The sequence below is a fragment of the Gouania willdenowi genome, chromosome 6 (assembly GCF_900634775.1).
Source record: "Gouania willdenowi chromosome 6, fGouWil2.1, whole genome shotgun sequence".
NCBI lineage: Eukaryota > Metazoa > Chordata > Actinopteri > Blenniiformes > Gobiesocidae > Gouania > Gouania willdenowi.
The window spans coordinates 48,072,714-48,992,713 of record NC_041049.1 but is presented as its reverse complement, the minus strand read 5'-3'; the positions used below and the strand labels follow the sequence as shown (position 1 = coordinate 48,992,713).

Sequence of the window (920,000 nt, the reverse complement as noted above, 5' to 3'; positions counted from 1 at the left end):
GGGGTGTTGGCAGCTGAGAGGCTGAAGATCACTAACATCAATTCTTAATTGCAATGATAATGGAATAGCTGTAAAGTATTACGGGACAGCGTTTAATCCTCATCCTCACCAGGATAAGCTTTTGTTTACACAGTCGGCGTGTTTGTGACATACTTCACTTCAGCTTTCCTGACACTTCGTGAGATTTTGTGCACCAGCCTCTCTCCCCCCCCCCCTTCTGTGCCGTTAAAGCCCCGCTTTTCAATCACAAGGATCATTATCCAATTTTCAGCCGACATAGATGTGCTGCCTCCTCCTTCTCCTCCCCCTGTATCGCTGTCATTCTCATGTTCCCCTTTCCTGAAATCAAACCTACTCTCCTCTTGAGATTTATCCAGCTTAGTGTGAGTCACAGGACTTCAAACAAGGCCTTTATTGATGCTGGATAATGTTCCCCCTTACCTTTTTCTTCTTCTTCACCTTTCCTCCTGTTTTTTCCACTTTCTTCTTTTGCATTAATGCATTCATTCCTCTGTTTTGATCCTTGTGTTTCCTTTGGGCATGTATTCCCTCTCTGTTTTTCCTCTCTGTCCCTCCTTTGCTGACTTAACAAAAGGGCAAGGTCATGGAAGAGTCTCCATTTTATGTATTTGTTCACCCCAATGCCTGTCTGAGAGCTTAACCGTCTCAGTGTCTCTCCTGCTTTTGGACTCCTCAGTAAAGGGTGTTTACTCGTGTCTTTACTCATTTAAGGACTTCCAGAAAGGCCTAATCAGATTACCCTCTACAAACAAAAAGATTTGTTGCAGTTGGTCATTAATTTCCTTTTATCCTCTTTGTTCATTCGGCTGCTATGATTGTCAAATTAATCCAGGAAAAAACAACCTAGATTTATTAAAGATGCCCCTTGTTTTGTTTCTAGGCCTTTAGCCTCCACCCTTTCCTCATTTTGTTACTGTGTTTCTCCCCAGGTAGGCCAACCAGCAGGGGTAGCAACCGGCGCAGCCAGAACCGTGGCATCGTAGAGGAGTGCTGTTTCCGTAGCTGTGACCTCAACCTGCTGGAGCAGTACTGTGCGAAACCCGCCAAGTCCGAACGGGACGTGTCGGCCACGTCCTTACAGGTCATACCAGTAATACCCGCACTAAACAAGGTATGTATGAGCAACAACACACTAGTATGGGAACAAAAAAATGTTCTTCTCTATCTGTTGTCCCATCGCCTGTGCCTCCGTTCACCCTTAGCCTCACCCCTATGTTACTGACGCCACTCGCACACCCAATGCCTCGCGATAGCAGGTTTATCTTGTTAAATGATCAATTGTAAGCAGTAACCTTCCCGACAAAGTGCTGACCATTATGGAAAACAAGTGGCATGCACAGCACAACGTGTCAAGGGAAAAGCACTGTCACAGATATAGAGAGTGTGTGTGTGTGTGTGATTGTTCGTCTGTGACACGAAGGCCATGTAGTGTGCAACACACTCGGAACATGATGTTTAAATGCAGAGTTTCAGTCGAGGAACAACAAATTCAAATATGGTTAAAAATAGCGTACCTATAGAACATTTCAATGCAATCAATCAGAACCCTTTTATTGTCATCGTGCAAACGCTTCCATAATAGTGTTCATTTTGGCGTCAAATTTTGATTTAGTTTTACTCGTAGCCTAATGACTAACAACTTTGTTTTAGTCAAAATATGATCATCAGAATTATTTCAGTCTAGTTTTAGGACAACTTAATGAGATTGAGATTTTAGTCGACTAAATCTGTAACAGATTGGTCGACTAAAATACACAGGAGGAGAGTTTATGCATTTAAAAAAAGATTCAATTATCATTTCTCTATCAACCTGATATGGGACGTTATTAATGTTTGTAAATACACAGAATTTAAGTGATAAACACAAGTTCTGATTGGATTTCTACTCATGTGACAAAATTATAGTTTAGTTTTCATTAGTTCATGAAAATATCGACACGTAGTCAACAAAAGCTGTGATAAAAATAATAAATAACAATGTTCCATTCTCACAACAAAATTGTGGTTGGATCAACGATAAATTAAGAAAAACTGCAAAAATAAAAACAGCACAAATTAGAAAAAATAAACATAATAGTATTCAAACATAAATCCGATGAAGCCATCCAGGACACTCAGTTTTTCAATGCAACATATATTTCTGCTTTAATCTGTCAGGAAAAGGGAAATGTATTTGTGTCATACAGTTTTTAGAAAAAATCATTATGCTTCATGTATCCAGAGGACAACATGGGAGTCCCTGCCTCTGATACAAAAACAGGGTACGAGGGAATGAGTTAGGACATGTTCCCTGTTTGTCTGGGTTGAGAGACTTGTTGGGTACAGGCTGCTCTGAGGACCAGCTGTGTCGGCTATTGAGCTACCTTTAAGTGAATGAAGGGGTATAAACACTCTTCAAGTGGCACGACCAAAACAAGCCATTCAAATGGAGCACTGGCCACTCATGCATAAATTCTAGATCCTCCGCCACCTTTCCCACTGCGGCACTCAGGGCTATACTTCATACTGTTTTTAAAAGACTGCTGCATAAGAATGGAGGTTTTGACATGATAGTGTGTTTATGCACTTTATTCAGTTGGTGGAGTTGCTTTAGCGGGGGATGACGACATGCTCCTCATATGTATATGAGTCGAGTGGCCTCCCTTTTCATTAGGCAGTGTGTTAAAGAGGCTAAACTAAGCACTTGTTGACAGTTTCTCTCAGCTGAAGAAACCAAAACAATAGCAACTCTGAGGCAAGGCGAAGTCTGTTTTGACGATCTGCAACATGAGAATGATATTTAATTTCCCTTTCGCCTGCCCAACAAAGAATGAATGTCTTTGCAAAGCAAACAATGCTTTCCTTCATTGTAACAAGCACTTGCACACTATCTTATCAGGCCTAATGAACTGACTCCCTTTTTTCCCTCTTTCCTTTATTTATTTTTTTTTGCCTGGGCGCCACTTTAGGAAGTCCCAAGGAAGCAGCACAGTACTGTGAATTATTCCAAATTCGAGGTGTGGCAGAGGAAGGCGGCCCAGCGGCTCCGGAGGGGAGTCCCTGCCATCCTGAGGGCCAAAAAGTTCCGAAGGCAGGCGGAGAAGATTAAAGCTCAGGAGCAGTCCATTTTCCACAGGCCCCTAATCAGCCTGCCCAGCAAACTGCCTCCTGTGTTGCTCACCACGGACAACTTTGTCAACCACAAATGAGCCCGCTGCCAGCCTTTTGCACAGACAAGTTTTGAGGGTGGAAAAAAAAAGACTAGGGGAATATAGCTTTGTCTCTGACGTCATTACTGTGGCAGTCCTCTTTGACCTCCCCTGCCCTGTCCGAGCCCACCAGTCACCCCCCCCCCCCCCCCCCCCCCTCTCAGCTACCACGTCTTGAACCCCTGGGCCTTTTCTAACACCCCCCACACCGCCTCCACCCAGCCACCCACCCTCCTCCGGCACACAAACATGCCTTCACATTCTTCCTGTTTGAACTCCTTGGCTCCCTTTCTCTTTCAGTCAGTGATAGAAAAGGCTCAAACCCAAATGTTGAACAAAAAGCTACTAATTTGGCTGAATGCAGTTCAGGTGGATCGCTAAGCAAAAGAGGAAAGGGAAGGGAGAATCGAAGATGAAAAGGATCTGTGCTTTGCAAATGTCAAGAGGACACCTTGAGGAGTGAGTTTTTTTGTCCTTGTGGAAGACAACTGAAAAATGAAAAGCAGCTTTGCATGAAAGAATCCATTCCACTTCATTTTTCCTGAGACAAAAAAAAAAAAAAAAAAAGAAAAGAAAGAAAATCTCTGTTAGTTCTTTGTCTTTATTAGTTTGCACCTCTACCTATAAAGGGACTTCCACACTGTCAGGAATTACTTTGTAAAATTAGATTCCTGTTCCAGCACCTTTTGATCACAAACAAAAAGCAGAAGAGTTTGCAAAATTGCACATCGCCACGGATTACGTCAAAATAAAGAAAAAATGGCACTATTTTTTTATGAACAATGAACGTGTAGCTGAAAAAAAAATGTCATGGTGCTAGCTTTGGGAATGGACTCAAAGAAGAAGTGAAAAAGCACGTATTTTTCTTTGAATGAATATTAAAACTTTCCGTTTTAAGGAAAGAGTGACTTAAAAAAAGGAAAATCAAGGACATGGTGGAGCTCCTGGCAGTGGCAACGTCAAGGGGGAAAGAGTCACTGAGGGAAAGAAACGGGCTGTGCTGGCGTCTAGGCTCAATGCAAGTACGTACTAGCAGCTGCTCAATACAAGATGGCCAGCATACGCGTCAATGAGGGACCTGGTTGTTGTCCCTTCTGTCGCTTTGAGGCTGCCGGACACATGGAATAGTGTGAGGACATATGGGACACCGTGGACTGCCTGGATTGGGACATTATCACAGTTCTGGGACAGTGCTTTCAGTTTGCCATGTTCTTGCTGATTGGACAGGATGTAACATGGCATGGACAAAGACAGAGTGGGATCATGATAATTATATTTTATGTTGTCTTTTTTTCATATCAATGTTTCAATGGAACAAAAAAAAAGAGGAAAACCCTGTCAGTTTCTGGTACCGTGACATTCCTGTTTTTTCAAGTTAGGCTTTTCTTTTTCTTTTTTCTTTATTTTTATTTTTTTTCATGGTTATTGTATGATGTTATTTTACGGTTTTATAGTAAGGCACAACATTCAATTCAAAGGGAAAAAAAACAGCAATAATGTCAACTAACATTTTATTTTTATTTTATATCTGTAGTATTCACATACTTTTGCCTGAAAACAAATACTTGAAAAAATATACATACACATCTCTCTATATATATCTGCATATATATCAACATATATATATGTATAGATATGTGTATATAAATATATAGATATAAATATATAGATTATATATATACATATATACTGTATGTATATGCTGTATATATGTGTATGTATATATATATGTATGTATGTATTGATATATAATTAGTTTCCAGGGAGGTTTGTGTTATTTCCTTTAGTCTGAGCTGTATCTTGCATAATGAGCCGCCAAGCTTTTTGTTTGTTTGTTGAAATACAAATAAGGGCACTGTATAAAGGCATTATTTATTTTGTTATAAAATTATATTTGAAAAATTGGTCCAAATAATATACGTAGCACTGATGCTCAACTGATGGATTTGTTTTGTATGATCTCTGTTTTTTTTTTCTTTCCGTTTTTCAATTGGAGTTGTAAGGCTTTTTTTTTTTTTTTTAAATGCTTTGTACCAAAAAATAATGTCTGTCTTTCCTTTTTTTTCCTCTCATTTTGCCATAGATACTTTAAATTAATATTTTAACTGCAGCAAAGCCTCGGGTGTACTTGGGCATGTATGTCACAGAAATAGGCACATATTTTGAATATGTCGATCTGCATGGATTTCCAGAAGCCTGTCAGGGTAGTCTGAGAGGAGAGAAGCATCAGCGAGTGACTTTTTTTTTTTTTTTTTTTTTTACAACTAGAAAAAAATGTTTGTTCAAAAATGATTGTACTCAATCCCACTATGATTTTTAAGAGCCACTTTAGTATTGATGGCAGGAAGGGGAGTGATTAGTCCTTCATTAAATCATGTCTTTGTAATCCAACATGGTGTCCTATGATCTTTTGAGGAGCACCTCATTCTGCCAGAGCCGCTAATGCTGTCGTGTGTTGTTGGTTGGATTACGAGGATGGAATTGTTCGCACGGATGTAGATTTAGGGTTTAGGTCACGAGGGGCTCAAACAAGTAGTGACACTCTAATTGGAGGCAATAGTGTCACGGCCATCAAATATCTATCTATCTATCTATCTATCTATCTATCTATCTATCTATCTATCTATCTATCTATCTATCTATCTATCTATCTATCTATCTATCTATCTTCGTCTCTGCTTCTCTGTAATTGGAGGAGACATTCCTCATCCCAAACTCTCACTATGCATTTGATGAAGGGCTAACACTCTAACTCCCATTTTGGAAGTACTCAGGAATAAAACACACAACCAGAATCAGTCTGTGTTTCTTTGAAGGAGAAGTAGGACATAGTGTAGGAGCTGAGGTTGTTACTACTTGGCCACAATGACACATTCATCTGTGACGAACCACTGAAACCCATGTCAGAAAAGCAAGAAGGTCATTCTGTGCCACATGAACGTTTCCACTTCTGATTTGTCTTACTTACTTGTGTAAATGGAGACCTTATTGATGCTCACAAATGCTGTGGAGAGGAGTCAAAGAAAACCATTTTTTTTGTCCAGAGACATCTCAGTTCTTGTCTCTAACTATAATCTACTTAAGTTGTGCAACAAAGCAGGCAGTGCAATTATTATTATTATTATTATTATTATTATTATTATTATTATTATTATTATTATTATTATTATTTTATAATAATAAGATAATTATTCTATTTTCTATTTTCATTTTATGTTTTCCTGCTAGGACTGCATTCATTCACTATTGTAATGTTCAAACCAGGCTACTTTAGTGTTATTATGGATGGCGTGAGAGACAACAACTTCTTTTCGCTCAATATAAAAAGATATTCTGCCGAGCAATGGAAACTTTTGTCTGTGTCAGTAGCTCACTCAGCCTGTGTGTATTTTTTATTTGATTTAACCCTGCACGCTAGAACGTCCGATATGCACAATTCATGTACTTTCATTTTTAATATCAATAAAAAAACATTTTATCAAACATACGATATCGAAAACGAGTGACTGCCTTCCAGTGTTTTTTGTGTGCGCGTTTTGTCTACCCTCGTTTCTGTGTTTGTGTGCGTGTGTCTGTGTGTGTGTGTGTGCGTTTGTGTGTACTTAAAAAAAAAAAACTACTTGTAATTACATTACATTGTAATTCAACCTTTAAAAATTCAACTTTATCTCTCTCTCTGCCATGCTAAGATGAGCCGAAGTGTAAATCAGCACTCACAGAGTGACCAGGAGGTCAGACTCGCCTCAGTCTGAACTCAGTGTTAGTCCTCACTGGCATGCACGGTCTGTTTCTAATATCCTTGTCTGCACATCCGTGATCCATCCCTGCATCGCTTGGTAGCTTGCAAACATCTGGAGTTAGCTCTGCATCCGTTTCTTATAAACAAATGTCTCTGAATTTGTCACATCTACTACCTCTCTATTCAAAGTGTGGGACAGTGGAAGCATTTAGGTTATTTTGCTTAAGCGGAGTTATATATTGGCGTATTTTTATGACTGTTTTTGCCATTTTTTGTCTCATGTTTATGAGATACACAAAGACCATTGAGATGGGGAGGCTGCTCCTCACTGCAAGAGATCATGGCCTATATTTTCTCATATATCGCTCCATTAGGTCTTGTTTGTATCCGGCAAGAACTCCTGTGCATGTAGTCATTAAGAGCTGGACGGGCTGTCGGTGGCTCCATTTGTTCACACATGCAAGTAAAGGAAACGCACACCTCATCTCACAAATATGTGCATTTGTTTTCTTTCAAAAAATCTATTTCAACATCTCCTTTAAGTTTGTTGATGAATGCATTGTAAACATCTCTTTGGTTTTGCATCATTTTACTGTAAGTGTCATTACTGAGATTATGTGTATGTGTCTGCCTGCTCAGGGACTGAACCTGTTCCCTGCAGGTGTTTATACACAGTATGACCTAACCCCCGCCATGAGATCTGGGACTCTTTGGTCCTCAGGGTTCATTGAGTCACTGTTGTACCTTAAAGGTAAGCCAACAAAAAGCAGCCAATCCCGGCCAAACTGTCGAGATCATTAAAGGTGATGCTATAGAGGTGAGTCAGAGGTGTTTGCTTGTGAGGGATTTACTTTAATCCTTTTATTGACATACTTGACTCTGTTTTTGTTTGAACTTTCTTTCAATATGAGACTGTATTTTAAGTGTGGAGGAAATTTTTATTCATTGTCAAGTGTATTGTAAGGATATAGATCACAGGTGTCAAACTCAAGGCCCGTAGGCCGAATCTGGCCCTTTAGAGCATCCAATTTGGCCCGCAGGAGAAAGTAAAAATGATGGAATTGAACTAATGTTAAAATTATTATATTTTCCCACACCTAAAATCTGCAGCCCACCTGAGATCAAACTGGTCCATATTTGGCCCCTGAACTAAAATGAGTTTGACAGTCCTGATCTAGATCAACGTATGTACTCTAAATATGTCTACAATGCAATGAGATGAGATAAGATGCAAACCTCAAAGGAGGCCAGTGGAGTCGAATAAACCCACATAGCCATTCCCATCTGCAAGGCCTCCGGAACTGCGGAGTGGATTGTGGATGTGGGTGGCACAACTCTTCCAAGCCTGACATTGGAAACTGTCAGAGAGCACACTAGAGTTAGTTGTGGTTGGCCGGATGCACGGGATGCATGTATGTCCAGGCCAACTATTGATGCAGCAGCATTGGCAAGCCTGCTCCATCAGAGCCCGGTGTGGTCACACAGGCCAATTAAAAAGCGCCTGCTCGGATCCTTTCTTCTCTTCTCTTCTCCTCTGACGATATCTCATCTGCCCCACTCACTTTATCTCTCACTTTCGCTCCTGCATGTACTCCCTCTCTCTCTCTCTTTCTCTTTCTCCCAACCCCTTACAAAGCATGCTCACAAATTCCTCATTTCCCACTTTGCCTCTCTAATTGCTGTGGACTCAAAAGGGGATAGAGAGAAGGCGATGAGAAGGAGACAGTGAGTGGGAGAGTTAGAGGAAAAAGGGGTCATACCACAAAACCTCTACAGCCAGGACACACTGTACCGGCCAACTACTGCAATCCAAAAATCCTCTGAAAAGAGTTGATCAGCTTTAGAATCACACAGTCATGTATTATTGACACAAAAACAAATTATCGTCCATCTAACGTTGACCTTTTGAGAGGTCGTTCATGATGTGGAATTCAAATTATTCCAGAGACTCGCATGCGCTCAGAGGTGCGCACTGTGGAGCCACAATATAAAGGGGGGATTGTATTTCTTCGCTGTTCCAAAAAACTACCTAATTGTTGATTCCTAATCAACCAGGGACTGTGACCAGCCTTTCCTAATTATGTAACTGTAGAAACCGACATATTGACAATGACGCGGAAGTTTTTGGCGTTTCGACGAAATTGAACCGTGAGAGGGGTGAAAAAGATGGTTAATCACATTCCTGTTGTTTATGTCTTTTTTGGCAAAATGTGTGTATCAAAATGAGAAATGCAAGAAAAAGCTGTAAGCATGATGCGAAAATAACCAAACAACAACGTGTAGGTAATAGTCTTTGTCTTTTTGAATCAAGGTCAAACAAAAATGGACAAAAATGATTAAGGGTACAACTAAAAAAAGTAGCTATTTTTGATGCTTTAAGTGTCTTTGTCAGCCCACAGTGAAGGGTCAGGGATGTCAGGAACCAGCATGGGGAAGTGGATGTGACAAATGTGTTGGGTGGATTGTCTTCCTGGGGACCCGAACATGGGAAATGAGGTGGTTAAGCGGCGCAAAATCATAACAATGGGGTAAGTGGTTTCCAGCGTGGTCACTGGGTCATTGCATGACAATTTCCTCCTCGTGAAAAACAAGAGGGTCACAGTGTCACTTTGAAATATACTCTGTGTGTGGTGCCCAGACTCTGCCTCCATTACATATGCTCACAGGGTCAAATGTCCTACACACAGGCATGTGTTGTGGAATATAAATCCACTATTTATTGATACAAACACATTAAAAAAACACAATCTTGCATTATTCCACACCGGGTCCTTTATCACTCCTGCCATTTGTGAAATTTCCGTGGCCTTGTTCAGGGCTAATTTCAATCGAAGGTGTGGCAGGAAGAGTGAAGTGGGTGGCAGTAAATGTTTCAAAGTAAAACGCTGCACTTAATTAAACAGGGAGGTCAGCATCTTGTAACGTTTAAAGTTTTGGAGTTTTTAACCTTAACATTAACCAGGTGGGTCCCTATTTCACTCTCTCAGGGCATTCATCATGGTTGCACGTCAGTGTCACTGTGTGGAGGTCACCAGGGCAATACCTGGGAAGACACACACACACACACACACACACACACACACACACACACACACACACACACACACACACACACACACACACACACACACACACACAGAGGTGAAAGTAACGGATTACAAGTACTCACTTTACTGTAATTAAGTTGCTTTTATGGTTTTTTTTTTAGTATAATTCTAAATCAGTAATTTCACTTGTGCATTTTAAAAGAAGTAAAGAAATCTGTTACACCCCTACACCCAACCATTACTGAGTAAATTATATATTTTTTGTTTTAAAATTATCAACAGACATTTTGAAACTACAAAAATTGAAATGACCAGACAACAATCAAATACATCACGTCATAGCCGACTAATCAGATTAAACGTAATGCACCGCGTCAAAACAGCGTTGAATGCCAGTTATTTTCTCACTTTTAGAGTTTGTAAATTATACTCAGAGCCTAAAATTTGACTGGGTGTAAAACTGTGGCACATAAACGAAAAGAAGTTTTTATTCTGAGTGATAAACTAAAACACAAGAGAAAACTTTAAGACCACATGCAGACAATCAGGGATGATGGTACTTGTTGTGGCGGTGGAAGCACAATGAAGCCGGCTGCACAATAATCAGGGACACTCCCCTCCATGTGTGAACAACTTATAATTACAGATCAAGAAAGCAGAGCCTATTGTGTGGGGAAAATAGCAATCTCTCTTAATTACAAGGCAAGTCCTGATCCATACCTATCCCTCACTTCAAATACCATCAAATACCTCGGCTGGTATTTCTGTTTGAGTAGAGATCAACCAACTAAGCACAAGAAACCCAAAGTTGAATAAACTGTGTGCACAGAAAAAAAAAGAAAAAAGAATGTTACTGGAGAGAGAAATACAGGTATTTTAGGAGCAATGGTAGTTATGAAGGAATATTTTAAGTTAGCTTTACAGTAATATTTATTATTTTAGTCTTTGATTCTAATTAATTTCACAGAGAATTTATTTGATTTAAGTTTTTAAATTACAAACTGCCAGATATCAGCAGTTATCTGGATGTATTTTACATATCATGGTACCATGACCATTTGTAAGAAATTTTCATCCCCATTAATAACAATACAGTTGGTCAAATTATTTATTATATTATATGTATTTCTCTGAAAAATCGTGATGAAATGGGCAACCCGGATCCGATCCATATGAAACCAACATAACTGATTGAAATCCGGATCCCCTCCAAAATGTTATGGAATCTTCTATGGTGTGAGGTCTATCTTCAGTTACGATTTTGTCAAAATCAAACAAACAAATAAATAAAAGCTGGTGAACACATTACCTCCTTGATGGAGGTAATGATCCTAAATTCATTCCTAACAGTTTTTTTTATTATTATGTATTTGCATTCAGTCTTAGTCTGGTTTTCAACGGACAAAAAAGTGTCGTTACCAAGAATTATGACAAAAACTGTTTATATCAGCTCAGCCAACTGACATCTAACATGATAGAAGTCAACGTTAATGGTTTCTTCTCATGGATGGATGGATCCAATGCCTATACAAAGCCTGTGTAAAAATGTTTTTGTCCTCTTCTGTTCTACATGTCTTCTTACATTTTACAATGCATATTCATATCCCTTTGGATGTTATTACATTCTAGTAATTGATAAGTGTTGTCGCCACCATAAACTGCCTCTGGTTGGGTTCTCTGGGGAACAGCGTCAACACACCACAGTTCCTCTCCCTGGTCAGACAACAGTGAAATTATCTCCTCCCTATAAACAAGATAAGCTCCATTTCTCCACCAGGACCCAGAGGTTGACGAGTTCAAACCAAAGTTTGCACTCTCTCACTTCCTTCTCTTGACCTTTTGCCTCTCTATCTTTTGTGCAACTTCTGTTTCGTTTGTTGTACTTTTTCCTGATGAAACTCTCACCATTTGTTTTATACCATAAATCACAGAAATAATGATCTATTAATTCAGGCAACACACTTGATAATCCCAAACATGGCCCCAACGGGTCAGCAAGTGTTTAAAAAAAGCAACATTCTAGTCAAACAGTGATGACACAGACACTTGATACAACAGGAGCACATAGTAGAGAATGTATTTGTGTGGAAATTGCACATGAAGGACATTTCAACTGTGCCATTTGGCTGCCCCAAACTATTCTCTGCTGAGAATTGCCGCGGAAGCTGGCAGCACTTTTTTGTGTCTGCTGTGCCATGGTTGAGCCCAAGACTGTCAATTACATTCTCATGCTTTGGTGACATGGATGGGAAGATGTCCAAAAATGCCACAACTGATAGAATACATATGCATATACATGAGCGTGTGTGTGTGTGTGTGTGTGTGTGTGTGTGTGTGTGTGTGTGTGTGCGTGCGTGTGTGTGTGTGTGTGTGAAACATTAATTGAGGGGAGATGTTTTCTCAGTCTGCAGACGACAAATAATTCAGTGTAAACAAACATAAACGCATCCATGCATATTTACATTACTTACACAGTCAAGCATTTCCACGCGCCTCCATATGAACACACACACACACACACACACACACGCACGCACACACACACACACACACACACACACACACACACACACACACACACACACACACACACACACAGATTCACTGGTGTTCACAGTGTGTGTTCACAGCGCCTGCTAATGATGGGTGGTGGTTTGATGTTTGTGTGTGTTCCAGGAGAATTGGCATTACTTCTTGGGCCAAATCAGCAGCCAACAGCAGCAGCATATTAACAATACTGTTTCTTTGTTTGCTTTTTCTTCCTGATTTTTCCTTTTTTCTTGAGAGGCGCCAAGCAATTAATGATGTGCCTATCAGAGACCAGTCAGCTGCCGCCGTAGAAAACATACGCTCTGTAATGTATGAAAAAATATATTAGGATTATTCTGCTTCTAAAAATTAACCCTCCACTCTGACCCACAAATTTGTTTTATTTGTATTTATTTTATAATTCATAACATTGTTTTCAGTTGAGACATATCATTTGCAGCATTCATACATAATAACATGCCCAAGATCCAGCAAATGGAATTGTTGACATCTGCAGAGCTAATGAGAGTTATGACTTTCCAAAGAGTCACCAAGGTGTAGTAAAACAAAAGTTCTCTTCTCAGTCATACATCACAAGCTCTTTTGTTTTTATACTCCTACAATACCAACAAATGAAGGTCAGGTTTATTTATTTCTCTCTAAATGAGCCAAATGACTTTGGAAATTGTATTTTAATCAATCAATCAATCAACGTTTTATTGTCATTGTTATTCAAAAAAAGAACAGCAATAAAATTTAGTTTGGAGCATACAACTGTACATGGTATTCTGTAAAGTGCATAATACCGGTGCAGATCCCCTTAATAAATACCCCCTGTGTAAGCATGACGCATCCAAAGTATGCAGCACCACAAAATAGTCAGAATCAGATATAGATGTGGGCTGGATGATGCCGGTCCCGCAGGACGCTGTGCACTCTCTTCAGACAGCGGGTGTTGTAGGTGGTACCAATCTCTGAAGAGTGGTCCCAATGATTTTATCTGCTGTTTTTACCACCCGTTAGAGTGCCTGCTGGTGGGCCTTAGTGCAGCTGGAGTACCACACTAAAAAAACATGTGTGTCAAAACACTGCTGATGACACAGTTGTAAAAGTTTACCATCAGCTGTTTTGGGGTCCTGGTGCTCCTCAGTTGCCTCAGGTAGTAGAGGTGTTGCAGGGCTTTTCCTACCACTGAGGCAGTGTTAGTTCATCAGGACAGATCCTCGGTCACGGATTCTCCTACAGAATTTGAAATGTGGCACCCTCTCTACCACCTCGTTGCCAATAGATAGGGGACAGTGATTAAGTCGGCTTTTGCAGATGTCCACAATGATCTCCTTGGTCTTTTTGATGTTAAAAGAAGGTTATTATTGACACGGCCATGGCGCTAGATATTGCACTTTAGTCCGGTTTGATGAGTTTGAGCACTGTGGTGTCGTCTGTAAATTTAACAATGAGATTAGAAGAGCAGAGCAGCCATGTGTGAATAGAGTGTAGAGCAAGGGGCTAAGGACACACCCTTGGGGAGCCCCGGTTTTGATTAAATGGGTGGAGGACAGGTGCTTGCCTACCCTTGGTGTTCGATTTGTCAAGAAATACACAATCCAATTGCACAGCGAGTTGTTGAAGCCAAGATGGTGCAGTTTGAATTGTGTTAAAAGCCGAGCTAAAATCGACAAAGATAAGAGTGTTCTTGTGCTAGTGATGTGTGTTAGCATAGCCTGCCTGGGATGTCAGCTCTGATGGACTTATGCAGAGATAAAGAAAAGAAGGATGTAACAAGAGATGCGTAAGTGTCCGTGAGCCCATAAAAATTAGATTGGGAGGATATATAACATATAACCCCTCATAAACCCCTTTAGTTTTACCCCTGGAAATATTAAAAAGCTGTCCCAAGTAAAAGTGAATCAATCATTATTTTTTAATTTGTAGGTGTTTTCCTGCATGTATTGGTTACATCTACTAAAGACTTGTTACATATCAATTGAATAATAGTAAATACATTTTTCTCACATTTGGGATGATTTGGCATCATTTTATCAACCTGCCACCATGTGGGGCAAATGTATTATTTTGGGGTTGTAACTTTCAATTTCAGTTACTTACGCTATCTTTGCTTATTTCATAGTATCTATAATACAATATATAATAGGTAAAAATGTGTACAACATAGGTAAGTTGGTATATACAAATGTTTTGGTTTGTGAAACCAGCCTGTAGCCATCTGTTTGTTGTTTGTTTTGGTTCAGTATCTTGTAAGCTCATAGCTATCATCGATAGATATTATGTTATACACACAACAGCAACTTGTGCAAAAAGTACTGAAACATTGAAAACTTAGACATGTACATTTAAAACTTTACAGAAGGTCACATTAAGTTTGCATGTAAAGGTTATAATGCATTTAAGGTTCACCCTGAAATTTCACATTAATGCTGAATATCCCTAACTTTTTGTGAGTAGTGTATATACCCGACTTTTGCTGGAAATATTGGTTTCCTTCAAGAATCCAGGACTAAATTATTTTTGTAATTTTTGCACTTAAAAATATTGAACATTTGAAGAAGACAAAAATGTGTGGAAAAACAAGTTATGGATAAGGAGTCTGTTTACTTATGACACGTCATTTTCCAGGCCAAGAATAAAGCAGCAATTTAATCATTGATAGATAAATAGAACACTTTCAACTTTCCTCTAAGATGCTTATTTTGAAAAATAAAATTAGTTTGGAAGAATAGAATAGAATAGAATAGAAGGCTTTTTTGTCATCATACACAATGTACAACAAAATTAAAGGACAACTCTGGTGGTGCAAGAGTACAGGTATAAAGAGAAAAAAATAAAAGAAAAACACAATAAGAATATGAATAAAATATACAATAGGAGAGCATGATAGCAGCAATGGGAATAAATGTATTGCACAGTGAAGAGTGACTGAAACATTTGAACAGGATGTGATTACGATGTGTGCAGTACAATGATTGCACTCAGATTAAAACGTGTTAATGAATCTGGAAGTGTGGGCCTTGATGGACCTGTACCTCTTCCTTGAGGGCAGCAGTGAAAACGGGGTGTGAACTGTCACAGGTGATGCTTGTGGCCCTGCACAGACATCTGGTGTTGTAGATGTCTGACAAAGAGGACAGCTGCACTCCTATGATGCTCTGTGCTGACTTCCTGACTCTCTCCTGAGCCTTCTTGTCTGCCTGAGAGCTACTCCTGAACCACACCAGGATGTTGTGGGTGAAGATGCTCTCTACAGAGCACCTGTAGAAGGACAGCAGCAGGTCCCGGGACACGTTGACCCTCCTCAGTGACCTTAAAAAGTGTAGGCGCTGCTGTGCCTTTTTCATCAGGGGCATTGGTGTTGGTTCCCCACGTATGGTCCTGTGAAATGTACGTTCCCAGAAACCTGAAGTCACTGACCCGCTCCACCAGGCGCCCTCGGATGGGGGGTCCTCCCTCTTCCTTCTGAAGTCCAGCACCAACTCCTTAGTTTTTGAGGAGTTGAATGCCAGGTTATTGAGGGAGCACCAGACAGTGAGGTTCAGGACCTCTTCTCTGTAGGCCTCCACATCGTTGTTGTGAATCAGCCCAACCACAGTAGTGTCATCCGCAAATTTTATGAGGACGTTGCTGCTGTGAATTGGTGCACAGTCATGGGTGTACAGGGTGTACAGCATTGGACTGAGCACACAGCCCTGGGGAGCCCCAGTGCTCACAGCCAGGATTGAGGACTGGAGGTCCCCCATCCTGACTGACTGCAGAAGGTCGGTGAGAAAGTCTCTGATCCATCTGCAGGTGTGCTCGCCAATACCCAGACTGCGCAGTTTGGACAACATTCTGCTCGGAACAAGCGTGTTAAATGCAGAACTGAAGTCCACAAACAACATCCTCGCATAACTGCCAGAGTGTTCAAGGTGTTCACACACTGTGTGGAGGGCTGTGTTGATGGCATCACCTGTGGAACTATTGGCTCTGTATGTGAATTGGTGCTGATGGAGAACCAGCCTCAGAACCAGTCTCTCAAAGCACTTCATCATAATAGAGGTGAGAGCCACAGGTTGGGGATGGGTACAATGGCTGCAGATTTCAGGCAGCTGGGCACTGTGCAGACAGCCAACAAAAGGTTAAAAATGTTAGTAAAAACCCCCACTAGCTGGTCTGCACAGCCCCTCAGTACCCTCCCCTGGACACCATCAGGACACACAGCTTTCGATGGGTTCACACCCCGGAGCACCCTCCTGACCTCCTCCGTGTTTACAGTGCGGGCCAGGGTGTCAGCGGGCAGCAATATCTGGGCATCCTCCTCCTCTCTGACGTCAAACCTAAGAACTGATTAAGCTCCTCTGCCAGGTCTGTGCTGGTGCATGGATGCCCTGCCAAAGTTAGATCATTAGTCTGTTTGTCTAGTGCTTTCACTCAATGCAATGGCCTTTTTTCCAGCAGCATTTTTATGGTTTCTGTTTTTTTGTCATTAAAAATTAGGGTTTGGGATGGCCTTGTCGTTGCAGAGGCTGGGTTGGAAGCAGTTGCAGGTAGATATCTCTTAAAGACTAATAATTGTCACTTGCTGATGCACAGGATGTAGGAATCTAAGCTCCTGATCAATTTTAAAATTGCAAAAATTTACACTTTGGACTGTTGGATCGTAAAAGGATTCTCCACTGATTTTTTTTTTTTTTTTTTTTTTACAAATATGGCCTAAAACCTTTGAAATGTCCTAATCAGAAGATCTATGCGTAATTATTTTGCACCATATTCATTTTATTAACTTTTAAAAATGGGACTACTTTTCCGGTTAAGAGGCTGTGTGCCGCCATGTTGAAATGACATCATTGATGATGTGAATCGCCCCTTTCAGCCCATTGAGTTCTATAGCAGTGAAGCATTCAGGATCATTTAGCAGCTTTTTGCTGACCCATGTAGATTCTGTCTGCTGCAAAGAACCGTCAGCAATAATGAGCAGCAGTCGATCCTGGTTGCCTGTATTTACATGCTCCAAGGAGCTCTTCTCTTCTTCTTCATGCGGTCTATGAAACAGCAGAGATGGAACTGTCGCCCCCTGTGGTCACAGATTTTTTCGGGTCACGGATTTTGTTTGTCAAATTTCGATAAATAAAAGAAGTTTACATCGACTTTTTTACTTTTGCTGATTTTTAGATCAACTCAAAGCAGCACAAGTTGTCATTTTGACTAAAAAAGCTGCTAAATGATCCTGAATACTTTAGTACACAATGGACTGAAAAGGGGCGATTTGCCTAATCAATGACGTCATTTCAACATGGCGATGCACAGGCTCTAAAACTGCAAAGTAGTCCCATTTTTAAAAGTTAATGAAAGATATGGTGCAAAATAATACATTTTTTTTAGGCATAGATTTTTCTAATAATTCAATTTCAAAGGTTTTTGGCCACATTTGTAAAAACAGTGGAGGATCCCTTTAAGATAAATTTAAGTAGAGCTTCAAGATGCACAAAGAAGGCTTGTAATCAGAGGGTTAACGGTTCGAATCCAACCTGGGCCGTCAATGTGGGATGTAAAGCAAGTCCCTTAAGCCTAGCTGCTCGTGTTGTACGTTGCTTTGAATAAAATTGAATTGTAAACCAAAAATTTTGAGCAGACAATATATTAAAAACAACAACATCAGTTAATCGAAAGTTTAAGACCACAGTTAAAAAAAAAAACAAAAAAAAAAAAACAGTGGAAACCCCCTCAAATCAAAAAATGAGCTTATTGTTGCTGATCTCTTCAAAGATAAATTTCAGTGTGCTTGATGCGAGTGTTTCCAAAAGGCTGTAAGAATGTTCCTCCAAGTAGCCAAATGGTCACCATTCAGTGTATCAAAATGTCCTGTTTTTTCCCCCCTGTTATGAATTGAGACAACGCACCAGCAGTGGTTTCACCTGGACACCAAAAATTTGGTCTAAATCCTTGCGTCACTTCTTGTGCATGTTACCTAATTTGTATTGTGGTATTTGTACCCCCCCAAAAAGCAACGCAGCCCAGATTTTGAGTGCATGTTGATCCCCGTAATTTTTTTTTTCTTGAACATTGAGTGTGTTTGTGAACGGTGGCTGCGGCAGGCAACCGAGAATTATCTGGTGGCTTGCTCCCCAGACAGACCGTGCGTACACAGTGTGTCAGGCTAGTAATTGTGGGCTCAGAGGGAGAGAGGCTATACCAAGCATGCCTTATTATTATCATTAAAGCGAGAGTTAGCTTGGTGTCTAAGGCCAGGTGGAACAGGGATATGGAGGTGCAGGAAAAACTGCTGCTTGTTTGTCTCGCATGTACTTACCCAAGCTGCCTGGCAGCATTTGCTGTCATCATGTAAACACCAATTTGTCTTTATATGACCATCATGCTGGAGCTAATTTTTAAAACTCTGGAAAATAAACAGCTGCGCAGATAGCTGTCACCACCTCTGTGGAGCGGCAGTGCGGCTGCGTGCTAATATATCACTTCTTATTAGCTCTGGAAGTTTGACCACCTGGATCCCTCGGTGGGAAAAACAGTAAAGGCTGCTCAGCCAACACTGAGCCAACACTGACTGAGTTCCAGTGAGTAACAATTTGTACCTGTACTTCAGCTCAGGACTCTTTTAACACATGTGAGGGCTCAGACAGCTGCACAGCCACACCATGACTTTATTGAGACACACAGAGGGAGATGTCATGTGAACAGGGTTGACCTTCTGACAGATAGAACCCCAGCTACAGGAATAAAACAGAGAAGGACACATAATTCATCTACCACACAATTTATAGCAGGATTGAACTGTCAGAGGTATTGGATTCATCATTTTGAAATTCTTTTGCAGAGGATTTGGCATGGCATGAGAAAAAGCTAAATCATGGAAGAGACTGAGTTATTTCAGGCTTACATTTTTAGTTATAGCGAGCTTTACTGTGAAGAGATATGGCAAATTCCTACGATGTGGCAGCTCCTATAAGTACAGAGGGAGAGAGTGTTCTGCAGACTGGCAAAACAAACAAGAAGTGAGCAAAACAGTACTGGAAAACAACTCCCATTTCCTAAAAAAGATGTTCCGTCTGTGAAAATAAATCTGAATCACCAAGCGAAACATGATGCACGACTCAGATCTGTTGTCCAAAGTTTTGGCAGCCAACATTCTCAGAGTAAGCTGTGGATACACTCAGATCTTTACCCCCTTAAAAGTCCCCCTCCACCTGTGCTCGGTTCACATTCCAGTGGCATCACCTGCTCACGATGAGCGTACTCCACCACGGGGAGAGCGCAGAGGACACAGAAAAATGATGTTTCTGTCCTCAGCTCAGCTCAGTTGTGTCATCAGAGAGTGTTTTTGTTGTGATGGGGGAGGGGTGCAGGGGACAACCTCAGAAAAACAGAGAGATTAAAAACACTTTGAATTTTGTCTATTTTTTTTCCTCGCTACGCTTAAAAAAGGGCCTCAGCTTTACCCAAAAGCCATGAAAACAAAAGGAAAATAACACCACAGGGGTGTCTTTTTCCTCCTCTCTGAATGTTTCTTTGAGTCCTCTTACCCCAACTCTCTTTACAAGCAGTATAATTGCTTTGCTTTGTTTATTACACATTTCTACATCTCACTCTTTTATTTTTATACATACATACAGTTTACGGTAAGTGTGGGATAGTTTGACAAAAACACAGACGCGACAAATTATTTGTCCTGAGGACGGAAATAGAAAGAATTTGATTTGTTGGATTTATTAATAGCACATGGCAAACCAAACTATGCATGGGATTGTGTGCATGTGTGCTTGTATTTTTGTCCGTTTGCTCATTTGCTCACAACACGTGCCAAACATAACAGTGAAGATGAAGAAAACATGGGCTCAGCTCACAGCCGGGCTTCCCGCTATTGCAGTGCCATAAACAAGTGTGTAACTGGGATTATGTGACTGCGTGCTGTTTTGGTTGATAGTGTGACTGAGAGGATGCACATGTGTGTGTGCAAGGCCAGAGAGGGTAGATGTGCATGTCTATGGAGCACAAACAGCAAATGGGGAAAAAATAGAAAGTTCTACAGAGGTGGACAGTGACAAATAAGATGTACTTAAATCTGCTGGAGACAATCTTTCTTAGATACATTAATACATTAATTGTAGATCGATTTTGCTTGAAAAAAAGATATAAAAGGTTAAAATTACAGCAGAAAACTCTCTGTTTATTGACATTTTTGGAAAAGTTCTGTGCAATGCATTGTGGTATCTGGAGTCCTGTAGACAGTGCGCAGAAGTACTTTTCACTTAATTCTTACTGTGATTTCTTGTGTTTGTCCCCAAAAACTTTGCCAGTGCGCGTGTGAAACTCAAGGCCCGGGGGCCAAATCCAGCCCTTTAGCGCATCCCATTCGGCCCGCGGCAGCAAGCATCAAAGTCAGAAAAACCATGAAACTAATTCAGTTTGCAATTGAATTGATGCTGCTGTTATGATGTATACGCACCCATGTTTTATTATTCTATTATGATGTTGCACTTGTATTTTCATCACACTTCTGTACAGCACTTTGTGATTTTATCTGCAAAAAGCGCTTTATAAATAAATTATTTATACTTATACTTATACTTATACATATACTTATACTTAGATATTTCCAAATGAATACACAAATTCAATGAAACTCCACAATAGTATGGGCTAATGTTTTCCCAATGCTTATATCACAGGATGGCAGTCATTTTGATCTCAAATTATTAAAAGAACTCTCAATTATTCTACAAAATGTCTTCAAAATACATGAAAATTGGACACAAAATCAAATAACATGAAAGTGAAGATCCTGTAGGGACTGATATCTGTCACCTATTGCTTTGATATCATCAGTGCCGTACATATTTTATAATTATACGTTAAACTGCAAACTAGAACACAATAAGGATAAAATTACTAATTCTCCTGCCTAAAATCTGCGACCCACTTAAGATCAAACTACTTTGTATTTGGCCACTGAACTAAAATGATTTTAACACCCCTGCCAAAGTGACTTCCCAACACAGACTTCCTTGTCTGGCAAAGAAACATAATAAATCACACTAAGAATGAAGGGAAAACGCATCCTTGTACAGAACTGCACATCCCACAATGCAATGCGTGAAAGTTTTCCGAAAACATAACTAAGAGAGTCTTTACTCTCATGTCAGCTCACTCTGCTTCAGTTTTGATACAAAAAAGCTTCAGGTGATTCTCATGTGTGTTCATCCAGTGTTACTGCCAAACCTTTAATATGTCATGCTTGTTGATGACAGAGTAAATCACGTCTAATAGCGGTGATGACCATCACATCACAGGAATAGCCCAAGCATCTGTGGTCATACCTTAGGCCCATGCTTAAGGTTTTTGAAACAAACATAAAAAATTAACATATTGCAAAAGCAGTAATTTAATGCCAGCAAGATTAAGTCTTGTTCGTTAAACCAAAGATATGGAGAACATTTGATTATTAGTTGATTATTAAATATTCCTTGTGCTGCTTAAATGTACAGTATAAGTAATGAAAATGTGGGTTTTTTTATGCTGAAAATACAGTCTTTTTAAAAAAGGATTTGTTTTCCTATATAAAACAGTTAAATTGCTTGATGAATGCAGCTGTGTTAGTTAACTGAGACGTTCGTTGAGCCAAGCCATTTGTTCATGAGTCAATAACAGTGATTTGATTGGTTAGATGTGTTTTCTTAAGGCTCAAACATTCTCAGGTGGACCCCGCACACAACAGACGCTGCGCGGATTGTCCACTCTCCTCAGAGATTACATATTCGGGCGCACCACTGTGTAGTAGTTTCCAATGAAATCCTACGTCCCATGATTCTTAGCACTTCTCTGTAGTCCTGGGATGTGTTTTAAAGGTGTTGCTACTGACGTAGCTTGTCTGCTAGTCTCTCCTCTAAGCTTGTGTTCATCTCTCCTGCTCTGTTTCACCAGGCGGGTGAAATGCTGGTCTGTGTTACATTTAATGCGGGTCGATACAATGCCGAGCAGTGTTTTGTGTGACACCAAATACGCGGAGAAGTCAGCGTGGTAGTAAAATCTGAGCTTTGCGTTTAATTTTCCTGGTGGACTCCTCGCGGACTGCACGGACTCCATTTTTGCGGGTGTCCGCCCGAGTATGTTTTAACCTTTAAAAAAAGCTAAACGTTATGTTAATTGATGTAACATCAGGTATATAAGGACTTTTAGGTACCTGTTGCATTGTTGTATAAACAAACGTGAAAAAGATTCTGGATCGTAGTTCTCAAAGTTTCACTTATAATGATGAAAATTTGTGATTTTTAAAATTGCATTCAATACAGTCATTTATGTGCAAAGTTATGAAGCTTCTTTTACTTGTATTGGAGTAGTTTTTGACAAGTACTTAAACTCAAGTAAGTCACGTGTACTTTATCCACCTCTGGGTATCTGTAATGTCTGTCTGTCTGTCTGTCTGTCAGCCTGTAACAGAGTGTTTGCTTTGCTTGAACACAAATTCCTGGGAAACAGTAGGAGGTATGGAAAGTGTTCTCGGCCCAGCTTTTTGAAGTGGAGTTGTCAACAAAGTCACTACGACTTCACTGACTCCACACACGAGGCAGATATAACTGACAGTGTAACACACCACTCTACATTTGTTCGGCTCCATCAAACCCATACATTAGATTCTTCTCCACTTCTTTTTTTCATCACTGCTGCTGCTATTGTGAGAAGTCACATTAATTTAAAGCCTTGCATGCCTTGAAAGAGTTTTTTCAGAAACGCAACAGATGCCAATAAGTCTTTTAAAAGTCTCCTTTCTCAGTGTCAGTGACAGTTGCTTTATACAACATACTGTGTGTGGGCCATTATCGCTGCAATACTCACGTCGTGTCCTCCACAGCTTCTCTATCCTCAAGTAACTTTAGGCGCTACCTCCCAGATGTTTTTACACAGACAGCTCCCTCTGATGCAGTATCTAACTCCTTATATATCACTTCACTCTCAACATATGACCAAAGTCTTTCACACATCATCATTATATCATTGTTTTTCTGTTGGTTTCTGAGGTGAATGAGCCACAGCACTTAGTTTGGAGCAAACGGCAAAGCTGGCAGATCAACATATAGAATATAATTTATAAGTCAGTGGGAATTTTCCCACAAGGTAAAGTGATTATGAATAAGTTTGTAATGTGCTGTGACACATTTGGCAAGCGATGTAATATATGAAGCACATATATTTCTAAAAACTATGCTAAGGGAACACTCTTTGAAGGCTTTCTCAAAAATACACATCTTGGTTTCCAGACCGTGCAATAAACACCTTTTTTATGGCCTCAAACGCAGGTCGCCATTAAATGTATGTTCCTCATTGTAGAAGCGATTATGTTGACGTTATTGAATTGTTTCCCCCACCCCATAAGATTATACGCATATCGAACGCCGGCTGTCCTCACATGGCATGGCTGAGCTGGACGACCCCCCATCATAGTTTACTGTGTTCCACTTCTACCGTGGTTCCCAAAAGCTTTGTGAAAGCAAGAGCCGTCCAGCTGGCTGCCTTGTCCTAGCTGACATTTACAAGAATCTCTCATCGTACGGGGTGATTCACAACATGCATGCTAAAGATGGATAGCTAACGCAACGCAGCGGTGGGACCGTCTGATAACAACCGACACATGACACATGAATTATGTCTCACTAAGCAGGAGGATTGGTCAAGCAGCCCCAGAGACGCTTTGGGAAAAAAAGGTTTCAAAGTTAGTGCATTTGTGCTACATTCATGCTGACAGTTTACTCAAAACAAAGTTGAATTTGGCGTCTACTCAAACCAATGTTTAATATAGAGAGCAAAAATGCATGGAGGTTTTACTCTCGTTAGACTGTTGATGTTTGCTGGGGGAACTTTCAGGTCACAGACAGATCATATAGTACTAGCTTTTTGTTTTCTCCAAAAATAAGTCCAATCTCATAAAAAAAAATCCATTTTAGTTCCCCTGATGTATAGAGGGGAAAATCAAAGAAAAATGAGCAGACTAATGGATTCCAAGTACTCACGTTACTGTAATTGAGTTGAATTTTATGGGAACATGTACTTTTTTTTAGTATATTTCTAAATTAGTACTTAAAGGAACAATATGTAACTTTTTTTTGGCATCATTTGGTCAAAAATCCCTAATCATCTTTGAGCACAGGTAATCAAAGTGTTTTGATTGGACAGTGAATCTTATCTCCTTCTCCTGGCTCTGAAAAATGACATTTATAAATCCAGGAGCGTGACGCTCCTAGAATCTGGATGTCAGCCAATCAGAGATCTTTCTACAAACATGTGTGCTCCATGAACTGTTTTTGAGCTTTACTAATGGCTGCTCGACTGAAGTCAAACGCGTTCAGGTACCCTCGGTAGTAAAAGTGAAATGACGGACGTCCATGCAGAAAACTTCATAACAGCGTTAGACACAACAGTTACACAGCAAATCAAGTGGAAAAAGGCAGAACGAGGTGGAGAAGCAACAGTTTAAAGCCACAAACACTGAGGAGGAACAGACCACTTTCGCTTTGCGTTCTCGCGGAACACCGTGACTGCGGAGGTCCGCACCACACACGCACTGGTGTCAGAGAGAGAGTGAGAACAGACGGGATGAATTGCGTGTAAACCAAGATAATCTTATTCAAGGTGAATTCATTTTAAAGTCTGGATGTGGAGTGATGGTTGTCAGTCCTCTCAGAGCGACAGTCTGCTGGGAACACAGCCACCTCTGTGCGATCTCTGGCGAGGACGAGCCGTCATTTATAAACGGTGCCTAGGTAAGTACATTTCAGGAAGTGCATACGCAAATAACCTCTAAGACTTATAAACGAGGGTGCACGCTCGTCCCACGCCTGTTTCCGTTTTAAATCACAATGAACTCGAAAGTTGCTGCACGTGAGGAAACCCCTTATTCCGCCCATGTGGTGCACATAAAAGGTCAGGTGAAAGTCTGTAATGAATATTCACAGAGACTAATTTCAACATGGCACAAGAGGGAAAACGCAAAAACAAACGAAAAATGAAAAAAAGGAATTTCAGTCAATGTGAGGTGGAGGTGTTGACCGGCAAGGTGGACTCCAGGAAAAGGGTGTTATTTGGTGGGCAGTGTGGCTGATGCTGTGAACTGCGTTGCCTCTGAGTGCTTGAACCGTGGCTGAGGTGAGGAAGAAGTGGTCGGATGTGAAAGTGGAGGCAAAAAGGTGCATCACACTGCAACAGAAAAGCATCTGTGCAACAGGTGGTGGGCAGGGCAAAGCGGAGCTCAGCCCACTCAGAACAAAGGTTGGCGGGGATAATCGGGGAATCCCTCCTGAGCGGTGTGGTGACGATGACAGAGGGTGACACAGATGCGTCTGCTGCCCGAAACACCAAATGCGCCCGCAGCCCCAAATGCGCCCGAAGCACTGGATGAAGGTAATGATATTGAAATAAAAGCAACCTACATTTGGAATGTCATTCACAATAGTTTAGACTTGCAAAAAAAAATGTCTTCAGTCCCAGTGTGTTCCAGTTGGGTTGGTGGTACTCTGGCTGGAGTTAGTGAGGCTGGGGTCTTCACAAGACATCAGGTTCAATGTTCAAATCAGGTGGTGGCACATTCTGTTTTTGCACCATGTTGTGCAGCACAGCACGTGCCCTCACTGTCTTACACACCTGCAAAAGTGTGTAAGACAGTCTCCTTCCTGTGGCATTGAGGCACCTCCATCTGCCCTTCAGCATCCCAATGTCCCGCTCAACTACAGCACGCATCTGGCTGTGGCGCACATTATAGATGCGCTCCTCCTCGCTCTGTGGGCTGGCAAAAAGGGGCGGGGAGCAGCCACCATTTAAGGGGTTATCCACTGTCACCTGCAAGTTAGAGACAGAGTTAGATTCTGCAGTAGAGTGTATTTATTTTTATTTTTATACAGTGGTACCAAATTATTACCCAGAAGCCAGCCATCCTGCGCAGCTCCAGCGTTAAGTCTACACTGTGTGTCTTAGAATAAACAAATCATTGGTTAGACCTGAGCCGGTTTATGAAAGCAGTTTCATTCCCACTTGGGGCCATTTTTGCAACATGAGTGCAGTCAATAGCTCCGATTACATTGGGATAACCAGACACTGCTGCAAATTTACTGTCTGCCTGTTCACCCACCATGTAAGGAAAGTTAATGTACCATTCTGACAAACCAGTGATTCCTCCTAACACGTCTTGCATAAGATGACTGAAGGTAGGCAGCGACATCCCTGACCTGTCAGTCATTTCCCTCTGGAAGGTGCCGGTTGCTAGGAAACCGAGTGTTGTCAGTACTTGTAGAGGGACAGGCACGGCCTGGTTCCTTCTGGTGTGTCTCTGTAAAGGCGAGCCCAACGCATCTCAGAAGGTCCAGGAGAACACTGCATGGCAGATAGAACCGGCTCATAAGCCTGGCGTCGTCATGAGCAAATAGGTCCTGTTGGTCTGGAAAGATCCTCTCCCTGCGGAGCCTACCTGTGAGCGCGTGCCTTTTTATATTCAACCATCACTTAATTGCATAAAACAGCTACAAGTTTTGCAGCTAAATTCATCAGCTGTGTTGTGCAACAATCACATACATTTTTTTTTAATTTTATTTTTAATATAAACCTGCATGACCCTGAAAAAGAAAGGAGCAAGCAGGTCAGAAAAAGAAATTTAACACTGTATTTGGGGCACATTTTGAGAACACGGTTATTGGCTGCGTTATTGTTTGGATTTCATAATAACATTATTTCATAATGTGAAAGGTTTATCTTACAATGACAGCACACCATTGATTCAATAAGCTTTGTGTGTGGATGCGCGCACGTTCAAGCACTGGGACATCTGTATACACGTGTCCTCCTTTTTGCATTTATATCCTTGATACATGATATGTGTTGTGAAGTGAATAGTCGATAAATTCAAACATTTGTATCCATTTCACAGAGCTATCTTAAATTCCATCCGTCACAAAAGACACCGGTAAGGGGGCTTGAGTTTTGGTTTCGGTTTCAAAACGAAGCGGAGAAAGGATTCTGCAAACTGCAGCTAAGAAGTAAAGTAATTTGTTACATTTCTACACCAAACCGCTACTGAGTAATTTATGATATTTTGTGTAAAAATTATCAGCTGACATTGTGAAACTACAGAAAATGAAATGAACACACAACAATCAAATGCATCCTATCATAGCCGTAGCCATGCACGTGTAATGCACCGCACCAAAACAGCAATGCCTGTTATCTTATCCTGAGAATTTTTTTTCTTTTGAATTGAATTCATTGGTGTTATTTTATTTAAAAATAAATTGTACATGCATGTTGATGCATGTTGAACATGCAAAGTAACTACCGGTAGTAACTATTATTTTGACTTTATTTAATGGCAGTGGCTATCTGTACGGTTGCCGTGTCAATATACCGACATGGTCAGTTTAGGTCGTGAGACTCAGACTAAACCTGACCCTAACCCTATCTCTAACCTTAACCCTAACCCGAAAAATTGTTGCGATATAGGGTTATAACCTAACCCTAATCCTAAACCTAACCCTAACCCTAAGACGCTACGTACGTGCACTTCGGTAACCGTATCAATAGCACCGGGGGTTGTCCTTATGGCAACACTTTCTAATTTAATTGAGCTACTTTTTACTTGTACTTGAGTATTTTATGTATGACCTACTTGTACTTGTACTTGAGCACAATTCCAATCATGTAACAATACTTCTACTTGAGTAGAATACATCAGTACTCTTTACACCTTTGAAAATGAGCCAAAATCCTTGGTGAAAACCAGCAGTTGTTACTTATTTACTTTGTGATTTCCTCCTACAGTGCATTGCTGAGGTAATGTCTGCATGACAATAAAGAACTATGGTATCTATCTTCAATTTCTTCTTATGCAAACAGCTTGATTTACAGCTGATAGGGTCATCAACATGTCTATGTCTGTCACGCGCTATCAATGGATTAAAAGAAAAAAAAATCCACATTTTTCACATGTTTTTGAAAGAAATTGACCCCTGGCACCACATATCACATGAAAGAACTTGCAGGGCTTTATCTGATTGAGCAAGATATATCAGTGATTGGTGGAAAAGTTGTTGCTCGCAGCAAATTCTTGGTATCCTCCTTTGCATATAAGGGAATAACTCGCATCCCCCCTGCTCCAACCCGGGGTTAGCATAAACCAACAAATGTGTTTGTGTGTACAGATATGTGTGTGTGTCTGTGTTTGGAGGAACATTTAAGGTGGGATTGCAAATAAAAGTCCTGACCTCTGTGTTTGGAATTTCAGGGTCGGCATTCGAGGAAAATGGCCAGCCCCTAAGGGCAGGCAAAACCAAGCCCCCCACCTCCCTCTGGGGATACTTTAGCCTTACACAACACATCTCCAACACACACATACACAACTTGCACTAGCAAACAATGCACACACAATAAGCAGACAGTCCCCTACCCCCTTCCTTTTGTTGTTGTTGTTTTCTCCTCTCCCCCCTCTCACAATGGAAAGGCATCTCCACTTTCTCAGAGGCCATGGAGAGCATTTTTTCTCAGCTGCATAACAATAAACACCATCATGTTTGCCCACCTTGGATTTAGTGCAACATCTAATTCACAGATACAGGGGTGAGATAAGAGAAAGGCTTGCATGTTTTGGCAGGAGCCACACACACACACACACACAGGAACACAAAACCCTTCTTTTCCACCTTCAAACAGAGTTGATAAAGCCACTTTCGGCTGCTTCAAACAGCGTCAACCCCGCTGAACGAGGACCTTCCATCGCTGAGGCCCCCGACAGCATCGAAGCGCTTAAAGAGTCGCTGTCAGTACAAAGCTCCTTTGAGCTTGAGCATTGTCTCCTCCCCGGCTTGTTCTCTATGATTAGTCAGCAATCTGCTATCGTACAGAGCTCTGGCCTACTTCTGCGCAAGAATTCGACCTATGACATCAGTCAAAGAGGAGGTCGAAGTATTTCCAGGCATAGGCCTTGTAAAGCCCAGGTAGAACAGTGGGATGCCTTTACTTATACTGGAACATTTACTGATGGAGTGATTTGACAAAAATGCCATGAGGCAAATATTACTCAATTAGAGAAAATATGTATCCTGTATCCTTTATATACAGCACTTTTTTTTAATTTTTATATTATATATATATTATATAAAGAATGGGAGGACTTTCTATTAACAAACGATTCTCTGGAAGTGTCACCGTCCTTACTCTGGGAAACCGGCAAGGCTGTCATCAGAGGGAAGATTATATCATACTGTTCTTATAAGAAAAAACAGGAATAGATAGCAGAAAAAATGATTGAAGAAAAAATTAAGAAACTTACGGAAGAATACGCAGCTAATCCATCTGAACTTTTATGGAAAAAACTCCAAAATACAAACTTAATCTGGACATAATTTTATCTAAAAAACGGATTTTATTTTACAGCAATTACGGTACAAAAACTTTGACTACAACAATAAATCAGGCAAATATTTAGCAAATCAGCTTAAACACAACAAAGAAAACTATTTCATAGCGGCAATTTCTGATAATTCAGGTCAAACTTTAAACTTACCTCAGGACATTAATAAGGTTTTTCATGATTACTATCAAAACCTATACTCATCAAACTTAAACCCTGACCCTGAAGATATGAAAACCTTCCTCAATAACTTAAACCTACCACAGCTCACCATAGAGCAGAAAACCACCTTAGACTCACCATTAACCTTACAAGAACTACAAAACGCTTTGAATAGCATGTCAACAGGCAAAGCACCAGGTCCAGATGGGTTCCCTGCTGAATTCCTAAAACATTTCTGGTCAATGCTGGCTCCGCTCTTTTTCAGAGTAGTAACAGAGATTAAAAATAAAGGTTATGTAGGAGGTCACATGAATACAGCAAACATTAAATTACTGCTTAAACCAGACAAAAACCCCATGTTACCCTCAAGCTATCGTCCCATCTCACTTATTAACACAGACATAAAAATTATTTCCAAAGCACTCACTTCCAGGTTAGAGAAAGTAGTACAGTCAATTATACACCAAGATCAGACAGGATTTATTAAAAATAGACACTCCACAGACAATGTTAGAAGGCTGTTTAATTTGATCAACATGGCACAGAACTCTAAAAAGAAAACAATAATCTTGTCACTCGACGCAGAAAAAGCATTCGATAGAGTCAACTGGTCGTTCCTCCTTGCTGTCCTTGGCAAATTTGGCTTTGGAGAATCATTCATACAATGGATCTCCACCCTATACTCTAAACCTAAGGCCTCAGTAACCACAAACAAAATAACATCTCAAAGCTTCACACTGCAGAGGGGAACCAGACAAGGTTGGCCACTCTCACCTTTGCTTTTTGCAATATTTGTTGAACCTCTCGCAGCAGCTGTTCGTCAGAACTCTGTTATTAAAGGAATCCACTCATCCATCTCAGAACACAAAATTAATCGTTATGCGGATGATATTTTACTCTATTTGGAAGAACCCCAATCCTCATTAGAAGAATTATTTAAACTAATAAACAGCTTCTCTAAACTATCAGACTATTCCATTAACTGGTCAAAATCATCAATCCTTCCTTTCTCGGGGTGCGCCTTCCCACCGTCTGCCCGGGGACGGGCTGCGGTTCGGTGAGGTGCCGCGCCGCCTTTGGCGGGGTGGGGCTGGTGGCTGGGGCCCGCTGTCCTCCGGGCTGTGCTGGCGTCGGGGGTGTCTCATGTCGGCGCGGGGGTGATTGGGGTGGTCTCCGTGGGTGGGGGGGCTCTGCTGGCGACATTGATGTGGGGTTGCGGTGCCTGGCTGGGGGAGCATGGGTTCGCCTACCTATCGGTCCGTGGCTGGCGGGGTGGCCCTGCTTGGGTGGTTGGTGGCGTCCTCTCTCGTCGGGGGGGGCCGGGGCCGCCCACCTGTGGAGGGTGCTATGTCGTGGTGTCGTGCAGGCCTGCGCTGGCCCTGGTGTGGGAGCTGGCCTCTCTCCTGCGCGGTCGCCGCCTGCTTTAGCGGGGCGGGCCGCTCTGGGCCAGCTGGCGGCGGGGGTCGCCTCCTGGACTGCTGGGGGATGTGGCTGGTGCCTGGCTCCGCCTGGAGGCGGGGGGTCCCGCCGTGCTCCGTATGGCCGCCGCGGTTCGGGGGGTGCCGCGGGGGGTCTCCGGTTGTGATGCTCGGCGCGTCTCTGGGCACCGCTCCCCTCCATCCACCCTTTTTTAATAGCACTTCATATATTCACTAAACACATACATTCACTCAGGGGATAGGGAAGTGCCTCTCCATTGGGGAATGGAGAGGCACCATAACAGGGTGGTGGGTAAATTCACGAATCTGGGCCTGTCGGGTGGGGGCCCGGCCCCTCTGTTGATGGCTGGGCTACCGTGTGGGGATCAGGGGTGCGGTCGGGCGTGGCGGGGCGGTGGGTCTCTGGGGGGTGTGGAGGAGTGTTGCTGGGGGCTCCCTGTGCGGGGTCTCTCTGGGCGTGCCGGCCTGGTGGGGCGTGGGGGTGCCCCGTCCCTGTGGGTGGGGCTTGGCGCTTGTCTCGTCTCCTGGTTGCCTTGGGGCAACCACGCCTCGCGGCGTGTGGGTCCGGGGCCGCTTGCCGCGCCGGTGTGGGGGGTGGGCGCGCTGGGGGGTGCCGGCGTCTGACCGGGGTTGGGGCGGGGTTGCTTGGCGCTCCGGGGTGGTGCTCTTTGCTGGGGGGAGGCTCTAGCTGTTCCGGGGGTTGAGGTCGGTATCGGCCGCTTGGTAGGTCTGTCCTGCTATCTGCGGGCTGGCGGGTGGGTGGGTTCTGCACCTTTGGCTGGGGGCTGCTGCTCTGCATTGGTTGTGTGCCATTGGGGTCCCTCTCTCCTGTGGTGGCGGCCGCCGGTCGCTCTTGCGCCGGGGGGGCATTGCCCCGTGGCTTGCGCTGTCCGGTGGGGGGCGGGACCTGGGCAGCTGTCTTTGTGCCGTCTGGGGCTGCGTGGTTTTGCTGGGTTGTGGCCTGTTTGTGGGCTGGGGGGTGGGGGGGTGGAGGTCTGGCCCGGGGGCTGGCCCTTGGGGGTTCCCTGTCCTGCGGTGGTGCCCTTTGGGTCCGGCGGGTCTGGCCGGCTGGCTGGGCCGGTCCTGGCGGGGGTCTTCCGGGGCGGGTGGTACGGGCCGCGCCCTGCCATACCTGCGGGTGCCCTGTGAGCCGGGCTCTGCGGTGTGGCTGGGCCCTTTGCGCGGGCGGCATCAAGGAAAGGCGATCTGGCGCGCTCTGGGGTGCCTGGTCGGTGCGCCTGGAGGCCGGTGGGGCAGCTTGCAGCATCCCCTTGGTGCCCTCGGCGACTATGGGCGTGGTTGTCATCCCTGGGGGCGCTGCTCTCGGTGCTGCTTCCGTTCCGGGTCCTTCTGGCCTGGGGTCCGGACCCTGCTGGCTCTGGGCCCACCGGCGGGCGCCCGCCGGCTGCCCATTCCGCGCGACTCTGGCCATCTGCTGGGCGGGGGCCTTGGCTCCTCTGCTGGGGTCTCGGGCGGGGGGCTCTCTGGGCCCTTCCCTTGGGCGGTTGGGTGCTTGGGTGTGGGTGGGTGGGGGGGCTGAATGCTGGCGGGGGGCCTTGGGGTTGGGGGTTGGGGTCGGTGAGGGGATGCGCTGGGTGCTCGGCTGCTTGGGGCTTTCTCGGATGTGTGTGTGGGGGGCGGTGGCTGCCTCTCGGCCTGGGATCTTCGGGGCATCTGGGGGGTTGCTCGGCCGCGGGGGGGTTGCCTGGGGCTCCCTGGCCCCCGCTCTTTCTGCTGGCCTGGCTGCATCTGCGGGCCCAGGGAAGTTCCTGGGTTTGCAGTTGCGTTTTTTTTTTTTTTTGCACATATACTGGTAGACGATGCACTGGCACGCCTTGGGATGTGGGATAAAACTCATACTGGGCTTAACCTTAGACACGTTAATCCCAAATACCTGCTTTAGGTACTACCATTCATTCATTCCCCCTGTTCACAGCCACCACCATTATAGCTAAGCTTCACACTTGTCACCATACTGGCTGGATTACACAACATAATAAGCACAATATATTCTACAACCTCACATCTCACCCTCACTGCAAAACAGTCTATTCTTCCCCACCTTTTCTATTTCATACCTTGAGTCTCTCCTCCCTGCTCCCTTCCCCTCCCCTTCCCCCTCCCCCTCCACTTAGGTGTAACACTGATCTCCCTTTTTATATCCTCCCTATAATAAAAGATTTCTTACCCTTCCTTAAGGAGGGCTGGTGATGGTCACAATTAAGCAATAAAATAAATCAATGTATTTTTTACAATAACAAAATATGCATTGCTGTCTCATAATGATTGCACTTCCTGTGGTGTTGACCTTTGACAGCATGTGCAGACAAGTAAAAAAAAAAAAATATATACAGCACTTTTTATATCTTTATCATAATGTAATTTAACTGATGATTATGAATGGAAAGAGGTAGAAGAGATGACCATGTGTGTCAGTTCCTTGATCAGCCTGAAACACCTGAGCTGTAGAACTTGAACCTGTTGACGTTCTGAACATGTTCTTGTGCAGAAGTCTCACTTTCCTACAAAATCACACTGATGCAGTGACTGATGTGCTCAGTGATGATAGAGCACACACATACTGTATGCTATGGGTCACATGATTGAAAAAAAACCCCCAAATATTTATGAAATTTCCAAATATGCTATTGAGCTGATGTAAGTTTCCCTATATTCATTTTAATGACAAAAGAATAAACAAAAGTCTCATACACAATAAGTCTTAAACGTCTGAAAAATAACAATTGTGAACATTTTTCTGTTGTAAAAAGTTCAAATCTGTTTGATTGGTTGTACATTAGTACCATGTTTTGATCAGTATTCAAAATAAACTTTAGCTTTCTTTTCAATTTTTGATTTCTGAAAGAAAAGCAACATATGGATATATGAGTTAGTATAAGTGCCTCTAAATAAATACACTATATCTTTGTTTAGTACATTTTTTTTCTTTAAACAAACAAACAAACAAAAAACTTTTAGTAACAATGTCATGTTTCCAGCTAATATTAATTCTTAAAAAAAAAACAGTTAATCCAGTTATTGTTTGTACTGATTAGGCTAGTGGGTTGTTTTCAAGATTAGTGTATATTTAATTTAAACAGAAATCATGTTTATTCTGTTCATTTCACTGTTTCACTGAAGTTGACCTTCTTTCTGAACAAAACACAGCTGTTATCTTTGATAAACAAATCCAGAAGACACTCAATCACTGACACAGTAATTCCTATTAATTTTCAAGAAAAAAATACAAGTCTTAACCCTCTCTACCAATAGTATATTACATATAGGCAATAACGTAAATAAATTAAAAAAAGCACACCTTAGAGGAACCAATAGTGTAATGTCCAAATTACTTTCATATAACAATAATTTAAATCCACTGATTAATCAATAAAAAGTTGCACATTGTGAAGACATACATTAAAAGGTCATGTTAAGGTTCATAACACAAGGTAACAGTGGGGTTGGTGATTTATATTGATTTGAAAAGAGTTTAAATACAAAAGCAACTCCATTTTATTTAAGTTTTCAGAAAGGTTATTTTTTTCTTGATTTCGTTCAAATTAAAGTCTGACTCATGTTTCCAGAACTAAATTGTGAAAAAACTGCATGCATGCACTGAAAATTTAATAAAAACGGAATTATTTTTTTATTTTTTTGCCAAATTCTTTTCTATGGTTTGTTATCACAACACTGTGGTTCGGGTAAACTGTGGAGGCACTTATAGAAACAGGAGCCGGCTGAAGAAAGAGGATCCATGTCCCATACCAAAGAGGACGAGGAGGGACAAGATAACGACTGCTGAATAAAATGCAAAGGAGAACTGGATTGAGGGAGGAAGTGGCTGGTCCTGGCCTGGGTGATTCTGGTCTTTAGCGTCTTTAGATTAGGTGTTGCTTAAGCTCTGAATGTTCTGATTTTCCTATTCCTGCCGTACGCCACGGAATAGTCCATAAAATGTTGGAGGGGATCCGGATCATTATACTGATTCATGATTAGTTTCAACTTTTGAAAAATCCCTATCTCTAACATTCAAAATTCCTATTGTGGTTTGTAATTAACTGATCTTTATGTGTTGGGTTGATTTCTTTATTAATCCACTGAGTTTCATGCAGATCAGATCCGGATTGCGCATTTTATGGTGATTCTTTTAAAAATTGGGGGTGTCCCTATACATTTGGACCTACTGCATCGTTATTAATGAGGACAGTCATTTCTAACAAGCCTTTAAATGATCATGGAACCTTGATCAGGATCACTGATCCAGATAAATACTAATATCTGGCAAAGGGTATTTGGTGTTTGGCAGGGGTCTGCTCTGGTTTAGTATCTGTTTGCTAATGGTCTGTTATTAAATGATTGATTAATTCAAAAGAAACATTTCCTCTGACTCTGTCTCTGACTAATCTCAGGTTTGAAAAACTCCAACTTTGCTTACATTTCCTAATGAGCCACACACACACACACACACACACACACACACACACACACACACACACACACACACGCAAAAAGGATGAAAAAGACACTGATGGAGGAGGGCTCGGTTCGAAGAATAACAGAAAACGTGAGAACAGAGATGGAGAAGAAAGACTGATTAATCCTTCCTTTGGTGGCGTTCTCGTTTGATTCCGCCGCTTGGCCCTCCTCCTGACCTGTCTACTTCTCTGTGAGGTGGTTTGATGTTTCATTCTTTCTTATCAATAGCACCTTTGCATCAATTACCCAACAAAAACATCCTTCAGAGGGAAGGGGAAGAGGGGTTCAGAGGGGAGGGGCGGGTCGGGCTCTCCAGGGGAGTGTGGGAGACAACCTCCTTGTAGCACATTCCAGGCTTTTGTCATCCCTGGGAATTTGTTTCCTGTCAACGTCTTAAGCCAATAGATGATATGTTATCAGGGATGAGAGGAACCTCATCACCTTCCCCCCACGATGAGAGAAGAAAATATATATGAGGAAATAGCTTTTAGATAAGATGTCTGTTTTTGTGATAAATGTTTTCTGGCTTGTGCAGGCGGCAGAATCATGAAAGCAGAATCAAATGATGATGGTGTCATGATCTAATATATGGGAGGGCTTAGACGAGGGAAAGAAAGACAGAATAATCTTTTTGGGACACCCCCCAAATATAATCACACGAACGGCTGATGAAAGCCAACAGGCTAAATTCCTCGTGACGAAACAGATGTTCACAGATTTCTCTTCATCATGGATGATTTGGGGCCATTATTTCATAGTCCTTTGGTCAATTTTTACGAGGTGCTCCACACATGGGCTCTTTTTATTTTACGGCGCTGCGTTTCCCGCTGTCTGAAAAGAGACGTGTGTGTTGCCCTCAGACAGGCGGCCTCGGGTCAGTAAACGTTTCTTGGTGCAGGAAAACCACACTCATTCCCTCTAAATTACATCACCTTTCCAGATCTTAACAGTGAAAGTGACTCTTAGCAGAAGCAGCTGCGGGTTTTGCATCTGGTTCAGCCTCACATTTGGTTCTCGCTTTACTTCCCTCTTCTGTTTTTCTCTTTCTCTCACAGTTAGCACATTAAAAACTCAACTTCTCTGACCAGTGATCCCAGAGCAGTTTTTATTGAAACTTGATAGTTTTATTGCTTTGATTCGTCTCAGAATCCCAATTTTTTTCCCTTCAGAACCTGTGTTTTTCTGCCCCCTCTCACTTTCATCCCTCTCCATCTCAGAGAACAGCTTGGAAGGAAGTGACTGTGGGTCAGTGGTATGTCTGCAGAGTAAACAGTGGCTAGTGAAGGCCTGGCCTGGGCTTATCAGGTCTGTCTGATTGACCCTCCACTCCCTCTTTGTTTAGACGTCCTGACAGGCGGGTCACCACTCCACATCCTTCTCCGCCTCTGTACCATTATTCCCACAATTTCATGTTGTAAAAGTGAAAGGCCATGTTTTACTTCTTTACTCGAAGGGCAAACATGCAGCCGGAGGTGCTTACGGGGGGAAACCAAACACTTCAATAAAGGCACTCGGGGCTGCCACCTGAGACACCAGCAGGTCAAGATGCTCAGACAGGCATCTCTGATATGTGGCTCATTTAACAAAAAACAGAATGGAAAGGTAAAGGCATGTTGTGGGCCGCAGACAAATATTTACAACTCACTTGGACAACAGGAGGAATGCAGGGGGGTGGGGGTGGGGGAATGCATCTCTCTGAGGTCACTTACCCCCCACCTCCTTCTTTCCCCTCTGTGTGTGTTCTTCAGCTGTTCCCCCCAAGTCTGTCTGAGGCCGATGTGGCCTGTCAGCCTGTCAGATTAAAGCGTCGCTCTCACAGTCTTCCTTAAATGCCACACGCTTTGTTTTCATTGAGGAGGGCTGCAGAATGCGTGTGATCTCTTGTCGGCCTCCCTCTCATCCATCTCTGCCAGAAGCTGAGGGGGCAAAAGAGGTAAAAGGGGGTTCAGGCAGGGGCAAGGGGCCGGGTCATACAGGGGAAAAGCAGGGTCAGGGGTTAAGCTAGGTTAGCCTCAGCCTTTGCGCTAAAGAAGCAAGAACCTGAAAAGGGGGCCTACACACACACACACACACACACACACACACACACACACACACACACACACACACACACAGTAATAAAGACTTCCACTGACGTTTTCGCTCATGTCTGCAACACTGCTGTTATTCATGCAGAGTGTGGCCTGTTATTGAGTGCAGATGTTGGAGCGTAATGAGCAGCGACTCAAGGAGATGAACAGAGGGCCGTGCTGTGCTGTACTGTGCATGGACGGGAGAAGGAGAGGAGAAGAAGAAGAAGACAGATGGAGAGCGTGAGTTGAACGAGCAGGATGACACCAGGCTGTTGTCTGTTAGTGACAGGAAGGTTCAGGTTCATCTGCAGGTGCAGACTGTGGTGGACTCTTGCTTCATTGGACTTTGGCAGCTAAAAACACTCTCAAATTCCCTTTTAAATTTAGAGAAAAATCATCTTTAGACATATAGACCAGGGGTCACCAATATGGTGCCCACGGGCACGAGGTAGCCCGTATGGACCCCAAGAGGGGCCCTCAGGCCTATTGTAACAGGAGCACTAATTACCCATGAGCTTTGTCCATAATCTGATTTACTTGCCAGGCAATACAGGTGACAGATGTAGTCAGTTTTGTATTAAGTTAACCATCTTTAAATGTTTATTTTCATTGAAACATTGGGACAAATTTAAGTGTTGCAGATATAGGATTTGATGTGTTTTTTAAAAAAGATGCAGGGGATTTTTGTAAAATATTACAAAATTAGTAAATTGCACAAATATTGACTTTTTAACTAATTGTAAAACTTGTGTTAGTGGCTAGTGCAATAGGAACCATGATTGCCTATGAAATATAGTAAAAAAAGTAATCAATTGCATGAATAAAGAAAAAAAAGAGTTGCATGTTGGAACATTTCTTACCATTTTAAGTTACTGTTAAATTTCCTTATTATCTTAACCTTTAAATAAGGTTAAACCGTGAAATTTTTAGTATTTAAAAAAGAAATATTAAACCAGTAGCCCTTTGGATTATTCACTGCTTTGAATAGCTTGCAGGTTCAGAAAGGTTGGTGACCTCTGATATAGACCAATATACTTTTCCCTTATTCATACAAGCATCCATACATATAGCAGTACACAAACACACAACCAAATATACAAGAGGAGAAGGTGATCACTAGGGCTGGGCGCTACACTGTACATATATATATATATATATATATATATATATATATATATATATATATATATATATATATATATATATATATGTATATACATCTTTGACATCTTTGACAATTTGGAAGTTTTATAAACAAAATCATATTAAGATGAGACAAAATGTATTTAATAACAGCAGCAATGGTTGAAAAACAGGATGAAAATTTGATTGTTACTGTAATGTAGGAAAATAAGTTAATACTTACCCACCCACTGTACACAGTAATATATGTAATTATTGTGTTTTTTTTTTTTTGTTTTTTTTTTCTGGAGGGAAGACATCTGCATCAAATCTTGTGTTTATTGTTTCTCGTATAATTGCATTTGTTTGAAATAAAACAGTATAATCATAGGTGTTTCGGGATGTTCTGTGTATCTGCAGATATCTCTGTCTGGAGCCAAGTCTGTGTCATATACTCCAGAATAAAAATAAAAGAGATTTGACAAAAATTGTTTTACAGTGGGTCAATCCCAGAAAGACTAATTTACATTTTTCACCAATTGGAGACACATCCCTTTTAAATATTTGACTGTGACATGTTTTGCTTTCAAATGCAGGAAATTAAGTAGAAAAAGAAGGTTTTACATATTGATTTGATTTTAAGTCATCCGGGTACTACTGTAAGGTTATGACATTACATTGCTGCATTTACTACATTGGATGGCTGTGTTAAGAAAAACAACATTTTCCACAATTATTTTTATGGGACACATCTTTGAAATGTTGCACAGTTAGAGATGTTAAGGACATAATGTACCCAACAAACCAGCTGTGAGATCAACTTGAAGAACGGTTGTAAACATAATTTGTTGGACTACATGCTTTAACACCGTTTGAGCTGTGATCAGTGATGGTTAAGGCAGTGAACTGGTGTCCAGCTGTAGCCTCAAATAATTTAAAAGAAATCGAGTATTCATGTTGTGCCTTTACAAACGTGTATAACTACATATGGGGAACAGTGCACCAATAAAACAACATACCTTTAATGCACAGTATATTGATATTGGACATGATACACTGCAGCATCGCTGTGAAGTGCAATTTGTTTTCCAAATAAACGTGCACATATTCTGTTTATCGGTGATACATTAAACACGTTATATACAATACTAGTACCGTTCTTTATACTCCAAAGATCGTCAATATTTATGGGTCATTTACGTTACACCAACATTTTCTCTCCATCTACATCTATTTTTAGTTAAAAAAAAAGTTTTAAATGCATAACATAAGATGTACTGTACCACATACAGTGGTATGAAAAAGTGTTCTCTGCCTCCCTGATCTATTTCTTTTTCTTTTAAACATTACAGATAACACCAAATGCAGTTTTGAAATGAAGGGTTTTATTAATGAGGAAGAAAAAAAATCCAAAGCTACATGGCCCCATGTGAAAAAGTGTTTGCCCCCTAAACCTAATAACTGGTTGGGCCACGTTTAGCAGCAACTACTGCAATCAAGTGTTTGCAATAACTTGTAATGAGTTTTTTACAACTTTGTGGAGGAATTTTGGCCCTCTCATCTTTGCAGAATTGTTGTAATTCAGCCACATTGGAGGGTTTTCGAACATGAACCGCCTTTTTAAGGTCGTGCCACAGCATCTGATTAGGATTGAGGTCAGAACTTTGACTAGGCCACTTCAAAGTCTTCATTTTGTTATTCTTCAGCCATTCAGAGGTGGAGTTGCTGGTGTGTTTTGGATCATTGTCCTGCTGTAGAACCCAAGTTTGCTTCAGCTTGAGGTCACGAACAGATGGACGTACATTCTCCTTCAGGATTTTCTGGTAGACAGCAGAATTCATGCTTCCATTTATCACAGCAAGTCTTCCAGGTCCTGAAGCAGCAAAACAGCTCCAGACCATCACACCATCATTTTACTGTTGGTATGATGTTGTTTTTCTGAAATGGGGTGCTTACGCCAGGTGTAATGGAACACAGACCTTCCAAAAAGTTCAACTTGTGTCGTCAGTCCACAGAATATTTTCTTAAAAGTCTTGGAGATCATCAAGATGTTTTCTGGCAAAAATGAAACGAGACTTAAAGTTTTTTGGTTTTTTTTGCTTAGCAGTGGTTTTTGTCTTAGAACTCTGTCATGCAGGCCATTTTTTGTCCAGTCTTTCTTATGGTGGAGTCATGAACACTGACCTTAACCGAGGCAAGTGATGCCTGTAGTTCTTCTAACCCAACCCTTTTGTCACCTGTTGGATGAGTCCTCGCTGCGCTCTTGGGGTAATTTTGGTCGGCCGGCCACTCCTGGTAAAGTTCATCACTGTTCCATGTTTTCACCATTTGTGGATAATGGCTCTCACTGTGGTTCGCTGGAGTCTTAAAGCTTTAGAAATGGCTCTATAACCTTTTCCAGACCGATCGATTTCAATTACTTTTTTTCTGGTTTGTTCCTGAATGTCTTCGGATCTCGGCATGATGTCTATAGCTTTTGAGGATCTTTTGGTCTCCTTCACTTTGTCAGGTAGGTCCTATTTAAGTGATTTCTAGATTGAGAACATTGTTTTAACAGGAGCTGGGGTTTTAACAGTTTTTCACACAGGATTTTTTTCTTCCTCATTAATAAAACCCTTAATTTTGTGTTTACTTGTGTTATCTCTGACAAATGTTTAAATTTGTTTGATGATCTGAAACATTTAGTGTTGAAAACATGCAAATAAGTAAGAAATCAGGAAGGGGGCAAACACTTTCTCACACCACTGTATATCGTACCTCTCCTATATATGCATTCACTTTGAATTAATAAAAACATTACTTAGTGTCAAAAACGTCTGTCCTATTTGGCATGATTTCATATGGTTATTTATTCGTGTATAAAATTCTCATTGTTATTTCCATCATAATATTCATGCAAACTTTTTATGACGACGCCCATTTTATGAAATATAATGCGGTGAAAATCCTTATACGTTATTGACTCTTAATTAAAAACATTCAAGGAACAGATTATTCCTATATTGCATTTAGAATTACAAATGGCAGAAAAATTGTGTTTAGTTGAAAAATGTTCTGACCTGTAAAGGGAACCCTGGATCCAAACAGTTTGAGAATCCCTGGTTTAAGGGGATAAAGACAATTTAACACACTACAATACATAAAATGATAAATAAAAGATGGACATAGGATTTAAAGATAATAAGAAAGAAAGAAAAGACTAGAAATAATAAGAAAATTTAAAGGACAATGTATTTAAGTGAAAGTTTTCAAAATGACTGTTTTGAGTAAACTTTGACCTCATTGGATGCTCTTGTCCAACCAGCTAAAGTCAAACATTAAAGATCAAAGATCACTCATCAGACAAACGTACTTTCTAGCTATAAGTGAATATTTCTAAAATGGTTACATAAATGTCTTTCAGAGGTTAAATTATAAAGTCAGTGTAATTGTATGATAACATTTTGGACTCACGGGACAACCCTGGTGTTCAGAGATGTGCTTTTTTGATGTTTTCTGTGTAACTGCACTTTTAAATGTGGGATCAGCAAAATTTTGGTTCTTGCAAAAATCTGTTGAGTAACTACTGAGAGACCATTTCACTTGGGTTTACTTCCTTCCTTATTTGCTGAAAAGTTTGTGCAGTCCACTTAAATTCAGTGTGGATCATCCAGTGATTCATCAAGTGATAGGGCAAAAGAAAAGCTGTTGCAGCTCGACTTTTTCACTCATTTTTCTATTTTGTGAACGTCTTTGTTGTCATTAAATTATCTACATTTATTTCAATCCAATTTTTAAAATCAGAGAAAAATATGTGGCCCAATGTCAGTAGATGAAGGCAAAATAAAACAGTGGCATAAACCTTGGCCCTGTGCAGCGTTCATCAAACAGAACACATGTGCAGACTGACTTATCTCAGTTTGCTCCACTTTCAAACTGTCTGACTGGCTGTCTGGGAAAACGTGACCATTACTCACAGTGGCGCCATGAAACACACTGAAGCCATTCACAATGCTCAATCCAGTCAATATTATTAATAAATAAATGTCCTGATAAATACAATATAAACTAAAAGAAAGGGAGAAATTAGGTTAGCTTGATAATGCAGAATTTCATCATGTCACTGCTCTTTTGCAGCATCAGTCTGTGGGAATAGGAGGCTTGCATTTCATTGACAGCAGTAATGTTTTGGCATTAGTGCTGATGATTAGAGGAAAAGGGAGGCTCCAGCCGCAGGGCATCCAATAACAGACGTAGTGATTGTCTGAGCCTCTGTCCATGGTCCTGAACTTCTCATCTACATGCATAGATCCTAGACCTAAAGCAAGTAGAAAAGAGTGGCATTTTTTTTTAAACACTGTCCATTACAAAACGTGAGATCACACATAAAGAAACCATAAGATTTTTTTATTCAGTTATTTATTTATTTTTCACTTTTTTTGTTGAAAAGTCTTTGATAGATGAAAAACCTAACGTGGGAAGGAAAAGCTTGCAGATGCATTGATGAGTATTGCTCACAAAAAACGATATGCTGATTTACTGCAAAGTTTGGGAAAATAAAATGCAAAAAAAAGGTTTGAAGCTTGAAAATTATTATGAATGAATCTGCTCATCTAATATCCTTTAGCTGAGCCTTTGCCTTGTCTTTTCTCTGATGCTCTCCTGAGATGAAATAAGTGTGCCGGGAAGACCAGAGCACTCACCCCAAATGGCATGCACTCCCATAATGCACAAAGAGACATCCTCAGTAAACACCACAACAGGAAATGTTTGAATCCATGAAACATCCTGCTGTCTGAAAGTTAAATGACATGCTGTAAATAAGGAGCTCTTTTTAATGTATCTCTGTGACTAATACAAACGGGAGCTGAATGGATACAGTGCTGCTGAAAAACAACGACCGTCCATGGAATCCATTAGTGACACAAGCTTTTCACAGGTTTTTCTGGGTGCTGGTAGTGACTGGCTGCGGATGTGCGTATGTGTCTCGCTCACCCAAAGCCGTGGGCCATAAAACCACTGTGAGCGCTTGACCTTCAACCCCAAGAATGTCCACCTGACTCAAACTTACCCCTGACGCACACACTCATAAACACACTTTATACTTTCCACAAGCTAAACAACTACTGCTGGTCAGCCCAATAAACAAGTTTGGTTTTATATGGTGCATAAAAATAAATGTTTGCTTGCCTGCCAAGAAGACTTCATACTGGTTCTTTATACAAGAAGTTGCTAATAATTTTGTTACAGCAAACAGCAGTAACAAAGTGGATGACGTGGAGCAACATCTTTTCTACCTGCTTATCCAGAAATAGGGTAAAAGGATTTTTCTCATTTATAAAAGAACACACATGTAGTGATTAGGGTGTCCCAAACCAATATTGATATCGGTCCGATATCAGCCAAATAAAAACAAGTATATGATTATCTGTGGTCAGGCCACGGGGGCAGCATCCTAAGCAGGGAGACCCAGACTTCACTCCATACCAGAAACTTCGTCCAGCTCTTCCCGGGATATCCCAGGCCAGCTGACAGACTTAGACTGTGTTTGAAATCGCATACTAACGTACTACTCATACTAAGTCTGATGTCAAAATTAGTAGGTATGGTGCATTCACATCAACTAGTATGAAAAGATTATACTAGAAAGGTTCACTGGAGCCTTTTTTCCATCTCTGCTGCATGTTTTGTGTCAACATTTACTGCAGTGGATCTCTGCGTGTGTGTTTGCACCTGCTTGTCAGTCGTACTGTTTTCCTGTGCTAAAACAATCACAGCAAACAGTTCTAGATTTGATGAATTGCACTGTGCCCAATGCATTCATTTCTTTGCATGTCCTCCTCCCATATTTTTGCTCTCCTTGTGAGCTCCGCCTACTATACATGTTCATTAGAAGGAAACGCGCCAAATGGATTGAGTTTGCATTGCAAAATGCAGCCGCACTCCTGATTCCCTGGGTTTAGTACAACTTATTGGTGCATGGAGTGACATTTGCGCACGTTTTAATACCCCTAAACCTTAAGTGAATCCGACCCTGCTTACATGAGAAATACCCAGATGTATAATATATCATGATGCATTGTGAGCGGAATCCAAAATCATCCTGGGATGGGCTTGAAGCCAAAAGTCAAACACAACCTTTTCAAAATAAAAGCATTTCTTTTTGTCTTCCATTTGTTTTTTAACCCTTTTGTAAATAGGGCTCTTGTTACGAAGTTAACCGGAAGTTTTGTCAGTAACACAATTGTGGGTCTCCAAAAATCTCTGAAATGTCAGCATGAAATGGGTTTCAGCAAGTTTTATGGACCAAATGACCACGTGTTGATATTCTACTTGGTCACTTTTGTGCTTAAAATTATTTTAGAACTTTCAAAGGTGTCAAAATAACAGAGATATTTACATGTAGTCTCAGTGTGCTTCAGGTTTTTGTTGTTGTAGATTCAAATTGCATCTTGGGAAACTTGGAAGTATACTTCAGTGGAAACGGTCATCATCCAAACCATACTATATAGTAAACAGTATATCCTCTTTGAGTTTGTAATGTACAGTACGGTGTACGCCATTTCGAACACTGCCCTGGTCTCTTCCTCTGGGTCTCCTTCCAGTAGCACATGCCCTGAACCCCTCACCAAAGAGGCGTCGGACCGGGAGGCATCCTAATCAGTTTCCTGATTAGTATGTATTACGTTTAAAAAAATGTGAAGCAAATGGTAAGACACAACAACAACAACAACAACAACAACAACAACAACAACAACAACAACAACAACAACAACAACAACCTGAAATTAGTCCTGCATTTCAAGAGAGGAACTTTTGTCAATGTATTTTTCTTAATTATCGTAGGTGTAGGTTTAGGTTTATTTATTTAACCCAAACTAAAACAAATCTGTGCAGGGTGGGAGCAAAGCCCATTTGGGTGTGTACAAAGCTCCACACCTAGGCAGATTGAATACAAGAGATGATGAACATCACACTCTATACCAGGAAGCAGGACGCAGCATGGTAGTTTGAAATATTAACAAGGGGCAAGAAAAGACAAAAAGTTTTGAAGAATAGAAGAACTCCATAGTTAAATATCGAGATAATGGCGGCGCTCTTCGGTATGGTGTTTATTTGTGTGTATGCTTGTTTTTGTCAAGCAATTTGTCTCTTTTTTAATATTTTAAACCCATGCACTTTTACACTGATGAACTTTTGTACTGATTAACTGTTATAACTGATGGACTTTTTATTCCTACAGACTTTTTACTGTACATTGTATTGTTTTTTTATGATGATTGTGTCTGTTTGGCTTGAATCTTTGAAGTGTAGTTGAATGTTTTTGGGAGGGGTATGTGTAATTGCATTGTACTTGTACAATGACAATAATAGGATTCTATTCTATTCTATTCTATTCTATTCTATTCTATTCTAACTATAGGAAAATGACAATTGGAATTACAAACCACTGTTATTGATTGGAAGCTGTAAAGTGAGTATAACAACAATGTTTAACAACTGTGTATTCTAAGATGCCTGAACTGATTTTAAAATAACTGATGTTTGATTTCAGAACAATTCAAATCACTATTTTAAACAACATTGCTTAATTGAACTATTCGAACACATACTGTAAAATACAAGACTGTTTTTTTTTTTTTGTGTGAATACACCAGTAAGTGATAAATCATTGCCTCTATCAAAGGGACAAACGTTGGTGATGTTTGAATGTTCTGATCAAAGTTGACCTGACAGGTGTAGGAATGTGATTGAGGAACATATCACTAAAGCTGGCGCTCTTCTGGCGTGTTGCTATCGTGCACTGTTTAGTATCTGTGAAAAGAGGTCCAAAGATTGAAAAATGGTGAACTGGTGACAGGGTCATGGGCAGCCGAGGCTCGCTGATACCGACGTGAAGCCAAGGTTGGCTTATGGTCCAGTCAGCCTGATGTTCTACAGTGGCTTAGATGGATGAAGTGGTTGTGTTTAATGGTTTTCATCTAAAGGTGTTAAATTACACCACTGCGTTGTAGTTTGCATGGGCTGACGATTTACGGAAATGTTGTGTGGGATTCCTCGTTTGTCAAAAACGGTTTTAATATTAAGTTACATACATTTTTATTTATTTTTAAAGCATTTTTAGAAAGTTTTAGTGGAGTGCAAGGCACAAACTCATGCACAACCCTCCACAACCAGCTTGTTTTCACACAGGGTCCTTTTCATTATAAATAATCTCAAAATATTTAAAATACATTTTCATACATACAGTATATATAAAACAGACTTCTAAGGGCTCCCCCTGCCTTGGGCCCTGGGTAATCAGTACCCCTTACCCCCCCCCCAGTCCGACGCCCCTGTATGATACAGATGTTTGATTAGCATTCACCCCTCTGGAAACAGAGGACCGAGCATACCGCTGCCATGTCACTGATTAACCCGAGTCTCGATAAGATCTGTTGGCTGAGCTAATATGTCCGCTCGTGTCAAACACAGGAGATCATTGACACTCACACAACATTATGAAATGACCATTGATCATGCAGCAACCTGTCTTTTCGCAGAAGTGGAAGGTTGAGTGATTCTTTTTGTTCCGTCCCTTTATGGCAGATATGTGCTCTCCCCTTATAACCCATTAACCTTTTGTCAGAACACGAGTAGTTCTTTGGACCATGTGGAAGTCTTAAATCCCTGTTAGAGTAAGAGAAAGTCCCTGATTGGGATGAATTTGATGCGATTCCTTTAAACAAGCCCTGCAATATTTGAGCCAGCTACATTGGTATAGTTAGTACATTCAAAATTTTTTATTGAATTGTTTAAACTCGATGATGGGGATGAAATGGTCGTGCGATAATTTGGGTTGTTGCCTCACTGCTCTGGTAACGACGTTTCAAGCCCAAATATAAAAACATATCTTTTAAATATGGGAGACACGATAAAATGTTTTTTTACTTCTGATACCGGAAATGCAGCCTTACATATTGAACATAATTGCGTAATGTTAGAAAAGACTTTATTAAGAGACAGCAACAGTAGGTATGAGGAAAAACTCATCCATATATTATTAACCAATAGGTTACGTACATTTTAACATTAAACAAAACAATATTTAACAATAGAATAAAATACATTAGAAAAACTTAAAAAAATAACCTCATTAAATCCAATTCAAAATGTTAGACACAGTCTGATATAATCCGATTCTCATTGTGTTCCGATCCGATATCTGATATCAATATCGGATCGGAACACCATTAATTGTAAGCTTCATTTGTGTTTTTAGCTGGTCGTAAGAATGACTGTGACTGTAACTGTCCATGTTGCTTAATGAAAAGAATGTTTTAATTGTGTGAGTAATAAAGTCAAAGTTAGTCCAATGCATGAAAAGACTTCTTTGCAGGTCCAATGTTTTATTTTGCATTCCTGTATTTTTTTTTTTTAAATATTCAATCATTTATTTTGGGCAACAAAAAAAACAAAAACAAAAAAAAGGAAAAGAAAACATTTTCCTGTTGACCAGATTTGAGTGGCTATAGTTTTGAAGGTTGTTGTGAAGAAAGAGAAACTCTTTAGATTTGCTAACTTTAGCCCAAAGGTTAAGTGATGCTATTTTCAAGCCTTATTGTTTTGGTTGAATAAATTCAATGCCGATACACACATGATGACACCATCCCTCAAGAACGACTGTGCAAATATTTCCTCAACTTCTACAAACACACAAATCACACTTAGACATACAGTATTGGCTGTGTTTTCGTTTGCTTTATTTTGAAAGCACTTAGATGGTATTCAAAGCACCAAAAATTATGTGTTTTTCAGACTATGATTGTTTTTTTTTTTTCGAGGAGTGAGTCAAAGCCGTCTGGACATTGTCTCAAAAATAGGCGAGTTGATGATGCAGTGGTAAGCAGCAGCAAACTGGATTGTTTAAGCTTAGCATTTATTCTGACCTCGCTTCCCATTATGAAAGAGAAATGCGTTGCCCACACACTGAAGAGAAGAGGAAGCTCCCTGAAACCAGTGAAGCACTGTTGCAATATGATATTTGTTCTGTCACATATGAACCCTTAACCCAAAATGTAGCTGTCTGCAGGTTGTGGGTTCAAACACTGGTAGTGATGTAGTTTGCTGTTTATTATGTGTTAAGCTTTCATGATATTTGAGTGACTGCATGTGCAATAACTTCCCTCCACAGGCTTAAAACTGAAATGTCATATTATTTGGTATCTCTACAAGGAACATAAGAGTGGATGTGTGTGAACTGTCACCACACACCCAAAGTTGGAAGATCCAGTTCAACAGCCTGGATTTGAAGTTGCTAATCTATCAGTATTGTATGTGAATATTCTGTCTTTGCTTTTAAAACCTGTGATTGTCTGATCTGATCATTTTCCGACATTATGAGAATGTGTGTCAGCATTTCAAATAACGATCAAACTGAGCATTAAAACAGGAAAGAACAAAGGATTTTTTGTGTGTGTTTTTAGTATCAGTTTGTCTATTATCCTCCCATTTTGGGTATTTTCATTATTTATTTTTTTTTATTTTTTTTTTGTTGATTTGTCACATATGCATATGTTTTGTTTTTGGAGTCATTTTGCATTTTTCTGTTGTTGTTTTCTGTGTTTTTGGAGTCAGTTTGTGTATCTTTGTTGTCTGTTTGTGTCTATTTCTATAATTTAGTATATTTTGGTGTCATTTTGTGTATTTTTTCACTTTTTGTAAAATTTTTTACATTTTTCTCTAATTCTGTGTTTTTATGTTTGCAACCACATAAAATTAAACCAAAGGCCACATGTGGCCCCGGGGCCGCCAGTTACCAATGTCTGTCTTAAGATCATTGCGTGACAATTTGCAGCGACTGTTCAGTACTCGCTCCCATGATAAGCATGACGCACAAAATGTCATTCTGAATCATTTGGATGGCCTTCAGTCTTCATTCATTGACGCTTTACTGACTCCAACATTCATGTTAGTTTTGGCAGCGCTCTCAAATACACTGAGGAATGAACCTCAATTAGCACAAGTGAAAGCGAAGCAATGCTACTAAAGCATAATAACCACAGATAATAATGATAACATTTAGTAGCTGTTCAGGCATTTCTTAGAGTTAATAAATGCACACAGTGAGGCCAACCAGTCCAGACCTGATTAAAGTGAAACCATTTTACTGCCGTACCCATCCTTTTACAGGCTTCTTGGCTATGAACAGAACACAAAGCAGATCAGCTCACATTTATAGTTCTGCTTCCAGCACAAAACCATCTCCCACTCAGAGCGGACGTGTACCAGGACATTTCGACATAGATACTGAGTTGCTGTCTTTGGGGCCCAATGATTATCAGATAATCCGCCTTAAAAGGTAATGAGCAAACATTACTCTGAATGATTTTAGACTCCAGGACTCCATTCTGCCAAAGAACCAACAGTTCACTCCTCTGCAGTCCCTCCCTGTGCTTCATGACCTTGAGTTGGATTTTCAAAATAACCCATTCATGAATTAAGTTCATTGATAAAGACAATGAATAAACATCTCATAATGGTGTAAACAAATGATTTGGTAACACTTTATTTGAAGTTTTATACATAAAGCTGACTTTAAGCTGTCATAAGGTGTCATAAAGGAGGTCAAGTGCCGTTCGCTAAATTATGACACCTTTGGAGCGATGTTGGCATATTTTTGGGTTAGGTGGAGGAATCTAGTGGGGTTAGGTAGGGTTAGGGTTAGGGTAACAAAAGTTTAGGGTTAAGGTGAGGGTTAGGTGCGGATAGACAAGTAAAAAGCTACAGGAGCACCTTCCTACTCCACAGTAGAGTGAAAGTAGTATAATCAAAATAAAAGAGAAACTTAAAACCAAGAAATAAAAGAACAAAATTAATAAAAAAAAAAAAAAAAACTCAAATAAAAGCACCAGGACTCAATAAAAGACGAGAGGGTCTGTAGCTTCCTGTAAGATTAAAAAAAAAAACAGATTACTGCCCCACCCAATTAAAACATTTCATAAAAATATATAATATAAATATGGACATAAACGATAAAGTGCTCATACCGGGATATGCAGGAGGGGGATGGGGAAGAGTAGGGTTCGGGGTATCTGGGGTTAGGGTTACGCGGGGGGAAGGGAAGGTTAGGATTAGGGTAAGGAAGAACATTTTTTGGGTTAGGTGGAGGGATCTTATGGAAGCATATCTGTACCACATTTCAATTTAAAATGGATTGACAGAAATTTTCATTCTCTTCTTCAAGGTTGCTCAAGAATGACAAAGAAAATTACATTTAAGTTTTAATTTCCAAAAGATGACCCAGCAAATAGGTAACAAAATTCAGTTTGAAATGGAAAATTTGAAAATTAAAATGCATTAGCAGAAAGGCTAACGCATTGAAGGTTGTAGCATTTTCTTCTTCAACAACCTCCTGACGCATATACCAGTTATATTAACTTATACATAGAGAATTCTACCAAGGAATGCACAATAGCGTCAAGGAGTGCCATGTTTGGTGCAGGTAAACTCAACAAACTCCAAAGAAAAGCTGCCACTGACGTCACTCCGTCCACTTTAAATCATGTTACACATTGCGCGGGGGGTGGGGCATAAAAACGAAAATGTAATGACCCCTGGGCCATCTTTTGAAAATTAAAGCTTAAATGTAATTTCCTTTATCATTTTAAGTAAGTTAAATCAGCAACCTTGAAGGAGAAAATGAAAATGCAGTTTGGATTATTTATTAGTTCCATAGGATCTAAACTTGCCTGCAAGATGGATTCTCCTTGTGTTCACAAACACCAGAATCCATCTTGTGCTGTTCCCATATTTGCCTTTCGAATCCGAACCGAACCGATTAGAGCCAATCATTAGACAGTGTTGTGGTTTAGGGCGGGATATCCGGGTGTGACAAAGGCAGAAGCGCCAAAGCAAAATTGGAGCCGAAAAATAGAAAGATGTCAACGCAGGAGGATGGTTAACGTGCCCTTAACTCACATACTCGTGTTGCAAAAATGGCAAAAGTCACTCAACGACATAATGACCGCAGCATTACTATCCCAAAAGAAGGTTTTCACCAGCATAGCCTTGTTGTTTTTGTAGCAGCGTCTGTGCGGCGCATGCCGATGACAACATTATCATTTGTTACCGTGTGATTGGCTAAAACAAATCAGCTTCAAGCATTCTGTTCATGTCCCTCACTGGTTCCAAAAGGATTCTCCAGACACAGACCCAGATCGATGTGGAGAACTCGAGTTAGAGGGAGGGCTGCACATCAATCTGGCTCTTTCCAGGTTTGGGGGATCTAGTGGAGTTAGGTAGGGTTTGGGGTTAGGGTAAAGAAGGGTTAGGGTTAAGGTTAGGGACAAAAAGTAAAACCAATAATCTTTTCATCTGACAACTAACAAGATGCACACTTGCACTTCTATTTGGATCAAATAATTTAAAAGAAAAAGAAAGAAACCCACTATGGTTAAAAAACAACCTTCATGTGACCTGATGAGGGTTTGTGGAAAACAGCAAAGACACACATTTTGATTATACTTTGGGGGAAACACTTACTTCCACTTCCCCTTTTCACTGAAAGAAGAAAACATGTTTTTTTACACTGAAGGCTGAACTCCTTTAAAGTAAATTGGCCATCTCAAAGCAAAGTGACCTGTTGGGTCCAACGTGGCAGAAAGGAAAAATGGTGTTCACATGTTCTCATATTGGAACATGGGATCATCCTACTGTCCAATATATTAACATCAAGGCAAGTGGAATCTTGTGCGGGGTGTGCCTTTCCTTTTGTCCTGAGTAGCTATGATAGGCCTGTTCCCTATTAATTCAAGCAAGTTCTTTATGTCTTCTTTTTGAATAATATGTTAAGGTTTCATTCATTCAGGAAATTTCCTTTGATTTCCTGACATGTTTCAACAGTCAACTGCCAGTCTTCTTCAGAAGTGTCCGCTGATCACTTTGATGTGTTCTTGACTTCCATGTAATGCTTCCAGTAAGTTATTTTTGTCTTCTTTTTGAATAATATAATGACATGTTTCGTCTGTCAACTGCCAGTCTCCAGAAGAAAGACACCTGAACATACCTTTCCCTATTAACAAAGATAAGTGTGTTTAAAAGGTGAATAGATTGTCTCTTTCCGTACCTTGTCACAAATACTTTGGGGCGCTTTCTTGCTTTTTATAGCTGCATCATTGTATGTGTTGCAAATTACTGCCCATTGTTGTTAATGCATTTATTCAAATCAATCAATGAATCGATAGGCTATATCAGGGGTGTCAAACTCATTTTAGTTCAGGGACCAAATACGGAGCAGTTTGATCTTATGTACAGTATTTTAAATATGATTGTGCCCTAGTTTGCTCTTGTATGTATACATTAAATACATAAGTGACAGTTATCAGTCTCAACAGGGTCTTAACTTTAAATTTCTTAGATTTGTGACCAATTTCTATTTAATTAAGGAAAATGTTGTGTAGTAATTTCTAGGAAAATGAAAACGTAAGAATTTTTTGGGTTTTTTTCAACAGAGAGCTCCTGCAAATATTGTTACATTTCTTTTACACAATGATTCATGCTTTCTCTGTGATTTTTACTTTCTCTTGTGGACCAAATTGAATGCTACAAAAGGTTTGGCATGTGGGCTAGCTGATTGATAGCCTGAAGAACCAACAGCTCTTCTTAACATCACTCTTTCACTATCTTCACTATTTTGGGCTCAAACTTGTATCATGTCCATGAATCCATGGAACTAAAGAATCACGAAGAATACATGACACAGCCAAAGCTCACGGACATTTTCCAAAAGCATTTGCTTTCATGGGAATCAAACTTCCAGGCAGGGAGCATGAAACTTTACTTAGCGCAGGTTGTCCTTGAACTGATAACTCTATTTGGTTTGCAAGATTTTGGACTTTAGGTCCATGGATGGGATGGGAAATATGAGCTTAAAAATCACGTGGACCTACAGACTAGTTTTAACATGATGTCATTATAGCAATGTTGTGACTTCAACTAAAGTTTTTTTTTTTTTAATATAGATATATATTAAAGGAAGAAGCTGTGCATAGCTGATTGAATGCATCCATTCACTTAGCAGCAACTATAATGTGACTATTGTTAACTCCCCCAAAAAAATCATGAGTCTATGAACTTTGAACATCTATTTCATGTGCCATCCCTGAAACAGGGTTTCTCAGTATTAGGGATGCACATGACATAACTGTACACATCATATCCAACAGGCTAACAGTCAAACGTCACGTTTCATGCTGAGAACTCATTTATAATTAAATTGTAAAGCGAGAGACAAATAGAAGCTCAGAATTGTGCGTATCGGTTTGTTAAAAACAGCCCATTCTCTGCAGATATTCCTTCTACCTTTGAAGTGTCTTCAGATGAGGTCATCTTTCTCCCCTTTAATGCTTTGACTTATTTGTTCAGTGAAAGCATTGTGATATCCTGATGTCACAGAATCTTACCACGAATGGCTCAGATTGCATAATTGCTCCAACCTGAAGAGTGCCAAGATATTCCTGAGGCCAGCACACACAAGGATGCTGCTGCTGCTGATGAGGATAATGATGGTGGTGGTGGTGATGATGATGATGATGTCGACGTTACTGTATCATGAATGTGGTTCGATGTGAGGGTGTATTTGATTCTGGTAAAAAAAAACAACAAACGTGTCAGCCATTATCAGCAGCCAAGCTTCAGCCTCAGCTCTGCTGCCAAAGGGCTTCCAGTGTGGATTGTGTCTTCTTTGGCTCGCTATGGGAATGTTGTCTGGGTCACTGTGACCTGATGCCTGAGGGGAGTCGAACAAGTAGCAGCACTAAAAGGAGTAACTGGTTTAATAGTAGCTCCGGCCAACCTCAAGACCTCACCGTTTGACTCATAAATGAGTTCTTGTTCTGTCAACGTGGAATTCCAGAAACTTAGTAATGAATGTGTGTAGATGAGGATGTCAAGGCTTCCATTGGCTTCAATGGCTGTAGTCATATGCTGCCATCTGCAGTTGTCACAATGGGACAAAGCCCTCAGCTCTTCTCTTCTCCAACTTCAAGGATAACTGCATATTGAAACATGGTCATATACACTAGCTTATGTGCATTTTTACTTATATTATACAAGCTCAAACCGGTACAGAGTGTCTCATACAGCCATGTTTCTCAAATGGGGGTATACAATGGCACTATTGGGGTACTTGAGAGGGATAGAGAGGGGAAATGTAACTAATGAAAGCATTAAAAATATGTGGTTTTATGATGTTTATTTTTAGTTTAAATCATACTAAATATTATACAGAAACTCACAAAACAATAACAAAAACACACAAAATATGAGAAAAATATACTGAAAAATAAAAACAACAGAGAAGCAACAACAAAATACGCTAAAATAATTAGGACATGAACTGAAATTACAAGGATCATTCTTTGTCCCACATCAGGAGGGAGATGACCTTAAATGAAAGAAACTTTAGAAATAAATCTATTCAGGAGCCACTAAATACTGTTTTATTCCACTCATTTACAAAATGAGATTCTTGAAATCTGTGTTATCACTTTTTCAGTACATCCTTATGCGCTATAGATGTTGTTTCATAGTGTTCTGAGCAAAATGTTGTAGTCGGGGAAAGGGGGTACTTGGATTCAAAAGTAAGAGAAAGGGGGTACTTGAGCCAAAAAGGTTTGAGAACCACTATCATACAGGGTGTGCCATGCAAAAGAACATGTACAATAGAGGTTGTGCATCACCAATAATAATGTTCTTTATTGCATAATTTACCTCTAACAGTAAATCCTAATGTGAATAACTCTTTGTACAGTCAGAGAGCATGACTGAGAGTTCATGCAATAAATGCCTCTGCATGTTTGTACAAATCCCAGAACAACTAACCAGTATAAAAGTGCCCTGTCACTGGTGAATGGTGCAGGGCAGCAGTTGTCCAGCCTGATAATTGCCCTCAAGCTCCATCATGCGTCTACAAATTGGAATGCCTCTTTAATAGGCCGACGTAATGATTCACAGTGGGCTACGGCTTTGTGATGAAGGAATAAAATGAATCAAGAATCTCAAGATGTTTTCAGATATACTCAGATTTGTCCCACTCTCAGTAGCAAACATGGGGTTGCATTTAGTTTGTAAAATAATATACATTAAGATTGAAAAAGGGGAAAAAAGGAAAGTAAATGCTGTGAAAAAAACAATAGGTGTAAACACAACCAGGGATTGTCACACATGCCTTATCCTGGATATCGCAGTTGTAATGCAGTAAAATGACCTGATTGGTAAAAAAAAAAAAAACAAAAAGAACCACATTATTAGGTTGGTTTTGAAATTACATTTTTTACAAATGTATTAGAGATTAAAAACCAAATTACAGTAAGATGACTTAATAATTTAGTTAGTATTTATTATTATTATTATTATTATTATTATTATTATTATTATTATTATTATTATTATTATTATTATTATACATTTGATCAATTACACTAGGCACTTATCCTGTCATACTGGACATGTTGCTTAGCTATCGCAGGGTTAATATGGAGATAGCTGTGGAAAGGAAACCTGGCCTAAGAATTCCAACAAATGCTCAAAAAGTAAACTTTTTAAAATGTTATTTATTTATTTATTTATTTACAAATGTATTTCCAATAAAGTGAAAACACACACTTTAAAAAAAAAAAAAGCTTGTTTATTGATAACAGCTGTACTAGATCTGCATTTCATTATTATTGAAAGTGACCTAACTGTAAAAGTGATTATAAATAGCTTAGGGGGGTGGGAAGCATTGGATTTACATTGCTTTAGCAAAAATCCTGCACTCAAACATCAGGAGTAGAAAGGGTTAAGCGTTAGCCATTTGATATCGTCACCATCTGACCCCTGGGACCCTTTGCAAGATAAAGCTAGTGGGTTACAAAAGCTGAGAATGACTTGCTATTTGATCCCTACAATAGGATGACTTCATGTTTTCATGAAGGTTACATCATTAGCATTCTAAAACCCATTTGCAGATAGAAAACTATTAGCAGCTGTGCAAAAGTATTTCCTGAATGTCTCAATGAATCGTGTTATGCTTCATTTTCTCGTTAAAAGTAGAAACATGAGTAACAAAATAATAAATAAAAAATAAAAAAATAAAAAATCTACCATTAAGGAATTTAAGGATTTCTCATCCTTGTTTGATGAAGAAAAATGGAATCAATTCTGGCAACAATGGCACAGCGAACAAACCAACTGTAGACCGTGAATGTCAGTCTTCATTTAACAGTAGCACCCTGACAACACTTTTAATCTCTTGGGCTGGCAGGGTTCATTAAAGCCACAGCCGTAAAATGAATGATGCAAAAAAAAATCTTCACAGTTTTTTTTTTAATTTGTGCTAAAAACATTTAAGACAGCTTGATTTAAAAAAATTAAAAAAAATTAAAAAATTAAAAAAATCCACTCTGTATTAGTTGTTTGGGTCAAATGTGTGATGATGGCAGTAGTGATCTCAAGAATGACATCTTATTTTGACAGTCACTCCATTTAATGTGGAAACAATTCAAGTGGAAGACAAAGAGGGATTTCTCCCTTTACCCATTAAAGTTAACCACCCAATTACATGGGATTTTATAGGTCATAAATAAGAAAATGCTGCTGGATTTTGCCATCGTCCAGCCACTGCTGCCCCTTCATCAGAGTGCTGATCTTTCCTATTCAAGTAGAAGTTTTGTTACTTGATTGAAATTACAAGTACAAGTACAAGTCAGTCATACATAAAATGCATAAGTACAAGGAAAAAGTTGCTCAATTGAATAGTACTCAAAGTAAAAGTTACTAGTTACTTTCACCCCCTCATTTATTTATGGTAATACATCTTGCCATACAGTAAACATCTCGTGTATAAACTTAAAAAGAAGAGACCAAATCATGTACAATTTCACTTCATTTATTTTCCACAAAGGCATCTGTATAAAATAAAGGGTTTGTCAAAAAGTAAAACTATTTTTTTTAAAAAATGACACAAATCAGTCCAATTAAGCAACTAAGTATAGCTAAATATATGAATTCTAAAACTGAGAAATTAACTGGCATTCAATGCTGTTTTAGTGCCTTGCATTATGTTTAATAATGCCGGGTAAGATGTGATGCATTTGATTGTTGTCTAGTCATTTTATTTTTTTGTAGTTTCATAATGTCCATTAAACATTTTAAAACAAAAAATCACAATTTACTTCTTTTAAAACATACTCAAGTACAAGTGAAATTACTGATTCAGAAATATTATTCAAGAAACAACAGTACCTATAAAAGCAACTCTTACAGTAACGTGAGTACTGTACTATTTCGTTACTTTCACCTCTGGCCCTTCACCCCGCTGCAGCGCCTGTTTAAGGCTTCACCACACGCTCGCAGCTCGTGACTGTACCAGGCAGACTTTCACTCACACAGACACATGTAGTCACTCTCTTTCAACATACTGCACTTAAATTCCAGACAATCAGATTACAAACCTTCACTTAGGCAGCCGCCCCTGGCAGCGCTTATGTTAACACTGCTGATTGTTGAATGCTAGGATTCCTGAAAAGTGATGGGCAAGCTTCTAACAGTTTATTATCTCACACAATTCCCCTCTCATCCATCCATGCAGCCATCACAGCACACAACCTCTCAGGCACTTTCACCATCGGACCATTGCTCGTTGTCTTGGGTAATTTGGTTGAGATTTACTGCCACAAATGAACACAAGCAAATTTTTCCTTCCTTTCTTTTTTTTTTTTTTTTTATGTCCTCCTCCTGTGTTCCCCTCCCATTCTGATCTGTATTATTGTATTTCAGTGGGATCTGTTTGTTTCACCGTGACTCCTTTCATCTCACAGTCTGTCTGGCCTCATATCATTTTTAAAGTGGACCCAAATGCTTTCCTTGGCAGTTGTAAGCATGCGTTTCCAGTAAATCTGAGACATAAATCGAATATTTGAAAAAAGGACAAATAAATACAAAAAGTGTAAATATCCCCTTGGAAATGGCTTTGGCAACCTTTGTTTAATTAACCTGTCGTGTGTGTGTGTGCATGCGTGTGTGTGTGCCTGCTGTTCCAGAGCAGTGGGGGTAAAACACAAGATGTTAACAATTGTGTGTGTGTGTGTGTGTGTGTGTCTGACTAAATGCTTTTTTTTTTATATAACGAATGTGTGAAATGTTCTCAGAGGTGCTGGAAATGACTCGGAGCCCCTGAGGTGAAGGTAAAGGGTCTTTTCCGTATTGGCAGACGCACACAGCCACCCTCTGACCCACGCTAAAGCCCACACAGCTCATGTACACACAGCATTAGCCAACAGAAAGCTACGGGTTGCCGTTTATCTTAGGGCCTGGTGTCCAACTGATTCACTGCTGTCTGGGTCCGTTCCCAAATTAGCTTCCAGGAACACAAAAAGCAAAAAAATTAGAAAACAAGAGAAAGAATGACACAGTTGGCACTGGGAGGATGACTAAGATAAACCCATCTGGCATCAGTGAATGTCACAATCATCATGAGATGTGGCAGCCATTGTGTTTTCCTCTACGTTCTTTGAGCACATGTAGATGTGAGCAATCACACACCACTGGGTGTTTTTGCCATTTTGTCATGTTTATGTGGGTATTGTGTCTCGACTGAGTTGACTGTATATCCCAGACATGTGGTGTGTTTTGTGCAGAATGATTCACTCCTACCAGCATCTGTTGTCTACCTCCAGTCTGTCTGATTAACGCTGCACAAATGGACCCGACCGGAACTGACCAGACCTGACCGGCTCCGACCACAGATCCTCCAGAAATACTTCAAAGATCAGCAAAACAATCATTTTCGCTCCAAAAATGTTTTCCTCGAGACCTCAAAAACATTTTCTGTGTAATTATATTTATATAAATTTACAACTGATCTTTGAGGTTTGTTTTTCTAATCAGATCTCTTCCTTTGGTTTTCTTCTGACCAGGACTATGGATAATGCTAACCTTTGACTAAAAACCCTGGCTTTTTATAGCTTTGTAGTAACATTCATTTTTAGACAGAGGTTTTCCTCAGCAAACAAGACCTTACACATGAACTACTTGAACAAACGGCTCTTCTGGCTATCACATTTTGTGAAAATGTATTTTCTGGGACAAATGGAATTGAATACCTCACCAAATGTCATTTTTCTAAAGTAGTAAACATTCCCGTCTCGTTTGGGCGACGTGAACGCAAACAAAGTCAGGCAGGCAAATTATTTTTTGGCCAGACTTGAAACGTTTCCAAAAGTCTAGATCGATTCTGGTTCGCTCTGAGCACAAACGCTCTCGGCTCGGAGCAAACATAGGAAGTGTCAAAGATGGCATTGTGGGTTGGTAGGAGAACCGACTACGGTGTAAAACAAAACATCATCGCCACCAAACGCATGGCGACTTGTTGCTGCTCCATTGTTGAATGTTGGCAGAGTTTTCTGTTTGTCTGCTCAGAGAGAAGTCTCTACTCCAGAAACAGAAGCTGTATGTAGTGGATCAAAAAGTGCGCTGTGAACACGAATCAAAGATGACAAAATTATCAGCTATTTTTCTCCAATTACTGGTGTGAAAACAACCACAAAGAACGAGGGTTTTAGTTAAGAAAAGCCTCTTGAATTTTGATTACAAAAGGTAGGAGAGAAAAATATTGAAAATAAATTGTGTACAGAATTACCCTCATCTTAGATAAATACTGAAACATTTTTGTGATAAAATAAATCTAAGTTGCCTTATTATCACCATTGATTGTTGTTTTGTAGTTTATTTTTTATTTTTTGTGAAATAGTCAATAATACATCATTTTTTTCATTCTGGAAGAATTACATTATCTTGGTAACACCATTCAGTTTAACAACCACGTTTTTTATTTGTGTGACATCAAACATGTCATAAAATACTTCTACCTGCTATGTATCATACATCTCTTTATTAAGCCCCAAAACAACAGCTCAAAGAATGATTTAGGTTCAAAACCAGTCACTCTTGTAAGGAAACCAAAATCCCTTTCTTCACTTCATTTACAAAGCAACTAGAAAATCAACCTTTAACAAAACAATGAGGTGATGAGATACTGAATTTATATTAAAGGTTATTTTCCATCACAAATAATGGCTCATGACTGGGTTGTCTCTGAAGGAAAGCTCTTGAATTTTGCATTTTACTAAACTAACCTCTTATGCCACTGAATGAGCCCCCCACTGTTTCTTCATTTGCTTTCACTGGACTTGTTTTTCATTTGTCAAAACCACTGTTGTAGCAGAGAAAATATGTCTCTGCAACAGTTCTCACACAGTTACTTAAATGTTTTTCATTGCTATGTTCATTTGGTCGGACAGGGCAACCAGCGGTGAGACTTTGACGACTCATTACCTCAAGATGTTAGAGGAAATGAGAAGTTGAGTGCAAAACAACAAAATCGTGAATTAAAAACAACACTTTTGTCCCTTTCACTACTTACATGTTATAGGGGGGGAATTTTCATAGCAAGACTTGTGGCCTACTGTGCAAATAAAATTGCTCAATCAGGTTGCTTTTGCTTTAATCAGAAGAACAATTGTTTTTGTGTCAGACTTTCATGTTGGATTTGTGGGATTACATGAAATAAATGAAAATTCTTATTTGGACCTCAGATATTGTCTTTTTTCCTCTTCAGTGAAATAGAACAGAGGTTAAAAAGACTCTCATGGATCTGGGCTCCTCTGTGGAGAGGAGGTTGGAAATGCTACCACTCGGCTAGAATATGATGAGTTTCTCTCTCTTGGGTCAAGGTTTTTGCACAATCCAAAAATGCACGTTAAAGCCACTGAAGACACATTTTTTCATTTTTTTTTTATCAGATAAAGATGTAATGTAACCTTAAGGATCAATAAATCGAAGATCATTTGCTCAAAAAATTATGTAAGAGATTGAATTTGTCGCTTGAAAGTTTATTTTGATCTCCACTGTAAACTCTCTTATTGACATTAAGTTTCTTGCATTGTATTGTGGGATGTGGAGTCCATAGATTCTTACTGTGATTTATTTAGTTCCTTCGCCACACAAGGAGGAGGATGACTTACCTGACACCATTTTTGACTAGCTTGTTCCCGGTAGGGAGTGACGTGATATCACGTCACTCCGTGAGATATTCCAATTTCAACTGGATTCAGAACTGTAAGCCCCCAAAAGAAACCTATGCCATTGTTTTGCCCCAATTCTCACTCCATGAAAACATCAGAAATGTGTAGGGAAATCACTTTGGCTGAGTTTTTGGTGCAAAAACAAGAAATCGCAGAAAGAATGAAGTAATAACACATCTATGCATCTGTATGCGAGACTCCACATCCCACAATTCAATGCACAAAAGTTTTCTGACAATGTCAAATAAGACAGTGTTTACAGTGGAGATTAAAAAAAATGTTCAAGCAGCATCTTTTTCACACAAATTATCTTCATTTTATTGATCTATGAGGCCTTCACTATGTCTTTATCGGATAAAAAAAAATGTTGTCTCCAGCAGCTTTCTTGATATCTATATTGACTTCTAGCAGGAATTTGTGTTTACTTGTATGTCTCTGTGTGTTAGGGCTTTAATGAACAGGCGATCTATGGCCTGAATTTCCTTCACGACCCTTAACAGAATAAGCAGGTATTAAAGTTGAAAGGGTGGACATTCCTGGTGTTTAAGCTTTCCCGAAACGTTTGATTGGTTTAATTACTGCTGCCTACTGTTCACACTTGCAGGAGAGGATTATTGATAGCAGCTTACATTTCCCTGTCTTTGACGTGATAATGCCGATTGAATCAGTCCTTTATTTGACGTCGTTGGTAACAAATCTATTGGAAAACCATCTCAGAGAGACAAGCTTTGTCAGCTGCTTCTATGGGATTTGGGTAAGATCAACCCCAAACATACGCAAATGCAAGTCCTCAGAGACGCCGTATTTCCCACTTGTTGCAGTTTTCAGCACTAGAAACAGGCTGCCTTTATTGTGTGGTTTTAACTTTCTCCAGCCACAGTCGTGAATGCTTGTGATGACAGCATAGATCTGTCTTGGTGCTCTTGCATGGAAATAACTCGAGAGTTGGATAAGAAGAAGACACAGAAGACTGTTGGAGGCTGCAGAGATAGACAGATTGAAGAACAGATAGAAAGAAGAAGATTAAGCAAAGTCTAATAACGGGGCATCAGAATACACAAGAAGATCTGGCAATTAAGCACTCAGAACAGTGTGTGCTTTTAGGAACAACACATCCCTGCAACCAGCCCCACTCCTCTGGATGAACTTACAATAAAAAGAGGTTTCCTGACAACTTTTCCATCAAGAAGGGGTCTCATTCTGTCTCATTCTGCCTCTCTGTGAATGAGGGCAAATGAGGTGTTCCTTCTGCTTACAACTCCTCAATTTGGTCTTTGAGTATCAGTACAACAGAGTAGAATGAAGTCAGGAGCCAAGCTGGGTGCTCCACAGTTAAGAACTCACAGGAACTAACGGTGTGCCAGAAGAAAACAACATGTTTGGTAGCCCATTACTTTCCAGCACCTTCACGCTGCAAGATATACAAACATCTCAAAATGTGAACAGAGATATTCAAAGCTGTTGGAAATAAAAAGGTGTTTTATCAGATAAAGACATAGTGTAAGCCTCATATATCGAAAAATCAAAGATTGTTTGCTCAAAAACAAGTTAATAAAAGTATGAAATTCTACACAATGCTTTGGAGGAGCTGGAGTCTCGTAAATGGATGCATAGAAGTGTTTTTCTTTCCTTCTTACAGTAATGTATTGTGTTTTTTCACAAAACAAGGAGGACAGTAATTGACTTGACACCATTTTTGTTCTAGTTTATTCCTGATATCACCTCACTCCGCCAGGCATTCCATTCCGGCCGGATTCGGAGCCCCATAATAAACATCCGTCATTGTTTTACCAAAACTTGAGTTTGTGAAAACACCAGCAATGTGTTGTGAAGTCACTTTGGCAGATTTTTTGGGGACAAACATAAGAAATAACAGTAAAAATAAAGTAAAAAAACGCTTCAATGCATTTGTTTACAGGACTACACATCCCATAATGCAATGCACAAAGCTTTTCAGACAATTTAAATAAACAGTGTTCACACTGGAGATCAAAACCAAGTTTTGAGTGACAATTTCAACCTTTACATCTTTTTTTCCAGCAAAATCTCTTTGACTCATTGCTCTACAAAGCCTACACTATGTCTTAATCTGTTAAAAACTTTGTCTCTAGAAGCTTAAACTTGGCTAAGGATTACTAAAGTGGCTCAGACAGCATTAATTAATTAAATTGATTAAGTAAGCACATTTATCCGATTCATTCACAGAAATTCGGATCATAACTCACAAGCTTGCTTGTCTGAACGTGCGTAATCACTCAAACATACATCAAACATACACAGAACGGGTCGATGTGGTTTTTGGTGTGGTTTCAGTGTGTGTGTGTGTGTGTGTGTGCATGGAGGTTTCCTTGATCCTTGATTTATCAGTAAACCTTCATTAAGGTTAGAAAACAAAAGCAAAGCAGCGAGAAAGGCAGTGCTTAGTTCGACTGCCGAGGCGTGTGCTCAGTGATCAGGCTTTGCCATCATCAGTGATGATGAGATTTTCTATAAAGTCGGAATGTCACAACTATATCATCATTGCAAAGACTTCTCCAGATTAAAGGATATCTGGTGCTCCCAAGATCTTTGAAGTCTTGGAAAAGGCATTGAGACATTATCCTGACAGCAAAACACTGATTCAGGTGCAACAGAGGGAAGAGAAATAAAGCCAGTAATACATGAATGGTTGATGAGGCAGAAGGCATCGTTCACAATGACGGTAATCTACAGGCTGAACTCCTTATCTCTGCACTGATGGAACTCTATGTTCAGGAATACGTCAGAATTTTGGGGAGGCACACACAGCTGTGCTGGCAGCAGCCATATCACAACCTGCTTTATTTCGCTAAAAGGAAACAACAGCCTCTTTGTGAACATGTGTGTTTGTAGTGAGAAGACAGGGAGAGTGCTTTTTGGCAGAGCTTATTACCATACAGCCCCCTCTTTAATCCCGCTCTTCCTCCCTCCACCTATAATATGGCAGAATATCTGTTAGCCAGGCTACACAGAGAGAGGAACAGCAACGGATGAGAGAGTGATCAGAGGGCGAGTAATTGAAAACACACAATAAGTACTGAAGTTGGAGTGTGTGTTCGTGTGTGTGTGTGTGTGTGTGTGTGTGTGTGTGTGTGAGCCCATGTGTTTGTGAAGGTATGCATGTCTGTGCAAAGCGTTGAGGGAGAAAGCTGGGATGAACACAGATTTGAATTGCAAAAGAGACAAACTCACTCTGCTGGACATTTGACTAAATACGTTGATTGTTTCTACAGCTGAAAACAAGTATTAAGTATTACTGAACGAAGAGACACTGGTGCGTGACGTGCCTTGTGATCCACTTCACATGGAACACTTCGATTCTTGTGATTATTACAATGCAAAACAAACTATTCTTCATATGAGTGGACGTCTTGTCTTATCCACGGTGCCATTGCTTGCCAAGTTTGCAGATCTACAAGGAGAGATTCCTAATTAATCCAAATTAAATGATCCACAAACTGATGAATGATGGATACCTGTCAATCATTTCCTTAATAGCTCTCTCTGATGTCATTGGCTGAAAGACTTTGAAGTCCAACGATTTTGACTTAGTTATGCCTCAAAAACACAAGTCACAGTTTATGATGAATTCCATTGTTCTTAGATGAGGCAGATGACTCATTTTTGTACAAATTCTGCCTATAGCGAGAAACACCACTGCTAATTACACAAAATTCACTCAGTGGTGTCTCGGTTTAAACTGTAACCTCCCAATGTAGTGATCTTCTTTGTCTGTTTCTGAATTTGTGATAGAATAGCATCCTGTCTCTTCTTTAACATATCTTTGAACCCCGAGGTAAAATCTGAAGTGATTTCTTGCCTTATTGGTACAATTTCTTGTGTTCATAAATAACTAAATGATTAAATGACTTATTTCATTAATTACTTATTACAACAACACAGTAATTAGGTTTCAGTTTGTTTGTTTGTTTCAGTCTAACAAAAATGCAAACATAAATCACAATTTTAAAATATATATAACAAGCAAAAATGCTTGTATGCCCAACATAAAAAACATTCAAGTAAGTTACCTTTTCCAATAATATGTACAAAAAAAATCCAAGCATTCAACAATTACATTTGAGCTGCCTTTTGCAAATGCAAAATATATAAATACATACTATCTTCTTTTATACATTTAACAAAAAACACAAATATAAATCAACTGCTTCACATAACTTTGTAAAATATATTGTGACATTTGAAATTAAATAGGTTACATTTATTACTTGCACTGCATCAATTTTCACTATTTGACCAGCCAAACAATTCTGTCTGATTTCTTTTCTGATCCAATTTTCTCCAACACCTCCAGGACAATGGATTATATTATAATGTTATATGATGATAATTATATACTGTATTAGTAATTTAAACTATGAGGTTCTGGTTGTTTTTTGTTTTTGTTTTTTTTGCATCCAGGCTGAAAAGGTAAAAAAAAGAAAAGAAAAGCCTTGATTATGGGCAGCTTAAACAGTCCCAGTCACTCACTACTCGTTACTCACGATACTTCTCTATTCGCTATTCTCTCAATCGAACCTACACACCACAGATTGCAGTCAACATTTCAACAGTGGTTGCATGTGACGAAAGCTACCTCCAAAAAGTCATTGGCCGCCATCTCAGTCAATAGCAAAATTAGATTGTAATAGTCAGCTTTCAACCCATAGAGGGCAGTCACTTTTACATTTTTACAACAAAATACGCCAAATTAAAATACTTAGACTAAAAAGTCAAAAGTTGGACAAGAATCAATCCACAACACTACTGCAGACACAAATATATTTGTTTTTCAGCAGAAAAAAATTGCAGAAGTGCACTGCTATTTGAATGCAACATATAGTTAAAAAAGAAAATAACAACAGCATTCAGGTCAGTAGGATAGCTGTAGTGTAGAAGTTGATTTCCATCAGAAATATGTGGCTGGACAGTGAAAATCCATAGTGCTGGTACCATATCATCTAGTATCATATTCCTATTGCCTCCAGTGCTTCGATGTAGTTCAGGACTTGAATTGTTTGATTGTTTGGGGCTGTTTGAGCTTGCAGTCATATGGTAGTGCTCGTCAGGACACGGGCCAAACTCAGAGCATATGTTGGAAGGGTATGACAGGAGCTCAGTAAGTATGTGTTTTTGAAGTGTACACATGAAGACACCCACACACTGAGACGTAGCCTTTGTTTGAACAGTGCGTTTTTGGCAAACATTCCAACACATTCATGAATAATGAATGTGTGTGTGTGTGTGTGTGTGTGTGTGTGTGTGTGTGTGTGTGTGTGTGTGTGTGAGTGTTGGCGTCTATACGATGACACACACAGTTGTATTTTATACAATTCCGATATCACACTCTAGAGCCAATAAACAAAAAGGGATGATGGGAAATATTTGTATAGATTTGGTGATCTATGTGTGTGTGTGTGTGTGTGTGTGAGTGTTGGCGTCTATACAATGACACACACAGTTGTATTTTATACAATTCCGATATCACACTCTAGAGCCAATAAACAAACAGGGATGATGGGAAATATTTGTATAGATTTGGTGATCTATATGTGTGTGTGTGTGTGTGTGTGTGTGTGTGTGTGTGTGTGTGTGTGTGTAGTTTCTATCCCATTTTCTTTTATTTTTTTCCCCCAGCCGTGCACTTCCCTCACCCATCCATTTTAGGGTAATATCTCAGACATCTGTAGGTGTCGGTGATTGTGACTTGGCAGTCTCTCCGCTGCTTGCCGTGGACCCTGCAACGCGATCAAAAACACATTTGTACCAGCCTTATCTTAAGAGTAACTTTAATCCGCCATGCTGACTGCTGCCGTGGTATTTTTTGCTTCTCTTTCACTCTTTACCTCCTTTCGTCCACCACTTCTCCCTCTATCACCAGTCTCAATGATTTCCTCTATTATTGACTTGTTTTTCTACCCTTTTCCCTGCTTTCCCTCTCACTCACTCTCCCTCCTTTTCTTCTTCTTGTAGCCCATTTTGATTCAGGGTGTGCCAGTTTGGGTGGTGAGGATGGAGCTCCCTAAACCCTGGAGGGGTATTGGGAGTCCTAGGAACACTGGTTTCTGCCTCTCCATGCGTCTGCATTGTGAGCATGGGCTAATCGTTAGAGCGAGGCCTCAAAGAGAGAGGACAAAAGGTCATGGGGGGTCACTGTGGCGTCCTAACATAAAAGGAGTTCCCACTTTCAATGAGGATTAAGCAAAAATTCCATTGACTACAACACTATGGCAGCTCCCAGTATCTTATATAGGTGAATTCACCACACTTAAGAAAGTGCGGTCTCCTCTCTTTTCTTTCTTCTTCCTCCTCTCCACTCCTCCTTACACAGCCCCATTTGGGAGCCTAAATACATGCATACATTCACACAGACATACACACAATGCACACATCATTCAGAAGGCGGTTAAATGAGTTCAGTGTCGGCAGCACTAATGGTCAAATTCTGCCCCCTTGACCCCTTCGGGTGCCTATCTGTCAGACTGCATGCGTGTGTGTGAGCACGTGTGAGAGGAATTAAAGCGTCTGTGTGGCCAAAGACAGATTAGAAGGGCTCCCACAGCAGAGCCTATTTAGAGGTTAATGTGTCAGGTAATGAACTTAATTTGCATAGTTGCATGCTGTGTGGAGGTGAAATCCTGCACACCTCCTTTAGCGAGCTTTAAATTAATTTGCATCCAGTAGATTATCAGATCGTTGACCTGACTGTTACACATAGCCACAAAGGACAATAAAACAGGTTTGAAATGCAAGTTTTCAGCTTCACACTCTGATCCAGAATGAAGAAAGCTTGGTTTAGAGAATGAAATAATGACAGGATTACTAAACAATCAGTTCCTTTGTGACCGTAAGGCCACGGCACACAATGTAGGCTCACTTCCAGTAGACCTCTGTTTTTCAACTCTTGACTAACTTGGCACCGACTTTAATGCTACCAACAGAGCTGTCTGAAAGCTACATTCCTGCCTTAAATATAAAGCTTCATGTGCCCGCATTCATGTAGGTCATTAGGGTCGAGGAATGATTCTTATTATCTTTGATGTCATATTGTCCCGACGTGAACTTCAAACACGTTCCTCCGACATGCTGGGTCGATCATGCAGAACGTCCTATTCAGGTCCATTCCTAGAGCTGCATAGTTTATGACATGCGCTTTCAAACTCGATGTATGTGAATAGGTTAGAGAGCCTGAAAAAGTGCTGACTAATGACAAATGCTGATTAAAGATTTAGAGAGTTGCTCAGCTGTCTCTTATTAGAAGGAGCGGTCACATTTTGACTGTTGTTGTTTTTAGATAGCACATCACATCACCACAGTCTTTCAAATAATGTGATTTATTTCCACAAGAATGTGCAATGGCTGAAACTTTAGCTTTTAAAAGGAAAATGTCTTTCATTGTTAAAATCCACTTTTCAATCCCACATGATGCTTTCACAATTTTCCACCATTTCTTGAATATTTGGCCATATTGTGTAATAGACATAACCCTCAAGGACAACTCTGAATTCCTGTGGTCATAACAATGACCACACAAGGAGTTCAAATATGTAACGTATTATTTTGTCTTTACTTTTAATGCATATCAGGAGGAAATCTGTGACTTCATCGCTGAGCCTGTTGATATAAAGACTCCCGGGAGCCCTGCACACATGTGTGTCCCTGATTAATACTGCAGGCTTTCCCCAAAAAATGTGCACCCGAAGAAGAAAAAAGTGTGACTATCAAAAGAAAAACAGAGGTTTCCCATCAGCATCCTCACTTTCACAGACTGATAGTTAAAGTTCTGGGAAGAAAAGTATCTCATTGAAGCTGATTGTTAAAAATCATTGGATTTGGTACAGAATGAATTGTCCTTTACCGTGAGTGACTGGTAAACTGTTACGATAACAGAGACATTATCAGACTGCTTCTCTGAGACTTGGCCCCGATGTGCACACAGAGCTGAGATAGGACATTCTGGTGTGTACAGTCACAGAAATGTGTTGTTTTTGATACAACAACGTACACGGCAGATACTGTGCCCTCTTTGTGCACTCCAGGCTGTGTCGAGTGCAGAGATAGGAAATGAGGCCCTGAGAATCTACGGCAGTTGGGAGAGCTGACTCAACTCATGGTGTGATAGAAAATAAGCAGCCTTACAAATGAGCATGTTGGAATGCCATTTTCCTTTTGTCTGTTTACTTATTGCATATTTGCACATGTACTGTTGAGTTTGCTTTAAATTGGTGTTAACATTTAACACATGTTACACATTTGGTTGAGTTTGAGTTATTGTCACATTTCACTTATATAAAGGAACAAAATTTCCAGGACGCTGTCAAGCATTTACAAACACTGCTTTTTTGGCTGATTTCTGACATGAAAATTACAGCGCCATTTGCAAATCTATGAAATTTACAATTAAATAAAAACTACTGTAGATGCCTCTTTTGTTTTTTAAACAGGTGAACCATTGAGAACCAATTCACATCAATTTGCATTGATGACGTGGCCAAGTGGCAGATGATATTTAACAAAAATACAACCACACGATGAGAATACATTAACAAAGGCTAAATACAGAGCAAACTACTGATAGACATCACTCACAAAGCATAATGCATTGTCACCTAAATGTTACAAAGACATTTCGGCACTTCCTTGCGGCACTTGCCATAGCAAAAAAAAAAAAAAAAAACAATATTTGTGAATTGGAAAGATAAAAAATCCTTAAACATAAACCAATGGCGAAATCTCCTCATAGAATTTATTTCCATGGAAAAGATGTCTGCTCTCAGAAAAAATAAAATCACCTGCTTTGAGGAGCGTTGGACTCCTTTTCTAATTGCATTGAATCTTGATTTTTCTTTCTTAGCCTGATGATCTAGCCTGCAAGCAACTGCCAGCACCACTAAAAAAAAAACAAAGACATTTCGGGAAATCTGTTTATTAACGTTGTTTTACTTCCAGATCAGGAGGAACCAACCCTACACATGTCTGAGTCAAATTTCATAAACATCAATTATGGACCAAAATATGAATTTCTGAAAATTGGCCAATGATAAGACATTGATATTTTCCAACTAATTTCCAGATTTATCAGGATCATCCCTCAAATCTAATCACTTAATTGTTCCTTATTCTATCTCAGATATTTCCTGAAAATGTCATCATTAATCTGTCCATTGTTTTTTGATTGAGACTGTTCAATGACAAACAAACAAACAAACAAACAAACAAGCAAACAAAAAAATACATAAATCAATAAACCCAGGCAAAAAGGGTGGAGGTAATAAATCAAATAGAAGTACAAAAACAAGTATTTTCATTAAAGACAACAAATAATATATGGGATAGAGCACAAATATATCATGGTAAATGTATTTAATTCTTGTTCATTAGTTTATTTAGGCTGGACAGGAGAGAAAACACTGTCACATTTAAAAAAGCAAACAATGAAGTCAAGAATAAGTATACTGGCTAGAAAAATATATAGTTAAGGGTGAAGTGAAATGTTTCAGTGTTTTTTTTAACTCGTTTCAGTCATGAGGGGCAGCGAACTGGAAGGAGAGACGGCCTAATAGGCTTTAGGGTTTTCCTGTGTTAATAATTTAGCAGAGCGTGGATTACATTTACTGGTGAAGATGATCAGCAGTGATCGTAGATTCATAGATTAATTGATACCAGTGAATTTGACATCTGATGTGGAGTGATAGCCAGTTAACAAGAGTGTACAGATCACAATATTATGTGTTAAAAGGGGTACTGGTGACAGAACAGATGGCATTATGAATAAGTACATCCAAATTGGGATTGGGTCATTTTAACCAGGGTATATTTCAGTGGCGCCGCCAGGATAAAATGTCATAGTACGCACAGATTACCCACCCCCACCCTCCACCACATGTACGGCCAGCCAGTACCTGAGCAGCGCAGCGCAAACAAGCCACAAGAACACTCTGCTCCATGTGCTACTGTTACCTGGCTGTCAACAAAAAATTAAATATCAGTTGGCTTCAAAATCAGTTAGTGACAGATGACATAAATGACAATCATTAGCCTTTATGTTAGGCTTCAATTAATTGGCTTAAAAAAATAAGTGGACTCAGCATTTTTAACCTACTACAAACCAGCATCTTTATTATCCCCTCCCCAAAAACAATAATAATAATAAAAAAAAAACCTTTAAATTATTATTCTTTTTCACACCTTCAAAAAAAATTGTTCGCGCAGTGTGTAGAGGATTCCGGCTGGAGGCGCCACTGGTATTTTTAATCGTGCGTGTAGATGCTGATTTATAGTGTTCCAGAAAACAAATTCTGGATCAAAGTTTTTTGGAGCAGATTATTGATAAGAGTTTAAAAGGGGAGTGGCCAATCAAGCTAGATACAGTATTTGTACGAATCAACAAATCTGAGTATGGTGTTGCAGCTCGTGGTGTGGATGATGATGACAAAAAGGTGATGTGAAAAAAGTCTTTGGGATATCTGATTTGTAAATAATAGGCAGTTTATTAATACAATCAGAGTCCAAGACAGGTTAAGAAAAGTGAGACCTGTGAGAGCTGCGGCCGGATCATTGCAAACTCTGCCTGGTCAGGGAAAGTGAACCGTATCTATCCTCCAAAGAGGTAACTCCAAAAATAGCTCATTACCCTAAACAGTCTCAAATACTTATGGAAAACATCATGGTATTATTACTGAAATCAGGGCCTCTATTCATACATCTAATGTCACTCATATGCATTTTTTGCTAGAGTTAATTTCTTTATTCAGAAAGAGTATAAACCTTTAATAAGTGCAATAAAGGGGAACATAATACACCTCAATGGAGTTAACAGCTTTGTTAAACGCTTGACGCTGGGCCTTGCACACGTATCACTGGAGCATCACAGAAGTAAAGTTCTGCACAAAAAATATCTATAATTACTTAGAGTACCAAACACTATTTAAAGTAACATAGATTTAGATGCTTTTTTTTTTTTTTTTGTGATTGTTTTTCTTTGATATTGCAGTACCTCACATACTGTGACCACCGCATGCTGTAACAATCAACCACAACTAGTAGCCAAAAGTCCCAAAACAGGAAGGAAGAGTTCTGTCAACTTAGCAGTGAAGAAGAAAACAATAACAAAAATACGAAAGAAAAAAAACAAAAAACAGCGCATTATAGAAGAAACTGAACAAAAAACTGAAGGACAAACACGTGCACACACACAAACACACATTCACACATGCACGCACACAGACAAACCAATCCCCAAAAGGACAAACAGCTTTTGTTTCTGTCATGCGAGGCTCCAAGAGGCAGTGAGGCTTTATTGGAAAAAAAAAGACTGGTGTTTTCCTCTCCAAAATCACCGGGGCTCATTAGAGAAGACATTTCAGAGCTGGAAAGGAGTACATGACACATCACACTTCAGACAGCTGACCTATTTAAAGGGTGACTTGTAGCATATCTATAAAACACATTACAGCTTCATCACCAGGGACGAGTTTATACGATTGAGGGAAAATATGAACTAATCTTCTTCTGAGGTTACACAGAGGGAAGGGAGGAGGGGATGATTTAGCTGTCAAAGAGAGAATAGCAGGAGCTCAAACACATACACACGCACGCACAAAAATTGAAAACAGGTAAAAATAAATTTGACACCCACTGTTAAAAGAAGAACACTATGTTTTCCTTGAGTGTCTGATGTATTTTAAGTTCCTATGAATGTGTGTATGAATCTGTAGGCGCCTGCTTACAGTCAACGTACCACAAGCTTCCAGTCTTTGCTGATGAATCCCATGTGTTGTGCATCAGAACTGAAATTTACCTTTTTCCTGGAGGAGGGAAGGCAACCCGGCACAGTGGCATCATACAAAATGTCTAATTCACTGAAAACACATTTGTAGAAGAGGAGATCATGAGCCAATTGGATGAGCTCATCTTTTTTTTTTTTTTTTGGCACGTGTGATCCCAGTGGTAAACACGGTATTGTTTTGAATCATACAACAGTCTAAATTTCTGCAATCATCGTGACCGTTTTCAGGCATGGGCCACCTAGATGTTTGCCTGGAGCGCCACCAGCTGAAAGTTTTCCAGGGAGGAGAAAAAGGACATGCTTTTTTTGTTTTTTAGAGAGCCTGTCAGAGCTGTTTAATGTTTGTTTGATTTGCTTTAAGGCCAGTTATCATCCAATACAAGAGACATACATTATCTGTAACTATGCAAAAAGATAGGAGCAGTCCTTGTGTTTTGATAATAATATTCAAAACTGCTGGAGACGAACATTTTTATCAGATAAAGACAGAGTGTAGGCATCATAGATCAATTCATTGAAGATCTTTTGCTCAAAAGATGTTCAAACTGTAGGAAAAGTTTAAAACCAATTTAATCCAATACACTTTTATTTATGATCATTTTATGGCCTTTACTACAATTGTAATTCTTAAGAAACAATATTTCCACATGAGCAACATCAGCATTGACGAAGAAGGAAAAACTCAATTTTAACAGGAAGAAACCTCCAGCAGAACCAGACTCAGAGGTGGCTGCCATCTCTTGGATATGTTGGAGTTAGAGGACAGGAAGAGGAGAACGGAACAAGATAAAGAGAAAGAACATCCGAGTTACAAACTGGTTCAACTGCAAACCACAGATCAGAACGCCAGAATGCCAAAAGACAAATGGACAGGGAGAGGAAGAGAAAAGAAAGGAGAAAGCATAGACTGCAGAGAGAGAAAAACTTGTTCATGCATCAAGGTAGATGAAACTGCTCCCCAGCAGCCCAAAATGTACACCGGCAAAACCAGGAAAGACCCAGGACTAGCCACATTCCAGGAGGGCAAGTTCTAATTATTGGTTTGAAGGCCTATTTAATCTAGTATGGTCTGCCAAATAATGAAAATATGGATGGATTATCTGAAATAGAAGGAGAGAAGGGGAGGACCTGGACAGTGAGAATGGCTCATTGTAGAGAGTTCACAACCCTGAGGCTACACCCCACACCAAGTCCCCAATGAAGGAAAAACAAAGCAGAAGGTACACGGACGGACTCTGTGGGCAATGTGACTAACACCCGCCAGTCCCAGATTCTGAGCTTTACCTCAGAGTCATCTAAGAATGATCAGAACACTAGAATTCTTCTTTCTGTATGCTTCACTGTGTTGCATGTTGGTATGTTTCAGAGTCAAGTAATGAATAAGAACACTGAAGTTAAAGCACCTTGTTGCCCGCTTCTTTCCCGACCCTGGAAGAATCGGAGCTTTGAACTAGATTAGCCAAGGCATTTGACGTGCTTACGCCAGTGAAAATACTTGGACACGGGCTGCAATCCAGAGTGCACTGTGCGAGTTGCAAAAGTTTTTGGACCTTTAACCAAGTTGAAGGCAGTTGCAAAGGAAAATAGCAGGCCAGGGGTTTTTTTTCCATCGGCATTGCAAAAGTTGTTGTTTTCAGCATTTTGTTGCGATCATTAGTGGAGGAAGTTTTGGATAACAAACCGCTAAATGACGATGAAAGTGCGAGCCCCCCTTTAGCCTTATAAAGCACACTGAAATTGTCTCCTTTTCATTGGTACCTACAATGTTTTTTGTCGAATGCAGACATTTTTGAATTTTAGATAATCTGTTACTGCTTCATTTGTATCCTAGCTGCAGAGATAAAAGTCTTGCTCACCTTACAGAATACAATACAATAATCATGACAACTATTGGTAAACTTTAAAAGAACTTGTGTATTTCACACAGAACTCCTTGACTATCCTAAAGAGTTTTATAATCTTTATGATATATTTTCTTGCCTTTAAATATAAAGACATTCTTATTGAGGGAATATGGAACACTGTAAAGGGAAGGTTGGTTACTAAGCTGGGTTGTGATCAATCAGAGATTTCTATGACATGCATTTTAAATGGTGCTGGTGTATTCTTGCATTTTCTACATAATGTTCCCACAGCACAGAAGCATGAACCGTACTATATGTTCTTATCTTTACTTGTATCAGCAGTCTCGTTCCCACCTATCCAGTTCAGTCCAGTCATGTTTTGAAAGGGTGGTTATATTCACTGTTATTGTATGATTTCACAGAGCTTCTCCTCCCAGCCTTTGAAGCAATGGGAAGAGCTGACCGAAGCCAAGTGATCCCTGCTGTAAGCCCTCGTCTGGGCAAAACCTGAGTCAGTCCCACCACCAGGACACTTTCCTCCCTCTCAGACCCATCCACATTGCTCCCGCTCCTTCATGTAACTGAAACAAATTTGTGTCAACTCATCAGACTTTAAGGGCACTTTTGAGGCACACACAGGGTGGCTATGCTGTTGAAGTTGACCTGAGAATGTTTGTCCTGGTTGAGGATTTCAAAAATAAACAAAGGGACAGAGGCGCTTGTGAAGTGGTGAGGTTTTAGGGGCAGAGGAAAACAACAATTACCCAAGGCATTATGGACATTAAGTGCTGAATAAGAGTTGTTCAGAGGTAGGACCTGGAGAGTAAATAAGCAAAGCCTGGATACTATCTGTGTGCTGCCGACATCGATGAAAGGGAGTCATAGAAAACATAAATAAACTTGATCTGACTCTGCACTGACCTCCTTAGTCAAAGAACTACCACAGGTTTGAAGGAGTTGGGTTTTCAGCACGATTATTCTGTCTCTAGTTTTCACTCAAAAAAAAACCTTCATAAGGTGAGCTAATAGCACAAAGAGGCTTATTTTCCAGCCAATGACTTCTTTTGTTAGACATAAACAATTGTGCGTATGTTTATGAGGTTGTGCAGCTGCAAGATGATGATGTGTTGGTTCTGAAATGTACAACAGGATTGCAAAGCCCTGTGTTTACTCTCATTCCACCTACTCGTCTTGGGTGTTTGATTATTCTGCTCTTTCGAGGATTTGGCAGTGCTTTTGATGGACCTCCCATTCCAATTTTAAATGCTTCAATGACCTCGAAAAGATGTCCACATATCCAGTATCAGGGCTCGCTGGACAATTCCCCTTCTGCGTGTCAAAGTAAACAAAATGAATTCCTGGTGACTCATTTGAGTTCAGAAACAAGGCATAATATAAAAAGCCAGATCATTGGTGAGCAAAAACTCTTATGTTGCTCACAAAATTAGCTTAAGTTAGTACCTTGACTAAGGACTTTACATTGTTTCTTTTTTTATGTAACATACAATAATGCTTTAAGTCACTAATTTGCACCCTTATGTAAAACTACAAATTTTGTTTATTTCCATTTGTTGTAAGATAAATAACTGTTGATTACAGGGTTTGTGAAATTGGCTCTCACAAGACCAATGCATGTTTGTTTTTAAAAATGTAAGTTAGAATTATTTGTTCATTATTTTCATTTTTGGAACTGCTTCAACCAGTGATCGCGCACTGTAGCTGTTCCCACTCAACGTTCTTGAGGCCAAAATACAGCGCTTAGGGGCGCTTCCATCTTGCAAATTTGACGTTATTTGGAGCCAGAATCTGTGCAGTAGATCCAGCGGGAGGAGCCCTGGTAACACGCCCCACCCATTTAGCGTACTGCTCTGATGACTTACGCAGCCCAACTAGAACTTAAGTTTCTTTCTCGCTGTAAATTCCACCAAAGGCTTGTTCAGATCATAGAGGTTAGTACAAAACCACAATATATTTCAACTCAAATATCTAGTTAAATGGCATCTTGGCTTTCCTTCACAAGACGAACGGCTGATCGCTTCTTCTGAGGCTCCTTTTCATGTCCATGTACTGTATGTGCGTAATGCACTGACTGGACACAACAAATGAGGCCGCTGCTCATCCTGTGAGGCAGGAAGGCCAACAGGTCAATGGGAGATGAAGAGTCCACCACCGTTGGCACTTAGGCTGGGTTGGGCTCCAAAATCATCCTCACATTGCCCGGGAAGAGCTGAGCGCATGACAGGTGAACCGAGAGCGCATGGGTGTTGCTAACCCGCTTAGCTGAAGCCAGCTCCAGTAACAACACAGCTCACAGGGAAGCAACCCTAAGGCTCGCTTCCCCCACTGGTTCAAAGGGAGGACCCTTAATTCCCTTTAATTATAAATGATTATTATGAATGAAAAATAAATAATTATTATGAAGTATTAATAAGAACCACCGCCAGATCCCATGGTGGAATCAGTGGTCTGGACACGGGAAGGAGCCTGCATGCTCCCTTCATAAAATGGCCGATCAGCAGGTGCTGACTCACCGCTTTATCTCCAAAGCCCATATGACAGGGTGCGATCGCCGCAAAATACACTTTCACAGTGGAAAAGGCTTTGCGTTTGTCAATAGGGCCCTGCAGGAATGATAAGATCACTCCCACCGGGCACTGAAAAGGGATGTGACTCTTCTGGGGGCACCAACCCTTGAAAAACTTTTGGTTATCTAAATAACCCCGGTTCTATGAGTAATATGAGTAAGATGTCTCACTCATATTATTAAATAGAACCAGCAGTGAGCGTGGCCAGACGTCCGCTGGTACGTCTATGACAAGGGGAGCGTTCGTGCCGCGTAGGGAGAAAAACATCATGCACTGCGTGCCCGCGTCAATCAGATTCACCTATGCCCGTCCATAATGGGCCCACAACTGTTGCACCACCAGTGGGTGTAACCTCCATTCCCCGTACACCGGTGCGCCCCTGGACAGCAGGTCCGCGCCTATGTTCAGTACCCTGGGAACGTGCCTCGCTCTCAGAGAGAAAGCAGATGACCGCAACTCGTATACCTGGCGGTTGATATACGCTACCATTGTGTTACTGACCGTCCTCACCAGGACATGATGTCCCCTGAGAGACAGGAAGAAGTGGATCAGCGAGAGGAACACCACTGACATCTCCCAATAATTTATGTGACAGCGTCGCAACAGCCCCTCACCGATCTGCCCTGGCACACTACACCCCAGCCCGTAAGGCTGGTGTCCGTGGAGATATTTTCCTGGATGTCACGGCACCCATGGAGACATTGCGTGTCAGGAAATCCGAGGTCCATTTAGGCTGGTAAAAATGAGATGTGCATGAGAGAGAGAAAAGGTGTTTGAATGAGGAACTGCACATCCGCCCTCCCTCTTATTGAGGGTGGGAGTGTCCCTGGCAGATGGACAGGTCTTCCAGCCAAATCAAGTTTTAGCGGATTGAAAAAAGTGCTTCTGAGGGCTGCAGGGAGTGTGCATCCCATTGTGAAACATCTTACAAAATATTATGAAATAGAACTCCATGTTCCGTGATTTGTAGACATCCCCAAAAAAATGACATTGTGGCCCAGTCCGCCTCCTTTGCTTCAGACCGCCTTCATTCATACTCTACTCATTTTGGTCTATTTACACGCGATGGGCATGTCAGAAGCCTGGACCGGAGAATATAAGAAGGAAACCCTCAAAGAGAGCTACGCAAGATCTGCGGCTGTCAATCATTGTCATATATGATGTAAAATCCCATTTTTCAACCTCAAATAACTTATTTTAAACAAACTTTACAGAAAAATGTGCACTTGAACACAATGTAGGTTGATAATAACTAATCATCACAGCAGAGTTTAGGTTTGGAAAAAAAATATGTGACGAGTATTTTAACTTTAATATTTGACCCGCATCCCATCTGTTATCATTGAGGAGGCGGGGTTTATGGTCTATACTGCAGCCGGTCAGCAGGGGGAGATCTAAAACTATAAGCTTCACTTGACCGGGGAGCTTGTCCCGTCCATTCTTTTTACAGTCTAAGGCTTCAACGTTCGCAAGTTTTTGGAGGTCTGCTCGGATACATTAATGCAGACATCACTCATTCACCTCTACATTTATTATCATAGTATACACACGCAAACTCAATTTAAAAATTGTTTTGGGTCTCCAACTCGGGATCAGCACTGTATACACAGTTTCAAGAAGAACAGAGTCAACACATTCTGCCCAAGAGAACCCCCAGAACCAAACCCATAAACCAACGAACAATACATCCCAATAAAAAATCATGGTGAAGAAAACAATATAATCAGATTTAATACAAAAACACCAAACCAACCCCCACAAAACCCAGGTCGTAAAGAGTAAGTATAGAATACTCTGCAAAAACATGACAGAACAATCCACACTCTCTTCTCTGTGAGATCCAATAATATAACCAAAGCCCTTTTTTCTTTTCTTTTTTGTGTTCTAACACAAAAGTGCTACAAGCACACAATGCACTTAAGTCGCCATGACTGAGTTCTTCTAATTGTTCCGCCCCTTTTCTTCTTCAGGGATATCCTTTTTCTTTAGTTCATTAGGCTTTCCTTACCTCCCTGATGAACATTAAGAGGTTTATTATATAGTGTACTTGAGCATTTTAGGGATCATATAACCATGAACTAACAATAAACATTTCTATCATTTGGTAAGTTCTTTTGTTTCTCATATCAGTAGTTAATAAATATAGTGATGTTAAGAGAGTGGCCAAATTACGCATGGGCCATGCCGTCAACGTGACGTAGAGGTTGGTCCATGTACTTCTGTATAGAGGGAACGCCTCGCTATGCGATTGGCCGCCCTGCCGCTAGGGGGTTGTGACTGTGTGTTGTTGTTACAAATGAGTATTAAAAAGCCCCTGTTTATCTTCCGGTCACAGAAAAATATGTTTTGATTTTTAAGCATCTTAAAATGTAATTTATTTCTGGATTATCACTTATCTACTGTACCAAACTATGTGTTTTGTTGGACACAAGCATTAAAACAACGGTTTCAAAACGTGCACTTCATTATTCAATATAAACATAGGAAACTAAGTATAAACAAAGTACAAAAGTGTATCGAGCGGATTGTCGACTGCTCCGGTAAACAGTCACGCCAGGGCTCAGGGGGCTCCGACCCTGCCTTAGAGCGGAGAGAGAGCAGCGAGGTAACCTGGTCCATGGCTCCGGGAAGTGGGGAGTTGGAGTGGGACAACGTTGTAGAGATTGCTTTAAACATAACATCGTGTCTGCTCCTCTATCAGCCTCCACAGCGTGTCAGTTATTGTTTACTGTTAATGAAATACACAGACACACTGTAGGTACAGAGATGAGGCAGTAGTAGTGATAATAACAGTAAACACACACCTTCCACTGTAGAAATAACTCTCGTATCGCTACGCTAAAAGTTGAAACATGGCAGTGTGACGGGCAGTGACCGGGGCTGAGGGTTGGACCAATCACAGCCCTAGCGATGCCTAGTCAGGATTTTTGGGAGGAGCACATAAGGTTACGGGGAAGGGGATCTACGCCTTCTACGATGGGGGATTTTATGCAGAACCTTAAATCAGGCTTTAGCGCCAGTGAAATGTTTTTGTTCCATAACCCTGAAGATCTTTGACTGTTTTACTGCGTCCAACCTCAGCAGAAATGCTGCGTTGCGAGAGGTCTTGCTTACGCAGCTCAACAATCTAACCACGTTCAAAGTGAGAATGTTTTTTTTTTTCCATTAGGAGGCCAACAGTGTGAATACCTGAAAGAAAACAACATTGAATCCACATTTTGCACTGATTTTGGCTTTTAAAGGCTTATTAAACTTTGATCGTCTTTTTGCATTTTGAAGCTCTACTTAGATCCTTCTGAAGATCCAACAGTACAATTTTTCGCCTTTTGATCGGGGGTGTATTCTTTTTATTGGTTACACATTAAACACATTTATTTGTTCTATACATTTACACTACAGGTACCCTTTAAGCACTCACAAAGGAAAAAGCGAAAGTAAACCAACAGGACATCTGTCTGTGGCAGAGTGCATCATATATTTAGGAGAAGATGGACACCAAAGGAGCTCCAGCCAACAGGCCTCATGTCTTATTCTCAGCATTGACGCGTCCCACACATCCATCCTCCCCCTGCTTGTATTTACCTCCAAGCCTCCGTCACAATCCTACTAAACAAAGCTTGTTCTCCTTCCACATGGTGCACCATCAATAGGCCACCAATCAGAACAGCAGACATCTTGGGTCTTTAGTTTGAAGAATGTGAGAATTCCTACTAAAAGAGAGCTTGTAGAGTCAACAATGCCTTAAAACAAAAACTGGATTTTTTTAACTCATGATGAACCAAGTAAATAAAGGTAAACTATCATTTCAACTTTGATATAGAATAAATATTCAAAAAGTAAAAGGTAGATTGATTTCGCCATTGTTGGATGTTGAGCAAGTCCCTTAACCCAAAATACTTGTGTTGTACTTTGGATAAAAGCATCTGCTAAATGAAATTGTGCAATTGTATCTCCTTCTTTGTAAACTGTATAGATCGATATAGATCGATATAGGTTGATTGTGAATAGTCGCAAGTGAGTGTGCTACCACATCTTGGCCAAGCTTGAGAATTAATCTCAATCATGATTTATCATTTCACCAATCATGGGTAACCATCATGGTAACCTTGGCACAGTGGAAGTTTGATAATCTTAAGGCTATATAACTGTTCATGTGGTAAATTATATCTCAGGCTATCTTAAGTTGCTCCCAATGGTAGATTAGTGCCTTGCATAGTAGCTCCATCCCATTAGTATGTGAATGTGACTGACATTGCAAAGCTCTTCAGTTATAATTAAAGCCCTAATATAGCCAATATAAGATCCTCTATCCCACAGATTGTGGATGTTAAAGGATGTGTTGATGGTTTTGGCAGAAATTCTAGATAAACAAAATAATAAATAATAATACAATGAACCCTTGGTGATAGTACAAAACACTTATCGGTTTTTCAATATTGATGGAAAAACTGATACCAATCACGTTGGACTGACTTTAGACTTTGAATATACAGTTGAATCATGTTGCATTGATTGTACCTTCACTTGAGGTTCTGAAATTACCGTAAGAGTTAGTGTGTGTGTGACTGTCCTTTTCGTTCAATGTGGTTATCGTGTCACGACAAATGTGGCAGTTGCTCTGTAAAAAAAAAATTAACGGGTTGATTTCACCTTCGACAAATGAAGCAGTATCTCACTTAAATGCCATATCATGTTCGATATCAGGCAGTTTAAGTTGCACTGCCGACCACATGTTACAATTTGACTGGCATTTAAATTTAGAACTCTCACAGTCTGTGCAACTGCTGGCAGGTCATGAAACTGTAATGTTAAAATACTGTTGCTTGCTGATTTTCTATGTGGCCTGATTCTTTCCCCTCCACTTTCATTCTCTACATGGTTTTATGTTCACCTGCTGCCAAACTCTACTTTGGTTTTAGAGGAGTAATTCCAGATGCACACACTCTCTGAAGGACTCCTGAATAAATGGTTTCATATAAATTGACCCAATCCCAATGTGTATATCCTCACCTCAGCTGGTAGGAGTGCCAGTTTGCCTCCATAGCTTGCTCATTGTTACACGGGAGGAGTTGAGGAGGAGGGCAGACATACTCTGGCCCCATCTCAAGTCTCTGTTAATATTTCATAAGGAACCTTTCTCCTGTCCCCTAGTGCCCACAGACCTTCTCCTGCATGCAGCATCAATTCTTTATTTCCTCACCAGCAGCTGTCACTCGTTTCCTGACAAGAGAAGGCAGGTTCCAAAAACCTCTTTGCCTAGTTTCATTCAACTTTTTTTTTTTTTGCTCTAATTATTTATTTTCTCTAATTTTCCTGAAATGCAACGGAGCATTTACAGTTTTTCTCATATGCCATGTAATCAGTTTATGCTATTGTTTCAGGGTAATAGTTAAATCACTGCAGAGAACCAAAGGCAGGAGGGATTTTTTTTTTTACAATTGTTTCATATATTAACGGGGTTGTTCTATTTTGCTCACTTTTAACTCTTTCTTACATTATAATAATATAATATATAATGGTGGGACAATATAACACGCAAAAAGGTATCATGATGTTAGGATGTATTGCTTCACAAGATGCATCGTCGAGGGTATGAGTGGTGTCCTAAAATTCACACGATCTACTACACAGCATATTGTTATGGTTTGGTTTTTTACATATATTTATTTATTGAGTTGAAAAGGTCATACCAAAAGTAAGTATGTCCAGAGTTAAAGTCAAATAAAAATATGTATATTGATGTTTAGTTAATTTTACAAATGCAATTATGCATTACTTTCATAAAATGTCATACCGTTATTCCGAGCAAATTATTGTATCTTGAACTTAGTGTATCATTCCATGCCTAATGATATATTAATAAAGACAGAAACCAGGATAGCCCAATTGTATAAACAAAGTTAATCAAGTCTTGCAGACACCTATGCACTTTTGTTGTGAGCATGTATATACTGGTGCATGCATTGGAGAAACTGAAGAAGATGAAAAAAATACATTTGCAGATACATATAATGAAAAAAGAAGCACATCAGAAGCTTAACTGGTTTTTGTATTGCCTGTTTGAGTTTTTGACAATCATAATATAAGGGGCTGGATTTGATGCTTAAAACATCAAGAGGAAGTGAAGTAATACTAATAAAAAATGAAGGAAAACCGCTGTTTCAAGCCAAATCTAAATGTACGTCATAATTGTATTTCTTCAAAGAAAAATCAATGAGCTAATGGCTCAGGTTGGGATTATTATATGCCAAAATGTCAGAAGGACATAGGCCATCAACATATTTACTCATCACCAAAATATCCCAGTAAAAATCTGATTATCAATTAAAAAAGGAGGGGGGAAATAAAGATTGTTGTAGCTCCAGTAGGAATCTGAACTGGTCTGTTGGTCAGACTCCACAGTATAGCAGCTCAGATACTGACCTCTCTCCTAATGTATGGTGGGATGGGTTGCAGACTGGCTATGATTTAAAACAGCAATAACCAGTCATAAGTAACATGTCTCAGCGTCCTGACAAGAAAGGGAAGCCACTTTTCACACATTCTGCACAAAATAGAACTTTTTCATTCACTGACAGAGTTATAGAACATATTTATGAGGCACTTATGACTAACTTCTAACGCTTAGAAATAGCCGCACAGTTTCAGCAGCAGCCAGAAAGCTTTATTACACCCAGGTTGCAGTAAAATGTCAGCTGACGCATTTCAGTTGTTGCAAAAACGAGCTCCACTGTAAGATAAAGTTGAACTTTGTTTTTGCATTTCTGACAGCATGTTGATTTATTTTGAAACTGAGGTCAAGTTTTTTTTTCAAATAAAAAGTGTCATAGGCACATTTACATATATATTCAGTTGAGTTTTTCAAAATTAGCCAATTATATTAGAGATATAATAATAGTACAGCTACTCATAATTTTAACTAGAATCCAAATTGGGAAAGATTTAGAGCAGGGGTGTCAAACTCACTTTAGATCACGGGCCGAATATGGACCAGGCCAATCTCAAGTGGGCCATAATTTACAGGCAGGAAAAGGAGTAGTAGGAGTAGTTCCATTATCAAAGTGGCCTTTATGCCCTTCCATGTGTAAATTATATTTAAAGTATGAAAGGCACCTACAATATCCAAGTAATAAGTGACTTTAAACTTAAACTCACTTAAATCTCCTTAATTCTTTGACCAATTTTTTTTTATATTAAAATGAGGGGGAAAATGCTCCCGGGACCCTTAGGTCAAATCCAACCCTCTAAAGCAGTGTTTCCCAAATGGGGGTACGCAATGGCACTACAGGGGGTACTGGATAGAGAGAGAGAGCAGAAAATTAACAAATTTTCAGTGTCAGTCTTGGCCCCACCCCCAAACTATAGAAATAAATCTATTCAGGAGCCACGAGAACAGTGTTTTTCAACCTTGGGGTCCGGACCGCCTGGAGTTTAAATGGGTCACCTGAAATTCCAGAAAAATGTAAATAGATTTTTTAAATGTTTCAATTATTATTCTTTAAAACATACACACACACACACACATACACAATCTTAAACAACTGTATTTCTATACTTTCATTTTGTGAATTATAAATGTGTAATTCAACTAAATTGCAATAAAAAAATAAATATATCTGAGCTCAAACATGATCAAAAACGTCGCCAGAAATTCTTCATATCAAAATAAGGTTGGGAATCATTTCCACTAAATACTGATTCTTTCCAATTATTTACAAAACTAGGAAGTATGTATTGTTATAGAAAAGTGGGAGGTTAAGTAGCTTTTTCATGGATGGCCAAATGAGGTTGTGTTTGAAGGTGTGAAATGTGTAGAGTGATAACTACTGCGTTTTCATATATTTTGGCTTTTAGCAAGGACTTTGTATAGAGTTGAACCTCATCTATTCCGATTCCAGTTTGTTGTCCTCATGGATCCGGATCTCCTCAGACCTGAACAGACTCGGTCCGGACTGGTTTAGTGTCATTAATCCACAACAGTCAGATTAGATGTACACAGAATTTGTAAAGCATTTATGAAATATTTTATTAATGGTATCATTGCAGTCCAAACAAATCTGACGTCGCTCACCCTTGAACCAAGCAGCAGCCATGTTGAAATTCTCAGTCATTCTGATCTTTTCTTTTCTTGACTGCAAAAGAAAAAGAAAAAAAAAACTACAGGATTCATTTTAACTATTATCATCAGTAACTATAAAAACTGGTATTTAAAGAAGCTCATCTGCAGATTCTTCTTTTTCTTCTGTGTAGTTTTACTGCGGTTGGAAACCAAGGCAAGGAGTATTACCACCCATCCGCAGATTCTTCTTCTTTTTCTTGCTTTTAAGAGGTAAGGATTAATGATTGCTCTCTATAATACATTGGAACATTGGAATATTCGAACATTAGAAGATTGGAACATAGGGATGACATCATCACTGTGGATGTAGGACTGATGACATCATCATTGTAGAGTGTAGGACAGATATTCCAATGTTCTAATGTTTATAACTGATGACATCATCACTTTAGAGCTCACTGTAGAGCTAGGACTGATGACATCATCACTGAGTTTGTTGACTCAGATGGTGGGGCACAGGGGTGGGGCGTCCAAACAAATTCGACGTCGCACACCCTTGAACCAAGCAGCAGCCATGTTGAAACTCTCAGGTCAGTCTGATCCTGATCAGCAGAGATATTTGAGGAACACACACACACAGAGCGATTCCTTTGTTTTTATAGATAGATGAGATTCTTTAAAATGTGTGTTAACACTTGTTATATTCCGTCATTATAGTTTTCTAAGCCAAATGTTGTAGTCGGACAAAGGGGGTACTTGGAATCGGAAATAAGAGCGGTGGGGTACTTGAGCCAAAAAGGTTTGGGAAACACTGCTCTAAAGGACTGGATTTGGCCCCTGAGTCTTGAGTTTTGAGTTCTGAGTCTTTGTCTATTACCCAATGCCCAGTATGTAATTAACCGTCACCTCCTCCCCGCCTGTGGAATAAACTTATAATGACCCAAAAATAAAGGTTGTGACGTATAAAAAATTTGCATTATTTATCTGTATTTTTATTCATGTTCCACCTAAATTTTAATTGAAATGTTTAACAAATAAGATATTGCATAGACACTATTAGAAATATTATTTACTGCAATGGAAGACCTCAATGATACTGCCTTTAGAACAGTGGATCTCGATATTGGATGTAGATCTTTCTTCTAATGTTTGTTAACGTGGCCCAAATACAGACTGCAACTACGACACATAAACTGTTAACTTATACAACATCATTCACATTTTATGTTTCCAAGACTTTGACATTTCTGTAAAAAAACAAAAAAGACCTTTTTTCACATGAATCACATGGCATAATTTTGCTAGTTCGTCTTCTTTAGGCATCCTTCCCTTTGAAGCTCTAGGAAGTTGAGATGCAAACATGCTGGCCCTTATATGACCTGATGGCAGTGATGAGGGAATGAGAGACAATGAAGATAAGGGAACAAAAAAGATGATGCGATGAAAGGAGTAATTTGCTCTGCGCATTAGATCAGAGCACATACTGAGAAACGCCCTGTGTCATAAGGGAAAAGCATCTTTTCCTTTTCATTTTTTTTTGGTAGCACTTTATAATACAGCCCCTGTCTTCCGGGGTAACTCTAGCTGTCTTACGGGGTAACTCTTGCTGTCTTACAAGGTAACTCCCACTGTCTTCCTGGGTAAATCTTGCTGTCTTACGGGGTAAATCCTGCTGTCTTACAAGGTAACTCCCACTCTCTTCCGGGGTAACTCCCACTGTCTTACGGGGCAACTCCCTCTGTCTTACAAGGTAACTCCCACTGTCTTATGGGGTAACTCCCACTGTCTTCCGGGGTAACTCTTGCTGTCTTACGGGGTAAATCCTGCTGTCTTACAAGGTAACTCCCGCTGTCTTACGAGGCAACTCCCGCTGTCTTACAAGGTAACTCCCACTGTCTTATGGGGCAACTCCCACTGTCTTCCGGGGTAACTCACGCTGTCTTACGGGGCAACTCCCGCTGTCTTACGGGGCATCTCCCGCTGTCTTACAAGGTAACTCCCACTGTCTTCCGGGGTAACTCCCACTGTCTTATGGGGTGACTCCCACTGTCTTCCGGGGTAACTCCAACTGTCTTATGGGGTAACTCCCACTGTCTTCCGGGGTAACTCACGCTGTCTTACGGGGTAACTCCTGCTGTCTTGCGGGATAAATCCTGCTGTCTTACAAGGTAACTCCCACTCTCTTCCGGGGTTACTCCCGCTGTCTTACGGGGCAACTCCCGCCGTCTTACGGGGCATCTCCCCCTGTCTTACAAGGTTACTCCCACTGTCTTACGGGGTAACTCCCACTGTCTTATGGGGTTACTCCCACTGTCTTCCGGGGTAACTCACGCTGTCTTATGGGGTAACTCCTGCTGTCTTGCGGGTAAATCCTGCTGTCTTCCGGGGTAACTCCCGCTGTCTTACGGGGCAACTCCCTCTGTCTTACAAGGTAACTCCCACTGTCTTATGGGGTAACTCCCACTGTCTTCCGGGGTAACTCTTGCTGTCTTACGGGGTAAATCCTGCTGTCTTACAAGGTAACTCCCACTGTCATCCGGGGTAACTCCCGCTGTCTTACGAGGCAACTCCCGCTGTCTTACAAGGTAACTCCCACTGTCTTATGGGGTAACTCCCACTGTCTTCCGGGGTAACTCACGCTGTCTTACAGGGCAACTCCCACTCTCTTCCGGGGTTACTCCCGCTGTCTTACGGGGCAACTCCCGCCGTCTTACGGGGCATCTCCCCCTGTCTTACAAGGTTACTCCCACTGTCTTACGGGGTAACTCCCACTGTCTTATGGGGTAACTCCCACTGTCTTCCGGGGTAACTCTTGCTGTGTTACGGGGTAAATCCTGCTGTCTTACAAGGTAACTCCCACTGTCTTCCAGGATAACTCCCGTTGTCTTACGGGGCAACTCCCGCTGTCTTACAAGGTAACTCCTACTGTCTTACGGGGTAACTCTCGCTGTCTGACGGGGTAACTCCCGCTGTCTTACGGGGCAAATCACGCTGTCTTACGGTGTAACTCCCGCTGTCTCATGGGGTAACTCCCACTGTCTTCCGGGTTAACTCCCGCTGTCTTACGGGGTAACTCCCACTGTCTTCCGGGGTAACTCCCGCTGTCTCACGGGGTAACTCCCAGTGTTTTAAGGGGCCACTCTCGCTGTCTTATAAGATAACTCCCGCTGTCTTATGGGGTTAATCTCGCTGTCTTACCAGGGAACTTCAGGTGTATTACCAGGGAACCTTGGGTGTTTTACCAGGGAACTCCCCATGTATTACACGTTAATCTTAATGTGGTAATATGGTCTGCAGGTACTTTATGGGTCAGAGCAATCATTGGAAGCTCAGTAAAAGTGACCTCCTCTTTGCTGCACTCCCTTTGGTGTCATGCCACTCTGGAACCCACGCTGCTCCTGTGACGATTGACAGTAAGGGCTCCCTCATTTGTTTTGCTTCGACAGTCGCTATAGCTAAGCTCATTGGCTTGTGTATTATTCTTATAGCCTCCGCTATCTGTAGTGCATGAGCTGTAACCCTGATCAATATATTAATACAAAATACCCCCAGCCTGTGAACCAGATAGCAAAATAATAGGTGACATGTAGGAGGTAGCAGCGCACCTTTGGATGAGAGATCATCCATGCTCAGCAGAGCTCAGAGGGAGAAAAGAAAGGCGTTCACGAGACAGAAAAAGGGGCTACGTACAGGGTTGACGTTCCCAGCAGCGCACACTCAACCACAGCATGTGTGGAACTCATAGATAATGTGGCGATGGTGAGATAAAACAATAAAAAAAAAAATGGGGAACGCAGTGACACTCTCCATGTCCGGGAGGGAGAGGAAGTTGCGAGTGTGCAGGTAAGAAATCTATTCAACTCTGACATAGATAGCAAAATAATAATAATTTTGCCATCAAAAGCCCTGTCTCAGTGTTTTGTTTTGTTTTGTTTTTTAATATATAAGGAAACAATGTTCACATGTTAGAGTTGTCACTAAAGCCAAAAAATAGCTTTAAAGTCACTGACAGGGTTTTTTTTTTTTTTTTTACAAAAAGGCTTTTTTTTCAGCTTTTTGCTCTGAAACTGAAGATTTGGGTAAAACTTGCTCTATTCAACAGCTGATTACAAAAGAACGAAAGGAGCCAGAAACTATTTTTCATGAAAGTAGTGGCTTCAATCTTTCAGAACCTGGCGTCAGATTTCAGATAGTCATAGTAGAAAATATTCTGTGGGTCTTTAAAATCAGTAAAAATGCTCAAAAACGGCTGGCACTGAGGGGGGTAGAAAATGGCTGGCACTGAATGAGTTAATAAACCCTATCTTGTAAGACAGCGGGAGTTACAACGAAGACAGCGGTAGTTACCCTGTAAGACACGGGCTGTATTATAAGGTGCCACCTTTTCTTCTTCTTTTTGTAATTTGGCTTCCTCACTTTGAGCATCTGTCCATACGGTGTAGGCATGACTTCACTTTTACCGTGATTTTTTACCAGAATACCAGGAACAAACTAGGACGAAAATGTGTCAAGCGGATTACTGACTGTCTTGGTGAATAGAAATTATGGTAACACTTTATAATAACCATCATCTATAAAGGGTAAATAATGCTAAATAGATAGTTAATTAACCTTTAGTTAATAGTTATCTATTGTGAACAAACAATGAACTAGACTGCATTTCCTGAAGAAAATGCAAGTGAGGATGCAGGTGCTGGCCGCTGCATTAGGTTAGCATTAGCATTACCAATAGTATTAACATTAGCCTAATGTTAGTATTAGCCTAATGTTAGCATTAGCCTAGTGTTAGCATTAGCCTAGCATTATCATTAACATTAGCATCATCAATTAGAACATAATTGGAATACTGATGATGCAGATCATCCTCACTATTGTAATCGCTGTACTTTATTGTTATAGTTCTTCTTCTTCTTCTTCTTCTTCTTCTTCTTCTTCTTCTTCTTCTTCTTCTTCTTCTTCTTCTTCCGTCCTAATTCTTTTATTTGTCTTCCGTCCTACTCCTCACTTTTCAACTTTTTAAACTATTAGACTTTTTTGGAACACTGATGACATCACTGTTGATGACGATTGGAACACTGATGATATCACTGTTGATGACGATTGGAACACTGATGATATCACTGTTGATGGCATCATCATTGTTCTAAAACAATGTTCTAACAAAGGTTCCACAGTATGGATGGGAAAATGAATGGGAAAATACTTTAAAAAGTGGAAAAGTTAGAACAAAGCTAATATACAGCAGTGTCCAGAAAATATTTGGACAATTTGAGACCAAACTTGCTGGCTTCGGTTGCAATTCTTCCGTCTAACTCTGATGACAGAGCAGCCTCACTATTGTAAACGCTGTACTTTATTATAGTTATCCTTATTCTTCTTCTTCTTCCGTCTAGCTCTAACTACTCTCAGTAGGTTAGCATTAGCATTAGCCTAGCGTTAGCAATAGTGTTAGCATTAGAATTGGCTTAATGTTGGTATTAGCATAACATTAGCATTAGCCTAGCGTTAGTATTAGCTTAGCATTAGCATTAGCCTAACGTTAACATAGCATAGAATTCTGACATCATCACTGTTGATGACATCATCAGTTATAACACAATTAGAACACTGATGACATCACTGTTGATGACATTATCAGTGTTCTAACAGAAGTTCCACAGTGTGTGGATGGGAAAATGAAATGTTAAAAGGTAAATAATTTAAAAAGTTCAAAAGTTAGAACGCAGCTAATACGTAGCAGTGTCCAGAAATCATTTGGACAGTTTGAGACCAAACTTGTTGGTCGCAAAAAGTCCCACAGTGTGCATGTGCACAAGAAGACCGGTGAGTTTCATTCAGGAGGGGAGGGGGGAATGTGGAGCGCCTCACGATTCTACATACTGCAGCTTTAAGCAACAATGTCAATAAACGGAGTGTTCACAGTGAAGATCAAAACAAAATTTCATCTTTTTTTCATGCAAATGATCTTCAATATATTGATTTATGAGGCCTACACCATTTATCTTACCTGATAAAAAATTCCCCAGTAGGTTTAAGCCTCCACACTGAGTTACATTTCATGTATGCAACACAGTAATTGCTTCAAGTTAATATCCATGGTCAAGGCCTAAAATCCATCATTTGAAATCATGGAGTAAAAGTACTTTTGTCTAAAAAAAACAAACAAACGCCTCGTCCCTGGTAGTAGAACGGGATTGTTGTTTTTTTAATTCAACCTTTATTTAACCAGGAGATTAACAATCTCTTTTTCAAGGGAAACTTGGCCAGCAAGCTTACAACCACACAAACAGTTCCAATGGAAAAAATACCTTTGAACAACACAACAATCAATTATTCAAAATATAAACTCTTTTAATAAAAGCAAGTGCAAGATAAACCTTCCTTAAGTCATTTTATTTTGGAATTAAAAGAGTTCAATGAAATTAGTTCAGTCAATTTCCAGTCATTTAGGAGCAAATTTCAAGAGACAATAGGCCTTTTTTCCCAGTTTAGTGCAAGGAAACGGAACTGTGAGCAAGAGATAGAAGAAGAAACAGATGCATGTTAGCAGTAGTCCTTGTGTATAAAAGTTATCCAGTGGGTGTTCCTTCTGGACAAAGCTGACCAACCCACCCAAGAGTACAAATCACAGTGGTGGGTCAGCATTTTACAGTTTGTGATGAACCTCAAAGAGGCGTGGTAAACAGAATCGATCGTTTTTTTTAAAAAAATGAGCAGAAGCGTTCATTTACAAAAGATCACATGTAAAAAAGTAGCAGCAACAACACACTTTTTTGGCAAGAAAAGAGAGACAAATCTTGTTTTGAAAGTAAAAACCCACTTTTAGTCTGAGCTTCTTTGCAAGGTTCTCAACATGTGGTTTTAAAGTAAGAGAGTCATCAATCAAAATACCAAGGTATTTATAGATCCTCTATCTCCTTACCCTCCCGACTAAGGGGATTGATTGTGACTTCTTTCTAGACTTTAAAAAAGCAATCGTTTTGTCTTGTCTGCGCTAGGAACAAGTTTCAGGTGGAGTAGAGAGTGCTGGACAGCATCAAAGGCTTTCTGCAGATATTCACTGGCCAGAACAAAAGTTGACCCATAGCGGTAAATAACGGTCATCAGCATAAATGTGCAGATTTGCATCATTAAGTATGTAAGTAAGTAAGTATGAGGAGGGGAAACAATGGTTCATGGTTGAATGTCAGCAAACATAATTGGGATCGAGGGTAAAGAAATCCTAAGTCAGATGAAATATGAGTCTGATTCTGTTGAGTCACAGTGGTTCACCAGAAATCCTTGCAAAAGCAGGGAGATGGGAAAGTGTTAAGTAAAAAATACATCAAGAAAGAGAACAAGTATGCCGGAATAGAACGGCTAAAGAAGCATTACGAGGAAAGGAATTGATTTCATAAACTCTTTACCCCCATAACCCTAAGCAGCCCCTCAATGTTAGTCCATCTGGCATTAAAAGTATACAGGCCAGAAGGAAGGAAACGGCAGGGGAAGGAGGATGAGAGTGAGATACCTTCAACGCTCAACTATTATTCTTTGTTAACCAGTTTTTAGCACTGCTCAACTTCTCTGGTGTTTTTTTATTAAGAAAGGAATCACCTTGGTTGTGCCAGGACTCTTAATCAAAACCAGACGCGTTGCAGTTTTTAATTGAAGCAAGATGGACCTCCACGTTGTACACAACTGGCGAAATGTGACAACTTATCCCATCACTACAACAGTGTTTCCCAACAGACTGGGGAGAAAAACATCCCTTCAGAGAAGGAAATCTAGGGGTTTGTTAATATGTCTCTGATTTCAGAGGGCTGTTATTGTTGAAACAGCTCCAGGCTGCTATTTACTACCACATCAACCTCTTTCCTTCTGCGTTACATTACTTGCTTGTGTTTGAGCTTTCCCTTCTCGTAGAACAGTGAGGCGGCATGTGTCGGATTCTGACTTGGCAGTGGGGAAATTGAGGAACACATTGTGTGATTGTGTGTCCAGTATTAGCCAGCTGTCCGGGCAGAGGTGCTTGCTTTTAGCTGAATCAAAACAAGAGTCTGAATGAAAACGACAGCCTCAGAGCTGAGGATGTTTTTTTAGCTACAGCCAAAGCACCGGTTCCAGCTCTTGTTGTAACACTGCCATAAAGATAGTGTTTCATTCAGTTTTCAGTCTTTATATAACCAAGACCACTACATTTTTCCCTCTGTTTCACTTAAATGTTGACTATTCACTTGAAGCAAAAGACTGCGGACAAATAATCTACCTGCTTCCTTCTCTACCCTTAACCCCCTTCTCCCTAATCCCCTGAGAGTGTTTGGGTTTCTTTGAAAAACAATATTAATAATTTGGAAATATGGCCCCTCCGGCTCCTGCTGTGTGCTTTTCTTTCTTTGTTCATTTCCTTCCCAAAGCTCCCTTGATGTGGGGCTTGTTGTGCTGTTTTGAGAGGAGTGTGAGACCACGGTAAGTTATTACCCAAGCCCTGGACCATACACACTCGCTAACCTCCAGACCAACACAAAAAAGTCACTTTGCACACCTGGCTAGCAATGAATTTTCTTTCTGCATTGGTGAGAAAAAAGCAAGGACTTTTTGCTCTCCATATGTATTGAATAGAGCTCACCAGTGGTCGTCAACCCCTTGTTTAGCTCACCATAGACAGTTAGTATTGCCAGGTTTGGCAGATTTTCTTTTTTATGACCGTTGGGAGTTCTATTTCAGGAGTAATTGGAGTGACATCACATCAAGGGGAAAACAATAAACAAAAAAGGACAAAAACGATGACAAGCAAATTACTGTCTGTCAAAGAAACACAAGAAATCCCAGTAGGAATGAAATAAAACTACTTCTTAAAAAACCTTTTCGCTTCGGGGCCATCTTTGCATTCTTCTACGAGACCATAAATGCTGCAATACTATACATAAAACTTTTCCGAAGTCTAAGTCACATGACCATATGTCAACAAATTGATTGTTTATGATGGATTCACTATCAAACTTGCAAGCAACAAATTATGATCAAGAGAATTTATGAGAACGACTTTAGGGTGACATACAGGTACATTTTTAAGAATGTTAGTTATACGGTTAAGTAGCTTTAAATATAAAAACTAAAGCTAAATGAATAATACATTTTAAGATATATTTGAATGGTGTTAACCTGAAAAGTAAAAACTGAAACGAGTGACATTTCCGAAACTTAAAAACTTCTCCTTTACATCTTTCATGGCCTTTTTAAAAACAGTCATCTTGGCAAAGCATCACAGCTAACCTTCAGTGCTGCAGTTTGAAAAAATCTGAAGACAAGATGGCAGCCCCTGTCCAAACCTGTCTGATTACATGTAGATCTAATGCAGACAATAAATGTGTTGTACTTTCTCCAAGACAGGGGAAAAACTCTCTACAAGCAAGAGTGCGACAAGTTTTGGGTATCTTAGCTCTTGGCTACGCTAAACTAACAAATGACTACATCAGGTCAACTTGTCAAAATAGGCTTATAAAAAGTCAGACTAATAATTATTGCATCTTTAGTTTGTAGTCCAGTAGATTATTGATGTTTTACTCTCTTTATTTATTTGATGTTTTTCACTTAATGGAAAATAATTTCTATTATGAAATTTTGGGACTGTGAGAGGAAACTTGCACAAACATGCAGAAGTTATTACGTCCAGTCTTTCATTTTAAGAGAAGTGTTAGATCTCTGGCAGTCATGACGCAAACCCCTGACGATGCACATTTTCTGAATTAATTCCATACAAGTAAAACAAGGACACTTGAATAGCAATAAACTATACTTCGACATAAGACCAGTCGTTCTGTTTGTGTTTTGTTAGTGTGTATTTAGTTGGAAGTTCCATGGATCATTAATCATAATCGTATATGACAAGACAATCATAGATAATTGCATTATGAGACTCACAAACATACCACAGTTATGACTCTTTTAAATGCTTCGGTGAAATATTTTCCGCTGTTTATGAATGACAATTTGTATTTACTGTAATTAGTTGGATAACTGATTACTATGCTTGCTTCATTAAATGTTATCCGGAAGAATACATTTAAAGCATTATTTGAAAGAGCGTGGGCTGAATCTGCGCACATTGAGACAAGAGAAATGACCCACTTAGGCATGTTCGTCAGAGAACAAAACATCAACAGCCATGACCACATGCATAAACTTTTTCCTCTGAGATAAGTGTGAGAGACTCCACATAATAACATCAAACTCTGCACTTGATTTCAAAGTCAAGGCAATTGCTGATGGTAAAACAAACAGCCAACTCTAAATCATTAAAGAGCCATGTTTGAAACCAAAGAATTTTCATTGAATCAAACACATCACCTTCCTTCCTGATATGAGGCACTGATGCTATCCACAGGGTGGCCCAGCAAAACAAATTAGGATTACCAAATGCCCTCCTGTATTTCCAGTGCGACAGGGCGGAAAGAAAAACCATAATGGCCCACCGGGATAGTTTGACCATTTGACATTTACACCTTCTTATTTCTCCACATAATCAAGAGCTTCATTTCTGAGGAAACTTTGAATATAGTCTTAGAAATATGTTTCTATTTCTAAACAACACAGCCTAAACAAGTGAATTTGTGAAGTTCTATTTTATTGTTTAAGCTGCTTAACCACATAACACATACTGTACTTTTTTTCTCATAAATCCTCTTGATAAGGATTTACTCACAAACAAATGTCGAAGTTAGAAATTGTCGCTTGCAAGTTTGGTTATGACTTTGCCAATAACAATTGATTTGTTTAACTTGGAAAAGGTTTAGTACTTTACTTTGTGAGATTGGGAATCCTGTAGAATATCCATGGGCAACTGGCGGCCCGGGAGCCACATGTGGCTCTCTGTATTAGTTTTTATCTGTTTGTATGTGTCCCAAAAGCAAACGCCCAACATGAGTCAAAAAAACTAAAAAATTACAAAATGACATCAAAAACACACAAACAAAAAAACTAAATTATACAAACTATTAACAAAAATTGAGAGAAAATATACTAAATGACACCAAAAACACAAAATAAACCACTCAAAATGACAACAAATATGTACAAAAATAATAATAGTAATAGTCTGAATGGTTAGATTCTAAATGCTCTCATAATGTTGCCCTTGGATCAGACATTTAGGGCCTAAGTTACGAAGCAAGATTACCTCTTATCGCGCTAACTTCCAGGATTTAATCAGCGTGTGCTGGACTACGAAGCTTGCTAATGTCTTACTGAGCTAAATCACCATGGTATCTTAGGCTGAACAACTAGCCTGGTCGGGAGCAGGTTTTGACTTGTCATCACATTTGTCCTGCTTTCAGTAATATGACGTCACTCCAACTCCATCCTTACTTGGGTGTTTCAACCAAAGCCACAATATCAACATCCGCCAGTGTTTTTATCAACAACTTTCAATCCGTGAAAACAGCAGAAAGGTCAATTTGGCAGAGTTTTTGGGCTCGCATTGGCATCAGTAGTGGATGATGAGGACAACTTTTAGATGACACAGTTTAAAAAATCTGATTTATGTGGTAAAACAGCTTTAACTTATTCAGTAAGATACCCCAAATATCCAAAGACTCAAAACATTTGTATTACATCCACTTTCTTTAGAGATGGAAAGGTGTCATCCTTCATCTAAATGCTTTCTGCAAAGGTGTAGCACTCCGAGGCACAACTGGAGCTACATATAAATATCTAACAAACATAGTAGTCAGATTTATCTACTGTTGTTTGACACTTTTATCCAACAAGGGAGCGGCAGAGAGAAGAAATGTTGATGTTCTGGCCTCATGTGAAGTGGAAAGGCCTAAGATAAATAAATCCTGATAAAATCCTCATTGTATTCACACACAGCATGGAGAAACTTTTGATCTGCCCATGAAATGAAATATTACTACACATCTCATCAAAAAAAAAAACCTTAAGGTTACTATAAAGTTAAAAAAAAAAAATATCACTGCAATCATAGTTATCATTGAATCTTATTTTAACCATCACAAAACAAACAGACTTCGTGGATGAACAGCCTCTTTATAACACCCGCGTAGATGTAGTGAATATTGTTAGCCTGGATTCCTCCTCCAGCTAAAGAGACGCTCACTAACACGAACCTGTTAAAACCAACAGGGAGGTCTCCAAGCGCAGCACTTTGGACAAAGGTTAAAGCAATATCCCCCAGCACTATACATTTCGGAGAATCCATCCCACTCACTGGCTTTGATCCTTTCTCTCCGCCCCTCTTTTTTCCTTGCTTACTCTGATTTGGAAAGAAGCTGGTTGCTTGAGTTCATCGTGAATCCTCGAAAACATCAGCCCACCGACGCCTGTATTGCACCAGAAGATCTGGCATCGCCAAGCTCAGCCTGGGGCAAACTCAGGATTGGTTAGTGGAGAACAGAAGGGACATCTGCATCCTAATTCAAAAGTCTACTTTCATGCGTGTGTGTGAGTGAGGTACAGCTGAGCCGAAGGCCCCAAAGGGAAGCCAGTCCCTCTGGCTGTTTACCTCCACCAGAGCAGTTTACTTGACCCCTGATGATTTAGATGCAGAACCAAATAAAAGCTTTCAGAGCAGTTCAAACAGCTTGTGACGCATAAAGGGTGTGCGAGAAGGGGCAGCACAGTGCGCTGTGATGGCTCACAGCTGGACCTCCCTATGTTCTCCAGTCTAGAGCATCAAAAATAAACAGAGTAAACCACATACTCATAATCCTATATCAAGACCTGTTTTTCCAAACACTCATTAAGAAGTTCTTGAGCTCTTTGTAAATTTTCATAACACATAATTCTTAACATTTTCATGGAGGTCTGCGGATGTAAGCCAAGACGTTCATTTTAATGATATTTGCTGTTTATGGGAGTGTGATTCATAAATTTGAGGAAGAGTCTTTGTAAATTAGTGCAAACCTCCCCAATTTGTGTACGTACACTGTGGAGGGTTTTACGTCGTATTTCAACACTCCGAACATGTCATCCTTTGCACAAAGCTGTTTATGTTTTGACAGGAGGCGTATTGTTGTGTAGCAACAGATCTATTTACATAATTTCTCAATGTTGTAAGAACTTACATAATGGCTCCATTCATTTGGGTTGAATTGCATCTCCATTCAAGGCCTCTGGACCTGCCTATTACAGGACACACACCCATAAACTTGGGTTTAACACAGATTCTGACATATTCACATGTGTTTTTAGTATTAGATTGTATCTTTAGAAACTGTATTAAACAATGACGAGGTTTTAGATGTACATACAGTACAGTGTAGTGTCAGTGTGGATTACGTGACGTTCTTTAGACTGAAGTCTTCAACAATACTCTGTACCAAAGCACAATTTCACCAACACAACACATGACAGGCGTGGATCACAAAAAGGCCTGTGTCAAACTTAAGGTCCATGGGCCAAATCCGGCCCTTTGAAGCTTCCAATTCGGCCCACGTGAGAAAGTAAAAACATGAATCACTGTTTAAATGACCAACTAATTCACTTGTACAGTAGATATCACAGCCTTTCCAAGTACACAAATTCAATGTAACTCCATAATATTTTCAGGTTCACATGTTTTCCCTATGCTTATATGACATGATGGCCCTGGGATGATAAAATAATTGACGAATGCCAGAAATTTGTATTACTTTTTATATTAAGCTTGTTCTCCCACAGGCTGTTTGGATTTCATCCACATACTGCACTTGGGATACATTCATATGTTTTCGACTAAATCAATCATTTCTACCTCTGAAGGAAAATTCCTGCTGAAATCAGATAATCTCTAAATCCTGTTGCTCAATCTCCAATATGTGCAAAATACATTGCTATGATGAATTCTCAAGAAACTTTTTCATTTTCGTAATTACACCAACCTTTTCCGATTGGCTAACTGTAAAAATGCATATTTAGTTACTGATGATAATAATATACTATGATTAAGATGATACCTATAACAAAATGGTAGTTACGCAACTCCTCGCAACAATGTCATTCAAAGCAACATCGACCAACCCCGGGAAACCGTTGATCAATCTTAAAAGACATTACAAATATTTATTAATTAATTTTTTGTTTCATTTTGAATTTAAACTTTCAATCTGTAATTTGTATAATTTAATAATGAAACAGGTGTGTTTCGCACAATGATAGAAAAAATGAAGTAATTTCAAGTTGCTTCAACATTGTTAGTTCTCATTTTGAATATTGATATGAGTAAGGATTTAAATTAAAGTCTCACTGTAACATTTTCAAAGTAGGACTTTACCTTGGCAGTAAGTGCTATACCTTTAATTGCTTGTCGTGCAAAAGGGATGCACCAGGGGTTTATTTTGAGCAGAGTTATTACCACTTGAAAAATAATGTATCAGAAACTATACAACTGCCATTATAGATTTGTGATTTTGTTTTGATTTTGAACCCTTTTTTCACATTCAGAATGAGTGTAAACACATGTGCATAACACACTGCCCCCGAGAGGGAGGCAGAGATATTGCCTGCCTCGATTCATGATATTTAACAATACTGTAATAGTACACAAAACTTGTTCACTCAAAAACATTATTCCCAAAGTCCAGTTAATTTATCAGAAACATTGTGAAAAGTTGCTACAAAATCCAGTGCTTGATTTCATAATACTTGGGCCAAGGCAGTGGCAGTGGCGCTTGAAATAGAAGAAAAAGGAAGACGAGGAAAGAGAGGGAGAATAAAACACAGTTGACGAAGCATCTGCCAACGTAGCTTTGCTGTGCTCCAATCACAGCGCACCATTGGGGACAAAGCGCCATCAAAAATGATCAGCCAACCGTAGCAGGTGGCTAAATTTGGACATGCGTGCAGTGGCCTCCACCACAGCGAGAATCACCTCGATTAAGAAAGCAGGTAGAAGAGAAAGCAGCATGAGAAAGCGTCATAACGTAATTTTGGTAACCTGCAATGAAACAACAAATACATCGCTTCATATGGTGATACACATATAAGGAGGGAAAGAGTCAATAGAATGTTTTTGTTCTTGACGCGAGTCAAACTCTGTTCCATGACGGAATCTGTGACCTCACAACAGCATCTTGATTAAAACACAGTCTGACATCACTCACAGAGGCTTTTCCATCTCACAATCTGAACTCTGTTTTATTCTGAGAACGTGATAGCCTCGCACTCCACTTTTCACTCCAATGCAAGTGAACTAGCACGCGCACACACACACACACACACTCAGTGTCCTCAGACGAAGGCAATGAGTGATATTCCTGGTGTGGTTAAAGGGTGGAGTGGGAAACAGAGAACCGAACCTGGTTTAAAGTTAGAATGGTGTTGCCATATGAACATGATCTCATTTCTAAATGAAGGAAAGCCCTGATGGATATTTTTGAAAACAAAAAGGTTGTAGAGTAACATCATCTATTTCTCATGCATAGCATTAACTTTTTTAATTTGAATTGAAAGTTATGGATCAAAGCTAAATGACTTCCTCCCATACAAACATACTGTATGTGTCTCCCTGTATAACTCTGACAAACTACATGTTTACAAAGTGGCCTTTTTGTGATAGCTGTCATGGAATAAACGTAAAGCGTAATCAAGCAGATTACTTGGCTCTTTCTCATATTGGCCTTGCCAGTAATTTTGGGCTGGTAAATATTTGCCAGTAGCATGACATCAGCAAATCACAGGGGTCACTTTGTGTTTCCCAAACATTAAGATGGTGACATCAGTCTGAACTAATGATGTTTAACAAACCAATCCATCCAGAATTCATCAAGTAAACAACCATGATACTCCCTCAATACAAAAGAGCCCAACATAAAACCAACCTATAGCATGTGCTGCATGTGATTCTCCCATAACAAACGCAGATTCAGCTCCATGGAATTCCTCACACACTCATTCTAACATCCTCGACTTCGATTGTTTAAGTCAGGGGTCACCAACACAGTGCCCGCGGGCACCAGGTAACCCGCATGGATCATGTGAGGTGCCCTCAGGAGCTCTAGTCACCAACAAGCCCCATCTAAAATCTGATTCACTTTCCAGGATTCAAATTCACAAAGATGTAGTTAGTACTTTTAGTAAAGTTTTAGAATTAAATTACCCATCTTTCATTGTTTATTTCCACATGATAAATGTGTTGCAGATTTGGTTTATGGTCAGTGGTATATATCGGAGGTTCTCATCTGGTCTCACCCTGAGACCAACATTTTTCCACGGTCATTAAATCACGACCCATTTTTTATTATTTTTTTTTCTTCTTAGAATTCAACCAATTAAATTTAGTTTGTCAAAAATAGCTGTTCAAAACATACACACACACACACACATATATATATAATATTTTTTAAAACATAAATCCATATATTTTTACTTATATTTTGAAAACGCAAGGTGGATTTTCATCATAATTTAATGAAAATGAAACAATTGCATAAATTATGAGAAATAGTGTTTCATGTTGAAACCTTAATATTTCCTACCTTTTTACATTATTTTGTGTAGTACTTTTCTAACTGGGAGCCCTTCAGACTATACAGTACCTATGAAGTAGCTCACAGTTTCAGAACTGTTGGGGAAGATGTAAAAAGAGAGGGCAGTGTTACACCTTGATGAGGGGGAAAGGAACAGGGAAGAGGGACTTAGGGTGGGGAAATGGAGGTGGTGGTTAAGAGTCCATTATTTTGGTTGTGCTAAAAGTGTAATGTGAAGCTACAGTTGTGCATATTGTGTTGTGGGGTGTAATCTATTGAATCAGTCTGGTGACAGATGTGAAGAGATTGAAGAGGGTGACGCAACACCCAGCTTAAGTACAATGGTGGTGGCCGTGAACAGAGGGAAAGGGTGAGTGCTTACACCTAGAACTGATAGTTGGGGTCAACGTATCCAAGCTTAAGCCCAATATGAGCTTATCCCAAAGCCTAAGGCATGCCAGTGCATCCACAACTGATGTGCGTGCAAGCGCCGATCTGGACTCGAAAGACCGGCCAGGCCGGCAGCATCAATGGGAGCCAAGGAGGCCCAGGCCACACCCCCTCCCCCCACAACCGAGCCTACAGATTTTAGACATAAAAATCCGAGCAAATTTCAACATTATTGTGGCGTAGTTTGCACTTCAATGTATAAATGATGTGTAAAACATGTAAGGAATCAACAATTCTCAATCAGTCTTTGCAAAATCTTCATACAAATTTCAGATTAGAAATAATTGCCATCATGTGATATAGGTATCTGAAAACTGTGATCCCTGCAAATAATGTAGTTTCATTGACTTTGTGTATTTGAAGGGGCTGAGATATATACAACTGAATTTGTTGGTACTTTACACAATTATTCATGTTTTTGCTGTTTTCCTTGGAACGACGCCAAAGGGCTGGATTTGGCCCCCGGGCCTCAAGTTTCACAAGTGTGAAACCAAAATGAATTCATGTTGGGTGTGGGATACATATGTATGTGTATATATATATATATATATATATATATATATATATATATATATATGCATATGTGTGTATCCATAAAATGAAGAGTCTGTCCTTAAGACTGCTCTACTGTAAAGTGTCTTGAGATACCATTGGTTATGATTTGGCGCTATACAAATAAAAGATTGATTGATTGATTGGTGTGGTTTAGTGTAACTTTTTAAGCGATTCTGATGGAAAATGACCCACTGGAAAACCAATAATATTCACACTTCAAAAGCAAAAGAAAGAGGGCGGAAATTCAAAAACAGAACCAAAAACATGAGGGAAAAAAAAGAAAAAAGGAAGATAGGCAGGATGAAAATAGAAAAGTAAGAGTAAAAAGTCATAATTTGTGACTGATTAGCAACCGTTTCCAATTAAAAACAGCGGAGGACAGGAAAACCAAAGGGAGGGAGGAATGAGGTCGGTGGGGTTCATTTTCATCCGGCAAGCCTCAAACTCACATGCACCCACACACACACACACACACACACACACGCACACACACACACACACACACACACACACATACACACACACACACACACACACTTGCTACTCGAATGGAGCAGAGTTTTCCAGCAGGAGCCCAATTTGTGTTTGGGCTCACTTACACTATTATACTGGTTGAGTATGATCTCAGCTCAGACTGAGGCAAAATGTCTGCGTCTGACTGTTTGTAGGTGGGATTTGTGTGTGTGTGTGTGTGGGTACTAGTTCGCTTGCATTCAAGTGCTTACGTGCATGCATGCAAAATGTGCATGGTGTTATTTTGCAGCATGTGGCTCTGCATTTATCCAACTGTGTACGTGTGTGTGTGGTTGGATGGGGGGGGGGGGAGGTTGCCAGTATGTCTGACATGAGAGCAGAGGTCATGCAAAGGTTGGGATGAAGTCAGAATGTAATTATGCTTCAATGAACCAAAAGGGAAGTAATAAAGACCAGCTGCATGTTGTGTGACTCTTAAAGTTCCACTTAAAGCGAGCTGCACATTCTCTTTCCTCTCCACACTGCTCTGAGAGCGGCAACTCATGGTATGTATGGGATACATACGGAGTTTAGAAAAACATAGACTCGCAGAGAGACCAACGTAAATGCTTAAATGCAGACTTGAATTTTTTTTAAAAAAAACAACAACAAAATAACAGTCAGCAGCAAATAAAGAGATAAGAATGGGAAAAATATTTCCTCTTACATAGGGATGGGGCGGAGTTGTTATGGTGACCTGGCGTGCAGCCAGGGGTGAAAATGGTCAGTGAGTGCATGTATGGGGGGGAATAGGGTAGAGAGGGAGGGCAACACACCAGGTGGTTTCACTCGGCTTATCCAGTCTCGACTGCCTCTGTCAAAAAAAAAAAAAGAAAGAAAGGAAAGAAAAAACATCAACTAGCCCATCAAAACAAGTGGGTAAAAAAAAGGAGAATTTCATCTTCCCCTGAATGAGCCCCCTTCTTTGCGTGCTCTCTCTCTCCCTCCCTCTCTTCCTCTGACATTTCCCATTCTACTCTCTCCCAGTTTGTTCATTTGAAGCTCCGAAGGACTGTTTTTATTGTTTTTACCCCCCTTTTCGCCCTGTTATCTACTCTACTCATTCCACATTAATGTTTTCCGAGAACTGCTATCCATTGATACTGTATGCACAGACAGTAGCCCAGTGGCCGAGCACTGGGAAGGTGGGAAGCTTGCTGGGTACGGGGTGATACGGGTGATATAAAGACGAGTGCTGTTAACAGCAAAGTATTCTGGATGGAAGGAGTGAAACTCTAATCTATTACATACACAATACAAATGGGTTATAATAAAAATTAGTCCTTTACTCCTGTAGCTACAGACAGATACAGTAGATGGTGAGTTAAAACAGCCACTGACTTCTCCTGTCTTGTGGTAGATTCATAACAATCATCATTTTTCCACTTCTAATATAATAGTTTTGCATTTTACAAAGTAGCTAAATTAAAAGTTATTTTATGAGCTTTATCTGGTATGTATTAAATTAGCAAGAGTTTGTTAATGAAGGTAGTTTGCTTTGTTCGGAGATTCACCATCAGACAGAGTGAAATCAAATCTCATCATGTACAAAAAAAAACAAACAAAAAATGATTTAAAAATCACTAAATGTCCACATTTTTCCACTTTCTATTTATTTTTGCAGTGAGTCAGTGAGCTGAGTGTCTCACCTTAGATTGTGCAATCTCCTCATTATTCACTCTGACTTTCCATCGTCCTTGATTATGTATACAATGTATGTGAGAAACATGTTTAGTCTTACTGTTCAATCACAAAAACCACAGTAAAAAGGCACGAAGTGAGGCAGGCAGGAGGTGCTTGTGAGCCCTAAGATTCTTCTTCTACAGTATAGCTTCAGTGACATCAAGCTAGCTAAGATCTTAGGGCTCACTCACACTGGCAGTCCATGCCATGCCCTTAAAGCTGCAGTATGTAGAATTGTGAGAAACAACAACGCTTCCACCTCCCCTCCCTTATTGAAACTTAACCGGTATCGACAGGAACACACACAGCTGGAGTTCTGAGAGACTTTTTTCTCAATAGAGACTCCTGACAAATTTAGGGACTTTATCTTATGTTATTGGACAGTATTCTGGTGTTTTAGAGCCTCTAACATGAATGCATGTATAACTCTCTAGTTACTGCTCTGAGCAGCCGCTGCTGCCATCAGCTCGTCCCCCACCACACAGCTCACACAGGCGGCTGTGATCGGAGCCACCGGTGGCTCTGAGCTGCTGGCAACCATCACTCGCACATCCAGACTGTAAAATTAATTTTGTCTGTTCTCTCCACCTTAGATGAGCTTCTCTAAGGATTTGCATGCGATGTATTTTCTGTTATCACTCTCCCTCTGACACCAGTACGTGGGGCGGACCCTGCACTGTCACAGGGATCTGCGAGAACGCAAAGCTGACCGTTCCTACCAAGAATGTTTGTGCCTTTAGACCATTGTGCCTTGTCCGATCTTGTTAGATCTCTGAAGCTAAGCAGGTCTGGGCCTGGTTAATAATTGGATGGGAGACCACTGAGAATTCCACGTGCCACAGTGGGGGGCAGTCGCTCCAGTGGTATCTGTCATTGTGTCCTTGGGAAAGACATTTCACCCACAATGCCTAGTATGAATGTAGTGTGTGAGTGAGTGTTTGTGGTAGTTGGACGGGCCGATGGCGCACTATGGCAGCCTCACTTCCCTCAGTCTGCTCCAGGGCAGCGGTGGCTACAATAGTTGCTTACCACCACTAAGAGTGGAGTGAAAGAATAATTCCTTAATTCTATAAAGTGCTTTGAGTGTCTATGATAAAGCACTATATAAAATCTAATGCATTATAGGGGTGTGACGAGATCTCGTGCCACTCAATGAGATTTCTCGTCGTGTTAAAAATCTCTTGCGAGATCTATTTTTTTTTTTTTGTGAGCTATCCAAACTTCTATTTGTGACCTGTGGGGACAGTAATGCGCCTTTGCTACATCTAGCCTGCCAGAACCAAAAGCAGGAGAAGGAAAAGAAGAAGAGGTGGAGGAGTACATTTTAGTTCTATATTTTCAATGTGTGGAAAAAGAAGTTTATTAACAGTTAAAAGAACATGGCTGTGTAGTTGCAGCATGTTGTTAATGACAGACTTAGTCAGGCTCTGTTTGCACTATTTGCACTCTATTGACAGAGTACAACTTTGAGTCACATAATATTGTTGGCACTTGAAAAAAAAAAGAAATATATATATATATATACATATAGTTTTATTTATTTCATTTTAACTTTTATACATTTTAGTTTTAATTTGTGGAAGAAGAAGTTTATTAAAAGCTCATGCTTACATCATGCATGTAAAGAGTTATAATAAAACATTTCAAAATGCATATGCAACTCGGTTAAATAAAAATCTGTTGGTCCAGTCATATATTTCGTCATTGTAGTTTTCTTAAAATCTCGTCTCGTCTCGTTCTCGTGAACCCAATATCGTGTCTTGAATCGTCTTGTGAGCTGAGTGTATCATCCCGCCCCTAATGCATTATTATTATTTTTATTATTAATATTTTCAAAAAAGTATACAAAAGCATACACAAATCTTGACATGACAAAATGGCAAAACCAACAAATTATGAAATAATAAATAAATTAAATAAATGACTATTATGACCTCCACCTATGAGGTTAGCAATGTGCCAACAAACATGCAGTCTGCCAGAAAATCAAATCAAGAAGTGCTGCTTACTTAGCGTAAGTTTCATTAACTCAGTTAATTCTAGCTCAAAAACATTCATCATGTCTTCTTACTACTGTAGACATTAGTTAATTCTAATTCACGAGTTTCACTGTTACCAGAATCAAACTATTTTGCGGCTAATGCTAGCAGTTAGACCTTGTCCCATTGGAGATAGCTAGCTGGCCGTTCCGACAGCTACTGTAACTGGTTAGTGCATTAATGCAATAAAGTTTGTTTTTAAGCACTGTCAACTTTAATGATATCATAGCTTTTAAGGACAATTTTCAAACAGTTAAGGTTAGCGGACATTGGCATAGTATTTAAGTTGTTTGTTTTGTTTGTCAATGTGTGTACCGACATAATAATAACATGACCAGCCATGAACCTTACTGCACATCACCAATATAACCGTATTTCAGGATAAAACTTAGCAAATTTGATGTATGTGTAAACATGTTTCTTCCTAATTTGCCTTTTTTGGAGATTGCAGCTATTTTAAATGAATTATATTTGGGTAGCATTTAAAAATGCAGCGTGAAACCAAACACAAGCCAAATGAAAATATGTGGCATTTATTGCCCAGTTAAACCAGACTGTTAGTGTGAAAGCACTCCTACTGGCGCAATGAATAGCATGGACACTTCCTGTATTCTATAACATTTCAGAAATACCATCAAGTTTGAAGAACTCTGTATGTGTAATCCTAACTTGGAATTTGTAGTTTATAAATCTCCATGAAAGTATTTATGAGTTATTGGGAAATAATATGAAAGAGAAAGAAAGGTACTGTGTGGCTCGACTTAGCTTGTTGGAGAGAAAAAAACATAAAGCAAGCATTCTTAGCGTTTCCTGGGAAAATAACAAGCATCAGAAGCACAGTGGGTTCTGATGTGGAACTGGAACTGACGGTTGCTGTCAGAAGGGAGCTGTATTACCAGATACTCAGCAGTCACCGGCAGCCATCCCCCGAAACATATGGTTCCTGTAAAAACAAGCCCCTGAACACTATGAACCCACGTCACACTGTCCAGTCAACACACACAAAGTTGTTTTTTCCTCAAACTGTCCCCCTCGGGTATGACGTATGCTTGAGTGTAAGAGCAAGTTTCTGTGTGCGCATGTGCAAGACATGCTTTACTCAAGAGTCGAGGTCGACCCTAGAACACCACAATTGGCATCAAATTAGATGAGGTTGTACTGCTAATGAGGCCAGGTTTGTTGACAGTTGCGCCAAACGTATCGATTAAAGGTCCAGTATTATGCTATTTTTTTCTCATCTCCATTTGTTCTAAGAACCCAAAAACTTATACTTAGTATTAGAGGTTTATTTTCCCAAACTCGCCTGTTTTTCAGAGTTTCTGCTCTCTGAAAAGTCTGTTTAATGATGCTTCTCAAAACGGGCTGTTTTGGGGCCTTCATGGATATGCATGAGTGTCTATAGACACTGACTCCACACAACAGCTGATCACTAGCAATTGTCTTTTGCTATTCACACACTCTTCATATTGTTTTAAGCGGCTATTGTGATTGTGAGTCAGACAAACACAGTTCCAGGGTGTGTGTTCGTCGTGCGGCAGCAGCAGCAAAGTCAATCAGCTGTTTCAGCTGCTTCAAACACTCACCGAAGCTGCTATGTCGCTTTCTTGTCATCCTCTCCACTACTGATTACAGGATTAGTCCATTCAAGGTGATAGTCCACTGTTTTATCCAACTGCTGTTTCGCATTGGGTCACAAACACGGCGGTTTAACGGTTACTAAAATGGAACTGATTGTAACTGCTCCCTGGGCGCTACACCCTGACTGCCCACTGCTCCTCAGGGAGGGGTTAAATGCAGAAAATGCATTTCGTGTATGTAGCTTTACATATATAACAATAAAGTATAACGTATATTCTATACTAAACCACAGTGTTTGTTTTTGCTGTGAGGAAGTTTGAGAGGGAGGAGCTTACATTCCTATATAGGGTAGGAGGAGCCAGGATTGTCAGAAGGAGGAGTTTCTGCTAGGTGACGTCACCTGGCGAGCAAAATCCAACACTGCCCTCTCTTTTTATATCTTCCCTTTAATAAAATATTTCTTACCCTTCCTTAGGGAGGGCTGGTGATGGTCACAATTATGAAATAAAAGAAGTTCATTTATTTAACTGCAACAACAAAACATGCATTGCTGTCTTAAAAAGATTACACTTCTTGTAGTGTTGACCTTTGACAGCATGTGCAGACAAAGGAAGAAAAAAAAGTAATTGACCCACTCAGTTATGGCAGTTTAGTTCCTCAACTATCCCACCAAGATTGATCCAGATCAGATCCAGATTGTGCATTTTATCTCAATATTTTGGAAAAATGGGGGGCGTAATATTTAAACCTACTGTATTGTTATCAATGGGGATAGAAATATCTTACAATTCCTTAAAGTGTGAATGATCAATGTACGATGATCAGGATCACTGATCCAGATAAATACAGTTGTATTTCACTTGATGGGTGCTCTTGTTCTTTTTTGCTTATTTTGAAAAAAACATACACATTTCACTTGGATCTGACAGTTTTTTCAACAAATACAGTATAACTAAAATATTGCTTTGTCATTGTTTTTGTGACGCATGTTTATTTCCTTTATTCTCGACTAAAATAGACTTTAAATGAGTTTAGTATAACCTAGCAATAAATCTTCTACAGTGTAACATTTCCATTCAAAATGTAGAACTTCTACCTATGAGATAGAGTGGCATGCGTGATAATAGCAGGATATATCTTTATAATTTATATTTTATGGTTTCATTTGACAGTTTCCATACAGTATGTAGAGCCTTGAATAATTAGCAGCATTGTTGTTTTTCTAACAGTAAAATAATAATGCTCCTCCATTAACATCGCCAAGTAAGTCTGCATGAATTTCACACAAGTTTGTCTTGGGAATTACATGTGCAGAGAGAAGGAAAAGCACATCTTTGTGGTGGTTTACAATGTGGGCCTCTGACCCCTGGACTAGACTACTGCAAAGAGTTTACTCTAAAACGGAAATCCTCTCTCTTGTTTTCTGACTGTCAGACTGTCAACTCCCTCTCTGGTGAAGATGTGGCGCTAAAATAGACACAAAGAGGCAAGGAAGCACATCCTCTTTTCCTTTTTTAACCTTGCCAAAACCTGAATTGTTGAACTGTACTGTATATTCACATTCGCCCCTACCCCCGACCCACAAAAAAAAAAAAACTACATTCAAGCATATATAAAAAACTTCTAATCCCTTTGCTTACCAAAAGTGCAGCAGTCATTAAGAGTAACCCTGTGAGAAACGCAGGCCATAACTGAAACCACAGAACCAGGGCCAAAAACATATTCAACCAAGAAAAAATGCATCAAATGTTTTCATCATCTTCTGAAAACCTCTCAGCTTAAATGTGCCGGCATTAATTTAAGCTGTTCCTTGTATAACTTTGCTTGATACATGAAAACAACTGGGGGGTGGTCCGCACTGCAGCCGAGGTAACGTGAGGAAACAGACAGACAGAGGACTGAAAAACCAAACACCCAAAGCCCTCATCGTCCCCCGACTCCACTATAAAACCTGTCAAAAATCTGAATTGTGTGCATGTGTTTTTTTGTGCATGCATATGTGCATGTCCCATCCCACATTTGAGAAAGTTCTGCCAAACACAGATCCATGTAAGGTCATTAGCCCACCTCGGACGTCTCTGCTTTGTGTCTTAATGGCAACTTCCCAAACACTCAGCTTCTCTCTGCCAGGGCCTCCCACAAGTTACACAGACTTTGTCTCTCACACACACACACACACACACGCACACACGCACGCACACAAACACACGCAGGCACGAACACACACACAAAATGCAAAAACAATACAATCTTCATGCCACAGCATAGAAAGGTTTGAGGAGTCCAGACTTTAGTCTAAAAATAATTATTACCGGTAGTCCTTTTTTCTTGTGGTGCTTGGAGAAGAACTGAGTTACAACTTGTTTTTCTTAATTCTATCTCATTTTAAGCAATACCCTACTTTTAATAATATTTATAGTCCAGTGCTCTTTTACAGTGGCATTGTTTACTATTACTTAGTAGAGTTGGATATAGCGGAACAAATGTGTGTGTTAATGGTTCCTATACGGAGATGTAAGAGAATGCACGTGAATAGGTTATTCAATAAAGAACCAGTTATGCAACGTGACCCGGTGTCGTCTGTGTCTCCCACTACACGTTAAGTGATAGGACTAACGTAACATGGTGTCAGAAGTTAAAAAAGACCAAAAATGAGTGAGCAGGATGCAGCGCAAGCACGAAACGGAGACGGCGGAGCTGCTGTGCCCCAGTTAGCGGCGCCAGGGAGGTTTGACTTCTCCAAAGTTACCGAGGGGTCAAGATGGCTGAAGCGGTTTGAGCGCTACAGGATAGTGTCGAGACTGGATAAACAGTCACAGGTGTTTCAAGTGAACAGCTTCATGTATGCTGCCGGTGACGACGCGGAGGATATTTTGAACGTTCTGCCACTGACGGATGCCCAGAAAGGCTTGTATGATGCAGTTACAGCGGCTTTCACGGCAAATTGTGTGAGCAAGAGGAACATTATCTTTGAAAAGGCGCACTTCAACAGGAGATGTCAGGAGCCCGGTGAGAGTGTGGAGTCCTTTATAGCAGCTGTGCATACATTAGCAGGACACTGTGAGTTTGGTGAGTTAAGGGAGGAGCTCATACGGGATCGTATAGTTTTCGGCATACGAGACGCTAAACTGTCAGAGAGTTTACAGCTGGATGCAGACTTAACGTTGGGGAAAGCAATGACTAAAGTAAGACAAAGTGAAACTATAAAAAGACAACAGCCAGTTCTGAGAGAGGCTGAACTGCAACAGGGACAAATAGAGGCACTACAGAAAAAGTCCACAAAACCATTTAATGCAGCAAAAGTCAAAACAGACATGAATACAAGTGAGTGCAGCAGATGTGGACAATCAAAGAAACACTCGAGAGAGGAGTGCCCAGCACGTGATGCAGAGTGCAGGAGGTGTCACAAGAGAGGACACTTTGCAAAGAAATACAGATCTGCTGGCGGGGTCCACAACATCACTAAGCTCCACAGCGGAAGTGGAGATGAAGAGGATTATGCATTTTATGGGTGAAATGAGCTGCAGGGGCGAGGAAAAGTGGAATGATTTGGTGCAATTAAATCATGAGAAGATGCTCTTTAAGCTGGACACCGGAGTGAGTGTTACAGCAATACGGCCCGGGCAGACAGAATCTGGACGTCAAAGGACGCTTTAAAGGTAAACTGACCATGCATCAGAAGACAACTATACAGGATGTGTATGTTGTGAATGAACTGTACAAACCATTGCTGGGTCTTCCTGCAATGAATGCACTTCAGCTCATTAAACGTGTCAATACAGTCCAAGCTCAGCCAGTGGACTTTAAAGCTCAACATCCATCAGTGTTTTCAGGACTGGGGAAGCTAAAAGAGCCCTACAAAATAGAGCTGGAACAAGGAGCCGTCCCATTTGCACTGTCAACTTGACGCAGAGTACCCCTGCCCCTGCGGGACAAAGTTAAAGCGGAGCTCGAGCGTATGGAGCAAATGGGAGTGATCTCCAGAGTGACACGTCCCACACCATAATGCCCTGGTTTGGTAGTGACACCAAAGTGTGTGGACATGACCCACCTGATCAAGTGGGTGAAAAGAGAGAGGCACATCCTCCTGGCTGTAGACCACACCCTTGCCATGCTGACCGGAGCAAAGGTATTTACAAAACTGGATGCCATGTGAGTTTTCTAAAGATAAAATCGTGTTTGTGGGTCATTGCGTAACAGCAAAGGGAGTGTCTCCAGAACCAAACAAGGTTAAGGCTACAATGGAGATGCCTGAGCCAACAAATGCTGAGGGCGTGAGGAGAATTATGGGCATGGCTAACTACTTAGCAAAGTTTCTTCCTCATCTCGCATCGTACACAAAATCATTAAAAGATCTACTCAGTGGAAAGAACAAGTGGTGCTGGGGAGTCCAGCAGAAGGAAGCTTTCCAGAAACTGAAAATCGAACTGAGCTCACTACGTGGACTGGCACCTTACTCGCTAACAGCTGAGACGTGTGTGGCAGCCGACGCCTCTTCTTACGGGCTCGGTGCTGTCCTCACCCAGGAACAACCAACAGGGACGTGGAGGCCAATAGTGTTCATTTCGAGATGCTTAACTGAAGCCGAAAAACACTATGCTCAAACAGAGAAGGAAGCTTTGGCAGTTGCATGGGCATGTGAGCGCCTAGCGCCCTACATTCATGGACTCAGATTCAAGTTGGAGACGGATCACAAGCCGCTGGTGCCTTAGCTAAGCATAAAGCATTGGATGAGCTTCCACCCAGGGTGCTGAGGTTTCACTTGAGACTAATGAAGTTTACGTTCAACATTGTGCATGTACCGGGTAAGCGTTTAATAACAGCAGACACCCTGTCAAGAGCACCAGTGAATTATACGCTGACGCAGGATGAACTGAACAATGAGACAGAGGTCAAAGTGTTTGTGGACTCAGTGATCCAATGTCTACCAGCTACAGAGCCATGACTAAAAGTGATCCAGCAGAGATAACACGCAGACCCCATCTGTGCAAAACTCAGCCAATACTATAAGTCAGGGTGGCCTGAGAAACATGCTTTAACTCCAGGTTTGAGACTGTACTGGCCTGAGAAAGAAAACATCACTCTGGCAGGTGAGCTGCTGCTCAGAGAACAAAGACTGGTTATTCCCCTGAGCATGAGACAGGAAATCCTAGAGGTACTCCACAGTGCATTGTTAAATGCAGAGCGAGAGCCCGACAACCCGTCTGGTGGCCAGGACTGTCGGTGGAGATCAGCCATGTTCACAACACAGGGCAGAGCACAAAGAACCTCTGATTACAACACCAGTACCACAGCGCCCCTGGCAGAGGGTAGGGAGTGACTTATTTTTCTATGATAGAGACCTATATTGTTCTTGTGGATTACTTCTCAAGGTTCATCAAGGTGGCCAAGTTGAAAGCGACATCTGCAGCTGCAGTAATAGCAGGTATCAAAGACACATTCAGTCGCCACGGGATACCAGAGACAGTCGTGTCGGACAATGGACCGCAGTACAGCAGTGAACTCTTCAAGGATTTTGCAGCAAAGTTTGGGTTCACTCACGTCACGAGTAGCCCACGGTACCCACAGGCGAATGGAGAAGCTGAATGGACTGTGGCCACTGTGAAAGGACTGTGGAAAGGTGGAGGGAAGAAAACAACAGCGCTACTGACGTACTGTGCTACACCTCTCGAGTGTGGATTCTCTCCCGCACAACTCCTGATGGGCCAACAGCTGCAAACTACTCTGCCACAGCACCCTGTAAACTTACGCCCGCGATGACCAAACATAAACGGCTTCAGAACCAAACAGGGGCAGTCAAAAGAAAACCAGCAACAATACTACAACCGCCGCCATAAGGTCCGCCCATTGACAACACTGCAACCAGGTCAAAATATTTGGCTGCCTCGAGAGAACAGAGAAGGGAAAGTGATACAACAGGCGACTACACCTAGGTCATATGTCATTCACACTGATGAGGGACATATCAGACGAAATCGCACACATGTAAGGCCGTTAGGTCCAGCACCTGTAGAGACTAAAGTTACTACAGCAGAATGAAGTACTACACAATTAAGCAGTACTCCAGTAACACTCAGTGGTAGTGTCGTGTTCAAGACCACACTATCCGAGATCAAGACTTGCCCAAGACCAGAATGCACCAAGACCAAGAGAAGACTTCCGGGAGCCGAGACAGAGTCAAGACCAAGACCAAGACCGAGACAAGCCGAGACCGAGACCAAGACCATAAACATTTTTTTTTATTTAAAAAAATATATAAATAAATAAAATTATGACAATGTTCGACAGTTTAATAACATTCTCTCTTTAGTTTTAGTTTCTTTTAAATACATTTGATGGACGAAAAATTTGCCTGCAAAAAATTAACTAAAATATCAAAACTACTACTGCTAGTGATCAATTCACAATTATTCTACATATTTGAAAATAAGATTTTTATGTCAGCTGAATGTACATCAAGTGTTTAAAAGTATTTCTGCCAAGAAATAACATGGCTGGTCACCTACACACCTCAGAGTGTTTCGACTTTGCTGTGCTTTTACAAATGTATTATTTATGGTTCGTGAAACCAAATTTCACAACCAACAAGTTAGCGGACATGTTTAGCTCCCGCCTCTCTCTCCTGCTTGTGTGTGTGAATGTGTCACACACGTCACTCAGTCACATTAAGGAAGGTTGCGGTCATTATACGGGGTGGATTAAAGAATGAATAAAGGATTGTTGTATCCCATTCTCCTTGTTATTACCACATTATAAAAAAGTTTAAAAATAGCAGGAATTAGTGCTGGTCTCGAACGGTCATGAGGGAAAATCCCGAGTCCGGGCAGCCCGAGTCCGAGACAAGACCGAGTCAAAATGCTTCCGAGTCCGAGACCTTTAAAATTTGGTCTCGAGACCAGTCTGGAGACCAAGACCAGTCTCGACTACTACAACACTACTCAGTGGTAACACACAAACAGACACAGGGGGTCCACTTTATGTGACAGCCTTTGGTCGAGTGTCCCGTCCACCTGTACGGTTGGATCTGTAAAGTTACTGTAAAGTGGAAAGAGTAAAAGAGGGAGTTAAAGTGTTTATTACTCTGTTAAGTGTGAAATAGTGGTAAGTGAAAAAAAAGGAAAGAAAGAAAAGTAACATTCCTGGTTTATTACAGAGTTGTGAGTTGTGTGAAAATGTTACATTCCTGGTGTATTACTGATGCTGTGTGATGTGAAAAAATACTGTTTTTAGAGAAAATGTTCACAGCTATGGTTGTGGGAGATTCTGACTAAAGAGGGAAGGTGTTGGATAAAGCGGAACTAATGTGTGTGTGTTTTTGGTTCCTACACGGACATATAAGAGAATGCACGTGAATAGGTTATTCATTACAGTGTGTTAATTTAATTTAATATATCCTACTAGGATATTATTATTTTTATTATTATCATTTTTTTTTAACAGTTGTACAATTTCTGCACGTCAACAAACTTTTCATTCATGGCTCCAGTGTGGGTTTGATTCCTCAGGATTTGGGTTTCTATCCAAGAACCTGATGTGAGCTATACAAAAACAACAACATCTGTTATTGCAAATCCTGTGTGGGAAGTTTTCTATTGGTGGCATTTAATTGGGTTGATCAAAGAAAATAAAGAGCACAAGAAACAAAATACACAACGAAGTAAAATGTTTGTTTTTAAAAAAATGCGTTATTTTTTTCCATTTTTCAAACTTTTTTTTTTGCAAAAAAAGAGACATGGACAAGGGTTCTTTTCTTATGATAGAGATGCATAAGCTAGGGCAGGGGTCTGCAACCTTTATTCTCAAAGGAGCCATTTTGCCTCATCTGAACTGGATTAAAGTCCTTCCTGAGCCAGAAAAAAGGATTTCTCAATGTTTTATTAGTTGATGTTTTTGTAGGGCTACATAAAATATATTTAATTTGATAACATATGATCACGTCAATCAACACATCCTAATTGCTAATTTCTTGCAACATATCGAGCATGCATGGTAAGCCGGCACATTGGCAGTTAATTGAATATTTCCCCACACAAAAAAAAAATCTCTATTTTCTTCCAGACTAGTCTTTTTGTTGGTTTAGTTATCTTACCAGAGATTCAAAACTTAAGGTTAGCCACTGGTGCAAAGAAAGTTGATGGCTTATAGAGGTTTTAGAAGGTAAAGTAGGGATGTGGAGTTATAGCATATTGTGATTTATTTTTAGATTGATAAATTGTTATATTGTGATTTTATTTTGTGTCAATGTCATTTATCATTAATAACCTCTGTTAGAAATAACAATTCATCCATATTTCCATTTTCAGACACACTTATTCCTGTTTGTCAGGGTCGCGGGTCTGCCGGTGCCAATCTCCGGCTCTCATTGGGCGCTGGGCGGGGGTACACCCTGGACAGGGTGCCAGATAACAATTCATTATTTTAATATTTTTTTATTAGCTATAGGGAGCTATTGTAAGAGAATCAAAGAGCCACATGAGGCTCCAGAACCACAGGTTGCAGATCCCTGAGCTAGGGGGACAGGAAGTCAGCAGCCTGGACATGATGATCCTACTAATAGACATGAATCAATTTATTCTGTTAAAAATTAAAATTAACATATAGTGATTTGAAAAATTATTGTATGCTTTAAGATTGAACGTGATTAAAACATAATAAAACCTTCATAATTTCAAAAATTCAAATCTAGGTTTGTAATTAACCGATCTTTATGAAAATTGTCTCAGTTATGTCAGGTTGGTTACAAAATTACCTCACTGAGTTTTGACCGGATTGGATTCACATTGCACATTTAATTGTGATTTTTTTTTTTTTTTTTTTTTTTTTTTAAATGGGAGTGTCCATACATTTGGAACTACCTACTGTATGGTTTCTAATGGGGATTCAAATGTCAATGATCATGGTACCATGATCAGGATCAATGATCCAGATAAGGATAGTTGGCACTTGGTGGAGGTTTGCACTTTGCACTTTCCATTGCTTTGGAGGGTTTACAACAACTTTTAAAATAATCCCTTACATTGACCAGCTCTACACATTCTCTCTCTCATTCTGACATCTCTATTCTGTCGTGCTTTTGCTTACTTTCATTTCTTCACTCCTAATTGCACACTCCCACCTTTCCAGGTTTGTTCCTCCATCCTTCACCATTGCAGGCATGTACAAGCATGCATGGACGCCATGGCTATAGAAAATTACCCATTTCGTTTATCGGTATTAACAACATGCTTGAAAAATAAAACCAAATGGCAAGGTTGTTTTCAAGTGTTGCTAAATAGAGTGCAGTTCTGCACTCATCACCTGCAGTGAATTTATTAGCCCCCTCCTCGGATGAGGTCAGCATGTCTAAGGCAACAAATTTTTTTCAAAATTTAGCAACTGAAACACACACAGAGAGAAAAGCAGAGACTTTGTTAAAGCCCACAGCCGCTCATTATCTCACCTACAGTACACATCTTATTTCCAAATCAAGTCAAAGACGTCATCCACTTTGCAGGTTCCAGGTCCTTCTTGTCTACATACCTTCATGACCCAAAAAGTTAGACATGCTAACACAGACTGGACTGACGCACTGCATGACTCAGGCTGGACACATGTGTTTGTTCTTTTTTCAACTCTCATCAGTCAACTCCATAAATGAGATAACGTGGATCTAATGACTGTCTGTCTGACCAAAGGGAAACGTGCACCACGGGCCAAGGTTTATTAGCCACTCCACAGCATGAGTGACACAAAAACAGATGTACACAACCAGCCCAGGACCAGCTCCACGGCACTGTCCACCTAATACCAAAACAATTACACCACACGCCATGTGGGTGATCTGTTGCATATGGGGGACAGGAAATTTACACACACCATCCTTTCATTTGCTTAACTGTTTATGTATGATTAATCAGGAAACAACTTCCTGTTAACCGCCTGCAAAACAACTCCTATATCTGCAGGCTAACGGTACAGTATGCATTGTGTAGTGTTTACCAATGGACCAGTAGAAGGAGCTTTATGAGCGGTGAAGTGCCTATGAATGAAGATGTTTTGGTGCTCTTTTGCTGTTTAGTGATGTGCAGGTGAGCTGAGAAATATATATATATATATATATATATATATATACACATATATACATAGACCTATGTATATATATATAACATATACCTACACACACCCTATGTGTTCCCAAACCACTCATTGTATAAAAGGTTTGTATTCCAGTAACTCATTATAGCTAACTTTTTCCTACTCCACCAACAGAGTTTGGAAATTCAACATGAATCAGTTCCCATTATTGCCATATTTGCCATTTTCGTAGCATTAGAATTTTCCAGAGTGGAGAACTTCTATTTGTTTTTACAGCTACTGTCTCACTGAGCCGCTCTGAAACCTTGTTCATGCAGCAGAACCTGACAGAGCCTCTTTGTGTCACATCAAACTGGGTCATAAGCTGTGTCATACATATAATGTACACATTATAGAATATACACTTACCTTCAATGTTCACTGTCATGTTATTATAGGCCAGGAGCCAGGTCCACTCCTCAGGATGTTTTTTGCTACCTTTTTTCACTATTTCATCCTGTTATCATATAGCTTGGGCCCATCACGAGTTGACAATGACCACCCCCCCCAACTCAGCTCCATTTGGTCTCAGGGGCCAAAAAACACCCTTTTTGGGAAAGGTTCTGGCGAAATAATTCAACTGTGAATATTAAGGTACTGCAGCTACATAAATACTCATATAACCCTAACATTTTTGCATGGTGTATCCTGACATATGGAAAACTAGCAGAAAAATATTCTGGGGAATGCTGCCTTTTTGATGTCAAATATCACCCTCAACATACCCCAAAAGACAAAAAAATACCTGTCCGCCTGACAAATTACCAACAAAAGTGATCATTTTCAAGCACTTTATTATGCACATCACTGCCTTTAATGTACACAAAAAACTTCCCAAGTTTATAAGCTTCAGTTTAAGTGCAAGATGACTTTCCTATCTAGATAATGACAGCTGCTTTGAGCAAAGAGATCTCCTTTGTGTCTCAAATCAGAGAAAACTGAACTTCTCAAGCAATGCGGTTCCATATGGGATTAAGCATTTTTTTTGCATTTATATATATAAAATGCATATATATATATATATATATATGAGCATTTATGTAGCTGCAGTACCTTAATATTCACAATGAAATTATTTTGCCAGAAGCTTTTTCCCAAAAAGGGTGTTTTTTGGCCCCTGAAACCAAATGGGGCAGAGTTGGGGGTAGTCATTAACAACTTGTGATGGCCCAAAGTACATAATAACAGGATACAATAGTGAAGAAAAGGTAGCAAATAAAAAATAAACCATAATGTTTACATGGGACAAAATCCAATTGGAACTAAGTTTCTTTTTAGGAAGGTATCCAATCAAAACTACCTTGCGTGGAAGGCGGGACAAGTCGGTCAGTGATCCAATAGGAAGTAAGCTGATTGTGATTGCGGACATAAGACGGCTCATGTGGTTTCACGTATTGATCACATCAAAACGGTTTTGTTTTTGTTATATATAAACTCCTATGCTTTATATTTTAGTTGACTATATCTGTAACCAATTTTGTTAAAACTAGAATATATAACTGAAATAGCAGCCTAGTCCCACAAAGTTTGTGACATGGATTAGTTTTGCGTGCCTCGCAACACAATTTCACGTGCCGGGCAGTATTTATTGTTATCATGCATGAGTTTAGTTCATGCTGCGCGTCACGTAATTCCGTAGCGTTTCCTGGTAGTGACGGTTAAGGAAGTGGGCTTGTAATGTAAGGGTCACTGCTTCAAATCCAACCTGGGTCATCACTGTGAGATGTTGAGCAAGTCCCTTAACCCTAACTGCTTGTGTCGTGTGTTGCTTTGGATAAAAGCGTCAAATAAATGATATTGTAATCTTGTAATTGAAGCAACTTCAAATCAAAACACATTGTAACGTGAATGTCATGGCCGTGGTGGCTCGCATAAAAAGTTGAACCATTCCCTGTGAGATAATGGAAATAATCCTCAAACTAGGCTGTGTTTTAGTCAAAACACTATGACTAAAATTAAATCACAATTTGCAGTCAAAATTAACGCCATAATTCACAAAATCAAGACTGTTGTTGAAGCTTTTGCATGTTCCCCAGAAGATTCAAGAACAGCATCCAAAAGAAAATGGGTTTTACAGTGCATCTGAGGTGTTTTTGGGGAGTGGATGTTACACGACTCAAGCGTGCATGCGCTGCACACTCCTGACAGCGAGTCGGTATAAGCGGGTTCCTTCACATCAGAGTTTCCTCCAGCCTGCCTTGTTGGGAAATAATGAGTAGCATTTAACAGGCACAAAAGGAAACAGGGAGAAAAGAGGGAGTGAGAGAGAGCAGCTGCCGTGTCCACTCGCACAAAGAGTGTGTTTGATTGCCAGCATTGCAGATGGAGCAAATGAGTGCGCAATAACAACGCTGATGACTGATATTTCTTTACCATTGGAGTTTACTCCTCGACATGGAAAAGAGCTGGAGCTGAGGAGGAGGAGGAGGAGGAGGGGGAGGGTGGGTAGCTAAGGGGAAAGATGTTGTATTCACCTGATGCCAGACCATAACATTATGACCCAAGCCTTGTTATATTTACTGGTGGGGAACACACGGTGGTGCAGGAAGCAGCTATAACATTGTTTTTCCCTCTTGTTAAAAAGCCTGTGTTCTAGTAAAACTTTGGGGGGTTCAAACCCACAGATCCCCCTCATTTGTGCTTCCAGGGGGAAAGCTGAGTCACCGGAGCCCTCCTATGCCCTTTAAATTTCTCCATCTATCTCTTCATCTTTCATTTTTCCTTCTTTCCCTCCATCTCTTTACTCCGCCTTCGAGGTAACCACAGCATACTGAAAGGCCAAGTTAAAAAAAACAAAAAAAGAAAGAAAAAGCACTCATTTCAAACGAACTGACTGTAACAAAGCCAAACTGTAACTCAATGGAGAATATGCTTTTACAATCTGCATAAGTTGGACGGGCCCGACATGTATGTAAACATTGAAATTCAAGCCAATCTCTGTTTTTACGTCTGTTCAGCGTTGTTATGTGATATATTTGAAAGACTTAGACACTAAAATGAAGTTAGGCCAAAAAATGTAAATAAACTCACAAATTTGTGAGTATTTTTGCAGGTCATGACCCACCTTTACAAAAAGCAATCATCCCAAGAGTGGAATGTTTCACGCTAAGCGCACACATATTATATTACAGGTAACACAACTGAGAACAGAAGTAAGAAATTATCAAACAGGTCACGACTTGGATGCATGTGTTGTTGTCTGCGTGCAGCAACATATTTAATTAGAAATAGCTCTGACCACTGGGATGTTGTTGTGTGGTCTCAGTGTAAACTCTTCACTGTTTTGTTTTGAGATTTGTGTGGTTTGCTTCTTTGTTTGTCTTCGGGATGTCCAAGAAAATCTCATTGGGCTGATTTGCGTGCAGTAAAGTGAGAGGAAAGGGGTCAGTGGCTGCTGTGGTCTGAGGGAATTTAGTCCAAACTCCAGCACTTTTCAATGCCAAGACCTGGCGTGATTCATTTCAAATTTAAAATGCACACAATACAACTCAGTGCTCTTCATCCACTGAAACAGAGCTTACATCAGGCCAGAGTGAAAGTAAAAAATCAGGCATGCTTTTCTTTAATTTCTGTATTTAGAGCTGTAGGAAGTAATTGATTGTTACAATGAATGTAATGTATGTCTGTAAAAAACATTTTTAAAAAGCCTGAACTAAAAAGAAAGACTACTGCAACATAATTCAGAAACCTTTTCATTTAATATAGATATTATCGTACATTATATGGTAACATGTCAGGATTTGGAACCCGGAATCAAGAATCCTTAGCTTTAAAGCTGGAGATATGTGCAGCAAAAGGAAACTTTTTCAATATGATAATAAACGTAGAGCAATATAATAGGAATAGGGAGTGGGATGCATCTATAAAGGACTTTGTGTGACAAAAAACTAAATTCAAATCCTAGTCTGTATTTAATGAGAAAGTGATGAAAGAACACCATTACATACAGCATGCGGTAAGTAGCCAGCTGTGGATTGTACACCAGAGCATGTAGAAACTAACACAGCACTTCTTCCACTTACAGAATTATTTATCTTCTTTCTCTCACAATTGAAGCGTATTACAACTCGTCAGAGAAGCACAAATAGAAAAATCTGGTGAATCTCACAGAATAAATACAAATAAAAAACAACAACATACCAAATCAATGTTAACGCTGCTGATAAAATGAAATGAATATTGGCCAGAAAAAAAAAAAAAAAAAAACAGTAGGAGAAGAAGCACAGGTGAATCGTTGGATGAGAACATGCACAAGATGACTACACTCTCATTCAGGCTTCTAGTCTATTCTGGTCCAGTGTGGCATTGACAACAATATTTGTGAACCATCAACAAGTAATCTACCAAAGGTAGAGCTGGATGATCAGTCAGAAGGTTACAAATATTATCTCACTTATTTCCCTTTTTGCCTCTCATTAAATACTGCAAAACACCATATGTAGTTTGTACAAACTGAATTATATTTGTATCGAAATTCATACAAAAAGACAATACCAGTGTTGGGAAGGTTACTTTCAAAATGTAATCAGTTACAGATTACATGCCCAAAAATATAATTTGTAACATAATCCCTCACATTACTCAATCTGAGTATTATAATCAGATTACTTGGATTATATCTAAATTTTATTTCATTTTTTAAGTGTAGGAATGCAACTGTCAATGCAAAAAAATAAAGAGGACTATTGTAAATACAACATCCTTCACAGTAATAACTCCTGATAATTCCATCTTCTACTCCTCCAGACATACACTGTAAAAAAAAACGGCGCTCCAGCCCGGGAAAGGGGCGGGGCCTGTGAGCAACAGATGTCAGACAGCCTATCAAACACAATCCTGGCTCTGATTGGTTCTTTTTGCTCGGTCGCGATGCATTCTGGCAATCTGCCAAAGGCAGCAGGGGGGACTCAATGAGTATGTTTTTTTCACACAAACTACTAGTGTGATGTAAAGCTGTCCTTACATCGTGGCAGCTTTAGCAAATATGACAAAAAGTCACTTTTATAAGAGTTGCAGACTGCACCTTTAAGCACAAAAATAACCTACAAGGTCAAAACATTGTCTTTGAAAATATTGTGTGCCTTTAATATCTATCAGAAAACCTCCTCTGTATAACTAGTTATTAGTTTAAATACTAGTGAGATGTTCACACTGTGAGAGACGAGCAGCTGAACTCTGCCTAACATCAAAGTATCTCCTCAGGGTGAATCAAAGGAAGCAAATCACACTGAAAACAAACCAATGAGTTCTGGAATAAATGTGTGGCATTTTCAAGCATTTCTTTAGTTTAAAGCTTTCAAATATTTGGACAATAAACATTCCAACAGGCAGAAGCAATAATATTGATCAATAATCACATTAAACTATGGCAACACTACAAAAAAACAAACAACTAATAAGTCAATCTGTGCCTCCCGTTCCATGTCTATCTCCCGCTCCTCGTTTTACGACATCATTAGATTGAGTGACCGATGCAAATAGGTTTTTTTCATATTTACATTTGGGCTTCTGGGAAATGCATTGCGTTGCCATCTTGATAGTGAATAAACCCGTGAAACTGAGAAGTAACGTTGTGTAATCCATTGATTTTTAACAATGTGCCTGTAATCTGAAAACCAACCATTTAAACTGTAACTGTAACAGATTATAATTACTCATAATTTGTAATCTGACTATGTAACGACGTTACATGTAATCCGTTGCTCCCCAACACTGGACACTACACACATGGAAATGCATACAGTATTTACACATGTATCGCACATCAAAAGAGGACGACCAGGAGGCCACATTCACATCATTGGTTTTTATGTTGTAGGTCCTTGTTGTAAATGCTCATATTTATGTTTCATGTGGATGACAAAAAATCTAAAAATAATGGTGAACAAAGTGTTTTTTAACCTCTTTGCTCACCAGAGGGTCATTAGAATAGAGGATAATGACACTGGCCCTTAGCCAGTCATTCATGAATAAAGTCTGGAGCAAGTCCAATTCTCTTTGCAAAGTTGACATTTTTGGATATGTTTTTTATTTTTTACCACTTACTCAAATGGTCCAAAAATAACTGTTAAGAGAAATGGTCAGGCTGAATTTGTGTGCTGATGATTGACTGTGTGTGTCAGCCAGAGGATGGTGTGCAATCGTTTAAGTTGAATTAATGTCAGGGCTTGTTAGAATGGGTTGTTGAATCAGATTCAGGTGAAACCTTATAATATTTCTTACTAATGATGTTTTTCTTAATAAATGAACTTCTTTGAGCCTGTCATTATTAAAGGTCTCAGAAGTGCAGCCATGGATTTGGTGTTGCTTCATTATTGATATCTTATTTAAAGGCATTACACTTAACTCATTCACTGCCAGCCATTTTCAGAGCAGCCAACCCCCTATTGCCAGGCCATGATGTTCACTGATCTTTCAAGACGCACAAAATATTTTGTACTATGTGTGACAAAGTGGATGAAGGGATTCACACCATTGTCAGTTATTGTCATACAGTATATTATTTTGTATTTTTATTAATTTAGCTGTAACTTACTTTTGCTTTTATAACATTTGCAATACAATCTGAAATCTGAAACCAGATTCTGAAAGATAAGACTCTCTACTTTGATCAGAAAAAAAAATAGTTTTTAGCTTGTTTCGTTCTTCCGTAATCAGCAGTTGAATAGAGGCAAGTTTAACACAAATCGCCAGTTTGTGACAAAAAGCTGAAAAAAATGTCTTTTTCTGAAAAAACCTGTCAGTGACTTTGAAGCATTTTTTTTTTTACTTTAGTGACACCTCTAAGTGACTCACTAGTTTCCTTCTATAAAACTACAAAAACAACACTGAGACCCGGCATTTGATGGCAAAATTATTATTATTTTGCTATCTGGGTCAGAATTGAATTGATTTCTTACTGTATTTTGGCCGTCCTCCAAGTCTCTCCTTCTGTCATTTGCCCCACATGCAACTTCCTCCTTCTCCCGGACATGGCGAGTCTCAGCGTTTGCCCCAATTTTTTTTTTGTATCGTTTTCTCTCACCACCGTGACACACTCAATAGTCCACTGAATTCCACACATGCTCTGCAGGAGTGTGCACGGCTGGGAACTTCAGCATCAACTCTCGTAGCGCCATTTTCTGTCCTCTTCCTCTGAGCCCTGCCCATCACGAGTGATCTCTCATCCAAAGATGTACTGCTGTCACCTACATGTCACCAGTTGGTCACTACATCATTGTACAAGCTCGATATTCAAGGGAGACCTTTGTCACACTGTCTCCTAACAACCCCAGCCGAAAAACACAATTGACGTCTTTAGATGTCGTTGGCAGTCAATGAATTAATAGGTGCCCTTACCCATGGGTCAGACCTTCTTTTGTCAACTTCTTTGCTGTCTTTCCTATTTGAATGGAATGTGTCATCTCTGAAATTAGTGGTTCAACTAAATGCTTTGACTCAATGCATTTTCTTCTGAGAGACTTTTAAGGTTTTCTACATAAAAAGAATAATATGCTGATTGAGGAACTTTTAAGATAATCTCAGTCGAAATGAAGATCACGGTAAAGGTAGTGGAAGCCTTTAAAGGTATTGTGGAGGATGTTATTTTGGCTTCAAATTCTGGGCGGATCATCAAGACTATTGGTCCTCCTAATTGTCAATCATTCTGGTCATATGTTTATATAAGGCCGTTGTACATGCTTGTCCCTATATATATATATATATATATATATATATATATATATGTATATATATTTTTTTTTTTTAATTAATACCATACAATACTCCTGCTTTATCTTAACTTTCACCTTAATTATTATTATTATTATATGCTGGTTAAAGTAATTGCACCACTTTACCTTTTAGCAACAGGAATATCAATAATTTACTTCATATCAATCAATGAATTGCGGTCTATTACCCCTGTCAGGCCCAATAAGTAAATAAATATCACTCATTGAAAACTAAATAAAATGTGTTAAATACTTCTGGCAGGAGTACACCAAACACAGATATTTATTTGGCAAACTTTAGCAGTGAAAAGCTAACATGAATGAAAAAAAAGGGGGTTTTCTGTGGCAAAGCATTGGCACCAAGATGGCAGTGGAACCCCCTCACACCTCGCTGTCCCCCCACAAACTGGAGAAAGCCTGTTCATTCCATCAAAACTATTTACATAACTCAGTGGAGAAAATTGGCTCTTAGCAGTTGGCTTTTCCATGTGCGCTACACAGTAGAAACCCTGTTAGGATAATTGTTCTCTTACACGAGCAGAGTGCATTTATGGCGCAGTATTTACTGTACAAAAATAAAGACAGAGGACGAGGGCAGAGAGAGGAAAGGTAAAAGAGGCAGAAGCAGAAAAGAGAAGTGCTGATGGGGGAAATATCCATGGATATTCCCCCAACACAAACACATCCAGTGTTGATTTTTGTCATTTTCTTGGCTCTGTAAAATACAGTAGTTGGCAGAACAGTAAGCCCTCTGACGGTTTGTATGACGGGCTGTTATGGTTCAGAGGGGGCTTCCTGCTGTCACAGTGTGTACCCCTTTCCTTCCTCTGCGGTGGCCCTTGCGCCTCCTCTAACGACTCTTTCTTCAGAACTTTACCTCAGATATTCATTGTCCTTTTCTTCTTAATCTCGACTTTATATTCAATTGAAGAAAAAATATCTCTCTCTGCCCAGCTGGCATCCATTGTTTGCAATGAGTTCCAAATCATTTGTCCCTATATACCCTCCCATCATATGTTGGCTGCAGATATGCATGTAAATATTTTTTCATGATCAGCAGAAAATCAGGCTGCCTGGGAAAACCTTGGACAACCACAGGTCTGACCAAGGCTCAGCAGAAAAAAATGCAACAAAAAAAGTGAAAGCTGAAAAAAAAAGAAGAGAGTTGTGGTTCAAACGAGCAGGGAGAGAAAAGACTGTCTTTACAATCCCTCTGTTTTGGCTTGCCAACTTTCTGCTGGCTGTTGGTAGTGCGGAAATGAGAGCGTGCTAGATTCTCCCCTCCCGAGAATAACACAAACCCCTCAAAGCTCAAATCAAACACACAATCCACGTCACAGGAAACCATTTTGAAGCGTAAAACCTCCCAATGGGAGCTCCATTTGAATGCTGCGGGTATGCGCTGCCTTGCTCGCCCCCTACGCCTCCCACTCTCTTGCCTCCCACTCTCTCAAGGCTTCAACCACAACCTAACCCGAACCACACCACCCCTCAGACGACAAAACTCCCTTTCCCTCCCTCCATATCTGTTTGCCCCTGTATTCCATCCAAATCTTTCCATGGATGCACTATTTACTCCCTCACTGCACCATCAATTCTAATGCCATCATGATTTATGATTAAAGGATTATCGGTATTGAGAAGTACATTTGAACACAGGAACATCGTTTTGTTATATCAGAGTCTTTGGTTTTCTGTTTGTGGACTCAAGTGACCTCTTCAGCCATCCAAATGCACACAAGTGAACACACACACACACACACACACACACACACACACACACACACACACACACACACACACACACACACCACATATTTGACCGGCAATTGAATCCACGGGTCAGGAGGGCATAAGAGAAGCAATCACAGCAGTTTGTTTTGGCTTCATTGCCCTCACACCAAGTCCTCGGCTGTGCAGACGCGATGCCACCACCTTAACTGCTAGCTCCCTGGGAAACAACCATTCTCAATCACCAGGAGGCCCTGTTTCTGCCAGGGCCACACTGGTCCAGTCTCACAAGCTCGGGTCAGAAATGTTGGACTCCATTTGATGGACTCGGGCCATACAAGTCAAGCTCTGTCTACTGAACCCAGGCCACATTAGAGGAAGCCAGACAGTCAAATTCAGGTCGCACTAGTTGAGTACCCTTTGTTGAAACGAAGCCAGTGAGGACATACTCCTCTAGCTCCTGTCTACTCAACCACAATCATTCTCTGATGGTCAAACCCCGACCAGGGAAGTCAAAACCTGTCGAGTGAATCCATGCCACAAAAATCTACTCTCTGCTGGCTGAAGTCATGCCAGAAGGAGCTGATCTATCTGTGGCCGGTTGAGTAATTCTGCCATTATATTGGCCGTGTTATTCAACGCTGGTATTTAGTGACGCAAATGCTGTGCAGCAATGGGGTGGAAGTAAAATGAGATGAAAAAACAACACCTTTCAGAAAACAAAGTATTTGGATGAAAGACAGTTTGCTCTAAACCCTTTTTTATACTCTCTTTTAATCCTTACAAAACACATTACCAATTCACAAATCACACTTCTTGTTTCCTTTTGCCCAAATTACACTCACAACTTTAGCTTTTTTGTCCTAATCTACCTTAAAACTTCTTACTTCTTTTGGGTAACTGATCATCTTGAACTTGTCATGACTGGCCAAACTCTCGAAGCTATCCTCTATTCATTTCTGCTTTTGGACAATGTGAGCATAGGTAAGGCATTAAATCTGAGGGATAAAATAAATCAAAATCTCCTACCCTGGAAAACCCGCCTTGTATAAGGATGAACTGTGTTGCCTCCACACATATCCATTACCACACTCTTTACATAGTGCTTTGTCTCAATCAGGATGTTGGGCAATTAACCTCGTGGCTCCACCTCCAGGGTGATATAAAGAGATTAGTGACCCCATTCTGATTGTGCGTGATGGGAAGAAACCATTTCAAAGAACATAGGATCTGACCGTTCCAAAAATGAAGATTTAATTCAAGACTTATTGTTCCCATGGTCTCTCATCTCCTCTCGACCATATTTCAAGTCATAGTGACCTGCGGGCAGGGGAAGAGAAACGATACACTCATTGATCTCTCCTCAGCCTGCTGAGCAGCCAAGCGGCTGCTGGAGCAAGAGCAGGTACATCAAGAGCTTAAACCAACTGGGACTTCCAGGAAGTTCAGCATCGGGGATCAGGCAGCAATATTGACTTGACAAAGTTTCCAGCCAGTATGATTCCTCCAGCAAAAGGTTCACGGACAAGTGCACATATGTGAATGTGGGTAGAGCTCAGGGTTTGCTGCTCTGTGGTCCAGATGGGTGGCCACTGGCTCAGTTGTTTTCAGTTGAGCTGAACCCATCTGAACCATTCTCTCTCTCTCATTCTCTGTCTCTGATTCTCTCTGAAAAACTTGCATAAAACAAACTGCACTCTTACTCGTGCTTGGTTTTACAACAACTCTATAAACACCACTGATCAAGTTAATTCGTGTTTAATAAAGACCATTGACTTTATTTGGTTGTGTATGTTTTTTCACTGCATTATTTGTAGTTTAACATGAGTGCTTGAACATGGTAATTGCTGTAGTTAGCACACATGCATATAGGCAAGAAGGAAAGCGTGCAACTGGTTTATGTGAGCATTGTAAGAGGGGGCTTGTGTGCACGTACTCATAATCTCCGTTGGGAATTATAAAGGGAGACAAGGCATGAAGCTCAAATTTGTGATTTTAAAATCTCAGTGGTGAATCAGTAATAATACCACACAATCGTGAAAATGGGGAACAATTTCACGAGATTGGCTCAGAAGGAGACCACATTATTTCAGTGTGAAGTTATTCAGCGTCACGTTTAAATCTAAACAACTAGCCTTTAAAGAAAACCAGGTACCTTTTTTAGCAGTTATCTGGTAACTAGAGGAAATTTAGACAGTATTTTTCAATGCGACTATGAACAAAGACCACCCAGCCAGCAGAGAATCTTACGAGAGACAAGATGAAATTGAGATTCAGGAGAAGTTCTTCCCCTTCAGACACACAGCTGGAAACCAGGATACCAAAAACGTAATCACGCATAAAAAAATATGTTTGATAGCTCCACCCTGTCATTGACTGCAAACAAATCGAACACATACCAAATCCTGTCGCAGTCTCTTCAATGAACAAAGCCAGCATGAGCCACCCTCCATTATTTGGAGCTCCATTTAATCCTAATGCTGTGAAAGAAGAAAAAGGAAAATGTTTTAAGTAATCTGGACCCAATCGACTACCTGTTATATAAACCCAATTAGCCAAACACAGGGCAGAAACTGACGATATATTGCAATATTAAAACATCATAACACAAGTTATATCATTGATGCTAGCCTTTTTATCCGCTACATTCTTTCTAAGTGAGCGTGTCTTCCAACTACATGAGACATAGTCAACGTCCAAAGGTGTAAATTGCTGCCAGAAAATGTAGACATGCAAATATTGTTGAAAAAGAACATGTGCATATCTTAAATCTGGCTGTGTAGAGTGTTTTACTTTGATGACATAACGATGATGGTATTTTGTTTTAATTTTAGACTGGCACTATTTGCACTATAAATAGGAAATATTGGTCTTCTTCAGGTTTTTTTCTATATTTCTATTGGGTTAAAGAAAATGTCATACTCAGTAAGTATTGCCCAGAGTTAGTCAAATAAATGCACGGTTATTTTTCAAACTGCATTTTTTGGGTGTGTTTTCTACTTTCCAAAAATATTGTCAGCCTACATCATTATTGTGTATCATTTATCGTTGTGTCTCATGAACTTTAGACATCATTCTATCCCTGGCTTTAGCCACACAATCAAGATAACCTGCTTAATTTTTTAACAAAGATTCAGATAACTATTATTATATATCCGATATAGATAACAATATTGGATGGGTAGTTGAAGGATACAAAAGAGTTTGACATGTTCTAAAGGTATTTGTATTTGTGTTATTTTCCTTTGAACAAAGAGTACAACCAACATGTGTCAAGTGGTCCCTTTTTTTTTTGCAGAGAAAGATGAAAACAGAGCACACACTAATGCATTCAAGTGTATCAAATGTTAAGACCTAATGCTATGGTGCTGTATCTTCTTGCTAATGTTTACACATGAGTCTGGACACCTTTAAAAGTTAGGTGTGAAAGTAAACCACACAAAGTGAAGTGAATGAAAATCATTGTTAATCCCAGATTCTTCTCATCTGATTCAAATTTTCTCATTAACACAAAAATATTGTTTTTCTTTCTACTTGACAGTACTCCAATGGTCCACCCAGTTACAAAAATCTGAATCGCCATTAATTCAGTTCAACTCAGCTTTACTTGTTGTGCAAATTACAACAAAAGTCATCTCAAAGCAATATCAAAATATACATTTCTTAATAAGAGGAGAAAAAAAAACAACTAAATTCACATGAAAAAGCATTAGTGACAGTGTGAAGAAACAACTCCCTTTTAACAGGTAGAAATCTCCAGCAGAACCAGGTTCAAAGGTGGCAGCCATCTGCCTCGACTGGTTGGGGTTAGTGGACAGAAAGAGGAACAGAACAAGATAGAAAGATAGACCACAGTGTCCCAGACTAGTTGAGCCGTGACCACAGATCAGGAACTGCCAGCCCCAGCTTCAAGACACTTGAAACAGATGCCTGCATGTTGTTGGGCTTTGTTTGTAGTGGTTAGGGCAGGGGTCTGCAACCTGTGGCTCTGGAGCCTCATGTGGCTCTTTGACTCTTTTTTAATGGCTCCTTATAGCTTTAAAAAATATTGAAAAAAAGAGTTATTTTTTTTTTTACAGAGGCTATTAATGATTCCTGACAAATAAAATCATGATATAACAGTGTGTTAACCTAAAAATAAATCACGTGGTGCAATGACTCGGCCACCTTCCTACTTCACCTCCTGCACCATCTACAGACCATTTGCACTTTCCTTGCACCTTAAGTTTTAAATCCCTGGTAAAATAACTAAACCAATAAAAACTCTATTCTGAAAGAAAATAGAAATTTTATTTGTGTGGGGACAGATTCATTTAATTGCCAATGTGTGTATTTTATTTTAACTGTTTTTCAGTTGCCATTTACATGATCAATACAAATCAAATCAAATTAAATTAAATTAAATTAAATCAACCCCTGGGTTAGGTTAATGCTTGTTAGAAAGGTGACAAATCTCTTCCCGTAGATAAGTAAGCTAGCAGCGACTCCATAGTCTGTAAATACGACCGTTACAGACGTGCCCATGTCTGCTCTAGTGGTTAGGTGAACATTATTATACGGTATAAACTTTAGCAATCCTTCCTGTAGATTGGTAGTTTCCTTATTGGTCTTTAGTAATAAAATGTCTATCTCTGATGGTGGCTGAGGAGTGGCATCACCATGGTTGGTAGAAGCTGCCATTACAGAAGAGTCCTTGTCCGCTCGAGTGGTTAGGTTAATACTATTATACAATATACGCTTTAGCATATACAGTAAGTAAGTTTTGAATTTAGCCTTAAAGGTGCAGAGAGTAGCAGCCTCCCGTACTAAGACTGGGAGCTGGTTCCAAAAGCGAGGAGACTGGTAGCTGAATGCTCTGCCTCCTGTTTTTCTTCAAGACACTTTAGAAACTTCCAGTAGACCAGCAGACTGAGAGCACAGCGTCCTGCACGGACGATAGGGCACTAACAGGTCTCTAAGATACACAGGAGCTTGATCATGTAGAGCTTTGTATGCTAACAGGAGGATTTTAAACTCTATTCTAGATTTTACAGGAAACCAATGAAGGGAAGCCAATACTGGAGAAATATGCTCTCTCCTGTTAGTACCTGTTGGTATTCTAGCTGCAGCATTTTGAATGTACTGGAGACTTTTTAGTGAGTTACCAGAACATCCTGACAGTAAAGATTTACAATAATCTAATCTAGATGTAACAAATGCATGGATATGTTTTTTAACATCACGCTGGGCCAAGATATTCCTGATTTTAGATATTACGGAGGTGGAAGAAGGCTGTCCTTGAGATTTGATTAATATGAGAGTTAAAAGGATAAGTCAGTATCAAAGATAACGCCTAAGTTTTACAATGTCAGTACAATGTCATTTAGACACTGAGCATATACATAATCTGTATTTTGTAAATAATTGTAAATTTTGTTAGTTTGTTCACAAACAGGTACAGTCCTCTGCAAAGATCAGCATGTGCACTGACACTATGAGGATATTTCTACCACTTATTCCTAAACACTCTTGTTTGATAGTTGTTCCCGCAGATTTCTTGTAATCCAAGTAGAATTTAACAGGCAGGCCACGTTTTTTTCTACACCGGACTCGTTCAGTTGTTGTTCCTGGCTCCTGGCCAACAAGCATATAGATGTACAGTACAGCATGACTGTATATACACCGAGGGGCCATATCGGGGTACACTTTTTTCCTGTACTAGAGATTCACATGAAGCAATGAGCAAATACATCACGTGTGCACGGAGGTGTGTCTGTAAGAGTTGAAGTTTCTGGGAAACATGAAAGATGTTTTTTTTTTTTTTTTTTTTTTTTCATTGCAAGTACGTATGTGGCACCAAGACTCGATCACAAGCTAACACACACGCGCATATATGCACACACACTTATGGGGTGACAGAGTGCACTGGCTGAGCTCAGATGAACCAATGGCAACCTGGGGAAAGAGGAATGTTTTATGGCGCAAGTCCAAGAGAGGCCATCAGAATCCTCAGCAGGCAACCCCCGTTGTCTTAGTGAACACAAGTGAGTGTGTGGGAGTCTGTGCGTCTGCACAAGAGGCTGATAGGGGTTGTAATTGTATAACCATGTGAGGGTGTGTAATTTTGCAGACAGTTGGCGATGCATTGTGCTAATGTATGTCACAAAGTATTCAAGTTAAACCTTCTTTTGTTGTAAGTCAAGCAAGATTACAATCTTTAGGGGTTGCTTTCTTCCTTTCTTTGCAAAAGCTTTTGCACAACTGTAACCCTACTGCGTTTGTAATTGCAAAATAAGAAAGTACCCTATAAGCTCTGTTACAGTGAGGTGCTCGATATACATTCCTGTAGGGCTTTGGAAACCTGGGAGCATTTGCAAGAAAATATGTTTTCTTGCTGTGGTATAGTTACTTCTGGCGGCAAGGAAGAGCCCTGCACCCTGGGGAAGCAATAGAGAGTCACAGAGGACACTCACTATACCGCAAATCATCCCAAAAATACAGCATGATGTCATGCAGATTCCAAATGTGGATTGCAGGAGCAGAAACGGGGTCATGTGTGCACTTGACTAATGCACAACTGAACGAGAAAAAAACAGATAGTCAGAAGAGTAAGGAGGAGAGTGAAGGGCTGCTTAAAATATTCAACCCACCTTCCATTAACCAACCATGTAGGGCTGGGAACACGACCTGCAATGTACATCTCAGGAGAGAGAAAGAGGAAAGAGGGAGCGATAAGATGCACAGTGGGATCAGTCCTTTCATCCAGTAGCCCTTAAATCCAGCTCAGCATTTTCTTGGTGATGTCATCTTTTGCACACACTTCACTTTCTCTCTCTCTCTCTCTCACCCCATTCCTCCTAAGTTTTCTGCATCTTGCACGCACAAATCTTGCTTTATCCTCCTTTGCAACTTGCACAGTGTGAAGCACATTGCAATGCTTGACGCATCTTGTTCGGCACATTACTTTCAACTTTGCCTGCAGTCACTTTAGGTGGAGGTGGTATGTGGTTTCTGTCCAGTGATATGTGCATCACTTAATTTCGAACAAGAGGTCAACAGGGTAATAATGGAAAGAGAAATTCAAGCACTTCATTTAGTAAATGACTTCAATGAGGGTTTAAAAACAATGTTACACATCATTTTCCACTTTTGCTAAAGCTCTCCACAGGAGCCAATGCTCCTGACCGAAATAAATAATTACTTTAAAGCTGATGTCCAGAGCTTTAAAACTCTAGTTACCCGTTCCACGATTGTCAATGGATAAAGCTTCCAGCTACAAAGCTTGTGGATAAACGTCTTTGTGACCACAACAGAGTTTATTTCAGAGCTGCTTTTCAAAGGTGGAGAGACTTGCTGCTTTTAAAAGCATCAGGATTTGGTGACATTTCTAATGGACAGGTAATAAACATGTTTTAATCAAAAGTTATGGCACTCTAACAACAAATGTGTAGTTTTTGTAGTTATGCGACTTTGTTATGTTTTGAAATGCACATGCAGAAATGTAGAGGCGGAGCTTCTGGTAAATTGGCAAAGACAGGGGAGGAAGTAGAGCTGTTGAGGGAGGGACATCAAGACGTTCTCTCAGAAACTCTGGATAGCAGCTTTAAATAAAATCAACCAAATTAAAGGTCCTGAAAAAGCTGATCAAAGGCCATTAAATTAAATTCAAATTTAACCTTGGCAGACTTTATCGGCAAGTATTGCATCATTGTGCGAATAATAGATGAACTTACAACTCTACAAATTACAGGAAATGCACAGCAAATTGTAGTTTTTATTGCACACCAATAGAGTATTTAATAACTTTTCTTCTTCTTGTTTGAGGGACTGATAGAAAAACTATTGATAATATAAAATAATTAATAACGGCAAAGACACATCTTGGCGTTGTCTGAACATTAAACGCATACACAGATGAAGTTGAATTTAAACCTTTTACAACAACAGCCCCAGATATATTTGTTAATTGCATACTGGTACTATTGATACCGTGAGCACTAGGGTTGGGTAGGCAAGGCATTGCAAATTGAGACCACCAATGTCAACACCAATGACAATTTCATACGTTTCTGCTGGCAAGTGTTAATTCAATTCAATTCAACTTTATTTGTATAGTGCAATACAAAGTCATCTCAATGCGCTTATCAAAATATAAAATTCATAAAAAAAAAGAAAAAAATCCAACAAGAGCCACAAGAACAAGCATTTAGCCATCTAACAAAATCAACATAGTAAAACACCATTAAAGAAACATAAACAATTATTTAATATAGCCTCCATACTCTCCTAACAAAATATATCTTATGACACGGCAGCACATCTGTTGTTTGTGTTGGAAACACAGAAACACAGAGAAAATGACAACAACAACTCGGAACAGCCTCAATGAGGCGCATTCACAAAGCCAATCCTTCCTTTCACTGTAGAAAACACAAACAATTTTCTGACATTTACTTTGATGAAGGTCTGGTAGCTCAGGTGTTGGTCTCCATCTTTTAAAAGATGTTGTTTTTCCTCAAAAGAAAGTTTCTTTATCATCTCTAGCGATGTCATCCTGCCTGTAGTGTTATCCCGCTTCCAGCAAAAGAACGTAGTAGTAGCTGTCATGTGATACCAATTCACTAATGCACTGTGAAATTACGTATAGCATTTAGCATAGCGCGGTTATGCCCAAAGACAGCGTAGAGAGCTGCCTTTTTACGGAAATGGTTGTCATCTTGGGGAACTAACTGGGGCCAGAGGCAGAGCAGAAATGTGCTTTTGGGAGTGGGTGTGGCCTCCTCCTGCCTTAGCGGCGCGAGACTGTGCAGCCTCTGTCGTACCAGGAAATAGCGATGTTTAGTCATTTGGGCTATGAAAAGCACAAAATGCTGACACTTTCAAACTTATAGGTACTGTAGGAAAATCAAAAAATTATTTATAATTATATTATAATTAAAAGAAATAATCAAAATATCAGTTCTCCCTTGGGTAGGCACTGCCTATCCTGACTGCACATCACTGCCTACTTATCTGTGCTACCTTTGCTCAATGTACAAACCTTGCTGATACAGTAATGTCGCAATGTGACATTTTAATTGGTGCATCATTTATGAAAGGAGGATTATTTGGGGGTAAAGCTCAGTATAAAATGTAGAAATATGTTGAAATGGAAAGATGTTGAAAGCGATTTCTGTATTTTTCTGACTGATACAATTTGATATTGCTTTTAGTGCTGCAACACACGAACCCACCTGAATATTCTGGAGTTTGTGTCAGAATGATGCAGCATCATCTGTCTCCCATGTGTGCGTGCGGATGAAGGGAAAACAATTCAGAACTACTGTATGTAAGTTTTTTTCTACCTCCAAAGTTGCAGCATAAATGTTGCATTTTGAACCAGTGTTCTTTGCATAAAAGAAACACTTGTTTGACTGTTGATAAAAATAAAATATAATCACAATATCTGCAGTTTTCTAAAGAATTGTTTAAACTGATTTAGAAATATTGTTATAGTTACATCAAAAATCTTTTTTGACAAAACAGGAGACTTGTCTGCTCGGTAAAACTTTACTTTACCCATTGTTTCCTGTGTCAGTTAACATTTCTCTATGTGTGCTAGACGTTCGTATCAACTTATCACGAGCACTAAAAAAGTAACCTACGACCACTTTCCACTACTTTTAATAAAACGTGCACTGACATTTTTTTTTTTTTAAAAGCAAATATAAGCAGGTTTATTGTTCAAAAATACTACTGGTATATATTTCTGTTTGTATGGGAAGAATGGGGAATTCCCCTAGCAAAGAACAAGAAGAGAACAGGGATACATTATTGTTTGGAAAATAACTACATTTGATTTCCCAACTTTCATGTGGGGTCTGTTCCGTGAAGTAGGAAAAACACTGTCAAGATCGTTTTTTTTAAAAAAAAAAAATTAGGTCCTGTGGGAAAATTGTGAGAGAAGAGCTGAGAAAGACGATCGGGGTGGGGGGGGCTATAAAGTGAGAACGAAGGAAAAGGGGAAAGAAATAGAATGGCTTTGCAACCGAGAGCTTGTTTTGCTCCAAATCAGATTGCTTTATAACGACGCAGGGGGCAAAATGTTCCAGGCAGCAGACAATGGGCCAGCACGATCAATATTGACATTCTCCTTAGTGATAGATAAGTTGGCTGGGAAAGGTTAGGGACCAAACCGCTGAATTAGCCAGCTAACATTAGTGGTCATGGCTGGGGGACACTTACTGTAACCTTGGCCTCTCAGCATAATGGAGGATCTGATGGAGCAGAGGACATCACCCTCCCCTTTATGGGCTTTATTACCGTAAGTGCGCTCACTCTTCCACTGGCTCGATTCAAACACAGATCATTACTTTGTCAAAACAGTTACCAGACCACGCTGGCACAAACGCAGCCCAGCTTGTGTGGCAAGTAGCAGCTCGAAGTGCAAGTCTTTCAGCACTGTTTGACTGGACGGATTGTTTGAGACAATGAATGGATACCACAATGACAAGAAAGCAGAGAACTTCAGGACAACTTTAATACATGTTATACTAAAGGACATAGAATGAAAAACAATCCACTTGCAAGTTCAGAAAATGAGACAAAAACACAAACCACAAACATTAAGAGCAACCTTTTATTCAGGTATCAACAAGTCGCGCTACCGGGAAGAAATCTGTAATTTGACACTCTTGATAATTTCATTTACCCTTTTTGCTAAAACCAAATTTTATTACCATAGTGTCAAACTAAAAAGAGAAGGAATTGGATGGCTTTTCAGGTGCTAAGATCTAATTGGCTGAGTCTCAGAGCAACTAGGTGCACCACACTTCACTACTCTGGTTTGGCAGAAGAGAAACACAGTGAGAGAAGGATGAAGACAGGATAGACTGGAGAGGAGACAGACCAAAAGAAAGCTCTGGAGGGGAGAGGAGGTGCAGAGGAACTGGTGCCTAAGAGGAGGAGTAAATTGAAAGTGGGAGGAGAAAGTGGAAGCGGTCACCTGAGGTGATGGAGATTCTGCATTGTGGGATGGTTTCATGGAGCCAGGCCATTCTCCTCCTTCCCCCTCCTCTGATTCTGTACTGGCTTAAGATATTGGACCAAAGCCTCACAAACACATTTCTCTTTCACACCAAATGCATGGCTGCAGTCTTTCACACACAATGTTTTAGTCTTTACTACACGCTTGTGAGCAATTCTTACAGAAATAGACGTGATGTCACAACAGTTGCATTGCAAACCAATGAGCGTCACTCGTGCGTGTACATGCACAGTTCTGGGTCAACCAGCTGTCTCAGAGTCCAAACCACTCAGTGACCCCTCCTCTTCTTGGGTCAAGTTTCTGCTTCTGCTTCTCGTCCTCCATGAACTTCTCCTGTATTTCCTCCACTGAACCCTCTGCCGGCTTCTGGTCCTTTTCTGGGAAAATATCCGGAAAGGAGAATGTCTGGTCCTGTGCCTGATGAAAGACAAGAAGACAGAATTTCTTATTACAGTTTTCAGGGAGATAACAGATGATTACTTAAAAGAAATAAAGATTTACTTTAGTATTTTCCTAAAATACAAAGTGAAAGACCGATTTAAAATTCAGGACACCATTTCTCACTCTATAATTCTCACTCAGTTACACAAAGCACTCTTTCTCTCTGACATTCAACTTCTCCAACTCTTCCCCACATTTAATCTCTCTTCTCTCTCCATTTCTCTGGTCCTGATTTATTCAAAAGGAAAGGATGGTATCCATTATTTATTCCACACCAACCCATCTTAGCCATGGCTAATGCATCACTGACTCAACTGTAGTCTGTGTCAAGCCACCAAGAGTACAGTACACACACATGCATGCATGCGCAGCACAGGCACGTACGCACCAACCCACAACAGGTCAGTGGGTACAGGCATGCACCAATATCTATAGCCTATCCCTCCTCATTTCTCTCACGGATAGCGATAAGAGTCCACCGCTCACAGTCAGGTCATGGTCGTTGCTGGAGCTTTTAAATGTTTTAAAGCCAAACCATGGCCTCCAATGATGACATCACATATCGGCAGGTTTTACTTAGACATTACAAACTCAATGTACTTCTACCTCTTCACATTCTTATATCTATCCAATAAATCAAAGATGGGTGTGTGTGTGTGTGTGTGTGTGTCCCAAATATCTCCCTGAGTGGGTGTCTGTTCGTCCTGAAACTTTGTGTCAACGGCTACCACATAGCAGCCTGAGTGTATGCATGTGTCATTTTGGACTTACTTGATGATTTCAATATGTTTATTTTAATTTTATTGTGCCGGACGGCACATTCAAGTTTGCTTAAGAAGTGAAACCTATTCAGCTTTTGACCTCAGTGTGAGGGGGCGCTAGCGCACCATCTATATCTACTTCACTGCACAGCTCCGCTCCGGTGCGTGCCAGAGCCAATCACAGTGGCGAGCTAGAGTCACGTGTTTCAAATATAAATGTATGAAAGGAACATAAGAAGTTGGATGAGATTATTACATCAACAATGATATTGTTGCTAAACTGAGCGAGGTGAAATCTTACTGTGGTTTATATTTGTCCACTTGAGGGTGCTGTAGAGCTACGGTAACAGCGAGAAGTTGCATCTGGAGTTCTTTAGCCAGACGCACACACACACTCCCACACTCATGCACACACAAACACAAACTGCAGTCACTACAGTCGCGTTCTGAACGCACCCTATACAAACCCCACGGAAACAAACAGAGCAAGCCGCGGAAACAAAACTAGTGCGAGTATTTAGGAATTTAAAAAAATTATCAAAATTCAAACATCTTTGTAATGGTTCCGGAACCTTACGTTAGTAACCGGTTCTGGGTCAAATGCAGAGAACAAATTTCGTATATGTATAAACTTTTATGACAATTTCAAAAAAATATCCCACCCTCTTTCTGGGCGTTAAGGGTCTACTTACAACCAGCTACACATTTTGTTCAGGATTGTTTTTCAGGAGTTTTTCTAGCAAACCCACAGATACTGATGGAGTTTAGAGCACAAAGCCATTCTACAGAAGTTAGTCAAGGTGGAGAGCTGCCAAACAAGAGTAGCCGTTGGAGGCCCGTGGCAAAGCCAAGCTCCTTGGTTTATCAAAGCTCTGACGAATAACGTCTCAGAGGAATGCAGAATAAAAAAGATAAATACTTAGGCCACAGGGGCTTTGGTGCAAGTAACCTAAGGCAATGGCATTTAAGTAGTGAAGCAGTAGTAGTGAGCAAGAAACTAACCAGCTTTAACCTAAGGTTGTTGCATGAACATTTCTATCTACTGAATGCTGTCAATGGACAAGAGACGAATACATATGGTCAAAACTTGACCTCTAAGCTAATTTAAAACAACAAAGGCCTTAAACTGAATTCAACAAAGCAACCATGCAGGACCTGATAAACAATGCTATCAGAATCAGATTTATTTTATTTTTCATTGCTAAAGAAAAAGCACATTTATTTTTATTTTTTTAAATAGCAGCTTTCATAAACAGTGCAAGACAGTCTAGAAAAAAATAGTGCAAAAGATGTAGGCAATATGAAATATAGAATACAATATATTGTTTTTGTATACTATGTATAGTATACAGTGGGGCCAAAAAGTATTTAGTCAGCCACCAATTGTGCAAGTTCTCCCACTTAAAAAGATGAGAGAGGCCTGTAATTTTCATCATAGGTATACCGCTATACTAAATACTTTTTTGCCCCCACTGTATATCTAAGGTGTGCATTAGGTTAATTTTAACTAAGCATGAAATATTAACTTAAATAACTTTTAGCAGTACACAAACATTTTTAATATTGACCTTCTTTTTTAAACCCAAACAAACTATGACACAGTGACGTCATGAACCGGTGAACCGGAAGTAGCGCGCTCAATACCACGCTCAATACTGAGAGGAAGCCATAATCTTAGAATTAAAATGAACGTTTTGCAACACCAAATTACTCCAAAATAATGGATGCACACACTAGGGGTATGTGGAAGCCGTTGACAAAGTTTCAGGTCAAACAGACACCGCGTCGGGGAGATAATTGCTGCACGCACGCACACAGGTGCGCATTTGGTTATATAGCATGTGATGAAAATAACAGTCAGTTCCCCAATATGAAAACCATTTACGTAAAAAGGCAGATTGCTACACTGCCTTTGGACGTTTCCGTGATATGCTAAATGCCAAAACATATGAAATTGTCAATGGTGCCAAGTCAACATTGGTGGTCTCGATTTGCAACGCCCTGCCTACCCAACCCTAGTGCATTACACCCATAGTTTCCTTCTTAACAGGAACAGAGGGATAAAGGTTTTGGGGGTGGGCAGAGGTCAGGAGTGTGTACTCATTGTATTGGCTTGCTTTGTGTCATAATTTGGAAGCACTGTCAGAGTTCCATTCACTTGATTGAGGACAACTGTTGAAATGTGGAAAACAACTTCATTGTTTTGAACGGGAATTGGATTCCCTGTGTAATGTTAGTGTAACCCTCATGGGCAAAACTGTGATTCAAATGTCAATCCAATCCAAGACTTAGTCTATCCCCCAACAAGTATGTGTGAGAATGTGGATACAACAGTGTAGCATCTGAACAGAGAATTCCTGTTTGTGGGCCCTGAGGGAAAGAGAAAAGTGAAAAGAGAACAAGTAAAACATGGAAATGAAGCACACAAACAACAAATGTGTTTAATCAATGGTCCTTTCCACTGCAGAATGACAACCTGAGTGAGCAAGCATGACTCAAAAATAGCTGCAGGGAAAGTAAAAGGTTCTCAGTTCATGTGTTGAAATGTCTTAAATAAAAACAGGAAGGTGTTGGTGCTCTGTCCCTTTCCGACCTGGGGCTGAATAGAAACTCATGGCCCAGCTGAAGACACAAACACTGCTGCTTTGCAAGTGAAAACACAACAAAACATGGATGGACTGACGCAGACCAGTACCAGACAACATTATTCTTAGATGTCTGCGGAAAAGCTCCCATACGACAGTTTATACATTGAGTAAAAGAATACAATTACATAGAGCTTAACATTAATTACAAAACCACACCATATTAGGCTCGAGTTCTGTTTCACCTTCTGAAATATTACAAGCTAGTTTATCCTTATCTTAAAGCTCTCGATAGCTAATATGTTTATGTATTAAGTGTATATTATAAACTTTACAATACATTTTAATCTGATAATACCTAAATAAATTACATAAGGCTGTTGATAACACTTGAACAATCCATTTGACTTGTTTGTAGATCCATACTTGATTAGACACGGTTCACTTAAAGTATCTTCACAGTGGGCTAATGGTAAAATAATACAGATTTAAAGTTTAGTAATTCCACCCAAGTCTATAAACTGAATTTTGGCTTTTTGACATTACTTAAAGTAAGGCCAATGCTCTTGAAATAGAATCCAATTAGAGATCTTTGGTCTCATATTGCATAATTCTAAATATCACTCTTCACATCTGTAAACACACAGTAGAAACAGTGGGGGGGAAAAAGAGGTTTCAGGAAAAGCAATGGAAAGGCGCAGGAAATGTGAAGAGATGGAGCCTGATGATTGTAAATAGCTTCTGGGTGGGCCACACATTTACTCAGACACACACACTTACACAGGCGCAAAATAAATATGTCAGAGAGAGAAAAAAATTAAAATCATTCATTCATTGATTCAATAATCTTATTTTCCAGGTAAAAATTATAACTTTAGATAAGACCTGATCTTTAGTGCAGTTGTGCAGTGTCAGATAGATACAACAACATCTCCAAAACATTCCACCTACTCTGCGATAACTTGGTAAACTTGGTAAGTCATTCATGTTAAAATAATTGATATTAAAGTATTTCCACCAAAGCAACTTTTGTCCAACTAAAAACTGTCCCTAGAATCGATCGTTTGTGGTCCTGGGAAAGTCTTTAGAAATGGCTGTGAACCTTTGGGTATCGTAGTTTGAAGAGCCAATATCTGATTGAGTAAAGTATTGAGTATTCAATCTTTACCATGTTTAAAGCTGACAGCTTAGGGACAAATATTGGTTATTTATCTGCACAATTGAGACTTCTTTAAGCAAAATGACTAAATGATGTGCTCACTACATGGTTCATGAGCTCCAGGACATTTTTAGTAAGGACAAAAGTACAGCACATTTCTCCCATTACTGTTTCATGGGTCATGTGGCCATTAAAGGTGGGAGAAATAAAATCGATTCTTAGATGCAACGAGATTCTGAGATGGGCAATTCTGAATCGATTCTTTAATTTCAAAATCGAAAATCTAAATTTTAGAGGCCGTTTAAAGGTCTGAACAAAAAGGCAGCGGAACTGTGGCGTGCAGCGCATTTCCAAAGGGACACTTTGAAGAGAGCACCACAACAAGGAAGCATGGACGTGCAGGAGTTAAGACCAGCCCTGTGCAGCTTTAAATCTGATGTTTGGAAGCACATTGGCTTCTTTAATGTCCACGGTGGAAGTGAACTGGACAAGAGCCACACTGTATGTAAGCTCTGCTACACTAAAATTAAGTTAATTTGGGAACACAACAAACATAAGCCATACTGCATGCTTGCACCTGGAGGAGGCGGCGAAGTCGGCTGCTGCTGTGGCTAAAAGTTCCTCCGCTAACTAGAGAACAATCGAACAAGTCACAACAAAGCTTCCACCCTCTTCGGAAAAGGTAAAGTGGATTAACAAGTTGACATTTATTGCTAAGGATTTACGTCCTTACTCGGTCGTGGAAAACCAGGGCTTTCGTGCGCTGCTGCATACTTTGGAGCAAAGATATACCATCCCTTCTCGACAGTACTTCACTGATACGGCCATCCCGAAGCTTTACAACCAAACCAAAACAGAAGTCATAGCATCGCTGCAGAAAGCGGGTCGGATAGCAGTGACATGTGATGCGTGGACATCTTATAACCGCGCACTTTATCTCTAATGAATGGAAGCTAATGTAATATGTAATTTTTTTTATTTTTTTTCCAATTGTAGTTATGTTACAAGGAAGGCAGCTACTATTTTTGTTTAAAAAAACTTGTACATTTTCAGTTCACATACTTCTTCCATTTGTTTAATAAAGGATAATGAATGGTAATGTATCTCTTTTTTTAACGACAAATAATGTATATTTTTATACAGTGAGTGGACACAGTGAATACAACAGATATTTTGTGAATAAAACATGCATCAAAACACATTAATAATCGATTCAGAATCCAATCGTAGCCCCTTGAATTGTTATCGAATCAAATGGTGAGGTGCCTAAAGATTCCCACCCCTAGTGGCCACAGTAGTTTTAAGAGATCAAAACATGCCTTACACATTCTAAAGAAATCAACATGCTAAAGACTAACTAAAAAAAAAAATTTGCTGGGAAAGTGGTTAGTTTTTGTCGCGATTTGATTTTAATCCCGATTCTTGGGTACCGACAGATTTGATTTTAAGTATTGTGATTCTACAGTGAAGATTATCACAATTTTTCCTTATCCAAACACATAAGTTGAATCCTAAACTTCTAGAAATATATCACAGTTCCAAAAAACAATGCACATCACATCACATTCAGTCATTTACTGATTTATCATTATTTATTCAGTGCTTATTTGTTATTTATACTGAAATAAAAATAAAACCTCCATCAGAAAGGAGGTAAACAACATGTACAAAAAAACAAACTAGTATAGAACTTTTTTAAGTTAGTCAACTGAAACTTTTAATGTTCATAAAGTGTTTTGGAGTGTCTAGTTTTTAGTGTAGGAACAGGATCTGGTCAACATGCTGGTAGTTAGGCTGCTCCAATAGAGAAGTCAATGTACTGCAGTGTGAAGATCAGCCTCATTTTTCTGTCTAAGCCACAGTAAAAATATTTATTATTATTATTTTTCCCCTCATACTAATGACAGAATAATGTATGTTTGTGTGGAAAGCCTGATTTTATTAACTTCTTACATTCAGAATTGATGAGCGCACATTAGTCGTCATCATCTGTCATCAATGTTATACTTGTTATTTACTCTGTAGTGGATCAAACTATGGCTTTATGTTGGACACAGTGTTAAAATAGTTGACCATCATTCTGAGGTCTGTCAGAGTTTCATTTCACAAGCTGCAACTGATGTGCACACCGCGGCACACAGCTGATTTTCTCCTTGATGCAGCAGCCACCATCTTTCCAAGAAAAGCAGTGAATAGCAAGGATAAAATATAACTAAATGTAACACATTTTGTCCCATCTAAAACTGATAAATTTGCACTTATTAGAAATGCTGATGGTCAATCTTTTGGCCTGCATGTGTAGCTTGAAGAAGGTATGCGTGTAGCGGGGCTATGATGGACAGGGTTGGGTATGTCCATACTTTTTATTTAAATATTACAGGTGCAGGTTTAATCATGTTTGTTAGTTTGTTTGCTGAAGGGAAATCCAAGCTGCTGCAACTCTTCTTCGTGCTGCAAGTCTTCCTCGTGTTTTCACTCACTTGTTGGTGAATTACTGCCACCCAGTGGTCGGCCACAAAAATGTGAAAAACACAATGACAAAAAATTATACTGGCAAGCAGAATCGTTTACTAAAAGAGGCACCCAAAAAAAATCACAATAAATCAAAAAACATATATATATATTTTCCCACCCTTAATGGTTAGTGTATGAAAGTCTTACACAACCATTACGACTAAGCATGTATTTTTATTTTAGAAGTGAATTTGGAAGACAAAATGTTGCAGCCAGACTCAAAACCGTGCTGCTGTTGCTCATGCTCTTTTGTCAGATTTCACACACAAGATACCTAACAAAAAATGAAGCAGTATTTGTGCTATCAAATAGTTTTTGGGAATGTAATTTAAACTACAAAAAGTAAAGATATGAAGGAACCACAATTGCATTTTGTTTCGCAAATAATATTTCTTTATTGAGGAAAATTCACACTATTGAAATCCAACGAAAAATAATAAATTAGAGACCGACAGTATGAAATCCAATGACTTGATCATTTCTGATTTCATCTATCTACCACAGCACAGTATGTGTTTGAAATAGAAGACATTTATTTTCTTACATTGTGTTGTTCTCAAACCGATAGGACACAACTTAGCTACAGATATGGTATTAGCTTAACTTTTGGCTGTGTCTTCATTTCAAATAGCTACAAACAAAGTAAAGTTTATAGTCCCATATTATTTTGCAATATTACATATACTAGATATATTACATGTACTGGATACTGTATTAAAAATGAAAACAAACAAAACAATTAAAAAATCTTACTAGGGATGAAGAATCTTCCAAATTGCTGTATTAGATCAATATATTTGATCATGGTCAGTGATCATTGCAAATCAAAATGAATACCACTATATTACAAAAAATAGAGAAGCAAAGACAGGCAAACGTGACTCGACTCTTTATGTGACACTGTGTGCACACCGCCTCTGGTGATTACCTAAATCACTTGCATTGCAGGCCATCTGACAGAGGCCGTCCAGTGATACATGGCCACAATGTTCTGCCTAGAGACATACGGTAAGCTTGAGTGAGAATGTGTGTGTGAGCGTGAAAACTTGCGCACGTGTTTGGAAGTCATGTCCGGGCATGTCTGCTTCCAGCCTGCTACTGGATCTTGGTAACGGAGCTCTCAGGAGAGATGATCACCACATAAATATACACCCAGCCACCCACAAAGACGTTGACTTCCATGTGGGCTTGACCTAAACACTTGCTCGACAACAACATCAGCTGCCAAGAATTACACCAGCAGTTCTCCTCATATTAGCAACAACGAATGAAAAACAATTCGCCGTTCGCCGTATCACTGCCGGAGTTCGCCTGTCAACCTTCATACCTTAAAGCCAAATCACACCTAAATCTCCAACATCAATCCCCCAGCGTACACACACGCAAACACACATACATAAACAGCTGTTCAGCATCATTATCCCCCTCCATGTATGTCATTCAACCCAACAACCCCCACAATGAACCCCATTTCTCTTTTGCCAACACATGTAAACAACCCACTCATACCCTCCCCCCAATTTCAAGTATCCCCCTCCACCAACATAACCCTCTCCCAGGCCTGTGCCCAACTATCTAGGCTACTAAACACACATACTGACAGAGCCTTGCGCAAAACCACTCACCCCTACATGCACATGAACATAAACATCCAGGCAATACCCCTGCCCTCTCTCTGACTCCGAGGAATGTGAGGACCAGCTGGTGGAGAAAATACAAAACGGACAATCATACCAAAACAGGAAATGCATCAGTGGCAACCTATCAGAGGACTTTATCGGGTCCTTCTGTAAACCTGGGTGTTACCAGGTGCTGATTGGCTGGTCAAAGCCACAGCTGTGTCATTACAGGTCAAGAAGTCACTGGTAACTAAGAAGGGTACGAGTTTGACTGCGTGTATAGGCTTGTGTGTTGGTGATCCAATGACTATCTAAATAAGAAACTAAAGAGGAGGAAATACAGAATGAGACGAGAAAGGAGACGCTGCAAATGGAGATTATTTTTATTTCAAATCATGACTTACCACTCAAGAAAACATATACCTTCATCTATTTTACCTGCTTCCAAAATAGTTACGACATGTGGGAAGATGTAATAGATGACCCGTTGTGTCAAAATATAAGATACCTTTTAATATATATATATATATATATACACACACACACATATGTACCAGTATATCTTTTAGTATATACATTTTATATATTTAAAAAAAAATAAGGCCTGTTAACATGTCATAATATAGGTAGTATGTTGCACCACCCTGCTTAAAGTGAATTTAAGAAAGTTAGCCACACAGCAAAGTATAAACACTGAAACTCCCACATATTTAAATGTTGACAATGTTAATTTGTGTTTATTCATAAAATGTGTGTATAATGCATGTTTGATAAATAAATTGCAGAATATTCCAATTTATTTACGTATTTTTTATGTATTTTGTACAGTCGTTGGGTTTAAATGCAGCTTGAGAAAACTGACTAAAGATCCTTGTCTGATAGTATCTGACTTTTAAATGCATATAAACAGGTTAGCTTGGCTGGAATTGGACAATCTGTAGCTTAATTAATACCTCCCAGATAATACACAGCTAATAGCACATGTGCATGTTGACACACACAGCAACCACCTGTTGTTTAGGATTTGATTATATGTTAATGAATTTAGAGTGAAAATAATTTTGCATCTGATAAACCACTTTTAATGCAAAGGATTTGTATTATAATGAATGACGTTACATTAAAGTCGTTCTGTAATTTTTGACTTTTGATGCATTTTTTGTATTTGTTTCTATTCCAAAGATTTACTGTACTCCCATTTTCGATGCAGGACAGTTTTGCTAATTAAGACTGTAACATCTGTCACTTGCAAGTCCAATGTTTAAAACCAGCAGCTGTGAAGCATAAATGGAGTTATTCAACAACAAAGAAAAACTAAAGAAAAGAAAAAAAAGGTTTGCGTGTGAGATCGCAAACCGGATGGTTAGGGCCCTGCTCTGCTCTCTATAATTCATGCTCTCTTTCCACTTAGCTCTTATGAAACCTACACATACGCACATGCACTCACACTCATGCTAGTGCCCAATCTCACACACACACTAACTTTTACTCAAGAGTAAATCTTCCAAATGAAAACAAGTAGAGGGATGTGGCCCTTTCAGAGAAGCATGATTACTGGGAAAAGCCTCTCATTTTATTAGGCTAACCACCAGCATACAAGCGTGCACGTGTACCCACAGGCTAGTTAATGTATCAGTTCGTCCTTCCCACCAACATTACTGAGAAACACACTTAAATGAAAGCAAAAATACATAAATTGGCCAAAAATAAATAAATAGACTTCCCAAAAAAGCCAAGGCAAACTTAATTGCATAGTGCATTTCATACACAAGGCAATTCAATGTGCTTTACATGATTAAAAAAGGGCAACAGAAAACAGTTTAAAAATAAATAAAAAACATTGAACATGATTTCAAATCAACAATAAGAAAAACATTAAATCAACAGTAAAATGATTAAAAAATCTCATTTTCAGTCATAGGCAGTCGAGAAAAAGTCAAGTGTGTTTGGCAGATTGATTCTTTTTTGTAACAATGTTTCTTGCCAGTAAACCTTAATCTGTTGATAAGCATATTAATTTCCTTTTAAAATGGTACCACATTTATAAGTAATTGTGGCATGAGCAGCAGAGCCGACGATGTGGATTGCACCCATGAAAAATGTGCCAAATCTTCTCTGCCGTTGCCAAGTCGAAGAACGTTATGTTCAACAATGACTCCAGATCTTGCCGACAGCAGCTGGATCGTCGGGTTAAATTGTGGAGCTAATGCTAATCGCTGCACCAAGAGAGTGACATCTTTTGGTGTAGTTATGGGATGGTGTGGGGCGGCTTCTCCCTTAATGGAAAAATGAGACTTGCCATCACAAACGGTTATGAGAATAACATTGAGTTTTGACTGTTTTATATTGTTTTTCAGTTTTTGTTTGCTTGAAGTGTGATTTTTTTTTTTTTGGTATGTAAAATGTTTTTCGGTGGACCCCAAGTTTGCTGCAGCTAGTGGGGATCCTTATAAATAAATAAACAAACTTGAGGCAATCGAAATGCAGAGAGGTCTCAAGATGAGATTCTGCGACCAGTGGCATATTTCCACATTCTGGGGCCGAACTCTATTCTCTAATATGACAACACTCACCCTTACAGACAAGGTTTATCAGAGTCTATGTCCAGAATTTAGGAGTGAAGAAGATGGAATGGTCTGCTTCAACCTCACTGAATGTTTGTGGTATCAGCTTGGGCATGATGTTCGTGCCAGAGTGAACAACACAACCACCTTGGCTAACATGCAAAAAATGCTGGTTGAAGCTTTCGCTCATCTAATAATCCACCAAACACCAAACAAGAGTCATTGGCACAACAAGCCATTTGGCACTGGGAGAGAAAGTTTAGCAATTCTTTCATGGCCAAAATCACATACTCATCCCACAAACGCATGTTCAATAAAAATGTGGCACCATTTAAAAGGAAAATGAACAGGCTTTGCAATGGTATGAGATTTATTGCCAAAAAGCATTCTTACAACAAGAAATATTCTAAAAAACAGAGATTTCCTTAGCATTTGAGGTACATTTATATACATTTCCCCTTTTTATTCATTAAAGAAACATTCAAAAACAGATGTTTGCACCATACTTTACAGTCAGATGACACATTTTACTTAAATTGTGAAAAAAGGTATGAACAGGATACAGAAGATAGGGTTAGATGGAGGCAGAGGATTTGCTGTCGTGAAAAGGAAAAGAAGAAGATTCTTGGGTTATCAAAATGTACTTTTTTAATTTTATTGTTGTTTGACAAACTTATTGAGCATTGAAGAGTGTTTTAAAATGTGACGAAGAGCAACACACAAAGGAAATCAAAAATTGGCCGAACTCTGGCCCAAGGAACCAAAACATAATTTCAGTTAGCTCCGGCTAAAATTAGAGTCCACAATGGAAAGCTAATATAAAGCAAAACTACATGATAACACTACATTTTTAACACCTCAAATGTGAAGTAGGTTTTAATGTCTAAAATAGACTTTCTGTGGTTTCCCAGATGAGCAGGGATAATTTTAGCATTTGGTTAAGACTTGTATGTGACTATTTAGTTTCAATGATGAATCATAAACTATTCATGACTCATTTCCATTATTTTATGCTACATCAATATAAATGTACAAAGTTTCCTAGTAACAAGGCACTCACTGTTATAAAAATCTAATTTCTTCAAAAATAATTTATCCCTTTTTATATCTAACAGGAATGTCAGAGAAAAAGACAGAAGTGGAGGGAAAGTAGCAGAAGTTAAAAATGTTAATTGTTGTGATAAGCAAGGGTGAGGCAGCCAAAGGAAGGGAAGGAAGCAAAGCAGCAGACGGGGAACATTGAGTGAGGAGAGCCTCACTCAATGTTGCGTGACAAGGTGAAAAGGAGGAAATAGGGGAGGGAAAGAGAGGAGCAGCCATCATGATCCAAATAGTTGAAAATAATAAAATTCCACAATGATAAGCAAGATTTCGGCTGAGGCTGACAGCCTGATTCAGCACCTCCAGCTTTATAGAGCTGGCCTTCGCTCAGAGCTGTAGACAGGACATGAACTGGGGTATGCAAGTCCCCCTATCCTGTACCCCTCTTCATCACCATTCATTGGTCATCCACATGAACACAGGAAAAAAAGACAACCCTAGAGAGACTATTGTTAAGCAAGAAGAAGTCAATAACACATTGAGATGGGAAAAGAGTGGGGGCAAAACAGCAAAACGTTGCCATCTAGTGTCAGTCAAACAGAAAGGAGAGCCAGACTTAGCCACTACTTTTTTTTCCTTCATTATCACTTTTAACACAGCTGTTTCTCTCTCACCGCTGCTATCCTCTTTCAGCTGTATTACAAACCTTTCATGTTTTACAACTTGGTCCTTAACTCTGTTTCTCTCTCATGTTCTTAAATACGTGATCACTGTTTGAATGAGCCTATGAATGAAGAGGTATAGGCAACACATTACATAAATGTACTTTAGATGATAGGTTTAAAGGTGTTTCTAGAAATATTTAGGTAAAGTTTTAGTCTTCAACTACTTGTAATATATCTTCATATGCTGCCATATCCAGTATTAAGATTACAGCCAATCAGTGTGTGCATATCAAGTTGACGTCATGTCAGGCATACTCCGGCCTACTCCGCTCCCATAGAAAGTGTACGGTGAATCAGCATTTCAATCTGACATTTTAGCGCTTAGATACAAGTCAACTAATTTCTTTGAAATTAAGATAACCAGTAACATTGTGGTTGGAAGGATTTTGATTTTGCACTTACCAAGAAAGGTGAAATCGGACTTCGAAAACTAATGGCCATTTTACACACGTCTTATTTTAACTGGAATAGAAAAACACCTTAAAAAAATCGGTTCTAAGCTCAGACCCAAACGATCGAAAGCCTTTGACCTCATAAACAGTTAAGAGTTACATTAATGACGTACTTCCTTGGGTAAATACTCCTTCATGTCGACCTCCACAAGCATGCATTTAAAGTACTTTTTCTCGCATATGCAGCTTCTAAATCGCATCTGATTCTTTCTAGTAAAGTTTACATACAAGTTATTCAGTTGAGCGGGCTTTGTAATTTGGATTGAGTCTCTATTTAGGCAATTGAGTACTTTTGACACTTCTTCTTATTCCACATGCTTTGTGCTTATACAAGCACACACACACATATACATTGTATAAATGCACATTTTTTTGGTAAAAATAAAGTAGTAAATAATTTAATACATGTTTTCATTTACTATGTTTGTCGGGACCATGTCTTTTGCAAAGTGAAATAATGTACAACCACATCTGTAAAGCCTTTCCACTGAGATGCTATCTTATTTTATGAAACGTGATAATGAAACTCCTGGTGGCTAAAACACCAGCAGTGCTGAAGCAGCTACGTTTTCTCTCTCTTGTCCCACAATGCAACACACAGCTTCCACTCCGGCGTCATATGGTGCATTAAGTGGTGACTATTTTTACTGGTGATCGACTTCCGCTTACATCACTAGTTTATATAGCAAGGGCAGATGTAAAAAAGGACTATGATGGCAGATCGGCAAGGAGGTAAAATGAGCAAGTAGTAGGTGAAGCGCTTTATGTGACACATTGAAAACACTTAACTATTCTCTGCAACATAACGTTATGGCATCAGTTGTTAAACAGAAAGTTATGTATCGCCAATGCTAATGACCTCTAAATGACTTATTTTAATCAAAACAAACACTTTCCACATCCACAAAAATATGATTCACTGTGAACAGGACTGTTGCGTGGATTTCATCTGGGTACTCCGAGTCTCTATAGCCATGAGAATGAATTGTGGTGTGAATCAGATGTCCGTCTCAATGTGTGATAATTGTTTCACAATTGCCCGATAATAAAATCTTGCTACTTTTTCACTATTTATATTTGTATTAGCTCGAAATTTGCCTTAAAAAAATCTTTGGCCCAGTTTAGTTGGTTTTTAAATCTGGCCCAACTGACATCATAAATGAATAGCACTACTATTCACAATAAAACAGATATGGAAAATACATGTATTTGCTCTTTATTTTTTTGTGTGGTAAGCAATAAATAATTATGTTGAGCATATTGTTCCTTGACATGTGAAGCTTGATTTCAGTTTACTTCTACAATCTGAAAACTATGTATGTTGTGTTGATTGGTTTTTCCTAAAATTGACCACTTGAATCCAAATGCTTAGGACAAACTGATGCTTCAACATGGATATGGACCGCAAGAAATTCATGATGATGGACAACAAGTTTTCAAGTTTTCTCAATGTGCTTAATTTAAGAAAACTTTGGCAAAACAATTAACAGGAATAAGGATTCAATTAAAATGAAGATCACTAGAGATTTGCAAGAAAAAACTTCCACTAGAACAGAAAACTAGACCACAAACATAAAAACTTAAACTGTACTTAAGGAAACAGTAAACAGACTTAAAAAAAAGCAGTATTTCAAATAAAAAGATTTCATATTTAGTTTTTACAGCTTAAACATATTATGAAATGATACCAAAAGTTAGGTTTGTTGACAGAAAAAGGATGGAGAGTCACTGGTCAGATGCCCACAGAATGGGGTTTATTACCAGAGTTATGATAGACCAACAGGCCGGGGGATCCGAAGCTCTTCTTACTCTTTTAGTCTCCATATATTTAAAGCTGCTGGATGATGATAAACCGCACCTGTTTGGTGTTTTCACAGATTGAAAGTTATGCTAAAACAATGACAAATGTTAATATTATGGCTTCTCCGGAAAAACACCAAATTATGGCTGAAATTTAATGTCTCTCGGAGTGACATCATATCATAGGGAACACCATAAACAATTCAAAACAAAATTGGTGAATCACTGTCCTTCTCTGGCAAAGGAACACAAGAAACTACACTATTTAAATGCGCTTTTCATTTCACCCTTCGACTTTTGCTTACGAATAAATTACCTAAAAATACTTTTGATTTATTGATCCATACGACCTACATTATGTCTTTATCAATCTGTGTTAAAAGAAATGTTTGTTATTGTCCCCAGCATATTAAACTTAAGGGGGTCAGGATGCTTGATTAGCAGGTCTTATCATCCGTGGAGCCGACCACAAGCTAGCAACTGTGTGAACAGGAACGAGGGTGCAGGTCACAGGTGAAAAGAGGGAATTCTGATAATCCTGTACATTAGGAACTAGTGTCAGTAGTAGAACTTCAATTTAATACTTAAACAATCTTGGCTAAGCATAAAAACCAATGCATGTTCAAAGTAAATTTACTAAAAGACAGCCAAGTTAAAAGGCACCTAGAGAAGGTAAAACATTTCATTTTGTCCTGCTGTTTTCGTCATCCCACCACCCAGTCAGCCTGTTCCCCCTCCACCTGATTGCTTTGCCCCATCTCTGGACCTCCCTGCTCTGGCATGACTCCATCATGGTCTTAGTAACCTCCCCTGCTCACCACTCTTAGCCCCTCACACACACAGGGTACATTTCACACATGTAGACTCTATCTCCTTGCCATGAGACTGGAGACCCTCCTAAGCCTTGGAAAAATGGCCGTCACAGAACCCCCACAAAACAGTGGCCTCTCCTTTACCACAAACAGAGTAAGGAATGAAAGACAGAGAACGAGAACGCAAATCTATTACTGTTGCAATATTAGCTGATGGAGGCAGCAGAGGAGAAGAGAGAGAGGAAGGGGGAGGATAAGGGTAGTATAATGGGGGGGGGGGGGGGGGAATCGCAGTGTGAGCATCTACCCACAGAACACTCTCCCACATGTGGAGTCAATTAGGAACAATCTTGTTTTCTACCGACCACTGCAAGAGAAAAGGAGGGTTTTCTGTGCGTTTGTGTTTAAGAGAGAGAGAGGGAGACAAGATGAAGAGGAAGAAAGAGATAGAGAGGTAAGGGGAAGGAGAAGAAGGAAATGTTTTTCAGAAACTTGCCAGAAAAATAGGCCGGATTTTGGCAATTATATGAAGTCATTTTAGGGTAATGGTCTAAACAATTCTGTCTGCAGTTTACCATTCATACAACCCAACTACTGGTCAGCATGCAATGAAGAAGTGACATACCCGCGCCATGCATGAGTCGTGTGTGTTGTTCTGCCTTCTCACACCTAGTTTTGTCATGTGCAGTTGGTGCGACCAACTCATCATTGCCGACTCAACAGATATTTGGAAATGTGTAAAATGCTCTTCGTGTCTTGCAAGAGGAAGTCTTCCCTTTAGAGGATTTGTCACCACTTCAATTACAAATAGTTCATAGTTGTTAGATTTGAGCTTTTGGCTGTTTAGCTTTTGATGATTTGTTTTAATTATTAATATTATTATTTATGTTTTCTATTGGGTTGGCATTAAATAACTAACTGCATGAGTTGCAGTTTTATGCAGTTTTATTCAGTTAAGTTGAAAAAGCAAAACCATTTTCTTTTCACATCTGCATTAAAACTAATTTAATTTTTTTACTATGGGATTTGTGAACTCTGACAGCATTCAGTTTTGGGAACGTTCGTTGAGACAAACGCATAAACAGTCAAATGCTATTGCACCCAAATGTGCTCCAAGAAAACTATACCAGATGGCAGTTTTATCTAACTTTGCTGTAATAAGTTTGGCATTTAAAGAAGGGGAACCTTTCACCCTTAGGGCTGCGAGAACCCAGACTGTGACTCTCCGCAGAGAGCAGATGGTGTGTGAACCACACAAAAGCAGGACGTGAGGTACAGCTATGTGACTGGAGTGTGTACTTCATTCTTACGATCAAGGAAAAACTGGCGACAAGTAAAGCAAACATGCCTGCTCGACCTTTGTGTGTGCTGGGATGATAGTTTGAGACCTTGCCTTTAAAGACCAACTGCCGCTTTAGGCTCCCTGAAAAAGAGGCAACTAACACGTCTTAGGTCCCCAACTCCCTTCTCTTAAAAAAGGTCAATGAAAAAAGTACAAATGTCATAAAACATTGGATTGTAGTTCAAAAACAAAATGTAACTTACTGTAAATCTCCACCTACATATAATGTAGAGGAGATGATGTAGTTAAGATAAGATATCTTTCATTGATCCCAAGGTCGTAAATTCAGGTAATCAATGTATATGCACACTAGGGGTGGGCGATATAGACTAAAAAATGTATCCCGATAATTTTTGGTATTTATCACGGTAACAATAAAAATTACAATAAATAAACATCAATTCAGCCTAATATTTTTGGCTATAAATCTACCACCAAAATAATAACAAAGGCTACAAAACTACATCAATTAAGGTCAAGTAGTACACCTATACTGATAAAATGTAGTAAGTGGCAGTCGGTAACTTACTGGAGGTTTTGGATAAGTTGAAGCTGCTTCTGCATCTTTGTCCATTTTCAATTATCTTCATATTCTGGTTTGTGCTTGTGTTTGAGGTGGTGGAGCAAAATAGTGGTGTTACTGTCCTTTGTAGGCACTATTTGCTTGCAAACCTTGCACGTTGTACATTGCTGCTCCACATCAGACTTTTTAAAACCAAACCAGTTCCAGATAATGGAGCTGGAGCTTTGTTTAGGGACGAGCTCCTCGCTGCCTGGCGTATCTGTTCCAACTCCCGCCACTGTTAATATTCCACACGTGCAACTCGGGTGTGCCAATGTGATGATGATACAGCATATCGTAAACGATAACATGTCGCACATTATTTAAGGCGGTGATATTGTAATGGACGATGGTAAGCATCAAGTTTCCTCAGTTTCTTCTTCAACTCCTGAACAGCCCTGAGGTCATTGTGATCTTTAGTCATGAATGCGCCGTACTTCCTGTAGAAGGCCTTTGATGTCCTTGCTGATCCATGACTTGTTATTCGGGAAGCCACAAACCTTTTAGGAAGAGACGATGCTGTCCTCACACACTTTAATGAGGTCTGTGATGCAGCAAGAGAGACCCTCAAGGTCCTCCCTGAAGTCTTCTTTGAAAATTGACCAGTCAGTGACATTCCACAACTCCTGTAGTGTCCCCTCTGTGTACTGGACCAAACCCTTATTCTCCTTGTGGTGGCTCTGCCTGCAGTTCCACTATTGACCTGTAGGTGGTCGTGAGGTGAACAGGTTTGTTGTCAGAATCACCCAGTGGAGAAAGAGATGACGACTGGTAACACTCCTTCACATTTGCATACAGTAGGTCCAAGATGTGGTTCCTTCTGGTTGCACATTCCACATCATATGTAAGGTCAGTCAGGACAGATGAGAAAGACACATGATTTTGAAGTCTCCATTGACCAGGATCTAAGCAGTGAAGTCCTGACGTTACTCACGCTGGCTGCAGCAGCAGATGGGGGTATGTAAACAGTCACCATAATGGAGCGTGTAAACTCCTGTTGTAGGTAAGCTGCAATCCTACAGCCGGTAATTTAACATCACATGTTCACACACTGTCCTTCACAGTTACATACCCGGGATGACACCACGTTAACAGCTACGCTCTGGATTTGAGACAGAGTAGTTCCTCACGAGAGTACTTAATTATTATTTTTAAAAAAAGCTTTATAACACAACTATGATGCTACAGGTATTAATGAGAGTAATAACTACAATTTAAAAAAAAGTTAAAAAAAATTACCCAGCACCTTTATCTATTTTATCTTCTTTTTAATCTCATTTAAAACATAAAGCACGAGGAGGAATAGGGATGTAAGTAAATGCATGTGTTTATTCTCTTACCAGTTGAACGTAGGCTACTTTATAGTCGGGTTGCTTAACCTTCTGGTTTAGGTGATTCCTCTTCTTATTTGAGCCTGAAAAAATTGAAAACAAGGCACCAGATTAAACACATATTGGCAAAAAAAAAAAAAAGGAGATGGCATTCAAAGCAGTAAAAACAGAAATAAATTACATAAGTCAGTAACACCTGATTAGTTAGTACATGCTTCTCCCTCTGCGCTAGGAGAAGGGCGGGGCTAGAGACAAAGCAGCACCAGAGTACACGAGCAGGAGGAAGGAAAAAAAAACAGAACGATTTCTTTAGACTACATGGTGAAAAGTGAGGGAAATCAGTGAAAAAACTCGGTAGAGTTTGGACACATTTGAATGTGATGGACAGTTCCAGAGTGTAGACAGCCATTCACACATTTTATACAACCGAGACTCACTTGTGAGATCACTCCATCCTTTTGAATTTTATATTTTGTGTAGGACAACAGAACCAACCAGCACGTTAAAAGAGCAAATGCTGTAAGTGGTTAAAAAGCAGTGGTTTTTCATTTAGTTTTTAGATATTTATATATTTTGTTTCAAGCCATTTTATTAGATAGCTTCATATTCTGTGAGGCTTTAGAGAACAATATAATATATGACACTTTTTATCATATTTTCATGGCGACCACAAATACAAAGTCAATTATCTAAACTCAATGATAATGTAATTACGATTACGACAGCAACAGAATTTAAACATTTAAATTACAATTATAACTGACCCCAACCCAGCCTACCAGTATTGACAGATTATATGACATCAGCATCAGATGGTTCTTCTACATTTGAAGGCTCTAATCTGAGAGATATCCTGGTTGTCAGGTCAACCACCCCATGACTAACCACCATTGCCATGGTAACAGTTTATTACCTAAAAAAAAACAAGAGAAACATTCCCCCAATAATGAGTCTGTGTTTGTTATGTGAGCCTTGGTAGAATGGTTGTAGATATGTGCATGTATATATGTGTGGGTTACATTGTAGATAGTAATTAGTAAACTGCAGTGTAGATACGTGTTGGTGTGTATGAAAATGATTAAGTTGCTGAGTAAATCCACAGGGAAATATTACAACCTATGAAAGTGCTTGGTAAGACCCTGACCTATTCCCTCATAAACAACATGGGACACACACACACACTGAAAAGATACAGCGTGTGTTCCTCAGACTTCACACAGATCTTTATTCGCGCGCAGCCACACAGACGCGGCTTTCATATAACACTCGCAAATGCAAGCACAATTTCTCCCACATTGAGATTGCGGTCTGGCAGCTAGCTATCACGTTACAAATCCCAGACTAGAGGAGTAACCATGGCAACTTCTACCAAAATACCCCAGCCACACTTTGCGGGAAGAAAGTCTTTACATTGCCAATGGAGTGGAACCCGTGACGCAGACAGGGATACCATTCCTGACGCACCTCGGGACAACCGGGGGCCCAATGCTACCCTTTCTCCACTATCAAACTATATCCCCCCACTATTCACAACTTTCCTTCCACTAACCCTACCCAAGGGCTTTCCTTTTCCCTCGCTTGTAATTCACAACCCCAATAAACACTGTTAATTGGTTCTCCACAAAAGTGGGCTTCGCCGAGCTAGGCACCTCTCTCCTATTTTTACATCTCTCGTCTGGGATCTCCTCCAGAGGTAGAGGAGACTCCTTTGGGCCCTTTAGGAGCTGCAGCCCAGAAGACAAGAGTCTCTTTATCTTTGAATTATTAAACACTTGACCTGCTTCAATTCTGTCACATAAATGCAATTCATCCATCATAACATAAAACCTATTGCTTTCTGATTTAACAATGATATAGCTTAGGTTACGGTTCTATATTACCTATGAAGTGACAAATCTATGACTACATAGTGTTTGTGTAGTGGGAACAGGGACTGTCCTGGGACAGCTGGAAAGAAAGGTCGTCAGATGAACAGCTGTGAATGTCACAAAGAAAGCAAAACGAGGCAGGCGTGGCAACCATCACTGCCAGGAGGAGCTGAAAAGAAAAAGTATGTTGACTACAAAATCTTAAAGAGATAATCAAAGTAAACAAGTGGGTTCAAATGTAAACACTGCACCGGAATCAACGGCTTGACGTCACATCCGGCCACCTCCCGGCTCTTAAATGGATTATATTTAAAGGTATAAAATCATATTTAAAATATACATTTAAAATAATTGTGCACATACAATAGATTAAACACATTGTATGTTATATGCATATCCATTACAGGTATTGTTTAATGATCTTAAAGATACACAAAACCATCATGAGTACGTTTCTAAAACCTACCAAGCAACGTGATGTTGACACATTGATTTCTAATTGTGTGTAAAAATCTGAATCAGAAAAGTTGTCACCCCTGCTTATGAACTACTTGAATGGACCTATAATTCTGCTATTTGTCAGGCTATTTCACCATTGGTTTTATTGTTTAAAGGCCAGTGACTTAGACTGTTTAGGTATACTTATACTTAAACAGTCATACACTTCACTTAGTATGATGTCACCAGAGTCCACACCTCAGTTGTAATGGTGATGTCAGTTATTCCAGGGAAAATAAGGGAGGAGCTTCTACTGAGGGATCAGTCCATGTCATACAAATGTGGATTTTTATTTTAAATTCTAACAATTTAAACTCATGGATAAAGTTTCAGCAAGGGACTTTATTCAACACATTTTAATGAAATTTCAAACGGTAAAATTGTGCAAACTGCAGCCACTTGGGTGAACTTAAACAACTTTTTAAAAGCAAAGTCACTAAAGACGCTTACCAAACTGTATCCTGGTGCGGATTGCTCCAACTGGGACATTGTAGATCTTCTCCAAGTAGTTTTTTAGGTCACATTTGGTCATTCTGTCCAGGCACGGTAAGAACATAACACAGAGAGAGGGAAGAAAAAGAGAGGAGCAGATGTTATAGAAGACATAATGTAGTGAGCATGTTCAGGGTCAACAAAGATAAGAAAATGTCTCAAAACAAATACAGCAATATTAGCTTTACAAGAAGAGCCACTGTTCATGTTTACAACCACATCAGTTTAATTGCCTAGGAGGGATTCATTCCATTTCCAATGCATTCCCACAAGTCAGATAGTATAATTTTACCAGTAACAGACATCCGACTCCTGTACAAATCCATATTGAATTTCTATTTTTTGAACCCATAGTAAAGAGTGAATGAAAGCAAGTGTCGGTTTTCATTCGATTAACAGTCTGCAAGTATTGATTGCATACACTTAAACCCTACACAGGAAGTGAGTCTGGCAACAAGTTATCCAGCTGGCCAGCTGAGCTAAATCCAGCCATTGGGAAGCATTTGAAGTGGACTTCTCTCACCAGAGGAAGAAAGGCTTTCAACTGCTAATCAATCTAGCCAATTGGATTACCCTGGTAGAAAAACCATCTCAAGCACGGACAATGGAGTGCTTAATAGCAATGCTGAGGTCTGAAAAAAGTGCTTCAGTTATAATATCTGTCACATCATATTTTACTTTGATAGAACAAGATTTTTTTCTCCAGAGGAAATGTTAGGCAAGTTTGTTTTTATGAGTAAATCTCATCTCTGTTGTTTTTGTACTTGTAAAGTAGTCAAACAGTTGCTCTTGTTTTTATAGCCATAGATCGCTGAGACTGACGTAACCCTCAAGCACTTCTGTTTCACCATGTGATAAGCTTAAATTTGTGATACTTAGGAATCCACTTTGATATTTTAGTCGAGCCACTGTTCAGCAAGTTTTGTTGTCATGTCTTTTGATTTTGAGTGTTTTGTAAACAACTAACAGCTTTCTACAAATACTATGTTGAGAGGCAGAAAACTGTTTTTACTGCAAGGTTTGTCATAGTCAATTTATAATGAAATCTTCTTTTTCCCTGGCTACAAATAAGGGTTTCAAAGTGCCCAAATTACTCTTTAGACTGCAGTGTATGCCTTTTAACAAACTATAGAGGAAAAAAATGTGTTCCCAGAGATGAGGCATAGAAATGCTTTTCTGCCCCATTTGCAACTACCTCCTCCCTTTAACCCCAGTCTGACTCCGTGTATGTGTATGTGTGTGTGCCACAGGAAAATGAAGCAGAGCGGAGTGACCAAGGGTACTCTAGATCAAGAGCAAAAGACAGAGTGATTACGCAGAGGGAATGGTTTTCCTAGAAAGCAGGGGAGGGAAACTGGATGGAGAGGAAAGTGGCTTGGAGGCTGTGAGGTCCCTGCATCACTAGATAAGTGAACACTGATCCTGATTAATGAGAAGGAGAATGTTCTGTAAAATCCCTACTGCTTTTACCACTTCAGACACCTACACAGCACAAAGAGACAGTATAAGATGCCCAGGCAAAGCACAGTAATGTCTTCTAAACCCCAAAACTACCATGGCAAGTAAAAGTGCATTTATCATGTGTTTCATAGCTGGAAAACCTATTAAAACTATTAGAAATCAAAAGGTTAATTCATGTTTTTTCTATTAAAAGACAGAAATAAATTCAGCAATTTCTGCCTTTTTGCAATGTCTTTCTATTAATGATTTTTACAGTATCTTCAGTAACCAATGATGATATCATGGCTTACAAAACAAAACCCCATGACCACAAAGTATAACATTTTCCTCGCTAAATCATTTTAGAGATTCAAGCTTCTAGAAGTTCAAAATGACCAAATAAATTCAACAAAGCTTAAAGCTCATGGTGGGGTATTCACATACACAGGTCAGTCTTTCACAAGGTGATGACAGGCAATCACATGTATACAAAAAAATATACATTAAAGTAAGTGTAAAATCTAAAAAAAAACCTGACTGGAGAGCAGATTACCAACCAGCAAAATAAATATAAAAAGGTTGCCAAGTCCAAAAAATGTTTGAACTCAAAGTCTCCCCTGCACCACAGTGTAAAAAGTTGGAAGTCTTCATCTCTTCATTTTTCATTTCCTTCTAAAAAAGTAAGAAATCTAAAGTGTCAGTTCTATTTCATAATATTTTGTGAGATGTCTCACTATGGGATGCACACTCCATCTGTAGCCCTCAGAAACATTTTTCTCAATCTGCCAATCCTGATTGGCTGATGAAATGTGCCTGTCCGCCAGGGACACTCCCACCTGTCCCCTGGGACATGCTCGAATGGCTGTCAATGTCCCCGGCTCATGTCGGCACTGTGCGGCATTCACTACGAGGAGCCTCCGCAGGAGGCTAGCGCGTTAAGCCAGCCTGTCTGAGCAGGACCCCTTCCTCCTCCTCACAGCGCTCCCGTCAAGAGAAGAGGCGGGCATCTTGATGGACACCACGGCGGAACTTGGTTCCAGCTGGGGCTCCCAGCTTGACCTGGCTGCTATCTCCCCATATGAGGAGGATGTCCTCGTGCTGGACCTCAAGGATGCGCATTTCCACATTCCGATATATCCTCCCCACATAAAATACCTGAGGTTTGCTTTCCGGGGTATGTTAGGAATACCGTGTGCTTCCTTTCGGCCTCTCTCTGAGTCCGAGGGTGTTTGTGTGATGCACGGAGGCGGCGATAGCCCCGCTGAGACAGTGCTCGAGCCCCTTCTATTAGATCTCTTTATGATTGCAAGTGGAGGGTATTTAAGGGTTTGTGTCTCCAGAGGGACACACCTCCTTTAAGTGCCCGGTGGGAGTGATTTTGTCATTCCTACAAGACTTGACTGACAAGTGCAAAGCTTTTTCCACTGTGCGCCTGTCATGTAGGCTTTGGGGAGAAACCGGCGAGTCAGCACCCACTGATCTGTCAGTTTATGAAGGACATCAGCTAAGTGGGTCAGTGACATCCATCTCGGTGCACCCGTGACATGCTCAACTCTTCTCGAGCATTGTGGGGATGATTCTGAAGCCCAACCTGGCCTTTGTGCAGAAGGTGCAGAATTCACAGGAATGAACCCCATTGTTTTTTCAAATGCGTTGGTAGTGACTGCAAGCAGACATTTTGTTCCTATGCAGCTTTTAAAGCTCATTTTTATCGGGTTCACAATGTGCTGCGCCCCTCTGTTACCAGTAGAGCAGCTGTTACAGATCTTAAATGCGCCATTTCTATGTGCGAGCGCAAATTTCACATGGTGAATGAACTTGTCACCCACTTAAAGGAGCATATAGTGTAGGGGCGACCTGTGATATGTCCAGTAACTGGTTGTAAAAATACATTTACTGTAAAATCATAATTTACCGCTCATATGCCCAGGAATATTCAGAGAAACTATTTCTCAGTCTTCTGTTGTTGGTGCATGCGAAGATGCTCCCCAGAGCCCAAATGATACACCAACAAATGAAAGCACTGATCTGTCTCAGAACTTCAGTGAGACTTTTCTTAAGAATGTGTGTTTATTTTACTTGAAACTGCAAGGGCACCTCCTTCTTCTAGCTTCAACTGTACAGACAATTGTCGAAGAGATACAAAATGTCCATGAAATGGGACAGGATTACACACTAAAAACACAAAATGACATGTGCCTAGCTGATGATGTTGCTAAAATCTGTGATTGTGTGAAGGATTCAGATCTTTTCTCTGTTAGTCATCAGGGACCAATGAGAACTACATATTCAAGAGTCCAGACATTCAAAAAGATGTTTAAATACATAGCCTAAAAAATTACTGTTGGGAACTGATTAAAATATGACACCACGGTTTGCCTACTATGTGCCAGTTTAAGATACACTACATAACCTACTGGAATCAGAACTGTGGAAGAATTCTGTGTCACAACAGTCTTGTGAAAATGACTCAGATGTTTTTGGAGACATAATCGATGGACACATTTTTAAGTCCAACCCTTAAGTCCCTTAAGCTAATCCTGTACCAGGATGCTTTTGAGGTGGTCAACCCCCTTGGCTCCTCTAAGAAAAAACACAAAGTTGTTGCTGTCTATCTTTAGTGACCTAAAACATTTTGGATGTTTAAATCTTTTAAATGCACCAACATCTCTGAAAAAACCTTTAAAGGAAAACGGAATTATGGTTGGGGGTGGAACTGTCAAAGGGGTTCTGTACTGCATTGCCGGTGATAATTTGGGTTCACATGCTATTGGGGGGTTCACTGAAAACTTCAGTCGTTCTGAGTACTTTTGTAGGTATTGTGAAATCACAAGACATGAGTTTGAGAGTGATGACTCCAATGTCTGTGGTCCACAGCGCACCCCTGAAAGCTACGATTCAGCTGTTGGTGACCTAGGAGAAGACAACCAAGTTGTCAGAGGCATCAAGGTAAATTCTGTTTTCAATACTCTTAAATCTTTTCATGTTTGCCAGCCTGGACTTTCACCTTGTTTAGGCCATGATATATTTGCAGGGATCTTATCCTATGATGTGGCCCTGTAATTAAAGTATTTTTTTAAGAAAAAGAAATGGTTTACATATTCACTTTTGAACCGACGGATTAGGCAGTTCAAGTACAAAGGAAATGATGCTCTCACAAAGCCACGTGCTGTCAATTCTGATGCATGCAAGCTTTCAGGTCAGGCCATCCAGAATTGGAATTTCTTAAGCTTGCTGCCCGTATTAATTGGTGACAAAATTGAAAATGCGGAAGATGCTGTGTGGCAGTTAACTCCCCAGCTTAAAGATATTGTTGAAATGATTTGTGCTCAAAAGATTTAATTGTCACAAGTAGCCTATCTTGACATTTTAATCCAAGAATATATGGAATCAAGAAAAAATTTATTTCCTGAAAGTCCAATAAAACCAAAACATAATTTCTTGCAGCACTCTCCCGGACAAATATTGAAATTTGGCCCTTTGGTGTGGACGATGCGTTTTGAAAGTAAACATTCCTACTTTAAGAGATGTGCCAGGCACTTGAAAAACTTTAAAAACATCTGCCTAACTTTGTCTGAAAGACATCAGATGTTTCAGGCATACCTTTCAGCTGGGTCTGGTCTCAGTCAAATTTTACAAGTCAAAGACAGTTGTACTTTCTATCCCAGTCTTTACAGTGATGCTATCAAACTTGCTGTGAGAGAATATGGCTATTCAGAACACAATACTAGTGTTTCTACAGAAATACAGTACAAAGGTACATCATATAAAAAAGGGAATTTCCTTGTATCAAAAAACGACGACTTCATGGAGTTTGGAGAACTTCTGATCGTTTTGATTCAAAATGATGCAGCTGTGTATTTTGTTGTGGATATACACAAAGCGGACTATCATTCTGAATATCATCTGTACTCAGTGACAAAACACAGTACAAGGTTGCAGTGTATTAACATACAGGACTTAGTAGATTTTTATCCGTTACCATTGTACATTCTTAACGGGCACCAAGTCATTCCACTAAAACATAGTGTGTTGTCAAAATGAGCATAGTCTTGACTTGTTTGGTGGGAAAACCACAATAAAAATGCACATGTCTGCTGAGACAAAATAATTGTTGGAAAAAAAAGTGATATCAGTTTGTCCCTTATTGGAGGTTCCTTTTTTGTATAGAGTATATGTGACTTGACCAAATGATTAATTACTTGTCTTCTTTTACTTGTGTTCTTGAGATATTACATAATTCTTTCTTGCATGCAGAAATTATGGACTTGGAGCAAACATTTATACGCAGCGCTATTACTGAGGTCTTACCTGACCTTCCAGAGATGACAAAAGACATTCTGGAGGAGGCCTTACAATCCTTTGGTGTGGAGACATATGACGATTTGAAGTTCTTCGAGGAAGCAGATTTGCTGTCGGCATTGAGGCCAACACAAGCCAGAAAAGTCCTTGCAGCTTGGAAACTGAGATGTAAGTTAAGTATTGCAGTACAGAAAGCAAGCACTTACTAATGTAGCCTGCTTGAAACATAGAAACATTTGCATTGTGTAACAAATAACACTTTGTGTGCGTGGTTTTACAGGTCAAACTCCTGAAACAAGCAGCTCATCGGTTTGTGCTGCTCCGGGACCTCCCACATTTTTCCATCGGGTTCACCCCTAAGTTCACCCTCAACCTCTTCAAACAGCTGTCCAAGCCCTGACATAAACTGGGTGAATAACTTCACCATACCGTGGGATAAGTTGTCAGAAGAACTGATGCAGTCACTGGAAAGAGGAAAACGACCAAGTCCACGACTAAGGAGGGAGATGGTCCGAATTGTGGTCCGTGAGATGATGCAAAAAAAATCTTGTATAAGTAATAAGCACACTACTGCAGTTGCCCAAAAGATGGTGGCAAAATATCCGAGATCTCTTCAAGATCTCATAGAAGGGGATGTTATTGGGCCAGGGTATCATTCTCTAGCCAAGCAAATGCAAAACAGGATCGAGAATGTGAGGCGATATACAACTCCGAAAATTAGAAAACTAAAGCATTGCACTGAAGATTCAGACACAGAAGAAGTCCCTCCAGAAAAGAGAGCAGCAATCCAGAATGCGTATGGGTGTATAAACTGGGATATCAAATTCTTGCCTCTTGGAGAGACCCTAGAGACTCAGCAGGAGAAGAAAGAAAAATTGAAGAGGATGTCTAAGCAAACTGATGCAAATCCCGAGAATGCCAAATGTCTGATGAAGATAACTTTCTTCACACAACGTAAACAAGTCAACGAAGGAAAAAAATCTGAAATACCTCCTTGAAGAGTGGCCATTTTGGTTCAATGAACTTGGCATGAAGGTCCATTTTAAGGAACTTACCGGAATCAGTCTCAAAGAAACCTTCACACGTAATGTCGATCTGAAGGGGAAACAGCTCCTGAGTTACATGAATACTGTCTGTGTCACCAAGAGCAAAAGGTTCCTTCAGTCTTTAACAAAGTTAAAAATGATGAGAGGAGAGCTGAACGGATGCTCTGCATATGTGAAGGAGATGGTGCTACTTCTCCTGTCCTACTTTGATGAGAAGGAAGATGCAATGTTCTGTTATGTGGAGGACACATGCCTGGCAGTGGAGGTACCGATGGATCAAATTCCCTTGACCCCCACCATTGTTGTGTGGTAAGTTCACATTTCTTTCTTTCTGGTCTTCCTTTCATTATTATTTGTCTATTATTATTTTTGGTGTTGTTGTATTTAGGACGATCCTGCTTTTCTTCAAGACGGTTCATGCCGAGTGTGGATCAAAACATTGTATGTGACAACATCCCCTTCTTCGTTTCTGCCCTGTGCATGCTGTTTGGGAGCTTGTTAACTTGCTTTAACATCCACTACCCGTCAGCGCTGGCATCAACCTAGGAGTTTCTGCAGAGGTATGTCCTTTTTGTTGGACTTATTTTACTAATGTGAACTGACATTTTAAGTTACTGCAGTAGTGACTCAGGTTCAAAGGATTTGTTAATTACTGTTTTGAGAGTAGCTGATCTTTAAAGGGGATGTATTATGAAAAAATCACTTTATAATGGTTTTGCTACAGTGATATACTGTACATCCCTTTGGCGTCATTCAGAGGGACAAAATTGAAATGGTTCTGTTTCCTCCCTCCCTTGTTATTCCACATTTTGTAAAAAGTTAGCTTTAAACGTCCCAGTTGGATTTTTCCTCGTACTGACGTCACCTACAGGAAACTTAACTCCTGACAATCCTCTCTCCTCCTAACATGGACATAATACACGCCTCCTACCCTACCCTGTAAGGATGTGAGCTCCTCCCTCCCAACCTATCTTACAGCTAAAACAAACATTGCGGTTTAAGATAGAACATATATTATACTATTATATTATCCAGGAGGCGAGTCTGCTAATGTTGTGGCTCACAGCGCTAACGTCTGACTTGGTTGTGGAATTGGACTGCTTCCAGCTTTTACGCAGTGAAAAGAGACAGAGAGTGGTGCACAGCATACACACAACGGCACGCACGCACTCACACACAGAAGTTCTCTGCTTCTGATGCTGCTGCTATGGTTCTGCAGCAACGGCGCACACTTTTCTGATTCAAAATCACAATAGCCACTTAAATAGCTATGTGTTTTACTGTAATGTGCAGTTTTTTTTGGCTAAAAACAATAACAGTGTAGATAGCGCTCCCTCGCAAAAGCGAGTGTCTACAGACACGCCCACTCATGAATATGCATAAGTAGGCCCCGCAACAGCCTGTTTTTAGAACTGCTCATAAGGCTACTTTTCAGAGGCTAAAATTCTAGAAAACAGGCGAGTTTGGGAAAATAAACCTCAAATACTATGTTGTTGGGGTTCTTAAAACAAATGGAGATTAGTGGAAAAAATAGAGGGTATTCTCAGAATCAGAAATGTTTTAATGGCCATGTACAGTTTTAAGGACAATACAACAAATAATAGCTTGCAAACATTTTCATTTATGAATGAAGCTATTTTACTAATACATTTGTTTTTCTCATATTTCCATAGCTGTTTTTTCTCCATCAACCCAGAGAAGGGGACTAAAGTGGAGAAGACGAACACATCCCGTCTTTATGTGAACCCTCGAGTCATCACCTTGATTCAGGAACTTTCGGATCACGAGTGGCGTGATGTCTGAACATGGACTTAAGAGTAAGATTTGTGGCACGTCATGTGCCCCACGGACATTTTGAAAGTTTGTTTTGATTATTTGTTGTTATTGAGTTTGTAGACTTGTTGCTGACCAGTTTTTTTTTTTTGTTAGTGTCATTTACAAGCCTTTTTTACTCAATGTGAAGGAACTTGTTTAAAGATACTAGAACATGCGTGCTAATGACAAAATGATTAACCTTTGAGGTTTAAAATAATTAGTTGGCAATAAAAATAAAACCCAAATTAAAAAATGTAACAAGACTTGAGACATTTAATAAGAATAGTTGTTTCCCTCTTTGTTGCATTCACTATGTTTCAGTTCCACTAGAATGATCCCAAATCTGTCACATGTTCTCTATCTTAATATTTGTAAGGTGCTTGTTACGAAAAAAAATGTATGTCTTATGAATATGGACATATTAATTTGTTCACTGCTTTGAAAATATTTCCCTTAAAAGAAGCAAGGTTTCTAGATGTTCTGTTTTAAATACAACTGTTAAGGTATACGGTATCTTATGTTGCCTTTACAAGTTCAAATGCTAAACCTGGTTAGATTAAAAACTTGGTTAGATTTTTTTTACATTTTTGGTAAACTCTGTTGAAAGGTGTTAGAGTTCACATTAACCCAATAAACACATTAATGTAAAGAAAGTTTTGCAATAATAGTAGCATGCAAATAATTATTGTGGCATTTCTACTGTTTCTATGTTTCAGTCCTAAAACAAGACTTGATGCTTTATATTTGCAACAATTACATTTACAAATACATTAGTAAACGTATTTCTTCATTTTCCTTAATATAATTAGGAGGAAGGTTCACTTACCTGTCATACCCTGTTCAAATATTTGTAAGATTACATGAATGTGTCTTGAGTAAGGACATATTCTCTTCACTGATTTGTGGTTAATAAACTTCTGTAGAGACATGTCAGTTTGGTTTTTGTTTTTTTATCAGCACGGTGACTCGTAGGTTATAACGTGTTGCTTTTTTACTGGGTTACATTTTACAAACATCTTTTGATGTTACTTTACAGTTTATATTTTAGATTGCTGTTAGATAAACTTATCAGAACAGGATTTTATGCCTATTAAAATGTAACTGAGGAAATTCAGTGAGTATAAAGCTGTTGCTTTGACTGTAAAATATGGTTGTTTAATACTAAAAAATGCACTATATTTGAATCAAAATTTGAGTTGAATAAGCAGGAAAATTCAGTTAAATAGCATTTTTTTTTTTAATTCTGAGGTTTTTACAGCTAAATATTGTTGTTTACTTGGTGTTTTTCAGTAAAGTTGAATGAGATTTGATGTATAATTGACGTCAATTCATTACAAATTTTACTAAAATAATTTGTTTATTAGCTGCATATTTATGCTAATTCAACAGAACATGACTGTTGAATTTACCAGTTTAAACTGTAGTTTTTTTGTAATATATAACAGTAAATGATTTACAGATTGCCCTGTAAAATCATTTACATTTTGACTGTAATTTTTACAAAATTATTCTGGCAACCCCAGCTGCCAGTTTTTTTTCCATAAAAACTACAGATTTTTTTTACAGTGTAGTCACTGTCCCGAGCATCGGCTGCTGTCGTCAGCTTGTCCCCGCCCAAGCACACACAGCTGTGATCTCAGCTGTCCTGAGCGGCAGCCGCATCCAAACAGTAAAATTAATTCACCTTGAAAGGGCTTCTCGGTTTACACGCAATTTATCCTGTCTGTTCTCGCTCTTCCTCAGAAGCCAGTGTGTGCAGCGGACCCTGCACAGTCATGGAGGTCCGTGAGGACGCAAAGCCAAAGCGATCCGTTCCTCTTCAGTGTTTGTGACTATATTCTGTTGCTTCTCCACCTCGGTCTGCCTTTTTCCACTTGATTTGTCGTGTAACTGTTGTGCCTAATGCTCCGTTCACACCAAACACGTTTCAGGTGTCAAAATCGTGCCTCAAACCCCTAGTTGGAGGCTTGTGCTCATTTAATCAGTACTTTCATCAACAGCGTTGAAGACGCTCTGAATGTGCGTCTAAACAAGGTAGGAGGAGAGCATGTTTAGGGGAGGGGCTTCTCTGTTGCCAATGGATGAAATTGTGGCAATCAACGTTCATAATTCATGCAGTGACTGTGAAGTGGTTGGGAACATTTGCGTTGAGAAGGTGGTGTTTCTGGTTGGATGTAAGTTGGTGTGACTCAGTGTGTGCACTGATGTTAAAGGGCTATAGAGAAGTGTGGTTGAATGGAGAATAAAGTTTGGAATTCCTTGCTGCACAAGCCACCTCCGACTCTTGTTCATCGGCTCTACATTATCGAGAGAGTGGCTTGGCTTTATTTGATGAATACAGTGGGTACGGAAAGTATCAGACCCCTTTCAATTTTTTCATTCTTTGTTTTCATTGCAGCCATTTTCTGAAATAAAAAAAGTTCATTTTATTTCTCATTAATGATTATGGATTTTTGACCAAATGATGCCAAAAAAAGTTACAAACTGCAGCTTTAAGAAGTAACATGATTAACATGAGTTATTTAATTGATTTGTATGGGGGGTTTTCCCCCCTTTTTTTAAGCCTAGAAAAAATGTGATAGATAAATGTGTTATCTTTTAAATAGAGGATATAAAGTAACCTTTTCTCTGTTTTGTGTAATGTGTAAAACTATACATATGCATTAAAAAAAAAACCTTAAAACTCCAAAACAAAATTTTTATTTGAAGTGTATTGCAAAAATGAATGGTAAGAAACATTACAATAACATGTAAAAGATTATTTGATTCTAACAGCAGTTGGCCAGATTTTGGAACTAAAACTTCAAATTGGCCCATGATGTTTTTCCTTGAAACCAAGCCAATAAAAAGCTAATCAAATTTAAATAATAGGGTGCGGTGTGGGGTGGCCCCTGTTTGGGCGATGCCTTGCGTGGGGCTGCGCATGCCGGAGTGGCGGTCTGGCTAGGGCCCTGACTTAGCAATATCTAAGGCTCATCGCACGGGCTGTGTCGATAAGGCTGCCCATTTCGGCGTGACTGTGGCCGTCTGCTGGGCGTGGGTCTTGGCTCCTCCGCTAGGGTCTCGGGCGGGGGTCTTTCTGAGCCCTCCCCTCGGGGGTTGTGTGAGGGGGGTGTGGATGTTGATGGGGGGCCTTGGGGTTGGGGTAGGTTGGCGGGTGCGCTGGGTCCTCGGCACGTTGGGCTTTCTCGGATGTGCATATTGGGGGACGGTGACTGCCTCTCGGCTTGGGAACTTGGGGGCGTCGGGGGGTCGTTCGGTCGTGGGGTGGTGACTGGGGTTCCCTGGCCCCTGTTCTTTCTGCTGGCCTGGTTGCAATCTTCGGTTCCGGGGTAGCCACTTGGGTTTGCAGTAGCGGCTTTTTGCACATACATTGGTCTACAATGCACTGACATGCCTTGGGCTGTGGGATAAAACCCGTACTGGGCTTAACTTCGACACATTGATCCCAATACCTGTTTTAGGTATTACCACTCACTTCTTCCCTCTGTCCACAGCCACCCACCATTATACCTAAGCTTCAAACTGAGTTCATATACACAATATACACAACTACAACTTCAGATCTCACTCTCACTTTAAAATACTACCTTCCTTACGGAGTGCTGGTGAGTAGTCACAATAATGCAATAAAATAAATTCATTATTTAAATGCAATAACAAAACATGTATTGCTGTGTCAAAAAGATTGCACTTCTTATAGTGTTGACCTCGATAGCATGTGCAGACAATGTAAAAAAAAAAACAATCAAAAAAAGAATAAATAAATAACAGGGATATCCAGAAGCATAGGCGGCGGGCGGAATCACCGACTACTCTCTTTCTGACGCTTTCTACTCTTAAACATGTTCATAAATGATTCTTTACCCCTTTAGCACCAAAAGAATATCTGTAATATTACGTGAATAATCTGTAAAAGTCAGGTTTTCTATTAGCTCTGTCTGCTAGCGCATAGCATCTCTTCTTCAGTGCTGCATCCCCAACCAAACACTGGGATACCAGCTCCCTCTGCTGGTCGAAACAACTATCTGGTGGCTGCAACTGAAGGAAAACAATCATTCTCTCTCTAAACATTTCCTCAATAATATAATAAATCTGAACATTCACAACATAACTAAATTCAACTAAATTAAATAAAACATTATCTAGGGTATATGTAAGATATATTATGAATATTAATGTGCATTGATACAACTAAATATATTAACAAACCAACTACAAGCCAAAACACAAAAATTATGGTATCATGCAGATATGTTTACAGTGCCAGAGAGCATTTTACAGAGGGACTACTAAGAAACCAAGCACCCATACTACTGGTTATACTATAAGTTGGTACATTTTCAACTGGAAAGACTGGAAAAATATATCATGCTAAGAAAGTGCTACAAATAAACAGAAGAAAAGCCAAAATTACACTAATATAATGCACCAAAAGCCACCATATAGCATAATTTTTGCAAAATTTTCAGGGTGGGGCATCCACCCCGACTCCCCTAGGTGTCGCGCAGCACCAACTCGCCGCAAACTTTAGCCTCCTAATATTTTTTAAGACTACTACTTTTTTTTTTTTTTATGGACATCTCTGAAATAAGCAATAATAATTAGGGAAGGTTTGACATATTTATTTTCTGTATTTCCTCATGGGCTGCCATTTCAAAGGTTAACTGTGGCTGATAACCACTACCTTGCCACTACCCACTGTAGCTATTTACAGTATATTTTTAAGTTTACAACACATTTAACATAACAAATGTCCAAATCCTTTCCACAGAACTCTATAATCATAGAAGAGCTTAAAATACACACCAACAATGATCACCACAGTCACAGAAACTGACACTTGATAGCTGTTTTCTTTCTGACCCAAGTAGATGTATGACTTTCACTCGGCTACTAAACCAAATCAAGTCTGAAAGAGAGCTTGAGGCAGAAAGCTGAGGAGAAAATGTTGAGTTAAACAAGTACATAAACAGGGCTAAACTTAGACTATGGGTGTGGTGTATCAACAGTGATGCATACAGCATCTGATCATCTTAGTATAAACACCCATCTGACTCCACAAGCTAACCTTTCACACTTCTGCCTCTGGAAGAAAGAAAACCTTCAACAACTGGTAGGGCTAAGGGCATCGTTCCTCAGCAACTGGCGTATATATTTATACACTAACACACATGATACAAAGATTCCTGGGCCAAGATGATGAAAGAACTCCAAACACAAGAAGTAGAAGGGCATGGAATGACGCAGACGATGGATTAGGTTCAATTATGCTCTGTTGTTGCCAAGCAGGTTTGAGGCAGGCACAGTGGTTTCTTTGTCTCAAAAATCATCTAAAACGATATATTGTTCTGCATTGTGAAAGAGGATGTGTTACAGAGCAACAGTTAACCTGAATACTTGATCAAAAAGCTGTTTCAACAAAGAAAGGTAGCTGACTCATAAAATAAACAGAGCATTGATATTTTTATTTCTTATTCTTCTTTTAATAAGTCATATCCATGAGTATTTGGCCAGTGATTGAGTTCAACCAGTGTTTTTCTTGTCACATATTATTTTCTCTTCTCTGATTTTTACCTGATCTGTATAAAGGATGTAGCTAAAGAACTGAAACTGCTTCTTGAGATGTTTCATCAAACTCTTGTCAGGCTGTTCAGTTTTTAAATTTCACTCATGGTTCATGAGTAAACAATTGATCACATCCCCAGACTTAACTTCAACTAAGTATCGTCATGATTGTAAACTTTGAATATAGATACACCTTTTTCATTGAGAGCAGTCTTGATCTTACTAACTGGTAAGAAGTAGCTTTTGTTTTTACCAGTGGGAAGAATCTTCCTTCATCCAACACACTTGTTGTTTGGCTACTACTTTCTTCCTGGTGGGTTTGTTTTCTTTTTTAACTAGACAAAACAAAAACAAGAAGGCACATCTATCATTCTCTATGTCTGGTGAGGGAGATGTAGGTAAAAGTGCATGACAAAACAGAAAGCTTTGAAAGTGTCTGACAATAATGTTTTGTTAAGACTAAAAATGTTAAGAAGTACACCTGCTGGTTAAAGAGACAAGTAAACAAATCCAAAATGGACTGATTTTAAAGTTATTTATTCACAATGATCTTTAAAAGAAATATAGACAGGTTACTAGTACAGGAGTGTGAGTGAACGATTGATGGAATACCAACATAATAATCCAATGCCATTACTTTGATCAACCATTGACATACAGTATATTACTTGTACATATTTTGCACAAAGTGCTTAAGCGAGTTTATAGTAGTTCATAATGTTTATAAGCTTTTTAAACTAAATGCTACGGTAAAAAATATGTTTTAAAAACCCTACTATTGAGAAATGTGTTAGATATATAGAATCTCTGGCCCTGTTACACTGCAAACCAGACAGATGTACTCCAGTACATAACCAACATTCGTTCTCCTTTTCTTACCGAATAGCCAAAACCCATGAAATGTAAATTAAATCAAAACACTCAGGGATGCTAAGCTACTACTGTAGCCATAGACTGACGGAAGTGAGGATGCCATCGGCCCCTCTGACTACCACCAACAGTCACGTACACAGCACATTCCTACTAGGCAATGTGGGTAAAGTGTCTTGCGTAAAAACTCAATGACAGATACCACTAGGAGGACTGCCCCCCTCCCCACTGTGGCACCTGTGATTTCCCATCCAGGTACTAACCAGGCCCAGCCTTGCTTAGCTTACGAGATCTTTCGAGATCAGGCAATGACAGGCAGATATGGACACCTGATTGACCTGAACTGCTGTGACATAGGATGAAGCAACTGAGTCTCCATTAACCAGTTCCTATGAGTATTCTGGCTCGTTGTTGCCAATTACATCATGAACTTGGATCATTTGTTTGCATTGGTATACTAACAATCTTGCCCACTGGTATGAAGAGGCTTTTCTTTACCAGTGGGAAGAATCTTCCCTCACTCAACACACTTGTTGTTTGGCTACTACTATCTCCCTGGTGGGTTTGTTTTCATTTTTAACTAGACAAAACAAAACAAAACACATTCATCATTCTCTATGTCATCCAGCAAACATCTGTAAGCTACTTTTAAATGTAAAACGTTTGCTGCACATGTCCTTTTCTTAAACACAAGCTAACTCAAACTGAAGTTGATGATCACTATGTAGAGGGAACCATCTTTGTTAATTTGATATTTTTTGGTCATCAAACAACTAACTGAACAATTCACTTATAGATTAGAGCAGTGTTTTTCAAATGGGGGTACGCGATGGCACTACAGGGGGTACATGAGAGAGAAAAAAGAGAGAAACATTTACAAATTAAAGCATTAAAAATATGAGGTTTTATGATGTTTATTATTAGTTAAAAATGATAATACTAAATATTACCAGCAACTCACAAAACGACAACACAAACACACAAAATCACAGAAAAATCTACTGAATGATAAAAAGAACAACAAAATACACAAAATGGCACCAACAAAACACTTATTACCAGCAACGCACAAAACGACAACAAAGATATAGTAAATGAGAGAAAAACACACAAGATCACTCCAAAAATAACAGAGAAACAACCAAACGACACTAAAAACACACACAGAGATATTTTTAAATAATACCAACAAAACACAAAAACTACAACAAAAACACACAAAATAAGATAAAAAAATATATATACTGTATATAATGAAAAATAAAAAGGACAACAACAAAAATACAAAATACACTAAATCACACCAAAAACTATGATTGAAATTATTTTAATTAGAACATGTTTCCACAATGAGATTCTTTCAAATGTGTTATCACTCATCCATACCATCATTATGCTCTATAGTTGTTGTTTTCATAGTATTCTCAGCACTTGGATTCAGAAATAAGAGAAAGGGTTACTAGAGCCATAAAGGTTTGAGAATCACTGGATTAGAGTAAAAGATTGACCTGAACTGCTGTGGCGCAGAATGAAGCTACTGAGTCTCCATTAACCAGTTTCTCTGAGTTTTCTGGCTTGCTGCTGCCAATTACATCACGGACTCGGATAATTTGTTTGCACTGGAAAACTAACGCAGGTTAGCCCAATTTACAGATCAAGGTTTGCAGGCTCTGCAATTTTGTTCACAGTCATCACTTCAGTCAGTAAATACAAATTCAATACTGCAGTAAACAAGTAGTTTAACACATTAGCTTTTGTTACGTGGCAATTCCAGATGAGTTCAGGGTGCTGGGCCGGGTAAACCCCTGAACAGGAAGCCAGACACAGGGCTAAGACACAGAAATGTAAAAGGTGGGGGCCCACAAGCAGGACCAGGGATCTCTTTACGAAACAATGTTATTCTGGCCAACAAAACACTCATAAATCCTTACCTTGGTTGAATCCAAAGGAAGGATTTTGTTGTGCTCTGTTTCTCTGACACCAACTCAACAGATTCAAGTGAACAGGATTAGTCTCGTGAGTGACTTAAGAGTAAGCAAGCAAAGTGCTGCTGTTAACTAAAATGTAAATGTTTGAGCAACATGATGCCCAAAAATGAAAGGCTGCACTTGACATGCATTTCGCGCTTTGAACCGAACTTTACTTGCAAGAGATGATTCAGTGACCATCATGCTCTTTTTGGTGACTTTGAATCCCTCTTAGAGAGGGTGCTTGTTTTAGCGACTTAAAATGGCAAACCACAGTAAGTCTTTTAATGTGGCTCCTGGGGTTGATAGAAAGTTGGCCACATCTACTTTGGGCCTTTTTATAGCCTCTGTTTTGGGCTACCGATTAGTTGTAAGAATTACCAACGACTGGAACATTGTATTTGCAGCCACACGTTTAAGTGTAAGAGAGTTCAGGCTAAGAATGCTTACAGCCTAAGATTCTTAGGAAACCTATTTCTTCATATCAGTATAGCTAAGCTAAATGTCTGAGTTTACTGTAGGTCAGGCTTAAATTGACAACAAGGCAGGCCAGTTTTGGTAAAGGCTAAATCTACAGAAAAAACAATAATTATTAAATAAAAGCTTGTTCTTCAATAGCCCTCACCTTAGTTTGAAGGGTTCAGGATTTCCACACACATTTAAAAAATATTGCAAATGGGAGACAATCTAGAGATCATAAAATATTGATTAGATCAGACATTAAAATGCTACATTGTTCAGTTGCACATACTTGTGATTAAATGTTTTGTGCACTTGTAGAAGCACTAATCTGTGAGTAAAGAAGAATTAGAATTTAGAATGAACTTTTACGGTACTTATTTGTAGGAAAAAGTGTAAATTGTCTTAACTTATTGCTAATTATGCCATTATTGTTACTAGTCCGGCCCACTAGAGATCAAATCGGCCCAGAACTAAAATGTGTTTGACACTTTTTTCACAATCACACTAGTTCAGTGTGATTTCCTAAAAGGACAACTAACAACTTTTTATTGGCATATGTGTCTAATGCACTGAATCCCAGAGACTGGGTCAAGATTTATTTGGTTTTGCCAATAAATTTGCAGTAGTATCGTTCCACCCAAGTCCCACAAACAAAGACGTCATCACGTTCATTTACGACATACGCATTGCATTACGTCCTCATCAAGCGACTCTGGGTTTGTTAACAGTACATGCTGTTAATTTCATATCTTCTGTTGTGTAGGGTAACTACACGTCCAGATTTACCCAGACACGTCCTCTTTTCACAGCTGGATTATACAAACGGACTGGGTTTCCCAGGGCCGCTGAACGCAACATGTTAATTTATATGACTGTAACTCTGCTCATATTTGCTCTATTGGAGAAATTCCACCAGTTTATGAAAGCTAAGAAGTTGCTCTTTACAGCCAGTAAATTTTACTCACAAGTGACAGAAACATTGAAGATGCCGCTTTGTTTTGACGAAATCAACACAAGGAGAAGAGAGTGTGAGAGAGAGAGAGAGAGAGAGAGAGAGTGTGTGAGAGAGAGAGAAAGAGAGAAAGAGAGAGAGAGAGAGAGAGAGAGAGAGAGAGAGAGAGAGAGAGAGAGAGAGAGAGAGAGAGAGAGAGAGAGAGAGCAGGGGAGAGAGAGAGCAGGGGAGAGAGAGAGAGAGTAGGGGAGGGGAGAGGAGAGAGGGAGAGAGAGAGAGAGAGAGCGATAAAAAAAGACCAAATAACAGAGGATTTAATTAAAAATGAAGACTCTTGGATGATAAAAACCACATGGATGGAGGATCAAAGGGACTCTGAAAACAAAGGAAGGAAACTGAGGCCTATAAGTTAAGGTAAGATTCCGTTCAATTTCTGGCTCAATAAAATATCATTCTGCTTTGTGTAGGTAGTTTTTGTGTACATTAATGTAAGTGTAAATAGATGCTTTTAATGTGAATTAATGTGTTTTTGAGTCAGGTAGAATCTGTTAATTTAAAGTGTGCGTGTGTGTGTGTGTGTGTGCGCGCGTTGTGTCCATCTGAGTATATTATCTCCATCACTTTTATTTCTTCTTCTTTAAGTCCATGCAGAGTGGACACGCCCCTACCTGGACCTTAAAACCATGAGGCGGACCCTCCAGTTTCCATCATCTGGTTCTCGACCCATCATTCCACAGACAACAGACAGAATAAAGTTCAGAGTCAACATGGGGACAATAAGATGCACTTATTTATTAAAGTATCATTTAATGTTCATTAAGCCTTTAAGTTTTTTTTTCTCCATACTTTTAATTTCTAGGAGAAGTTTTTCATTGTCTCAATTATATGATATGTTTCAAGGACAAATTGTTATAATGCATAATAAAAAGTGACTGACTTGAGTCACCACTAATTTCTAATTGTTTTTAAGTCTTGGTATAAATAGAATTAACAGGACAACAATAATGTGCATGGCTGCACTAATGTTGTACCCATATAATAATAATAATAATAATAATTATAATAATAATAATTATAATAATTAAATTATAATAATTATAATAATAATAAATAACCCACTGCACAAATCTGTGATTATGACAAAAAAGTTAACTGATGCTGACATTGAAATTTTGTGTGACAATAAAGATATACAAGTTATTTTGGGAAGAGTCATATTTATAATTAAAAGTTATGATTGTATTATATCATAAACTTTATAATTCTCAGATTTGTAAAAAAAAAAAAAAAAAAAGTCTTAAGACGAGTCATATTTAATACAAATCCACAACTATTTAGATATAAATTCAGATTGACACACCAGTCAGTCATTAGTAAAGGTCATAATTAATAAAGTGTACGAGAGGAAAAATTTACTGAGATATGACTGCGACAACCTATTAAAATCTATGTCAGTCTTCCTGTTCAGCTGTGAAGGTCAGCAGCTTTCTGATGAGAATCATGATTCCTCCTCTGACTTCACCCTGTTGTCTTTAGCAGTTGCAACTTTATTCTTCTTTTTTTTCAAGTTGAAAGTGGAGAAAGATCACATCTGACTTTTCCTAACACACACACACACACACACACACACATATATATATATATATACAGTATGTATATCAGCCTAAGCTCTGTCATCTTGGATGGTGAGAATGAGAGTAACTAACATGGTTATTTATCAATTAACTACTTTCTAAAGAAAATACATTCAACATACATTTAAGCCACAAAAACACAAATGTTTGGGGGCAGAATTTTGAAGATAAAATAAAAAGCTAGTAAGCTACTTATGATTAGCCAACTCAATTAAATCGTACTAATGTCAATTACAGCTTAATATACTTAAAATACTTTTATTTGAACACCAAAAATGTTTAATCTTCCTGATAATACTGCCTCAAAGGAAAGCACTTTTTTAACATGAAAAAAGTTTCATTGTCATTCTCACATAACATAGAAATGGAATTTAAAAGCATGGTATGTTTCCTTTAAAGAACTATCACCTAATACAGGTAATAGTGTTTTCATTTATTAATCACTTTACAGTGAAATTCGTCTCCTTTCCCTTAGGGGTAGCATTGGGCTTGGATTCGAACATGGATGCGCCATTTCTCCTCCTCTTCTAATTTGAGGAAAATTGAAGGATTTCGGAAAAAGTAGAGTTCTTTCAAAAGGTTCAGATGAAATTAGGGATGCACCGAATATCCGGCCACCAATATATTAGGCCAAATATTGCAAAAAAGCAACATTCGCATGTGACGCTATGATGCAATAAAACAACGTGCAGTGATTTTGAGTAGGAAAAGTGTGCGCGTTGCTGCAGCAGCTCCTCCTTTCCACACACACACACAACCAGACTCTCTCCTTTCCGCTTACCACTCTCCATTACCGCGTAAAAGTTGGAAGACGTCCAATTCACAACCAAGTCCGTGTTAGCGCACTAATCCGTAAACATTCCCCATCGTTTTCCTCCTTACACTACACCAGGTGTCGCTGCATAGACTGGTGTAGCATTAGCATGGAGCCTTAACAGCTGATGTGTGTAAACAATGGGTTCGTGGCTCCAAGCAGTGACTCCCAACACAAACGGCAGCAGTTTGCATTTACATATATGGCAATAAAGTACAATATATATTGTATATTAAACAGCAGTGTTGTTTTAGCTGTTTGAGTGTTGGAGAGGGAGGAACTCACATGTAGGAGGAGTGTTAGGTGACGTCACTGCCAACGTGGGCAAAATCAACTTGCCCATTTTTAAAGCTGAATTTTTACAAAATGTGGAATAACAAGGAGGAGGAGGGAAACGGAACTTTTTCAACTTTGTCCCTCTGAATGAGGCTTAAAGGGATTGTATATCACTGTAGCAAAACCATTATAAAGTGATTTTTTCATCATACCTCCCCTTTAATGCTTTTTTTTTTTTGGAATGCATGCTTTGTTTTATTTGAAGGCCTAATATATATGAAAAACTTTGTTTTTTTTTTTTTTTTTAAAAAAAACAAAGGCTACTTGAATATTTAAAAAATGTCAGAATATTCAATAAACATTTACTTTCTTTAAAAAACATGTCTAAAAATGTTATTCTAGGCTATTTATGCACTGTTTAAAAAAATAGTGAAAAACTTAAGAACCCCATTCGATATTCGGCCAAGCATTTATATTTTATTCGGCTTCGGCCTCAAATTTTCATTTCGGTGCATCCCTAGATGAAATATGACTGCCATCATGTGATAAGCATGGGAAAGGTGTGAGATATCTACAACTAAATCAGTTGGTATTTTACACAGTGATTGGTGCTTTCTCAGTCATTTTTACTTTCTCCTGCAGGCCAAGTTAGATGCTCTAAGGGGCCGGACTTGGTCCCGAGCCAAGAATTTGATACATGTGCCCTTAGATGAACGTGCCAACTAAAAATAAGCCAAATACAGTAAAGATGTGTAATAAAAATAACTTTGATATGAAGTGTTGAAGCTCTTTTGTACATTCAATCAGCCTAACAGCACGTATGAGAACTGTTCTCATACATCTTGCTGACTCCAAGTGTCGTCATTTTTCATTCACTAGAAAGTAAACACCAAGGTACAACAAACAATTCATTACAGCGATACACACACTCACAACAAAGTACCCAAATACACACACCACACACCAAACATCAAAGTACAGTCCGTCAGAGCGGCTCTTAGCGGTGAGATTGAAACAGGAGAGCTTTTTCTAACAAAGATGAAGGGAAAAAGAAAGGCGCCCCCTCATTGTTGACCCATCATTGTTAGGTTCCAGTTGAGATACACACACACAACCCACACCACGTCTTTCCCTCCCAACTACACAGACAATATATATAAAGAAGAGGCTCAAGACTATGTATCAAGATCATAATAGCAGACTGTTTATAAGAGAAGCTATTGAGGAACCTGAAACTTGGCGAGGCGAGAGACAGCTGAGAAGTTGTGAATACAGCAGCAGCGTGTGAAGGATTTCATTTAGTGTTGGTTAAACAAAAGGAAAAGAAATTGATTGAATAAAGTAAAAATAAGTTACTGAATATTGTACAGTGAGACAAGTCAGGGGGGGGGGGGAATAGTGGACACTCATATCCTGACTAGCCTAATGACTTCACAGCACACCAACTGAAGTTAATTGGCGTAAAAAAATGACCCAGTTTTCGACCTGTGTGGACCACATCAAACAGGTGAACACAAACAGTGCGTGATTGTTTTGGCCAATATAGGTTCATTTGAATAAATAGGTCCAGAGTTGTTGGCAGAGTAAAAAGACATTGTGAGTCACTGTGAAACAGGGTCAGCTTTCTAAAGTGATTACAGTGAGAAACCACAGCTTAGTCTGGTTTCATAGTTATTAGTCTGCATAACATGTAATGTGGCAAGGCCGTAAACTGAACACAAAACTCAATGGTGTGTTCTTTTCTTTGTCTTTTTGTCAGCGGGAACACACCAGGTGAGGCACAAGAGCTCGACCAAGGTATAAGCTGAGAAATTTGATGATGTTCCAGAGCTGCGAGTAAATGCCTGCCCTACACAAAAGACGACAAGAACAATCAAAGACAAATACTTCCCTCTAGCAGGCCAAATGGAAATTTTGAGTGGCAAAGTCCTGATGTCTCAGATAACATTGCCCGTGAGGGACAGGGTTTTGATGTGAAGCATAATATTGAAGAACAAGACACTAAATCGCAGCTCAAGGAAAAAGTAGCAGGTATTGCTGAGTGAGTGAAATCAAAGAGCAGTTCCAGGTATCAATGAGAAACTAATAACAGTACGTAGAGTGCCAGGTGTTGCTGAGATAAAGGCTACTTTGTGTTACTGCCCTGAGAACATCAACATTAGTACTTCTCTGGACGGGTGCCCATATATGCAGTTCAGCCAATCTCATTGGGCTCAACGTTGAAATTCCAAACTACAACAAGAGGGGCCGTATTAATAGGCTTATGTTAGAATGTGTGTTTCTGTCTCTATTTACATTGTATACTAAATCTCCTCTTTGCCAGATATTGGCAGTTATCAGAATCGATAATTCTAATCATGGTACATTCATCATTTACACTTTAGAAGCTTGTAAGAAATGTATATTCACATTAATAATCATACAGTAGGTCCAAATGTAGGATCACCTCTATTTGTTTTTGAAAAAATGCAATTAAATGTGCAATCTTTACCTGATCTGGATAAAACTCAATGGAGTAAATGAAGAACCAACTCAACATAACAGCTATGAATTGTTATAAATCTGAGAGCTTTCAGATTCTTGTATATATCTGTATTATTATCATTTTATTTAATTTTTCTACTGTAATGTGTGAACTTGTATTTAAACCTTGTTTAATTAACAGTCTTTTACTTACAGTAATTATGTACGTTTTCTTTTTTCTTTGTTTAGTGTTTCTTCTTTTCCTTTGTAATATTTCTCGAGCGTCAGAAAAGATATGAATTTTTAAATGTTTTAACTTTCGCCAATCATGACAGATTGGGATTTTTATGATTTTTTCCAAATAATCCAGAATCAGTATATTGATCCGGATCCTCTCTATAATTTATTGGAATCTTCCATGTTTGTAAGGTCTATCTTTGGTTAAAATGTTGTCAAAATCTGCTTAGTACTTTTGAAACAAAAACAAACAAACAAACAAACAAATGAAAGCCGGTGAAAACATGACCTCCTTGGAGGAGGTAATGATGTTGAGGGAACAGTGATTGGCCACTTCAGTCTTTCAATAATCCATGCACGTCTCCAATGTATCAAATATTTCCAAGAAAAAAAAAAACTTGCACACCCTTAAAAGCAAACATGCATCCTGCATTCACCCCATGTTAAGTATATATACACACACCCTATTCTCACAAAGATACACACACACACACACACACACACAACACACACACACACACAACACACACACACCACACACACACACACACACACACACACACAACACACCACACACACACACACACACACACACACACACACAGTTATGTAAGCACCCTAGGAGTTTGGCAGGGTACCTGGATGAAAAAAATACAGCTTAAACTCAAACTTCACATTCACTCCCCTGTGTACCTCTCATTGCCAGAGAAGCTACGCTAACCTCAACGACCTTACACTCACAGAGTAAACCCAAATAAGCCTAAATCTGCAAAGTGCAGACTGCTTAAGACCTGTTTTTGTGTGCTGGGAACACTTGGGTTCTGTTTATTCAAACCCTAGGGACAAATACGTTGTGTAGACTGACTTAGTTTGATGTTTTTAGGTTGATTTCATGTGGGGTCCTGAAAGATTCCTGGAATAAAGTACGGTTTCTAAAAGGTGAGTGTAATATAACATATTATAAAACATGGCTCACAGACGTATGATAGAGAATATTTTACAACAGTAATACAATCAGCATTGGCTTGTATTGGTTTAGTTAACTGAACTTTTAAAATGATTAACTATTTATACCTAACCTTTTCATATCACTTTCAATGGAAAATTTTAAAGTCATTACTTTTACTTGATCATAGGAACCACACTGAGCGGTTTGGAAGGTCTATTCACGAGGCTTGTTACGCCACCTGGTGGCCATAATAGCAAAGTCCAATAACACAAAGTTTGGTCAAGAGAGGTGAAACCCTTGTTTCATAATCTAGAAATTCTTTCATGAGAAGCAGCATACTGGACTGCATCAATTTAACCAAGTTAAAATTAATTGAGAAGAAAACAAAAATGACAAAGCTGCCATTATCAGTTTGTTTATGCATAAAATCATCCAGAATTAGGGTCAATTATGAATGTAATCACGTAATTTGTAATTCATTACAATTGAAAAAACATGTTGCTGTTATAATATATTTGAGTTGTAATTTAGTTCTGATAATTGCCTTTGTAATTGTAATTGGCATGGAAATTATATATAATCTGGCATTTTACAATGCAATTAAAACAACAAACTGGGGAACCATGTTATAGTTCTATGGTTTACACATAGGCCTATGTAGTAAACCATTATTTAAAATGTGGTACATATCAAGTTTACCTGTTAGTTCTCTTGAGGATCATGTACCCTTTTTTTAAGTTGAAATCTAGGGGTAAACTCACAGAAAAAGGCTCAAGACAAAATATGAATACCTATATTTCCATGGATAAGGAAGGTAACCAACAGATGAAAAACAAATTGAATGATAGATAATATTATTTTATGTATTCTACAGCTGAGTTAAGGACAACAGGTTAAAACCGATCCGTTATCAATAGACATGCTAACAGAAAACTAACACAAGAGGAAGGTTACGTTTTATTACCTTTTTTTTTTTTAAAGGCTCAGTAATTGTGATTTATGTAATTGAAACTTTAGTAACTGAGAATGTAATTGTAATTGATTCCAGTGGGAATAATAAACTATCACAATTTGATCCGAGGGCCACATGATCACTATCTATGTCTTTAGCATAATTGACGATCTGAGCATTTTTGGTCTTGTGGTTTTGCTTTTACTCATAATGGTTGTTTTTTGTGTTCTTGTTTGTACTTGTGTGTGTTTTTTCTGTCATTTTCTGCATTTGTGTTGTTCATTGTGTGTTTTTTGGGGTCATTTTTTTGTTAATTTGTTGTGGTTTTTCTGTATTTTCCTATCACTTTTTGTAATTTTCTTGACAGTTTGTGTGTCTTTGGAGCTATTCTGTAATATGTTGATGTTTTGTAGTAATTTTGTTTGTAAAAGTGGTTTACTGTGTCTTTCATTGTTATCATTTTATGTTTTATGAGTTTTGTGCATCTTTTGGGGAAAAAATTGTTCACTTTGTTGGCTTTGGCCCCTGGGCCGCCAGTTGCCCATTGTCTGAGTTAGGCAATGTTACTGCTGAGACCTTTATTTAAGCAATACCATTTTAAAAAAGGTCATATGAAAATATTTTTGCTAGATTCTTGTATGTTTTTTGTTTGTTTTTTTTTGTGAAATAAAACAGCCTCAAAAGGAATTTGAAAAAAAATAAAAGACTGCAAAATGTGCGATTTCTCAGATATTGATTAATCAAATAATTGATTTAAAATTACCATTTGATAGTAATATTAGACCAGCATAGACAGATTTTGAAATATATTCCTGCAATTTGGCTGTTTTATTTGGACTGCTGTGTTCTAAATATATATGAGCTTAAGAATGATGCAAAGTAATTTCAACTTACTCCATTGGAATGCGAAAACTGGACAGTGTCTGGAGGCTGCTCCATTCCTGGTCTCACAAGAGTCAGGAACCAGTTGGGTCTGAAGATCCTCAGCTGGGGGTTACCCAGCTGGTAGAAAGGGTATCTGAGAGGAAACAAAGAGTCTGACTATTACATCCATTAAACCAGTCTCATTAGCTAGAAAAGGTGAACTCTAAAACACAAAATATCAACATTTTAAGGTTGTGTTGATTAGAAAAAAAATATACAGTCTCAATATTTCCTGAAATTCGTAGTACTACTAAAGACACATGTCTGTAGTTTATAATTAGAATTTTGTGACTCCCACTGATGTAACGTGTGCGCACCTGCTATGAATGATCTGTACAGCAGCACTAATGTAAATATTAAGAGTCTATCTCTTTAACTGATCAGACAAAATGCCAAAAAGCCACCAAAATGTATAAAGAAATCTAAATGTGCTTTCTTTTTTAAGCTGTCACTGCCTTGTAACGCTCCTTTTTCAGTTCGGTCTGTAATTCGTATATATATAATATATATTATATATATATACACATACACTCTTTTTTTTTCTCTTTATGGAAAATGTTCACTTCTTCAGCAAATGCCAGCTATTGTGCATATGTACCCTGATTTAAAATATATATATATATATATATATATTAAGAGTCTAAGTAGCTTCTATATGAATGACAGAACCCAGGGTTTCACAACATTGGCTAAAGTATAATTTCCCTCAAACTTCAAAAGCACATTATCATCCTTTTTTTAAAAAAAAAATAATACAAAACTACCATGCATTCTAATGCATGATAGTTTTGTATTTTTAAAAGGATAATTCAATTTGTGATTTCTAAATAATAAGAAATGATCATTGCATAATATTCACAAATCCTAAATTATTAATTACACTTCAGGAATTCGCATCGATTATTACAATTACCAAATAAAATCACAAAATTCCAGATAGCAGAGATTTGTTAATTATTACACAACATTAGCTATAAGTTATTCACCCTGGGTAATGAATTAATGCTTCATTTCAGCGCTGACGTCAGTTTGTTTTTAGCATAACTTGCTTTTGGAAGCTAATTTCTTGTCACACAATTTAATTTCTTTGAATGACTTATAATGTATACCACACCCAAAGCATTGCTTTAGGTAAACCTATTCACAACAAACAAAAAAATCTCCAAGTCTAAACCCAACAAGCTACATATTAGGTATTACATTATTTGAAGAAAAAAAAAAAGCTGGCTAAATACTATCAGTATCAGAAATTACGTAGCAAATATTTCAACCACAGACCAATGCGTCTTCTTAATGCACATGATTTATGTAAGAAAACACCTTAAACTTACATTATCCTATTTACTGGCATCCCCGCAGTTGTTTAACAAGTTAAACGATGTCTTTTTTTAATTTTTCAAGGTTGACAAACACCACACGTGTGGAAACACTTCCGGGGACAACGATATACTGCGCAGGCGCACTGACCCCACTTTGTGATTCCTTCTTCTTCTTTTAGTTTAATGGCGAGTTACAAACATAACTAAAATACCGCCACCTACTGTACCGGAGTATGTAGCTTGATCTTATGTGTCACTAAAATATTGTATATATGTATAGATAGATAGATAGATAGATAGATAGATAGATAGATAGATAGATGGATAGATAGATAGATAGATAGATAGATAGATAGATAGATAGATAGATAGATAGATAGATAGATAGATAGATAGATAGATAGATAGATAGATAGATAGATAGATAGATAGATAGATAGATAGATAGATAGATGGATAGATAGATAGATAGATAGATAGATAGATAGATAGATAGATAGATAGATAGATAGATAGATAGATAGATAGATAGATAGATAAAATAAATAAATAAACAAACAAAACACACATAAAAATAATAATAATAATAAGCTAACTCCTAACTCGCCTTACTAAAAGGTAAATCTATAAAATATCTGATTTTGGTAGAATTATTTGCTATTATATCTGATTTTTCATTTCCTTTTACTCCAACATGTGCAGGTAAAGGATAAGAAGTCTACTCATTCTAAACAAACTTCCAACATAGAATCTTCTCTGTCAGATTTTATATTTTGGATACTAAAGAGAGCTGGTAAAGAATTAACACAACATACTATTCTGTCTGGTTTTACTTCCTCCACCCATTGTATAATAATAGCCATCATTTTTGCCTATAAACTCATTTGTGATTTCGTTGCCAGGTTGGAATTTTTAAATCTGTGTTTGCAAACCAACCGTAAATTGATTTATTAACAAAATAAACTGTCCTTGGACAATACGTCGCTTTTGCCTCATATCCATATGAATGTGAAGGAAATCATGTTTATTTAAGTAACAAGCACCAAGTTTGTAAAATAGCCGAAATAAAAAAAAATGAATGAGCAACACGCTTTCATTTCTTAAAAAATAGCAGGAAAATGTAGATATTTTTCAGTGTTAGAGTTAGAAGAGGAGGAGCTGCCTTTTGAATACATCTAAAATAAAACGAATGCAATTAATTAGCCAGTCCAAAAACAAATTGGCATGTGACAAAATTATCATTTATTTATTCTTGTACTTTGTTTTGCAATTTTTGTGGTTTTCTGCTGGTTAAAGTTGCAGCTGAGTTTTCATTTGATGAATACAAAAATACTTCATTGCAATGCTTCAGTGCACATGTCACAAATACTTCAAAATAGTATTTTGGAAGACGAAAAGCTTCATTTTTTAAAGAAATATTATTCTAATTCATAATGTGCATTTATTGCATTTAAGAGGAAAAATTAATTATTGAAGTAAGCTAAAATTATATAAACATATGCCTTTTTAAGAAATAAATTGTATTAACATTCATTTAGATATGCTGAAAAATAGGTTTATTTGTATAGCGCATTTCATACACAAGGCAACTCAATGTGGTTTATATGATCAAAAAGTGCAACAGCTTAAAATCAATAAGAACATTTAAAATCATCAGTAAAATCAATTAAAATCATCAACAAACACATTAGATCAACAACATTACCAAAAATCTCTCTCTCAATCATACGCAGTAGAGAAAAAAAGTGCCTTTAACTTTGATTTAAAAATGTTCACATTAGATGCTGACTTCAGCTCTGCTGGCAGTTTGTTCCACTTCTTTGCAGCATAACAACTAAAAGCAGCATCACCATGTTTACTGTGAGCTCTGGGCTCCACTATCTGAACTGTGTCCATAGATCTGAGAGACCTGCTGGGTTCATACCTGACTAACATCTCACTGATGTATTCTGGACCAAACCCATTCACAGATTTATACACCAGCAGCAGAACTTTAAAGTCTATTCTGAGGCTGACTGGGAGCCAGTGTAAAGACTTTAAAACTGGAGTAATGTGTTCTAACCTCTTTGTTCTGGTTAAGACCCGAGCTGCAGCGTTCTGAACCAGCTGTAGCTGTTTGATGCACTTTTGGGAGATTTCTGTCAGAAAACCATTACAATAGTCCAGTCTGCTGGAGATAAAAGCATGGACCAGTTTCTCCTGATCTTTCTGAGCCATTAAACCTTTCACTCTGGAGATGTTCTTTAGGTGGTAGAAGGCTGTTTTTGTGATAGATTTGATCTGACTGCTGAATGTAAGATCTGAGTCAATCAGAACACCAAGGTTTTTGACTTGGTCTTTAGCTTTTAAAGATCGAGACTCAAGATAATTGCTGACAGCAGTCCTCTTTTCCTTGTTACCAAAGACAATCACCTCCATCTTGTCATGGTTTAGTTGAAGGAAGTTTTCACTCATCCAGCAGTTTACTTTTTCTAAACAGTCACACAACACCTCAATGGGACCATAGTCATCTGGGTTCAGTGATAGATATAGTTGTGTGTCATCTGCGTAGCTCTGATAATCAACTTTACAATTCTGTAAAATTTGTCCTAAAGGAAGCATATATAGGCTAAACAGAAGGGGTCCAAGAACAGAGCCCTGAGGAACCCCACAGGACATTGGTAATCTGTCAGATTCAAAGTTTCCAATGCTTACAAAATAGCTTCGCTCCTCCAAGTATGACTTAAACCATTGCATTACTTTTCTATTTAGTCCAACCCATGTTTGCAATCTGTGCAACAAAATTGTATGATCTACAGTGTCAAATGCAGCACTTAGATCCAACAGAATGAGAACAGATACTTTTCCTGAATCAGTGTTCAACCTTATGTCATTGATCACTTTGATAAGAGCAGTTTCTATGTTGTGATGAGAACAAAAGCCTGACTGAAATGTATCAAATATTTTGTTGAATGTTAAGAATTGACTCAGTTGGTTGAGGGCCACCTTCTCAATGGTCTTGGCCATGAATGGAAGGTTGCTGATTAGTCTATAGTTAGCCAGTACAGAGACATCCAGTATTCTCTTTTTGAACAGAGGTTTGACAGCAGATACTCTCACGAATTTTGGTACGGTGCCTGACTGGAATGAGCAGTTAATTATTTGACACAAATCAGTGACAATTGACTTTAAAACAGTCAGGGCAGGGTTTTTCAACCGGATTCTTAATTTTATTATAATTATGTATTTGCTTATTTTTAAGTGTCTATTTTGCACAATTAAAAAAGCAATATATAATATCACAGAAATAGACATACAGTGCAGGAAGAGGCAGAAAAACTCAAAGAGCTTAAATAATAATTATTATTATTTTTCAAAATAAAACACCACACAATCTTAAACAACTGTATTCTATACTTTCATTTTCTCAAATATAATTCTAGTTCAAACAAAATGCAGAATAATAGCTAAGCTGGCACATCTTGTTACTTTGTGGGGTTCTCAAATGGTCTCACCTTTTTGCCACGGTCATTAAATCGAAAATAGCTGTTGAAACCACATACTGTATATACTATAATATTTTTTAACCATACATCTATATATGTTCCTGTGCGACGTGCATTTCACAGCATGCCTGTCAAAATAAAAGACAAGTCCAACATGAGAGACATTAAGTATTTATTCATTTTTGACCAGCTGTCTGCGACATACTTTTGAGCCCCGACCCACCAGTTGAGAATTGCTGCACAAATCCTTGCTACGATGCATTGTAACACTATAAAAAATATGATAAAAAAAAATAAATAAATAATAATAATAATAATAATAATTTTAGAGGGGAAAAAAGTCTCTAGGGGTCGCCAGAAATTTGTGATATAAAGATGGGGTCATGACCAAAAAAATGTTGGGAACCTCTGTTATAGGGTGAAGATTTGCATGTATGAAGAAGTTGCAGCAGAGGGAGACCTTGTCCTAATTCCTGCTTTATACATGGTGAGTGGTCCAATATCACTTATGATGTGTTTGCAGTTAGAGTTTAAATTCATTCCTCCTTCAGTGGAACATGAGTGCCCAGTTTAGCTGATTCAGATCTGGCAGGAAATGGACTACTCCAAGTGCTCGGATGCTTTGGGAGAGAAGTTTCCATCACTTAAGATGCCATTGGGTGGATTGTATATACTCTTATGTGTGTGATGATCAATGTGCCTGGGAGCAGTTGTGCTATTTGATATTCAGTTATTGTAAAGATAACATCTAAATAGACCGCCAAAAAAAAGTATTGCATACCAATGAACTCATCACTTCTTTACATGTTTGTGTATTTGAAACGTGTCCATCTGATATGTGAGTGTACTAGAGAGTCACAAAGGTTTATATGGGTCTCCTTTAGGAAGAGCAGTGCCTATTACCTCAGTCAGGGTGCCAATATTTAGCAAAGTTCCAGCCAGGGCAGACCAGGCAAGGTCTAGGGGGAGTATAACTCGCAACATGAACCTCTGCAATCTTCAGCCAAAGGTCTGCTCTCACACTGTTGTCCAACTCTCCCATTTATAGATGCAATTTAAGCCTGTTTGTTAATGCACATTGTCAAGCATGTGTATATGGAAAAAAAGTTTTACCATGTAACCTGATTTTATTAACCTCATAACCAGAGGTGAAGTACTCACGTTACTGTAATTGAGTCGCCTTTATAGGTACTTGCACTTTTTTGAGTATATTTCTAAATCAGAAATTGTACTTGTACTTAAGTACATTTTAAAAGAAATAAAGTCATTATTTACATTTCTACAACCAACCAATACTGAGTAAATAATTATTTTTTGTGATTTTTTTTTTTTCCATTTCATTGAACTAAAAAATCCATATGTTCTTAGTCGTGCCATTTCTGATCAACGCACAGACACTTTCTATGGTTCAGGTTGTAGGGTTCTACCTATTATGTTGTTGCGCATTTGTCATGGCACTGTTTTAGAGTTTATAAATGTATCTATACTTAGAGTCTGATATTTTTTTAATTTTGAACTGAATTCATTGGTGTTATTTTGTTTAAAAAATAATTGTACAATTTGACAAACCTCTTATTTTTTACAGATGCCTTTGTAAAAAACAAATTAAGTTCCAATTGTGCAACAATTGGTCTCTTCCTTTTTAAGTTTATACACAAGATGTTTACTGTATGCAAGGGTTCTGTGGCAAGATTTATTGCCAAAAATAAACATGGGGGGTGAAAGTAACTAGCAACTATTACTTTGAGTACCATTTAATTGAGCTACTTTTTACTTGTACTTGAGTATTTTATTAATGGCATACTACAATTTAAATTAAGTAACAGTACATCTACTTGAGTAGGATATATTAGTACTCTTTACACCTCTGCTCTTAACACAAAGGTTTGGTACTGCTGCTGTAATTACCTTTTTATTTTATCATTGCAAGTAATTATCCCAGTTAAAGTGGTGGCTTTTATTAACAGTTGATTGCAGAAAATATACTCCCTTATGAATATGCATGCCTGTACATAACCACCTGTTCAGCTGAGTATTTGTGGGATTTTTTTTCACTCATCAGCTCTTGTTTACAGGTAATCATCATAGATACTGTAACACAATGTGAGAATATTTTGGTTCAGGGAAGTGGAAAGTGTCAGCGTCTCAGTTGAAAAAAGGGGGGGAAAATGACGGGTGGAGGAGAGGAGGTGATCAGACGGAAACAGTTCAGGCTACAGCGGGATTATCCCGCCAAGTGCAGGCATGGAAACTTTCCCCCTCTGAAGATGTTGTATGTATTAAATATCTTGCTGTAGAAGAAGAAAAAAATTCAATTGAAGATCCAGACATGAAGATGGAAAAGCTTGTCAGCTGAAGTTTCTGCCTTGCTTGAAAAAATGTCCTCACGTTTAAGAAAAAATAATGGTACAACATCTCTACTATCAACTAAAAAATGCCTTTTTCTCTATCATAAATAGACGGGAACATGAAATCAATTTAAAAACAATTGGTACAAAGAGTGAAGAAAAAAATGTTTTGACGAGGGGGGGCAACACGGAGCAGTTTGATCTCAACTGTGCTGCAGATTAGTAGGGCTAGGCGAAATGAACCAAAACTCATATCTCAATATTTTTAGGCCGGACTCAAAATGCCACTCACTTTGTTGTTGTTGTTCTTCTTCTTCTTCTTCTTGTGAACACTAGTTAAAATACCTACTCCTCTGTTAGACTTGAATGGATCGGGCTGAATTTGGTAGGTATAATCTATGGATGTGTACGCATCGACGCTCATAGCCTGATTTTCGATTTGAGGGAACCCTTACCGTCAATCGTCACAGGAGCAGCGTGGGTCCCGGAGTGGCATGACAACAAAGGGAGTGCAGCAAAGAGGAGGTCACTTTTATGGAGCGGCCAATGACTGCTCTGACCGATAAAGTGACAGCACCTGTATACCATATTACCACATTAAGGTTAATGTGTAATACATGGGGAGTTCCCTGGTAAAACACCTGAAGTTCACTTGTAAGACAGCAGGAGTTACCCCGTAAGACAGCAAGAGTTACCTTGTAAGGCAGCAAGAGTTACCTCATAAGACAGCGGGAGTTACCCCGTAAGACACGGGCTGTATTATAAAGTGCTCGGGAGTAATCCCGTAAGACAGAGATAGTTACTCGTAAGACAGCGAGAGTTACCCCGTAAAACAACAAGAGTTTCCCCGTAAGACAGCGGGAGTTACCCCGTAAGACAGCAAGAGTTACCCCGTAAGACAGTGGGAGTTACCCCGTAAGACAGGGAGAGTTACCCAGTAAGACAGCAAGAGATACCTTGTAAGGCAGCAAGAGTTACCTCATAAGACAGCGGGAGTTACCCTGTAAGACACGGGCTGTATTATAAAGTGCTCGGGAATTATCCCGCAAGACAGCAAGAGTTACTCATAAGACAGCGAGAGTTACCCCGTAAGACAGCGAGAGTTACCTCGTAAAAAAACAACAAGAGTTTCATTGTTACGCTGTCTTAAGAGTTACCTCATAAGACAGCGGGAGTTACCCCGTAAGACAGCGGGAGTTAACCTGTAAGACACGGGCTATATTATAAAGTGCCCGGGAGTTACCCCGTAAGACAGTAAGAGTTACCTCGTAAAACAGCGGGAGTTACCCCGTAAGACAGCGGGAGTTACCTCGTAAAACAGCGGGAGTTACCGCATAAGACAGCGGGAGTTACCCTGTAAGACACGGGCTGTATTATAATGTGCTAGAGAGTTACCAGAAGGCACTTTTTTGGCCATTTCCATTAAAGTCGTTTTTTTATTTGTGAGTCAAATATTTCAACAGTGGAACCAAATCATTGACACATACCAATATATGAATGGGGCCCATCACTTCGTATGTGCCACGGGGGCGGGAAAGGACCCTGGGGGCCCCATTTTTGTACTTGATGGAATCGAGTCATTTGACTGAATTCTCCAGAACGTACTACGTGCTATTCGGCGCAGAGATGTTTCGCGGGGCTCGGCCAAAGGTTATCCAAACTTGTTTCTCAAAAAAGCGACTAACAATATAAATCTCGGGGTGGAAGGGGGTTACTCATTAAAGTTTTACCAGAAAGACAAAATGGCACACAGGCACATTGATTAACAAACAGCTGCAAGATATGTGCCACTTCTGGCTTTTTCTCCTATAAAGGACAGCATGTGTGAGTGAGTTTTGTAGTGTGGCTTGTTTAAGGGCAAGTCTGGGTTAAGACGCACTCAGTAATCCATCGAACCGTGCTTTACATTCTGTTCTAAGAAGTAGCAAAAGCAGCGACTCCTAAAATGCGTTCCGTATTATACTATAAAATAAGCTATAAAATAAAAATATATAAATATGAAAGGCACAGACAATATCCAAGCAATGAGTGACCTTAAACTGAAATTCACATACATTTCCTTGAGTTTGTAACCATTTTTTTAAATTTGGGGAGGCAATTTTGTGGAGTAATTTGAGGAAAATTGCAATATTTTGAAAAGGTTGGGGGTTCTTTCAAGAATTTGAGATTAAACATGTCAGACGGTTGGTTCCACAAACATACAATGTTAAATCCTTCATTTATTACTTTGAGTTGTCACACATTGGAGGGGAAATCCAAATATTTAAGCTCGAATCATCTGGAAATAAAAACAGACATTCTCTTTACTTTTTCAATTAATCAGTTTTAGTCTTTAACAAAAGTTCAACGATTGTGTGTGTATATAAAGATTATTTTACTTAAATTGTGTAAAACTGTGTATGTAAAGTCTAAATAACTAAGTAATTGAGTCCAGCCCATGAGCATTTCTGTGCTTTTCCAGTCCTTCTGTCACTGGACCAACAAACAAAGGAAACGTCTAACGTACTTTTAATGGAAACTTGATATCCCGCCTCTTATTTATTCATTCATTCATTTATTCAATTAGGTCCAGCATACTCTTCATCCTGCAGCGCACAGGGTCAGAGGGGTCAGCTGGTGATCTGCCAGATCACATCAGGACCAACGGAGCATGAACCAGAGGCAGGAGGTCATTCTGTTGTTGGACGACAACACACACCTAATCTGCTTATGCAGGTCAAAGCAAGAGAATGGAGAACAGGTGAGGCACGTTGGGGGGTGGGATCAAGGGCAAGAGGATACATGGGTATGTACATATGTGTCCACACGTGTGTCCACACGTGTGTACATGTGCGAGAAAAGAAAATAATCTAAAAAATAAATAACAAAATATTCACAGCAGGGGGGGGGTGTTGATGACATTAACAACAAGTGAACCAGAGGGGCAATAATTAGACATGACGGGTTACACTTTTTTTCTTTTTCTACTGTCTTCCATTTTGCACAGGTAATCCAACTCCTCAGATTGACGCATCAATACATGCAGCTTTGCTCTTTCTCTTACGGTGTTAATTTTGTCGACTAAAGATTTTTCATCAACCACATTGTTTGTCAAAATATGTTTACATTTTCGTCAACAAATGAAAAAATGTAACTATATTTTTGTCACATGGGATGAAATCCAATCAAATCTGTCTGTGCATGAAAAAAATGCATAAACTCTTATCATGTAGGCTACATTTTATATGACTATATATATAATACATTTCAGAATCTTAATGTCATTGAATAGACTAGACTGAAACTAAAACTCTCGATTGCTAAATTTTGAAAAAAACTATATTAAATTTTAGTTGAAAAAATATGACTAATACTGAATCAAAATTTACTGTCTAAATTAACATTGTTATCTCAGCAGGAGAGAAAGAAGGAAATTAAAGGAGACAGGCAGTTACACTAGGACAGTAGTTCTCAAACTGGGGTCCAAGGACCCCCAGGAGTCCTCAAGCCATAGCTTAGGGCAGTGGTTCTCAAACGTTTTGGGCTCAAGTACCCCCTTTCTCTTTTTTCTGAATCTAAGCACCCCCTTTGTCCAACTACAACATTTTGCTAACAAAACTATTTAAAAACAGCTATAGTGAATAATGATGGAATGAACGAATGACAACACAAATTTTAAAGAATATAATTTTGTAAATAAGTGGAAAGAAACAGTATTTAGGTGCAGTGGTCCCCAAACTTTTTTCTTTTTTATAATGACCCCATTTATTTATTAAGACTTTCTGGCAACCCCAAAGACAAAATTAGATTTTGATAATTTTTTAGCACATATACTGTATATAAATATATATGCACACAGGAGGTCCCTGGTTTGAATCCCCGCTGGGGAAAATGAGAAATATACTATCTGCCAGTGTGGGTCCTTGGGCAAGACCCTTCACGATCCTGCCTACCTCATACAATGATGAGAGACAATGAAATGAATGACATGCCGGCTCAGATGTCGCCCGGCCAAACAAGGTCTGGGTCAGGTGTTGGGGAACCAGAGCACCTTGATGAAAAATGGGCTACTGGAACAAGACTGAAATGGGTGAGGTGCGATAACAGGGCTCTGTTGGAATGCTACTACTCCAGTAACCCAAGTCAGAGGGGCTACATGCAAAGGATGTGGGAGAAATGGTTACTACAATACCCGCAGTCCAAACTCACGGCGAAACACCTAGTAGTTCAGTGTTCCAACATCCATAAAAGGCAACTGCTATCACAACTTGAGAATGACCAGGTACAACACCAATGCTAAGGCAAGGTGGAGCCATGCGGCCAGGTCAGAGCGGCGTTAACACCAACCCCCCTCCAGAGATTGGGTAAGAAACCCTAATAACTGCAATCACGCTGAACAAGGCAGCAACTGACCTGAAAAATAAGATCATGGCAAAAATGTCCACCAGGCAACCATGAAGCCAACTACAGAGGATAAGTGACGTATCATCAGAAAGTCTCATAGAAGATGTGAATGCAGCTCTGAGAGCGATACCTACATCAACCATCACTGAAACCAATGAGTTGATATACTCCACAGTAGCAGTGATCCTAGAGACACTTGGCTATTGTAAGAGCAACCATGAGATGAAATACCCATCATGGAAAAGAAGGCTGGAGGCTAACATCAAGGCACCGTGGAGAGAAGTGAGCCAATTGACAGAGGCCCTGAAAGGTGCAATGAAAAAACAAGTCCCCAAGAGGTACAGCCAGATGTCCATACCTGAAGCATTGGAAACTGCCAAACAAAGGCTCCAAGCCTTGGCCAGTCGCCTAAAGAGATACACGAGAGACAATGAAGCCAGACGAATAAACCGGCTGTTCACAACTCAACCAGCAAAAGTGTAGGCTCAATGGCAGGGGAGCAATAGCAGAGCAGACCCACCAAGGCTGGAAACTGAACAGTACTGGAAAGGCAGCACACAACAGTGATGGACAGTGGCTGGTGACTCTGAGAGAAGACCACAGCAACCTCCCTGAACAGAATCCAGTCACCATCACAGTGGCAGACATCCAAGAAAAAGTCTCAGGTATTATGAAAAACTGGACAGCACCAGGCCCTGACATGATACACGCCTACTGGCTTAAGAAACTCACCGCACTCCATGAGCGCTTGTCAGCACAAATGAACCAGCTGCTGAGAGATGGGAATCACCCTGAATGGCTAATCAAAGGGCGCACAATCCTGATCTTGAAGGATCCCTGAAAGGGCACAGCTCCATCCAACTAGCGGTCAATAACCTGCCTCTCCACAACGTGGAAGCTCATGTCTGGCATCATAGCGGCTAAGATAAACGGGTTGACAGAACAGTCGCTAGAGACTGCAGAACCCGAAACACTAACCTGAGCGCTGCCTGTATTGATTACAAGAAAGCCTACGACTCAATGCCACATACTTGGTTCATTGAATGCTTGGAGCTATACAACATAAACAGGACACTAAGAGCCTTCATTGCAAACTCGATGAGGTTGTGGAAAACCACCCTTGAGGCCAATGGCAAGCCACTTACACAATTTTCCATCAAATTTGGCATATACCAAGGAGACACCCTGTCCCCACTGCTGTTCTGCATAGGCCTGAACCCCCTCAGACAAATAATCAACAAGACTGGCTATGGATACCGACTCAGGAACGGGGCCAGACTCAGTCACCTCCTCTACATGGATGACATCAAGCTGTACGCTAAGAATGAGCGAGACATAGACTCACTGATCCATACCACCCGGATCTACAGCGCAGACACTGGGATGTCATTCAGACTAGAGACGTGTGGTCGGATGGTGACTAAGAGAGGGAAGGTAGTCCACACAGAAGGGGTCTCACTCCCAGAAGGAACAATAGCAGACATTGAGGACAGTTACAAGTACCTCGGAATCCCACAAGCAAATGGTAATCTTGAAGAGGTGACAAGGAAAGCAGCCACGGCCAAATACCTCCAACGAGTACGGCATGTCCTAAGAAGCCAGCTCAATGGCACAGCTATGCCCTGTTTATTGCAGTGACTGCAACATCAGGAAAAAGGAACATGAGAAACTAGAAAAATCCAGGGGCTCAGAGAAGAGCTGGAGAAGGCCTGGAGGGTGAAGGCATCAGTGGTGCCCGTGGTCGTCAGGGCACTCGGGGCAGTGACCCCCAAACTGAAAGAGTGGCTACAGCAGGTCCCAGGAAATACAACAGACATCTCGGCCCAGAAAAGTGCAGTGCTAGGAACAGCAAAGATACTGCGCAGAACCCTCAAGCTCCCAGGCCTCTGGTAGAGGACCCGAGCTTGAAGGAAAAAGAGACCGCCCACGGTGGGTGAAGAGTTTTTTTTGGTTTTTTTTTATCTTTTTTTTTTTTCCATTTTCTTTCTCTCAAGTACCCCCTGTAGTGCCATCACGTACCCCCATTTGAGAAACACTGGCTTAGGGTTTGGTGAAATATATATATTACTATTATTCATGTTGTATGATTACAACAGTGTATAACTACATATGGGGACCAATGCACCAATAAAACAAACATATTTTACATGTACAGTCAATCAATCAATAAATCAATCCATCTTTATTTTTAAAAGCACTTTTCATACAAAGAGAACACAGCTCAAAGTGCTTTACAAGGTTTAAAAACACAGTATACTGTATATAGATACTGGACATGACTCATCGCTTTATCACTATGAAGTGCGATTGCTCTGTCAATGGTTTTAAAATTGTACAAAAAAGTATTTCAAAGGTGTTGTTTTTTTAAAAAATTAATATGCACATATTTTTGGTCTATCAGTAATACATTAGACACCGTTTATACAAGGCTACAACTCTTTAAGTTGGTTTCTGCTCCCAAGATCTTACGTATTTAAGATGAAATGTTCAAACAATAGATCCTTCCTATGACATTTAGGGCTACAAATGGCAGTAAATTGTGTTTTATTGACGTGAGGATTATGAGGGGGTCCTTGTTAAATTTTATCACCTGTGAGGGATCCTTGGTTTAAAATATGTTGACAACCTCTGCTCTAGGAGAGCTGGGCAGGGCTGTAGAAGATCCATAACATATCAGTAGGATTGGCTAAAGTACCCCCTTTTGTCTGACTACAACATTTTGCTTGGAAAACTATTTATAAACAACTATAGAGAGCATAATGATGGAATGAATGACTGAAAACACATTTTTAAAAAATCTTATTTCGTAAATACATGGAATTAAACAGTATTTAGTGCCTCCTGAATAGATTTATTTCATCTCCCACCTGGTGTGACGAAGACTGACCTTTGTAATTTCATGTTCTAATCAAGATCATTTCCATCACATGTCCTACTTATGGCCCGGGGGCCAAATCTTGCCCTTTGGAGCTTTCAATTCGGCCCACAGGATAAAGTCAAAATGACAGAAAAAAAAGTGAATCATTGTGTTAATGAAACAATATTTGCTCACAGATTTCCCAGTGCTTATATGACATGATTGCAGTCATTTTTAATGTAAAACTGTTGAAAAAACTCAAAATTCTTACAAAATGCTTTAATTTTTCTCAAATTATTACATAACGTTTCCCTTAATTCTATACAAATTAGTCACAAAATCAAGGAACTTTAAAGCTGTAGTGTGATTGAAGCACTGAATGCATACAAAGAATGGTCCTTCTGCTTTTTACTCAATTAAACTGGTGTCATTATGGCATCAACACCAAATGAGCAGTAAGAGGTGTTAGCCAGTTCAGGTCAGATTCCTCTGTTTTTTCATGACCCGTGTTCACACAATCATCGAGAGTGGGTGGAAGCCCCGCAGCAGCGCTCCAACTATTAATAGCTGTGAGGGTCATTGGCAATCTGGATGGTGTGTAACCTTAGACCCTCTCCTCTGGATGTTCCGTTGAAGTCATCTGTGTGACCTCTGACCCAGGAGCATGCCTGCTGGAAAGCCTATGTTGAACTTGAATTAAGTTTGGAGAAACACAGATATACAACAAAATAACTCTGATTCTGATTAGTGCGTGCAATCAAAAATCCACAGAAATAGAATATTTTTACTGCAACTAAACCTTTTACCTCATCAATCTCATTGCACAATATTCAACACCATGTTTTAGTCGGAATGCAAAACTCCTTCTAGCATTCTGAGTGCCTTTCATACTGACTTTGCACATGTTCTACTCTTAAGTAGGCAAAAAAGCTTGACACTGCAAAATTATATCAGTTCTAAATCTTGATTCTGGTACAAACAGATTTCAGAAGATTTTTATCTTGAATGCAGTGACAGCAGAGTAAGTGGTAGAGGGCTCGCACAGGTTCCCACAGCCTTATCCAGTGTCTGCGCCCCTGCCAAAGTTATGTGATGGATCGGGTTGGGGAGGGCCAACATACATAAGCCAGGACAGAGACAACTGATCTTCAAGGTATGTCAGCCAACACTCTCGGCATATCTGATGCACTACACCAGGGAGGACCTTATAACCAACAAACAACATTGTTAAATCATTGACTCCTGCTGTAGATTTAAGTATCTGACCAAGTCTTTTGATAGTGGTGGAGCTCCAATAACCTGAAAAAAGGGTCGACAAAAGCACTAAAATACACACCTATATCCCTTAAAAACATCTTAGATTTGACCAGCATTAACAGAAGAGATGCTCAATTAAGCAGGAGTTATGTTGTATTTTTTAATTAAGTTTTTTACGCTTGCATTAAATAACCAAAGCTTGTTCATTTAATGTTAAACAGAACAAGACAAATGGCAGCACGGTGACACTTTGTTGACAACAGTGCACACGACACAATAGATGTTGACAGTTCAAATGCTAACGAATGCCACTTTTGACCAGTCACACCATCTGCCACTTCCTTTGAAGCACTCCAACGGCATTCCTGCTTTTCAGATGTCGTCTTCTCTCCAGGAGTCTCACTGCGCAAGTAAACAAAACACAGACTCTGACGCAGCTCAGTCATTATTCGATTTGGCTTTTGTAGTTTTGAACAAACATTTGGAATTAACTTCATGTACAGTAAAGTGGGTACAGAAGATGAATGGAGGAAGAAACAAAACAAACTATTCTAGCATACACACAAAGTACAACTAAAGTAAAACAGTAAAGTATTACTTAGCTTGATAACATTCTATTCTTATGGTACTATTACTTGTAGAATCTGACATTACACAGCTATGCCTATCATTGCATTACAATCATGCAATGTTCAAAAAGTGTTGTTATTTTCCCCCACTGTTCACTAACAACTTTAAATATAGATCATTTGCACCTATTTGATAGATTTTCGGTTCAAACAGCAATGTCCACTTGAACAGAGTTGCTCTGAAGACAGATAATGGTTGACTCCAAACTCAGTTACACTCACTGAGGTTCATAGAAGTGAAGCAGGTAAAGGACAAGGTAAAATGGCAGTAGACGGACACATTGAAAGCTAGTCTGTAAAGGCTTTCTGATAAACTACAGTGCTATGGAGCTTGTGGATCAGCCTTGTCAACCAAGTGTTTGCCTTTGATTACTCCATTTGGAATAACAACTAACCGAGTACTAAAGCAAATCAGCTCTTTTTTGTAGGGCACTCAGATCTTGTATTAAATTCCAAATCATCGAGATATTTCTCAGAAACTCAGGATATCAGCTTTAAGTACATTTTAAAAGAAGTTAAGTGATTTGTAAGATTTCCACACCCAACCGTTACTGAGCAAATTATTCTCTTTTGTTTTAAAATGATGAACGGACAGTGTGAAACAACGAAATATGAAATGACCAGACAACAATCAAATGCATCACATCATAGCCGACCAATCAGATTAAACGTAATGAAACGTGCCAAAAACAGCATTGAATGCCAGTTATTTTCTCAGTTTTAGAGTTCATAAATGTAGCTATATTTAGAGCCTGATATTTTTTTTTTTATTTTGAATTGAATTCATTGGTGTTATTCTATTTAAAAGATAACTATACATTTTAACAAACCATTCATTTTAAACAGATGCGTTTGTGGAATATAAATTAATAATTGTGCAAGATTTGGTCTTTATATATGAGATGTTTACTGTATGCAAGGGAACTGTGGCAAGATTTATTACCAGAAATAAATGCGGGGAGTAAAAGTAACTAGTAACTTTTACTTTGAGTACTTTTTAAATGAGCTACTTTTTACTTGTACTTGAGTATTTTATGTATGACTTACTTGTACTTGTAATTTGAGTACATTTTCAATCAGCAGTACTACTTGAGGATATATTAGTACTCTGTACTCCTCTGTATATAAGCAGTAGCAGGGAGGGGTGTAGGCAGATTTACATAGAAATGTATGTATCAATGAATTAATATTTCATATTTTCAAAATGTTTTGAGTCTATTACATTTCAAGTAAAGAGCACTTGATAATCGGCTCCATTTGTTTCTGGCCCGGATAGCAAAATTTTAATTCTGGTCCATATGTGGCCCAGTGGGCCCACACCTAGCATGTTCATCCGGCCCACATACCGCATGGCACTTAGACTCTCCGCTCCTGTTTGCCAAAACCTGGCCAGAACCAAGCCATCACAATGCCAGATGTCAGCCAAGGACAGACCAAATAGTGACGGTCCATTTATGGCTACTTTTGGCTCACATCCAGATTAGTCAATGCTAACTTGACATATTTCAGCCAAAACTAGCCCAAATATGTTTCAAGATAACTAGCCTACATTTGTATCAAATGTCAGCCACCTATTTTGTTTGGGCCAGAAGAATGCCAAAATGTAAATATTATTGCAAGATGCTATATATTTAACTAAATGTGAACATGAATGCCTTTTACTGTTCCTCTTGACCCAAGAGTGAGTTGTGGTGACCCCGATGACACAAGATGGTGCTATTGACATGAGAAGGCAGCAATCATGAGGCTGAGGGGGATAAAAACGTAACGTAATGTATTACCAAAACAAATCCAAAAAACGTATGAGCACATTTATTTGAAAAACAAAAATGTAAGTACTTTTTTTGCATGATTTTCCATTAATTGAAAGAAAGCCATTACACTTAATAGTGATATAACAGTGTGTCATGTCCAGTATCCACGTACATGAACAGTATGTTGATTTTATTGGTGCATTGGTCCCCATATTTAGTTATACACTTTTGTAATTGTACAACATAATAATAGTTATTATTATGAATATTATCCATTCATTTTCTGACCCGCTTGTTCCTTTTTTCAGGGTTGTGGGGGTCTGCTGGTGCCTATCTCCAGCTCTCATTGGACAGGGCACCAGTCCATCGCAGGGCGACACACAACCACTCACACTCACAGTCACTCCTACGGACAATTTAGAGACTCCAATCAACCTAACACTCATGTTTTTGGACTGTGGGAAGAAGCTGGAGGACCTGGAAAAAAACCCATGCAGCACAGGGAGAACATGCAAACTCCACACAAAAAGTTCCCAAGTGTCCACCCCAAGGCTTGAACCCAGGATCTTCTTGCTTTGAGGTGGACGTGCTAACCATGATTATCATTATTAATGATTTCTTTATTATTATTATTATTATCATTTTTTGGACCGCCAAGATATAGCTCGAGAACCCCTGGGGGTCCGCGGACCCAAGTTTGAACACCACTATCATAAGATGATGTTAGGATCTTGGGGACCCAATTAATTTCTGTTTTGTACGCTGAGTTTAGGAGTTTGATCAAATGAAAACTGATTTTTAATTAAATCAGTTGAATTAATTCTAACGTAGTGTGTGGTTTAATTGTCATGTCCACTGATAATTAGGGCTGGGTGATATGGACCAAAACTCATATCGCAATATTTTTTCTCAAAATAGCGACATACGATAATAATCTTGATATTTTCAACCCAATAAAGTCTTACCAGAACGACAATTCTGGGTTAAATTTGCTGATAAAAAATGCCACACAAGTATACTTACTGACAAACCGCTGCACAATATGTGCCACTCAAGTCTTTTTCTACTCTAAGGGACAGCACATGTGAGTGAGTTCTCTGGTGGGGCTTGTTTTGGGGAAGGTCTGTGTTAGGATGCACTCAGTGATCCATCAAACTGTGCTTTTCATGCTGTTCTGAGAAGTAACGAAAGCAGTGACTCCTAAAATGAGTATTTTAATACAAAATAAGCTATAAAAAATATATATATATATATATATATCTCAGAAATATGTTAAAATTGTAAAGGATACTGTTTGACTGTACTCTATAAATAATATTAAATACTTGTATGGTGTGGTTTGTACTGTGTGGCTGTATAAATAAAAAAATAGTAAATATCTTGATGTAAGCGATATTGTCATTTTTTTTATCATTTGCTTTTATTGAATTCATTGGTGTTTTGTTTTGACAAAGCTTTTATTTTATAGACGAAAAATATGTGGAAAATAAATTAAGTTCTCTTCCTTTTTTGTGATCAAAACTTTTATTGAATTATTGGGGAGGGGGGTAGTGCTCTTCCTTTTTAAGTTTATACATGAGATGTTTACTGTATGTAAAGGAACCGTGGCAAGATTTATTACCAAAAATAAATGTTGGAGGTGAAAGTAACTAGTAACTTTTACCTTTAGTACTATTTAATTGAGCTACTTTCTGCTTGTACTTGAGTATTTTATGTATGACTTACTTTTACTTGTACTTGAGTACAATTTCAATCAAGAAACCATAGTACTTGAGTAGGAAATATCAGTACTCTTTACTAGGGCTATTTTGGCGATATACAGTATAGCCACACTACCAGAGGTGGACTGGGATAAAAATTCAGCCCTGGCATTTTCTGCCCAGACAAGCCCACTACATTATCAGTGACACCATACAGTATAAGGTCAGTGATCCTCAACATGTGGCTCTTTATGTCTTCATCTTCATTATTATTCCCTCCTTATTATTATTCCCTCCTTAAAAGGAGGAACATTTTAGCCCCTTTTTACCTATTTCCTTTGTCCCATTTTTGCACCTGACACTTTTTTCAGACTTTAGCAACCTTTTACCTATAAATATACCTTTTTCATATTTTCTGTCCATTTTTTTAAGTTTTTTTTTTTTTTTTTTACACTTTTGTCCATTTTTTTGGCCACTTTTCATCCAAATAAGCTAACTTTTGCCCAATAAATCACTTGTTTCCCTTCCCCCCCCCAACATTTTGCCTTTTTTTGTTTCACAATCTTGCTCTTTTTCACTATTGTTTGCATCACTTTTGTCCTTTTACATTCATGTTTGCCACATTTTGCACATTAAAGCTATCTTTTGCCATTACCTACCACCTGGTTCCTCTTTATGTGCCTATTGTTTGGCCACTCTTGACTGCTTTTGGCCCATTTTAGTCACTCTTCACTTTTTTCTTGCCAGGTTTTTGCCACTTTTGGACCATTTTTGGCCACCCAAAAAAAAAAAAAAAAAAAAAAGTAGAGAACCGGGACGATTCCTCGGTTTGCCAGTCCAGCATGTTTTTATAAGAGAACATGTCAAAAGTGGCACAATTTGTACAACTGTTTAATAAATGTGCATGTGTGGCATTTTGCATCAGCAAATTTAACCGTGAACTGTCTTTGTGGTAATACTTTATGTTAATTATAATGAATGAGATTTATATTGTATATCAAATAATATCAAGATATGAATTTTGGGACATACCGCCCAACGCTGCTCTTTACACCTCTGGTCCGACCTTACCATGATGATTAAATGACGCCCCTCGCCTCCACCAGACCACCGGTTCCTCAGCCAGCACTTTACGCACGGAGAGCGCACGCATGGGGGGTCTTTCCCTGCCTCGTTGCCCACGGCCTCCTCAACCCGGCGGGCGACTCCCTGACTCTGTCCGACCCTCCTGATCCCCCCGTTCCCCCTCTCTACCTTTCCTCTGAAGAAACAAACCCGGCGTTACGTCAGAAAGTGCAGGGCAAGCAAGACAGCGTCTTAGGAGCTATTCGTAGGCATTGCTGCCAAAGCCATTGGGGCTGTTCACCAGCTCACTGCGGCCAATGCATTTACTATATCCACCGCTTTAAAAACAACTGCACTATGTGGTAAGTTCTTTATTCATTCATACTTATTTCATCGCTGGGATCTATTTTTTTTATTTATTTTTATACCTCTCAGCTTTCTTCACATGACAGGTCTCTGGTGTTGCTGCTGCCACAGTTACACACTAACGCAGTGTAAAGTGTGTAAAGATACAGAGTAAGGACTGCTTTATGCTGCCAAACATGACACCATGATGGAGCAACAGAGACGCTTTTTCCCCACTTTGATTTTTTGTTGATCTTAAAAACAACATGCCTCACGCTCGAAATAGGAACCCCAGCCCCATCCCGGAGGTAACATGGGACACGGGTTTGAAGGAGATGAACGAGACCTGGAAAGGAGCGATAGCCTGCCTGGGGGTGGCCGTCTTCTTTGTCATGACCATCGGCATTATTTACTGGCAAGTGGTGGACCAGCCCAACAAAAACTGGATCCTCAGGGGGACTTTTAGCGGACTGATATGGGAGAGGAGAACCCAATCGCTGGTCATCCAGACCCTGACGGAGGACAAGACCTACGTGGAGATAGACGTGGGGAACGTGGGGAACCCTGACATCGAGGTTCCCTTTGTGAGGAACCTGTGCTGGCTCAACAAGACTGAGTTCTGCTATACGTGGGACTCTGTGGCCGAGGTGAAGATCTCACTGGAGATGGATGAGGATGCGGAGACGGAGTGTTACAGCATGACCTGGGTGCCGGTGCACTGCCATGTGGAGCTCAAGGTAGGACCATAGGTTCATTCACCATATCAATACATACAAACACTGCTCTCCATCTCTGTGGCTGTATGGAAACCCGTTTCCTCTAATTAGAAATAAATCACTGTGGCAAGTCATAATTATGAGTTAGTAAAGTCATAATTTAAGTCAAAATTATGAGATGAATAGGTCATAATTATGAGATAGAAAGAGATCAGCAAGTCATAACAATGTGAGAGAAAGTCATAATTCTGAGATTAATAAATCATAATTATGAGATGGAAAGGCCTACTTATGAGAAAAAGTCATAATTATGAGACAGAAAGTCATAATTATGAGATTAATAAATCATAATTATTAGACAAAAAGTAATAAATATGAGATTAATGCATCATAATTATGAGATAGAAAGTCATAATTATGAGATTAATAAATCATAATTATTAGACAAAAAGTAATAAATATGAGAATAATAAATCACAATTATTAGATAAGAAGTCATAAATATGAGATTAATACATCATAATTATGAGATATAAAGTCCTAAATTAGTAGTCATAATAGTGGTTGCCATTCTACAGTGTGCCACAGAATGGAATCCCATTTCCACCTCAAAACAAGTCATAATAATTAGTTAGTAAAGTCATATTTATGAGGTAGAAAGTCGTAATTATGAGATACAAACTGAGCTTTTGCAGTAGACTTCCGACACTGTTACCGTTTTTAATTACACTTTGAATAATAAATCATTCAAAACATATTTTGGCTGTTTATTCAGTTCTTAGAATTCAACACATATTGTATAAAATGGTAGAAGTTCATAAAAACATCTTTATTGTAAAAATGAATCTGTCACATATGTGCATATGTTTCTTTGCAACTTTACATTGAAAATGTTTTCTTTCTATGATTCTCCTTTAGGGCAGGGCACCCTCCAGCTGTTATCACAGTATCTATGAAGTGTTAAAGTATCTCATAATTATGACTTTCTTTCTTTTAATTATGACTTTATATTTCATAATCATGACTTTCTTTCTCATACTTATGTCCTATCTCATAATAAGGAGGACTCTCTTTCTCATAATTATGACTTTACTAACTCATAATTATGACTTGCCATTTTTTAGTGGCGGAAACAGGATTACATTTCTTCCACTAAAAAAGAAATAATTACGGCAAGTCATAATTATGAGACAGAAAGTTATAATTATGACACTGGCCACTAGGTAACACTGATTGTAAAATGATAATAAAATGTTTCTGTCAACAAATTTTGATTTAGTTTCCGTCATGATTTTTGTCTTATTTAGTCATTGTATTGAGTCATTTTAGTCAATATTTCAGTTATAGTCTCATTTTAGTCAACTAATTGATAATGCAAATTTAGGCGATTAAATCGGACAGATATAGTCGACTAAAATATAAAACATAGAAGTTCATGCAATTTTTGTTGTTGAAAGATTCAATTATTAATATTTGTAAATACACAGATTTATTGTCTACAAACACTTCCTATTCAATCACTTACCTTAAAAAAAAAAAAAAAAGTAACTCAGTTCCGATTAGAACAATATCTTTCTTAATTGATGGAAATATCACTATATTTTGATATATTTTTCATTCACTTGTATTCTTATTTATTTCTTTAGTTTTTTCAATTCGTCATGGTCACTTTAAAAATATGCAGTCGACAAAATCCGTAGATTTCCAGGTCACATTTAGCAACCCAACATAAACCTTTTTTCTCTAAATTAGACAGAAAAAGCTAAATTTCACTTACAGAAACCTTCATCTGTGTATGTTTTTCTACACAAATGCACGAGGCAAACGGCTCATAACTCTGAGGCAGTAATGCAACAAAAAAAATCAATATTTCCATTTATATTAAAAGTGCATTTCACAGTAAAATATTTAATGGACAGATTGATGATATTCTAATGATAAGTTTTCCTTTAAATAATACATGGGCAATCTGTTTTATTGGTGTGTAACTGTGATTAATAAGGTAATTGAAAGATGTTCACGTTGTCATTGACTACCATTATATTGCATTAAAAAAAGGAATGGCATTGAAGCCACCCCCCACCCCCCCACACAGCTCTGGGACAACCTGCGTGTTATGCATAACCACACGCAGTATGGTACTTACTGTACTTTCTGTGGGCTTAATTATCAAAGGCATTTACCCATGGGGATGTTTGGGGACGTTAATCTGTTCCCACTGGAACATTCCTCGCCATAACTCCTTGTCATGTGGCATGGCTTCTCCCACGAAATCTTTTCAAACCCAAGTCCACTTTTTACGACCCAAAATCCTGCCCCAGACCTTCTCAGGTGACCATTTGGCACCTGTTACTGTAACTGCTGAGCAGAGTTTAGGTTTGGAAAGGTAAAAAATGTAAGTAGAGAGTCTGCACTTTGGATTCCAAAATTTGAAAACAAAAGAATGGAAGTTACTAGGGCTGCTTGTTTACAGAAAAAATAATAATTGCGATTATTTTAGTCATAATTGAAATCACGAGTATTCAAATATCTGGCGCCCTGTCCAGTCATTTTATTCAAATGATTATTTTTGGACAAAACAATGTAAAATATATTCTTTAAGCATAAATAAAATCCTAAGAACACTAAAATCAAGTATGTTCACTTTTGCACAAAACAACAAATATAAAAAATATATATAATTTGAATGCTAATAAATAAAAAGGTGCAATGTATTAATTAAAATATGATTAAAGTGTGTTTCCGTTTGTAAACAAATGCAGTGCACTGCAACTGAACGGCTATGGACACTTAAAATTGCCACATAACTGTAGCATTTAAATAACAAAAATATAATTTCAAGGGAACTGCAAATTGTGAATTGAAGTATGTTCACTGTAGTATGAAACTCTGTGGAATAATCTTTGAACACCTAAAGGTGCAGTTCGCAACCTCCCTCCCCTCTTGCCCTGCCTCCAAACTTTCCAAAGTCTCTCGCACATGAACAGCACATGCACTACAGAGTTCTAGTGTAATAATTGCAAATCAAACATAATGTAAGTCAAGCAGCAGTAATACTTTCAAGCAGAAAAGTCATCAATTTCATCTTCTACTCCTGCAGACCATACATTGTAAAAAAGACTGCGCTCTAGCTCCGGGAAAGGGGCGGGGCCTGTGAGCAACAGCTGTCAGACAGTCCATCAAACACACTCATGGCTCTGATTGGTTCTTTTTGCTCGGTCGCTGTGCATTCTGGCAGTCTTCCAAAGGCTGCAGGAGCAGCAGGAGGGACTCAATGAGTCAAACTACTAGTTGGATGTAAAGCTGTCCTTACATAGCGACAGCTTTAACAGATATGACAAGTCACTTTTATAAGAGTTGCAGACTGCACCTTTAATAATAATAAAAGTGCAACTTGAAAAAAAGTATGTTCACTTTAGTAAACAAATGCAATACTGCATTAGAAGTGTATTAGTTAGGAACAGAAGGGACATTTGAACTCCAATGCTTTATATATTATTTTTTAATAATCGTTCTTTCTCTCGATTATGTTATTTTTGTGATCTTTAAGTGTAATAATCAAAATTTTAATTGAATTTTGATTAACTGCACAGCCTTAGGAGGTACTATCTTAGAAAGCAGAGTGACATTCAATGCGTCATCATTAACCACAATGCTGATTGGTATTTTATAATGTAACTGTAATTCGAGCAAAATATCAAGAACTGTACATCATTGGATGTCTTGAAAAATCAAAATTTTAAATTAAATGTACTGTTTTGTGTTAAAACCCTGGTTTATTCTTATATTATTCTTCTCTTTGGTTCACTGGGGAAGCTCCTTTTACACTTACTTTACTACCGGTAATTGCATTTATTCTTATTCTCATATTAATATGTACAGCAAATCGTTTTGTGAAAGTCACCAAATGTGTTTGCATGTGTGTGTGTTGATTTCTTTCAGGATTGTTTCTCTATGACCAATGTGTCCTGGTATGGCGGTGCCAGTGTCCGTGGTCAGACGTGGCCAATCAATGATCAAAACGCCACCATGCAGCCTTTCACTGTCAGCGATCTCAAGGACAACCCTTCCCGGTTCGGCTCAGCCCTGGAACGCTACTTTCTTGGATCGTCAGGTAGAAAATGAGCGGTCGATATCTGCTGATTTACACTGTGGAGCGTTGAAATAGATGTTCAGATTTAGATTTTTAAAACAGTGAGCAGCATTACCAACACCTGCTTCTGCTGTCGTGTGAAATCAAACACTGGAAATCTGAGTTTGCATCGATGCACTAGAATCTGGTGCCTGGGGGAAGCCCTGTGTGTGTGGATGTTGTTGTTTGTTTATTTTGTTTATTTGTTCATTGGATCCCCATGGATGCTAATCTTTATGGGGTCAAAAAAAAAAAAAGATTCTATAGTACATGTAAGAACTAGGGGTGTCCCAATCTGATATTGATATCGGATATCGGTCGGTTGCTGACTATTGTTCTCTGTTTGAGTGACATCACTTGATCAAACCTTTTCTAACATTCCACACTACAAAATAAGTAATAAAAGTATGTATGATTTGTGCTGATATCTCAGTTGTTGGCCAGTTCAAATAATCTTCTTCATAAATATTAGTAAATTACAATGCATTTTAAATCAGATTCAGTGGTTGTCGATCAGATAGGGCTGGGCCATTTTGACTTAAAAAAAAAAAAAAATCTCAGATTTTTTTAAAGAAAAATTCGAGTTTCGATTCGATTTTTGATTTTTTTTTTTTGTTTTTAAATGCACTTAAAAATGACTGCAGACATCAGATATATTGTCAAAAGTGCAACTTTATTGCTGTGATTGTCCTCAAGAGTTAAAATGCATAGAACAATCCCAAAATAAAAAGTAAATGAGACTCTGTCCTTCAACAATTTCAAGCTTTAACCCAAGTTTAAGCAAAAGTGCAACAGCTACTTCACAGTAGCTACAATTATCTGATTAAGAAATCAGATAACTACATGTTTTATAACATGACTCAGCTTTTCACCTACCCAAAGGGTAAACACTAGTAAACAAAGAGGGGGCTGGCTCACATCGAAACGCGAAAAAAATCAGAAAAATCTGTGGTGGGAAAAAATAAAAAATAAAAAATTAAAACTTGAATTTGCAAAATAAAAATCGTTTTTATCTACAAATTTGATTAATCGATTAAATAAATGTTTTTGCCCAGCCCTACAACCAGATTATTGAACAGTACTTAAGGTGGGACAGCACAAGAGATTGTAACGCTTGCTTCAAAGTAGGTGGGAGAATAAAAGAGGCGTATCTCTGAACAACAGCAATGTTCGCTGCCATTTTCTCTATAACACTTTCTATATGGGGGTGGGCATGATAGATGCTGATCCACTGTGGTAGGGCTGGGCGGTATACCGGTTCATACCAAATACCGGTATATATTTTCGTTATGATATGAATTTTTATTATACCGCCATACCGGTGTATTTGATTACACAACTTACGGAACACTGCATTTCAGACCAGACCCTTTTCAACTTTGCGCTTCTAAATAGAACAACACTCACGGGCACTGAGGCACGGTTAGCTTAGCATGTCGGCAGCAATGCACAAAAAAAGAGAGCAAAGGATCGCAATTTGTAATTCCTATAACACAGAAATAAGTCCTGGTGGAGCTGCAAACAAAACGCTACCTTATTCACCATAAGAAACCACCGCTGAGTATGCAGCATTTAAAGCTAGAAATCAAGCTAATGCTAAAGCTAAGCTAGCGCGGCAAAGAGACATTGGGCTGCTGTGGCAAACTTGTATTACTACTACTGTGTAATTATTCTAGAATATTCACTCATCATGACAGTAAAATAGACCTTCCTAAGTCAATCTACTGCAGTAATTCCTTTGAACCAGTAGAAAATGCTGTGAACACCTGATTATGCATGAAAAAAAAAATACCGTCATATATCATGAAACCGTTAGTGTGATATACATTTTTGGTCATACCGCCCAGCCCTACATTGTGATGTCTAATAGCTTCATTTTGTTAAACTGTTGTTGTTTTCCTTCACTCCTTTACCTCTGACATGTTTGTATATTAGCTTGAAAAACGCCGTTAAAAACATCCTCTTAGAAAAACATTCTCACACACGTCACTGACTGCAAAGCGTGACAAGAATGTAACCCAATCGCGTGTGGAATCTCAGAGATTACAGTACAAAGAGAAAGCAACCACCTTTTAGCATCCAAATTTAACTCTTAGGGATACAAAGCTAATTGCCTTTTGTTTCTATTGAAAGCCCAGGTTGGATGAGGGCCGTGATGCTGACTATTATAACTCACCAGGTTATTTTGAGGGTGTTAGATTTTATCCAAGGGGGTGCCAGGGGAGGATGGCAGGGGCCACTCGCGGATGTGAATGGTTAATGTGACTGGTGAGATTTGTGTGTGTCCGTGTGCAGACTCTCAATTGGTTTTTATGATGTTTACGTGTTCTCAGCGGCTGCTAAATCCATCTAAAGTTCTCGTGGAAATTCGGTGAAATAATCAAAATTGCTTAAAAAAAAGTTATAATTATTGTTTTTTATCAAAGATTTGTTTTCTTCATACAATGCGGCATGTTGTTTTTCACACATTAAACCAGACATGGGGAAATGGCAGCCCTCAGTAGTGAAAAAATACACAAAAGGATGATAAAACTACAAAAGAATAACAGAAAGATTTACAAAATGATAACACAAATACACAAAATGACAGCAAAAATACACAAAATTATACCAAAATTTGACAAAATGATAGTAAAAATCCACAAATTGATACTAAATATGTACGAAATGAAAACCAAAATACACAAAATGATACCAAAAATGCACAAAATTAAAAGAAATACTCAAATTGATACCAAAAATACACAAAATGACAAAAAAAACTCAAAATGATACCAAAAATGCACAAAATTATAATAAAAATACACAAAATGATACCAAAAATGCACAAAATGATAATAAATATACACAAAAAGATACCAAAAATGCACAAAATGACAGCAAAAATACACAAAATGATACCAAAAAGCAGAAAATGACAGCAGTAGTATTTACAAAATGATAATAAAAATGCACGAAATGATACCAAAATGCACAAAAATGGCCAAAATGAGAGAAACATATACAAAATGACAACAAACAGGTGTTAAAAACAGTAACCTCACAAACTCTCTGTTCTTTCCCATATTAACGCTCAGATTGGTCATTATTCTAAACACTGATATGAATGCATTGGACAATCTTGAGTGAATGCATTTCATCTGTTGTGTGTGTGAGGAAATATTTGATGTATTTCTAATGGTGACATCACAATGACCGGACGTAAATAATCCCTTATTAGGACTCCATTGATTGCTCGCACAGGCATCAAACATAGAAACACAACCACATTCTAGGACATTACATTACATAACAGTGGCAGACCTAACCAGTGATTCACATGACTTAAATCCCCTTTCCACCTTGTGAGAGGACACATTGTTACAGAGTCATTATCAAAGTTTTTCTAACCTTTTTTTTTCTCAGCTTAGCTGAGAATAAAGACTTTTCGTAGACTCACAAATCCATGCACACACAGGCTTGATCGAGATTAGATCAGATTTAGAAGAACTGTTTGCATGTTACCAAGTAACCATTGAGTGATTGTTAAATAGTCCTCATAGCTGCTGACATAGCAAAGTGATCCTCAACAAGCATGACGGCGTCTGTAGAAAGTTATACTCAACATGATATCATGCTGTAAAGTTCAAGGATGTCTGCTGGGCTCTTAAGATTTGCAAAATGTCATGACAAATATTTCCCACCTTAGAAAACATGCATATATATGCTCTGTTATTGAAAGTTATGATGATGTTGTTTTAATTACAAAGAACCAAACGTGTACTGGTGTCATTTCTCAAAATTAGATGCAAAGACCAAATAAAATACAAAATAATCAGCAGGTCATTGATCACAGGACTCTGTTTGTGTTATAATACACACATAATGAAAATGTATTAAAAGTTTTTTTTTATGTTATGTCTTCTATATAAAATATATCTACGTTTATCCCTTTCCATGTTTACAGGGATCGTAATATATCCCAATGAAAGGAAATTACCAAATCAATGCGCTGCTGCTTTATTATTACGATGAATATATATCCCAAAATTTTAATAATGAAAAAGAAAAATGTTATATCGAATCAAACATGTATTTATTTGGAATAATATGAGATGTATTTTAAAGATATTGGTACATTTTACCTTTAGATATTGGTTTTTTTTTCCATTGCAATGCCAATTATATTAGTTTAACACTAACAGTGGAAAATTCAAATGAATTGCAAACTGCTTAAGGATTAAATATAGAATTTTGTGCATATTCACTTATTCATGCACTTTTGAAGGAAATTTAGAGATTTAAATGGGCCTGACATACGTATGTTTTGACTGTGGGATGAAATGTGAGTACTTTGAAAGAGGCTGTGCACACACACACACACACACACACACACACACACACACAGGAAACACGCAGTCACTACACATAGAAACATCCCAGAATGAAAGGAGCATTTAAATCTATGATAGCTTTTTAGGACTACTTACTATAGTCAATACAAAACATGTTATGTGATTTCCACAGGAGGACCATGTTTTATTTATTATTTTCTTTAATCCTATCGATCCTTTGATTGTTTGTAAACATTGTGACGTATATTTTCTTGGGCGGGGCTTAGCCTGGAGGCAAACCACCATAGATATATATAAATATTAGATGACTTACCAATGGGGAGCGACGTAGCAACGTGGCGGCCATCTTACATCAGACAGCTGGCCCTGTTCATTACATCGATGTACATGTACTATTTAAATAAACCTAACTTGCTCAATTTTCAACCATTTTTCAGCACAAATCACACATACTTTTATGACTTATTTTGTAGTGTGGAATGTTAGAAAAGGCTTGATCAAGTGATGTCACTCAAACAGAGAACAATAGTCAGCAACAGGAGGTTACTTTGTGAACCACAGTCACCTATGGATAGAAGTGCTGGAGCGGAACATTTTACTGGAGGGCTTATATCGGTGATTTTAGATGTAGTCCGATATTTGTTTTTTGGCTGATATCGGACCAGTGTCGGGACACCTCTATGTACAAGCTCCTATGTCATACCTGCGTATAATAAGGTTTGTAAATCCGTCAGTATTTCATCGAGTTAAGGGTATTTTTGTTTAACCTTCCAACAGCTACTGTACCATAGAGCGCGTCAGAACGTCAGTTGTCTGAGGTAAGATGGCCGCCGTTGCGCTACGCTGGCAAATCTCGCTTGTGTCATCTAATGTGTATTAGGGCTTTTTTTTTTTCCAGTTCGATTCGATTCGACTCAATTCGATTATCGATTATCTCCCCATTAATTGACTAAAAGTAATTTATACATTTACATATCTAAAATGAAAAAAAAAACATGAATTCCCTAACATTGCAATATACAGTATGGTTGCTCTTCAACTCAGAATTCTGAGTTAAAGTTCATTAAGAATATAAAAGTACAAAATAATGCATTCAGACTCAGAGGTAGTATTTAGCCAGCGGCGTTTCCTGTTTTTGCCTCCAGCCACGTCATTCATGACATTCATGGCCATTAACGCTGTCATTGTCAAATAATGCTTAAAGTTCACACAGATATTTGTTCATAATTTAATTCTATATTGTTCTAGTTTTTTCTATTTGATAGACACCATCCCATAAAGACTTTTTGGGACATTTTCATGTTCTGTTTTCAATCAGAATTTGGATTGCGTACAGTTTAGTCAGTCGTACGCAAAGCACATAACAGGCATTTTATATGCATAGTTATAATTCCCTCTAAGTCTGTCTGTGGCACTTAACACTGTAGTCCAAAACTATTGGTACATTTGCAGTTTGCTTGGTGTCATGCGGGGGCGGAGCCGCGCACACTTCAGCTCACTGATGTTACAGTAGCTGAAATACGCATAATTTCACAACCTTTCAGGGACATTAAAAGCAAGGTTTTTTTTTCTCCCCACTGTAGCTGATGCATGTTCATGTGGAATTGTTTTTTTCTTTTTTTTTCTTAAGAAATGTATATTTTAATAAGCCCTGTGAGATGGATATTATTGTAACTGGTGCTACTGTATATAAATAAAGTTGAATTAAATTTTATTTAGTTGAATTAAATTGGTTGGATATTGGCCTATAGTTGGACAAGTCACTTAGATCATGGGTAGGTTTTTTAAGGAGAGGTTTGATTACAGCGGTTTTAAAAGCCTGTGGTACATAACCTGTTACTAGAGATGTAATAATCCAGTTAATCACATTAGTGCTGACTAGTGGAAAAACATATTTAAACAATAGAGTTGGGATTTGATCTTGGTTGTTGGTTTAGAAGCACTAACTATTGAGGTGAGTTCAGATAGACCAATAGGAGTGAAACTATGTAAATAAAAGCTGCATGTGGGAGGTATTTCAGGAGCTGCTTTGTTTAGGAAATTATTGAGCATTCCTGCAGGGGGTACATTAGCTTTGTTTCTAATTTTATCAGTAATAAAGAAGTTCATGAAGTCATCGCGAATAACTTATGGATACGGAAAAGTGTCACTTTATTTCCCATTGTTTTATTAAATGCATAAAAAAGTAAGGACTAACTGCTTCAAACAGTATTTTGGCGATAGCCTTTTTTTCCCACATTATTTAGTTTTTTAAGTTGAATTTATTTCAAGCGGGCCTTTTGTTTTTTATACTGAAGTGTGTCTGCTTCTTCGATAGATATATTAGTTTATTCTATTTTTGTTTACTTTGATTTTTGGCCATTAAAAACAATGTGAAAGTTGCAGAAAAAGCCTCCAGATGACTGTGGTTAGAAAAGGTTGAGCGATGGGAGACACAGGCAACGATCAGATCAGCCTTGATCAATAAGATAAGATAATAATTCCAGCAAGTTCATTTTGTCTTCTTTTTGAATAATATGTTATGGTTTCATTTATTCAGAGAACTTTTCTGGCCACATTCTGAAAGAACTGATAAGGACACATCAAAGCGATCAGCACACGCCTCTGAGGAAGACTGACAGTTGGCAGTCGATACACGTCAGGAGATCAAAGTAAATTTCTGAATAAATGAAACCTGAACATATTAAAATGAGATAAATGAAGATAAACTCATACTGTAATTGTCCCACAGTGGAGAAAAAAAGGAACAAATCAATAATGATAAACAAACAATGGTAGAACAATAGTCGTTAAATAGTTTGTATGTTATTTATGATCTTGTTTTGCTATTTTATATTTCATAGTTAGCTTTACAGCAGCTTCAAACACCTGACCAGTCCAAATCTTTCCGTCATACTTTCAGACCTGTCTTCACTGACCCTAGTTAGTCACCAGAGCAGATGACATACATGGTTGTCTCTTTTCAGCCTGCAAACCTAAGAGGACTCCTGGGAATGGTTGTACAGAGACAGAAAAAAACATATATCATAGGACAAGGTGACAAATTAAAGACAATTAACAGCTCTGGAGTAGTAAATAGTATATGTCATGGACAGAGGGAGAGCTAAAAGGTAAGACTAGGTGAAAAACCAGAGACAGATATATGCAACTGTGCAGGAGAGTGACATTTGAGAGTGTGGCCAGCTGGAGGAGCTCGTCATAGCCCCACCTGTCTTTATCCATACAGAAACAACTGGGATACCACCAGCAGATTGCATGTCACCAATAGGACGGAACGCACACACACACAGATTAGAGTTCATGAAGCCATTTCTTCACCTGTTGAAACAGTTCAAGAGCTGAGTATAAACACTACAGAGACGAGTCAGGTTTACTTAACTGATAATGTGTTGTTGTTAGGGCTGGGTGATTTTGCCTAGAAAAAAAAACTCTGATTTTTTAAAGAAAAACTCGATTTTCGATTCTATTTTTTTTTTTTTTTTCAATGCACTTAAAAATGACTGCAGACATCAGATTTATTGTCAAAAGTGCAACTTTATTGCTGTGATTGTACTCAACAGTTAAAATGCATAGAACAATCCCAATAAACAGTAAATGACATGTCATTCAACCATTTAAAGTTTTAACCCAGGTTTAGGCAAAAGTGCAACAGCAACTTCACAGTAGCTTAAATTTTCTGATTAAGAAATCACATAACTACATATTCTATAACATTACAATTAAAAAAAATAATAAACTCTTCCCTTAGCATCTCAGTGTAGTGTGAATAAAAAATTAAACATGCCTGTGTCACACATATAGCTACTCAATGGGTAAACACATGTAAACAAAGAGGGAGCGGGCACACATCACGCTACGGTAACCCACAAGAACGGAACGCGAAAAAGTCCAAAAAATCTGTTGTGAAAAAAAAAAATCAATAATTAATTTATTATTATTATTATTATTATTATTATTATTATTATTATTATTATTATTATTTAAACTCGAATTTGCAAAATAAAAAATAGTTTTTATCTACAAATTTGATGAATCAATAAATTAAATTATTATTTTTTGCCCAGCCCTAGCTGTTGTAGTAACAAAGTGTGCTGTGTGTGTAATTGTATGGGTGAAAGCAGTGTTTCTCAAATTGGGGTACATGTACCCCTGGGGCTACGCAATGATATTACAGGTGGTACTTGAGAGAGAAAGTGGAAAATTAACAAATATGAGTATGAAAATGTTAAAAATGATGATTATATTTAGGGATGTCCCGTTACAACTCTTTCACTTCTGACACGATACCGATATTGCAACTTTGAGTATTGGTCAATACCGATATCGAGCCGATACAATATCAGCACGACTCACACATACTTTTATTACTTATTTTGTAGTGTGGAATGTTAGAAAAGGGTTGTTTATTAAAAAAAAAAAACAGAGCCATTTATTATAAACCTATGGATTACATTTAATTAACATTTTAGAATAAGAATATTCTATGATTGAATGAAATAAATAAAATAAATAAAACAGAAGATGTTGAAAAAATAAATCCAAGAAAACAATATTTATTATATCGGAGGTTTTAGATGCAGTCCGAAAAAATTAGAACATGAAATGAAAATACAAGGGTCAGTCTAGGTCCCACACCAGGGGGCAGATGACCAGAAATGATAAAAAAATTTAGAAATAAATCTATTCTGGAGGCACTCAATTAGTGTTTTTCAACCTTAGGGTCGTGACCCCATGTGGGATTGCCTGGAATTTAAAATGGGATCAATCAATGGAAATGTCTAGTAATTGATAAATAATAAAAATTACTGATTAAAAAAATTATTATTTAAATTCAAAACAACACACAGTCTTAACTGTACTTGATACTTTCTCAATTATAAGTGTATTTTAAACAAAATGCGCTACAAATATATCTGAGCTGGCGCCACTTATGATTAATCCCTTTCTCTTATTTCCGAATCCAAGTACCCTCCCCCCCTTTGTCCGACTGCATCGTTTTGCTCAGAATACTATGAAAAAACAATTATAGAACGTAATGATTGAATGAATGAGTTATGACATTTTGAAATAATTCGATTTTGTAAATAAATGGAATGAAACAGTATTTAGCAGTGGTTCATAAACGTTTTTGGATTGTGACACCATTTTTGAAAATTTCGGGCGGCCCCAAAGACGCTTTTTTCTTCTAGAATTAGTTATTGATCATGTTTGTTTTACTGTGTTATAAATACAGAGGGACCACCATCATTATGTTCTGTAGTTGGTTTTTCATAGTATTCTGAGCAAAATGTTGTAGTCAGACAAAAGGGGTATACAGATTCAGAAATAAGAATAGTTTGAGAACCACTGGTTTAAAGCTGTGTTTCTCAAATGGGGTACGTGGTACACAATGACACTACAGGGGGGAAAACAGGGGTCCGTCTTGGTCCCGAACCAGGTGGGAGATGACAGTAAGTGATAAAAACTATAGAAATAAATCTATTCATGAGACACTTATATTGTTTAATTCCACTTATTTGCAAACAGATTCTTTAAAATGTGTGTTATCACTCATTCATTCCATCATCATGCTCTATAGTTGTTTTTTCAAGGTATTCTGAGCAAAATGCAGTAATCAGACAAAAGGGGTACCTGGAGTAAGAAAGAAGAGAAAAGTGGTATTTGATCCAAAAAACAGTTTGAGAACCCCTGGGTTACATCAGGGGTCACCAACAATCAGAATGATCACATGCACAACGTGAGGTTCTCTCAAGCTTGTTCTAACAAGAACGCTATAGTCACCATTAGTGCCGTCTGAAATCTGATTTACAAGCTCACAAAGATAAATACAGGTGACAGACGGAGTCGGTGCTTTTTCAGAGTTTTTGTATTAAATTAACCATGTTTAGATGTTTATTTTCACTGAAATATTGTGATAAATGTGTCACAGATTGGATTTTGTGGTTAAATGCTGCAGACTTGGCGTGTTGTTCATGATAGAATATATATATATTTTTTTTTAAACGCAAAGTTAAATACTTACAAACATGTTACATACTTTACAATAAGTTTTATAGTTAGTGAGCTAGTAAAATAGGAATGTGATGATTTCAAATTGAATGTTTCGGAATCGGTCGTTGAAAAATGAAACAATTGCATAATTTTAGAGAAATTATTTGTCGCATGTTGAAACTGAAGGATTTCCCACGTCGCACAGCTTAGAACCAAGCTGCAGCTATGTAGCAAGTATGAGCTCTGTCTGTCCCTGAAAAGCAGAGATACAGTATGTGAGGCACAGACAGACACACAGACACACAGAGATCCCTTGCTTTAATAGAGAGAGGTGACGTCCTCACTCTTTATTAGTGTTTTTAAATCCATCCTTAAAATTAGGCAGTAAAACAGAGGCTTAAATAAATATGTGGAATAAATAAATAAATAAATACTATAAAGCTAAAACATAAAAGATAAAAAAGCTTTTGAAAGCTTTTGAAAGCAGTGAAACAATATAAATAAATACAAATAAAGTTAAATATATATGCACAGCTATACACATTTATAGTATATTAATGCCTAAAGACAAATATATGCATTCCATAGATATCAATATATCTAAATCACTTGTAAGCATAACATTTTTATGTTATTTTGTTCTAGATTTACAGATCTTTTTGCTATTTCTAATCTACTGAATCCATTACAGATGCAGATTTATTTTATTTATTAATTTTGGAAATATAAAATCTATGAAATACACATTACATTGCATACAGAGTACATTACAATGTATTTTAACTGCATAAATCTTAATCAAATATTTATTCAGTTGACATTACAGATTTTAAATTTGAAGATAACATCACATTACAGATTAGTTTTTTTTTGGTTTTTTTGTTGGTTTTTTGTAGTTTATATTTAATTCCACCCTGTCTGGCTTCCAAACATGTCATTTCTCAACACAATGATTTATTAGCTCCAGTACTTGTATTAGATCACACTTGTATTACACTTTTTTTGAGATGCAAGCCCAACCTTCGCCAAAAAAAAAAAAGATATTTGCTTGATTTTATTTCTGCAAATATGTTTTTCCATTTTTTCATTTCTTTTTAACACAAGTGTTGATTTTATTGCAAAGGATTCATTTGTTCACACTTTGTTATCAGACAATCAAAGACTTAAAGACTAGACTAACGACAAATAAGGACTCCTAGTGATTGCGTTGGGACTGATTCTGTGATAGCTGTGACTTTTAGCAGTGACATTATCTGTCTCACGGTATTTTATATTGTAATAATTACATTATGATTTTTTTTCTCACTTGAAGCAAACATCACAAGTTAGAGTGAGCTGTGGACTGGGAGAGATTGAACAAAACCTGTAGATCTGAGACCACCTACTGCACAGGCTTTTTGTCTGGTCGCTCATTATTTTTCATTTTAAATATTTCTCCTCTCACCCTCCCCACACCTTTCTTTCCCCCTCCTCTTTATTATTCCTACCTCTGACTCAGTTTTTCCATACAGAGAGATACTTTGGCGTTCCTGCTTATGGAAGCAGTGGAACATACCAGAACGCGCCCCCCCCACCTATCATCCTACACCTAATTCGTTTTATCCTGTTCAATATTACTGTGAAAATGGTTATTGTTGGTTATTGTTTTATTTTATTAGTGATGACAGCATTTGTTTATAATAGCCCTGCTGCACGAGCTGTTTGATCATTATTCGTTTTTTCACTTATCTTTTGTACATGCATTAGTGAATGAAGCATTTGCATCAGACATGGGTAGCTGGCAACCCGGGGGCCCTTGGTCAAATGTTTTGCTGCCCCCAAAGCAAATGTACAAAAGGAATCCAAAAACATACAAAACCATGACAAATGTACACAAATTGACTCCAAAAATATAAAACGACAACACAGACCCTTTGTTCTTGTCTGCATTAATGCTCAGATTTCCAAATGCTGACATGAATGTTGATAATGTGGCCCTCAGATCAAACAATCACATTTTTGTGGCCACTGCTGTGATTAAAATTGCCCATCTCTCATTTACAGAATAATTTCCTGAATCTTCAAATACAGCAACTTAATTGCATCTTTCTTGAATACGTTTTTAACATTAGGTTATCATTGTCTTATGGGCCGGCCTTCTAGCTAGGCAACCCAGGCGGCCCCCTGCTCGGGGGGCACCAATTTGCACCTCCCCCCAAAAATAAAACAAATAATAATAAAATAAATAATAATAATAAAGATTTATAATACATTTGAAACAAACCCTTTACAATCACTGTACATTTTTTCTCTTAATTAAATATTTATATTAGAAATCTTTAACCATACCTGCTGATCTTCTGCCCATATGCTATTTTATTGAATTTTTTTTAACCTCCCTCATTTCATTGCCTTTTTTGCATATGTAGCTATTCTTGTTCTATTCTATATAATTCTATTGCGTTGTTTGCACATTGTGTTCTTAGGTTTGTAGATTGTTGTCAGTTACTGACTAGTAAAACCAAACAGGAAAGTCGAAATTTCCTTTCCTTGCACTGAAGCTTTTACATTTTATTTTAACTTTTGATTGCACCGTTTTGCATTGCTTTTGGATTTTGCACCATTGTTGTTGTTGTTCCCTCAGGACATTTACACTATACCTGTAGAAGTTATATTGTATTTTAGTGTATTGTTCTAATTTTTAATATAGGTTGTATTTTTTTTCAATGGGCCGTTGTGTATTTTTTTTTTGTCCACTCTAGACAAAAAGCATCGAATGACCTAAAGCCGGCCCTAATTGTCTTATTATTATACAAGATGCAGAAAAACATGCCAGAAGACTTACTGTTCACTTAAAGGGGAGGTATAATTAAAAAAAAAATCACTTAAAAATGGGTTTGCTACAGTGATATACATTCCAAAGTTGAAAAAGTTATGTTTTCTCCCTCCCTTGTCATTCTACATTTTGTAAAAAGTCAGCTCCAAACAGGCGAGTTGGATATTTCTCGCGTTATGATGTCATAACATGGAAACTCCTCCTCCTGTCAATCCTGGCTCCTCCTCCCCATAAGAATGTGAGCTCCTCCCTCTCAGACTAGCTCACAGCTAAAACTAACATGGCTGATATTATACAGTTAATATCTTTACGTTCAGTATTTCACAAATCCAGTTTATAGATAAACTGAATTGCAGCAATCAGTTTCACTTTTAGCAGCCGTTATACCACCTTGTATTGTTTTTATGGGACGATCTGACTTGTTTGTGACCCAGTGCGACACAGCAGTTGGACAAAACAATAGACTATTGTCTTAAATGGACTATTTCTGTGGTCAGAAGAGGTGAGGAGGAGAACGCTGCTTCGGCTGTGACAAACACACACGCTGAAGCAGCCCTCTCATGCATATGCATGAAGGCTAAAAAAAACAGCCTGTTTTTAGGAGTGATCAGAAAGTGACTTTTCAGAGGGCTAAAACTCTGGAAAACGGGCAAGTTTGGGAAAATAAACCGCAAACACAATGTCTTTGGAGATGGGTGAAAAATAGCAAAATACTGGACCTTTAAAGATGCATTTAGTGTTTGAAAGCACATTTTTATAACCTCAGTAAGGTCTGCAGCCATGCACAAAGGAATAGATATGACAGTTTAAGCCCATCTGGTCCATCTTTTTTTTCTTCCTCTGTCCAGTCACTCTGCTGAGAGTTATAATACCAAAGTAAAACCTGCCTGACCCCAGAGGAGATGTTTGGGGGTACAATGGAGCTCGTAGACTTTACGGTCCTATAAGTCTTTCTCTGCTTTTCTTGGAAGTCCAAACTTTCCCATTAAAGAAAGTGTGTGAGAAACGCGCGTCTACCTGTGTGTTCACATGTGTGCTTTATCTGTGTGTCTGCCTGACAGCTGTAAAACGTTTGTGTGCGCACATGTGTGTGTGTGTGTGCGTGTGTGCGTGTGCGTGTGTGTGAAACCATTCAAACCTTTCCCATAGGGTTCATTCATCACTTTGCTTGCTGTATTGAAGGTGAGGGGAGACTTGGAGTCAGGCGTGTAATTTCCCTTCTGAGAGTTTGTGGAAAATATTTTATTAGAAGTGAGGAATTTTAAAGATATTGTTCTAAAAATAGGGTCCACCATTCATTTCCTTTTTAACTGCTGTGCACCAAAGCTTGGGCCATAAATCAAAAGTCCAAACTATGCTTCATTTTTTTCAGCAATGCTGGGACTCCTCCCTCTATCTGTTACATCAGTCAAGTAATGCGTTGTAATAGACATTCAAATATACTAAAAATGTTATTTGTAATTTAATGGCTTATATTTTTTTGTGGAGTCGTGTAATTTGCTTTTAGCAGACTCAAACATAGTTTAGAACACTAAGTTTCTAAACTTGTATCATTGATGGGAGATGGAATAATAGATAAAGTGTCCTTTGACTGGGTTCCGCTCAGCTGCGGCATTTTCTCGAGGTTCCATTGTGTGTAGTTTTCCATTGGAAGTCAGTAAGACTCAAAAAGTCATGCTTGCAACCCTTAACTCCACTTTCCACCCCATGCGCACTGCACATCATCCTGCGAACGAGGCTAGTCGGTGTCTGGTGTACGCTCGCTGCCTCTATTTCCACTGCCTACATTCCCCCTCCATCTCACTGAGAAGCTTCAGCATTTTCCTCACGACTGCACCCCCCCCCTTTATACTCCCCTGTACAGTATGCCAACAAGCAGCTTCATTGGTCATGGTTACATTATTTTTTTTATTCACAATCAATTATTCTTAATTAAATTATTCCGAATTAAAGTTTCTGCTTTGTGTTTACATGGAAATTGTAATTCCGAATTGAGGTTTACATGGAAAACAGGTTTATTTGGTTTTGGTTTTCCGCTTTAGGAGGCTTTGGAAGGGATCTTTCTATCGGAAAAAACACAAAACAAACCTTAACATTGAAAACCACAAAATATTGTAGATTTGCAGCTTGACAATAACATAGTGTTTCACTATCTTCCGCTGACGATGAGAAGGGAGAAGGGAGGCAGCAGCCAATCAAAGGCAACGGTTAATGCAACGGATGCTCTGCCTCCATTTTACAGGATTTTGAGTGGAAAGAATAACTTTATGATGATCCCTACGTCATTAGTGAAGTTCTTTGGTCTGGAGCAAGGCGTCATGTCCCCTGATGAAGCCTGTTTCATTTACCGATGTCCGTGTGTGCATGTGACTGTCCACATGTTGATGCTTCCGTCCATCCACTCTTTTCATTATATCCATTTCTTCTAAGGCTCTTATTAAATAAATAGTCTCGGCTCGACTCCCGCTTCCTTCATGCGGCCATCTTGGATTATGTTGTCACGCGACACGACAAGCATGTGCAGAAGGATCGGAATTCATTTAAAGCGTAATCAAATGTTTGAGGAACTAAGTGTTTACAAGGTCAGATTAAAGAGGATTTTACTTTTATTCTGAATTAAAGGAGAATTAAAGCTCCCCTGTAAATGTGGTCATTGTGGGCTTGTTGTATTAGAAACTCATGTTGTCATTCACTCCTTGCACCATTAAGTATTTATTACCATCACACGGTTAGCTGCTAAACTAAATGGATACAGAGTATTGTTTCCAAGGGAAAAATTAAGGTGTGCCATCCTGTAAGAAGCAATCGGCTGGTGATTTAATACCTTATGAGGCAGCTGAGTTGTTACCACTATCTCTTTGACATTATCCGTTGCAAACACGTGAGAATCACCCTGACGTTAAAGCTTCTTCCGTGCTTCTCTGAAACTATTAATCGCATTACGAACTTCTGCACGTCACCAGTCTGTCGGAGAACAGTAGGTCTTTACAAATCAGGAAAACTAAATCTAATCTAAAGCGGATTGTGCAGCAACTCAAAACAACGGTCTCAGGTCGGAGTCTGTGTGGAAAGCTTTGAAGGATACTGGCACAAAATTTGCTGACCTTAGATGGGATACACCCTTAGCCAAAGCAGGAAGAGAAGGTAGTTAAAGGGGAGAGGGAGATGGTGAGAGGCAGGTTGGGGGAGGTCAGCGCAGAGGGTGGAGGTAATGTGAGAGGGACAAGGCATTCCTCGCAGGGCACCTACATCTGCAGAGACAATTTTCTGCCATGTATAATCTTATTATCATTTCACTCCAACAGGCGTGCAGAGGTGTAAAGAGTACTGATATATTCTACTCAAGTAGAAGTACTGTTACTTTTTAAAAATTGTACTCACGTACAAGTAAGTCATACATAAAATACTCAAGTACAAGTAAAAAGTAGTTTAATTAAAAAGTACTCAAAGTAAATGTAGTTCCTTTCACCCCCCCATGTTTATTTTTTGTAATAAAACGTACCACGGTTGCCTTGCATACAGTAAACACATCATGTATAAACTTAAAAAGGAAGAGACCAAATCTTTCACAATTGGAACTTCATTTATTTTCCACAAACCATCTGTACAGAATAAAACGTTTGTCAAAATGTAGATTTCTTTTAAAAATGCAATAACACCAATAACAGAAGCTTTGTCGTCATGGGTTACATAGTGCTTGTAGAATCTTCTGGCCTTGTTGATTGTTTTCTGGTCATTTCATTTTTTGTAGTTTGACAATTTCCATTGATCATTTTTTAAACCAAAAATAATTTACTCAGTGACGGTGGAGTGTAGAAATGTAACTTATTACTTAATTTAAAATGTACAAATACTGATTAATAAATATAATCAAAAAAGTACAAGTACCCTTAAAGGCAACTCAATTACAGTAATGTGAGTACTTCTAATCTGTCCTCTGCACACAGTAGATTAGAAAACACAAGGAACCCTCCGATCACATTACTATACTCATTTTGTGTCTTATTTTGATTCAGGATGCAGGAGAGTTTTCCATTTTCTGAAACTAATGCAAACCTATATAAGCAAACCTCGACTGGACTTTCCCTGTCACCTGACTCTTTTATTACACGCAACATTCCTTCATTGAAGTTGTCAGTATTCCCAGGGTAAAGCCATCCGGCCACAAACTGCTGAAGCTCATTCTCAGGAGTGTTTTTCTTACATGAGTGCAGCAATATCAGCTGACAAAGCCTTCCTCCTCCTCCACTCTTCCTCCATCAGTCATACTCATCCTGGTCTCAGTAACACTTGCGCACTATGTCATATCAGTGGAATCTCTGATGAACGATCTCACACTCTCTCACTCTTCATATTGAGGCCCTCTGCGAGCGTTTGAAGTGCTTGCAAACCACGTGACACACCTTCAAACTTTATCTCAACAAGACACAACCCTTTTTTTCCCCCTTTTATTCATGAAATGTTGTGCATCCTCCCGTGTCTGTTTCCATTCATGCAGGTGTCGCAGTGCTCATATCTCCGGATATCCCTCTGCAGCTTGGAGTGGACAGCAGACAACAGTTCTGCCTGCAGTCACTACCTAGTATGGAGCGTCTTCCTCTGCAGTACACGGTGTGTGTGGCCCACAATGTCAAAGCTGCTCACGAGGAAGCGGTGCGACAACTCTCCGAGCACAGCAGGCAGCTGCCAAACATGAAAGCTCTGTGGTTAGTCTGTCCCCAACTTTTATTATCGTCATAATACCAGTCAATAATGTCCGTCAGAGAGATATGAGTGAACCCTGTGTGTGTGTGTGTGTGTGTGTGTGTGTGTGTGTGTGTGTGTGTGTGTGTGTGTGTGTGTGTGTGTGCGTGTGTGTGTGTGTGTGTGTGTGTGTGTCTTCATAGGCTTCCATTCTGGAAGCTGCTTTCCAATGTGGATTCAGGGCCGAAGGTGGAGAGGGAGCTGAGGACCTTCTCTAATCGTCTGAGGAGACACCAGCTCGGAGAGGGAGTGATCAGCCTCAATGAACATTCCACCACCCTCCTCTCTGATATGGTACACTATTTCCCTGCGAACCTGCACTCTCTTTATTTAAGTATAACATTACCAAGATCAAGCTTTTATTTTGGTAAATGCCAAGAGTGCCACGCTTCTGAGTTGTGGATGAGGAGGACCCAAGCGCAGAGAGAGAATCAGGCAGCAGGCAGGTGTATCGTCAGGGCCGGCCCTAGCCTTTCTGGTGCCCTGGGCGAAATTACTTAATGCCCAACCTATTTTAAAATGTAGAATAATACACTATAATACAATACAACATCTACTGGTATATGCAAATGTCTCAAGGCAACAATAACAAAATGGTTCAAAATCCAAAAGCAATGAAAAACAATGCAATCAAAAGTTAAAATAAGATATAAATGTTCCAGTAAAAGGAAATTGTCTACTTTTCTGTTTGGTTTTACTAGTCAGTAACAAAAATCTTAAAATTAAAGAACACAATGTGCAAACAATACAATAATTATATAGAATAGAACAATAATTAAAATAAAATAAATATAAATATGGGCAGGAGATTAGCAGGTATAGTTACAGATTTGTAATATAGATACTCAAGAGAAAACATGTACAGTGATTTTAAAGGGTGTGTTTAGCGTTTATTATACCTTTTCAAATTAATATTGAAAAAATATATGAATAAAAATAAATAATGGCGCCCTCGGCAGCCACCTGTGTTGCCTGTCGGGAAGGCCGGCCCTGCGTGTCGTTAGTAGAACCAGTCTGTTTTAATGATCAAAAAACAAACAAAACCCATATCCAGAAAGGCACCAGAGGGGTATGAGGGAAACTCTGAGTATCCCATTCCTAAACGCGAGGTATGTTCTTCTCTGAGTATGTTACCATGGCAACATTGTCCGTTAACTAAACCTGGTCGTTGGCAGGTTTTATCAAAGAAACCCTGTGTTTCTACCTGGCTCCGCCCACCTGAACACCGTTTCTGAACACTTTAATGAACCTTAACACTTTTCTCTGAAACATATTAGTAACATCACACACCACAGACGTGCTCACATCATTACTAATGTTGTGTTGCTTTACGTTTTTTTTTTGTGTGCAAACGGTAGTTTTCTTTCTAACATTGTGGATACAGAGCATTAAGTGAAACACACTGAGAGGTTGATCTGCATTAAAACATCTACTGATGTCTGTAGTAAAGTTCACTGAATACAAACCTGTGGATAATATAAAGGAGGAGATGATAATTTAAATAAATCCACTTTTAAAGCTCGATTGTTGTTTTATATTGTTATACAGTTAAATCTGTACATCACGCATTTTTGAAGGTATGATGGCATAGTGAATTGTGACGCTGGTATTGGATTCTCGACCCGCTTCAGTGTTTTTTTATGCCATTTTTTAGGAAGTTGAGATGACTCTGGGGACAATATTACATTAAAAATCAATATAATTGATTTGATATCAAGCAGCATTTACTGTCTTTATATCCAGTGTAACAGGAGGGCTCTCTATGCAGCTGACACGTCTCCTCAGACACATTTTGTTCATATTATTCCTCGCTCGTCACATCACTGAAGAGATAAAGTGATGAAGCGACCAAAAAGTGTGACTAATTACGGGTGATTTAAACCACTATAGTCACTGAAGACTGAACGCACCTTTAGAACAGGCTCATATTCATCAAACACCGGCTTATTTCACCCATCAGGGTGAATAAATCACTCTCTTCCGTATGGTTGCCATGGCAGTTTGAGTATTCTCTTGGCTTTTTATCGCACACGTAAGTAACTCAAGGTTTACACACTCAGGGTTGATTGACCCACTTCATACCAGCTGTAATGGAATCCGATACCCAGAGTTTCCCATCCCGGGGTATGTTGACCCAGAGTTTATGGATAGACTCAGAGTTTGTTAACCCTCCTTTATGGAACACCCCTCAGGGGGCATGAGAAAACCAAGGAACAGGAGACAAAAATACAGACGCACACAAGGGTAACATTGACGATGAACCAGCGATCTTTCTGTGTCCAAACACTCAGCTAAATAGTGAGGGAGGCTTGATTGGGAACGTGCCACACCTGAGTGTAAAACATGAGGGAGCTAATTACTCACAACGCAAACACACTGACATCACTGGGAGGTGGAGACACAAACAGGATTACCTGGGAACACAAAGACTAGAGTTAACACATGAAACTAGAACTATAGTTAAAATTAAACCAAAAGAGTACGACAAGGGCTACAGACAACAAAACTAACAACCTGACAAAGCGTGGTTTTGTTCGATCGGTCCATTATCAGCAAAAAAAACTAAAAAGACATGATATCCATTTGATATCCTTTGGATTTATTGAGGTTACTTTTCGAGGTCTTCTAATTTATATACTGTATTTATTCATTTTTTTCTTAATTTTTCAATTGTAGAATATTCTTTTACTTAAAGATAGGGTAGGCAATTTTCTCCAGATACATTTTTTAAGTTTTTGGTTGAAATGTTCTTGATGTCCTGACAGAGAATAAGATCTTATGTGGTCTGAAAAAGGAACTAAGTAAATCTATCATCTGTAGCAGCTGTAAACCTGTAATAACTTTGACCAATGAAAAAAAAGACGGTTCGTATTTTTTTAACCTATCACATCTTCCTGTCTCCCTGCTCGTTCTCGGCCCCTCACGTGCACGAGCCCACACTGAAAGCGCGTCACCAGTGACAGACTTAAAACTGAGTTTTTAGTCCCGTATTTTAACATATACAATGAGAAAGTTTAGTGTTTACTTACAGCTGAATGAGACGACAAAGTTCCTACACAATACAAGCGATGAGCACTGGCGCTCGTACATGTGAGTGAGACGGAGCACAGAGGGGAGGGGCGAGGGGGGTTGAGGAGGAGCCGTCGGGGAAGCTACATTCAAAATCATGCAACCCTACCTTTAAATTTAAAATGTTTGTAAATTGGTTAATAATAACGGTTCAGTTTTTCCTCATATCTGCTGTCACTAACTATTGTGCCCTGTGTGAGTAATATCACTCGATAAAGCCTTTTCTAACATTTCACACTACATGATAAGTAATAAAAGTAGCCTACGCATGAGTCCAGCTGATATCGTATCGTATCGATAGTGGTAGTGTCCAACACTCGACTGTAATTTGCCAGGTTCGGGCCCACTGGGCCAGATATGCACCAGAATATTTTTTCTATCTGATGTGTGGGCTTTGTTTTTGCTAAATTGTATGAAGAAAGTTCTTGCTAACATCAAGTCCGCCGCTTTGTTTGGTGACTGGAACTGAGGAGGGCTTATCTTCTTAGAAAATATACAAAATGTAGTAATCTATTTTTCAATCCCACAAATATGTCACCTCGAGACGTCATCCAAGGGGTTTGTTCCAGGGTTATGTAACCTGATCTGTGCATGTTAATCCCATAGGATAATTGTATATGTCAAACCATTCTGACTGAGGTTGCGATGTCAGACTTAAAAGTTGCCAATCCATTGTGTGCGTTCTGTAAATCTCCCTTTATCTCATTGTCAGGACCATGACTACCTCAACAGCAGGAAAAAGGGAGTGTCCAAGAGACTGACCAGGGACCTCCCACTTGTCAAGCTTCTTAACATTTCCATTACCCTGTCCCCTTTCCTGGGGGTGGACACCACCCAGTTCCACACCTCACTCCTAGACGGCACTGAGGCTTACTGGCTCAGTCTCCCCTCGGCCTCCCGGGGACAACTGGTGAGTCCTGACGAGTACATTATTTATGTATAGCCTTTTCTTTAAACTAACGTACTGTATATAGGACAGGGACTCCTTACAAAGGTCGACATGTGCAGATGATTCTGAAAACAATTACAACATAGTAACTCCACTTTTCATTCTAGATATTATATGTATATAATACAAGACACAAAATGTTATCAGGCGACTTCACACCAGTATGAACAGAAGACATGGAGTCTTTTATCTATTTTGCAGGAAGTTCATCAACAGGAGTTTCTAGCAAAATATCCCACAGTTATGTTTCATTTATTTCTTTGATCTCCATCCTATGGCTTACAGACCATCAGCGGTCCCGAGACCCCACTTTAAGAACCACTGCTTTTAAAAAAAAGAGTGCCACAGTTGAAGATTTAACATCTGTTTATGCTGTTTTAGCATACACAAATGCTTATTATAATACTGTTTAAAAAAGCAGTTTTGCTTTTCTTTACAGGATGTGGTCGGATTTGTTCATTCATGGAAAACCTATTTTAGAACATGTGCAAGTCTATAAAAACTGATTTCCTGTACTTTCAAGAATGTTTTAGTCCATTAAAAAGTAAACCAGACACAGACATATTTTTTACACAGATCCTTTCCATTTTTACTGAGTGTCTCCATTTCTAAGTCTCGCTTTGATAAAGAACAGAACTGATTACTTGATCACTCCAAATTCAATCTAGTGATTAAAGCAACTAGAGGCGATACTGTAATTGTAAACCATGATTTCTTGTGTTTCTTCATTTGGCAAAAAAGACAGTGATTTGCTTGACACCATTTGTGTTATAGTTTATTCCCTGGATTCCCCGTGGTATCACCTCACTCTGCGAGACAATCAATTTTGACCAGATTTGGATCTCTCCATGTAAACTCTAAAATAAACATCTGCCATTGTTTTGCTGCAACTGTCCGGCTGTGTTCGAAATGTGACACTCTGTACTATACACTACAAACTCAATGAGTATATGAATATATATATATACTGTCTACTATGTACTATAAGTATGATTAGGATGATGAGCATTCCCACTCAAGTATGCTTACAAATTTCCCAAGATGCATTTGGAACCTACAACAACAAAAACCCGAAGTACACTGAGGCTAAATATCTCCGTTGATTCTCCACCTTTGAAAGTTCTGAAAGCATTTTAAGTGAGAAAGTGACCAATTAGAAAATCAACATACGGTCATTTGATCCAAAAAATTTGCGTAAACACAGAGATTTTTGGAGACCCGTCATTATGCTACTGACAAAACTTCTGTTCATCTAGAAAACAAGAGCCCTGTTTACAAAAGCGCTTAAACTGATGTAAGAAGAGAAAATATGCTTTTTTTTTTTTTTTTTTTTTTTTTTGCTCGCAATGCATCTTGGGGCAGTTGAGTATGACTAGTGTGCCCACCATGCATACTTCAAAAAGGTCCCGATTTAGTGTACATCAGGGTATTTCTCTTGTACTCAAACTTTCCATACTATCTAATATGAACGTACTAATTAATTACTCATTTTGACATCAGACTTAGGATGGGTAGTACGTTAGTATGACATTTTGAACAGAGCCTAAGTCTAGGCAGAGTTTTTCGGGCAAACACAAGAAACCACAGTAAGAATGAAGTAAAAACACTTTTATGGATCCATCTATAGAACTTCATATCCCACAATGCAATGCACAAATCTTTAACAACAATGTAAATAGTGTTTACAGTGGAGATCAAAACAAACTTTCAACCTTTTTTTGAGCAAATGATATTTATTGATTTCTGAGGCCTACACTATGTCTCTATTTGATTTTAACTGTAATTCATTCTCTTCCTACAGATCCCAGTGATGAGTCAATGGCGAGGAAAGTTTTGTGTTAAGCTGAACATTACAAACCCTGGGGCTGTGAGCTGGTTCCTGGATAGAGTCGGGTTCTTACAGGCTCACATAGGAATGGAGTACATCATGCTGGAGGGGGGTGAAGGCAATGTGTTTGAGGAGCAGGCCCTGCGGCCCCCACAGGCTCTGGATGGGGACAAATACATCAGCTTGTTGGCGCACCTGGCCACTAGGATGGGAGACTCCACTATTATGACATCAGGGACACGGTAGCACCACTAAAACTTTGTTACATTTCTTTCTGTTTCTTTCTTTAAGCTTGTGTTTATATTTTCATCACATTATGTTTGCCTCTCTTTGACCACAGGTCAAACCACATGCCACTGTTTGTCAGAATGACCCCCATGCAGTCAGACTGGAGCACGATGGGCTTGAAGGGCATCATTCCGTTGCTGCTCCATCACACTCTGCTCGGATACAACTTCCTCATTCCTGATGCAGTAGGTAATACCAGCTCTAATATTTGCTGTAGGAATAATATGAGTTTATGTTCCTAAAAGGTGACAGGTTCATATTTAGCTTCAAGATTCCTCTGATTTTCCAATTGTTGATTACTATCACTTTATGGTTCAAGGAATTTATTCATAGTTGTACACCTTTGTACAGGCGATGAGGCTATTTTTCTATATCTACTGCAAAATGTTCACACAAATATTTCTAATGTTCCTAAACACATTTATAGAATAGAATAAACCTTTATAAATCCCCAGAGGGGAAATTAACATTTACAGCAACACAGTATAAGAGCAGAGAGTAAGAACAAAAATAAATTCTAACATAGGATAATAGAGAAAAATGTAGAACATACATAAATTAGAAAAACAACAATTGTCCTGACAATTGAGGAAAAAATAATATACTGTGGGTATGGAAAGTATTGAGACCCCTTTACATTTTTCACTCTTTGTTTCATTGTAGCCATTTGCTAAAATCAAAAAAGTTCATTTTATTTCTCATTAATGTACACTCAGCACCTCATCTTGGCAGAAAAACCAGAAATTTGGGGATCCTTGCAGATCATGTCCAGTTCTGTCAGGTTGGATGGTGAACATTGGTGGACAGCTATTTTCAGGTCTCTCCAGAGATGCTCAAAGTTTAGGTCAGTGCTCTGGCTGGGCCAGTCAAGAATGATCACAGAGTTGTTGAAAAGCCACTTCTTTGTTATTTTAGCTGTCTGCTTATGGCCACTGTCTTGTTGGAAGGTGAACCTTCGGCCCAGTCTGAGGTCCCGGGCACTCTGGAAGAGGTTTTCTTCCAGGATATCTCTGTACTTGGCCGCATTCATCTTTCCTTTAATTGCAACCAGTCGTCCTGTCCCTGCAGCTGAAAAACACCCCCATAGCATGATGCTGCCACCACCATGTTTTACTGTTGGGATTGTATTGGGCAGGTGATGAGCAGTGCCTGGTTTTCTCCACACATACCACTTAGAATTAATGCCAAAAAGTTCAATCTTGGTCTCATCAGACCAAAGAATCTTATTTCTCATAGTCTGGGAGTCCTTCATGTGTTTTTTGGCAAACTCTATGCAGGCTTTCATATGTCTTGCACTGAGGAGAGGCTTCCGTCAGGCCACTCTGCCACAAAGCCCCAACTGGTGGACGGCTGCAGTGATAGTTGACTTTGTGGAACTTTCTCCCATCTCCCTACTGCATCTCTGGAGCTCAGCCACAGTGATCTTTGGGTTCTTCTTAACCTCTCTCACCAAGGCTCTTCTCCCACGAGTGCTCAGTTTGGCAGGACGGCCAAGTCTAGGATGAGTACTGGTCGTCCCAAACTTCTTCCATTTAAGGATCATGGAGGCCACTGTGCTCTTAAGAACCTTGAGAGCTGCGGAATTTCTTTTGTGACCATGGCCAGATCAGTGCCTTGCCACAATTCTGCCTCTTGGCTCCTTGGGCAGTTCATTCACCCTCATGATTCTCATTTGCGCTGACATGCACTGTGAGGTGTAGGTCTTCTATAGACAGGTGTGCGCCTTTCCTAATCAAGTCCAATTAGTTCAATTAAACACAGCTGGACTCCAATGTAGGAGCAGAACCATCTCAAGGAGGATCAGAAGAAATGGACAGCATGTAAGTTAAATATGAGTGTCACAGCAAAGGGTCTGAATACTTATGACCATGTGATATTTCATTTTTTTTTTTTAATTTGCAAAAAATTCTACATTTCTGTTTTTTTCTGTCAAGATGGGATGCTGAGTGTACATTAATGAGAAATAATATGAACTTTTTTGATTTTAGCAAATGGCTGCAATGAAACAAAGAATGAAAAATTTAAAGGGGTCTGAATACTTTCCGTACCCACTGTATATATATATATATATATACATATGTATGTATATATACGTATGTATGGATGTATATATACATACATACATACATACATAATACATTTACTACATCTAATACATCTACTAACTTGTCTTCTTTTTTTGGCTTTTATTATCTTAAATCAATGGTTCCCAACCAGGTTAAGCATTTTTCAATTGAATTTTCAACATTATAGGACAAATCTTTAAAAATAGTTAAAGTTTAAAATCTAAAATGGCTAATACATCAGAAATAGATGATTAAATGGCTTAACTAAGAGGTTAATGAAGGACCAGAAACAGGAAAGGGTTTAGACGAACTGGCTGACACAAATAAACACTGCATATCATGAATGAAGTTGGACAAAAAGGATACGGTTAGGAATCACTCTCCTAGATTTGCATTTGATTTGTAGATTTGTAATTTGCATAGATTTGTAACTTGCATTTACAAAACAGCACTGATAAACATCAATCAGATCAAAAATGCAACATCCAAAAATCATGTGACAAATGCTTTTTAATAAATACAATTAACATTTAGTCATTTAAGCATTTAATTACTGTAATACTTAAAGAGTTTGCATATTTCAAAGTGTGCAAACAATGCTCATTATGAGCTAATAGACATCTCCTGTTTGAATGGCCTCACACTGTTTGTTTTTGTATGAATTGTAATGGATGGCCAAGCAATTACACTTTGGGCGTATGTTACAAAGCTAGATTACCTCTTATCGCGCTAACTTCCAGGATTTAATCAGCGTGTGCTGGACTACGAAGCTGGCTAATGTCTCACGGAGCTAAAGCACCATGGTAACTTAGGCTGAACGACTAGCCTGGTCGGGAGCAGGTTTTACTCTGGCTAGGATCCTAGCGAGGGCTAAAGTCCCGCCTCCTGACCAATCAGTTCTCTTACAAAGCGAGCTGTCCAATAAAAGGTGATGTGTGAACATGTTACTGTGTAGATCTGATCTGACGCTGACAGGAGAGATAATATTTAGACATCGACGCAATCTTTTCATTTACCGATGACATCATTTAGGAAAGATATAGATTTATATCTGATGGACTGATCTATAGTCAGCTGATGAAGCCTGTGTCTTTGTATGCGTGGATGGGTGAAGTCATTAATTCATTCATTCATTTATTAATAAGCTATAGTGAGACTGACAGACTGTGAAACAATGTGCTCTCATCCCAGTGTGTGTGTGATAAATAGGTTTACTTGAATAGATAAACATGTGTGCTGTAATAAATTGAAACTGAGCGCTGTCCGTTTATCATCTAATGTATTAATATCATAAATAATCTCATGCTTTTACACATTATCAGTGTCAACAGCTTCTTTCATTCCTGCCTTTTCTGTAACAACAGTGTTGTTTTTGGTCTGAATTATGGATTTTAATTATTCATCATTTTAAACTTAAGCCACACCTGGTCTGGACCAAGTTATGAAGTGGATCAGATCTGAGCGAGTATAAAAGCTCCGCCTCCTGGTGTGCTGCACTAACACTGCTGCTCTTCGCTGTCATCATGGATTTAAATGAATTATATTTGTTTAAGATCATAAGCTGTTCCTCCATTGTAAAGACGCTCGCTCTGCCAGGTTCTCCATTGATTGGTCAGACGCTGCAGTCTCCACCCCTTTTATGTGAACATACCGAGGCTGAAAACACTTGGCTTAAATTAGCGTGTTGTGATCAACCGTCATAAGACAGCTTCTCTCTGACAGGGAATGTTTGGTTAGTTGAAGCCCGCTAACGGAGATTAATCCAGGATATAATTATCTAGATTAGTAGCACAGGCCCTTAGAGTTGCTTCACATCTTAAGTTGCCAAATCTGAACAACAAAAAGTTGTATCTCATTGTATTTAGATGTAGTTTTCTAAATGATTAAAAACACTTTCATAAAGGTGAAAAAGCTGGGATTCTTTTTGTTTTAAGGTCTCAAAATGTAATTGTTAAACAAATAGTAGGCTAAACATGGAACCGTTATTTTTTTTCCCAGATTTGTAACCAACACGTTTCACATGTTCTATATTTAAAAAGCCAATCCACTTCCAATGATATTTTTCACACTATACTTAAATTCATTATTAATCATTACAATCCTGATTACCTGTTTTTAAATGGAAATTAGTGTTGCCTGCCTCAGTTTTGTGTTGAATTTTGCTCTCACTGTTTCTTTATTTGTTGTGTTATTGGTCATTTCTTCATACCTGCTTATCCATTCCAGGGTCATGGAGGATTCTTTAGCTTTATGTGGCTCTTCATAATCCCTTACAGTTGAACACAATGATAATGCAACACAATGTGATGTTGATATGACAGTATTTAGGGAATGTTTCGCTCGGGACGATGGTTGTTCCTGTCTTGTCTACTCACAGGTGTAAGTGTTTAGATAAATTAGATTCATTTTCCACAGGTGTTTCTTTGCCCGTTGCCCTCATGGCTGTTCAGTGACTGTGTTTATCCTCCCATTCAGAATTCAGTTTATGTCTTTAATGTAGTTTCCAACAAGTTTATACTTTTGTTTGCTGTGTTTCCAGAGTGGGTTTTTGTTTTCTGATGACTTTTGGTTTTCTGTATTTTGACTGTGACCTTTTGTCTAATAAAACCTTCCGGACTGTCTGCAAACTTTTCCTAAACGTTTTCCCTCAGCTCTCCAAATTACATTATGTAGATATTTAGTGGTAACTTTGCAAGCCATTGACCTGCTTACACAAAGGCATACTCACACTTAACTATGCATATATATAAAAATATACTGTGTCTCTATCTACGGTAACTTGTGCAATATTTCAGATTTGTTCGAGACATTTTTACATTACTTTGTTTAGATCATGTGCGTCAAACTTAAGGCCTGGGATCCAGTTACAGGCCTTTATAGTAATGCATTGGATTTTTTTTTATAGCGCTTTTCATAAACACTCAAAGCACTTTACATTAATGTGCATTATTCTTTCACTCCACACTTAGTGGTGGTAAGCTACTATTGTAGCCAAAGCTGCCCTGGGGCAGACTGACAGAAGCGAGGCTGCCATAGTGCACCATCAGTCCCTCCGACCACCACCAACACTCACTATCACACCACATTCACACGAGGCAATGTACATTTTTTTGTTTTATTTTGAATGAAATGGCAAAAACTCCTAAAAAACTTTTTTCACTTTGTCATTATGACGTATTGCGAGTAGATTGATGAGAAATATTAAGAACTTGATTCATCTTGGAATGATGATAATGCTTTAACATTACAAAATGTAGAAAAACTGAAGGGGGTTGAAGACTTTCCAAATGCACTGTAAGACATTTTGGTTACGCTTTACTTGTACTTTACTTAAGTTTTATACATAAGGCTGACATTAAGTGTCGTTCACTAAATTATGACACCTTTGGCACTATGTTGGCATTTTTTGGTTAGGTGGAAGGATCAAATGGGGTTAGTTAAGGTTATGATTAGGGTTAGGGTTACGAAGGGTTAGGGTTAGGGTAACGAACGACACTTAATGACAGCCTTCATGACACCTTGTTTATGTTAATGACAGATGTCAACGTAATGTCAGCCTTATGTATAAAACTTCAAGTACAGTGTTACCTACAGTTTCATTGTCCATTGTAAAATAACGTCTGCCTTCCCTTTGTCCTTTACTTGCAGGTGGCTCTCTCTCTGGAGAACTGGTAACAGATGAGGAATTGTTCATCCGTTGGCTAGAGATCATCACCTTCCTCCCTGTTATTAGCTTCCATACACCACCCTGGGTCTGCGGAGAGGACCAGGTATGCTAACCATGACCATCCACATACATAACAGCTAACTGATGGGCAAGATTTAAAGTAGTTTCCTCTATATTATATAAAGGTGAAACAAAGCTGGATAGGAATTCCCCATTACTTCGCCTATTCAGTTGTTGGATTATTGTTTAGGTATTACAGAGGTGAGTTCAACTGAAGTGGGGGTGATGTTCTAAAAGGAACATTATGTCTAAAAAACACACAGATTAAGTTAATTGACCCACCCTCGTCTCAGCTTAGAGGGTCTGTGTCAAGATGATTCCCATCATTGCTTTTGCATAGGAGCTCCAGCAGACTCGTGACCTGATCTAAGAAAACTGACCCAGCAGCAGGAGAGGCAGGACTGAGTCCTTTCTCTCTCCATTGGATATCAGGAATGTTGCATTCACCCAGCACGGCAGGAAAACAAGGCCCGTAGTCTCTAGAGAGAGGTATTGATACCTTTGACAATATAGTACCAGAGCTCAGGTTTCTGAACAAAAAAAAACAACTCTTGATGTTTCTCTTAAGAAGTCAAGCCTCTTTTCATTCACCTGTGGTTGAGAGTCCATCTGTTCTGAATTACTATCCCCAGTCTAGATTTATGGCACACTCTCATTCTAGAAAGGCTACATCAGCAGGAATGATAATGAATTTGAGTCTTGGAAAAATACTTCATTATGGCCATTACGATTTCCATGAGTAATTGACAAGTGTGACAGATTAGGATTAGGAGTGATCAACTGCTTTTTCTTTCTCACCAGGAAACGACATGGCTGCATAAAAAATGTATCAGTTATGATTTGCGTTGCGTGACAAAAGATGAAAATAGGCCTTTTGGATAAGTAGACGTTGACAGCACCAAGGTTTTCCATTTGGTCTCCTGCATGACCTTCCTTTTTTAGAGCCTGGTGAAGGGAGACTAAGGAGTTAGCCGAGCACTACACACAACAATCTGCTCTTTTACAAGCCCGTGACTGTAGTCTGAATGTGGTACACCTTTGTTTCCAGGATGTGTGAGACTTCAGTCAGTCACAGACAGGTCACAGCAGTGTCTGCGATGGAAATTGAATAGCAATGAAACCTCAAACCCGCACACATGCCTGGTTTCTCAATTAGTGAACGATCCCCTCCGCGTCAGGCATCGATTCAAGTCCTTTCCAGTGAACGTTCCCGATCCCGGCTCATAAAAATTATTCTTTATGGAAGTGGAAGAGTTATTTTTTGTTGTGGACTCACAGGAGGATGTGAGCCCTTTAGGAATGCTGCAGGCCACAGGCGGACAGAAGAAAAACTTTGAGTGTAGATAACAGAACATAGATGTCAACATTGACAAAAGTCCCAATTTGATAATAATTAAAAAAGTGTCAGGCAGTGTTTTAGTCATAGTTCTCTTCAACAACACTTTGTCCTAACAAAAACTAGCACCAAATTGGAAAATAAAAAAGCGGTGTTTTTGAAAAGCTGTGCGTGCTGCTCACAAGTGTGCGTCTGTGTGTGTATGTGTGTGTGCACACGCCGGAAATAAAGGTTTGCTTTCTGTTTGACTTTTGAAGTCGATAAAACATATGAACAACATAAAAGTTTTCAGCTAATTTTTCATTGTAACAATGGCTACATTCACACTGCAGGTCTTAATGCTCAATTTTGATATTTTTGAAAAATCGTTCATATTCACACATTAAATGCGTCTATCAGTTTGGAGTATGATGGTACGATGTGCGTACGCAAGCACACACTGTGTTAACAAAAATGTGTTCCTTCCACGGTCTGCTTTTCGCCATGTCCTTCACCGCGGTTTGACTTGTCAGCAGATCAAAGTCAGCTTCCTGAAAAAAAGAGTTGTCTGAATAAATGAAACCTTAACATATTATTCAAAAAGGTCTTGCTGTATTTCTTACTGTTCACATAAACATGAAAAAATCAGATACATGTGACACGTGTGCAAAACAAAATCTGAATTGACCTGCAGTGTGAACATAGCCTAAGTCAGTCGCTCTCAAACTTTTTAAGGCTTGAATACCCCCCTTCCTTTTATTTCTGAATCCAAGTACCCCCTTTGTCTGAGTACAACATTTTACTCAGAATACTGTGAAAAAACAACTATAATATAAGCACAATGATGGAATGAATGAGTGATTATGCACATTTTAAAGAATCTCATTTTGTAAATAAGTGAAATGAAACTGTACTTAGTGCCTCCTGAATAGATTTATTTCTATAGTTTTTAACACTTCTGGTCATCTCCCACCTGGTGTGGGACCAAGACTGTTCATGTTCTAATCAAGATCATTTTATCGTTTGTGTGTTTTTGGTGTCATTTTGTGGAACTTGTTGTTCATCTGTTCTTTTTATTATTCAGTATATTTTATGTAGTGCCATCTGGGCCGATACAACTTTTTCACTTCCGATATGATACCGATATGGCAGCCTCGCATATCTGCTGATGCCAATATTGATCCGATACAATATCAGCATGAATCATACATACTTTTATTACTTATTTTGTAGTGTGGAATGTTAGAATAGGCTTGATCAAGTGATGTTACTCAAACAGAGAACAATAGTCAGCAACAGTTGTTTACTTTGTTGGAGTGTGAACCACAGTCACTTATGGATCGAAGTGCTGGAGCGGAACAATTTTATCGTTAACCTTATATTGATGATTTTAGATGCAGTCCGATAAAATCCAATATTTTTTTTCGGACCGATATCCGGTGTCAATATCGGATCGGGACACCTTCATCACGTACCCCCATTTGTGAAACACTCGCCTAAGTAATATGGGCTTGAACACACTACTGCCTGAAGTTAAAGCTAAAACCATTGTTTGTTTAGCTAACACACAGTGAGTTAAAGCTTTCACACAAAGAGAGCTAAACTTGTTTAGGAACCTTAATAAGCTTTCTTCCATCGTCAATACTCTAATGGTCAATCTGCACTGGTGGCTCACAGGTGCTGAATCTGACTCGGACCTACATATCAAAGCATCAGCAGGAAGTGGTGCCTCTGATAGAACAGTTTGCAGAGGAATGGCAGGTGACAGGAAACCCCATCTACCGACCAATGTGGTGGCTCAGTCCCAACGACCCCATGACCTTCACCATCGATGACCAGTTTCTCATTGGAGATGAGGTGACTCCATGAAATTCTGACCTAATGGGGATTGGGTTTCTTAAGTCATCACTGATACACTTGGCATCGGATAGCGTATAAATCCAACACTGAGTGTAACCTGATGTCCAGCTAATTAGACATCTGAATGTGTTTTACCAAACTAATCCATACGTGTACTTCCAGGTTCTGGTGGCACCAGTGGTGGAGAAGGGGGCAGTGCACAGAGATATTTATTTACCAGATGGAGGTTTTCAGTGGCAGGACAGCCAGAATGGGCAGGTGTTCGACGGCGGGACGTTTCTTCAGGATTACCCTGTGCCGCTGGAGCGCGTGGCAGTTTTCTTACGAAGGAGCTGAGTCACATGACTTTCCCTGTTACTGTGTTCAATTTAATTCTTAAAAACAACAAAAATTGTGCTGTTGTCAACTTGCACTTTTCCACTAAAGACCATTGATCCTGTTTCAAGCCTTGGACTTGAAAACATAAGTAGATTAATTTTTATTTTTTTGTTTGTTTTTTCTACTTGCACTTTAAAGTTCAAACCTATTTGTAAGGTTTTTCCTTTGTGAAACACGATTTTTCTTCTGTTTTTTTGTTTTTATTGTAATCAATGGTACCTCTTGGCTGATTTATTAACTGACTTTTTTTGCGCAGTTTTGACTTTTTTTTTTCTTTTTTTTTTTACTGGCTCTGGAAAAAAAAATGTGTGTTTACATACTGCATTTCTACAGTCTTTAAAATGTTTAGTTGCTGCTGGTTCTCTTGACAAGGAGCAACAAGGCAAGTTCCTTGTTTGCTTAGAACAATCTCTCAAGAAGACCAAATGAAGATAATAGGAAAGGAAAAGGTTGATAAAGGCTTTCGAAGGCAATGCTTAGCACGAACAAAGTAGATCACAGACACCACGGTAGTGTCATGTTCACTCATTAGGAAGGATTTTACTTGAACTTCAAATCAAACACCAATTACACTCTCCGGTTTGATAAAATCTTTCTGTCGACATATCTAAATGTCCTTTAGTACTGTAAGTATGATTATTAGAGCAGCCTCTAGGGTTACCGCACTGATAGCAGTTAGCAAGTGGCTAATCAATACAGTTAATTTGGCATATTTTGTGGATAAAATATCAGAGAAACTGCCCTCAATGGGTTGAAACCTGGCTGTTACAATCAAATTTTGCTATTGGCTGAGAATGGTGGTTTGTGATGCTTTGGTGGCTTCTTATGTCACGAACCACCACTGTTGGCCCCGCCCCCACCTTTAAAAATTATCACCTGTGGACTTTGCAATTTGTGGCGAGTTGGTTGGAGGGAGATAATTGTGAATAGTGAGTAGGTAGTTAGCATAGCATAGAACCATCTATGCACAGTATAGACTGGGCGTGTCTTAGCTGCTCCAGGAGCCCCGCCCATAATTAAGGCAAAACCTCAGGGTTTAGTTACTTTTTAATAAACTATTCACTAATAGGAATCCAATGGTGATCATTTTATATCATTTGAGGTATAACAGTTAATGTTTCACATAGTCAAATTGTGGGTTATTTTGTTTACCCTTACACACAATGATTCAGTAACATGATGGTATAGACTAGTCAGTGGTAAACAGGCTTAACTTATATTGCACTTTGTACCACAAGTAGTCTCAAAGCGCTCTACACTGATGGTTGCATTAGCAGTGTGCTAGGCCAGGACAGAGAAAGCTGCCTCCACAATAAAACTAACTGTGAAAGTTGCTCCCGTGATTCACACAATGGTTGAGAATCAGGTTGATAAATTGTGTTGAGTGTGGCAACATTTGGTTTGTTTTTTTGGGCTGCTAGGACGTTTACCCACTGGACAGTTACTCACCCCAAAAGTCAAAAAAAGGGACATTTGCCCACAAATTGTTCAAACTAAAGCATTATATTGTACAAACTAAACCAATATATTATCCAAACTAAACCAATATATTATCCAAACTAAACCAATATATTATACAAACTAAACCATTATATTATACAAACTAAACCATTATATTGTACAAACTAAACAAATATATTATACAAACTAAACCAATATATTGTACAAACTAAACCATTATATTGTACAAACTAAACAAATATATTATACAAACTAAACCAATATATTGTACAAACTAAACCAATATATTGTACAAACTAAACCAATATGTTGTACAAACTAAACCAATATATTATCCAAACTAAACCAATATATTATCCAAACTAAACCAATATATTATACAAACTAAACCATTATATTATACAAACTAAACCATTATATTGTACAAACTAAACAAATATATTATACAAACTAAACAAATATATTATACAAACTAAACCAATATATTGTACAAACTAAACAAATATATTATACAAACTAAACCAATATATTGTACAAACTAAACAAATATATTATACAAACTAAACCAATATATTATCCAAACTAAACCAATATATTATACAAACTAAACCAATATATTGTATAAACTAAACAAATATATTATAAAAAATAAACCAATATATTAAAAAAACTAAACCAATATATTGTATAAACTATACCAATATATTATACATAGGTTAGGGTTAGTAAATATTTGTATTATATTTTAACATTGGACAATTGGCTCTCTTTAGCATTTTGCTTTGGTAAATGCCAGCTGGACATTTGTCCAGTGAGCAACTGTCCTACAGTCGTTCTTTTGTTTCACCATTTCAACTGTCTAGCTTGTTTGCTAACCTTACTAGCCTACAGCTACCTTAGCCCAAAGTGGGCCCAGGCCAAATTTGAGCAGTGAGCTAAGAGTGTAGCATCAGTTCATTATTAAAGTAAAAAACATCCGTTCATTAATTTTTAATGAAAAAACATGAAGAAATGTTACAAGTTCTTAATACGTCATGTGGTTTCTGACCTGAACGTGTGCCAAACTCTCTCTTTTTAGCTGCACTGTCCTTTCTGTCCAGTTTAAATTCACACTAATGAGATCTAAATGAGTCCACTGAGTATCTTTTTTATATATATATCACTTTAAAAGCCCTAAAACACCCTAAAAACTGGAACATTGCTACATTAATGGTTAGTCGGGCCCCTTTGCCAGTGCTTGTTTTTGCTTATTTGTGTTTTTACATGCTAACGCTAACCTTAGCTGATCAGCGGTGATTATAGAGACTCGTGAATGTGTCACTTAGACGATAAAACACATGATGTACCCACTGAAACACTCAGGTCTAATGAAGCTTATCAGATCACCTAATGTCTTAGTGCAACCCACGCGTTGTGAACACATCGGAGTCTTAATCTCTCCTAAAGTAGAACGTACTTTTGGATAAACTGTGATTCCCCACAGCCCTTCATGTGAGAACCTGTCATAGTTCTCCTCGTGATGCTGTGGTATCTTCACATTAAAATAATGAATATATGCAGGAATAGCTTTGCTGTATTATTCCTTCCTCTTTAAATGGAGCTAATAATGTGCCTTAAAATGCCTTTTCTTAAATCTGGATAACTCGAGTGTCTGGATTATTGCAGTATCAGCAATGTACATATTACGATGACTGTGCCATTACAAGTGTTTTTCTCTTCTGTATAAATCAGAGAACGTAGAATGACTAAAGTTGCAATAAAGTTTACATTTTCTTACTTCACTCTCTTAAATTATTATTCAGTTATTATACATATACATTTAGTGTTTCTTCTTTTCATCTGTAATATTTCTCAATCCTGCGTAAGTTAGTAAAGTATATCTGATTATCATATGGTGGGGATTTTGGGACTTGATCTCTAATCTTTTAGGGCTTTTTGCCCTGAAAGATTGAGTTAGTTTAAAACTGAATCAGGTGTGTGTTGAGAGGCATTTTGTAGCTTTTGTACATCAAGATTTGAATGTTGAAGTGACTTAACTGTATTGTCATTAAACAAAAACGCACAATGAAACAGTTGAAGTTACTTTTTTTTTTTTTTACCCAAACCAGGATCAAACTCCCACTGGACTAACTGGAGCTAATAAGATCATAAGAAGGGGTTGGTTAATGAGCCTGAATTGGAAAAGAAGAATATGGACAGTAAATGATCTGTTTAACACATGATAATTGTTTTTTGACTGTACACTGTATACAGTATATCAGAGAATGGCAACGTTTATCAGAGCGAGGGCAACAATGCGTTTGATCGATGTCAGAATTATAATGATAAAGGGTTTGTGCTTTTTCCTTTTATGTATCTGTATGTTGTCATATTGTATATTTTTCTCCGATTTTGTGTGTTCTTGTTCTCATTTTGTTTATTTTCTCTATGTTTTTGTTGTCACTTTGTTGGTTTTTGGAATCATTTGGTATCTTTTTACTCAATATGTGTCAGTGCATTGCCATTTTGTGAGTTTATGGGGTCACTGTGTGTTTTTGGAGTTGTTTATATATGGGTTTTTTTTTCCTATTTTATGTATATTTTCATTGTCATTATGTGTGTTTTTGAGGTCATTTTATGTATTTTTGTTGTCATTGTATATTTTTCTCTCATTTTGTGTTTCTTTTTTTAAATTGTTTTTACATTTTCTTCATTTTTGTGTATTATTGTCATTTTGTGTGTTTTGAGGTCTTTTTGTGTATTTTTGTTTGTCATTTCGTATATTTTTGTGTATCTTTATCTTTTTATTTCAAGTCATTCTGTGTATTTTTGTTTGTCATTTTGTAATCTTTTTTCTGGTATGTTTGTGTATCCATGTCATCCTTTTGTGCATTTCTTGTAATTGTATGTGTATTTCAAGTCATTTTGTGTATTTATGTTTGTAATTTTGTTTGTATTTATGGTATTTCTGTGTATCTATCACCCTTTTATGCATTTCTTGTCATTTTGATGTGTATTTCAAGTCATTCTGTGTATTTTTGTTTGTCATTTTGTATATTTTTGTGTATCTTTATCACCCTTTTATGCATTTCTTGTAATTGTATGTGTATTTCCAGTCATCTTGTGTATTTTTTGGTCATTTTGTGCGTTTACTTTGGGATTAACACAAAAGTGGACCGGAGGCCGATGATGATATCGTGAATAAACTGATGACTTACTGCTCTAATCCCTTTAATCTTTTAAAAGCTATTTTCCACACTGGTGTAGAACTGTGGGAGATATTTGTTGGTCACTGAGCAAACCATGGGTGAGCTCCTCTTCCTCCTCTATAGTACCTTCCTGTGCTGGGGCTGCTATCTGTTGGCTGGGCTCCACTTTGGGCCCCTCGACCTCAGCTCCTTTAGTGCAGTTAGACAGGTGCAGCTGGCCGCAGACATGCACAGACCCTCCATGCCAACCATGGAGCTCACCCTCTCCGTTTACACACTCGCCTTAATCACTTAGATTCATATGGCACTTTTTAAAATGTGGATGCAGTTCTCAGCAAAATGAAATTCACAGGACATACTCGAGTGGCTCCGCGGTTTGTGAGGTGATGAAGTTACAGTGTTAGAGACTTGAGAGGACCCTTCATCAGGAGGTAGCAGTAACTTTCAGACCCAGCCGTGGGTAGTTTTGCACGCAAAACCTTAAATGACCTTCCTCGTGGCTAGACCTGGGCAATATATCGAGATTCAATATACAGTATATCGAGTTTTCTATTTTGACAAGAAAGAAAATTACAACATCGGCAATAACAATATATCTTATTGTGTATTAAAATACTTTTATTAGGAGTAGCTGCATTTGCTACTTCTCAGAACAGCATGAAACACACAGTCTGATGGCTTATAGAGTGTGTCCTAACCCAGACCTTCCCCTAAATGAGCCACATTACAGAACTCACTCACACGTGCTGTCCTTTTTTAGGAAAGGAAAAAAAAGTGAAAAGTGTCTCATACTGTGCAGCTGTTTGTTAATAAATGTGACCATGTGACCTTTTTCATCAGCAAATTAATGTTATTTAATGAGTTAAAAAATATAGTGATTTATATCATATATTGCTATTTTGAGAACAAATATTGAGATATTAACTTTGGTCCATATTGCTCAGCCCTACTCGTGGAACGGTGTCCCCTTTTAAAAACCGGTAACTTTACATAATCGTGTATGCGTTGTTTTAGTTTTGTTCTTGTTAGCTTCACTTCACCTGAGAGTTTAACTTCTAAGAACCATAGGCCAATGACCTCTATCTAACCAGTTTATTTTCTTTATTGAAAATAAATGTATCATTTAATTCATTTAGTTTTGATGTCTGTGCAAGAAATCCAACAAAAATAGTTTTCTTCCAAAATTATAAATGACCCCAAAATGACCCACATACAAGTGGTGAACTGTTGACAGTCATTAGTGCAGCGAGGCCAGCACACAAATGTGGATCATGTCCACTGTACAGTATGAATGAGTATAGCTTCTCTACCACTACCAGTCCAGTACAACACACTGGCTACGCTGGACTCTGAGGCTGCTGTGGAGCAAGTGACACATGAATTAAACTGGTGACAAGTAGAGGCTGCAAATCTCTTCCAAAGTCTACTTTTAGAAAGTGCAAGTCAAGGTTTTAGGTTTCAATGTCTGCTCTTAAGTGAATGGGTTTTCCAGCTTACCAAGCTGCTGTGCATTTTAAATGGAGCCAGCAGATTAAGTTTGGTGGATTTCTCATCAATTGCCTCAATGTGGCGGAAAAAATATTAATCTCCTGCTTTGGCTCATATTTTTTAATTGGATAATGCTTGAAATGTATAAGCAGGAAGAAAAACATTGTATTTAAATAATATATGAAGATCTGGCATTGAATCTTTCATATTTTACCCATGTGGAGCACAAAGACCTTAGAAATGTCAGCTTGAAACATTAGACAGTTATCGGAAGCCCAGTGCAGGGTGACATTGGTGGGGATGTACCATTGTGGAGGTGTGTGTGTGTGTGTGTAAGCAGGAGAGAGCGAGCCTGATGAATGACAGTTGTTAATAAAACAAGACCCATGTAATCATTTCCTGCCCTCCCTTTTTAGAAATCTGTCACCTTGTGCTTTCTCTGAGTGTCTTCTCTCTTTAATTGTGCTTAATCATGGAATTAGCACTAAACAAGTTGACAGGCGGAACTTATTAATACCCTAAGGAGGCTGAACTTGCTCCTTGGTGATGTCTACTTGAGCCCAGCCACCTGTCCACCAGGCAGGCCCATGTCAGCAAGCAGCAGCTTCCATAGGATTAAATAAACAGGGAGCCAAGGAGGGAAAGATCTGACTGTCACACACAGGAGCAGAAGCTGCTCACATGTCACCATGTGGAAATAATGCAAGGCAAAGCATGTCCATTTGATTTGAACTATTAGTAACCTAACTTTGGTTCAACGTCATTTAAAGGTGCAGTCCGCAACTCTTATAAAAGTGACTATTTGTCATATTTGCTAAAGCTGTCACTGTGTAAGGACAGCTTTACATCAACTAGCAGTTTGTGTGAAAAAAAAAAACAGACTCATTGAGTCTCCCCTGCTGCCTTTGGCAGATTGCCAGAATGCACCACGACCGAGCAAAAAGAACCAATCAGAGTCAGAATTGCGTTTGATGGACTGTGACAGCTGTTGCTCACAGGCCGCGCCCCTTTCCCGGTGCTGGAGTGCCGTCTTTTTTAGTGTATGGTCTGGAGGAGTAGAAGATGGAATTGGTGACTTTTCTGCTTGAAAGGTAATTACTGCTGCTTGATTTACATTGTTTGATTACACTAGAACTCTGACTCTGTAGTGCATGTGTTGTTCATGTGCAGCCTCTGTGTGGGCTGCTGTAAATGACAGTGTTGTTGCTGCTGCTGCTGTGTCCACATTGAGAGAGTGCTGCAGTAATATGCTTTTAACAGAGCATGTTGTATTACTGTGATGTTGCTGTCGGACTAACGTTAGCTTGTTAGCTCCTCTGATGGAGGACTTTGGAAAGTTTGGACGCAGGGCAAGAGAGCAGCAGGGAAGGAGGGCGAGAGGGATCTGAAAGTCACGGACTGCACCTTTAATGAAAGACACTCAATCCTGTTTAGTTAATTCTCTATGCTTGACTGCGATGCACTGGCATTCATCATCCATGGCATCAACAAGAGTGTTAGACGACATTTATGCACCGTTTATTAGCAATACGCATCCTTTATTTGATGAAGTGGCTCTACTCCTGAAAAGAACATTCATATTCAATTCAACTTGTAGTTTAAAGTCTCTCTTATTTATTTTAAACTATAGATAACATTCTCTTCACCTGCAATAAAACCTAAGAGAAAAAGATCTTATTGGATGAGCTGTTCTTTCCTCCTCATAATTCTGTAGTCGATATATCTGAATGAGGGATTAGACATAAACAACTTTTATCATTAGAATTTGGGAGATAATCACAGCTTTTCATCCCAATCATTGATTATTACAGGAGCACAAACTTTCACCGAGCTCCAAATCTCTTATTTTCCAGATATTGGCAGTTGTCTGGATCAATTATTCTGATATTCACATTTTAAAGGCTTGGAAGACATTTTGATTACCATTACTAACGATACAGTAATATGGACACCCCAATTTTTCAAAGAAAATGCTATTAAATGCACAGTTTAGATCAGATCCAGATGAAAGTCAGTGGGGTAATTGAGGAACCAACCCAACAACAAATTTCATAAAAATTGGTAAATTTCGTCAATGTTGAGAAATATGAATTTTTTATATTACATGTTTTTTAACTGATTAAGAATCAATATATTAATCTGAATCCCATTCAAAATTCAATACAATTTTCCATAAAACAAGGTTTATCTTTGGTTAAAATAACCCGTGAACAAAAAACAACCAAAATGCTGGTAAAATATTAAAAATAAATTATTGTACAACACCCTCGTACATCCAGCTATTGGAGGTCTTACCTTCCTTTGCGTTTGTCACTTCAAATTCATTTTAATAACAATGTACCGGTAAACAACAACAACAACGTTTATTCTGAATGAGTTCATCTGTCTGTAAAAATAAATAAACACCAAGTTGCAGCTGTCACATTCACTTTTATTGTTAAAACTTTGTTTGGTGTTGGTCAGCTGCTTGTTTTTCCCCCACACGTGTCATTAAAAGGCAAACATATACAGCTGTATCTTCCAAAAACAAACCATGCAGCAGTGTAAACTTGAGGTCTACTGAGATAAAAACGCACACAACGTATCAGCACAATCTGCAATTTGTGTCCAAAAAACGGAGGGTGGGAGCCGTTTGTCTGTTTCACCTTTTAAATATGCAAAGCGGAGTATTTTCCACATTAAGCAAATACATGAATGAATTTGAAACTGAAAAAAAAATAAATATGAAGTGACAACATATACATAAATATGCAAGGTAATGCATGGAACCCCCGTTGAGAGGAAGCCGAATAAAAGGTTGGTTTAACTGCACTGAAGATACAAACCAGTGATGAAATGTGCACCTAATCATGACTCAGCAGCAACATGAAGCAATCATTCCGTCACTGGCAACCCACGACGTTTACAGTCCAAACGTAGCTCACATAAACTACAGGACCGACATGATGGAATATTTATTTTGTCTGTATATATTTATCAATATATATATATAAATAGAAAAAGATGCAATTAAGCTCCACACACCGTTAACTTCACTGGAAACTGCAAACTTCATGCTACGCAACACAGGAAGCTCATTGGTGGCATCTCACGTTCCTCTGCTGTCGCAAATGTACATGCTAGCTAAAGCACTACGTTTTTTAAACATATCAGCAATCCTGAGAACTAAACAAACAGGGGGGAAAAATATGATCGTTCCCTGCCACTTTATCATTAAATCAGCAGCTAGAACAAACTGCAGGTTCTCTCACAGTCACTTCAAGTGTTTAATCCATCCTTTAGTTACAGTTTGACTTTCACATGTTTCCTTAGGTGAAGGAAATTACTCCAAACAACCGTTTAGATGAAAGCCGGCCATTTCCTTACACTGGAGATCACAAAGTTTTTTGATCATAACTTTGGTCAGTTAAATGTGGAATTTCAGAAACTTCAACAAAAACCACATTTTTAGAAGATAAGGGACATAAACTCATTCAAAACATAACTTTCCTATGACTAGAAATGGGATCCAATCAGACCATCGTACTGAAATGTTTGCAGGGTTCGACCTAAACCCTATTCCACACTCCTCTTCCCTTTCTATCCAAAGATTAGCGCATCACTAAGGCACCGGTGCTAACAGTCCAGAAGATTAAACCTTTCATCCACACACGTGAACAGCTTCCACACGGTTTGATGGGAATATTTTGAACCCTTAAATCTGTAGCATCAATTAATTTCTAATAATCACCCATCCAACAATTGATTCTGTACAAAGCTTGATGATGAAAGAAAGAATAAATGTTTCAGTAAAATAATCTTTCATTAAACCAGCAAAGGAAACCATCACTTGATGGCTTTCTTTTCAAGTTGAAACAGATCCAGAATGTCCAGCATGGACTGTCGAATGTTGGCGCCAAAGCGGTGCGAGTCCTGCAGGAAAAAAACAGAATCAGAACATTTACATTTAAGGTTCAACAAGAATAACAGCAGGAATAGAAATTAAATGGGACGACTTACAGTCTCTGGGCTTGAGTGTTTACTGGAGATGTGAAAGTTAATGAGGTTTTCACCAACAATGATGTAGGACACGCCATAACCGTCATCTGCCACCTTCAGGACAAAGAGGGACAAATAGTGTTTTTATGCTCCACAGGTAAACTATTATCTAATAATCTACAACACTTTAACTGGAAACTATCAGATTTTTCAGAGTATAGGTCGCTTTGTTTCCATTTAAAATTAAGAAAGCCACTTGTATGGCAGAGCGATCCATCTGTGGATTTATCAGCCAGTCAGCAGCACCATCTAGTGAGTAGAAGTGGGAACTGCGAGTCACTTTGAAAAAAATGCTTTCACTTTAGCACAAGTTAGAGTGCTTAAGTTAAAGTATCAACTTCTCACTGTTAAAAGTTTGTTTACATTAGATTTCTGAAAACTTCTGCCTCCTTTTTCATCCCATAGCCCACCTTTTAAAATAAGAAGCACTCTATTGGCTAAACTATGTGTCAATCAGCAATGCACAGAGTCTAACGTCCAGCCATGTGACATATTGGCCAGACAGACTTATATGAGGATTTTCAATGTAAATAGTACATTTCTTGGAAAGCAACCTATGTTCCAGTACAGAAAATAGTTGTCTTATTTAAGATGTATGGTTTTGTTAGAGCAGTTTAAGAAATGTGATTAAAAGGAAATATATATATATATATATATATATATATATATATATATATATATATATATATATATATATATATATATATAAATAAATAAATAAATAGATTAACAATTTTTGGCATATCTAATTGTATATAAACATTTCAACTTGAAACCCAACTGTAACAATTGTATTTCTGACTGAAACACATCTTTCTTTATATGCAAACTTTCTGTGTGAACAGAAATCAGATCTACGTTTGGGAGAACTAAGCAGTTATTGTCCAAATGCTTTGAATATTAAGATAATGGATAACTTACCGGACCAAATCCCCCTCCTGTGGACACGTACTCTGGATGTCTGACCAGATCAAACAATTCCACCTGCTGCAGAGGGGTTTGGCTGGTTGACAGCCTCCACGGGTCAGACAGAACCTAAACAATTAAAGACACTGAAATAACAAGCACTCTACATTTAAACGGGACACTTAAAAAAATAAAAAAGTGATCTTGTCTGCAAAGTGCAACAGAAAATTTCATTTTTCTGTGTGTTCTGGTATCCTGAAGGATCGTGTGTCCAAGTTTTTTGCATGCTTTCATAGAATATAAATTTACCATTTGGACCATTGGTGGTGCATTATTTTAGTATTGCTCTCATTTGTTTCTCATTTTGTTTGTCTAAAAATAAATGATGAACCTAAAGAAATAAAATAAAATAAATTAATAGTTTATTTTTTGTATTTATGAATTTTTTTCTAACAATATAATAAAAATAAATAAAACAACTAATGCAACTGCTGAATAGGTTAAAAATGGTGTGATGCCTTCTTTTATGTGCTATTCATATCCATATCAGGTTTGTAATCAATGCGAAGATAATATTTATTATTTTTTAAAGAAACTGTCATTTAAAATGTACTACAAAGCAGTTTGAACCTCTAAATAAAGCTGCATCTTCTGTTTAGACACATCCAAACTGCTCATCATGTGAAAGCCACACCTCTTTAAGGAAAGCCGACTCCTCTCCCAGGTACTTGGAGACCACGTACAGGCAGAAAAGGTGGCGATCGATGCCGCCGCCCGTCATTGCTAAGCGGTACATGTTTTGGTGCTTCTCTGCAGCCTCCTTGAGTAACCTGAGACGCTCCTCCCTCTGTGTCGGGAAAGCCACAACAATAAGTGAAACATCATCAACAAGAAGAGTCATCAACATCCTCCGCCAGATGGGTTGTAATTATAACTCAACCTTTTCCTAAATGTCCTACATCTAAGAACTTAGATGTATAAGAAAATATTATCACATTAGAATATAAAATTAATAACCATCTTAAATGGTTTCAAAGAAAAGCTGTCCTCTTTGAAGATACCTCAGAGTAAAGAAATTGAACAAGGGCAATAACTCCGGAAAAAATAATTGCGCGCTTCTCATTTTTGAACTCCATGAAGGTATTGATACCCTGAAGCCACACACTGAATTTGGTTATCCTATCTTCAACAGTTTCTGAGAAAAGCTGTCCCTTTTAATTTAGACGGATGGAGCTAAAACCTATATCCTCCCTCCACTTTGTGTGGCGAGGGATAATAATATCTGCTAAGCCTAATCTTTAGTGCTTTCTATTTACCGTCTCATCTCTGATCATGGCACGAACAAAGGCACAAGTCTCCATGGTGCAGGAGCGCACGGTTTCAGTGCGGCCCTCACGAAACAGGCGAGTCATTGAGGCCTCGTATGTCAGACAGAACTTCCCTTTGTCCTGCAGTAGGAAAAAAACAAAAACACAGGTAGGTCAACATTTCCCACACAAACTACACACCGTTTTACAAACTGGGAACACTTGAGCCACATTCTTGAGATGATTTTGATTTATTATTGAAACATGAGCCTCCGGTAAAGCTGAAGGACAAGGTTTCAACACATCTGATGCAAAGAGTTCTGCTTTAACCTTTGCTGTGTAGGTTTGGCTTCAATCCTAAAATTAATCACACTGCTACAGGTGGAAGTGTTTGAGTTGTGACAGTTTGTGGGTCTTCACTGCCCTCTAGTGGAATATAAGTGCAACAGCTATTCTTTAACATCCAAAAAAAACCCACAACTTTGTGCTTCTTTCATGCCTACATTTTAAAATACATGAATCATTATAATGAATGCAGTTGTATTACCGTTAAAATGAGATAGAGACAGATGGAGGTACATACTCTGTAGTGAGCCAACTGCAGAGCAATCTGGATGAAGGCGTCTGGACTAGTGCGACATTTCTTTATCAGCCCTTTACCGAAGTCATTGAAGGGAACGATGTGACTGTCCACATCATCTGCAAGATTCTGGGCTAAGGTCAAGGAATTCTCAATGACCTCCTGACACTAAAGGAAGAAATGCAAAGCAAAAGCCACATTAATAATACATGAATACTTTAAGATCATGCAAGTTCTGTTTAGGCTAAACATCGTTCTGGTATATTGTGTTATTTATGGAAAAAAAAAAACACAAAAAGAAAGAATAATATGCAAAAAACAGAACTAAAATTGCTTGGACGTTAGTTTGTCTCCACACTAAGACACCAATGACCAGCAACATACAGTCTAATACATTTTACAGTTACATATACACATGTGGAACCATGTTTTAAAGCACAAACAATTTATGCATTTCATTGGTAAATGCTTTTCCTGCAAAATATTTTTGTCGAAGTTCTCAATGATCTTTGATTGTCAATCATTGATGCTACCAGAAGAGGGAGGCAAGGACCAACTTTTAAACCAGTACAATACAGACTATTATGAGGTACACACCACTTCCCAACAGAGTATGGAAAACAACAGATTATTTTATGTTAAAATAATCCTGTGGTCTCAGGTGTGATAGGAGTGAATTTGTACTGTTTATCAGCTCTAAAGCTGGTCAGGGCTGACAATCGGAATAATTAAACTTGTTCCAATATTTACAACCAATAGAGAAAGAGTGTGAGTGTGTGTAGAGAGCCTACGACTCCCAACTCATTTTGACCCTGTGATTTAATGACATGGAACTGAATGTAGCCAATCAAGAAGTGAGCTGACTGAGAAACACGTAATGTTGTGTAGCAGGCAACTCAGAATTTACCAGTTAAAAATATCTTAAACATGACTAACAGAGATTTTTTTCCCCCCAACTTTATCAAGTCGGAGCTTTGACTTCAGGTGTGGTTCCAAGTAACTTGTTAAAGTAGTAGGTCAGAAAATCACGCGTTCCAAGGAACTCGGAACGGATTCAATCACGTGAGATTCCTGGCTTGGAGAAATAGATTCTAGATCAGTGGTGAAACAGACTGGTTTGCGCCAATAATTCCAACACACACAGAACCAAACAGTACAATCGAAACTGTAAATCTATGCGTCGACCCAGCTTAATAAATAGGGCCCTATAAAATACGCAGAATCGCGGAAGGAATGCGGAAATGGACAGAATCGACATGAAACTCCATCACCGTGGGGCAAGGAACGTTTTTTTTTTTTTTTTCCTAAATGGGGAAATGTTTCCGGGGACCGCTTATTAGGTGCACCGGCCTCCACCCGAAAGCGTGATCAGCTTTAATCATCTTCCCCTGCTCTGTGTTCGAACTGTTGTGCCTGGCTAACTAAAAACAACAGTCCATGTTGTCCTATTCCAGCTTTTTGTCCGTGCTCCTAGGTACACATTCACAATCAGCAAGCTACCTCACGTATAACAATTTCAGTGGGAACTTCCGGTTTACAAAATAAAAGTCAAACTGATTTTATAGGGCCCTAAATAAACCACATGGGTCCTCAATACTTAATCTAAACCAGTCCATGCTAGTCCCAGTGGAGCATTCTTACCCGGGGTTTCCACTGGATACGTCTCCGCTGTGCGACGGCACAGAGCCGGTATTTCACCGCTGTCCGCCAATTCACACCGGTTGCGTTTTGAGTGCGTTGCCGTGCGCTCCGGTTGAATGACTGTGACGTCACGAGACAGAGCAGTTCTCACGATATTTATATAATCGTGCGAGAACGCGGTTAAAGGTATGTGTTATAAACGCAACAATAAACAGATAAACAGGTCAGTGTTCCTAACGCAGGAGAACAAGAAGGTTGGATTCTCTGGATTTGTCATAGCCACATTTTTTAGCAACAGCCAACAGAGAAGAAATAAAACTGCACCAGTAAAACATGAGCTAAATCAAAGTTGCTGCAGTTTACAGTGTAGTTACAGTATGAGAGGAATCAATATAGTGGATGCGAATTTGTTTTTACACATTATGGCATTTTGGTGATGTATTTACTTGAAATATAATCTAAAGTGTTTTATTTTGAAAAGTAACCCGATATTTTATTGCAGAGTACGTGCTTAATTTCCTGTTTAGCTTCATTTGCTCTGTTCTGATTAATGCGTCGTGCTCCGGTGTCCACCAGAAATAGAAGCCCTGCGTATATCTGGCCGAGGGCACCGGGCTACCGCATCTGGGAAGGAGCAGACACGCACCGCAGCGGACCCGGTGGAAATTAACACAGACTAAAGTGGAATCAGCTCCGGTGACGCGGCGGTGACGTAACGCAGCGGAGCCGCATCCAGTGGAAACTGGGGGTTACCTCAGTGGAGATTTCCCACTGCAGCCTCTGAGGACCAGGTAGGGTGGGATGCAGCTGCCCGCAGCAGTGTCCGTCCTCTGTGTATCCCAGCCGCACTGGGTCCATGCAAAGCACTTGCTGAAAAAACAGCAACATTTAGCAGCACTTCTATCACTGTTGTCTACATGGCATTGATTGAGTCTGCTCTGACATACTGTACCTCCCACAAGTGTCCAATGATGGGAGCATCAGCCCAGGAATGCTCTGCATTCAGTCCCATGGTACCGTTCTTAAAAATGATCAGATTAAAAGACTTATCAAACCACCTGAAAGAAAGCAGGAACCAGCTTCAGTTAATTCTCCTCAGAGCATGAAAGCATCAAGTCATTTATCAGAGCTGGATCTCCACTTCTCACCTGTCGTAGCACTTTCCATGGAGCAAGGACTTAGCGTAGCTGTCCAGAGACTTGACAGGGTTAGCTTCATCAAACCGCTGCTCTGTGTCGTCAAGAGTTACAAAGAACGCAGCCTTCTCGATGGCGTCCAGGGCCTGCTTGTTCTTTCCCCGGCTGAAGTGGAGCTCACGAGCCTTGGCCCACGGCGTCCTACAGCAGAGAAAAGACATGACGGAAAGACTTTGTGTGACTTTTTAATCTTCTTTTAACAATAACATGATGTGAAAACCAGAGGTGTAAAGAGTACTGATGTATCCTACTCAAGTAGAAGTACCGTTACTTGAATAAAATTGTACTGAAGTACAAGTACAAGTAAAAAGTAGCTCAATTGAATAGTACTCAATGTATGAGTTACTAGTTACTTTCACCCCAACGTTTATTTTTGGTAATAAATCTTGCCACGGTTCCCTTGCATACAGTAAACGTCTCATGTATAAACTTTAAAAGGACGAGACCAAATCTACCACAATTGGAAGTGAATTTATTTTCCACAAAGGCATCTGTATAAATTAAAAGGTTTGCCAAAATGTACAATTCTTTTTCAAATAAAATAACACCTATGAATTCAATTCAAAATAAAAAAAATTCTCAGACTCCAAGCATAGCTACATTTATGAACTCTAAAACAGTGCCTTTCGGGTAAATAGGTAGAAACTCAATTCTGAACTGAACAAAGTCGGGCGTTGATGAAAAACAGCCAGACTAAGAACATTTGAATTATTTGATTGTTGTCTGGTCATTTAATTTTTTGTAATTTCACAATCTCGTTTGATTATTTTAAAACAATAATAATTTACGATTGGGTCTAGAAATGTAATGAATTACTTTACTTATTTTAAAACGTACTTAAAGGGGCAGTATTATGAAAAAAAGCACTTTATAATGGTTTTGCTTCAGTGATATACATCTCTTTAGCCTCATTCAAAGGGTCAAAGTTGTAAAAGTTATGTTATTCCACATTTTGTAAAAAGTCAGCTCCAAACGGGCGAGTTGGATTTTTCCACATTGATAATCCTGGCTCCTCCTACCCTATAAGAATGTGAGCTCCTCCCTCACAAACTACCTCACAGCTAAAACAAACACTGCAGTTTAATACAGAATATATATTGTACTTTGTCATATATGTAAAGCTACTTACACAAAATGTGTTTCTGCTTATAACCCCTCCCTCTGGTGCAGTGGGCAGCAATGTTGTAGCACCCGGAGCAATTTCATTTTTAGTACCCATTACATCGCCTTTGACTTGGTCTGATGCGTTTGTGACACAATGTGACGCAGCGGTTGCCAAAACAAATGATTATTACCTTAAATGCACTGTTCCTATAGTTAATAGAGATGAGGAGGAGAAGAAAGTGACTTAGCAGCTTAACACTCCAGTGAGTGTTTGAAGCAGCTGAATGATTCTGTTGCTGCTCCTGTGATAAACACACAGCCTGAATCACTGACACGGACTCACAATCACAACAGCCGCTTAAATATCCATGTGTTTTACTGTAATGTGCAGTTCTTTGGCTGAAAAGCAACAACAGTGTGTGAATAGCAAAAGAAAATCACTTAGGTGATCACTGATCTCCCTCGCAAGACTGAGGCATGAAGTCTGCGTCTACAGACACGCCCACACATGAATACGCATGAAAGCCCCAAAACAGCCTGTTTATAAAAGCGTCATGAAATTGACTTTTCAGAGGACTAAAACTCCAAAAAACAGGCGAGTTTGAGAAATAAAAGCTTAAATACTATGTTGTTGGGGCTCTTAGAACAAATGGAAATCAAGTAAAATTACTGATTTAGAAATATACTCAAAAAATTACAAGCGCCCATAAAAGCAACTCAATTACAGTAAAGTGAGTACTTGTAATCCATTACTTTTCCCTCTGGTAAAAACAGTTTTTCCAGAATGAGAAGTGTAGTTCCTAACACACACACCTGTCACCTGCAGTGAGTGCAGCCAGCTTCTCCTCCCCAGGCTGTGGCTCAGACTCATCGGCCAGAATTCTCTCCATCTGCTGCTCGATCTCCCGCGGCAGCAGCAGGCGGCCGTCATAAAACATCCACACCTTGTAGAAACGGCCTTTGTGGTACACGACGATGTGTTTACTCTCGTTCATGTGCTGGAGGGTGTCTGCGAGGAACGAGTGATGGTGAGGAGAGAGAGAAAAAAGAAAGAGGGAAAACAGAAAGATAGTCGGAGAAGGTTTCTGTTTGCCACTTCTGGAAAAAAAGAAGTTAACGTGGTTTGACAAATTCTAGCGTTGTTTTTTGAGACCCAAAATTTTTCCACTTGAATGTTTGTGAAGGCTTGGATGATATTAGATAATTTCACTACTAAGAACAAGTGAAATTACGTGATAAACAGTTATTTAGAAGCCACACATTGTGGAAGTTAAGCCCATAATTGCACATTTTTTCATGATGGAAAGATTTCAGTTTAGAAGCGTGGAATGGGAGATGATGGTGGTGAAATGAAAAGAGGAACAGGGAAGTGGTCGGTGTTTGTTTGAACAGTAACGATGAGCACAAATGGAAGTTAAAAGTCAATTTAAAACCTTTTTTTTTGTAGCTCGTCTTCCACAAAAGAAGGAAAGTTCAAACAAACACTTTCACAGAGAATGAAAAAGGAGGAGGAAATGGGAATGATTGAAAACTACACGAGATGGAAAACCAGGCTCACACATCCACTGATTACACACTGCACTGAGAGCTACGCTTCAAAAAACTATCTACATTAGTCAAAATAAATGGGGCCTAAATTGAATGATTTTCCAGGATTTTAAATCTTACACAAAGCATCTCAACTCATCAAACTAATACACCTTAAACAGTAATAAGTAAAAGAATACAGCCTTTAAGAAAACAGAAGAAACTAAATGCAAGCATTTAGATATGCAACTTTTCCCCCCAAAAAAAAAACATTTTTCTAACAAGACTGTTGCAATACAATCAATTATCCCTCAACTTATAATATAACTGCTGAACAGTCCCTCACCATCACAGCATGATACTTGGAAACTACTGGTAATCTTTGTAAGCTTTTGTATCCACTTTTATTCTACATTAGCCAATCACAGTGATCAATGTGCTTCACCTGCATCTGTGAAACATCATCTTCTTAAAGAAAATCCTGAAAGATAATTACACAATGCTGACGCTGTCGTCATTCACAGGAAGTCGTCACTGTGCACGTTTACAGGCTTTACTCACACCTCACACTGTCAGGCCTTCCAAACTCTCACAATCAACATTTCCATGGCATGCAAATTAGTCCTCAGATGTGCACGGACCAGCACGCATGCATTAGGCTCATGGAATTTCATTGTTGTCTTCTTCTGACAGGTGGACAAACATCCCAAGGAGAAGTAGAGAGGGAGTAGTGTGGAGGAGGCGGCACCGCTACAGACTCTACCTGTTTCTACACCTGGAACACGAGTGGTGTTGAACATACGCTCGTATTGGGCTGAGCACATGGGGATAGTGTGTAGGAGCATGAGCTGAAAAGCAAAAGGGGAGAGTCAAACACACAGATGATACTAAATTCACTAAAAATCCCAAGAGAGCGACAATGGCAGCAGTGGCAGCAGCAGCAGCAAGCAGACACATCTACAGGGACAGGAGCGTGGATGAAGATGAGGAAGAGGGATGACGATTGGGTTTGAGAAGCAATCTAAAAAAGGAGCAGGAGGGACCTTAAAAGACCGCTGGAAAGGGAAGGGTGAGATGAAAACCAGTGGCCTCCCATCTCAGTAGCACCAGCAGAGCCCCGACACGTCACTGTTAACAACTACCACTGCTACTTTCTTTTAACGTGTTTATCTCCAGAAACGCTACACAAAACTAGTCTGCTTCAGGGCTGTGCTGTGCAGACTGATCACAGGGGTCAGGGGTTTCCAATAGCAGCTGTTGCTGTGGCAACAATCAGAGGGCACGGCGGAGATGATGTGCCCTCCACTTACCTGTCTCCAAACCAGGGAGGCGGGAGGTGTTAAACATTCGCTCCCACTGAGCCGAGCACAGAGGGACCTTGTTCGCCAGCAAGTAAACCTAACGCAGCGTCCGACACGGCGCAGGGACAAAAACGTAAGAACAGACACAACTGGAGGTGAGAGTGAAACAGGGCGAGCACATGCATGCATTGGAGTCTATACAAAGGCATTCAACATGGCTGCTGTAGAAATCAACTGTGCCTCGGGGTTGTGCAAACAGAACAGTTTGCACGAGAGCGTCATGCAGCTTAAGAAACAAAATAAAAAAGAGAAATGCAGAAGATGTGAAATCTAAACTATTTGGGATCGTAAGATGTCTTCTAGAATCTAAGATTTTTTTTAACAATTTAGCCCATTTTTGCTTATTTCTACCCTTTTTTCCTGCAACTACACCAAACTTGTCATATTTGAACTTTTTTCACACTATGTTTTTGCTCCTTTTAATGCATTTTTGCTACATTATTCCCCTTCCTGCTACTTCTCCATCAAATTTCAATGCCTTTTCTACAAAATTATTCCACTTTCAAGACATTTTCAGCACTTATAAACCCTTTCTACAAGTTTTCTCACCTAATGTTTGCAAATGTCAATTTAACCACATTCACGATTTGTCATGCCCAATATTTGCCAGGTTAAACTAATTGCTTCAATATTGACCCTTTTTACCACTTTTTCCTGTCTGTTTTTGACAACTCTACTTTGCAACTTTTACCCAATTTCTGTGATTTTTAAAATCCCATTTCATAACCTTTTCCACCTTTTTTGGTCACTTTTAAACCATTTTATTTCTGATTAAAACATCTTTAAGATGACTATATAATATGGATCAAATAATAATAAACTTCCTGGATAACAGTGGATAATATTCAGATAAATAAATAAATGTGGTTATCACAGATTCATAGAACAATGGACCATCATTTTGCTGACTTTATGGATGGGCCGCAAAAATCTCTCCCCTTTATCCTCCCTTATAGATGGTCCTGTCTCCACATGACTGTTCTTCAATGTTCATGTCTGTGTTCAACCACCTTCAGGTACAGTGGGGGTCCCTGGTCTCTGGCACTTTTATTTTGGGGGTCGCGTGCTGAGAAGTTTGAGAACCACTGGGTTAAATCACCAGCGTTCAGTCGACTTAATGTTCTTTTTTTAAATAATAAACCCTGCTAATTTACAGTTAGTGGAGCAAAGCCAAAAAGACCTTGTAGGACGGTCAAAGCCAGCAACAGATATCCATGAGAAACATTGAGTACATCAGCAATTATTGGTGAGAATGCAAACAAGAACACGATGTGAACGATAAGGCGGTATCAACAAAAACAAAACAAGCCAAGATAACATCTTCTAATCAGTAATGATGAGAAAGTTAAACATTTACTTTGGACGGATGATCAAACAAAAATGAAACTGTTATCATGGTCAGCAATACAAAAGCAGTAAAAGCTTGATATGCAGAGACACAGTACTCACTGGTTTGATCTGAGCTCTGTCCAGTTTTCTTCTGTACAGCATGATGGCGTGGATAGCATTACCTGCCCTGGCAGCTTGGACGGAAGTGGGAAAAACATACAGGAAGTCCTAGCAGAAGTGAAAACAGATAAGTGTCTTTATTAAAATTTTGCACTGAAAAAGTTTTAAAACCGAGCTAATTTCTTAATATAACTTAATGTATGCAGAAGTTTCAGATTTAACAGAAAGTTGTACAAACATCAACCTAATTTCCCCCATTTGATTCCGAATAATGAAGTCTTGACTCAATTACAAACTGATTTTTGATTAATGATTATTGCTATTGATCTTCCATCTAACATCAGTCAGAGGACTCGCCTGGTTTGTATTACAGCTTGAAAAATGTAATAAATCAATCTTTGGAAATTTAAGAAATGTTTAATATTTATCTATTATAAAACAGGGTCTATTCGATTTTACTCCCCACAATCCTCACCAGCCATAGATAGGCCAACATACGACACACCACTAGATAAGAGGACACTGAAGCCTTATTGTGCCACCTACTGTGTCCTAACATTAAGAATAATCATTTACATGGTTTAAGAAGTTGAAGGACACCATCGGTATGTTGGCATGCTTTTATAGTAGAACAATAACAGCAATAACACATCTTTGGCACAAAAGACTAAAATCGACCTCTGATGGCCCGCTACTGTACGCCACAGCACAGAACATTACTGAGATATAGGGATGTATCGATTCACTCAACTCCCGATACGATTCTCCCATGATTTATTTTACAAAATGGGACTGACAACAAATGACTGAAAAATATTCCTTTATTTTTTTGGGGGAAAAAAATACTGTACTATTTTCCTTTTATTTTTCATTGTTAAAAGAATCCCTTGATAAACAATTCAAAACAATGCAATTTAACTAAAAATAAATCGTGAATGAAATAAATAAAGGAATAATACAAATGAAGAAGAAACCTATTAATTTAAATTCTGGTTCTATAGTAAACAACACAAAACTGCATGATAGTTCTTTTTCTTTCTAAAAGTGCAACTGAAAATGTATTATGTGCCTTAGCAATTGGACTGGGTTACCAGAGGGCGCTGGTAACCCAGTGTTCGGTTGGGATGCAGCTATTCTGTGCAGTGAAGAAGAGATGCTATGCCAGCAGACAGAGCTAATAGAAAAATGTGACTTTTACAGATATTCACACAATATTACAGATATTCTTTCGGTGCTAAAGGGGTAAAGAATCATTTATGAACATGTTTAAGAGTAGAAAGTGGCCAGAAAGAAAGTAATAGCAGATTCCGCCCGCCACCTCAGCATTTGGACGAGAGAAGGATAAATAAAAAAAAAGTACTGTGATTCAATTTTCAGAAAATCAATGTGAACCGTGATACCTATGAATCGATTTTTAACTGCCTTACAATTAATCGGTACATCCCTACTGAGATATAAAACATTAAAAACCTAACAATAAAAATGTTTTAAGGTTAGAGTAAAAATTTGGAGCTTTGGAGAAAGTTGAATATTGCTTTGTTTGGTAGATCTCAGAGCATCAAACACCATCATCGCTGCCTTACCATGGCATAATAGTTGCTGTTGACCATGATGGGTCCACGGCCTCTGAGGTAAATATATTCTTCCCACCAGTCACTGACCTTCATCAAAGAGAGCAGATGGAGATCATTCACAAGCTGAAGCTACTTCACAGACAAAAACAAAAGTCATTCAATCGACTCACATAGTTCGAAGCCCACCAGGACTTGAGTTTGAGGTACCACTGCAGCCTGGGTCCCAGATTCTTCTCAAAGTCTTCGGCCAAGCCTTTCATGCGTTCGTACTGCTCGTCCTCCATCAGTGGGCGCACCGACTCCAGATACTGGAATGACAGAATGAGAAAAAGGAAATGGTCAAACACACACTGAGCATAGTGTGGAGGTTAGTGAAGCATCACTGCTCAAGGTTACACAAAACAATTTCAGTCCATCCAGCTTTTGATTACCATTCCTACACAGGAATTGACATTCTCCTTTTTAATTTGGTATATTAAATGTTAAAAGTTTTGATAATGGGATACAAAAAAAAAAAAAAAACTGAGACTTTACCCTACTGCAGGTGTCCCTGACAGAAGGCACAGGTAGCCGAGGCAGGGAATTCTGGAAACTGTAGAGCATTGGCTTCCGACCAGAGAACACCTTCACTAGTAACTGGACAAGCAAACAGAATTTTTAAAAACCTTGATAGGAAACCAACTTTTAGACAATGAATCAGATTAAAAGAAAGATGCAAATTAAATTAGAGATTAAAGCAGATGTATGACCTATTGTTTATACTAAACATATCTCACAACACCTTCAGAGCGTATGTTATAGGTAGGAATGGGATGCAACTAACTAGAGTTCCAAAGGGGAGGAACATTTCCGGTAAACTCCCATGGAAACTGAAGGTCAGGAATATTCAAAAATATAAACATTGCATGGGATTTATTTATTAAAAAAAAAACAAAAAAACAACAAAAAAAAAAAAACAAGATGGGAGTAAGTTAAATAACTGACATTTTAGATGTTTAAATATATTTCCGAAACAAAGGCCAACATTCTATTTTGAAAATGTCCCAATAATTCCTGTGGAAAGTTTCCAACTTTGAAAATTCCTGGAATTTTGCAACCTTAGTTGAGATGTTTTGTACTATTTTAAATGGATGGTAATATTTATGTTTGAATGTGATAGTTAAAATTACTCCCAATTTCCAGTTAATTCCAATCAACAATTGATGTAACATTGAAATTTTTGAGTATTCTCAAAATTCCTGAGCTTAAGTTCCTGTGGAAGTGTATAAATCATCATAAGCGAAATGCATGTGATGTGAAGCTTACCTGTATATATGCTAATATAAAAATGTTTATGTTCTCAGGTTAGTGCTGTAATAACTTTATAACTGTACTGTAGGGCAAAAAGTATTTAGTCAGCCACCAATTGTGCAAGTTCTCCCTCTTAAAAAGATGAGACAGGCCTGTAATTTTCATCATAGGTATACCTCAACTACAAGAGACAAAATGAGAAGAAAAAAATCCAGAAAATCACATTGTAGGATTTTTAATGAATTAATTGGTAAATTCCTCTGTAAAATAAGTATTTGGTCACCTACAAACAAGCAAGATTTCTGGCTCACACAGACCTGTAACTTCTCCTTTAAGAGGCTCCTCTGTCCTCCACTCATTACCTGCATTAATGGCACCTGTTTGAACTCATTATTAGTATAAGATACACCTGTCCACAACCTCAACAATCACACTCAAAACTCCACTATGGCCAAGACCAAAGAGCTGTCAAAGGACACCAGAAACAAAATTGTAGACTTGCACCAGGCTGGGAAGACTGAATCTGCAATAGGTAAGCAGCTTGGTGTGAAGAAATCAACAATGGGAGCAATTACTAGAAAATGGAAGACATACAAGACCACTGATAATCTCCCTCGATCTGGGGCTCCACTCAAGATCTCACCTCGTGGGGTCAAAATGATCACAAGAACGGTGAGCAAAAACCCCAGAACCACACGGGGGACCTAGTGAATGACCTGCAGAGAGCTGGGTCCAAAGTAACAAAGGTTACCATCAGTAACACACTACGCCGCCAGGGACTCAAATCCTGCAGTGCCAGACATGTCCCCCTGCTTAAGCCAGTACATGTCCAGGCCCGTCTGAAGTTTGCTAGAGAGCATTTGGATGATCCAGAAGAGGATTGGGCAAATGACATATGGTCAGATGAAACCAAAATAGAACTTTTTGGTAAAAACTCGTCGTGTTTGGAGGAGAAAGAATGCCGAGTTGCATCCAAAGAACAATACCTACTGCAAAGCATGGGGGTGGCAACATCATGCTTTGGGGCCGTTTCTCTGCAAAGGGACCAGGGCAACTGATCTGTGTAAAGGAAAGAATGAATGGGGCCATGTATTGTGAGATTTTGAGTGAAAACCTCCTTCCATCAGCAAGGGCATTGAAGATGAAACGTGGCTAGCTTTCAGCACGACAATGATCCCAAACACACCACCCGGGCAACAAAGGAGTGGCTTCGTAAGAAGCATTTCAAGGTCCCTGGAGTGGCCTAGCCAGTCTCCAGATCTCAACACATAGAAAATCTTTGGAGGGAGTTGAAAGTCCGTGTTGCCCAGCGGCAGCCCCAAACATTACAGCTCTAGAGGAGATCTGCATGGAGGAATGGGCCAAAATACCAGCAACAGTGTCTGAAAACCTTGTGAAGACTTACAGAAAACGTTTGACCTCTGTCAAAAAAGGGTACTTTACGAAGTAGGGATGTAACGATTCACTCAACTCCCGATACGATTCAATTCACGATACTGGGCTCACGATATGATTCTCTCACGATTTATTTTACAAAATGGGACTGTAGTCAAATGATGACTGAAAAATATTCCTTTATTTTTTTTGGGAAAAAAACTAGAAAATACTGTACTATTTTCCTTTTGTTTTTCATTGTCAAAAGAATCCCTTGATAAACTATTCAAAACAATGCAATTTAACTCAAAATAAATCTTGAATGAAATAAATAAAGGAATAATACAAATGAAGAAGAAGCCTATTAATTTCAATTCTGTTTCTATAGTAAACAATGCAAAACTGCATCATAGTTCTTTTTCTTTTTAAAAGTGCAACTGAAAATGTATTTTGTGCCTAACAATTGGACATAAAAAAAAAAAACCATCATTGCACTGATTTACGGCAGATATTTGTTGGTACCAGCAGAGGGTGCTGGTAACCCAGTGTTCGGTTGGCATGCAGAAATTCTTGCAGTGAAGAAGAAATGCTATGCTAGCAGACAGACCTAATAGAAAAACAGGACTTTTACAGATATTCACGTAATATTACAGATATTCTTTCGGTGCTAAAGGGGTAAGGAATCATTTATTAACATGTATAAGTAGAAGGCGGCTAGAAAGAAAGTAGTAGCAGATTTCGCCCACCGTGTTCACTTCTGGACAAGAGAAGGGCTAAATATATAGCCCTCTGCTGTTTGAAAATTGAATCGCAGTACTTTTTTGAAAGTATCGATGTCAATCGTGATACCTATGAATCGATTTTTAACTGCCTCACAATTAATCGTTACATCCCTATTACAAAGTATTGAGATTAACTTTTGTTATTGACCAAATACTTATTTTCCATCATAATTTGCAAATAAATTCATTAAAAATCCTACAATTTGATTTTCTGGATTTTTTCTTCTCATTTTGTCTCTCATAGTTGAGGTATACCTATGATGAAAATTACAGGCCTCTCATCTTTTAAGTGGGAGAACTTGCACAATTGGTGGCTGACTAAATACTTTTTTGCCCCACTGTATATTTAGAAATAAATATTTTTGTATGAATGTCCTAAACATTTCAAGTCCCAGTAAAGCAAAAATAAATTTGTGTTATGAATTTGTCACACCACAGAAACATGCGTCATTGACCACTGAGCCAAATTTGAAAGATGAAAAAATCAGGTCTCAAAATCATAAAAACACAAGCACTTTTCTCTGCTCTGAGACGCTGGGGGCGTGTCAGTTAGAGGTGCTGGAACCACACCCATGGGCAGAAAGGGTGCCGCCTCCGTCTATTAACCCTACTAGTACAGTGCCCGTTGGAGGTATGTTTTCATGTGGGAGCATAAGGGGTATATTTGCGGGTGCAATTTTCCTGGTTTAATTCTATGGGACATGTGCATGATAAATGCGTCTGTTGTTTTGTTTACTCACTTTTATATTTTTGGTTTGGTGTATTTTTCTGTAATGTATGTTTTTTGGAGTCATTATGTGTATTTTTGTATAAATATTTAGTTTTGTGTGTTTTGAGTCATTTTCATATGTTTGTTGTTGTTTGGTGTATTTTTCTCGGTAATGTACGTTTTTTTGGAGTAATTTTGTGTGTTTTTGGAGCCTTTTTGTATATTTTTGTGCATTTCTGTTGTCATTTTGTGTACTTTTTGCATAAATATTCTTTAGTTTTTTGTTTTATTTTATTCATTTAGTATATTTTCACTATAAAATACTGTGTGTGTACATCCATCTACTCCGTGGACGCACATCAGCCATGTATGCGTCTACATCCATCTACTCCGTGCACGCGCATCAGCCGTGTGTGCTTACATTGTAGCTGCTAGCATCTTTCTGAGCACATAGAATAATATAAAAACAAACTCACCGTTGCGCAGAACAAACAATAATCATAGTGGACCCATCCGCTCACAAAAACGTTACATTCCTCTGTCTGAAGAAGCAAATGTTTGTGATATAATCGGCTAACGACCGTCAGCACAGCCACTGCCCAGTCATGGAGACGAAGGAAAAGTGACGTCTCTGACCCGAGATTTAAAGGAATTTTGGAAGCACGGGAATAATATTGAATAACCATGAAATATTAACTTAAATGACTTTTAGCGGTACAAAAACTGTTTTTAATATTGACCTTTTTTTATTTATTTATTTTTAACCCAAACTGCAACACGGTGATGTCGTGAACCCGGAACCGGAAGGAGCGCGCTCAATACCGTGCTCTTACCGAGAGAGCCGTTATTATAAAATTAACGCTTTGAACATTTTGCTACACCAAATTACTCCGATCGAAACCATCTTCCTCTCTCTCACTCGTGTGTTTGCAGTCTGTGTCTGCTTGGCTGTGTGCGCAGCGATTGGCTCTGGCTGCACACGTGACTCTTGCTCGGGTGAGGAGCTGTGCAGTGAAATAGATATAGATGGTGCGCGAGCCCCCTTCACATTCTGAGGTCAAAAGCTACCGTCCAGAAGTGAAATAAAATTAAAATAAACATTTTGAAATGACCAAATTACTTCAAAATAACAGATACACACACCCGGGGTATTTGGAACCCATTGACCAAGTTTCAGGTTGAACTCGCACCGTGTCGGGGAGATATCTGACACACACATACACACACACACACACACGCACGCACGCACGCACGCTTTTTAGTTTGATGGGAGTGTACTGTTTATATGGAGAAAATGTGAAAGCGGCTCCATTGTCGATAGTGCTTCCAAAAGTGTTCAGATTGGGCCAAACGACATATCATGCGGAAAGGTCTGCTGTGCCCGAGTCCGAATATGTGCATCCGTCTCGGGTAGATTCAAAACTGCGCCCACTAGAGGCGAAAAACAAAATCACGGTGTATAAAATCGCTCATTTAATGGAAAATGTGGCACCAGCAGACGCCTTTTATTCCTGAGTCTGAATATGTTTATGACCTATTTAATGTGTTTAGAAGACACTCTAAAAGTGAAATTCTTCTCATTTCCAGTGTGAATTTTTGTTTTTAAAATAAAAGCAGTATATTCCATGTTATGTGAATCAAAGCATTATTTTTGTGTATGTTTGTAGTCGTGTGTTTACGGAGAACATTTTTGTATTTTTGTTTTCCTTGGCGCATTAGTCTGGAGCACTCGGAGGACTGATCATTGGTTCATGGCTCAACTTGTCTGGGACACTTGGATGGACTATCCTGCTATCATATTCTGTTTGCCCTACTATTCACTAACCCCAACCAGTCAAAGCAGATGGCTGACACCTCTGAACCTGGTTCTGCTGGAGATTTCTTCCTATCAAAAAACGGGAGTTTTTTTCTTCCCACTGTCACTAAATGCTTGTTAATGTGGATCTTGTTGGGTTCTTTATTACTATAGACTTCATATTTTGTTCAGCGACTTGAGATGACTTTGTTGTATTTTGCACTATATAAATAAAGTAATTTAGTGTGTAAGTCATGTTGTGTATTTTTGTGTGTTTTTGGAGTCACTTTATGCTTTAGGGGCTGCATGTGTGACGTGGTAAACTCATCTGCACAGTTCTTTGTCAATTTGAAAGTGAAGAGAGGCAGTTGGAAATGACACAGGAAACACAATATCAAAATGATTTGAATCTGAAAAATGAAAAAAAAAAAAAAAAAAAGCTGTTTTTCTCACCATCCACCCACGGGTGGTCCAGGGCACGGAGCCGTGGCGTGCGTGCATCCAGCCATGCCACGACAGCAAACTCTTCAGGACGTTCCTCATGATCATGATTATGGTGACCCACAGGCCCGTCCCCACCAACACTCCCCCAACAATCCTCTGGCTGTCTGTGGACATGTATCGGCTACAGACACAAAGCAATTCACATTAACACCATTTAAATTAGTATGACACCATTGTATTCTGGTTCATCTCTTTGCAACATTATTGGCTTCACCTGACTGGTACATGTTGGCTCAACTTTGTAATTAAACCAAGAGACGGATCCAGTTGTCTGAATTTATTGTAGGACATGTAGGACACAACCACGACCATGAAGCCACCTGGACTGCCCGGGTACACTCCAGTCATCACCCCATTCTGCAGAAATGGAGGAGGAAAACCATCACATACATAACTTTGGTCATTACAAAGTGCAGGCAGTTCTGAAGGAAACCCAACATGAGTGTTGGCAGCATCCACACACAGGTGTGTGTGTGTGTGTGTGTGTGTGTGTGTGTGTGTGTGTGTGTGTGTGTGTGTACAGACCGTAAGGCCAAAGGCTAGGACACCAAGAACTGACAGAGAGTTACGGTCACAGTTTATAAGAGGGGGCTACGCTGCACTATGAGCGAGATAAGGAAAGAACACATTTAATTTAGGTCATTATACATGAAATATATATATATTTATATTTATTCTAATTAAGTGACCAACGGTGTTCAATGGATACAAGAAGACAAGGTAACTGTACAGTAGTCCATTCTTATATTATAAACTATGTTTTACTTTAACTGTTTTGTTGCATGTGGGAGAGTCTGTTTAAAAGTTTGAAGATAAAACTTGGTGGATAAAATAAATAATCATCTTTTTACATCCATTTACTTCTTACTTGCTACAGCAACTCATTGCAAAATGCCTCAAAGTGTTTGAGGTCCTATAGGCTTTAAGCAGGATTTCAATGTGGATTTAAAGATTTAAACTGACAGCAGGGTTGGGGTCAATTATAACTGTAATCTCGTAATTGATAATTAGTTACAATTATGATTTAAAAAATCTGTTGCTGTCGTAATCTTAATTCAGTTGTAAATTAGTTCAGATAATTGACTTTGTAATTGCCATGAAAATTCTATAAAAAAATGTCAATTATAATTTAATGCAAAACTGGGGAACCTTGTTACAGTTCTATGTACAGTTCTACACATATGTAGTTAATTATTAAAATACGTTTCATATCAAGCTTTCCCACATTTTACGATTTTTCATATTTTTTTTTTTTTAAATCTAGGGGTATACTGACACAAAAAAGGTTCTGACGCCCACACCAAAAATATCAAAACCTATATTTTTGTTGATTAGAAAGCCCAACAATGTAACCAATAGAAAAAAATAAATTAGATGATAGATATTTGTTTTTAGTGTATTTTACAGCTGATTTAGTTATCATAAGAGATGCTAACAGAAAGCTAACAAAGGAAGAATAACTTTTATTTGGTTATTTATTTCAGGCTCAGTAATTGTGATTGAACTTTAGTAATTGAGAACTTTCTGTGGATAAAAATATTGTAATTTAATTGCAATTAGAAAAAATGCTGGTCACTACTGTCATGATTGAACTGTAATTGAACATAGATAATTGAAAACGTAATTGCAACTGAGAAATGTAATTGAGCCCAACCCTGACTGACAGCACAGTGATGTAGCTTTTAGCATTTAGGCCTCACAGTCAGAAGGTCCTGGGTTTGATTCCTGGCACAGACCTGTGCATGCACTATTTTATGCATTTGTTTATTTGACAGGGGCCATGCAAAACAAAACTGTATAGCTATAAAGCTAATTTTCATCTGTGCTCCCTGGGCATTAGCTATTAGCATTTTTTTTTTTTTTTTTTTACAAGACTTTCCACAACATTAGAGGCACAAGCTCAGGTGACCCAGGCTAAACTTTCACACTGTGGGGGGGAAAAAGACGGAATAGCTTGACAAAACCTAAGCAAGCCTGGGGAGAACATGTAAAGTCCACACAGAATGACTGTGTCACAAGTAGGAGTATGACGATATCTCGATATGGCGATATATTGCGGTATTTTTTCCGCACGATCGATTATCGATATGCTCCCGCTAAGTATCAAATTTTTTTTTTTTCCAAAACCTTTTCTGCTTTTTCACTAAAATGTGCAGGTAGGTGTTCACAGAAATGTTATCACTGTTTGTTGAAGGAACCAATATGTTGTTTACTGAAATATTGCACTATACTGGTGTCACTGGTAAGAAAGACCCTATTATTTTTTAACAGAAAGCACTATTGAAGATACTTATTTGTTTATATTGGTACGTTGACACTTATTTACAGAAATGTTGCACTAAAATAGTGTTACTGTTTGTATTTTTTCACTTAATTTATCTTCTTCTTGTTATGTCATAGATTATTGCAGATTGATTTCTGACCAATATATCGATAATAGCAGTATAATCATATCTTGAAATAATCGTTATCGTGAGCTTTGTATTGCGTATCATATCGTATCGTGAGGTACTCAGAGATTCCCACCCCAGTCACAAGCCTGGATTCAAACCCAGGACTACATCATTGTATTGACTTGGAGTACTTCTAGTTTAAACAAATGATCACTAATTAAATAATTACAGTTCTGCATGCTTTCACATGTGTTGGTTTGCCATTGGTTAAAGTGAATATATGTGCGAGCCAGCCCAAATTCAACCTTTCGCTGCTGTACATCAAGTCTCTGACTGTGCTGATCTCTACAACAAACACTTTGTACCTTGAAACGAATGAACCTTTTCTTCCAGGAGTGAAGGCCAGAGAGGTAGACCTGACGTAACGCCTCATGGCACAGATGCAGGTCGATGCCATCTGGGGTGACGGTGAACTGAAAGGCCACCGCCTGGTGAGCTTCTGCCATGGTAGCTACGGCTAAGCAGCCTCACTGACCGAGAGAGAAAAAGAAAAGGAATAGGATTTAGAAACATTACTCATGCACTTTGTTTCCCACAGACTGAAATAAGATCTCACTAGTCTGGTTAAAACATCAATCACAAACAATAACATGCAACATAACAAACTAACCCGATTTAACCCACGATCAGAGGGTTAATCACACATAATCCAGCTCTGGAGGTAAAATTGTTAACCAGTGTAAATGAGGACAAGTTGAACACATACGTTTAACAACTAACCCAGCATGAAAAGCAGTGCTGGTACGAATATTTACAGGAAACACATGATGATGTGTCCAAGTGGAACATAAAATGGGATAAAAACAGAAAACAGACAAAATGGACAATAATTAAAGTTCATTTTGCAACAACAAAAGGAGATCAAATGTTTGCAGTTTGATATGAGATCATATCTAAAGACATCAGTTGCAGAAATGAGACGCCTGTGACCCATTTCACTGAAACAAGTTGAGCAAGTGAGTGTAGCATCTGATTCTTTGTTCTCCATGGCAACAGATGCTAAACCAGGTCACAATGAAGGCCATTAAACATATTGTATGTTGGAATGCTGTGCATTAAACGTGATTAAGTTAACTTTTATTACAGCATTTTTTCTGATCAGAAGGTCACATTACCAACACACATGTCAGCATTTGGAATAATGACAGGAAACATAGAGAAGAACAAAGGGTATTGTCTGTCACCACTGTCAGAGACAGACAAAAAAACAGAGAGGAGGAGCCTGTCTAAGGTGAAGGCCATCTTGGTCAATGTGTCCCACCCACTCCATGGTGTGCTGGTCAGTCACAGAAGCACCTTCAACACCAGGCTGATCCAACCACGGTGCTCCACAGAAAGCCACAGGAAATCATTCCTGCCTGTGGCGATCAACATCACTGTAACCTCATAGCTTGATTGTCGTAAATATATCTGCATCATATTTCTACATTTTGTATTATTTTTGTAAATATCTATCATATTTGTATATAATTTGTAGTATTATTATTAATCTTACTTTATTTTTTACTACTTATCTGATCCTTATTTTCAACAGTCTTTTACTTAATTATACACTTAATTTAATGTTTATTATATCTTTTGTCTTTGTTAAACGTTTTATTCTTTTATTTGTGATTTTTCTTAAGTGGCTGTAACGTAAGCAATTTCCCCCTGGGATTAATAAAGGAATTCTGATTTTGGAGTTATTTTTGGGTATTTTTCATGTGGTTTTGTGTATTTAAAATTTTCTATGATTTTGTGTGTTTTTTAAGTAATTTTGTACATTTAGTTTGGGAGCCACACAATGCTAGACCGAGGGTCGCAAATTACAAAGGTATGAGAGGTCGGATATTACAAACAACCCATCTGCTCTTCTCACAGTTCTTTGTAAATTTCAAAGTAAAAAAAAAGGCAGTTGGAAATGACAGAAAATATTGATCCTTGACGAAATGGCTTAAAAAAAAAATAGACATACCAAACATGGATTGAGAGAGCACTAATTTTTTAGGTAATCCATAGATGAATTTTGAAGAAATCTATTTAATTTTTTTCCTTCATTTATCATTTCTTTATTTTAATAAATATTTGCAGTTTTTATATTTAGTTGACCATATATTTTATTTACATTTTACTGAAATAACTTCAAGAGAGCCAAATACTGTACATTTTCTAGCAATGAAAGAACCCAAACAACCCAGTTTAAGAACCATGGGGGTTTGACTGAGCAACAGTTTAGTGGTGATTTATTTTCAGCTACTGAAAACAATTTGTTTGACTCTCGCAAGTTCCCTTAAATAATGTCCCAAAAAAAAACATCCTTTTTTATTTGTATGCATAGCTGGGAGAAATGCAGCAAAGTGAAAAGCTATTTAGGAAGGACATGTGATGTTCTACTTTGAATTGATCTATAATTATGAGAGCCATGTCACACAGTCCAATATTGAAGAGACTTGCACAGTTTGAAGGAGGTGTTAGTTTAGAAGGAGTCTCCAAATCAATGTAACTGCTAATGTGTGTCTTGGATAGTTTGTGGGACTATTGTTCTGTTTGAGTAATATTTGAGCAAGCCTTCTCTAACATTCCACACTACAAAATAAGTAATTAAAGTGCGTATGATTCCTGTGGGGATGGGTGATATAAACTAAGAAAATTATCCCGATAATTTCTGGTATTTATCGCAATAATAATAAATAAAAACAATTCCCAACTTAAACTTGTAAACAGGTTCCTTACAAACACAAACAAATCTGAATATATCAACACGAGAAACATTAAAAAAGGCTACAATATCTGCTGACTCAGAGAGTTCATGAGCTGATATTTTATGGAATATATTGGTGCATGTGGATCACTCTGTTAGTGTTATTATATGTAATTCATTTATTTCCTCACTTAAAATAGAATTATTTTCTTAAAAAAAAAGCACAATAAAAGCAAAATTAACTCCAGTGTTTTCACTGTTGCTGAATCTTGTTTTATTCATCTTATGAGTTACATAAAGTTATGATTAATAAATATATCTCTGATTTCCTATAATTAAACCAGATCAAGCTGATGATTTAATCATTCAGCATATTTAGGTGTAATAATCTCAATAGTTACATTAGTCTAATGGGACCAGCTTTGTCTTGTGAACACGTGAAATATAATTAAAAAATATTGCATTTCACAAATTGGGACGGATGAACAGTTATTATTTATGCTAATATTTATTTCACACAACGTGTTACATGTTAGTTTTTATCCTTCCATACAAGTGTTAAATCTGACCATAAACAGATCGATGGCTCTCTGTGGTTTTATGATAGTAAGACATGTTCTTCAATCTTTTTACTTGGTCTATTCCATATATGCTGTGGTTAGCATTAGCTCTTAGCCCAGTCTGTGTGTTGGTGGGTTAGCTTAGCATAGTTAGCTTTAGTTGAGTTTCCAGTTCATAATCTTTGCTACGGGTTCATCTGTCCCCGTGTTTGTGGAACTTTGTTGGATGGTTGTCTGGTTTTAACCAAGTAGCGGTCATTGATGTGTCACAGCACGGCTGCTTCAGGTAGCCTGACTAGCACCGCTGTCTGTGTGTGGTGTGAGGGCTGAGGGGCGGGAGCAGTGGTGGTGTACACCGCGGCCGCGGAGGCTTCGCTGCAGAGCTTCCGTGAACAACGTTCTGCTGCAGAGAATAAGTTGACAACAAACAGGGGCAGTTTTGGCCTGTGGAACAAGGATTTTATAGGCATTCTTGGCTAAATTGAGGGACAAATGGCCCGTGACCCTCGCTAATTTCCGACATGGGAATTTATCGTTTATATTGTGGGATGACATTCTTACCGGTGAGAATATTTTTGACGATAAATCATAAACGATAAAATATCGCACATTCCTAGTTTTAGTTACTCTTTAAGTAGAAGTAAAATTACTAATTTAGAAATATACTCAAAAATGTAGAAGTACCCATAAAAGCTACTCAAATACAGTAATGTGAGTAATTGTAATTAGTTACTTTTACGTAACTCTAAGAGTAAATATGAATGTCCCTTCAATGAAACCACTCATCAGATAAGATAAAGTTTATTTATCCCCCGTAGTGAAAAATATGCACGTTACATCAGCGGTACAGTAAACAAACAGAAAAGGGCAAGACTTTAATAGTACAGTAATAAAGTTATATAAAAAGTAATTGCACTATTAACACAATAAAATATAATTGCACCAAGTAGATAAAATCACAAAAATAAATTACACAGCATAAATATAAACAGAGTACATACTGTATCTATAATTATCTATTAAGGGCAAGTTATTACCATAAAGTAAAAAATCAAACATGGTGATGTAACAAGGTGTTTTTAATTGACGTTGGGATTAAGGAGCTGTGGTAGCGATCCATCCTGTAGGGTGGATGTCTCAGTTTGCTGCTGAAGGAGCTGCTCACAGCTTCATGATTGATTATTAGGTATCTCAATCTGATATTGATATCGGATATCAGTTCAATATCAGCCAGAAAACGAACATCGGATTTTATCGGACTGCATCTAAAATCACTGATATAAGCTCTCCCGATAAAATGTTTCCCCTCCAGCACTTCCATCCATAGGTGACTGTGGTTCACACTCCAAACAAACCTACTGTTGCTGACTATTCTCTGTTTGAGTAACATCACTTGATCAAGCCTTTTCATTCTACACTACAAATTAAGTAATAAAAGTATGTATAAATCATGCTGATATCGTATCGGATCAATACAGGTATCAACCGATACGCAAGGCTATAATATCGGCATCATATTGGAAGTGAAAAAGTTGTATCGGGACATCCCTACTGATTATGTTATCATATGCTGTATTGATAATGTGAGCTTCATCAATGCTTGAGGTAACCCTTGAATACAGTAAAGTGTTGTTAGGATTTCCTTCTTGGAGCACACCACTGTTCATTTTGCCGACTAAACATTTTGATCATGGATTTCGTTGGCAACATGTTTTATGTTACAATAACTAGACTTGGGTTGGTCAAAAGCATCGATATTCAAAAAAAGTATTGATATCAAAATGTATCTGGATACAATAACATTTATTATTTTGGGGTCATTTTTTTTATATCTCTGTTAAAAATGTTGGCATTTGTGACAACCCTAAACTAGACTATGACTAATTTAAAAATACATGTTCTGAAAACTATATCAAAATACATTGATATTTCTTTTGACTAATTAATTCCGTCACAGGTGAGGACATCCAATCAGAACTCATGTGATCAAATCTGTCTGTGTGTATTTACAAACTATATCAGGTTAATCAATGTTAATTTATTTCTTTTTAAAAATGCATAAACTCTATAACGCTTAACATTTGAATCGATTATATCTTTTCAGATTTAGTCGACTGAAATTTTAAAGTCATTTTTTTTTGACTAAAACTACAAAACATTAACCTGAAAGCTTCTTGTATATATGTGTATTATATTTGTACATTTGTATTATTATTTTCTACTGCAATGTGTCCACTTGTATTTAACTAACAGTGTTTTACTTGTGTTTTATTTTTTCATTTCTTTTGTTCTGTCATTTTTTTTTTTTTTTTTTTAGAGTTTCTTCTTTTCATTTGTAATATTTCTAGAGCCTGTGTGACAAAGCAATTTCCCCCAGGGATAAAAAAAAAAAAAAAAAAAAATAATTCTGATTCTGAATAATGAAAAATAACTGAAATAGTCCTGATGACTAAAAACAACATTGTATTTTAGTCACAAGACTAAAACTAAATCTGTTGTCAAAATTAACACCGGATAACTGGAAAAGTTGGGCTGGGTGATATGGATCACATTTTTTCTCAAATTGGCAATATATGATATAAATTTTGACATTTTTAACTCAATAAAGTCTTACCAAGTAGACAATTCAGGGTTAAATTAAATGTGCTGATGCAAAATGCCACTCAGGTACATTTATAAACAAACAGCTACACATTATGTGCCACGTTAGTCTTTTTCCTCTTCTAAGGGACAGCACGTGTGAGTGAGTTCTGTAATGTGGCTTGTTTAGTGGAAGGTCTGGGTTAGGACTAGGGCTGCACGATTATGGCCAAAATGATAATCACAATTATTTTGATCAATATTTTATTCACAATTATTTATCATATTTGGGAAAAATCTGTGTTTTAATTGCACTACTTTTAAACATATGTGTACAGTTTACAGTGCAAAATTAAGCTTTAAATAAATCATTTAAAAAGTTAGGACTAGGGGTGTGAAAAAAAAAATATATATCAATTTTTTGGGCGTCGATTTTTTTTTAAATCTCTATCTTTGACTGAATTTGTCCTCTGAATGATCAATATCTTCTGGTGAACATATACAGCAACTTGATTTTTCATCTCTACATTTCATTTTGATATTAACTGGGTAGAATATCGCAATAATATTGCATCGTGACCCAAGCATCGTGATACGTATCGTAATGCAACATCCTTGCCAATACTCACCCCTAGTTAGGTCGCACTTGAAAATCCCTCCATCTGTGTTTTTCATGCTGTTCTGAGGAGCAGTGAAAGCAGCGGCTCCTACAATCAGTATTTTAATACAAAATAAGATATAAAATAAAAAATATATCTTCATAGATGATAGTTATTTTCTATATCGCCAAAAAAGAAATCTCGATATATCTTGAATCTCGTATTATATATTGCTCAGGCCTAGTGAAAAGCCCTCTGTGTGAAACAAAAATGTGTTGTGCTTTTCTTGTGCAATGAAAATAGAAAGATTCTGAATGAATCAGCATCCACGCACAGGTCTGTCTGTGTGTGTGTATATAAATGTGTGTGTGTGTGTGTCCCCTCCCCCCGCTCTTCTCCAGCATCACATGATCCACCCTCTGCTGCAGAAACTGGGGGAAAGGTCGCTGTTTCTCCACAGCGAACACACCGGCAAAACGCACGAATAAAACCACCTGCTATCGCACATTTTAGTATTTACACATGAATTTAACACCCACTAAGTTATTTATAGTGTGGATAAGTGTTTCCATCTGTGTAGTATGTACATAAACCCAATGCATTCGTTAATTAACAGACATTTTCCAGCTGCGTATAAACAGAAATCGTCTGCTTTTTATTTCCCGTGTCCCACCCACGTGGTCATTATTAAATGAGGTCACAAGTGTGCGTCCATGAATGCAGTGTTCAGACTGTTATTTAATAATAATAATAATAATAATAATAATAATAATAATAATAATAATAATAAAACATTTATAATAATAATAATAATAAAACATTTATTATTATTATTATTATTATTATCAATTAAAAATCGCTATTACCTGACCGTCACATACAGGTGACACATCTGATTGAATGTGACAAATAACCCAAATAATATAATAATTAAGGATTAATGGAGAGTTTGCAATGGAGGTGTCCAATGAATGACCTCTACTTGGACTTTCGCCTACATTGGAGGTGTAACGAATGATAAACCTTGACTAGGTCACAGGTTTACCCACAGAGTGAGAACTACTTCTGCTCCACATCAGACTGGGGACTATCAGACACCGGGGGTGACGTGGTAAACTTTGCTTTGCAAGCACCACAAGCTTCTCCCGGTCCCTGAAAAATCGAAGGTGAGCCATGTTTCCATGTCTCCGACGGCGACACCGCGTAAACATCGCACAGCTTTACGCACTGCGCGAACAATTACGGAAGACAATGAAACACAACGACTATAATATTAACAACCGGGCTTTGCTAACGGACTATCTGTTCCTAGTAAGTCACTGGTGTATTTGCCATAATTATAGCTGCTTGTACGCGTCTTTTCCAGCGTTGAAACACCAAACACAGATTAAAATGAGCTACTCACCGACGCTTTGTGTCAGATACAGTGTTTAGAGGACACGTCTCTGTGGTCGGCGGGGACTGCTAACGTTCAACGCCGCATGAATGACAGACAGAGCAGACTTGACTTGGACACCAACAGCCAACCCCTCGAGCGACGTCACGCGCAACGCTCCAAAGAGGAAGTGGGACAAACAGCGCCCCCGCGTGGATCCCAGCGCCACGTGCTGGGATCCACGCACGTGGATCAGGTGGAGGCAGATAAAGCAAAGCAGTGGAAAATATAATGACGTCATGAAAATGTGCCTACACCAGACATGGGCCATTTTCGACACAGAGAGGGCCACAAAAATGTGACATTATCAGCATTAATGTCAGCATTTAAATCATGACCAATCTGAGCATTAATACAGGGTTCTATGTATTTTTATGTGTTTTTTTTTTTTAGTCATTTTTGTCCATTTTCATTGTGGTGATATGTGTTTTTGGACTCAATTTGTGTATTTTTCTTGTTGATTTGACAGTTTTTGGAGGCATTTTGTCCATTTTTAATGTGGTTTTCTATGTTTTTATTGTTGTGCTGACGTCTGTTTTTGGTGTAATTTTTTTTTTTTTTTTTACTTGTCTGCACATGCTGTCAAAGGTCAACACTACAAGAAGTGCAATTTTTTTTAGACAGCAATGCATTTTATTTATTTATTTTTTTTTGTTATTGCAATTAAATAAATTGCATTAACATTAATTCATTGCACAATTGTGACCATCACCAGCCTTCCCTAAGGAAGGGTAAGAAACACTTTATTAAAGGGAGAATATAAAAAGAGAGGGCAGTGTCACACCTAGGTGAGGGGGAGGGGGGAGGTGGAGGGGGAAGAGAGCAGGGAGGAGCGATTCAAGGAAGAGAAATGGAAGGGTGGGGAAGAGTTGATTACTGTAAAGTGAGATGTGAAGTTGTAGGCGTGAGGCTTAGCTATAATGGTGGTGGCTGTGGGCAGAGGGAAGGAGTGAGTGGTAATACCTGAAACAGGTATTTGGGATCAACGTGTCTAAAGTTAAGCCCACTACAAGTTTTATCCCACAGTCCAAGGCATGCTTGTGCATTGTGTAATTTTTGTTAAGGTGATGTGTGTTTTTGTTTGTGTTTTGTGTATTTTTATTGTAATTTTGTATGTCTGGAGTAATTTTGTACCTTTTTGTTGTGGTGACGGGTGTTTTTGGAGTCATTCTGTGTATTTTACTGTGGTTTTGTATGTTTTTATTGTCATTTTGTATGTCTGGTTTAATTTTGTGCCAATGATGTGTGTTTTTGGAATAATTTGTTGTTTTGTTATAGTGATGTGAGTTTTGTTTTTTTGTTTTGTGTGATTTTTATTCTCATTTTGTATGTCCTGAGTCATTTTGTGCTTTTTGTTGCTGTGGTGACATGTGTTTTTGGAGTCATCGTGTGCAGTTTTGTGTTTTTCTTTTTTGAGACTTTTTGTCTATTTGACTTGTGGTTTTGTGTAATTTTATTGTCATTTTGTGTATTTTTGTTGTCATCTTATGCGTTTTTTTACATTTATTTTGTACATTTATTTTGGGATGCATGTGGCCCATGCTTGACCTAAAATGAAGTAATACAGCGATGGACCAAAACTGACAGGTCATTGAAAGGCATTAAAAGGCATTTATTTTTTTATTGTGTGCAACACATTTCCTCCATAGCAGTCAAATGTTATTTAATCTACAATTATTTTGCATGCAACCCTCATGTAATACACAATACTTCACACAGACTAAGTGTAGGTGGCAACAGAGAATCTTTCTCTTCCTGACTAAATATTCGCTAATATTAATTATTCCAGTTAATAAAGATCTTAATCATTCAAATGAGTTCCAATGTGATCTTTGTTTTTTTCTTTTTGCCTGTCAGCTCCATCTCATCTCTGCACCTATTAAACACCTTGGATCTTTTTTCCCCAAATGACTTTTCTTTGAAAGCAGTTAAGGAATTTTTATTTATTTATTTATTTATTTATTTATTTATTTATTTATTTATTTATTTATTTATTTTCATCGTAACGGGTTGTGGCAACAATTATAAATCAGTTGGAATTTGTAAAGATGTGCTGCTAATTTATTTTACCCAATGGGTCAATGTTCAATAGTATATTTTTTGACAAATATTTTTTTTTTTTTAAATGAGATTTATAAAGGTTGTTTCCTCTACTAGGATCAATGAAACAGGCAGTGACTGAAATTGGGTTTGCGTGCTTGTCACTTTGTAATTTCAAATATAATAATACAACGTTTTTGTCTTTGTATGTGACATTTTATAATCAAAAAGCAAATATTTACAATTTAAAAGTAGGCTTGTCGCTTTTCTTTATTATTTTTTTCTAAGTCCAATATTCAAGGGTTGCAGCACCAACACTAGACCTCACTGGTTTCAAAGGAAACATTTATTTCTCCTTCTCTGAAGAAAAAACGTGACTGGGACAATACGCTTTTGTTCTGATTCGATATATATATATATATTGCATTTCTGATTTATTACAATTCAGTGGTAACAATTGTTGTGATTTTAATTTCCTTATTTTCCTTAACAGAAAACAAAAGGTGAATCACACACTTGAAACAAGATTAGTCATCGTTCCTCAAAACAATGTTCATCACAAGTCAGTCAGCCTGACATTTACTACGACTACTTTAACTCTCTACTGCGTATTCCTGAAAGAGAGATTTTCAAACATATTATTGTTGATCTAATGTCTTTACTGTTGATTTTAAATGTTTTTACTGCTGATTTTAATGTTTGCATTTTTTTTTTTTTCTTTTTTAATTAAACTATTAAATGTTTTCTGTTGCAGTTTTAATCATGTAAAGCACGTTGAATTGCCTTGTGTATGAAATGCACTTTACAAATAAATTTGCCTTGCCTTACAGGAAAGTGTTAGTCTATGACAACATTTGCAGACGTGGTAAAAAAAATAAAAATAAAATAAGATAAAAAATCAATTCATGAAATCAATTCCAGAGGGGGAAAAAATTGAGTTTTATATCGACACCAAAAATGATGATAAATTAATCTATCTCATGAATAAAGATGGTCAATATTATTGTATTGAAAAACCGATATGTGCTGTTAAATAAATATAGCACTTTTTACATTACTGAAGTTCAATTAGTTTTCCTATTTTGCACAAATTGATTTATGTGAAATACATGCAGTGAGGCAATACATTAGAAGTAGGCTTCACCTGTTAATTCCATTGAGATATATGTAATGTCACCTAAAATTAGGTTAAAAGGAGGGTGTCTGTTTATTTATCGGTATCGGTTAATATCGGAAATTGAAGGCTTACACCTTAGTTTGACAAATTGAATCAGTGTTTTTTTTTTTTTTTAACTTCTTCTTAATGTTTTGAGATTTCTCCAACAGGGGGCGTATGTTATTCATAAATGTCATTTTAATGTTGTCTTGTACTTTTTGTTACATATCTCATCATAGATCACGAGAACACATAAGTCTGCCTTATTTAAGTCAAAACTTGCTTAATTGAAGTGTAAACCTGCATCATACATACATGATATTTAGTAATAGCTGTTCTTTGCTTTCAGAAATGAGACAAACAGTGACCAACTAAATATTTCTGTGATGATTAATAATATGTAACGATGAGTTCTGATGAAGGGTAATATAGTGTGTGTTTAGGAACCCATGATGAAACTCCGGGTCTGAGAGGACACGCCCCCTCCCTTTGCGCAGAGCTGCAGCTGCCGCTTCCGCACGCGCTCACTCCTTGTCAACATGTGGATGAAAGCGGGTGATCTGCAGCTCAACCTACGGTAGGGTTAGTGAGCCGTTCTCCAGAGCTCAGGGGACAGATTGGACCATGAGAATAGAGGATTTAGTTTCCACTTACAGGTACAGCGCAGCAGAAGTTTCCCCCAAAGGTAAGAACGCGTTCCGTCAGTATGTGAGATGGTTAAACACTACACTTGTCTTTTAAAACTATTTCTCATGTTTACTGCCCTGATCCACCTAAATCTAACAAAGGAAGTCACTTCCTTTGCTAGTAATTACACGAATAAAGGATTAGGATGATTGATTAAAAAAGGGAAAGGATTGTATTTTTATTCATTATAAGAGCTGATGATTTGCTTGCCTTTTTTTTTTTTATTATTATCTGTAGTTAGTTCAGATATTAAAAGCTTAATTTGGCAAATGTATTGAGTCTGCTTTACTTCCGTGCCTTACAGGTTCAATGTTAAAATTGTAATCAGTATGTTTTTATTACTCTCTCTATGCACCCTGTTAACTGATCCTCTCCTATAGTGTGGGACGATACACTGAGTTTTTTAGGGCCGATGTCGATTTTTTTCTCCGTCAGCCTTAGCCGATGATCGATACAGACTGTTGATTTTCTTGAGCCGATACTACTTTTGCTCCCTCAATTTACATCATAAAAATTACACAACGATGATGACAAATGGTACGAGTCTCAATTTTCTAAAAAAGGAACATTTATTGAAATGAACAAAGGTGAGGTAGAACGACAACAAGTAAAAAATATTTAACAAATATTAAAAACAGGGGATGTAGAACAAGAGCAAGTAAAAAAATATCTCTGCTCTCTGTAAATAATGCGAATCGGCGAACGCAGCAGCCCGCATCGGCCGATGCCGATACACGTAAAAAAACGCAAAAATTGATTGATAATATCAGCGTCAGACCAATCACAAACACATAGAAACTGTGTAGAGTAATTCAGATCACGATTGAGGAATAATTTTTTAGAAATATGAGGAATTAAAATCCATTATTCAGATCAAAAACAACACTGTTGCTTCAGAAAAAACAGGAAGGAATGAACACAGGCAGGAAGCTGCTGACACTGTTAATGTGTAAAAGTGTGAGATTATACAATATGTGCGAACAGTGCTCGGATCAGTTTTACTTTATTACAGCACACGTTTCTATTCAGGTAGTCCTCCTCAATTTATCACGCACACACTGGGATGAGAGCGTATTGTTTCCCTGTGGTATATTCCTGCTGAGACTGACAGCGTCACTATAGTGTATGTATGAATAAATGAAAGAATGAATGAGTTAATCCGTCTGCAATACGGAGAGTGTCCGACACAGACTTCAAAGGATGTCATCTGCAGAAGAAAGGATTGCATTTATCCACATGCTGTATATTCTTTCTTTCCTAAGCACAGCTGCCAGATCTGCATCAATGATCTTCTAACGATGGGAAGGTCATTTTCCAAGAGAATTGATTAGTCAGGAGGCGGGATCAGATCTTATCCACATCTTAACCTGGTATCGACCATATTTGGTGTTCAGCCTAAGTTACCATGGTGATTTAGCTCAGAAAGAAGTTAGCCAGCGTCATAGTACAGCATACACCAAATAAATCCTGGAATTTAGTGCAATAAGAGGAAATCCAGCTTTGTAGTACAGGGCCCAATATGAATAAAAAAATAATAACAAACAAACCATAACAATCTGATGTATAGTAAATCATGTGAATATTGTCATATGACCCCCCCCAATATCACCTGTACCCATGACGATATATATTGTAGTGTGTTAATATTGCAGAATATCTGACAGTGGGATGGCAGTCACCCCAGTGGTATCTGTCATTGTGTCCTTGGGCAAGGCACTTTACCCGCATTGCCTCGTATGAATGAAGTGTGTGAGTGAGTGTTGGTGGTGGTCGGAGGGGTCGATGGCGCACTTTGGCAGCCTTGCTTCCGTCAGTCTGCACCAGGGCAGCTGTGGCTACAACAGTAGCTTACCACCACTAAATGTGGAGTGAACGAATAATCCCTTAATTCTGTAAAGCGACATTTTGAGTGTCCAAAAAAGCGCTATATAAAATTGACGCATTATTATATTATTATTATTATTATTATTACATATTAATCTAGCGAAATCTTCTCCTATGATATATTGTCTACAGTTTGTTTACCTGTCAACAAACTGTTTATGTTTGAGCGTCACTTGTTCCATCTTCATGATGTGAATCCTATAATTAATATTATGACCCTGAGCAGCCTCACTTTCGATAAAACAAATACGTTTGAACTGTAAGTGATGTCAGTTACTGAAGGAAGACTTTGTTTCTGTATCAGAGGAGTGGAAGCTTTGCTCCTCCACACAGTTCAGTGCACAGAGATCACATCCAGCAAGCAGAAGTAGGCCAGAAACTGTCTGGCATGTCATGCCATGCCATGCGTGGTCCCCTCTGGAAGGGTGTCTGGTGGTCTGCATGAGGAGTGGGGGTTGTTACAGACAGTCAGAGTGGAGTTTTGTTTTTTTTTTACTTTGTTTATTTTTTTACAGGGTTTTACTCTGTGTTGGTACTCAGTCATTTTTCCTTCATTTTAGTTAAGACGCATTACATTAAAAAGGAAAATATAACACTTTTCTTGTCCGCATCTGATGTATCTTGTGTGTAAATAATACATTTTCATCGTGGATAGTATAAGAATCCCCTTTTCACTGCATACTGTATGTGCTTATTCACATATTGCTGGTAATTTTAGAAGCTTTTGTATTATTAATAGCTTTTCCATTATGTCTTTGTTGTTTGCTGTGGCTTGGAGTTTGTTTGATGAAGAGTTTTAGTGATAAGTGCAGCTTTTCATACCAACTTTACTCTTTCACCTTCAATACAAGCTTTACCCAATCCTTAGTTTGTCACAAGTGAGGATCTTCTTCAATTTAGAATGAGGGGAAGTTAAAATTAAAAAACGAAAAGCTCTTAATAGATAAAGACAGTGTAGCCCTCTTCGATCAATAGATCAAAGATCATTTACTCAAAACAAAGTAGTAAAAGGTTGAAATTGCTGCTCGAAAGTCTGTTTTCTTCTCCACCTTAAACATTCTTATTTGGGAAAGTTTTGTGCATTGCATTGTGGGATGTGGATTCCCGTAAACGGATGCAATGAAGTGTGTTTACTCATTCTCACTGTGATTTCTTGTGTTTTTCGTCAGATAAGGAGGACATTTTTCTTTTAGTTTATTTCCGGTATTCCCTGTGATATCACCTCACTCCGCTAGACTTTGAATTTTTGTCTAAAACCCAAAATAAACATTCAACTTGGTTTTGCCACAACTTTCAGTTTGTTAACATCAGAAATGTGTTTGGAAGTCACTTTGGCAGAGTTTTTGGTGTCAAACACAAGAAATTACAGTAAGAATGAAGTAAAAACACTTCTCTGCATCAGCCTACAGAACTCGACATCCCACAATGCAATGAGGAAAACGTTTCCAACAATGTCAATAAACAAAGTGTTTACATGATAAAAACACATTTTTAAGTGACAGTTTTAATGTTTTACATCTTTTTTTTAGCACATGTTCTTTGTTGTATTGATCTGTGAGTATTACACTATGTCTTCATCTGATTTAAAAGAAGAAGAAGAAGAAGAAAAAAAAAAAAGACATCGTCCCCATCAGCTTCTTTCATTCCTTCATGAGGATAAAAGTTTGGTGCATGCCGATCTTAATGATACACATAAGGCTGTTGTGCGTCATTATTAATAACAGTCCAAACATGCTAAATAAAAGAAAAAAGAGATATAATTTGAATGAAAGTGCTTATTTTTTGCCAAAACTACACAGTTTCAGATAAAGTGAGTCGACTTAAGTAAACTTTAAAATTTATAAACTTTAGTTTACTTAAAAATAATCCATGGGCTTTAGTATCCGAGAAATGTTGAAAACACTCTGCAGAAGTCAACAGTTTATCAGCGGCTGCGTTGTGTAGTGTATATTAACTGTGAGAAGCGACCTGGGAAGAACTCTGGCAAGCATAGGGAGAACATGTAAACCCTAAAAAGCCCACATCCACTCAATCCAATCATTTTTGCTCTGAGGCCACAAAGAGAATCCATTACACGCAACAGAATCCTACTTCTATACACTCAGGGGCAGATTCACTAAAGGTTTAGGGGTATTAAAACTTGTGCAAATGTCCCTCCATGCGCTAATAAGCCATACACACCCCAGGGAATCAAAAGTCTGCGGCTGCTGCATGTCACAATGCACCCTCAATCCATTGAGCGTGTTTCCCTCTGATGAATATTATAGTAGGCGGAGCTCACAAAGGGAGCAAAATTTTGGGGGGAGGAAATGTAAATAAATTAATGCAGGGGAAGCAATGCAGTTCATGAAATCTGGACTTCATTTCCACCTCTGTGTTTCCGTATACATTTAGCATGGCCCACAACCAGGTGCTGACTGTCAAATTTTTTTGCGCACTGATGACAGCAGTGATATTTGTGAGGAGACGAGGCAGGGGAGAGGAAAGACGACCGAGGGATGGCATTTTCAGACCTCGAGTTAACATATTTGGGATGAATGAATTCACAATTTGAATGCGTCTTCTGCGGCACCGGACGCATCTGCCGCACGAAACATTTTCCGCTGCTTTCGCAGGATCAAAAAATGTCCCCGCCCACCAGCGACACATCCAACTCAGTGAGTTTCACTGCCTGCTGAAGCTAGGAGCTCTGCTCCCTTTTCTCCTCTCATAAACATAAACATAAACCACCAGTGAAAAAAGCCGGTGTGATTAGCGGCTAATGCTATTTTAGCAGATCGGACCGCACCACTGCACAGGAAAGATTTCGCATCTGGGACGCATCTATCCATTGACTTTGTATGTGATCTGGTCGCACAAACATTTCGTGACACATTCAGTGTGAACGCAGCATTAGTGAATTCCTCGCAGCAGGTAAGATAACTGTGTCACCAAAGGATTTAGGTAAGGAACTGGTTTACCACCCTTTATTTCAGATATTAGTGACTCTGCCCCTCAGTTTTCCTGATAACTTGACATTTCACATCAAGAATAATCAAGCACACAGTGATTGATGCCATGAATCATTTGGCCTTGCACTTGTGTTTAATCATTGACTGTGCACGTCTGGAATCCAGTTCCACCACCTTGTCTGATAGTATCCTCTAAGCTAACTCCATTCCGTGAATGTTTCACATTCAGTCAGGTTAGTGTCTTGTGGAGTTCATACAGTAATAATTAGAGTTATTTGTAAGCCAACTGATTTTAATGCATTATGAATAGTTTTGTTTCTTTTGCACCATTTTGTAATACAGCTGTGGCAGTTTGCTTCTTTCCCGATACGATTTTTATCATAATACTTGGGTGCTGATTCGATTCATATTGCGATTCGATCGTAACGATTATTGCGATTCTACATTCCTCATTGCCTGATTCAAAAAGCAAAGTTGGATCGTACACTTTTAGAAGCAATGTATGAATCATAGTTCCAAGAAACAATGCACATCACGCCACAGTCAGTCACTCTGACATTTATTTCAACTGCACATAAAAGTGCTCTACAGTCACTACATGATGTGTTAACTAATGACCACAAATGGAGACAGAAATATAGGTTTTAATGTCATCAAAAAAAAAAAATGATATATTGTGAATAAAAAAATGTTTTCCCTGCCCTTAAATTTCACAAGATTTTCAAAAATAAAAGCAAAACACAAATGGATATAGTTTGTTTTTACCTTGATAAAACATAAACTATACATAATTATATATATCGTAATGTTTATAATTAGTATTCATGCTACTCCTGTTTTTAATGGTGGCAATGTTGAAAGTTTACATAAAATATTAAATATGTGACATCCTACATGAATACTACTCAATTATAGTTTTTCAAAGTTATTATTTAATATTTATTTACCTATTAGCTATAAATGTATTATTCTTTATTCATGCGATTTAAATAAAAACAGTATATATTTTAGGCTTCTGTCAAATCAAACAAAAGTTTTGTAGTGTGGAATGTTGGAGAAGGCTTGGTCAAGTGATTTTACACAGAAAACAGTGGTTGGTATGAGGAAAAACTGATCCATTTATTATTATCCAATTGGTTGCATTTTAACCTTCAACAGTAGAATATTCTACAACTGAATTAAAGGAAAACAAAAAACCCTAAAAAAGTACCCTCAATAAATCTGATAATTTTTTTTACTGATATCGAACTGATATCCGATGTCATTATCAGATCGGGACACCCTTATTAAATGTATTTTGGTGTTTGATTAGGTCATTTCAACTTAAAATCTTTTTAGATTTCGGATCAAGAGTGCAAATAACAAATTTTATCAAATTACTTAAATAATTGATTGTTATCTTACAGTAGAATGAATTGCTAGTTTCATTTTTTCCCAGTTTAAAACATTTATGTACCGCTATATTTTACAATGTAATGTATTTTTGAAGCTATGAGCCTTTTCCTCAGCTAGTTTGGCCTGTATACCCAAATGTCATTCCCACACCCTTTGAATGGAAAAATTGGGGTCAAACTACTGTTGAGGTTTAAAATTGTCACAAAGTGATCGCTCCATGGGATGCGATCTGATTTGCTGTTGTTGGGTTCTTATTTTTAAGGACGTGCATAAAAGGCTAAATTGGACTATGTTGGAATTTCCCTGCAGTGATTCTCTGTCATGTCTTTTTCTGACGCCACATTCAATTTGTTTTTGCCTCAAATACTTAACCTTGTTCTGTTGTTAAAGCACGACGAAGCTCTAGTTTGCCTCCAGTGTTATCCTGCTCCCTCTTCCTAGTTCCTACATCATAATAAATGATTCTTTTTTGTTGAGCTCTAGAGTTTATCTGTGTCTGTTTTGACCTCTGGAATTATTGTGTTTATGCTATTTTTCAAAATAAATGAAAAGTGTGTGCAGTGCATGTTATTTTCAGGATTGCCTTAATAGTGAATGTGTATCAATTTACAAAAGTTTTGTTTTTTAAATGTTTTAGAAAACCATGATTGTGTAATTTAACCATATATTATAAAGAAAAGATGTAAACACAACACATTTCTAGGCGTGTATCCAGTGACTGACTTTTGGGGAGGGTTTTATTTCAAAAATAGTTTTTAAATATGTTTGAGACCCATAAACCAAAGCTTCTTCTGCTGTTTATTGATACATTTGAAGATCATTTGCTCCAAAAAAAAAAAAAGGATGTAAAAGGTTGAAATTGTTGCTTGAAAGTTTGTTTTTAGTTCCACCATAAATACCATGTTGACATTGTCAGAAAAATCTGGCACATTGCATTGTGGGATGTGGAGTCCCTTAGACTGATGCATAGAAGTGGTTTTACTTCATTCTTACAGTGATTTATTGTGTTTGTCCCCAAAAAAAAACTTTGTCAAAGTGACTTCCCAACACATTTGAAAATATGGAGAGTGTTTTTGGGTCTGCATGGAAAGATCCGAATCTGACCAAAATTCGATATCTAGGAGTAAGGAAATACTGGGAATAAATCATCTTGGGTTCAATGATGTATATGAGGCCTATACGATGGAATTAACAGCTTTAATTCTATTTAAATTCAAGTTTATTTATATAGCGCTAAATACAACAAAGTCATCTCATGGCACTTATCACAGATATTAAAGTTGGAGGAAAAACAGGAAGAAATCTTGAGCAGAACCGGACTCAGAGAGGGCAGCCATCTGCTGGACTGTTTGGGTTTAGAGGACAGGAAGAGGAAAAAAGGAGAATATTGAGAGAATGAATATCAGAGTATCACAAACTGGTTCATCTCAAGTTCTAAGGGAAATTATAATAGATGGAAATTGATGTTTTGAAGTTAAAATATTGTGTACAGGAATAGTTTGGAAATGAATGAGGAGCCAGTTTTGGTTGATAGTCCTGCCATGGTTGCTGTTCTTCTTGAGATGAGAGCAATTTGGTTGGATTCAGATGGATTTGTAATTGTTTGATAGACGGATTCTGTTTGTATTTAAGTTTAGTCCTCCAGTTCAAATCAAAGGTGTGTAACTCATTTTAGTTCAGGGGCCAAATACGGACACAGTTTGATCTCAAGTGGGCCACAGATAACAGGCAAGAAAACACTCAGATTGAACATTAGTGTGCCCTAGTTTGCACTTCCATATATAAATGTGTTGTTTGTATGTAAAACACCGGCAATATCCAAGCGATAAGTGACAGATATCAGTCCCTGCAAGGTCTTCATTTTAAACTTCTCGATTTTGTGACCAAATTTGATTACATTTAGGGAAATTTTGCGATTAGAAATGACTGTATTCATGTGATGAAGACATTAGAAAACTATGATCCTCTGCAAATATTGTGCAGATCTGTTATATTTTTGTATCTGGAGGGGGTGAGATATCTTCAGCTGAATTAGTTGATAATTTATAGAAAATATTAACATTTTCTCTGACTTTTTTACTTCCCCTGTGTGGGCCCAGTTGGAAGCTCTAAATGGCCAGATTTTGTCCACAAGCCTTAAGTTTGGACATATAGTTTAGACTATTTTACGCCTCTGGCATTAATTCTAATGTAACCTTTTTAAAGGAAGGTTCAAAATATTTCAGCCTTAAAATAACATTTTCTTCCACATATTTATCCAGCCAAACTCACAAAAGCTAAACAGTCTGTTGAACAAATAACATGTCTGAACACCTGTGAGTCCCATTTGTAGTTTATTATATAATCTGTTAGCTCACTGTAGCTACAGAGAAATACTCTCCTCCCTTAACAGACATTAGCATGATGTTTTTTGCTAACAGACATTAGCATGACGTTTTTTTCTAACAGACATTAGCATCACGATTTTGCTAACAGACATTAGCATGATTTTTTTCCAACAAACATTAACATCACTTTTTTTGCTACAAGACATTAACATGATTTGTTTTTTGCTAACAGACGTCAGCATATTTTTTGCTAACAGACATTAGCAATATTTTTTTGCCAACAAACATTAGCATGATTATTTTTGCTAACAGACATTAGCATGACTTTTTTGCTAACAGACATTAGCATTACATTTTTTTGCTAACAGACATTAGCATGACTTTTTTTGCTAACAGACATTGGCTTGACTATTTTGCAAACAGACAGCATTACTTTTTTTTGATTACAGACATTAGCATGACGTTTTTTCTAACAGAAATTAGCATGACTATTTTTGCTAACAGACATTAGCATGACTTTTTTTTTGCTAACAGACATTAGCATAACATTTTTTTGCTAACAGACATTAGCATGACTTTTTTTTGCTAACAGACATTAGCATGATTTTTTTTGCTAACAGATATTAGCATGATTTTTTTCTAACAAACATTAGCATTACTTTTTTTTGCTAACAGACATTAACATGACATTTTTTCTAACAGACATTAGCATTCATATTTTTGCTAACAGACATTAGCATGACTTTTTTTTGCCAACAGACATTAGCATTACTTTTTTTGCTAATAGACATTAGCATGATTTTTTTTGCTAACAGACATTACCATGACAATTTTGCTAACAGACATTAGCATGACCATGTTTTTGCTACTAGACATTAACATGACTTTTTTTTGCTAAAATACATTAGCATGATTTTTTCTTTTCTTGCAGTACTTCACAGTTAATTATCACCCAATTTCGATTAAAGACATTGGTCTCAGCAAAATGTGTAATAAGAAATATCTACATCGGTGGTTAGTAATACATTTAGCATTACTTAGCTAGCGCTCGTATAACAACTGGTCATACATTTGCCCACAAAAGGCAGCAAAACCCTCTGGAAACGTAAAGAAATGTTATAAAAGTGAGAATTAAATTTAGATTATGATAACAAAAAACATTTTTTGCTGTGGAAGTGTTTTTGTAAATCATGTGAGCCTCTGAGAGCTTTCTAAGCTTGAAGCATAAAACTGGGTTAATTAGGAGCTAAATGAAAAGGTTGTCCAGCAGTTTTGGTTGTATGCAGAATTAGACGATATTATCACAAAAAGACAGCAAAACCACACCCATGAATTAGTCAGGTGGGGGACTTTCGGGGACTTTCATAAGAGGACGGCTGGATATGGCCACACCTTGAATAATTAAAACCACTCTGCATTGTAGACTCTGTACCCAGATATGAACTCCAGTCTAGCAATCCTCTTGTAAAGAGACAGGATCATCTAATGCTGGTCTAAAATATGATTAGCCATAGATTTTATGTGTATTCCATCAAAATGGGTTATTCATGAAGTCACGTCCCCGGTTTCTATTCTATAATTGGCTCCCTTTAAATCTAACGTAACGCACTCCAACATTAGATTCAAATGAGGACAAAGTGCATTTAGTTTATCCAAATTATTACTGCTGTTTTCTTTAAAACTATCATGTCTCATTGGCTTTAAGTCAATACAATGATTATGGTCATTTTTTAGATAATTAAACGCCTTTTGTATTTCATCCCACTATTTGTATTGCCATGAACAGAATCTCTGTATGAGAAGAATGTGGTTTTGTCTTTTTAAAAACAGATCCCTTGACATTTTTGGTCTCCCACCGCGCTTCATAAAAATGACTACCACTCTGGGAAACAAGGCCTCTCGTCTCCACCAGAGTCTGGTTCTCCATCACTGCCAAGTGTTTTGGTCATTGTTCTAGTAACACACTCCTCGTCCTCCTCCTTGACTTTTCTCAGAAGGGGTCAGATGCAATGATGAGGTGAGCACTGGACTTAACCCCGTCCTGTATTAGTCCAACGGTTTGGTGGTTTGTTTTTGTTTTTGTGGAATCTTTACTTTTTCCACTGGACTTTGGATGAATGGTAACGCAGAGGGTGAGCACTGACACAGAGTGAGAACATGGGGGACGAGTCCTTAGGGACAATAGGCTATTCTGAGTATTATGTTCTTCCCAAGTCGTGATGATGTTTTGGTTTCTTTAACCTTAAGCCACACAGACTCCATGAGCCCTGTGTACACAGCAAAAACCATCGAGTGATCACTCACTCAGTGCACAAGGGATATAAACGTGAGGTGTTTCTTGATCTAGTGCTAGTTTGATGTTGGCACAAGTAGCAAAAAAGGGAAAAATTTGTTTCAAAATGCTTGAATTTTTATTTTTATTTAACATAGGATTAAAACGCATTTTCTAAAATGTGCTACAGAGCTGTGGTTCTCTAACTTTTTTGGCTCAAGTACCCCCTTTTCTCTTATTTATGAATCAAAGTACCCCCTGTGTCCAACTACAACATTTTGCTCAGAATTCTGTCAATAAACAACTATAGAACATAATGATGGAATGAATGAGTGATAAAGATAGAAGGAAACAGTATGTAGTGCTCCTGAATAGGTTTATTTCTATAGTTTTTATCATTTCCGGTCAACTACCACCTGGTGAGGCACCAAGACTTGATTAAAACATGATCATTTTTAATTTCAAAATAAACATTATAAACCCCCATGTTTTTATCCCCCGCCACCAAGTGTGAAGGGTGATATAGGTTTGAGTTCCGTCTGTCCGTGCGTCTGTCCGTCCGAGTTAAAGGGGACAGATTTTTTCAGGAACTGTTTAAGATAGGATAACCAAATTTGGTGTGTGGCTACAGGATATCAATATCTCGATGGAGTTCGAAAATGAGAAGCGCGCAATAATTTTCCCGAGTTATTGTCCTTTTTCCAGTTTTTTTACTTTGTTCAAGGCATCTTCAAAGGGGACAGCTTTTTTTAGATAGTAATTTTATATTCTGATTCGATAATATTTTCTTATGTATACATCTAAGTTCTTAGATTTAGGACATTTAGGAAAAGATTGTGAGTTGAAATGAGAACCAATCTGGCGGGGGATGTTGATGACTGTCTTCTTGTTATTGCTTGCATTTGTTAATTGTCCCCTCTCTCTTTAAAGTACCCCCTGGAGTGCCATTGCGTACCCCTAGGGCTACACGTACCCCCTTTTGAGAAACACTGCTATAGAGAACAACTGATCACATTTAGGGCTGCAGTAAACATTTTTTTTAGTAATGGAATAATCTATAAATGTTGACTTTGATGCATGGCGATACTTGTGCCACATTCACCGTGTTGTTCTGTTTGTGTCACAAACTGTCGATATAAACACCATTCATGTTGACGGTTTGAGAGGCGCCACATCAGGTTCAGGAGTGATGAGCGTTAAAGCAGAAGTGCAAAATTTTTTCAAAATGAAACATCTTGAAAATAAAATAAATGTAATTTCAAAAACTTGATTCTTCCTCTGTGGCTCGGCACCAAATGAACCATGGTCCGTTACTGACCCGTGGCCCGGTGGTTGGAAACAACAGGAAACCCCTTGGGGATGAATAAAGTATTCTGAATCTGAATCTGAATGAATAAGCAGGTATAGATGATCAGAGAGAGGTGAAGTTATTAATTTCTCAGTAAATCTGGTCAATTTTTAACATTTCAAATGAGAACCTATATAACTTTATATTATATTATTATTAGTTATATTACTTTTGTACTAATCACATAAATCAAATAAGGCGATAATTGTACTTATAAGTGGCATTTTATTTATTTGATGTTATATTATGGTCGTCTAGGGGTCAATGACTTATAAGGATCTAATAAAATGAGCATCAATGGGCAAGGTTTTCATGAATATTATGATAGAAATAAAAAAATAGTAATAATTTAAAATCTCATACAGGTCTCTAAAATAACTAAAATAGGGCAGAAAATAAATTATAAATAGATTTAAAGCAATTTTAAAGATTTTTTTTTTCAAAACAGTCAGACAGTCACACCACATGATATTTTAAAACTTTGAATAACACAAGAGAATAAAATACAGAAGTAATTTAGTAAGTAACTTTTTTTTTTTGTTGTTGCTACATATTTGGTCTCCTTTTATGTATTTAACCCTAGAAGTGCAGTTGGAGGGAATATTCAGGTGTCACGTCATTGACCCATACTCAGATTTTTCAGAATCAATAAAGTCACAGGTTTTAAAGGAATACTCAATCACATTACATTCCCAAAAATCAATTTACCCCGATGCAGCACTGATCTTTAATAAAGTTAAACTTAAATAGGAAGCGGTGTAAGCATGTGACGGATATTATCAGTGGTCAGTTTGAATCATGACATGGTTTTCTCTGAGCCTGTTTGATCCTAGAGCCACAGTGACTTTGGCCAAACGCACGAGACACACTAATTATTCCGCGGTCAGAGGCGGTGAAAAAAACATCTGGTGCAGGAGAGGACAACTCACTAAAAATAAAAAAAAAACGTGTTTTAGATCTCAGTGATACACAAATGATCCCTCAGTGCTGCCATCGTCTAATGCTTTTAAATTTGTGTTTGGAAACAAACGTCAGCACATTTTAGGAGTTCGTAAAAAATATTTCCGAGTACTTGTCAGTCTGAAGTGGTAAGGTTACACACACACACACACACACACACACACACACGCACACACACACACACACACACACACACACACATACACAGACACACCCAGTATCTGGCACTTGGGCGTTTGTGATCAGATTCCTTCTAAACCCTGGCTGTCATTCTTGCTTTGCTCTTGTATAATCCTCGGATGCCGTTCAGATTAGGAGGGATTAGAAACCAAAAGGAGAGATGATCACGGATGAATGGAGAAACAAAATGTATAAACCAAAGCGCTTGTTCTTTAAATTGTCAATGGATCGCAATATTTAGTTTCAACATCTGTTGATCAGGTTTGTAATTTTACACGGATTCATTTACTGCTTAACAGAAGGTTTTCCTTGCCGCCATGATGAATTCATGTTGGGTGTGGGATACATATGTATGTGTATATACGTATATATGCATATGTGTGTATCCATAAAATGAAGAGTCCGTCCTTAAGACTGCTCTACTGTAAAGTGCCTTGAGATACCATTGGTTATGATTTGGCGCTATACAAATAAAGATTGATTGATTGATTGATTGATTTATTTAGAGAAATAGTTCATCTATGCATGCCATGCCACCCTAGAACCAAGTCTAGAATAAATGGCATCTGGTGCCCATGCTGAGAATGGCTTAAAGCAATACTATGAATCTCTGTGATAACATTACTTGCACTAAAAATGTCTCCACATGCGAGTGGGATTTGGTGTGTCATGTTTTGGCAAATTTTCTGAACAAGGCGCAGGAATAAAAAATGATTTTGGCTTCAGTTGTTGTGCTGGAATCGACTCACTAGGCTTTGCATGCTTCTGGTGGTTACAGCAGTGCACGCTGAGCTTTTGTACGCAAGCTGAATTTAGCGCTCGCTGTCATAACAGGAAATAATGTCATCTAACCTCAGGCACAAAGTCTCCTCCTGTCCTTCCCACCAACAGGTTGAGAAAAGTCACTTCAGCGTTGGAGATTCGTTTCCACTTAGAAAAACTCCTCTACTAGTTTTGCTTTAGAAGTATAATAAATGTTTTTTTTTTGTTGTTTCTATATGAGTGGGAAGTGCTATGCTAACCACAGTCTTACCTCAGAGCTGTGTTTCCTACTCTGTGACCTTCATGGTCGTCCTACTTGTTCCTCTATCTTTCCCTTTCACTGCCATCTGTTCCACACCTTTCCTCAGCACCACGTAAACACAACTGTTTCTAGTAAATTCCTTTTGAGCAGACGAGCCTACTGGTGATCTCTTCTTTGTGTTGACTACTAATTTGGCCAATGTCAGGCATAGTCAGTATCAGGTTAAGAGGAAAACCCTGTTTCTGTAGTTTTTCTTCAACGTATTGTTAAAGGAGGGGCAGTACGCTGGTTTCCTTTTCTTTCCGACGCTAACACAATAGTATCAGCAGTCTGAAGACTCAACACAGGAAGTAAGAGAGGGGAACCTAACCTAGTGGTGAAGCACACCACACAGTGAGCACACTTTACATTACATTATACCTACATTGCACTTAATATTTATCACATAAATATTTACTATAGCAATGTAGAGCATATGCAATGATAGAGAAATGCAGAAAATATTGATTGAGAATATCTTTTGGAAATTTTTAAAAGAACAAATGATATACTTATGTCAATCGACACAAAACAGCAGGGATAGAGGAAAAAAACATACGTGAGAGAAAAAAAAAAAAAAACAGAATCGTTTTATTATTGAGTTATCTTCTAATTATACATTTGAAAATATTGGTAAATATCTACAGTATGATCCAGCAGTGCAATAACACAGTTACCAGGAATCCACAAGATTCGTCTACTTCCATTTTAGAATGTCTTATGACGTTTTATTGACAATAATGCTTTATTTGATTGTTTTCTACATAAATGTCTGAAAAGCCTGAGTGCTTTTAGACTGTGCAGTATGTGTAATGGTGTTTTTAGTGAGATTGTGTAATTCCCAGTACAAAAATGCATTCAACCCAGTCCTTTGTTTTCAAAAAAGAAAAATGTACAATAAAGTCTTTATTTTCTATATACCTAATTACGGTAATGGAAAATACTTTGTAGAATTACAGTACACGTGGATGTTTGTATTACTTCTGCTGTATCTTATTGAATTCTTAAGATTGAACTATTAAAACATGGGTAACGGAACATTTTTTTGTGTGAATCTATCATTAAAGAACATTTACAGTTTGTCTTTTTTCTCTATTGTTTATCAATATAAAACAAAATAAACAAAGCCAATGCGTTATTTATACTAAAATAAGCACGTTATTTCAATACATATATATATATATATATATATATATATATATATATATATATATATATATATATATATATATTAGTATGTATTATATTTGTTGCCATCATGAAACCAAACTAAAAGTTAGCAGATTGTTATTGTCCCCTCTTTTTTTGCCGTCTCACCCTTGGCTTTAAATAACGCAGCTTGTTTCTGATCTCCTGGGCAGGGTATAGTCTCCTCTGGGACCACCACCTCAGTGACAGTTTACCCGACATTTCAAAAATGTGCTGTTGCTTGGAAAAAAAAAAACCTTACACAGCTGACCTGGGATGAAAAGGGAAAGAAAACGTCTCTAAAAAAAAGCGAGAGAAAGGAACAGCAGAGGCCGTTTGTACAAAGGTCTGGTTTCACTGACCACCTGTTGGCATGGGAGCCACACAGAATGTACGAGAAGATTAAAAAAAAAAAAAAAGTGTCTCCTCTAGGTGAATAAGAATTGTTTATAGGTTTTATCAGAGAGGAAACATGGGAAAGGTTGAATTGCACAGAAAAGTTCTTCAGTTTGTGGTTTAAAGGTGGAAAATGAAGGGGTTAGTTCTTCCTGAAAACGTCCGTCGGTCCCTCATGAGACGGTAAATAGTTTGGAGAATTGAAGAGGTCTTTGTGTTCAGAGGCAGATGCTTTCACACCTGTTTTAGTGAAGCATGTCACATATGTGCACTGCCTGAAGCTTCAGTTGGCTGCACGTGTTAGCAAGTGTCAAAAAAATGTCGCCCATTACGACATATGTATATCGACACAGGTTCAAAGATCTTTTCCTCGACCAAGAAAGTAATTATTAGGGGTGTCCTGATCCGATATTGATATCAGATATTGGTCCGATATCAGCCAGAAAACAATAACAATAACTGAAGTGTTTGCACTTTAAAAGTATAATTTGTTTTTATTGGATTTATTTAGGTTATTTTTCAGGGTCATATTATTAATTTTTAATTTATTTTATTCTATTGTAGAATACTGTAGATATGTTGAAGGTTAAAATGTATGTAACCAATTGGTTAATAATAAATAGGTCAGTTTTTTTCTCATATCTACTGTTGCTGACTATTGTTCTCTGTTTGAGTGACATCACTTGATCAAACCTTTTCTAACATTCCACGCTACAAAATAAGTGATAAAAGTATGTATGATTCGTGCTGATACCCTATCGGATCGATATCGGTATTGGCCAATACTACGGTATCGTATCGGAAGGGAAAAAGTTGTATCGGGACATCCCTAGTAATTTTCACCAGTTTCTTTGTTTGTTAGCAGGATTACATCAAACGTACTTGATGGATTCAGACAACATTTTAACCAAAGACAGACCTTACGGCACCATGGATGGATCCATTACATTTTGGAGGGGATCCGGATCAATATACTAATTATAAATCAGTTAAAAAAATCTAAAAATGATCTCTGTTCCTAATAGACCGATCTTTATGAAATTTCACTCAGTTATGTTGGGTTGGTTCCTCAGCTATCCCACCAAGTTTCATCTGGATCGGATCCGGATTGCTATTTAACCGCGATTTTGTAGAAAAAAGTTAGGGTTGCACATACATTTCTACCAACTGTATGGTTTTTAATGGGGTTAGAAATGTCTTCCAAGCCTTTAAAGTGTAAATGATCTTAGTACCATGATATCTGGCAAAGAGGAGATTTGGTGCTTAGCGGAGGTTTGCGTTCTTGTTAAATCTTATTCTCAGACTCACAGTTATACTTCTTGAAAAAAGCTGGTTTTTAAAACGTTTTCTAAAGCATTTGGTTGCATTGCGTTCAAAATGATATCATAATTATTATGTCTTGTTTATTCATGCTTTCGTCCCTGGTATGTACAGCTGCTCTGCTTGTGTCATTCTGTGACGTGCCACAAAATTGCAAGACGTGCAGGAAAACAAAGCAGAGGTCAGCTTTGTTCTAATGTTGTGGTTCTAACAAATGCAGAAAGTCAGCAACCCATGAAGGTTAGGCTCATACTGTGAGAAAAGGGGAGGCTTGTCTTCCTGAGCTCACAACTCTGGCCTGATTTAAAGGAATGTCAGCGACTGTGACTGACAAGCAGCCGCTGAAGAGTCATGTGGGTTTTTTTTGGAGGGTTTGTTTGGTTTCTTGTTCATTTCCTCATAATATTCCGTGGCAATCCATACAAAATACACTTTTATTGTCCGTACTGATGAGACAAATGATTAGCTCTGACGCACAAAATATCAGAGCACTTCATACAGAGAGCTGTGATGCTAAAGGCAGTTATAGTTTGTCAGCTGTGTGAAGTCAAACAGGAAGCTACAAAGAACCTTTGTTGTGTTTACGTTGTGGCACCTTTAGGTCTCCGAGCTGAAGTGTTTGTTTTCAGAGAGCAGAGGATTACCACACTATGTACCACACATATAGCTGATGTTAGGTTTAGGTGTTAAGTGTCACATGATTATTATTACATGCGTTTTCTTTTTTTAATCGGCTTCATATTCTTTGACTTTGTTCATTTATTTATTTTTCTCATCCTGGTCAGGATTTCATTCTAACTGCCTTTGATTCTATCTTGAAGCACTTTTTTTCTCAACACATCGCTTTTCTATTGAGTTTTTATTGCAATATTAGGTTTATTTATATTTAAAGTTGACTGTGAAGTTGCTTATGAAGGAGACTGTGGTTCTTGTCCCTGTCCCATGCCACCATTTTAAAATGTTAAATTTGACCTGATTATAAGTGCAACAATACCTGATTTAAGGTGGAATTCCTTGATATTTGACATAATTTTTTATTTTTTTTGACATTGGTGAGTATTTTTGGAGGTTTAAAAAAAAAAAAAGAAGAAAAATAAGTGATTCCTAACTATAGGAACTAGTTTCTTTCTTTTGTCCTGGGGGTTGCTGTTGTTTACTGGTTTGCAGGTTTTCCAATAACTTTGGGAACCTTTTTGCTGTTCTTGGCAACATTTTGTGGGAAAACAAAACCGTTTTAACATTGTTGTCAAATCTGAATCAACACCGCGCCTTATGACTTGTTTTTCCTCTTCAGTCAGTTCTAGTTTGTCACCTCTTATTTGGTTTAGCCTTTATAGGTTCATTTGTTGTTTAAACTGGTGTGAAAGCAGACCTGAATTCTTCAGTGGACCAAAGAACCAAGTTGGCTTTTAAAGTGTACCATTGTGTAGCAACTAGAAGCACGTAACGTTGTAAAGCAGACCAACTTTATTAGCATTCTTGCTAAATCTAAGTATCTTGGTGACAATGAGCCTCTGGAAGAGGACATCCAAGCATAGACTGCATAAATAAATACCTACCTTAGGTATAGGCTTGTTCTTAGTTATTACGTTTTACTTTAGGGGCTGTCCCTAAAATAGATTAATTAGATTAAACACAAAAAATAATGCTTAAAGCTGCTGGAGACAAGCTCAGATAAAGACGTAGTGTAGACTTCATAGATCAATAATTATTCTGATAAACTGGAGAATTTACTTATGTTGAAGTTTGAAATTGCCTCCGTCATACAAACATTGGGTTTGTGTACAAACGGTCATGTGACGTGGACTTAGAAAAAAGTGTCGTGCATTGCATTGTGGGATTGGGAATCCTGTAGAAGTTCCATTTCTGATAAGTGTTTTTGCTTCATTCTTACGATGATTTCTTGTGTTTCTTTGCTAGAAAAGGAAGACAGTGATTCACTTGACACCATTTTTGTTCTGCTTTGTTTATATGTAGCTCTACATACATTATATGACAATAAAGTATATTTTATTCAATTCTATTCTTACGTCACTATGTAAGACTTTAAATTAGTGATAGACCGATACATCGGCCGATTTTAGCGGGTTTTATGTGTATCGGGATCGGCCGATGCGGGCTGTCGCGTTCGCCGATTTCCATTTTTTTATATTTCTTAAATATGTTTTACTTGTTGTCGTTCTACCTCACCTTTGTTAATTTCAATAAATGTTTCTTTTTTAAAAAATTGAGATTCTTACCATTTGTTGATCATTGTGTAATTTTTATGACGTAAATTGAGGGAGCAAAAGCAGTATCGGCCCAAGTAATTCTGCAGCCCGTATCGGTCATCGTCTAAGGCTGATGGAAAAAAGATCGGTATTGGCATCGGCCCTGGCAAAAATCCATATCGATCGATCCCTTCTTTAAATGTTGTCATTTCTGAAGGAAAGCCATAATATCAATATCTGTGAAAACACCAGAAATGTCATGGAAAGTCACTTTGGGTTTTGAGGCTCACACTGGCATCATTAGTTGATGAGAAAAACTTTTGGATAAAATACAGTTACTGCAGCAGCTTTGATTTCCCACCATGCATTATCTTTGCAACGTTATCTGTTATCTATTCATTCCCAGATCACTCATTAAAATGCTCTTTTCATCTGATTGCTTATAGATTTGGACATGAAGAAAGATATCGATGCTCTGATAGCTGAAGAACGGGCTGACATTATCTCTAAATATGACAAGGTAAGCCTGAATTAGTGATGGTTTGTCCAGATGTCTTTCTCAGCGCTCAGGCTCACAAAACTGAAAAGCATGCAATAAAACTCTGAATAAAAACACATCCACATTTTTAAAATTGACTTCCATCTGATTGAGGATCAGAATAAAAGCAAAGACTGAAAAACCTCCCTTTTGGTTTTAAGCAAATGTTGTCCTTTTTCCTCCCACTGACAATAAGAGCATGTGTTGTATTAGTCAAAACTAACTTTGGAACCACAAAACTACTTTCAAACCCAAACTGGTGAAGCTATTATTGTAATAATTAAAAGCGTTGTGGGTATTCCAGGGCAGGCAGGAGGGCGTCACTATCGACCCATGGGAGGATGCCGACTACAACATATATAAAGTCACTGATCGCTTTGGATTCCTGCAGTAAGTGAAGCAAAACCCTTTGAGTGCTTCGTCACAGTGATGTAAGCTCATGGAAAAATCTTCTTCTTTATTCTTGCTCCAGTGAGGATGCGCTGCCAACTCCCACTGTGCAGGAGGAGAAGGTAATTGGACCATTTGATGTGGTATATTTCAGTATCCTCTCACGTGATTGGTTAACAACGTGTAACGTTGTCTTTTCCTCTCTTCAGCAAAAGCAGCAGGAGGTCGAGCGAGTGGAGAAATGGTTGAAAATGGTGAAGAAATGGGACAAGTACAGGAACAGTGAAAAGGTATACCTGCACACAGCGCTAGAGGTTGTATTTTATTAGGTCTACACAGTTTCAAGGTGGCTTTGAAAACACTTAATAAATGTCTGACCCTGTCATATGGATACATTTAAGGCTCAAATTCTTCACATTTCCGTGTCTTCAACTCTTGCTCTTGTGTTGGCCTTAAAAACTCTTCTAAAGTGACTTCCCAACACTGAAATTTGTGGCAAAACAATGGCAGATGTTTATTTTTGGGTTAACACGGAAAGATCCAAATCCGTCCCCGTGAGGTGACATCACTGGGAATACCGGGAGCAAACTAGAATGAAAATGTAGTCAAGCCAACCACATCCTTGTCTGTGAAGAAACTAAAGAAACACCTCGCTGTACATGGTGTATATTGCTCACGCTTTATAATACATGTCAAACTCAAGGCCCAGGGGCCAAATCCGGCCCTTTAGAGCATCAAATTCGGCCCGCTCGAGAAAGTAAAAATCCTAGAAAAAACTTGAAACATTTTGTAAATGACCAACTAATTCAGTTGTAAATATCTCAGCTCCTCAAAATACAAACATTCAAACAAAATCCACAATATTTGCTGAGCTCAGTTTTCCAGTATTTTATATCACATGACGGCAGTCATTTTTAATCTGAAATTGTTGAAAGAATAATTTTCCACAAATTGTTCCTCGATATTTCCCCAAATTCCCAAAATCAGGGAAATTTATGTGAAGTTCTTGCAGGGACTGATATACTCATATTTTATCATTTACATATCATTTATACCACATGGACTTGCAAACCAGGGCAGATTAATTCTGAATTTGCTCTTTTTCCCACCTAAAATCTATGGCTCACTATAGCTAAAACTGGTCCGTATTTGGCCCCTAAACTTAAATGAGTTTGAGACCCCTGCTGTAAAGTTTATAGCATTTACAATGATGCTCCGTTGTGTGGACGGCTTTGGAAAATAAGTCGTCAGCGTGAAAATGACTGATCAGCTATTTTTCTTGGCTGAGTCATTGTAAAATTGATGAGTTTGCTTTGTAACTGACACAACACTGTAATGCTTGTCGTGCTAACATGTCTCTGTCCTTGTCTTTCAGTTGGTGAAGCGTGTGTACAAAGGCATTCCTCTGCAGCTCAGAGGACAGGCCTGGGCCTTGCTTTTAGATATTGAGAAGGTTAAACAGGACAACAAAGGCAAATATGAGGTACATGTGCTAAAAACAAAGGGAATATGGGAACTAAAGTTTGGATAACTTGGACACTAATTGTTTTTTAAATTTTTTTCCACTCTCCAGAAAATGAAATGGCAGGCTCGGAGCTTTTCTGGAGAGATCAAACAGATAGACATGGACGTCAACAGAACCTTCAGGAACCACATCATGTTCATGGACCGGTTTGGAGTCAAGTCAGTCTTTATTTGCTATGATAAACTAACCACTCAGGCTCATATATCCAAGTATCAAGTTAAATAAATGTGTTAATTAGTAATCGCTCTGTAAAAGCAAGGAAGTTCTGCGGGCATGCGTGTGTGTTAGTGGAGCAAATTTCTCCCTGACGCGGTGTCTGTTCAACCTGAAACTTTTCTTTAACAGCTTCCACATAGCCCGAGCGTATGCATCCGTTATTTTGGAATTTGCTGATTATGTTTCAAAACATTTATTTTCATTTTATTTTGAAATCACCGCAGAATCAATGTGGGTTACACCGGACGGAGGGTTAGACCGGAGAGGGGGGCGGGCCATCTGAGCAGCCGCACTCACACTGATATACTAGCAAAGTACACTCGCATTTCAACTTGATGTGAATCACTGAGTGCGTGCATGCGCGCGGCTGATACGCGTGCGTGTGTGTGAGAGGACCACAAAGAGGGAAGGTTTTAACAGCAGCTTAACACCAACAGTAAACCACACACACACACGCACGCACGCACGCACACACACCATGTTTCCTCTGGAAGTGTGAGTCACACACATGATTTATAGATGAAGTTATTCTCAGTCTGCTCGCTAAGTTACATCTTTTTGTATATTAATTACTAACCTTGGATGATAAGCACCCCTGCACTAAGAAATGTTAAATACTAAATAAATAAATTTTATTTGGATGGATTTGCACCCGCAAATACTGTAAACCCCTTTATAACACTACAGAGTGTGTACACCTCTTTGTACATCCAAACTTCAAACACATATTCATTTGGCCATAATTGACATCTCTACTTAAGCTCCTCCCGCTATATGAATACATGCTTTCGACAGGCACTGTACGAGTCAGGATAAACATCTGAAAATTCTTTATTACGTCTACCAAGGAGGTAATACTTTCACCGGTATTTATTTGTTTTTTTGTCTGTTAGCAGGATTACGTCCAAGCACTTAACGGATTTCGACAACATTTTATCCAGATAGACCTTACACCATGGAAGATTCCATAAAACTTTGGAGGCGATCTGGATCAATACACTGATTCTGGATCAGTTTAAAAAATCTAAAAATTATTATTTCTCATCATTGGCAAAATTTCAAAAATTCATGTCTCTGTTTGTAATTGACAGATCTTAATGAAATTTAAATTTGTTATGTTAGGTTGGTACCTCAATTATCCCAAGTAAAGTGTTACTTTCAAGCCTTTTCAAGTGTGAATGATCATGGTAACATTATCATTGATCCAGAAAACTGCCAATATCTGACCAAGAAGATATTTTGGGCTTGGTGGAGGTTTGCTCTCTTGTTTTTGTTGTGTTTTTCATGTCACATGGTCAACTTAACCAAAGAGGTGGTTTCCTCCTCTCAGAGTTCTAATGCCCTTCCTGGCAAAGCACGAAAGCCCACAGGAAACAGCGTTCATACAGAAACACACTTTGACACTTCACATGTACAAAACAACAGCAAAAGACAAACCCACTGTTTACAGTCTCTTTGTATAAATTATTGCAACAAATCTTCCAGCAACTTGTCAGATAAAATCACTCAGGTTTGTTTTGGTTTTTTTCAGTTAGCTTGGTAAGATGTGGAACCTTCCATTCTGGAGTCACTTTTAGTTCTTTGTAACAGATTTCCTTTTCGGATCCTGAGAGTACAAACGGACCCAAACACAGCTTCATCCTGCTTGGCTGCCCACTCCTCCCCTATGAGTGAACAGCTGTGTCACACACACACGCACGCACACGCACGCACGCACACGCGCACCAAGAAGCTGACGGCTATTCAAAGCTCCTTTCCTGTTTCTGTCACTGTCTATGAGACACGTATATACTACAGAGCTCTTTAGGGGAGACATCCTCTTTACATCTGCATTGTGTTAATGCCTCTCCCCCATTATATGTGCACACAATGGTTGACTTGTTGTTTTCACAGTATCCAACGCGCAAAGTCTGGATATGATCAACAACTTTGTGTTTATAAAGACAAACATGAAAACACACAAAATGACACCAAAAGTAGAGAAAATGATTGGAAAAATATGCAATATTTAATCCAAAAACAAAAATACATGGAAATAACAGGAAAGTATACAAACTGACGCGGGAAAGTGAATACTAAAACATAAATTCACACAAAACCCGAGACAAATTGACTCCAAAAGACACAAAATGAGAGGGATGTTGAAAACCACAAGAACAATACACATAATGTTAGAAAAATATATACAAAATGTCAACAAACAATCAGAAAATAACTCAAAAGAGACAATATCGCAACAAAAATACACAAATTAACTCTGAAAACACGCAAAACGCAAATAACCAGAAAGAAATACAAAGGCACAACAAAAGTACACTAAACTCCAAAGACACACAAGATGACTACAGAAGTACACAAAAAATAACAGAAAATATGCACAAAATGACAACAAAAGCAAAAAATGAGAGAATATACAAAACAAGAAAAATACACAACATGAATCCAAAAACACACAAGATGACAACAAAGATACACAAAAATAACAGAGGAAAACACAAACATGAATCCAAAAAACACAAAATGACTACAGAAATTCACAGAAAAAAATAACAGAAAATATACACAAAATGACAACAAAAACACCAACTCTTTGGTCTTTCCTGTGTTGATGCTCGATTACTTATTTTTCTAAACACTGAAATAATGCTGATGATGTTGCCCTCAGATCAGACGGTCACAATTTTTGTGGCTTCTGCTTTTATTAGACATAAAAAAAAAACACAATCCTTCTTTAAAAACAGGATTTTTTTATTTGCGTTCATGTGCAGGTGTCTGATTCTATCCCTGATGACATTGGAAGGAGATTAAAGACTTCTTCTTCTTTATCTCATCGTATAAAAGTTGTTGTGAGGTCACATCCCTGTTTGTAATATGTGTGTTTTTGTTCTGTTTCTCCTCAGGCAGCAGGCACTGTTCCATGTGCTAGCAGCCTATTCTGTCTACAACACAGTAAGTGTACGGAGCCCTGGAAGTGCGACTTCATTATCTCAGAGTTCATCACAATGGCATCGTTCACAGTGCAGGATATTCATTGATTCTTACTTTGAAATCAAGTTAAAATATAAAGATATTAAGAATTTGTTTGCTAGTCGGCACAACGTTAACATTAGTGACGGACGGGTAAAGAGGATACTTTAGTTAAAGGGGACACAGTCGTCGTAAAGCATACACTGAGCTTGGAGTCCTGGTTGAATTCAATAGCAACCAACTACAATAATACTGGCAACTTCACGGATACTGGTGGATAATACTAATGCGGCTTAATTATCTTGCAGTGCCAGACACTAGTAAGTCACAGTGCAAGTTAAAAAAAACCAAAACATCCAAGTCACCTCCAGGGCTCCGTATAAGTGTGAATGTATTTTCAAAGCTTTTCTGTAGCCTCTTTGATTTTTAGCCTCAGAGCAGTCATTCACTGGAAAAAGTCTGATTAATGTTGTTAAACATTTACAAGATCGCAAAATGTTCAATATTTTAAAGTAACAGTATTTGAGGAACCAGCAGTCCTTACTTACCATAACACCTCCCTCTATAAATGTGGTGCATGTTTAATAAAAATGTGTCTTAAGGTAAAGTAAAGCATTTACAATTGAGCAGAAAATACAAATCTAGTGTAAATTTGACATAGTTATAAACATTGATCTAACATGTAAAGTGCTCAACACCAACACCAATAGACATTTTTGTCATAGTGTTGTCATCCACTAGTAAAAACCTTCAAAAAAAACAAGCTCGAGCAAGATTTCTGTACAGCTGTGACCTCACCACTCATCAAATCACAACCATGGATGCACAGCAAAGTAAAGAAAGGGATGTGCTTTCTTATATGAGTTCAGATAGACATTCCACTTAAAGGATTCATTCCGCCTTATTGATATGAACCCAATTTCAGTAAAAAGTAAATAGTCTGCTGTAAAAAAAACAAAAGGCAAATGAAGCTGTAGGAGAAGGCGGAATGAAAAATACTAAAACTGTATAATTAGAGTTTATTTTAAAGCTTTATATTTATATTAAACTTCGCTAACTCTAAATGTGGGCTAATCGTTTTGTTGGGCCACGGACCACCTGACTCTGACTACCATAGTGTATAGGTGTTGTGATGAATTTGTCACCGATGGCTCCGTGTAAATAAGTCAGAAGTGTTCTTACAGTCAGTTAGCTGCCTGCTACACAGAATCAATGCATCTTTGACAGAAATCTCAAACAGCGCAAAAAGCAAGATGCAAAATTGAATGGTACATCATTATTGGTTCTTCCACAGATATTGAAAAACCAATATATGTTGTTGTTTGTGACAACATTTAAACAACAAATATTGCACTTTGCAAGTTTAATATACAGTGTTCTTATTTTGCACAAATTGTTTATTTGTGGAATACACATGAAAAAAATAGGCTTAAACTGTATTTACTAGTGTTGTAGTAGTTGAGACCGGTCTTGGTCTCGAGACCAAGCGCAGAATAACTCAAATAACTGTAAAGAGGTCTTATATTAGTCTATTTTCTTTTTAAAGTGGTGGTTTTTTGGCTTTAGACTCAAATTACATTTATGTATATAATATGTTCCCTACAATATAAACAGGTTCACAATATAATTATTTTTTATAGTTTCTGTTTCCACTGTATCCAGAATAATAATAATCTTTCTCAACAAGAACTATTGATTTGTCACGTGACTGTTCCAGGGTTTGAGTTTGTTTTATTTAGTTTCACCATGTTATTTCTTGGCAGAAATACTTTTAAACACTTGCTGTACATTCAGCTGACATAATAATCTTGTTTTCAAATATGTACAATAATTGTGAATTCATCAGTAGCAGTAGTAGTTTTAATATTTTAGTTAATTTTTTGCAGGCACCTTTTTCTCCATCAAATGTATTTAAAAGAAACTAAAATTAAAGAGAGAATGTTATTTAACTGTCAAACCTTGTCATAAGTTTATTTATTTATATATTTTTTTTAATTTAAAAAAAAATGTTTTTCATCTCGGCTTGTCTTGGCCTTGGTCTTGACTCGGTCTCGGCTCCCGGGAGTCTTGGTCTCGGATAGTGTGGTCTTGAACACAACACTAGTATTTACCATCTGTGTATTTAATTCCAGCAAGTTCATTTTTGTCTTCCCTTTTTAAATAATATATTAAGGTTTCATTTATTCAGGAACTTTACTTTGAAATTTAGTTTGATCTCCTGACATGTTTCGACTGCCAACTGTCAGTCTTCCTCATATCTGAATAAATGAAACCTTAACATAAGACGGACATAATATTGTAAAACACACATTTTTTAGGGTGTGTTCGTGCATTTAGAATCAACCTGAAAATTGAAGCCACAAGCACTTTAAAGTTTAAATTAATCATTTTTTTCACAGCCCAGTTTTCATGTGTGGCACTGATCACTCCTCACGTTACCATGGTTCCTGCCTCTTTTCCTGATAGAGTTCAGAACACAGATTCCTGTGTGGCACAGATGCCTGATCCAGAGGAAATGGACATGCTTTTTCCTTTTCCTCTCTTCTCACACACTGCTCAGCATATCTGGGTCAGCGTGAGAGCAGAAAGGGAACGACGGAGAGGGTCAACTGTCCTTTACGTTCATGCGTTAGCAGAGAGGAATGCAAGGCACGCCGTCCGACCTGACTGCAACCTTGTTTGTGTTGACTGCGTTTCCATGAAAGGACAGTTTGTAGCGTTCGCTCATAAATCTGCCTTAATATGGACATGTAACGACTCGTGTGTGTCTGTATTTGTTTGCCTGTGTCTGGCCAGAAGTGCGTAAAGTGTATTTCAGTGAATCATTAGTAAGAAGTCAAGCACAAGAACACATGACATCACTCAGATTTTTGTCTTCTGCTTTTGATAAATATTTAAAAATCCTCGGCTTCACGTGTTCATGAGCTGCTCGACCAATCACGAAGCCACCCTGGACACTATCAGACGACTCTTCATGAATGCTTCATGGTCTTTTCTTCCCCCAGGAGGTGAGCTACTGCCAAGGGATGAGTCAGATCGCTGCCATCCTGCTCATGTACCTGAATGAAGAAGACGCTTTCTGGGCTCTTTCCCAGCTCCTGACTAACAGCAAGCACTGCATGCACGGTGAGACGCAAGATGAACAAAGATTTGGATATTTAACGTGTGAATCAGAAAAACTACGACGATGATGCAGTCTTCATTTTGTAGACTCCAATACTACGTCAACTACAGTTAGGTTCATGCATGTTTGGTCACTGACACACGTTTTGTTTTACCTGCATAATGAGTCATATTCCAATTATAGTGATATAATGGACATAAAGTGCTGACTCTCAGCTTTCATTTAAGGGGATCCGCATTCAGATTGAATGAAGGGTTTAGGGGTCTCAGGTCCTTAACATGGGCCATCTTAGTTCAAAAGGAACCAAAGGTAATTGGACAATTGACTCGAAAGAATTTTATGGGCAGGTGTGGGCAATTCCTTTGTTATGTTATTAGCATTTAAACGTATAAAAGTCCTGGAGTTGATATGAGGTGCGGTGCTTGTATTTGTAAAATGTTGCTATACAAACAACATGTGGTTCAATGAGCTCTCCATGCAGATTAAAAAAGCCATCCTTAATTGCTACAATATTAGGAGTGGCTAAATCTAGAGTTTGGTACATCCTGAGAAAGAAAGAAAGAAAGAAAGAAAGCACTGGTGAACTTGGCAATGTAAAAAGACCTGCACTTCCACGGAAGACAACAGTGGTGGATGATCGCAGAATCATTTCCATGGTTCCAAGTTAAAAACCCTCTCCAGGAGGAAGTCGTGTCATTGTCCAGGTCGACCATAAAGAGAAGACTGCATGAGAGTAAATACAGAGGGTTCACTGCACGGTGTAAGCCACTCATAATCCTCAAGAACAGAAAGGCTATGATTAGACTTTGCTAAAAAAAAACATCTAAAAATAAGCCAGCACAGTTCTGTAGGAACATTATTTGGACAGATGAAACCAAGATCAACCTCTACCAGAATGATGGCAAGACAAACGTATGGAGAAAGCGTGGTACAGCTCATGATCCAAAGCCTACCACATCGTCTGTAAAACATGGTGGAGGCAGTGTGATGGATGGGCAAGCATGGCTGATAGTAGCACTGGGTCACTGGTGTTTATTGATGATGTGACACAGGACGGAACCAGTGGGATGAATTCTGAGGTGTTCAGGGTCATACTGTCTGCTCAAATCCAGCCAAATGAGGCCAAATTTATCAATTCAATTCAACTTTATTCATACTTTATTTATACTTACAAATTACAGAAATATTTACCTCGTGGCGGTCATCACAAAATGTAAATTAGTTCAGAAAAATCCCAACAATTCCACATGAGTTAAATGCTAATTGAATGGCTAAAAAATGCATGAACTCTTACACTTTATATTTTAGTCGACTATATCTGTAACAGATTTAATTAACTAAAACCATAATGTCATTTAATTGACAAAACTGGTTGACTAAAATTCGAAATAGTCCTGATGGCTAAATATTGACTAAAACTAGATCTAAATGACCACTGTGCCGCTGAAGTGAAAGCTTTTTCCTGTGAGCGCTGATAGCGGTGGGCCTGACCACAGACCATGTATGGACTGACATGATTGTTTCCTTTCTGACTGTCAGGGTTTTTCATCCCGGGATTTCCCAAGCTGCAGCGTTTCCAGGCTCATCATGAGCTGATCCTCTCTAAAATGCTGCCTAAGCTGAAGAAACACATGGTGAGTCACTACATCTGCACTGCTGACGCTGTCCATTCATACACGAAGCGACTTGTCCCGTTCTCTAATGAAGGGGTTCTCAACCTTGGGGTCAGGTCCCTATTTGAGATCACGAGACACTGGGGGGGGGGGTCGCCAGATGCCTTTAAGAAACTAACAATATTTTGATCCCATTTTTGAGCCCATCTTTTTAAATTATTTTTACCTTTTTCCTGCAACTACATCAAACTTGCCATATTTTAACTGAGTTTCATCACTTTTTGTAACCATATTTTTTCTCCTTTTAATGTTTTTTTTTGCTACATTTCTCCCATTTCTGCCACTTCTCCATCAAATATCAATTTTCATTTTTTCCACTCTCAACACATTTTCAGCACTTATACATTTTTCCACCACTTTTCCCTCCTAATGTCGCATGTCTTGACCATTATTGTCACTTTAAACCTTTTTTCACCATATTTCATGCTTATTTTTTTTTTTTTTGATTTGCAAATGTAACCGCATTCATGATTTGTCATGCTAATTATTTGCCAGTTTAAACTAATTGTTCCAATATTGACACATTGAACCCTTTTTACCACTTTTTCTGTCCGTTTTTTTGGCCACTAACTTACAACGTTAAACCAATTTCTTTTTAATTTATTTTATTTTTGATTAAAACAAGGATTCACATCCGATGACTATATACTATGGCACAAATATTAAACTTCCTGGATAACAGTGGCTATTATTCAGATAAATAAATACATCTGGTTATCACAGATTCATAGAACAATGGACCATCATTTTGCTGACTTCATGGATGGGCCCCCATTCAGGTACAGTGGGGGTCCCTGGTCTCTGGCACCTTTAGTTTGGGGGTCACGGGTTGAACAGGTTGACAACCATTGCTCTAATGAACTGAACTTGAGGCGTGCGTCTCTCATCAATGATTTCTGTCTCACAGGACAAGGAGCAGATGACAACTGGCATTTACACGACCAAATGGTTCCTCCAGTGTTTCATCGACAGAGTTGAGTGTTTATAAATGATACATATGGTCATGTTTGCTGTTATTTTTAAATCTATTCCCAGTGTTCACAGTTTTCTCACACCTTCAGACCCCGTTTACCCTCACTCTTCGTCTGTGGGACATCTACATACTGGAGGGGGAGAAGGTCCTCACTGCCATGGCCTACACAACCCTGAAGCTACACAAAAGTAGGTGGATGATGTGCCTGGGCTTTGAGGGATGAGCACAGCTTTCTGCTTTATGCCCAGATACAGTGAGTTACCACCGTGTGGATTACATCGCACGCTTCCTGGCGGTTGGCTGCTTTTTTGCTGGAAGTCTTACATAACTTAAGAGGCCGGTTGCTGTGGAGAAGAAACAGATGCTGACGTTTCATTGGCCACATTCACTGGCATTGTGTCTGCATATGGGCTGAAAATGTTTTAGATTAAAACAAAGTCTTCACTTTGCATTGTTTTCTATTAGTAAGACATCTATTAGTCAGTCTTTATCTTTATCTGTAAGTGAGACCAACATGTTTTACACCTCATACAGAATCTTTCCACTAACTTCTACTTTCTGTGAAGAGGAAGAAGATCTGATGAAGTGGAAGCAGACGAACCTCATATATTATACCCTTAAAAGCTGCAGTTCTGCATGTTTTAGTGGTTTCTCTACTTCCACAGACCCGTTTCCAAATGCTTTTGCCATTAATTATTTTAACAGAACGCCCTAAGAGCAGAGAAAACTAAAACCTGCAGGACAGCGGCCCTTTAGGATCCTGATGTGACCTATACTGACTATTACCACAGGCAGCAACGCTTTGAATAACCAATCATTAACAAACAAACAAAAAATACACCTTGAAATCATACGTGATGCACATTTGTATTTTTTTTATTTTATTGTTTTCAACATAAAAAAGAGAGAAGAGACAATACGCAAAGTACAATACAATATATCTTTTTTTTGTGATAATAATACCTCACTCTAAAAACAATATCTGCAAGTATCTGCAAACCTTTTTATTCCGTAGTTTTTATTGATTTTATTGCTGTTTTAAAGGGTACCTGTAGTGGAAATGTTTATAACAGAAAATGTGTTGAATGTATTACCAATGAACATAATATGTGCACCTTTTTATAAAATAAATAAGTTAAAAAAGGACTTTTTTAGAACGCTTTCATACCTTGGGGCATAAACTGTGGAGAGCCACCATTTCGGTTCTAAAAAGTCCTTTTAATGTGTGTGGGTTTTTTTTTTTTAAGTGCGCATATTTTGTTTATTGGCAATACATTAAACACATTTTCGTTGTATACGTTTCCACTACAGGTATCCTTTAAGTGTTTTCTATTGTTATTTTTAAATTTGTACAGTTTTTAGCACTTTGGGATTCATGAATGTAAAGTGCATTACAAATAAAATTCATATGCATATGCATATTATTGTTATTATTATCAATAATAATAATATTTATATTTATAAATAGAATACAGCTTTTTAAGATTGTGTTGTTTTATTTTGAAAAATAATAATCAAAAATGTATTTTTATTTTATGTTCACAAGTTTTCATCCCATGGTTGCATGTTTTACTCTGGCTTTTCTGACTTTTCCTTCCACAGCTTCATTCATAAAGATGAGTTAGCATCAGATTCTCACTGTGTGTACATTTTCTTTAATCAGAGCGTCTGCAGAAGCTTCCATTAGAAGACCTGAGGGAGTTCCTCCAGGAGCAGCTCGCCGAGTCCTTCCTCTTTCCTGACGACATCGTGGTGGAACAGTTACAGGTTTCTATGGCTGAGCTTCGCGCTAAAAAGCTGAACCAACCTCCAGCAGGTGCACAAAGAAAAAAACATGCTTTACGTTGCTACATTTTGCCATTTTTAATCTTTTTGTTCCTGTGTTTTCCACTTTAGCTAAATCTGAGGAGTTACCTAAAAAGCCTCTTGGTCAGGAGATGCCAGTTGTTCTCCTCTTGCCGCCTCAGCCTGACTCTCCGTTAGAGGTGAAAGTAAATGTGCAGCAGACAGATATGGAAATCACTTCGTCTCCTACAGACACCAAAGAGTCTGAGATGAATATGGATACACACAGTTTGCCTTCAGCAGAGTCAGATGTAAAGCCTTTAAAGGAGGCGAGAGCACCTGTGCTACCTGCTAAACCAAAGACACCCTGTGCTGATGCTAAGATGGTTAAAGATGTGAAGGAGGATAGACAAAGACAAACTGAGGACCTGCAGGACCAGGAAGAGGCTCTGGACTGGCCTCCACCTTACGAGCCTCCAGCTTCTTACGCTATAAAGACTGTGGAGGACATCATGGACCTTCCAGATCTGCCCCCTCCACCACTTTTTTACACAAATCAATGTGAACGTAGGAGCCAGGACTGTGAGGCAGAAGCTGTCCATCCTCCTCCTCCCTCATCACTGGTCACTCAAATCAAACCAACTCCAAAACCTTCGCCCTTCCTCGATCTCACACAGAGGAAAGCGTTTCCTCCTCATCGATCCACCTCCAAACTTCCCTCCTCCAAACCAACCCAGTTCCCCGTCTCACTCTACGTCCCAGTGCCCCCAGGAGACAGGAGGCCTTCCAACACCTCCCAGTACGACAACCTCTCCGAGGCCGACGACGACGACCGCTGCCTGGAGCGAATCCTCGTCTCCACCCCTGAGGAAATACAACCCAGCATGCACCACAGCCCAGCGTTTATCCCGGTGAGGAAAGCCCCGCCTCCTCCTCGATTCATCCCTCCATCTCCATCTCCCTCTCCGTGGACTCTCCCTTGTTTGCCTCAGGAGCCAGAATACAGAGGCGAGCACAGCTGGGTGGAGAACTCCATCACCCCCCCTCCTCCACCTAGTTTCGCAGACAGACTCTCTCCATTCCAGTCCAACCCCGGCTGGTGTGTGGAGACGCACAAAACCACGTCATCCAGCATCTCCAAGACTTTCTCTCGTGGTCCAAGAGGCCATTCTGCGTTTCCAGCACCGCTCCTATACACCGGGTCCCCTTCCAGGTCCTCAGGACAGACACCAGTAGAGGAGATGCTAGTCCGGGCTACTCAGGACTTTTGTCGGGGTTCCTCCTCCTGATGGACAGAAACTTCCCAAATCTGTGACTTTTTGATATGTGTGATTTTATGTTTGAATCAGGTTTTTTTCCCTTCACAGCTCATGTCGTTTACTTGGCCAGTAAAAAGCTAAAGAATCTGCAGCTGTTCAGCTTGTTTATTTCATGTATCATGTAAAAGGGCATTTTCTTCAAGTAATATTTACTGTTTTGTGTGAATACAGTCGCATCAAATGATCCAAAACCCTGTTCTTTTTTTTTTTACTCTTGGCTGCACAAGACACACATTGGTGTCTTTTTTTAACAGACAAGAAATGTATAACTTTGCTTCATCTTTTCCTATGAAAATGTCTTGAAACCTCTCAAAGTTTCTATAGATGGAAAGTAGGACCATTCATTAATACGTGTGCTGTCACACACTTTTTTAAACAGTATTTTTTTATTAAAACAACAAAAAAAAGCTAATATAAAGAATTGTTTAAAGTTAAAACAAGAACCCTGGAGAAGTGTTCACTGTTTATTTCCAATATTAAGCCTGCAGATAAAGTGTTAATACTTCGTTTTTGGTTTCTCGAGGTTCACTTTCCAATAAATAAATGTAAGTAATGTTTATTTATGTAGCACCTTTCACAGACAGAGGTCACAAAGTGCTTTACATATCAGCTCATTCACACACGTGTTGTTTGATACCTTATTTTGGAACAACGCTAGATCCTAATATGTACTTAATAATTATGTATACGTGGTATTACCTTTACCTGGTATTCATCTAGAGCTAGGAGTGCAATAAACTGATATGCAGCTTTAGATAGTAGCATCATCTAGTGGCCATAATTGTTAGATTTAAATTCTGAGCCGTTTTTCCACAACTTAAAAAAATAATAAATGTGCTAATCAGGCTTTTCTTCAGTTGTGTAACAAAGCAATCATTTCCCCTCTCAATAGACGTTTACTTAAATAATCTCACATTTAAGTTGCATGAAACCAGTTTGCAGAAAAAGTTTTGTAACTGCATTTTCCCAAAGGTTAACAGATTATGATTTTAACCAGCAGGAACAGTTATTGTTACACCATTAACTTATTATGTCATCTTCCTCTTCCACTGTTTTCTAGTCTGTATTTCTCTAATGCTGCAGCCTCTGCTGTGTGACTCACATTTTAAGAAGTTTGACGCACGCCAACGTTTCATTAATTTATTCATTTGAATTAGGACATTACATATTAATCAGTATGTCAGCAAACAGCGTCAACATAAATATGAGTGAGCACAAAGTAGCTAACAATTCATCAGGGCTAAAAAGTTGACTCTTTATTGCCTTTAATGACAGAAATTATAATGCAGAGGTTTTTTTTTTTAAGGAGTGTCATAATTCATTGAGCATCATTGAGCGGCACATGATGGGAAAACTCATTTATTTGTAAAGAAACTGTGAAAATAGAGCATGGTTCAAAACAGTTTTTTCAACCCTGCGGTGTATTATGGTAAAAAATGTATAAGTCATTAAAAACAAGGACCTAGTGTATAGTCATGCTGGTGTTGTTTTGGTCAGTGATCCCCTTTTTTTGGTTTATTTTGCATACGGATTATGAACACCAAATATTTCCAACTTAAACATTTACATTTGAGATATTTTACAGATCCTATTTGTGTTTCCCACAACAAAGATTGACATCTACATTAAAACGTCAGCATTTTAAGATATACAGGAGTAGAATATCACTAAGATTGGATTTTACACTAACTAGGCAACGTGCAATAATGAAGAGAGTTTAAAAAAAAAAAAAAAAAAAAACTTTTTTTTTGCTCTGCAGTAAGAAATTCCAATAGTTTCTAAATAGTTTGCTTTTCATAGAAATTACAAGGTAGAGCCAAAAACCCTTAGAGAGGGATCATTAATTAGTATCTTTGACTGACTTTGAAATGAATTCCTTTTATAAAACTGATTCCCATCACTGAGATTGAGTCTACGTTTTATAAAACGCCAAACATGAATGATCCTTTATCTTTATTGCACATCCCAACACCACCACGTTGACTTCCTAACTGTACATACTTTCAAACCAAGCTGTGTAAAAGTTATTTTACAAAAACTAAACCATGTCCCAAACAACAAGGCATACAATAAGATCCTTAACGGATTTTCATGTATTTATTAAATAGGAAAACAAAGTCAACAAGAGCTGAATGCAAATGTCTTTAAAATAATGATTTAACACAAGTGGAGTCCTTTACATAAATAGATATACTTCATAATCTGTAAAATCTTTATATATTCCCATAGCAGTCATGGGAAACTAATAACGAGATAACTTTGGTGATCAGAGCAAACTCAGCTCGCCCCAATCAAACCTATTATTTAAAGTGTCAGTATAAATTGATTTAATTCACCTGGTCCACTGATAGGCAACCCATCCTGTGATTAGCGTCTGTAACAATATAAAAACGTGGGTACGACTTTGTAACTAGAGCTGTGCAGTGAAGTCGTGCCTTAGCTGTAGCTACTTCCTTTACATCTTGAGCTGAGTCATGAGGTTGGACAGTGAGGAGATGCTTTCTCTGAGCTTGGCGTCGTCCTCGGGTACCAGCGGTACCCCGGCCAGGCGCGTAGAACCGTTTGCTCCCATCACACATGGAAGACTGAGGAACACCTCCGTACCAATACCCCCCCATCCCTAAAGAACACACACACACAAAACAAAGAGAGATACTTAGAGCTGATCTAATATAATCAGATGTAAGCAGCTTCAAAATACGCACAATTGCAACATGTGTTATATCGATGACTGTTGTATTGAGCACTAAATAAATTGAAATTGATATAAAACCATATTTTTCTCCTGATATCCTGTAATAAGTGAGTTTAGAACAAAAAGACTTCATGTTTTTCTGATGATCCATCCCAAAATAACGGTTGATTTTTTTCTGTAGCAGTTGGAATCCTGGAATAACTTTGACCAATCCCTGCCATTCAGTCTGAATGCAAAGAACCAATCAGCTGCCTTCATGTCTTGTCATGCCCACGCCCCCCGTCTCCAGCATGCACACACACGTGACACTATAAGGAGGGGGATTTGTTATTTTTATATCAGATGTGCGTTCAAGCTTGTGGGGGTGTGGCTTTGTTTGGGCGGAGCCGACAGAAAGGGAGGAGGTGGTGGAGCTTAGAGGAAGTCTTGCTACCTTTTGGAATGTACCTTTAACACTGGGGGGTCCATGGGCGCCCCCTGGTGACACTTAAGATGACTTATTAGCATTTTAAATATTAGCAAGGTGTTGTAACAAATTATTATGTAATAAGATCCACAATCATCTAAAATGTAAAACTTGTTTTAACAAGCCTTGGGGAACTAAAGAACAAACTGATAATTAGGGAGAAAATGCAAAGTCACCACAGTAAGGTCAGTTTGGCACTTTGACAACATATATTAACGTCATACAATAATCAATGACTAAAATATTCTGCCTGGATCCAATTTACCAATAAAGCTAAATGAGTATGAGGAAAGAATGCACATTCAGGAGATCATGTCACACTACGCAATAACCTTTAAATGCAAGCATGAATGGAAAAGGTCTGAACTATGAATTAGATCAGTGGCTCTCAACCTTTCAAAGGGTCAATATTGGCTTAAAGAAAAAAATAGGAACAATTAGTTTAAACAAAACACAAAACGCGGCATGAAATATGGTGAAAAGAGGTTAAAAGTGCTAATGGGTCAACATCTGCAACATTAGGTGGGAAAAGTGGTGCAAAAAGTTTATAAGTGGTGATAATGTCTTGAATATGAAAAAAATGTGCAGAAAACGCATTGAAATTTGATGGAGAAGTGGCAGAAATGGGAGTAATGTAGCAAAAATGCATTAAAAAGAGCAAATCAATGGCAAGAAAAGGTGATGAAAATAAGTTAAAATATGGCAAGTTCAGTGTGGTTGCAAAAGGGTAAGAATTTGCAAAAATGGGCTCAAATTGTTAAAAAACACTATACTATAGTTTCTTGAAGGCATCTGGCGACCCCAAATGGAGACTTGACTGCCAAGTTGAGAACCCCTGAATTAGACTGTGTATTACAGTAGTGCAGAGGAGGTACCTGAGCCAGAGTGGTGACAGAATGTGTTTTCATCTTATTGGTCAGGATGCTGTTTACAATGTCAGCCACTGAGAGCCCGACGGACCACGACCTCTGGCCACGATTCCTCACAATATTCAGCCCTCTGTAACGCACAAGAAAACAGGTTTTACCAACAGAGTTTAAAATATATAGTTACAATGAAACAAACAAACAAGTAAGTAAAGCAAAAAAATTAAATAAAACTAGAAGACAAGCTCTTGTTCTAAATATGTACCTGTCTAGCAGTGGTTTGGTGGAACTGGATCCTGGGACGATCTCAAGTGGACTTTTGGAGTTCGGTGCAGTGTTACTTATCACAGCAACTGCAAGAATCCATCAATAACAAAGATAAATAAAGCCACAAGCGGTGTCGGTACCCCATGTGTATCAAATATGAGAACCCAAACCCTATTTTGAAGTCAACATGACATGTCGTCTTTCCGGTAGAGCTGTTAGCGTCAAACGCCACTAAAAGCAGCGCTCTCTGAGAACGCAAGGCATGATGGGTAATCATCACATTGAACATTGTTTAGGGATGAACAATCATCATGTGTATCAAATATGAGGTGGTTTGAATTTTGTATATGAGAGTTAGCATCTTTCTTATATGGCGTGCCATAGTTGCTAACAGTGAACATGACCATAAATAGCGCCAGTCAATAACGCGAGGCATGATGGGAAATGTTTCAAAGCAGTCATGAATAAGCTTGGGCAAATGTCATTTGTGTGAAATTTGAGGCTGATTGAACTTTGTGTGTCAGAATTATGTTTTGTTGAAATTGTGGCGTGCTTACAAAAATTTGCATTGCAACTTTGCGGCGGCGCCATGACCAAACCGTTAGATATGCAAATTCCTTCAAGGATTTTTAATCTTCAGTGGGTCCTAAGTGTTCTTGCCCAGTTTGAAGCAAATCGGATGAAGCCCCTCAGACTAGTTCGCGCAAATGCATTTCTAGGGCGAAACACCATTTTTGACATTTGACCCAAGATGGCTGACTTCCTGTTTGGTTTTGGGCAGGGTCATAATGTCACTTTTTGCTGATCTTGGGGTCAATAATACATGTGGCGAATTTCGTGTGAATCGGACAAACCTGCTGGTCGTGCGGTTCCATCGCATTTTTGGCGTCTATAATGCACGCCGTGCGCGCATTTTTTAACTGATTTTTTTCATTGCACCAAATTATCACAGTTTTCAGCAGGTCTGAGGTGCGTGCACATTTTGGTGAGACGTGGGGCATTCTCAGGCGGTCAAATTAGTGATCACATGGCTTTTTAGAATAATAATAATTACAACAGTGTCCTTCTGGCCTTCGGACCCTAATGATCTGCATCAATTACTTAAGAATGAAAAGTAGGTAATGGAGCACAGTTTATCATGATTCTGCCATTCAAATTAAAACCACTGATAAACGGTGCAGTAGTGGATGAAGGGATGAATCTTTTACTGTTGTTGAGTGAAACTGAAATTCTTCAGCTAAATATTTCATCAGTGCAGTAAAGCTCACCTTTGTTATCCGACAGCTCTCCTATGACCCAGGCCACTTTGTGGGTGTTCAGGTTGATATTCAGAGCGTGACTGAGTCGCTCCGAGTCCAGGTTACAGCCTGCACCCACCACCCGGGTCGGGGGCAGGCCGCTCTGCCTCCAGGCCACGTGGGTCATGATGTCCACTGGAGTTTAAACCACACGGAGATTAAAGAACAAGATGACTTAATAACATGTTAGAATAGAACCAAAGAGGGTGTGCTAGCTACTGCTGACCTGGTTGAGAGGCGACGACGATGACTGCATCAGGGCTGAGACGAGCTAAGTTAGGGACGATCCCTCTGAACAAGTCCACGTTAGTTTGAACCACGCTCACGTACGACTGCTCACTGCTCCAAGCGTTCGCAGTCACCACGATAACTTTAGAACCTGCTGACGCTGACAAATCTAACATGTGAGGAAACAAAAAAAGTGAAGTGAGTGAAGGCAGATTCCTGATAATAAGGACGGGGTGGGGCAGAGGGTTCAGTAATTACGGTGACATCATCCCTGATGGTAAACCTGCAAAGCCTAAAACACTTTAAACACATTTTGTCCCTTTACACATTAGATTCGATTACATAGAACTTTATTGATGCCTTCTGAAGGCTCCCCCAGGGAAATGACATTTTCAGTAGCATTAAAAGAGAAAAGAAAAGCAGTTAATAGGTTTGAAATTATAAATAAATACAGAATATACAGAAATGACAAATTGTGTTATTTCTTCTTAAAATGAACATAAAATAACCTTAAATACTCATAAGATAGACATAACAAATTTTAATATTGAGAAACAATGAACCAGAAAGACAAATGTCATTAGGTGGTCGTAGTCAGAGGAAGAATTACATTTACATATACAAAGTGTGGCCGAACGAAGGGCAAATGTTAATCAGGGGTCCAATTAAATACAGGCATTTATTAGGATTATTTTTTTAAATGTATTAATATTTGTGAAGAAGCCTTTCCCTTCACTGTTTTTTTTTTTTTTTCAGGACCTCCTCATTGCAACAAAATGCTTAAAAAATGTAACATATATTAAAAAAGGTAAAAAATTGAGACAATTCTTCAAAACTCATAAAAATAACTAAATGGGCAACCACATTTTAGAACTGTAATAAGAAGTTTTATTGAGTGAAAAGAAATAAATGTTCTACTTTTACGTGAGATTTTCAAGTCCCTTGAATGCAGCATTAAACTGCTGTGTCAACTGTTCAATGGTGCGTTCTGGGACTTTATACAGGAGTTGGACATTCCTAACAGATGAACTGGTTTCTCAATTGTTTTTGCTCTGAGTCACTGAGCACAGCCTGTTTAACCATAACGTCACTACACCAAGTCTAAAGCAACGTGATGACGTGAACCCACACAAGACAATCCTCTGTTACACAGCATGACACAGCAGAAAGTAAACATACCTCTGGATACTTCAACCTTTGGAAGACTGAAAATCTCCAAATCTGTGCTGCCACCTTTAGTTGAACTGTCAGCCACGTCGATGAACGCAAGTTTATCTACGTTACACTGACGGAATAGAGAGAGAAATCAATCAAAGTGATGGAGTGGAGAAGTTAGCAACCTGTTTCATTCATTCATTAGGCAAGGAAAACGTATTTGCTATAGCACATTTCATACACAAAGCAATTCACTGTGCTTTACATGATAAAAAAAAGTGCAACAGAAAACATTTAACAGTTTAAAAATTAATAAGAATATTAAAATCAGCCGTAAAAACAATAAATCAACAATAATTAGATTTAAAAATACACACTTGTGCCCAGACTGGCTTAACTGTTTACACAACACAATATGCACAACTGTAACATCACATTACACTCACCTTTAAATAATCAACTCTTCCCCACCCCTTTCATTGTACTACCCTGACTTCCTCTTCCCTGTTCCCTCCCTCACCTAGGTGTAACACTGCCCTCTCTTTTATACTCTACCTTTAATAAAGTATTTCTTACCCTTCCTTAAGGAAGGCTGGTGATGGTCATAATTATGCAATAAAATAAATGTATTTATTTAATTGCAATAATAAACATGTATAGCTGTCACAAAAAGATTGCACTACATGTAGAGTTGACAGCATGTGCAGGCAAAGTAGAAAATAAATATATTTAAAAATCATATTACTGCACATTGTATTAATATTATAATGAAGAAGTTATTAGTAAGAAGATAAATATGGTTATCAGACATAATCTGATCACTTGGAGCAGAAAAGCTTTGCTAAAGTGCTTAAAGCACTGCATTAATGTACCAAAGATTACTTAAATCACTTTAACATCACTTTATCTTTGAATGCTTATGTTTGTAGAATGTTATGTGGCTTTTTGTATTTTCAATTATATGCATTTTTAAATAAAACATTTTAAATTAATGGACTTATTATGTGCATTCTTTGCATGTCATGTACAAAGCTGTTTACCTTGGATAAAATGCTCATCACTGATGCCATTCCCAAATCTCCTCCTCCAATGACAGTCACCTTCTTAACTCGTTGGTCACGACGTCCAATACTACCTGTAAAGGAAAAACTAATCAGCCAATGAAATGTAACTATTGCCTCAGTAATGTAAGTAAACATGAGTTGAGCAGCAGCACCGTCATTTAGTTTGAGGTTTGAGACCAAATCCAGCAGCTCATGAGGGTCTTTGTCACCTCCTGCAGGCTTCGAGGACAGTGGGGGTTCCTCCTCAAATTTAGCAGACATCTCATTCAGGAGAGCCACCACGGATGATTTTGGCTGGAACAAAAGATATTTTAATAAAAGAAGCAGCGTCATGGCTGAAATCATGAGAGCGTCACAAAATTCCCTCTTTTTATGTTTGAACACATCTAATACGTACATAGTCCCAGCTGTGCAGCCCTGGTAAGTGGATACGTCCATGGGCGTCGACGTGCTTGCCCTCTCTGATGACCATGGTGGCCGTGGGTCTGAGGTGGCAGATGGGGGGAGTGAAGGGGAACGAGTCCAACAGCCAGAGCTGAATGGGGAAATTATAGGATCGACCTTTGGAGAGACGCACAAATAATGATTAGATCAGAGTGTTCTTTATTCAACGGGAAAATGAGGAAATTCCCTTTTTAAAGCAGCAAAGAGATAAAACAAATAAAAAAATACACAATTCACCCCATGCAGAAAGGAACACACAAAGCCATTTTAACAATACATATCTACAGTATTAGGGATGCACTGAGATCACTTTTCCCCAACCGATACAATACCGATACTTGGGTATGTGTACTTGCCGATCCCGAGTAGCGATACTTATACCACAAAAATTTTTACGCAAAATGCAATGAATTGGAGGTCAGATTTTATTATATATAACAAATGTTTATATGTTGGACCAAAAACAATTTATAAAATGATTAAAACTGACATTTATAAACATTTTCTGTAAAAACAGGTCCCCCTGAGGGCCAATCACAAAAAAAAAATAACAGGCCACCATTGGATGCAATAGGAACTGCTCCCTGGTATTGATGAACTTTAACAATTACAAGTATATTGATGCAGTATCAGACCTATACAAATATGTTTCTAATATACAATATATATATATATATATATACATATATATATATATATATATATATATATACATATATATATATATATATATATATATATATATATATATATATATATATATATATACACAGTGGTATAAAAAAGTGTTTGATTTCTTCTTGCATGCATTATTAGGTTTAGGTGGCAAACAGGTTTTCACACAGGGCCTCATTAATAAAACCTTCCATTTAAAAACTATATTTTGTGTTTACTTGTGTTATCTCTGACTAATGTTAAAATTTGTTTGATGATCTGAAACATTTAGTGTGGAAAACATGCAAAAAAGTAAGAAATCAGGAAGGGGGCAAACACTTTTTCACACCACTGTATAGAAAACTTTATTAAAATATTTTTTACAATATACAATCAACCTGTGGATGCTTTGCTTGAAATCCAGGGGAAAAAACTCTTAATACTCTCAGTAAAGAGTCCCAGTGGTTTAGGTGTTCCTTACCTTCATATTTAACTGGAAGGTTTCCCAACAACTTCAGGAGATCTTTCTGCGTGCTGTCGCTGAACGCTGAAATACATAATGAGTGCTATCAATGTTAATGTTGAATAGAGAACATTTTATGTCTAAGTTAATCAGCTTTTTTTAATTACTGTATGTGTCTGTGGTTGGTTTCATTCCAGGAAAGATTCGCTCGATCTTCTGCAGCTCCTCAATGGCTACATCGTGAAATTTGTACTGTGAAAAAACAAAAAGAAACAGCACATGCATTAACTAGTGAATATAAAACAATTCATTAATGGCTGCTTTAGTTTTCCTCACCCTTACAAAACCCTGCATGTTAAATAGGAGTGTGATGATATCTCAATACACAGCGATATATCGCGATATTATTTTTGCACAATCGATTATCGATATACTCACGCTAAGTATTGATTTTTTTTTTTTTTTCAAAACCTTTTCTGCTTTTTCACTAAAATGTGCAGGTCGGTCCTCACAGAAATGTTATCACTGTTTGTTGAAGGAACCAATATATTGTTTACTGGAGTATTCCACTATAATGGTGTCACTGGTTAGAAAGAACCTATTTTTTGTTTACAGAAAGCACTATCGGAGATACTTATTCATTTACATTGGTATGTTGACACTCATTTACAGAAATGTTCCACTAAAATAGTGTCACTGTTCATAGGAAATTATTTAAATTCATTGTTTTTCAGAGGTATAAAATTTTTTTTTATTTTTTCACTTAATCTTTTATTTTCTTCTTATGTCATAGATCATCATAGATTGTATTGTATCGTGAGGTACCCAGAGGTTCCCACCCCTATTGTTAAATAAAGAGATAGACTTGATTAAAATGTGTGAATTATTAAGTTATTAAAACCATTTATCATAAGAAGATATCAACATATCCCAAATCATGGGCAACCTCATCCCTCAGTGATCACATGATAAAGCTGCTGCCGTCTCTGTGTGCAGAGATTACATGTTCTCCCTCAGCAGCAATATCAAACGCATTTTTGCTCAGGAAAAAAAAAGAGCAATTTCAAAATGAATATGCCCTCGTTTGCACCATGTTTAACTGATATACAAAGTATGTAAAGCACAGCCAATATCCAATGAATAAATTACAGATGCCAGTCCCCATACCAGGGCTTTTCAACCTTGTGTGTGGGGTCACCTGCATTTTAAATGGGGGTCACCTGAAATGTCTAAAAAAAAAAGAATTACTGATTAACAATCAATTTTTGATTATTGATTAAGATTGGGTTGTTTTATTATTAAAACAAATAATAATTAAACAGCTGTATTCAATTGATGAATATAAACCTAATTATTATTATTAACAATAATAATAAATCTATAAAGCAAGGTCTGTCCATTTGTGTGCCTGTGTTTCTCAAATATCTCTGCAGATCAGGATCAGACTGACCTGAGAGTTTCAACATGGCTGCTGCTTGGTTCAAGGGTGTGCGACGTCGGATTTGTTTGGACTGCAATGATATCGTTAATAAATTATTTCATAAATGCTTTACAAATTCTGTGAGCATCTAAACTGACTGTTGTGAATTAACGAGTCCGGACCGAGACTGTTCAGGTCTGAGGAGATCCGGATCCGCGAGGACAACAAACTGGAATCAGAATAGATGGGGTTCAACTCCCTACAGTGTCCTGGCTAAAAGCCAAAATATATGAAAAAAACTGTATTTGAAATACAGTATAACAAACTAGTGATAGAACGATACATCGGCCAGCCGATTTTTGCGTTTTTTACGTGTATCGGTATCGGCCGATGCGGGCTGCTGCGTTCGCCGATTTGCATCATTTACAGAGAAGATAAATATTTTTTACTTGTTCTTGTTACAATACTTGTTGAATATTTTTTACTTGTCGTTCTACCTCACCTTTGTTAATTTCAATAAATGTTCCTTTCCCAGTCCGTATGGGTCATCGGCTAAGGCTGATGAAAAAAAAAAAAAAACGGTATCTGCATCGGCCCTAAAAAAAATCCATATTGGTCTATTCCTATAACAAATATGATCAAAAAGAAATTGTAGTTTAGGGTCTCCAGAAATTCTTGATCCAAAAAAGGTTGGGAACCACTCCCCTACAAATAATGTGCAGTTATATTAAATTTAATTAATGTTTTCTCAATCATTTTTATTTTCTCCTCAGGGCCAAATTGGATGCTCCAAAGGGCTGGATTTGGCCCTCAGGCCTCAAGTTTGACACAGTGGTACAGATACTCTGGTCTCCCTTCCTCCCAGTGTAATTTATGGTTATTCATCAGTTTCTAAATGGTCTGTATGAGTAATCGGGTGTGACTGTAGTTCTTATTCTCTGTGCAATAATCCTGGTATAGACTGTCCCCCATTTTCAATAACCCAGAATAAATGGGTTCATAAAAATGAATTAAATTATCATAATATAATTCAGGATTGTATATGTTCATGGATGATATTGGCTTTGCTTCTATGACACTACTGACAGACTCTATAAGAGTGAATATGAAGGTGGAAGAGCTTGTAGACTACTTCATAATTAACCCTACATACTATACCATAGTATAATTCCAACTTTAATAGTTAGATTTGGTTTTAATATCAAAGTATTTTCAGGTCAAATGCACAGTCGTGCTAAAATGTAAAATAGAAAACCACGTGTTGAGGTAAACATGATCCAGGAAATGTATTGGATTAAAAATGAAGAAAGCAGCCCCGATGTCGAGGTTAATTCCTTCATATATAGAAGTGTTTGACAGACAATAATAATAATAAACAATAGATATATGGCCCTGTAAAGCAGTTATAAATAAATGTACTCTGACTTCCCTGAGTTAGTAACAGAGCAGGTTGGGCCAGTTGTTGGAGGCAGGTAGGTTCACCACACAGACAATGATTCATTTCAAACACCAATAATAATAATCAATAAAAAAAACGGTTCATTAATAAAACATCCCACCTTGGACAGGATCCGCTGTACATTATCTGAACTGAGATCCATGTAGATGAAAACTAAGAAAGCTCGGACAGAGTTGTCGGTTTCCTCCTCAATTAAAAGTCGCTCCGACCATCAGCTGGAAAAACAAACTTCCGCAAACTTTCATAGGTGACCACGTGAGGCACGAAGACACACCCACTGGACGGAAGTACTTCGGGTTGACTTGTAGTTTTCAAAGTATAATTTTCTGATTGGCTTTTGATTATCAATGTTTTATATTGTGTGTTGATTAGTTTTTGTAATATAATATAATATAATATAATATAATATAATATAATATAATATAATATAATGTAAAATGAAATGACGTATGATATAAAATTATATAATATAGAATATCTATTTCTGCATTGTTTTAATCCTGCCGGGGACTGCAGTATTAAACAGCATACTTACATATTTTGCTGTTTAAATAGATGTTCATTAAAGTGCAATGTCGCTATCAAATGAACAAATAAACAGATAAATACTATAAATTACAATAAAATATAGTATACACAACAATTCGAAAATTCAAATACATTTTCTTTGGCCTATTAAGAAATAAAGGAATTAGTTTTAAACAAAACATTTAGCTGCAATTTTGCTTTTGAAATAAAAAAACAATCATACAAATTGGAATACCCATATACTGTTAAAAAAAACTAAAAACATGAAATACTGACTTTAAATCACCGAAAGTTTTGCGTAATATTTGGAGTAACTGCTGTCAATGTTTAAAATCTATGTTTGTAATGTTTCATTACAATCATGTAATAGTTTTTCTACATTTATTTCCATGATATGCAAAAACAATCATCAAAATAGTCTGATGAAATGAATTGAGCTCCAGCAGCCTTTAATTGTGGGACTTCTGAGTTGTTTAAATTCATTTAATGCAGTACATCCTGAAAAAATAAATCTATTGCCAAAATGGTGAACGCTTTAACAAACTTTCAAAATAAAAAAAATCAGTAAAATTTAAGTATAAGGGTTTGTTAAAAAAAATAAATAAATAAATAAATAAAAAAAAAAGCCTGAGCATGACAGAAAGGCAGTAGTATCAATTTGTTTTAATGCTATAACAAACAGGGCACACATTTATCAAAGAGAACATCAGAAATAGGGAACAATAAAGATAATGATGTAGACATTTGGATATTTAACACAAGAAAATTAAATATAATTACATATAAGACAGGAAAATAAAATCAATTTTTTTTTAGATAATAAATCTTTACCGTCACTTTCTTTATAAATTATTTTAATTCATGCTGAAATTGTACTTTTGTGGAAAAGCAACTTTGCAAGTAACGTGGATAAATTAACAGATTTCTAATTTTTCTTTTGCTACACTAAGCCACATACTGCATCATTTTCTGAAATATGCTTTGACCTAATATTTCCAATTTCAAATCACCAGTTTGTCAGGTATTTCCATTACTGCAACAGGAATATATTGAAAATAAGGTGGACAATAAATTCCCCGCAAGAGCAAAAAAAAAAAAACCTGCTGGTTTTTAGTGTCTGTATTGCAAACAAAAACTTTTTTTTGCCTTTGTGGCAAATAAAATAATTTCACTGCTTCTAACCTAAATATGTATAGATCCCAACTCTATATATTATTACATTTAATGCATAGCACCTAAAGAAAAATAATGCAACAATTTCAGTCAAGTCAATTCAGTGATTAATTACACATCATGCCAAACTGCAATGCATTCTGCATATTTGTCTTCACAATCAACATTTTCTTGAGGAAAAAGAGCAACTGCACAAAATATATCAGGTGTTTAGAATGTGAGTAAATAAAGAAAAACATAGAAACATGTTAACTGTCATTACAAAATTGAAATAAATAAAGAAAGATCTAGGAATTTTTAATAAAGTTTAAGTGATTTGTGCATCGTGTCATTTTTCATTTTAATTCCACATCTCAAGTTATTTCCGTTCTGCTCAGATCCAAACTGAGATTAGACACAAAGGGAACATGAAGAGTTGGAACGCGGTGGGCGTGCTTTGCGTTGTGTTTCTGGACCCACTGTTCAATCTTTAAAGGAGGACATAAACAGCTTTTGATTTATTCACGTCAGTGTCACAAAAGCTTTAGATTTTTCTCCTCTTGGCGCTCTTCTTCTTCAGCTCTTCTAGCTCCCTTTTCTCCTCCTCCTGGTCCTCCTGCACAGCTACTCTCAGGCTACAAAAAACACAGAATATATTTTTATTAAAAAAGAAGTGCACACACACACACACAACACTTTAAATAACAAAGATGGTTTCCAGAGTCACTTTTTATCCAATTACCTTCTGGCCTCTTCCTTCTGCACGTCTCTCCAGCTCGACTCCATGAATTTTAGTGCATAGTCGCTCTCATCTTTGTATCTGATAAGAATAATAATAAAAAAAAAAAAACAGTTTCTTCAACATTCAAATCAAACTTAAATGAAATGACTTAAAGAGTAAGTACACCCCAAACCAACTTTTTTCTGCTGAATACAAACAGGTGCTGGTCATAAAAATAGAATATCATGAAAAATTGATTTATTTCAGTAATTCCATTCATAAAGTGAAACTTGTATAATGCATACATTGTACAAGTTGGGATTTTAATTAGTTGTCAGCTATAATCTTCAAAATTAAAAGAAATAAACATTTGAAATATATCAGTCTGTGTGTAATGAATGCATATAATATACAAGTTTCACTTTTTGAATGGAATTACTGAAATAAATCAACTTTTTCATGATATTCTAGTTGTATGACCAGCACCTGTATGTATTTGGGTATTAAGTAGTGCTATTGATTGATCCTAGTCCAACTCTCACATTTTAGTAAAAGTATTTCAATTTTGCGTATTTAGCTGTAAAATGACCAATATAGTGAATTCTGGTATTGGTTGAAACAGATTCTTTAAAGGGGAGGTATGATGAAAAAATGACTTTCTAATAATGGTTTTGCTACAGTGATATACCCCCCTTTAGCCTCATTCAGAGGGACAAAGTTGAAAAAGTTCTGTTTCCTCCCTCCCTTGTTATTCCACATTTTGTAAAAAGTCAGCTCCAAACGGGCGAGTTGGATTTTTCCCCGTGCCTGACATCACCTACAGAAAACAATCCTCTCTCATCCTACCATGAACCTAATACACCCCTCCTAGAATGTGAGCGCCTCCCTCTCAAACTATCTTACAGCTAAAACAAACACTGCGGTTTAATATTGAATATATATTATACCTTATTGTCATATATGTAAATGCAAACTGCACTACTTTTTCTGCTGCTTACTCTGCCATCTTTGCGAACATGCTGGGAGTCACTGCTCGGAGCCACGGCCATTGTTTACACCCATCAGCTGTTAGCACTCCGTGCTAATGCTATGCCAGCCTGAGCCTATGCAGCGACACCCGACATCCATCATAAACAGAGGGATGTCGGGAACTTCAAAAAGCGCTGCACAGGAGGCGCGGGATGCGCAGCGGGAGCTCTCGACACTTCTAGAAGCGCGTCCATCATGTATTGTGTATGTGCACCTGAGACTTGACGCATTTTGTGTGAATGTGCCATTATGCTGCGTGCGTTCCTGCGGTGATGTTTTTGAATCTGTGCTTCTATAAAGAGCGCTAATCAGAGGGTTCATCAAGCTATGTGTGTATTTACAAACACATATTGTGCGTATTCCTGTCTTTCAAAGTGTGTGAAAGGGCGTGTGTGTACGTCTTATCTCTATGTGCGCGGGGTGGTGGGAGAGTAGGGCCTGTGGTTGTAGTGACAAATGTCAGCCTATAAACTCGCCGTGTGTGTGTACAGACACATCATTGTGTGTATTGCAGTCTGGTGACTGGCTATCAGAGTGGGCATGTCTTACTGTAACAGCAGTGCCGCCCATAATCAAGGCATTTTTTTTAATTTCCCTCCCAGTAGAAAGTCAGCAGAAGACAGGGGTGTACTTACTCTTTAAGTATACAATAACATTAGGTTTGTTCCTACCGTTTCCGATCGTAGCCAAAGATTTCCCTGATGTGTTTGGATACTTCCTCTTGCTCTTCATCCTCGTCCTCAATAAAATCATCCATTTCTGAGTCGTATTCATCATCTTCTTCATATTTTCTCTTGTATGCAGATGTGATGGGTGGCAACATAGTTCCTGAAGAGCAGAAAATACATTTTTGTTTCTCTTTTTAAAAAAAGTTTATTTAGCTATGGATAACATGCATCTATTAAGTAGGCAAAATGACATTATGTGCCAATTAAGACTCATAAATTACATAAGAAATATAGGAAAAAAACAAGTCAAATACTGCTTTGAAATTATAAACATCACTAAACTGTCTTTATTTATAGATTAGAAAGATATTGCTAGTCATTTTATGTCACAAGTGCATTAAAACGTGTCATTATTTGTGGCTCCGGAATTTTTGAGAACATTCAAAAATATTTTCCTAGAAATTGGGATTAGATAACTTAAATTTACATAACTGATGCTGATATTTTAGATGACGCTAAAATATATTTTCCCATCTTCAATTTTGAAAATTTAAGATTAATTATATGCTATAAAAATAATTCAAATCAAATCATTAATAAGTAGATCATTTTGTTGAAAAGGATGTGTTGTAAAGAGATGTGCACTCGTGTTGAAATAAAATTATGTTGTGAAGCAAAGTACTGAATAACACTGAATAGAAGATAAACTCTAGAGCTAAGAAAGATTCCTACTCTGGCTCTGGGCAGAGGTCAAGAGACAAAAGTAAAATTGTAATATAAAAAATAGATTTCCATTTCTTTATTAAACGATGAATTACAATTTTAAATATTAATTCATAAAAATGTACATTAAAATGAAGAGCATTTTGAACAAAGTAAAAAAAACAGCCAAGGTTTTCATGTCAGAATATATACCTGTTTTGAAGAAATCATAATTTCTTTTTCCAATTAGCAATTTCATTTTATCATTTTTGAATGGATGCTAGTATTTGTGTTTGTATATGATAGTTATTTAAAATTACTCTCAATTATTTTAGAAAAAAACGATTATATTCCCAAAATTCCTGAGCTTAAATTCACATGGAATTTTACTGGAAGTGTTCCACCCCTTTGCAACCCGAGTAGTATCACACATCAACACTTCTCTCATTCTTACCAGGTGGTCTATTCATCATCGGCCTGGGTGGCATTCCCCCTCTAGATACCATCCCAGGTCTTGGTGGCATTCCCGCTCCAGGTACCATCCCAGGTCTTGAAGGCATTCCCCCTCTGGATACTGTCCCAGGCCTTTGTGGCATTCCCCCTCTAGCTTCCATCCCAGGTCTGTTTGGCACTCCCGGTCGAGGAGGTCCTCCTGGTCTTGCCCTGCCTACATTCTTGGATGAGATGGTTTCAGACACCACGGTGCACTTTGGTCTTCCAGGCCCAGAGGCGCTGTTCTCAGCTGGTCTTCGTGATATTTCTCCACCTGCAGGCCGACCTGGTCCCAGTGTTTGTCGCTGGAGTCCACTTCCTCCAGGGTGACTCTGTGGTTGACTTCCACCCCCCCGCATCAGTGGCGTACCAACGGGTTTTTTCTGAGGGGGCAATCCAGGCCTTGCTTGAGAATTGCTTGTTGCTTTTAGAGAACTGTTCGGCTGAGTTCTGATCTCTGATTTACTACTTGACTTTACAAAAGGATTGGCTCCAGGCCGTAGCGATTCTCCTTTTCCAGCCTTATGTGCACCTGTTGAAAGTCCTTGCTTTGGTAAACTTCCCTGACTGGGTCTTCCATGTGGATTTTTTTGGCCTGTACCATCTGCAGCTGTAGGCTTGGTCCCTGAAATGCCTGACGTTTTTCTGTGTGGAAATGATAAGCTTTCTTTTTTAGAGCTAAGGTCACTTAAGGCACTGGATTTGTTACTAGATGTGTCCCTGCCACCTAAATTTTTGTTTGAAACCTGAGATGATGTTACTTTTTGTGGTATTTTGAAGTTCGTAGACCTTGAAGAACTAACCTCAGGCATCTTTGTTCTGTCTCTTTCGTTGTAAGTTTTCTTGGTTTTGTCTCGATCAGGATGGGAACTCTTGGAAAAAGAGGGTTCCCTATTATTAACTGATGTTGAATGAGATTTCTTACCTGGCCCACCGGGCAAATTATGTTTTTCCGAATAATTCTTGTCTGATCTGCCGTTTGTCGGTTCTTTTTTTGTAACTAAATTGGAGCTTGCCTTCAGCCTGTCAGGGAGTGCGTTCCTGTCTCTATCCTGTCTCTTAGCCCTACGCTCCATTTCGAGTTCCTTTATCTCTTCAGCTGTGCGAAGCCTTTCCTCATTTTTTGAAACCTTGGGTTTTAGCTCCACTGGCTCAAACTGTTTAGTCTCTGCCAATTTGAGCAAGTCTGCAAAATTCATAGTTGGGGCAGGCCTGGATGTCCCGCTAACCTTCTTCAAGGGTGTCTTCTTATTGCTGTTGCTCCCACCAGAACTCATACCTTGTCTCAGCGGTTCTGGCTCCTCTTCTTGCTCTGAATCTGTTTGCTCATACTCATAATTATCCTCATCATCCTCTGGGTCAATTGAGTGATTCTTAAATCTTTCCCCCTCACTATTTTGCTGCATCTCATGTTTTGATCGCCTCTTCTTGGGAACTTCAACTACTGGGATGCCATTGTAGCCTCTAAAATTGTCTTTGGTTCTGGAGGCCATGGCACGGGCTTTACGGTCCGATTTGAGCTCAACCCTCTTCGCTATGAGTTCTTCTTTTTGTTTCTTTTTTTCAATTTCTGGAAGAAAAACAACACTAATATGAAGATAAGCTAATATATATATATATATACCTCTGATATGAAGAAAGGTTTCTCCGTGTTATGTTAACATTCTAAAATGACATGACAACAGTGCTACTAATTTGGTCATTAAAAAGTGGGCTTGCTGCATCCAAAAACAAATGACTACTTATATGGCAACTGTCACAATTAATCATATTTAAATAAATGAAACGCAGGCGTCCTGATACCACTTTTTCAATTCCGATACAATACGAATTTTGCTGCCTTAAGAATGAGTAGATATCGATACTAATCAAATATGATATTAGCATGGATCATACACACTTCTATTACTTATTTCCAGTGATGTGCCGTCAGGGTAGGCAAGGTAGGCAGTGCCTACCCAAGGGTGAATTGATATTTTGATTATTTGTTTTAATTGTAATTTTCTTTTCTTTTTTTTGCACGTAACCGCGCTATGCTAAATGCTATACGTAAGTTCACAGTACATTAGTGAATTGATATCATGTGACCGCTGCTGCTACATTGTCTAGCGAGTGGGCGGGATAACACTACAGTCATGATGACAGCGCTAGAGACAACAGAGAAACTTCGTTTTGAGGAAAAACGACAGCTTTTAAAAGATGGGATACCAACACCTGAGCTACCAGACCTTCAGCAAAAGTAAGGTCAGAACATGTTTCATACTTTTCACAGTGAACGGAACAAAAGGAAGGATTGACTTTGTGGATGCTCCTCACTGAGGCTGTTCTAAGTTGTTGTCATTTTCTCCGTGTTTCTGTGTTTCCAACACAAACAATGGATGTGCTGTTGTGTCATGAGATGAGAGGAGAGTATGGAGGCTATATAAAATAATTGTATATGTTTCTTTAATGGTGTTTATGATGTTGATTTTGTTAGATGGCTAAATACTTGTTCATGTGGATCTTGTTGGGTTTTTTCTTTCTTATTAGGAATTTTATATTTTGAATTGTTGGAAATTGCTTTATACAAATAAAATCCATTTGAATTGAATTAACACTTGACAGCAGAAACATATGAAATTGATAGTTGGTGGTCTCAATTTGCAACGTGCCAACCCAACCCTAGTGGTCACGGCACGTCACTGCTGATTTCTTAGTGTGGAATATTGATCGATCGATTCATTGGCCGGACGATTTAATCTGCAGTTGTTTGCGTGTTTTATGTGTATCGGCATCGGCCGATACGCACTGCTGCGTTCGCCAATCCACTTTATAAACAGAGCAGCTGCTACAGGGCTCCGTGTTGCTGCAGACAGAGTGCAGAGAGCAGAGTCCCTCCCCCTTCTAGCAGAGCGGTAAGCAAGCTCTTCAATTTCAATGGCAGGTTTTAAACTTTCAAAGCATCTTTTAACTGTTTTGGTTTGTTCTACATCACCGTTTTTATTATTTGTTAAATATTTTTTTAATTGGTGTCGTTCTACCTCACCTTTGTTAATTTCAATAAATGTTCCTTTTTCAAAAATTGAGACTTGTAAGATTTATCATCATTGTGTCATTTTTATGAAACAAATTGAAGGAGCAAAAGTAGCACCGGCTCCAAATATCGGCTAAAGAAAATCGGCAGTCCGTATCGGTCATCGGCTCAGGCTGATGGAAAAAAAAAAACGGTATTAGCATCGGCCCTAAAAACCCATATCTGTCGATCCCTAGTGTGGAATGTAAAAAAAAAAAAAAAGACTTGATCAAGTGATAATACTGAAACAGAGAACAATAGTCAGTGACCATAAGTGTTTGACCCATTTATTATTAAAAAAAATCACCTTAATATATTTATTGAAAACTAAAAAATTATCAGAGATTTTAGATGCATATAATCCGTAGGGCTGGGCAATATGGACCAAAACTCATATCTCAACATTTTTTCTCAAAATAGCAATATACGACAAATCTTGATATTTTTAATTCAAATAAAGTTAGTAGAAAGACAATTTCTACATTAAATTTGCTGATGCAAAATGCCACAAAAGCACATTTATTAACAACCAGCTGCACAATATGTGCCACTTCTGGCTTTTTTTTTCTATAGGGGACAGCACGTGGGAGTGAGTTCTGTAGTGTGTCTTGTTTAGGGGAAGGTCTGGGTTAGGACACACTCAGTGATCCATCTAACTGCGCTTTTCATGCTGTTCTGAGATGTAGCAAAAGCAGCAATGAGTATTTTAATAAAAATAAGCTATAAAATACAAATATTTTGATAAAGGTGATATTCGCCAAAATAGAAAACTTGATATATTGCCCAGCCCTAATAATCCGATACTTGCTTCTTTTTTTTTGCTGATACTGGACCAATATCAATATCGGTTCACCCTCAATGAAAATTGCAATGACCATTTTTACCAGTTTAAATCTATATTCTTAGTCAATCAATTCAAATATTTCAGTATATAAAAAAATCTTTAAAGGTTTTAAACAAAAGTAATCACAATAAAAAAATAAGCGGTGGCTCTCAGTATGTAATACGTGACAGTAGATAGGCAGTTTATCCGTACGCATTGGCCAGTTTAGGTCACATGATAGGTGCACCACCTAAATATGTTAAAATGAAATAATATATAGGTCAAAAGTGGGATTCAAACCCACAACAGCGGAAGGAAGAATCATTGAGTCACGTGCCTTTGACCATTTGGCCATCCTGACACGGTGAAAACTCAGACACCTTACGCTTATGTAGAATAGGTCCGGAAACGTCATCTTTCGTACGAATAGACTGCTGGTATATGGATACGTATTACGTACTAGGAGACACTTCCTAAAAAATGAAAACAAACAGACATAATAAGAAGTGTCTATTGTTACGGAAACGTACCGGGTATGTTTTCCGGACCTTTTCTACATAATATAATGTGCCTGTGTCACCGTGTCCGGATGGCAAAGTGGTCTAAAGCGCCTGACTCAAGAATTCTTCCTTCCGCTGTCGTGGATTCGAATCCCGCTTTTGTCATATATATATTTTTTCTTTTCAACAAATTTAACACAGCAAATTCCATCTTTAAAAATACATATACAAAAAAAATAAACATTTTAGGGTATTTCCTGGTTTAGGGCTAAAATAAAAAGGTTAGCGGGGTAGCTAAAAAAAAAAAAACTGACGGAACTTTAAGTCAGGTGGTGCACCTATCATGTCACCTAAATTGGCCAATGAGGAGGTCTGTGTAATAATAGACTGGAAGTCTATTGATACGTTTCCGTATCAATTTACGTCATGATACGTTCCCGTATCAATAGCCGTGACCAAATAAATAGAAAGTGTCTATTAGTACGGTTGCCGTACGGACAACCCTCGGTGCTATTGGTACGGTTACCGAAGTACCCGTATGTAGCGTTATAGGGCTAGGATTAGGTTATAACTAGGGATGTAACGATTCACTCAACTCCCGATACCATTTGATTCACGATACGATTCTCTCACGATTTATTTTACAAAATGGTACTGTAAACAAATGATGACTGAAAAATATTCCTTCTTTTATTGGGAAAAAAAAACTAGAAAATACTGTACTATTTTCCTTATATTTTTCATTGTCAAAATAATCCTTTGATAAACTATTCAAAACAATGCAATTTAACTAAAAAATAAATCTTGAATAAAATAAATAAAGGAATAATATAAATGAAGAAGAAGCCTATTAATTTAAATGCTGGTTCTATAGTAAATAATGCAAAACTGCATAATAGTTATTTTTTCTTTTTAAAAGTGCAACTAAAAATGTTTTTTGTGCCTTAACAACTGGACTTAAAAAAAAAAATAAAAAAAAAAGTCATTACATTGTATTTACGTCAGATATTAGTTTGGACCAGCAGAGGGCACTGGTAACCCAGTGGTCGGTTGGCATACAGATATTCATGCAGTGAAGAAGAGACGGTATGCGCTAGCAGACAGAGCTAATAGAAAAACGTGACTTTTACAGATATTCTTTCTGTGCTAAAGGGGTAAGGAATCATTTATGAACATGTTTAAGAGTAGAAGGCGGCCAGAAAGAAAGTAGTAGCAGATTCCGCCTGCCACCAACACTTTTAAACAAGAGAATGATAAATATATTTGCTGTTTAAAAAAAGTACTGTGATTCAATTTTCAGAATATAGATGTGAACCATGATACCTATGAATCGATTTTTAACTGCTTTACAATTAATCGTTACATCCCTAGTTATAACCCAATATCGCAACAATTTTTAGTTAGGGTTAGGTTTAGTCGCGCGATCTAAACTGACCAATGACTGACCTATCACGCGACCAAAACTGGCCAAATTGGGGGCGCTGCGTACGGATAGAATGTCAGTATATTGATACGGCAACCATACGGATAGCCACTGCTAACATAATAACCACAAAAGAAATGAGTCATTTATTTGGGTATAAACCAAACTTACAATTACCTTTCTTAAAGGCATCCTTGTGTTGCTTTTTCAACAGGGCTTGAATAGCAGCAGGATCCACGCCTTTGGATTTGGGATCCTTTTTGGGGGGTCCAGTTTGTAAACTGTATCTTTTCTGTTAAAGGAGACACCACATTCTACTTATTTCACAGCTCACATTCAAAGTAATCCGTTTGACAACGTATGTCTAGGTATACAGTATTACCATGAAGGAAAAGAGAAGTAAAGTTCAACATTTGCTGTAAACAGACATTTAAAGCCACGTTCAATGTTAGCAGCTAGCTTAGTTTTATGCACTTATACGCACAAATAACCTCAAAACCAACAAGGAATTAATCATTTGGCTAAAAGAAGTCATTACTCACCCGTGGTGTGTTGCTTTGGTCCTGGTTTTGTGTGGCTAAATCCAATACATTATCAAAATCCATCATTTTGGTAGAGGCTAAAGCAGCAGATTGTCTGAGACGAGTCCCAACAAAAAGAGCAGCAAGACTAACCTCTAGTCTTTAAATACTTCAGTTTGACAGAGGGGTTTAAAATAATAATAAAAAAAAAAACAACCTTTGAATTAAACCAACCAAACTAAAGGAAATCCTTAGGACGAAACAGCTGATGAGACTTTACTTCATCAGAGTACGATAGCGCGAATGAGCTAAGTTAGCTAGTTACTTTATCAGATGGTAGCGTCAGTTAGCCACCGAAAACGCTAGAGATTACCTTCATTCCTCAAAGATAATACACATTACTAACGTTACGTCCATTCAAATGTGCATATTTTAATCAAACTCTTACGAATGACGGATTGAAAATGGCATGTAACGCAATATACCGAGAGTAGAACCACACGATGACAGAGTGAATAAAATGAGCAGAGTTGTTGAAGTGAGAGCGAGCGCTGCTACGTACTTCCGCTTTGTCAAACAATCCACAACAATAAAATAATAATAATCCGTTTTAACGTGGTGATTATAAACGTGTATCATCCTCAACGTTAATTTTCCGAGAATTTATGCGCTGTCTAAATGATGATTGTGAGTGTTTAAATACAGTGAAACGACCACTGACTGTTATTTACAAAAAATAATATGGTTTTTCTTTGTTTTTTGTTTTTTTTAATGCATATCTAATAACGAGCAGGGACCGGTGTAAACTATTCACTCACAAACACCAACTTTAAAGAAGACATTGGATGAGGGGGATGGAAAAAAAAAGTTATTAGCTAAATTAAATTGAGTACGATGGAGCATTGTAATAATCCCCACAGGGAAAACGGATTTAGAAAAAAAAAATTAATTCAGAAAATGGATATTAAAAAAAATTACTTCGGAAAACGGATTTTAAAAAAAAATTAATTCGGAAAACAGATTAAAAAAAATATTAATTCGGAAAACGGATTTAAAAAAAAATATTAATTCGGAAAATGGATTTAAAAAAAAAATTAATTAGAAAAACAAATGTTTTTTTTTTTTTACTGTCGTAATTGAGCGTATTGGTTCAAAGAATCAGGAAATTACGAAGCCTCTAAAGGGACACAGATTTTTTTTCATTTTATTTTATTGAGCACGTGGAACTTTTACGTGAGCGAGCGCAAAAAAATTAAATAATAATACCTGTGTCCCTTTAGGTGCTCAGTCGGAAATTTATCAACTTTTTTTTTTTTTTTTAACCAAAAAATAAAAACAACAACATATACATATAAACACAATTTAAATTTACAATTTCTAAACCACAACTCGTGGTTACAATACAAACCAAACTTTCTCAAATATACATAATACAAAACAAAATTCAAACGTATAAATTGAAATTTGACAATTTCGGTGACACACTTCCGTTAGCTTTACTCAAACGTCATATCCGTCGCGAAACTACCTCTGGCATCAACAAACCACACGGTGTCAGACATGTCTAGAAATGTTCGTTTAATTTCCATGTATTGTACACACAGTCGCATAATGCTGATTTGGGACACTATATTTAGTGTTAACGGAACCGCATATTGACAAAACGGTGATTTAGTCAAACTACACTTCTGTAATTACCAAAATTAAAACGAACCCTCCATTTTCATTTAAAATGCATGATCCTTGCGGACTTGTTCTATAATTGTTGTGTTGGGCAACAAATTGATAGAAATTTGGAAAAAGGCTAAGGAGAAAATGACACGCTGCAGTTAAAAATGCCAAGTCTGTCTAAGGTAAGAACCTACATACGTTTAGCTAAAAATAAATAAATCAAATAATTAAATCAAATTCACTGTCTGAATTAGTCATGCATAATGCATGCCTCTATGTAGGCTAGTAACATATATTCAATAAGCTTGAATCACTTTCCAAATCTGAATCAATTTTTCATCTTTTGTTTAACTTGTGCACGTAACAATTTGTCTGTTATAAATGGCAAAGATAAATACGGATTAACCTTAAGAAAACACGTTTTGTAATGAGAACCTTACCGGTTCTGTATAATATATTATTCTTGTTATTATAATTCTTTATACCCTCTACCAGTGAAGTCATATTTTGCTTGTCTGTTAGCAAGATTACTTTAAAAGTACTTAAAAGATTTTGAAAACATTTAAACAAAAAATAGTCCTTACTAGGGCTGAACGATTTTTCCTCAATATTGCGATTGTGATTTAATATGCAATAATTTTTTCAAAGGCCTCTTTTCATGTATTTTTCAATGAACACGAGCAATAAATCAATCAGTTTCATAATAAACAATTTCAGATTTATTTAAACTTTAAATAAATATAAAATTATAAATTTTAAAGCACAGATTACAACAATAAAGCAAACAAATCTGTGACTTTACCTCTTCAACATATCTAACTTAACATTTCATGAAACATGTGGACTGCGCTTCTTAAACACTCTCTGAACTTAACAGGACAGGACAAAAATTGCAGCCTTTGCGATTAGAAAATTATGTTTTGTGATATTGCGATAATATCGCAAATGCAATTAATTGTTCAGACTTAGTTCTTACACCATGGAAGATTCCATTTCAATTTTGCAAATTTTGGATCAGTTTCAAAAATCAAAACATCTGTATCCCTCTCATTTGTAAATTAATATCTCAGTTTGTAATTGATCTATTATCTATTAAATTTGACTCAATTATGTTGAATTGGTTCCTCAATTATTCCACCAAGTTAATCTGAATTGGATCCATTTTTCAGAAGTGCCTATACATTTAGACCTACTGTATAATTATTAATGTGGATTAGGATTAAGTTTGACATTTGGCACTTGTTCTCACATGAGGCAGAGCTGACAGGTTTCCTCAGTAAAGCTGTTTTCTCTCTGTCCAACAATGCTCTCATCAAACCAAGCAGTCGCTTTAATGGACCAGCAATAATAAATTATCTGATATTTGCCATAAATTGTAATATTGCTTGACATCAGTAGTATCAGTTTTTCTACCGATATTAAGAAAGTGATATATATGAAGCCTGTTTCCGCCAGTAATAAGAAAAAAAGTAAAATAATAATAATGATTAAAAAATCCTAAATCATAATTATGAGACACTAAGTTGTAATTATAAGATAGTATCTCATAATCATTTCATTTTAGTACCTCATACTTATGACTTAATATTTTTTAATTACTGTATTTTATTTTTATTTTACTATTTACTTATTTTATATATTACTATATTTACTGTTACACTATTTTATTATATTATATTGGTGATATCAGTAGTATCAGTTTTTCCACTGATATTGAAAAAATGATATCATAATTGTGAGATACTAAGTTCTAATTATGAGATACTAAGTCATAATTTTAAGATAGCATCTCATTATCATTTCATTTATGAGATAGTATCTCATACTTATGACAAGATTTTTTTTTTTTAAATTATTTTACTATGTACTTATTCTACATATTACTATTTAGTATTATACTATTTATATTATATTATCTATCTATAAAGCAAGGTCTGTTTGTCTGTCTGTCTGTGTTCCTCAAATATCTCTGCAGATCAGGATCAGACTGACCTGAGACTTTCAACATGGCTGCTGCTTGGTTCAAGGATGTGCAACGTTGGATTTGTTTGGACTGCAATGATACCCTTAATAAATCATTTCATAAAATTGTCCACTGGGGCGGAGCTACCACAGTCACGTCATCGGTCCTATCTCTACAATGTGTGTGTGGAGGGGCTGGTTGGTTGCAATATTTGACTTGTGACAAACTTAGAATAAAAGATAATTAGAAATACCCTTTTTCGTCTTTCCTTGAAGCTGATCATCAAAGAACTCAGAAGGTAGAAGTAATAAAAACTTTACAGAGGCAAAACTAACAGCAAAGAGGATACTACACTTTACAATCATTAAAAAATATATTTGTGATATTTCTTTTCTCCTAAAAAAAAAACCATGTGAATGTTAAATCTAAATGTTAAATATTAAATTTAAATGTTAAATATTAAATTTAAATGTTAAATATTAAATTTAAATGTTAAATATTAAATATTAAATGTTAAATATTAAATTTAAATGTTAAATATACATTTTAAATGTAAAATCGAAATGTTAAATCTATTATTAAAAAATACAACATATTAGAGGCAAAACTAACAGCAAAGAGGATACTGCACTTTACAATATTAAAAAAAAAAAAAAAAGTCAAAACCCTTTTGAAATGCGTTATTATAGTCACAATTCAATGTTGAATAAAATGTCCCTTTGCCAAATACAATGTTGAGTTGCGTTTTTCCTCGGTAATTATTATTATTTTCCTAATAATTGTATTTACTCTGGCTCATTGACGTCGTGCACAATTACATGCGTGGCTCGATTTACCAAAGTCTCTTTCTTTCTGCACAATGTAAATAAAAACCATCTGCTTCCATGTAAACAGACCTGGAGCTCCTCCTATCAGGGCTTGCGCTGACCACTAGAACCGCCCACGTCGATGCCTTTCTCCATTCCTATTGGCAGAGAGACGAACGTATGCGTACGTTGTCTCCGCTCGCTCCCGCCCAGCGAGCGGAGGCCCCGCCCATAAAGGATCGAGGACAAAAACAATCGGCATCTCTCTGACAGGACAACATCAACAAGAGGACCGGGACGGACTCTCCGCTTCTCCTCAAGGACACACACGGAACTCACCGAGGGAGACATGGTTTCTCCGGTCACAGTGGTGAGTGCGTGGGCCTGCTTCAAACTAAAAACAGAGGAAATGATAGCGGATGGAATGGCTGTAGTTGGAGGAGCTTGCACACACCAGAAAAAATATCCAAAATGTAGTATTCAAAAGTGGATATAGGATTTGTGGCTTATTGAATGCTGTGCGATAAAAAAATAAATAAACATCCGGTTTATCATTCTCTGTCGGCTTGTCAGACTTTTGTCATGGGAAGCACAGCGCATGCTCCCTTGGTGTCATATTTGATTGTGAGTGAATGAAAATGTCGGGCTGTTAAATGAAATGTGCGCACCCCTGGGAGAGCTGCATTGTTCTGCTGTCTTCTCCCTGTGAATAAGCCTCGCTGGGAGTTAATAAATAAACTTTCATGTCATTGACATTTTATTTATTTTTTTTGCCACGGTTGTTCACGGCGTTATTCCTGACGTTTTTACTCTAAACCACAGGGGGAAGGACGCTTCCACAAACGTCTACAGACAGCCACTGACAAACAAAAAAAGCTGTCATGTGACAGGGTTTTTTTTTTTTTTTTTGTGCGTCTTTTTTCTTGTAGCCTCAGGCTACGCATGCGTACTGTGGCTGCTACTGCTGCTGTTCCTCTCTTCATCTCCTTTCTTTACATTGACTTTAGACACACCATCAGCAACCTTTTTATCCACCACAGTGAGAAAACTGCACCTCAACAGACACGTGATATGTTCCATGGATAATTGACCTGACTGTGACAGAGATCCTATGAAATTGTACCCCATTCTGCAGAGGGGTGGTGTAGTGTGACTTGGCCTGTGGTGAACCTAATGTGTGAAGGAATGCTTGACATACAAACTAGTTGCCTCAGAGATGAGGAGGCTGTGTAGAGTAAACCCACATTTAAAAGCAGGGTATGGGGCACTGATTGTAAAGTTGTGCATGCTAAAATAAACAAACCACTTTAAAAAAAAAAAATGTTTTTTAATGTTACTTTTGAACAGATTTACAGCAATATTTGTGATTTTTTTTTTCTCCTAACAAATATGTGAATGTTAAATTTAAATGTTAAATATTAATTCTAAATGTTAAATATACATTTTAAATGTAAAATGTAAATGTTATAAATCTATTATAAAAACAACAAATTAGAGGCAAAACTAACAGCAAAGAGGATACTACACTTTACAATATTTAAAAAAAAAAAAACCCCGTTAAAACCCTTTTGAAATGCGTTATTAGTCACAATTCAATGTTGAATAAAATGTCCCTTTGCCAAATACAATGTTGAGTTGCGTTTTGGTAAATTTAAATCGAAGTGTAAATGTTAAATATAATTTGAATTGTTAATTCTAAATCTAAATGTTAAGTTTAAATTTTAAATTCAGATTTAGGAACTTTATTTATCCCAGAGGGGCCATTCAGTTTCACTTACATCCCATCAAAGACAATATGAAAAGACACATATAACAGGGTTAGACGTATGGGCAGAGAAAAGGAAAGGATTGCCAGCCGCTGGGGGGGCGTGTGCGTGCAGCCTCTTGTGGGCGGTTCACCCGCCTGTCCTGTAGCTTGCGGGGAGGGAGGCAGGACAGAGGGCCATCCCTTTGCTTCATTTCTGGTACAGTCAGATGACATCGACTTTGAGTCGATCTTGTCCGGGAACAAAGTTCCATGAGGCGGTGGGGGGGAGGAGAAGAGGAGGTGCGAGGGGGGAAGGCGCGTCTTTCTGCACAACATCCTGGTGTTAGATTAGACAGCTTTGGGAGCCAAAGATGAAAAATAAGCGATTTGTTTTTGATTTAGGCTACCACTATTTCGATAGCCTTGAGTCCTGGTTTTTCAGCAGTGATCCAACAAGGTGGTCTTTAACTTATGAGCCGAGCATTCAACTTCTACAAGGTCGATTACATTTTGTGCAAAAATGTTAAATATAAATGTTGAATCTAAATCAAAAGTTAAATATAAATGCTAAATATAAATGTTAAATATAAATGTCACAGGTAAAACTAAATATTTTGCTAATATGCAAATACACCGCAAGTACCAACGTAAAAGCTCATTCCGGTGAATAACAAATAAAAAGCCCATCAGTCTACTCATCCGTCTCTTAGTGTTTGCACTTACATTGGTTTGGGAAGGACATTAGAGGGAATATGGTGGGACTGCAAATTTTAGCTTTCATTGAACTAGAGTCAATTAATCTAGATAAACATGAAACCTTATATGAATACTGCAAACAAACAAAAAAGTCTGCTATAAATTGCATTTTTTTTAATCAACCTGAAATTAAGAACTCAGGCTTTACTGGATATATTTCAGTTGAAATTGTACATAGATATAATATTCATACAATAAACACAAATTCATATTATGTGGTAATTAGTATTATCTTGCAAATACAGCAATTTGTTGCATCTTTGAATGAACAATGATGTGATAAATACGCTCAAATGTTTTTTGTTTTGTTTTGCTAAACCCTAAATTATACTTGTCGGTCTGCAAATGACCTCAAGTCACCCTTGGAATTAAAGCAGCTGTAAAACAGAAGGAAGCAAGGTTGTGTAACGTTACATTGTCACATGACTCATAGCAGCTGTGTGTGCCAGCTCTATACTTAAGTTTCATTTTCCATGTGATGTGTAGGGCTTTACGCACCAGAGTTTATAGGTGTTTAAATGTTATCGTGTTTCTGACACTGTGAGTGTATGACCCGCAATGGTCGGAGCTGATGTTGACCAAGCTTTGTGCTATTTAGTTTAAGTGCAATACAATCTGCATTTATCATAATCAGCTGCTTTTTTCTGTCTGCTTCATCTGGTCAGGTACTGACAAAGATGCTCACAGCAGTGACGGTGATAGTTTTCCTCAACTACATTCTTTAAAAAAGTGACAGTAACGAGTAAGGGTGTAAGAAAAAATTGACACCGGGCCTGTTATATAATATATCACGATATTTCATTGCACAAGTATCGTATTGATCAAAGAAAATGTCCAAATAATTTTTTTTGATTATGTCTTTTAACAAAAAAAAAAAAAACAATTTAATTGTGCTACCAAATGCATAGCACGTAAACGCCGGTCACTAGGTGTCAGTGAAGCACAATAGACCTTGTTAAACTACCTCACTCCTCAATGCATTACAGTTTGGAAGTTGATGGCACTTTATTTTCATTAAACATACTGGGCACTTTTATAGATGTATGTGGTTACTTTTTTTTTTTTTTAGAATTTAAGAATTGAACCGCATCAGAATCTGTTGTTGTAGCAAAAGTTCAACTTTTTTGAAAACTGTAATTTGACAGTTTGATAAACACACCACTTGTTTTTGATATTGGTAGTTGAATTACAGTTTGTTACTTGTTCTCGCAAGTTAAAAAAAAAGATATAAATTTTTTTTCATACCGTTTTGTACTTGTAAAGGTGAAATTTGTAATTATTGATACCGTGATATATCAAGACGTATATCGTATTGCTTAGTATTGGGATATATTGTGATATATCGTATTATAAAATGCAAATCGTAAATTGCATCTTATCTCTGGATTCATGGCAATGCCCACCCGAAGTAACAAGATTATGACTAATTTAAAAAATACATACAATAAATATGTTAATATTTGCTTTAACTAATAAAAAACAAATTATAATGTTAACATAGGATGAATTCCAGAATTACATTACTTTTCAGAATGTATCCAATCAAAACTACACTTGTTGAAAAAAATGCATAAACTCCCATGCTTTATATTTCAGTCAACTATATTTGTAGTATTAGTCGACGACTGAAATCCAAATGTCATTTAGTTGACTAAAACTAGACTGTAACTGAAATAATCCTGATGACTAAATTGAATTATGATTAAAACTAAGCTGCATTATAGTCAAAGGACTATGACTAAAATAAAATCAAAATTTGCTTTGAAAATTCACTCTGGCTCACAGTTCAAATAGGGACGTAAGTAAATAGTGTCGTGGAGCAGATGAATTCTTATCACATCAAACTAAATGACTTCTCTTTTAAAGAGCGTCAACCCAAGCTGTTCACTTCCAACAAAATGGTATATTGCTTGTTTGTAGCGATGTAAAACAGTCAACCATTAACTGTGTTGTTGTTAAACAAGGCACTGCAGTTTGGAACCGTGAACTTCTGTAAACACAATGGGCGATTCAATCACTCAGCCAGTCAAAGGATAACAAGGCGAGGCATTGTTTGCTGAGTGTAGCAGTAGGTATCATTTCATACTTTGTAAACTAGTCAACTATGTCACAGCTAGCAGAATACCATTTCCAACCAAATGATACTCTTATTTTTGTATTCATATTTTCTGAGATGTGAAGATGAAAACAGAAAGCATTTACTTATTGAACATTTATCAATATTATTAGCACATAAATGCATCAATTAAGGCTCATAGTTTAAAATTCTATACACACAGTTTTGATATTTTGATTTAGAAACATGTAAATGGTTGAAATTGCCACTAGAATGTTTGTTTTCATCTCCACTGTGAAAACTGTCTTATTGACCTTTTCGAAAAAGTTTCATCATTGCATTGTGGGACTTAGAGTCCCGTGGACGGATGCATGGAAGCGTTTTTTCTTCTTTAGTTTTCTGTGTTTCTTTGCCAGACAATGAGGACAGTGGTTCCATTGACACCATTTTGTTCTAGTTTGTTCCACTGGGCGTGCACTGTAGCTGTTCCCACTCAACGTTCTTGAAGCCAAAATACAGCGCTTAGGGGCGCTGCCATTTTGCAAATTTGACGTCATTTGGAGCCAGAGTCTGCGCAGTAGGGTCCGGCAGGGGTTGCCCTATTAACACGTCCCCCCATTTAGCGTACTGCCCTGATGAGTTATGCAAGCCCAGCTATGCCATAAACTTAAGTATCTTCCCCCCTGGAAATTCTACCAACGTCTTGTTCAGATGATCAGATCATAGAGGTTAGTACTAGTACTAGTAGCTCAAAAAAGACAAAAAAACTCAACGGGAAAGTTTAATGGTGTCTCGGCTTTCCTTCGCGACATAACTGCTTAAGCTATTCATAAAGAGAGCTTCACAAGATCCGAGGCTGTCAATCATCGTCATATATGACGTAAAATCCCATTTTTCAACCTCAAATAACACAGTTCACAGAAGAATTTGCACTTGAACACAATGTAGGGTGATAATAACTAACGATCACAACAGAGTTTAGGTTTGGAAAAAAATTATGTGACGAGTATTTTAACTTTACAGTTTGACCAACACCCCATCCATTATCATTGAGTAGGCGGGGTTTATGACCTGTACTGCAGCTAGTCAACAGGGGGAGCTCTAAAAATAAAAGCTTCACTTCCACGTGAGCGTGTGTCGTCCATTCTTTTTACAGCTTATGGCTTGTTCTAGTTTGTTGCCGGTATTACCGTGTTATCACTTTACTCCTGAGATATTCAATTTTGGTCAGATTCAGATTGTTTTGAGTAAACCCCAAAATAAATGTCAACCACTGTTTTGCCACTACTTTCAGTGAAAGCACAAGAAATTTTTGGAAAGTCACTTTGGCAGAGTTTTTGGGGGCAAACACAACAAACAACTGTAAGAATGAAGTAAAAATAAAAATTTGTGTTTTAAAACAATGTTTATTTAACAGAAGTTCCACAGTGTGGATGGGAAAAGGAATGGGATATACTGTATATATATATATATATATATATATGTATGTATTTTCTTTTGGTAAGCAGAAGATCACCAAAATTTCATCACTTGTTCCTTATCCCATTTATCAATTTTCCCAAAAATTTCATCCAAATCTGTTCATAACTTTTCAAGATATCTTGCTAACTGACAGACAGACAGACAGCGTCACACTGCATTAGCTTAGCATTAGAATTAGCATAAAAATTGAAATTGATGACACCACTATCGATGACATCATCACTGTAGCCAGTGCACGCCAAAGCCAATCACTTCAGAGCCCACCCCCACGCCCCACCCATTTTGGAACATTGGAATATTAGAACTTTGGAAAATTGGTCAACCTCTACAGTGATGTCATGAGCCCTACCTCTACTGGGTGATGATGTCGTCAGTCCTCCAGTGTGATGATGTCATCCCTATGTTCTTATCCAATCAATGGGGAGCCCACCTCCACGCCCCACCCATTTTGGAACTTTGGAACATTGGAATATTAGAACACCAGAACATTGGTCCAAAACAAATCCAACGTTGCACACCCTTGAACCAAGCAGCAGGCATGTTGAAAATCTCAGCTCTGTCCAAAAAACTTGAAAATTATGGATGCACACACTCGGGCTATACGCAAGACATTGACAAAGTTTCAGGTTGAACAGATACCGCATCGGGGAGATATTCGCTCCACAAACACACACACACACACACACACACACACACACACACACAGTAGCCTACTATCAATCCCCACTAATGGTCTTTCTTGCACTTTATAACAACATTTGTTTCTCCCAAGTTAAAAAAAAACCCGCGGTCATGCTTTTCAGACTGATAATATCTGAGCTGAGTGTGTAAGACTAATGTTAAGAGGTTAAAGCATGCATGTTGTTCATTTGATTAACATCACCTGCCAGAAGAGAACGTGCAAACCGGTTCGACTTCTTTTGTTTTGGCTTGATGGTTAAACTCAACAAAGAAGACCGAAAACAATATTTTGAGTGTGTGTGAGTCTGAGACAAGCCAGATAATTAGAAACTAACAGTTGGTCGAGAAAGACATAACCCTGGCAGCACCTTCTGCACTTCACTGTTGGGCTTACTGGAAAGTGCTTTATAATAGAACCTATAGTTAAAGCTCAACATTCAAGGAGAAAATGTCAACAGACAATAAGAAGTAAGAGAAATATGTCAAATAAGAATTAAGGAAGTTACAATGTACTGTGTGTAAAAAATAATAGAAAATAGGCTTTGGTCGGCTAAACAGAAGACTTAATGGTTTTTGCCTTTAAAGTAGAGCAACAAAAGCACTGACACAAGGGTACAAAATTGTAAATACCTGATAATTTTAACTAATAAATACTGTAATGATACTCTAAGGTAGTCTAACTTTATTAAGTAACATAATCACTAACTAAAGAACTACCTTTGTTATTGAATAACCACTTGTTCTCACACAGGAAGTTGCATCTATAATTATACATATTTAAGTTTCTGCAGGAATAAACTAGATATTCATTTTCAATCCACCAAAAATATTTCTTTAAAAGAAGGGAAGCAGTTGAGAGATATTTTTTTGTAGTTTTAGAGCAGGTTTCATGAATATAATCAAAAGAGATCGAGATATTCCAACTCTACAAGGAAATATTTTGTCCGGAAAAGTTTTTCATATTCCAATACACTACATTTGAGTGCTAAGCAATACTTTGTCCAAAACACAAATTATTTTAAACAAAAATCAAGTCAGCATCAGTCTGTTTCCTAGTTACCTCCACCAGGGAGGCCAGATTTTCACTGGCGTTTGTTTGTTTGTTTGTTTGTTTGTTTGTTTGTTTGTTAGCTGGAAGAAGTCAAACGGATTTTGACAACATTTTCACCAAAGATAAACCTTATTATGGCATGGAAGATTAAGTTTCGGAGGTGATCCGGACCAATAGACTGATTCTGGATCGGTTTCAAAAATCGTTAAATCTCTCTCTCTCTCTCTCTTAAAATAAAAAAATTATATTTCGTTTCACAATCGAGCGATCGTTATTGGTTGCCAAAAATGAAGAAAAGAAGAAATGGTACTCCAAACACTCCAATACTCCAGAAGAAAACCTCTCCCAACACTCTCAATCTTCTCTCACTTCTCACCTGTTCTGTCTACTTAATAAATACATTATTTAAAATAGAAAAAGCTCAGGTGGTTCATTCATTTAAAAAACATTTTAATAAAGCTCATTCTTCCTTTCTCACCTTTTCACCCTTTTTTTAAGGTTTTCAACCTGCAACAAAACTGAATAAACGTTTAAAAGCTGAGTTGACCTCACGTCTTGCTTGTGCTCCATCTATGTCCTGTCAAGCTGGACAAGCACTGTAGTAAATAAGCTTGACAGTTATGAAAAATGTTGTTATCTCAGGTTAGTTCCTCAACTGTCTGATGAAGGGCGGTCAGCCCGAAACATCATGTCTTTTGGTGTTTTATTAAAAACTGAATTTGGGAGCAAACTATGCAGTGGTGCGGACCTTCGTTTCTTCATAGTTCCTCAATTACCCCGTCAGGTTTCATCCGAATCAGATTCGAATTGTGCTTTTCATCGCAATTTTTCAAATTGCCCATACATTTAGACCTATGGTGTTGTTATTAATAATGTGCTTATCAAACAGCAGCTAAAGACAACTCTAAAGGAAGAGAGCAATGTGCAGCTAAATAGAACCTGGAAAGAAGAGATCATAGGGCACAGACTGAGAGTGAAGTGGCCCAAATCTGCACATAGGAGAGAGTGGGAAGCAGTTATGGGATGCAAGCTCAGGCTTGATCACCCTGTAGCTGGCCACCTTTGATGAGGATGTCTGCTGTTAAAAAAGCTGAAACACCCCCTGACTCAAAGGAACACTACTGATGATGCATCCCCACACAGCTCCCACGCCTCTCTCAAATGATAAACCGTCCTTTGTACCATCTTTTGGCACGAAGGACAGTTTAACATCACATCCTGTGTTTAAAGATTCTGAATATAAATATCTTCCAATTCCTTTAAAGTCTTCATGATCAAGGTATCCTGATCAGGATCACTGATCCAGATAACTGTGACTATCTGGAAAAAAGGATAATTGGCACTTGGTGGAGGTTTGTGCTCTCTAGACTCTAGACTGTGAGTGCCCAAAAAGCTTTTTTTCATTGTAACTGGGTCAAATTAGTCTTGTATTCATGTTGGAAACATCAGTTCTGTAATGAGAATGCAGCTTCCTCTCCCTCTGTTGTGTGTCAGATCCCTATTGTTTCCCAGTGAATAGTCTGATAATGTACTCCCGTACAGCCTAGAGTCGCATGGGATTCTGCTTGTAGTTTGATCTACTTCTGATGGGGGGGCTTTGCACAATCAAACCTTTTACTATTTTCTAATCTTTAGGAGAAAAAAATGCACAGACTAATTGACCTATAGTTACCCCACTCATGCCCTTTAACACTCTTTCAACAACCTCTCTTCCATATTCCATGTGGGTGGTATTGCATAGGGGTGGTGAAATCCCATTATTTTTGTGATCCTCTTGAGCTTCTTTGCTTTGGACACAAGATATATTTGTAGTGTAGTTCACCCTGCTGGAAAGAGTAACTTTACCCCCGTTTGTTTGTGTTCTAAACTTTGAAGGAGAAAACAAAAGAGCAAGTTTGACAAAAAGCAGAGTGATCAAGGTTACCAGAAGTCAAGTTTGCTTTTTCCCTTTGTAATTTTCCACAGTGTGATTTTTACCTCAAAGACACACTGGTCTGAGAGTAATGGACAACAAACCATTGAAAGAGCCTGAGGCTTGTTGCAGTCCTACACTTTAAAGCCTTACCTTTTTTTTTTTTTTTCTTAACCATAAGTAACATTTAAAAAGTGTTCCTAAATGTACATGCAAAGAGCTCACAAGTTCAGCAGAATTTAACCCTTTTTTAGCACAAGCTTTTCAATAAAATCCCTTTATTTTTTACTTCTACCAAGGAGGTTACATTTTGGCCTGCGTTCATTTTATTTATTTGTTTGTTTGTCTGTCAAAAGTGTAACTTAAAAAGCTAATGGACAGATTTAAATGACATTTTCAGGAAATATCCAAAATGAGATAAAAAAAAAAAACAAGTTTGGTGAGGATACATGTCAATATCTTGAATCTGGATTAGTTTTAAGAATTTGAAAATCCCTATCTCTCATTGGTGAAATTTCAAAAATTAATATCTTTATTCGTAATTGACCGATGTTCATGAATTTTGACTCAGACATGTTGGGTTGGTTCCTCTTATCACCCCACTAAGTTTAATTTGGATTTGAAAGAAAACCACTGTTGTGGATTAACAGATTTTCCTGAATGAATTTGTGATATTCAGGTGACTATGCAGTATGGGGAGTGCTATGGAGTTGCAGAGGTCTAACCTCTCTGAGAGCTTTCTCGTTCATTCATGTTTCTAGATCAAAATCAAGAGAAAACATTGTCTCGATACACTGACGCTAAGCAAATCATCCAGTAGAGATACAAATGGTTTTTATTTTTCCATTAATTCCTGATTTTTCATTTTCATTTCAGTTATTTATTATGTAAAAGGGATAATTTACAGTAATAGACAGACATGCTGTAAACAAGCCATAGTTAGTCAAAAGAGGCTAGTTTTCATCTGGTGTCCACTGACCAAATTTTAAAAGTCAGCCTAAAATGTGAAAGGTTTTAAAATACAGAAGGATAATGCAACATGACAAAAGAGAACAGGTATGACAAATAACAGAATAATTACTGATAAAACAAAGCACCAAGCCTGGACTAAAATTGTCATGATTGCCACACAGTAAATAACAACTGGAACATAGTTCAAAGAAATAGTTCATCCATACTTAACACAAGAGAAACAAACTGTGTACAAAAATCATAAACCGATTTATCGTTAATATGATTACAAGGATCTATATTTTATCCAAGTTGTTCTAATTTACAAGTAAACAAAACCATCAACTTTCTTTAGTCAAACAGAATCACTTTGGAAAACCTCTCTGCTGTGTGTCCGTACCACTAATGGGAATTTTCAAAATCCCTTTTCAGGTTAAGAGTGAGGGCCCTAAGCTGGTGCCGTTCTTCAAAGCAACCTGTGTCTACTTCGTCCTGTGGCTGCCCACTTCCAGCCCCTCGTGGTTCAGCGCCCTCATCAAATGTCTGCCCATCTTCTGCTTGTGGGTGTTTCTTCTAGCCCATGGCTTCAGCTTCTTAGGAGTCAACTCCAGTGCCCGCAAAATCTTGGCTGGCCTCATTTTTTCTGCACTGGGTGACGCCTTTCTTATCTGGCAGGAGCAGGGCTACTTTGTTCACGGTAAGGGTAACACTTTACTAAAAAAAAAAACAAAACAACAAAACTGAGAAATATTACAAGTAACAACATGGAGAACTTAAAGCTGATATCTGGAGTTTCTGAGAAATCTATGTTTATGTATCATTCTTTTGAAATGTGAAAAAATACCTAACTAATCTTTTACGATGGTCTGCTGCCGGTGGTCATTCATATACATTAATGTATATAAGTCCCTCCTTCATCCTATAGACCCCTATACAAATAGAAACGACCAATCGGCTTCAACTTCCTGTTTTTGAGACTGTCATTCAAAGTGAATGCTGAACTGTGCACGGAAACAAGGCCGTGCGTCACAACAGCAAACATGTAAATATGATTTTGGCTCTTAGCTAACCCATAGACCTATAACAATACGACCCAATGTGACCTTGTTATGTTTGGCAATGCACGTGCAGAAAAGTAGAGGCGTGGCTTCTGGTAGATTGGCAGAGGCAGTGGGAGGAGGTGAAGCTGTTTAGGGCGGGACATCGAGACATTTCACAGAAACTCCGGATATCAGCTTTCAGATGGATTATTGTGTTGTGTTAAATTTCAGGGAGAGAATGAAGTTTCAAGTGGAAAACTAATTGATTATAGATAAATCATTTATGGATGAAATCGTAATAAATTGGAAAATTGCAGCACAGTTTTGATAAAGTTTGCACAATGATTCTTTGTGCTGAATAACGATAAAATCTTTACATTCAAATGTTCCTTCTTACAAAAGCAGCTAGTCTAAAATATCATTGCCTGATGAGAGATCTTCGAACATGATCTAAAGCTGCTGGAGATTATGATTTTTAATCAGATAAAGACGTAGTGTAGGACTTACAGATAAAAAAGGTTCAAATTGAAGCTCTAAAGTTAGTTTTAATCTCCACTGTAAACACTCTCATATTGACATTAGCTGTGTTTCCATTACAGCTTTTCGGAAAAATAAAAGCAATATTTCTAAATGTGTTTCCATTAAAGATTGTTTTGGGGAGGAGCCTCATAACTCCTGGGAAATTTCATTCTGCGAGACTTTGCTGTAGGAAGGACGCTGCAAATGTCCATATAACACTCACATTTCTTTGTTGTTTGCTGTCTATTGTGGCAGTAATCAGTTTTAAGCATAATGCTAACAAATGTCTTGATCTCCTCTTCTGTCCACACACACTGAAGCATGTTTTCTGGGAGAGAAGTGGTCATGGTACCTGGTACGTCACGTCATGTGACCTATAATTATGGAAAAAATGTTTCCATTGCGGTTTTTGTGATACATTTCAATATTGAAATGTCTGAAAAACCTCCTCATGAAAGCTTAAAACCTTTTAGCGATATTTGAGTGTTTTTGTTTATTCATCACCAGTTTTTATTGAGCTATTTAGATTTTGCCCATTTCCAAGGGTAATGGGAATGCAGCTAATGTTAAGAAGTTTTACGTGGATGTGGAGTTCCCTAGACCGATGCATAGAAGCAGTTTTACTTTATTCTGACTGTGATTTCTTGCGTTTGCCCCCAAAAGCTGGAAAAGATCAGAATCAGATTCCTTTTATTTGTCAAAGCACAACACATTTTAATATATATATATATATACTGTATATATATATATATATATATATATTTATATTGATATTATATGGAAAGAGTCGAAATTGAGTCAGGTGAAATCACAGGGAATACCAGAAACAAACACTGTCCTCCATCCCTGCGACCCTGAAAACAGGAACAACCGGGTCAGAAAATGGAGAACATGTCTCCATGTCTGGAGAAGAAACACAAGAAATCCCCTTTTATTGAGCAAATTATCTTAGATTTATGAATCTATCTTCCACTGGTGGTATCGGCACTACTCGGCTCGGCTCTACTTTCTTTTTGTGCGTTTTCAATGGGAAAAAGTACCTCCTCTGTGGTACCTGGTGCTGCTTTACTTAGTACCTCCTTTGTTGAAGTTCTAAAAAAAGCATCCTTTGTCTGAAAATGTGACGTAGGCACAAAGCAATCACAGATTGGGTCTGAGAATCATCACAGCGTAGAATCATCAACTCACGCATAGGGAGGAAGCATTTGTTGGCGATCTTGTGAGGATGGCAGCAACAAAGAGCAATCCATGAAGTCTGGCAGTTTTGCATGTCAGGTTGGTGCTCAATGGAAACGCTCCGGAAAAACAGTGTCAGTTCCCGAAAGCGAGGAGTGCGGAGGAGTGTAGAGCCGATACCGCCAATGGAAACGCGCCATATGTGGTCTACACTCAGCAGCTTAAAACACACTTTTTTACCTCTTCTTCTTACCCATTGTTTCATATTTTTCATCTATGAAACGGAGTGCTGCTCTTGTGGCTGCTCTCCAGTACTCCCGTACCTGTCCCCCATGAGATATGTTATTGTTTCTTGGTCGGGATGTAACTGAAACTGAAGTTCCTAATGGAAAAATAAAGTTCTTTGAAAGTTGAAAATGAAAAGTGCTATCTTTTAATAAATTTGATAAAAAAGTCTAGCCTTACTTTGCCCCTGAATATACTAAACATAATGAAGGATATTTCATGTTCCTTAGGCCTACTGATGTTCGCCATCACCCACATCCTCTACTCTTCTGCCTTTGGGATGAAACCAATAAACATGCGAGCGGGCCTGGTGATTTCTGCTGTGTCGTGTGTGAGCTACAGCCTACTCTACCCCTACCTGTCCGGCCCCTTCACCTACCTGGTGGCCGTCTACATTGCTCTGATAGGATTCATGGGCTGGAGGGCCATGGCGGGGCTGCAGCTGGCCAACGACCTTTGGACCTGGACCAAGCTGTCGGCTTGTCTGGGCGCCGTGCTCTTCATGGTTTCTGACCTCACCATCGCTGTCAATAAGTTTTGCTTCCCTGTGCCCCACTCGCGAGCTATCATCATGGCGACCTACTACGCCGCACAGATGCTGATCGCCCTGTCAGCTGTCGAGTGTCAGGATGTGGAAGTGGCCAGGAAGAAGAGAACATAAATAACAAAACAAAAGAAGGGTTTTCAAAGCCCAGAGGCGTATTAGACACAGGCCCCTAAAACTCCACCTTCATCATCTCACATCGTCTTTATGGAGGTGACGAGTCCTCATCACAATCCCACATGAATAGTAGTGACACACGTCTATTCACCAACAAGTTACTGTAGTGTTATCTTCAGTCTCCTGGTCCCACTGGCCTGCTTACAAACTAAACCCACGTCTTAACCCAGTTACCATGGAGACAGGTCTAGTAATAATAACCTGCTATAAATAGAAAGTATTACTTCACTGGTAAATATATTATCTTGAGATAATGGGAATATTTCACTGGGCACCTTTATGGAGTGTTTGGATTGAAAATTTTGTGTGTGCCTGTGTGCGTGTGTGTGTGCGTGTGTGTGCGTGTGTGTGTGTGTGTGTGTGTGCGCGCGTGCGTGTGTGTGTTTAAACAACACTCCTGCCTCATTTCCCTCTAAGCCTTTTTCAAACATTGTCATCACACAATAACGGTCCATACACACATCTTCATTGTGGTCCAATTATACACTATTACAAGCTATCTTTTATTTACCTGTCCACAGCCTTGTTCAAAAAGAGTTGTTACTAATGTTTGATGTATCATCTCCATCACCTTGTTTTCCCTATAAATATATAAGGGTGCTATTCAGAGATTTAGAGGAGCTAATTCACAACCAAAATATTATCCGTCGTCCTTTCCATTTCAGTCACAATGACTCCACTGCCTTTTTAAAGTGTTTAGTAGCATAAGCTCGTTTCCTTCCCTCTAGGTCAGACATGGGTAATTTACGGCCATCGGTCTAATTTTGTGCGGCCCCCCAAAGATAATCCCCCAAAAATTGTAATTCAAGAAGTTTGAAGGAATATGAAGCCCAACATATCACACAAAGTAACTCCAAAAACAAACAAAAAAGACGTGCAGAATGTAAACAAAAGTAACAGAAAAACATCAGTAATATAAATAGAATATATACAAATATTTGAACACATATCAACAACAAACATTTAGAAAATTTAATTTGTTTGACAGAAATGACAAGAAAAATGACAAAAATGGCAACTAAACCGCACCAAACACATTTCTTTCCTTTATTAAAGCTCAGATTGGTCATTATTCTAAATGCTGACTCTAATGTCAATAATGTGGTCATCGGATCAGATAATCACATTTTCGTGGCCCACCCCTGCTCTTGATGATATAAATTAATATTTAGCTAATTCGACTTCCCTTTGTCACCAGTATCCTTCACAGGTAATTTCATAATCGCGTAAGATACTCACGATATGATGAGGATTGCATAACTTGTGTTTGGGAGTCTTTGAAACCTAACATTTTCATTGTTAGGAAAGGTTCACAGGAATCTTATTGCTGGAATGAACTTTGTTTTTTATCATGTGACCCACGGTGTCAGTGTGGGCCTCAGTTAAGGCATACGTTGCCATGGAGCTGCTTAAAGTCGAAAAAAAATAATGTCAAGGAAAGGTGTTTATCATGTGAGGGGACAGCCTCTTATTAATGCCCATTCTTATCTGGTTTAATCTAACCACGCTCAGCTGATATTTAATCTTTCGTTCCTCATACTTTTATGCTCACTCCACCTTCTTTTTTTGACCATGTGTGGGAAAATGAGCGGTCTTACAGTTACGTAGTGAAGTTATTTTCCAACTTTCTCCTCAGTTGTCTACATTCAGGCCTGATCCTGAGTGCATGTGTGACTGTGTGTGGACTTCAATGGGCCTCAGTGTTAGTTCTTGTGACCAGCCAGAATCAATTTAAGGCCAGAAATGCTGTGAACCAACTTATAAGTATATTCAATCACACGACTGTTTATGTCATTTTTTGAAACATCTCTTGTTCAGTACTATATAATGTTTTTTTCTGTAAAATGAGTGTATTGTGAGTGATGATACAGATTGTATTCTCTTAAATAGGTTAATGTAGAAATGCCCAAATCTTATGCTGTGCAGTCCATGCTGTTTATCAAACAACAAGGGATGGAAAACAATGCGGGGGGGAGGGGGGTCCCGATCCGACTTTTTAACTTTTGATGCAATACCAACATTGCAGTTTATCCATATCAATCGGATCCAACATCAGCATGAATCGTCCTTACTTTTATTACTTATTTTGTAGTGTGGAATATTAGAAAAGGCTTGATCACGTAATATTATTCAGATAATAATAGACCCTTATTATTATTATTATTATTATTATTATTATTATTAATAATAACCATTGGATTACATACATTTTAACATTAAATAAAAGAATATTGTACAATTGATTAAGATAAAAATAATCAATAAATTAGAAGACCCTGATAACATCAATAAATCTATTAATAACAAAAAATACATATTTTTAAAGTGTAAAATAATCACTAGTTTAACTTTACCTTTACTTTAACTTAATTTTCTATGTTCAAGTTTCAGTTATTCAGACAACTGTTTTTCAGGAAATTTATTTTGATCCCCTGACATGTTTTGACTGTCAAATGCCAGTCTTCTTCAGAGGCATCTGCTAATCGCTTTGATGTTTCCTTGACTTCTGCATAATAATTTGGCGGAAGTCAAGAAAAAGTTTTGTAAATACACGCAATGTTTCCAAAAACAAGGCAAAAAGAACTTGCTGGAGATAAGAATATTTTACAATTAAATAGAATACATTAAAAATACATTTGAAAAATAACGTCAAAACCAATAAAAACAAATTATGCTTTGAAAGTGCATAATAACAATTCAAGATCAGTTATTTCTTTACAGTCAGTTTTAGTTCAGATGCTAGATAAAAGTCTGGAATTGACTGCTGTATCAGAGACTTTAGATGCAGACTGATATATTTCAATCCAATTTTTTTTCCCGCTGATATCGAACCAATTTCCAATATCGATATCGGATCGGGACACCCCAGAAAACAAACGAACCAATGTTGTGGGATCTTTTAAAGGGATCCTTGACCTTAACAGCTGTTGTTGACGCACCTTAGTACGCACAAAAAAACATGTTTTCATGTTTCCATGTTGTTGACACTCGCTTTTTGAAAGCATTGTGAGAATCTGTGATCAACTCATGTGACTATAGCCTTTTTCTGCTGCTTAGTCAAATACTTCAATCCACTTCCGGTCCTTTAGTATGCATGTCAGCAGGTTATTTCTGCTTTGTCAGTCTGAAGACTTTCTATAGCCTCGCTTTGTGACCACTCTGTCTGTGTCGCATGGTTTTTGTTCCCTTAGCTTCTTTCTTCTTCCCTATTTTTATTTTTTTTTTTCTAAACTGAACTTGCAGTTATTCTAAAGTTATAACTCAGCAAGAAAAAGGCACACATTTGTATGATAGTACTACACAGAATTAGAATAAAGGGAATGACAAGTGAGAGGCGTGCAACTTTAACTAGAATCTACACACCCCAATAATTTGATCTCAAATGTACTTAGATAATTTACTTTGATTTAAAATTTACTTTGATCATTTACTTTGATTTTAAATATACTTTGCAAATCTCAAATTAACTTTGGAAATGTACTTTGATCTCAAATTTACTTTGGAAATTTACTTTGATCTGCATTTTACTTTGGAAATGGGCTTTGAGCTCAAATTTACTTTGGAAATTCACTTTGATTTCAAATTTACTTTGAGATCAAAGTAAATTTCCTGAAAAAAAATGCAACCTTAACATATTATTCAAAATGAACTTGCTGGTTTAGTCTACTATATCTGTAACTGACTAAAACTGTAATGTCATTTATTGAACTAAAACTAGACTATAACTGAAATAGCTGACTAAAACTAGAGATAAGTTGCATTTTAGTCAAAAGTCTATGACTAAAACTAAATCAAAATTTGCTGTCAACAGTCATACCCTTCTCAAAGTCCGTATGCATTTGTTTTCCACATAGCAGCTTCCATCCTATGCTGGTGCAGAGTTGTTTTGTGCAATCTTTTAAGTGAGGAGGTGATGGTGAGAGATTCTGTAGCTGGGTTCATGTTAGCAGGTGAAATGTGACACACAATCAAACCGGTCAGCTCCCATCCTGCTACCCCGCAGACAGATGGCAGCAGGTGAGCAGGCGCATCGTTTTACATCAGCCTGTCAACAGCCTGCCCCGTTGTTCTGAGGCTTTGTGTGCAAAAACAATAAGGAGCTCAGAACGTTCGCTCTCCACAGCAAGCAAGCAGATGATGTATAAAACAAAGAGGGCCAGTTGCTGTTAAACTTGATGTTTTTCACAATGATGATTTTAGCTCTTTTTTTTCTTCTTCTGTAAACCAGGGGTGTCAGACTCTTTTTAGTTCAGGGGCTAAATACGGACCAGTTTGATCTCAAGTGGAAAGCAGATTTTAGGTGGGCAAAAAAAAAGACATTTTATTATCATTGTGCCCCAGTTTTCAATATCAGTGCAATTCACTTAAAATTGATTTTGTTACCAATTTTTGTGTAATTTAAAGTAAATTTGTGGAATTGTTTGTGAGAAATTGCAAGATTTGTGGAGTTGTGGAGCAAATATGAACACAAAAAATGCAGTTTGGGGTTTCAAAAAACTGGTGAATTTGAAATATCACTGGATTATTTGGTAACTTTTTACTTTCTCCTGCGGGCTGTATTGGATGCTCTAAAGGGCTGGAATTGGCCCCCGGGCCTTGAGTTTGACACATTTTATAAACCTTTATATTTGTTGCTCTATGGTTTTGTTTATATAGCTGTTGATTTAAGACTTTGAGCTTTAAAGTGTGGCTTGCATGACGCTTAGGTTGTAATGAGTTCTCTCTGTGTTATCCAGTCAGTATAAGACAACTACGCATTTAGTCAAGTGTCTTCAGCACCTTCCTTTAGTCTAAATAAATTCTGCCAAAGCCTGATTATAAATTTGCAGCTCAAGTGTTGAAAAGATTGTCTAAAGTGTGTGATCATTGAAAAGGAAAGAATGTTATTCTTACTAAATGGACAAATCAGTATGTGAAAACCCGGGAACTGAAGTGTTATCTTTCTTTTAGTATAATACCTTCTCAAAAGTGTTACCTTTCTTTTCATTTGCCGACAATAAAAAAAAGCCCAATTTGTCCTGTTGGTTTGTCACTGTGGAAATTATCTTTTTGGAAAAGCCCCAAAAAGATAATCATCTGACTTTCATTTTTTTTTTTTTTCTTGTTTTTTACTGACTTTACCTTGTCCTTAACTTTCACTTTATGGTTGATATCTTTCATGATTAGAGTTTCTTTGCTGTAGTTAAACTGCTATGAATGTGAATATCTATTGGAGAAATAAATGCAATTACAATGCAACTTCACACCACTTGTCTTGTCATACTTTGCAGATTCTCAAAAACCAAACACTGAGTGTAAATGTCACTGCTTTGGGGTAGAAAACATCAGTGGACAACAGGACGACTGTTCTGGTGGCTGCAGATGCAGCTTTTTTTTTTTTTATCTGAACAAGGTGGAAATTGGCTTTTATCAGCCTTAAGCCCCACGAGAACCCACTCAGACAACCACTCTTTCTCTCATTCTTTCCATGTGTTCTATAGTTGTCTTCCCTTCATCTATTCTCCTGTATTACCACAAAACTTACCTGGTCTGTCCTTCTTTGACTTTAAATCACGTTTACTCTCAGCTGATCTCTCCCAACATTTCCTACATTGCTTATTCAGCTTTTTAAATTTTGTATCTGTACCCACATTATCTTGCACAGGGACAGGGTCACAGACCACAGGTGGTTCCAGCTCCCATAGAGTGCATTGATTAGTTATTGGGGGCAATGCGAAATGCAAAAGTTTTCCTTATCAAGTGGTACCCTATAAATAATCTTGCACAATAAGAAATAAAAAAGACAGCGCTAAAATGTACATAATTTAATAATTAGAATCAAAGGAAAACCCACATGTCCTTATAAAGATATTTAAAAGCCCCCACTTGCACCTTTGGCAAGGATGCCTCTTGTTAGACAGAGCTGTAATAAATGAGCTTGTTGTGAGGAGGGATTTTGTTGGATTACTTTCAACTCAGCACCGGGAGCAAGGATTTATTATGCTACCCATACGTCTACATTTGGCAGATGATGTTGTTTAGCATAGCTTTGAAGAGCCTCAAATCTCAAGAGGAGAAGACGAGGGTAGCAGCTCATCTCTCCACTCTCCGGATGTGTTTCCCTGGAACTATTAGCTCCCCTGAAACAGCTCCTTTGGGAAAACGCTGCATAAAATAAAGGGAAGGAGGAATAAAAAGGTGATTTCAAAACAAAAATAAAACCCATAAAGTACTTATTTAGTGCTCGTGATGAAAACTGGAACGCGGGGTGAGGTCTCTCATGGTGATAGTTTAGTTTATTTTCAAACTTGAGGACACCTGACTTTCAGTGTTTTATCTTCCTTCGCCTGCATCAGCAGATTCCCCTGTGACAAAAACTGTGGGGTTTATTTGATCCTTGATAAAGTTGGTGCTCATGCATTAAATGCTGCCATTGTGGGATGACATTGTTCAACCTGCATTTACTTGTCCAAATACATCAAGTTATTTTTTTCTCGTTACTTAAGAATGAATATCAAGCTTAGGATGATTACAAAATCATAAAGATAAAGGCTTTTTCACATCTTTCACTTTCACGTGTAAGAATGATTGTAAGTAACCTTGAGTATTTATAGGGAATTGGTCAAAACTCCTTGAATTTGCAGCTCATTTTCTCAAAGATTGCAATGTAATTTGCAAGAATGTGTGGAATATTTTACAAGAATTTTTAAGGTTTTTAGAAAAAAAAAGAATTGCCAATCAATAGTATTGCAAATAATGTTGTAAGATTTTGGAGGGAGTGAGATGGTGATACACGAAAAGTCATGCTTTTGTTGTAAGTTTTACTTCTGCGGGCCGAATGCCATGCTTTAGTAGGCCGACTTTGGCCTGCGGGCCATGAGTTTGACACAAGCTTTAGGTCATTTCTCCAAATTCTAAAGTTTGCCTTCACAGAGCCTGGTTTGATCTTAATTCCCAGTATCCTGACCTCAAATCCAATGAGTTTGACCAGACGCAGGGGTCTGCAACCTTTATTCTGAAAGGGGCCATTTTGCCTTCTCAATGAAGACAATACAGTGTATGAAATGCTATACAGGTAAAATATTATTGAATAATTTCATGAATTAATGGATTTGAAGGGCTACAAAAAATAACTTGAATTTGATAACACATGATCATGTGATGTTGTGGATTTCCCTTTATCTAAATGTTGATGTGAAGAGGTTGAAGAATTCTCCTCTGACGTCTTCATAATATAAATACAACATTTATTATCACATGATGAAAAAGTCAGATACAGACAGCATGGCTTGTCCGGAGAGTGCGAGGTTGAAAGAAGCTCTGAAGCTCCTCCCAGCAGCAGGTGCCTTTATACTTTAGTGATACGTCACATGACATCTGCTTTTCTTCTTTAACATTAGCGCATACATCGGGGAATAATGGTTCTGCTGTGTTTGCAATAGATTGGAGAAAAACAATGATTCACTACCGGGGCCCCTCTGTGCCTGGTGCCCCTCAGGCTTAAATGCAGCTTAAATGTAAAACAGATGGTACAGAAGACATGTGTTCTAGAAACGTAAGGATATTTCTACAGCCATTATTGATATAACACACTGGGCCTCATTCTCTGAAAATATCATGATACACTTACTCAATAATGAAGGCCTCTCAGGTCTGTGTTGGAACTGTTAACCTTAGTTCAAAAGAGAATAAACCTTTTAATATCAAACTGTTAAGTACATCAATACACTACAATGTCACATGCTAATCGCTAATTTCTTGCAACATGTCAAGCCTACACATTAAGCTGTCATGTTAGCAATTAAATAAATCTGTCCCCACACAAATAAAGTCTCTATTTTCTTCCAGAAAAGTCATTTTGTTAGTTTAGTTATCTTATACCAGGGATTTAAAACGTAAGGTTAGCCACATGTGCACGGAAAGTAGGAAGGTGGTAGAGTTATTGCACAATGGGATTTATTTTTAGGTTAACAAATTGTTTTATCAGAATTTTATTTGAGGTTCATGTCAGTAATCATCAATAACCTGTGTAAGAAAGAACAATTCATTATTTTAATATTTTTTAAAGCGACAGAGAGCCATTGCAAAAGAGTCAAAGAGTCACATGAGGCTCCAGAGCCACAGGTTGGAGACCCCTGGACCAGAGGAACTATAGCTCAGAATGTATCATGTTTAAATGTGCTAATATTAGGGGACCTTTATCAATATCATCATAATCATCATTCTTAACTTTCTTAACTATAATCTAAGTATACATACTGATACTATTGTATTTGTTCCATCTGTATGATTCTGTTCAATCTCACTGCAGTATTCATTTTGAGCACAAGGAGGCAGTACTACGCTAAGAAAGTACAATAAGAATATTATATTAGTATGAACCTCAATATTCATAATTAACCCCTGTACCAGAGTCTTTAGAGAGAAAGTTGCGACAATAGAAGTCCGAAATGCTTGACCGTCACGTGGTTCATGAAGGTGAAACTGAATCATTTCCCATGGCACACCTGACCATCTCTGACAGCACATACAGTAAGTGTGCAGTGGTTGAAAAACCCTGGTCTATAGAATGATAGACACGTCATAACCGCTATGTTGCTCACATCATTAAAGAACATGTTCTGTCCATTAAACAGATATACTCTTGTTTGTTGATTTGACTTCTTTTTGTCTGTTCGTGGAAACTATTATATTGCATGCTGCTTTATAACATTATAACATTAAATATAATAAATAAGCCTTCCATCGACCACTGACTGTAAATATATATATAAAAATATATACTTCCTTTAGACTTCATACAGGTTTATTCTGAGATAAATACATAATAAGTAGCATGTATTGATTATTTACACATCAGATGTGATTTGTGTTTCATTCCAAATTAGAATATTAATGTGATTTTATTTATTCATTATCACCATCCTTTATTTCAGACTCAGGATTGAAAATTAATGAATGCAAAAATACCTGTAAAATTGCAATTATTTCTCTAAAAATACTCAAACCAAGATCAAAATAAATTGTTTATATATATATAAAATGAAAAAGCCATGATTATTTCAGTTTTGTTCCAAATGAATCATCCTGTATCTCGTAGGACTTGCTGTATTCTGCATTTGGTTATTGGTGACTGTACAAAACCTAAAATCAACATTTTCCCCCCAAATGCTGCATAGGTGAGTGGTTGGTTATAATTTTGTTTACATGTTATGTGGATACTTTTTGCATATATAATTCACATAATATAGACAAATTAATAACAGTACAAAAACTCTACTTGTAAATGTTTTTGTAGTTACTGTAGGTTGGTAGTTTTTTTTTTTTTTTTTGTTTTTTTTTTTTTCTACCTTGTTTGCACATGCTGTTGAAGGTTAACACTACAAGAAGTGCAATCTTTTAACAGCAATGCATATTTTATTATTGCAATTAAATAAATGAATTTATTTCATTGCATAATTGTGACCATCACCAGCCCTCCCTAGGGAAGGGTAAATACTTTATTAAAGGGAGGATGTAAAAGAGAGAGGGCAGTGTTACACCAGGGTGAGGGGGGTGGGGGGGGGGGAGTTAACAGGGAGGAGGGATGCAAGATAGGAAAACGAATGGGTGGGGAATAATCAATAAGTTTCAAGTGATGTGATGTGAAATTGTGGTTGTGTATATTGTGCTTATTGTTGTGTTATCAAGCCAGTCTGGTGACCAGTGTGCGGCTTAGGAATAATGATGGTGGCTGTGAGCAGAGGAGGAAGTGAGTGGAAGTTACATAAAACAGGTATTTGGGAACAACGTGTCTATGGTTGAGCCCAGTATGAGTGTTATCCCACAGCCCGAGGCCAGTGCGTCCATGACAAATGTGATTCCAAGAGCCGCTACTGCAAAACCCATAAGCCGCCCCCGGGCCCGAAGAAGCAGTCGGGCCAGCAGAAAGAGCGAGAGATCTAGGGGCCCCCGGCGACCACCCCACGGCCAAGCAGCCCCCCGAACGCCCCCAAGGTCCCAAGCCGAGAGGCTGCCATTGCCCCCCCCATACACACCCGAAAAGCCCCCAAGGAGCCAAGGATCCAGCGCACCACGCCACCGACTCCAACCCCCAACCCCCAGGCCCCCCACCCCCCCACCACCACCCACACCCCCGCGCCCAGCCCCCCGAGGGGAGGGCCCAGAGAGCCCCCCGCCCGAGACCCCAGCGGAGGAGCCAAAGCCCACGCCCAGCAGACGACCAGAGCCACGCCGAACGGGCAGCCGGCGGGCCCCCGCCGGTGAGCCCAGAGCCAGCAAGGACCCGACCCCAGGCCAGGAGGACCCGGAATGGATGCAGCACCAGGAGCAGCCCGCCCAGGGCGAACGACCACACCCCAAGCCGCATAAGGTACCAGGGGGCCGCTGGGAGTCCCCCCGCCGGTCCCCAGGCACCCCAACCTAGCCCCCCCGGGCGCCCCAGATGCTGATGCCGCCCGCGCCACGAGCTTCAGTTCTTTAAAGCCAGGGCCCCCTCCAGAGGCCAAGCCAGACCGCCCCGCCGGGATGTGGCCCCCTAATTTAACCCCGACACTCTGCCTCACGGGGGACTGCCCAAGCAGGGGCCGCACCAGAAGGTATGCAAGGGCGCGGCACGCGCCACCCGCCCCAGAAGACCCCCGCCAGGACCGGCCCGGCCAGCCGGCCAAGCACCCCGGGCCCCAGGAGCACCCCCAGGGACCAGGACCCCCCAAGGGCAAGCCCCCGGGCCAAGCCCCCCGGGACGCGCCCCCCACCCCAGCCCAGGTCCCGGCCACAGCCCAGCAGGACCGCACAGCCCCAGACGGCACAAGGCCAGCAGCCCAGGGCCCGCCGCCCCCCGGACAGCGCAAGCCACAGGGCAGCGCCCCCCGCCGGCCCGCGAGCAACCGGCGACCCCCACCGCGGGGACGGAGGCACCCCAACGGCACACATCCAGCGCGGATGTAGGTTGGTAGTTTTAATGCTGATGTTACTAATAGATGGAACATAGTTTTCAGTGGGACAGAATCCACACAGTTTCTGTCTATAGAGAAGCTTCAGTCCAAGGAGATCAGAATCTCAAAGCTGCTGCTATGACCTTAACTAGGGATGGATGATTTTGACAATCTCAGATTTTTTTAAAGAAAAAATAAAGTTTCAATTCCATTTTCAATTATTTTTTTTCAATGCACTTAAAAATGACTGCAGAGATCAGATATATTGTCAAAAGTGTAACTTTATTGCTATGATAAAATAAAAAGTAAATGAGACTCTGTCATTCAACAATTTCAAGCTTTAACCCAGGTTTAAGATTCAAGTGCAACAGCGCCTTCACAGTAGCTTAATTTTTCTGATTAAGAAATCAGATTACATGTTGTATAACATATAACATTACAATTTCAAACATAATAAACTGTTCCCTCAGCATCTCAGCGTAGTGTGAATTAAACATGAAACATGCCTGGGTCACACATATAGCCTACTCAAAGGTTAAACACATGTAAACAAAAAGGGGGCTGGCTCACATTGCCGGTCCAAAAAAACTGGTAATAAATAAATAAATAAATAAATAATAATAATAATAATAATAATAATAAAAACAAACTAGAATTTGCAAAACAAAAATCGTTTTTATCTACAAATTCGATAAATCGATTAAATTGATTTTTTTTTTTTTTTGCCCAGCGCTGTTTAGTCTGAACATTAAGCTCAATACATGTGGACAAAGAAGTTGAGTTAAAAAAATTATATATTTTTTTGTTAAACATTCATAAATACGGTTTTAAACATTGACTGCTTTATTCCAGAGTTTTTCAAGCATGGGGTCACCTAGAAACCAAATGGGGTCGCCTGAAATGCCTAGTAATTGATAAAAACAAAAGATTAAAAAACATCTTGTTGCGCGTTCAGCCTCGTTGCTCATTCTCTTAATGAACCACACGTTTCTTGTTTGAGTGCTTTTTATTCTGAGCTTAGTTCTGGCATCCTCATCAGAACATAACTGCAACACAGTACCGGAAGTCTTCTCTCCCTCTCCCGCTCAAACGCAACCGGAAACACTCACAAACAAAAGGAAGTAAAAACACACTCAGCAGGATCTAGAACCACGTTCCGTGCCTATCAAAATAAAGTGCAAAAAGAAACATGTAACATCACACAGACAAGACTGATTGAACACGTGTTCCAACACATCTAAATCTTGTTTAAATGAAATGCAGTATGAAAATAGGTGAGCTGGCACATGTTGTCACTTTGACCACTAATTCTGGTCTATTCTGTATTTGTAACGCAGTATAACAACCATTATCAAAAACTAATAGGGGGAAAATGTCTTTGGAGTCACCAGAAATGTGTGATAAATCAAAATGGTGTTACAACCCAATAAATGTTGGGAGCCACTCCTATAGCCACACGAGACAAAAACAAATACGTGGCTTTAAAAAATTAACAAAAGCATTATTTAAATACATATTACACACACATAAATGTTTAAAAAAATAAATTAAAAAAAAACGTTTTTCAGCAGTTGTGTCTGCAGTTTACAAAGACTGTGACAAGGAAATTCTCTCAATAATCACCAGCAAACTTTTCTGAACATTATCAGCCAGAAATTCACGGATTAAAAACCTCCTCAAAACAAAGTCTGTAGAAGTTTTATTGGGTTTCATTTACCAGCAAGTAGTTCCTACTGCATTCCACCAGGCGGCAGCACTGCTCCGACTCTTAGTACATGTGGAGGTCATTCATCACAAAGGCAACATAATTACATACATAACTACTGATTCACATGATACATACAGCTGATAGGAGTGTGGGTCACAAGTATTCAGACAAAACTGACTTCTTTTTAATGATGTTGATGTTTGTAACATTGTTGTATTTTTTATTAATATTTTAAACCAGGAATAAATATTTGCTCCCTGTTTTTCCAATATGCCTTTTATTTGGCTAACAATTTTCAAGTGTTTTGTGCAACCTCTAAATATTAGATCATTTGCATTAAATTCGAAACCAAATAATAATTAGCAAGATGTGCGTCTGTGTGTGTGTGTGTGTGTGTGTGTGTAAGGTGTTGGTTCCCATGCATGAGCCTCAGTATCTTATTTATTCTCTTTGTCTCCTTTGCTCCAGGAGGAGGAGTAGAAGCATCTCCTTCCTGAGGTTCTTGTGGTGCTCTATCCAGAGGTTGCAGATGTTGTGGTGCTCTATTCAGAGGTTGCAGATGTTGTGGTGCTCTATCCAGAGGTTGCAGATGTTGTGGTGCTCTATTCAGAGGTTGCAGATGTTGTGGTGCTCTATTCAGAGGTTGCAGATGTTGTGGTGCTCTATCCAGAGGTTGCAGATGTTGTGGTGCTCTATTCAGAGGTTGCAGATGTTGTGGTGCTCTATCCAGAGGTTGCAGATGTTGTGGTGCTCTATTTAGAGGTTGCAGATGTTGTGGTGCTCTATTCAGAGGTTGCAGATGTTGTGGTGCTCTATCCAGATGTTACAGATGTTGTGGTGCTCTATTCAGAGGTTGCAGACGTTGTGGTGCTCTATCCAGAGGTTGCAGATGTTGTGGTGCTCTATCCAGAGGTTGCAGATGTTGTGGTGCTCTATTCAGAGGTTGCAGACGTTGTGGTGCTCTATCCAGAGGTTGCAGATGTTGTGGTGCTCTATCCAGAGGTTGTAGACGTTGTGGTGCTCTATCCAGAGGTTGCAGATGTTGTGGTGCTCTATCCAGATGTTACAGATGTTGTGGTGCTCTATTCAGAGGTTGCAGACGTTGTGGTGCTCTATCCAGAAGTTGCAGATGTTGTGGAGCTCTATCCAGTGGTTGCAGATGTTGTGGAGCTCTATTCAGAGGTTGCAGATGTTGTGGTGCTCTATTCAGAGGTTGCAGATGTTGTGGTGCTCTATTCAGATGTTGCAGATGTTGCAGATCTTTTTATCCAGTCCTTATGTGGCATTGGAATATCACCCACTTTGGTTTCTTTGACAGTCCCTATCAGTGGTGTTTAGTTTTTTGGTGGATGGTTAAAACCATGGTTGGGGTCAATTATAATTGTAATCACATAAGTACGGTGGCTGGTAGTCATTCAATTATGAAATAATTATAATTGTAATTGTATTTGGAAAAAAACTGTTGCTGTTGTAATCATAATTAAGTTGTAATTGAGTTCAGATAATTGACTTTGTAATAGTAATTGGCATGTAAATTCTCGAAAAACTCAGTGCCAAGACACAAAAATAGATAAAGCTATCATAAGACCCTAAAAACTATTTTAAATATGAACGCACTTAAACTGGAGTTAAAATTCAGTGAGACATAAAAAAATTTAAAAAATGAATATGTGGAAGAACACCCACAATTCAGAGATAAGGCTGAATAAAGTAAGGCATAAAAATGGAAAAATATTTGGCATTTTTTTTTCAAAAAATTTTAATCATTGAAGGAAAAACTAAAAAACAACTAAGTTGTATACTGACAGATAAGAGGCTCAGACGCCCACATCAAGAACAGTAATACCAATATTTTCATTGATTAGGAAGTTTAACAAGGTAACCAAGAGATGAAAAACAAATTGGATGATAGATAATATTTTTTACTGTATTTTATAGCTGATTTAAGACATGGGAGACAACTGACTCGTTATCATGGTACTAAGAAAAAGCTCACATAAAATAAAAGTCACATTTTATGGGGTTATTCATTTCAGGCTCAGTAATTGTGATTAACTTTAGTAATTGAGAACGTAAATGTAATTGGCTTTCAGGGGGAAAATAATATTTCTAATTTTAATTGGAATTGGGAAAAATGCAGGTCATCATAATCATAACACAGTTGTAATTGCACATGGATAATTGAGGATGTAATTGTAATTGAAAAATGCCATTGACCCCAGCCCTGGTGTCTAATATTCATGCTTTTGTGTCTCCAGTCATACAGCGCTCCATTCTTCACTCCTGTAGAATTGTTTTCCCTATTTTGGAGAACAGTAAACAAATCAAACAAACACACCTGATCCATCACAGACGTTGGTCTTCATATTTGTGACATGATTTCTCATCCAGCATGTTTATGTTTTTATCTTTGCAGCGATTTGGATGATTTAGTGGCTGCCATGCCATCCATCAAAGGCCCTGGAACCCATCCCAGTTCCAAAGTGAGTGACCTTGAGTTGTTTCAATTGTTTTTTTTTTTTGGTGACTCTAGATTAGAGTGTCTCCCTGCTCTCTCTCTCTACTACTCTCAGCTACTGTTTCCCTGCCCTGCTCACTGTTTGCGTTTTGTTCCTTCAGATAAAGGAAAAAGGGGACGTATGTCAGGAAACCGCCCAACGTGTTCATGCTTTTCCTCAAAAGCCAGAGGAAGACAATGCAGGAAGAGCTCGCCATTAGAGTTCTTTTTGAACGCGTACGTTTTTTTGTTCCTTAATGAATGACCTGTGATCTTCACATTTTTGTCTGCAGTGTGTTTGTGAGAAACTTTGTTATTGTTCATCCACAGTGGAAGTCTTTGGCAAAAGACAAAAGAGACGTCTTTCAAGCAGAAGCTCAAGTGGAAGCTCATACTGTATCCATGTGTGACCAAGGAGGTACTGAACTTAAAGGGATAGTTTGCCTATTTAAGACATGACGTTGTATGCAATCCTCACCAGCACTATAGTGCATCCGTTTCCATCAATCCGCGCTGCCGTCAACGTCATCGGTGCGCCTAATCCCATCAGCTGTTGATAGCGCGACTCGCGGACAACATGTCTGACTCCGCCGATGGCAACCAGCCAAAGCTGTCTCATAGTTATATCAGAAACTGGAAAACGATGGAAGCTGAACGGTGATCCCGGCACATTTTTGTGGTCACAACCTCGGAATTTACAAGTTCGTACCATTGTTAATGTACGTACGTTTTACTTTCTCTTGCTTCGGTCTTTCGTCGTTGCTATTAGAGTGTGTAAACCCTATTATCGGAACATGCGTGCTGACGTTGACGGCAGCGCGGATTGATGGAAACGGAAGAGAAAATAGTGCCGATTAAAACTGGAGGTATGAATTTTTTTTATGGGCGGTTTTGTGATGTAAATGAATCAAGCTTTCAAACGCATATCTTTTTTTCTATTAAAAACGCACAGTTTTGTGGCCCCGGAAACTAACCGGGACTACTTTCTTGACCAACTTCATACGGCCAGAACTCGGACTAGGGAGGTGACCACTGAGTGAGACAATGTGTATGCACTATAGTGCTGGTGAGGATTGCATACGTCATGTCTTAAATAGGCGAACTATCCCTTTAATATAACTAATGCTAAAATAACTCAATAATAATATCCAAGGACACACAGATAAGTTTGTAAAAAATAGGCAGAGACAGTGTTTTCAAACGATGGAGTTCAAGTTTATTAAGACCAGACGTAAGCATAAAAGATTAAAAAAAGAATATTTATTTCTATGACTAAAATTTAGGTTTTACTCAATGGTCTATATTAAAAGTACACATTCAATTAAAACATTACAGCCCCTGAGCCAGGACCAAACAGAATCTGAAAAAATAATACAAGATTAAAACAACTAAGCAAGGATGGCTGGAGAGGAAGTAGCCCCACCCCAAACGAACCAAAAAGTGCTACCCACAAACACACATTAAATAACAAAAGCCTTTAGTGCAACACAAAAATAAGGGCCAACCCCTGCTTCTTCAGCACCTGATTGTGCCGCCACCTAAGATGGCCTTGGTTCAGCGCAACACTGCATCCTGCCAGTATGTGCTGAAGCCCTGCGCTGACTTTTCTGCACAGAGAGCATTTCTCCTCATGTCCAAATCATTGGGAGAGGTTTTGTTGACATAGAAGCATGTTACATGCTGCCCTGACAAGAAAGTTGAGGCGTGACTGTGGGGTCCACCAGATGTCTGCCTAGGTCAGGACCCTGTCGATTGTGTTTTCCCGGCAAGTCCATGTTCCTTGTTCCCTCTGGGATACCGCCTTGATGAGGTACTGGTCTTGCTCCACTCACAAGACCTCTTCTACCACCATTGTCTTCTTCTGCTCTCTTGTGACTTTGGACCAAAACTCCACTGGCTCCCCATAGCCCAGTCCTGCTCGGTTATGCTGTACTTTCCCCAGGACTTCCCTATGTTCAAGTCTGCTGATGGATTTGTCCACCTCTTCCTGCGCCTTCCATTTTCGCCCAGTGCGGACCTGCACCCCTGCACCACTCACCACCTTGTCCATGGACTCCCTCAGCACAAATACAAGTTGGATCTTTTCCTGTTTGTATCCAAGGCTTATAGACTTCAGAGGCAACTGCAGGACGTTTTTGCCATAAAGACCTGTGTCTGAGAAGCATCGGGGAAGGCCCAACCACTTCCTGATGTAGGAGTTGGCAATGCTATCCATTTTGCTGGCTGAGGAAGAAGATATCTCATTCACTTTCAGTGGCCACATCACATGCTAAAAGAGAGTGAACTGATAGCACTACACTTTCAGTTTCCCAGGTAGCTGGCTGCTGTCAATCTTTGTAAGCCTGTATCTTAGTTGCCTCTGGGCCAACTTTCCCATTGGGTTATCAGAGAGGTCGGCTGTATACTCCCTGCCAAGGCTTCGGATAGGTTGTTGTGTTAACAGCAGTATCTTCTCCCATCCAACCGTGAAAACAGTCCTGTCGTTCCTCACCCCTTTTATAATTGACAAGCTTCTGGACTTTGTAGGCTTGATCTTCATTCTTGCCCACATTATCAGCTCTTCGAGGCACTTGAAGAGACGTGTCATACATGAGGCAGTCTGTAGGATGGTAGTCACGTCATCCATGCACCCTCTCAGGGCGGAGAGTATTCCTCCTGATGGTGACCTAATCCCTCTGGTGACTTGTCTTGCCCCGTTCAGGATGACCTCGAACGCTGCCACGAAGAGAACTGGGGAGATTGCGCAGTCCATAGCAATGCCAACTTCCAAACACTGCCAACCTGTCATAATTCTATCACAAGAGAAGCACACGTTGAAATTGCAGAAATACTCTGCTATGATGCAGGTGACGGCAGCTGGAATGTGGGAGAATTCTAGTCAGAACCCGACCAGCTTGTGCGGTACTGAACCGTACACATTTGCCAGATCTAGCCACACCACATGCAGATCACTCTTCTTCCTTTTGGCACATTGTATCTGCTCCCAGATCATGGCTGAATGCTCAATGCATCCTGGGGACCCTGGGAGCCCCACCTTTTGACAGCTTGTGTTGATGTAATTGTTGCTGTTCAAGAAGCTGGCCATTCTTTTTGCAAGGACTGAGAAAAAACCTTCCCCTCCACGTTCAACAAGGCAATGCTTCTGCTCCTTGAGAAGAATTTGATGAAATGGGAAAAGCCAGCGTGGACATGGACAGCTTGGGTAAACCTGTTGGATTAACCCGTAAGCCTGGTTCTTTTAAGCACACTTTAATTAAATACCCTTCTGTTCCTCTCCATTCCCTTCTCACCTCAAACATCAGCAATCAGGAGGAGAGGGAGGAGGAATCGTATCAAAGGGCTGAGAGCACCAGAGGTGGCACATCGGCCAGCAGCAGACGTGGGCAGATGTTTTTCTGCTCCCTGCTTGACATTTTGTAAGCATGTTATTATAGTTTGGTATGGAGATTTCTGGTAGTCCTGTTTACGTGTTTATTTTGATATAGGTTTATTGTTTTGTCATTTATTTTGTTTAGGGGATGGATTTACTTTTATCGCGCTTAAAGACGCGGGTGGGAGGTGGGTGAGAGCGGCTGTGTGGGTCTCTGCTTGTGTATTGTTTGAGGTTACAAGGGGCGGGGTCAATTATTATATGTGCGAAACATTTAAGTTCAACATTTAGATTTAGATTTAGATTTAACATTTAACATTTGGATATAAGATTAAGCATTTAGATATGATAGATAACATTTAGATTTCGATTTAAACATTTAGATTTAACAAAAATATTTACATTTAGATTTAAACATTTAGATTTAACATAAAATATTTACATTTCGATTTAAACATTTCAATTTCGATTTAATATTTAGATTTAGATTTAACATTTAGATATAAGATTTAGCATTTTGATATGATATATAACATTTAGATTTAGATTAAATATTTAGACTTAGATTTAACATTTTGATGTAACATATAACATTTAGATTTAGATTTAAAATTTAGATTTAGATTTAAAATTTAGATTCAATGCTTTTTCTACCTCTATATATGTGGTTAAATGTTGTGTTAAATGTAGGAAAATGTGCTAAATATGAGAAAAGTGAGATAAATAATGAAAATGTGTTAACTACAACTTTTATACAAAATTTTTACACTTGGCACCCCATAGAATACAAACCTGTGGAGAATATAAAGGAGGAGATGACAATTTAAAAATCAATTTTTAAGGCTCGATTAGCATTTAATGTCGTATGATGGCGCAGTGAATTGCGACGCTGCTCTTGGAATCGAAGGGTTGCAGGTTTGCGTCCCTTTTCAGTGTTTGTTTTATGACATTTTTTAGGACGTCGAGATGACTCTGGCGACAATATTACATTAAAAATCAATATAAACGATGCAATATCAAGCGGCAGTCACTGTCTTTATATCCAGTATAACGGGAGGGCTATCTGTGCAGCCATCCTATGCTGCTGCCACGTCTCCTCAGACACATTTTATTCTATTATTCCCTGCTCGTCACATCACTGAAGTAATAAAGTGATGAAGCGACCAAAAGGTGTGACTAATTAGGGGGTGATTTAAGCCTCTATTGTCACTGAAGACTGAACGCACCTTTAGAACAGGCTCATATTCCTCAAACACTGACTTATTTCACCCATTAGGGTGAATAAGTCACTCTCTTCCGGGTGGTTGCCATGGCAGATCGAGTCATCTCTGATCCATTGATAATGGCTTTTTATCGCGCGCGTGCACGTAAGTAACCCAAGGTTTGCATACTCAGGGTTCATTGACCCACTTCATACAAGCTGTAATGGAATCAGATACCCAGAGTTTCCCATCGCGGGGTATGTTGACCCAGAGTTTATGGATTGACTCAGAGTTTGTTAACCCTCCTTTATGGAACACCCCTCAGAATGGGACTGTGGAACGCAATTGAGAACCCTGTTTGAAATGGCACTTTGTATGCTAATAGAGAGTGGGCTACCAAAGCCGCTGTGGAACTACACTGTCCAGACAGCTGCAATACTGAGAAATACAGTAGGTGTTAATAATCGCACTAAACAGACACCTTACTATATGCTAACTGGTTGAAAGCGCAACATTGCTTGCATGCATACGTTTGGACAAGTCTGTTATGCCTACAGACACCCGAACAGTAAATTAGATCCAAAATGTGAGAAGGGCGTTTTTGTAGGATATGACAAAAATAGTCCTGCCAATATGGTGTACTATCCCAGCACCAGAAAAGTACAAAAACACAGACTTGTAGAATTTACAGATAAGATGGATAAAGTATATGTTGGATGCTGAGGATGATGATCTTGTAATCCAAAATAAAAGACAGTGAAAACCCCACCTTTTTGCCCCCAATCAACAGAGAACCAAGAAGTAGTCACAGACAAAAACACGATAGTGTGATACTGAAGTGGTAAAAATAGAAAAAGAAGAAAAAGTAGAACCTGCAGAGAGGCGCAATCCTGACAGAGAAAAGAAAAAAACAGATTATTATCATGACTGTGTTTGTGGTTTTGAAGAAGACGTGACCAATATAGATTACTGTTTCAGAATTATGTGTAATGTAACCCAGATGTACAAAGAAGCTGTCACTTCAGCAAATGCTGAACAATGGGTTAATGCTATGAATGAGGAAATGCAGTCACAAGAGGAGAATGTAACCTTTACCCTAACCTCTTTACCTGAGGGAAAGGATTTAGTGGGGATAAATGGGTTTAAGTAATGAAGAAGAATAGTGATGGAACAGATAAATACAAGGCAAGATATGTGGCAAAGGGTTTTAGTCAAAAGAAAGCATTATGATGAAACCTTCTCTTCCACGGCCAACACGACCAGTATTAGAGTGCTTGCACAAAAAGCAGCACAGGACAATTTGATTGTCCAAGAGATGGATGTAAAGACTGTATATTTGCATGCACCAATTGAGAGGGAGATCTATGTTGCACAGCCTGAGGGTTATGAAGTAAGATATAAAGGAAATGTTAAGCTAGTGTGTAAATTAAACAAATCCCTGTATGGACTAAAACAATCTGGGCGCAACTGGAATAAAATGTTGCATGACTATTTGTGTGAAATAAAGTTCCTGCAAAATCCAGCTGATCATTGTGTTCATAGTAAAGTCATTGACAAGAAAACGTTTACATAATAATATGGGTAGATGATTTGATTGTTACTGACAGTGATGAAAAAGTCTGGAAGTGTGTGAAAGAAATGCTGGAGTCCAAGTTCAGAATTAAAGATCTAGGCAAACTAAAATATTTTCTGGGAATTAACTATGAACAAAGTGATGGTTGTTTTAAGATGTCACAATCAGAGTATGTGCAGAAAAAACTGAAGAGATTTCTTATGCTGAACTGTAAACCAAGAGCTACTCCCTGTGAACAGAAACGACTACGGTGATGAGTGATGTCACAAAATACAGAGAAGCAGTCTGCAGCCTAATCTACCTGGCAACCTGTACAAGGTCAGACTTAAGATTTGTAGTGAACAAACTCTCTCAATATTTCACCAATCCTTCCATTGAGCAATGGACAACTGTCAAACAAGTACTAAGATATTTAAAAGGGACCCAGAACAAGTTTATATGCTTTAAAAGAGACACAGATGAAAACCTGATACACGCTTACAGTGATGCTAATTCGGCTGCTGATCTTAGCGATCAATAAAGTACTACAGGTTTTTGCATTAGTTTGAACCAAAATGGTCCATTTGGTCGCATAGAAGACTAAACGACAGTCTATGGTCACGTTGTCCACCTGTGAGGCTGAATACATGGCTTTAGCTGCAACCATGCAGGAGTATTTACAAAAGCTCTTAAAAGGGTTTGATGATCGCAACTACAGATGTAATGTCTATGACGACAATCAAGGGGCTATAGCTTTAGCTAAACATCCTGTACAAAGACAACGTTGTAAGCATGTGTATATGAAATATCATTTTGTGAGATCACTATTAGATGGTGACAAGGTCAAGTTGAAGTACTGTCCTACCAGTGACATGGTTGCAGATATACTAACCATTCACACGTGATGATAACTCTGGAGTGACTGGTCCTGCAGATCATGCGACCCCAGGTGGAGACGCCGAGGGACCCCCTCCAATTCGCCTTACAGGAGAAGGTGGGGGGTTGAGGACGCAAGGCGCCACCTTCTCTGCAGCCCATCAACATCGAGGGACTGGAGGTAGAAGTGGTTTCCACCTATAGGTACCTGGGGCTGCAGTTGGATAACAAGCTGAGCTAAGCAGCGAATATGGACGCTGTTTACATAAAGCGGCAGAGTAGGATGTACTTTCTTAGACGACTGGGCTTGTTTAGGGTCTGTTCTAAGTTACTGTATATGTTTTATCAGTCCATTGTATCCAGTGTCCTTTTTTATGCTGTTGTTTGTTTGGGGGGGCAGTACAAGGCAAAGGGACACTCAGAGGCTGAACCGGCTTATTAAAAAGGCGGGTTCGGTGGTTGGACTGGGCCTGGATTCAGTGGAGAAGGTGGTGGAGCAGAGGACTCTCTCCTTGATCAGGGCAATCCTGTCCAATCAGAGCCACCCCCTTAACTCGGTCTTCTCTCGCCAGAGAAGCGGCGTGAGCTGCAGACTCCTCTCTTTGGCATGCTCCAAGGACAGACTGAAAAACTCATTTGTCCCTCGTGCCATCAGGCACAGAGCCACTTGAGGGAGGAGCAGAGGAGGAGAGAGGGAAATGTCTTGAACATTGTCTTGGAGTGTCTTAACTTCTCTTGGACTGTTACGTATGAATTACTTTTGTATGTGTTTTTAACTTCTTAATTCTGTTTGTGTGAATGCGAGCAACAGACTGCTGCACAATTTCCTTCGGGATCAATAAAGTATTTTTTTCTATCTATCTATCTAACCAAGCCTGCTACTAAACTGAAGCTGATGAAGTTTGAGATGTTTATGTTTGACACATGAAATGTTTTTGTGTATGAATGAGATTCTTTGAGAATGGTGAGCAAGTGGGGGTGTTGAGCAGTGCGCTCTCATTTCATTTATTTGTTGTTGTTTCACTCCTGAGGATAAGGAAAATATTTTCTGTAATGTAGGCAGTTGTATCTGATGATGTAATGTGATCATGTGACTACCTGATTTGCTAATAACCTACACCCGCTGTAAACAAATAAAAGAGTGAGTGCCTGTGGAAAGAGTGATTGTCTTGCACACAGAAGTGCTGTCTGATGTGTTATGTCCCGCTGCAAAATTCAACTTTGCCAACAGTAATATATAACTTGAAGCTGAAGTTACTATACCTTAAACAAAGTCTAACTATACCATAAACAAAAGTGTTGCTTTGCACGTTTGTTGCACTTCTCTAACCCACTTGCTCCTTTCTGAAACACACTTGCTCCTGTACACTACACACTATTTCGTACATAAGACACTTAGTTCAAAAAGTAAATCTCAGAGGACCATTGGGAAAACACAACACACATTGGGTAATTGAAAATACTAAGACACACAACTGAAAATATTTACTGACAAAATTGAATAAGCAGCGACAAAAAGGCCTCAGTTAAGCCATTTTGAAAACTTTGCAAGCATGGAGGCAGGGAAAGAAAGAGGAAGACAGGGAGAGAGAGGAGGACGTGGTCAAAGAGGCCATGCAAGGACTATTATTTCAGATGACATAAGAGCAACTTTGGTGGACCATGTCACAAACCATGGTCTGACTATGAGGGAAAATAATCAATATTCTGGATGTACTTTATGATGCCGTCCTACAGAATAGACCAGAGCAGCTCTGGTTTGTTGTTGTCTGGGATAATGTTAGTTTCCATTGGGTTGCTCTTGATCAATTGGAAGTTGTGTACTTTGGCTGTGTGTCTGAAATGCTTCTCTACAGCACTGGGGCACCACAGGGAACTGTTCTAGCTCCTTTCCTGTTCACATTATACATAGTGGACTTCGGATACAGCACCCCTACCTGTCATCTACAGAAGTTCTCTGATGACTCTGCGATCATTGGCCTCATCACTGATGGAGATGATCAGAGGGGTATTCCATAAAGCGGGTTATGTTCAAACTCTGAGTATGTTTGGGCTCAAATGAGGGAAACTCTGAGTATCCCATTCCTAAACGCGAGGTATGTTCTTCTCTGAGTATGTTACCATGGCAACATTGTCCGTGAACTAAACCTGGTCGCTGGCAGGTTTTATCAAAAAAACCCTGGGTTTCTACCTGGCTCCGCCCACATGAACACCGTTTCTGAACACTTTAATGAACCTTAACACTCTTCTCTGAAACACATTTGTAACATCACACACCACAGACGTGCTCACATCATTACTAATGTGTTGCCTTATGTCTTTTTTTTTTTTTTTTTGTGCAAACGGTAGTTTTCTTAATAACATTGTGGATACAGAGCATTAAGTGAAAGTCACTGAGAGGTTGATCTGCATTAAAACATCTACTGACGTCTGTAGTAAAGTTCACTGAATACAAACCTGTGGAGAATGTAAAGGAGGAGATGATCATTTAAATGAATCCACTTTTAAGGCTCGATTGTTGTTTCATATTATTATACGGTTAAATATGTAGGTCACACATTTTTGAAAGTATGATGGCATAGTGAATTGTGACGCTGGAATTTGAAGCGACAGATCGCGGGTTTGCGTCCCTCTTCAGTGTTTTCTTAGGACGTTGAGATAACTGGCGACAATATTACATTAAAAATCTATATAATTGATTCGATATCAAGCGGCAGTCACTGTTTTTGTATCCAGTGTAACGGGAGGGCTCTCTATGTAGCCATCTTATGCTGCTGACACATTTTATTCATATTATTCCTCGCTCTTCACATCACTGAAGCAATAAAGTGATGAAGCGACCAAAAAGTGTGACTAATTACGGGTGATTTAAGCCACTATAGTCACTGAAGACTAAACGCACCTTTAGAACAGGCTCATATTCCTCAAACACCGGCTAATTTCACCCATCAGGGTGATTGCCATGGCAGCTCGAGTCATCTCTGATCCACTGATGATGGCTTTTTATCGCGCGCATGCACGTAAATAACCCAAGGTTTACACACTCAGGGTTGATTGACCCACTTCATACCAGCTGTAATGGAATCCGATACCCAGAGTTTCCCATCGCGGGGTATGTTGACCCAGAGTTTATGGATAGACTCAGAGTTTGTTAACCCTCCTTTATGGAACACCCCTCAGGAGTACAGAGAACTTATGCAGAACTTTGTGATTTGGTGCCAGCAAAACCTCCTCCCGATCAACATTGGGTAAACCAAGGAGCTGGTGGTGGATTTAAGCAGGCGCCGTCACTCTCCACCGCCACTGCTTAACATCCAGGTAAAGGAAGTTGAGAGGGTCTTGACCAACAAATACCTGGGTGTCCACATAAACAATAAACTGGACTGGAGCATCAACACAGACGCTCTTTGCAAGAAAGGCCAGAGTAGACTCTTTCTGCTCCGGAGGCTGAGGTCCTTCGGAGTAAAGGGGACACTCCTGAATACGACTCTGTAATTTTTTATGAAGTGGTCTGCTGGGTTGGAGGAGTCTTTGCCTGGGACAAAAAGAGGCTGGACAAACTGGTGAGGAGGGCCATCTCTGTTCTGAGCTGCTCCCTGGACTCCATAGACACTGTGGGGGACAGGCAGATGGTAGATATGCTGTCATCCATGCTGGACAACCCTGACCACCCCCTCCAGAACACTCTGACAGCACTGCACAGCTCCTTCAGTTGCAGACTGTTACACCCGCTCTGTGTGATGGAGAGATTCTGCCGCTCCTTACTGCCTGCAGCTGTCAGAGTGTACAACCATTGGCAGCCAATCCACTGACAACAGTCAGCTAGTTTAGTGTTTATATATATACATTCTGTTTTGTTTTTGTGTATTTGTATACGTATATATTCTGTTTTATTGTTTTTTATTCTGCAATTTACTTTTTTGCAAAATGTTTTCCCTTTTTTATCTGTACTGTGTACAGGCCCATGTATATACGTATATATATATAGTCCTATTTGTCTGTTGCTGAAACTCTGCAAATTTCCCCTTTTTGAGTAAAATAATACCAACTGCCTGTCATGAAATCTCAAAATGATGAGTTAAAAAAAAGAGAAAAAAATAATAAGTAGCAGATTCTGCTCCTGCTGTTCGTTGCTGATGGTTCAAACTTTCTTCTCAAAAACTGGGACTGACTCGCCCTCTGGGATCGTAGCAGTTTTCTGCATGTTCTATCAGTTGCAGACTTTCCGTGAACCCCACAATGTTCTCATAATGTGTGCAGCAAATCTCCAACTGCAGCATTAGGCTGGTGTAAAAACATCTAAACTGGGCTACGGCAGCTAAGCATGCAAATGAGTTGTCTGAATTTGTGTCAATGAACTCTCATGCTGAGTGAGTTTAGTTAATTAACTTTATTATCTTCCAGTATGTGTCCAGGAGCTTAAAATGGAAATATGTCATTAATTAGTTCCTGGTATGCATTGAGGATAAAATGGAAAATACAAAGTTTAGTATAATATGATAAAAAGAAACAGGTGGAGCTAACATCCTCTACTGGTGAGACAGAGAAAGTTGTACTAAGTCGAGAAGCACCCCAAGCCACCAATGCTTCTGTCACATAGAGCAGGGGTTCTCAACCTTGGGGTCACAAGACGCTGGGAGGGGGTCACCAGATGCAGAGAATAAGAAACTAAGAATATTTTCTAAAGAATTTGAGATCATTTTGCTCATTTTTCCCTTTTTCTGCAACTACACCAAACTTGCCATATTTTAACCTATTTTTTATCACTTTTTCTTGCCATATTTTTCCTCCTTTTAATGCATTTTTGCTACATTACTCCCATCTCTGCCACTTCTCCATCAAATGTCAATGCCTTTTCTGCACATTTTTTTTTCACTTTCAAGACATTTTCGGCATCTATAACCCCTTTACCCTGCTTTTCCTACATAATGTCACATTTGTTGACCCATTTTTGACCTTTTTTCGCCATGTTTTGTGCGTGTTTTTGTCAATTTAACCACATTCACAATTTGTCATGCCACATGTGGCCCCAAAGTAAAGACAAACAAAATGACCAAAAAACATATAACAGAAATAACATAACAGAAATATACACAAAAGGTCAACCAAAATGCCAGAAGCAACTACAAAAATACACTACAACTAAAACTACACAAAAAAGAGGTTTACAAATTATAAAAAATACACAAAATGACTCAACAACATGCAAAATTAAAGAAAAATACACAATAGAACAACAAATATCACACAAAAATAATAAATATATATAAAATCCATCCATCTATCCATCTTCTGCCACTTATCCATGGTTGGCTCATGGGGGCAATGTCCTTAGCAGCAAGGCCCAGACTAATAAATACATTAAAAAAATTATGAGCAGAAATAGAAAAAACTAACCAAAAGTTGATAGATAAAGAGATAGATGTATAGGCTAGTGATGGCTAAATCTCGTTCTTCTTGGAAATAAACTTACATCATCAAACAATGGCGCTCCTGGTTGATTCTAATCAAGACTGTAGATTAGAAAAGATTAAGTGACAAACAAAGCTTTATTGTCTTTAATCCATGTTTTTGAAACATCTATTAGTTCTCATGTGGTTCCTTCATTAGTGGGACCGAGGACAATCCTACTGCTAAATCCCAGGATGATACTATGAGAAGGCTCTTGTTTGTTTTCCTCCATTCCTTTGTGTACGTTCTGAGGGTTGTATGTCGTATAGACACCCCCACGTTTTCACAAATTGGATGTTTCCGAAAGGACACATGAATTAAACACCCAATTAAAATCGTAATCCTCACACCTGCTGTGCGAGATAAAGCAGTGTTTTGGTAGCGCTAATGAACTGTGCTCCACTGACAGTGGATTTCTCCCTCACGGGCCTTTTTTTTTAATTCCTCATGTGAATGAACTGAGGGGGAGTGTATAAGAGAGTATTTACGTATACGGCCTTCAGTTGAAGAGGAGGCACCGCATTGGTCCCTTTTGAGGTACATTGCACTGCAATAATTAGCATTTAAGATTTGGTTTTATGGTTTTCTATATCACAGGGAATAATAATAATAATAATAATAATAATAATCATTATCATTGCTGCTTCCTGGGTTAATTTTCCTAGACGTCTGATTGATTTGATTTGAAGTGTATATTTACATATAAAAATTATAAATATGCCTATTACCCTTAAAAATAGATCAACATTGGGGATGACAAATAGTTGCTTGTGAGATGTTTTTATACCACTATATTAGTTTACATCTTTAAAAAATTCTGTTTGATACTGTTTGAATATGAATTGCTTTTTATCTTTTAATCTAGCGTTGTGGCACATTTTTACAGCTTTTTTTAATTTTTTTTTTTTACTGTTGCTGCTTATTTCACTTATCTATGTACAAAATTTGCCTAACAATAATAATAATAATAATAATAATAATAATAATAATAATAATAATAATATTTAATGATAATTTGCTCCCTGCTCTTACAATAGCAGGTGAAATTAATTCACATTCACTGTTGCTTTTAGAAGTCTGATTGATTTGCAGTTAGATTTTGTTGTTTAAGTGTTCCCTTCATTTTACAGCAGTGTATATTTATATATAAAAATTATAAATATGTACTCTAGTTCCCTTAAAAATAGATCAATGTTGGAGATGAAAAAAAGAGTGGCTTATCATGAGATATTTTATTGCTACTATATTTGACTTATATTTACATCTTTAATTAATTCTGTTTGATACTGTTTTAATACTGATTGCTTTTTTAATATTTTAATTTAGTGTTGTGGCACTTTCTTTGTACAATAAATCAAAGTAAGAATGGATGAGGAAGGCTAAAATATAAGGAATGTAAATGTAATTAGAACATTAACTACTTAAATGTAGTTTTAGTTTCACATTTTAGATCAAACATTTCAAATAGAAGCAAATGAGCTATTTTGGTAGGTCGTTACTGCCAGAGGTGTAAAGAGTACTGACATATATATCCTACTCAAGTACAAGTAGTTACTTGATTGAAATTGTACTCAAGTACAAGTACAAGTACAAGTAAGTCATACTGCAAGTAAAAAGTAGCTCAATTAAATAGTACACAAAGTAAAAGTTACTAGTTACTTTCACCCCCCACATTGATTTTGGCAATAAATCTTGCCACGGTTTCCTTGCATACAGTAAACATCTCATGTATAAACTTCAATAGGAAGAGACCAAATCTTGCACAATTCAATTAAAAATAAAAATTACACTCTCAGGCTCTAAGAATAGATACATTTATGAACTCTAAAACTGAGAAAATGTTTAGTTCATGACGTTTAATCTGATTGGTCGACTATGATGTGATGCATTTGATTGTTGTCTGGTTATTTCATTTTTTAGTAGTTTCGCAATGTCCGAAAATAATAAATTACTCAGTAACAGTTGGGTGTAGAAATGTAACAAATTACTTTACTTATTTTAAAACATACTTGAGTACAAACAGTGTTTGCACAGTGTTTAAAATAACAGCGTTAGGTGACAGCCTTTTTTTTTTCAGTAACGGGGTAATCTAACAAATTATTTTATACGCCGTTACAACGCCGTTATCGTTACTGAACGTTAAATGCTGTGCGTTACATGCATTGATTGAATAAACTGTGATCTGAAAACACCCACATACGCAGCTGTAGTGAGGAGGTGGGTTAAAAACAAGGTGAGCGATTATGATTGGCTAAGGTGGCGTCATGTTTCATGGTAGCCAATCAGAGCCAGTGTTTTTATACATGTGCCAGCACACACGCCACACACACACACACAACCACTACAGATTTGATGAAGCAGCAGAGATGGTGAGCGTGGAGCAGTCTGATGAAAAGTTGTCATTTTTAAGGTGGCGATACAAACACTACTTTAAATTAATTGTGGTCAAAGTCAAGAACGTACATGTGAAGTGTTCATTATATCCAGGAGTGAAGACTTTGTCCACATCTGTTGTAAGCAACTCAAATTTAACGATGCACCTCACAACGACACGCATCTAAAAAAATCTGAATTATTTGACATATAGCAACTTTTCTTTAACAGTAACGCAAATAGTTACTTTCCTTGGTAATGAGTTACTTTTATTATAGAGTAATTCAATTACGAACTCAGTTACTTTTTGGATCAAGTAGTGAGTAACTATTACTAATTACTTACTATTACTAAGTACCCATAAAAGCAACTCAATTACAGTAACGTGAGTACTTGTAATCAGTTATTTCACCTTTAGTTACTGCACTTTAAAAGTAACACACAAAGATGCATCAAACAAAGTATCAACATGAGCTTCACCATATGCTACACGTGTGTATTTTCCCCTGAAAGTCTCTGAGTCTTTCTTCTTTATTCCCTGTCCTCTTGCCAGTAGTAGCATTCAGCATAGACTATCCCATTATTTCCAGGAAAACCATGAGAAAACCTTGCCAACAGGTTTGTTCCACAATGGTTTTTGTAAAGCTCAGATCTTTTTCTTTATGTATTTCCAGCAGATCCACAGGCTGCTCAGTGCTCACCTCCCAGTGGGTTCCCGTTGGTTTGTCTTCCATTTGTTATCTTGATTTCATTCGTGTGAATGAACCATGATGTGATGCTCAGCTCTAACACCTGCTGTGTCCTGCTATGGCTTTGCTTTAGTGGAGCTGACCCAGGTTAATACCTCATCTCAGTGCTTCCCTCAGGCGTCTTTCTCTCACTATTGCATTGAAACTATTTTAGCACTATTTCATGGCATGCGCTCAAGGACGTTTTCCAGCAGCTTCTCCATTAAAAACCCCTTTCCTGTCTTTGGGTGAGAGTTCTTATGATATACTATTGAACGTTAACAGCAGAGATGGGCAGCTTTTATCACAGCGGGGGCAACAAAATACTGATTGTATGATTCCAAGGCCACATTATCAACGCTTATGTCAGCTTTTTGAATTATAACCAATATACAGCAAAGAAAAAAGTGTTTCTGTGTGTTTCTGTTGTCATTGTGTAGATTTTCTCTCTCGATTTGTGTGTTGGATTAATTTAGCTTATTAGGGTCCGGAGTCCCAGAATGAGACATGGGAACCTATTGTAATTGCTTTTTCTTCATTATTATTCCAAGCCTCCCTTTCGTCTTTCATTGCTAACTTGACCCCCTGAGCATGCCCAAAGTCTCACCAAAATTGGCAAGTACTTCAGGCCTGGTGAAAATTTTGAGAATTTGGCGCAATGAAAAAGAATCAGTAAAAAAAATGCACACACAGCATTGCAGACGTAAAAAATGCGATGGATGGAACCGCACGACCAACAGGTTTGACCAATACGTACGAAATTTGCCACATATATTATTGACCTCAGGATGAGCAAAAAGTAACATTATGACCCTGCCCAAAATGAAAAAGGAAGTCAGCCATCTTGGGTCAAAGGTCAAAAATGACATTTTGCCCTGGAAACGCATTTATGCAAACTAGTCTGAGGAGCTTCATCCGATTTGCTTCAAACTCGGCCAGAACACTTTGGACCCACTGAAGATTAAAAAATTTCAAAGGAATTTGCATATCTTTAACGGTTTGGTCATGGCGCTGCCGCAAAGTTGCAATGCAATTTTTTGTTAGCATGCCACAATTTCAAAATCCCCATAACTCTGACACACAAATTTCAATCAGCTTCAAATTTGATGCAAATGACATTTGCCCAAACCTATTCATGACTGCCTTGAAACACTTCCCATCATGTCTTGCATTTTTGAGTTGCGCCATTTGTGGTCATGTTCACTGTTAGCAACTATAGCACGCCATAATAGAAAAAAATGCATATAACTCTAATATACAAAGTTCAAACTGCCTCATATTTCAGACACATGATGACCACTCAGCCCTAAACAAGACTCAATGTGGAAATTACCCATCATGCCTTGCATTCTCAGATGGCGCTACTTTTAGTGCCATCTGATGCTAACACCTCTAGCGGAAAGACGATTTTAATTAATTAATAATTTTTTTTAATTAATTAATTAACTGGGGCTTTAACTGGGGATGTTGTGTTGACCATAAAATACTGTTGGATGAACCTAGACCGATGGAAGCGGGTTGCTGATGAAGAAAACCAGGCTGTGATCAGTGGGAGGGGCCTATAATGTCACAGAAAAATCCTTCGCCATTTCCTCGCCATCACATTCTAAATGCTGTATCTTGGCTATTTTTCAATAGATTCACATTAAATGCACTGAGAGTGATTTTTAAAGGGGGGTATTATGTAAAATCAACTTTTTCATGATTTATATCATGTTACTATGTCATTCCCTCATTAAAAACATACCTGGAGTGTTGCCTTGGTTCATTCATGTATGTTTGAATAATCTTTAAAAACTCTGACGGCATCCATTTTAGGTGTAAATACTCCTGAGTCCTCCTAGGAACGCCCCCGCCTCCTAGAGACACCTTGGATTTTTCGTCACCAGCCGAGTTACCGCCCACTGCTCCACAGCAGAGCCTCCTATGTTCTCTTCCTTAGTTCAGCCCACAGCACCCGCCTCCGCAGATTTAGCTTTTAATTTACTTATTTTAAAAACTTTTGTAAGAAACCCATGTCTTATGTTGTCTGTACTCATTAATGTACGCATTAAAATAAAAATGCAACTAAAACTTGTACCCCTCCTCCGCTTCCAGCTCCGTCAAAACAGCTGCAGTCACAATAAACAGCTGAGAGATAACTGTCGATCGGTTTACTCTTCTCATCGTAGTAGCTGCACCTTTTCAGATGACTGCTTTAAAACAAAAGCTTATTTTCTAAGTACACAGACACAATGTGATCCCTTTTCTGGACTATAGCACCAGCAGCAACAGCACAGGTAAGAGCCAGAACTCATGTGTTTTTTGCTTTTTTTTTTTTTAACTAAATAAAATGTATTCTGGACTTTTATTTTGATATTCTGTCTCTGTTAAAATAATGGTACCATAAAATTAGGTAACTTATATCTTATATATATAGGACAAAAGCCTATTAGTTATTTCCCTGCCGCTCCAGCAGGGACACTATTGGACCCATCAACCCAATCATGATGTGGTGTGATCATCCACCTTCTGAAGGCTGTGAAGCATGACGGTTTTTACTCCAGCCAGGGATGATGCTGTAGATCCTCCAGGCCTGGTCGCTGCTTTGGGTTAATGGACAGGCACTGGTCCATGAAGTTGTTGCAATCGAGAGAGCAAAAGAAGAAGAGGAGGAGTTTAGAACATTGAAGAACAGTGATTTTCCATGAAACTTTACATGCAATTAATCAATAAAAGGCATTGCTATTTCAAATGTGTGTGCGTGGCTTACCATGAGACAGGTGTTCAAAGGGGAGGTTTGGTCCTCTCATGTAGTCCCTGATGTGGAACATTTCTTTACTGTACAGGTCCCGCAGCGTGGCCCCTATTTGCCACACTGTGGTAGGCTAAGTGTTGTACTGTCACTGCAGAAACAGTTCTGGTGGTGCGTAGGATAAAGTACCTAGAATTACAAAGAAAGGCAGTCAGAATCAATGAATCAAGAGTCAATGAGCAGAATAGTGGATTTAAGCAAATAGTCCCAACACAAACCAGCATAACGACTGTAGGGCTTCTCTTGGACCACATCGCTACAGCCAAAGTCATTTATTCGGATTGAGAGGGTTCCTTTGTAGAGGGAAACCAGGATGTTCTCTTCCTTTATGTCTCGGTGAAGGATCCCGTTCCTATGCATGAGCACAGCAGCATGGACGAGCTGTTTAAAGATTATCTGAAACACAAGAAGACAGAAGAAAACAGTGAAAACATAAAAGTTTTGTAACACTTTGTTTGTCCATTTACAAGGCAACTGCGTTTTGGTGCTTGAAAACGGAATTTTTTAAAAATGTGCTCCAGAATGGAAGTTTTTGGAAAGGCTTTCCTCTTCGTCTGCATGTAAACAGGGAACAGACACTTCCTGTGTTGGACATGTTCACTGAGGCTGCAGAACCTCAGAGTGAGGAACACTGTTGTTTATAATGATCTCGAGGATCACTTTAAGATAATGAGTTCACTGTCTATATTCAATTATGATTTATTTATTTTTAAACAAAATATTTTGCACCTATTGAAACATAAGTTGATAAGCTGATGAATACCGCTGTACTTGAGTTGTTTCTATTGTGTTTTTTTATAATGCGGGGATGGGTTCCGATAAGCAACTCCGATAAGTTACTGCTTCAGCCCATTCCATTTTTGGTTGTTAAAATAAATGTTTATTCTTTGTATTGCATTGCATATGTTTGAAGACAGCCAAGAACATACAAATATCTGTTTCGTTCTGGTTCATACCGGTTGGGGCTGTCACAGGCCGAGTCAGGTCTAACTTTGTAGGACCGATTTTAGCTCTACTCTTACTTGTTTTCTGGGGATGTGTCTCTGCAAAAAAATACCTCCATCTATAGGCCTGGCATCAGTAGTGGAACAAATTAGAGCCAGGCCGGGGGCAGGGCTAATGACCGGGCCCTTTAAACCAAAATAATAAAGTTCAGGATTACATCATTTTACAACACACACATGCCTGTAACAGCAGGACTTACAAGCTTTGACACCACGGAGAGCGACTATGTCATTTTGAAGTCCATCAAACGGACATGAAATATAACAAAACAAGAGAACAGCAAAACATTAGGATGGTCACTAACACAAATTCAAAGCAGTTCAGCACCACGGATAGCGACCACTTTTTTTTGACAGCCATTTTAACCATTTCAACTCAGAGCCTGTATCAGTAGCTATAAAGTTTAATAACTGGCACAGCGGCCCACATGTTTACAAACACTATTCAAATATGAAGTACTATAGGCCTATTCACCACCATTTGAAGGGCATACGACGAACCTTGAGCTCCGAGAACTCGCCACGATGCTCTGTATGTCTATTTTCTTTGCTCTCTCATTCTGTATGGACATCATGGCAAGTCCGCTCAGTCCCACTGTGCTCCTCAAGTGGTTTTTAATTCATTTTAACTTGGAGAATGAGTGGGACACGTGACTCACGTGCACGGGCATACGCTGTGCACAAACCAAGTGACGCTTGAAAAATGGCAATGAATGAACTGCTGTTAAGGCTCAAAAATAGTTTGTAGTATGTAGAAAGCTTGTCACTTGAGGATGCAGCCGCTTATTTAAGGAAACTCACTTTAAGTACAGGGGAATGATTGCAGGACTCATGCAGCATTCCTAAAAACAAGTGGTCATCCCATGTCCTGGCCTGATGTTCAATGGCCAGTTATTTATACATAGCTGATAGAAAAACCCAGTGTATAAACAAAAAAAAACGTCATGTCATGGTTTTAAATTCTTTCTTTTTAGATATAAATCCTACAGTTGTGGTCTATATAAAGCGGAACTGCAATGCTTGGGTCTGAATTCCTCATTATTATAGCACAACAGGCCCTTTTCTCCCCCTTTTCTGATGTGCTTCTGAGAGCAACTCTTTTGGTGCGGTCTCTTTAAATGCAAATGAGACACTTCATACCCCGCCCCCTCTTCAGGTTACAGAGGTGACACTCGGTTCAACTCGAACCTGTTCGACCATTTTTGTAGTTTGATAGAAGAGATACGATTATGTAATGGTGCAAAAAATGTTTATTCAGAGGTTATTTACAAAATGTCAACAACAGAAGACTTGTCCATTCAGCTTTACATGTTCGAGCCAGAGTCGGACCCGGCAGAGCGAGATGAAAATGAAGATGATGAACCTGCAGAACCCTAACAAGAGAGCTAACACAAGCACCGAGCTAACGCTAGCACCGAGCTAACGCTAGCGCCGAGCTAACGCTAGCACCAAGCTAACGTCACGAAATGCATTTTAATACAGTCTTTTCAAAGACAAAAATGGCAAAATGAAATGACTAATGAAAACTTTAGACTTAAATTAAATCACGTAGGCCATATCATCAAGGATCTAAAACGAGCACACAGCGTTAACATATGAAGTCTGAAGACGGTGCAACTGCTAATGCTAACAAAACAATGACAGGGACGTCTTATCATCACACTTTTTAGCGTTATTTACAGCTTACCGAAGTGCTCTGTTCGTCGTCTCCAAAGGTAGAAGGAATTGAACCCTCAATCAGACAAAGTCTTTCGGCAAATCCTTCTTTATACTGGTGGAGGTTGAAGCAGTCATCCTTGAAGTACTTTGCGCACACAAAAATGACCTTACCCACAGATGTGGGTACATTTCCATAAAAAATAAAACTCAACCAGGCACTTCGAAAAGGTTCTGATGCTGGGAGACGGTGTAATGAAGCGTGTGGGTTACTACATCCAACAACCAAACATTTTGACTTATCCTCTCGTAACTTCGGCATCCTTGAGCTTGGACTACAAAATAAAAGCGAGAAATAAAAATGGCGGATTGCTCAAAGTGTTGGGCCTGGAGTCAATGTCCAAATTTGGCAGTTCCGCTGCAAATACTGTGACGTCATTGTTCAAAAAACGTATTAGAGAATCGAAAAATCGAAATATGACCAAAACAGAATATATAAAGATATCTGCGGAGCACCTGAAGAGATTAATTTTAACTTTTCTGTACTTCTAAACAATCTAAATATACATCAAAATGCATTTAAGGGCTAAAAAAGTGGATTTAGCATATGTCCCCTTTAAGTCTCAAGATGCTTTTAACTGCTTATGAACGGGCAGGGAGGCAATCTGCTGTACTCCTGTTAATGAAGGTTTCCATGTATTTCCGTGAAAGTCTGATCAGTTTCAACGGATGAGTTTCCATCTCTACATTAAGTCTCCTCCTCACTGTCCCACGTCTGCATATCAGTCCATTTACAGCTTTTTATAGTCGCTTTTTACTGGATCCAGACTGAGATAACGCTCCGTCCGCTCCCCGTACACCATCGCCTCAGCAGTCCTCCGGTTGTTTTGCACCGAGCCTGCATGCGCATGCACCTAATTTAGTATACATACGTCACACGAAATGGGTCTATATAAGCCCTGTATAAATCTGCATGATGGGTGATGTTAAACAGACTGCTCATACTCTGGGTGCCTCTGGGCACAAGTCATAGAGGGCCCGCCTTCTCCACTTCCCCTGAGCCGTGGTAGGGGCCCGGCTCCCTTATGTCCTACCTCCTATCCGTGTTTGCCGCCCCCCCAGCCCCCCCATAGCTCCGCCCCTAGTTCCATACCATCTCAGACTGAGTCTGTCCTCTAGAAACTTTCTTTCTGAAAGCATGTGGACGACTTGGCGTGTGTTGTGTGAGAAAAATACTAGTTAGAGACGGCTCGTCAACACATGCCTTACGTTGCTTCTGCTTGGTTAATTATTGTGCAATGCCTGCCCTGGTTGGTTAGATTTAGGCACAAAGGAGACATGGATTGGTCTGGGATTGGTAATCTTGGTCAGTCAATCAGAGTTACTCGAACTACGGTAGGCTATGAGGACCAAAGTTCATTATGAAAAAAATAAATAAAGTGTTGAATGGGGAAATACAAGCGTGGTAAATGTTAAGTGTGGCGTGTGGTGGGAGAATGCGTCAAATTGCGCGACTGTCACACTCAAAGGGTGACACTTGGCAGCTCTGATACTGGGTTTTTAACTAATACGACTGTGTAAACAGCCCTTCTAATTGGTTTTTACTGGTTATACCGGTTTTTCCCATTCCACTGCAATTAAATTGCTATTGCTAGGCTCATGGTAAGTTATTGCTATTGCTATGTTAATGCTATTGCTATGTTAATGATAATGTTTGCTTAATGGTAATGTTTGCTTAATCCTAATGTTAGCCCTATGCCGTTGCTAGGTTAAAGCTACTGCTAGGTTAATGCTAATGTTTGCCTAATGCTAATGTTTGCTTAATGCTAATGTTTGTCTAATGCTAGTGCTAGGTTAAAGCTAATACTAGGTTAATGCTAGTGTTTGCCTAATGCTAATGCTAGGTAAATGCTATTGCTAGGTTAAAGCTAATACTAGGTTAATGCTAATGTTTGCCTAATGCTAATGCTAGATAAATGCTATTGCTAGGTTAATGCTAATACTAGGTTAATGCTATTGCTAGGCTAATGCTGATACCAGGTTATTGCTAATGCTAGGCTAATGTTAATGTTAGTCCAATACTAATGCTAGGTTAATGCTAATGTTAGGCTAATGTTAATGCTAGGTTTATGCTAATGCTAAGCTATTGGTAGCTAATGCTAATGTTAGGCTTATGCTATTGGTAGCTAATGCTAATGTTAGGCTTATGCTATTGGTAGGTTCATGCTATTGCTGGGATAATGCTAATGCTAAAACATCTTAAGTGCAAAATCTCAGCTATTTTTCCACCAATTTGCACCAAATTTGATCAGACCGAGACCCGATCTCCAACATTGGGATACGCGACCTTGGGTTATCGACCCCAGCCACTTTTTTGGATCCTACAACGACGCTTGCGGCTTTAATTTAATTTGTCAATTTGTATATTTTTCTGTATTTTTGGTGTATTTATGTAGCTTTTTTGTGGGTTTTAAGCGTATGTTATTTGTGTTTGTTGTTTTTTGGGGTTTTGGATTGATTTTGTGATCCTCCCTTGTTATCTTGTTTGTTTTTGAAGTCATAATGCATATTTTTTTATGTAATTTTAATACATTTTTGTTCTAGCTTAGCTTTGTTTATATTTTGTGTTTTTTTAGTCATTTTGTGTATTTCTGTTGTTGTTTTCTACACTAATCTGTCATTTGGTGTATTTTTTCACTCATTTTGTGTATTTTTTCAGTCATCTTGTGTGTTTTGTGAGTAATTTGTGCATTGTTATTGTCATATTGTGTGCCTTTGCTTTTGTTTTGAGTATTTTTGTTGTCATATAACTTTCATGTTTTCAGTGTGTAAAATGAACAGAAATGTTTCCAGTTTTTTAAAAAATAATTCCAAACCTTGCACATTAAAACAAATATTACCAGTAATGAATGAAATCTTGTTGTGTTCATACCAAGTGAGACCACATAACAGATCCTGAAGCACCGATGCAGAAATGAGCAGAAAAGGCTACATGATGTATATGCGTTTATTTAAAGCAGTTCGCAGACAACTATTGATTGATGTATGTATGTGGGGGCTCTCAAAGGAAACCTGATACTGCACTGCTGCAGGCAGGTGAGGAGAGTGCCGAGGCAGAGCTGTCAGGCTGAAAAATGCAGGCTACAAAACAGAAAACTCTTGTGATTCACATCAGGAACGTCGTGGAGGCCTTGCTGCACAGGGTGAGGCAGAAAATGCACAGTTGTCTGTTAAGGCTTTATAACCATGTGTGAAAAATATATGTAGGATCGATATTTGCTTTCTAGATACATGTAACGTGATGAGACATTAGACATACTAAGGTGTGTTGTGGTTTTTGGTAACAAAGATATAGCATATAAATCTTTATTTGCTGTATATAGCACTTTTTTAAACAGATGGGTGGAGCGTGAAATGCTTTTAAGACACAGAATAATTAAAATATGTCAATGAAGACACATCAATTTTGACAACCATCAATAACGTATTTCTTAGAAGACAAGGACGATATCAGTGGCAAACCCTCTAAGTTGCTTTTTTTTATTTCAAAACATCCACATCCTGCAAGAGAATCTTGTTTTAATGATGTATGGTCTGATAACACTTTAGTTTAAAAAAAATAATTATTGAGAGGTATTTTTACGATACAGAATTATTTTAAAACCAAGGAGTTATTCAAACCTGACAACACATCAAATGTGATCAATAAAAATATGTAGTACACCAACTGCCCAAACCACAAATCTGTCTGACAGGATTAATCTTTTAAAATTAATTTAAAAATTAGAGGGAAAACAAAAACACGATATTACAAATATCAACCAGTGTTTTTCAACACCCCATGTGGGTTCACCTGAAATTTATTTGGGGTCACCTGAAATGTATGTTCATTGATAAAAATAAAAATAAGTATTCTACGAAAACCCTAAAAGGCCATGCTTTCATACATTTTTTTTCCTCAATTAAGCCGTGATCACGGCTTAATTTTCTTGAGAACTCGAGATAACGAGACTTCGTTTTCCCGTGATATTGGGATAATTATCTTGAGATAATGAAACAACAGTGTAGTATAATAAATAATTGCAGGAAACATCATTCAATGTAACAATGTCAGAGGAGCAGGAGCTTATAGTCACCGCATCAGGACTTCAGTAAAGTTAGAAAGAGTATATCCCATTGTTTCCTATGAGCAGCTAATGCTGAGACGTTGCGCAGGGACCCTCAACAAAGTGCAACCACCGCTTTATATATATATATATATATATATATATATATATATATATACTGTATATATATTGTTGGAATTTAATCTATTCTTATTCCAGCGTGTTCGTTAAATAGGAAGGGTCACAGTTCAAATTCTTACTTGACCTTTTATTTTACCTGTTGTGCAGCAAACAGTGCAATACGAGATCTCGGGCTCAACCACACCCTTCTAAGAAAAATACCTAGAACAGAGTCTAAGCCAGGGGTCTGCAACCTTTATTATCAAAAGAGCCATTTTGCCCCCTCGTCTGCCAAAAAAAAATTGTAGGGAGCCGCACAAAATAACAGAGCTTGTAAACTTTTAAAAGTTCTCATCTTTTTTTATTTTAGCTGTTATAACCACTGAATACAACAAAAAGTAGCCCACTTTAAAATAAAACATTTAGCTGAGCTTTAAAAATAAACATAAAATTAGGACTGTCCTTGACAAGTCCATGTCAGTGTTCTCTCGTCCTCTTCGGGTTTTTTGCTCAGCCAGCAATAAACTGAAGCACCTGAACATACAAAAAAATCTACATCAGCTCGGAGTCTGATTTTTTTTTTTCCAGGAAAAACAATAGTTTATTAAATTATATTATTCTTACCTGTTTAATGTGACTTCTGTGTCTGAACTTCGCTGCAGATCTTCTCTATTTCAGGGCTGTAGGATGTGACTTTGATCTTCATACAGGCCTGTGGGCTCTCATCTACGAGGCGGGTACGGTGTTTGTTCTTTATGAAGTTCATGTTTGAGAACAATTGCTCGCATAAGTATGTTGAGCCAAAGATGGACAAGACTCCAAATGCATACTTTATCATGTTAATATACGTGTCAGGAATGGCACTCCATGTTTCAAAAACAAGTTTGTCGGGGTGGGGGAGTTTCTCCATAACACTCCATTTGTGCTCTTTAACGAGTGTAGCCTTCTGACGGGCGACTTCTTCAATATCCGCCGTCAGTGATTTGAACTTATTTACCCATAAATCTTTATCCGCTATGTCGGCCAGTTCAATTTCTAGATCAGGCTTACTTACTCCGGTGAATGCAACTGTGTTCAGCAGGGATGGGTCGATGTCCAGCGGTGTGACAGGGAAAGAGAGGGTGGGCTTCTCCTTTCTGAAATCACTGAATCTTTCTCCAAATGCAGCTTGCATTGTAATGATGGCACGGTGGAAATAATCATAATTTATTTGATTGTTCGCTTCTTTGAACTCTCTTAGGGAGGGAAAGTGAGAGAGCGTACCTTTTTGTGCCTCTTTTGCGAACACTGTCATCTTGCGCTCAAATGCCAAAACATCTTCCAGCATCTGCAGGGCTGTGCTTCCCTTTCCTTGGAGATTTTTATTCAGCGTGTTCAAGTGACTTGTCATATCCACCATGAAGTACAACTTACTCAGCCAATCGAGGTCTTCCAGTTCAGGATAGCTGAGGCATTTGCTTTCCAAGAAGGTTTTCACATGCTCCAGACAGGTAGCGAAGCGTTTCAGCACCTCTCCCCTGGACAGCCACCGGACTTTGTTGTGCAGCAGGAGATCCGAATATGCATTGTCGACTTCTTCTAACAATGAACAAAACTGTCGGTGACTTAACCCGTTCGCAATTATTTTGTTCACTATCTTGATAACGAGGTTCATCACTTCCACACAGTCAGGGGGGAAAGTTTGTGCGCACAGCGCTTCTTGGTGGAGGATGCAGTGAAACGTCATGAGCTCTCGATCCAGTGACTTTTGAAGCAAATTCACAAAGCCCTTTTGTGCTCCTCTCATGCTGGGTGCCCCATCAGTAGACACTGACACCAGGTGAATGGTGTTTATTCCTTTCGCTTCTAGACAACTCAAAACAGCATCACAAATGTCCTGCCCTCGTGTTTGGCCCTTTAGCGGTATGAGTTCAATCAGTTCTTCCTGCGGCCCATCAGAGTTTACATATCTGCATAACAGTGCTGTCTGCTCAACATCGTTTACATCACTTGACTCATCACAGGCAATTGAAAATGCATGAGCTGAATTAATGTCAACAATTTGCTTACTGCTGATATTTTCTGCCATATTAATGGTCCTGTCTCTGACGGTTTTTGCGGAGAGAGGCATTTCTCTAATTTTCTGAATAATTTCCCGTTTGTTTTTAAAGTCGGAGAATAGATGCTCCGATATTTTCATGAACGACTCCTTCATATACTCTCCATCTGTGAACGGCTTTCCTCTCTTTACGATCTCCAGAGCCGCCACAAAGCTAGCAGTGCTAGTTGACTGTGGAGAACTGATCCACTTCTTGAAAGATAGTTTGCGCTCTTCAGCTTTTCGTAGCAGTTCCGAAATTGCTCTCTTTCGCTCATCCTCGGTTGAGTATTTTTCAGCGAATGCTAAGTGTTTGTTTTGAAAATGTCTTTCAATGTTACATTTTTTGTTGTTCGATATTTTCTCACCACATATCAAGCATACAGGTAAGCCAGCGTCGTTGGTGGTGAATGCAAATAAATAAGTCCACGCTGAATTAAACTCTCTATTTTCTTCCGAAACTTTCCTTTTTTGGGTTTTCTTCATGGCTATTCAGGGTTCACACGGGTTCACACATTCTAAAAGCTGCCAGCAGGTAAAGGTGCAGGATATTGACGTTGATGTGACGTAGCCTATTCTTTGTTGACAAATTATGAATTAGAAATAGGTCTCTAGCTTTTTAAAAATTGGATCGCATCAACTCAAATTCCAAGATAACTGCGCAATAAAATAAACTAATAATAATATGTGAATACAAATGAATTAAAAAATACTTTTTTTTTATATTCGTTTTTTTTTTTTTTTTGTCAAGGAGGCCAAAGGGAGCCGCTATAAGGAGGCTCCGGAGCCGCATGCGGCTCCGGAGCCGCAGGTTGCCGACCCCTGGTCTAAGCAAAATCAAAGAGGAAGAGCCCCGAACTTCATGTGCATGGCTGATTTATGCTTTTCACTCACGTCATCCGTTTCTCAGTCACTGTGATCATGTGTAACCTGACTCTAATAACTAATACAGACATAAAGTGTGATTGAGCCATTATAATCTTTTCAACATGTTATTCAACAACATCACAATGTTACAAATGACATCTCAAGTAATTCAGAAAGTGAATTTTTAACTGTTTACACAAAGATTTCAATAATGCCATATATGGCATTGACCTTGACCATTCCAAGGAAAGGGGTGAGTGGCTGCGCTAGCTGCAAGTGGAAAATGACAATAAAATGTTGAAACAGGACATGTATACCTGCTGCACTTGTCTTTGCCTTAAGCAATGGTTTTAGCAATGATTATATGATTATATGATTATTTACCTTCAATATATAAAGCCAAAAACACAAGTTTAACATCCTTATTGTGTCAACAATCAGTTATGTACGATTCCTTAATATGCAAGTCAGTGAAGGTGCAAGGTGAATATTTTCTCTAGGTCTGTAGATTGATGTGAGATTTTTCTTTTTAAAAAGATCAAACCAACGTCTTTTTACCACAGTTTTTTAACAGCACTGAAGATCAGCAATTAATGTTTCTTAGAAAATGTTGAATGTAAGTCCCTAAGTTGGATTTACGAGATCAAGGCTTGTAGCTTTTCAACTTTAGAACTGAAACTGTTTGCTATAGCCAAAGAAATGTGGCGGCACAAGTAAAACCCAAGTCTCTGATTCTCCAATTTCATCACAATGAAAATGTAGAGACGTCAATGTACCATCAAAGAACTCTGGCTGACATCAAGTGCTGCCACTAAAAGGAGCTTGGTCAAACGAACAAAACATTCTAGATCCCAAGTGGACACTTCATTTTCTGTCTGCAGCTGACTTCAGAGTAGAGCTTTCGGCAAAATCATTTGGAAAACTAAATATTCTTTGGATTGTGTTCAGTGGAGTCTTCATTCTTTTGAGTAACATGTCCTGAAGCAAGAGAAGTTTGAAGGGAAGAAAGGAAGAAAACCACCTCTGACAAAGACATATTCTAAAAGGAAAGTCTCTCAGTGTTTTAATACTGATGACAAAGGAAAAAGAAGGGAAAAAAATTTGGTAATAGTTATGGTTCTTTCTCGATGTGAAGCTCAAACAAGGAGCTTTTTACTAAGGACACTCAACAAGCCATGCTGTGCAATTTATTCCAGTTTTTGTTTAAAACACAATAATCCAACATTTGAAGCAAGACAAATTCAATTCAATTCAATTCAACATTATTTGTATAGCGCAAATTACAACAAAGTCATCTCAATTTGCTTATCAAAATACAAAATTCATATTAAGAAATAAAAAATCTAACATGATCCACATCAACAAGCATTTAGCGACAGTGGGAAGAAACAACTCCCTTTTAACAGGAATAAATCTCCAGCAGAACCAGATTTAGAGGTGGCAGACATCTGCTGTGACTGGTTGGGGTTAGTGAACAGAAGGACCAACAGAACAGGATAGAGCTATAACATCAGAGTGTCCCAGACTAGTTGAGCTGTGAACCACAGATCAGGAACTGCCATCATCAGCTTCACGACACCTGAAATAGAGCAGACAGAGAAGGGTGAGGAGAAGGCACTGACTGCAGAACTAACATGATACAGTATTATCAGGTCAGCCTGCCTTGGCCTTGGGCCTCACTCCCAGTGGTCTAGTCAATACTTATTATAAAGGTGACGAATCTCTTCCCATTTATTGGTAATCTAACAGCAACTCCAAGGTCTGTAAATGCGTAGGTTTATTGACGAGCCCATGTCCGCTCTAGCGGTTAGGTTATGTTGTTTCACCCATTTATGGCCTATCCATGTTCTTAACCTGATCTGGTCATCTAGTTTCACAGGGCATTGTGAAACTGTCACGTAAATCAATAGATTTTTCACGCGTGCCAACACTATTTCTTCCTTTTTTTTTTGTGCTGCTTGGAACAAATTTCAAACTGATGTATTTATATTGAAAGTTTTTCATTTAACCATAACCCATAATACAACATTCTCTTTCGTTGTAATTCCGTTTTGGGTAATACTGGTGGTAATTACACAATAAAATGCTATGAATTACCAGACCTTGTAAATAACTGGTAATTAGGGGACTGTAAAAGGAAGGGTTACCAAAAAGGGTAAGCATCTGTTAGAAATTCATTCTAGGTAGCACAAAATAATTTTCAATTGAAATACAGGAGTTTGAAATACATTCCAAGCAGCACAAGAAAAAAAAAAAAAAAAAAAAAATACTTGACTAAATCATTATGGCAGGCACAAAACAATAGATTTATTATCTTGACAGTTTCATGATCAACCGTGAGATTATGTTGGAGCCGATATCCCCGTATCAGCCATAAAAGGCAACACACACGCATGCACACTCAAAACAGACTTCAACTACTTCACTGCATGATAGCAACGCATGGAGACAGTTCATTATATTCACACCTGTGCTAAACCACAAGATGACAACCAACCTAAATCTGGGAGAACATCTGGAATCTCAGTGAGACCAGCAAACTGCCTCTGTCGCATTCATTTTAGCTAACAGGCAGGGTTGCTAATGCTAACTTTTGTTAAACAGCACTATGCCCATGTAGCTAACCAAACACACTGATAATCCAACTTCACTTATTGGTTGTAGTATCAGTTAATACAGGCATTTACTTTCATGATCTGACACAATGTCTGCATCAAAGCGTGAGAATATTTATTGTCGAGTAACTAAACTAAAAAAAACAAAAACAAAACACTTTTTCTGCTGAAAACAAATGTATTTTGTATTGTTGACTGATTATTGTCCAACTCTTTTAGTCATTTTAGTCAAAGTATTCTAATTTTGTTGTTAAAATGTAAGCGTGACAAAACCTGGCTGTTACAGAGAATTGTGAATAGAGAGGTGTAGTGAGTATTGAGTAGCTAGTTAGCATAGCATAGATAGTTTTGGTAACACTTTATAATAACCATCATCTACAAAGGGTAAATATTTGTAAATAGATAGTTAATTAACCTTTAGTTAATAGTTATTTACTCTAAACAAACAATGAAATGATAGTTAATCATGTTTTTTAATGATTTGTAATGCAATAATTGATGTTATATTAACAGTTTATTGATGCACACATTATAACATATTATATATACTTTATAAAGTGTTTGTTAATGATTAACAAAGGATGAGTAAACCTTACGAATGCTTTATAAAGCATCTATAAACATGTTTTACTGCCTTTCGTACTGAGATTGTATGTGCATGCGCGCACATGCGTACTACTGGAAAATTAATTTTTGCTAAAATAATAATTAATTTTTGTTTATTTTTGTTTTCAAAGTGAAAGGACACATGTTTTACTTGTTTATTTGGATTAGGTTAGGGTTAGGGTTAGAGTTATAATCTCAGTATGGAGGTAAACTCAGACCGTGACACTGGCCCTAACATGAGTAAAGTATTAATTCTTTATCTAAAACATGTTTATAGATGCTTTATAAAGCATTAGTAAGGGATTATAATCTCCAGTTCCAACTTTATAATAACCACCCAAATAATGATAATAGTTGCTTCATAAAACATTTATAAACCATGAACAAATATCTGGTCCATGTGTCTGTAATGTTTATAGATGTTTTATAAACCATAAACAAGGTTTACTAATCCTTTGTTAATCAAAAACAAACACTTTATAAAGTGTATAATATGTTGTAATGTGTGCATCAATAACTGTTAATATAACATCAATTATAGCATTACAAATCATTAAAATACATGATTAACTATCATTTCATTGTTTGTTAACAGTAAATAACTATTAACTAAAGGTTAATTAACTATCTATTTACCATTAATTACCCTTAATATTTGATGGTTATTATAAAGTGTAACCAATGTTTTTGGAGATTATATAGTATATATAACTGCTACAGGAGCCCCGCCCATAATTAAGGCTTTTAAGAAAACTAAAATCCAGCCTTGATGCACATCAACCAAAATCTCTGGGTTTAGTTACACTTCAATCAACAGGCTAATCATGTTATTTTATAGTGGTGTAAAAACCAGTTGTTTGTGGTGCAGCACTTTGTGGTGACAGCAGAGAACACAAAAAAAGCGTGTTTGTTTGTCTCGAATGAGAAAGAGCTTTGGAAATGAGAGATGAGAACATCATTAGCATGATTCACCTTGAATCCTCTTTGCACCACACCTGGCTGGCATAATAATGTCAGGGAGCTGACCTAGATTCCTCAATTTAACACATTCAGATTCACAGAGGAATATATAATAAATGAGTTGAATTTAGTAGGTTTTTTTTTGTACTAAAATGATTCTACTGAATGTGAAAATGACAGTGAGGAAAGCAGGTTTAATGAGTAACATTCTGTGCTTTCAACAAAATTCTCATACTGATAATAGAATTGTCCATACACTATAATTCAACCACGTATTGTGCTTTTGATGTCACCTCTAGTCTAGATGGAAGCAAACGCTTGTGGAAAATTGAGAATTCTCCATTTTCCTTATTTGTAAGTAGAGGATTTGCAGCAAGCTTGAACAAATCTCCTAATGGTCATGTATTGGTATCACACTGCGGCAAAAGCAAGCAAAATTTAATGATGAAAACTTCTATCCACAGAGAGGCAATATGGGTAAAGTGCCTTGCCTGAGGACACATCAGCAATTATTGAAATCAGTAGGATTAGTTCTCCAATCGTGCTCCAGCTCCTGAGCTATGTTCCTCTTGATGGCTGCTGGTGGCAGAAACATGCAGCTGCTGATATGTCGAGTCGGCAAATGTTTGCTTGGGGACAAATTTACAAATATTTAAAGTCAGGGGCTCAAGGGAATGGAAGAAGAACTTTCTGAACGAGTTTCTGTGAGATAAACAGAGAGGAGGCTATTTCAGGCTGATAAGACAAAGGAAAAGCTTCAATAAACTCCATTTTAGAGAAGTAGTTTTCAATTTCTTCCTTCTCTATCCAATTTCATCTCATGATCCTCATTTCCCCTACGATCACTCCACCTTGCTCTGTTCCCCCTTAATCTTTTGTGAACAGAAGAAGAAGGTTATTTCCCCCCAAAGAAACATTCAAAAGGACACAACGGAGCAGAAAGAAATGCAACTCCACACCTGTTTGAGGTGGAAGGAAGGAAGGAAGGAAGGCAGCATCCAAATGGATCTTGTTTGAAACGCTAAAGGCACAAACCTCCTAATCCCTGTGACATTTGAACACAGATCATCTCATCAAAGCCTGGTGCTGCTGTGTAGCCTACAGGAGGGGGGATGCTGAGGGAGGAAGAGGAGAAGCATTTGTGTGACACTGATGGAGATGAAGGTTGAAGGACAGACAAACACTGAAGGAGTCAGATGACCAGCCTTACCTTGGTTCATATTACCGATCGATAAAAACCGTAGCAGCTTCAATAAAGAGGCCAGTGTGTCGTCTATCTTTTACGCATCACGTCTTCTCCATTTATAAAACAAATATCATCACCAAACAACTCAGTCTATAACAACGTAACACAAAACAAAAGCCTCTGCACCACAGCTCCTCCTGGATTCACTTAGACTTGAAATACGAGGGTCATTGAATAGCAGCTTGTGCGAAAATGCAGGTAAAAATAATTTACATCACTGAGATATTTGCTAAATACATAAGTTTTAATGTCCCTGACTGATATGCACCGCACCTTATCGTGGCCCCTCAATGAAACTAAAATGCATTATAATTTACTAACATTTATGAAGATTATTTTAACTCCCCAATTGAGATTACTTCACGAAAAGATTGAATACGAATATTCAAATATGCTTTAAACTCATATTTTTCTCAATCTTAATGTATATATAATGTGTTTATTATTTTATTTGTTGGTGTAATGAAAATGTGTGTGTTATTTTGTATTAATTCATCTTTGAATTTATTTCAGGTGATAGAGCACCACAGTGCCCTCTACTGGCCAGACATTAATGCAATGATTTAGGAGTAGAGGGAAAGAGTAAGAGTTACAGTAAGAGTTACATGAAAAATTCAACTTTTAATGTAGTTCAGTTTAGTTTCAAATGTCACATTTTCAGTCCATTAAAATGCTTTCCCCGTTCTTCTTATGAATTAATAGAGCTGTATGTGAAATGTTCTCTTCACACCTTTAAGGTGACTTAAAAGAGTGCAGCTCCCTTGCCATTTATGGGATGTGTGATTCTCCTTGGATGAAGCAGAAGTGATAATATCAGAATAATAATAAGCAGAAATGGCTTCAAGCCTATAAAAAACCTCCCAAAGGATCCATTATAAAATCAAAGGAATACATCATGGACCTTTTCACGTCCTGAACATGAAAGTGTCTGATTGCACTTTGAATGACTTTGAAACCAACCATGTGTGTGTGTGTGTGATGAAATACCTCCCGTTATCCATGCAATACTCAAAGAGGTGAAGCTAACTTTTTCCCCCCGTTTTACTCTAAATGATGTTTGACTCATTTTAATCTAATCTTAATGCATACAAAGACATTTCATTTACAATGGATTACATTACACCAAGGATTACAATAGTAATCCACAGAGATGGAGGATTATGCTTTAGGGTTCAGATGATTCAGATAGTACAGCTGGGCCAAAACAAATTGAGGTCATAATCTAATATAGGCATGGGCACCTGGCCTCCAAACTAAACACATAATCACTCTATGAAAGCATGCAAAAATACAGAATAATACACCAAATGTCCACAGAAATACACAAAAGGACAACAAAAATACACAGGACAACAAAAATACAAAGAATGACAAGGAAAACACAAAACATACCAAAATGATCCCCAAAACACACAAGATTACACAATTAAAATGCATAAATTACACAAAAATACAGCTGCTGTGCAGCAAAATTGGGACAGGCAAAATATAGGCAAAAAAGGACAATTGCATGAGCTGATTTTCCAATCATGTACCATGACTGCAGAATTTTCTTTTTTTTATGAGCACTGAAAATGTGTTTAGCAGGAAGATGTTTACAATACATTACCATTTACAGTCAAACATGTTGATGCACTAGAAGAAGAAGAAGAAGAAGAAGAAGAAGAAGAAGAAGAAGAAGAAGAAGAAGAAGAAGAAGAAGAAGAAGAATGAATGAATGAAAACGTGATTCTAAAAAACAACGTATTAAGTCATAAAAGGATGGTTTGAAACTAAATAGGATCACAGCATGTTGGTAAACGTGTCATAATAAGCACATCCTGTAAATCCATTGGAAATCTATTGGATTTAGAGTATGTGGTCAATGCTTCTTTTTACGTTTGACCAGAGGGAGGCAGTGAAGCATCCTGAGCATTCAGAAGAGCCCTGAAGAGTTTTTATTTCTGTTATCCAAAGAACAATTACTCTTCATACTGTCATTACAATGCCTTATCTGGATTTTTTTAAAATTTATTATAAATAAAGGTGTAAAAATAAAACTTATAGTCTTGGAGTGAACTTCATTACCATGTGACCCTCAATGTGAACGCATAAATACACTCAAAAATACACAAAATGACTCCCAAAGCATGCAAAATAAAAAAATAAATAAAAAAATACAGGAAAAAAAAGAAAAATGACACCAAACACACAGTGACTCCAAAAACACAAAATGCTAAACAAAATTACTTAAAACACACAAAACAATGCCAAAAAATATACAGAATGACTACAAAACCACACAAAACGACAAAAAAAAAACAACAACAAAAAAAACAAAAAAACACAGCTATAAAGAGTAAAATATACTAAATAATGACAGAAACACGCTCAACAACACACAAGATGACTACAAAATTAACAACAACAAACACACAATAGGACAGCTATGATAAAGATAACAGAAAAACACATACCGTGATGACAAAAATAAACAAAAGGACTCGTAACACACACAAAAACAGCAAAAACACACCAAATGACTAAAAAAAAAAAAAAAACATCCAAAACGACAATAATAAACCCTTTGTTATTTCCTGTATTAAAGCTCAGATTGGTCTTTATTCTAAACGCAGAACATGAATGTCATTAGACAATCACATTGCTTGTGGCGCCCGCTGTGATAAAAGTTCCCCATCTTTCCCATTGATGAAGGATCCGAACCCCGGTGAGCGCTCTTGCTCTTGTCCCGCCTCCTATGATGTCTTCTATGTTTTCATTGGATAACAGCCCCGTCACTCCTCGTGCACTCAGGTTAGGTTGCTCTGCACCGTTAAGATGCTCATTTGATGGGCGTACTGAGCCGTACGGTGCGGCCAGGACTCTTTAACGCCTTCCGTCTGAGCTAAAAAAAAACATAAAACCCAATAACCAACGACTGCCGCTGCTGCTGCTTCCTCAGCGGGTTGTTGGGGGCTTGTCTGCCTCTTCCTGGACGATGCCAGTGAGGCGCTTTGATGGGGAAACATCTACACTACAGAATAACAACACACGCGTATCTATCAGGTTTCTTAGTTCAAACGCGGTTGATTGATTGTGGATTTTTTTCACGTGTGTCGGCGGCGGACAAAGCTGCCACTTCTTCTTCCTCTTCTTCTTCTTGGGACTGAGAGAGAAACAATGCACCTGCTGCCGTGAAGGGGACAGTATAGTCGGGACACATGGATGGAGGAGATATTCCCCCCGGACACTCGTCATATTATAAATATGTCGCTCCGCCGCCATGGAGCAGTGAGGCTTTCTAATCCGCTGCATCGCTGCTTGTGGAGGATGACAGCTGATCGCTCCTCCTCTCCCGCTATAAAAAGGCGCTCCATCTGAATCTGAACCTCCGACTCCAACAATGGATGGAGCGCAGCGCACAGGGCTGTGACATTTGGATCGTCTCCTCCCTCCTCACATCATCACATCTGTCCCGTGTTCACTCATCCCTCCCTTCTCCTTCTGATCTTTGACACTTTGCACTAAAACCTCCACAGCAGGAGATCATCCTTGAGTAGCCGATGAAATCATCAGCGAGAGCATGAGCTTCTCCAGAGGATTTGTGTGAGATTATCACTGGACTGCTCTTTTCTTCACTATTAAGACAAACTTATCGGATTTTGTGGCTCTTTTCGCTGCAAACTTCCAACTCTGGGTTTGAAAAGGCAATGGCTCACACAGAAGATGACGTGGATTTAAGGACACGAGACGCGCTTTAGGGATGTGAATAACTCCATGTGATGGAAAGGCTGTGAAAAGAATTGAGGTGGAAAAACCAGACAGCAACCGAGCACAGCGGACTACTGTCGTTCCGAGCATCCTAGCGGCTCTTCCACCGGAGGATGTGTGAGCCAGAGCCAGGATGCTGCGCTTCCCCGTGAAGAAGATCCGGAAGCAGTTCAAGCTCCTGCTGCTGCTGGTGCTGCTCACCTCCGCTGCATGGTTCACCTACCTGCACATCAACCAGGGCAAGAGCATCAAACTGCACTTCAACTATGGCAAAGGTATAGAACCAACCCTGCACACTTTATCACATGTTGTACTGTTGACACTTGTCCTGGAGACCAATAGCACGAAGTATAGTAGACACCAGAACTAATAAAGCCACATCATCTAGATTCACAGCTGTTTTTACAAACTTTTGGACCCTCTGGCTGTTCAGCCGTATAGGTATTGTTTCAGCTATAGCACTATGGGGGTACGTATGGGGGTACGCGATGGCACTGCAGGGGCTACTTGAGAGAGAGAGAGAGATGGCAAAAAAATTAACAAATGAAAGCATTCAAAATATAGGGTTTTATGATGTTTATTTTAGTTAAAACCGCTAATCATAATATTGATGATGAAATGATCTTGAATAAACCATGAACTCAAGATACAAGAGTCAGTCTTGGTCCCTCACTGGGTGGGAGACATACGGAAATGATAAAAATTATAGAAATAAATCTATTCAGGATGTATCTACTGTTTGATTGCACTTATTTACAAAATGAGATTCTTTAAAATGTGTGTTGTCGCTCATCCATTCCATTATTATGCTCTATAGTTGTTTTTTCCCCCCATACAATTCGGAGCAAAATGTTGTCCGACGAAGGGGGTGCTAAGATTCAGAAATATGACAAACAGGGATGCTTGAGCCAAAAAAGTTTGAGAACCACTGAGCTATAACAAAATGATCCAATGTATCCACTTCATCATGTTTGATTTATTTTTCTTTCTGTCATGGTACAGATCACAAGGAATATTCAACCTTGTTATATTCTATGTCCAGAAATGAGCAGGGAGAAGAAACGTTTTTATATTGCCATGCTCCCATACTCAATCAAAACATCAAACAATTGGTCTGCCAAGTTTACACTAACTGAGATAATGATATTACAGCATTATTAGAAAAAAAGAATAAATAATACGTGAACAAATTCAAGGATGTACACGCCTACTCTCGATACCAAAATAGGAAAACACTAATCACCATGTTCATTAGGGATTAGGGCTGAACGATTTTGGAAAATCTAAGTACGTTTTTTTTTCCTCAATATTGTGATTGCGATTTAATATGTGATAATTTTTCCAAGGACCTCTTGTCATGTATTTCTCAATGAACTCAAGCAATAAATCAATCAGTTTCATAATAAACAATTTCAGAATTACTTAAACTTCAAATAAATAAAAAATGTAAATTTTAAAGCACAGATTACAACAATAAAGCAAACAAAACTGTGACTTTACCTCTCATATCTAACTTCATGTTTCATTAAACATGTAAACATGTGGACTGCACTTCTTAAACACTCTCTGAACTTAACAGGACAGGACAAGAAAAAAAAAATGTAAAAAGTGAATAGATAAAAATTGCAGCCTTTGTGACTAGAAAATCACGTTTTATATCGTTATATTTTCGCAAATGCAATTAATCATTCAGCCCTATTAGGGATACCACTTTTTCTCTTCCGATATGATGCTGATATTGCAGCCTTGCGTATCAGCCGATACCGATATTGATTCGATATATCAGCATGAATCATACATACTTGTATTACGTATTTTGTATTGTAGAATGTTCGAAAAGGCTTGATCAAGTGATGTTCCTCAAACAGAGAACAAGAGTCAGCAACAGTAGGTTACTTTGTTGGAGTGTGAACCACGGTCACTTATGGATAGAAGTGCAGGAGCGGAACATTTTATCGGAGAGCTTATATCGGTGATTTTAGATGCAGTCCGATAACATCCGATATTCGTTTTCTGGCTGATATCGGATCGATATCAGATATCAGTATCGGATCAGGACACCTCTAATGTTCATATTGTATGAGGAGTTTATTTTTGTACTTTCTCTTAAACTGAAATATTTTCTAACAGCTCTTTATCTCGCTATGTAAATAATTCCACATTTTCTCCTCCAACAACAGAAATGCACTTCCACTTTAATGTTGTTTGTGCAAATTGATGTTTGAAATTAAATTTCATTCTGTGGTTCCCATCTTCTGAACTAAAAACAAACAACTTTTGTAAATGTTCTGGTCTATTTTTAGCTTATGTGATGCAAAGGTTGAATGATTTAAAAAATCACAAATTTCTTTAAAATTAAAATTTTGAAAAACAAAAAAACAGCAGTTCAAGATATTTTAAATAAACATTCAGTTATTTAAAGTATTTTTTTTATACATACAGAATTTTTGATATGGTTTCCTCCAGGTACTCAGGCTTCCTTCCACAATCCAAATCCATGACTGTTGATTGTAGTCAATAAAGTAGATAGACTATGCCATAGAAGTGAATGTGAGTGTGAGTGGTTGTCTCTGTGTGTTGCCCTGTGATGGACTGGTGCCCTGTCCAGGGTGTACCCCTACCTAACGCCCATTGAGAGCTGGAGATAGACACCAGCAGACCCCTGTGTCCCTGAAAGAAGGAGCAAGCGGGTCAGAAAATGGGTGGATGGATGTTTGACTTATAAATAATATCAAATTGAATTTGGGAGTATCGACTAAATGTATAAGTGTGTGTGCTGCTTTCACATGTGAAAGAAAAAGGATAATCAATTAATTGTGATTTTATTATTGATTCCTAAATTTAAAAAATCCATCATGAACATTTTTCAAATTGTAAAACAAACCAGGCCAGTCCTCCTAATTTGTTAGGTGTTACTCAGAAGAGAAGTAAAATAGTTCAGCAGCTTACTGACGTTAAATTGAAGATCAATAATCAACATAAACAAAAAATCCAATCGAAAAATGATTTGTAATCAAATTGAGACATCAATAATCGGAATCAATTTGAATGAGGTAATTGGGCTTATTAACCATCCCTATTTCACATTATTGTTTGTGCTTATCCACAAAGATGTCACTTATCTATGTCTTGGTAATTGTGATAAAGTTGGTAAACGTCTTCTGGATTCACTGTGAGATGTTTCACCTTTAATCGACTCCTTGCAAAGCTGCCAGCGATTCCACTCAACTTTTCTGTGCCAATCTGAATTTTAAGCTTTCTAATGCGTTGGAGAGGTTCTGATAAAGAAAAAGAGACGCCAAGAAAGAACGTGCCTCATTAATTAACTATAGTTCCTCCTCTTGGCTGAGGGAAGAGCGCCGCTGACGGGTCAGGTTGGAAGCCGGGCCCTCGTCTTTAACATTAATAATCAAAGGGCTGTTCATGAAGGCGGCCTCAGACTCGGAGGTCACGAGCATGACAGCCAGTCTAGGAAAAATATTAACTCCGGTTGGGCGGTGCAAGGAAAACCTATTTCCACATGCTGCTCGTTTTGGCAGCAACGTATAGCCTGGTGTTAAAGAAGAAATGTAAATTAAGAAGGAAATGGTTCTAAATGTTAGATATGATTCTGATATGCTACTGACTACTACTCTACTTAACACGAAGTGATTGTGTGTAGTTCTGCAGCTGTCTGTGTAAGGCGATATCCAATGACTAGAATGTCCTTGGAGACACACACACACACACAAACAAGGAGGGATTATTTCATTGTGTCTCATCCATGCAATGGGAGGCATGGGATAAGGACTAGATTTAGTTCTGTACTGAAGATGAGGGGCTGTGACTTGGGAATGAGATATAGAGTGAAGATTCAAAGGGGTTTAGTAAAAGCAATGCTAACACTAACACTCTGTTAAGATAGGATAATAAAAGTCGCTGCAACAAGGTTTTTCTGAGACATTTACGCATAAAAGTTGTTAGTGAACATATTGTCATATGTGAAGGGTTAGTTTTACCCTACTGATGATGTGTTGTTGCAATAGTAAACCTGCTTGGATTACTATTGCAGTCAATTGGTATTGAAGAGTGTATTATTACAGTCAATTGGTGAAGAGTTGTACATTGCTTTTTTAAACAAAGAAGGCACAGATTTGATTTCAATGGTGTTTAAAGATTTGCAGGTGACTTTATTAGTCCAAATCATTTGTTTGAAGCTGTTGGGCACGATGGATCACTAATATTTCTTAAATTGTAGGCATATGTGTATTTCATCCAAAAGTTGTTCTCATTCACTATTGATGCGAGCGGGTCCCCAAAAACCCTGCCAGAGTGATATTTCTGTTATTATCCCGGATTGAAAGTGGTTAACCAAAAAATGACAAATGTTCAGAAACACCCAAATACTGTACTGCCGAAATGTATTGTCTCACAGAGTGATCATATCACATCTGAACTTCTTGCAGCTCGAGAGATGAGATTTCATGTGAGTTGCGAGACTTCTGCCCAAAACAGCCTTGAATGGAAACACGTTCAAAGCGCAATTATATTTTGTCGACATTTAGAAATATTGCTGTTTTTTTTGCAAAAAATTGTAATTGAAACCCAGCTACCCAGTAACAATGAAATATAAACACTTTAAGAGTAACTAAACCCCTAAACTGCTTTTTGTTTTGGGGTCCGATGTAGTGTTGTTAGATTTTTGTCCAACTCTTCACATTTTAGTCAAAGTGTTTCAATTTGGCACATTTTGTTGTAAAAATGTAAGAGCAGCTGCCCTCTCTGGGTTGAAACTTGGCTATTTCAGTCAAATTTTGCTATTGGCTGAAAATGGTGGTTTGTGACATTTTGGTGGCTTTTCACATCACGAGCCATCACTGTTGGCCCTGCCCCTCCTACGAAAACTAACACTTGTTGGATGGAGAATTGAGAGAAAGATAGTTCGCAGAGCATAGAATGCTTTTGGTGATTTTATAGTATAGACTGGAGACTGGGCATCATGTCCTAACTGCTGCAGGAATCCAAACCCATAATGAAGGTTGTTTTTATATTTTCAACCTAGCCAAAACCTTAGGGTTCAATTACTCTTGAAACATCAGAATCGTACCTTCAAACATTCTAAGGGATTACCAATCCCACAACGCAATGCACAAACCATTTCCAAAGTTCAAGTCACATGACCGTTTGTATGCACTTACCGCGCCATGTTTTCTGGGAGAGAAGTGGTCATGTGACCACCAGGTACATCAGGTCTTGTGACGTGTAATTGCGGAAAAAGTGTTTCCATTGCGGTTTTGTGATACATTTAAATATTGAAACATTTGAAAAACTGCCTCATGAAAGGGTAAAAACCTTTGTGATATTTGAGGGTTAAAAAAAAAATGCAGGTGTTTCCATTACCAGTTTTTATTGTGCTTTTTAGATTTAAGAGGAATGGAAATGCAGCTTCTGTCAGCCCCTTTACAGCTAGTATCAGAAGACAATTAAATATGGTTGACCGTGCTTTTCCTCACTGCAATTTCTACATGCTTCCATGTCCTCATGTTTTCAATATTCCCATGTTTCTCTTTTGTTCAAATTCCTGTATTATTCTGTCTGCCTAGTGAGGAAGGATGCTGTAATTATGCATTGCTTTGTGTTGTCTAATTGACTGTACTTAATTTTGCTGGCATCCGAGCAGGTCAACTCAGTTAACCTGCAATGAATAAGTTGTCCCTTCTCGCACCAAGGATTTCCAGTGAGATGCAGCCCATTAATGAACATGGGACTCCTTTAAGTCTTTAAATATTCCTGTCAGGATTTATTTTACCACACAGGAACTCTAATTGTTTCCTTAAGCTGAAATTTGGAAAGGTAGGAAGGATATTTTGAGTTTCCCTCAATCTTCCTCCTTATGAATATGTATAACAAGCTGCCAAATAGCCATTGAGCTTGTCTTAATCATGCAGTAAAATATTTTTCTGTTTGATTACATGGCTCGTCATTTCCACTTGTTCCTCAGCCTTTATGTAATGAGAAAGAAGTAAAACACCTTGGCAGTCAGTCCCAGCTCGATAAGTGTCTGAGCTTATTTTAAAAAGAGACATAATAATGAAGAGCAATTCAACGTGGAATTGAGATACAAGTAAAAGCATGCTGTGTTAGCGCTGCTTCTTCCTGCGTGCAGTAAATACTCCCTTTAATCTACATCAAGTAGACTGAATGCTGAATTAATATGACCAACGCCAAGACCTTGAGTTTAGATCATGGGTTCTTGGCGCTTCATTGATCAGTTTACAAACATGACGACTTTATAGATGTGAAGATGTGAGTTGTAGGAAAAATGAGGCTGCGACGGCGCTGGGTCTGCTCAGCCTGAGATGGTGTCAAAGGACCACACGTTTGAGTACATTAGATTAATGTGTCTGAGGAGACTCAGACTTATTTCAGTAACTGCTCTGGGCCCATTTTAATGGGTTGCTGCAACCTACCATGAGTCACAGCATTAACGCGTTCAGGCATAAAAATAACATACAGACACCACATTGAAAGACTTAAGAGTTACTAAACCCCCTGGTTTTGGCTGACCTGCCACAAGAGGGGAAAATAAAAAAATGCCTTGATTATGGGCGGGGCTCCTGCAGCAGTTAAAAGTACAGTCCATAATTTTCAGATGCCTCCTTCCCTCCCTGCTGCTCTCTTGCCCTGCCTCCAAAGTCCCTCCCTCAGTGGAGCTAACAAGCTAATGTTAGCCCGATGTAATATAACACGCACTGTGAAAAGCATAATAATGTAGCGCTTTTCTCTCTCAATGTGCACACACCAATCCATCAGCAGCTGCAGAAACAACACAGTGTCACTCACAGCGGCCCACACGGAAGCTGCAGTGAGAGCAGCACGCACACGAACAAACAACATGCACCACAGAGTTCTAGTGTAACAATTACAAATCAAACATAATGTAAATCAAGCAGCAGTAATTACCTTTCAAGCAGAAAAGTCGCCAATTCCATCTTCTACTCCTCCAGACCATACACTGTAAAAAAGATGTCGCTCCACGCACTACCTTGCTATGAGCATTGCCGTGTTTTGGCCATGTTCGAAAGGGGCAGGGGGCTGTGAGCAACAGCTGTCATAGAGTCCATCAAACACGATGCTGTCTCTGATTGGTTCTTTTTGCTCGGTTGTGGTGCATTCTGGCAATCTGCCAAAGGCAGCAGGGGCGACTCAATGAGCCTGTTTTTTTCACATAAACTACTAGTTTCATGTAAGGCTGTCCTTACATAGTGACAGTTTTAGCAAATATGACAAAAAGTCACTTTTATTAAGAGTTACGGACTGCACTTTTAAGACACACAATACTATAAAATCTCCAAAGGAAAATCTGTGCTATGTTAACTAGCTACTTAATACTTAATATACCTCTCTATTCACAATTCTCTCAGTCTAACCTATTCACCACAGATTGCATAACCCACAGTAGCGCTGGGCGACATGGCCTTTATTTATTTATTTTTTTTAATATCTTGATATTTTCGAGCTGTATCACAATATACTATATATATCTCCATATTTCGCCCTTGCCTTGAAATGATGCTTTCAAACCAGAATGGCAATACTCAATATATATTAATGTTTTCTCTGTGATGTAATTGTGGTTTCCCCTAACTATTATAGCAGAGCTTACCTGTCAGTTTTATGTGTGCATTTGTGCACATTTTAAAAACAACGTCACCTGACCAGTGCTGTACAGTTTTTTTTTTTTTTAAATTATTACAATTACCTATTGATTATTTATTTATTATTACTGACAATTGTGATTTAATCAGATACTATTACCCAAAGTATTATAACAGTTACCACTACTAACACACGCGCTGTAATCATGGCCTTCTGAGGACTGTCCCTTTAAGGTGCATGGTCAGAGTTGAGTCAGACCTGCCTTCTTCCCGATTTGTACTGAGCGCATGGACGGAGTTTAATGTTACTTTTCTGTTACCGTCCCGTCTGAAATGACATATAAGCAGTGTTTGACTTTCACCTGCATACAGTAAACGTGCAGTGTGACGGTAACAAGTTGTTTTGAGTCCTGTTTATAACGTTATCGACCCGTGGAGACCTCTGGATCTCTACAACGCGCACACGCACTCACTCCCGCACGCACTCACTCACTCGCACGCAGTGACATCCTGAAGTCAGACCATTTCCAATTTATTTAACCATATTCTTTTTTTTTTTACTAACCAACTCTTTGATGGTGGACTCTGTCTTAATGTTGTCGCTGCAGAAGTGAGTTTCGTCAGTGTGTGTGGGTTGAGTTTCACTCAGAGGGACAGAGCGTCAAGAGGCGGGGTGGGGTTAAGATAGACAGTAAGGGGAGAAACTTTTAATGTTACATTAATTATATCATTATTAAGAGATAGTCCTATGCTATATCTCTTAAATAAATATATTGATATTTATTAAAAATGAAACAGAGCTTTAAAGGGGACATATCATGCTAAATCCACTTTTTTAGCCCTTAAATGCATTTTGTTGTATATTTAGAGTGCATAGAAGTACAGAAAAAATCAAATTAGTCTCTTCAGGTGCTCCGTAGATATCTTTAGATTCTGTTTTGCTCATATTTTTCAATCTGTTTCGATTTTTCTATTCTCTATTACGTTTTTTGAACTATTACATCACAGTACTTGCAGCAGAACTGCCATTTATTACATCAACTCCAGGTCCAACACTTCGAGCAATCCGCCATTTTTATTTCTCACTTTTATTTTGTAGTCCAAGCTCAAGGATGCCGAAGTTACGAGAGGATAAGTCAAAATGTTCGGTTGTTGGATGTAGTAACCCACACGCTTCATTACACCGTCTCCCAGCATCAGAACCTTTTCAAAGTGCCTGGTTGAGTTTTATTTTTTATGGAAATGTACCCACATCTGTGGGTAAGGTCATTTTTGTGTGCGCGAAGCACTTCAAGGATGACTGCTTCTGCAACCTCCGCCAGTATAAAGAAGGATTTGCCAAAAGACTTTGTCTGATTGAGGGTTCAATTCCTTCTATCTTCGGAGACGACGATCAGAGCACTTCGGTAAGCTGTAAATAACGCTAAAAAGTGTGATGATAAGACGTCCCTGTCATTGTTTTGTTAGCATTAGCAGTTGCACCGTCTTCAGACTTCATATGTTAACGCTGTGTGCTCGTTTTAGATCCTTGATGATTTGGCCTACGTGATTTAATTTAAGTCTAAAGTTTTCATTAGTCATTTCATTTTGCCGTTTTTGTCTTTGAAAAGACTGTATTAAAATGCATTTCGTGACGTTAGCTTGGCGCTAGCGTTAGCGTTGGCTCGGTGCTTGTGTTAGCTCACTTGTTAGGGTTCTACAGGTTCATCATCTTCATTTTCATCTCGCTCCGCCGGGTCTGACTCTGGCTCGAACATGTAAAGCTGGATGGACAAGTCTTCTGTTGTTGACATTTTGTAAATAACCTCTGAATAAAAAGTTTATGCGCCGCTACATAGCCGTATCTCTTCTATCAAACTACAAAAATGACCGAGCAGGGTGGAGTTGAACCGAGTGTCACCTGAAGAGGGGGCGGGGTATGGAGTGTCTCATTTGCGTTTAAGGAGACCGCACCAAAACGAGTTGCTCTCAGAAGCACATCAGAAAAGGGGTAGAAAAGGGGCCTGTGGAGCTATAATAATGAGGAATTCAGACCCAAGCATTGCAGTTCCGCTTTATATAGACCATAACTGTATGATTTATATGTAAAAAGGAAGGATTTAAAATCATGATATGTCCCCTTTAAAACTACCAAAAGCACATCAACTTGTTGCTGCTCCATTGTTCTTGTTGAATGTTTTGAAAGAACAGGAGAAGGCAGAAGTTGCTGTGCACTCTTCAGCGCTCGCTTTGACCTGTTGTTGAGAGCCTCTTCTTCAGGTTTCTGTTTCTCTGCCTAGAGAAGTCTCTACTCCAAGTAATGGCCCCCCTTAAGCAGTTAGCTCATGTAACTGCACCAGAGGCGGTTTGGAGCGGATCAGCAGTTGCGCTCTGAATGCAAACCGAGCCAAACCAAGGTGATAAAATGATCAATTCGGACCGAATCTACGACTAAACCGGTGTGAATGCACCCTAAGTTTAACTTGAGATTTAATCTTCAAAAGCATCTTGCAGTTGTGTAAACATCCATGACATTTAAAATCTGGGTAGTTACCCCTTTGTCGTAGTGATCGATTAGAAAAACTGACATGTGTTTATATACTTTGTGGAAAAAGGTTGATGGATACATCATTAGCTGGAGGGAGCATGTGGTCATCCGTCACACTGAGGCTGGATCGGCAGTGAAATCAATCACAGATGTGTCATCAGGCCAGTTTGAGTGGGAATCGTCATTATTCAGTGCACCAAGTGAGCCACAGCTGTGTTGAGATGGACCATCATTTTCTACCTTTAAATTATTCAGAACAGATTGAAAGTGTCGGTTAGACTCACTGCTGATTGAATGGTGATGTTTTTATTCATCTTATCTAACTTACTTCAAAACAGAGGGTTGTATTATACATACACTATAGTTGCTGAATCATGTAACACAACGTCGTCAAGGAGGATCATATCATTCATCTTTATACTCAAGAAGAATTACTCACTACAACACTGTGCAAAATTAACTTGATTTAATTTGTCTTTCTACTGTGCTGTCATTTTAATAACCTGGGTTGCTTTTTTGTTTATGAATAGGCCAGCCAACATTTTAATGTACACATTTTATCACATTAAACAAAACAAATGGGCCTTTTCGTATTCTATCACTGCTATCTTGGGCACTAATTTATTTCCTTTGAAAAGCTGAGGTAGTTTTAGCACCAATGATGATTGGCAAAAACCGTTTAAAACAGTTTACGGATCACACGCCGGCCAGACGGCATTATTGAATCAGAATCTCAATGAGTGAGTTTGTTGGCGAGTGGAGCTGCGGTGCATATTAGATGAGTGCCACATCTATGCGCCCACCCAGTTGTACAGCAGCCTCCCTGTTCACCAGCATCAACAGGTCCTCTGAGGAGGGACTGGGAGCTGCATACAGGCTTCTATTGATTTACAAAGATTACACGCGTAGAGGCACACACGCCCATGCACCATGTATACACTCAGCTGCCCCCACCACACAAACACACAATGTGTTGCTTGTGTTTGTAAAACACGATGAAACAAATGCACACAGATCGCTCCTATCAGCATTGGTGTAAAGAGTACTGATATACACTACCGGTACTCAAGTAGAAGCACTGTTACTTGATTAAAATTGTACAAGTACAAGCCATTCATACATAAAATACTCAAGTACAACTAAAAAGTAGCTCAATTAAATAGTACTCAAAGTAAAAGTAACTTGTCGCTTTCACACCCCATGTTTATTTTTAGTAATTAATTTTGCCATGGTTCCCTTGCATACAGTAAACATATATGTATACATGTGTAAACTTAAAAAGGAAGAAACCAAACCAATCAACTGTTGCACAATTGGAACTTAATTTATTTTCCACAAATGCATCTTTATAAGATAAAAGGTTTGTCAAAATGTACAATTAATTTTGGAATAAAATAACACCATTGAATTCAATTCAAAATAGAAAATGATCAGGCTCCAAGTATAGCTAAATTTATAAACCCTGAAACTGAGAAAATAACAGGCATTCAATGCTGTTTTGGCGCTGTGTATTACGTTGAATGTTTTTATTTTATTTTATTTATTCAGTTCATTTCCGACATGGTTGCATTCACAGAAATTCATTTGACATTCAGAGCAAAAGCACATCATTGTTTTTTTTTTTTGTCCTTTTTTCATGCCGGAAAGGGCGACGGAAAAAAGCATTATGCTTATCTAGATCCGTCCCCTAATTTGAACACAGATAATTTTACATCCAACCTCGTTTCTTCCCTTTTTTTTTTTTTTTTTTTTTTTTTTTTTTTTTTGTGATGTGTTCTCGTCTGCAGTCATTGTTCCTGCTGTTACTCCTCTTCAGTCTTTTTCCTCCGTATTTCCACGAGCTTTCTTTTCCAGTCGTTGTTTACGTTCCTCCAACTCTCCAAACGTGAAGTTCTTCTTCTCTCGGAGAACCTTCATATCCTCTGAGAGTCGCCTCAGCTTACGATCCATCCGGAAGGCACATGCACAGACACATACCCCCATCATTAGCAGGCCAAAGGTCATGACTCCTAGCAGATAGATGTCCTCCACATCTTCCACTGTCAGCTGGGAGAGACAGAGCATCTGGCTTCTCCCTCGTGCGTCCACGACATATCTACTTGGGTATGTGTCCTTTGGACACGGTATTTCGTGCTGAAGCAATTGCCTCGTTGAGAAGATTTTGTCAATGTTGCTCAATGACCAGTTAATGAGTTCCATGTCGTCGCTGTAGAGTTCAATGGAGAGTTGACTTGAGATCTGTATGCATGTGATGCATTGGTATGATGTGATGCATTTGATTGTTGTCTTTTTATTTCATTGTTTGTAGTTTCATAATGTCCGTTGATCATTTTAAAATCAAAAAATAATAATTCAGTAATGGTTAAGTGTAGAAATGTAACAAATGACTTTACTTTTTAAAACGTACTATAGTACAGGTACCCATAAAAGCAACTCAATTACAGTTACGTGACTTGTACTTGTATTCAATTACTTTCACCTCTGCCTATCAGCTACTATAGAAAGGATGAGGAAGAAGTCAGAGGAGGGGGAGTGGTGAGTGTGGGGGAATCTTGTTGGTCTCCAACCACTCATGGATGAAACATATGGGATTTTAGTGTGGACCAGTGAGTGCGCTTAAAGATCTTTAAAAAACATCAGGGTCTTAAATTTTGCCTGAAAGTCTAAAAATAAAACAGACAAGGCTTGTAAAAGCACAGTCAGTGAAAAAAATGAAAATAAATCGTGCAAAAATGAATAAAACACATTAATATTTAAACACTGGGATTCAGTGTAAGCCAGTTAAAAATTTGGATCATCTTTGTTTTGTTGGGTGTTCTTTTGGACAGTAACACCCTTAGGCTGACTTGCTGTCATGGTAACCATGCACTGCGATGTCATTTTACTCTAATTTTAGCTCCTGTGGTTCTTACGGTTGGTCAACTTTACCTCAAACAGAACGACTCATCTGAAAAAATGGTGACAGACTTCCACTTTGGCTGTTTAAGTGCTTAAACATGCCCAGCAACACTTAGGATTGGACATTCTAAATCTATTTCCAGTAGTTGTTGATGTCCTGGTGTTCTTTTTGAAGTTCTTTGTTGCAAATATAAAAGGTGAATGAAAAAAAAATTAAATAAATAAATAAATATATATTGAGTAAAATTTATCAAAAATCATGAATCATTCACCTTACTCTGAACACCAAAATTGTGTTGGCTCACTGTGATCCAGTGTGTGTACTGTTCCTGCCAATGAATGCTTTTTTTTTTTTAGTATAATTAGTCTTTACGTCCCTGTGGAAAAAACACTTTAGGATACGGGGGAAAAAAAAAAAGCTTTTAATTTTGACACTTTTTACATTTTAATGCAAATAACTAAATCCATCCAAAGATAAATCACTATGTGAAGCCTATTTAAGTGAAAGACATCCAGACAAATATAAAACCAAACACAGCTGATTTATATTCTTTAGAGACACACTGTTTGGGAGGCTTTGGAGAAACAGTTTCCGTAGTAATTTATTCCTGTGGGGATGTGGACACTCACTGTGATCATAAAAGTAAAACAAAAGGTTTTATTACCTGTCTTCCTTTTCCTTGAACAAATAATTAAGTTTAATAATGTCCATGTTGTAATAAATCAATTAAAAAAACCTGTAGATGCGAGTGAATAAGTGAGTTCATGTGTATAGTGTCAGCTTTGATCACAGGCTCAGCCATGAATCTGACCTACAGCTTATCTGACCAGGCCATTATATCACTCACTGGGTCAGTCCTCACTTACAATGAACTACTCCTGCACATCTTCGGCTGTTGAATGTGTGTGATTATGGATTAAGAGCAGAAAAATAATACTGAATGCTCTTTTCATGTACAGTATATTTAGTTATTTTCTGATATGTTCATATAGTATCACACATTGGGCGGCAGTAGCTCAGTCCGTAGAGACATGGGTTGGAAACTGGAGGGTTGCCGGCTCAAATCCCGGTGCGGACCAAAATACGGAAGTTGCTCTGGCACCTCCCGAGCACTGCCGAGGTGCCCTTGAGCAAGTCACCCAAAAAAAGCAGCCCCACTCTGACATCTCTCCATCAATGCATGTCCACAGGTCCTGTTTGTGCATGTAAGCATGTGCAATGTAATTTCCCTTCCGGGATTAAAAAAGTAATTAAAAAAAAAATTAAATAATTCAATTGTTTGTCTCTTTTTGTGCTTATGAGAATACTTATTTTATTCTTTGTTTTGGCTCAGTTTTGGGGTCTAAGAATCATTTTGTCGTAGTAGAGTCAACATTGAATCTTAGGAGAAAAAACAATGAAATACAGATTTTTCTTTGGTGATAAACACGGCTGACGGTAATGTTTGTTGCGGGTGATTTTTCTTTGTTATTCCGTTACAGCCAAAGAGCTCTTTTAACCTTTAACCTTTGCAGATGTTACTGGAGAAATGGATAAAGCTTGAAAATCCCACTTACATCTACATATAGAACGTAAAGTTGCAAAGAGCTGGGACCTTTTCACTGGAACTTAAGCTCAAGAGTTTTGTGAATAATCAGAAATAAATTTTTTTTATAGGAACTAGTTATTGGAATTGAAGAGTAATTTTGAATAGCTGATGCTGAAATATATTTTCCAAACTACTGTATATTTAAAATCCCTGTTAAGGGGCAACATTACATTTTGTAAATTATCCATTAATTCCCAAAGTTTCACACTTTGAAAATGTCCAGATTTTGCAACCCTTGTTAAAATGCTATTTTTTTTAGTTGTATTATTTTGCATGAATGCTAATCACATTTAGATATGATAGTTATCTGAAATCAATTCCACTTTCTGGTTAATTTTCCACCCCTTTGCAACCCTAGTTGAATATCAGCTGAAAAAGCAACGAAAAGAATAAAATCACCCACAGTATTGTAAATTGATGAATAAGCTCTTTACAGTGCATTAAAAATGACAATGTTAGAAAAACGTGCCTTTGTTAAAAGTGATTGGTGAGTCTTGAAGATACATAGTAAATGTAATGAACGAATGACATCATTGACATTAAAATACTTGCATATAATTCATTCCTGTTTAGAGTCCCTGTTTGTGAAGGAGCTATTTAACAATAAATGAAAAAATGACAATAGAAAATAACGTGTATATTTATAACCAACCTAAATGGAAAAATGCATTTCAAGCTGAAAGCAGAAAATAACTTTGCTTAAGGTGGTTTGTGTGTGTGGGTGTGTCTGTTTGTGCATGCTTGCGTGCATGTGTGTTTTTGCTGAATCAAGCACACAGGGCTTCCAGATTTAGAAAAGCTCTAAAGCTGTGAAAAATCTTCCCTCAGCAATGCATGTCCTCCATTCACAAGCCAACAACGTACAATGCTGGAGGTTTTCCAACACGTATGGATGTATGAGATTAAAGAAGGCTTTTTGCAAACAAATACAGAGAATACATGTCAGTGTTTGAAAAATGTCTGCTTTTGGGCCTGAGAAACATCACGATGCCATCCTGGTCCCATAGTTTGTAAATGAGTGAAGCGAACGCGTGTGTGTTAAAAATCGCACTGCCCTGCTCATGCTGCCTTCGCACTTTGGGTCCAGTGTTTATCCAAGCAGAAAAGGAAGCAGCTGAATGATGGCACTGTCTGCACTTTGGCACACATTCCCACAAACAGGGGGGACGGGCGAACATTGGAGCGGTGGGGGGGTAGGGGGGGACTGGAGCCGGAAGAAGAACGCCCTTCTCACGCAACAGGTGGGATATGCAGCAGGATGTATCAGCAGCGCAGACGTGACTCGTGATAACCCTCATTTGTTTGTTTATACCAACTCACATTGTAACAATGCCATCTAGATGGAAGTAAAAATGCTTTTTCTTATTTAGAAAATTATTTTAAGCTGCTGGAGATTGTTTTTTGAAATTTATTTTTTTCAGTTAAGGACAAAGTGGAGGCCTCACATAAATAAATTGAAGATCATTTATTTATTTTTTTATTTATTCAGTTTATTTCCGACATGGTTACATTCACTTTTTTTAAATTTTTTTTTTACATTTTTTTGTACATGCCGAAAAAGGAGACGAGAGAAGCAGTTTGCTTATCTGGGTCCCGTCCCCTGTTTTACCATCGCAAATTTACATGGGTTTACATGTCTCTCTGGTCAAACATTCTTGAGTTGTTCTGAACAGTCCTTTCTTGTGTATTCTCATCTGTAGTCAGTGTTGTCTTGTTTTTATTCCTCTTCGTTAATTTGTTTAAAAAAAGATGTTAAAGATTAAAATTGCCTTTCTAGAAGTGTTTTTACTTCAATCTTACTGTGAATTCTTCTGTTTCCCCCACAAAAAACTCTGCCAAAGTGACTTCCCAACTCATTTCTGGTGTTTTCAAGGATTGAAAGTTGTAGCAAAACAATGATGGATGTTTATTTTGGGGCTTACACCTGGATGAAATTGAAAGTCTCAAGGAGTGAGGTGATATCACATGGAATACTGGGAACAAACTAGAACAGAAATGGAGTCAAACCAACCACTGCCCACAAAGGTTAAAGTTTCATTTATTGAATTACAACTTTTTTCTGGAAATTTACTTTGAAATTTACTTTAATCTCCTGACATGTTTCGACTGCCAACTGTCAGTCTTCCTCAGAGGCATGTACTGCTTTGATGCATCCTTATGAGTTCTTTCTGGGCGTGGTCAACAATAACTACACATCGATGCGATCAGTTGATGCCTCTGAGGAAGACTGACAGTTAGCAATCGAAAAATGTCAGGAGATTAAAGAAAATTTCCTGAAAAAGTTATCTTAATAAATCAAACCTAAAATATTATTTAAAAAAAGAAGACAAAATGAACTTGTTGGAATTACAACCATTGTCGTCGTCCTCTGGTGAAAAATCACAACAAATCACAGTAGGAATGGAGAACACGTCTATGCTTCCGTCTATGGCACATATACTCTTCATTACAAATCAAAGCATCAAATTTGGCCTGCTTGAGAAAGTAAAAATAATAGGAAAAACTTGAAACATTTTGTATTTCAGTTTTAGATATCTCAGCCCCTCCAAATGCAAAAATTCAGTAAAATCCACAATATTTGCAGAGCTCAGTTTTCCAGTTCTTATGACATGATGGCAGTCATTTTTAATGTGAAACGGATGAAAGAACACAATTCTTTTTTTTTTTTCAAAATCTGGCAACTTTTCCCTCAAATGATTTTATGAAATTTCTCCAAATTCCCAAAATCAGGGAAATTTAAGTGACGATCCTGCAGGAACTGATATATCCACATACTTTATCAAGTATATACTGTATATCATTTATATGTGGAAGTGCAAACCAGGGCACATTATTGTTGAATTAGCTCTTTTTTCCACTTAAAATCTGTGGCCCACTTTAGGTCAAACTGGTCCATATTTGGTCTCTGAACTAAAATTAGTTAGACACCCCTGGTCTACGGGACTCCACGTCCCATAATGCAATGCACCAAACTTTTCTCACACTGTCAAACTGTTTACAGTGGAGATCAAAACAAACTTTCAAGCAGCAAATGTAACCTTTTTGAGCAAATGATCTTCCATTTATTGATCTCTGAGGCCTACACTGTCTTTATTCTTTATCGAATAAAAAACATAATATTCTCTAGTAACTTTAAGCCCACACATTTTGGAGACCCAGAGTTTGACAGTGAGAATCAGAAATAAAAGGGCCACAGAGACATATGTCAGGTGGAAGGATGGACTGTAGACGATGGTGAGCCTTGCTTTGATGGGATTTGTCAGTTCCTCTGTGCTGCGGTTGGGTTCCGCTCCTTTTCTCTGGCCCTCTGTCCAAGGATTTGCTTTCTCTTCAGTCTTTATTCAGCGTGGCGCTGTATCAGCTCCGGTATTGCCTTACTGTAAGTGATCCAGACGTAGCAGGATTTCAATCAATCATCAAAGAGTATGTGTCTGTGTGCTCCGTGTGACTCAGAGTAAGCTTTGTGTTGTGGTGGTTAATGGAAAAGGTCACCTCTCCCTTAGGCTGTGGCTCACAACAAAGACCAAGAACAGGATCACAGGAGAGGGATGAAGGAGGCTGACTTCAGAACGAGCCGTTGATTTCATTGTAATCAGGTTTTTGGATTCTTTTAGATCCTCTGGCTGTTGTTGAAAAGGAAAACGTCACATGTACCGCATTATTGGATTAATTGTTTAAAAATAGTCTGTTGCTGTATGCGTTTTAGTCATGCTCTCTGTCACAACCGTATGCTTGTCACGATATACAATGTATCTCGATACTAAACAATACATTATATATTGTGATATATTACGTGGTATGCATGTTAGTGGAATTATTATTATTTTTTTCATTAAAAAACATGAATAAAAAATCAATTTGGCCATTTTTTAGATTGATACAGTAATAGCTTGGGGAAATATCACGATGTATTGCTGAATATTTTTTTTTCCTACACCCTTAGCTCATACATATATATATGTGATACTTAGACATCTGGAACCTTATAGGTTAGATGGAAATTCTTTCTTTACTTGATATTTAAGCTCTTTTATGACCATATCTGGCTGCCATTTAGATAAAACTCCGCTTCTTATCTGGAAATACATTTCTGAAGAGATAAACAAGGGGGAAAAAACAAATAATCTGATTTTACTCCCTACTTTTCTCTTAGTCTGAGGCTCAGACTCTGAGCGACACCATCCAAAAGTAAACGTTTCTTTTTTTTTTCTCCTGTATTTTACCACACTAGCTCTTCAAAGAAGGCCTGCACTTTGGCATTCTTCCATTACAAGCTACATTAAGAAGGATGTAAGCGTCAAACACAGGTTTCTTTTATCTATTTGGGCTGGCTATGAGTGAAAAGTATTGAAGAGAAGAGGAAAGTTCTCCAGTTTACTCTGCAGCTCTGTTTGTATTTGCCTAACTGTGCACATAGAGATTGAATGTGGTCCCAGCTTTGTGCGCTGAATCTCAATTTGCTAATTTCAGTCTGTGAGCCTCTGTAATGGAATAGTTTTGCTTATAATTATCTGTATATTAATCATGTATTACCCATGTCAGTGTCTTACTAACTAAAAGTGGTCTTTTGGAACAGCTAATGAAATAATATGTTGTAAAAATCGTCATCTGCTACTATTTCAATAACTAACTTTCCTTTGAGGGTTGGTTGTGGAATGCCAGGGCCAATTTAACAGAGGGCGCTCAGTGTGGTACACGGTATAAAGAGTGCCTGTTTCTCCGTGTTTGGATTAGTCTGTGGCTGTGATACATTTTTTATAGACACATGTCCTTTGTGACATCCCAAACTTGGTCCACTTCTAGAGTTCATCACAATTCACATTAATTATTTAGTAAAAGTCTTTCTGGTCCACGGTTTATTTAATGGTCAAACCTTGCTTTGTTTCCTTCTTTTTTACCATCCATGTACAGGCTCAGACTTTGGGAATTTCACATAAATTTAAAGTAGGGTTGTTCGATTAAAAATTTCCTGCCAATATCAAATATGTCAATATTATCCAAAACTAAATTTCGGTTTTCTGATATCAACTAATACCGATAAATACACAGATGGATAATACAGATTAAGCCTTTTTTTTTTTTTTATTTGTATTGCATTAATAAACATCTGTGCAAAAATAAGAACAGATATTCAACTTTGGTTATGAAAAAGTGCAGTATTTGTTATTTAAATGTTTTGTCAAACAGTAACACACTCTTTGTATCAACATTTCATATACAAGGCAATTCATTGTGTTTGAATGATTTAAGAACATTAAAATCAGCAGTAAAAACATATTCATTATAGAAAACAATGTGTGAGAGTAGTTGACGTTTTTAGCAATAATTTCAGAAAAGTGTTGCTACTTGGCTTTGAACAAGCCATCAATGAATTTCCAAAGACTCGTTTTGTACAGGTCTAGATAAATTTGGAGTTTTGTTGTTCTCCATTTACGCTCAGCTCTTCTACAATCAGATATCAAATTCTGCATTATCTCAGTCTTCCTCCAAGGTGTGTTTGGTTTTCTCTTAGTTTTGATTGGAGCCAACATATCTATGACATTACCGATCTTTTTATTAAACTCATTAAAGAGTTTATCAACTGTCCCAGCAATCAAGAACCAATAGCGACGTTGACCAATGTTACATTTTATGGCAGATATTGGCCGATAATATCAATGGGCCGACAATGTCGTCCATCTGTAATTTTGAAATAGACAATCCCCTTCTACCCGCCATAATATTAACCATAAAGTGTTACAATACTGCGTTTGGTTATTAGATATCGAGCTTCAATATTCCACACTCTAATGCCAGATCTTTGTGCTGCTGTGAGTCAACACAGCTGAACTCTCTGTAACCTCACGCCTCTTCTGTAACCATTGCTTGTTAAATATTTAAAGTTTGAAAAGGAACTAGTTTCCAAAACAGAAAAGCAGAAGCTACGATATAATGTGTTCTGTTTGTCATTTACTCGATATGGATGAAAATATTTTCAAAAAGAAAAGAAAGTATGGACATCCCCACAAAAGTAGCTTTGAAATAATTTTTATATTTTGTGCAACCAAAATAAAGATTGTTTGTTTTGTTTGTATGAACATGCAAATTTCTCCAACAGTTAAACTTAATTTTACAGTTCTTTCACTCTAAATAAGAATTTCAAATGAGCCTTTGGTTTTAAATTTACTTGATTGATATTAAAAATAGTTGTGGGACTCGATTACATTTTTTTTTTTAATTAATTAATTTTGATTCATCTAAATTAATCACATAATTTTTGGCTCGAGAAGCAATGTTTTTACAATTTCAATGGATTTTGGTTTATGACAAAATTGTGTTTATTATTTTCACCACTGCGTGCGAACATAATGTGCAATATGAATATTATGATTGCACTGTTCACAAAGCACAATTCGTTTGGAGTGCAACAAAAAAAAGCGATTAACTGCATTACTTTTTTTTAGTGAGTTATTTTTCTGTAGTTAATGCGTTAATTGCAATTACTTAAAAACCCATTCCCAAATAAAAGCGTAAGTTTGAACAAAGTATATGTTTACTTCTCTGCTAAATCTTGTCGTGTTTTTTTGTTATAAACACAGAAATGATCAGTGGTAAATTAAAGTTAACAAATATTAAATAGATAAAAGGTTTGTATAGCTGGAGTATTAGGAGCTCATCTGTCTGTCAAAAGAAAGCAGGTTTCTTTAACTCTTACTAAGGAATGACAGATTTCCATCTGACACAGACTTCCTGGCTTGTTTTACAGAAAGAGTATTGTAGCCACTCTTAATTCCACCTCCTCCTTCACATTCTTATCTCCTATTTCCTGTCTCACTTTTCCTTTCTTTCGTGAGTCTGCTCTCTCCACCCCTAACATGGCAAATCTGTCACACTCGCTGTTATTCCATTCACCTTTTACAATGACGAATGAGGTTCAGAACAAATGCTAGCTTTTCATCTGTCTGCATTTGACATAGAGATTCACCTTCTTCAGCAGAACTGAGCAGTTTATGCTGTAATGTGCTGCTCATGCCTGCCCTGATGATGGAAATACATTTTTTTCCGCACATTTGTTATGAATTGAATTACTTTTAATGCAGTAGGAAGGATTCAGTCAGAATTGTTTCTTCGCGCTCGTTCTCTGATTTCCATTTGGCGTTGCATGTATGAAATAGGTACAACAATGTAAATATATATTAGAAATGGTAAACTAATGAGATATTTTATTTCTAGTGAAGACAAGGAAACCAATTGCAACATACTTATAAAACGCTGTTATAATGTTCTTATAATTACTGATAATACTACTTTTTAGTTTGTTTTATAATTGCTTTATACCCCATTCAATATTTTTTGATGAATATTTTGTTATTTTTTGTAATGCCTATTAAAAAGCAAACTTTCATTTTTGCCAATAAAATGAAAAGAAGAAAAAACAATAACAGGATAATTTAGGGTAGTATTCAGGGTTTATATTGCATGACTGATTGCTTTTGATCTTTACAGTGTTAGCCTTCACTAATAGGGTTATAGTGTAAATCACCCTATGATACTTCTGCTGAAATACATGCTCCATTGCTGCCTTCTCAAACTCTCTCACATTTATATATCACAGTTGAATCAACTGTAACATTTTATATTTCCCTTAAAAATCAAGAATTATTCGTCACGTTAACTTAAAAAGGTTACATTAGCAATGCAGACGGTGATTTTGGAAAAATAGGGACAACGCAGCTTTTTGAACACAAACAACTCTTTTCTTTGTGTTGCTCGGAATGAAAATGATTCATGTTTCCAAGCTTCCTGGTACTAATTTGCTTCCGTCCCCCACATACACAAAATATAAGCCCACTTTCATGCGCACATGCATACATATAAAATGCATTTACACAAAGGTACAGCTTGTTTTTTTTCCCTTGAGTTCTTCGAAAACTCAGTGCTTTGAATAAAAGAAAGAAAAATCCTTCAATCTACAATCTGCAGGTTTTAGCCATAACTACAAGCTCGAGTGCATTCCTGCATATACAATGTATATATATCTTTGATAGAGTTAAAAACAGGCCTGTTCACTGAGCAGGTAAAAGGTTGCTTGTATCAGGGTTAAATCCATTCAGGAGCTGTTATACGTAGATAAATATCCGAGTCAGTAACCAGTATGAACCCATCAGCTAGACAAATAGCCTTTGGTGTAAAAGCCGATTTATTTAGTTGTCTGTATTATAAAAGTGTTGATGTGAGATCAGAGTGAATGAAAATAAAGCAGAATATCAGAACATAATCCATCAATTTCTTTCTTTTATTGTTGTTTGGCTGCGTTGTCAGATTAAATAACAATCTTGCTATTATATTTTCATCACATTAAAAAAAGGCGGGACCTTTAAAGGCTTTGATTTCTCTAAAAAATGCTTCTTTCTCTGAAAGTCTGCGAACGTATCCTTCAAATTCCTGTAAAACAAACAGACAAAAATATTCTTAGATCTGTAGGTGTTCAGGCGAAACCAAAACTCACCCTATTACTTACACAATGCATTAGGAATATTTACCTTCTATTCCACCCACTGTTGGAATACAATATACAGTAGGTTGTGCTCATATCTGGGCCCATGCGTGAAGATAATGATTATTAAGAAAGATATGATTAAACACCTCACAATACACAAGAATTATGATCTGCAGTCATATTTATTTGTCTTCTACATTTAGTTGGTTAATACCTGCAGCATTATGGGAAATGTGTTAGGATGAAGGTGGTAAGATTGTTTTTAATAATGTGTTAATAAGATTGATTAAAGTTGACCTGAAATGTACAATTTCTTTGTTTTCTGCCTTACTTTTGAATGTAGAGTAAGTCGAACAGTCACATTTAAATACTGAACTAGACCACATCTACTGTCATACACACCTTTAACTACACAATAATACCTAGCTTTGTAGGGGTGTTGTTTGGGGGACTTTACAATTGTTCAAGTTTTGTAAGCATGTTGGTTTTTTAGGACTTACAGAAAATAATATGATCTCAAACATGTGATTTCAACTCACAACCGTTTAACCAAAACTCTCAGTGGCAAAAACAGTGGCACTGATACCAATAACTGCTTTTCAAGCATAAACAATTCAGTGTTTGTTTTAACTAAAATTATTTGCATCATTGTTGAATAAAATATTACTCATCAGCCTGAGCCCCTATTTTGAAAATAGGGTTAGGGTTTGGTAGGGAGCGTGGCCTCAATACCCCTCCAGTAAGAAGTGATTGAAGAATAGCAGAGGTGTAGCAGCGATGTTCTTTAAGTATACTTACATTTCCTGGTTCCACTGGAGATTTCTTCCTATAAAAAAGAGGGAGTTTTTTCTTCCCACTGTCGCTAAATGCTTGTTCCTGTGGATCTTGTAGGGTTCTTTCTTTCTTGCTATAGACTCTATTTTTGTTGAGCGCTTTGAGATGACTTTGTTGTAATTTGCGCTATATAAATAAAGTTGAATTTAATTGCATTAAAACCTACTGTAAATCCCCAAAAGTTCCCATTAATTCCAGTGGAATTTTTCCATGTTTTGAAAATTCCTGGAATTTTGAAACCCTATTCATTCTCCTTGTCTGTTAACTCAGCCTCCTATTGGCTAATTGGGCCCTACGCAAGGGCATAGTCGGCCTATAGCCAGAAACGGCTCATGCTATAAGGTGTATATATAATTATTACTATCTGTATGAATGGGAAAGGCACCATCAGTACTCACACAAAGTAACTGCTGCATCTGAACTATTTACACCAACAAGGTTTTGGACATTTGTATGATAGCGTGTCCTGCTGCCCCCTGGGTTGAATCCACCTTGAATATTATGCTTTCTAATACTCATACACTCCCAACACACGCACACACCTACCCTACACATTCTCCATACTCTCAATTCTTCAAACACACTCTGTTCATTTACATGCAACGGAGGACATTTGTGTTTTCCATGCCTTGATATGTTTTTTACCCCCATCTTGGGTATGTGGAAGTTTGCATCTATGGGGATCTGCACACAAACATAACATACCAACACACACATTCAGGAGATGAATTTACTCTGCAATCTAGACTGCAGGGAACCTGCATGGAGAAGCCTTCACATTTGGACTCTTGTTTCCAGCTGTGAGGAAAATAAGTGCAGGAGCTGTGGAAATGATATGATAAATAGAGGAGAGAGAACATTACTCTACACCAGTCGAAATGCAGTTTTAAAGGGCGCCTAATGTAGTTTGCGTTTGTTGCACAAGGACTTCTGGTCCGGTTCAGCTACATGACACACATAGTTCATTCAGTTATTTCTGAGTGTATAGAAAGCCTGAAACTTGCTGAATACATAGAAAAGATGTCATGACCACAGGCTGAGGATATCAAGTGTTACATTGGTTACTGTAAAAGGGTTCTGCATGCACGGTTTGAACAAGTGTGTCTATGTGTGTGCAAGAGCCATGATATATAAAACAGGGAAACCACCTGAAGCCATATTTACCATCTCTCTACTGCTACCTTACTCTGTCAGCACGTTGACTCACACAACTACAGGACCTGAGTCAGCTGATGCTTCACCTCCATGGAAATGCTAGCATACAATGCATACACACACTTACACACTCAACAGCAGCATTTCAACTGTCCTCAAAAGATGAATCAGATGAAGGTTAATTAAAAAGTGTAGCTGTTAAATCAATGACTGTTGCACTGAGGTCAGTGTTTTCAAGACCACACTATCCGAGACCAAGACTTGCCCGAGATCAGAATGCACCGAGACCAAGACAAGACCAAGACTTCCGGGAGCCGAGACAGAGTCAAGACCAAGACTAAGACCATAAAAAAATGTTTTTTCAATTTAAAAAATTATATAAATAAATAAAATTATGACAAGGTTCAACAGTTAAATAACATTCTCTCTTTATTTTGAGTTTATTTTAAATACATTTGACGGACAAAAAAGGTGCCTGCAAAAAATGAATTAAAAGATTAAAACTACTACTGCTACTGATGAATTCACAATTATTCTACATATTTGAAAACAAGATTTTATGTCAGCTGAATGTACAGCAAGTGTTTAAAAGCATTTCTGCCAAGAAATAACGATTCTCGATTCTAATTCTTTGAGTTGTGCAGGTCAACAGGTCACAGATTTCAGAAGATATTTTTTTAGTTTGAAAAAGCCTTTACACAGGCCATTTTTATGAATTCACTTAGTTGATTTAGTTTAATTTGGTTGCTGTAATGTAACTAGGATATTCAATTACAAAGGTCTCCAGCTGTAACTGTAAAAGTGAAAGTTGCTGAAATAAAACTACAAACAAGTTGTCAGTCTAAAAAACATAGAGCTACAAGTAGATGTGAAACTAAATAAAACAAACTCAACCCCTGGAACAATCATGTGACAAATCAATCAACAGTTCTTGTTGAGAAAGATTATTATCATTATGCTAGATACAGTGGAAACAGAAACAATAAAAATAGTTATATTGTGAACCTGTTTATATTGTAGGGAACATATTATATACATAAATGTAATTGGAGTCTAAAGCCACAAAAACACCACTTTAAAAAGAAAATAGACTAATAAGACCTCTTTACAGTTATTTGACTCATTCTGTGCTAGTGCAACTCTGCTGCGATGACGTGCTGGTGACGACATAATCCAAGATGGCGGCGGCCCGGACTACAGCCTACACTATTTAATAAAAGCTTTAAAAGACATGGATATAATGAAAAGAGTGGATGGACGGAGGCATAAACATGCAGACTTTCACACGGACACACACAGACTTATTAAATACACACGGACCTCAGTAAACAGAACAGGATTCACTGGCCGGCAGGCACTAGGACCCAGAGGTGGAGTAAATGAGTCTTCATACTGCTGCACAGGCTGTAATATCACCAGTTTATCATTTTACCAGTTGTTAGAGCTACTGTCTTTACCAGGGAGAAACTATTTATTCATGGTGATTGTTTTCTGGAGTTTTACTGGGCTTTTTACCGGTGATTAGGTCATATCTCCCTTGCGCTCCGCAGTCCAAACTGAAACCGTAGCTAGACACACACACACACACACACACACGCACACACACACACACACACACACACACACACACACACACACACACGAGTGTGTCATACACGTCACTCAGTCACATTAAGAAAGGTTGCGGTCATTATACGGGGTGGATTAAAGAATGAATAAAGAATTGTTTTATCCCGTTCTTCTCCGTGTTATTATCACATTATAAAAAAGTTTAAAAATAGCAGGAATTAGTGCTGGTCTCGAACGGTCTTGAGGGAAAATCCCGAGTCTGAGACAAGACCGAGTCAAAATGCTTCCGAAACGAGACCGAGACCTTTAAAATTTGGTCTCGAGACCAAGACCGGTCTCAACTACTACAACACTAGTGTAGACAATGTCCCTCAAACTAAAGTATCACTATGTAATATGCTAATCAAAATAGCATATTATATAGTGATACTATGTATGTTCAGGAGGGAAAGCTACACATTCCCTCCTGAACAAATTGTAACATATCAAAGAAGCACATGGAATTGTTAAAATAGTTCTGAATAAATATTTTCCCCTTTTTAAACTCTTGTGAACTATTTTAGAGCAATCCCATCCAATCTTCCATACATGTTTAACAAGTTAAGGTTTGTGGAATACTATTGTGTATCTTATTAATATTATCTGATTAATAAATCCATAAAAACAAAAAATGACAGAAGAATACACAGACTCCAATACAACACAAATCTACAAAAAAATACACAAAACTGCAATGAAAGTGACTCCAAAACAAATGCAGAACTGAAAGATACTCAAAATGACAGCAGAAATACACACAAAAGAACAATAATGTACAAAGACAAGTGTACTCAGAGTGCACACCTTCACCATGCATCAAATCTCCTCTTTGCCAGATATTGGCAGTTATCTGGATCAATGATCCTGATCATGGTACCGTTATCATTCACACTTTAAAGGCTTGGAAGAAATTTCTATTATTAACAATATAGCAGGTCCAAATGTATGCGTTGTTTCAAAAAATTTAATTGTGATGAAATGCCCAATCCTGATCTGATCTGGATGAAACTTGTTGGGGCAATTGAGGAACCAACCGAACATAACGGAGTCAAATTTCATAAAGATCAGTAAGTAATGATCTAAAATCATTATATTTATCTAGTTCACCTCCAAATTTTAATGAAATCTTTCGTATTGTAAAGGTCTACCATTAGATACAATTTTTACAAAATCTAACGAGTACTTTTGATGTAATCCTGCGAACAGGGGGGTCAGGATCACTGATCCAGATACAGTAACTGCCAATATCTGGCAAAGAGGATATTTGGAGCTTGGCGGAGGTTTGCGCTTTCTGAGTGCTCTTGTTTCTATTGCATATGTAATGTATGCGTGCAAATATAGACACCTGAGAAGCCCACCTGGTGCAAGATTAACCGTCAGTCGCTGGTATTTTACATTTATTTTACAATTACTAACACCAAACCAATCTGTTTCTTTTCTTTGGGCTATTTCCTTTGTGATTTCTCACCCTGTTAATTTGTCTCTCTCATCAATCTAAAGGGTTTCTGGTTTGCTAATTGAGAGTGTGACTTATCTACATGTGATAAGACTGGAGGGTCAAACAGACACACGCAGTCAGCATTGCAGACGCTGTAAAGGATTATGTCAACTAACCAACTTTTTTGGTCACTTAGGTGATAAGACATTGAGATGACATTGAAGCCTGCATAAGAAGTCATTGTGTGGTGTTTTTGGAGCTAAAATAGCACTTCTGTACTTTTCCTTACAGCAATGATAGCATAGGTTGCGTTGCGTATCCACATTGCCAGTCGTCCCCCGCAGACAAATTTAATATAGTGAATAAATGGGTTCAATAAATCTTTTCTAAAAAAAAAAAACTTTTTATCAACAGTGCTGTGGTGCTGCCACTAAGGACCAACTATTTGAGCTACATCTACATTTTCTCTTTTAGAGTGACCGCCTTTAATCATTTCACCAGAGGTTCAAAGCACAAGCTGTTGTTTTTGTTTGTCTTTTTCCTCATTCCCTCAAACATCTGACAGACGATGTGGGGCTCAGTAATTTCCTCAACTAATAATCCAATTCCATAACTCACAACTCTCCTTTGGTACCCGCTTGCCAAGCGTAGAGCAGCTGAAGCACAGAGGGATGTGTGCAATGATGTGTGGACTGTCAGTGTGTTCCAGCAGCAGGGTTAGAGGTTTTCTAACAGCAGGCTGTTCTTCTGAATTCTGAATAGACTGGAGTGTTTTATTTCTCCAGGTGACATTTTGGCATTTGGCATTTTTTTCATCATCAAAACTTTTTTATATTTCTCGCTCGTGACTCTTTCAAGGTGTTTTTCAAATCTGGAGTAGAAAAAAAGATGTTCAGCCACTGTGAGTGTGGAGAAAACTTTTAGTTCTGAGTGTGTCTGCCTCATTAAACTGCCATTGAGGTTATCATGCTTGATGCATGTGCATGTAGAAGCTGTAAGGGCTTGTGGCCTGTACTTTGGCTCTGAGCTCAAATGTCTTGGCATACATTCACGAGTACACAAGCACAATGTTGAGTCACGCAAAGAGAAAGAGAAAGCTGGCTCTACCCTCATGGCCTCATGCCCTCACCCCCGCCCCCCCCCTCTTTTATGTTGAAAGACACAGCAGGATCAGGGGAAGTGAAGACACGATGTTACCAAGGACCATGCCATGCCTATTGTCAATAACCAAAATTGTCTAAAGACGAGTATTTTTATTTTACATTTGTATTCTTGGCAAATGATGACAGACTAGTCAATACTTGGGCTGTGAATGCTAACAGTATGCATTTATTAGCATGCTGGTTTATTGACTGAAACACAGCTGAGGACATTCTTGGAGATAAATCGAGCTGTTCATGTATATTATGATGTTTTATGTTAGATAATAACTGAACAAGAAAAAAAAGCATTAGCTTTTAAAGAAATGCCAAATACCAGATATTTAAGGGGCTCATAATTCAATTCAACTTTATTTATATAGTGCAAAATACAACAAAGTCATCTCAAAGCACTTAACAATATAAAATTCATAGTAACAAAGAAAGAACCCAACAAGATCCACATGAACACAGGGCGCCCGTGGCTCAGGTGGTAGTGGGTCGTCTTCTGATCGAGAGGTTGGGGGTTCGATCCCAGTACCTGACTATGTGTCGAAGTGTCCTTGGGCAAGACACTGAACCCTAAGTTGCTCCAAGTGGTAAACTAGCGCCTTGCATGGCAGTCCTGTCCCACTGGTGTGTGAATGTGAGAGTGATTGGGTGAATGAGCTGATATGTAAAGCGCTTTGAGACTGCTTCAGTGTGGTGATAAAGCGCTATATAAAAACAAGTCCATTTACCATGAACAAGCATTTAGCTACAGTGGGAAGAAAAAACTCCCTTTTTATTTTTTTATTTATTTTTTTCTAATAGAAATGCTACGGTGTGCAAATGGGTGGGTTCAAGGTTTAGCTCAGTGGTTCTCAGTGGTTCTCAAACTGCCAGAGACCGGGGACCCTCACCGTACCTGACGGTGCTTGAACACAGACATGAACATTGAAGAACAGTCATGTGGAGACAGGGTCATCTATAAGGGGGAATATAGGGGAGAACTTTTTGGGGCACATTCATAAAGTCAGCAAAATGATTCATGTTCTATGAATCTGTGACAACCACATTTATTTATTTATCTGATAATATCCACTGTTATCCATGAAGTTTATTATTATTTGTAGCATAGTGTACAGTCATCTTAAAGATGTAAATTCTTGTTTTAATCAGGAATAAAAGTGGTTAGAACTGACTAAAAATGGTGGAAAAGGTGGTGAAATGGATTTTAAAAACCACAGAAATTGGTTAAAAGTTCCAAATTGTGGTTAATGCAGTTTAAAAATGAAGGAAATATATGGCAAATAATGAGCATTATAAATAGTGATTGTGGTTAAATTGGCGAAAAAAACATAATATTTGGTGAAAAGGGGTCAAAAGTGACAGTAATAAGTCAACATATGCAACATTAGGTTGGAAAAGTGGTGGAAAGGCTTTATAGGTGCCGAAAATGTCTTGAAAGTGGAAACATTGTGCCAAAGAAGCATTGAAATTTGATAGAGAAGTGGCAGAAATTTGAGAATTGTAGTAAAAACACATTAAAAGCAGCAAAAATATGTCAAAAAAAGGTTATAAAAACAGGTTAAAATATGGCAAGTTTGGTGTAGTTGTAGAAAAAGAGGAAAAAATGGTCTTGAATTGTTTTTACTTTCTTGAAGGCATCTCGCAACCCCCTCCCAGTGTCTTGCAACCCCAAATGGGGTCCTAGCCCCAAGGTTGAGAACCCCTGCTTTAGCTTTATTTCTTTCTCACAGAAAAATTATAACTGAGTGAGTGAGGACCAGAAGTACATAATACTTACAATTTAACAAAATTACTCAATTACTAACTAATTCTATCATTAAATTAAAAAATATTTTTGATATTCTGTATCTAATTTACGATATCTTTTAAATCTCCATACAGAACTTAAATAAGGAACATTTTCAGAATCTGGTTACCTACTGTACATTACAATTAGTTTTTTATTTTTTTGTTAGTAAACTCAGTTGTGGGTTTATTCCACAGTTTATGAAAACGTCTGCATTTGATTACCTCTAAAACTGGGAAAGCTGGGGAAATGTTTTCAGAAGTTTGAATAGAAAATCAAGTGTACTGCTAAGAGAATGTACTGACAATGAGGAAACTTTCTTGTCAGATTAAACCATTTGAATGATGCTATTCGCTAAAAGTGCATTGGTATCTTTTGTCTGAACCTACATGAATGGATTGCAATGAAGATAAAGGAGTTTTTCGCCAAGAGCAGGAATATTTGAACAAAAAGTTTGTAGAAAAATGATGTCAAGGGGGAAACAATTTCTTTTGAGTGAGAACAAAAAACGACTTTACTCGCCCGATGCTCTGCCATCTTCTATTTGTTACCTTCTCAAGCATTTAGTGGAAGAAGCAATTGTACATATTTCATATTTTCTCCTCAAAAATAGTTACATGTTTAATACAAGCTCTTAAAAGTATTTATAATAAGAAACTTTGCTTCAAGTTTAACAATAGAAAAATAAGTTTCTGTCTGTCCATCCAGCCCAGTCTCACAGAGTTTGTGAATTTGGCACGAAAATGACTTCCGGTATTTTTTCGTACGTTCTCGTGCCCCCTCTTTGTCATAATGTCAACACCCCCAAAGGGCCGCACCCCTCCATTTTGGGAACCAAACCCTAACCCTTAACTAAACCCTGAATGAAATGTTCTAATAAGATGTTTTAGGCCTGGATAATATATCCAGTGTCAAGATATATTGCAATTTCTGTTTTAGCGATATAGAGAATTACAGTATTTAATTGCTCTTTTTTAATCAAAATGCTCATTTTAGGATTCACTGCTTTTGCTACTTCTCAGTACAGCATGAAAAGCACAGTTAGATAGATTAGGGTTAGATCCTAACCCAGAACCCTAAATAAAGCACACTCCAAAACTCACTCACACATGCTGTCCTTTATAGGAGAAAAAGCCAGAAGTGGCACATTTTGTGCGGCTGTTTGTTAATGAATGTGCCTTCGTGACATTTTGCGTCAGCAAATTTAACTTTGAGACTTTATTGAGTTAAAAATATAGAGATTTATATCATATATTGCCTTTTTGAGAGAAAAAAATTGAGATATGAATTTTGGTCGATATCGCCAAGCACAAAAGAACTTCCAATTGAAACTAATGACTTTGAAAGTCATCTAGAATATGTAAGTCCTGTTCAATTCAATTTAATTCAACATTATTTGTATAGCGCAAATTACAACAGTCATCTCAATGCACTTATCAAAATATAAAATTCAAAATAAGAAAGAAAAAATCCAACAAGAGCCGTGAACCACAGATCAGGAATTGCCATCATCAGCTTCACGACACCTGAAACAGAGCTGACATAGAAGGGCGAGGAGAAGGCACTGACTGCAGAAAAACATGATACAGTATTATCAAGTCAGCCTGCCTTGGCCTTGGCCCTGGGCCTCACTCCCAGTGACTGTAAATGGGACCGTTTACGGACGAGCCCATGTCCGCTCTAGCAGTTAAGTTAATGCTCTTATACTGTGTACGCTTTAGCATATAAGTAAGTTTTAAGTTTAGCCTTAAAGGTGGAGAGGGTAGCAGCCTCCCGTACTGAGACTGGAAGCTGTTTCCAAAGGCGAGGGGCGGTAGCTGAAAGCTCTTCCTCCTGTTCTACTTCTAGACACATTAGAAACTTCCAGAAGGTCAGCAAACTGAGAGCGGAGTGATCTGCCCGGACGATAGGGCACTAATAGGTCTCATATACAGGAGCTTGATCATGCAGAGCTTTGTAGGTTGAGGATGATTTTAAACTCTTTTCTAGATTTTACAGGAAGCCAATGAAGAGAAGCCAGTATTGGCTATACTGTTTGTTCCAGTTAGTATTCTAACTGTTAGCACGTACTAAAATAGAAAAATTTCTTCTTTTCGTGACAGTGTCACGTTTCCCCATGAGATCATGTTGGTCCATCCATTAAGCTGAATTATTTCTTCATCATTGTTTCATAGCCTAAAATCTACTGGCAGTGTAGCCTTGAATCATTCTCTTGTTGCTTGGTTGATTTGTCAAACTGGATCATTTTAGAGGGATCACAAGCAGAAGGGAAGGGACTGTCCTGATACCAAAGCACACACGTCAAAGTGTCTTTCCTCCCATTTGGTGATCATCAATTTCTTGTTTCTGAATGTGGCACTTTTTTCACTCCAAACATTTTCTGAGGAGGCGGTGTGGGAATGGCATCTAACTCAAACGAAAGGCACTTCAGATGGTAGCCAAGTATTTAATGAAATTCGGCCCACCAGAGACACACATTAGCCAATTTGTCTGATGCACAAAAATATCACATGTTTAAGGACTAGATCACTCAGATTAATAGTCTTAAGTTTAATAGTTCGAAGCATAACCACTATTTATTCCACAAGAGCGCTTTTCAAAAATGTGCTGATATGCTGCGTTCACTGTGTTTTGAACTGGTGCCCAGTAGAGCTGTCTTATCACTGTGTACAGTCGAGCACATTGTGCCAAGCCAATTACTTAACCCTCAGCCAATACGGTAAAGAGACAGAGAATTAGAACGGCTTGTTGAGAACATACTGGTGCTCTGTACTCCTGTGAGTAAAGCAGATGTCTATCTATAGTGTAAAATCTAGACTTGAATTTCCTGCAGCTGTTATGGCCCAAAGTTGTCAACATTTATATGTCCTTCACTTAACGACCAAAATGAGCATGTGCAGAGAGACAATGATGGTACAATTAGAAAACTGTCTCGACTTAGTCTCCCAGGGTTTGGAATTTTTCTCTACATTTGTTCCATTCCCCCTAAAAATGTATCTCATGTGTAGTTTAACACCTTCTGGTCGTAATGACCCACAGCAGGTCTCTGTACTGCCGCAGTAGAAAAGAAGCATCATCAATCTATTTGAATAACTTTTTAAAAAATGAAGTTGTCTGAGGTGATACCAGAATAACAGGAATAACACTAACACATGCATTCTGCAAAGATAAGCTTGTGCGAGACAGGAAGTAGTGCACAGACACAGAACAAAACATCCAATTTATTTTCAAAATAAAATACTCCTTGTTCAAGGCGGATTGTATTTCCATCTATTTTCCGACCTGCTAGCTCCTTTTCACACTGGATTTTACTGGATATGTATCTGCTCCGTAACTGCAGTGCATTCTGCAGTCTGGCAGTCCCCGCTGCTTCCGTCTGTGTAGCAAGGACTCAGGAGATCCCACTAATTCACGTGTCGTGGCGCAATATAGGGAGTTGTAATCAATACAAAGTAAACCACAAAGCCATACAAACAGTTCTTTGCATCCTTCGAGAGGAACAGAAGAAATCGACTCGGTCCTGCCCAATAGATCTTTTGCTTTTGTGGAGATTATTGTGATTGAACCATGGATACAGTTTATATTTGAAATACAATCCAATCCCACCTAGCGCCTGAAGAAAGCTGGAGACAAGCACCAGCAGACCCCCGCAATCCTAAAGGAGCAAGTAGGTCAGTAAATGAATGGGTTTACGATCTGCCTTTCGGAGCAGTTACGATAGAGCCCTATAAAATCAGTTTTATTTTTTTCCAAATTACGTTAAATTTTTTTCTGAATCACGTGTTTTCCACTTAAATTTTTTTAAATTCTGTTTTTTTTAGAAATATTAATCATTTTTTTCAGAAAATATCCATTTTTAACTCCTGTGAGGAAACAAAATAAATATGAATAAATAAAAATCATAAACAAAAACTTATGTAAAAAATAAAGTAAGATACAATTAAATGGTAGATATAAGTTGTAGTGACATGGATTATTCTGACTGCTGCTCCTTTTTAATTATTTATATGTCATATAAAGATGTATGAGAACAGCATTAATGTCACCCAATTTCCCTCAGGAATCAATGGTTTACTGAATCTGAGCAGGTTTATTGTTTTGATCAACTTAATTTAAATTAACCTAATTTAAATTATCCTGATGACATCATTCCAGAACATAATGATTACACAAAAATAAATGGAAGCAAGGATATTATTTCACCACTAGGGGTCAGAATATTTTACAGTATCAGAAGTTATCATGTTATCAGACTCTACAATCCCTGGCATTCATGGTCTCGTCCACAACAACATAAGAACTTTTCCCACAGATCTTCCATAGCTCTGATGAGATGTTTAAAGACAGAGCAGGTGAAGCTGATTAAAGCTGATCATGTTTTCACGGAGCGCCGCTGCATTACACGAGAAACGGAGCTTCACAGGCACAGCAAAGTTAAGCGGGCACTGGTGGCTCTGTATTTAGGAGTCAGTGATGATTTGCATAGTTTTTTGGCAATTTAGACAGTGTTTGGGGTGGTTTAGGCGGTGTTTAATGCAGACAGGACAGGAGGGAGGCGGGCTGTGCACCTAATGTGCAGTTCCCGGAAACATTTCCCCAGGGATGGGTTTAATTGCAGAGGACAAATTTCAATATATATGTGTAACAACATATATATATATATATATATATATATATATATATATATATATATATATATATATATACATGACGAATAAAGGCTTTAAGCCCAGTTTAATTTAATTAATTAATTTAATTTAATTTAATTAAAAAAAAAGCATTCCTTGCCAATTCTTTCCATTTCCACATTTAACCGTTTTCATTGGTCGATTCCGTGATTCCGTTAACGTGGATTATAGAATCTAATACCCTACAGTTACGGGTCCAGTAAAATTGGGGGTCAGGGTCGTGGGGGTCTACTGGTTCCTATCTCCAGCTTTCTTCAGGTGCTAGGCGAGGGTACATCCTGGACAGGGATGCAGTGGATTGTATTTTACATATAAACATTGACCGTATTTATGGTTGAATCACAATAATCTCCACAAAAGCGTAAGATCTACATGGTCGGACAGAGTCGATTTCTTCTGCTCCTCTTGAAGGACACAGTGAACTGTTTGTATGGCTTTGTGGTTCTCTTAGTATTGACAACTCACGATATCGCGCAATTATGCTTGACTTGGCAAGATCTCCTGAGTCCTCACCGCAACAGATACGCAGCGGAGCATGTAGCAGTTATGCATTCAGTGGAAATCCAGGGTACCAGTTCATAATGTGTATTTTCTTTTCAGTACATCTTAGAATTTCTGGTTTTCTGCTGCTTTGGTGTCATTGTATGGGGCTGTGATGGGATTTTTATGCCTCTGTCGTTTATATTTATATTGTTTCTGATGATTCTTGGGGCGACCTTTACTTTAGTCAGTGCTCCCTCAGAGCTAAATACCCTGCAGGCAACATTTGTCTGTGAGAACAATGTGATTAAACATGCATTGCACTAAATATCCCATGCTAAAAATACTTTACAAAGGTTTATTGAATTGAATGCATGCTGGTTCACAGTTGTGTCCGCACAAATGCAAACACACAAAGCTGAGCCATGTGTTTTTACTTTATCAGCTCATTGAGCTTGGCCCTGCTTTTCATGTGTGAACAATAGGTTTGAGTGGCATCATGAGAGTTGGACCAGGATTAGAGCTAACCTCCGAGGGCTCTCTGTTTTGTTTCCTTTGTGCACACAGCGAATAGAAACATGGCTGTTGTTGGCCTGCTGGTCATTTTTCTACTGTACTCGAAGCTATTGAAGTAAAAGAGAACATGCACTAAATGTCAATCAGTGTGTGTTTTCAACAGCATATTTATAAAAATGGGTGACATTTAGTTTTTTTCCTTTTTTTCCTGGTCGTATCGAGGGCTACTTGGTGCTTTCTGTAAAGTGTTTTTTTTTCTCTGGCATTCTTTTTTCCTTCGTAAGTCCAACAACAGTCTATTAGTTACACTAGAGTCTAAAAATAGACTTTAGGACAGTGCACAAGGGGGATTATTGCTCACAGACACAATTAGTCACAAGTGTACCCCCCACCATTGCAATAGAAGGTTGCCTTATCATTCTGAAGGTAGTATTATTTTATATACATTTTAAATACACTTTAAATTATGACAGATTTAGTGCATGCTTACTTTTTTGCACTCTTTCCTAGGGTTGCAAAGGGGTCATATATTTTTTGCCAGAAAAGGATCACAATGTTTTCCTTGACTCCATTTTTGGTCTAGTTTGTTCCTGGTATTCTCTGTGACTTCACCTCACTCTGTGAGATGTTCTATTTCTGCCGGATCCGGGTTTTTCTGCGGAAACCCCAAAATGATCGTCCGTTATAGTTTTGATGCAACTTCCAGTCTGTGAACATGCCATAAATGTGTCGGGAAGTCAGTTTGGCAAACATTTTGGGGCAAACTTGTTGGTTTTTAATTGCATTATTTTGAATGGATGCTAATATTTATGTTTGAATATGATACATTTATTTAAGATCCTCCCAATTTCTGGTTACTTTTGAATATTCCCCAAAGTTCCCATGGAAAATTATTAGAAATGTCCTGCCCCTTTGCAACCCTACAAGCTAAACCAAAGAGAAATCCCATCCACCTTGATATCTTACCATTTGGCAAATTCAATAGATGTAATTTTCTAAATATAGCTATGTGTGTGTGTGTGTGTATATATATATATATATATATATATATATATGCTACTTGAGTGCCACACAGTCTTTAAAAGCCTCTAACTGCCCCTCTAAATAAATACCTAGACCGAGCTAGGCTCTTCTTAGTTACAATGGAAACAATGCGTCCTCCATCACTGAAAAAACAGATAATTTGTGGAGACTTTCACTCTAAACTTCCTGTTTCTTTTTCTTCTCTAATCAGACAATTCTATTGTTCAATGTATTTGGAGAGGTTGTTGGCTTTTCAGCTGGCTGCAAAAACACAGAAGGAATCAACGAGTCATGGCGATAATAGCTTCAATGCAATCGGCTTTCTCAGACAATAATCACGCCTCTGGGCTTTTTGATAAAAACTAATCCATCCACGTTTTGCTGTTTGTCTAAAACATTTTAGTGGGACGTTATCTGCTTTTCCTCTCTCAGTATTACAGTGAAGGTTGGTCCTTCACCAGAGAGCCCGATGTGAATAAGCATCAATTTGCTGGGAGAAGTCTCCCTTTATCTTCTGCTCCCAAAAAAAATGTCCAAATCATCTTTGACACGCACCATGTTATGAATGAATGTAGGATAGCTTTACCCTTGCATTGCTTGATTTTTGGCCTTTGTATCAATATTCATGCAAGATTAGCTAAAGATTGTATCCTAATTGTAAGCTGACCTGGTTTTAGGTGTCATGTATTGCTATGGTCATCCTGTATGCTACGAATTTGATGAAATAATTGCGTCATTATGCTGTTTAATGGCTACTTCCCTGCAGGGGCGTTTCTCGACCCCCTGGGGGCCCTAGGCAAGAGGGACTATGGGGCCTCCCGGCCCCAGAATGATGATGAATGAAGTCCAGGACGACGGATCAGTAAAGAAATACTTTATTAAATAATTAACATATAAAATAAATAACATAGCTATTTAAACTAAATGCAAACTTTACACACAATATATACAGTAAATACCAGAAAAAACAAACACAACTGAAATGTTCAAAATTTTAAGTATGATAAAATTGCAACCAAGCAAAAAAAACAACAAAAAAACAAGGAATTGAAGTGGAAAGTAAGAATACACTAACCATTTCTCATTGGATTTTCTAACCATTTTTCATTGTCATTTTGTAATTTTCTTTGTTGAATCTCCCGAGGTGGGTTTTCTGAACTTTGGGGAAGTCCATGTCTGTTATTTGGAGTGTTTTTTTCTCACAATTCGACACAGAGCATTGTCAGCTTCTGGCCACAGCGCAGGATCATCTGATATTATTTGATTTGCTATTATTTGAGTACCTTTTGTTCTGGTGATGTGGTGTCATGGGGGTGGTGAAGATGTGGTGATGGAATGCTGTGCTGCCATGCTGCTGCTGCATGAAGTTGCTATTCTTCTTCAAGACCCCACTGATAATCAGAGCTTGATGTTGCGAGAAAGAAAATAATATAAGAAGCAGATGTTTAAGACTAATATTTGTGTTGTCATATTAAATCAGTTAGCTCCCATGATATATTTTAAACTTTAAAATATATTTTAAAAAGTTAAACTAAATATGTTCCTACTTTCATGTAGAGAGGTCTGCTGTTGCTGCTGCTGCTGATGTTGTTGTTGTTGTTGGTGGTGGTGTTGTGGTGGTGATGGTCCAAAAAACTTCAACAAAGCACTTCGAGGAAGGAAAAAGAAAAGAGCACAATATATTTGGTTGGCTTACATAAAGTAAAGTAAAGAACTGTGCATGCTACACAAACACTAAACATTTGAGATATGTATGGAATAATTAATGAACATTAATTTGCAGTAACAACTTTAATGCTTCATGTTAACATTTTATTTAATGTAACATTTATGGATGTATCAGTTTTACCATTTGACAACAAACACTTTATTCTGGGAGAAAATATCATTGGCAGCAAAGGACTAACTTATTGTGTGGTTATGAATGTACAGTATGTACACAGTCGTTGGCAACACGACTTATGATTTGTAAGCAAAGCTGGACTACTTCTTAACATAAAACTGTTAAAATTGGTGTTTAAATTTAGAATAAATATGTGCTCTAAGTTTGTCACAACACAGAAGTTTGCTGTTAACCACACTGTCAAATTTGAATGATTAATATATACATATAAACACACTTTATGAATGTGTTTAGAAGTAAATTGCTGAATTCACTGACTTCAATGTGCAGTTAACTTTTCTGGTGCTGGGAGGATGACAGTGAGTTTGGGACAAAGTACCTGGGACTAACTGGGACAAACTTTTTTATAATGTAGCACACACTCTTTTCTTCGGTGTGTGTTTGATAACATCAGCACGTTGATGCAGGGACCGGTAGTAGTGGGGTCCCATTAGGGAGGTTCCCAAGTACAGTATCACTGTAATGTGTCCGGGGGGTTTCAAGTTGTGTCACTGATATCTGCCGTCCGTCGGGGCCCCTACTAGCAACTAGCCAGTGACTACTCAGAAAGGGCCCCATGCAGGGGATTTTCAATGTGCTGTCGCTGCAGCGTCTCAAAGCAGTTTCATTATTTTGTCATTGAAATTGACAGTAAGCCACCCCTCGGGGGCCCCCTTCAGCTCGGGGCCCTAGGCAATTGCCTGTGTTGCCTACCCTGTTGTAACGCCTCTGCTTCCCTGGCTATAGGACCTGGGCTGTTAGCAATGGAAATAAAGTTTGATAGTAGGAGATTTCGTTCAAATGGACATTTTCTTTTTATAGCTTCATGCATTGAGCTAAAAAATCACATAAAACACTTTGTCAGCGTGCCACTAAAAAAGTACAAATTGAAGCATAAAAACATTGCAGCCGTAACATATCTATTGAATTTTGAGCTGGACACAGTCACGTTGCAACAATATTCTTTAGTTGTGCACATACTGCTGTTTGCAGGGCAATTCTTCTATCTTTCTGTATCACTGACAAGGGTTTGCAAATCCTGCAATATGTGTTGTCCTTCTTGGTTAACTCCTGTTTGCACAAAGATGTACAAACCGGGTAGTTTTTCCTTAAAGCTTCGTTTAGCAACATTTTATTTGTTTTTGTTTAAACTGTGTGGGATCTGACATCACTCTTGTTGTCTGACAGCATCCAGGGTGTTTGGACTCTAGTTGCAGAGCATGGTGTCAGCTCTGCCAGGCCTTTGTCCTCAGCAGTGACCATTATGTGCATTTTTGTCATGTGTCATTCTTGCTTTTTTTGTTGTTGCATGTTACCAACACTTCAGACTTCTTAACCATGCCTACAAAACAGCTGACCTGAATCGTGTAAAACTATCTTATTTGTAGCTAATACTCATGGCAGTGCCGAAACAATGAAACAAAGAAATAAAAAAACCTGAAACGAGTTATTATTAAAACTACACAGAAAAAAAGTACAAACCTCTCTGTTCTCTTCTTCTCTCTTTAAATTACACTAGTGCAGTGCCCGTAGGAAGTATGTGTTGTTATAGAAAAGTGGAGGTTAAGTAGCTTTTTCATGGATGGTCAAATTATGTTGTTTTTGAAGGTGGGACGTCAGGGACATTTAGGTTTGTTGTGAAATATGTAGAGCGATAGCTATTGTGTTTACATATATTTTGGCTTTATCAAGGACACTGTAGGGAGTTGAACCCCATTCCACTATAAGTACCACTACCGGTGCCTTTTGCTTTTTTTGCCATTGGGAAAAAGCAAAACCAGTAATGCAACAGCATGGTATTTGAAAGTGTTTTGAAGGCTAAATCTGGTTAGATTTCTGTTTTGAGGATAATTAAAGGATATGTATGGTCAAATATTGTAATAAGTATTAATTTCTTATCCATCATGGTTATGCTGTTGCATTGAGAAATTTTATTAGAATGAGAAATTGTTCAATAATGGTGAGGGTTAGTGTTAGTGAGGGTCATTTAAATAATAAACAGTAAATGATTAAATATATGCAATATTCATGCATGTAACAAAATGGCAGTAATTCAATCATCATGAATGTCACATCATGTTGACGCATGTGTACTTATCCACACACACACACACACACACACACACAGCTTTACGTTGAGTAGTACCTAATTCTAGTGATGTGTCAGTCGCAAACAAACCGGCTCCGATAGCAGGCTTTTTCACGTGAACGACAGGAGCTGGCTCCTGATTGGGAACCGCTTTGCTTCTCTTTCTCTTTTTTTTCTTCAAGCCACATTTCTTTGTTGGCTATGGTGTCACATTAGTTTAAAAAAGCCACACGCGTGAAAACTTGCACACATTTACATGGAGTTGGGCTCTCCAGTTATTGGCTCTGGTGCTCACGTGGCTACGGTGTGCATTGATTGGCTCTGGTGCGCACATGACTGTGGTGGCTCTGGTGGATAGAATTTATTAAATAATTTATTAACGGTATCATTGCAGTACAACCAAATCCGACGTTGCACACCTTTGAACCCAGCAGCAGCCATGTTGAAACTCTCAGGGCAGTCTGATCCTAATCCGCAGAGATATTTGAGGGACACACACACACACACACACACACACACACACACACACACACACACACACACACACACACACACACACACACACACACACACACACACACACACACACACACACACACACACACACACACACAGAGAGAGAGATTGCTTGCTTTTATAGACAGATGAGTACAAAAAGTTTCTTGCACAAAGCAAGCAAACCCACCAAAGGACACACACAAAATATTCTTTCAGCTCTTTGACGCCTTACTGTCTGACAATCTTTTCAAGTCAGAAGACTTCACGACTTCAACTCTTCAATGAAAAGTTTTGATGCACAAAATGTTTCAAGATTTCGCCTTGAAGTTTTGGGTTGGTAATAAAAATGTACATTAAACAGCATAAAACCTTCTACCTGCGTCATCTTCACAATATATTAGTGAACAATTTGTCCTTTTTACTATGGCATAAGAAGACTGATGTGGTTCACAGGAAGGAATGTAATCATTGCCAAGACAACAGAGTAAGGTTAGTGAAGAGTGAAAGCAGTATAATTTATCTCCTAATACCCTTTCTGAAAATAAACACAACAAACAACTATACTTAAACAAGAGGAAGAGAACGCATACCTCTGTCAAGCGTCAAACTTCCTTTTTGCCAGATATTGCCAGTTATCTGGATCAGTGATCCTGATCATGGTACCATGATCGTTCAGACTTCAAAAATTTCAATTCCCATGCATATTAATACAGTTATGTTGAAATGTTTTTTTGTTTTAAGAAAACTTGCAATCTGGTTCTAATCTCAATGAAACTCAGTGGAGCATTTAAGGATCAAACCTGACATACATAAGCAAACTTTTGTAAAGATTGGTCAATTACAAACAATTTTTTAATTTTCACCAATGATGAGAGAGAGGTCATTTTTGGAACTGACCAGGGTTCACTTTATTAATTCAGAATCTACCATGGCATAAGGTCTATCTGTGGTTAGAATATGATCAGTTTAGTTGTACGTCCGGCAGTTGAGCTGAGCAGCAACAAATGAGCAGAGCTGAGCACACAGAGGAAATTATTTACTAAACAAGAAATCTTTCTTCTGAGAAAGAACACATTACTTCATTTCACAGCAAACTCTGTCATTTAACTTCTGATACTGGCTCTGAGGTAATCATCCACTCCTTTTTTCTTCGCTGGCTCAACTGGAAAGCTAAGTAGCAAGCTAACTAGCTACAAGTAGCAAGCTAACTAGCTACAAGTAGCAAGCTATCTAGCAGAAGAATAGCTCTTTACACAACAGAATACAGCAGCCTTCTCCAAAAGATTACTGAACTGGAGAATACAGTGCGTGGAATACAAGTCAACATAGAGGTTAATGGACACTGTGGATATGGGAATAAAATGACTGTGCCGCGGTTTCAAAACATATTGTGGCCAATTTCCCACATTTGAAGAATGTTGTGATTCATTTTGGATTACATTATTTAGCCAAGGAGGAGTCAAAGCAGGAGTTCGCCCATCTGCTTAAACTGTGAGCTGTGTGCAGACTAAAGTGTTCATCAGTGGCCCGATACCTCCAGTCTGCAAAGGAGATCTGAAATTCTCAAGGATTTACTCTCTAAACAAATGTTTGTCTTCGGCTTGTGCAGCCCTTTCACTAAAGTTTATAGAACATTTTTAGATTTTCTTGGAATGTCGTCATCTTTTTAGAGCAGATGAACTGTGTCTAACAAGGATGGAAGGAAACTTTTCACATCCAACTTATTTTACTTCACCAGTCACATTGCTATCAGTCCTGAGACAAAGGACAACATGTACCATCGGAGAACAAAACGACATGGAAAGAACGGATGTTATAGTAATAAAATTATCTCTATTAAGCTTTTTGTTTCTCTTTAATTTAAGAATTTTACCTGTGTTACCTGTCACCACAGGAAATAAATTATGGTATCAGTAATACTATTCTCAATGAAAGTGCACCACAAGACTTTATTTATTTCAATAAGTGTTGTACTTGCAGGAAAGGTGGTGGAGTTGCTGCCATCTTTAAATCAATATTTCAGTGCAAAGAAATAATGTTTGGTGATTTTATCTCCTTTCTTACTGAAGGGTGATTCAAGAGTTCTGTTTTTAGTTGTTTATAGACCCCCAAAATATTCTGGAGAATTAATGGATGAGTTTGCTGAACTGCTGTCAGTTGTATGCACTGAATACAACTTTTTAGTAATAATAGGTGACTTTAATGTTCATGTAGACAATAACATGGACATTACTGCCAAATAACTATATGCTTTAATAGACACTTTTGGTCTTATACAACATATTTAGAGACTGTAACATCTGTTCCACCGACTTCTGTGTATTTTAAGAAAAGGTACATAAATAACAACACGTGCACAGTTTATGGAATAAACTGTGCACGTGTTGCACAACGCCATAGCGATGACACCAACCTTGAGTGCTGAGACAGTTGATAATCTCTTGAATGTGTTTAATACAAAAGTCTGTAATGTCATAGATGTGGTGGCTCTAATCAAAACTAAAGAAAAAAAACAAACACACAGAAAACTCCTTGGAGGAGGACTGAGAAATTGCAGAATTTGAAATCGGATTGGAGAAGAGCTGAGCATAAATGGAGAAAAACAATAACAAAAAGCTTGAACAGCTTCAATCACTGAGGGATGAGTCAAGTACAATGTTAAAATGTATTACAGTGAACCCAAAAACAATCAGTGTGTTGGCTTGACACAATACCCTAAAATGCCTTTAAAACTGTTGTAAAGTCAATTGTAACTGATTTGTGTCAGATAATTAACTCATTCACTGCCAGCCATTTTCAGAGCAGCCAACCCCATATTGCCATGCATTTTAGATTATTTTCACTGATATTTCAAGACCCACCGAATATTTTGTACTATGACTAGCTGAAATCTGAAACGAGATTCTGAAAGATAAGACTCTCTATTTTCAGCAGATTTTTTTTGTTTTGTTTATAGCTTGTTTCATTCTTCCGTAATCAGCAGCTGAATAGTGGCAAGTTTCACACAAATCCCCAGTATGTGACAAAAAGCTTGTCAGTGACTTTAAAGCTATTTTTTTGCTTTAATGACACCGCAACATTGGTTTCCTTCTAGAAAACTACAAAAACAACACTGAGACCGGGCTCTTGATTACCAAATTGTTATTATTTTGCTATCTAGGTCAGAGTTGAATGGTTTGCTTAGTGTATTTTGGCCTTCCTCCAAGTCTCCCTGTCATTCTCCACACATGCCACTTCCTTCTTCTCCCGGACATGCTGAGTCTCCCTGCTTGCTCTGTTTTTTTTTGATCGTTTTCTCTCACCATCGCGATATTCAATGGTCCGCTTAGTTCTACACATGCTCTGGTTGAGTGTGCGCTGCTGGGAACTTCAGCATCAACTCTCATAGCGCCATTTTCTGTCTTGTAAACTCTTTTCTTCTGAGCTCTGCCCATCACGGGTGATCTCTCATCCAAAGGTGTGCTGCTGCCACCAACATGTCACCAGTCACTACATCATGGTACGAGCTTGATATTCATGGTAGAGCTTTGTCACACTGTCTCCTAGCAACCCCAGCCGAAAAACACAATTGACGTAGGGCTGGGCGATATGGGAAAAAAATTATTTTTTCATATCCTCCGATCTCGATTATTATCACGATTTTTTTAATTTGTTTTCGAACTGCCAGTTTTAAAGCATCTGTACTGAAAACTAAAGACACTAGAGATTACTTCAACATTAAGATGAACATAGAAAAATATTTTAAAAACATTTTACTCAATAGTATAACAATGGTTGAAAAATATAAATTAACAGGAACTAGTTTGCAGTCCGAACTGTTTTTGCAGGTATGCAAGATCCAAAACAAATTGCCCCCTTGGGGATAATAAAAAAATGTAGTGATTAGATAATCTAACCCAATAAAAATTAACAGCATTGAATACGCCAATCAAATGCCTTTAAAAAAAAAAACATTTCTCATGGTCAATATTTGAAACAGTAAACCAACATTATATTGACATACAAAGCAAATAAAATAAAATATATTTAAAGGCATCATGTCTTTTGCCAAACAAAAAGCAATCGCATGAGAAATCGCTTTTCTCTTCTTGGAATGTTGCTCATATGGCGCAATGGCCACAAAAGATGACACTATTGTTTGCTGCTTTGGTTTGGTGGCTGCATCACTAGTAGTGGCTGAACTGTTAATGCTACATGTGCTAGTAGCAGTGGCAGGCTGTGCAGACTCCGCTCGCATTTTCATGCTTTCTGTATAATCACTTGGGTGATACTTCTTCAAATGATCAAACAAATTTGTTGCGTTGCCGGTTTTTGAGGGCACTGACCGCCGACATACCTTGCCCATTGGGTTAATTTGCGCCACGTCACTTCAGAGAGAGTCAATTCTTAACCTTCAACAAAATATTTGATACATTTCAGTCAGGCTTTTGTTCTCATCACAGCACAGAAACTGCTCTTATCAAAGGGATCAATGACATAAGGTTGAACACTGATTCAGGAAAAGTATCGATTCTCATTTTATTGGATCTAAGTGCTGCATTTGACACTATAGATCAAACAATTTTGTTGCACAGATTGCAAACGTGAGTTGGACTAAATAGAAAAGTAATGCAATGGTTTAAGTCCTACTTGGAGGAGGAAAGTTATTTTGTAAGCATTGGAAACTTTGAATCTGACAGATTACCAATGTCCTGTGGGGTTCTTCAGGGCTCTGTTCTTGGACCCCTTCTGTTTAGCCTTTATATGCTTCCTTTGGGACAAATTTTACAGAATTGTAAGGTTGATTATCAGAGCTACGCAGATGACACAAAACTATATCACTGAATCCAGATGAATATGGTCCCATTGAGATGTTGTATGATTGCTTAGAAAAAATAAACTGCTGGATGAGTGAAAACTTCCTTCCAATAAATCATGACAAGATGGAGGTGATTGTCTTTGGTAACGACAAGGAAGAGAAGACTGCTGTCAGCGAGTATCTTAAAAACCAAGTAAAAAACCTTGATGTTGTCATTATTACATTTTTTTCTTTGTCTGCACATGCTGTCAAAGGTTAACACTGCAAAAAGTGCAATCTTTTATAGCAATGCATGTTTTGTTATTGCAATTAAATTAATTTATTTTATTGCATAATTGTGACCATCGCCAGCCCTCCCTAAGGAATGGTGAGAAGAACTTTATTATAAGGAGGACATAAAAAGAGAGGGCCTAGGTGAGGGGGAAGGGAACAGGGAAGAGGGAGTCAGGGTAGGAAATGGAAAGAGTGGGGAAGAAGTGACTGCTTTAAAGTGAGAGTGAGATGTGATGTTATAGTTGTGTATATTGTGTTGAGAAATCCATTCAGCCAGTCTGGTAACAAGTGTGGAGCTCAAGTATAATGGTGGTGGTGCAGCAGAGACGGGACCCCAGGCCAATAGGGGCCAGGAACAGAAGCAGCACCAGCAGCAGCCCACTTAAGGACCACGGCCGCACCCCCAGTCACCAGAGTGCCAAGGGGACGCTGCAAGTTGCCCCACCGGCCCCCAGGCGCACCGGCCGAGCCCCCCAAAGTCAGGAGCCCCCCAAGGGCTCTCTTGGTGTTCTGATTGACTCAGATCTGACATTCAGCAGTCAGATCAAATCTATCACAAAAACAGCCTTCTACCACCTAAAGAACATCTCCAGAGTGAAAGGTTTAATGACTCAGAAAGATCAGGAGAAACTGGTCGATGCTTTTATCTCCATTAGACTGGACTATTGTAATGGTTTTCTGACAGAAATCTCCCAAAAGTGCATCAAACAGCTACAACTGGTTCAGAACGCTGCAGCTCGGGTCTTAACCAGAACAAAGAGGTCAGAGCACATTACTTCAGTTTTAAAGTATTTACACTGGCTCCCAGTCAGCCTCAGAATAGACTTTAAAGTTCTGCTGCTGGTGTATAAATCTGTGAATGGGTTTGGTCCAGAATACATCAGTGTGATGTTAGTCAGGTATGAACCCAGCAGGTCTCTCAGATCTATGGACACAGGTCAGATAGTGGAGCCCAGAGTTCACAGTAAACATGGTGATGCTGCGTTTAGTTGTTATGCTACAAAGACGTGGAACAAACTGCCAGCAGAGCTGAAGTCAGTATCTAATGTGAACATTTTTAAATCAAAGTTAAAGGCACTCTTTTTCTCTCCTGCGTATGATTGAGAGATTTGTGGTCATGTTGTTGTTGATGTGACGTGTTGATGATTTTAAATGCTTTTACTGATGATTTGAAATGATTTTGCTGCTAATTTTAATGTTTATATTCATTTGTAAGCTGTTCAATGTTTTCTGTTGCACTTTTTGTTCATGTAAAGCACCAATAGTTGCCTTGTGTATGAAATGCGCTATACAAATACATTTGCCCTGCCTTGCCTTGAGTAATTTTGACATAATCCTCATAACAGACAAACAAAGAAATAAAAATATTACCTCCTTAGCAGAGGTAATAAATAATGGCAAATGGTCAATGAAAGGTTATAAAAACCAACCTGACTGATAAAAATGTGTAATCATTCTTATAACTCATGAGATTGTTATTTCAGTTTTGCACTGGGATTGTTGTCTTTTTTTTGGCCAACTGGACATGCTTTTCATTAGAATGTATCATTAATCCATATTAGGGATGAGTGCACACTTAATAAGTTCAAATGAGCCCTGCAGTGTAATTATGATACTGATGGTGACAAACAAGTGGAGCGAATAAGTTAGATAACAGCAGGCGCCAATATGACCACATTACATTCCTTCATCCAGCCTTAATCTCAACAAGACAACCCTGACGTCCGGCTGCTTGGCTTTGTCATCAGGGTACACGTTTGGTTTTTTAAAGGACGTCTTTGCACTCTTACAGGAAACTCGAGTACCTGAATGTAAAAGAAAACCCAATTAATGGTGCTTAACCCTTTAAAGCTGATATCTTGAGTTTCTGAGAAATCTATGTAGGACCCTATAAAATCCGCGTTAAAGGAATCTTGGACGGAATCACGGAATTGACCAATGAAAACACCATGGGGCAAAGAACATTTTTTTATGGGGAAATGTTTCTGGCGATCGCTTATTAGGTCCACCGCCCTCCGTCCTGGTTGCATTAAACTCATCTTAAACCACCACAAACACCCTCTAAATGCAAATCATCACTGACCCCTGAACACAGAGCCTCCATTGCCCGTTTAACTTTGCTGTGCCTGTGAAGCTCCCCTACTTAATGTTCGAACTGTTATGCCTGGCTAACTAAGAATAACTCAGTCCGTGTTGTCTTTAGTTTTTTTTATTCCAGCCTTTTGTCCGTCTCTAGGTACACATTCACAGTCAGCAAGCTACCTCAAATACAACAAAATAAAAGTCAGTTGGAGCAATGTTATTAGAATGTTACAATCTAACAACATCTCTTCAGAGCTACAGAAGATAGGATAATTTAAATTAGGTTAATTTAAACTACCAGTAAGTTGATCAAAACTTAATCAATAAACCTGCTCAGATTCAGTAAACCATTGATCCCTGAGAGGAAATTGGGTGACGTCAATGCAGTTTTCATACATCTTTATGACATATAAATAATTAAAAAGGAGCAGTCAGAATAATCCATGTCACTACAACTTATATCTACCTTTAATTGTGTTACTTTATTTTTGACATACATTTTTGTTTTCAAACACAGGCAAACCATGCATTTCTGGCACTTCCATCTCAACACACCCTTTGGACAGAGGTTGCACTGTCTCCACTTGTGACAGTGAAATGGCAAATGCCCACAGTTGTCATACCGCACATCTGGTTGTGGTTGTGAGGGTCTTGGGGCAATTCTTCTGAGACTGCTTGTATGACAAGGAGGAGGTTGATGGTCGGCCAACATTGGATGCAGGCTTGTTGTCTTGCTTCAAACTGTGCACAACTGCCAGTCAAAACCTTTTGAGAGGGATCGGTTTCTCATTCAGTAGGCCACAGTCCCTCTTGTAGACAAGCCAGGAATTTGAGATGCACAGGTCAAGGATGTAACCAAACAGAGGAATGTACCATCGCCTTGACTTGGCTGGAGTCTTGTACAAGTGCTCGCATGTCAGAAAGATCAATGCCTCCCATATGCTCATTGTAGGCAGGAATTAGTGATGGGCATGGGATGGAGATCTTTGCATTGGCCTCTTTGCTACACCGTTTGACAATTGAAAGAGGCTCGATTCCACATGCATTGCTGAGAATGTGTTTTTATTTTACAAAAAATGTAAATGTAGCCACTCATAAGACAAAATTACAATTGAACCATTTGGTTAAACATGTTTTTAGACAACTTTCTAAAGTTATTTCATCATATATAATGACATTGTATCAAAATATATCATGAACATCAAATAATGGTGAGAAGTTTTATTATTTTTTAGCAAATAGTCAATTTTAATTGCATTTGCTTAGCTTCACTACCTTTACCATAAAGCGCCAAATGAATCGTTTGGTCAAGCATGTTTTGCGAAGTTTATTTGACCCTTTTTCGTCTTTTTTTTTATCATTCAATTACACAGTTATGTTCAGTAACTCCTCAGGCATGATGATATGTCAGAAAACATGAGCTTGCCTTTGAAAATTACGGCAAACAGAGGCCTCTTGTCAGGAGTGGTTTTGCTCTGGCTAACTTCCAGTGAGGACGCTAACTTCCTCTGCATGCTATTTCAAAACGCAGTGACATCTTTTGGACCTTTTTAGTATAACATACTTCAACAAGTGGTAGAGATGGCTGAAACGGGTAGAATTAAGTAAAACATGTTTTTCAGTAAGATATTGAATCAAAATATATATCGACCATATGGTCAAGCAGAAGGTTAAAGGAGTGTAAGTACACCCTGAAATCACTTTTTCCCGCTGAATACCCATATGATAAGGTATGAAGTAATGTAGTTTATTGATCCTAGTTCCCCTCTTCACATTTTAGACTAAGTATTTAATTTTTGCATTTATAGTTGTAAAATGTCAGTGTGAATGCCCTCTATGGGTTGAACGTTGACTATTGCAATTCAATTTTGCTGTTGGTTGAGATCAGATCAGTGACATCACTTACTGTTGGCCCCGCCCCTCTTATAAAAGCTGTGAGGAGGGACTGGTTTCCTCCTCACAGCCCTCAGTGAGCATTGACTGACAGCTCTATGCACTGTGGGGGCGGGGCTACTGTGACTGGGCGTGTCTTAACCACTCTAGGAGCAACGCCCATAATCAAGGCATTTTTGGAATTTCCCCCTAGTGGCAGGTCAGCAAAAACCTGGGGGTTTTAATTACTTTTTAAAGTATCATTGCAAGTGACCCAGCGGCAGGGTTTGGGTCAATTATAATTGTAATTGCATAGTTGATAACAAATTACAATTATGATGTTACTATAATTGTAATATAAATTTTAAAAACATGTGTTGCTGTTGTAATCGTAATTAAATTGTAGTTGAGTTCAGATAACTGACATGTAATTACAATCGGCATAGAAATTCCGTAAACACATTTGCACTCATTTACAATATAATTAAATGTAAAACTGAGGAACTATATTAGTTAACAATTATTAAAATAATGTTCTATACTAAGTTTACCTGTCAGTTCTCTTGAGGATCCTTTTACCATTTAAAAAAATTAAATCTAGGTGTATACGACAGAAAAAAGGGTCAGACACGCATTCCAAAAATATTAATACAAATATTTTCATTACTTAGGATGCCTAACAAGGAAACCACGAGATGAGAAACAAATTAGATGATAGATAATATGTTTAAATGTTTTTTTTACAACTGATTCAAGACATGGGTTAAACTGACCAGTTAACATTAGAGATGCTAACACAAGAGGAAGCTTATTTTCTAATGGCTCAGTAATTGTGGTTGATTGTAATTGAACTTTAGTAATTGAGAACAAAATTGTAATTGACTTTCAGCGGAAAAATAGTTGAGTTATAATTGAACATGAATAATTGAAGATGTAATTGTAATTTTAAAATGTAATTGACTCCAATCCTGCTCAGCAGTTTTATTTGATATGTTGTCAATTGGATTTCAATATATTGAATCTATGCAATACATTTTAACTATATACAGTAGATATAAAAAGTCTACACACCCCTGTTCAAATGCCAGGTTTTTGTGGTGTAAAAAAAATGACACCAAGATAAATGATTTCACAACTTTTTCCACCTTCAATGAGACCCATAACCTGTACAATGCAATTGAAAAGCAAACTGAAACCAACACATTTCCCATAATGCTGCAGGTATTAACCAACTAAATGTAGAAGACAAATAAATATGACTGCAGATCATAATTCTTGTGTATTGTGAGGTGTTTAATCATATCTTTCTTAATAATCATTATCTTCACGCGTAGGCCCAGATATGAGCACAACCTACTGTATATTGTATTCCAACAGTGGGTGGAATAGAAGGTAAATATTCCTAATGCATTGTGTAAGTAATAGGGTGAGTTTTGGTTTAGCCTGAACACCTACAGATCTAAGACTAGTTTTGCTGTTGTTGTTGTTGTTGTTTTAAAGGAATATTGCAGACTTTCAGAGAAAGAAGCATTTTTTAGAGAAATCAAAGCCTTTAAAGGTCCCGCCTTTTTTTATAATGATGAAAATATAATAGCAAGATTGTTATTTAATCTGACAACGCAGCCAAACAACAATAAAAGAAATAAATTGATGGATTATGTTCTGATATTCTGCTTTATTTTCATTCACTCTGATCTCACATCAACACTTTTATTACACAAAAAAACTAAATAAAACGGCTTTTACACCAAAGGCTATTTGTCTAGCTGATGGGTTCATACTGGTTACTGACTCGGATATTTATCTACGTATAACAGCTCCTGAATGGATTTAACCCTGATACAAGCAACCTTTTACCTGCTCAGTGAACAGGCCTGTTTTTAACTCTATCAAAGCTACAGTGGATATAAAAAGTCTTGTGATGTTAAAAATGACACCAAGATAAAACATTTCACAACTTTTTCCACCTTTAATGTGACCTATAACCTATAATCCACTGTATATACAAATCCAATATATTGGAGCAATTTATTTAGAGGTCAGAGATGAGGTTTCATGTCAAGCAACTGCTAACAAGGACAGCACTGACCAGTATTCCTAGCTTATATCACTGATGAGCACATCTAAATAAGAAAACTAAACCAGCTGAGATTGAAAGATTACAGAAAAACAGTAAGAACATAAAAATGGAATACAGTGAACAGTAACAGGTCCAACCGATGCGGGTTGTGATCTGCTGAAGGTTATAAACCATTGTCTGGACTGTGACGAGACTTTCTTGATCCTCCACGCTGCCCTAATGAGGTAATGAAGAACTGACTGGCAGGTTAATTCAAGCCAATTGACTACCAGCTTTGCCACCAGCAGAGGATCCAAGCAGAATACTAATAAGAATGGAGTGTGTCTTTGTTTATATTCTGCCCAATCAGCACTATTCACGCTGTAGATAAAGTAGAGGTGACAAAGTTTTGCTAGCGATAAAGTGTGGGCTACATTATAGAGCTTTGGCAGTGTGTTATAGATTCTATCAGAGGGTTAGTGTATCACGAGTCTTATCCTTCACCTGGTGTGGCTCTAATCTGGAAAAACAGACACAGTTTGGGGGTAAAAGTTTCCTCCATTTGTGACTCAGTAATAAGTTCACCTTGCCTGGCTGCCCTTTCACTGATTCTCCAGAGTCTTTAGCTTTCTGCAAAACTGCAGCTGTCAGTGCTCTCATCAGCACTTTGCTAGTTTGTACACGTGTGTGTGTGTGTGTGTGCGCGTGTGTGTGTGTGCATCGAGATTTGTGCAGATTATATTATATTTATATGTGTGTAAGTACCAGGATTGTAAGCGCATCTTGTTTTATCTTTGAACATGACTGACAACACTGTGGGGTGGTGCTCCTTCTGTATGTTAAGCAATAACAGAATGGTGCTGCAGCAGAATACAAATCAGAGTATTAGAAAAGTGAGGCGAAAACAACAAGCGAGGGCCATTTAGTGAGGAATATGGGGCAAAAAATTCGCAGCCAAGACTTGGAGGAGAAAGTTTAATTAGAATATGTGTGACAAAGGCTAAGTCATAACATATTAACTAATTATAATCTACTTGAAGCCCTCAGGTTGTGTAAGATGTCAACGGCCTTGCTTGTAAACAGGACAAATGAATAGCAGAGTAAAGACAGATGCTCACAGCAACACCAACGGTCATTATCACAACTCGCTTTTTTAATGTTGCCCATGAAGTGGTTCTTAAGGGGTCGCCCTTTGAAAAAATGGCAGTCAAGCACACCTAATACCAGATGAAAGACTGGCAAGCAGAGAATTGCGGTGCACTAAAATTAAAGATACACTGAGGAGTTTTACAAAGTTTATATGAGGAAGATTGTTGTAAACTTACAGTGTACTGCAGTGGTTCTCAACCAGGGACCCCCACTGTACCTGGGGAAAATGTACATAAGAGGCATTGAAGTGGCAGGAATGGGAGTAATGTAGCAAAAATGCATTAAAAGGAGCAAAAATAAGGCAAGAAAAGTGATTAAAAAGGTTAAAATATGGCAAGTTTGGTGAAGTTGCAAAAAGAGGGTTAAATACATAAAAATGGGGTTCAATTGTTATAGAAATATTCTTGTTTTTTTTAAGGCATCTGGCGACCCCAAGGTTGAGAAACCCTGTATAGCATTCAATTTTAATGTGGGGAAATATGATTAAATTGGTTAATTTTCAATAAACACTAGTAGGCTATAAATTATTGGTTAATATTTTAATTCCTCCCACATCTTATCCCAATATTGGCACAAATATTTAAAAATAAATATTAAATCTTGATTCAAGACAAAGACAAAGCCAAACATGAGCTATTTGTAGGTGTGAATAAAACATTTCAATATTTTTAAATAAAGGCTGACAAAAAATAATAATAATAATAATATAAATGTATTTGCTTACCATAAATTAATTTGATTAAATGCGATTTTGTTGCAAACCTGCTGCAAAATAGCCAAAAAAGGCACTTTGAGTTAAATCAAAATGAGTCGAATTCCTTGAGGTTGGCACATAAAAAAAGAGATTACTGGTAAACAGTAATGCTTTAGTAGATGCAGGCATTTAAATCTAGCATCTGGTATCAAGGGGCCTAATTTGAGCAATACAATCCTCCCACACAGCAACCACTTGCCCATGATTTTCAACACAAGGCTGGGCCGATTGATGACTTCACTGTTGGCTGTTAACTTACTGCTGTAAAGTTTCAGTCAGAGGATCACAACAAAATAAAGGTTATAAATGCAAAGAGGACAGTTACATTACAACTTTTGATCCTAATGTAAGATAGCAGACAAAATTATCATTAAACATTGTCCCAGCCTGCATTTTTCTGCTGGGGCAGAGATTGTAGCTTTGGACATGTTAGCTGTCGGCATGGTTAGCCAATGATGAGTTAGCAATGTCTATGTCATCTGTTTCCTGCTCATCCATAGGTCCTGCAATTGTGGCAGGAATTGTGAATAGTGTGACATTTCTACTGCAAGAAGGTAAACCGAGATCCTTCTACTGCTTTTTCATACAATCGTTTGCTTTAGTTCAATCAATTGTACACTGACAAAGCAGTCAAGTTGAGTATTCCCACTTTTGTGGTTCAAGTTTGTTGACCATCATTGCAAAGGAAGCAAAAGTCGTCTGATGTATGAAGACACCTGAGATTAAAAATAAACTACCCCAGCTAATATTTATGCTAATACTATTTTATTTCACTTAAAAAAGCAATTAGATTATAAATGACTGAAAAAATATGACAATGAACAATTTTAACAATTATACTTAATGAGTCAGTTTCCACTGCTCTAGTTGCTTTAATCGCTAATACTATTTTTGCACATTGCCCTATGTGTAAAAGTAACTTTGTACTGACCTGCTAACTGGGGAACATTTCTGCCTATTAGCCTAAACAGCATATAATCTGCCGTTAACCTACCTTATTGCCAAGGTGGATTTTCCTCTAACCGTATCTGACTGCATGTTTCTTTTTCCCCGAGAGGCAGAATGCCTCAGAGGTGCTGAGACAACAAGGTTTTTTAGCCATGCTGCAACAAACTCAATGTCACCCATTTTGCTTTGTTTGTCTTACCAGTTTTAAGAGATAAAAAATAGAGATAGGGTGTTTTTGAAATTATTAAAGCAAATGTATAAGATTTGAAGTGTATCTTTACTACTCAGTAAGTACACTGTTGATGATGGAGGCTTGTGCCGGCGCAGTGAGGAAAGATGATTCATATTTTATAAATAGACAATACAGGAGGCTTTCAAGAACACAGGAATGGATGAAAGAAGTAGGTACAGGATGGACATCAATCACATCCAGAGAGTGACACACATTTGATCACCAATCAAGCATTTGCTGAGTGAATTCCCATCTCAGTCCTTCTCCATCACTTTCCTACTCTGGAGTTTGTTTCCACTGTATACCCCACTGCATTTTACAAGGAGAGAGCTTTCAAGAATTACAAGCTTCATGGCCTTTACGCGGCAATTAGGCACGTAATAAGTGATGGTTGACATAAGGCAATGGATGATGTCAAACTGTTGTACTGGCATAGCTTCTTAATGACTTCTTGAGGTCTTTCTGCCAAGCACTGGTGCGTGCATGAATGCAGGGTGGCGTAGCGGTGGGGGCAACATAAGCGTAGCAGCCTTCGCTTGTGCTGCAATGGCCAAACAGAGAAACCTAATTATAGCAAATAAACGGCGCTGATCTGTGCCATTAGCGAGTCAGTAATGATGCAAAGTGGAGAACTGCTGTGACACTGATGATTAGGCTTGGCTGTGAGATCTGCACCACTTTGGCTTTTGTACAACTTTAACAACATATACAGTAGCCTTATTGAGAGAAGCAAGTGAGCGTGGAGATGAGAATGAATGGAAACTAAGGATTTGTAACAGAAATATGTTAGGAATGCAATCTAGAGATAGAGAGCTGTGTTTCCATTACAGATTTTCTCAAAATAAAAGTGCTATTTCTACAAAGTACAATTGCGCTTTGAACGCAGTTCTATTGAAGGTTGCATTCCTTTGTTGTTTGCTGTCTAGTTTTAAAGTATAATGCTAAGAAATGTATCAGTGTCCTCTTCTGTCTACACCTATCATGTCATGTTTTCTTGGAGAGAAGTGGTTTGCGCTTTTATACTTTTCAATAGCGAAATTTCTCCTCATGAAAGCGTAAAAACTTTTTTGTAGTATTTGAGTGTTTTCTCAAAATTCAGGTGTTTCCATGACCAGTTTTTATTGCGCTCTTTAGATTCTGCGCGTTTCCAAAGGTAATGGAAAAAGAGAGATGGAAGAAAAGTTTCAAGCAAAGGAGGAAAGTGTGTGTGTGTGTGTTTGGTCCAACTGTCTATATTCTAGTCTACTGTTTTATTCACACTTGTTATACACCAAAAACATTCTGATTATTACAGAATCAACAGTTTAAGCTATGCTTTACACAATAAGAATTTTTGGACCGATCAGTGAGTTTAAAAAAACTAATCACCGATCACCGGACCGATCATATGGTTTTTTTAGGTACCGACCAAATTCCTACAGTACTACCTAATACAGATTCACTGAAAATGAAACAGCACCATGTTTCGGGACCTAAACGCAGCCTTGTAACTGTGAGGTATTGGAAGAATTGGCTATTTATATGCAAGACCTGAACATATAATTTGTTGTCAGATTGTGTGTGTGTGTGGGTGCGTGGCCCTTTATTTGCAAATTAATGCACTGGTTGTTCAACCAGTGTGCAGAGGGAGGCAGCGTGTTTGACTGGAGCAGATCAATTATAAGCTGTATGCCGTTTTTGAGTGATTGGCAAAATAAACGTTGCAGCTGTTGAATTAAACCGGAATCACATGTCATACTTGAGGACGGCTGTGAAGCAACTGCAAGAGAGTTAGAGATGAAGCTGTGGAGGCAGACCACACTGGAACTACGAGAAGCCTTCATCAGCATTAGCAGAGCAAACACATAGTTCTTGACTGTGGCATTGCAAAACTCGCTGTTGCTTATAGTCCATATACACACGTGCACAGCCACGCCCACACGCACAGATGCGCACTTCTGTGTTCACCATCACCCTGAAAAGTCTCCGGTATGAAAGCGAAAGTAAACAGGAGCGCATCATACCGCTTTTAACATTCTCAGGCTGAATAAACAAAACAAACGAGCACACACACACACTCACTCACACACACACATGCATACATATATACATTGTCCACAAATGTAAGTGAAATAAATCCGTGTCACGTAGAGCAAACAACTCTTTGGTGTAAATGAGATGATAAATCAATGCAATGGGAGCATCTACAGAAAGGTTCATCATGACAATGATGTCATTGATCGGATTGGCGAATTAAGACATTACAGACAATCACATTAATTGCATGAAATGCAAAATATCGGCTGAGTTTAAACAAAGGAAACGCACATGACATAAAAGTAATCATGGTCTTGGGTGAATATTTCAGGGTTCCGCTGAGTTGTGTAGCTCTGTAGAGTTCTTTCAATACACCACTCTATTGTGTACCTTCTGTTTTCTCTTTATAACACAGCATTTCAGGTCTCGTGTGTGAATGTCAGGCCGCATTAAAAAGAAATTAATGAGAAATATCTCGATCTTGCAAAATTCCATCTAGAAGACAGTGTTTTATTTTAAAGGAAGTTGAATTCCTCCACAGCCATCTTACATCTTCTGATCATCATCTTTATCTGCCTGTCTGCCTCTGCCCACCTCGATCTGATGATCAGTGCCGAGGGCCTCTGTGAACATCAGCTGTCAGTCTTTAAGTCTTTGGGATTTGTTTCCATGTGCTTGTTGCTGTGGAGACGAGATAGTCTACCTACAGAATTTCATTTTCATTAGTGGCCACAAGGTACAAAAAAAGGAGACAAAAATGAGATTGACTGATGAGGAACTAGTGTCAGCAAGATAAAGGACAGGCTGTATTGTGGAGTTTACTTTGTGTCACTGCAGAACTAAAAAAAAATTGCCATCGCTAATGTGTCACTGGGGAGGAGTTCGAGTGAGCACACACTGTTTGGATGCCTTTTTGACCGCTCTCGCTCATCTGCATGCAGTTCATAAAAAAAAAAACTGCAGCTCGGGGCCATCGCGGTGCTTGGCTATTCCGGTGACATGGTGTGAGTAAGAGTCAGAAACTTAAAGAGCATCTAAATGAGCTAAAAGTGGCGGAATACACTTTCCTGAGATAATTCATCGCTTTCCTGCATGCTTGACACCTGAGCTGCAACACTGGGACTAAATGAGCAAGGAGCCTGGCCCGTCTGCGCCAGAAATACAAAAATACTATCCATCAGATGGATCTCTCATGGCACTGATCTATGTGAGCCAGAAATAATATAAAGGAAAACACATAACCCTCTGCAACTCAAATTTCTGCAGTTTTTGGAAAAGATAAGTAAAACCCCTTTGTCCTGGGCGTGGTAACAAAAAGAACCCAAATAATGCATAGTAAAGGCCATTAGAGGAAGGAGAACCATTGATGCCTCACTAAAAGTCAGACCCAAACACAGTTTCAGAGACTTCTAACACTCAGGACAACACTGACCTTTAAATAACCTAAGCCCATTTACTCGAGCTGCATGATAAAATGTTTTGAAACGGTAATGGCAATTTTAAAGGACATATTTAATGAATTGCAACAAGTTGCACATTTTTAAGGTCACATTCACCAAAGGTTTATTAGATAATGCCCTACCCCTGCTTACTTGTTGGATTGTAAGCTGATGTTGGTGTGTGTGTTGCTAGGGAGAAGGTTTCTGGGTATCTGTGAATACATGTTCACACTTGAATCTTGAAGGTAATTCTGATCTGATTTAGGCTAACAAAGTCTTCAATATACAGTACATGTCTTAATGATCATTCTCTTCCTATGTGAAATGTTTTTTTTTTAAAAAAAGATGTTTTGTCTGAAAATAAAATGAGAAAATTCTAACTTAAAGCTAATGTAACAGTGTTTATCATTTATTTGCCATCTCAGGCAATTTAAACAAACATTTGTAGAGCTATCCATTCCCTACTACATTAGCCAACGTCTGCTGCAATCAATACTACCAAGGCCGTTCCCCACTGGGCACACACGTTTCTCTTTAACACACAATATTCTTTGTTGCTATCCTTGTTCTCGCTCTCTCTATGCTACTTGCCCTCTTTTTTGCTGCTCAGTCATCAGATGTGTTGGCAGCTATTAATACTTGAATACAGCTTCCATGTTCAAGCTCAGCATGGCCATTATCCTCTACCCAGTTAGTGATTATTATCATGGCAGGAAGTCATTACTCTGCTGATCATATCACCTTTGTACTGAGAGAAAAAGGAGGTATAAAAAGCAAGGATAAAGTAAAACAGAATAGCCGATGGAAAATGGAATTGTTGAGACTCTCGGAAGAACAATCAGAGGACAGAAAAGGGATGAACAAAGGAGCATAGTGGAGAAAAAGAGCGAGAGGAGAGGGAGATGAGGAAAAAAAGTAGGCGGAGGAGAAAAGAAACAATAATAGCCTTGTCTTATTACTGTCTAGTGATAAATTCCCTTCTTGTTGGAGAGTCATTGCCCGGCTGGGGCTAGGCTTTATGATAACCCACCTTCACCCCGTACTGTGGCTCCGGCTCTTTATGATCAGCCAACTTCTACAAGACAGCTGATGCTCGATTCATCTCAAGGTGGTTTTGTTGCTGTTGGTATTCGGAGACAAGCTGAAATTGGACAACTCTGTCAAAAATGAAGTCTTCTCGTCCTATCCAGCGCTCTGACTGACACCCCCACAAGTAACAAGTCACCTGTGGCCCATTAGTGATGTGCTGGAATTCACTTCACAACTCATGTCCGGTGAGAGTAAATTCCTTCGAAGTGGATCCTTTGCGGTTTTGCAGCGATGCACTAAAAATGTTCATGAAAGGCAAAGTTCTCCATTTACTGGTTAATCTTTGTCCCTCCTCTCACATGTGCTTTGGCTCATGATCGAAAGAATAAGAATGCACGTACAAGCGGCTGAAATGTGCTATTAGCAGGTTGAGGCACAGGGTAAAGTTTCATAAATGCGCTTTTAGTAGTCCATTTACGGAAATTTGTAGTTTGTTCACCATGGCAGACGTCACTAAACTTTGCAATTATTACGTCACCTAGTGGAAGTGTGATCTGATTTTGATCAAGGTGATTGCCTTTCTTTAACTCCTTTAGGAACTCTCCTAACACATTTCCTTAACCCTGGGGTTAATGAAAAGGGGAATGGAAAGGAGATAAGAGGGACTCTTTGAACACACCCCATGTCTCTTAGCTGGTCGAGGACATTGCCCGGGAAGAGCTGGACGAAGTGGCAGAGGAGAGGGAGGTCTGAGTCTTGCTGCTAAGCAGCAGAAGATGGATGGATGAATAAAAATGTATCCAACCACTTTATGCAAAACCTTCAGATTGCTAATATGTCCAAACTTGTTCCATTAGTACTATTGTTGTTTTTTCTACCATCAAATTGTGGTTGCATACTTAAGCTCATCCCTTCACTTTGATTGTTTTTCGAACACTTTGAACCCTCATTGCAGCAGCTTAAAACCTGCACAGTTCAATGGCTCCAAAATACAAAACAACACAGTCCTGCTCGTATATCAATCAGCTTGGTGCTTGTTAACTCTTTTGTCCTGCAACAAATATTCCCTTAGCCTGTTGACCCCAGAATGTTCAACAAGCACGGAGCTCCAATAGGCAGAGCATAGCCGCACTGGTGAACAATTAATTCATGCAAGCTTCACCAATTGTTTGCATTTTGTTTGTTTCTTGTGTCTGTTTACCCCCTTACATATTCCTGCCTGTGTGAGTTATTCATGGGTGTTCCTGTTTCTTTCCCCGGGCAACAGCAGAGGCTGGTTGTGCCGCAAATGTGAAGGAAAAAGCACAATCCGCAGATCAACATCTATGATGATGCTGTTTGAAAATGAAAGAGAGGGCGAGAGAACCATATTAAGGGATGACGCACATTAATCCGCCATGGAGTGAAAGCTGAGGGAGCGCTGCTTTGCCTTGGCATAAATCCTACTGAGGCTGAAGGAGGTCAAACTTAACCGTCCTCTCATGTCAGTCTAATTTGAAACACTTGGCTGGTGAGTCTTTGTGTACATGTGTTTGCCAACTAGTGAAACAGTACCTCAGACCTACTAATCACTAAATTGGCTTTGCAGTGATTAACCAATTGAATTATGTGAAATTCTAATTAGATTCTGAGTCTGTTCAGTTTTATGAACTTCATCTCAGTAGCGTGTACATAATGGAAATTTGATTTGATTTTATATTTTAGGTCTTAATTGTAGTTTTGACAAAGTGCTTAAACTAAGATATATGGTCTAGAAATATTTGCTTGAAACATTATTAGCTATTTAATGAAGCAAGGGATAATATTGACTTAAAATCCAAACTCAAGGAAAAGACAAACAACAAAATGCATTAACAAAGCCATGAGTAAACTGTGTACTTCAAACTTATTTAGATAAAACAAATTAAACATAGTCAACATGAATTCTCTGCAGTGGTGAAAAGAGAGTTTTGTATTTTTTTTAATTATTATTCCTTTTCTACAAATATGCATTAAGGCAGCGGATTGGGTTAGTTGAGGAAAAGCAATCAGACCAAGAAAATAAGTGACAAAGAGCTTGATGGACATAAGCAGCTTGCCAAAGGGCCCGATTGGGTTCATTGAATACGTCATTGTTTTTGTAAAGCTATACAGTCGTCAGCTATAGCCTCTAGATCAGAGATGAGCAACTTCTATCACAGTAAGGGCCACAAAAAGGTATTTCTTTGATCCGAGGGCCACATTATCAACATTAATCTGAGCATTAATTCATGAAAGAACAAAGGATTTGTCTGTGTTATTTTAGTCTTTTTTTATTTTTATTTTTCACATTTTGTGTAATTTTCTGTTGATTTGTGTATTGTTGTTGTTGTCTTGTGTGTTTAACAAGCTATTTTGTGCATATTTGTTGTCATTGTGTTTTTGGAGGGGTTTTTTTGTATATTTTTCTATCATTATATGTATTTTTGTTATTTTGTATATTATCACTTTGTTTATTTTTTTTGTAGTAAAATAAGTTTATGGAGTCATTTTGTGAACTTTTGTTGTGTGTTTTGCAGAATTAAACTGTGGACCGCCATTTGCCATGTTTGTTCTAGATAATGTTATGCATCTTAATAACCAAGTCTTGTTAAAATATTTTTTTAAGAAAATAAATTAGTTATCTGTGAAGTAATTGAAAATGTAATTATCTTCATTTTCAGGTAATATGTTTTTTAATTCTACCAATCTCACACTTTCATATTTTCACTAAAATGACATCAAGGGACTGTTATTTAACCAATAATAGCGTGTTTCTTGTCCTTTTAGTGGAAAATTGAGGGTAGAACCTTGCATTTGTCTCCCCAGGCAACCCATTCATTGATTAATAAGATTTAATAATAAAAACCATCTTCTTATGCAACCGCACTGACCCAAACATACGCTGGAGGCAGACAATCTTGGTTCAGCCTATTTCCCATGGCAACAATCATCAAACTGTTCTCGGGTTAAAGGATAAAGATAAATCAATCATTTTCCCAAGTGATGGGCTTGGATAGTTTATGATTAAATTAAAAGTTTAGGAAAAGTCTACATGAAAGAGTAGTAACACAACTAGCAATGCAAAAGTAGAAGATGCAAAAAAAAAAAAAAAAAAAAGGAAGACGATTTCAAGTAAAGTGTATGTGTTTATGAATTGCTGCAGAAAAATGGTATAAAGGCAGACAAATGCCCTTTCTCCTCTGCGTGGGCCTTGAAATAGGCTTTGCACAGACACAGGACTTTCAACTGTCATGCCAAAACACTGCAACAGCGTAGCAGATGAGAAGGTGTACTGGATCGTGCTCTGGTACTGTTGTTAAACATCCAATATGCATGAGGCGCTGTGGAGAAAAGAGAGAGAGCAGATCGTGTCGGAGAAACAACTGACATTGACTGAATCACAGGCATTATATGCTGGATTTGATTCCCAGAGGTGAAAGTAATGGAATTATTTTAAATTTTTAATTGAGTTGCTTTTATGGGTACTTGTACTTCTTTGAGTATATTTCAGTAATATGACTTATGTAATTTGTTACATTTCACCACCCAACCGTTACTGAGTAAATTATGTTTTTTTGTTTTAAAATGATCAACAGACATTGTGAAACTACGAAAAAATAAAATACCAGACAACAATCGAATGCATCGCATCATTGCCAACCAATCAGATTAAACGTAATGCACCACGCCAAAACAGCATTGAATGCCAGTTATTTTCTCAGTTTTAGGGTTCATAAATGTAGCTATACTTAGGATGAGAATGTTTTTTGTTTTTGTTTTGAATTGAATTCATTGGTGTTATTTTATGTATTTATATATATTTTTTTACTTTGTCTGCACATGCTGTCAAAGGTCAACACTACATGAAGTGGAATCTTTTACAACAACATGTTTTGTTATTGCAATTAAATAAATGAATTTATTTTATTGCATAACTGTGACCATCACCAGCCCTCCCTAAGGAAGGGTTCCCCTCAACCTAGTTGAGGGGGAAGGGAACAGGGAATGGGGAGTCAGGGTAGAAAAATGGAAAGGGTGGGGAGGAGTCAACTGTTTTAAGGTGAGAGTGCAATGTGATGTTTTGATTGTGCATATTGTGAATAAATTAAGTTCCAATTGTGCAAGATTTGGTCTCGTCCTTTTTCCGTTTATACATGAGATGTTTACTGTATGCAAGGAAACTATGGAAAGATTTATCACTAGAAATAAACATCAGGGGTGAAAGTAACTAGTAACTTTTACTTTGAGTAATATTTAATTGAACTACTTTTTACTTGTACTTGAGTATTATTTGTGTGACATACGTGAGTACAATTTCAATCAAGTAACAGTGCTTCGAGGATATACCAGTACCCTTATTGATCCTTAAAAAAAGAAAACACACAGAGACCAATGCTTGAACACCCGTTTAATTTCAAACAACGAGAAAGGTTGAGAAAGTGAGCCGAATAGTACTGAGCACATTGGACAGATGGAGGCAGCCAGCGTGAGGGAAAACTGTAAAAACAGAAGGAAGAGAACAAAACAGGAGGGAAAATGGCCAATAGAAAATGAGGGTGACCTTAATCAACAACCTATCACAGTGTATAAGGTTGATGATACAAATCCATACAGATATCTTGATACGTTCTCCAAATTACCTACATCCTGGCCAATGTGTGTATGTTTGCACAGCAGTACTCTCCGTTTCATTACAGACCTATTTCCTCCAACTAATACTGGGACAGGAGCTGTTGATAAGGAATGTACTCACTCTTCTCTGCACACAACATCTCATTTGAGCAGAGGAAATTGGAAAGGAGAAGAGAAAGGAGTAGAGCGTGGAGAGGTTAGAAGGACGGGCACATGTGGAGTAAAAGGAGTGGACGAGGAGCGAGAGGACAGCCATGGCAAATGAATGTTTGCCAGAGCAGAGATAAGCCTGGTCCACCTTGTGTAAAAAAGTAGGGGGAGGAGGAGGAAAGGTGCGAGAGAGAGATTGGAGGTTGGGGAAGAAAAAGAAGAAGGTGCGATGTTGGAGACGAGACTGGTGTAGAAACATGCTGAGTTATGCAGAAGTACAGAGAAAATTTGTTTCACTCTTCTTGCTTTTGATATTCCTCAGCAGTCGGATGAAAAACGTAAAGAACTGCAGCCAAATGGAAAGTTTGATGGTTTGCAGCAGAGAGCAACTACTTCAGAGCGAGAGTGAAAGAAAGTAAGAAAAGCTGCTAAAAGCAGATGGATTTACTGAAATGTTTTTAGTTCCAACCTTTCATACGGAGGAAAGTAACCAGATAGAAAGCTGAGATGAGTTTTTCTTCTTATAGATTATTCGGGGAAAAAAATTACATGTCACAATTCTTGTTTTTCGGTCCTACACATAAAAAGTCAGAAGATTATATGAATGAAATCAATATACTAAGAAATACCATTTTGGATTGGACAGAGTGTGGTGTTTGTCTCTAATCAACTATTCTCTGGGCAGTTAAACCAATATTGCAGAGCAGGTGTGAGTCACTGCAACATAACTTAACTAAAAATAAATGCAGTGTTCAGGAAATCCAATATATGCGATTAGATCACTAGATGACAGTGGCTGCTTTTTCACCCAAAATTTTGCCCATTTAATGAGTGGTAGCCAGTGTCAAATATCGCGCAAATTCTTGTTCCTTTGAATCTCGCGATTGCACCAATCTCACAAGATTTGAAAGATACAGTTTCGTCCAGCACTTCTAAAGCAAAGAAATACATGATTTTTTTAAAGATTTAACCTCTCACAGTGATGGCCCACAATGGATTCAAACCAGTGACCCTCCGGTTACAAGCCTGCTTCCTTGACCACTAGGCCCCCATTGCCCCATATACCAGTATAGTAATATTGCTAAAACTGGCCAAAGAAATTAGGTTTTTACCATGGCCTTTGGTAGAATTTGTAACAGAAAATCTGAGTTTTAGGGTAAAGATGTGCCATCAATGCCTCAATGTCTCCTATTGAGCTTCCTTGGCTTGAATTTTCGGAAATGCAAAGTTATCAATTTACTGTTTTTCAAGGAATGCTTCTACCAATGAAAATGAAAATCCAAGTTCTGTTCCTTTGTTTTGGGTCTGAGTTTAAGAACCTTTTTATAATTTTCTGTCTGCAACTTATAAAGTATATTTTATACATATTCTAATGCTACCACGTCATAATAATGGTGTAGGGTAAAGATGGATTCATCTTCATATCGTGGTTGCATTTGCTTCTACTGATAACACAGATACATAATTATGGAAAGAAGTGCCACCAGTTCAGAGTGACTCATGCAGTGTTTACTGAGAGGGACGAAAATGAATAAATACCAAAATGAAAATGAAAGGCTCGGAAAATAAATTGGCTCTTTAGTTTGTATTTCAATTGGTATCATTGTGACTGCAGGGGATTTGTTCTATTTGATTGAAAATAGTTATTTGGTTTAATATCTTGCAGCACAGCAGTTGTTTAATTTTACTAACGGAAGCATCTTAAATAAAAGCTTTTTTCGAGTATGTTCCACTTCTTTTATAAGTGAAAAACTTGCATTTTTTGACTCTGCAATGGAAGAATAGTTAAGTTTGACATTGGGTAAAGTTTAGCACAGCCACGTCTTGGTCGAAAACACAGCTTCAGTTTATTCCGTCCCTGATATTAGAGATAATTTCTTTTAACAAAGCCTCTTTTATATACAGAAAAATATATAATTGGCACATTTCTCTTCTACTCGGGACAAGAAATTGAGAAGAAATCGAAGCTGTATATTTTGTTTGTCACGGCAGTTCATCTTAATTCATGTAAGTGGATGAGGAGCGAGCGAGTAAAGTGCGCCTCTCTGTCTCTCTCTCTCACTCTTTCTCTCTCTCTCTCCCCCTCGCCTGCATCAGTTTCAACTCCACCCTCCCTAAAACCACTTGCATCCAATTCAGTCCACTCAGACTCATTGTTAAGGGGACATATTGGAAACCTATTAGCTCTCATTATGCTTTATAGCGACCCGCTCTACCAGTGCTGACTTTTAATCAAATTTCACTACCTTGTGTGTGTGTGTGTGTGCACGTCTCGCTGTGCACGGCCAACTCTGTGCAGACAATGATGAACCAGTTTTCCTTATAATCCATTCGGATTCAACAGACCTCAAACCAAACCGCCCTCCGGTTATGAGGGAGTCAATGGCACCTTTTATGGCAACTCATCCAGGCTGCAGTAATGCTGTGCATTCATGAGCCATGTCAGTCAAACAGGATCGAACACAGTGAGATAGAAATAGCGAGACAATGGAGTGAAGTGAGTTTAGAGTCTATATTTTTATATGAACCATCACTGAAGTGAGAACTCATACAAGATTCCTAATAGTATCTATTTGGTCCTTGAAACTGAAAGTAATATGGTTCTCATAAAGTGCTGAGTAACCCGTCTCTGCATGGTATTACATTAACATTGTGTGTGAGTCGATATCAGTGGTGGACAGTAACAAAGTACTGCACTTAAGTGGTATTTTGCTTTACTTGAGTACTATTTACGTATAATAAAAAACAGAGGTGTGAACTCGAGTTACATGACTTTAGACGACTTGACAAAATGACAAAGGACTTACAACTCAATTTAGACTTGAAAACAAATGACTCGTGACTTAACTCGGACTTGATCTTATTGACTCAGGAAGACTTGACTTCCTACCCTTCCATGATAAAAACATTAAGTGTAATTATTATTAATGAGCAACAATTCTGCTCAAACCCCTGCTGGACAGCACGTTCTCCTTCTTCTTTCTTGGTTATTGAAGTGTTTCAACCAACTTGAATAGGTGCATATTGCCACCTACTGTACATGTGTTATTTCATTGACAGCACTTTGATTGACAGGTCCACTTTTAAACAAACTGACAGCCAATCAAGAAGCAGCTGCAAACATCAACGTGTGCTGAGACATGCACGCATTAGCAGAGAAAACCATTCCAAGAGTGATATTGTGGATTTAAAGATTATAACATTATTAATAATTGATTTGGAAAATGCATATCTCGTTCTACTTCCCAGTATGATTGTTTGTTTGGTTAACAGAGGAACTGTGTTTTTTTTTAATCTAAAAGATGTTGGATTGATTTGTTTATAAAGCATTATGTCAGATTACATCACTATTACTTGACAAATATGTACTCTATTCAAGTAATTAATTGTTTATATTAGATGAATAAACTTACTCTGTAAAATGGCGCTAGCTGTGGTACGACTTGTTAAGACTTGTAAATTAAAGATGAGGGCTTTTGACTTGACTTGGATTTGACTGTCATGACTTTGGTCTCGACTCAGGACTTTAGTGACTTGTTTCAACCTCTGATAACAACTTTAATTAAATGCTGGCAAGTTTGGTTTGCTAAACAAAAGATGCACTGAACGTTGCATTTAATTACTTCTGTCACTGTTTGTTAACTCTACCTCAAGTATATTTACCACAAGCACAGAAATATGTTTTTTTAGCTAATAATACAAGTGTTGGTTGGATTTGTTTTTTTTTCTTTTGTCAAATAAAACAGCAAATGCAGTTGATGAATGGAACTGAGTAATTAAACTCAGGCTTCTTATGTTTATTTGGGTAGTGTTGAGCCTTTTCAACAGTTCTTTGTTCTTTATGTGGATGATGGTGATTTGGATTGATGTGGTGTTAATAAACACAAACCTAAATATTTTGGTCATTCATGAAACACTGCAGTGTTGTTCAGTTTTACTACAGTTTGGCCGAATACAGAATATCGAATGCGGTTAAATTTTTCACTATTTTTTTAAATAGTGCATAAATAGTCTAGAATACATTTTTAAAGAAAGTAAATGTTTATTGAATGTTCTGACATTTTTAAAAATATTCCAGTAGCCTTTGAATTATATTAGCCCTTCAAATAAAACAAAACATGCATTACAAAAAAAGCTAGTGCATTAAAGGGGAGGTATGATGAAAAAAAAATCACATTATAATGGTTTTGCTACGGTGATATACATCCCTTTAGCCTCATTCAGAGGGACAAAGTGTAAAAAGTTCTGTTTCCTCCTCCCTTGTTATTCCACATTTTGTAAAAAGTCAGCTTTAAATGGGCGAGTTGGCTTTTGCCCATGTTGGCAGGTGACGTCACCTAACACGCCTCCTAGAATGTGAGCTCCTCTCTCTCCAACTATCTAACAGCTAAAACAACGCTGCTTTTTAATATAGAATATATATTATACTTTATATATAAATACTGTATATGTAAATGCAAACTGCACTACTGGACGCCCAAACTGCGCTACTTTTTCTGCTGCGATCGTGTTGGGAGTCACTGCTTGGAGCCACAGACCCATTGTTTACACACATCAGCTGTTAGCACTCCATGCTAATGCTACACCAGTCTATGCAACGAGACCAGTGTAGTGTAAGGAGGAAACAATGGACTCTGTTGTGGAAAGAAGGAGCTGCTGCTTTGGTTCTGCAGCAACGCGCACACACTTTTCCGACTCAAAATCACTGCACCTTGTTTGATTGCATCATTGCATCACACGCTACTATTTGCTTTTAAGTCACTAAACCGAATATATTCGTTGGCCGAATATTCGGTGCATCCCTAACTACAGTACTATAAACATGTAACAGATTGTGAATCAGTGTTTAAGTACTTTGAATAATTCAGGATTTTTTTTAATGTAAATACTTAAGTATGGAGTAGTTTTTGTACTTTTACTGCTGTAATGAAGGTGAGCACTTTGTCCACCTCTGGCCAGTGCACACTTACGCATTTACAAAAGAATGACACATTTTAAACAGGCACTCTTCGAACACATACACTGGCACACAATAGTGTGCATACACACAAACACGTGTATTAGGTGTGTATTAAAGTCCACTATTATCATCATTACCATAATCCATCTGCAGCAGGACACAACTCAAACTTTGTGGCAAGAAAAAGCTCATCCATCTGTCTGCACATTTGTTTTTACTCGTTTATACATCCCAGTCGTTTCCCCCCTGACTGCTATTTATTCTACTCGCATGTCTGCTTTTTTTTTTTGTTCATCACATTGTTCCCCCTTTTAATCTCTTTTTTTCTGAAACTTTGATCAGTTTGATTTGAGAGGCTCGCTTGCAGTAAAATTAGAAATATCTCAAGAGTTATTGGCGACCACGGTGGTCACAGAAATGAAAATATTCATAATTATGATTAGGCCATCGGTGGTGATGATAATCTGAGAGATTGGAATGACAATGACACTATTACTGTCGATGATTAAAATGGAGATGAGGATCATGGCAACAAGGAGTGCGTGGGATGACGAAGAAAACAGTGAGGATGTTGGTACTTCTTTCTGGCTCTCTGATCCGTGTCCGTGTTTTCACCTTTGTCCAGATGGAGAGAGACAGACGGAGGGGACGGACGCCAGCCGAAGGAGGGAAGCTCGCTCCTCAGCCGGACACCACAAAAGTGAGGACACCAGTGACAGCAGGGAGGACGACGCAGTCGTGAGTTTACATCTCATTATTATGGTTTCACCTTCATGTTCAAACATCAATGACCAAATACTAAACTAGAACTAAATCCCAAAACCCCCATGTTTTTCTGCTGAAAAGAAATACAAGTATTTTAATTTGACGTATTTTGTTATAAAATGTGAATGACTGCCCTCTATGGGTTGAAACCAGGCTATTACACTTTAATTTTGTTATTGGTTGAGAACAAGATTCTACAATTTTATTGGACCATCCTGCGTCACTTTTGGCCCCGCCCCTCCTTTAAAAACTAGCACTTACGGACTCTGCAATCTGTGGTGGGTAGGTAAGATTGACAGAATTTTGAATAGAGAGGTATATTGAGTATTAAATAACTAGTTAGCATAGCATAGAATGTTCATAGATTCAAATACTCCAAACATGCCCCTTTGGAATGTCTAATTTGGCCCTCAGGAGAAAATAAAAATGACAGAGTTTTCTTAATTATATAGAAATTTAAATTGAAGATCCTGTTGGGACTAATAAATATCAGTCATTGCTTGGATATGGTCGGTTTCCTACATATTTTGTTTTTTATGTCTACGTAGAAGTGCAAACTGGGGCACAATAATGTTGAAATTACTTGTTTCCTGCATAAAAATTTGTGGCCCACTTGAGATCAAACTGCTCCGTATTTGGCCCCTGAGCTAAAATGAGTTTGACACCCCTGCTTTAATTGAAATAGTCCTGATGACTCCATTTTGACAAAACTAAGTTGCATTGTAGTCAAAAGACTATGACTAACATTAAATCAAAATGTGTTGTCAAATTTAACACTGCTGTTGATACATACAGTGTGTGTGAGCTCCAATAATCCAGATCCAGATCTTAATTACCATCCAACACCAAAGCCTCAGTTTCCTGCTCACCCGTTGATTACTGCTCCCTTTTGCGAGTTAAAAAAACCCTGTTGTCCTTTCATAATTAACGAGATTAAACCAAATGTAGAGCAATCCTCATACAGGTAAACGGATTGTGAAGTCTGTTATCATAGAAGTGAAAACATTAAAGAGACAACATTTGTGACCTCGTTTCACGGCTTTGGACACTTTTCCTTCTATTGAATTCTTTCTACAGCTTAGCCCGTTGACCCTCACTCACTGCAGCGAATGTTAATAATGTTCCCAGCCGAGTACCAGCGTGTGAATACATTACACGATCTACTCTTTTTTTTTTTTTTTCACACGTTTATTGCGCTGATAGTTTTCACGCTGAGCAATGTGAAATTGAAGTCACATTCAGGGGCAGATGATGATGAGATGGGGTTTGAACCTCAGCCAAAGATCATTAGCACCTGTATTTGAATAAATGCACCGCTGTGAATTTGGCAACTGATTACTTATTATTAACTTTAGAAATAAGTTGATCTACTTTTAGCAGCATTGGTTTAAACACAAATTCAGATTTGGGCAAATTACCAAAGGTGAAAGTGATGGATTACAAGTACTCATGTTACTGTAATTTTATTATGGGTACTTTTTTCAGTATGTTTTCAAAATCAGTAATTTTACTTGCACTTAAGTGAGTTTTAAAAGAAGTAAAGTCATTCATTACATTTCTACATCTAATCATTACTGAGTAAATTATTATTTTTTGTTTGAAAATGATCAACGGACATTATGAAACTACAAAAAATGAAATGACCACACAACAATCAAATGTATCACATCATAGCCGACCAACCAGATTAAGCCTAATGCATGGTACTAAAACAACATTAAATGCTGGTTATTTTTTCAGCTTTATAGTTAATAAATGTATCTATACTTAGAGCCTGAGATTGTTTTTATTTTTGAATTGAATTCATAGGTGTTATTTTATTTAAAAAAAACATTTTGACATTTTGCCAAACCTTTTATTTTATACAGATGCCTTTGTGGAAAATAAATTAAGTTACAATTGTACATGATTTGGTCTCTTCTTTTTAAGTTTATACATGAGATGTTTACTGTATGCAAGGGAACCGCGGCAAGATTTATTACCATAAAATAAATATGGGGGGGAAAGTATCGAGTAACTTTTACTCTGAGTACTATTTAATTGAGCTACTTTTGACTTGTACTTGAGTATTTTATGTACGACTTACTTGTTCTTGAGTACAATAGACCCTTTGATTGTTTGTAAACATTGCAACATATTTTGTTGGGCGGAGCTTAGCCTGGAGGCAAAACCACAATTGTCTTTGTTTTTCTGAGCCCGAGTGTCCGCTGAAATCCTATACATTTTTTATTTATGTTATTCCTCCTATTGTGGCACCCAAACACAAAACAAGACGACATTCTAAAGCTGTAACATTACTAGCCTCCACCTGTGACATGGGCCATTACGGGGTCTATTACAATCAAGTAACAGTACTTCTACTTGAGTAGGATATATTAGTACTCTTTACACATCTGAAAATGACGTTTTACTGTGCAGCTTGAAAGAAAAAGACTATTTAATGTCCTCCACATTCAGGAAATACTAGAAATCTACACTGTCAAAAATAATCATCTGGACCTGATTACAACAGATTTTGGTGCTTCCGTATTCAGGGAAACATTATAAAGGAATTACACAGGATTCCTTTTAGAGATCCAGTCTTTTTTCTCATTAGTTGCTGCAAATGAAGTCAGAAGACTTTGTTATCCTTCTCAATAGTTTCTATTCTCTATCATAGCCCACGCATGAATCATTTTTTTTTTTTGCAACTTGCTTTACTAAAACCTCACTTGGCTGGGTTTGCACTGCGCCACAAACCAGTCTGTGCTGTCAAACTGTCTTATCTTGAAGTGTTCTGCTGCCTGAGGCTCAGGTGTCTGTAGGACTACCTGAGCTACTGCACATTTAGGAGATGAAGGCAGACAAGCTGCTATAATTAAATGTTAACTGTGCATTCGGCTGTTGAAAATGTTTGGTACCAGGTTTATTATTTATCTAAAAAGGTTGGAGATGTGGGTATTTTAATCTGAAGGAAAAAAATAAAGTTGTTAGTTAGATGGTGAGGGTGATTTCTTTGGTTAACAGGGTAATATAATACAAAGTCATTGAATGTACAAAAAGCTAAAGATTTAAATGACAAAGGATTTTTCAATGATTATTCATATATATAACATAACATCGATTGACATGTTAGGAATTAATGTTTCTACATCTTAAAATGCAGTTAGGCCATCCCTTTCACAAAATAATGCACATTTCTTCTTCTTAGCACGCGTAATAACGAAGTAGCACCCCCGGGAATGGGATTATCATTACTTTTATGGCAAGGAAAAATCATTTCATACACAATGTGACTCAGTGTGCTTTACATCAGGGCTTCTCAAATGGGGGTATCTGTAAAATTTACAAATAAAAGCATAAAAATATGGGGTTTTATAATGTTAATTTTAGTTAAAATGACAATCATCATAATAAATAATCTTGATTAGAACATGAGCTGAAAATACAAGGGTCAGACCTGGTCCCACACCAGGTGGGAGATGAGCGGAAATGATAAAAACTATAGAAATAAGTCTATTCAGGAGGCACTGGATAATGTTTAATTTCATTTGTTTACAAAATATGATTCTTTAAAATGTGTGTTGTCACTCATTCATTACATTATTATGCTTAACAGTTATTTTTTTCATAGAATTCTGAGCAAAATGTAGTTAGACAAAGGGATACAAACTGTACTTGGATTCAGGAATAAGAGAAAGGGAGTACTTTAGCCAAAAAAGTTTAAGAAGCACTGCTTTACGTAATTAAAAGTGAAATATTCAGGCATATGTAAAAATCCTTCTATTAAACAGTGCAAAATTTAAAATCATCATAAGCAGACATTTAAAGGGATCCTGCACTGTTTTTACAAATGTGGCTTAAAACCTTTGAAATGTCCTTATTAGAATATCTATGCCTAACAAAATGCATTATTTTGCACCATATTTGTTTCATTAAGAGAAGAAGAGCAAAAAAAAACCCTGGTTCTTTACAACAGACAAATTCAACTTGGGTCGACATTAATGAGCAGCAGTAGATCCTGGTGTCCTGTATTTACATGCATGGAGCTCTTTTTCTCATCTTCATGCCATCTACGAAACAGCAGAGTTGGAACTGTCGCCCCCTGGGGTCACAGATTTTTTCACGGCATGAATTTTTTTTATCAAATTTTGCGAAAACAAAAGAGGTTTAATCAACTTTTTTAATTTGTACTGATTTTTAGAGCAACCCAAGTTGTCATTTTGACTAAAAAAGCTGCTAAATGATCCTGAATGCTTCACTGCTATAGAAGTCCATGGGCTGAAAGGGGCAGTTGCGATTGGCGTCATCAATTAAGTCATTTCAACATGGTGGCACACAGGCTCTCAAACGGTGAAGAAGACACGGTTTTAAAAGTGAATACAACGAATATGTTACAAAATAATGCGTTTTGTTAGGTATAGATCTTCTAATAAGGACATTTCAAAGGTTTTAGGCCACATTTGTAAAAACAGTGGAGGATCCCTTTAAGAGAGAAAAATAGATTACAAATTTGGACAATTCTGCCTTAAAACAGTTTTTTTCAAGTCTAATATAAGGGGGCCGACAGTCAGCGCAGACATAAAAAGTTTGTTCCACAGGTGTGGCGCTTAATACCTGAATGCTTCACTATGTAAAGTGAACAAAGGTTTAAGAATCCAGTCTCTGTTACACCCACTCGTTTATGTGCAGCTGTTGGCTAACAGAGATTTGATTTCAGTAAATGTAAATGACAACTTAAAAACAGTTAAAAAAAAACATCAAGAATTGAAAACTAAACAGTAACTGGCATCTTCAAATTCTTCAGCATTTTTCTGAATATATAAACAAAAAGGAGTAGGAAGAAGTATAGGAAGAGAGAATTAACTGAGAGAAAACAGTTACATCTTAAAAAGGTTTTTAACCTCTGTGATTGTGTTCTGCTCCTCCAATAACAGTTCAATGTTTCTCAGTAGAGAGTTGAATTAGTTCTATAGTGCTGCTTTGTCACAGATTTGCTGCAATCCGTTTCATTGGCTTTGAACAATTATTACTTCTATGAGTTGCACACAATAAATCATCACAATTACACTATAAGAGACACATCTGTTTTTATGCAGCATGTCTCGTCTTGACTTTACATTTTACAGACTCATGGACTCACTTACATATTAGGGAAATCGCTATCTTTGTTTGACTTTTTGTCTAAAGTGTGTGGCTTTCTACATCTCTTTATTTACAATTTCAAATCTCATTTATCCTCCTCTCTGTTTCAGTAATTCCACTTTGTCCCTCAGTGTGTGTATAAGTGTTTTATTCACTGTATATCCTCATTCAACTCAACATATTTCACCCCCACTAACTGTATAATTCATGTCATGTCATCAGATTATGTTATTGGTTCTCCACTGTGGACCTCACTTAGAAAATGTCAGTGCCAAAGGTGAAAGCTGCAGACCAGGGTGATCTTTACACGGACAAGGCTCTTATTTCCATTCTGGATGCTCCTGAGGGTGGAGTGTCGGCCATGAGTGTTTGTCATGTTTGACTTTTAAATAAGCAAGTAGGTTCCAGTGGTGACAGCTGTTTTTTTCCTCATCTCTTTCGACAAGTAGTCTCCGTCCGACTGTAATAAAGATGGGGGAGACTAAGTAAAAGCACAGAGGAGAATAAAGAACAGCAGTGGATCAAAGGAAACAAAATAATCCTAAGTAAAGTGAGGAGTGAAGAGATAAGAAGCAACTGTGATTGAGCAGCAAATGCTCACTTCTGCACATGTCCTTCCTTGTCTGAAATGAACGAAAACTAAACTAAACTAAAAGTCACAGTTGTGTTCATTTTGTCTGTTTTGAAACTTACCATAGTGGTGTTTTGCCCCAAGGTGTTATATGGAAACAGCTTCTTTTTTTCCCTCTTTCTCCCCAAATGTACAAATGTACTTTGTAAAAAAAATAGGTCAATTTTTGTATTTACGACCACCTGTTCCCCAAATGTCATTGCGATTTTCCCCTGAAGTTGTGCTCGGCATCTTGGAGTAAAATGGGCGATCAATTCTGCAGCATAATAATAGTTATTTGGGACAAAATCATGCTTCCAACTTTGTGGAAACAGTTTGGGGATGACCTCATGTGGACATGATTGTGCACGGAGCAAAGCCTATTTAAACTGATTTTAGTTTGGGGGCCAAATATCCACTAGTGTGATCTCAAGTTTGCTGCATATTTTAGGCTAGAAAAAGAGCGTTTTCAATATTATTCTGCCATAGTTTGCACCTCCACTTATATTATAACATATTACAATATAACATATTTAAGGCACCAACATCCAATAAGTAACAGATATCACTCCCTGCAGGATATTAATCTAAATTTCCTTGATTTTCTTTGGCCAAAAATTATTTAATTTGTGGAAATTACTGTACGTGGAATAATTGCAGGATTTTGGAAAAATTATTGTTCTTTTTGCATTTTTAAATAGAAACTTGGGAAAACTGCAAAATCCTGCAAATATTGTTGGGTTTCATTCCATTTGTGTATTTGAAAGGGGCTGAGAAATTAGTTTGTATTTTATACAATAATTAATGTTTACCCTCTTCTGTGGGCCGAATAGGAGGCTTGAAAGGGCCAGATTTGGCCCCGGGGCCCTGAGTTTGACTCAAGCAAGGCCTTCTCATCCAACATCGGTGTCAAACTTCATTAATGTGCTTATGAAAGGATGACTTGAAAAAAAATCTAAAAAAGAAAACAACTGTAATCTATAACAAAATCTTAAACCTTTACACTGGAGTTTTGGCCTTTAGAGCTACTGAAGTGTGAAAAACATCACAATTAACCATATGGTTTAATAATGGATTGTTAATCTTAGGTTAAAATATATGAAATGGCAGAAAAAAGAAGTGTATGTATGCACAGGCTGCACAAGTCTGTAAAAGTTTGCAAAGGCAAAGATTTTTCATTCTGGTCATTGATGTGAAAGTACAAAGATAATCAATGTGTTTAAGGGCATCTTTCTCAGTAGTGTTGTAAGAAATGTCGTGCCATTGTTTCTGACTTGACAGAGATTTTAATCACTGTGGCAATTTTACAGCAGCCTATAAAACACGGCAGCACAGGCCTAATTGTTAACCTCCCGTCACTTTCAGGGCTGTAAATACGGTTTTCTTACATTTGCACTGGCCTTGCCGACAGTTTATGGGCAGCAAAACAGAGGTGTCGATGGCAGTAGGGGATTTTACAGTGAATGACGAGCAGCAGGAGGAGGAATCAGGCGACTTTACAAATACACTACCATTTAATAACCAGTAATGCTGGACTGCAACGCACAAGCTCCAAGTCTAAGAAACAATGTTTGCTTAGCCAGAGGTTGGGGTTCATCACTTCACGTGAGAATAACCTCAATAGTGTTGTCATTGCAGTCAATGGAGATTTCAACTGTGGCACATAAAACATATCTACAGGTACTCACTCATTCCAAATACCTTGTCAAACTGAAAATATTTGATAAACGATACGATGAAAGATGACTTCTTTCATCGCATTTGCTATAAAAATCCTTCTGTGCGAAGACGAGAGAAGAATTGCGCTAGTATCTGACTAAAACAGTCAGGAAAACTAAAATTTGTGTTAATTTTCCTATTGAAGAAACTGTCCCTTGATGGTACAATGCTTCATGGGGGTTGTAGTTCTGATAATATACGGATCAATTCAACAACTAAAAAACTGCATTTCCTAGTAAACGATTCGGTCTTCACTGAACTTTAACAGGAAACCGCAGCATTTCAAAGGTTTTCTCTACAGTCTGTCACAAACTACGCTAGAAAACAACAATATTAAGTTAACAAAGATTCATCACGACCAACACCGGCAGAGATTCTCACCTCGCCTCAGGAGAGTCAGGCCGCAGACCAAGAACCTTATGATTTTAGGGTTTTAAATAACTTCACAGTCGAGGAAGTGCAGTTGTTTAAAGGGTTAGCACTTTGGCTTCACGGGAGGAAGGCTTTGAGTTCCAGTTCTGGGTTTGAATATTTACTTTAGCATGTTTTCCCTGAGTTTGATGGAGTTTTCCAATACCCACAGAGTTATGTCTATAGGAGCAAAAGGTTGTGTGGATGTGTTTATCTTTTTAAGGCTTTATCCCTGAGAGTAACTGGTGTTCTGTTGTTTTCTGTTTTGTATAACAAATTGTTACTTGAACTAGTATTCGTTCTCTTTTTTTCAAATACTTAATCTCATCCTCTTTCGTATTCCTATTATCCTTCCTATTTTAATTATTATTCTTATTTCTATGCTAATGCCTGTTCTCATCCTTATTCTCATTCTGAACACAAATTATGTATTTTGTTACACAGTGTTCTTGCTATAATGTGAGTTTTTTAATCAATATTTTTTCAATGGCAAGGGTTAAACTTTTATTTTGATACTTTAAACAGCCAGTAAATTGAGCTGCAGTTAAAGGTTAAAATAGAAGTTGAAAAGTTTGTTTTAAACTCCACCGTGATTATTAACATTTTCTGAAAAGTTTTACACATTGCATTGTGGGATGTGGAGTCAACATTTAGTGATTCAGATCTTTCCATGTAAACCCCAAAATCAACATTCACCACTGTTCTGCCACAACTGTCAGTCAGTGAAAACACTAGAAATGTGTTGAGAAGTCCCTTTGGAAGAGTTTTTTAAGGGGGAACACAAGAAATCACATACAGAATTAGGTAAAAACACACAGCACACAGACTACGGTACTCCACATCCCACAATGCAAACTCAACATTGTTTATAGTGGCGGTCAAAACAAAATTTTGAGTTTCAACCACTTACACATTTTTGCGACCTTGCTACCTTGTTTTATTTTTTTTCCCCACTCATTCTCTAGTATTGGTTGTTATCTGGCTATTTTTGGTTACTGTTGAGTTTCATGCATCACCAGTGAAGGTTAACAAGTCATGATACTGATGTGTGCTTCTCTTGCCATCTCCAACTGTTTCCTGTCCGTTGGGTTGAATCATGTCACGGGTCAGGTGGTTTTTATCATCACATTTTCAGAGGAAAGTTTACCCATGAAGTGAACCTCATGAAGGGTAGCCCAACCTTGAAAGAAACCTCCTAATAATTCTTGAAGAACCTTTACGGGATGGAAATCCTGCTCAAAGTGAACAAAGAGACACTCTCCTCTTTGTGATGTTGTCAACACGGATGGATGATGGATGGATGTTTTGTTATTAATGGGAACCAAATTCTAGTGCAAATCATTTTCTCTTGTCTATTAAGATTCTCCCTAGAAATGAAGCAAGGATAAGAGCCATATAAAAAAGAAAAAAAAATCTCTGTTCTTGCCAAATCTCTCACTCATGCTGCTTGACAAAGGGAAGATAACAAAGGCTTCATAGTGTGATCCTGAAGAATGGCAGGATGGAATATTGTGAATAAAAGATATAAGCACTCCTGTTTAAGGGCATAAATACACCTACAGTAAGTCATTAATATTCACATAAGAACATTCCTTGCTTTCATCAGTATTCCCTGTGTGTGGGAGTGTCCTTGGAGGGGATTTTGTGTTTTTGCTGCAGTATTTTTTCATATTTATGCATGGATCCAAGCTTTAAGTGACTCTGTTTTCTAACATTCCCATCCAAAGAGTATTTAAGAATTAAAATGACAACCATTTAAACTAAACCTTCAAGATTTTGTTCAATGTTAATGCTTTATTCAGACTGAATCTGTAAATCTGTGCTGTCTTGAAACTCTGGTTTGTGTCATTCTTCAACTTTTCTTTGTCTGCTTCTGACCCTTCATGCCACACTCGTCTGAAGTGTATGTTTCACATGTATTATGTATCATCTCCTGTGGAGTTCCAGCCTGTGGAGTCATTGATCACTGCAGTCCCCGTGCTGTTCAGGCAGGAGACCAGACACTTGGAGCCCCTTTGATTGATCTTCCAGGATCTTTCCCTGCTGCCTTATTCGCTGTCACACTCACAAACCTTGGTTTTTAGCATCTCTAGAACTGCTTGGTTTATATCTCTTAGTCACAGAAGATCACTTTCAGGGTCGTTATATCTAAGACAAATCAATACCTGTCACTCCTCCAACTATCATTTAGTCATCATCCTCATTTAAAATAGAAGTGAACTGGTTATTAGAGTGTAAATCTTGTGTTGTAAAATGTTATACATATGATGGCAAAGGGTTCTCTCTTGATTCAGATTCAAACTCCAAGCAAAGTCACTTCTGAAGGTTTAGGTCATGTGAGCCATCTGTGGACCAAGGCCAAGTGTTGTGTACAGGTTTATGAATAAAGATATACGGTAATAAGTTATGTATTAAATTAAGTTGATTTATGCTTTAATTCATGAACTAGTCACACTGGTGTTGATTGTCAGTTATGATGCAGTTAGTCATACAACAATGATTGAGAATGTAAAGAAAAACCATGATAAACACTTTATTTAATGCAACTGCTGCATGCTTTTCTTAGGTTAGTGATCTTAGGCCAACCAACCAAATTTACTTTTTCAAAAATACCTGTTGAAAACACACATATGTAATATCTTTTTAAAACATAAATCTATATATTTTCCTGTGCAACATGCATTTCACAGCATGCTTGTCAAAAGAAAAGTGTCTTTCAAAATAAAAGATAAGTCCAACATGACAGATATTAGGTATTTATTTATTTTGGACCAACTGTGCGCGACCCACCCAGTACAGGTCCACAACCTCCTTTATGGTCCAGACCCACTGGTTGAGAATCCCTGTCTTAGGTCATGTTTATAATTGTTTTTGCTTGTATGGTTTAGTCCTAGCTTCACTATTTCACAACTAGACTGCATACATTGTGGAGTGCAAAGTTTGGTTGAGAGGAAATTGTGATGTGGTTGTTTTTTTTTAAGTGGTAAGTTGCAGGTGGGGGGCGGGGGGGGGGGGGGGGGGGGGGGAGAGTTATGATTTTGATTTCATGCCGCCAACTTTTATGTTGGGTCTTGTAAATGGAAAACTTGTATATGCTCAAATTTTCCATTTGAAAATGTACCCAATCCGCTTCAGAGTTCACTCATTTCAGTTTCAGTTTAACCCTTTGCATTTAGTTTCTGTTTCATCAGCTTTCTCCAATCAGGTGTTATTACTGGCTTTTAAATTTTCCAAAATGCATGTGTTTTAATCATGTGGGAATGGACTTCTGTCCATTTGACATTGATCCTGATTTTAATACAATGATCATTCACACGTTAAAGACTTGGAAAAAAATTCTATCCACATTAATAACGATACAGTAGGTCCAAATATATGGACACCTCAATTTTTCCTTGTTCCGTCATGTTCAAATGCACAATTCAGATCTAATCCAGATAAAATTGAGTGTGGTAATTGAGGAACCAACTTGACATAACTGATTCAAATTTCATAAAGATCCATCATTACGAACCAGGATATGATTATTTGTAATTTAGCGAGTGATAAGAGATGGGGATGTTCTGATTATTGAAAAGGATCCAGAATTAGTGTATTTATCCAGATCCTCCTCCGAAATCTAATGGAATCTTCTTTTTGGTAAAAATGTTGTCAAAGTACTTTTGATGTAATCCTGCTAACAGACAAACATATAAATCCCTACAGTTGGTCCTTCCCGTTGTGCATAAGTGGTTCATGACGATATTAATGGGCTTTTACACACACCCACACACACACACAACATCTAGTTTACTTCAGTGTAAAAAAAAAATGACCCATTGCAGTTTGATTGTTAGCTAATAGTATAGATGCAAAAGTGCATTCTGTGTTTTGTGTGTAATCAGATTTCACCCCAACCTGTTACCATTATTTTTTCTTTAGACCTCCTTTATCTAACGGTGACCTATCACAAACCCAATATTTAAACAGTATACATAGTGATTTTCTACATTTTCTACTGAAGCTCCACTGCCTTTTATTTGCAATGGATTCCCACAGCTTGCTTTTAATAGCGCTGACATTATAAAGACGGAAAAATGTAATACATTTAGCAGTTGATGTTATTTAGTCAATATAACCCACTTGTGAACTCTGGTGCTGTGAATTTAGAAGACACTTTTGGCAGCTGACATTTAAAAAATGATGAAGAATCCTTTTGAAACCTGTTCCATCGAGCCACACACTCAAGATAATACGGTGCACTTTGTCTACTGCTCCCATATTTTGCATTAAGTTTTAAAATTGACCGTATAAAAAATAGCAGAAAGACAGGAAATAGAGTGATTATTGTTTTTCGCCTGTGATAATGACCATAATGGCAGAATGAGTCTATTATTGTTAGCAGACAGAGCAAGTGGCTGAAGTGCACCGTCGTTAATGTCAGGATATCAATTCCTTTAATGTCCTCCTGGATTTATTCTGTCATTAAACAACCTGCTGTCTTGATTTTTCATTCTCCAGCCAGTAGAAGTTTACATGTGTATCGACACTTTATTCGATACAGCTGGCTCGGATGGCCCCCGAGTGGCAATTTCACATTCTTGTGAGATGGCAACTGGCATGAGAAAACCAATTTTTATTGGCTTTTTTCAATTTGCACCTGGCTGAACGGAAGATACACAATGTTCTTTGGAAACAGCGAATCAATGCTGCGTTTCAGTAATGAGTCCTTTTTGTCCACGCTTGTTCACAGCTGAAAAACTGAGAACTTCTTTCACCAACTCGTCAACATAAATTTACCAGATGTTTGACAATCAACTACAATTCTTCCAACTTGATGGATATTCATCATCTGACATCTTTTTCTCTTCAGTTCAGATATTTTCCTAAAGGGTCCATGTTAAGCTAAATCGACTTTTCTGTGCTTTAAACATGATAAAAGTGCTATTTGGGCTTCATACACATGCCCAAAGTGTTTATTTCATTGATTCCCTCAATGGTTAGTTCTTTCTTACTGCAGGGTGAGCCCAAACACCTCGCTCCAATTTGATGACACGTTCCCACTTTGATGAATTTGACGCAGCACTGAGCTGGAGAAGCCACGCCTCCAGGAAGCTCTCTGCCATGATTGACATGTAAACAAACACGTGCACTAAGGTGCACATTTCAGCGTCTTTCGCGCCCCGCCCCACGCTCTGTCTCGTGTTTATAAAACAGCATGAGCTCAGCTACGGAGTGGGTGGGAGGAGGGCGGGCCATCCTCTGGCCTTACGTCATCATGCGGGGAGGAGGAAGTCAGTGTCCTGTCTATAGACACGCCCACTTATGTATTTGCAAAAGTAGGCCACAAATCAGCCTGTTTGTGTAGAGTTGCTCAGAAAGTGACTTTTCAGAGGCTAAAACTCTGGAAAACAGGCAAGTTTGGAAAAATAAACCTCAAATACTATGTTTTTGAGGTTCTTAGAACAAATGGAGATGGGTGAAAAATAGCATGACATGGGACCTTTAATAGACTCCCTTTTCGCAAGCTTTCATCAATAATCATATCTCTATTTTTATTAGGAGCTTATTGTTCTTTGACTGATACAATCTGTCCTAAACATTTAAAAAAAAAAGAACCCGCAGATGGCAGAGTTTGTTAAATGTATTAGTTTAATGACTTTGCATAAAAAGATAGTTACAAACATTAAAATGTTTAACACCACATCAATAATCTAGTCATACCTCCTCCACCCATAAAGAAACACTGTATTCCCCTTTATGATTTACTTTTTCTTTTTCGTTATCCCTTCAGAGCAGTTTTTCTCGATTACTCTTTTGATGACTTTTCCACTTTTAGTGGATTTCTAAGAGTTTGTATTCAGCAACTAGACTTTTCAAGCACCACTTTTTAAGGTTAAAGGCTCCTTTACACAAATGTTGACTCTGATTCATTGGTTTTATTAACAAAATGATTAAATAATGCATGTAAATTTAAGAAAGCTAACTTGCACTTTTCATGGTTATTGGTAATAAACTGAGATGTTGTGGTGCATAAAGTGAAGGAATGCAACTGCATTGCAACCATGGTATCATTTTGTTCTTTATCGTCCTCAATATTTTATCCATGGCTGGCTGGGTTTGTTTAATACGAAGCTAGCTACACAGTTGACGTAGATGTGATTGGTAGAGACAAATGAAAAAAATTGACATGAATGTGATAGACACTGTGGTGGAAGAGGAGGTGATGACACAGATGCAGGGAGTGAGATTGAAAAAGTTGACCCTGAGATACCAGTGTGTCACAGCAAATCATCATCATCCTCCTCCAGCGCAGCCATAATTCAATAACGGCTCAAGTTGCAACCGTTTTGTTGCCGTAGCAGCCAAGCTATGCCAGGTGTGATGGCGAAAAAACAAAACAAAAAAAAAACAACACAAGTTTAACAGGAACAAAATATCCTTCATCACACATTATTTAAAAGGCTGCATGGTCGCTTAGTCAAAAGTGAGGATGAAATCATCTCTTATTGTTCATAGCTTATATTTCTCATAGGACTCCTTATGTTCTTTTTCTTTAGTATTATAGTGGTGTACTGTATATGTTCTCTCAGCTCTGAACAGACCTTTTTTTTATTACAGAGTTGAATGACAACCTACGCACTGGCTTCATATTGATGGCAGCTTTATAACAACGTAGGAGTGCAGTAGGAGGAGACGGTTGTAAATTACTTTTCCACCTCCCTGCAGGTGGCCAGAGTTTAAAGAAATGTACAAGTGGATATATAGATGATATTTACACTGTCATGCACAAGTTTGGACAAACTTTCCCATTGAAATTAAATGAGAATGTGTGGTTTGATAGAAGAGGACAAAAAATCAGTGAGAATGACAAAAGTGACAAAGACATGTGAGAAAAAAATGCAGCATTAAAAAAAAAAGACAATAAAGAGCCTTTCCACTGACTTTGTGGATACCATTCAGTGCTTATGCCTCATAATCAAAAGAATAACAATGACAATAATAATAATTAAGGGTGTCACGATCCGATAGTGGTTTATATTGACCTGTATCTACAATTTCCAATATACAGTAATATATATTATAATATTATTATATTTAGGGATAACAGGTTTGTAACCATTTGATTTATAAATGGGTCAGTTACTGTTGCTGACTATTGTTCTCTGTTTCAATAATATAACTACGCTACAAAATAATACAATTATGTATGACTCCGGCAGATATAAAATAGGCATGGACCAATACTCAAGGCTGCAATATTGGTATCGCTTCGAAAGTGAAAAAGTTGTTTCGGGACACCCCTAGTAATAATAATGTTTAGTAAACCTATAGAATGGTTTTGTAATACAAGCCAAAACCAAAGAGAATACTACAAGAACTGCATTTACTGAGAAAATTCAAGTGAGAATGCTGTATTTTCAAGACAAATTGTTACACTCCAAGTGCTGAAAAGACACCTGGATAGCAACAAACAGTCAAAAGAAGACAAGTCAGTTTACTTTAAATGATTTATTCATCATAAAACAAAGACGAACACTTCCCGAGTGGGGAAGGTGAGAGCTGGGAGGTTGTGCCAAATAAATGAAACCATCAAAACAAACCAGGGCCTCTCAAACTCTACCACTAAGCATGAAAAATAACATACAAAAGTCCTGACTGACTAACTAAAAGAGAGGCCAAAACTTACATGGGGTGGCACCAACCATAACCTAATGCTTCTACACATTCAGATTACTAGGTGTGCAAAATTTAGGAGATACCTCGTCTCACCTGGCCCTACACCTTACCGACACACAGAGATCAGAACAAATGTGAGTTTCCACTCTCACCAACGGAGGTCACTGAGTTGTTGTTGCAGCAGCACAGGTTGAACGGCTCTCTCCAGACTTCTCCTCCAAGTGTGCTGATCACGCCCTTATATACTGCGGACCACCTAATGAGGCCAGGTGGGAGCTGCAGCAGCCAGTTGATTAGACTGCTAGGAACAAAAGAGGAGGGTCACAAATTGTCACAACGGTGCAATGTCACATAACACAAATAATAAAATGTTTTGTTGTTCTTTGGTGTCACAGGGGTATTCCCCTCAGTGTTACCCCTCGGAGTCAGTATAACGATCAATAATCAATTCGTAAATATTTGTTAAACTTCTAGCATGCAGGCTGGGGCACCGTGAGTGATAAATGTGACATGTTATTCTGTGTAATAATAGTGATAATAATAGGGAGAAAAGATCTCACAGTTATGATTTTTAATAAAAAAAATTTGACATCTGCTTGACATTCTGAGTCTCTTTGAGTCGTGGATAATAGTGGACAACAAACAAAAGGTTGTTCATATTATACTTCCTCAAAGAAGAGTGAAACAGATCACTTCCACTTAAAAGCTTAGATTTGTAAATATGACCTCAAATTAAGCATCAAGGTGGTTGTGTTGGCAATTAAAAAGAGCCGTTGGTTCCAAATGAAGGAAATCATTTGCTGTGAAGTGGCCTTAAGGTCACTGTGGGCTGTCAGGGACTTTAAACACAAAAGCAGCAGGGGCATTTTTAATTACTCTTTTTCTATTTCATTTTGTCAGGGTGACAAAAGATAATTGGGCATTTTTGGAAAAGACTAAACGTCATGGGGTAATAGAGGGAATCAAATCGCTGAGAATTGAGCAGTTTTTGCGTGGAACCGTTGGGTAATTTAGGAACAGAAAATCAGATGTAAAGAAGAAGAAGAAAAGCTGAAGAAGTATTAGTTTTGATGGAGTCAATGTGAGACTTCTTCCTGAAATCTGTTTGTCTCTTGGTGATTGACAGAGGACACAGACACCTCGCAGTTATCGAGCAATTTAGGACTTGTGTCATAAGTATGACTGGGAAGGCTTTCAGCTGATATAAGAGGGTTGTTCAAACAGAAACACACTGCAGAGTACTTCAATTCCTAAGAGAAGAATTCTTAAAGACTTCTAATGAAATGATTAAATGTATTTTATTTCCATTTGTATTTTAATGTGTTAGCATTAATTTATTTGTGCATGTCGATTAGGCTTGTTGCTTTGGCAACAGTTGTTCGGGTGCATGACTCATAATTCTGTAATGCAGGGACTCATCATGCTGCATTTTTGTATAATGAGCATTTTTATATCCTTGGCAACACATTGATGGATGTGTTTAGAGAGTTTCTCCAAAAAGTACTATATATAAAATACATTACTCAACACTAAATCTTGCTAAAGTCCAGGTTGGTTGTTAACAAGACTTTACATGGACTTATCGGATCATTTTTGTTGCTCTTAAGTCAATGTAGCGTGTTCCTCTCCAAAGATATTCCTTTTTTCTGTATCCATTCTTAACTGGACCGTGAACGTTGCAGCTTTGTTGAGAAAGAGCCTCCATTTGTGAACCAAGCAAAGCACTAAGGATATCTGCATGCAAATTACCATATGATGTTGTTTCAAGAATTAACTGAGACACATCAGAACAATCAATGTATTACATATATAATTATAGTTATATAGTTTTCAAAGCCATTACTACAAGTGTCTATTTACATTTTAGCATTATACGGTAATCACTTTGTGTTCTTTTTTTAATATATACTATGTAAAATATGAAAGATAATTATTTTAAAAAAAGCAGTATATGCACTATTGCAGAGATGAGCAACTGTTATTACAGTGTCTGAACCAATGGCCGCATCATTAGACTTCACGTCAGAATTTAGACTAATTTTAAGTAGAATCTACAATCTCTGAACATTATCTTTTCTTATTTTTTAATATTTTTTTGTTCTTTTTTGTGTTTTTGACATTATGTTGTGTGTTTTAACTTTCATTTTGTGTGTTTTTTTTTGTCATTTTTGTTTTTTGTCATCGGTTTGTGTATTTTTCTGTCATTTTAAGTGCTTTTGGAGTCATTTTGTGCATTTACTTTAGGGGGCCACACAAAAATAGACACGGAGGGCCACCTGTTGCACATGCCCGTTCTATTGGTTTGTGAACCTCGTCTTTCAAAGAAATCACCAGGGGCCTAGGTCACATTGAAATTTGCTGTTACCTCATTATATTTTCTCATCTCACAAATTAGCCCAAATTAAACACATTTCTTCTTTCCAACAACTACAAATACATTTATTCTACATTGAAGCTTTATTTATGTCTGCCATGTTTTTTTTTATTATTATTTATTTCAGGTTTATTAGAAAAGCCAACATTTTAGGCTACCAGTAGGCTTTGTGATGACTAATATTTACTCACTATAACCCACACTATAAGCTTGTATAACTGTGTGTTATTCATTCCTATATGTGGTCAGAGGTGGGCTTATATGGTATAATGGTTTTATTTTGCTTTTGCTAAAATTAGGAAAGAAAACTCCTAAAAGAGTGCGAGTTAGAGGGTGTTGGTCAGCAGAAATGTCAGCCGCAGAAATCGAGGAGGCAGCAATAAACCTATAAGCATGTAAAATGTGCTGCCACATGCATTATTCACTCAGTGTGTCTTGCTAGCTCTAAACCGTGGATGTTCAGTAATGTTTCGCTTGTCAAGTGGGATTTTCCTAAATACTCAGATGTGTATAATTAGCCTGTTGATTTGATTAGTTTTAGTAGTAACCAGTGGGTCTAATAATGAACTGACACGTGCTGAAAATGCAGACTGGGACATGCTAAAACCACTGAACTGGCACAATTACAGTTAGCCAATAGCTACAATTATTAGCTTCCTCTCACGAACTTATTTGCTCAATAACAGGATAACCATATTTTGATGTACAGAAAAGAGGACATTTGGTCCAACCTTGGCATTCTCAAAAAGTACTCAGTGTTTTCTACCTTGTAACGGTAAAATACAATATGATACATGAATAAGCTGTTATTGTCCATAAGGGTTAAAAATGAATTTCTCTCTTTATAACAAACCTTTATTATGCATTATAGCAATCTGTCCTTGAAAAATCTCATTTACATGCATTCTTCAAATCTCTCAATCAGTGAAACAATGTGAGAAACATTGCCTCCAAAAATTAAAACTATAACAAAAACTCTAGGCTTACAAAACAGTAAATAATATCAAAATATACACTTCAGTATAATTACCTTTTCAATTAAATCCACTGCTATTTGGTCTCTTTTCTCTCTCTCTCTCTCTCTCTCTCGCTCAGACTTTGGTCCTCTTTCTCTTTTCCTTGTGTTTGATGATTTAGTCAAAACAAATATATTGGCTTTAAGACCAACTCCTTAGCTTTCAAAAACTGATAGAGTAAATGTTAGCAGAGTTACGGTCTTTTAAATGAACGTGTTCATGAGATACGTTCAAGATCCCTGGGAAACCTGGACAATTTCATGAATGTGTAAAATGTCCCCGGACAGCCTGGACAAGATGTGAAAAGAGGACATATCTGGGTAAAAATTGGAATCTCAGTTTAATGGCGGCAGATGTTAAAGCATTTGAGGTTGGTTAAAGGGTCCATGTTAAGCTAAATCAAATTTTCTGTGCTTTAAATATGATAAAAGTGTTATTTGGGCTTCATACACATGCCCAAAGTGTTTTTTTCATTGATTCCCTCAATCATTAGTGAGAGGATGATTTGCTCCTTTCTTACTGCAGGGTGAGCCCAAACACCTCCCTCCAATTTGATGATGCGTTCCCAATTTGATGACAAATTTGACGCGGCACTGAGCTGGAGAAGCCGTGCCTCCAGGAAGCTCTCTGCCGTGATTGACATGTAAACAGACACACCCACAAAGGTGAGCATTTCAGCGTCCTTTGCGCAGTGCTGTGTATGTATTTTCTACAGTCTATGTATGTACCGGAGAACGCCCCGCCCCCGCGCTCTGTCTCGTGTTTATAAAGCAGCATGAGCTCGGCTGCAGAGTGGGTGGGAGGAGGGCGGGCCGTCCTCTGACCCTACGTCAGCGTGCTGGGAGGAGGAAGTCAGTGTCCTGTCTACGCCCTCTCACTCCAATCGGTCCGTTTGTGTAGAGTTGCTCAGAAAGTGACTTTTCAGAGGCTAAAACTCTGGAAAACAGGCAAGTTTGGGAAAATAAACCTCAAATACTATGTTTTTGAGATTCTTAGAACAAATGGAGATGGGTGAAAAATAGCATGACATGGGAGCTTTAAAGCTAACTTTAGCGTAGACTTTAAAAAGTAGCATTTATTTGGCATAAGGAACTAAGGTTCTCATGTTTATTTTTTCGGGGCTGGTTCTGTTGAAAGCAGCAGAAACACATCTTTTGATAGAGAAGTTGGCCAATTAGCACTCAGAGTTTTAGTGGTTAGCCCAATCAATAGATAGTTATTGTTTCTGAAAGCAGTTTTGTCAACAGATCAATGCCTGAATGAAAGGCAAGAAGATGTGTCGGAATGAGCCTCGTGACACTGCATCATCCCTTTTTGGGAGACTATAAATCTTCCCTGGATGCAGCTGGTAAACAGGTTTAATGCGACACCCGGGGAAGTGATGTCCTGATAATAAAACTTCCCAATAATGCTAATAAAGAATTGACTATATTGTAAGCTAGTGACAAACTTGCTATGTTTATTGTGTTAATAAAGCTCCTAACAAAAGCTCTTTTGTTGTACCTGATACAATGTGTTTTTTTCTTAAATCCAAAAAGGATTGAAAAAAGTAAATTTGCTATAAGCCTTTTCTCTTTATTTTTATGTATGTACATGTGCTGTTATAACTTTTAATTAGGAATGATGTTTTCCATCTTGTTATTCTGGATAATACTCAAACTTAAGCTTTCTTGTTAAAGCGGGAGCGTTTTTCTTTGCAATTATGCAAACACAATTTTTGTGCCTTTGCAGTACTACAAAGCGTGACATGAATACCTGACAAAGTGCTTTTCTCATTCACCTGATACGCACAGTTTTGTACATCTTGTGTGTGCTATTAATATCTCAAAAACTTCATTAAAACCAGGACCTCCTCATAATCAATAATAATAATTAAACTCAATTTACTGCCATTTGTAACCTTAAATGCTATAGGAATGATCCATTCTTTGAAAGTTTTAACTTAAATATTTATGATCTTTGTAGTATACATTTAAATAGTAACTGTGCTAGTCTTATATGTAAAATACTTCGTTTAATGTATTACCAATAGGGGTGTAACAAAATAGCCAACTCACAACACATTACAGTATGAAATACGATATAGGGCTCACGATACGATATAAAAAAAATGAAAGAAATTCCCAATGAAGAGCAACAAATGTCTAATAATTATTTGTTGAAAAACAAGTTGAGTATGCAGAAATTGGAGACAGTGTGTGGGAGTGTTTTGTTTCACATATAAAGAATGAAAACAAATGTACCAATCTAACTGTTTTATTGTATTCCTCAAACATAAAAGTTTTGAAAGCTTTGGCCTCTCCACTTTCCATTCTTTAGCTCCTCTATCAAAAATGCAGTAATACCTTGGCCTGTGTGAGATTCAAATATTGCTTGTTTTTGAGCACGTAGCTTTGCATTTCCCAATTATTGTCTCAGTGGCGTGGGCTGTAACTGTTATGTAGCTTTGAGTAGCACCTGAGTAAACTTTTCATTGTTTTCACTCCATGCTCTGTCTCAATCTCTGCTTAGAAGAGGCTTTATTGCTCAGATGTGTTGAAATACAACCGCTTAACGGACATTCTGACCACGGTGTTTGCTCGCTCACTTTTCAGGTTGTTTTTTTCGGTACGTACATGACTACATATAACCGACCTTTAAGTTGATGGCGCATCCATGTTGTCCGCCATCTTGTAAACACTGCAGCGTCTGAGCTGCTACGAGAAGCAGGAGGGTTAAATGTCATCGTGTCCCTTGCTCTTTTTTACTTTATTTTATTGTGTGCACCTTTGAATTTTACATCGCCACTTTTTCACATCCCTAGTTACCAATAACAAAATATGTGTACATTTACTCAAAACCCAAAAAAAATGTTGCTATTTTATAGCCATTAGGACAGCCATCACACTTCACAGTGATTCAGCAGTGCATCATGTGAGTAAAGTACATCTGTTTTATTGATGCATTGGTCCCACTATGTAGTTATACATATTTGTCATTATACTACATGAATAATATTTTTTTTTAAAATGATTTCACGGTTTTGAATTATTTCAGTTTTTACATGTTCAGGCCAGAGAATAGTGTCATCATTGCATGTCACAATTCTTTTTTTTCTATCAAAGGGTTTAGGAATGAAAAAAATAATTATAAATAAATAACGATAATCATTTTCAATGTTTCAATGATAAAAATAAATAAATGAGGATTGAGTGCTACCTGAAAGTCTCAGTACTGTAATCATCAATGTCCATCTCTGTTGAGATTTGACTCATTGTCTCCGAGTCTTATTCAGGTGGATTGAGCAACAACAGGTCAGCAATGATTGGCAGTTGACTGTTTGTCTATTCTGTTCGCTAGCCGGCTAATGTCACAACCTGCCAAAGTGAGAAAGTCAGGCCAAAGATTATTTCTCATGATTTTTCAAGAAAAACAAATATATTAAAATGGAATAAGCAACACATTCTGTCCATCAAACAGCAAAAAGCTGACATTCTTTAACCAAACTGACATTGTGTCATTAAATACTGATTGTGGTTAAGATGTTTGTTTTGTTTCTATACAGTCTTTATCTGCTCTCTCTGCTTTTCTCCAAAAACCTCTTTTTCACTTAATGGACCTGTATTTTAAATATAGTCGACTCACATGGATTTAAATTATCAAAGGCTTTGCAAGGTTTATATTTATTTTACTTTTCCTTAGGCTGTCTTGAACTAAAGCTCTGATCTCATTCCAGTTAAAACACTCAATGTTTTGCACACTATTGGAGGGCTTAAACACAAACTCTGAATTCTGAGAGGCAGATTCACTAAGATCTGAAATAAAGGGTGGTAAACCAGGTGCGTCCCTAATTCTGTTGGTGGCACTGTTTCCTCACCTGCTGTGGGGAATTCCCTAACATTGCGCCACTAGTAGGTGCGCGTATAGACGTGGTTGAGACCGCGCTATTTAAATGAACATTTTGCTCGTTCAACATGGAGAGGTGAGTACACAGAAGCACAAACTTCTCCTGTAACTTCGCTCTTAAAACAGGTGGATTTGGACAGAAACCGTCCTATTGATCTGTTGATGCCATTGATCTTAGTTAAAGCAGCAACAGAGTCTGTCAATCAGTCGATCAGCACCATTTGAAGATAATCTACTGAGTATCATCCAGCAGGCCTGACCTCCTGCACACTCTTATTTGTGAATACATTGTGCCATCGCTGCGTAAATTAGGCATGCTGCTCAGCTGATTCTGGCCTGATGCTCCTGCCATCAACGTGACACGAGAGTTTTACAGTCAAAACATGGAGAGGAAGACACAGGAGCGGTGCGTCCGGAGCAACATCCACAATCTTTGCGCAAAGTTTCTTCTCTGCACCGCTGCCACTGGACTTCACACGCGCCTACTTTACATATTCATCAGAGGGAAACGCGCTAAATGGACTGTGGGCGCATTGTGATGCGCTGAAGACGCGCAGTCCTGATTTCCTGGGGTTTGTACCCCTTATTAGCGCATGGAGTGATGTTTGTAAACATTTTAATACCCCTAAACCTTCAGTGAATCTGCCCCTGAATGTTTTTGAATCTCGTGTAGAATCAAACAAACTGCTGTATACTGAAGTGCGGTGGTTATGGCTAAAACATAAAAAGTGTGCAAATTACTTCAACAGTATTGCAGAAGGTTTGATAATGAAACAACTAAAATTTTGAACAAGAAATCATCCAAATCTTGCATAACTCATGGCTTCGAGGACTGGAAGTTAAGACAGTTTATCAGTTTTTCAATTTGACATTTTTAGTCTCTGCTAAAACCAAAAGTGGTGCATTTTGAGCATTGCCATTATTGCTATGTGAACCATGATACTGAATAATAAATATAATGATTCATATATTAATATAACAATGAAAAGATGTTACATTGGATAACTATAAACATTCCCTTGCAAAGTGGATGCCAGATGCTGGTTGTGTTGATTTCAAATATTTAATAGATTATATTCTTGTTGTATTCATTATGAATCTCTCTGTATAGCTGCTGCCTGCTGTTATATAATGTTGGAAACACATGTGGTAAGGATGTAGTTCCATTTAGTCCAATCTGCTCATGGATAGAAAAATACAAATCACATTATAATCAGTGCTGGAAAGGTACATGTTGGATAGAAACAGCTCATCCTCTTTTTTATTATCTCAATCCCCCCCCCCCCCCCCCTTCTTTCTTCTCCTTTTGCTTATTGTCTCCCTCATGTTCTCATCTTTGCACCATTAATCTTCCATCCAATGAATTGGAGCTCCTGACTCTATCACTCCTATTATCGACTGCAGCCATCTCCTATTTACGTTCCATTTTTCTCCCTCAGTCTTTCCACTGTTGTTCGATTGACCAGCATGACTTTTTTGTTTTTCTTCCATGAATTATGCAAGCTGAAGGACAAAAATAGTTGCCTTCCTTCATCATTTTTTTCTTCTTCAATAGTTTAACTGACTGCGTTTGAACTCATTTCCATTCCCAGGTGAAACTTGCTGCGTAAAACAAGAGTAAGAAATCGGTTGTGAAGGTATTAGCTGTCACAAAGCTGCTTTCTTACTCGAATGGACTTCAGCAACTGATTGAAAGATCAGGGTGCAGATTTATTCGACATCTAGGCACGCATAAGCACTGATCTAGGATCATGAGTTGGTTCCATGAATAATCTCTTTCATTAACTAATACCCAGAGCAGCCATGTATTAGCCAACATATGGGAACTGCTTGAAACTATAGATTGTTTCAAGCATTGTTGCCTCTTGCTGTGCATTCAAGATTTCATACGTGTCACACAAACTTAAAGATCTTACTGAAAATTAGCAGCTACAGCAAATTTAAGCAAAGGCATCCATGTATCTGTCAGTATTAATTTACAGTTTAAAGCGCATAGCGGTAGTAGTCCTCAGTTCTGGTGTCGTTCTGTGATACTTTTGCATCAAACTCACCTTTGTGTAAATCAAAGGACGATCATAAAATCCTTCTTTACATCTTCCTCTTCCTTAAATTACAAAATAAAAATAGACAGTGGAACACATGAGGTACTAGGCATATCTGTTTTCAGTCAGCTGTATTTAACCAAAGTTCTGTGTATTGGCTGATAATAAAGCAAGATATAATTGACACGTACGGTTATTTCAAGCAATGTCATTAAATCCCCACTAGTCTCTAAAAAGCAGCACTGCAATACTTTTTTTTAGCCTCTACCTCGAGGGATGACATTGAGCCCCATCATTAGATGAGACTCACTCACTTCAGTTGACAGCCTTTAATTGTCCTTTCTAATGATAGCTTTTTGTAAAAAAAGAAAAACTCAAAAAACACTTTTAAATGTTGGAAAACAACTTCCCATGGAATCAAGGAGGTAGTAGTCAAGGATTGGAGACTCAGTAATGAGCCGTTTTTTCTGAAATCATACGGTTAATGGTTATACTTCCTTTCTTTTTGTAAACAAAGGCATTTGTTCATTAATATAAAAGCTGCTTAACTGCATAGTTAACATTTTTTAAACTGTTTAAGTGACATCCAAAAGTTGTTCTCATCCACCACTGATGCCAGTGTGGCAATTTCTTCCGTTGACATTATCCCTATATTTATGAGAACCAATGAAATTAGACAGCTCTGTGAAATTGAAATTGATTGTGTGAAATAATCAAACATTGCACATTTCACAATACACATCATATATGAAGGACTTATTTGCAAAAACGAAAGCGGAAAAACATATACTGACGCCCCAGAGAGTGAGTGACGTGCGTGCGCCTAAAAATACAGTTTTATATTAATAATAATAATTGTAATTAAAATCACATGATCATTGTGCAAAACTGCTGATCAATTGGCTGCAACACCTGTAGCTGTTGTAAAATCCTTAAAGACGCACAGTGGCTTATATGGCACTGCTGGAGGACGAGGTGCACGGGAGACTCCGGAGGGAGAGGATTTACAGACACCTATAGAAAGGACCTTAGGTGAGGATGAGGTGCTGCGGTGGGAGGGAGGACGAGGTGCTGTGGAGCCACCGGCCTCACTCACCCCAGCCACGCACCACCGACCAGTAAACACCCTGGGACTGATGAAAAATATGGTTTTACTTGAAACTAAATATTGTGAATAACGTATAATACCAAAGGTGTTTCACTACCTGTTCATTTCATTATTCCAAACAAGGAAATACAATTTAATCCCATGCTTCTGGCTCAATTTGTTTCACTGCTTTGCAGCATAACAACTAAACGCAGCGCCATCATGTTTGCTGTGAACTCTGGGCTCCACTATGTGTCCTGTGTCCATAGATCTGAGAAATCTGCTGGGTTCATACCTGACTAACATCTCACTGATGTATTCTGGACCAAACCTATTTACACATTTATACACCATCAGAAGAACGTCTATTCTGAGGCTGACTGGGAGCCAGTGTAAGGACCTTAAAACTAGAGTAATGTGCTCTGACCTCTTTGTTCTGGTTTACTCACCTTGTCCCACGAGATGTAGCCACTGTGGCTGTGGTGTGAATACAAAAAAATGGCTTTTGGAAAGTGTTTTAAGTTTCTAAAGAGTAGAGATGTCCACAGAAGTCTGAGCCTTTGACAAATTGTGAACTGAGAAAACATGTCCTCTGGTGAAGTCCCATCTCATTCAGCTCCACTGATGTGGCGAGCGCACAGAGCTGTGACTCGCTGAGCTTTTGTGCTTCAGTTCTGACCAAGCAGACAGTGGTCTGTTTGGTCTGTTGGATAAAAAGACGAGAGAGGAGACGCTGCTGGCAGTCTGCAGTTTGCCAGTGTTCTACTATGCCACAGGGAATTCATCAAGTCCAGGATTGACACTACTATTGTTTTCTAGTTTTTCTTGCAACTTATTTCTTGTCTGTTTTGTACGTGTCACTGTTTATATTATTCGTCTTTATTTCTTCTGGCCTTTCCTCCTCTTTTAGTTTTGTTTTTATCAGTTGTAGAATTATTAAAATATTTGAAAAATAGTGTTATGTCATAAAAAGGCTTATTTGACCTTTTCTGTTTGTTTTTTCTTTATAAAACATTTTTGAAAGGTGACATCTCAAGCATGATAGGAAATGTATTTTTACTTTAAACAAATAATTTGCATTGGAAAGTAGTGATAGTGAAAAGAGTAAAATCCTGAACGATATACTATAATAATGTTTCTTAAAATGTAATAAAAGTATTGTTGATTCAAATGTTAATACTATTTACAATCAAACCAGGAATCAGAGTCTATTATGGTCAAATAAAGCTCCTCCCACCTAGTAAATATTTACACTCTGTGTGCAATTCAGGTGGGACAGTAGGCAGAGCTCATACAATACGATAGCTGATAATGGGCTATCGATAACGATGTGATCATTTAGCACAACATTTTGGGGAAATAAATAAATAAACAATGACGTATCACATTTTTTCTCTTCAAAGGGTAAAAAGTGTCACTCTGCTAACAGAACGCAAAAAAAGAGACTGATAATTCATGCCAGTCTAAAATAAAAACCAAATCATGTCATCATCATGACATTCTTCAAGAAAATATTCCTATCCATGGATGAACATTGTTAAAAAAAAATGTGGAAAACAGTAAACGAGAACAGTCTACAGTACACAGCCCAGATTTTCTTAAATTTTCTTTCAAAAATATTAGCATTTTTATATTTTCTGGCAGCAATTGAGACATTGGGGGACATTGACTATAGCTGGGTTTCCATTACAGTTTTTTTCAAAATAAAAGCATAATTGCACTTTGAACCATTAAAAGTTGTTTTGGGCAGGAGCCTCGTTACTCCTGTGAAATCTCATCCCGCGAGACTTTGCTGTAGGAAGATGGACGCTCCAAACCACCTTATAACACTCCACATTCCTTTGTTGTTTTCTCTCTAATGTGGCAGGAATAATATTTTAATACAATGCAAAGAAATGTCTCGGCCTTCTCTTCTGTCCCCACGTACAGTACAACGCCAAATTATTGTAATTATTATCAAACTATTTCATTTTATAAACGTCTAAAAAATCTCCTCATGGAAGAGTAAAAACTTCTTAGCAATATTTGAGTGTTTTTCTGAAATTCAGGTCTTTCCATTACCAGTTTTTATTACGCTATTAAGATTTTGCACCTTTCTAAGGTTAATGGAAATCCAGATTATGACTCCCACAGTTGGAAAGACACGCTTGCTTGGGACATGTAGCAGAGATGAAAAAGTGACAAGGAGTGCTCCCCCCCAAATAAATACTAATCATACCATCTACGAAAGATCTTGATACATTTTGATATCGCAATTTAATGATATGATGGGAGATACCGTCCCACTTTTAGTGTACAACTCCTCAAAAACGTTGAAGGAAATTACTAATCATACTATCAAAAAAGTAATTACTATCACTCTATCCACGCACTGTGAATATTACCTTTCAGTTGGTAACACAGTCACTCCAACTATAGCCAGGTTGGATTTTCTTTTGCAATGTGACTCTACAACCCAACTTCTCTTTTAATTTCATTCTCAGGCTTTTTTTAAATTCTTTTTCTTCTTCCTCATCTCTTTAAAGAGTCTGAATGAAGTCATTTGATTGGTAAGGCTTAGGCCAACATCTGTGATTGTAATTAACATCTCACTCATGCATTTATACATGAAAAAACTTATCTGTAGCTGCAATTAACTGCTGATCTTACTATGATGAATGTGCTCTGTTTAAAAGATCATGTATCATTTAATTTGAGTAAAAGTCAAAAAGGTAGACAGCAGAGTAAACAAGTTATAAATAGACATTGTTATGATTCATTCTCCTTGATGCGATGTTTAATACATTATGCCATCTGACAGGCCCCAGTTAGCATCAACCTTAATTAACAGTAAAACATGATAACGCAGCTCTGGGCCATGTGCCAGGAAAACAGCGACCTGCTTATGAGTTACAGATAGTTACTTTGAAAAAATAAGTCTTGCAAAATGGTTGCTAGTAATTGCAAGGAGCAGTATAAGTAATGGCTCTCAGGCTCAGGTGACATGGATGATCCCAATAGAAGAAACTTAGTGTCAGAGAGTGAGAGAGATTTATTATGGACACGGAGGGAAGAGAGGATGAATGAGATGAGAAAGTGATATGATGGTGATGGCCAGCAGGCAGATTCCACGAGAATGGAGAAGGAGTGAGCATCAGTCAGCTCACAAACACCCACAGTGGCAGAATCACTGGCATGGGGATAAACAAGGCTCAGAAGAAGAAAGTATATTTCCCCAGAGAAAATCTTTAGGAAAAAAAAGGAAATAATTGAAGGTGAACTCCCAGTAGCCATTGTGGCAATTAATCCGATTCAGAAACTCTTTTATTGCCAGGTAAAGTTTACGCAATATGAGGAATTTGTTTTGATGAATTGGTCAACAGACTTTTGACTAAAATGCAACTTTGTTTTAGTCAACATTTAGTCATCAGGACTATTTCAGTTATACTCTAGATTTAGTCAACTTAATAAGTCGTCATGAGTTTATGCATTTTTTGCAATTAGCACTGATCAACCTGATATGCAGTGACGTGCTGTGAGCACTAGGGTTGGGTAGGCAGGGCGTTGCAAATTGAGACCACCAATGTCAACACCAATGGCAATTTCATGTGTTTCTTCTGGCAAGTGTTAATTCAATTGAACTTTATTTGTATAGTGTAATTTCCAACAAAGTCATCTCAATACGCTTATCAAAATATAAAATTCATAATAAGAAAGAAAAAACCCAATAAGATCCACATGAACATGCATTTAGCCATCTAACAAAATCAACATCATAAACACCATTAAATAAACATAAACAATTATTTAATATAGCCTCCATACTCTCCCAACAAGACATATCTCATGACACGACAGCACATTCGTTGTTTGTGTTGGAAACACAGAAACACGAAGAAAATGACAACTCGGAACAGCATCAGTGAGGAGCATCCACAAAGTCAATCCTTCCTTTTGTACCATTCACTGTAGAAAATACAAACAATTTTCTAACATTTCCTTTGCTGAAGGTCTGGTAGCTTTTAAAAACTGTTGTTTTTCTCAACAGAAAGTTTCTTTATCGTCTCTAGCGCTGTCATCCTGCCTGTAGTGATATCCCGCCCACTAGCTAGAGAACGTATCAGCAGCGGTCACTTGATATCAATTCACTAATGCACTGTGAACTTACGTAGAGCATTTAGCATAGCCTGGTTACGTCCAAAGGCAGCGTAGAGAGCTGCCTTTTTACGTAAATGGCGATGGTTAGTCATTTGGGCTATGAAAAGCACAAAATGCTAACACTTTCAAACTTATAGGTGCTTTAGGCTATCGGAAATTGAAAAATAAATAATTTATAATTATAATATAATTAAAACAAATAATCAAAATATCAATTCACCCTTAGGTAGGCACTGCCTACCTTGCCTACCCTGACTGCACATCACTGCTGATATGTGATGTTATTAATGGTTGTAAATACACACAGACAGATTTAAAGTGATCAAAGCGTACGACCACATAAGCCGTCTTACGTCTGCAAACACAATCAGCTTACTTCCTATTGGATCACTTACCAGATTGTCCCGCCTTTCACGCAAAATGAAAAAATGATTGGATACCATCCAAAAAAGACACTTAGCTCTGACTGGATTTCAACCCATGTGAACATTATTGTTTGTATTTCATTCCATACTGTACATATTAAAACATTGTAATATAGTTGTTCTTGCGTAGTCATAGTCTTGTTATTGTCCCTTAAAAAATGTATTAATCAAAAAAAATGAACATTTTTTTGTCAACAAAATTAACACTGGTACAATGTATAGAGGAAAAAGGAATAACTATGCAACTAGTAGAAAAATGAAATAGAAGTCAGGTAAGAATTAAAGTGTGTCAAAGAAAGAAGAGCAAAAGAACAATGCAATGTTAGGGGAGAGGATAATATGTAAATCTCATCCTTTATTATACAGGCAAGTTTCGATATGTAATAACATTTTTGATAAAATGTAAAAAAAAAAAAAAAAAAAAGATAGAAAATACATTAAAAAAGATAAATAATAATAAACACTCCTATCAGAAAAAAATACACAATGGTAGATGTTGTATCCATAAGCAGGTAGAGTCATTCAGAGCAACTGCAGCACTGAGATAAGACTGGAGGAAAGTAGAGGCAATGGAAAACGGGAAATGCAATATTGCAGTCATCTAGCGGGTCAACAAAGGCCAACTACCGATGACAGGACAATCTGTTAGAGTGTAAAGTCAATACACATTTTAATAGAAAAAAAATACCCTTTGATGGATGAAGTCCAACACGGGGGCCTAACCTCATCACTTTGTATTGCATCAATAAGTTTACTTGAGTTAATTTGTAAGTAAGTAAGTAATTTATTTGTAAAGCGCTTTTTGCAGATAAAATCACAAAATGCTGTACAGAGCTGTGGAGAAATTTATACAAGTGCAACATCATAATAGCATAATAAAACATGGGTGCATATACATCATATGAGCAGCATCATAAAAGGATAATACAAATTTAAAATCAAGTTAACTAAAAGCTTTTCTGAAAAGCAAAGTCTTCAACAGTTTTTTAAAAGTGTCCACACAGTTGAGCTCCCTGAGAGACTGGTGCAGGTTATTCCAGAGTCTGGGGGCCACAGCCTGGAACGCCAGGTCTCCTCTGGTTTTAAATTTAGTTTATGGGATCTTCAGGAGACCCTGACCTGAAGACCAAAGACTGCGCCCCGAAGTGTAGGGGCACAACAAGTCTGAGATATATTGAGTTAAAAGTCTGGCAGCAGCATTCTGTACAATCTGGAGTCTGTTTAGGGTCGATTTATGACAACAAGTGAAAACAGAATTACAGTAGTCAATACGTGATGATATAAATGCGTGTATGACCAGTTTGAGATCTGATTTTGATAATAGATGCCTCACTTTAGAGATATTTCTGAGGTGGTAAAAACAGTTTTTGGTCAGTTGACAACAGTGTCCCTCCAAAGACATGGACTGATCAAAAACAACCCCAAGGTTTCAGAGGCTGGTTTTAACAGATGAGCCCAGATCACCAAGAGAGCTTTTAATCAGAGGGATCTTTATCAGGAGCGATGATCAGAGTTTCTGTTTTGTTTCAATTTATCTGGAGATAATTTGATGACAACCAGTATTTGATACTGGATATACAATCTAAGAACTCAGATAAAAAGTGAAACTCTGAGTCATTAAAGCAGCAGTATAACTGGATATCGTCAGCATAAAAATGATAAGACACATTTTTAAAACCACAGATCAACCGACCAAGATGATCAGATACAATAAAAACAAAACAGGCCCCAGAACAGAGCCCTGCTCTACTCCACATATTTGAGCTAAAGCGTTGTTGTCTAGCAGCCATGCTTCGGCTCAAGCATCCACACACCTTTTAATGCAGTAACGAGGTCTAATGTTTAATAATTGTTGAACAAATGTGTGATTTTATGTTTGTTTATTTAAGCCTATTTGTGGAACAAGCACACCTATTAAATATAGTTTCTCTTATTTGATCATATTCTTATTTATCAAAGCTTTGTCTCAATAAATTACATTCTAAACTCAAACAGTCAAATCAAGTTTACTATGCCTGTCACTTTAAATCACATCCACAGATTACAAAGGTTTTCTTTAATCTTAGTTCAGACACTCATGAAACTCATTCTGCAGTGATTAAAATGCTCATTTTCTTCTCTTGGTTCGTTGACAACAAGCACAGAGTCCTAGCTTTACCATAAAAATCCAATTGTATACCTCTGACATCCTCGACATTAACAGACCCCCCTGTACAGTAAGAGCAGGTAAAGATGAGTGATTTAATTACAGCAGGGGTCACAAACCTTTCTGAACCTATGAGCTATACTTCAAAGCTACAGAATCATCCGAAGATTACACAGATTACACTACTTAAAATCATTTTCACGGCTTCACTTTAATTTGAGGGTAAGATAATGAATGAAGACGAGCAGTAACTTAAAAATGTATGTTTATGTCTCTATCTTAATTTTTATTTATTTACGCAATTGTTTGACTTTAATTGCATTTAATAGGAAACAATCATGTTCCTATTTTAAGAGCCACGAACAACTTTTGACAAAAACATGTACAATTTACCAGTTTTGTATTATTTTACCAAAATAAACTTTCTAAACGTATTCTATCACAATCCAAACCCCAAATCTGAATCTTCAGCAAAATCCTTTCTGCGATACCTGAACATATTTGACAAATTGTTGTATTAATAACCATCTTTAAATGTTTGGACAGCAGTATTTCACTGTATTTATCTTTGAACTTTGAAGTACCATAAATCAGATTTTAGACGGAGCTCATTGGTGTTGACGCTCCTGTTAGAACAGGCCTGAGGGCCCCTCACATGGTCCATGTGGGCTACCTGGTGCCCGCAGGCACTATGTTGATGACCCCTGAATTGCAGCATGATGTGGCCACAGTAAATGATATAACATTCAATTGATCTAATGCTTTGACTGGTAATTTGTAACGAAACCCAAAAGCTACTTGTTTTTAGTGTTGATAATTGATTCTCGCCCAACTCTTGACATTTTAGTCACAGTATAGATTGTTCTTGGGAGACGTTTATAGTATAGAGTGGGCGTGTCTTAGCTACACCAGATGCCACGCCCATAATCAAGGCATTTTTTAAAATTTCCAGCCTATGGCGCATATTGGCCAATACCTCAGGGTTTAGCTACTCTTTAATGTAGATTTGATACAGTGCTGTGATCTGATAATAGTGTAGATTAATAAGCAGTAATACTGAAAAATAAGCAACTCTCTAATCATTTAAATTTTAAAGCTTAAAAGGCATCTTAAATCTCTTTTCTTTTCTTCTTCCATTGCACTGGCTGCATGATAGTACGTATCCAGCTTGTAGAGACTGCAGAAATATAATATTTACCAGCGTGCCAAGAAATGGGTCAGAAGAGAGTATTTTGCTGCGGGCATGGAGGTCCAGTTTTCCAGAACTCCAAGAACTTCACAGTTTAAATGGGTTTCCTTTTTTGTAACTGTATACTATACTTTCTACTTCTCTGCTGTGTCTGTTGTGTGTTAGACAACAGCTGATGAAATATGAATGCCGTGTCTTTTTCAGTGGATCTATGTTTAGCATTCACCTGTGTGTGTTTGTGGGTGTGTCTAAGATACCCTTTTCTGTGAGTTGGTACTCCCACCTCAGGTGCGCTGTGCTCCACCGGTGATAGAAAGAAGAGACTGTTTTCACTTTTCTTCATCATTACCTTCCTGCTATCCTTCACTTTTCTCCCTTGGAAGTTCAAAACGTAATCAAAGTGCTGCCACCTGTCAGACTCAGCTTTGCTTTCTCCACTCGTACCATATTCTTCTAAATCTTTACCCAACGCTGACAACTTCACTTTGAAAACCCTTAATTACAGTGGTGCTGCTTTTTCTTCCTCTGCAGCTCGTCTTATTGGAGACATGCCTCCACCGCTAAACAGAGGATGCTTTCCTACTCATTTACCAGCCCAGTGTCTTTGTTTTCCTCTGGGATACCCGTAGCTTTTTTATCTCATTCTGACTGACCAAGAACTCTCTCCGTTCTCGGCTCCGTCATGCCCATTACAGCCCACTGTTATCATGACCACGCCATTTTTAGCAGGCAGCAGACGGATCCTTGCAGTCTGCCTTTTGGAGCACGGAGCTTAATCCCTCATCAGGAGGGGAGTAGAAAATCAAATACAGGATTAGGAATAACTGATGCTGACAAAGTTACACAACAGAAAACGAAGCCGTATCGGCTTGCTCTTTTATGGCAAGCATGTTTTTTTTAAATGCAAGTTAATCCGTGTTTCTGTAATGGCTGCTGTGTTCATAGTTATATTAGAGACAGGGGTGGACTGGCCATCTGGCATACCGGGCAGCATCCCGGTGGGCCTTTGACCCGAAGTGGGCCGGTCTGGTCTGTTATGTTTTTTTTTTTTTTGACGAGCAAGTGGGCGCAGACATGTTAACAGGTGGTCAAAAATGGTCCAAAAATGGCAAAAACATGGCAAGAAAAGAATGAAAAGTGACAAAAATTGGCCAAAAGCAGTCAATAGTGGCCAGAATATGGGCAAATAAAGAGGAACCAGGTGGTATGTAATGGCAAAGGGTAGCGTAAATGTGCAAAATGTGGCAAACAATAGTGAAAAGGACAAAAATGTGGAACAAAAAGAGGTCAAATGAAAAAAGGAAACAAGTTATATTTATTAGGCAAAAGTTGGCTTATTTGGATGAAAAGTGGCCAAAAAACATTTTAAGAAAGGATTCAAATTTGATAAACGTGTCAAAAAAGAACCTGCAAAAATGGACAAAAATTGGAAAAAAGGGATACTGTATTTATTGGCAAAAGGTAGCTAAAGTCCGAAAAAGTGTCCGAACTTTTTGAAAAGGGGCAACAATAGGACAAAGGAAGTTGCATAATGGTCAAAGGAAATAGTTTCTTCCTTTTAAGGTTTTCTGGGGGAATAATGATTAAAATTGAGGCATAAAGAGCCACATGTTGACCTTATAACGGCTTCTACTGTACGTGGTGGTGTCGTTGATAATGTAGTGGGCTGGTCTGGACAGAAAATGCCAGGGCAGAATTTTTGGATTAGGTTGTACATAATGTCATAATGATGTCATATAGTCTATCATTAATGTATCACATAGAGGTCAAATTATGTCAAGAAGTCATGCATGATTATGTCCGCCTTAGTTGGACAGTTGGATGGATGGATGGATGGATGTCTTTAACCATTATAATAAAGTCATTATTGCATAGTACTATACATTAGTCTTTTCTGTTCAACATTCCTGTTAGCTTTCATTAACTTTTCCTTTTTAATAAACCAAGTAATACAGTTTGCTTTTAACAACTTGTGTATCTGAAACAACTTTTCGGAAATCACTAATAATGGAAAAGTCATCCATTATTAGAAAAGCCATCTTATTCAAATTTAGTAATCCTAATAAATACAACAAGTTTAATTCAAAAAGAAAAAGAAAAAAAAATACAATAAAAACAGTATTTTTTACCGACACGCACAAACAAAACAAAACATTTTAGAATAGTATTAAATGATATGTTTGGTTTTCCAGTATTCCTCAGAGGTGTCTGCTGATCGCTTTGAGTTATTTCTCATAAACAAACGTTATCTGAATAAATGAAACCTTAACATATGATTCAATATAAAGAGAAAATGAACTTACTGGAATTATATAGTATTAAATGATTTTGAATATGAAATCACTCAATGAGTGTCAAGAACATGTTTACATTATTTTCTATTCAAAACAGAGTTTTTCCAAAAGTAAAGCATATTTCTAATATTATCTCTGCCTTAATCAATCATGTCAACCATTCAAAGCATTCAGTGACGTATATTTAGAGGTGAACAATGTAAAGTTTAGGGATCAATGTTTTGCTGAATAATCCCACTGTTCTTGAATTTAACATAAAGGATACTTGAATATTGTTTGTTTGTTTTCCTTCAAGGATGATGAGCCGGTCCCAGGAAAAGTGGACAGGAGAGAACACATTCACCTCCAGAGGTTTCTTAACCAGCAACACAAGAAATTACCGTGGAACCCGGAGGTAACGCAACACATGGCATGACATCTTCCTTCTTAGTATCTGTTCTAACCTTCACAACCATAATCCCTTTATAACACCATTTTTTAATTAAGTTCCTTTGATGGCATCGCAATCAGTTTTTAATTTTGTAATTTTAAACAGAAAAGCCCCTCACACACTGCTGTGAATCCTGATAGGAGCTGTTGAAAGGATATGACTGTGAATACTCCTTTTTTTTCTTTGAAGAGATGTGTTGATATTCAAGGTCAAACAGAGATCCAGCCATTTTCTGGCACTGTTAAATAAAGAGTTGTCTAGCTTAGATTGTAATAAGTTATTGTGTTAGGATAATAATAGTTTATCCTTAACCCACAGCAGGTCATGTTCATTCTGTGATTCATTCTGATTGTTCAGTTGTCAAGGTGATCTTACCCACAGCTACTGATAATAATAATCATATGACGAGTATACTGTGAGTTTGCCCCGGTATCTGGAGATACGATTCCTATCCCGATACATATGTCACGATACGATACAATACGATATATCACGATATTAAAGTATAAGGCGATTATTGCAATTTCTTTTTATATATATGACTTAAGAAACAACTAATCTGTAAATGTGTTCACCTTCATGAGAACATTATGTATGAAATATATTTTATTGGTATATTTTACACTCAAAACATTGGCTTTAACAAGCCATGTGCCAACAACTTAGAATAAAAAAATAACAAAAATCTGCCTGTGGCTTTTAAACCATCTTTGACTTTAGTGCAATTTAACTGAGGTATATGCCTAGAACAAGAAATAAATACAGAAAGTTAATACTTTCTTTTTAGATTTAATTGAAAAAACACAAGCTGGTCAACATTCCCAGGTTTCAGTACACTTCATTGTGCAGTTACAATGTCTCCTGCAGAGGAAAAGACTTTCCTGGTTAGATAAATGAAAAATACAAAAGATAAATTATATTATATTATATTATAAGGTCTTTGTTAACTGGGGTAATGTTTGGTAGCTGTGCTGATCACTGCAGGCTGAGAGCAGGAGTTAGAAATAAAACACAGTTCATAGACTTTTAAGAAGATGCTAATGATACATAGCGTCATTTGTTTTGTTAGTGCCTTTGATCTCCATAACTGTGCACAATGATTTCTCTCTGCTTACACAAATATAACACGTGTGATCTTTTGCACATGGTAGCTTTTGTAGAGTATTACAGAACCTTTTGGTTTTTAAAAATTTCATTTTATTTAAGTAAGGCGGTAAGGCACCTCCCTTTATATTACTCTAACTAGCAACGGAGACCAAATGCAAAAAAATAATGCTATAAAAAGCACATGACAATTATTATCTTCATGTATTCATTAGATACCTCTGCTATTAAAGGAGGTTGTGTTTACTTATGTATTTGTTTGTTTGTTTGTCTGTTTGCAGGACTACATCAAAAGTACTTAATGGATTTAGACAAATATTTAACCACAGATAGGCCAAGCGACACGGAAGATTCCATTAAACTTTGGAGGGGATCCGGATCACTATACTGATTCTGGATCAGTCTTTAAAAGTTAAAATTGATTGATCAATTTTCAAAAATTCATATCTCGGTTTGTAATTAATTGTTCTATTGTAACAGTTCTATCTGGATCGGATGCGGATTGCATCTTAATTTTGCAATGTTTTGCCCATGCATTTAGACCCACTGTTTGGTTATTAATGGGGATAGAAATTTCTTCCAAGCCTTTAAAGTGTGAATGATCATGAAGGCATGATCAGGATCACTGATCCAGATAACTGTTAATATCTGGCAAAGAGGAGATTTGGCATACGGTGGAGGTTGGCGCTGTCTGCGTGTTTTTGTTAAGGTTGTAATTACCACTGGGGTTATTTGAATGAATAAACCTCTGAAAATAAGGTGGGGATGATAAGCTGTTGTTCCTCTTCGATATTATAACAATACAAATTGCGATTCTGATTTATTGCAATTGTAAAAGTACATTGAGATTCGATAATATACAGTAGATTTTTATGATTTTATTTCCTTATTTTCCTACCCCAAACCCAAAGTTGAATCATTCACTACTAGAAACAATATATGTCATAGGTAAAAAAAAACAAAAGAAAAAACAATGCACATCTCATGTCAGTCAGTCTGTCTGATGTTTATTTCTTCAGCAAATGAAAGTGCACTACTGTACAAAATTGTGATATATCTAGAATCAATCTTTTCCCCACCTTTATTTGTAAATTACACACATATCATGTGTGCCTTGTTATACTGGCCCATAGTGTGCTACTGCAATGATTACAGCAATGTGCTGTTATTGATTGCTTTCAATGTATTTACAATTTGTATGCAAGGTCACTAAACAATGAATAGACTTGGTAGCTGGCACATGAAGACCTCTGAATTATTCAAAATAACATTAACAATAAAGAGCTTTTTTTTCCATGCACAAGGTGTGCTGGAATTTAGATTAAAAAACCCTGACATACAATCATCTTTAATCTGTATTCTGCCTGAGTATATAGATGTTTTATGAGGTAAAACTCACATCCTATATTTGGACCATGTGTATTGACTAATTGAGTCAATGCAGATTAAATTGAAGGTTTGACCGCAGTAAGGTGCTTCAATACAACTTTTTTTTTTTTCTGTTTTTCATATTGCATTGTTCCATTTTTAATCAACATTATAAAGATGGATTTATAAATTTGAAAATGAATTTATCCACACAATTTTAGCTTCTAACCTTTGTCATGTATAAGAGTAAATGACTAAAACACATGAGATTTAACAATAAAAAAAAAAAGCTTTTAAAGAATATATTTTTTATATCTATATATTGAAAGTAATGTGATTAATTAGTGCAGGTGTAATTGGAAGTAATTTTTGTTGACTAAATCCTTTCCAGTTTCTTTCACAATTTTTTTTTCAATTAAAACAAGCAACAATTGTCATTTTTTTTTTTAAATAAGACGAGCTAAATAAAAAACAAAAGCCAGACTAAAAACTAAAACTGACGAAAAAGTGAGACTATCATAAGTGCTATATTTTCCCATTAAGCATACAGTTTTAAACAACTGTTAAGGACTTCACTAATCAACAAATTCAATGACAACCTGCTCCTGTTTTGAATATTTCTACCTGCTCTTCTTAGAACTTGACCTTTAATGAAATTTTGCTGCGCTTAATATGTCTGTACCTGTTAAATGTTACATGTTTTAATTTATTAATGTATTATCCCAAAACAGGTCTCTCTTGAAAATAAAACCACTTTGTCACAATGGGACTATTCATACAAATAAATAAGAATAAATAAATAAAAAGCATCATAAAAGCACAAACAGAAATATTGACATGCAATATATTTTCTTTTTACATTTTTGAAGCAAGCTGTTAAAGTAACATAACAAAAATACTCTGAGCAGTTAGGACAAAGCCTGTAGGACATTTTTACACATTTCCTGAAACATTTTCTTAAACATGTGCTGTGTCATAACAAAATGTGCCATAAGCTATCATACCATCTGCTTTTTTCCTTGTTTTTCATGCTTTCTATCTTTACCCGCTATCTGTCCCAATCACCAGTCGTAACCCTTTTTGCTTTTAGCGCTCAGCCAAAACTGTAGAAGTCTTAGGGGCCACCGAGCTGGCACCGTCACAGGCAAAGACGGTGGACTGGTGTCTTATGCCAGCTGTCACAGAAGGGTAAAGGTCACACAGACATTTAGAGGTCTTCGTAGATGAGAATCACATTCATAATTCTATGAAAAAGCAACACAGGCTTCTTCTAGAACACTTTTTGATTTTATTTCTTTTGCACAGCTCTGCGGCTTTTAGTTGTCAGCTTTTGACTTGACGAGCAGCTCCGTCAGTGTCTCATCCTGAGGTGGCAGTGGATTAGTAAAGAGCTGCTGTCACAGGACGGAGATTATGTAGCAAAGTTGGCCCACTTTTAAAAGAAAGCTGATGTTGGATGCAATGCATTAGGATGAACAGTAATTTGGCACAAAGCTGACACAAATCTGGAGAAAATGTGTGTATTTTACCATTTTTATTTGGATAATGTCAGAGAGAAAGTGGTGATGATGTCAGGGATTTGTGGCATTTAAACATTGTAGGTTACAAAATCAAGTCACAAGACTTTAGGTTATTACATAACCCCGGTTCTATGAGTAATATGAGTGAGATGTCTCACTATGGGATGCATCCTCCATCTGCAGCCCTCAGAAGCAATTTTTCAATCTGCCACTCCTGATTGGCTAGTGAAACGTGTCCATCCGTCAGGGACACTCCCACCTCCTATAAAAGGAGTAGGCGGACAGACACTCTCTATTCAAAATAACCACCTCTTCTCACTCGTTCGAGCAAGAGGGATTGTCTGGTGGGACATCTCACTCATATTACTCTATATAACCTATTTCATAATATTTTGTGAGATGTCTCACTATGGAATATGGTTGCTCCCGTATTGCAGACATGCTTATCGAGCGGAGACCAGCCCACGAGCAGAAGTCTGTACATATCAGGACCAGGACGCACGGGCGGAAACGTCCAGCATGTAAAAGCGGACAAACATAAGGGGCGAGGTCAAACTTGCCGCCATACAAATGTCCTGGACAGACCCTCCCCTGAACAAAGCCCAAACAAACAGCTGATCGCTCCTCCTGAGGCTCCTTGTCATGTCCATATAAGTGCTCATCACACGAACTGGACACAACAGGCCGCTGCTGCTCATCTTGTGAAGCAGAAAAGGCCAACAGGTCAATGGGAGAACATGAGCCCACCACCTTTGGCACAAAGGCCGGTTTGGGCTTCAAAATGATTCCCACATTGCTCAGGTAGAGCTGAGCGCATGACGGGTGCACCGAGAGCGTATGGATGTCACTGACTCACTTAGCTAACGCCAGAGCCAGTAACAAAACAGCTTTATCTCCTCTAACATCACTGGGTCCTGGGACTGAGCGAAATCCTCACACAGCTTCCCTTGTAGGCTGTGAAGAGGGAAAGGACTCACTGAGAGCGCAGCAGCAGGTTCTGCCAGACAGGTTCAACTGGAGACAGTCCACTCTGGCCTGCAACGTGGGTCTCCAGGGAGACATTGCAGTCTGCCGCAGCAGCAGGTGTGCCACGACAAGGGGCTCTACCGGAGGCATTCAGAGCAGTCCAAGGCTCTCCATCGCTTCACAGTTGAGGGATGAGGCATCTGCCACCAGGGACTTGCCGCTGAAAGGGCGATCCTGCCAGGAACGTGCTACATCCACCAGCACCTCAGGGAAGACGGGGAGGATTTGTCTCCCAGACTTGGGAGAGATGAGACAGGTGTGGAATCTTCATCCTTCTCCCGAGAGGCCACAGAGGTGGCGGGTAGCACGCCCCGACCTGGGGTCTCATCTTCCTCATCCTCACTTGACACGAGGAGGTCAGAGGAGGCTCCGTCAACCTCCCCGCAGTCTATCACGAAGATGTCCTCTTTGTGTGGGGAGATGCCAACCAGATTGAGCTGGGAGCCCCAGCTGCAACAATGATCAGCCGCAGTGTTCATGTCTATTTCCTCTTTTCCCACTGCGGTGGGGACGCTGTGAGAAGGAAGAAATTGTTTCTGAGGGCTGCAGATGGAAGATGCATCCCATAGTGAGACATCTCACGAAATATTGTGAAACAGAACCAAATTTGTCAAGGTATTGTTACGCATTTAGAGCTTTGGAGAGCAAAGATTTAGTTTGAATGAAATCTTTGTCCATGTTATATTCATACACTGGAGAATATAAGGTAGGACATCTTTTTTATTAAGAGGACAGATGGAGGGTTTTATTGACTGACTATCTCAAATGTCGGGTCACCTGACTCTTGAGGGTAGACTAATAATCTCGGTGTGCTTCTGGTGAAGCAGAACTGGAGAGCCCATTATTAACTACCTGAAAAAAGGAGTGAAGTGGCACACAGAGAAGAATGGCTCGTGGAAGAAAAGTGGTGACGGAAGAGTGGATGAGTGTGTGAATGGCAGGGTTCTCTACATGTTCAATCAGCATCCTCTTGAGGGTGTAGCAGCACATTTAAATGTGAGCTGGAATAATTCAAGCTGTTTAAACCTGAATTTTTGCACCATCAGTCAGTTGTTTTATAATTATATCCACTTTTTTAAATGATTAACTTCCAAACAGCCAAATAGAAAGGATGAATGTCATTTCTCTGATCAGACTTATTTCACTTTGATAGGTGATGGAGACCCCTTTGAAAGAGATACTCCTTTCCTCCTGCTATCTGTCAAAAGCTTCTGTCTCACATATCCATATTTATCCCCCCTCGCTTTGGCTTTGGAGGAGATATGTAATTGTTGAACAGATGGCAGATTACACAAACCCATATTACAGCAGATGATGATTCTGGAATCTGGATCACGTGAAGGCCTTGCCCTCCATTTTTGCATCTATCTCAGAGCAAAATGAGTTCTCATTATCTTTGTCCATTTATTGTTTCCTGTTTGCTGTCAACCCTCTTGCAATTTTACTCTAAGCAACAGAAGAAAAAAACAATGAAGTAGATATAAATGATGGATAGACTCTCCCTCATCCACTTTTTTCATTTCTTACTTACTCATTATATATAACTCAGCGTAAAGGGGTGCAAAGTAATGATAATAATAGATTATTTTTGAAGGCGCCTTTCTGGCAGTCAAGGTCACTGTTTATCAAAAATCCAGTGGTAAGCAATTCTGTTTAATACTCTCCAGAGAAGCATAAAGACAGGTGTTTGTTCCAGTATGCCTTAACCAGGGAATCCATGGTTGACTTTTCCTATCCAGTTAGGGATTACAACAGTGTGCATGAGTAGGTACTATAGCTGGTTATAGCAGATAGCAGCAACACAGAGCTCTGCACCAGATTTTTTTTTAAATTAGAATGAGTCTTTCAGTTGAGAGATGGTGATGACAGAAGAATACTGAATGATGCTCTGGTAGATGGTTTTGTTTTTCTGGTGTTATTCTAATAATGACTGAAAATTGTCTTCAACTTCACTCACACAACACAACACAAGACAGAAACACACAATCCCTAAAATTCTAGTGGGCTAAAAGAATATTAAAACATAAATATTTTACACAGAGTTAAAGAAAAACTCCAAAAATGTGCAGCGTGGTACAGTGCAAATGCTGGAGATTGTTTGTGAGCTATAGTTTGATTAAATATTTATGGCAGTGGGATAAAAGAGTTGAGGTAAGAGTTCTTCTTGGATAGCAGCGGTGGCGACCTGATGCTAGAAGCTGGAAGGACTTGTTCAGCGGGCGTGATGAGGTTGGCCTTTCCTGTGACTGCTCGGCTATGGAGTGCTGATAATGGAGTCTGGGTTTTGGCCAGTTTTCTTACTTGCTTGGTTGATGATCCGTGAAAGTTTTGATTTCATTTTGTTCTTGACAGAAATGGAGCTGTATTGGGATGGGATGTTTAAAGTGAGAACTGTTTCAATGAGGGACTTAATACAGTTTGTCTCTTTTAAAAACCAAAGCCGCTGAGCTTCCTCAGCAGGAACAGACATGGTTATACCTTAGAGTTAATGAGCATCTCAACAGGAGGCCAGGGTTTAGCAAGGTTGTGGCTTAATTTGAAGTTTAGCACTTCAAACTTAAGCTGTTAATATACCTAAATGTCCTTTAATATTGAGCAACACTTGGTACCAGCAAGCAAAAATCCAATGTTCATTGGAAGTTATTTCCTCTGGTACTTCTCTTGTTCTTATGTGGACATTTGAGACCTTTATTTGTCTTGACTGTGTCTGTATTGCCAATCCCCCAAAATCAGGGAGATAGGCACTGATCGATCGGCCGGTCCTTAATTAAAACTGTGAAAACTATCTCATAATTGTATATTTGTCAAGAGTTTTGTTTAGTAATAGTTGTTACAGTTGGGATTTAAAGCCATTCTCTAGCCAAACTTGTTGTTTCTGCTGTTATCTTAGCTTGCTAACCAGAGCATCATCAGTATGGTAGTTCTGAATGCTAATGACTTAAAATCAAGACAGCGAGCAACATTACAGAGAAGTGACACCCGACTGCTTTGTCAAGATAAAAGTGGAACTTGGAAGTAAAACAAGCTAAAGCTGGCAGACGCAGGAATATGAAGGTCACAGCGAGGATAAAGCAGTAGCAAGAATTGAGAGGCTACAGTCTTCAAGGCTTGAAAGAAAAAATGAAGTAATGACACTGAGCTAGGGACAGCCAAGTTTGGAAACCCTAGAGTTTACAGACGAACAAGTCTGTGTAAGAGACGATGAAGAGGGAGAAAAGCCACCCTGAAGCCTGACTTCTGGTTTCCTTTTAAGGACAGCACTTTGACAGAGCTTGCTCTTTTCTGTCACCCGCAAAATAGAAGCAATTAGACAAACAACCCCCCTCTAGCTAAATGCTGACTTTACAGCATGTGGCCTCTCCAGAGTTTCACTAGGATTTGTGTGTGAATAATTAGAGACTGGCTTTTAAAACCCACAGGAAATCAATAAAAAGCTTTACATAAAGCATATTTACAAAGGGCTTTGTCCATTCTGCTAAGTCCCTTCAACCTCTCGATGGCTTTCTGTTGTGCACAGCTGCTTTTTTTGAGAAAACAAAATGTTTTGTTCATCTCCGTTTCATTTATTTTGTTCTATAACAATATTGATCAAAATCCAACCATCTCCTTTTCTGCCCTCCTTCAGCAAGAACGATAAACAAATAGAGAAATATAATTCATTCAATACAATTCCTGATACTTTGGAATGACATTTTTTCTTAAACGCCTTTATTTATTTATGGACTGTAATTGCTTTGCCGCTGTCACTGTGCAGGCAACGTTAGTTGACTGTATGAAAGTGAGGGGAAAACAAGCACAGTTTCAGGTTCAGACGTCTGTTTAAAAAGCCTAGTGATCTAAAGGCATGACACAATTCATGAATTACTCATTAATCCTTTTTCTTCTAGACATGGAAACGTTGGCATTAGTATCAAATAAATGATCCAACCTTTATCTCTGAGTGATTCTGGACTGTGGAAAACAGGATAAGAATAAGATATTTTCTTGCAACGTGACGCAGCGGAAAAGTGAGGCTGAAGTGGGAAAGGAACTTTAATCTGAGAAGCTCACTGTATATATGTTTACCATGATGAAATATGTATTTTTTCAGAGGGTCGTTAACCCTCCTATTATCCTCAAATATTACTAACATGTTTTATCCTTGGGGTCAATCTGATATTTGCCTCCAGGAAATTATTTTCAGTTGTTGACCAAGTTTTTGGGTCAGGCACTTTGTTTATTTGTTGAATTTATAAATAAGCCTTTGATAATGAAACATTGACCTGTTCTCTAGTTCCACCATCAGACCGAACCTTTAAATTAGAATGAAATTATCTTGAATAGTTTTCATCAACATTAATGACCACAAGAGTATGAACCCTATTGGTTGTAGTGATGATATGAACTGTCCTGCCGCACCAGCATCAGGTCAAACTTTCCATTTTAGTATTAGTGTATAATGATCTTTCATCCAAATCTTTTCTAATTCAGGGTGCACATTCATGACTCTCACCAAATGAGCTATATGAATTGATGTTGGTGACCACCCCCACACACAGACAAACAAGTTTTACACAGCTAAAGCAGCTTGGGGTCAGATTGACCCCAGAGGAACACCAATGTGTGCAATACTGTATGTGTTCATCTCATTAAAAAAATATATCATGATAATTTTATTTACTCAATTGTACTCATCAAGTTAGGAAAAGTCATGAAATGCGAAACAAAAACAAAAAAATATTTTGAATGATAAACATAGAATGGGGTCAAATTGACCCCAAGGATAATATGAGGGTTAAATGAGGCTTTGTATTAGGAAAGCTCTGTTTACTTGTGAGTCTATGGGGAAGTGTGTAGTCATGCAAACGTTGTACCTGCTTTACTGTTTAGTTTTCACTGTGTGTAACCCAAAATAAATGGCTTCACCAATGGATTGTAAGTTTGACACACGAGTCGCCAGAGATTCATCTTTTCTCGCATTGAGCTGACCTGAGTGTGATTGTGTGTGTGTATTTGTGTGTGTGTGAGTGGAAACTGTACCCCAAGGCAGACTGGTTCCACCATCTGTCCTTTTCCTGTTTTGCCATTTCCCTGTGTAATTCAGACAAATGTCAGACTGTGGACAGAGGATGAAAATTCTCCAGACATTCTGACTTCATGCTCACCCTGAGACTCCCAATGAGACTCTCATTTCCATTCCTCAGAATAGCAATTATTTCTTTTACATTCCTCCTGCCCTCCAATGTTTCATTACAAGTCTTTTTTATGTTAAATTTAAAAAAATGCCCTAAAATGGCTTCTTTTTTTTTTACCAGGCAATTCAAATCCTGTATACGGCGCTGCATGCGCTGTAGCTGAAATACCAAAGCAAATCTACATGTTTATTTGAAACTTTGTTATGATTAGTACAAACTTGTGTTTTATTTGTGTGTTGGCAGTATAAAGGGCAAGCTAATCTTCATGTGTTTGAGGACTGGTGTGGCTCCTCTACTGCCCAACTCAGAAAGAACCTGCACTACCCTCTCTACCCACATGTAAGTATTACAGTTGGCTGGGGAAGTAGCAGTGAAGCTACTTCACAGGCACGTGACAATTACAACGTTGGCTTTTTTTCACCTTAAAGCTGCTCACGACAATACGTTTTGGTCTGATAAAGATATAGATTTGAATCTTGCCCTGTAAACCCTAGAAAAAAAACATCCGTCATTGTTTTGCCACAACATTCAGTCCATTAAAAGACTAATAATGTGTTGGAAGGTATTTTGGCATAGTTTTTGGGGGCCAACAAAATAAATCACTGCAAGAATGAAGTAAAAGCACTTCAATCATCCGTCTATGACAGTGGTTCCCAACCAGGGGTACGTGTACCCCTAGGGGTACTTCAACACACCCTCAGGGGGTACACAGAAACATTTGTCAATTTATTTTTCTAAAATGATGAGACAAATTTTCGCTTACTCACAGACATTTTCTTTATCTGCCGATTATACATTGTGGCACAACTCTTTAAAATACAGAATAAAAGGTGAAGATCAACACCTAAAATGGTGAAGTGAAGCTTTCAGACGAGCCATCTGACACAAATTAACAAAATAAAGGGGTACTCGCCTTAAGACAGAAAAGATAAGGGGTACGTTGGACAAAAAAGGTTTATTGATCTATGAGACCTACACAATGGCTGTGTTGAAAATGTCATACTAACGTACTACTCATACTAAGTCTGACATCAAAATTAGTGTGTAGTGTGTTTACATTAGATAGTATGATAAGAGTGAAAATGAGAGAGTATGCACGGTGGGCACACTTGTCATACTCAACTGCCCCATGGTGCATTACGTGTGGAATGTAAAATGGTCCTTGGACCAGCTCCAAGTTAAAAGTCAAACATTGCCTTTTCAAAATAAACAGTCATTATCCTAATCCTCCAAACCATACTTACAGTATATCGTAGACAGTATATACTTATTGAGTTTGTAGTGTGTAGTATGCAGTGCGCCATTTCGAACACAGCCCAAGTCTTTATCTGTAAGATATTATTGTCTGGAGCAGCTTTAAACTTTTGCTACCTTTGAAACAAGTGTTGTGTAGTGAAATATTTTACACTGTAGGCCTATCCTACACAATCACCTTTAGTTCGTCATTGTTGCATAGCTGTTGAAGATGTGCACATTGGTTTGTACTGATTGTCAGTCACTAATAGCTCCAAGGTGCCTTTTATTCTTTACTAGCAGCTGTGTCGGTATAACACAGAATGCTACTTTTCTTGTTAAACACTTATGAACAGACTCCTGAGGCCGCCACAAAGAAAATCTTGTCATTTGATGTAAAATAAAAACTAAACAAAAACAGGCAGCAGAGCTATTAACCTTCTGTGCACTGCTGGCCCAAGGAAGAGTTGTACTGAACAGATGATAGTCTAGACTTATAATGGATTTAATGCTGTAAAACTGCAAATAGACATCAACGCAATTATAGCATGCAATGATGAGAAATTTGAAAGCAAAATGAATATAGTGTGAAACAAAATGCGAGATCCATCACAGGGTATATTGTGTGCGGTGCAAAGTGTTGAAGTTCTTGAAAACTTTTGGCTCTTTCGTCATGAAAGCACTAGTAGCTTTTTTAAGTGCTTTGGTGCCAATTTGATCTATCAAATGTTAACGGCTCATTTCTTTTTCCTTTTCCAGAGCAGAACCACTGTGAAGAAACTGGCTGTGGCTCCAAAGTGGAAGAACTACGGTCTGAGAATATTTGGCTTCCTTCACCCATACAGAGACGGTAATTAGTTCATTTTATTAGTCTGCTCCACATTGGAGGCCAAGGCACTTAAAGCATGTGTCGTTTATAAGCACCGAGATCTTCTAATGTGTTCATATTCACATTTTTTTTTTTTTTTACCGAAGCTGACTAAATCTCTTTGTGGTCCTCTTGGGGCCTTGCCCACTAGTCCAGTTACTATGGAAACTGAGAAGCTTTCATGTCTAGGTGGCCTTACACAAATTGCAGAATATGAAGTTATTATTATTAATTAGATTAGGCCTGCTGCTCATTTTGATTCCCCCGTGTAGCTTCCTGGTAGCGGCCAAAGCGAATCTCAAAGGTCAAACACTCCTCAGTGCCACAGTTTGACCTCAAACAAGTATATTTAGACTCTCATTGATTAACATTTTGATTCCACGAAAAACAAATACATTTAAAGTTTAGACTAAATTTGGATTTACATGATGTATTTTGTCATTTTGTAAATTATGCTTTTTACAGTCTGTAATAAGCTTTAATTTCCATCTATATGTTCCTGAATCCAACCTCCCACTCTTTAAATTTAACAGCACATCTTCCAAAAATATTCCAAGCTAATCCTGACATATATAACCCACGAATAAAAAACTCTTTTTCAGGCTTTTTTTTTTTTTTTTATCAACATCACTCGACACAGTGGCTGCTCCAGCTGAGCAATGTGCTTGCATGGCTAACAGTCAAATAAAAACAGGAGAGGAGCTTTTACACAATTCACCAAGGCAATGACTAGCAAAAAGAGAAGCATAACTTAAATTTACATTTTCCGTGTAAATAATAATGTTTGACAGTGCACATTTATTTTAAGAACACAATCACAATAGTGTAAGAGCCTGAGGAGACAAGGCTGTAATTTATGATTACATGATTATAATTATGCCATCTTATTCTGTGTTGAAGTGTTTATCATGTACTCTCTCTTAGTTTATTCTAAAAATTTGTTTTCCCTAATCAAATAATAAAAGCTCCAGTCCGAACTAGACTGAAAACCCATTTATTGATGGCAACTTGTGCTGTAAAGCCTAATTAAATAGTATGTGCTCACCTTTGGTAAACAATTGAAGATAAAATTGCAAAAAAATGATTTTTTTTTTTTTTGCATTTGATATCATTTTGATAACATTATTTTTACTTCTATTGGGTAAAGGAAATGCTTTTTTTTTTTTTTAAGCCTCACCTTTTTGTTGTTGTTTAGTGTAACCAAACATTAAGCCACTTTAATATTTTGCAGTGTATTTTGAATAAATAAGGTAAGATTACCTTTATTAATCCCCAAGGAGGAAATTTATGTAGAGTATTACAGATGGTAACCCAAACTCCAAGGAGAAGATAAAAAAATACACTGTTTATTAAATAAATTTTGCGACTGCAAAGTCAGTCAAGAGTTAATCACAGATAATGATGTGATTAACCAATTTTCATTTTTATATTTGCCCATCATTATTATTATTTTAGGGCAGTGCTATGTATTTTGTGCATTTATTTGCTCTTGCTTTTTGTAAATCCTTATAACCCAGTAAGTCATCCTTCAGTGAGTCATGCTTGGCTGATCACTGCCAGAGGCAATTTAGGGCTCACACTTTTGGTAAATTTCACACCAAATATAGTTTCATGAGACCGTCCCATCTTTTTCCACTCACTTGAGATCACACATATCTACTTGAACGAATGCAGACTTTGATCTCACTTTTCCGCTCCAGGTGATTTTCAGTTCTCCGTATCGTCTGATGATAACTCTGAGTTCTGGCTGAGTCCTGATGAGAGTCCTCTGAACGCCCGTCTGCTGGTCTACGTGGGACAGGTAAGCACTAAGCTGAGCAGAGGTTTACTTATTAGGCAGCTGCAGAATTTGAATTTCTAAAACTATAAATTATTTCCATGGGTTTAAAAAGCATTGCTTAGCAACAAGCCTTTTACAGCTAAAGAAACCTGAATTATATAACTTGCCTATTTTTACACTTATTCATATCTTATCCTGTGACCATGGATATGTGTTTTGACAATAAGGCAGAAATCAAAAACATTTTTATAGTCTAGGAAAGTTAGACAATATAAGCAAGGAAGTCTACTTTCCTAACTTCATTATATGAGATGAAGTGCCTCCATATCTACTTTTGTAAACACAGTATGTGCCTGCCTGGTCACGCATTTCCTCAGGATAGGTCACTTCAGGGTCACATTTAATTCCAACATCTGATAGAATTGCATTTTAATAATTTATTTATAGCCAATAATCAGTTTCATAAATATTGTATCTGAACTTTGCCCCCCAATTCACTTCGCAATTCATCACAATTTAAAATAACATTTACAGCGAGGGTCTTAAACTCGCTGCCCGCAGGATGATATTTTGTAGCCCCCACCCTGATATGAAAGTTTAATGTTAGTGAATGGCAAAATCATATTAAAATACTGTGTGCCGGTGAGCTCAGCATACATTTAGTAAGGATTCTAAGCAAAACATTTTACGGTTTTTAAGTACGGGTTTATTTACCTTTTAAAGAATACCAAGTAGTAATCGGAAGACTCTGCCTCCAGCAGCCCCCAGGTAAAATAAGTTTGAGACCCCTGATCTAGAGGTCCCACATGGAATTCACTTCATCTTCTTCATCCTCTTTACCTGGTCCAACTTTCCCCAAGGTCATTTAACATTTCTATCAAAAACTTACTACAGCTGTTATTTTTGTCTGTATTTGTTTATCTGCCCTGTTTCATATATTTTTGTGCCTTGGATACCTTTTTCTGTTTTTATTGTTTTTTCTTTTCTTTAGTTAAAGTGTTATATTGGGAGCGCTCCTTATCAAGACCCATGAGGTTTTTTTGGGTTTTCCTGGCATGTTTTATAAAATGTAATCGCTTATTGTTGTGTCTGTCCATTGTTGTTATTGTTTATTTATTTCAAACTGTGCCAAATAAAAAATAAGAATTAAGAAAATTTGTAATGTGAACGAACGCACAAAAGAAAATGTGCTAATGTGACTGTAACTGGCTAAAGTCAACATGACAGATATAGGGCATACCTTGAGACTTACCTTTTAAGAGCTAAGGAAGCGTGCTTGTAACCAGAGGATCACCAGTTCGAATCCAACCTTGTCCCCACTGTGAGATATTGAGCAGATCCCTTAACCCTAACTGCTCAGGTTGTGTGTCGCTTTAGATGAAAACTGTAATCTTGTAAAAGATTTTCAGGCATACTGGCTTTGGCTTCAATGCTGGAATGTTTACAGCTAATAAGTTCACCAAGTCCTAATCAGTCAACTGCTTAAGCCTTTTGAGCTCAACCTTGCAGCCACCGGTGGGACAGTGAGCAGTTTGACCCCAAGTGTCTTTAGTAATGACCCACTCACCTTAAGTCACCGACCCAACAGTCACCCTATCACTTACTCAGAACGCCTACCTCAGAATACAGAAGTCATAAAACCTTCTGTTGAACACGCTGTGAAAAATTGCTTCCCTTTTCCATCTATCCTTGAAGCACCCTCTGCCCTGCAATCGAATAAAAGTCATGCAGAGCTGTCACGGCCCTCACTGATAAAAATGTCCTTGTTGAAAAATTTAAAAAGAGGAAGGGAAACCTGGGGTTACGCTGTGTTTGAGCTGCTCTATGGGTAGACTGACTCCTTACAAATACCTGTCCAGAGAAAATGTTCAACCTTGTATTGTAACAGAATGTGAAGCACATCCGCAGTTATCATCATTCTGCTACTAGCTCCTAGTTTTAATGGGTTTTATTTTTGAAAAGTTGACAAGGCGTTTATCCAAAAAGTCTTGCTTTTATTGTCATTGAATCGAGTGAATATGCTTGTGTCCTTTACACATCACCAGTTCAGCGTTCTGTTAAGCTGAAAATCAGGCTTAATGCTGAGTCGTCTTTAAAACTGATCTTCAAAGAAACAAATATATGAAGACAAATATCTATCCCACGCATTCTTCATGCAAGATTACAAATTTAATTTACAATCCATCTTCTATATATACCTGTTATTTCTGCACTCAGTCACGATGTATACATTATAAAGATGCGCAGTGGGTATAATATGAAGAAGTATTACACGCATTAAGCTCCTGTTCAGCGTCTTCCATTCACAGTGTGATTCAGAATAGACTCATTATTGGAGAGAACTGTTAGCGAGTTGTTGCAGGGATGTCGTCCTGGATACTAAAGTGGCTAAAAATAGAAGGTGCTGCTGCCATGAGATGTATAAGCGTGTTGGGACAAAAGTTGGTGAGCGGAACGATTCCAGTGGCATTTCCATGGAGACTCCTGTCAGCGTTTTTGTGGTTAGCCTTTGAAACAATGTGACTGCCGGTGCAAGTCGTTAGCCAAGGGATGACGTCGGTCAGGGAAGCTGCATCACTACAAACATGAGGTGAAAATATCATTTTTGATATTGCACAGATTGTTCTACTGTCACCCTACCATTATTTATTTTTTTAAAATTCTCTTTTCTCTATTGCCAACACAAAATTCTCCCCAGTTTAAATGTTGATGCCATTTTGAGATCAGTAATCCATCACAGTGAGCAGCCTGTCTGTGTCTGCTTTAATACTTGTTGTGGTTACATTAGATTGTAAAGAACATTTCATTCAAACTGTTCTAACACTGATGTAACCACTCTGTGATAACATTAACTTTGATAACAATGAAAACAGACAAGAAAGCAACTGTGATGGATTACTTGACTTAGGTACATTTGAAGTGCCTGCAGGTTGAGTTTCTGCCAGAATCAAATGAAATCCAGTAACTGACATGAAGGAGGGGGAAAAACCAAACCATCCAAACCCTGCACTCGTTGCTAAGAGAATTACCTGAACGTAGCAACGTATTTTTGCCTAATTAGTATGCTGCGTTCAGAGGTTGAAAAAGATTCTGCCAGGCTCAGAAAGTTTCTCAGGAAACTATTAATTCTACTGCTGCCCTTTGCAGTACTCACTTCATGTACTGTATATTAGGTCATTACCAAATCAAAAATCTTCTGGAAAACTTTTCCAGTGATAAAAATCTAAGGTTTGTCCTTGAGCCATTGGTACATATTCATTACATTGGTGGAAATGGATGTTTTTACAGGGAAAAACATTTCAACTAGAATTAATTTATCTTGAGTGGTTTTCATTCAAAGCTTCTCAAATTTACTTACAACATTAATGGCCACAAAAGTATGCACTCTATTAATTGTGGTATTGATATGACTTTTCATCCAAACCTTTTCTAATTTGGGGTGCACATTAATGACTGTAGCAGAATTAACCATGCACCAACACAATCCTAATTGACAGTAAACCTTTTCCAAGAAGATATTTTAAAGAGAGAGAGAGAGCGTGCAGATTGCACTACACACAAAGCCCAATAAGAAATGATTCATTCACAGTGCGGGAAATATTTTATTTATTCAGTTTATTTCCGACATGGTTGCATTCACAGAAGTTTTGTTATTCCTTTTTTTTTTTTTTGTTTTGTTTTGTCCATGCCGAACAAGGAGACGAGAGAAGCAGTTTGCTTATCCAAGTCCCGTCCCCTGTTTTGAACACAGAAAATTTACATCAAAGCTAGTATCTCTGGTCAAACAGTCTTAGGTTGTTCTGAACACAATTTCTTTCTTTCTTTTTTTTTTTTTTGTCCTTTTTCATGTAGGATTTATTTTCATCTGTAGTCGTGTCATCCACATCTTCCACTGAGAGTATTGAGAGGCACAGCATTTGGGTTTTTCCCTTTCCATCCATGACGTAACCACTTGGGAATGTCTCTTTTGGACACGCTGGTTCATGTTGTTGTGATCTTCTGTTCGTGAAGATTGAGTCGATTGTGTTCATTGACCAGTTGATAAGTTCCCTCTCGTTTGATGTTTTGATCTCGTATTCGTGTAAGAATGTGTTCCGAGTTTTTTCTTTATATCTAGTCAAGTTTGCAGCTTGTTTTGTCTCTACCTCAAGGTTATTCCAGCTGGTGATAGCTCTATTGACAGTGCTGTATTTTCCAATGTTAGATTTAACCCTTTCTTGTATAAGCACATTCCTATGTCTTAGTTCATAAGCAGTTTGTTTGTATGTGAAACGTTTTTGTATTTGATATGGGAGTGTTTTAAGTGAGGCCCTAAATGCGAGAATTTGTGTGTTGTAGTGTATTATTTCTTGCAGTTTTAGGTATTTGGCCTTTTCAAATAGTTCGTTTGTGTTTGCGTTGTGTGGTGCTTTATATAGAATTCTAATTGCTTTTTTTAAGTTTAAATAAAGGTTCAAGATACATTTTGTAGGTGTTTCCCCAGATTTCAGAGCAGTAATTTAAATGTGACCCAACAAGGGAAAAATAGATTGTCTTCAGTGATTTGGTATGTAGTATTTGTTGTAATTTCCATAGGATGTAGCTGCTTTTGGCAACTTTGTTTTTAACTACTTATATGTGCTTTTTCCAGGTCAGTTTCTCATCTATCCACACTCCTAGTGCTCTATATTCTTTTACTTCTTCAATTATATCCATGTCTAGTTTCAGTCTAATGTCTTCTGTTATTTTTTTATTTCCAAAACTGATGAATTTTGTTTTGCTGACGTTTAGGGCTAGTTTATTTACATTGAGCCATGTTTGGATTTTTGCTAGTTCCTCATTTGTCATTTCTATTAGAGTTTTAATGTCTTTACCTGAGCATAGGATGGTTGTGTCGTCTGCAAACAGAGTTAGTTTGAGGCAATTTGAGACTTTGAAAATGTCGTTTATATATAGAATGAACAGTTTTGGCCCTAAAATCGAACCCTGTGGCACACCACATTGTATGGTTTGGCATATTGATATGTTTTGTTCGAAGTCAACATATTGTCTCCTATTTCTCATATAACTTTTAATCCAGTTTAGGGCGTTGTGCCTAATGCCGTAGTTTTGAAGTTTTTCTTCCAAAATATCATGGTTTATTGTGTCAAATGCTTTTTTAAGGTCCAAAAAAATGCCGAATACAAATAAATTATTTTCTAATGCATCTCTTATATTTTCCGTGATGTCAGTTACAGCCATTGCTGTTGAACGTCCTTTTCTGAACCCATATTGGCCTTCATGTAATACATTATTCTCTTCTTTGAATTTGTCCAGCCTTTTCATGAACAGTTTTTCTAGAATTTTTGATAATTGCGGTAATATTGATATAGGTCGTTAATTGGTGAAATCTCGTTTGTCTCCACTCTTGTTGATCGGTCTGATTTTTGCGATTTTCATTTGGTCTGGGAAAATACCATTTTTGAATGAGAGATTGCTGATATATGTTAGCGGTGGGGTTATCTCAGCTGTTATAGTTTTTAGTAGACTCATAGTTAGATTATTAACGTCTCTGGATTTTTTTTAATTACAGGTTGTAATGATTGCTTTCACCTCTGCTTCCGTTACTTCTTCTAGTGTTAAATACTTATCATTCTCTGTATTCTCACTGTCAAAATGGTTCCATTTAAGTGTTGGATGTTGATAGATCCCTCTCCCAGTCTCCATTCCAATATTTATGAAGAAATTATTAAGTTCTTCTGCGATTTTTTTCTCATTGTATTCCTTTAAGTTGTTTATTATAGAGTGGTCTGTGGCTTCCTCTTTGCTTTTACGCATAGTTATGGAGTTTATAATTTCCCAAAGTTTTGATTTTTGTTTTTATTCTCTTTTAATTGTTTTTCATAATATTCTCTTTTTTTTCTCTTAGGAGAGTGTTGACTTTGTTTCTGTATTTTTTGTATTGTAGTTCTGTTTTCAATGTTTTGTCTTTAAGATATTTTTTATATAATGTATTTTTTTTTTTTTTGCATGCGTTTGCTAATTTTTCATCAATCCATGGTATTGTGTTTGTCTTACGTTTGATTGTTATTTGTTTCAACGGGCAGCATTCATCATATATTGTAGTTATTATGTCTGTGAATGTGTCATATGCACTGTTCACATCTTGTTTTGTAACAACCTCCTTCCACGTTTCTGTTCTTATCTGTTGTTTAAAGTTTTCTAGCTGTTTTTCTCCTTCCAGTCTTTTGTATGTTATTAGTTCGTGTGTTTCTGGGTGGATGTTGTCGTTAGTATTAATTATTGTAAATATTGGTAAATGGTCGGAGATGTCATTTATTAATATTCCATTGGTTAGATCTGATTTTTGTATGTTTGTGAAGATGTTATCTATCAGTGTTGAGCTATGTTTATTGATTCTCGTTGGTTTCGTTATAAGAAGTTTTATAACAAATATCAATATCAGTTCTACTTTGGCAGGTATGAGTAGTAAGTCACCAGTGATGTGCCGTGACCACTAGGGTTGGGTAGGCACGTTGCAAATTGAGACCACCAATGACAATTTTATATGTTTCTGCTGGCAAGTGTTAATCAAACGAAATCAACATTGTAAAACACCATTAAAGAAACATAAACAATTAGTCAATATAGCCTCCATACTCTCCCAACAAGATATTTCTCATGACACAGCAGCGCATACGTTATTTGTGTTGGAAACCCAAAAACACGTAGAAAATGACAACAACAACAACAACACAGAACAGCCTCAGTGAGGCACATCCACAAAGCCAATCCATCCTTTTCTACCTTTCACTGTAAAAAATACAAACAATTTTCTGACCTTACCTTTGATGGAGGCTGTGGTCTCCCATCTTTTAAAAGCTGTCGTTTTTCCTCAAAAGAAAGTTTTTTTATCGTCTCTAGCGGTGTCATTCTGCCTGTAGTGTTATCCCGCCCACTAGTTAGAGAAAGTAGCAGCAGCTGTCACGTGATATCAATTCACTAATGCACTGTGAACTTAGGTATAGCATTTAGCATAGCGCGGTTATGTCCAAAGGCAGCATAGAGAGCTGCTTTTTTACAAAAATGGTTGTCATCTTGGGGAACTGACTGCGCATGCACAAACACACAAAAACACGCTATGGGAACAGAGGCAGAGCAGCAATGTGCTTTTGGGAGGGGGTGTGGCCTCCTCCTCCCTTACAGTGGAGTGAAACCGTGCAGCGTCTCTCCAGGAAATAGCGATGTTTAGTCATTTGGGCTATGAAAAGCACAAAATGCTGACACTTTCAAACTTATAGGTACTGTAGGTGGAAATTGAAAAATAAATAATTTATATTTAAAACAAATAATCAAAATATCAATTCATCCTTGGGTAGGCACTGCCTACCTTGCCTACCCTGACTGCACGTCACTGTAGGTCACACATACAAACACAAATACACACACGTATGCCCATGGTGTGGGAAGGTTTTCATGAAAATACTTTATTTTTCGTGCTGTGTCACAAATTTGTGTGGAGCTGCTTGAAATGAATAGCAAACCGATATCTGTCAATGGGATATAGTCTCTTTATTTACAACAGTCTTAGCAATCTAGGACCTCTGCACCCTCAGAAACACATTAACAGTAACTTTGGTAGTGGTAGTCCTTCTATCCTCAGGGTTTGTGTGTCTTCAACAGTCCGTGATATACTCGCTAAGTTCTGCCACTAGAGTGTCAGCCGCACACTGTTTAAGGGGCCTTAGGAGAGTGCTTCTTTGCGTCATTCATACTATGACATTGCAGATGTGTAACTGTCGCCAGCTGTAGTCACAGATTGTTTTTTGGTCACAACTGTTTTGATCCTCTTTTGGTAAACAAAAGAGGGTTACATTTGTTGTCTTTACCTTTTCCTAAATATTTAAAGCAATGACAAGCAGCACATGTTGGCATTTTGCCCTAAAAAGCTGCTAAATGATAAAAAAAAAAAAAAAAAGCAGGCTGAATGGTTCACTCCAAGAGAAAACAATGGGATGTTTACAGACAGTGGTGCCCTGTGACGTCATCAATCACATGATTTTTAAGATGGCTGAACACAGGCGTTTAAACTATAAAGTAGTCCCATTTTTAAAAAGGAAAAAATTTACATGGTTTACAATAATGCATTTTGTTAGACATAGATCTTCTAATGAATACATTTCAAAGATTTTAGGCCAAACATGTAAAAATGTTGGAGAATCCCTTTAACCATAATCCTAACTCTGGAAAAAATGTTCTAATAAATTGCGATATACAAAGTTACTTCCAATCGAAATCCATTGACTTTAAAAGTCGTGTCCAGCTGTATGGAAGATATGTGGACATTTTCCAGTGAGATTATTTGGGATCGGAAAGAAAAAGCACCATTTGAAAGAGAAGTGACTTCACCTTACATTAGACATCATTGTTGATCTCAGCACAAAGGCTTGTGTTTCTTTCTCAGAAGCAAGGCCAGTAGAAACAAGTTATTTGAATTTAAAAAGAAAGCTTGAATCTATTTCATGAAGGAGAAAAGTTAACTTTCCTTATTAAAAAGCTTCAGTTTAAACGTGCTACCAAACTTTTGGCTCGGTTCATCCTGTGGCAGAACAACAGATGTTTGTCCTCCACAGCACTTTGACTGTGATCTCTGAGCTACTGAGTGCCTCCTCAGCTTTGTCAACATTATATATTATCTATAGGAGCAGCGCATGAAACTGAATAAATCACTAACTATAACCTGAAAGGCGTCGAACTCTGTCATGCCAAAGCTGCCATCCTGTCTAATAGCTGTGTTGTAAGTGGTAGAGCGCTGTCCATCACATCATAAGGTTAGCGGCTCATTCCCTGAAGACTAATCCAGCATCAGATGTGTCCTTGGATAAGATAATGGGCTTCAAGTGAGTTTGATAGAAAACGAGCAGCCTGCACACTTTTTTCGTTTGATTGTGTGTGTGTTAGAATGGTTGATATTGACCTTGTTCAAAGTGCTTTGACACGACATAAATGTTTAAGATGTACTATATAGTGTAGGTGGAGAGCTTTTACTGTGTCCTTATAAGTTATTTTAATACTGTCAAACTTATAATCCATCTTTTATTCATCCATTATCTTTCAAATTTGCACCAGGCATTTTCATAAAATGGAAGAGTCATTGCCTGTTTTAGTGTGAGGTCGTTTATTTTTCTACATAGGGCACACATCCGACCTTCTTAACTGGATAATTTTCTGGTTAAAGCAAAAGGGAATTCAAAAAGCACCATCCCATGGATTTTGTTTAAAAGCCAGATAGCAAAATAATAGGTGACATGTAGGAGGTAGCAGCGCACCTTTGGATGAGAGATCATCCATGCTCAGCAGAGCTAAGAAGGAGAGGACGAAAGGCGTTTACGAGGCGCTACGTACGAGAGTTGACGTTCCCAGCAGCGCACACTCGACCAGAGCATGTGTGGAACTCATGGTGTGGCGATGGTGACATAAAACGATAAAAAGAACGGGGAACACAGTGACACTCTACATGTCTGGGAGGAAGTGGAAGTTGCGTGTGTGCAGACTGACGGGAGAGAAACTTGGAGGAATGCCAAAATACAGTAAGAAATCCATTCAACTCTGACCCATAGCAAATGAATGATAGTTTTGCCATCAAAAGCCTGGTCACAGTGTTTTTGTTTTTTTTTGTTTTATATAAGGAAACAATGTTCAGATGTTAGAGTTGTCACTAAAGCAAAAAAAAATAGCTTTAAAGTCACTGACAGGGTTTTTTTTGGAAAAAGGCTTTTTTCTCAGCTTTTTGCTCTGAAACTGCAGATTTGTATAAAACCTGCTCTATTCAACGGCTGATTACAAAAGCACAAAACGAGCCAGGAACAAATTCTTTATATTACAGATATTCTGTGGGTCTTTAAAATCAGTCAAAATGCTCAAAAACGGCTGGCATTGAGGGGGGTAGAACGTCTGAAAATGGCTGGCACTGAATGAGTTAACATACTCGTTTTAGGAGTTATTGCTTTCGCTTCTTCTCAGAACTGCATGAAAAGCACAGTTAGATGAATTACTGAGTGTGTTCTAACCCAGACCTTCCCCTAAACAAGCCACACAACAGACCTCACTCACACATGCTGTCCTTTATAGGAGAAAGTCAAAAGTCGCACATATTGAATAAGCCTGTGTGGCATTTTTGCATAAGCAAATTTAACCCAGAATTGTCTTTCTGGTGTGACTTTATGGAGTTAAAAAATATATATAATGATTTATACTTTACTTGAAGTTTTATACATAAAGGCTGACATTACTCTGTCATTATTACGACATTACAACTGTCATTAGCATGAATAAGGTGCCATGAAGGCCCTTACCCTAACCCTAAACATAACTCTACCTAACCCCACTAAATCACTCCACCTAACCCAAAAAATGCCAACATAGCTCCAAAGGTGTCATAAGTTAACGAAAGGTGTCATAAATTAGCGAACGACACTTAATGACAGCTTAATGACAGCTTTCATGACACCTTACTCATGCTAATGACAGATAATGATAGCATAATGTCAGCCTTATGTATAAAACTTTCGAAAAATTAAAAAAAAAAAAATATTGAGTTATGAGTTTTGGTCCTAATCTCCCAGCCCTACATACATACAATATTTACGCTCTCTGTTAGTGATGCACTATGTTTTCAGTATCGGCAGTATGTAGACGCCTCATCACATGTGGAGAGGCATGACTAAGTGCCACCATCTTGTGTGTGGAGCAGACTGCAGGAGTGCTTGACTCAGCCATCTTAAAGTGGAATTATTCACTGAATTTACCAATTTTGAAAAGATTTGATTATTGTCTTCATATATAGCTACGACAAAGAATGCTTGGATCTTATGAAAATGCAGTTTTTACCACTCAAATTTTAAATTTAAGGGGGATGGGGGTGTTGGTGGAATATTGGCATCGTATTGGTTAATGGCCAAATGGGTTATAAAATATTGGATACTGTTCAAAAATCTAATATTGTGCATCCCCTGGGCTTCGTACCAAAGATGGATGGTTTGTGTTCTCAAATAATGAGTAATGAAACCTGGGGGTGTTTGAGGCAATGGCAAAGTATGACCAAATATCAGTGAGTGATTCTGAGTGTTTCCGTGCATGCTGCCCCATAAAACACGAGGATACTTCTTTTTTATTGAGGTGAGTTGATGGTGTGCTCAGTATGCAATGACTCATCTCAGTAAAAGAGTGTTTGTGTGTTTGTCCATGACCTGTGCGTTATATTGTGTGGTATATCTCTACATCATTTGCACCTGAGAATACATCTGCTGCTTTCTTTGGATTTTTCCTAACACCTTGTTCTGGTTGCTAAGCCTGTGATCAGTGCTGTTATATACATCCTGAGGCTTTACATCCAACAGAAATGAGCAGACGAAAAAACAAACTCAGATTTTCATCTTATCTTGTCGCAGTTTGTGTATTTACATGTGAGACGCTCAAAGACAAATTAGATGATGAAAAACCTTGTGATCCTTTATTGACTCAATCAGTCATGTAAAGGGTGTTTGGGTGCTGAAAACAGCACAGATTTGCATAAATCTTGCTGTTGGTATTTTCCTGAATTTTGAGTATTTGGTTTGAACTTTATAACAGCAATTTGTTGATATGATATCTACCAATAATAATCAGTAGTAATAATTAGATAATCTACTTTTACACCTAAATAATCTCTAGATGGGGACATTATCATTATAAGACTGTTTTTTTTAAGTCTGATGAGTAAAGTAATTCAGTTATAAAAAAAAGTGAGTAGTTTTTCATTTGTTTCAGAGCAATGTGAATTAAAATGGGACCTTTTTTTGTTGCACTTTTGACACAATGATTAATTGCATTCTGATATTAAATGGCCACAAAAATGACATTATTACAATTAAACTTTTTGTTTTTGGAATTTAATATCTTATGTCTTGAATATAGACTACAGCCTTGTAAAGTGACTCAAAAGGATTTCATCAAATATTTAGTCGGTCAGCATACATGACGTGAGAGTTGTGTGCTCCATCAGTCTGGAATGAACACACGAGTTTCTGGGTTTGTGTGTGCCTTTGTACTACACTGTACTGGGGGTTTTTTACACATGCTAATTTGTTTCTCTATGCTTGTGTTATCAGTATCATATGGGTCGCGTGGCACGATGGGGGTATAATCAATACACACTGTGTAGTGACAGAACAATCTGTTAATATCGTACAGCGGGCGTGAGCAATAGACCAATGAGCAAACAGTTTGTGCAGATAGTCCCTGTGGCAGTTGATGTGTTGTAGTGTGTCTCTTGTTCATTTGGCAAAACTACAATATCCAACTCAGCTCTGTAGCTGTGGGAGTGACTATTTGACAGGTTATCAGTTAGTGTCAGAGTGAAAAGACTGAACATTTAACTGGTGTAGGATGATGAAAACTGTATTTAGATCAATGCTGGAGTTTATTATTATTATTATTATTATTATTATTTATTTATTTATTTATTTATTTATTGAGAAAAACACTTACTGCGTGAGGGAAGAAAACATGATTTCTAGATAGCCAACACTGTTTACATAGAATAAAAATAGAATCAAACGTATTATTGTAGTAGATCAAAGTCAGCTCCAAAAGAAAAATCATGCTAAAATAGAATGTCAGCTCATGTAAATATTTGTATCAGAGGCTTTTAATGTCACAAGCTCAGTTAATTACGCTGTAAGATCGTCATTATCTTTGTGTACCATCTCCCTTTTCCTCACTTTTTAATTTAAATTCTCACGAGAACCGCGAACATGCAGGAAATGCTATTTACACTGTGGAAATATACTCAATGCGCTTATCAAAATATTAAATTCATATTAAGAAAGAAAAAACCCAACAAGATCCACATGAACAAGCATTTAGCGACAGTGGGAAGAAACAACTCCCTTTTAACAGGAATAAATCTCCAGCAGAACCAGGTTCAGAGGTGGCAGCCATCTGCGTTGACTGGTTGGGGTTAGTAGACAGAAGGACCAACAGAACAGGATAGAGAGATAGAACATCAGAGTGTCCCAAACTAGTTTAGCCGTGAACCACAGATCAGGAACTGCCATCATCAGCTTCACGACACCTGAAATAGAGAAGACAGAGAAGGGTGAGGAGAAGGCACTGACTGCAGAAAAACATTATACAGTATTATCAGGTCAGCCTGCCTTGGCCTTGGGCCTCACTCCCAGTGGTCTAGTCAATACTTATTATAAAGGTGACGAATCTCTTCCCGTTTATTGGTAAGCAAACAGCGACTCACAGATGAGCCCATGTCCACTCTTGGGCTTAGGTTATGTTATGACACCAGCTACATCAGAATTTGAATCTCTTCCTGCTTATTGAACCAGAAAATGCAACCGTTTACGGACGAGCCCATGTTCGCTCTAGCGATCAGATTGTTATGATTCTGTTATACCACGGGCTCTGGCAGGTTTTGGTTAGCGTGAGAGAGATGCACAAATAGATGCTGACTCATTCTGGAGCGTGTTACCACATTGATGTAAACCGGTACGTACCGTCTGTAGATGCACATGAAGCTGCTTGTCATGTTTATAGTTGTGTGCAGAACAAGTGGCTAGTAAATAAAGCTGAGCAAAGAAACTTGTCTCGGATCATTCTACATGCGCGCGTATAGATGTGATAGTGTTGAAATGGGTTCCAGCTAAAAGAGACATCGGCTTCATTCAGGCCCTGCGGGTTTGGGCTGTGTTCTGTTGGGCTCAGGTCGGGTCTTCTTTTTTTGGCCCGAGTAAAACTCTACTGTGGGCTTCAAAGTGATGGTGGATTCATACTGATGGACCCTAAAGCTGTTAAAACGCTCTAGGGTTCGTTTACTGAGACAGTCCTTCGCGTTTGTCTAGAGTGGATCAAACAGACAAATTCTAAAGCGATTGTTTCTGCTGATCTCTGAGCGTTCCCAATCGAAGTCTCGAGCAATTAGGTGCACTGTAAACACAAAGTGTGCTTGGCAAAGACTAAAAACAGGGTGGGTGGTCAGGAGAATCGGTGACGGCACAATACAGAGTATTAAAACCTCCAAAAGCACAGCAACCTTTTCTTGTTACATTGTTGAATGTTGTGAAAGGGCAAACGGAGAAAACAGAAGTTTTTGCGCACTCTTAAGCTTTAGCTTTGACCCATAATTGAATGGCTCTTCTTCAGGTTTCTGTTTTTCTGCCTGGAGAAGTGATCTGCTCCAGTAACAACCCCTCAAGTGCAACTGCACCAGAGGCTACAGATCGGAAGTTGTGCTGTGAACGCAAACCATGATGTTTAAATGATCACCTGTCCTAAGCTCATTCGGATGGAGTCTGAGAGCAGTCCTACAATGTATCCCATTCTAACTGCCTCACAGAGACTTTTGGAGGCTTTTCCATGAGTCTGTTTGGTTCTCTGACATCACTGACCAGTTTTAAGGTTTTGCTTCCATTGTGGCTTTTTCCACCTGCCTTAATGCATTTTCAGATGCTCCATTGTTCATTTGTCATGTCATCGGGGTTGGTCTGGAGTGCATTTGTTTAATGTTAGCATGTCTGAAGCATGCTGTCAACAGGATCAGCAGCTACTTATGAGCTGAAGGAGCTCTTGTGATTTGGCACCAGACTCCATCACAGCCTTTTTCTGACCAGTTTCAAACACCTAAATTTGGCTGGCACAAACCATTAAACGCCTGCTTACTTTGATCACAGCTTTATTTTTTCCATTATGGATCAGGCAGCAGCGGGGGCCCTAATTAGGTCACTAGGTTTGCTGAGGGAATGAATGGGAAGTGATTTGACCAAAGGGCCGTAACAGGAACCCCACGGCTCAGAAGAGCTGGCTTCTTGGAGATAGTATTCGCAAGAAATCCTTTTTTCTCATTTTGTATGTGTATATAGTCATTAGCTCTCATGTGTTTGCTCACTTTCTCTATCACATCTTGCCTCTTGATTGACTCTCTGTGTTGCTGCAGGGCTTATTTGCTAGTTTTCCTAATTACTTTTCATTTGCAGAGCTCTCAATATGGAGGATGATCGGAATTTGTCAGCTGATGTTTATATATATATATATATTAGTTTTAAAAAGGTTCCCAAGGTTCTTTGACTTGACCTTTTGTGTTTCTTTTACACTTTCTCTGACCTGCATCTTTTGTCTTGCAGCTGGGCACAGAGTGGACGGCTCCAGGCGAGTTCAGCAAGTTCAGGTCTCAGTCTTCTAAGTCTGTGCAGTAAGTACCTCTGACATCTATACTGCACCCACACAAGTAGAACACAGACCTCTTTGCAGTATTTCTTTACACGTGTTTTATGCTTCTTCTTCTTTCTTTCTTTTTTTTCTAGTTTGCAGCCTGCACCTTTGTATCTCTGCTACCTTTGTTTTCTTGTTCTGGGAGCAGTTTGAATAAAACATGACTTCTTTCTTTTTTAGAATGCACTCTGATCTCCAGCCAGTTTTATTGCATGATTATTGACAAAGTGATATGATTATACAAGACAGGAGATCTTAAGAATAGATTCCCGATTTGACTGATTGAGGCGGTGCGCTGTTTGCTAAGTGCCTGTAAAGTACTTAACATAAACATAAACACATTAGTATTTGTTGTAAAGACTTAATATATCAGAAAGGGTACGAATTGGAATGATAAACTGTATAAAAATAATCACATCAGCACGGTGAAAGCTATTAAAAAACGCTCAGTCAAACCTGAAAATACTGAGACAAATACCTGACATGGAATCAAAACCATTGTAAGATGTGCTACACATCACTGGTGACAGTAAGGTCTCTGCACAGTAGTGTTATTAATAGAAAAGGGAGGGAGGTGTAAACAGCGTGGGGTGTGATTTATCAGGAGATTTACAGGCCTCAGTACAGCAATAAAATTAAGCAATGATTAAATATGAGATTACGAATGACAAGATCCTTTATTATTACAAACAGATATAAAATAGTCAAAGAAAATGCTGGAAGTGAATTCATTTATATTCCAGTTGTGATTACATTCAAATTGACTTATGTGTGCGTGCGTGCCCTTTCACAATAAGAGCACCAAATATAGGCTCAAATGAATTAGTTCAACTGTTGTTTTAGTCTCTTTTCAGATGTATTTTGTCACAGCTGTTCATTATGATTGTTACAGTATTTCTTCTACTTTCCAGATTTCTGTATTTATGTTGAATGTTAATAAGACATAAATTAAAAATATTTCTGTATTAAAATGTTTTAAACTGTTTAAAAAAAACATTTAGCAACCTCTGCTTCCAGGAAGTGTTGAAATTACAGTATTCATCAGTAGCCATGTTGCTAACGACATGCTCGGTGTTGATTTAAAAAAAAAAAAAAAAAGGTTAAATCAGATGTGAAGTGGGAGTGACTGCTTTACCCACCACCACCATTGACAGGTGGTAGACACAATGTTATTCACATGTTCATGTTCATCTATCCATATATTCTGTAGATGTCTCAGTGGTCTCCCATCCAACTATTAACCAGGTCCAGACCTGCTTAGCTTCAGAGGCCTAACGGGATCAGGCAATGACAGGCTGGTATAGCCACTATTCAGTGGCAGCAGCCCAATGTGGGTTGTTTTTGTTAGAAACACTTTCCAAATCACACTGTTTACTATCTTATTGTTTAATAATGTTAAAGCAAGAGTGTTTCTCGTCTGTGCAAAATATGAATTCAGAATGGAGAGCACAGCAGGCAGGCAGCATGGTAGGGAGCCAGCCTCGGACTCACAGACAAGTTATCAGAAAACATTAGAGAAAACAGGTGAATGTATTTGAAAATATCCTTCTGATTGACAACTCTGTTGCATTGGCTCACAACAGGTAGAGAGCGACCAAGCAAGGAGGTGATCTATTACAGAAACTCTACAAAGCTGGTGCATGACTGAAACACATGACTGTGTTGTTTTTTTCTAACACTCTTTTTTAATACAGTTTACAAATGTTATTTAGCACTGATCAGACAAACAATGCTGATGTAAAATGAGACTCATTTAAATTGTTAGATAATTTGAGTCTATTTACCATTTATTTTATATTCACATGTTTTAGATCAGTGGTTCCCAACCAGGGGTACACAGAAACATTTAGTTTCTTACATTATAGGACAAATATTTACATGCACATAGACATTTTCCTCATCATCAATAATAATAAATTGTTGGCCAAACTCTCTTTAAATTACATCAAAAGGTAAAGTTCAAAATAAAAAAGGGCTAAATCATCAGAAATAGATTAGAAGAAAAGGCTTAAATTTATGGTTAATGTTGGAGAAGATGCAGGAAAGTGTTCAGACGAGCCTGCTGACACAACTAAACAATGCATAACATGCACTAAGGGGTATTAGTGTTTAGACAGGAAGAATGAGGGGTACATGAGACAAAAAATGTTGTGAAACACTGATGTGAAGCTGGTTTGCAGTTGGTTTAAACACAGTGTGCTTTAAGTCGCCACAATAGGGCCCAATATCTCAAAGATCTTAGAGATGGTGACAAAGTCGAGTGAGACGTCTGCATGAGAGACGGGTATGTTGGTTTTGCACGATAAAGCACATTTATTTATTGAAATGCAATCATATAAATGCTTCTCTGCATTAATGTGCTGCATAAATACCAATTCTTCCCAGCATTTAATGACTGTAGTAAAAGCCTCAAAGCAAAGGCAGGAGATGTGTCATTTACCGTTGTGCTGCATTGTGTAGCACTCATTTTACTCGCCCTCAATCTGTTACTGGCAAGAATTGTTGCCGATGTTGTGAGTGTGCATAAGCAATCATCGTTATGAATTTAAAAGGAAAAAGCTGTTCACAATTGGGATAAAATTTAATTGAAAAGAGGGTGATAGCAATATGCACAACAGATCAATGCCTTGTTTTATTCTGCTGAAATAATACTGAGTTAATAAACTAATTTCATCACCTGGCAGTAAAACTGCACGTCAAACTGCTTTTTTTTTGAGTGTAAGTTTGCAAAATCAATCAAATCCACAGGAAATAACATAACATTTAAAATAAGATTGTGATATTTATTATTGGAGAGTAATTCAGTTTGAATTGAGTGTCATTGGCTTCTATTCATCATCACCCAAATGAAACTATTTCTAGTTCTAGAGTGAACTAAAATGAAGCATTAAAAAAATGTAGTCATTTTTCTGGGAAAAGGACACAAGGACAATAGAAAAATGTAGCTGAACAAAAGAGAACGAACTGAAACACTATAGATACGTTCACAAGGTCGACTCTCCTTTTGCTGCTCTGGTTATTTACTGGAAAACGTCGCGGTCCATTGAACCTCCGCTGTGGATTGTGGGAGAGTTGAGTGAACAATGACTAATGGCTGCTGCAGGGTTGAATCATATCGTCAGTGACTTAAACGTATTGCTGTTGAGGGGTTCACTTTAAACACTTCACTTGCTTGTTGAAGGTCTCCATGTGATGTAAAGGCCACTCACACACAGGTTAGTCTCTCCAAGTGTAACACTCTCCTCCTTAACATTTACCCATTAGCCACTCTTCATTTTCCTTTTCCTGACTCTTCTGTTGTGTCTCACCTAAAGATAATGTAATAAAAGCATTTACATTAGTCATCAGATCTCACAGGTAGAACTTTAATAGGTGGGAAATTGTAAATAATGTATCACACACATCAACATGCATTACATCCCCACCTCACCTTCTGTATCTATATTATGCTATGTGAGCTAGGCCGTCTGTAGAGCTTCTTAAAGCACAATACTGTATGTACTTTTGTACACTGCTTTTATTACAATATTGACAATTCGGGTCTTGTTACATTTCGGGTCATTGTTACATATCGGGCACCAACAGGCCTTTATTTTTTAGGCACATTTCCTATAAATACTTCATTTATGGGAATGTCCGTAGAGACATGGGTTAGGAACCGAAGGGTCACTGGTTCAAATCCCGGTGCGAACCAAAAAAACCTGGAAATGTTCTGGTTGCTGGAGAGGTGACTTTGAGTACCCAGAAAAGCACTATATAAAATTGATGTATCATAATAATAATTTTTATTATATTATGCTGTTTGTAGAAATGCTGCTCGAACTGGTATAAAGTTTTATTCACTTGTTTCTGGCACGTCATAAGCCATACTCTGTTTACGTTAGCTGTTTTTAAAAACTGACTTGGCTGTTCAGGTCAGTTTTATTGTAAAACGTTAAAAAAAAAAACAATTTCTCAAATCACCTTAACACTAAATAACAAGAGGCAGGGCAAAGCAAATGTGTTTGTATAGTGAATTTCATACACGAGGCAATTTATTGTGCAACAGAAAACATTAATCAGTTCAAAAAATCAATAATAATATTAAAATCAACAATAAAATGATTAAAAATCTCCCTCTCAGTCATATACAGTAGTGAAAAAATAGTTGTTTTGAATTGGATTTAAAAATGTTCACATGTAGGGATTCACTCAACTCCCGATAAGATTCGATTCACGATACTGGGTTCACGATACGATTCTCTCACGATTTATTTTACAAAATGAGACTGTATATGAATGACTGAAAAATATTCCTTTCATTTTTTTTAGAAACTACTGTACTATTTTCCTTTTATTTTTCATTGTCAAAAGAATCCCTTGATAAACTATTCAATTTAACTAAAAATAAATCTTGAATAAAATAAATCTTGAATTAAATAAATAAAGGAATAATACAAATGAAGAAGAAGCCTATTAATTTAAATTCTGGTTTTATAATAAACAATGCAAAACTGCATAATAGATCTTTTTCTTTTTAAAAGTGCAACTGAAAATGTATTTTGTGCCTTAACAATTGGACTTTTTTAAAAAAAAAACAGTCTGCCCTGTATTTACGTCAGATATTTGTTTGGACCAGCAAAGGGCGCTGGTAACCCAGTGGTCAGTTGGCATGCAGAAATTCTGTGCAGTGAAGAAGAGATGCTATGCTAGCAGACAGAGCTAATAGAAAAACATGACTTTTACAGATATTCACGTAATATTACAGATATTCTTTCGGTGCTAAAGGGGTAAGGAATCATTTATGAACATGTTTAAGAGTAGAAGGCGGCCAAAAAGAAAATAGTAGCAGATTCTGCCCGCCGCCTCAGCATTTGGACAAGAGAAGGATAAATATATAGCGCCCTCTGCTGTTTAAAAAAGTACTGCGATTCAATTTTCAGAAAATCGATATCAACCGTGATACCTATGAATCGATTTTTAACTGCCTTACAATTAATCGTTACATCCCTATTCACATGTGATGCTGACTTCAGCTTTGTTGGCAGTTTGTTCTACTTTTTTGCAGCATAACAACTAAAAACTCAAATCATTTGTTCAAGTGAATGTATAGATATCTAGCATTATTGTAAAAGTCTTCCCTTTGCTGTGTCTCCACCTCTGCTTATATCTGTGTGGTTTGGCAGTACCTGCTGGGTTCTGTCACTGCACCATGATGAGTGACACAGAGGTAGTCAGATGAGGAACCCAGATAACCCCGTCAACACTATCTCAGTGCTCTTAAACAGCAAACACAACCTGGGGCAACAGCAGGGAGACAGACGTCAAAAACCCTGCAAAGGAAACTTTTCTGGGCTGCATACTTATTCTAAAGTCATGGCTGACATTTGGTACTTTGGAAGCTTCAAGTATCTTAAATGAGGATGTGATTTATAGTCAGATTAAGTCTGACAGGTTAAGAGCCTGCTCTAATTTGTCAATATAGAGCAATTTGGGTCAGACATTTTAAAAATGAAGTGTAAAAAAACCCCCAAACCAATGAACTGCTACTTTGGTAATGCCCAATTTCCCTTTTTTTCCATGGAGTTTCTGAGGTGTTAAGAGTACTGATATATCCGACTCAAGTAGAAGTACTGTTACCTGATTGAAATTGTACTCAAGTACAAGTAAGTCATACATAAAATACTCAAGTACAAGTAAAAAGTAGCTCAATTAAATAGTACTCAAAGTAAAAGTATGTAGTTACTTTAACCCCCCATATTTATTATCTTGCCACAGTTCCCTTGCATACAGTAAACATCTCATGTATGAACTTAAAAAGGAAGAGACCAAATGTCCCACAATTGGAACTTAATTTATTTCCCACAAAGGCATCTGTATAAAGTAAAAGGTTTGTCAAAATGTACAATTTTTAAAAAAAATAAAATAACACCAATGAATTCAATTAGTATAACTAAATTTATGAACTCTACAACTGAGAAAATAACCACCAGAGTGAATGTGTGAGTGGTTGTTTGTGTCTCTGTTGCCCTGCATTGGCCTGGCGCCCTGTCCAGGGTGTACCCCCACCTAACGCCCAGTGTGAGCCGGAGATAGGCACCAGCAGACCCCCGCGACCCTGAAAAACAGGAACAAGCTAGTCTAAAATTGGATGGATGGATAGTTCCACAAAGTCCGTGATAATTTTAGAACAAAAATGTGTAATTCAGTCACTAACGGTGTGGTGTAGAAATGTAACTAATTACTTTTCTTCTTTTAAAACGTACTTAGGTACAAGTGAAATTACTGATTTAGAAATATACTCAAAAAAGTACAAGCACCTATAGTAGCAACCAGTGACATGCCGTGACCACTAGGGTTGGGTAGGCAAGGCGTTGCAAATCGAGACCATCAATGACAATTTCATATGTTTCTGCTGGCAAGTGTTAATTCAATTTGATTCAACTTTATTTGTACAGTGCAATTTACAACAAAGTCATCTCAATGTGCTTATCAAATTATACAATTCATAATAAGAAGGAAAAAACCCAGCATAAACAATTATTTAATATAGCCTCCATACTCTCCCAACAAGATACAGTATATCTCATGACACAGCAGCGCATCCGTTTTTTGTGTTGGAAACACAAAAGCACAGAGAAAAGTTCAACAACAACAACTCGGAACAACCTCAGTGAGGCGCATCCGCAAAGCGAATCCTTCCTTTCACTGTGAAAAATACAAACAATGTTCTGACCTTACCTTTGCTGAAGGTCTGGTAGCTCAGGTGTTGGTCTCCCATGTTTTAAAAGTTGTCGTTTTTCCTCAAAAAAAAATTCATTATCATCTCTAGCGCTGTCATCCTGCCTGTAGCGTTATCCCGCCCACTAGCTAGAGAACGTAGCAGCAGCGGTCACTTGATATCAATTCAGTAATGCACTGTGAACTTACGTATAGCATTTAGCATAGCGCGGTTACGTTCAAAGGCAGCGTAGAGGGCTGCCTTTTTACGTAAAGGGTTTTCATCTTGGGGAACTGACTGCACATGCACAAACACGTAAAAACTCGCTATGGGAACAGAGGCAGAGTAGCAACGTGCTTTTGGGAGTGGGTGTGGCCTCCTCCTGCCTTACAGCGGAGTGAGACTGTACAGCTGTTCCAGGAAATAGCGCTGTTTAGTCATTTGTGCTATGAAATGCACAAAATGTGGACACTTTCAAACTTATAGGTACTGTAGGCTATCGGAAATGGAAAAATAAATAATTTATAATTATATTATAATTAAAACAAATAATCAAAATATCAATTCACCCTTGGGTAGACACTGCCTCCCCTGACGGCACGTCACTGGTAGCAACTCAATTACAGTAACGTAACCTCTGCTCAATGTCTTTAATAGAATCATTTAAGTACCTTTGGTTTGCAGGGCGTTTTGAGAGGTATAGCACTCGTTAAATAGGAATCCTCAAGTAACGACAGACGAGCTGCATATTGCACCTGCTCAGTGCCAAATGACTAGGTTTTTTACAATATTGTATCACTTTACTTTCCCTTAATTGCATGCATAAACATATGTCACTGTGTTTGAGCTCTTGCTTTATTGCAAACATCTTTTTGTTCTAGGTAATTTGCTAACGCACAGAAAAATGTGAATTAAGTGAAGCCGTTTGCCACCGGCTGCAGTGACTCCTTCCATCTGTTTCTATGAGTGATGGGAGAATGCTGAGGGACAAATTCATGTCTAAGAGTGTTTGTCCGTGTGTCTAAGTGTGTGGAGGCTTATGTTTAATCAGACGTGCCTTTAGGGTATTGATGTGCATCTTTTGAGCTGTGAAAATTGATGGGAGAAGACAGATTGATTGGCAGCATTCCGTTCCTGTGTCTAATTTATTCAACATTGCTGGTGATTAGAGAGCGTGGTGGTGAGGGAAGATCAGGTTGATCAGAGGGAACAAGAAGCAGGGGAGTGTGGAACCTGGGTGGAGAGTGATGGACATGTAGGATGTATTGGCAGGTGATGAGAATAGATAATCATATATAAGCTTTAACTCCTACTCACACACAGAAACACACAAAGCTAAAGCACTCACTGAGCAGAAAACGAGTATCTGACGTGATTCCTCTGACTTTCCTCCACTCGTACATGTGTTTACCTCCTCTAGCAACTTTTGCATGCCTTTTTAAATCCTTGCTGGATTATAGAGATCTGCTTATTAGAAAACGATCCTGACCAGTATTTAAAGAAACATGCCGGGAGAGGCTCACGGCAACCTCCTCTGCCACAAAGCTTTGAGTTCACGCAGACCTCTGTGGAGTCCGTTCCTTCTGAATAAATGGTAAATGGACTTGATTTATATAGCGCTTTTCGCCCACACTGAAGTAGTCTCAAAGCACTTTACAATACCAGCTCATTCACCCATTCACACTCACATCCACACACCAATGGGACTGAGCTGCTGATCAGAAGACGATCCCTCCAACACCTGAGCCACGGTCACGCATTGTATGTTTGGGCTGTTATGCTAACGCTGCGATGTGGACCGGAATATCCGCCACTGCACTCTGCCGATGGAACATGAACGCGCATTGACTGCAGTCGAGCAGCCAATAGTAATGCCCGAAACAGCTCATGGAGCCCTCTGTGGAAAGATCTCTGATTGGCTGAAAATGCTCTTGTATTCAAGAGAAGGAGCAGCTATCCAGTGTCCTCAGTACACTTTGAATTACAATATGATCAAAGGTTATTATGGATTATGGACCAAACAAAGCAAAAAACAAAAAAAACTTACACACTGCAGCTAATGGTTTGTTACTAGTTGCAGATATTGTGCACATAACTGTGATTGTGTATTCTCCAAGATTCCTTTTTTTTGTTATTAGACTTTCTTGTTATTAACTCGTTCAGTGCCAGCCATTTTCAAAGTTTCTACCCCCTCAGTGCCAGCTATTTTAGAGCATTTTGACTGATATTTAAAGATCCACAGAATATTTTATTTATTTACTATGACAATCTGAAGTCTAAAATCTGATTCTGAAAGATTAGACTCTCTGCTTTCATCAGAAAAGAATATTTTGTTTCCAGCTTGTTTTGTTCTTCCGTAATCAGCAGTTGAATAGAGGCAAGTTTCACACAAATTGCCAGTTTGTGACAAAAAGCTGGTTTGGTTGGTTGGATGGTTTGCTTACTGTATTTTGCTCATCCTCCAAGTCTCTCCCCCGTCATTCTCCACACATGCAACTTCCTCCTTCTCCCAGACATGCCGAGTGTCACCGTTTGCCCTGTTCTTTGATCATTTTCTCTTACCATCACAACACTCAATAGTCCACTTAGTTCCACACATGCTCTGGTCGAGTGTGAGCTGTTGAGAACTTCAGCATCAACTCTCGTAGTGCCATTTTTTGTCTCATAAACTCCTTTCCTCTTCCTCTGAGCTCTGCCCATCATGGGTGATCTCTCATCCAAAGGCGCGCTGCTGCCATCTACATGGCACCAGTTGGTCACTACATTATTGTACAAGTTAGATATTCACCAGAGAGCTTCGCGTCACACTGTCTCCTAGCAACCCCTATAGACGTGAATGGCACTCAATTAGTTAAATACATTTAATAGATTTTTGGACTTCTTAAATATTTGCATTCCAGCGTGTAAATATCAAGACATCCTACAGATGAGTCTCCACCCATCCAAACTGAATTGGGTAAAGAAAGCTTTTAAAGGAATACTGAACCCAAATAACAAAGAAAGCTCAACTGTAGACATGTAAAAATTATATGTACATGGTAGCGAGAGTCTGCATGTTGAATCTGAAGGGGAAAACAATGCCTTACTCTTATTCTATCAAAGTTCTTGCTATTTCTATGTTGGTCGGTGCCGTCATATATATTGCTCCAATTTTAATTCCTTTGTTAATTCTGCAATGGACGGGACCTTTCTGTGTTTTATTGCGTAAGATAAGCATGTATCAAAGATGGTTGGATGAAAGAACAGCATGAGGCAATAGAAGGGGCTTCAGCTTATCCCTGCCTCAGTGGGTTATGAGGCAGAACAGTGTGAACATAATTAGTCTTTCTTCTAATATATGCACATTTTTACCACTCAGTGCAGTCTAATCTCTTAAGATTCTGCATAAACCACTTAAATGTGTAGTATCAATACTTTGATTAAAAACAGTTTTTACCAAAGTTAGCTTAAATCATTTTATTTAAATGTTTGAGTAGAATATTTAGCATGTTTATTCAGTGCAATGATTTAAAATCTAACATCTTACGGACTGAGCTACTGCCTCCTCTACTTCCAAGTTTCCCAAGAGGCATTTCTAACCTACAACAACAAAAACCAGAAGCACACTGACTGGCTAAATATCTCCATTGATTCACCACCTTTGAAAGTTCTGAAAGTACTTTAAGTGAGAAATGACAAAGTACAATATCAACATGTGGTCATTTGATCCATAAAACTTGTGGAAACATGTTTAATGTCGACATTTCAGAGATTTTTGGAGACCCGCCATTGTGCTACCAACAAAACATCTGGTTAACTTCAAAACCAGAGCCCTATTTATAAAGCATTCAAAATATTAATAAAAGACCAGTGTAAATGCTTTTGTTTTGAAAAGGGTATGTTTGATTTTTAGTTTGAAGCTTGTCCCAGGACGATTTTACGTTCTACTCGCATTGCATCATGACGGGGTTGAGTATGACTAGCGTGGCCACAGTGCATACTTCAAAAATGTCCCAATATAATAAACATCTGGGTATTTCTTACATATTCAATCTTTTCATACTATCTAACGCACTACATATTAATTTTGATGTTGTACTTTTATGAGTAATACATTTGCAATTTCGAACAAAGCCATAGATTGGAGAATGACGCTTTGAGGGCAGAGCCAGTGTGGAGTAATGGACTGTACAAGGAAACGATGGAGAGAAAGAGTCGAGGGTGGGAAAAACAGAGAAATAAATGAAGGAGGGGTGGGGGATGAGAGAAAGAGGATTTATTGAGGCTGGGGGGAAGAGCAGTATGATAGCTCTCTGATGGATTACAGAAAGGCTTGGGAAATGGAGTGCAGAGAGGTGACATCACAAGGGGAGAAGAGAAAAGTTTTCTGGCTCTCTTTGGGAAAAGCTCTAAACACTAGTATCATTAACGCATTTAAAAGAAGTGGACCAGCTGAAAATAGTGCTTTATTTAAAGGCCACCTGTGGGTATTAACAGAGGGAGAAAAGGAGGTGAGAGAGAGACATCGGGATGGGTGACAGTAAGATAGCGTTAATGAGAAACTGAGTCAGACAAAGCAAAGCGATACTGGAAATGTAAAAGCAGGAAATTGCTGTGCCTCGTGGGCAGATAGAAGAGAATTTCATCAAGGCAAAAAAAAGCAAAAAGAAAGTTGTTTACTGAGCTAACACATGTTAAAGCCGCAGGTTTGCTCACTGCAAATCAAGCTGGTGATATTGGGTTTGTCGTGTGTCAAACTATTTGTCATAGAGACGTGTTTAACTGCTCTCAGAGGGTTCCTCATACACTTTGTCTTTATCTAAACATTCACGCCATACAATTATGCGGTCATTCAAACCAAGATGACTTCAAGCAGCGAAGATTTTCTCAAAAAACAATTTCAATCTCAAGAAGTCTCCTCTCATGTCGCCCCACTCAGTCAAATTATATTGTTTGTGTCTATCCATTCAGTCCAATGATGGGAAACTGGGAACAAAGACTCCAATTAGTCTGGCTATTATAACCTTGTTTCTGTCCTCTATTCATCCTCAGCCACTCGCGACCATAAGCTTCTCTTTCTCTGTCTCTCTTTTGCCTTTGACTTTTGTTCCTCTAAGCAACATTCACTTTAATGTCTATTTCCCTCTAGAAATGTTTCATTCTTCCTTGTTTCTACAGTAAACATTTTCTCTTACTCTCTGTGTCTCTTTAATCCACAACCAGCCTCATCATCTATCAGTTATACTCAGAGACCTATGCTTTGAATCAATGGAAAGGATAAAATACTTGGAAAGTGGAGCTGTAATCATTGTTTACCCAGCTCTTTTCTTTGTTGAATGTGACATTTTTTTCTTCCTTTTCTGTTTTCTCTTTGCGTCTGTGTTTGTTTGGTCTTATTCTGGCATCATATGATAAGATGAAGCCGCCTGTCGATCCATCACTCTTAAAGTTCAGTTCTCTTTGAATGTTCTATATATAATTTAATAATTCCCAAAAGTGTTGACAGACTAAAAACAGACCTATCTATAAATATATTAGACCCGAGTGTGCTCAGAATGCTTAAGATACTAAATATTTTTAACAGTTGTCTGTCAATGAATCTCTGCACTTATAATGTCTTACTAAGGTCAGTTTTCCTTAAGTTGATGATTAAATTACAGTATTTGATTTTTCAAGTGCAGCCAATCATTCACTTCTGACTTAATGGTTGAACTGAAAGAGCAAACTTGAAAGAAGAAGCTTAAAATGTCCCTTATGCACATGGCAAAACTTGACCAGTGCTCACCCTGTTCTTATCCTTTGTTTTCATCTTGGTCAGCATACAAAACTCTCACAGAAACAAATCTGACAGATTGCAGTTAATACTTAAACAGTAAACGTAAACATCCGATAGTGAACTCAAATACACCTCACGGTGATACTTGGACACGTCATCAGTGATGAACCCGGGGTCATTGGGTGTTTCGGGTCTTTAATCATCAGACATCCTCGTCTTTGCGACCCAGCCGGATGTGATCAGACCCCAGCCTGTGTCCAAGTGGCACACCACGGATCCCCTTACGGATCCACAGCCACCTGGAGGAATTTTCTGTGGCCTCAAGGATGTTCTTGGTGGCTTTTCTCAACTGCTGTCCTCTAATGTTTAGGATGTGAGAAAACTTGCTGGAGTGAGTGACCTGCAAAACCCCTGCATCCGATTTCGATTGGTTCACAGCGGGCTCTCTAGCCATTGCTCCGGCACTCTGTGGTGAGCTCACAATATTTGGCCCTCTTTCGCTCATTGGCTTTGTCAATCCGGTCCTCCCAAGGGACCTTCAGCTCCAGTAGCACCACTTGCTTGGTTGAATCAGATGTTAACACCATATCTGGGCGGAGTGAAGTAGTAACAATATTTGCCGGGAACTTGAGTTTCCTTCCCAGGTCAACTTGGAGCTGCCAGTCACGAGCGGTAGCGAGGAGCTCTCCTAAGGAGCTCGGCTGATGTTTTGCTTTCTGTCCTGCTCTAATGAAGGTGATTGATTGCTTCGTGGCAACCTGGGACTTGCTGTTTTGTATCGCTATGCAGATGGAATCAGCCAGGGATTTTAAAACTTGGTCATGGCGCCAGCGATACCGTCCCTCCCCTAGAGCCTTTGGGCAACAGCTCAGGATGTGCTCCAAGGTGCCCCTCCTCTGGCACAGTTTGCACTCCGGAGTGTCAGCTAGGCCCCAGGTGTGCAGATTGGCCGGGCTTGGGAGGACGCCGTTTACAGACTGAATGAGAAATTTTGTTCGCAGAGGTTCAGCTCTCCAGAGCTCTGCCCAGGTGAGTTTGCGAGATCCTGCATGCTCCTACCTTGTCCACATCTCTTGCTTGGACATGCTGACCATCTTGCTGTAACGTTCTTCCTCGAGCTCTGCACGGATCTCGTCTTGGACTATTTGGCGCTTCTCCTTGCCACGAGCCCTGTCGTAGCATGGCTATGGAAAGCTACCAAGGCCTGCCCTCCCCATTGCCACGGTACCCACCAAGGTCTTGCGCCTCAGCCATATCTCCGCTCTGCTTACGGCTTCTTGTGCCTGCCACTTCTTCCCGGTCTTAACAACTATTCCTGCCGAGGCAACCTTGACAATCCCTGTACATCATTACATAATTCTTCCGAGAGTCCACTGAGGGGGAGATGCAGCTTGGTTGTTTGGTCATAAAAGACAATGCTGCTCAAGGACCAAGGGAGCCCCAGCCATTTCCTTAAAAACTTGCTGATGGTCTGAATGTGAATGTGGGACTATATTTTGCGAGACTAGATATCCTGATGTTAAAACGTCATGTGATGTATCGTCAATAGTATGAGTGGTATCGCAAGAGGGTCAGACAATAAAAAATCCACACGATCTACTACTCGCCTGATTGTTATGGTGTGATTTTATTTCTTTTTGTCTTTTTCCTTCCCAAACTACATAGTATCATTATTGCGACCCCAAATATCATGTATCGCAGTAAATTATTGCAAATTTTATGATGTTTTTATGAGATTTGACAAAAATGTATCAACTTTTTTATTTATCTTTTTTTTAAAAAAGGTCACACTTTTTTACCCATTTTTTATTGTTGTCACGTCAGGCGGAGCAGAAATAGTTTGGGAACCGCTGGTTTATCACTTATACAGTGAAAACACTATTACTTAGATTATCAACCCCATACACAGACATCAGTTTGATGCAAGGCATTATATCTAATTTTTTGTCTCTTGTACCTTCCAATTATATGCAATTCCCAGCCTCCCCATTAAGTTGAACATTTACATTTGTTTTTTTTTGTTTGTTTGTTTTTATTTGAAAAGCCACAGAAGTTTGTCCTGGTGTGAAAACTGCAACACTCAACTGCAAGTTTTTTCTGTATTATTTTCTTTCCATTCGACCCAAAAACTGCATCAGTTAAAAAAAGCTCAGACAGAAAATTTCCATTTAAATGCTTTGGTGTTTTTACACTTCCCATTGTTTGGGTTCTGAGTGGGTTAGCATGTTGACAGCATTCCCACTATTAGTCAGATTCAGCACCACCCTCTGTTTATTTAGTGATTCATTCATTCTACAAATTATGTTTGTTTGGAGAGGGAAGTGACGCACAACTTAGGATAACCGAGGCTGCTGCATCAGAAAATAACAGGTTCAAGGGTCAGTGAGTAAGCAGTAGATGGTTCTTCATGTGTAATACAGAAGACACATCCTGGACATTTCATCAGTCCATCAGAGGAGATGGAACAGAAACACATGTTTTTATCAATCAATCAATCAATCAATCAATATTTTATTTGTATAGCGCCAAATCATAACCAATGGTATCTCAAGACACTTTACAGTAGAGAAGTCTTAAGGACGGACTCTTCATTTTATGGAAATACAAATATGCATATATACGTATATACACATACAGTACATATGTATCCCACACCCAACATGAATTCATCATGGCGGCAAGGAAAACCTTTTGTTAAGCAGCAGGAACCTTGTGTGGATCCCATTCCTATGATGAACAGCCATCCACGTTATGCTGTGTTGGGTGTGTGCAGAGGAAAAGGTGGAGACAGATTTGTTGAGACTCTGTAACTCCACACTGAGGATCCCACGGACCTGCAAGACAAAAGCCAGAAGGAGTACAGGAGCAAACACACAAGGGAAGAAGCAGACATAGAGGGAGTGTTCGAGAGAGGAATGGGACCGTCTCCGGTCCCTCTCTAACCTAAATGACCTCTCTCTTAACGCCCTCTCCAACCTCTCTCCAACCGAGCATGCCAGACCCCCCCACCGGCAGTCTATGCCTATTGCATCTTAACTATGAGCTATGAGCTGGTTCCTAACTAAAAGCTTTACCAAAGAGGAATGTTTTGAGCCTAACCTTAAAGGTAGAGACGGTGTCTGCCCCCCGAACCGTGGTTGGTAGATGGTTCCAGAGAAGTGGGGCCTGATAACTGAAAGCTCTTCCTCCTATACTACTTTTAGAGACAAATGGAACAACGAGTAGGCCAGCATTTTGAGAGCGTAGTGTTCTGGGGGGATTGTATGGCACTACAAGCTCCTTGAGATAGACTGGTGCCTGTCCATTTAGGGCTTTATAAGTGAGAAGAAGAATCTTGAATTCTATTCTATATTTTATGGGAAGCCAATGCAGAGAGGCTAATACAGGAGTAATGTGATCTCTTCTCCTAGTTTTAGTCAGTACACGTGCTGCAGCATTTTGAACCAGCTGAAGTGCCTTAAGCGACTTGCTCAGGCAGCCTGCTAAAAGAGAATTACAATAATCCAGTCGAGAGGTAAAAAAAGCATGGACTAGCTTTTCGGCGTCGCTCTGAGACAGGATAGATCTGATTTTAGCAATGTTACGGAGATGAAAGTTTGTTTTATGTGAGAGTTGAAGGATAAGTCCTGATTAAATAGAACCCCAAGGTTTCTAACAGTTGTGCTTCGTGCCAGAGTAATGCCATCTAGGGCAGTTAGGCTAGCATAGGTTTCTCTAAGGTGTCATGGGCCCAATACAATGACCTCAGTCTTGTCTGAGTTAAGAAGAAGAAAATTTTGGTCCATCCAGGCCCTAATGTCCTTTAGACAGGCCTCAAGTTTAGATAGCTGATTTGTCTCACCTGGCTTCATTGATACATACAGTTGGGTATCATCAGCATAGCAGTGAAAGTTAACAGAGTATTTTCTCATAACATTACCAAGGGGGATCATATAGATACAGAAGAGGATTGGACATAGCACAGAGCCCTGAGGAACCCCGTAGCTTACTTTAGTGTACACAGAAGACTTATTATTCACGTGTACGAACAGGTACCTATCAGATAGGTAGCACTTAAACCAGTTTAGGGCAGTCCCTGTGATTCCAAGTAATTCCTCTAATCTCTCTAGTAGAATATAGTGATCTATAGTGTCAAAAGCTGCACTAAGATCTAATGAAACCAGCACTGAGAGTCGTCCTTCATCTGAAGCCCAGAGTAGATCATTAGTTACTTTAACTAAAGCAGTCTCTGTGCTGTGTTGAGCTCTAAAATCTGGAAGTCCTCGAACAGGTTGTTGTTTTGAAGGAAGTCACAGAGCTGAGCCGCCACACCTTTCTCAAGAATCTTTGAAATAAAAGGAAGATTAGATATAGGCCTGTAGTTTGCTAAAGTGCTGGAATCAAAAGTAGGTTTTTTGAGAAGGGGTTTGATTACAGCTACTTTAAAGGACTGTGGCACGTTGCCTATTGATAGGGATATATTTATTGTCTCCAACAAAGATGGGCAGACCAGGGGAACAACTTCTTTAAACAGCTTAGTTGGGATCGGATCTGAAAGGCAGGTCGATGGTTTGGAGGATGAAATAATAGAGTTAAGTTCCTGAAGTCCTATATGTGTGAAACAGTTTAGGTTAAGCCTATTTACATTTAATGGTACAGCAGGCCCAGGTGAAGGCAGGGAGTGGCTAATTTTATCTCTGATCTTATGAGTTTTATCGTTAAAAAATGTCATAAAGTCCTCACAGCTGAGGGCTAGAGGAATCATGGGCTCAATAGAGCTCTGACTTTGTGTTAGCCTGGCGACAGTGCTGAAAAGGTACCTCGGATTATTTTTATTTTCTTCAATTAGTGAGGAGTAGTATGTAGATCGACTATGTCGTAAGGCTGTCATGTATTTACTATGGCTTTCTTGCCAGAGTATTCGTGACTCCTCTGTTTTATTGGAGCGCCACATTCTCTCTAATTTACAGGTTGTTTGTTTGAGTGTTTCAGAGCTAAACCACGGAGCTTTCCTCTGACGTTTAATAGTTTTTTCCCTCAATGGGGCAATTGAGTCCAAGGTGGATTTTAGTAGACTAGCAGAGCTATCGACAAGCAGATCCAGTTGAGAGGGGTTATAATTAATATCATAGTTATTTATTGGATGGTTTAAGGCAGCAGGAATGGCCTCTTTAAATTTAGCCACAGCACTATTGGACAGATTTCTACTCGTAACTATTTTATTGCACAGTGCGAGATCCTCTAGGATAATGTTAAAAGATATTAAAAAGTGATCTGATAGCAGAGGATTTTCAGGGTAGACTTTTAGTTCATTAATATCAAGGCCATATGTTAGAACAAGATCAAGAGTATGATTTAAATGATGAGTAGCTTCATTAATAGTTTGAAAAAAGCCAACTGAGTCTATTAGGGACATAAAGGCTGAGCTCAGGTTATCACTATCTTTGTCCACATGGATATTAAAATCTCCTACTATCAGTATTTTATCAGAACTGAGGACTAAGTTTGATATAAACTCAGAGAATTCTGATAGAAATTCAGAATAAGGGCCCGGAGGACGGTAAATTATCGCAAATAAGACTGGCTGGCAGGTTTTTGATTCGGTATGAGATAAATTTAGAACCAGGCTTTCAAAGGAATTGTAACTGGCCTTTGGTTTAGGATAGATTAGGAGAGAGGAATGATAAATAGCTGCTACACCACCTCCACGGCCTATGTCTCGTGGCATATGAGTATTTAAATGACTGGGAGGAGTGGCTTCATTTAAACTAACATATTCATCTTGATACAGCCATGTTTCAGTTAAACAGAATAAATCAAAGTTATTTTCTGAGATAAGGTCATTTACTAGTAGAGATTTGGATCTCAGTGATCTAATATTTAATAGAGCACATCTAATGGTTTTATGTTTTGGTGTTTCTATATTTGAGATTTTAATTTTTTTCAGATTTTTATAATTGATGGCTCTTTTAGTTGTTTTTTTTGTTAAAATCATTGTGAAATTTGGGTCGGGGGACAGACACCGTCTCCATAAAATAATATTCATCACGATCACATCAGTTGTCATGGCGATGAACACAGCTATCATAATAGCAATGAGAGGGAAACTGTCCTAAGGCAAGCGCAGAGGGATGTGGAGGAAGGACTCCACCTCTGTAACATGGTCTCATTCATGAGATGTCATAACAGTGACTGTGCCATGTTTTCTGATAGTAGAGATGCTCCCTCCAAAGTAGGGTGGATTCCATCTCTTCCTATCAGGTTCGGTTTTCCCCAGAAGGATCTCCAATTATCAATGAAGCCCACCTCGTTTTCTGGACATCACCTCGATAGCCAGCGGTTAAATGATGACATGCGGCTATACATATCATCACTGGTCAGATTTGGTAAGGAACCAGAGAAAATTACGGAGTCCGACAATGTTTTAGAATAAGCATAAACTGATTCAATGTTCACTTTGGTTGCTTCCGACGGACGACGTCGGGAGTCATTAGTGCCGACATGGTTTTAGACATGGCAAGGAAACTAATGTTCTCAAACATAATTTCTACACACCGAGGGGGTGGCTATAGCCATGAGGCAACCACATGAGAATAGAGAAAAAAAAATGGGGTAGAGACAACGATAAATTGGGGTAGAGCAGGCAACTGAAGACACGGGTCATGGTGGTAAATACTTCGTATCTAAAGCATGCAGCTGCGAGCTAAATTAGCATGATCTCATTTGTTTCAGTAATCCTTTGCTCTTTAACCACAGACTGTGTAAACATAACAGCCACGTGCATTTCTAAACAATGTCTTCATGAACAACGAACACGTACTGTGCATGCACAAGGCCACGATGTTCAAAGGAAAGTGTGTTTGATAATGATGTGTGAACGTGTGAGAGTTAATGATGTGTGGAGCACTGCCTGGGTGTCTCTCGTTCCCAAGCAGATGCTAGCCTATTATTCCAGACATGTTTTCATAAGTGCCAACCCATTCCACTTTGGGTGTTTCAATGGAGCGTGGAATAAAACACACACACGTAGACACAAATAGGTCCATAACTAAGACTAACCAGGGGTTTTGGGGGGGAGACGTTGAAGCCTGTACTTGTGGAAAGTGTTGATTTATACAGAACTGATTAAGTTTTCTTCTGAATCAAAAATGTATGCCTTGGCAGCGACTTGTTTCCTTACCCAATTACGCTAAGCCCTTGGGATTTTTCCTCAATTACCTTTAAGTGAAGATGTTTACCTTTCTCCACTTGAGTCTCAATAAACTCATTGAAGTGTTTTTTTTTCTCCCACTGCCCCAGTGCTGCTCACAGCTGTACTTTTAATAGTTTCGCCTTTTATTACTCAATATATTTTTGTAAGTGGGACAAAAAAGTGGTTCGAAGGTGGTGAAAGCTGACTTAGACAGACTTTTTTTGTGTCTTGGCAACATCAAGTATCTAACAATAGCGCTCTCTTTGTTCCCCCTCCAGTCTGATCTCATCCAGACGATACTACTTTGAGATCCTTCACAAGCAGGATGACAAAGGCTCAGATCATGTGGAGGTGGGGGTAAGTGTATCCATCCAAACATTGGAGTTTACTTTCACTGCTGCTCTGCTTCACTGTTGGCGTATCTGCTTGTTTCATGCTTACCTTTTGTACATTTTCTTCCATTAACTCTCACTGACAACCAGAGTTTCATCTCTTTCTCTGCCAAAGAAACCCTTTCATAGGAATTTGCTCTGTTTTTGTGTCTCTCACCTTATCCTCGGTCACTTTAATTTCCAATATCTCTACAAACTCTTCCTCAGTAGTAGTGTTCTGTACCTCGGCAAAGAGATGAGAAGGGCTTTTGTTATATTGCACTTTTGGACAAAAGCCCAGATGGCATGTATTGGCCAAGCCCTTGCATGGAACAATGCTGGAGTTACAATATTCTTTTGAAATACTGTTATGGTTGAAGATATTTTTACGTTTAACTAGTTATTCCAGCTTCTGGATCATTATCAACTTCGTCTAAGGGGTCTGAAGTGGATGGTGTATCAGTGTTGTTATTAAATTAAAGTAAAATGATAGCTACAGAGGCAAACAAGTCCCTGCCCCTTTGTAGCGGGGGAGTCGAGTTAGGACACACAGGCTGAACTGGTGAGATATGTTGCAATAAAAGCCACCAGGAAACAATTCTCTAATCCCTCTGTTGTTTGCTTTGCACTCACTGTGAAGGACAACAGAAGATGAGGAAAAGCTGGCTGGACATCACATGGAAACACCTAGCATTAGCATAATCACATCTGGTCGTGCGAACCATGTACTTTTTTAAATTTCTTTCATTCGTGTTGAATTTACCTTAATTTGGCTGTTATAGAAACAGGATTTATTGTGCAGCATGGATAATGAGCATATTGTTCATGGAAACTTGCAATTTTAATATAAAACTAAGGAATAATGTGTGATCTGCTGTACAAGTGTCCATTAAAACCACATTAAACACATTAGTTTTGCTCAAAGTACGCAAAGAATAAATAATTAGCAGCAATACACTTATTACTCTTTAGGTTTCATTTCTATTCGCAACCACAAATTGACAAAACAGAATAAACATGACAAAGGGCCCTTCAACTAAAATTATAAAATACATGTAAAACAGGACATTTCTTGGAAAGTTTATTGACATTTGTGTTTGAATCTGCACGGTGGAAAAGTTGTGCCAAAAGTCATGTGACGGATTTTGTATTTTGTGAAACATGCCGTATTTGTTTAAAAGGTAGATTTCTTATTTTGTTTAAAACAAAATGCATTAGTTTGTGAACGATGTTTAGTAATAGCCAGCCACACTGAATTTGTTTGTGAATCTTTGGGCACGAGTTAAACGTGTTTTGTGTGTTTTTAACGTTTTGGCATGGATTTATCTCTAAATGGAGGTGCCTGTTAAACTTAAACTGTGAGGAAACAGCCTCAAGTGTCTCCAAAAACCAGTTGAGGTTGAACATGTGTTTACACTCCAGGTAGAAGATGGACTCCATTAAAACTGAATGAAAGCTAGGACTCAGCAGTGAGTCCTAGCTGGGTCACATGGTTTATATCAGATTGGAGCACATATTAACACTTTAGACTAGTGTTTCTCAAATGGGGGTACATGATGGCAATACATGGTGTTCTAGAGAGAGAGAGAGGGAGGGAGAGAGAGCATTGTTTTGATGGTTCAATTAGCTTTACATTTAGCAACTTACTTTATCCTCTGATTGTGGAAACAAAGGTATTTTAATAAATGTATGGTTTGCCCATTACATTCTTGTGTTTTGTCTGTAAAAAGGACCTCACCTTACTGCAAAGATAATCTATAGGTGTACAAATAAAATAACCTGTACCTAAACCTGATATGATATTCAGTTATATAGTGTAGATATTTAAAGTGGCATGAGGGGCAGTAGGAGACTTGAAAATAGTCTTGCACACACTGTCGGTGTCTTTGCTATAAAATGATATCAGGCTTTGCTCAACATTGTCTGTGTTTTATATAAAAGGGCTTTCAGACTGTTTTAGCAGTTGGAGAGGATCAAGTGAAAGAAAATGTTCAGCCACAGATTATGAGCATAATGGATCAAGAAATTCATACAATATCTATATTTAGACTTTTTTATATTTGAGATTCCTCTGGTATATCCGTGTATTAAGAGTTATAGGAATTAAATTTCTTTCAGAAAGATGGTATTAGTCTTGAAATTAAATGATTGGGTTCTCAATGAGAAAAGATGGCTGAGAGAAAATCGAAATCACACAAAAATTACAAATGTATGTTGACGAAATAAAAGCCATTGTAAACGCCATCTCTATTTCAATGTATCTTTGCTTTTCCCTCCAAAATGACTTGCAAATTCACAGCATTTAAGTCAGGGAGCAAAACAAGCATGCGCGCAGCATCTTTGTTGCGTGTGCATTAAATCACCTGCCTGTGTTTGCAGGTGTGTGTGCTGCATGCTGTCCTAAGGCACCTGTGCAAAATTGTGGGATGTATTTCACACTGGTCCTCAACCAAAAACTCATAGCTGCCAACAAACACCCAATGCTCAGACATTCAGAGAAACCGCAGCACGTATTTTTTAAAGAGCAGATCCAAAGGATTCACTGAGCTCTCTCAGATGTTCTCTGTAAAACTGTGACTGTGTGATCGTAGCTCGAATGCACAATTGGTTATACAATTGTTTAGCAAGTTAAGTGCTTTCGAGGAAAATAGAGGAGTCACCAGAAGATAAAAGATCTCAGCTACCTTTGTGCATTAAAAGAAGAAGGATGAATCTTGTTCTTTCATGTGCTGCCCTCTTTCTGTTTCATTATGTGTACAAATTAGGCAGCATGGCCGCAGGAAGGGGAAAAAATAAACAGTGTCGGAGAGAAGAAGGTTTGAAATACACCATGCTTTCCCTTAGGCCATGGAAACATTTACTATTTTAATTTAGGAGCAGACAGCTTGTGAATAAGGAAGTTGCTATAGATTGCTTGAATAAATACATGTATTAAGAAACGTACAGTTTGTCTGAACTTTTCCACCCCTCATTCTACATGCTGTCTCTCTACCTCCCTGTTTGGCTTTCAATAGCTTCTGATTAACTTTTGGATTGATGACAAATTTTATAAATAGATTGCATGATACAGTAGGTAATTTAGTAAGCAGCAGTTTCATTAAGTTTCTTAATTACCATCTGCATCTTTGTCTGTGAAAGCCAAGACCTTTCCTGTAGCCTAATGGAAAACATCTCTTGCCAAAAAAGTGACAAAATGAAAAATAGGGTTGGCTGTTAAACAGTGTGATTGAGAAGAGGATAAGAAAGTCACTCCTAATTAGCAATGGCAACTTTATGAATGGGCAAGCGGTGGGAATAAAACCTCGGATTTTATTGCTCATGTTTTAGCACTCCTGCCAGGCAACGTCTCAATCTGCCCACCAATTAGTGCAGACGCCCATGTCTGCACACAGTCTCATACACTCAGTAAACCTTCCCGTCTCACAGGGTGGAGTCCCAGCCACAAACACATGCAGTGCATATAAAAAAAGGACAGACACTCTGCAAAAGACCAAGAGAAAAGGTCTTTGAGACAAAGATGATCTTTAGAAGTATTCCCATGTTCTAAAAATACAAATGATAAATAGTTATGGATGATGGGTGGAGATGTGTAAAGTGGAATGAGATTGGTAACAGTTTTCAACAAGAGCACTGACGGGCGGATTCACTGAGATCTGAAATAAAGGGTGGTAATTCAGTTGCTTCCATAAATCCTTTAGTGATACAGTTTCCTCACCTGCTGCGTGGAATTCACTAAGCTTGCAGCAATGATTAGTGCACGTGCAGAAATGGTGCAGATTGCCCCTATTTAAATGAGCGATTTGCTCGTTTAATGTGGAGATGTAAGTGCACACAAGCACACTGACATTTGAGGAAGTTAAGTTTGAGATGGACTTCTCTGTCTGCTGCACAAACATTTAATTATGTAGGAAACTAAATAAACAAATGGATGCTCCGTCAGGACCTGTAACTTTGATCAGTCAACAGATGAAAAATAGGCAGATTTGGACAGAAACCGTCCTCTTGATCTGTTGACGCCATTGATCTGAGTTAATGCAGCAAGTCTGTCAATCAGTCTGCATTATTTGAAGATGATCTACTGACCATAATCCAGCGCAGGTCTGAGCAGCGCTGTGTCACGCACACTCTCATATGTTACCATTATGCCATCAGTAATCACACCACTGCGTAAATTACACATCTGATCTGCTGATTCTGGCCTGACATCAACACGACACAAGACTTTGATGGTCAAAACATGGAGCGAAAGACACAGACTGGAGCAGTTAGTCCGAAGCTACATCGATCCATGTTCATATCCATATAGCCATCTCTGCGCACTCCAACCCTCTGCACTGCAGCCGCCGGGGCCGCACATCCAGTTTTTTCCCTCTTTCTCTCTGTCACACTCACACTCACAAACACACACACAACTGGAGCCTTTTTTTCATCGCTGTTGTTTTTTTCTGTCAAATGCGTGTGTTTGTACTGGCTAGCCAGTCGTAGTATTTTCTAGTACTGAAACAATCACCGCAAACAGTTCCAGATTTCATGAATCACATTGCTTCCCCTACATTATATTATTTGCATTTCCTCCTCCCATATTTTTGCTCCCCCTTGGAGAACCGCCTATTATGCATATTCATCAGAGGGAAATGTGTTAAATTGGTTGAGGGTGCATTGGGAAGCGCAGCAGCAGTGTACTCCTGATTCCCTGGGTTGTGTACTGCTTATTAGCACTTGGAGTGACTTTTACTCACGTTTCATCACCACTAAACCTTTAGTGAATCCGCCCCTGAGAGCGCAAACGTCTGCCAAGTGTCAAATATCCACTTTGTCAGATATTAGTATTGGACAACCCCTTTTTTTCTCAAAAAATCCAAATGCACAGTTCAGATCAGATTCAGGTGAAACTTGGTGGAGTAAGTGAGGACCCAACCCAACATAACTGAGTCAAATTTCATAAAGATTGGTCAATGACGAACAAAGATGTGATTTTTTTATTCTTTATACTAATCCAGAATCAGTATCTTGGATCATCCCCAAAACTTAACAAGTTCCTTATCCGATTTCCAATTTTTCCTAAAAATCAGTTTTTGAGTTATACTGTTGTTCATGTATAAACAAATAAATAGATAAAATAACGCCGGAAGAAACATAACGTCCTTAGTGGAGGTAACCATGAAATCTTCAATAGGGTTTGTATATTAGTTATGTATTCGTAGTCCAAGTTGTCAAGTGGCAACTTGGTTCATGGACAGATGGATGGATCAATGAATGGATGGAAGGACAGACTACTTCTGGCACTATTCCTTTTCATATGGGTTTAAACATTTGTAACATAGATGTTAATAGTTATCAACCTTGTAATTTCCCATTATGAAATGTTTGTGTTGCTTGTTTTTTTTCATTTTCAAAATTAGGTTTAAAAACCGGACAAATGTTTCAGATATTTCGTCATGAGCTTTCAGGTTGAATAAAACTCTCCAGTGCTTGTGTGATTAACGGCTGTAGCTTCGTCTTGGCGCAGATGGGGTTCTTTTGTTGATGCAAAGTCTGTGACATGTCAGTAATGGCTTTGGATATTAGAGTCATTTGTCTTTCTGAAACGCTGGGTCGAGAGACTCGGGGTAATGCCTAATCTAACATAGAAAATCAATTACCTTTTCTCTCTATCCATCTCCTTATCTCACTTGGAATACTTTTCTGTTGTCTTTCGGCGAGACATGATGTAAGCTGGAGTTTTCTCGTCTAAGATTTGTCCATACTTTAGGTTGTAGTGTGGTTTTTTCACATGTTTTTCTTGTTGCATTTGATCGCTCAGAGGTTCTGAAGTGGTATCAGCAAAATACCAGAATAATAGCAGAGTGGTTCCATGTCATCTTTGCTGCTGTGCTGGGATGATATTTGTTCAGTCTGTCAGGAGTTTCTCATTGATGCACTGCTGCCAGTCTTGGAGACTTTCTATTACGGCTTGTGTTGAAATTCACACTTGGTTTCTCCTCTTGCTGAAGCTGTCATAACTTACCATCACATCCCATCAGTGAAAAGAACCGCTTTCTTCAGCATTTCGTTTCTCGTGTTTTGTTTGTTTTCTATGGGGGAATATGTATGTGTAGTCATGTAGAGAAGTGGGTGCCAAACGCTACATTGAAAATTCGCTTTATCAACAAAATGTATTCCAAGAAAATATATAATAGCTCTGGGTTATCCACTCACAGTCCTTCATCAAATATAACCCTTTAGAAACCCCATTAAGAAAAAGCAATGACATTTCTCTTATGTCCTTGGGTAGGTAACAACCATAATAACTGTTGCTGCTGTTGTTGTTTTTTCCACAGATCCTGTCTTTTCTAAATAATCAATATCTAACAACTTCGGTAAATGTCACTTAATGGTGCAAAATTATAATACATAATGCAAACAGTGGAAAAAGTAAAACAAGAATTGTCATTTATCAACAGATCAATAAGAAAACTACCAATAAAATGCCATAAATGATTGGTTGTTTTCATTTCGAAGATGAAATTTTGAGCATTAAAATTCTTCATTAAATTGGGGAACATTTTGCATCATACAATAAAACATTGCTGAAAAAGCATTTGTGCTGTTGTACGATACAGAATGCAGTCAACGTGGGAAATACAATCTAATTGGATCCTAATGAGATCCTCCGACTCCGGAGCATAGTACAGGTTGGTTTGATGAACATTATGTTTAATCGTCTCATTGGTGAAGAGCATTTTGAAGTACTGAAAGGGTGGGTGTGTGTGTGTGTGTGTGTGTGTGTGTGTGTGTGTGTGTGTGTGTGTGTGTGTGTGTGTGTGTGTGTGTGTGTGTGTGTGTGTGTGTGTGTGTGTGTGTGTGTGTGTGTGTGTGTGTGTGTGTGTGTGTGTGTGTGTGTGTGTGTGTGTGTGTGTGTGTCTGTGAAGCCTCAGGCAGTTCAAATCTTAAACTTGGGCCCTGGAATTCCTCAATATCTCTATGGTTCTATTTTCTTCTCATGCTTTTGTTAATGCCTGAGGGCAGACTTCAGTTAGGGATGTCCTCTGGCTCATCAAAAACTACCATTTTAAAATGCTTCTTGGCTTTTTCTTCTATTTTTCAAGGTGGACTTTGAAGGAGCCTTTCTTTCAGCATGATTATGATTCATTAACACTTGATGTGTCGTATCAAAAGTAATAAATTAGCAAATTGGGCCAAGTGGGATTCCTTTATATCAAAAAGATAATTTCACTAACCTTTTTTCACTACAATTACCATGAAGCTGAAACAGACATTCCCTGCCCTCAAAAGAATAAAAAAAGTATGCCAGGAATACAGACTCAACTCACAGTCTGTAGAACAGGAACTAAAATGCAGAGATTACATTATGACTGAGTCATTGGAGTCTTATTGCGCAGAGGAAGGAGGGTGGATTTTGTCTTTAAATGTGTTCTTGTGTCCACCTTTATTCTTAATAGCGAAATCCAGGTGTAAAATGTACCTCCCACCACTGATATATATATTTATTTATTTTTTTCATAGGTCATAAAGTAAGAAATCCATAGAAAACCATATTGGATGTTTTAAAATGGTAAACTTTGTGTTTGAAAATGGCTTGTTTTAGTGCTGAGCAGCTTCCGTCTTTTCGAGGAGAGGAATTCCACAAGTGATTAACATCCAGGCTTTCTTTGGCTATAGACACGCTTTTGTTATTGATTTCGGCCAAAAAACTGTACATTGAAGTAAAACACAGGGCTACTTAAAGGCACACTGTGTAATGTTTGGCCACTAAGGGCGTTAGACCTGTAACTTATTGTGCGGCGGTGGCTGCTGCTCCTCCAGCCCATAGACTGTAGCCGCGGCGCGAACACAGCTCCACTTTGCACCCCAGCCCTTAGAGTCAATTCTTATCCCGAAGTTACTGATCTGACTTGCCGACTTCCCTTACTAAAGAATCCACATTTAACTGAACTATTGCGGTGATTAGTGCACCATTAACCCAAAACGAAACTTGCTGCTCTTTTTCCTGTAAACAGAGGCAACAGAAACAGACACAGCAATGGCGCGGGGTCGGGAAATGCCCGTATGTTGTGACGTCAAGAGGGAACTACTGTATATATATCCGAGCCTGCGGTCACGTGATTGCTGTAAAGTGAAACGTTCTCCAGCTTATATGACCTGGCCAAAGATGGTCCATCTCTCCAAACTTACATGGTCGGTATTTCTAGAGGGAAGCCCTGCTCGGAGCATTGATACTGTCAAGCACTGTATATTGGCCTGAGGAATCATTTAAAATAACTCATATGGATCAACTATTTAGGTCAAAAAGTCCTCGGTGTGCCTTTAATCATCTATTTTGATTACTGTATGAGACGACAAATGCTGCTTCACTATACAATTTTATATATATATATATATATATATATATATATATCATAGTAGCTGCATTCATATCAACACAAATTACTTTCATCTCCTCCTCACTTCTTTTCTAACCACAGAAATACTCAGATTCAGGCTTAATTCATTATTTCCCTATAGCAGCGGCACACTCGATCAAACAAGACAAGTACACGTCAGCTCATCCGATACAGCCATGCCACAATACAAGCGGAGTTTGGCTCCAACAAATGAAACTGCTTCCATCAAACACGAGGTAAAGGTGTTAATTGTGGATATGGAAATGGTTAAAACAGTTATTTACAACATTGCTGGGAGGTTGAGTTAATGCAAAGTAATCCAAATGCACAGCTTTTGTTAAAGCCACTCAGATGGCTGCTCTGAGATTTAATAAAGATTCAGACATGTTGAGGACAGATTTCTCACAGACCTACTTTAAATATTCCTTGATTGCTATATGTGTGACATCATTGGAAAGCTTTGAAACCACACCTTTAGAATCTGTGAATAACTGAAAATGTGTTCATGGTTTTCTCATGGCGCCTCACTTGTGAGTAGGATTGGGCATCGTTTGGATTTTACCGATTCTGATTTCGATTCCTGTTCTAGACGATTCTCGATTCCGATTCTTTGACTTGTGCAGGTCAACAGGTAACAGATTTCACAGGATCATTTTTTTATTTGAAAAAGCCTTTGAACAGATATTTTTTATTAATTCACTTAGTTGATACAGTTTAATTTGGTTGCTGTAATGTAACTAGGGTATTCAGTTAAAAAGGTCCCAACTATAACTGTAAAAGTGAAATAAAACTACAAACAAGTTGGTAGCAGTCTAAAAAACAAAGAGCTACAGGTAGATGGGAAACAAAATAAAACAAACTCAAACCCTGGAACAGTCATGTGACAAATCAATAGTTCTTGTTGAGAAATATTATTATTATGCTAGATACAGTGGAAACAGAAACAATAAAAATAGTTATATTGTGAACCTGTTTATATTGTAGGGAACATATTATATACATAAATGTAATTGGAGTATAAAGCCACAATTTTTTTTTTTAAAAAACAGACTAAAATAAGACCTTTTTACAGTTATTTGGGGCATTCTGCGCTTTCACGAATTGCAGGGATGACGCGCTGGTGACGACATAATCCAAGATGGCGGCGGCCCGGACTACATCTGACACTATTTAAAAGACATAGATATAATGAAAAGAATGGATGGACAGAGACATAAACATGCAGACTTTCACACGGACACACACAGACCTCGGTAAACGGAACAGGCTTCACCGGTCGTATTAGTTCCTATTTCTCTTCTGCTCCACGGTCCAAACTGAAATCGTGTGTTATTGTTGAGCTGCTGATTCAAAACTACAATCAAAATAAAGGTGAAAACAGTTCTTATGTGTGGTGTTCTGTTATAGTCATGAACATGCAGACTTTCACACGGACACAAACGGACCTCGGTAAACGGAACAGGCTTCATTGACTGGCTGGCACAAGGACCCGTAGGTGGAGTAAATGTGTCCGTGTATTGCATTCGCAGACTGTAACACCACCAGTTTATCATTTTGCCAGTTGTTAGAGCTACTGTCTTTACCAGTGAGCAACTATTTATTCCTGGTGATTGTTTTCCAGAGTTTTACTGGGCTTTTTACCGGTGATTCGCTCCTATCTCCCTTCCGCTCTCCCGGACCAAACTGAAACCGTAGCCATACACACACACACACACACACACGCCAGAGACACACACACACGCCAGAGACACAGACACGCCAGAGACACACGCACATGCCAGAGATATGCACACGCCAGAGACGAACCGGTTCCTATTTGGAACCGGTTCTCGATGCCCAACCCTACTTATGAGTGTGTGTTTGCTTGCTCTTCGGTGAGAGGCTATCAACTTTGTCAACATCTCTCTTTATTTGCTGGCCTGTCTCAACTAGATATTTTGTTTTCCTCTTTTGTTTACCTTTCCTCCTCTGATCCATCAGCTGGGCAAATGTGAGTAGGACATAGAAGAGGAGGGAATTTTTCCCTCCTCTTTTACTAAAAGCTTAAAAAGAAACCATTTCCCTCTGTGGAAAATATAAGTTTCCTACTGTGGTTTCATCGACTTAAAGAGTTTATTCCACCAAAAGAAAACATGCTGGATTGGGCGAGTACATTTCTACATTTCAACTTTGCAAAAAACTTTTATTTCCCTTGCTATGAAGCAAGCAATTGAATGAAGGGTAAACAACAAAGCCGCCTCTCTGAAGTAATATTCCCCTGGTCACAGAGCAATAGAAAGTAGCCCAGCCCTGTAGGAGGCATTAGAACCTACCTCCCTCTGTGTGTAGTTTTTGTGTGTCTATGTGTTTATTTGACAAAGAAAAAGTGGTGCTCTATTTGGCTTCAAGCCTCACACCATGAGTTCTATTAAATATCCACTTTTGGCCACCTGATTGAAAACAATACCAAAGTCTCAAATGTCAGTGGGTGGTTCAGAATTGATAAAATAACCCTGTCTGCTACCCGTGGTCTTTTTGCCCTGCAAAGGCTACGTTTTATTATTATCAGAGATGATTTTCTTTCGTCTCATTTCAAAGGGTGAAAAGGCCTCTGCGGCTTCCTTTTTGCCAAAGCTGTTTCACACAAATGACACCCCAATGCTCTTAGCTTCATACACCCTTTAAAAACATCATTTGATTTGTATTTATGTTTTTTTTTTCAAGTTTGGGAAAAGAAAGTCTCCATCGCTGACGAAATATTTCAGATATGTGATCTAAGAGCTCATAGAGAACAGCTGATGACCAACTATTTTGTCAGTCAGCTTGATAACAGTTGGCAACTTTTGTCACCGCAGGGGCCATTTGTTGTCATCTTGTGTACTTTTCATTCATCTTATGAGTTACATAGAGTCATGATTGATAAATAACTCTGATTTCCTATAATTAAACCAGATCAAGCTGATGATTTAATCATTCAGCATATTTAGGTGTAATAATCACAATAGTTACATTAGTCTAATGGGACCAGCTTTGTCGGTGGGTTAGCTTAGCATAGTTAGCTTTAGTTGAGTTTCTAGTTCATAATCGTTGCTACAGGTTCATCTCTGTCCCTATGTTTTTGGAACTTTGGGTGGATCTGACAGAGGAAATTGAATCGTTCCCTTGTTGGATGGTTGTCTGGTTTTAACCAAGTAGTGGTCCGTGTTGTATCACAGCATAGTAGCTTCAGGTACCTGAGACGAGCACCTCACACACAGACGGCGGTGTGTGAGGTGGGCGGTGGCGGTGCACGTCAGAGCTTCCGTAAACAACATTTCACTCCAGAGAATAATAAGTTGACAACCAACAGGGGCAGTTTTGGTTCGTGGAACACGCTTTTTTTGGGGCATTCTTAGTTAAATTGAGGGACAAATGACCCATGGCCCTTGCTAATTTCCGACATGAGAATTTATCGTTTATATCGTGGGATGACAAATTCTTACCGGTGAGAATGTTTTTGACGATAAATCATAAACGATAAAATATCGCACATTCCTAAACCAAAATATTCTCCTCAGTGATTTGGAGCTTTCTTTTCAGTCTCACTGAAATAATGACACAATAATGAGGCCTTCGGGTGCCTGCAGAGCGGTTTCCTGCTAACAACCTGCATGGTTTTACAGTGACCTTGTTTGTTGTTCTTCTGCATGAACACTTACGTGATCGTGTACACAACTGCATGAATGCATCTGGGTGATTGTGTTTCTGCATACATAGTGTATAAGTGATTCTTAACAAGCATCCTTTTCTAGAACAAACATCTTTTGAAAAAATGACATCCCAAAAAAGTGTATGAGGTTGTTTGTTATGTACAAATGAGGGGAAGCGGTGGGTTGAGGAGGGTGTCTATATTTGTATTCTCAAGGCGGTAGTTGGAAAATGACCTGTCTCCTGTGATTACATTCAGAGTAACCAGAAGTGACGAGGTAATTGCAAAATCTATTTAAGAGAATCGTTGCTTGTCTGTCCCTCCTCACTTTCTTTCAATCTTATCTTATCAAATCTTAGTGTTTCACACCAACATGTCAGCATCATCTTCATAGGCCTGTCTTTGGTGGATTTTCTTGTTTTTGCTTATGTTTGCTCAATTGCTTTTCTGCATCTCACAGGATTACATTTCAATATTTTTGCATCTGTCTCTCACTTGTCTCTTGTCTGGTTTTCTCTCCTCTGTGGGAATGTGTTTGCATGAAAAGCCAGCATTCGATCGATTCTGTGCTGTTGTAGAGATCAATACCACACCAAGTGTCACACTTCTCAAGCCAGCTACAGTGATTGACAATTTCTGCACAACATATAATTCTCACATGTTGCTCTTTTCTCTTTAAAATCCTTTTTTTCTCCCATCCTTTCTTTCTTTTCTCACAAACAGTGGCGTCCTTTCCTTCCTGGTCTAAAGTTTGAGGTGATAGACTCTGCCTACATCTCACTCTACACAGGTAAGAATTATCCTGGTTATGAATGGTAATATGACAACACAAAACATAGCTTCTCTCTACAGAGCCAAAAGGAAAGAAAACCCTCCGTGTCTGTAATTTTCTGCCGTTACACATATCTAATAGATGTGTAGCGGCCTTCAGCTTCAGGTTTGGTTTGTCATTACAAAAGGAAAGTGCCAGCCACACAAAAAGTGATATATTGGTGGAGTTGTCATATTGTGGGCTGTTGAGTTCTGTGAATGTATACCAAATCCTGCCACCTTGTTTTTGACAAGCTATGAGGCGCCTTGCAGATGAGGTCACCCGTTGGCTTTCAGTTCATTCGTCTCCACCCATCCATCAATCCTTTTCCTCCCTGCATGTCACATCCTCTCCATTTTCTCATTGTGGAAATTATGAGAAAGTTTTGCCTGTCATTTTTTCTTTCTTTTTTTTTTTTACAGGGACTCTTGAATTCAATGGTTCTCTGTTAATTTAGTTCATGAGTCTGTAGTGAGGGTTGTTTGTGAAAAACAAGTGTCTATTAAATATAAAAAACTTAAAATCCAACAATGTACAAACAAACCCCAAAAGGTCTAAACCAGAAAATAACAACAAAGTACCAAACAAAAAGAGTGCAATGAATCAAAGTAGTCACTGGTACAAACAAAGAGTCAAAAACCTGTCTGATGAAGAAGAGTGCAGAGGAACAGCCATAGGAACAGGAGATCTGACAATACAGCAAACACCCAGTGATGGAGAACTCACTAAAGTAGTTAGGATAATCAGTAGGGGTGTAACGATACACAAAAATCATGGTTCGATACGTACTTCGGTTTTGAGGTCATGGTTTGGTTCATTTTCGGTACAGTATGGAACAAAATGCAAAACATAAATTTGCTTGTTGTTTATTTTAAACTTTAATAAACCAACAATGTATTTAACATTATACAGAATATGAAAATTATTACAATACTTGTAAAGTGCTGCCTGGTAATAATATTCTCAAACAAAATGTTAAATATTATAGAAATAAGCTCACAGCTTGTTAATAGCTTTTAACAAACAAAAAGTACAGCACAGTTCCAGCATGTTGCCCTTGGTTTAGACCTTCATATTTTTGGCCAGAAAAATGTACTTGTCCACATTGTCTGCAGTAAGTGCAGATCTGCTGGTACTTACAAATGCAAAACAAATTTGCTTGTTCATTCAAAACTTTAGTAAACTAACAATGTATTTAACATTATACAGAATATAAAAATAAAGTTAAAAAAAAATAAATAAAAAATACTATACTGTTGTATAGTGCTGCCTGGTAATAATACTATTCTAAAACAAAAAATATCTAAAACATTATTTTTAAAAAATAAGCTCCTCACAGCTTGTTAACAGCTTTTATCCGCTGCTATAAAGACTCTGATTGCAGTTGTTATAGCCTTGACCACATCTGAATTGCTAGGCAGAGGCTGCTTGAATGCTGAAGTCAGCTGCGTTTGCACTAAGGACGTTTTCGTTCTTGTTGCAGTGATATTCGCACTCGGGCGGTGCCATTTCAATTGAGTTAGCATGTTTGTTGTGTTCCCGGAAACATACCCGATTTCAGCTTACCAAATTTTGGCACACTGCCCTCGTTTTATCCACTTGCCTTTCTCCGTTGCAGTATTTCACCCAGAAGTGTTCCCAAGCAGGAGCCTTTAGCGACAGGGGAGGGTCCTCCAGCTCTGGTTTCTGCTAGCATTAGCCATGACGTACACGGGCTGCAGATGTAACTTCCATTCCATTCCGGGAACTCACCTGTACACAACCCTGTACCTGAACCGAACATCCTGTACCGAAACGGTTCAATACAAATACATATATTGTTACACCCTTAGTAATCAGGGAGATGGCTTTCACTTGTGAGACTCATGAGGGAAAGAGAGGGAGATCATTTCCTGCTCCGTGCACTTGCGCACTGACAAGACGGTGGGTGCAATACACAACAAGAGAGGGGCGAATTCACTTAAGGTTTAGGGGTATTGAAATGTGTACAAGCATCACTCCACGTACTAATAAAGGGTACAAACCCCAGGTAATCAGGAGTGCAACACGTCGCAATGCGCCCTCAATCCATTTAGCATGTTTCCCTCGAATGGCTATGGGAAGGAGGACATGCAAATAAATTAATGCAGTGGGCGCAATGCAATTCATCAAATCTGGAACTGTTTGCAGTGATTGTTTTACCAAAGGAAAATACTACGACTGACAAGCAAGTGCATACACACACGCAGAGATCCGCTGCAGTAAATGTTTACACAAAACATAGCGGAGATGAAAAAAATGCTCCAGTGAACCTTTCTAGAATAAGAAAATAAATCAAAAAAACAATAGTCAAAATTAACATCCACTGAATGAGAAAATAAAGTGTGAGTAAAGTGTGTGTGAGGGAGAAAAAAGCTTCACACCTGTGGCGGTGTCTGTGTGTGGAGTCCGGTGATGCTGCGGTGTAGAAAGGATGCTGGACGCACCGCATCAGTGATGTTTTAACCGTCAAACTCTGGTGTTGCGTTGATGGAAGGAGCCTCAGGCCAGAATCAGCTGATCAGATGAGTAATTTACGCAGTGATGGCACAATGTTCACATATGAGAGTGTGGTGACACAGTGCTACTCAGGAAGTCAGGCCTGCTGGATGATGGTCAGTAGATCATCTTCAAATGGAGCAGACTGATTGACAGACTGTGTTGCTGTATTAACGCAGATCAATGGTGTCAACAGATCAATAGGACGGTTTCTGTCCAAATCTGCCTATTTTTCATGGACTGATCAGAGCAAAGTTACAGGAGCAGCCACATTGAATTATGGAAAAAAATATCATTAGGTTTTAAAGTTGTTGTTGTTTTTTTTATTATTTTATTTTTTATCTGTTTATTTAATTTTCTACATAATTAAATGTTTGTGCAGCAGACAGAGAAGTCCATCTGTCTCCAGTTTAACTTTCCCAAATATCATTGTGTGCTTCTGTGCACTCACCTCTCCACATTGAACGAGCAAAACGCTCTTTTAAATAGAACGGTCTCCACCACTGCTGCACGTGCACTAATCATTGCTGCAATCTTAGTGAATATCTCACAGCAGGTGAGGAAACTGTGTCACCAAAGGATTACCACCCTTTATTTCAGATCTCAGTGAATCCGCCCCAGAGAGCAGGAAATAAAAGAAAAGCCTAAATGAAAAAGAACCCCACAGGGACTTGATACGTTGCATTATCTTTGAATTACAAGACTGAGGGAAACTAAATGCCACATAGAACGTATACTCAACATATAACACGGCAAAATGAACACAAAACAGAGAAATGAACCTGAAAACCAACCTCAGATCACGTCATTTAATTAGTTAGTAGTTAGTTAGTTAGTTATTTAGTTACATTTCACCATGCAATATCTATGTTAAAAAAGTAACATAACTTTCAAAGCTTTTATGAACCAAAATGGTAAACAAACTTGGGGGTGTGCCATCATTAAGGGGGTGTTAACATTGATCACTGAAATATATTTATCCTTACACTTAAAGAACTTTATTATTACTTTTCTATAATACATGATTGCACATTCATTTTTTTCCCATTATTTTTTTTAGTTTTGAAGAAGAATAGTCTGAATGTTTTTTTGGTTGTTTTCAATAAAGGTTACTATTGGAATTTTTACCAATTTTGTTGAAATACTGTCTAGAGAGGGGGCTGAAAAATGTCCATTCTTCAAAGGGTACTCAACAGAAATCATTTGAGAACCACTGCTTTAAAGTTTGGATTTAGTTGCTGCTAATTTAAAACCTTTTTTGTCCATTTGTGTTTTAACTTTGGTGCAGTTGATACTTTATGATATACACTTATAATCTACTTCATCTATGCTTTTAATGGTTATAATTATGACTCTGCTTTGTCTACTTTTATTTTTTCCAACTTCCAACTTGTATAAACCCTCAGTGGTTTGCTTTTGTCGCTGTTTTCTTTCTCACCCTAAACTTCTTCTTTCACACACATCAGTTTATGTGTTGTTTATGCTCATTTGCCACCTTGTCCTACACAGGTAGATTGATTCTGATTGTTGCGCTATGACTTTTGACTAAACCTGGTTTAGCTTCATTGTTATAAGCATTTAAACAATTTAAACAAAAAATGATGTTTTTCTCACTTTCTGTTTGATTTTTCCAGATGAGTCCAACCTGAAGATGAATGCTGTGGATCATATCCCGCAGACCTTAGCCAGTCACATCCGTCTCCCAGCAGAGTTCCAGCCTCGGGGTCTGGAGGGAGGCCGTGTCTTGCTGCATGGAGCCGATATGCTGAAGCCTGATCCCAGGGACAGCTTCTACAGCAGTAAATCTAACAATCTTTATTTCACAAAGTTGTTAAAATAGGTTTAAGCTTGTTGCATACTTACTGTACATACCCTTTTTGACTACCGTATATTATAAAATATTACATTTTTCATCTCTCTTACTCTCTCTCTCTTTCTCTCTAGTCCCTTTGATTGACCCTTCCCGTCTGGAAAATGTTCTTCCAGCCTGCCTTTATTCTCCAACTTATGTAGTCAAAGATTTTCCTATAGCCAGATACCAGGGCCTGCAGTTTGTAAGTCACATTTTGTCTTTACTCTAAAAACCTTATTTTATTTTATTTTTACCTTTTGACTTCATCCTAATGTATCGAAGCAGTAAAAGATAGTGGAAACTACAGAGCAATTTTCAGAAGTGTGGTGTAACGTTTTCCATTGAGTACTGACTCCCCCTTCAGGGAAACCTTTGTTACTGCATCAACTGAGCGTCAAAATGCACCACTCTTTTAAGAGGCTGATTTGATTGAGAAAAAAAAAATCATTTATAAAATGTAATTCTGATCATTCACTCATCGCTGACGTTCAACTATTCTTCAGGTCTACTTGTCTTTTGTCTATCCCAACGACTTCACCCGTCTCACCCATATGGAGAGAGAAAACAAGTGTTTCTACAGGGAGTCTCCAATCTACTTGGAAAAGTAAGGACACGCTTGCCATTGGCTCTCAGAGAGCAAGAACATCAGCAAGACATCTGTCAATGTCGGCGTAGGCGAGGGGATGCAAAACCCAGAGTAAAATCATCAAGTGTGAAAATTGATGACTGGGATTCATGTGACCTTTTAGTAAGAGATAAAGTTTGGGATTCTGCAACGCACATTAAACGTCAACCTTTCTTTTTGTGTGTGTTTGTGTGTGTGCCTGTGCTAGATTTGGCTTCTACAAATATATGAAGATGGATGAAGAAGAAGATGACAGGTCGTTGTTCTTCCCCAACCCAGACGGTAAATAGTAATGAGTGTATTCACATACTTGTGAATAACACACTCGTGATTTCTAACTTCAGGTGTTACTTATGTTTAAAGATTTCCTTGAGGAAGAAGAAGGGGTGGATGCTGATGATGAAGCAGAGATCGTGGGGACACCATCAACAAAAAAGCAGTCTCATCTGAGCCAGACCAGCCACACCTCAAACCCATCACGCCCGCATTCAAAATCTTTGCCAGGTGACAGAGGAGAGGAGAAAGAGGAGGAGGAAGAGGTGGATGACCCTAATGTGGAAGAGGAGGGAGCAGATAACAAGGTCATACGTCACAGAGAAAGGAGACTTTTTCCTCCTAGAGATGGACAGGTGAAGATGGATCTGGGGAAAGAATGGGGAAAGGAACGCACCAGAGGAAACACAAGACAAGACACCATTAAGGGCATTGAAGAATCTCTAACCAGAGATATTCAGGCTAATATGGACAGCATGGTGAAGAGTCGCTCTCTCTCATGGATCCAGACAGAACCTGCAGACTTGCATGCAGTCAAAAAAATCAGATATCCGGATGGAGATGAAGGTGGAGGAGATAAGGGAGCTGAGATGCGGACAAAACTCAACAAGTCTGCACTTCTTTTCTCACAAAAGTCCTCACTCTCTGCTCTCGCCAACCGAGCAAGGCAAGTCCTCAGCAACTCAGCCCATAGCAACAAAAACAGTTTCCACAACAGCAACAGCAAGCTTTCAGGAAACAGGAAGGAGAAAAAGGAGGAAAACAAGATTTACATCACACGGCCTAGACCGTCAAAAGATCGAGAGAAAGAGAGAGAGCGGGAGCAGAGGCAAGAAAGGAGGGAGGAGAAGGCTTCCCGTCACCCGAGAGAGGTTTTACCAGGTGTCTTCTTGTATCAAAATGGGAAGACCACCAAACTGGTCAACGTGGGTTCAAAAGGTCGTAGTAAGGGAGGGGTGACGGGAGTTAGAAGCCTGATCAGCGCCCCTCATCTGTGGCCCAATCCTCCAACAAAACAAGGTAAAGCAGCTTCTTACAATGGAACAAATAATGTCCTCAGTGAAAGTGCACAGAAGTCTGCCAAGCCAGGTGGACCCAATCAAGCAGAGAAAAACAGGAGGAAAGAGCACAGCCAAGACTCTAAGACTAAAGTCACTGTTGATCTACCTAGAAAAAGAGACCCTCAAGCCCCACCTCCTTCTGTTAGTCCCCCATCATCCAATTCCTCAGAAAACACTAAACAAAACCAATCACGAGTTACTTCTTACCTCAGGACCTCCGAAATTACAGAGTCCCAACAGCAACCAGTCCGTGAGGCTCACCCTGATGACATGGACCAAGACACATACCGCTCTAATCTAGATCCCGATCTAGAACCTGAGCCAGAACCAGAAGAGGGCGAGATGTCAGATTACAGCTACGAAGAGGTTGAGGCCCGACCGGGTTGGGCAGAGGAGAGCATCAACTGGCAGAGGACGTTTTCCGTCAATCCGATGGACTTTGAGCTGCTTCGCTCTGACTGGAATGACCTGCGGTGTAACGTATCTGGAAACCTCCAGCTGGCAGAGAGCGAAGTAGTGGACGTGCTGGCCCAGTACATGGAGAAACTGAATGAACGTAATGGAGGGTAAGCACACAGGGAGGGAAGTGAGAATGTAAGGTTGTGTTTGAAATGGCACACTCTGTACTATACACTACAAACCCAATGAGTATATACTGTCTACTTTCCAAGTATGATTAGGATGATGACTGTTCCCATTGAAGTATACTTCCAAGTTTCCCAAGATGCATTTCAAACCTACAACAACAAAAACATGAAGCTTAATGAGGCTTAATATCTCCGTTGATTCACCACCTTTGAAAGTTCTGAAAGCATTTTAAGGGAGAAAGTAACCAATAGAATATCAACATGTGGTCATTTGATCCATGAAACTAATGTATACAGATTTCATTTTGACATTTTGGAGACCCCCAGTGTCTCACAAAACTGACAAAACTTCCGGTTAACTTCAAAACAAGAGCCCTATTTACAAAAGGGTTACAAAACTAAGGTAAGACAAAAAGAGTATGACCAGTTGGCCCACTGTGCATACTTCAAAAATGTGAATGCAATACATACTAATTTTGACGTCAAACTTAGTAAGAGTAGTACGTGAGTAGGCTATTTTAAACATTGCCTAAGAGGCTGTGTTTCCTTGTGAGGTCAGTACTGCAATTTCTTTTTTGTTTTAACTAATCTTTATATAATATATAATGTCAGTGAGACCACATTGGTCATAGCCTCATGCCTTGGCAGCTTATTAGCAGACCTCTGTGTGCTTATTACCATTTTCTGCTGCATTGCTCAAAAACATTAATGTCTGTTTATGACAAATAGCTTTTTAAATTCATTTTGCAAATTCCTCAACCAAGAAAGTTTTTAATTGTGCCACTGATAATAACCCACACAGTTGTGAGTGGTCGGCCTTCGTGCAAAATTAGATTCGGTGTTAGTCCAATCAGGTCTAATACTTGCCATCAGCCTTTTTTTCAGAGGGAATGCTTCATGTCTGTGTTTTACCTGAAATGTTTCCGATTCTGCACACCAGGATTTACACCCTGCTGCGCATCATTAATGTTGAGAAGCGACGAGACTCAGCGAGGGGGAACCGGTACCTGGTAGAGCTGGAGCTAATGGAAAGAGGTCGCAGCGTGGTGCGTCTTTCAGAATATATTTACCTATTGCTCCACCGTAGCAGGCAAGGGGAAGAAAGCTTGGAAAACACAGACTCCTTACCAGCATCAGCACCAGCCTCCGCTCCATCCTCCAACACCCCAGGTCACAGCACGCCACAGCCGCCTCCTTCAACACAGCCCCCACTTCTGCAGGAAGCCACACCCTGGAGCACTGCCTATGCTAAACCTCTGCTCTGCCAGCCGGTAATGCTGCAGTGGAGGAAAGATGTCATGGTGCACTTTGTGGTGCCAGGTCAGTTTGTACAAAAATAATGAAAAAAACTATTCAGACGGATATTCCATTTTTAAATTATACTTCATTTTCTCTTTTTCTGTCTTACTCCCTCCCTTCAGTGAAAAACCAGGCGCGCTGGGTTCAGCAGTTTATTTCTGATATGGAGAATCTTCATCACCAGACTAAAGATGACAACTTCAGCGTCATCATTGTCGACTTCGAGAGTGAAGACATGGATGTGGAACAGGCACTCAGAGAGAGCAGCGTACCAAGGTGTGTGTGTGTGTGTGTGTGTGTGTGTGTGTGTGTGTGTGTGTGTGTGTGTGTGTGTGTGTGTGTGTGTGTGTGTGTGTGTGTGTGTGTGTGTGTGTGTGTGTGTGTGTGTGTGTGTGTGTGTGTGTGTGTGTGTGTGTGTGTGTGTGTGTGTGTGCCATGTATAAAGACTTCAAAAATCTTTGGGTAACACTTTATTTGAAGTTTTATAAATAAAGCCTGACATTACGCATTAAGTGTTGTTTGTTACCCTAATCCTAATCCTTCATTACCTTAACCCTAACCATACTTAACCCCTAACCCTAACTCAAAAAATGCCAACATAGCTCCAAAGATGTCATCATTTAGCAAATGATACTTATTGACAGCCTTCATGACACCTTATTCATGCTAATGACAGGTGTCGTGTCATATTAATGACAATGTAATGTCAACCTTATGTATAAAATTTGTGTTCCTCATAGATATGAGTATCTGCGAAGAGAAGGGAACTTTGAGCGTTCAGCAGGACTGCAGATTGGAGTGGACACTATTGAGGTTTGAGAAACACACACACACACACACACACACACACACACAGAGAAGACAATGGCTGTGTTTGAAATGTCATACTAACGTACTACTCATATTAAGTCTGACATCAAAATTAGTATGTGTTGCATTCACATTAGATAGTATGAAAAGATTGAGTATGCGAGAAATACCCGGATGTATACTATGTCTGGACATTTTTTAAATATGTACAGTGGGCACCAGGGTTGGGCTCAATTACAGTTACATTTTCAACTATCGATGTTCAATTACAATTCAATTACAGTGACGAGCATTTTTTCCAATTAGCATTAACTTACAATTATTTTGTATCATCTGAAAATCAATTTCAATTAAATTGCAATAAATTTTTCCATCCATCCATCCATTTTCAAGCCCACTTGCTCCTGTTTTTTCAGGGTTCCGGGGGTCTGCCGGTGCCAATCTCCGGCTCTCATTGGGCGCTGGGCGGGGGTACACCCTGGACAGGGCGTCAGGCAATTAATTTTTATCCTCTAAAAGTCACTTACAATTATGTTCTCAATTACCAAAGTTCTATTACAATTTATCACAATTACTGAGCTTAGAAATAAATAACCTAATAAAAGTGAACCTTTCTGTTAGCATCTCTTATGATAACAGGTCCTAAATCAGCTGTAAAATACACTAAAAACAAATATCTATCATCTAATTTATTTCCTATCTATTGGTTACCTACTTAGGCTTCCTAATCAATGAAAATATAAGTTTTAATATTTCTGGTGTGGGTGTCTGAGCCTTTTTTTTAAATGGTAAAATGTTATCAAAAGTTATAACAGATCCGGAAGAACAATATCTGCATTTTATAGTCAGTAGTTCTACATCAGGAGAGCACTGACATGAGACTAGCTCACTGTTGTTGCACCAGTTGTCTTTGATGTATATACAAACACCGCCGCCCTCCAAGACGATCAATGGATCAATGATGACCCGGAGAGTCTTCTGTCTGTTATGTATCCTGATATCGTCAACTACCTGGATTTCACCAAGCCCTTACACAGCAGAAGACCTTACATCTTATAGAAGTTTGGGGGTCAGCTGCGGCTGCAGAGGCTCGCGTTAGCAACTGATATATATCAGCAGATAATTCAGTCAGTTCTAATAATTTCACAGTGAACCTGCAGCATACGTACTCTAAAATAATATACGACTGCCAGGCAATCTTAGATTTAGGCAAATCAAACAGTTATTGTCCGTTAGATGCGACTACTCTGGACCTCGAGCCTGGACTGCTACACTGGCTACATCCAGCAGCCTGCAAAGTAACAAAGCCTCGTACCAGCGGTATCCGCCAGCGGAAGAGACGTAAGCGGTGTGATCAGAAGCAGGAGTGCTGCTAGCAACCAAGCTAAAAGCTAATCCTCAGAGAACGCCGCTTCCTTCCGTCCTACGTTCTAATGTCTGCTCCCATCAGAACAAACTGGACAACTTGAAGCTGGATTTAAATGCAAGACGGAAGATGTGGGCGGCTGTGTTTGCATATACAACAATAACAACTGGTGCAACAACGGTGAGCTAGTCTCATGTCACTGCTCTGCTGATGTAGAACTACTGACTATAAAATACAGACATTGTTCATCTGTTAAACTCCACGTTTTTCAAGGTCTGACTAATTAGTACACCAAAAACACAGCAATAGTTCACCATTTTCTCTCAAAGTTTGGGATTTGCTCGTTTGTGTTCTGTTTGTAAACCTGGCGACTTCGGGTTGATGACGCACCGTGAAAACCCTCTATACCCATTGTGTTTATAGTGAATAATACGGAGTGTGTCATTTCAAGCACAGCCAAAGATCTACTTCCAAAAGGTCAAATGTCCACATTAGTGAGTGACCACGTGACCTTTACAGATTGATAGAAAGATGGAATAAAAGCATCACTGAGAGACTAATCTGTCCCAGGCAGTGATTCTGCTCTTATCTCTCAGCCAATCATTGCTCTTCTTTAGGTTTCTCCCTCTAGGTTTAGATAACAGGAAGCTGCTTGAACAGATAGCTGCATATTTATGTGTCACACGGCGATCACATCGGCTCCCTCTCACGGGATATTTGAATGCATGTGCTTTTACACCCATTTTCCAGCTGTCTTTCCATCACACATGCACGCGCTTCATCCTGCAGAGGCTTTGGAGCAGCTTGAAATTTGGACGGATGTTGATCCATCAGTTGAGTGTCAGCGCTGTCAAAGTGGGACGACAGATTTGTCACTGCTGTCAAAATGACATACGTGCTCATAAAATAAAGATGAGCTCAGCTTTGGCTTCTCTGTGCTGTTTAGTGCTTAAATCATTATTTAATACCTCACACGTTATGGCTCACTTTTAGAGAAAAAAAAGGACAAAATTCTGTTACTGGGGTTTAACGTTTATATTTTCTCTCACAGGACAGTCACAGCATCGTCTTCCTATGTGACCTGCATATCCACTTCCCTCTAAACATCTTGGAAAGCATCAGGAAGCACTGCGTGGAGGGACGTCTGGCCTTTGCACCCATTGTCATGAGACTCAGCTGTGGGAGTTCACCATTGGAGCCCGACGGTAGCCAACAAACTGTATTTAAAGCATTATTTTTTGTCAGATAAAGTCGTATAGTTTTAGCCTCAAAATATAAATTAATGGAAGATAATTTGCACGGGGAAAAAAATAGAAAATGCTCTATTCTAAATATTTGTTTAAGTGTCATTGTCAGATAAGTTTTGTGCATTGCATTGTGGGATGTGGAATCCCGTAGACGGATGCATAGAAGTGTTTTTTCTTAACTATTACTGTGATTTATTGTTTGCCCCCCAAAAACTCTGCCTAAGTGACTTTCCAACACATTTTTGGTGTTTTCACGGACAAATCACGGTAAGAACGAATTAAAAACACTTTTATGCATTTGTCTCCGGGAATTCACATCCCACAATGCAACGCAACAAAACTTATTCAACAATGACAATAAACCGAGTGTTTACAGTGGAGATAAAAACAAACTTTCGAGCTGCAATTTCAATCTTGAATGTCATTTTTTCAATAAATTTTAAATTCAAGAAAAATATCACTTTCCTACAGCGTTTGACTCTTCCACATTAAGGCATTCCCAAGTCCTCTAAATCTATCGAGTGGACAGATATTTTATCATATTTACCAAACAACTATGAGTAAGTTTGTACAGAAAATACCAAATAATTGAACTAAAGCCCACAGTGTAACAATAAGTTTTTAAAATCAGTTTTTTTATGGCTCATGTGATTATTTGGCTGGAAATACAAAGCCTTTTTAATTGTTTTATAATACAACAAACTTCTTCAATTATAAATCCTTTTTTCTGTAATAACTTGAATGATTTATGTGTACATTGTATAATCTCAATCTGAATCCCTCGATGACTGGTTTCCTGTTTCTCTGATAGGTTACTGGGAGGTAAATGGCTTTGGCCTGTTTGGAATCTACAAATCCGATTTTGAGAAGATTGGAGGGATGAATACGGAGGAGTTCAAAGACCGATGGGGGGGAGAAGACTGGGAGCTGCTGGACAGGTGATTCAGAGGAAACACACCTGTTTGTGTTTTCCACCTGATGGTTTAAATTCAGCACAAAAATATGAGCTGAATCTCCTCTTTGTCAGATATTCACAGTTATTTGAATCAGTGATTCTGATCATGGTTCCATGATCATTTACACTTTAAAGGCTTGGAGGAAATTTATATGGTCATTAATAACAATACAGTAAGTTCAAATGTATTGGCATTCCCATTTAAAAAAATTATAATTTAATGTGCAATTCAGATCTGATCCAAATGAAACTTGGTGGGAAACATGAGGAACCAACCCAACATAACTGAGTCAATGTTCATAAAGATCAGTCATTTATTAGGTGAGATACGAATTTTTGAAACTGATCCAGAATCACTTTATTTATTCAGATCCCCTCCAAAATTTGGTTACAATTTTGTCAAAATCTGTTTAGTACTTTTGTCATAATCCTGCAAACAGGCAAACAAATAAATAAAAGCCAGTGAAACTATTACCTTGTTGGTGGAGGTAATAACCTTGAAAATAATTACCAGTTAGCCCGATTTATGGGCTTCATGATGAACAAGTAAATACATATTTTATTTTTTCCATTATAATCTTTAATCAAATCCACAAATTTCTTCTTTTTTTTTTTTTCTTCTTTCACATCGCACCATTTCAGCCGTGCACCTTTTAACCTCGTTGGTCTGCTTTCATAGGGTGCTTCAGAATGGTTTGGAGGTGGAGCGACTACGTCTAAGGAACTTCTTTCACTACTATCACTCTAAAAGAGGAATGTGGAATGCTCAGAACAAGAAAAGCCCAAAGGGATAAAGAGCAGCCCATGTTTGGGGGGAGGAATGGTCGAAGCTACCTGCAGAACTCCTGTGTGTGAGGCAGAGCCTGGGAGCTCAGTCACTGCCTGAACGCTGCCTTCACCAACACAGGGACGCCAACCATCTGTTGTGTAGTTGTTTCACTGAAGGATCAAAGGGCAAACCCAGCTCATCCCAGTTATCACTTTGCCTCACTGACTGAACTACTGCACAGAGGAATGGGAATTCTTTTTATTCTTCTTCCTTCTGTCTTTGTTGGTGCAATGTTTGAGAGCAGACTTGTAAAAGCAGCTGTTCTTACCGTGTGTGTGTGTGTGTGTGTGTGTGTGTGTGTGTGTGTGTGTGTGTGTGTGTGTGTGTGTGTGTGTGTGTGTGTGTGTGTGTGTGTGTGTGTGTGTGTGTGTGTGTGTGTGTGTGTGTGTGTGTGTGTGTGTGTGTGTGTGTGTGTGTGTGTGTACAATCAGGTGTGCACCGATAGGAGTGTGTGAGTAACCAGTCTTTTTCTAACAAGGAGACCTGAAGACAACCTAAGATCTTTTTTTTTTTTCTCACACACCAGAATCGTACAGAATGTGTGTCCAAATGTTGACCGTGCAGATCAAATTAGGCCCGGTCACTTTAAGAGAATAAAGTAAAAAACGACGACTCACTACCTGTTGGAGAATGACTCTGGTGCTGAACATCTCCTTATAACTACTAGAGCTGTTCTTCTCCTGCCTGCTGCGTTAAAACTTGTTTCCTTATTTTATCCATTCCGACGACACGTCTACTGAAAAAAACTATTATTTATTTTCAGATCAGCACACTGGCATTATTATCTATTGGTAAAGGAAAATGTTTCCCCTGAGGTTTACACTTCACGCTGATCCAGAAAGATGCACTTACATTCAGGGGTTCTCCTTTCTTTTTCTTTTCTTTTCTTCAAAATCACTGAACTTGTTGGCGTTTCAAATTCCAAAATCTTAAAGTTAATTTGGAAGAAATTAACTCCCATTAAAAACAAAACAAAACAAAAGAAAAGTGAGGAAATATGCAAATCGGATCCGATTCACACAAAACTTAACCCAACATAACTGGGTAAAATCCCATAAAGATTGGTCAGTTATGAACCGAGAATATTGAATTAAATGTTTTGTTTTTCCTTTGACTTTGATCTACTGTTGAGGTTTACACGTTACGCTGATCCAGAAAGATGCGCTAACATTCATGGGTCTCCTTTTTATTTTCTTCAAAAACACTGAACTTGTTGGCGTTTCAAACTCCAAAATCTTCAGTTTCCTTCAACTTCAACTGATTCATGGGTGCTTAAAATAATGAACATTTCAGAGTGACCATCATTTGTTTTAAGCCTTTGTAAAGTTGTCATATTTAAATGAAAGAGGAAATAGTGAGCTACTGCAGTATATAACGTAGACTACGGTTGTTACACACAAAGCGACGTGGTGTGGCTGTTTCACAAATGTGTGCCTTTATTAGGGTTTGACTGCAAGCAGTTCTTTTGTTTTTTAACCAATTAATATCTTTAGAGGACGGGAATAGATGCAAATATCCTATATATCAGTAGGAAGAAGTAATCTCACTGTAAATTCTGCTACACTTTAAAAAGGGAAACGTGGTTCTCTTTGTACGATAATAAATGTGTCATTTGATTTATGTTGTAATTGATAAAGCTGTCGCTAGGATGTTTAATGGTAAAGCGTAAAGTGGAATACAGGCGTTTAACACGTGGAGGGCGTGATGGAGGCTTAGTGGCAGCTGTGGTTCAGCCGGATCTCACCAAGCTTATTTTTGGCTGGATGTTTGGGCTACTATTAATGCTTCTGTTTATGCAACAAAATACTTTGATTGATAGTGAGTGGGTGAGTGGAAGACTTCAAGCTGGACATATTTATGGTTGAGAAGTAATGTGATCTGTTATTGACTCTATGATTGTCAAAAATGCCCACGATGAACCTTTTTTTTTTTTTTTGCCTCACAAAAAAAAAAAATGGTGGATACTACTGTACATCCTTTATTAAAAGACATGGGGTTATTTATAAAAGGACAGATTAAATATACAACTATATAAATGAAAAAACATATAAATTACAAATGGGAATACACATTCCAAGGTAATTTCTGTGAAATTGTTTTGTAGAGAAAAGGGTTTTAAGAATGTATTGTTATTTTATTTGGATTTGTTGGGTTTTTTTTGCAAATAAAGTTTTATGATTATGTCCTAATAATATCACTGTAATTGTTTTTCATCGTAATATTACATTTTTTTTTTTTTTTTTTAAAAAATCTAATTTTACTTGCACTTCTCGCTGTCACCACAAGATGTCACTACATCCGTTCTGACGTTATTTTTTTTATTTTATTTTATTTTTTAAATAAAAAACCTGAATGGATTAAGGACTGAAGCACAAATGTCGAGGCAGGGGGTGTTTTAGAGATTGTGTGTTCAAGTAAAAAATATGATAAAATAAAAAAAGCTATTTAAAACTATTACTCCTTGTTTAAGATGTATTCCCATGCCACATAACAGTTTTACCAACTTTTCAACAAACTCTGAAACCATAAATACTAAACTAGGACTATTTCTTTACCTCAAACTTGACCAAAAACGCACAAAATGACAAAAAATTTTTTTAAAAAGGACGAGAACACACAAAGAACAGCAAACAAACACTAAATGACAGAAAATACAAAAAAGGACAACAAGGATACACAAACGGCAAATAAACACAAAATTCCCCCCCAAAAAACAGAAAATTTTAGAAATTGCTTAATAAGACAACCAAAATATCTGGATTTTATCCAAAAAACACACAAAACGACAACAAAAATACACAAAATTACTTCCAAAACCCACAAATTGACAAATATAAAAAAATACATTACAAAGTACACAAAACAACAGCAAACATACACAAAATGACTCCAAAAACACACAAAACAACATTATGTATAAGAAAAATACACAAAATGAGTAGAAAATATAAAAATGTACAACATAAATACACACAATGACTTCCTTCAAAACAACAACATAAATATGCCAACTCTTTGTTATTTCCTGTATTAATGCTCCAATCAATAATTTTTCTAAATGCTGTCATGAATGTTGATAATGTGGCTCTCAGATCAGAACAGTCTGATTTTTGTGGCCCCTGAGGTGATAAAAGTGGCCCATCACTGTGGTACCTCATTAAAGCTTCACCTCCTGTGGTTCACATCATCACCAGTTTCTTCATTCTGGATGGTTTTCCTCCAACATAGTCACTGGTTGTTGTTTTTTTCTTTCCTTAAAGGAAAATAAACTAAATGTAAACTAAAAATGAACTTTCAACAAAGCTGACATGTTTTCAGACCTTGTTTAATCATTGGCAGACTTGTTGGTTCTCCTCGAGTGTCCCACTTTAGGTTTGGGAGGGGTGCTGGAAGTCACACACACACACAGATGATGAGGTAAGTGTCGTCCTCACCAATGCTTCATGAGGTCTATGAGGCAAGCGTTAACCCCCTGTGATCTCCTCTCCTCCCTGTAGAGTAACTCTGATTTAATGTACAAATCCAACTGGTTATTGGATACAAGTTCCCCAGACAGAGTGATTCATCAATCTGTGTGTGTGTGTGTGTGTGTGTGTGTGTGTGTGTGTGTGTGTGTGTGTGTGTGTGTGTGTGTGTGTGTGTGTGTGTGTGTGTGTGTGTGTGTGTGTGTGTGTGTGTGTGTGTGTGTGTGTGTGTGTGTGTGTGTGTGTGTGTGTGTGTGTGTGTGTGTGTGTGTGTGTGTGTGTGTGTGTGTGTGGCCAAATGAAGTATCTTCTTCCTTAAAAACATGCCCGTGTGTCCTTTGCACAATATTTTCAGACATACTGGTTTCTGCTCTAAACCCAGTGGTCTAGTTTCTCCCTATCCAATCTAGCTGTGTCAGCATAAAGTACCTGTGACTGTGTGCTATATTTCACCCAAAGCAGCTTTATTACTTAAGATGGAATCCAAAACAAGGCAAGGTGATAATCCCAAAGTCTGACATATTCTAAGAGGATTTTCCCAGATTTGATTGTGAAATCAAAAGCCGACTTCTTATGCATTACCTTGACTGAACTTATGAATGTGCATATAGGCTGCATTGAAAAAATAAACAGTATATTTAGTTATTTCACTCTCTCTGAAGGCGACTTCTGGCTTTTTGGCAACTGTAAAAAGCAATGAGAAACCTTTAAGCTTTGTATGAAAATAAGTAAATGCACAACATGACTTGAAAAACCCACAGAATGATATAAAAACACAGACAAAAGTAAAAAAATACACTAGTTTACTACCAGACAACAACAAAAACAACAAAAATAACTGGGAAATTATACAAAGCGACACTAAAAATACACATTAATTATCCAAAAAATTAGAAAATAAAAATACACACAACAGCAAAACATACACAAAATTACTCCAAAACACACACAAAAATACAGAATATGCATAACAAAACAACAAGCAGACTACAAGAATACACAAAAATAACACAAAAACACACAGAATGACAACAAAAGTACACAACATGACTCCAAAAACATACAAGTTGGAAGACAATTACAAAATAAACAACAAATAATTACACGTCACTCAAAAAACACACAAATTTAAAGAAGATTTTGCAAAACAATTCTAAAAACACACAAAATAACAACAAAATGACTCCAAAAAACAGACAAAACAACAACGAATACTTAAAAAATAAGAGAAATACTTGCAAAATTATTCTAAAAACACACATCACAACAAAATTACACAAAATGACAAAACAGGAAGAAAAATACACACAATCACTCCAAAGACACAAAATAACTCAAACAAAAACAGACTGCATTGCAACAAATTAAAACCCACAAAAATAGAAAAAAAAAAGAAACCCTTTGTTCTATACTTTTATCATTCTATATGCTGACATGAATGTGGATAATGTGGCCCTCTGATCAGACAGTCACATTTTTGTGGCCCCCACTGTGACGAGTGTTGCTCATCTCTGTCTTATATGATCACAGACTTTAGTGAATCAGGTGGTTGCACGAGGAGGCAATGAGCCAAATCCCCTCAGGAACATGAAACACCTGGAGTCTGGGTGATTGTTTGCAGGTAACAATCCAAAATACAGCCTTTATAGATCCATGGATACACACACACACACACACACACACACACACACACACACACACACACACACACACACACACACACACACACACACACACACACACACACACACAACTTGTAAACTTTGACTTTGACTGTTTTAATTTGAATATAAGGTTTGGAAAAGCAGTTCATTTGTTTTCAGATTGCACTGATATTAGTTTTCACAAAAAGCTGTATTCCTAAACCGTGGGTAGGGACACCTCTAATAACAGATATTGGTACTTTAGTTTTTCAAAGCACAGAAATTAACTTTTTTTTTTTTTTTTTGCTTACTTATAATGTCATTAGAACAACATTGTATTGTTATTATTTCCCTGTTCTTCTTAAAGTACACATTTTGTTCAATTTGTGCACTAAAGTTACAATCCGTGTTTCTGAAATGCAATATATTGGATTATGTATTACATTTATCTGTATTATACTTATACATTTGTATTATATTATCCTGGAGGCGGTCACTCCTATTTAATTAACAGTATGTAATTTAATTATGTATCTTTTATTTCTTTCTATTCTATGTTTTAGTGGTTTTTTGTTTTCATTCCAAATATTTCTGGAACATCTGTAAAAAAAAAAAATTTAAAAAAAAAAAAGCAATTTCCCCTTTGGATAAAAAAAAGTATATATGATTATCTGCACCATTTTCTTCAAATGAATTTTAGATTATGCAAAAAAGAAAACACAACAAGTATATCTATATATATATATATATATATATATATATATATATATATCTATATATATATATATATATATATATATATATATATATATATATATATATATATATATATATATATATATATATATATATTTAACTTGTTTTTATTCATACAGTCACACAGTAGAAAAACAAAAAAACAAAAGCACATTTTTTTCATTAATATTATGGAAAATGCCAATGGAAATGGAAAACAGATCTGGCAGAATATTAATAAACTTCTCGTGGAAATGATTGTGCTATACTATCATCGTTCCTACGCTCTGTTGAAGAGAAAGCCGCGTGTTTCCAAACACCAGAAAGATCCTACGACACTGAAGCAAACAGTCAAACTTTTAAATTAAAACCAATTTCTGAAGCAGATGTTGTAAAGATCCTAAATACCATGAAAAACTCCAAAGCTAAAGATTATTATGGTTTTGACGTTGATCTCTTTAAAACTCATAAAATGACCCTGGCATATCCAATTACCCATTCAATTCATTTGTCTGTTAAGCACTCCATTGTACCGTATACATAGAATGTGGCCACAGTTACCCCTATTTTTAAAGCAGGTGATAAAAGTAACATGAATAACTATAGTCAATTAGCATACTGCCAGTGTTTGCAAAGGTCCTCGAGAAATGGGTTGAAAAACAAAGGCTGAACATTTAATGTATGGCCAAAACTCCTTTGCATTCCATGCACATCACCACAATGTTTTCTGTTTGCAGGTTCTCTGTCGTAGCGAGATCGTGACCAAAACACGTCATTTCTCTCTCGTGATCACCACACACGTCTCGTGGCACACTCACTTCTTTTTATTCACACATTGATCAATCACATGATTGACATACGTCACTTCATTGAAAACAAACAGAAAATGGGAACACATCTCAACATTTTCCAAAAAAGTAGTTTGGATAAAAATAATTATGTATGAGCAGTTTTTTTTTTTAGATGTAGTTAATCATAGCATACACCTGTCAAAGTTGAAATTTTTTAATTGAATTTTTCTGAACAAGCCTTAAGATGGATGGCATCATATCTATCAAACAGAAAACAATGGAGTGAGATCCTCTTGTTTGGATTGTCCACTAGGGGTCCCCCAAGGATCCATCCTGGGGCCCATCTTATTTTCACTTTTCATTAATGATCTGCCAGATGTTTGCAGTGGTGTGGACATCCAACTATACGCCGACGATGCAGTGATCTATACAAGTGTAAAAACATCTGAGGAAGCAGCTCAAACTCTAACATCAACCCTAACTCACATTCAGAGTAATCAGGTCGTGTCTCCAGTTAAATACACAGAAAACTGTCTGTAGGTGTTTTTTGCTAAAAAGGCCTCCAATATTACCCACTCCAATGTGTAGTTCAAGGATTGCAATTAGTGAAGGAATTGAAATATTTAGGAGTGTTGTTAGAATCTACAAGAGTTATGTCTAAATTATAACAAGAATAATTAAATACAATGCGTCGAACTTTAGCCAAATAAGAAGGTCAATGACTGATCAAGCTGCTATGATGTTTTTGTACTGTATGATACTTTCCCATGTACAGTAAGCTACTGTATAACCAGCTGGTCTCTGACAGGCGTAACAATTCTAAAACCAATTGAGAGGCTTTATAAAAAAAAAAGCTTTGAAAATTCAAGACAAAAAAGCATCTACATGCCACGATTGAAATATTCTTTCAAAGTATAATCTACTGAGCTTTGAAAGTTTCATAAAATTGAAAAATGTCAGTCTTATTTATAAGAGCTTACATGGGTTGGCCGCACCGCCTCTTAATAACTACATTAAATACAGAACATCTGCCTTGAGGACCACTAGCGCCATAAGCAGGGGTGACTGTCAGGTTCCTGTGAGAAAAAACTACCTTTGGTCAAAACGTCCTGTCCTACACAGGCAGCGTCCAGTGTAACAGTTTACCTACCACAGCTTTAACACTTTTAAAAGTCATTTAAAGGAGTGGCTCAGATCAACCCAGACTTGTGACCACAATTGATTTAAACTAATATTTTTACAATGCACCCTAGGGCCATGTGCAATGCACTATGGCATTTTAAGTGATTTTCTTTTTCTTTTTAAAAAAAAGGCAACTTGGGGTTATTTTCAATGCACAGCAACACTTTAAATAAGTTATTTCATTAGATAGAAAATATTGAAACTCAATAATGTTAATTTATAATAACTTAAATCCATATTTTATAAATATATACAATTAATTCCATTCATGTAATGATGATTGATCTCAGATGTTTGTATTTTATTTGATTTTTTCTGGATCATGCACTCCTTTAACTGAGTATGTGGAAGTGAACTGCTTTTCTTTCCCCTACAGCATCCTGTCCATTCCCTTAATAGTGCAGTTGTTCTGATCCGTGTTTTATTTAAATGTAAAGATACTGTATTTTATGATCCCCGATGTCCCTTGTCCTGTATGGAATCCCTTTGTTTATCGTTTTGTGTCTCGCCTTGTTTTATTGTTAAGCCTGTCTAGGGGCAACATATGGAAATTATGGCTATAATCTTACATATTTACATTTGTTGAATGTTCATTGATATGTACTGTCCCTACAAGAAAAAAGAAAAAAAAAAAGAAAAAGAAAAAAAGATTGGCAGGCGCAAAAGTGTCCAGTGCTCTGATTGGTTCCTGATTCTGTGGAAGTCCCGCCCCCTCCCACATCTGTGTCACAGGCTACTCGTGAAGCTCCAGCGCGTGAGAAGAAGAAGAAGAAGAAGAAGAAGAAGAAGGACTTTTCCACGGAGAACTGTTCGTGGACAACGGAGACTTCAACTCTCATGAACGGACACATTGGACTGGTTTTAGTGAATGGACGTGAGTTTCTAAACACTCACAGTGTGAGGCTGTGTGTAGCTGTCAGTGTGAGGCTGTGTGTGGACGCGCTGAACGTGAAGTTTAAATCCCGGAGCTGAGACTCGGATGGGACTGTCCCATCTCTGAAACACGCGCAGCTTTGCTTCGTGTTTATTTCACCACAGAAGTGTGTTTATATTGTGCAGTGTGTGCGTTTCTCTGTGCTGATTTAAACTTTTGTTAACAACAACACCCCAAACATGCCTGGAAAGTGTCGCGCTGCGTAAAACCAGTTGATCCTGCTCTACAGGGAGTAATAAGCCTTATTGACCTCCGGGTAAACCGTGGAAACGCTTTGCAGCTCCATCATACTCTCTGTGGGACAATAATGGCTGGTTTGAGCAAAGCTAATGTGAAAACTCTGGAGGACCTGACCCTGGACTCTGGCTATGGAGCAGGAGACTCCTGTAAGTCTCTGAGCCTGTCCTCCTCCAAGTCCAACTCCCAGGCCTTCACAACAACGGCCCCTCACCGGGGGAACTGGTGGTACTACTCAGGCTCCATGAACAGCAGGAACAACAGCTGGGACACCGTCAACACTGTCCTCCCTGAAGACCCAGAGGACATCTTCTCCAAGTGTCCGCGTCTCCCGGAGCTGGAGGAGTTCCCCTGGACTGAGGAGGAAGTGGCCAAAGTTTTGCGTAAAGTGTGTGAAAGTGTGAAATGTGGAGCCGCTGCTGTGTTCAGCCCCGAGGCCGTGCGTCGTCTGTGCGTGCTGCTCCGCAGGGCTCTGATCCGCATCTCCAGAGAGGCGCAGCGCCTCAGCGTCATGCACTGCCGGTGCACGCGCTTTGAGGTGCAGAGTGCCATGAGGCTGGTGCTGAGCTGGGCCCTGGCCGACCACTGCGTCTCCGCCACGGTCAGAGCCATCTCCATGTACAGCATGAGCGCCGGAGCGCTGCTGAGGAAGGGCAAGTCCGCCCGCTGCGGCCTCTCCTTCTCCGTGGGCCGCTTCTTCCGCTGGATGGTGGACACGCGCATCTCCGTGCGCATCCACGAGTACGCGGCGATATGCTTAACGTCGTGCATCGAAGCCCTGGTGGAGGAGATAGGAGCGAGGGTGCTGATGGCCGAGAAGGGTCCTCCAGGGCCCGATCCTGGGTCAGGGGTCACACAGGTGACCGCAGAGGCTGTGGATGGAGTGGTGAACAATGACGCAGAGCTGTGGGGAGTCCTGCAACACTATGAGCACCTGATCTGTGGGAAGAACGCCAATGGTAAGAACGTTTCCATCTAATTATGACAAACCCAGTGTCAAACTCAAGGCCCAGGGGCCAAATCTGGCCCTTTAGTGCATTGCATCTCAACCTTTTCAGTCCGTGACCCCCAAAATAAAAGTGGTGAAATGGGATCTGAAACACCACAGAAACTGATGAAAAGTTGCAAATTAGAGTGGCCAAAAACTGACAGAAATATTGGGAAAAAAATGGGTTCAAAGTGTCAAAATTGAAACAATTAGTTTAAAATGGCAAATAAAAGCATTAGATATGGTGACAATAGATCAAAGTGACATTAATGGGTCAACATATGCAACATTAAGTGTTAAAAGTGGTATAAAGGGTTTATAAGTGCCAAAAATATGTCTTGATATAATGTAAAAAATGTGCAGAAAAAGGCATTTGAATCTGATGCATGAAGTGGCAGAAATGGGAGTAATGTAGCAAAAATCTATTAAAAGGAGCAAAAATATGGCAAGAAAAAGTGATGAAAATAGGTTGAGAACCCCAGCTTGAGAGCATCCAATTCAGCTCCCATAGGGGAAAGTAAGAATCATTGAGTAAACAGTCACAAAATCAAAGAACTTTAAAGTGAAGGTTGTGCAGGGGTTGATATCTGTCTCTTATAGCTTGGATATTTGATGCCTTACATACTTTATATTTTATTTCAATGTGGAAGAGCAAACTAGGGCACAGTAATGTTGAATTACTAATTTTCGCGCCTAAAATCTGTGACACTTGAGATCAAACTGTTCGTATTTGGCCCTGAGGCCTGAACTAAAACGAGTTTGACACCCTGCACTAAAGGATAACACAACATCCATTAGACAACATGTGTCAAACCTAAGGCCCAGGAGCCAAATCTGGCTCTTTGGAGCATCCAGTTTAACCCTCGAGAGAGTAAAAATGACTCAGAAAACATGAATAATTGTGTACTAGTTCAGAAATATCTATCTCAGTCCCTCCAAATACACAAATTTGATGAAACTCCACAACATTTGCCTGTGCTTTGCGTTTTCTCATGCTTATATTACATGATGGAGGTCCTTTCTTTTCAGTTAATTGCTAAAATAAGTCAGTTTTTCCCAAATCCTATACTGTGCTTCAATTTTCTCACATTTTTCTAAATTAAATGCAAATTAGCAGGGATGTAACAATTAATCGTAAGGCAGTTAAAAATCGAGTCATAGGTATCACGGTTGATGTTGATTTTCTGAAAATTGTATCGCAGTACTTTTTTTAACCAGCAGAGAAGTGTAGGCGGCGGGCGGAGTCTGCTAATACTTTCTCTCTGGCCGCCTTCTACTTTTAAACATGTTCATAAATGATTCCTTACCCCTTTAGCACCGAAAGAATATCTGTAGTATTACGTGAATATCTGTAAAAGTCACGTTTTTCTAATAGCTCTGTCTGCTAGCATATCATCTCTTCTTCACTGCATGAATATCTGCATCCCAACCGACCACTGGGTTACCAGCGCCCTCTGCTGGTCTAAACAAATATTTGACGTAAATACAGTAAAATGACTGTTTTTTTTTTTTTTTTTAAGTCCAATTGTTAAGGCACAAAATACATTTTCAGTTGCACTTTTAAAAAGAAAAAGAACTATTATGTAGCTTTGCATTGTTTATTATAGAACCAGAATTTAAATTAATAGGCTTCTTCTTCATTTGTATTATTCCTTTATTTATTTAATTCAATATTTATTTTTAGTTAAATTGCATTGTTTTGAATAGTTTATCAAGGGATTCTTTTGACAATGAAAACTAAAATCAAAATAGTACAGTATTTTAAAGGAATATTTTTCAATCATCATTTGTCCACAGTCCCATTTTGTAAAGTAAATCGTGAGAGAATCGTATCGTGAACGCAGTATCGTGAATCGAATCGTATCAGGAGTTGAGTGGATCGTTACATTCCTACAAATTAGTCATAAAATCTTGAAAATTTTAGTGAAGATCCTGCAGGGACTGATGATATCTCTCACTCATTGATTGGATATTGTCAGTGCCTTACATACTGTATTTATCATTTATAAGAGGAAGTGCAAACGAGGGAACATTAAGGTTAAAAATGCTTGTTTTCCCGTCTAAAATCTGCAGCCTAATTCAGATTAAGGCGCTCCGTATTGGGCTGCTGAACTAAAATGAGTTGTAAATAGACCAGCATTTACCACATTCAGCTCGTAAAAGAAGAAGAAAAAGGAAAAGTCACTGAAACACATAACAGACATGTCAAGATCTATGAACCACTCCCTCTGGGGAAGTCATCCAGCCTACTCTATATGCATTGCACATATTTTGTTGTATAGTGATGTAGGCTTGTGAAACTTGCTCCTCCACACTCATTTTTTTGTATCCGTTTTGAGTGCTGGTGACAACTTTCCACTCCCTCACAGTCCACCACGTGTATGGAAAAGGTGAAGTGTGGGTTCCTGCAGGATACAATAGCTGCTCTTTGTGCTTGAGCCTCTGACAGATGTGTCGATTATTGGACAGGACAGAAAAGGAAAAAAAATAGCAGTGCATGTGCATCTGATATGAACAAAGAATACATTTTTTGCCTGACAAGTTTTGCATGAAGATATTTGTGATGTGGTGTTTTAATTAGGGCTGTCACATTAATGCGTTAATTGTGATTAATTAATTACAGGAAAGAATAGGGCACCAAAAAAATGAATCGCATTAATCACTTCTGTTTTCTTGCACCGCAAACAGCGCAGAACTTTTTTCCATTGCACGCGTTCTCTGTGTCACGTACTGAGTTTACCTCCGTACTGACATTAAAACCCTAACCTAATCCTAACCCTACCCCTAACATAATCCAACAAATAAAACATGTGTCCAGTCACTTTGAAAACAAAAATAAACAAAAAATTATTATTATTTTTTTTGGTAGTGCTCAGGTGCGCATATATGTATATATATATATATATATATATGTATATCTATGGGGCAAACACCACCATAGATATATATAAACACTAGATGACTTACTCACGTTAGACAATGGGGAGCTACGTAGCAACGTGGCGGCCATCTGACCTCAGACACTGGCCCCGCCCATTACATTGATGTCAATGGTGCATGTACTATTTAAATAACTCTAACTTGCTCAATTTTCAACCAATTTTCAAACGGCAAGCAACAATTTCAACATGGACAAGCATCCTATGTCATACCTACGTATGATAAGGTTTGTAATGAGGCAAACTGTTTGTATATTCATCAATATTTCATCAAGTTATGGGTATTTTTGTTTAAGCTGATCACTCACCTTCCATCAGCTACCTTAAAGCGCGTCAGAATGTCAGAACGTCAGTTGTCTGCAGTAAGATGGCCGCCGTTGAGCTACGCTGGGGAATCCTGCATGCGTCATCTAGTGTTTATATATATCTATGCTTTAGCCAGCGGCGTTTCCTGTTTTTGCCTCCATTAAGGGGTCTATAAAGCCACTTTGTTATATATCAGTCTTTTGATCAGCCACAATAATGTAATTTAAATGAAAATACTTCCAGTTGAGGGCGTTTCTCAACAATTGTTAGGTGAGATTAAAAAGAGAGTAATTCGATGAATTAATCAGATAGCATAATTAATTAATCGCACTATATTTTTAATCTATTGACAGCACTAGCTATTATAGCTTTACTTTCATCACACAGCTGAGCACTAACACTGAAAGCTCACGTTATTCATGGTTTTGCAGCTGACTTTAGATAGAGAGATCATTGGGTCTCCAAGCAGGGGCTTTTTCTGTTGACTCAACCGTCTGTGCTGACTTAACCTTTCAATCACATGCTGTGTAAGGTTCAATCGTTCAGAAATCATCTGTTTCTACTAGGGATGCACTGAAATGAAAAATTTTGGCCGAAAATGAAATAAATTATTTTGCAATTATTTTGTATAAACGTGTACTAACCTTACTAAAATTAAAACATTGCAATTGTAAACATTTATATTAATTCTTCAAACAAAAAGTCAATTATAAATATGAAAGCACTGACATTCCAACAATGCGTAATATAAAATAAAAAAATAAAAATGTTTAGCGTGACCCCACTCATACATTCAATAATATTTTACAGACCTATAAGTGACTGAGCTGCTGGAAGAGAATCAGATGAAATATTTTCTATAATTTTAACAGTGCTGTGGGCGCTGTGTGCTTTGATTGTGGCGTGCATCATTTCTTGTTCGCGCTGCTTAAATCCCATCCAAATAATGATCTTTATAACACGGACCAAGCACAGTCGTGATGTAATAAAGAGGATCTCTGACAAACTGAAACCGGGTTTTGAAAGCGTCAGGTTGCCGTGTCGTCCGTGTTGACCGAGAGTGACATGTAACTACAGTGTGGACGTGACACAGAAACATAAAACACACTTCCGTGCCGCGTCAACTCTGCTCAGAAAACCTTTTATTGCTCAGATGTATTGAAATACTGCGACTCCGTGGGCAAGTTGATCCGTTTCCAGACAAGCGAGCGCTGACTGCGATGTCTTTACAACATCCTGTTCCGGTCGTCTTATTTCGGCGAGAAAAGTAAGGAAATTCGGTGCATCACTACTTTCTTCCAGTTCTACGTTGCTCTTCTTCAACCTCTGGACAGATTCTTTCTAACTCTCTGCACACAGTTTAGCCTGCACACCTTCCTCTTCCTCTTCCAGTTCCAGCTGTGCATCCGACTCCTTGTCCTTTTGTTTTCTCCGCCCTCACATTCATCCACAATCAGCTTCGTTTTCAGCTAAACCCAAGTGTATTCATAGCATTCCCTCTACCACTGTGCTTGGCAGCCCATGCAGTGTTGAGTCAATTCATGAGCTTGTGTTGGGACAATGTACCCAGCCTTTGTGTGATGGCCCACTACCAGCTCTCTGGAGCACAGCTTTTTTACTGCTGCACAATGGCTCTTTGTTGTGTGATTGCACAGCCCAGCTTAACATAGAGGGAGTGAAAACAAATGCTGGGGATGCATGCACACAAGTGAACATTAGCCAAAAAGAGGGAGAGAGAAAATAACTGGCGATGGAAGCAAACAGGGATGCAATTACAAGGCTCTGTAGTGATCTGAGTTAAGACATTACAGGGCAGAAATCAGGGCTCCAGGGCTTACCCATTTCCACCTTTCCTCCGTGTCACATTAAACGATTTTATCACCTTTACCAGTTGAGATGACGTTACTGGCTATATATTAAATGTCCCCAATTCAAAACAAACCTGCTAAATAGTGTAATAGAGTCAACTACTGTTTTATATTTATTTACAGAAAGTTCATTTAGTCTTCTTTTTTAAATAAATATGTTACTTTGATCTCCTGACATGTTTCGACTGCCAGCTGTCAGTCTTCCTCAGAGGTGTCTGCTGATCGCTTAGATGTGTCCTTCTGAGTTCTTCTTGGGCGTGGCCAAGTTGACAGTTCTGTCAGGGCCTGCCCCCCTGTTTTATACTTCTGAATGATTTTCCAACTCTGGATGGTTGCACTGAAAGCACACAAGATTATGTTGCAATAGCAACATTAGACACACTGCTAGAGCCTCAGCCACCTGTTTAAAGCTGAGTTTCTGAGAGAACATCTCAATGTCCAGCTCTACTTCCTCCCCTGCCTCTGCCAATCTACCAGAAGATACGCCTCTACGTTTGGGCACTTGCATTGCGAAACATAACAAAAATAACTACACAAACTACACATTTATTGTTAGAGTGCCATTTGATTAAAACATGTTTGTTACCTGTCCATGAGAAATGTCGCCAAATCCTGTTCCGTTCGGAATCCTTTTAAAAGCAGCAAGTCTCTCCACCTTTGAAAAGCAGCTCCAAGATAAATTCTGTTGCAGTCACGAAGACGTTTATCCACAAGCTTTGTACCCAGACTTTTCTTTTCTTATTAAGTAGAAGCTTTATACGTTGGCAATCAGGGAATGGGTAACTGCACGCACATTCACTTTGATTGACAGTGGCCCGCTCCAGGCAGTCGAAGCCTATTGGCTGGGCGAAGTTGACATTATTGTTGAAACCTTTAATGACCACCAACTGGCGAATCATTCACATTTTGCACAAAACCTTGCCAGCCGTATGATTGTGGAAGCTTCTGCTGTGACGTGTCACAAGGCAAAATTATCACCAGTTCCTCAACCTGTCTTTGTGCTGCAGCTTTTTCAGATTTGAATGCATTCATAATAATCTAAACCGCTTGTGATGAACACTTTGGATGAAGCGCTGCAATTTTTTGTCAAGTGTTCTCCAATTATTGTTTTTGCGGTAAAAAAAAAATCCTGTTTAAATTTGTAATATTGCCCCAAAAATTGCATGTTGAAAATTTCCATGACATGTTTGAGGCCCAATTTTAAATAAAGATATAGAACATATTCCATCTTTTCTCTCCATTTTCCACGATTACGGAAAATCAGAGGCTCTAAATATCATCACTAAGTTCTTAAGTTCTATGCAGTCTGTTCTTCATCACCGTTACTTCAGGTGTTAAAAACAAGTGTACAGTTCAAAGAAACCACGTATTTGGTTTGGAACCTCATTCAAAGCAAACTTACCAAAATAGAAGCTTTTGTCCCATTATTCAACCAGATGTATTATTGTTTGGTTTGGACTCTACCATTATGGTGAGTCCATTTATTGGTTTGGAGAAAGACCGGTGTATGTATATGTAATAACAACACACCATTATTCTGACCACCCTTAGCTTTTTATAGGCCTGAGACCGGCTGTGGAAGCCACTTGTCCTCTACCACCTCACCACCTGACACCCCACACCCTGAAAGGGGCTTTTAGCAAACCTCATGCACAGATGACCCCCCCACACCCCCCCCCCACCCCCTCCTCTTCACCCCTGAGGCAAAAAGTAGATTTTTTTTTTTTTGTTGAACCAGAATAGGTGGGTAGACTCCTGATCATGTCTAATGAAACTCCTCCCTCTCGGTTGATTTCTCTCTGTTTTTCTGACTCGTTTCTCAGGGGTTCGCTCACATCTGGAACTCTTTAAGTCAGAAATGACTTACTTGTGCAGCTCCAAAAACAAAACTGAAAACTCCCTCCTTCCTTCAACCTCACATGCTCAGTCTGGCTTTTTGGGTCTTGTTCTTTTACTTTGCCACTGAATTCACATCCACTCCATCTTTATCTGTTTATTTCTTCTGGTCTACAGGGAGTGCATTAGAGGAGCCTGGCAGTGATGTGCCAGGATCTCATTCATTACTCATGCGCAAACACACCCGTGCACTTTCAAGTGCATAGAGACTCTGAGAGCAATTTGGTCTGCTTTGTATGTGTTTAAATGGTGCCACAGCTCTGGTTGAACTCAGCACAATGTTACTATAGACGAGAGGAGTACAACTCTCATTCATCTCTTCTCTCAAAGAAATAGCTTGAGTCAGCTTTTCCTGGTATAATGTGTAATGACAGTACTGTTGGGCATTTTAAAGTGAAGTGCAGCAGCCTTACTAATGGACAGTGAAAGTAAAAAGTAGCCGATGCAACATTGATCTTAATGAATGGTGCATTAATGGATGTTAAACCAATTGGTTTTGAGTTTGCAGTGCATTTCTTAAAATTATCTCCCAAGAAATGTGCAAGTTTCAAAATGTTGGACTCAGTTTATTCCAATCTGGCGGATACTGTCGCAAAAAAGTTGTTTAATATCATAATTTCACCCTAACCCTTGTGTAAAATAGTTAAGGTAACTGGACTTGAAGAAGTTTTCAGTTCTGAAACTGACTGGTTGGGAGTTCGGGATTCCAGCATTGCTTTTACAACTACTATCTATCTATTGTGTCTTTGTGTGTTAATGCATGCACATATATTGAATGTTTTTGCTCTCATAATTTATTTTAAACAATGCATTATTTATATTAAAGCTGTAATTCAACAGTATTTTTTCTCAAATATGGGAGAATTTACTCACAAACAAAATGTGGAAGGTTGAAATGCTGTCATGTAAGTTGGACTTTGGAAAAGTTTTGTGCATTGCATTGTGGGAGAATGCAAAGCAGGTGCCGAGGCAAGAAGTGCTTTTACTTCATTCCCACTGGGATTTCTTTTGTTTCTTCACCAGACATGGAAAAAAGTTATTTGCTTGATGCCATTTTTGTTCTGGTTTGTTTATGGTGTTCCCTAAGATGTGACGTCACTCCGCAATTTTGTGTGTTTCCGTAAAAAGCCACAATATCATATCCGCCATTGTTTTGGCACAACTTTCAATCTGTAAAAACACCAGAAACGTCAGTTATCAGGTCAAGCAGCTTTAAACGTTTTATTGAATTTTATTTATTTTAGTTCATCAGTTAATTACATAGATGTATGGATTACATATACTGTAATTAATGAACTAAAAAGGTATCAGCTGAACCTGTATCTTATGACTATGTTGTAACTGATTTAATGTAATGTAAGTATTCATATTCAAGCTAAAAGACAGAAACAACGCTTGAAGTATTGGGTTTAGGGTGCACATGCAGAGCATATGATTTGCTGCTCTGGACTTCCTTAGATATGTATTTAGCCCAGAAAGAGGCGTGGGAACAGTAGGGCAGAGAGATGCAGGGCGTGCAGCCCAGTGCTGTGGTCACACAGATGGAGAAACCAGCTGAATGAAAATACACTCCCTGCTCCAGAAATCTGGATTTTATGCAAGTTTTGCAGAAGAATACGAGGATCCCAACATTGTGATGAAAAGTCATGAGGCTAATGGTCTTTTATGCAAGCTGTAAATAAAAAAATGTGTTTTCTTATTCTTGTGAAAACCTACAGGGGGGGAAAGTTTAACAGTATTCACAGGCCAGTGTTTTAGGAATTAGGAGCATAAGTCAAAGGCTTTAGTGGATCTTGGTTAATCCTTCACAGGGTGCTACATTGATCTTTGTGTGTAAGTGTTGTGTGTAAGGCACGTGTACCACTATATATACATTGTGACAGCCCATTTTCACTGTTTGTTCTAGCTTCTTGTCTGGTCCAGCTGTAAAAACACCGATCCACTGAGGTCTCACATGTTTTGAATGTGCTCATCTGTGGCCACGTGTTTTTTATGTAGCAACAAGACTATTGTCGGGAAAGCGAGAAAAAGGGTAACGCAAATGTGGAACATCAAATTATTCTTTTTCTCATTTTGCAATACAGTAATTTCCCGTCAACATCTGTTCCTTAAAAAGTGGTTTAAAAATGTGTATGATCGTAAACTAATCACGCTGTCAGTGCGCTGCAGCTCTGTTGCAACCTTCAAATGACTTTTTGAGTTCCCCTTCTGTGTTCTTCTGAATTACCACATCATGAATCATGTGTCATACCACTGACTGTTTACAGTAAAGATTTGATTTGGTGGAAGCAGACAGTGATGATGACAGTTACTCAAGAGGAACAAGCCACGGCACATCAGCCAGACAGAGACTTTGACTCCAAACTTTATTTTTAGATTTGATGTCAACATAAAATATTGAAAACAAGCAGTATATAAAAAAACACCAAAAAAAAAAAAAAAAATGCTTACTCAGATTAGAAGACAAAAATAATTTGTCATGGAATATTAACATTAAGATTTTGTCAAGCGAGTTACTTTGCAGATCCACGACTTGAAAATGCTTGAATTCTTAGAACAGATACGACTTCTTCCACATTTAGAAACTGCACACCTGTGACTGACTTTGTCATAATTAGAGATGTCAAAGGTCAAAAACTAAATGCGTCCCCTCCCCCTTCACCATGGAAAAAGCTCCAGTTAGTGAGTTTCCTGCAAGCTCTCTGCATGACTTTTTATCAACCTTTTTTTTCAAGCGATATTGTTATGTAGGTGCTCTGATTTTCTCTGATGGTAGAAAACAGACGGATAAATAAACGGAACTCACTTCCTATAACAGAAACTGCAATATTGTTATTAATATTTTCTGTTTTTTCATTTCTAAAAACCAAATCAAGCAGAAATTACATTTCCACTCAAAATATACCTTAACATGCATGTTTTGGGAAAATGTATCACGCATTTACACACAATGTTACACAGTAAATTGGTGTGCAAAGATACGGAATTGTCAATTTAGTTTACCTAATGAAATGGCTATAAATATGACATGGACTAAATACTCACATATATATTTTGGGACATTAGCACACACTATAAGGGGTTGCAACTTTAGCACAGAGGCAGAAGTCAAGTCTTGCGCAAAATCAAAATAACCTGATTTTTGGGGTGACCGTGGCTCAGTGGTAGAGTGGGTTGTCCAGTGACTGAAGGGTTGGGGGTTCAAATCCCGCTCTAACCGAGTCATTGTCGTTGTGTCCTTGGGCAAGGAACTTTACCTACAATTGCCTTGTATGAGTGAGTATGAATTGTGCATGTATGTTGGTGGTGGTCAGAGGGGCCGTAGGCGCAAAATGGCAGCCACGCCTCTGTCAGTCTGCCCCAGGGCAGCTGTGGCTACATTGTAGCTTACCTCCACTGACTGTGTGAGTGACTGGTGTGAATGAATAATGGTTTCTGTAACGTGCTTTGAGTCTCCTCAAAGAAAGCGCTATATAAATCCAAGCCATTATTATTATTATTATTATTATTATTATTATTATTATTATTATTATTATTATTATTATTATTATTATTATTCAGCACGTTTGTGGGGTGCCCATGCAAACACCTTCAAAGTAATAAATAACCCCACTTTCATTTTCTGCAGCTCTGTTAAAACTAACAGAGGTTACTGTTGTTCCTATATATATTGTCTTTATAACACAGTGCTATATATTTTATTTATGAGTGAAATACATTTGGAGTGTAGCTTGTAAAACAACATAACCAATGGGAAAAATGAAAGGTCCTGTAAGGTGGCTTCTCTACAATCAGTCCAAAACACTATGTTGTAATTATGGCAAAAGTATAACCAACAAACTTATATTACAAGGTTCTCAATTTCAAAAAGAAAGAATAGTCTTTATTCAGGCATATGAAACTAATTTCAGTGCGTCTCTTTCAGGAACACGCTTCATTTTAGTTTTAAATCAAAGACTGTTTTTATAATAAAGTTAGCAAAAGACAGTCCACCAGCGTAATTAGGCTGTTCTTCCTGGATAATTAGTTTAGCTCAGCCTTGCTTTACAAAAGGTTGTTCAGGTTCACAAATCTTTGCATCCTGTAAACTATGAATAGCTCTTTTAATCTACGGCAAAGAATCCCTTTGATTAACATCAAAATCAATCCCTGATCATTTATTTTATTTTCATGTTTAACAGAGATTAACAAAAACAAAGCTAGTCTAATATAAAACTACTTTCATGGGTGATCAGAGATATTATGACATTTTTTCTGAAAAAAGAGATAAAAAGGTCCAGTAATTAGGGCTACAAGTCTGGCTCTAGATTGTAACATGATTGAAGTGGCAACATGTTTGATGATGATAATAAGCTCTTGCTGTTGGAGTGTAACTTAGCCAATTACATCTCTGCATCTGAGAGGGTTTGTCTGTGTTCCTCTCTATGTGTGCCAAAGGCAGTGCTCATTTAAAGGCTTTTTCTGTGGCCAAGCTAAAACTGAGCCTTTTTTCCTTCTTTTTAACTTTTTGTAAACAAACTGAAATAGGGAGCTTCTTGTGTTATTATCAGGGACCACTTTGTCCAGCACAACCAATCTACTGTGTTCGTTGGCCGAGGGGTGAAGCTCAAATATATTACAGTGGAAATGAAAGTTCTCTCATTTAAAAAAAAAAACTAACAACACCATACAAAGGTCCATTTACCAAATGCACATAGATCTCTGTGTAAAGTGGATTGCATCTCTACTGTAGAGCATTTACAAAATATTCAGACCAATCTGTCACAAAGGAGCTGTGCCAAAGTGACATTTCTAGCTTCCATATTCATTCAATTACCAAAAACATGTTTGTTAGATTCATTAGTCTTTTAAAATTTGCTTTAAAATCATTCATAAAGGAAATGTATGAAATAATTTACAGGTTCTAACGAGAATGCAAACTGGTTTTAGAAATATTTCCTTTGCATACTAAAACAACTAGAGCAGTGGTTCCTAAACGGTATGCCGAGGCAACATATTGCAACATACATATTGCAATATACAACTACTTAGTATTTCATTAATTAATATTTCACGAGTAATATAGTTGTCTTTGTCACATTTTATTTGGCATTAATAAATAATTATGCACATTTAAAAATATTGTACACAATATGAGAGATAAAGGCTATTTTACACAATAGGTGTGCCTTCAGATTTGTACTTGTCCTTTGGTGTGCTTTGGGAACCACTGCTGTCGAGGGTATCGTGCAGATGAACATATTTTTTTATTATGTGCCTCACTCTTGTAAGTCATCAAGAGTTTTGATTGCGTTGTTTGTGCAGCATGTTTTAACATTATAAACTGTAATTCATTTAAGGAGAAAAACCATCTTCAAACATTATAATTTAATCAGAGTAGCATAAAGCCAGTTGGACTATTAGGTGTATGATAGACTGAAAGTAGGCCATCACAGCGTTTGACTTTGCTTTGCTTTCAGCATGTTTACCCTTTGATCTTCTTGAACAGGATCTCACATCTCTTGCTTGTGTCCTCAGACTCTGATGGTATCTGTAGCTTTGAACTAGACTGCAATGCTTATATTTGTTGTTATGTTGGGTTGTTGTGTGTAAGCTTGAGTTTTGCGTCATCAAGGTTTCCTAGCGCTCATTGACTGGGAGGCAACAACAATATTCTGTTTAGCTGTTCAGGCATTAACCCACTAAGATATAGCTTTTAAATTAAAACTCACAATTTCGATTTTGTTGCATTTATAGTTTTACAAATGAGTATGATTGTGTTTGCTGAATTCTCTTTTAAATCGCACCACCCTCCCAATTTGTCGACACCAATGTGTAAACATTGTGGCTCAAAAGGTCTGAAGAGCTTTTTAATCTCACATTGTTTGATTGTATAATTTCTGTCTAAACATTGCACTAAATCATGTAAATACATTGAGTTCAGTATAAAATGTGTTTATACAGCCTGCAGTGTGCTGTAACCACATTCCCTCCTTTTTCCATATTTTGCCAACAGTCAAAACAAATAGATCGATTAAATATTTTAAAGTAACTAGAAAGTTTATCCTTCATATTGTTGAATGAATTAATAAATACCTACATTTTAAGGGTAAGAAAAAATATTGATTCACCATTTATTTCTAAGTTTTTTCTCATTGACAAGTTTAAAAGTCAATATTTTTTCTCATAATCTTTTTTTAAATCTTTTTTTAGTCATTTCATACTGTATGTCATAATTGGTTAAAGGAACATAGGGCAGGATTTGAGAAAAAACATTCATTTTAAGTTTTTTTTTAATGCTAATGGTTGATGAAGCGCTCTAAACCAGAGAGATTGAGTCCACACATACTGTATTTCTACCTATTGCCTTGAACAGATTGTGTGATACATTTTTTACTGCTGTTACGGGTACGAACAGCAGTAAATGACGCTAAATGACGCTGGTGCGCGTTCTGGACGGCTTGGAGAGGCGTCCCAATAACCCGGAAATAAAAAAAAGAATGAGAAGAAGACGGCTTGGAGACTGAAAGATGACAAACACAGTGGACTAAACTACTGTTTGGTTCCACAGATGTATGCAGAGGCATGTGCACAGGTAGTAAACAGTCAATGAACGGTGAGAAAATAAATAACCGTGTCACAGTTAGAGTGCGGATCGAGCTGCATTTTCTCATCCGAGTCCGACCCGACAGTGAATAACTAATTTTTTGTTCTCAAAGAAATGTATGTTGTTTTAGTGGTAAGCACCGATTTTATTGACAAACAATTGTTAATGTCAACATCAGATCAGCGCACGGTAAGAGGAAGTGAAACACAAACAAGAGACACGCAAGAGACCCATCGGATCTATCAACATAACCCATGTATCAAAGATAGAGATAACCCATGTTATTGTGCAGTAAAAGGAATGTTTCAATGTCCTCTGCTCCATTCTCCTTGCCCTGTGGATCACAGCTCTCATCAGCTGTGGATGCTACAGCACTCACTTCAGCCTGCAGCGCAAACGATACTATGTGACCAAACCCGACCACCAGTTCTAAATATCTGTGTGAACCCGACCCGTCCGGTGACGTCGGGTCTTTTCAGGGATCGGTCGGGTGTCCATCCTCTGTCCACAGTATCAGCTTCATTGATAAACATTTGATGCGCGTTCCCACGGTGACTTGGCTGATGGCTGCAGTTACACTAACCACCGTCGTGTCACTATGGAGTCTAATTTATACATCCTGCCCTATGCTTCTTTAACACTAAATGTAGTGTAGTGCAGTTGAAATAAATGTGACTGACTTGTGATGTACATTTTTTTTTTTTTTCTTATGACTCATATATATATATTTCTTCTAGAAGTGTGTGATTCAACTTTTGTTTTTCAATGTGGTAAGTAAGGAAATTGAGATTGCAGTAATTGCTATGATTGAATCACAAAACATGTAGAATCGCCATATATACAGTATCGTATCCGCAACCAAGTGTCGTGATACAATGGAATTGGAACCAAAGCATATGGACCCAGCTTTAATACATTTCCATTAAACTCACTACATTCTTTCAACCATTGTAGTGGTTCATTCACTGCCCACATAATCGTAGTCTCTGCTTCCTGCCATTTAATATTGACCTATCTCTTTTATTTTTGCAAGTGCAACCACACCCAGATTCCTCAACAGTTAGATTGTTGAAACGTCTTGCCATTTTTCCATGATATCGTTGTAAGTAAACATCACTTGTTGGGTCAAGGTCTGTCCTATAGGCATGTGGTAAATGAAAAAGCCACAGCACACACAGCAGAATTAGACTGGAACCATGTTACCGTAAGACTTCCTTAAATTCCCTCGTGGTTTGCGGAGGGATAGAGCACATTTTCTGTCTGGGCCATATGGAGAACACATGTGGGCATAAGAAAACACACTGTCAATACAGGACACCCTCTGCCTTAGCCTTCACTCTTTCTCTCTCTGTTGATAAAATCTGAACCTCACGTTCCACCAAATGTGGATTCTTTCCTGCAGTCAAAATAAACACAGCAGATCCCATGGGAAAACAGAAGAAGAACTATGTCATTAGGGAAAACTAATACCAGTATTTATTTGACATGTTTGCATTTTAGTACACCAAGATATTTGTAAAGATTAGGAAAGTGTTTAAAACAGTTGTCTTTAGTAATCCAGGATGGTGTGCTCTCAGCAGACTTCCTATTGTATCTTATCTGTTTATTGTCTGTTTAAGATATTTTATCTCTTGTTCGTAGTATTTAGCTGTTGCAACATGTAAACCCTGACCCAAAGATTTACTATGCCTATGAGCCTATGTGTCAAAATCAAGTAACATGTAAACAGTGGGGCCCAAAATGGGCCAAATCCAGCCTTTTAAAGCAAGTTAAAATGACAGAGAAAAGAACAAATAGTCATTATGTAAACTACCAAATAATGGAGTTGTATATATCTTAGTCCCTCCAAATTGAGAAATTCAAGGAAACCGCACAGTATTTGTAGGGGCTCACAAAATTCCCATGATTTACTTAGATGACTGTAGTCATTTTTAACTACAAATTGTGGAAAGTACAAAAAAAATTCCCCAAATCCTGCCATTTCTTACACAATCGCCAACCATTGGTCACCAAATCTGTGTTGTGTTGACCATCTGGATGTCACTGCATGGTCACACACAGCCAGATGAACAGCACCAGTGTTGGTGTAATTCGTCCATTGGGCTTTTAATGGGCAGAGGTGAAAGTGTCAGAAATGAGAAGCATGGTATGTACTGGAATTTGTCATGAAGGGATGACTTGTTCAGAAAAAACGCTTTCAGGTTGTTAAATGGATGAATAGAAGCATGGAAGAACTGATTTTTCCTCGCCACAATAATGACAATGAACTGGTATATCAGCAGATTGGTGAGGGATTTTGTGCCAGTTGTGGGGTGAACTCTTGTGAGAGCAGCAGAGGAAGTCAGTCAGACAGCCGTTAAGCAGAGCATGACCAGAAGACCTTGCAATGATTTCCTGTCTTCCTTACCTCCAAGAGAAAAACCCAGCTTTTAAAAATATCCATCTAGCCATTCAGTCATTTAATTAAAGCCCCTTCAATTTAGCTCTATTCGACCACAGTGGGATTGTTAAAGCCACACCAAGCTCAAATAGGGACTGATTTATGCACTATTGAAAAGTCTCAAGCCTTTCCATGTGGTTTGCATTAGGTAGCAATGTATGCATCAGGCACTGTGTGTACATGTGTACTGTATATGCTAGTGCCCTTATCCCAACAGTAGTATGTGAAGAATACTCATAAAGTCATCTACAAAGGTCAAAATAGGTATTTATTTTAAGACCCAGCTATGGAAAGCCATACATTTGATATTGGTGATATCAACTTTAGTTAAGCTCTATTCTTGCTCAAATTTGGAGTTCATAAATTTTGGTTTTCTAGTGTGCGAGTATACACTTCACTAATGAAGCAAAAAGTGTCACTAGAGCACTACAAGTAGAGATATGGTAATAACTTCTAACTGGGCTGAGAAAAGGAACATTTAGGCTTGTCATTGGCTTTTGAAAATATTACAACCAATCAGGGTGTTGGATTTGGTTATAATCCCTCCTACTTCATTTGCATTAGGTCTACTAGTAGTAATAGTGATTTTGTTTTCTTTCCTAGTACTACTAGTAACCTAAAAACAGTCTACAAGTAATACTAATGAGATCTTGAGTGTACTAATAGAACTAGTAAACACAGATTTTGTTCTACAAGTAAAGGTTTTTGGTGCACAAGTAGACCATACTAGTAAAGCCAAATTATCTATTAGTAGATATTTTTGTGTTGCGTTAGGTCAACAAGCCATAAATAATCACCCTGAGATCAAACCAAAGAGCAGATTGCCAGCAGCATGTATTCATCTCAGAGGTTGGATGCAAACATTTCAAGAAAGTTTTGTTATTCCGTTTGGCTAACACCATTTGTTTTGACGTGAGGCCTGCAGATAGGAGCCAAGGCACCAGCAGTTACATGTGAGTGCAAGACGTGAACATGGGACGACTGACTGAGAGACAAGCCTGCACGTAAAAAACAGAGGGGGGATGTTTTGTAGTGTAACTGGGACCCTGATAACATGATGGTTCCATCCTGTAGCCTGAATAGACAAAGATAAGACACAGAGAGACAGGGTGATAGTACACTTGCTTAAACAGTCTAAAAAAAAGCTAAAGAAATGGATAAGGAACAAATGAGCAGATAAAGAGGGAAAGGAATTCGCAATGGCCACGGTTACGTGATGTTTTCTTTAATTCGGAATTAGTTATTCCGAATTAAGTCATTCGGAAATAAAGTGTTCTGCTTCGTATTTACATGGAATTAGTAATTCTCGAATTGAGGTTTACATGGAAAATTGGTTTATTTGGCTTTATTCATTTCCGCTTTAGGTCTGGGGGTTGGGAAGGCTCTGATTGGACAGGGGTCGAACGTGACTCATCTTGTCTCTTGGGAGAAACACACAACAAACCTGTTATTGTTGGCTGTAACACAGAAGACCACACATGAGAACTGTTTTCACCTTTATTTTGATTGTATTTTTGAAGCAACAGCTCGACAATAACACACTTTGGTCCACGGAGCGGAAGAAAGATATGACCTAATCACCTGTAAATAAAGCGCAGTAAAACGCCAGAAAACAATAACCATGAATACATAGTTGCTCCCCGGTTAAGATAGTAGCTCTAACAACTGGTACAATGATAAACTTGGTGATATTACAGTCTGTGCAGCAGTATGGGGACATATTTACTCTGTCTTTGTGTCTTAGTATCACCCGAAGCCAGTCGTGTGTGTAATAAGTCCATGTGTTCATGTTAATTTCCACATGTTTATGCCTCGTTCCATCCACTCTTTTCATTATATCCATGTCTTTTATTATGTCATCATCAGCGCATCATCGCCGCAAGTCGTGCATGCACAGAACGACTGGAATTAACCTAAAGTGGAATTAAGTGTTTACAAGAAAGATTAATTATTTCATTCGGAATTAAAATCGGAATAAACCAGCCACCTAATTTGGATTTAAGTTTAATTTGCAATTAAATTAGCATTAGGAATTGAGTGTTTACAAGGTCAAGTTAAAAAGGATCTAACTTTTATTCGGCTTTAAAGAGGAATTAAAGCTCCCATGTAAACGTGGCCATTATCAGGTGTTTTTTTTTTATCTTTTCTGGAAAGGTGTGATGGTGTACTTTCCATCTTTGCTAGTTATAACACTGTATCTGAAGTGATTAGAAAACCAGAAAATTGCAAAGCCAAGAATTTTGTATACTTATTATTTATAATACAACTTTGTGTTCTGACAAAGTTGTTTAATTGCTGGTTCATAAAGAAACATTTGGCACATTTGGGCCAACATTTGTAAAATAAACTGTAGGACCTTTTAAAATCTCTTTCCATAAATTCCATCATTCCTTATATTTATTCCTTTCTGAGCAATGCACAGACATTTTAAAAATAACATCTGAATTGTTTATAACACATGTTTGAGAGAAAGTGAGAATAGAAACAAAAAAAGGAAAGAAATTTGTCTTCATTTCAAGCGCGCACATAAGTCTTATTAGCAGCGAGATGGATAATTTGGGTTTATTTTTTCATCAGTTTAATGGATGTTTTTGGAAAGTAATCGGTAAAAGACATTTCATTATTCCTAGCTGAATCATTGATGATGAAATGAGAAATTAAAACTTTAAAAACATATAATGGTCTAGCTTCCAAAACTGAACAAAATATGAACCTGCAGAATAGTTCTTGGCTCGTTTGCATTTCAAGGCCATAATTATGCTCTGACCAACTTGTGTTGGTAGCTGGATTGTGGTTAGATCAACTAGCTAGCGAGCATGGTGAGGTCAAGCTCCATTCATGTGCTAGTTATTTGGCATTCTGCTGCCTGCTCTGCTCTCTCTAACTCTATATATGTATTTTGTGGGTTCCTGTGGATGGTAAAAGTAGTCATTGTGTCAGTGCAGTCTGAAAATTCAATCAGAGAACGATTCAACTCCTCTCTGAACTCTGTCTTCCCATTCTTTACTGTTCCCACTGTGTCCTTTTTGGATTTTGTATTTGGCTCTGTCTCTGGTTGTCTTTCCTGTCTTTTTCTTTGCTAGTTTCTCTTTGGCTGAAGCTTAGCCAGAGACTTCCTGAGTGGCTGTTTTAACTAAACATCTGGAAGACAATTTCTGTTAGACAATGGCTAGGAAAAAAACACAGTGGCAGTTACATAACCATCACAGGATATGATTTGGACTACAGTAAAAGTAGTAATTTCTGTCTATCAAACTGTTGAATTTCTTGTGTTATAACATGGTTTATTTTTATTTAGTTTGAACAATGTCATCATTTCTATAATCTCCAGAATACTTCATTCAACTTTGACCTTCTTTTCTTTCTTGTTCTTTTCCCAAAGGGCAAAAAATAAATTGTAGCTAATTATTGATCTCCGGTTTTTGAATTCTCTTCTGAGACCCCAGGAGTCTGAAAATGGATGATGGGAGTCATCCTGTGGTAGGGAAAGAAAGTTTCTATAAACTGACCTTCTAACTGTCTAGCTGCCCATGATTGTGTGTTCTTCTCACTATAGTATAGATGACAGGCAGGATCTCCACACATAGCCAGCTGTTGGCATTACACATGGTGGGAAAACAAGAAGAAAAACAGATTTGTCATTGTTTGCATTGGGGCTGTGCAAGTGTGTCCAAGAATAGTTCTCTCCCCCAATTTGATGCACACAAGCATTCCTCTAAAACACTCACACCCACACAACACTCCTTTTAAAGTGTCTCTGATGGCTGGGATGGCGAGTCCCTGGGAGAAGAGTAGAGGGGTTTGTGTGTTTTGGTATGTGTGGTCAGGATGTGGCTCACACCTCCTACTAGTCATGATTTACTAACAATACCCATGGTGGTTAGAGTTTGACACTCAGCACTTATTACAAGTCTGTGCGGGTTTACCCAACATCAATCTGGAAACTTTTACATGCTCTTCCATTTTCTGCTTTCATCTACATCTCGACTAAAGCCATCTGAAGAATTACTTGTGATGACTAGACACAGGAGAAGAACACTCAGAGAGCACAAACCTCCTCCACACGCCAAATATCCTCTTTGTCAGATATTGTCAGTTATCTGAATCAGTGATCCTGATCATAGTACCATGATAATTCACACTTTAAAGGCGTAAAATACATTTCAATTCCCAATAATGATACAGTAGGTCCAAATGTATGTGCGGATGAAGCTTAGTGGTCTACTTGAGGAACCAACATAATTTCATAAAGATTAACCAATTACCATCCGATATATTAATTTAAAAGATTTTGCCCATGATTAGAGATAGGGATTCTTTAATTTTTCAAACTGATCTAGAATCAGTATATTGATCCAGATCCCCTCCTAAATTTAATGGAATCTTCCATGGCATAAGGTCTATCTTTGGTTAAAATTTTGCCACAATAGAGTTTGCACTGTTGAGTTAGAACTGCTTAAAGACAAACCCACAAATAAATAAACTGGTGAACATATTACCACGTTGGTGGAGGTTAGTCTTAAATATTCCTATTCAGGAAAGCAGGCCTTCGCCAGCATGAGATTGTCAATGTGTCATAACTGGTGAAATTCAGTTCAGTGATTGTAAGCAGACCATGTTCTGTAATATACACAGGAAAATGTGCACTCCCTTTTCTTGTTAAAAGTGCTTTTACCATTTGTAACAATGTTATTAGATGGAAGAAAGCCAACATTGTTTCTGTAAAGGAAAAATGTGCCCTTGTCAGTGATCTTTGTGTCTTTTCCTTTTGTTTGGAGAAGTTGGCTTCAGTGGGTGGTCCACTAAGAACTGCCCAACAGAAGTTGTTGGGCACTTCATAATGCAACTCTGGCATTATGAATGATACTGGAACAGAAACTGGGATATTGTATGATACTGAAACTATTAGACATCAATGAGATAACCAGATTACGCATCGAAGTGACACGTTTTTTTATTCAAGCTTCTCTGAATCACCTGCAGAAGCAACAGCTGGCAACACACGGCAACAAACACCATCTGCCTGTACAGAAGCACACACTTACCACTCCTTTATTTGTGTTGCTGCTGTGCTTTGTGGTTAAAGAATGTGTGGGCAAGTGCCACCTGTGGAGATGAAGCAACAAAAAACATCTTGTATTAGTTTAAACACAGTGCAATTTATTTGTAAAGCCGTAAACAAATTTGAATAAGCCAAAAGTTTAATATAAATAGTTTGTCAGAATGATCAGAATCTATCTTTACTGCCTGAGTTTTTACACTGACCAAAGTAACTGAAGTGCCCTAACTGAGTGTGTTCTATTCTCAGATTGCCATAGTTTTACGTTCAAAATATACATTTACTATTTGTAACAGTCACATTACACACCTATGTGTCAACATAGATAAGACTTTGGCAACTGGCAGCCTGGGTCACCCAAAGTAAACACACAAAATTAAAATATACACAAAATAATTCCAAAAACAAAAGATTACAGCAAAATACATGAGAACAACAAAATGTATAACAAATACAAATAAATAAATGACTCATACAAAATGACAACAAAAATACTCCAAAACATTACACCAGAAACACAAAATGACTCTTAAAACAGATATAAATAACAGAAATAATTACAAAATGACAACAAAATACACATAGATTCAGCAAAAACACTTAGAATAACTATAAAGACACACTAAACAGCATCCAAAATACATAAAACAAATCCAAAGGACATTCAAATAGAAGAATACACAAAACAACAATTAAAACTCACTCACCCTGTGTTCTTTCCTGTATTAATGCTCAGATTGGTCATTATTCTAAATGTTGACATGAATATTGATAATGTGACCTTCAAATTAGGCAATCACATTATTGTGGCCCCCGCTGTGATTACAGGTGAGATTAAATACCTGTACATGGGATACTTGACAACTTGACCAACCATGTTTCTTAAAATGCTTTGACAACGTTTAGTGGTTTGGTGGTGGTTTGGTGACCCTTTGGTGTCTACGTGCATGTGCGTCCCCCGGTAGTGTTGATGCAGACACAATGAGGCTTTGTTGACCTTACTAGTGTCTCCCACAGTGCTGACCACCACATGGGCTCTCGTTAGCTCACAGACGTGGAACAGGCTGGCCTGAATGTGTTAGTGTTACATTGTCCGTGGTAAGTGTTTGGGGTCAAGAGATGGGACACGTACACAAGAGGTCGAGTCTTTGCAGCAGGACTCCTTTCAGCTGTGGACACGCCCTCCGACGTCTGTACGTGTGAGGGGTGTGTAGGGTTCAGAGGTGAGCGGTACCCTCCAATAGGCGTCAGAGCAGGTTATACAACCACTTGAATGATTCCAAGTGTTTTACTGACTTGTGCTAAATAGGCACACCCTATAGGACTCTAATACACACAGGTCACACAGGTGCACTAAATATTTAGCGCCGTGTGTATGTCCAAGCTGACACATTCCAATGTGATTTATGCTATTGATGACACCTCAAGTGTTAAGTGCATGCCATTAATTAAAATTTGTGCTGATATGTGTTGTATTTATCGCCATGCTTGACACTGGGTGGTCCATTGATTTACTTCCAGTATGTCACTTTTACACGCATCCCCTCAATGGCATTGTTTTCAGGTCTAATTGTGTTCTATTCTAACCATGCAGTGTTATGGCTATTGAAGCAACCCCTCCCTTTCATGACCTCGCTATTTCTCTCGGTGAGAACGTTTTTGTCAACAATAGAAAGGACAACATGTTTGGAGTGAGACGACCATAAATGAATAGGCTTTTTTTTATTTTTTTAATTCCATGCAGACAAAGAGCCACTGAACAAAACTCTGCTGTGTTCACTCACTGCGGCTGCTGCTGAGTCGTGATCTTTGTAAAATAATGCACACTCATCCCTGCTGTTCAGCATTCCTCTGTCAGGTTATAATGGGATGGATGCAGGATGCTTGTTCCCATGAACATCTAATAGCATCATTACAGTCATAAGAGGGTTAAAGCAGCATAGCTCTAAAAATACATATCTATCAATGAAAGGAAATGGAAATTAAGGCTCCTCTGCTCTTTGAGCTGACTGTGCAGGTTTGAAGCGTAATGTCTCAGCGCTTTGATTTTACTGTTAATCATTCAGCTTTATTCTGACAAGTCACGTTTTTGGTTTGTGGCTTTCTAGTTCCTAAGTTCTTAAAAAACATTTCCCCCTTAGTATTCAATTATATTTGATTAAGCTTTTAAATTATATTCAAATCATTTTATAAACAATTTTTATCTTTATTACCTTCGCCAAGGAGGTCATATTTTCAAAAGCATATTAATTTTTTTGCTTGCCTGTTAGCCGGATCACATCAAAACTACATAACGGGTTTTGACAACATTTTATTCAAAGATAGACCTTACGCCATGGAAGATTCTGTTAAATGTCGTCGGGTATCCGGACCAATAGACTGATTCTGAATCAGTTTAAAAAGTTGAAAAAATTCATACCTTGGTATTTGTCCAATCTTTATGGAATTTAATTAGTTATGAGTTGTGAGTCGGAGCCGACTCACAACCAGGTGGTGATCAGTTGACAGCTCCGCCCCTCTCTTTACCCGAGTGTCCAAGACATGCGGCCGCAAGTCCGATGACACGACTACGAAGTCGATCATCGAACTGCGGCCTAGGGTGTCCTGGTGCCAAGTGCACATATGGACACCCTTATGCTTGAACATGGTGTTTGTGATGGACAATCTGTGGCGAGCACAGAAGTCCAACAACAAAACACCGCTCGGGTTCCGATCAGGGGGGCCGTTCCTCCCAATCACGTCCCTCCAGATCTCACTGTCGCTGCCAACGTGAGCGTTGAAGTCCCCCAGCAGAACGAGGGAATCCCCAGAAGGAGCACTCTCCAGTACTCCCTCTAAGGAATCCAAGAAGGGTGGATACTCCGAGCTGCTGTTTGGCCCATAGGCACAAACAACAGTCATGATCCGTCCCCCCACCCGAAGGCGGAGGGAGGCTACCCTCTCGTCTACCGGGGTAAACTCCAACGTACAGGCACTAAGTCGGGGGGCAAGAAGTATAGCCACCCCGGCCCGGCGCCTCTCACCATTGGCGACTCCAGAGTAGAAGAGAGTCCAACCCCTGTCGAGAAGGCTGGTTCCAGAGCCCTTGTTATGTGTCGAGGTGAGACCGACTATATCTAGTCCGAACTTCTCCACCTCGCACACAAGTTCAGGCTCCTTCCCCGCCAGAGAGGTGACATTCCACGTCCCTAACGCTAGCTTCTGTAGCCGGGGCGGAGGGGCGGAGCTGTCAACTGATCACCACCTGGTTGTGAGTCGGCTCCGATGGCGGGGGAGGATGCCGGTTAGACCCGGCAGACCCAAACGTATAGTGAGGGTCTGCTGGGAACGCCTGGCAGAGTCTCCCGTCAGAAGGAGCTTCAACTCCCACCTCCGGGAAAACTTCAACCATGTCTCGGAGGAGGCGGGGGACATTGAGTCCGAGTGGGCCATGTTCCGTGCCTCTGTTGCTGAGGTGGCTGATCGGTGCTGTGGCCGCAAGGTAGTCGGTGCCTGTCGTGGCGGCAATACCTGAACCCGTTGGTGGACACCGGGGGTGAGGGATGCCGTCAAGCTGAAGAAGGAGTCCTACCGGGCCTTTTTGGCCTGTGGGACTCCGGAGGCAGCAGACAGGTACCGACGAGCCAAGCGGAGTGCAGCCACGGCGGTCGCTGAAGCAAAAGCCCGGACATGGGAGGAGTTTGGTGAGGCCATGGAGAACGACTTCCGGACGGCTTCGAAGAGATTCTGGACCACTATCCGGCGTCTCAGGAGGGGGAAGCAGTGCACCGTCAACACTATGTATGGTGCGGATGGTGCGCTGCTGACCTCGACTCGAGAGGATCGGTGGGGGGAATACTTCGAAGACCTCCTCAATCCCACCGACACGCCTTCCAATCAGGAAGCAGGGCCCAGGGACCCGAGAGTGGGATCTCCTATCTCTGGGGCTGAAGTTGCCGAGGTGGTTAAAAAGCTCCTCGGTGGCAGGGCTCCGGGGGTGGATGAGATCCGCCCGGAGTTCCTCAAGGCCCTGGATGTTGTGGGGCTGTCATGGCTGACACGACTCTGCAACATCGCGTGGACATCGGGGGCAGTGCCTCTGGACTGGCAGACCGGGGTGGTGGTCCCCCTTTTTAAGAAGGGGGACCGGAGGGTGTGTTCCAATTATAGAGGGATCACACTCGTCAGCCTCTCCGGTAAGGTCTATTCAGGGGTACTGGAGAGGAGGGTCCGCCGGATAGTTGAACCTCGGATTCAGGAGGAGCAATGTGGTTTTCGTCCTGGCCGTGGAACTGTGGACCAGCTCTATACCCTCAGCAGGGTCCTTGAGGGGTCATGGGAATTTGCCCAACCAGTCCACATGTGTTTTGTGGATCTGGAAAAGGCATTTGACCGTGTCCCTCGGGGATTCCTGTGGGGGGTCCTCCGGGAGTATGGGGTATCGAACCTCCTGATAGGAGCTGTTCGTTCCCTGTATGACCGGAGTCAGAGTCTGGTCCGCATTGCCGGCAGTAAGTCGAAATCGTTTCCGGTGAGGGTTGGACTCCGCCAGGGCTGCCCTTTGTCACCGATTCTGTTCATAACTTTTATGGACAGAATTTCTAGGCGCAGTCAGGGCGTTGAGGGGGTCCGGTTCGGGGGCCTCAGTATTGCATCACTGCTTTTTGCAGATGATGTGGTCCTGTTGGCTCCAACACACCGTGACCTTCAACTCTCACTGGATCGGTTCGCAGCCGAGTGTGAAGCGGCCGGAATGAGAATCAGCACCTCCAAATCCGAGTCCATGGTTCTCGACCGGAAAAAGGTGGAGTGCCTTCTCCGGGTTGGAGATGAGGTTCTGCCCCAGGTGGAGGAGTTCAAGTACCTCGGGGTCTTGTTCACGAGTGAGGGAAGGATGGAGCGAGAGATCGACAGGCGGATTGGTGCGGCGTCTGCAGTGATGCAGAGTCTGCACCAGTCCGTCATTGTGAAAAGGGAGCTGAGCCAAAAAGCAAAGCTCTCGATTTACAGGTCGGTCTACGTTCCAACCCTCACCTATGGTCATGAACTTTGGGTCATGACCGAAAGAACAAGATCACGGGTACAAGCGGCCGAAATGAGTTTCCTCCGTAGGGTGGCTGGGCTCTCCCTTAGAGATAGGGTGAGAAGCTCAGTCATTCGGGAGGGGCTCAAAGTAGAGTCGCTGCTTCTCCGCATCGAGAAGAGCCAGATGAGGTGGCTCGGGCACCTAATTAGGATGCCCCCTGAACGCCTCCCTAGTGAGGCGTTCAGGGCACGTCCCTCCGGAAGGAGGCCCCGGGGAAGACCCAGGACACGCTGGAGAGACTATGTCACTCGGCTGGCCTGGGAACGTCTCGGGGTCCCCCCGGAAGAGCTGGAGGAATTGGCCGGGGAGAGGGAAGTCTGGGCCTCCCTGCTGGGGATGCTGCCCCCGCGACCCGGAAACGGCTAAGCGGGAGAAGATGGATGGATGGATGGATGGGTTGTTTCCTCAATGAATTACTGAGTTTCATCCAGATTGCACATTTCATCGCATAAATGAGGGTGGCTTACTGTATGGTTATTAATGGGGGTAGAAATGTATTCCAAGCCTTTAAAGTGGGAATGATCATGATTCCATGATCAGGATCATTGATCCAGATAACTACCAATATCTGACAAAGAGGATATTTGATGCTTGGTGGAGGTTTGTTGTTACTATGATCAGTCTGTGGGGCCACCTGCACTCTCCACTGCACTGGTAAGTTTCAAAACTACATGTTCCACTCTCCTATCTCATGTAAGATTAAATAAGAAGCAAAAGAGCTAATGGTGGTTTACTCCCACCCACATGTTTTTCCTACCTTCCACTTTTCCTAACACTGTGCATCATGAGTGTTCTCTCTACCCAGCCCAGCCGGGAATGTTAATCAGCATAAAGCTGCTTTAGCTTTACAAGGGGAATTTGGATCAAATCCTATGAAACATTAGACTTACAGTATGTCCCACTTTCAAAGTCAGGCTTTGAGAACCGAACAACAGCATTATATTCCTGAACAGAGGTTTGGTATGAATAGAGAGACAACATACTCTGTATATTTCATGGTTTATTTCACAAAAGCTCAAGTTGTGGTGGAAAAGGTGATTTAAGATAAAGGTCAGTTTAGTTACTCAGGCTATTGTTTCTTCAATGAAACACATGATGCCTTCTAGGGTTGAGGCTGGGGGGCCAAAGCTAATGGATACTTGTGTGACCTCACACATTAAAGGCTCCCTGCTTCATGTGCTGTTGTAAAGTCACATTTAGACACAGCTGGATGACCTGAAAACAAATCTAAACCATCTACCGTATACTTTAGACAAAACTTACTTAATTTTTCTTTTTGACAAAGTGAGTGAAAAATGTTCCACCTTAAAGTTTATTTGATTTCAAAATTTTGTATTAAATTAATACATTTATTAATAAATGGAACAAAATTGCTGTAGGTCCCCAGTACCTGCTCCAAATGTATTATATAGACATTATGTGAAAAGCATTGTAATAAAGGGGGTTGGATGAAAGGACAAAGCTCTTCATGTTTAGGATTAGGGTCAGTTGACTAAAGCCTTTTTTCCCCACATTTTTTCTGGGATGTGGGAAACCAAAGGCAGCTGTCTCCAACTCCATCACACTTCATTTAGTGTGTGGGTGTAAGTTTGTGTTGGGGGGTGGTTACAGACATTAGATTGCAGACCACACTGCAGATCTTATTGTTGCACTCGGGGCATGAAGGGGAAGTAGTGAGTCGTAGCTAGAAGTACCGGGTTCAACTACAGTGGTAGAAACATGGGATACTTCAGTGTTGAAGTGTGACGATATATCGATACGGAGATATATCGCAATATTTTTTCGCACGTTCGATTATCGATACGCTTGCGCTAAGTATCGATTTAAAAAAAAATAAAAAAAAGATTATTTTTATATATTTTTTTTTTTTTGTTTTATTTAAAATTTATATTATTGTTTTCAAAACCTTTTCTGCTTTTTCACTAAAATGTGCAGGTAGGTCTTCACAGAAATGTTGTCACTGTTTGTTGAAGGAACCAATATATTGTTTACTGAAATATTGCACTATAATGGTGTCACTGCTTAGAAAGACCCTATTGTTTGTTTACAGAAAGCATTATTGAAGATACTTATTCATTTACATTGGTATGTTGACAGTTATTTACAGAAATGTTGCACTAAAATAGTGTCACTGTTCATAGGACACTTTTTCAATTTATTGTCTTTCAGAGATATGAAATAAATAATGTATTTTTTCACTTAATTTTTTTTTCTTGTTATGTCATAGATTATCGTAGATTGATTTCTGACCAATATATCGATAACCGCAGTATCGTCATATGGTGAGATAATTGTTACCGTGAGCTTTGTATCACGTATCATATCGTGAGCTACCCAGAGGTTCCCACCCCTAGTTCAGTGGGAAGTTTGCATGTTCTCTCTCCCCTCTTTCTCCCTTCTTTCTCCCCTCTATTTACCAATGGTCACTGGTGACTATTGGTAAAGACATGTAGACAAAAACGCACTCATACAGTGATACACGTCTTCCCTCTGCTTCTCAGTGATTAATGATGTGTGTGGGTGTTCTTCAGTGATTTAGGGAAACCTCTTTTTACACAGCTGATAAGGTCGCTTCCGTTTTAGTCACAACCGAGCACCCTCCTCTGACCTTTGACCCTTTCAGTCAGAGTCCACCAGGAGTGTCAGGATGACGTCGACCAGACCGTACTTCACTTGTCTGCAACCCAGTTTGATTTATCGTGCAGTAAAGGACAGACACCACTACCGCCCATATCTGTAAGCGTGAGTGTCTCCAAAAGATTGTTGCAATGATGTTGTTTTTTCAAATACAAGTATTACTGTGAATAGTCAAAGCAGAGAGTTTGTGTATACATTAGCAAGTGAAGCTTATGAATGCCTCTCTGTCTGTAGCCATGGGCAGTTGGTTTATTTGAAAGAGTTCCTTATATGCTAACGACAAGTGAATGAACATTTTTAGCGCCAAAGTGAATACTAGACCATTTAAAGTCTCTAAATGAACCTCTGTATTACTAAAAGTTTGTTTAGATATGGATTGCCATAGAGCTCATTTTAGTTCAGGGGCCAAATACGGAACGGTTTGATCTCAAGTGGGCTGCAGATTATGGGTGGGAAAAAGAAGCAATTCCAACATTAATGTGCCCTAGTTTGCACTTTAATACATTAATACAGTATGTAAAGCACCAACAACTACCAAGACAAACAATAACAGTATGTTACTTCTAAATTACTTATTTTGTGATCTATTTTTACGTAACTTTCAGGGGAATCAATGTGGGATTGTTTGAGGGAAATTAGAAAAAAAAAATGTTAAAACCATAAAAAATCATTAATTAAGTTTTAAATAATAGCCTTGTTTCCATTACCCTTGGAAATGCGCAAAATCTCCTAAGTGGTGCAATAAATACTGGTAATGGAAACACCAGAATTAAAAAAAACACGCAAATATCAGGCTTTTCTGACGTTTCGATAATGAAATGTGCCGCAAAAGTGCAATGGGAAACACTTTTTCTGTAATTACACGTCACAGGATGAAACGTACCTGGTCACATGACCACTTCTCTCCGAGGAAAACATGGCGCGTGACTTGTGGCCAGAAGAGGAGATCGAGACATTTCTTAGCATTATAGTAAAACTTATTATTACTGCCAGCAAACAACAAAGGAAGCAGAGTGTTAGGGAGGTTTGGAGCATCCATCTTCCTGCAGCAAAGTCTTGCAGGATGAGATTTCATGGGAGTTGCCCAAAACAATCTTCAATGGAAACAAGTTTAAAGCAAAATTATACTTTTTCGAAATTATTGAAATATCGCTTTTATTTCGCAAAAAACTGTGATGGAAACATAGCTTCTGATTATTGTTTTCTTTGTTTTGTTCTATGCTCTGAATCAGTGTTTTTTAACTTTATTTTGAGCCAAGGTACATCTTTTCATTGAAAAAAAAATCCCAAGGCACACCACCAACTGAAAATGTAAAAAAATGAAATCCTATATGAACAATATACAGTCATTCTTATCAAAGCGTCTTGAATAAATAACACAAAAAAAGTTGTTATGATCTTCAATATTTATTCTTTCTAACCAAAAGTGCAATTAATCTGCTGTGTTTTTAATAGGAATCAAATGAACAAAAAAAATCAACGATTACGATTTTCTGTATTTATTTTTTCAAATAAAAAGTGTCATTCTTATCAAAGTGTCTTAAATACAAATATAAAACAAAACATAAAATATGATTAGAATTATGATTTCACTTTATTCTGTTAAATATTGTTTTGTTTTCCATAATGTATTTTTTTGTATAATGTATAAAAGCAGCATTATCACTAAAACCAGCATTAATATGTCATTTGTATGAGGAAAAAGATATGTTTTAATTGTCGGTTTCGGGTCGGGCACATATATAAATACCTAATGTCTGTCAGTTTTGGGTCAAAGCTTGAAGGTTCATATCAAATCAATTCAGTTCAATTCAACTTTATTATTATATCATTATATATATATATATATATATATATATATATATATATATATATATATATTATTCATCATAAATGGTCTGTATTTAAAACCCCATAAAAAGCCAAAACTAAATATTTGGCTCCCTTTTTCTTATTCCTCGTCCTCCTCCACCTGCTCATTCATTCTCCGGCTCCGCTGCACAAAAACTTGCACATGCGAGTCAGTTTGAAACCACAAACCGTTCACACTTGAATCTGATAGAAGTCACATTTTAAAGGGTAATGTGAACGGACAAACAAAAAATTGCATCTGAGCAAAAAATCGAAATTGAGCATTAAAGATAGGGTAGGTGATTTTCAAAAGCTAGCATGATTTTGAATGTAGCCTCCCCGACAGCGCCGCCTTTACCCCCCTTCCCCCTCCCCCTGTGCTCCATCTCACTCACATGCATGCGCACAGCTGCTGCAGAAGAGGAGCTCAGCTCATCGCTTGTATTGTGTAGAAACTACGTTGTCTCATGTCTCATTCAGCAGTAAACAATAAACTTTATCATCATATATGTTTTAACTCTGCTTTCAGCGTGAGCTCGTGCATGCGAGGGGTCGAGACCGAGCAGGGAAACAGGGAGACGTGATTGGTTAAAAAAAATTAAAAAAAACGGTTCATTTTTTTCCATTGGTCGAAGTTATTACAGATTTACAGATTTTCTTTGTTCATTTTTCAGAGCACATAAGATCAGGGCCTTGAGTTTCATACTAGTGCTATAGAGAGTTCACTGGAGCAAGTAAGCACCAACCTTGATATTTTATGCTGAAACTCTTTTACTGGCTGTAGGTAAACAAAACTAACCTTTAAGCATCACTACATCAATATTTACCCATGTTAATGCTTCACCATTATGTTTTCCTAGTTCCTCGATTGTCAGATCCTTTTACTAAAGGCGTGTGTGACACACATTCCTCCAGAACCAGTGGGGAAAAGACGTTGTGTGTGGTGTTGATGTTGAACGTGTCAGAAACAGGTGCTTTAGAGGCTTTAAGTGTGGAAAACAAGAGGTCAAGTCTTTGAGTGAAGGATCACATCTGGCACATAAATTCCACCAGGGAGAACTAAAGAAGTGCATCTTATTGTGTGGTCAAGTGTTTGTGTGCCAATCATTGTGGGAGAAACACGTATTGAAAGCCAGGGAATCAGGAGATAGTGGGAGTTATAAACACCCAAATGACAGCCCTGTCAAACACTGTTGTATTGTGTGACAGTCCACCTCTCCGCCTTCACAAAGAAACAAGCTAATAGCCCCCTGGACCAGAATCAGAGCTCCTTCTTTAACTGGGGAAGTGGCTTTGAAGCCCCCTCTAACCCCGTGTCTCTGATCTACCCTCCCCTAATGAATGAAGAGACTGTTAAAAGAGGAAAAGCAGGTGTGTGTGTGTGTGTGTGTGTGTGTGTGCGTGCGTGTGTGTGTGTGTGTGAGAGCGCTCATGCATTTAGCTCTGTCATTCACAGGCTCTGAAAACAGTAGACAAAACAAACTAGAATTAGCGCACGAAAACCAGTTTAAGGCTGATAATTAATTTCTGTCTGTGGGAAGAACGCAGAAAGAACTAAAGAGTAAAAATGATTTCCCGTGGCTGTAGCTGCCTTCATACAAATCTGTGTGAATGATTTCATTTTATTTTGGCCTGGAATTGAGCTACAAATACACTCTGGAAAGCCTGGCATGTAAACAGAATATTAAGGACCAGGTTGCCTTATCAGCAGAGATACAACTTTCATGTGCATGTTCAAGTTATTTCGTGGCCACGAATTAGTGTTTGCGTATGTCATACCTAGTTCTGGCCACATTTATTTATTTTTACTCATTCTGCTTTGTTTTTACATGGAAATAGCAATTCTGAATTGAGATTTACATGGAAACACATTAATTCACCTTTATTGAATTACGCTTTAGGTCTGGGGTTGGAAAGGCTTCTGATTGGACAGGGGGCGAACATAACATAAGCGTGGTCGCAGAAAACAGACAAAAAAAATGGAATTCACTCCTAAAACAGAAATTACAATATGATAATTAATATTGTCGTGGAAGCTTGAGACGGAGTGAAGCTTTAGGGTTTCTGGACACAGTTTATTATGTCAAAGGGTTTTGGGGAAACAGACCAGTCTGATATTTGGAGGTTAAAGCGTTTTCAGTATGTGTGCCTCAGTGAATCTGCTGCTGTTAAGTTTTCTCAGGGTTAAGTATGTTGCTGATAGCTGTAGTCATAACAGAGCAGAGCCTCCTCAGGCAGAGACCTTGGTGTGTGCTATCAGTGTACGGTGGTATCTGGTCTGCTTTGGGCAGGACAGAGTTCTGTAGTTACATATCAGATTATATGTTTTGAAATTATCATGATCTGAGAAACTGAAGAAGGTAATCCTCGATTATCATATTGAAGTTAACATCAAATCGTACGCTGTTTACATATTCAACCTAAGAATGTTTCTAACCATGTTGTTATGTGCAGAACAAATAACTACGGCCATCAGAAATAATGCATTTTCACAATTGTGTCTCAGAACAAAAAATGTAAAGGAGAAGTAAAAACGTGAAGTATAAAAAAAAACACTCACACATCGATGCGATGTCAAGTCTGACAGCAGTACAATTAATCAAATCTGATTCAAATGGGACACTGTGACTGGCATCTTGGCTGGCCTACATTCAGAACCTTTTTTAGCCTGACAAAATAATAGTTGTTAGATTTTGTAACCCTCATTCAACAGCGTGTCTGACATCATTTTGAATGATAGCTTGGCTTAAGCAGCAGGAGCTCTAATGGTTTTGAAAGATCGCTTGGATGGGCTGGGAACTGCCACAGGCTTTTGTGGTAACTTTCAGCTGTGATTTGTAACGAAGATTTCCACGTGACATTTGCAAGGCAAGCTTTAGATATTAAACCGCATCAGCCACAGAATAACGTCGCTCGTCTTCCTCGGCTGCTTTCTCTTCACCGACTTAACTGCTTCTCCTCATATTCTTCCTGCGTCTGCATGACTCAATCGTCTTCTAATAAATCTCTGAAATCCCCAGCCCCTCTCCACCTCTTAAGTTCTATTCTCTTCCAATACTTTTAATCCCAGCAGCTCATTGCGCTGCTGGGCTGCTGCTGTTGTTATCAATGGTGGTTGGGTTAGAGCCTGGATTGCTTGCAAACCTAAATTCAACCAAAATGACGTAAGCTTGGGTTCTGCGGTAAGGCGAGTAATAGGGTGGGACTGTGGTAAATAGCAAATGGTGTGTGAAAAACTACAGTAAAAAAATTAAATTAAGCACAGGTTTATCATTTCTAAGTAAATTTTCACTAAAATCTGCTTATTTTATTTATTCTTTTGTAAGTTCATGTGGGTCAGTTTAGGGCAGAGATGGGCAACCATTATAACAGCAGGGCCGCAAAAATCTGATTTTCTGATGCGAGGGCCACAATATTAAGATTGAATTAAGCATTAATACAGAAAAAAAAATTATGGTTTTTGTCAATTTTTCACATCATTTTGTATATTTTTACCACATTTTGTGAGCACTTGTTTTGTGTTTCTTAGTTTTTTTTCTTTTTCTTTCAATTGTGTCTGTTTTGTAGTCATTTTCATATTTTTATGGTTGCTTTGTATATTTTTATAATCAATGTGTTTTTGGATAGTTTTAGTCGTTTTTTGTTGTCGTCTTGTGTGTTTTGCGTGCAATTCTTCCTCTTTTATTTTTCCTATCCTGTTTTTGGAGTAATCTTTTTTGTTGTTTTGTATCTTTTTTTATCATTTTTGGTATTTTTGTTGTCATAATGTGTGATTTTTAGGGACGCACCGAATATTCGGTGGCGGAATATATTCGGCCACCAAAAAAAGCAAGGCCAAATAGTAGCATGTGACGCAATGACACAATTAAACAACATGCAGTGATTTTGAGTCGGAAAAGTTTGCGCTCATTGCTACAGGAGCACAGCAGCAGCAGCTCCTCCTTTCCGCACACAAACACAGCCAGACTCTCTCCTTTCCGCTCTCCGTCGTCCGTCACCGCGTACAAGTTGGAAGCCGTCCAATTCCACAACAGAGTTCGTTGTTAGCGCTGTGAGCCACAAATCCATAAACATCCCCATCGTTTCCTCCTTACACTACACTGGTCTCACTGTGCTAACAGCTGATGTGTGTAAACAATGGGTCCGTGGCCCCAAGCAGTGACTCCCAACACGATCAGCAACAAAAAAAGTAGTGCAGTTTGGGCGTCCAGTAGGGCAGTTTGCATTTACATATATGGCAATGCAGTATAATATATATTGTATATTAAACTGCAGTATTTGTTTTAGCTGTTAGAGTGTTGGAGAGGGAGGACCTCACATTCTAGGAGGCGTGTTAGGTGACGTCACCTGCCAATGTGGGCAAAATCCAACTTGCCCATTTAAAGCTGAATTTTTAAAAAATGTGGAATAACAAGGGAGGAGGAAACAGAACTTTTTCAACTTTGTCCCTCTGAATGAGGCTAAAGGGATGTATATCACTGTAGCAAAACCATTATAAAGTGATTTTTTTCATCATACCTCCCCTTTAATGCTTTTTTTTGGAATGCATGCTTTGTTTTATTTGAAGGGCTAATGTAAATGAAAAACTTTGTTGTACTTTTTTTGAAAAGCATGTATGAAAAAAAAACGTATTCTAGGCTATTTATGCACTATTAAAAAATATAGTAAAAAAACCTAACAACCGCATTTGATATTCGGTATTCGGCCAAGCGTTTATATTTTATTCGGCTTCGGCTTCGCCCTCAAATTTTTGTTTTGGTGCATCCCTAGTAATTTTGTGTGTTTTTACTTCATTTTGTGTAATTTTTCGGTTGTTTTGTTAATTTTTGGAGTTATTTTGTCTTTTCTTGTCATTTTGTGTATTTTTACAGTTGTTTTGTCTATTCTTCTGTCATTTTGTGTATTTTTGCAGTCATTTTATGTATTTTTGGAATAGTCTTTTGTAGTCATTTTGTGTATTTTAGCTCTCATTTTGTGTTTTCTTAGGTCATTTTGTGTGTTCTAGAGTCATTTTTTGCATTTACCATGGGAGCCATACACTGTAGTTAAGGTGGCGCATGGGCCACCAGTTAGTTGCCCACCACTAGCTAGGTTGTCACATGAATTGCATTGTTTCCAATACATCAGGATTTAAGGCATGTCTGAAAGACTTCTCCAGCTGCAGCGCCACACAGTTTTTATGACGCAGGCTGCTAACGTTGAAAAATGTGAAAGGAATGAAGCCAACCAGGAGTCTACAGCTGATATTTACCATGAGTGGTTCGTTGAGTTTGCAGCCAACGCTGTAAATTGTTCTTCAGTAAACACATAGTCCAAGGCCTGTAATGAAGAATAAAAGTGTTGTTGGAGCTTCACATGCCTCACCCACATCGTTGTATACTCAGTGTCATCATAAGCAATGATTAACAAGCAGTGTGAAGCTCACACCTGATCATATTCACAAAATTATCCTGAAATGACACATTACAAACACATTTTCCATTGTGCTAGTGTTGAGTCACTACAAAGAAGGGAGCAGTGAGAGGGCGGGTGTAGAACTAAAACCATTTCAAAATCAACAAAACATTTATCTTCATGTGTTTTGTTTGTAACTTTCAACACTGCAGTTTGTTTTATTGTGTTTTTATGAGATCAACATGTTTCATATTCTCTGTTTCCCCCCACAGGTCAGCTGATTCACTGTGAGCTTTTATTATTACTTCCAGATCTTAAGTTAAATATTATTTTTTTAAGCCTTGCTCTCTGGCACCAACCAATCAGTGATCAGTAAGCAGATCCTGCTCTGACGTCAAGCCCAGCTTGAGTTATTTTATGTAATGCAGTGTTCACACTGACCACTCAAATATATTTTTCAACCTGATTCAGGTGCTTTTTATTCATGCTGATGATTGTGTTTTTGGCCACAACACACAGCAACACATTGGCAGTACCAGCATGAATTCCCTTCACAAGTGTCATCACTTTGTTCTATGAATTTAACTATTTGCTAAAATCCTTTCTCAAAAACCTTGGGCGTATTGCAGATTTTTTTAGCCACAAGTATGAGATAATTGGTCACAACCAGCTTGAAACTTTAATGAAAGAATAGAATAGATTTTAACATTCTTACCTGGCCATGAAAATGTCAAAGAAAGCTAAAACTTCCTAGACCCAGCACAATTTTTATCTATTTATCTGAATTTGGTTCAACTGATAGCCTTATTTACTTCTTCCAAGATCATATATCATCATACACATTCTGTACTTCTTTCACCTTTTATTTATTTATTTATTTATTTATTTATTTTTTCAAAAAATATCCAAATTACCTGAATTTGAATTTTTTTTCTAACAACCAATAAAGATTTTTGTCATGAAATAATTAAATCCTACTTTGATCATTTTTTTCTCTTTGCGTGATGTTACATTTTCACTTTTGTTTAGGCTTAAACTTGAAGAGCTTTTCAATGGAATGCTGGTGAAAGTTATTTTTGGAACGATTAAGTGTAGAAAATGTCACGTAATAGATAGTTATTGAGATTTAAAACAAGGCCACAACGAGAAAATGCTTTATCACTTTTCATAAAGATAATTAAACTTGAGATAATGCAGCTTTTTTTCCCCTCAGGCTTTGTGAATTAATCACAAACCTGCTCTGATCCTTCTTTTTCTTTTGCCTTAGTCTTCCTCTTCACCCTTTTCTCCTCGTACTTGATAGAAATGTCTTTTCTGACGCCAAAATTAAAGCCGACACTGATTTTTCTCAATCAGACACATTCCCAGGTGTATGGAGATGAAATACAAGAAAACAGATTACCATTCACCTTTAAAAAATAATAACTAAACAATGTTAGATCTTTATTTCTATCAGAAAGATGTAGCCACTTCTTTCTATTGTAGTCTGGCGTGAAGAAAATGTAACCTTTACTGGTGAAGATGCAGAACATTCCTTTTCCAGGCCTAGTTTCACTCAAAATAACATTTGTTTACCCTCCTCGTACACTCTCACCAATTAGTGTGAACCAACATCTCCTCACTGGGTCTCCACTGATCCCAGACCAGCCGTAGTTTTATGAAGAGCGATATAGTAACGAGTGCAGTCTCCTATTGTTAGTGATGTCCTACAGTTCTTTTTTGTTTTATTTTTTATTTTTCAAACTTTTTAATTTTAATTTTGTAATATGTAACAACATGTTAAACAAACATGGGACTGGGTTGTGCAAAAAGGCACACAAAGATAAATAAAATAAACACAAAGGTTACAATTCTTGCAGTAGAAATGCATTCTTCTTTTTTTGTGTGCTTTTTTATTCATAGACATGTAAGAGAAAGGTAAATGTATAGCTACAATGACTGTTAGATTATGACCTTTAAAAATAAATCCCCCATATATAAGATATTATCTAGAAAATAATGTCTACAGAAAAAAAATAATATGAAAAAGCAATTTATTTTGATTGTGATTTTGTGAGCAGATTTTTTAGTTTTTTTCCATATATGAAAAAATAAATAAATAAATATATATATATACACACAATGGTTGTTCAGGCTTTACTACTGCACTTATTTAATGTGACCATGTCCTATGTTTATTTGTCTGATAACATAGCTGAGGTTCTTTCTTTTTATTTATGTATTTACATCTGTTGTCTAGTTCTATGATGGTTGTTAGATTAAATAATGTGAGATTGTATGTGTGCACAGAGTCTCGGTGTGTTTGCATGGAAAAGGAACATTTCATTTTATCTACTTTGTATCTGTTCTCAGGTGTTTTGTCGCTGCCGGCCCATTTCAGCCCGTACACAGAGAACCAGCAGACGTCTGTGGACAGCAGGGAGGATGCCTATGCCCAGCTGGAGCTGCGAACACTGGAACAGTCCCTGCTGGCCACCTGTGTGGGCAGTATCTCTGAACTCAGTAAGTTAACATAAGGAAGGCCTGTGTGGTCCTGAATTTAACTACTTAACACAGTTTCCATTTGAACCTATAGTGCATCCAACAGATTGAAACTGTTCATTTTTGCAGACACAAAGGAATTCAAAGCATTCCTATGATGACAGATACATGCCTTCAGAAGTAATAAAAGCAGTGTAATGATTGTGAAAAAAATGTTAAATAGTCTTGTGGAGGACAGAATATTTTTATTAAAATGAAACAAATAAAAAAGCTAGTGACAGAATGTCTTCCCCCTCTGAATCAAACAAAATAAATAAATAAAATTATACCATAGGAAAGTTTTAAGCTTATGAAAATAGCTGATTACGTTTTTAATCACTTCCTTCAAGCTCATGATGAGACTCGTCTTCTAATAAAAGTGAATTAATTTACACTCTGCAAGGCAGGATAAATTCAGAAATATATTTATATCTTTAGTTTGCACTTGAAGCTCTGGAGAGAAAAGTGATAACTCTTGATTGTTTTGTCTGTTGAAGCACGTTTATCTTTGAAGGTTTTTATTCATCAAGGTCATGATATTTCTGCTTCACCCAAGGACATTTCCTCTATGTGGTATGAGCACCACTTTTAGGCAACTTTAGTCAATGTTTCTGCACATTTGTTTTTGTTACACTGTTGTATAGTCAGCTACCAAAACAAGACTAAGGACATGCAACAAAAATTGTGGCAACCAAATACCACTTGTTGTCTAACCTCAGGAGTTGTATTTCCTTTGCCTCTGCCCATCTCTGATAATGTTTTGATGCTTTGCTTTTAAAACCTTTGTACAATCTAAGATATAAGCACACTAGTTTCTCAACTTCATGCAATGCCTTTTAAGGGATTTTCCTGTGCTTTCTGTAACAAAGTTCACCACGACCTTCCTCACAAATGTATGCAGAGTCATGCTGATATAGTGCTGGGCGATTTGGACCAAAATGTAGATCTTGATATTTTTCCTCTAAATGGAGATATAAAATATAACTCTTGATATTTTTAACTCAATAAAGTCTTTCTGGGTTGAATTCAATGATGCAAAATGACACACAGGCACATTTATTAACAAACAGCTGCACAACATGTGCCACTTTTGGCTTTTTCCTCCTTTAGTGCAGTGGTTCTCAAACTTTCTAGCCCATGACCTCCAAAATAAAGGTTCCAGAGACCAGAGACCCCCACTGTACCTGAAGGTGGTTGAACACAGACATGAACATTGAAAAACAGTGGAGACAGGGTCATCTATAAGAGGGAATAAAGGGGAGAGATTTTTTGGGCCCATCCATAAAGTCAGCAAAATGATGGTCCATTGTTCTATGAATCTGTGATAACCACATTTATTTATTTATCTGATTAATATCCACTGTTATGCAGGAAGTTTATTATTATTTGCGCCACATTATATAGTCATCCTAAAGATGTAAATCATTCTTTTAATCAGAAATAAGCATTTGATGGAGAAATGGGAGTAATGTAGCAAAAATGCATTAAAAGGAGCAAAAATATGGCAAGAAAAAGTGATGAAAATAGAATAAGTTTGATAAGTTTGGTGTAGTTGCAGAAAAAGGGTAAAAATAAGCAAAAATGGTCTCAAATTGTTCAACAGATATTCCTAGTTTCTTGAAGGCATCTGGTAACCCCCTCCCAGTATCTCACGGCTCCAAATGGGGTCCTGACCCCAAGGTTGAGAACCCCTGCTTTAAGGGTATAGGCGACATTGTAATTTTCTATAAGAGAAATGGCAATATATCTTGACTGTCGACATATTGCCCTGGCCTATGCTGATACCATGTTGTGTAAATCCCACCAAGCATACAGTAGAGTACAGTAAGAGCACGGTGGTCACTAAAAAAATTCTGTAAACTTTAGGTGTGAATGTTTTTTTTAAAGGTTGCCAATCTTAGACATTCCTGACTTCCATACACACGGTAAAAGGTTAACACTGAAGCTCTCAGACTGTTACTGTACTCCACTGTACACGAATTGGACTTAAACAGAGGTTATGATGTTGTTGACAGTCATGTTAAACAGGAATCAGGTTATTACCAAGTGTGAAATGACTGGAGCGTCGAGACTCGAGTTGGAAAAGTAAAGTTTGGGGAAAAGGACTGAGTTTGTGTATAATGATGATAGCAGGGGATGGAAGGAGGAAAAACAAGAGGTAGAGGGGTGAGAAGTGAGCTTGTTGGGGGGCGATGGGGGGAGGTTGGTGATTAGTGTTGGTCAAAGCAGGGATAGGTTTCCCACTCTGAACGAGGCAACACTCTCCTGTTTGTTCGTGCAGCACAAGGCCACGTTCATACCCCACAGTCCGTTAGTGAGGCATTAAGAACGTGTCCACACTCCCCAACACACGCACCCTCGTTCTATCAGAGCTCTCTTTGTGTCGCGGTGAAGCTGGACAGGGCCGGCTCGCACACTTCTGCAGGTCCACCGACACACACAGGCCATGTGTCCACAAACACACAACAAAAACACAGTGGGTTTGGCACCGGGATCAGAGCACACTACAGCATCTATACGGCCCCAGCAATTACAACACAAACACCATGGATAATGGACGACATCACACTGAAACATCTGAAACCAATACGCTGCCTCACAAAGTGTCCATTATGAGTTTTTCTTTTCAAATCTGTCTTGCGTCAGGTTTATTACCACTTTATTATGAAAGGAGTTTTATGGAATGCCTCAACATTTGACTTTTTTTGTGCTACTTACTTTATCAAACAAACATTTACAAATCGCCAAATAATGAAGATGGAGATTTATTTCATATGAAACTTACAATGACTTACATTTAAAGTTATGAGGTTTTCTTTGCAGGCCTCTTGTGGCTAAAAGGTAATGTTAACTCTATTGATTAATGGTGACTGTTCTGTTTCATTCTTGACTCCCATGTAGGGCTAGACGATATGGACCCACAACTCATATCTCAATGTTTTTTCTTAAAAGAGCAATATATGATATTATTCATTATATTTTTTAACTCAATAAAGTCTTACCAGAAAGACAATTCTGGGTTAAATTTGCTAATGCAAAATGCCAAACAAGCACATTTATTAGCAATCTGCACAATATAGAATGGAATAGAATAGAATACATCTTTATTGATCCCCAGAGGGAAAATTCACATTTGCAGCAACAAAAAATACGAGCAGATAGTAAGAACAAAAATAAATAAATTACTAGCATATGCTTATAGTGTTAAAAGGTTAGACATGCACACATTAGAAAAACATCAACAACAACAGGAAGAAAAACAACAAATGTGTAAATGACAGTTGGGTTGGTGGAGGGCTGTGTGTCAGTGTGGTAATAGTTATTATGTGAGTGGTGGTAAATACTGTAGATATGTAACATTTTTGACTTTTTCTCCTGTAAAGGACAGCACGTGTGAGTGAGTTCTGTAGTGAGGCTTGTTTAGGGTAATGTCTGGGTCAGTAATCCACCTATCTGAGCTTTAAATGCTATTCTGAGAAGAAGTGGAAGCAATGACTCCTAAAAGAAGTATTTTAATGCCAAATAAGATGTAAAATAGGCAATATTGTAATTTTCTATATCGATTAGATTGAAATGTCGATGCATCTTTCTGTCTTTACAAAACCTTTCCCACCTATTGCATCTGTTGTGTAAGAACTTTATATCCCTTCCAGACACATTTTAGTTTACAGGCCAAATCTTTAACATGAATGAACAATTCATTTTTTGCCCAAATACTTAGGATTGTGCTGTAGCTGTTCATACCAAATGTTATGACTTTGACAGAAATTATGATTGAGGACATGTTCACATTGGCAAAACCGCTCTCGGCTTAGTTTCCCAACCAAAGTGCAAAATTCCACTTTAAATGAGTTCATAAGTCTTTGAGCATTTCTAATTAAATACACAGCTCTGATGTAGAGCTGACTGACAGACAGCGATGTGATTAAAGTAAAATAGACACCAAAAAAACATCAAAACGCCTTGTATGCAGATGCCAAACAGTAAAGATGAACAGGCGTGTGTGGATTGTTATAATAAAAACTTACCAGAATGAGGTTTTAACATGTTTAATGGGATTGAGACGTCATGCCTTTAACAACAGCAGGAAGAACACACACACACACGCACACACACACACACACACACACACACACACACACACACACACACACACACACACACACACACACACAGACACACACACACACACAGACACACACACAGACACACACACACACACACAGACACAGACACACACACACACACACACACACACACACACACACACACACACACAAACGTTAGATCTACACTGTACGATTTGGATTATAGAATCAAAAACTAAACACTGATCTCGTTACAAGCTGATGGATTTTCACACGGACTGAACCACATTCTATAATCTGAGAGAAAAGTGTCTCATATCCTCCTGACGCTGGGAGTTTTACCTCCAGGCCATAATATTGGCAGGAAAGCCCAGCGAGAGACTCTCCATCTCGTGCATTAATCCCTCTGAGACCTCCTGGAGGGGAAATGCTGCTCGTGGTTAACACAAAGGAGACCCTTCAGCTTTAAGTGGGGTCTGTTATGGGCGGGCTATCCCAAATTAGCCCTCCCCCCTCCTTGCCCTCATAGCACTCCAAGCCCCTTCATGTTGAGACAAACACACGCATAACCTCATATTGTTGAACTTTTCCTCCTCTGTCCCACTTATTATTTTTATTATAATTAATGAGTGTTACAAGATCCAAATTCAGGTTGGCTTCCCTTCACTCTGCTGCTCTCTGACCCCCCACCCATCCCCATAGCGGTGGTTCCCTGCCTTTTTTGGATTGTGACCCCATTTTGATATCCCAAACTTCTGGTGACCCCAAAGAGTTTATATTTTCTAGAAACAGTTTTTATCCTGTTTTACAAACACAGCGTAACCAGAATTAGTCACATGTTTTTATACTGCATTTTATTTATTTATAATTATTTAATACTGCATTTTATTTGAACTACATTTACATTTGAGAAAGTGAAAGTATCAAATGCTGTTGTTTACGATTGTGTGTAGTTTTAATTCTAAAAAAAAAATATACATTTTTTTTTATCAATTACTAGACATTTTAGGTGACTCCATTTAAATTCCAGCATGGGGTCATGACCCCAAGGTTGAAAAACACTGCCCTATAGTCTCATATATCAGCAGTTTAGTCATTGATATAACAGTATCATATTAAACATGCCCAATTACAGTTTGTTTATATTTGATAAGCCTTTTCCTCTTTGATCTCTACATACAGGGATGGAGCAGTTTCAGTACATAAACTTAAACAGTTCATTATTGGCTGTGATCAACTGTTTGAAGGTCCATTAACTCCTTTAGTGATTAAAGATGAATGGCTCCTTAAAGGCTGTCTGGCTTTGCTTACTGATAATGTCAATGTTAATGGCTAACGCCACTAGAGACTGAGTAAATATGGTGGATGGTAAGTGGCTTAGGAGAAAGGGAGACCCAGGTTGACTGATCGCCTTCAGGGTTTATACTCAACAGACTTTGTAAATCACAGCCTTAATTTAATAAAATTGCCACCACTTATGTCCCTATATTGTTGTGTTTCAGGTGATTTGGTTTCCCGTGCCATGCATCACATGCAGCGTCTCAGCTCCATTCGCCCAGGGCTGAGTCCTGGCCGCCACGCCCGTCCCCAGCAGCCCGTGTCCTGGTCGCCTGATGCCCTCCACACCCTCTACTACTTCCTGCGCTGCCCACAGATGGAGTCCATGGAGAATCCCAATTTAGACCCACCACGCATGGCGCTGAGCAAGGAGAGGTGGGAATCGTGCATAACCGGACACAAACGCATGTTACAAGCAGAAAAGCTACTCACCTCCATAGACAGACTTTTCTATAAGAACGTTTGATCCTTAGAAAAACAGTCCAAGTGACTTTGCTTTTTTGAAATGTATTAAATCCTTGTCTTTTTGAATGAAAGTATTTGATTCACAGCCAGATATTAGAGGAAAAACCAAACATCAGAGTTTCATCGGCTGCATTTTCTACTTGTTGCTCTTTTGTCATTGAAGTATTCATTTATTTTAACTAAATTACAAAAGGGCAAAGTCTCCCAGGTGTAATTGTTAGTCTGATAGGTACCTAGACTGAGCGAGGCTGATACTTTAGTGGTTTTAAGAGGTGCAAATAGCCTCTAATTCCCTCATATTCTCCCCCCCCCCCCCCCCCCCCCATGCCTTCTGTAGTTATCTACCATCTGACCTCAGACAAAACATTATAAGCATATTAACAGGTCTAGATCAGACAGCTCATCACAATAATACCATTTTGGAAGGTTCTGGATGTTTCTGCATATCAGTGGTTTCCTCTTTGTTCTTGGATTGACCTTTTACCAGCTTTTAATAATCAATGGGGAACAATGTGTTCCTCTGATTCACATTTACTGCAAGCATGTGTGTGCCTTTAGTTCATGTTAGACACAGATTTATATTATGCCAGAAAGTGTTCTTTTTGAATAATATGTTAAGGTTTCATTTATTCAGACAACTTTTCTTTTTAAGAAAGACACTTTGTTGACAGTCGTAACATGTCAAGAGATCAAAGTACATTTCCTAAAAAAAAGTTGCCTGAATAAATGAAACCTTAAGATATTATTCAAAAAGAACATGCTGAAAAAATTACAGTTTAATCTTATTGTACTTTTATAATCACACAGTTAGGCATGTGTCATCGGGAGAGGAATACTCACAGCCTGGCCTCACATCTTTAGGACTAGAAACTGTTTGCATTTGTTAAACTTGTGTTAAATCTGTTGAAAAACTCTGTGTGTGTGTGTGTGTGTGTGTGTGTGTGTGTGTGTGTGTGTGTGTGTGTGTGTGTGTGTGTGTGTGTGTGTGTGTGTGTGTGTGTGTGTGTGTGTGTGTGTGTGTGTGTGTGTGTGTGTGTGTGTACACACAAAGCCAGCTGGCTCACATACATGTAATTGTGAACAGACATAGTGAAAGTGAGCAGAAGTGAAGTCCTCGTTGGCATCAAAGAGAAAGTTTGCACACTCAGCGTTCCTCTTCCTCCATTTGGCTGTTACTTCGAGGTCTTCAGATGTTTTTATTGTTGGATGTATATCAGGTTCATGGGAGCAGGATGAAACCGTTTCACATCAAGTCTCACCGAAAGCTGTTGAACATCAGCAAAAAGTTTCTCTAAGTAAACTTAAACTTATCCTGGGTTTAGTTTTCCTCACACGTTCATCTTTCAACATCCTCGGACCAACTTTCTCTCTTTTTCACTAAACTGTTGATCCGTCCACAACTGAGGTGCAGCTACATCGTAGAGCAAACCTGGTAGTGATTACCATGGTAATCACTGGTAAGCCTGGTAATGAGACAGACTTTTCCTGTAGTGCCCCCCCTCCTCTAATCCATGTGGCTAAACCACTTTTCAAAGCTTAATAAAATGTTTGGTGGAAACCCAAAACCACCAAATCTGTGTGGGCCACATAATCAAACCTAATGGGGAGTCTTAGTAAAGAATCTTTAAGACCAGATAAGCCTTTTTTATTAATATTGTGATCAGATAGATCTCTGAATGTACTTTTATCATTGATTTTTGCACCATGACTGCAGATAGTAAATGTTAGTGCCTTTTTCTGTCTGAAGGGAATCCGTTCCAACTGACTTTATGATAAAATCACTAAACTGCAGATTTTCTATAGTCTCTTTGAAACAGAGCCCTCACCCCCACCCCAATCCGGTCTTTTCTTCAGTGAATAGAGGGGAACACTAATGCATAGATGTGTTTTTGATAAGAAGTAGCCGACAGAGCTCACTGCTGACCACACATGGATCAGATATGGTTTTATCTCCTCTTGTGGAGCCTTGCAGGGAGTAATCTGACTCTCTTTCAGTAGTTAACCTCAACCTTTTGAAAATCATCGGGGGGTCTGCACTCTGCGTTATTACCTGATGAAGTTAGATATAACGTGAAAGCAATGGGACTGGCTAAAGCAGTGGTTCCCAAACTTTTTCTTATCGTGACCCCATTTTTATGTCACAAATTTCTGGCGCCCCCATAAACTTTTTTCTTCTAAAATTTGTTTTCTGATTATGGTTGTCATACTGTGTGTAAACAAATACAGAGTAGCCAGGATTAGTGCACTCAGGTGCGGATTCACTAAAGGTTTATGAGTATTAAAACGTCTGCATGTTGCAATGAGCCCTCAATCCATTTAGCATGTTTCCCTCTGATGAATATGTATAGTAGGCGGAGCTCAGAAGGGGAGGAAAAAAATGGGAGGACGACATGCAAATAAATTAATGTATTGGGCGCAATGCAACTCATCAAATCTGGAACTGTTGGCAGTGATTGTTTTACCAAAGGAAAATACTACGACTGACAAGCAAGTGCATACACACACGCAGAGATCCGCTGCAGTAAATGTTTACACAAAACACAGCGGAGATGAAAAAATTGCTTCAGTGAACCTTTCTAGAATAAGAAATTAATTCAAATAAAATAATAGTCAGTATTAACATCCACTGAATGAGAAAATAAAGTGTGAGTAAAGTGTGTGTGAGGGAGAAAAAAGCTTCACACCTGTGGCGGTGTCTGTGTGTGGAGTCCGGTGATGCTGTGGTGTAGAAAGGATGCTGTGTGCGCTATGGACGCACCGCATCAGTGATGTTTTAACCGTCAAACTCTGGTGTTGCGTTGATGGAAGGAGCCTCAGGCCAGAATCAGCTGATCAGATGAGTAATTTACGCAGTGATGGCACAATGTTCACATATGAGAGTGTGGTGACACAGTGCTACTCAGGAAGTCAGACCTGCTGGATGATGGTCAGTAGATCATCTTCAAATGGAGCAGACTGATTGACAGACTGTGTTGGTGTATTAACTCAGATCAATGGTGTCAACAGATCAATAGGACGGTTTCTGTCCAAATCTGCCTATTTTTCATGGACTGATCAGAGCAAAGTTACAGGAGCAGCCACATTGAATTATGGAAAAAATATCATTAGGTTTTAAAGTTGTTGTTTTTTTTTTTTAGAAAAACATTTCTATTTGTTTATTTGGTTTTCTACAGTAGTTAATGTTTGTGCAGCAGACAGAGAAGTCCATCTGTCTCCAATTTAACTCCCTCAAATGTCATTGTGTGCTTCTGTGCACTCACCTCTGCACATTGAACGAGCAACGCTCATTTCAATAGGACGGTCTCCACCACTGCTGCATGTGCACTAATCATTGCTGCAATCTTAGTGAATTCCTCGCAGCAGATGAGGAAACTGTGTCACCAAAGGATTTAGGGAACTGGTTTACCTCCCTTTATTTCAGATCTTAGTGCATCCGCCCCAATGTGATAATATGCACCAGCTCAGATATATTTATAAAACATTTTATTTGAACTAGATTTATATTTGAGAAAGGGAAAGTAGAGAATATACAGTTGTTTGACATTTTGTGCGTTGTTTTAATTTGAAAAGGAAATCATTCGTGTTTAAGCAGTTTGAGCTTTCTGCCTCTTCCTGCACAGTATATCTTTTTCTGTGATATTGTGTTTTTTTTTCTTTTTTACTGCGCAAAATAGATTAAAAAAAAGTAAATAAATAAATTCATTTGTTTTTTGAAATGGTATTATTACTAGAAATTTCAGGTGACCCCACATGGTGTCACGACCCCAAGGTGGAAAAACTCTGGGCTAAAAGTTATAGGCCAGCCATGACGTATGAGAGCAGTGTTTAATCAAAAAAAAAAAACTTTTCAATAAAAAAAAAACATTTTCCATCAAAGAAAAAAAGTGTTTAAATGCAATTATTTGGGTCTCAATTTTTTTTTGCATTCAAACACATTTTTTCTTTAAGTAAAAAAAACTGAAGTGATTTTTCTTTTGATTGAAAATGTTTTTTGATTGAATAATAAAGACACAAATCTACCTGCATAAGTGTCCACCATATATTAGTTTTCCTTTAAAAAGAGCAGGTTAGAGTTCAAACAGAACCGAGCACAATTTAAAATCTCCCTCCTTGAATGTGTTGCCAGGTGGTAAGAAGGTGCTGTGAATCAAAGCTAATGTTTATGTGTTGGTCTGCGTGCTTCTACTTCCTGCTGTTTTTAGTACGTGGGCCTTGACGTGTAGGCTCATAAGTTGACCAAAAGGAGTATCTGCTTTCAGCATTAACAGCCATCACATCTTTGATGTCACGCTGGCTTCGGGGCAAGGTTGAAGTTTGTGTTTCAAGCCGAGAGGCATGACCTCGACACGTCGGGGGGGGGGTACGTCTGCCGGCATCAGCTTGGATAATTGGAGAAGGGACTGAGGCGAGAAAGAGGATGAACTATGGAGCAGCGTAGGCGACGGTTAATTTGTAGTGTTGCATACTCTTCTGTATGCAACACTAAATATACCAACAGACTAAATATGGAAGGACAATTTGTGTAAAAATGCTAATGAAATCACTGCAAAGTAAAACAGCTTCTTCGGATAAACACTATATTGTGCCTAAGAAGTTTTTGATTAGGGCTGGGACTTTTACACGTTAAGAGAGCGCGGAACATTCCGCATTGCACAAGTTCCCGGAATACCCATAATGCTGATGCACTGACCACATTACAAGAAATGGGATAACCCAAGGAGAAGTCGTTCTTGTGTTTTGTGGGCGTTAATTTTTTAGGTTTTAAAAAAACACGGGATTGAAAATTCCAGGCTGTGTTATCACTTTAATGCTAAACATGTAGCAGCTAGTATGGACTACTGTCCAAGTCCGAGCTTGCAGTGTTGCCAGTCTACACTCAAGATGACACGGTTTAGAGCTAAAATGAAAAAGTCCATGAGTGACTAATGAATAAAGTTGATCGTAGTGGACAGTCGACCACTCTCTGTGGTAGAGGATGTAGGCGGGGCTAGAGGCAGTGCTACAGATAGCGTCATATTTCCCAACATGAACTGTTATGCAGAAAGAAAATTTCAAACTAAATTCATCAGCTTCATCAGTTCCTCTGTTCATTTCAGGCCAGATATTCTAACTATTTTACACAGTTTCCACATCTCTGGAATGTTCTGTACTATGTGCTGTTTTTTGATATTAATACACAAAAAAATATTTGTTTTAGAAAGTTTACAAAATAATCCTGAAAAGCATAAATATGGCTTACTTAAATTAAGTTAAGTGCTTTGTGAATAATGCAATTCTAATATTATTTTTTCATATTGAACATTATGTTCGCACTGGAAATAATAAACACAATTCAGTTGTTAAAGCTCATTTATGGTTTTCATTGATTCAATCAATTTAAATTGAAAAAACATTGCTTCTCCTGTCAAATATTGTTAGGCGATTAATTTAGATTAATCGAGATTAATTAATTTTAAAGTCTCTAATTAATTAGATTTTTTTTTTTTTTGAGTCCCACCACAAGTTTTGATTAAAAAGCAGATGTGTAAAAAAAGAAAAAGAAGAAGACAAAAATCTAGCTAGATCAATGAGAGTTAAGTGCTACTGTGAGCTGCATGTGGTTAATGGGCGGTGGTTTACTCTTGGATTACTGCCAGTGCTGCTGCATGCCTTAAAGCAGGCGTGTAGTAAAGTAGCAGGGTGGAAACCCCGTGGCATTCAGGAAGACACGAGTAGCACTAATGTTTACGCGAATGAAGACACGTGCACACATCCACACTGTGTGCAGTGAAGGCCATTAGCAGAGGAATAAACATTGATTCCTACAAGCTAATTGATGCATCCTCTGGTCGAAAACATGTCTTATTACTCCACTCCTGTCGCACTCGTCTCAGGCTTCCTCATCCAATCACACTTCACCTGCCTCGGAGACACTTAGATCTTCATTATGTGCACCTATTAGCCACAGCGAGCCATTGCCTGGTTCTCCTCCTCCATCGCAGGCTCATCAGGCGCTTGTTAACCGCCACGCTTGGTTGACATTAGCGTTTTCCCTGCTTCTCATTGAACGCTAACAAATGAAATACATGGCAAAGAAGCTAAGAGGAAAAAAGGCTTAAATGATTCTTTACATATACTTAGGATTATTCCTATATTTTATTCCTATATTTTAATCACATCACAAAATGTTTAAAAAAAAGTTAGTACATATATATAGTAGAGGTGTGCATTGCCCTAAATCTGATGTTACGATTCATGATTTGCATGTCACGACACAATGTATCCCGTTATATCCCAATACGATATACATCGCAATTTCAATTTACAAATTTCACCTTTACATGTACAAAATGGTATGAAATGAGAACAAGTAAATGGTTTCAAACTGTCAAATTAAATATTTTCAAAAAAGTTTAACTTTTGCTTCTAGTTCTTAAATGATTAATTATACATTATTTTTAATGAAAAAAACATGTTTTAAAAAATCCATTTAGACATTCTTTGGATCAATACAATAATGTTGCGATATATCGCCAAACACATGTTTTTTTACACCCTTAATATGTAATAGCTCTGCTTCAATGCCTTATTACAGTTTCCATTGCTTTATTGACTAAACCCCGACCAATAGGCCTAAACATCAGGATACAGCAGCTGTTTCCTTTCAACCAGAGAGAGAAATAAATGACACGGCAGAGGCTTCAGAGCTCATTAACTGTAAGGTAATAGGAAAGGCAGAGGGTGTGTTTGAACAATCACAGACACTCTCACACTCATTGCAACCCCAACACCAAACAACAATGGCTTTTAAAGTAATGTGTCATTGTTGGCAGGATGATTCTATTCATGAGGAAACAGAGACAAAAGAATAGCAGAAAACCAGCTTGATGCCGTGCTGCAGATAACGTCACACACAGCGTCTTCTAAAGGCATTCGGAATAATAAAGACACTTTTCTGACCAAATCTCCCAAAACTTTTCAGTTTGGGATACTCATCTCTCTCGTAATGATGTTTGCCCTATTGCCTGTTATGTGCATTTACACCATGTTTTGAATTCCTGAATTTCTATGCACATGCAACCCATGATGTAATCGCAGACAGTGAAAGAAACGCACCAGTTTTGATCTTTGCCAAAAATAGCAAGAGTGCACCGAGTGACCCCTTTGTTGGCAATGCAGATTTGAGCTAACATGATTATTACTCAGCAGTTGGTTTTAAACATGACAGAGGCCGAACGTTAACCACTTGTTAACGGTCGGGCAAATGGGGATGGCTGGCACAAGTAGGTTTTAGGGTTTTAGCCATATATCACAGTGCAGACCAGCTCTGTTCTGTGACCTTAAAACTGATATCCAGAGTTTCTGAGAGGATGTCTCGATGTCCCGCCCTAAACAGCTCTACTTCCTCCCCTGCAGTTTACCAGAAGCCACGCCTCTACTTTTCTGCACTCGTATCGCGTAACATAACAAGGTCGCATTGATATAGGTCTATGGGTCAGGTAAGAGCCAAAATCATATTTACCTGTTTGCTGTTGTGACACATGGCCTTGTTTCCGTGCACAGTTCCACATTCACTTTAATTGACAGTCTCAAAAACAGGAAGTCAAAGCCTATTGGCTGGGCACAGTCGGCTATCGTTTACATTTGTATAGGGGTCTATATGACGAAGGAGGGACTTATATACATTAATGACCACTGGCAGTAGACCATAGTAAAGGTATTTTTTCACATTTCTAAAGAATCATACATAAACATAGATTTCTCAGAAACTCCGGATATCAGCTTTAAGGTCATGTGGAAACAGTGCACAAACCAGTGTCTGGGCCTACAAACGGGAAAATACCTTGGACATTCAAAATAAAGAAATAAAATAAATATGTTTCACTGTTAATCGTGTGGTGTGTCATTGCATTATGAATGGAACGTATATGCAACGCTGTTCCAAAAAAGATTATGATCAAAGATTTTAGCGTACCTTCTTATTTTCGTAAATAATCTGTAGCGTATATAATGTAAAATCAATAACAGCATTAGACTCAATTAACTCTTTCTATTTAGCACATTTGGTATTGTTTCTGGAAGTTTATTAGACAGTTAAATCATCTAAACATGGAAAGATGATAAAACGGAAAAGTGTAATGTGAACCAGAAATAAGTAACATTATTTGGAATATTTTTGAAACAGAAAATCAGAGCCCCTACACAGAGCTATACCGTGCAGCAAATTAAAAAAAAAAAAGATTTATTTTTTTGAATTAAATATATTTTGTTCATTTTGCAAAATCACCACTTCCACCTCGACACTTAAGTTTACGCTTAATCGCTGTTTTTCTATTTAATTGTGGACATCATTCAGTTACTGATGCTGCTAATGGTGGGAAAACAGGTAAAAAGACACAAACAGTAATAGTAAACATGACTTTGTGAAGGCAGAGCTTTGATATTTAAAAACTTTTTGTACAATAGGACCTGGTGTTTATTGCTGAACAACTGTCTGTGTGTATCCAGCGTTTCACACCCTTTTTATAGCTGTGCTCATGCCCAAACATGCTGATAATCTGGTGTTGTGTTATCACACATCCAACGAGTTTAGAGACCGTGATTATGAAATGATAACTTCCTGTTCCTCCTTTCAGTTTTGTTTAATAACAGTCACCTCTATATTTGACAATAATCTTTGTCTTTTCTAGGCCCTTTTTATTGCTGCCCCCTCTGATGGAGTGGATGAGAGTGGCCATAGTTCACGCTGAGCACCGTAAGAGCCTATTGGTGGACAGTGATGATGTCAGACAGACCGCCAGGCTTCTCCTTCCAGGATTGGACTGTGAGCCGAGGCAACTAAAGTAAAAGAGCACAAACACTGTTTCAGAATGGACCAAGTTAACATCTGTTTACTCTATTATCAGCTTTCCAATTCTTTAAAAAAAAAACAGGTTTTTGAAACCAAATCCACATTACTGAGCATTACACTTAGTGACTTTTTACTGACTGCTGAGTGCTATACAATGTGTTGACACTCTGATGACTCCTGGAAAAGAAGAGGTAAAAGTGTGTTCTGCTTTTCTTCCTTTTCTCAGGCCTGAGTGCTGCTTCAGCTCCTTTAAACGTCTGGACACCAAAGCAGCCACAGATAAATTCCACCTGGATTTGGGTTTCCGAATGCTTAACTGTGGACGCACAGATCTCATTGGGCAAGCCATTGATATCCTGGGGCCAGATGGAGTAAACAGCATGGATGATCAAGTGCGTAATCAAACACACTGATAAGCTAATAATAAGCGAAAAATCCTTTGAATTTTTGCATTTGGAGGAATGTACACGTTATAGATAAAGAAATAATGGAGGCCTCATTGATCATAATGTCAAACATTGACTTGAATAAAGATGTAAAATAGGGATTTAGCCGCTCAAAAGTTTCTTTTGATCTCCACTTTCAACTCTCTCAATGACATTGTCAGAAAGGTTGCATTGTGGGATATGGAGTCCTGTAAACAGATGCATATACTGTATATAAATGTTTATAAACAAGTATGAATTTATATGCAATATAAATGAAACCTTAACATGTTATTCAAAAAGAAGACAAAAAGAATCTTGCTGGAATTATTACGTGGAAGTCAAGAAAACTTCAAAGAAAACATCAAAGCGATCAGCAGACGCCTCTGACGAAGACTGGCAGTTGTCAGTCAAAAACCTGTCAGGAGATCAAAGTGAATTTCCTGAGGAACAGTTGTCTGAATAAATGAAACCTTAACATATTATTAAAAAAGATGAAGAATCTTGATGGAATTATAACTATTTTTTAATTCAGTCTTACTGTGAGTTCTTGAGTTTCTTCAAGTGATTTGCTTGACACCATTCCTGTTCTAGCTTGTTACGTGTATTCCCTGTGATATCAACTCACTCAAATTCCTTTTTGTCCAGATTTGGATCTTTCTGTGTAAGCCACATAATCATCCAGTATTGTTTTACCACAACGTTCAGTGAAAACACCAGAGAGTTGGGAAGACACTTTGGCTGAGTTTTTTGGTACAAACATAAGAAATTCACTGTAAGAATGAAGTAAAAACACTTTTATGTATCTGTTTACGGGACTCCACATCCCACAATGCAATTCATCAAACTTTTCTGACAATGTCAATAAACAAAGTGCTTACAGTGGAGATCAAAACTAGCTTATGTGGTGCCATTTTTAGATCTTTGATTTATTGACCCATGAGGCCATACTGTAATACTGCTACACTGGAAACTACAGCAAACTAATGCAGTGTCACTGTGATGGTAATAATAAAACACTGTTCATGTAAACACTGTCCACATGTCCTTTAGGGCATGACTCCTCTGATGTATGCCTGTGCAGCTGGAGATGAAGCCCTTGTCCAGATGTTGATTGATGCAAGTGCAAACCTGGACGTAGCGGTAAACGTGCCTTATTATTTATGTCACATTCTACATTTCTTTGGGGATTCCTGTTGCAATGATGTGTTTTATTTTTTTAGGTTCCACCGTGTTCCTCTAAGCATCCGTCAGTGCACCCCGACAGTCGCCAGTGGGCGGCGCTCACCTTCGCAGTGCTGCATGGACACATCTCTGTGGTGCAGGTGGGACAGTATTACACATGTGCAAGTAAACCATGTGTGGCTTTAGATATGCAAGTGTGTGTGTAAAAAAAATGTGAATTTGTAAAACTTAAACTGTCCTTCACAGTGGACACATCAGGACAAAAACAAGAGCTTTCACATATAACTGATTTATACAGTATGGAAGTCACTGACAATATCCAAGTAATAAATGACAGCTATTAGTACCTGCAGGGTCTCCACCTAAAAATAATCATTTTTTATGTACGTAATTTAGGGGAATGTTGTGTTATTTTTAGTGAGAAATTGACTAAATTCCACAATTTGCAAATGAAACTCAGTGTAGTCGTGATAAAAACATGGGTAAAATGTGAGCCCCTGATGATGATGTGAAGTTTTTGTAGTTGGAGGAACTTAGAATTCTTCAACTGAATCATTGATTCATGTTTTACTTTGTCCTGCGGGTCTAATTAATTGAACGCTCTAAAGCTCCTGTGTCAACTCAAGGCCTGGGGGCCAAAGTCAGGCATTTTAGAGCATCTAATTTGGCCCGCTGGAGAAAGTAAAAAATAACAGAGAAAAAAACATGAATTATTGTGTAAATAATCCAGTTGTAGATGGACAAATTCAGCAATTTAATGAAACTCCAGTATATTTTTATGGGCTTGCATGTTTCCTTTGTTTATACCACATACTATTAAGATATGATTACTATTTCAACAACACATCATCAGTGAAATAAAACTAACCTGTCTCTTAGACTGTCTAATCCCAGTTCACGTTTCCTATTAGTGGCTGAACAATCCAACGTTTGGTGAATTCTGCTTCACAATGAACTCAAGCTGTGCAAAGAACTACATTTTTTCCGCAAAATTTGCAATTTCTCACAAGCAATTGCACAAAATGTCAACATTAAATTATAGAAAAATTGGTGACAAAATCAATATTTTTTTAAGTGAATTGAACTGATATTGAAATCTAGGACACAATGATCTTAAAAAACTATAATCTGCTTCCCATTTGAGATCAAACTGGTCCGTATTTGACCCCTGAACTAAAATGAGTTTGACACCCCTGCTCTAAAGGGTCGGGTTTGGCCCCCGGGCCTCGAGTTTGACACGTGCTCTACATTGTACCTCACTAACTGTTGACAGAAAGTCATCCTTTCAAATTTGCCCCGACAAATATGAGGTCATGAGTGGGAACGAAAACGTCCGACATTGTTGAATTGAACAGATGTGCTTGTGCAGCTCCTGCTGGATGCCGGGGCCAACGTGGAGGGGGCGGCGGTCCGTAACGGACAGGAGAGCACGGCCAACACCCCGCTGCAGCTGGCCTCAGCAGCAGGTGGGCCAAAGGACACACACACACACACACACACACACACACTCACTTCACAGCACTGGGCACAGCTAATGTGAAGAGTGTTTTCTGACTTAAAGTAGGTCTGTGGTCTGATCTGATTCACAGCCATTAAATGACAGCTTTCCTCTAAATTATAGAGGCACAAAGTCTGTGGGAAGGAAAGCAGGAAAAAAAAAAGTTTTCCACTTAAACAACAGTTTCATTTTTTTATTACCCCTTCACTCTGCTACATGTTTTAAAGCCCACCTGGAGTAATACACAACTTAGTAATGCATTGTGAAGAGGGTAAAGAGAGGAAATGATGACAGCAGAGAAATCCAGTCTGAGGTTGTTTTACTGCTGCACATACTGTACACTGTAAACAGAGCCATGTGGTTTTTGTTCCTGAAGAGTTCCAATCTTTCAGTTTGATTTTCTTTAAACAAGTTTAAAATGGACTCCAGGGATCTCTACACATCCATGTGCTGAGGAAGTGCATAGTAATCAGATTAGATGATGCATTTGCAGCTTTGATTAGTTTGCTACTTAACCCACAGCTGTATATCCCAATTCAACTTTTTCACTTTCACACATGATCCCGATATTGCAGCCCTGAGTATTGTCCGATATCAATCTGATATCAGCATGAATCATACATACTTTTATGACTTATTTTGTAGTGTAGACTATGGGAACAATAGTCAGCGACAGTAGATGGAAGAAAAACTGACCCGTTTATGATTAACCAATGAGTTGCATACATTTTAAAGGGGACATATTATGAAAAATTCACTCTTGCGGCCACTTGAGTGTCCACACGGCACACAAAATATGAAATAAATCCATCCAGTCATTTGTTTGTGGTTTGTGTCAGTCTTACAACACAGAGAAAATGGCTCCATTTCAAATTTTTCACATTTGTGATGTCACAAATGAAATCGAGAAAGAAAATAACCTCCCCTTCGCTGGTAACTCCACCCATGGACTCCACCCCCTACCTAATTCAAATGTTTGTGAAAGTCCGCAATTGTTTGTCTCGCTGGTGAAGGAGCGATAGCTACCAGTAAAACTAAATACAGAACTGCTGCCGGTGAAACGCCTCCACAGTGAACATACACTGTAGTGTTAGCACTATTTGTTCATGCGGAGGTGTACTCTTGTGGTTGAGCGCATCGGTGAACCTGTTATATCGCCTCATATTTCTGATCTGATGTGTTTGCGACACAATGCGACGCAGCTGTTGGAGAAAACAAATGATTATCACCTTAAATGCACTATTCCTGTAGTTAGAAGAGCAGAGGAGGAGGAGAAAGTGATTTAGCATCTTTAGTTTGAATGACTGCTGCTGCTACTGCTGTGAGACCCTAAAGCGCTAAGATGGACTCACTTGTGTTCAAATTCAGATTCAGGTTCAGTTACATCCCGACCAAGAAACATGAAAGAGAATAACATATCACATGGGGGACAGGTATGGGAGTACTGGGGAGCAGCCACAAGAGAAATGCTCCGTTTTACTGTAATGTGCAGTTTTTTGCCTGAAAACAATAACAACGGTGTGTGGATAGCAAAAATAAAATCACTTTGGTGATCATTGATCACCCTGTCAAAGAGCGAGACATGAAGTGAGTGAGCGACTATACACACGCCCACTCATGAATATGCAGAAGTACGCCCCTAAATGGCCCGATTTCAGAACGGTTCTGAAAGTGACTTTTTAGAGGGCTAAAACTCTGGAAAACAGGGAAAATAAACCTCAAATACTATGTTTTGGAAGTTCTTAGAACAAATGGAGATGGGTGAAAAATTGCATAATATGTCCCCTTTACCCTTATATATGACAATATTCTATAATTAGATTTAATAATTAAAAAAATAAATAAGAACACCCTGAAAAATCACCCAATAAATACAATAAAAACAAAAAAAACATATTTTTAAAGTGCAAATCAACCACATTTTAAGACCCTTAAAAATAAACTCAAAATCAATAAAAACAATTAAAACAAATTTGAAAGTGTAAAATAATTCAAGTTCACTTCAGTTGTTTTTGTTTGTTTGTCGGTACCAAAAATAACCGATATAATAAAAATATTTCTGACTTCAACTTTTATCCTTTCGATAACTGATTTAACGATAAGGTTGTAGAGCCAATATACATTTTCATTGTACAAAAGTCATGAAAAATGTTGAAGTTTCAAGCTAGAAATTATAATACAGCATGAAATAGATGATATATAATAGTATTTTTTCTATTTCTGACTACTGTAATACTGGGTTTATCATAAAAAAAAAGTAAATCTAAAGTTCTCATTAACTCTTTAAATAATTTGGTAGAATACAATATTTTATAAACCATGTACAAAACTCATGTTACCTGCAAATCTGCATAAAAAAATAATTACAAGGGAAAGTAATTATAACTCGCGAGGAATATAGATATTCAAGAAGAAAGAAAAAAAATTGAGAACAGTGACAAAAGAAAGGTGCATTTCAGTTCAGGAGGATCAGACTGTGGAACAATGAAAAATGTATTATGTTGAAGACAGAAGTGTAACTGTATTGTGGTTTTTAATGAGTTGGGACAATGACTGCTTTGCCTTTGTTTAATGTAATTCTTTTTTTATGGAGGGGCAGAAGTTTTACTTCTTTCTGCTCCTTTTCATTCATCTTTTTCTTCTTTTTTTCAATGTGGAGGAGAAATAAATTTGTGTCAATGTTTGAATGACTTAAATAAGAGAACAAACAAACAAACTTGTGTGTCTTTGAACAACAGAATGTTGAAAGTCATAGATGAAGAACATGAAGTAAACTAAAAGTGAAACTGAAGTGATTTTTTTTGTGCTGAGCTTTGAACTTTTATCTGTGTGTGTGCGTCACAGGCAACTATGAGATGGTGAGTTTGCTGCTGGCACGGGGCGCCGACCCTTTGTTTAAAATCCATGAGGGAAACACGCTCACATCCTCGCTCTATGAAGACATGAACTGCTTCAGTCACGCGGCCGCACACGGACACAGGTACCCGTCCATCTGTCTGTGAGCAGCACAATACGGGGCTGGGCCAGTGTTTACGTTTGGTGTCCTCGGTCTCACTCTGAGCAACAGTCCGTCTGTCTTCAAACAGCAGCTGCTGGTGTAAACATGTCCACCTGTCCATGTGTGAACACAATGTAGACCCCACACTTCACATTCCACATTAAAGGGGGAACACATTATAGAATCAGGGTCACAGAACAGCTATGGCTCTAATTAATCATAGCTAATTTCCTCCTTTTCTTCCACTTGTTGATCTTGTTAGAAACGTGTTGAGAAAGCTGCTGACTCAGCCCCAGCAAATCAAAGAGGATGTCCTGTCCCTGGAGGAGATCCTAGCTGAAGGGGTGGAAGATGAGATGGCTGGTATTTGCCCCTTCCTCCCTCTGCCCCCCCTGCAGAGCCCCTCCAATGGCCCCGTGGCCCCCCCTGAGGGCGGAATACCACGACTCTGCAAGGCTAAGATGAAGGCTCTGCAGGAGGCCGGATACTACAGCGCTGAACACGGATATCTGGACGTCACAATGGAGCTGCGTGCGATGGGTAAAAATGATAAAAATAACAAGAAAAATGTGAATTGCCACGATAATGCAAGTGGAAATGCGAAAAATAGTTGCCCACTCCTTTGGCTGTATGTGTTTATTGTCAGTGAACACAAGTGTTTACACATTACCAAAAGCTTAGATTGTAGGCAGTTCTCATAGGGAATAAACACCATTGTTTAGTTTTTGAAAATTTAACAAACATTTATTTAGAGTCAAAGTGACAGACATTGTGCAGGTTCCACTTGATGATAACGCAAATGAAGGTAGAAGCTGATCACGCTGAGATAAAGCTGCATAGAAGTCTCAGGGTAAAAGTTCTGCATTTTGACTGATTTTTAAAGAGCCACAGAATATGTTGTCCTATGACAATCTGACATCTGAAACCAGATTCTGAAAGATTTGACTCTCTACTTTCATTAGAATTAGCATTATTTTGTTTCTAGCTTGTTTTGTACTTTCATAATCAGCAGTTGAATAGAGACAAATTTCACACCAATCGACAGTTTGTGACAAAAAGTTGAGAAAAACGTCTTTTTCTGAAAAAACCTATTAGTGACTTTGAAGCATTTTTTTTTTTTTGCTTTAGTGACACCTCAACATTAGTTTCCTTCTATAAAACAACACTGAGACGGGCGTTTGATGGCAAAATTATTATTATTTTGCTATCTAGGTCAGAGGTGAATGGATTTTTTTCTGTATTTTGCCCATCCTCCAAGTCTCTCCCCCCGTCATTCTCCACACAACTTCCTCCTTCCCCATTTTTTTGATTGTTTTCTCTCACCATCGCAGTAGTTACATCTCAATAGTCCACTTAGTTCTACACATGCCCTGCTAGAGTGTGCGCTGCTGTGAGCTTCAGCATCAACTCTTGTGGCGCCATTTTCTCGTGTCTTGTAAACTTTTTTCCTCTCCCTCTGAGCTCTGCCCATCATGGGTGATCTCTCATCCAAAGGTGTGCTGCTGCCACCAACATGTCACTACATCATTGTACAAGTTAGATATTCACCGGAGAGCTTCGTCACACTGTCTCCGAACAACCCCAGCCAAAAAACACAATTCACGTCTATAGACATGAATGTCACTCAATGAGTTAAGAGTAAAAGTGTTAGCATTTTATAAATTTAATAGCAGCATTACCACTAAGCATTGGAACATTTTGATGTTTGAATGGTGTAGATTGGTGAATAATCGGCTGAGTAATAGCAGGTGAAAATATGGTCGGAAGAATAAGAAAAAAATTGGATCTTAAAAGTGGGCATTCTCACAATAAAAATCATGGACTTTGTTTTACTGTTCCCCTCAAACACCAAACACATCTCCTATGTGTGTGTGTGTGTGTATAAGCAGGCGTGCCGTGGAAGCTCCACGTGTGGCTGGAGTCTCTCCGTTGTGCGCAGCAGCGCTCCAGGACCGGAGTCACACTCTCCCTCCTCAGAGAGTTCACCACGATCCGTGAAGAGGATTACTGTGAGGAGCTGGTGTCTGTGGGCCTGCCGCTGATGTTTAGCATCCTGCGTAGCACCAAGGTAGGAGCACACACATCCTGGCCCGCACGTCTATGCTCTGAGTGCAGTGGAGTGAGGTGTTGGTGATAGAAATGTGTTCCTTCTCTTTCAGAACGATTCCGTCCTACAGCAGCTGGCAGTCATTTTTTGTCACTGCTTTGGCCCCGCCCCTCTTCCAGCCGTCCCTGAGGTGAAGGCCACGCTTTCAGCACAGTTAGGTAAGGATGGATACACAGCAGAATGCTCCAACAAGACTGTGTGTGACCAGCCATGTTTTTCTTGCACCTCAAAAACAACCATTTTTAATTGATTTTAATTTTGTTTTTCTGGGAAAAACATCAACAACTAAAAACATTTTTCATTATTTAGGTAATTTGTTGTTGTTGTTTTTGGTTCTTTATAGAAAAATAACATGACTAAGTTCTTGTAATGCTAACTCTTCAAATATAGGATTTAAATATTTTTAAAAACAATTTTACTTTGAAAAAAAAAAATATTTATATATATATATATATATATATTGCAAAGTGCATGTTTATGAAAATTACACTTTGTCATTTCCTGCTTTTTTATGTAAATTGTTGTATATAACTTTGGTTTTTTGTAAACTTGTACATATGTTTATCAAAATTGTGCTTTATATTTGCATTACATTTCATCAAATCGGTTTGTTAAACGTATTTGTGTCTTTCACAGTTGTTTTTGTGTGATTTTAAGATTAAGTTTATACATAATGTCAAAATCAAAAGTAGTCAAAAACAGCCAGTTCTAGCCTGGACTCCAGACGGTTAATGCAATTCATTTGTTACATTTCTTTATTGAATTTACTTAAACTCTCATGTTGTATTAAAAAAAGAGAAAAAATGAAAAACATGTGGGATTCTTTCCAATTATACATAGAAACCAAAGGAATTTGGCTTTTTTTCATCCTCCCTAAAAGGCTTTTATTCTTCAAATGCATGTTTGATGGTTTTTTTTGAAGCTGAAGTCGTTTTCTGAAGCAGAGAAGCGTTTAAACTTTAGCGTGTCTGCTTTACGTCATACTTTGTGAATCCTTTGTATTCCGCTCCATGTGGTGAATTTATGCTTCTTCACATTTGTGTTGGTGGTTAATAGAAGCAGTCCTGTCTCCTCTACTGTCATCAACAATCCCTTAGTTACAATACGAGCTGTGGTTTATAGTAAATATATTAATGGGTTGGATCTCTGATGTCATTTGTAAGTTTATAACAGTAACATCAAGAGAACTGAATTTCTCATCTTTGTTCTTCTCGTTCCCTGTGGATCAAAGACAGTGACTTTCCTTTGAAACCTTTATTTCTCTGTCAGTTATTTGTGTTTCGAGCTGGTTTTTGGTTTTTCCTGTTCTTAGGTTGTATTTCATTAACACTGTTGGATTTTATCTTTTCTTTTCTGCAGATCCTCACTTTCTGAATAACCAGGAGATGTCAGACGTGACCTTTGTGGTGGAGGGAAAACCATTTTACGGACACCGAGTGCTTCTGATCACTGCGTCTGACAGGTGTGTTTCACACATAAGACACACTTTAAAGCAGGAGCCGAATATAAAATGTAATATTTTTTTTTTCTAGTTTTAAGTCTCTGTTGGCGTTCTCTGGACCAGATGGAGGATCTAACAAGGAAGTTGAGATCCAGGATGTAAAGTACAACATTTTCCAAGTAAGAACTGTTGATTTAGTCACATTTCAATCAAACAAAACTGTCTCTTAAGATCCTGGACACGATAAATATCAGATAATGTTTTGCACATTGCATTGTGGGATGTGAAGACGGATGCATGGGCATTTTTCCGTCATTCTTACCCTGATTTTTTTAGTTTCTTTGCTTTCGTTGACTCTATTTTGGTTGAGATTTGTTCCCTGGTATTCATTTTCAGATGGACTCAGATGTTTCTGTGTAAACCCCAACATAAACATCTGTTGTTTTGCTGCAGTTTTCAGTGAAAACACCAGAAATGTGTTGAGAAGTCACGTTAGCAAACAAATCACAAAAGAATGAAGTAAAAAAAAATGTCTATGCATCTGCCTACGGGACTCCACATCCCACAATGCAATGTGTGAAACTTTCCCAAAACTGTCAGTAAGAGAGTGTTCACAGAGGAGATCAAAACAAACTCAGAGTGATATTTTTCATTCTTTTAACATCATTTTTTAAAGCAAATGATCTTTGATGTATTGATCTATGAGGCCTATACTATCTTATCTGGTTAAAAAAAGTTTACCTACAGAAGCTTTAAATAAATCCTTTGTCCTCGGTGCAGATGATGATGTCATACCTTTACTGCGGAGGAACAGAGTCACTGAAAACCAACGTGCCTGACTTGTTAGAGGTGAACGCCGACTTTCATTCTGTGTATAATCGAGAGCACGAGTTAGGATTTTATTTTTCATCATTACTTAAGTGTTGTTTCTGTTTTTTCCTTTAGCTGTTGGCAGCTGCTAATCAGTTCCAGCTGGTGGCGCTACAGAGACACTGTGAACTCATCTGCTCACATCACATTACCCTGGAGAACGCAGTCAGCATCTACAAGACAGCCAAGGTAAGACCAAGCCCAGTCCCTGTGCACAGTGGAGTGTGTGGGGGGCTGTAACCGGACCATAACCCGACTGTTACCTGTCTGTAACCTGACTGTACCTTGACTGTAACCTGTCTGTAACCCGACTGTAACCGGACTGTAAAAGGACTGTAACCCGACTGTAACCCGACCGTAACCTGACTCCTACCGGACCGTAACCCGTCTGTAACCTGACTGTACCTTGACTGTAACCTGTCTGTAACCCGACTGTTACCGGACTGTAAAAGGACTGTAACCCGACTGTAACCTGACTGTAACCCGACCGTAACCCGGCTGTTACCCAACTGTAATCTGACCCTAACCCAACTGTAACCTGACTCCTAACCGGACCGTAACCCGACTGTAACCTGACTGTAACCCGACTGTTACCTGACCGTAACCCGACCGTAACCCGGCTGTTACCCAACTGTAATCTGACCGTTACCCAACTGTAACCTGACTCCTAACCGGACCGTAACCCGACTGTAACCCGACCGTAACCCAGCTGTTATCCAACTGTAATCTGACCGTAACCCAACTGTAACCTGACTCCTACCGGACCGTAAACCAACTGTAACCTGACTGTAACTGGACTGTAACCCGGCTGTAACCCAACTGTAACCTGACTCCTACCGGACCGTAACCCGACTGTTACCTGACCGTAACCCGACCGTTACCCAACTGTAATCTGACCGTAACCCAACTGTAACCTGACTCCTACCGGACCGTAAACCAACTGTAACCCGACTTGGCTGTAACCTAACTGTAACCTGAATCCTACCGGACTGTAACCTGACCGTAACCCGACTGTAACCCAACCGTAACCTGACTGTAACTCGCCTGTAACGTGACTGTAACCTCACTCTAACCTAACCATACCCCTACTGTAACCCAACCATAACTCTATTGTACCCCTACTGTAACCCAACCATAACTCTACTGTACCCCTACTGTAACCCAACCATAACTCTGCTGTACCCCTACTGTAACCCAACCATAACTCTACTGTACCCCTACTGTAAGCCAACCATAACTCTACTGTACCCCTACTGTAACCTGACTGTTGTGATGTTCTCGCCTCAGGCTCATGCTTCCGTGGAGCTGTGCTCGTTCTGTGAAGGTTACTTCCTGCAGCAGATGCCGGCCCTGTTGGAAAGAGAAAGTTTCCGGAGTCTTCTGCTGGGAATCCCAGGAACGCGACAGGGAAGCAATACGTCGGCGCTCGCTCACAGCAGAGGTGACTCACCTATGGAGGAGCTGGAGGCCACGCTGGCTCAGCGTCTGCGCTCACTCTGTATCACCTCCCGCGTCTGAAGACAAAAAACTAAAGAGGACGGTCTTTGTTTGGTACCTGATCCAGAATCAGATCTGTTAGAGCTGGCCTACAAACCATCTGATTTCTGAGGAGGAAACTGTAATAACTAAAAATGCATGGACACTGCTGCCCTCTAGTGGACACAATGCATCTTTGCAGTAGAGATTGTGACTGAAGTGTTAAAGGATGGAGCGAGGCGGCCACGCTGGACTTTTGGCTTTGTACTCAAACGTAATAATGCAGAGTGGGAGGAGTCAGTGCTTCCTGCACAAATGTAAGCTTTAGATTAACATTGTGCTTCATAATGTGACTGTTTTTCTTTAATAATATGACTAGAAAGATTGCTTTTGATGGACATTTTCTATTTAATGAGAAAAGCTATGTGAGAGTATTTAATAGGGTGTTCCCTTTTTTATTTTGTTTTTTTGACACATTTTCTGCTGATGAATATCATCAATTTGTTGGGTACTCTAACAGGTGATTAAGATCATAAATGTTAAGGTTTAACAGCAGGTTTACAAGCAGAGCAACATACGACCAGATCTGTTTAAAACTGATTATTGGAATAAACCTGGTCAAATGAATCTTGTGTTTTTTACTGGGATTTAACGGTTGAGGGTTTTGGTGTAGACTCAACTGAAATCTGGATCATTCCACATGCAAATACTCTTAGATGAAATACAGCCAGCTTTCTGTGTCCTGTACATGTCCAACTCAAGGCCCGGGGACCAAAAAAGGCTCTTAAGAGTATCAAATATGGTCAACAGGAAAAAAGTTCAAACTTGTTTTCTCTAATTCAGTTACCGATAATGCAATCCCTCTGAATTCATGAATTAAAATATTTACAGGGCTCACAATTGATTTTTTATTTTAAAATCCTGCAATTTTGCACAAACAATTACACAAAACTGCCATAAACTATACAAAAATGTAACCAAAAAAAAAAATCAAGAAATTTTGAAGATCCTGCAGGGACTGCGATGTGTTATTTATTGCTATGTATATTATATACTGTCAGTTAAATGCAGTATTGCACACTAGGGAGTCAGAGTGCAATAACATTGAAATTGCTTTTGAGTTTGACAGACCCGCTGTACAGGCAGTGAATCAATTCATCATAGTCTCACATTCATTCTCAAAGTTGCTATGACTACAGTAACCCTTGCATAAATTCCTTATCTATACTTCCCTAGAATTATGAGCACAAACCTCAACACTGAGATGTGCCATCACCAACGTCTGCACAAACAGTCTAAAATACACTGCATAGGAATGTATAAGCAAACAATGCAATGGTGAGAAAAAAGATTACTCCACAATACATTCCTTAATGTGAGTCTATCACAGAGCAAACACTATATATATTTACACATCTGTTCACATCTTTCTAATTCACTGACCCTAAACCCAACCAAGCACAGGAAAACATGTTATGAATCTAAATGACCCCAGTATTATACATTATACCACTTTATATGTTTGTATATATTATTGGTTATTTTTAAATTCTCAATTTCAACATTTAATCAACAAAGTATTGACCTTTATTACATCAGTGAAAGTACAGACACTCCTGGTTGAAAAACTACTGCAAGTAAAAGTAACTCAGTCACGATATTACTTCAGTGAAAGCACTGAAATATTAGCAGAAAAACACAATTATACAAATTCAAAATAATTTCCATCTCCATAAATAATAACACTGATGCACAATATGTTCTGTTTATAGTACAGTAATAAAACTAACACTGTGGTGATTAATTAACTACTATGACATTTAGCTGTTCATTACGCAAATAAACATGAGTGAGTTTAATAAATGAGCTGCATTCAACAATACAGTAAAATATGTAATAACAAAAAAACCAAAACATTTTATCACTTGTAGAAACATTTCAGTCTTATTAGGTATATTTAAACAAACACTAAAGAAAAAATACAATGTCTTTTTTATAATTATTTTTGCTTTCAATTATGAATTACTTTTGGTTTTAAAAACATGGGCCTAAAACACGGCCATGGATACTTAGGTCAAGTATCTTCATCCTTCCTGGGGTCAACCTCTGCTAACGCGACTTTCCATAAAAATAACAAAAAAATACTATGCCTTGCTCTGATTGGCTGTTGCATTGACGAGCATGTGAAATGAAAGGTTTGGTAGAACTGGGACAAACCTTATCAGGATCAACGCAAACTTATTTTTGAATCAGAACTGAAGCAATGAAAACACCTGAGCTGACGGGAGAGAAAAAGTACTGAGTGACTATAGAAATACAGTGGAAAAAGTACAATATTTGTCTTTCATATGTAGTGTAGAGTAATAGTAATTAAGTAAAGCATAGAAATAGTACTTTGTTACCATTACTCAGAGGTGGCAAAAGTACTAGTCTGCAGTACTCAAGTAAAAGTATAGATAATAATAAAAAATGACTCTGGTAAAAACCTTGACTGAAGTAATCTTCAATAATAAGAATAATAATTCCATACTTTTTATTTTTTTTAAGAACTAGTAAATACTGATACATGGAAATACATGAAATCTTTATCCTTTAAACACCTGGAAAATTAAGCACTCATAATAGTTTGTAAATAAAATGTATCAAGAAAAAAAAAGTGCAAATGTTCAGTTAAACTTAGAGCAGCTTTGAGTTTAAATTAACATTTTTGTTAGTTTAGTTTTTCTACGTAGTGACGCATCTTCGAAGGTCTAAAAGTAACGAGCTGATTTTATGAAATGTAGAGAAGAAAGTACAGATATTTGTTTGCAAAAAACTACTTACTGTAAGTACAGTCAAAGTATTTGTACTTTGTCACCTCTGCCACTACTGAACCTGTAGGAGCTTCTTTGTTAATCTTTTTAAAACAAAGACAAACACTCGGTCACTGAATGAGTTTATTTGTTTTAGCACTGTAGATGCTCACAGTTTTGTAATGCGGGGATTACATCAGTCAGTTGTTCCTGCTCTGTTGAAAGGCCTGACTGGGCCTTAGAATCATCGGATGTCCTTTAGTGCTGCTAGCTTCCCGTTGTAGAAAACAGAACGAAGGGTGAGCTGTTTCCTCTGCTACCAGGGGTAGAGAGAACAGCACACCTCCTGCACAAAGAGGGAGGTACAGAGTAAAGGAAGCATTGTGCACAGCAATATAAACAGGAAGAGGAAGGTAAAGATCAGCAGGAGCAAAAAGAACAAAAGGAAAAAGTAAAGAAGGCCAGAAGTAGAAGCAAAAGTGGGTGAAACGTGAAGGACAGAGAGTTTGGGTCCAAAAGTCCAGGGGCGTGGATCAGAATTTGATTTTCATTCAACACTCATTACATCTAAGGTTTGACTCACCAGGGTGGTTGACTAGACCCCTTGAACACCCCCAGGTAGTATGTAGTATAAAACTGTGGTATCAGCTTTGTACTAGAAGTCATTCTATCGTAGCCTGGCAATAAGCCACACCCTGTAATGCCGACGTTTCTGCTCATTCCCTTGGTTAATAATAATAATAGCCATTCAGAGCCGTAGAGAAAGAAGCAAAACAAACATGGTGCCCGCAACGAAGACAACGCCATTCTCCTCTGCCAGCTCCGTTTAGGGTAAAAATATTTACTTCCAGGCTAAACGCCTGTATTAAACACTGAATAATGGAAGGAGATTAGGATGATTTCAGGCTAATTCTTTAGACAAGTGGTTCTCAACATTTTGTGAAATAAATAAAGGTGCGTTCAGTTAACTTACAATTCTATTGGCATACTGTACGTTTGGCATAAAATGGAATAGTGAATGAATTCTCCGCCATCAAAATGTAGCGGAGCAGTAAAATAGGGTTCACAAAACTGCTAATATTTTCACTAATATTCTACCCATTTTAAAGTCTTTTGATATCAGGATGAACAGGTGATAGATTATCAAACATTTAAGCAGTTTACTTCATTTTGATGAAAAATATCTGTCCCGTTACTATTTGACCTGAAATAATCTCATAAGTAGGTAAACATGTAAAACAATAAAAAGTAAAGTGTGCTTGCACAGTTGAAGGTGGTCCAACTGGTACCAAAATAATTCAAATTGGTTCATTATTGACCAAGAAATGCTGAGTTATGTTACCCCTACCCCACATTTGGAGTGGCCGCCCAAGTCACCATTGTCTATAGAAGGGCTTTGAGCACAAAGCAGATAGCACAGTTTGAGACTACATACTACCTGGGGGTGTTCTAGGGGGTCTACTCAACCACCCTGGCAAGTCAAACCTTAAATGTAGTAAAAGTTGAACCAATTCAATTTTTAGAGGTGATAAAGGAATTATCTCCTGGAGAGAGAGAGAGGGAGTGAGTTTGGCGTGGAACAATAACACTAAAGCCATGCAAAGAAAAGCTCATGTCTGACATGCACACAGCAATACAAGCTAAAAGCGTAGAGTGGGACTTCCCAGCACTGCCAAGAAGACAATCAACCACCCCCACCCCCCACCCCCCACGTGGTTTGTCTGTCTATGTACAAAGAGAAGAAGCAGATCCTTCTGCTCAGGCCAGGCCTTCACCCACAAGATGATCATCAAACTGACAAATATCAATAGAAGAGAATGTTCCCTCTGCAAAAAGAGGCTACTACTACATTCTTATGTTACTGGTAAAGTCTTTTTCTGCACCAGTTTGCACAAACTGGTTTTTTTCCCTCGACGGAGAAATCACGGAAGAGAGTTTTTATATCATTCTGTTAAAGTCAGAGGGAATGTTTCCTCCAGCATCCCATTTTACAAACACATGAGAGGGTAATAAATAACATTCAACTGACCTAACAGCTTTGTTCAATATAAATAGTCAAGTTATAATAAATTAGGAAATCAAAACAGTCAGATGAACAAACAAGAATAATAAATACAGACAATACAAAAATATCCACAGTTTGCATTTGTCACTGATTTTTTTTGTTGCTCTATTTCTACTGCTGGTAAGTTGGACGGAGAGGTGGAAAAAAAGGGGGAGAGTTCTGCGTACGGAAGGAGAACAGGAACGTTTGGTCGGACACAGACACGTGATCGAGTAACAAAAAAATACATGGGATTTAAAATGACAGGAAGTTCCTGTTTGTAGCTAAACATTGTGTCACAACTAGACATTTCATTTCATTTCATTTCATTGTTTTGTTTTTTACATAAGAAATGATATCAGTCTGTACAACAGAATAAATCATTCATTTTAAATACCCACGATCCCACAGAAACCCCGCCCACAAACCCCAACAACCCTCGACGGTTGTTCCATCTCCTCCCGTCGCCTCCGAGCGCAGGTCCTCGGAAAATCCCGATCCCAGTCCGTCTGCAGCCCCAGATTAAATTCAGATTAAGACTAACAAAGTCAAACTCCTCACAAAGAATACATTAAAATGCAAACTAATACAATCCAGTGAGCGCCAGATCCTCTTCAGTCTATCCTTGGATCGTCTCTACATCACAAAAGGTTTTTTCTGTGCAAACTGGAACTGTGCACGGATGCGCGTGTGTGTGTGTTGTAAAGAGTTTTTGTCAGTGTATTTGGCAAATCCTTTGATCCAATTAACAAAAGCTCCCGACGATCAAACAGAACAAACGTGCTGGTCGGTGACAGGGAGTGTCAGACGTGTGTGTGTGTGTGTGTGTGTGTGTGCGTCTACTGAGGGGGAACATTTAAGGATTTTCTATTTCTACTGAGGGCAGAGTTGGAGCAGGTGGAGGCGGAGGAGGAAGATGAAGGTAGAAGTCGAAGTGAAAGGTCTGTTTCCATAGTAACCACCTCTTCCTCCTCCCCACCTCTAAAAGTAGTCCTCCGTTGACGAACGTCTGTCTCTCTCTCTCTCTCTCTCTCTCCCGGTGTACTGGGGGGAGGGGATGGACAGGGGGTGGGGGTGTGGCAGGCTGAGGGAGTACGGGTGGAGCAGGTGGAGGAGAAGGAGGAGGAGGAAGAGGAGGAGCCTAATAGGTTTTCTGGATAATCCCTGGTATCAGAAACACATCAGGTCACAACAGACGTTAGCAGCAGAAAAAAATCAAGAGAAGAAACTAACAGGAAGTTAAAGGAGTGGGGGGGGGGGGGGTCGGTAATGATGGGGTGATGACCAGTGTTGATTTAGTTTTAGTCAGTCTTTTGACTAAAATATAACTTAGTCCTGATGACTAAATTTGGCCTAAAACTATTTCAGTTATTGTCTGATTTTAGTCGAATAAATCTGTTAAAGATGAAAGATTATTTTACTATTATCAATCTGATTATGGGATGTTAATGTTTGTAAATATACACAGATAAATAGATGAATGCATGGCTTCTTAAACGTGGGGTCATGACCCCACGTGGGATTGGATGGAAATGTCCAATAATAAGAAAATATATGTTTTAAAGTTTTTGAATAAAACATATTTTTTAATTTTCAATTTTATTGAATTTATACATTATCTATTGTCATTTATCTATTTTGCACAATTACATTAAAAAAACCAATACATAATATCACAGAAATAGATGCACTGTGCAGGAAGAGGCAGAATGCTGAAAAAGCTTAAATTATTATTTTTCCAAATTAAAACACACACACACGCACGCACGCACGCACGCACGCACGCACGCACGCACGCACGCACACACACACACACACACACACACACACACACACACACACACACACACACACACACACACACACACACACACACACACACACACACACACACACACACACACACACACACACACACACACACACACACACACACACACACACACGTTTTAATTATCAATCCTTTTCAAATTAAAACCAAACACAATCTTAAACAACTATATTCTATACTTTCACTTTCCCAAATATAAATCTCACAGTACAGTATAGGAATATCTGAACTGGCACATCTTGTTACTTTGTGCACAGATATTAGTAACCTAGTATAACAAATACGATTTAAAAAAAATAAAAAATTATCTGGGGGTCGCCACAAATTTGTGATATAAAAATGGGGTCACGACCCAAAAAAGTTTGGGAACCACTGGATTAATGTGATCAATACCTAAGATTACATGATCATATGAGTTCAGACTGGATTTTGTCCCATGTGACTACATTTTTATATTAGTTATAAAATAATTAGATTAATAATAATATAGAATTTTTATTCGTGGACAAAAGTATCAATATATTTTATACAGTTTTCATTCACACATATTTTTCAAATAGTCATAGTCTCGTTATTTACATTTACTATAATATAGTTGATTAATACTTTGAGTCAACAAAATTAACACTGGTGATGACTAAGAATGCAGGATGGAAACGTGTGCGTGCGTGCGTGCGTGTGTGCGTGTGTGCGTGCGTGCGTGCGTGTGTGTGTGTGTGGGGGGGGAAGCAGATTTTAAAAGCTCTCTTTCATATTCTTAAAATAGCTTGATAAAGTCATTTCATACAAAAGAGGTGCGTGAGTGACAGTTTACATCCTGAAGTATAAAAATAAGTAACATTCTTCATTCTCTTAGTGCAGGAGATTCTGTGCTGCTTTTATTAAGACTCCTGGTGCGTGCCGACAGAAGCCACAGGCTGCTTGGCTCTGTCTCGGCCCGCGCTCTGGAATTTGGCGTCATTTTGTTCGGGCTCGCGCCTCGGGATGTGCATGGGTGATGGGCGGAGCTTGGAGTGCTGTGGCCCGGTGGGGTGTGGCCCCAGTCCATTCTTCTCGTCTGAAAAAAGTTGTTCGATAACGTCAAAGTTGGTACTCAAAGGGACTGCTGAGGAATAGAGGATTGGAAGAGGATACAGAGAGGAGAAAAGAGGGAAACAAGACTGCACTGGTGTGGGAATGCTGGGAGAGCTGGTCTGGACAGGGAGAAAGCCTGAACCATAAAGATGATTGGCTAAGCCTGATCAAATCTAACATCAGCCTTCAGTGAACGCACCTTTAAAACTGCAGGGGACGACCACTGTTATCAGATGAAACAGATCAATACATCCAAGATTATTTGCTCAAAAAAAGATGTAAAAGGTAGAAATTGTCGCTCAAAAGTTTGTTTTCATCTCCACCGTAAACACTACATTGATTGACATTGTCGAAAAAGTTTTGCACATTGCATTGTGGGATGTGGAGTCCGAGATCCATAAAAGTGTTTTAATGTGATTTCTTGTATTTGCCTCCAAAAACTCAGCCGAAGTGACTTTCAAACACATTTCTGGTGTTTTAAGGGACTGAAAGTTGTAGAGAAATAATGGCAGATGTTTATTTCTGAGGGGTTTACACAGAAAGGTCTGAATCTGGCTGGAATTAAATATCACAAGGAATAAACCTAAACAAAATAGTGTCAATGGAATCACAAGGTCCTCCTTGTTTGACGAAGAAACAATAACTCACAGTGAGAATAAAAAACAATTCCGTATCTGACGCCATATCCCACAATGCAACATGTAAAACTTTTCTGTGTTCGAATCGACACCCTCCGTACTATACACTACAAACATACTGTCTCCTACATACTATACTGTAAGTATGATTAGGATGCTGAGCATTCCCACTGAAGTACACTAAGTTCCGTGTTTCCCAAAATGCATTTTGAACCTTCAATGACAAAAACCTGAGTTAAACCAAGGCTAAATATCTCATTGATTCTCCACCTTTGAAAGCTCTGACAACATTTTAAGTGAGAAAACGATTAAGTCGAATATCAACATGTGGTCATTTGATCCATAAAACTTCATGCTGATATTTCTGACATTTGCGGAGACCTGTCATTGTGCTACTACTCAACAGTGTGCTGCTGACAAAACTTTGGTTAACTTCAAAACAAGAGCCCTATTTACAAAAGCGTTAAAAGACAAATGGAAGACAAGGAGAGATGCTTTTATTTTGAAAAGGGGATGTTTGATTTTTAGACTGAAGCCAGTTGTAGGACAATTGTTCGTTCTGCTCGCAATGCATCCTGTGTGCCCACAGTGCATACTTCAAAAAAATTCCAGATATATACGGGTATTTCTCGCATCGTCAATCTTTCCATACTATCTAATGTGAACACACTACATACTCATCAGACTTAGTACGAGTAGTAAGTGACATTTACAACACAGCCTAAGTGTTTACAAAGGAAATCAAAACAAACTACAAAGTAGAAATTTCAATCTTTTACATCTGTGTTTTTCACAAAAAAACAAATGTATATATATTTGAATTATTAATTATTTTCACATTAAAATCAAACAATCTTAAACAACTGTATGCTATACCTTCACTTTCTAGCATAAATCTACTTCAAGTAAAATGCAGTATAAAGAGAAAAAGAAAGAGAAAATGGAAGAAAAAAAAAATATACACAGTATAACAAATGATCAAAAACAACTTTGTGAAAAAATATATGGGGTCGCCAAAAATTCGGGGTATAAAAATGGGGTCACGATCCAATAAAGGTTGGGAATCTCTGTTAAACAGTTTTTTCTTGAGCAAATAATCTCTGATCCATTGATCTTTGAGGCCTACACTACGTCTTTATCTGACAAAAAAAAACGATCGTCTCCAGCAGCTTTAATAAAGCGGTCTCTTTTTTCACTCACGCACTATAAAACCTGGTAAACACATTAAAATAAAACACACTGATGCACTGCATCATCATCACCGCGTCTCTTTGAAGTATTAAACATCAAGCCAGCAGCCAAAAACTGTGACGACTTGAACTAAATGATGCATCTCGATCAGGGATGCTGTGTGAAATTGATGTGGTGTGATGAAAAACGTATGCTGGCGAGCTAAATAATACACTAAAGGCTGAGGAAGACAGACAGAATGTGTGAGTCTGTGTGGGAATGCAAACCATCTCGGGTGTGCATTCCCACACTTTGAGCAGTTTATTCTAGAAAACACAGTGTGGGCGATCACTGCTGAATATGTGGCACTTCTTTAAATGTCCTTGCAGTGATTATAATGTCATTTACATTTGTTGGGAAATGTGCTGATGGTGCACAGCTCTTTAGAACCAGTCATGCTTTGAAACTGCAGAGAAACACTTCCTTTCAACACTCATCTCTCTATTGTCTCCCTAAGCTTGGCTCCCAGGTTCGCTGCCATTACTGGTGATTAGGGGACATAACGACCAAGACCTGATGAGGCCTTTTGTTTGACACACATTGGTATGCAAAGCCATTGTTTACTTCATTACAGTCATTTGCCTTTTATTTTCAAAGAGTATGTGATCAGGGGCTCACTGGGGCTCACTGATTTAGGTCAAAAATGACTTCAAAGGACTTTTTCAGTTCAGCTACGATTCCACGTCGTATTTCTAAGTAGATTCCTTCTTATGTTCAGCATGTACTAATAAACAATATACAAAGGACTGCACAGTGTGTGCTTTCCTTCTATAATCACAGTGGGGTCAACTGAAAAAAATTCTTTATCTTAACCTCAAACAAAAGTATTCTGTACTTTCACTTTCTCAAATATAACTAATCACGCGCACTAATCATGACTTCTCTGTATTTGTAACAACATAACGAACATGATCAAAAATGAAATCTAGAGAAAAATGTCTTTGGGGTTGCCATAAATTTGTGATATAAAAAATGGGGTCATGACCCCAAAAAAGGTTCGGAACCACTGTATTACAACCTGTCACTCATCTGTTTGAATAGTATAAATATCCATCTTGCCTGGTCAAAACAAAGAAGAAATCACGTTAAGAATGGAGTAAAAACACTTTTATGCATCGGTTTATGAGACACCCCACAATGCAATGCACAAAACTTTTTCAACAATGTCAATAAGAGATTGTTTACAGTGGAGGTGTAAGCAAACTTTTGAGTGGCAATTTCAACCTTTTACATCTTTTTCTCATGGAAATTATCTTCGATTTATTGATCTACGAGGCCTACACGATGTCTCTATCTGATAGAAAAAAAGATTGTCTCCAGCAGCTTAAGTGGGATAGAATGAGGAAAAGTAGACCTGGGTCATTCCAACAAATTCTCAGGACATCCCACGCATTTAGGTTTAAAAAAATTCTGACATTTTTCCCAATTGTTCCGTGATTATTCAATAGCTACACTGTACAATTTTAGTTTGATCGGATGAATACTTTTTGAGATATGGCCAATTTTGTTGATTTTTGTGGGTCCCTATTCTTCTAATATCTCAGGAACTACATCACATGGGAAACTGAAATATGGTATAGTAATACAGCTCTACCTACTCTCTCAGAATATACAAAAATATATGCAATACATCTTATATGGTGGACATGCCAGCCCCTTAGAATTGGAAATAAAGTTTGTTATGTTGGGGTTTGGGTCTGGAACATGTTTGGGCCTTCAGTAAATAACTTTTCATATGCCTCAGCTCCCTGTCATTTGATCAGCTGTGAGCTATGTACATAGAGTGTTCAAATCACTAATGATTAGTCACATATATGTATTTGTCCTTGGGTGACAGTCTCTTGAAATCCAAAAAAATGCTTTTTTTTTACCATTTTCATTGGCCCATAACTGCACATGGGAATGTAAGAAAAATATGATTTCTGTCTTAATTTATAGTATAAAGACGACTCTTTCTTGGGATATAAAACAATGTCTTTATATGATTTTAATTTTGGAATCTGACTTTTGGTTACTTCACCACTCGCTAATATTGAAAATCCTTCTGTGTCTTATAATCATTTATTTAGTAGTTTTTCACGCCAAAGTGCGTGGGCCATTTATAAATGACATGGAATGACCCACCTGTAATAAACTGTATGAAATGTGTCCTAATCCGTTGTTCGTCTTAATTAATTCTGAAAACAGGATGATCAGACCTTACACAGGCAAAGATTTGTTAATGACTTTAAATGCTCACTTTGCTATCAGAAGAATACAAGTCATGATCCAATTATTTAAATGTTTGTGAAAGGATCCACACACATATTCACCATCTCTTTTTACAGCAGAAACCTTCATGTCATTTATCAGCCAGGACAGTTCTCTCTCTCTATGATGGACTGCTCATATTTATTGGTCTTGTGTAACAAGCAGCTTATCTTTCCAGGTCTCTTTTTGTTCAGTTGAATAGTAAAGATGAGAGGATTGTAATGAGATGACTGTCCTCACAGCATCTCAAACTCAAAAATAATCAGGAAATGGATGTTATTGGCTTGAGCCCCTTAAGCCTATAGATATGGGCCAACACGGTGAAGATAAGGAGAAACACAAAGAAACAAACTATTTGTGTAATGCTGTTACACTTTATAGTTTATGAATTATAATGTATAGTTCATTAGGTTACACTTCCACATGTTACAGCAGAATAATGTATGGTATGATAAGGAGAATATAATAATAGAATTTAATGATGGCAGGACATTATATTTGCAAATATGAATTTGCCTGCAGTAAATCTAGATAATTTTTTCCCATTTTCAACACTAGTTGTGAGAGATCATGGGGTGTAGCTGTAATTAAGGTTGCAAAGGGGCGGAAAACTACATTTGAACAGGAACATAAGCAAGAGAATTTGGGGAATATTCATAAACTTTTCATTGGAGCTATTAATTGGAATTAACCGAAAAGTGAGAATAACTTAAAAAACTGATGGTGATATTTTAGTATATTCTAATATGTGTAAGACCACCTGATTCAAAAAAAGTTTGAACATTTTGAAAAAAACAGCAAATTCAGCAGTATCTCTTTGATAACATTACAAAACACGAGACCTGCTTTTTTCTTTTATTCCATTTACTGTACAGTCTTTCATCATATATATTCAAACATTAATTTTATATATTCAACCCTACATTAGTTAATATTCAGACCAGGGGAGGGGCTTCGGGTAGGCTGGGAAGGCGGAACGTTGCATCCGTTTACGAAACTCAACATCCCACAATGCAATGTACAAAAATGTCAACAAATGAGTGTTTAAGGTTAAGATGAAAAACTTTCAAGTGGTAATTTTGACATTTTTTCTTTCTTTCTGGAGTGAATGTTTGATTTAAATACAGTGTTGCACGTAACGCGTTACCGCTCCAACGTCACTTTTGACAGTAACTCGTACTGTAACGCAATATATTTCTAAAGAAATAACATAATATGTTTAGCACTGTGTAGCTGAGAAAAATGCTGTGAATTAGTTTTTCCACATTTATTTTCATAAGTATTTTCAACAGCAGAATGTGCACCTGGAATATGCACAGCTTACTTTACATTACTGTGCTAAGGCTGAAAAATTACTGTTTTATTTTGGAGCATCTGTTTTGTGCTTTAAATGCACATCATTTATGGTTGTTTTATAGCAGTTGATCAACAGTGGATTATTATATTATTACAGCACTGATATGAAGCTGTATGGACACAAATGACCCAAAATAAATAATACATTCTTTAATTCTAAGTAACTCAAAAGTTACTTTTTTCAGTAACGCATTACTTTTTGGTGTAAGTAATCAAAATAGTAACTGAGTTACTTTGTTAATGAAGTAACTAGTAACGGTAACTACTTACTTTTTTTCAGTAACTAGCACAACACTGTTTATATATCTATGAGGCCTACACTATAGTTTTATTTAATAAAAAAAAAAAAAGGTAGCAGCTTTAAGTTGCCGGCAGATTTTAGGCAAGAAAAACGACACATTTTGACATTAAAATGCTCTAGATACAAATGCACTTACAATATCCAACCAATAAGTGACAGTATCAGTCTCTGAAGGAATTTTACTTTAATTTCCTTGATTTTGTATCAAATTTGGGGAAATTATGTGAAATAATTATAGGAGAACTGCAGGCTTTTGGAAAAAAATAATAGAGTTATTTTAACAATTTAGGAATAAAAATAACTGCCGTCATGTGATATAAGCACAGAAAAACTGTGAGCCCAGCAGGAATTGTCAAATTTCATTAAATTTGTGCATTTGGAGGAACTGACACAATCTACAACTGAATAAGTCCATTATTTACACAATAATTCATGTTTTCGCTCTCATTTTTATCCAAATTGCATTCTGTGAAGGTTCAAATTTGCCCTCCCGAGGCTTTGAGTTTGATGCATGTGGTCTCTAAGACACAATAATGAATGCAGAAGGTAAACACAAATGAGCTTTTATCTCCAACATCCCTGTTTATCTGCATTTCATTCTATTCAAAGTGAGCCACAAAGAAAACCCTGACTGTGATGTAATCTATGAAAGTGTCTTTCCAGCACCTCTGTCAGTTAATCAGCTCGACAATATGAAAGATCACGAATAATTGGAAAAGTCGCTGAGGCAGAGCCCTGATAACAGACTGCTGGGTTTGAGAACAGCTGCCATCACTGCTGTGTGTGTCTATCAGTGCCAAACACAGCCATTGCACATCAGAGGCTCACACTTGTAGCTTCAGCAGCTCAACATAGGAAACACACATGACGGAAGCATCAGTGACTTAAGACAACGTGAGTATGGCTACGTCTGAATAGTCCCTCCTATCTCCTTTCCTATCCACTTTTCCATAAGTCACGGGGTTAAGGAAAGGTCTTAGGAGAGGAGTTAGGGAAAGGCTATCGCGTTTGTTTTGACAATCAGCTTCACTTCCTCTAAGTGACGTAATAATCTGACGGCCGCTAAGTATAGTGACGTATGCCGTGGATAAAAAACTACAAATTTCCAAAAATTGACAAAAAGCTCATTTATAACACTTTCCTCTGATATAATCTAAAAAAACCCAAGTTTTGAATGTATATTAAAGGAAAAGAAGCTACCAGGCTACGAGGAACAAAAGTGAAACTAAAAGAAAGCCACATTGAGAATGGTTGCTCACACTCACCTTCCACTCACTAATATGAATTATGTTGAATAAAACATGTGGATAAAAATGTCTCTGATCCTTTTTCTTGAACCACAGAGTGTCTGTTTTATGTCAGTTATAATCTGATATGTACATATAATAATATATGGGTTTTAGATTATTTATTTAAAGTTGTTCAAGGCATATTATTGCATTAATAATTTACATGATCTCTGTTACTTATTGTGAGTTTTCGTGAGCACTCGGGTGTGAGTTTCCCTTTAAATGTTGTCACCGCAAGGAATTGGGTGAGCATTACCTGGTCTCCTTTGGTAAAAGATGCATCAGTGTTTCATAGGCTAAAGGAGGTAAAAAAGGAAGCATTGAGCCTCTTTTTATCAGCTTAAAGAGAACTCGGACGCACTTTATCATGGCCACCATGTAAGCACTTCCAGGGGTGAAGTGGATAGGAAAGGAGATAGGAGGAACTATTTGGATGCAGCCTAAATTCCAGGTGGAGCCACACCTCGAGCAGGCTGATGTAGTTCCATAATCTGACCAGCAGATGGAGTTGCTGTGACGGTGATGGCAGTGGTGGAACACCTACAGAGCAGTGACTCTCATTTTTTGTTCTTTTCATCACCCAGGCTGTGTGTTGAGCTAAAATGTGACCATGTGGGAAGGAAAACATGAATAAAAGAATCCAGGTTTGGAGGAGAATCATGTGTGATAGTCTAATGATTCCAGAAGGACGAGCTAAAGAGAAAAGGGACGTCTTATTTTACAGAAGGAGCAGCGGACTCAACTCTTATCAGGTGCAGTTTTTACGGCGTAACGCACTGCATTATGGGTCGTGTGTTGGGTTGCAGTGCTGGTGTTGCCATGGTAACGAGCTCCCACAATCAGTCTTGGGTGCCATAGTGTAGTAGCGGAATGTGAATAAGCTCCGTGTACTTCTACACTGATCTTCACTGCCAGGGCAACGCAACAACATGTGAAGCTCGGCAGCAGCTACGCTACCATCACAGAGCTTCATTAAGGCTTGGAATGGACCAATGAGGAAGGAAGGGGGTGGGGTGAGGAGCTTTTGTTTCCATTGGTTGACGTTTTACTCACCGGTGAGCTGCTGGACCCCAGGCTGGTCATGTGTGCTTAACAACTGACTCTGAATCGTCTCCACCACTCGCTTGAAGCGTCGGCTGGGTCCTGAATGCAAACACATCACTGGGTCATTTCAACACATTTTCAGGACATCCCAGGCTCCAAAAATGATGAATATTTTACTAATTGTTCCTCAATTACTCAATAGGCACACTGTAAATATTGAGTCTGATCGGACGAATACTTTTTGAAAAATGGTAAATTTAGTGAGGGGGCGTGTCCTTATTTTTCTTCCATTTTCAGCTTTCAATTATCTCAGGACCTACATCATATAGGAACATTTGGTATTGTAATACAACTCCACATACTCTCTCAGAATATATAAAAACATCTGCTATACATCCTTATATATGATGTATAGCAGATATGCCACCCCCTCAAATTTGGAAAAAAGTTTGTTGGGTTTCAGCCTTCAGTAAACAACTTAGTATATGCCTCAGCTCCCTGTAATTTATCAGCTTTGAGCTATGTACATAGACTGTTCAAATCACTAATGATTAGTCACATATATGTATTTGTTCTTGGGTGACATTCTCTATAAATGCAAAAAAATACTTTTTTTACTATTTTCATTGGCCCATAACTGCATGTAGGAATGTAAGAAGCAAGATCAGTTTTCATTTACAGTATAAAGGTTTCTCTTTCTTGGGATATAAAACAATTTTTTTTTTAGTAACTTTATTTTTAAAGAGCCATTTCACCACCTGCGAATATTGAAAATCCTTTACATGAGGTCACTGTAGCTGGTTTTTGTGTCTTATAATCATTTGTTGTTAATTGATTACCCAGCTTCTGTTTTTCATTAGAACTCATCCTGGAAGCAGGAAGTTGTCAAGGAATAAAGTTCTGCCCAGTTTCACAAAAATATCCCAACATCAAACCAGTAACTGTTAATGTTGACAGCAAATTCTATGTCAGTTTTAGTCGTAGTCTTTTGACTAAAATGCAACTTAGCTTTATTCAATAATTCCAGCAAGATGGTTTTGTCTTCTTTATGAATAATATGCTAAGGCTTCCTTTATTCAGACAACTTTTTTTCCAGGAAATTTTACTTTGATCTCCTGACATGTTTTGACTGTCCACTGTCAGTCTTCTTCAGAGGCGTCTGCTGATCGCGTTGAAGAAATATGCAATTAGCACGGCCATAACACCACACAACAAACTCAGTCAGCTGCTAGTTCACCCCAAAAACAAAATGGAACAAGACAAAAAATATGTATTATATGAAATTTCATGAAAATCATACCAGCACACATGCACATTAATAAGAAATGTGAAAAGGAGACAGCAGGACGACTCAAAGGGAGGGGGAAAGAAAAGGCACAACAGGAAAATCTGCAATATGTCAAGTAGGCCGCACCTAAAAATCACTTAAAAAATGATCACAGCAGATGCCTCTGAGGAAGACTGACAGTCGGACATGTCCGGAAATCAAAGTATATTTCTTGAAAAAAAAGTTCTGAATGAAAGAAACCTTGACATATGACAAAGTTTTAGTCATAATGTTGTCACTGGGACTATCTCAGTTATAGTTGAGTAACTAAATGACATCATATCTGTTGCAAATATAGTCGACCAAAATAATAAGAGTTTATGCATGATGAGCAGTTTTACGTCTGCAAACACAATCAGCTTCCTTCCTATTGGATCATTGATTGGCTTGTCCCACCTTCTACACAATTAAAGTAGTTTTGGTTAGATACCGTCATCATATGTGCACATTGTAGTTTAGTTTTTTTAGTTAATGAAGATATCAATATATTTTGATACAGTTTCAGTTCCCACATGATTTTTTTTTAGTCATAATCTAATAATAATCTGTCACATGTTGACAAAAACTATGACGGAAATTTGTATTCAACAATACCAACACTGACCAGAACACACAATAAGAAGCCTTTGATAAACCTGCACAGTCTCCACTGTGTTAGCAACATGACGGGGGGACATTTGTAACGAGATCATCACAGGTGAGCAAAAGAAGAAAAGCGATCACCTTTAGTGGGAAGTTTGACAGGAAAACTGATCCCAGGGGATAAATGATGAGCAAAGTGCTTTGGCACAGGGGCCTCCTGCTGTTTTATGGCTGCACAGGTGTACAGTACACAGACAGTGATGAGAGGGAACAAAGCCTGTATTCCACCACATGCAGTTACACTGAGCCCTTATTTCAGAGAGATTTTCTGTGTGCATGTGAGCGAGAAAGAGAGAGACCACCCATGCGTACGGCTTTGCACGGCCATGCATTTGCACACGAGGGCTTCATATATAATCTTGCATTGCCAGACTTTATTTAGTTTTGCTGCAGGAGGTTTCAGGCAAATGCTTATCAAACTTTTAGGATGACAGAAACATCACAGCAACAAGCTTATAAACCCCTAAAAATGACATGTTTTTACTTCTGCTGTGCTGGATTGGCCCAGAGTTCAGCCCTGTAAGCTTAAAGTTTGCTCTGCTAATAAGAAAGTTGGACCCAATAGGCCAGATGGAATGAAAAAAGTGATCTTAAATATTATGCAACAATGGAGCACAGTCAGTCCGTAATATGCTGAGTCACTGCTGGCCTGCTGATGAACCCTGGATGGACACCAATCTAATTTCAGCCCTTAAATACTTCCCAGGGAACCTTTGTTTCAGTCTACATTCAATTTAATATCACAGGTCATGCACTAAAAAAAAATACTACAGACGTGCACATTTATGCACTTAGTCGTAATTTGAGTCTGGGTTCACACAATAATGCAGACATGTAAAAAAAAAAAAAAACAACCTCATTATGAACTGAATATTTAAGTCAGTAACATTCCCCCCCAATTCCAACAAAATTTTAACGAAAAGGGTAAAAAAAAAATATCTTAACGAAATATTTATATATATTTATACTGTAGTTCTTCAAAATTCATAAAAATAACACAAAGTAATACATATTTTAGAACAGTAATAATAAAGTTATTTGAGTGCAAAGAAAAAAAATATGCTTAGCAGTAAATATGAATTAGCAAATTTGTGCTAAGTTAATAGTATCACAGAATTACTTTAATCAAAAACCTGAGTAAAGAACAAAAACAAGTGCATTATGTTAAAAACATATCTTTTCAGTTAACAATCTGTAGCAGTCACTGTATTACAGTGATACAGTGATATCCACTGCACACCTTTTCAACACAAGAACAAAGTGCAACTTGAGATGCATTTATTTTGTTTTTATATGTCTCTATTTGTAATGAAGTCACTGTGGTACTTTTAGTGACTGTGCGGAGCCTGTTTTTTCACTGGAAATGTAGTCAAAAAGGGGCTCCAGGCTAATTTTACTTCATTTTCCTTCAGTGATCCAATGTGTGAGACCAGGCCATTGCTCTAACTGGTGCGTGGATGAAGATGTTGTTAAAGTGTTGGTGTGCTCACCTGAGAGCAGAGTGAAGGTGACAGAGTAGATGCCGTTCTCCTTTGTGGCAGCTGTGCTTTCCGTGTAGGTGATGTCCACCTGAAATTTGACCGGCTTCTGGAAGACTGTTGGGCCAGCCGTGGATTTATACTCTGCACGGAAACTGGTCTGAGAGATGACGCTGTGGCTCAGGCTGGGAATCTGAGCAGAAGAAAAAAAAAATAAATAAATCATACAAACAAGAGTCACACAGGAGAAAAAACGGTGGGAGAACAAGGAGCAAAGATGCAAAAAATGGGATTAAGCACAACAATCAGAGATGTTACATTTTATTCCTGCACCTTGAAAGTGACAAAGTGAATGATCCCTCATTAAAATACTCCCCACATAGTATGGGCTAAGAAGCTTAATGCCTCAGCATGTAGCCATGCATGCCATGGAGTCTTAAGCTGTTGTAATATTAAACCATTCCAACAAGTCTGCTGCACTCTTTCTCCAGGAATGAACTTCTATAGCCACCAAGTAGGTGATCTCAGAAATCATCAGGTTTTTACCAAAGTGCTGGAGAGACTTTGACATGCCATTAATGTGAGTGTGCAGAGAGGGATAATGTCACTTATTCAGGTGTCAATCTCCTGTGTGGAATTCCTTCTAGCAGACGTCAAAGGAAAAATGAGCTCGCTCCGGGATGAGGGAACATCATTTGACATTGACCTGCTCCGACGGAAGTTTGCATTTACTTAGACTTTGTTAAATCTAACTGGGACTGTTCAATTATGTACTGTGAATATCAACTAGAGTGTTTGCTGATAGTGATCCTGCTGCACTTACTGAGGAAAGCTGGATTCTGTGTGCATATTTACACTGGCGCTATTAGAAAACACCACACGCTCACTTACGCTGATACAATCGACACCATTTTTCAATTACTTGCACTGCATACCGAAACACACTGGAATGCTCAAAGTACGCTATTGAGTGCTAAGCGTCTATATGCTAATGCTCAACGAACGCGCACACATGATTTTTTTGTTTGACCTCGAGCAGATCTACGGGCGCCGAGGAAAACAGAAGCAGCTTAGCAAATTTGCTACATGAATCAGAGGCATGTTAGCAAACACTCAGTGGGAAAAGCTGCCTCACAGGACTGCCAACATTATGCATCAGGAACAAACACACAAAAACCATCGCCACGCACACAGCCACACACACAGCACGCACAGTGGTGTACATACTGAGAGAAAGGCTTGAACAATGTCTGCTTTAATGGAGCTGAGAGGCTTGTCTTTGATCACTATGAAGATCTGCTCCTCCTTTTCCAGGTTGATGAAGTTACCAAACCAGGATTTTTTGGCAAGTCTGTGCAAAGAAAGACAGATGGGAAGAAAATGTTAAACATACAGAGAATACTAACTAATATTTGCTTTATTTCAATATTCAAGGCTTTAAAAAAAGATTCTAATAGTAACATGTAAATAGGGATGGGAATTGAATTCAGCTTATCGATTCGATTCCTGGGTGAGGGAATTAAATAATACAAATGGAGTTGTTAGCTTTAACTCTTTATTATATTATCGTTGTCTCTAATTTCCTGCAGGGATATCAGCTCTCTTTTAATCCACCAGGTATAGATTGTTTTCACTGGACAATAATATATACAAAAGCGCTATATAAAATTGATGAATAATAATAATAATAATAATTATTATTATTATTATTACAACATATGACAAATTTTGGCTACAAACATTTGAGAATATTTACAGTGCTCCTTTTGAACTTGAACAACTTGATCCAAAACTAATTCAAACATAAAACAAATAATTCTGTAAAAAAAGAACATATTAAACAAAAGTATATCTGCACTTATTGTTTTGTATTTAAACGGTAAAGCTTTAGTTTAGCCTTTGTTTAGATTTCTATAAATGGACCTTCAGAGACGCCGTCCCCATTGTTATATGTGACGTCATCAGCCATGTATGATAACACACAACTAAAGACAACAACCAGTACCAGTCCGTCTCTCGTGTCTGATTACTTGTTATATAATAAACTGGTGACGAGGTGTGTGTTCTTGCTGAAGTTTGTTGTTTTCGGAAGAAAAGTCAGTGCAAAATGAAGCTTTTTCGCGAGTGTACAGAACCCGGAAGTGAATAGCGTAGCAACAGAGACACTACAAACATAGCACAGCTGTGGGTGAAGGAGGTGGATTCTCTGCGGTGGACAGCAAACAACTATATGATGGAAGGAGCTTCACTTGGTGCTAGCATAAACACAATATACAGGACCTGGAGGAATTTAGCGTTACGTATCGGTGACGTAAGAGTAACCGATAAGCGTAAATGAAATACAAGCAAACAAACGACTCCTAGGAATTGGATTACTGGGAACCGGTTCTCAGAAAGAACCGGTTTTCGATTCTCATCCCTACATGTAAAGCACAAAAATTGAGATCCTTGAACAATTTGAGGTTTAAAATGACTGCAGTCATGTGATAAAAGCATGGGAAAATTGCGATCCTAAAAATGTTGTAGTGTTTCATTGAATTAGTGCATTTAGAGATATCTACAACTGAATTATTTGATAATTTATGTTTTTCTGTCTTTTCTTTACTTACTCCTGCAGGCCAAATTAGATGCTCTAAAGGGCCTTGAGTTTGTCACATGTAGGCAATGGCACTACAGTACTTGAGAGAGATAATGGGGTTTTGAATTGCTTATGTTTTGATAAAAATGATAATGGAAAATATCTTGATTAGAACATGTGTTTCATCACTCATTCATTCCATCATTGTGCTCTATAGTGGTTTTTGCATAGTATTCTGAGCCAAATGTTGTATCGGTAGTTGGACAAAGGGGGTACTTGGATTCAGAAATAAGAGAAAAGGAGTACTTGAGCCTAATGTTTGAGAACAACTGCGTTAAATCTCTTGGAATTGAAAAATAAACTGAAAATACACCAAATCAAATCAAGCTATGCAGTTGAGAACATTTTGTGTGGGCTTTACAACTTGGCATGTTTAAAATGGACTTGTGAGAACATTAGAGTGGGAGAGAAACTGAAAGGACACGTGAGAGATCAAGATGCTTCTCTAAACAGGCCAGAATGATCAGCAAGATGAAACTCCACCAAAGCTACAGTAGCCTATGTGTCCTCATGTTACCAGCATAAAAAAATGACGTTCAACTTTACATATCACATGCATAAGAATTCAAACTGAGATTGTATTTTGTTATCTGCTGTTAAGCACATTTTGAAAATTGAGCAACAAGAGCTGACATGCAATTTTTTATTTAAGCGGCGAAACGGAGTAAATGTCTTTTTCTCTTTTGTTGCCGATGGTGCCAAATCCCTGCATCCAGCACTGCTCCGAGCCAGGTGGGAGAGTCCCAGCCAAACCGCAGTCAGCCAGCCAAACAGGCATATCTAGGCCAAGCTTGACGTACGAGCGTCATGGGAGCTCAGGAACATCACACTGACAGCGTTCCCTTCCCTTAGAACCCACAGTCTTTCTCCTGCCAGCACTGCAGCTCCAGAACCAGAGCAGACCTCGGGCTATCACAGGGAATGCGGCATAAAGATAATCAACCGTGCGGATAATTGGAGTTCAGATTAAGCTTCTGAGGATATTCCATGCTTTACTATAAGAGTTACTGAGCCCTGAATGGAAGGAGGCACTTACTCTGGGGAAGACTCTGGTGTGAGGCTCGACATCTCCTCTTGTGTAGGAACTGTGAATCAGACAATGAATATTAATAATAATGCATTGGGTTTTACATAGCGCTTTATCATAGACACTCAATGCGCTTTACATTGATGTGCATTATTCTTTCACTCCACACTTAGTGGTGGTGAGCTACTCTTGTAGCCACAGCTGCCCTGGGGCAGACTGACAGAAGCGAGGCTGCCATAGTGCGCCATCAGTCCCTCTGACCACCACCAACACTCACACACACCACATTCATACTAGGCAATGTAGGTAATAAACTGCCTTGCCCAAGGACACAACAACAATGACTTGGCTAGAGCGGGATTCGACCCCCAACCCTTCGGTTATTGGATGAACCACTCTACCACTGAGCCATGGTCGCCCAGAATCACATTTAGCAGCATTGTGAAGGTGCAGTTCTGCTACGTATCCCCCATCATGTCCGTACCTTGGAGTTTCCTGCGGTGGAAGCGTGGCGAGCCCAGGAAGCTGTTCTTTATGGAGTTGAGTCGCGTTCTCCAAGGCATTCCTCCAATAGACGGGCTCGGGGGCGGCGTTGGAGTCGGGGTTCCACATGGACTGTCCTTGGGAGTGTGCACCGGGGTACCCTTTGGTGTAGGGAGGGGGCTGCCTCTGGGGGAGTGGTGAGGGGTCACCTGTATGAGGGGGATAGATTTGCGGGGGTGGTCAAATGAGGAGTTTTCCATTGCTAAGGGGTGGAAATGATGCAGCCTTATTGGTGAGAGGGAAGCCACGGGACTGAAGGGCACTGAGTATCGCGGGTGTGCCGAGCAGTGGAAGCGGCGTACCTGTGGACTGTTGGGGGTTAGGGCACTAATAACAGCTGGTAAAGGGGAACACGGCGAGGGTGGGGAAGTCGGGGTGGGAGGCACTGAGGCAGAGGGCTGTTGGGATGGAACCTGGCAGGGGGAAGAGGGCTCAGGTTTGTCTGAGGGTGATTCGGGAAGCGGGTTGGATCGCGTGGCTTGGAGAGGTTTGGGGATGACTTTGGGCTTGGCGGGCAGCGTCTGAGTCTTGATGAGTGCAGCGGGCAGAGGCTCGCAGTTAGGGGCCAGTGAGTTGGGGGTAGATATACGCTGGCCTGAACGATTGGGAACCAGCTCGGGTGATGGACAGGGGCTGGTGTTGGGGGACTGGGATAGGTCTGAGGACTGGGGTGGTACACCAAACTTTCTAACAGGCTAATATGAGAAGACATTACAGTCAAACATGGGAGCAGGTGGAAGAGAGAATAAAACAACCAGGGATGAAGCATGCAAAGAAAGTTGGAAGGAAACAAACACACAAAAGGCAAGCATGTGAGAATATGACAAACAGAGAAAACAAAGAACAAGCATTCAATGACTCATGCAAATAAAATAAAAACAGCAGAACAAACTTAAATAGGAATTAATGAAAACCATAGAAATGTAAACACGAAAGACATAAATAGGGACGTGTAAATTTCTGTTATAAAACGTACAGACACGACTAATCAAGCAAAGAGATGTGAAATAAGGTAATTCCAGAGGTGAAAGTAACTGATTACAAGTACTCACGTCACTGTAATTCAGTTGCTTTTATGGGTACTTCTACTTTTTTTTTGTATATTTATAAATCAGTAATTTATTATTAACTGAAACAAGTTTTTAGAAGTAATTTGTTATATTTCTATATACACCCTGAGTTTTTTTTTAATAATAATTCCGTTTCATGGTCTCTTCATAAACTTTTATGTAGGCACATTGAACATAATCAATATGTTCCATATGTTGTGCCATTTCTAATCAACGCTCAGCCACTTTCTTGCATTCAGGTTGTGGTTTCTATCGATTATGTTGTTACCCACATGGCACATTTGGCATGGCAGTTTTAAAGCTCATAAATGGATCTATACTTAGAGCCTGAGCATTTTTTTTTTTCATTTTGAATTGAATTCATTGGTGTTATTTTATTTTAAAAGGAAAAAAAAAAACTTTATACAGATGCCTTTGTGGAAAATAAATTAAGTTCCAATTGTTTCACTTTATACATGAGATGTTGACCGTATGCAAGGGAAGCGTGGCAAGAATTATTACTAAAAATAAACGTGGTGAAAGTAACAAGTACTTTGAGTATTATCTAATTGAGTTACTTTTTACTCATACTTGAGTATTTTATGTTTGACACACTTGTAGTAAATTAATTTAAATCAAGTAACAGTACTTCTTCTCGAGTAGGCTATAGCAGTACTCTTTACACCTCTGGTTAAAACGTACAAATGGACACGGCTAATCAATCAAAAGTGATGTGAAATGAGTTAATTCCATCTATAAAATCAATCTGTTTGGTTTACAATGTCTAAATCACATGAACAGCTTCACATTGACCCTTCAACAATGAATAAATATCGTCGCTCACTGAGAGCATTCCAGACTTTGGATTGGTCTAAAAATCAATTTCCCATTAAGACCATCCTGAAAGAATCTCTGCATTGTGAGGAACCTTTGCTTAATCTCGACCCTTCGAAGGTACCGTAAGTTGGCTGGGAAAGTTTAAAACAAGCTTTTTCAGCTCACAGTGGAGGAAGGAAATAAAAAAAATAAAATAAAAAAAACAAGTTGGGAAGAATTCTCTGAGTGGAGTTTCTGTATTCCCAAGGCCTCTGAAACACAAAGCTAGATAACAAGTGGGGAAGGTAGGAGAGGGTTGTTATCTACACTGGCATGTCCCCACTGTGCAGCATCACTTAGTTTTACTTGGAGTAAACAGAAACGTCCAAACAATATAGACACACGGATGACTCATTCAGAGGCTGATCTAACACAGGATATGAAGAGCTGATCACAGTGCATCCCTACTCCCGCAAGACCCGAAAGGGAGATAAGGACCCCGGGCGCAGATAAATTCACCGTGTGTTTGTGTGAGCATAAAGAGGAAGAGGGAACAATATTAAATGTTTCGTCTTGAGATATAAACAGTAATAAACTGGCATCCAGGGTAGTTAGACAGACGTGCCCTCGAGACAAAATGTGATCGACGGGTGGGTGTTAAATGTGTGCGTTATACGTGCGTGTGTGTGTGTGAGAGAGTGTGTGAGTGTGTGGTGTGTGTGACTTACCCGTGGGCTGCTGAGGGGGCTGGTTGAAAGGCCAGAGGAGGCTCCACTAATAGACCTCGACCTGTGCAGAGAACATTAAAACACAGACGGATGGAGGTTATTTGTTGGATCAAACATGTGACCTTAGCAGTGTTGGCACACAGTACCACACACACGGAGACGCACACACAGTTAAGCACTTCAAACTACAGCCAGCTTCTTTTAAGGCTGCCACCCACAATAATTTACAATAAAGATAAAATCATATTGGAGGCCTCATTGATCAATGAATCAAACATTATTTACACCAAAAAGAAAGGAAAAAGGTGGAAATTGCCACTGGAAAGTTTGTTTTGGTCTCCATAGTAAGCACTCTTTTACTGACATTGCATTGTGGGATGTGGAGTCTCGCAGACGGATGCATAAAAGGGTTTTTACTTCATTCTCACTGTGATTTCCTGTGTTTTTCACCAGACAAGGAGGACCATAATTGGCTTGACACTATTTTGTTTCCGGTATTCCCCTTGATATCAACTCACTCTGCAAAACATTACATTTCAGCCGGATTTGGATCATTTTGTGTAAACCCAGAAATAAACATCCACCATTGATTTACCACAACTTTCAGTTCATGAAACACCACAAATGTGTTGGAAGTTACTTTGGCAGAGTTTGGGGGAAAACAAGAAATCACGGTAAGAAGAAGGGAAATCTGATCTAGAGCTTTAAAAAAGTATCGCGCCAACAGAACACAACATGAACCCGTCCGACTTATAGCCCGAACGCTTTTTAACCCGACACATCCACATGTTGATCCGATGCGAGTGGGGATCTGACAGGCTGGGTCAGGTTCAGACAAAATCTTAAAGCTCTCTATTCCATGCTTCAGTCTACAGGACTCCACATTACATAATACAATGAGCTAAATGATGTTTAATTCATAGATCTATGAGTCCTACACTATGATTTTATCTATTTAAAATATTACCTTGTGTAGCCGCTTTAAGCTCAGACCTACCACACATGAACCATCTATATGTGCAAATTACTAAAGCATGTTGACTTATCAATCATTTAGGGCAGAAAACAAACTTGAGCAGATAAAGAACAGGGGGCTTTTGGCTGAGTGCCATTTGTCACGACTGTCTTTGCTGGAACAGATGCCGTCAATAACCTCTTTGAGTCCTTCTCAGAAATGAACAAATCACAGCACAATCTGTCTCCATCAAGCGCATAAATGCACACACACAAAACCAATGCCTGTCAGAAGTAGGAAACACCAGCTGCTTACTGTCACAACACTTTTCCTTTTTGTCATTCAATAATACCCAGCCCCCTCTGCTCTCCCTTTGCCTTTTATGGATTGAAGCGATTGTTGAGTATGTGGCTGAGCCTGTAGACCTATTGTCTCTCTTTAAACGCTGAGAATATAAAGGAAATACTTTCAGTTTTCACAAAGGACGCCATCGAAAAACACAGGAAATATTGAGACTGGGTGACACAGCTAGTTTTAATGCACGGAAAGAAAAATCACCAAGAGTTTTAATACTAGCTATCAAATGTGGCCTATCTGAAAACAAGAATGTCATTTAAAATAACACCGACTGTACACAATTATAGACAAACACAGGCTCCACAAACTACCATTGCCTTCATGTTTTGATGCTAACGCAACGTTAGCTAGGTTTGCTTTTTTGAGCAGCATCTGTCCACACGGTTGCGCCATCATTTACATTTAAGTGCTACAGTCCACTGTCACATGCCCACATGCATAAATAAATAACAATATTAACACAAAGTCCTGTAGCCATTACAAGCATATTGTTAGCGAGGCTCTGCATCTGTTACCGGTGGTACAGCAGGTCTGTGTAACTAGCAGCTAATGTTGCAGATGGTTTAACTGCTCAGTAGTGTATCAAATACTAAATAATTTAAAATTAAATTAAATAAAGCATGATTTACAGTCAAGAGCAATGTTCACAGTGAACTCCTTTGTTCTCAAACGATAAAGTCAAGGGGCAACGTTCATAAATCACAACCCGAGCAGTCACTGGGTTTTCTGTGTGCTGACGTTCTTTAAATTTACACTCAGGTTACTCTGACCAAACGTTCAATCAAAACACAGCCACCCCTGTAGCGTTGGCATCAAACAGCCAATTAGATTGATTTGTATCTCAAGTGCCAGCAGTAAAACTAGAGACAGGAGAAACGATGACCATTTGTCTTTGTTTTGTTTCAAACATCCATTTTTTCCTCACAGGTGTTCTCAACATGAAGGTGGGGACCCAAAAGGTGGCCAATGCCCTCATTTGTTAGATTGTAATAGACCACAGCAGAATGACACGACATGGAAAATATATCTCAGGTATACTGTATTCTTCTCAGGTAGTGGATCCCAACTGAAGGATCCCAACCAACAACTGTAACAATAAACAACAGAGAAGTTCAAATAAACAAACTAAAATAAAATTAAGATGGTGCAAATTTACAAATGTATTTGGGTCAATGACGTGACACCTACACATTCTGTCCAACTGCATTTCTTTTAGGTAAAAAAGGCTTAAATATATAAAAAAAGATACCAAATGCGTAGTAACTTGCAGTTTATATGCAGTCACTTTTAGTATTTTTTTTAAATATTACTTACTAAATTACTTCTGTAATTTATTCTGTTATTCAAAGTGTCAAAATCTAACTTCCTTAAACTCAACTGCAATAAAAAAGAAATCATCGTCATTGGCCCCAAATCCCTCCTCCCCTTCTCTCAGGATTCCACTCTCTCCGTTGACGACCACACAGCTACCACCTCTTCCCAGATTCGTAATCTTGGTTTCATTTTTGACCCCACACTCACATTTAAGCCCCACATCTGTCATATCACAAAACTGCCTTTTTCCACCTCTGCAACATTGCTCGACTCCGCCCCACCCTCTCCACATCTGCTGCTGAAACTCTCATCCATGCATTTATTACATCAAGACTCAACTAATGCAATAGCCTCCTGCATGTCTCCCTTCATCTGACTTACAAAAACTGCAATATGTTCAAAACTCCGCCACCCGCCTCCTCATCCACACCCGCTCCAGAGACCACATCACTCCCGTTCTCCAACAGCTTCACTGGCCCCCCAAACACCAGTGCATCCATTACAAAGTCCTGCTTATCACCAAAGCCCTCAATAACCTGGCCCCTCCGTACCTCACAGCCCTCCTACAGCACCAAGGCCCGTCCCGTCGCCTCCGCTCTGTCGACTTAAACCTTCTCAAACCCATCACCAAATCAAAGCACCGAACCATAGGGGACCAAGTCTTCACCATCGCTGCCCCAACTCTGGAACTCATTCCCCATCCACATTAGAAACTCGGACTCACTGACCATCAATAAAAACTGCTCAAAACTCGCCTGTTTCAGCTCACCTACAACCCACAATAGCACTCTCATGTTTTATTTTTGTTTGTTCCAAATTTTGTAAAGCGTCTGAGTTTTTATTTGAAAAGTGCTACATGTATATAAAACTTATGTATTATTATCTATTTTTATTAAAATATCACGTGGTGCGACTGTCTGATGAATGATTGCAGTTTTGAAAAAAAATCTTTAAAATGACTAAATCTATTCAAACTTATTTTCTCCAGTATTTTAGTTAAATTATAGTAATTTAAATAATGCCATTATAATATTTATGCAAACCTTGCCCGATGATGCCGATTTTATTAACTATCATGCGGTGAAATCCTTATGCATCATTGACCCTGTTATGTGTCACACAAATGTTTTAGCATTTATCTTTATATAACCTGAAGAAGACAGATTAAGGACACATGTTATTTACAACTGTGGCTTTTTTTGCCAGCTAAAACACATTAAGAAACATTTTATACATATTTCAGATGCACTTGCAACAGTGAATAGCAGATGTTTTTTGTTGTTTAATGACTTTTCTAATGTAATAATAAGAAATGTAATTTCTGTTATTATCATTATTATTATTAATAATAATTCCTTTGTAATAAATTGAGGTCAGCACCCTGAACATTCATGAAATAGATGCAATGTAGTACCACTACATGTCAATAGGTAGCAGTAGGTAGCAAAGTAAGGCTGCTTTTTTTTTTTTTTTTAACAATGTGTTTCACAGGGTTGATAAGTTCAGCTTTGTAGTGTTAATACTTGCATTCTTACAAACTTTCAAACCATCATATATTCACATTATTTTCTAGATCAAATACAATCTGTAGAACTGCTCGTACCCGTTATAACATTTATTTTGTTGATAAACTGCTGCTTATGTTGTCCTCAATCAACCGTAAGCTCAGCATCTGTATTTATATATCAGTGCACGTCAGCACCTCTGGGTCTTAAAAATGCTGATTTACCTGCATCATGTACCTTGCTTTCATCTAAATGCAGCTTATTGAGTGTAAAAGCAAATATTTCCAGTCCTAGCATCCACAGCTGCTTTACATTTTTGACAGGCTTTTTTTTTTATGTTGTTTTTTTTGTTAACAAGCTTACAACCGTTTCATTAGTTCACATTTTCTTGAGGCTTATTTTACAATCAGTCTCATGTTCTCAGCGTGAGACAGAGTCTGACCCATCCAGAGCACTTGTAGGGGGCTAATATAAGGCTGTGGGGGGTTTAACAAGTACAACAGTCTGTGAGATGAGGGCATGCCCTGAAATAAAACAAAGCTAAAGCTAAATGGAAAAATGATGCCAGGAGCTGGAAAGCCAATGAAAAACAAAGCCAGAGCAAAAGCTCAGTGCAACTGTTCTCTCTGTGGGATTTAAAGGAAAAATACATCTATTTTTCTCCTTCCTCTATAAGGAAGCTAATATATGACTGAGGCAACACCACATAGGGTGTAAACTCATAACATTTTTAGATGTTTCCTTTTTACAACCTTAAACTCCCTTAGAAATCCACATTAGTAGCAAATCACCTTAAATTCATAACAATCCTCACACGAATGGTGATTTTCTGCATTTGTAAGATAAAAGGTGTGTCATTTGGCGTTTTTTTTGCTAGCAATTTTGTGATTTTGTTGCACTTTTTCATTTTTGTTGTCATTTTCTATATATGTAGAGCAACTCCTGGGGAATGAAATGGGAAAGAAAACTCTTCTTCACTTGGCAGCACTTTTTCATAATTTACAATTTATGAACTGAACTCTCTTCAATTCTCTTGACATGTGGAATTTCATGTGATTTGAAGTTATATCAAAATGTCCTGTGGAGATATGTGTGGTTTGGTTAACAGACGCAGAGTTTTTATTTAAGTTTTTCCAAATTCATTTGAAAAAATAAAATTCTTAATATATTGTACATAATAAACACATAAGTTAATTTCCAAAAATACAGTGACTAGGAAATGATACAAAAATGAAAAATAATAAATAAACAGATTGGTACATTTGTTTTCATTCCTTATTTGTGAAGCGAAACTCAAGACGTTCTATATACGTATTTTATTTTTTATTCTTTTGGCTGCCCCCCTGGCAAGAATCTCAAACTCTGTGGTTAACAAATGAAGTGGTCATTCTAATAAGAACATCCCTGTTTGTAAGAGACTCTGCTGCATTAAAATCATCATATATATTTATATTTATTCAAATATGCTTCAAAGGAGCAGTTAAGTCGCCAATCATATGCATCAGGATGAATCATGAGAAGCTGCTCCCGACATCTCTGATAGCTGAGACAAAGTGCTGCACTGAGAACCAGGATGAGACCTGTTGGTTATATAAGTCAGTGATAGAAGTGTTCTCCCTCTCAGTCACCATCCGCACTGGTAGAAATGAAGCCTGTCAAAACACATGTTTCAAAGTCAGCTCTGTTCCTGACGCCTTCTGATCTGAAGTTCTGATATTTTAACGCTGTCTATAAAAGTTTACAGAAAAAGAATATTCCCCAAAAAATGTATGCATGCGATTCCTTAGGAGCTTTGTCTGTAGAGCTGATTCCAGGCATACGATCACGCCATCGTGTGGCTACATGAAAATACACGAGGGTGGAAAAGAGGACAAAAAAGGTTAAATATCAAAATAAAGGTCTGAACTATAACGTGCACCAACTTCTAGCTGGAGAGGGATTCATTTGGAGTCACATTGGGGTTTGAACACCTCCACTTCAATCCATCACAGTACAGAACTGGAGAACTGGCTTTTATATTAGCATAACGGTTGCACATAAACAGATGGGAGTGTTTGAAAATAAACGTACGGAAGAGAATAAGGGCCATTGAAAAAAAAAAAAAGGTCCACTATTATTATTTATTTATTATTAATGTTCTGAGAAATTGAGTCAGAATTCTGAGATTAAAGTCAGAATTCTAAGAAAAAAAACCCTTTGAAATCTGAGATTATAGTTAGAATTCTGAAATTAAAGTCAATATTCTAAGAAAAAGGTCAACATTCTAAGATTAGTCAGAATTCTTAGAAAAAGTCAGAATTCTTTGATTAAAATCAGAATAATGGATTTACATTTTTTTACAGTCACGGACGGCCACCCACATGTAAAAATTGTACGTAAGGATGGTCATGCTTCTGCAAAACGGCAATATATGCATGCAGCAGTTCAATCACATTAGCAAATATTCTGACCGTAATCTCAGAATTCAGACTTTTTTTTAAAAATAATGAAAAAAATATTGAACCTTGGTTTTTTGTCTTTTTTTTTTACAGTGGCCTTAATCCTTTTCCGTACAAAAGGGTTGAATGTAAAACTTTGGTCATTTTATCCATCCATCCATCCATCCATCTTCTCCCGCTTAGCCGTTTCCGGGTCACGGGGGCAGCATCCTCAGTAGGGAGGCCCAGACTTCCCTCTCCCCGGCCACTTCCTCCAGCTCTTCCGGGGGGACCCCGAGACGTTCCCAGGCCAGCCGAGAGACATAGTCTCTCCAGCGTGTCCTGGGTCTTCCCCGGGGCCTCCTTCCGGAGGGACGTGCCCTGAACGCCTCACTAGGGAGGCGTTCAGGGGGCATCCTAATTAGGTGCCCGAGCCACCTCATCTGGCTCTTCTCGATGCGGAGGAGCAGCGACTCTACTTTGAGCCCCTCCCGAATGACTGAGCTTCTCACCCTATCTCTAAGGGAGAGCCCAGCCACCCTACGGAGGAAACTCATTTCGGCCGCTTGTACCCGTGATCTTGTTCTTTCGGTCATGACCCAAAGTTCATGACCATAGGTGAGGGTTGGAACGTAGACCGACCTGTAAATAGAGAGCTTCGCTTTTTGGCTCAGCTCCCTCCTTACAATGACGGACTGGTGCAGACTCCGCATCACTGCAGACGCCGCACCAATCCGCCTGTCGATCTCTCGCTCCATCCTTCCCTCACTCGTGAACAAGACCCCGAGGTACTTGAACTCCTCCACCTGGGGCAGAACCTCATCTCCAACCCGGAGAAGACACTCCACCTTTTTCCGGTCGAGAACCATGGACTCGGATTTGGAGGTGCTGATTCTCAGCGGTTCAATAGCCATATATGTATAATAAAAAACAAAGGCAGTTCACTTCGCCCGGATTGGCTCTACCGGGGCCCCACCTTGGAGCCAGGCCCGGGGTTGGGGCTCGAGTGCGAGCGCCTGGTGGCCGGGGCTTTGCCCACGGGCCCCGGCCGGGCAGAGCCCGAAAGGACGACGTGGGCCCGCCCTCCCGTAGGCCCACCACCCGCAGGAGGGATCATATGAGGCCGGTGCAGTGTGGATCGGGCAGTCGTCCAGGGCGGGGGGCCTTGGCGATCTGATCCCCGGCTACAGAAACTAGCGTTAGGGACGTGGAATGTCACCTCTCTGGCGGGGAAGGAGCCTGAGCTTGTGTGCGAGGTGGAGAAGTTCGGACTAGATATAGTCGGTCTCACCTCGACACATAACAAGGGCTCTGGAACCAGCCTTCTCGATAGGGGTTGGACTCTCTTCTACTCTGGAGTCGCCAATGGTGAGAGGCGCCGGACCGGGGTGGCTATACTTCTTGCCCCCCGACTTAGTGCCTGTACGTTGGAGTTTACCCCGGTAGACGAGAGGGTAGCCTCCCTCCGCCTTCGGGTGGGGGGCCGGATCTTGACTGTTGTTTGTGCCTATGGGCCAAACAGCAGCTCGGAGTATCCACCCTTCTTGGATTCCTTAGAGGGAGTACTGGAGAGTGCTCCTTCTGGGGATTCCCTCGTTCTGCTGGGGGACTTCAACGCTCACGTTGGCAGCGACAGTGAGACCTGGAGGGGCGTGATTGGGAGGAACGGCCCCCCTGATCGGAACCCGAGCGGTGTTTTGTTGTTGGACTTCTGTGCTCGTCACAGATTGTCCATAACAAACACCATGTTCAAGCATAAGGGTGTCCATATGTGCACTTGGCACCAGGACACCCTAGGCCGCAGTTCGATGATCGACTTCGTAGTCGTGTCATCGGACTTGCGGCCGCATGTCTTGGACACTCGGGTAAAGAGAGGGGCGGAGCTGTCAACTGATCACCACCTGGTGGTGAGTTGGCTCCGATGGCGGGGGAGGATGCCGGTTAGACCTGGCAGACCCAAACGCATAGTGAGGGTCTGCTGGGAACGCCTGGCAGAGTCTCCCGTCAGAAGGAGCTTCAACTCCCACCTCCGGGAAAACTTCAACCATGTCTCAGAGGAGGCGGGGGACATTGAGTCCGAGTGGGCCATGTTCCGTGCCTCTGTTGCTGAGGCGGCTGATCGGTGCTGTGGTCGCAAGGTAGTCGGTGCCTGTCGTGGCGGCAATACCCGAACCCGTTGGTGGACACCGGGGGTGAGGGATGCTGTCAAGCTGAAGAAGGAGTCCTACCGGGCCTTTTTGGCCTGTGGGACTCCGGAGGCAGCAGACAGGTACCGACGGGCCAAGCGAAGTGCAGCCACGGTGGTCGCCGAGGCAAAAGCCCGGACATGGGAGGAGTTTGGTGAGGCCATGGAGAACGACTTCCGGACGGCTTCGAAGAGATTCTGGACCACTATCCGGCGTCTCAGGAGGGGGAAGCAGTGCACCGTCAACACTATGTATGGTGCGGATGGTGCGCTGCTGACTTCGACTCGAGACGTTGTGGATCGGTGGGGGGAATACTTCGAAGACCTCCTCAATCCCACCGACACGCCTTCCAATCAGGAAGCAGGGCCCAGGGACCCGAGAGTGGGCTCTCCTATCTCTGGGGCTGAGGTTGCCGAGGTGGTTAAAAAGCTCCTCGGTGGCAGGGCTCCGGGGGTGGATGAGATCCGCCCGGAGTTCCTCAAGGCCCTGGATGTTGTGGGGCTGTCATGGCTGACACGACTCTGCAACATCGCGTGGACATCGGGGGCAGTGCCTCTGGATTGGCAGACAGGGGTGGTGGTCCCCCTTTTTAAGAAGGGGGACCGGAGGGTGTGTTCCAATTATAGAGGGATCACACTTCTCAGCCTCCCCGGTAAGGTCTATTCAGGGGTACTGGAGAGGAGGGTCCGCCGGATAGTTGAACCTCGGATTCAGGAGGAGCAATGTGGTTTTCGTCCTGGCCGTGGAACTGTGGACCAGCTCTACACCCTCAGCAGGGTCCTTGAGGGGTCATGGGAATTCGCCCAACCAGTCCACATGTGTTTTGTGGACCTGGAAAAGGCATTTGACCGTGTCCCTGTGGGGGGTCCTCCGGGAGTATGGGGTATCGAACCTCCTGATAGGAGCTGTTCGTTCCCTGTATGACCGGAGTCAGAGTCTGGTCCGCATTGCCGGCAGTAAGTCGAAATCATTTCCGGTGAGGGTTGGACTCCGCCAGGGCTGCCCTTTGTCACCGATTCTGTTCATAACTTTTATGGACAGAATTTCTAGGCGCAGTCAGGGCGTTGAGGGGGTCCGGTTCGGGGGCCTCAGTATTGCATCACTGCTTTTTGCAGATGATGTGGTCCTGTTGGCTCCAACATACCGTGACCTTCAACTCTCACTGGATCGGTTCGCAGCTGAGTGTGAAGCGGCCGGAATGAGAATCAGCACCTCCAAATCCGAGTCCATGGTTCTCGACCGGAAAAAGGTGGAGTGCCTTCTCCGGGTTGGAGATGAGGTTCTGCCCCAGGTGGAGGAGTTCAAGTGGTCATTTTATTGCAAAACCAATTGCACAGGCTCACTCAAGGTATTTGTACATCAGCTTGTGTTTCAAATCTTTCTTAATTTGTCATTTTTATGATTGATGGTCCAACAAACCCTCAGTAATACATATTTTATTTCATGCAAAAACCAAAATACTAAACCAACTCCTCAGTGACTTAGGAACAGAAGGTTTGCCAAGCAAACAAAGAGACAGATTTTAGTCTTTGCTGCTTTGAGTACAAAGACTTTTCCTGCCGTCTGTAGTCGATCTGTCTTCATTTTAAAGTTTCTGTCAACAAATGAGAGTACATTTGTGAAGGACGCAGCTTAACGTTTTTGGAGGTTTTGTGTTCAATGTTCAATCAACCTTTAACAAACTGAGCTCTTATGGGATTCTTTACAAAAAGGGATAAGACTGGTGTTGCCTGAGGGGATAAAGAAGCAGAGGCCATGAAACATAAGAGGATGAATCTTGAACATGAATCCAGAAGAACCAGAGACAAAGCATGTAGGATTAGCCTTATCGGACTGAGGCTAATGGAAATAATTCACGACTTTTGAGGGAGGCTTTTGTTTTCCAAAGCGCTTTAAAATCTTTGAGTGACTAAATTTGGATGGATATTCAATTTTCTCCCCCATATAATAATTTTTCCTTCCTATCTTTAATATAAATATCATACGTATTATGTAAATATATGTATCATATACACATACATTATATGCAGTTTCCTTCTCTGCCTTTATGTTTCAGTCCTGACTTTGTTCCCCAGCACTCTGCCAGTGTGACTATCATTAGATATATCAGGTTATCGCCCCTCACATTCAATCTTCATCCTGACACAAATGTCACCGCCTTTAAGCAGAAACGTGCGGAGGGAAGATATGTCGATTTGAGGTGGGGGGGAATGAAATCATTTGAAACCAGTTTCTGGTGCTTGGTGAGGGTGTGGCTCTGGTGTGACCTTATCTGGAATGAAAAAATGCATTTAGATTATGAAAGCTGGAGATTATTGAGTTGATGCTGGAAGAGCGTAGAAGAGAGGGGGAGGTATTGTGAATGGGATGTGGAAATGAGATGGGGTTCATTTTAATTACTTTTTTTTAGCTCAATAAATCAAACTTCAGAACATTAAGTTTAACAACACACGACTTAATTTGGGGTAATTTTATTAAGATAATTCTATTAAGCAATTGCGAGGTGAAGGGTATTGAATAGGTTTGTGAGGATATGTATAGGAAAGATACAGAAGTGCAGATGTTTGGTTGTTTCTATCAAGTCTACAGAAAGCACAATTGTTCTTTAAACAGTCATTAAATCCCATAACCACTTTTTTTTTTGCTGAAAACAAATTTGTTTGGTATGAAGTATTATTGTTGATTAATTCTAGCCAAACTGGAGACATTTTAGTCAAAGTCAATTTGATGAAGTTAGTTGTATACTGTAAATGTAAGAGTGACTGCCCTCTATGGGTCGAAACACGGATACTAAAATTTATATTTTTTTATTGGCTGAGAATGGTGGTTTTTGATGTTTTAGTGGCTTCTTATGTCACAAACCCCCACTACTGGCACTGCCGCCACCTATAAAAACTAGCATCTGTCGACTCTGCAATCTGTGGCGAGTAGGTTTGATCGAGAGAATTGTAAATAGAGAGGTATAGTATTGAGTAGCATAGTTAGCATAGCTTAGACTGCTCTTTGGGACATTATAGACTGGACATGTCTTAACTAGAGTGGGACAGATTTATAAGACCAATTTTAGCTGTTGCCAAAAACCCCAACCCAACCCAACAGTTTAAAGTTTGAGCAACTTGACTTTTGAATAATTTTTTTACCCTTGTATTCGGGAAATACAGTTTTGTCTTTTTTGTTTAATTCATCAGTGGCTATCCAGTCCATATGTTGATAGTATTACTATTTAATAGGGAAGTCACGATATAACTTTTTCATTTCCAATATAATACCAATATTGCAACCTTGCGTATTGGCCGATACCAATATTGAGCCGATATTTTTTTTTTTTTTTAAAAATCGGACCAATATCCAATATCCAATATCGGGACACCCCTACAAATTAAAGTTCCTTACTTTAATTTAGTAATATTTTGCTTCTTTTCTTATATGGGTATTATACACATTTGTTTTCATGATTGGTATATATTATTTGTATATAGATGTTCTTATTTCATATATCAACCGATGTATTTCGGATGTTGGCAGACAGGTTTGATAACACTTTAAGTATAATAAGAAAGTAAGGATTATTCTGATCAATGAAGAATAGCTTACATCACAAAGCTAGGGGGTGTAATAAACTACTGCGACAATGTGAAGTCACAAACAGTAAGCTAGCAAAGGAGCTATAGCTAAGAACCCATGCTGCTCCCTAAGACAAGCTCTGTGCACAGGGATTGTCCTCAAAGGTCCAGGTGCAGTCAGCTATTGGAGATGTAGTCAATGAGGTGAAAGTTGCTAGAGCAAAGAAAAGACAAGTGGTGACAAGATTTTACACCGTTCTGACCGTCAAGAGAAAAATAAAGCCAACCCTCCTGAGCAGAACCAACTGACATCGGCTAAAAAGCCCCTGCTCGTTTCTTTGAAACATAAAAGGAAACACAAACTGGATAGAGACCCCAGAGAAAGACCAAGAATGAGATCCTCCATTCCAAACATATCTCACAGCAACACTCTTTAGTATTTAATCAATAAGGACTGTGTGTACCTTTGTCCGTGCTGTGTCATGTCGAAGGCCCTCCTGGCTGGTACTGGTGAGCCCCCCTCTGTGACACTGAGGACCTCCATGGACTTCCTCTCAGGTCTCCGCTTGGCGTGACGGTTCAACATTGGAGAGTCCACTCGCTTCTTTGGAGGATCTGTAAGGGACAGCAAACGCTAAAGGGTCATTCTGTCATTTCAACATATTTTAAGGACATACCGCACACTTCAGTCTCAAATAATTCAGAAGTATTTTTTACCAATTGTTCCTTAATAATTCAATAGACACACTGTAAATTTTTTGTTTGATCGGTTGAATACTTTTTGAGATATGACCAATTTATTGTTGGGGGTGTCGATTTTTGTGTCCTTATTTTTCTTCCATTTTCAGGTTCCGATATCTCAGGAAATACATCACATAGGAATCTGAAGTTTGGTATATCAATACAGCTCTACCTATTTTCTCAGCGTATACTAAAGGATCTGCTATACATCCTATCTGCTGGACATGCCAGCCCCTCAAAATTGGAAATGAGTTTGTCTGGGTTTGGGTCTGGAACATGTTTGGGCCTTCACTAAACAACTTTTCATATGCCATCAGCTGCCTGTAATTTGATCAGCATTGAGCTATGTACATAGACTGTTCAAATCACTAATGATTAGTCACATATGTATTGGTTCTTGGGTGATAGTCTCTTGAAATCCGAAAAAAAAAACTTTTATAGTTTTTTTTTTTTACCATTTTCATTGGCCCATAACTGCATGTGGGAATGCAAGAAAAAAAATGATCACGGTTTTAATTTATAGTATAAAGATGACTCTTTCTTGGGATATAAAAACAATTTTTCTTCATGTGACTTCTTCATTTTTATTTTGGACCCAAACTTTGGGTTATTAACACCACTCATGGATATTGAAAATCCTTTACATGAAGTCATAGCTTGCCTCTGTTTCTTATAATCATTTATTGTTTATTAGTACCTGACGCAAGAAATGTTATTATTGATCACGTTAACATTTTTGCTATTTTTAAATAAATCATGTTTCAGTCAAACCTTGAAGTAACAGCTACAGTATCGACTGTATAGTGAGTGTATTCTTCAAAACGTTGTCATTTCACAGCAGAGAGGCTTTTCAGAGAATAATGCTGGCAGGTTTAAGTAAAGCGTCTGTCTGTGCTCAGATTTGTGGGTGGAGAACTGATGTGCTCTGGTTTGTACTTTTATTCAGGAGGTGAGATCTGAATCCAAGCAGTCGGAGGTGAAGGTTTATTTTACACACATACTGTATATATATACTGTATGTATATTGTACATATAAAAAACGCATCTCTTGCCTTTTGATAACTTCCATTTCAGATGTGATTTGTCATTCAGAAGCTTGTTTATTTTCAATAAACCGAGCTCGTTTTCAACTGGAGAACCAATTCACCGCTACTGGAGCTGATTCAATTTAAAGGAAAATAATGTAGCAAGAGGTTCAATCCAAAGCAGCATTTCTGAGTTACCTTCCTGAAGTGCACATTATCACTTCACTTGGTTTGCTCTATCCCATATAAATAAAATATCAGAATAATGACATTTTTTATTATTGTATATTCCTTAATGTACGCTCACCAACATCGTTACGTGGGGGAAGGTTCTGGTCCTCTTGACTGGGGTATCTTTCCTTACGGTCCAGAAGGAGAAAGTAAATCATCTTCTCTTGGTTATCGCTGTAAAGAGGAGGTAAACATACAGTGAGATGTCAGAAAATAGGTTGAATTGATTAATAGCTGTAAAACAATGCACAAAAATCTGATTATTTTGTGGTGTATCAAAAAAGAAAAATGAACCTAACAATGCCACGATTTATTTACCTCAGGAGGATTAGCCTCATTACGTCTTGATGAATAAATAAATAATAAAAAGGTCTGTCAAGATATGGCAGGTTTGGGGTCAATAATTGTAAATGTGTAATTGATAATTAACTACAATTATGACAATCATAATTGTAATTGTAATAAAAAAGTCAGTTTTTGTTGTTGTAATCGTAATTGAATTGCACTTTTGTTCAGAACATTTACTTTGTAATTGGCATGAAAATTCTATAAAAACTGTCAATGTAATTAAATGTAAACCTGGGGAATCATGTTAAAGGTCTATGGCTTAAACATACTGTTCACACTTAAAATTATTAAAATATGTTTCATATAAACTTTTCCTACTATCTGTTACTTATTTTGAGGATAATTTTACAATTCAGAAGAATACAAATTAAATCTAGGGGTATACTGAAAGGAGAAAGGCTCAAATGTCCACACAAAAATATTAATACCAATATTTTCATTGATTAGAAAGGTAACCAATAAATGAAAAACAAATTAAATGACAGATAATATTTTCTAGTGTATTTTACAGCTGATTTATGTCATGGGTCAAAACTGACCCGTTATCAAAAGAGATGCTAACAGTAAGCTAACACATATAGGGAGATTTAGTTTAAAGGGCTTATTTATGTCAGGCTCAGTAATTGCGAATAATTGTAATTGAATTTTAGTAATTGAGATCGTAACTGTGAGTGACTTTCAGGGCAAAAATACTAATTGTAAATTTAAGTGTAATTTGAAAAAATGCCGCTCACCATAATCATAATTGAGTTGTACTTGGATATGAATAATTGAAGACGTAATTGTAATTATAAAATGTATTTGACCCCAACCCTGAGATATGCACAGCCGTCTGCAAAATGTTGAGTTTAATCCTTACTTTTAAAAAATAAAATAAAACGACAGCTTTAGCTTGAGGCCAATGCTCTTGTAGGCAACATTTCTAGGAATCTGTCCTCTAGTAAAGACAGACTGGAAAGCAGTAGGAGGCAAAGAGACTAAGACCTGCAACTTCAGCTAAAATCAGCCAGGCAAAGGGAGACAAGGACCCCAGCGTTTCCTCCAGTCCTGCACAATTAAGAGATTCTCTCAGGAGAAAGAAAGCAAGCGGGAGGCGTGAGGAGGGGGCACAGAGATAGAGTAATGCTTGCCTAATGGAAAGTGGGAGACGCGGGGCAAATGTAAAATGAGGAGATTTAGATTAAAAAAGCAAAAAAAGCCTTTTTTTATAAAATACATGTCTATTGGAAGACAGCAGGGTACCACTGATACACCGACATACAGTATGTAGCTGGAATATCAAGTGTTGGTTATGAACTGTGTGAAAATGTTCAGAGAGAAAACCAAAAGCATGTTTAAGTGCTTTCTGATAATAGGCCTCTGACATTAAGTGGCAGCATAAAATAGTGATTTAAACATGCATAAACCAAGCATTACAGATAAATATCTGTTACTTTAACAAATGTCAAGGCCAAACCTGGCCTCAGTCACAAAAACTCAGTTATTTCACCTCCCACGTCCTTTACGTTACACTTCATTCTTTAATCCGTCTGCTTTTCACTTCCCAGCCTTCTCTGTTCAACATAAACCCACTTACTCGTCTGAGAGCAGGTCTTTCAGGAGTTTGTTTTTGTCTCTGAAGCAGCCCAGGGAGTGCATACTGTCCAGAACATCCGGGTCGATGTCGTCTGCTGACGGCAGGCTGCGGATGGTCACCTTCCTTCGAACTGGCTGCTCTGGCTCAGGTTCATTTTTACCCCCTCTGGAGAAAAAGACATGGTTCACCACCATTAGGAATACTGTTATTAGAGTGGGCATATTCAGTAATGTCCTTACTAATTTATATTATTTACCATACATTGACGTTGGTCTACCATTTGTTTCTCATGTGCTTTTAAAGCTGCTTAACCACATAAGATTACTAACAAAAGTTGTTCTAGTCCAGAGTGACATTTCTGGATGGAGCTTTTGACAAAACAATGGCCTATGTTGATATTTTTGGCTTGCACTAAAATAACCAAATACATCAGAAAATAAGAGTGACTTCACAAATGAACAGGATATACAAAGCAGGACAATCATGACATCAAGCAGATCACTGTCTTTTACACACAAATCATGTAAAGAATGAAGTAAAAACACTTTTGAAAGAAACTTTCTGTCTTTGACGCCCAAATCCCACAATGCAATGCGTAAAACTTTCCCAAGTTGGTGGTCGTGTTCGAAATGGCATACTAGAATACTACTCATACTAAGTTGGACATTAAAATTAGAAAGTGTCTATTCGTACGGTTGCCGTATGGTGCTATTGGTACGTTTACTGAAGTACACGTACGTAGTGTTACGGTTAAGTTATAAGCCTACATAGCAACAATTTTAGGGTTAGGTAAAGGTTTACAGTTAGGTTTAGTCTTAGTCACGTGACCTAAACTGGCCAATGACTGACCAATCACGTGACCTAAACTGGCCAATGAGGGGCGCTGTGTACGGATAGAATGTTGGTGTGTTGATAAGACAACCATACGGATGACCACTGCCTTAAAATTACTATGTAGTGTGTTCACATTAGATAGTATGAAATGATTGAGTACACAAGAAATACCCGGATGTATACTATATTGGGACATTTTTTAGGTGTGCACAGTGGGCACACTTGTCATACTCCCCATGATGCATTGGAAGCGGAATGTCGTCCTGAGACCAGCGTCAAGCTAAAAAACATTCAATTTCCAAAACAAAAGCATCCCTTCTTGTCTTCCATTAGTTTTTAACGCTTTTGTAAATAGGGCTCTTGTTTTAAAGTTAACCAGAAGTTTAGTCAGTAGCACAATGGCAGGTCAACAAAAAACTCTGAAATGTTGGAATGAAATGTGTATACGTGAGTTTTATAGATCAAATGAGCACATGTTGATATTCTACTTGGTCACTTTCTCACTTAAAATGTTTTCAGAACTTTCAAAGGTGGAGAATAAACAGAGATATTTAGTCTCAGTGTACTTCAGGTTTTTGTTGTTGTAGGTTTGAAATGCATCTTGGGAAACTTGGAAGTATACTATAGTGGGAACTGTCATCATCCTAATCATATTAATAGTATAGAGTAGACAGTATATACGGTACTCATTGAGTTTTATAGTACGGAGTGTGCCAATTCGAACATGGCCATGCATTTGACAAAAAATGATTGTTTATGATGGGTGATGTTTTGTTTGTGAGTAATTCCATATTAGAGGATTTATGAGAACAACTTTTGAATGAAATACAGACATTTTTCCAAATGTGAGTTATATGGTTATGCAGCTTTAAGCTCTGAATGGTAACCTGAGGTAACAAATGTTCACCAAGATGTTAAAAAGTATTTGAGTTCTATTGTCAACTCTTTCTGTCACAGTTCTTTTTGTTTATTTAGTCACCCTGTCAGCAGAAAGCAGGAGCAAACATGTATCATTTCATTCATAAATAACAGGATCATTTCCACAACAATATTCCAATAAACGGTTTCTTCTGCCGTTTTAGACAAATTGTCCTAAGACGCAGGTAGACAAATTTGAATCAATACGTTGACATTTTTACGTCTCTTTCCATCACAATATATAATTTTTCCTCTATTAGGCCTAGTGAAGCAGAAAGCCCACAGGCAGCTTTTAATGTGGGACAGAATGACAATTCTCTATATGGTGTAAACATTTAAAATGACTTCAAACCACTTCAGCATTTAGTTTCAGTTTTGTTGAAAATGAATTTGTGATTGTGTAGTTTAAGTGGCTGCGTGACATTTTTTTGGACTGCAACCAAAATGTTTTTTAAACAACCAACAAAAACCGTTGTTCTGTTGGTTCTCAGACTTTTTCTGTTGCGCCGCCTTTGAAGAATGAAACTTTTTAAGTCCACCTCATTGCAACAAGATTTCAACAAAAGGGGTAATAAATTGTAACCTTTATTGAAAAAAAGGTAAACATTTTGACTATATTTATCTCTAAACAAAACAAACAAAAAAAAAAAACATTAAATGTGCAATCACATATTTTGGAACAGTAATAATAAAATTCTATGCATAGATTTTTTTTTTCGATTTTCAAACTTAAAGTGTAAGTACACCCTAAAACCACTTTTCCTGCTGAATTGATATATGATTAGGTATTAGGTAATGTAGTTTATTGATCCTAGTCCCACTCTTCACATTTTAGTCTAAGTATTTAAAGTTAGCGTTTTTAGTTGTAAAATGTCAGAGTGAATGCCTTCTATGTGTTGAATGCTGGCTAGTGCATTTGAATTTTCCTATTGGCTGAGATTAGATCAGTGATGTCACTCACAGTCACTGTTGGCTCCGCCCCTCCTATAAAAGATGGGAGGAGGGACGAGGTTTCCTCCTTTCACAGCCATCAGTAAGCATTGATTGACAGCTCCATGCAGAACTGAGCAGCGCTGTGTGTGGGCGGGGCTACTGTGACTGGGCATGTTTTAACTACTCTAGGAGCAACGCCCATAATCAAGGCATTTTTTAAAATTCCGCCTAGTCGTAGGTCAACAAAAACCTGGGGGTGTACTTACACTTTAGTGTTCAGCAAGGTCATTCTCATGGGAACCGCTGGATTATTCAATGTTTCTTTCCTGTTGAATATACATTATATGTTTATCAATGATCAATTCAATCATCACTTATAAAACTCTTCTTTTATATAAGCATTCAGGTGTTTTCTTCATTCAATATCTGAACGTTTGTATCTTTGTGAGAACACACTCTTGCCTACGTGAAACTTTAGCTGCACTAAATGTTAGCTTGGTTGATGCCTGCTCCCTGTTCAGATGACTATTTGCTGCACATCCTCCTTCATGCACCTCCAGTTTCCCTCCACATCCCCCAGAGTGGAGTCATGCCCTGCCTAAATGTGCGCTTGTGTACAAAGCTGAAATACAAAGTCATTTTTCATGTGGTGGCTCCCCTGCGGTCTGTAGGCCCTAGTAGAGCAGTGGACGAGCGGAGGTGTGTGTATGGAAGTGAGAGAAAAATGCTGAGTACTCACATGTACCATGTGTGCTTCTGGATCTGTTCCAACTGTGAAAGACAACACAAAACAAATATAGTCAGCACAAAAAGGAAATATTGCATTAACAGTATTCAGAATGATCATCATTTAAAACAAAAAGCTTTGATACAGCAAGTCTTAAAATTGCTAGCTTTGAAAATGGAACGATAAACATGGGTTCAACAGTGGAAGGAAATGTCTAGACCTCTGAATATTCACACAGCCAGTGGGAAACAACTGAGCTATAAACAGAGGATATTATCTCCCTCACACACACTGCTGACCTTACAAAGCCCTCAGCTCTGAAGGGATTCCTCCTTCCTCCCTCTCTCCGTCTCCTCCTCGCTCTCCTACTCTTATTGCTTTCTCAATACTTCTCTTTGAATGTGGCCAATTTGTCTCCAACAATGTCAAACCCCCTTTTTTAAAAAAACAGAAGCACAGAAGTGGACCAACAGTGAGCCAAAGAGTAACAAATAAAGATGTCAACTACAATGACTCCGTAGTGTTTCAGTGACTGGATCAATGTCAGTTTTGGGATGTTTTCATTTGCTCGCGCTGCTGTTGTGCGACCGCAGGAGATGCACGTGGCAATTCTAATTACCGTCACTTATTCAACAGGAAAGCTTTTTATCTCCATTTCCAACAAATGTCTTGATGTTTCCACATACCCGTGGGATCTCACCCGATGTTTGTTAACTTTGGTAAAAGCCTTTGTCAGATATTAGTACAGGGGCAGAGATGTGCAGACGGAGGCTTCTGAATGTAAGCGGCTCCTGTCGGCTTCACAGAGGTCACGGTGTGACAGACACAGGCACAGACACAGACACAGACACGCACACGCACACGCACACGCACACGCACACGCACACACACACACACACAGTGCCTGTCAGACACAGGCCAGTGGGTGAAGCCACTTTCACTGAAGGCCTGAAGGCAAAAGACTTGGATCACACGCACACTTTAAAGTGATGTGGTTTGAAATTTACAGTCACATCAATCAGTTTCCAAACGTGTCACTAGCAATTCCAGCTGATTTGAAGAGAAGGAGAGGCAGCTGTGGTGCTTCCTGAATCACGTTTGTAACAACATTCAACTACTAGTAGGAATTCATCAGATTCTCTTAGAAACCAAACCTTATTAATCATAAAAAATAATGCGTGTACAAATATGAATTTTTCTGTCATAAAAGCAGTTTTAATATTTGATGCGTCATATTTTCCGAGTAAAGTGAATATAATTTAAAAGTTGCCAAATATATTCATTTTTTTACGGGCTGGAAGTTGCAGCAAATCAATGGCGGATATTTATTGAGGGGCTTACGTATATGAACAGATCCAAATCTGGATGAAATCTAATCTCTTGCAGAGCGAGAGGATATAAAGGGGAATACCAGGAGCAAACTAGAACAAAACAGCTGTCAAACTCATTTTAGTTCAAGGGCCACTTACGACCCAGTTTGACCTCAAGTGGGCCAGACCAGAAAAATCCATGTTTTTGTGAAGGAATAAGCAACAAATTCAAACAAAATCTGAATGTTAAGCAATTGGTAAATATTCCTTGACTTTGCCACACATTTTCTCAAATATTTATGGGAATTTTACAGGTTTTAAAAAATACATATTTATTCAAAAAATAAATAAATAAATAAATTCATTATTACTGAAAAAAGATGTAGTTCTGCAACTCCCATCATATTTTATCTACAAATTATTTACACATTTACAAAAATGGTGTCAAAAAACATCATCCTTGTTTGAAGAAGAAACAAAAGAAATCACAGAAAGAATGAAGTAAAACTCCACAAGCCACAATGCAATGCACAAAACTTTTTCAACAATGTCAATAAGAGATTGTTTACAGTGGAGGTGTAAGCAAACTTGAGTGGCAATTTCAACCTTTTACATCTTTTTCTCATGGAAATTATCTTCGATTTATTGATCTACGAGGCCTACACGATGTCTCTATCTGATAGAAAAAAAGATTGTCTCCAGCAGCTTAAGTGGGATAGAATGAGGAAAAGTAGACCTGGGTCATTTCAACAAATTCTCAGGACATCCCACGCATTTAGGTTTAAAAAAATTCTGACATTTTTCCCAATTGTTCCGTGATTATTCAATAGCTACACTGTACAATTTTAGTTTGATCAGATGAATACTTCTTGAGATATGGCCAATTTAGTTGATTTTCGTGCGTCCCTATTCTTCTAATATCTCAGGAACTACATCACATGGGAAACTGAAATATGGTATAGTAATACAGCTCTACCTACTCTCTCAGAATATACAAAAATATATGCAATACATCTTATATGGTGGACATGCCAGCCCCTTAGAATTGGAAAAAAAGTTTGTTATGTTGGGGTTTGGGTCTGGAACATGTTTGGGCCTTCAGTAAACAACTTTTCATATGCCTCAGCTCCCTGTCATTTGATCAGCTGTGAGCTATGTACATAGAGTGTTCAAATCACTAATGATTAGTCACATATATGTATTTGTCCTTGGGTGACAGTCTCTTGAAACCCAAAAAAATACTTTTTTTTACCATTTTCATTGGCCCATAACTGCACATGGGAATGTAAGAAAAATATGATTTCTGTCTTAATTTATAGTATAAAGATGACTCTTTCTTGGGATATAAAACTATGTCTTTATATGATTTTAATTTTGGAATCTGACTTTTGGTTACTTCACCACTCGCTAATATTGAAAATCCTTCTGTGTCTTATAATCATTTATTTAGTAGTTTTTCACGCCAAAGTGCGTGGGCCATTTATAAATGACATGGAATGACCCACCTGTAATAAACTGTATGAAATGTGTCCTAATCCGTTGTTCGTCTTAATTAATTCTGAAAACAGGATGATCAGACCTTACACAGGCAAAGATTTGTTAATGACTTTAAATGCTCACTTTGCTATCAGAAGAATACAAGTCATGATCCAATTATTTAAATGTTTGTGAAAGGATCCACACACACATTCACCATCTCTTTTTACAGCAGAAACCTTCATGTCATTTATCAGCCAGGACAGTTCTCTCTCTCTATGATGGACTGCTCATATTTATTGGTCTTGTGTAACAAGCAGCTTATCTTTCCAGGTCTCTTTTTGTTCAGTTGAATAGTAAAGATGAGAGGATTGTAATGAGATGACTGTCCTCACAGCATCTCAAACTCAAAAATAATCAGGAAATGGATGTTATTGGCTTGAGCCCCTTAAGCCTATAGATATGGGCCAACACGGTGAAGATAAGGAGAAACACAAAGAAACAAACTATTTGTGTAATGCTGTTACACTTTATAGTTTATGAATTATAATGTATAGTTCATTAGGTTACACTTCCACATGTTACAGCAGAATAATGCATCATATGATAAGGAGAATATAATAATAGAATTTAATGATGGCAGGACATTATATTTGCAAATATGAAATTGAAACATTATCTTATTAGTTATGTTATTAGTTAGTAGTTGTACAACAAGTTATTGGCTGTGATCGTGTTAAAACTGATGGTGATATTTTAGAATATTCTAATATGTGTAAGACCACCTGATTCAAAAAAAGTTTGACAAAATATTGGTATATTTCAGAATAGAACATTTTGAAAAAAAACAGCAAATTCAGCAGTATCTCTTTGATAACATTACAAAACATTAGACCTGCATGTGTTAAATCACAAAACTTATTTTTTCTTTTGTTCCATATAACTTTAATTTTATAAATTCAACCCTATATTAGTTAATATTCAGACAAGGGGAGGGACTTTGGGGAGGCTGAGAAGGCGGTACGCCCGCGGCCCTAGAAGGTAGGACATAAGGGAGCCGGGCCTCTACCACGACTCGGGAGCTGGAGAAGGCAGGCTCTCCATGACTTGTGCCCAGAGGAGCACAAAGTATGGGCAGTCACCCATCATGCAAATTTATACAGAGCTTATATAGACCCATTTCGTGTGACGTATGTATACTAAATTAGGTGCATGCGTGCGCAGGCTCGGTGCAAAACAACCGGAGGACTGCTGAGGCGATGGTGCACGGGGAGCTGACGGAGCGTTATCTCAGTCTGGATCCAGTAAAAAGTGACCATAAAAAGCTGTAAATGGACTGATATGCAGACGCGGGACAGTGAGGAGGAGACTTAATGTAGAGATGGAAACTCATCCGTTGAAACCCATCAGAATACGCGGAAATACATGTTAACCTTCGGTAACAGGGACTTAATGCTTTTAGGTTTTCTTTTGGTTATACACTGGGTTTTTCTATCAGATATGTATAAATAACTGGCCATTGAACATCGTGCCAGGAGCGCGCATCAGATGACCACTCATTTTCAGGAATGCTGCATCAGTCCTACAATCAGTCACCTGTACTTAAAGCGAGTTTCCTTAAACAAGCAGCCGCGTTCTCAGGTGACAAGCTTTCTACATATTACAAACTATTTACGAGCCTTAACAGCAGTTCATTCATTGCCATTTTTCAATTTTTCAAGCGTTACGTATATAAAAACGTATTTAAAAACCAGTTGAGGAGCACAGTGGAACAGGAGAGACTGAGTGGACTTGTCATGATGTCCATACAGAATGAGAGAGCAAAGAAAATAGACATACAGAGCATCGTGGACGAGTTAACGGAGCTCATGGTTCGTCGTATGCCCTTCAAATGGTGGTGAATAGGCCTATAGTACTTCATATTTAAATAGTGTTTGTAAACATGTGGGCCGCTGTGCCAGTTATTAAACTTTATAGCTACTGATACAGGCTCTGAGTTGAAATGGTTAAAATGGCTGTCAAAAAAAAGTGGTCGCTATCCGTGGTGCTGAACTGCTTTGAATTTGTGTTAGTGACCATCCTAATGTATTGCTGTTCTCTTGTTTTGTTATACTTCATGTCCGTTTGACGGACTTCAAAATGACATAGTCGCTCTCCGTGGTGTCAAAGCTTGTAAGTCCTGCTGTTGCAGGCATGTGTGTGTTGTAAAATGATGTAATCTTGAACTTTATTATTTTGGTTTAAAGGGCCCAGTCATTAGCCCCGCCCCTGTTCTGCTACTAATTCAGACTTTCGTTACATATATTCAAACTTTCAAAATATAGTCAGTCTGTTAATAAAGATTTAATTTCCTAAACAGCTCGCCATAGCTAAGGGTCAGCCTTTAATTTGGAGAGTATCCAACTATACAACTGAAAATAGTTGAAATGTTTTCTAATTGTATTACTGGTAATTTTAATTAAATCTGATATATATTTGGATATGATATAGTTAGATAAAAATAAAAACAATTCAACCCTACCTGTGATAATTGTACGCAAACGGGGGTTAAAAAAGAGCTTTTTTTTACTGTTAAAATGTTATTGATGTTTGTAGTGTCCACCTAAAAAAGCAAACAAACCCCCAATAACCCCTTCAAAATGCCTGTTTTACACCTAAAATACTATTGTGTGGTTGACAAATAAACTAAAGCCATGAGCAAATTGTACACTATAATATATTGAGTGAGACGAACCGTTAGTCTTTTGGAAGCGTCCACTTCAATCATCCCACGGAGAAGGTTCTGACAGTCTGGAGGGATGAAGTGAGGCATGTGAAACACTCCCAGCTTGACCTTCTCTAGAAGATTCCTCAGGTTGTCATCGTCAAACGGCAAAGCGCCCTGCACAGCGCAGAAGCAAAAACAATTCATAAAAGGTTAAAAAGAAAAAAGATTATTGAGCCTAAAGGTGCCTTGATTGCAGATTCTTGCAAAAAACATAACTGGAGCAAAAGCGTGTTGCAGTAGACACGCTGCATCTTAACAGCAAACAAAGCACTCACCTGAATGAGAACAACCATAAAAAAACAAAGCAAAAAGACCTTGAATGACATGAATGAGCATTCTGCTCTCAACTGTGAAAGAAAATAAATAACAAACAGCGGTGCACTGAAAAGAACGCTTTTCTAATAATTACCTAGAATTGCCATTTACCTCCTTCATTTAGCATTCTCGCATCACAGCCATTTATCAGAGAGAGCTGACACCTCACAGATGTGGCTGTTTGATGAATAACAACTTCTACCAGAGCAGAAGGAGGGGAGAAAGACTGAAGGAAAAGCTGAGGGATGAGGATGTAGGGGGGTAAAGCTGTGTGGACTTGTGTAAAAGAATAAACTGCTGCAAATTTTTGCATATCTCTCACAATCAGAAATGTTATCTCACAGCCAAACAGCTGCACGGTGAAAGGTTCACCTGAGATTAAACAGCAACAGCAAAAATTGTATTTAAAGACCAAGCAGAACTAGTACGGTCATGTGATCTGCATCACGAGAGCAAAGATGAAAACTGTGCACGACCATGAGTCAAACAAAGCGAGGGAAGGAAATATAAAAAAAAACACATGCCTGTGGCCATACGCATCCCTGTCAGTGATGGTGTTTAAATGTGCCACTATTCTTTGTTTTGGTTTCACATGAATTATTCATGATGCATCAAATGTGTTAGAACTCCAGTACAGCAGCCCAGCTGTTGGCGAAACAAGAACTCAGGGCTGCATGGCTGAGTGAACCCAGACATGAAGCAGCTGTAAAAAGCAGCCCATCATAGACGCACACCATGATGTGTACAGAGAGTGTACGATGAATAGGTCCTGTGATTTTATGCTGAAAATCTGATCCAAGTCTCTAGGTCGTCGTACAAACCCTTTTCTCTCTCAGATCAAATGTTGAAATGTTTTAAAAAAAACTGACTTCAAACCTTAAGTTTGGGCCCCAGGAATTACTTTAGAATCACTATGTTTATTTAATTCAGTCCACAATTTAAAGTACCTAGAATAGTTTGAGACATCACTGCTGGCAGGAAAGGAAGACATAATAAAAACTATATCATAGTTTGGTTTCAAAATCCATTATGTTTAGTATAGTTTAGTTTTTTTCAGTCAAAAATCAAACGTTTAAATGTATACATATGCACGCAAACACTAAGTAATTGAAACAAAAGACGATTAACATAATCTTAACATAATATGTAAAAGGATCGAAAAGCTATAGGCTGAAGCATTTGCTTATTTTGCCTATTCTTTGCAGAGATACTGTATATCGTGCTAGTCTCGAGATGTAAAAACTTCGGTGGGATGATATTTCACGCAACAAGATATCGCAATATCTTGCCGGTGGAAGGGGCAGTGGTCAAAGAAAATAAAATATCTGCATAATCTACTAGACACAAGATTGTTTTTTTTTTTAATTTACTATATTCCTGTTCAGTTTGAAAGGTCATGCCTGGAGTATATATGTACATACTGTATATCCAAAGTTTAAGTCAAATAAAAGCACCTTTTTCTCCAATTACAATTATTTTTGTCTTTTTATTATTGTTTCACTGAGTAAACCAACATTGAAATGGCATAAAAATTATGTGATGGTCTGACATCCAAAAAGCCTGCACAAGAATGATGACCCAGGTTGGATTTGAACCTCAGACCCTCTGCTTTCAAGCGCGTTTCCTTAACGTTTGTGAAATAAACCCAAATGTGAATCCTTTTACCCACATAATTTTTCAAAGGTACATTGTAAATAATTTGAAATGTTAACCACATTATTATCTTAATTACTAACTTAATTGCATTTTAATAATCGTTCTGCACTGTGAGTGTACAATACCAGTGTTTTTGGGATTATTATAATGTTTAAGTCAAGTTTTGACATTTTTGTTGATGTGTGTGCGATATATAGCGATATTTCGTCTTGCCATACGTTATCGATATACTGACGCCAAATATCAATATTGTAAAAATATATATATTATTTTTTTATATTGCAACATACAAGACATGACGAAAACAATATATATATATATATATACAGTATATATATACATTTTACACATATATGATGCAGTACATACACAGTACCATGAGACAATAGGTGACGAGTGGATATTTACAAATTTACAGTGTGTGTGTGTGTGTGTGTGTGAGCCACTGTGCAGTATGCACTTTGTTTTACTTGGCTGTCATTCATGTGAACTGGATTGACAATGTTTTGTAATTCCTGTAAAATGGATACATATATAATATCCATTATCGCACAATCGCTGTATTGTGATAATATCATTATTGTGGGCAAAAAAAATCACGATGTATCATTTCTTGAGGTACCTGGCGATACTCAGCCCTAAATCAGACGAAGTCTGAAAAGACGTCTTCTTAATATCGTTTTAACATTAGCTTGCTCAGTGGGAATTAAGGCTTGACATGTACATTATTTTTTAAAAAGATCACAGAACATAAATTATAGTATAAATGTTAGTGAAATACAACTGGATATATACGTGACAGTAGATGTGAATACGAGTACATACAAGAAGTGAGCAGGAATCTGTTCAAATCATATCAACATCCAGATGAGGTCACGATCGTGACGTTCAGATGCCAACCTACTGTATTTCAAACGTCATATAGACATGCAGATGTGGTCCGGACAAACCGACGCGATGTGGACGTGAACTGTAGGTCCAGTGAATGCTGGATGTTTAGTGGGGTCTATTGTATTGTATCGTATCATCCCACCCCTACTACAAACTGAAAGGCAGTTCGCTTGTCTTCATTTAGTAAAGAATGAGATGATACTCACCACCAACAGAGCAAAAAGAATGACCCCGCAGCTCCAGACATCGGCCTTCCTCCCGTCATACTTTTCTCCCTGAGGGTTAAGCAGGTTTGTTAGCTTTAGGCAGTGTTAAGGTGTAAAAATAATGAAAAAGATGGACTTACCCGGATGACCTCTGGACATGCGTAGTGTGGAGACCTTGAGAGAAAACAAAACACATACATGTTGTTTTATATCATATTATTGAACAAATTCTACCAGTTTCAAACTTCAGAAAATGCATGGCTAAGTCAGTCTCATGAAAAGAAGCTATAACAACTCCATAATGCATAACCCCCCCACACCCAGTATGAAACATTAAACATCTCTGCACATACATCAAAAAGGGCTTTATCGGTGCACAGATTGTGGGGATGTTGGGATGCCCTCTTTCGTGCTCAGCCAAGGGCATCCTCTCACAGCAGACAGTGAACAGACCCACTAATCTTTACAGCCCCTGGGTGGACTGACAGTAAAGCCAATGCCTGAATTGACACATCAATATCATATTAAGATTTATGAAGCCTGATTGTAAAAATGGGCCCCATAAGCCAGTGGCTATGAACAAGAACACCAGGGTTAGAGTTCATTTTTTTAATTTATTTTCTACACACAAAAACTTTGTGTTTTTTAAATTTCCTACTTTTCCAAAACCATTAGCGTATCACAATCTACACCGACAATTAAAAAATTAAAAACTAGAACACACTTAAACCTTGGTGAGATTTGCCTAAACCTCTTTATCCTCCCTCAGTCTATTACTTGAATGCTTTAATGAGAGAATATTAATGCAAAAACACCCATAGGCTCGTCTGGTTCTGTGTGCTATTGAAGATGCAGCCAGTTTTTAACCACTGTTGGAAGATAAATAAGTCTGTAAAGTCAATAAGCGAGTTCAAGTGCACACAAGCCTATGCAAATGAATCCCTTCCTGATCTGTAATGTCAAATGCATTATGCAGATGAGAAAGTTAGGATTTGGATTTGTACTTGAAAGACCCTGTGCTGTGTACATATGCTTAAGCAGCACAGATTTAAATTCAGAACTGGGAAACTTTTATCAAAGTTCAGAATTGATTATTCAGCCATAGTGTATACTTAGACCCTCACATATTTTACATAAAAGCTGCTGTTGAATGAAGGATCCTTTTTGCTTCACCTTCGCCTGCAAACTCTGCACTGCACATGGCCCAGAATTTAGAATTCATGATGTGAAAAAATCTCTTTCATTTTTGTGTTTATTTCAATAAACTGGTTTGGTTTATTAATAAATATTAATATTAATAAATATTTAATAATTATTAAATAAAAGCGATTGGTAGTCAGCGCTCCATCGTGGTTCTTCGATTTTTAAAGTTTAGGCCAAAAGAAACCCCCACTTGGGCAAAAGTTCTTACTTTTTATTAGTTGAGAAGTCAAATCAGTGAAGGTTCAGGATGAAACAGTCACACAGCTTTGACTGATTGAAGATTTGATGCATTGAAATGCCATTTTCTCAAAAGTTGCTTGTCTGCTACTTAAATCCATTTGATTTCAGCTTGACTGTCAATGATATTTAGAGATGTTAGAGACATTTTTCATAAAAATGTAGAAGGTTGCAGTCGAGAGCAAAGGTTGGAGTCTGTTATGACTGAAGCAAGAAGCATAAACAGAACTCGTAGACTGTGTTGGTAATGTCATACTAACGTACTACTCTAAATACTAAATTTCTATGTCAAAGTTATGTCAAGTGTGAAAAGATTGAGTACTCAAGAAATACAAGGCTGTATACTATATCGGGACATTTTTTAAGGCACACTAAACATACTCAACTGCCCCATAATGCATTGCGAGTCCTGGGACCGGCTTCAAGCTAAAAATCAAACATCCTCTTTTCAAAACAAAAGCATCTCTTCTTGTCTTCTGTTAGCTTTTTAACACTTTTATAAATAGTGCTCTTGTTTTGAAGTTAACCAGAAGTTTTGTCAGTATGGCGGGTCTCAGAAAATGAAATGTGTTTCCCCAAGTTTATTGGATCAAATGACCACATGTTGATTTTCTACTTGCTCACTTTCTCACTTAAATGCTTTCAGAACTTTCAAAGGTGGAGAATCCGGCAGCAATACGTTCAATAAAATAATAATTTACAATAGGTTTGCTTCGGGCTCAGGCCTACAGTTTAAGTTAATGGGTCTGGCTCGGCTTGGGTCGGGCTTTATGCCCGCGGGCCAGGGGCAGTACGGACTGGATTTTCTGGGCCCAATCTAAAATCCAACTTGGAAGTATACTTCAGTGGAAACAGTCATCATCCTAAGCATACTACAGTATGTAGTAGACCGTATATACTCGTTGAGTTTGTAGTGTATAGTACGGAGTGTGACATTTCGAACTGTCTTTGTCTAAAGTTTCCACAAAACACTGTCAGGGTTGGTTTTTAAAAAGGGATAGCAACCAAAATGTTGCCATTTTTATTCTCTCAATGGCAAACACTATTCTAGTCATGTTTTCACTTCTTCGGTGTCTGTTTCCAGATGTTTTAGACACAAATCGTTTAAAAATGAGTGGTTTGGATTCCACGTTTTCAACCATGACAGTGCTATTGCCCTATCTGTCCATTAAGTTAGTTTTCTAAGACAGTGACATGGAGTGAAATTGACCTCAAAACTGGTGCAAACCAAGGAGGGAAAAGCTTAAGAATGGAGGTTTCAGTTTACTCTCAACTGAACACTAAAGTGGTTAGCTTACAGCAGTGTTTCCCATCCTTTTGTGTCCTCTTATCCGTTCTGTCTTAATGCTAGTACCCCTTAGTGCATGTTACGCATTGTTTATTTGTGTCAGCAGGTTCGCCTGAACACTGTCCTGCATCTGGTTCAACATTAACCATGGATTTAAGCCTCTTTCTCATCTATTTCTGATGTTTTAGCCATTTTTGTTTTTTTAACTTCACCTTTTGATAAAATTCAAACAGAGTTGTGCTACAATTTATTATCGAAGGATCAGGAAAATGTTTGTGTGCATGTAAAAATTTGTCCTAAGAAACAAAATTTACAAATGTTTCTGTGTACCCCCAAGTTGTGTTCAAGTACCCCTAAGGGTACACGACTGGCTTACAGCATGAATTTAAACCAACAACTCAGAGATGTAAAGTTACCAGAGGCAGTTTCAGCCTTGTTTAAAAAGTAAACTCTGAATTCAAACCAAATATTTAAAGATTTTCGACTCATATAATCTGAGTGCCCTGAACTATCTAAGTATTAAAACAGGAGACACTTTCAGGAACATATGAATAAATGAGAGTTGGTTTATAATTTTTTATCAATGTAATTCTGACATTATATCACTCTAAATGTGTTTCAGTTAAAGGTTCAAATCAAATCAAATGATCATTTTTGCACTGATGATTACTATTTCAATGTTGCCAAACTCTTAAATGATGACAAAAAAAGAGAAATTGGATTCTTTAAAAGCTGCTTCATCCAACCAGAGAGAGTTCTATCCACTTTTCTTACATTTGCCTCGCCGACTGTCTTGAAATTTAGCATCTAATAACAAAAACAACTCATAAGAGATCTGCCTAAAGCTGGAGACCACCAACGAACCGTACAGCAGGAGACAATTCGGCTTGAACTACTTTATTTAACAACATAGACGGAGAAATAAATGATGCATAAAATATCTGTGGGAGCTTTTGAACATGAGATGATGTCTACTACAGGAAGCTCTTTGAACTGTGAATGGAAACGAGACTTCATAAATGTACAGTTGATTTAAATTCACACTACACTGAGCATATAATGATTTTAAAAAGTGTGAGTGAAAAAGTTCAAATTGGATCCTGTGAATCATAAAAACAGAAAAAGGCTTTTGGCACAAAAAAAAAAAAAAAAAATATCAGACCCAATTTCAAGTCTCCTATTCTTTGGTGTGACCGAAATAATGTAAACACTAAGCACGGCTGAACTCACAGCTGGACTAATTAAGACGGGGCTAGATGATGTTCTTTCCTGAATCTGCTTTTGCTTGTCAGTGTTGAAGCTCCTCCATACATCTCCACGTCTGCATGCATGTATTTATGCATATGGCTTATGGTTCCTCCTTATTTTTCACCTGGAGCAAGTTCCAGCTCTATTACTTTGAATGGATTACATTTATGTCAACCTGCTGCACGGTGACTGTAAGCCTGATAAATGTGTTTAATTAAACCCTGTCATACGTACACTTAGTAATACGACTGCCAGAAGAGTAAAAGTAATCAGTAACCACATGGCACACTGGAGCCAATATAGGAAAATGCAAATGGCACCAACATGTTTAACTTAAGGACATGTGCGTGCCAAGAAAAAAAAAAACATTTCTACAAAATCAATGAAGCAAAAATACATTCTAGTTGTTATTAATTGGTTGCCCAGAAGGTTACTGGTTCAGTTAAAAAAACAACAAATAGAAAACCAGAGATAGGGCATTGATGCAAGTCTCTTTGACAACACGTAACAGTTTTGTTTTTTCAGCCTTGCGTCCACATGGATCTACAGGTCATTGTGGTGAACCAGAACTGAATTCTATTAAAGTATTTGCCAGAGTAAAAACCTCAGAAAATACTGCTTTATTTGAAATAACAGCTGATTTTTTTCCCCCCACCTTAAAATGTTCAAAAGCAGAATTAAAAAGTGATTGTTCAACCTTCCACAAACAAATCAAATGACAAAGCTGCTATAGCACATGAATTATATTATTTAAAGTGCATGTCATCCAAAAGTTGTTCTTGTCCCAAAAACACTGCAGAAGCAACATTTTTGGCGTTTACACAGTTTATGGCAAAACAGTGGCTTCCGCCGACATCGGAGTGACATCATATCGAAAACAAACCAGAACAAAAATGACGTCAAGCAAATCGTGCTCTTCTCTAGCAAAAAAACCCACAAGAAATCACTGTAAGAATGAAGTAAAAGCACTTCTTAAAGTAGTTAAAGAGCTTTAACCTCAAAAGCTACATTTTGATGCCATATTTATCCACTTCTCACAAGAGGCCTGAGCTTCTCTCTGACACTGACAGGATGCAATGTAACGCTGCACATCTGATTTATGGTTCAAAATGCTTGATGCTTTTAGCTGGCCTAATCCATACTGCTGTGGACCAAATGATACACGTGTTTTAGCTGGATGCATGTGTATCGTGTGACGAGGGGGAGGGGTCAGTGGGAGTGAGATGACTAAGTAAGACAAGAACACAGTCTTAGATGACTTGATTATTTAAGCTTTGTGTGGAAGTGTGCAATTTGTGCAACTCTGAGTAATTCCTGCTGCAGCTGCTTCTGAGCTTTAATCTGGACAGAGTCAATGTGAGCCAGGACAGATGTTGCAACTTCTTCCCATCACTCAACTCATGGCTGTCGACGTGATGCGTGAGTCATGCTGCGTTTGTCGAATATGAAATATTTTTGGAAACTTCAAATGTAAAAACCTCTTTTCTAGCCAACTTATTGATGACACTTTGCGCTCTTTGGGGCGGATTCACTAAAGGTTTAGGGGTATTAAAATGTGTGCAAACGTCACTCTACGCGCCAATAAGGGGTACAAACCCTAGGGAATCAGTCTTCTGTGTGTCACAATGCGCCCACAATCCATTTAGCACGTTTCCCTCTGATGAATATGTAAAGTAGGCGGATCTCATAAGGGGCGCAAAAAAATGCGAGGATGAAATGCTCGAACACAGAGATCATCACTGCACTGAATGTTGACACAAAACACAGCGGAGATGAAAAAAACGTCTAGTATAAGAAAACAATTTAAATAAAACAATAGTCAATATGAACAGCCACTGAATAAGAAAACGTGAGTAAAGTGTGTGAGGGGGCGAAAAAACTGGACACCCGCGGCAGCGCATGTGGAGTGCAGTGGCTGCGGTGCAGAGAGGATGCTGTGCATAGAGCTCCATGGATGTCGCTCCTGTGTCTTCATCTCCATGTTTTGACTGTAAACCTCTCGTGTTGCGTTGATGGCAGGAGTATCAGGCCAGAATCAACTGACCAGCTGCTTAATTTACGCAGTGATGGAACAATGTTCACAAATGAGAGCGTGCGTGACTACTCAGGAGCTCAGACCTGCTGGATGATGATCAGTAGATCATCTTCAAATGGTGCTGACAGACTCTGTTGTGCATTAACTCAGATCTTTGGCATTAACAGATCAATCAATTTCTGTCCAAATCTGCCTGTTTTTCATGGACTGATAAGATCAAAGTTACAGGATGTGGCGGAACACCTAAATTAAATTAGGGGGAAAAAATATCATTAGGTTTTAAAGTTGTATAAAAATAAATAAATGCAAAATGTTTGTTTATTCATGTTCATTTAAATAGGGCGGTCTGAACCACGCCTATGCACGCAGCTAGTGGCACAATGTTAGTGAATTCCCCACAGCAGGTGAGGAAGCAGCACCACCAAAGGATTTAGGGACGCACCTGGTTTACCACCCTTTATTTCAGATCTTAGTGAATCCGCCCCTTTATCAAGACTAAAGTGCAAATGGAATTATTGCTGCACTTACGTGAAAGCATGCACGTTTACTTCAGCTGCCGTAACTGCATGATTTTTTTTTTTTTTTGCAAATGAATTTTGCTTTATTTATTTAAAAAAATGTTTTTAATGTACCAAAAAAAAAAAAAACCCTGAAGGGCAATTTGACCTAGAGTAACTTTATTAATAAAGAGCTTTAGTGCTGTTTCAAAATATGTGAATAAAAATTTTATTTTTATGAAATTTGAAAAAGAATAGTTCAATTTTTTTTGTTGTTGTTGAAAAAAGTCCCTTTTTTTAAACCCATTATTTTTGGATATTTTGTGTGATAGGGGGCCCTGAGAGTTTTTCATTCTTTAAAGTGGGGTGCAAAAAAAAAGTTTAGGATCCACTGCTCTAAATACAACCATATCTATGACAGTCTGTAATGTCATAGATATGGTGGCTCCAATCAAAACTAAGAGAAAACCAAACACACAGAAAATACCTTGGAGGAGGACTGAGATAATGCAGAATTTGAAATCTGACTGTAGAAGAGCTGAGCGTAAATGGAGCGTAAATGGAGATCAACACACAAAGAAATTAATTGGCAATACCAGCCTGTCATTGCCTGATCTAGAGTCCTTGGGCAAGGCACTTTACCCACATTGCCTAGTATAAATGTAGTGTATAAGTGAGTGTTGGTGGTGGTCGAAAGGGCCGATGGTGCACTATGGAAGCCTCGCTTCTGTTAGTCTGCCCCAGGGTAGCTGCGGCTACAATAGTAGCTTACCACCACTAGGTGTGGAGTCAAAGAATAATGCCTTAATTCTGTGAAGCGCTTTGAGTGTCCATTATAAAGTGCTATATAAAGTCCAATGCATTATTATTATTATTATTAATAAATACTAAAGCTCCATAACTACATTTTGTATTATTGTTATTTATTTATTTTAGAATTTTGTATTAATAATATTTAGTTTATGTAGAGGTTATTTGCATTCCTGCATGTGAGTTAATTTGTGTTATAGGACTGTTGTTGGTTTTATTTATAGTTTTTTTTTTTTTTTCAATAATACCAAACTACACAAACTATAAACGTTGTTTCAAAGAAATGAAAGACAAAGGAGATCCCAAAGATATTCTAATGTTAGATTTAGGTGGATCTGTAACAGTCAAATTATTCCAACATCTCAATCGTGAAGCTAAACTACTATTATGTTATTACTACTAATCCATGTGTTGTAAAAGTTTAAAGAATTAACCAGTTAACCAGTACTCTGCCAACCCCCAACCAACGTGAGGGCAAAGCTCTAACCTCAGTTACTCCAATATAAACTCACACTTAGAGTCAACTAGGGACAAAAGGTTTCAGCAGTTCATGACTTTCTTTTTCTGAGATTGCCTCAGCTGCTTCAGAGTTCATCAGTAAAAATAAAGATTATTTGTGACTTTAAGCTCAGTGTAGATTCTGTTGTAATCAAGTTTGATTCTTCAAAAGTGAAATAAAAAAGTTTCTGATGACCACGCTTCCTGATTATAAGCTAGAGTCCTGAGGGTGGAATAATGTAATCAAAACTGGTGCCTTTGTCATCGTTGAATATGGCCGCGATTTTAAATAAAACCACGATATGAGAAGTGAAGTCCTCGTTTGATTTCACTGCTTCTTTGCTTTCGTTGCAACAGGATGTTTTATAGTGGTGTGATGGATGTGGCCTGTTGCAGTCGTGACTGTGCTATCATAAACTTTGTATGAGATATGAGGAGATGGAGAGCAATAATGTGGGGTCATGCCTGCTTCTCTGACTCTGCTGGTGGTTATGTGTCCTCAGAGAAGAACATAATGTCTCTCCTCAAGGGACCAGCCAAAAATGGACGCCTTTAAAACACTACAAACAGCAACACTTCTAATAACTCGACTTATTGCATGCTGGGCCTGCTGTCATTAAATCTTTTCTTTTTTCTAAATGGAAACATGCAACATGGCATGGAAAAAAGCAGAAAAAATGGTAGTCCAGAGGATACTTACCCACAGCTGGTTTCCAACAGGCTGTCTCCGACTTGTAGGGATGCCATTCCAAAGTCTGCTATCCTGATGTTATTCTTTTCATCCAGCAGGAGGTTCTCTGGCTTTAAATCCCTGTGGCTGCAACACATCGAGAAAGGTAATGAAGCATAAAATGGCTCGTTATAAGTTACCTGAACATAAAGGACTAAGGTGAAATAAAACATGCAGTGAAAGGTCTATCCAACACCTGTGCATTACGCTCTAATTCGCTGTTAGTTGTGCAATGACTTCACCTGTGACCCCCCCCACCCCCTGTCCATTCTGAACCTTGGAGGCTCCTGCCCTGGTGTTATGTGCTGTGACAACCCCCTGCTGTGTCCTTCTCCCCGTCTGTTTCCATTCCTCTCCGTCCCTCGCCCTTTATCCCTTCATCTTACAAACAGACACCAGCAAGTGGCCGGGCAAATGGAGGGAGAGTTGGGGTGGGGGTGTGTGTTTAGGGTAGGATGGCACGCTACATAGGAGGTGTTCACTCGCATTTGTTACCATCATACACAGAAAGAGACAGTAACCAGAGGGCACAATCTACCTCTGGCTCTATGGTGTAACCCTCATTTGAAGGTTAAAGTATACGTATGTAGGGCTGGGCGATATATCGAGTTTACTATTTTTGCAATATAGAAAATTACAGTATCACCTATATCGATAAACATATATATACATACATATTTTATATCTTATTTTCTATCAAAATACTCATTTTAGGAGTTGCTGCTTTCACTACTTCTTAGAACAGCTCCTCCTAACCCAGACTTTCCCCTAAACAAGCCACACTACAGAACTCACTCACACGTGCTGTCCCTCATAGGAGAAGACAAGAGTAGAACATATTGTGCAGCCGTTTGTTCATAAATGTGCCTGTGACATTTTTTATCAGCAAATTCAAGCCAGATTTGTCTTTCTATTAAGACGTTTATATTGTATACAGTAGTCCCTTGTTTATCGCGGGGGTTACGTTCTAAAAAAAACCTGCAATAGGCAAAATCCATGAAGTAGTCAGCTTTATTTTTTACAATTATACATGTTTTAATGCTGTAAAACCCCTCACCACACACTTTATACACTTTTCTCAGACAGGAGTTAACATTTCTCTCTTGCTTAAACACTCTCAAAGTTCAAACCTTTGTAGATTTTAAAACATAAACCTGTTTTAAAACATACAGCACTTCAGAGTCACACTGCTAGCAGTCAGACATTGATGCCGAACGCAATCAGAGTCTTTGTTGACGACCGAGGCCATGTAAGGTGAACCGCATTATAGCGAGGGACTTCTGTATCGCCATTTTGAAAACAAATATTGAGATATGAGTTTGGTTCCATATCGCCCTGCCCTATATGCACGTATTGATGATTGACTATGGAATGTGTGCATGTGTATGCATTTTATCATTTCTTTAACACGTTTTACCTCAACTTGAAGTTTTATTCCTTCACACAGTATATTTGATTTTGTAAAGTTTTTTCTTCCCGGACCTTTTAATTGAACAGCTCTGAGAACAAAAGTAGTTCTATTTCAATGTGGTTTACTGTAGTTGCAATTACAATTATAATACACACACAGGTGGCCAGAGGAAGCCTATGTCTCTCTATGTTTGTGTGTCTCTTCGTTCTCTGTCTATCTCTGTGTCTGGGTCTATCTATTCAAAAGCAAAAAATCAACCATGTTATCTTCAGAAACAGAATCTGTTGTAGAAGTAAAAGTTAACCTTTAAAAAAAAATGTTATTTAACAGTTTTCTAAACATACTACTTGTTTTTGATATTTGTTCTTGAATTACAGTTACATTTCCTTGTTCTTGCAAGTTTAAAAAAATTTAATTGTCTTTCAAACCATTTTGTACTTGTAAAGTGGAAATTCGTAATTATTGATATCGCAATGTATATCGTATTGTTTAGTATTGAGCTATATCGTATCGTGATATGCAAATCCTGAATCGTATCGTCAGATTCATGGCAATACACATCCCTACTTAATACAGCAGTCCATGTCATTCTTCACTGCAATAATTAGAGTTTCTTTAGATCTAAACTAATTAACTAAAGAGGAAGTACAACAGTTATCGCCACTGGCCGTTTCACTCCTCATCACAATGGACATTTAACCCGAGGTGACATCATTTGATGTCAAACACAGTGGGATTAACCGTCATCACGTCTAAACTGTGTGATACTTGCTTTTGGTATAAGGAAACAGACAGAATCCAAATGACTTCTCCTCAAGGCTAAAACTATTAGCACTTCACACAGCCGTTATTAGTAATGATGTTACTAGCCTCAGAGTTCAAAGTGTTCTCCCACAGGAAAGAACAATTATCCACTAGGAAGCAACAAGTCTGACAGTCGATTGCACAGCAACGTCCAGATCAGGTGATGTCTTCAAATGCTTAACGAAAAGAGAGATGGATGCTAAATTAAAGACTAGCTAAAGAGAAACATAATAAAATAAAATAGAATGTTCCTCTAGGACTCAGAACACACAGTGGACAGGTCGTCAGTTCATCACATGAACACATGTACAGAAATACAAATAAACTGAATAGAAAAAGGTGATTTTATGCTTCTGCAAGGCTTTTTATTTCACAGAATACTATACAGAGCTATTTTAAAGTATATTTTATTGTTTTCTCTCATCCCCACTGTGATTCAACAATAAAAAGAACCCAAGAGGCCACAGTAACTACTGGGCAACATTAAGTGAAAAGTAAATCTGTGATTGGAAATTATCGTCTGCACTAACTTTGAAGAATCCAATACAAAGCCATTAGCCAACATCTGTCACCCTGTAGAGTTTAAATGAGTGAAAATCAAACTGTTAATTTATATATTTGAGAAAACATTAAGTGCAGAGAATTCAAGAGGAAAGCCAGTGTTAATGCATATACAGTGTATGGATATATGTATGGATATGTATATATGTTTTCATTTTTGATTTTCAATTAATATTTTCTTCAATATTTTCAATGTCTTTTGACATTGGTTTTTGTGCACCGGTACTTTCTTTATAAATATTTTTTCCTCATATATCAAAGGTTAATTGTGCATTTTGTCTCCTGATTTCACAAGAGTTTGTTAGCTCTTATTTTAAATTGCATGTGTTTATTGAAAAGGGATGAAACTCTTATACATTTCTGCTTTGTTCCCTCCTTGTATATTAAATGTTGTTTTTTTCTTTAATGTGTGGTAAATAAATAAATGAATGAATGAATGATGAATAAATGTTACTTAAGGCAAGCAGGAGTATTTTGGTTGACAATGATCAACGTGACTATCCTGGATCAGGTTTAGGCAAAACTTAGCAAAATGTTTAATAGATAAACTCTGTATCATGTGATAATTGAGATGTATGTTTGTGCAATTTTTAACTAAATGTATCCCATTTATCTGATACAAAATAAAAGAACTCTAAATCTAATTAATGTGTCTGCTAATCCTCTGTCACTCATGGAGAAGTTTAGGGTTACGCACATTGTGTTGTTTTGTTTGATTTCCTTCTTTTTCCCTCATTAATTTTTTCTGTTTTATCTTTTTATCTTTTTCTCTTGTTTCTTTTCTTTTCTTTTCTTTCCTTTTTTTTTTTTTTTTTTTTTTTACACATTCTTATATCTTTCTACAAGAAAGTCATATAATAGTGAGCCTCAACTATAAGCCCCTCAGGTTTCCTTCCTCACCAGCAACTTCATTTTTAATTTATTCTTTCCCTGTGAAAAGGCTTTACATTGTCATACTATGTATTTCATGTGTGCAAAAAAAAAAGAAAGAAAGTCAAATGTCGATATTTCTACTAGTTAAAGCAGAACTAAGTAACTTCTGCTTAGCGTTCCCCATAAAGGTTCCTTTTGATTATGTCACTGTCGTAAACACTCCACACCACGAGGAAGCAGCTCCTCCCTCCCGCTTCAGTGAGACGGGCAGTGGGAGGGTTCCTAAACATACCGGGGCAAAATTAAAGCAGTTCATCTTGAATAAGCCTACATTCTGAGTGAACTCATTCATGAACTCAGTAAGTTGATCATTTATACCACAAAAACGGTGCTGTTTATGATAAGGGAAGTGATCAGCCAGTTATCTCCCCCCCACCCCCAACACACACGCACACGCACATGCACACGTACACGTAATGACGCCACTGGAGCGATGAAGTGACCAAAAAGCACCACTGTGTTCAAGCATCTCATCACTGGCGATTGAAGCGACTGCAGTCGCTACAGTCGCGTTCGGTGTGAACGCACCTTTAGTGTGTATTGGGCTGTCATAAAGCAGCACGTGTTGTCACGAGAACGTGAACGGCGCTGCGAGTTTTCAGCAGGGGGATGAAAGACCCCCAATCGCCCCATAAACGAAAAGGATTTATTAAGGTGAAAAAGTTACTTAGTTCTGCTTTAAATACATAATTTAGTTGGTTATGCTCCTATTCATCAGTCTTTCTAATATTCCAACAGACACATAAAAACTGTGGAACAGTCACTGATAACAACCAGTGCAACAACATTGAGGCAAACTGTGAAGCTGTGCTACTTTGACACTTTTACATGTCTCACAGGTTTTCAGTTTTCTGCAAAAATGATGTTGCTCCATTAGAGAACACGTTACAGGCACGTTACATTGTAAAATGCTTGTTAAATAAAAAGAAGAGTCTCCCAGAAATAGAACAACTGAATAATTAACTAGTCACTGCATCAAGGGAGAACCTGTTTCTGACTCTGTATCCAAACTTGGACGTGAAACTGCCTCACTGATAAATGTGCCTGTGCTTTCCTGTTGCATTTTTGCCAACACAACAAAGCTCGCAGCAGGAGCTTGCACTGGCAGGACTAGATGCTGTTTAACAAATGTAATGGCTGCAAAGAGCTGGAGCTGAGGCTGGATTTTTACTCCACTGGACTTGGGAATTTTCTCTTATAAAAACAGCTACCATGCTGGGAGCTTTTGCACACATGGCTTCTACAGGGCATTAGAAATAATAATACGGTACATGTTAAAGCTTAGGATGTTCCACAAGGAACACACAAATGACACATTGTAGAACAAGGATGGGCAACTTTTATCACAGCAGAGGCCACAGAAATGTGATTGACCATGTTATCAACATCCATGTCAGTGTTTAGAATAATGACTAATCTAAGCATGAATACAGGAATGAATATGTATTTTTGTTATTTTGTGTTTTTTAAGTAATTTTTGATATTTTCCTCGCATTTTACGTTTTTTGTTCTCAATTTATATATTTGTCTTATAATTTTAAGTCCTTCTGTGTCTAAAAGTTTTTTTTTTAGTCATTTGGCATATTTTATGTAATTTTATATGTTTTTGAAAAAATGTTTGTATATTCCAATTTGTATATTCTTATTGTATTTGGCAAAAAATACATTGTTCTCGTTGGAGTTATTATTTTTCCTCAGCGACTTGCTTTGTCCTGGAACTCCTCCAATGCAGCACTATTGACACGTACGTCATCTCATACGAGCAATGTCAAGGATGTACAGTCGACCTTTTTTGGAGCCAAAATGTCAAGGTCAAGGTCGTGTCAAAAACCAAATGTTCCACATCTTTACGAATATTTATTGTACAATTTTGCAGTTTTACAGTTATGAAAAGTTAATCTCAAGTGGAGTATTTTATTTACTGGGACTGAAGCTCATTATTACTTTCAATTTAATTAGTAAAAAGAACAAACTTGTCAACAAATCCAGATAGAGTTTGTCATTTTCAATTGCCAAATATGTATTTGCCTTGCAAATGCAGGTCTTGCCTAGTTTTGTGTGTTTTCATAGTCAGTTTGTGTGTTTTGGGAGTAACTGTGTATTTTTATTATTGTTTTATGTACTTTTTGACTTTTTTTACATTTATGTTGGGGGCCACACAAATCCAGATCAAAGGTCGCGTGTGGTCCCCGGGCCACTCGTTGCCAATGTCTGTAGTAGAATATTGTATAGACGCACTTCTTGCAGGTTACTATTGTTATGCATTATGTTGTGTGTTACTCCTACCTTTCTTTGTTGCAAATAGTTTGTAGTTTATTATGCGCTGGTGTACAGTGGTGATGATACAGTGTAATATACAAAGCATCTCTTTGTGTGCACATCTTTTCTGATCGTTGCCTATTTCACAGGCGGCTTCTACAATCACATTCTGTGTTCTAAACTGAAGCTTCTAATCGACCCCGTCATTAGCATAGAATTTACTGAGAAGTTCAGGTTTTGCATAAGGTTAGGATGTCTGTCCTCTTTAGGGTTTACTGGAAGAATTCTGACATAATGAGAAAAAAGAAGTGACATTATTGGCTCACTATATTTATATTCCGCTTTACCTCATTTAATGAGATTAATTATCTCTTTATAAACACCACAGTTTAACAGCTGCATGGTGACTTAACATGTCAGAAAAACAGCACCCCTGTCATTGTCTATTCATGAAGTCACACAGCTATTCTGGGTTGCCAAGTTGTTTGATGGAGTTAAAATGCACTAATGTCGCCTTCAGTGCACCTCCACGTCATCATCCTCCATCTGGATTTTTTAGGAACTTTTCAGGGCTTGTGTTGACCCAATTAGAAAACATGCACAAGCAACAAGATGCGCTCTAAGGTTATATTCCATTTTGACTGCTGTTTTCAAAGAGCTTAGAGTTTATTAGCTAATGCTGTCACTTTGTATTAGGTGAAGAATTAGAAAGCTGATCTTTATTCATTTATTTTACTGCATGGTGTTGCAATGCATCCCAAAGCAGGTTTTTCTTTTTCTTTTTTTTTTTTCAATCAAGATTAAAGCTGCTGGAGATCTTTTTTTTTTTTTTTAGTGTAGGACTCATCGATCAATAAATCAAGGATCACTTGCTTGAAAAAAAGACACTGTTGGAAAAGTTTCACACATTGCATTCTGGGATGTGGAGTCCTTTAGACATGCATAGAAGTCTATGTATTTCATTCTTACTGTGAATTCTTGTGTTTGCCCCTAAAAACTCTGCCAAAGTGATTTACTTGAAGAGTTTGTAACATTCGGACAATTTATGCTAGCAAAGAGCCAATCAGGTAATCACAGGGCAGCAACTTGATGTGTTACGGCATTATGTAGATATTATCCCCAAGCATATTTGACCAAGATGATTTATTCGTCTCTATGTGTAGCGTTGTTGCTAATGCTGATGGGCTGTTTGGAAAGTTTCTACAATTGCTGATCACATGAGGTCTGTATGGGCAAAACTGTGATTAGAGGAACATTTGGGATGTTGGAAATAATGGAATTAAAGGGTTGCAGTAGCTCACTTAATTTTCCATGTAAGCTGTGTATATGACCATCTTCGTCATTTTTGTTTAACATGAGGTTAAATGATGAAGGTCTTTCCACTACGTTACCTTTTTGTGATAACAGAGTGGAAAGGAAAACATGAAAATACAACTCAATAGTTCCTGGTTTAATACCTAATGTCCTACATTGCCTTTTTAATAATTGACATCAAAAAGTTTTTCTCGGGTTTCCATGGATACGGGTGATAACGAGTTGAATAGGGAAAGTGCTGAAAATCAACAATCAAACCTGCATTACAAAAAACTAGCTAGAAAGCTAGCATTTTTCTACTTTATTAAGCAATACACACTTGATATTTCAGTGGCTAAATTTTTTCCTTAAAACAATATGTAAAAAAGGGGCCAGACATCTTTTTTACCCCAATGTACCACGAATGAAAACTTTGCCCGTATGCACAAACAACAATTTAAAATGTTACATTTTTTAATAGCTCTGTTATACTGTATATATCATGTGATAGCCACATTTCAAATATACAAACAAGCTTTCATTTTTTTAATTGTACTATTATTCTCATAACGGTATGACAATTACCTTACCACCTCAAGACTATTTTCTCAAAATTGAGCAGGAATAGCTAACCTTCCACTCATCATGTTCCTTTTCGTACCTTTACAAAAACTGTTTGGACCTATTCTATGTTTGTTTTTATTATAACTATTTTTCCATCTTTCTAAGCTAGTGATTCTTTAAAAAGTAGTTACACTTCAGTAATACAGACAAAATCTGACATACAGACATTTTTATTTTGTTTTGTAACATCATCAGCAGGAAAATGTGTGTGGAAAATAACTAAGCTCCACAGATGTTAACCAACGTTAACATAGCAAATTTCATCTCAAAGAAAAGGCAATTCCATAAAAGAGTATGATGTATGATGAAAGGATCATTAAATTCCCATGTAAAGAACCTATAAAACAAAATGATGATGCGGTGTTATGAGTAATGTAGATCGTTCAATAGTGGTATTATATTATATAAGAATAAAGCATTCCCCTAATGCTGTGAAATATGCTAATAAAGTCCACATATTCTTTTTAATTGCAACATAACAACCTGAGTGACATCATCAGTGATGCATATGATTCTTCGTATGTGGCTAATGATAGCGTGTGGGAGAGAAGCAGTGTGAGAAAAAGGTGGATATGGATGATACAAGTGCTAATGCTACTGTGTGGGTTTAATGTGACTTGTGGACCAGGTGTGTGTGTTTCTGTTTTTTTTATCCAAGTGTAGGTGGCAGCAGTAATGTACACATTACAGCCTCAAGAGAAGGGGAACGCGTGAATACTTAGGATTAAGTTATGAGTTTGGGGTAAATGGTTCGGCTCTGGAGTACCCTCGCAGACTCTGACTCACTTGATGAAGAAGTTAAAGAGGCTCGTTTCGTGACACTTTATGTCACGCCCACACACACTTAAAGCTCCACGAGGGAAGGCGGAGATAGCTGAAAGGTGTGAAAGTCAAACTCCTCGTGTGCAATGTGGTATTTTGTCGTGCATGCAAGTTTTGTTTACAAGGTGAAAAGTGGAAGGAGAAACTGTTCAATCTAGAGGAACACTATTTTAATCTATTTACATGCTACACAAATGGTACAGAGCTCTCTTTTTGTCCTTAAACTAAATAATCAAAGCATTCATTATCCTGATCTATTTTCATCCCTTTTTATTTAACATAATTTAATTAAGTGTTTGTTAAAAATAGAAATATTTAAAAGGTTGAAAATTCTGCTCAAATGTTTGTTTTGATCCCCACCCTAAACACTCGGTTTATTGACACTGTTGGAAAAGTTTTGAGCATTGCATTGTGGGATGTGGAGTACCATAGACTGATGCATAGAAGTGTTTTTACTTTATTCTTACTGTGTATTCCTTGTAATTGCCCCTGAAAACTCAGCACAAAAATGACTTCCCAACACATTTGTTGGGTTTTCACCGACTTAAAGTTGTAGAAAAACAATTGTGAATGTTTATTGTAGAGCTTACATGGAAAGATCAGAATCTGGCCGAAATCTACACAATATAACGTTTGAATACTGGGAACAAACTAGAACAGAAATTGTGTTAAGCGAATCACTGCCTTCACTGTCTGGCAAATAAAACACGGTAATAATGAAGTAAAAAAAACTCCTATGCCTCCATATACAGGACTCCACATCCCATAATGCAATGCACAAATTTTTGAGCGACAATTTCAACCGTATTTTTTTTAGCAAATTATCTCAGATTTATTGATTTATGAAGCCTACACTATGTTTTTATCTGAAATAAATTAAATACTGTATATATATATATAGATATATATATATATATATATCTGTAGATATATCGATATATATATTCAAATATATTAATTCCAGCAGCTTTTTGGAAGTTTGTTCTTCCTGTTCAATATGAGCAGAAAAGGTGCCAACAAATCTAATATAGAGATTTCATAGTTCATATAATCAACAGAATATCACTTTTGTAAACTCCTAATGTCCCAATTATTTGCTGACTTTAGTGTTTCAGGAACTCATCCCAGCTTTTGCAAATTAAGAGCATTCCACGGTGATGGAGCTACTTTTTCACAATAGTTTTTGATTGGTTCAGTTGCTGAACTGTGGAAATGCTGAAATGTGAAGCTATTATTGGTGAGTCTGCCTTCTGGTGCCTTCATTCTACATTTGATATACTGTAGCTGAATAGCTGTGCTTAAATCACAATTTAGGAGTATCTTACAAATGAAACCAACTCCACATTTCTGTATGTCTTCCATGGTGACAGTGAATATGGTGTTTACCTGTTCTTATTCTTTCCTGACTTCACATCTGTTCATTCAGTTGCAACTGCACAGAGAATTCTCGTTCTGGGTAAATAAACTGGAGTTCTCCTCTCCATGTCTCTCGTGGCTGCTTGTAGTTATGACCAACTGTTACACTGCCCTCTCAGGAGTGTATTCCATGTGTGTTTTGTTGAATGGCAGGATTGACTGTTATTAGGATTCCTTAAGGCAGCTCTACTTACCAACACTCAGTAATATGATGCATTTTTCAGGCGTTGGGTAGAGAGTACTAAGACCATGAATGTAAAGTGGCTGTAGAGGGGGTTGTTGTCTGACCCTAACCTTGGGCTTCCATACAAAATGAGTTAAATGTATAATGGATATATTTATCTACTGGCTGTGCTCCCAGCTCCATTTTAAACATTGTTCCCTTTGGTGCTGATTTATTTTATTTTATTCTATCATTGCAATAAGTCACAAACATTACCAAAGGTGAAAGTAATGATTACAAGTACTCATGTTACTGTAATTGAATTCCTTTTATGGATACTTGTACTTTTTTGAGTATATTTCTAAATCAGCCATTTTACTTGTACTTATGAATTGGCTATAGAGAAAAGGGATTTTTTATTATGTCTGTTTTATTTGTAAAGAAAAAAAAACACACATTTTTGTATCCAGTCTGAGAAGTCACTGTTTTTGTTTGTGAAACCAGCCTGTAGCCATCTGTTTGTTGTTTATTTTTGTTCAGTGTCTTGTAAGCCCATGAGGGCTGGGCACGTATGTGGATGACACTTAAATAAAAAACAAATCAATCAATCTACTAAAGTACATTTTAAAAGAACTAAAGACATTTGTTACATTTCTACACCCCACCATTACGGAGTAAATTATTAAGTTTTTACTTAAAAATGATCAACGGACATTGTGAATTGTGTTTTGAATTGAATTGAATTAATTAGTGTTATGTTATTTAAAAAAGAATTGTACATTTTGCCAAATCTTTTATTTTACACAGATGCTTATAGAAAATAAATGAAGTCCCCATTGTGCAAGATTTTGTCTTTTCCTTTCTAAGTTTTTGCACAAGATGTTTACAGTATGCATGGGAACCGTGGCAAGATTCATTACCAATAATAAACGTGTGGGTGAAAGTAACTAGTAACTTTTACTTTAAGTACTATTTAATTGAGCCACTTTTTACTTGTACTTGAGTAGTTTATCTATGACTTACTTGTACTTGAGTACAATTTCAATCAAGCAACAGTACTTCAACATCAGTAGGATATATCAGTGCTCTTTAAGCCTCTGAGTATTACCTACAAGTGTATGAATAATTATTTATCTATGCATATTTATAGGTTTTCAATCTGCCTGCAGTTATTTTACATTTAACTCATGATGTAACATCTCTTTTTTTCCCCTCAATCGGTCTTTTTCTGTGCCTCAGTGCCCGTACCAGTCATCCTGATTACGTACTCGCTTCTGAATCAAGCGAGCAATCTGAATCAAAAAAAAAAAAAAAAAAAAAAACTGAGTCATAAGCAGCCTTTTTCATTCATATCAAGCTTTGCATCCATCTGGCTATGGAGAGATATTTGGGGATGAGATGTGGGCGGAGGACAGGAAGCTGGAGGTAGCAAGTGGCAGGCGAGGGGTCATTAAAGAGCATGGGTTCACTTCCCCCTTCCTTCCGCCATCATGAGTCACAGGGAGAAATAAGCACTTCTAATGCCTTGTGTGTCTCCCCTGTGCAGACGAGGAAAATTGAAGAAAAAGATTGAAGAAGCACTTTTTTATTGAGCATGCAGGGATCTCATTAGTGGGAATTGGAGAGGTGAGGAGGGGGCATCTGTCTGTCGGTCTGTTTGCCCCTAATTGAGGATGGATGGTGTGAGCACGAGTGGGTGCAGCAACACTTCAAAATAATCTTCTCCAGTGTAAAATTCCCAAAGCATCATTTTCTATGGGGCTATGTGAGGGGATGTTAGTAGCTCAGATACTGAGACCTCAAACAGGAACAGGAAGGAAGCTGTGGGTGAGGAAGTTGAAATGATCTATTATGCATCTATTGTGAGTCCCAGATGCTCTCTTCTAATTTGGTATTTTTACATTTGAACACTTTCTGTTGAACTGTTTTTTGTCATTGTGGTCATTTTTGTTGTATTTGATAATCATCTGATTTCCCAAAACAAAAGTAAAATCCACGTCTAAAATTAAAGAAATTTACTAAATGCAGAGTGTAGCCATTTAATAAGCAATGTAAATAATTTCAGCAAGATTCTTACTGTCTTCTTTTTGAATGACTAGTGCAGTGCCCGTAGGAAGTATGTCTTGCTATATAGAAAAGTGGGAGGTTAAGTAGCTTTTTCATGGATCGTTTACATGCAAGCTTGAATTCCTCTTTAATTCACAAAAAGAGTAAATCCTCTTTAAACTGACCTTGTAAACACTTAATTCCTAATGCAAATTTATTTCTGAATTAAAAACACACACGCTCATACACGCGGACAGCGTCCAGGCCCCGGGTCGCCTCTGCCCGGGACAGGGTTCTCCCCGGCCAGACACCGTCTGCCCTCTGCCCCTGCTCAAAGAGTGATTGGCTCTGGTGCGCCCACAGGCTGCCTCTAACCCAGCCAACTGTTTCACATGATCAAAGCCAACAAAGACTTAATCCACAGTGAAGATGCCATCAGTTCCAAATTTCATAAAATTGAACCAAGCAGCAGCCATGTTGAAAGTTTCAGCTCTGTCTGTCCCTGAACCACAGAGATATTTCACTCACACACGCACGCACGCACGCACACGCACACACACACGCACACGGGAAATCCACTTTCATCTCCCGATATGTTTCGACTGACAACTGTCAGTCTTCGCTGATGTTTCCTTTGAAGTTGCCTTGACTTTTGCCTAATAATTCCAGCAAGATTGTTTTTATCTTATTTTTTAATAATATGTGAAAAAGAAGACAAAAAGAATCATTACGCGGAAGTCAAGGAAACATCAACGCAATCAACATACACCTTTGATGAAGACTGGCAGTTGTCAGTCGAAACATGTCAGGAGATCAAAGTGGATTTCTTGAGGAACAGTTGTCTGAATAGATGAATCCTTAATATATTATAGGAATGTAAATAATCTAATAAAAAAACTCCTACAGTATATCTTTACTTAACGTTTGCCAAATAAGGTCAAATGAATGCTTCCCTCTTTGTATGCTTCACTGTTAAATACATTAAAAACTAACAGTAAATGTCATAAGACCAAAGATGTAATAGTTTTGTAATGTTTTAATGGACTACAAAAATGAACAAGAATCCTATATCCATTGTGATGATACTAAGAATTTAATGTTTGGTCAGCAACTTGGCTTTTACGATTATGATTTTATCATTTATTTTAAAAAGAGAAATCCTAACTTTTTAACATTACGATTTATTATTTTTTAAATATTCCAAGGGGGGGAAAAATATTACTTGAATTTGATTTGAATACATTTAATACAGCAATATGTTGATTTTAATTCATCTAAACTTTGCTTTATGAACAGTTCTGTTTCCTGCTATGTTAAAACTATATTTTAAATAATGGTGACAATAGCACATGATGCCAAGACAAAGCAAGAGGCAGTTGAGAATGCACTCAGTCACAGATTAATCCACATTGACAGAAAATTACCCATGCACTCTTTAACTCCCACATCCTATTCAGTGTGACCAAATAGAACAGACCTGGCTTAAAAAAACTAAAAAGTAGCAGACTAAGAATAAACTACTGGACAGGACAGCACATAGACATAAACATAGATACACCATACAGATTGTGGGATGACAGTCAAGGTCTGTCTATTCACATCATGTCATGTGTCACTTACCATATGGAATGACTGTGGCAGAAATCCAGGGCTGACATGATCTGTCTGAAGAATTTCCTGGCCTCTTTCGGTGTTAACCTGCCTTTCTTCACCAAGTAGTCGAACAGTTCACCACCAGAGACGTGTTCTAGCACAAGATACCTAGGAAATCACATCAGAAATTTTGTAAAAAAATAACTACATTAAAAGAAACGGGCTAATATTTGATAATGGGGCTTCTTTTTAAAAAAATAACTCAAATTTAACGGGAATCAAGTTTTGATTACAATCCAATTAACATATTGTTTATTATCATCCTTGTTAGCTTTTGTCTTCCTGGGTCCGACACATAATTGGAGAAAATGCTACAAGTAGAAAATAGACACGTATTTAAACATTTACCAGAAACATAACATAACATATTTATTGTGAGAGAATAGAAGTATAAATTGTTACCTATTTTTACCAGTGTTTTTTTATTTGTTTGTTTGTCAACGGATTTTGACCATGAAAGATTCCATTACATCTTAAAAGGGGCTCTGGATCAATATACTGATTCTGGATCAGTTTAAAAAATAAAAATAAAAAAATCCTAATTTCTGATCATTGACAACATTTCAAAAAAATCATGTCACAGTTTGTAATTAACTGATCATTATAAAGTTTTATTACACGCGACAACTTCGTGACTGTGAATATCAGGCAGATAACTGCAACTATCTGGCAAAGAGGATATTTGGGGTTTGGCTAATGTTAACGCTCTCTGAGAGCTGCATTAGTTTAACTGATTCACTGACAGTTGAGAGTTTAGTATTAGAGTTAATATCTAATAAATCATTGTTGCACTTGAGCTCTTTTTTATTGAAATAAGAGCTGTCAACTGAATTTTGTTTTGTTTGAGATAAATAACAGTTTTCTGATCTTTGGTTAAACATTTTAGAATTTTGGTGTGTGAAATTGTGGCCAGGTGCAAAAAAGGTAATGATCAATGGAATGAGAAGATAGAGTAGGGTGTTGAACTCATTTTAGTTCAGGGGCCAAATACAGAAAAGTTTGACCTGAAGTGGGCCACAGAGGTGCAGAATCCAACAATTTCAACATTAGTGCTAAAAAGCCAAAACAATTTATATGTATCTCCATGTATAAATGATGTGAAAGCAAGTAGAGTATATAAAACACTGACAATATCCAAGAAAATAGGAAACAGGTAGTGACTATATTTATTTTATTACATACATTTTGTCAAATAATTTGAGTACTGAGGAGGATTTTGGAAAAATGTGGTTTCTTTCAACAATTTGAGAGTAAAAATGACTTCCGTTGTGTTATACAAGCATGGGAATTTGTGACAAATTCAATCAATGAAACTCCACTTGAATAATTGTAAAATTCTACTTCCAAATACATCTGTTGAAATGTTATGTGTTTTTTTTAAATATATTATTTTGCATAGATGCCATAATTTATGTTTGGATATGATACAGTGATTTAAAATCACTCCCAATCTTTGCTTAATTTAAAAAAAGAAAAAAAAATGCCATAAAAAGTTTTTATTTTTTGAATATTGACAAAATATTTTAGCTTAAGTTTTCGTGGAAATTTGGCCAATATTTTATGTCCCTTTGCAACCCTACTGAGACATCCACAATTAAACTATTTCGTCATTTAAATTTACACAATGATTGATGTTTTTTTCTCAACTATTTTTACTTTTCCCTGCAGGCCGGTTTGGATGCTTTAAAGGAATATGACACATATGAGATAGACTATACCTACTACTATTGCAGTAGTTTATGGAAGCATTTAAAGCATGCATACAAAAGTCCTCCATGGTTCCTTCAGGTCGGTGTGGTCAGGCCTGGACAAAGGCTCTACATCAACCTGACGTGGTGCTCATACTTTCTGGCTCCAAGTGAACAGACAGAAGATGAATCTGCGCTGACCTGCGCCTAAAGCTGCAGCCGTAGGTGGAAAGTCAACAGAACCTTTGCTCTGCACTGGTCTCAACCACCTATATATCTTACTCCCAAACTCCCTCCATCTTAACTACAACAAATTGAAATCCAGACAGGCAGTAAAATACCCTCCCTCTCTCCCTCTCTCTCCTTCGCTCCCTTTATCTCCCCCAATAGATACACGGGTCTATTCACTTTTATTGATTAACATATTGTGTTGCAAACTGTAATTGGACACACAGCTCACTAAACAACCAGAAATCTTGAATCCAAAGAAAGCTGTCATGGCGAACCCTCAGTGGCTTTGGCAAACAAAAGTAGTATCCAGTCCAGCACAATTAGAGCACCTTCCTCTTAGAAACACACCAGAATCTCTAAGAATTGCGTCTGCTGTGTGCTTTTGCAACATAATGATTATTAAGACCATATTTTTCCTAATTAACTTTTCATTGGTTATTGAAAAGTCTTCTATAGTCCGTCTCTTCCGTTGCACTTTTCACTCTGCAACCTTCTTCTTATATCATAAACATACATGTATTTTTTGCACATTTGATCATATTTTCATGTGCATTTGCACATACAGACTTATTTTATTATTCATTTGATCCTTATTTTTGTCTGAATATAATCATTGTCTTGGCCTATATGTTTGTTTTCTTTTCACCTCTGTTATCATTTCTTATGTGGAGCCACTGTAACAAGAATAATTTTGCCGTGAGATTTAAAGTAATTCTGATGAGCATAATCAGTGCAAATAGCAACAAACAGCATTATCTTCCTGCACTACATCCATCAAGCATCTCTGCTCCTACTTTAGTACCAGACTGCTGATTCCATAATATCCACTAATCTCTACTCTGCATGTGTCCAAACCATCTCTGACCTCATGTCCCAACGTCTTCCCCTGAAATGCAACAAGAATTCTTCTTTGGTGTCTCTCATCCAGGATGAATTATAACTTAAAAAATCTCTGCCTTTATTTTTGTTTCCAATGGAGTGGGGCCCCTTGAATCTTGAAGAGCTTTTGTTCATTGTTACAATTAAAAAAATAAAAAAATAAAACTTATTTGAAGTTTCATACATAAGGCTGTTATAACGATATCATTATTATGACATGACACCTGTCATTTGCATGATTAAGGTGTCATGAAGCCTGTTAAATGTTGTTCGTTAACCCTACCTGCACTAGATCCCTCCACCTAACCCAAAAATTGCTAACAGCTCCAAAGGTGTAATTTAGCAAACGAAACTTAAAGCTGCTATCCGGAGTTTCTGACAAATCTATGTTTGTCTATGATTCTTTTGAATATGGTCTACTGCCGGTGGTCGTTCAGATACGTTAATGTATATAAGTCCCTCCTTCGTCTTATGGATCCCAATACAAATGAAAATGATCGCCGAGTGCGTCCAGCAAACAGGCTTTGACTTCCTGTTTTTGAGACTGTCAATCAAAGTGAATGCTGAACTGTGCACGGAAACAAGGCCGCGCGTCACAACAGCAAACAGGTAAATATGATTTTGGCTCTTATCTGACCCCTAGACCTATATCAATGCGACCCCATGCGACCTTGTTATGTTACACGATGCGTGTGCAGAAAAGTAGAGGCGTGGTTTCTGGTAGATTGGGAGAAGCAGTGGGAGGAATTGAGGCTGTTTAGGGCGGGACATCGAGACATTTCTCAGAAACGGATATCAGCTTTAATGACAGTCTTTATGACATCTTATTCATGCTAATGACAGATAATGACATCGTAATGTCAGCCTTATGTATAAAACTTTAAGCAGTGGCGACTGGCCAATAGTGGATGCTAGGGCGCCGCCCCACCACTCACCACGTTAGTTTGAGTAAGACATTTAAAAAAAATTCATAATTAATAATGAATAAAAAATAAATTACTGTATGTGTTAAGTTGTTTGAGTCATCTGTGTCTGATGGTGACGTGTTTCCGCTTTGGAGCGCACTAATCTTTACCATTCACTCTCATTAAAAGTTGTACATGCGCAGTAACTCCTCTTCAATAGTCGCAAACAGTTCCCGCTGACATCAGCCCCTCCCGCCATGGGAGGGGCTGACGTCACAGTCGTCCATCATAAAGTGGCTGATTGACAGGTGAAAAGTCAGGATCAGATCCAGCATGGATTAAAACAAGTATGACTGATTTAAAGCATTTTTCAGAAAAGGCAAAGAAACATGAACAAACTAGGAACAAAATAAATGTGAAATCTTGAAAATATTTGTACAGTAGGTCTTAAAATATATTTTGTCAGGTCCTAAATTATGTATGTTCATTTACCACTGCCTTTTTCACCCCATTTTTTTAATGTAATTACTTGTTACACTAACAAATTAAAAAAAACTAAAAACTAAAATAAAAACAAATTCAATTTCAAAAAGTATAATACCAGTAACCATGACACACACACACACACTCACTCCATTGTATCTATTCTTGCTTGTTTATAAGTTTTTAAATGGTTTTAAAACAGTTCTGTGACTGCAATTTTATTACTTATTTGTTCAAAGCGGCACAAACCCTGTTTTTAGTCTGTCTATTTTATAGCCCCTCCCCCCCGGAGAAAAATGCACCAGCCACCACTGACTTTGAGGGAAGTATTACCAAGTCAATTTCCTCAGTTTTATAATTATTAGGTAAACATGGTTAAATATGTTGATGTAACGTTGCCAAAATAACGCTACAACAATATATCGCCATATTTCGTCTTGCGTTACATTATCATTACACTCCTGCCGAATATTGTTTTTTTTTCTTTTTACACAAGTTAAGCACTAAACACAAGTTAAATATACTTAGGTTTTCAAGATTACAAAGAACAAATTGATATTAGTATTAGCACTGAAATATATGTGCAGTCTGCAGTGCAGGTTTAAGTTAAAATGTGTGCCCAGGTTTTCATAGACCACCCAGTTGTTTATATTATAATTGTAATGAAATGTTTATTTTTCATATGCAGTGACATTTTCCCATTGTGACATATGCAGTGACATTTCCCACTGAAATATATGTGCAGTCTGCAGTGCAGGTTTAAGTTAAAATGTGTGCCCAGGTTTTCATAGACCACCCAGTTGTTTATATTATAATTGTAATGAAATGTTTATTTTTCATATGCAGTGACATTTTCCCATTTTAATAAAACACATTAATTCTGCTTGTTAAGCTACAGTGATGTGTCCATGTTCACAGAGAAGTTGATCATATTAGCACTGAAATGAGCATTTTCTGCATTCATTTTGTTTTTAATGATTTAAAGTTAATTTGCACAAACATCATTAACAATATTTTGTGAAGCATTTTGTATCAGTCTTCCCTTAAAAACGTAAACATAACACAAGGACATGTGACTAGTTGTGGTCAGTGTGTGTTAAGAAGAGTCACTGTGCAGTACACACTGTGTTTTACTTGGCTGTTATTCATGTGAAATTAATTGACAATGTTTTATAATTCCTGTGAAATTGATTCTGAATTTTTTCAGTGACAGATATTGTAATATATTGCGGACAAACTTTCCTGCGATATATCGATTATCGCAGAATCGCTGTATCGTGATAATGTCGTTATCGTGGGCAAAAATATTGCAATGTATTGTATTGCGAGATACCTGGCAATACCCAGCCCTATTGCAGATGGTGATATCATTTGGGTGTTGTGGCCTGGTCACTGGGAACTGTAGTGGCCCACTGCTCTGGGTTAAAATGCTAACAATACTTGTAATATACATAATATTTGTTGTTATTCATGACAATGAAAAATATCAAGTGTCATGACAATATTTCCTGTTCAATACATTAATTCCAACATACCTCTTATGCACAAGTTAGCATAACAAGGATTTGTGACTGCAAGAGAGTAAATATTTTTCTTGGACAGATAACTCCATACATGCCCCATGACTATTAATTAATTACTGCTAATCAAGCAGATATACAGTCTATGAAGAAGAATCATTTGGAGACAGAAACAACAGTTCTGTGAGGCCAAAACATATGGTAATGTGATGCAAACTGTGGAACTACGAGTGACTGTCCACCAGAAGTGATGAAGCCAAAAGGGCCCGAATGTAATTTTAAATAATCCAATTATGGGATTAATCATATTTTCCTGCTATTTCTATCATTGCAGAGTACATCAGTGAACACACAATCCTATTTGGCATGTCAGCTAAAGATGACAAGAAATTGAATTCAGTTGACAAACACTAGATCAAGAGGTCCACAATATATAGGACTGATGGGATTTGTCAATGACCAGTGCTGAAGTTACCAAATAGATTTGTGTGTGTGTGTGTGTGTGTGTGTGTGTGTGTGTGTGTGTGTGTGTGTGTGTGTGTGTGTGTGTGTGTGTGCGACAGGCTGCTGCATCGCAGGCTCCATGTCTAATGTTTCCTAATGCAATTGTGCTGCCTGTGATAAGCGTGTCACAGTGTTTACATTATAGAGTCTTCCTCTTCCTATTAGCGGTCCCCTAGCGCGAGCAGCCAAATTAAATGCTTTATGCCAATACTAATGCTCCATCCACCACACAAAGGCTATTGTTGTTGCCCTGTGATCATATAACAAACCAATCACTTTGGCTCTGTGGGACAGAAAAACAGCCATTTCAAAGAGGGATTAGGAACTTAAAACAGTGCTTAAATGTATTTATTTTCAATATCTCTGAGCCTCTGAAGTTTTAATGTACCAACTTCCAGAAGTGAAAGTATGGACTGTACTCACGTTACCATAATTGAGTTGCTTTTCTGGGTTCTTTTAGGGCATGGGAATATTTCTAAATCAGTAATTTTACTTGTAGTTCAGTACATTTCAAAAGAAGTAAAGTAATTAGGCTAACACTTTAGTTAGAGTTTCATACACAAGGCTGACATTATGCTATCATTAGCATTAATAAGGTGTCATGAAGGCTGTCATTAAAGGTCTCATGTCATGCTATTTTCACCCATCTCCATTTGTTCTCAGAAAAACATTGTATTTGAGGTTTATTTTCCCAAACTCGCCTGTTTTCCAGAGTTTTAGCATCTGAAAAGTCACTTTCTGAGCAACTCTACACAAACGGATTTGCGTCCTACTTATGCATATTCATGAGTTGGCGTGTCTATAGAAGGGAGACTGACTTCCTCCTCCCCACATGTTGATGTAGGGCCAGAGGACGGCCTGCCCTCCTCCCACCCACTCCGTAGCTGCAGCTAATGCTGCTTTATAAACACAAACAGAGCGTGGGGGCGGGGCGTTCACCGGTACATACATAAACTATAGAAAATACATACATAGCACTGCACAAAGGACGATGAAATGCTCACATTTGTGGGTGTGTCTGTTTACACCAGGGCAGAGAGCTTCCTGTAAACTTCAAGTAAAGTGTTACCGTAACTTGTTACATTTCTACATCCAACCGTTACTGAGTAAATTATTATTTTTTTATTTTTGTTGTTTATGAAGGCGTGTTGAACATAATCCATATGTTCTTTGTCGTGCCATTTCTGATCAAAGCCCAGCCACTTTCTTTGGTTCAGGTTGGGATTTCTACCCATTATGTTTTTAGCCACATGATCATACCTGTCAAGTTTTGGATTTGAAAATAAGAGAAATTTTCTGGCGCCCAGTACGAGCCGTCCCACCTGCCCAACCAAGCTCCAGTACCCCTTATAATTTAAGATAGATGTACAAGAAATCTAAAATACCCACTTATCAACCACTTACTAAATGCAATTATGTGATTAGAATCTGGTAGGTCAACCTTTATTAACATTAAAATGCTGTGAACATTCCTACTAGGGCTGGTGATATGGACCAAAACTCATATCTCAATATATTTTATCAAAATAGTGATATATGATATAAATCTTAGATAATTTTACCAAATAAAGTCTGACCAGAAAAACAATTCTGGGTTAAATTTGCTGATGCTAAATGCCACACAGGGACATTTATTAACAAACAGCTGATCAATATGTGCACACATTAATCCATCTAACTGATCTTTACATGTTGTTCTGAGAAGTAAAAGCAGTGACTCCTAAAACTAGTATTTTGATACATAATAAGCTATAATATATATATATGTAATGATATATGAAATATTATAGTTTTATATATCGCCAAAATAGAAAACTCGATACATCATGAATCTCAATATATCGCCCAGCCCTAAATTATAAAACAGCCTAAATAAAAACATAAATGTGTATATGAAGCACATGTGTTTATTTAATATACTTACAGTTCATATACAAATCAACACATTGCATATTTACTGTTAATTTCACATTGCTTGTCTTTAAGTTCGACTTTAACATTTTATTTTCATTAGATATTTTCTTATAATTTCTCATGTTCACTCATGTGGTTCTCTGGTATTCACTAATGACTTATTAAACACATTTATTACAGACTTTACATCCTTTAACATTTTTTTAAAGCAGTGTATATTTGTGGAGCTTGTGATTGGCTGATTTTTCATGGTGACTTACGTGTTCTGTGATAGACGTTAAAATCTCAGTTATTAATCTAACAGAACATATAACTGTCTCATCCTGCTGCTCTTTAGGAAAATAAACTCTGTCACATTTTACAACGTATTTATACCAGGTCTTTGTTTTTTTCACAGGAACGTCTTCATTAATTCATCTCTTTTCTGAGTTGTTTCTGGGTTTGTTGCTGCTGTCAGCACTAATCTCTCGAGAACTGCCACTCAGGCCATTTCAGGTGTTCTGAAGTTCTCACGAGGCTAGTGACGGCGTTCAGTTTAGTAAGACATCTTATAATTATTATTACATTAAAATACGGGATATTTACGGGAAAATACTAATACGGGAAGATGGCGGGAATAAGGGGTAAAATACGGTTTCACTGCTAAAACGGGGTACTTGACAGGAATGCACACGGCACATTTAGCATAAATGTAACTATACTTAAACTGAATTGAATTTATTTAAAAATAAAAAAAAGAATTGTACATTTTGACAAACCCTTTGTTTTATACAGATGGTTTTGTGGAAAATAAATTAATTTCCAAACGTGCAAGATTTGGTCTGTTCGTTTTAAAGTTTATACATGAGATGTAAAAAATAAACACGGGGGGTGAAAGTAACTATTAACTTTTACATTGAGTACCATCTAATTGAGCTACTTTTTACTTGTATTTGAGTACAAATTCATTCAATAAACATTACTTCTACTTGAGTAGGATATATCAGTACTCTTTACACCTCTGCCAACTTTCATGTACACACAGAGAACAAAAATGGTACTTACAAGTATTTCTTATTTTCGTAGACATCATGTAGTTTTAAAACGTGTGGGTGTTCTATGAGCTTCAGAATAGCAATTTCTCGCTCCACCTGTGTAAGAGAGAGAGAAAGAAAAGAGAGAAATGTATTGATTAATATAACAAACACAAGAACACATGGAGAATGTAGCGTGGAGTGAAAAACTGAGTGGGATGAGGCCGTAGAAAGGATTTTCACAAGTTACCTGTTAAGGTGACCTTAAGAGAGAAGGCAGTCAGTAATTACAGAGCAAAGGAAAAAAGCTGATTGGCACTTTCTACCTGCAGCAAGGACACAGATAAGCTTTCCCTGCTTTCAAATTGGCTTGTGTACCAGGAAACGCTGCAATCTCAGGGAAGAAATATGAACGGCTTTATAAAAACAGACCTGTGCGTTTTTCATTTTACACACTTTAACACAAACAAACCTGATAGATATTTGTTTTTAAATGACAGCTTATACACCAACGGTAGTTTGGCTGAATAATAATTAGTTTACTTTAATAAGAAAGTTTGACGTCGTTGAGACAAACATCACAGTATCAACAACAAGCAGATGGCTGAGTTATCGTAAACTCATGTGTTTTGTTTTTTGCTTACAGAGCTGCTCGGGGACACGCACAGCTTTCCCAAGAAAGAGAAAAGTTAAATCTCACCAAAATTGAGCAAATGAGTTTGGATTTTTGTCAGCACTTCCAGATTTTGTTGTCAGCATGAACAGCTGCCAGTGTAAATCAGCATTACCCTTTTTCCACCCAGCACATAATGTTTACAGCACTTCAGCTCCTCGCCTGCTCTCAGACAGGTCACGTCCATAACATTTTGTCCAAAAAGTGTCTATCTTTGACTGACATACAGACAGTGACAGAAAACCAAGTTAATGTTTGACTTTAGGGGTGGACTTTATAAACAGACAGATTGAATTGTGATCAAAATGCTAATTATATTTATTTTAGACACCTGCAATAACATTTGCTGGAGTGATTGCTCATATTCATATTGTTAATTTTCAGAACTCTGCAGTCAAGTTAAGCAGATGTGAGTGCAAAAGCGGAATTGACAATTTTATAAAATAAAAATACCAGAACGCACAAAAAAATAAATAAATAAAAATCAAAAAAAAAAAAAAAATATATATATATATATATATATATATTCTTTTTTTTCTTCATTTTTCTTCGTTTTTGTAGCCCAGTACCAAATGGTCGATGGACTGATAATGGTCTCCAGCCAGGTGGTTGAGGACCACTGGTCTATAATACACAGGTACTATATTCTATCATGGAGGGCTGCTGTTTTGCATTTGCCTCCCTCTCCTCTTAACACAGGCTTAACATTTCTTGCTTTTGTTTCAAAATATTGAAATAAACACAAACCATACTCTTTGTAACTCGTGTAAAAGTTTAACCAAAGCCCCAGTTTTTGCTGACCTGCCACTAGGGGGAAATTAAATAAAAGCCTTGTTTATGGGCGGGGATCCTGGAGCAGTTAAGACACAGCCAGTAATTACTATAATATCTCCAAAGAAAAATCTATGCTACACTAATACCTACTCAATACTCACTATACTCTATTTATAATTCAACCTAGGGCTGGGCAAAAAAATTATTTAATCAATTTATCAAATTTATTTTGCAAATTCGAGTTAAAAAAAATTGAAATAAAAAAATAAATAAAAATAAAATAAAAATCTCTTTTTTTCCACCACAGTTTTTTTTTTGGGTTTGTTCGCATTCCGTCCTTGTGTGTTACCATAGCAAAATGTGAGAAAGCCCCCTCTGTGTTTACCCTTTGAGTAGGCTATATGTGTGACACAGGCACATCAATTTTTTTATTCACACTATGCTGAGATGCTAAGGGAAGAGTTTATTATTTTCTTTTTAATTGTAATGTTAATAGAATATGTAGTTATCTGATTTCTTAATCAGAAAATTGAAGCTACTGTGAAGTTGCACTTTTGCTTAAACCTGGGTTAAAGCTTGAAATTGTTGAATGACAGTCATTTACTTTATTTTGGGATTGTTCTATGCATTTTAAGTGTTGAGTACAATCACAGCAATAAAGTTGCACTTTTGACAATAAATCTAATGTCTGCAGTCATTTTTAAGTGCATTGAAAAAAATAAATAAATCAAAACTCAACTTTTTCTTTAAAAAATCTGAGATTTTTTTATGCAAAATCGCCCAGCCCTCGACAGGTGCTAGTTTTTATACGAGCGGCGGGGCCAACAGTAATCGTTTATGATGCAAGATGGTCCAATGATGTCACAGGATCCTGTTCGCAGCCAATTGCAAAAATCAATTGAAATAGCCGGGTTTCAACCCATAGAGGGCAGTCACTTTCATTTTAGAACTAAATACGCCGAAATGAAATATTTTGACTAAAATGTTGAGCGTTGGACCAGGATCAATGAACATAACAATATATAATGTATTGTTTGAAAAGTGGTTTTGGGGTTTAGTTACTCTTTAAGTTCCACTGCACCTGTAGTTTAGCCATATATACTAATGCTATAGCATGGATTCAGACATCTGGAAATAGTAGTATAATTACATAATATTCACATCCAATAACACAAATATCCAGCCTAAGCAATGAAGGCAGATACATCCTGGTAAGGTCCATCATGGGCCACACAGTAACAGAAAATCACACAAACAATCCCTTCAAAGAAAATAAATTAACTAAATGCAATGACTCACCTTATAACACTCTTATTCACATTATTTTGAATGGTTAGAATTGAAAGAAAATCTGATTAAACATGTTGCATAGACAGAATAAGTCTGGAGCATGAGTCCTTGACCTCCCAATAGTGAGACATGACACAGAGCACCACCTCCACCCAAATATGACTCTAGTGAATGAAATATGAGCCGTGGCATGGAGCTTTACACTAAAATGAGGCTTATCCAGGCATTAGTAAGTGCTATCAGCAGCACTAGACTGTGCCACCATCTCACTTTGTGTGAAGGTGCGCTGTTAAGGATGAGCCCTGTGGAAGCTATCACTAGCTCGCTGGCAGCATGCTCCCTACAAAGAAACTAATGCTAACCATGCTCCGAGAGGGATGAGCTGTCTAAATGCTACAGAGCCGGCAGCTGGCTGTGTAAGCTCTCTCTAAGCACTTAGTTTTACCTAATTGAAATACAAGAAATGGGGTCTAATGTGAAGAATTAACTGTACAACAGCCTGCTTTCTACAAGATTAGCTGTCAAATAACCTGCAAATGTAAATCTGTGGGGCTAGCAATACTGCTTGTATTAAAAGAATGTAAGTGAAATACATGTATTATATATTATAATTTGACTGAATGTCAGAAGCAAAGAAACACTCCAGTGCCATAGATGTAAATGGTCCAATATGTGCACATTTATCTGAGTTTTTATCTTAATTTCTTAGATTTTGGCAATCAGGGTATATCCAATTGGGTCAATTTCATATAAAAATGAAAGACTTAAACTTATAACATGAGTGGTTAAAAAAAAAAAAAATCATTAGGAAGCGTTGAGTAAAGCAGAGGTTGTTAAATAGGCTACATTCAGAAAGCAGATGTTAATGCACGAGATAAACAGATTTTTTTTGCGTGAGCTTGTTCATAATATACACATTAAATGCAACTTCTAATAGTTTACAGTATGAACTGAATGCTCTCACTGAACTGACCCTCATAGGCAAAAGAAGCCCTGAGGGAATATGTGACCACGCACACACGCACTATCTTTACAAAAGTAAATATATAGGCATTTCGTCTCAGTGTGTGCGTCACTGATATGTGAAAAATAGAAATGTTTATTAATTCTAACACCTCACTCTCCTTCCACTTTCCACTTTTGTCCTCCGCTCCTCCTGGGATGCAGAATTGTGACGTTTATCACATTTTAATGTAAAGGTCGGACAAATGTGACCCAGCCAGTCAGACAGTAGACATATTGCAAAATATCAGATACATATTGATTTTAGGAACATGTATGAAATAAGTAGATTTGTGTAGTTTAAACTGTCATCAACAGATTGGATAGAGGTCGCATATGGATAAAACATTTGGATTTTTGCTGCATTTTCCCGCAGTATGAAGATAGCCAAAAAGATGGTTTTGGTTAAAAAAAAACAAAAAATCACTGGCTAAAATCCCATTGATTTATGAATCTATGAATGCTAATGGCTAATGGTTTGGAGAGGAGTTAACTGCTATAAAAAAATAATATAAAGCGTGTGCAGTGAGGTCAAAACCAACTAGAACACATCAACTTTACAGTTCCCTAATGAGTCACAGGATTATATTTGTTGTATTTGTGGATGGAAGTGACCTTGGTCAGATTTAAAAAAAAATATATGAATGTGTTGTTCAAACTGATTTTAACAGATCGGATACACATGGCACATGGTCATGAAATCGGATTTTGACAGCATTTCCCTGCAGTCTGATCGTAGCCACATATAGAGATGGTTTTGGTTAAAAATCCATCACATAAAAATGCTAAGGGTTAATCTTCTAGAGGTGTTCATTGCTATCAAAAATAAAGTGTGTGCAGTGAGGTCAAAATCAACTAGAAAACATCTTCCAGCTCCTGATCTTTACAGCTCATGGAGTTTTCCAAGTAGAATTTCCAATGAGTCACAGGATTACATTTGTTGTATTTGTGTATGAAAGTGGCCTTGGTCAGGTTTAAAAAGATACATTTTCTGTTTTTCAAACTGAATTTAACAGATCGGATACACGTTGTATACAACCCCAAAATCGGATTTTGGCCGCATTTCCCTGCAGTCCGAACGTAGCCATATATAGAGATGGTTTTGGTTAAAAAGCCATCACATAAAACCCCATTGGTTTCATTTCCTGAGAATCAATAGGTGAATGCTAATGGTTAATATTCTAGAGGTGTTCATTGCTATAAGAAATAATATAAAGTGTGTGCAGTGAGGTCAAAACCAACTAGAAAACATCTTCCAGCTCTTGAACTTTACAGTTCATGGATTTTTCCGAGTACAGGTATGTGTCACATCCCTAATGAGTCAAATAATTACATTTGTTGGGTAATTAAGTGAATATGAGAAAGAATGACCAGGAAGTGAGATGGGACATGTGGATATGTCACTCTGAATAAAAAAGATGAGAGAAAGTTTAGCATACTTTGATCAGTTTGCTATTGATTTTTTTGAAACACAGCCCTGGCTCTCGATGACTGAATGGATGAGTAGACTAATGACTAGCGACATCAATACTTTCATAGCTGTGGCTCACAGTCCAGTGATGGAGCACAGAGAATTAGAGTCGCCCAGAAAACAACAAAGACACAAAGTGATTAGATTCTCGCCACACGTGTCACAGACAGACAAGAGAAAACCAGTCCAAAATCTCCAAGGGGAAAATATTGGATCACAGGCTCTGTCATCTCTCACTCTCCACTTATTGCAACTCGCCCTCTTTCTCTCGCCTTTCTCTCTTCCCTCATGGACACAGATGGAAAACACAGACATTCCTGTCACCTCCCCCAGGCAAGCCAGTGAATGGTCCCTTGATAGTGAGATCTGAGGATCAAAGTCAACAGGGCAGCCATGTGTGTCGGATAAAAAAAAACACACGCACCGAGGACGCAGCCATCAAAGCTTCTGTACATGACAAAACAAAAGACATAGAGCAAGAAATGTATTCTATGCAGATTGACTATTCTGAAACTGTGGGTTTAAACAGGTGTGACATATAAAGGAAGAGTGACTGTGGCATTAATGGTAATGTATGCTTTTTTTTCTTTTTCAGCAGTGATGTATTGTGTATAACTGCTTGACACAAAACAATCAGAAAAAGACAAGACACACTGTCTTGTAAGCTAAAAGAATGTCACAATAAATGGAGGCCTTTACCTCATCATGGCACAAACACAATATGACTTATAACATATAGTAAATCAGATTTCATATATAAGGTGGGGGGTTGGTAATGGGTAGATCTCTAGGTGTGATGTCAAAATGGTTTGATTGAAAAAAAAATATTGTGCTTTAAAACACATTTTCAGTTTTTAGCATTATATTGCCCTTTTTTTTTTTTTACCATAAAAGAAATCTAAAATCCCTAATAATTGTTTTTTAAAGAAGCAGAGTTAGGAATGGAGTTAAAATCATGCCAACACCTCACAAACACTCAAAACATGTTTGCTAATGCCCGATGACTCACAAACTGTAGTTGCAAATAAAAAACATCTTTCACAGACTAATGCATTTTTGTTATGCAAATGGTTAATGGCTTAACAAATATTCTGTTTAACTGCATTTCTTTTAGTTAAAAAAAGGTTTAAATGCATAAAACATATCAAATATATAGTGACATTATATATGCGCTCACTTTTTTTTTTACCAAATCACTTTTTTTATTTATTATTCAGTGTCAAAATATCATGCGGTGTGACTGATTCAAGACTGCTGTATTGAAAAATTCTTTAAAATTAATAAAAAACGACACATATTTTCTACCCTATTTTAGTTATATTATAGTTATGTCTATGATTTTAAAGTATTTCTATATTTATTTTCATCATAATATTCATGCAAACATTGCCTGATGCCAATTTTATGAAATATGCGGTGAAATCTTAATACGTCATATCTATCAAACAATTTATTTTTTTTTACACTAGAATTTTGCAAAACAAAATGCATCCATTTGTTAATGTAAGCCCACCGAGTTTGTGTGGGAATCGTAAAACATCTTTTGTGTGTTTGTGAGGCTTTGGCACGATTATAACTCCATAGTTGGGACCCGTTACAGCATGATGTGCACACAGTCACTAATGTGCACCAACACATCAGAGCCAACCAGGGGGTATCACTAAGTGTCCATATGTCGGCCGTACGGAATCTGTGTTTTCTGCCAGGCTGCAGCCAATGGGTGTGTGTGATGTGTGCATGTTAATGAGGAGAATGAGAAGGTTGCTGTACATCGGTTTCAAAGGCAAAAATCAGTTTCAGGAATCTTTCTACACTGGTATTATTTTCATATCCGCACTTGGTTTAAAAAGAGTACTGAGAAGCTTTGAGAATAAGCTCTGTTTGTTAAGGTGAGGAGTTTGCCTTTCATTCCTACTGAGGGCAAAACACACAGTTCGATTTGAATGCAGTTGCTGGACTGAGATGAATAATACTTCTTACTTTCTCTTTCTGCTTTTTCCAGGCACCTCACACACACACAAAGACACGCAGGTAGTCAACACAGTAGGTTATTCTAGTAATCACTTTATCAGTCATCCTTTGTGTGGACAGGGTGAAGTCCCTCTTTGATCAATGCCAGAGACATGTAAATCGATCTGGACTCTACCAGTCGCTTTCTCCTCATCTATTGTCCACCTCACACCCTGTGAGCACGTACTCATTACCTCTTCACACCCACGACCAATTCCTGAATGTTCGTTCTTCTATCTCGCTGTCCCACCTCCAATTTATTTCCTGCCTCTCTAATCATGTCTTTGATGTGTCCCAATGCTGTCGCAGATTCATCAGGATGACACTTAAATCAGCAGCAGGGCACATCATTTCACACCAGCAGACATTTCCCTCAATGACCTTGAACCAACTGGATCTAATGGCAGACTCCCTCCACATGCTGAGGACAAAAGGTATAATCATGGCCCCTCTTCAAATTGACTCCTCTAGCTTCCAGGTGGGGTGGAGTGATGATCCATACATGTGTTTGTGCAGTAGCCATTTGTAGGATGAGTGATTTATCAGCGTCTGGCAGGCAGAGAATCCCATTGGCAGCCTCATTTCTGTGTCGAAAGTCTTTCTGTCAAACTCGGACAGTCTGCCAGTCACTCTCTAATTTCAGAGGAGAGAATTAGGAAGGTAACCTTGGAATGTGAAACAGCAAATGAAGACTAGTGAACAGGCAAAAAAAAAAAAAAAAAAAAAAAACTGAAAGAAGCGCTCTTAAAGGGCAAAACAAGAAAACATTTGCATTTGACTTGGATCTGTGAGTCAAGCAATCAAAATGACTTTACTACAATATTTTTGAAGCTACATTATCCTAGTTTTACAGCCAGAGGCAAAGTAAAACAAAAAAATATAACCAAATATAACTCTGGTATTACAATAATGGGAATTCTCCTTTATAAAGTACAGAACAAAAACTGCACAACTTTGTCCAACAGAGACGCCAAGTTTAAAAATGGAAATAAGAGTAGTGACCCATGAGCAATGAGAGCACTTAAACACTGGAACTCAGGCAGACAGCAGTAATGAGCTATCAGCAGTTCACTTAGCCTCTAATTACCTTCACATATGAATACATGCCTCATTCATTACCACAAGGGGCAAAAAACAGGCCTACGAGTCGATACCAGATTGACAGCTGGTCAATAGGTAAAATTGGTCAACTGTAAGATTTCAAATTACCTCCAAACTCTGTCAACAAGTTGGCTGCAGGAGTTCTCTGTGCATCAGACACTTGTTAGCCTCTCTACAGAATGTGACTATAATTAAAATGCTTATTTGCAAATCACAGTCACATATGGTAAATCATTACCTATTTCTAAAGGGATAACGATGGGGAAAATGATGGAGTGACTCTAAATGTTAAACATTAAATGGTATGCTTATTTCAGTTTATACTTGTCAAACAAAACTGAAGATTAACTGTAAATAAACCTGATTTGAACGTTTTGCAGATAACGCAGTAGCTACATTTTAAAAAACACAAACGGGAAAATGACTAATGTTTCACCAGCTGTTTATTAATGTTTAACTATTTATTAGTGTTTCACGTGATCGGACACAATCAGTCTGTCACGCACCTTGATATATGAAAGTAGCACATTGGTCAATGACATTGTGAATACAGTAAAAGCTGTTTTTCCACCTCAGCATCAGTAAAACAGCTACAAGCTGTATCCCTTTACCTCCAATTATTTAAAAGATATACTGTACATGTAGCAGGTATGTTTTTGACAATCACACACAGTCAGCTAGAAAGAAATGCTGATGAATAGGTTCAGATCTTAGTAAGAGTTATAATTTGTCAATAAAGACTGAATTTTCCTACTGAAGTTCATCCCAGTCAAATAAAATGCATTAACAATTATTACAAATTATTTTTCCCTAGTCTGCATTTTCCAACTCAGGGTGACGTGACGCTACATTTAATTGTCTTGTGTATGGAATGTGCTACACGAGTTAACATTTCCAGGCCCTGCCTTACATACAGGTAATGTAACCTTTTTATGGCATACCTGCATGAATTTGTTTTGTTTTTTTTTAACGAAGGATTAATTTAAGTGCATGTGTGGCATTTACCAGCCGTCCCTGAGATAGGCTGGTATGAGGTAAGATGTAATCTGGAAGGCCAGGGCTACACCTGAGAGATGGAAGGGAGAAAAATAGGATAGAGTGGATAAAACAGGGAAAGGGTGGAGAGAGAGCTCCAGTATTAGTAGAGCTGTTAGTTTGCATAAATACATATTAAAGTAGTCAGTAGCAAGGAAGAAATAAATATACACTCCACCTGCAAAATTCTTAAATGAGAAGATCCAAGGTGAAATTATTACATAAAATTAGTGGAAAAACACAATTGGGTTCTTTTGGAGAGGAAATTTTGTTTATCTCAACTAGAACTTATTCTAATGTTATTGGAGGACTTTTTTGATAAAACAAAAAAAACAATAGAATGACTTCTTATTTGTCTGGAAAATATATAAATGCTGCTAATTTGATATGAATGCTGGCACATTGCCTTTGCTGCCCTTCTTGATTTAATTTTACCATTTGTACGGCAATCTGTCTAATGATGACTAAGATGTAAAGTTGATGATTCCATCTATGTAATTAATAGATTTCATTGAAAAAGATCAAAACCCCCGACCATAACACAGTAACACAATGCAGCCGAAGCTATGCTTAGGTTATTAGATAATTAGTGGAAAGCAGAGATGAAACATAATTTTCCTCTTTGCAAAGTGTTCATCAAATTGTATATGTTTATATGATTGTCAGCACTGGTCAAAGAAATCAACAATGCAAGCTAAACTATCGGGAAAAATGTGAAAGCATTGTTTTTTTTTTATTGTAACCAGATTAGGTTTTGAGTTTGCCCTCTTAGAGCCTACAGTGCAAGTAAACTTTCCACATTGCCAGCCAGTATATACAGCATCTGTGTAGATGAAACAATAAACTTGAATTGATGTATCAACTGTGTTAATACTGAGGAGAATTAAGGCAACTGGTCAGAAGAACTTTTTCTCAAGGGGCATTTTGTACGAATTGGCACATTTTGGAAAACCCTAAAGATTTACACTGAAGATTGAGATTAACCCTGAAAATGACTTCCAGCAGAACCATTGGTTTACAGGTTCCGATAAATCACAAAAAGTTTGTGTTCCTGTGTCCAACTGAGGCCACACACTGCCATGCAACACGTTAACTGGAGATAAATAAGTGCAGGAAACCAAGCTCGACAACAAAAGGTTAAGAGTCGAGATTTTAGTGACATGACTGAGAATGGATATACGCTATTAGCAAGGAGAGAAAGGTCCTAACACACAGGGACATGTGCGCCCTCTGCCATGAAAAAATAAATAAACTTAGCTGTAAAGTATCAAGGTATTAAAACGGTATAGTATTGTTTTATCTCAACAAGCAGAAATACATATAAGAAAAGCGTAAACACTGCAGAGTGCATAATTCTTCCGTTTTTTTCCTGAGCAGCTCAAACTGTGTGCAAAGATTGAAGCCTCTGGCTTAGCATCGTACAAAGCTGATAGATCAACGTGCAAGGGGTACAACATATGAAACCCATTTATTTCAAAGTGTCTGTGCAAACTCAGAGACACAGACATACACACCAACACCAACAACCCTGAGCAGAAAGCAACGCGTGCACGTCGGAGGCATTTCTATATCACAACCACTGGCAGCGATACAGAAATGAGAAAGAGTGGCCAATCTGTAATAATTAGGCATTGAGAAGAAGCTACAGCTTGGTCTCTGAGGTGTCGGGATAACAAGATTAGAACATGTGGGATTCATCTACGGCATTGTGCTCATCATCCACCCACCACAATCTTTGTGTTCACCTTCTGCTTTTAGACTATTTGCCGTATTAGCCAAAAGGCTTTTCAACACTGCTTTTGAATTTATTATTTTGAAAGTTGCTTCAAAAAAAGGCCAAGTTCCCTAATGTTGTGAATGTCAAAACATAAATATGATGTTCACTGTTTAATATTACTCATGCATTACATTATAAAAATAAGAGAAAATGCATCTAATATGACAAAGCTATGTTTGACTCTATATTTGATGCTTACCAAATGATTACCACAAGGTCATTACTAAAATCAAAATATTCTTTAACAACCATTCTAACCGTGATTTTGTGTGTTTCTTTGCCAGACAATGAGGACTAGGGCTGTGAAAAAAAAAAAATCTATTTCAAAATATATATCGCAATTTTTTTTATTTAATCAATATTTCAGTGGTGGTTAGAATGCTTTCAATGTGTTGCAATGGTTATTTGGTGCACTTGATTTTATGATGGCAGTGTGTAATACCTGTAACATTCATGTATGCACAGACATTTTATTTTCATATTATCTGTTCAGATCAGTGTTTAAACTGACAATAGGAAAAATTATTTTTGCCTTTTTTTGTGCATTGTCAGTAACTCATGGTGATTTATCCTTAATGTTCTCACTTACAGTTGTTACAATGCAGTCATTATGTTGTAATAATTACTTTGAGACTTCTACACAGTAGTTTCAGAGAAAAGAAACTTGTTGCACATTATTTTATGATGGCAGTGTGTAACACTGCATTTTCTTTTTTTCAGCGAAAATGTGCAAAAACACTAATAATAATTAATAAATAGGATGTTTTGAAGCAAATAGTTTGGACTGAATTTGTCCTCTGAATGATCAATATCCTCTGATATACAGCAACTTGATTTGTCATCTCTATGTTTAATTTTGATATTAACTGGGTAGAATATCGTGTTATATCGCAATAATATTGTATCGTGACCCAGTATCGTGATACGTATTGTATTGCAGCAACCTTGCCAATATTCACCCCTAGCAAGGACAGTAATTGGTTTGACATTCCTTTCATTTTAGTTTGTTCCTAGTATTCCCCATGATATCACCTCACTCACGAGACATTCTGGTTTGGCTGTTTATTGATCTTTGGATGTGTCCGAATCTGTACACTTGAATACTTTTGGAGAATCATTATTGGGGGAACTAGACATAGTAAATGTGTAAGCACAAACACAGCATCATAAAAGGAGTCGACGAGAGGTGAAGACAATGATTCTCAGAACAGTATCAGAAAAGAACAAAGGTTATCATAGGACCAGCAAGTGGTGAAGAAGTGTGTGGGTTCCACCTGAACCTGTAGGTGGAAAAGCACCAGAAGAAGTGAAAAAGGTCTTTGGCATCCAAAGCAGTCTGCTGTGAAGGAAGCAGAGAACCACGATTGTGCATGTAGCTTTACATTTATCACGATTATTGTTTACATTAATAAATCTAGCCATCTGTCTGAGGTGATGAAGAAAGAAATTGACTCTTGTCCAGGTCAGCGAAAACACCAGCATTAAAAGTTCTATGCTGACAGGTGTAAACCCCAAAATAAACCACCACCATTGTTTTGCCACAACTTTCAGTTTGTGAAAACACCAGAAATGTGTTGGAAAGTCACTTTGTCAGAGTTATTTAGGGCAAACACAAGAAATCACTGTAAGAATGAAGTAAAAATATTTACAATGGAGATCAAAACAAATTTCTTATTGGCAATTTAAATCTTATTTTAAGCAAATGATCTCTGATTTATTAATATGAGGCCTATGTTTAAAAAAAAATAAAACACATACAATAATTATTGTCCCAAGTAGCTTTCATATCAAACGCTCCTTTCTTTCCTGTTGGCCACCCTGACTGAGGTCCTTCTGCCTCGTTTCACTGTACAGTTCTGTGTACTTATTTTGGTTATTTTTCTTCAGGAGACAATTAAACCTCGCCAAACTTTCCCACCAGTTTTTCCATTAGACATTTTGGGACTTAAATAAAGAAGACAGAGGCACCAGCAAACCACAAACACCCTTACTTGCCTGAAGGAGAGAAAACTGCACAGCTAAGTAAGGATATTTACTTCACAAGGCATGTTTTATAGTGTACAAACTTTAGGAACATGATCCTTCCCAACCTCCCCACCAGAACGCACTCCTCCCTCCCTTCACTTCCCCCTTCATCCTGCACTTCATCTTTCCTCTCCCTCTCTTCCTTTCTCTCTGTAGGCTTGAGGACAGTCAAGTGACTTTGAAGTAGTGCTGCTTCAGGAGGAGAGAGAGTCACTCTGGCTAATTAGCTGTCCTTATCCCAACAGCAGCAGCCACCACCGGCTCACTGGCTCAGAGGGAAAAAGAGACAGAGTAGGCATCAACAGCACAAACCACCAACTGCATGCTAAAGATGCTGATTGTTGGTGTTGGCAGTAACAACTTAACTCACCCTGAGAAAAAAAGGCTGCAGATTAAAGAAGTTATGGTTTTAAATGTGGTAGGTAATTTAATGAAGGGTAATGAAGGCAATGAACATCCACGGCTCTCAGGGGAAGCTTGGCAAAGGAAATTCATACAGTGCTGGTGTTAATGCACTCATCTAAATCTAGTTTCTCACTATAGTGGTTTATGACAAGACGTGCATTCTAAATAAAGGGAGCCAATTACCCACACGGAATCATATCTAATTATAGGCTATGCATTTTGTTTTCCATTTTATTTTAAATTTGTGTTGCCAGTGCCCTTTCCATAACTGATATTAAACTAGTCTAAGACCTAAGGCAAATAACGTTTATACATGAAATGCAAGAAATTTCAATTTAGCTAAAATAAAACAAGAGCACACAAGAGAAAGCAAACCTTCATCAAGCGCCAAATCTCCTCTCTACCATAACATATTTCTTTAAAAGCTTGGAAGAAATGTTTCCCCATTAACTCACTCACTGCCATTGACGTAAAAATACGTCATTTGTGTTTTTTGAAGGGGGTTGCTCGGAAAAAGTGTGACGGAGTTCTCTCGTGAATATCAGGCTTGTACTATGATGTAGTGACCAACTGGTGCCATGTAGGTGGCAGTAGCGCACCTTTGGATGCGAGATTAGCCATGATGGGCAGAGGTTTGAGAAGAGGAAAGGAGTTTACAAGACAGCAGATGGTGCTACATGAGTTGATGGTGAAGCACCCAGAAGCTCACAGCAGCGCACCCTTGACCACAGCATGTGTGGAACTAAGTGGACTGTTGGGAGAAAAAATAATCAACAAACTGGGGCCAGCGGTGATACTCTGCATGTCCGGGATGAGGAGGAGAACGTTGTGTGCGTGGAGACGTACGGGGGGAGAGACTTGGAAGAATTCCAAAATACAGTAAGAAATCCATTCAACTCTGACCCAGATAGCAAAATAATAATTTTGCCATCAAAAGCCCGGTCTCAGTCTTGTTTTATAAAAGGAAACCAATGTTGAGGTGTCACTAAAAAAATTGCCTCAAAGTCACTGACAGATTTTTTTCAGAAAAAAACTTTGTTTTCTCAGCTTTTTGTCAGAAACTTGCAAGTTGTGTGAAACTTGCCTCTATTCAACTGCTGATTCCGGAAGAATGAAACAAGCTAGAAACAAATGTTTTTTTTTTTTTCTGATTAATGTAGAAAGTCTGATTTTCAGAATCAGATTTCAGATTGTCATAGTACAAAATATTCTGTGGGTCTTTAAACATGAGTCAAAATACTCTAAAATGGCTGGCAGTGAGGGTGGTAGCCGTTCTGAAAATGGCTGGCATTGAATGAGTTCATACAGTAACAATACAGTAGGTCCAAATGTAAGGGCAACCCATATCTTTAATGAAAAAATAGCGATGGAATGTGCAATCTGGATGAAACACGGTAGGATAAGGCAGGAACAAACCTGTCATAACTGATCACAGATATTCATTTTTTAAATATTGCCAATGATGAGGTTTTTTTTTTTTTTTTTTTTTTAAACTGATTCAGAATCAGTTTATCAATCTGGATCCCCTCAAAATGCAATCTTCCATTGTGTAAGATCTATCTTTGGATAAAATGTTGTCAGGATCTGTTAAGTACTTTTGATGTAATCCTGCTAACAGACAAATTAATAAAATAGACAGAAAATATAACGTTCTTGGCGGAGGTAATAAAACAGCCAAAATATATTTTTATAACGAGACTTAATGAGAACTAATTTTGTCAAATAAGTGGATCATTTTGAGTTGGAGCAAATTGGTTTAAAGAGGCTGGACAAGGTTGAATGAGCCAATACAAAATCATATCTGTGTTAAAGAATGAATGAGAAGAGAAACTTAACCAAAACAAATATGAACTTAACTTAATACTGTATAGTTTTATTAAATAACTAAATGAATGATAATTTGTATTTTGTTGTCAAATTTAAAGGTAGGGTAGGTAACTTTCTCTAGATACCCTTTTTAAGTTTTTGGTTGAAATTTTTGTTATGTCCTAACAGAAATAACGTGCTCTGAAAAAGGAACGGAGAAAATCTGTCATCTGTAGCAGCTGTAAACCTGTAAAAATTTCGACCAAAGAAAAAACACTTCTTTTTTTGAACCAATCACGTCTCACTGTCTCCCTGCTCGTTCTCGACCCCTTGCGTGCACAGGCCCACACTCAAAGCGCGTCACAGATGACTGAGTTAAAACTGAGTTTTTAGTCACGTTTTTTAACATATATAATGATAAAGTTTAGTGTTTACTTATCGCTGAATGAGATGACGTAGTTTCTACACAATACAAGCGATGAGCTTAGGTCCGCTATTGGAGCACCGACGCGCATGCATGTGAGTGAGGGACGTGACTTTAGAGGGAGCATGGGGTGGGTAAAGGCAGAGCTACTTCCAAAATCATACCAGCTTTCGAAAATTACCTACCCTGCCTTTAACACTTCCAATACTAATAAAAATGTTGTTATAGGATAAAGGAATATGGTGCAATTGAAAATATAAATTTCATTATTTAGAAAAGTTTTTGTTGCAATGTGTACCATGTGTAGCAGTGATTTTAGTGTAATTTGTGTCAAAGTCAGTGTAATCGATGAAAAAAAGGAAACACTCACATCTGACAAAAATTTGTGTAGAGATATGGAGTCCACACTGAGACATTTGTGTTATCTTTCCTCAGTAGGGTTTCTCACTGCATGTCCATCTTATGACTCGTTTCCACTGGCGGTATCAGCTCTCCTCAGCTCAGCTCTACTCACAATCAGGACCCAATACTGCTTTTGTGGGGCATTTCCATTGAGCAATGCCCGAAACTGCCATGACGTAATTTTCCGTGCGACGAGACCCACACACACAAACACACGCCCACAAGCTGACAGGAACGGACAATGTAGGATGTTTTTACTTCTTGGAGTGTGGCTGCTTGGCACAAAAATAATAAAGGAAATATATCAGAGAAGGTTAGAGACAGCGACAAGAAACACTGCTGAGGCAAATAGGAGAGTTTGGGAGCTCCTGTTGGAGAAGACGGACGGTGATGAGGAATCAACCGTGTTAAAAAGACAACGCCGGAGGGGAAGCCAACCTCATAACTAACATTCTTTAGAGGCGTAATTTTGTGTGTCGATGACGTTTAGGTAAAGAGTTATTAATACCGCTAGCCACTAACAGCAGCCGTCAACACACAAAAGTTGATCACAAGAAAACATGGAGCACCAGTAGAATCATTACATCACCTCTAGTTCCTTTAATCACACACATTCATGTTTTACATAACATCCTTTTTTTATTATTTATGTATCGATAACATTTTTAATTCACCAGTTCATCAGTAATGTGACTTACGCGTTGCTCCTTTTTTGTCTGTAAAGTCAGTCTTTTTTATAATATACATATATCTTTAATCACTGTTATTTTTTTTACATTTCCATCCATAGTTTCCCTTAAATATCCAAATATCACACAAATAGAAAATTTTATTTTAAACAGAAAAACACAAAATGTCTTATTATTGCATAGTATAGTAAAACAATAAAAAGTTTTAAAAATCCGGTTTTGGATTCTGAGATTAATTCAATTATTTTAAATTAACCGTTTATATATATATATAAAATTTACCTTATACGGTAATGTATATTAGCTTTACAGTAGATCACATACAATTGTTTCATATAAAAATCTGAATGCTACATATTTGTGTTATTTAGATTTTCTATTTGCTGAGTCGCCGACGCAGACCATCATTTTGGGCAGTTAACCGATCTCCTGAATGATGGCACATCATTGTTCCTGGCTTAATAACTGCACAGTGGGTGAAGAACTTCAGGATGTCGGAGAAAACATTTCAGTATCTGTGCAACAAGATGTGGCCAGCGATGGAGGAGTTGGACACCAACTTCCACAGCAGTGTGCCTCAAAAAAAGAGAGTGGCCATTGCACTGTGGAAGCTTGTGATCGGCTCTGAATACAGAACTGTCGGCCACCGTTTTGGGGGGAGCAGAGCCACTGTGTGTCGTCGTGTTCAAGGTTTCTGTGGTGTTGCAGAGACATACCTGGTACCAGAACAGACACGTTTACCAGGCCTGGAGAAGTTTAGAAATTGGCTGCCTATAACGAGAAGAGGTAGGGTCCCACAGTGTGTTGGCGCTATTGATGGATCACACATACAACCCTGGCACTACAAGAGTACCACTGTGATTACTTTAATCTTAAAGAGTGGCATTCCATCATTCTTCAAGGTGTGGTAGATGGGAGGGGGCTTTTTTGGAATGTTTTTGCAGGACAGCCTGGGAGCTTGCACGATGTTCAGGTTTTGAGACTGTGCGAGTTGGCAAGTCAGGGCAATCTATTTCCAACTTCCTACAGGAACATTGGTGGGGTGAATGTGGGATACTACATTCTTGGCGATTCTGCCTACCCTTTGCAGAAATTGTTGTTAAAACCATTCTCTGACACTGGGCGCTTCACTGTAGAACAGCAGGTGTACAATAAGAAAATCAGTAGAGTCCGGGTAGTGGTTGAAAATGCCTTTGGTCGACTGAAGGGAAAGTGGCGTTGCCTCATGAAAAGAAATGACTGTGACCTCAAACTGGTAAAAAGTGTGGTGCTGACTTGCTGTGCTCTTCATAACCTGTGTGAAAATCATGGCGAGGTTTATGACAGGAGGCGGGATGCAGAATCAGCAGCAGCAGAGCCTGGAGAGTCACTGTCTCAAGTGTAATTCTATAGAAAAATATTAAAACTATCAGCATTTTCCTACTATTTAGTATTTTTGAACCAGAGTAGTTTAAAATACATACAATGCATGAAGATTAGTCTTTGAAAAATAATTGTACAAAAGTTTTTCAAACACAAATACTTTAAAATATTTTTAACATAGCAAATAGTTATGAATATACAAATGTACAAAAAGTTAAATATACACATGCAAACACACCTAGGTAGTATAAACACCAAACAATTTAAAACTATTTACAAATATTTATAAAAACAGTTAAAAGCCAAAATGCTCAGTCGGCTGTTGGAGGTTGTGGGCCACGTCAACCAAACACCTGCACGAGCTGGCCCAATGTCCTGAGGAAGGTCTGGTTAAAGTCTACCGTGGCGGCCATCTCCTCTCTCCGCAGGGCTGCCTCTTGTTCCCTGCACAGAGCAACATTATGGAGCACCTGCTTGCACAGCCTCTCCCGCTGTGAACGATCCAGCTCACGCCCGACATGATTTAGCTCACGCTGTGCACGATTCAGCTCCTGCTGCTCCACATCAGATGTGTGCATCTGGCGCATCAACGCAATGAGATCATCGTCTCTTTTGCTGTTGACTACAAGACAAAAAAGTTTACTAAAACACACAATTTGGACTTGGATTACTTTCAATAAACATATCTCTGGTACGAGTGGTATTGCCAGTAACAGTCTACAATGGAAAGGGCTGCACCTACGTCTGGGTGTGCCACACACTGAAGGTGATGGTGAAGCACATGGGGGCATTGCTGGGCAATTGGACTGTGGTGATGGTGTTGACTCGTTGGTATCCTCACTTGTGTGAAATCACCTTAGAAAATAAATCTGAATACATTTAATTGCCAAATAGCTTATGAGAAATCCGTGTAGCCTTTGTCCTTTGGTTATTTTCAAAATAACAAATAAACGGTGTGTTTTTTGTTTTTCTTTTACTGACTCAAAACCAAAACAGAAAGACAGAAAAATCAAAAACCACATTAGCAGCGTTTTTCTGTTTTAAAATGAAATCTTGTTCCGTTTGTGTGATATTTGGATATTCTTCTGACCACACAGTGGCGACACAGACGGACATTTACTACTGGATAAAAAAGGAGCAATAAAAGTCACATTACTGATGAACTGGTGAATTGAAACTTTATTAATATATTAATAAATCAAAACAAAAAATGGATATTACGTCAAACATGCACGATATGTGATTAAAGAAATCTGAGATAGTGTAATGAATCTACTGGTGATCCTTTTGTCTTGTGATCCTCTCACTGCTAAAACTCTACAACAATGGCGCACAGCACAAAAGCGCTAAATTCATCTTTCGTGTTTTGGCTTTGTTATATTGTACGTGTGCTTTTATAAAAGCCAGCAAATAAAGAAAGAAAAGAGGACTCGTTTTGTACTCACCGTCGTCCACCATGGCGTTCAACAGATCAACAGCTGATTCCACGCCGCCTTCCCCGCCTATGTTTGCAGGTCTGTGGCCATAAATAGTATCCATGTGGTCGAACCACTTCCACTTCTTGCGGCTTGCTCCAGTCCGACCGTTGTGGTCTTTAATGAAGCAATAGTCGCTCGAGTTTTTCATACTTCTCCCGGCACTGCAGAGAGGCCATGATCATGCATTTGCTCAAAAAGCTGCTGGTACACTCGCTTGTTACAAATACAGCCATCAAGCTCGTTCTGAATGCGGCCATCTCCAAGCAACGTGAGGAAAGTTTGAACCTTATTCAGACTCCATGGAGTGAACTTTCTTGCTGCCATCCTCACAAGTTTTGCAAACAAAAATAACAATGGTGGCCAGATTCTCCTTCTCTCTGCGTGTGTTGACGCAACTGTCGGCTTTGTGCCTACATCACATTTTCCTACCCGGGTGAATTTTTTTGGAACGGCTACGAAGGAGGTACTAAGAAATGTACAGGTATTTTTTCCCCAGTTGAAACATGCAAAAAGAGAGTAGAGTCGATACCACCAGTGGAAACACGCCATTACTCTCCTGAGTCCTGTTCTTTGACCATACCTCCCATTCACTATCTCTCAACCTCACGGCTCACTGGCAACAAAACACAGAGAGTGGGAGAGAAAAAACAGAGTGTAGAGAGGGAAAAAGAGCAAGAAAGAATCATTACAGATAAAGAAACATTGGGCCACAAAACAAATACAGTAGGCATGCTGCCAATATCTACAAAAACTATGTACTCATTCTGCTTGGAACTGAATAAAACACAGAGCAACACATGTTTGTATTTGGTGTGGATTTCCCCCCTCCCAAAAAAGTTCACAGATGATTGTGTTAGCGGAGACAACTCAATATCTACTTAGTTTACAATGTCAGAGCCAGCAGGATGACAGACTAAAGAGTTCAACATTAGTTATGTAAAGTTCAACACATTGAGTTCTCTGCACGAGAATCCGAGGGGAAATTAATTCCACCCGTCTCGTCATCTCCACAGACCTCTGACTCCCAAGGCGTGTCTGGAGGAGAGCAGACGGAGAGCAATGACATGGGTCAGGGAGAATGTGCTCGTACACATACACAAAAACGGCGTATAGATGTATAGCTGTGACACTTTCACAGACATGGTTTTGAACACTTTTGCATGCGTGCTTGTGGCCCAATTAGCTTTAGCATGAAACCCTGTAACACACGTGCTATCAGCAGGTTTGTGTGTGTGTGTGTGTGTGTTCTCGTGCAGTCACACACCGCACTTCTACACCTGTCCAGGAAAGTCAAATTCTTTCCTAATAGCACCATGGGGACCAGAGACATTAGCATATTAAAAGGTGACATTTTCCTGCCTGAGCCTTGCAGGAGTGCGTATCCCTCTGACAGTCTGACAGGCAAGTCGAAGAACAGATGGAAGTGACTATGGAGTGCAATAAAATGGGAATATTGGAAAGGAGCAGCTGCATTCAAAAAAAAACTAAAAGAAACACACTTATTCCATGACAGCAAAAGTTTTGGAGAGGATGTTTTTTCAGCTGTTATTTGGTAAAGATGGACAATTTAATGGGAACACAAATATTATATAAATATGCATACAATCCCCCCAAAAAGCATCAAACAGCTAAAGCTGGTTCAGAACCCTGCAGCTCGGGTCGTAACCAGAACAAAGAGGTCAGACCACATTAGTCCAGTCTTTACACTATGAATTGGTTTGGGTCAAGAATACATCAGTGAGATGTTAGTCAAGTCTCTCAGATCTATGGACACAGGTCAGATAGTAGAGGTACAGAGATCATAGGAAACTAGAGGTTAGATCGGGCCAAAAAAATCCAGCCCGACCAGACCCGGGCCCGCGGGCATAAAGCCCGACCCAACCTGAGCCTGACCCATTAACTTAAATTGTAGGCCCTAAATTATTATTTTATTGAACGTATTGCTGCTGGTAGATTAGTAGCAGCTTTGCCCAAAAGATATTGTAATGACGTGACTCGAGCCATTATAACTGTTTTACAGGCTTTAATGGAGGTCGTAGTAACATGCCAAAAATAAACAACCAAACACACAAAGAACCGTCTTACACCATCATACACTCACACTACCGTGGTAACAGGATTGTTCACTCTTTTCCCCGCTTACGCCCACCTTTTCCCCAGCCTCCCAGCCAATCAACACTCAGAACACATGTACACAAAGACACATTGGCAGACAAAGCTGCACGTAACCATGATGCCATAACCAGAACATGGAACTCTGTAAGTTACAGCATTGCAAAACAGACCGGGTCCGTGCTGTGGGGGGGCCCTCTGGTGGCGTACGGTTCGGGTGTTACGGACAATATTGAGGGGTTACAGGCTGCAGTTGGCATCTGTCCCTTCCCATTTTGTCGGCGTGATTCACTCTCGGGCCCACGGAGAATCAGCTTGTGTGTTACAAAAAGAGATCACATCCCTGCTGCGCAAGAGAGCAATTTTGGTGGTCCCTCCCGCTCGGTCTCAGGAGGAGTTCTACTCCAGGTACTTTCTGGTCCCCAAACGAGGGGGATCCGGGATCCGTCCCATCTTGGAACTACGGGCCCTGAACAAGTGCCTCAGGAAATACACATTCAAGATGCTCGCACATTCCTCCCTACTGCGTCTAATGTGACAGGGTGATTGGTTCACATCTGTCGATCTCAAAGACACGTATTTTCACGTTCAAATATATCCGCCTCACAGAAAGTACCTCCGGTTGGCTTTCTGAGGGGTGTGTTACGAGTACCTCCAATTCAACCTCTCTTTGAGCTTGAGGATGTTTGTGCGCTGCACGGATGCTGCGATTGCTCCGCTGAGGAGGCGTGGCATTTGCCTGGTTACGTAGCTGGACGATTGGCTGCTTTTGGCACAATCAGAAGTGGAGGCCAGGGCGCACACATGCATTCTGCTGGATCACCTGCCAAATCTGGGATTTGTGGTGAATGCGGAAAAGAGCTTGTTGTCCCCGATACAGTAAATAATTTTCCTGGGTCTGTCCCTGTGCTCAGTACCGTTCACCGCGCGTCTTTCACCGGAGCGGGTGAAGACGTTCGGGGCATGTCTCAGGTTGTTTTGGGCGGGCACGTCTTTTTAGTTCAGACTGTGTCTTTGTTTACTCGGGTTGATGGCTTCGGCCATCCGCGTGATCTGCCTTGGTCGCCTTCACATGAGGGATTTTCAACTGTGGATGGCCTCATATGGGCTCAATCCTGTGCGTCATGGCACAAGGAGGGCGTTTTGGTTACGCCGGAGTGCGGCGCACCCTGCACCACTGGCGTGCCCCGAGCTTCTTGAAGGACTGGGTGTCTATGGGTATCGTTATGTCCAAGAAGGTGGTCTCCACGGACGCCAGCTTGACAGGCTGGGGTGGGGCCCACGAGGGCAGGGCTGTGAGGGGTCCTTAAAATGCGGTCCTCCAGCGAGCTCACATAAATTACTTGGAACTGTCGGCGGTGTTCCTCTCGCTGATCCACTTCCTTCCATCTCTCAGGGGACATCATGTCCTGGTGAGGACTGACAATACCACGGTGGTGGTGTACATCAACAGTCAGGGCGGGTTGTCAGGGGCACGCAGACTGATCCTGCGGAGTGTTGGTCTTCTCTCGCTGTAGGCAACTCATGTCCCAAGGATCATGAACGTGAGCGCCGACCTGTTATCCAGGGGCGCACCGCTTTACGGGGAATGGATGCTGCACCCAGAGGTTGTGCGGCAGCTGTGGGCCCATTACCCACGGGCAGAGGTGGACCTGTTTGCAGGGGAAGAAAACGCACAGTGTGCAATGTTCTTCTCCCTGTGCAGCACGGAGGCTCCCCTTGGCGTAGACGGACTAGCACAAATTTGGCCATGCGTGCTTCTTTACGCGTTTCCCCCTGTTGGCTCTGATTCTCTCCACCCTGTCTAGGGTGAGGGACTGCGGACACACACTGATCCTGGTGACTCCACTGTGGCCGGCCATGCATTGGCTGGCGGATATTTACCAGCTGCTGAGTGCACGTCCCTGGCAGTTCCCGCTGCGCACGGACCTGCTGTCACAGGGGAGGGGCACAGTTTTCCAACTGCGCCCAGACCGTCTGGCGCTGTGGGCTTGGCCCCTGAGTGGCTCAATCTGTCAGCCGTGGGATTATCACAGTGTGTGATTTCCACCATACAGAGTGCTCGCGCCCCCTCCACTAGGTCTCTTTATAACTCTAGGTGGAAGCTGTTTGAGAGGTTGTGCCTCCAGAGGAACCACGTCCCTTTTCAGTGCCAGGTGGGAGTGATTTTGTCATTTCTGCAGGGTCTGATTGACAAAAACAAAGCCTTTTCCACTGTGAAAGTGTATTTGGCGGCGATCGCCGGCTGTGACGTTGGCTTTGGGGATAAGTCGGCCAGTCAGCACCCGCTGATCAGAGGGTCAGTGACACCCATGCAGTTCATCCGTCGTGCTCTGAGCTTTTCCCAGGTGATGCGAGGATCATTCTGACACCCAACCTGGCCTTTGTGCCGAAGGTTGTGGGCTCGTGTTCACCCATTGACCTTTTGACCTTTTCTGCCTCACATTTGCAGGGGCCGAATGTGTCCAGTTTGTGCGATCTGCACTTATATGGATATGACGAGGGGCCTCAGGAGGAACAATCAACGCCTGTCACACTGGATGGTGGAGGCTTTTGCTTTGGCTTACTCGTGTCAGGGTCTGCAGAAGCCTACGGGTCTGCATGCATACTCAACTCGGGGTCTTGCCACATCCTGGGCTTTGTTCAGGGGGGTGTCTGTTCAGGACATCTGTGCAGCGGTGAGTTGGACCTTGCCCCTCACGTTTGTCAATTTTTACATGCTAGACGTTTTCGCCCCATGCGTGGCACGGGCGGTTTTACTGTCCTGATGTGATCAGACTTCTGTCCTGGAGGCTGGTACTGCTCGATAAGCATGTCTGCACTATGGGAGTTTCCATATCCCACAGTGAGACATCTCACAAAATATTATGAAATACAACTTTAGGTTATGTACATAACCTCGGTTCTATGAGTAATATGAGAGAGATGTCTCACCAGACAACCCTTCTTGCTCAAAAAAGGATAAGAGGTGCTTATTTTGAGGATATAGGATGAGGGTCTCCCCTTAGCGTATAGATGCGCTTCACCGGCCAATCAGGATTGGCAGATTGAAATAAATGAGGAATGCAGACAAAGGTTGCATCCCATAGTGAGACATCTCACTCATATTACTCATACACTCACAACCTAAAGTTTTTACTGCTGATTTTAATGTTCTTATTGATTTTTAAACCGTTAAATGTTTTCTGTTGCACTTTTTAAATCATGTAAAGCACATTGAATTGCCTTGTGTATGAAATGCACTATACAAATACATTTGCCTTGCCTTACAATGTACTCAGTGACGTGCCGTGACCACTACGGCTGGGTAGGCACGTTGCAAATCGAGACCACCAATGACAATTTCATATGTTTCTGCTGTCAAGTGTTATTTCAATTCAAATCAATTTTATTTGTATGAAGCAATTTCCAACAAAGTCATCTCAATGCGCTTATCAAAATATAAAATTCATAATAAGAAAGAAAAAACCCAACAAGATCCACATGAACAAGTGTTTAGCCATCGAACAAAATCCACATCATAAACACCATTAAAGAAACATAAACAATTATTTAATATAGCCTCCATACTCTCCAACAAGATATATCTCATGACACGACAGCACATCTGTTGTTTGTGTTGGAAACACAGAAACACGGAGAAAATGACAACTTAGAACAGCCTCAGTGAGGAGCATCCACAAAGCCAATCCTTCCTTTTGTACCATTCACTGTGAAAAGTGTGAAACATGTTCTGACCTTACCTTAGCTGAAGCTCTGGTAACTCAGGTGTTGGTCTCCATCTTTCAAAAGCTGTCGTTTTTCCTCAAAACAAAGTTTCTCTATCATCTCTAGCGCTGTCACCCGCCCACTAGTTAAAGAACGTAGCAGCAGCAGTCACGTGTCATCTATTCACTAATGTGCTGTGAACTTACGTATAGCATTTAGCATAGCGCAGTTACATGCAAAGGCAGCTCTCTACGCTGCCTTTACGCGTAAATTGATGTCACATTGGGGACCTGACCGCGCATGCGCAAACACGTAAACACACGCAATGAGAACGGAAGCAGAAGAGCGACATGCCTTTGGGAGGGGGCGTGGCCTCCCTCTGCCTTACAGCGGAGCGAAAAAAAAAAAAAAAAAAGACTGCAGCTGTTCCAGGAAACAGCGCTGTTTAGTAATTTGACAGTAGTTTGACACTTTCAAACTTATAGGTACTGTAGGCTATTGGAAATGGAAAAATAAATAATTTATAATTAAAAAAAAAATAAAAATTATAATTAAATAATCAAAATATCAATTCACCCTTGGGTAGGCACTGCCTACCTTGCCTACCCTGACGGCACGTCACTGAATGTACTACAAATAAAAACACACTGAAACCCTTTCCTTGGTTCTTCCATGCCACCCCATCAATCAACTAACCATGCAATCCAACATACTATTATTTAATCTCAGATTTTAAGTCTTAACATGTTTATTTCTGTCATTATTGTTTAAATAATAATGTATCCTAAATGAGGTGCACACATAAGCTAAAATGCAAATTTCAGCATCTGGTCGAAAAGCAAAGCCACAGTTTCGCAATCCAGATAGGAAACCATGAAGTCAGCATTCATCTGAAAAAGTGAGTGATTAACTTTTGTTACTGCACGCAGGCACGTACACACACACACAGAAGACCCCACTAGTTGAGAGAACTCTGACCGCAGCGGAGCCCTGTAATTGGCTCTGAACTGCAGCTTCAGCAAAAGCCCCAAACCTGTTAAGAGTCTGTCAGTATTTGGCTTTTTTTTTTGCTGCCATTTTCCTTTGCAGGGCAGCAAGATGTAGGCTAACCTAAGCTGTCACATGTTACATCAACTTCTTCCACCACTTCTGCTACAACTAATAATACTCCTGTCAGAATGTAAGCAACAGAATGACCTCCTGCATTAGAAAAAAACCAGAGAGAGAGAGAGAGAGAGAGAGAGAGAGAGAGAGAGAGAGAGAGAGAGAGATTTCCAGTGAACAACTTGAGACAAGTCTGAAGTACTTATGCAGCAAAACACTTCAGACATTAATGCTAAGGCTAACTGTAATCATCCTACGGAAGGAGGTCAAGCTTCTCATCTATAGTGTAATGATGCTAATAATTCATGCATTAATAATAATTAATGCACAAGGTAATTCAACAATCAGGAGGAAAACATTTCTAAGGCTAACAAGCTTATCGACTATCTACAATTATCTTAAATTAGCTTAAATCAAAGACCAATTTTATATTAATGGTCAATATAGAGAAGAAAACAAAAGTACTTTCAATGGGACAAATTAAAAACCTTAATTCTGGTGACCAACTGAATAACTAAATCTAAAATCTACGACAACGTAATAAAAATAAAACTGTGGCATCAATAGAGCTATGTTTTCATTGAGTGAGTAAACTGATTAAATGATAATCTTTAAACAATCTCATCAGATTAAGCAAATATTAAAACCTCTGATCCTTTTGTGAGTGTTTGTATAAACAGGACACATGCATCTCTCAGTCAGAGTAAATTGAATTTGGGCGACTCTGAATCAAATTGAAGTGATCCTTTTTTTTTTTTTTTAATTCAGCTTTAGTTGTTTGACTAATTTGTACCTGCTACGTGTTGTGGTTTTGGTGATGCTTTCAAGGACATCGACTTTCAGCCAAGATTTCTTCATTAGGTTTCATTTGAAGTGGCAATTTGTACTTTATCATTTACAGGCAAAAATAATTTTTATTCAAATGTGCAGTCAAGTTGCTGGAGAAATTGTTTAAGGGGGTTTAAAGCAGTGGTGCTCAAAATTTTCAGCCCACGACCCCCAAAATAAAGGTGCCAGAGTTCGGGGACCCACACTGTACCTGAAGGTGGTTGAACACAGACATGAACAGCCATGTGACATCATCCATAAAGTCAGCAAAATGATGGTGTAGTGTTCTATGAATCTGTGATAACCACATTTATCTGAATAATATCCACTGTTATCCAGGAAGTTTATTATTATTTGTACCATAGTAAATAGTTATCTTAAAGATATAAATGACTTGTTTTAATCACTAATAAAATTGGTTAAAAGTGACCAACAATGGTGGAAAAGGGTTCAAAGTGTCAATAATGGCATAAAAGTTGCAAAAACAGGGGGTTGGGATATTGAAATTTAAAAAGTAGTAGAAATTAGTTTAAACTGGCAAATAATGGGCATGACAAATCATAAATGTGGTTAAATTAGCAAAAATAAGCATGAAATATGGAAAAAAGGTTAAAAGTGGCAATTGTGGGTCAACATTTGTTAGAAAAAGTGGTGGAAAGGGTTTATAAGTGCCAATAATTGTCTTGAAAGTAGAAAAAAGTGATTAAATAGGGTAAAAATATGGCAAGTTTGGTATAGTTGCAGAAAAAGGGTAAAAAGCAAAAATCGGCTCAAATTGTTCAGAAAATATTTTAAGTTTTTTGAAGGCATGATGACCCCATCCCTGTGTCTCACGACCCTAAATGGGGTCCTGAACGCAAGGTTAAGAACCGCTGGTTTAAGCTGTTTGGAGAGAAGTTCCTTTTAAAACAGTACTTGACCTTTTCCAAAACAAAGCAAAGTATAAAAGGAAGCAAACATACCTTCATTAGTACCGACTCGCTAAGTTTCTCTCGGTTGACAATCTTAATGGCAACTTTCTGACACGTTACACAGTGGACCCCAAGCTTGACCAGTCCTGGAAAAAGAGAGACGAAACACAATGCATTAGTGTCAAATATGTTCAACATGCACTACATTTTAAAGAAAAAGCACCAAAACATGTGCGAGAATGGCCTCAAGAGAGTACAGTAACATACAGTAACAGTGTGCTTCATTCCAGCTGAAGCATGTAAACTAAAACCAAGAGTAAAGAGTTGTATGATGTGGCATGTATTATGACCCCATGTGTCATTATGTATGTACACAGATATGTTTATATAAAGAGCCCTCTGGGGTACATTCAAGTCATAAAGGTGGGAAGTGAGTGGGCAATTTGTGCTATTGATTCTTCTATTGTACTAAAGCACTCTAATGCAGCGATGTTAGCAGAAATTATTACAACAATGGCTTTTTAAAAGCGAAGGTCAGGCACTGAATGGCTGTAATTATTGACAAATAGCTAAAAATGACAAGACGCGAACAACATTAAACCGAGCAACAGGAATGCAAACACCACTTCGCAAATTTGAACAGCACATGGAGAAAAAAAACAGAGTAAGCTACATTTATTTGCTTTTTCATCGGCACAAAAACTGCCTCGACAGTTATTCAAGAGTATTGATTGCTGCTGCCTTTGGCCCACCTTTAAGAAACAACTAGCAGAATGGGACTAATCATTGACTATTACCTAAAATGAATGGAACACAGCATCAGCTCAAACTGGAGGTGAAAAGGCTGTGATTTCAATAGACCAACATTTCAACAACTCAAAAGAAAGACATTTGTCTTCATTGCGTTGCAATATCCTATTGATGCCCACAGAGAGATTTGAGTGTTTGATATGCCGTCTTCACCAACTCTTGGGGGGAATCTCACACAAACATTCTTTTCCAAACATGTAGAATTCCTGTGATGTGCAACACAAATGCATCACTGCTGCTTTGCTTTGCTAACTGTCCCCAGGCCTCTTTGGTAACGTGATCAGTCACAAACGACAGAGGACGGGCACGGATACTACAGCAGGCGTAGGAAAAACACACTTGATACAAGGGATCCATGACAACAGCAAGCAATTCATTTTCTGCTAGGGAGCAGAGAGCTGCACAGGTATTAGAAAGATGCTTGCATCAGATAGATTACTTAGAAATTGAAACAAACACCTGTTTAAGACAAAAAAAAAAAAAAACACACATTGATTTCCTCGATGGCAGTAGTTCCCCAACTATGTCCAAAGGGCTGCTAGGTTTAATATAAACACTTTTACAACTTCTTTGGAAAAAGAAGTAAAAGTGGAAAATTGTAAAACTATATTTCGCTTTTATGTGCATTGAACAAAGATGGAACAAATATGACACCTGGAAATCTCCTGCAGAATTTCAAAACAAGTCAAAAGAAACAACTACACGCAGAACACGTGCTGTGCATAGGGCATCATCTTCCATGGGGGAGGGGCACATTTAGCACGAAGGGAAGCATTTTCACAATAGAAATGTTAACTAGTCATTCATTGAATAAGGTCTCTAGTTAACTAGTGATACAACTGTATGTTCATTGAAGGCTGGAAAGCTCACTAGCAAAACAGTCTTACAGTATTGATTAGGTCACGAGCATGCTCACTAGTTTAAGCCTTTTTGCCCTTAGTAGTAACATAGGTGGACCCAACATGTTTACTCGTGAACTAGTAGAACTAGTTAAGTCATTTGCAGCAACACTAATAAACTCGTGATGGTAAAAGTGTGTACTAACTTACTAGTGTAGGGAAAATAATCACTAGTTAACTAGTTACATAAACAAAAAAATCATGATAAGTTGGGAAAAGTGTGCACTGACTAAGGCTTCCTATTGGCTGCTCAGTCCAAAATGAAACACAACCAATGAAAACTCAGGGGGTTTTTTGCACTAGTTTGCTGTAAAAGGCACACTTGCATGTTTATTTATATTTGTGACTCAGATTTGTTTTTGAATTTACAGTTTGAAGTTATTTCTATTTAATATTTATCTATTTATCTTTTAAAAGTTGATTATTTTTTTCATAGAGCCAAATTACTGCGTGCATGTGTGCACATGTGTGGGTGGAGGGATCATGTTGTGTATTGGAACCCCAATTAAAATGGTGAAAGAAAAGCTTTTGAGCTGATAAGTGTTTATTTGACAAATGAAAGAAGCCCCTAAAACAAACACAGAAGTAAAGCTAATTTGAAGAAAAATGGAACACATCGCATCTGGCTGTGGTGAATAAGGCTTAAAGGATCTAAAAACCCAACACTTCATCGCTTTCATCTCTCATAAAGCAGCAGAGGACAAAAAGAAGGTTTATGAAGGCAGAGTAAAACTCAGATAAGCAGATAGAAGTAATTGACACCAAGGAAACATCAAGGAGGTGGAAAAGAGAGAACTAGGGAGAAAAGGTAAATTTCTCGAGGATTACGGAGAAAAGTGATGGACATTGAAAGCAAGGGGTTGGAAAAATGCGGCTTGCACATTATTCAAATGTGCCTAGCCACAGATAATTAGGCAATAATGGAAAGCTATGTGTAGGAGTGGAGCACTAACTTATTAGAGAAGTTGTGGGGCCGTAGGGGCCATGAGTGGAGACATACGCAGGCAAGCAAGAGAGTGAGAGAGTAAGAAAGAAATAAAGAAAGATAGACGGGGAGAGCAAGATAATAAACACTAAAAAGTGGGTGATGAAGAATACGAGAGAATTGTGGCAGCTGAGCAGAAGGAGCAACAACAGAAAGGTCCATTAGCCCTGTGATAGTAATCATATGTTAATGGATGCTTTTGAGATGCTCATAAGTCAAGATAAACACATCAAAGAGAAAATGTCTGCCTGCAAAACACATGAAAACTAGATTATTGGCCTCACTATCCATCTTCTTCTACGACTGCATTTCCGAGTGTACAGGCCACATTTGCAAAAGGCAATCGTACATGGGGAACACAGCACATTAGGATTTTACAACCACTTACGGAAAAGGACCAGAACGAAGTGTTCCAAGGAAGTTCAGTACATAATCCTGTGAAGAAGAGACATAAACTTGCTTTATGCAAGACATTTAAATTCTAACCTTACACAAAAAGGAAAAGTCATTTGGACATCCCTGTGGAAGTTATGTGAAGACTAGTCACATTACCCTTTCATAAAACATGAATGTTCACATGGATTTGTTGGGTTTTTAGCGCCCTATAAAATCGGCGTTAACAAAATCGCGGACGGAATCACGAAATCGACCAATGAAAACGATTAAACGTGGAAATGGACAAAATCGGCATGAAACGCCATCACCGTGGGGCAAAGAACGTTTTTTAATGGGGAAATGTTTCAGGCGACCGCTTATTAGGTCCCCCGCCCTCCCTCCTCCTGTCCTGGTTGCATTAAACTCATCTTAAACCACCACAAACCCCCTCTAAAACAACGCAAATCATCACTGACTCCTAAACACAGAGCCTCCAGTGCCCGTTTAACTTTGCTGTGCCTGTGAAGCTCCGCCTGTTTGATGTGTAGCGCAGCGGCGCTCCGTGAAAACATGATCAGCTTTAATCATCTTCACCTGCTCAGTGTTTTAACTGTTATGCCTGGCTAACTAAGACTAACTAATAAGTTCTTTTTATTCCAGCCTTTTGTCTGTGCTCGTAGGTACACATTCACAGTCAGCAAGCTACCACAAGTACAACCATTTCAGTGGGAACTTCCGGTTTACAAAATAAAAGTCCATTGGAGCAATGTTATTAGAATGTTACATTCTAACAACATCTCATCAGAGCTACAGAAGACTGGATAATTTAAATTAGGTTAATTTAAACGAAGTTGATCAAAATCAATGAACCTGCTCAGATTCAGTAAACCATTGATCCCTGAAATATGGTGACATTAATGCTGTTCTCATACATTTTTATATGACAAATAATTAAAAAGGAGCAGTCAGAATAATCCATGTCACTACAACTTACATCTACCATTTAATTGTATCTTTCTTTATTTTTGACATACATTTTTGTTTAATTATGATTTTTTTTTTTTATTAGTATTTATTTTGTTTCCTCACAGAGTTAAAAGCTAATTTCTTTTAAAAATGATAAACATTTAAAAAAAAGAAGCAGAATTTAAAAAATAAAGTGGAAAAAACGGAATTTGGGAAAAAAAAACGGAATTTGTAAAACAAATATAGGGCCCTAGGATTTTTCCTTTTTCTTAAGCACTTCAAGGTGGTTATTGTTATTTGCACTATAAAAATAAAGTTGAATTGAATTAAAACAATTTCATCCTTTTTGTTGATGCAAATTCGCTAGTTAGCTTCAACGCTTACTTTTTGACAAAAGGAAGAAGAAAAAAAAGGACCAAAGAAGCAAACACTTCAAGTTTCAGTGTTAGTATGTCTGTAGCACTACAACAATGATATTTGATTTCTTTTTTTAATGAAGAGTGAATGCTAGTACTACATTAGTACTTACAAGAAAATAGAATATAAAACAGTGTAGCAAACAAGCCAAAGTATGTAATTGTGAGTAAGTGTTAAACACAGATTCACACAAAGTTTGTACATAACTCCAAAGTGTCCACTAAAGACAGAATCACATTAATATTAATAGAACTAAGACGATTGGCAGAGCTCTTAAAAATATTATTTTGTGTCTTCTCTGAAGCCTGTTTTAATAGAATCATCAGAAGTGCTAAGATCATGGTTATCCTCAGGGCTCCCTTATCCTGTGTTTTTGACACTTTCTTCAAAAACAAATGATTTTGTGATGTCTAATTAACCGCCATCTCGCTCTTCTTCTCCAATTTCCCCTCTAATAAGAGAGCTTGCCTGATCTTAGAATTCATTTCACCTTTTACCCTTCCTGACTCTGGATGATATAAGATAAAGTTGGTCTTGCAGGGCTAAGATATGAGATCTGGCGGGGTTAAATAGGTAGGTCGTCTTTGAACTTAGACTCAAAGGTAAAGCTGCGACTCGGAGCACAAAGGAACAGGATCTCATCAGGTGAATTCATAGATCACACTCAAAAGTTGCCAGAGTCACTATGAACACATGAAACTGACGTGTCCCTGCAGATAGAAAAAAAAAAGCACAGCGACGCAAACGATCATCACGTATTTATGAATTGAACACGTGGCAGACGTGTCGGTGCACGCCACACATGTTCACATCTTTCATATGTTTCATTAACAGATACATAGAGAACAAGAGAGTCTGCAAAGCCACTGAATCACTGAGAGCATCGATCTCTGCTCTCTTTTGCTCTCCTCCTCCCAGATCAATATCATCAAAAACTGTCGCTTTCACAGCTGTGTCAGAATAATAGCACCAACAAGGAAGATCGGGCAGAAGAGGCCACTGTTGAGTGACCTCCATTCCGCTTCTCAGCTCTGCACACTTTACTTTTAATGCACCCCTATGATTAATGATCTAACATGGAGGGACTGCTGGTGTAGGAGCACATAATTCTCATTGGTTTAGTGAGTGGAAAAGCCGTTATATACAGTGGTAGGAGTCTAAATGTTGCTGGAAAATCATTTTTAATACTGATACTACTTGCAGAACCAGCCTTTGAGAAACAAACATCAGGGATCACATTGACAGAATAAATAGAAAAATGAACTCCCCAATTAATCAAAACCATTTTCAACACAATCTTACTAATCCACTGCTTTTCAAAAACTTAAGCACATTTTTGAGCATCACTGAGTAATGTGCCAGCACTGATTTGGTAATGAGAAGTCTGTCTCACTTTATCAACTCTTCACAAGTGATTATCTTTAATGAAATTGAAGCTGAACTTGACCTTCTGAAAAAGGATTCTCACGATCCCAGGGCACATTCAGCACGACAGCCAGATGCTCAACTTTTTGAGTGGAGTGAGTCCATGCATTTGTTACATCTAGACTAGATTATTGTAACTCTTTCCTGCCAGGATATCCTAGTAACTCACTAAAAAGTCTCCAGTTAACTCAGAATGCTGCAGCGAGAATACTAACAGGTACTAACAGGAGAGAGCATCTTTCTCCAGTATTGGCTTCCTGTAAAATCCAGAACACAGTTTAAAATACTCCTGTTGGTCTACAAAGCTCTACATCATCAAGCTTCTGTATATCTTAAAGACCTGTGCCTTATCGTCCGGGCAGAACACTCCATTCTCAGTTTGCTGGTCTTCTGGAAGTTCCTAAAGTGTCTTGAAGTAGAACCTAACCTAACCACTAGGAACAAAGCATAAAACCCAAAAGTAGGAACTATAAAAACCAAGATTATATAGTAGAATACCAACATTATATTTAAACACAATCCACCATCTACACATAGCTCTAATGGGCTGCAATGGGTGAAGTTCAGTCAGACGCAGTTGTGCCGGGTTGTAGCCAACCCCCCACTTCTGAACCTCGTTGTATACCCATTACACTGCTCACACACCATTTACACTGAAGTCCACCCCATATTCATTCTCATTCCACTGTATTCCTGTATCATGTTTTTCTGCAGTCAGTGCCTTCTCCTCGCCCTTCTCTCTCTATGGAATCAGAACAGTATCATAATGAATGAATTCTTGTAGGGTTTTTCACGAATGCACATGCTTTGTTTCACAGTTGTATTTCAGATTCACAAATGCAAACGATCTGTTTCGCAAATACACACACTGGTTCACAAACATACATTTGTTTTGCAGTTGTATTTCAAATTCACAAACGCACACGGTCTGTTTCGCAAATATATATTTTATGCAAACTTGTAATATAAATGCTGAAATGCACACGCTATACTTCACAAATATTATTTTGAGGCACACTTGTAATATACTGTAAATCCACAGATGATGCAAATTGCTGAATGTGCATTTACAAACTGCTTCTGTGCTGTAAAACCTCTGTATTTGTGAGAGAAATCTCTGCGGTGAATTTTGAGACTGCCCTGACGTCGCGGGTCAATGAACGTTACCATTGGCTGATAAAAGTGATTGACATATTCATCAGCCAATCAGGTGTGTTTGCTTTCAGCCAATCGTATGTCTTTTTACATTTTCTCCACACTTTTAAACCAATTGCAGAGCTACTGATATGTGTGTGCATACGCAGTGCTCAAACAAGAGTTCATTCATTATGATACTGTTCTGATTCCATATCTCTCTGCTGTTTCAGGTGTCGTGAAGCTGATGATGGCGGTTCCTGATCTGTGGTTCACGGCTCAACTAGTCTGGGACACTCTGATGTTCTATCTCTCTATCCTGTTCTGTTGGTCCTTCTGTCCACTAACCCCAACCAGTCGCAGCAGATGGCTGCCACCTCTGAACCTGGTTCTGCTGAAGATTTCTTCCTGTTAAAAGGAAGTTGTTTCTTCCCACTGTCGCTAAATGCTTGTTCATGTGGATCTTGTTGGGTTTTTTCCTTCTTCTTGTTAATTTTATATTTTGATAGTGCTTTGAGATTACTTTGTGTTATATAAATATTGTTGAATTCAATTCAATTGAATAACTTGCCAGAAACTTGCCTGATAGAAAGGCCTTTGTGGCCTTGAAATGCAAAGAACATTTAGTAAACCATTTCTGTCAGCTCTAAAACAAGCTCTAAAGATACTTCATAACACATATGTGAATAGTTTCTTGCCTAAAACACTACTATTGCATGAGAGAAGGAATCAAATTCTTTTTTTATCATTCAAAAGTAAAAAGCTTAAATCAATGTCATTTGGACAATTTGATCAGTAAAGTTCAAACAAACATGGCACACTTTCTTTACAGATGATCTGCAATGATATGGGTTTGAAAAATGCAATAAAAGAGTACAGTTTGGAGATTTTAGTATAATGACCTTCGCCAAGAAGGTAATATTTTCACCGGTGTTTACGTCTAAAGAACTTATTGGATTTTGAAAAAATTATAACTGAAGAAAGGCCTTACACCACGAAAGATTCCAATGGATTTTGGAGGGGATCCGCATCAATACTGATTCTGGATCATTTTGAAAAATCAAAATATCTTTTTTGCTTACCTTTGGTGAAAATTCTAAAGATTATATCACCCATTGCAATTAACCAATTTTTTGGGAATTTGACTCAGTGAGATAATTGAGAAAGGAGCCCAACGTAACTAAGTTTCATCCAGATCGGCTCCAGATTGCGCATGTCTTTGAGAATTTCCAAGAACTGTGGTACCCGTAAATATTGACCTACTGTATTATCATTGATGACGATAGAAATTTCTTCCAAACCTATATAATCATGGTACCATGATCAATATTCTTGATCCAGATAACTGACAATATCTGGCAAAGAGGAGATTTGGAGCGTGCTGTTCTTTCCTTTGCATCTTAGTTTAAATGATGTAGTCCAACATATAAACATGTTTTGTAATTTTTTTTCATCTCTTACAAGTAATTTGAAATCATATTTAGATATTCCAGTGCTATAGTGTTGCCTTTTTTTAATTATTCAGGGTTATCAGAGAGCTAGTCCGTACACAAAAAAGATTCACGATTCAGGATCAGGAATATTGTTGATGTGATTAAACTTTACAGGCAAAAGAGGAAGGCCTTAGAACTGTTTTCTTATTTAAATGTTTTAAACTTGTTGCAAAATCCCATGAGCTCTCATTGGCGTGTTTATGTTTGCCTCGCTGTGCAAACCCTAAAAGCTCTTTAGCTTTAACAGCAATGTAGGCAGTTAACCAAACACCAGTGGAGAAAAGGCTTCTCTGTGGTGTGACTAGTAGGGATGTAAAGATTCACTCAACTCCCGATGCGATCCGATTCACGATACTGGGTTCACGATACTGGGTTCACGATACTGGGTTCACGATACGATTCTCTCACGATTTATTTTACAAAATGGGACTGTAGACAAATGATGACTGAAAAATATTCCTTTTTTTTTTTTTGGGAAAATACTTTATTATTTTCCTTTTATTTTTCATTGTCAAAAGAATTCCTTGATAAACTATTCCAAACAATGCAATTTAACTAAAAAAAAAAATCTTGAATGAAATAAATAAAGGAATAATACAAATAAAGAAGAAGCCTATTAATTAAAATTCTGGTTCTACAGTAAACAATGCAAAACTGCATAATAGTTCTTTTTTTTTTTTTAAAAGTGCAACTGAAAATGTATTTTGTGCCTTAACAATTAGACGTTAAAAAAAAAAAGTCATTTCACTGTATTTACGTCAGATATTTGTTTGGACCAGCAGAGGGCGCTGGTAACCCAGTGGTTGGTTGGCATGCATATATTCATGCAGTGAAGAAGAGATGCTATGCGCTAGCAGACAGAGCTAATAGAAAAACGTGACTTTTACAGATATTCACGTAATATTACAGATATTCTTTCAGTGCTAAAGGGGTAAAGAATCATTTCTGAACATGTTTAAGAGTAGAAGGCGGCCAGAAAGAAAGTAGTAGTAGATTTCGCCCGCTGCCTACACTACTGGACAAGAGAAGGATAAATAGATATAGCACCCTCTGTTGTTTAAAAAAAAAAAAAAGTACTGCGATTCAATTTTCAGAGCATCGATATGAACCGTGATACCTATGAATCAATTTTGAACTGCCTTACGATTAATCGTTACATCCCTAGAGACTAGTAAAAAAAACCTTTTTGTGTTATGCTTTTTTGTAAGTTAATCAATGGCTGATGCATCACCAAGAAGCCCGGTAAAAGCAGGAAGAAGCAAAGAAGGATCCTAACTCTGTGTCTGAATTCTAATACATCAGTAGAAGGTAGAAAACTCATCTGAAAAAGTCACTTGCAATCACTACAATGTTCTCCAGATTGCTTGTCATCTGTTTGATAAAAGACCATTTAATTAATTTTCATCTGGAAGCAATTTTGTGAAAAACAGAGCAACAGACAAAAACCACACCTTTCTCTGTTTTAAACAAGATCTTTCAGAACTGCTAAACCAATGTCAGCAGATGGTGGTAGCTTACGCTGGCTTAGCTTTCTCTCCCTGAGGCGATGGCTGTGAGAGGCTCACTGCCCTCAGGCACTGATCTGTGAGCTGCTTTCCACTTGTGCTCTCCAACACCAAAGACTCTACACTGGAGCTCTGCCCTGAGATCAACATTTAAAGGCAAAGACAAAGTAATATGTGGTCTTATTCCTACAGCTTTTTCCAGACATATGGAAAAGTCAGGCATCGGATCATGGGGGATCCCCTAGACTAGGGCAAAGAGCAGACACCATCAGCCACACAAGTCTTAGTTAAATACAATAAAGAAGAAGGGAAAAGAGAGAGCAAAGGAGAAAAAACTTCTAATACTTAACAAATCAACGCATCAATCTTTCCATATTTGCAGGGAAAGAAGGAGAAAAATTAGAACCCATCCAGCATAGCAGCAGAAAGCTGTTGAGTCATACTGCGCAGGACGGGGGCTGCATGTCGAAGATCAAACAACGTTCACTGAATGAATTCATCTCTCTCTCTCTCCCTTTCCTCATTCAGTAAATACCCTAGCTTCTGCATTCCACCACCTCATCCTTTGCTATTTTTGCATTTTCAGTCAGCCGTGACGTGCATCGACCCAGTCTTTATTCCCTTGTAGCCTTCTGAAGCCTTGGAAAAACGGCAAAAACATCAACACCACCAGCAGCCCTGCCTAACAGAACCCTTTCAAACAGGGAAAGCAGTTTTTGTTTTCAATTCGGACGACATGTGTGAGACGAGTTATCCAGGAAAAACCTACAGAATATTAATAACACCACAATTACACAACTCTCTCCATGTCTCACACTTTCATGAATACATTATTGCAGTTGTTTAACCAAACTCTAGATATAATAATGTGTAACGTTTAAAGTTTTTTACATAAGGCTGACATTACACTGTCATTATCATGACATGACACCTGTCATTAGCATAAGGTGTCATGAAGGCTGTCAATAAGTGTTGCTCGTTACCCTAACCCTTCATTACCCTAAAATTAACCCTAACTAACCCGACTTGATCCCTCCTCCTAACCCAAAAAATGCCAACAAAGCTCCAAAGTTGTCATCATTTTGTGAAAGGTGTCACAATTTAGTAAACGACATTTATGAGAGCCATCATGACACCGTATTCATGCTAATGACTGATAATGACTGCTTAATATCAGCCTTATGTATAAAACTTCAAGTGTTAGCAAATAATGATGTCTTCATTAAATAGCTCAAACAATCACAGAGATCTTTAGTGTGAGAGGATAAAGTTTTAGGGTGGCTCCTGGGGAAGCACTTATTTTTTACACTCTGGAAGATGTTTGTCACTGTGAGCATCACCCTCAGGCACCAAATTCAAATAAGTCATCCGCTTAACTGGCAGCAGGTGATCCCAATTGGCAAATCATACCAAAAAAAAAAAAACCCAGAAAAAACTCCATCCATTTCTGATTAAGCCTCATCAGCGTGTGGATGATTGCATCTGTGGAAGTTCTTCACATTTGTATCTCCGTGCAAGTGAAATCATTGCCAAAATAAGTCACAAAGTAAAGCAAAAACAGCCGAGGGTTTCTAATTGTTACTCCATGCTAACCAATCTGAAGAAGTAAAACCTTGTACTATTGTTACCCTAACCCTGCCAAAGAATTGTAGAATTCCGAATTTCCGAAAAGACATTTGTTCTTTTGATGCAGAAATCGTCCTCCTTGTTAAGTTGATCATAGTCTGCAATCTCTTCTCTACTCTGAAACACTGCAGCATTCTTTGAGGTTGAATTCCAGCCTGATATGACAAAGGGTCATGCTAGAGAGTCAAGCGAGAGGAACAGTGTCAGAGAAATGTTCTGTCCGAATCCCAAGCTGGAACATCAGAGCAACCATGAATGATGACAGGGCAGTGAAGTCGAGGGGAGAGAGTTTACAATGAGTCTGTGACAGGGAGAAGGAGAAATACCGATAAGGACTTAAATAGTGAGATACTGAGAGAGACTTAGTCAAAACACAAAAAACTGGGGCCTGAGAAGGCGGAGCATGGAGAGTCTGATCTATTTTTAATGTCTCTGACTGGGGATCGGCAAAAGGAATGTATAATTACAGCCTTGTGAATAATACAGGACGGATTCTTTTAATTAGCCACACCAGGCCCAATGCAGCTACCATGGCAGACGGGACAAACACGTGCACATGCCTGCACACCAGTACACACACCTAACAACGCACATGGCCAGAATTCTCAGGCTGGGTGTGATTTCCTGAACCAATGTGTTTGTTGAACATAGTGTCGTGCACATCTCTGGGGGTGGCTTGGTGATTACTCCCTAATAGACAGAGAGTCAGATAGCTGCACATGGCGTGTTACGTAACCCAAAATACAAACGTTTGAATTATTCAAGATCGGACAAAGAGATTTTTTTAAACCATCACATGTGCACACATGCATAATGAGAAAATCCTGGCACACACTATAAAAAGAAAGTGAGTGAAGAAGAAATCTAACCGAGAGCCGATCAAACAAACCATCCCTGTCTTTAACTCACAGTGATAAAGTTTCTGTGTAGAGAACTCAAAGAAACATGGGTCAACAGGATCAGACCCTGATGAGTTTTCATCAATCTCCAAATTGGAGTTAAATTGGATAATCAAAGCTCAACCAGGAAGAGCTTCACAAACTCTTTGCAATCATCAAAGAAAGACAGGATGCTGCCTTGAAGTTGGAACAAATTACCAACACCCAAGCAGGAAATGATTTGGCAACCCGGGTGCTACGACCTTCAGAGCACTGATTTGTAAGCTAATTTGAGGCTGGCAAACAAACGTCTAAGTACAGAGGAGCATATTAAAGTAATGTGGGTGTAATGTCCTATTTTGAGGGTGGATAGGTAATGTGACGGCAGCCGTCAGGAGAAACTGTACCCTACACACCTTGGCAGGAACTATAGGCATTGTGAGCAAGGAGACAATGTTTTTTTAGTTAAAAAAGATAAATGAATGAAAAAAAATAAAAGTGCAACCTCATCCTAATAAATCTGTGATGGTTCTTGGTCACCCAGGTCATGTTGAGTCTGGTATATTTTATATAAAGACATTTCAGCTCTCAAAGAGGCTTTTTTAGTCTGGGATTGATACTGTGGAGTTGATTCACCTTAATTAACCTATTCTGTACTCAATTAGCATACCAAAGGGGCACCGGGATCAGTTAAGGTAGATTGCTGTTAAATCATCTGGGGGGTGAAGAGAAAATGGGATTATAAATATTGGAAAGATTGTGTCTCAACCACCCTCTGATAAAAACGGCTTCTTTCACACCACTGTGGAACCATTTATCATTATGGATGGGATGATACACTGTGTTCACAATAAGATAAGACGAGGTTCACATTTTTTGTTTTCTTTATCTGACCCCCCCCCCACAATACCAATCATTGATAATACATCTCGTGGCAATTTGATATCGCAATATCTTGTCGCCATATATACTGTATGTATGTATATATACTGTATGTATATATATATATATCCACCTTACTAATCTCTTGCCATAATACAACAATTATGAAACAATTTAGACACTGTACAACAACTTCAAAACAAACTAATACACTGTGATAATAATTGAGACAAGAGGAGGGACAGCACACAGTGAAAAAAATGGTGGACACATGGCACAGCAAGCTATGCAAGGACGTAAAGATTGTCTTCTATCCCGAGAGTAGGAGGAAGCAATCTAAAATGAATGAGTCTTCTACCGAAATGCGTACATCAGCTAGTTCACTGCCAGTTCACCATTTTTAACGCAGCAAAACAAAAATTCAAGACGAATCTTTATACCCCATTCCTTTCATCTTCAACACCTATTTATCCTGAGCTAAAATGGCTCATTTTAAATTGTCATATTCCCACCACCTGGCAGACCACTTTTCTTTCTTTTCTCATGTTTTTTTTTTTTGCTACCTCATATATCTTTTTTCTTTTCCCGCAATCTGCATCTTCTTTTTCCCCAAGGGAGATGGGAAGAGATGGCTCTGCTGTTGCATCACGTTTTCCAACCAAGCAGGGGTTTCTCTCTCTCTGTGTGTGCGTGCGTGCGTGCGTAAACAACTGCCGACTGTATAAAAATCTGTTTCAAAGAAAAAAGTTAATGTATAACTAAATGGAATAAATCTGGGAAGCGACCCTGCTAGTAGACTCTTGGGTACATCTATAATTATTTAAGGGTTTGTTTGGTTGTTTTTTTTAGGTGATGGAACCAAAATAAAACATTTTAGATACAAGTTCCACAGACAGCTGAAGAGACACAAACCCTGAGAAGAGAAGTCCTTTTCCGTGGGACTCCTTCGACAGTCTGATTATTCGCTTAACTTCAGCCATCAGAGCACCCGCCACGCACTGTTTAAGGGGAAGCAAAGGCTCCTTAGCAGATCTCTCTGCTTCATCGTCTACTTCGAAACTACACAGTTAGAACCCCTGCAGTCAGATCATTTTTCAGGTCACAACTGTTTCTAATAATCTTTCAATAAAAATAAGAGGGTTACATCAACATCTTTGACTTTTCCTGAATATTTACAGCAACCAAAAGCAGCACAAGTTGGCATTTTCACTGAAAAAGCTGCTAAGTCATCTAAAAAGCAGGTTGAAAGCTTCACTCAATCACGTGATTTCAAGATAGCAGAACACAGGCTCTAAAACTGTAAAGTAGTCCCATTTTCTAAAGGCAATTAAAGGCCCTATTCTCTGGTCTGGGCTGGTCTGGTCTAGGTTCCTAACATGCCCACCACGCATAAATCAACCAAAAGCACATAGTCTGTGAATGAAGGAGGTCTGAAGCAAAGGAGGCGGATTGGGCCATGATGTAATTTTTTTGGCCGACGAGAAATCATGGATGCTTGTCAATGTCATTGAAATCCAAAAAAATAATAAAGCACTTAATTTTAAACGCTTTTGTTGATGAACAATGTAACAGGTTGACATAATCAGATTACTGCAGAATGAAGATCGGACACATTTTCCCCTCATTAACACCAGATTACCATTTATTTGTATGGAAAGCCTGGTTTTATTAACTTCTCATATTCCTGCATTCAGCGAGCATTAGTCGTCGTCATCATCATCTGTCATCAAAGTTTCACTTGTTATTTACTCTTGTAGAGTGATCAAATTGTAGGTTTACGTTGTCCATAGTGCTGAAATAGTTTCATCATTCTGACCAGCGTGAAAAGAAGTCTGAAGTCTGTCAGAGTTTCATAACGAGCTGCAGCAGCATGGCACACAGCTGATCAGCTCCAGAACGCACCTCCTTCCAGGACAAGGAGTGGACGGCACAGATAAAATGTAATTAAATGTAACACATTGTGTAACTCCCACCACCCCGGTGCCAACGTGACAGTGTCGCTTTGGTTAGATTCTTTCTTGGAGTTTCTTCTGCAATATTATGAGTCCGTGTGGCTTAAAATGTAACTAAGTCCATACTTCTAGTGCAATAAAATGTTTCACCTAATTGGGGCACTTCACTTATTCCAGGTTCAGATGCGCGTAAGAGAAAAAGAACATAAGCAGACGGGAGAATACATGTAAAGCCAGATTTGAATGGCAACGCCCACATTTCAGGGCCACTCCACCCAGAGTGCATAACTGGGATGGAGGCGTGCAGTGACTGACTTAATTACAGGGGGAGAATAGAGCCCTAAATGAATATAGTGCATAACAATGCATTTTGTTAGGCATAGATCTTCTACATTTCAAAGATTTGAGCCCAAACTTGTAAAAACAGTGGAGGGTCCCTCTAAATAGAGGCATATGCATGATTGTTGAGACATCCATGTGAGGCACATGCACAAGTACATTGACATGGTGAAAAGGTAGAAGCACAAAGCAGAACTCCAGAAACAAAATAACAGTAGTTCATTTCACCTGGCCTACATAGTGAACAAAAACAAACCTGATCATGTTAGGTCAAACAAAGCTTGGGGCAAATCTTCCTGAATGGTAAAAGGTGCTGAGAGGATGACAACAAATGAAGGAAGTCGACTCTTTAGAGTATGTTGACCTCAGAAAATGCAATGGAAGGCTTAAACAGCAGACTAATGGGGCATGAGAAGAAAGAGGCAGAAGGTGTGGTTCCAGTCTCAGTCACTTTACATAGTGTGAGACAAGGATCACACAGTGAAACACGAGTTAAACCTAACATCAGGAGGGCTTAACTTTGTATGGCTACAGGTACAGGACAGCGGGTGTTGAGGCATGCAGAGAGCCTTGAGTACCCAACATGTTCATGTGTGCAGTGTGTATGAAGCACTCTTTACTTTGCCCTTCCATTTAAATCCAATCCGTTATCTTATTTGTGCCAATATTTATTTGAGAGGACATGAAATGAGAGATTTCCCTCTTGAATTTCTCATTTTTCCTGTGAGCTTTAAAACCCATTGGTAATGTTTCTCAAAGGTTTGAAAAGGTTGAGTTTCATGAAGTAAAAACTATATTTACCAAAGTTATCGAAATGAGACAAGTGCCTTGTTTTCAAGATCGACCTGCCATGCAAAGCAATACATCTATTTATGGAACCACTGGGGAAATATTTAAACCAAAGACAGCAGCGTATTTAAATACATATGTAGTGTATATAGGTAGAAGGAACTAAATAGGAAAATGCTTGTCAACTCTAAACAACAGAAAATAATTTTAAATAATTGCTATTTTGTCAATGAAAGCTGCATCTAATTACATTTAAGCTGATTTTCTTTAATAATACAAATGTCAGTTGAGCTATTGTGAAAAAGAAGAAAAGTACTACTAAAATTAGTAGTTGTTGCTTTCTTTGCTCTAATATTTCATTGTTAAACTGTCAATTACAAATAAATATTCTTAACTTTAATCATATTCCAGCAGTGTGCATTTAACACAAACATACAAGGATCATTCTGAAAGAATATTAAACTATAATTCTGTCAAACATAAGGTCAAATATTAAAAATATATCATCTTTATGGAGGTGGTTTAAAATGCCCCCCCTATGTTGGAGGGCACCTGACCGTGGCTACTGGCTCGCTACAGCAGCGGTGAACTTTTAGAGATCTTTGTCTTGTTCATCTCCAACGCCATCAGCAGGGAAAATACTGCAGTCATTAAAATGATAATGATACAGTTGGAGAGACTGACGATGTATTGATCAGGCATTACGCCTCCCCCATCTGCACAGCCTCAAGATAGAGCGTAGCCACTTAATGAGGATCACTGTGTGCGTGCGTGTGGATGCTTGATTATGTGATAAATTAGAGTTTTCACACACTGTCAATCACACTGCTTCATTCGCTGCACAAACGCTTGAAACAACTGCTTAGTTATCACATACCAGAACCAAAGATTCAACTTAAACTCGACTCATTAACCTTCACAGTGTTAAACAGGGTACCACTTAGGATGGGGAAAAACTCAACCTTGCCCCTATACTTGCCCTTCACATGCCCATTTTATTTTGAAAGGATGTGCTCTTGATGCATGTCCACAGCATCTGCCAGTTGAGATGTCACAATAGCTGATGGACGTGTTTCTCCGCCACTGATGGCAGATGAAGAGGTCTGAGAGGGTCGACTTCTTGTCAAGGGCTCGGCTAGTGGCTGACGAGGCCATCGGGGTGTTGCTATGGCATTACCATAGAGAACAAAGGAGTGGTTTGTGATGGATTCTGATTAGAGGTTTATGGACAAGACAAAAGTGCAAGGTGTGAGTATGTTCAAATATTTCTATGACCTCTGACGTGGCCTCCAAAGTGCACATGCACACGGACAAACATGCAATTTAAACGACGCAAATAGCCTCAGAACTGAAGCTCGGTGGAACGCTCAAGTGTACGTGAATGAAAAGGGATGAATATAAAGGAAACAAACTAGATGTCAAAGTCAAGGCTCAGAAAACCTGAATATTGTGTAAAAAAATCTGTTGTAAATATCTCAGCCCTTCCAAAAACATGAATTCAATTAATATCTACAATATTTGCCAGGGTGCACAGTTTTCCCACACTTTTATTTTCATTTGTAATCACAAATTGAAAAAAAAAAAAAAGTAATTTTTCATCCTTTCCAAAATCCTGCAATTTTATAAAAAATTATTCCACACATTTTTCCAAAGTTGAATAAAATTTGATCACAAACGCAAGGAAATTTAAAGATTAGGTATTTTCTGTAAATTTCATTACTTTAAATGTACTTATAGGTTAGAATACTGTTGAAAATGCTTGTTTTCCCACCTAAAACTTGTGGCCCAGTTGAGATCAAACTTGTCCATATTTGGCCCTTGAACTTCAGTATGTTAAACATCGCTGGACAAGATCAAACAGAGTAGTAGTAATAATAAAGTGTAGCAAGCAGCATGTAGACATTGATGTATGTATGCAGTGCTGTTCGTATATGTGACATCAATACTCATTTGGCACTTACGGTAGTATCGGACTAAAGATAGCTAGCTTTGAAAGAAATTATGCAAAAACTTCTTAAAAAGAAGAAATAAGAGGAAGAAGAGGAAGAAGAAGACAAAGGAAGAAGAAAGAAGAAGAAGAAAGAAAAAAGAAGGAAGAAGAAGATAATATTAAAAAAAAAAAAAGGTCCTGTTACACTACCTGCTCCAGCCAGATGGGGGCCCCCTTTCATCTTTGCCTCATTGATCATTCTCATGGTTTTCCCAATTTACATTTTCAGTCAGACTTTTATCAGGCCTCTTTACTTTTGCCTTGTAATGTTGTTTGTATTTGATGCCTCTCAATTGTTTTTTTCTCCTTTCTCTCCACTGCTTCTTTTTAATCTATCCATGGATTTCTTCCCAATACTTTCAATCTCAGCCCCATTCTGTCTTTCTCTTGTTATGTAGGTCTCTTTTGAAGGCACCGCAATTCCACACAGTCACTGTGATTCCGCTACTTGACACTGAAAAACTAGAATAACAAAGTAAACTCCCCAAAACTGAAACTAGCCGAGAACATTTGATCTAACGGCATAAAACACAGGCATGTAAATAAAAGCATGTTGGCTTCAAAAGGTGAGACAGAAGTCATGTAATTGATATATATATATATATATACACACACACACACAAATTAATCTAAGAGAAGGGCAAATATGCTACATTTAAAAAAGCTCACAGAGAAGCGGAGAATCGTGAGCTGACAGCATTATTGTTTTCTAGAATGTGGTAAAAGCAGAGGAAACGGACAGAGAAAAAGGATGGAAAGGTGCAGCGTGAGATTAAGTGCTGATGGAAAGACTGCGGGATGGGAGGGAAAGACGGATGGAGGTGAGGCAGGAATGAGGTACACAGACAGGCCCCCTATTGATTAAAAGACAGCTACATTGTTGCAATGCCACCCCCTTTCTTGGCTGTAATGGCAGTGATTTCACATGCCATCACCTCACGGCAGAGCCTCCATCACTCCACCACTGAGACATTATTAAGACACACTCAGACACAAGCTGCAGCTCTAGTCAGAGGAACAACAGAAGGAAAGTGTGGTGCAACAGCACAGAAAAACAAGAAAACATGCATTCCATTTGAGAAATGCATAGTGAAAGACACAAATATTTCCCTGTAAGTATTTATTTTTTTTAATTTGCCATGAAAAATTAATAAAGTAAAATTGCCTAATGAGCTGACTTACTGGCTGTCAATGCACAACTTCCAGATATTGTACAAATTTTCCTCAAAATAGGATAAGGATAAAACATGATTCTGCAGTTTTTAAACATCTTCCTGCATCATTTTAAGAGTTGGACAATCCTCTGAACACACTGTACACAAACACTGCACAAATGCAAAATAATTGCAATGGTTTCTTGTTCCTGTTCTGGCACATTTGAAGTTTTGAAATACGATTCTGAAGTGAAATACAATCAGTCTAAACATGGAAAAACAGCCTAATGAGGATCTGGTGTGCATTTTTATTTGACAACAATTTTATTGGAACTTGAATGGTGCTTCTAAATTTCTCACTCTAAATTTATACCAAAACCAAGAGTTTCTATAAGGAGCAAAATTCATTTCAAAAGAAACCTGAATACCTTTCAACTGGTGTATTTAAACTGCAAAAAAAAAGCATCCTAATTAGTTTTACTTTTAATTTTCTTACCTGTAATATGTGAACATTGGAAAGCGATGTAGGTGTTTTGTTAATGCAGAAAGAACCAAAAACAAAGGTTAGGGATTAGGTACTGAAATGAGTTCTAAACAAGTGATCTGGGCTTAGCAATCAACACTTCGTTCCACTTCCTTTTACAATTATTTATCCAATAACTCCTGGATACCACAATTGAAATCCCCTTATTGCTTACAAAGCAACCCCTCCAGTAAAAACACAAATACACCAGCAGACTCTAGCCAACTCCCAAAATAAAACTCATCTGTTTACCAAGCCAGAAAATCCCAAATGAATCACATTTTTGCCTTTCAAAGTGTATTTGAAGTTCCCGCACAGATGTTGCCATCTTTTTTTCCGCTTGCAGGAGCCTTTTTCTCCTTCCACCTTCCAGCACCTTGCTCAGCACAGTGTGACTACTTCACTTCCCTTTAACCTTCTTCCAACTCTCAATACAAGAAAGTTTTATTTGGCAAAGGAACATCTTCCAAAAGTTGCTGCCGTAATCTCGATACGAGTAGGAGCTAAGAGAACATAAAAAATATGTAGAGACTTTCCCGTTTCAAAATATTCCAAACTCTGTTCTAGGGTTTACCCTTTTCTGGTTCATGTTACACTTTTGGGTTTCCTTTCCGTTTTACCATCTTTCCCCGTTTAGATGACTTTACTGGCTATTAAACTTCCAGAAACCAAACACGCTAAATAAGGAAAAACGGGAAGGTATTCTCGAATCTTTAATTAAAATATTTGCTTGAACAGAGTTTATATGTTCAATTCATGATGCCGGGACACAATTCATATAGTTTCAGCAACAAAAAAAATAATAATTTTAACATTAATCGCATTTAATGTTTACATTAAACATTAATTTTGTTTCTTCATTTTTTTTTAATTGTGCACTCTTTTCAGATGACCTCAAGGTCACAGGGCAGAGTTGGTCTGCACTGTTGTATATATGGCTAAAACACGTTTGCACCAGCCTCCCCCATTTGTCCCAGGCCAGTCCCAGCCCAGACGATATCTGTAGTGCCCATTTTACTGTGTTTATGTGTTTGTGTGAGGTTGCAAGAACATACAGGCCTGCTAAAAACGTGACTTGTGAGCTAGAATAAACCACAGTGAAATAGTACTAATCTTGTCATTTGTCCTTGATCTGTTCAATCATAAGTACTGAGAAGAAGAAGGAAAAAAGCCCTAGAATAGACTCTTGGTTAAATTATGGGATAAAACATTTTGACAGCAGTCGTTTTTACGTCAAATATCTGCAGTTTTGATCCCTTAAATTGAGGTCAATGCCAATGAGGCATGAAAAAGTCCACAAATTAAAATCAATTCTAAACAAGATATACTGTAGCAACACTTCTGATATGTAATTACAGAACTCTCTCCTAGTCAGACTGCCCTGAGAAGGCCAGATAACATTGCACACTGATAGCACTCACCAAGGTATCTGCCCGAGGAGAGTGCTCTGTTTTGACTAGGGTTATCAGCAACATACACAACAATTTTCACCTCTGCAGCAAATATACAAATATATAAATATACTGACAATACAATTTGAAACTTAGTAATGTACCTTTTACAATTTAAATGTTTTTTTTGCCCCTTTATTTTAATTTTTATTACATTTATATTAATTTGGATTTCCTATTAGGGCAGATTTCCATGTGTGCATTTGGCTTTAAAGCCAGCCACAAAGAAAGTGAGGGCATTGTGTCACAAGGTTTACAGCTTTAAGAGCCATCAGCCTCTCAAACTGTCAGGCACAGGACCGTGGTACAGCGCCGGCTACTCATAGGTTAACAGTGTAGTGTCACACCGTTAAATTCAATTGGTTTTTTACGACCTTTTCTATCTGTCCCCAAGGGCAGGCAGGAGGAAGGCTCAGAAGTAACAGCAGATACAGAATAAATGGAGGTGAAGGGAGGGGTGGGAGAGAAAAAAAATAGTGGCAGGTAGGTAGTGTATCAAAAACAGAAAGTCAAAATAAATAAGCTATCACTGCGAGAAGGAAAATAAATCATTCATCCTCCCTGAAGAGCGCAATGATTTTGACAGTAAAATGAGGCAAGCATTGAACATGCCTTTCACCATTATTGAAAAAAAAAAAGAGAAAAAAAAGTGTGAAAGACAAAATATTCCGAGGAGCAACTCAGGAATGTGGGCCGTTGCACAACACAGATGAACAAAGGCTTTTGTTGAAAGCTTCCTGCAGGAGCTAATTGCATTATTAGCAATACTGGCGAGGCGAAGAAGAGGAAACTTCAGGTTATTTACATAACCCCGGTTCAATGAGTAATATGAGTGAGATGTCTCACTATGGGAGGCATCATCCATTTGCAGGACTCGGAAGCATTTGTATCAATCTGCCAATCCTAATTGTTTGGTGAAACGTGTCCGTCCGCCAGGGACACTCACACCGCCTATAAATCGAGTAGGCCGACAGTCACCCTCCAGTTAAAATAAGCTTCTCTTCTCACTCATATTACTCATTGAACCGGGGATATGTAAAAAACCTAAAGTTCTATTTCATAATATTTTGTGAGATGTCTCACTATGGGATATGGTAGCTCCCGTATTGCAGCCATGCTTATAGAGTGGAGACCAGGCCACAGGGCAGAAATCTGTACAAATCAGGACAGTAGAAAAGCCTGTGCCACAAACATCCAGCATGTAAAAGCGGACAAACGTGAGGGGCAAGGTCCAACTTGCTGCCGCACAGATGTCCTGGACAGACACTCCCCTCAACAATGCCCAGGATGTGGTGAGACCCCAAGTAGTGTGGCGCGCAGACCCTCAGGCAGCCGCAGATCCTGACTCGTATAAGCCAAAACAATAGCCTCCGCAACCCAGTGTGACAGGTATTGTTTAGTAACAGCATTCCCTTTACGGGGATTAGCCCATGAGACAGCTGATAGTTTCTCCTTGATAGAGGCTCCTTGTCATGTTCATATAAGTGCGCACCGCACGAACCGGACACAACACGAGGCCGCTGCCCATCTTGTGAGGCAGAAAAGGCCAAAAGGTCAATGAGCCCACCAGCTGCGCTGGGAGAAGAATATTGCGCACTGCGCATTTTCCCCTAAGGCAAACAGGCCCACCTCGGCCTGTCCGTAACAGGCTCACAGCTGTTGCTCCATCAGTGGGTGTAACATTAATTCTCCCTGCGCACCCCTGGACAGCAGGTCTGCGCCGGCGTTCAGGATCCCTGGGACGTGCATCGCCCTCAGTGAGAGGAGACGACCACAATTTCACAGGATCAGTTTGCATGCCAGAAAATGCTGGAATAATAATCCAGGATAAGGCGAATACCGGTCCCCTCACGTTTGGGGACCAAAAAGTACCTGGAGTAGAAACCGCTTTGACAGTGCAGGAGGGACAACCAAGACAGTTCCTCTAAGCACCAGAGAGCAGATCTCCTCTTGTAAAACACGAGCCGAGTCTCCCTGGGCCTGAGAGTGTATTAAGCCTGTATCCTCTCAATGTTGTCCGCAAGCGCTGCCCATCTCCCTTCCCTGAGGTGGTTTAGTGTTCTGGTTTGCTCACTGTAGGAGGCGCCCTCTGCCGGAGGCAGATCGCCAGTGGCCGGAAGTTCCATCTGTGACACGGTGGCGCCCTCTTTTGGTGGCCGCTCACATGCACTGAGAGGACTCATCCGCGGAGCGGTGGCACCCTTGTCAGCGACAGCCCACACACCACGAGAGGGCCCATCCACAGAGTTGTGGTGCCCTCTCTCAGTGCCAGCAGAGAACCCATCCCTCTTGGGACAAGGCCATATCCCCCAGGGGCGAGCATGTTCTGCTGCTCGCCCCAGGGGACAGTGTGCTTTCACATGTTGCGCCCTTGATCTTTGGCCGGGGTGCTTGAGAGATGTACACATCACTTTTATTTGAACAGGTGAGTGTGTGCATGCTTGTGGACATAAAGGGGGGGGTAACAGCCAAACTTCCCCATGAAACATGTCCGTTTCTCCCGACTGTCAGAGGGCCATGCCTTGGTAGCGAGGAGGTTGGGCGCACATGTGAAAGCATTAACGGTAGAGCTGGGGAAAGAGTTACATCCAGATGCTTCACCGAGGGGAAAGCAGGCCATCTTTTTCCTCCTCGCCTGTGTGCGCTGAGCAGGTTGTGCCGGCGCAGAAGCAGCCGAAGCTGGGGGTTTACCTGGCCAGCCGGACGAGCTTCTTTGAGGCTGCGGCAGGACGGGCCGAGGAGTGGATGGTCTTGGCGTCTTAAACTGCGGGCCCTGGGGAGCAGTCTGTGGGGACGCCCTCCATTGTGCAGGTGGAGATGTGACCAGGGGCTTTTGGGGAAGACAGAGGCGAAGAGCCTCATTGTCCCTCTTTTTCACCTCACATCGCCGCTGCATTGAAGATAGCACAGAGCCAAAAATCCCATCTGGGACAACGGGCTCATCCTGGATGTCGCCTTTCTCTGTGTCCGACAGCTTAGCGAGGTCGGCCAACGTGCTAGCTCCTGAACAATCATGTTGTCCATCATTTTACCTATGGCCTGCACTGAGCAGCGCTGGGTACGGGAAGACACGTCAACAATGGTCAATATCTCCTTTATCGTTGCTGGGTCCTGAGACTGAGCAAAATCCTCACATAGCTCCGCTTGGTAGGTTGTGAGGAGGGAGAGGACATTCAGTGCTCTGACTGAGAGTGCAGACTGTCCGCTCTGGTCGGCAACATGGATCTCCGGGGAGACAGCACAGGCTACCGTGGCAGCAGGTGTGCCACAACGAGTGGCTCAACTTGCGGCATACGGAGCAGTCGGAGGCTCTCCATGCGCTTCACACTCAAGGGATGAGGCACCTGTCAACCGGGAATTTTCCGCTGAAAGGGCGGTCCTGCCAGGGATGCGCTACTTCCACCAACAGTTCAGGGAAGACAGGCATAAAACTTCCCTGCATGGCAGGACCTGGTGGCTTCCGTCACAACGGTGGGCCACAGGATGGCCAGCCGTACCGCAGCGCGTCTGCATACATCTACCATATCCAGGCTTGGGAGAGGGAAGACAGGTGTGGAACCCTCATCCTCTTCCCGAGAGGCAACTGAGGCGAAGGGCATCTCCTATCTCCTATCCCAATAAGAGGAGTCTCCTTCCTCTTCTCCACAGTCTATAATTAAGACATCCTCCTTGTGTGGGGAGATAGCAGCCAGGTCAAGCTAAGAGCCCCAGCTGGAACCATGGGCAGTCGCGGTGTCCATGAGGGCTGTTTCCTCTTCGCTTGCTGCAGCGCAGCGTGAGGAAGAAGGAAGCAGTCCTGTTCGGACAGGCTCGCTTGACGCGCCAGCCTCCTGTGGAGGCTCCGTGTGTTAAACACTGCGCAGTGCCGACACAAGCCGAGGGATTCGACCGCAAGCCGGGCGTGTGCCAGACCCAGGCAGCTGGAGCACACCTTGTGCTTGTCTTTGCTGGAGCATGAGAGTATCCCATCCCCTCGGTGAGAGGAGGTCAACGTGTGCTGGTGTGTCAAAAGACACCAAGGACAGAGTTTGGCTCGAGACGGCTGGCATCTGGAAGCTCGGATACCAAGGTATGGAGCTTGGAGCTGAGCACCCAGAAGGAGGACCAACATGCCGAGGAGCCCGGAGGCGTCAATGGCAAGGTTGGGCCTGAGACTACACCTGGTATGCTGATGTCTGAGCGCTCCGGACCTTGGTGCGGCGCAGAGAATGGCAGGCACCGGAGCAAGAGAACCACAGGAAGGCCAGTGTGCGCCAGAGCGTCAGTGTTGGGAGTTAGCCGCCAGCTGGAGCTCTGAGGTTCAATACCTTGGAAAAGGATAACACTTAACCAAGCAGAGCAAGGTAAGCGCCGTCTTCTTTCACAACCTGGTGTGGTCCAAAGCAAGGCGTTAGTCTTATCAGCGCCCGTCGACTGGAAACCAAAGATCCGCCTGTGGATAGTTAAGCTGATAAAACAAAAACGCGAGATATGCTGAGAGAGAGAAGAGGTGTTTGAATGGAGGGTGTCTGTTCGCCTTGGCAGATTAATATAAATGCTTCTGAGGGCTGCAGATGGAGGATGCATCCCATAGTGAGACATCTCACAAAATATTATGAAATAGAACACACTGCTTCTAATTAATAAAAAAAAAATCCTCTGATTGAACAGCAAGGGAGAATAAAAAATTCTAAAAAATACAGAAAACAAAATTGAAAAAACTGAAAGGGTAGAAGAAGAAAAAACGACTTGCCATCCATGGGAGTGAGTGAAGAATGCACATGAATGGTGTGTGCATGCGTTAAAGAGTATAACGCAGATCACTTTTATCACAACGGGGGCCACAAAAATGTGTTGTTCGATTGAAGGGCCACATTATCAACATTATTTTCAGCATTTAGAATAATAACCAATCTGAGCATTAACACAGGAAATAGTTTTTATGGTAAAGATGTTTGTTGTTGTCTTGCTTGTTATGATTGCATTTTGTGCATTTCTGTTGACCATTTGTGTATTTTTCCTGTAAAATGTATTTTTTTTTTTTTTTTAGTCATATAGTGTATTTATGGTGTTTTTCTGGTCTTTTGCTTGTTTGTTAGTACTGTGGGTTTACGGAGTCATTGTTTGTGTTTACCTTGTCTTTTTGCGTACTTTTGTTGTCAATTTATGTATTTTTGTATATTTTTTGAGCACTTTTGAGTAATCTTGTGTATACCTGTTGTCCGTTTATTTACTTTTGTAAAAGTTTTGTGTTTCTGGAGTGCTTGCTGCTTTTTTTCTTGTCTTGTGTGTGTCTTGGTTATTTTATACGTTTATTTTGTGGCCGCCAGTTGCCCATGTCTGGTATAACGCAACTTAGTCTGGTATCATTACAGATTAAACTACTTTAGGTTCAGACGTCACACTTTAATCCATCAGAACAAAACAGCACAACTCATTCTTGGCTACAACCAACTCTTCACTGATTAAAATGAAAAATAATGTAATGAAAACCCCGAGCCATAAGTTCTAATGCTGTACAATGTTTTACACCAATGTCAATAAAATGACAAAAAGTCCCTGACTGTTAAAGCTTCAAATTATGTAAAATCAATAAATGGAGCTAAATAAATCTACAGCGATTAGATCAGAAGTGGCCAATCAGTGGGTTGCAGCCCAGAACCAGGCCATGGGAATGTTAGCACAGGGCCAGAAAAAATTCTGTAGGGTTGGGGTTTCTTTATAGACTTTTATTTTGAATAAAGACAACTGTCAGGTCATACAATGTGGTTGAAATAGTAACAGAATTGTTGTTGCGCTAAGCAACAGTATCCAATGGGAAAAAAAATCAAAAAAATAAAATAGATTTTTTATAAGTAATCAAACAAGATAAAAACAGCCCGATAATCTTTATGTACTCAATACTCGACTTGTGTTAAACTCCAATTTAGTCACAAATCATCCTAATACCAACTATTTACAAATATTTCTTTAGAGCTTTTCACTTATCGAACAAATTGCCTCGGGATCTGAAAGACATGTTCACTTTACACATATTTAAAAACGCTTTAAAATCGTATTTTTTTAATCAATAATGTATATAGGATGTATTTTTTTTACTGCATTTCTTGGTGTAATGAAAATGTGTCTTGATGTACCTTTTTGTTATTTTTCTTTAATTTTTTTGTTCTTACACGTACCGGAATCTTGATTTTTTTTTTTTCATGGATCCCAGGAAGATTAGTAACTACCACGGTGGAAGCTAACAGGGATCCAATGAACAAATAAACACATTTGTTTACTCAAAAGCTGAAACTGCATGTTTTAACTATAAAAGAGATGCAGACTGTTCTCCCACTACTACATGTAAAATTTATCTCACTTCCAATAACTATCAACTGGACACCCCGCCCCCCCTGTGTCCCCCTCCATCTTCTCTAACCCTTTCCTCCGTCACACCATCTGATCACCCCTTCTGTCTCTGTGCCGTGGACCGTGCAGTATAGTCGTGAGACGAGGTCAGCGGCTGGAACCTGTCTGCTCCATACCATCAGACATGCTGTTTACATTGACCTGAGCAGACTCTCACACATGGAGAAAGCATGTATAAATTAACAATCAGAGAGAAGGAGGATCATTTATAGCCATACGCAACTTCATTATGCAGAGCATCTTTATTCAAATACACCATTACATAGAAAAAAACTGGAATAGTGAAGCATCAAATACAAAAAAACAGGATTATTTGTATGCATTATTTCTGAAAATTACTGTAAGTAGTAAAATAAAACAATAAGCAAAAGGGCAGATAATTCCTCCTGAGAACCTGCTTTTGCTTTCACACAGGCAGGCTTGGATGTGCCGAGTGTTGCAGCATCAGACGATGCCGACATGAGAAGACTAACACTTAGTATTGTACGAGTCCAGATCTACCGATGTGCCACCTGAGGTGAGGCACCTGTTCTGAATCACAAGCATCTGATTGGTTTGAGAGTGGGGCTCAGGTGCATCCAAGCAAACTGAGAAAAATACCACAGGGAATCGGGGTTCCCTACACTACTGAACACGCACACAATCAGCTACACACAATTGTACAAACCACATCACACAGCTTGTGAGCTTCTCCACCTGTAAAACCAGCCACTAAGTAGAAATACACAAGCTAAACATTTCACACACAATCTCAGGACAACTTTTTACTTTTTTCAAGTAATTCTAGTAATTTAAAAAATAAAAGACAGAAAAAAAAAGAAAAAAAAACTACTTTAGTGCCAAAACAATGGCTCATTTCTCTACAAGCCAATAAACTGAAAATCAACACTTCAGTATTCCATGCCATTCATTGAATAACAAAAAGCCTCACTTGTTCTAATGGGATTAATCCTCGTGCTGCATTGTAATTCTGTTTTTCTACCAGAATAGTCTGGGCAAATTACTAGGGCAGAAAAAAACAGAAATATTCACACTTTTGTTTGGTTCTGTTTTGTTTTGCAGTAGTTTGGAAAGCAGAACAAACTTCCATAACAATATTACACATTAACTAACTATAGGACGTTATTACAACTAATCAGAATGAGTACTGACCATGGAGATGTAGCAACATGGGATTCATTGGTCTATTAAACATACTGTGCTACACTCAGTCAAAAGAAAACTCTCTCTGTGCAAAGCATGTAAAGAACCTGGCTTTTATGCAGCCAAATATGCAACAATAACTGCTTTTACAGTACGGTACATATGATACATACAGACCAGAAAATAAAGTATCCAACTGTTGCTGTGTTTCCATTACAGTTTCTCGCAAAATAAAAGCGATATTTCTAAAACTTCGACAAAGTATAATTGTCCTTTGAACGCGTTTCCCTTGAAGACTGTTTTGTGCAGGTTGTCTTTTGTGTAACTTTGCTGCAGGAAGACGGATGCTCAAAACCTCCTAATAAATAATACTTTTTAAGTATAATTCTAAGAAATGTCACGGCCTTCTCTTCTGTTCACATGTCCCTTGCCATGTTTTCTCGGAGAGAAGTGGTCATGTGACCAAGTAAGTTTGTCACGTTCTGTGACGTGTAATTGCATTAAAAAAATGTTACCATTGTGCTTTTGAGATACAATTCAATATCGAAACATCTAAAAAACCTCATGAAAGCCTAAAAAACGTTTTTGCAATATTTAAATTTTTTCAGAATTCGGGTGTTTCCATACCTACTTTTTATTGTGGTATTTAGATTTTGCGCATTTCCAAGGGTAATAGAAACGCAGCTAGAGACCAAACCAAATGGAGCTGGCGTATAAGCACTAAGAGTTGACAAACATTATTGTCCAAGAGACCTTCATGATGCTCAGATATCAGACAACAAGGGGTAAAGCAAGCGATTCCATTTAAAACTCAAAAGTTCGATTGGATACATTCACATTTGCAAAAGGTACTTCTCCATTCCAATAAACATTAATCCCACTTCTTTACCTTTAGGTGGTGGAGACGATCTCCATCATTAGGTCAACAGAACTAAAATTTGAGAATAAAACCAGTAGAAAATAAGAGAAAACCCCACACACGTGAGAAAATGCCTTGCAGATATGATGCATTCATGCTCCAACACACATTATAGTACTTGTTACCAAGCTTTCTACAGAGATATGTGATGAAACCTTCATGAGATTCAAAGGGTATTAGAGTAGAGATACATTTAAAACCTGCAAGATAGGTAAAATGTCAAAGAAGTACCTTATTTTCTTGTTTTCTTTTGCTTTCACTTTGTATCTTTAACATTGCAGTAACCAGTCCTTCATTTCCATGTAGGACGAAATCCCATGAATGCGCGATGTGAGTAATATGCTCTCTGAATTCATGAATCCAAAGTGAAAAATTGCTCACAAAGGCTCATAAAACTATGGGAAAGTCCCTGCAGTCTGAGACACCTTATTTTAAGCTCCAGTGAAACCTAACTGAATCAAATGCCTTTGACTTCAAGTTAGGACAGAAAATCAGCCAAGCATGTTTCAAACCCTTTTTCTTCCACATCATCATCATTTTAATCTCACCGTAGCATCATACACCATTGCCTTAACACCTCTGCATGTAGTAGTCGGTTATCGATCAATCCTTGCATTCAAAAGTCAAAACAGACATATATACCTAAAGTATATACACAGCATGTGACAATTACTTTTCTATTTCATTTCTTCAAGTTCTGGTGTATTGATTCTGCCCAGCTTCATCCCTTCATGCTGATATCTCTATCGACTCCTCATTTACCTTTTTTTTTAGACAAAGGGAAAACTGCGTGCATGATCTTGTTTCATGGATAACTTGATACTCTAATTTGTAAACGCACTAGATGCTTGAGATTCAGGCAGCGTGAAACTCTCCCAGCTACATTTCTTGCTTGTCTGCGAGATGGTCCAAATGCTGAATTGATTTGTACAGGCTACATTATCTCCACGGTTTATTCTGTCAGTTCAGGCGCAACGTTTTCTCTTCATAGAGACGAGTTTCTCTTGTTTTCTTTAAGCCAAGACGAGGGTTTTCCCAAACATGATTAGAGGAACTGACAGACCAAAAATCATCCCGAGACGAACCTTGGGAAATTAATCTTGCCTTTGAAATAAGTGGAAAACTACAAACTCTTGCTATTTCTACTTTAGCTACGCCGTTTCGATGACTCACTATGAAGGTGAGTAATCAAACATGCTTGCATCATCTCATAGCAGGAGATCTTTTTTATATATATATATATATATATATATATATATATATATATATATAGAAGTCTTTGAAACCAAGCCTGGAAAATGCTTTTCTTTAGTAAAATATTGGTTCAGTTGATTTTTTTTATCCTTTTTAGATGAAAATCTCAAACTTGTTAAAACAAGTTAGAATTTTAAAAAATATCTACAATTTATTTGTTACACGTGTATCACCAAATTAGGGATTTGCTTTTCAAAGATGGGGAAAAATCCCTGTACTGAAATCTGTATTACAATCACAATGGCAAGTGTGTGTGTGTGTGTGTGTGTGTGTGTGCGTGCGTGCGTGCGTGTAGAGAAAGGATTCATTAGGAGAGTGAGCGCTAGGCTAATTGGCAGTAATGGCTTCCTATGCTAGGGAAGCTGCAATGGGACTCATGTTTGGCAGCTTCTCCAAAGACCACTCCACTAAAGGGCTTCATTAACACTACTTCCACTGTCCCATAGATAGAAGCGTGCGTATGTGTGTGTGTATTGCTCGTGATGTCATGCAGCTGCTTCATATTACCTGTTAATAGAGACGGCTGGAAAAGATTTGTTTGCACTTTTCTCTCCGTGCTGCCTGTTTCTGACCTAATGATACGCAGAACAATACTCAGGAGTTTAGCTCACCTTTCCGGCAGTGATCCAACCTTGATTTTAGTCAGTAATGGAGGAGCATTAATTAGATTTTTTTAATTCGTTAGAAAAGTCCTGCCAGGTTGGCATATTAGCGTGCAAGAATTGATTGGAGCCAGGTTGAAAACCTATTATCTTACATGTTGTTCTTTTTTCTTCTTGAAATCAACTATATGTGCTACAGATTTGCAATTTAAAGCAAAATCTAGCGCCAATAGCAAAGAAACTTTTGTACACTTAAATCTAGTGCAAATCATTAAGTCCATTGCTCTGTTTTTTGTTGTTTTTACTGTAAAACATCTGCAAACTTGCTACAATGCATCTTCAAACTGTTCTACACATATATTTTTGATTTATCAAAAACTGAGACTACAGTGCATCAAAATGTTAGACTGAAAATGTATTTAGCAAAAATGTGCCACTATTTTTACTTCACCGTTTACCATGTTAATCAAGCATTTTTTGGAGTCATGGTAGATGATGTTTGGAAAATATTAGAATTTTATCTAAAAAATTTATTTTTATTTTTTTTTACGGCATTTTGAATTTCGTTTTTATGGGAAGCTTTGCAGTCAATGCAGAAATAGCAGTTTTAAACATCAGTTTTTCACAAAATTATTGCTAAAACCTTACCAAGATCTCATGCTGCAAACTTCTGCAAACTTGCATAATGGCCCACAATATGATACATTGTGGGCCATTATGCATGCAGTCATAGCTTATCTTCTGACTGTCCCACACATATATTTTTGATTTATCAAAAACTGAGCCTACAGTGCATAAAAATGTTTGACTGTAACATTTATTTCAACAACTGGAGTCAATGCAGAAATCACATTTTCAAACATCATTTTTCAAATAATTTTTGTTAAAAATACCTTACCAAGATCTCACGCTGTCTAGATGCAATGTGTATTTTCAGATTTTTCTCTTAACAGAATATTTTACAGCCATTGGAAATCTGCATTAACATGCTAACAGTACAAAGTTATTGTAGCCTTTTTAGCTACATTGTGCAGCAGGTAGAGGTTGACTGTATCCACTAAACCAAGACAGAAAAATAAATAAAAGGTATCTTTGTATTTAAACATCACTGCCAAATGAATATTGTTTGTGTGTAATGTATTACATCTTTGGAGGCTCGGTGTGCTATGAGCTTGGATGTTGAAAATAAACATAAAAAAAACAGCCGACAGAAGCATTGACTCGCACTAATGTAAATTACTCTTACCAACCCTGCATTCCACTGCTCCATTCCATATTGGATAACTCATGCTTTGTCAAGCTGGAAATTTCCTATTAATTCCACACAAGCAATCCATGAAGGCATTTTCCCCCAGTAAGCATTATATTGGTTACGTTTAGTTTGGTGAGCGGTCCCCACCCTCGCACCCACCATAATCGATTGAACCGTGGGTACAACCAACAGAGCTCTCTCATTTGACTTGAGTAAGTGGGTGACAAATAGGCTTGCCAGAAATCAATGAGGGGGAATTATGTATACACAGAGGGCGGAGAGAGGCGGGAAGAGAGCCCGATGCAAATCACTGTATGTATACACTGACAGAGCAGGAGTGCATAGACACTTAAAGCCTCACAAACAACACAAACCCCTCTTTATTTCAACAAATCCTGCATTTAATCATTCATGCTCTGTACCAGCGCAATATTGCAACACAAAGAAAAACAATCGGGTGCATTATTTATGGGATGCATGATCGTGCATGGTCAACATGCAGGATTAAGATAAACATAAATGTATGCCTACGAGAAGGAATTTAATATTACAAATAGTAAAATGCGTCACTGTAGCATAGCAAAACATTCATTGTATGTGTAAAGCACTAAATACAGGCTGCTGATAAACAGATGTAATATTAGAGCTCTGTCATTTATGGTCTGTTTTTTTTATTATTATTATTTAATGTTTAACTATTCTTCTTCCTCTCATTTAAGACTGCAATCACTGTAGATCTCTACAACTGATTGCAGTAACTTTGCAGTACATATTCATATTTTTTTTATGAATAATTCTTTAAATGTGGTGGGTTCTAATATGATACATTGTGGGCCATTATGCATGCAGTCATAGCTTATGCACAGCACAGATGTCTCCCATCAGCCTAAAGACAGTAAAATCATTATCTTTGATGAAAGTCTGAAGGTTTGGAGTTAATGTTGAAAGATTTCTCATGAAAACAGCCAATCCGCTTTTATTTCATGCACGCGCACAACATGCATATTCACACTGTAGTTTATATGATACGCCAAAACTATTCAAATAGTGACTTAAAGGCTGCATTCTTATGACTATTAAGCAATTTTGGTCAGAAACGCAACACTTTGTTTGGTGGATCATTTCACCCACAATGCTACAAAACAACAAAAAAGTCACATTCAAATCGGAAATGTATAATTGACAGTTTAACCTGTCAGAATGAATATTTGTCAGTCAAAATAAAACCTTTAAACAAAATAAAGACTTTGTTCTGCATTTAAGATATTTTGCATTAAAATGTGTGTTTTATTGGGAGAAAAGTAGAGAAATGTAATATCTTACAGTTCAGCTTGAATAGAGTAACCTCATTAAATTCCTCAGTAGCCATAAAGATGTAATCAAGCAGTTCCCAGTCTGGTGAACTGGTGATAATGGTTACTTTCCTGGAGAAAAACTCTAAAATGAAAACTTGAGCAATCACACTGAACAAATCTCTAAACCGAACAAAAACTTGTGGTTAAAAACGGCTAAACCAACAAAAAAAATAAAGTAATACCTGAATGAGACACACATGAAGGCAGAGACAAAGTCTAATAATACTGTAAAGCAGTGTTTCCAACCTTTTCTGTCTCATGTACCCCCCAAGGCCTCTCCAGATTAGGAGAACCCCTTCTTCACTCCAATTTAGTAACCTTTCTTGTTTTATTTACATGTTAACATGTTGGCCTCTGAAATCTCCTACAGCTTGAAAATTAAATATCAATTTTGTGCATTACAATTATTGTATATCAGAGAATATATTTACCTCAATTTTTAGTAATGTGCATAAAATGTTAGTAACAATTTAGTAGGATATTGAGGCCACAATATTGTTTATTCCATTAATGCTGTTTATTGTCAATGGGTGGAAAAGATGTTGAGCATGTACAGTGTCTGAAATAGGCTTAAAAATGACTCAACATGTTGGAAATAGGTTCATCAATGTTTCGAAGTACCACCTGCAATGTGTTCAAGTACCCCTAGGGGTACACGTACCCCTGGTTGGGAACCAATGCTCTAATGTGTTAGTGTGAGCCCCATTTCTCATTAACCAGAACCATTCCAACCAACATTAATGCCTCTACACATCAGTATTCACCAACAGAGGGATTAAAACGTATTCTCACTGGCTTCAGGGATCCACACAAGGAAGTGTGTCTACATCTTTATAGGAACACAGCTTGGACAAAATGCTTTTAGAGTAACACACAGACAGCTATCAAAAGACGGAGCATGGCTGGACTTGAAATGGATGGAAATGAAGAACATGTTTTTTTTTTTAGGGCTGAGGCTGTGGCCAAATAGTTGTCCTTCCTTGTTCACAACACTGCTTATAAATACGACATACTTTTAAGGTTACTTTAAAAACTTTGTCAATTCATGTTAGCGCTAAAGAAGCACACTGTCCAAGAGAAGCATGCACTAGGTCTGAGATTTAAGATATATCAAGATTTTTAATTTGGCAATATAGAAACTTACAATATCGCCTATAATGATCTAATTTTATTTTACATCTTATTTTGTGTTAAAATACTTATTTTAGGAGTCGCCGCTTTCACAACTTCACAGAACAGCATGAAAAGCACAGTTATAAGGATTCCTGTGTGCATCCTAACCGAGATCTTCCCCTAAACAAGTCACACTGCAGAACTCACTCACACGTGCTGTCCCTTATAGGAGAAAAAGCCAAAAATGGCACATATTGCGCAGCTGTTTGTTGATAAATGAGCCTGTGTGGCATCAGCAAATTTAACCCAAAATTGTCTTTCTAGTGAGACTTTGAGTTAAAATATCTAGATTTATATCGTATATCTCCATTTTGAGAAAAAATGTTGAGATAGTATGGACATCCCCATGTTTAGTCCATGCCCCGACTACTTCACATTAGCCACAGGCGGAAATTAGAAGAGTTAGGGTTGGATGGATGGATGCCTTTTGAGTTCCATTATGAGGGATTTCACTCAATATATAAGTAACAATACAACTAAACAAATGTAATGTGCTTTGTGAATATGGCTTTGTTTCAGTTGAACCCTACATGGTTTTAGAAAAGTGTTTCCTGTTCCAGGGAGGCAACATAAAAAATGCCAGTGGGAAGAAGAAAGTGCCACATTCCCACCAGCGCTGGCCTGAAGGCATCAGTAAATAAAAAAAAAAAAATCTAGATGACAACCACTAACCGCGCTATGCTAAATGCTATACCTAAGTTCACAGTACATTAGTGAATAGATGCCACGTGACCGCGGCTGCTACGTTCTCTAACTCGTGGGCGGGATAACACTACAGGCAGGTTGACAGCGCCAGAGATGATAGAGAAACTTTTTTTTGAGGAAAAACAACAGTTTTTAAATGATGGGAGACCAACACCTGAGCTACCAGACCTTCATCAAAGGTAAGGTCAGAACTTTGTTGATATTTTCTACAGTGAATGGTAGGATTGGCTTTGTGGATGCTCCTCACTGAGGCTGTTCTGATTTTTCGTTGTCATTTTCTCTGTGTTTCCAACACAAACAACAGATGTGCTGCCGTGTCATGAGATATAACTTGTTGGAGAGTATGGAGGCTATAATAAATAATTGTTTATGTTACTTTAATGGTGTTTTATGATGTCGATTTTGTTAGATGGCTAATTGCTTGTTCATGTGGATCTTATTGGGTTTTTTTCTTTCTTATTATGAATTTTATATTTTGATAAGCGCATTGAGCTGACTTTGTTGGAAATTGCTTTATACAAATAAAATTGATTTGAATTGAATTAACACTCGACAGCAGAAACATATGAAATTGTCATAGGTGGTCTCGATTTGCAACGTGCCTACCCAACCCTAGTGGTCACGGCACGTCACTGCACTAATATACAACCTTTTTAATAGGTTTAAAGGTAGGGTAGGCGATTTTCAAAAGTTAGCATGATTTTGAATTAAGCCTCCCTGATGGCTCCGCCTTTACCTCCTCCCCCCTCCCCTCTGTGCTCCATCTCACTCACGTGCACACGCAGCGCTGCTTGAGAAGCAGACCTCAGCTCATCGCTTGTATTGTGTAGAAACGTTGTTGTCTCATGTCTCATTCAGCAGTAACAATAAACTTTACAAGTACACCCCCAGGATTTTGCTGACCTGCCATAGGGGAAATTTTAAAAAATGCCTCAATTATGGGCATTGCTCATAGAGTACTTAAAACACGCCCAGTCACAGCAGCCCAGCCCCCACAGCACTGCACAGTTCTGCATGAAGCTGTCAATCAATGCTCACTGAGGGCTGTGAGAGAAGGAAACCAGTCCCTCCTTCCATCTTTTAAGGAGGGGCAGGGCCAACAGTGACAGGTAATGACATCACTGATCTCAGCCAATAGCAATATTAAATTGTAATAGCCAGCGTTCAACCAATAGAGAGCATTCTCCCTGACATTCTACAACTAAAAATGCTAAATTTAAAGCAGACTAAAATGCGAAGAGTGGGACTAGGATCAATAAACTACATTACTTCATACCTAATCATGTATTAATTTTGTACAATTATGTAATGATTATGGTCTGCAAATCCTAAATATTTTCCATAGCATTTTGGTAAGGGTGTTGTAAAAGAGGTTTATCAGCCAGTCGTCACTACTGTCCAAGAAGAAAAAACTTCCAATCTCATCAACCGACAATCTCAAATCTCAAGTGACACACACACACACACCCACACCCCCCCACACACACACACACACACACACTTCATGATGGTTCAAGGTTCATTCTAAAACTACAAACTACATTTGCTCACATTCAGAATCATAAATATTTTTCCTTTAACTTTTCAAAGTGGAACTTATATAGCGCATGGAAATGCAACTAAAACATAGCCTTCAAAGAGAATATTTAGAGACACATTTAACTTGTTGTATATACACTGCATGTGAATGAATATACTTCTCCTATAGGCTTAAGATAGAGAAGCAAAACACTTGACTAATGGAGCACAGAGAGACTCAAAAGTGGGAAAATACACGTTAAGGGTTGTCAAAATTTCTGTCTGCCAATTAATAAACGCTGAGAGGTTTTCAAAAATAATAATGTTTTTATGGATCACCCAAATTTGAAAAGAAAAACAGAAACTCTGGAGGATTTATATTAGGATCTGTCGTCTGTATAGCTGCGGAACGTCTGCGAGACCAGAAACAAGGAGAAAAAGCCACGAGCACGCCCATCGATGAAACAAGGTGTTCAACAAGCTTTTATCCCCACTTCTCTGCTCGGATCATGTAAGAACTATTCCTGCACTGAGAGAAAACATTAAACAATCCAACTCTTCACATTTTGTCTCCAGGGAAGAAATACGATCGTCGTCAAGAGGGGAAACGAGGTCGAACAGCCACTTTCAAAACACTTGTGAAACATTTAGGATGCCTGGAATAGAATCAGTGAAGAACAGCTTGTTAGCAGCAAGATTAACATCGGAAACTATTTGAAACATTTTATATTTAACATTTACTAAACAGCTCGAGTTTGATAGATATCAGTGTTTAGCTGTGAGGAACTGAATGTTTCAAATTAGGTAGATATTTGAAATAACTATTTTATTAGATAAGGACATACGTAGTGTAGTCCTCATAATGATTTGTTGGCAAAAAAGGTGTAAAATGTTGAAATTGCCGCTTGAAAGTTAGTTTTTATCTATAATGTAAATACTCTCTTATTGACATCCCACGATTCATTTGCAACAATGCATTGTTTAATGGGGATTCCCATTAACCAGTGCTTCCCAACCAGGGGTACTTGAACACATCTTACGGGGTACAATTGAATTGAAATTCTAACATTATAGGACGAACTTTTAAAAGGACAAAGACATTTTCCTTATCTATCGATAATAAATTGTAGCACAACTCCTTGAAATACATCAAAAGGTTAAGTTCAAAATCTAAAATGGCCAAAACATCAGAAATAGATGAAGAATAAAATCCAAAGGTTAGTGTCGGACCAGATGCAGAAAAGGGCTCAGACAAGCTGGCTGACACAAATTAAAGATTGATGACATGAACTAAGGAGCACCAGTGATATGACAAAGAATAAAGGGTACATGAGATAAAAAAAAAAAAAAGGTAGGAGACATTTTTACTGTGACTTCTTGTTTTTCCCCCAAATATCGCAACACATTTATGGTGTTTTCACAAATTGGAACTTTTGGCCACAATGATAGCTGATGGTAATTTTGGGGCTTAAGAATGGAAAATTATTTTTTCTTTGATTTACTGTATTGAAGGTCGTCTCCCACAACAATTTTCAATCTTTGGGCAACAGACGTCGACTTACACAATGACGTTATCTGAGACCAAGACTTTTAGGAGTTGAGGCCAAGTCAAGACCAAGGCAAGCTAAGACTCAAACCGGACCAAGACAATAAAAATCTATTTTAAAAACCATGACATGGTTGAAAAGTGAAAGAGCATCCTTTTTTTTATTTTCAATAAATTTCACGATCAAAAACAAGGTGTCTGCAACTCTTTTGAAGCACAACCTGCAAAAATCTCATATCTTGACGAATCTTTACCTATAAAGTACCGGTAAGTTTGGAGCTGGAACATGGCAAATCCTTTTCTCTTTGATCTATGAGGCTGATGCTATGTCTATCTGAAAATGTTTTTGTCTCCTGCAACAATTTTCAATATTTGGTGAACCGACGTCGATGTACACCATCATGACTGCAACATGGAGCTAAACATAAAACACAGCCCAATGATATAAATCTGTGAGGCCACACCACAGTGTCCCTCGTCGGCCCTTCTGCACTATATAAGAGCTGCTTAATGCAGTCACTGGCAGCTGTTAAGGACGTGCACTCCATTTCCCCAACTCTCCATTCCTGCCGTCATTATCTCTGCAATGATGCAGGAAAAACTGTGAAGTGGTCCCAGTGTCCGACAACCTCGACCAGAAAGAGAGCGAGACGGAGAAAATCCACATGAAGAGGAAAAAAGGGGCCGACTGTAAGTGCTAAGTGCTGAGGGTAAGAGAACAACACAGAGTAGTGAAGAGGAAAGAAAGAGGGATAAATGGTAACGCACAGCAGGAAAGAGACATCATTAAAGGACTGATGTGTAACAAAGTGCATTGACGAGTCTTCAGGGAAACATTATTTTCTAGCTCAACACACAATCTGTAAGAAAAACCGAGGCACATTTAACATACACACCAATATAAATATATATATAAATACATATACACCCTTACACTGTGTGACTTGTTAACATATTCATGTCAATGAAACACATGAAGAATGTATTGACAGACAAGTTTAGTCTGATGTGAAATGGAACACGAATGATGCTAAAATACATTTTGAATGTTTGCTTTGTGCAAAGAATTGTATTTTAAATGTGTAAATCATATGTAAACATAAATTTTTACAATTTTTTTGTGACCGTATTTAGTTGCGATTTTGACAATACATATACATGTGTAAATGATCAGGTTATAATAATGGAGTTACATTTTCAAAAATTGGATGAAATATATAGTAAAATAAACAATACAGTAGTCCCTCATTTATCACGGGGGTTACGTTCTAAAAATAAACCGCAATAGGCAAAATCTGCGACGTAGTCAGCTTTATTTTTTACAATTATTATACATGTTTTAAGGTACACACTTTATATACTTTTCTCAGACAGGAATTAACATTTCGCTCTTGTCTAAACACTCTCAAAGTTCAAACCTTTGTAGACCATAAACCTGTTTTCAAACATACAGCACTTCAGAGTTACACTGCCAGCAATCAGACGTTGATGCCGAACGCATTCAGAGTCTTTGTTGATGATAACGTCACGACAACACGGACACCGGTCTGTTCACCCATTCAACCATGGAGTAGAAGCTGTGTGTGACCACCTGGAGCTGTATGACACAGCCTTTATAACCGGGACCAGACTAGGAAGGTTTTGGCGTGGAGGAGAATCAGCGAGGAGGAGGTAGTAGCAGGTAAAAGTTCTCTCTGTAGCACTGAGCTAGGATCACATTAGCCGCTAATCACACCGGCTTTTTTCACTGATTGTTTATGTTTATGAAATGAGAAAAAGGAGCACAGCTCCTCGCTTCAGCAGGCAGTGAAACCGAGTTGGATGTGTCGCAATGCACGTTCATACGCTGTGAAAAATACATCCAAAACTAAAAAAAAAAAATCAGGGAAACACAGAGGCCGCGAAAGGTGAACCGCCATATAGCGAGGGACTACTGTATACATGTTTTTTGACTGTCGGAGGAAACAAGAGTACCTCGAGAGGACCCACGTCTGCACCTGGAGAACCCTAAGCTATAAGAGTTCCCTCCACCCTGTACCCTACTATACAATAATAGAATACAAGTCTTCTCTCATGCAACTTCTCAATTTTTCTCCTGACCTGATTTCCTTAAAAAAAACATATGCTTCTCTAAAACAAAACGAACAGAAGATGTACATTTAGCCAGATCTCAAAATTACAAAATAAAAGCTTCAGGTTGGGCAGGCCTGTTAAACAGTCGGATGCAACAATGTCCATCAGCTGATGATCAGCCTGTTTGGGTTTAACTGTAATTCTGAATAAATAAATGACCTATATTTTGTTGTTTCAAAAAACCCTTGCATGAGATTTCAACACATTTAGAACAAAAAACATTACAAAATCAATGAGTGATTTTTTTCCCCACATTTAAAGTGGATGATATGTTAGTTTAGGTATGTTCGATTTGTTAATACTGTAAACTGGTTTAAGTATATAACGAAAGGTTGCAATAAGCCTGGTTTCCTCATTCTAGGTACTAGAGAGCCACAATTCTGCTTGTGTTACATTTCTTTCAACTTCATCATGCCTGAAACTAAACATTTTATAATAATCGAGTTGCACAGATGGCCAAATGACCAGCCACCCATCACATTCTGGTGGCTTAAAGCAGAACTAAGTAACTTCATCTCCCCCTGTTGTCTCTGGCCAGAAAACCGCACTTGTAACTTTCCTGCCTGTGACCCGGTGGCAAGACGTACTGCTTTATGACAGCCCAATACAAACTAATGCTAGATTATGACCAGCCCCGTGGCTGCACACGGTTGTCTACAAATTAACTTTTCTCAAACTTATATCATGGCGAAGCCAGCAAAAAAAAGGCAAAGAAGACCTTTGTCCGAGGAACTGAGAAACTCCATGCAGTGAAAGCTCAGCAGTAGCACACAGCAATCACACAGTCGTTGCGGTAACAGGCACGCACACACTCACAACCCTGCGCTCCATCAGGCAGCACACACAAATATTTATCCATCCATCAATTTTCAGAGCCGCTTTGTCAGCACACAAACAAACACATCACACACATTTCCACACTCCCTTCCGTATTACTCCCACATCATTCATTTATTTTACTTGTTTTTCTTCCTCATACTGTTGACATGGTCACATGGGACTATATGTGTGAAAGCACCGTTAGTGTCACTGTTGTATTAGGATTTTTCAGTGATCGGTTGCTACCATCTTGGGAGAGCAAAGGTGCGCATGTAGCTGTTGGGTGGGGCAGGCGGCGGGGGGTGCGGAGTGTTTACGACAGTGACATAACCAAAAGGGACCATTAGGGGGAGCGCTAAGCACAAGTTACTTAGTTCTACTTTATGCAAAGAGAGCCGAGCAATGATAAATGTTGGTATAAATGAGCCTCAGGTGTTTTGCACAATTTTTGGGGGTAAAAGGAACAGGTCGAATGCTTGGGTCTCATTGTGTCTCTTTTACTTTACCCAAAGGTCTCCTCTTGATCTTTCTCTGACTGTCTATTTCCTTTCATTCTCTCTCTCTCAATAGGCCATCCATTAAATATCAGCAGGGCTTTTGAGCTGAAGGAAAATCAATGGCTCACACGTTCCTTTAAACACCAGTGATTTTCAAATCCACTTTAGGCTCACAAGTTTTAAGGAGATTTCATTGATGACAGGCAGTGTGAATCAACTTGTTACGAGCAAAAAAAAAAGTAAATGAATGAAAAAGGCAAACTGAGATGACTGAATCAATTGTCAGGAAATTCAACAATTTACATCAAAGTTGGTAAAAAAAAAAAATGCTTGTTTGCTTGCTTTATTCTTTAGGACAGGGGTTACTCATTTTAGTTCAAGGGCCACAAAAGACCCAGTTTGTCTTTAAATGGACCGGACCAAAAAACATTTTTCTCATGTTTTTTTGTGAAGGAAAAAACACTTGTTAAGGAATTGGTGAAATATCCTCGACTTTACAACAAATTTTCTGAAAATTTGCAATGCAATTTGGATAATAAGGGATAATAACTTGCGAGAATTTTCCAGGTTTTTGAAAATAATTGCGATTTAATATTAGTGTAAATAATGTAGTACATTGTATTTTATATGATAATTACAAAAAAATACATCGAGATTCAAGATATATTGAATTTTCCATTTTGGGGATGTGAAAAATAAAAATATGGCCTAAATCGTTATACGCATTTTTTATATCTTATTGTGTATCAAAAAACTTTTCTTAGGAGTCGCAGCTTTCACTACTTCTCAGAACAGCATAAAAAGCACAGTTAGATAGATCAGTGAGTGTGTTCTGACCCAGACCTTCCCCTAAAGGCAAGGCTAAATTATTTGTGTAGCTTATTTTATACATAAGGCAATTCAATGTGTTTTAAATAATCAACAATTTTAACAGCTAAAAAATCCATAACATTAAAATCAGTAATAAAAGCATTCAACGATAAACAACTACACTACAGAACCCTTTGAAGAGGAAAAAGACTAAATTGGCACATATTGTGCAGTAAATGTGCTTATGTGGCATTTGAATCATAGAATTTAACTCAGCCCTATTTTTGCTGTATTTTTTTTTACTTTAAACTAAATCTCCCTGTGGGCCGGACTAGATGCTCTGGCGGGCCGAAGTTGGCCCGCGGGCCTTGAGTTTGACATTTGTGCTTTACTAAGAAGCTCACATTTAAAAATGCTTTTTATAGCTCACACTTCTCTTCCCAATCTATTTTTTTGGTGATTACAGCACAATGAAGCAGACAGAAGACAGCAGAAGCAGCACATTGCTTTGACCCAAATACAGCAGTGTGGTGGGTTGATTGGCTAAGAAAAGGAGCAGGGATGGGGGTGTAGCGTGCATCTCATCAACTGCAGCACCTTTGATATTCCTACAGTTAAGTAAAAAAAAATGGATCTGTTTCTTCTTTCATTTGTCTTTTCAATCGTTCCCCTTCTTTCCTGTCTTTATCTCTGCCTTCACTCATCGGGAGCTCCGTCATCTCATTTGTTCTACTTCTTCCTTTGCCCTTATGTTTCCTAAATTTCTCTGACTTCTTTCAGAGAAATGTGGAGAGAGAAAGGAGCCAAGTTTTCCATTTGTGTTTCGAAATGTGTCCGACGGCACATTAACTGAACAAAACAAGGCATAAATATAAGAATCTATATTTATCTACAACAAAAAAACCCATTTTACTTGTTATCTCCTTACACTGAGTTGAGTGTGAACGCCCACTTTTGCCCATGAGACATTCAATGTGGGCAAGATATCAGCGTGCGTATCTTGTGACGCACTTCATCTGGCAACTGTGCGTCGCTCTTTCGTTGGAGGGGCTTATTCCTGCTGCTGGTTGAGAGTTGGTTTGAATTCTTGTCTTTGAATTTACCAGGTTTGACTGTTGAGTAAATATGTGGATACATGGTATAACTTTAAAAATATCAAAAGTGGACAAAAATAAACAATTGTGGCAAAGGCGGAATAGAAAGATCACACATGGAACAGCATATTACTTAATTATTCCCTTCAGTTTAATGAGAGGTGTGTTTAATCATGCAGGAAAACACACGCACCTCTCCTCTCTCTTACATCATTGAAACTTCTCTACTAATGAACCACCAAATGACAACCACGTTCAAAGTATTCCAGTACGACCACAAGGACGTCATGTTTTCTTAGCTTTCCGCTCTTGTTCTATCTCCCCAGCTCCTCGCAACGCTTTTTTTTTCTTTTCCCCAGGGGAAGAAAATGAGGCCAAATTGTCTTCTTATGCAACTTAATCAGAGAGATGACGCCGCTGGCTGCTTTAAAAAATTCTTCAAAAAGAACACCCTCATGCGCAGAGGATTCGTCGGCAACACATTACTTCTGATTAGCATTTTCCTGTGAACATATTGCAATATGAATCAGTTACAAATCTACACCCAGATAATGGTGTTATTTATTTGACTTGCTGGTATGTGATGTAGCCTCACATAAAGGATCAGAGCAACTTGCACAAAATCAGGTTCCCAGAACTCACTGTACATACTTTCTGTTAATATCATCCTGCCATCATTCAAAGAGCTTTGACAGCTACTTATCCCAATCAGAACTATTGGGAACTAGAGCTTTATCTCAGCTGAGGCAGGGTTCATGGCAGGGCACCCCAAAGACAGGGCGACAGTCCCTCAGAGCTTAAAATGATTAGAATCACATGCACACTTGAGTACTTTTTAGGGACTCAAATTATTATAACGTGTTTATTAGTGTTGTACTCAAGAGTCAAGACCACGCTATCTTTTCTAGTGGTGCACAGCATAGCCATGCATGCTGATGAATAGATTGCGTACCGTAGTTTTGTATGAAGTACAGATTGACAGAGATATATTTGCAAAATGTTTTATATATGTATGTTTTTAACAGCTATTTTTTAAAAACAAAATTTGGTTGGTTGAATCTCTCTCTCTCTCTCTCTCTATATATATATATATATATATATATATATATATATATATATATATATACATATATACATATATATATATATATACATATATACACAGCATTGATAAAAACAGGCAGTAAAAGCTATTCTGCTGTACATGGAAAGGGGGAGGATAACAGAAGAATGAACCAAGAGTGGAGAGGAAGCAATAACTCGATGAATAACAAAAACAAAAAAATGAGGAAAATCTTAAAGTGGAAAAAGGAGGAAAAAAGAAAAATAACAATTGGATGTGATGGGTCCTTTAAAACACAATTATGCTCACTTTTCTCTGAGCATGGCAACACCAGATCAATACAGCTTCCAGCACACTGCTACCATTTCTCAACGTGAAGGCTGAGGTAAAAGGATGGAGGAAGCACACAGATGTTTGTTAGCTGCACAGAGGGTGATACAAAACTGATAGAATAGAATAGAATAGAATAGAATAGAATAGAATAGAATAGAATAGAATAGAATAGAATGGGCTTTACTGACATTATAGAGTTGTATGAGATTTGAGACTGGTAAAAAATTGACTTTGAGACAAAAGCTGCCCTCACACTAAAGTCCCTGCTTGTCTTTAAAACAATCCAAATACAGACCAAAAGGTCCAACCTGTAGCGTACCCCTCAGGTATCTTGAGATATATTCCTTTGTAGTTGAGAGAGATTAAATATCTGTTTGACTGAGGACTAGGTTTTCTTGTTATTTGAAGTAGATTAATACTTCACTCTTATGAGGCATAACCTATATAGTTGCTTTGAAGCCAAGGCCTTTTTTGATGCAACTCTAACTTCACTCCTGTTCAAAGCTGCAGGGCCCTGCAATAGCAATGCCTTTCCTACTGAAAAATGTATAACTGATGCACCAATAAAAAGAAAAATAATAGTGAACGCCACAATAATCAAACAATTTCTTACATCTTTGGAATTAAACTTGTTAATTTCATCATCGCGAAATGACTAAACTGGTGTTTATTTTCCACGTTCCATGAAAGCCTGCATTCATATACTGTACATTTTAAATAAAAGCTCCACCAATGAATACACTGATAGAAGACTTCTGCTTAGTAACATGAATATAAGCTCCACAGAAACTGAAGTGTGGGGAGGTGCTTAGACACCATAGGACTAAAAAAGATCAGTAACTCCGACATCTGCATATGGCGTTGTTGACAAATTCTTTATTTTGTGTCAACATGTTATCTGCAGACCTTGGACTCCATTGGGAGCAAAGGAAACAAAAAACACCCACGTCTGCACCCACCTGCCACTGGTCTCCTGGGCAACAGGAAGGAAAAACAGTCGTAGGATGTCAGAATGTCCAGCAGAGCGACTTTTTATAATCCATGAACAGGCAACAATGTATTTACAGTCTGTGCTGCTTGTTGGTTTGCTGCTAAGCTAATAGTCAGTGAAAAGATTTCCCACTTAGTTCAACATAATGACGCCAAAGTCTTTCGGAATTATGTTACAATAACCGTTTACATCGTCTAAATATAAAGAGAATGGAATGAATCTCAAAGGGAAAACATTACCAAAGCACAGATTCAGGAGACACGTTAAGTTCAAGCAGCACTTTGTTAATAAGGTGTATGTTATTAAAGGTGCAGTCTGCAACTCTTATAAAAGTGACTGTCATATTTGCTAAAGCTGTCACTATGTAAGGACAGCTTTACATCAACTAGTAGTTTGTGTGAAAAAAAACCGACGAATTGAGTCCCCCCTGCTGCTCCTGCAGCCTTTGGCAGATTGCCAGAATGCACTGTAGCCGAGCAAAAAGAACCAATCAAAGCCAGGATTGTGTTTGATGGGCGGTCTGACAGCTGTTGCTCACAGGCCCCGCCCCTTTCCCTGGCTGGAGTGCCGTCTTTTTTATAGTGTATGGTCTGGAAGAGTAGAAGATGGAATTGGTGACTTTTCTGCTTGAAAGGTAATTACTGCTGCTTGATTTACATTTTGTTTGATTTGTAATTGATACACTAGAACTCTGTAGTGCATGTGTTGTTCATGCGTGCGCAGCAGCCTCTGTGTGGGCTGCTGTAAGTGATACTGTGTTGTTGCTGCTGTTGCTGAGGTGTGTGCACACAGAGAGAGAAGCGCTGCAGTAATATGCTTTTAACAGAGCATGTTATATTACTTATATTAGCTTGTTAGCTCCTCTGAGGGAGGCACTTTAGAAAGTTTGGAGGCAGGGCAAGTGAGCAGCGGGGAGGGAGGGGGAGACAGGAATCTCAAAGTTGCGGACTGCACCTTTAAGGGTAAATTTCAGTTGTTTACACCAGGGGTTCTCAACTTTGGGGTCAGGACCCCATTTGGGGTCGTGAGACACTGGGACGGGATCACCAGATGCCTTAAAATAACTATTAACATGTTTTTAATAATTTGAGCTCATTTTTCTGCAACGACACCAAACTTTCCATATTTTTGCTCTTTTCACCTTTCACTTTTAAGATATTTTAGGCGCTTATAAACCCTTTTCACCACTTTTGCCACCTATATGTTTACCCATTGTCACATTGAACTTATTTTCACCATATTTCAAGCTTATTTTTGTCAATTTACCAACATTCATGATTTGTCATGCCCATTTTAAACTTATTGTTCCTACTTTTTAAATTCTGATACCCCAACCCCTCACTCCCCCCGTTTCTGACATTTTTAAGCCAATATTGACATTTTTAACCATTTTTACTGCTTTTTCTGACCTCTAATTTGCAACTTTTGTCGTTTTTAAAATCCCATTTCACCATCTTTCATCATTTTTGGTCACTTTTAACCCATTTTATTTCAGAATAAAACAATGATTTACATATTTAAGATGACTATATACTATGGCACAAATAATAAACAGGTTCATAGAACAATGGACCACCATTTTGCTGATGCAGCTACAGTGGGAGTCCCTGGTTTTTTATAACACTTATTTAAACACTCAGTGGGGTCAAATGGTAGTTATACCTTTGATTATTTGTGAAACTGAAAGATTATTGACAATTTAAAAAAAAAACACAATCACTTTCAAATCATAATGCACTGTTATGCTACGTTTGATCATGTGCGTTTCAATTCAAATCCAACATCATTTTCCACAGATATTAATCAATTCCTCCAAAGCACTTGACAGCATTGTGAATATTTAAAAAAAATCTCCTTAAAACAGAAAATCAATTTGACAATGGTGTATAAATTATAATTGAGACAACATTACAGGCCTCTACTTTACAGTGTATTTCAAAAAATATTATTTACATAAATTAGTAATTAAACTGTTAAAGAAATAAACTTGCAACCTGGTGTTTGCATAGTGTATCTTTTTTTTGAGGGTAGACAAACCCATTATCTATACATAACGTGTATGACTCAGAAAGCATAAGTCAGGCTCTTTGCAATATAATGACTCATTTTGTTTCATCTTAAAGTTAATGTTTACATGTGAAAGCTGCGTGTGGGATTCAAACCAGTATCCCACAAAACAATTACCCACCAAGTCAATACAGTGGTGCTCCGCTCGCCAACGTGTACAGAGATCGTCCCTCACGAGGGACTGACGTATTTGGTGACGTGGGTGTAAATGGAAAGGTGCGTAAAGAGGATGGATGGATGGATGGATGAATGAATAACCCTATCATCACTATGCAACGTGTTACTTGGCAACAGCCGGGCATAAAACACGAAGACAAGGTGTGAAGCCAGATGACTGACACGCACACGCACACGCACACATATACACACACGCACACACACACACACACACACACACACACAGAGCTATGTGCTGTATGAAGAGACATATTCAGTGAGTCAATTCTGACTTTCAAGTCTAAGCAAACAGAAAAAAAATAAACTCTAAATTGGAAAAACTCTGCCTGGGTTTATGTGGGAGTAAATGAGGCGTGTTTTGAATATCATTGCATTTAAATGTTGGTGTTTTCACGCTGCATTCACATTTACATTGCTTATAAATGGCTGTAACGATACAAAAACAGGATATTGCAGAAGACATCTGAAACAATGGCGTTTGGATGCTGAAACTTAAGAATTCAGCTCAATGTGAACATTTTTAAATCTACGTTAAAGACACTTTTTCTCTACTGACTGAGAGGGCCATTTTAAAAAATTTTACTGCTGATTTAATGTTCTCGTTGATTTTAAACTATTAAATGTTTTTGGTTGCACTTTTTAATCATGTAAAGCACATTGTATTGCCTTGTGTATGAAATGTGCTATACAAATACATTTGCCTTGCTCTCTACAATGTAGAGTCGTTATGGCATTTCTTACATCCCTTACAAGAACCCCTTCACCTCTGCTTCTTTAGAGAACATCCAGTAAAATGTCGTCTGCTGCCCCCTCACCTCACCTCAGCCATTACCATGCCCTCTTTCCTCCATCCTTATCTCTACACCTCTCATCTACGACAGGGCCCAGAAGAACTGCTTCCAGGTGCTGATCTGTATCTCTCCAACGCTCTCCCTCTTATTACTCCCACTCTCCAGCCTATCTGTGCTCTGGTCTCAGTCCATGTCACACACCCTGATCCTTATCTCTGCTTACAGCCTACACAACAGTAAAAAAAAAAAAAAAAGCCTCTCCATTTGTTTTCTCTTCATATACCTGTAGTCTAAGAGACTGTGTGTGCACGTATTAAAGTGATATTAGCACCTTGTCCCTGTGGGAAAGAACAATTGGAAGGAAACCCTTTCCTTATCATCAGAGTTGCTCCAAAAAGCAGAAACATGATAAGACGTTTAATGAATATTCACACACTTGCAGGGTTTATCACTGCTGTCATTTGAGAACATGATGTGAGCCAATAATCAGCCACACAAGTCACAATTAGTTCCACTATTCACTATTAAGTGTGTATTTGATTCGGTTTAGGTTAATTGCTTTACTCATAGCTGGATTTTCAGGTGAATTCAACATTCTCAACTCAAAACACAAACATGTGAACCAACACAAGCTATACGTTTAACACAATCTATACATGATTAAAATACCTAAAAATAAGACATTGAAATTGAAAGACAAAGAATAAATGTCAGGATAAATAAAGGAAAGTAAATAAATAACTGATGTGCAATACATGCTGCTAAAAAGTGTTCAGTGCTGTTGTCCAAAAGGAAACTACAGAGCAAAGTGTGTAAATAATCATTTCACAAATGGCCCACACACTTTGGTCTTTTATATTATTTATGTTACTAGTGAAAAACAAACAAACAATAAATTATTACAAGACAGAGAGGCAAGGTACAGTGACATCATGTTAAGGATTTTCAATCTCCGCAAGTGGTGAAGTAACCCAAAGTTGGCTTAAGTTAATGTATATCCCAAGAAAATGATATAGTAATTTATATTGCTTCTCTCGTCTCCTTTTTCGGCATGTACAAAAAAAGAAAAAAAAAAAAAAGTGAATGTAACCATGTCGGAAATAAACTGAATAAATAAATAAATAAAATAAATATTTTTTACATTCCCACATGCGGTTATGGATCAATGAAAAGAGTGAACAAAAAACAAGTATTTTTGTGGATTTCAAGAGACTGTTGCCCAAGAAAAAATGCATATACAGTATATGACTAATCATTAGTGATTTGAACACCATGCACATAGCTCAAAGCTGATCAAGTTACAGGGAGCTCAGGCATATGCTATGTTGTTTACTGAAGGCTCAAACATGTTCCAGCCCTAAATTCCGACAAACTTTTTTTCCAAATTTGAGGGGCTAGCATGTCCACCAGATAGTATATATAGCAGATGTTTTTTTTTATATATTCTGAGAGAGTAGGCAGAGCTGTATTAGTATACCAAATTTCAGTTTCCTCTATGATGTAGTTCCTGAGATATTAGAAGCTGAAAATAGAAGAAAAATAAGAACGCACAAAATCGACACATACCCTCCTCACTAAATATGTCAAAAAGTATTCATTCAATCAAACAAAACAATTGAAGTGTGCCTATTGAATAATTACAGAATAATTGGTAAAAATGTCAAAGTTTTTTGAGACTCAAGTGTGTGGGATGTCCTGAAAAATTATTGAAATGACACGGAATGACCCATTTATCTTCTGTACAGTGACGCTGAATTCAGCTGTGGCTTACCCTTAGATGACTTGACCGTTTAACAAATTGTTCTAAGGAAATGTCAAATATTTTTGAGGTATGTGTAATTGCTATTCAAGCTTTTCATTTTCCTTTTTTTGTCAACTATGTAAATCATGGGGTTATGTACAAGCAGAAATGCATGTGTACACTTGCTGGCCAGTAAGATATAAATAATAATAATGCATTGGATTTTATACAGTGCTTCATCATAAACACTCAAAGTGCTTTACAGAATTAAGGCATTATTTTTTCACTCCACACTTAGTGGTGGTAAGCTACTATTGTAGCGACAGCTGCCCTGAGGCAAACTCACGGAAGCAAGGCTGCCATAGTACGCCATCGGCCCCTCTGACCACCACCAACACTCACTCATACACCACATTCATACTAGGCAATGTGGGTGACACAATGACAGATACTGGAGCGACTGTCCCCCACTGTGGCACCTGGAATTCTCATTGGTCTCCCATCCACCTACTAACCAGGCCCAGACCTGCTTAGCTTCAGCGATCTAATGAGATCAGGCAATGACAGGCTGGTACGACCACAGAGGTGTTCAAGCCCTAGAGGAACCTAGTAAAGTCAAGGTGAGCGAGCTTGTGTGCCAGGAGGTTTTTATTGGAATTGCAAAATATTGATTTTAAGGTCAACAGTGACAGTTTTATTAGCGGTTAGTGTTTGTGGAAAAAGCATATCAAAAGCTAAAATAAAGTCCAGTATAAACCAGACCTTCAAATCCAAGTAGGAAAGACTGTTGCAAAAGCTGAATTGCAATACCTGCACTTCCTGTCAGAAAACATAACATGCTGTGAAGTTTAAAATTACAAAACCCACATGAGAAAAAAATAATAATCTTGACAGAGAAACGCATCCTGATGCGTGTGTCCCAGATTGATGCCACAGGAGGACACACAGCTCCAACTTGGTGCTTCAGAGTGAGCCTCTCTGTAAAACAGTAGAATGCTATCATGCTATGCTACTTCAGGCTGCTGCTGCCCTCGTGAGCTAATCTCCAGGCCTAATAAGGATCAATGTAAATGTGGAGTGATACTGTTCTCTCCAATGACAGATCCTGACACTGAGCTGAGAGGATCCCCCTGCTCTGCTCCCACTTATACCAGCATTACCAGCTCTCTAAAAGACCCAGACCAACATTAGCGTTAGAATTCTCCAGACATGTCCCATCATATCTTCTCTATCACCATCACATTGTTGATCACATTTAACAGTAAAATTGTCTGCTCCAGTTTCAAGAGAACACACAATTAACAATGACATTATAATGTAAACATTATCATTTAATGCATTAAACATCATTTATAGTCAAAACAAACATCCTTCAGTAGTTTTTCCTTTTTAAAACATGAAATATTTCTACATAAATACAGTAAATCATATCAAAGCCCCTGGGCTCCTTAAACAGGGGACAACATTCCTCTCTTTTAATGACTCCAAAGGGAAAAAAAAAAACCCACAGTAAATACGTAAATACATCAATGTAATTTGCATTTATTTGTTATTTCACACAGTAACAGTTTTAGATATGCAAACACAACATTGTTTTGGGAGCATTGTGTTACCAACAGAAACATTGTAACATTTTAGTAGTCCAACTGGCATTGTCTTAATAGTATTAAGATTGAGAGAAAGCCTTGAATACACCACAGTTTAAGACTAGAGTGACAGAATTTGCACCTAAAATAGTACACATCTGATGTGAGCCCAAGGGCATCTAAAGTATTGAGTTGGTGAAAGGAGGTTGTAAGTAAACCATGACACAACAATCACAATGATGTCAAAAGATGATAAATCCTTACAATTTTTCAAAGGTTGACACTTTACTTGCACTTCTACCAATTCTTCTGGTTATTGCCAACCATTTCCTTTTTATGTTTGTTCAAACCAACACAACATCATTTAAAGCCTTGCTGTGACAATATAACCGTACAAAATATTTGATTTGTATTCCTCTGCTATCATATAAAAAGAGGTGCTAACTTACCAAACATTTTGCAAGTATGCTTACACTGCTGCTGTTCCAATCCATTTAACCAAGTGCCACTTCAATCTAACTGCCCTCACAAGGACCTGGCCTCAATAATGTATGCAGCCATACAAGCCTCTATTACTCAGAATTAATAATACATGGACAAACTGCCCTGCTATCCCAACCGCACCATGCTTTCCTTCTTCCCATCTCTGTGTGTTACCAGTGATGGGCTGCACCATCTGCCACTGAGGAGAGGCTGGAGGCTGGAATTCGAGCAGAGGAAGGAGGAGCAGGAAGAAGACAAATCACATTAAGTGTTCGGCTGGCCTCTTGACTAACATGAACTACTTTGCTTGAAAAGACAACTGCATTTAAAGATTATTTTTGGAAAAAGCTATTTTCATGACCTTTTCATATTATCAACAGTAGTAGACATTGTCCGATATTGCTTGAAATGGGTACACAAGTGAGTTCAATTTGAGCATGAAGCTATTAGTGGACTGTGGGTGTGTCAGGCCAAACTAATCGTTGCTAACTGCTGAGAAGGTCACCCATCACATTTTATCAGATTTACTTGCACTGCTCATTGCTGAGGGAGTCTTTCCGTGCCGCGCTGATCTTATCAACACTTTTACCTCAACTCCACCACTCACTGTGACTCCATCTCCTTCTACACGGCAGACCTCCCTCTGCAGGTGTTCCTCTCTGCCCTGGTGCCATATTGGAAGATGCTCTACAACCGTCAAGCTTACAAGTAGTAGAATTTACAACACATCGTGTGAGGATTGTCTACAATGTATTGATCGGTGTGATTTTATTTTTTTAATTTCATAAATGAATAGTTTCTAGAATATCAAAATTATATGTTGTGCAATCCCAATCAAATGTGAAAAAGAGCATCTCTGTTAGTAGTTTATCGCATTAATTGCGATTAAGTAATTACAGAAAAAAAAAATGGCAAAAAAATAAATAACGCAGTTAATCTTTTCTTTTTGTGCTATTTTTTTTTTATTTTAATACACAAAAAACATTTGTTTTAGAAAATGTGGAAAAGCATGAATATATCTTACTTAAATTGAAGTTTGTGCTTTGTGAGCAATGCAATCATAATATGCTTTATTCATATTGCACATTATGTTAATTTATTGGTTTCATTGATTTTGTCATATACCAAAAATCATTTAAATTGAAAAATGTTGCTTCTCGTGTCAAATATTGTGAGTGATTGAGATTAATTCATTACAGTCTAATTAATTAGATTTTTTTTAAATGTATCGAGTCCAACCATCAATTTATATTAATATTAGATAAAGAAAGGTTGATGTTTTCTACTTCTACAACATTTGGATAATAAAAAGTACACTTAGACACCACATTTCATTGTTGTAAAGGCTGATTTTCAAGAATATTTTTAAACAAATCATTTTTTAAGAAAGCTTTAGCTGTAAAATCAAAGGTCCCATCACTTTTTAATAAAACTATTAACATTAAGTGATGATACATTCTATAGTAACATTGTTTTTATAAAGATTTTGGCCTGGAATTACCAAAGCAAAAAAGTAAGTCAAACAGAAAATTCCGACCTTTTTTCAACCATTTCATGAGAAGTGATGATTACATGCTATCATAGGAAATAGAAAAAGAGATACTCGATAGGTAAGAAAACCAAAAGCAGTGAGGGAAACACAATCATAGACACAGAAAGCACTCGAATACATCCATCATCGTCACACAAAAATCAGGTGCTGAGGAATGGAGGTCGTTTAGGAGAACACACGGAGTTGCCACAAGTGTTGGATGGATGAGGAGGAATCAACACTAAAGGCCTGAACAGTAGGGCTGGTGTCAGAGACAGAGTGTGATTAACAGCAGCAGAAAAAGAAGGCTGTCCACTCAGGGTCATGACATCACTCACTCCGTTTCAACACACACACATACACGCGTGCACACACGAGCGCGCACACAGCCACCAAAGCAGTCACTCAAGGAGCACTCTGGGAAATGAAGCAGCCAATTCTCAGAGGAGAGTGACCTTATCCCACCATGCAATGCTCTGCAGTGAGTACTTGGTTTGATGACAACAGTGTTGCTACAGTCTTAAAAACAGAATGTAAATGTGTTCACTTTAGTACTGTAGTTAATCTGATCAAAGGATGAATATAACAATAGTGGGGGTTAAATTATGGAACTGCCTAAAGGATAAAATAAAACAAAGTAGCAAATTATTATTACTACTTATTTATCGATAGGCATAAGAAAGAACAATATAAATTATATTAATGATTACTCAAACACAAAAAATTATGTACACCTCATGTACCTACATGGCTGTATTTCCAGTATATCATTTTTTTGTGTGCTATTATCTAGAGCAATGGTTCTCAACCTTTTTTGGCTCAAGTACCCTCTTTCTCTTATTTCTGAATTCACAACCCCAAGGTTGAAAAACACTAATTTAGTAGCTCCTGAACAGATTTATTTCTATAGTTTTTATAATTTCCATTCATATCACACCCAGTGTGGGACCAAGACTGACCCTTTGTTAATTTTCCCCTCTCTCTCTCTCTCTCTCTCTCTCACCCCCTGTAGTGCCATGGCATACCCCTAGGGTTACACGTACCTCTAATTAAGAAACACTGATCTAGAGAGATTTGTTTCCTTTTTTGTGATGGGGTACATGTGTATACGTTTTTTCTTCAGCCTACACCCTTTAGGCTGATTTGTTAGACAATTGAGGGTTTGTTTGTTATGGGGTTTTTTTCTTAAGACTGCTGAAATAAAATTAAAAATTATAATTATTTTTGCCCTCAACACTGCTTAAGGTCAGTATAAAACAGATTGAAGCGAACAAAAGAAAGGAGGGGGTATAGGTTTGTGTAAATTTGGATCATATCAATGAGGTAAAACTAAGAAAAATGATGTGAGGCTAACTGGACAGTCAGAAATGCCACTGCCCTCCACAATGCAGCCCTGACAGCAGAATAGAAGATACAAGAGGACGTCTTACAATGCAAATGCCAAGAGTTCAGTGACCTTTGCAGCCTCAGGGTAAGCTGTCTGTTCCTGGTCGTGTCTACAGGGAGGGTATCACCAAGTACAAACTAGACTGAATAATCCGATCATGCCAAATATGCTGCACTCACTTCTTTAACTTCTATTTCAGCCCACATTTATGTTCTGTAGCTACTGATAACTAAGCCATACATCTTCAACTTCCTCACTTCTGTTTGTGATTTCATGTAATTCCCATATGCTCCATCCACCTGCACTAATGGATGGCAGAAGACAAATTACAGCCCTGAAGCCATTGTGTGTCCAAGTGTGTGTGAGAGCTATGAGTGTTGTTTGTGCATTCATGCTTTAGTGAGCATGAAGAGAAATCATGTGTAGGTGTTCAAGGGGGTTCATGTTAGCGGCTCCTACCAGTTACAACATGTGTAAGTGGAGGGGACAATTTGACCAATGTCCTTTGAGAATGGTGTGTGTGTGTGATGCGTGTGTTTATGTGTCTCTGTGTGTGTTAATGTCGACAGCTGTTACATGCAGGAAAACAGAGCAGGTTATTACAGTCTGTCTATCTTACTTAAATAAGGCATTGTTTTACAAAAACATTTTAGTATTAGATTATTGTATACAAATTTTAGTTACTTCGTTAGTTTGATAAGACAAAATGCACATTTTAAAGTTTATTTGATTATTGATCCTATTCCATAGAATTGATTCACAGTGGTTCTTAATCTTTTTAGCCCACATACCTGAAGGTGGTTGAACGCAGACATGGAGTTATGTAATTTAAAAAGTAGGAACAATTAGTTTAAATTGGCAAATAATGGGCATGACAAATGGTGAATGTGGTTAATTTGGCAAAAATATGTATGAAATATGGTGAAAAGAGGTTAAAAGTGATCATTATTTATGCAACATTAGGTGGGAAGGTTTTATAAGTGCTGAAAATTTCCTAAAAGTGGAAACAATTTACAGAAAAGGTATTGAAATTTGATGAAGTGGCAGAAGTGTGAGTAATGTAGCAAAAATACATTAAAAGGAGCAAAACCATGGCAAGAATAAGTAGTGAAAATAGATTAAAAAAAATATGGCAAATTTGCTGTAATTGCAAAAAAGAGCAAAAATAAGCAAAATTGTCTCAAAAAAAAATTCTAGTTTCTTGAAGGCATCTTGTGCTATACATGAGGCGATATACTTTTTTTTAAAGCACATTGATTATGAAAGACAATTGAAAGACTAATATGATATAAATGTATATACTGTATTAGAAATTAAATTAAATACACCACTAGAACTCTTAATATTTATTGAACTTTAAACATAACCGTACACAACCAAGTAAAACAAAAAGTACAGGACGGGTAAGTAGCAGTAAAGCACAACAACAATATACAATGTGCAAGTAGTGGGTTTAAACTAAATACCTGTTTTAGGTAAAACCACTCACTCCTTCCCTCTGTTCACAGCCACCACTATTATACTTAAGCTTCACACTTGTCACCATATGCACAACTACAACATCACATCTCACTTCAAAATAATCAACTCTTTATAATTTTAATTAAATGAACAAAGGCAGTGGTAAATGAACATACATAATTCAAGACCTGACAAAATAAAATTGACCACCTACTTTACAAAATATGGACATATTCAAGATTTGAAATCATCAAATTCAGTTTGTATCTAATTTGTTCAAGTTTCTTTGCCTTTTCTGAAAATTGCTTTAAATGGATCACACCTGTCTTCATCCATGCTGGGTCTGATCCAGGCAGGGATCATTTCTCGCTCCATTTTGCTTTTCTTTCTCACGTCTTTGACACCCACGGCCTGTCAATCAGTCACTTCATGATGAACGACTGTGACGTCAGCCCCTCCCCATGGCAGGAGGGTGTTGTTGTGTAACTGAGTGGCTGGATTTAACTCTGTGCAACCGGAGACTGTTTCTGGGCACAGTTAAACTGTACCCAAGATTGTCCATTGGCTTCTATTGAAGAGTAGTTACGACAACTTTTAATGAGAGTGGATGGTATAGATTTTTGCGCTCCCAAAGCGGAAACACGTCACCAATCAGACACAGATGAACTAAGCAACTTTACTCATTAACATTATCTTCATAATATTTATTCTTATTATCTAAATACAGATATACATTTGTTTCATAGTACTTTTAATGTATTATTATTATTAAATGTTTATTTTTGTATGTCTCACTTAAACTAACACGGTGAGTGGTGGGGCGGCACCCTATAGCGCCCTCGATTGGCCAGCGCCACTGATAGAAAGTCAGACACAAACAAACAAAAAGACAGTCATCAATATCCACCGCCAGATTGGTTGTCATAACTCACAACCTTTTCCTAAATGTCCTAAACCTAACTTAGAAAACATTCAAGATAGTTAGTAATTCTAAGAAAATCTGTCCCCTTTGAAGACCTCGAACAGAGTAAAAAAACGGCACAAGTGCAATAACTCCGAAAATGAGAAGCACGCAATTATTTCTTCAAACTCAATCAAGGTATTGATATCCTGAAGCCACACACCAAATTTGGTTATCCTTAATAGTTTCTGTGAAAAGCTGTCCCCTTTAACTCGGAAGAACGAACGCAGAGCTCAAACCTATATTCCCTTCCACATTTTGTGGCAGGGGATACATAATGTAGCTGTGGATTCCTTTCTGCTGTGTCATTCTCACTGTGTTCAGTTATTGTCCTAGTTTTCGTCCGTACCCTTCAAGTTCATAACTTATAGTCTGTGTCTGTCTACAGTGAATATGCTGCTGAGTGCAATGAGTTCCGGCTCCACACTTTCCATCTCTTTTACTGAAGCAAACTACTTTGGTCCTTTTTTTTTTGCTCGTTTCTTCATACCAAACGGATAATGTTTTCTGTAGCTGTTGCTGCAGTCAGCTATCAAACACTGGCGATAAAGTAAGCTGCATTGTGCATCACAAAAGTATCTCTTCGAGCGGCGAGCAGTGCCGTGAATATCAAAACTCAAGAGTCAGGATGAAATCGGATGACGGATAAAAGGCAACAATTGATTCTCTTAAAATGTGAAGTTATTTTATTGAACAAATCATGTTATCTATCATGTTAGTGGCAAAACAAAACAAAAAGCAAGTCTATGTGCAGTTCTGAACTCAACACTCTACATGCCTGTGTCAGTGCGACAGCTTGATTAACGTCACATTCTCATAAGCGCACACAGAGCAACGAGTCATGATACATCACAAGCCAAATCTCAGAGGAGCATTGTCACAGGTGCATAAATACATAAAAAAAACACAACCGTGAAGAAAATAAGTCAAGCTCATCTCTCCCATGTTTAGCAGGCAACATTGTTCTGTTATCAGGATGCAACAAAGGAGAGCTTTAATCTTTGCAATAACAAAAGAACAAAGAGATGAACGAGGGATAGTTATTTGAATTTATATTCATCTTAAATGAGGCCATAACAATGATTAAGTAATTATCTTTCTTCATCCTGAATGCTATCAGTGTCACGATCAAAGTCTTGCTAGCATTGAGGAAAATGTCTCATTCCAAGCACAGAGGAACCCCCCCCCACCACTTCAGTTGGACCCTGTGTTTTCTCTCATCTCCATAATTCCGGCACTCATACCCGAGAACGAGCATGACATTTCCATGGAAATGGAGAAGCATTAGAAAGCAGGAGGAAAGAATGGTGGGGATTAAGTAGATATGGGCGGACAGGGGGATCCGAGGAGAGAGAAAGAGAAAAAAAAAATGGATCAATACACAAGGTCTAATAAAGGGAGGATTTATTGGCACCTTGCAATAATGTGAAGCATTGTCAATAGAGCTCAGCCATTGTCTTAAAGAAGGGGAAGACAGAGTGAGGAGCAGAGGTTTGCTTCAGCACCAAGGAGAGCTCCAGCAGAGTCGGCTTAGGCCAGGGATGTGGGCTGCTGAATTTAGGTGGGAAAAAGAACAATTTTAACATAAATTGTAGCACGGTTTTTTCATATCAGTCCCTGTCACTTCAAACATTCTTGATTATACAACCAATTTTTGTGTATTTTAGAGGAATTCTGTTGATTATTTGTAAGAAATTGCAAAATGTGTGGGAAAAATTGGGACTGAATTCACAAGATGTAAAAGAAAAACTTCAAGCCCCTTAAAATATTGCAGAATTTCAATAAATTAGTGAATTTGAGATATCTAAAACTGGATTATTTGGGAATTTACACAATAATTTATGTTATCTCTGTATTTGGATGCTATCTCTGAATTGGATGCTCTAAAGCAGCAATTGTCAACTGGTGGGTTGTGGACAGCTGGTCAAAAGTAAATAAATATTTATTTGATATAAAGGTCCAATATTTATATGATATAAAGGTCCTATCTCATGCAAATCAACTTTTTGGAGCTTTTAACCTTGTTACAATGTTAATTCCTTATCAAAAACATTAATATTGGGCTTCCTTCCTGCATCTCTGAGAAATCCTCAATATCCTGCTCCCTGAGCTGCTTCTCTGCCCTCTTCTGAAAAACGAGCGGTTAAAATTCCAGTGATGTCCCTAGAATTATGAACCTCTCCCTCCAGGAAGTGCCTGCTGCTGGTGCCGCACTTCCACGGTGAACACTGCAGTGTAGGCACCCAGGGAGTAGACATCGTATTGCCTTTGACTTGATCTGACGTGTTTGTGACCCAATGCGACGCAACGGTTGAGGTATTTAATGATTATCACCTTAAATGCACCATTCCTGTATTTAATAAAGATGAGGTGAGAAGAAAGTGAATTAGCAGCTTAAAACTCCAGTGAGCGTTTGAAGCTGCTGCTGGATGAACACACAGCGCTGAGACGGACTCACACAATAGCCGCTTAACCCTCCTGTTGTCCTCGGGTCAAAATGACCCGCCACTGTGTTAAAAACCAAAAAGAAATCCCCTAAACGAGATTTTTTTAACTTGAAATTTTATGACTTTTTCTAGATTGGCACCAACAGTAGAAAAAGTGAAACGTTGCTTTTATTCACATTTCCATGTAAGCTGTACAAAAAAAGGTACAAAGGTGGTCTTCGGGTCAAAATGACCCGTGAGGCAAAAAGAGTTGAAATCAAGGTCACAGAGTTATTTACACACCACAGAATGTTACAATGTTTTAGTTGTGTCTCAGATCAATCAGTAGCAGAAGTAAAGAAGACAAATCAGGTGGGCTTCTCGCGGACCGCTGTGCCTTTGATCAGTCTCAGATCAATTAGTAGTAAACGTGAACAAGATAGTAGCAGACGTAAACAACACAAAGGCGTTCTCGCAGACTGCAGAGCTCTTTTTCTGTGGATTTCCAGAGGTTATAAAGGTGCTGCAGATGACACGACCCCGAATTCTGTCTGTGCTGAAGCCATGAGTGTGCGTTATAACGTTGGAGAGGCTCTAGAGCTGATTTTTTCAGATGTCCAGCAAGACAACTCTGATTCAGAAGCAGAAGTGGAGGATTTATCAGAAGAAGAAGATGGGGAGGAATATAACCCAGAGCATGATGAATCATCTTCAGAAGAAGAAAACCCTGAAGCTGAAAGAGAGACTTTCCTTTCAAAAAATGGCAAAATAACATGGTCCTCAGCAGCATATGACCAACACGGCAGGCATGCAGAACAAAACGTCATAAAGATGACCCCAGGACCCACAAGGTTTGCCGTTTCTCATACCCATGACATTGTCTCTACATTCTACCTGTTTATCACACCTGCAATAGAAAAAATAATCCTGGAGATGACAAATCTGGAGGGTTTTCGCAAATATGGAGACAGCTGGAAAAAGATGGATGAGACTGACCTGCAGGCCTACTTATCAGGCCTATGGGATCAAGTCATTGGTGGCTTGCGATGCCAAATCAAGCTTTGCTTGGAAAATGCAAGTCTATACCGGGAAGCCGACCAGTGGATGCCCAGAGAAGAACCAGGGGATGCGAGTTGTGCTTGATATGACAGAGGGACTGAGGGGTCACAATGTGACATGTGACAATTTCTTCACCTCTTATGAACTCGGACAGCAGCTCCTGAAGAGGAAGATCACCATGGTACAGTTCGAAAGAACAAGCCTGAGCTCCCACCTGCACTGCTTGCGTCAAAGGAGAGAGAGGTCTTCTCAACAAAGTTTGCCTTCACGCCCACCACCACTCTAGTTTCTTACCTCCCAAAGAAAAACAAGAATGTAGTTCTTCTGAGCACACTGCACGCAGAGGGTGACATTAGCGATCGTGAGGACAGGAAGCCAGTTATCATCCTAGACTACAACCGCAACAAAGGAGGTGTGGACAACCTAGATAAGGTGATTGGAAAATACAGCTGCAGAAGGATGACTGCCCGCTGGCCCCTGGTCATCTTCCACAACATCATTGATGTTTCCTCCTACAATGCCTTTGTGATTTGGAGAGAGATCAACCCGACCTGGATGTCTCGTAAGCAGAACAAGAGGAGGGTGTTCCTGGAGCAACTAGGAAAGGCACTTGTAATTCCACTCATTGAAAGAAGGAAGCATGTCACAGAAGCCTCAGCAGCAGTTGTGAAAGCTATTCAGAGTGCAGGAGCTCCTGATCAACCTGAGGATCCAGCTACCACAGCCACTTCCCCAGCTAGGGCAAGTAAGAGGAAGAGATGTCAGTTCTGCCCTCAAAAGAAGGACTGTAAAACACATACTGTGCGCAGCAGGTGTAAGACATATATCTGCAAAGGCTGTGCACTTGCATACTGCCCTACATGTGCTAATTAGTTGAATGGGTTATGTTATTTTTCATATTTTTGTATTGTATATTGTCTTAAATTGTTCACTGGAGAAAGAAAAGAAAGAAAATGAGTCATTGGGATGAATAAAAATGCATTCAAAACTCCTTTTTGCACATTTTTTTTTTCTTTTCTTAAGCTATAGAAATACAAGTTAAGAGGGAAAACTCAGGTATTCACACATTGTGTGGTGAATGACAAGTTGTTTCTTCAAGCAAGATGAAATTTGGTGTTTAAATTCAATTAAGCTGCTTATATTGGGGGTTTAGTGAAGACGGGTCATTTTGACCCGGAGGACACAGGGTGTATACAGAAAATGAGGACAACAGGAGGGTTAAATATCCATGTGTTTTACTGTAATGTGCTGTTTTTGGCTGAAAACAATAACAACAGTGTGTGGATAGAAAGAGAAAATTGCTTTGCTGATCACTGATCTGTCTCAGAGCGAGTCATGCAGGAGCCTCGCAGGCAAGTCAGTGTATAGACACGCCCACTCATGAATATGCATAAGCAGGCTGCAAACAGCCCATTGGTCAGAAAGTCACTTTTTAGAGGGCTAAAACTCTGGATAACAGGTGAGTTTGGGAAAATAAACCTCAAATACTATGTTTTTGCAGTTCTTCAAACAATGGAGATGGGTGAAAAATGCATGATATGGGACCCTTAATGTCTCACATATTGACTTGTCTTTTATGTTGAAATAAACTTTTCTTTTGAAAGGCATGATCACAATTTAATGACCGTGGCAAAATGTGGGTCCCTGGATGAGACTGGTTAAGAAACCCCTGCTCTAAAGGGTCAGACTTGGGCCCCGGGCCTTGAGTTTGACACATGTGGCTTAGACCAACAGCAAAGGGACAGTTCCATTGCAATCAGGAGTGAACTCTCACTTTCACTTACTATTTTTTCCGAAAGAGGGTTTCCAATACTTGTGAGAAAAAAAAAAAAAAAAAACTGTTACCGCCATACAATTTGATATTTTCATACATAGGAAACAAAATAATCAAAAACACGTTTAGCCTCAGGGTAGGACTTTCATATAAACAAATTAATTAAGTAGAAAGAAGCTGTCTCAAGTTAGTTGTATGTCTGTGTCTTTTGTTTGTTGTTGTACTTTCATTTCACGCTTATGTTTTTCATGTTCTCTCAAAAGCAATATTTGTGCATGTTTTGGAGAAATATTAAACTAGCCGATTACAGGAGAATCCCATTAGACCAATAGGAAGCTAAACAAAAAAAAAAACTATAGATAGGAAATCAGTTGCTGTCAGAACAGGTCCTGGAGCTATTATTAGCACATGAAGAATCATTGGGCTTTGAAATGAGTCTTCGACATACAAAACCTCAAAGGCTTCCATACACAGAAACACAAACATAGCAGTCAGCACCTCACTAAAAAAATATCTGCCTTACAGCATTCTTACTTTTTGACTTTGAAAACTTATGGTCTTATGGTTATGGTTTTTTTTTCACCTGACAGGAGGGAGTTGTGTCACTATCACATCCTCAGGCAGCACAGTGACACACATTTACTGCCTACCATTATAAACCTGTCCCCAGCTTCAACACTTTGCATAGCAAAGCCCTAAATCCAACCTCAACCTTAAATGCAGCGCAGTCCCAAAGTTTATGAATTTCCTTTGTAGAGGCATTTTCTTTCTTTAAAACAGAAGCATGTCCCTACAATGTAATTGTGAAAGCTGAACCAGGGAATCAGATTTTCTGTGATTGTGAAAAACTAATGGAAAAAACTGAATTTACATTCTGAAACAGAAAGAAATCTGATCCGTCCTTTTTTCATTTTATTTATTTTATTTTCTTATTAAAAAGTAATAGGGCCCCAGCATGACAGAAATGCCTCACATTCTTGTTTTTAGACAATATTACATAATTCTTAAGCTGATTTTTCACCAAAAAATAGGTGAAAGAATGTGCCCAATTCCACCCATAGACCCGACAAAATCGTGCGCTACACGTTACGATTCAAGTAGTGATCATGTTATCCTGTGATCGATAATTCATGCCGTGCTTCATTTGGAGTGTGTTTTTACTGCGTCGTGATTAAAAAGAGTTTCATTTCATTATGACGGCATTTAAATCTGAAAAGGGACTGGTACGAAGAAAGGTTTAGCTGTTGGTGTATTAGCTGAACTGGTGATGAGTTTACCTGGTGACAAAACGCAATCGAAGCATTGCACCTCCAATCACAGCTGTGTGGGATTTCATGCTAAATAATTAGGGTGATTTGTTGTTTGGAAATAATTAAAGGTTTTACAAATAATGTTTTGGGACCATATCACACATTTTCATTGTATTTTTTCCATTAAACAAGTAGATGATCTTGTAGTATGCATGTATGTAAAATTAAAAACAGTGGCCATCTTTAATAACCCTATTCAGCATGTTTGGTACAATTTTGGGGAGTTAAATAGCCAGTAAAGTTGTATAAACAGGGAAAGATTACAAAAAGGAAATGTGTAAACTAACGGGTAGGTCAAGGGTAAACCCTGAAACGGAATTTGTGAATTTTTTGCAATGTAAAAAAGAGGCTTGTCAGAACCCAATATGTAAGAACGACCCAGAATGTAACAAGACCTGAATTGTTATTAAAAAAAACAATTGAAAAAACTGAAAATGTTACAACTGCATGCATTATGAGGTAACAAGATGCTGAGACCAAAATGTGAGAGTTTTTGTTATTACATTATGGGGCAGACAAAACGTTTATCCCCTAATAGTGTAATACACTTATTACATCAGAGTGAGTCAATGATTTATGGATTTAAGAGCTTATTGCTTCCATATAGAGAGTAGTGTCATACACAAATGAGTATGCAAAATTATGTGTGTTAGGGATGGGCGATATTGACAAAAAAAAATGTTCACGATAATTTCTGGTATTTATCACGTTAAGATAAAAATCACAATAAATAAAAACTATAAATAATAATACATAATACTTTATGGAATATATCTGTGCATATGGGTCACTCTAGTGAAATAAAAAAAACACATGAAAAGCACAAATAACTCCATTAGTGTTTTTACTGCTGATGAATCTTGTTTATTTCATATTTTATAATGACTTATATAAAGTTATGGTTAATAAATATCTCTGATTTGTGATTAATGATTGTGTTTCACAAGTTGGGACGAATGAATAGTGACATTATTATATTATATTATTATTATATTATATTATTCATGCTATATTTATTTATTTCACACAACGTATGACGTGTTAGTTTTTATCCTTCCACACAAGTGTTAAGTCTGACCATAAACAGATCGATGGCTCTCTGTGGCTTTATGACAGTAAGATGTGTTCTTTTTACTTGGTTTGTTCCTTATATGCCGTGGTTAGCATTAGCTCTTAGCCCAGTCTGTGTGTTGGTTGGCTAGCTTAGCATAGTTAGCTTTAGTTGAGTTTCCAGTTCATAATCGTTGCTACAGGTTCATCTCTGTCCCCGTGTTTGTGGAACTTTGGGTGGATCTGACAGAGGAACTTGAATGGGTTCCCTTTGTTGGATGGTTGTCTGGTTTTAACCAAGTAGTGGTCCATGTTGTATCACAGCACAGCAGCTTCAGGTAGCTGAGACGAGCACCTCACACACACAGACGGTGGTGTGTGCGGGGGGAGGGGTGGCAGTGCACTCCGTGCAGAGCTTCCGTAAACAGCATTCCGCTCCAGAGAATAAGTTGTTGACAACCAACAGGGGCAGTTTTGGTCGTGGAACACCATTTTTTAGGGGGGCATTCTTGGCTAAATTGAGGGACAAATGGCCCGTGGCCCTCGCTAATTTCCGACGTGGGCATTTATCGTTTATATCATGGGATGACATATTCTTAACGATAAGAATGTTTTTGACGATAAATCATAAACGATAAAATATTGCACATTCCTAGTATATATATAAATATAATTAAAGCATTTTGGAGAACCCATGATATTTTTGCTTATCTTCATAATATATACAAATGTTTAAAAAAAGTTTATATATATGAAAAATGCAAAAACTTAACGTTTTGGTCTCAACATCTTGTTACATTATTAACCAGTTGTAACATTTTGGGTTGTGTTACTTTTTTTAAAATTATATTTCAAGATCACCACTATTTTTTACATTACTGACCTGTTTTGGGTTTTATTAGATTCTTTTAATATAACAATTTTGGGTCTTGTTACATTTTGAGTCATTACATATCGGACTCGAACAAGGCTCTGCTGAACACATCAATGAGGATATGCACACCAACACAAACAGGTTAACAACAATCACAGAAATCAGAGTTGAGTTCTTCCCACTCCTTGATATGACTCTTTCCCACCATCTATCCAGCCTGACAGAGGCTGGAGGACAGCCCTGATTTCTGCAAGCACACTCCTCCCTCCTCCCCTCATACCTGCCCCCTTTGTGCCTCAGCTCTCATAGCTCCTCTGCTCCCTCCATCTCTCCTTGTCAGCTCATTAGGCTTGACTTATCTCAGGGTGCAGAGCGGAAATTAAATTGTGGGCCCTGAACCCTGTCGGCTGCTTCTGTCCTGCATTTTTTTCTTACACCCACCTTTCCTAACTCATGTTTAAGTCAGGGGAAATAATCTTTGCTCGTTGTAAAGTGTGAAGTGTTGCTGAATTTGTTTTTAAGATGGATACTTTGTGAAGGTTGAGAAGCCACTTCCACTTTCTTCAGCTAATGAGATGCACAGTGTGCCATAATACAACTATACTTCTATAGGTTATAACCAGGAGCCAGTAGAAGTTATTATATTTGTTAGAGCAGTGATCAGACCACATTGCACAGCATATCACAGAAGATTAGGAAACTGTGGTTGGCCGCATTAACGTCAAATCATTCCATAAGCCCTGTTAATTCTACTTCAACAAAGGAGGGGGGTATGTACTGTACATAGCTCAAAGCTGAGGCATATGCAACTTTGTTTACTAAAGGCCCAAACATGTTGGAGCCCCAAACCCAGACAAACTTTTTTCCAGTTTTTTTCCAGTTTCTTCTGTGCTGCAGTTCATGAGATATTGGAAGCTGGAAATGAAAAGAAAATAAGGACCCACAAAAACGTTTGGGAACCACTGATGTAGAGTATGCCAATTGAATTATTAAGGAACAATTGGTTAAAAAAAATCCTGAAAATGTGTTGAAATGACATGGAATGACCCTAAAATATTATAAAAGATTGCATAGGTAAAATACTTCCAACAGACAAGTGATCCTTTAACTACACATGCATTTAAGGAGAAAAGCTAAGAACAGGTTAATACATTTCCTCTCATTTATATCACTTTTACAAGTAAATTGTTGCATTTTCCATTCAAAACTATGACAAAAGTGGCTGTTTTTAAGTTTGTGCAAAACATTTTTCTTAAAGATTATTTTATTTCTGATAGCTTTTTCTTGCAACCTCAGAAACGTGCATTAGCAATATGATGATCAATGCATTTTAATCAATAAATGTGTTTCTTGGACTCTGTGATGAACTAGAGCCTTGAACACAGTGTGGAATGTCTTTCCAAAGCACACATTGTATGGATTATACACCAAGTTTTCCATTAAATCCAATCATTCTGTGTACTTGTATCTGTAAGAACAGAACACGTGGGTCAGGAATTTCCCAGCGTGCCACATGTGTGCAGGAATGAAAAGAAATACAAGAATAACTTATGTACAGACGCAAGAGATGAGATGTCGACATGCATACAGTGTATATATTAGGAGAATCAAAGCTGATTCATTCTCTCCTTTTGAAGCCACATGCTGCATATGCAGTTTATGATGTTGATCAGAAGTCTCAGGGACGGAGGGCTGCTTTGAAGCCAGTTGTTGGTTTTGATCTTTGTGCTTGTCACTTTAAATATTTGTCTCTACTAGTGCCTTCAGGAAATTCTGTACCCCAAATTTTTGCACTTAATCATTCCACATCTTTCCAGAAAGCCACTGGTGACCCCATTTTGATATCACAAATTTCTGGTGACCCTAGAGAGATGCGACAGCTCACGTTTTTACAGTGTATTTTTTCAAATAGACATACTGTATATTTGAGAAGTGAAAGTATATAATACAGTTGTTTAAGATTATGTGTGGTGTTTTAATTTGAAAAAAAAAAAAATATATATATATATATATATATGTTTTTTTAAATTAAAAAGGTATTTTTTAAAATATATTTAATTAACTAATAATTTAACTTTTATACAGTTTTTTTTTTTACTAGATTTATATTTGAGGAAGTGAAGTATATAATACAGTTGTTTAAGATTGTGTATGGTGTTTTAATTTGAAAAAGACAAATATTAAAAAATTAAAATACAAATAAAAATTAAATTTTTTCTTGTTATTAAATTATTTGATAAACTATTTCATTATTTAACTTTTATGTTTTTTTTCTTACTAAATTTATATTTGAGGAAGTGAATATATTAGAGTTGTTTAAATTAAAACACTACACACAATCTTAAAGAAGAATAAAAATAAATAATTTGAATCAGTATTTTTTTTTATTTTAAAACAATGACAAGACATTTTAGGTGACCCCACATGGGATCACGACTCCAAGGTTAAAAAACACCGAAACCAAAATTTCTGCTGTGGAGTAGTAATAAAAAAAAAAAAACTAATCAAATTCTACCGACTGAAATCCTGCCAGAACAACAAATTAGTGGCGTTGGATTGGTCTGTGTACTGGGTTTAATGGAGCAGCTATCGGTGAATCATCACAATGAGAACCCTTGTATCTCTTTCCATGATCTAACAGCTTGCAGAGCTGCAGGAGTCAAATGCAGTGCGAGGTAAAACACCTGGCCTACAGTGGAAGAGGATCACCCACTGGGGGGGGTCACACACACACACACACACACACACACGCACGCACGCACGCACGCACGCAATATCACTCCATCTTTTTTTAGAATTACAAAAATGGAAAACACAATAAACAGGTAAAAAAACAACAACACGCTATTTTACTGTCCCTTTGTCTCTCTGGGGATGTAGGATGGACAAAAGGGATTTTCAGAGGAAGAGAGAGCTAGTGTCAGGGTTAGCGCAAACACCTCACAGGCATCAAAAAAAAGAAGAAACAAGTCTGAGTGGATTATACCCACTATACCAGAGTAGAAGCAGTGGAAGGAAAGGAAAGGAGAAAAGAGAAGGAAAGCAAACAAAACGTAGCATGAAACTTATAGACCAGTAGTTAGTTCCCAAATTTTTTATTGTCATGACCCCATTTTTATATCACAGACTTCTTTTTTTTTTCTCTAAAATTCATTTTTTGGTCAAGTTTGTTTGTTACAAATACAGTGTAGCAGCCAGTATTAGTTAGAGTTTTTATACAGAATTTTATTTTAACTAGATTTATATTTGAGAAAGTATAGAAATACGTACAATTGTTTGAGATTGAGTGTGGCGTTTTAATTTGAAAGAGAATTATTATTATTATTTAAGATCTATATGAGCTTTCTTCCTCTTCCTGCACTGTATATCTATTTCTTTGATATCATGTATTGTTTTTTAATTGTGAAAAATAGATCAATTAAAAAAAAATTATAGAATTTTGAAATATAATTTTAATGACTGACTTTTTTCTTTTATAATCATTAGACATACAAACCCTGGTATAGGCGGATAAGCAGTCCTACCTTTGAAACATTTATCACCTTCAAAAATGCAGCACACAAACATATGCCACACTGACAAAGACTCAAACGACTCCTTTCTGGCACACACACACATGCAAGCAGCAGCACTACTAATCTTCCTCTCAGCACTATTTCCTATCCCCCCTCTGCCCCAGCTCCCCTTCTGTTTTATGCAATGGCCCCCATTTTAAAAATCTGCCTCAGTAGACGGTGCCTTCAAAGCCCAGTAATCTGTCTTGGGAAGCAACAATAAGGAAAGTAGAGGGAGAATGCCTCTGGATTAGACCCCTCCATTTTCTCCCAATATTAAATCCAGTTTCTCATTTTTCCGAAAGACTTCAACTCGTGCCCCACATTGACGAGAATCACTTTGATCGTTCCCTACTAACACATATCTTTGTATTTACACTCTCCAAAGACAAAAACTAATAATAGGAAGATGATTAAGGATTTTAGTGCATACACGTTAGAAGTGTACATGTCGACAGCCAAAACACTAGTCATTTGTTTTTTTTAGTGAAGTAGTTAAACTAAAATGTCATTGATTATATATATATATATATATATATATATATATATATATATATAGACCCACCAAAATCTTTTTAATCATCAATGTTTTTGAAATGCATAAACTACGACTCATTTCAACGCAATTCACTTGATCATGGCGAAGGCAACGTAGCTCAGCAAGCTAACGCTAGTAGGGGTGTTCATTGCCAGGAATCTAACAATACGATACTATTCACGATTTGTTCTGTTAAGTTCTTAAATTCTTAAAAAAAAAAAAATGCATCTATAAAAGTGTATGTGTATAAAAGTATGTTTTATGAAAATAAAGTGCAATCAACTTCCAAGCTAAAATGCAGTGTGGAGTGAGGTAGTTTAACAAGGTCTGATGTGGTTCACTGACATACAGTGGCCGGGCGTTTACTTGCTATGCATGTTAGCGTAATGAAATGTTTTATTTTGTTTGTTTAAAAAAACATAATTAAAAAATATCATTTTGGACATTTTTTGATCAATACAATAATTGCACGAGGAAATATCGCAATATATCTTCGAATAGATTTTTTCTTACCCCCTTGCTGGTGTGTATTCGTTGAGTGGAATTGATGTGGAAATACGCATCAATGGAGAAGATAACTTAGCTAATTGGGGAGATGATGGTCTGAGGTGGTGTGTGTGTTAGAAAAAATATGAGAGTAAGTGAGTGAGAGACATTCAAAATGAGTGTACGCAGTTAGATCCGTTAATGATTAGTTGGCTGCTCCGTCGTCAAGGTTGTCAAACGTTCGCTATGGAAACAGGTGGATGTGTCCTACTTTTATGTCTACCCTTATCTCCCAGTTTTCTCACCTGGTTGATGCTAAAATTACGGCTTAAGAAATGCTTTTATTGAGAGCTTAACAACAATCCTCATGACTGATTTATTCTTTGAATAATGCACATTTGTAGATTTGTTTGTATAAATGCTATTGTTTAATATGATAGTTGATCACACTGATCATTGATCATTACCGTTGCTACTACCGTTCTGCCTGTTTGCATGTCTAACTGTTTGTTGTCCAAATGTTTATTGTTCAGTGCTTTAAACTAAATAAAAGCACACACCAATTTCAGTGGTAATTGGTTTCTTTTCAGTGCGAATTGCTTCATTTGCTTCATCACTGGGGTGATGCTTTGATGTTCAGAAGTGTTCCGCTGCTAGTCCATCTCAGTAAAATTTTAAATAGCATGGTGTGCAGAGGGAGTTTTATTAAATGCACAGAATAGTTTTAAAGACAGTTTGCCTTTGTTGATTATTTTGTGCTTAAAATTTACTTTATTTTTAGAAAAACCTTGTATAATAAGTCGATAAGGAAATATCAGTAAAGTCTACAACGAAAATTATCTGTCGCAAAGAACCCTAGATACTGTATATTATCCTAATTAATAGTTTAAAGGCAGGGTTAACATATACTCTGTTTAAAGGGCCCATGTTAAGCTAAATCAACTTTTCTGTGCTTTAAACATTATAAAAGTGCTATATAAGCTTCATACACATGCCCAAAGTGTTTTTTTCATTGATTCCCTCAATCATTCGTTAGAGGATGATTTGCTCCTTTCTTACTGCAGGGTGAGCACAAACACCTCGCTCCAATTTGATGATGCGTTCCCACTTTGATGACGAATTTGACACGGCACTGAGCTGGAGAAGCCACGCCTCCAGGAAGCTCTCTGCCATGATTGGCATGTAAACAGACACACCCACAATGGTGAGCATTTCAGCGTCCTTTGCGCAGTGCTGTGTATGTATTTTCTACAGTCCATGGAAGGAGGGCGGGCCGTCCTCTGACCCTATGTCACCATGTGGGGAAGTCAGTGTTTCGTCTATAGACATGCCCACTCATGAATATGCATAAGCAGGCTGCAAATCAGCCTGCTTATGTTTGTGTCGAGTTGCTCAGAAAGTGACTTTTCAGAGGCTAAAACTCTGGAAAACCGGCGAGTTTGGGAAAATAAACCTCAAATACTATGTTTTTGAGATTCTTAGAACAAAAAGAGATGATTGAAAAATAGCATGATATGAGACCTTTACGATGTGAAAAACTGTAAGTATAAAGTTATATACATTTTTGTTTACAATTTACATATCTTTACAAATATTGTAGATCATATAGAATGAAAAAATAGCATCAGAAAAATAGAACATTTGGTCTAATTTGCACCACCCTGTTAAAGATTTGTATGATTTCATTTCTCAACACAATTAAGACTTTCATGATATAAAATCATGCTCAACCCTGCGGCCTCCACCAACTAAGAGATTTGTAAGGCCAGAAAGTGATTAGAAAATGTCTAAAACCCATAAACATGTATCTTAATAAGCTCCTCATATGTAGTCATGAGAGTTGCATTATCAAGTAGAGGTGTAGCTTAAAAGATTAGTGCTGAAAGCACTCATTATAATCATGGGACTGAAGGCAGTGCACAAACAGAATTATGGCAGAAAGAACAAACAAAGAATAAACAAAGAATAGACAGAATAAAGGATTGGATAAAAAGGGGAAGGGGGGGGGTCGCCAAGAGGAGTGGGTCAAAAAGTCAGGGGTCGATAACTTAGTTACTCTATAGTATAACTATTTTATGTTTACATCAAAGACCCGTGCACTCCACTGTCAATGTGTTTTAAAGTCAAAGCTGGTCACACAGAATATTGATTTATTTTCATTTAATAGAATTGTTTTTGTCAGTTGATGAAAATTAATTATTGACAATTGAATCATTTTTTTTCACGCCTGTCTTGTTTTTTCACTCGATACTGTGTATTAAAAATAATCAAAACTAAATAAGTATTGAACACTGTATCTATGCTCAAAAAACTAATTAAGAAAAATCATACATCCATGACTGATGTCAATTAAACCATCTGTTTTTTAAAGTCACAACTCTTAAACTAGTGATGCGCCTTGTCTATTTTTACAGATACTAATCCAGCACAGAATGGAACAATAACAACCTCTATTTTGACCAAGTGAAATACACAAAGTGGCACTTCAGAAGTCTCATAAAGGGAAAAGAAGCAGGATTTAGGTTGTATTATCAAGACTCCCAACTCAAATACATTTATCAAAGAGGGGATTCCAACAGCCTGTGCAACAGAGGGAACAAAGTTAGTTACAGGGAGGTTTTATCACCGTTCAACACCTGCCTGCAAGCCTTCTCCCTATCTGTAACCAATGTCAAAAAGTCTTTTAGAATAAAGCAGTTTAAGTAGGGCCCTATAATTCAACATGTGAAAGCATCCACCTGAAACACCATCTAAACTGCCAAAACTGACCTTTTATTTTTGTTTAATCATTATGGTCTGGCATGATGTCATCAATATAATTTATATTTGGTTCATTTAAATTAAGTTGGACTTATTCAATAGACATGCTCAGTCAGTAAACCATTGATTCCTAAGGGGAAATTGGTTGACATTAATGCTCCTCTGATACACTTTCATATGGCATAATTATGAATAATTAAAAAGGAGCAGTCAGAAAAATCCATGTCAGTTCAACTTATATCTACATTTTGGTTTTTTTTCCATACAATTTATTTTGTTTCCTCACAGGAGTTGAAAACTGATTTAATTGATTTTTATTCTCCAAAACAATACTGCAGTACAGTAATACTATACTTTTACATCATGCAATCATGTTTTCACCTTATTTGTCAATAATTACGGTGCTGAGTTGTGTGGCACCACAGGCAAATAAATGATCAAATAAAAAAAAAAGAAAAAATCACAACTTAGTTTCTATGTGAAGAAATCTTGTATAAAGCAAGCCATGTGCCTTTCTAATGTGGAATTTGTTTTAAGTGATTATGTGTTATAAACAGAAAGTGACTACAACACTTCAGAGAAAGTGTGATAATTTAGCCCATTTACTTTTCTTAAGTTTGAATAAGTAGTAAACTGTTAACAGTCTTTACTTACAGGGGATCTCAACCTTGGGGTCAAGACCTCAAGGTCGCGAGACACTAGGTGGGGGTCGACCGATCCCTTCAAGAAACTCAAGATATTTTTTTAACCATTTGAGCCCATTTTTGCTTATTTTTACCATACACCAAACCTGCCATATTTTGAGCTTTTTCATCACTTTTTCTTGCCGTATTTTTGCTTCTTTAAATGCATTTTTGATACATTACTCCCAATATCTGCCACTTCTCCATAAAATTTCAATGCCTTTTCTGTAATTTCTTTCCACTTTCAAGACTTCTAAACCATTTCCACTATTTATCCCACCTAATGTCGCATATGTTGACACATTGTCACTTTTAACCTCTTTTGATCATACTAGTACAGTGCCCGTTGAAAGTATATATTCATATAGTGGGATCTTAAGTAAAGTTGTCAATTATGGTGTACATACTCTGTAGCGTTATAAAGGGGTATGACTGCGGGTACAAAGTAAAATAGGATCATCATTTCAGGTTGATCAGACACTGCGTCAGGGAGATGTGTGCTCCAAACTAGGGCTGGGCGATATATCGAATATACTCGATATATCGCAGCTTGTAGTCTGTGCGGTGTTGAAAATGACCATACCGTTAAACTTGCTGACTTTTTTTTTTTTTTTTTTTTTTTAAATATCTTAGTGGCATTATGCACAAAATGTGCACTTAAATGTAGTGTTGTTTTGAAATGTCATCTTAATGACAACATGCACTAATGTCTTGTTTTGAAATGTCTCTGTGACAATTTTGCACAGAACGTGCACTTTCTGTTGACAATTTTATGTTTGAGCCACTCACTGTTTAATAAATACAGTTATGTCAACTTTGACTTAGTTGTGATATCCCCTTTTTTGCATGAAAGTTTAAAATTGGCATATATTAATGCAGTATGATCAAGAATGTTTTAATGTAGACATATAGAATCATCATACTGGTGTGATTTTGTGCATCAAAGTGTTAATTCAAGGGTAATGCAAAATATCGAGATATATATCGTGTATCGTGACATGGCCTAAAAATATCGCGGTATTTATAAAAGGCCATATCGCCCAGCCCTACTCCAAACACACACGCACACACAGCCCTTCCTTGTATTTGTAGATAGATTTCATGCTTATTTTTGCCAATTTAGCCACATTCACTATTTATCATGCTCATTATTTGCACGTTTAAACTATTTGTTCCTACTTTTTAATTACATTACCCCTAAAAGCTCTCCCCTTTATGCTCCATTATAGATAACCTTGTTTGACTGTTCTACAAAATTCATGTCTGTGTTCAACCACCTTCCGGGACAGTGGTGGTACCTTTATTTTGGGGTCGCGGACTGAAAAGGTTGAGAACCACTGTTTTAGGGAACTAGAATATTCATCTTTTTCTCCGTGTGTTAAATCGCCAAAATCATCATCACCCTCCCCCCCCAAAAAATTGCTTGATTTAACTTTTTTTTATTAAACAAAGGCCCAGGATCCCAACAGGAGAGCAAAAGATTTTGGAGAAAATAGACACATAAATGGACAAAAATGAAGTCCGTCTCCTGACAACATGTGAGCATCTTAGGGGAGGTGTTTAATTGGCTGCAGCCTTCAAGCGAGCCCCCTCGCTGTGTGCTTTGCATATACAAGCAGGTGGTCCCCAGCATACGTCAATACGTGCTGTCTAATTGAATTGGATAAGAAATGCGGCCGCTCGCTTTCCATCTCTACTGCTCCCTTTCTGCCTGAAGCGATAGGACGGATGCACGCTCACACGCAGACAATACATCCTGACCACATGTTCCTATGCATGTGTAAATATGTGCAAACCTAGAAACATAGATGCATCGCCACACGCCTCCAGCACAATGATGCGCGGGCACACTCGTGCACACACACACACACACCTATACCTGTCATTCTAAGGTAATTACCTAGCTGACAAGGTTACAGCAGCTATAGACCTGAGGCGTTTGGTCGTTAACCCCATATTTGCCCCAAACAACCCCCCCCCACACACACACAGTCAGTGTCAGTAAACATAAATAATGTGACAGGCCTCCCTCCAACCTTGCTCTAATTCATTTCGTTTCTTTTGTCAAATGCTGCTGCGACCCTTGGGGTTCCGAACAACAATAATTCCAAAAAAAGGGAACAAATAAAAGCCTTTATTGTTGACCTTAGGCTGTTTGGAGCAGTGTAACACTTATTTTATATTTTTACTGTGCAATAAGTTTCAAACTGTGCAAAATGTGTCATTTTATCAAATATATCAAACCTCCATACTGTTGAGTTTACTATGGAATGACGCTGCAAACAATCAATATGCGCAAAAAAGAAATCTTAACAGTTGTGCAGGTTTGGCACCATTTCACACGTCTATTGTGCGTGCAAAGGGTGGAAAACGTATGCCCTAAACCAGTCAGAACTTCCCATTATATAGTGGATTAATGGGGACAAACAGGGAGGAGGATGGGAGGATCGTGACCTTGAGAAGGACTGGAACAGCAGTGTGTGCTGGTGTGTCTCCAACCATGCGACTACTACAGCTGCGCTATAGGATTACTGTGACCTAGTTTCAGTTAGTGGAGAAGAAAAGGCAAAAAAGGAAGATATTTATATTCAACATCATCACCTTGTTTGTGTTTATAAGACGCAGAAGTCCAATGACACACTGGCAGGAAAAACATTAAATCCAAATATTTCGAAGGGGGGGTGTCAGATTTTCTTGTCAAGTTGTCTCTTTTATTCATATTTATTCATGACAACATTTCAAAATGTATTACTCTCTTAAATTGATCACTTAAATGTGACATACACACACAAATGCAGAATAAATGGAACAAATAGCCAGCAGCTAACACTCATTACAAAAAAAAGATTGGAAATAATGCTTTATTAGACACACTTGAGCAAGTAATTGTCGGCTTATCTGCACAAATCACCATCAGCATATCCCTGAGTAATTTAACCTAAACCATTTTAGACAGCATCCTGGACAGTGTATTTTAACTAAATAATCCAAGATCCCCAATTTTAACCAGCCAAGCGTTAACATTTAATAGGCAAAGGTTTGGGCTAAGATCTCCATTCATCCTCTGCCTTATTTCTTTCACCTATTTTCCCACTTTTCCAATTGCAATATCAATTTTGAGATAATAAGGAACATCTCTCTATACTGACGAAGCCAAAGATGGTTAGTGAGGGAAACACAAGTTGGTGATGGAAGTGTAATAGGCTTGAGTGAATAATGTTGTTAAAGGTATGAACAAGGCATTTTCAGTTATAAATTTTAATGAAAAACATGAGCACTAGTTCGGATTCTAGACTCAGCATATCCCTTTCAGCAACCATGTAAACGACACCCTTTGCTGGACCGCACGCCCACAGTATAGTGGATAAAAAAAGAAAAAAATCAATTTTACTACAACCTAATGGCGTCATGAGCAACACTTGGTCAAACTAGATCAGAGGTGTCAAACTAGTTTTTTTTGGTTTTCTTTGGAGGTAAAAGATCAATTTCAGTATTTTTACACTAAAGCTTGAATTTGGGGTGTAGTTCACTTAGAATATACAAGTAAAAGATGACGTCATTGATTCCAGATGAGTAACTACCGGATCTCAAAATTCCGAAGTCTTTGAATTTGTGAACAATTTTTGTGCCAAAATTTTATTGTAATTTTGGGGAGAAAATAAACCAAAACAAAAAAAAAATTTTCGAGGGACTGTGATATCTGGAACTAAACTTAATAGTGATTTACATGATGATTCATGTTTTTGTTAGTAGTTTCTATAAACAGTGTGAAAATGCAAACAAAATCCTCTCACGGACCAAAGTCGGATTCGGCCTGCGGGCCTTGAGTTTGACACCAATTAACTAGACGAACTATTTCCCCCCCAAAAAAAACAAGGATGCATAAGCTGAACCTCTCGGAGTCAGTATAACCTGTTGGAGTCATGAACAGTGTGATCACTGTTCCAATAGGTTTGAATGGGAAAACTTCAATAAAATTTGGTAACTTGCGCCAAAAAAAAAAAATCCTCTCACGGACCAAAGTCGGATTCGGCCTGCGGGCCTTGAGTTTGACACCAATTAACTAGACGAACTATTTCCCCCCCAAAAAAAACAAGGATGCATAAGCTGAACCTCTCGGAGTCAGTATAACCTGTTGGAGTCATGAACAGTGTGATCACTGTTCCAATAGGTTTGAATGGGAAAACTTCAATTAAATTTGGTAACTTGCGCCAAAAAAAAAAAAAAAAACACCAGAAGACAGGGTACCTAAGCGACATTCTGTACACTTAGGTACCCTGGCCGGTTAAAATCTAGATATCTAACGTCTTGTTCCTTATCCCATTCCAGATATTTCCTGAAAATTTCATAAAAATCCGTCCATTTGTTTTTGAGTTAGACTGTCTACAGTTATTTCTTCTTGATTTATTTGCCTATATAATAAATGTTTATCGAGCAAAGAGTAGTCGAGTCATGTTGGAGCACTTTTGTTGTACTCACACTAGGCTGTGAGGCAATTTGGATGCAATGCAAAGCAAATATCATGTGCCGACCATGCCCTTAAAGTGAATGAATGTGCATGAATGTGAATAAAATTGAAAAATCGGCAGATTTTCGAGAATACAAAATGCTTGCGTCCCATCTGCTAAACAGAAAGGTCGACCCTGTCAATTCATTTGTAAATACTTGGACAGAGAAATTGTATAAACATGTTTATTTTTTTGAAGTCCTGAATGCATTTAGTTCATACATTCCAAGCTGGAAAAATAGGAAAGTGTGCAATAAGGGAAAAATCAGAAACTGGAATGATAAGCAGCCCATTTCTGCATAAAAGTGGAACGAGGTTTCCCTCTGAAGATGGTAATTCTGTCTGTTATGCTTGGTAGGGAAATTGCATGAGGTGCATCTGCACACAGAGGAATAGTTACTCTATAATGATTCAAGTTTAACTTAAGGCCAATATGCAGTTGTGTGAAAAAGTGTTTGCCCCCTTCCTGATTTCCTACTTTTTTGCATGTTTTTCACATTTAAATGTTTCAGATCAAACAAATTTAAACATTAGTCAAAGATAACACAAGTAAAAACAAAATATAGTTTTTAAATGAAGGGTTTTATTAAGGAGGAAGAAAACAATCCAAAGCTACATGGCCCTGTTTGAAAAACAGTTTGCCCCCCAGCTCCCCAGGACTTTTAAGAAAATATTCTGTGAACTGACGAGACAAAAGTTGAACTTTTTGCAAGGTCTGTGTCCCATTACATCTGGCGTAAAAGATAACACTGCATTTCAGAAAAACAACATCATACCAACAGTAAAATGATGGTGTGATGGTCTGGGGCTGTTTTGCTGCTTCAGGACCTGGAAGACTTGCTGTGATAAATGGAAGCATGAATTCTGCTGTCTACCAAAAAATCCTGAAGGAGAATGTACGTCCATCTGTTCGTGACCTCAAGCTGAAGTAAACTTGGGTTCTACAGCAAGACAATGATCCAAAACACACCAGCAACTCCACCTCTGAATGGCTGAAGAATAACAAAATGAAGACTTTGAAGTGGCCTAGTCAAAGTTCTGACCTCAATCCTAATCAGATGCTGTGGCACGACCTTAAAAAGGCGGTTCATGGGCCAAAATTCCTCCACAAAGTTGTAAAAAAACTCATTGCAAGTTATCGCAAACGCTTGATTGCATGCAGTAGTTGCCCAACCAGTTATTAGGTTTAGGGGCAAAACACTTTTTCCACACGGGGCCATGTAGCTTTGGTTTTTTTAATTCCTCATTAATAAAACCCTTCATATAAAATTAGCATTTTGTGTTTACTTGTGTTGTCTTTGACTAATGTTTAAATGTGTTTGATGATCTGAAACACTTAAGTGTGGAAAACATGCAAAAAGGTAAGAAATTAGGAAGGGGACAAACCCTTTTTCATACCACTGTATTTATAACAGAATGGCTGAAACCAAAATGCAAAAAAACCCAAAGTTTTAATAAGGAAGAGCCCCATGTTTTAACAGATGGAGGTTGGTCATGACTGTCTCTTCCACAACTTCTGCACCCATTCTAATGGCTCAGTTATCACTAAAGGTACAAAGCCCCAGATGTCGCCTCCACATTAACGATTTGAAAAGGCTACTTCAGGAGCTTTGCTGCTCTGCTACGACCTGATAAACTCAAAGCTGTCATCTATGGTTTTCTTTTGGGCATTTTTTAGTTTCTTCACATTGTGCAGAGTTGTACTAGCCTATCAAACACAGATTCTATCAAGGGTTGAGTGTCACGTGGCACGCCTATGAGGTGATGGTTTTTGTGGTTCTTCTTGGCCGTAAAAAATCAATTAATTCTGACAGCTTCACTACATTGATGTTAATAAAGCACAGCGACCCAATGAAGAAGTTAACCCCAAATGCTAAATTTGTCCTGCATGTTTGATGCATGGGGGTTTTACTTGAAAAAAATAAAAGACGTGTTCGAAATTGCATACTAATGTACAACTGATACTAAGTCTGATGTCAAAATTAGTATGTAGTGCATTCACAATAGACAGTATGGAAAAATTCAGTACTCAAGAAATACCCAGATGTATAAAAAATCTGGACATTTTTTAAGTATGCATAGTGGACACACTAGTCATACTCAACCACCCCATGATGCATTACAAGCAGAACGTAAAATCGTCCTGGGACCGACTTCAAGATAAACGTCAAACATCCCCTTTTTAAAACAAAAACATCCCTTCTTGTCTTCTATTAGTTTTAAACACTTTGTAAATAGGGCTCTTGTTTTGAAGTTAACCTGAAGTTTTGTCAGTAGTAAATGGTGAGTCTCCAAAAATCTCAAATGTCAGAATGAAATTTTATGGATCAAATGACCACGTGTTGATATTCTACTTGGTCACTTTCTCACTTAAAATGCTTTCAGAACATTCAAAGGTGGGGACACTTTCACAATCAACTGAGATATTTAGAATTGGTGTGCTTAAGTTTTTTGTCGAAGGTTCGAAATGCATCTTGGGAAACTTGGAAGTATTTTCCATTTCAAACAAAGTCTAACATCTACTTCGGGCAGTTTGTGTGAAACTCTCCAGTAGCTCAACAAGTTCAGACCTACCCTGGTTCTTCCTGCTTCTTCCTCTGCTTATGCCAATAACTTCAAAGTTAATCACTTTTTATTCCATAGCCTCAATGACTGATCTGGTTCTAGGTGAGACGGACAGAAAATGAAACAAGTAGAATTTCTAGTTGTCTTTTAAGCGAAGATCACAGAACTGATTCATCTTTGCAAAACCTCCTCGAGGGTCTACACCACGTGTGTCAAACGCAAGGCCCGCCAGCCAAATTCAGCATGCCAGGGCATCTAGTCTGACCACAGAAAGAGTTTGTGAATATCTATAAGTCATAGATATCTCACTACCTCCAACTTTCAAAATTAAATAAAACTGTACCATATTATGATGGGCTTGTCATACTGAATTATTTGCAGAAATATTGATTTTCAATTTTCTTTCTAAATCCCTGAAAATTCACGCAAATGATTCCACAGAATTCTAACAAATTACATTGCAAATTGTGAGAAAATTTGTTACAATTTCAAGGATCTCCGACTAGTTGCTTAGCATTCAGGATACTGTAAGAATGAAAGTATTTCTTACATGAGAAAGCATAAACTGGGGAACCACATTTTTAAAAATTTTTTCCTTGATAAAAACATGATTTTTTCTGGTAAGGCTCACTTGAAATCAAACTGGGTCGTAATGCGTCCCTTGAACTAGGATGAGTTTGAAACCCCTGGTATACACTAAGCATATTTTCTGATTCTGCCTTCTCATCCACCTTTATCACATATACAATATATCTGTGACTTTCTTGTCCCTGCATTATTGCACTGACAAGTACATGGATATATGAGCCAGACCTACTGTGTCTGACCTCACAATTTTGGAAGAATGTTCAAAAAGTAACAAGAAATAAGGAACAAGATTGAAATGCAAAAATTGGCCAACATAAAATCCCATGTAATATTGTGTATATATTGGTTTTATCTAGCTTTCTTCATTCTATCTCCATATCAATGAAAGAAAAGCAAGACTCCGTAGCCCAGAAATGATGAACGTGTGAAGTTACCGACAGCTCCTCCAACAGCTGGAGGAGATAATCACACCTTCAATTTCTAAGTGTCCCTGACAAGTTTATGACACATACACACAAGCACATACACATACAGAGCAATGCTTAAAAAATAAAACCACACACACAGACCTGTGCACTCACATCCTCTGGCTCTGCAAGCACAAACACACAACATATGCACTCATGCCTTGTACCATTCCACGTTCACACACCCAGCTGGGAGAGGGAGATAAGACTGGTGTTAGGCACAGAGAGCTACTCTGGGACACAGTGAGGATTGCTATTGATTTTTTAGGCATAGCTGAGGCAGAAATAGAAATGTCTTACTCTAAAACTGTTGACTTACTTACAGTAATCAGTAACAGTTCTTTACAGCATTAGTGGGTAAAAGAATAAAAGAAGAAACAAAAAAAAAAACCTCAGCACGCAAAAAGCTTCCCAGTAAGCAAATAGCTTCCCCTTATAGCAAAGCTTCTGAGGGGGCTCATGCTGAGACTGTTGCCCAAAACAACTTATAAACATACAATTACTATTCTAACACTGGCTGTAAACCCTTCACTTATTCTTCATGGCTATAGCAGGGCCTCCGATATTATGTTATAAAATTCCACAAATTGTGTTTGAGCTTTTACACATTTCCGTGTCACGTCTGCGTCAATTTGTCGTGAGCGTCACCAGGTAAACTCATCACCAGTTGAATTGATACACAATCACCTGTCTGTGTAACAGTGGCTTTTTGGATCTGAATGTAGCCACAATGATTAAACACATTAAAAACACACTTCAGATAAAGCTATGGATTCACTTTCAATCACTGGAGAATACGATCACTACTTGAACCTTAACACGTTGTGCAAGATTTCAAACAGGAATAAGAGTGAAATTTGACAAATGTATCCGTTTAACAAATTTGTCTGTTTTCTATTTTCTAGACATTCAATCACCTGTTATAAAAAAAACTAAATGAAGTTGCATGTTAATGGGTTATATTACCAAAACATGCATAAACAAAGAGAAAAAAAGACAAACAGGTTGGATTGCTTTTTTCTGTCCATCTATCTATCCATGATCACAGAAAATCAGAGTCCCTACTATAGGTTATGTCTGAGTCCCAAATGTGCATTCCTTTGCATTAATAAAGCAAGACATGAGAGGATGTGGAAAATGAGTGAGATACGGGAACTGAAAGGAACGTTGATTTTAACTGAAAAAGGAATTTGCATCCAATACACTTCTCAGCGTCTCAGGAAACAGTATGGCGTGACACTGGAGAAACTCATGGGAACGCAATAGAGGAAAGAAGTCAGGAAACTTACAGTAGCAAAATGTGGAACACGGTAAAATCACACCTTTTCACAGCCAACTATTCTGCAAGACTTTGGTCTAACAGTAGATTTTTTAAAAGTGTTAAGACAGCCTAAAAAAATAAAGGTAAAAAACAAGAAAAAGAAAAGAAAACTGGGACAAAGGGTTGAAATCAAACCTCAAGAATGCAAAATAGTTTCACTAACTGTATTTAAAGTAAGTACATCTAAAACTTTCTGAAGTCTCACTCGGCTGCATTACAAAGCCGTGGGCTGATGTTAAAAAAAGGATAAAGTTAAGAAATTCTTACACAGTGTTTCATAAGGAATGACCCTGCAGCTAAGGGCCCTGAGGGGAGTGTGAGTATATAAATGTGTGTTTTCTGTGCGTTTATGTGTGTGAGCTGAGGCAAAGCAAAGCAGGAAAAAAAGAGCAATGATTCTCAAAGAGGAAAAGTCTGAGAAAGAGAGGAAAACGAACAAAACCCAAATTAATTTATTAAACAAATACTTCCGTAAAGCTTTGATGTCAGCAAATTTCTTTCCAACCTTTTCTGATAGTATAACCTCCCAAATCAAACTGTATAATCTAAACTATAAGAACAAAAAAAAATTGTGTATATTCATCTGCAACTTGCTTATTATGGGTCCTACTTCCTGTGTGATAAATAAATTAATTGTAAGAAGAGAAACAGGCATAGTTGAGTAAACAGACGGCTAAATGGTTCACTTTAGTGTTGTACACACCATCAAGAACAACAACTTTAAATGTTGTCTTTCACCACAAGAGTTCTGTATTAAGGCTACAGACAAAAAACATGTTTTACAAGAATCTTCCCTTATTATCTGTGCTCTACTTATTAAAACAATCCTAATATCACACAGGAAATTTTGGGAATAATATTTCAAGTTGTATCTGAAGGAATAAGGTTCCTATGTGATCCTCTAATTTGGAGGTCCTTGTAAATTTGTTTGTTTGACCAGTATGCCACCTTAGCTATGTTCTGTGAAACTAGCTAGAAAGGGGAAATTCAGTGTGCCTCGGAAAGGCTGCACTGTAAAAAAAAAAGTCAGTAAAATATACAGCAAAAGACTGTCAAATTCCAACAGTAAAGAAGCGTAAAACCCAAAACTTCCTTTTAACTGTAATAAATACATCGAATAACAGTTAATTGTGAGACTGGACAAAACTTAAATTTTTACTATAATAAAATGTTGAAATGATAAAGATTTTCTGTAGAAACAAATATACATACATTTTAAAAGTAAATAGTGTAATGGAAAAAATGTTTGATAACCTTAGATTTTACAGCAATATTTGGGCAACACTACATCTTATGAAGTTGTGCACATTGGAATTTACAGTATAAATCTGTTGATTGCTAAGCAAACAAAAACCGAGTCTCAATTTTAAAAGAACAATTATTTATTGAAATTAACAAAGGTGAGGTAGAACGACAACAAGTAAAAATATTTAACAACTATTAAAAACAGGTGATGGAGAACAAGATCAAGTAAAAAATATTTCTGCTCTTTGTATATAATGCAGATCGGCGAACGCACCATGCCTGCATCGGCCAATAATATCAGCCGGCTATCACTAGTATGGAAAGCAGCACAAACCTGCACCATGTCAATATTGGGAAAACTTGTTTTGCACTTATTTTGTTACTTTAATTTCTTGTCTCATTATTTTTGTCATAGTTATTATTTATGGTCTGTGCCCTTTTTGTTGTTTTCTTTCTGAATGCAGAAGGGATCTAGCCAGCCCACAATGAAAGCTTCATTGCCAACGCTGCTTTGAGTCTTCTGGCAGAAATGATGGCGCCTGTACGAATTTATTGGTTTCCTTTAACATCGCATCCTGTCTGGACAAGGCTATCACCACCTTCAATTAAGTCTGCACCTAAAGATTCAATAAGAAGTAAGCAGGAGTGTTGCTCAGTTTAGCAAAAGATGGACAGAAAAAGCTAATCTTAATCAGTCTAGCTCAGATTCATTGTCCAGGTGAGTAGTTTCATACAATGAAGGAAACTGACTCTATAAAATGATAAGTCACATTGAGTCATTAACTTCAAGTTCTATGATAAATCAATGACAAACTTAAATACACTGTAACACAAATAATGATTATACTTAGGGCTGAGTTGTGTATGTATCATTTTTACATAAATAGATTTAAGAACTGCAAACTTACTACTTAAATCATTTATCATTGGACCTGCTTTTGACAACAGGTTTTCATTACTGTACATTTTGCTCAAGAACTGATCAAACTTTTGAAACTTTGTGTCTATGTTTTTCTGCAGAGGGGATCCTGCCAGTCCAAAGTGAACTCCTGATGCTCCAGCAGAGCTTCTATCTTCAACACCATGTGCATTAGAAACTCCACTACACGTTTGAGTGCTTTCCTTAACCAAGGCAGGACCCAGTGACTCATTACTCTTGATCGGTCAGGGGCAAGTGACTTTTTGTTTTATGTTTATTCATTCATTCATGGATTACCAGCCATATAAATATGGACACATGTTGTAATCTCAATATCTATGATGCTTTGTGAGTATAGAAACAAAACACATGTATTTTACCTTATATTTGACGATTTTTTTTTTCACAGTGTGGTAAAAAATGGAAGAGTTTGTTTTTATCTGTACATCCATGCGTGGGCTAATGAAAATTAATTTGTTCCTTAAATAGTTTAATTTAGTCATCCATCAATCTCTTCCCATTTGTCTTATTCGGGTATCGGGGGAAGCAGCAGGGTGACCCAGAGATCCCCTCCCAAACCACTTGGTCCAGTTCTACCCCAGAGATCACGAGTTGATCCCAGCCCAGGTCAGTCAAGAAACAAGTCTCTCCAGCGTGTCGCAGGTCTTCATCGAGGTCTCCTACTAGGAGTACGTGCCCTGAACACCTCATTAGCCTTCTAATCAGGTACCCGGGCCACCTCATCTGGCTCTACTCTAAGCTCCTCCCGGATAATTGAGCTTCTCACCCTTTCTCTAAAGAAGAGTCCAGCCACCCTACAGAGGAAGCTCGTTTTAGCTTCTTGTACCCACAATCTTGTTCTCTCAGTCATTACCCAAAGCTCATGACCAAAGGTGAAGGTATGAACTAAGATCAACCAGCAAATCATGAGCTTTGCCTTTCGGCTCAGCTCCTTCTTCCTTTTTCCTTCTCCACCATGACAGACCTGAATCTGCACCAATCAACCTGTCCATCTCCCACTCCATCCTTCCCTCACTCGTGAACAAAAGCCCCAGGGAACTTCAATTCCTCCACTTGGGGCAGGATCTTGACCCCCACCCGGAGAAGACACTTCAGCCTTTTCCGGTCAAAAACCTTTTCTGAAGTCAAAACACAGGCCTCAACAGGCATGCATCCTCACAAGTCCACACATTAACAACTTAACACTGACTATAATCTACTTTTAAAAGAACCAACTCGCAGGAAAACTACGCTCACTTGAAATACTTCCATAACTTTGAGGGAAGACTAAAATATAGAAAGGAAAAGTCTTTTTTTCAAGGTTCATCACATTGGACATTTTCTAATTCACTCACTAAATAATAGAAACATTTGAGTCAGATTTTGTTCTGTTGTTCCCAGGATTAATGAATCATTTGGACACAAGGGCAAAGCCAGGGAGCATGCCAGATTAGGCAGAACAATAGATTCAGGAACAGAAACAAAGAAAAGGAACTTTAGAGATACAGCTCGATGCTAGAAAAACCACCTTAATCTTTTCATCCATCTTCTGTGCAGTATGAGACATGTTTTTGATACATTAGAAATGTAATAGCCATGTTTCATTGATTTTTGTCTTACATGCTTTCAAGTGCACAATGCCAAATAAACATGAACAAAAATTCACATTATGTGACGTGCCACGAGAAAACCAGGAACAAGTCAGCCAGGCAATGTTTTGAGTTATCTACAGATTCTGAGAGTGTAGATTCTAAGCTTTCCAATGTCACAGATATACAAATCAAATAATATTTGAAGAAGTAATAGACGTTTGAATGTTGTCACTTTCTTAAGTTTTCATCACTTCAGCAGCCAGCTGAGGGGGCGAAACAAAGGTGAATAGTGTTTTAATGCAACTTATTTATAACTAATATCTTTCCAGTCAGTATATTGGTGAATTGCAGCATGAGCGTTCAAACATTTTCACTTTTAGGAAAATGTATTCCATCGTCTTTATTGGATGAGCTGACGTGTTCTCCACTTGTTTGACTCAATGTGACGCAGCAGTAGGAAAAGAACAACTGAATAGGGATGCACCAAAATGAAAAAAAAATTGTGGCCGAAGCCGAATAAAATGTAAACGCTTGACCGAATACCAAATGCGGTTAAGTTTTTCATTTTTTTTTTATTAGTACATAAATAGCCTAGAATACATTTTTTAAATATTCCAGTAGCCTTTGCTTTTCAAAAAAAGCACAACATGCATTCCAAAAAAAAGCAAAAGTGCATTAAGGGGAGGTATGATGAAAAAAAAAAAAATCACTTCATAATGGTTTTGCTACAGTGATATATATCCCTTTAGCCTCATTCAGAGGGCCAAAGTGTAAAAAGTTCTGTTTCCTCCTCCCTTGTTATTCCAGATTATTTCAGCTTTAAATGGGCAAGTTGTATTTTGCCCACGTTGGCCGGTGACGTCATCTAACACGCCTCCTAGAATGTGAGCTCCTCCCTTTCCAACTATTTAACAGCTAAAATATAAATAATATACAATATGTATTGTACTTCATTGCGATATTTGTAAATGCAAACTGCGCTACTTTTTCTGCTGCCGATCGTGTTGGGAGTCACTGCTTGGAGCCACGGACCCATTGTTTACACACAGCAGCTGTTAGCAATCCATGCTAATGCTCGACCAGTGTATGCAACGAGACCAGTGTAGTGTAAGGAGGAAACGATGGGGATGTTTACGAATTCGTGGCTCACAGCGCTAACAAACGGACTCTGTTGTGGAATTGGATGGCTTCCAACTTTTACACGGATGACGGAGAGCAGAAAGGAGAGAGTCTAGCTGTGTTTGAGTGCGGAAAGGAGGAACTGCTCCTGCTGTTGCTCTGGTTCTGCAGCAACGCGCACACAGTTTTTCAACTAAAAATCACTGCACCTTGTTTGATTGCGTCTTTGCGTTATACGCTACTATTTGGCCTTGCTTTTAACTCACTAAACTGAGTTTATTATTAATTTGCACTTAAAAGTTTTTAGGGCCTTTTCATAGTTTTATTTTGTGGTAGAATATTCTTGTTCAAATAAGTAATAGAAGTATGTAAGATTCAAACAGATATCATATTAGAACTATATCGGTATCAGCCAATACTAAAGGATGCAATATCAGTAGTAACTAATCAGAAGTGGAAAAGTTCTATTGGGATAGTCCAAAAAACCAAGCTCATTAAATCAATGATAAGATTAGGAAAATGAAAATGACAAAATACCAAAAGAATGAATGACATGGATACAATATCTATGTTAAAATTAGCCGATTGCAAGACTGTTGCAAGAATGAAAATAATAAAGTAAAAAAAATGACAAAACACTTCAAATAAAAACACTTTGTTGTTTAACTTTTAGACACATCAGGCACGCAAATATGTAATAGCAGAGAAGTGCACACAGCCAAACAGCTTATCTTTAAATGCTTGCTAATATGTTAGGATAGACATTTCATCATTAATGCTATCGTTCTGTCGAGCTACCAGCTGGTTTGCTTGTGCACATGTCTCATCCAATAAATAATGAATAAATAATCACAAATTCTCTCACTCTCTCTCTCTCATACACAATTTAAACTAAAACACCCATTTAATTATGAGATCAGACAGCAAGCCAACTTAAAAAAGAATAAATCATCTTCTTTTCAGTCCATTTAAAATGGGATTGGAAAAAAAAAAAAACACACGCACACTCAAGCTTTTCTCAGTTCCAGTGAGTCCATTATCATTTAAATCTCGTAGTCAAAAAAAAAGAAAGAAGCCTACACTGACCAAAATACATCTTTCTCAAACATTCGTCAACTTTATGACACACAAACTCATGCATGTTTTATTGTTGCAGAGGACGAGTGATATATTATTCCCAAGGCTTTACAATCTGTCCCTTTAACTGTCACATCACAGCCGCCCCTCTGAAGTGACAGGACCAAACAACCCCACCCTTCCTTTAAACTGACGGACCAGTACATCAAAAACAAAGAAGCTAACATGCATACAAAACCTTGAAAATGAAAATGGCAAAGCCACAAACTAAACGATTGGCCGCGTAACTCAAACTTCAAAGGATGATTATGAAAAGAACACAAAAATGGAGAGTCATCCTATTTGTATCATTTTTTATTATTTTGTTTGATTGGATGAATCCATTTTAAGATATGGACTAATTAAACAAGAGGGGTGTCGATTTTTGCACGTTTCTCCCGTTTTTAGCTTCCAATATCTTAGGAACTACACTACATAGGAAACTGAAGTTTAGTATATTAATACAACTCCACCTACTCTCCCAGAATTTCAGTTTCCATATATGATGTAGTTCCTGAGATATTGGAAGCTGAAAAAAGAAGAAAAATAAGGACCTATGAAAATAAACTAATATATTCATCAGATCAAACTAAAAATAGACAGTGTGCCTACAATTGGTAAAAAGTTCAGAATTTTTGTAGACTGAAGTGCATGGGCCATTTGTTGAAATGACATGAATGACCCATGTACAGTATATAGTAACTCTTTGTTCTTTAAAACATTTTTTTTTTTAATTGGATTTAATCTATATATTTTTTATTTATATAGAATGCCTTGTATTGTCATACATTACAAATCTGTAATGTTAACTAATTAAAGAAAAGTTTATCTTTATTGTACATCATGGTTAAAACACCAAAGGAACTGTTTTAGTTATTTGTCAGGCACTTCAGAGTGAAATCTACAATTAGTAACCCATATTAGATTGATTTTTTTTCACATCATTAACACTTAATTCAACTAAAAACCAACTTCTAAATTTGAAATCTCTCTGTTGCTTCTTCCCTTTGACCAACAGCTTGTCTTCCACATTGCTGCTACCAAACCAAACAATAAAGGACTTCAAGACCATTGATGCTGCACACACGCCAGCATCTCTCCCTGACTGACACTTCCACTCAGCCCATACTAGCAGAAAAACCTAGAGCCGTGTTTAAATGCTTGGTCAAGCCCTGTCTGTCTGAATGTGGTGCTGCAGGCCTGACAGGAATCAACTTCATAGTCCTGCAGCACCCGCAGCTCGATGAGCACTGATCCCAGGCCCCACCTCCTAACTCTGGGAGCTCTGATCTAGGCCAGGAAAGCAAATCTGCAACAAGAGGATTCATCACTATCAGACTGTAGATTATTGTTCAAATGTGACTTAATGTGTGTCACAGAAAATGCAGAAAACCACCAGCTACCAACTATTGGATTATTTTTAGGCAGCCTTTTCCTACTACATGCATGGGAGACTGGTAATGTAGTACATCACAGTCTGGCCAGTGATTTTACATTTTAGTATCCATGAACTGAAATGATGCTCTTTGGTAATAGTGGGAGGAATCACTCCATCTTTGCTCTTATCACAGCTCTCCTAAGTAACTCACTAATCTTTAGTTAAATGTATGTCGATATGTTGATTCACATGTTTTACAGACAGATGTGTGTACACGACGCAGTCTTTGTGTGTATTGCGTGTGTGTGTCAATCCTCATGTGTGTGTTTTTAATCAATGTGTGAGTTGGTGTCAGTTTGAGCAGCATCCAGGGAGCAGTCAGGAAGAAGCAACCCAGGGCAAACACACCAGCCTGGCCTGAAGCGCTGCACAACCACGGTATGTACATCTGCCAAGTCCCCATGCTGAGCAGCATCCATTCTTCTTAAGATCCCAAAAACACACACACATGCAGCATGTTGATCAAAGCATTTAACTGGGCCTGAACCATGCTCAGACAGTGATGTTTTAAACATAAATGTATCCTCTTGAGATATGAGGGGCTCAAATATCACAACATTTCTCTTATTCTTCTTTCTTAAAACCCAAATCTAATTTGGTCCGACATGCTGACTTAGTAACAAAAAGGAAAATTACAAGTCCTTTAAGAAATTAAGCATATAGAATTGGTTCCATAAAACCAGTTTGGATTGGGTGGAACAATTTTACATTTTTTGGAAAACAGAAATAGGTTTGAAAATAATAAAATAAATTTAAAAATCAAGACTTGTTGAAGTGCAAACTTTCAGATTAAATCACTTATTGCTGAATTTCATCCTACATGATAACCTACCTGTCTTTCGTTCCCGTTTCACACTTTTTCAGCATGAGTCGGCCATTAAAGACTTTCACAACATTACCTTACAAAACCTTTTTGTTGTTAGAACTCATGTTCATTAGCATGGAACTCTCTAATAAGTACAAAAGCTTTAGGCTGAACATTTTTGACAGAAAAAATCTGAATTAGCCATCACACATTGAAGAACCAGTTCCAATGGCATCAATAGAAGACAAAATTAAATTACCACAACTGTGGACATACTGTAGTTTGGTTATTCTTAAGATGTTTCTTCCCTCCTCCATACTTTTCTCTTCCGACGTTGCATATAATGTCAGTGCTTTCCTCCATACTTTATATCCACATGTTTTCCAGATATGTTGACATTGCTCAGATTAACAGATTTTTTTTTAGGAATTTGCCAAATGGTCAATTTAGCTCAATTTATTTCTCATGACATGTATGCAACAACTGATTATTGAATTATTCAGCCTAATGTTTGCTTGTTTATTTTTTGTAATCTGATTTAGGTGCAAATACACTGAAAACAAAGGCTCATACTTGAAGCACATCTTGATCGTAACATTGTAGTAATGCACAAAGCCTCCTTATCTGCAAGAACATTACTTCTGATGCAGTTTACTTGGCACAAACCAAATGTACTGCACTCTTATGGATTTTATTTTAAATACTTTGAAACTGACAAAATATTGATCATTTAAACTTTTGATCACAGTAACAAAAGAAAAACACCTTCTTTGGAAGCAAACGTTAATTTGGATCTATGCAATTTATGTTGTAAGGGAAGAACACATTTTCTGTCTGATTCTTCTGCACATCTAATGCTTTCCTTTGTCTGCCCTCATGGCCATGCCACTGTGTTAACATATTAGAACAAGACGTGAACAATGCATTTCTGGGCACAAAAGCTGTGTCTTCCTGACCTTTTCTTGCTTTTATCGGACACGTACGCCGTGGTGAACCAGGTCATATGAAGGTTGGCCTTTACGTCACTCACTTCCCCATGTTTAACCTGATCACACTGCTGACTGGCTCTCGCTCTCACACTGAAAGAGCTTCTGTATAATGACAAGCAAGACATCCTTGCAGATGTCTGACATATTAATGAGTTATCACAGTAGACAGAAATTGAGGGGGAAGTTGGAGTGACGCAGAAGATGATATGGGAGACTGTGTGAGGAAGAGGAGGATGGGTAAGGCAGCACTGCCTTTTTAGAAAAGCAAATGTGCATGGGTCCTCATCGTCTCCTGACAGGCTGCCATGGGGGCAAAGTGAGAGGGAGGGGGTTGCTGACATGACAGGGGTACGCCAGCACTGAGGATGCTGAAGAAAACGACGAAATATACAGTTTGAGAGGTGGAAAAGGTGGGTTACACCTTAAAGTGCGTGTGCACGCTTGTGTATTCATACGTACATCTAACATCAGGCAAATCAAGTAGAGCGACAGTGATGACAGTAATGACTGCTCTTGCAAAATAAAAATAAAAAATGTGTGGAAGCCAGGCTATTATTATCGCTCTCTCTGTATCCAAGTAGTTTTTTTGTGTGGTGCATGACATCCATCCAAGTGAGGATAGCACTGATATATTAGCCAGGCTACACTAAAACTCAGTACAACACAAGCTCTCCTCTCTCTTTACCCTGTAAATAAAAAAAATAAATGTGCGAATAAAAAGGAGATAAATTAAAACCCGTCACAACTCACAGTCAGGAGTCAGACAGGGCAGGAGAAACCAACAGAGAAATCATGGGAATGTTTCCCAGGTTAAAACTAATATTGAAACGAGCCAGTAACCTTGGATTAAAACAGTTTCCTCATCAGGATGCACTCACATCAACACTGCATCAAATATGGAATCATTTTTTAACTGTATTTTTTTTTAAATATAATTTATATTCTTTCCAGAAAATGTTGTGCAATAATGTATAGAAATATACAGTAAAATATACAGTATTGTATATGAATCTACTTAAACAGTCACTAATTAGGGCTTAGTCAAAAGTAGAAAAGAAAAGCAAAAAAAACAGGTCGATTGAAAACTCTGGGTCACATTTAAACTTTACTTCTTGCTTTTTTTTTCTGACAGTAATACTGTCTAAGCCTTCTTTATCCTTTTATATCTTATTTTACTTTCTGTTTCAAAGGAACCCAGCTGTGTCCCATCATGGATGAATTCCTACTTGTACATCTAAGGAGATTAAAAAAATACTGCACTCAGGGAGAAAAAATGAAATGAAATGCCACCATGTAAAAAAAAAAAAAAAAAAAAAACAGGGAAAATTCACACTTTATTCCAACATAAGCCATATTTCTTCGTGGCTGTCTAAAGAGTCTTCATCCCTGGGACAAAAAATGACAGAACAGGTGACGTGTTTGAATGAAATCACCGGAAATGACATAAGAGCAAATCTTGACGACTATGTGTAACTTTGTTGTGAAATATAAATTAGCATGGTGTCAGCCATACCCAGTGGATTTGTTTAGATCATCACTGTCATGTGCTCCTCTATGTAGTGTGTAATGGAAACCAGTGAATCATTGTGAGTAATTAGTTTCCTGTATTGTTTAATGCCCTGAGGGACACTGAGGGACCTGAGGCAGGCAACATTGGGGAGATAAGGCTTTTATGCACATTCTGCCACTTAGACAACTTAATATTAACGCATGCGTAGAGGAGAACAGCAAAATATTTGCATCTAAAATCTCTGACATAGCAATTAATTCCAGACTCCGCACCAGAAACTTCCAAGGAGCAGCCTGCAGATCCCACCTGATCGCAACAGTGTGTGCTAAGGCAGTGGTTCTCAACCTTTGTAGCCCACGACCCCCAAAATAAAGTTACCAGAGACCCCCACTGTACCTGTAGGTGGTTGAACACAGACATGAACATTGAAGAACAGTCATGTGAAGACAGGACCATCTATAAGCGGGAATAAAGGAGATGACTTTTTGGGGCCCATCCATAAAGTCAGCAAAATGATGGTCCGTTGTTCTATGAATCTGTGATAACCACATTTATTTATTTATCTAAATATTATCCACTGTTACCCAGGAACTTATTATTTGTGCCACAGAATATAGCCATTCTAAAGATGTAAATCATCATTGTATTCAGAAATAAAAAGGGTTTAAAGTGATCAAAGTGGTGAAAAAGGTGGTAAAATGGGATTTTAAAAACCACAAAAATTGGTTAAAAGTTGCTAATTAGAGTGGCTAGAAACAGAGAGAAACAGTTGTGAAAAAGGGTTCAAAGTGTCAATATTGGCTTAAAAGGAAAGGGATTGAAATTAGATGAAGAATTGGCAGAAATGGGAGTATCGTAGCAAAAATGCATTAAAAGGAGCAAATATATGGCAAGAAAAAGTGATGAAAATAAGTTAAAATGTGGCAAGTTTGGGGGTTTCAGAAAAAGGGTTTTTAATGGATTTATTGAGGTTATTTTTCAAGGTCTTCTATGTAACCCATTAGTTCATAATTAGTTTTTCTCATACCTAGTGCTACAGACTTGTTCTCTGTTCAAGTAATATCACCTTTTCTAACATTACACACTACAAAATAATGTATTTTATCGGTCAATATTCAAGAACGCAACATCAGTATAGTATCGGAAATAAAAAAGTTGCATTGGGACTTAATTGAAAGTGTCCTTTCGTAATTTAAAATTGCGTAACGACTGTCACACCAATAAAGATCATTTTAAACAAATTCTTCTCAATCCTTCCTATAAACTGTTTGTTAACAGCCAACACTCGTCATTGTCTACAAATGTCAGCGTTGTCAGTGTTAATGGCCTTTTTGCCCTACAACCATCTAATATTGGACCATTCAGTCTCTCTCAATGTCAGTTTGTCAGTGAAACCTCTGAGGGCTCGACTCCATCTGACTCCAACACGAGCTCACATCCTGCCACAGCCTTTTCCCTCTCCTTACGCTGGAAGGAGAGGGAAAAGGCTGACACGGACTCCCATTGTGACAGCATTTGGTCCCGTTGGCATGGTGACCCTCCATCACCTGGGCAGGTCACCACTCGAGCTCCTTACTGGGAGTGTTGGGTGTGTGCGTGTAAGGGGTGACGATTGTAAAGTTGTTTATGCTAAAATAAACAGCAACTTTTTTCAACATTTATCAAGAAACCACATTTAAAAAACATTTGTGAATTTTTTTATGTTACTTTTGACCAGATTTACAGCAATACTTGTAATGTGAAATTTGTGATATTTCTTTTCATGTAAAAATATGTTAATTATGTTAAATGTAAAAGTGAAATATTCAATATAAAGATAAATGTTAAATCTAAATGCAAAATGTTGAATCTAAATGTCACAGGGGACACTAAGTATTTAACTAAAATGCAAATTCACAGGAATAAGCTTTTATTTTGTAATTTCTAGTGAATTTGGATATTAGCTAAATATTTAGTTTCACCTGTGATATTTAGATTTAACATACCATTTAGATTCAAAATGTATATTTAGATTTAACAGACATTTGTACAAGAAAAGAAATATCACAGGTTTCACAAATATTGCTGTAAATCCGGTCAAAAGTACCATAGGAAAGAAAAAATGTTTTTTAAACATGGTTTGTTGCTAAATGTTGCTGTATAGTTTTGCCTGTGCTATTACAATTGACACTGCATATGCAAGTGTGTGCTTAATAGTTACTAGTATCTCATTTATTCTGCTTCAGCTTTTTGTCCAGAGGTTTTTTCAACAGAAGACTTTTAAACTGAACCCAGAATCATGGATAGGATGAAGACAAACACATCATTTGTCCTGATAAGGTTATGATAATGTGAGTTCCTGTGTAAATAAATTAACCATTTGCATGTGGAAGCTTCTCTGTAAGGTTGCATAACAGGACAAAGGTCAGCCATCTGCTTCACCCTGGCCTGTAGGCTAGCAACAGGGCCTAATCCAATTCATTGTGTGGGTATGTGCGTGCACGGCGCACACAGATGTGTGCACGTGTGTAGATGAATAATCCGCCTGCATTTTTTTATAGCATTCAATTTGGTAATCTGGTAGAAGAGGGCTGAAGAGAGATTTAATCCTTGGAATATCCTCCACCCCTTTTCTCTCAAACCACATCTTTCCATGGACTCTACCAATTCTACTATTATACATACAGTATATGTCCTATTTGTTCTTCATACTATGCATATATTCCCACCAATTAACAACAGTGCATTGAAACAGCTCTTTGAGAGTTTACCATTAACTCATCTCAGAACAATTATTAACAATTAATTAAATAATTAATCACTAACAATTAACAATTTTAGTTAACTAGACAAGTGAGTGGAATTACTAGCTAAAGTGATTTTTTAAAATCAAAATCTATCTTTCTTTGGCAATTTTGAAAACTTAAGGCTAGAGACGCATTTAATGTACAGTATATAAGTAAGTAAACATGGCTTCTGGCTTGAATATCTCATAACTGTTCATTATGTAATCCAATCATCGGTGGTGTTTAAAGATTTCATAGAGTTCCTGTTATTATAAAAAAAAATTATAAAGCTTCAAACAAAGGGTTTGAAACTTAAAATATTAATCCTATTAACAGGAATCCCAAATAATGTTAAATTTGTTGACTCAAGACTTTCATCATGGTTTATGGCGACTACATTTCTTTAGGTGACAACTAGACTAGGACTAAATATAAAGAATACATGTGAACAAAATTTTTTATCAAAATATATTGATATTATATTTCATCAACTAATAAAAACTGAACTATAATTTTCTCACATGGGATGAAATCCAATCAGACCTCACGTGATCTTACTCATAAAGCTTATGCTTTATATTTTAGTTGACTAACAGATTTAGTCAACTAAAACCTAAATGTCACTTAGTTGACTAAAACTACAATAACTGAAATAGTTCTAATGACTAAATGTTTGACTAAAATTAAATTACATTTTAGTCAAGACTAAAACTAAATCAAAATTTGGTGTCAAAATTAACATTGATCCCAAAAAGAAAAATTATGTATTATTTATTTCTAATTTTGAGGTAAAAAATAAATAAATATATATTTTTATATTTCAAATTTAACATAATTTTCCTTTTCAAGAAATAAATAATAAAGAAAATATATTTTTTCCTATATACTAGTGTAAAGTATATACACTTTTGGTAAAGGACTAACAAACTTGTTGAAAATTGTATATACACTCGTATTAACGTACCTGGTAAAAAAAAGCCTAAACTTTCAAGTAGTGTTAAAAACATACCACCAGTTATTTGTTGAATAAATGGAGGTGTGTTTTTAGCACTTTTTAGAAATGATAAACAGAAGGAAATGCTTAGTCATATTTTTTAATATACATAGTGATAAAATCAACACTAAAAGATCTTAAAAGGAGCAGTTCCAGTTATTTCAATGAGAAGATTGTGTACAAGCTTTGTAGTCAGCAGTATGTTGTTACCATGGTAACTATCCCGGATTATAATAGTGTCTAATAATAAATTGCATCCAATGCAAGGCCAAAAAAAGAAATGTGTGCATTAATGCACATATTTGCTCGAGCACATCCACGGTGTTAAAAGAACGAGGCACTCATGCTGACTATGAGCTCAAGCAGAGTGAAGCTATAAAAATAGCCTGAGGCTAAACTCCTAAAGTCAGGTACAGTGTGCATTAGTGTTATGTGAGCGAGATGCATGGAAACAAGCGGAGAAACTCCAGCATCGCTGTCTTGATTGGAAGCCCCCCGCAGTGAGATGTTGACAAGCTGTCTGAACTCACCAGGTGTGCTAATATAGTGTGTCTGTGCCTGTGTGTCTTTATCAAGCCTCTGCAAAGTGGGTTTACAATAGATCCTTTTAAATCCACAATGCATTTGACTTAGTTATGTGTAAGTTGTAGAGTGACTAACGCTTTTGTGTGTACAACTCTTCAAGAAAAAACTATGATCATGAGCAAAGCATGTGATATTCAATTTCTTAATTTTCAAAAATCTGTGAAAAACACAACAAAACAAAAAAACAGATATTAAACAAAATACAGTCACAAAAATAAAGAACACAAGGAAGGTAAACTGATAACAATGTCTTACATTTGCAGCAAATTTACACGCTCGAAAGAAAATAGTAAGTTTAAACTAATTTAATCCTTACTCTTTTTTTTTTTTTTTAAATCACTCCAATCAGATTTTAAATTACTCCTTAATATTGACATCAACCACCAATCGATTCAGGCATCAATTGTTCTTATAATAATATATTAACTATAGTAAATTATTCACAAATATACACATTACACATTATAATCCATTTCTATACATATATTTCCAGCTCACACACAGGAATAAGCATTAAAAAAAAAGACAGTATATCCTAAGGGTGAAACAATACATGTATTTGTATTGAACCGTTTCGGTACAGGACGTTTGGTTCACAGACAACGTTGTGCATGGGTGAGTTTCCAGAATGGAAGTTGTGTGTGTTTACTTCCGCCACATGTGCCAAGGGCTGCAGCCCGTGTATGTCATGGCTAACGCCAGCGAGAAACCAGAGCTGGAGGACCCTCCTCCGTCGCTAAAGTCTCCTGCTTGGGAACACTTTGACTTCCGGGTGAAATACTGCAACGGAGAAAGACAAGTGGATAAAGCGAGGGCAGTGTGCTGACATTGTTCAGCTGAGATCGGGCAAGTTTCCGGGAACACGACAAACATGCTAACTCACTTGAAACGGCAGCGCCCGAGTGCGAATATCACTGCGCCAAGAAAGAAACGTCCTTAGTGCAAACAACTGCCATCAGAGTCTTTATAGCAGTGAATAAAAGCTGTTAAGCTGTGAGGAGCTTATTTTGATAATATTTTATCTTATTTTTGTTTGAGAATATTAATACTAGGCAGCACTTAACAGTATAGTATTTTCTTATTTTTATTTTCATATTCTATATAATGTTAAATACATTGTTGGTTTACAAAAGTTTTGAATAAACAAGCAAATGTATGTTTTGCATTTGTTCCATACTGTACCAAAAATGAACCAAACAGTGACCTCAAAACCGAGGTACGTAACGAACCGTGATTTTTGTGTATCGTTACACCCCTAGTATATTCATATTTTTCTAACCATTATATTGTTGTTAAACTGCTGCTTTTCTTTTATATACTTATCTAATATTTGAGAATATTCGAGAATCTAGAAAAACAGCTTAAATACACTGAAAAGCCTAATATTTGCCTGTAAGAAAACAATGAAGAAAGTGATGTCTGTGAATAAACAGCACACACCTTATCTTTTTTGTTTTGTTTTTTTGACGGACAATAGAGGAGTTCATACAGCGTTTGTAAAGAGAAGTTTTTTAATAATATGAAATGATGTGACGTGGTTTATAATAAAAGAATCAAAGACATTAAAGATGAAAACGAATCAAACTCTAAACTATACAGTGTGAACTTTGATTTTTTTTTTTTTTTTATTTAATCAGCAATAGACTGAACATCAAAGAATTAAAAGAAGATTCATTAAAAGGGAGTGCAGTGACAGAAGGGACTGGATCTATCTTGGGTAAGAAGGGAAGGAGGAGGAGGGGGGGTCTATTCCTGAAGTCCATTTTATTAACTTCGCAGCGATAAGTGAGGACATTGAGGCCCAAGCCAGTGAGGGGGACATGTTCACCGCTGATCCCATTAGGCTGGGAAAAAAAAAGGTAATACAGTGAGATGGAGGAGGAGCGAAGAAGCAGGGTTATATGCAAAAAGCCACAAGGGGGAAACAGTGTTTGGGGGGGAGGGGCTATGGGGACAGAAACGACAACAGTGATTGAAAAGACAGAAAAATGACAAGAGATTCTAAATGAGGGAGGAGCAAGGGGTGCGAGTAGAACATGATGAAGAAAAAAAAAAGCAAAGCAGGCAGAGTCTGGAAAATCACCTTTAAAATAGGTTGATGTAAGCCATTAAAAGACTTGAGCTGGTTCAGTCACACCCATGAGCGTGGATGGAGATATGGATTTAACGTATATTACTGAAAGCCCGCTAAAACTGGGGAACTCCTATTAAAGTAAAGCCCTCAGGCATTCTAATGTGATAGGGATCATTTGCCAAATATGATTTGAAAGCCAGGCAGTCAGCCCATTTCTTATATTTCTTTTTTTTTTTAGAGAGAGAGAGAGAGAGAACTAACATATGTCAAAAAATAAATAACCACAAACTAATGTGGCTTAGCGTAATTATTTTGTTTTCTTTAACTGGCTAAACAAAGACAAGCACAGCTCATTAATCGTGTTAATGTAATTGGACCAATCACTCAACCAAATGATCAGCAACAGAGGAACATTACAGGTTCACATTGTTGTTTTTAAAAATGCCAAATGCAAGCTGCTGTACTTGGTTGACATTTATGTTGAGCACTTAGCAATAAAAGGTTATTGATCACATTTTAATTACAAATATTACGCCAAGAAAATGCAAATGTTAAACCAATATGGGTCAACTTACAGCATAAGCCACCTCAATTCATATTTGACCTACATAGCACTCAACAGTTTAATTCAGGGATGTTCAACCACTGGGTTGTGACAGGAGTTCACAGAGAGTGGCTGTGCTGCACAAATTGGTCTAATTTTAATTCTAATTTTATTCGCGTCATTAACAAATGTTTGATTGCAAAGATTGAATTAATTCAAAAGTATCAAATTATTATCATGGCCTTCTACAGTCATAAACCTAGGTGGGAGTAGGAGGTAAGGCTGGGTAATATATTGAGATTCAAGATATATTGAGTTGGCGATGTAGGAAATGACTATTGCCTACATTGATACATATATTATTTAATTTATGACTCATTTTGTATTAAAACACTCATATTAGGAGTGGCTGCTTTCGCGAGTTGACAGAATAGCATGAAAAGGCAGAGTTCTATGGATTCCCTTAAGGATTGGGCACCTGTAGAAGAATGAGAAGACGACCTTGAAGTGGAAAGGATTCTTTAAGAGTGTTTGTGTTTTTACTTAATTCATACCTTGATTTCTTGCGTTTTTTTGCCAGAGGAGGAAAGTGAATCAGTGACACCATTTTGTTTAACTTTATTCAAACTAGTCCCTGTGAAATGAGCTGTAATCTGCTGTTTCCAATTCCATTTAATGGTGGCCTTCAAAATCAACTTTAGCTGCAAATTTGAATCATCTTCGATTTATTGATCTATCAGGTCTACATTACGGCTTTATCTATTAAAGGGATCCTCCAATGTTTTTAAAAATGTGGCCTATAACCTTTGAAATGTATTTATTAGAAGATCTATGCCTGACGAAACGCATTACTTTGCACCATATTTGTTTTATTAACATTTAAAAATGGGACTACTTTACCATCTTAGAGCCTGTGTTCTACCATTTTGAAATAACGTGATTGATTACATCACAAGCCCCATTTGCCTGTTAACATTCCATTGTTTCTATTGGAGTAAAACATTCAGCCTGCTTTTTAGATAAAATAAACAGAAAAAATTAAAGATGCCAATATAAACCTGTTGTTTATATTGGCATCTTTATAAACAAGTTGTGTCACGAAAAAAAAAAAATCTGACCGCAGGGGGCTGCTTCATCTACCTATAAAAGACAGGAAGGTCTGTGTGTGGATGTGTGTGGAGCAAATATCTCCCCGACGCGGTGTGAGTTCAACCTGAAACTTAGTCGATGGCTTCCAAATACCCAGAGTGTGTGCATCTGTTATTTTGGAGTAATTTGGTGAAGCAAAACGGTAAATCTATAATTACGGCTCCCGCGGTAGGAGCACGCTACTTCCGGTTCCGGGTTCATGACGTCACCGTGTCGGAGTTTGTTTGGGTTAAAAAAAAATTTAAAAAAAAGGTCACTATTAAAAAAGTTTTTTGTACCACTTAGTCATTTAAGTTAATATTTCATGGTTATTTAATATTAATCCCGTGATTCCAAACTTCCTTTAAATCTCCGGTCACGGACTTCACTTCCTCCTTCGTCTCATGACTGTGAGCAGTGGCTGTGCTGGCGGTCGTTAGTCGACCTTATCACAAACTATCTGGTTATTCAGACAGAGGTATGTAACGTTTTTGTGGGTCCACAACACGGCTCTACTTTGATTATTGTATGTTCTGCGCAAGGGTAAGTGTTCTTATATTATTCTATGTGCTAAGAAAGATGCTAGCAGCTACAATGTAAACACATACACACACCATTTATAATAAAAATATACTAAATGAGTAAAATAAAAAAAATTAAAAAAAATATTTATACAAAAAACGACTCCAGAATAACACTACAAAGGCAACAAAAAACAATAATTATACAAAAACACAACAGAAAGATACAAAAATACACATGACTCCAAAACACATACATTACAGAAAAATACACCAAACAAAAAAATATAAAAGTGAGTTAAAAAAACAAAAAACAAACACATTTATCATGCACATGTCCCATAGAATTAAATCAGGAAAAATGCACCCGAATTTTCCACCCGCAATTATACCCCTTATGCTCCCACATGAATGCATACTTCCGAAGGGCACTGTACTAGTAGTAAACAATGAAGCAGAGAAGACCTCTCCTAAGGGACCTTTACTCTCCCTTAAACAGTGCACAGCTTATTATCTGGTAGTGCTCTGAAAAAGGAACAAAGAAAACCTGTCATCAGTAGCAGCTGTAAACCTGTAAAAATTTTGACCAATGAAAAGAGACTGTTCGTTTCTTTTTTTGAACCAATCATGTCTCCCTGTCTCGTTCTCAACCCCTCGCGTGCACGAGCCCACACTCAAAGCGTGTCAGAGTTTTTAGTCACGTTTAACATATATAATGATAAAGTTTAGTGATTACTCACTGCTGAATTAGAGATGAGACAACAGTTTCTACACAATACAAGCGATGAGCTTAGGTCTGCTTCTGGAGCACCAGCACTCGTGCATGTGAGTGAAGGGCGTGGCTTTAGAGGGAGCACAGAGGGAGGGAGCGGGTAAAAGCGTAGCACTCAGAGGATGCTACATTCAAAATCATGCTAGTTTTTCAAAAATTACCAACCTTGCCTTTAAGTGAGTAATCAGGACAGTTGAAGACACACAAACCCTGAGAATAGAAGTCATTTTGGCAACCTAGGTGCAATGGATCTGTTCAGCGTGCTCTGCTGATCTACGGATCACTTACAAGGTCACGGGGGTTTCCACGTTGAGGGGAAGAACTTGATGAAGGTTAAGCTCCACCATGCCCCATCTTAATCACTGTCGTTAGCACCACAGGCACCTCCACCCTGACCCTGTCACCTCAGCACCGTAGAGATTAATAACAATTACACATCATCATGTAACATGTGCTCGCTAAGAGGAAAAACCAAAGGTCTTCATATGCACAGCGAAATCGACAGGAAAATTTGGTCGGACACGTTAGCTTGTGTGATTAATAAACAGCATTATGTTTTTTATGACTAATGAGCCCTTAATGAAGCCTCACAGGAAACATGTGCAAACACTTACAAATATGCAGTTTTGGGTGGAAGGAAAGGCAACCTCTGTGCTTCAGGGCACAATAAATGACCTTTTCATAACTATTGGGAGATGTGAAACTCCATTTCCACACGGACATCAATACCAGTTTGAGTACACATTTAAACAACATTAAAAACAACGTGCTGCCTTGAAGCCGTTTTGAAAATGAAGTACCATTTGTTTGCTTTCGCCATTAAACTGAGACAAGCCCCAAAGGGAAACCAGTAATCACTTTGTGTAGAGCTTCTTGTATGTAGCCAGATGTATAGAGGACCCTTCTCCCTCCTAACCGGCTTCTCCACGGGGCATTAGAGATTGCAAGGTATGTTTGGAGCATGTAAAGCCAAGGGCCAGAGTGAGCAGGGTGCCTTTGAGCAACGAGAAAGTCCTGATGCGAGTCCTGGGACTTGCTTAATGAATTACTTCGTAGTCTCAACACATATTCCCGGGTCCCCTGAGAGGGCCTCGGTGAGCTCTCTGTGCTCTACTTTCACCTCCGTGCCCTCGTATGAGGCACTTCTCATAGGAGACACGGAAACTGCTCCAGAATGATTTAAAGGCAAACAACAGCACTTCATTAAAGAGATCTTAAAAAAGACGAGGCCAACTAAGATGGTCCTCTCCTCAAGTCAAAGTAGACAAGGGGGTGGTACATTAACTACCTGCTTCAAGACGGGTGGGAGGATTAAGGACTTGGGGAATTACGTGATTTGCTAAAAGTTCAACCCCCTTTGAATGCACTGATTTGATATACAGCCTTACAATCCATTGTAATGTTGCAGAGCGAGAAGCTTTTCCAATAGCATTTGTGTCTGTGTGCATCCCAGCTGGTTTATAGTGTATTTAAAGCATAGAAAATGTTTCCTTTAATTAAAAGGTCTGTTTGATATATTGTTGAGCTCAAGGAGACACAGAGAAAAAAGACTGCAACAGCAGTAAATAAGAGGAGACTTAGATTAAGGCGAACACAAACATGCCAACAAGCCGAACTCTGGACTAGTTATAGGCAATGGATCTTAGTTTGATCTCTTTTTTTTTTTTTTTTTAACCAGCTAGAAAAAATGAAAATGGGCACAACAAGATGTGCCCCCTTTTGTCTCACTGTGTTTGTGTGGGATCAAAAAGTGCTGAGATGCAGTTAGAGATATATACACAAGACGAGGACGAGCCCACATGCTCTCGTATGCCTAGAATGGGGTGGAGAGAAAAAAGTACACTCTGAACTCCTCCAGGTAAGGTGTGAATATTTTATTAAGTCTCATTAAGGAGTGAATACAAGAGGTTGAAGTATAATGACCCAGCTTAAGAACGTGCTATAAATCTCTACCCAGTGGAATCTTAATCAGCTCTGGCCTTACTGATAGTTAGCGAGAAGCTCAGTGCTTCACAAACGATGACAACAACAACAACAATAGATGTATACTGTTAGTACTAAGGGTGTAAGAAAAAATAATTTCTGCGCTATTTTGCAATATTTTACGCACTTATAGTCTCAATCCAAAAAATGTCAAGAACATGATTGAAAATTGTTTTAAAACAATATGTTATTGCGCTAACATATGCATAGCACGTAAATGCCCAGTCACTAGGTGTCAGTGCACCACATCAGACCTTGTTAAACTACTTGACTCCTCAAGGCATTTCAGCTTGGATTACTGGTTATGTTTTTGAAAAATGCATTTTGACCGTTTGAAACATACCACTTGTTTTTGATATTTGTACTTAAATTATAGTTAGTTACAATCTCACCTGTTCTGTTTAAAAAATAAATTGTATTTTATACCATTTTATACTTGTAAGGTAAATTTGCTAATATTGATCTATATTGTCTTAAGTATCAGGATAGATCATATCGTGAAATGTGAATCGTACTGTCAGATGACTACTAAAACTCACTCGCTACAACGTTTTTTCTCTCAAAACTATTTAAATTTGGCCAATCCATCAAGCAGCCCAGTAACTTTCTAACAGACTCCCTTGCTACAGTATTATAGAGACTGAGGCTCAAACACGACATGTGATGCAAGTTAAAATTACGTCATATATCACCTAATTACTATTACAGCCTTCTCTTGTAGTTGTTATGAGGTTAGCGACATTCTGCACAAATCAGCTTTTACAGCAATTACAAGTGTTGGGCCAAAGCTACAAGCTGGTATGCCATATGCTGTTATCTCTCTCTCCCACCCACGCACAGCACAAAATAACAGTGAATGATTTTAATTTTCTTGTGTGATAGTTGTTTTTGTTGTCAATACAGCGCTGTATTGATACAACACATTACAGCCGTGTGTGGTGGGTTTACCAGTTGTATTGGGGGGGGGGGGGGAGTGTGTGTAAAGATTTTATTGAATTTTATTTTATCGGGACTTGGGCCCCACACTCGTTTCTTCAGCCCTGAAAAGCTGCAGCTGAGATCTAATCATTGCTGCATGAAATGAGTCCTACCTGAGCAGAATGGCACAACAAGGTGTGGGAGCTGCAGGGGAATACCTCCATTAGGCTCCAGAGCGAGGAAACAAGGAAGCGGGAGCGAGAAGGGTCAGTTAGGAAGGCAGCAGTCAGTTGTACAGCGAGAAAAAAAATAGAAGTGGAAAAGAATCTGATATAATATATCAAGAGAATAACGGTTCCATCACAATAACTTACAATATAGATTAGAACATTTTTAAAAACACTTGTGTTGTGCATTTTTTAACCAGCTTATTCATTTTGTGTAAACATTAGCTTTTGGTTTAAAGAGTATATTACATTGAAGAGGAGAGCATAGACTTGACCTTTCCTGGTAAATATGTACAAGAGAAAGTTGATGTCAGCATTCGCCATATGAGACCTTTTTTTAATTTGTGTGTTCAGTGTTCACCTTCAAAATCTTTGCTAAAAACCCACTCTTTGAATGGTACTAAAACATTATAGGTAGGGGACGCAATTTTCTCCAGATACACTATTTAACTTTTTAGTTGAAATTGTTTTTATGTCCTGACAAAGTCTGTCATCTGTAGCAGCTGTAAATCTGTAATACTTCGACCAATCTAATGTGTTCATTACCTAATTTTTATGTTTTTCCACAAGATGGACTCAAAGCAGCGTATGTGGATTTTGAAGCAATGAAGCATCTCTTGTCTAGTACAGTGGACTTGTAAATAAATTCAAAATTTAAATCATAAAATTCTAAATTGTTATTTGTTATTTCAGCTTGAAAAGCACGGATTCACTAAAATAGTTTGATTATAAAACTTTTATTCAAGATATGACAAATACCCTTTAAATAAAAGCACAAAAGTTTTGGCAACTTGTTTTGTTCATTTCCAAAGATAAAAGCCTGCAACCCATTGAAAACGGACCTCTAGCATCGTTAGTGTCACTGGTTAGTAATACTGATAGTATTTTCCACAAATGTAACTTTAAACTGTCACATATCAATTTATATTACAAACGAAGGAAATATCAAACTCTGTATCCCTTGAAGCAATGTGAGAGATGAATCACACCGTGAAAAGATGTATGTGGAGACCCCATCACAGGGACACTGTTGGCTCTCATTCAAGTCGTCCTCTCACATAACACCACAGCTGACCAGCAGAAAATACAGCACACTCTAGCACAAAAACAGCCATTTTCATCAACAAATGAAATCATTAATAAACATGCATCTTCATGTTGCTATGGCTACTCACTCATGACCTCAGGGCATAGAGATATGTCACCAATATACTTGTGAAGGATAAAATGTAGTGGGGTTAAATGGTGGATGGGTTTGAATGAGTAAAATGAGCTTCCTGAATGTTGCATAAGTGGGAATTGTACGTGCAAGTGTGTCCTCAGGCTCCAAAATGAGAGCACTGCTTCCTGCTGCAGCTCCATATTCATTGTCGTTGGTAAAAGAAACACTGCAGCAGTCGATGTCATAGCTACTGTCGCACAGCGCCCGTCTTTTTGCATCCTGAGATTTTGTTCAAATGTCTTTTGTTCCATTGTGTGTGTGTGTGTGTGTGTGTGTGTGTGGTGGTTTGTGCTGCAGGTAAATGATAATAAAGGTGTTGACCCAGGTACATGCAGCTCTACTGTTGATTCTACTCATTATCATTCTAAGGCAATCTCATTTAGTGAGGTCATCCCCCTTTATTTCTTTGATGTTAACCCATGCCCAGAGGTGAAAGTAATGGATTACAAGAACTCATGTTACTGTAATTGAGTTGCTTTTATGGGTACTTGTACTTTGAGTATATTCAGTAGAGTTGTTTAAAAAACTACAAAATGAAATTACCAGACAATCAAATACGTCACATCATAGTCGACCATTCAGATTAAATGTAATGCACCGCGACAAAACGGCATTGAATGGAGGTTATTTTCTCCTTCTTAGAGTTCATAAATTAAGCTATACTTAGAGCCTGAGAATTTGTTTTATTTTGAATTATATGGTGTTATTTAATTTTAAACAATTGTACATTTTGACAAACATTATTTTATACAGATGCCTTTGTGGGAAATAAATTAAGCTCCAATTGTGCAAGAATTTGTCTTTTTAAGTTTATACATGAGATGTTTACAGTATGCAAGGGAACCGTGGCAAGATTTATTACCAAAAATAATTGTGGGGGGTGAAAGTACCTAGTAACTAAAGTACTATTTAATTGAACTACTTTTTACTTGTACTTGAGTAATTCTTGTGTGACTTACTTGTACTTGAAGTAACAGTACTTATGTCAGTCCTTTTTACACCTCTGCCCATGCCCAATTATCATCATCATCCAACATCATGTATCAACGGAGAGCATGTAAAACTGGAGGAAATGTATCGCTAACACTACAACCGTCGCCTACAAACAGAAAAAAGCATGAATGAGAAACTCTTTGTTGAAACCTTTTCTTATTTCAGTGCATTTTTACGTGTGCCCTCATAAATTAATCAATTTGCTTCAAAAGCATGCAGCAATGTGAAATCATCACAGATGGAAAGAAGTAAATCAAACACCGAAGACGAAAGCCGCTTTCATCTCTTTAGGTAATACATTACATAATTCTTTCTTTTTTTGCTTCTAACTCGCAGCATGAGAAATAAATTGAATCATCTGACAGTTAGCCAGTTGATGGCAAAGCAAAAGAACAATTTATAATTTATTGAAAATGCACTGGCGACGCATTCGCTTTGGAAGGTTTCATAGCAGATGAGAATTCCATAACAAGACGGCATAAAACTTGCAAAAAAGTTGTGTAAATTAAGATGGCAAGGATAGTAACACAGGCTGAACCTGTTGGTCTTAATGCCTTTGTTAGCATGATGAGTTTTCATGGAGTGCAAAGGGATTTAACCAGGAAGGAGGCTTAAAGCTCTGTATTCTCTAATGAAAAGTGGATGCAGAAGAAGCAGTTTATAGTGGCTGAATCGCCAACAAGAAACGAAAAGAAAAGATAAAGACACCTTTGAGTCAGAGTCATTTTTGGAAACTGGCAGCCATGCTTTGTGGAATCAAAATATCAATAAGAACCTGCCTCTCTATAACTCACACTTGGATGCTGCGGGAAATCTCTTCAGTCTAACCAAGTGTTGGAAGTTAGTGTCACACAGACAAGCAGCAGGTGCCAGTTGTTGGTTTGTGACCAGTCGTGCTCCTCTATCCTAATTTTTGTTGAAATGTGATCTGCTTCACTTCATATGCCATGGCACATCTCAGGTGTTTTGAGCATGGGTGACAACATTATGCCTCATAGCCTCAAGAACTTACAACAAATCATGAGGCAAAGAAGGCTGAATACACCAGTTTAAAGTATAACTATTAGCTACTGTGACAAAGTTGGAACTAGAGCTGACCCATATGGACCAAAATTCATAGATATTTTTCTCAAAAAGGCATATATGATATAAATCTTGATAATTTAAACTCAATAAAGTCAATAAATATAGACAATTCTAGGTTCAATTTGCTGATGCAAAATGCCACACAGGCACATTTATTAACAAACAGCGGCACGATTTGTGCCACTTTTGGCTTTTTCTCCTATAAGGGACAGCATGTGTGAGTGAGTTTTATAGCGCTGTTCTGAGAAGTAGCAAAAACAGCCACTGCTAAAACTAGTATTTTAATACAAAATAAGCTGTAATATATAGGCAAAGTAATTTTCTATATCACCAAAGTAGGGCTGGGCGATATATCAACATTCAAGATATATCGGGTTTTTTCATTTAGAAATTTACGATACCGCCTAAATCAAGACATTATCTTTTTTAATAGTTTGTTTTGTTTTAAAATACTCATTTTAGAAGTCACTGCTTTTACTACTTCTCAGAACAGCATAAAAAGCACAGATGGATTTTTAAGTGCGTCCTAACCCAGACCTTACCCTAAACAAGCCACACTACAGAAGTCACTCACACATGCTGTCCCTTATGGGAAAAAAAGCCAAAAGTGGCAGAACTTGTGTCGCTGTTTAATAAATGTGCTTGTGTGGCATTTTTCATCAGCAAATTGAATCTAGAATGGTCTATAATTATTGACTTTATCATGTTTAAAATAAAGATTTATACTGTATATTGCCATTGGTCTTTCTTCTGGTAAGACCATTTGAAATAAAATCACAGATTTATATCATATATCGCCATTTTGAAAAAAAAAAAAAAAAATAGATAAATGAGTTTAGGTCCATATCGTCCAGCTCTATGATAGAAAACTTGATATACAGTATCTTGATATATTGCCCAGGCCTAATTGGAACTATTATTTAACAACACGTTAAGATAACACAATGAAAACTCTCAAATACCAGTGCTTGTTTATAATCCAACCCCATGCTGTGACCAAAGAAAAACTATAAAGCATTTAGCAAAAAACACAAAGCCAAGGTCACTGGCCCACCCATCATTTGTAGAGGATAAGGTACAGCAGGGCAGCATTGTGTGGGGGGAGGAACTACACGGCTACCCTCCACCCTCCGTTCTGAGCACAGTCTGCCAAAGCTAGCTGAGCTGACAGCATCTAAAGCTGAGGCTCCCCACATGTGCTAATCTCCCAGATTTAAATGGGAGCAGAGCACACGGCGCAGAGCATAGAACAAGCCGGTCTGATCCATGACCGTATGTCTGAATGCATGGTCTGTGAAGGCATGCAAAAAACATACATTTCCCTTCTTTTTTTTTTAGGGCATAAGGCAGAGAAACATTGCAAAGAAACAAAGACGGGCTCGCCTGCAGGAAAAGCAGAAAATATAAAGTCAAGACCGTTTCAAAGCCAACTTCAGACTCCAAGAGTAAGGGAGTGAGGAAAATAAAAGTAAAATACTGCTTGAGAGATAGTAAACAAGCAAAAAGAGAAGGGTGGGGGGGCGCAGAGAGAGAATTCCCTCCCAAATGGGGGAAGACTGGGAACCAGCAAGAAGCAGGGAACCATGACAACCAGACAACCAACCTTGGCAACCAACCCAGCATTCTCACAGTCAGAGCCAGACATGCAGCACAGCAAGGGTTAATCTGAACTGGGTGAGGGGAGAGAACGAGGGAGCGAGGAAGGGATGGGCTGCTGATATGCAACAAAGATGTTTTTAATTCACTATACATAATATACAAGGCCTCAAGTTGACAAAGAAAAAACACATGAAGCTACAGACATCAGGAGGGGTTAAAAGAAAAAAATCTAACAGGCAACAGTCAACGACTAGTGTTTCAGAAATGTCTTAACCACATATTTGCATTTTTACCATTGAAGCAACAGTGCAAAACCACATGAAATTGTAGCAAGTCCAAGCTCCACAAACACAGAAAATGGTGTGTTTCAGTTTGCATTCTCTCTGCTTCACGGAGAAACAAGCAGCATGAAACTCAAAATATCATGAAACGATAACACGTTACTTGAAATACAGAAGCTGAGGGATGGGGGTGTAACGGGGACAATGTGATAGAGTGTGAGGGATGGGCAAATTGAAGGTGTGTGTGCGTGCACGTGTACATGTGAAATTGGGGAAAATAACCACAACATTGTGTCAACCCTAGCCGATTCTTCACGCTGTATAACGTGACAAAGACATACTGACAGGAGATGTGCTTAGCGGGGGCGATTAGCAAATAATGTTCCAAAACAAATGCACATGTGAATTAAAATGCTCATTGATCAGAGATCAATCCAGAACGGCATGTATTTATTTCCTGACCTCCCATCTAAAGATTGAACCCTTCTCTCCTCTGGGGGGTGTCAGCCATAGAGAGATTAAAATGAGAGAGGAGGAAGAAAGATAATGAAGGTGATGATCAATACTTTTCCTTAATTAATAACCTTCGCCTAAGACGAAACGTTCTCAGCAGGTTCATCAGTTCATGCTCTCAGTTTGAGCTTGTTTCCTTTAGTCCGCCTCCTTCACTCTGCAGTCACTCCATGCTCCTCCCCCTCAGTTCTCCACCACTTTCCTCATCATTAATCTCTGAAAATCGTTGGCTACATACATTCCTCCCGATCGGCAATTCCACCAAGGTCTTGTCTGATTTACCACATGGCTGGATTCTTGTGTGAATGTTGATTGGCCGGCAGAAGCAGGACAGAATGGGACAGAGTAAAAGTACCACAAGTGAGACATGATAAAACCCAACGTCATTAAATAACCTCTGAACAAGTTATAGAAAGCAGGGTTCCCAACCTTGGGGTTGGGACACCATTTGGGGTCGCAAGACACTGGGAGGGGGATGCCAGATGACTGCTTATATTTACCCTTTCCTGCAACTACACCAAACATGCCATATTTTAATCTATTTTTTTTTAATCACTTTTCTTGAAATATTTTGTTCTTTTTAATGCATTTTTGCTACATTACTCCAATTTCTGCCATTTCTCCATCAAATTTCAATGGCTTTTCTGTAATTTTTTGATACTTTCAACACATTTGACACATTTAAATCATTTGCACCACTTTTCCTAATGTCACATACATTAACCCATTGTCACTGAACCTCTTTTCACCATATTTCATACTTATTTTTTGCCACTTGAACCACATTCACGATTTGCCATGCCCATTATTTGCCAGTTTAAACTAATTGTTCCTATTTTTTAAATTACCCCAACCCCCCTCACCCCATTTCTGCCACTTTAAAGCCAATATTGACACTTTGAACCCTTTTTACTACATTTTCTGTCCATTTTTGACCACTAATTTGCAACTTTTAACCAATTTCTGTGGTTTTTAAAATCCATTTTATTTCTGATTAAAACAAGGATTTACATCTTTAAGATGACTATATACTGTGGTACAAATAATTATAAACTTCCTGGATAACGGTGGATAATATTCAGATAAATAAATCAATGTGGTTATCACACATTAATAGACCAATGGACCATCATTTTTGCTGACTTTATAGATGGGCCTCAAAAGGTTTTACCCTTTATTCTCCCTTATAGATGACCCTGTCTCCACATGACTGTTCTTTAATCTTCATGTCGGTGTTGTTCAACCACCGTCAGGTAGAGTGGGGGTCCCTTGTCACTGGCACCTTTATTTTGGAAGTTGCAGGCTGAAAAGTTTGTGAACCACTGGTTAACAGGTCAAGTCCTAATATGACTTTGATGTCCTTTATCGAGAATGGGAATGATCTCAACAGGGAGGTCATGCAAAATAAACTATGCACATTAAAAATGATCACAAGCTGGAAACACTCACACCAGGCTGCCACAATTTAGGAAGTATTTCAAGGCAGAAGGAGCAAAGCTTAGATGCTCACTGCACAGACAAACAGCTGAGACCATGCAGAGCTCTGATCCAACTTGCTAACAGAGTGCAACACAGCTGGGAGCCACACAACCCTGCCACTGGGTCACTGATTGTCCCCCTTGAATGTTTGAAGGTGTAGCAACATGCGGACATCGCAGCAGCCATTCCTTTATGTCTTTCACCTTGCAATCTTTAGGTCAAACCTAGAATCTGTGATATTTTCTGGGTAAATGAGTGACCACATGAGAAATAGACACCTGTGTTTGAGCGCTACGTGGGTTTTGAGATCACAGAGGTCAAGGTATCAGAGCTCGAGCACCTGTTCAGCTTGGGAACAGAACCTATTACATAACGTACACTTAGTTCCTGTGGGTTTACCAAGTGGCTTCTCATTGACACATTGACTGGATCTCGCCGACTCACTCGTCATCATCAAGAATATTTTGCGCTGAAACTGTATGGATCTTCTCCACCCGACAGGAAATCTTTGGGAGTTGTTATCGATCTGACAGGATGCCTGCCTAACTATCACCTTGCTATCAATCAGTGTCACATTAACATATGTTTATGTTATTGTGCATGACACCAGGTTTTCAAAATGATCATCTGAAAGAAAAACCTGTGATGAGCATTACAAACATGCTAGCCCTCCGCTGGCTGAAAGATGGCAGAAATTGATGGATTGGAGTCCTCTTATTTGCATTGAAATCAGTACATTAACTGATACCTGCAGCAGGCAAAGACATAATTTAGCAGCTTTTAGTAAGATTACCAGTCAATACTTGAGTCCCTCTAGCACAAAGAACTTCATTCTCCAGACGTCAACTTAAGAATCAAGAGGCCTACACATCAACCTCCAACTCGGTCAATATTCAAGTCAAGCAAGAAAATAGGGACTTACACTGGATTAACACGTAGAGGTTTCTACACAATAGGATTCTAATACAGTAATCAACAGCCCTGAGAGCAAAGTAATGGCATAGCATCCAATGTTTTCCAGCACCTTAAGGAATAGTGTAGTGATATACAGTATGTAGTCATTTAAAGCAGTAGCTCAAATGCAAAACCTAAAAACTTAACATTGGCAAACGTACTTGCAAGATTTTGTAATACTAGTACAGTGCCAGTCGGAAGTATGCATTCATATAGTGGGCGCTTAAGGAGAGTTGTCAATTACGGGCATAATAATAACATACTCTGTAGCATTATTAAGGGGTATATTTGCAGGTGCAAAGTAAAATAACGAGTGCAATTTCCCTGGTTTAATTCTATGAGACATGCGTATGATGAATGTGTTGGTTTTTTTTAACTCATTTTTATATTTTTTGTTTTAATTATTGTTTGTTGTTGCAATTGTAGTGTTATTCTGGAGTCATTTTGTGTGTTTTTTTTTTATGTAGTTTTGTGCATTTCTGTTGTCATTTTAGTGTATTTTTTGTATAAATATTTAGTTTTGTTTATATTGAGTAATTTTCATATTTTTGTTTGGTGTAATTTTCTGTAATATATGTTTTTTGGAGTCATTTCGTGTGTTTTTGGAGCCTTTTGTATATTTTTGGTGCATTTCTGTTGTTTTGTGTACTTCCTGTATAAATATTGTTTAGTTTTTTTGTTTACGTGATTTGTGCATTTTTTATATAATTATTGTTTTTTGTTGCATTTGTAGTGTGATTCTGGAGTCATTTTGTGTCTTTTTTTAGTATAGTTTTTTGCATTTCTGTTGTGTTTTGTGTATTTTTTGTTTAAATATTTAGTTTTGTGTATTTTGAGTCATTTTCATATTTTTGTTGTTTGGGTGTGTGTTTTGGGGGGGCGGAGGGGAGGGAATCCATTCTAAATTCATACGCAATCAGTCCATCCACGTGTGCCTGCCTACTTTCAATACACTTCTCTATTGTCAGTAGTTAGGTGTAGTGGCAGGTGTGTCGTGAGAGAAGCTACAGTAATCAGGTGGACCTTCACTATGTAACATGTAAACACTTAGATCTGACTCAGAGCGTAACACTACAGTCAATACCACCTAATGGACGGGTGTCGTGACACAGACTGTAACTGGACTAAATGGGTGGTCCGTTATTCACTCAACACTCAACATACCCTGCACGCATGTCACGTAGACGGTGATCGATAGTGAAGCCCACCTGATCGATGTGGTGTGTATGTGGTGTGTGTGAGAGAGACTCTCACACACTCACACTAATCTCCTCCGTTGGTTCTCTCACACACGCGCCGCGAAAAAATGTGCAGCTTTCAACACAGCAGCCATTGCCGTCATAACTTCCGGGTGAGGTCTGTCCGGTCTAAATATCTAACGGTCAAACTAACATGAAAATAAACGTTTCGAAATGTCATCACCAAATGAAATAACAGTAAAAAAAAGTATTTTTCATCAAAAGAGAAAAGAGAAGTCCACGGGAGCTCACGCACGCACAGGAAGTGAGCTGTGCAGTGAAATAGATATAGATGGTGCGCGAGCGCCCCCTCACACCCTGAGGTCAAAAGCTGAATAGGTTTTCATTTCGGGGCCGTCCCAAAGTGAAATTAAATTTAAATAAACATTTTGAATAGACCAAATGACTCCAAATAACAGATACACACACTCGGCGGTATTTGGAACCCGTCGACCGAGTTTCAGGTCCAACTCGCACCGCGTCGGGGAGATATTTGCTCCCACACCACATCCACACAGACGTCCCTTGCTTTTTAGTTAAGATAGGAAGACAGCTTACAAAACGGTGTGTTTAAGATTGAAAGGTTAAAGATTATTATAGGATAAGCACAAACGTCCTGGCTCAAAACCAAACAGGAAATATCAGAGATGACGTATAGAGCACAGCATTGTGGGTTGGCAGGAGAACCAGCTACAGCGTGAAACAAAACCAAACCAACAAAAGAATGGCAACCTGTTAAATTTTGTGAAAAAACAGACAAAGGCAGAATTTACTGCACACTCGTTTGCACTTGCTTTGACTAATAGATGAGAACCTCTTCATGTTTGTTTGTCTGCAAATAAAAGTGTACTTAAGTAACGGCAGCCCCCAAGCGACTAGCTAATGCAACTGCATCAGCGGCTGTTTGAAGTGTATATAAAAGGTGATAAAAAATATTATCTGTTCTCCGGCCATTTGGCCTAAGTCCATAACTATACCGGTGTGAGGCCTAGGCAATATATCAGAGTCAAGATATAATGTGATTTCGGTTGTGGCAATATTGAAAACTACAATATTGCCTAAAACAATATAACATTTTTATTTTACAGCTTATTTTGTTATTAAAATACTCATTTTAGAAGTCACTACATTTGCTACTTCTCAGAACAGCATGTAAAGCTCAGTTAGAAGGATTGCCAATTCCATCCTAACCCAGATCTTCCCCTAAACAAGCCACACTACAGAACTCACTCACACATGCTGTCCCTTATCGGAGAAAAAGCCAAAAGTGGCACATATTGTGCAGCGGTTTGTTAATAAATGTGCCTGTGTGGCATTTTACATCAGCAAACTTAACCAAGAATGAGGGCTGGGCAAAAAAAAATTCATTTAATCGATTAATCGAATTTGTAGATAAAACTATTTCTATTTTGCAAAAAAAATCTGTTTTTTTGGACTTTTTTCGCGTTCCGATGTGAGCTTTGTTGTGAGATGTGAGATTTGTTGAGGCTATGTGTGTGCCACAGGCATGTTTAATGTTTATTCGCACTATGCTGAGATGCTAAGGGAAGAGTTATTATTTTTTTAATTGGTAATGTTATAGAATAAATGCAGTTATGTGTTGATTTCTTAATCAGAAAATTGAAGCTACTGTGAGTTGCTGTTGCACTTTTGCTTAATAACTTTTTGGTTAAAGCTTGAAATTGGAATGACAGAGCCTCATTTACTTTTTTTGGGATTATTTCTGTGCATTTCAACTCTTGACAAACAATCACAGCAATAAAGTTGCACTTTGACAATATATCTGATGTCTGTACTCATTTTTAAGTGCATTAAGAGTTTTTTTAAAGCTGGCCCAACCAAGAATTGTCTTTCTAGTAAGATTTTATTGAGTTAAAGATATCAAGTTTTATGACATGTGGTTGTATCCAATCAGGAACCAGTTAGCAGACTTTGTCAGAATTGTCCATGCAGGGGTCTGTAGATGGCAGTCATCTGAAATTACAGATACTGATAAGAAATAAAGAGTTTCTTTCTCAAAAAACAATTTGTACTGTAATCACAAGCGACAACTACCACACTCACATGTACCCCAGACACCTAATATTCTATTAGAATATTTATTATTTCCTCTTTCATTTGGGTGTAGAGACCAGAGTCGCCAAGTTTGTACTGGCACGCCTATTGCTACCTTTAGAAGCCACGTGAGTATGTTAGTGAGAGCCATGGGGACTTTGACTGCAGAGGGGATTAGATCAAAAGACCAAAGCAGAACCACTGTGGTGGCCATGTGGTGTGTGGTGTGTGTGTGTGTGTGTTAGGACAAGACCTAATCACTTAATGAACATGGAACGGCACGGCTTCTCTGAGCAACAGTCAGATAAACCAGAGGCCTTCCGTTTTCCTCCGCACTAATAATACAAGCCATGACGGCCTGGGAAGCCTCAAAGGAGATTCCTCTCACTGACAATACCAGCTGTCACTCATGGGTGAGGCCCGGCCCATGCGGTGTCGCTTAGAGTGGGTCGATCCAACTTTTTTTTTTTTATTCTTCTAGAATCCAGGGACAAGATTTGACAGATTAACAATGTTAAATGGACAAATGGGATATTATGCACAGCCATTAATGTGGATGGCGTTTGGCGTAGAGGAGTCACACAGACGCAAGTGACAATTTATTTTTTAACACAGAACACTCACACACAGTTAGAGCTCTGGCTGTGACAGGGAATTAAAAAGCTGGAAAATATTCACAGGAAAACTGACAAATAATCATTTTAAATGATTAAACCAAGGATTTCTCACTACTTAAAAAACAGCTGAAAGCATTGAATTTGTAAAATGTATATTGTGGCTCTTCTCTGGATAAATTATATATAAAGCAAGGTCCAACTACAGGAAGCCGAGATGACCAAGTATGGCATGTAGGAGCCATGACAGATTGTCATGTGAATCCTTTCAACAGAGATCAACGTAAATATACCTTAAGCAAGCAAGACGGCCACAATTGAACCTGCCCCAACACTTACGTGACTGTGAACATAACAACACAGTGATCTCACCTTATCATCAAACATCTGACAGCAGAAGGCAGTCACAGCAGCACATCTTCACTGTCATAAACACCCATTAGCGACTCAGGAAGGCTTGCTAAAATAGGCCTCCATATGTAAAATGACTCGTGAGAACACAGAAGATCAACTCGGAGCCAATTCTATAAGGATAAGAATGTCAAACAAGCTCCTGCCAACAGTTTCTTCCTCTGATTTTAATTGACAAAGCACAAAACCATGGCCTATGCGTTGGGATGATAGTTTCGTATCTTGTGGGGCAATTCCTTCTTGATGAAGTATTTTTTTTCTTCTTTTACTCTGCATTGCAACCAAAGACGCGAGCTCAATCAACACACTAATTACTAAAGAAGATTTTTGCTCGAATAATTAAATTTCCAGAACGGATACTTCCAAAGTACTCACACAAAACATGCCCATATACACATGGTCCACTCAGCGTGACCAGCCGGACCTGGACTGGGTGGGTGGGTGGGATGGGGGGGTATAAAGATTATTGTAGCCATTTTAGACAACAGATGGGAGGGAAAATCTACAGTGCATTGGGGAAAGAGGGGAAGTAAAGTCTACGACTCTCATCTTTTTTCTTTGAAGGATGGAAGAGCTTGCAGTGTGTGCTGCATCACTCCTGGTGTTTGCACATGGCTCAAAAATAAATAAATAAATAAATCCCACCATCCTGTCATCATCAATGCTTTTGCAGCAGCTACTGTACTGGAGCATGGTGGCATCACCCCCTTTGCATTTATGCACAACTTTGGAAACTGCAGTGTCATTGCTGTCTGATTTAAGATGCTCAAGCATGTGCTTTTTATTTCATTATTATTCTGGTAGTCCATGCATCCTTGCTGTACATTATGAAATCATATGGTGTGATGATCTGTCAAGGTGGAACCTTTTTTTTACTCCCATCTGTTGGTGAAAACCCACGTATAGCCTATATGGCAGATATGTGACTATGAGAGGAAAATCCTGCATGGCTCTTAACGTGTCTGTGGACTAAGAATAGATCAATGCATCAGGCAAATCGGGATTAACTGCGTTGTCCTCCACACGCGCGCGCGCACACACACACGCACGCACATAAACCACAAAGTTCATTTTGTTTATCTATTATACTATGTTATAATGTCTAATGTTGGACACGCACAGACACAGATTAAAAGCGGAAAACACGCCTCGACCATGACCAGGTGTGAGCAACGATTATGTGATGGGTCAGTGATGAGGGGAAAGCTGGGCAGGTGTTTGTAACTAAGCGCGCAGGCATTTCATTTATCACCTGCTGACACCAACCAACCCTCATGGCCAAATTTCATCTCTCGAAAGACTTCCCCGCGGATAAAATAGAGCAATTAGTAATGAAAGCTGTCCCAACTCACCTGTTTGTCCTTTCCCGAGCGTCTTTTCCAACCGGTAAGGTCCCACGTAATTGGCGTGTGGGGCACCACTGTTGTCTTTCCCGGACGATGACATGTCGATATTTTTTAAAGCGACTTTTTAATAGAGAAAAAAAAGATTTAAAGCACTCCAAGCCACCGTGGTCTCCTTCCTTCCTTCCTTTCTTTCTGTTTTCTTCCCAGCCTCACTCGCTGTTAGAGGAGGTGAGGCTCTGCTCTCCTACCGCTGCAGACCAGCCGTTAAGAGCCTTCAGGATCATTGTAAACCGAAGCTGCGCTGACACTGTTAGCCTGTAGGGGGAGCTAAAGAGTATCTACCAGTGATTGACAGGAGAATCAGCCAATCGGAGACGGGGATTCCCCTGCTCCTTCTTCTTTTCTTCTTCTTCTTCTTCTTCTTCTTCTTCTCTTCTTCTCTTCTTCTTCTTTTCTTCTTCTCTTCTTCTTCTCTTCTTTTCTTCTTCTTCTTCTTCTTTTCTTCTTTTCTTCTTCTTCTTCTTCTTCTCTTCTTCTTCTTCTTCTTCTTCTTCTCTTCTTCTTCTTCTTCTTCTTTTCTTCTTCTTCTTCTTCTTCTTCTTCTTCTTCTCTTCTTTTCTCAGCATATGTTGAAAAAATAAGATTAGATTTAAAAGAAAACCTTATAATTTCTTAAGTGTTGCTTCTGCAAGTAATATATAAACAGATAAATGATTATAAGACATAGAGGAAAGCTACAATTACCTCATTTAAAAGATTTTCAATATCCGCAAATGCAATGATGAATGAAATAACCCAAAGTTGGGGTCCAAAAAGTATTCATCCGATCAAACCAAAAATGTACAGTGTGCCTATTGAGTTATTAAGGAATAATTGGTAAAAAAAAAAATAAATCAATGAATTTGCAGTGCTGAACCCCATTGAATTAAAAATGCTATTTATTACAAATCAGCAAAACATTTTGTGACTTGACATGACGTATTCAACATTTTTTTATTGATGTATGTAATGCAATGTGATGTAATGATGTATTGAGCAACTGGTTAGACAGCCATTATATATAGAAACTCAGTGATGTTACTAACAGACATCCTCATTGATATTATTTTTTTAAAAACATTGAGAAATAACAGCAACTGAAAGAAGTGTTTGAGACCTGCGAGGCAAAAGAAGTTCCACAAGAGCAGAACTGGAAAGAGCAATCAATCATATAATGTATATGAAATTGTACTCAAGTACAAGTACAAGTAAGACATACATAAAAGTTGCTATTTTCTCACTGATTCCGACTTAAAGATGTGAAGACTAAACAAAACTAATAATTTATCTGCAAATACGGTATGTGTCCTGACTCTGGTTGCAATGAAACAGGTTTTTTCAAGCCTTAGATCTTTCTCCCTGTCCATTTATTTGACATTTATATTTACATATTAAGAAATGTAGCCATAATCACATATAACATTCACAATATATTAATACAGAATTTAATGAAATCATAATAATTATTTATAGTTTTAGTCCAGTCTAGTTCAAGTCATTTTTACATTTATTGATTTTGTTCTTTTTTCTGTTCTTTTTTATTCATGTACTGTATATGCTCTTTTTTGTTGCTTGACCATTTTTTAAAGCTCTTTGGCTGTTTAAAGTGCTATTAAAATGGGAAAATTACATTACATTTCTCATAATTTCAGTCACCCTGTCATTTTTTTTCCACTCCTTGTCTGATTTTAGTCATAAAAAAAATGTTCCTGATCTAAAACTATGACGACTATACTGGTTAAAAAAAAATGAATTATCTCCCTTCAACCTTTAATAACACTCATCATTTAAAGCAGTTTCCCCATTGTGCGAACAGCTGCACAGTGATCATAATGTGTGCAGCATCAGGTGAGTGTGTTTGTTGGTCTTCTGATTCATTTCACACCCCACTGGTCTGAGACCTGTGACTGGGCTCTGGCCTCTGTCTGTTCCCTCACAGCCCAGGAGAGTACAGGTGTCAGGGGACTCGTACAAGAGAAACGCTCACCCCCACAGTCTTATACACACACACACACACAACACACTGATTCAAGTTCACACCATGTGACCTCTAAATATTCTGGCGAGGGCACTGCGGAATTATCAAATAGAGGGGATTGCATCAACACCCCCACAGCAGGCTACAACGTTAGTAGAATATTTCCTATGGTTTTCCATTGATAGTCCTTAAATCTGTGATTTCTTTTTGATAAATTATTAGTAGATGCAAAATATTAGAACATTTACGATGATCAAGAACACAGCTTTTAGTTAAAAAAACTGCATATTTTGTATGAAAAATTAACCAGGCTGTTACAAGCCAATTATGCCATTTAAATGCTCGGAAGTAATAATTACCTCCGCCAATGGGGTAATATTTTCAACATGCATTTTTTATTTGTTTGCAGTTTATTTGTCTGTCAAAATTATGAGTAACTCAACCCCTGGTTTGTCAGACTGCTACTAGAGAAATCTCAGTAAATGCCTTAATATGGGCGGGGCTCCTGGTGCATTAAAAACACGCCCAGTCTATTACTGCAAAATCTCCAAAGAACAATCATGCTACACTA

General features: G+C 38.4%; 11 protein-coding genes, 3 long non-coding RNA genes and 1 pseudogene across 24 annotated transcripts in view; 8 read left to right on the top strand and 7 right to left on the bottom strand.

Moving 5' to 3' along the window:
• igf2b (insulin-like growth factor 2b) overlaps positions 1-3,830 on the top strand; it is a 5,649-nt gene extending 1,819 nt beyond the window's left edge. For both annotated transcript variants that reach the window (XM_028449490.1, XM_028449489.1), the window contains 2 exons: positions 951-1,132; positions 2,970-3,830. In XM_028449490.1, coding sequence (XP_028305291.1) covers positions 951-1,132; positions 2,970-3,209 — 422 coding nt within the window. In that variant the 3' untranslated portion in view covers positions 3,210-3,830. The remainder of the gene's footprint in view (positions 1-950; positions 1,133-2,969) is intronic.
• Positions 3,831-139,962: 136,132 nt separating this feature from the next.
• mrpl23 (mitochondrial ribosomal protein L23) lies at positions 139,963-191,093 on the bottom strand. Its single transcript, XM_028450229.1, has 5 exons — positions 190,958-191,093; positions 189,597-189,720; positions 162,914-162,996; positions 160,107-160,180; positions 139,963-140,806 (listed from the first exon to the last, which is right to left on the bottom strand). Exons 2-5 carry the CDS (start codon positions 189,599-189,601, stop codon positions 140,642-140,644), a joined length of 327 nt encoding a protein of 108 aa, XP_028306030.1. The 5' UTR covers positions 189,602-189,720; positions 190,958-191,093; the 3' UTR covers positions 139,963-140,641.
• On the top strand, positions 167,002-170,046 carry LOC114465305 (uncharacterized). Its single transcript, XR_003674294.1, has 3 exons — positions 167,002-167,344; positions 168,653-168,865; positions 168,978-170,046. It is a non-coding gene; the product is annotated as an uncharacterized LOC114465305 (long non-coding RNA).
• Positions 175,445-194,247, top strand: LOC114465307 (uncharacterized). The gene is made up of 3 exons (XR_003674296.1): positions 175,445-175,589; positions 184,850-184,853; positions 194,236-194,247. It is a non-coding gene; the product is annotated as an uncharacterized LOC114465307 (long non-coding RNA).
• Positions 194,248-205,459: 11,212 nt separating this feature from the next.
• Positions 205,460-210,627, bottom strand: LOC114465306 (uncharacterized). The gene is made up of 2 exons (XR_003674295.1): positions 210,430-210,627; positions 205,460-205,677 (listed from the first exon to the last, which is right to left on the bottom strand). It is a non-coding gene; the product is annotated as an uncharacterized LOC114465306 (long non-coding RNA).
• LOC114465302 (SITS-binding protein) lies at positions 210,484-249,169 on the top strand. Of its 2 annotated transcripts, XM_028450227.1 has the most exons (11): positions 210,484-210,785; positions 210,859-211,505; positions 215,427-215,598; positions 233,255-233,462; positions 233,643-233,793; positions 237,281-237,478; positions 239,319-239,587; positions 239,686-239,822; positions 245,348-245,469; positions 248,419-248,598; positions 248,764-249,169. In XM_028450227.1, the coding sequence occupies exons 2-11, from the start codon at positions 211,035-211,037 to the stop codon at positions 248,935-248,937; spliced, it is 2,082 nt and encodes a 693-aa protein (XP_028306028.1). In that variant the 5' UTR covers positions 210,484-210,785; positions 210,859-211,034; the 3' UTR covers positions 248,938-249,169. The 2 variants fall into 2 exon arrangements, with proteins under 2 accessions (XP_028306028.1, XP_028306029.1); XM_028450228.1 differs by having other exon boundaries at positions 210,484-211,505.
• An 8,361-nt stretch (positions 249,170-257,530) lies between these two features.
• Positions 257,531-288,670, bottom strand: cpt1ab (carnitine palmitoyltransferase 1Ab (liver)). 2 transcript variants are annotated; one of them, XM_028448356.1, is made up of 19 exons: positions 288,531-288,670; positions 281,012-281,176; positions 278,468-278,610; positions 278,203-278,374; positions 272,334-272,435; positions 271,970-272,107; positions 271,809-271,886; positions 270,226-270,333; positions 268,726-268,813; positions 266,702-266,897; positions 264,737-264,925; positions 264,541-264,646; positions 264,342-264,458; positions 261,951-262,115; positions 261,377-261,508; positions 260,755-260,907; positions 260,076-260,189; positions 259,116-259,208; positions 257,531-259,028 (listed from the first exon to the last, which is right to left on the bottom strand). In XM_028448356.1, exons 2-19 carry the CDS (start codon positions 281,150-281,152, stop codon positions 258,942-258,944), a joined length of 2,322 nt encoding a protein of 773 aa, XP_028304157.1. In that variant the 5' UTR covers positions 281,153-281,176; positions 288,531-288,670; the 3' UTR covers positions 257,531-258,941. The 2 variants fall into 2 exon arrangements, with proteins under 2 accessions (XP_028304157.1, XP_028304156.1); XM_028448355.1 differs by lacking the exon at positions 268,726-268,813 and adding an exon at positions 268,179-268,263.
• A 3,625-nt stretch (positions 288,671-292,295) lies between these two features.
• On the top strand, positions 292,296-326,534 carry LOC114464896 (USP6 N-terminal-like protein). The gene is made up of 14 exons (XM_028449550.1): positions 292,296-292,441; positions 312,384-312,457; positions 312,780-312,865; positions 312,948-312,987; positions 313,075-313,155; positions 314,241-314,348; positions 314,439-314,548; positions 317,507-317,555; positions 320,579-320,699; positions 322,237-322,331; positions 323,278-323,343; positions 323,432-323,531; positions 325,007-325,159; positions 325,240-326,534. Exons 1-14 carry the CDS (start codon positions 292,381-292,383, stop codon positions 326,415-326,417), a joined length of 2,322 nt encoding a protein of 773 aa, XP_028305351.1. The 5' UTR covers positions 292,296-292,380; the 3' UTR covers positions 326,418-326,534.
• Positions 326,535-328,385: 1,851 nt separating this feature from the next.
• On the bottom strand, positions 328,386-339,168 carry uevld (UEV and lactate/malate dehyrogenase domains). Of its 2 annotated transcripts, XM_028449552.1 has the most exons (12): positions 339,027-339,168; positions 336,215-336,299; positions 336,066-336,131; positions 334,884-335,047; positions 334,639-334,780; positions 334,463-334,557; positions 333,447-333,552; positions 332,266-332,436; positions 332,010-332,174; positions 330,740-330,827; positions 330,484-330,607; positions 328,386-329,067 (listed from the first exon to the last, which is right to left on the bottom strand). In XM_028449552.1, the coding sequence occupies exons 1-12, from the start codon at positions 339,066-339,068 to the stop codon at positions 328,903-328,905; spliced, it is 1,413 nt and encodes a 470-aa protein (XP_028305353.1). In that variant the 5' UTR covers positions 339,069-339,168; the 3' UTR covers positions 328,386-328,902. The 2 variants fall into 2 exon arrangements, with proteins under 2 accessions (XP_028305353.1, XP_028305352.1); XM_028449551.1 differs by having other exon boundaries at positions 334,463-334,780.
• A 1,007-nt stretch (positions 339,169-340,175) lies between these two features.
• Positions 340,176-351,090, bottom strand: spty2d1 (SPT2 chromatin protein domain containing 1). The gene is made up of 6 exons (XM_028449766.1): positions 350,559-351,090; positions 350,194-350,308; positions 344,181-345,788; positions 343,028-343,184; positions 341,349-341,426; positions 340,176-341,241 (listed from the first exon to the last, which is right to left on the bottom strand). Exons 1-6 carry the CDS (start codon positions 350,622-350,624, stop codon positions 341,151-341,153), a joined length of 2,115 nt encoding a protein of 704 aa, XP_028305567.1. The 5' UTR covers positions 350,625-351,090; the 3' UTR covers positions 340,176-341,150.
• A 4,101-nt stretch (positions 351,091-355,191) lies between these two features.
• On the top strand, positions 355,192-370,230 carry tmem86a (transmembrane protein 86A). The gene is made up of 3 exons (XM_028449978.1): positions 355,192-355,347; positions 366,046-366,310; positions 368,864-370,230. Exons 1-3 carry the CDS (start codon positions 355,327-355,329, stop codon positions 369,292-369,294), a joined length of 717 nt encoding a protein of 238 aa, XP_028305779.1. The 5' UTR covers positions 355,192-355,326; the 3' UTR covers positions 369,295-370,230.
• A 50,689-nt stretch (positions 370,231-420,919) lies between these two features.
• On the top strand, positions 420,920-607,575 carry b4galnt4a (beta-1,4-N-acetyl-galactosaminyl transferase 4a). 2 transcript variants are annotated; one of them, XM_028450362.1, is made up of 20 exons: positions 420,920-422,103; positions 493,125-493,237; positions 529,678-529,776; positions 540,248-540,343; positions 541,997-542,087; positions 543,806-543,906; positions 559,014-559,081; positions 579,006-579,084; positions 591,873-591,939; positions 596,112-596,276; positions 596,422-596,531; positions 596,833-596,933; positions 597,163-597,236; positions 597,318-598,854; positions 599,816-600,195; positions 600,297-600,450; positions 600,915-600,987; positions 603,402-603,555; positions 604,409-604,535; positions 605,232-607,575. In XM_028450362.1, exons 1-20 carry the CDS (start codon positions 421,962-421,964, stop codon positions 605,344-605,346), a joined length of 3,846 nt encoding a protein of 1,281 aa, XP_028306163.1. In that variant the 5' UTR covers positions 420,920-421,961; the 3' UTR covers positions 605,347-607,575. The 2 variants fall into 2 exon arrangements, with proteins under 2 accessions (XP_028306163.1, XP_028306164.1); XM_028450363.1 differs by having other exon boundaries at positions 421,974-422,103; positions 542,002-542,087.
• A 6,339-nt stretch (positions 607,576-613,914) lies between these two features.
• abtb2b (ankyrin repeat and BTB (POZ) domain containing 2b) lies at positions 613,915-681,264 on the top strand. Its single transcript, XM_028449757.1, has 17 exons — positions 613,915-615,326; positions 653,749-653,898; positions 659,507-659,717; positions 668,477-668,629; positions 668,864-669,029; positions 670,116-670,205; positions 670,286-670,387; positions 671,617-671,713; positions 674,590-674,725; positions 675,006-675,283; positions 676,633-676,811; positions 676,903-677,008; positions 678,210-678,312; positions 678,383-678,470; positions 679,072-679,140; positions 679,237-679,350; positions 680,449-681,264. The coding sequence occupies exons 1-17, from the start codon at positions 614,438-614,440 to the stop codon at positions 680,677-680,679; spliced, it is 3,162 nt and encodes a 1,053-aa protein (XP_028305558.1). The 5' UTR covers positions 613,915-614,437; the 3' UTR covers positions 680,680-681,264.
• A 2,295-nt stretch (positions 681,265-683,559) lies between these two features.
• On the bottom strand, positions 683,560-917,744 carry brsk2a (BR serine/threonine kinase 2a). 6 transcript variants are annotated; one of them, XM_028449925.1, is made up of 20 exons: positions 917,419-917,744; positions 795,092-795,186; positions 766,685-766,770; positions 757,484-757,624; positions 743,502-743,618; positions 735,126-735,159; positions 734,986-735,054; positions 731,885-732,031; positions 726,377-726,408; positions 725,904-725,963; positions 722,953-723,117; positions 721,105-721,202; positions 719,496-719,646; positions 706,735-706,795; positions 704,083-704,836; positions 703,608-703,656; positions 701,161-701,284; positions 699,946-700,126; positions 696,496-696,585; positions 683,560-686,637 (listed from the first exon to the last, which is right to left on the bottom strand). In XM_028449925.1, the coding sequence occupies exons 1-20, from the start codon at positions 917,510-917,512 to the stop codon at positions 686,615-686,617; spliced, it is 2,571 nt and encodes an 856-aa protein (XP_028305726.1). In that variant the 5' UTR covers positions 917,513-917,744; the 3' UTR covers positions 683,560-686,614. The 6 variants fall into 6 exon arrangements, with proteins under 6 accessions (XP_028305726.1, XP_028305729.1, XP_028305724.1 ...); XM_028449923.1 differs by lacking the exon at positions 683,560-686,637 and adding an exon at positions 688,142-688,361; XM_028449926.1 differs by lacking the exon at positions 683,560-686,637 and adding an exon at positions 688,145-688,361 and having other exon boundaries at positions 704,083-704,290; positions 917,419-917,743.
• Positions 847,474-847,591, bottom strand: LOC114466293 (uncharacterized; annotated as a pseudogene).
• Positions 917,745-920,000: the final 2,256 nt, after the last annotated feature.

Excerpts from the sequence above, each read along its gene's own strand:
- mrpl23 (XM_028450229.1), bottom strand. Across the intron at positions 160,181-162,913 it reads CCGCACCAGGATACAGTTTG|GCTCAAATAAGAAGAGGAAT; the intron begins GTAAGCGTCTTT and ends CAATTTTTTCAG. Across the intron at positions 140,807-160,106 it reads AAGTAGCCTACGTTCAACTG|GCACAGGACCAGACATTCTC; the intron begins GTAAGAGAATAA and ends GTCTTTCATCAG.
- LOC114465302 (XM_028450227.1), top strand. The coding sequence starts at position 211,035 with ATGCCTCACGCTCGAAATAGGAACCCCAGCCCCATCCCGGAGGTAACA. Across the intron at positions 233,463-233,642 it reads CCAAACATGAAAGCTCTGTG|GCTTCCATTCTGGAAGCTGC; the intron begins GTTAGTCTGTCC and ends GTGTCTTCATAG. Across the intron at positions 248,599-248,763 it reads AGTTTCTCATTGGAGATGAG|GTTCTGGTGGCACCAGTGGT; the intron begins GTGACTCCATGA and ends GTGTACTTCCAG.
- cpt1ab (XM_028448356.1), bottom strand. The coding sequence starts at position 281,152 with ATGGCAGAAGCTCACCAGGCGGTGGCCTTTCAGTTCACCGTCACCCCA. Across the intron at positions 270,334-271,808 it reads ACAGCAACTATTATGCCATG|GACTTCCTGTATGTTTTTCC; the intron begins GTAAGGCAGCGA and ends CACTTCTGCTAG. Across the intron at positions 260,908-261,376 it reads CCATGATCAGAGATGAGACG|AGGGAGGAGCGTCTCAGGTT; the intron begins GTAAATAGAAAG and ends TTCCCGACACAG.
- LOC114464896 (XM_028449550.1), top strand. The coding sequence starts at position 292,381 with ATGAGAATAGAGGATTTAGTTTCCACTTACAGGTACAGCGCAGCAGAA. Across the intron at positions 312,866-312,947 it reads GATCGCTTTGGATTCCTGCA|TGAGGATGCGCTGCCAACTC; the intron begins GTAAGTGAAGCA and ends TTCTTGCTCCAG. Across the intron at positions 323,344-323,431 it reads TCCAGTGTTTCATCGACAGA|ACCCCGTTTACCCTCACTCT; the intron begins GTTGAGTGTTTA and ends TCACACCTTCAG.
- uevld (XM_028449551.1), bottom strand. The coding sequence starts at position 339,068 with ATGGATCTCAGTTCAGATAATGTACAGCGGATCCTGTCCAAG. Across the intron at positions 336,132-336,214 it reads ACCAACCACAGACACATACA|CGTTCAGCGACAGCACGCAG; the intron begins GTAATTAAAAAA and ends TATGTATTTCAG. Across the intron at positions 333,553-334,462 it reads TGATGAGCATTTTATCCAAG|TGTAACGTAGATAAACTTGC; the intron begins GTAAACAGCTTT and ends CTATTCCGTCAG.
- spty2d1 (XM_028449766.1), bottom strand. The coding sequence starts at position 350,624 with ATGATGGATTTTGATAATGTATTGGATTTAGCCACACAAAACCAGGAC. Across the intron at positions 341,427-343,027 it reads TTTGGCTACGATCGGAAACG|ATACAAAGATGAGAGCGACT; the intron begins GTAGGAACAAAC and ends TATTCTTATCAG. Across the intron at positions 341,242-341,348 it reads CAGAAGGAAGAGGCCAGAAG|CCTGAGAGTAGCTGTGCAGG; the intron begins GTAATTGGATAA and ends TGTTTTTTGTAG.
- tmem86a (XM_028449978.1), top strand. The coding sequence starts at position 355,327 with ATGGTTTCTCCGGTCACAGTG. Across the intron at positions 355,348-366,045 it reads TGGTTTCTCCGGTCACAGTG|GTTAAGAGTGAGGGCCCTAA; the intron begins GTGAGTGCGTGG and ends ATCCCTTTTCAG. Across the intron at positions 366,311-368,863 it reads GCAGGGCTACTTTGTTCACG|GCCTACTGATGTTCGCCATC; the intron begins GTAAGGGTAACA and ends CATGTTCCTTAG.
- b4galnt4a (XM_028450362.1), top strand. The coding sequence starts at position 421,962 with ATGCTGCGCTTCCCCGTGAAGAAGATCCGGAAGCAGTTCAAGCTCCTG. Across the intron at positions 579,085-591,872 it reads CAGATCATGTGGAGGTGGGG|TGGCGTCCTTTCCTTCCTGG; the intron begins GTAAGTGTATCC and ends TCTCACAAACAG. Across the intron at positions 600,196-600,296 it reads GGTGCACTTTGTGGTGCCAG|TGAAAAACCAGGCGCGCTGG; the intron begins GTCAGTTTGTAC and ends CCCTCCCTTCAG.
- abtb2b (XM_028449757.1), top strand. The coding sequence starts at position 614,438 with ATGGCTGGTTTGAGCAAAGCTAATGTGAAAACTCTGGAGGACCTGACC. Across the intron at positions 668,630-668,863 it reads TGTGAGCCGAGGCAACTAAA|GCCTGAGTGCTGCTTCAGCT; the intron begins GTAAAAGAGCAC and ends TCCTTTTCTCAG. Across the intron at positions 671,714-674,589 it reads GCAGCTGGCCTCAGCAGCAG|GCAACTATGAGATGGTGAGT; the intron begins GTGGGCCAAAGG and ends TGTGCGTCACAG.
- brsk2a (XM_028449923.1), bottom strand. The coding sequence starts at position 917,512 with ATGTCATCGTCCGGGAAAGACAACAGTGGTGCCCCACACGCCAATTAC. Across the intron at positions 700,127-701,160 it reads TTGTTCAAGCCTTTCTCTCA|ATTCCCAGCCTGAGCCACAG; the intron begins GTATGTACACCA and ends TCTTCTGCTCAG. Across the intron at positions 688,362-696,495 it reads TGGGGTCCAGCAGCTCACCG|ACGAGAAGAATGGACTGGGG; the intron begins GTGAGTAAAACG and ends AACTTTTTTCAG.